Source organism: Coturnix japonica, chromosome 2 (genome assembly GCF_001577835.2).
Source record: "Coturnix japonica isolate 7356 chromosome 2, Coturnix japonica 2.1, whole genome shotgun sequence".
Lineage (NCBI taxonomy): Eukaryota > Metazoa > Chordata > Aves > Galliformes > Phasianidae > Coturnix > Coturnix japonica.
The window spans coordinates 17,289,581-18,240,300 of NC_029517.1; the positions used below are offsets into that span (position 1 = coordinate 17,289,581).

Here is a 950,720-nt window from a genome sequence, read left to right on the forward strand (position 1 = left end):
GAAAGAAAGAAAGAAAGAAAGAAAGAAAGAAAGAAAGAAAGAAAGAAAGAAAGAAAGAAAGAAAGAAAGAAAGAAAGAGGAACAACTTTTTCACATCTCTTAATCATGGTTTTGGATAAAGGGGATATTTTTCCAAATGTGAATTATTATGATACATAACCTACAGCTGATAAATACCTTTAAATATAAAACATTCTATGGACTGCTGTACCTAGATAAATATAGAAGAACTAATGACATTAAAAGTAGCAATTTGTTTTTCCTTTAAGCATTTTCTTATATCAGGAAAAAAAAAAAAAAAAGTTCTGAAAATTTGAAATATAAAATCTCAATACGATTAAATGTGCTGCTGAACTGCACTCCTTAGAACAGTGGTAGTACCATGAAAACCCATAGAAACCAAAACATTTATGTAAATACTGAAACATACATTCAAATGCCTTACCAGATATCCCACATGTATATGGGAACAAAAGCGATGCAAGAGAATTCAAGAGGTAGGGCTGGCAAAATGTGTGGTATTACGCCAGAAAGTAGTGAACATCCTGTTAGTTCATCCTGGAAAGACAGCATTGAGCTGTATGGCCAAGAAAGGACAATCAAAGAAAAGAAAAGGCGCTTCCTGTAATAAAAATAGTATTTGAAAAATGAGTACTGTTCAAGAAGGAAATACTGTAGTAAGCTGTCGGTGGATATTACTGTAGATATTTTGCAGCTTTCTTTTTTTCTTTCAGAAGAACACCAAATGCGTTTTTGCTTCTTTTCAGTTGTCTGATCTACTCTTAATGTGCCACATGTTCACATTGCCTCTGATCTCTTCTACCACTGAGTCTGAACAAGTTCTTTGATAAAGTCCAGAGTGTCCTCAAGTAGCACCAGACAGCAGCACTATATACCTTCCTACATTTTTATCTTATCTTCTTCAGCTTTGAAGATCAGACTACCTGTTCATCTCCATCAGTAAGTAAAGGAAACTCACATTTCTCTTCTGTCTTACTGAAGACAGCATAATCTTCGCCTTTTGTACTCTTTTGTCAGCAGGAACTGTTCCACAGTCCTGGAGAACACTTTCTTCCTCGCAATAGGAAGATCACAAAAATACAGACTTAAGAAAGTTATTTAAAACATGCCTGGCACATGAAGTGCACATTCCTTTGTGGCACATGGGATAAGTACTGTAATTCACAGTGTACGATGGACTCCCATGAACATGATGTGGCTGAGCCAAAGAAATGCGGCCTTTACTTTTTCGTTTTTTCCTTACATTATATCCAGAAATACTTAGGTATCAGCATAATAGCCTTACCAGGAAAGCTAAAGAGACTGTGTTCCATTTCCATTGCAGTATGGCCAGGCCCTACTAACTGGGTCAGCAATGTGCCCAGCAAAGCCAGAAAATTATTTGGATCCTGAGAGACTCAATGCTGCAAATTATTTTGTGGTAACATAGGTAGCACAAAATTGTTTCAGCTGAAATCAGAGAATAGCATCACTAAGTGGTAAAAACTATACAGCTAGTAACACAAATATTATCTTTATCTTTTAAATCTTCTTCATGTAGCTAAGTACAAATGTATTTAAAACATAGCCTTCTTGTTTCTCTCTCACACCTCCTGCAATTTGAGGAAGCACTTTTGTTGCTTTTTAGAGTTTAAGGCTCTCAGACATGCCATACACACATAAAGAGAAGCTAGAAAATGAATCAATGAAAAATACATTATTTTCCTTGCTCAGTTAACAGACAATTCTGTCACTGTATTTACTGCATCAGAAATGGTTGATTTTGCTTTGGGTCACATCATTATTCAGTGCTTCCACCAGCTATGAGGGCTGTTGCAAAAACAGGGCTCAGCAGATCACGCTTGCTTTATCTCTTGCCTGACAGCTTGCTTCAGTTTCAGCAGTACTAAATCACACACACTATGAAAAAGATATTCTGGTTCTAGAATGCTCAGATACGACTGTTTTAAAACAAACAGCTCTTCCTATACCTTTTTTTTTTTTTTTTTTTTTTCCCCCCATTTCTAGAGAAAAGTTGTAGGATCTTCTAAAAAGAAATTCAGATAGTCTGTCAGGATGATGATGTCTCACCCCAGGACCATCGCTAGATTGAGGTTCCAGACTAGACATAGGAAAGCATGTGCTTGAATCAAAGCACATGAGAAATGCCAGTGAGTTCCCAGACTCTGGACTGACGTCATTATAGTCCACTTTTACCCTGCTATGGAATTTTTCATGAGCAGAAAACTTACTTAAGACACAACAATATCTAGTATAATATAGCCAGAGCGTACCTTGGAAGCAGTGCCTCCGATTTCAGAGAAAATGCTTGAGTGAGATAGGTGATAGGATATTATAATAGTTTATCTCTCCAAAATAACAGACATACTTTGACTGAATAAATACATATGTCTCTCCAAAAGTAATGCCTCCAATATATTTCCTTGGAAACAACAACAGGAAAATAAAAGGCACAATAATGTTACTTGATAGTGGACATTCCCAGCCTACAAAAAACTAATTTTAAGCTTAGCCACCACCATAAATGCATAGCTGTGCATTTATGTCAGTCATAAACAAGAGTCTACATGTCATACATGTACAAATATTCACCAGAAAATATGATCCACCGCCACTATGAACACTGCTGAAGTGTACCACCCACCACCTCACTGTGCTCACATCCACTATTTGGTCTCCATAAACGTTCAGCAAGCATCAGTGAATGTCAATGGGTGCCATTTTTTTTTCCACATGAAGGAATTCAATTCCATACCTTTGCTCCATATGTAATTCCATGTCAGAAGCCATTCTGTCAGACTGCCTCTCTGTCACACAGCAACATGTAATGGAATACTGATGGGAAAGTTCAGCCTCTACTGCCATACCACTGACATCCACTTCTGACATTGTGGGTCAATATAACAAGGTAGAAGACTTTACTTTTGGAGCTTCAGTTATAATACAACTTCCTGCATCCACAAAGTGCTATGCTTTTAAAAATGCAAACTTTGTATGGATGTTATAGAAGAACCAACATCAACAACATTATTTCCCTTTCAATATATTTGTAAAAACCCCGCACAAAAATCCTTCTTTATCTTTCTTTGCTTTTCTATCTCTTTACTTTAAAAAATGGACAGTTGAAAGGCACGAAGGTATGGTTTGCTTAACTTTTAAAATATTTTAAAACTTCAGTAAGATAGAGGGTCTCATTCAAGACTGTGAATACTCTGTCACAGTTAAGGACTTATATGTAAAAATAAGAAATCATTGAAGTTTCTAGACGTTTGTTTTAAACAACTAAAACATTTTTTACTTCCCTCTCCCCCAAAGTAAAATGATTAACAGTAATGAACTGGAAGCTTTAGTATGAAAAGAGGAAAGCAGTTCTGCAAAATAAAGTCTTAATCAATGTTTACTTTTTCATTACTGTTACAGTACGACAAATTAGCTGTTACGCTTCTTAAACAACATTGGTCTACATCCATCCTACACATGCTTAGAATTAGGCACTGTGTAGATGTTCACAATACATGCTTAGTAACCACCATTAATAGATAATCCGTGTGAGATGGTTCAATTGTGAGAGTTAAACACAGTAACTTATTGATTATTCTTAGTTCAGCTGCTGCAAATTTCTGATATAGCCATGTAATGTAAGGCCAGGATTTCAGGGCTATTTTTTAATTAATTATTTTTTTATTTTATTTATTTATTTATTGGTGCTTGTTTGTTGGCCAGGACAGATATTCTCTCCAGATATAGGTGTGCAAAGAAAATTGTCTCTCTCAGCTGCTTGTCACTGACTGGGTGCTGCTGCTTTTCTCTCTCCTTGATTGCAAAGGCAGTCTCCCTCATGCAGCTTCAGTCCATTTAAACCTGTCCGTGCCCATACAACACATTTTATCAGGTGAGCTGTGGGATGGTAACACCCAGCAAATGGCAGGGAATAAAGAGGACAGGAGGCTCCTCCAAGAGGACAACTGTTTGCTAAGCATTTGCTCTCTATCCTAAGAAAGTTTTTCTGGTATAATTACTGGTCTTGTTTGATAATGAAGTAGTTAAACTGTCACAAAAAACTTTTGGGGCATGTTTTTCAATTGTAAGATAACAAATGAAGATCTTTGTGAGAGAAACTGGAGTATCCACAAGAGTGGACTGCTTGCTCCAGTTTAATTAAACAATTTGTAAAAAGCTGCTACAAGTTTTCCTGGTACTAGTTGCATCTCTAACAGTTAAGCTCATATTTCACAAACACTATATTTCTTAAATCATTATTTTCTCCTCTAAGAAAGAAGGTCTGTCAGAATAAAAATAAACATATTTGTGGATTTTTCTTTTCTTTTGTTTTGTCTTGATTCTACCCACAAATGTTAACATCAGTCACATACAGAAAACCATATCACGGAAAATCTGCATCTTACATATCCTGTGTCCAATTATTTCTGACTCATCCAATCTTTCCAACCCTGGTGTGACAACTTTGGCTACATATCAGCTATATGGCCCGGTGTTATCCAGAGCACACTGTTATAAGGACTATCAGTGTTTGCTCTTCCTCCCTTCTGAAACGTTGAAGAGATGAGCATGACAGTCAGGATGGGAAACGCAAACCCTATTATTATGTGAAGTCAAGCTGCTCACTGCATTGCAGTGACCTTCTTGGGTTTTCTGTATTTTGATTATCTGCTGTCCCATCCACTTCATTCCTCAAAGGTTAATGAGACTAAACAAGAGAGAAGCAGAAAGGTCATCCAACAAAATGTTGATCTTTTGACAGAGCCTAAGGAATGCAAAAGGAATGCAGAACTGCAGGAATATGTGAAATACTCCTGTATTACTAATAGCATGCTAGAGCAAACTTCTAAACACATCTTCAAAAAGCTTTCCTGTGCATATGGTAGAGAGCTGATCCCCTCTTCCAGTTCCAGAAGGATGCATATTTAGTTAACACACACTACTACAGCCCCAAATCTGAAGCTTCTATCTTATACCTGCAGTATGGTGAAACACGATGAGGATGCAATCAGGGAAATGACCACCTTCCTAACCACCTTCCCAGTCATTGGAGCAGATACACATGGAAGTCTACGGTTTGATTTCCAGCTTTACCATATCACTTCTCTCAGACAGCTCAAGTCTTTGATCAAAGCCATGTAAATGCCAGCCAACACAGAAACCTTGCTGCTTTCAGAGGTGGCACAAGCAGACATATTACAGCCAGAGACTTCTGTTACCAAGGCTGGGAGCATAAAAGGGAAGAGGATCTGCCCCTCAATCTAAATAACAATCAAGAACAAAATTTAAAGATACATTTTTGATAAGAACATTTCAGAATTTTTTTCCGTGGCTTGGGACCAAAACTGTTAATCAGAACTGACACATTAGTCAATGGGAGGAAATGTTTGGAAACTAGCAAGTAAAAAGAATCTATTCCTTCTGATCACCTGTTTGTCTGAGGAGGGATTTCAAGCTGTTATTTTTAATAGGATTCAGAACTAAGGATTTCTGGCATTCTGGTTTTGTTTGGTTGTGTTGGTTTCTCTTTCCTAGCAATATGGTTTTGAACTTTCATTAGATTTTTCAAAATCTATTCCTGGCATTGGAAGCAGAGTGATATTGTTTTATAGTAATCTGTTTTGTTTTCCTAACACAGATCTCCAACCATAAAGAAATCAATTGCATTTCTATAATTACATTGACAAGCAATGTTTTAAAATAAAGCAACAGTTCGCAAAGCCCTCCCTGGATTCCTGCTCTAATTGACAACAGTGTGAAGACACTACCGCTACTGGAAATCACTATCGCTACTAGAAATTACCAGCAAGTTGAAGGGCTATAGATTACATCACGATGGCTAGAGCATTGGTTCTGAAAAACAATAAACTTAGCTAAATGAACAGTTAGGAGAAATGATGTGGAAAAATACATGACCCTTGCAAAAACATCATTTTTAGTTACATGAAAGAATTTAAAATGTTGCCTCTGCAGAAATCTCCATCAGTAACATTAAAGAGTGAAGAGAGGGGAAAAAAAAAAAAAAAAAAAAAAAAAAAAGAAAAGAAATAAATAAATAAAAATAAAGAGGATTTTAAAAGTGTTTTCTTAGCAAAGTGAATCTCCTTTGTTCCTTGTTGGAATTAAAAATGAAAGGATAAATTTCATTACCCAGAGCATGTTACATGTTAGTGGTTCAGGAGGGCAAGACAGAAGAAGAAAGGAAGGAAAAATAAATGAATAATTGAATATAGTTGATTTGACAATTTGTAACTACTGGTACTAAGTGAAATATTTCAAAATAACCTCAGGCTTAAAAGCTCCCCGCAGTCCCTTTCTGTTTTGTTGCATTTAGTAGGGATGGTAGGAGGGGTGACAATGCCCAAAACTAGAGCACTAAACAAATAATGTGCCTTCCCTTTGCATGGACAACTGGAAGGAAATTGCTGCCTGCCACTCCTATTACTTCTTGCTTGACATAAATTATGAGCCACTTACACAAATGTAAAAGGATAGATTTTTTTATTTTGAATGGAAGCTTACCTGCTTAATACTCTGGAGATTTGATTAATGTCTCTGCACCATTTTATATGAGAGCTAGGAAACTAAATATGATTGGTACTCAGGGACTGCATCAGTATAGTGGTCAATAATGATCCATGGCTAGGAAAAAGTATGAGACAATAATGGCATAAATGAAAAGTGCTATACAGATCTGAAGGCTGAGTCTGAATGTGAACTTCTCCCAACTTCAGTCAAATGAGGATGGAACAACTTAAAATACACTCAGAAATTATTAGCACAGAACACATAAGTACAGCCTTGCATCCGTAGTTGTGAAGCCTGTCTTCTACCCAGGAGGAAGGTTAAGGAATTTATTACACTAATATGCACTACTACATAGGTGAGTCAGTTTCCACACAGAAGCTAGACTTGACAGAAAAGACACAGTACAGGAAAAAAAGAGATAATCTTTTGTTTTGACCAATTGTAGACAAAGCTTAGAATCACTTGTTACAACTGCAAGATCCTCTTTTTGAGAGAAGCAGCTGGGGGGAGAATTTTATACCTGGTATCAATTCTTAACAATAGAATGACAATCCTCTAAGAGTGTGTCACGGGTTACTTAGATTTACCTATGCCCGTGACAGGGGAAGCCACCCCACGCCCCCCCCCCCGGGGCCCGGAAAGGAGGGGGAAAAGGGGAGTGGGATAAAACAGCGACAATCTAAGGAGGAAAAACTTATTTTACTAAATATGATATCGAAATACAAGATAACACAATATAATATAATTAAGGCTAACAAAATCGAACGAAACAGAGAGAGAGAGAGTCTCCGAAAACCGAGAGGCCTACTGTGAACTCTAGGCGACACGGCTGGAACGCTTCCCACTCTCCGAGAAGTTCGAGAGAAGAAGGAGGGCACTCCAGCCTGGGAACGAGATTATATAGAGTCCTGGTCCCGTGACTTATTGTTACTCCTGTTGTTCTCTGGGATATGTAGTCTTCTTCTGTGGACTGCACATTCAACAGAAGTATCCATACTTGACATGATGTTATGATGTGGAATACTGATAGCAAAATTACAAAATTACAAAACCATGACAGAGTGCCAGAGGCAGAAAGACTGCCATTGCACAAAAGAGGCAAAACTCTCAAATAACAGCAGCCACAGAATGCTGCATGATTCCAAACCAAAATCAGCATGCAAACAAACTAGGTAAAGAACTCAGGTTTAAAATGGCAGCTAGAGTGCATTACCCAATAGTCAACACTTCTGTTTCCCATAATTCCATATTGTCCACATTAAAAGTAAGCACATTACAAGGAAGCCTTGAGAACAGCATAACAAATGCAACAACAGAATAGCTAATCAAATGCAAGCACTGGTTGTATGCTCCCTTTTGACAGCAATGAAACAACACATGCATATGTAGTGACACAGGAGAAATGTTGCCTTTTCTGCTTGTCTGACACTGACATGGCTATAGCCTTCACCTGTGTGAAATTGTTAAGCCTGCTATGTAGAGAACACATTAAGACCTAATTTTCCACAATACGGCTGTAGAGAGATGAGTTATTTCTGTTCATAAAAGGTTGACATGTTCTGAAAGAATTTTAATCAAAATCAGCATTCACGAGAATAGTTTAATTTTGTTGAATGTGCTTTCTGAGAAGAAAAACTCCAGTTAAAAAACTCTGTGTTTAGTCAGGACCTCAAGATTTCCAGAGTTAATCTTCATGCCACATAACATAGAGCAAACAGCTTGGCTTTTCATGACAGCACTAAACACACACAAACATTTCAAAGTCTAGATAGATCTCTATGTCCAAGCACACAGCTCTGGCTGTTTCCAGGTTACTGGAGGCAGATTCCTGAAAGTTCATAAAGCATGATTTATGATATCTGAGGCCAAAGACTTGGGGCAGACCTCAAAATACTATTCTGCTTGGAAGGGAATGAGTGGAGCACAAGGGACAAAGAAGTGGCACCCAACCCTTCACTAGGGCACTGGTTTTGACTTGGAGTTAAACCTGCCTTGACTCAGGTGTTTCCTGATGCACTGGCATCCTCTGTACACCTGACCTTTCTCCTGTTTGTAACGTACTACTTTTTCAACCAATATTAGTGCATATACACTCCTCTATATATGTGTATATGCACATAAAAAAAGATTACACTCACTATGTATGTAGCAGCAATTGAACGACATAAAAAATATAATTCAAGAAACATCAAGGTCACTAAAAAGAACATATAAGATTTTATCACAAAGTTTCTTGGCCAGCTTCAGGTGAGAATATTTATTGTTTTATTGATTTTCTGCACAAAATTGATTTTTAAGATAGTTGAGATTAAATTATTGCAGAGCAGAATTTATGAACATTGAGTTTATTCATGTCTTTCCTTTCAATTAGACCACTGTTACAGATACAGTCCCAGATCCTGTCAAAGAAATCTCAAATGCAATTATATAAAAACACATCTGTGGGAGAAAAATTGTTATTTTCTGCTATCACTGCAAATTGTTTTTTTTTTGTTGTTGTTGTTGTTGTTTTTTTTGAGTTACCTGTGGTAAAATTGTCCAAATAAGAACCTCATCAATATTAAAGAGAACTCTATGTTAATTACAAATTAAATTATCTTGTTCTTGTTGATTTGATTAAAGGTAATGAAAAAAATGAATCAAAATCAGTGAAAATGAGAATGAGGACAATTAACAGGCCACAGACATACCTTCATAGGGATGTCTGGGGCTTTAGAGGATGCAGAGGAAAATGGGCTCATCTGAACAGGCAGCCTGCATGCAACTGTTCTGAACTCATTCTTTCCTACATTTACCAACTTCTAGTTTTAACTCGATGTTAAGAACATAAAAAATTCTGAAGCAGCAAAAGAAATCTACTGAAAGGCAGCAGTTTAAATCTACAGTGTAAACGTTTATCCTACTCCAAATAAATTTGATTTCCTTTGTGGAAAACAAACTTACAATTTTGCTTCAAAAGTATGACCGGCTATGGCTATTTATTAATTAAAAAATAACAATATTTTTTAAATTTGCATAATGTGTAGGAAATTCTTGCTTCAAAATATTGAATGTGTGGTGACTAACTCCCTTTCTTACTTTCATGACTCAAAATTTACCATTATTTCACCTAGCAAAAAATATATATACCACTCCAGACTTTTTGGAAAAAAAATCTTTTCATTTTGTGGAGTAAACTGTTGCTAATTTTCTGCAAGACTAACAGTTAGCTGCTAAAAATAGGAAGTACACAATTTGTTTTTCCAATATATCAGTATATATTAAAGAAGTGTTCAAATACCATACTAAGCCATTTTAAGAAGACACTCAGAACACATGCAGAATACATTTTTCTGTAAACAAAAAATGTAATTAAGACCAAGACCCAATGTTTTACTGACATTTTTTCTTGTCTTGGTAATCAAATTGTGGTTTTCAATTGGATTATTGAGGCTCAGTTAAAGAACTGGTGTGCTAAATCAGTTTTAGGCTCCACTAGGCTCAAGGGGGTCTACCTTCCTCTTATGAAGCTTAAAGTATGTGCAGTATTTCTCGATAGAACCAGGAGTACTCAACGCGCTGATCTTATCCTTGTTCTGGAGGGCAAAATTAGATTTTCTTACACTGCTTTAATTTTACTTTGTTTTACATTTCCATTAGGTTAAATTAACGCAAATGATGCTAAGGAATCTATGTTCTATTTTCATCAGAAGTATGCATAGAGAGTATTTAAGCTTAGTTTAAACTACATCTCAAGCTACTATAACCTCAGACGTGATCAAGTTGACATGTTTAACAAGGCTAAGGCAATCTCACCTCTCCAAACCCATACTATTAAGAAGCTATTCACTTAATCTTGTTTAACTGTGACTGAAATATGTTTAACTCAAGATTTATCACATCTGGAGAGTGCAGGAATTATCAGCTATCATAGCCAAGCTGATGCATGGCAAGTTAACTGCTGTGTATGTAACAATGTAAAATTATGCTTTTTTTCTTCTCCAATTAAACTGATATTAAAAGTGTTCTGTTAAGACAAACCCACCTGTTTTTTGCTTTGTATCCATGAAAATAAGATGACTTGCAAGGCTTTATGGAGAGAAGACCATAACACCTGCACTTATTTTAAAAGGAGACAGGAGAGAAAGAAAAGTGAATGAAAACATTAAGTGAAAAAGAAAGTCGCCTTGCACATATACAAGAAAAATATTGCTTTTCATTGAAACACAAGAATTTCAAACAAAAGAAAAAAATCCTCTGTCTTGTCAAATAAAATCAGTCATTGGAACACGATACTGGAAAACAATTTATGTTTTCATTAAAAAGCTATTTAATTTTGGCTGGCTGATCCGCTATATTTGTGGTTGTATAATTGGCATAACTCTTCAGAGTGTGAGAAAAGAAACAATACATAGCTGATAAAGAGCTTAACATTTTCTTTTCAACGCTTCCATTTTTAAAATTATTATTATTATTATGACTCTTTCTGTCTTAGAGTTCCCTTTTTCTCACTAAAAAAGAGCTCCGTTCAGAGACAAGAAGATTTCTGGTATGTTTGATAAATATCATACAGTGTAATACTGAAAAAAGGACCTAGTCAAAATCAAAAAAGAGAGACTGTCAATACAGTTAGGAAGACATATAAAACTTCAGAAAAAACACAATGAAAAATGTTGATTACATCAACTTAAATTCCCTACAATGATGTTTTTATATGTTCTTCACAGTTCAGAAGTTGCTAAAGACCAGTCTTAAGCAATTCCACAACACTGTCTCTGAACTAACCTAGAAAACAAAATAGTTTATATCAGTGCAGTCTCTTAAATGTTCACATACAGTAGGATTATTAGAAGCTATTTCTGTGTAAAGAGCATAAACTCCATACCAGTTAGAATGCAACTTGTCAGGTGTTTTTTCTCTAGTAAAGCAGACTGCACCAGGCTGACTTTCTAGTCTTTGGAGGAGTTAAGGAGTCTCAGTATCCTGAGGGAACAACTGAGCAAAATTACAGCTCTGTGTTGATCTCATTCATAAGATGAATTTACTTTTCTCCCAAGGAATAAATTAAAGAGATTTCGTATATATGTACCTTTATAATATATGCAGGGGAGCATGGGAGTCTATCTACCATAATTTTTAGATGAATAAGAAAACTAGACAAGGAGAAAAAACTATATATTCAGAAAAATTCCTAACATAAATTGTTTTCCTAAACAAGCATCAAACAAATATTTGAATGGGTAAATAGTTTACTCAAATCTTTGACATTCAGGAAGATTCTGGTACAGTAGAACCTCATTCTGTGTCCATAAATATGTTGCATGCAGGTAAAAGATTAAATGCTAATGAGAGAAGTTAACGAGAGTTAAAGCAAATCATGACTTGAATTAGAAAGAAGAAAGTGTAGGGTAATATTAAGTATATGACACCACCACTTACAACATGATGCAAATAACTCTATATGACAAAGTCTACTGGTGAATGTAAAGTTACAAACAGAAATTCCACATATTATTATAGTGTATTGCTGTGGATTTTTTTTTGTTTGTTTGTTTATTTTATGCTGAAAATCATCCCTTTCATACTGATGAGAAACCTGACCAAAAATGAAATGGCAAAAATGTTAGAAATTGAATCACTGGCTTCTTGTCCCTTGAGGCTGTGACTCAGATAGTAGTATCTCATATAAACAGATTTATAACCACATAGACACTAACACATATTCACACTGATTTTATTCACTGGCAAATAAACACAAAGTAACATCCAACCAAATATTTTAGGATACAAGCGTGGAGTTATTTATTGAGAAATACCTGACTGTTGTTCCTTGTAAAATGTAATCAACCAGTTCCTTCATTCTTCTGCCAAACCATGCTGTGATCTGTAGAAACCAGTAAATTTTATTTTCTACAGGTTGCTATTTTGCACTAGGGAGCTAGACTCCCCTCAGCTCAACAGACATTTAGCAGTCACATTGGGTCTGTTTCTCTGGATGACACCTAACAATGCTGCAACTGAAGTGTTGTTTTGACTGGCTACTATTTTGGGGCTAGGAGGTGAAAAAGATTAGTTTCCCCCCCCCCCCTTCTGTTGCACTAATCTTACACACAAGACAAGAAATAATACAGCTAGAGAGGTACCAAAGTGCAGCTGAACGCAGTCAGTAACTCTAGTAATTCCCATGTCAAAAAAAGCACACAGAATTAGACAGACAAGATATCTGCCAAAATAATTACTCAGACCAAAGCAGGAAAATAAGTTAGCAGCTCTGAACAAAATTATAGAGTAAAATTGAAAGAGCAAACTCAGTAATATTATTTACCACTCTGGAAGAGAAGTCTGCACATCTTTAAAATGATTATGATTGAACCACAAAGTTCATGATGAGAGACATCCTCCTCACTTGACAGATGGAGGTATGTGCTCTGCATTGTGAAAAGACAAAGTGGCAGCTCCAAATGGAAATTAGAATTGGGCTTAGGTATGAGTCTAGTTCTGCTTAACCAAGGACAGTGAGACCTAAGTAACTCAAACCAAAGTAAGTACATAAAAGACAGAAAATTATAAATGCATGAGGCAAAGAGCAGTCAGGATAAAGACAAAAGAACAAAGCGAAAATGGCAAAACAGTAATTTAAAACAATAACAATATAAATTAGACTGAAACTAATCAAAGACATAGAAAATGAAAGTAAGGTGAAAAATAACATATCAATAAGAAAAAATGGGATGGGAATGTTAAGCCATCTAGATGAGCTTGTGATGTCATATTGATAGAGGTAAGATTTTTCCCAAGTGTAAAAACATTTGTCAGGAATACTTGGCAATAAGATTAATTCACATTTTTGACCAGGGACAAGGTAGTCACGTCAAACTGAAATACCAAACAAATGAGAATGTAGTAGGAAGAAATGATGGAAGATGTTCAGGATACAATTGATGCCTTCTCTAACTTACTCTAAAGCTTTCAGAACTCCTTATATTAATATTATGACAAGTACTAAGTAAAGTTTATTCTGCTGGAAGAGCTCAGCCTCCCAGGAGTACTTCTGCTAAGTACATGATTGTCACATTATATTAAGATCACATGAAAACTTCATTAATGCTTTGAAAGATTTCTCTAGTTTCCCTGTAAGAACAGGCTTATTAACAGAGGTGATTTTAGAGGTAGACTTCTGGACTTCAATCAACCTAGCATATGAAAAAAAATAAAAATATTGAGATTAGTGCAGTACTTAATTATGATCCTATTGAATGAAGTCTGTTGTGGCTCTTTGTTCAAGTACTAGTGAGTCCAATTATCCTTTTACCATATCAAGCTTCACACTTAGACAATTTCAGTGCCTTTTGCTGAGTTTCCTTGTTCAATGATACTTTCCTTTTGCAGCAGCTACTGAAATACCCAATTTTTGAAACACCATAATAGCTATTTTTCCTAGACAGTACACTGATTTCCCACTCTGAAGCTGTCAGGTAGAACTTCATTAATTTCCAGTAAGTTATACCAAGCCCAGCTCAGAGTGAAACTCAGCTTGTTTATGTCTTCATAACTAGATTAAGAGGTTCAAGCCAGAATGAATTGACAGTTTAAGAAAAGGATCTTCTTGTGACACCTGAAAGCCAATAAACTTAAGATGAATACATTTCCACTGTAACATTTCCTTAATGCAGATATGCCTGAAACAATAAAACATGCCACAGAAATGCAATTTGTGTAATTTCACCTACCTAATAAAAAGAGAGAGGAGAGGCTGTAGGGAGTTGGTTTGTCAAAAAAATAAATATAAAAATCATATGCATTGTAACTACCTCCCAAGCAGTGAAAGTACTGATAAATAATCAGCATCCAACAAGCAAAGATAACAATTCAAAACAAAATCAGCTCTCACCCCAGGCTGTTTAAAAAAAATATATATATATAGAAATAGCAAGATAAGAAATAAGAAGTCCCAAAAAAGTATAAAATACACACTGGGAAAATGGACAATTCCAGGACTGAAGCAAACAAGAAAATTAAAAACACTTGTCCTCTAAACACAGTAAAACTGCTTTCAGACTTGACTGTAAGGTGACAAAAAAAAAATCCAGGAGGATGTTGTTGCTGTGAGAAACAAGTGAATATGTCTTCAGGGGATCTCATCTTGCTTGTTTTTCAATTACTCTCTTTCATGCTTGAGGAGCTTTCAACCAAGAAGAAAAACGTTCTAATCACCAGTAGCACAAGTTTCTCTGTGCTGATTTTCCACATCAGACCAATGAGTAAAGGCTGTTCAGATCAGTCCAGGCTTTCTCACCTCTATTGATAGTAGCACTTTCACAGATGACTTTCTGTTCACATGACAAATAAATAAAAATGAAAGTAAAACTGCTGTGAGATGACAACACTCATGTTTCATAGCAAGTAGCCATACTATATTAAATAAGTGCAGAAAAATGTTTGTCTTCAGGCTGTTTTTTTTCTAGTGTATGAATGACTTCCAGTTCTGTGGCCACAACCATCTACTTCTTTACAAAATATATATGAACAACTATTTTGAAAAAGGGGTAGTTTGGTTCTAGGGAAAGCTTGTGTTGCAATTGCTGTCCTTTAGGGAAATCTGCAGAAATCTGAAGTTTACAACAACTGTCAGGATCATCAGAGATACAGGATATGAATAAAGAACACAGAAAAAAAGCAAATTAAGATACAAAATCTTTCCAGCAAATTTATCAGCAGACCAGAATAGATTGTAGAGTACAGATTTTTGTTTTTGTCATCTATATGCACAAAAGAACTGACTAAATAAAAAGCAAAATGTTTGTGACCCCATTTTGACAGTTCTATCGTGCTTATCTAAATAAAATCTTTGTTTGAGACAGGTTAATAAAGAAAAAAAAACAGCGTACAAAGTAGATAAAAGCACTGAAATGAGAATGAACTCCTGGATTGTTTTTCGAAGGTTCTGAAACAGATTGGGTTCTGCTTTTAACAAGCTTTTATTTACAGTTCCCAAGATTAGCCTCTAAGCAACTGATCAAGTGGCCTGCTATCAGCCTGACAGAAAAAGATTTGGAAATGCTAATCCTTTGAATAAGAAGATATCAGCATTCAAAAGCATGCAGAGTTATAATAAAAATTTCCACTTGACTTAATGCATTGTTTCTAATTCGTTGCTTGAAAATCTCCTACTGCAGAAGTGATGATATTGTCTAGACATACCAGGTCTCAACAACATCTAGTTCAAAATAGCATTGTCCCCACCAAAACAAGCTAATTCACTGCTTTTATTTCTCCTGGTTTTGTTTTTTGTAGCTATGTATACAGGCAGAAGCATCTTCACAGCTTATGTGATCAGTTTGATTGTTTTACACAACAACCTTGCAGTTATAGTTGTATTGAAATTACAGGAGATTTATGGCATATCACGTGCATCATGTATCAGCATGACCAGCACATCATGTGCATTCTTCCCCCTGCAGTCATACAAACATGATATATTTAATATGCAAAATATATGTCACCAGAAAGTGATTTTGACCTTAAATATAATGACTATTTATCTCTTGCAGCTGATGTGTGCCTAAGGGACAGCATTTAGCAGTAATCAACAGCTTTCAGGCTGGAAAACCTTAATATTCAGGGAGAAAAAGTTTGAGAGAGAGCTTTTGAGCAGATAGGTGTCCACAATTAGTATTCCCTATTATAGGATGCTAAATATTCTTTAACATTTAGAGATTGATAGATGTTTACATCAATATAAATACACGTAGCGTATAACAATGTAGCTTTCATATATATATATATATATATATATATATATATATATGGAGCTATTATATGTATTTTGATATCATATATTTCCTAAAAGTTAGATATTTTTATGTATTTTTTATCAATATCATCCTTCCTTAAGTTATCAGAATCAATCTCACAATAAACGAAATAAATTGTATACTTCACAGTGGGGAAATGAAGAGTGCAAAGCTGCTTCTGTAGAAGTGGACAGCTGTTGCACGTCTTCTGCTATTAATCTTTGCATCTAAGCTCGCACGTTGCAGGACATAAAAAGGTGTAAATATATTAGGAAAAGCTCAAGTTGTGATAATCTGAATGGAAAATCAAGGTAAGTGTTATGTGATACACAATCCCAAACAATAGAAGCTAGTAACTTCTGCAGCACACTGTTGTTCAAAGAGAAAAGAAATCAATAAAAGAAAAGGTCTGTCCTATAGAAGTGGAGTCATCAGACTTCTTTCTCTTTTGATTCTAGAAAACATTGGAGACTGGAAAACAGCAGGACATGATGAGTCAGACAAAAGAAGCATGCATAAAAGCAAAGATACGATTCATGAAGTTAATCTGATTCTACTTGTTTTATCAACTTCATAATTACAAATGATGTCTTTTTAATTACTGCACTGAGTCTCACTGAGTAATATAGTGATAAGCTATCAGCTTTTCTAATTTTAAGGAGATTTGATTCCCTGTTGCCAAGATAAATAAGAAAATAATGTGACCACAACAGATACTTCCATCTTAACATGATACTGTTGAACTGCCTATTTCTTATTGAAAGGCTACACAGAAGTCACAACTGAATTTAAAAGACGTAGACATTAAAACCGCTTCTGAGATGTCTCAGGTACTTGAACCATCACCCTGGAATGTTTATGAGTTGTTACGAACACATCAGCAAAGCTGGATGATTAATGTATAAAATTGTCTCCCACGTAAAAAATTGTAGAAGATTCTTTAGTACATAAATCAAAGAGTCCAAACTTCTGCAGCCTTGAGGACAGTTGTTTAGCAACAATAAAGAGTGATAGCAAAGGCAGATATATACCAAAAACAAAACAAAAAACAACAAAAGCCACAAAAACCCCAAAAGCAAAAACCTGTAAGTGGAATAGAAACCAGGAATATATGTTTTATATAACATAACACAGTTGAATTGAAGTTCTGTTTGCATAATTAACAGCTAATCCAAATGGGACCACTGGCATGATATACCAGGAATTTTTCTCTTTGCTCCCCTTTGCCATTACTTAATTCATGCCATTCTAATTTCTCTTTAAAAAAAGGTAACTGTTTTAAAATGGAGCTTTGCATTTGCTCTTGGGGAAGCATTATGCACATCTCATCACAACAAACCTATAGGAATGAACTTCACCTAGGAAGAATTTCTATTATTTCTGACAGAAGTCTTGTGAATATTAGCAATTCCTAGGAAAACATGTTAATATTAAATCAAAAGTAGTGGAGGGGAATAACATCAAGAAATAAGACTCCAAAAGAGCCCTATTTCCATCAAGACTAACCTAAGGCACAAAGTGATACACCAAGTCATAGCACTGAAGAACAATAGCATGTGATTTCTGGTGAGAAAGGCAACTGTTGAATTTCTAGCAGTCTACACATAGAAGTTTGTTAAGGAAAACTCATGAAATTTTTGTTAGGATATGCTATGTTGGCTGAGTTACTAGCTAAAAAACTGAAAAGGAATCTGTCAGACACAGCAGTGTCTCAGTTTGGATCTGTGCCCTTACTTCCCAGACAGAAATGTACGAGAAGAGAAAATCTAAAGCCTGTATTGGTTTCTATCGTGTGGCTTCCGATGCTCCAATTTGCCCCCCAGAGAGGGGGGAGCAGTGAGGCAGAGAAGAAAAGCTTGGTAAACTGTTCTACAGACATAGAGAGCTGCAAACTATAGAGCCTAAATTTGCAGGTTGCTGTGATCTCTTCTCCATGCCTGCCCCACTTCTGAGTAGAAGTAAATCTTCTGACAGGTCTGTCACAGTGGGTGAATGTTACATTTCTTTAACATTACAGGGATGAATGGGCAGAGCAATGCCCCAGGCTGCAGCTTAACATTGGTACATATCTCCACCAATACAGACAGGCAACTTAAGCACAAGAAAGACACTTTGCAAAGCCTGCGGTTCTTTATGCAAATTTGTAATAGACCAAAAGCCATGATGTCCTCAGCAGAGCTTGGTACAACCTATAGACCTTGGAGAGCAAGGAATCTGGAAGGGTCTTGTTGAGGATAACAAGTTGATAGACCATTTTGCCTGTTAGAATTTGCTAATCAAACTCTGGAGTTGCCCATGCTGATCATATGAAGAGTTCTACAGCCTTATCTACGTACCTGCTTTTACAAAGTGTCATGGTTTTTCTTTTGTTGTTGTTGTCTTGTTTTGTTTTTGAGATGATCAGTTTTCTTTGAAGTAGTTCATAAGATACTGTGTTGAATTTTAACAAAAATGGTGACAACATACCAGTGTTTTAGTTGTTGCCAAGCAGTGCTGCAAAGAGCCAAAGATGTTTCAGTTTCTTGTACTGCCCTTCCAGCAAGGAACTGAGGCTGCACAAGGAGCTGGGAGGGGCACAGCCAGGAAAACTGACTCAGGGTGGCCACGTGGCTATCTCATTCCATATGGCCTCATACTCAGCAATAAAAGCCGGGGTTAATAAGGAGGAAGTGAGAATGTTCAGTGATGGCCTTCGCTTTCCTCTTACTGGAGTTAAAGGATAACACCAACAAAGTGGTTTGTTCTGCATAATAGCCTATAAGAGAATAAAGAAATTTTTAGCACTCCATTTCTACTCAAAGCTAACCACAATTTGAAGAGACTGGATAAATAAAAACAAAAACAACAACAAAAAACAATTCCAATAAAAGACAGTAGTACATCTGACTAGCTTCAGTTTCTATTCTTCCATGTTGCCTACCTAGTTATTTGAGCATTTCTAGTCTTCTTATTTTCACTCCAGCATCTCAGAGGCACAACTTGTGCCTTTTGTTAATAAAGATTGTGTGAGAATATGTGAAATCCAGAATCAGTACTCCATCTGGTGGCAGTCTGTTATGCTTCACAGAATCATAGGGGTTGGGAGGGATCTCTGGAGATCACCTAGTCCAGCCCCCTGTTAAAGCAGGTTCCTAGCGTATGTTACACAGAAAAGCATCTAGGAATGTTTTGAGTATCTCCAGAGAAGGAGATTCCACCACTTCTAGGCAGCCTGTTCCAGTGTTCTGTCACGCTCAAGCAAAGAAGTTTTTCCTTATGTTTGTGTGGAACTTCTTACGTTTGTTGTTTTTTTTTTCCTGCCCATTTCCCCTTATCCTGTCACTGGGCATCACTGAAAGGAGCCTGAACTTATCTACTTGATTTCTATCCATTAGATATTTATGAGAATTGATAAGATCACTTCTGTCTTCCCTTCTCCAAACTGAACAGCCTTGGTCCCATGGACAGAGGTGAGGAGGACTAGTCTGTAATTTCCTGTGTCCTCCTTCTTTGTCCTCTTTGAAGACTGGAGTGATATTGGCTTTCCTCTAGTCCTCAGATACCTCTCCTTCTCCACGACCATGATCATAGAAAGAGACCTGACAGTCGCTTCTGCTAGCTCCCTAAGCACTCATGGGTGCATTGCACAGGGGGCTGTGGATTTGTGTGCACAGTCTCTGACCAGAACTTCCTCAGCTAAGGGAAGTCCTCTTTTCTCCAGACTCTCTCTCTCACCTCCAGAGCCTGGAATTCCTGAGGGCCAGTCTTAGCAGAATAGACTGAAACTTAGAATGCATTCAACCAGCTACACCTTCAGTGTCCTCCATCAGCAGGGCACCCACCTAATTCAGTAGTGAACCCAAAAAGTCCTGTCACTGTAGCAGACATGCATTTTACTGAAGCACACTCTGATGGACTAATCAAATGAGATCCATAGAGAAAAGAACTGTACTCACAGATCACCTTTTCCTCATCCATAGTGAAACACCTAACCAGAATTTGCCTTTAATATTAATAGAAGCCAACTGGTTAACCTTGGTTTAGAGATAAAGAAAAACGCTGAATAATCATTGTAGATTCAGTCCAAAGCTTGACTCATTTGTCCTTTATTTTCAAGATCTTTCATAGGGAAAGTACTAAGGCAACTGTGAGACTCATCCAAATGTCTAGCTCTATTAAAGCTGAGGGACAACATATCCCAGCTCATTCCTTCTGTCTGTGCATTGCCTTACCAGGCCTTGCTGTTTAACATCTGGTTGAAGGTGAATTATCAAAACTGACAGACAAGAAAAAAAAAATAATGCCTTATTCATTTTCTCTCATTTTAAAATATTTTAATATTTCAGCAATGTCACACAAAGTAAGAACTTCAAACTTCAGATTCATTCTGTGTCTTTACTACTTTCCTTTCCCATTATAGCTATGGTCATCTGCCTCTTGGCAAAAAGTTACACCAAACATTTTAGTTACACAATTGGGCTTCAAACAGTTAATATCGTCATTGTTGGTGACTGGTTCATAGCTAAAAATGTCCAGAAACAGCAGTAACTGTTCTTAAATACTGTAGTTGTCCATGGTCAGTGATCACAAATGCATCAGATTACTACTTCATTGCCTACACAGGCTCAGCAAAGAATACTGTCATTCAAAACCCTATTCTGCTGCACACAGTATTCACTGATTTTAGAATCACTTATTTGTCACCCCCAAAAGCAACCCCTGAAACATTCATTAAGAACAGAAAGAACAACCACAAAGAACCAGTTTCATTTTTAACATTATACTTATGCCAGAAAAGGCATAAAAAAGCATGACAAATGCATTTCTAATAGAGATCACGTCACAGGACCTGTCTGTGGTTAAGGCCTCTCAGATTTCCAGTACTTAGGCAAAACTATAAAATATATAAACTAGTATCCCAATAAGATTTCATAAACAGCACTATCAGCTCAGCATATACTTTGTCTTAGTTCTATAAAAGTTACATTTTTGCCATTAAATCTTACTCTAAGAGATAATGAAGAAAAAAAAAATAATGAAGCATTTAATATCTAATTACTTTTTTAAAAGTATTTTTTTTAGGTCTCTTAACCTCACCTAGAAGAACACTTCTACATTATTACTGAAGCTTATGAAAGAAGTCAAATGTCAGAAAGAAATTTAGTGTTCTCCAAAAATCCAAACATTTCTCAGGAAAAATGCTGATTTAAATTTAGAATTGCATGTGTAAATCACAAGAAAGAGAAATTATCTTTAACAATAGATGTAAGAAAGCACAATGAAAAATAAAGCACAGGTATGCAGAAGTATGAGAGTAAATAAATTTTCCTCTTCAATTCTAGAATGAAGTAACTGTTAAGAGAAAATTCAAAGACTTGATGTTTTCAAAACCTTTCAGTATTAAAATCAGGTAATGTCAGATGTGAAAACAGGATTCCCAGCACATTTGGTGGACGAATTTATTAATAAGTATTTATCTGTTTAAACAAGAGTTTGGATAATCTATGTAAAGATTATACGACATATATGTCTTCAGAACAGCAAATTACTCATCCGACATTCTTGATTAAAGTATATTGGGATCTTTAAAGTCTACAGAGAAAATTGTTCCAGGGGAGCGTCTCACCGAGTGTTCACTACCCTAGAATTACCTGCTGTGCTGTAACTTACTACATGTATTTCATAGAAATGCTTTGGACAACTATACCACAAAAATATTTAAGTTCTGATTATGTATAACATTCTTTATTGCACTATTCCACAATCATTTATATAAATATATATATGTATATATATATTTATGACTTTTCAGCGGATAACCTGAGGTAAAAGTTAAGATAATAAGCAGTTTAATCCCATAATACAAAACTCACAGCTCACTGATCTTCCTATTAAAAGATGTTTCTGCCATAATTAATTCAATATTTCATAAATAATACACAATATAAAAAAAAAGAAATCTAAATTCTTCCATCTATTTTTAAACTGAAAGATGCCCTGGCACATAAACAGCTGGTTTGAATGTCTGAAATCCTGAGAGAAATTTTATTATCTTTCACAGAGAAACAACACAGGAAGTCTTTTTAAATGCTCCAAATCATAAATGTGATTTGCCATTTTTAAGCAAAGAGTGGCCCTTTCATTTAGGGAAAAAGAGCATACATGCAATTGCATCAAGTTCTAAAACTAAAGATTTATTTCAAGAAGCCTTTGAGGATTTTACCATGAAAGATGCATCAGGTCTTCCTGTGTTTTCATTCGTATTTTCCTGTAGTAGTATCAGCAGCCATGCTGTAGCCTTGTCCTATTATGCTATTCATTACCTATTTATACTGTAAATTGGGAAGGCTAGATAGAGGAAAAATTTTGATTACCCTCTGAAGCACTAATGAGCCCTTCCTTGGCAATAACACAACCCACTTCTGCTGATGCTTTAACATGGAACTTGACAAATTGGAAAGCAAGCAGAAAATGACTGCAAGAACCAGTCCAGTTTTGGGAAGTTTATTTTAGACAGAGTTAAAAACCAGAATGCTTAATGCTACTTAAAGACGGTTACAGTCCAGAATAAGCTGTATCATTAGAAGATGTTTGACAGAAGAAAGCTTATCTCTTTTGGTCAAAAGGCAAAAAAAGTCAGCTGAGAAGACAAGCAAGCCAATATACCTTCAGTCCTTTCTTTTGTCTAAAATTAAAAAAAAAAAAAAAAAAAAAGGAAAATGAGAGGGAGAGAATCCAGTAGAGGTAGAATGAGAAATATAGAGATTATTGGTTTTAACATGCTAACACAGAATGATTAATTAACATCCTGTTACTTTGAGATTAAACCGTTTCTCTTAATAAAACGATCCTACTGCTTGATCAACTGCTTATCTGAAGTATTCATAACTCGTCTTCTTTACTTAAATTGCAGTTAGACGACCATGCAAAATATTCTGCATAACACAGGGACTTTTATCTTTTTCTTCCCCATGACCTTCCTGCAGGCTCACAGCTTCTTTTTCCAGTAAGGTCCTTCTTTCACCCACTTTTCCAAAAACCACCTGTACCTTACCCTCCTCTTGTCTTGTTTTATCAGCCTGAAGCTCAACCATGCTCTGCTCCTGGTGAGCAACACACACGTTTCAGGCAGCAGAAGAGAAGGGTTGTATACACTGTCTACAGAGGTCAGAAATAAGCCCTGAAAGTTAAGCATGTTACTATGCAACATCTGGTTTTGATATGCTACCTCATGGAAATTTTAGTGATCCAGGTAGAAACAACCAGGAAAACAGAGACCCAGAGACTGTGGAAGAAGTATAGGAGGGAAATGCACTGTGTACTTGTCCAGCTATCTATCCCCTTGCTAGGCATCTGCTACTATTTCTTACGATAAACAGAATACTTGACTTGGTGTATTTTGGGTCAAGCTCCACAGAACTAGTTTTACATAGGATCAAGGAAAGTACAAAATAAAGAAGGGGATATAGATTAAAATAAAATGCATAGATGTTTCTCAATGTTTCTACATCTTCTCAGCTTACACATTTCTCTCTGGTTTCTTTGGCAATATTTTCTCTTGCATCCTTAATGTTAAATGAGTTCCATACCAACTAATTTATTCCCTTTCTGACTTCCAAATGCTTTCATGAACACTCACTTCAGAGAACTGAACAGCCTGTGGCTAAAGTGAACCAGCTCCTGCTGCTTTCAGAGGGAACCGATGCAGGCCAAGCTACAGCAGCTGTGCTGAGCCCACACCACACTACATCAATCGCTTTTGCTTGGAAGGAAGGGAGCAGATATTCAGCACATGGCCTCTGCCAAGCTGACCATATTTTCTGTTTAATAAGTTTTCTTTTCTCTTTTGGATCCTGTTAAAGATCATGACAAGTTCATGCATAATGGCTGCACACGCTTGAGACTGACACTTTCTCATGAGGCAAGGGAGCATTTTTGTGCCACTATCGTTATGAAGCCACACAAAAAAAAAGAACGTATGGACTTAACTTCTCATCCTTACCCAATCAGAAGAGCCCATCTTTGTGATAAAAACATTTTGTAATTGCAGACTTCGTACTTAAGTTGTGGAATATATAAAAATCATTGTAGATGACTTCTCAGATGCAGCGGCCTAACAGCTGCTCTGCACACTGCTATCAGAAATGCCTGGAGGTCTTTGACACATGACTATTCACAACTCAGTATTTAGGATTATTTTGAGGATGCAATTGAACTTTAAAACTAATTTTACAAATAAGCAAGGAAACCATCACTCAATTTTTCGCTCAAACACCCACTCTCTGATAGCTATTTTTCTAAAAGCACAATGTGCCTAGAAGCCCCAGTAAAAGAATGACATTACTTATGGAACTGATCTAGATGATGGCCATAAGAATAATCACAAGACTGAAACACTTCTATGAAGGCAGGCTGAGGGAGCTGGGCTTGTTCAGCCTGGAGAAAAAAAGGCACTGGGGAGACCTTATTTCAGTATTTAAAGAGAGACTGCAAATAGGGAAGAGGCAACTTTTCACACAGTCTGATAGTGATAAGACAAGGAGGAATGATTTTAAACTAAAAGGAAGATTTAGATTATATGTCAGTGGGGACATTTTTCACTGTGAGGGTGGTGAGGCACTGTTGCAGGCTGCCCAGAGACCTGCGGGTGCTCCATCACTGGAGATGCTCAAGGCCAGGTTGGATGGAACCCAGACACTTTGATCTGGTGGTTGGCAACCCTGTATATAGCAGGGGGTTCAATCTGGATTATCATTGAGATTCCTTCCAACTCAAGCCATTTTATTACTCTACAGTTAATTCACACTTTTTCCTCCCTCCCCCCAGAGATAACAGGATACCAATGGCATAGGGGTTGGCTTTGGAAAGATTTTAATAGTTTCTTGGAATAAGTAAACTAAAATTCAAATATAAATATTAATGATTATTCCTTTACCAACTTTAAGATTTATCATAACTGACAGCTCTTAGCATGTTTTTTTCTTAGAAATGCTCTAAATCTCTTTTAGAAAATAAATATATATATTCACAAATATAAAATATACTTTTCTTCCATGAAAGATGGCAAAAAAAAACTAATTCAAAACATTGGATGAATTCATTATATCTGTTTATTTTTCTTTAAAATCTTTTTATTTCAAACCTCACAGTGTTATTTATGCTGACTTTAAGCAGCAATGTTTAAACTTGGCAAAAATGTTGATTACAGCAGTTAGAAGCCAAGGCCATAGGTTAAATATGTAAGTGCAATATTTGCTCACTAAGTGAGAGAGGAAAATATTATCCATGAATCAGAGGAACATTTTCCTGATTTGAGGAAAAAACAAAATGAAACAAGAACGTATCAAAGTTTAGCTTGATTGATGATCAAAATTACGATGCTTCTGTTTCTACCTTTCTTTTCATTTGTGTCCTCTTTCACTTATTTGTGCTTCAGAGCATTTTTTAAAGCTCCCTAAAAAATTTAAGAAGCTTTAAGAGCAAATGCTGTTCTAGTCTTTGAGATAAACACTTCTTTATATAAAAATTGAGTCCCTGTAACTTATGAATGAAAACTCTTAATAGAATTTTATTTTATTTTTTGTAAAAAAAGGAGTAAAAGAGAATTGGGAGCCTTGACCTAATCCATTTCTAAACTTACTTCTGAGGTTACTTCTGTCATATTCATGCACCCTTTTAAGTAGCTGGTAGACACTGATATATCTGCAAGCACAGAATTGTTTACAAATGTTCCCCTCTGTGAAACCCTTAGAGAGTAATACAATTATTTGCAAGGCATAAATGTAGGGAGAGTGGCATAAGGGAACATCTTACTTTCCCCATAAGTTAGAAAATCTCTTCTGTAATAAAGGAAGGTGGAAAAAAGCTTATATTTAACTTCAGCTTACAAAATTAATTTACCAAATACTAGTTGAAGTATTATTTATATTTCTATATACTATATATATATATAATCACTATATATATATCTAGTGATAATATTTATAGTGATAAGGAAATGAAAAGCACTAGGTATTATGGCACTAAATTTAGCTGGTACTGTGAATATAAGTGGTGAGGTGCTGAAACAGTCTGCTCAGAGAGGCAGTGGTTGCCCTGTCCCCAGAAGTGTTCAAAACCAGGCTGAATGGGACCCTGGACAATCTGCTCTAGCACCAGATCTGGAGGTTTGTGTGGGGTTTCTACCCCCTCTGACAGGCAGGTTGAAACTTGATGATCCTCAGGGTTATTTCCAACGCATGCCATTCTACAATACTATGAATCCCATGGCTTTTCAAGGGTTTAGCAAGCCACGCATCAGTAGAGGAAGGCAATAAAAAGGGCTTCTTCTAGCTTTAGATATTCGTCCAGAATGGAAGTTTAACACCTCACATCTACATTCCCAGTCACATACTGAAGACAAGAGAGCTGGACAAATGTATCAAAAACTGTAATATTTATATCACACTGATGTTTTATATCTGAAGTTCAGACCTTTTATTCCTCACAGGTTTTATATTTTTCATTGAAGTTCAGATTTACCAACCTTATAGTCTGGTGTCTAAAGAAACCATTAGAAGGAAAAAAAAAAAAAAAAAAAAATTTCTTCACTTCCATCTTCACAGTTTTATAAAACATCATTTTCTTGTATTAGCAACAGTCCTACAAATTTTGACCAAGTATATGCATGTTTGTCACTTGCATTTTACCATAGTATTTCTGTGCAGCCTTTGTTCCAGGCACATTTCAAACACAGATCATAAAGGCAGGGAGGTATAGATATCAGAATTTATTTTAGGGAGTTCATTTTAATTAAGAAACTAGGTGTCATCAATTTACAAGCAATGAGCCGATAATGTTCCAATTAGAAACTTTTATTAATTGTAGCGGGTAAAACAAAAAGGCAATTCAGCGCTGGGCGACAGGGGAATCCTCGTTCCTCCAACTGCCGCACCTTCCCGTCCCTTGCAACTTCTTTTGTAAGGTCCATCCCGAGTGTATTGTCCTTTGTTCTTTAATTGGGCGGTCGTGATCGTGCCACTGGGCCTGTGTCGTTCCTTGGTTGGTCCTTCCGTGAAACTTTGTATCCATCGGGGGCGCGCTTTTGCCTGTAACTATGCAGAGTACACAATCTACCCATAAAATTAGAGTGTTCTGCAACCCTTGTGGCCTCCATATCCACCATCACATCCCGGTCCTAATGAACAAGCACTCCACCACAATGCTACCACATCCGCGTCTTAATGAGCAAACATTTTATCACAGTCCCCCCTTTTCTTTTATTGTACTATTTTGTTTTGCTCATTAAACCGTTTTAGTTCTTGTCGACTCCTGGGCTCTTTTTCTTTGTTCTGTTTTCTTAGTTCAGCCATTGTATCTATTGCTACCCCCGTTTGATCAGCGTAGGTGCAACATTGTTCTTTAAGAGCCACACATTGTCCCCCTTGCTGCAATAGGAGAAGATCCAACCCCCTTCTATTTTGTAACACTACTTCTGATGGGACCACTTAAATGGCTCATGTGTCTGTACCTCTGTACCCCAACCCTCATTAATGAGACTTAATATTATTATCAATTGAGCTAGTTTTAGATAGGCAGTTTTCCCACTGCAGTAGTGAGTCTTTAATTGTTCGGGGGAGTTATTTTCCAGTCTTGGGTATCTTCTGGATCCTAAATCTTTGGATTCATTCATAATGGAGCAGACCCCTCCACATGTTTTATCTCCTCTGCCTCGCCATCGACTCGGTTGCTCGAGCCATGGGGTGTATAATCTTCTCGGCAGCAAGAGATATTCTTCAGGAGGGCTGGTTTTGCTTCCCTTTTATAGTGGTCTTTGGGTACTGCACCCTATTCTTTTCCACTGGTTATACACTTAAGTGATGCTGGTAAGGATCCAAATTCACCCCCAGGTTTACCCCCTTCTATTAAAATTTCCACGGCCACTCTGAAGGCTAATAACCAATTTGTGTATCCCTGTTTTCGCAGTGGGTCCACTACCTTTCTAAAACATATCCCAACAGTTGCATTCACAATAGTCAAAATATTCCCTTCTACATTAAATTCTATACTGATACGTTTATACAATCATTGTTAATTCATGTTCTCATTTTCCTTGACGGAGGGTTTCGTGACAGTTTTACTTTCAAATCACCCGCTGGACTAGTGACTCTCCATTCGTGATTTTGTACTGGACCTTAACACGACTAGCATGTGTCCATCCTTTTTCAGCATTCTGATGGCATATTTGGTAGTCAATAACACCAGAATAGGGATCCTCCCAGCGAGGCTGCGTGTGGTTTTCTCTCCAGTCTTTATCAGACGCCAAATCTCCAGGCTTTATCTGATGGAGGGTAATGTCAAGAGGGGGTCTTTGAGTCAATTGTCCCTTTTTCCACAATTCCTGTTTATACTTCATTAATTCCGTGATATAAGCTTGAATGTTCTTATCTAACACCCCCGGGTGATCTTTAGGGGTTCCCGCATCATATGGCATTCCGTATAAACATTTCGAAGGAGATATTCCATGTCAGCCCGGGGCTGGGCCCTAAGGTTTAAGAGGGCAAGGGGAATGCATTTTATCCATGAGAGCTTAGTTTCTAGTGTTAATTTGGCCAATTGCTTTTTTAGTTCCCATTCATTCTCTCTACTCGCCCTGAACTCTGTGGGTGCCAGGGAGTATGTTCTTCCCATTTTATTCCCAAGGCTTCAGCTATATTTCTAGTGATTCTTGATGTAAAGTGTGGTCCTTGATCTGATCTATTTACTTCTGTTACCCATACCTAGGGATGATTTGTTCGAGTAATATTTTGTTACTACCTGAGCTGTTGCTTTAGTTGTGGGGAATGCCTCTACATAATGTGTGAGGTGGTCTATTATGACTAACATATTTATATCTTCCTACTTTAGGAAATTCGGTAAGTCAATTTGGACTCTAGAAATGGCCTAGTGGCAAGGGTCTTCCCCCATAGGCAGTTTTCTCTTGTACGGCTCTGTTTATCTTTAAGCACGTATTACATCCTGAGTAATATGTCTAGCTAGATTATGTAGGCCTATACACATGTACTTAGTGGCAAAATATCTATTAAAGCTTGGCTTACCCCAGTGGGTCCGTTCGTGCAACGGGTGCAGCACCTGAGATGCTATACTTGCAGTACCTCTCTCCCGTCAGCTAGATACCACCTCCCTCTCTGTGTTTTTAGTTATTCCCATTTGAGTTCAGTTTTTGTTCTCCTTCGGTTGTAAACGACAGCAGGCCTCATCATTGTCAATTATCTTCCTGCCTCTCCGTGCCTCAGACGCCAATTCCCCTGAGGGCAGCTTGCTTAGTTCTAGCTGTCTGCTGCACTATTATCTCAGTCTGTATCGTCCCCTGTTGGTCCTCTTAAGGTGTACACCGCTATCTTCTTTGGTTTTCGTCAGGCCATAAGAGTTGCTATTAATTCTTGATGTATTAAGTTCCTTCCTTGGGAATTTATCATCCCCTTTTTCCCAAATTCTTTCCCAAAGTAGTATTACCCATAACTATAAATTTGAATCGTAATAGATAGTCCCTCTTTCACCTTTAATCTCTTTTAAGTGTCCTTATTAAACAGCATACAGCTCGCAGCTTGAGCTGACCAGTTTACTCAAGGGGTCCTGGATTCATTACCCGGAGGCCGTCTTTCCATTACTATTTGCATAACACTGATCTTCTCTTTCCCTCCACTACTCTAAGGATCCATCCACAGATTAATTTTTCCCCTTGCTCTTAATCTCTTCTGTCTAAATCTGGCGTCTATTTTTATGTCTTGTTTTCTGTCTATCGTATTGTAAAACATTATGACGATGAGACACCAATTCATTCGCGGTTTTCCAGTATAAGAATTCTGCAGATGTCTGGAGACTGTGTAGGTCTCCAGGTTATAGTTAGGGGCTTCCAGTAAGATACCCTCACTTACTTAAGAAGACCGAGAATCAGATATCCAATTTTTCAGCTTTTTGTTGGAGCACATTTCTAATATTGTGGGAGGATGAGACCTTATTACGTATGCCTGTAAAATTAATTTTCCTGTGCTTCTTCTACCATACGCACACCCAACAATTGCGTAAGCAAGTGGCCATCCCTCGGCTCACCAGGTCTAATAATTTTGACAAATAGTCCAACGGTTTCTTTTCCCTTGACCCAATCCGCTGTGTTAAAACCCCATACGCTGTACCACTGTCTATGGTAACGAAAAATAAAAGAGGTCTTTTTAAGTCAGCGCAGGCTCAAGGACAGGGCATTGAAGAGATCCATCCTCAGCTTTGTACATTCTCTTCTCTTGTTATCCCACTTTATTAATCCATCTCAGGTTACTGAGCTTTTGATATAGAACTTTACTTTATTGCTATAATTTTCAATCCATTGTCATACAGTATTCCCACTAATCCAGCAATTTGTCTTTATTTACTCTTATTGTTTGGCGACATCAGGACCAATATTCTTGTATCCTTTCAGGATCATCTTCTTTTCTCCTTTACTCAGGTACATGCCTAGATATCAACCTCTCCTTCCACAATCGCCAATTTCCTTTTTGATACTTTAAGTCCTTCAGTTCCCAAAAAGTTCAGCAATTTAATACTTTCTTTCCGACGACTTTCCCCTCCTCTCCACAATTAATCATCTCTACATACTGTATTATTCGGTATCAGGATCTCTATATCTTTAGGCAGCGATCTTGATAATAGAGTAATGCCCAAACAAATTAGGGGATTCTGTGAAGCCTTGGGAGTACAGATTCACCTTAAATTGCTTGTTTCTGTAGTATCTGTCATTCCCACTCAAAATGAAAAACGCGTCAGCATGTCTCATCTAAAGCGAAGCCCAAAAAGCATCCTGTTAAAGTCTATGACCACATACCACAAGTCGTCGGCCCTAGTATTAGCTTAGCAATACTATAGGATTAGCTACAACTGGGAACCTAGATACCAGTTGCGCTGTTAAGTTTCCCCTCAGATCATGAACAACATATGTTCCATCAGGTTTCTTTCCGGTAATATGGGTATTAAATGGGACATACAGGAGTTCCAGTAATCCTTTGCTCACAATCTTATCTATTTCTGTTTTGAGACCCCTCCTTCCTCTCAGGGAAATCGGATATTTTATTTTTACTAATTGGATTCTTGACTTTTATTCCTGAAGGGGGTATTTATAGTTTCCCACACTCTCGGGATACCAGACATCAAGAATGATTCTGTTCATCTCTACCCTAAGAGGCAGAGTTTGATTCTCAATTCTTTATTTCTCTACTTCAGTCCTATGCCTAATGCAATAATTCAGAATCCGTGCCTACAAATGAACTCCGCTTCGCAGTGATCAAGGAATCACCACCCCACTGACTCTGTCTTCTTCACTTACATTTTTAAAACTATTCCTACTGTAAAAGTTCTCCCTTTGCTCCTATTACTTTGGTAGTTTCCCGGGAGAGTTGCATCACGAGGGGATCATGTTGTTATAGTAAGACCTTTCTGTCTCCTGAAGTCTACTAGAAATCTACCTCCTCAGCTGGGACCAATTTTCAATTTCTTCAATGGGCTCCTTTGTTTCTTGCGGTCCGCCAAAAATAGAGCCCCTGACACCCCTAGTCTTCTTGATGAGGACTTTCTCATCTCATCTAACCCTGCAGTCCCTCTTCCACTGTGTCCCTTTTCCTGCAATATAGCATGATTCTCTCCTCCTCCTGTTTTTCAGGCTTCCTAAATTTTTGCTGTCCTGGAATTCGATTTTCGTCCATCTTCCCATTATTCCTTTTCCAATTCCCTACTTTCTCGACCGCTGCTACCACTCATCGCTAACCTGCCATATGTCTTCTTCCCTCCTTCTTACAATATACCTTACTGACCTTCCCTCAAAAAGTTCATCAAAGCCCATCCTTGCCAATTTTTCTATCCTTTCTAGTTTCATTGCAGATATCTGCCCAAGCCTTAGCTACGAACTGTGTTTTGAGCAGGAAAGCGCATCGTGATCGGGATCCAATCCTGAATATAGTTGTAAATTCTGGCGTAACCTTTCTAAGCCTTCAGTGGTGGTGTCTTCCTCTTCTTTTGTCTCTTCATATAAAAGCTTTTATTTAAGTTCTGACCTCTTGACGCCTCCCTAATGCCCTGGATAATGATGTTCGCAGGTCCTGCATGTGAGTTCCTATGATGTTATTTGTACTAGGTCCCAATTGCGGATTCTGTAAGGCCATTTAATAATACCGCAGCGGGCCCGTGGGCATGTGAGCTCCAAGCGCATCCCTGCAACGCCTAATGCATACCTCTCTTCTGCTCCTTCGCTGTTGAACCAGTTATACTTAGAATAGATTTGTATTCCTTCCCAGGTATAAACATTTGCCCTAAAGAACTGATCTTCTACTCCGTCTGCCACCCCCAGGGAATCTTCTAGTTATATTACCCATTTCCTTTCTAAAACTTAACATCCCCTGAAATTTAAGGGACCACTGAGTTATAAACCCCATCTGAGGTTGTGGACCTCCCATGCGCAGTTTCTCTTAAAGGTAGAGGTTATTTTTGTCGTGGCTTTGCCCGTGTCAACAGGCCCTCCCCCTTCTATCTTGTGTACTTCTCCCTTTCCGAATCCATCTTGCCCATGATCAAAACTGAGGAGGAGAAGGTAGGGGGAATTGCTGGTGGTACAGCATATGGGTGGCGGTCCCACTAAGGCCTCCTCTTCCCTTCGAGGTTTACGTTTTCGACCATCTTTTTCTTTCGTGTCAAATTAAAAATGGGGACTCCTAAAACCCTCTGCGGCGAGTGGACCCATACTGCTGCATTAGTCATTTCTTCTTGATTGGAAAGGGTTTTGCGAGTGTACCCAAAAATTTAAATTGCTGTTGTTACCCAATTCTTCATTAGACAACCATAACTTAAGCCACCATACTGCCGCGGCCAATTTGTTGTCCGCCCTCCAAAATTTCTATACAATAATAAATCATCTTGCTTTATCTTTTATTTCTTGTTCCTGGATAGTGCGTCCAGACACTTAGCATGAACCCTAGAGGTGAGTCCTTAGGAATGGATGGTCGTTTAGAAGGGGCGGATGGTTTAGTTTTACACTGCCCCATCTCGTTCTTTATTCGTGCTCTCTTGTTTTATTTCAACGTCTGTAAGCTCCCCCTAGTTGCCCGTAGCTCTAGGGAACACCTAAATAATAATCATCCCTAGTTCCGTAGCTTCTAGGGGAACACCTGAATAATAATCTCCCTAGAGCCCGTAGCTCTAGGGGTACACCTAATAGTAATCCTCCTCCCTAGTGCCCGTAGCTCTAGGGGAACACCTAAATAATAATCCTCCCTAGAGCCCGTAGCTCTAGGGGAACACCCTTTTTTGCGGGGGCTGGATGCAAACGATTCAGCACCTACAATCAACCCAATCAACAGCAAAATAATAATCATCCCTAGTGCTCGTAGCTCTAGGGGAACACCTAAATAATAATAATCATCCCTAGTGCCCGTAGCTCTAGGGGAACACCAAAGAATAACCCTCCATAGAGCCCATAGGGCCCTAGGGGGTCTGTGGTGGTGAAAGGGTCCCGCTTTACCCTTACCCACCCTTCGGCGTGCCCCTCACTCAGTGTTGCATTCACTGCGCTTGCCCCCAGTCGTGCCCACGCCCTCGCGGCAATGGGAACCGCACTTACTGTGGGTCCACACTCGCGGTTAGTGCCGGCTGCCGGCCCCCGTCACCAAGCACACCAACACTCGCCACACGCCGGATTCCCAACCCAGACCGGACTATACTCACCTGTCCTGCGTCTTCGTCCGGACTTTCGTGCACGAAATTTAAAGGGGTAACGTTTTTACATGCCTTTGTGTTTTTAAATTTCGGTATCGTCGGCAGGAGTACGGCGGGAGGATAGGAGCCGAGGGCCACCTATTTAGGCGGGGCGCCCCCTCAGGTCGTAACCCACGCCAGTATTCCCGTCCCGCAAGGGTCACGGCGCCAAATTGTCATCAATTTAACAAGCAATGAGCGATTAATGTTCCAATTAGAACTTTTATTAAATGTAGCGGGTTAAAACAAAAAAGGCAATTCAGCGCTGGGGCAAACAGGAATCCTCCGTTCCTCCAACTGCGCACCTTCCCGTCCCTGCAACTTTCTTTTGTAAGGTCCAGCCCGAGTGATTGTCCTTTTAATTGGTCGGTCGTGATCGTGCCACTTGTGTGTCGTTCTTGGTTTGGTCCTTCCGTGAAACTTTGTATCCATCGGGGCGCCGGCTTTGCCTGTAATATGCAGGAGTGACACAATCTACCCATAAAATTAGAGTGTTCTGCAACCCTTGTGGCCTCCATATTCCACCATCACATCCCGGTCCTAATGAACAAGCACTCCACCACAATGCTACCACATCCCGGTCTTAATGAGCAAACATTTTATCACACTAGGGAGGAAAGAAAGAAAATAAATAAGATTTCCAGATCAAATCCACTTTAACTTTTATTGTTACTGTAAGTATATCACAAAATTTCAAAGGTTTAGTTTGCACTATTATTCTGAATCAACACCACCTCCTACAGTTGTCACTGATATCTATGATAGCAAAGGCAGAAAGATAGAATTCTATTTTTACTAGTTTTACTCTACTCTTCGTTTTTGTTATGAAATCATGCCTGTTAAATGTATCTTTTATTGGCACCAAAGTAGATTCTCAGAACAGGTATCAAGTTTTCACACTACAAAGAGGATATTCTTAGGTAGTTCTCTGTCTTAATAAAACCCATATTTTTAAATCTGATAGACAGAAACACTCTATGCATTGATTTACTGCCACAGATTTATAAGCTCTCAACTTCAAATCATGATCTTTCATTACCTTCATTTAATGCTGAAATTTCTGTAGAACATATAAATATGAGCCAATGCCCCCAGACCTCCATCCTACATTAGGAAAATATTATTCATGATTTTATAAGAAACACCGTGTTTCTACTACAATACAGAAAGATTTTTGAAGATCATAATTCTCTCCTCTGAAAAACTTTCAAAATCTTAAAAATTGTACAAAGCCGCAGTAAACTAAAATTGTTTAAGCCTTCCTATTCATAAACTAAAATAAAAGCTCTACAAATAGAAAATATATAGAATCACTTGAACTGGAAGGACCTCACAGCCCAATCAGTTCCAGCCCCCCCCCCCCCCCCAGCCAGCACAGAGCCCCATCTAAACTGACTGTAAGTCACATAGGGCACCCACAACTTATCCAGGCAACAGTGCCAGTGCCACCCTTCAAGTAAAAAACCTTCCTGATACCTAATCTAAATCTCTCCTCTTTTAGTTTAAAACTATTGTCCATTGTCCTGTCTCTATCAGGCTCAGTAAAAAGCTGGTTTACCCTCCTGTTTATAAGCTCCTCCTTTAAGGGCTGAAAGACTGCAATGAGGACTCCCCAAAGACTTTACTTCTCCAGGCTGAAGAAGAACAACTCCTTCAACCCTTCTTCATAGGAGAGATGCCCCAGGCAGTGCCATGGCAGGGCACATTATATTGTCATAGTGTTGACATCTGAAGCAGGTCATGACTTGCATCCTAGTTCTTTTTGCTGACTATAGCACCAGTATAAATAGCTTCACCACTGACAAACATATTTGCCTAAATTTAGCTGATAAATATCAGCTGCAATGTCTGTGAGGTATTTTTGTTTTCATGCGAAGATCCATTTTTTCCACTGTTGCAGAAATGAAATAAACTGGGGGCATTTCCCTTACAAAAATCCCACACCTTTTTAAAAAACAAATGTAATTTAAGATCAAACTCATAAAAGTAATCCATTACTATCATAAATAAAATCAGAATTGCATAATGGAGCAGTTATAGCTCCAGTTAACTTTTGTTGAAACTTTCTGTCACTTGCTTAGCATATATTAACATTAGGTTCTAATGTGGGTAATAAATAATCCATATCTTTATTTTGTCCTTCCGTGTTTTCAGAAAGGTTCTAAAGCTTTAATATTTCCCTTTTCATGCTACAGAGATTATGGTATAATACCTGCATCAGATTCTAATATGAGTACCTGAAAATTCCTTATCCTTTGTGCCTGTCTGTGATTTAATGCAATACTGACTGTTAAAAATAGACAAGAATGTTAAAATTCAGTTAGTTATGTAAACATTTTTTTTTTTTTAATGCCTCCTTGGCTTTCTCTTTTCTATATTTCCTTCAGAGAAATGTCTCTAGCATAAGTCCAAGAAGCAGGCACGTATAACACTGTGATTCTGAGAACTATTTTTTTCCTATCAACATGAAAAAAAGTAATTTTAGTGTCACATTGGGTACTTTTCAGCAGTTCATTAAGCCAATAAAAATTCTCACTGACACCTCTCCTTCTTCCTGAGAGGAGAAGCAAACAAAAGTAACTTCTATCAGCACTAGCAATCAATTCTCACATTGATTTTGTGTCATGATCTGAGGACTGAAGAGAGAGAAGTGTTATGTGACTGAATGAATTTACTGAACATCCCAAGCTTCCGACGAGCAGGATCATAACCAACACACAAAGATAAGGGCTACTCCTGTTGTATGTGCCACCTCCTCCTTTGGATCTGGGAGGAGGATGTGCCCAATGCTTCAGTTAGGCTCATTCTGGCTTCTACACACTGATCTCAAGCAGCACTTGGGTAAAGAGGGAGAAGATTACACATTCCACAGCTCCCCAGGCACAGCCAAGTGCAAGCGCTAAACTAGCGTGAATGGCAGTAGAGATAAAATAAGAAACCCCATTCTCTATCTCATATCCATTGGCTTCCTTTGACATAAAATAAGCCTGCTCATAGCAACACATCAGGAGAAAAAAATAAATGGCTGAAGTTGTTATTTTTGTTCCACAAAGAAAAAAAAAAAATAATCTATGAAACTTTAAACCTGTGAGTGTGTCAGGGTCACAGAATAAGATGCACAGTGGTCTTCAAAGCCTCTAAAAGTCTATACTTATACAACTTCCAATACCTTTGCTTCAAGAATAAGCATCCTCCCTTACATCCTCTAACCCTGATTCTCCTAATACAGCCAGAAGAACCAACATACATTTCAATGTCACACGCCCTGCAAACTTCTGCAAGCTTTCTTTGGTGTTCTTCTGACACTTTCCCAGAGAATCAGTGTAGACACAGATAGTGAGTAGGACACAAGATCCAAGTTACTGAAGTTTATGCATCCATCAGTGCTTGTAAGGACAGAAGAGAAAAAAGAAAGAGCTGAGAGTAGTTGAAAAAAACTCTTCATAGAGGATCAGAAAAAAATATTAAAAACATATATATTCATTGTCTCTAACACAATGAATAAGTTTTATTAACAGCAGTGAGTTTCAGTAATTTACTTCTAGCAGAAAAAAAACACCAATTGTCTCCAGAAATCTGGATGTAGAATAATTTTTTTTCCCCTCCTAAATACTTTCACAACAGACCACAGCAATAGGAGCAGTCACCTTGGTCCCCATTAGAGAGTGTAATAACCACTATTTTAATGTTGACAGCTTCATTCAGGCAGACCAAGAATTCCGGAATACATCAGCAGTCATACAAGGTAAATTAAGATCACTTTGTACTTATACAGCAGACAAAGCACACCACAGGCTAAATCTACAGCCATATTGTGTCATGGACAGACTGTTGCTGCTGCACCTTGAAGAAAAGGCTGTTGTGAAAGACCAAAGGAACACAGAATATTGATCAAAACAAACAGAAAGCGGTAGAATAACCACATCATCATGCAGGACCTGGTCCCAAGCCTATTCCTCAGCTTGAGAGAACAGAACTTCTAAATAACACTAAGTTATACTAAACATAAACCAAAAGTTACCTTAGCTTCATCAGGGCTACTGTGATTGCTTCTTGTTGGATGTTCCTTGAACACTCTGCCATCATTCTCCTATAGCAGGAAACAGCCCTCCTGAGCTTGCCCAGTACTACATGAAATAGCAGCAGCAAGAAACCACCTCCAAGCACAACACCTCACCCTACTTAACAGAGAGCTTACAAAGAAATCCCCACTCCCTCCTCAGGTGTCCACGATTTTAGTTTAAAAAGCTATGAGGAATGGAGGTTTGACTACAGCTGTTTCAAATAAGAAAACTGAATGCATCCAAAATGCTGCATCATTAAATGTTTATACTTTTAAATGTGCCAAGTCCAATTAATGGGTCTCCTTTCCCTTTGGAATAATTAAGTAGTTTGCTGCTTCTGTTCTCTTTTAAAGGAGACTTAAATTATTCATTTATTGGTCGTTTTTTCCTACTCCCAGTTCCCTATATAGCTACATTTTCTTGCATTCATTTCTTATGTATCATTTTAAGTAACATTTTCAGTCACTTGCTTGAATGGCTTGGGTTGAAAGGAACCCAAAGGATCATCAAATTCCAATCCTGCTAACTTTTAGGAAAGATACAACAGTAGTTTTAGAAAGTTTTCCTGTGGCAGTGTTTCCCCAGAAGTAAATAAGTGGAAGTTCGGGAGTGCTGGTGAACTTTTCTGGAACCCAGAGTCTCTCATACTCCCTGCCCTCCTTCTCCTATTTTGAGTCACTTCAGATCATTGGAGGAGGAAACAAATAAACAAAAAACCCTAATTAAAACAACTGGACTCTGAGCTATGAGATATAATTGAGAATGTAAGGGCATTTAGAAACGGAAGAAAAATGTGTATTTCTTGGAAACTGGGGAATAATGAACAATCTTGGAAAAAGAGGCTGTAACATTTGTGATCATGGAAACAAATAATCATGTTTAGGTCATGAAAGTATTCAGGATAATGAAAATTCATTTTGCAGGCATTTCACTAAAGGCATTCTGCTTTACTGCACTTGTAATTGCCTCGTCCCATTGCTGTTCAGTTCTCAGAGGATGTTCTTGACATCCAATCTTCACTTCTAGCTGCATTTGTTTTTTCTAGTCCTCCTAAGCAGGAAGATGGATAATGGCTATTTTGGGTGCAAGGATGATATGGGCACCTCTGAGATGGAGTCTGGATCCATGAATGGAAAAAAAGATGAGGGATGAGGAGTGAGGTATTGAATGATGTAGATTTTATGAGCATGTGGCAGCACACCTGATATGACTAGATGGCTAGAACACATCTCAGTTGGTTAGGTGAAGGAAAGCAGTTATCTGGACTGATGCAACTGTACTGTGGCCACATACAGAAAAGGGTGAGAATTCGTCAATATTCTGAGGATTGGCAATGTGACATACTCCAGCCACAGCAGCCTTTTCTATGTTATTTATCACCACCTGCTGTTATTACTTGTCATGTTAGTTTGCTTCCAAAATTCATCTGGCTGGCAAAAACAACAACATGAATAATATTTGAGTATTAAGAAAATGCTATAAAGCTGGATAAAGGTGTATTTTAAATGATGCCTTTCAAAGACCCATACTGGATATGTGATTTATGAAACCAGGTGACTGTGGATAGTATTTAAAATTAAATTCTCTGAAGGAATCTGACTGCTACTTCTTTATTTTACATTAAATTTCAAGGGAGATTTATTTTTCAAAGGTAGAGTAAGAACACTTCTTTTTTACTGTTCTTTCTTGAGTGGTGTTCCAAACTATATGCTTAATGAAAAGAAAAAGAGAACATAATCCTCTCCATATTTAAAGCATTTAACCACTCTATACAAAAAGCTGTGATTTGTCTAAGGCAAAAGTTAATTTAATTATTTATTTGTGTATTAATACATCATTCTGATGGTGTATGACACATTTACTCAGAACTGATTTCATATCAGAAGAGGCACACACAGGGAAGGCAGCCACTGGGAAAGCTTTTTCACTTTACTGCTCTATCAAACTGCAAGATGGCATTGGTGTAGAAATAAATGTTCCCTGGCAATAGGTGTGCAAACTCATTTTAACTTGTTACCTGAACCAGATTTGAATTCAGGCTGGTACCTGGACATGCAGTGATGGTAAAACTTCTGTGAGACTCTCTTCATATGAAATTATACACTAGTCTCCTCTGAGCAGCTAATTACAGTCATGTCAGTGAGGTCTTTTAAGCCTTGCAGAGCTGTACCTTTGCCAACGACTCCTAAATGCTCTAAAGCATTCTGTTGCATAAGTTATACCTTCAGGCCTTTCACATGGCATTTTCTTGACATTCTCTAGGGAAGGGAAGTACTTCAATAAAGACCACACTTTAAAAAGTGAATGGGACAGCAAGTACCCAACCTGGGAAATAAAATGAACTAAGCCATCAACATTCATACATACGCTCTGGAGTTGAGTCATTCCAGGCTTCCTCCCCTTGTCTTAGCTCTCACTTAACAGGGAATGGTTATATCAAGGTGCTTCTCTCCTCACGGTAGAAATTACCTGCTAATATCTTATTGATGTTACTCAAAACATAACTAGCAATTAAGTGCCAGCTCTAGCTTCAACATTTAGGAGCTACCTAAGAAGTTTAGAGACATCTCAGTGTAATACTTTCACTATCACTAGATTTACTACCTTCCCTCAATCCCATTGTTCATTTTTAAATTTTTTGGACTAGGTCACATATTAGTATTGGTTGTGAAGGAAATTTAATTTGATAAAGACAAAGTCATAACTTATTCACAGAAAGTAAAAGCACTATTAAGGTATTTAAAACAAACAAAATTTCTTCACAACTGTTTCTCCTCCTCCTCCTTTTTTACCAGAGTGAAGACATAAACAGAGAGATGATAAACACAGCTGTGCTTTTCCATAGTTGTATTTTGAAGGAAGCATTATCCCTAATTATAGAAAAATCTAAAATCCCAAGAAGCTCAGCACAGCTGCATATAGTTCAAACCAGTACACATTTCCGATGGTGTTCTTTTTATAGGAAGAACCGCCTGTTAAGCAAACTGACTTGAAAGCATCCCTATAAGAACTTTGTTACACATTGGGTGGCATACACTATGAAAATAGTGGAGAGACTGGCACAAGCTGCCCAGGGAGTTGGTAGAGTCACCATCCCTGGAGGTGTTCGAGGAAAAGGCAGATGCGGCACTGAGGGATGTGGTTTAAAGTGGTCGTAGGCATGGGTTAATGGTTGAACAAGATGACCTTAGTCATCTCTTCAGCCTTAATGATTCTCTGATTCTACTGCACTTGAATTTCACGCAAATAAGCCTCACGCAGTACTTTTTCTGAGTCAAAATACAAAAGCAAAGTTGTTTGTCTCTGATCTGTGTCTAGCAGAATCTCAAGAGTTCTAAGAGGAGTGATAATTTCTGATAAACATACTCTATAGCTTAATAAAGCTTATTTAAGATTTTAGAAGAAATGTGTGTGTAATTTTCACAGGTGATCACAATGGCATGACCTAATTTTTTTCAACAGTGATGGAAAAACTATACTGAACTCATCCCATTTGTTTGGTTTAATTGTTCTATTTCTTCTTTACTGTTTTTTTTTTTTTTTTTTAAATTGACAGTGATAAGCATATAATCTTAAGTGAACTCTTAGCAGTTTGAGTTATCTGGTATAGAATACAAAACATGGTTAGCTGACAAGCAATACACTGGTTACCATGGAAGATCACTCACTGATCAGTAACGAGGGTAAAAATCTACAGCTTCTGTGGAAGGGTCATCAGAATTGAAAGAAATTTGGGTTATTAATTTGAAATATTACATGCACACAGAACAAATTCTGTCAGAAATCAAGTTACACAACAGCGGGTATTGTCAGTATAAGATGAATGAAGTATTCACTTTCAACTGAAAGAGGAACAGACTCAGCATATCAATCAATCCTTGCTCTACCATCATATATCTTCTATCCTTGACATCTCATCTTTAATTTTCATTGTTTGTAGCAGTTAATAAGTTGCTTTAACTGCTATTGCCTCCAAGATATTCAATCCCAAAATTTGCTGACTTCCAAATTGCAAGTTGGAAGTGAGGCTGAGTCTAAATTGCAGACCATTTTAAAGGCTTTTCTTTCTTAACTTTGCAGGGTGTATATGTCCTATGGTTTCACAGCACATTTTGCTGTCATAAATACATTGAGAAAAATATACCTGTTATCTTCATTTTCAGTTGCATTTCCAAAATACTGCTATTTTTCATTTTATTTAAATCATGATTAAATATAGAAGACAAAGGATACTTAACCATATTATTTTTACTAATGTGATATTTCAGAAGTCTGAATAAAACTTTTTTTTTTAACTGTATTCATGTACGTTTGTAACTAAACATTTCTATACAAAATTTGGTTTGAACTAATCTACATAGAAGGCCAATTGTTCTATGCCTACCCAGAGACATCTGTCTTTCCAGGGAACCAGTTTGTAATAGATATGTTAAATACAATTTCTACATTTTGATGGCAAATGGAAGGAAAATGGACCTGTTAAAAACAGGAAATTTAGCAATCATCTCTAAAACATTAAACTTACAGTAAAGCTGGGCAGCACTGTATGGTAGTGTATATGGATGAAATAAACTGATGTTTCTTTGATATCTAGAAGAAGCAACTGGGATCAAATGACATCATGGGTGACATTACTGAATGAACAATATTAAACCCTTGGGGAAAAAAAAAATCTTTAACACCATTTGCCAGTCTTCTATGGACTTCATCTAGTTGTTGGCTGGGAAAGAATACAACACAGGAAAAATTAATGAGAAGTATTATCTACATTTGCACTAGTCTCAGTTTATTAAGCTATATTTTATGTTGTGGAAACTATTCAAATGAAAAATGTATGCAATATATAGAAAATATCAGTTCTTACGTAAGAATTACTTTTGCAGCTCTAATACTCCAAATGTTATTTAGATAGCCCAATTTATTAAGCTTATCTTCAGCTCCAGTCTAATATAGAAATCTGGAAATGAAAACTCAAAACCCTCTGAGTTGTTGCTTCATTTAGATGCTGAAGAAGGATAAAAGCCAAGAAGTCATAGATAAAACATTCATGGAATGACAAAGAGGATCAGGGTTCAGTCTTAGCATTTCTTTTTAAATGCTATCTGTAGAATATCACCTTGTATATCTCAGCTGTACCTAAGCTTTTCATTTTGCTAAACCCCATTTTCTTTGGCTGCATTCTACTTGAGAGGAAAAAAGAGCAAGTATTTCAGTAACAGGCATAAATCTCGGACCTGGGACAGTTGAATCCAAATTACTATAGCTAAAACTTGATCTCCATGGCTTTTGATCATGCAAATGCTCCAAAAACCTGACACAGTGCATCAGATATCATTTTAAGATTATTTATAAATAGTATAAAGCACAGAACGGCTGTTAAGAGTTCACAGATTTGCATGTAGTGTCAGAGCGAACATGACAGCACTACCCTTCCAAGCTCAGACCTCCCAGAGGCTAAATTAAAGGTTTTCTATATCAAGAGGTTTAACAAAGTGAATACTTCAGCTGTTACTTAGCTTAAAATTGTGCAATAGAAACAGAGCTGACCAAGATATAGGACAGGAAGGTTTTGTGAGATTTTTGTTAGCACAGTGAACAGTGGGGTTTTGATTTTACATATGTTTTTCACACCAATTTCAAATTTACAATTGGAATAGAATTTTATCTTTCAGTGAACTTTGATAAAGTTAGAGCAAAGGCTTATCTTTCCTTGAAGTTTTTGACTGGGCCTAAATTTGAGATATTGCTGGGAAGTGCACTTAAACATTTTGTACGGGGAAGTGGAAATAATTTAATAACCCTGATTGTACTCTCTAATCATCCAAAACATGATTTACACTGACGAAATTTCTCATATGCTGAAATGAACAGTTTCCTACACTGTTCAGCTGTGTGTGTCTGTTATTGGGTGTGGGAAAGGATTCTTTTTGCACTTACAGACAGGCTGCCTTTTTTCTGCATTTCTCTACCTTACTTTCATCATTATTTCTCCTGAAGTAACTTAAAGTTTGACTGACTAGTCAGCTACACAGTGTGATCACATGGGTGGTCAAACAGATGCTCTGAGCCTGTAGATAGGACTTCAGTTGAGGTGGCTGATATGGAGAGGCATTAGCACTCACTGCCCACAGTGGTTCAGGCCAGGATGACTGGAGAAGTCTCTAAGTCAAAGTTAGAAGTTGTCTCTGCACTGACTGAGCACAAAAATTTTGTATATATGTGTATATATATATAATAAATACACAAAAATAATATATATATATACACAAGAGCTCCAAATATATATATATATCTTCCAGCCTAAACAATTCCATGCCTTGACCCAAGGAGACACGTTTCCACACTTGGGTTGACCTCAGACACCCCCACAGCCTTGGTCCTTGCCCACCTCTTCTTCCCCTACTCATCTTGCTACATACATCCTTCTGACTACCCACCAATACCCTTCAAGAAAACAAATAAAGCACACATCTCCAGTAAATGTCAAAAAGATTTTCAAAAGATGATCTAAAGGAAAATAGATTTAAAAAAAAAAGTGGGGAAAATATTAAAGAAAAAGTAATTTGAGGTCTAGTTAAGTAAATAATAATGTTTCCAAGACAAGTATTACTCAAGTAGAAATGAAGTTTGTTATGTACAGAGCAACCTATAAAACTATAAACATAACAAAACAAAATACTCTCTTCTCCTTACCACACCCCTCAAAAAAAGGAAGAAATGAAGCAGAAGGCCATGCAGAGCCTAACAGTGGAGTCAAAGGCAAAAAGTCACACAGAACAAAAAACTGCAGCAAACTTACTAACCAAGGGCATGCCCAGCACTAGGAAATAAAACTAAAACAACAAAGAAGATTCCATGTTTTTACAAGCAAATGCAAGAATTAGCAGACTATAGACAGAAGGAACAAGGCTGGAAGCATTATTAACATATTTGAAGAAGTTAATAACATTGCAGTAAAGATGTGAATGTGCTATCGATTTATAGGAAAACAGAATGCTAACTTTGAATTGAACACATATGGACAATTTGGTGTTACTGGGACACGTTAACAGTTGCTCTTTTGATAGAAAAGATACAGGTAAACCAATGCACTCAAATGTTGTGAAGATTTTATTCCCAGCTGAAAAAGTTTCTGAACTAATAACACAGTGGAAAAGTTACAGTCTACACATTACTAGAGGGCAATAAAAATCTCAAGTACAGTACCAAAAAACATAATGGAGTGTGCTTCTCCACTGGGTGTGAACGCTGATAAGAGGGACATCAAGCCAAAACAACTGCAGGAGGTGTTCAAGAATGTTTCTTAAGGTGAAGGTCCATCTACTTCATGCTCTTCAGGCTCAGCAGGCAGGTAAGGCTCTTCTGGCTGCAGGGCTCACCTTCTGAATTTGGACATCTGAAACAAAACGAATGCCAATCTGATCTCTTGCTGCTTACTGGCTTCTGTACCATCAGACTGACTGCTTACCAAGATTCTCTTTGGTTCAGTACTGCCTGATTCAACCCTCTTACATTTGTTTGCACTTCATCAGAATTCTAACCACAGCAGAAATAGATCTTGCAGAGAAGCCCAAGGGCAAAAACCATACAGAAAAACTTGCTATTTTATCACATGTTGCAATTTTCTTTTATTTTTGTTACAGGCAATGCTTTCAAACAAACATAAGTGATGGCAGGTACTCAGATACCTCATGGCAGCAAAAAGTATACATCCACAGCATTACTATTTGTCAATGCATTACTCCAGTGGAAATTTCTTTAATGGTTATATATTAGAAAATAATAAATAGGAATTTTATTTATAAATAAATGTCATTCTGCTCTCCGAAGTTTTATTTAACAATTTCAGATGTGACCAGAATACAGGTACCACCAAGAAAGGACACAGCAATGGGATAAATGACCTTGTCGGCTAGAAGTGGTCTTCTCTTTTCCTTGGAACATTTAACTCATAGATGCAGTCAATTACCCTCAAGTAAAACCCGCTTCGGGGATTCATTGCTCTGTTCATCTGAAACAGAATAGATTTACTCACCTAAAATGGATGGATTTTGCCCGAAGTTCCAATGGCTTTTCAGCAGAATTTTAATAATATTAAAATTCCCTCTGACACTATTATCAGGCTTTAAAAACAAAGCCAACTGACAACTGTATTTCAAAATAATCAATTACTTATGAAACTTGTAAGTCAATTTCTCACAATGCTGAATTGATTAGTACACACATCTTTCACAGTAGATTTAGAGGTTCAGTGGTAATTTTCACTTGACATATTATATGTGTATTGGACAACAGTTAACCTAAATCCATACACACAATTTGCAGGAAAAGTCTATGGGTCTTTAGCTTGAGCCAGAAATTCAGGCAGAGGGAAAACAAGGCAGGGCAGTATGTCAGAGTTTGCCACTCTGTCACCAGTGCAGCTTCCAAGGAATGTCACAGAATTCACGGGTAAAAAACAAGTTGATGAGTCAAAAGAACAATAACCAAAAAGATAGATTGGAATGTTAAACCCGTGGGTGACATATGGGCCCATCATCTATTACATGTTCAGCACAATGGAAAACAAACAAAACAACTCAAGCTCTTTCTACTCCCAATTAGTTTCTAAATCAGTGACACAGCAGAAGGTAGACAAAGATTCATAAGGTAGAAACAGCCTGACCTTAGAATTCAAATATTCCCCTCCCCACCCCAACTCCGCCTTTTTTTAAACTCATTTATAGTTTCCTTATTTTATTTTGTGAAATATTTATGAAATATTGACTGCTCATTCTTGACTGCACAGAAGAGACAATGAGACCAGCAGCTGAATGTAGAAGGTACCGAATTTAATGGTTTATTATCCAGACACACACCACTGATGTCAAAATAAGATCTCATTTTCATTGCAACTAGAAAGCAAAGCAAGAAGATTCATAGGAAGCAAAAGAAACTTTCTAAAACATTCACAGAGAATAAGTGTATGGAATTGCAAACAGTCTAATATTCTCTTAATTACCTCCTAATTAGACAGCCCTAAGGAGCGCTGCTGGATACACATCCAACGCCAAGTCCCCAGACGCTTTATATAGTGTGTTTATTCCCACAAAAGCACAGGATTTAATGCTGCAGTAATTACTTCCCAATTTTCTTCTAGAGCACAAGTATATTACATTTCCTACTAAAGCAAAAACTGATTCTATTAAAGCAGCTGCTGTCTTGCAATTCACTTAAACAAAAAAAGGAAAATATTTTGAGTTTGTATTCATCTTGGAAAGGAGCAGAGTTCAATATTACTCATTTAATGAGGAAAGCAGATGTGATTGAAGATTTTTTGTTGTCAAATTTTAATGTTTGTCCAAAGCAGCTTTCCACAACAAAATATTAGGACACCAGACATCCAAGCTCAAGACCTGCCAGCAGCTCCCTTTTTGAATGTGGCCAAAGGGATGAGCCGTTTGCTTCAGTTCTGTTGCCTGCAGATTGCAAAGAGCTGCTGTGGGAATAGCTGAGGGGAAAAAGGGACAAGCAAGCAAATGTTTAAGTGAGAGCATTCCTTAAAGAACACAATCAAAAAAGAGGCCCCAAACTAGAATTTTGAGTTCTGTTCATAAAGAAAATAGTTCTCTTTTTCTGTCACTGAAAATTTTTACAAGTTCCAAGATTTTCCTGAAGTAACCAACAGTGTTTTAGCAGTGGACCCAAGTATGAGCACCAAGTACGAGGCAATACTCTTACCAATAGTAATGACCTGTACAGAAGAAAATACATAAAAATATGAGATCATGAAATATAAGCAGGAAAACTGCACCTTTCCATTTGCATTTATATAAGTTTTTATTTTTTTTTTCTCCTCTTCTTGTGCATATTGCAAAGTATTTTACAGGAAATGATTTTAAATTCTGTCCATGTGCAACATAGCTGTGGATTGAATACAGTTCTGTGATTAAATATGATGACACCAACCTCTACAAAATCATGGAGGAAAAATATAACAGACAAGAGGAGAGTAATTTTGCTACTCTACCCTAATTAACATTGAATTTGTTTGCAGCACTGGTCTTCACTGAATAACTACATCTAATCTCTGCTTCCTTCCATCTTCACCTGCCCTCACAGCATCCCATTCATCTTGAAGCTCATCTAGTCTCACCTAACACTTGAAGTATTGGACAGGTAACTAGCACATGAGGCTACTGATATCACACATGCACACCAAATCAATACTTTCATATTGATATCCTGTCTCTGTCCAAAAGTATAATTGGAAAAAAACATATATTTGGAACAAACTGACATAGGTTTTTTTTTGTTTGTTTGTTTGTTTGTTTCAGGCCTAAAACAGAAATAGCAACTTGTGAACTGCAAATGAGCTCAGACCAATTGCTTTGAGATTAGCTCAATTTCATTAACAGTCAGAAAAAAGGCATCTCTAGGTGCCAAGCAGAGGGATGCTAGATGGCAGGATGCAGTGCATCTTTGCTTTCCCTTGTTTAGTGAGGGGAAAGTTCCCTTCTGTGTCTGAAGTACTGGATTAAAAAAGCAGTTTTCTTCCATTTCAAATTTACTTTATACCAGAAGCATAGGCTAAGACCCTCATTTTGCTGCCTCACGACTGTGAATACATGTCAAGAATTTATGCTGGTAACCAAGCATCATAAATTCTACGGTCTTCAGCAAAGTCATTGTAAGACACACAGGAAGATGCTGGCATGCTGTTTTGTTCAGGACACCACCTTGTATTCCAATTTATCACATCTAAAACAAACACACAGAGCTTTCCAAACTACCAAACTACTGGAGAACTGACAGCACTATGCTGTGCTTCCTTGCTCCATTCCAACATTTCCTCAACAAGAAGTATTTCAACACTATGTTTCAATCTTTGTTCTGGCTTCCCCTCTCACACCATGCGAATTTCAGAGGAAATTTAGTGCAGACACAAATGTCTCAGATGCTTCACTCGTATTCATGAACCTCGAAACATTTGGTACCACTCCACATTCCTTAGTTCTCTAATTGGTTTGAGCACTGAAAATACTGATAGATAACTTAGTACCACTAGTAAAGAATAGCAAGGAGTACCATCACTTCACAGGGCATGCACATAGTATTCCCTACAAAAGAAATGAAATGGACAGTGAAATACTGATGGTGGTACTGCACATGGGGACCACTGTTACTCTACTCATGACTAATAGCGTCAACATTGCTTCATTTTAGCCTTCATATGCATTAAGCCTACAGGAAAGTATACAGACTCTTCATTGTGGCTTCACACAGCAGAGTGCTGATAATTTCAGAAGCAGAACTGAAGGTTCAAATGTTACAGATGTTACAAAGCACTGTCAACCACTACCATCTGCCTTGCAATTTCTGAGTAGTAATTGTGCAACTTTTTAGAGCCCCATAGGAACAAATATCAAAGTTCAGAAAAATAGTGCAAGTCAGGGGCAGCAGGCAGATGTTATTTACAAAAATGAAATACCACCTTGAGAGCCATATTCACTTTTTGAATGTCTTCACTCTCAGATGGAGGTGCAAGAAAATGTCAAAAATGCAGTGCTTTTAAATGATAGATGAGAGTCAAAATGGCTTTGAGCCACAGAACTGAGTTTCAAAACCTTTCAAAACCCACAGAAAGCTTTGCAACAAAAGTGATTCAAGCTTCCTCTGTAGCTAAGCACAGTTCCCACGACCGAGCTGTTACATAACAACTCTGTTCTGACCAGGAACTGTCAAAACCCCTCGTGCTCACACTGAAGCGCACAAACTAGTGAGGGTTTGACGTGGTTACACCGATCCTCTCCTGCCATCTAGGGGACTCACACTGATGTGCAAGTAGAGGATCGGCAGATCTACTTGGCAGGTACACAGAGGCAGATATACAGCCCAATCCAGCATAACTGAGATAATTATAAACATTCCTGCAGTAATTTTCTGTTAAGCATGGAACAAAAATATTCAGGTGATAATTTAAACCTCATTTTAACACACATACGCATACTTAGAGTTACTTGACTGTATGAGAAGCTTTTTGATTTTCCTGGTTACATTGAGAACACCACGCACGCCACTATAAACTGTGTATAATTATCAACAGCAAATACAGAGAGAAATACAGGATCGAGATATCTGTGGTCCCAGAGACTGAGAAAGTTAGAGAAAACATCCCTGTACTGCATCTGATGTTAAAAATACTCTGCCCAGTGCCAAAACTTTCTTCCCAATCCACCATCCATACGAAGCACTAACTTCTTCAGATCCTCATCATGCACAGCAAGCAGGGCAGAACCTTGGAAGCCCCGCTCCCCACAACCTGTGCAGACTATGTGACTACCTTAGCAAAAGCGAAATATACAGATGTTCAACATCAAAAGATGATCAAATGAATTTAACAGGAAAGAGTAAAAGCAACAAAATGCTAAGCACGGTCACACAAATGCACACACAGTAAACCAAGCAAGCCCTTTTTTCTGCTCTTCCATTTGAATTTGTTTTCCTGACTTTGAAAAGGAACATTAAAACAAACACCCTTCAATAAAACAAACACGGACCCACATTCCCATAGCTGAACCGATGTGAGACTTTTCGGGATCAAAGCTGGAACTTCTTTTCTGGGATAAAAGGAAGCAGGTGCCCAACCAAGATGTCCAGTAAACCATCTGCATTTGCAATAGATGCTGACCCTGATCCTGCCCAAGGAAAGGATGGAAGACAAAACGCTCCCCTTACAAAATTACAGAACAACCCTTCATTTTATTTTGCTAAACTTTTTTTTCCATAGCTCAAGCCGTGTTCTCTTCCCATCACCACATGCGGTTTAAACTGCAGGGGGAAATACAAGACTATTTTGAGAATATCGAAGCTCTGGATCACTTCAGCAGGAAGTTTCAAAAAATAAACTATTTGGATGAAAAGACTGAGAACGAAACTTTGACAGGGATCACAACTGCATGAAGGCACTGTGCAAGCCCAGTTATGGCAGCATAACACAAAGACATTGAGTGCTTGTTTAGCTAGATAGCCTACGCTTCAGGAAATAATATACATTTAGGACCTTTTAAATTAATACATTTAGTAAACATGAAGAAGTCACATTCTGTCAAAGGAGAACTTGTGCCTATGAAAGATGACTCAAGTTCCAGCAGCAGTTTTCTGAAAACAAATTTAGTTCAGATTGGACAGACCCAGACATAATGGACAGAGTCCTATGTAGAGACATGAAGAAGGTCAAGTGACTGGAACATCTCTCCTGTGAGGAGACACTGAAAGAGCTGGGACTATTCAGCCCAGAGGAGGCTTAGATAAAACCTTGTTGACATGGAAAAATACAAGTATATGTGCAAAGAGGATGGAGCCAGTCCTGTCAGTGGTACCCAGTGGTAGGACCAGAGGCAATGAACACAGACCATAACTGGAATCCGCAGTTTGACTATGAAATTTTTGTTTTAAAATAGAAAGAAATCTAAGTTGTGTGTTTAACAGTGAACAGTTTGTTTACAAAAATAGTGTAATTTAAAAACAATTACATACATGAATTATAATAGAAAGACATGCTTGCAATCTGCAGTGACAGTGAACGATACAGTAAAGAACAGAAAAAAACTGTTTCATCTTCAGCCACAGAAGACCAATAAGCATCCCAAATGGTACAAAAAGGGAAATATAAAACTTCCTGTAAAGCTTATTTACTATCTACACATAGCTTAACAAATGTATGCAGTTTTTCCACAGAATCCCAGAATGGTTGAGGCTGGAAAGGATGGAAAGGATCTCTGCAGGACATGCAACCCAACTTCCTGCTGCCACCTGGAGAATCACTTGGAGCAGGGAGCTAGGACCACATCCACACGGCTTTTGAAGATCTCCAAGAACAAAGACTCTTACCATCTTCCTGGGCAAACTCTGTCAGTGCTACCGGTGATATTTTGCCTAACATAGCCTTGAATAATATTAGCCTTATTAGCATCAACAAAGTTTTGGAAAAAAGTCTCAGTGCCAAGAAAGCTGCAATATTCTAAAGCACTCCACTTTAAAATTGATTATAGTTGAATCACGGAGTTAAAAGGCTCCGAAAGTAATACCAACTCAAAAATCCCACATCAAAAAGCTGCAATACTGTTGACAAGCGGATATAAGTGGAAAACTGTTGTAATAAACTAAGAAAGCTGGTAAAATAATCATTGCTACTGCCAAGAACTACTTTTTCTGCAAAGGTATTCAAAGGTCTTTAAGAAGTGATAAGGGATTTAAACTTTTTAAAATTAAATTCTGATTTAAAAAAAAAAGAACCAGCCATGCAAGAGCTAAATACACAGGATTACATCCTAAACCATACAAATAAAACTGAAAATAAATTTAAATTACAAATGGAAATCAAGTCACCAAACAAGAAACCATTCACTGTAACGTTTATTTTTTTTTTAATTTATACTTTGAGAACAAAACTTACTTTCATGCATTTGAACAGATGTTAGCATGAACTTCACAGCAAGCAGCTTCAGCGCTGGATCTTTAACTTGCCTTCTATTTTTAAGTATAATCTATGTTTTTTTCTGAGCGTTTTGACTTGACAGTCAACACAGTCTTTATGCCGAATGTGATTTTCGCTAGCCAGCATTAATATATAACTTTGTTCGACCAATCACTAATTCCAGACATATTCGCAGTCTCCTTTTAGCACAATGTATTTGACAATATTTTTAAAATTTCATAAGGGTTTGTTCAAATATAATTGGAACCAAATTAAAAATTTACAAAACTTAATTTTTCTTTTAAAAAAAAAAAAAGATCCAACAACTTATTGTGCTTGAATTATCAAAACCAGGTTTATCACAACCATTTTATCAATAAATAACTCCAGCCAATTAGCAAAATGTTTCTAATGACCAGGATCCAAGTAGTGTTCAGGCATGCACAAGTATAAAACATCTCCTTTGGAAGCCTGCCAAGCATTTATGCAGATTATGCATCTCATTGCTAGTGGGATTCCACCAGTAATTGAGAGCCCAGTTTCATTCTTTTCTTTTTCTCCCCTCTGGGTTTGGGCTTTGTTTGTACCTAACGTGCTCAATTAGTTTACTCTGTTGTTTTAGATTCTCCTTACAGATCTAATTCTATCACCTTCAAGTTGAATTAAGAGTTACTAAGCCACCTGTTTTTTAACTGGAAGCTCTCTACTTTTTAAACTTCCAGTTCCTAAGTTTCACAAAGTATAGAATTAGTTCTCCCCTCCTGCAAATAAGAATAAAAAAAATAAGGCAATATATTTTCTGTGCAATGAAAACTGAAAACATTTACATAAAGGTCAAGATTAGCTTCATTGTGAAGTCCACAGATACAGCACCATGATTTTGTTCCGTTTATAAATCTGGCTTCCCTTTTGATTATACATTCATTCAGAAAACACCTCTCTCACCAAAAGGTAAGGCTCATGTATGTACAGTATTTAAAATGTTAACAGATTACAGCAAGTCTACACATAAAACTGACTGCTATGGTTCCAAACATCAAGGGGTTTACTCTTAAAAAAAAGTTTTCAAGGTCTAAATGAATAAACCAACACTTAATAAGAAAACTGTTATTCACTGTGCAAAGATCCATTTTCAGGTAAACAAAAAAGAATCATAATCTACAACTACTTATCAGACAAAATGAGAATAATAGATTTCTTTTAAGGCAGAAATTAAATTACATACCAGGTTAAAAGCTACCTTAATATTAACTATAACTAACTCCTTCAGCATTAATAACTACTAACTACTGTGCTGGGTAGAAGTCCGCTGATGTTCCAAGAAGCCCAACTTCGGAGATTAAAAACTGTGCCAAAGTAACATCAACCTACTGCCTACTTTTGCCATTATTAAACAAAATATCTAGATTTATGTTAGTAAGTTATATAAACTTTTTAAAAAGAAGTAGTATGAAATATTGGCAATGACAAAACAGATTTTAAAAAGCTATCATTGAAAAAGTTAGAATACGTAGTCAGAGGAATTTAAATGTTTAAAAACAGATTCACATATGTCCATCAAGCTGAAGATTAGTGTATTAAAAAATGTTAAGAAAATACTTTGTGTTTCAGTTCAACTGCACTTGATTCAAGTACAGCTTACAGATTGGTTGATATAAATTAAACATGGTCACTGGCTCAGCAGCCAGAAGTACAGAAAAATGTACATGTTCACAGGATAAATAGAAGTCTCTTCTTTTGAAAAAACTAAACAACTATCTCACTCCAATACGGGAGGTCATCCATTCCAAGCCTTGGCATAACCTGAAAGATAAAAATAAATAAATAAATGTATATATACACTATTTGGTACAAGTTTTGTTCCAAAACTTCCATCTTAGAAGTGCTGTTAAAATACCCTACTAAAAAAAAAAATTAAAAAATCAGCTCAAATTGGAAATATGATCTGAGTAAATTAAGTCTACCAAGGCTTTCACAGTAAGACGTTGATTGAGCACACTATTTTATTGAAGCATGTCAGCGTTTCAGTTATTTTATTCTACAGCTAAAAGATGCTACTCTTAACTTACATAGAAATATGGAACCATATAATGAGAAGCTGCCTATTTGAACACTATAGACTTTTCAGACTAGGTGTAAAAGACAAAGAGTCAGTTACTCAGACAAAGCTCATTCAAGAAAAGGCAGTGCATCAAGAATTCCACAACCCCATACAAAACTGCAAGTATGTTTTTACTTAACATCAGGATTGCACAAGGTCTAACCTGTCTCCCAACTCAATTTGCACTTCTAGATGCATCCCTAGGTTAGATCTCTCCAAGATTCCAAGGAGAATTCAAGTCAGCAAACTAATTCTTGGGATTTTTTAAAATGAGTTGGCACCACTTCTGTCACTGTCTAGAAATTCTAGCTATTCATTTATATTTATTATTTTTCGTAAGAAAGAAGTATGGATGACCACTGTTTCTAAACTGATGCTCAAGAATTTCTCTTATCCTGAATGGCAGCTTGTTCAAAGATCTAGCACTGTACATTAAGAACTCAAAACTAACCTTGGCAAAACTGGTAGGAAGAAAGAGTTAGCTCTCAGAACGAGACAACGCAATCCAAAGATTCAACTAAAATAAGTCAGTTCTTACTAGCTCATCCCATTAGTGAAAGTTGCCTATCACTTTACAATACATCTCCATGACATTAGAAAATACTTCATGCTAGAATTTTATGCCAATACTCAATTGTACTCAAAACTACAAAACTGCTTTAAAAATCAGGATGAAAAATCAGTGACCCCATTTGTCACATATATTATATGTACTTAAATAGTAAAAATTTACCCTTCTCCTGTCAAAGCACAACAAGACTGAATGTGCCATGGATGATCCTTTATGGAGCTAAGGGTGAGGTATGCGGATATCTCAGCAGCTGTCATGCAACCTTTCATGTCCTGCTTGTTTGCAAAGATGAGAACTGCAGCCTTCCGTAAATCCTAGAAATAATTTAAAATACACACAATTGTTATAATATACTAACAAGCTATACTGTTAACTGAATTTCTCAGAACTGCATTCAAGCCACACTTACATAGTAACATGTTGTTACAACAGGCTTACTGCTCTAGAAATTCATTTCTTATTACTTAGAAAAAAAATTTCTTATTACTGAGAAAAATATTTTGAGGTTTTCTCCAGCACAGTGAATAAATTTATGTGTTACTCTACTATCCTTTTGGTTTTGCCCATACGTTAACTAAATGACGTCTTGTTAACATATATTTCGCAGAGCTCCACATTATCCAGACAAATGTAATTATTAAAACAACCCTAATTCAGCTTGAGTGTGATTCACAGAAGGTTTTTATGTACTTTGTTTAGGAATACATTGGAATAGGCAGTCACCAATATAACATAAAGCTACAAATAAAATAATTCCTAAGAAAACTGAAAGTAACGTTCCCATAGTATTGTATATGGTACTTAATTTTAAGAAATAGAATTAAAACAAGAGAAATGGAATTGCCTATATATGTATTTTTTTTTTAATTTCCACCATTAACTAAAAAAGTAAGAGAACAATAACAGCCAATGACACTAATATGAAGTAACTAAAATCCAAGATACAAGTTCAAGATATGCAAAGAGTGATTTGATATTAATCAAGTAAAAACTGACTTGATCACAATTACATTACAGTTACACTAGAAGAATGCTGCTTCATGATTTTCCTATTTACGTTTAAAATACATTTTTAAACCATGGCCAACAGGTATGTACATTAAAACTCAATTTTTCTGTCAATTTAATTTTCGTTAACATAGGAGGCATGTAGAGCTATTAGATTGTTCTTCACAAAGCAAAACAACTATCCTGATCCCTAGCTTACCTCATGAGCCAGCATTCTATAAAGTTCTTCTTTTGTAATAGAAAGCCGCTCTCTGTCAATGCTGTCAACAACGAGAATGATGAACTAAGGAAAAAAGAATAGTATAAGATATAAGTACAATGTCTAAGTTACAGAAATCATGTTTTCAAGAGACCATTACCACAGGTCTTTCTACATGAGATAGAAATGGACTTTCAGAGAATGTCAGAAAATAGAACAAGAGGTTTACTGTTACAGCCTTTCATTAGAGCTCTAGTAATCATATACAAAGACTGACTGTACATTTCAGCACTGCCTTTAAGATCTACTTCTGTGAACTACAGAAGTCCTTTACATCAGTGTACAAGCCTTAAGACCACAGAGATTTGAAGTACTTGTTGCGTTTGTAAAATTCTGGCCATTGGTAAGTTCTTTCAAACCATGGTGCATTACCAGTAACTCGTGACTCCTACACAAAAAGAGTTTCCCTTCCTCTGAATAAAAGCCACGAGCTGATAGACTTTTACAATACAGCTACCTAGACAGGAGTTTTATTCGTTATCCCTTATTATTATTACCTCAAAAGCTATTCAGACCAGTCGTACAAAACTTAGGTTAACAAATCCAGCGAGGATTAAAGTAGTTAAGTACATAGCATAATTTGTTTTATAATCCACTTGAAAACAACATTGAAGACCTCAATTTATTTTTTTTATTTCATTTTAATGTCATTATTTTGCCTAGAAAAATAGTTTAACTTCATATTTTCTACCAAAGATCAACGATTACTTTAAAGTACATTCTTAAGTTACCAGGAAATTGGCTTCATTTCGGAAGCATGTTATGGTTTTGGGATTTGTTCCTTCTTAAAAAGGATAAAAACAATACAGCTAAAAACTTCATAAAAACTATCAGAATTCCTAGTAAAAAATAAAAACCAAACAAAACCCAAACAATATAATTTTAAACAAATGTACTGAATTTGCGTATTTCAAAGGAGCTTCTCACACATAGTGTGCCCCAGTGGCGCAGTGGTAGGAATGCCGTGTTGCAACACCGGAGGCCCTGGGTTTGAATCCCCCCTGTGGCGCAAGTGGTAGAAGTGCCGCTCTGCTACACAGAGGCTCGAATCCCGGGGGGTTGGACTCAATGATCTCTAAAATCCCTTCCAACCCACACGAGACTATGATAATATGATGACTATGATGATACTATGATACCTCTGTGTTTGAATAGTAGGTATTCCATGACGACCGTAATGATTCTTGTCCTCCGATATCCCACATTAAGAAATGGGTGTTTTTCACCACTATTTCTTCTACATTGCTTCCTATGGTTGGAGAAGTATGAACAACTTCATTCATTAAGCTAAAGGAAAAAACAGCAAATCATAAAGACCAGTCAGTAAAATTCACAAGACTTGTCAATAACAAAAAAAAATTGTTGCAGAAGCATTTCCAGCTTCAATAAAGAAGTTGAAAGAAAAGGCATCTTTCAAGTTATACATTCACATTCCTAAGGTAATGAAGTAGAAGGATTAGTTTAAGGTGAATTTAGTTTGGTAACTATGGTTGACAAAATTCTTGTCTTGTTTTTGTATCACACTACAGATATTAGCAATGAAAAGTAAACATGTTAAAAGCCTTATAACAAATGAAGGTAGTATCTGCAATTTAACAGTGCTCTCTTATTAAATGCATGTTTCATAAGGAGTAGTAGTTATGATTCCAAAGATCGCAAATAAAAAGAACATTCAATAGCGCAAAATAAAAATCCAAATACAACGTAATCAGAGCATTCAGCTTCACAACCTGACCTCAGACCAAATGACACCAGGATCCCCTGGTTTCTTAGCTGAAAAATTCTCAGTTCTACATTCAAGCTTTGGCAAAGTTCTTAGGAAGAGGGTTTTTTTTGTTTTATTATTTAAAGGTATCCTCTGTTGCCTTCACACCTAGACATACAGACAGCCAATTCATTATGCACTTCCCCTTATCCACAACCAAAACACTAACCAGGTTCCTGTCAGTATCTTTGGATTTATCACAAATATTCCTGTAGTGCTGGCAAGATTTGGGACTGATACAATACAGTGCAATGATGCTACTGAAAAGGTTTATGGTAGGACACAAGAGAGCTGAAAAGCTACTAGTAGGAAATCTTCCATCACAAGTCTTAGACACTGCAATCAGGAAACTTTTGGAAACATTTATGGATCATGCAGGGTGGCTACAATTCTCATTAATTTAAAAAGCAAGTTCTCTGCATTTCTTGGGCACAATATTTTTTTTCAATACTTAATAATAAAAATAGACTTTGAGTACAAGGGAATTTGCAGGTCATTACACGCTTGTTTATGCAATTTTAAAGATCAATTCACAATTCAGTTTTAAAACATTGCAGTCCCTTCACTTTGCATGTCAATACCAAAATTAAGCATGTTTAGAACAACTAATACCATTCATACATAAACTGTGATTTAGCACAGCCCGAGGGATTCCACTAGGCTGCAAAACTGAATCTTAAATGATTAAATTAGCAACTGATACTAAAATGTAAGTGGAATAACAAATGAGAATGATAGAATAATTAAGGTTGGAAAAAACTCCTAAGGGCATTCAACCCAACTGTCCATTTACCACCGAATACTGCCCACCAATAGTTTGTATACTTACAACTGGTAAAGAATGGTCGTCTTTCCAGCATTATCAAGCCCCACTATGATTACTTTATGCTCTGTGTATATGGAAAGAAAGACAAGAATGAGCTAATGGAAATAATTATAATTCAGGTTAATAACTTTTCCTCAATTAAGAAAGAAACAGCATGTTTGCCTGACTTCAAAAGCCTACACAGAGTAGTGTCAGCCTCCAGGAAACAAAAAAGAAAAGAAAAATAGAATCAATAAAACTACCTTCTGGAGAGTACAGCTTAAGGACAAATCAGCATTGGAAGCCTTCATACAGGAATGCTTACTTGTATGGTTAGAAAGATAAATAGAAATAAAAGCATTCGCTTGAAAGAAACATCCATATTAATATTTATAATACAGCAAAATCAAATCACCTGATGTCACTGAGAATTTACAACGAGATGGCTTACCACAGCATGACTGTGGAACAGCAGACTCATCCATGTAAGACAAATCCAAAGTTGGCTGCAAACAGTCTACGATGTAAATCCTAACAGCAGCCAATAGTTAAGGAACTGCCACCATTTGCATGGTGAAAGGACGAAGCTGTATTTTCAATAAATCCCTATTTCCAGTGCTCCAATTCTGAAGTGAAAAGTTCTCCTTACACCACAGTGGATGTTCCCAGTGCTGCAACGTTATTATTCCAGGCACAGGGGAAACAAAGAGAACTTCAGAACGTATCTGTTTCTTTGTACTTATTCCTTTTTAGAATTTCAAATACAACAGGACAGCCAATTAAGATGTGAGGTTTTTTGATACGTATCTGAAGTCTGAAGATACTCATCTGCTTGCTGATGAAAAAGCAAAGCACTTGAGAGTAGAGAATTTACGAATAAATATCATAAGCAAAACTTGTAAAACAACTTGTAGACAGTCTTCATTTTTTTAGCCTATTTCTCTAATGAGATGTACTCCACCAAGTATTACCTATTTCCCTGCATTAATTTCCCTTCTGCTGCATCCTGCTAACATATCCTAAGGAAATAACTTTTCCTGGCCTGAAATCCAGTAATTCTTTTATCCACTTAAGTAGAGACACCACTAATTAACCATCTTCCTCAACACACAAATAGTAAGAAAGACTCTCTGCTTTCAAACCTAATGAATCATTCAATGTAGCTCGACTGCCTTCTTTCTCAAATTCAGTTATATTTGAAGGGCTTTCAAAGTTCAGCACAGAAATATGCTTCTGCTGCTTAAAAATGACCACGTTTCAACTGTAGCCTGGAAGACCATATATTCTAATTCTGCAGTGCTCTGCTTGCATTATTTTCAAGGGGGAAAAACAAAACATTTCTAATTCGGCATTACATCTGTTCTTTCCAGCCTTTGCAATGGCATGCAGAGCCTTGCTTAGGAATGAACGTAAGAAGCATTTGACAGAACAATATCACACTACTTATAGGGGGAAAAAAATATATATACATACATATATATATATATATATATATATATATGAAAATATATATATTTTTTCACCGTCCAGATGCCTGTTTTTTGAAAGCCACCAATAGGTAAATGGTTCAACACTACTGGGAGATTTGTGTGGGGGGGTGGAAATATGGGTAAATGGCTCAACACTAATGAAAGGGGTGATGACAACAGGCAGAACTTATCTATGTCACTGTAGTCAAGAAGTTTTTTATTCAGTAACTGAATGAGCACAAACAAATCACAAAAGCGTTTAATTAATTGATGTAAGGATGAAATTTAAGTGATGAAAGTAGCAATTTCCACCCTTTATTACTGCTTTCAAAATGGTCATCTACAATAATGGAAATCCCTTACAGACATACAGCGAAGTCTAATTTCCATTTAGTTTGGTTAAGTTATAGAATTTTTACTCATATACATAAAGAAAAAGATATGAACTTCAGAACTGCCCTATAAAGACAGAACAAAAATTAACAAGTACTTGTAAACAAGAGCAATGAGTTGAAGACAGAATCTTTATATAAGAAATAGGTCAGTTATGGTGTAAATCACAGGCAGTGATCTCTGTTCTGTCTGCGTTCTGCATTTACAGACTGACTCGGGCTTTTCCTTACACTGGCTGATATTCAAACACAGCTAGGACTGTACTCATAATATCTTCCCAGCCCACTATGGTCTTGGCAATGGGGGAATAAAATTCACGAATCAGTTACCAAAGCAGATTCTTCATGAATCAAATAAGAAAAAAAATAAAATAAAATAAATTAATAGAAAAAGTAAGTAAATGCATGGGAAGAAATACTACTTGACTACTGCTTAAAAGAACCTAAAGAATTCTGTTATATCAACCTTTCCTGGGTGCTTGTTTAAAAAAATAAACATATGTAATACTGCTAAAACAACCAAACTGCCATGAGACTAATTTATTACAACGTGACACAAAAGTGGGGATGATTCTGCAGATACCAGGAACAAAAACAACACAGAATGTTCTTTGCTTCAAAATATTACTGATAAATATTCCTCAATATATTCTTAATTATTCTTCCGTAAAAGGATTTCATTGAGAGACCCAAATCCAAAAACTGAGTTATCACAGTTTTGGATCTTCCTAATTTGAAAAACAAGGAAATAAAACAACAAAAGCAAAGCCCTGATTACTTTAAGGATGGGCAAGAATCTTTTCTTCCAATATATCTAAAGGAAGAAATCAGTGAAGGAAAGAATACTGATAGTTATAATACTGATAGTTATCAGGCTGTGAAACAAAAACAACACATCCAGTTGATAAGAAAAACAATGTTGGAAGCTCCGAAGCTCAAGACAGAAGGTAGACAGAAGCTTGTGAAAGAGAAGGCACAAGGAACAAAACTGTACTACACTTCAAAGACTTCCCAATACAAGACACATTTCTAAGAGCTTCCTTAGTATCTTCTGCGCAACACAACTGTTAATACGACTTGTACTTCCAGGCTTATTAAAACATAAGTGAAGAAAACAAAACTGTGAACAACCTTCAACAGCCACCAGAATCCAAATCTTTTTTTTTTTTTTTCAGATAATGGTCTTTGCTAATCCAGTCTGGAGACTGGCATCAAGCCTAGATGAAATAACCTGTGGAGTTACAGAAGTTCGACCACCTTGATTTTGAGCCATTATTTTTCTTATGGCAGTTTTTCCTTACTTCTTTAACAACCACAGCACTCATTCAAACAGCATTCTCAACAGCTGTCATTCAAAACAACTAACATACAGACTTGTGCACTTCTTGAAGAACCGCATCAGCCATAAATCCACAAAAAGGTCCTGGGAAAGGAGCCGCCTTTATTAGGGCTGTTCACATTCACTTCTGCTTTTTCTTTATAACTTCATTAAGAGTTACACAAACAGCATTGGTAGAATAAGTTAATCAAACAAATTTTACCCCACCACGTCTAAATGAAGGCAGTAAGTTCACCGTTCCACCACTAATTCACACTACACTTTGCTTAGCAGACTGTTTTATTTGATTACTGAATCGCTGCGTAAGAATGTAATATGTGAAGTGATTGTTTTAAAATATACCTAATGCTACAAGTTCAACCTGCACACACAGTAATATATAACCAGACTTGCAGTGGTTGCAGGGGACAAAACTTGGAGCCTTATTTTTTGTCAACTTCAAAAACATGCAACATGCTCTGTTACCGTTACTGTGAAGAGGTTCTTATGCACATTTAAGTGGAACTTCCTAAGGTTCAGTTTGTGGCTATTTTTCCAAGTCCTATCACCACACACTGCCAAAGTCTGCCCTTATCCCATCATCTCCCACACCTCAGATATTTATAGGCATGGATCAGATCCCTTCAGAGTCTTCTTTTCTCAAGTCTGAACAGAACCAGATTGCTCACCTCTCCTCATAAGAGAGGTGCTCCAGGCTCTTTATTACCGCCATGTCCCTCCACTGGACTCCTTCCAGGAGATTCCTGTCTTTTTTGTATGTCAGTATGTCATACTTCAGTATCATAACATGAAAACTTTTGAGGAAGCGACTTACATATATTCTTCTCATAGGTTATCAGCATTAATTCACCAGCTGATAATTCCTCATTGCATTCTGCTGTCTAGAAGTTATTGATTGACCTTTTAGATTTGGTATTTTCAGCACAGCTGCTGGACACCTTTACATAAAGCAAACCTGCAGTATAGAATTAATGCTGGAATGAAATGCCCATGACTTCCTTTACATATCTTATAGCACTCTAGCAGGCTTCCTCCACCATCCTCTACTTGAAGGAAGCCAGATGACACTTGCTAAAATCCTTACTTCGTTTATGTGTGCACTTTGCCAGTATCTGGTGCTTCAATCTATCAGCACCATTCACGCTAGTCTTGACAAACTGGTGCTGTGCTCCACACACACCTGAGTCCATTTGTATCTTTGGAACAGCCCCTCTGATTTGCTAATATAATTATTTTGACCATAGTCGACAGGCAGTTTCATGGGTCAGTTATGAATGCTCTGAGCTGCCAAACATCTAGAAAAGCAAACAATCCAACTCAATAATTTCTATCTGAATTATGATTATCATCATTATGACTGCGTAGAAAATAACTATTTAGAGAGGAAAATCCTACTTAATGGGCCAAAAAAAATATTGCCTATGAGAGTTTTCTAGGTTAAAACTTCAATTTTGATCACAAAAATAAATTTGTTTTGCTCTTCATTTGTTGCATTAAGACTGAAGATGGAGAGAACAACAAAACAAGACAAAAACTCACTGCCATAAGCCTCTCTCTGGAATCACAGAATCATAGGGGTTGGAAGGGATCTCCAAGAGGCAGATTCCAATCCCCAATTAAAAGCCAAAAGATAAGGATTCCGTGGTAATGACTCACTCACTTAAATCGTCATATTAATGGTCAAAGTATTTCAATGTATTAAGAACAGTTTTCCTTTCAGGAATTAATATACAAAGACTTTTCCCCTCCCTCTCACTAATGAAATGGACGTCATCACATACTAACAAAGAAAGAACCCAAAACAATGAAGCGGCAACTTCTACTCCCTTCCTGAAGATAAATATTGCCATCATAGGGGACCATGCAGACTAACACTAAAAGCCGCCAAGTTATCTTCTAATCAGTTTCTCTGCACATCCTGGTGGTGTCCTTGAGGGAAGGGAACAGCAAATCACAGTGTTTAATTTAAAAAAAGTCACTATTTAAGAGCTTTATCATAGAATCACAGAATTGTAGGGGTTGGAAGGGACCTCTAGAGATCATCGAGTCCAACCCCCCTGCCAAAGCAGGCTCCCTACACCATGTCACACAGGAAGGCATCCAGGCGGGTCTTAAATATCTCCAGAGGAGACTCCACCACCTCCCTGGGCAACCTGTTCCAGTGCTCCGTCACCCTCACTGTAAAGAAGTTCTTCCGCACATTCGTGTGGAACTTCCTATGCTGTACTTTCATCCCATTACCCCTAGTCCGGTCCCCACGCACTTCTGAAAAGAGACCAGCCTCACCACTGTGGCTCCCACACCTCAGGTATTTATAAACCTGGATCAAGTCCCCTCTCAGCCTTTTTTTCTCAAGGCTAAACAGACCTAGTTCCCTAAGTCTCTCCTCATAGGGGAGATGCTCCAGGCCCTTCATCATTTTAGTGGCCCTCCGCTGGACTCTTTCCAAGAGATCCCTGTCTTTTTTGTACTGGGGAGCCCAGAACTATGGAGACCTTAAGGTGTTGGGGGGGGGGGACACAACACATTAATTTTTTCAAGTGGGTTTTCCAGTTCATGTTAAAAGATTTTCAAAAAACTAAAATAATCATTCATAAAACTCCAATTGAAGTCCTCAGGATCAACATTAATGGATAGGGTAGATAAATGGCTTGGAACCTCTTCCTGCTCCTGTGCTATTGGAAGACAGTTTGGCAGACATGCTGCAGGCCCACATGCTGAGAATATCTGCAGAATCAGAACAATACACACAATCCATTCACTCATGGAGATCAGACTATTTAAGGGACACCAGGTGAAACTGCCTCCCATAACTTGGAAAACTCCTTTGGCAAAAAGAGCGTGACATGGAAGACACTGACCACAAAAATGTTGTAATCTTAAAGTAGGAATGTAATACGTTTAAAAAGGAGCACATATTTTGAAACCTGATAGCAGAGCAATAACATCATCATTTTGGCTGCTCCGAACTCAGGGCCTCAAGGAAAAACAACACAGAAGACAAAATGCCTTAAGCATCTTATTCTCTAACGAATGAAGGCTAAGTAAGAAAGATTCTTCAAAACAAACACACAGATAGATACTAAAATAAATTATATTTTATGATTGTTGAACTGAAGGCGGTAACAGTTCCAAGTTCTGAACCTCAAAGCTGAGCACGGAGCACAAAGCATTTGGGTGCATTAGGGAGAAAGCTGTCCCCAATGCTCTCTCCATTCTTGGCTCGACAAGTGATTTTCTTGGGTCACTGAACGCATTCAACCAGCGGCTTTTGCCAAAACACAAACAGAACTTCACCTCAAAGGACCCAACACAAGTTTGTTGCTTTTTGTTTTGTTTTTTGCCTCGATCTAAAGATAAAAACACCGCGATTTCGGCAACAGACTCCAGCTTAGAAACGGAACGAGGGGCTGCAGACAACCAGCGTGGCCTCGATGGCCCACTATAGCCTCGGCCACTATCCCTGTTAGAGCAGACAGCAGGAGGCCACGGCCGGCCCCACCGCGCGGCTCGAGGCGCCCTGCAGGCCCCGCTGTCTGCGGGGAACAAAGTGCTGCGAGCAGCACAGGGAGAACGGGACTGCGAAGAACTGACCGAGCAACAAAGCGGCTCGCAAAGCCAGCGCCCAGGGCACTACACACAGCGATAACCGAGCTGTGCCCGGACGTGCCCCCAAGGGGAACCCTCCGGAGGAGAAATCCCACACCTCACCCCCCGCAGCCCCTCGCCTCCTCAGCCCCGCCGCGCCTCCCGCAGGCAGCCCAGCAACACCGCCTACCTTGGTTCCCAAAGAGACTCCACAGCTTGGCGAAGATCAGGCCCATGCCTGGCCCAGCCTCACCTCGGGCCGCTCGGAGCCCGAACAGGCGGCGACAACTGCGGCAACGGCGGCGACTCCGAACAGACGCGACCCAGGAGCGGCGGGCGGTTGAAGGGCCGGGCGGGAACGAGGCTCCGCCCCTGACCGGGGGCCGCCCCGGCTCCCACGCGGCCGCTGCTCCGCGTCACGTTGTGCGTCACCACGTACGTCACCACGTTCGCCCCCGCAGGTGGTGGCGGTGCGGCGCTGCCCCGCTAGGCCGCAGCGGAGCGTCCCTAGGCCGGGTGCTCGGCCCCGAGATGTCCAATCATCTCGCGCCTAGGGGCGGGACTTCCGGCTGCTGCCCCGGAGGAGGCGGGAGTGGCCCAGCGTGTGTTACAGGTGGGAGCGGGGAGTTGTGAGGGGAGGGCGGGCAGGAGTAATGTAAGAGTAATAGTAACAGTCATAGTATTAGTAATAGCCATAGTGATAGTCATAGTGATAGTAATAGTCTGGTGCGGGTTGGAAGGGACCTTAGAGATCATCGAGTCCAACCCCCAGGATTCGAGCTTCTGTGCTGCAGAGCGGCACTTCGACCACTTGCACCACAGGAGGAATTCGAACCCTGCACCCTGGTGTTACAAGGCGGCGTTCCTACCACTGAGCCACCGGGGCACACGAGGGTTGCGTGTGAATCTGTGCCGTGCTTCTGCGCTGAGCTCAATGCACAGCGGTAACTCCCGGAAGGAGCACGGGGGCTTATATAGGGAGAGGATGAATTCAGCAATCCATCCCACATGGAGGATGTGAACTGAGTTGTCCTTTCTCATTTGAAAGCATTTCTCTTCCTTCAGGTTCTTCATCACCTCTCTCTGAGCTTAAGCTACATCGCATCTTCCCTGAGATGTCAGCATCGAAGCTGCACACATACAGTGCTGAGGCTGTTGGTTGTGTGGGGAAAAGGGTAGATTTAAATTAGATATTAGTAAGAAATTATTAAGTTTGAGCATGGTGAGACACTGGAACAGGTTGCCCAGTGAGGTTGTGAATGCTGTCTCTCTGGAAATATTTGAGGCCAGGCTGGATGGGGTTTTGAGCAGCCTGATCTAGTGGAAAGTACCCCTGCCTATAGCAGGAGGGTTGGAACTGGATGATCTTACAGGTCCCTTCCAATCCAAACCGTTCTATGATTCTTCTGATACAAGTTGTAACAATATTGCTAAGCTTTCTTTTATTCCTTAATGCATGCCCCGGCCCTGAAATTTATGTTAAAGTAACAAAAAGAGCCATGACTCTGAACCAAGGAGACAAGGAAATTCTTCAGAGTCGTTGTCCTGAGGAAATAGGAGGTCTTGCTTGGAATCAGTCACTGCATATTTAACACACTTGTGTGAAACTTCTTCATTTGTAACATATCACTTGGGAAAACTGCCTGTGTAACACAAGTAATGTATACGATCTGAAGATCTTTGTGTAAGCTATTTGTGATAGGATTAGCCCCATGCATCCAGTGCTGATATTAAAGAATGTCTGCTTTCTAACACTTAGAGAGTTGCTTGATCAACTTACAGTATCAGTTCTCTTCCCTGAACTAAGCACAGCAATAGTGGATTTCTTGTGTTTGCCACATGAATGCATGCATTGAGTCCACGTTCCTTACCGTTTGTGACAGAGCAGCTCTTCTGCAGTTATACTGTCTACCAGGCCCTGTGAAGTATGCAGGGTCTTTTTGCTTTTCCTATTATGTATTCCTTGACTAAACACTTGCTTAAGTGTTCATTAAAAACACAGATCGTAGAATCACCAAGGTTGGAAAAGATCTCTGAGACATTCCAGTTCAACCATCCACCTACCACCAATGTTTTCCCACTAAACCATGTCCCTCAGTACAACATCTAAACGTTCTTTGAACACCCCCAGGGACATGGGGTTCTCCCTGGGCAGCCCATTCCATTGCCTGACCACTCTTTTGGAGAATTTTTCCTAATATCCAACCTGAAGCTCTCCTGGCACAACTTGAGTGCATTCCCTCTAGTCCTGTTGCTAGTTACATGTGAGAAAAGGTCGGCATCCACTTCATCACAACCACCCTTCAGGTAGTTGTAGAGAGCAATAAGGTCTCCCCTGAGGCTTCTCCAGACTAAACAATCACAGTTCCCTCTGCTGCTCCTCCTAAGACTTGTGCTTCAGACCCATCAACAGCTCTGTTGTCCTTCTCTGAACATACTCTGGGGCCTTGATGTCTTTCTTGTATTCTGGAGCCCAAAACTGAGCACAGTATTGGTGGTGCGGTCTCACCAGTGCTGAGTGCAGAGGATGATCACTTCCTATACTCCTAGGATGCCATTGGACTTGGCCACCTGGGCACACTGCTGGCTCATGTCCAGCTGAGCATCAACCAGTACCCCCAGGTCCACTTTCTCCACACAGTCTTCCATCCACTCCGCCCAAAGCCTGTAGCAGTACCTGGCATTGTTGTGGCCAAAGTGCAGGACCCGGCACTTATTGAATTTGATCCCACTGGCCTCAGCCCAGCTATCCAGCCTGTCTGGATCCCTCTAGGGCCTTCCTACCCCCGTGGCAGATTGATACTTCCTTAAAACTTGTTGTCATCTGCAAACTTAACACTCAGTGCCCTTGTCCAGGTCATCAGTAAAGATATTGAACAGAACAAGCCCCAATACAGTCCTGTGGGGAACACCACTCGTGACTGGTCACTGGTCACAGGATGAAGTAGTGAAAAAATACAGAGAAGTGAAAGGTTCTTTGGGGAGGGACAATGTAATCTTTCACCAGACAGCTTGAACATTTTCCAATAAGGATCAGCTGATCTATTCCTATTTGAATTAAACACACTCAAGATAAAACTGGCCTATAGTGCTTCCATAGTTTATTTTTAAGCCTATATGAAAAAGAAAAATAACTGCCCACAGTCACACACATTCCATTAGGAAGCTGGAATCATATGAACTATAAAGAAGGAAGTTAAGCTTCAGAAAGAGAAATCAGACAGAGAAAGATAATCTCTAAAAAAGAGCAGGTAGAATGAATAGAATAATTGAATAATTAGAATAAGAGTTTCAAAGATGGGACTCAGAAGAGTCAAAGCTAAATTCTGTGAAGAACCCCTGTGAGTGAATGTTACCAGTAAATGACAATTAGGGATTTTAATGGGACAGGATTTAGAGGTGATGACATCTTCTCCGTGTTTCAGACACTGATACTGTAGCCTCATCTGGGAACTTCTGACATCAAAGATGCTGGTAGCATCTTTGCAATGTGACTGTTGTGCACTGCAGATGCTAGACATGTCACTTAGTCTCTGCTGAAAACTAATAACATTACAGTCATAATCTAATCAATGTTTGGATTTTTACTCAAAATATTGTGCTGTTAAAACAGAAGAATCAGAAAGTTGTGCAGCTCAGTTTGTGGATACATCTTATGTCTGTAAACTTGACTGTTATGATTAGAAGTGCCAAGAAAATACACTTCTTACTTCATTTGTTTACTGGCAGAATTTAAACGCTGAAGGAAGATGTCTTTTTTCCCCAAAATCTCTTTTCAATGTGAAGTTGAAGAGTATCTCAGCAAAGTGTTCAGAAATAATGAGGTATGTGAAACAGATACCACTGCTAACCATAGCAAATACTTCAATAATTGAACATTTCATTATTTTCTGTAACTTTAATGCTTTAAAATAAAGTAATATCTTGACGTTATCCATAGATTTTTAAGTGTAGTTCTATTTATATTGTAAAATTATTCTTTAGGGCTGTCGGCTCAAAGTAATGTTAAATACTTAACCTAAAGTGTATAAATCTGAGGCTTCAGTTTTGGATCCTGCTGAAGGATGATCATACTGGAGATTAAGTGCATATGTATTATTGAGAATATTAATGAGAAATATTCCCTTAACCCAGGGCAAAATCAAAAATACTATAGATTAGTTATGATTTTCTAATGTCAGCTGACACAAAAATGATGTTTTTGTATATATTTCTAATAACTAATTCATGTTTTTGAATTGAACATGTTTGCTTGTCCATCTTCTCAGATACATTATTTCTGCAGTACCTACAGTATTACAGAACTCACTCACGGTTGTCTTCAGTATTTGCTGTATACTGTATTCCAAATGTATCTGGAATGATTTGGACATTTTTCCAACAATCCCTTTTCTAGAAATTCATAAGGTTATCTCTGGCGTCAGGTCTCTATTGCATAGACACTCCTCACTACTGCACACCATACAACCATTATTCCTGCATTTCTGCTTAATGTTTATTTTATATTATGCTTCCACACAGCAAGAGGCTATTGTGTGAATCTCTTTAATCCTTATTTTAAAATCTCTCCTTTTCCTGTCAGCTTATAACTGCTTTAGGTACAAAGGAGGCAGAGAGTAAATATCAATCTCTGTTAAGTCATCTATCTCATCCACCAGCTATCACAACTGTTAGAGTTAATACCAACTTGGCCTCAGTGAAACATGTGAAAAAACTGCTGCTTGAAGAAATCCAGAAGGTTTGTACAATTTCTTTGTTAAAGGAAAAATAGCAAGATGGTTCATCTTTTGCCTCATTAGGAGAGCTTTTCACTACTGGAAACTATTCTTTAACTTAATACATGTCCACTAGTATTGACATTGTGTAGACATATTGATTTCCCGTCAGCATTAAATGTCAAATCAAAATTCATCGTCTAGCAGTATTCAGCATCTAATACGTCCAAGAAAATTAACAAAAAAGGGAGAAAGACAATCAACTTTTTTTTTCTAAGTGTATGATGGAGACCTTAGGTAAGATTGGGTTACTACTGTAGCTAATACGGTACAGGCATCTAAGTCTGGAGAAGATGGTAGAAGAAATAGTTAAAATCTGTAGCTCAGTATACTGTGTTCAGCAACTTATTTTTAGTAAAGATTAAAGGAGACTGAATGAATATTTCATTCTGAAAACTGTTTAGGAAGTCGAGAGAATCTATATGATGAAAAATCTGCTGCCAGAGCGAAGCTCTGTGGCACCCATAAGTTTCTTTTTACCTACTTGTTAATCTTCTGATCATTCTTTTCAGTTTTTACTTACCCAAATTTTGTGCTTTATAACATATAAGCCACAATATCGAAGAACTGGACTATGTGGAAGCTCTATCCTAGTACTTCCGTCTGTTTAAAAAGATCCGGTCCTTCAAGTAAATTATTGATGTTAGTGGGTGTACAGGGAGCTATTGCATGACAGAAGCCAAGATGCTCCTGTGATGCAGAGGCAGTTGACAGCATTCTGTTGGCTAGAATGGTAATGAGTTACGCTAATTTTAGCTTGACTCTGGAAATGGGTACTGCAGTACAACATTCTGCTTAGAGGGAAAATGCTTTGCTGAAATCTGAATTGGCTGGCTTTTCATAAACTTCTGGTGTTTTTAATAGTGGTTATATTAGAAAAGAAAGTTATGTACACAGTTTCTAACAAAATTATGCAAATGAATCATTTTCTTTGTTAAGAGAAAACATTTAATAGATGCAAAATAATGATGGTTTTGCTTGCTTGGGGCGCATATGTTAAAAGCCTCAAGCAAGCAGACATCTTTTGAAAGTCCCAGAATCATTTTGAAGTAGCAATTTGTCATTTCTTTTGCACAATTCAGCTCCAGTATCCAGTCAAATTGAAGCTGAAATGAGAAATAAAAAAAGCGTTGCCACTCTATCATATGTATTTAGACAGTGCATGAGTTTAACAGTGGCTTGTAATTAAGAGTAGTTTAAAAAAAACCAAAAAGATGATTTATAATTAACAGCACCAAAATAATAACAAATTAGACCTTATCTTCAATGTGTTTGTTACTATGACGTGATGATAACCTGACACAACTTTCTTCCAGCAGAGAGTAAAAACAAGCAGTAGGGTTATGAGGGTCAGGACACTGTTCCACTCTTCTAAGTCAATTTTCTCAGTGAATCCTTTTACAGACTTGTTACTTCTACATTTATTCACTGTTTGGAGTTTACATCAATATTTTTGTTATGGGTTGTCTCCCTGTACGTCATTCCTTCAATCTCTCTCAGCCTACTTTTCTTTTGGTATTCTCTAAATTATGACTGGAAAAAAAGTGTTTTCAATTTAATGAACTTGTTAAATGTTAGCTTCTTAGTCTTATTTACTGTGTGATTTTGTTGGTTTGTTTTAATGTAACAGCAATTTAAAGGAATCCGTGTTCCAGTTATTGAGCACCCGCAACTCCAGGACATCTTATTAATTCCTGTTATTGGACCCAGGTTTGAATTTTCCAGTGTTTAATTTTAAAAATACATATTTTACTTGTAAATTTAATTTTAAAATGGATAACTACTGACAGTAAGTAAAGCACAGCCTCATTTATATTGAGGCCTAGCGGACAGTCACTGTCTGAACTGGGTCATAGTTTTATTCTTTAAAGGATACAAGAAAACACAGAAGCAGTTAATTCTCTAAGAGATAAAGTTATTAAAGAGAAAAATGTCACATAACTGCATTCTCTCTGGAAAGCCAGGTAGGTGGCAGACTGAAGAATTAAACTTTTGTGGGGCTTGGATAGAGAGTTATAGTAGAAAATAGATAATGCAGTGTTTTCTTCTCCTGAAATCTGGTCCAGAATGAGACCTCAGGAGGTTGGCATCAGTAATGCTGGAAGGATTCCTGAAGAAATTTTATCCTCTTCAGACTTATTATTTGTTTTTAAGCTATATCTGGCTATTTCCAGCGTTGCGTCTGTGTTTGCCCATTGGAGTTTCTTCATTGTTTTACTGAATTCAATGAAGAACATTTTGTTTCGAGTATCTTGTTCATTACTGATACTAACATACTTTGGTTTGTAACAGGATTAGAGAGAGACTGGTAACAAGCAGTTCCAGTTAATAAATACATTCACTCTCTATTATCTTTTGCAGAAACTTTTTCTGAACATTCTGTTCTTTTTATAATTGAACGTGTTTACACTTTAATTACTTTGGGTAACTCTCTTCTTCACAATTCTTACTGGCAAAATTCCCTACGCCTTGTCATGTGTTTATTATAGAAATACTTAGCAGTTGTTAAGTACAGAGTCATTTAACAGTCATCTGGCCCAGGAAGGGATAGAGATTATTTCTTTATCTTGGTATAATGTATTTGTATTCCTGTATGAAATGTAATTCTCATATTACATTTCTAATAGTGGCAGAATGTGCCTCAATCTGGTTTAGTTTGAGGACCATTGTTGTTGTTGTTTTCTCCTCTGTTCTTTGATTCCTTTAGAACTAAAATTAAATTTTTAATTGACCACATGATAGCTACGTATTTTTTCTTCTATACTTTAAGAAAAGAAAAATATGGACCACAGAGTTTACTTACTTGGGAGAAGAGAGAGATTCCTTTTAACTGAACTGCATCCTGTGTTTTTAGGCAAGATTTAAAAAAACATGAGCCTGAAGTCATTGTTGGAGCACAGTGTGGGTACGCAGTACTTCGAGGCGCACACGTTTATGTTCCTGGTATCATATCTACTTCAAAATGTAAGAGTTCTCTACATTTAAAACTTCTAAATGGTGAGGAAAAAACATCACCCCTCAATTCATTTCTAATAAATAATGTAATCTGTTTTGTCTTCTGCTCACAGCTCAAATCAATCTTATGTTATACAGTCAGTACATATTTGATCTGGCTTTTGTTGGAAATTATCAGTGTTGCTGTGCGATACATAAGAAAATGGCACATCATTATTTCTCACTGTAAATTCCCCTTGCAGTATTTAAATCCTTAGCTTAGAAGTATTTGTTCTCAAATATTTCACTTTTTTTTTTTTAATATTCATTTTGGAAATATTTTTTAAAGAAAATGAATTAAAACTGCCTTTTTTTTAGTTAGTTAGTTTGTTTAAACAAGTGACACTTTCCAGTCTTCTGGGAAAAAAAGGTGCTGCAATAAATGGGTGGTAGGTGGATGTATGTTGATGGTACCTAAACAGCTGGATCATGTAGGGAGCACTATTTCAAGAAGTATTTTCTCTTCATGTAGCCACAGAGGCAGTTGACTTTACTATCCTGACAGATTCCAAGTTACAAATCTAGAAAAATAGATTTGTTCCCAATGGTAATTCATTTTTCATTGTTTGTTTGTGAAGCATCGAGTAGAACCTTTTTTTTTCTGTTGATGAAAAACATCTTCAGTTTTCATGGCAGTTTCTTTAGATATGAAAATCTGTGTTTTTCCATCTTTCAGCATTGATGAGACAAGATAAAAATCGGTTAGGTAACCATGTGGTGATATAATAAATAAACTAAAGGCTTGTCTAGCTGCTTAAGAAACAAGTCTGATTTGTAACCTAATGGTTCTCAATAGCTCTAGATAATTGAGTCACCATTCAGTATGCATACTTCCAAGCTCAATGCCTATCAGGTCATTTATTACATTAAGAAAACCCCAGTTTTGCTGTGGTATAAGAGTTGAAGCAGCCTACTGAAAACCCTGAATTATTTGGTCCCTACTGTCTTATCAAGTATAAGATTGAATTCAAAACTTTTGTTCTTTGCCCAGTTGTGAAGGCTGGAGATTTAGTCTCCGTCTATTCGGATATTGAAGGGAAATGTAAAAGAGGAGCCAAAGAATTTGAAGGAGTCAAAGTTTTCCTTGGAAATGGGATTTCAGAACTGAGTCGCAGTGACATTTTCAGTTTGAATGGCCGGACAATGTAAGTAAGTCCTTAGTAACTGCAGTCTCTGTCTACAGATATTCCAATTTTAAATGCAGATTTTTATCACGGTTTACCCATCTTAATGATCTCATTTTAAAGAATATCAACTGCTAAATTGTAAAATTATTTTTCTTGGCTGATTTATAATGGTTTCATTTTTGTAAGGTTTTGTTTCAAATTTCTGTATATAAGCATACTGATATTAATACTGTTAATAATGATACACCTGAATACTTGAAATGAATTGTTTTGTGTTTTTCAGTGGGTTAGGTGTGAGAATGACAGAGCCAGTCTATCTTAGTCCTTCGTTTGATGGTGTGCTTCCTAGTCATGTATTTTTACAGGTATGTTTGTTGCCAGTATGAAAATCTGCACTGGTGCAGAAGAATGAGTATTTTCTGAGCACTCCTTTGAACTCTGTATGTTTATTGTGCATTACAGCACATAATTCTCTGTTAGGATTTAAAGAAAACAAATAACGAATGTGGTATCTACATGTTTATGTCACACAGGAGACTTGGGAGATATTTTTTTACTTAGAGGCTCTTTTTGCACCAATATTCCATAGAACATTTAGTTTTTGGAATCTGCTTTATGAACTACAAGGCAAGTCTTTCAAGATACACATTTCTGTAGATAAGGAAGGAAATCTTCAAATAATTGACTTTAAATTGAAGAGAACTTGAACTTCATTCTTGACAGCTTTTTCTTTTGCAGCTTTAACATTTATGGATCCTAAACTACTTTTCCTCATGCAACAAGTTTGATTGAAAACATTGAACAGACATGACAGCTGGATTATGTGCTGATTATTATGTGCTGATTATTAAGCATGTGGATTATGCTGAAACATAGGATGATTAAATAAATGGAACTTTTTGTTTTCTAAGATCAAGTGAAATTCATAATTTCAGTTTGTTGAAATTAAAGAAAAAAGTCTAAGACATGAACCAGGTGTGCAAGAGTTCACTAATTGTATTTTTTAAATATAAATACAAACATTCCCTGGGCTTAAAAAAACAAAAGCAAACTATTTAGCCCTCCAAAAAGTAGTTTTACTCTATAAAGCAAATGCAAATTTTATCTCAAATAAGCCTCCTTCAGTCATATCCTCTGAAATAGTACATTGCTTCATTTGATAGGTACAACGATCACTCAGATCTGTTCTGCTTATACAGTTAGCGCAATTCAGTTCCTTCATTCAGTAAGTTTAAACTCCTGCCTATTCATCTAATGGCTTGATACTAAACTACACCAATATGTTTCAATAAACCAAACTAGTATAAAATCCTAGTAATATACAGAACAGCTCTATGTCTATGGTAGTATCAATTTAATTTATTTTCAGTTTTAGCAGCGTAACCTCCCTAGCCACAAATCCTTAAACTTCAGTCATAGATACTCATATATGGCTTTAAATAGACAAGAGCCAATAGAGACATCTGCTGTCTGCTAATATTTCATTTTCTGGTAAGGAACTGACAGCAATATCTTAATATCTTAACTGCTGAATTTTATGTTTATTTTTAACGTTTGTCATTCCTTATTCTAGGACCTGGTACAGGCCATAAGGTTTGAATTCTCCTGTTTTTGTCTTTATGACAGAACTTACCTTCAGTGGTTGTCAGCCATGTTTTAAACCCTCAACCAGGTGAAAGAATTTTGGACATGTGTGCTGCACCTGGAGGAAAAACAACCCATATTGCAACATTAATGTGTGATCAGGTAAGAGAAGTCACTGAGCATTTTCTGTCTCAGTGAAGTCTGAGCATCATCACTTTAACAGATCTGTCAGAATGCACTCAGATAACTTAAAATAGCAAGCCACTAATACTCAGACATTCTGTTTACCAATGTATTTTGTTAGTATCTGAAATGAGCACAGACTACTAAAAGGTTGCCATCCCTTTTAAGACCTAATTTGCTGCAAATGGATCTGTTGAAATATATGTTTGATTTCACTTATTTATAATGGAAGAATTTGTTGACTTGCACGTTACTCAGAAATACACTGGATTTATGAAACTAAGGATTCATGGGAATCACAGGTTGCTGCAGTGTGCTGAAAGAATGTGTAGTTTTAAAGCATGAATTGGGAATAGTTAAACCTTGAGGATTTATTATTGTTCAGAGCCCAGTCCAAACCACCTTTTTTCCCCAGATGTCAAAGTATCACAGTATCACAGTCTCGTGTGGGTTGGAAGGGACCTTAGAGATCATCAAGTCCAACCCCTGGGATTCGAGCCTCCTGTGTAGTAGAGCGGCACTTCTACCACTTGCGCCACAGGGGGGGATTCGAACCCGGGCCTCTGGTGTTGCAAGCAGCGTTCCTACCACTGCGCCACCTTCATTGTCATAGAGGAAACTTTTACAGTAGTGACTGGAATGGGCCAGATGGGGGAGACCTATTGTATTTTAGTCTGTTCCTGTTGCTGAATGCCTCTCAAAAGAAGAAATTATCTTTACTGTCCACAGTACGGCACATGTACAGTAAAGCCACCATTTCAGCAAAAGCCCTAACAACTTTCAAGCACCATCAGAACTTAGTGTGCATGTACAGCATGCTGAGTGGTAATGGGAGAAGCAGTGGCATCAGGTCACTGGGTACTCACGTTAGAGCTGAGTCGGCTCACAGCAGTGGGGGCTAGAAATAATTGAAACAACCTAAATCCTTTTCTTTCTTTCCAGTCCTAGACCTACCAATTGGCTAACATGGTTACTACAGTCAACCATTGTACCTTCACTAACTTCTTTTTCTTTCTTTCTTTTTGTATACAGTCTGTCTATTTTTCACATGGTCACGTTGCTCTTCCATTAGTCTTCTGGAGAGCTATCACCAAATTAAAAAATAATGGTCATGTTTTCTCAGAAGATCTGAATCACTGTAGCAAGTCCATTCGTAGTTCCTGGTCTCTGGCTATGAGTTGTTTATTTCCTTTTGTTCTGTTTTTTGAAGGTCATTTTTGAAGGTTGATTACAGTTCTGGATTTCACTGACAATACTGAGAAGTGTTTTCTTTCCTGTGTACAAATTTCATCTAGCAGGTAGTGCTGTGTGCCTGTTTTGATTTATCCTGCAGAGAAAAAGAGAACGTTTATTCCTACCTGAAAGGAAGGATGCAGTAGTTGTCACTTCCACAATTGTAATGGTATTTTATGAACCTGAGCCAGAAGTACAGCTGTGGGACTCCTTTTCTCTGAGCTGAATATAATAACATCTCCATGCAAATTTAAGACCCGTTGACCTATTTTACCACATATTTGAGACTTCAACCTTCTGACAAATTATTGCTTTTTTACCTAATTGAATGCTCAGTAAAACAATATGAAACAAACAAGAAAATATAAACAAAATCTTGTTGGAAGCGAGACATTATAGGTTCCCATTTTGGAGTGATCAAGCCAAACAGGGTGCACAGAACTGTAGACCTGTATCTACCCTAATGGGGGTGTCATGGAAAACGTGGGAGAACAAGGACTACTGGAGTGTAGGTTTAAAAATAATATCATTCTTTAGGGAAAAAATAAGCTTAATTTATTACACTAATCAAAGATTAAAAAAGAAATCAGGAACTGATATCTACCTAATCCCTATGCTTTTGATTCTATTTTTATTTTTTTAAAAAACAACTTTTCTTTTTCAGGGTGAAGTAATAGCAATGGACAAGATAGCCAACAAGGTCAAAAGAATTAAGCAGAATGCTGAATTACTGCAGTTGAATTGCATAAAGGCATTTTGCTATGACGGAACAAAAGCACTGTCAGCTGAGAAGAGAGAGGATAAACAAGGTAAAGTAAACAATTTGGGTTCCAGTAGTGTGTAGAATAAATGTCAGTTTTTAATTAATGGTATTAAACCTGTCACCAGTCCATAAGTTTTCATTCCATAAGTCAGCTGCTTCAGCCTGTGGAAGTCCTCTTACTTTCTTCTCTTCTCCATAAAGCACCAACAAAGCTCAAACTATCTGTCTTTATCACAACCTAATATGCTCAAAAGGAATGCATTCTGTTTCCAGATAGTATCAAAGATTGATGAAGCCTTAAACCTTTCATGATAATACTTAACCCCATTCTCTGAGTTGTTTTGCTTAGTCTGAGAAATAAACTTCTGCAGAATAGCTTTGTTTTTCTACCTCAAAATCCTCATCTATAAAATTGGGTTATTAATACCTAACTCCCAGGAGTATTGCAAGGTTTAGTTCAGTAATATTTGTTCAGCTGTTCAGGGGAAAGTAGTGTGGAAGCATAGTGTATTATTTTGAGTTCATTTCATTTGCTTTTCTGCAGCACTGTATTTATGATGCTGGTTCTGTTCCCATGATGGAACGATTTAAGCAGTATCTGCTGTCTAGATTATTTTTAGTTTGTTGTGCAAAGTGTGCTGTTCTTTCTCACTGTTTTATTCCAGTCACTGGTTAGCCTAAGTAGGGATCAGGTTGCGTAATTCACCTTCCTTGTCCCCATCCCTTATTGTTATTCCAGTTTTGCAGGAATTAAGGTATTTTTCTTAATCATCTATGAATGTAAGATATTGTAGGTGGTTCTTAGCACTTACATAGATGAACAAGAGCTAGCTGTAATACTGAGAGATCATGAAGGCTATTCTGTATGTCCCTGCAATTATGACATATGACGTACTTTGAAGGTTGAATTGGAGGTAGATAAATCAGTAGTGCCAAAAGAGCCTCATTTGGTGATAGTACCTTCTTCTAGGTAGCAGAAGTTATCCACTCATTTTCGAGCATGACCTGCATAGATATTTCAGGAACAGAAGAAGAAAAGGAGGCAAAGCATATAAATGGCTCTTCCTCATTGGCTACTCAGATACCAGTATAGATCTCCTTTTGTCCTGGTAATCCTGAACTGAATTGTTACTCAAGTACTAGAGCAATGGACGTATTGGGGCTGTTAAACTAGTTGGATTTGGAAAGGTGAAAGGATAGGCTCTGCATAAAGAAGGCACATATTTTTTTGTCTATCCAGGCAGCATTCAGAAGTAGTGCCTGTCTACTTGTCTACTGAATTGTTCTGCTGCAGAGACAACACATGTAGAACATCTAGTAGAATTAGAATGTTGAGTATTTCATGTTATCAAGTGCTCTATTTTCTATGTGAATTACATGAAGTGTTATATAGGCAGTCCAATTGTTATTACTTAAGGCAGTCTTAATGGTTAACAATGTGCTTCTCTAACAACCTACATACACAGCTGTGCATCTGGCCAGTCCTACTTCAACATTTTTGTTGTCTTTATGTTTTAGCGTCAAAATATCAGAGTTGAAAATATCACTGTCTAAAGCAGTGAAGCACTGTTTGAGATCACAGAACTGTAATTCCTTTTCTGTCAGACAAAATCTACCAGCAGCACTGATGAAACTTGTCTCTAGCTGAGATCACTTTTGCGGATACCATCTATAGGACTTCAGTGTTCTATGGCAATTAAGCTGTAACAGCCTGCCATTTCCTATGGTGAAATCTCAAGGAAAGAAGAGATGCATTTTACATTACGTTTTATTTTTCGTGTCTTTTTCTCCTAACAGAAGGGCCTCCATTTCTACCGGAATCATTTGATCGAATTCTTCTTGATGCTCCATGCAGCGGGATGGGGCAGAGACCAAACATGGCTTATTCCTCGACTTTAAAGGAAGTGACATCTTACCAACCACTCCAGCGCAAGCTTTTCACTGTGGTACATGTTAATTATTAAGTAGCTAAATTACATTGAACATAAACAGTTTTGGAGGGTAAAACTTAACTTCACTTGCCAGAATGTTGCTTCATTTTCCGTACGTTTCTCAGCAGTTAGGTGCTGGGATGCACACAATCCAAAGTTCTTTGTATTCAGGGCAAATGTAGCACCAGAGTTAAACTGCTGCCGTTCTGTAGAATGTCCCTTTTTCTAAATATGTTTAATGTCTCATCCTTGCCCTTTTCTAGGTTTTTCATTCCTTGTTATTGCTCCTGGCTGCTTCTACACTGCATGATTTGCTGTAATGGTACTAATAACCATTAAGTGCTGACCTCTTTCCTTTTCTATCACAGGGTAGCATTATCAAGGTTTTATTTTTCCAACTGGAGTTTCTTCTGTCACAAAAACTATCTGCAGTTCTCAGCTTATTCCTAAATTTAATTGAAGAATATTGAAGTCTTTGTATCTTGCCTGATTTCCAGCTGGTCTTATGTTATCCTTTGTCTTTGGGGACCAGTAGTTCCCAGAACACTTAGACTTGTTCTTCTGCAGATTTATGCTAGGGTGCAGCCTGCCCTTTTGAAGCTCAGGTATCTGATGTTAACTTCTAGCCATTGAAATCTCAGTTTTCTATTATCCACACACCAAAAGACTAAGACATTCTTTCTCCTTAGAGGAAGAAGTGCAGTTTTCTTTATGTTGTTTCTTTTGGGATTTGTTTCCCCTTGGATAGAACAAGTTAAAAAACTCAAGTCATTTGTTCAGCTTCGGTTTCTCTCTTTCAGGATGATGGAGTCAAAGAGGAGGAAAGTTGAAATCATTTAGGAGCACTTAAATATTTATAAAACAAGATAGTGTTCTCCTATCTTTTAAATGCCCCCTTCTTTTAAGTAAGGCTGATGACAGCATTAGCACTGAGTTAGCCTTTCAGCTGCACCAGATCTGCTGCTAGGTGAAGTCAGTTCACTGGAGCATGAGAAAGATGTCTGCAAGCAACAGTAAACAAAAAACTCTGCTTTTTTGTATTGTTTCTCCCTTCGGTTGTGTCGATTTCAGTTTATAATAATTGGAAAGGTCTGAGTTGCAGAGCAGGTGGAAGTGTTTCCTGTGCAGCAGCGTGGACTCTTGCCACTTCCTCACATGGCCTGCAGAGGTGCTCCGTGAAATAGATGCTGGAGCACACAGACAGGAGGCCATGTTACAACTTCCCTTGTTATTAAGAGCACGCTTACCCTGACACTGGAGGACAAGATTTCACGAAGCCTCTGTAAACCTGAATTATATGTATTCAAAGTGAATTACAGCTTGGAAAGAAGCACAGATCTAACCATGCCAGATCTATGGAACAGCTGACATCTAATATCAGTGACAGAAATACTGTGTAACTATCCGTGCTTGGCAGCATGTGATAAAAACAAAACTAATCTGTATGAGACATGCAGAGCTGCACAAACAACAAATCCTACAGGGTGAATCATCTCAGTAGCATTAAGAAAGTGCATGAACTATAATGCCGATTTTGAAAGAAAAGCCTTTCTAATCTCTGTGAACTTCAATGTATTCCCTGAGAAGAATTAGCATCCTAACGTTGTTTTAGACAGAAAGATGTAAGTGTTAATTTTTAATATTATAGCTTAACAGTTCCGTGGGTGCCGTTACTTAATATGAAACATTTTGCCTTTAAATATAAGCTGAAGTGTTGTTTCTTTTTCCCCTGCAGGCAGTGAGATTGCTGAAGCCAGGAGGTGTTTTGGTATATAGTACATGTACAATTACACTTTCTGAAAACGAGGAGCAAGTTGCCTGGGCCCTGGAAACTTTTCCATGCCTCCAGCTTCAGCCACAGGTACTGGTATTTATAGGATGCTTGACTTGTTTTGGCACCATAAGGGTACTCATTGAATTTACCATCAATAAATCTCTTTTTCACCGTAGAGAGTTTTAACTACTAGGGATAAAAATAATACAAGAATTTCTGATGCTCTTGAAACCTTTTTTCATGCTTAATTGAGCTTCATTTAGGGAACATTAAGTAGTTTCCCACTGTGTGCTGAGGTTGTTTTGATTTGCACAACAATCATTTAACACACAAGAGGGATAAAAGATCGCTCAGACAGGTGAAAATTTCTCTTGCTATTCTTTCTTAAATGCATGTATTTTATTTTCTTTTTCTGCCCATTAACAAAAGAGGTGACATTTTTTTTAATTAAAGTTCCTGAAGCAGTGAAGATTTTATAAAGGGTGGGGAATAACTCAAAGGAGGATTTTATATGCGTGGGAGCCATCTTTGTTTTATATGAAGGAGGGAATAAATTTATTTCAAGCTCAGTGGCCAAAGACTGAATGTTGTCTTTTTTAGAGCCAGTGACTACCACATAAGTGCCAATAGGGAAAGTATATAGGGAGATACTAGAATTCTTATCCATACTGCATACCTTTCAAAATTACATCAGCTTTATTAGTTCCTTGAGACGGTTTATCATCAGGAAATATATATGCATAGCTTTCTTCTCCTTTGTCATTGTGATGAGGTGGAGCATCTTAGTTGTTAGTCATCATGGCACTGAGGAATAGCCCGAGTCTGGTACCTTTTCAACCTGTACGTTCCTTAACGCCTTGAATCTGGCCTAAGAGCTTGGATGTATCTTTTAACTGAAAAAACTTTACAAATACACAGTGGTGTACAAGAAGAAAATATATGAAGGCTGCCAAAGATTTAAGAGGACCAAAGCTTTTCTTAAAGATTTATATGCCAGGGTCCTTCTGCACATTGGTAAAAATTCAGGCTTTCCATCTATTTATACTAGAATCTTTTCTCAATTCCATCTTTTTCAACTGAGACCATTAAGTAAAGCTGAGAGCATGGGAAATTGTCCTCAGTAGAATGACAAAGCAAAACACAAGTCCCATTAACTTAAGTGCAAGATTCCAACTTAATAGACTTGGTACCTCATCTGTAATATACTTGGAATAAAGTACTTTTTCACACAAAAAAAGACATTTATATAAAAATAAGGCTTTGCATATAGCATAGTTCAAATAAGATGACACTGAATTATTTACCTACAAGTGGTCTATCATATCTTATAACCAGCTACCCTCCCGAGGTGATCTTTTCCAGTGAATAAGAAGCTGGGGTTAACTCACCTCATGCTCCTTTACTTATTTCTCATGTTCTTTCTATCTTGCAGCAGACACCTGCTTTATACCCAGCCCACTGTTTCCTACAATCTTTCTATCTCATTTTGGCAGCAGGTCTTGGAATCAGGCTGTGCAAGGCAAAACAGGAGGTGGAGCCATCGGTATTGATCTCAGAGGTGGAGGTTACTGCATGGCAGCTGATCCTGTGCCGACTTACTGCCTCTTAGGGATTTACACACAGGAGATGATATTGGCTATCAGCTTCAATGCAGTAACTGATCTGGAAGGGAAAAGGAAGAGAGAGAGGGCAAAACTAGCCTTTGAACAAGCAAGTCAGCGCACCCTGTGTAACACTGTTTTCTGCATCAAACTCCTTTTATTCCAGTACTTCAAGTCACAACTCCTCGTCTCCCTTTGCATGTTGATTTTACTCAGTTTCCAACACATGCCTATTTTTGTCTCTTACCTGGAAAGCACCAAATTCCTATGAAATGAAAGGAAGAGAAGAATTGGGCTGCAGCCTCCCGGCTGCCCAGCTTTACAGCTGGCAGTGCATCGTTAAGCAGTTAACTCACATCATGTGCTGATGGGGTGAGCACCTGTGTTAGCAAAGTATGAGGGCTCAACAAATGCTCTACTCTACACTGCATTACAGATTAACAATGGAGTTCTTCATTTTGTTGTTGCCATACCAGCTTTTACAAATCTTGTTCTGTCTCCTTACTGAACGCATTTGATAAATGATCCAGCTAAGAATCAGGTTTTTCCAGGCGTCAGCATATTTAAACAAAAAGGAGTCAAGGCAGTCATAGGGAATGCTGAGAAGAGGGGTGGGGCTGTGAGAAGGCCTCGCTTTAGCCCAGGATTTTGATGACAAATGTCCTGCTGAATTCAGATGCCTGCACCATTCCTTCCTCTGTGTCCTATAGGAACATGTCAGGGATGGTAACGCTATGCCCCTGTACCCATTAGTCTGATTACATAACACAGAAAATCTGCAGCATTGAATTTTTTCTGCTGTATCATCTTCTTCTGAAATGATGCCTCTTTAGGCAGCATTCTTTCATTCTCTCCAGTTGAAGTTTTCTATGTGAAGAATCCAGCTATTTCTAGTACTGTTACTGAGCTAAGGAATCTCTCTTTTGGACAACCTGTCGTTGCTTACACAGAAGTGCTTCAGCATTTACATGAAAAACCTAAAACTTCCACATGCATTGGCTGCTGCTAACAGCCTTCTTGTGATTGACAGAGATTTCACTCTTTGGTGACTGATTTAGCCCTATGGATGTCGCCATCCTCCATAAGTGCTCCAGTCACTAAACTAATGGGCTAATGGGATAAGTGGGCTTGGCCACACCACCAGCACCTTGGTGCTCTTTGGACACGCTGTATGCACACATGTATGCTTGCCAGATTGAGGGCCATGTAACTTCTGAACTTCCCTGCAGTGTACATGACACAAACCTAGTGTGTCCGCATTACGTTAGGCAGCTCTGCAAATACTTGTAGGAATACATCTGGGAGACCAGGGACTTTGTACTGATGTGGTAATTTGCTTTCCTGTGCTACTTCCAAAGGAACCTCACATTGGAGGAGAAGGCATGAGGGGAGCCGGACTGGAGCTCCATCAGTTGAAGCTGCTGCAGAGATTTGATCCGTCTGCTGGGACTTTGCAAGGAACGGATATGGAATCTTTGCAAGATTGCAGGGAAGAAGATTTGGTTTCACTGGCAAATAAGGACTGTATAGGATTTTTTATTGCAAAATTTATGAAGTTGAAGAGTAAATAAGCACCCAGCAATACAACCTGGAAAAATACCTCTGTGAGCCTAAGAGCAGTTCAGACGTGAAGTGCATGTGGTGGTGCTGTGCAGGTTGCCAAGCCAACGGGTGACGGCAGGGTTGCCATGGCAGCGCTACAGTCTGCCAGCTGTTCTGCTGGGAAAGAGCCACAGGTTGCAGAAAGTCGGGGCTGGGGGAAGGGCAGCATCGTTTTTAGGTCTGTTTGCTTTTATATTCACAGCGGGTCAACGCCTGGATGACAAGGATGTTCAGTGCTTTTGTCTGTTATCTCTCGCCGTGTGAGTGGCTCACCTAGTGCAGGAGCAGTGGGAACAGGGGCTGGGGGGTGGTGAGGTAAGATCCTCAATGAAACGCAAGCAGAAATAAAGCGGACAGGAACCATTATGGTGAATTCTGGATTAAGCTTTTTCTATGGAGGTTTACCAATGGTTAATGCTTCATTAAATAGGGCTTCGGGAAACACTGTAACGTTTTACAAACGACTTTTATAAATTGATACTTAGAACCTCATTTCTCTTTTATTTTAATACAAGCAAGATTCTCTGTACACATAGTATATACACAAAATACGATTAGGCTTTGTAGCAGGTCTTTTATAGCAGCATGAATATATTAAACCATCTCACTCTGGGAATGTAAATAAATATTATTTCAACATCAAACTTCCCATGCATAAATTGTATTGGTTCTGAAACAGCCGCCTGGAGTGGCTGACCAATGACAACTTTAAAATCAAACATTTGCAATAGAAGGGGCTACATTTGTGATGAAAATAACAGAAGACAGAAAACAGTGCATTAATATCATCTGAAATGTTGCAAATCACCTTTCAAACAACTAAGAATATTAACTCTTAACTGGTTAGAAAGCATCAAATCAAATGAAGGTTGAAATAGGGGGAGCATGCTCCTGAGAACTGACTCCACACGCTGTTAAACATTCAATAATTGAAGTTTCTTAAACGTGTTGTCCCCATTTGCAAACTCTGCTTCAGTTCCAGAGATGTTCTGTCCGAGCAATGTTCTCTTTTTGCAGGACTGTTAGAAACAGCACAAAACGCAGGGGAAAGACAAGCACGCTTCAGAAACCTGAACTGACATCTGTGTTTTGTCATTGGTTCTTTGCCTTTCTCATTGATTAAAAAGCATTCTCTGTAAAAAAATGCCTTATTTTGCACTCCTCGTTATTTGGTTACTAAAAGGGATACCATGATAATTTACCTTCGCACTGTCAGAAGTGCTCGTAATCAGAATAATATATACAGCTCAGTAGTCTGGTTCTTAAATTTGTGACAAATGTTTTGATATAATGCATTTTCTACTGTTGTTAAATAAATTGTCTCTTCTGTTCTGCTAAGACTGATCAGCATTTACTCTGTAAGGCCTATCCCAGCAGGACAGGAGGAGAGAACTGTCTTCTTTTGTAGGCGACGCCTTGCTGTTAACCATGACATACCAAAAGAAGACTGAAAGCTCTCATTTCATCAGCGTTAGGTGAGAAAACCTACTTAGAATCAGAATTGCTCACATCATATATTAGAGTATGTTTAGTCTAAACATGGCAAAATAACTGCTTGCTAACAAAAAGTGTTTGTCTTTTACTGCAAGTACATGTTGAAATCTTGGACACAGTGCTGGTTAAAAAAGATTTTTTTCAGAATATATAAATTCTGTAAACATTAATTAGCATACATAGACGGTATATTGAAATGTGCACATTCAGATCAATGGAGGAACTTTTGCCTCCAGTTTCAGTAGCAGGATGTGTGCAGTGCCGGGTTTTAGTAAAAAGCTTGCTGAGAATTTCCCATTATTTTTTTCAGTTTCAAATCAAATCAGATCTCACCTGATTTTATATAAGAAACTTCTTAGAGCCAAAAAAACACAATTGGAAATGTCATATATTTGATTCCAGTGTAGTTGCAGACCGGACTTAATCCGAAAAAAACATTGCTGATATCTCAACTTTCAACCGTGGGAGTTGGTTTTGAAAAATAACCGCTAGACGTAAAATGTCATATTCAGTATGTTAAAGGGATACACCTCAGCTGTTTCCCTGCAATCTTCTCTCTCTCAGTAATTCCTGGGAGACAAAGGGAACTGATAAGGAGGAGAGAAGGAAGAAAGCACAGAGAAAGAGGGAAAGAGAGAGTTTTCCATCAAGCAGTTCAGAAGAGAAATGTAGTTGAGACGCTTCAAATCACCCTTTGAATGAGCCAAGCTCCTTATTTTGACTTGGCTATGTTAGATGTCTTGAGCTGCACAGATACCATTCTTTCTTTTTCCTTTTCTTTCCAATCTGACCGTGACTTTAAAATTGCAGGAATTTAAATACTTAATCATTTTCACAACTTTGCTGTATGGTGTATGTGTATTTCTGACACATAATAAGGTTATTTTCCTAATAAGAATGCTTTGCAGACTGAATCATTATGCTTCAGTGTCAGGTGCTGAAGCACTATATATATATATATTTATATTTATTTATTTATTTATGTATATAGATTAGATATACAATCAGATCCTGTCTATCAAAAATAAAAAGCCAGAATCTGAAAAGTACCTTTCTCTATTTGTAGAAACAGTGATTAGTAATAGTGCCAAATCTAAATATTTATCTCCACCAATATAAAAAATATTAAAAGAGCAGCCTAGTATTGTATGACGTTATTCTACAGCTTCTTCCTGTTTACTTGTGATAGAGCCAACTCTTTGACTGAGGGGTTTCATGTACTCTTTTAAGGAAAAGAAATAAGCCAATCATGGCCTTTGACAAGAAATGACTTTGGAGCAGGCAACTGAAAATACAAAGAACCTTCTTTTTTACAGTTTGTTGTTCACTACTGAAAAATTATGAGCAAATCCAAGTAAGAAAGGAGACAGATAAGTTGGAAGAACCATCTGGATTTCTATTATATGTGATATAGATCTCTTCTGGGAGCTGCACAGGAACGCATCTCTAGAGTGGCAAGCTATAAAAAGAAACTGTCCATAAAATTACTTTGAGATGATATTTAACACGGCTTGTTTTACAAAAAAACGGGGGGAATAAATTATAGACAAATTGCCAGACAGTAAATGTAACTGAATGACATTTGGTTAAAAACATTAGAAATAAAACATCATCCATGTATTTTAAAGATGAATGAACAACTAACATTTTGGTAAACGATCTGCAGTACAGTAAGAAGTGTAAATAAATGCTGAACAGAAATATTATGTTACACTCTGAAAAAGGACGTCTCTGTTCTTTAGACTGTGTGACAGGTGTTTGCAGTGTGCTTTATTTTCATGGAGGGGATAGAACTAAAGTCAAAACTGCAGGAACAAAAAAGAGACTGATCAGAATGAACATTTGGGAAACACCTTGATCAGAGTCAAATGTAACCAGAAAGAAAAGCGCATCTGGAGGAGCTACCACAGGAGGTACTTGACTGTAACCTTTTTTCTCAGGACAGACCCTGATTAAAAGCAATCAGACCAGTCACTGCATTCCAGGTAAGGAAATGATAATGGACCAGCCTGAAGCCCCTGCAGTTGTCACAGAACATGAATATGACTTTGCAACCAAATGGAGCTTAAAAATGACAATTGCTAATGATTTTGTAGAAAAGAGTATGACGGGGCATGAGAACTGGGCAGGAGCTGCATGTAGAGAATGCAGAGGATCTTGATGAGCAAAATCATGCAAGGAAAAGTGAAAACAGTTCTCTACATTGACTCAGTGTTTGATGAGGAGGACTGACTTTCCTTATTCTCCATTTATAGTAAGGGCATCATTCTACAGGCATCATTCTACGGATATCTTTGAAAACAAGCACCCCACTCAATTCCTGTAGCTTTAAACCTGCCTTAACTAACTAGGGCCAAGTCCTTAGAAGGTACTCTTTATGTTTTACACCTTGAGAAGCATAAATTCTCAAAAGGCTTCTCAAATTCTAGATTCCTGACGCCAAACACTATGTGAATTCAGTAGTAGTCTAAACAAGGTTTCTTGGCATCTATAAATTCATCTTTCTAGGTTGTAGATAAACTTTATGAATCTATTTCTTCCAACTCTTAGCACCTCTGTGTATAAATCCTTCTGCTTATCCATCCCCCGTCCCTTAAGAGGCCTGGAGACTGTCACTCTCACCTCCTTCCAGTCCCTACACAAGAATTCTTTCTTTCTCAGTGTCTGTGACACTAAAACAACTGATAGACCTGAACCTGTCTATTCATTTGAGAAGAAATACAAAAAAGGATTAACTCCAGACATATATATATATACAAGGGAATGTTCCCATTCCTTCCATATACTGAAATCCTTTGGTAAAATACAGAGCTAGGGTTGATAAGATTCTCTATGTACAGCTTGACTGTTTTGTCTTCCTACCTTTCCTTCTCACTCAGTTTTATCTTTTTAGTCCCTTTGAATAGAAATGCTACAGATTGTTTTGTACCACACAAACACAAGAAGACTCTGGAGCTCACTAGGACCTCTAACATTCCTCATTCTCAAAGCTCCTGAATCCAGATACAGAAATAGGAACTCAATAGTATCCTAATGCAACCAATACTAAACTTTCTATTTGCAAAACTCTGCAAATACATTTCATCACAATAACCTTTGATATGTCCTCCAGTCGGAGTATCTTTAAAGCTTCTTGTTGAAATAATTCTGTTAAAGTGCTTTTCAAAGTAGTGCTCAGCAGGCAGGTGGTATTGTGCAAAATCTGTAGTACAAGCTCACATTACAACTGATTTGTCACTCTTAATAACTGAAGAAAAAATACCTTAGCAAGACTAAATAAAACCTACGGAGTGTCTGCCTAAGTAATGTGTTAGTATGTTGCCTATACGTTGTTAGTTGAACTATACAAAACCAAACTCTCATTAGCTGGATGGGGACATGGCTTTCTTTGCAAGATATTTATAACCTACCAATCGATATCCAGACCGCACTTAAATACTGGGGCTTGAACTGTGCGCTTTATTTTTCTCTTTATTTGTCTGTACATGGGTACCTAAATCCCTGGTTTTCATAATACTACTCGGTGTTTGGAAATTCTGCCAAACAAGACTTAAAATAACTTAAGAAAGGTGGAAAATTAACACCTCCTGTAGCAAATTCAAATAAAGGAAGAAACAAAACTATTCAAGGTGCTGTAGCAGAATCATTACATCACTTCTTGGAGGCCACGGCTGTCATGTAGCAGCTACAGGGAGCAACAGCATTTAGCAAAGCTGATAAAATACCTAAAGTCAGGCTATATAGAACAAGACAATGCAACTTCTTGCATTAAAATGTGATCTGATATGACTCAAATGACAAATTCTGTCAGTGTTTTTCTCCACTGACACCCTGAGAAACCTCTTGTATCAAAAGCCACTATTTAGATGGTCTTATCTATCCATTTAGTAATACAAGAGGTCTACTTACCTATGCTTCCTTTGCCTACAAAGTGGTGTTTAAGGAAATGCTAAGAATTTTGTTTATAGAAAAATACTCTTCTCCTTGAGTTCCCCACAGTTCATGCTCTAAGCCAAGTATTACTCTTAAACAACCACAACAGTCAGCAGCACTAGCAGGAACATCCAGATATCTGACACAGATATTCTATTCTATAGCAGAATTTCACCCTTTTGAGTTGTAAAGGAAATGCATATGAAGCATAAGGGAGAGCAACGTACATCTGAGGGAGTCAAACTGAACTGCTTGGATGCTGGATCAGACTGGAGAAAGCATGCACCTCCATTTCACTAAAATGACAGTCAAAATCAGGCAATGCTGATGCTTCCTGGAATTAAAACAATAAATAAAAAGAAATTCCAGCTAAATGAGTTACTGTCCCACTACAGTTTGTATTTAATGTGCTATTTACAGTGTAATCTAAGAAGTATTTCATTCATAGGATTACTACAAGGACTCTGTGGTGAAGAACAGCCTGTACAGTAGGCAAGGATATGGAGCCTGCAGCCAAAAAGAACTGTGAATTTCCCCTCACTTACCAGTCTCACAGGTGATCAATGCTAAACAAACTGTTTTCACTCCTTTTGCTTTCAGTGCATTTTCTATAGTAAGCTTGCAACAGAATATTTTGTCACATTTTTCTTATCTCCCACTGTCAGCACATTTTAAGTGAAGGAAAAGCAGCGAGCTGTCTGCAAAGTGGGAATGCAGAGGAATTGGCAAGTGTAGAAAAAGTGGAGAAGCTACAAAAATTTATTTTCCAACAAAATAATTCTCCACAAGCTGTGTAAACTTTTCTTACTAAACAAATACTCTAAAACACAAAGATTTTACAGTTCCAGTGAAACACTCACAGTAACATTTGCCTGGTTTTACTCTCTTGAAGTCTCAACATGAGCCAGCAGATTTATGCTTTCTCAATTACCAGGGTCAGTAAACTCCCTCACGTTCCCTGACTGCAGTTTGGACTTTTAATAACAGAATGAAGAAACAAAACTTGTTGGGCTTTTGAGCAACCTTTGTTTTCTTTGATAGGTTCTCACACTTCGCTGCTTACTGTGCCCACGCACACGGCTGCCCATCCACCACCCACTGTCACTTGTGCTCTATTATTCTGACAGTAGAAGAAAAATTAGGCTGTGTCCATTGCAATTTTGTAACCTGTGTAAACAATACTTTATAGTGGTAAGCTAGTTATCTTTACCGTAAATTCAAAATGCAAAATCCGGTTTGCAAGGACAAGATAAGGTGTAAGAGTTATTTAGATCCTCTATCTCAAGCACTCCTTCATATTTACATTTAGTATAAGCTTTCTGCTACAGAAGAAGTAGTATTTAGATTGAACACTGTTACAGATTTCCTAGATGAGGCTAGTTCCAGTTGCCAGTAATTCAAAAGCAAATCTGCTGACTTGGCATTAGGACTCTAAAACAGTGTGATCAAACTTATATAGTAAGAAGGTGTCTGCAGAAATAACATTTATAAACTGTATATACAGTACACAGTACCAATACATAGAAAATAGATTTTGACCCCAGGATCCCCTGTGTGTAAGGCAAGACTGAATTCCGTTCCCAAATGGAGTCCACCAGAGGTACAAGCAACAGATAGTGGCTCTTAAACCAATATGCAAATCAAGTGCATAACAAATTAAAAATCAGAGCAGACAAAAATTTTTAGATTTTTATGTGCTGATTCTGGCTTGCTGAATACATGGGAAGTTATTGAACATCAAATGTACCTTTGAGAAATAAAAAAACAAAACACTAACAACACCTCGATGGCAACAGATATTGTTCAAGTGGCAGCTACCAAAAAAAAAGCTTGAAAAATGGCATAGTACAACATCAGGAACTCTGCAGCTGTACCACGCTAATTCATAGAGCACTAACCAAAAAAATAAGTATATGAATATTCTATTTCATGCTATTGCTATGCAAGCAACAGCAGTACAAATCAGCATACAGAAGGATACCATATGTTCTGCAGTGAACAACCCAAAGATATTTTCAAGGGGCATTGTTACAAGACTTCAAAGAAACACAAGAGTGCCAGAGGCAAAAGTTACTGACGGATGTAAACATCCCTGTTCCATTCTCCTGCGTCGTTACGTTTTTTAGATATCACTTCCCCATCCTTGTCACAATATTGGTCCCTCGATTTATGACGACTTCGCTGTTTGTTGCATTCATTGTGGTCCTGCTCCCGGTCCCTCTCCTTTGAGCGATGCCTCGATTCTCTATGTCTGTGATCACCATGGGACTCGTCTCTATGATTGTGATCCCTGTGAGAATCATAGTGGTCACCGTGCTCATGTGAGTAGTCCTCCTTTGGCTCTACGTAAGCCGAATCTCTGCTGTCTTGTGTTTCTGAGTCAAAAGTTTCTTGCCTAGGAAGGCCTCTAACACCACTGCGATGGTTATGGTGTTGAGTTGAAGAGCGATGGTGGGATTTCTTGATGGGTTCAACCCGTGCTTCCTCTTCAGTTTGTGAATTGCTGCGTTCAGGGACTGAGTGGTCATTCCTCTGGTCTCCTTGAGATCCCTGCTGTCACAACCACCAGTGAGTTCACATACATGAGGCACGCATATTAAAACTTTCACCGATACAAAATTAATCTAGAAAGCATCATGAAACCAATAGACTTTAAGTACACAACACTCCACTTCGGACCTAAACTAGAAAAAAATAACATTTGAATTCAACTTTTACTGAAAATTCAGTATTATAATACAAACAATTCCTTCCACTCCAGCCCAAAAGGAGAGCGGCGCTCGCATTATTATTCCGTGAGGCTTTCTGTGAGATGCTGTGTGAGATGCATCCATGAGATGCTTCTGAGTTTGTCAGTTAGCAACAATTGCCTACCATACTCCAGGCAAAAAAAAAAAAAAGAGCATGCAAAAGCAGGACAAACTGCAGAAAAATTAAAGAGGACACAGCACTCCAGGAGAGGGCAGGTATCAGCTCAGAATTTAAAGATGCCTGCTTGGAACAGAAGCCGTGGAAAAGTGATTTTAGAGGGCTAAGGAGGCACCAGAAGAGAATCAAGGAACAAAATCTTGGCTCTTTTATAGTAGCTACTTTTTCTTTTCTTCTTCTTCTATTTTTTAATTATTATTATTCTTTTAACATAAAAAACACAATCGGATCTGTTATTAATAATAGTTTGTATTATGATACTAATAGTATCACTGACCTCCTGCTTTCCTCAGCAATCAGCTGATTTCGTCATGGGGACAAAAAATGAAACCTTGACCTCATAATTTTAAGAGATCCAGAAAACAGACCGTTGCCAAGCAATGTAGAAGGACGGTGATATTATCACCTACAGATTTCCTAATACACCACTACTATTACAAAATTAAAAAAAGGAAATTACCAGGTAATATCAAACCTACTCTTCATCAGCATAATGCTTTGAAATCACTGCAAAATGAATAATCGGCATTATTTAACTCACTTTGGGGTTTCATTCGATTAACCTGCTTTTATTCACAAACCACAGCCAAACGTTTGTTAAGCTTAATTGCAAAATCTTAAGAAGTAGTTTATAGGGAGTCTGAATTATCTTTCTCACATTAGCTTAAGAACTTCACAATAGAAACACTGCTTCTGGAACAAAATTAGACATTTTAACAGTCATACAATTATTTTTTCATGAAACTGTACTGAAGTCACCCAAGTTAGCCTCAATTTTGCACTCTTACATTCAGAGCCATCAGAAAATAAAGATAGTCTCCAGGGCAGCTCACAGATAGATTTTTAGAGCCGTTTGGATGCGGTGCTCTGAGATACGATTTAGCAGAGGGTTGTTAGAGTTAGGGCACTATGGATGGGCTGCAGTTGGACTTGATCTTTGAGGTCTTTTCCAACCTGAGTAATTCTATGATTCTTTCTATTTTTGCACATTGTAAGCTGGGAGAAGGAAGAAATTTTGTCCTTCAGACACAGATCCTGGCAGGTGTGTTTCCTAGCAACCCAACAAATAAAATTACAGGAAATCGGGCAGGAACAGAACTGCATTTTGTTAGGAATTTACCAAAATCTCAAATCAGCAATTTAACAATTCTGATATATCTTTGTATCTAAGACAACATGTTGTATTATAAACTTCTCAGCAACCAGATGAGTTGCTCCATGAGAACAAAACACCATAAATGGTGGTCGAATTTTTATTATTTTTTTTTTTTTGCTCTTGTTTTTATGGTTATCGAGATGATTGTAATTTGCTGGAAAAAGAATGCAGTAATTGTAAACATTATTAGATGTGTTCTAGGTGAACTCGTACGGAAGTGAGCTATACCACCGTATCAAATGAAAAGCTAAAGAATAGAGCAATGTCTGCTTCAGATGCACAAACATATTTTTATTAGTTTGTAACCATGACTGTTTTAAGGCGCATAAGCTGGATACACACATGAAAACCCTTTAATTCTCATATGGTCAAATGCTGAATATATAGGTTCCACTACATTCTTTGGACTAATAAAATCTATTGTTGCTGTGGTTTGAGAACAAATACAAGATCTGAATCTGCTTCCAACAAAATGCTGGTTTATAAGCTCAGATGCATCTTTTCTGCTATGATGAGCATGTGTGGAGGAGCACAGTCAATACATTTAGAGCCAGTACCATTATTACCCTGCATCTGCAGACTTGTGTAGAGGCTATTAGGATTTATGGGCAAATTCACTGACAGTTAATTTCCCTAAATATTACAGACAATGAGCAGATAATGTTTCAGTCTGGACTAAGGTCTGGCCTTGTGGTTTATGGCCAAATTAGGGCTCTGATATAAATTAAGTTCTGCAGTGCGGAAGTTTAATGGCCCAATTTCATAAGATTTTCACCCCAAATGGGTTGTAATTTCAAAGAATAGGGGTTCTTGAAAAGAAGTCTAAGCAGAGTTGAAGGAGGATAGAGGAAAGTCTGCATCTGCACACTCAATTGGACTCACTCTGTTTCCTCCCAAAGGTTCCCTAATCACCTACACCATTTATGTTTGCTCTCAGCCTCCGTTATGGAATTTGTCAGCCATCTCTTACGAGCGGAAATCTGAGAAATCTCCAAGCCCTCCACCAGACAGGCAGGAAGGGTGTGGACTTCCCCAGCTTCATCTCAAACAGCCCCAGGAGACCTCACACCTTCAAGCATCTCATGCCATGCAATGCACACCATCAACACTGTGCTGTAGAAGTAACAGCTGGCAACACAAATCTGTCATTGCAATAAATACTGGGGACTAATAAAGCCAAAAACCAACTAGGTCTCATGGCAGAGGGGTGCCACATTGGACCCAGATGAGGATGAGTCGAATGCTTTGCTTTGCAGATGTGACCCTGCCAGGCCAAATGCTTTCTCTCTGGAGAAAGCATGGATGTCTCTGGAGCCATCCACAAAGACAACACATGACGTAAACTTAAAACACTTCCAATAGTAGATTTCAGCATGACCCAGATAATGGGTTCAGCTGTCATGATTAGAAAACCCGCTCTGTTCCAAGACCTTGACAGACCCAGGTTTGAGGTGTCAGCTGAATGTGTATCAGGAGAGTGAAACAAAAGGAACATAGAAGTTCTGTATTCCATAAGGAAAGTCCACTGCTCTGCACATTTGGATTAACAGACCTACAAACAAACAGCGAAACTGCAAATACACTCTGAATTTTAGTACTTAAAGTAAAAAGTTGTTAATTTGAGAGGAGATACAGGTAACACAACAGTCAGAAATGCGTTTAGTTCCTCCAGAGAATGCGGTTAATAAAATGAGTGAGTTATAAATCCACACCCAACAGACGTTAAAAAATAAAAAGCTTAAATAAAAATAATTAAGATGTTTACAGAGCAAATCAAGTTTATCTAGCAAGTCTGCACACGACAATACTGAATTTCATACTCAGAAATTCTTCCAGCTCACATTTTTTTCAGTGCGTTTCAGCTCTGAGGACAGAAAAAAAGAGGCAAAAATGAGCTACAACTTAAAGTCTCTTTTCCTGCAACTGCATTTGAAAGCTGGAGAGGGAAATACCCTGCAAGGTAGCTGAAGCGATTTTTCTCATTAAAGAGAGAACCTGGTAATTCTGTGGGAAATAAATCCTAATAATAATTCTAACAAGAAATAAATTCTTCAAGACAAAAAATAAACAAAAACAAAAGCCCCAAACTGTTTTGCAAAATCATAAAAACAAAACAAAACAAAACAAACAAACAAACAAAAAAAAGCCAAATTGTCATCATTTCACTTACAGTGAAGAGTTGTTTTTTTCTTTAAATTTAGTAAGTTTTTTTTTTAGCCAAAGTTATGGACTCTGATTTGTGCACACTTTTTTTGGTGTATATACATCCGCTTGGTGTAATAAATGTAACGTAATGTAATAAGCCATTATTGGAGCTGGATTAGATCCACCTTTACCCTCACTGTAATCTTTTTGACCTTGAGGTGTAGTGATGTAATGAAGCAGCATCTTTAAAGTCCTCATTTCATGCCATGCAACATATATACAAAGGAGAGAATCTCTTTATACACAATTAGGTAAAGTAAAAGTTGAAAGAGAAAAGAGAAGATACAATATGACCAAAGACAAAGGCAGGTCAGCGTGCAGGTGGAAGCAAAACATGATCTTCCCAGCTTGCCGGGCAGCAACCCTGGCAGTTGAAGGCAAGCTTCCTCTCAAGTCTGTCTGCACAACATGCAGTGGGACTCTGCCTTTATGTAAGAGTTTGGCTTGAAGGAAACATGCACTTTTCACAATAGAAGCAAGAAAAAAAGAGCAAAGGAAACACCTGAAGGGCCACCTTGACCTTGAGACCTCACTAATGTGGTTAGCCACTTCCAACCTCCACATCCCGACATACTGTGGGAAGATGTGCACAGGTTCCCTCTACCCTTTGTGAGTCTGCTCTGCATAACCCAGTTTTTCATGTCGGGACTCTGAGGGTGGGATTTGCCTGCTAGTGCAAATGTGCCTTTCAGTCAGAGAGTTACCAGAGGCAGCAATGCACATAATATTAGCTCAATTTTATTCCTCTGGTTGGATTACAGAGAGCTGGCTATAAAAATGCTTGTGGCTGGTACTCACGTTTCTGGCATAGTGGTGTTCCAGACACAATGAAACCTTATTCTACATTGCATCACTATATGTTCTCAATCAAGCTTGCTTAGCCTCAGGAATCAAAATCTGCCCACCAGTCAATATGCAAACACATGCTACTGCAAATAGAACAGCAGTAAGAATAACGTGTCTGTATTTGGTTTTCATACCAGAAATGGGCAACTATGGAAAAGTGCTTTATCACCAACCGTAAAATATATTCAGCATATTCTAGTATCAGACCACCACTGTGCTTTGGAAGGGAAAGTCAAAAGAAAATTTACTATTAAAAAAAAAAGAAAAATAAGATATGGTATAAAAACTGTACCTGTAAATTAATATTTGGACCTGGGCTAATAGGAAGAGTGGCTGTTGCAAGTGTCCGAGTGAGAAGCTGGTTGGGAGGATTGCTGCTAGGTGGATGTGTGGCCTTCCAGTAGGCTTCCAGATAGTCAGCGAGGTGCTCACAAGCATCTTCCAGCTGGTTCTCATCAAGAATTACATCGAACATCTCCTGATAAAGGAAAAGTTTTAGTGAAGATAACCACCAGCTCAAGGGAGATCAGCTAGTGACACTGACGACTACACTTTGCATTCATCAAAAATGAACCACGCTTATAATAACTGTATTAAGACATTTCACCTTTTTTCTTCTTCTTCTTGCAAGTAATACAAAGGACAGCACTTATAACTAATGCTGATGTTACATTAGCTAAGTCAAGCCCTCATGAATTCCACTTAGTAATGCATCAGCAGTCAATGAAGGTGAGAACAAGAGTCTTGAAGAAGTTTTAAAACTCAAATATTCAAAAAGAAAAGTTTAATATTAAAGTTTCTTAGCAACTAGAACAAAATGAAACTTTAAGAGAAAGAGACCACCATCCATACATAGAACAATGCAGTCAAAGTTAAGACAAACTAAGACAAATAATTTGTAACAGTGGTAAGGAAGAGCAGTAAAGAACATAAATTTTCCAAGTTTAATATAAATACTAGGCAAAAGATTAGTCACAGGTACCTAAATTCAGGGGGAGAATTTCTTCTCTGGTCAGGCAGTTAGATGTCCTCCTGAAGGCAATTCTGAAAGCCTATAGAGGTTTCTAGCATTGTTCATTGACTTCTGGAGGAGCTGAGAAACTAGCCTTGTAGCTGAGTGGCTTGAACTTCAATGGAGAAAACATTTTCCTCGCTCAGCTTCTTAACTATGGCAAAGTTCCTCATCTGTAATTGAACTGAACATTTGTCTTCTGGGTTCTGGTCACATTCCTGGCAGCTGAGTTTGCTGGTAACCTGGTAACACTGCTTGCCACACACAGCATACGTGCATGTCAATAGGAGAACCACAAAGTTCTCAGCTATGTGGCACCCCACAGCTCTTTGCCAAAACTGTGACCAAGAATGTGAGCAGTGATGGACTCTGGTGACATACGCTGAAGAGAGCTACTCAAGTCACTTGCCTTACCTTAAACTGCACTGTCATAAGGAGTTTATTTTTAGATCAATAACTCAGAAATATATATCAAATAAAACAAACAGTTTTCTCAAGCAGTGCATGTATTCAGCACACATCCTAATAAATGTTTGTGACAAGGAATGTTTTTCCCCTGTATCCTTGTGAAGAGCCCAGAGACCTCAGGAGGCATTGTGCAGAAAAGCAGTGAAATATGGCCAGAAGGGAGCGAACAGTCCTAGCAATTACATAACTAACTTGCTTGACAGGACAGACATCTTTAAACAGGAATCAGCTCTTCTTGGCCAAACAAGACACAAATCAACATTAACTCACAGGAGGACACTGTGCCAGTTTATCAGCTGCCACCATCTGAACATTAAGGTGTTTGGCCTGAGATTTCCCTCGAGATTTTATTAACCTCTGTAAAACCTGTGGAAAATAAGACATTTATAAAAGTATGTTAGTAGTGGAGAAACAAACCGACAATAAGTATGAACTCTCTCCGAATCACTTTGAGAATACTTCTCACTAAGTGGCCTGTAAGCAGGTACAGACATAACACACATCTTTAGCCACTTAAAAAACACTTGAGCAGATGATTTTCTTCATTTCTGGCTTCAGGAGCACCTCCCCTGCTGCTTACATCCAGAACAAGCTAATTTTCATTTACTCCCCAGCACCTATGATCTATTACCAACACAAAGAAGTTCCCTTCCAGTTTTCCTTTGCTGCTTCTGTGTTTGTTTCTAAATTAAAGTGATTTAATTGCTCTCCTCACTAATCCTATTGTATTTCAGTCTTGTCTTTCAAGTGCCTCTTCACAAGGCCTGTGCAGGTTATTCAGAGAATGAAAGTAGGTAACTAAGAAGTTTAAGAGCTCACTACATCACTCTGATATTCATTATTTTAAAATCTTTCCTTCTTTTCTCTATTGATTGAATAAATTGTTAACATAACTTACAAGGCTGATACTAAAGAACATGCAAACACACACAACACAGTCCCAATTTTAAAAATCATTGGAGCTACAGCATCTTTTCCCAAATGTGTTTTGGTAACCTGAGAGCTAAAGTATTCTTTGATTAGTAATGGTCCACCATCTGAATTAAAATACTAGCAGTATTTAACAAGGACACAGGATCATCTGCATTCAATGCCTATACAGCACAAATATCCAGTAAAATATTTACCTTAGGAGAAGAAATCTTTACATATACTATAATGGGTGCCAAAGAGGTTTTGCTCAGCTGTGCTGGGTGATTTATGGTGTCAGCATCAAGCACTACCAACTGCAGTGTCCTTGCTAATTCAAAAATCCGTTCAATTTCACTCTGAACTTCAGCTGCAGGTAAGGAGAAAGTCAGGAAAATGTTAAAAGGCAAACAGTTGTAAGCAATGTAAAAAAATAAAACCTGAAGTGATGCTGATGTGTTGCTCCACCAAGGGATATCGCAGGTGGGAGCAGCCATGAACTGCTCATGTCTGATGCTGGGAAATGAAGGTGGCATTAGTGAGAGCCCCAGCTCACTTTCCCTGCAGGGGGACTCCCTGCCCCTTTCTGCCTCCACTACTCTTGCTTTCCCATACAACCCTATCCCATGTACATAAGAGAAAAACATGCTGCATCATGTACCTATCCCTATGCCACTGTTCCATGTAAATAATTTCATCTCGGGCATTAATTCCATATGACAAACAATTTGCTCAAACTGGACTACCTAGGGTAGTCATTAAAATGTACTGAGGTGTCTATACCAGATGAAGCTTCTGTTTTTCCATTTATTTCAACTAACCAAAGCACCAGAAAACAGGATTTCCTTTGCCTGGGAACAGGTTGCCCATTGAGGTTGTGGATGCCTCCTCAATGGAAGCATTTAAGGCCAGGCTGGATGGGGCTTTGAGCAATCTGGTCTAGTGGGAGGTATCCCTGTATGTAATGGGGGGGCTGGAACTGGATGATCTTAAAGGTCTCTTCCAACCCAAACTATTTTATAGAATTACACAAGTTGAGGGACTTTCTATGAAGTTTGAGAGCCAGGCAAGATTGTAACCCCATATGAGTTTCCTTGTTAAGATTGTTCACACTCCATGAAACTAAACCAGAATAGATACCTAGCCAGTTCAAAGTAAATATTAGAAGATGAGCAGCAGACACTTAAATGTCAACAAGAGGCATTAAATACTTTTTAAATATTTTCTTGAAATTGCACTATCAGCATTTTATCTATTGTGCTGGCCACAAGCATTACATTTACTGGGAAATAGTGGTGTCAGACTACCTAAAAAGATATTCACTTAAGAAAACCCTCTCTCTAAAGAAGGATGTCAAAAGGTGTGAGGAGATAAATGTCTTTCTGGAACAGCATAAAAATTCAGCAGCACAATAAGGCTGAAAAATTTCCAGGAGAGAATTTCACCTTTGTAAATCTCCCTTTACCTTGAAGTCTTTTGCTCCAAATTAATAAGTGAATACTACAATCACTTCACAAATTAAGTAACATCTTATGTGGCCAGCAGAAAATCTACATGTGATATTCTCTGCTGGAGGAGTATGACATTGTTTTGGATCCATTAAAGATCCCCTCCATCCATTTATAGTTATCTCCTGTTTTAGTGGAGTCTGTGTCAGTATTTTACAACAGAGAGGACTGTAAGATGTGCATGGTGTTCTGGAACAGACTGCATCATTGTGTGCATTCCTGTTGTCGATAAAAGCACAATGGCCCAGCTGCTGTCTGAATTAAGACTGTGTTTTTGAAGACAGGACTTATAGTTCTTGGCACGTTTATGATGACATATTCTGCAATTTCAATGTGTATAGATATTGCTGGAATGATTCACTATCGTTACCTCTGTGATATACTAGGAGGTAATCAATAGACTACCCCTAACTTAAGTCCAAGTGGCATCTAGAATAAACAGATTAGAGACTATTTGTCTTTGTATACTGACTGTTCTGATGAGACTGAACTGCTTTCCTGCAATTGCAAACCAGGTTCATCACTTCAGTCAATAAAACAATATAATCTAATGTGTAATTTTTAATACAATTTCAGACAGCTAAAAACCTTTGCTCAAGACAAAATGTATCAACAAAATATGTCTTTTTGACAGCATATCTTAATTTTGGCGAGGGAAGTAGTATTTGCTACACTACAGGAAGAACTTTTCTGCCAGTATAGGACACATCACTGTGTACTAAGATTTCCTGCTATATTTTTGAAACAACCCTTTGCTAGGGCTGAGGATGCCTTACTGTCTTCTGTTGTGAATCATATTCAGGGCAATAACTGCAGATAACTAAAGTCCTATGAGCCAGCAAGTTTACCTGTGGCATTTTTTTTTCTTGAAATTGTCCCTGTATTCTACCTTTTCACTATACATACTACTGCTGCAATTACTTAAGTAAGAGTAATTTCCCTTTTCAGATCCTTTTATTTCTTTTTAGTTTTACATTTATTTTAGCAAACAGTTTGCTTGCTGAAAATATTTCACTTTATTCACGCATTTTATGCCAATATAGTTATCAATCGTATGTAAGTCAGTGCAGTAGTATGACAAAATGCAGAGATGTGTTGCTGAGTGCTCTTTCTAATTCAAAGAAATCAAGAACTTGGTTGTTTGTTTTTTTTTTTGTTTTTTGGGTTTTTTTATTTTGTTTTTTTTTTCATATGTCCTTTAGAAACATGCAGGAAATTTCATTAAAATGCTTAGAAAACACTGTATCAAAAAATTATTTGTAAGTTAGAATTTTGGAAGGTCAGAAGCAACATTCTACTTCAAAGCTACCTGAAGAATTCTTTAAAAGTATCAGATGCTAACAGAAACAAGGCTGACCTGGCAGAAAACTAAAAAAGCATTTTGAGAGACAAGAGGCTGATAAATTAAAAGAGGTTCAGAATCTTTATGCCACTCTTTCCCCACCTGTGTAAAAAATGACATAAAGCCACATCCTCATGATAACCCCAAGCTGCTTGAGGTTTAGCAGGTTACTTTTTCAAATCTGAGACTATAATGCCTACAACTGATACTTCTGTACATTATACGGAGGCAACTAGAATTTTTCATGACACATTGAACACATTTTTCCTTCTCTTTTATCTACATTAGATCCTTGAGGCTTTGAAAAAGCAATACACTCTTGGTCAAATTCCAATTATGCATTCCTGTTCCGCAACCTCCGTATAGGAAAGGAGTCTTCTGAGACTTAGCTAACATTCAAGATTTCCCTTTAAGTCCAGTTTCTGGGGTTGCACTTCCTAGAAACATGTCACATATAAAACAATTGCCATTAAATTGTCAAGCATGGAGAATATGTGACATTATCATATGTACATTATGTGTGTGTAAATTGTTACTATAGTTACAAGCATTTAACTGGGCTCTCACACAGACATCAAGAAACAAAATACAATGCTGATATTTGCACTGAAATTTCATTTCTATTTCTTCAAGCTCTTCTATTTTACTTAGAAAAAAACCCAAAACTCTGGGATATCAACCAAATGATGTGAATGGGAGCTTTATACTTGTCGTGAGACAGATTTCCAATGGTAGGCATTTGACTGAACATGCAAAGTGCATATAATGTCTGATTTGATACTACTTATTCACATACAGTAGAGGTACACAGCAGCAAATAAACAGTTTCAGAGCCATTTGAGTGCAATCAATTTATGATACACACAGTGACATTTTATATCAACATTAGTAAGTGCAGTCGAATGTACAGTCTAGAAAACTTAGAAATTTATAGTGGAAAACCTAATTTTTAGTGTTTACTTGTCAATCTCAACTTCATTTTTAGAATTACGTAAATAAGGAAAAATGGCAAAATTTACAGGGGAAAAAGAAAAACAAAACACCAATAAAACAAACAAACAAAAAAACCAAAATAAGCAACATAGCATTGACTTTTGTCTATCAGTGAGCCAGTTACTAGAAACACAGTGATTTTGTGAGGTACAACAAAACACTGAACACAAAACAGCAGGAAAAGTAATTTGCAAGCTTTTATACATACCCAAAACATCTGGAAAGGGAGAGCATTAATGAAGCAAAGAATGGAAAAAGCCAAGACAATCAGGTTCTTGTACAAAGCATACAGCATGAGGCAAGGTTATAACAAGTGTAACATACACAGCAACAATGAGAAAAAGGTTTGGGTCATTTTGACAAAGAAATGCAGCAAAAACACAAAGCTCATTCAGCAGTTTCTGCAAATGACATGTACACATGCAGAAATTTAACTAAGCCAATTGGGACTGACTGATTTTCAGGTGAATGGGATTTAGCCATATACTGTACTTTCTTGAAAAATCTTTTTTGAAATTACAGATTTCTTTTAGGCTTTTAGAGAAATGAAACAACTGCCCTTAAGTTTAGTTCTAGAATCTCACGTGTTAAACACATAGAAGTACTGACAAGCAAACGTTTCCCTTTAATAAACAGGAAGATTTCATATAGGAGAATAATGAAACTGCACTTTTCTACTAAATCTTTATGAGCTAGTCACTATTTTATAAGATCCATAAAGAGATTAATTTTACACTAGAATACTCAAAAAATCATAAATGTTTAGCTGTTGCCTTGGTTTCCAATGAATCCAATCTCCAAATCTGTTTTTACCTCATTCCTTTATGGAAGCAAACCTTTAGTCAATAGGCATCTAGCATTAAGGCCATTGAGACCTCCCTATAATCCTGTGAACCTAATTCTTCATGTAAATTCCTACTCCTCATTATCACATTGTTTGTGTATGCCTCCTTGAAATCATTTCATTTATTAAATCAGTTGCGAATAGTAGTGATTACTCAACTGTTCACTATGCTATGCACATTTTTAAACAATACACATCATACTACAAACCTATATTGGATGATAAGGTAAGAGGTGTTGATTGCCCCGGCAGCGGTATTTGGCATTGATATAGCAAGTACATTACCTCTGTACCACAGTCATTCTTTTAAAGAAAAAGTGCCACATATTAAAATAATACTTACATAAAAAATGAAGATATATTTTCAATTTTGTAAGAAATAGCCTTCTCTGCTGCAGTTACAACAGCTGCTCAGAAATGTGAAAATCATTAGTTAATTGACTACCTAGCTCGATGATGTATTCATGCACAAAGGCGGGTGAGAAAGTAATTGCCTTCCATTAAACTTGGAAGGGATATTGACTAATACAGAGCTGTTCTGGGGAGTTGCACTTGTTGCATCAGAAAGCCATTTTTAAATTATACAAGACATGGAATAAGCATATAGGTTTCAGTCCATGCTCTCCTGGCTATTCACAGAGGAAACAGACCAACAGACAGACAGCAACTCGTCTCCCATGTCCCAGAGCGAAGAAGCCAGGAACTCTTGTTCAGAGCAAACCCAACCCAACCCAACTCCAACTTTTCTTAATTTGGAAGACAAAATTTCATTGCAATACATACTATTTCTATAAAACTGGATGAGAAATAAATCAGCATAGATGATGTGGACAGAAATTATTTTTCTAGAGTTACCTCTAGAAAAGAGGTTGAGTTCTTCTAGAGTTACCTCTAGTTAAAAGGTTCTATTACTATTACATTATGTATGGGATAACATAAGTTGAGAAAACATTTCCTGCAGCAGACTTGCAGCAGATACTAGGAAAGAAATAATGTAACCTGAATCTTGACTTAATGATTTATCTATGACTGATATATTTAATATAGTTAAATGATACTTTTAATAATATATATTTGTATATATTATAAAAATATGTAAATATATACTACATGCTTATCAACTGCAAAGGTAATACTCAAAAATTAGGAAATGCTAAGATAGCTGTTTTAACTCAAACCTTATGTGCTCTGTATTATAAGATGGCATTCTTGGGAACACGCACTAATTTTGTTTCTGTAAGAATGCTGTCTCAGTGCATAACTCCATACACTATCAAATGATCAGCAGTATTGAATCAATTACTTTCCCTCTGACTGCTCCAATAAAATGATTTTTCACATTGAAACATCCCAGTTCAGTGACAGGCTGGAATAATTTTTATTTTCCAGATTAAAAAATTTGGAGTGACAGATAGCAATCACAAGTTATCACTCATCGAGGAGAGGGCAGGATCAATCTCAAAAACACTGCACCTGATTATTCAGAATAGTTACCATAGTAAAATTTCTTTGCCAACTAGGAAGCTGGAAGCAATCATACAGGAAATCATGAGTCTGGGGATTATTTCTTCCAAAATGGAACATAACCTCGCTGGTTTTAAAAGTCACTACTGAGACTCAGGACATTCTTGATGCTACTATGTACATGACATCAGTGCTCATTTGAGAGAAAAGAAAAAATCCTTGTGTTAGGCTGGGAATGAAGAGAATATCTCCCTAGTAAAATGACTGCCAGACAAGAGTCTAAAATAAGATAACTCCTGGGGAATGAAGAAGCACAGGCATGGTATTTTGCAAGGTCCCTCACAGTAGCTCCATCTCTATAAAATACTGCCTAGTTTCCATCTGCATTTTGAAAATCAGTGTGTTACCATGCAACATGCTGATTTTGATGACATATATTTTTTTTTTTGACAAGTTCAAGGCTCAAATTTCAGTTGCAGCCCCAATACTTAATACTCCTACAAATTATGCCTGAAGTGTACAGAAACAAACAAACAAACAAAACTGTGGGGAAAGAAGCTGCCATCTATAAGATGTCTGAGAGAGGGGTGCTGGATGCTGAGATTCAGAATAGAAGAGCACGATATATCATGCATCAGCTTATAGACTATCAGGTTGTAGGCATCAGACCTTCCTCTCCCACTGGGTCTATCTCATTTTTGAATAGAGAAATATTATCTGCTGAACCAAAGGAGAGAAACCAGCACTCGGTATTCTTCAGGCTGAAACACAGATCCCTCTTCCATACCAATTGCAGCAGAAGCTTGACACTAGGTATCATACATCCCCAAATGTGTTTTAATTGTATGTTAAATGCTTTGAGGGCAGAAGATGAATGATGATCTTTCTGATCAGAATTCTATGTTGTTTCATACAAATCTTCTCAGTTAAAACAAATAGATTTACTTGCCACAAAAATTTTTAGTCAAATCACTATTTTCTGTCTCATTCCAGATTTAAATTGAAAATGCCCCATTTTACATTTACAGAAATTCCTTTGCCTTCCTGAAGATTTTTGCTTCATACATTATACAAAAAAAAGTGAAACAGTGGCTGACCTCTGTCACTGAGCAATTCCACTTCTCCATTATCAATCTGAACATTAAACAACAACAACAATAAACTAAAGTAGAAGACTGGTGGAAAAGTAGTTTGTAAACCTGTGATCACAGAACAAACTGCAGCCTACATAAACTACAGCACAAACAATGTGAACAGTAAACCCTTAGACTATTACTTCTTAATCGTTATTTCACACAACTCACATCTGTAAGCCTAATAATATTCTTGCCATGGGATATTTGGTGACTTACATATAAAGCAAATTCATTACACCAAACAAGAATAAAAATTCCACTGTGTCGTACGAGGTTGCCACCCATGTCTGAAACTGAAGCCAACTAAGTTCTCACAGCAGTAGTATGCTGTCATCTTCTTTTTGAACCACTGCTAGAAGAGGACACCTATGGCTACAAAGCCATTTTCTGACTGACTATATTTCTGCCTTGAGTCACATTAAAGCAAGCTAAGGAACAGGCTGTAACAATCCTTGTATTCTCTTTTGCCCTTGCACAAGGGCTTTTTGCCCTTGCACAAGGGCTTTCCCACTGACTTAATAAATCAGGTCCATTTTCTGACTGCAGTTGTTTTATCTTAACTCAGTTTTCCTTCCAGCCCACTGTCACCACATCATTTTCCCCTGATTCTCTTTCTGACCAGTTTTCTTCCTCCTATGTTTTCCCCCAAGCCTGGACCAAATCCCCTTCACCAACAGCTCTTCAACTTTCCCTGCTCCTGCTCCATAAATCAGCCATTTCCATGCTGGAGTCTCCCACCTCTTGCCTTTCTCTCTTCTTCTGCTGAGCACAGTAAAAATCACATCTTTTTACTAAATTCAGTCAACAAAGTAGAAACTGAAACCAAACACAAATACTTTCCTGTTTTAGCTGAGTTTAACTGTCCTGATCCAATCTGCAGGGGGCTCAGTATCATCACTGACCAGTCAAGCCTAGTCTTTAAGTGATTTAGATGCAAACCCTGGCTTGTGCTGTCTGCTGTTTCTAATAAAGCTTCTAGTAATTTGATCATGTTTTCTCATGATTTTCATAAAAATGTCCAGAAGCATATAATTGACTTACACTTTAGATCACTTATAAATTTCAAAACCCTGCTGGATAATAAGGCATATAGGAGTATTGGAGTAAAGATTTTGATAATAATTCAACAGAGATAAAACTATTTTTTGCCTTAACTTCATTGTTAAAAGTGGCCTAGTTGCTCTAAGATAATTTGAAATCGATTTATAAATCAGGTACATTTTAGGACAGTTGTAATCAACAGAAAACCAGATCTATATCATGACATCTTAGGAAACCTTAGGTAATAATAGGTCTTAGTTACAAAAAATACAGACATTTCTATATACACAAATACATATTTTGTATTTTTCCGACTGAGATTCTGTCATTTCAGATACTTCCATTTTAAAATGTTGATAGTCCTAAGGGTAAGGTTTTCCATGACACAATCATAGAATTACTCGGGTTGGAAAAGACCTCAAAGATCATCAAGTGCAACCACAACTATGGTTACATAGTACCCTAACTCTAACAACCCTCTGCTAAATCATATCTCTGAGCACTGCATCCAAACGGCTCTTAAACACATCCAGGGACAGTGACTCAACCACATCCCTGGGGAGCTTATTCCAGCACTTAACTACCCTTTCTGTAAAGAAGTGTTTCCTAACGTCCAACCTAACCTTACCTTGGCGCAACATGAGGCCATTTCCCCTCGTCCTGTCACTTGTCACCAGTGTGAAGAGACTTGCCCCGCTCTCACTGTAAGCACCTTTCAGGCACTGGAAGAGAGCAATAAGGTCTCCCCCTCAGCCTCCTTGTCCCCAGACTAAACATCCTCAGCTTCCTCAGCCTCTCCTCATAGGGCTGATTTTCCAAGCTCTCATTGCCCTTCTCTGGACCTGCTCCAGTACTTCCATGTCCTTTTTGTACTGAGGTGCCCAAAACTGAACACAGTATTCGAGATGAGGCCTCACCAATGCTGAGTACAGGGGCAGGATGACTTCCCTAGTCCTGCTCTCCACACCATTCCTGATACAAGCCAGGATGCCATTGGCCTTCTTGGCCACCTGGGCACACTGCTGGCTCATATTCAGCCGACTGTCCATCAGTACACCAAGGTTCCTTTCCATCATGCAGCTTTCCAGCCACTCCCCCCCAAGCCTGTAGGGTTGCCTGGGGTTGTTGTGACCAAAATGCAGGACCCAACACTTGGCCCTATTGAAACTCATGAATAATGGTAAACAATTCAGAGCAAACTTTTAATCTTTTGTTCTTTTTCACCAAGACTGACCTGCATTTATTTTATAGATTCTTTTCCTTTATGTATTTTTGTGATAGATGTTAAGTGTGAACATATTTTAGCACAGGGATTAGATGTTATCCTTCTTACTGCTGCATGTTTGCATATACTAGAGTAAACACATGCTTTGATGTTTAGGCTGGGAAATCAATCACAGAAATTTCTGTTTATGTTCCATGACTAGGTGTCATCCATTCTTACTATAAGTTTTCAATTCTATTTATAAATAACAAAATCTTTTCACTACATCATTAAATAGATTTTGGCCACAAAACTGATACTCACGTGGAAGAAAATAGTTGTGTATGAAGATATTCATTACATACTATGTTACATATTTATATTTGAAAACACTCAAAATGAGACAAATTTGAAAGCTCTCAGACTGTGTGAAGATTTACATTATCCAAATAGCTGAAAACAAAAGTTTTCAGAAATAAATCTTCAAGAAAGAGAAGTCAAATTGTGTGTGGCAAAATAACATTCTAAAAAAGACAGCCATTTTATGCAAATATTAAATACACAATGCTCAGAAATTTTGTTATAAAGTTAGGGATGAGGAACTCTGTTTCCTGTCCAGAAATTTATGATATTTCAAAATATGAGGTTGTGTCCAGAAGAAATGAAACTCTCTGAAGGCTTCAAAGAAACACAAGCTTGTAAAGGAAGAACATAAGCTATATCAATTTTAAATTCTTGAAATGTGTACTTCAATGTCTTTTTTTTTATGTCTAAGGTACCAGTAGATACCACTGTTCAGAATCCTATCAAAGATAATATCACCAATATCCATAACATCAACAACATCACCTATTCTGACAATGTTACCTCTGTTTAACCTGAGGAACACCTACTTAAATTTGATTTACCTTATGGACAGCTACTTCCCACTGAGGCTAACAGCACACATGAGAAATGTACATAAGCAGGATAAAACCATACCAGGACTACACGAAGTTTAAGTGGCAGTGATTTAAAAATGACTTCCAGAGACAGAATTTCTGAGCTACAGGAATTGCAATATTCTCACAGCAGAGAGAAGGCTATTTTTAACTTACATACAAGAATTGTGGGAAGTGAACTTCACAGCCAATTTTGTAGGTAGCATCATTCTAGGTACTTACCTAAGCTTGATCTTGTGTTGGATCGCTCTATTATCGCATGCTTACTGGGGTTGTTTAATACTGAGCGTTTGGCAAGCGAGATGTCTGCTGTGACTCGTGTAATTGATATACTGCAAAAATAATATGGAAGGGAATGATATTTATTTTGAGGAGAAAAGAGGCTCATTTAAAATGTAAAGTTGGCTAAGAACACAGAAAAAGAAGTTTTCCTTGGCGCCTCAGTGTCCTTTGCACAAAGTGAACAGAAGAGATTTAATTAATTATGTTACAGGAACTATTGGGAAAACATCCCTCTTTCTTTATGGTACCAAACTGCAGTATGATCGTGATCTGCAAAGTCACACCAGTCTGGGGAGAAAAAGGTGGGGAAATAGCAGTTGTGAAGAAGATGTACTACCTGGCAGCTCCATGCCTGCTGTGGTTAAACTTTGCACAAGTAGGCCCAGTTTCAATTCTGCAGAGTTTCGGGACTCTAAAACACTATGTTATCTGAATAGAGGTGTAATTTGTCCCCAAATGAAAAGTCTAATTTCTCCTTTCTTAATTTTGATTTATTTTTATTTTTATTTTTATTTTTTTTCCAAAGGTACTGAATGACATTCTGGCTTACTATATGCAAAAATTTAGTGATAACAGGTGAAGGTAAGACTTAACAGGCAAATCACACTGTAGTTATAGACTTGTAGTTATTCTTTATTAACTAGGTTTTTTGATTTTGTTTAGTTTGTGTTTATTTAACAGAGTGTAAGAGCTACCTATGTTTTTCCAGAAAGTTCCAGCCATCTGAAACTGAGGACTGAAACATAAAGAAGTAAATACAGGAGTGAAAAAACAAATGAGAGCTCCGGGTTGAGTATCTGGTAGGCTCTATTCTGTGTTTAGGAGAAAAGATGAGCCAAGAAATAAGTGATTACTTCCAGTTTGCACTGACCTGCTACATAACCCTTCTGCATATTCTTCTTCCTAGGAAAACAGTTAGTTTGTTTTGCTTTCCAAAAAGCACTCTTTGGCTAAATTCCCCTTCTGGTCTAACAAAGTTTTAGAGGTCACATTTTTCCAGTGCTGAGAGTTAAAAAAGGCTTATGTTACTACCTTGTCCTTCCTCATATGATTTTCCTTGCAATTTAAAAGAAGAAAATGAATTTGGAGAGCAGGAGCTCCTCTCTAAGGAACATACTTATATGTTGTGCATCTGAATTGTAATCAAAAAGGTCATTTCCCAATGAGTTCAACTTGTGTATAAACTTTCTATAACCAGATAATATTTAATAGAGCCAGAAATTAATACTGCAGAACAGGAGTTATTTCCACAATACTGATTAGTGACACCATTTTGAGAATTCAGGCATCATATAGCTAAAGCTAAAAACATAGCTAAGTATTGTGATTTTTAGCCATGAACCTTCGAATGAAACGTAAACATGTAAATTAGGATACTGGCTAGATATTTTTATTTACTAATTGACAATTTTCTCCTGCCAATTTCCTTCTAAGGTTGTATAGGAAAGAATTTTCCTGTTTTTCAAATGTAATTATGCAAGATTGAAGGAAACAATTTTTCATTTCAAGATTTCAACAACTTATTAAGGTCATTTAAATGTCTTTAGAGATGGAAGAACAAGCCTGCTCTTAAAATAAAGGATATGTATGTCATTGTTTCTCAAAAATTAATTAGTACCTAACAGGGCCTGAACTCAAGCAAGGTTGCAATGCAAAGTACTTACCGCCCTTCGAATCTATGTTTTAAAAAATCAAATAATGCTTTTTGCATCATATCTGTTACCTAAAAGCAAAGAAACACAAAATTAATAATTAGATAGGAAACTGATAATAGTTGATTCTAACAATTTGGTAAAAGATATTGAAGTTGACAGTAAAAGTTATATTTGAACAATATGACAGGAATGTAAGTAATTTTGTCCTAATCCGAATTTGGATATGAAATTAAATGTATTTAACCACACATCTCATTGTAGTATAAACTGCCTATACTTTTGTCTCGGATACAAATTATATTATTCAGCTTAATTACCTCCAAACGTTCAAACCCAAATGATGCAAAATATTTTTGGCAGAATAAATTGATTTGCAACAACCTCTTACCTCATATCCCTTCAAAGAAGGTCCCACTAAAACTACAGGTCGCATAGAAGGCACTACATCATAGGGAGGGATGTGCTCTGTCTGTAAAACAGAAGAAGATTTCAGCATTGTAGTACTTAGAGTCTAACACATTATTTACAATATTAGCAACTCTGAATTTCCAGTAATGTCACCAACAGAAGAATTGTGGATTTATGAACTTTTCTTGAAAATTGGTACCACAAGGACTTCACAGGTTCACAGATTTCTTTTTTTCTTTGACTTACTGTTTTCTCACAACTTCCACGTTTTCAACAAGTAGTTCTACAACTGTTAGTTTCAGATGTGCTACCGCACAATTCATGACTGGTTGATTAGTTCAATTCCAAGTTAATTCCAGTAACTCCAACTTCCAGTTGAAGAAAGTTCAATTCCAATAGTTAAGGACTTGACACAGTTGTCTCTGGAGATGCAACATCTTTATTCCTATTTTACTTTGGCAAATTACAAAGGAGAAAAGTGAAACAAAAAGGAATTGATCCATTTCTTTTTAGGATCATATCTGCCGACTGATTTGCAAAATGTGACATCACTGCAAATTCTAGTGGAAGCTTTTATAGCCTGACTTCCATATTTGCATACACAATTCACTTCCAAAAGGAATCAAAACAATTACTGATCAAGGTAGTATTTACAAAAAAAAATTTCATAAACAGAGCTTGGGATACCAATATTTCTATTCTGGGAATTGCCCATCACCACCCATCACAATAGCAGATTGTGTAAGTACAGTATTCACCAAACTACCCACTGACATATCATGCATAATTTACAAAAACTATTTTGAAAAAAGAAAAATAGTTAAACTGCCACAATTTTTATATTGCTATTGATATAACATATAATCAGATGAATCTGTTTTATTTTCTTTAATAAATGGCTAATCAATATATTCCTCCAAGAGTGACATTTATTGACTTATCCGGAAGGGCTTTGTGTTTTTAAGAAAGGGTTTAGTTTATTTTTGTTCTAGGGAGAAACATATCTAATACAAACCCAGGAACTTGTGGGTGACACAGAAAGATGGTATGCCTGTTTTTCATATGCCTATGCAGTAAAAATACCTCATTCAAGACTGTAGAATACAGTCATTGTTCATTGTTTCAGTACTCAACATATCCCAAGATGTTTCACAATAAGGTTAAAATAAGAATATACATTACAAAACAGAAAAACACAGACAAACATTACTACAGTGACAGCACAAAATGCTAAACAAGCAGCAGTCTAAAGCAGTCTAAAACACAGAGAACATTTTCATGAATGCTTTTATATTTTAAATGTAATTTATCTAATTTTTGGTTACCTGTAGCTTCACCAGATAATCAGTAAATATTAATGAATACCAGAGCCCAAGCATATCAGATGAACTCATGTTATACAGGGCAGAATCTAACTCAACACATTTCAAAGCAAAACTCTGCAATTACACTTCACCAGAATTAAAATGCAGCCCTCTGCTGTTCTTGCTAACATCACTAATAATCTGATAAATTTGTTGGAGTCAGGTCCTACGAAAAAACCATTACAAATGTGTGTTTATAGCAAAAGTGCACTGATGCAACAGATCTTTGTTCTAATATGTGATCTCAGCTAAAGATATTCATGCTAGAAGCTAACGGACTATCTGATAATCAGGGAATGTACAGAAGTTATCTTATTTGATGGAATATGGGGCTTGCTGAAAATCCTTTGAAATAATTTTATTTTTAATAAAGCTTTCAGCAGGAAACTGTTTATCTAATAGAAGCGTCGAGAATCTAATATTGTAATGTCCTGGCACTCAGCTATACAGCATTCACTTGTAGAGTCAAATTCAAATAGGAATTTGAAATAAAAACTAGAAATGTTCAGACCACATGGTTCACACTCAGTGGTTCGACCACATATGACTAGTTTGGGATGCTCACCCAGGTTTAATGTAAATGTTAGTATTACAAAAATGACTGTAATTAGTAAAGTCTGATATAGAACAAAAGAGATCCTACAGAATGGAGAGACGTGGAATTAATCACCGTCCAAAAGCATGATGGTTTGTCTGCAAGATGCATCTTTTCAAGTAATTTATGCATCCATTACATATCAACATGTGTAATTCTTCCTTAGCATTTATACTTGGCTATAAATTTGGTTAATGAAGAAATTATTCAGAAGCATCAAAATGCTGCTGATTTCCACCGCACCACAGACCCTACTGCACAAAATATTGGTGACTGAAAATGAGAAGGATCTAATATTTTTTAAAAGAGTTCAAGAAAGAATAAAATATTTTGTCTAAACATGACAGCATCCTAAGCACTGGCAACAGTGTCACTTGGCACTGTTTACAAGCCACAGGTATAGCCTGTTGTTACCTGAAGATGTTGAGTAGTTAAAAGCAAATGAAGAACAGCTATTAAGACTTTGAAGATTTATTTTGTGGGATTTTTTTTAAGCATAAGCATAGTATTTAGTTTCATACCTTGGCTGCTACCTAGTGTCTTGATAATGTTTTCTACCAGATATCCTTGAAACGTATCACAGTTTGTTGTAGTAGGATGCCAATGGTATAATTCTGCAGTACTTAGGGCTACCTATGTAGACACATGAGCTCTTGTGGAAACTAACGGTACTTTTTACAATAGGTGAGTTACAAAAGCACTTGAGTGAAGTAAGGAAAGAACATTTGGCTGGTAATTTATACATGACAATAGGAAAAACTCACACTAGACTGCCAAAACAAGTCTGTACTTTTCCAAGTGAAATAAAAGTTTAAATAGTGACTAAATTAAAAATTCACAGATTCTGATTCTTTGTTTTGTAACTACTGTCTGAGTATCTGATTAGATTCCAGTAATGATTTCAACAGACTGAGTTACAATGAAAATAATACCTTGAAAAAGACAGATACAAAGAATAGGCACCCACTTGACAGGTGCGTTATATGAATTTGTTAGGAAAAAATTCCTCAGACATTCAGAAGGCCTTCTGCCTTATTTATTCCATCAAAAAGGATAAATACTGTAGCAGAGTTTCATGGAAACACTGAGCTTAGGACTGTTTGTTTGAGTGTTTTGAGTACTTGAACAGTTCATTTAATCTCTTCTTTAATTCTAGGGTTAACTGCATTGTTAAACTGGGGCAATAATCATAATGACGCCAGCAATGAATACAGGTAGTGCCAATATAAACTTACCGATTTCTGCTTCTGCTTAGCTACAGCAGCATGGAAAAGAAACAAAGAACAACAAAGCATGCATGTTATTGGCTTGTCAAAGGACGCAGACAGTTAACAGGACTAGAAATGTGACGCAGTGCAGGTGAGCAGGTGGACAAATGGGAGCTTGGAAGTTGGTGTTACCTTCTTAAAGAAGGGCATTCTTTTCTCTTTGGAGTGGGGTGATGTTACACTGTTTGCACTGGGTTTGGGGGAGCGATGGTTTGCTGGAATATCATTTTCTTCTGCATCTAAGCCAGTGGCATCTATGTCTATAGCTATATACAGACAAACAATTCAGAATTATCAGATGACAGGGAAAGTAAAAATAGGTTAAAAATGAAATAAGAAATAAAGAAAAATAAATCTGTTGAGAGTAAAATAAAGATTAAAAAATAATAATAACAAAATAATTTAATCGTGAATACAAAACACAATAAAACAATGGAAAAAAGTTAACGACGCAGTAAAGTAGGTTTAGAAAACACAAGGCAATTTTCTTCTGATCCCTTATTACAGAATGAAATCAGACATATACAGAATTTTACAAAACAGAGTAAGGGCCAAGTTCTTTTTTTTTTGTTAGACTAGTGTAAATCCAAACTAATTCACTGGAATTAATAATATTTTCACCAATATAAACAACAGATTTTTATTTATTTATTTTTTTTTTGCCAGCAACATCTGAATTATTTTATTGCTGTGAAAGCTAATTCAAAATTTGTATCATGAACTGATATTCAAAATATACTCATATACCTCAAGCATATTAAAAAAAAAAAAATAATGTTGGGGGCCAAAATCAGCCTAGTTGTGGCACAGTAATATCTACATTTATCTGATGACAGACTACAATGGGTATTTAAGCATTTTAACAAAAATCCCAGAGCAGGCATAAGATATGTTCATTAGAAATAATAAAAGATCTATTGATAGTCAAAACTAAAAAGAATGGGCAGCAGAAGAGAGAAGAAACATAAGTCATCTGAAAGACCTGGGTCCTATGTGAAGAGTGAGGATGTAGGTAGGCCAAAATGGAAGTGAAAACAGAAACCACTGCTGTTCAACCTCCTTCACAAAGGCTGAAACAGCGCACAAAGCTTGTATCATACACATAAAATATCTACCTTTTTTGTAAGTAACTAATTTCATTATAAGCAAAAATCATAATGGAATCAGAAATAAACACATTTCCAAAATACAAGGCCAGGTTATTGTGAGGGAAAGGTCCAACAGAAATATGCTAACTACCTCCAAAACAAACAAAAAAATGAGTGTTTCATAAGCTTTCTTTTTAGAACATTCAATCTTGATCTTAGGTGCTGCCTTCAGAAAACAAATACATTCAGAAGTTACAAACATGCTATACAACATCACCCTTGTGCATGAAGGTCTTACCCATCTCTTGACACCCACTGCTAAGAGGCTTCTCATGCCCTGCCACTATGGTGAACTGAATGTATCTCTAAAGAATCTGTAAGCATCATCATTTGCATAGACTTAAACCAAAACTATAATTAATCATTGTAAACTATTATGAATCCACGTTAGTGACTTGCTTTCAGCTGCTTGATGATCAGGACATCAATTAATATAGTGGCATGTGCTAATAAATTATATAAAAAATGTGAATTATTGTCAAGCCTGTGTACAGCTACTGATTTAAGAGACACCTGTGACAGCAATCTCTTCAAGTAAAGCATATTTTCCCATTTGAATTATCTACACATCTAATCTCATGATCCTCGTCAAGCCTTGAGTTCACAGCTCTCCCTTTGAGCCTGACCTTGACAAGAAAGGCTGTGAGCAGATCTGCAGTCTGTTTCTATACTCCCGCTCCTAAAAACAGCCACAGAAATCACATAACGCTGTCTTCTAGAAACAATGTTCCTTCATCCTCTTCCTAAATATAAAAAGAACATATTCTTTTCTTGAATACAGGCCAGCAAAGACGCTATAAATCACTCATAATCAGGCGTACTAGAACTCCTTAACTTCTATGTCCAACTAAAATCATCTGTAAGGAAAATTGGGGTTGTTAAGCTTTTCCTGTAAAAGAGAAATGCAACATTTTATCACATAGATATCAATACTATTTTTCATTCTCAATTTTCCCACTACACAATGTCTGTGTCAGTTTGTCGTGGCTTTTTTTACTGCTAATTAACTTTAGTTTGTTGTATTTTCACATTTTCACCATTATCATCATCCTGTCTGGTGGCCAGTGAGGACTGGGTTGATTACTACAGATTATTTGAGGACTAGGGGCCTCCTCTTCATATGTTTTTCAGTGGTTCTTCACCTTTTTTTTTTTATATGGGAAAAGAAATATCATGTAATTAACTTATTCTAGTTATCATTTCTTCAATTCTTTAAATAATTTCTGGTTTTGCCACTTATTTTACTTTCACAAAGAGGAGAACTGGTAGCAGCAGAAATATATCAGGTTAGAATTGAACCGTACTTCAAAAAGCAAGTTCTTTTCTGTAGCATTAGTTACAAATTACACTTCTTTCATCCTTCTTGGTATGTATTAAGGTTATCAACAAAACACTGCAAACCCCAAATCTCAAGATAAGATAACACATACTGCTCATATAAATATTCTCCAAATATTCAGTGTAACAGAATCAACTTAAACAGTTTTTCTTTTTCTTTCTCAAAAAAATCATCTTCCTGAAAACCACCATGTGAAGAAATGTCTTATTGCAATGAAAATTACAGCATCACTAGCAATTAGTGCGTTGGCAACATAATTATGCTATCTCTTACCTCTAAGTTCTGTGAAACATTCTGACAATTTCCTATGTACTGGTATCTAAGTGTCTGCAGCATATAAAAATCTTCTAGCATTTCAGATGTTCTATTTACAAAATTACAGCATAGGTCCCCAGACGCTTTCTACTTCAAAAATGCAGCCATTGAAAAATGAGGCTTTGACAGTAAACATGACAGCTTAAGGCCTTTGTAGAAGGAAAGATGAAAGTGCATTCTACTGACTTGTGATGGATAAATATCATTAAACTAAAATATATATTTTCTTACAAAAACGGTTCATAGGGGACTTGGGTGGCATTTTGGTAAAACAAACTAACTGTAATAAACTTGGTCATTATAAATAAACTCATAGTTGCACCAGAAAGGCAGACACATTGTTCAATTAATTCAGCCGAATGAGGCCACTACCATAATTTGACTGAACTCCTCTGTCTCCCTCTCAGTGTCCAAGTAAATATTTAAAAAGTCTTCATGGAAATTTGAAGATACATGCTCTGGAGGTCATCCTCCATATGAATTAACACATTTGGATAATACTCATCATTACCTCAATATGCAAAATGTTAGCAATACTTGTAGAACTTTCTGATTGCAAGTATTCCAACTCTCCATTTTCTTTCTCAGGAGTAGGTATAACATCCAACAATAAAGCAGCTGAATTTGAAATGAATTTGCCTGAACTTAACCTAACAAAAGTTAAAATCTGCCTGTTCTAAATTCAGAACAGTATTTGGGGGGGGGGGGGGGGGAGAAAAAAAAAAAACAACTTCAAAACAAACAGCATTCCAGAATTATGTGAAGTAGATCATCAGTATCAGAATTGTGATAGTGAAAGCTCCTGGTTGTTGATGCTACTGCAAAAACCTCTTGGGAGTTTTTATTCTTTTTGCTGCTCTTCCTACCTACTGGAACGTATGTCTTATTCAGCAGGATTGCTTAGAGCCTAAGCCATTAATTATTCTAATCACAAGACAGTCTCACCATTGAAGGAATTATATGGATTGTTAACAGCTCTATCATGACCTAAGCTTGGTGGCATTAACTCTTAAACTACCCAAAGCAGCCTTGCAGGGCAACAAACTGCACAGGAAATAAGAAAAATAGAATTAAATGGAATGTAAGTTATAACAGATGAGGTGCCTGATCCTGTAAACTGTAGGGCTCGTGACCTACTCACCAGATGATGGAGGCGTCGATTTTCTGGAGCTAGGAACTATGTCACCCAGACTGGATGAAGAGTTTCCTCCTGATTTACTGCAGTAAAACGACAAATTAGTTTGAAGTTTTACAGCTTTTTGTGTATTTATTCTACTTTATTTATTTTTTTCTAAAGTAGCTGCTAGCCCAGAGCAAACGCTATTTCTGACAATAGCATAAAACATATACCTTTCACAAAATCAGTGCACACTTTGAACACTGAGGATGTGCAAACACCAATCATGCTCTTTGCTCTGCATGTTCATTCTGTTGCATATGCCTTTATGGCCTTATGTCCTATTGTGATTCAGCTGTTAATGGCATTAATATAATTACTAATATTATTGCTTATTACTATGATTAATTCTCATACCAGTGAGTATAAATATTTCCTTTAACATAATAGTTATTAAGAATGCCCTATTGAAACTTAATAGTGTGGTTGTCTAAAATATTTTCAATTTATGTAAAAGTTTGTTTGTTATTCTGGTACAAGCTTACAAAAAATAAGTGTGTCAAAGGAGATTACAAACAGTCTAAGGTTATGTCAAATTCTGCTTTGTGGAAGCCTATTCAAGCTGTATGTATAAAACAATATTTTTAGTTAGTTTATTTCAGTTACTCTAATGAGAAAAATACTGAAATGAATGTAAGAAATGCTATATCCTTTTAAAATAACTAGTGTGACAGTACTAGTTGACACTTTCCCCATCTTAAAATACTAATAATCATTAAGTAAATTAATTTGTAGGGTACAGCAGTATTATCTCAAGTATGAAGTTCTGGAGAATGTAATTTTTTACAATCTGGGAAAAGAACAAAACATTGGGTCAGGCTTGGCTATAACAGAAATGGTAGGAGCAGAGCAAGGAACCTGACTTCCTCCCGCTAAAGACAGGGCACTCATAGGAAAAGCATTTCACAGCCAGTGAACATGGAAGAGCAGTGCAGCATCCTGGTCCCCTACTCATGTAGACATGCTCTTCAAACACTGCTGCACTTCCCATTGGAATAGAAAGCCTTTCTGACTTCCCAAATGTTCCAGCTCCATGCCATTTAGACATACTACAAATATTTCTATTCCCTACATATCCAAGAAGAAACAAATGGCATCTGTTTCTACGTGTTACTATTTGATGGAAAACTACTGCATTAAGAATTCCATAGTAAGGACCACATTACCATCTTGCATTATTGTACAACATGCTGATATGTTGAATCTTTATTTCTATATAATGATGGCTACAGTCAGAGACAATGAATGACTTGGCACAAAACTTCCATCATAAAAGTAGTATTTTAAGAGCTGTATTCAACTGCAATGAAGTTGACAAATCCAAATATTGGCCCTAAGAGCTAAAGCTTATGAGCAAATTCATCTTAATATTTTCCTTATTTTCTGAAATCAGCTTTAAAGGTGTTTAGTAAACGTAACACTGTGAAAAAAAGTAACTAGTAGATTAACATTTAGAGGGATTGATTTTTATGCCTACACACAGTAAATGTACTAACTCATTCACAGATCACAGACCACCAATCTAAGCACCTGCATTTCTTCTGTAATTGCAATGACATATATTTATTTATACAATTAATAATATTTTTCATTTATTCAGCATTCTTTAACTGTCTGTCAAAGGAATTAAAGCGACGTATAGCATGCACAACCTTAATTTCCAAATTAACTGTTAGAGCCAGCGTTACTGTATTTAATGATTCCTTCTTCTTACCTGGAGTAGAATTTCCCTTGCTTTGCCTTCTGTTCATGCTGCAGCCTCATGTTTTCTAGTTTGACTGGGCTTGGTATGAATCCTATTTCACAGCCTTCTTTTACCAACCGTCCTATCCACCAGTCATTGTTAAATTTCTAGAGAATAAAAAGAAATAAAGTCTTGTACTATGAAATCACTGCACTTATGATCATTTTGTTAATATTTTTGACTTGCAGCTAAGTCATTTTATGTAATTCTTCCCTGCAGTTAATCACTGTACTATGTTATTATGGCAATGAAGAACAGTGGTAATGTTCAGAAATGCATAAAAATAATTATACCTTGCAAATTATTAAAATGTTACAGTACTTAAGCTGAAACTTTCCCTCTCAAAACATCATGATTCTCCCTGGCTGCTACATCCTCCCATTTCACTGTCTTTCTTTCTGCTTTGCAGCCTTTGCTCTTCACAAATTTGCTTTTGCTCTACCTTGATGCTGCTCCTCAGTGGACGCCAGAGATCTCTTCTGATCTGTTCTTATTCACTCCAAAATTTTTTACAGCTCTGTAATGATCTATTTTTTCTTACCCTATTAAACTGAGTTCTCTATTTAGAATAAAAATACCATATCTCAAACTCCCCTGCTTCTCTGAACTCACTAATATCTTATGAAATACAACTACATCCCACTTCCCATATACGCTTTACCTATAGCTTGTGTGATCTGTATGTTAAGCAGAAAGTGATAAATCCACAAGAAATGGACATCTGAACAGGAAGGAAATTTGCCTTTCTAAATCTGAAGTTATGAAAATAGCTATAATAGATACTAAATAGCACATATTTAATAATTAACAATAATAATTAACAAGTGCATAGTTAGGTGTAAAATGTACTAAAAGTATAGGCTCACATGAAAAAGAACAAATTTTACTAAATATATGTTGTTGGCAGATCAATGAAATAAAACTTGGTTAGTACAGAAATAATCTGATGCCTGAATAAAATTTTACAATGTTAACAAAAAATAAAGGTTAAAATAAGTACAGTTTTAAGCTCATAAAATATAAGTGGCAGTATAATGTCTTATTCATCCAGTGGGGTGCTTTAATGAGTAAGGATAACAGCATTTGATAGGAAGCTACAGTAAAAGAGCTGTATTAATCAAAGCTGTATTAAACATCTTATTGAAATTGTAAACTTTCACTGAAAAAATCTAATTAAAGATAAGCATGAGCATTTCAAAGGCGTAGGACAAGAAATGTGGAAGTAGACCAGTCATTGAGCCAAGAGAGGTTGCCATTAAATAGATCTATGTGTTGTGTTCCACACAAAGACTGCAAAAGTAGTATCATCTAGCTTGTTAATGGAACAGATATATAATTAAAAACATCATTAAATTAAAATCTGAACAGGCCATATACTTTTATCCTGTCCCATAGTGAAACAAAATCTATGTGAATTTTTTCTTGCAATAATAAAAGCATGAGGAATTCACTGTGAAGTCTGAAAGCTAAGTGTTTTGTTGGTATATACAAAGGAGGATAAGGTAGTTTTAAGAGAAAATAGGACTATATGTAGAATCATAGAAATACTTGTGTTGAAAGGGACCACAAAGATCATCTAGTTCCAACCCCCAGAGTACATAATATTTCTCAGTTTTAAAAAGCAACAGTGGAAATGTTGGTAGTGATTAGTGATATGTCCAGCTCTCAAGCTGCTGGCTGAGGTGAAGAATTCTCTGTAAGGACATCCATGATTGAAACACAAAGAGGAATTACAGCCATGCATTTAAGCCCTGAAAGATTCGAAAGAGTCTGTGATGAAGTAGAAAGAATTTGTCATCTGTACTAAGTTCTAATGAATCTAACTTTATAAAAACGAATTTCCCTCACATATAATCAGTGCAGTCTTTTTCACCATTGTCCATGTAGATTTTGAATTTAAGTTTTCCTTGCTTGAGCCCTCTCAGCGGTATAAACTGGAGAGCTGACTGAAGGAGCAGTATGCAGTGCATTACAGAGTCCTGGACAGAGAGCAGGCCAGGGCCACAGCCACAACAGGAGACAGGCAGGACAGGAAGGATATGGCTCAGGATCTGTCTGAGGAGGTTTGATCTGCCTGGCAGCAGCTGCTGCCATATGTGGGAGCAGCAAGGCCACCAAGATCCCAACCCTCACGTGCACCTGGATGGTCAGCTTTCCTGAGTGGCTCAGACATCAAAACAGTTTTGGAATTAGTGCAGAGTTCTTGTTGTATGACACCTGAGGCTGGAAAAAGAACTGCATTTTAATCTTGTTTTCTATTGCTCCCTGCTACATGTATCCACAGTTAATATAATACCTCAGATGAGCTAAGCTTCTTTTCAAGACATTTCTGAAGATTCAGTAAAGTTTGGACAATTCTTTCTTTCTCATTGTTACCTGTGTATTTTGGTACTTGAGGCTAAGTTCAGCTATGATGAAAAAGCATAAATTCTATCAGACAAAAAAATGCTTTGCACTGTTTCTTGTCCCTTGGAAACAGGGGAAAGACTCAGTGTGAAGTCTGAAGATACCATTTGAAATACAAATGGAATAGGTAATCATTCAAAATCATTTAATCTGACCAAACTGAGTCATACCTTTCTAAACTCACTGAAGATCTGATAGATTTTATTTATTACTTATTTATTTTTTCCCAAAGACTCAGTGCCAGCTCATCCATACTTTTGTGACAATAGAGAGGAGAGCAATTCTTTTGCACTATCGTTAGGCTTGAAAGACATCTTCTTCACTATATACAAATTTTCCCTTTTTTAAATGTGTTTCATACATACGGAAAATGCTGATCACTAGTCATCACCACAAAGGTACTAAAAGTCTAATTCTTTTGTTTCCTTACTCTTTGTCCACTTATATTTCTACTTGGGTATAAGCGAAAGCTTCTTGGGGGTAGCGAGGCCCTACAGTGGGATCTGGACAGGCTGGATAGCTGGGCTGAAGCCAATGGGATGAGGTTCAACAAGACCAAATGCCATGTCCTGCACTTAGGCCACAGCAAACCCTGGCACGGTGCAACAGGCTTGGCAGAGTGCTGGAAGACTGTGTAGAGGAAACTGATCTGGGGGTATTGATTGATGCTTGGCTGAACATGAGCCATCAGTGTGCCCATGTGGCCAAGAAGGCCAATGGCATCCCGGCTGGTATCAGAAACAGTTGCCATCAGGAGCAGAGAGGTGGCTGTCCCCCTGTGCTCAGCCCTGGTGAGGCTGCGCCTCAAGTACTGTGTCCAGTTTTGGGCCCCTCACTTCAAGAAAGACACTGAGGCCCTGGAACCTGTTCAAAAAAAGGCAACAAAGCTGGTGAGGGGTCTGGAGCACAGGCTTATGAAGAGTGGCTGAAGGAGCTGGGATTGTTCAGTCTGAAAAAGGCTCAGTGGAGACCTCATTGCTCTCTCTAACTAGGAGGTTGTTGTGAGCTGGGGGTTGGCATTTTCTTTCCTGTAACTGGTGATATGACCAGAGGGAATGGCTTCAGGCTGCACCAGAGGAGGTTCAGGCTGGATGTTAGGAAATACTACTTCTCTGAAAGAGTGGTCAGGCAGTGAAATGGGCTGCCCTGGGAGGTGGTGGAGTTACCAAACCCAGAGGTGTTCAACACTGAACATTGTGTTGAGTGATGTGGTTTAGTGAGAACTATTAGTGATAGGTGGATGGTTGGACTGGATGATCTTGTAGGTCTTTTCCAACCTTGGCGATTCTGTGTGATTCTTGCTTCCTCTGCAAAGCACATCCACTAGCAGAAAACACGCATCATCAACTGTAACAACTGAGGGATTTTATTGCACAGCATTAAAAAGCCAGATAATCTAATGGGTGAAATACATGTCACAAAACACAGAATATGAGCAGAAGCTGAGAAATCTCATAAAATCAAGAAACAATTCAGAATAGAGCAGCAGGGTGCTTTAACCCTTAAAGAGGGTCTCTGCTTACTACTTCATTTTTACTCACTTCTTTAACGTGAAGAAAATCTTTAGCTTCAAATGAGATGGCCATGCCTGGGACTGGAACATCATCATCATGAGCTGCACTATAACCAACATTTGTCCGAACTGCAAACGCAACAGGTTTTGTCTGCAAAGATACGAAGCATGAGGATTACCTTCACAAACACATGCATTTGTACAAATGTACAGACAGAAAATGAATTCTGTAAGATGTCTTTTTAAATGATAAAAATGAAAAAGGACTCTTAGCTGTAACATAATCATCTTGCATAAAAGACAACCAACTATTACTGATCATGCCAGGAAGAAAGAGTAGTCATATAGGTATTGAATTCACTGATATATTTAAGGAAGATACTTGATAAAAGCCAACACTAATTATTGTTTTTCAGTATTCAACAAAACCCTACAACTTACCTGAATTTAAAAATTGCAGGCTAACACAGTTGATGCTTTATATGCTGTTATTCATTTCAATACAGAAAATGTGGATATGAGCAAGCATTAAAATGTCAGATCTCCTAAATACTACTTTCCCATTAAAGAACACATAATAGAACATATCATTCATTGTTATGAAGAATGATTTTTTTGTAAAACATAGCAAACAATCATTGTAGAACTGTTTCTACCTCAAAACACAAATGGAAATATTAAGAAACTATCTTTTCCAATCATTGATGGAGAAGATAACTTGCCTGCTTTCTCCACATTTCTCTACCAAACATTAAATAAAAATGCTCAGCAGGGTATTGTGTCTTACTCCTGATATTATCAGTGGATGTAAGACTTCAGGCTGACTAAAGACTATAAAATCTCTGCTGCATTGCAACCAACAGGCAACTTTTGCCTGTTGACTCAAGCTCACGTCCTTGACATACTTAGAAGTAATCTAAAATTTCCTATTAGAGGGCAACACCTTCCTACCAAAGAAATAGAGAAAACAGAAATTACGCTGAAAACATCTGAACATGGAAGTTGTGCAGCAGGTAAAAATATCCTCTTTTGATTTCTGCTGTTGAAAAATTAATGTGAAAATGAGAATAGAAAACAAAGTGGAACATTTAATTTCAAACATTCATAGACCATGTCCCATTTTAGATATCTGTCATACAGGTTGAAAGGGAGACTGCATTACTATGTGATTAGAAAGCATTAATTAATCTGTGTATTTAAAACTAATTAATTTATAAAATTTTAATGCTGGCCTTTTTACACGGCTAAATAATTCTGAGAGTTCCACAAAACTTTAAAATTAAGTATGCTTTCTTTTCTTGAACTGCTGTCTAGGAGTAAAGTAATCCAAGTATGCTACACAAGTTATTACTTTCCTATAGAACTTAAAGGAGAAATATTATCTTACATCACATGTATATACACATATGCATTATTTTGGCCTTACTTATTGCATACCTTAGAATATATCTTGCATTTGCTTACATATTCTACACTTCTAAACTTAGCTTTGGTCTAAAGTTAAACACTTCCTATTCATTCTCTAAATCAACAAGAAAGTGTGATGGCAGTGTAGCCCTCAGGTAACCCACAGGACTAAAAGGACAGACACTCCCAGTGTTAAACTTGAACGTTTTCTCTTTACTATAGACAATATGGTAGCTTGAAAATGTACACATCTTCAGAATGTGAATTTTTTTTATTTTTTCCCTGGAAAAACAACTGTGTTCAGCAAATGGAATAACCCTGCAAGGAGAACAAACTTTGGCTGAATGCTTTTTATCACAGATATAAATTAAATCAAGACATGGGAATTTATTTATTTATTTATTTATTGCCTGGATCTCATTTCTTCCTGTTGATTCATGAGTTATACTCCCTTTATACATCTTTGTACAAACTCTTATTTACTGAGTCAATAAAATTTACAGTATTACATTACTTTGCCACTTATACTTAACACTCTACCTTACTCCTGTTTTATGACTAACTTGTATTCAGTGCCTACAAAAGCATTTGCACAGAATCTTGCACTCAGGAAATACTGCATCCTGAAAATTACAACCTGTTTTCTAGTAATATACTTAAAACATGACAGGACCTTCTTTTTCCTATAACTCATTTCTGATTAGTTATACTGTGCTGTAAACCCAGTGGATACAGACTCTGGGGATCCCCATCAACTAGGCAAAAATTTCTGACACAGAAATTGCTCAGAGAACAGGTCATCTCCCTTATGGCCACTAATTTTGGGAATGCTGCTCAATAATCAAGTTATCTCTACTCCCTGGATTTAGTGTTCTCCAAGCCATCTGCATTTACATCTGAGGCTGCCCTGCATAAAGCAGTGACCCTGGAGATGAAAAGATCCAAGCAGGACTTAATGCTGCCTTTACTTCCTTCCAGTAGGTGATGAGGATCTAGGGTTTGGGATCCATCTCATTTCTCACTCTATTGAATCACTCCCAGTGAATAGGTATGCTTCACTTACAGTAGCTTAATGAAACTAGACTGCTGATCAGAATGTATCTTTTATGAAGCCAGTGTCAGCTAAGCCCAGAACTAACTCAGAAAACATCGTTAGTTATCATTTGTTGAAGTGGTTGTCAATATTGGCATCTGTGTTCAGAGAACTTGTGTCCAAGTCAGTCTCTTCCCTTGCTGTTTTTGCAGAATGCTGAGTGCCATTCACCGTACCCACTTTTCAAGATGCCCGTAAATTTAGCCTGAAAGCAATTATCTTTCTCTGAGACAATGAATATAACGTGCATCTCTGGAAACACTGCCAGGTTTGCACTCATGCATATTTAAAGAAACACACAAGTTTTTCAGCTAAGGAAAGTTGATATCGCTCTTGAACTTTTCATTAGTTGTCTTGGCTGGGGGTAAATATGCCAAATGATGACCTACATTTGGCACTATTTGTTCAAGCTGTCCCATAGATACTGTTTGTGCCATAAGCAAAGTTAATAGAGAATATAGGACAATGATCAATACTAATGTGACAGCCTGATAGCTGCAGTCTTAAAATACGCCACTTTGTTTTGCCCTGCTGATGGCTGAGAGTCAGAAATATAATGAAAAAGTGCTGCAAAGCTTGGGTTATGGAATTATAAGATTTTTATAAGAAACTCTTAATCCTTTTGAGGAAGTTTGCAATGTTATGAAATATATGAGGGGACAGAAACTACCCAAGTAAGGAATAGAAAAATAAAAATAACAGAAGAACTCTCACTCTTCAACTCCTATTTTGGTATATCAATCTTTTATGCTGTTACACGAGTAACAAAAATCAAAGCCATCTGAGTACACAAACAATCCACTAATTTACATTCTAAGCACTGAGAGTTGTTGGAGTCACTTTACAAGTAAGTAATTGCCCAGTGTCTAAAAATAGCATCTGCTCAGCAATCTCATTGCTTAAGAAGTGTCAACACTTGACAGATATCCCAAAGGAAAGTCAAGAATGAACCTTCCTACATTACATGCAGTGATCAATAGTGCAAGACAAGGCTGATAGCAAGACAGATGCACGGAATAATTTAGGTAGGAGAGAGGGCCGCCAGAGTCCGTTCCAGCTCCCAGGTCAGGTCAGAGCAGGCAGCTCAGGGCTGTGTCCAAGGGCACATCCACAGCCTCTCTATGCATCTTGCCCCAGCACTTGACAACCCTCTGAGTAAAAAGACCAGACAGTAGGCACGTATTTGAGCGAGGGGCATAAAGACCTATAATGGACCACAAATATTAAATTTCATGCAGCAGTACAAAGAAAATGCATCATAGAATCACAGAATGGCTTGGGTTGGAAGGGATGGATCATTAAGCTCCAACCCCCTGCCACAGGCAGGGCCGCCAAAAGTGAAGTGGCATTACAAGTAGAAACCACCTATTATAATTTAAGTGGTTTAAAAGGAGTATTTTTTTAACCACTACATGGGTATTTGCTGTGGGGTGGAGGACATATATTATTTCAGATTAAGAAAGCAACCATAGTACTTTACCACAGAAGAGATCATAACCCGTGCAATGCCTGAGGTTCAAATCTCAGACCTGTGCCCCCCAGATCAGGGTGCTCCACTCAGCAACTCCAGCAAAATGACTGAGATGAAAAACAAAAATACTCTGCAAAACTGAAACGCAATAAAACTGTAGTTAATGAGCAACAGCCTGAGTACAGCTACTGTATAACAAGATTCAAACTTCTCTGAATTGTTAAAGCTTTTGATATCATGGATCTGTCCTCAGGGACTTGGGAGACAAGTAGACAGCCAGAACATTTAGTTCTGGAGCCAAACTTTCTAATTTCTCAGTGTTCAAGCCTGTAATTGGATCTGAGTGGATTTTACCATGTGTTTTCGGAACTGAGGAAATATGAGCTATGTGCAGATGTTAGTAGTGCTTGCACTGCTGCCTCTGTAGGCCTGACTTGCCAATTTCTCACACAGGAATTTGTGCACCCTCGCAGGAAAGCAGCCAGAGTGCAGCAGTCCCATGGCACAAAGCCTCTGTCACCAACAGCCTTCTCTGCTCTCCAAGCGGGCTGAAACAGAACACCATGCAAACTGACCTATTGAAGTTTAAGAATGATTTTCCTCAGGATCAAGGCCAACTAGCAAAATTCAATGAGGAAATCTATGAATCCTTCCAGTTACTTAGCTTCTTTGTTATACTAGGGCCCACATTTAGTGTTAAAAGGGAAAACTTAACACATCCAGCTGGTACAAAAGAGAGTCTTAACAACGGTTATACTTAAGAGAACCTTTTTTTATTATTATTTATTTTAATGTCCTCTCACTCTCTCTTGAGATACTTTGGTTACTATTTTAGCTCATCTTCACACACAGCTTGAAAGTCATGCTTCCTACTTCCTTTTACGAAATTATATTTGAATAGAGTCACCGATGTCGGTTTACATTCAGCTCAGGAGGCAGCAAAGACTGAAATAGCTTTAGTGACGCACACGGAGCTTTTTCATACGAGTAAGGTCTTTTTTTTTTTTTTATTAGAGCATACTGCCATCAGTCAAAACTCAGTGGTGGCATGGTGATGTTTGCATGCAAGTGAGCCAGGAAGGTGGATCTACTGCACAACTCACTTGGGGAACTGATGGGAACAATTGGAACAGCACAGCTGAAGAAAGAAGTCTGTTTGTGCTTGCTGAAAACATGCTTATTCTGGCAGCAAAATCCAGCAGATGAAAGCTGTCATTTGCAATAAAAATACTGTGCTGGGATTTCAAATTCCTTATTCAATGTCACAAGTGAGGACATTTTATGCTTATGAGACATTTTAAACTTATGAGACAGCATTTTAGTAGTCTTAGCTTTTTGGCTAAATGGAGGTTCTTTTAGAGAAAAGATCTGCAGTAACATTTCCAGGCTATTCACCAACAGAAAATTCTCCAGGAAAAGCATAAATCCACGACACAGCAAACACTAAATAAGCCAATAACACAATGGTTGGCTGAAAACGAAGATACTATTATCAAAGCCTCTGAAAAAGGTATATAGCATGGACAGTGTTTCTTAATTCAGTATAACATCTGCAAGTTTTACTGCTAGTTCCATTTATTAAATAATTTCCCACTTCATTTTCTTCAGCTGTATCAGAAACTCTGTATGACTACTGGAGCCAAAGGTTAATGCTATTAAAATATTTTATTTCTAAATGGTATGTTAAGCATCCATTTTTAAGAAACAGCACTAAAAATGATTTTTTTGGTTGGTACCATACATTCAAAACACGACTGATCTATTTACAGAGGTAATATATGTTTCAGGATGATATTTTAGAGTTTGAGAAGTCAGATGTCATAACAGTCCTTAACTAATAAACCGAACTAAACCAAGTTATTTCAGAACATGATAAACTCCACATCTCACTCAGTGTGCTTTTCAAATGGTTACATTTTATAGGAATAGCTTATGTTATACAACTCATCAAATGAATAAGTACAACTAATTAAATCCTACATCAAGTTATTTATCATATGTGAATTTAAGTTCATAGATATCTATTGTCCTTTGACCCAGTGTAGCTTATTTATAAAATCACAGAATCATTAATGTAGGAAAGACCACTAAGATCATTTAGTGAAACCATCAACCCACCACCTCCTTGCCCACTAACCACATCACTCAATGCAGCATCTACTCTTTTCCTGAAAACTTCCAGGGATAGTGATTCCACCACTTCCCTGAGCTGCCTGTTCTACTGCATTACCACTCTTTCTGAGAAGAAACTTTTCCTCACATCCAACCTAAACCTCCCCTGGTGTAACTTAAAGCTCTTGTCCGATTGCTAGTTAACATGCAGGCCAGTTCTCCTGCTGGAACACAGAGCTCTAGAATGTATGAAATACAAGAAGCAATCTATACCAACCTATGATACTGTAACACTATAATATATTGGTATACTATACCAATACTGTAATACTGTAAGGGACAAAATTTGGCCAAAGATTTAGGCTTACCCAGCTCAATTAAGTGAGATAAGCAGTCTGTAAGGGGTGGTTTCTCTTTTAAAATGGCATGGATCATTTTATGCTTCCCTCTCCATAGGTAGGGAAGTAATATACCAGTCCTTGTCTGCCCTGGCACTTCAAATCCTTTCTGCTCAATAATACAGATAAAAGGTTTTTTGAATCCAACACGCAGCAGTAATGGAAACTTTTGTTCTCAGTCTGTAACTTCCCTGTTCAGCTGCAATACTATAAAGATAAATCAATGACAATACAAATAGCTGCTGTATGAGATGCCCCTTCTCCCCCAAAAAATATCTTAGAGAAGTTCAAATTTCTCTCTTCTTAATATGCAATAAGTACAACACTGAGCCATAACAAGAAAGAAAACAGCAAGGAAAAAACAAAAATAATCAACAATTGCTTGTTAAATGTGATCAAACTACATAGTAAATACTAAAGTATTATACATTCACACAAAGAGTAAAGTTAATTTTTGGGACAGGGAGTTGCCCTCTCTGTTAGAGAATGGATAGATTGTGAAGAGCTAATTCTAAGAAAGCCATGATCAGGTTGAGAGCTTGTGGGTTAACACTAGGAATTAGATAATCTTAAAGGTACCTTCCAACCCAAACCACTCTATGATATGATATGAAACTGACACAGCTGAGGAAGAACCTGCTGATCATATTGAAGGACCCAAGCTATTCTATAATTTCAAGATATGTCAGCACTAATAAACTTCATTTCCTAGTTTTGGAGCACAACATACTGCATAGTTAGGGTTTTTTCATGGGTTATTTCCCTCCTCCCCATCCCGCCCCCTGGTATAAGTGCAGTTTTTGGTGTTTAAATAAAGCAAAAAACTTCCCTTAAATAATGCATTTTTAGATCATACTGACATTTGCATACATCCACAGGACAATTAAAATCTTTATACTCTTCACATTCATTGCCAAAGAATGAATTTGCAACTTCAACTACAGAATTAACAGATCACAAATAATTTACTGCTCTGTAAGAGGAATGGAACTAGATAAAGTTGTGGCATGCTTTGGCTGTGCTCTTCACAAATATTTTCTGAAAGCAAAATAACTGTAGCACTTGGTATTTAAAGCAAAAGTAATCAGAAGCACATAGTTTTACATGATCTATTTAAAAATACATATATTCAGCTGAAGTCAACATGAAGCACATAAAATGTTAGGTCAGTTATCTTAATTTTTGGCAGAATAACAAATAATAAGAAAACAGATTCTATGTCAGCAAGTTTAGCTGCTGTCAATCTCCTGTATCTATTATAATCCTTCTCTCACCCATCAGGCTCTTGGCCTTGGATATCCAGCCTGGGCATGGCTATCACCTAACACACCTGGCAGATGTGTGAATGTTCACAGTTACTTTTCTCTTTGCACAAAAGAGCTGCAGAAAGCTGGTGCACTGCACTTCTACCTCTTTATAGGCAGAGTCGAGGCTTTGCCCATACGTTCCAGTGATCCCTTTCCTCTTGAAAGATTGCCTGAAGGTGGACAATTCAGTTTGAGCAGCATTATGGCTTCTCTGACATTAGCCAGGCACTAGCTCGACCCATGCAGGAGAACAAACAGCATATGAGTGGCCAAAAGCCAGGGTTCGGACCATTTGTCATCTGAGCTGTGCCAAGATCAGCCCCTATCGGGGCCTAAACATGTTAGGGAGTTCTCATCCCATTCCTGTCCAAAAATGTTTCCTTAGAGTAACATATCAGAAATTAAATTACTTGTTTTTGGTGTTTCCTAACATACTTATTTACTTTTTCTTTAAACATTTAATTTGAATTCCTTGCTCCAAGCACAAGATAAAACAGGTTTCCTGGTGGGTGTATGAGATCCAACAGTGAAGCGCAGTGATGACGCTATCCTTGCAGAATATATCATACAGCTGGTGCACAGCTAGTCATCAAAACCAGCAGATGAAACACTAGCTGGCAATAAACCTTTCTCTTATTATAACCATGGAACAGCTAAGGTTTAATTCCAGATTGTATGCAACGAGAGTTATTACAAAAATGTTAAATAGTGGCAAATAATTCCATTAGTTATAAGGAAAAAAAAAAAAAAGAAAAAGAAAAAAGAGTGCATCAAAATGGAAAGTGGCAGTGACAAGTCTGATTTGGGTTTCTAGAAGTGTTTAATTTACGCCTTTCTCTGCTCAGTGCATTTTCTGTGCTCCTCAATCCCAACAAAGCAGGTGCAGCAGATCAGCCTTCCCAGGGAATCAGCCCAAGTAAGGCACCCTGCTGTACCATACAGCTACCTAGCTGAGCACAGCTGCTTTTTCTAAAAATGGCAGATATTATACAATGTCACCACCTTATGCACTGGGAAGGACCCCCAGAGGAGTGTCTTGAAGACCCCATCTCTTCCCAGCTGGCTGATGGCCGTTCCCCATTATCTCCCCCTTATACTTCCCCCCTCTTCCTATCTCATGGCCTTGTTGGTTTTTTTGTTTGTTTTGTTTTGTTTTTCCCCCCGCCACAATGTACTTTTTTCTATAAAGAATTAATTTATATCATCAACTGTTGGTTCTGTTTATTTTATATCATCAACTGTTTATTTTATATCATCTGTTTAACTTATATCATCATCTGTTGGCTGAATCTGGTGATTGAGCTTTGTGCATGCAAGCCTGGCTCAACACCCTTTGCACAACAGTGCCACTTACCTGTAATGCAAAGAATTAGTGGACAGCAGCAAGTTCCCTTTTACTAAGGAAAAACTAAAGCCCTGCATACTTATAAGCTTGAAACTGAACACTTCAAAAATTCTGTATCTTCTCTCTAGTATAAAAATTACATAAAAAACATGGCTTTACTCCAAGATCTGCAGGCCTCTCTGAATTGCTGGTAATCAACCAGAAGGTTGCAAACGGCCACAATTGCATAATTCAAGTGCATAAATGGATTCTGAGGGTGCAAGGAAGCAGATGGTAGAATTCTGTTTTATTTTTTCTTATGTGTTTAATTTAAATGAATTTTATTAATAGCAATAGTGTATTTCCCAATGTACTTAAAGAAATTAAGAAACTGTAGTCAAGCTTAGAAGTAGGATATTAATCCAATCAATTTTTGTGAATAAAAACTATTTATGATGGAGTGGAGATACCACAAAATAAGAAAAAAGGAAGGCATTATTTAAATATATTTTAATCTTGTTTTACATTTGCATTTATTTTTGAAAAAAAAAAAAAGAAAAATATATTCACACCAGACATTTTAAATTCATTGATTGCTATCAAATGCAAGGTTTTTAAGATTTCTAGGGACTACTGACTTACCTCTAAAATGAATCCTTTTCTGTGCAATGGGAATAAAATCTACTTAAAATGAACAAATATAAATGCAACGCTAACTTTATACAGCTTGTAATTTCTATAACTTTGATACATCACTAGTTTGAACTCTAAAATATTCAATGTAAAATAACAGGTATTTAATATAGTCTATCATGAGGGTTTTACACAGATTGTGTACCTAGTAAAGCAGTATCTTTTCATTTCTTAAGGATTGAAGGCAACTAAATTATCTGTTTATACATCACTAAACAATTTACATACATTTCATGTTGTCACTTTGCAATGTCACCAGTATAAGATGTTAAATGAAATGGAATTCCACTATCTAACAGAAACCGTGTTTTAATTAACACAACAGTTTTCTGATTACAATTTGCATAATCCAAACTTACATGAAGGGAAAAGATTTTCTGGAAAAGAAAGATGTTGTATGGCATAATCACAGAATTGCAGAATTATCAAGGTTGGAAAAGACCTAGAAGTTCATCTAGTCCAACCACTACCAATACTTCCCAGCTAAATCATATTCATCAACACCACATCCAAACATTTCTTGAACACTCCCATGGTCGGTGACTCCACCACCTCCCTGGGCAGTGCATTCCAATGCCTGACTACCCTTTCTGAGAAGTAATACTTCCTAATGTCCAGCCTGAATCTCCCCTGACGCAGCTTAAAAGCATTCCCTCTGGTTCTATCACTAATTACACGAGAGAAGAGGCCAATCCCCAGCTCATTACAACCTCCCTTCAGGAAGTTATAAGGAGAGCTATAAGGTCTCCCCTGAGCCTCCTCTTCTCCAGGCTGAAATAATTAATGTGTTGGACCCCATTGAGGGCTCAAAATGCAGTATGAGCCCACTTGAAGCCTTTGATTTAGACATAAAATGGAAAAAAAGTAAAAGAAAAAAGAAAAAGGCAGCAACAAAAGAAATGGAAGAGATACTATTTGTCAACAAGCTTGGAGGAAGAAGGGATTGATGAGGATTTCATTTGAACAATTACATATATATGTAATTTTAACGTGTTAACGGCATACTTAAACTATGTACACATTTACTGAGAGTGGAACTGACTAAAAACATTAAAGGGGGAAAAAAAGAAGTAAAAGTTTTCTGGAAATGAAGAAACTTACCAACAGTGAAGAAAGAATGATAACAAGGGAACAAATGCAATGATCTCCGGGAAAGCAGATATTAATATACTTCCAGTATATTCTCAAGTATAACATCTTCCCGTGGGAAGCAGTTCTCAGGGAAAAAAATTAGTTCAAGAAAGTGACAGGTCCTCAGTGAAATAATATTAAGGGCAGAAGCACAAACTAACCTATATGGAAAGCCAGCAAGTACATAACCTGAAATTTAGGAAAGATGCTAGAGGGAAAACTAACATGAATATAAAAGAAGCAACAAACAAGATTTAAAAAAAAAAAAAAAAAAAAAGCATAAAATTACATACAATCAATTGGGAATACTGAAACATTTTTCTTCCTCCTCGTTAAGTGTGTTACTAGTGAAAAGAAGATCAAGAGAAGTTCTCACTCAAAGGAGAAAGACTAAAACTCAGTGTTCCCGACAAAGCAGAAAGGCAGTGTATTTCTGGTTCAGTCTTCAATTTTTAACAAGTTCTCTACTCCTGCATATTTAATGATGAAAAAAGGAAAAAAAAAAAAGAAAAAAAAAAAAAAGTCCTGCTGGAAAGTGAATTAAAACTAAGGTTAGAGAAGGAAAAGCACAGAAATACAGAGGTTTAATAGAAGTCAAGCTTCAGTGTATGATGCTTGGGCAATTTTTGAGCCACAGAGTAGGGAAAAAGGGCCACCTTGCATATTCAGGAGCAGCCTGGCCAACTTTAGTTGAAAAAAAATCTTATGCAGAGAAAGCTGGAAGATAATATAGAAAACATCTGTAACAAACTACGTCACAGTGAGGATTCTCTCTCTGCTGGTCTAAGTGGAGCACTGAACTTTGCTCCCCTGTTTCAGTAAGCAAGCTCTAAAAGTGCTTAAGAAGGAGGCTGCTCGATGGATTGGAAAAGCTGATGATAGGTGGCTATCAAACATGGAAAATGGCTTCATTGATTTTCTCCAGCTTTCTGTCCTTCGTTCATTTCTAGTCAGAATTTCCATTAACTGTTTGGATGACAGGATACAGAATATCCTTCTTAAATTTACCAATGATAACATCCCAGTAAAAACAAATAAAACAAAAAGCAGAAGGGACAAGAATTTGTAATTGTTTTGGTCGTTACCAGCTCCAAAATACAGAACTGATCTTAACAACATAATCTAAGGACGGGATCACAAGTAGAAGTCAGGGTCAGACATGTGAAAGGCAGTGCCCTTCGATGGATGAACATCAAAGAACACAGCCTAAAAGGCATAAGAACTTTCTTCTATTTGAGTCGAGAAGGGTAAGGACATTGATCAGCTTGCCTGGGGTACTGTGCTGCAACAGCATATGAAGAGCAGAAGTGGTTTGGCCAGAAACAGCTATGGTGTTCAGACTTGTAACAAACAGCAGGGAACTTATTTATTTTCTAATTGCCAGAGGTTTTAAGAATGAGTTACTCAAATACACATCAGGAACTATTCAGGTACAACTCACCAGGAGTTTATGTAAACAGGTATCTGTAAACCAAAACTACCATAACAATAAAGATTACTCTAAAAACCAGGCAATGGACAGTAGGAAGTTAATAGTCGCAAAACACCCCAGCTTTCTCCATATTGCTACTTTTTGCTGAGTCAAACACATGCTGAACTTTACAGAGTTATGACCAAAGCTAATCTCTTGCGTATCTCATACTCTTGTTTTATTGGAGTAGAGATAACAGAGGTATCACTAGTGATTCTGTAGTGATTTTTTAGTTATTTATTTTCATGCTAGTCTCCACAGCAAACAGACAGATTCTGTATGCATATACTGGGTTGGTTAAGCTTCTATTTCTGGCAGTCAACAATCTTCTTGTGTTTATTATGTGGTATCTAAGTGCTATACTCAAAAATTCATAAAAGTATTCATATGCAGTTTGCAATAGCAATACACAGGCACAGAGAGAAGCCTAAATAATGTAAGACCCAAAGTGACAAAAGGAAAGAATTTATTCTTGAATCCCAAAAGAGACAAGATGGGGTTTATAACAAGCCAGAAAGTTACTGACTTCTTGGGCAGAAAATAATCCTTACAGAAAAAAAAACAATCCTACACAGGGACAAGTCATCTTTCTTATTTCAAATTTTCTTGGTTCCTTGGAGTTCACTGCTCTAGTTTTAAGCACTTAAGAAAGTTCTGAACAGATCTCAGGATGGGTCTCTGGAGGGTTAAAATGATGAGGAAGGGCCTGGAGCATCTCCCTTTTGCAGAAAGGCTGAGAGATCTGGAACTGTTCAGCCTGGATAAGACTGGGAGGGGATTTCCTTAATGCTTGTAAACATATAAAGGGCAAATGTAAAGCAGACGGGGACAGGCTTTTTTCAGTGGCAGCCAGTGAAAGGACGAGGGGCAATGGCTAAAAACTGGAAGAGTGACAGAGCACTGGAAAAACTTGCCCAGAAAGTTTGCATGACTGTGTCCTGGTGTCTGCTTGTCCTGCCATCCACACACCATGATTCCTCCACTCAGTAAGTTTCCAAGCTTTTGCACAAACTTACTAGATAAAAGTGTCTGCTAAGCAAGTTCCCCTATGTTTTGAAAAAGCCTAAAATAGTGCTAACCAATGCACAAATGTCAGCTGCATTTTGCAATCAATCAAAAATTGAAGTAATAGAAAAAGAAAGTTAAACTCTAGTGCTAGATAACTCTGTTTTGATGGTAGTTCATTAACAGTCTCAATAAAGAGAAACTCAGTATGAAAAAAAATCTAGGGTCTATGAACTACATTTAGTATCCTAAACACAAATCAAATTAAGTATTAAATTCAATAAAAATACACATCAATGCATTCTGTGAAAAGGCTGCGTTTTTCTGGGCAACCTGTGAGGGCTTTTTTTCTGCCCTATTCTACAAGGGAATAGTGAAGAGCATGCCATCTTTCCCTGGCTAAATCTTGTTATATCAGATTTAAACCATCTTAGGAGAAGCTCAGTTTTTAAAAGCACCCAGTAGATCCTCCATCATAAGTTTTGTTTTCTTCCCAGAAAGAGAAAATCCCACCATCTGAAGGAAAAGACCTTGGAAGTTGTATCCTTCTCCAACAATGTTTAGCCTGGCTGAAGGCTGCGGAGACAAGCACCATCCCGTGGGGCACAGGAGGGGGAAGGAAGAGAGGGAGGAGACTTCAAATCCTGGGAAAATGCTCCACAGGGTCAGGAGATTACTGCTGATCAGCCAACAAATTGATGCACTATTCCCAGAAGGAAGAAGCAAACAAAATGAAACTTTCACCCTTTCCTTTCATCAAAGTGGAGAACCAAAGAGTAATGGCAGCTAACTGGCTTCCACATTGCAAACACCCCAAAATTTCATTCCAATGAAGAGACAGAAAGATTAAAACAAATATTTTCACAGAAAGAATAGAGAATCTTCTCAAAGGTAGGGAAGAAAAGTAGTAAAAATAAGATGTGAAATAACTGTGCTATAGAATGTTTTTATTGTACTAGTCCAATTTATAACTAAGATTTGCTGATCTTAAGGTACAGATTTGCCTCAAATGATGCTTAGAAAATGAATTGGATTAGTGGCCAATGGGTTTAAATCTCTTTACTAGCAAATTAATTTTAGGTAAGAATAGTTCTACGTGATTCACATAAAAATAAATAATAACAAAACAATAACTTTCCAGAAGTTATTCTGTTCTCACAGAAAGTTCATTCTCACAAAAAGTTTCAGAAGTATAGAAATAACATTTCAGTACTCCATGCAGCTTCGTCCAAACCTGTAAGGAAACAGGCATTCGGTTTTGACTCTGGTGTTCCCTGGAGGAAAGGCTTCATACCTATTATAAAGCTCCAAAATAATCAGAAGTAGAACTCATTATGACACAACAATTCATTGGATAAAAAACAATAGTAAAGTATTTTCTAAGGCACTATAGTGACAGAACATAAGTTAGTACTCAACTACTTTGGAAATAAGATAAGCCAGCTGCTTTGAAATCATTTCTATTAAAGTGATATGAAATTCTGTTTTGTAAAGACATGCTAATCAAAGTGAGTGCTCAAAAGTCTCCTCTTTCACTGTCTCATCAGCAATTCTCTTGCATTTACTATGTTATGTCTCAGTTAGCTATCCAACTATATAACTATCAGTTTCGAAGGGTTATTGCCCTCCACTCAGTGTTACTATTTCCATTAACCTTTGCAATTAATGCACAAAAACACTTCAGTTGTGAAGGCTATTACATTAATGCCATAATCAGAAAGAGTAATTAAGAAATTACATCTATAACCTCCAGTTATAGATGAAGAAATACTGTCAGAGGGGAAGATGGTGAAACAAATCCTGAGACATACATTTTTCAAGGAGGAAAAGGTCGCTTCTTTGATAATGGAAAATCACTAACACCACAGAATTCTTGATATATGACAAGAATAGTGATAGGACAAGGGGGGAATGGTTTTATACTGGGACATGGGAGGTTTAGGTTAGATATTAGGAGGAAGTTTTTCCACACAGAGTGTGGTGACACACTGGAACAGGTTGCCCAAGGGGGTTGTGGATGCCCCATCCCTGGAGGCATTCAAGGCCAGGCTGGATGTGGCTCTGGGCAGCCTGGTCTGGTGGTTGGTGACCCTGCATATAGTAGGGGGGGTTGAAACTCAATGATCACTGTGATCCTTTTTAACCCAGGCCATTCTATGATTCTATGAACATCCATAGACTAAGATCAAGTCAGACAGTTTTATTTTATTCTCCCTTTTCAGAATAACCAGATTAAAGAATGGGAGCATTTACCATGGTAAAATGCTACACAGATTTAAAAAGCCAACATAAGGAGGCTTATGTTGCTACCTGCAGATATTCAGGATTAACTAAACCTTCAAGTGCACAGTAGAAACTGTGAAATTACAGGTATTAAGATTTGTGATGTGCTCTAAATATAGGTAATTTAGGTCACAACCATAAGAGATACGAACAGTCCTCTGAGATAATCCTCATGTGACACTGGTATTACTTTAAAAGGAGTATTTCTGTAATAACTTTGATTAAATATAGAAATATGACAGCAGTGACTAAATCTAGGTGCTGCACAGCTCTTCTTTAGGGTCCTTCAGACAAATCTGACTGCAGTCACTGGACAAACAGCACTAAGATTTCTGACAAGAAAACTGATTTCCTTTGTGGTAAATTAAAGTTTACCATCAAAGCATTTGTACATTTTTAAGATGTTTTCCGAAATATTTTTGGAGGTATAAACTCACTTGAGAAAATGAAATTTCTCTATAGTTTGTTACTGAATGTCAGTAATCTCTTAGCATTTCATCTATTATCTTTGCCAGCACCATTAATTCCCTGAACCCTTGAACTCAGCAAGTTAGTAATGTGCTGGAGTATCTAAGACTATCTAAGTTACTTGCTGCAGTTCAGATAACAAGAATTAAAATAAAAAAGAGCAGGAGACACACAGCGGGCTGCACACAGAGGGCAAAAGTTTTCAAGAGTGAAACAACAAGGAGCATTTGCAGTTCTTTTCTTCCTCACTGATTTGTCATCACCAGCTATGCTTCTTAGACGTTCTTTGTGATTTCCTCCTCCACTCTCTCAGCAGGCACCTGCCACATCTTCTTTCCCCTTTCTCAGCGGACTCTGTGAAGATGAACTGGACAAAATTCTGCCCTCAGATCTCTGTGCCATCATACCTGTCTGATATCTCTGCAAAGCTGCTTTTTTCAAGGGATCTCTGGAGAAAGTGGGAGAGGTGCCTTACTCAGCCTTACAGTTCAGTACATGAAATGTTGGTGTTCCTTGTGACAGGCCACTGGCCTTGTGTTAAATTAATAACACGGACCTGAGAATCTTATCTTGTCCTGCCTGGAAACACACTTTAGTTCCTAACAGAAATTATATAATGTCCAGGTAACCATTAGGCAATCTGCTTTACTTTTTTTTGCTTAGCTTTGTGCAATTGTGCTGCATAGTGCCTATTATATTTTTACAACCAATAGACAGTAATAACCAGGAATTATCCCGCACAGAACAAGCTGTCTATCATCCTGGAGCACAAGGTAGCAGAGAGGATCACATGCACAGGGTAAAAACAGAGCCCTGAGTGCACTGATAGGGACCCATCCCGTGGTCTATGACTGGCCACCATCAAGGGAGTGTGGTCTTTGGGATAAAGAAGGGAGCAAAGAACAAATATCCAGCCTAAAAGACCACTTCTTGTTGTAGCGTGAAATTATATCACAATGAAGAAAGGAAAAGCTGCAAAGCATGCTGACTCACACAGGAGCAGCCACAATGGATTCTACCCTGAGGTAGAAGAACCCACCCAAAATCAACTCTGTACTTCTCCCGTCACAGCACTCTCCACTGATGACTCTGACCTTAATCTCAGCTGCTCCCATCAACATTAGGACCAAGAGATGAAGTGGGGAAAGGAAGGGATGTAGATTAATAAGTTCATATATATATATATGTGTGCATGTGTGTGTGTGTGTATGTATATGTATATATTTAAAACATATATGAATATATGTTCTTTTCACTGCATACAATTTGAAACTATTGAGATCAGAGTAAAAGTAGCTATTTAATTACAAACTCTTGGCTTTACATACTAAATGCTTCCTTTTCTCCCCCATGAGTTTATGAGCTATAAAATGGTAATAATTCAACCAACCTATTCTGTGCCTGAGATGCAACGCACAATTAAAAACTAGAGAAGACATTTGGCTAAAAACACTATTTCTGAAACAAACAAACAAACAAAAACCAACAAAAAAACAACAACAACAAAAAAAACCAAAACACACATAAAACAAACAAAAACACATCCATGTCTAAAAGCAGCTGAAACAACAGGACTGCCTCCCAAGAGGTCACTTCCCCTGAATCAAGCTGGTTTTTAGAAGCGAAAAGTAAAATCTAGCTCGCTTTTCATACTGATTGCGAAAGAGAAAGTACGGCATTTTTAGTTTCCTTAAAAAAAGGCATGCTGTTAGTTAGCTACACCCAGCTCACCGAATGAACAGTGTTAACTGCAGTTTGGTTTTTATTTTTTCCTTGTATCATTCAAATTATTTGCTTTGAAGTTGTCAAAGCAGCACAAGACACAACTTTTTCAAATTGCACTTCTCACACCTTCATTCTCCTCATTTCAAGGTTCAGCACTCACAGATACATTACTTTTTATTTTTATGACTACATCTAATAAATAAGCTGAACCCAAAACTTCTTTGGTTTGTATAATTTTCTATTACACAGAGAAACGTAACTTGTAGAAATGTGGGATAAATACTGAACAAGTAGTAGTTTTTGAAAACAAATTACTAAACATGAAAATGAAGTGAATAAAACAGGAATAAAACCAATCATGTAAAGGTCTATTTAATTGTACTTGTTTTCTTCTATACATAGTTTGAAATACTGTATGCCTTTCCCAGTCATTTGTGACACTGCAAACTTTTCCTTGGTATCCAGAAATCTCAAAACAAGCAACATCAAAAATAAGAAAAACTTGTGACCTGGCCCTGCAAGATTATACATCAGGTTTCCAGTTGGATTTTTTCTCCTATGCATGTCCACTTATTTGGAACGGTCAAGAATAAGAGGAATATTTTGGATAAGACTTTCAGTTTTACATTACTAAGAGCTGTATTTAGCTCTCTTAAGGTACCAAATGTTCCTAAGCAGAGGAATAAAGAGTCACAGCCAGAATTCAACATGCAAATATTGTTGCTGTCTTTATCCTTTCCACATATAATGCTGAACACTAAATTTGGTGGGACTCTAATTTTACTGTTTGAAAATTCTGTCTCAGCAGAGAGAACTGCAAGTGAAAGTAAAAGTGTTCCCAATGCCCAAGCTACTGTCCAATATTATGTGAACTTAGAGGAAATGTTTCCTAGCTAGATTGAATGAAGGCAATAACTACCTTCCAATCCAACTACAGATTGGACACAAAAACATGAAATACACTTTGCAACTTTGCTTTGTCATGCTGAAAATATATATACACACACACACAGTGCACAGAGCAGTGAATTTTCCTTGCCCCATGATGAACATAAATGCAACAGAGATGACTAAGTTGGCAACAGCAAATTATTCCTGAAGCAACAGAAAACTAACCAAAACCCAACAGGAACATTGCAGATACATATATACAAATAAATAAATAAATAAATAAATAAACGAAAAAAAACACAAAAAGCAGAAATTCTAATGCCTACTGATCATAATCATTCCACAGAGGCAAATAATACGTGCTAAGGAAGATCTCAGTGGGATACAGGTACTGAAGGAAGATGTAAAAAAAGAACCTACTAAATTAAAATGAGCACATAAGGAAAGAACATGAGGAATGAAAGAGGCAGTGACCAATCCAAAGGCAGAGGCCAAAGTCTACTTCATGCACTTGTCTGCTCAGCATACAGAGCTCATGAGGCCTTACATGAGTCCTGGAAAACAAGGTTCCTGCCTCGAGAGGGAATCCAGACAAATGAAAAATGTTCTATTTGAGACATTTGCAGATTGCATTTACAGACTACTTTTCTGCCACTTATTTCATGTGGATTCTGCTTCTTTTTCACACAGGACATCACGGAGGTGGGATTTGCTAGTAAAAACATGGGAGCCACTTTTACAAGATTTCAGACTCAGTACTTTAATCAAAGGGTACATATACACAGACACACACAATTTTAGCTATGGAGATTGTGTGCATCCATCTTTTTGAAATATGAGCCATACATTGAGTATAATTACTTCTTGCAGGCTAAAAGTAGCCTTTGGGCAAAAAATATTCAGAACTTATTAAAAATGTTGACAACTTACAGCACTAAAGAAAATGGAATAAATGTCCCAGTTTATTAGAAGAATGAGAAAAAAAAAATAAAAATGAAAACCAACACAAAACCAGCAAGGAACTCAAAAGAAAATTATATTAAAAATAAATAATAATAATCCTTTTAGGAAGAAAATTTTAGAAAGATGTGGCACATTCCAAGACCCCTTTCTCACTGCTAGTGAAAATAAGGAAGTTCCTGCTCTGCCTTAAAGCAGCATAATAGAGCCATTGTGAATTTTACCCAAACTGACAACCAACAAACAAACAAACAAAGAATGACCCCAGCCACTAGACACAAAGAGTAGATAAAGCACACTGCCTGCACAGTTGGTTTTGTTTCCACATCTGAGAAGCCAAATATTAATGATGAAAGGAATTTCTGCAAAGGAAATTATTTCCTCCCCCCTGTTTAAGCTTAAAATGAGGGCAGCTCTCTTTTTGCACATGCAGGAAGCAGCCAGAAGTCCTCCCTGCCACCACTGCATGGCTGCAGAGATGCGCCACCTGGTCAAGGAGAAAGGATGCAAGCTGTCAGGTACCTTAATGCACCCTATTGCCATGGCTTACATGGTGAAATTGAGGGTAAAGGCCAGGGAGAGAGGGACAAATAGTTTGTTTTGGAAAATTAGGACTAGCAAATTTATGCCCACATGAAAGTTAGCTGTTCCCTCTATAAAGTGCTTGCTCAAGAAATACAGAGCTAAGTGAGATGAGCAGCCCTGGATCAGAGGCATTGTATCAATCATTTGCAAAGTTGTGTAAAATGTACTTTCATAGGTACTCTAATAATGAAATTAAAGTAACTCTTGCTTAAAATGTCCTTCAGGCCACCATATAAGAGCATTCAAGTGTTTCAGCCAGCATTCTCTCTGAATTATGTCTTCATAGTCCCATACATTCTCTTCAGGTTCAGAACCACAATTTACAGCAATGGGGTTAACAGGATTGGAAAACTAACAAAACTTAAAACTATTTTTCCTCATTAAATTTAACTCTAACAGTTTTCAGTATTAATTTAACATGCAGTGACATAAACAAACGTTTTTTCCAGCAAGAGAGTGAGTCAACAGCACTCACCTATAGAAAAATATGATCCAAGGTTTATAGCATTAAGTAATTACAGTAGTCCAATAAAGAAAAGCAATAACCATGAATCAACTCTGCTTATGAACTTGTTTAAATAAAATTGATTTGAAATATGTTCTTTTGCACTGTCACACGTTAACTGGATGTTGATCTCCTGCCCTTCTGTTTATGCAGTTTGGTGATAAAAACAAATATACAGAAATTTCTGGCAGCCAACTAACAAGTAAACAAATGCTACGTTCAGTTAAGTGCAAGCTCATCTTCACTTGTATCTATCCCTCATATACATACATTACAATGTAATAAATGCATGTGTTGATAGACATTCCAACCTGATTGGAGTCAATTAAAAGACTGCTAAATCACAGAATTGCTCGGGTTGGAAGGGACCTCAAGGAACATCAAGCTCCAACCCCCCACTGCAGGCAGGGCCACCAACCTCCATATCTAACATTAGAACAGGCTGCCCAGGGCCCCATCCAACCTGGCCTTGAACACGTCCACGCATCCACAACCTCTCTGGGCAATCCTATCTGCTGACTTCAACTAGGCTAAATGGAATAACTAATCCCAAGTTCGAGTACAGAATGTATATTATAATGTATGCATTCAATATTAAACAAAATATATGAAGAAAACTAGTTTTGAGTAATATACAGCCTCCCCATCTCACAACTTCAAGGATAGCAGAAGTAACTTAGAGGTCATTTAATACAAGATTTTTTTTCCAGGTTCTAGAAGAACAATAAAATATACTTTTTTCCTATTTGTCTGAATGCAACCCTGATATTGAATAATAAGAATAATTTATGTGTTAATAAATGAAACTATTAAGTTTGTGTGGTAGTGGTGGAGTCCATCCATAGAATCCTCCTTCTGATTATGCTGAAACTGGCTTTAAGTGTCACTGTAGGTTCTAAGCACCACCCATTGGCTGCAGCTGGATTTCAGTACACCAGTCGGCACGAGCTTTTAGTCAGGCTGTTAAACCTTAGGGCGACTGGTCAGGGAGTAGAAGTGACTTGAATCTTTTCTACCTCCAAAAGCAGACTTCAGAGGCTCTGAAAGCTTCTGTTGGTCACCCCAGGTTGGGAGATGCTGAGGAAATGCATGCTGGGCCTCAGAAAGGAATAAAAGATGAAAAAGACATCAGAAATATCTGCAGAACGTGCAATGAATAACTGAGCTTTTACCTGTTTTACCTCCCAGAACTAAACAAGTTTCTGCAAGGACTTACTATGCACAGTGAACAAGTATCTGGTGTAAATACAGACAACATCAATTTGAAGAATTTACAGTAGGGGCAACTGAACAAAAACTATAGCACAATGTATGTGAACCAACAGCCATACAGACAGGTTTGCCTGCTCTGAAAAATTCAGACAAAGCAACTGTATAAAGAAAATATTTGCAAAGAGTGAGCAAGACAACTGATAATGCCTTATACTACAAAGGCATTTTATGCAACAGAGATATGACAGAGGCAGTGACTAGTTTCCCATAATCACTCTTACTGTGTTTTCACTTCTTGTCATTATCTTTTTGATGAAGGTCACCAAAAATTAGTATATATTTTTCAGACAGCCTGACTGGAGACAGCTGATATTTAAAGGAATGCTTGGCAGTAGCCAAAAGTAGCACAGAAAGAGACTGAGCTTCAAGAGAGTTCTGCAGCACCATTGACCCCACACTCAGCACTCTCTTTCATAGGATAAACAGTGACTGAAGCATTATAACAGAGCTGCTTATTGCTAAAATACAGTGTTTCATACCCATCATTTGGCATTTTGCAGATATTTAGAGAAGCCTTACTCTCCACACATGAAACTTCTTTGGGTGTTATTCAACTGACTGCTAAATTTGACAGTGTTATGCAAGAACATGTGCGTCCCCCACCTCTGCAAAAGGTTTTTTTCCTGTGCATATTTGATACTGATTTCACAGAGGACCCAGCATTTGTTAAAGCTGTTACCACCCTTAATATAGCTAAAGCAACACACAGCAGCTATTCAGCTGCTAAAAGGCATCATCCACTTAATTTGCTGATCCTCAACAGTTTAATTTCCTTGTACCTTAAAGATCTTGTACCTTGTGTAGAATGTGACGAAACAAAGTCACAAGAAATACAGAGTGCACTGAAATGTTAATCAAAAAGTAACTGAAAATTTCTTTAGCTGAGGAAAAATAACACGATACAGAGAATTTAAAGAGTACACTTTCAAGGTTTAGAAAGTTTTTCACTTATTGCAGAATTCTACAAAAATGTTTCTCGACTGTCTTTAAATGACTGTGTGACCACAATGCTGAATTAGATTTATATTCTTTGAACAAGATTAATTTGCTTTCTTAAATCTTGAATAGCTGCTTAATTTACTAGTTAAATTCAAATCGTATGTTCTGAACTGCACCAACGCGTTATCTTCTATTCCTGTTCAATGTTATTCCACTGAAAAAGAACATCAACAGATTTCAGTAATTTGATAAGACACACCTCCCCCTTTTATCTCCTCCAAACTTTTAGCTTGTTAGAAAATGTGTCAAATAACTTAAAGAAAGAATGAACGTCAGGACATTGAAAGTAGACAACTTGTTTCTATAAGCACACTAAATGGATAATACTCTATTTTAATGCAAGTGTAATGCTGTTTTTTTTTTCTTCTCTCTTTTTTATTTATTTTTTTAATTAAAAGATAGAAGAAATAAGCAAGGGAGACAAATTGATGAGTTTACTACGAAGAGAGTCCAGCCTACTTCTCCCATATTTCAGATAAACACTAACATTTTTCTTAGCCATCAGTGTGAAGAGGGCTCAGCAAACTGATCTTTCTCCAGCTGTACAAATGTTTATCACTTAACTTATTTTGGTTCTACTTAAAGCATTCAAAACAAAAATACTTATTTCAACGAGAAAGAAAAGATTTGTTTGTGTATTTTGTCATGGAGGCTCTTGAGTTAGTTCCCATTTACAGAAAATCATGAAAAGAAGTGAGTTTTTTTAATGAAAATCAAGATTCAGAATAGCATTTTTACGACACCTAGAGCTCAATGCTATGGTTATAAGACAGGTAAACAATATAAGTACACAATACCATAGCAATAGTGTCACTGAACTTTATGAGTGCCTAAATGATTCATCTTCCTAAACAATATACTTGTTGCAGCATCTCAGAGAAAATGATATAAAGCTTGAATTTACTTTGCTCTGAATACATGCTCATGAGATGGGACAGTATCAGAAGGGCATTAATTATCACTTTTGAGAAAGAGAACTTTTCAATGTCCCCAAATAATGTCTACTACTAAATGCTCAGAAAAACTTTTGAGAATAAGAGACAGTTACGGCATATTTAACAGCTTTTTATCTCTGCAATTCCAGGCTCTTATAAAGGAGTTTGCCATAGTAGGCATGGTTTATTACATCTAATATTTTTTTTTTCTTTCTGATAAAAGAACACTGTTGAGAGAGCTTCAAGTCAGGATTAATACATACTGGGAGAATCTGTAGGAAGTCATGTACAAGGACAGCTATTAACTGTGCCTAGAATTAATGATCATGGCTTCAAGAACCTAATCATGAATAAAACACAGAAAAAAATATCAGTCTCTCTGCAGTGACATGAAAGCTGTGTGTAGAATGTAATGGATGTTTTATCTTCCAACTGCTGAATCATACTTGTCTGGGTTTCTGCCTTCAGCAGTAGAAGAGTGCAAGATCTTACTCCAGACAGAAAAAGATAAAGGATTTCTAGATGAAAAACATACACTTCAATCTTGCTGTCTGGAGCTTTCAGTCTCCACCAAACCCCCATATCACAGCACACTACTGCCTATAAGGTAGCACCACAGTCCACTGACCATCACTGTGGTCTACTGACAAAGATAAGAAATAATTAGTGAAACAATTAACAGAGAAGCTACAGATGAAAGTTTCTTGAACAAATATTTTGGATTCAAAGCCAATGTCACTAAACACACTGTCAGAGATACACAGCATCTTGGTCTCAGTTGGGACAGAATTGTTTTCTTCAGATGTCTGGTATGATGCTATGTTTAGTTCTAGGAGAAAAATAGTGTGGATAACACACCAATGCTCATAGTTGCCTGTTAAGCAGAGAGAGCCAAGGCAATTTGCAGGAAAGGGCTCAAATAGCTAGAAGGGAATAGAATTAGGATGGCTGATTTAAAACAGCCAAAAGGATATTCCATACCATGACATCAGCTGGAAGGAGTTTTGAAGCAGGTGGGAATTCTTCTGGCTCTAAGGGCTTAACATCATTTTTCTCCTAGAACCAAAACACAGCATCATACCAGACATGTGAAGAAAACAATTCTGTCCCAACTGAAACTGAGACACACAGCACAGTGTGCAGAGTGCAAAATAAAACTGAGTATCTCAAGCCTGAACAGTACTCAAGACTGTCAATGCTCAACTCCCTGCACTTCCTTTTTCCTACCATGTTTTCAACTGAATCGCAGAACAAGGACGTAAGAATCAGTCTCCTTTTTATCTATTTCTTTCCAAACCCATTTCACCCCGTTTGCCTTCTCCCTGCCCTCAGGCCTGCATCTTAATCACAAGCTTTCCAGAGAAATTAAAACTTGCCCTGAAGATTTCACCCAGCACTGAGCCTAATGCCAAGATGAGCTATTGCTCTGGAAGACTGAATAGCAAAGAAACTATGTTATGCTGATCTGGCAATTTTAGATTCAGAAGAGTTTAAAAGTAGAGGAGGGGAATCTGTTCCTCCAAGTTCACACCTACACAATGGACAGCTCCTCAGCATTGCTCTTGGAATGTACTGAACTTGTTCATCAGGTCCTCAGCCATCCCAGTCCCCAGGTCACCCCCACCAGAGCTGGGAGAGGCACTGGGCACACTCCTCATCCTCCTGTTGGGACGCCAAATATCATGGCCTCATTCCTGCAGCTGACAGCTTGAACAACAGGAAAGACAGTACAAGGCAAGAAGCAGCCACATATATTCAAGTCCACTGAGCATACCACATCATCCACAGTGCCTGGATTGTCAGGAAACACCAGGGGAGAAAATAAAGTATGCACTTTCATGCATGAGTCACTCAGCTGTCTGCAAGAAAGAGAGTAAGGAGACAAAACAACAAAATAAATAAATAAAACCCAAACAACCCAACTATGCTAAATGTTTTAAGTTTCCTTACAGCACTTCTGGGATGGCTAATTTCAACTGAAATTTGACTATTATCTAACGTCAGAAATGTATCTCCCTCTTCAATTACTGCTATTTATTACTGATGATTACTGAAAGCAACGTATACAGCTGTCTCGGGATGGCCAGTACTCAGCATTTCTTCTAATTTTTATTTCAGTCAGGAAGCAACTCTCTCATGACAAACAGAGGTGACCTAAAGATAGCAGAACAAGTTCTTTCTGCTCATCTATTTCATTTCAAGTGAACTATAAGAAGCCAACAACATTTTAAAACTCAATTTTCAAATAATTGGTTGAATGGATGGAGTCAAAAAACAGCAAGTGCATCTCTTCTCTTACTTCAACATTCTGACATCTCTAGTCAAAATAATCAAAGCAGCTGCAGTTTGAGCCTTCATCTTCCCTTTCAAGATATGTTTTTTCTCCCTTCAGTCACTGAAACAAGGACAGTTTGCAGATAAATAGCACAAGAAGATTTGCAGCATTAAACCCCAAACATGGTGGATCCCCACTTTCCATAACTGTCAAATGCAGATCTGTTCAAAATACTGAGAACAAGGTTGAAGTTTTCAAACTGTTCTTTGAATTCCAAATATAATATAAAACAAAACACAATGAAAATAAGTATCTGATAAGATTTCCAAAATAAAAGACAGTAAAAGAAAGTAAAAGACAGTCTTGTTGATACATATTTTAGTCATATCTTTGTCACCAGTGTACTATTGCATTTTTCCAGGAATAAAAAAAGAACAGTTTTTGCTCACGTAAGACAAAAGGGTTTAAGATGTTAGCAGAGAATGAGAATTTTCAAGAGTTAGAAAGAAGAAAGAAGGGAGTTTCATTTCTAAGAATCATAAACTAAAGAGAAATTCACATTTTCATGACAACTCCTGGTGGCAACCAAAAGGACAAATATAATATGACAATTTCATGATGATAGAATTGCCCAAATATAGACAGGTTGTAAACCACAGAGTACAGATAGATACATTAAACAAGAGGAAAAACGGGAGAAACTATAGGATTCTCTCCAGCAATAGCAGCAACATCTAAGTTGTTCGCACAGCTGAACTCTGATTTAAAGCTGGTAGCCTTTGTTTATGTGATGTTATCAATAAACTTTGACTTAAATAAATAAATAAATAAGTAATCCTGTGTGAAATAACAACCATCATCTTCATTTAGCAAGGAGGAGAAGGCTATTTGAAAATAAAATGCAACAAGTGATATTTCAGTGGTCACTATCAGCTAAAGTTAGAGAATATCACCCATTTGTTTAAGATTTCATATCAGATTAATTAAAAGTATTGATTGCCAGGTGCTTTTGAAATTCCAGATGAAAATGTCAGCTTGGGTTAGAGGTACAAAGAAAAGGTTCTGTGGTTTCCATAGACCCCACAGGCAAATTTAAGGGGAAGTTCATGCAACAGTGTTGTTTTTGCTCTAGTGCATGCCCTGGTTTAACACAGCACATAGGAAAAAAAGACACCAGAAAAAACAACAAACCTTCACTGGAGCCCTCTCTGAATCTTAAAATGTTTTTAATGCATTTCTGCCATATGAATAATGCAGAAATCATACACTGTTCATAGTTCAAGCTGAGTTTTTCCACTTTAAACATTCATAACATGAGAACACAGAGTATTCCTGAGTAAACTCAGGTATCACCAGTTTACTTTGGGGTTTTGGTTTCTTGGCTTTATACAGTCAATGACTAGTTTCTGTGAGTAAGGTTTCCTAAGGAAACATTTTTTTATTAGCACTGATGTCAGTCTACATTTGTACTGTACAACCACCTTCTTGCATAACAACACACATCACTCAGGTGTCATATCTAACAGCAATTAGTTCCTGAAGTATCTGGAAAACACCCACTTAGGTACAACAGGAGAGAATACAGGCTAGATGGGACAACGGAATTGCTTTCTCCAAGCTGCTGCACCACATCAGGCCCAGTGGTGGCAGCTGGGACACCTCTGCATGGTGACCCATTGTTGGCTGTGCTTATTCCATCTCACGTCAGCTTCCATAAATCCCATGGAAGCTTTGATCACAGGTTTACTTAGTTTTCCAATAAACACTTTTACTTCCTCAGAAGGCTACCCCTTAGTATAACAGTTTCCTTGTGTATAAAATAAATACTTTACATAATATTGTAGAGCATAAATAGCAAGTTCAAGTCACCAATTCAGTTTACCTAACACATGCAAACATACATGTGGCAGACAATTTAAAACTTATACTTTGCTGAACCCAAGAAAAACTAAGAGCCCTAATGCTTCTACAAGCTCCTACTAGTAATGCCTATCTTGAGCACATTTCACACAAATATATTTAATTTAGAAAAATAAAAGATTTCTGAAAACAGAAAGTACAAAAAGAAATCTCCAAGCTGATTCTACATTAAACTGGAATTGAAGTGTGAGATGTACGTCAAGCATTTAAAATAAAGAGATGAAAATTAATTACTTCAGGGACAACTTACATGTCACATTAAAAAAGAAAACAACAAAACACACATGCACAAAAGTCACCTTTACATTAAAGTGACTACAAACAATTTAGTAACTTTCAGAAATTGCTTTCTGAAATCAGATTTGTCTTCAAAGTAAAAATACATATGTTAACCCTTTAAAAGAGCCCATGGCACTGAGATGGCTGGACCAACTGCTGAGAAAAGTCATGTTCTGCATTATGGCATGTTATCTCAGATGGTGGAAACAGTAAATCAGACTCTAATGTAAACCTCAAGAAAGTTAACAAACTGGGTAACATATACCTTAACTGGAAATTAGTTTGCTTAGAACCACCAGCAACACCTAACTACATCTATATCAGCCAAAGTGCTCAACTTTATGCCAGCCTGAACAACATCAAAATGTGTTTCTTAATTCCTCCTTCCCCACACTACATCACACACATTCCCCCTCCACTAGTCACAAAGAGCATCCCCAAATCCACCCCTCACCCTCTCCTGTGACTCCCACAACCTGCACAGCCTTTGCTGACCCCCACAGCAGCACCTGCCCCATAGATCTGACCCACATCTGCCCCACAGCAGCTCCTGCCCCAACACCAGGGCTTACAGATCACAGCTGCTTGTGGCACACTGAGGGTTGGCTGGGCTGAGCATCCATACTCAGCAGCTCAGCTCAGCAGCCACAGGTAGGAGGCAGCAAGTGCTTATCACCACCTACAACCTGCAAGAAACAGGAGCATCACCCTTCGGGAACCTCCGCAATGACAGCCATGCAGCAATGCTGACAGGTAGCAGATGGTGTCTGCCACAGAATCCAGAGGGAGATTCAGGAGGAAGCAAATGTCCGGATGAGGATTTGAGATGTCTGCAGGTGTTTGTACCTGCAACACTAACACTGGTTAAAATATTTCTACTAAAGAGCTGGTTCAGTTTTGCATTCAAGAAGAAACATTTGTATGACTGCCTTTTCTAATCTCTGGATTTTCCCCACATAATTCTGTTTCTCAGAGACAGTATCTCTTTCTGTAGATTATTTGAAGACCATCAGAATACTGAAGGCTCTCTCTCTTAAGTTAGGCATCTAAATACAGGCTGCGTTAATTACCCTCCCAGAATGTTTTCCCCCATTCAGTTCCATATAGTAAAAAGGAAAGGATACTCATGAAACAGATTTGATCATTCTAATCCCTATGAATGGGAGCTTACATTTTTCTGGGGCTGTACTGCTTTTGGTGCACTTGATTCCATGTAACATGAGACCCCACTGGAAGAAACAATTCCAGTCCCCAAACAATGCAGCTAGAGAGAATGGATAAAATGTTCAGGGACACGACCCCCATTATGACAGACACTAACTTAGAACAAGCATATACACTAAAGCAGAAGAATAAATATACGTTATCATGAATACAGACAAAAATAAAACTGCAGGTCCCAGACAGAAGTGTAAAGCAGTGCTATATGCCCCAGTGTTACAATCCTAAGAAAAGGCAGAAGAAATAAATGAAGGAAATGAAGAAAGGAGTATCTGCAGCCCAATTCGAGCAGACCCAGATTTGCAACTGTGCTTTTAGATCAACAACTCATTTGTTCCCAGCTAGACCACTGTGTCAGCACCCATGTAATCCCAGCAACTCTGATATGCAACATTAGCTATCTAAATGATAACAGGCAATGAAGTATTCTAAAACAAAAGGGCAAATGAGAAGAAATCAATGAAAAAAATCTTACCATACACAACAGCTGACACAAAGCTCTACCCTATGTTCCTATGGCTTTGAAAGCTGTTCAGCACCACCGCACTCTTGCAACAGAGAATGGAAAGGGTCTCTGTGATGCAACATGCTGACATAACAAAGGGACATACATCAAAATGATGGGCACTTCTCGCCTGCCAGAAGTGCTACCACGGCTTAAATAGACATACCTTAACAAGCTTTGCAGCTGCCTGCTAGCAGTGTGGGGTCATTCAGGGGCTGTGAAACCTGTCTGAGAGTGAATAAATACTTAAATAACTAGTCTTGGCATGCTGCACTGGATAATTACATCTGACAATCTTTTCCATGCCTTCAGCCTTGCAGGGATATGTAGGCCTTATCCTAACCTACTAGATATTTCAAAGGAGCAGTCTCCAGTCCATACATGGGGCAACACATTACACTTTAAAAATTGCCCTATTACTCACAGTCACAAGCCATCACCACTACAACAGCAGATATCAAAAAACCAGCACATATCAGCTTAAATCATTGCTCTGTATTTTTGCTTAAGAGCTAGACAAGGGATGGCCATCAAAATTTTAGGTTCACAGTCCTAGTGTAAAAAAGATAAATTTAAGTTTTAAATCAGGATTATAGATACTTGAAGTTTCAATAAACTCATAAAAGAATGTTGACAGGAGAGTGGTAGGTGGCTTGCAAACAAAGCAAAGCTGAGAGGAACTGAAATTTCCTATTCTGGACCCAATTACTGACTTCTGAAAGGCCACAATCTGACTTTGAGAGCCATTTAAGAAGTATCAGGAGCAAAGGATGTTGAGAACATTCCTTAACAAAGCACACAGAGTATCAGGCTGTCCCTTGGTTTCAAGTGAGAAACAGAGCATGGTTTATTAGCTGGTTTATTAGCTAGGCATTGTATAAGAGATTACCAAAATCAATTACTTTATTTGCTAAATTGCTGCAAATACATTATAGAAGAGCTCTAGAATCATAAAAGAAATATATATATATATAAAATATAATAATAAATCTAAAAATATGAAAAGACCAAAAAAGAACAAAATTGCTTTAGCTGTGAGATTTACAGCTTACCTGAATAACTGCATCTCAGACAAAAAACAACGCATTGGAGAAAGCTCAAATATGCTGTAATGTATTTGATTTCACTGGCATGCAAAGGGCCAAAAAAACCCAACCAAACAACAACAACTAGCCCACAAGACCAAAGCCACCTTTCTTATACATAAACATTAGTTTCTTTAGCGCTGCATTTTAAGATCTCACTAACATTCATACGTCACAGTTCTTTGACCCCATCTCTACCTCTGAGTGCAATATTTTATGGGATAATTAAGCACTTCCTAGGAACTCACAGAAAGGTCTTTCTTTTTAATCACCAACTCTCAAAGCTTAAAACCATGCAGAAATGACACATTTTGAAAATACGAATACTGAAAGTAATGTGCCACTGAAACTATTTATTTATTGCCTTATAAATGAGTATACAAATTGCCTGAGATACAAATTGCCTGTATACAAATTGCCTGAGATTTCTGTCTTTATATAAATGTAAAATTGAGAAAGAATAGACCTGGGCATCATTTGGATACCCTCATCAGCCACAGTGAAGGTCCTCTTTAACAGAGTCCTCCCATTACGGGCTATGAAGAGGATCCCCAGGAAATTCTCAGTGCTTTCAACACAAAAAATCCACCTTTCAGTGTTTGCACTGTAAAAGCACTCAAACCAAGACATTATTATTATAATAATAATTATTATTTAAATCTGCAGGCTTAACAGCTTCATTTGAAGTTCTGTTTCCCCCGGGAATAGCTGCTGGCCCTCAGGTACCCACATCTGTTGCCTCTTTGCTTTCTATCCCTGCACGACTCCATAGATGCGCCCTGGCCCTGCTTCCTTACAGTAAATCACATGCCAAAGTGAGTCAGCAAAATCTGCTTAACCATTTTCTAGCGAAGTGATGCTTTTAAAAAACAAGTGGCCAGAATGAGTATTTTCTTACTATCTCTTCTGTTCTTATTTCACTCTACCGGTTGCATATGGGATATGCCATTAGAATCAATAAAAATCCAAAATTAAAAACCTTATAAATCATCCTAACAATCTGTCATTGTGTGATTTACCGATATAGCTTCTCTCTACAGTCTGGGTGTTTTTCTTAGCTGTAAGGAAGGAAAATGGATGTCATTAAAATTGTTTTCACTGACTGCATGACACAGTTCAACAGGTTTTTGCATTTTTTTTTTAAATCTACACTTAATTCACTATCATTTTCCCTCAATGCTGCATTATTCATGTATGTCACCCTTTTCTAATTCCTATGACAAACAGAACCCCAACGACTTGATTCAGGATCAACATTTCCATTTGCAGCACTGAAAGGTGCAAAGTTAAAGAGGCTGCATCAGCACTGCCTGGTGCCGGTGCTGGAGCAGCAGCTGTGCAGTGAGCAGCAGCCTGCGGGAAGAGGTCAGGGCACAGAGAGTCAGCAACACGGGCAGGAGTTGCTGCCTCACTGCCTGCTATGTGGCAGACAGGGGAGGAACTTGAATTGCCAACAAAGAGAGACAGGAAAGCACACTCTATATTACTTCAGATCTCCTGGGTCACGTTTATGTTTTGTCTTTTTTAATTGCTTTTAATTATTTCAAATGCAAGTGACAAATACGTACAGTATTTAAATATTACTCCACCCTAAATTCTGTACTACTATACTCACTAAATAAAATGATTTCCACACATTACAGCCTGATCTGCTTTTGAACATTTGGATCAAGAAACAAAACTGCTCATGTAGTTCCAGCTTTAACCTGTTTTAAAGCACATGAGTTTTAAATAATTCATGTTGTATTTCTGTACAACTGGAATTACCCATTGTTCCAGCAGGCTGATTTTGGCAGTTGCCTTTGCTACTTTGACTGATCACAAGTTGTCTTATAGTCTCAGATGGTGTCAGACCTAGAGACTGTATCTTATGCCAGCTGGAGTGAAAACATTGATTTAAAGTATAGAAAGACAGTTTAAAAACGGGGTTTGATAGCATTTTCTCTATGCGCTATAATGGCAGCTGTGCTAGAGGTCATGAATATTACATAAGGGCTGTCCATGCATTCAAGCCAGCATCAGCAAGCCAAATTCCCATAGCAACACTAGCATAGATTTACTCATCACTAGGAGATGCATCAGTTCAGCAGTAAGTGCAGTAGTGCTACCCTGATTAGTCTGCAAGATATTATTACTGCAACTCTTCATTTTAAAGATTGTGCATTTACAGATAAAATTCAACACTTCACCTGAATTTCAGAGCAGTCTTTATCATCTTTCCTAACAGAGGAGAAAATATTCAGCTAACAAAAAGCGACACTGATAAAACTGAAACTCCTGATTATGATCAGCACCAGCTCTAAGATACAAGGGGAAAGGGAAAAAACAGGCTGCTTCTAGGGCACCTCTACTGTACTTATCCTACAGCAGAGCAGCAGCACTCAACTTCAAAGAAGTGTTCAGTGTCTCCTGAGGTTGGCAAGTTCCAACAGCTCATCAAAAAGCTGCATTAGGAGCTGTTATTAAATATAGGTCAACAGTTATGTTTTGCAAAAAAAAAAAAAAAAAACAAACACAAAAACAACAGCCTTAGCTTTCCTGTTCAGGTTTCCTGGCCTGAAGAAACCCTCTATTTGTGCATGACATTGCTATATTGTTTACGGAGATGTCCCTCGCTACATGATCAGATGAATACCTCAGTGAGCTGGACTCCTGAATTTATGAAGAACTCTCATAAAACAGGTGGGATAAATGAGCAAAGCTGGCAGAGAAAAGGAAACAGAACGGGAGGTAGATCAGAGATAATGAAATAAAAACCAAGGCAAAATGGAGGAAAGGAGCAAGAGAGAAACACGGAGATTGCAGGAAAAGGTAGAGCTCAGTGTCTGTGTAGCATATTTCAATATATATGAAATGGTACTGAAGAATAGCTCTTAGAAAACAGTTGTATGCCAAGATCTGGCAGACAGCAAAGAATGAAAATGAAGCAAGGAAAAAAAAATGAAGTGATAAATGAAAGATAACGAACAAGATAAACTTGATTTTTACAGAGGCGATAGTATTTAAAGATGCAGCACGGATAAAAGAAAAACAAGCAAATACTCTTTCACTGCATTACTGTTAAAAGCCTCACAGTCCTAAATAAACACAAAGGAAGAACTTGAAGCTCATCTGGTATTTCCATACTAGTCTGTCACTGTATGCCAACAGCATAAAGTTATAAGCAGAGGTCTTAACAAGTCCTAGAGCACACTACTCACAGGATCAACTAACACTTAAGGGGTAAAGAAAGCCAATGAAGTCTCCAGGAAAAAGAGACCTTTCCAGGAGATTTCATTACCATATGACTTGTAGGGACTGATCCTTCGTTAAAGGGAGGTGAATAGAACATCCGAGGGCCAATTTCTAGAAGTTTTAAGTGCCATAGGGATCCACAGGCAAACATTTACAAGCCTCCTCAGTAAGAACTCTAAGGTTTGACCATATGTACTGCAAATTAATAGGTACATCCAATACAAGGAAAAAGTATATTCATATTATTCTTAAATACACAAGCAAATTGAGTGCTTTTCATGGAAGATTCTGATTTTTTCCTAAAAAGTAAAATTTCTACTGTTGTATGGAAAAAAGAAACTTTATAAGATATCCAATGGTGCACGCTCACATATTCAAAACATTAGTACCAGTAACAGGTAAGATGACAGACTTTTAAAGCGGAGCATTTAATGGACCTGTGATGAGAAATAGCCCCTTACCTTTGCTTTTTCCAACTGTGCCTGGGCCTGTCGCTCTGCCTCTCTCCGCACTGCTTCCCTGTCTTCTTCCAGAGATACATCGGAGTCAGATGGACGGCTGGTGTAGGAGTCCGCCGAGCCCTGCACAAAGAAAGGAAAAATGCATCACAGGTTATTCTGGAACCCCCCCTCAAAAAAAAAAAACCAACAAAGCCGAAGTGCTTATACACCTTGTCCTTCCTCTTACATCTGTATCCCTGAAAAGAGAGCTACTGCCAAAAAGGGAATGACGTTTAGTGAAATTTATCTAAATAGGCGTTTTCCTCGGTAGAACCTCCAGAGTACAGGTGTCTTTGCTTGTGTTGCATTTCCTGCACTATCCCTCTGTGCTGATCTGAATGCATTTTAGTAAACTGTGCCAGTCGCTCTGTAGAGTTACAGCAGTGGTGCAGTGCAGGGCTGAAGGACACACAGCAGCTTCAAGGATGGCTCCATAAAAAAGAGAACTCTAAGCACTGACATTATGAACAAGGAAACACATTTTTATAATCAAAATGCTACTTCACCATCAATAATTACCATGACACAACACTCCTGATTGCAGATTTAATCTCTGCCTTGCATTTTTATTTTAGGGCAACCTCCTTACCTGACACACTTTCCCCATTAGAACTGCAAATGGCTCGTATCCATCTCCTACCCCTTAGCAAAACATGTAAATGACCACAAATCAACTTCTCTGTAATAAAATCTGTCTGGGCTCAATGCAGGTCCACAAACTGCCACAATGGAAGCAGTCCCAGTGCCAAAACGGCTCTATAAATAATGACAGCACTGATTTCTCTCTGCATCTCCCTGCATACAAAACAGAGTTCTACTAATTCAATTAGAATGAAAACAACTGTCCTCTCCACACCGTGTTTTTTTAATCCTTCCCTCTCTGCAATACATAGATTATATGCCAATAACAAAAAGACAGGGCTTACACAGATATCAGAATTCTTCAGACGTCCTCCTTTGGCTCTTTTCAGAAGCCTGATCCAGGTGGCCTTCATTAGCCAGACAGCTCAGTTATTGTCCGCAGCTGCAGCGCCCGGCACTGATCTCACACAACATGTGCACGCTGAGCACCGCAGAATCACCGTTCCTTTCCTATCCATGCTCTGCTGCGAGAGCCTTTCTTCTCTTTCCTCTGCCTTTCAAGCTTGCAGCCTCACTGTTTCCAAGTATTCTAGTGCAATTAAATTCACAAATTTTCTCATGCCAGTTAAAAAAAAAAAAATCAGAAAAAAAAAAAAAAAAAAGAAAATATCCACACCACCACCAAAAAAAGCTCAGCTGGAAAGATAAAAAAATAAAGCACGCCAGACTTCAGGTGAATGTTGTGAGAGATGCTTCAATTCATAATAACTGAGGTCGATCACAGAAAAATACCTAGGGCTTTTTCATTTGGGGGGGCGGATTTGTCTGTTAAAAATAGTGCTTGTAAGAGAACCTTTTAAAATCCTGTGCAAAATGCATTCAGTGACATTTGCAAGTGCAAAGTTCATTTCATCTCCTCCTAGATTGGCTGGGGGTGGGGTAACGGGCTGCTCAGAGCACTGGGCATGCTCCATCCATGCAGCCTTTTACGCAGATGCTCACATCACACCGTGCCGGTAGCTATGCCAAATTGCCATTTTACATCTCAAGGGTAAACAGCTGGAAAACGCGAGGGAAAACTGGACAGGCTGGTACAGCGTCTCAGTGCTGTCGCACATGTCTGCTGCCAGCCACAATGTGTGCTACGCAGAGCCCTGAATTCAGAAATATGCCTGTTGAGCAGGAATTAACCCCCTCGTCGCTGCTCGTATTTGTCTGACATGGGCAGATGAGAAAAGCAAGGATGTTGTCACATAGCTCTTAATGCATAAATGTTTCATGCTAACAGGGCAAAAGGAAACATTTTCATTCTACATCTTGTTTTCCATCCTTTTGTAAGCTGACATGGGAGTAACATACAAAAGCATTTTTATCCAGAATCACAGAATCACAGAATCACAGAATTATCAAGGTTGGAAAAGACCTAGAAGATCATCTAGTCAACCATTACCAATATACATTCCCAGCTAAATCATATTCCTCAACACCACATCAATTGTTTCTTAACACTCCCATGGTCGGTGACTCCACCACCTCCCTGGGCAGTGCATTCCAATGCCTGACTACCCTTTCTGAGAAGTAATACTTCCTAATGTCCAGCCTGAATCTCCCCTGGCGCAGCTTAAAACCATTCCCTCTAGTTCTATCACTGATTACACAAAAGAAGAGGCCAACCCCCAGCTCACTACAACCTCCCTTCAGGAATTATAGAGAGCTATAAGGTCTCCCCTGAGCCTTCTCTTCTCTTTAATATTTACAGTTCACTGATGATAAGCAAAATTCTGGAAGAAAAAATATCCTTGGAGCTTGACTGAAGTGCTCGCTAAGATATGAATTCACAGTTACAAGAAAAATAAAGAGCAGAGATCAGAGCTGAGGGCAGTGGCTGTGCACCTGCAGCAGCATGTCAGCCTCTCCTGGGAAGTCAGAGCCCTTCAGCTGCCAGGGACCCGGTCCTGCTGTGGTTTGTATATTAACAAAATTACCCCATCACAAGAGATGCAGCAGCCTACATTTAACCATTATTGCAGCAAACAATAGTTGGCACTAAAATGATAGTTTGGAATAAAGGTAGATATAACTTTCACAGTTTTCTTTCCCTGAAGTCCATTAAAAATAAGCTTAAAGTTTAATAACCTGTCTTTTACATCAAGGAGATTACTCACCATGGGATATTTAGTTTAGAGGAGCCCAAATACATCTATCACGCTGTAGCAATCTTTGAAAACTAAAACACCTATTGAATTGAAGCAAAAGAAGCAAAACATACTCAGACTTTCCTTGAATTTTGTAAAATACATTTTCCACTAGGAAAATGCCAAGAGTCACTGTAATCTGGTAACAGCATTTCAAATGTATCTTTTGTTTAAAACTTCAGTTTATCAACGTATTGAACCAGTGGAGATGGTGGAAATCAATAGCAAAGGCTGAGCAGCAGCAAGTGGCCAGCAGCTCAGTGTAGACGTCAAACGCTGATACAACTGTCATAATAGTGACCAGAGGTCAAAACCATTGCTTTTATCAGAGCTGCACCAAAGCTGAGAATGTGATTAAGCCCCATTGATGCCAGCCTTATCATCTGGGATGCTCCAGGATCCCCCAGTACCTGTTTTCTGCAAGCTGGGCATCACCAAACCCTTCCAGCTCTGCAGCTCCACACACTGCTCTGGAGGAGCATGGCACGGTGTTACAAATCAGCCTCTATGAAATGTTATCTCTAAGTCAGGGGAAAACAACTGTGCAAGCCATTAAGCCCAACACTGCCACCATAAAAATGACAGCATGGGTGTTTGCTTTCTGCTGCAGTTCTATGGTAAATGCATCATATTTTGCACCTCTGAAGTGGTGTGGCTTCATTCTTAGTGTTGTTAAATATGTTGTCCAGAAGGGATATTGCCTAAGGTCCTCAACCTACGAGAAAGTCACAAAGCACAGAAACATCATTCCTGTGTCCCCAAAAGGGACAAGATGTTAGGTCAGAACTACTGAAACTGGACTTCCATCTTCCAGCCACAGAAGCCCCACTTCCTCATGGGAAACTGTCTAACAGAAGTGAGACAGCTCATGGTAATAATTAACCTATCTATTTATTCTTCCCTTTTCATCCTTCCTTGGCATGTTTACAAAACACATTTGTCTTAAAAATCATTTCCTGTTTTAATGACGTGCTTGACAAATATTTACCAACTGTCTTACCAGTTAATGTATGAGAATAGATTCTATGTGTTGGGGAAGTGAGGGAGGCTGTTTGTTTATTCGTTTTGGGTTTTTTTAAAACATTTTAATATGAATCTATATTTTTTACACTATTAATATGACATCATTGAATCATAGATCACGTACTCATGTTTGAAGTATTTTTCTTCAAGACTATATATGTCTTATTTTGTGTAGCAGAAGTGCAGCATCTTACAAAGTTGTGTCCTCCAAGCAAGAAACACGGCTTTGTAATTATGATTCTCATTGTTATTTTCCATTACTTGCAGGTAGAAATCCATTAGTTAACTTAGGTGGTGCCTCTAGAGATCTTATTTTTCTTGTTAGTTTTCTTTACCACCTGTACCTTTGTTCAGCACAGTGTGAACCTGAGTACAGAATTTGATTGAAGTGTTACATTCACAGCCCAAATCTGTTGATATGTTTGGTCTGCAACTGTAATAAATTCTCTCTGGGTTAATAAAGCTATCATTACACTTGCAAATTTAGTCAGGAGTTTATATTATGCCTTCCTTGTGAAAAATAATAGTGGTCCTCTGGGTACCCAGTGGTTCTCCTTAGGTTGAGAACCCACATATGAGCTGAATATCATCAGGACAGGTAACTTTCAAAACGCATGCAAATTCTCAAATAATTATCTTCTTAGAACGATCAAACAAGTTTTTTTCAAGTAGGAACTTTTTACATTATTACTTATTACATGAAGACGTGAAGCAGAGCGCAAGCACAAGATCTTACAAAGAATAAGGTATCTGTGAGTAAACACAGAGTCCTCACCTATAACGCATGGTTTTTATCCTAGATGCATTTTTTATGTCCTCACTTATTTAAATTTGAAGAGAATTTTAAATCCAACAAGGCAAATATCTTCATACCATGAATTGTTTCCCCTTCTAACAAAGTGGGACTTGCACTTTTTGTACTGATTTAAATATTCAGAATTTATACAGAGATATTTTTATCTGCTTTTCTTCTAACCTTGCAGAAATCATCACATCATAAGAATGACATCACGTGTCCTGATGGTATATTTGATACAATATATTCTATCTGATGTGTCAGGAAATAAGGCAATAAGAAAGAAATGTTGAAAGATTAGTTCTGTCAATTGTGTAAAATTCTGTAAAATTTTCAATTCATTTAAAAATTTTTAAAAGCAATGCGAACCAAAAGGAAAATGCAAATCAGTACAATTTAGTATGAATTGAAACTGCTGCCATTGGCAAATTTCTATAGTACGTTAACAGAGAATATAGATTTACTGTTTCATCAGGAACTAACCAACCTGCTATCTATGAGCCATGCAATTAGAACAGCACCATCAATACAAGAAGTACCTCTGGTGTTTTTTAGCTGTTTTATTTAGGAAGATTTACCCAGACCTCTAAATGTCACCAATTTGAAAGATGTTGAAGAAAGCGCAAAACACAACATTGAAAGTGCCATAAAATGTCATACAGGTTGTAAAATCGACAAAAGACGCAGCCTTTTTTAAGGAAATACCAAAGTAATTCTGATTGTTCTGTATGCACATTTGTTGTACACAACAAACTAAAGAAAGATACTGGAAAAAAAGGACAGAGATCACACAGGCATCTCACAGGAATCAGTGACTCCTTGATGAGGGCCATCACAGCCTGGCCAGCACAAAGATGAATCCTCATGCCCTCTGGCACTTGGCATGACCAAAGCTTGTCTACTTGCCCACTGCACACCTATTTCCACTTAAATCCCATATAAACATGCTTTCCTGCAAACAGTATGTAAGGAACGTGAACAGCTCCTAGAATAGTCACTGAAAGGTTCTGTTGTATTTAAAAAACAAAACGGCGTTGATTAGAATTCTGTTTAATTTTTTGTTTTAGAGCAATTTGGGCTGCAGCACCTACATCCACAGAAGACCTTCATATAACAGGAAGAGAAAACTTTTGGAACAGCCGGGAACACTTTTATTAATGTGATTAAAAAGGAGATTATATAGGAAAATCATCCTTTCTTTATTTTCGCCATGACTTTGTCAAGCTTAATTGCAGTTCCCAGCTGGACATTAACAGGTTTCCAAGATGCTAATCCAACCAATATCTGGATTAAAGCAGTTTTTAAAAATAGCCATTAGGTTTTCAGAAACCTTGGATTTGGGCATTTATAGACTGGGGGAACAGCTGCACCAGGTTCTTTATTATGCAAAAAATAAAGTCCCCCCACAAAAGTCACACACTCAAAACACCCCACACACATTCGCACTAGCATTTTCATAGTACCAGCCTAAACATTTGCTTTACTGTTGTTGCTTTTGTAAGACAACAACAAAAAACACATAAAAGAAACAACTATTTGAGACGCTGCTGTACCAAGTACAGTCACAGTGAATGACAAGCCCTGCCTAAAAGAACTCGTAGTCTAAAAGAATGAACCAATATCAGGAGGGAAAAAAAAAAAAAAAAAAAAAGAACAGGATCAAGGTAGCAAATGCAATAGAGAATAAAGCATTTTAACCATTCAGTAACGGCATTATGACTCATCACTTGCATAACCATGGTGGGTTGTTGTTTAAGTAAGTTTTCTATATGTATTATGGCAGAGATTAGTTCTGTGAAAGCCTATGAAGGAGGATAATCTGGTAGATCTCTATATTCTGACAAAGAGTTTCTCCCACTTATGAGGAAAAAGAAAGTTTAGCATGCTTTTTAGGAGTAGGGCAACTATAGGAATCTGAAGAGGTCTCACAGCTCATTAAAATATATCTTATCTGCAATAATACAAAAAATTGAAAACCTTAAGTTTTGGGTCTTGTTCTTATTAAAGAAAATAGGGAATTTGCTTTTTATCAAGTTAATTAATTTGACATAGGATAAAGGAAGATCTTAAATTATTGATGATTTTGTGCTGTGAAAGTCAGAGCAATGACAGAGGTAAGGGATGTTGCCAGTGGAACAACTCAGAGATAGGTGACAATAAGAAAAATACACCAAGGAACTGATTGCAAGCTGCATGAACTTGAATCATCTCACTTTTCCTCAGACTGCCAGCACACACAGCTGATCTTGACACAACTTGGTTGACTCATGACAACTTCTTAGCGCTGTGGTAACTTAACCATATGTTTAAGCCCTTTGGCAAATCAAGATTATTAGTAATAACAAGTTGAACTGTGGTGTTGTTTACTGAAAAAAGAAGCAGGTTAATAAATAAATAAATAATTTTCAGGGAATTAGAAAATACTATTTTTGACTGCATTAATCAACAAAAAGGAAAGATTTTAAACTATAGATAGACAAATTAAAAAAATTAAAAAAATAATAAAAAAAAAAAAGCTTTTAAATATATAATCCATGAGTTGATGAACAAGAGACAAAGATTAGGTCAGCCACAAAATTGTGAGGGCTCTTAATTAGAGAGGAAAAAATGGAAAAGGCATCTGAGATGTCAACACAGAAACAGAAAGTCAACTAGCAAAGGAAAGAGTACAGAAAAGCATGGCAACCATCATCTCAATTTGTCTCAGCTCACTTAAAAGTGCCAATTTAGATTCTCTGTTCCAGATCTTTGGTATATTTTTATCTAGGATTTTGGTTCAAGTCATTAAGATTTTCTGCATACTTAAAAATAACTTCCCTTAAAAGTTAGCATGAAATGCTGTTAGCAATGGAGAGCTTTGAAGGAAAAATACATTTCCTTTGCATTTCACCAAATTATGCCTGTCTGTACAAGCCCTGCTTGATTTTCTAATTTAACCTTTTACATCTACTACAGATAAAGAATAAGAGGTTTGGGGGTTTGGTGTTTGTTGATTATTTTTTTTTTATTTGTTAAAAATGCGTATTTGCTTGTTACCTTTCATTTCTATACTGTAAATATGTTCAACTGTTTAACTAATTATTTTGTTTCCATACATCTCTCCGAGATGCTTTGGCAAAAGCACACACTGAAGCAGCTGCTGTCATAGGTTAGTTGTCAGAAACGTTTTCTTACCTCTGACAAGTTTATTTTCCAATTCACCTTCCGCTACTGAAATCTTGATTTTTCTAGTCATTATCTTGTGTTAACAGCAATCAGTGACTGTCATGACATGAAACACTGCAATTTGCTCACTGCTTATGTTAAGAGAGTTTTCTTATCAAGCCTTTTGTTAAATTACATACAGTGAAGACTGAAGAATTAATTAATGAAGCATTCCCTAACCGAGAGACGCTGAGAGCTCAGGCTTGTCAGGCAGCCACTCAGTGGTAACTCAGCCCAGGTGCCTCAGCAGGCACAGCCGTCCACAGGCATCTGCAGCCCTGCTTGTTACTGCCAGGAGCACCAAGCAAGCTGTGGGCATGCTGAGCAGCATGGTTTGCTTCAGGACAGAAACACTATATTCAGCACAAGAATCCTCCTCAGCGGGCTACATGTCAGCTGTTTCCAAGTGTATCACAGGCTGTGTGGGTCCTTCAGGTGTTAGCTCCAGCCTCCAGCCTTAGGCGTACCACTTGAATAACATCAGGACTGGCTCATTACACCCATTACATCTCCTCCAGGTCTAGCATGAACTGAGCAGTATCTGCCTGCAGTCTTTCTGAGATGAGGCTCCTTGCACCATCTAGGTAGTACAAGATTTCCAATAATTAATCTCATCTGATTCCAAGAATACAACACAGCACGTAGTAATTTATCATCAATGCAAACGTCTCTCTGGAAAGACCTTTTGTTTCTCTTTGCTATGACATACCAAAGTAATAGTCTTGCTGAATTCACTTTCTCCAGTATCTTCAATCATCACAATTTTTGCTCTAAAAACAAAATACTCCAGTTAACATCAGCTGTTGAGATCCATTGTTTCTTTCTAACCTCCAACCTCACACACTGGGCCAAGAGAGCAAAGGCTTATGTTTATGTGTGGCTGCAGTGCTCGGCCCAGGGCACTGCACGCTCATGTCCCCATCACAATCCACATGGCTGGGACCATTTGTGATCTGCTTTTGTGAACCCTTTAGAAACAGGGACGGCAGCTCATAGTTTATGATTCTGACTCACGAGTCCTTCCTATTGCACTTTCGGTGCTGTATCTTATCTAAGAGATGGGTTTGATGTCTCTGTATATTACTGCCTCCATTGTCCAGCTAAAAGCAAAAACAAGTAGGAATATGAAGAGTACATAAAACGCTACTTTACAAGAACAATTTAGTGAAGGGTGGTAGGAAACCACATGTAATAAGCATTCTCTAATAATGTGCGAAGCAAACAATATTTTAAATACATCTAAAACACTTATTGTAGTACAGATCTGCAGTAGCATCACGGGGATTAACTTTTAAATAATCTGAGGCTTAAAAGAGGAATCAACATTTTAGGCAACCTGGTAACAGATACATGCCACCTACTGAAGACAATTATTAGAAGCTAACCTGAAGGAAAGCAGGATATAATGAATAGAAAAACTAGAGGAAATCATAAGAAAGCACGTGAACTTGTGATTTATCTGACCTCAGTGCTGGGATGGTTTTCACAGTCTGGAATGTTCAAAGTTAGTAAAGTAAAGTGCAACAACCACCTTCCAGGATAGTAAGTGAACTCTGGATTTGACCTACAAGACCAAGCATTTTCTACTTTTTATGCACAAAAACATCAGGAACAGATTTCTGTCTGATTCAGAACAGACCGTTGGGGTCAGGAGAGTCTGTTACATAACACCCCCCTCGTGAGCCATTTCCTCCTTGAGAGGAAGCAACAAATCATGAGCCTTGGGCTGCTCTTGCACCTACTTCTGCAATATCGAAAATTAATAAAAAATACATTTGATTTGCTGACAAATCCAAGATCTTCAAAAAGAAGGAATGAAGACTAAAACACATGCTTCAGCTCTCTCCTGTGTTAGAGCTGTGACAACATGGTTCATCTTGTTCTCAGGACCATGAGATATCTCAGTCATCTCTACTCTGTTCCCTCGGCCTCTTGCTGTAAGTGAAGGGCTCCAGTCCCAACTTCACAAGCTGCTGGGTGCAGAGGGCACGACAGCACTTGCAGTGATGCAAGACTCAAGAGCGGAAACTCATGGTCTCAAAATGCATTATGCTCTCACCAAAGAAACTTAAACAAATCCATGTCCTCCCAGCCAATTTGTATTCTTCTGGAGCTGCACTGGCTAATGCCAGCTTCTTCCACTCCGCTCCATTGTTTGGAAATGAAATTAATTCTCTTCTTAAAAGCATTTAGTTATGCTTATTGAAAATTCATCATTTTCCTCCAGTTTATAAGGAAATCAGATTCTGTGTAAGAAATTACAACCAAAATCTCAGTGGGCGTACAGATTGCATATGTGTAGCTACACCACAACTCAAGCATCTTTGTCCTCAAACCCTCTGGAATATTCTCTAGAAATGCATTGCTGGCTTTTATTCTTTTTTGTCAGAAAAAACTCGGAATTCAAAAACAAATGGAAGAAACATTTTACTAAAAATAATAATAATGATGCTTTAAGAAGCCTGACTCCTACTAACTTTTGGTCGTATTCCAGTTCATTCTGTTTTGGAAAACAAGAATTTGGTAACTGAATTATTTAAATGTTTTAACTCTACACGTTTGCTTAACTGATTTAAATCAGGCTGGATGAAGTGCTTGTTACAAAATACAATAAGCTTTTTTTAGGAAACCAAAGCTTCACCCTAGGAGAGCACTTCCCTTCTTCCATCACTCCTTCTGCAGTGGTTATTCCATCTGTAACCTGGTAACTCATCGAGGTAGCACTTTGTTGCTGAACTCACAGTAACACAAAGGTGCTTCCTTGTTACCCCGCACATTCTGCCAGTTGTCTGCAGGGATGGATCTTTTCATTTCTAAGTCCTGTTCATTTTCAGTATCATCATTGCCAATGATCCTAAGAGTAGGTCCTTCTTGCTTCCTCTTTGATTATGCTGAAATAGACTTTATTTAAATCAGATTTTTTTTCATGTCATGAAATCAACCACCAAAGTGCCAGAACACATCGTCAATTGTCACAAGGCAAGTGATCCACAGAACATGTTGTGTAACTGCAGGACTAATCTCTCCCACCACACTTACAAACACAGATGTCCAGGTTTGTTCAAAATAGCCCAGAGAGAAACAAAATAATTTGTGGTTGTTGGGGTTTTGGTTTTGTTGGTTTTTGTTGCATTGGTATTTTGTTGGTTTTCCTCTCCTCTCCTCTCCTCTCCTCTCCTCTCCTCTCCTCTCTCCTCTCTCTCCTCTCTCTCCTCTCCTCTCCTCTCCTCTCCTCTCCTCTCCTCTCCTTCCTTTTCCTCTCCTCTCCTCTCCTCTCCTCTCCTCTCCTCTCCTCTCCTCTCCTTTTCTCTTTTCCTTATAACTGGGAGACTTTTGATTACAGAAAAATCTCAGATCTTAGTCTGGTGCTGACAGGGCAGCAATGATTGGAGGAAACAGTATCAGTTGTATTGTACTTTCTCCCTCATTGCACTCTTCTGACCATTTCTGAGATTCTCTTCCCTGTAGAGCCCATCAAGACTCAGAATCCAAACTGATCAGATAATTCATTGGAATTCACAAAATATGGCTGAGTAAAATCATGCATTTTTCCTTAAAAATCCACACTACTCATGGGGAGAGGGCAATAGCATTCACGTACACATAGGACGACTCCTGTACCCCGACGAAAAAGCAGTTGAAACTATTAGCAGATATCAGAAACAAGCAGATGTGATGATTATTTAAAAAATAACTTTCTTGCTTTTGAGTATTAGTGGAACATCAATCAGTGAAAGCAAAATTTCACATATGGTACACGGGCCTTGTACAACGAGCCTTATGATTTTGCTTAAGCATCTCTGAAGGCCACCCACGATCTTGCCAGGATGTCTGTACAACAAACAACAGAATTACACCAAACAATGAAAATAATTCCATCTTAGAAAGACCACACGATAATTAGGAGAAACAGAATACAGCTTTCTTAAATATATGTGGCAAGCCACAATGTGATACATACGATCAATTGACTATGCCTGAGCAACAATCCAATGCCCCCGTCCTTCAGTTTTCGCTCTGTAGGTATAACAACAAACTCATATAGAAAGCAGATGAAGGCAAAAGTATTATGGTTTATTACAGACCAATGGCTTAAAGTTTCAGAACCACATAGGGTATCCTTCAACAATGGGAGCTAGGCAGCTGCTGAACAGGATGAAGACTTCTGTAAGATTTGATTTATACCATAAAATGCGGGAATATCTATTTCAGTGATAGCAACATTTCCTAACAGTCTGTATTCTCTGAAGAGAATCAAAGAAAAAATCAGGTTGGAGAGGACCTCTGGAGAATGGCTGGCCCAACTGCCTGCTCAAAACAGGGCCAGATTCAAAGCCACCTCAGGTTGCACAGACCAGTTGAGTTTTGAAAATCTCCACAGATGGAAATTTTGCAACTTTACACAGAATTTTATTGACTAATCTCCCATTCTGGGAACATCGAAATGAGCTCTAAAGTAATCTAACATCTTAGATAAATGAATAAAGAATAAGTACATTATTTATATGATAAATAAACTTCTTAATAAATTATGTGACGTTTAGTCTCAAAATTTATCTTGCTGAGCCGCTTACACACATAGAGGAATGCAAATGCATCAAGTTCTGCACAAGTTAACTGTCAGTAAATACCATTTGTTCTCATGAAAGAAAACATATTTTCTTCAGTGAAAAAAAAATAATAATAAACAGAATAAACAGAGTTCTTACATACTTTTGGGCAACTATATGCCATAAGAAGACATGAAGGACCATTTCCTTTCAACATTGAGCAGTTCCTTAAAGGAATAGGCATGCAATATAATTATAATATTGTAATATAATACTCTAATAATAGCAATTCATGAACCAGCTTTGCTTCTATGAACTGGCATACCATCATTCCCCCTGCATAAAAACTTCAGTAATGATCTATCTGCCCTTAGACTGAAGAGGTCAGCATAGTATGTCACATGCTCTTTTTGGATCTATGCAGCAATGTTGCTTTGCTTGCACCAATAAACAAACACTCCGACTTGAAGAATATTTGCCAAGATATTTAGAGAAAAGCACAGAAACAGCCTTTAAAAAAGGTCAAAGCTGTATTGCTAAGTCCATCTGACTTGTTTGTAACATTTAACAGAACAGTAAAAATATACTGCGTACCATAAAAGACAGGATATTACTCTAGAATTGAGTATTCATCGATTTTTTTGGCATTTGAAATAATGTATTGCTGTATTAAAGTGTGTAGATTCACATTGTGTTAGAAATGACAAAGAAACATGCACAGAACTTCTCAGGGTTTCCATTCGTTCATTCCTCAGAGAAAAGCTTTCAAAATTGCTGGTTCCTGTAGTCCTACAATTACAGGAGTCAAAACATTCAAGTTTCACTAAATTGCTTCCCCGTACAGATCCTAGTTAATAGTCTGGTCAGAGATTCACAAAATAATAAACAAGCTTGTCACAGTCAGCACTACCTGTTTCTACATCAAAATAAAAATACATAAATGAATAAAGAAAGGTTTGCTGAAAGAAGAACTAGTGCCTCTTAGGAAGATACAATAGCTATCCCCAGCTTTTCATAGTTCTTCCCCATTAGCTGAAGCTGCTGCCTGGAAAATAACACATAGTCTGAGTAAACAAACAGTGCTTCATTTAGCCAATCAATTGTCCAGAGCTTGTTTAATATTTAGAGAAGACAAATCTTCATGAAGATAGATGCTCGTGGTCTGCTAAAGAGCTGGATGGATTCCTCTGTGATAGACAACCTCACAGCCAATATTAAATAGAAATAAATAATAGGTTTACTCCGAACAGTTGTTTCGGAAGTGGCTCATCACATCTACTTATTATAAATGACTGGAAAACAAAAATCAATTCCCACGCAGACACGAACACAATCTCAATAGTATAAGAAGAAAATAAAGGATTAAATAAAAGGAATTGTGCCTGGAAGAGATGAACAGAATGGTTTCAGGTCACGTGATCTGAAGCAGATTGTTCTGGCTTTTGACTCACCTGTGTGGAAGGCTCCTATCAAAATGACATTAGACTGTATTCAGCCTTAATCTATGACAACTTAATCTAGCTGTCATAACTACTATGGTGTTGAAAGGTCAAGGGAGCAGCAAGCTATCTAGACTGCCAGACACCACCTCATATACCGTGGATGGGAGAAAAGTAGCTGCACTACCCAAGATAGAGCATCTAAAACAGGCAGTCTGCCACAGCAAGCACTCAGGCATGTATGGTAGACAGTGTGAACGTGCCTCTGTGTCTTCAGCTTCTCATGCATGCTGCAGGGGAGTCACGATCCATGTTTCACATAAAACATCTTCTGTGTGTAACCCTGCTGGCTAACTTGCATCTATCCACAGACAAAACAACGTCATAATCAAAATGCATGTCACAAATATTTAACTGGAGAGTAGACACTAAAATAACTCTATTGTTACAAGCACTGCAATGGGGCCCCTGAAAATTCTGGAAATTTATTGTGTTGCATTCATACACAATACATACAAGGCCTATTTCTTTTGCATTCATACACAATACATGTGAGGCCTATTTCTTTAACCAGAGACATTCAAGCTGCCTTTAAATAGGTGTAACTTTTCTGCATAGGATTCTACCTGAGAATTACAAATGAATACCTTAAAACAGACATGACATTAGTATCTCTTATCCACGAGACTTCTCTAGCTAGAGATTTCCCCTGACATCTCATTAAATATCAAACGTGAATGCATGTGGTGTAACAAAGAGCAAACTGTAAATAATTCCTAAATGCCCAGACACATATACACCTACACGTTCAGATGTGTGCAGAGGAACCCAAGGTGTATGTGGCAGCTACATAAATCAGAGAAGCACAAGGAATTAGCCCATCAGTAGCTCTGTGTTTGTTGCCATAGCCAGACTGGTGTCCCCATATCTATCCTTGCTGTGGTTATAATAAGCTCAATTTGAACTCCTCATTTCCTTGTTTTGTTTTTGTTTTGTTTTAATGTGTCAAGGTCTGTAGAGCAAATGACAATACAGAAAGACTTATTCTTGATTACAAAGGTGTTTGTTTTTTTTTTAAAGTTCATGTCAATTAACTTCCATGAAGCAAAATTCAGCACTGCTAAAAGCTAGCCATTCCCAGGTCCTGAGTGAGACTTCCTTCCATCCTTCCTGCTGCTGTCTCTGAATGGAGGGTAACACTTGAGGTACAAGACTACCTGGAGTAGCTTGGTGGAGGGAATGCAGAGATAGGGCTTTAGGTCTTCTTTCCCCACCAGCACTTGCTACAAGCTGGAAAAGGATGGTGATAAGTGAAGGAGGAGCCTACAGTAGCAACACAAGGACACTCACCCATGCTACGTGTGTGTGAAATTTGTAAGTATATTCATTTGCTTTTTATTTTTTTCTCCATATTCATGAGAGAACTGCACTAGTCCCGCCAATCTATGCCACTTCACACATTCCTCATCTCATCCCCTCTACTCCATAAATAGAATTCAGCTTCTCCCTTGACAGTGGATCACCTGGCAGATGGTCAGTGTGGCTGGCTTCTAAATGCCAGAAACCATTTGACCTTACTTTATTTCACAGGGCTCTTCCCTGTGGATGCCTCAGTTAAGAATCTGCTTCTCAGCCCTAGTGAGCTACTTATGTCCCATTTTGACAGCAAGATGCTCGCTCCACCCTGTCAGTGCCTTCAGGCACCACTCAGCAATAATTTGCTATTGAAGACTCTGGGTTAATTGTAGCTATCAATTTGCCTCACAATTTTCTGTCAGAAACATCTGTTTTTAGAAGATAGTTCTTGAAGTGGGATACTCAGGTTTAGTTTCAGAGTGCACAGCATGCCCAGGGCATCACACTGTGAAAAGCAAGAAATGCTCCATGTGGTGTAAGGCTGAGATACAGCTGGGGGGACTGCACATAACACCAGGACCAGCTCATGTCTCAAGGCATCCTTCACATACCTCCCACACTGCTCTTGCCTGTTCTGTGTTGGAGATGGATGGAGGGATACGCCAGGTGTAGCATCACAGAATCACAGAATGAAAGGGGTTGGAAGGGACCTCTGGAGATCACCTAGTCCAACCTCCTGCTAAAGAAGGTTCCCTACAGTATGTTACACAGGAAAGCATCCAGATGGGTTTTGAATAACTCCAGAGAAGGAGTCTCCACAACCGCTCTGGGCAGCTTGTTCCAGTACGCTATAGATCCTTCCATTATACTGCCACTAACCAAAAAGAAGCCTCCATCCATCCTCAGTCACCGAGACTCAAAGTAATGAAAAGTGACAAGAAAATGTATATGAAGATCAAATAATAACATTACTATTAAAAATAATCTACCTTGGATACGCAGACACTACAGGAGGATAAATGCTGGTATAATTCAGGGGAAAAAAAACTATTTACAGTGCAGTTGCACAGATCACTAATTGGAAAGCATGCTGGGTGCCCTGGGGGCAATACATTAGTGACCAAGACCTTTCTATACATTATTTTTATTAAGGTTTTCCTACACACTGTCTTGCTGTCCCAACTGATGTCATGGCAGGAGCTGCTCTAATACAGGCTTGGAGCCCATGGCTCTTCCCAGCTTCCCTCAAGGGAATCCTGGGACTCACATGCAAGGTCTCAAGTACGGATGAGATGTCTCCATGCTACCTGTGGGGAACGATGCTGTACAGAATGACCTTTGCTCTTTCAGTGTCAGAAACAAAAACTATACTGTTTCTGCTCTTGGCTGCTGTGAAGGATCCATGGGCAAAGGGCTGATAAGGGTGACTCACAAACCCACATCCAGCTCTGGATGTGAGTACACACGCCCTCCACACAGTGCGCTTCTTGCAATACAATCTTTACATGACTAACTCCATTCATATGTATGCACAGTACATGCATACAGCATCTGCAGTTGAAAATCATGTAGCAGTGTTTTTAACATGTAAAAACAGTACTTTTAGAGCAGCTTTTCACATTTAACAGGTTAAGCCTCTGTCATTACCAGGAGAAAATCAAATACCATCTGCAGCTAAAATGCAGAGAATCCAAACGTTAAATGATTCATCTGAGGATGGACAAAGCACAAATTTAATTTTCCCACCTTACAGGTCTGCACTTCAAGTTACACTCACAGGTGCCACAGAAGTAATTCATCCCTACACAGCATGAGATGTTGTCTTAGACTGAACTAAGATAAACAAACAAATTATTCCAAAATCTTCTGGTTTATTTTTTACAGTGGTCTGCCACAGGTGATTTGCAGAACTGCATCTGCAATTCAAGTAAGTGGGTTTCCTAAATCACTTAATTCTGATTGATGATTTTTAGACATGGTCCTGCATTAGTATGGAATATGATTTTAAAAAAATAATAATAATGCCATTGCTGAACACTTAAACATGACTCCTTCTAATCTTAGCAATACTCCAATTATCTTTTCTCCCTTTCTTCAGTTTATGAAATCAGGTAAGCAGCAATGACTCAGAATAAACACTGAAAACATACCAAAGTGTTCGCCCTGCTGATTTCTAGGACTTACAATAGTAAGCATCCAAAATAGATGAGGGCTTTTCTCCTTCTCACAGCCAAATCTGCCCTATAAGCAGCATGCTTCCTGCAAACATAATCAAGGTTTGATTCACTAATAGCACTTAAAAAGGAGCTCTTCTCAGTCTTGAACGTTATTTGAATGCTTCAAGATCTTCCAGCCCTTTAGATATTTAGCAGACAGATTTTCATACTTTTTAGCAGATAAGGCTGCCCTGTAGGAGCCAGAAGTGTAACTGGCATCTGTCAACATCATCTTTAATATTCCATGCAAAGTGCTCCATCCTGCAAAAGGACATAAGCAAACTCCAGGGAACTGAAGATATAATTTAAACAGACAACTTCAAAACTTTTGCCTGGAGAATACAAGTGACAAATGCTGGATTTACAAGCAACAAAAATATTTGCTCTGGACATTACAACCAATTCACTGAAACTATGAAGAGGTTTTCTATTCCTCCTAAGGATATCATAGCAGTGCCTGGCCATTCGACTAGAAAAGCCAAATAGTTATCCCATGGAAAGCTGACTCAAGAGAACAGGAGCAGAGCATCTGTGGCTATGGGAAATGTCCTGCTGGGCTAGGGGGAACAGGAGAACAAGGCAAACCTCCCAGAAATGCAAGCACAACCCTACACTTCCCTCACACTTTACACACTGACTAAGAAGGCCACCTGGGGTAAACACTGGATGCTTTGGGAGTTTTACGCTGAGCACAGTTTAATACGAGAAGAGCACCCACTTCTTGTTTTCTATGAAGAACACCAATTATGTTCCATTTCAAGTGGTTTATTTTGTAAACAAACAGAAAAATCCCTCTGCTAGCAAGCTGTAGCCACAAATGAGATGCCTCAGCCTATAGCTTTTTTTTTTTGGATTCCTCAATTTATGAAATAAAGTTGTTTACTATACTTGAACATCTCAGCATTTCCCAGTATGTGGCACAAAATATGTTGATTCCACCAGTTCTTAAGAGGTTAATAGGCACCTACCTAAAGTGCTAAAATAGTGTCAAACAGTTAATACCCCAAGTCCGAACTTTCATGCAAAATAATCAAACAAGAGAGAACTACAGCTAAATGGCTTTATTACAATTTGAAATACGTCATTTCTTACTACACTGTGATAATGAGGATTTTTTTCTGACTATTGAGTGGTCTTAAACCTCAGCATTGTCTTATGGTAACTGATCCTTAAGGAACACTGCCTTTGTTAACCAAGTTTTGCAGGAAATGACACACAAATTGAGTATCGGTGCTGTCAGACTTACTGTGCACCCAAAACAACTAATAACACATGTTTCATTAGGCACTGGAATAAAGGAAAACCAAAGACTATATGCAAAACTTGGTTGTAACAGCCTATAGAGCTTCACTGTTAAATTTAATTGAGTTGGAATGTTGCTTCACATGCTCACGTTTCTGTAAATGTGCACACAAAGATGTGCATATGAAATGTATACAGTAATCAAAGACAGTTTCTCTATTCGAAGATGGGGCTCTTAAGAGAGCTCTACTGAAATCCTTTAAAAGATATTTTAATTGTGTTTAATTTTATTAGTGATCACCTTTCTAGGATTAGTTTCACAGTCTATATTCATAGCTACAGTCTCATACGCATTTGAAACTGGCTGAAACTAATCAAGAACTTCAAATGAAGCCCTGAGAATCTTCATTGTCACTCTTTTCACTGACATTGTCCTGCAGTGACTCATAAGTAATCGTGTGGGAAGATAAAACAAATGCCTTTTCCACAGTACAGAGCATATGGCTTCACGAAGTATACATTTGTACAGATAAGTTTTCCATTGATTCTAGGTTTTATTGAACAATAAAACTGTTCTTCAAGATCTCATAGTCCAACTCTTCTATTTTTGGTGATTTTAAGAATAGCTTAATACATACTTATCACTGTGTAAAGCAGCCATCTTGGTATGTTTGACTGCCAAAATGACAAGAAAAAAAGCACAAACTTATTTTTCCCTGCATGATTTTGTATGAAAGAAAAAATAAAAGTGATATTTTGGGTTGGGCTGAATGAAACAATTTGTTGCACTTTGGTTTCATGGACCACCAGAGATTTTGAAGGAAAACCAAATGTATCTGCACCCCCAGGCCCACACCATTCATTTCCCTATTGACACCATTCCTCCTAGCTTAACTATTCAGCAGGGGGACTGGAGTGAGACGTTTCACCTGCTTGAGACAAGTGACTTACATATGAAACTATTTTCAATGACTGAATGCCTCAGTGATGTTTTTTTAACACACTGAAACAATGTAATGTGTGGGAGTCCAAAACCATACTGCAGCCATCCAGGTGACCTTCCAGGTACATCAGCATTTCAGATTCACAGATTCCTCTCCCTTTACAAAGCAGTAAGTAACCATTAAAGGTGCAGCGGAACATAAAAAATCCCTCAAAAACTATTAATACAGATTGGCAATGTTTTACAATATAGCTACAGTGATGCAGTGAATTACAACAACACACAGTCTATTTATAGCTTATAGTTGGAAACTCACTGTCCACTGTCAGTTGTCAGTTTTTAAGAGCAATTAATTAATTGTTCAAAATCAATTACTGCAACACCATGTTGCTTATTGCTTTGGAGAAACTCCGTGTTTCTCCGTTTCCCTGCTAAGTTGGTGCAAGTTGGTGCAACTCACGCACACAGTGAGCTCCATGTGCAGACAGCTGCCTTTAAATTCTTTTCCTCAACAACTTCTTCTGTGTTTCCGGCATCTCACAAACTGTTTGACATTAAAAAACACGGGGGAAAAAAATCCAGGGTAACTCAGTGAATTCCTTGAAACATGTTGGAGAATGCCAGCAAAAGTACTTTCATATTCAGAGAACCAAATCAATAACCAAAACAAAACATTCACGATTGCAAGTTATATGCAAAGAACACACAGTTTTTAACATGCAGAATTCATTCCAATTTCCTATAGAAAAGTTCATAGCGTTTCTGTTGCTCCCTTTGCTTCTCCCTAGAGCTCCTCAGGTCTCTGTCACGAGGTGTGTGTGGGTGGAAGGATCCATCCGTCCGCTCACACAACACAGCACTTGACACTTGGGCTGCAAACTCTGATGTCGGATACCAATAATGCGCAACAAAATGGAGTTATTTGTGGTTTCCTTCTCATCAACAACTTCTTCAGAGTGTCATTTTACACAAATCCTGAAGTAAACAATGTCAGATTCCATCGGGAGTGTGCTGTGGGTTTCCTAAGCTGGCTCTTGCCATGGACACTACATTACACTGCTGTGACATGTTTGGAACTGGACAAAAGAAACGACTTGGCAGCATCCCAATAACCTACAGTTGAGTTCAGTCCTGTAACCTATGTGTAGTACATCTGCAGTACAAAGAATAAGAACTCTGAATGATTTGGAAGCAGGGCTTTGGCTTGCCCGGAGCCTGTGTCACCTCATCACACCCCGTATCAGAATGCTTTAAGTGCCACCTCAGTGCCACCAGCGTGACAAGGAGCGGAAATTCAGTCCAACCCAGCAACCAGTGTCCTGCACGGAGAACTTGCAGAAAAAATATTACATTTAAAAGCAATCACGTCGGTGAGCACCAAAGCTGAACTACAGGAAGCAGAGCACCGGCTGGCATGCAGAGCTGACCGCAATTCTGAGAAATTTATGATGTTAAAATAACAACTACAGACTAAAACCCCAAGACCCTCTCGGCGGACGCGTCTTACCGCCTCATAGTCCTCGCTGCCGAAGAGGTACATCGCTGCACCAGCCCGGAGCGCCCGATCCGCTTAAGGTGCGACTTCCACCCGCATCTCCAACTTGTCCCCTCAGCCAGGCTCGCTCCGCAGCGCCGCGCAGCGCCGCGCAGCTCCGCTCCTCGCTTCCCACGCCCCAAGTGCCGCTCAAGTACCGCTCCGCTCACCGAACCGAGCTCCGCGACTGCGAGCGGCGGGACGCGGGGCAGGGAGAGCGGAGGGGCCGAGCGGGGCCGGGCTGCGCTGTCCACCGCGTGCAGCTGGAGCCGCGCTCATTGGCTGCCGGGAGCACGCCGAGCCCGCCGCCGGGACGGGGGGAGCGGGAGGCCGCTGCCGGGCACGGACCCCCGAGCTCCGGACGCTGCCGGCTGTCTGCGGCAGCCTGAAACAGCCCGGCATAGCGGAGCGTATCCCTCGCTCCTCCAGTAGCTCTGCGGCATGACATGGAGCTATCCCGCCAGCCCCGTCTCTATGACATAGAATCGTTCTGGGATTGTTTTCCTTTGCTATTGTTCGCTCACTTCATTGCTCCCTTCTGCTGGTTATTTCCAGGCTGCCCCTCCGGTGAAACGCAGTGTAACTTAATCTGCAATGGCACGATGCGAGCAGGTAACACAACACCTGTGCCCACGAACCTCCCGCAGTGGGAAACAGATCCAGCACAGCGTAGCACACCACGGTACAGAGCATAAGCACACATCAGTATCGTGAATGTGTATGAATAACAAGTGCAAGTAGTTCCCTATATCTATCTATAGCCATGAAAGTATAACAACACATAACATACAATGATATGGACACACACGGCACTGAAAAACAGTTTGCGCTGCTCAACTTCTTGCCTTCCACAAAGGGAAAAGGACAAGTGGTCTTCCCTAAGAAAAGACATTCCCCCTGGTCAACAAGGAAGCAGTTCAAATACACTGTAAACATCCTCCCTATGCCTCCTCCTCCTCCCCCCCTTATTTCAAATAGATCTCACCTATCTCTGTTCCCTTATATAAGTAAGTTACAACGCAGTTACAACACATTCCTTTCAACCTGCCCCCTCCGTCACAACAGACCTTTGGTCCTCTGCAGACTACTGGTGATGTGACTCATGAATCACGGTTTAAGTTATTGTAGATATTCTAAAGCAGAGTTAAAATCAAGCTATATACTCTTGGAAAGAGCAAACTAGATATCAAGATATCAGAACAATTTAATTTTACTTCACTATCTCCCTGCCATATGTTTACAAAATAGCACTAGTTCAATCTGCCAGCCAAACCGGTCACTTTGCATTACATCAATTGCAAATTATGCTTCAAACAAATAATATCATAATATTGTGTTCTCACCGAGTAGACAAAGCATGCACCATTCCTACAAGACGCTGCTAATGGAATGCAAGTCACTCACCCAAGACGGATACGGCTACTGATGTTGAAAGAGTGTGGTTACATACACTTATTAGTCTGGACAGAATGGTCTGAGTTGTACTGCATGGCTTCTTAATGTGAAACCACACCTGTCAGTACTAGGAAAACCAGTGTCATCACCCATTACTTTGCTTGTTTCATAGAGCTCTAATGGGCAACTGGGGAGAATTAAAAAAAAAAAAAAAAAAACCCACAACAAAACAAAACAAAGAAAGAAAGAAAGAAAACAACAGATAAAACCAGCAGGACTGTCACAGCTGCTCCTAATATCATCAATAAGGGAAGCATATTGTTCTCTGTCTATTACAAATCGCAGTGATCATTTTTGAACAGTTTCATCAGTTTCTGTACTTTGGGCATGAATATGAAATCAGGGTCAGGGGGACTGCAGTTCACACACATTCAGTACAGATGAAGGACTTTATTCAGACTGTCACCATAAGTGACTTACATGTCACAAGCAATTCTCACTACAGACAGCACAAGCAGCCAGAGTCTGGCAGCTTGGACGGTAAATAAGCTGAATTGCTCATTGCTCTCTTGAATTGAAACATCATGACAGGTACCCAAGTCTATCTGAGGGCTTCACAAAGCAAATCTGTGCATAGCTTTTATAGTTCAAGAATTAAAGTCTGCAAAATTGTCATCCCCTGTTGAGGCTATTTAAAATTATAACAACTTCTGAATGACCTGTGCTCCACTCTTGGCTAAGCAGCAGTGGTGGACCTTCCCTGTGCATTCTTCCAACAGTGGTTCAGGGTGGCATGGGACTGGGCTGCACTTGGAAGGCAGTCTCTGGTGATGATCCTTGCTCTAAGGCAATACAGATTAAAAACCTCAGGATTCATGCAGAAAGAGTAAGGACAGAGATGGAAATGGGGAAGAGGAGTAAGCTGGAAAGAGAAGTCAGGCAGCAATCTGCAAGTGGTGGGAATGGGAAAGCCAAGAAACCAGTGCAGGTCTAGGAAGGAAACAGTGTGACCTAAATGAACAAGGCACTAACAGCCAGGGCAGGAGACACACATTAATATTAGGCTATAAAGCAGTTGAAGGTAAGCACAGAATGCAATAGGATTTGGAAAGATCTGCGCATGAACAACTAGGCTACCTGACTAGCCTAAAGCTAGTTGCTAAGCAAGGAGCAAGGCAGAAAGATGCTGACCCAGGGCTGGGATGCCCAGGCAGAACTGGCTGATCAAGCAATTAGAGACTGTCACAAATTCTCTAGGATTAATGCAAAAAGCACCAAAAGAAGAGAAAGAAGAAACACAGCTAACACAGCTAAGGACTCTGCCATAAGGCAGAATTGATCCTCTCCTCCATTGGTATTTTCAAGTAGGACACGTAATTGAAGATGTGACAAAGAGCAACGCAAACTCAACTTAATACAGTCTTCATCTTAACAACTAATGGAAAACGAACTGCCTAGAGGATTGGTCATGAGAGTCAAGACTTCAGTTTGAAATGAGGAGCAAATCACAGGAATGAAATGAGTCCCCTCTTCAGCTTTCTAATGTGCACAATCACTTGTAGTCTTTGCTTATCCACAGAATCCAGGACAGCAAAAGCAATATAAAACATCTGTTACCAAGAGCAAGCAAGCACAGGTGTAGGTGTGTCAGTGGGTGTGAACTATTTGCTCTGATTGTTTCTGTGAGTTTTTTTTTCCTTACATACAAATCTATTTGTGTGTAAAAATACCCAATGGAAGTGAGTAAAGAAGATAGAGCTGGACTCTTCTCAGTGATTCTTGGTGAAAGGGCAGGAAGCAATAGCCATAGATTGAAGGGTAAGATGTTCTATTTAAACCATTTAAAAAAGGAAAAATCCTTTTACTGTGCAGGTGACTGAGCACTGGAACAGGTGTCCTGGGGAGTTTATGGATTCTCCATCTCCATCTTTGGAAACATTCAGTGGCCACAGCCCTGAGCAGCCAGCCCTAACTGATCCTGCTCCCAGCAGGTGGCTGGGCCAGGTTGTCTCCAGAGGTGCCTTCTTACCTCAGGAAGTGTGTGCAGCCATAACAAACTTATGTAAAAAATATCTAGTTCATGTGGATATTTTCGTGATTTCACCCCTCCATTTTAATTTTCAAAGATTAAACGTATTGACTTTTCAAATTGTCTAGGACAGCTTTTACCTCTAGTATTTAAACTCTGACCTATGTCTTTTAAGCATAACTATGAACTGTCTACACTAAAAATAACTCTGTATCTCATACTGCTTCAACATAGAGCCTTTGGGAAAACACACAGAAAAAACTGCTGACACGGTTGTCAAGGTTAATAGACTAAACAGACGCTCCTTGATAAACAAGAATCTTTCAACTTGCATCCAACAGCAACAACTATTTTTTCCTTCAAGAACTCTAATGGTAAGCAATTGACTCTCTTACTTAATTCAGACTCACATTCAGGCCCCAGTGAAAAACGTCAGCAGCTTATAAGTTTCTCTTGCACAGATAGCAACAAGAATTTGCTTGTAAACATAAGGAATGATTTATTCTTAAAGGAATTTTGGCAGTACTCCTATTTATGCTTGTCATATACCTGTGGCAGAAAACTCCAGAACACTTTCGTATGAGTCTAAAGAGCAAGAACTCTTTCTCTTCAGCTACCCAACATCCAAACTAACCTCTCCCATCAACGCTGAATTGCTGCTTAACCACGTTACTTATTAGCAAGTAACTTTTTCAGTTGTTTTTCTTCTTTTTTTTTTTTTTTTTTTTTTTTTTTTTTTTTTTTTTCCTTTCCCTGTGAGATTTAGCTCTTCGACTCTTGTGCTGGGGACCTCAGTTCTGCATGCAGTGATCCAGATGGGACCCCCTTAAGGTGGAGCAGAGGGGACAATTTCCTCCCTCTCTCTTTTGGCCACCACTCTGTTGATGCAGACATGGATACAGCTGGCCTTCCAGGCTGCAAGGACTACCAAGAGAATTTGAAGCCCGGGCTATCTTTTTCCTTTAAACATATTTTGAAGAATGGGTCTTCTTCAGTTCTTATAGCCACTCTTTGAATGAACTACACAAGTAATCACCGTGTCCCTTTAATTAGAGATGAGACTGGATTTTAAGAAGTATCCAAGTACTTTATGAAAATGGCAGGACAGCAAGGGAGACTGAAAACAAACAGGCCCAGAAGAGCTATGATTGAGCACATCACCACACTGTTACAGTGAAGTCTCAGAGCCTGTTGCAATCAGTAAGGAACACAGTCTGAGATCCTCAGGCTCCTGCTAGCTGTTCCTATCTGTAAGTAAAGCCATGTGGAGGAATGATGTGACACAGAACCTTCTTTCTTTTTAAAGCATCTCCCCAAAAACGTATGGTTTAGAACTCTTAAAAGGTTTCCTCAATATTGTTTTTCCTAAATTTTCATTTCAGATGCACTGGGCAGCATCCTAGAACATGGTGCAAGCTCCACATCACAGAGATGCTCTGCATTTAACTCCAACACACTCTGAATTTCTTTTCTGAATGTATTGTTTGTATATCTCGCTATGAATCTAAAATTCACCTCCTTACATAAAAGTCCATACATCATGTAGGATGTTTGTAATCTGTCACTACATATGGTGTGCATCTGAGAAAGGGCTGGTAAGTAACATTTCATTTGATGAAATTCAGTTTCATGTAGGTATATAACAAAACAATGTCAACTAATTGAAGATCTCCTTAATATCAATGTCAAGTCTTTGATCCCCAAAACAACCTCAAATATAAGGAGCCTTTAAGTCTTAAAGAATGCTCATGGAACTACTAGAAAGCAATTTATATTTTATTTTTAAACACTGAAGCTGCTTATCATTTGTGGATTGTTGTTATTATGGTTACCATTCTCTAACACAATCCAATCTGCCTGCAGTTTTCTATTTCAGGGTACAGCAGTGATAACATTAACAACAGACTAGACTTCTCATCTTGCAGATATACATGTGGTAGGGGCACATGCTATCTTCTCCTGCACTGAAAGATAACAGGAGCATGTTCTCACAGAAATAACAGGCTGCAAGTGGCTGCCATTCTTGCAGCTAAAACACTTAATCCAAACCACAGTGAGTGTCAGACAAAGGCTTGATACCATTTTGCCTGCTTTATTATGGATTGTTCACATCACTCTGATAGCGGAGAGGTGCTATCTAGTTGGGAAATCTATCCACAGGTGACTGCTCGTATTTGTAAGATTTTTGTTTGTATGAGTTTGGTTCTGTGTTTGTTTTTAAATACATCCTGCAGACATAGGACAGATATAGGACATATACGTGCAGACTTAGGAAACACCTTGCAGTCTTGCAGAATGGGCACAGACAGAAAAAGCAAGTAAATGATCAAAGTGCCCTTTCTAGTGTAAGTCCTCCGCACAAATTGCCAGCAACTGAGAGCAGTCAAAAATTTCTGAACAGCTGAAAGTCTTTTCAGAGTTTTAAGTGGCTGGGGACAAAAAAATAATAATATATAAATATGTATATATAATAAAACAACCATCAACACTAACTTTTAAAAGAAATAATGCCTAAAGATTAAAACAGAGATAATGTTCATTTTACTACATTTAGTACTTTCAAGATGAAAATCGCATGTGTTTTTGAACACAAGAACAGCAACAACAGAAAACAATCTTTGAACTAAAATATATAAAATCTTGGAAAGGCTTGGAATAAACAGCCTTGGTGGAAAACATTCCCTAGAAAATACAGATTTCCATTGAAAATTTAGTAATTCAAATCTTTAATGTCACCAAAACATGCTGCTGACCTGCTGCACTGGATAATATTTCAAATTAACGCTATGATTTGATCTCAGTGAGATGCTTTCAACTCTCACATGCAGAATGTGCCTTCACCCAGGCATGCCGTAATGTCCAAATGCCACCAGCAATGTGACGATCGCCAGCTACTGATGTCCCAGAGCTGGTGAATGAAGAGCAACTTGGGGAATCCTTCTGGCTTGTAACTGTATAGAAGCCACCATGAACTGCCATAGACATTAACTATCTCTGTCCACATCTCTACATTCCAAAAATTAAGCTCGAGCTACAGATTGTCCTCCAGGCACTCATCATATTATCAGCTGACACTTCCCAGCGGAAAAGTCTTCTAAAACCATTCTGATTTTTAGAATGAAGTACCAATTCACGTATGAAGTCCATGAAGCTGCATTTATAAAAGTCTTTTTAAAATGTGAGCTATTGATAGTTCTGCATTCTGTTATTATGTCAGAATTGTAATCATACCTGACCAGCAGAGCCATAGCAGCAGGCCGCAGGAGGCACTGTGGCATACTACTTTTGTTTATGCCCAAGACATCATTCCACATTTCCATCAATTGAAGTTCTTGATTCTCACCAAATGTTGTGGTTTCTTTGGCCTCATCATTTCTTCAAATCTCAATTCCCATTCCTCATGTTTGAAACATGCAGTTTTTCTGATGCTTGCATTTTTGGCAACCCTAGAAGCTTTATTAATTATACTTAATTTTTGGTACTAGCCAGTCCTCATATTTTAAAGAGCTCCGGTGAAATGAGTTTTAATACAGTGCAAAAGCTGGAGCAGTTCCCACCAGCAGATAGGTCTGACTATCACTTGAGACTCACTTTATAGCTCAGAATAGGAATTAAGGAGCATTTAGTCAGCTGCTGCTCTAATGAACTCCTGCACTTCTGGGTATAGGTGTCACCTGGAACTGCAGGAACATACTTGAATTTAATGACCAAGGAGTCAGAAGCACAGCCCTGGCTTACAGGAGCCATAACTATAACCCTAGTGTGTTGCGGTGGAAGCACTCTCAGAAGTAGGTTGTTTGCTACACAGTGCAAGGAGTCAGTAGAGCAAAGGAGATTATAAGAACAATTAAGTTATTCCTTGCTAAGTACTAATGCAACACATGACAAAAGCATTTTCAGAACTTCCCTGATGAAAGGCAGCAGGTAATAAACTCGTAGTCTCACTACCCTGCCCACTTTAAACAACAGAGATCTCTCCAGCAGTGCTGGAGCCTGAATATCACTTTTCTGCTTTGAACTTTTTTCTAGTTCTCTGTTGCTGCAATTCACAGTCAGCTCATTAAAAAAAAAAACACAAATGCGTGCTCCAAGCAGCTTTGTTCCTCAGTGCTGACATTGCTGAGAGCTCCTGCATCAGGACCAGTATATGCAGCTCAGACTTTGTCAGGCTTGCCTTCTCAGCTCCATGGCCCTGATCCTTCAGCACTTTCTGCTGGGTGAGGTTTCAAGGTAATCCCATTGGTGATTCAGCAGACAACCCTACACTATTTCCAGTTTCAGATGCGTGGCTCTTCTGTGAGTTGGGAGTGGACCTCTCATGTCACTGAGAAGCTCCTCCTGAGTACAGAATATTTACGGGACAATTGATTTACAGCCACAAGAAGTGACTAACATAGTAAGAACTCTGATCAAATTTGTAATTATTCATCTCAGTGTCGTCATGACCTACTAAAAGACAGTATTTTAATTCCAAGCTACAATAATTTCTCCTCTCTTATAACCAGAAAACTATATCTAAGCCTTTTACTGTGCTGTCCATGACATGATCTGAATAGAAGATTTACATTAAGTCAGCATCGATGCAGAAATTTACTTTTAAAACTTAAGCAAATGATTATTTCAAGAACTTCTGTTCAGAAACTTTAGGATTCTTTTTCTGGAATGAAAAATTTCTGCTATTCTGATGCTAGTTTTCAAGCCTATACAAATCACGTACAATGAAGTTCAGAGATTCATTTGAAAGCACAACAGAAACTGATCACATTTTCTTAACAGATTTTTCTTAACAGAAAATACCCAGCCAGAAAATATGGAGGCCATAAATATCACAGTCTTCTGGGAACTCACCAATTTCCTTGAAAACCAGCAGAAACTTCTTAAAGTCCTTGGTTTGAAATTGACTTTTATAGCACTCCACTGTAGCATGAGCTCCTGAAACTGTTAGCTAATAAAGCACTTAGGTAAGTGCCTTCTCATAAACCCCAGTGATACTGTTTCCAAAGTAACTGGGAATACTGATGAAAAGTAATGCTTACATTTCAAGTGGTACTTTTTCTAAAATGCAATTCCTTATGTATACACTCCATTCGTTTATAGAAAGAAAATAGCCAAGAGATTGCTCTTTCAAATAATAAAATGACATGATTTTTTTTTAATTGTTACATTATTAGAAATCAGAAAAGTTACATGTATTCTATGATCATATAATTATAAAGTATATGCAGATATGACCAAGAAAGGAAAGGAACCACTGGAACCTTTCCAATTACAATCAGTCAGCACAGCGCTTGAATAAATAAGCAAATTAACAGACTCATTATAAGGTGGAAAACAAAGCCTGTGTATGGCTGAATCACACAAATTTGTGAAGAAAGGCTTTGACCAAATACAACGTGAATTGCACAGAAACAGTGATGTGTGCCTCACTGAAGACTCTGCCAGACTGCGAAGATAACAAGTTATAAATACTGCAATGCAAGTGATCCTCTGGATCAGCAGAAGCCCATTCAAAATGAAACTCAGCTTTCACCCAGAATTGCCAGCAGACTTGAAAATGATATAGTTTCTGATATTAATAGTCTAAAAATACTGTTTACAAACAAGTTAATAATCTTTAACTGATGAATATGCCAACTTGTCCATCTGTCAACATCCTTTCAGCAGCCTCAAAATATTCAAGAAATATATATATATATATAGAAATTTATATCCACCAAACGACTGCAAAATCTATCATTAATGACGAGCTGCAGAAAAACAAGTTGTTTTGTGAACAGCAGAAGAAACAAAGCCTGGTTTCCCACACACACCTCCACAGTACCTTTAGCTCATTCCCTTTTTCCCTACACAGCACATGCTCTGCACACGTGGCTTCCCTCCCCTCACCAAACTTCCCACCAGTTGCTGGTTGAACAAGAGGCACAGGTTTGGTTACTCTGGAGTTAAATCCATGCTAATCAGCTGGTTGGGTGCTACATCCTGGATGCCAGGGGAGCCCAGGGAGTGTCTCAGCCCAAACACTGGCATGCAGAGCAAGTAGCATTAGCAGCTCCAACCAGCCCCTAGGGATTCTGTAGCTCCCAGACCTCTGCAAGGCTGATGTAAATCGGACATTGGACTGAAGTTACTGAGAAGCACAGCTAACAGATGGAAAGTGGGATTGCATAAAGCTTGTCTAGGAAACCAACCTAAACATCAGAGCTATTACACAAAGACTATCCATGCACTTTAATACTCAGAAGCTTGTTTAAATATAAGATGTTGCATGGTCAGCAAGGTAAAAATGTATATTTTTCAAACCACCTCTTTCAAAGAACACTAATTACTGTTATTAAGCAGTTGCAAGCATTGTATAAACTCCAGATCTTGATGCAGCATACGTGCAGCAGCAGTGGAACATGAAGATTTCTACTTATAGCGATGGGCTGTAGGGATCAGTAGTAAAACATGGCCAAAATTAAATAAATAAAAATTCTTTATGATTAAGAAAACTATTTTCACCAATACAACATCTGTATTTTGGCCCATACCAAAAAGTGACTGCAAAACAGAACAGTCCAGCAATTAAAAAGCCTACAAAAATACATCTCAATGCAAGAGAATTTCAAGGGTCCTTTACCTCCCTTTCTTTCACACCTTTTTTATGTTGCATTTCTGTATTGTTCATCCTGGTAAGAAAATAATAAAATTAACCTCTTTTGTTTTAGGAAATTCTAGGCTTGTTCATTGCAATTTGAATTTAAAAAATAAAACATAATATACATATATATATATTCCACCAATGCTGAAAAACCTAAATTCGTGGATATCAGGGAAAACTGGCAAAAAGACAGATGTCACTTCTTGGTGTCCTCAGCTCACCTGCTATGCAGTGACAGCTTCAGGAGACCATAAGGGATTCACGCTCCTGATGTGCTCACAGTTTTCTGGCAGAAGTTTCCATATTGTAGAGTTTTTTGTCATAAGTCCGTGGTTGGTGTGTTGATGAAAATACGTCAGCAGTTAGACAGGAAATATTATTTTATTTCTTTTTACTGTAATATTTTAATTGACTGGAACATTTTATAGGTCAACTTATTAGAAGGGGTATCTGCCATTATGAGGCTATCACCAGTAAGCACTTTACTTAATTATGCATGCCAAAAATATGAAAGAGAAAGCTCTCAGGCTGTATCTCTCTTCCAACCCTCTCAATTTTCCTATTACTTTCCACTCAGCCATCTAAACTACTCTTTTTTTCCAATGACATAACGTTTGAGAACTGTTACTGCTAACAACAAACTGATTTTCAAGCACAGCTTCCTGTAAAATCCTTCTGCACAGCGAGTGACTGCAGCCAAAATTCATATCAGCCACATTTTCTTCCCCTCACAGCACATCTAGAAATGAGGAGAGGAACTTAAAATCATAGAATCACAAGGTTGGAAAGGACCTACAAGCTCATCTAATCCAATTGTCCTCCTATCACCATTACTACCCACTAAACCAGATCTCATAGCACTTTATTCAGACATGAAAAGAAGGGTCCTTGGCCATGACATTGACAGAAGAATTGGCCATTTGTTCAGCTGTGCACATTACGCTGTACATATAAAACCTTTAGTCCCCTTTTTTCTTCTTCTTTCTCCTGACACTTCCCCTTACCAAGGGCCTTCCATGAAGCAAAAATGCACAGAATCCTTTTAGCCAAGTGCTATTCCTTTCCATTTTCTCTAACCAGCTTTTTTTGCCCCCCGAGCCCTGCATATTCACAACACAGTTTCATGGCATCACTTGCCCTCCTTCCACAGGACTTCTATGACTACCCCAGACAGAGCCTGGACTTCTTCACATCACAATATCAGACAAAAGGTCCATTTTACTCTATAGCCCAGATGTACCAAGCTTGCATCCCTCTTGATGGCATTATTTGACAGCCAGTAGACATAAAAAGGAAAATGTTTCATGGACACAGGGACATTGTTAGTGCTAAATTCTGACAACATATAGACTGTTTTCAGATAAGGAATGCTTTACAATTGCAATTATATTTCTTTTCTACTTTGAGCTCTTTCCCTCATAAATATATACATATATAATCCCACTTTTTTTTCCTCCCATTGATAATTGCAATGGGATTGCCATCAAAGGCCAAAACACTCTAATTTATCAGAACTCTCAGAACTGACTGGAAAATATACATTTTAAAGCCCAGAGAGCCAAGCGTTTAACTAGGGTAATAACATTAGAAAATGCTGCAGCCAGCTGAAGGTATGAACACAGTTCCTGCTTTCCACTATTTTGAACATCCACACTGAAAACAAGTCCACTTCAGCTGAAGCTGGCAGTTGTATACCTTCATACTTCAAGGCTTCTAAAATACTTCATACTTCTGAAACACACTGAATGTGTTGATGGACCATGATGACATATGGGGATAACTTAATCCTTCCTTGCCTCCCAAACATAGGAGCAGATTTTAATTTGGAGTAAAGAGCAGTTGCCAACAGGCAGACAGAAGGAAAGTTAGCAATAGCTACTCAGCTGCTCAACTGGAGATCCACAAATCATCCAGAGAACGAATCACAGAATCACAGAGTTGTAGGGGCTGAAAGGGACCTCCAGAGATCAGAGAGTCCAACGCCCCTACAAAGCAGGGTCCCTGCAGCAGCCTGCACAGGTAGGCATCCAGCTGGTTCTTTAATATCTCCAGAGAAGGAGACTCCACAACCTCTCTGGGCAGCCTGTTCCAGTGCTCCATCACCCTTACTGTGAAGAAGTTCCTTTGCATATTGGTGCAGAACTTCCTATGCTCAAGTTTATGGTCATTTCCCCTTGTCCTGTCCCCACAGACTGCTGAAAAGAGGTTGGCCACATGTCCTTGACTCCCACACTTAAGATATTTATAAACATTAATACGATCACCTCTGAGTCTTTTTATTATTACTATTATTATTATTATTTTATTATTATTAAGGCTGAACAGATTCAGTTCACTCAGCCTTTCCTCATAGGAGAGATGCTCCAGGCCCTTTATCATCTTTGTGGCCCTTTGCTGGACTCTCTCCAGGGGATCCCAGTCTTTTTTGTACTGGGGGGTCCAGAACAGGATACAGTATTCCAGGTGAGGCCTGACTGGGGCAGAATTGAGGGGGAGGATGGTCTCCCTTGACCTGCTGGCCATGCACCTTTTAATGCACTCTAGGATCCCATTGTCCTTGGCCACCAGGGAACACTGCTGGCTCATGGACAATCTGTTGTCAACCAGGATGCCCAGATCCTTCTCCACAGAGCTCCTCTCCATCAGGTCATGTCCCAACCTTTACTGATACCTTCGGTTATTCCTTCCCAGGTGGAAGACTCTGCACTTGCTTCGTTAAAGCTCATCTAGTTTATAGCTGCCCAGCTCTCCGGTCTGTCCAGGTCTGGCTGAATGGCAGCACCACCTTTCAGGGTGTCAGCCACTCCTCCCAGCTTTCTATCATCAGTGTTGGACTCCACCCCTTGTCAAGGTCATTGATAAAGATACAAGAACAAGACCAGAGAGCAGCCATTATACAAGATGCATTGTACCTGAGCAGTCTCACAGTAACAGCAAAGCAACTCTCACGCCTGTGGTGCACTGCTTCTCTGCAACCATATTCAAACCTTGCATAGAGCAAGCTTTTATCCAAGCATTTGGATGACGTTTACTTTTACTATTATAGAAATATGTTATTCATACTGTTTTGATCTCCATTCTCTGCTTCCTGCAGCAAAAGAAGGAAAACAAAGCAAACCCAAGTACTACATTTCAAACATCTTTGTTATTTACATTGTATTTCAGAAGCTCAGCTGAAGCTGGGATACCTGCTTCCATCATCCCCTGGCACCAGGGGACACCTGTCTGGTAAGAGGTTGCCAAATCAAAACTCGTGAGAGCAGTACAGCTCAGCCCAAAGCAGAAAATAGAGCACACCATGTGTGCCCCGGCAGACAATGTACTTCAAAGTGTTACCAGTAGAGAGTCCCATTGCTCTCATATTGAGGAGAAAACAATTATTTAGAGCAATCTTAAGGACACAGAACAGCGAGATACTTTGTTTCAGCTGTGGCTAACAGGACTCCAGATAGGAGAACCAGTGGCAGCAGCCACCTGCACAGGCTTTCACTTCCCCTCACCTCCAGCATTTGCAGTTTTTCAGCGTCAGCAATTTCGTGTCAGATTAATTAAAAAAGCCCAAGCAAACAACAACAAACAACAAAAATCAACAACCAAAACATGGAACTCTCAACAGTATCATTTGGACTTCTGTTGAAAGGCAGACACATTTTTCAACACCACTTAAGCGTGGTTAGATGAGAGCAAAGTGAAACATTTTAACTGTAATTAAGTTAATTTGCTAGCCAGTCTGTATGTTTCATTTCTAAATTCAGTCGCTCCCCAGCATCTGGCCCGGCTCCTGCAGCATATGCTTACCCCCCGTGCACCGAGCTCAGCCTGTGGAGCCATCGGGCGTCTGTCGAGCATGCCAGCCGTGCTCCGCGCAGGCCAGCCCTCCCTTCAGCGACGCGTCCTCCAGCAGCAAAACCTCCCCAACTGAGCAGCACACTGCCAAAACTTCGGCACATCAGCCTACGTGAACCATTACTGGCTCCTTCTCCTCTTCAGGCCTGACTTAAAGCGCCAAGTTTTTGCATACATGAGGCGATCCTGCTTGCTGGAGACTTCTCTCAGCTGTTGATCTGATTCAATTCCTATGTTAGGTTACAGCTCAGCGGATAGCCCGTCACCATCAATTAGCAAGGAAGTGTGGGAGGGTTCTGTGCTCCAAGCAACGTCAGCTGCTTTGGGAAAGAAGCCTGCACACTTGCTGGAGTAACACAACATTTTATTAATCTCAGATGCATGCCTTGCAGCACGCACGGCTTCTGGTTAACATGCAGCTGTGATTTGCAGCCACGAGCAAATCACAGAGAAGCGTCCAAATACAAAAAGTGTATTTCTTTCTGCTTATGGATATGGGTTTGATTTTACTTTTAGTCCTTTTTTTCTGATCAGAATTATTAGGCACTGATATGACTAGGTGGAAATCTTAATTCAGGATGGATATCTCCCGTGTGAAAGAAAAATTAAGCTTGACCACAATAAAGGCAGAAGAGTGATGCATTCAAATGAAGCTCAACCCCAGAGGCTTCAAAAAACAACCATCCTAAAAACAATCAAAAATAAAATAGTCATTCACCACATTGGTAGACCGGTCCACTCAAATCATCAGTGAAACTCTCATGTTTACCATTATTGGCCTTAGTGAGTCTAAGATTTTTGCAGGATTAGGGCCAACTGGCTTAAATTAAAAGTAAAGGGTAAATGCTTCTGAAGGTATGGCAAAGAGGAATAAAGCACGGGGAGCAATGAGAAGGAAGAGCTCCGGACAAAGAACTGCATAGCAGCAGCTTCCTGCCCTGCTACCACTGGGGCAGTAAGTGGTAACTCAGTGACTGCAGTGAGCAACACCAACATATGAGGGGCTCCAGCTGCCAGTGAGGTGGGCAAACTTCTCAGGTTATGCATATATATTTTTATGTGCACAATCAAGAAGCAAAGTCCCATCAAGTCAAAACTGGGCTGTGAGAGCTGAAAACATTTCCTATTGCCACCCCCTTAACACTGACTGTGTAAGCAGACTGTGAAGCTGAAGGTAGCTGAAGAGGGACACTTGCTCATCTCTCAAGTACTGAGACACGATATAGATATTAACAAAAACCTCAGGCTGGCTACCAGTTATATTAGTAGGTTCCAACACATATGCTTGTAAGGTGCAGCAAAGTCAATGCAAGGTTATCTTCTTTTTGTGTCCCCTGCAAAACTCAGTGAAAATGTGTTTTATTGATTTACTTATAACAGCTGCTTACCACATCCTTAACAATTCTAAAAGGTGGTTTTGGTTTGCCCATTGGTCATTCATGTTGTTTAAACTTTCCCACAGTTTCAGATGCCAATATTCATGCTGGAAGCTCAGATGGTAAATTAAATTAAATCAGTAGAAACTTTGCTTATGATGAAAGCCAAATGCTTCTCTCTCATGAAATAGATATTTCTATTTACATGGAAAAATTAAGCAAGAAAGTGAAAAAATGAACACTGACAAGTGGTTGTGTAGTATAATCTGATTTCCATGTGAGATGCTTTATGACACTGGAAATGCTGAAGCCACTACTGTTTGAAAAATGAAGCAAACAATAAACTTCATCAATTGCAGTTTCAGAAGGCTATGAGAAGTACAGCAACTTCTGATGCAACACCGTATTAATAACTTCTTTTACAGTACAATCACTGAGCTAGCTTCTTGGCAAATTAATATGCTTAAGAACGTAACACACACTGTGGGACACAAATACCTTGGGGCAAATCAGAACTGAAGAATACACAATCGTAGTCCCAGCTGGAATGTCAGAGTTAGCACAAGGCAGCCTCAATTCCAGAGCCATGTATTTTGTCCTTCAGCAAGTTCTCCAGAATCCTGAAGCCAAGCATTCAAGACTGGGCTCTCATCATGGCAAATCCTGGCATCACAACATTGAAACAAAAGAACTTTGTACTAGAAAACACTGTAAGATGACTCAGACTGCAGACACAGTAACAGGGAAAATCCCTGGTAATAATCATGAAGTTTATAAATCTTCTAGACATAGAATAGAAACCACTTTTTAAAAGCAGCAAGAACAGCACAACAACAACAGAACTTCTGTTATATATATATATAAATATATAATAATTATATATATATATAAAATAAAGTGTTTTCCTCAGTAGTCTCAATCAATTTTGAATACAACTCTATGAAATTTAACTACATGTTTGAACTATAAATGCTATGAAACACAAGTTAGTAGAAGCACCAAATGCTTAAATACTCAGATATCTACCAATAGAAACTTATTTGTGAGTGTCTGATTATACTGCATTGTATTGAGTTGGGATTTTTGGGGGGGTTGTTTGCTTGCTTGTTAGTTTTTGTGTTTTCTTTTTACCAAGCCAATGTATCTGGGTTATTTTTCTGTCCCTAGCTGAAAAGAAGGTGGCTGTCTAAGAAAGTTCTTGTTGACAAATCAGATGATGACTTGTTAGTGGTCACAACAGGCAACATCTCAAAAGTAACAAAAGTTGAGACACAAGTAATTTTTCTCATCGTCTAATTACTGTGCATCAACTGATCTATATGTGAACATGTGGGCACTCTTAGCATATGGCAAACAAATTAGGACCATTTATTGTGATTCTGCCTCGTTATGGATTAAGCTATGTGGCATTTGCTGATGGAAAAACACATGACTAGGCAAAGCATGATAACTTCTCAACCCACGTATCTACAACTAGTGTACTCACAAGGAATCTTCTGTTTCTCCTTCTACTTGCATTTTAAAGGTAGAAATTGCTCCTACTTTGTTCTGGGTACCTGAGAGACCTCCTTAGTTTTTATTCAACCATCAGGTACCTCACCAGTCTTGCACAGTGTCACACAATACAAATTCATGTTACTGAGATTCCTCAGTCATCTTTTAAGTACCTTGACATGAATATCCCACATTTCAGGCCTCAGGGTGAAGGAAGTACTGTCCAAGCTGTTGCCTTTCCCAGCCAACCTTGGCCACCAAACCTCACCATGAAGCATAATGGTATAACACACCAAGGGCCTTGTGAGTTTAATTTCTATTTTGTAACGCATAGCAATAGCTCCGCAGTTTAATGCTCTTTACGTTCAGAAACACAAAAGTGATCTACTTTTAAAGGAGTATCTCACACTTACAACATGAATAAATACTCTCCCCCACTCAAGTAAGCTCTTGAGTAACATCTAATGAAGTAGATAGAAAAAAAAAAAAAGATGGTTGTAAGATACACATGGTTGTATTTAACAGCTAAATGAAGTATTTCTTTCATTGGAGATAATTCATGTCACAATTTCCCCCTCCTCCAAAGTATAAATTTAACTCCAACCGCAGTGAATAAAGGCACGCCCTCCATACATACATTTTGATTTTATACAATAGCTACAATGTTAGCTCACTGCAATCTCCTTCAATGTTAATTCCCTGAAAGTGTTCTTATTGGCATGATATGAAGCCCACAAGGCTCTCTTTACTTGGCTTTAGATTAGGGCATTACATAACTGTAACATCTGGGGCCCATTTCTACTATGCAAGTTCAAACAGACACAATTGCTGCATGCACACAGTCATTTCTGTTTAAAAGAACCATGTGTTTCACAGGAGTAGGACTGATATCTGATTCTGTTCAACTGATCATACAGTACATATTGTCCCAGAAAATGAAACAAACTGCTATCTTCTGAAACTAATATCCTTAATGTATTCTATCTCCTAGTATTCTAGGGGATATTTTTTATCTCCGTGCTGTGCAAATTCATTTCCATCCCTGCACAGGGGATAAAAAGCACAGCAGACCACTGTTGCTACAGCTAGAATTACTGGAAAGGAAAAGGTCTGAGGTCAGTACACTTCCCTTATATTACACACTCTACCATGCAAACTCTAGACTCAGCTGTGATCTTGCACTGGAGATGGCAAAGAAGCCTAATCTAAAGTATGAAATCCAAACTACCACCCTGTACCCCAAATCAAGCAATTGTCAATGTGTGGGCGAATGTGCATCAGTGAATGTGCAGCTCCCTGGTGAAGCTGGAAGGGACTGCTGCAAATCAACAAAAAATCCTCATACCACAGTCTGTCATTTAATGTGATGATTGAAAGGTATGGTGAACTGCTATACAGTTTCTAGTTAGCTTTTTTCCTGGTGAAGAACAATTACTATTTCTTTTTTGATACATTTTTTTATCTAGCAGCAATAAAAATATCACCAAAGGATACCCATATACATCCTTGTAACTGCACAAACAATAAAATATTAAGAGGATTATCACTAAAACCTTCTTAAAATCTCCCTACTACTGTTATAGAAAAAGAAAAAAGTGCCTTGTCTTGCTGAATACTGGATAAGCCAGAGCTACTACTCAGTAAGGTGCACACTTTACTGTGAATCTGAGAGCACTCTTCAGATTCCATCCTGTAAGGGCTTGTCAAGAATAGGCCAGTAAAACAATATGTTGAAGTGACTACAAATAAATGTATTTCAAAATTATTCGTAAAAAAATTATCAATACAATAAAAGAGTGTCCACTCTGACTTCACACTATCGATTATTTCAAATATATCACAGAACACTATACAAAACTTTGAGATTATCTTTTTATACTGATAGGGGTTACAGCTAATTGGACCAGAATTCTGAAATTTCAGCGATCCTTCTCAGACACTGCTACAAAAGCAGTCTCCACAAATCCATCTAAAAGGAACTGGACTTAGTAACTCACAGCTCAACACCACTTTTCTGGATTAGGAAAGCAATTACTTGCCAAATAAGATTTATAAATAGGCTCAACAAAATAGAATGTAACTCAGTAAAAACAAAAGGGAAAAAAAAAAAAGAAAAAAAGCCCTCTTTTTTTCCCTATAAATTAGGAGAAGTATGACAAAAACGTATTCATAGCCAGGTTAAATTAAAATATATTATATACAGAGCTTACTTTAAAAGAAGATTATCAAGACTGTAAAACAAAGCAATCAAGACATTTGGTCAGCTTTAATCGAATTCTCTTCTCCTCGCCTACCTAATCATATTTTGATTTCCACAGAGCTCCTACACTTTTCAGCAAGGAGAATGTTTACTGAGGGACTTCTTTATTTATATATTTGCTCCCTTTGTTCTCCTCAGTGTTTGGGCCCCAGGCCTCCTTTATTGCTCTGACGATTGTGTTATTAACTTGTTCTTTGAACTTTCTGAGATGCTCATCGCCAGCATTCTATATAGCTTCAAAAAGAATTTATTTGTACATCAGGGAACTTGACAGCAGTGAGATCCCCTTGCAAGGCCTTATAAGTCTTTTTTTAAGGCATGCAAAAATACGTCATGAGCTCTCAACATGACCAACACGACACAGATGGTCGGAACTTTCCTGTAGTTTTCCCCTCTGATGCACAAGGAGTTGCATATGCATGCACAAGGTGTGAAGCAACTCTCAGTTGGGGAAATTGCACCTTTAGCCTGGGGATAGCTGAGTCCCCAAACTGACAAAAGATCAAGGGAAAGAGGCTACAGCTGGCACTAGACGGTTGAAACCCTTTTTTTCCACAGTTTTTCACAGCCTCTGCATCAAGCTATAAAGAAATCAGAAACAGTCAAATTCAGTAGGTAAAGCTATATCGCCTGTTGTGATAGGAGACTTCACAACACTGTGACAGTCTTCAAAGTGTTGTGAGCAGAGGAGAGGTCTTTACAGTAGAAAGAAGGTGATAATTAGTGGGTTCAATTCAGATGCAAATTAACCCCTCAAGGCAGAAGTGTCCCTACTGTTAATCTTAATCAGTCCTGTGGAAAGGCAGGAGGAAGACCCTGAGCCGTCACAACCATCTCCTGTGAAAGTTCAGATGCTGTATTCCTCCTCAGTAAATTACAGAATCACACAATGACAGAATAACCAAAGTTGGAAAAGACCTACAAGATCATCCAGTCCAACCATACACCCATCAACAATAGTTCTCACAAGACCACATCCCTCAACACAACATCTAAATGTTCTTTGAACACCTACAGGATCCATGACTCCACCACCTCCCTGGGCAGCTCATTCCACTGCCTGACCACTCTTTCAGAGAAGTTCACATTAACTTCTCTGAACTTAACCCAAAAAGCAGGTTCTTGCAACACAAATACATACTGAGCCAGCAAATGCATATTAAATAAATCTTAAATATAGTACTACCATTGCAGTTCTTTCAGACTCCACAGAGAATACACCGTACTGTGGAAAGGCATAGTTACACACTTGCTTTGTGCTTATATTTCTCTGTATTTCTGCTCCTGGCTACAACTGGTAACTTAGTTAAGTCTTTCCTCTGAGTTCATACAGCATATTCTATGTCAAGTGCCAAGTTAGCAGATAAAAGGGAGAAACAGAGAACAAAAGAATACACACTGAGTTTTTCAGCTTCAAAGTTAGCTTTAAGCTGAATTGAAACTTAACTCTCAGGATACATGATGGGGGCTAAGCTTCCCAATGGCTTCAGGGCCAAGAGATGCCTGCAAAATCTTGAAGGACTTCCAGGAAAGGGAGCTGGTATTAAATATACTTAAAGTTTCCTTTTCATTGCTTTTATGTGGTTCTTTTTAAACTCTGGTTCTTGGTTTTGTGATCAAGGGCTGACTTACCTATTGCTCTGGTAAAATAAAAAGCCACCTCTTGTTTTGTTAAAGTAATCCTTTTAAGGGACTGTGCTTAGGGGAAAAAAAAAAAAGAAAGAAAGAAAGAAAGAAAGAAAGAAAGAAAGAAAGAAAGAAAGAAAGAAAGAAAGAAAGAAAGAAAGAAAGAAAGAAAGAAAGAAAGAAATAGAAGGAATGAGAAAGAAGAAAGAAGAGAAAAGAAAGAGAAGAAAGGAAGATAAGGAAGAAAGGAAGGCAAGGGAAGGATGAATAGAAAGGACAGAAATGGAAGATAAGGAAGAAAGGCAGAAAGGACGAAAGGAAGAAATGGAAGAAAGAAAAGGCCAGGAAGAAGGAAGGAAGAAAAGGAAGAAAGGAAGAATAGGAAAGAAAGAAAGAAAGAAAGAGAAGAGAAAGAAGAAAGGAAAGAAAGAAAGAAAGAAAGAAAAGTAAAGAAAGAAAGAAAGAAAGAAAGAAAGAAAGATGAAGAAAGAAAGAGGAGCGAGGAGGAGAAAGAAAGAAAGAACGAAAGTAAAAGAATAGATGATAATGTAAAGAAAAGAAAGAAAGAAAGAAAGAAAGGAAGAAAGAAGAGAAACGGAAGGAAGAAAGAGAAAGCGAAGAAAGCGTAAGAAAGAGAAAGAAAGGGGAAGAAAGTCGGACAGACTAGGAAGAAAGAAAAGAAAGAAAGGAAAGGGAAATGAAAGGGGAAGAAAAGAAGGAAACGGGAAGAATATCGGGAAGGAGCTTGTTGGGATGGGAGTTACGCTAGGTAGGAAGAGGAAGAAAGGTAAGAAAGGAAGAAAGGAAGAAGGGAGAGAAAGGGAGTGGGAAGAACAGAAGAGGAAGGAAGAAAGGAACAGTAGTGAGGGAAGAAAGGGAGAGGAAGAAAGGATAGGAAGGAAAGGGAAGGATAGAAAGGAAAGGAAGAAAAGGAAGGAAGAAAAGATGGAAGATAGATAAGGAGTAAGATATAGCTGAAGGGAAGAATAGAAAGATGTAAAGAAAGAATAGTAAAGAAAGAAAGAAAGTGAAAGCGTAAGAGTTGTAGAAAGAAGAAGAAAGAAAGGGAAAGAAGAGCGCATAATTAGAGATGAGTTGTTTCGGTGTGTTGGAGTGTAATGTGAATATTTATTACGTATTGTATTTGGATGGATGGGATAAAAGGAAATAGGAAAAAATGGATCTGAAGGGGAGCAGGGAAGGGAAGGAATGGAAGGAAGGAAGGAACAGGAAGGAAGCGAATTGAAGGAAGGAAAGGAAGAGGAAGGCAAGGAAGGAAAGGGACGGGGAATGGAAGGAAGGGAAGCGACAGGAAAGGAAGGGAAGGAAGGAAGGAAGGAAGGAAGGAAGGACAGGAGAAGCGTAAGGCATAGGACAGGAAGGGAAGGAAGGCAAGGAAAGGAAAGGCAAGGCAAGGAAGGAAGGAAAGGAAGGAGAGGAAGGAAGCAGAAGGAAGGAAGGAAGGAAGGTAAGGAAGGAAGGAAGGAGAGGATAGGAAGGAAGGAAGGAAGGAATAGGAAGTGAAGGAAGGGAGGAAGGACTCAGGGAAGGAAGGAAGAAGGAAGGAAGCGAAGGAAGGAAGGGAGGAAGAAGGGGAAGGAAGTGAAAGCGAAGGAAGGAAGTGAAGGAAGGAAGGAAAGAAGGAAGGAAGGAAGGAAGTGAAGGAAGGAAGGAAGGAATGGAAGGAGATTGGAAGAAAGGGATAGGAAGGCAGGAGAGAAGGAAGGAAAAGAGAAGGAAGAAGAGAAGAAAGTGAATGAATATTGGAATGAAAGGAAGATAATGGTGAAGAAAGGAAAAGAAAGGAAGGAAGGATATGGAATGGATAGGAAGGAAGGAAGGAAAGGAAAGGAAGGAAGGGAAGGAGAGGAAGGAAAGGCGTTAAGGAAGGAAGGACGGAAGGAGGTGTAGTGGAAGGAAGGAAGGGAAGGAAGGGGAGAGAAAGAAAGAAATAGATAAGAAAGAAAGTAAAGAAAGTAAAAGAAAGAAAGAAAGAAAGTAAAGTAATAGAAAGTAAATCAAGAAGAAGAGAAGAAAGATAAGGAATAGAAAGGAAACGAAATAGATAAGAAATGATTGTTTGCGTAAAAGAGAAGTTAATAGGGAAAAGAAAGAAAGAAAGGGAAAGAAAGTAGAAGAGAAGAAAGAAAAGAGAATGATAAGGATAGAAAGGAAGGAGAATTATGAAAGAATTAGTCGACTTATAGCAGAAGGCAAGTAGATAGAAAGTCAAAGAAATTGGAAAGAAAGATAAGTAAGAGTATAGACGAAAGAAAGACAAGGAAGGAAAGAGAAAAAAGAAACCAAAGAAACCAAAGAAAGCAAAGAAAGAAAGAAAGAAAGAAAGAAAGAAAGAAAGAAAGAGAAAACAAAAGATATGCAAGGAATTGGTGTACATTTTCATTAAACTACACAGGTCACTATGAATGTTTTACTGTCAAATACCAGGTTATGGGAAGGAGATTTCCCGGAGCTTTAAGCAGGGCTCTCCACCACAAACCAGGCAGCAGAGGAGCAGCCCATGATGGCGGGAGCTGCCCCGAAGGTCACATTATCTCAGCAAACAGAGACTTCAGCTGATAGCATTATTTTATTTTCCTCGCTAATTCATTTATTTCCCGTGATTACTTCCTTAATATTCTCCAAGAGCCAAGTACATGACATACCCTGCTTTTAAACCTGATTTTGCCCATAACCAGAAGTAATAGTAGACAGTGCACTTCCTGTTAAATGTGGTTGCATAGAGAATTTCAGTATTTCATTTGAAAAGTTTCACTTCCAGAATAAAACACAGTTGTAGAAAGTACTATTTTTTAAAAGCAAGAATAAATACGGAGTGTGTGAGTCGCAGAAGAACCTTGAATTTGTTTAAAGCTGAGGAATCCACATTATTGCCATGTTCTGGAGTAAGCTGTAACTAGTAAATCCTAAGTAAAAGCATGCACAGAAATGCTGTTGCCCTGTAAATTATCAAGCACAACAGGAGTTACATGCTTTGGGCCACCCAGATGTAATCTTGGCTATGCAAATGCCTGTCTTTTATACAAGGGCAAAGCCAGCAGCAGTTTCTGAAGGAACCTGGAGGGATGTCCAAGGGCTGGAGGAAGACCAGGACATTTCCTGCCTTTCATGACCTTTCTGGTGCCATGTCCTTAGATCAGTCAGCAGTCAGATGATTCTAACTGTAAAGAGTCCTCAAGAAGATTAAATCACATGCTGTAGCACATGGCCATTACTTCCTGGCTTCTTAAGTGACTGGGAAGAGCCACATAAATCCAGCACGCCTGGACCTATTTCTCGCACTATGACTGAAGCCTAGCTTTGGCTTGGAGCTTGCAAAACCCACATGGTAGATTAAGTGCCTTAGTATATGGTCGCTCTTCCGGCTCTTTGTGCTCGTGAACAACTTCCTTGTTCCCTCCATGTAAGAAGAATGGCTGAGGCCAAGCTGCCCTGCAGAAATATTATGTGGCCTGTGCTGTCTCATGAATGATGCCAAAGAACTGTTTGGAAGACCACAAGGTAGCCTAGGCCAAACACACTCTGGGGACCACTCTGACAACAGTGGCTGAACTGTGTCAGGAACCCCTGACACTCCCCAGCTCCTGAGGACAGGAACAGCCTCACTGCCAGAGAGCTTCAGAAATTCCTACAGGCAGAGCAAGGCCCCATTTATGGCCTTAAAGTTACTTTAAGGAATATGCCAGTGGTCATTTCACCACTTATTGATTCTTTAAGCCTAACTTGAAGGTATGTTTTCTATTTTAGGCCTCTACTATGAATCATCTAGAACTTCCTTTCCATCGACGGCAAGAGCCCAGATGTCCACCATCCCATTGAAACTCCATGGACACTCTCAGCAGCTCTCCTACACCCAGGGCACTAACCAGGCCTTTGGCATTAAGGGAGGCCTACAGCCATGCTGAACATCTTGCACCACTGATATAGCCTGGGATCTTGCCCTCAGTTTGAGCAATGCTGGTAGCTCTTGTGGTTTGATTATGTATCTTCTATCAAGAGGTCTGTTAAGTTATTTAACTCCATTAAGCCTCGGTAAAATATGTAAGCTGAGCAGATTTACACGAAACCAAACTGTCCAACACAGTGTTGACATGGTTTATTTAATGCACATGATGTTGGTTTAAGGACTGGGTTAATCCACATCTATTAGTTACTCTGTGGTCTATATTTGTTTGCATCAGGTTTCAGATTGCTGATGGCATCCATTAAAAATAAACCAGTCAACTAAGACTACACCACATAAGATCACATCTATCTATTGGGACCACACCTCAGGGTGATTACTGTGAACCTCTTCAAGGCATATTTTCACTTCCCCTTGATGATCACTATTTCCCTCTCCTCATCTTTTCACAACCAACTTCATAAACGCGATTTAACAAGACAGGCCAAAAGATTTAGTATAACATAAAATGTAATATGAGTTAAGAGGCGTGATGGTGTCCGCGTTTGTGTCATCAGGATAATATTACAAGTTCAGTGCCTCCAGACACTTATTCCTAGAGAAGAAGCTGGCCAGCACCAGACCTGCAGAACAGAAGCTAGCGACCTCTTCATGCGTTGCGAGGGCTGCTTGAGTATGATAATTAGGCCATAGCAGAAAATGGTGTGTGTTTTGTTTTTCTCTCTTTGCTAGTTAATTTTTGTTATGTCTTGGGCCGATAAAGAGGTTTCAGTGGCGCAGCAAATATGATCAAACCGTGTACCTCTCAACACGTCTGGCACATGCCACTCAGCTCCAGAGAGCGGTCAGAAGCAGAAAGTAATCAGAGACAGGAAGGTTAGAGGAGAATGATGTTTTGTGTCCCGATCTGGTGGCTGCTACAAAATTGCTCAGGCGTGGGGGGTTCACTTTGCTGGGCCTCCAGTCCCCTATTTAGACAAGAGGCTGCTGGAAAGAAGATTCTAGAAACAAACAGACAAACCAACAATACAACAAATGTGTAAGTTCCGCTTCTATTTTCTGGTACAAAACAGACACTTCTTGTTTTGTTTTTCTGGTTTTCCTTTTTTTTGGTTAGAGAGGCGAATACACAATAAGAAAAGAACCAGTGGTAATATTATAGAAGCAATTGGGACACTTGTGTAACAGAAATAAAAGAGAAAGGGATTAAGAAAAGAGAATTAAGTAAATAACAGGGATATTTTTAAAAGTAATGTTTTTCCTGCATGAGACTAGTTATTGACTCTTGAAGCGAAGTGGTCTGAGAAGGAAAAAATACTGGGGAAGAAAGTAACACCAGTTTGTGGGGGTCAGAAAAGCACAGCACTCTGCACCCTGCTACCCATTTGCACAAGGCTTACACTGGCCTCCATGCCGAGGCAAATTCCCCCTCTGCCTGCCCTAAGATGAGGCGAGGGGAGGGGAGGGCAGGGGGGGGAAGGGAAGGTGGGGTAGGAGGCCCCCCAACATCTTTCTTGAAAGCTGCTGGAAGGTAGAGAAACACAGAATTCATGTTCTACATGCTGTAGACACTGATCACTTACTGTACATAGGTGGAAATGCCTATTGAGAATATAACTAAATAAATACATAGATACATTTTCCTTTATTTGTAATGCATAGAAGTCAGGCACAAAGCACTCGGTTGTGTTTTTCAGTCAGTGTTGCTTTCCATGCATTGTTCACAGTACAGGAAATTGCATTATAACAGAGTTGTTACGACGTGTCTGACAGCAGCAAGCCCTGAGCTACAGACACAGAGCCAGCAGTCAGTTGTGTCTGACCATTAGGATACCTAATATTGGTTTGGCGCATCTCAAAACATTAAATCTCAACCATAACACCTCAGAAAAATTTATAAATCAAATTCTTTTTTTTTAATTGGATCATTCAGATTACTTCAGTTTTAAATGACAACTGCTTATTTCTAAAGCCACCTTTTATTTTTATTATTATTTTTTTTCAAAACAAGGGCTGGAGACACTAGTGCTGATTGTGGTTGTCAATTACTGGCTATAAGAAGCTCACTTTCATCTGGATTAAATAATCTTTGCTGTCTTTGCTCGCCCTGCTTCCAAACTTCTGTCACTCACCCACATCATACATCCTACACTTCTCCTGCCATAATGCACTGTATGTTCTCTCAAAATTTTGTTTTTCTTTTCCTAATTAATATGTTTTTCCCTTCACAGTCTTTTAATCCACTTCATCTGGTATAACAGTTTTCCTGTACTCTCACTCCACAAAAGCTAGCCAGACAAACAAAACCTGCCAGGACCCCCGCTCTCAATCTTACTTTCTCCAAAAACCTAGGAAAGCAGAAATTCATCAAAGAGGAAGGAATCAGCTGGTAGTGTCAGACCTGAATAAATGCCTGAAACCTCTCCTGAGATCTGTCAGGAAGAGTAATTTCCTTTTATTATTTTATTTTATTTTATTTTATTTTATTTTATTTTATTTTATTTTATTTTATTTTATTTTATATATTTTAATACCTCTCTGCCTTAAACCTGCTTTGCTGGACATTTTACAACAGGTCCCTTCTAGTGAGGGGTTCAGAGCCAGCCTCTCCCCTTGGTGACAGGGGTTGGTAAGGAAGGACACACATGAGAATGACAAGAAACAGGTATTGATTTGGGTCAGACCCATTATTTTTGGAAATAAAGGCAGAAAATTAGGCTTGCTGCTACCAACGTAATTCCAGTTTTTCCCTTTCCTTGCACATAGTTAATTTGCTTAAAGAATGAAGAAGTGTCATTCCAAGACCATCAGTGAAATTACTGATCCACTGAGGGGAATTCCCATAGAAAGCAAAAAATGAACTTTCCACTGGACTCATTATTTTTCCAACTTTATCTTACTGTCTGAGCAAATTCAGATACAGTCCCAATGTGAGGAGCCCTTTAGACCCAGAGCTTTCTCCCTTGCAGAAGCTATCCAACCTGCTTGGCCAAGGCAGTGTATGGAGGCTTGGCTCCAATTCTTAAGCCATCTCCTTCAGCATAGCACCTTGGACAAACACAGTGGCAGGCATCTGTCCTGGTGTTGCTCTGTGCATGAGAGCAGTCTCCTGCCCACCCATCCCAGCGTGCCTTGCAGTGATTGTTTCTTCCTAAGGAGATTTAGGCAGTTTGCGTCAATCAAGGATTTAACGAGAGACAGAAATGCCATCCGCTCTGAGCACAAACAGCTGCCAGCACCTTCCTTGATGATCTCAGGGTGCATGGGCGGCTGGCAGAAACTATCAAAGTTAGTCATTTCTGGTGTATTTGCCACTTTGAAACATACAACTTAATCCCATATTTAAATCATAGGGTTGATTTGAAAGGACCTCATCTTTTTTTTTTCTTTTTCCCAGTAGAATAAATATTTAGAATTAGTATAAACTCTTATATAAAAAAATGGGAATTCTTAGGAATATCAGTGTTAAATGCTAAGAATAAATATTGAATTGAATGTAGAATAATTTAAAAAAGAAAAATATACGCCGATTAAAGTAGTCATTAAATTCCTCCAACAGCCTTAACAAGGATTGGAATGTATCTTAAATCCTAAGTTATCCTACAAGTCTGTGGAGTGTATCTCAAACACTTTCAGAAGTCACAGAATCACAGAATTGTAGGGTTGGAAGGGACCTCTAGAGATCATCAAGTCCAACCCCCCTGCCAAAGCAGGCTCCCTACACCACATCACACAGGTAGGCATCCAGGAGTGTCTTGAATATCTCCAAAGGAAAAAAAAAAAAAAAAAAAGTGCAATTAGGATTCATACCAGCTTGAAGCCTTGTCGTATCATCTTTTGTTCAGTAAATGAATAAATAACAATGATAAAAATAACTTGAAATTAATTGTTTCAGAATGAAATATCAACACAAAATAAGCCTGATATTGCAAGCAAAAAAACAAAAAAACAAAAAAACATACTTCTGCTTATTAAACCTGGTTATGATCAACACATATTTGCAGGCTGGACAGTTACATAATTATGAATTCTTTTAGAGACTGGTCCAATCATTCCCATAATGAACTTGAGGAAATCAGCACAAGATTAGCAGTTTTCTCTGCAATCGATCCTCCTCTCATTAGCTCAGAGCTAATTTCTCCTCCTCCCTCTCATCCACACTCTTCAACAACAGCACACGGGTAATTTCTAAAGCAAGAAATGGGTAAAAAAAAAAAAATGGTCTACATTCTATTTTAAATAAGATGTTTGGTTTCTCCCACTGAGCACCATTAACCCCGTCACACTAATCCTTTTAGCAGCACTTCCAAAAGTTGGGTTCATGGTGTCGGAAGCTTATTACAATTATAGTACCTCTTAACACTTGAACTTTTGATCTAATTTCTTAACCATACTAAAGACACACAGATCACAAGAACATTATTGAAAGTTACAGTATTACCATTATTTAATCAGCTCCAACTTCTTCCAGCCTCTTGAAGTGCAAGGCAATTGCATATTGCATTCTGCATTTGGACATATCCAGAAGTCAAAGCATTGTGTTTGAATATTTTTTTATGACACTGTTTAATAGAAATCTGGGAATATTCTGGGGTTGGGTTAGTCCAACATAACTTCTTCCTATGTTCTTCTGCTCTCAGATCTTGGGCATCAAATCCAGAAGACTTGCTCTGAGCTCCTTTCTTTCTATCCTCCCAGGCAGGAATGGTTGTTAGACGGACCAGTCAAAGCTACAGACTGAATGCCCATTTACCTCTCTGCAGCTTCCCTGAAAGCCTTCTTTCTTTTCTGAAAAAGCCCTATGAAAACATCCAAAGGATGCTTTTGGATATCAAAGAATGTTTTCAAAATCCTCAGAAACTCCAGGTTCTGCTCACAGGATAATATTGCTGGGATACTTAGACCAAATCAAAGCCAGACATCTCTCTTGAAAGCAGGGTTCTAAACATACACTACACTTCTGTAAACAAAACTCCAACTCCAACACACTTAGTCACACGATTTTGTCAGGACATCATATAATTATCATCATCCCCCCCCCCCGCAACCTTTTTTTTTTTCTATTTAAGAGTATTTAAGAGTTTAGACACCACTCCTACCTGGAAAAATAATATCTCAAACACATCACAGAGATATAAAAATAAAACAGCAATTGCTGGCATAGTTCTTGCCCTCACTTATGCTCCCACAACCCTAATTACCACAGGGCAGAATCTGGCCCCCTGTGCAAGCCCTGCCTAATCCCTGCCCTGTATTCTGCCACGCCAGAAGGTTATTCCTTGAAACACTCCCAGTAAGCCGGATAATTCTACAAATGACATTTCAATGCCACTGAATCAGTTTGTCTAGTGCTGCAATTTTATTTCCAAGCCTTTTCCCTTCTACTGTGTTTATATCACAACATAGAAATGGTGACAATACCTTTATTGAGAAAGAAATATAAAAAACAGATGAGTACTTTGGTTTTTACATTAGAACATCATTCCCCACCTAACCCAGTCTTTACAAGCACAGCATCTTCACTCATGCTTTGTATGTCTACAGGGTAGAGTACAAATAACAAAACATGAGCTAGAGAGTATCAGACAGTGTCCAAATTGATGTGCTGGTAAGTTAAAAATTTTAAAACCATTTGTTTAGCATGTTAGGACTGCATAAAAATAGCCCTGGTGCAGCTATATTAGAGCAGCTGTTTGGGCAATATTTTCCTCTCGGCTTCCAGAAAGGACCCACAAGAGCAGAGTAACACAGGGAGAAGTGAAGCTCTGAGCATCTCCCAGGCTGGTGGGGCAGAGCAGGGAAAGTTGGGAATAGGTCACAACATTGTCCCATGAGCTTAAGGCCATCCTGTACCTCCTGCCTGAGCTGCACTTAGGGCTCATTATCTCTAACCCTGGATATAAATAAAGCTGGGGGTTTAGCACAGGAAACTAAGCTTTGTGATATAAATAAAACCAGATTCTGCATGCAAATAGGTCTTCTCTGCTAAATTAAGACAAATATTTCCAAGTTCATCTCTTGTTGTGCTGGCTCTGTAACCTGCATGGAATAAAAGGCCATCTGCGCTGCTGCAGCCTCAGGGGAAAGTACCATCATCATTCCCATACTCTAATTTCAGTCTACGATTTCCCACTCATGCCAGGCAGGGTTTATACAGGGTTAACTTCTGCATGAGACCAAATGCTCTGTTCAGCCATGCAGGCGGGAGAGGAGGGGCAGCCCCAGTTGCAGTTGCTCCTTTTTCAAATCCACATCCCTGCAGAACAAGCAGCTCCCAGCAGAGCCGAAAGCAGACTGCTCGGCTGGTACCAGTGCCGGGATAGCAGCATTAAGCAGATACCTACGCCTGTATTTCTCAGGATATTCCTGTCCTTGTGCAACATTGCATTATTATTTATCTTCCTCAGAACAACTTGATATAATTGAGAGATGGATGATTTTGTTACATCTTGGTTTCTAATTTCACTTACTTTTTTTTTTTTTTTTTTAACCTGCCATCTCTTACCTTGTGTTAAAACAATTTTATTATCCTAAGTGTCCTGATTTTAGCTAGGATTTAGATAATTTTCTTCCTAGCAGCTGACATGGTGCCATACTTTGGAATTAGGATGAAAACGATGTTGATAACACCTGGATGTTTCAGTCACTGCTGACTCACAATTTAGGCACATAGTTTTCTTCAAGTCAGATTTCAAAAAAAATTATCTAGGCAGATGTGTCTCAGTCAGTAAATTACATCTGATAGCAGAACTTAGAAATTTCTGTTGCAATAATAACAGTAATATAGTATTAGAGAACAAGAACTGCAGAACAATGTTAAGTCTAAGAACAATATGGACATAAAAATGTTGAAAGTATTAGTGTGTTCCTCACAATGTGACATATCATACTGGAGAGTCATAAAAGATGGAACATGGGTGGCTTCCCATACCATGAACAGGCAACAAATTCTGCTATATCATTGAAAACCACCCATTACAAACATTTCTGTGGATCATCAAAATCTTCAGAAAGGAGTAAAATGAAAGTTGTGAGCAACAGAGTAAGAAAATACTTCAAAAAAGAAGTGAGCATTAAGGTTGCTATGGTGGAGCTGCAAGGTTAATTTTCAGAAGAACTCAAGATGATGCTACATCCTTGGGATCTCATTATTACTACTTGAGTAGTATTTTTTCTTGTATGTATGATTCAGACTCATCTATTGTAGATTCACTGAAGAAAACTTAAAATACATGTTTGTACTATAAACTTGATAGAATTCATCTTGTAACTGGGACAATACAGAATACAGAAAAGAGCAAGTGCTGCCAGCAGCATAAAGTCACTGCATGGCAGGACTGTGACCGAGGCAGACTGATGCAGAAGCACAGAGGAGCTCTGCGTCCCCAGCCCCAGCCAGCTGTGTCCCAGCTGCCAAGGACACCATTCAGATTTCTTAAGCCTACAGAAAAATGCAGCTAAAACACCTCTTTCTAAACAGTCAGCACCTGAAAATACTACCTTAGACTTTTCCATCAGGTTGTTTGTTTTTTTTTTCAACTCAGCACACTATGGCCCATTGTCATATTAACACTGATACTTGATCTCTCCACGCCTTTTTACTTTGAAGTAAATTTGCTTATTTTATCTTCTGTCAATTACTCATAAAAGCTCAACACAAAATTTACATTAAATATCCATAGCTTCCATAAAAGCTGACATCTTTCTCGTGCAATATAGAAGGCAGTATGGAATATTTCAAGTTTAGCATAATCCTAACATTTCTTATACAAGATTTTTGGATTTAATTATCCTGACCTTTAAAAAAGCAAAATTCAGGGACAGCACTAGAGCACTGACCTTCACAACCTTTCATCAGGATAAATGGCACTGTTTGCATTTACTCACATTTATGCTGGGCTGTATTATTCTGAGTAATACACCAGGGCAGTATCACAACTCTGCTCAGGGCTGAATTTTGGGCAGACCTCCTTGGCTGCCTCCTGAAGTTACTGATGTTTGGTGCTGCTGGGGATGGTAAGGTGCATGATGGGGCATCGCCTACTCATAAAAAACAGAAGCACCAGATCCAGACACAAGGATCTGGAAATAACACAGAAGACAAATTCAACCTTTCAGTCCTGAAAGCTTTCAGGCTCCAAAATTTCTTATGGGTAAGAAGTATCTTGCTCGTGACACAAACAAGAAGAGCTGAGCTCCTAAGACTGAGATCCCAGAATCTCTCTGTCTTGTTCCCCTGTTATTTGAAAGCTATAGAGCAGGCACAGACAGCAGAAAGGCACCAAAGAAAGACTTAAAACTCACAATAGATTGAGACCCAAGTGGAGATGAAGCTGAATAAAATAAAATTAATGAACAAGTAGCTGTACAAAATGTAAGGAAAAGCAGCAGATTTCAAGCACCCACTTTGTTGGTCTGTAAACCAAGAATGCAATGCTGAAGATCATGTTCCACCACTCCTCTGTTTTCACAGTTTCTTCAAGACTGTTTTCATAAAAGGGTCAAAGAAGCCATCACATTGCAGTGGTTCAATCTCTAGTTAATCTCTACTATTTAGTGGCATATGTACTTTCTGAGCTACATAGATTTTTATGTTATACATTGCTATTTTCACTACGCAGCTTATTATAACTAGTGCACAACTATGCGGAAGATTGCTATGGCTTGATTTAATATCATTGTTCTAGGAGCTGTTATGAGTCACAGAGAAGGGCACCCTGGCAGGATTCATTTCCCCTAACCAGCAATTGTGTGGCTGTCCTCTTGGGCTCCCTCTGCCAACAGAGAAAAACAGACCTCCACAGGAGAAAGCACATCTGATGTGTACAAAGGTCCTATCACAACATGGGAGAAACGTCTCTGTTGGGTATGCAACAAGGCAGGAAATCAATAACTTCAGGTTGTGCCAGGGAAGAATCAGGTTGGATATTAGGAGAAATTTCTTCTCAGGAAGAGTGGTAAGACATTGCCCAGGGAGGTGAGGATCACTGTCCCTGGAGGTGTTCAAGAACTGTGGAGATGTGGAACTGAGGAATGTGTTTTAGCAGACGTGGTGGTGACGGGTTGATGGTTGAACTAAATGATATTAGTGATCTTTTCCAACTGTGATTTTTATTACCCATGCATAAATAAAAGCAAAATTAGCTGACTTGTACTTCACATTTTAACCAATAACCCTTTACAGCGTAAAGGATTAGGTTATCACTTCCAGAAATACTGAAAAACACACACAAAAAAACAAAATCAAGTTAAAATAATTTGTCAAAAATCTTATATGAAAATGTTGTGTCTCTCAAATAAAGTTTACCATAGGAAAGAAAATATGATATAAGATGATAATAAACTGACATGAAATGTCATGAAATTCTTAGTATGAAATTCTTAAACCTCAGAAGATTTGTACCTTTTGACCTCAGTTGCGAATGGGATGGTTGTAACCACAGTCACAAGGGACAAATCAACAGATATTCCTTGCAAATGGTAGAAACCATCTGAAAATGTTTTTAGAATTTTAGACTATTTCAAATACAGAAGTATTTGTATATTTGGATAACGCTTAAATTTTTCAAGACTCAATTTAAAATAAAAGCTCAATTAAAAATCCAGTTCACAACATTACAAAACATTTTCAGAACTTTACAATAATCAAAGTAATTTAAAATACTTTGGCTAACCTGATCTAAAATTAAACTTCCAGTTACTTTTAGAAGCCCACAATGAGTAGCTATCATTGCCCTGAACTTAGAGAAATTTTACTGTTTTCACTTTTGTACAGCCTGTCTATTTAAATTGTATGTTAAAGTGCTGTAGTCTAAGTGACTGTGCTACAGCAATAGAAAGGTAGGTTCCCTGTCAGAGAGGACAACTTTCTTCTGATTTAGTCAACAATTAGAAGACAGGATGGTAAGGAAGAAAATGACTTGTATGACCTTTGCCTTCTTGCACTATCAGGTCTAGCCTATTTAAGTATTTCATTTAAAGTAACCTCTTTAAACAGTGCAGCTTTTATTTAGACAGTAAGCTGCTCGAGCCAGACAGGTTTCCAGCCTGCCTTCTGTATGACGTGCACGTCGGTGACAAATGAAAATCAAACTAGTCAAGGAGATCTGCACTGTAGTGTGATAATTTGAACATAAGTGTTATAATTAAATCAGTAAGGGGAAATCACTTAGTGTTAAGCCTTAAATATTTACAATTTGAAGGAAACAAGAAAAATAAAATTAAATAATGTTAGAAGAAATTAACCAACTAAATTGATCCTGTTGTTATCTCATGGAAACAACCACAAAATTTGCAAACTTATCAAAGCAGAAGTTAATCACCCTGATTCTGATTTTATCTTTCACTTTATTTACAACTTTTCCAGAATGACTTAGTTTAGTTCTTCTTGTTGTTGTTGTTGTTTTTCAATATATATTTTGAACCTGTGAAAATCAAAATCAAGACAGCTTTTGGATAGCAGTGCCTTTGAGATCCTACACTATGTACCCAGTTGTTGCTTAGTAGGAAGGTAGCAGAAATTATGTCATCACCCCCATGCTAAATAAGTTTAACAGCATGTGGGGTTAAGCAGAGGACCTTAGTGCAGCTTGCTGGAAGGCACAGAGCACAGTGCAGGAAAGAGCCTTGAGGCATTACTGTAATCCACAGAGGTTAAAGTAGGAAAGTTAAAATTATTTAATATATTTTAAGCCCATAGTACAGTAAATGGTTTGTTGCTAGGAAGCAATGCTGGCTAAAAATACAGCTCCTGTTAATGTGCTGACTCGATGTCTACAATATGCCAGAAGCAGGTCTCGCTCAAGTTGTTTCTCACGTGCTTCCTCAGGTTCAACAGTCTCCAGCTCACATCCACAAACATATGAAGCTCATATACTTCTGGACCTGGAGGTTATCTCTGGCCAGGATGAGGCATGCTGAAAGGATTATGGATTTTTACTAACACTTTGTCTGATTTTACTAACACATTTCCCTGGTACTTGCACCAGGGAAATGAGGAAACAACTAAAACCACTGAGAAATTATTAGTCGTTAAGTTCTGACCTCTTTCTAACAGTGGACTGACCACCAAGGTGGGAGGCATTCCTCTCTGACATGCAGAGCCCAGACCAGCTGCCTGGGTCTCCTGGGGACCATAGAGCGCAGGACACAGTCCCACACCCTGCCCTGTGCGCTGATACACAGCCAGCAATAACCAGCATGTGCTCAGTTCTGTGAAAACAGAACTCAGCTTTCCTACCTGGCTCACTTATTCATGCAAGATAAACATTAGAAACCTCCAAAACATGAAGCAGTTCAGAGAAGTTGCACCCATTCAGTTAGAGATCTAATCAGTTCCCAAATGACTCTGGACCGGTAACAAAGCACACCAGAACACTGCTTGTAGGGGATGAAAGTGCCATGAGAACCTTGAAATGGGGAATCCAGTCCTTAAAGGAGACTCTGAACGATGTCTCAGCTTTACACTTCGTGGAACAGATCCTCTCAGTCACGCTTGAAAGGTTTAGGAATGTATTGATGGAAGAACAAAATAAATAGCCCCGGGCACAAAATTCCAAAGGCAGCACAAACTACTGTACATAACATACAAACCTTGATATCAACATTTTACAGCACCTGTTCATTCTATGTTAAATCTTTACTGAAAGCGTTCTTCAAGTACACTTTGACACAAAACCCGAGCTTCTATTGGCTGTAAAGTATTCCTGATAACAAATATACAAGCAGAAACTGACAACGACCTTAAAGCAGCCTGTCAAAAACTTACTAAAATTATATTCAATTACTAGATAAACTACTAATAAGTACTGTTATGGCTGAATTGTTCTGTAACTCAACTATTTTTTTTTTTTTTTCTTCTGGTTTTACTCTACAGTCTTGTATCCCTTCTAGGTGGTTTTCTGCTAGGAATGAAGAGATGCTGCTTCTGACAGCAGAAGTTGAGCTCTATTTCCACATGCTTTACTACTCTAATCCAAAGAGTGACTGCTTAGCAGGCAGGGATGAGAAGAAATGATTCCAGGCTTTGGTGCACCTTTCTATTCATCCTTAAGCAAACCCATAAATGGAATCAGTCACTGTTACAGAGAGTGTGAGATTAGACCAAGTTCATATTGTCGTAACAGTTAAGCCATTATTCAAACTGCTTTCTATTCATGGTTTCATTTCCACCTAAAAATTTCAGTGAATAAATCAGCTAGTAGCACTTCAGGAAGAGAATGAATTCTCTCCAGACCATCATGTAGTATTACAATTAACTGGTCTGGAATGCCTGGGTTGTTACTGGAGAGCTTTTTCATTCCTTTTCCTTAAAAACGCAGTATTTGCAACAGAGAGTTTACACCGTCACTAGGAGAACACCGGTTCCCAGCGCCAATGCGTTCATAACTCATGATGTAATTTGCAGCAGGAGAAGTCCCTTGAAAACCGTATGCTACCAGAATACAGGAGTTTCCATTAGTGTGGGAACGTACCACATTTCTCAGGGGATTCAAAAGAATTTCCCTTAGCAACAATAAATCTACAGAGAAAGATACAAGAAAGTAGTTAAGAGCACTGGCAGCAAGTGAAAATTCACTATTACGAACTAGACTAACATTGCTCTGTTCCTAAAAAACACAGAAATGACTCCAGTTGTTTAGACCTATTGGTTTTTAGATTTCAATTTAAGTGATCTTTTCTGAAGGAACCAGTGTGCACATTTGAATGATTTGTTTTGGTTACAGTTTCAGAGGAGGTGCTTTAAGAACACACCAGATGATTTATTCCTTGGAAGAGGTCACCAATAAAAAGTCTCTTAAGATTATTGTATACATATATTTTTTTCAAATTTACCAGTGCATTAAGGAAAATTTACAGGAAAGTCTTCAACTTAAAAACGATCTCTCCCTCTCCTCCCAGCTCTGATGCAGTCATGCAGGCACATAGAAGCTGCATAACTGCAGCTCAAACTCTCTGGGTTACTTTAAAAGCAGAAAATAATCTCATCCAATGAGATGTATCAATGAGACAGAAGGTCACAATGACTAGGGTGGCACTGTCAGACATAACAACACCTGGACATAGGGGGAATAAAGGTAATTAGGGCCCTCTTCTGCCTTGTCCCCTTGCCTGTGGTTTTGTTGGCTGTGACACTGGGAACAGATTAAAATTTCTGGCAATCCAACACTTTTCAACTAACTTTTCATTTTCAAAGCTCATAAGAGAACTTCATTAAGTTTACAAGCTTTTGAAAGTCACCTTGCAAGAGCCTAATTGTCAACACTGAACTAGCAAACAGTAAGAATTGGACAGGAATCTTAAAATGCAAAATAATAAAACTAAATATGGACATAAGACAATATGGCAGCCCTTATGAATTCAGCATAGAATAGTTAACCATTAGATGGATAAAAACCTCTTACACAGAAATACGAATGGCAAGAAATAGCAAAGCCTGAGAAAATACTTAGTAATTTCCCATGTAATTCTGACCACCTGTATCCAAAACTTTATCTACTTACACTAAAACACAGACATGTATCTTGAATATTTCTCATGTGCTTTCTCATTGCACGCATGATTTTTGTATGGCATCACATATTATTTGAAAGGCAGCATAACTTGATGATATAAAACTAAGGCATTCAAAAAACCTTATTCAAGCAGGATTCCAGTTGAAGTTTAGCAGTCATGACCAGAACACAGGTTTTTAAAAGGCACAAAGATGAATCCAAACAGAAAACTTCACAGTCATAAAGTCTAAGACATTTTAATGCGGCAGTATATTTTCAGCCCCAGCTACCCAGTAGCTGCTCTTTTCTCTCCCTGCTTCCGTTGGCTACTACATTTCTAGGAATAATTCTCCATTAACGCACTGATGATTTAAGTAAAAAACTCATAAACGCTTATGCAGTAACATGTTTAAATTTGTCATGCATCAGTGGAAAAATAAACCATTTAAACTTTAAGCACTCTCAGCCCACTTATGCCTCCAGAAATGCAAGATGTATCTGACAATTTGTCATAAATTAAGTAAGAGGCAGACCTCAGTCAAACTTATTATTTGCAATTCAAATGCAGGGAAATCACATCGCAAATTTATATTGCAAACCTCTTGGCTTAATAGTGTCAAAGAAAGGAAAAAGTTCTGTTGTCACTAAATAACCCACTAGAATACACAGCAGGCATTCCTCTAGGTAGATTTTAATGTCAAAGGCCAACACAAATACTGCTGAGGAAAACAAGTATATTCACAGATGCTTCTTTGACTTCTCTTTCATCTCACAGAAAATTACCTTGAAAGACAGGCAAGTAATTTTTCCTGTGCTCTCTTGCATACCAGAATAAACTGAAGATCTCTTAAAATGTCTCTTAGTCAAGGTAGTTTAGAGCAACTCAGATTGATTCTGACTGCATCAACTGGTAACTTCTTCTGCCTTTTTATTAACCGCTACTGCTACTGAAAAACAAACCAACTTTCACATCTTATAAATGGAAAAACACATTCATCTGCATTTTCCCTCCAAATCTGTGTGATTACAAAAGTCTGTGGAGATTAGATGTAGCTATTAGATATTTGTGATATATGCTATATATCTTCTATCACGTGGCATTATGAAAAAGTTACTTGTCATTACTGTCAGACAATGACTTCTTTTATCTTTAACCTCAGTTTTGCTCCAGACAGTTTAAAATTGGTACCTGCTAGTTACAAACTCAGCACAAACTACATAAAGATGAAGTGTTAAAGTTAATTTTAGTTTCAAATCTAGGTAGCTGTGGGAATACGACTCCCCTGAATCAGGGCAAAACCATCAGAAATTTCATGGCAAGCAAGCCCACAAGCTTGCAGCAGATCATTTGAAGCTCTGCACGTCCTGACTATTTTCCTGTTAATCAGATTATGCATGTAGTTCCTACCAAGATCAGTGGGAATTACACTTACAATTAAGAATAAGAAAAAACTTAGGAGGAGGTAATACTGAAGTAAGCTTTTAGCCTTTTGTTTCCTTGCGCTTAAAATCTCCTGATCTTTCTGTTCTGCTCCACTGAGTCCTGTCCAAGTAAAGGGAGGTAACCCGGTGGCTGCAGCAGCTTTCCCACAGGTTTGTGTTTGAAGGACAAACAAGTCCTTCTCCTGGTAATAGAAAACCTGGACAGCCAGCAGCCATAGCTGAGGTCCTGATTAGAACTTTGTCGAGGAAGCTTGATCTATCTTGCAAAAAACACCAGGATCTGACTTCAACAAAGAGCCTGATAACAACTGAAAAGAAAGCAAATGACAATTCTGTTTTAGTGTATGGTTGTTTGACATTAGCACACATCAAACCAGGCCATGACAGAGCAAAAACAGCAGCCTTTTGATTTACTGGAAAGAAATTCCTCTTTATAAGCAATGTAATAAAAATGGTTTCTGTTTGGCTGGTTGGTATAGTTTCTGCTTTGTAGTTTTTGTTGTTGTTTTTGTTTTGCCAATAATTGTGTCTTTCAGCCAAAATATATATATACAGCTGTTTAAGTTATGTCAGTCTTCAAATGACAAGTATCATGATTTATCAAACGGTGAAGTCTCCATGAAAGCCAGAGTTGAGCAGTCAACTGCCACGGAGTATCCCAGTTATTGCACAGATAGATCTCCAAACCCACAGAGAGATTACTGCAGTCAGCACTTCTCTACTTAGGCCTTCCATCAGATCCTTGCCTAGCCTCTTGCAATAACATCTTAAAACAACCCCTCGAAATGAGCAGGTTATCACTGGTCAAGGTTATAACATTTCCTGACATCACTCACTTTTGTAGCCACAAGCACTCTCCTACAGATCACTATTAATCTAGCCAGATTAACAGCATGCCCTTTCATAGTGTGTACTTCTCTCTATGCTTCTCTCTTCCACGTACCTGGAGATCCTCAAGCAGAAAGAACTCAGCTGAGGGAACTGTTAATCCTCTCTGTTAGGAGTAGAGAAAATACTCGGTATTTCAGAGTAAACCCATGCTCAGATAATTATTCAGTTATTTTCACCTTTTTTTTCCACTGTCTATTCTTCAAATGCCTTATTTAATTTCCCATTTTCTATTTGACCCAAAAAGTAGGCATAAAAATAAATCTCTTATGCTCACCACACCCCCTTCTTTGTATTTCCATATTTGTTTAATCCATCCTTTCTAATACTGTCACATCTCTTAGTGTTCAGAGCTCTCATTTATCTTTCTCTGTATCTCCATTTTCTCCATTACAATTTTATCTTCTTTTGTTCTTTGATAACATAATTCTAATTTTTTTCAAGACATCTCAAGAAGTTCCAAATCAACACATGTAACTGAATTCACATTCTTTACATTTTCCACAGATGTCTCACCAACTCTTGAAGCATTTAGAGTAGGAGCAAACATATTTCATTATTTATAGTCTATCTTTCTTATTGCATTACTCACTTTCTGCAACACTGTAAAATGACATACATTATCATATAACTTCTTAAGTAATAAAGTGAGATAGAAGTTTCACTCCCTTGTACTAGCTGAGGGAATTCATCTGGAATTGTAATTTAATTACACGAAAGTTAGTCTTCCCTCTATGTACATTCCATTCCCTTGAATTTCAGCGACAGTAGGTATGTGACAACTAGTGCTAATTACTAAGAGGACAGAAATAACGGATACCTTCCAGTCAAGATTTGTCTCTTAAGTACCAATAATGACATCTCATTATTATATTAAGAAAAGCAGAAACATACAGTGTGTGCTCTCTCCAGCATCCTAAATGTAATGTTTCCTACCTATCCAAACCTGCCTTTCAAGTAAGATGAGTTGCTCTACTGAAGTGGCACACAAATGTCTTTTTTTTTGCAGAGGATGCCACAGTCTGCTACAGATTACAGGAGAGCATGACAGGAGGCTCCACGGCTTTCAGCTAAAGGGCTGGAATGTATTTTTGGGTTCATGTGCCTCACTGACCTTTCTGCTCAGTAGGCTGGCCTGGCACTAAGTCAGGGCCTGCAGCCCTCCAGCAGGACAGGAACAGCTCCAAAGGCCAAAGGAGCTTTGGTTGGAGAAGACAAGGCTGGATTTGGGGCTCTGTAAAATCACGCCAACCTTGGAAATAAGAACAGGCACGAAGCTAACTACCTTTCACAGAATACTATAATATGTTAACTCTTTGAAAAATACGGTACTACACTATATGTATACTTTTACAGTATATGTACTATACATTATAAAAGACTAGCCAACTATTTGGGAGAAAATAGAAGGGATTAAATCTTTCATCAACAGATATAGAATATTATTTTGAAGAACCTACTGTACTTCAAAACTAAATGTTCCTGTAAGCTCAGTTCTTACCATCATCTGCTATTCAGGTCAAAAACATGATCTGAAAAAATCCACCAAGTCCCATAACTGCATTTTGCCTAAAACTGTAATTACTGACTTTTTCACAGAATCACAGAATGACCTGGGTTGGAAGGGACCTCAAGGATCATGAAGTTCCAACCCCCCTGCCTGGCAGCCTCAGTTCTTCCCAGTAACTTTCAAAAGCTTTCATATGTGGCAGAAGCAATAGGGTTTAGAGAGAGAGACGTGAACAAGCTCTATATATATAATTCAAAGTTGAAGCCACCACAGACCCTCCATGGCCATTTAAAGAACTTTAAAGAAAGTCCCACAGCACATGCCATAGTGACCAAAGCTCAAGACCATGTGCATGAAAACAAGGTTGTAATTCACACATCGAAAAACCCCACAGCATTACTGAAATCATGCAGATCTATCACATGTATTAGGAAGATTTCTGAGGCAGACAGAAACCACTGAGATATCAGCTCCTCAGGCCTTGAAAGCCAAATAACATTTATTTCTCAGTCTTTTGACTGCTGACACAGTAGTCGTATATCAGTCAGGGGTCTGTCAGACACACAGGGGCTAAATTATGCCAAAGGCCCCAGAAACCGGGAAAACATAGTTTGTGCAGGTAGAAAACAACTGTACAACCATATAGTGATATATAAGGACCTGTCCTTAAAAACTTGTATTCTAAAGACACAGAGCTCAAATGTCAACTTCAATTGTAGATTAACATAAATTTAGCATAGCTCCAGATTTAGAAAAGCCCATGACTGCAAGCCCAAGTTTTAAGCAGGTGGGAAATCTTTACTGTAAAGATCTCATCATAGATAGACTCCATCAATCGTTCAACTGAACTTAATACCAAAATGTACTTTCATGATACCATACATTTACTCCCTTTTGTATGAAAATCAGTAATAAAAGCATTGAGGGGGGAAGAGCTTTTATTTATTATATTCTTTGTAATTACTCCAAGGCACAAAACTGGTAAGAATGAGTACCTTGGCAACCTCAAACACAGCCAACACCTAAACACCTGTTTCAAACACCTAAACCTGGCAATAACAACAGCTGCAAAGGCAAGAGTACTGTCCCTCTGGAGGACATACTACATCTATTGGAGATCTATGTCCCAGTAGCTAAGTTGTGGAAATGAAATGTCTATCAGCTATGCATAAATACATCTGTGACTTGCTTCATGTGGGCTCCCAGATTTCCAGGTTATCTGCAGCTTAACACATTATCATAGATTTTAATCACTGAGCAGTCTGAGGGAAATGAAGGCTGTCTGTAACACTGTACCTGGTAGTTATGACCTTTTATTCCTGAATAATCCCTACACTCCAGACACAATTATGTACTCAACATTGCTGAGGAAAGATGGGAGACTTGTGAGCCCACTGGAGAAGCCCTAAAGCCAACTAGCGAGCAGCTGTCAGTGTGCTGGGTTTCTGCGTGGGGCTGCAGTCTGGCGTTCTGCTGGTTGGGTCCAGTGCCCTGGCAGCTTACATAATCACACGCGATGGGGGTTAGGGAAGGTCGCTGTTACTTACTCTGGAATTATATTTCATAGGTTACTTTATTCCCCAGCAGGGAATCCTGGCATCTGACACAGAAATAATAGGCAAAGACAAAATAGCAATGTGTTTTCTTAGTAAAAATGAAGAAAATCAATGAGGAATGCACTAAATTCAGTTTTCTTTATGCCATAGTGTATTAAAACTTACTAAAACTGATAATTTCGAAACAACTCCTAGGACTTTCTCAATAGCGTTTCAAGATCTACATCAGTATTACATATGAGAACATCTACAGCCACAGACCACTGAAATACACAAAATCAGAAAATGAAACATAGCTAAAAACAGGGATTCTCCCTCCCAGAACCTTTAAAACTTACTCTTAAGACTTCATATTGTATTCTGAAAGACACATTAGTCTTTCAACTAATAAACACTCTGCAATACAAGTTCATACTCGGAGGCAGAGGGATTAGGAGAGAAGCATATTTTTCTTCAAGTATATATAAAGTTACATACATAAGGACAACCTCTGCTCATCCCTCTGTACTTACCCAGGACACATTTTTTGCCTTGGGTGTCTTTAGCATGGCAACATGCGAGGCTGAGATGACCAGGAGCAGCCCCACCAGCATGGACAGCAGGATGGAGGGCGAGTCCCAGTGCCTCTGTCCCACCGCGAGTGCAGTCCCTGTGCCTGGCTGACACAGGCACACAGAGCATGTGGTCAGGTAACGAGAAAAAAAGTCATTTTTTCTTTCTGATGTGCAATCCAGTCAAACAGAAGCAAATCTTCGCAGAATGTCTGTCTTCAGCAGAAGCTCACTATATTTCTGTATATCCATGAAACCCAAAGTTGGCTCTCCTTGTGGAAAAAGTTAAAAGCAAAATTCAAAAGGACCCAGTCATGGAGCCACCTCCTCCTTGCAGTGCCGGCTGCTCACCACGTTTCCCAAGAGCCCGGGGCAGGTGCCTGGAGGAGAACTCAGCCCACTGCTGGGAGCCACGTGTGTTCAGAGGACACCGAAGAGCCCACTAGAGCCACTGGACTGCTGTTTGAATAGATGCCTCACAATTTGTGAGCAGACAACCCCAGCTGGGATCTGTGTCACGCTGCAGGCAGTGCAGGCTGTGGTGCAGGATGGGGTTTGCCTCACACAGGCACGTTGTTGTCCCCACACCTCAGCCCAGTGCCACAACCAGCCTGGTGTCCTGGGAGCCTGCGCACAGCAGAAATTCACCCTCCCTGCTCCTTCTCTTTGTTCCTCTGCCCTTCTGTCCCTTTACTTTTACCTCCTGTCAATCTAGATTACCAGAGCGGATCGAGGCTAAATTTTGCAGCTATCAGTAGTGATTAGAGTGAGTTGATTGAAATCGGATTATACAGGAGGACCTCTGCCTTCTCACTTGGCACGGGCCAGCACCATTTGCAAAATGCTTATGCTTCGCTGCATAGGATCAGAGCATTTGGAACAGTCCAATCTAAGAGAATTGGTGCAGCAAAAATAAGGCAGACTGCATCATATTTACAGAGAGGGAAAAAAGAGAAAAAGGAGAAAAGCAATTCTGCTTTGCTTTAATAGCTGCATGAACTTATAGGGGTATGTTGCAAACTATTTCCATATGGCTGAGTTCACTGGGGTCTCATGGATTCATCAGGCAGAGTAGAAGAGCAATGTTAGGTACCTGAAGTGCTGTGTACACAGGCACTGCTGCACGAATGGGGATAGGACTCCAGCAAGAGCAGCTGCGTGGTGTCTGAGCACCAAATGAGAGGCACCATCTCTTCATGGGATGGGGTCTGCAAAACCTCACTGCTGGTATCTACACAACTCACAGACACTGCAATTCAAACGTGCTCTTCCCATTTGTATCCTAACTACGAGAAAGTGACTTGCCTGAGCCAGATTTATATACATGTATCCAATTATTTAAATATGAATACAGGCTACAAAAGGAGGCATGTACTACAAAATTATGGTCTTACTACAGTAGGGAATCATGAAAAGTATTAAACAAAACATAAAATATGAAAGGAAATTCATGGAACAGAATGAGTAAGGGGGTGAGATGATGAAAGAAAAAAAGGACCAAGTTTGTCTGACACCATGAGTGTCACACACAGGTGCAGTTTGCATTCTAACATACCATTTTTCTAGGACTTCCTAATTGCTAACTTAATATTATTATTTACTCATGATACAGACCTAGATTATGCTCCAAGCATCATCTGTCAGTTTGTACTTGTCATTTAATGCACTCATATAAATGCAATGAGTCTATGATTCCACAAATTAAATTTGTGAGCCGTCTATTATTTGGGACCATACAAGTGTTATTAAGGTCTCCCAAAGATGACAGCATACAGCATAAACCTTTTCTTTTGTTAAAAGAAGCCTAAAAACTGTTTAAATTGACTGGGCAGAAACAAAAGCAAACATGTTTTCCAGTAAATCATTGCATTTCAAAATGATTATAGAATCACAGAATGACAGGATCACCAAGGTTGGAAAAGACCTACAAGATCATCCAGTCCAACCATCCACTCATCACCAACAGTTCTTACAAGACCATGTCCCTCAACACAACATCCAAACGTTCTTTGAACACCTCCAGGGTCCGTGACTCCACCACCTCACTGGGCAGTCCATTCCAGTGCCTGACCACCCTTTCTGAGAAGTAATACTTCCTAATGTCCAGCTTGAATCTCTCCTGCAATTATGGTCTTCTACAGATTTGTTGCTCATACTGAAGGAAAGTGGAAAAAGGTTGGTACATTCTTGTTTGCATATGATAGAACAAATGCTCACATGCACACCTTTTTAACATATCCCTCCATTTAAAAAAAAATCCATCCACACACCTGGAGCTAAACCACTATCCACCCATCCACCACTTGGCTCATCAGCAGCTTTAACTAGAGGAATCTAGAAACCTTGATTCCTATCAAAGAAATAAAAGCTCAGGGGGCAGAGTCACCTATCTGAAACACTATGAACTATTGGTCAGTTTAACAGTTGTTGGTGTTTTTTTTTATTGAGAGGAACTTAATTTTTCTACTGCAGATGTCCAAGTATAATCCAACAGGCAAAAAATCTACTATAGCTAAGGAAACTGAAATAACTGAAATACTATAATATAGTTAAGGAAACTGAAATTCCATTATCCTCCCGAGCACATCCCCCTCCCCCTCTCCCTGCATTTCCCCCTCTTCCCTCCCTCCCCCCCCCCTCCCCAAAAGGAAAAACTAAAGAGAACACTGCAAAGAATGCAGCTATTGAGTGTTGACTATATTTGGGAAAAACATTTGTAGCCTTTCAAAGATAACGAGATATAGAAAAGCTTACAACCTTGGATCTTACAGAAAAGTTTTTTGAAACACTATGCTATATGTTGGCTGCCTCACATCACGACAGATTGCATAAAGCATGGGAAAACGCGCATTCCAGGAAAGATTATGATAGAAAACAGTAGATTGAGCTTGTTTCCTCCAGTGAACTGCAGAGCTGGTTTTATAGCTCAAAATTCATAGAATCATGCCCTAATATGTCTCAATTATCCTTAATTAGTAAGTAGACAGTATGTGAGCTGTACGCATTTCAAATGTTTCAATGAAAACTATACAGATACATCTGACATCAAGTTCATATGCATCCTTCTTGCTACTAATTGCAAATTTCTAACTATTAATTGCAGAACCCAAACTAGATAGAAGAATTAGAAGACACATGTGCAGGTATATGCATACCTGTATATATTTTGTTAAACAATGCAACATTTCTGGGATACAGATTATCCAAAATCTTATAACTGTTTTCTCATATGGCATATGGAATAACTTTATGTGGTCTTAGAACATCTCTGGCATTGATTTCCACCAGTAAGACACTTTCTTCTTGGATTCATCTTTAAATGAACTACATATCAAATTTTCTATTATCCCCTTTGCTGTTAATGCTGACCACAGAACTGCTTGCAAGCAGACCATGAACCAATCCATCATGATACACAATGTTAACAGATGCACAATGACAAACAGACGCTCAGGATTTATGCACTTCCCTGCAATGACTTTCCCCTGTCTGGACAAGCTGCTGCATCACCAGAAGGATCAGTCAAACATCTGACATGCCAAAGCTGGCTGAAACCGCTCAGAGGAAATACTTCACATCCACTCTTAACCACAGAAGTGGTCAGTGCTGATATTTTCTCTCTTTATCCAGAAACAAAGTATATCTTGAAAAGAAACCATACATTTTAAAAACTATCACTGAAAGGCAGAAAAAAAGTCCTCCGGACTTTTAGCCTAATAAAGGCCTGTGCCTTGAAACAAAGAAAAAAAAAAAAAATTAAAATAGAATTAGCCAAAGACTGCAACACACAAACAATAGTTTTCTAAGCACAAAATGGGATCAGTCAAAGCCTGTGACGTAAAATTTTCTCAAAACAATAAAAAAGAAACTGATGTTGAACACACTGGCACTGCTCCCTGATTAGTGGTGCCTCCCACCCACCAGTGACACCTCATCATGGGCTGCTTCTCAGGCTCTGCTTCTGTGTCTGGCAGAGGCATATGCTGAAGTGCAGGATGATTTTATTTCAATGTCAGTGAAGTCCATTGTATTTTTACTCATTCATTTCTGTTAAAACATTTATAATCTACTATGTGTTCCTCAACAAAGACAAAGGAGCACAGATTTTTTGAACAACCCTGTGCTCTGGGCATCTGCAGTTTCTCTCAACATCACTGGAATAGACTTCTAGTAAAATATAAATTCCTTGTGTGAGATGAATACATAGCTTCACTGTAATGATACTAGTGATAGTTTCACTGAAATGAAGCTGGACAATGGCCTCCAGTAAGCATCCAGAGGGTCAAATTCTTATAATTGGACTGAGAAAATAAAGGAGTGGATTTACATCCTTATTGCACCGTGGTAACTTTCCACAGTGAAACACTTAAAAGTGCAAGAAAGATTCCCAGTGAGACACTGAGCAGTTATTAGAAGCAGTTCTGTTTCAAATGCATCATGTCTGGACATATTAAAGAAAAATAATATATTTCATAGAGAAAATGATGCCTTTACTCCATCCCAAGAGTCAGGGGACACAATATACCTTCTACTCAAAGCTTCCCTGTCACCAGTATAACAGAATAAGCAACTAATTAGGCCTGACCCTATTTACTCTCCTATTAAATAAACTTCATTTCATACAAACAAACTGGAAAACATCTGGCATTTGAGTTTTCCCCTCCTTAATATGAGCTCAGTGCACAAAATTTTAAAGCCGCAGCTGCTGATGGCTTGTCAGACAAGTGCTCAAGTAAAATGAACTAAATTTATTCCAAAACAGAAAGCTTCAGAAATATTGAACTTTATGTAAAGCAGTTAATTTAATGTCATCTGAGTGCATTAAAATTCCTACTTGAAAAATAACAAATTTACTGGCACAGAGGTTGAAAATGTAAATGTTGACATGACTGGAAAGTCCAGAAATTAGCCCTGTTGTAGGATCCGTGGTGGAATCTTTAATTACAGCTTTTTTGCCTGAGGACACGAATCTCATGGCAGAAAACAGAAGGTCCTCACCTGATGAACTCTGCCGAATATTAAATCCAGAATGACAGATATATTCCACATAAGTTCATTATCAGTCCTTCCTCCCTCTGTCTGTCTGACACTCACTCACCGTGCTTCTGCTTCAGCATCTAAAGGAGCCACAGCCTCCTATCAAAAAGACTGCATCTTTTTTTCTAAGTGTCAGCCATCCAGATATGTATGTAGCTCTTACATTAAGAAAATCAGAATGTGGTTCTTTGTACCGTATCGCAGTATGGAGATAGTTCTAAGATATATCAGCATTCCATCAACTGATTTCCTAAACCAAATAATTTAATTTAATGCAGTAGTTGTTTCTTTTTATTTGCTTACTCTATAGAATTTAATTTAAAAACAGCAGAAAACAAGCAAACAAACAAAACAAAACAAAACAAAACAAAACAAAAAAACAAAAAAAAAAAAAACTAAAAACAACCCAATCATATGAATGCATGGAAAGATTCTGATTGAAACAAGCTTATTGGGTCTAACTTAACTGCCCCCAGTGTAGAGCTGCCTGGAACAGGTGCCCACTGGCAAAACACATTCCAGTTCGGCTCCTCAAACCTAGCAGGCACTAGAAATGACACCTGCTCTGCAGATATAGAACAGAAATTAACGACATAACCTCGCAAATAAATGTTGTTAATTTGCTCATCAAAGTTTGTGAAGCAATTAGATGAAACTGTAAAAGACTTCAGTGCTTAGTGAAAATCATTAAAGAACAACTTTCACAAGTGTAACAGAAACTCATGCCATCGGCTGACAAATACCACATGTTAAATTTTGCATAGGCCTCAAAAACACAAGGCAGTGGTCTTCTGCCTGCTGATAACAGAACACAGATGCTCAGATGCTGGTCTCTGCTCCTGCTGTTGATTCCAAAGGCTCAAGGCCTTCATGGCCATCTCCTCCTCTGCATCAAGTGTGGCCTGTGACTGCATCGCTCAGCTCCCTAGAAAGCTTCCATATCATGCAACTTCAGAGCCAATGTGCATGGGAAGACAGGAGAAGTCAGGTAGTGAGGTGATAAGGCTGCCAGTGTGGTAGTACAGCCAATAAGGCAGAGAAGAAACTGTGGTGAGTTTACAAATAGCCAGAATTCCTCTAACCACAAAGCTATAAAACGAAGCAAAATGCTGAGAACTCAAAATTTGTCATAAAAATAACTAATCTGCAGTTATCATGAAGATACAACCATCATTTGCATGTTTAAAATATATTACCTGAGACATTGCAGTTGACTCAGGCATTGTACTTCTCAGAGGAGGAAGAAATTCTGTGGATGCTAATAATGCACAGCACCTACTTCCAGGGGTTGGCTGTAGGTTACATCAGCCCTCAACAAACTTTCTTCCATGTATCTATTACTAACAGTACAAAGAAGAGATATAGAGGTTTCATAACAATGCAGAAAAATACAAATAAGAGATTAAAAGAGGTCACTGAAAAGTTCACATTGGATATTTATAAGAAGAAAATTAATGACATGCTCATGGCAAAGGAAAATTCAAACAATATGTAAATGTAATATTTCAGTGGTATTTGGAATTATTGCATATAATTAACAACGAAAGAACTGAAAAATACTCAGATTCAATATCTGATTATGTCAGTTGCTAAATTATTTTTGAGAACATGAAGTAAAATTATTGAAAGCATAGATCAGTAATCAATGGGAAACCAAAGCAAGCTTTCCTGCAAAGGAAGGAAATGATTTTTCCAAAAACAATTACTTTTTTTCTGCAAGATGCACAGAACTTTTATACAGAAATCAAAAGTACAGTGAATGCACTATGAAAGCTGCTACCTCAAACCTTTTGCATGCATATCTCTTGAAGTATATTTACATTAAATAAATGCCTTCACTGCAATTATTTACTTGAGTAGTTGATCAATATTCTTTTTTATGCCTTACTGTCATAATTACTTGAATGTTTTCCCTTTTACTTTTCTATTCATCTCAAATGTGACTACTTTAGAGCACACACAAAAACAAGAAATGTGCTAATGTGAGACATTAAACATATTTTATATAACACAGCAACAGTAATATTGTATACATATAAGTAAAGCCAAGAAAGAGTGAGAAAAAGGTGGTTGGGGAAACAAAACTATAGTTTAATTTCAACTTTATTTTTGACACTATTAAATACTTCCATCAGCTGATGCTTCTGTCTTTGTCCATCTCTTGTACTGACTGAAACGTCACTGACTGAAAATCCAAATAATATAGACTACAGCAATAATTAAGATCATAAAGCCTTCAGTTACACATCCCAAGTTTTAAAATGATGGGATATTTAATTTATTTGATGTTAGATTGCTTATTTTGGGGTGGATTTTTTGGTATCAGTTAAGTAGATGAATTCAAGACTTCCTAGCACTGATTGAATTTTCTTCTGCATTGCCATTGCACAGCACTGTAAATTATCTTATTACCAAACAGCTAAAATTAGGCAATGAAAATCAGTGATATTTAGAAAAATGACTAGAAGTGTGCAAATGTTTGATACAGAGTTTCATTTTAAACACACAGAGAGGTGTATTTAAATCGATGACATAATCAGGGAAAAGCCTGTATAAATCAGAATCTATTCAACATACCTTCTTGCTGCTCAGGAACAAGCACCATGCTAGGAGGCGAGGATTTAAGAACAAAGATGCTCTAAATATTCTCTTAAAGATGACAGTATTTGGTATTTGGAGACAACGTGTTAAGGAAGATACTAGTTTATATTGCTTTTTACAGCATTTTTAAACCTCAGTTTTATCATCCTTATTTATATTTTCTATAAACAAAATGATATGATGGACTTGTACCTCTGCTTCTCATGTTTTAGCACCTACCAGCAGGGAAGCCAGCAGTGCAGTATGAGCAGCCTGTCCAGAATACACCAAAGGAGTATAACTAATCCTGGTTAAAAGCATGTTTGTAATTAAAGATAATGAGAGACTCTCAAGAGAAAAGACAGAATTGAGGTTAAAGAGAAAGAAAAAAATGTTAATTAAATAAAGTTGTTTGTCCAGGTAATATTTATGTATTACATACATATATTATACTCCTGGGCTGCCAAACACAATCCAATATAATCAAAAGTATTGTACTGGAAAAAGGCCACAAATTGTATCATCTTTCACAGATGGAAATGAATGTTCTGCTAGCAGAGCTGGCTCAGGAGCACATCTCAGTGTGATGGATGAAAGTAATCAGGACCAGCACATGGCAGAGCGATGCTCAGCAATTTGGCTGTGTGGGTAACAGGACTGCTGGGCGGTGTGTGGTGTGAGTGAGACCTGCTGAGCTGAGAGGGCACTGAGTGGGACCAACAGCTTCTGGAAAGTGGAAATATAAATATGTGAAGAAAAACTGGGAGAGATTCTTGTAAGCCCCATAATTTAACATAAATAACAACATTCACAGCGCATAACACTGTGGCTGCAATACATCTTAAATTTAAGCTATCCCTTAGCTCAGGAGAGACTCCTCCATTTGCAGCCTATATAGACTGCACAAACACAAGTAAACTCTATGAGAAAAGACAGAGCTGCTTCAGTCTTCCAGCATGGCTGAGGTGGTCTGTGCTGCTAAGTGAGGTTGGGATGCCAGACCAGGGCTGACAGGAGGCACAAGGGTACAGCCTTAGGGGACTCTTCTGAGATGTCTCTGTTCTCCTTCACAGGAAATGGCAGGCATAAAGGCAGCGTCAGCAATGCCAGAAAATTCACTTTAACAAAGTACATCAACTCCAACACTTGTTTCAATCTCCAGGACTAACAACAGGACATCCTACATAGCCAGTTTGAGAAATACACTAGAGAATTTCTCAAGTTCAAATGGAAAAAGTTAATCTACTGAGATCATGCTAAGAGTTCATATTTATGTGCATAAATTAGCTTCTTATACTAATTCTTATATTAAAAACATTCTATCTAATTTTCTAGGTTGAAATAAAGATATAAAAAGTAATCCTGGGCTTACATGATAAAATAAATTACTTTCCCACCTTCTAGATCAGAAATTCCCATTTTGAGTGATGACAAAGACAGAAGTTACTGTCACTCCATTTGTGATTCACACAACTTTGGACTTGGAGAGTGCTTCATAAACTTGCCACGTACATGAAGAACAACACAATCGCTAAGGAAATGACTGTAAATGCAAGTTTTATTTTGTAGTCTAATTTGTCCTCTTTAGAGTGCTTTCAACTTTGAAGCACAGAAGTACAAAAGTTAACTGCAACCCACAGGCGCATGAACACATGAGCATCATTTTATCAAGAAATCCCTTTGGGTCTCTGTGATCTTGGCAGTTTTACAAAATTCTAATTTATTACTGGTTGAATGGTTCTCAGACTTTTTTTTTTTTCCCAGTGTAACAGTTACAAACTGGCTTTTCTCTATTGCTAATCATCCACGGACTCTAAATGTATTTTTTTCCACAATATGTATGACCTCCCTAATGCAAAACATCTCCACCATCCCTTCGTTATTTTTATGACATCCTAGGAAAACGAAGATCTTTTTCCCCTATAATCATGCCATATCTCAAAGGGACAGAGTCTCACACAAGGACGTGAGATAAAGCTTTGCATATGAAGATGGAGACATTTCCTTTGACTCTGGTAAATGTTTGGCCATGAGTGACAGATCTGAAAGAACAGAACGTACTTCAAGGACCTGTGTCAGAGGTCACTAGTTTTGGAAATGTTTCCTGTCTTCTCTATTCTGTCTCACTCATGGGGGACATGTTCGTACATTATTGTCTTNCTTCAAGGACCTGTGTCAGAGGTCACTAGTTTTGGACATAATATCTCTCATCTATTTTGTGGTACACTCATGGGGGACATGTTCGTACATTATTGTCTTGCTTCCAACCCATACCCGGGACAACCCAACTGCCCAGCAGCTTTCCTATGGCACACTTTATGACATTTGCACATGCTGGACATTTTGGACAAATCGAATATACCTATAAATATGGAGCGAATACATTGGGACATTTGACTCATGACAGGCCTGGTAAGCCATGCCTTATTGCCCAGCCACTTTCTGACATCTAAAATAAGCCAGGTCCAGATAAAAACAAACAGAAAACAAACCTTTCTGAAGCAGACAACAGTTAAAAATGTGTATGAAGGAAATGAAAAAAAATAAATAAATAAAAAATCCTTCTCCAACGAACTTTCCACAGTTTTTCCTGTGTCTCTACTGCACTTTTCCTTTCTTCATCTCTTAACATCAGGCTTTAACCCTCAGTGAGCACCTCTTTTTGCTGAAGCTTTCTGTAACCACCCTGATTGCTGAAGCCCTTTCTGTCTATGTCACTAAAACTGAATCTATTGCCTCCTGATTTACAGAACTGCATAGTCATTCTCCTTATCAAAATAAATACTCTACTGTTTGAATATGATTAGGCAGACAACTATTCAAACTAGTTTATTTTTCAGATCTTTATAACAGCCTAGAGTGGGTCACGACTTGCCCATAAATGCTCTTCTTAGAAATAGTAACATACCTGTTTCAGTAAAATCTTGGGCTTCCAAATTAACCCAATAAAAAACAATTGGAGAGAATATTACGTAATGGATTTACCTCACATATGAAACTGGAAAGATAAGACTTGAATAGGCTCATGTATGACAAAGTTAGATTAAAACAGAGAAATCTTGAAAGAGTTCTGTATGCAATTTACCAAAGAAATACACAATCACAAAATACAAGAAAAGGATTAGCAGAGAAAAAGAAAGGCACTTTAACTGGAATCGTTTCTGGCAAAACAAAAAGGAAATAGAGAAACAATAAATGAAGCAAGAGATTTCTAATGAAAAATAGAGGTAGCAGATGCCTGTCATAGTAGCCCAAGTTCTGCACATGAGCCCATAAAAAGAAAGGGTTATAAAATGTCATAATGGTGAATTGCCAGCAGTCTGGTTATAAACTCTGAAACAGAGTTTACAGAGCCTAGGGAGAGCATGAAGAATCTGACTGCATTTTGCCAGATGCAGAACATCTAGGGCAGAATTCCCATAAAAAGTTTACTAATATCACCTTCAAAATCTTTCTTACCAGAAGCATCATAAAACCCAGAAGCATTCTTTTTTTTGCATCATGCCTCTAATGCAAACTGTATGTTCCAAAGACATCATATGCTATTCAACATAGATGCAGGATTGCAAGTGCCTGCTAGAGCATTTCCTACAGCTGTTAAACAAACCATATTTCAGCCAAGTGAAGCAGCAGTGTGGTTCCATCTAGAGGAAAAATGTGTAAAAGCCACTGATCTCTGATGACTAGTGATGCACGACAGTGCAGACAAGGGCTTGCTACTTGGGGTCTCAGTTCTACAAACCACTTGGGTTGATTATTTCTTCTTTTCACAGCAGTGCTTGCTTAGTTGGAATGCACAGAAAAATACATTGTCAAAATGATCAGAACTGTTAATATATATACCCTAGACTGTCCTGCTAATATCTACATCCACAAATAAAGTAGGTGTGATTAGGAATGTATAGAAAAGTCCTTGGAAAAGGAACCTGTTCTCCATGGTATAAATTACATGCTTAAATCAACCCAAACAAAGACTCTTAGGTCAAATTTAATTGAATCTTGCCTTCCCTAGCAAAATGTTTTTAAGAGTCTACAAAAGTATAAAGTTTCTTTACTGTACATCAAGGTCTGGTGTTACCTCATCATGTATACAAAATGTAAAGTTCCTTCAGTTTCTAGGAGGAAGCAAAAACTTCCATATGTCTTAAATGGCCTGTTCCACACGTACCCTGATTCTCTCCACTTCTTCCTTCACTAACAGAAAATTACCTTTTCTTTCAACATACCCGTTGGAAGGGGACACCTCTTCACATCAGAACCATTTCAAGACCTTTTTCAAAAAAGTTTCTGCTTGTCAAAGCAGCCTTGGTGTGTTCAATATTTCATCATCTTTACCTTTTCTATTGAAATCTATAAGCCTTTTCTTTTTCTTCTACTTTTCCCACATTTCCCTTTCACAATTTATTCACCTTGCTATTCTGATTTGGTAAAAAGATCACTGTCTTTAATGCCTTTCATGCTATCTGTCCTCAGAGAAGTCAAGTGACTCAATTAGCATTATAAGACAGCCAGTTAATTTATCATGACTTCATAGTCTCATAAAGTTTTTATAGAATGCCAACTCATTAAAAAAAAAAAAAAATCTATTAAAATTGGCAAGAATACTTTTTGGTTTTTTCACCCCATCACTGGTCATGAAGAAGGAGCAAGAGAATGAGGAAACAGAAGGTAAAAGACAACATTATATCCAATAAGAATGGGGAAAAAGACAGGAGAGAATATGCATTAAAGAAAAATATAAAAAAAACCTCTAAGAATAAAGGAGAATAACATATTTACAGAGTGAAAATAGCAAAACTCACTATATGAGTCAGGAAAAATGGTGGAAGATAGAAAGACTGTGAGTTGAAAATAAGTTTTGTATGGCTAGGAAAGATGAAAATGGGTTAGTACTTAGGTACAATATTCTCTTAATTTAATTGTGTTTATTTTTAACAAATAGTCATTTATTCAGATTTTGTATACAACTGTATACTTCTATATGCACACTTGAGTAGCAGGATTCTCCTTTTCTCAAAAAATCACTGCCTTATGGAAGTAAGCACCTTGAATCCCTTTTTACCTGATTTATCTCCAGTCACAGTATGAATCACAGTCAGATCTGCAGACAGAGCTTACATGTCCTGAGTCACACTCACTACCTCTAAGAGACTAACTACAGGGTACAGACAGCTATAAATGTAAGACTCACTGTAAATTTGTAACTTATTGTCTAGAATATCACATAGGTTTCAGAAAATAAAGCCATAGCTTTAAAAAAACAACAACAACAAAACAAACAAACAAAAAAAAACCACTGGAAATACAGCTTCAGAAAACTCTAACACCAAAGTATTATGTGCAAAGACAAAGTCAAGGAGCCCACTGGTAGAGGAGAAAAAGGTGATAAAGGAAGCAGATTGGTTTCTGAAGTCTGAGCTTGCCAGAAGCAATGCAAACAATGTCACTACTTTTTATATATCCAAATTAGTGGAGGGTAACAAAATAATATTCCAGTTTAGCAGTTGGTGATAAAATTAATAGTGGAAATACAAAATCATCTTTAACAGATGAGGACAGGATAAAGTAAAAGGTAAAGTAAAAGGTAAAATATACTCTATTTCAGTATACTTTAAACTGTGATATTGCTGCTGACTTGCAGTTTTAAACATTTTTAATCTATTATTCAAGTACAGTTATACTGCATGCAGAATGAAAGAGAGAAGGCCCTTCTTGTCACAATATTTCATCTACCAGGTATATTGTTATATAATTTCACTTCAGAATACATAATAAGCTATAAATGTTCCATTTAATTCTCCCACATGTGAGAAGTTTTTTTTAAAAGAAGCTCCTTTCACCAGTAAATTAAATTCAGAGGTCGTACCTAGGGAATGCAGCAAGAAGAAAGAATTTAAAGGACAAGAAAATGTATTCGTATTTTGTTTCTTTAAGCAAAGGTTCTACAGTCCAGCTCCAAGCTGGAAAAAGAAACAGAACAATTACACAAATGCAGCCACAAGTGTAAAAAATAAGAAATTATGACCACCTAAAAAATAAAAGGTAAAACCCAAATTAACTGGAACATGTAAAGTTTCACATCAATGAATTGGAGCTACAATGGAAACATTCTGGCTTTGGTAATACTCCACAATGTAACTATAAGTGTCTGTTAGACAACTGAGTGAACAGGTGGGCGAGGAATTATAAGAGCAACTTATTCCCCTTTAGTTTGGACAGTGCAATTCCACCTGTGTCTTGGCTAGTTTACAAGACTGGCAGACAGTCTTGTCATTCATGCCATTTTCCCTCTAAATATCACACCAGATTTATTATTGTATTGTTTTTGTCCCATATTACCAATGTAAAATATAACAAAATTTAGGTGGAAAAAAAAATGTAAAAGGGTTTCCAATGGATATCTGAAATATACATTTTCCCTCAAAACCAAAGATTTTGCCCTGGATAGTTTTACATCACTAAGACCCACCCAGCTCCAATGACAGTCAAATCACACTAAAAAGTTAAAGGGCAAGTTTTGCTAAGCCGGTCAATTACCTTAAGGCTTGAATATATGATGTTAACAATAAAAAAAAAAAAGTATTTTGAATTTTATTATCATAAAACCACAATTTCTCTGTTCTTTCTTCTTTCCCAGAGTCTTGTATTTCAATCATACACACAGAAAAGTAATACAAAGGAAAATTTTCATAAAAATAACAGTTATTCAATAACTGCTGTAACTTCTTGAAAACAACTACGCCTTTCTACTATAAGTGGCAATAAGAGCAATAGAGAACAGGGATGGAAAGAAGGTAGGGCTTAAGGTATGGGAGCACAAAGGGCCACAGAAATAGGGCCAGCATGTGCCAAAAACAAGAAGCAAAACCACACAAATGGAATTAATATCAACATAAGGAAAGGGAGTTTGCAAACGTGAAGCAAGATTTCTGCAAGTCAAAACACAAATTGCAGGTAGTAGAGAGGGGAAAAAAAAAAAAAAAAAAAAAAAAGGATTTAAATCTAGGGGAAAAAAAACCAAAAACCCTATAACTCAGCAATGAAGAAGAGATATGGAAGCAGTGAGCAAAAGGAAGGAGGAGAAGAACATCATCTGCAATGATAAAGAATAATCTGCTGAGAAACATGATTAGGTGATAGATGGAGGAGATTACAGTACCAAGAGGAACAGAAAGAAGAAAAGAAAACCCTGTCCAAACTTAAAAAAAAATAATAAAAAGACCAACATTCCCTCAGGAGGTCTAAAGTACAAAGAGTCTTCTGTCTGCATCCTGCTCACTGCTGCAGGCAGAAAGCTCTCCAATTACAGTCCCCACCATTAGAAAAGCATCTCAAACATAGCTATGCCAAGTTCCTTAATTACATTAAACTAAAACACACAGTGCAGGCCATACCATAAATTTCACTTCTTTAAATAAAGCTCATATTGTTTTGGAATGCAGTTTTTAGGGTTGTTTGGTTTTGTTTGGTTGGTTTCATATTATTTTGTAATGATTCTTTGGAAAGGATTATAGTTGTAGTAATGAATACTTGCTTCCAGACATCATCTACATCCTTTATCAAATTAGTTACATATCTGAGAAAAATCTTTTAAATACTGACCCACATTTATTCTGAATGGCCCTTTCAGCTAAATACGTTATTTGATAATTCTATAAGAAAAAATACACAGGAAAAAAAAAACGATATTTCAAAAAGTGAACAAATGACTACAGTTAGAAGTCAAACTACTTCTAAATAAGAATCAAGTATAGAGCTGAGAAATACGGAAAACTGAGTATTTTTAACAACTGCTAATAATCCAACTGGAGTCCAGCCTATGGGCTTGATTATACAGAATATTCTGAGATGCTGACCCTCCTTCGCACCATCTCACTACTCTCTGTTGCACAGCTGTAGGAGTGGCAACACATTTTGTCAGTTGAAATGCCAAGAAGCCTAGGTATGTTCTGTAGTATACTACTGTGTCCAGTGTATTTGGATTTGCCAGTCTTGGGTGCTCCAGCAGTACCTATCAATGTTTCAACTTGTCATAGATAAAAAGTTCATAGTCAACCATCAGTGTTACCATATCAGCATTTTTTCCAGCTCAGTGGGTATGTTGCATCATTGATAGCAGTGGTTGCAAATATGTCCACAGCAGTAAAAGAAGACAGTATGCAAGGCAGGGAAAGAAATCTAGTGGCCAGCTAGTAGCTCTATTCAAAAACATGCATACTCAGGAAGCATCTTGGACTCATCTGAACAGCTTTCATGGTGGTTTTCTATGCACATGCAGCAAGAACAGCTGGGAGCTGAAGACAGCTCAGGACTTCTGAGTGACTTCCAGCAGACTCCAGCTTTTGATGGTTGCAGCAGCACATGGGTGGGTTGACCTAATGTCTGAAACCAAAAATACACTGGTCAGTCTTCAGGCTCCAGTGCACTTGGATGTTCTGTAACAAGACAGCAGTCAGAGCTGCAAGAACATTTTTGGGCTACCTACATTTAGCACTAATGTTTTTGACTCTGCTTTACTAAAGAAGACAAGATCGTCTGCTCGTAGAGCTCCACAGAGCTACTCCTCTTTCCTACCTAAAATGGATTCTATTTGATAAATGGCATGGCTCCATTTCACAGACAGATCTAAAAGGAATACCATTTAGATGTTCAGAATTACCTCCAGATTTCATCATGTGAGTACTAACATACAGCCATAATGTCCATATTACACACCCTACTTTTCAGAGCTGCAGATTGTGCCACAGACAGATCACAGCCTCTACAAACTTGATCACTCAACCACAGAGAAGCTGACAGCACAGGCACGGAAAGACTGGAAGCTCTTGGCTACAGGCTGTGTAAGGAACTATGCTGAAGAAAGAGCAAGAAAGCGAAAGAAGAACACCTGAGACTAATTTAATCTTGTTCATGTTATACTGCCTGCACACCATAGAATGGCAGCAAATGTTGGAGAGAAGTTCAGGATGGATACGTCCCATCCAGGCCTCCAAGTTTAGCCTTGTACAGGACTAATCTATATGCACTAATCTGACACTGGGATCATAGCAAGGTAAGAACATAGCCATCTCCTCTTCCAACTTCTCCTTCCAGAACGCTGGTCTTCCAAATGGGAGTCCACATAACTAATTGCAGTGATTTGTCTATTCCTGACCAAAAAGTCCATTGAAGGGATTGAAAATATCTAAAATCTGTACTTTTTTTTTTAAAGGTCTGGATCAGCAAAAGCTGGATTAGTTGAAAAAAATAGGTAGACTTGGTCACACATTTCTGAATGCACAAATACAATATCAACACCACTTTTCAAAAACAAACAAAAAACTAAGTTGGATCACTTTCCACCCTCATTAATAGTCAACCTAAGAACTGTAAACTAATAACCCAGAATAAAAGTCTGATTTTCTCCTTAGTGAGTCAAACATTAATGAAAAGGGTCATATCTTATCTCACATTAATTTCAGTACTTTCATCCCAAAAGAATCATCCAGGATAACCTCAATTAGCCCAGTGCCATGGGGAGCACAAAAAAAAAAATAATTCAATAATAATGGATTTGGATAATCAAGGATTCAAACAACAGAGAGAACTTTTATTTGTAATTAAGTAATTTGAGAACACGGTCATCTTCCACATAAAGACCAAAAAGATCAAGGACAAACTCCATTCCATTTATCCTAAGCAAGATGAAGGATTCTTTCAGTACCCAGTAGGAACTGATGCTAAAGACACTTGGAACACCCTGAGGTCTATTTGCATAATACCCTTGGTACCACAAGTATCACAGAGTAAAGTACAAACGCTAGTATTATGCAAGACACTTGCTAGGCATCTTTCACCCCACTTACCCTCAAACACTCAAAAAGTGACACTTAGAGTCCATGGAGTTTAATATGTTTAGTCTGAGACTAAACCTGAGTGGACACCTATGTGGTTCATGAATCAGCATTCAGCCTGCAAACACAAATACTATATTCTGTCCCAATAATGCTACTCACAGTGGTTGGTGCTACCTCTAAATAACAGTAATAGATAGAAACAGAAGGTTGGGTGATGCCTCTCAAGGCGTCAATGTTTTCACATGGCCCTGAACTCCACTGGCATGGGAGAACTCATAAGTAAGTGGTTCCAATGCATTCACATTTCAATTTCTTCTAAATGATGGCAGTAACTACAAATATAAGTTATATAAAAAAATTCACTATAGAGATCCAACTTTTGATATTACATCAAATTGTTAGTTAAAATGGACTAGACATTGAACTTATCCAAAATATTGTACTGTTTACATTTTACCTGTGACCAAATATCTCATCTGAATCTCCAACCTTCTGTCTGCTTTTTACACAAAGGTATCAACTGTTGCATCAGTAGGAACAAAACACATCCGAAGTCAAATCAGCTCTGCAAAATCACTATGGCCTCACTGACCTTTCTCATTGTTTACATCTCTGTAATACGTTCCAGCACAAGAGATACATTCCCAATAATTTTACTCTCTCTGCCAAGCCCTAGTATTTGTATTTAGATCTCACTTATTAATGACCTTGCATTCTATACAATAGCTTTCTATGACAGAGAGAAATGAACTGGGTATTCCAGAAAACAGAACTATTCCTCCATATATATATATGCTCTTTTCTTGTGCAACAAGCTGCATGTTGCAAATACTCAGCAATCTCAATTTGCAGCTTAGCCACATCACTTTAACCTCCTGTTTCTTATCACACCTATCTGACAACTGAATAGCAGAACAGAAAAGGAATGTTAAAACATAAATGAATTACTTAGGAGATTATCACGCCAGCTGACTATGGTTCAGGCATATTTCAGCTAACAGCCAATCTTTTTCATTACTAATACTTAAGCTTTGGCGCTGTCCCTCCTTGTGGAATTTATTAGAGACAGCCATTTTGCAATACAGAGCAGTCTTATCATATCAGAGTATTGAAATACCCTGTTCTGGAAAGCAAATAAACCATGCAGACCATCAGGCCATATCTTTGTCACTCTGCTACTGCTCTTTTTAAAAAGAACTGCCTCACAAGAGGATTTTTACGTTATACACAGTCTTTTGTGCAATTACTGTGCCAGCCTATGTTATATTGATTTTCAGTTGTTATATATGGGTAAACATAGATGACCTACTCTAATGACTCTACGTACACAGCTATTACCAAGAAAAAACACCACACAACTAAACAAAAAAAATTCTGAAGAGTTAGAATTACAATCTTTTAACACTGTAAGTTACTCTGACATGAAATACATCCACGGTATGAATAAGTTCTGAAAAAATAAATGATACTCCCACTTGTAAAAATGATCTTTTTGTCTCCGTGCTGTAAAAACTTATTTCACAGATGCTTAGCACTCTGGCTGGTGGTTAAGATATATATAAAAATATCTAACTGAGCCATACTGTACCATCTAATATATTACGAGTTGAACATACAAGTTAGCATTATACAAATACAAATGGAAACTTACATAGGAAACCCGTACTCGCCGTCGGTGCACCAGCCCACAGCACTGCATGAAGAGGACAGCAGGCAGCAGTCAGTGTGTGGCTTCACCAAGCTCCAGGCATCCCTGTCTCCTCTGAGACTCTGTCCATCTCTCCTCACTTTAAAGCCCCAGGTGAAAGAAAACAGGTAGAAAAGCCTGCAGGCAGTCACCCTCCAGCTCTTGAGCTGTCCTTCTAGTTTATCTCGAAGATGGATGAAAGTTACTTACTCTCAGTATATCAATCTCTTCTTTTTAAGATGATTAAAAAATAATAATAATAATAAAAGCAGAAAAAGCTACGACAACAACAACCCAGAAGCACGTCTTTATTTCCTCAGCATGCAGTTATTACAGTGGAAATCCCATATTCGTACACACCTTTCATAACACGTGGCATAAGGCTTGTACCAACCATTCTGAACTTAGGCAAGACAGGCGTAGCAGAGTCCTTGGATCTCAGAGTGCTGCAACACCCGGCTCTCCGAAGGTGCTCCTGCTGCTGCTGCTGCTGTTCTTGTTGCTGCTGCTCTTACAGCTTCCTTCCCAGAGCACAATGTAGCAGGAGCATCCTTGTTTCACTGTTACCTCTGTTCTATCCTGGGCATATCCAATTTGTTATTTATCCCTTCTCAACAGCCTGAAAAAATGACGGAGTCTAGACTTGAATTCACCCTGGATCCTCAGGACTACAGAACCAGCCTCCAAACAGTCAGATGCTCTGTCTGGCAGTACGTGTTTCACATGAATCGTCGGCACGGCTGCCGAGTGGCCTTACTACCTGGCTCACAGCACAAGCTGATGCTGTGGCAGGAAGAACTTGAGAGGGCACAAAACTCAGAATATATAGGTACTATGCTTAGACTGTGGGATTAACACACACCTCCCTCATCTGTTTTTCCTGAAACACTGACAGACATAATTAAATACTTCGGTAATTAAGATTTATGGATAGTGTTTTTGAAAAGATAAAAATCATAAAAAACAGTTACCCTTAAAGCAATCAGGGAACACATCTGAAATCAGGTCATATTAAATTAACCTGTTTATGATCACAGGTCATCATTTAGGCAGGCATAACTCTTCTTCTTGGAGAGACTGAATATTCCAGTATTAACGTAATAGGTTTAATAGCTGTATTATATTTTAAAATTAAATCCTTCAGTACTTTATGGCAGTGCTCTGAGAGCACTGTCTCAAATGTCTCCAGAACTGAACATCTCCGGTCAAACAAATACATGATTCACTTACTATTTCTTTTTTCTTTTCTTTCCTTTTCTTTCTTTCTTAACCCTGACAAAAACTTAACTCTTTCACCACTTACACTTTGCTGGAAGATAGGATGCACAATTAAAATAACTTAAAAAGGGGTCCAATATACTGAATTTCAGAGGCACATGTTTTTACTCTTAATTTCCTGCTCAAATTTATTATTAAATTCCAAAGGGGAAAAAAATTATGTATAACAAGGAAGAAAAATGGCACCAGGAGCCTAAACCAGCTGAACAGCCAGGAGCTTTCCTTCAGTAGAACATAATGAAGATCTGCCCCAATGAGAAGGAAGTCCTCTGGCTCTGTGATGAAATAATTAACTAAAAAAGTCAACGTTTACAAGTCTGGCAGCTAAAACTCAATTTAGATACTAAATGCCAGCCGATTTCAAGTTTATTTTCTTTCTTTTTTCCTCTTCAAAAATAAATAATAATCAGTTCAAAGCATCTGTGTGTCTGCGGGGACAGAAATGAATACAGAGATTTCAAATCTCACTCTTTTCCACCAATCCAATCCCCCATACCACCCAACAACATTCAGCAGTGGGCTGACTGGTTTCTCCAAGCCCAGTGAGCTTTGGTGTAAAGCCACAACTGTTAGTGAAGATGTACAGCTGATAAATCATCTCAGCTAGATCTGCAGATGCTCTCGGCATCTTAAAAAATAAATAAATAAATAAAATCAGAGTAATATAATTAAAAACAGGAAATAGTGGATGTAGGGACCTAATCTATGTAGCTAAATCTAAGTTACCTTTATTTTTCATCCTACCAAGAAGATAGATAGGTAATTTATTACTTTTAGCAGGAAGACAGAAATTAGTGGTTCATCAAGTCACACAGAAGCACCCTCTTAACAGTCTGAAAGCAGAGTATTAGTCCAACAAGCAATGCAGACCACGCATCTCTTCAAATCAGGAATGCTCAGAACAACTGACAAACTCAATAGTAATATAGCATTAATGACAAACAGTGGGAAGAAGGTATATAATGAATGCTGTCATAAAGAAAAAAAAAAAAAGAATAACTTGTTCAAAACAACTGATGAAATAAAGCTAGACAGAATAATGCAGCACTTATATACATGTAGATGTAACAGTCAGTCCTCTGTATTCTAATGACTGCTTTCCTCTGTTCTAGGAGATCCATATTGAAATTAACAGCAGTATGAAAACCATACATAACTGCCATATTTTATTTTTAATTTTTTTTTGTGACATTTCTTTGGAAATCACCAATAATACTAGTTTCATGTATGTTTTTCTTGCCATATTGAGGCAAATGATATGGGAAAGCAGCAGTTATTTTAAAAGATCGAGCTGCTTCTGAAGTAGATAAATGTATCTATGTTTCTAACTCTAAAACTCATCACAACCACCCAAAGCAAACACAAGCAACTCTTAGAAACCAGTATCAACCCTTGCTCCAATTGATGTGCATCTATACTCAAAATTAAAGATTTCATAATCTGACCAAGAAATCTCTACACTCCACGCAGAAATACCTTTCATTGTTTCTCTGTTACCTACTCCCAGACTTTGTCATGGCCATAGTTCAGACAATTTATTTTTTTTCTCCTCAATGAGGCCTTTTATGGAGGGGTGGGAGAGGGTTTAATAAATAATTGTGCTATTTATTAAATAGTAAATAATTATTTGGAACTACAGGAATAAAAGGGGCACACGGTCAAACTGATCCCTAATTGAAACTCAACAAAATTTTATGTTCTGCAAAATATGACTTTGTTTACAATTCCCATTATACAATGCAGTGAACACAGAAGTAAACTATATACATTCCATGTTAAATTTACTTCAACACACATTCTGGATTTTACTTTATTTTGCAAACGATTGTCTCTCTCATTACCACATTTGTGATTTTCTAGCAGTGATTACTACATATAAAGAAAAAATGATGCCTAGTCAGGCAGCAAATTTTATCGCTATCCTTACACTTTCTGGGTGAGCTTAGCCTTAGGCAAATCTGCAACAATCTAATTTAATGAGTCTTGGCAAATCTGCAACAAAAAAAATCTTAACATTGTCTTAAAAAATAAAATAAAACCAATTCCATGCTATATTAACTTGAGGGTGTAACAAGAAATCTAATGCTAGAGTAACTAGAAAGCAGGAAATACCACTAAAAAATAGAATACTACCAAGCTAGTGAAGGACATTTTTTCAAATACTCTAACACTGAAAACAATAGCTCTATAAACAAATCAACCCTCCTCATTTTTTATTTCTTCTGAGATGTATTTTAAATTTAATATTTAAATGTATAAGTGTAATATTTTAAAACATATTTTTAAATTTTAGTCAGTCATTATCAATATGGCTGATTTTCAAATATCTAGAGGCGGTTACTCCAACATATTGGAGTGGTGTAAATGAAAGGACATACGTATTTATCTGAAATTAAATGAAACGGTTGGCATGAAAGGTTGAATAGGAATGAACTCTTGGAGGGCAAATGAGTGACACAGCTATTTGTATTCTGCTCAAGTGCTTCATGTCACACGTTACATAAACTAAAAGGTGGGAAAAGAAAAAGAGGCTGTCAGTAAGTTGTTATCATTTTCTTTGATTGGCTTCCTCAGCTAAACAGCACTATCTGAATAAAGCTTCTGCCAGCTCACGGTCACCCAGAACTCCTTGCCAGATCTTCTATAATCTGATCAAGTGACTGCCTAGGGCTAATGAGATGAAACTGAAGTGTTCAGTGCCAGCAAGCACAAGGCACAGCTGCCCCAACTACCTCAAATGGCATCGCATCAGTTCCAATGAGAGGAGAGACAGACATTTTTTTTTCTGAATTAAAAAAAAAAGACAACAAGTCAAACGACGACTGTCCATCCTATGCTAACTTCAGAATCCTTTACTAAAAAGTTCCTTTACATTGTTATTTCAGTTTATCCACAGAATCACAGAGCAGTGAAGGTCGTAAGGCACCACTGGAGAGCATCAAGTCCAAATCCTTGCTCAGAACAGGCTCTGCTAGAGTGGGGCCATGTCAAGTTGTGTTTTGAGTATCTCAAAGGCCAGAGACTTGCACACTCTCTCTGGCAAACTGTCACAATGCTTGACCATCATCACAATAAAAATATTTTTTCTTACACTGAATTGGCATTGCTTACATTCCAATTTGTGCATGGTAACTCTTGTCCTGTCCCTGGATGCCACTGAGAAGAATCTCACTCTTCTTTACTTCTTTCCTATTCATACATCTAGATCTATATGAGCCTTTTCCTTCTCCAGTCAGAACCAGCACAGCTCTCAGACTATCTATCCTTCTTCAAGCCTAGAGGCAATGTTTTGGTTCCTGACTATATTGCTGCGTATGTCCACATCTCTCTTGTGCTGGGGAGCTCTGAGCTGGAGTCAGCATTCCAGGTGTGTCTCACTTCAGTTTACAAGAGGGCAGGTGACCACCTCCTGACCTGCTAGCACTGCTCTTCCTGACACACAACCCAATAGACAGTTTGAATTTGCTACAAGGACAAACTTGGCTCACATTAACTTAAAGTCTACTCACGGCCTTTTCCACAAAGCTGCTTGCCACTTGCCCAGCCTCATAACTTATTCTTCCTCAGGTGCAGGACTTTTCAGATCTCTTTGCTGAACTTCATGAGTTTTCTGTCAAATTGTTTTTCCAGCTGGATGGAACCCTCTGTTGTATCAGCCACTCATCCTAAATTTGTAGTATCTGAAAAACTGCAGGAGGTGCACTCTGACCCATCGTCCAAACTATCAATGAAAAAGTTAAATTCTATTACCCCAAGAACAAACCCTGTGAAGAGCAGCACTATGACTGCCCTCTGGCTGTGCTGGTGCTCACACTGCTGAGCACAGCCCGTTGAGCCTGACAGTTCACCGAACACATATTTAGTCCATTATTTTGTCTATGAGGATGAAGTGAGAAACAGTTTTGAAAACCTAACCAAAAGCAAGATAAGCAACATCCAACTTCATCCTCTGAACCATTTGTCTCATTGTAATTGGTGAAAAGTTAGTCGAGACTGATATGCCCTTCTTAGTTACATGCTGACAATTCCTAGCCACCTTCTTGTCCTTAGTAATGTTTACCAAGAGGATTTGCTCCATTATTTTTCATGGGGACTGAGGTAAGGCTGACCAGCCTGGAGCTCCACAGATAGTCCTTCTTGTATGTACCCTTCCTGAACATTGTGGTTATGTTTGCTTTCCTCCAGTCCTCACAAACCTTGTTAAATCACCATGATTCCTCAAAGAGAGCTGTTTTTCTAGGACTTCAATACTACCAATACTCAGAAAGAATTTACCCACACAAATACTTGGGTTTGATTTTCCTGTTTGCATCATAACAATATTAAATACTAGAACATATTCCTACATTTACATCAAAACATTAAATTTGCTTCTAACTGTAATCCTTCTTCTAAAGCTTTCCATATCCTCTTATTAGGTAATTTAATGGAGTAAGCACATATGAAATAATGAATTATTTTTAGCTAAAGGATTTTTGCCTATCATCCAGTTGTTAAATGGATGGACAGTACCATTTAACATTCTTTCCATGCAGCACTTCAGAGGGACTCATTTGTAGATATTTAAGTCAGACAGCTGTATATAAATAAAGCGTTTTAAGCATCTATACAAAACTGTATGATGGGTCCATGGCAACAGAGGAATTGTGACAAAAACATCTCTAAGTTTTTGGCAGAATAAGCTGCTTCTGAACCTCCTAGATTTGTCTACATTGTATGACTTATACAAAAAAAAATCAAAAAATAAAAAAATTCAGTTCCTTTTCCTCAAAAATAAAATAAAATAGAAAAGACAAATCAAAACCTTTTTGCTTAGAAAGTCAGAGACATAAACCTTGTATAAGATTCTCAAAAATAGGCCGAGTCAATCTTTTTACTGTTTGCTACACATTATGCAATACATTGCATGCAAAAGATTAGTATTAAAAATATGATTCTTGGAAACTACTGAAAATAACTGAATTTAAATTAAATAATTAATTAAATAACTGAATTTAAATTAAATTTAATTTCTGAAAATAATAAATGTCAATAATATGACTTTTCTCCATTGGTGTCATACATTTCTGCATTAGTGTTGCACTCCTGTATGGGATGCTCCATTTATCCCATGCTCTACTCACCCCCTCTCGAGGCTCCCTGAGAGCCTAGTTCTGCTGAGGTCTATGAACTCTCACATTGCTTGGAAGAATGCAATGACTCTCTTCAGCCAGCTGCTTTTGTAATGGGGTTCCAAACGGATAACCTTTACAGCAACGTGCACGTGTGATATGTATCATACTGGAAAAATCTAAGTAACTGAGTTTAATTAATTTAAAAAAAAAAAAAAAAAAAAAAAAAAAAAGCAACACTAGCTCAAGACTTCTGTATTCAGCTAACATTTTTAAATAACAGCTTGCTGATTTAATCACTGACAATGAGCATTTTCCAGCTATGGCTCCCACCTTCCTGTCTTTCACCAGAAATGAATGCTGTTGAATTTCTATTAATATTATAAACATCCTCTTCTCTGCCAGCTGCTCTTTGGAGAAGAACAGTCGTACCAAGGAGTCTTCATATTCATTAAGAATGTTTCATATTGGCTCTCCTTACTTCAGAGTTTTACTGCTCAACTTCTTACTTTTTTAGTCTTATCCTGCTGTTGCAGTTGTAGAAAACTATTGATTGATGTAGACTTAAAAAGCACAAAGGTCTTTTAGCCCCCCCCATCTTTTAACTTAGTGATCACTACACTGCTTTTGGTAGTTAGCATCTATTCATTTATTACTAATACTTAAAACCTTCTTGTTTACATCATGATGTATATGTCATTTCTGAGCGCATAGTTAAAAAAATTTAAAAAAAATCACATTATCTTTCAATATTGTAGTCCCTCCTTGTAATCATACTTGGTACTGAAAGAGGCAACATCTACAGTCTTTGTTGTGCTTGTTGATCTAGGGGGTTAGACTAGACGACCTCCAGAGGTCCCTTCAAACCCCTATGACTCCACAGTTCTGTGAAGACAAACCTCAATTTTTGCAAGCTCATTTTTCAACAAGTTTAAATCTTCCCAAGACAGATCATAAGCAATTTGCCTAAAGTGATGAAAGTGATGATTAAACCTGCTATGTATGAAGCTGTCAATCTACCAGCCTACCTATTTGCCTTTTAAATATAGTATGAAACTGACCAGTGGATTAGATGGTCTGACACAGGATTTTCTGTGATCTGCTACCCAAGCTATCTAGTCTCACTTGAAGAGCCTCCCACACCTAGTCATGCATTGTCTTCTTGATGCTTGTTCAGGTTATGTCTCATCATTCTCTTTGCCTGAAGTCTAATCTGTCTCCTGTATCCAGGAACATCAACTATATTTCAGTTTCTTTTCTCTGCAGACCTTAAGCTGTTTATGTTGCTGCCATTTTTCCTTTTCTCTTCTGGCTTTGGCTTCATTTCCTTCTTTGCCACTTGATCTTCTGCTGTTATCTTTTTTTTTTTTTTTTCTTTCCTTAAATGCTAAAGTCTCTTCATCGCCCTATGTCTGACTAACCAGTCTACTTCTATTCATTATCCTCTCTATTGGCAGTTTACTCTTCAGGTCTTCTTTCCGACCAGTATTTGAACACATGACATTTCCCATGCCTCTTCCTCTCTTCTTTCCTCCAGCCTGAATACAATCCTACTGTTTCTACTTGAAAACTAATTCTCAGGCACATTCTGTCAGGAATTAAGGTCATACCACACACATGCAGACTCTACCAGAAATCTGATTAACAGTGCACATTTGGCAGCTTCTACATCTAGCTATCTAGGCTTCCACCTTCAGCGCTAAGGTCATCTCTACTGCCATCTCAGAGACTATCAACATCTCTTCCTAGTCTTCAAATCAAAAGCACTTCTTTCTCATTGAAATAAATCCATCACAGCCTCCCCCTTATTTTCTGCTGCCATGTTCAGGTATTTATTGAGTATATATCAGCAATTACATAATTTGCTGTATTGAATCTGATCACATGAATAATATTACAACAGTGTATACAAGATGACTGTGTTATTTTAGTTTTTTGTGAAGTGAACTCTCTAGGTTATACTTTCAACAAGAGTTGTGATAGCTTTTTCCATAAATTTTTAGCTCAGTTTTCTTCTGGAACAAAGCTTTACATGATTGCTTCCCCTTCACTCAGCAGATCCTCTTTCCTTTCACCACCTCCTCAGCTTCCCCCCATCAGACAACTTCAAATTACTTGGAAAAATCGAAGTTTAAAGGCTGTTTCACTTCTACAAGCTTAGTGAGAACTAAAAGTTGGATAAGAGATTCAAACTTCTGATAATTACCAGATTACTAAGAAAAGCTTAAATTATAAATAGACATGACATGCTCTGCCAGGTCAATTACACTGTATCATGCTTAGATTTGTGGTCAATCATTAAATATTAAATGAAAATAAATCAGTCACAGATCTTGCTTCAACTTGCTTAGAAAAAAAACCAAAAAAACCCAAAACCTGTCATAGCGAAATATTTAATAAAAATAGGGCAGATAGTAAAAGGAATCAAAAAGAGCTCTTCTGCTCCTAAAATCAGAATGACGTAAGTTGGAACAGTCTTCAAAGACCATCCAGTTCCAGCCCCTCTGTTGCCCGCAGAATTACCAATGGCTAGATCAAGCACTAGATTAGGCTGCCCAGAAACCCATACAACGTGCCTTTGAACATCCACAGGGACAGAGCATCCACAACCTCTCAGGCAGCATGCTCCAGCAGCTCACTACCCTCTCCATGAAAAACCTTCCCCAATAACTAATCTAAGTCTCCTCTCCTTTAAAAAGTCTATATTATGGATAATGAAGTTTTTGGTTGTATTTTTTTTTTCATTCCCTGTTGAATGAATTGTTTTCCTCCCAGCATGTCTCCTTTAGTTTAGAGAAAACGTATTAAGCGAGGACAATGCTTATTGGGGGAAAATAAATAAATAAATAAATAAATGAGATTGTGTTTCTATTTAAAAATAAAACAAAACAACGACAACAAAAACACTGGATAGTTGCCTTGTGAGCAGCTTGGTGTGGCCTAGAGATGGGACAGCAGCTGGATCAGTGTCCAGAGGTTTTAGGGTCCATTTTTTGTCTTCTGCAGTTGTTCACAGCTCTTACACTACCACAAGCAACTGCGATGCTGAGGAAACATCTGTTGCAGATTTTCTTTCTTAATTGCATTTCACAGAACTAAAGACACTGCAACATACAAAGATATAATTTAGGGCCATATTAATTTCTTTTTGATCTGGTTCTGCATCAGATTTAGAAGCCCATGGAAGGAGGGGGGAAAAAACAAACAAACAAAAAAAACCAACAATATTTATACAGTGTCCATGGTTCTGTTTATGGATTCAGTAGCCTTTAATAGTATATGTGAAGCCATACTGAAGTAAAAGCATTGCTGACACAGGTTTCTCCTTTCTCCAATTTGTAGGGACTATATCTGAACCTGGATGATTTATTTTAGATACTCTTCAGGAATACTAGAGTAAAGAACAGTTGTGGAAGATATAAACATAGGCCTAACATCGTCTAACCTTTTTATTAGAGAATTTTAACAGGACCCAACATTTCTCTTTTGATTCAATTTTGAGAAGTCTACTTCCATACAATGAGCATAAATTCCGTAGTATTCAACTCCACTATACTTATGATCACTCATTCACCAAGCTCTTAAAAAAGATAAGAAGAGAAATCATTTACTTCATAACTTGACGAGTTTCAGATGCATCGGAAATTCATGTCAACACACAAATGACAAAAAATTCAATGCAAATACAGCAGTACTGCACTACTTTCAAGACAGAAAATGAACTGTTCCGTTTAGTTGCAACCACTAGGTGGCAAAATTGGCCAAAGAAAAACTACCAGCAAAGAAGCATTTTGAAACCTTTGTACCTTTAAAGTTGAACGCGAAAGGGCTCATCAAAAAAAGCTTGGAAATTAAAACCAGCACTCAAATCTTTTTTTAATGAAATTATTTGTAAATATTATTAAAGCACTGCATCTACCTACAAACAAATTATTAAACTACTGAAGGTAAAGTTTTTAGCTAACATTCGTGAAATCACACGGATAAATTATTAGGCAGTAATAGGTAACAATAAGAACACTGAATACACATTTTAATTTCATAAATGTATACCTATGGTATGTTCTTGACATCAGGCACAGCACTGCTCTTTTAACCTTTTGACTAAAGATGACACAGTATTCCTTATGTTTTTCAACACAGAATCTGCTTGCTTGCTTTCAAATCAGCACAGTCAAACATTCCATATGGTTGAATTCTAGCAAATATTTCAGAAAGACAGACAGTTTCTTAATCTTTTCTTGCAGTTCTTCATTTTCCTTAACATTTTCTTGATAGTTCTTTTTCTTTCTGGGTCTGATTGTTGAACCATTCTTCAATTTAAATTTATAGATTGCTGTTATCTACATTTACAGATCAGTGGGTTGGAATTAGAGGTATCGACAGTAACAAAGGTAACAGCCACACAAAATGCACTGATGATAAACTCTCTGGTTCATAAACTCACTGCAAATATACTGCAGTGAAAACCCAGTCTGACTCACAGGAGCACATGGGAAAGAATCCCCATAGAATTTAGGAGCTAAAAACCCACTGCCAGGGTTATATATCCTCCCTCTTATTACATACCCTCTCTCTTTCAAGAAATTTGTGGACCAGGAGCACGAAGTACTCAAAGAGTACGCAAAGAAAAGAGGATCCCAGCATGTTCCGTTGTGATTATTGGAACAGATCTGTCTGGCTCCAAGGCAGAAGTCAGAGTGATCTATTGTAAAGACAAAGTGGGTTTTTGATTTGACTAAGCAGTTTAGCCACTCAGAGAATGATTTATCATTCTGGGTTTATTGGGTGTATCAGTGATATATAACATGCAAGCAACAAAGTCTTCCTTTACCCAGACTGAAGTCTTAAATAGCCACTGGGGCCATGGCATGATGGTGTCAAGGGAACAGGAGACTAGACAGAAGAGGGAATGTGAACATCAAACTGTAGAAAACCACTACACATACTAAGTGGTTGACAATTTTGGTCATACTCTTTACAGTAAAAGGGGGAAAGCTAATGCTGAGTATTGACACAATTTAGTTGCTTCTTTTTTTCCCCCTCTCTAAGTGAAAGTCAATAAAAACCATCCCACTCAGACCAAGGAGAAAAGAAAACAGAATAAACCAGACTGAGAACGAGTCATTCCAAAGCAATTTGCACTGCCCAATTGGAAAGTTACCAGCTACACGCAGTAGATGTGGAATGTATTTTTGCCCAGTAGCATCCACTCCCATTCCTAGATCTGTGTCACTTAACATGTCAGTAAACTGACTGCAGTGACGTATCTATAAAATCTATGAGCTTCTGTGTCACACGAGAGACTGAAATAAACAACCAGAGCCACAAAATCTTTGAGTCCTACCTTGACCCTTGCTAAAGTAGCGCAGTTTTTAACCGGAGCTGCTGCAATTCTCTGACCATATATTGCTGTTTCCAAAGCATACTGCAGGAGGGTGACCCAGAGGGAGAAAATACAATCCACCTGCTAAGCACATTTAGAAACTCCAGCTTGTGCAGCATACCAGAGACAGATACTTTCTATACTGTATATCTTTGGGCGTTTGTGTTTTTTTTTTGTTTGGTTGGTTGGTTGGTTTGGTTTTTTTGTGTGTTTTTTGTTCCCTCTCTGAAAATCAAAGTAGGATTATTTTAACAGGTCATTTAGAAGCAGCTTGTGATGATGTCTGTAATGAGGGTTCAGCCTGAGCACTGGGGTCTCAGGAGGGATGAGAACCACTTGCCTGTGGCATCTTGCCAGTGGCCACAACAGTGAAAGCCTGAGAACATTCAGCATGCAAGGAGAGGAGGGAAGAGCTGGGCCTGTTCAGAATGGAGAAGGCTCACAAGGGCCTCATTTAGCCATGTATATGTGTATACTTGAAGGAAAGAACTGAGTAATACAGAGCCAGATTCTTCTCAGTGGTGTCCAGGGAGATGACAAGAAGCATCATGCACAAATTGAAATATAATCAATGCCAATGTAAGAAAATTATTTTTATTGTGACAGTAATCAAGCACTGCAACAGGTTGCCCAGAGAGAGTACGCAAGGCTCTGGTCCTGGAGTTAATCAAATCTCCAAGCAAACTTTCATTTTACAGTACTTCCATTATCTTCCACAGCCTACTTCATGCATTCCCCGCATGCTGAACTGGCTGAACTCTTTAAAAACAGCTGTCTAATGTATTCTACAGAACTGTTCCTTTAGTGGTAGGCAAACTGTAATATAAGGAAGTGAGGATTTCAAATGTAGAACAACATATATTTTTTTAAGAGATCCACACTGCTCAGTGTAATTCCACGGTATTTCTTTTTCAAAAACAGAAAGCAGTATTTTTGTAATACATCATAGTTTGGACAAAACAGACCTTTTCTTAAAACAAATAGACTCTAGAAAGGTAAAAGTAGTCGGCAGATTTTCTGCATATGTTGAGCAGTACTTCACCATTTCCTGACAAAAGTCTATTTTCCACCAAACAGAAATAAGGAAATAATAGACTTGTAGTTCAGTTTCCTAAAGAAATAACACACTTCATCCTCCATGTCAGTACATACCAGGCTCAATTGCCAGTTTCGGTAGCATTTGACTAAGGGAAAAAATCTCAGTAAAATTAGTTTATTTCAGATTCCCTTTTCAACTTCAAATTCTCTAAAAAGCAATAAGAATGAATACACCTGTCGTTAAGTACAAGTCACAAAAAGAGGAATATTAAGACAAGAATCCTTAGAAACTAGAAGCTAAATGAATTTCTGCAATTTTTAATTATTAGAAAAATAAATCTTTATTAATAATATTTCTACACACTTCAGAACATTAAAGCCTTAGAAAACATTGTTCTCCAACCTGACCCAAGACCCAAAAAGGATGCTGCGTTACTTGAGCGCTGTCAAGTATTAATATCAACAACAACAATGGCTGTGCTGAGCAGGCTTTTCTAGAGTTAGCAGTGGTCCCACAGCTCACAAGGACCCCAGCACGGCCTCAGGTGGCTGCTGAAGGCTTTAAGGAAGAAAAAAGAAAGAGGCTGAGAGCATGATACCCTGCTGCTGGTGACTTCTGATGAATTTGAAGCGATAACTAGTTAAAAAGCAGAAGAAGCAATAGCAGCACGTGGGCAGCATTTTTGGTTAGATTCATGGTAGAACAGAGTAATCTGGACAACACAGAAATATTTATTTAATTATTCTTAGGCTTCCAAATAATTTATTTTGAACTCTTCCAAATGGACTCAAACTAAGCTCCTTGGAGCTTTTCAACATCTAAAGAAGGTTGCAGTACGTTAATGAACAAGAATTTTCAGATGGTATGTTTTGTGAACTCGCAAAAGTCATCCCCAAAGTACCGAGTAATGAAATTCTATTTCCTCTAACTACTTGTTGCCTGGAAGAATTCAGATGGCAATGAAACATTTCATTCAAAAACATTTTAAATCTTGCAGCCCTGCTTTGCTATAACTCAGACATGGTGTCAGAAGTCTTTTCCTTCTGAGACAGAGGATTACTTCAGACTGAGTATCCATGTTTGGATGTTGTATTATTTTGATAGCAGAGAGATCAGAAATTCAAAGAAACAAGAATGAGGGATCAGCAGCAGACCAGTGACTGCAGATCTCATACCTATCTAAGAAAGATATGATAACTAATACAGTTCAATGTGTTACTATGAAACAGAGTACTGCAGCTCTAGTATTAATTCTTCTAGATGGGTAATTAGGTAAAAAGCTTTATCAGCTGCTGCAAATAAACGTATAACATACAAAACAGTCACACCAATGAGCAGTTAATTCCTTTGCATTGCTTTGTAGATGCCACTTTGAGCCTTGAAAGTGAGATAACACTAGACATAACACAACAATTGAGATAACAGAAAAACACCGGCTCCTTTTTGAGTAGGAATGAGAACAAACAGCTACAAAGACACAAGCCAAAAGACATCTTGCATGAAAATCATCTCTGAACACTCACAGATGAACAAGGTAAGTTGGGTCCCAATAAAAGAAAAATCACATTGTTTATGCAGACACAAACAGTTTAAGAAATGTACTACTAAGAGCCCCAAATCTTTCATTCAATCTGTAATGAAATGTTTGTTTTCTTAAATTATTTAATATATCCCTTTTTAATTCCACTTCACCTCATTTAGCTGTCTGTACTGTAGCTGAACTTTCTGCAGGTCCCTGAGGGCCTCCAGCCCTACACGCTCCCCATTATCCTTCACCTCTTCCCTAGGGAAGTAAAGTCAGGTTTGTCATTGGCATTGCTTGCAGATGAACAAACATAAATTCCTTCCCACACTCTCCAGTAGTTCAGCTTGGCTGGGAAGCAGCCACTGGTGCTACAGGAACGTTAGGGATGGCAGCAATTTAATCACAACCACACGATGGCTAGCCTAGATGCTCTGTACAGCCAACAAGAGCACCTCAGAGCTGAGATGTGTTCCCAGCAGCCGCTCTGATGACCCACTTTGTCCCATTTTAAATCAACTCTGCAAAATCTGGAGAAGACTCAAGGCAGCCCAAGAATAGCTAATGTCATTCCTATTCAGTACCATTGCTGAGTTTGTTCTTAAATGGCTAAAAAATTGCAAAGTGAGGACAGCATATCCTTTCACACTGCTAGAGAATATGTGAGTCCTGGGAACACAGAGCTCGTATTTCAATTCACAGCTTCATGAAAGTCAAAAGAAAATACATCTTTATGCAAAAAGATGTTCCTCTGTCCCTAGCAGTCTCTCACCTACTTTTCACAATGCATAAAATTCCTAGCTGCTGCTAATTCAGGAGTGTCTTATGTTATTTAAGGACAATCTTTTCTATAAGAATAGGCTATAACTCTTTTTAAAAGCAATACAGTATTTACACTCCTTCACTATGGTTTTAACAGGCCACTACAAGTAGTTACATCAATCTTTTCTCTCATCCACCTCTCATTCATTCTTTTCAGGATGTTTCCTCTTACAAGAGATAGCAGTTTCCATAGCTGATGGTGCCAGGACATGTGAAAATTTTTACATCTTATATTCAGTCAGACTATCCAGTTTGTCCATAACATGACAACCAACAAGACAGTGACATTTTTGAGTTATCAGATATGAAAATAACAGTCAGAAAATAAATGGTTAAAATATTTTGAAACTTTATCTTTTAATACCAGCAAACAGAGCTGGTTCTGCAGTTATGAATGTCCCTCCTTCTAAACAAGATTGTAGAACCTAAAGGCAACACTAATAATCAAAATAAAATTCATGTTTTACACAACTACTTATTCATATAGTTATTTTACAGGGAGTAAATGCCGAAGAAACTAAAAAACAACATTACAGACTAGAACCTCTACATCAATACATTGCCTGACATTCAGACAACATAAATAAATAAAAATGAAGTAAACAGGAGATGAGAAGAGCCCAGCATGCTTTGAGAAACATAGAATGGCTTGGATTGGAAGGGACGTCTGCAAATCGTCTAGTTCCAATGCCTGTGCTGAAGGCAGGGTCACCAACTGCTAGATCAAATACTAGATCAGGCCAAGTAGAGAGGGACAATCACCTCTGAGAAGCATATCAGCTTTGTAGGGCACAAGAAAGAGCTCTACACACCATGTTGTCTCTTCTCTAGGCAAAATTATAGACATGAGTCCACAGGTCCACACTGATTGTGAAGAGGAAAGACATTTCACAACGCAGTTCTGTGTCTTAGAATAACCAAGCACAGACCTAGCAGTAAGTGACTCATCAAGATGGGTAGCTGGTACACATTCACAGATGTCATGTTGTTGGCATTGCACTAATCATAAGGATAGCAACCTTCTGGCACTACAGCGACTTTCAAACTCACTGACAAGCTCATCTTTTCAGTACTCAACTACTTTGGCAAAGGATAGAGAAAACAAATCCACCATTACAATTCAAATCTTGAAGCATTTTTTGCTTTCCTTCTTTCTCTTTCAGATTGATTTGTTGGTGGTGGTTGTTTTGTTGTTTTGTTGGTTTTTTTTCCCCTTACATAGGGAAATGATAGTTGTAGCAACTGACTGCATTCTCAGCATTAGAATTATTTTATACAGCTGCCACCAGGCATTCAACAGGCATAGAATTATTTTGACAGCAAACAAAGGAGCAGGCAGTTTTCTCTTGAATAAAGAAATTGTCAAACATGTTTATGGACTTACTATCAGAATTTATGCTGTTCTCTATTAGATCCTGTAGGTTTGGTCGTCACTCATAAACTCAATAGCATATTTATTATTTTTGTTAAAACTGATTGAAGTTTTGATTCCTGCAAATCTGCTTCATAAGTCATTCTACCTGTTATATCTCAAAAGAAGTTGTAAAAGCTGAATAATGGTGGGGATGATTATTTAGCCCAAGATGTCACCTGAACAGATAAAGATACTTTTTCCTTTGTCTTTTTTTGTTTGTTTGTTTGTTTGTAATTTATATACATCTCTTTCCATATTCTTTCCTTAGACAACATCTCGGTTTAATGATCTACTTTTCAGCGCCTAGACTGTGAATAGAGGTGTAATATCTGAACAACCTACTAATTTTCGTTATTCCTCTTTGTGTGAATCACAGGTCCTCCAGATCCTCAAGTCTAACCATAAACTCTTCACAGAACTCAGAGCAAAGCATGTGTTCCAAAGAGATTGCAAAACAGTTTTCAGAAGTATCATAAATAAGGGCATGAACAGAGGAAAGACATTAGTCTACTCAACAGGAATTCTATTGCTAATAACACAGAAAACACTTCACTTGAAAAATCGATACAAAGAACATTTAATATTCACAAGGTGTTGAGTCATTTAAGTCAATTCCACACAGAGAAAAAAGTTATAGGTTCAAATCTGCAACCATTTCCAGCAAAAGAAGAATAAACAGCAGGATTGCAAAAGAAATGTTGCTCCACGTGATCCCTAAACTGAGATAAATCTTCAGTTCTGGAAATGTAAGAACCCCCAACAATCATACCACATTTGATTTTCTACTGAGACAAACGTCAAAAATCTTCCCTCCGTGGTGATCCATAAAGCACTGTTGGATAAAATATCAAATGTCTCTTGAAAAGAAAAACAGATAGGCTCCTGAACCATTAGTGGTACTTTGCCTACAGTAAAAACTGGCCTAAAACCGACAGATCACACAGGCACAGTTTTATGGTTTTGCTCTTAGTGTGCTATTTTAAGTCCAACAATTTTTAAAAGGAAAAGAAATATACATTTATCTCCACAGCCTATTTCTATGCTATCTAGCAACTGGACAGTAGATGTCTCTCCCTGAAATGGCACTAATAAACTTCACTTCTTCCTTGTCTCACAAGACAAGTTCTTTCTATGTCTCCTTTCCATTCTGTGCTCCTTCTCCAACTCCATGGCAATATTGTTCGAATTTTTACAAAGTACAGCTTACCACAACTAAAGAAGCAAGAGATACCATAGTTTCTTTCGATGAAGACAGATTGATATAGAAATGGAGTGACCTATAGTAGGGTGTAAGAGAAATCACTGTTGGAAAGTAGACTTGTACATGAACTATATATGACTATGTTTTATGGAAAAAAGAAAAAAAAAAGAAAAAGAAAAAAGAAAAGAAAAAAGAAAAAAGCCATCTATTTATGTTGTTGCTCAGGTATTTTTTGCTCTTGCTTTAACTAAAATAATGCAAATAGGCTAAAACCAGAAGAAATAATTGAAAAACACTTCCTCTTCAAACATTATCCAGTTGCCAAATAACTACAAAAACCTAAACTACACTCAAAATTATCAAGATATAACCAAGATAATGTATTCAAATCCATTCCAGTCAATATCCAAGATTTATTTGTGGTAACACAATGCAAGTAACACTTCCTCCAAAGGGAAAAGGTGATTTCACGTTACATGTGCCTTGTTAATCAAGTATCACTTATAATAGTTACTGTGATGTTTCTGTTTTTCTTAGATAACAGAGCTATTAAGAAGCAAGTAAATCTGAACTTACAAAATAAAAATGGAATAAGCTCTGTATTACATTTTATATGACACCAGATAAACCTAGTCTTGTTTGAACTTACTTCCAAAAATTAATTATAATAAAACAAAAAGTAAATTTTAAAGATGAAGAAGAACACTGCACTCTAACCACTACAGTCAGCATTTCTGTGTGAGGGCCAAAGCCAAGTGCACAGTGCAATAGAGAAGAAAAAAAAAACCAAAAAAACGATTCCCTGTGTGTCCATTTGCCTGTCTGACCTCGGTACCATTCATACAGGTAAGTATTTGGAGATAAATTCTGATTTTGGAAGCAGCCCAAAATATAAAAACAGCACAGGAGCCTTCATAGGATCCTTTAAGACACAAACACTTGAAATGAAATAATTAATATAACTTGATTATTCCAGATGCCAGATACTGCCTCTTGAATGACAAGGTTCAGTTATCAAGATTACTGGTCTTCCACTTTTATTATCTCATATGCCACAGTAACAAGAACTAAAAGAATGAATTGGATTGAAAAGGCAGGTAAAATATGGTGAGGAGCATTTTCTTCTCCTATTTTGACTACTACAGCAACAGCTTCAGAAAGCTTTTCCCATTGCTTTACTGCCTTTCTGAAATTCAAGTAGACTATTTAAGCTAGTATTTAACTTTAAGCATGAAGAATCATGCTTGAAATGTGCATCTACTTTAAAGGGTTGTCAATATTGAGTTTTACTTATTATTTGTTTGTTTTTCTTTTTTAAATGACATCCATATTACCTTTTGTAAATATTAAAAAGTATTAAGGCTGTGAAAAAAAAAATAATAAATCTATGTTTTTACAATGTGAAATAAACTCTAAGCATGAATGGAGATTCTTTTAATGGTCCTGAACACAAAATCCATACAGACTCTTACAGAAGGCTCCCAGTGTCACAGCAAAGCGTGTGTGTGAAACAGACCATCCAAGTGCAATGTGTGTATACATTTGTGTGTTGGAAAGGGTGACATTCAAAGCCAGTTAATGGAAGACCATGAATGCATATCTCTGTCAGAGAACGAAGAATAGAGCGTTACGTAGCTCTGTGATCCAATGTTTTTTCAAGGCATGGGACCTAAACTAAAAGTTTTGGTTATTTAATTTTAAGCAGAGTCATGAGAACAAACAGGAAGAGAAGAGAGAAAAGCCAGTGGAAAGTGTGGGTGCCACGTCTGATTCAGCAGCTCAGATGGTAGGTACTATGTGCATCTGCTACTCAACTTCAGCACTGCGAGTAAGATTAAGAAACATTCAATTCATCACGTTTAACTTCATACACTGCCTTATGGAAATACTATGAAAAACATGAAACAATACAAAGTGTTAGCTGTGAGGCAGGAGATGCAGGACAAGAATGCTAATGGAATTTATATCCAGCTTAACTCTGAACACTTAAGTCCAAACTGTGGAGTTACACTAATATATGTATAATGAACTACTTATAATACTAACAGTGGAATCTAGATGTTTGCCGATACTAGCTCCTTGCATTTCCAAAGAACAAATGTCCCCGAACACCTCTAGCAGAACAATTTCCCTTCGCTCCCCTTTACTGCCAGTTAAATAATAAAGAATATTTTACATCTCAGAAGCAACGACTGTGAAGTTTTCTTTCCTCAAAATGAGCTTCGCTTCACAAGCCTACCAAGGCTGCACACAGATGCACTCTGGCAGCACCACGTTCCACTGCCAGACACTGAACCACAGAACAGGTGGCTGACTGAGCTTTGGGACACAACTAACACCAGCTAAATCTCCTTGCTATTTGCTATAGCAGTGATGCGGGAAAAGAGGAACGAGGATCATAGCAGGCAACTAATCACTGAAAATCTGCAGTGGGATGTAGGCATCTTTGCTAACCTGCTCCTGTTCTGGATATAGCTGTTCTGTATGAAAAATAACCCGAATTTCATCTCGCAGTACTGAGTAATTTATTACTCTTTCAGAAAAACGTATCTTCTTTGGCTTCACCAAGGTCTTTTTCATGCCATCCTTAAAGTATTTCCTGAAAATCTAATTTTTGAAACCCAATAGATACTGATCTTTGTTGTTTAGGTGACAAATCCTTCAAAGGAGCCTGCCACAGGGAAGCATTAGGAGTCTCTCAGGCCCCAGCCCAGCCCAGACCCAAGCAGCACTGCCCTAAGGAGCTGTGCAGGGCCTTTCCCTCAGGGCTCCAGGTGCATGATACACTGGTGCTCAGCTAGAACACTCTACAGCATGACAAATAATGGGGATGAAGGGGGGAGAGGGGAAAGTTTGTTTTTATTTTGTTTTGTTTTCCCAATGCTAAGCATTTAAAGCAAATTGCATCTACAACATTCGTTAAAACAACTTTGCAACTAAATTTCTGTTGCATCCAACAAGTGCTTGAAAGTACCAATTGGTGTGTCACGTTACTCTATCTGCCGTTAGGGAATATTGATTGCAAGCTGGCTATTAGCGGGCCTATCACGAAACATCTAAATGACACTTTACACTTAGCAGCTCCTGCACACCATGGCAACAGGAAGAGATTGAAGCAAAACGGTCTGGTTCCTATAGCAACTATCACACAGACCATCTGTAGTCAAAAGGAATCGTAGCACAGAAAACAAAATGGGGGACTCTGCGTAGTGGAAGATTATTAAAGAAGCATCATGCCTTAATGCGCTGTTCTAATACTGAAATGCAAGAAAGGTACATAACTTGCACAAACTATCTTTTTTACTTAATACAATGCTAATTAAAATTCACCATCTCTATTTCCCTAAATACAAATGACACCCTTATTAAAAAAGGCAATGCTTTTCAGTCACCAAATATATATATATCACAACATATAATACATGTGTTGAAGTAGTTGTTTATTATTTTATCCTGAAACTCATATATTCTAAGAGAGCTACCAGCATAGCATTTTTTCTCATTTAGCACATTTTATTATTTCTGACAGTAATATTTAGCTATTCTGTTTCTAAAATATAAAAGGTCATCTGGCTTTTGAAAATTGCTTCTAAAGAGATTAGGATATGAGAAAAAAACAACAAAAAAGAAAATCTCACTCCACTAACAGATACATTTTCTTCTATAACCAGAGAGGCACCTTCATGGCACTGTTTGTGCACTGAACAGAACATTATTATATTAAGGCATATCACACTCAAACAGAAGGTAAATTCAATGTTAGCAAGGCAAGGCACGCTTTTCTTTACCCTTCACTATTTTAAATCATGAAATAATAATAATAATAATAATAATAATAATAATAATAATAATAATAATAATAATAATAATAATAATAATAATAATAATAATAATAAATAGAAGAGATCAATACACCCAGGTGCAAAAATACTTTATACTAAATGTAATTCTGGGTGGAAACTAATGGCCTATAGATAGGCTTCAGTAAATTACAGAATGCGAAATGTTTTGATCATCTATCCTTTTATTTTGCTTAGGAAGATGTTAACTTGTAGAACACCCTTCAGGCTGAAGGCAGGTGTTTACAGCCTTATGGGTTCATGCAAAGCAGAAAGGACGCTATCGGGAATAATCACAAAAACACTCCTCTTTTCATCATCAGGAAGTCAAGTGCTGCAGAAACCACACCACAGCAACCCAACAGAAGTTTGTCAGTAGTTTGTTCTTCACAAGAACATACAAGGCAGGTGCTTTAACTCAGCTCCTCACCATCAGAGCACTTAAAAAATGAGGTGCTCATCCAGCTGCCCCTGTGTCTGTGCATCCCCCAGCTCACTCCCCTGGGACAGCTGTATAGCAGAGATGGTGACTGCTACCATCCTCTGTGGTGCCTGACAAACCAATATGAGAACAAACTAAAATCTCCAGACACAACCACAGCTGCAAGTAAAGAATTATGCCCAAATATTCACTGCTCTTGAAAGTCTGCTCCTTGCCTTCATCAAAAGAACACTGTAAAAGGACACAAGCTGCATAAACTGCCGAGACAACAGCCACACATGCCCTTTCGATCCTTTCCACGCTTCAGATGTGACAGGGAAGAGCCCATGAAAAAACCCAGGGGGTTCAGGCAGTCATTGTCTGGGACACTTCTGGCTCGATACAAGGCCGAAGAACACTCAGAACACACCTGGAATGCAGCAAACCCTTCAGTTTCCTGATCAAGGAATATGGCTCATAGCTATCAAAACCATTCTGTAACCAAGAGATTTATTTCCACATCAATCATTAAGATATTTTTAATATTTTAAATAATTTCAAAATGTTTAAAATACTGAAAGATGATCCTCAGGTCTCATAGGGAATTCAATGAACCTCATTTATTTTTCTAATAGAATCATGCAAAAAACTTCAAACAATATAAGGAAATTCATGCTTTTTCATTCAGTTTTCATTTCCTGATGTATTCAAACCTCTCAGCAAAAGTGGAAAGCAAATAGACTGGGGATAATGACAATTTGAAAAATCACATTAAAACTAACCTTCTAAAATGATATGAAAACATTTTGTATAGCAACAACACAGATTACTGCAATTTGCTTTATGTTTTCAAGATGTTTTTCTTACTAAGACAATGAACATTAAATACTAACTATATTCTCAGACTCTCAGTACAACAAAACTTCTTCCCTGCAGTTGAATAAATAACATACAAGTGATGATGTCTGAGAATTCTGTATCATTTTATCCTTTATAACATCAGAGATTGGGAGCATACCTTTCATAAATATTTGTGCACTACCAGATAAATTAATACTTATGAAAATATATTTTTAAAAAAGATTGAAAACTTCCAAGCACGAGACAATCCTGTTAGAACAGAGACATTCCTCTAGTACACGTTTCTTAAATATGAAATGGAATCAAAACTGTTCATGTTAGAAAGTTTGCCCTCATTCTGACATCTGTAAAACTCCAGCATGAGATATATTCCATTTTAAAAGACACTACAAAAGGTCAGAATGATTGCCCTAATTTTGTAAAGGCCACTGGCAATGCTGATACTTGTTTTAGGTAAACTTAGTATCCATGTCATGTGCAGTGAACTAAATATAAAGTTCAGAGAGAGCAGAAGGAACAACCATATATTTAGAAACAAAAAATGGAATTTAATTTTCCACACCAACAAAAGAGCAGCATTTCTTTGCCCAAGAATATAATTCTTCAAATATTAACCAGTTCATTATCCGTCATCTGACTGTATTTATTGCTCATCTGGAACTTGCATACAATGACATGGAAGCTGAGTGAAAACATGAATAACTTCCTTGTTAGGGTACCATTTATAACTGTAGTAAAGTTGCTTCTCTACTGTAACTCTTTAAATTCCAAAACCATCCATGTACATATGCTAAAGTTTAGTTACTCCTCTTCATACCCTCTTGAACATGCTAAATAACCTTTTAATACTGGCTTTTGCCCATTAAGCCTTTATTTTAATTAATCTGAATTGACTTAAATAGCTTAAAGTGCTATTTCCAATATTCATTGATATACAAAAACTGCAAAACTTAACACACATAATACATTCACACTGCAGTCAACATCAGTTTATGTTTAATCTAAGAATCAATCAATCAGTACAACTGACTTTCTAGAACCATCCTTGAGACAGTGATTTTGTGCACTAAATCACTTGCGGGTACTTGCATACTAAATCAAATAAAACTGATTAACTGACATGCTTTGTTTTCAGCTGTAGGAAATATTAAACAAATAAGGACAAAATCAGAGTTCTGGAAGCGTGCGCATCCATGTCCTTAAGCTTAGATACCCCTTAAGCTGGAAGCAATGCTGCAAGCATGACAAAACTTAATTTGCTGTCACTGACAGAATGTTCTGAAGATTACAATTACACGCAACAAAAGATTTAGACTCGACGGCTGTATGAAAACATAAAAAGAGGAATCCATGGCGCACACACATGTTCCTGGTCAGTATGTTCTGCACAGAATACATATCAGAAAAACACAATAATACAGCACATAATTTTGATTTCACCACAATTACCTCTGTGTTGAGCATAAAAAGCTGCAAACGTATTTCATAAAGACACTCTGTAATATACTATTCAAAAATGTTTCAGTTTAATTTAAATGAGTAAATAGCATCCCACTGCACTGTTTACAGGATCTGTACTGGTACCATCAAAGGTTGCAGATACGTGTACAGTGTGCTTTTCTAAGGATGACTTATGCATTACAAACTATCGATGAACAAGCTTTTGTCTTTCCCCAAAAACTCAAAGAGGGCACTACTGCTGCTGACAGACGAACATTAAGACTTACTAACTTATCACTATATCCTGAACTTCTAAACATTTTTTTTTTTTTTTGGTTATATAACACGGTGGAAAATTTTAATGCCACTTTATAAATAGCTTCTAAAGCATGGGCAGAAAGAAACATGAAGTGTTATCCCTTCTGTAATAAACATGTGGACACATCGCCATGTTTCAGCAATGATTATGAAGACAGAATTACAACATCCATTTCAAAGAGCCTCAGTAAAATTTGTCCCTGTGCACCCCTGTTCAGATTACTTTGCATTCTGCTGAATTAATTGGCATTCAGCAAATAATGCACATTAAATTTCACTGCCCATTTTTGAAGATGCACGCTGATTTTCAGAATCGAATTATTTGAACTTTAGAGGTAATTGAAGGTGACCGTCATCCAACAAACATCGTGTGCAATGCTAAACAGATAATCAATTGAAAACAAGCAAAAAAACCCAACTAGGAACACACTATAATTTCTTACTATTTAGATCTAATGTCATCACACAACAGTGGTGGAAACTCCCCTTTGAAAGCCTGACAGCTTTTAATTCTCTCTCTTTGCAATGTAATGTAAACAGATGAAGAAAAGTTATTTCCCATTAAAACACCACAGGCTAAACAGGATTCTTTTGTAGAAACGTCATGGCAAGTAAAAACAATAAGATATGTTGTTTCAATAAAACAGAAAAAATAAAAGCCCACACTTCAACCAACTACTGCTGATAGTAGGTGTAGTAAGAAAAAATAAATCAGCCTCAAATGCCACACAAAGATATGAACAAACATCCCAGGCTGATTTGTTGGACACTACCATGGATACATATAATACTGGCCTTAATAGTCTGATTATCAGAACTATTCCTGGTATTCCTACAGAGAACAACATTAAATATGCATGGGAGTTCATATCTATCAAGTAAAACTGAGCAGAAATTTAAAGCATTTGGATATTAGAGCTTTACAGGGGGCTGGGGAGAATATGTCTGACACAATTTCCACATCGTTAAGAGAAGCGTAGTCTTCAGAATAAATAAAACACTTCACTGTGGCCTTCTTCCACAGCACCTTTCTTTATTTTAACAGTAAGTGGAACTTACCACTACACCAACTATTTTCAGTCATACAAAGAAGTTTTATACACTCAACTCAAGCTGAACATTTGAACTTCACACTGCAGCACTCCATAGCCTTGGTGTCTTAATCTTGTCAAGTCCCACCTTTATATAACCAAAACAAATCTTCCGTTATGTTGGACTTCAGAGACATTATTAGAAACTTTATTTGAACAGTGCTTGGACACCAGAAAAATATTTATAACAGATTCAGTGGGGCAAATTCAATGGGTAAATCGGATAAAGAGGACAGGAAACATGAGTTACCTTCTATGCTCAGAATGCATTATCATTTAGAAGCTACTAATCAAAAAAGCAACATAAAGTAACACAAAAAAAAGACACGTAATCTGGCCTGGAAACTTTAGAAATCTCCTCAAAAGTGCAATTGAATACTAACTGATGTTTTTACTTTTTGTTTGTACACACACATTTCTGCTGGAGAATTTTTAAGGTAGAAAACATAACTGAAAAAAATACCAAATACAGAAACACACTGTTATTAAGAGGTTTAGCTGGTTGCATCAGCATCACTGAAAAATTCATTTAAAATGACTTATCACTGCCTCTTTCGCATTTTACAGCATGGTGGATTTCTGTACAGCAGAGGATGGGGTCTAAAATGCCCAGTAACAGCAGGGTGTCTGCTTGCTTGTCTTATCCACATGAAGCAAGACTAGCTACCACTGTTCTAGACATACATAGCTATCTGCAGAAATCTACACTTCCCCTTTGAATCACATGAATAATACATTGGCTAGATTTATCTTCTAAAACACAAGCTAGGTCTCAAGCAGCACTAAGATCAGTTTTGCCACACAGTAGTGCATTACCTCAAGCAATAGTACACCAGGTTTCTTCTTCTGTTTTAAAAATGCTCAGTTAAAGCTACCTCCCATTTGTGAAGAAGTAGGATAGTACAGTCAATTTTAGTCTAAATATTCTCAGATATATTTGGGTGTTTAGTACTCTGAAAAATAAGCAACATTCAAAAGGATAGCAGAATGCAATTATATTACATGCTAAACACACAGCCAGGACTGAATGTTTGTTTCAGTGAGAAAGTTAACAGGTGACTTAAAGAATGATTGACTGTCACCTGGAGCCAGAAAGGCTCCCAGCAGTAAATGCTCCTTTCATCTCTTAGAAAAAGTCACAAAAATACAAAGAATTAGAAACAGAAGCTAGACAAATTTGGTGAGAATAACTGCATTTTGAACAGTCTTTTGAGAGTAAAGGTAGATAGCACAGCTTTTTCTTACTTTTTTAGTAGAAAAAGCTGTTGGAGGAGAGGCGAGAATAAAGGGGTGGTTGTTTTCTTCTTTTTCTTTTTTTTTTAAGTCTTAAAATGAATAGAAGAAATTTGCAGCCAGTATCACTGACCCAATGAATACTGAAATGTAAAGAAACACACACCCCCATTGATGTGCTTGAGTAATTTAGATAATGTGAGGCCCTAAGTTACTGTTTTTGAAGCCACGCTGATTCTCAATGCTACACTCTCTAAAGAAGCCTTTTATAAACTAAGTTGAACTTCAGGTTTTCTTCTAAAAAACTTGCTACAGATTTGTAAACCCTTCCAGTGTTCATTCAGAATTTGCAATGATGCACAGAACTCACGTTTGTGTTTTGAATCATTTGGCATGTAATGCTACACCTCATTTTCCACTCCTTGGTTTGCTAAAATGAGGTTGCTGGGCTTCGGGCTACTTGCCCCTCTGAAACCAATCTGCTGCTCTCTGTTTTCAGAGTTCACAGGGCCCCTGGAGTCACTACTTCTGTTTGCCTAAGTGATGGCTCCTCATTATGAACAGAGATTCATAATCCTCCAGCTGCTCGCCCAGGTTTCACATAGGACCTTAGGCATGCTGTAATCATAACGGGCTGTACAGTACAGTAAGGCATGTAGGGCACTTACTTCACTTCTTTTAGCACAAGCTTACTGATGATCAGGGCCATAGACAGAAAAACCCAGCTTGAAAGAAACAGTCTTCTGATGCAACATTCTGCTCTAAAGTTATTGGATTCCATAAGTTCAAAATATGTGTCCGTGATGTAAGGGAACACACCAGGTCCAAGTGAACCTTGGTACAGTAACCATTGCAGGCCAGAAGAAAAGCTGAAAATCAAAGGGGCTATCTCAAATACAATTAAAAGACTTCACAGAAAATTCACAAGGCATTAGGCCTTCTAGTGAAATTTGAACTTGAATCCCCTTAGGGGAAGCAGCCGCCATCACAGGCACTGCACACTCTGACAAATAAGATGCTATTGAAAATAAAGAATAGAAATCAGGCTGCTTCAAATCCATGACTACAAATACGTTTTGCTTTCCCTCAAGGGTATTATCAATCTTAACATGGTCTTGATCACAGAAAGAAACAAGAGCTTCATATTCTGTGGGGAAAAACAACCTCCACTCGTTCTAATGTACTCTGAACATATGTGAAGACGACATGATTTCACTCCCCAAAGACAGCATGATGCAACAAATGTTGGGAAATAGCCAATGTTGCAGATTCCAGGTCCTTTTAGGGTTGTTTTCTGCCTGCATCTGAAGGAAACAGACAGAAGCTTGATGGTATGAACATATATGTTAAAACAAGGGATCAGTCTGAGACAAACCAATCATTTCTCACGTGAGACCTACTGAACAAATCTGGGACAACAAATGAAGTTGTTCTCATAGAGATAAGGAGCAACGCAGATGACCATGTTAGGATGGGGTGCAGAACGATGGCTTGAGAGTTACACTGTCCCAGGAGCGCGCCTACGGAGCTTGGTGCCACAACTGATCCAGCCAGGGAAGCCCCCAGTTCCAAACCAGATAACCATACACTTAGGGTGAGCATTTCACTTGCTTTTGCACATGAACACTTCACAAGGACAAACACAGACTCTACAGTAGACAGCCTTTTACCATTTGCTATTAAGGATTCCCTTCTCTCAGACAGTATTTCCTACCAGTCTCAGCCTTGTTCAGCTGTAGGAGGCAGGGCTGGTCACTGCCTAAACTATATTGGTTCTGGATATAAGAAACCAGAATTCCTTAGTTTGTCAGGCTGGTATTTCTTACAAGAACTACTTTCACTTTAAAGGAGAGTAATAGTGGAATAACTGAATCATTAGGAAATGATGCCAAAAAAGAAAGGGGGGAGAAGGAGGGAGGAAGATAATGACACAGAAAGAAAAATACATTCAAGATCCATAAATCTACCACAAGTTCTTGAATATAACGGCTGGGGAATTAATGGCATTCATACTGATTTGTTAGAAAATAAACTGTATTTAGTGCAGGCATCTGATGAAGCTGCAGGTTGTAACGTTTGTTTACTTTCTGTCACAAGGCAGAATCTGCTGTATCTCAAGTTGAAAAGTTCATAAACTAAACATTATTTTAAAAGTTCAAGAACTACACACATCATTATATAATGCAAGTACTTAGTTTCCAGAATACACTGGAAGTTTTCCTCTTGACATTCCTAAAAAGGCAGAAATATTTTTAAAAGCATAGATTCAGCATTCTTTATTATTACTAACAATAGCATTCTTTAGTTCTTTATAAATGGCTCTTCACTTTTATTTACATCACATCAAAACGCTAATGGAAATCACTTCTCGTCTTATTTATATCTTGTTCTAAGGACTGAGACTCTGAAATATCCTAAGAGAGAACTGAATTTGCAGTGAATTCCTTTTTTTTCTTGAGCTAATTAAGATGTTCACTGGAGAATGCAAAGAAGTGAGATGCACTTTGGATGAATTTTAAAAGCAGTAAAAAGAGCTTCTGAATATAAGCAAAGTCCTGTAAACACTCCAAGATTTTTGCAATTTTATAAACATAATTGATAGTTTTGCTTTGAAAAGGACTGTGACACAACCCCATGACATAGGAGGTCCCACACACACAGTCCGTAACAGCAAAAAGGACATGGAAAACATTGCAGAACTAATGTCTTAGTCCTGTACATGTTGAGCTCTTGAACAGCACTTTGCTGTCAGGCAAAGTATGGGCTATACCAATACAAGCGCACTCACGCAGTTTTATTTCAGTGTCTCTGTATTACAAATCTTCCCAAAGCTGTATGTTCAAGCATTTCAGAGCAAATTAATAAATCATGCCAACGTTTAATGGTCAGATTTCGAAAATTGCCATTGTCCTTTTCTGACTCACATACTGGAGGACGCTCATCAGGAAAGATTTCCTGTCAATTGCTGCTTTGCAAACCAGCCTAGAGAATGTAGGACACATGTAATAGGATCACAACTGCTCATTAATCAAGCGCTGTTACACTCTGCGACACTAAGTGCAAACATGTGGCAGTATGTGGTGTATATCATGCCAAAATAGAGCAACAACTACAGCACACACTTCTGTAAATTACTGCAAAGAAAATTTTGGTGGAGACTGCAAAATTGCACAAAAATGAATAAATCAATTTTGTCGTAGCAGTAGAGCAAAGTGATGCAGTAAACAGCAAAACTAGGTGGCTGTTAAAATAGCGACCAAATATTTCACATTTCAGCATTAAAAAGGAGCGCATTAAAGTTCACACCACAAAATAATTTTAGAAGTAAAAAGTCTTATTTTAGCAATATTTAATTCTTCAAAGCTATAATACCTAACCAAGTTACCAAATGCCATACTGAGGAGCTCAACCAGACCCCTAACTAAGAGGATTGCTCTCCCACTCTGATCTTTTTCCTCTAACACAAACATAAATGTTCAATGAAGAAAGGCAGGAGAAAAAAATCCTTTCAACATCAGAAGTTAAGATTTTTCTGACAGAGTGTCAAGGCATTCTCTAGAAAAAAAAACATTTTCAGATTCTTGGATTGTTAATATGTTCGACACTTGATAATTTTCTTGTTGCATTACTATGCATTCCTTCATCCACAGACAACAACCATCTTCTCAGAGTGACAAGAAATTCTTCCAAACATTTCTTGGTTAGGAGTTTCTCAAAAGAAAAACACTTTAGATATAAGCAGTCAGCCTGTCAGTGCTGACTTTTTGCAATATATCATTTTTAAGAAAAGTTTATTTGGGTCACGCTTTCAAGTTCATGATGGGATAGCTGATGAAAATTTCAACTTAATAGACAACAAAAGCTTCATCACAAAACAGCATTACATCTACATGTTGGCTATGGAGGCCAGCTTACACAGATACCTCCATTCCATTTAGTCCACCTTAAAACAATTACAGCACACATTTCTGCATAGGTAAGACCAACTGACCAACCCTACACCACCAGCCTTCACAGGGCTTCAAAGCTCCTACTCCTGCAGAAAAACAAACAAACAAACAAACAACAACAACAAAAAAAAACAACAAAAAAAAACAGGCTAAAATCTGTGAAATCTAATGTAATTCAGAAAACAGTGAGACTACAGAATACAGTTGTTAACAAAAGCATTTTAGTAACCATAAAAACACCTCAATGCCTTTTAACATAAAGCATCCCCTCACTGTACCTGCCTGTTCTCAGGTTTAGTGTCCTGCGTAGTTTCAGCAGAAGCAGGTTCCTCTAAGTTCTCAGGCTCAAGGCCTTGAATTTCTTCCACAGGGATCGTTTCCAGCTCATCCTCTGGTGTAAGACCTTGAGTTTCTTCTGCAAAGCCTGCACTGTTGGATTCCTGCAGGCTGTCAAGTGTTGGGCCCTGGGTCTCCTCTCCAAGAGTTACTTCCATTGCCTACCCCAGCAGGTAGAAAGGAGGCACGCTCCTTGTGGAAGAGACCTGAGAGCGATAGCATCAGCCCTTAAATGAAGAGACTACAGACACCTGAGCCCTGCTCCTAGCAGGTAAATAAAACAAGGAACACTTCTGTTTCAATACAGTTGTAAGAAACCTTACTATATTCATAAGAGGTACCTTTAAAGATTCAGTTTAATTTTACTTGAAGAATTTAACTTAAAAGCAGCTAAAAGAAACAGGAAAAACCTATGACAAAATCTCTGGGCACTGCAGTGGCAAGATAGAGCCCAATCTGGGGCCAATCAGCCTTAATAAGCTTCAGAACCTGCACACTCTGAAGAGTGTTATTTAAGCTGTCAGTAACCAAAGTTCAAAATAACTCCAAAGAAGACTAGGAACAAATCTGGGGACAAACCTTTTCCAATCTGCAAGTACCAGGAGAAGCACAAAGAACAGAGAGAAGGAAATACTCTTTATACCCCACACTGCCCAAGGTGATGGGACCAGTGCTAGCACCATGGCTCTCGTGCTTGGATATGAGTTACATGAGTGAGAGTTATCCAGCTTGTGTTCAATTTAGTGCTACAAGAGGTTAGAGCAGGAATTTTCTATTTAGATTTATCCAGCTTAAGTAGAAGATAATGGGAGATTCTGCTGAAGGGATTACTAATTTAAAGTGTCAGACCAAATATAAGTATCGTGAAAGAAGAACAGAGAGGGCAAATGAAAAGAGCAAAGGGGAATATCGGGCTATGTTTTCAATCAATTCGATGTACTTTAATTTGCATTTTAAATGAGCTACCTGAGTTTCTCATTCGACTCTAGGAAGAAAAAAACAAAAAAAAAAGGAGAACCATTCCCATTTCTGTCACATTTCTTAAGCTGAAAGCATTTATTGAGATATCTTAAAACAGTTTACACAAATGAGATGTCTTTATAAAACTGTTGATGGAGTCTTTGCTGGGTCAGTAATAATGTCTTTAATATCCATTAATTATTTTTCTTGTTGGATTAATTCATAAGAAAAAGTATGTAGTAGCCTATTAAGTTCTAAGATGTTTTTAAAATGTATTAATTTAGAAACATCATAACTAGGGCCAGTCTGCATGTCTTAAAAAATCTACAAAAGGCACAACAAAAACTAAATATTTTAAATTTTAGCAATCTTTACAAAGTAGTCTTTGATAGGTTACCGTCACAGTCTGCACCTTTTGATAAGAGCAGAAAGTGCAGATTATCTCACTGGTTAAATTCAAAGATCAAGAAAAGAACTGGCATAAGTCTGAAGCAAGGAGCAGAAAAAAAAAGCATGGCTCCAGAATCAAATATACACAAAGTTTATTTCAATACACTCAAGATTCAGTGAACAGCTGAATGTTCATGAACAAATAATAAAACTTACAGTTGAAGAAAGAGGTGGGCAGCACAATGTGGTAAAACATGAGATAGGGAGCACAGCCCATTGTGGGACATTCAAAGCTTCCTGTAGAATCACTGGGCAGTAATGCTAGATAAATCCAATGCACTTATGATAATTTTGAATAAAGATGTATTTATTAATTGGTCAAAAAACTGTTTGTCACGCATAGCATTTTAGATGTAGAGATGTAGAGAATGATAGACACGGCTTGCTCTGATGTTGATAACATAGTAACTGTATGCTAAGTTGATAGGGTAAAGACAAAAATCAAATACCAGTGGCTAAAACTATTATGAAATATGTGTCAAAGAGAAAGATGAGTAGTAGAAAGTGCTAGTTTGCCAGCTGCTGCTTCTACAGTAGACTGGGTGCTTGCTCACAGCCCACGCATGACAGTGACCATGGTCATAGTTTGCACCAAGGGCTGCACAACATACAGTAGTGCTCATTGGTGGCCACCAGGTCTGCACTTCACGGAAACCAGGGAAAGTCCCATTCCAGAATACAAAACCAAGCAGAAATTTTGGTACCCTCCTACAACTTCTGCAACACGATGATATTTTAGAATCTCTGATAAAAATAATTCAAACATATGTGGAAAAGAAGAAGATATAAAGCTATTTGTGAGGACAGCAAGTTGCACCTTCAAGGCATTTTTCCCCCTTAAAATAAACCATTACTAGCAACCCAGATGACAGCTCAAAAAGGAGGAAGTGGCTGTTACAAATCGTGCCTCTTTAGTACTTAAATTTCTGAGCGAACAAGAACATTAAATACTGAATGCTCCTGTCAGCTGTTCAAGCACTTCACATTTTTACCTCCCTCCCTTCTCATTTACCACAACTGAAAGGGTCAAGTTTAAAAAGGATGCCCCTGCTCTTTGCTCAGACCACAGCCTGACACATATGCCTTACACATACTCTGACAGAGGCTATGAATAAAAACACACTGCTGTTTGCTTTTCAAGTTGAAAAACATGGCATACGTTTCCCTTGTTTGGGTGTCCATCCACAGCTCAGTCCTCAACGAGGTGGCCCTACACTTGTAGTACAACAAAGAAAACACACAAGAAGTTTTTCCCCTTGTGTTTGTTGTTCTAACTCCGAAATAATTTTTCCTTCCACTATTTATTTCTATTCTCCCACTGCTTGAGGACAGGGCACCTTTCCAAGGCCCTGATCAGGACCCAGGAAAGGAGGGCCCAGGTGGAACACCAGGTGCTGCCCAGGGGCCCAGTCCTGGCCCTCCCATGGCTTCTGCCCCTAACCACCCTCCCTGAGATTCACCTCAAATCCAGCACAAAATGAGACCAATCTTGGCCCTGAAGCACATGAAGTTTTCATCATGTTCTGGCTCCCTCTGATCACTCTCCCAGTTTCCCTTGCCCCAGACACTGGAGTAGGTGCCTCAGCCAAAGCTACTTCAATATCAAAGGTTATTCAGGATATTCAATTTACAGCTTAATCACCTTTGCAATATACAGTGCTTTCTTCTTGTAATCTTTTTTTCCCCCAAGAGGATATACAAGATATTCGGAACAATAGCTATTATATAAACCAAACCTGCAAGGCTTCCCATATCTCAAGAAATGCTAAGTCAAATCACAATAGCAAAGATATTACAATATAATCATGCAGAATGCAAGTTTTAAAGCAAAACAAAAATACAGGAAATAAAAGGTCTGAGAAAGTGTACTCTCAAAAACATTTATATTTGAAAACAGCCTAGTCTAATTCATATAAATAATTTAGAGAACACTGAAAGTGTATATTCAACACATTCTAGAAAGATTATTTATTTTATTACCTGTAGAAAATAGTGGATGTTGCTAATAAAAGTTTTTTAGAAAGGAAACTTCTAGAGAAATTTAAACACAGTGAAGCTAGGATAAAACCGCTTTTTTGATCAACATGTTACAAATATTTAGTTATTTATTATTCTTGCAAAGTTTATTCATTATTCTTGCAAAGTTTATCCAGAAATTCATTTCAGCAAGGTATCATGGAATGGCCTGGGTTGAAAAGGACCACAATGATCATCCAGTTTCAACCCCCCTGCTATGTGCAGGGTCACCAACTACCAGACCAGGCTGCCCAGAGCCACATCCATCCTGGCCTTGAATGCCTCCAGGGATGGGACATCCATAATCTCCCTAGGCAACCTGTTCCAGTGTGCCACCACCCTCTGTGTGAAAAACTTCCTCCTAATATCTAACCTTAACCTCCTGTGTCTCAGTTAAAATCATTCCCCCTTGTCCTATCACTATCCACCCTCATAAACAACCGTTCCCCCTCCTGTTTATACACTCCCTTCAAGTACTGGAAGGCCACAATGAGATCTCCTCGGAGTCTTCTTTTCCAAGTTAAACAATCCCAGTTCCCTCAATCATTCTTCAGACATATTTTTGTTATACCTTTCATTGTAAAGCTGTTCTTATTTAGAATATAACTCTGATGAAATTCTCCTGTTTTATTGAGGAGAATACTGGAGTTCCACATACCAATACCACGTTTGAAGTTGCAAAAAAAATAAAGGTTTGGACAAAATAGTCTGAAAAAGAAAGGTGATTATTTCAGCATCTATCTTAAGAACTCTGGGCAGATAATAAAGACAGGCGGCAGAGAAGATATCCAAGGTATTCCATGGATTTTTAGATTACATTTAATTACATGCAAATATTTCCATACAGTTCACCTGTTGCTCATGTGCTCATTTGTATTTCCATATATTATTTATTACCAAGATATTATGCAATATCACCTATTAGATTTATTGTCCTCAGGTATGATCTGCAACCTAAGCTAGAGGTCAAAATCTGATAGGAAGTTTAAGAGGTATGTCTTAAATTGGAGTTTCTGTGCCTGGTCTTGTGTTTGCAATAAACAGAGTCCCTGGAATGCATACAATGTTGAACAGAGCACATGTCATTTACACAAGCCAAAAAATATCACTGCTAGTTAGGGAACATTGCCCTCCCGCAGTCGTGAAGTAATGTCACACATTAAGTGCCCACCAGCCTGCCCAGAACTTTCAGGACAAGAGATCTATTTTTACGTCCTGCAGAAAAAAAATAATCAGATCAGATATATATGCACACATTTACATATACACGTGCTACGAATAACATAAAAAAGTAAAGCTCCTTATTTCAGCTTACACATACACCCCGTCACGCTAATCCTCTTACAGCAGAAAACAATGGAAGAAATTATGGAATAAAAATTAACATGGTTAAGAGCAAAAATATTCCAAAAAGGACGACAGAGAAGAAACTATTTGCAGCAGAGGAGCTCGCCTTACTTTAAAATCTGCTGGCACTTTACATATTTTACCACAGTCCAAATCTTGATCCTTGGTATATTTTCATAACAGCTGGATTATCTCAGAAGTTATCACTTGCAAAAAAAAAACAAAAACAAACAAACAAACAAAAAAAAACAACACAAATATTTCAAACTAATAATCACCGTGAAAAACATTACAGCAACCATCAAGTTTTTACTACAGATAGAGAGACTTCAAGTTCTTACACAGACAGGTTGCCAAGCCTAGGAAAACAGGATGCTTCTAAGCCTGGCCTAACACTGCTGTTCCTGAAGGGAGAAGTTTGAAGCTTAACTGTGCTGAGGTCATTTCTGGTAGACTCTCCATTTGTTTTGCTTCCTACTTTTTTAACTTTTTCTGCAGGGGGCACATTCCATTACAAGTTATATTGGGAATGACTGCCTGCCAGTGTGCGCATTAACTTCTGTTTCCCCTCACCTTCAGAATCTCTTAGACTTCAAGAAAAGGATCTAAATAAATAAAAAAAAAAGAAGCCACTGGATTGTATAGATTCATTTAGGGTTGTTTTTGCAGAGGGAACTCAGTGAAGACAGGAGATATTATAATCCAAGACAAAGTAGAAGGACAGACAGTGAAACAAGAATATAACTAAATTCAGTCCTCAGATATGAAAAGTAGCTCACTGGCTACATTATACACTACAGTTTTTGACTGAATGAAAATCATAAAACTATTGGGGAGCAAGGCTGTATGAGGTTTTCCGTTTACTTTATTATTCTGTATCACTTTATAGAATACGATTACATAAAATAAGAGCTTTAAAATAGTTTTCAAACCAACCTCTTGTTGAATCAGGTGGCTGTCACCAATTTCCATGATTTATATTGAAAAAGAAAGAAAAATGTCACTGCTCAGAAAGGCAACAAGATTGATATAATGACAATGATTGGTATGAGTAACAGAATTAAAATGCAGCTTTTAAAACACTTGATCCAATGTTCCCTGAGCCCTGAATTCCAAGACATCACCTTTTGCGTTCTGCAGAGGAGCCCTTGTGTTGTATTTTTATTTGTCAGAAAAACACACCTAGGATTGTTACATGTAGACAATGGTATAATTAACAAGGAAAAGCTCACCATACAACCTCCGAACAATAGGCTCTTTCACTATAATGTTTCTTAGGATTTATAGTATTAGATTAATGAGATGTGCAAATGTTTTAACAATTCAATCTCCAGAGCAATGAGTCATTCCTAAATGCAGAATAGCAATAGCATTAAAAACAGCTTATGTGATGCTGTATTCTACACCCTATAGGTGTAGACCATCTGATTTCAATAGAGGAGAACAGATGCAGAAAGGTCCCATAGAAATAAGAAGGCTGAGTCAACACAGAAAACATTGTAGTAATGTGCGTTGAATCTGTACTCAAAGAGATAAAACTAATGTTAAACAGCCACAGAAATAACTGAGATGAAGGTCTGACCACCAGATAGAGGTATGAACAAAAAATACTTCACAGCCACCAACCACAAGCAGCAAAATGAGACAGCTGTTTCCCTGATCTTTCTCCTATACCAGTGGGACTACAGTTACCATCTTCTGGAGTGTAATTCAGAGCATAAGATTAATTTAGGTAATACAGATCAACTTCCAGAAGAGCTGGTCTTTCTCCATGAGTATCACTCACATACAGGAATGCTGCTAATTGGGGTGGGAGCTGAAGTGCACTTTCTGTCTTGGCTATTTATTGCCAACAGCAACACTAAAGTCATACAAATTGTGCTAAGCAACAGTACAGGTTGAAGTTGTACTACGTTCTCCCTTTTCTCCTTTAAATAGTTTTAAACAGACTAGTACAAATTGTACTCTTTATGAGAAAAACAAAACAAAAAAACAGGCAAGTTTGCAACATTGATATAATTAATACAGTCATACATGTTAAAAATATACGCTGAAGAGGGAATATTTATCCAAATGTTTCAATCGCCTTCATTTAAAATGCCTAAAGACCTAACAAATAACAGACTGGCAGCAATCAAATAAATCAGTTCTATCCAAAAAATCCCTAGCACACTCCATACAGTAAACAGGCAAGGTAAAACATCTGCAGTCACAGTGGGAAAATCTCTCTTCATTCAACCTGATATTCTAAGTCTTGTATTTACAAAGGCAGGAATCATTCTCTGTATTGACAGAGTAACTCAATTTCCATTTCCCTCTGTTTCCAAAGTTCCAAAGCTATCTCATACTGAGCACCTGCTTACATCACAATTTCCAATGCTTTTTTTTTTTTTTTTTTTTTTTTGCCCTTTCAAAACACTCATTTGAAACAGGATCTGACTTATCCTTCTAGAAGATGGGGACATGTGCCAAAAAGGCAGATGTGAAGCAGGAATGTCTGGTAGCTCCAGAGAGTGGTCCATCCACTGCCCAAACTCAGAACTTTCTGGGAACACACAGCAGATTGGGTCTGCCTTGCAAACTCCAGGGCAAAACCAGAAGGACTGAGCTTCCTCAAGTCCACATAATTATCTAGATTGGAATATAACTACACCCATTACCCTGACCTACAGAGTCCCAACACTAAACTATGTTCTTTATTGACTGTCATGGTTTTGTAATTTTGTAATTTTGCTATCAGTATTCCACATCATAACATCATGTAAAGTATGGATACTTTTATCGAATGTGCAGTCCACAGAAGAAGACTACATATCCCAGAGAACATCACGGTCAGGGATAAGTCACAGGACCAGGACGCTATATAATCTTGTTCCCAGGCTGGAGTGCTCTCTTTCAGACTCTCGGAGAGTGGGAAGTGTTCCAGCCATGTTGCCTAGAGTTCACAGTAGGCCTCTCGGTTTTCGGGGACTCTCTCTCTCTGTTTCGTTTGATTTAGTAGCCTCAATTATATTATATTGTGTTATCTTGTATTCCGATATCATATTTAGTAAAATAAGTTTTTCCTCCTTAGACTGCTGCTGTTTTTATCCCATTTCCCTTTTCCCCCTCCTTTCCAGGCCCCAGGGGCCCTACAGGGTGGCTCCCCCCTTGTCACGGGCATAGGTAAATCTAAGTAACCCGTGACATTGACGCATTCACATGCCTCTTAAATTCCTCCAGAGATGAGGACCCCTATCACTTCTCTGGGCAACCTGTTCCAGAGCTTGACTATCCTGTCTAAAAAAATTCTTCCTAAAATCCAATCTAAATTTCCTCTGGTGCAACTTGAGACCATTTATTTGCATCCCATCACCAGAGAAAAGAGACCAATACCCTTACCACTGCAGTCTTCAAGTTCTGTAGGTGTTCTACAGATTGGTCTGATTAGGCTCTTAAAGCAAAATCCTCAGCCCTGGCTTATACTTGTATCTAATACACATCCCATATGACTATTCCTAAGGTCCTCTAAATCTGAGAAGTGGCATGCAGCACTTCACCAGAAATTACCAGATTTACAGGGACCTCCTTACTACTGGGCTGGCCACCAAATGCATTCCAGAGCCACAGAGAAGACCCTTTCCGAGAAGCTCATGCAACCCCAAGGCCACAGGAAGCTGTCAAGAACATGGAGGCAGATAGCTACAGGCATTTGTAGATGAATCTTTAGCAGTTTACCAATTTGAGCTGTGTTTCCTCAACCCACTGACTGGCAAATGCTCTCAGCAGCAGAGAGCATACCAATGAAAAACACTTCCCTAAGCTGACAGAAAAAGGTTTATACATGTCAGATTTTGATAGTGTTCTGCTTTGGGGATGACTGGAAATATGTTTTGAGAATGATCGAGTTTTACTAGAAACCTAAGGGCTATTGTATTTCTCACTCCTGAGTGTCTGCTAAAATAGCAATTTCACAGAGTTAAATAGATTTGAGGGTAAGGTCCATTAGTGTGACGAAGGCCGAGATAAGTCTTGCTGGCAGAAACACTTAAGTGATGTTGTACAAAAGACCATATAAAGAGCTAGTAGAGAAAAATCACAGAATGATACTCTAAGCAGAAAGGTAACTGTTTGCCTGACTAACTGTAAGATGCAGCTGCTTGAGTTCAAATAGATGTTCAGAATAACCATGAATAATACCAATCAAATAAATACAGTGAACTTATCTAACATGAAAAATAAAATCTTGTGCCCACACACTCTGCCTAGTAATTCCTTTCAGTTTTAAATAAGCTTGGAGTAAGATTTCTCCAAGTCCAAAGCCGCCTACCGAACAGACAGTAAGAGAAAGGGATTCAGGATCTACACGACAAGTCAGTAACTAATTATGTGTCTCTTCCAATATGTAAACTGAACCAGAATTACAATCTGACTGATCATGAATTTCTCATTGATGCAAAATTAAAACAACTTTGGTAACAGAAATGTTAATAATTTCATCCATCAAGTTCTACCTGTATTTGTAGATGGCTTGCAGAATCAACAGAATTGGCAAGCCTAAATTGGCTTGATTCAAACCAAAAATTAGAAAACCAAAGTAAGAACATGCTAAACAACAACACATCAACCTTAAGCCAGGAGAGCAGTAGCTACAGCTGAAATCAACCTTGAGGAAACAATGCAGAGGATCAACTCCATTCCTGACTGGGGGTGAGTGTGAGAAGCTGTATACTATTTCCCTACCAGATATTCTGCAGGGTTGATAAAAGCCCAAACAAGGTAAAGATCTACCAAAACAATAACTTTTCAGACCCTACTTATTCATGTGACTGACATTTCCTTCTTATTTAATCCAGATAATATTGTGGGAGTTTGTTTTCACTAGTATTAACACATTTCTCTGTTTGTCCTGGTGAGTAGTGACTCTGAGCTAAATGTGCATCACACACAAGCACGTGTATGCATCCCAACACAATTTCCTTTCACACAATGCAACCCTGGCAAGCCAAAAGGTCAGACACATGTGACTTAACTGACCCTGATTTGAAAGAAAGTACAAAGCGTAGCTCAACAAAAGTGCATCACATTACATGCCAAAGGAAACCAAAGGATTTTGTGAGTATGGTGTAAGGATTTAGCTCCAGACTGATGTGAAGAATTTGCCAGGGCAGAAAGCCAACTTCTGACAGAAAGAAGAATACCAGATTAAATACCAAATTTTTAAGAAGTGTTAAATTGCTTTTCACCATATTGATCTTCAGGCATGTAAGGGGGGCCAAATTCAGTAAATTCAGTGTTGCACTCACTCTGCTGGAAGAATAAAAAGTGATGCTTCAGCCACCAAGACTTTGGTTATTGAACCAGAAAATCCTTTTAATTAAAATATCCATGGTCAAAAATCTAAGCATGTAAAATTTCTAGAAGTTCCATTGCTTGAAAGTACACAAACCTGACATTCAGAAGAAATTTCCATGTTCTACAGAATTATAAATACAAAAGTAATTATAGAGTTTCATTTTATCTCCAGAAGTTTCCAGACTCTTTGGTCTGGGTTAAGTGCTATACATTTTTAATTCTTTTTGAATAAGTGAGTGTTTAAATTAAAAATCTTTTTCTTAGTATAATAACATAATCGTTTATGGTATCAACAGCTGAAATACGGTTCCTTCAAAAAGTATGCCGAAAAATGGGTCGAAATAGGCTGGGTGAGCATCAGCTTCCTCCTGTAATTATATATCACACCCATTCAACTGAGATGATGACAGTCTAGACCCTTAGAGAAAGTTTAGTGATTGCCAGAAATAAGTGATGGGAATTCTCTGCAATGGTGACCTAAAGGCTAAGTTATAGACAACAAAGGAATTACTACCATCTTTTCTATAATTACTATTTCCTTCTAGCAAACTCTGCCAAGTTCCAAGAAATAAAATAACAGAAGTGGCCTGCTAAGGATACAAGATAACTATAGGAGGATATCTGAGATAACCATTGGGTAATACATTTCTTTATAGGAATTGTTTTTGGTGGGAAAAGCATAGCTCATTAATCCTCAAACTGATGTGAAGGGCTTGAGAGAACTCTACATTCATTCATCTGCCCAGAAAAGCCCATCACGGTGTCTTGAATCTCTTGATCAGTGCCACAACCACAAAGCCCACAACACTTACCATGCATTATGACCAAGAGTTCATGGGTTAACATGAGATGTGTACATCCAATAGACTTGCAAAAACTTAATGTAAATTTTAAAAAGTATTTTTTTTCACCGTTCAGGAGCAGTCAGTTAACAAATCTTTAACAAGTTATTCTAAGTTAAGGAGTATCTGTCAACAGAGGTTTATAGGAAACGTAGCTGTAGCTTGTAAATAGTTAATGAGTATTAGTTGTATATAAGGGAAACGATATTTAGAAGATACAATACAGATGCAGCATACAGAATATGCTTTGCTTCTCAATCTTTTGTTAAATGTTTAAGTTGAGGCTTAGATTTTCAAGTGTGGCACCAGAGAGCCTTGCTGTGAGTGGGAATAGAAGAATCCAGTCCCCTGGAAGAAAAATGACATTTCTCGGCTCTTTTTCAAGGCAGAGCAACTCACATAATCTGTTCATAGGGTTTCTGCAGGATTTATGATAACTGTGCTTATTTGAGAGGCTATACAGGCAAATACTTAACTGGGGGGAAAAAAGAATCCATTGCGTTTTACACTGGTTACAGAATAAATCAAGAAGGATCTATACATTGTTTTGAACTTTCTTGAAGAAATACTGAAAATTCTTTGAAATTCAATAGACTTGATATATTAGCAAGGTTCAAATATTTCTCTGCAAAAAGCATGGACGCTATAAGAGAACCTGCATTTTATTTCTACTGAAGAGAAGTTTCTTTGGGGGGAAGGATAGAAATAGCCCAATTATCTTACTGTAAAAGTTTACTCTGTTGAGAAAGCCTGTTCATATAATAGTCTCTTTGAACCTCATCACATCCAGTGAATGCCACTGTTACACTAGGACAAAAGCACATTAGCCAAGGGACTTGATCTCATACAACTAACCACCTTGGTTTATGAAGGAGCATGTTTTGTGGTAAATGGAGAGCTTTCAGTAAGCAAGTTTTAATCAAGCATTAATAAATCATTCAGCTAATTTAACTAGAGACTTTAGGAAACAAATGTAAAGGAACAGAAGCATCACAACATCACAAAATGGACACTACCAGATTTGTTTCAGAATGGGAGAAATACAGAAGACCCTTTTTTGCTGTGGCTGTTGGGTTGGTGTAGCCACTGGTCACCTCCACTGCCTGTCATCAGAACACTCCACAGAGCAATTGGAGTCAACTTATGTATCCAGCCAGATATGAACAGTTTACAGACCACCAAAGCAAGCAATCTAAAAATGAAATGCAGATAAAGTGGTGGTTCAAATAAGAACTGCACTCTACTGATTTATGTGCAGGAGCTCTTAAAGTTCAAGTAATACCTATGGGAAGCTTTCCCAAAATTTTCTGCTGATCTCCTGATACAGCAGTATAACCTTCAGTTTCTCTCTCCCAAACCCACAGCAATATTTTACCTAGTAATGCAAATTCAAGTTATTTTATAATGCATGCAGTCTTTCTAAAAGAAATAAATGCTACATGTAGGCTAACCACTGTGTAAAAAATATAGGGATTGTTTCAAGTAGCTCTTGCTTGGGAACAATTAATCAAACAAGATCAGAAAAATCATAAGCCTTCAAGAGTTAAGTCATTTCCCCAAAAAAGCACAGAGCACACTGCCAACTTTTCCAGACCATCTCCAATGAGTCACAGCTTCCTAGGCCTCAAACCTACAGCTGTCTCTCTTCCTCTTGGCTGTGTCATCTGATTTGGAGGCTTTATCTCAACACCACACTTATTTATTATGTAAGGTGTTAACTCATTTTCTACATTCAAATTGCAAAGTATTGCTAAATGGTCAAATCTACCACTGTACATTCAATCTGTCCTTTTGGTAACATTTCAAATACTGTTCACTTTCCTTGGATAATAACAGGAACATAAAGATTTTGCAAATCTTACCCTTTCATAGCTTCAAACTGCTGGTGGAGTTCAAGCAAACATTATTTCTCACAAGCATGGGAAATGTTAACATTTTATTTTGACCTGATACTATAACAAGGTGAGTCTCCTTAGGAATCCATCTTATTTTCATTTCAGTATAAATGTCAGATGATGGATAAATTGAAATTGATGTTGAGAATAGATGTGCAAAACCAGTTGACTTCTGATTATACTTTTAATAAGTCAGGCAGTTTCCTCTGCAACTATTTCAAGGACAATGCTGAAATAAGCTTTAATTTATTTATTTTATTTTTAATTTATTTTTAACTACAACCAAACATTTCCCTGACACGCTACTATTTTCAAAAGAATTCCTGAAAAGTAAATAAGGTCAAAGAAGGAAGAGAAAGAACAATTTGTTTTTCCAGAGAGATATGCATCTAACAATGTGGTTTTGGAAATGTAGTAATGGGAGATTACTGAGTTTATACCATAACTTCATTGATTTGCAGGCAAAAAAACAATCCCCGCTTGCTGACGCTTCTATTTAAATCTGCAAAACAACTTAAAATGCAGAAATATACTACTGGAAGCAATAGGAAGACAGGTATAAAAAGCAGATAGAAATATATTTCTCCTTTCACTTCACCTGTCTCCCCTTCTTTCTGCTCCTCACTCATTTGCAAGAACCACTTATTTCTCTTTCCTAACTAAGAACTTGTTGTCCTATGGGTAAACTCTCTGATGACAATCATTTATCATACAGGCTAGCAGTTTATATGAAACTTAGAATTAACACCATGCATCTGAACAGAGACAGAACAACTCAGATATTCCATAAGATATGGCCTAATAAGGAAGGGTAGCTTTCCAGATTTACATAATAACTAGGACTGCTTCACATCCTACCATTTTTCAAGCCAATTATAACTGGGAACTAAAATGTTATGTGCCCATCAAAAAAGATGTGCATTCCACAATTCAGTGCCCAGGAAAAGCCTTTACTATAAACTCATTTGAAGATTTACATTTCTTTTCAGCAGTAATGGAGCACTAAGCTTTTTAATGTACCTACTACACCAACAAAGAAAGTGATGAGTGAGACCGGACTAAAAAAAACAATATTCAAATCTATAGGAACATATAATCAGTGTTGGAAGTTCTGCCTAAATAAACAGCCCAAGGGAAGACAGTTCTCTGCTGCAACTGCCATAAAACTGGCAACTCCGTGAGAAATTACACAGAAATTGCACTTATATACATTGCAGTGTATCTGATCAGCGGTGTATGAAGCAAAGGTTCCTGAGTCTGAGCAGGAATGTACTGTTATTGTGAGAAAAAAGCCTCAATGGATCCCTCGGACTAATTTCAGAGTGTCTCTCCTCATTGCCATACCCCCAGCAGAGGTGGGAAGGATTCTGCTGGACACCAGGGGAATGGGAAGCAGTTTGCGTAGTGGCCAGCCAGGCTCCATCTCTTCCTGCAACTACTTGCATTTTGGAGTGTGAGATGACATTTACTTTAGGGAAAACCAATCTGTTCCCTTGGGTCAGACATTTGTTCCCAGTCAGAATCATGCAGCACAAGCACAGGCCCTGAAAATCAATACAGTATTTAAATTGACAAAAATGATTTCAAAGTTACTTTTCTGTAAAAATAGTTAAGTCAGCAGCTACGTTTACAGCACATTTAGATATAAGTATGAACTTGAACTTTAAAAATGACTTAAAATATCCTCTCAAAAGACAAACCAACACATTGCTGAAAAAGTACTTTTTACAGTGGATTGCTCCATTTAAGAAAGAAAAGTCTGAAAAGCAACCCCAGATCAAATCTACTCCAACTAATTCAGCCTGTACGAAAATGTCAAAATACTGCATTAAACTTCATAAATTATTTTTGGACAGGTTTTGTATTGGGTACAATTAAACATACGCAGTGGAAAACTTTTACCACTGCAGATATTTTTAAGCCCATGCTTAATATAATTAGAAGACATCTATGATAGTATAAAAGAACCTTACATCTCACCACAACATTCAAGATTAGTATTTCAAGTTAGACAATGCTGCACATGAGAACCAGAAACCACAGTGAATTTCCTGGGATAAGCAGGGTACAAAATAAAACAAACCACTTGATTCTTGTTCAATTCTATTTCTAATTTTGATTTAACTCTTTACAACCATGTAGCCTTTCTCCCTCAGAGCTCCTGCAAAGCTGCATTCAGCACATGAAGAAAGAGAGGGATGGAGGTTCACAAAGCAGCTGAAAGGCTTTCGTACATTCAGGTCATGAAAGCACGTTGCTTAATATAATGCTTCAAGAGAGAGACTGCCAGAAAGCAATCACCAGTCATGAAGATATTTGGCCAAAGAGAAAGCCTTAAAAACACACTGTTATGCTCCAGCCTTTCCACTTACTCCTTTACCACGCAGTACAATAGAAGTCTCCAATGGTACATTCAGCAAAATTGCAAACATGGTGCAACTCTCCACCAGTTTGCTCATCTGCCTGAAACACCTCATATCTGTCAGATGAGCTGAGTCCATGCTCAATCTCTATGGCCCAGAGTCACCTGTCACCTGCAAAAATCCCTCAGGGCTCTGGTATACAGAAGTCCTGTTGCAGCCTTCAAAAGTCTTGCTACAAAGGGATGTATGTGGGTGCTGTTTGAGCAGCTAGGAAAAAAAAAAAACAAAAACAAAACATTTCTCCTCTCTTTAGTATGTCCAAACTGGGATGCACACGTGGGAAAGCAGCAAAGGCACAGTTGCAGGTGAAATTCCAACAGCTACTACCTACACAGCTGCCATTGCCACCTCAGGGCCTGCTCCTCCAGAGGAGGCTGTATGTGTCCTGTCAAATACTTCAAAACACCCACTGCCCACCTCAGCCATCCCACAAGAAACTGTCAGTCACCTCAACAGTAATCAAACATGGGCCCCATCTTCAAAATACCATCATTCCCTCTGCTGCTTGGAAAGGCTGTGTAGACTTCAGCTGTACTGAAAGAAACATCTGCTCAAGGCTAGAAGGAGGTAGCCTTCAGTTTTTAATAAAGTATTGTACTTAGTCATTCTCCCCTGTAATTTTCTCATACTCTGCTACAAGAAGCATGGAAAGAGTAAACAGATGCATAAGAAGAGTTTTAATGATGCTCTGCCTGTTTGTTTTAGTTAGAGGGTGTAGGTTTTTTGTTGAGTTCTTGGTGTTTTATTTTTTTTTAAACACATGGCAGCAGTTTGCTTTCTATTCTTAGTAACCATCTGAGGCAAAAGGGCCCATGAAAGAATTGAAGTCCGCAGATGAACTTCCTTTCCGCCGGAATTTTTCTCAGCCATCTCCCCTACAGTCACGCATGCCAAAATCCCATGCTTCATAGGGGCATCTGTTCTATTCTCTCCAGGCCAAAAAAGGAGACTTTTCAAACCCTTACTACAGTTGAGGAAATGTATATATCAATGAGCCTAATGTGATTTTCCCATGTACACAGAGCCTGAAGAGCAGTTTTACAACTGGCACCAAAAGGGAAAGTCCCCTTCTCTGCCCTCCCCATTTCCTTCCTCCAGTCACACACTCGCAACTCACTCCTCTCCTATATCTTTTCCTCCTGCTGCTCCCCATCTATCTAAATCTTACTGTGTGACTGGGGAACTGAAGTGTCAGCCATGAGAGAAGCTCTAAATCAACAGCCAATCTGAAATGTTCTTACGGATCCCTGTATTTCTCTAAATGCTTCACCCACTCTTATCAACTTGGCATACTTCATATGACAAGAAATACATTAAAAAACAAAACAAAACAAAAAAACCCTCTCTTTCCTATTCTAGCACAGCTCCTAGAGACGTTATCTCACTTTGTATCATAATAAACAGAGACTCACAGGATTTGACTAAAGACTGATTAATATTGCTTGACACAAAAAGCACATCACCCTGAAACTCCACTGTCTGATTGTGATTTATGGTCGCACACTGGACTTAACAGGAAAGCTCGGCAACTCCCACTACAGCCAATAGAACAAAGCCATACTGAAATCACACTCTGTATACAAACCCCAACTCTAAGTAGCTTTATCCAAGTGAAATATATTCCCTTCAGAACTTGTATTTCACAGTAGAAACCATATGATGCTAGAATTCCACCCAATTAGAAACCCACAAAACAAAGATTTTAATCTGTTTCAAATAAACAGATGTCATAGTGCGTATCCACAGACATCGCTGGCATTGTTTGCAGTGAAATCAGTACGAATTAGGACAAAGACAAGAAAAATCTAAGAAAATATATCCAGACATTAGCTTCATAAATAAAATATGGTAAAATTAAGCAGAACATTAGGTATATATTTTTGTGTATTACAATCAGTGTTTGAAAAACAGCTCTAGAAAATAGACACAGATTGTTTTCTAATGTTTATAAGCGAAAACAAACCTGGAAAGCTTTTTTTCTCTCTGCAAGTCAAACACATCTCATAATCAGAGGGACACAAAGACTGTAAGAATATATTTAATTATAAAAGAACCTTTTTTTTTTTTTTTTAATTTAGATAATTTGGCTGGCCACAATCTTGTTTGCACACAGTCTTCAAGAAGCCAGAACAGTCCCAGCAGAGAAAGCATCTGCCTTTAGCAGATGTTAGTGCTGAGTACTAAGACCAAAGCCAGTGTTTGTTCTCATGCTGTGCAGCCGACCTCTGTGGCTCAGCCTGCAAGTGCGCAGACTGGCAGTCTGCGTGTAGGATCAGCACACAGCAGCTTGCTCCCTCAGAAAAAAGGTAAATCACAGCTAAGCTATGTATCTTGAAGAAAATCAATTAAAAGAATACATTTCTGACACGGCCCAGTTCTCAGGTGAACTCAAGACTAAGAGGCTTGTTTATGAACAAAACTTAGTCAATATTTTCAAATAGATTTTTAGTGCAAATCTTAGTTTTACCATTCATAAAATTCAATAGGTAATTACACAGCTAGGCAAATGTCCTTAGAGGAAAGTAGCAGAATAATGAATTCCCTACATAATTATTTATAGCTGTGTTTTTGAGTGAACACAGTGTAACAGGCATCAAGCCAACATTTAGAGGCAGAAAAAACCCCACAGATTTATAAAACCTTAAATATTTCAGAAAGCATGTCTGTAGCACACGGTCTATTTCACAACCTAATCTGTCTTTGCGATACACAGAAATCCCAACAACTTAGACTGCCTCTGTGATTAATCATTAGGATTTAAAATAAAACCTTGACAAAGACAGGTCCAGAAGTGCAAGCACAAAATACGTAATGCTATCAGAACATGCAATTGCTTAAAATAATGTTGCTGGGAAGTGCCACAGTGTTGTCTGCAAAATATTTTGTTTGATGGGTATTTTGAAAAACCCTTGGGAACAAAATCATTACCATGCATCAGTCAAAATGGCAGCAAGCACAGATCAGATCCAATTCAGTCTTTCCTAGCTTACCCCAACAACAAGCTGCTTATCACTCCAAACCTCAGAAAAGATGGTGAAAACACAGTGTTCTTCAGCTCCCTAAAGACTGATTAAAGTTATCTAGAAGTCAATTAAAGCATGGTGTGTTTCTCCCTCCCAGATACACTGCTTAATTGCTAATATGAGTTCACAACATAGGAAAAAAAAATAATTCTTCCTTCTGCTGTTGAAAAGTCAAACAGGAGCTGCTCACAAATGGAAGGAAGTCCAAGCTGTTATTTTCTAATGCTCCAACATCATAAATAATACTCTGGAGACAAAATGAAACAAACAATTCTAAAATAAAAAAAAATCAAGCTGATAGGAATATGATCCTAAGCATCCTCCTAAAACCTTATAAGTTTTCAGTATCATAAGTGAAAAACACAAATAAAAATCCATATCAACAGATAAAGTTCATAGTACAGTGAAGATTTAACTGCATTGAAAAGAACTGCTTTAAAATTTTTATCTTATATATATGTATAAAATTGCTCTTGCTTCAGCTTAATGCTTCTTTTATATGTACCAGTAACAACACTGGATAAATGGCTCTGCTCTTTTTCCTTACTCTGAAAAACAAATTTCAATGGAAAAGATCATTGTGCACAGGGTCGTGCAGAGTGCATTTCATCCTCCTTATACAACAGCAGCAATTTTCAAGCAATTTGAATAAAATATTACTTTGTTCTCTCTCATTCAAATAAAACTAAGTTGGCATTGTTTTTACTACTGTAGCACTTAGTATGCACTGCGGGAAACATGCCAGGAACATACCGGAGCCAGAGGTGCATGTGTCCTTAAAGAAACGGTAAAACACAAACACAATAAAGCTTTGTCAGTGCAAGTAATAGATATCAACTGCCTACTCCTACAGTAGCTTTAGCTCAAATGGCCAGCATCTCTATGGATTGAAATGTCTGAATCCTGTTTCCAACTTGCTCTTGCACAGTATCTCCAGCGTGTTGCTCTTACACATTTTTTCAGGACTAAACATATTTGTTTTCTCTTATCCAGCACCGATTCCCAGCAGTGCTTGCAGCAAGAACCTGCTCACCTTTCAAAGCTCACCCAGTGAAAGGCCAGGTCAGCTGCAGATGACTCAAAAGGACTTTCCAGACATTCTTTCTTGATTATAGTCAGATTTCAGCAATAAATGCTCAGGACAACTCCAGGAATCACTCTGTCACATAGATGGCAGTATTTGTAGAGGTGCATGTGGAAGTTGCAGGATAAATTAAGAAGTAAGTGTGAAAGGAAGAGAGATGAAAGGAAAGAAGTCAAGGGGAAAATGAAAACATAAATATAAAAAAAAAAAAAAAAAGCATCAACAGGCACAATGAGCACTGCGGAAACAAACAGGTTGTGTGCATCTCACATGCAAATCACAATTACTGCCCGCACACCTACAAACAGCTCACCAAACCAAAAGTGACTTTCCAATTTTGAGGTAACAATACTACATAAGAGAGCCTATTATTGGTTCTACTGGTTTTTAATTTGTCCGTTCTACTTATCTGCTGCACTCATCCATTTCATCAAAGTCTTGGACCCATTTTTTTTCTCCTTTAAATAAATGGTTATGGCAGAACAATTAAGTTCATTTATATAATGTAAAATATTCTCCAAGAGAGAGATGAAGAGAAGGCAATATGCAGCAGGGAGGGAAGGGCAGAGCAGCTGAGCCAGCAGAAAGCAGTTGCACCCACTCTGCTTAATGTATGGAGCATACATTAATTAGCATAAGAGAAGAGTAAGCAGTCCCAGGAGGACCAGCACAGATAAGCCTGCTGAAGATGCAGTCTAAAGTCTGAAATAAACCTTCTAGCACCAACTGTGAAGATGTATTTCTATGCACCTGGTACAACTCAAACTCTACTCGTAAATGATTTGCTAGGAATGTTTGTGATTTTTATATTTTATTTTTAGTTTTGGACAACACCAAATAACGTATTTATCCATTAACACCCCTTCATTATTTTCACTGACAATATCATATCAAAACTGAGTTTTCTTCAAATGTCTTTTAAATCTCTGAGTTTTCCAAGCAGATCAATTCCCTCCCCACCCCCACCCCCAAAAAAGCCATTTTTATTGTATCACTTGAGTAACTACTAAAATTGGAGTTAGAGAATGATATAAAACTCCTTTGTAAAAATCTGCTCTTGAGGTATTTGTGGTCTGTGTTCCCTTCACAGCCCTGGAACTTATACAGACTCCTTTAGACTATAGCTCACCTACCCTGATTTATAATTCTGTTTTCAAAATTTTGATGAATCATTTCCCACATTCTATAATCAGATAGATCTCTGTTGACTACAATAACCCAACTGAACATCTATGCAGAGTCTGAAGATCCATCTTCTTTGCCCTGCTCCTATGAATGATACCAAGAAGAGATACTTAAGTCTAAATTCAGACCTCACTTAAGTAAACAAGAAAGTCAAAGAGCTGTGCGTAGCTGGTGTAAAATAAACACCCTTACTCTGTTAAAAATGTTCCAAGCTGAGTTCAACATCCAGGAGGAGCTAAGGAAAACAGCAAAACAGATTCCTTACAAAGAATTCTCGGGACAGGGAGATCTGTTGCAGCTCCCAAACACTACTTTGTCTTTCTCAGAGTATTTTTGAACAGGACAAAATATCATAAATCAGTGATTTATTGATCCAGGTTTTCTTCTTCATCTTGTTCACTGCCACTGACAAACTCTCATGATCAAGTAAAACTTCACATCTATATCCAACAGACCTGTCTCTTTCAAATCCATGGCCTATCACAAAACCTGCTAGTATGATCACAGAAGGACAAAGCAGAACATTTTTTGCAAACAGAGGATGCATACTGAAACAACTAATGCAATAGCAATGGAGTCACTGAACATTCTGAAACTGGGACACATGCAAGACAAGATAGATGAGAGGGAAGTCGGGTGTTTCCTTATAGTAAAACCAAAAACTGCAATTAAACCTTCTGAGTTCCAGAAACCCTTCAAAAAAAAAGTTAACAAATCTATGTTTGTAATGCTGCAGCTTAAATCAGCGAGGAACAAACAAGTGTATTTCTGGCTCTTTGGATAGCTGCAGTCATGGTACAGCTCTAAGCACCCTTTGTGCTCTCTGGGTTATTCTCTACTATAGGCACATAGAAACTTGCTCTCTTAGTTCTATAGCCAAAGATCCTTCACCATGTACTTTATTACCTCTGTTGACCAGATCAAGTTTTTTGTCAAGCACCCACCCCTGTCTAGAACACTCACGAGGCTCCATGTAAGAAGGGATGCCAAATACATGTACACAGGAACAGGTTATGGAACCCTGCAGCTTTTCCTGGCCTTTCAGTATCTGTTTGATGGGCACAATGCTGCCAGGAATTTACCCTCCAAACCATGCCTTTAAATAACACCGAGAGGAAAGCATAACAGTGAGCACTGCCTTGCACAGCACTATTTTAAGCAGGAAATCCCCAGGACCAGTAGGTTTTGATGCTTTCTCCTAAATGTTGCCCCTTTAGGCACTGCTGTGAGACTCCACCTCCTCTTCCAGCTTCAACCACCTGACAGCACTACAGCAAAAAAATAATGAAAACTACTATACTTTTCTGCCAAGATCAAAACAATAGCAACCAAATATTTTTCCCTGCCTTGGCAGAAAATTGTACTAATCCTCAGGCTACAGCATCACTCTTTGATTTGACAATTTGTAAAAGAGAATTATTTGAACATTAACACCAAGTCCTCTAGACATAAAAGCTGAATACCACATACCTGGCGTACAAAACTGTTAGAGGTAGTGTCAGAAGACGTACTCCCGTCTGATCCTTTAAACCGATTTTTTCTTCTTGCCCCTTTACCATAAGACTGTCAAAAAGAAATAAAAAGGAAACAGATTAGGGATACAGCGTTAGTTTGTGTTGCACAGACAGCTCTCAGCTCAAGCTTTACCAGTGCCTACCAGGCCAGCAGAGCTTCAAATGATCAGCTTTGTGCCAATGGATAACCACTGTTCAGTAAGTTACTAATGGGCTACATGCGTATGTGCTCATTAACAAAGTTAGATTTGGCCAATTGAGCTTTCAGTGTTTATTTTTTCACATTCAGGTTTGGAGAAGCACTTACAAACTCGTATAGACGTATTATTCACGCAAGTCAAAATAACTAAAAAATACAGCTACTTTTGCAGCTCGCCTAAATGCACAAGCTGGGACGGGCAATATTGGGTCAGCCTCGAGCACACCACGGCTGTGAGCCAAGTCAGCTGAGGGAACAGCAAGCAGTAGCCAACAGCTCTTTGATTTAGAAGATATGAACTGAGGATAAACATAAAAAAAATGACAATTTAGAAAAAAGAAAGTTAAATTGAGGAAAAATATCATAATAGATAAAGAACTGAATATGAAACTGGAAGGGTACGTATAACTGAAAAAGCATTGTAAGAGTTCCAAACCATGCTATTTGCAACCACCTTTTAGGGAATGACAGTAAACCACATTGTGACCACCTCAAATGTTTCCAGATAAGGCAGAATCTTGCAGATTTGTTCTGTACAACTACATTAGGATACAGCCCTTTATATCTAGTCATATTTCTAAAGTTCATCTAAACTCACAATAAAACCATGTCTTGACAACTTCAAATGTTATTTTCCTTAAGACTGATAAATGTACTTTTTTGTCACTCATCACTCTGCTTTAAAGGTCACTTTATTAATCTATCTCTCTGGCTCACATCTCCTGTCTTTAAATACTTCCCACAGGTCCCAGCAATAAGCATGGTCTTTCTTTTCACTTCCAAGGTCTGCTTTGGCTTATATCCAATCTTAGCCCCCATCTTGCATTCATCACTTAACTTTAAAGTTCCACAATAAGTCAGGGGAAAAAAAAAAACACATAAAAACAACAACAAAAAAGAAACCAAAAACTACAGCAGCCACCCTCACCTACATGCTGAATTTTCAGTTATTTGTACCATATCTTCCCCCCAGATTAACTCACTGTCCTTTCCCCAAGAGCATAAATTCCCTTACAGAAATTTCACTAATTGATTTAAAGCATGCCACTGAAAATAACTTTTAAAAAGCCTTGCTAATAGTGTGCCAGTATGCTGATACCTCACTATGTTACAGTAAGTAATTATATTAGCTATTTATTATTATTATTTTTTGAAACTCTCAGTCCATGCATCCACATAATCCAGCCATCTCTGGCCATAAGCTGCTATTGGTCCTGAGTGTAGGGACAATGAGAAAACTGTGATCAATGTATTGGAGAATGAGCTTGCAAACATGTTACAGTGCAGACAGCAAACCTCAGGATGAAACCTTGATTGGGTGCACAAGTGTGTCCCCTCCTGGGTTTGAGCAATGTGCAGAGAACAAGGAGGAGTTTCAGACACAAGTCCCATCAGCTTTTATAGCAGGAAAGGACAGGCTCAGAGGCAGTTAAAATTTCATGCTGGAACCATCTACTGATATGACTTCAAAGTCTGAGCTTTGACTCTTAACTAACAAATGTTAAATATGACAGAACACATCAGAGCCTAAAAGTAATCGTGGAGGATGACAAATAGGCACTACTAAGTAAGATCATTTTTCAAATCAACAAATGCAGATAGTTTGCCTCCAAGAGATGGAGCAGAACCTCAGGCTATATACAGACCACTAATGTTAACTCCGGGGGACTTCAGAGCTCTGCTTAGACTCCAGCATTACACCAGAATTGTACTTTAAAAACAAACAATAGATCTGCCAGCCTGACACTGACTCTCAGCAAAATAATTTAATGTGCTACATCATTGAACTAACAATGACTTAAGAGCAACAATCTTTTCCCAAACTGTGGATTTATGGTAAAGACATTTTGCCAAATTAATGCAAACAGGAATTAGTACTAACAACATGTGGCTTAAGTCAAACTATGAAAAAAATAAATAATAAATATAATAGCATAGTGCATATCACGGGGATGAAAATACGACTTTCTGATGAGTCAAGTAAGTCACGAAACATAAATTGAAAAGTGAACCAGGAATGATTTCACATGGTTGTGTTTCTAAATGGAATCTTTGGCAAATGAAGAAAATGTTAATCCTACAATGGACTTTACAGATCTGTAAGAATAAAGAGTAGACTGGAAGCGCTATTGCCAGTAAATCATTGGAGATATTTTCCAGTTATTGTTAGACAGCTCTTTGCAAGTCATCTCTGTCCCACACGACAAGATAGAATATTAAGATCACATGCAATACATACAAATTGTCTTTAAGATTGATCACCTTTATATAAAAACACTTTATTTTTCAATCAAAATTTACCAGTTATTAAAAATTGCTATCACCAAAGCAACTAGAGTGGAGCAGTTACCTGTCAACAATCAAGGTATTCAATAGTAACTCAAGTATATAAAGAATCTACATAAAAAACTAGGCAATTTCATACATAATGGACATTACAATACTGTGTAATATCTGAGGAGATACTAGAACAATGAATATATATTCTCTTCCACAATCACATTTCTGCATTTGCAACAAGTCTCTTTAATATTTACTTTACTTACAGAATCATTTATTCAGTTTTATAAAACAAAAAAATTACTGCAAAAGCAAAATAGGAACAGTACAACAGTACAACAGTATTTACAAGGACAAGATAAACAAGACCAGAATAAAAAAGCATTGCTAGCAGTGAGATAAACTGCTTCTCTACCTGCATAGCAACAACTAAAAGCCTTCATTTCAGGCAACATCACAGCCCAAATCCACCTCAAATGCACTCTTATCGTGATTTTTCAGTCATTGTTTCTTATTTTGTTTGGTTTTTTTTTTTTCATACACAGCAGCCTGCAGTTTTGTTCCAGTCTTATATAAGCAAAAAACTGTTGAAGGGCACCAGCTGCATGGCAACTTTGCACACGGGACATGTCAGACAGGATGGCAGGCTGTAGGGAGGGCCCACGGTGCAGCTGCTTTAATGCACGGACTGATTCCGAGTTAGAGGAAAGGGAGGACAGCTTCAGTATGTGCGAAGAGGCTGATTTGATGGCTGTTCTTGTTATTTTGAAGGATACCAATCTGGAACTACATTTGCCTTCTATGCCTTCCAAGCCTATTCCCACAGCCAGAAATTCTGGAAACTTTGTCCTAAACATGTGACAAGTTTTCTACAAACAAACAGATTTCAAAAAATGATTAAGTGTCTCTGTCATGTGAAGAACCATGAACACTCATCCTGTCATATTCATTATGTTTAGCTCTTTTAATGTTGGGGTTTTTTGGGGTTGGTTTTTTTTTTTTGTTTTTTGTTTTTGTTTTGTTTTTGTTTTTTTTTGCATAAGAGCTTCACGCAAGAACAAGATCCTTTGTACCAAAAGAAAAAATAAACACATAATGTACCAGATACATGTAATTCTGTGGGGAAAATAAATAAATAAATCACAGTGAACCCAATATGTTACTGTGATTTCCCTATGAAAATCAGCTGTCTAATCTATGTTCTATTCAGCAGTCGGCTGTAATTGTGTAGCTAAAAATAAAGGGCTGAATCACGATGTGTGAGCATTGGCCAGCAAAAGCAACAACCTGAGGCACCTTCTTTAAACATAGTAGTCCTGCCCACAAGAACCACCCTAAATCCATCCTGTACCATAACTCAGCCCAGCTCATTTTAATACAGCAGGCTCCAGTCTTGACAATAAGTCTGTTTATATAAGAAGCTTACTGAAGGAAACATTCCCACTGGATTTCAGCATCACTCCTTACACAAACAAAGATCTGTATGCCTGTAAGTGTTTACAGGATCAAAACTGTAGCTTGGTTTATTAGTCAGATGTGTGAAGTTCTTTTACAATCAGCGGAGCTGCCAGAGACAAGAAACACAACCACACGCATTTATGTCCTACAGCTTCTTAAAATACCTGGCAGACTATGTGTAGCCCTAAAAAAAATCTACCGAAGTCATCTTGTAAAGAGCAGTTTCATCAACAGACTTAATAAAGTGAAGGACGACTGTTTTCCAGCCCTGACGCACAAGTACATTGTGCAACCTTTGTTCAGACCGTGTAATCAAACAAAATATGGGGATCATATGAAGCATTAAAGGCATGAACAGCAGTTTCCTAGTAATTAACAGTTTCATATACAGCTCCTTCAAGTTATTGCAAATAGATGAGATTAACGTTGCCCGGTGAATCCCTCCAATTTTAATGAGTTTCTGCTCTAATATGTGAAAGGCATCTATCTGTAATGTTTAACCCTCTAACAAACATAACAAGTAGAAGGCATGCTTTATCATTGTATCAAAATCCTATCATCTGGAAGAGGCGTTGAAACATTTCAGATGGTTGGCTATACACAGCCAGGGAACTGATCTTTAGTGGAAGTCTGGAAAAAGCCTTCACCAGCAGCCACTCCAGTGGTATCTTATACCAAAGAGAAATAGACGTAGTGTAAGCCTGAGTCTTTACTAATTATAACAGATAAAATAGTATCAGCCATCAAGACTGATACCATGGTTGATAGCAAAGATAAATTCAGGAAACAGGAGCCACCCATGGAAAGCTTCCCTCTGCTGGACCTACTCTAAGAGTAAAAGAAGGAGCAGAAGAATTAGGCATCAAAGTTGCTGAATTGGATTCAAGTCTTGAAATGGAAAATTATCTCAGAAAGGAAACAGGGAGAAAAGGAAACAAACAAAACAAAACAAAAACAGAAAATAAACACTCAGAGCTGGAATGAAGCTTACATGACTTCAAACGAACAAATGTCCAGTTACAAGGATCAAAAGAGTACCAAAAGGTAAAGAAAAAGGCCTCAGTATTGAGCTTCCCAGGACTCCCTAGTTCCATCCTACCAATGGAATGAAGGCAACAGCAATGTTGGGCACAACAATGTGTCCAAGGCTGGCCTTGTTCCTAGAGCTGGGGTTGCAGCTCACCCTACATTTGCCCTGTGATATGCCTTCAGTGAGGAAGCTGCCTACAGAACACAGACTCGTGTTCCCATAGCAGAGAAGAATCCCAAAGTTAGGTGTCAAAACCTGGATTTCTTCAAAAAACAAAACAAAAACAAACAAACAAACAAACAAACAAAAAGCCCCACCACTTGCAATGATGACAATACAGAAAAGACTGGGAATCCCCTGAGAAATCTTATCACAGTGAGGATCTCCATAGTCCCCAAGTTCACACCAAGTTCTCACAAGTTAAAGTGCTGAGGCTGCTAAGTGCATTCAACAGCCCTTCCTTAAAATTTAATACCTATCCAACTAAACAACTAAACACAAATAAGATTACTTATCCAAACTTGCATACATCATCTCAGTATAAATATTTGACAAATGCCATTTTTTCTCCCACTAAGAAGAAACCACTTCTGCTGAGAAGAAACCTTTCTGCTGGTCTGCAATAAAGTCTTTCTAGTTCTTCCACCAGAAACAGCCCAGTTCTCACCAGTTTGTGCACTTCTGAGCCAGCTCCCTGTCCTCCCACTCTCCCTCTGGTGCCCCTGGTCTGGGCACCCAGTATTTTCCACTTCAGCAAATAACAGGTTTTGAACCTGACCTCTCCACTTTCCAGAGACTCAGGACACCACATTGGTCGAATCCTTTTGCCTTCCTCCCCCTTGCACCACTGACAATGTCTGCTCCCAACAGAACTCATAACATCAGCTGGCACAGAGGCCTGTGCCCAAACCCAACCATGTCTCCCACAGCCTTTAGAATCAGACACTACAGTTGCAGGCCATGCACCTTCTCCTCGCTGTGAGTTTATTTATTTCTTTTACACACAAAAGAGACCTGTCTTGGTAAAAGACTTGCAGGAATAACGGCTGCCTATGGAAAGTTTCTTTTTGCCCTGCATGGCAGGAAGGCTGATTTGGGTTGCCTTGTGTTATTTTGAAACTCTCCTGTCCTGGCACAGAAAAGAACTGAGAAAAAAGAAGCAGAAGTAACTGAGAACCCAGAGAAACCAAGCTTGGAAGGGTACAGGAACTTTTCATCCACAACAGTTCAAACTGACAAACCCAGAGACAAAACAAGATAAAAACAGAGATTGCCTCTAGAAAATGGCTAACTCTCAAAGAAGTTAGGAGTGAATCTGCTAAATTGCTTCAGAGAGACTTTGCAGACTAGGCAGATGTTAAGAAAAAAATGCAAACAGTAACTATAGTCCACAGATACTGATGACGTGCAACACCTGAGTGACAAAGAAATGTCTCTGGATGAGACAACCACACATCTTTACCTGTTACTGGTGAATTTTGGACAATGCAAAACAAACCCTGAAAACATGGTAAGGTTATCCATAAAGTAACAGCTGAAAGTTGAAGGGCTTTCTTTAGTTAATGACTGAAAAAATGTATTTTTGTCAGCAAGGGGTGAAGGAGGTGACCATATCAGGACAGAAAATACTACCTCTTGCCCAGGACCAAGTCCAGTGTATTAGTTTGATTTCTTCTCTTCTTTATTCATATATAGTCCTGCTCCCACATCTGGCCTGCAGGGATGCTGCCAGAAGAAAGTAAAGCCTTCCATGCCTCTATTGAGAATGGCAGTTGTGACTGTATGAGCAAAAAAAGGGGATATAAATTGTGTTTGTTTGGCTCCTACAAGGCATTCCCTCTAGTTAGACCGGAGAGATACAATGTTGCAAACATTCGCTGGAAGAATAAGTAAACGCTGCACATCCTGATAAATCAGCTTAGCTAAAATGGAGCAGCAGAGGGCAGTGTGATTAATCCGCGGGGAGTATATCGCCGTTCCCTTCAGCCCTCATCACCGCTGGACAGGCGGGAGGGAACGGTGTCATCTGAAAAGACAGATAGAAACCTAGGAAGGGCAGGGCCAGCAACTGCACGGATATTCTCGAGTTGTCAGCACTCACATTACTCCAAAATTCCCGTGAGCATCAGTTATGCTCAGGATAGAATGAGATCTGAGGGCACCCATCCCGACCCCACACTGCACCCCGAGCAGCAGGCAGCACCTGCCCATGCCAAGTGCCACCCAGCTGCCTTTGGGCCAGGAGGGGGGAGCACAGAACAGTACCGAGCCACACGGGAAATCCAAATGCGAGTGAAGGAGCTGGAGAAAACAATTAAGAAGGGAACTGTTTTCATTTCAGATGTGTCAGGCTGTTAGAACCTGCGCTGGAAGATGATAGATAAGAAGGCAAGGGGAAAAAAAAAGAAAAAAAGAAAAAAAAAAACAGAAGGAAAATGATAATGGGGAATAGAGAAGAATTCATCCAGGGCACAATGCCTCCTCCTTCGACGAGGCAGCCTGTTGTTGCCTGCTAAGCGTCTTCATTATATTGTCTTAGCAATATCCCATGTAATTTAGTGACCTGAGTGCAAAGGCTGTACCTATAGCACAAGCCAGGAAGTCGTGATATGGGAAAACAGAAATTACATCTCGTGATTCCTGGGGATTGATGGACTTTTAATTGGGATCAGAAAAAAAAATTAGATGATGGGAGAAAAAAAAAAGAAGGAACGAAAACTTCCTCGAAAGGCATTAATATGCCCTGATGTAGTATGTTATATACAAATTGCCATAGCATCTGTGTTAATTAAAATGATTCATTTGCATATTTGGATTCAGATTTCTAGATCTGAGAGGTTCTTGAAAGAAAGATTTTAAGGTGGTAATGAAATTGATTTTGCAAAAATCGGGTACTGATTATAAACCACCGATACGGCTCAACAGTTTGCTTGTTCTGTGATGTCTGAAAATCAGATGCTGAGTTTATTACAGAAGGGTGACACATAAAATGCTACAAGCGCAGTGAATTGTGCCACTACCACCAGCACATGTACACGCCTGGCCAAACCAGATAGCTAAAAGAACACCACAAACCCTGCCTCGAGTGGCGCCACGGTGAGCACCCAGAATTACATACCTACAGTAACACAGACTTAAAGCCACAGTGTTCTAGGTAACAGAGAAACAGGAACACTTGCTCCCAATGCAAAGAACTTTCCAGGGAGAGCATGGTACCAATGGCAGGATCAGCACCTGCAGGGATTTATTCCTTTTGCAGATCTTGTTAGAAAAACACACTATAAAAATAATAGGTTATATGCAGGGACTATCCAGGAACAGTTCATGTATTTAATAATCTTTTAAGAGAAAATGCTTTCAGAGTGTTAACTGCATTCACACCTCTGCCAAGCAGCGATGAGTTTGGCCAAAATTGATGACCGGGTACAATCCAAGGTAACGACCATGATGTACAGCCAGATTAAAAGAAACACTCAGCTTTGCAAAAGTAAAATTCTTGGGTAAGAGAAATCCTGAGACTTGTTACGAGCACACAGAGCTTCTTCAATTATATTTTGCTTCATCATAATTACCAAGAGTAGCACTTCAGAGGGAATACTTTAAGGAGAGATAGCACTCCATAGGCTCACATGGTTTTTTCCTTCCTGATGCATTACTTGGCACGACATTTTTCTAGGATTGATACATAAACACCTCAGTGAAAAAGACAGTGGTGGGTATAGCTGAAGGACCCGTCGGCAACCTACTTGATCACTCACTCTCTCTCATTAAGCTTCTCCTTCTCCCTGTGAGCTTTTCTAAAGCAGCAAGATCCTACCATATTGATTTTCTAGAAATCATGTTAATAGAGCAAAATCCCAGACCAGAATAATTGTCTCTCAGTGCAGAGCATGCTAAGGAATGAGGCGAACGTTATTATTCAGCCAAAGGGCTCTTTTTTCCCATAAAGTTATTTCTTCCATACCAACGGTTTACGTAGGTCTAGGGTACGTGTGTATGAAGATGTGATTCTTGTCTTGCCTGACAGAGCCTGGTTCTGAAAACTGAAAATTATTCACTCAACCAAAAAGCTGTGTCACCGCTATCTTAAAAATTGGCTTTTTGGCTTTAGGTGTTCAGAAACCAATTCTATAAAATGGAAGTACTTTACCTGAATAACAGATAATGTAGGTGTTGGCAAGCTGTCTTCCTCTCTAAACAGAGGTTCTTTTTAACTAGTGAAAAGGGGGTGGAGGGTGAAAATCTGCTTTATGATCAATGTTTGACCCGCAGTAACAATGTGTCACGATTTGACAATCACCGATTCTGCACTTAGGGCTGAAAAGATACGAAAAGGGTGTGGGACACAAACGAGTTTATTTGCCACTGCTCCTGGTGGGGCTGGCAAAGCATACGGCCCTGACAGAATGTGCTCTGCGCTCAGAGACTGCAGACGTATCCACAGCCAAAGAGACACTTGCAGCCCCATCTCGGCTGCGTTTCAGTGCTGGGCTTTGCCCTGCTGTCACCGCTCCCAGCACCCACGGAGCAATTAGCTCCCGTGCCAGACGGGCAGCGTCTTCCCGTGGCAATCCGGCACTCCTGCGATGGCACCAGACCGCCTCAGAGGACATAAGGCGTCAGGGAAAGCTTTGGCAGCGGCAAATGAAACAGCCACCCCAAAAGGAAAAAAACTCCGAGCTCGAGCAAGCATGTTTGCAATTTAAAACGCACGCAATCGGATTTTACCACCCTTTGACTGGGTTTAAAAATAGCACCGAAAGTCTTTGTAGCCAACTATTGCAAACTCGAAGGCATTATGCAACGTTCCTCAATTAAACAGGAGCCACCTTTCGGAGCGCAGCCCCCCTCCCCGCCGCTCCCGTCCACCTGAGCGCTCGGACAACCCCGAAGCGGCCGCGCCGCCGCTGCCGGAGCCTCGGAACCCGCTCGGCCCCTCCGCCCCCACACGGCACCAACAGGTTACCGCGGCGGGGAGCCCGGCCGGGACCTGTCACTGACAGGTCACTGATCAGCCGGCTGCTCTCGGCTCGCGCATCCCGGGGGCCGTGGGGACGGCGCCGCTCCGGATGCCAAACTTTTCCGAGCGCGGAGCCCACGCCGAGGGCCGCGCCCCGGCCGCTCCCCTCCGCCCCACCCGACCCCCGAGCCCAGCGATATCCCCGGGCCCCGCCGCCCCCGCCCTACCTGCGCCGCCGCCGCGGGCAGGGGGTTGTCCAGCAGCTCCATCGGCACCTCCTGCGCCGGGCTGGGAGGCGATTTGGCCATGTCGCTCTGGACCATTGGAGTGAAGCCGGGCAGAGCCGAGCCCCGCGGCGGGGCAGAGGCGGGCAGAGCCGAGGCGGGGCGGCGCGGCGCCCCTCAGAGCCCGGCCATGCCGGGGAGCGGGCGAGAGGGCCGAGGCGGGCGGGCGGCGGCGCGGCCCTGCCTGCTGCCGGTGGGGAGCGCGCGGCGCGGCGCCGGGGGACGGGGCACCGCCGGCGGCGGGAGCGGGGGGAGGGCAGGGGGCGGCGCGTGGGGATGAGGGAAAGTGACAGCGAGCATCTCCCTCCCGGCAGCTACCGGGCGGCGGGCGAGGGGCAGCGCCGCCCTCCCCGCGTCCCTCCCTCGCGGCCTCACCGCCGGGATCCGCGGGGGAGGGAGAGAAAGTTGGGAGGGAAGCGGGGTAGGCCCAGCCGGTCCCCGAGCCCCGCTGAGGGAAGAGGGGAGCGCGGGGTGCGGCCGGGCGCTGTGTGAGAAAGGCGCTGCCCGCCACGCCCTGCCCACGGCCCCGCGTGCATCACCGGCTGCGTGAGGCGGTGAACGGCTCCGAGCTTCTCCACAAAGTTCTGTGTTTGTATGTTTTCACCGCACCTCTTGGAGATGCCCGTGCGCGCAGCAGCAGGGGCTGAGGGATTCCAGGCTGGCAGGTGGGACGGAGCTCGTTGTTGGTTGTGTGTAACGATGGCAGAGCAGTGTTAACTGATTTCTGAGGAATCTGTTTGTAAGTTGGCTCAGGAGGAACACACTGCTCCCCTGAGGTGATGGCTGGCCTAATGGAGGAGGCCTCTGAGCACACAGGCACAGGGTGGATGGAGTGGAATAGAGCATGTCCTCTACAGAAAGACTTGTTGCCCCTCCGTATCTTTCTTGGGCCAGGCCTGACTGCATACCAGGCAGCACAGAGAGAAGGTTCTGCTTCTGGTATCACTTTGCGTTTGTGTGATCTCTTATCAATATACAATGACAAATCATTAAGTAAAATCTGAATGGTCTCCCGTGTTCTTTATTAAAATCACAATAGTATCTAAATGTAATATAATAGTCATACAGGAAAAGGAGGCAACGGATCCAAAGCAGCACAAAAGCTGGTTCAAGAAGCACTTTCAAGCTTTCTCCCTCATGAGTGTGGATGATTTATCTCATTTTCCATTACAGTAACAAATTTCCTCTCTGAATTAACTTACCCCTGCAGATTTTCTCATGTGAATGGCAAAAACATCCTACCCACTTTTTATATCATCCTTGGCAAAACAGAACTGTAATGAAAAGAAAGGTTTTCATGTGCCTACGTGTTATTCAAACAGTTAAATAGAGATGCCTACCTGTAAAGGTGCTACAGCCTGGGATACTTCAGATGTCCTCTCGGTGATCATAAGCAAGAGACATTTTCTCTTTACACATTTGATGTGAAAAATGCATGTTTCACATTCTGATATAGGCCTTGGAGCAATTATTTGTCGCCTTCAAATTAGACTGTTTTAGTTGAGTTACATTTTGTGACCACCATAGCAGCTAAGGGAGGACATCGCATAAGTAAAGATTTGTACAAGATCCTAGCACAATATTTCTGTTTATGACTGCTAAGCGGAGTGATTTTATCTGATGATGCTGGCTTTCATTTCCAGAATCTTTACGGCTTTGGAACCATTTATCCTGTTTCAAACACTCTGTACAAACAGCTCTTGATCCACCATGATTCAGTACAGCGTGGACTTGGTAAGTTCTCAATGTCTGCCTATTCTCTCTCACATGGAGGAGGGAGCGGTAGCTATTTAGTTATGTAGCAGTGGTCTCTCATACTGAATTTTTCACTTTGTGTGGGGTATATTACTACTCACAAGTTTGCATTTTGTTTTGTTTTAAATATACCACTCTTTAATAGTGATCGTTTTCAAAGCATTACAGTTTCTAAAACCATAGGTTGTACATCTGTGTTGAAAGGGGATTTCTACTTCCTCATAAATTAGAGCTCAAATGTATCAAATCAAGTTCAGTTTGCTAAGTTTTGTATCTTTAATGATTACTTTTTCTTTATGAGAAGATGAATGTAATATATGTATATATATATTGTTTACATACACAGACACATATGTCACTCCAAAAGCAACAGCTCCTATTTACTTACATGAAAAATACAACCAATAACACTATTAGGTAGAGAAAATTCTTGGCTACAAAACATTGTTTTTCAACATAGCCACCACCATTGGTTATATATATATTTTACCAGTGATGAACAGGAGCCTGCAGGCTGCATTCATAAAGTTGAGTGGAGGTGACCCACTTCACCGTCACCACCCACCACTTCACTGTGATCACATCCACTGTTTGGTCTCCATAAATGTTCAGCAAGTGTCGATGGATGTCAATGGGTGCCATTTTTCTGCATAGAGGAATTCAGTTCCACACCTTTCTTTTCCTGCGCAGCTCCATATCAGAAGCCATTCTGTCATACTGCCTCTCTGCTTTCATCTGCCACATGACAACAAAAAGAATATTGGTGAGAAGGTTCAGCCTCTGCTGCCATACCACCGACATCTGCCTCTGACTCTGTGGGTCAGTGTAATAAAATAGGAGGCATTACTTTTGGAGCAGCCCTAGTAGAAGCACTGTAGAGAACAAGGACTCAGGAAATAAGCTTTTCAAGCCACAAATAATCAAAAGAGAATATAGCTAAGTATAGAGTGTTGGGGTTGTAAATGTTTCTCTAAAAAAATATGTAAAACAAATCACCGACCTCCTCTACATTTCCAAATAGCACATTTATTGTGCTTCTCTTCCTGATAACTAACCTAACTATTCCTTACTAGCAATTATCATTCATTGCCTTGATGTAATAAGCGGTCAGAAGATTAACCGGGAAAAATAACTCTTTCACCCTTTTGTTTGTAGTTCAACAGCATTTTCTAACCTTGAAATGTGCAGCGAAAATCCTTCAACTGAGCACATACCCTCGCTGTCATCCATCCCTCTGTGTGCTGTTTTTGGCCACATCTCCAGGAGAAGGGTCAAAGTGTAAAAACAATATACAGAGATTCCAATTTGCTGGCTGTTTCTCAGGGGGAAAACAACCTGCTATTCCTGACCGCTTCTCAGAAGAAAACCACTTGGCTGTATTTTTCTTTTGCACTCTTATCTGCAATGGAGAGGTGTTGTGCATGCTTATTTGGACTTTTCCAAACATGCAAATTTTAGGAGATTGGAAGAAAAGAGAAGATATTTGTTAAGGGGGAAAAAAGAAAACAAAGAAAACCTTAGGCTGGTTGAGAAGATAAAAATAATACAAGGGTTTTTTTGTTCTTTGAGAGATTAGATGTTCTTCTCGAGCAAGGAGCGCTGTGTTACTTCATACGTTTAATTGTCCTTGCTATCACTACAAGTACGTTGGTCTCCAGCACTGTTTTAACCTTTGCACTATTGTATAGTTGATTTAGCCCATAATTGTAGCAGAAATCTGCAAAAATAAAATGTTTTGCTTTTATTTGAATGAATGCAGCTAAAAGCTAATTACTTAGGCCCAAGGGAGGTGATAAAAACCTGCATAATTAATGACCAGTGAGCTTACGATGTCTGCTATGAAACTACTGAAGTGCTTGCAACTGAATGTATATTTAATGCTCTGATACAGCAAGCTCTTTAGGTATATCAGTTAAAAGAATTGCTGGCCACCTATTCCTCTGAGTCACTTTCTGCTATAGCTGGTAAATTCACTACTTTGAAAACACAAATTCATTCGGTTACCCAGATTTAATATCTCACAACAAACATCGTCCATCTTTTTCAGCAATTAACTGCAAGCTGGCTGCTGGTGTGCAAACTGAAGAGACTTCCCTTCTTTTCGTACTTTATCTTTTCCACAACAAGTCTGAACAAAAGCGCTCAGCTAATATCCAGACTAGCTCACTTGTGAATCTATTATCAGTTTGTATCAGAACACTACACTGGCCTTCTGTTTTAAATGAGCAGATCTGTCCTTCCATCTTGTGTTCATTATGCTTTACTCTGTAGGGTGTAGGTGAGGTGCAACAAAACCTTGATTGATACTGTTTTGATATATTCCTGGGGGACAGGATTAGGAGGAAGAAGTTTCTCCATGATAGAAGAGCAAGGTACAAAGGCTCATGCTACTTGCAAAAGCCACAACACCTAAGCACATATTTTTCAACCCTTTTAAAAACGTGACCAAAAAAGGCACGCTCATGCCTGCTAGCTGCTCACTTTGCAAAAGGCAGTTGTGCTGCCTATGGGTTGTGTACAAATCTCATTTTAATGAAGCACTTCTGTAGAAGTTGCTTGATTCAGATGACATTTTCTTCCCTTTTTCTTTGCCCTCCTGTCATAGCTGAGACCACATATCTTCTTTGTATCCCCAGTCCTTACCAACTATGGTGTTCCTATTTATAGTATTGTTGCTCTCTTATTATTGAATACATGAAACACAAGAGCACAAAAAGGCTTTATGGCACTCTCACCCACAAATATTCTCAGCCCATGTGAGTTACTGACATAAGAGACAACTTTTAATAGACCATCCAGACTGTGTCCAAGAACAGCATCCAAGCTCTTCGCAGCTTCGTTGGCTTGGCCATTCTTCCACCCTTCGCTGAGCCCCAAGCTCAGCTTGTGCTTTTATGATTTAGGGAGGATGTGTTTTTTTGTTTTTTTTCTTTCTACCCAAAAATTTCTTATTTGTGGCACCAAAGAACTCCATTCACAATAAATGGTGTAAGAAAAGACAATGACAACCTCTAATCTGTAGAAAGATTGCAAAACAATCAACATGGTTGACAGTTAACTCATCATTACCAGGGCTGTTGGCACAGTTAACTTGCCTAAGAGTTTACAAACTCTGCACAGATTTATGTATGTGTGGATCTGAAGGCAGATGGCTGGTGGCACTGCTCCACAGTACCATCAAGCCGACTTCATAGTTTGGCATTTGCCAGAAGTCACTTCCCTTCCTCCTCACCTTGGCTGCACTAACCCACTCTGCACATCATCTTGATTCTCCCAGTGTGACACAATCCATTCAGGTACCGAAATTAAAAATGTAGCAGAAAATTAATCATCTTTCTATAGGGTTAATTCTCTGCTGCTTTATCTCCACCAGCCATCTTACTGCCAGATAAGTGCAAGTGCTAGGCGGAGCAGGGGACAGCAGGAGCCCAGTACTTGGAGCAGGGCTGCAGGAATTCCTTCCTGGCAGAACACCAGCTCTGAGAGCAGCTCAGCTATAAACATCAAGCTGCAACCAGGGTCAGTTGTGAAAACATTGCTGCAGAATAATGTCGGTTTGGCTTCTGAAAAGTAATTTTTGGTAAGCGCTTTGAGTTTATGCAGCAAAATGAGGGGGAGGAAGGCAAGTCTTCAAGCTTTTGTTTGTTCCTTCTTTTTCTCCTTCACTGCTAAGCCTTTTTTACTCAGATGCCCCACAATCCTTAACAAGATAGAAATTGTCATTTTGTAAGAGAGCAGTTTTCAATAAATCTTCAGTAGCTTTCAAGTTTCAGAAGAAAAATGACTGTGAAAAAGAAGATATCACCAGTCACGTTAATACAATGATGTATATACTGTACTGTCCACAATCAGTTGTCATCAAACCCATCTTTACTTATGCACTTCCAGAGCAAAATCTTGAGAAAAACTAACAGGTAAATGTGCTGTTACCCAAGCCTGGGATACTCAGGAAGACCAGGTAGTGCTGCCCCTGCTTCATGCCACAGGAACCACTGCTTATAGTGGAAGCCATTAAACACAGCTACACCTCTTTGTCAGCTTTCTGAATGAATAATTTTCAAAGAGAAAGGAATAACTTCCATGAAGCACTTCTTGTTGAAGGAGGGTGTTCTGACAAAGCGTACAATACCAAAATGAACCTTTCATTTTGCTTAAAATAATTCTTTATTAGGAAATCTGTTCATGCTTGTTTTTACTTGCATCCCTTAGAAAATTCTGCTGTGCCCATAGCCCAGTGTGGTTGAGGGTGACTTTTTGTGAAGGGCATGTAGAGAGAACATGAAGGGAAGTGGCTTTAAACTGGAAAATTTAAACTAGATATTAGGAAGGAATAATTTAGTGTGAGAGTGGTGAGACACTGGAACAGATTGCCCAGAGAGGTAACTGCCCCCTCCTTGGAGGCATTCAAGGCCAGGCTGGACGGGACTGTGAGCAGTGTGGAATAGAGGGAGGTCTCCCTGCCTGTAGCAGGAGGTTGGAACTGGATTATCTTAAAGGTCCCTAAAAATAACAAAAGAACTAACTTGAGACAAGACCAAGGCCCTATGCGGCCTGCGCTAGCTCCATGGCAACATACTGCAGCTGCGACTCTCACTCTGCACAGGGGGCATAGGGAGTACTGCTGTTCCCACTGCTGCACAGCAGGTCGAGAAACACAATTTGGACAGTGATAATGAGAACAGCCTTAAAAATTGCCTTCCCAATAATAAAAGTCCTGAAATAGGAATTGCTATAAGATCAAGAACATCAGTCATTTTATTGCTAGACTAGCGGGTATAGATTGGTTCTCTATAAGGAGCCAAAGAAAAAGTAGTTTTGAGTATCATATTAAGCAGAACCAACATTAAAAAACAATCTGTAAATGAACTTTAACTTTTCAAATTTGAAGCTGCTACTACTCTACAACAAAAATTAATGGTGTTAAATCAATTCTTGCAGCTTTGATAGTAATGCACATTTATCTATATTTCCCCATGAGTGAATGAATCACTGTCAGGCCCACAAAAGGAGAGAAACTCTATTATTGATGTCTCTATTTTCTCCTAATGTAGTTCCAGCAAGATGGATTTATTAAAGACCCCCAAAACTAGTCAGACTTCTTTATAAAATAGCTTCCTTAAGCAATGCTTGACACTGGTGTTACATTAGATTCACCTAGTTTTAGAGTGACATGAAATGCTTATCTGAAGGTTGATAAAGTCATATGATATTTCCCAAATAAATCTTTAACTTTACTGGCTTCCTAGCTGAGCCCTCTTTCAGAAGGCTTACATGATTTTGCATTTTCTGGGAATTAGAGTTGGCTAAACAAATGTGGGGAGTACTCAAAATATTCTGCTGGCTATGAAAAGCTTGTCTGGATGCAGTCCTGAAGCCCACCCTTTGCTAACAGTCCCACTGACTGCAGTGAAAATATTCATGTCCACCCGAAGACAGAAGCATCAAAAAGAGAGGAGTTCATGTTTACCTGTTACTTGGGCACTGGGCATTTCTCCCATTTTAGTATTCCTGATTTGTGAACAAGCCGTATATAAATTAGCACCAAAAGAAGTCCTGTATATTGCTTATATTGTTAGTTCCATTGGCCTCAGAGTAAAAGAGTTACGTGGTGCTATACACTACTTTTTAACTGGATACCAGAATTCCAGACAACACGTTTTCTCTCTTCTGTTGAGAATACTTCACTATGGCTCGTAAACAGTAACACAATTATTCCTTCATGTGAGTATTCGAAAGCACTTTATACAAACTAATTAAACATTTACTGAAATAAATATTTTGAAATCTTCCAAACACTCATCTACTATTCAACACACAGCAAAACATGTTTTCCTTTCGACAGGCTAACACAAAACATTTTGAATAGATCAAACACGCATGAAAAAAAAACACCACCACATAATAAAGTCTCCAAAAAACAAAATAATACATTGGTGAGTTATACGGTCAAGGTCTTAACAACTTATCAGTGTTAACCGTACGATTAATTGCTAAGTGGTTTGCAGTTTAGTCCACCGTGAGGTTGTTTGCTTTGAGAAAATTCTCTCCCACATGTTTTGACCAGGAACAAAACCATTTAATTCAGTTTTGCTATATATGTCACCCAGAATAAAGGAAACAATGACAGTAAACACAGTGAGATAATACGGGTAGAAATTTTAGCTGTTTGCAGCCAACCTATTGTTCATGAATCAGCTTCTGAACTCCTGCTGTTTCAAATCCAATATGCTAATTTTAACCAATATTAATTTTTCATTCTCACTCTTATGTTGAGTGCAATAGTTCTCAAACTGGTAAAGAGGCCATTTGGCCACCAATTTGACTGAGTCAGGAATGTCCTAAAGCAGAGAATGGTCACCTATACAGCCACTGCATCTTTATTTTCTTCATGGCTCCTTCTGAAGCAAGGTTTGTTTTTTACTGCAGCCTCTATTCAGTCACTGGTGTAAACTAAAATCACTTAATAAAAACTTTTATGATCGAATGTATAAAGATATATTATTTTCTTTTTTCTTTTCCTAAATAAACAAGTTTGAAGTTGTGATAAGGGCTCTTACTAACATTTCTTACTCTAAAGCAATGTAAAGAGTGTACATCGAAATGTCAGGGAAGATCATGCAGAAGATCTCACATTCCTGTTGCTCAGAGACTTCAAAACTAGAACACTATGTGCTGCTCAAAAGTGTTTTTCATAAAGTGTTGTTGTCAAAATGTGTGCTACTCCACATTGCTCCTCAGTTCACTATGTATGTGAATCTCTGCTCTGTATTCCTTTGATTGTACACTTGCTATTGTGCAATAACAGTCTTTAAACTATTTAATTAGAGCTCATGGTGTGGTTTGCAACATCAGTAAAGGTTTGTTTACCACAGGCCAGTATAGTGTTTATGTATATTCTCTTCATTTTCTAATCTCTTCATTAGCTACTTCCTGTGTTGCAATAAAATTCACCAGTCTTCTACATTTACTACCATGCCTCAGTTAGAAAGTGCAAATCATCTTCAAGATTCAAGTATCTCACGTTGAGAGTAAGTCTTCCAGTACATTTAATGCTTTCATTACACTGAATGTCTGTTGTTTCTAATTATCTTGCACTGATTTAAATGCAGTCTTTTTTTCAAGAAACCATCTGCAAATCTTTGTAAACACTGATTAGAAATAGCATCATAAAAAGTCAGTTGAATTGCAACTTAGACATCAGGAAACAGGAGCATAGAACAGTTAAATTCTTCTAAGGTGAACCCATTCCTGCGTTTTAACCAAAACAGACAGTGAATAAATTAAATGTCTTTCACAACAGGACCTAAATATTAGGATTTTCACATATTCTTCGAATATTCAACCATTAAATTAAGAACTAGTAGTTGGTCTCCCCTCATCTCTGTTCCCAATGAGTCTTGTTTGCAGAAGAAACAATAGTGATAGTTACAGGAAGCCTCCTGAGAGTCAAAGACAGCAGATGTACTCTTAGGAGTGTTTACTAGGGAGCAAAGTCAGCTAGTCTGCTCGTAAGTACAACTCTAAATAAAAATACAGTGTTCATTGATTTTAGTGCCTCTGAGACCACCTGGCACCCCAGGAGGGCTTTTCAGGTTTGCTCTTTAGTACTGTAGAATCTCAGTTCACTTTGGATTACACTTTATGTGCATGACCCAATTTTAGATCACTTTATATTTTAGAATTATCTTAAATTGTATAGTCATTACATGGCATCTTTTAGAGGAAATCTCTCCTATTGTCAAATCAAATAATAAAAAAAAAAAAAGCCCATCCAAGCAGAAAAATGAGACAAAAAGTACTGAGAATGCAAGGGGTAAGCAGAGCTGATATTAGATGCCTAAAAATGTCCCTTTGTGTGTTTTGGGTGATAAAGCAGATATCTGAATAGAAACCAAGACATCCTTAAAATAGAAACCAAAGCTCTGTCAGCACAGTAATTACATGACTAGTCTATGCACATGTATATTTTCACCGATGAGTGACACAAACGTTAAAAACACAGATTACTTTTAAATGTAGCATTCAAGCACCATCTTCCTAAATGTAAAATGTTTGAAAAATAACTTGTTTTCCAAAAAAAAACACTCTTAAAAACTATTTGTCCAAGAAGTAAAATGATGTATTGCAAACCAAGGAAACATAGAAAGAAAGGAACATAGAGCATTCACTAACTTTTCCATATCTTCCCTACAGCATATGCTTCAGTAAACAAAGTATATAAGAATAAAGAAAGGGAATAGATACAGTGGTATCATATGCAATACTGATTGGATTTTCAGAGCACAGGATGTTAGAGGCAACATTGCATTACATTCAAAATTAAATATCAAACTGGGAGCCATATGCAACAAGTGCAAAGGATCAGTTTATTACAAAAACAATCTTTCATGTTAAGCAGCAAAAAAATTTAAGATACTAAACTATCATCATCACCCAAATATCTGGATTCAAACCTCTTCAGAATAATTAAATGGAATTACTTGATCGTTGTGTTTATCATTTATACAAAAAAGAGAGAAGAAAAGGAGGAGAGGAGAGGAGAGGAGAGGAGAGGAGAGGAGAGGAAGAAGGAGAGAAAAAGGGGAGGGAGAGGAGAGGAGTGAAGGAAGCGAGAGGAGAGAGGCAGAGAGGAGAGGAGAGGAGAGGAGAGGAGAGAGAGGAGAGGAGAGGGAAGAGAGGAAAGGAGGGAGAGGTAGAGGTAGAGGAGAGGAGAGGAGAAGGAGAGGAGAGGAGAAGAGAGGGAGAGGAGAGGAGGGGGAACGAAGGGAGAGGAGAGGAGAGGAAGAGAAGCAAGAGAAGAGAAGAGAGAGAGAAGAGAAGGAGGAAGAAGAAGAGAAGAGAAGAAGAAGAGAAGAGAAGAGGAAGAGAAGAGAAGAGAAGAGAAAGAAGAAGGAGAGAGAGAAGAGAGAGAAGAGAAGAAGAAGAGAAGAGACAGAGAAGAGAAGAGAAATGAAGAAGAAGAGAAGAGAAGAGAAGAGAAGAGAAGAGAAGGAAGAGAGAGAGAGAGAAAGAAAGGAAGAAAGTAAGAAAAGGAAGAAAGTAAGAAAAGGAAGGAAGGAAAGGAACGGAAGGAAGGAAAGGAAGGAAGGAAGGAAGGGAAGGAAGGAAGGAAGGAAGGAGGAAGGAAGGAAAGGAAGGAAGGAAGGAAGGAAGGAGGAAGGAAGGAAGAGGAAGGAAGGAGAGGAAGGAGAAGAGAAGGAAGGAAGGAAGGAAGGAAGAAAGTGAAGAGAATGAAGGTAAGGAAGGAGAGGAAGGAAGGATGGAAGGAAGGAAGGAGAGGAAGGAAGGAAAGGAAGGAAGGAAAGGAAGGAAAGGAAGGAAGAAGGAAGGAAGAAGGAAGGAAAGGAAGAGGAAGGAAGAAGGAAGGAAGGAAGGAAGGAAGAAGGAAGGAAGAAGGAAGGAAGGAAGGAAGGAAGGAAGGAAGGAAGGAAGGAAGGAAGGAAGGAAGGAAGGAAGGAAGGAAGGAAGGAAGGAAGGAAGGAAGGAAGGAAGGAAGGAAGGAAGAAAAAAAAGGAAGAAAGTCTGTATATGACTGAACAACCTTATTGACAAAGGCATACAATATGAGCCACCTGTAGCCTTTGGCTCAGATTCAGATGTCTGTGATCCAAGTTGTAGTTTGAAAAAAAAAAAAAGATAAAGGAAAATGATTGTAAAGGTAACATCATCTTTGCTAGATATATAAAAAAAAACAGTAACCCATACAGTACTGAAGTTAGATGGGAAATTATTGTTTTCTGTAGAACACATTTTCCAAACAGTTTTAGTTTTTACTCAACTGTCCAGGGTAGCAGCAGAAAAATCACATCTAACTCTTGACCCAACCCCAGTCTGACAATCTGTGCACTCCTCTAAGTTGTCCCATTTCACCTGTACCTTAGCAGCACCGTAACTCTTCCGAAACATCAAATCCATGAGACAGGACTGCTGCATATGTACCATCAGTCCACTTCATTGTTTGTTACTGGAACAAGGGCCATATGATCTTTGAAATTTCTTTGTACATTTGTCAGTCTGAAACTGCAGTTCTCCATAATCTGTTAATTTTTTTCTCTTTGTACAAATGCCAAAAGACATTGTGAGTAAATTACATCTGCAGATGGATATCATCTTCATATTTCTAGCAAAAAAACAATAAACAAAAAAACCCCACCATAAATTGTTAAATATTTGTCATTCTGTGGCTTTGCTGAGAGCAAAATCCAAATTATCTCATCACCTTCTCCCCCACTTCAAAACGATTTTGAAACACCACTGCTGATCCATAAAGATTTATGACACCGAGGGGAAATGAAAGTCTGCTATAGAACAGCATCTCTCCTGTGGTGAGATGGTTTGGTGGGTGAGTGAGTGTATCTCCCAGAGCCTCCTCGGGCACCGGAAGCTTATACTGTAAGCAGGAGAGGGACTGGGCTAGAAAAAGCAGCATGCTGTAAATCCTCCCGAAACCAGTAGTGTTCAGGTGGCTGGCAGGGACTGCGCTCTGTCCTGCTGCAAGCATGCTTCTTCTGTCTGAATCTGACCAGCTATTTTAAAACCAGCTCTGATTTATGGCTGCAGCCTGTGTCATCCCTGGCTGGTGGGTATAAGGTACCTCAAGCATTTCTGCTGCTTATCGTCCTTCTTGTTTTCAGGAGGAGTTGTTTAGAGATTTCTCCTTCTGGCTGTGACTACATACGTGGAAACTATGAGGCCAAAATACCCTAGGGTAAATAGAGGATTTTATGAATGGGAAGGGATTCTTGTTGCAGTCTTTTCTCTGGATATTGTGAGTGAGTCTCACATGCATATATGTTTAGCACTTGTCTACATACTTTTAGAGCAAAAACATATCAGACTCTTGTGGTGGTACTCTCAGATTTCACCATAATCAAGGGAAATCATACAGACTTCTCACATTTCCCACAGCCTAAAAAATGCACAAAGCCTAAAAAAGCAAAATCAGTTCATCTAACTACAGCCCTTGAAGCTGTCTAGGAAATGATATACTGTGCCAAAAAAGCAACTACCGCATATACCACAAAGCAAGGACATCAGGACTGACAGGAATGATGATAAAGTTCCTGGAACATCTGGCAATTAATCTTAGTTTGGAAGGATTTTTAAATGTTGGCCAATATGACTAATTCCCTTTCACTCTAGTGAAAGAGCATGCATATGCCAGGAGTCTTGCTTTAACAGCAAGAACTATGAAATGAAAGCACAAAGCTATATATCCCACTTAGAAAAAAGTTGAAATGATAAAAAACCCCACGCTTTGATGACAGGTATGATGGAAGGAGTTTAGATACAAGGGGAGCAGAGTTAAAGATTTAGGTTCACCGATACATTAAATATGATTATCTGTTTCAGAGTATGAAATGTAATTGACAGCTGCTTATTCATAACCACAACTTTGATGTACTGAGTGCAACTCAATCGTATACCTTGTGTTTGAAGTTCTGTTTGATCCAATAGCCACTGAAGCCATCATTCACTGAAAGAGGCCTTATAGGATGAAAGTATAATCTGCTGCCTAATGACTCTGATCACTATCTTGAAGTTAAAATCCTGAACCTTGCTCAGTGATGGTTCCTAGCTTTTCATCAAAGCAGCAGTTTCTCTACTTCTCCATGTTTTTCCACGTTGTTCCATGCCTTTGTGTTCTGGTAATTTTTTCAATTTTAATTTGTATTATTACTTCACATCATCCTGGGGGTTTTATTATCAGAGCCTTATAGAATGTACATCATGGTCATTTTAAGACCAAATGGTTGTAACAATCATGGTAGTTTCTCAGACACTAACCATGATGCTGTGAACACACTTCTAAGAGCACAATGCTCACATGTGTGAATGTAAAAATCACTGCATACATTAACAGTTTCAAAAATAACATTTCAGTACTATTATTTGTGAGCAAATAAGGTCCTGAGAGACTTGTAACCATCATGCTCATATTACCAGTAGTAGCATTTCTAGCTGCTACTGATGAACAGTCCCACCATGCTTTATAAGGTATAGAAATAACCTTAGGCAAGGTATAGACATATGGCAGTATTTTTTTTTAGCATAAACTCAAATCAAGCTTAATAAAGGGCATCATATTGAGAAGACCAGTATAAACAAAGAAACAAACAAACAAAAATAACAATTAAAAAAAAAAAAAGATTTCCATGACTTCAGCTGTCCTGAAATAACTACACCTATACGAATGGACTAATTGAACAATATCCAGTTGAGATAACGAGTGCTTTGAAGTGATAAACTCTTGTAGGAGAGCTCTGAATTGAGACAGAAACCGTGCAAGTTCTAAGTATTTCAACAGATGTTTAGAAAAAGCAATTACTCTTGTCAAATCTTTTCTATATCTTATACGGGTGAACTATTTTGGAATGTTTATCATGAATCTTTAAGAGAGAAGGAAAATATTACTGATATAAATATTGAATCATACTTCTAAACAGTCATCTCCTTTACAGGCCATAAGAAATGCTTCAAACTACTATAGAATGCATACTTTAAATATGTTAGCATTGTAATTGGCTTTAAAGTGATGAGTCACTTAGATTCCAGCTAAGACAGCTCTGTTTGTCTAGCTGCCTGCTGGGGTAATGAGATAGGATACAGACACAAATCACCTTTTGCCCCTGAGATTTTATCAAGAATAGTTTTTAAGTGCTCTTGTCACATTTCATATTAGCGTGAGTGCGAGAAGGGCTGCTGAAATTAGGTCAGGTTCTCTGAGCATTGCCAGATAAATCACTCCATAGGGGAGATCAGATTGTTAAAGCATGCTCTAAGCTGTACAAGTGATTAGACAGAAAAATCTGTATTAAAATTGCCATAACGTTAAGGTGTTTTTGTGCATTTCTCTAATACTGCTAGAGCTATTGTTCTTCAGCTAGTTGACATTGTCAGCTATTAGATAACCCTTTTTGCACTGTAGCTTGGAAAACATGTTAGGATATTGAGTCTACATAGTTTTTCTACATGGATGTAATAATGTCAAACGCTAATACTAAAGAGCCAACATTTGGCTTAAAATCAAGAAGAGTGAGAAATACATTTAATTCATTCCCACCCTTCCACAATTACCCTGCACAATCAGAACCGGTGGAAAACTGAAGCCTGGGGCATTAAAGTATCAGAACCGTACCTACCTGACCTGAGTGTAAAAAAAGTAAAGAAAACTCTTTTCAAGATTTTGTACCAGCCATTATTTAAAATACCCATCCCACAATTAAGATCTAATCAGATACATATTGGTGTTCCCTTAAAAAGTAGCCTTATTGAAGATATTTGAAATATCCCCTAAGATTCTGAACCTCTATGAAATCTTAGTAGAAAAAAAATTTACAGGATAATAACCCATTTGCCACAGCAGCTTCCAAATTTTCTCTTCCATTATCTTAAAAGCCTCAGACAATTTGATCTTGCGAGGAATTCCCAAATGAGAAGCACAATTACAGTTAAAAGAAATGAATGTTTTCAATGAGAAAAACAAAATATTACTTCAATGTTTTTGAAGATTTAAAGCTTTTTTCACATTTGGTCTTGTCATAACTCTTTATGTGTTAAACAAACAAACAAACAAACAAACAAATGTAAATATTTATTGCAAAGCCTGGCTTTGTATATCCAAAATTTCTAGGGATGACAGCCAAACGCCTTGTCAGTTTACTGGGAGATCCCAAATAGGAGCTGTCCTTCTTTGTTGTGATATCCAGTGTATAATAATGGAGTAAGCTCTGCTGCCAGAAAACAGCTATTAATTTTTTTTTTTTCTATCTTGGATCTGGCCCACACCATAAATAAATGGTTAGCATGAAGGATACAGGATTCCTAAGAATCCATTTACTACCACTTTCATTAGCTCTAAATTTTTTTCAAACCATACGTGTGTTCTGAGACCAAGCATGCAGAATACTTGTAGGGGTCACTTCACAAACACATTAGTGTTTTCACATGATTTATGATTTCAAGTATTGTTTGCTGTGAATTTATGAGTAATATGCATCTGATCCAAAAGAAATTACACCATTTAAGAAATAAAAACTGGTTCCTCTGTAGAAGCAGTAGAGTTAGCTTCTAATTTCTATTCCCTATATGTAATACAAGTCAGGAAAAAATACGTGAAAAATTCCATGATGAAATCAGGGTGACATCAGTAATTTTTAGGCTAAACCTGATAACCGCTCATGAGAAAGGTTAGAGTTACACTTTGTCATGGAAAGGTCATTTTAAAGATTTTGCATTAAAAAAAAAAATCCTTTGCTATACTTGTAAGGAATTTAAATATTATTGAAGCATTAACTTAGAATTACTCACAATTCTACAGCTGTTTATAGCACACGGAGGAGATTTTATCTCATTTTACAACAACCATATCATAGGCATAAGGTGAACAAAAGAGCTTTCTAAGGGTAGAGAAATGCTGAACATTTTGGAAAAAGGACAACAGAGTTTCTGCAATAAACCGACTGAATATTCCCCAATTCAACTCATAGCACTTCTGTGAAGTGCTAACTGGTAGTAGTCACCTGACCGACCTTTGAGAAAGTATATTAACAAAGTACTAGAATTAACTGAAATAGTATAAAAATGCACATTTGTAAACGACTTATCTGTTAAACTACTTCAGTTTGGCTTTTACAGAAGAAATGTTGAGTAGATAACTACATTTACTATCATAAATGCTGAGATCTCATAGCAAGAAATAAAGAATTCCATTTCTATTGCTAGAGGATAAATATACGAACTGACATATTTAGAAGGAGGCAAAAATTCTTTTTTAAAATTATCTTATGCTTTATTGATCTCATAATTTTTTGTACTAAGCAAAGCAACATCTTTTCCTTTTGCTGTGTCTATAATTATGAGGTTAACTGAGATATACCACTCAGCTAAGAAGAGTGCCTCATAAAGTGAGAGCCATCTAAATTCACTTAATGTTTTCTCCTTGGTGTCTAAAATAAGAGCACTTACTTAATAACAGCATCAGAACAGCACTAATCCTCACCAGAGCTCCAACATCAGCTAGATCTTGCTATGGTGCTTAGGCAGCACGCTCCCTTTTAGGCTTTTTTTTCAAATTATTATTTTTTTCCTATTTTTAAAATAAAGTTTGAAAAATGAAGCTTTAGTTTGAATGTTGTCACGTTGCAATGGAGTTGAGGTAGTTTCAGTTTCCTTTAAGAGAAATTTCCTGAGTAGGAAGGTGGTGTTTGAGAGTTGTCTGTTGAAACTCAGTTTGCTGTTAAAGCTTCAAACACCAGGGTGAACTACAGTGATTTTTTGTAGTTTCCTTTTCAAACAATACAAATGCTGCATGAACAAATGACCTATTAATCAGTCTGCTCCCCAGTATCTCTCTCAAATAAATTCACCAGTTACAGATAACTAAACTTTAACATGCCTTTTGAAAAGACTCAGCTAGATAGAGGAGTAATATTCCAATTACTGCCCTCACAGAGAACTGCTGGTCAAGGTCATCTGTGACAGATACGGTCTGTCATAGCTAGTGGGCTGCAAACCGATTACATTTTCTTCTGCAGCTCATGGAGGTAAACGAGTCACTGCCAGCAAATTCCAGAGATAGAAAAGCTGTTACCTGTTGAAAAACCATTTTCTTATATTTAGTCTAACCTGTTAAATACCTTATAGTATTCTCATGTCCCAAATTTTATCTGACTGCTTGTTATCTTCTGCTCTGCTGAAATACTAAAAAAGGCAAAAAATCCTGCTTTCATTATGCCCAAAAATGTCTGCAGGTCTTCACAAGGAATCACAGCTCTTCATGTTATCGCACTATACCAGTTCTCTCAAGTGGGTAGAGATTTCTCGTCTTATATTTTGGCCTCTGGGGGACACCAGGGGAGCCCTGATGTCTGTCAGCTGGTACTGCTGCTGAAATGACTCTCTGGAGTCCAGAATTGCTTTATGCAGATGAACTACAGAGACTCTATGTAGGAGTCAGGCCTGAAACTGTTACAGAAACAAACCAGGCACTTTGAAAACTGTTCTAAAGGTATGTGATTTATACAGTGTGTGTTAAACTAAATTAAACGATTAAAATGCATTGAGTTCAACTTTGAGCTACATTAGGTTTAGTACTGTAGTTTATCACTCATGTTCAACTCGAATTTCTTCCTAGTTTTCCTCAAGGCAATCTCTGAATTGTAGGGGTCTATCGCTTTAACTGAGGATACATTCTCTCAGATAAAGAGACTTCTTAGCAACTAGGCATTTTTAAGCTTATGTTCCAGAGTTATGAACAACTTTGGAAAGAAAAGAAGTGCTATCCAAATAGAGAACTTTATCTGATGGGCACATTTGGGGATTAACAAAAGCATGGAAAGCTCACAGAACAGTCAGAACTGTGCAGTGCAGGAAGCTGAAGAAGCTTATTGATAGCAATTAAACTGTTAACTTTTAAGAATAGGATGTTTTTCTCTGAATTTCAGGGTGTCAAATAAGGTTATTAATGATGTGATTTTTGGTTTGTTCTCTACTTTGTGTAGCTTTGGTAGAAAGAGAAATGGCTGGAAATGATAGGTAGCACACAGAATTTGCACATTTTTGGTTTCGTTTATCAGAAAATGCTCACTTGTTTAAACTTCTAAACACAAAAATCTTTGGCTCTAATGTGCTTTGTACACCATAAGCTGTGATAATTTGCAGAGATGTGGACAGGCTGGGAGTGTTAGAATGGGTGAATTGACTGCAGTTCATTTCACCTCTTTTCCTTCCCTTTCTAGAGCCTGTAGCAATATAGAGCAGCTCTGGTAAAAGTGTATGAGGGTATAGACAACAGGCAGAGGTAAAGAGAAGTGATTTACTGCCAAAACCACTATGATATAGTTTATGATAACTACTTAGTAGTCACAGTGATATCAAGCATCACATTTCTCATTCATTGCATGGGGTTTTGTTTTTTTCTTATTTAATTTTCATACAGCTAAAATAGAGCTAATAAACAGGCAGTCGCTGTGTCATTTAGAAGTTTACTTTCAACTCCTTTGTTTCCCCTTCCTTCCTTCCTTCCTTCCTTCCTTCCTTCCTTCCTTCCTTCCTTCCTTCCTTCCTTCCTTCCTCCCTTCCGTCGCTTCCGCACTTTTCTTCCTTCCTTCCTTCCTTCCTTCCTTCCTTCCTTCCTTCCTTCCTTCCTTCCTGATCTGCACCAGTGTATCTGTCACCAGAAAGCAATAGAACCACAGTATTAAACTTATTGGAAGGATATTATAAGATCACGTTAATCTTAACAAATTGTGTTTGTTTCTATTTTGCTAAAAATCAGTTCCACAATGGATTAGCTAAAGAAATGTCATTGCAGTGACTGAAGGATGCAAACCAGATATAGGTTTGTTGAGTATGTTCATAGGAGAGATGTTTATATCTTAAATTTTAAGTAGACATAGGAGATAAATGAACATGCAATGTGTTTTTCATCAAGCTTACTGCCTAGGAACTTCAGTACTTGAGAAACCATGCTAGTTGTCAACTATATTTCAGATGATCTCCTTATCATGTAGATCACAGCAATAGAGGCCCCGTGCAGACTTGTGGGATTTTTATGTTGTTATAAAGACATGAAAAAGCCTATATTTGTTTTTATTTTTAATACAGTACAAATCAGAAATTATCCTTTTTAATAACATTTCATGAGTAAAAACTGACCTGAGAATTCAGAAGTGGTTTTACATACTATAATTCTTAGTAATTTTCACTGATTAAAAGAATTAGAAAGCAAAGAACGAATCTGAAGCTAGTTTACAAACACATCATATACAGTGAACGCAGATGTCTCTTCTGCCAATACTTCATGTTTCCCACCATGTGGGCCACTAATTCTGACTGCTGGGGAACAGGCTTAAATATTCTCTGGCAAATCTTGTCTTTCCTGACATAAACAGGACACAGATAAGTGCAGAAGAAGAAGGGACTTTTTGCTATTCAAATAGCCATCTTTAATGCGCAGAAAAGTAAATCATATGTAAGATAGAGACCTGTAGATTTGTTCCTACTCTCTTGCATCTGGCATATGTTTTACATTGTGAATTCTGCAGAAAGAGGGAGAGATGAAATATTTCAAATATGAGAGACTCAAACCAGACCCTTGTTAAAGCTATGGTTTACATTCATACTTGAACTGTAAGCTTCAAGAGTGTATTTTTGGTTCATTAGTATTTAGTTCAGATCATCAACAACTTGCAGTTTATATTCCCCGAATCAGATGACTATCCATTATTAGTAACTGTCTTCCTCTGACTTCATGTGTAATTCTAGTATACTGTAAAAGTGAAAGTGGTTAGCAAATGTTATGCTGAAGAATAACTGAAGATTAGGAACACACCCGGTGTTAGCTAAAATGTGTCAGCTGGGAAGCAATGGCTTTAAAGAAGAAGTGCAGGAGATCTGATCACTTGCATTCTGTTGAAGACTGTGTGCTGAATACCAACGCTGCTATCTGCAAAGTCATTTACATTTGTTTTATTTTTCTTCCGTGTTTTCATATGCTTTCTGTGCACAGAAATCTTGAGTATGTTTCCTGATTTAAAAAAAAAAAAAAAAAAAAAAAGTGGGTATGAACTGCTCATGCTCTAGTTTTCCTTCCCCAGAATAAAGCCCATGGTCTTACATACAATATAATTGTGAAATATCCGGAAAAGGATCTTCTAACAAATTAGGTTTTGTCCACCAATACTGAGATTTAACACATAGCAGAGCTCATGCTGGGGAACTGAGGGCTAGGAAAGAAAAGGAAAGAAAGAAAAAGCTACTGCTTTTCAGTGAAGTGTGTTGGAATTATTTCTAAAAAACATAGCTCTATAAAGCAGAATCAGTGTTGAAGATGGAAGGTTAATTAAATGCCATCAGGCTTAAGAATTTTTATGGCATATTAGAATATTATACGCTAGAAAAGACTTTGCAACAGTCTTGTTTTCTTAGTACTCCCTAATAATGCCACACAACACTACGCCAGACAGATTGCTCTGTTGTCTAGAAAAATGGCATATTCTTGCTAATTGCAAGCACTGCAAGCCAAATTAAAAAGTAAGTTTCCTGGTAGTGGGAAATGTTAGAATATGCTTTCATAAGATTTGTTTCTTTCTTATTACTTGAGATGGAATTGAAATTCTGCAGATAAAATTATACTGGTTTCATCAACTATGAATATGTATTTTCCAAAATATGTGGCTATGAACATATGGATCATATTTTTAATGCATATATCAAGTTTAAGAGTTATTAAAAGTCATCTGTTTTATAATATTTAAACTATTATTTCCAGTGTTGAAACTCTACTTCTTAGACATGACATTTTCCACTAACATGCTGGGTTTTATGTTTGCCAAGGAGAATGAACCATAGTGAGGAGAAGCTGATTAGCTTTACACATATACTGTTTCTGCTGGCATTTGCCCTATCACTTACAAGAACTTCTTCCTTGGTCATTTCCTTGTTCTGACTTTTCTGGTATGTATCTATTTTGCCATGTTTGTCTCCAAGTGGAAAAGGAGATGCTTTGCATTTGTGCAGGGTGATGAATCATTATGCATTTTAAAGTGTATAGCCACTTGTATTCATTTCTTAACCAAATAAAAGAAGCCTTATTTTCCATTGCATCTTTCCTTCTAAAGCCTTATTTAAGTTCCATTAGAAATGGTCATCAATGAGCTTCTACAGAATGACAAAATTGTTCTAATATTCTCTGTGTGAATAGCACTTGGCAAACAAATAGCATGCATGGCTTTAGGTCAGCTGTGGATGTCGAGTTTTCTGAATGCTGCTTTACTGACCTGAGCACATTAAATGACAAGATACATACTGTCCAGTTCTGCTTTCCTGATTTTTCTGTTCATTACAGCCATTTACTGCTGAATTACTCTACCATATATATAGATTACTTCTGTGTGCATATTTTACAAATGAAATTCTCATCGTTTTTTGGATTGGAACAGTAGCTGGAATATTGGTTTGTTCCTGCTCAAGACTAAACACTTACACAGAAATATGGAGATGACTTTTGAAGTACTGAAAGCAGGACAGAGTACCAGATGGTAGGAACAAAACCACCCAAGACCACCAGGACTACATCAAAACAATTCAGAGTGGATACTAAACAACTTGTGTTTGTGCCTGGTACTCATAGCACAGTCTCTCAAATGAGAAGAATCGAATTGTTGATACCATGGTAGTAATCTCAATTTCTGTGATTCTTAGTGAACTTTCCAATGCTGCGTTGCCCATTCTGAACTTCAGAAGTCACAAGCAGTTGCAATTTATTGCTCCAGTGTTGAACAACTATTCCTCAGCATGGATGACAAAGAATGAGAATGAGTTCTGTTATAAGACTGATATATGGGTTATATTTGTGTAGCACAGAAAAGCAGGTGATAGGGCAGATTCTAGGAAGTCCTTGCCAGACAAGTCAACGATTTTTTGTGACAGTGGATGCCATGTCTGACATACAAGGGCAGAGACATCTGGGATACTCTGAAACCATTGCTAGGCCAAGGATATGGTTTTGCTCACGCATCATGTACCCAGCAGACCAGCAAAGACCTTGCCCTGGTGCCTTCATCAAAACATTAGCAGACACACAAAGAGTGCAGAAATTGTACTGGTCTTAAATTAAGACTGGGATATACCACAATAAGTAACTAGTCCAATCCCTTAAACCTACGTTTCTCTGTCATGGGGTAATGCAGGCAAGTTTCTGCTCAGCCTCAGGAGAAGGATGAAGAAGAGTAGCCAATTCAGCTTCAATAGGACAAAAATTTTGACACATATCATACAAGATTACTGTTTGGTCAGTGCTATTTTGGACCAACATGTAGTTGGTTGCTAGGCAGACTTGTTTTGCTAGGTAGTCCCATGTTTAGCACTCAATGGCAGCATCAGACCTGAGACTCTGGGAAGGAGGGACTGCCACACAGTGCCTCATTTGTGTGTGCATGGGTGTACCATGAAGATGGGGCAAGGTCTGCACAGCAGTCCTGACTTGGGGCCTTCTCCTTTGTTAATGAGGACACCATGGGAGATTCCTATGAAGAGAAGTGACGTTTCTGTGGGTCATCTTAACTGCTGGGGTGCTGTGGGGGTGCGTGGCAGGAGCCTGAACTCTTGGAGTCATCAGCCAAATCACTTTCATGATATTCCTGATCTCCAAAACCAAGACAACATGAACCGCCTGGGACACTGTAGCTATAAAACCTTTCATCCTTGCACTGCAGCCATTAAAGTGCTGGTCTGAAGTACATGGGAGAAGGAGGCAGGCCACTCAGGGAAAGCTCTGTAGCCACCTGGCCCTCACAGCCTCCTGTCATCCACCTCCACACAGGAAGCAACTAGCCCTCTGTGTCCTACCCCCACACCAAGGAGCTTAGCATTGGCTTTGGGCTGCTATGCCACATCTCCCACTGTGCAGGCTCTCTTATCAGAGACATAAAAAGATGAAGGCTCATACTCATGACCCACAGCAGTGGCTCTGCACATGGGTTTTTTGCTCCTTTGGAGGAAGGAAATGAAGGTGGCTCTAGTAAAACACATTCCACGACTTTCTGTTTTGATTAAAGCCTTTGTGTAACTACGGCTTGTACCTTCTGTAGTTACATTCCTACAGCTGCAATCACAATAGAAGGCAGATAATTTTTAAGATGAAAGGAAGACTTGACAACAGGTTACACTAAAGCAAGAGAAGCTAAAAACACTGACAAATCACTCTTTTGTTACAAATTACTAGCCTTAATCTTGGCTTGACATAAACCTGTTTTTGGTCTCTAAATGCAGGCCAAAAAATTGTTATGATTATAATAAGCTTTCTTCAGTGCAAGGTAAAAGAGAAACAAGTATTTTTTTCTAAGGGTAAATTGTCATACCAAACTAACCGTGTATTCTTTTGTTAAAAAATACCTTTTTTTTCCTTCTCTGGATAAATGCCATCTTCGTGTTTAAAGCATAAAATGCAGGGATGGAAAAGATGGCAGTATTTAAAACATGCAGATGAGCTCCAGAAACTTTCTAAGAGCATTAGGATAGCTGGCTGCAAAGAAGGTACTATTTATCTTAAAAGTCACTGGGTAATGTGTAACATATACAAAACAAGAGGTACAAAGTCAACACTTTTACTCTTGAGCCCTTGTAGTTTGGAATCAGAATTATTTTTTATGAGATTTTCTACCACTTCCAGGAAAAGACACTATAACAAACAATTTCTCTAAAACTTCTCTTCTATCCCCCATTTTCTAAATATGTAGGAAAGCAAGATATGTAGAAAATCAAGATATTTGTTTATTTATTTATTTATTTTAATCATAAGAGTGCAAAAAAAACTAAGAACAGATGAAAGAGAAAACACTAACCCTCTTCTTTCAGAAAAAAATCCTGCTTCAACAGATTGATATATTTTAGGGTTTTAAGGGAACGCTATGATTATCTAATCAGAAGTGCCCAGCAGGCTGTAAAACTTAACCAAGTAATCTCTCCATCAAGCACGTAACATCTGTTTGAGTAATTGCATACCTCTTAGAAAGATACCCAGCCATGATTTAGCGTCTGCAAGTGATGAAGTTCTGCAGCCCTTACTCAGGATTTGACTCAATGAAAACATTGGCATAATATGTTCTGGCTGTTAGGTTTGGAGGAACAGAAAGAAATATCTGGCTTTAAATAGAGCCTTGTTTGAAATCTGTATGAATAAACTCTACAGAATTTAAAACAAACAAAAAGAGAATGCATCATAGGAATAGTTTAGCACCATCTTCTCTCCCGTGAGGACATAAACTCATGTTCTTCAATTGTTTTTCTTGGGCTTTGACAAAAAGACGAATCCTGCAAGTGGATCTCTTTGATTTAAACTGACTTAGTTTTCTAGCTCAGTGATATATAGAAATAGTTTCCAGTACCCTTTATGAAAAATAGTCTAGTCTTGCTTTACGTCTGGTATTTCTCCATCTTTAGTATTCAATTGTAAAGATAATGAATTAGAGCAGAGGCACCAGTTTTGATAGTGACAAATTCTCTCGTAGGTGCCACAAGAATTCCAACTTCTGTATAATAGTGAGATGTCAGGTATTCAGAGCTGAGACCACCTCACAACGTAACTGAATGGTTCTCATACAGGTGCACACAGTTTTTGTGGCAGAAACAGGCATTCTGTTCAGTGTGTTTGTTTGTGCAGTGAAAGCTGTATGAATATACTTGTTAAATGCAATCAAGAAAACTGATTTATACATATATATGTATATATATATATACAGTTGAAAGATGGTATTTTCCAAGGAGATGTGAACACAGTATGCCCACAATTCTTTTCAGTGTGAACCTCTGCTTGTATGTGTCTTCAAAAAACACACTGGCAGAAATTAAGTGCCCTTTTTCAGACACATTAATGATAGAAAACGATTTCAGAATATCATAAAATTGCCAAAACATGCTTATGTTTCTAACCTTTCTAACTTGTAGTGAACATTAACCATGTGTGAGCGTTCAAATTACAGTAGCTCTGCCTTTTGAAATAACAAAAGTTTCCAATGTTCATTTGCACCATCAGATACAGGAATAGATTTTGCTTACGTCCAGTGATGTCCTGCTATTGCTTGAATTGACTGTTGCAGCTGAAGGTCATTGAGTCAGTGCCAATACAGTCAGATGTAACACTGGAAAACCGCTTTTTAAAAATCTTACCTTCTGAAAAACAAGCACAAACTCCTGATAAATGTAAGCTTTGAAGAGAGAAGCTAAGGCTTGTCAGCTGACTAGGCAGCCTTCAAAGTTAAACCAACAGAAAAAGCAGTCATAACATTCACACACCTACATAAAACAGGTTAGCGTTTTACTCTGGGACTTCAAACAACTTGGTTCATTTCCCCAGTCAGTTAGAAACTTCCTGTGTGACTTTGGATAAATTGTTTAGGACAAGGTTTTTGAAGGTATGTAAATATACACTTAGCTGTGCATTGGAGTATTTGCTACAGATTCTCATAACTTGCAGGCACAGAAAAAGCAACCTTTACAATTATCTTCAGTATTTTCCCCAAAGGTAGCCTGATGATGACTGGAGACCCACGACCTCATGAATCAAGGCTTTTATGTAAGATTCACAGTATTTTTCATTTTAGATTTTGATGATTAAGTAGCACATCTCTCTGAGAACTGACTGTGCTCCAGATTTGTGCCTGATCTTCTCTGTAAGATAGGAATAGTTGTACCTCCAGTAGGAGCTGTCAAGTAAACACATTGTGAGACAGACATACAGTGTCATGATGTAGTCTTTTATCAAGGCAGACTAAGACAAGGAAGGAAAAGATGCACTTACTTGCATAAAGAAAATTTGTTCTGTAACTTGCTGTCCCTGTTTCCACAGTTCATCAGAGCAGGGAGAAGGAATGCATTTCAATTCTCACATTAAAACATGTTAGACAGGGGAGGGTTTCTTAGGCCTACAACTGATAGTGTGTAAGTAATGGACATCACAGTGCTGAATGTTGCTTGGTATCTTCTGGAAGCTGCTCAGCACCTCAGAATTAGAACAGAATTTTTATATTTGTTTCAGGGTTAATTCTGCAATGCAAAATTAAACGAGTCATCTGTAATTTATGCAGAATTCCCTTGGAACCAAGAGGACTAATTACACCAAAAAAGCCCTCAGGTTAGAAGGAGACAGTCACTATGTGGGCACAGCTGGAAGGTACTACTGGTGTTTATTAATGATGGCTTAAAAGCAACATCTAGTTCGAGGATTCCCTTGATTTGAGAAGGCTGGAAGGGATGTTGAGGGAAAGAAGCCATATTTCTAGGTCAAGAAAGTTTCATTTTTACTTGCTACACCGGACTAGCAAGACAACCAAGGATCATTATGCTGTCGAAGTAAATAAGGCAGATACTATAAACAGACTGCTGTACGCAATTTAAAATTTTAGTTTTGTTATACATTTTAGTTTTATATAAATACATTTATTTCTTGTACTAAGAGATAACAAAGTCTTCTGCTTCAAATTATGCAACTATGGTTAGTCCACTTTAATTATTGCATTTAAATGTGCTTTATTCTTTTCTTCGATCAGACTGGTAGCAATCACTGAGAGCATCCGAGTAGAACAGTCTCAATAAAAACCAAACAGGATCTCCTGTGAGTTTGAGCATAGGGGTCTGAGAAACTCAGTAACAAATAAAGCATATTTCTAAATATTTATGTTTACAAAAAAAAAAAAAAAAAAGAAAAGAAAAGAAAAAAAAAATCCAAAGTCTGAAGAATAAGTTAATAAATTGAAATAGTTATCTACTGTTCAGATATAAAAATCCCAAAAACTTAATTTATATATTGCTATGGCAGACATGACAAAACTGAACGGCACTATCCACTGTCATAAGTGGTACTTCAAGAGTTCCGAAAGAAAACTTATATTTTAATTTTCTGTTCATAAATAGCCAGGAGTAAGAGGCAAAGCCAGCCTAGTAGTAATCCAAGGTTCTGTAGAAGAAACATCAACCAGGGTCGCCGTGTCTGAATATGAGTCATTTCAGGAAGCTAAAAAAAGAATAAGACACCAGCATGAGAGCCCGATATATTCATCTCTGGGAAAAAGTCTTATGGGAAAACAAGACAAACTTCATTTAAAAAGGCTTTCAAAATGCTGGGTTTCTGGATGCAGCTAATAATCCATAGCATGTTCTGCACATACTAACAACACAGATCTTGGCATAGAAATAACCTGATTGATAAAATTCTGTCCTTTTTTGTTCTTTCACTAACACCAACACAAATATATGAGATTCCCAAATTTGTTAATAGTAATTTTGTGCAGCTGTCTGTAAGGAAATTCTTATTTAGTAAAATTAGTGATACCCTTTTGTGGGAATAAACTAGCTTTTTTTCTGTACTATATATAGGGTCAGTCCTGCTCCTACTGAAATAACTGGCAATGCTCCTACTTACTTGGGCTGTAGTAAGCATGTAAGAAGAAAACAGAATCTATTTAACATGATGGGAAAAACAACAACAACAAAACTCACCTTTAATAATCTCTGAAAGTTTTAAACCAAGTAAAGCAGCAGCAGCTGCTTATAATCATATTAAAAGCTACTCACACACTGACCTTCCACCCTACACGATCTCTATTATCAATGTTTTAAACAAGATGTACATCTCGATAGAATCTGTGCAAATAATGCCTCAGGCTCAGACTCTCAGTATTTATGTTTTGTGTTACTGACACCGGGAGTGAGAGCAATGACTGCTGATATGTTTACATCCATTTTGGAAATAGAACCATGGCCTGGTACAGCACTTGGTAATATTTTGTCTATTTTATGTGAACTTCAGAACAAATTAAAATTTGTTACAAAAACAATATAATAATAATAAATTAATTAAAAAAGTAGTGAGTTGTCCAGTCACCTTCCCATCATATTGCCTTCCATCCCCACTCACAGCCGGTGCAGAAAAGAATCCACTCGTTCCCCTTGCACCCTCAGCCTCCTCCCATGGGAAGCACCTCCACCGCAAGGCAGCAAAACAGTGCTCAGCAAGGTGCTGAGGCACATTTGCCCATGTTTGCTACTGTGCTTATCCTTCTCTCTGTTAGAATGGGGTCTCTGCTTCTTTTGTACTCCTCTGGAAGCTGATATGGGTGCAAATTAAGTCCTTATAGTGAAAAGTCTGCCTCCGCTTTAAAGGTTTGCATAAAAATAACAGGCAAACCCAGAAGTCCTAAATCTTTGAAACAGTCAGGCAGTGGTTTAGATTATGACACAAATTCACATCTTAAAAGCTCATATAATTATCTTTAATATATATTTAGCAGTCATCAGAGATATTTCAGCTGGAGAAAATGCAAACACTTCTGATGTAAATCAAAATCTGAACTGACAGCACACCAGTGTTCAGAACTCATGTTTTTTGTTTGTATATGAATAAGAACAATTAATTAAGACCCAGGCCTGAATCAAGGCTTTCAGTCTAGGCCTTTGGTCTTATTAATCTAGACTTATAATCATTGTTTTACTGCCTTCCCAAGCACACGGATGAACAATTTATCTGACAATCTACAAGAAGAAATGTTTCCCATTCTACTGCAAAAGCTACTGTTTTCTCTTACTGGTGTCAGTGCTGATTTATGCTATACCCATGGCATAGAAGACTGCTAACAATGTTTTAAAGAAGAATTCTCAGGGGTCAGTACCGCTTCAGTGCACGTCTCCACTCCCTCCATCTAACAGACCTGCATGTTACCAAGAACACAGACCATTTTAATGGCCTTGCCAATGGGACATTCCTGCTTATCCCTCTAACAATAAAAACTGATTGTTGTCCCACTATCAGCTGTGGTTCCCCTTCTCTCTGAGCCTGCTGTACAGAAATGGGCATAGCACAGCTGAGACAAATGCTAGGGTTGGGAAGCATAAGGTGATTCAATCAGCTATTCAGCTGTGTAACACCACCATTTAATAGCACCATATTCAAGCTGTTGGTGGAAAAAGAGTTACTGTTAACTGAATGACTATTTTGTATCTGCTTCAGCTCATATCATGAGAAAACTAAGGACAGATAGAATTAGCAATTATGGTACTGAATGAAGGAATGAGGGCTTTCAACCATGTGCTGATTTATCACAAGCTCTACCTACATGGGGTCCAGCTGCTCTACCACAACAGCACAATAAGCAACTTTAGAAATACTCTTTTGTCTCTGAAATTAGAAAGATTTTTAAGGTTAGTCAGAGAAAGCTTCGGGTAATTGCCTCAGAGAGTGGCTGGCTAGCTTGTATTTCTTGGACACTTATACACCTTTTCCTGCTCTTATCCACTTCATTTTCAATTAGACAATAAGTCTTTTCTGGTCAGGGACCACATAAACCTATATGATTTATACAATCACTGAGAAATTACATCACAGTACCTAGGGTTTAATACAACGCATTTTGTTTCAAAAATATTCATCCATAGTGATTACATCACAGATACTCATTGGAGAGGCTGATTAAGGATTTGGAAGTTTGTTTCTCAAGAGGAAGAAGGGATGTGCTTTGCCAAAGAAACAATTCATTAGGAGAAAATTACTCTGTTACATTCCATATATTGGTGTCTCAAGCTTTGGTTCAGATTAAATCAATGTTAAAGAAATCTATGACCTAATGAAAGGACTGGTGCAAATAGTGCAATGCTATTATAGTTATGACTTTTAAAGAGACGGCAGGCAGAAAAAAATCCCTATATATTGCTCATTAAAAAAGCTGTTTTTCAGGGGATTTAATTTTGGTTAAAAAACATCTAGAGCCATGATATTACAGGTTTTGACTTACATGTATGTCTTGAGCCATCAATTTACAATTTCACTAGAGCATACACAGGCACAAGACAAAATGATCCTCCCTTCTGCCTATGAAGATGAAATTTTGCAACATTCCTTGGATAAAATGGTGAAGGCTATAAATCATTTTCTCCCTTGCCCTGCACCCCAGAATTTTAATTAGCTTACCCTGCTTGTAAATGGAGACAGTATACCATTTTAAGGTACAGAAGCACAGAAATAATTTTGTGTGCTCTACTGCTGCAGCAGTCTCATGGTGCTGCCCTGTCAGTGAGCCACCATTTCCTATCCCTCTGTTTCTCAATGCAAAAATCAGTGAGGTTGTTCCATCATGTCCCATATTTAACCACTACAGGAAGTACATGAAAGCTCAGAAAACAGATTCTTCAAATTATAGCTCTGGACACCATTAGGCATTTGTACACCTTTGTCAGGAATACTGATAATAGCTGTTTTCAGATGAGAACACTACAGTGAATAGAAGATATTTCCATGGAGAAAATTGGAAGACATGTAAAGCATTGGAGATTTTCTTTTGAGATGGTCTATGCAAACACCTGAAACTTTTCAGATCTATAGATTCCCTGTGATATTCAGTGCTTGCACTCTGGAAAATCCAACGGCAGTTCTCTTGACAAAAGCAAAGAAAAGCTTGTAGGAATACCTCCTGTTCATAAAGGGGAGGGGAGAGGAATATAAAATTCTTCTCTTTCTCTCTTCTTTTCCTACTCACATCATGGTTATGGAGTTGAGAACAAGTTAAAAACGTGTTGTTAGCAGAGTTTAATCCCTGGTAGACTCTGATTCTGCGCTAAACAAAAAGTACGACTAAGCCCTTAGCCATGTTAAGAAAACCATGCCTACTGAATAGAAAGGCAGCATAACTTCCAAATTTCTCTGTCAGAACAAGATGCAACTATGCAGCTTGGTACACAGTGTTCTTGTCTGTTATTCACCACTTCGATCCAGACAGCTGATACATTCACAATCCTTCAGCATCTCTCTCATAAGCTCTTGGGAGCATTTTATGTTCACATTACTTCTATTATAGCAGGAAAAAATGGACTGAAATACACCCAGGGTCTAAGGTCAAGGACTACAAGTAGATTTTTAAGTAGATAATAATGATGACATGGCAGATCAGGTTTCAAATATTACTCCTGAACCTGGTAGTAAACAGAACAGAGACAGTCAGGCTTAAGAAAAGCACAGTAAAAATTCATAACGAGAGAAAATTCCTTTTCCCCCCTCTGGATCTAATGACATGGTACACTCAGATATTGTTCAGAAGCTTACAAACAACTTTACATTAATATACATTAGCTAAAAAGCATGACACTTTGAATTATAGTAAGCTGGAAAGGTAATTAATTTCTGTGTTGTTATGAGTGTAACATTTTGCCACCTCTTCAATAAATGATGCATATTGAGGCACCTTCATGAGTTATGACTCCACAACATTCTTCCACAGTCCTCAGACCTCTCTTTCATAATCTGTCTTCACATATATATATATATTTTTTTCTGTAGTTAGATCATTGCTATTGAACTAGAACTATGAAAAATGATGGGAATTATGAGACAATCTAATGGGTTTTGAATTGCTTAGGAACTCATCCAAGCCTCTCTGAGATAAAAAGGCAGGCCAGAAAGGGCACAGAATGAACATCTCACATTTTAGTTCAGAAACTGTGAATTGAAGTTGAAATAACGGATTAAGAATATACAGAGAAAAGGATCAAAAAAGAAAAATGATATCAGGTTATTTAAGATTTTTAAAGTTCTGCATGTTCAAATGTTTCTTTATGTTATTTTCGGTTATCTTTAATTCTTCTATTGATAATGTTAACCTGTGTAAAAGTCCTGCATCTTATTCATATGTTACCCTCTTTACAGCTTCACCTTTTCATTACTATTACATCTATAGTGATAGTGACACCAAACAAAACCAGACCATTTTTCTAAGCTCAGCACACATACAGGGAAGAAAATACGCTCTTCCCAAGAAGCCTATAAAATTTATTTCCCTTTAAGTTCATCCCCCTGCATTAATTTGACACTCATCTATGATGTGGCTGTTAGAAGGAAAGAATATTAATAGGCAAAATTTCTCACCATTTCTGCTAAAGATAAATACAAGAACATTCCAGCTGTAACTGTAAAAATCCAGTTTTGAATGCATGGATCCGTTGATACAGAAAGGCCAATATAAAGTCCTAAGAACGCCGTTAGTGCACTTATAAAATTCATCAAAATTGCAATCTTCGTGGGGAGCCCTGTACTCAGTAGCACAGCAAAATCCCCTGCATAGAGAAAAAGAGGACAAAAAATTGTTAGTGGCTAAATGTGTTTGTAAGATTATTCCTAATCAAATGTACAATAGGTATTTGACCGGTTGAAGGATGGAGAATTGCCCTTAGATTTCTATAGAATTGGTTGTATACTCATATTGTGTGGAAAAACAACCACCCCAAACAGCTTGTATTTGTTTAGCTGTTCCTAAAGATAGCATAGAGTGTACAGGAGTAACTTCTGCTAGTTCTCAATGTTCTGTGACATTTCCAGCTTGGATAAATGCAAAAGAGAAGTCACGTATTTTCCCCAAGTTTCTAGATCTTCCTTGATTGGGAACTGGCCAGTTAAAATCATGAGTGTATCTACATCCAGGTCTTTCAGTGTTGTACAGAAAAACCTATGCACATCCAATTCCAGTTTCAGTTTAATTCCACTGATTTCAAACCTAATTAACTTTAGTAAACTGTACATGAGAAAACAAATCATTACAGATAATTTTTCTTCTAAAATAAATGATTTCCTAGCAGGCCCACAGCAAATGATTATTTGAATTTTTCTCTGCTCATTTGGAAATACAACTTTGACATTGCACCACTGCAGCAGAATTAAGAAGGTCCCCTTGGAGTTAGCTGTTCAGTTCTTTCATAGTTTCCTTGCTATACAAACATGGGTTACCAGTTTTACAATAATTCCCCATCCACTTTTGAGGGGGAGAAGTTTTCTACAGACACAGCACTTGAAAACTCCAGTCATTTAAAAATAAAAAGAAACCAGCATCCAAAAATTCTCATTTTGGACTTGCCGGTGTATATATGTTCATCAACACAATGTCAGGAACAGCTTCAGCCATACTGAAAGATTTACAACAAGGAGATAATTGGGGAAATTTTTCAATAGAGCTATCTTGCAGCCCTGTCTCCTAGTAAAATGGGTCATATATCTTCCCTTATTATCTTGTTAGTCTTGATTAGAAGCAGGAGTGAGAGTACCCTGAAGATTACATTGTTAAATGGCTCTACTGCATATTAAAAGTCTCGCATAGCCCATTGTGTCAGCCATGCCATTTGGCACACATGGCTCTTGCTCACAGTTTACAGTTTTCTTCTGTTTATAAACATGAGAATAAGGAGCTACTCTGAGCTGACAGAATTTACAATGGAAGAAGTGAGGTGAAATGGCAGCCAGTCATACTAGGGAAGACGTCTCCACTTCTGTTTTTAAAGGGAACCAAGAAGTACACACCCTCTTCATATATTCATCCCACATGTATCCATTTAACATGTTTTAACCACAGAATCAAATAATCATTTGAGTTGGAAGGGACATCTAAAGATCATCTGGTCCAACTCTCGTTCATGAACAGGGACACCTATGCTAGATCAGGTGCTCAGATCCCCATCCAGCCTGACTGAACATCTCCAGGGACGGGGCATCCATCACGTCACTGGGAAACCTGATCCATTTTCTCACCAGCCTTACTGTAAAAAATATTTCCTTATACCCAATCTAAATCTCCTCTCCTTTAGTTTGAAACCATTTCTCCTTGACTTGTCAACGATGGTGCCATAAGCAGTTCCCACTAATATAATACAGGAAAGCATTCTTAGGAAAACCTGTAATTACAAAGCTAGTCAGGAAAATACATATATTTCTTACCCATTTCATGAGGAATTTCATGGCATAAAATAGCAATAGTCGTTGTCACACCTGTTTCTGTTGAGGATGAGAATGCTGCTCCTATTACCAGGCCATCAGCAAAATTGTGTAGACTGTCACCCACCAAAACCATGATTGCTAACAAGCTAATTCTCTTATCTAGGAAAAAAAAGAAAAAAAAAAAAAAGGGGAAAAAAGAAAAAAGCAACAAAAATGCCTAGAAGTTCAAACACAAACAGATGTTATCATTTTTGCTATGTTACAAATGTTTGTTTTTGTTTTTGTAGAATTGACACATACCATAAAGCCACAGGAACCGGAGGACAGTTGTGTTAAACTCTTCTGTCCTTGTTATTGCACTTCTTTCAAAACACTCAGAGATTACAATACCAGAAAGTACCTTCCTGGCTTTGGTTGACAAATTTTTCAGAAGTTTTCCTGCATCCTATATTGCTTTTACTTAAAAAGAGGGAGTTTTTATACCATTATGCTCAGAACTGTGTAGCTACAATGAAGTGAAATATTTAGTGTCATGGAGCTGATCGTTTTAATGCTGTAAAGCATTACAATAATAATAATAATAATAATAATAATAATAATAATAATAATAATAATAATAATAATAATAATAATAATAATGAGTTATATTTTCAGGCTATGCTTTTTATGAGATTGCATTAAGTAGAGAGAAAGAGCTAAAAGGCAATAAGCCTCAGAGTACGACTATTAGCTCAGTGTTACAGAGTCATTTCCAGCTTTTGTTCCAATCAATTAATAGCAGTTATGCTCATCGTACTCCTTTCTACAGCATCACTCATGGATGCAGATAGCTGTTTTTCCTTCCCATTCTGCTCAGTGAACTTAGTGTGAACAGCACATTTGATGCTTGGGATATTTTGCAAGGCTATTTACATGAGAAGAGAGGCACTGGATTTGATACAAGTATTGATATCAAGGCAGGGAACTGGATACTCTCTATTTAGTCAGTAACCCAGATGAGTGGACTTATGGGAGGGATTTCACCTCTTTGAGTAGAAGTGAGCCCAACATTTAGGCTCAAGGTCTGGGCTTTGCAACAAATTTTGTAAGCTCCCCAAAATTATCCACAATCCATTTTATCAACAGTCTTGCAAGCAGGACCTTCTAAGGCCTCCTGGAAATTCCCTCTTTGTCGAATGGACAGTTCATTTTGCAAAGAGTTGTATTTATGCCTGGAGAAGCGAGGCCATGATTTGGGGCCTAAGTAACGTGTTTTCCCCAAGTGCTGCTGACTCCACACAGACATAATGTGTAAGTCTAGGGAGCTGTGCAGAACTGCCTGAATATTGTTATCATGAGGTTTTACCTCCATAATGCTGTTTCAGAGGTGACCATTTTATAGCAATGGGGGAGGATGTTTGTCTTATAAAAACTGCCTAGAACTGAAGCTTTCAGGCTATTATAAAAAAGCCAACACAGTACACATAAAAGCATAACAACCGCATTCAGAAAATCCTCCCCAGTTGCCTGGAAGCTTTGTGGGTTCAGAACAGTTGGCAGACCTGTTAGATTTCCCTGCCAGCTTCCAGAGCCAGACATGGATGTCCCCAGTTAGCACAGTTCTTTCTAAACACTGTGCAGTTTATAATCAATAGTGCAGAGCATGAGTTACACAGAAATAATAGATTGCTGCACCATGTTAAAGTTGTGACCGGTAGTAAAGAGTGGTGAAGACGAAATCAGGGCCTGCCCTGAGACATTATTAGTCTGTTTTATGCAAGGAGCTGATTGTTGAGAAAGACTTAGCATAATTACTGGAGCTCATTCCAGTGTGCTGTTTATAATATAACATGAGAGTCAGGTTAACATTATGGAGCAATTGCGAATATAAACATCATGAACTTACTCAACTGAAAGTTAAGAAGATGCATATATAAACAAATCAGAATGATTCCTTTGCTTTTAGCCAATTTTAAAGCACCTTAAAATTTAAAGCACCTGCATTACACTGCTGCAACTGAAACTTAGCTATCAAATTGTCACAATTTCTATAAAGCCTCCTGATCTAAAACAATTCTCCCTTTATTTTGATAATTTTATCTGCTGAAATAAGGGGATTGATACTTATAGCAAATTCTGTTCCATAAGTTTCTTAATAAAACCAATGTGTGCAGAACTCCCCCACAGATCAAGCTTTTTGAGCTTTGAATATGAGTTTAAAGCAAACATTTATCCATAAATAGATCTATTTTTCAGTATTTTCATTACTCATACAGCAAGAATATTTCTAGTTAACATCTGAGAATACAAAAGAAAAAATGCTACTGTTTTATTTTTTAAGAAGTTGGAAGAATGAGAGTGGATATATGATAAGGAGAGGGTCAGTGGAGAGGTCTTTTTTCCTCCAGTAGCTCCTTGCTTTCTGAGTTACTTATTGGCTGTCTAAGGGGCTGCCTCCTCTTGCAGTCCTACCTGAAATGCTTTTCTGGAGGTGTCAGGCTTCTGCCTTATGGTGTCAGACTCCATTCCATTTGAGGATGGAATTAATATTAAGTTCAGCAAGTTTTTGCTTTGAGCTCCTTGAAAAAAAAAACTGTTATGATAGAAACTTTGAAAATAGGTATTCTCAAGAAAAAATAGCCAAACCAAACACTACCACCACTAAGAAACCCTCAAAGCAACTTCCCTTCCCTACCATGGTTTCACTTACAGGTTTCTAATACAAAGGTAAAACTGAACTGTGAGGAAGAAATGGAAGCAAAAAATATTAGTCAAAAAGACACACCAAATTTAGTTATAAACCTTTAGCAACAGAGAACACTGAGATCACTAGGAATCTTTCTTTGTCTAGCAGGGTGTTATTCCTGAACAGAATGGAAACATCTAGAGATAGATTAGACAGTTCCACAGAAACTGGCACTGGATTGTGAGCTGCTAGATAGGTGACACTGAAAAAATTGAAATCCAGCATTCAAATGTCTCAGAAATGGAAAGGAAGTCCACAAGAACAGAGAAGAATACTGAAAACCTACAAGATAATGAGATTGTTTAACAAAGCAACTCATGACATGTGATTTGAGATAACAATAAAAAGGTTGATTATAGTAAATGAATTGATTTCAATTAAAATCCTTTTCTCTCAGTTGAATGACTTCAACACCACTAAATTCAACAAGGTTACACAAGTACAGTCAGAGCTTTATGGAGAAAACAGCACTGAAACACAGAAGACAAGAATTACTTCAGTGTCTTGTGAAGAAAACAGTTTATCCTAAAACTGAGAGCCATCCTGAGTGCAGAATTCCATACATGTAATAAATCATTTCTAGTTCAAAGGGGCTATTGCTTTACCATGTAAGAGAAGAAGGAAGCAGAATTATACCAATGTAGTGAGCCAAAAAAAGAACAAAACAAAATACAGTTATTTCACTACCTTCAGAATAAAGGCCCCAGCAAAGTTTACAATTATAAAAATCTGTTTCATATTAAATTTTGAATGTTTCTTTTGAAGCAAAGGATTGAGAAAAATAGCTTCCAACAGTGAATAAACAAACACTAAAGCGTGGACACTATAAGAGTAATGAACTTCACAATTACAGTGTTGGCAGTTGTAAAGGTCTTTAAGCAGTGATTTAATTACGTATCCAAGCACCATCAGATGTGGTGATGTAGCACACAGCAAACACAGAGCTAAGCCAGCTTCACACTTTCTATTCCATCTTAGGTCTTAAAACTTTTCCAATTGCTTGTCTGGACTTTTAATTGATACTAACTTTTTGTGCTGATCACCTTGTTGCTTGGAGGAACTTCAGCAGATTCAGAATCTTCTGGGCTTCTCTAATTAAAAGAAAAGATAATAGAGCAGTGTTAAAGGGTTTTTCCTCTTGCTGCTATAAGTATAGGAAAATATAGAATGAATTCAGGCATTCTGAAATTAAGATTGCTGCTGTCATTTCCATAGAGAACATTAGGAGAGATTAGAGAACATACTGAGTGCTGGCAGTGTGATGGATACTGCAGAAAGAAATAAAAAAATACAAACTTTGCTCAGAAATTTTTGTAGCTTTGTAATCCGCCCCCCAAAAAAAAACCATGCTTCTGTTTGAATAAACAAATATCTGAGCCAAATGTAGAACTATAAAGGACATCATAATTCAAATTTTATCTTACAAGTTTGTCATAAAAATACCATTGTAGTTTCCTGCTGAACAGAGAACTTCCAAGGAAAATGTGAGTATACCGGCCTCTTTGGTGTTCCATGCCTTTCACAATTACTCTGAAATTATAAGGCTGAAAAAGAGGATCACATGTCTCATAATAGCTACAAGCACAGTAGCTGAGTTCTCCTCCCCTACTCTCCCTGTTGTTTGTAAAGCTGCTTGCTTAAAAGAAAAAATGCAGCATGTGCAATTATTATAATGTAGCTCAACAGGATGTATTTCATTTACACTCAGAACAAAAACTGTTCCATCGGAGTTACTGAAACTAAAGGAAAAAAAAGTTTTTTTGTTCTTCAGGGTGAACAGACCCCAAAAGCCCCAGATTTTGGCCCTTCATTAGGGCTTGATCATCATGAGGCATCACTGGCCAGACATAATAGCTCATGAGCATGCTCTACCATATTCTTTACCCTAAGTGAAGAAGTAAAGAAAAATACAGCAGCTTTGTCCTTGTCCCGGGGAGTTAATCTGATGCATCAACACTGATGTTTAATTACAGAAACTGCAACTGTGGGAAAAGAAGGGAGAAGGTGAGGAATGTCTGTCTGACCCTCTGGCTTCCTCAAACTCCTCTTTCTGTCTAGAGAAATTGGAGATTTATGAAAGAGTGAGATATGCCAAAAAACATAGTTGTTTGAAACTAGAAATGTTGGATTACTAATCACTATCTTTTTGTTGTTGTTGTTTAGTAGCCCAAGCAAAGCATAAAAAGCATATTAAAGCTATTATGGCAACCAGAGGAGAGTCAGCAGCAGCCCAGTAGTGTGCTTTGTTAGGGGCAGCAACCACCACTGCAAAAACAATAGCTGAGATGTGTATTGGCTGCAAAACAAGGTATGTTTCTTGGCTGGTATTAGCTTGGTTGTGGTGTGGGATTTGTGCTATGGAGGCAAGAGAAGCAAAAGAAGAGGATTTGGTTTTTAAATTCTACATTTTGAAAGAAAAATAAAACTCTTTTAATTCCCATGATTGCAGCCAGCCATATGAATTCCAATGATTGTTTCAGTTCTCTTGTAATATTTATTCACATGCCACTTCTTTGAACTCTGAGTTAAAACTGCAGGACTAATCACTGACCTGTAGGATTTATAAGCTTTTCTTAGTCAACCAGTGTTTTTCTTACTATTACTCACATGACTAAAAAATTGGCTGCTCTTGTACAAACTAGCTAAGTCAGGCTAGTTCATACAATATACATAACTTTAGGGTGATCTTGCAGCTGAAAGGAAGGACTAGATTGTTCATTATCATAAACAGGAAGCTATGACATGACTCACAAATTAGTAAACATTCTTCCGCAGGCTGTTTGCTCTGCATTCAAGTGACAGTTGCTCAACTGTGCTTCAGAAAAGAGCACTGGCTCATGAGACTCTTATCCATCACAGCTGCTTGTTAAAATGGAATTCACATTACAGAAGGTCTCTGATTTAAATTACCAGGAATATAGATATCAAAGTATTCCATATAAGGTGAAGAAATTGGTCAGAAAAGGAGAAAACGGGGTAGAAGTAATGAGTGAATTTACTTTGTAAAGACAAATCTATTTGTATATTCTCCACAGATGGACAGGGAATTACATAATTTCTTACAGGAAAGCACTGCTCCCTGATACCGAAATTCTACTTTCCTAATTTGTGGGAAAAATGCTCAAGAAAATACCAAGATTTCTTCTGTTCAGTACTTATATATTTAACTCTCACTGTAGAAAATCCTGAAGTCTTTCCCATGGGAGAGTCTGCCCTTATATTTAATATAATTTTAAGAAGAAGAGAGGAAGGAAATCAAAATTTTCTCAACAGTAGGTAGTACAGGATTTGTGTAATTATATCAATCTGATACACACTTAAGAAAAGTCATTAGAAAAATTTGTGTTTGAATTTTCTCTGTAAAAGCTTCAAAATCGATAGATTCCTGACAATCATGTCACATAATAAAGGAAAAAAAAAATAAAGTCTGGGAAATAATGTTGATTTATTATACTAATCTGGTTCATTTTTGAGGAACAAAGAAAGAAGATTATAAAAAAAAAAATAAAAAAATCAGGAAGTATTTCATATTGATAACCTACCAACTGTATGGTTGAAGTAGATTTGTCTCTGCCTGAATGTTCATTTAATTCAGATTCCACTGGAAGATCATGGGAATGTTCCCAGTGCCCATTAATTAAAGAAAGGCCCTGCTGAATGAAGATGCTTTGCAATTAGTTCTTAAACCCTAGGAGCACAGGTGCAAACTTTCTCAAACTTTTAAGAAAGTTCAGCATTTACAAAAATCATATTTATTTGTTAGCATCAACATCTCTTAATGCTTGTAAAAAAAAAAATTGAATCAAATATTTCATGAATGATCATATTGTCTTGTGGAAATATACTTTGTTTTGAAGCTGAAAATGAAAAATTGCTTAGACATTTTAAAACTTGTTATTTTGATTGTGAGATGATGATAATGCTCTTCTCTCCGAGCATGCAACATTAGTGACAACTCCTTATTTATTTTTAACCAAACTAAATATCATTATCATCAAAATAGTCTAAATCCATTAATTTCACATAATATTCTTATAGCTGACTCAAAGATAGGAAACTAAGTACAAAATATCTAAATCAGGCCAGTCATTAAACACTCTCTGCAAAACACAAAAAGCTAAGCTTACACTTAGCTTTCTTAAGTGACATTAAAATAGCCTCTCATGCTGAGAAACTTAACGAGCTTTCACACTGTTACATTACATCCTTGAGCACAGTCATATTTTCAGGCATCATCTACACTGAGATAAGCCAACAGAATTACCATCAGCGTGGAACTGAGAAGGGAGATATTATTAATGCAAGTTTGGGGACTTACTGACCACAACATTTATATTAGTTTTTGAAAAACTTTGGGACAAGAGTAAAAAACCATTTTGAAATTTTAAGATCTTATCCTTCAAAATATATTGTGCTTTCATCTGTGTCTTCTGCCTCTTCAAACTGTGCCTATTGTAAATGACTATCATTATTATTTCATATGGACAAAAGCCCTTTTTCACATGCACCACTCCTAGAATACTTAGAAAATACATTCAGTTAACTGTTTCCTTTTCTGAGCTACAAATATAGAGAGCACATTCACGGAGCATATAAATCTACGGAGCAAAGCAAAACAGAAATCAAAAGTCATTCTGGTAGGAGCAGTTTAGAAAGGGACTTTCCATGTTTCAGCCATACAAGCAATAATTACTTCCGCGGTTATTTTGACAATGTGTGCACTACAACATCTCTAAAAGGAAGAGATTTTTTTAAAAGATGAAACATACAAAACTTTACCTGTTCACGTGGTGTTACCAAAAGAAAGAAACATTTTTCAATCAGAAAAAATCCATGAATCCCTCCAATCATTCCCAAAAGTTTCCAAATATATTCTTTTCCCTCATAGAAATGTTCTACCTCTTGTGCTTCATGTTTATGTAAACCAAGAGTCTAAAAAGAGACAAAGAAAAAAGAAAGTACCAATGTTTTAAGTTTTGGTGGATCAATTTATCATATGTCCATTTGGTTTCTTTTCAAGATATTCTTTTGCCACCTCTTTCAATTTAAATTGTGTTTTGAGCCAAGCGACTGAGTAGATGGATGAAATGAATTATCACAGGCCTTCACCATCTTTCACTGTTCAGAGCTGCATTGTTTCAAGAGTTATATGAAATTGTCCTTTATGCACTTTCAGAGGATATATTTTTGAAGTGTATGGATATTTACAAGTCTAAGAAGTTGTTTGCATCATGTTCAGATTTAAACTTCAATCTGAAAATAACATGGAAAGCTTTCTGCTGTCAAATGCATCCATTTTTCCCCTAGGAGAACAGTAGCTTTACTTTTCTTCCCTTCAGAAAGATGGAACTTAAGAAGCTGTTGAAATGGTAAAGAATGCTTTCAAACTTAAATATGTTCATTAAAGGAAGGTATTTGTCTGACACTCACTGATGAGTGCCTTCTTTGAATACTCTCCCATTTGCACTTCCAGAGATAATACATTCAGTATCAACAAACATTTCAACCATAATCAGTCGTGAAGGCGTGAAACTCTCTTTGAATGACCAGTAGAAGTCTCCTTGTAACACTTTTGCCATATTAGAGGAAACTCAGTAAAAAATAAATGAATACACAATGGAAAACTTGTTTCTCTTTTACATGCTGCATATTCTTAAAACTGATTCTTTGAACTTTGGAAGAAATTGTACCACTTGTGCTGTTCAAGGCAGTAGTATTAACTTAGTCGAGAGTTCCAGGACCTACAAGATGTATTTGTGAAGGGAATTCTTGATGTCTTATAGAATATTTGAACAGTTTTTCCTGCAGCCTGTTACAGAATCTGCCCTATGAAAGCATCTGGAGAACCTGTCTTGCACAGGACATGTGGGTTATCTGGAAAGTTTTTATTGAAATGAGAACCCTATTTTTTCTGAATTGATCATTCATTGAATTCTGCTTCTTAGACCTTGAAATCTCTCTCTGAACTATGAAGTGTAGATGTATTTGAAATGCTAAGTAGTTGATTCACAGATTCATTAGAAGCTTTATTTTTAAACCTCTTAACAGTAGCCAGGTTTAAATGAAACTTTCCCCTGTGTATAAGTGCATGTGTGCATGAGTGCTAAGATATTAACATTTAAACATGCATTACCTACCTGAGGAATAAGATGTAGCAATGCATCTCCAGAAAGGGTCCCAACTGCCAAACCAACAAACAGCTGTAAAATGAGCGTATAGATTTCTTGACAGGAGTTAAATAAAATTAGGGATGTGCCAAACATAGATCCAACAGTAATAAGTAAAACTGCAACAGTGCTGTAACCATATTCTGTAGGGAAAAAGAAACAAAATAAAACAAGGGAACCTTTAAATATTCAGTATCTGCATTTGTTTGCATTTGAGTCTTTGTTTCATACTTGTTTTTGAGGTTATGAAGTGATTCATTGTGCTACACTCATTGTTTTCTTGTCACTTGTAATACAGATGACAAAGTTGGAAGCCTAAAAAATCTTTTTTTTTTCTTTTTTTTTTTTTTCTTCAGGCTTTACAGTTAATGCAGTCAAGTTTCAGCCCTTAAAGTGCTGAGTAGAACATAACTGCTGATTAGAGATGCTCAGAGCAGCACAGTGACTTCATTTGTTCCCTGACTTAACAGGTTTGTGCTTGTTTCTCTATGTCATCACCTCTGTATTTTTACAGTCAACACCACATTGTTAACCAAACCAGTAAAGAGACCAAGGCCTAAAATTTCAAATGAATGCAGGCATTTAGTTTAGGATCTAGACACAAACCTATTGGTTCAAATGCTGTTTACAAGTGTGCTGTGGGCATAGGTTCCTTTAGTCATCACACCAGGCCCAGTGACTTATTTTTCCCAGGTTACTGGGATTTTTGGAAGGTTACTCTTATAATTCTTCTTTAACACACTGTTCTTGTTCCCAGCCTCTTGCACAGTATGAATCCTGATTAATCTGTATGAAATTCTTATGATGGAGGTAAAACACTGATGAAAAACAGACATAAAGGAACTAAAGCCAAAATATTCAAAAGCGTCACTTAATGTTTCACACTTTAATAGCTCAACACCTCATAAAATCAGACAGTAAATCCCACAGACTGCACATCCAATAGGTTATAGTAGATACTCATGGAAGGTCGGGCCCTGGTGACTTATCCAAAACAGCACAGCCTGTCAGTAAAATAGAACTAAGAATAAAACTAATGAGCCTGCACACAGGGCAGACATAGGTCAAACATGAAGTCCATTGCTTGTCTGTGTCAAGCCAGGAAGAGTATCCCTGTACTCACAGAAACCTTTATCAACCAAGCATGGGGAAAAAGCTGCACAAAGGGCTCTGGCACCTTCCCCTTTGTTCAGTTTTTTTCTCATCTATGCAGGCCTGAATATTTCTGAGATCATTAAAATGTCAGTGATCAGGAGTTAGGGAATTCTCAAACACACTCTGAAACTACCATGAACCTTGTACATGACCTGGGTAAGTTCCTCATTTTCTTGGTCCCTTGATTCCTTATCTGAAAAAATGAGCATATCACCATACCTTAGAAAAGATAAAAGAAAAAAAGACAGCAACATATTCAGATAATGAAAAGAGACATAAGAAAGGACTGTTATCTCCTTGGGAGCTTTAATAATTCCCCTTACTCTGTACATTTCTTCATCCTGTAACTATTAATGTAATATCCATGAAGGTCTTTAATTTGTTTTCATACTTTTAATTTCTTTTCTAATGTATTTTAATTTGTGCTCATAGTTCAATTAATCTGCACACTGTAGAATCATATCTCTGCTTATTCCCACAAACTGATTAACATGTCTAGCTTAAAGAACAGATGTAATTTAAAGACCAAAAGGTCTGTTAAAGAAAGTCTGTTGGCCAACTGGAATGTAAGAAAGGTTTATTAACTCCTAATGGATCTCGACACCTACAGCTAGCAATAGATATGTTAGAATAAAGGTTTTGAAGGTGCTGATTTTCAGCCTGCCAAGTTTTTCCAGGAGCATAAGAAGAGATGCTCTCACTGCAAGTGATTACTGTCAGATGCTCACTCCTTGTAGCCCATTACTGGCTCCCAAGCCCCCCCGCCAGAAATTAACTCTTCCTGTCATATACCAGCACATCTATGGTTCTAACATTTCCCAGAATCTTGCCTACTTAAAGAAAAAACAAACACCAGAAATGTATTAAGAAGCTCTTAGTTCATATTTTTTTTCTGATGGTGGACTAGGGAGTGGTGAGAGGAGAAGCTGCATCAGCAAAAGAGCCAGATATGCCCAGAAGCAGTAGCATGTGAGGGCTGTAACTGCAAATGGCAATAAGCTGTCTAATTTACTCTGACTCAGCCCTTGTTCCCACTCTATCACACAACTTCTGCTGCCCATAGAATTGGTTTTGTTAGCTTTTCTTTTCACAAAAATATGCCCAAAGTTCCTCTGCTGTAAAATATCATGGCATGAAAAATTACCAATGACCACAGAGAATTTATCTATATTAAGCATTTACCACATCGTGGTATTAAAAAAATGACAGCTAACATGGTGGTGAGGCCTTATATATAACCTGTGTAATGACTTCAGTAGAAACCTTGCAGAAATTTTGTAAAATTTCTGCCCAGCAACCCCCTGATGAGGGCCTATTGCAGCTCACCTGCTGCCTACAGCAGCCACTTCTCTAAGAAATGGGGAAAAACATATCATATTAAACAAGAATTCTCTCTAATGTAACATCAAAACCACTGAATTTCCCCCACTTCCCAATACAGTGCTATTATTTGACCTGCGCACTATAAAGTCACGCAGAGCAGAAAATTACAGAAAGCATAAGTCTCATCCTGTTTGTTTTAAGGTTATTCATGAATGAAACGCCTCCAGAAGCCCCTGCACCTCTTCATGTGAGTTGGAACGTTGCGACACTGATAGCAGCACAATAACTCACTTTCCAGAGTTGTTGGTGGAAGTTTTGTCTGCTTGTATTCAGGAAGCTGACATGAACAACTTAATAGTTGCTGAACGATTGCTGGGCTCATTTGCTTGAAGTGCTCCTTGGAAATAGATGAAGAACTGTTTTTTAAAAATATGTTCACAAGTTCATCAGCAGAGAAACAAACCTATGGAGAAATACATATGAAATTACTGGGTGTGTTGCACGCATTCACATTTTATACTACGGTATATTATGCAATCTTAGGAGAACAGATGGTTATACAAAGTAGAAAAATGTGTTTTCCAAATAAACTATTCTAGTTACATTACTTCATTTACTTCAATTAATCCATTTTTTTTCTATTGAAACTTAATATTAGTAAATATTTCAGAAATACTAGAATTCTGTTAATACCATGAGAATCTGACATGACAAAACCACTTGATGCTTTATTATTACCTTATATGTTAACAAATGTCATGCACCCTGCTATTATTCTAATACAGCTCTGTATCAAGGCAGTACTGAAGGTTGTCCTTGTGCTTCATGGTTATATCTCCAGTAAGATATTGGACAAAACTTGCGTTCAAATACTTTTAACAATGCCATATCACTTCAGTGTCAGCGTGCTAGCTGTTACACAGTCTAGATTTGGCTAAAAGACCACTTAATAATTGTATTTCTCGAGGCACATGAGAATTTCAAATACTTTTTGTTCTAGTTATAAAGATTCTTTTTTAAAAGAGGAAGACCTATTTTGAATAATTTCATGAAGAATTGCTCTTCCATCTCCAATGTGGAACTTCTGGTTAAGATACAATCATTCTGCACTAATACTATTCCAGTGGGAATTTCTGTAAAAACCTTTCAAAAAGACAAAGTTCATAGCAAAAACTTCCCTTACAGGAATAACCTTCATTTCTTAATCCCATCTGATTTTCTGTATTTCAATTTAAAGAGAAATATTTTGTTTCTTTCATTTAAAATAGTCTGCAGCTGAGAATTGAGGAACTCCTGATTATTGCTTTTCTAGCCACTGAAATTTGTAAAGTGGTTGGGTTCACTTTCAGAGGAAAATCAGTATTTAAATATGTATTATTTTAAAGTTGTAATTGATCTTACCTTTAAATAGCCCAATTAAACAGAGAAGTATTTCTGCATTTCCATCAGTAAAGTGAAATATGCCTTGTAGCTCTCTAAGAAATGGGATTAGTTGAGCACCAATACATTGAGCCTGAATACCACACTCAGGTGTTCAGAGTAACAGATGACCTTACTGCCTGAATCTCATCAGTTCCACCTCCAAGTGGAAGGACAGCAGCAAGAGAATTCAGGAACTATCAAAATAGAAAAGATCTTATGTTTGTGTTCTAGACAGTAATTTAGTCAAAAGTGCAACACCAACGAGTGGTATCAACTGTTGGAAGCCCGGGCCCATAGCTGGTTTTAAGCAGCACTCCTCAATGGTAAGTATACAGTGGTATTATTTAATGCCTTCATCAGTGGCCTCAGTGCTGGAACAGAGTGTATCATTCACAGTTATGAAATCCAGCTAAGACAAAATGATAGATATGCTGACAGTAATGGCTGCCATTCAGAGAGATCCTGACAAGCCAAAGGAATATGCTGACAAATCCTTCTGAAGATTAGTGAAGATAACTCATTGCACCTCAAACAGAAAAACTCTGTATACCAATAAAGGTCGATGAAAAGCAACTGGGAGGTATCTTAACAGAAAAGCCCTTGGGGTCCTGACAGGCAACGTGAACGAGCCACCAGTGGGCCCTGCTGGCAGTGAAGGCTCACTGCACACTGGGCTCTATCAGCAAGAGCAGAACCAGCAGGTGAAATGGAGGATGATTACTGCCTTCTGCTCAGCACACTGTATCCTGATTATAGTAACCAACAGTATGGGGAAGATGCTGCATGTAGGAGCAGTCTGAAGGTGCCCAAGATGACTCGGAGAAGAAGCAAGGAGTGGCTGAGGAACCCACATTGCTCTGTTTGGAGAAGACAAGGCATGAGAGGTTTCACATCTTCACCTACGTAAAGGAGTGATGGAGAAGATGGAGACGGAGCCTTCTCAGAGATGTACAGCAAGAGGGTAAGTGGAAATAGGAAGCAGATGCAGTAGGTGATATTCTAGTAATTCTTTATAATAAAACCCTCATCAAATAAGGCAATAGAGTAGAGGTACAAGTTTCCCAGAAAGACAGAGTCATCTCCATCCTTGGAGACATTTAGAATTCAAATGGACATGGCCCTTTGGAACCTGATCTAACTGGGATGTTTTGAGAAGGAATTTAGAGGACCCCCAAGAACTAAAATTTTCCTGAGATCTAACAACAAGCAATTTTAAAAGAAAAAGCAAGATCTTATCTGGAAAATAAAATTGTTCACACACAAATAATTTGTAACACTCATTTTCTAATATATTCGTTTGAGGGCATGAGGACCTGTACCTTTTCCAGTGACAAAATCTTGCCTTTTAAGCTGCTTAATGTAGGGAGCCAGACTACTAAACTTCCACACTAATGAAGTAACTACATACATACTCCTGTAGGATGATTAAAAAAATTTGTGTATTATCATATGAAAAACTGGATGATTGGATGAATGGATGATGTTTATTCCCAAATACATATTTCTTTAATGGGGAATCATAAAAGAATCTGCAGTTATGGTAAAAAAGTTAAATGAAAATTAATATTATTGTTCTTATTAGATCTTCTACTGCTTGTTTTATGTGCATTTTAAGATCTTAGAGACAATGACTTAGAAAGCAGTGACCTTTTTTCCTGCAATGATGTTTCAATAAATAAGCATCTAAATACTAAATAAATCAAAGTCCAGGTCTTAATCTAGTTAGCAAACACAAGCTGTAAACCAGTCAATGCCTCATCTGTTAATCATGAAGCACAGATTTGTGCAGAAAGCAGGAGGCAAAATTAGCAACAACACTGAAACACAAAGCCTTCCAATGGAAAAAATATGACAAAGAAAATAGATGTGAGTAGAAGAGGGATGGAACAAAAAAGAGAAGTTAGGAATCAATAAAAAAGATAAATTATATTCTTTCCAGTTTTTCCTTTGTGATTTTTTCAGCATCTATACAGAACATTTGGCTCTCTGTTTGACCCACAAGCCTCAGATAACACTCCTGTGCACATTTCTTTTGATTTGAAGTCAGTCTCACAAGTTCAAGGAATCTAAGCTTGAGTGTTATCTATTTTTGTGTTGCTGGAGAATGATTTTTCTTCGTGTATGCTTAATATCACTGCTGATCTGTGATATTCATAATTTAAAATTAATATGAAATACATTTGAAGTAACTTTCATTTAAAGTTATTTTGAGACTCCATTAAATGCCTTGCATCAGCTCACCAACATGATTCTGTCTTGTGGACACTTGGAATGAAGTAACTGTATTAAAAGGATTTGCATACCAGATACAAATAAAATTACACAAATCTATCAGAATGGCATTTAAACAGAAGCCATTCATTTCAGCTCCACATCATAAAATGATGACTCAGCAAAAGTCAGTTGCACAACTACAGTAAGAAGAAACACTGCCTTTGTGTTAAGTTGAAGTATAAAGAACTAAAAACAATAGAAACATATTAATTGCAAGTATATATTTTAAATGAATACATTAAAAAAGAAAACTCTCCCTTTTCAGTCTAAAGAATGTCCTCAGTATAAAGGAAGAAACTCAATTACCATTTTAATCACTGTGAGAAACAGCAATTCTTTATTATTTAATACTTAGGAGTAAGATAGCACCACCTATAATGAACCCCTGTCCAACAAGCTTCAAAAAGAGGATGCTGGCTGGTAGCTGTAGTTATTTCTTGCAGACTTAACACATTTTGTAAATGAGGTTTCTGGACTCCATGGGAGACTAATAAAACTATTTGGAAATCGAAAATCTTCAGTTTACAAAAACCTATTATAAAGCAGGTCATGTAGAATCTTTACATCTTTTGTTTTTTAGTTAGTGCAGAACAATCTTCTCAACAAAGCCATGTAAGGAACTCTAGAAACTTGAGACATAGGAGTGGAAAAAGTAGGCAACAACACAGAAGCCAGTCCTCCATGACTGGAATGAACAGCAGCTCTCTCTAATACCAATTGTTCTATTGGCCCCCACCAGCACTTCATAACCCACTTCTATTACACATTCAGCAGTCCTAAAATTCTTCTGCCAAACAGTATTTAATAGAATATACTTAAATAAAAATATATTTTAATATCTACATGATCTTTTGAAATTCATGAATGTTATCCCTGAAATAACATTGTATTTGTAAAACTTGAACAACTGTCACTGAATATAACTTAAAAACACTTAAAACTGTGACTAATACTATATAATAATATAAAAAAACATAAATAGATTCACCTGATCCCAATTTGTGTTACTCCTGTGATCTTTATAATAACCTTTCAGATAGACTTCTTCTGTATAGTTTGCTTTGACTGGAATATTCCTGGCTCTAGTACCTGTGCTTGTCATACCGTAATGTCTTCTTTTGTAACTCTGGAATTGTCCATTTACAGTGCAGGACTTTCTGGCTGTAAGCACACTGAGGAGTTGTTCCAGTTCTGGATATTTATCAAAAAGCAGAAACGTCACCACGGGAAAATACACCTTTAGACAGACAAAACTCAAAGTAGGTTTTAAAAAAATTGTTAATTTTAATATTAATTTATCTTAGTATTTTTCTCCCCTCTATTCAGTACTGCAGGTAATTTCAGTATGGCACCTATATACGCAGCATTTCCTTCTTTACAGCACCACAATGACAATTTCAGGGAAAAAGAGATGCAACTGAAAAGCAATTGATGTTTCATTTAAATACAGGTCTTTATCAAAATAATCTACAATTACTGCCAAATATTTTCATAATTTTTTCAAACTGTCCTGCCATGTGCAGGTATTCAGATACTCCAGAGATAAAGGTCTTCTATTGGGTGCTCTGAAAGCACCCCTGAGGGTGCCATGCTGCCCCTTCTACTTTTGATGTGGAACATAGGGCAGAGGATTTTCTGTCTCATTTGGTCAAGTTGCTGATCTGGAAGCACAGCGCTGAAGTAGGCAGCAGGGAGACAGGAGCCCCACTGCAAATCCTAGACAAGGCAGGGCATGTATCCCATAGGATAACTGAGTGCAATGGATGAGCTTGCTAAAGAAATGTTGAATTTTACAAGGGAGCATGTTCTATCACATTTTCATTTCTCTTCCATTTGTTTTCTGGCCTGGTCATCTCCTTTTACCTCTGTGCTTTTCAACTTGAAGCCATAATGATTGTTTAGGTAAACCTGAGTTTGTACATTAAGAACATACATACTGATTTCAGTGGAATTTAGACCGACTAGATTGTTTCCATATGATGATCCTTTGTTTTCTAATACTGTTATTCAGAAAAAGCAAATGGTATATTCTTAATAATAAATCTTAGAGAAAGGCTTATGCTGAGATTTTTTTTAATTATTTTTTTTCTTAAACAGCTCTGCACACAGCTGAATAAAGCTTTGTTTGCTAATTGTAGGCACCTCTAATTTCTCATTTTTTCCCACAATTCTACTTCCTTGATTTTGTTCTTCTTCTTTCAGGAATTTGAATTTATTTAAAAGGACAATTCAATTAACTTAGGTTTAAAATACACTGTAACAAAATAGCTAAGAATATTTTTCATTTTCTCTAAATGGCATCTTATCTCCACTCACTATAAGGGAAGGCTTTCTACTATCTTCATTGGGGACTGGATTTTAACATACAAAGCTATTGAGTAGCACTGTGCCTATCTCCATCCATTCTTGTGAGTCAACTTATAAGATCTGCATTGGCACTTTTAAAGGAATGGTTCTGCTGCAAAGCCTGTCTACACAAGTGCAATCTAATAAGTTTTATAATTTGCTTCTGGGATTTAATATATTTCTCTGCAACCTAGCAGCCATAAAAATGTGTTTACCTACATTTAATTCTACATTTTAAGATGTTTCAACCCATGTTTCATGTAACTTTTAAAAAGTGCTTTGAATATCTTGTAAAAGTGTTGATTTTAGCAGTACCCACAAAGGAAAAGTAGATATCTTATCCAAACCTTCTAAATGCACAGTAGGCCCTGAGTAGGTGGTTTAGAACTCTGCATCCAGTTCCTCTCCTATAGGGGTATGTCTGCACTGCAGCATGAGGGACCAGAGTGCCTAATGTGCCCACCGCATGTGAATGATCTCCTCTCCCCATAAGTTAGTCTTGTGATCTGATAGCAGCAGCATGACACTCTGCATGAAGAAGCAACGCAGATAAGGCCCCAGCAAACTCAGTGCCCTCACAGCAAGACTTCCACCCTCAGACTCCAGACTACACTGAGAAGCTGTCATAAGTCATGACAACAGTAACAATATGTTCTAACTCACAGAGAATTACCCCCCAATTCCCACCCTCCCCCAAAAAAGAAAGAGTTTATTTTCCAACACCTACAGATGAAGAAATACCTTACCTGTCACTTGAAGCTCTGTGGTACTGTTTAAAGAATTGAAAATATATTTTATAAAGAATTCTGGGGAGGGCAAGCTTGCTTTTCCCATGCAGACTCCTTGGAGAGCCAAAGTAATAATCAAAGCAGCCAAGCGTGGAAGAGTGTTTTCATCAGCACCATCTCTGTCCATTATATCAGCATTTTTCTCCAGTGTACTCACATCAACACACTGAAATCAGGAGAAAACAGCATGAAGACAGCCCCGGTCACCTCGATTTAAATAACAAGAGTGACAGGAGAAGGAAGTGGAGAGAACGCATTCATAGCCAGCCAGAAAAAAAAAAACACCAAGGTTAAAGCTGCAATTGACAGCAGGACAGCAAATGAGAAACAGAGGACAGTTCCAGGAGAACGGGGATAGAATAAAAAAGGCTGAAATTTTACCCAGATTCTAAAGGGAAGAAGTACAGAACTTCATTCAGGTTATTCCTGTTCAGTGATATTTCTGATTCTCCTACGTCATGCTCAGTTACCTTCACATTCCAGGAAGCGGCAGAAAAGTGAGAGATTTTTGTTAAGGCACAAGATGTTGGCCCAAATAACATGGATTTTAAACTATTAAAAATCTCAGACTTCAGAAATTCTCTTAATGTTTTCCCTTCCTTATTTATTAAATGAAATCAATATGTTGTGATGGGGCAATTATATGGAACAAGATGGAAAGTAAACATTCTGCAAATAAAGGGTAACTTCCCTTCCAGGTGGCCAAAGAGATGCTATAGACAGTTATTATGCACCCAGAAGTGTGCTTGTAGGCAGTCTACTGCTCTTTGTTACCTTAAAATATATCCCTTTATTCCCTCCAGTTCTGTCTTTCTTGTTCATTTTCACCGCAAACATTTGGGGTTTGGGAGAGGAAAAAAAAAAGAAAAAAAAAGAAAAAAAGATGAAAATTACAAGAGCTCATTTATCTTTACTCATATTAACTAAACTCAAAAGTCAGATGAGCCAGTACAGTAAGTGCTTGTTTTACACATAATCTCTCTCTGTGTGCACCTTGAACACCGCAGAGTAGAAGCTAACATCTTATTTCCTATCCATGCAATACAGTTTCATTCTCAGAATCCCAAATTTCCTCTCATTTAATAACATACATGCTGCTCTGACTGAGGATACTTTCTATAAAGCAGAAACACAGAAGAAGACACAAACTGCCTTTCTTCAATCACTGTTGTGCAGATTTGGCCCTTTTCCATAACTCAAGTGTTGTGATTCTAAGCATTAGAAAGTCTATAAATGTTTTGAATATCTTTCATTTAAACAAACAAACCAACCTTCTATTCTCTCATGTCAGTGGTAAAGTCTCAGTTACTGAAGAGATTTGACAACTGAATATACAGCCAGTGCAAACAAACAGACTGCACAGCAAAGCACTTTATGGCCTGCTGTTCAGTCCTGACATGCCAAATATCCACTGGTGCCTCCTTATATTTCCCAGATACCATTGGTTTGTTGTTGTTGTTGTTGTTTTGTTTGGTTTTTTTTGTTTGTTTGTTTGGTTGGGTTTTTTTTTTTGGGGGGGGGGGGGGGGGGGTTTTTTGGGGGGGGGGGGGGGGGGGAATCAGCACATTCACCAAGACCTAGAAGCAAATATACTGGTCAATGAATAATTTATGATGGGGAAACAGTCACACAAAGAACCCAGAAAGAAGAACTGGAAGCCCTCAATGCTCTCTGCTCACCCAGGACTCCTTGGCATCTTCTGTCTGCACAGAAAATTCCTACTACAGTATGGTGCAAATTAAAACTCAATGAAATGAAGAAGAATTAAAATCTAATAAATCTAAATCTAATAAAATTTTACTGCTTTTTTATAAGGAAAAGAGTAGGGTTTTTTAAGATTGTTAACTCTAGCATATAATTCTATAATTTTATCAAAATTGAGATCAGGAAAAGTAAATAGTTGTAAAAAAAAATCTTATTTCATGACTTTAAGAGTTGAATACGCTCAGTGCACTCTTTATTTTTAAGTATGAAATTTAAGTTTATCCATGTCAGTCTTTCTGCAAGGTGTATCCATGCTTAAATGTAATTAGGTATGTGTCAAAAATAAATGAGCCCCTCAGATCTTAGGACGTAATCTTAATTCCACCCCACTTCATATGGAGATAGAATCTCATAGGTTCACATGACAGCAGACAGATTTATTGTTTTCATTCTATAGCCAGACCAGTTTTAGAACTGTTCTGCTTTAAACCATTTAGATACAACCACTGCTAACATATCTATATTAATTAGTAAACAAAGTAGATGAGAAAATCTTTTCTGTCCTTGAAGCCAAGTGCAAGATCTTGTACTTACGCAGCTACACTCTTTTCCACATACCTTAAGCAGAGCAACTGTATCTATACTGGCTATTTCCCCAACTATTTCTCAGCAGAGTCTATGGAAGCATTAGGCAGCACATGGCGAAAAGCAAGTCAAGGAGAAAGCTAGCGTTGGACAGCAGGTACACTAAAGGACCAGTCCATGCTCTGTTATTGGCCAGTTGAATAGACATAATGCTTTGAACTGACTTAAAGGCACTGTGTCAGTTGCTTAAAGACATGATATCAACAGCAACTATAAAGGTATTTTTACTTATCCTTTCTTTACCTGGGTTTCAGGAGTTTTAAAATGTTGCTTTACTGCAGCCAAAATGTCTTCTGTTTCATTCCGTGAAAAATAATAACAGTCTTCATCATGTCTCAAATTGAGCATACTCTTTAGGTAAAATTTATAATCCTTATTACTCAAGTTGAGTTTTGAAGAACACACATCTCTTTGATGAAGAATGTAGTAGAGAAGAACAAGAGAAATTCTCTCAAATACTTCTTCACTGAGATGATCTTCTAAATCTCCACCAGCTATAAGCAACATAGCTTCTGGTTCAAGGCACTGTGAAGAAATAGAAATAAATGGAAATTCAAATCAAGAAACACACTGCTGTTCATTTGTAATTCAATATGATAGGATAACAGGAAAATTCCACTGTTAAATACATGGCATCGAACCCAAGACTACACAGATGTGGGCTGATGGAAATAGAGGAGGGCACATGTAATTCATTTCAGTTCTACAGCTACAAGATCACACCTTGCATCTTTTTTATTTTTCCAGAGCTTCTTCAGTTCTGAAGAAATGTCAAGACTCCAAAGGGATTTAAAAATTAGTATAAAACAGGAAGAATTTTTACCAAAACTTGACTGCAGAGAAATTAAAGTCTTCCAACAGATTCTATTCTGGTTTTAACAGATTTTATTCCTGGTTACAGATATATCTGATAAGACCTACTGCTTAATGATTCCATATGGGTTTCTGTTATATGACAAAGACCATAACTGACCACAGTTAATCCATGGTACGTGAACAAAAGTTACATCATTTTTAATACATTATTAAGAGTCTTAATTGATCCAACAGCCATGTGGCTATCTTTATTGTTTCCTCAGTCAATCCTGTTAAACAAAACAGCTCCATTCAGTGCAGAAAGACAGTTCAAGTTCTCAACATTATCTGGTCCTCCAAATGGATTTCAAGAGGGACTGAAAAAAAACACCCTATGCATGATTTTTATTTGAGCAGACAAAGGTTTATATATGTAAAACTATAATTATTGTTGATGAAAAGACATTTTCCAGAAAATTTTGCCACTTCAAAGTTAACCCTTAAAACTAAGCCATAAAATCAGTAGAGCTCTGTGATGCAGAGCTATGGAAAATGAGATAGTGATTTCCAGAATAAAGAGTCCTTCTTGAAGAGACCCTGCAACTATTGTCATTCATTGTGCAGTTATATTTCTTTTCTCATTGGCTCTCTCCAAGCAACAAGTAGCCATGTCAGTTAATCTCAACCATTAAGATAGGGCAGACAGACTGTACATTTGTGAGCAGAAACTACAACTTGAGAAGACCATACTTACACTCAAAGTCATGAGTCCTAAACATAACCCATGCTGTCAGACTGACCTGCTTATGGCTACAAGGATGATGTGTTGGTTGGTGTAGCTCACCTTGTATACTAGTTCATTTTTCTACACAGAGTACCATAAAACACACACTGTCTTGTTCAGAAGCCAGTGTTCCCTAGAGGAATTGAGAGAGCTTCCACATTTCAATATAAATAATTCCAGCAAAAATTGACACAAATAATATAATAAAAGAGAACTGTGGATGGTAGTGCCCAATTAAATATTTACACCCATAAGCAAGCTCCACTTTATTCTATTAAAAAGTATTATCCACTGTGCCCTGTCAAACCTGCCTATCGAGTTCTGGAAGTCGAACTTTTTCCAGTGTATGATTCCAAACATTAATATTTGGACTAGGATAACATAAGTGCTCTTTTCTCCATCCTAAAGGCCTCAAGTTAGCCAGCTAGTAGTTCTGAATACCCAATAGCAATACAACAACAACAACAAAAGTTCTGTATGTACTGGAGCAATTTCAAATGTTTCTGTAACATTTCAAAACCCAGTGGGGATAAATTGTAATCAGCAAGTCTTTTGTTTGTTCTTGCAGGGAAGACGAATAAAAAGTAAACTGCTTTGGTGTTTGTTTGGAAGGAATAAGGTACATTGTAAAAAAGATGCAGTTTTACTGTATGTGGTCAGCCCATTAAAAGTAACTTTTAAGGAGATATCAAGAGAACATAAGTGGGTTCATCACTTCTAATTTTTGCTGTTAGGAATATTTTACAGGCATAACAATCTGCATGATTTTGGTATAGAAAAATTATTTGGTATTAATAAAACAGCCCAGACTTGAAACTGGGAACAGCACATTATTTTCTTTGTTTAAGAGATCAGAAGTTAAAAACAAAACAAAGCATCTCTTACTGTTGCAAGAAATATAAACGCTTTCTGTGTTTAAGAGATAAAGGAGTGACAGATGTTGTTCAAGAGCTACCAGCCACTGCTCAGAGAGTCTGGAAGCCAATACGTAACAGCAAACCAAAAAGGAATCAAAGAACAGTGTTAAACTTCATTGCTTTTAAATATCCATTGGAGACATCATTAAAAAAGAAAAAATGAAAAAAAAACAACAAAACAAAACAAACCCAAACACAAAAAAACTGCAGCCAGAGTCATCTGGTATGACTGGAATCCTGGGTTTATAAGGGAAAGTTCAGTCTGAAATCAATTAGTTATTCCCAACAAGCATGAGAAAGAAAATGCCAAGCTAAGGTGGGGCGTTCTCTTTCAAATTTTGGAGATCTTGAAAGGCAGCAAAAACTGCGAGCAGCTCTATCTTGGTTTACTAAATCTTGCAAGACCTCAACACAGCACCATGAGGGCTGCACATAACTGAAGATACTGGCTTTCACCATCTGAATTTTCTGTAGTGTGCTATGTTTCTGTGCAATGCAGGATGCATGTAGTATTACTAATACAGCCTGCACTGAAATGTACTGCAAATAGTGAATGCCCTTACATTTTTCCCCACAGAAAATCTCCATGATGAAGCCTAAACAGATAAAGTAAACCCCAGCAGAGTTTCATTTAGATTTCTTCCATTCAGGGACACAGTGGTTATGCTCTCCAAATAAAGATCACAAACAGAAGATAAACGATGGCAATTCAGAGAAGCTAAAGAAGGAATGAGAACAAAGCCTAGACCCATTTTGAGATGATTAGGAGGCATCTGAACCTGTTCCTATTTAACACTTTCTCGCTTTGATCTGGGTCCTTGCTTATTTGAGCAACACTGAGGAAACCTCCTGTACAATCTCCTTTTATTAAAAAATAAAAGCAAACAAACAACAAAACAGAAATGATTCAGGGAAAAACAGACAACTACATTATTTATATAGGAAATTTCACATTGGGGCCCATAAGAAAAATGGGAACATTAGAAGTAAAAGACAATTAAACATCCTCTGCACAGGAGGAAAATTTCTCCTCACTGGCTTGGCTGATTGCCAGGAATGGTATATTCTCAAAGCAATCACCATTATGAATATACGCATAATTCTAACCTAAAGAGATAGACGGCTGTATGTGTTCACAGAACAAAGCCAAAGCTGGACGAACATTAACCAAGGCCAAGACTGACCAAACTCTTTGTAGATCCTTTCAGCTGAGTCGCTTATTTGCCACTGTCTCCCTCCTCCCACAATCTATGATCTTATTACTCTTGTTCCTTTCCTTGTCAAACCAGGAATCAGCTCTGAAAAAAAAATCTCAATTCAACAGCTGAGAGTTCTGTGGAGCTGTACCCTGGACTGTTTCCAGCTTCAGTCTGGTCTTGCAGATTCATTGTTCTGCCTTTGATTTTCCTTGACTCAAACTGCTTACCAAAAACCTTTCTTCAGTACTTCAGTGAAGCTGCAGATGAATCTGTGCTAATCCTCTCAGCTTTATTTTTATGAACCAAAACCTACAACAAAAGTGAATGAACTTCTCCCAGATTTTACCTATGTCTTCCACAGTAAAAATCTTCTGTGAGCCAAATTCAAGCTCACACTTTTATAGTTAGATCAGAGTGAAACAGGAAAATCCTTGCTGGAAAATAAACACTTGAAAACTTTCAAGAAAAACTATTACTGTTATGTGACTGAAGCATGGGGATTTTAAGTCATACTTGTCACATCTGAAACACCTCTTCTTTACAACATCAAACAACTAGCATTAATAATTTGCAAAGAAATGCTTCAAGCAGGGACTATCAATTTTTGGCTGCAATGAATCTTATGCATGTTTAGGCTAGGTATTTAGGATGACTTCACTATAACAAACAACTTTAGAACTCACTGAAGATTCTGTAAAAATATCACTCATTAATTGAAGCACTGACCAGATTACAATCTTCTTGCATGCCATAAATCCGCTGTGGGCACTCAGCTCTTTCCAGCACCATTTTGACCAGTTCTCGTGAGTGGTTTGTGTGGAGCTCAGGGTTGTCAGCTGAAAGAAGGCGTATAACTTCCATCAGATAGCCTCGGCTGGGAGCAGAGCTGCCATCCTGCCTGTGCTCTTCCCCAAGCTGTCCTTCAGCAATGAACACGCTGAGCAGGAAAGCGGAACATACCACCCCAAGAGCTGGGTGCTTGCTCAGAAAGCACATCTCCTCTTCCTGCAGCTCCTGAGCTGCACTGAGTGTTGGAGTGTTGTTTGCACTTCACAGTTTAAACTTGAAACCTGAGGAATCTGAATAGTAAAGGGGAAAAAAACCCCAACCCCTTAATTAGTGTGAATGCAATATGTTTGAAAGGATTTATTAATCGGTCGTCTAAGCGGATTTGCAGTGACAAGCTGTTTTTGAACAACAGGGAGCCTGTAAGGGCTTTACAGCCCAGAACAGCAGGAAACTAAGACAACCACGGCCTTAAAATTTCTGTAGAATTACCAATAAGAGATTGATTGAAACTACATTTTTCTCCTCATAAAAGTGTATGGTTTTCATTTCAGTGTTATAGCATTGCATTTACTAATAATCCTCTTCGGTAAGAACAGGAAAATACTGAAGCTTTCACTTTCATTCCATTATGAAACAGGTTTTTAGTAGAAAAAAAAAAAATAAAAAAAATTTAAAAAAAATCTGTAAATAAAGATTACTATTCTAACTCTGATACAAAGTACAGTAATTATGTTAGAAAGCAATGATATAGAGCAAGTTTCATTTCCAAAGAACTTTATCAACATTACCAAGCTCCAGCTATACAACATGAAACAGAATGAAGAGGATAGCCTGAAAAACTGGTGACATTTTATGATCAGGGGAAAGAGTTACAAGACTGAGGTCATAATTTCATTCATAGAACTCAGGGAACAAACAAGACAAACATCAGAAAGAACAAGCTTGGCTTCTTAAACTCTAGATTCAAAACACATTTTGTATTGTAAATCTGTCTTGATGCTATCGTTTCCTATGTCAGACTGTACCATCACCTTTAACAACAATCCATCTCAGTACAGAAGAAACACAAAAAAAGTTTCACTTCTGTTTTCCCCAAAGACTTTTTCATTTTATTGATTGGCATACGCTGGCAGCAACAGACCTTTTCAGATGACAACGCACTTGCATTAAACAGCCACACACAAGATCAGCATTTTTTAAAGTGCAATATGATTTGTGTGTGTGTTTGATTTTAAAACAAACCCAACTAATAGAATATTTAAAAAGAAAAAGAAAAAAAAAAGAATAACAAAACACTGTTGTCCAAGCTGGCATTCACTCAGTAAAGTTACTAAGTTTTAGATGCCAGGAAATCTTCTGGTATATAGATGAATGTTACTGTTAGCATTCTTGTTGGGATACACTGACATCTAAGCATTATTTTCTTACCTTCTGAAGGGAGTAAGAATGCTTGTGTATCTAGCTTTGTGGCCTTTTGAATCCACAGAAGTATTTCGCCACTGAAAGTCCAATGTTTTTAAAATTCTTGATGGTGCTCTGGAAGCTGGAGAGGATTAGTTTATTGCTGCCTTGAAAAGTGTTCAGTTGCTATGGAGAGAGCTGCTCTTAAGGTAACAATGGAGGTGGACAGGAATTAGTACTTGTTCTTCTTGGCAAGTTCTAAGCATCACTTTATTGAATGTATTTCACATATCTTGGTGGTTATCGTTTTATGTAAAAGGTGCCTGCTCCACTGTAAAAAACACAAGATGGGAAAAATCTACTGAAGAATTTATTTCATTACAATTGGTAATACAAGTTAGCACCCTAACTGTTCTCTGCTATGTTACATTAATGGATCAATTTTATAATATATTTGAATTTGATTTAAAGTCAAATCATAATTTCCTTTTGCAAACACCAGAACAGGAAAAATTAAAAATAAAAAAATAGAAAGAAAGAAAAAAGTAAACAAAGTTGGGTTGTTTTTTTTTTTGGGGGGGGGGGGGGGGGAACAGTGTCCTCAGAGAACAGTCTCTTTCATCCCTTCTTATTCTGTACCACACTCACACCAATTACAAAAGCAGGGACAGCTCAAACCACAGTGAAAACAATTCTGCCTCCCACTCTGATTTTCCTGAGGGGTTGACATTTATGTCACCACGTTGCTACTGCATTATTGCACTAGAATATAGTGGGAACTGATGACTGACAGATTTCCACAGTGACAAATGCACCAGTCATATCATTCTCCCACCTTGCAAATCTTCGGTACAGTAATGAATAATTAACATCTCGCTTTGCTCTTCAAACCCTGAGAAGCAGTAAGGCTGCTTACCTTACTAGTAACAGAAACACTGTGTTTCTCTTTAGAGCAATAGAGACACAGCCCTGGGTTCTAAAATGCCAGCAGCACTTCCTCCAAGGCTGTCAGCTCAAAGGGAACAGTCTTGTATTTGTAAGGCTGAGAGCTGGCAACTGAAAGAAGGAAAAGAGAACAACTGCTCAAGTGAAGTGCAAAACATAAAGAAACAATGTTCTAAAAAGCACAAAGTAGGGGCATATGAAACAGTGAAAACTCTTGCGTGAGCAAAGCTGAACATTTAAAAAAATTAGCCCTACTATTATTTACTTAATAATAGAAAAGGTGCCCAACATTTGTATTGAAATGTGTTCTATTTTACTTTCACAATCTACCTTTTTTTCCCCTGTTATATGAAGGATTGAAAAGCAAAAACATATAACAGGCATCTCCGGCCTTTACGTAATTTGTTCAGTAAAACACTATGTCCACATTTGTTCTGCTAATAAAAACGGTTCCTCAGATGATGTGGGAATAGCTTCCAACACTTAATTCCATAGATTGCTCAATCTCCAAACATGCAGTGTGTTTATCTGTATATAATTTGGCATTTTGAGTATAATTAGCAATTGAAATGAAGAATTTATTCCATCCAGTTAATGTGTATAAACAGAGGATGAATCGTTTCAGTTTGCTGAGACAAGCTGATGTTTAAAAATACACATTTTATGTTTTACTACTATCGAAAGCTTCTGAGAGAAGATTTGCATAATAATACTGGCAACGTCTCACATTAGTGTTCATATTACAGAGTGATGGTAACAAAAGGAAACATTCAGTGTATTAAAGAGCCACCGATGACAATTAGTACAGGGCACCATGTTTCAGAAAAATTCACCCTTTTTTCAGGTTAATTATTGCAAACCTCCTTTTCTGGCTTGCAAATGAATTTCTCATTGGTGGCAAAATTACTGATGAGGACTCAAGCTTCCACCCATTTTAACCCTTCACATCACAGCATTGCCTCTGCTTTCAGCCATGAGCTGTCAGCTAGGAATTTTTCTGTCTGCACAACAGGAGGACTACTTTTTACATGATTTCTGAAACCAACTGCTAACTCCTTTTTTTCAAACTCTTCTGTAGTAGCATTATTCCCCTACCACCTACCCATGCTAATACTGTGTCAACCGACAAAATGGGACAGCAGTAACAACAGAGACATGTAGTTAGATGCCTAATAAAATTTGCTAACAGATATAGTAAAATGACTCAAAACTTCAAGAAACTGACATCACTAATGTAATTCTCTCATTTCTTATAACAGTCTCTCCCACTTTTGCTTAAATTTAATTGCATGTCCTCTGTTTTGTTATTTTTTCCTCCTTATTAAAAATCACCAGTGATGCTCTGCTAGCTGTAGAATGACAATGTGTATGAAGAAAGAGATCTCAGAGATACTGCAGAACCAGGTATCTCAAATCAAAGCAACTTGCCCTTCTAACATGACAACAGATGAAAACCAGAGGCACGGGAAACTCAAATAAGCAAACAACACTTTTTAAACTTGATTCTATACTTAATTTAGGGCTGTCTCATGCTCAATCAAGAATCTGACATCAAGAATTTATGGAGATGAATCACCATTTTTAATCAGTTTGAATTTAAATCATGGAGGGATACCTGCAAGTCAGTAACAGATTCCTGACCAACAGGAAACATCCCAGTAAAACGTTATCAGAAAAGATAAGAATGCAATAAAGATGGGAACTTCTCAAAATTCATATTATATTTCATGTTTCTGTTCATGATCTCAGTCAAAGCACATCTTCATGCACAAGTGCTCTCTCTTATGACTAAGGAAGCTCATTTTGTAATGTCCCCTAACTTTCATGACTAGGAGTAAAAGCAATTTCCAAACAGCGTAATCAGACACAGAAATGATAATTACATGCAGCAAGCCCTCTTTGGTTACAGGATTTTCAGCTGTTCGGTTTTAATTTTAAGTGAGCCAGTAAGACTCACTGCAGCTTGTCTTGTTTCTCCCACCTACGCACCTCCTGCAAGAACAAAAGCAAGTTGCCCATTCACAAATGCCATGAATAACTGCACTGCAATTTACTGTTTTTCAAAGGATTGGTGAATAAATTATGTGTGAATAGGAAAACTCTCTAGAGGACTCACTGAGATGACAAGGACATGCCCATGAGCAGCATCAACCTGGCAAGCTGCTTAATTTTATTTGTACAGCAGAATAGGGAGAGGATGTGGGTATCATTTTAGCAAGACCCCCGCTGAACTTCACAGCTTAACTGAGAAATGCAGCTATATAACCCTTACTCCTTAAATACCATAAATCTTGTTTTGATGGACTAAGCAAATGTGGTTTTTGCCCTTTTATTAATCACAGCAATTTTGGCAAACAGAATTCTGAACTACTGCAGATTTCCCCCATGTTACTAATGTGATGCATGCACATTACTATAATTACACCCATAGGCAGCATACTGACATATGAAAGGACTATATTTTCCAAGAAATTCAAGTCTTATTTCTATATATAAAGCACCCTTGTGAATGAATTAATGCCAGAGTACTTTAATAAAAAAAATACATCAGTGCTTTAAAATTACTACAGTCTATTTGGCTTCATTGGCCTCACATGCCAATTCCAACAGTATCATATCTTTAGAGCATCAATTAATAAAAAGACTGAATTCTGTTGAAATGATATGAGATATTCATTAGTAGGGTTTTATATATTAATATGCATCTTTGGAACAAGTCATATATTAGTTCAGGACTGATAGACTCACATGTTAACAGAAAGGTTCCTAAGGGAGACTTGGAAATCTATTTAGAACAGAAGAAAGGAATTCATGGATTATTTCCACTCTAGACCAGCAAAGCCTCTTAAGTTTTGAGAAGTATACCTTCAGAAGTATTTTTTCGCATACCACACAAATAATTCTTGACATCTGTCATCTTCAGACATTCCTGGCATAAAAACTTATATGGGTCTATGGGAAATTGGTAACCACAGCCTGAACCTCTAATTAATCAACTGAGGCAAGTGTCGGGTCAGCTGTGGGAGCACAGGTGAGAGTAATTTAGTTGTACTCCCGGAAGGAGTGGAGCTTGACTCCACCTCCTTTAGACCTCATTTAAGGAATGACCACCACTAAGGCAGCATCTCTCCTGGAGATTGCTCCCTGGTGGAGTCTGCCTCAGCATTTACTAGTGAAGGTGGCCATATTGGTGAGTTTTTCCTTATAAATAACCTTCTGAATAACTGTTATCATCTGTATCATTCCATCTTACATATGGGCTAACAAAGCATTTTATATGAAACGTGTGACCTTCTCAGGTCTCATTAATTGCCTACATCTTGATAACATCTTAATACAAGCTTCAACCTCATACAGCTTTTCCTTTGCTATCTTTCTGGTCAGCAAAAAAATGGATACAAGGGTAACTGTGATGGCTATTCATGTTAATTCTAATCAAGAATGTAGATAGAATAGGAGATATGTGTGTGTGGAGATGTTTAAGGCCAGGTTGGATGGAGCTCAGGGTAATCTGATCTATGTCTAGCAGCTGGTAGCTATGCCTATGGTAGGGGAGTTGGAACTTACTGATTCTTGAGGTTCTTTTTAACTCAGGCCATTCTATGATACAGTGTCAGCTTCTGCTAGTTTACCTCCTTTTATCTATAAAGATTAAGAAAGAGAGTTATTAAGCTTTCCACCTGTTCAGTTATGTCATGGAATGCTACCATAATCTATCATGTGCATTCTTCATTTTTTTTAATGTTTCCAAAGATAAAAGCATGATTTGGTTTTACTAGGAACATATCATCTAACCCAAAGCACTTACAGTTTTACTAAACATATGATTACATATGAATAACTATATAGCATTGCGGCACAGAACACCAGTTAGTAACAAAATTAAGAAACAAAAGCTCCTACATTTAAGACTAACACTTTAACATTTCTGCTATTTACCATGTTAGGAAACAGACTTATGTATTATGTAATTTCCCATATTGTCTTCTGACAACGTGTAATGCTGTAACACAATGGAAAACACAGCACTGATAGCAGAGTTGCAAAGTCCTAAGCTGCAGCAAGTGAGAACTTGCTTAAATACAACAGTCAAGGACCAAAGGATCCCTGTTTCCCTGAGGCCTTAAACTTGGAAGGTCACAGGTAAGTAGGATCTCCAGTGAGATATCCTTACCTCCACTGCTAACCTCTAAATGAGTTCTGGGAAGGGGTGAATCTTGGCTGCACTCCTTGCAGCCACTCAGATGCACTGCATTCACCTGTGCTCCCCTGGTTTGGCCCTGCCTTCCCACCAGGTGCTCAATCACTGGTTCAAGCAACAGTTTAGCACTCTAAGTCAATCAATCTATTTTCAAAGCAAATTAACTTTCTAGATTTACTCATCCTCAATTTTTCTAATCTCCTTCAACTTAGTGAGTAGTTTCCTGTTAGGTACCATACTAAATAGTTATATATGACTATGGTGAAGTCCTGACAGGTCACATCTACTGCATCTCCTTTATTCAGAAAAATCAATGAATTAACAAGTTAAGGAAGAAAAAAGTAATTTCCTAGTAGTTTATTAATTAGTTCATTTTAAGAGCTAAATGGAAACTAAAAGATATTTTTAGTTTTTTTTTTCTTAAATGAAAGCAGAAACTAAAAAAAGTGCAGAATTAGTCCCTTCTACTTGTGTTAAGTTATTACTGAAAATACCAAAATACATTTAACATGCAATGTTACTAGATTGAAAAATCTGAGACTGTGCTTCTGCTGCCAGATCTTTTATTGTACTCAGATTCTAGGTGAGTAATTATTTGTACTCGTTCTAGTAAATTCATCTGGAAGTTACTAAAAATACATATGCACCCATCCAAGTCTGAAAGTGAAGTTCAGCCCAATACAAAACAAAAGCATAGTAGAGAGGCCAATACATTTAATTCTCCTTAGAGTGCTGCTTACTACAAAATAACAATCTCTGAGTTTAATGTCATACAGCTTTTGAACGTAACAGCACTGGCATAACCAGAGACATGTCCCATTCTTAGACTTTTTTTCTGTTTTTTACTAGTTTTATCTGAGTTGTTATTATAGTTTCATACATGCATGTTATTTCTTATCAATGCAAGAACCAACTGCAATGAATGAAGTATTCATTTTGAAAGAATCAGATTGTTTGGGGTTGGAAAAGACTTTTGAAGATCATGTGGCTTCAGCACCACTACCACAGGCAGGGATAACTTCCACTAGACTAAGTGGGTCAAAACCTCATCCAGCCTGGCCTTGAACAACTCCAGGGCATCCCAGCTTTTCTGTACAATCTGTTCTAGTGCCTCACCACCCTCAAAGCAAAGAAACTTTGGAGAATTTAGACTTTTTTTTTTTTTTTTTTTTTTAGCCATCTCAAAAACATGAGCTCATTACTTGCAGGCTTTCTGCCAGAGAACAAACACAGATATATTACACCCCTATCTACCTATCTATTTAATTAATGCTATGCCTAGACCACAACAACAACATAAAACTCACTTTACTTATTAATGAATACGCATTTAGGAATGATAACAACAAACAAGAATAAACAAATAAATATTAAAATTAAAGCTACATTAAGGAAGGAATGCAGGGTGCTAGTTTTCAAGGAGACTAAAGCCAGTCTCTGTCAAGTACTATAAGACAACCTGTTTTAAAGAATCTGGTCGCAGGCAAGCTATCACACCTGTGGCCTTGTTTGGAAAAAATTCTAATACTCAGATGAAAATAATCAAGTACAAGTATTTGCAACATTATCACTTAACATGATTTCAGTTGTTATTTTAAGCTCTAATTACTGGTTTAAAGATTTAACACCCAATCTCCTACTAATCAGTACCTGTAGTCTCCCACATACTGTTCCAAGAACTGCTTGTCTGCATTTTCTATTTAGCTCTAATTATAACCTAATGTGGAGAAAACAGTAACAGAATGTATTAAACTTGTATTTTCATCAAGGGAGCAATGGGAAATTTAGAGTGAATAACGCCTTCAATTTTTAAAAATTATTTGTGACCACAAACTACTTACCTTGCAGATGCCGCGCACTGTGTAACTTTTAAATTTAAATAAAATTAATATTAAAATTAAATATCCTTAATATTTAATAGAATTTTTTCTTTCAGATTTGTGCTTTTCCTTTCTGTCTTTTTTTTTTTTTACATAAACACTGTGTTTATTCATTTGTTTCCATTGCTAACAATCTTTTTGTTTGTTTTTTTTAATATATGTCACTTGATGGCATATGTATATTGCTAGGTAAAGAAGTATAACTGGATAAAGAGAATACAGTATAAATTACCTTATGTTGTTTGGACAGGTGATAAAGGAAAACAAAGGATTGTTTTGTCAAACAAAAAAAAGTTTTGTTACAATTTTTATTGTACCGCCTTTTAGCTATTACATTTTTAACACAAATATAATGACTGCAGAATTTGTTCTATCTGTATTTAACACAATTTTCATACTTATCAATAATCACTCTCATTTTATTTTTAAAAATAACTCCCTCTCCCAGTTTTGCTCAGTGTTACTTCCAGATTCACAGAAAGAGCCTTTTAAAAGTATCGCATATACAAACTCACACACAAACATGCCTGGAATACCACAAATGTGAAGTTTAATATCAATTTCCACAACTTAATTGAGTATACTTACTCACCTAAAGTATTCATTAATATCTAGATGTTGTTAGAGTACATCTAACAACGTACAATCTGAAGCTCAGTGTAAAGTTCAAAGCAGCCAAGTAGAACAAGTCAATGCCTGGCAGTTGTTAGATAGAAAAAGAAAGCATAGAGTGGATTAGTATGCAGAGCATTGATGCATTGAGGGAAGTTTTTAATTAACTCTCTTTCTTAAGAAGTTTAGTTTTACCTAGAATTTTATTTTAGTTTTACTTCATTTTGTTTCCTAGAAACCCCGATATGAAGATGAAGCTGAGGCAAATTTAAGAAAAAACTAAGGTTCTTTAAAAATCTTTGTCAAGGAGAAAAAAGGAATGTGGGAGTTCTGGATTTAAGAACTCATTCCCTGTTTACACCTTCTGATGAAAGTCTGGAGAATGGATGCATTCAACATACTGGATTTCCTCCCTGTTCTGAGCGATGAGCCTCCTTGTATTGTTCCTCTGCATCATTTTGAGTGACACAGAACTGTCTGACTAAAAAACCCTGTCTATTAAAGAGAATAAGCATGAACTCAGAGACTGTGTGTATCTTAGGGTTTGCTCTGTTCTGAAACAAAAAATTGAGAAGCAAACTTGCCAAACACCATTACCTCTTGGCATGCTCTTTTATACTACCTTTTTTTTTAAGGAAACTATAAACTGGAATTAAATCATTCAGAATACAGATAAGCAGGTCTGTGTCTACTAGTCATGTTTTTAATACAAAACCTCAGACTTTACTGTACAGATGTGTGACAGCTTTGTGTAGTCACTGCTGACTCCCTGTATAGTGTCATTAGAAGGACACCTTCTAAAAGACAGTTCATCTGGCCTATTCTAGAAACCGCATTTCGAGGAGGGGAACTGTGGGATAGACTTGGTGATTGTATTTATAACTTACTTTACATTTAAGAGCTTGCAGCAATAGTCTCTGATGCAGATGTCTGAACCACCAACTACATATTGCCAGTTGAACCCCTCAGTAACTTTCTATGAATACCACTCTTGTGCCACTCCACAAATTCTTAAAAAGCATAGCCAAATTCAAGTATATTGAACAGAGTAGGATCAGAACTCTCCTAAGCATATTTCATTTCTGTAACTTAACTGCAAAACCAAGGACTGGAAGGAGATGCAGATATAAAAGCTACGGACGTAAATGAACTCATAAGTGCAATATTATGAATATCATAAACCATCTAATTCAAAGCAAAATATCCAAAAAATAAAATTGGAAACAATCAGCAATCATTAGAAGTTCTATTTTTTTACTTTAAAAAGGATTTCTATTCATTTTTACCCTCATGAAAAATAATAAACTAATTTAAGTATAGCTTCAATCTACATCTACGTATGGTGCACAGATGCCTCCCAACATATATATATCTAGAGGAGTGTGTAGCCTGCTGGCCACATCCTCCTCGGATTCCTTGGCGATGGGTAGACAGATATATATATATATATATATATATATATATATATATATGACCAATGCACAGGAGAGCACAGCTGCCCACATCATCCTTGGCTTACATGACAGTGGGCAGAGAGACGACGATATGACCCCAGTGCACAGGCAAGCACAGCTGCCCACATCCTCCTTCGCTTTCTCGACAATGGGTAGACAAATGAATATCTATATATAATATCTACGTATAATATATAAAGTATATTTAAGCTATTCTTAAATTAGTTCATTATTTTCCATGATGGTAAAAATGGACAGAAATATATAGATAGATGGATAGACAGATGGAAAGAATATTTAGAAATTTATCAGTGTATAGCAGATATAGAATTATAGCAAGATATTCCACAGTGGATTGCAATAAGGCAATTCATAACACCTTGCATCTGTGGAATGACCTATTGACAGTCTCAGGAAAAAAATAATAAAAGTGTCCATTTGTTAATTCAGAACGAGGTTTTATTTTGTTTATTCAAAGAAACAAAAGAAGTTAACAAGATAGGAAGTTCAGTGACCTTTCTGCAATGTGAAAAACAGTAATTCTAGCTCTGAATTCACAAAATCAGATATGAAATTTTTCTTTTATTAATTAAAGTAAATGCTGCCAAGAAAGAAAAATGAAATAAAAGTCTTAATTTCAACATACTTAACAGCTTCTATTTTTATTACTTAAGTAAGTCTTATTATAATAAAGTTGATAAAAGTAGACATATGCAATCACCTGCTTGATAGGCCATTTTATCACTGCTGCCCTCTGCTGTATGGAGCAACTTCCAAGTATTTCTATTTAATACACTGGTAAATGATTAGTTACAGAGATAGATATTCAAATATATATCTCAAGTCTGATTTTGTTTATTCCTTAACTTTCAGTGAAATTTCTGGAAACAGAAAAACATGGATTTTTAGCGTGAATGGAAAATATTATCTAAGTCAATATTAGTTTAAATATTTAGAAGAAACATCCTCAAATTTGTTTTGTAATGAATTTGATCTATTTTGGCAGATAATTTTGACTCAGTTAAACATGCTGCAATACCCATTAACATTAAAGTCTGGGTAAATTTTATCTCTCAATAAATATTATAAGTAAAAATAACAATCAGTAAAAACAGGCATAATCTAAGACAAGTAAGTCATTCTAAGACATTAAGTTAGGACTTCTCTGATTCTCCAAGTACAGTTTATCTCCAGCACTTCTGTCTTTCTCTATTCCTTCTTTTAATGCATACATTTGTCCATCCATTTATCTCAGGAGGATCTGCTATCCTTACATTTCATGTCTCCAACCAAGGATGAGTCTATTTTCTGGGAAGGCATAGCATGCACTACAGTATGAGCCAAAATATAACATCATGAGCTAATGAACCCTTTCAAGCACATCCTTAAATGTGTACACATCAAATTACCTTTCCCTTTAGCTAATGAAAACAATAGAGAACTACATGAACCTTGTCATAGATTACTAATAATATCCAAAACCTAAAAAAAAAAAGTTCAAGCTTGAATCTTGGCTTAGTCTCACCAGTAAGTAACCCCGAATTTAAAAATATGAAGCAGTTTGGAGGATATGATCTTTCTTGACGTGTGTTTTCTGAAGAATTCCTGGCTTTGTTGAAAGCCCCACTAAAGGCATTAGTTAGTTTTATTCCATTTAATAAATCTGAATATTTTCATTACTTTTTGTCTGAACTGTATGAAGAGCAGGATGGGAAATGAAATGAAATAAATATCCAAAATAACACCCATAGAGAGGTCCATCACAGCTATGGAATCCTCTGAGGAAATGCTTTACCTAGTACTGTAAGCATTCCATACATCCTATTTTCAATGAGTGTACTGTAAAATTGGATTAATAGCAGTTGTGTATTCATTTTACCCACAGTTCTCATAATTTTTTAATCATACCCCTCATCATTTTTCTCTAGACAATGTTTATGTTTATGATTTTTTTGCTTTCAGGTTTTCACCTTCAGACTGTTACTATCCTCCCAAACCATTTTACTTCTCTTTGTATGTCCTTCCAAGATGTGGAGACCACAGCTTCAAAAACACCACGTTGTGGGCAGTATACCACAGTCATGAGTAGCTGAAAGTAAATATTCAAGATTAGTTTCTAGAAGAGCTAGCAGAACGCTTCCATTTGCGCACGTATTTCTTAGTGAGTACTGGCAGTAAACATTTAATTCGAGCTTCATACTCACATAAAACTCACGCATAAAAGCAGTAATCTGCAACATTTTAGTCCATCTCCCTCACATTCCTTAAGGTACTTGGTTCTAAAAATCAACACAAGAAAAATACTTTTGAGGTGGGTGGGTTAATACATAGAGTATGACGTACACTAAAGTTTATGATTAGATAAATCAGTGTCTGGAAAAAACATACATTTATTTCCAAGAATCCAATCCTACAGCTTGCTCTCTGAAGTAGAAAGCTACGGGGAGTTGCCTCTTGTTTGTGACATGAGAGTAAGCTTTAAATACAGATTCAAAGAGTGACTACTTCAGCATTTTAAAGGAATTACATGATGAATTCTTACCCAAATTTCAACTACAAATAAATGTAGAAAATCTTGATTCATACTACTTTATTGATGTCTTAGGGCACATTATCTCCAAACTATTATTCATTCCACACAACACTTGGTTAGCTCAGAAAAATCAAAGTTTGTATTACTTTCTACTGCATGTACCTCTGGACAATTACCAGAACACTTTAGTAAAAATAATTATTTATAATCCAGATATTTTCTACAGGACTAAATACAATTCCTGGTGCACTTAATGAATGTCACGTCCCCAGACTGCAATTGTCAAATTAAATTATTTTACTTCTCCATCAACAGCTTGAACTTTCTTTCTAAGCTGTTGTACTCCAGGTTTCAGCTATCTTTGTATCAACACAGTCCGCTTTTGTTTTCTTCTAGCTTTTTTCACAATGTATTGCATTTTTTACATATCAGTCATTTGGAAACATTATTATTCTAAAAAGTAAAAGGCATTAAAAGTGTTTGTAGTGACTCATGCTAAACATGAGTATGCTGTCTTAAATTGCAGTGATTGCTTCCAGTTGTTAGCAGATCAATAAAAACATAGGAATAATTTAGTTAGATTTTTTATGTATGACAGTGACACAGCACATCATACTGACAAAAGGTGAGAAATGCTCCACAGATAAGCAGGTCATTACCTGGTGATGTTTAAAGATGTTACTCACTGCCTTAAGAACACACAAAGCTGTTTTATGTATACGACCAGTCTTATACTTCCCATGACCTTTGAGTTTATACCTGAAAAGGAATGACCAAGCTAGGAAATACTGAACAGACATCATTCTACCATCTACCTTAGTCATCCTGGATGACTCCCTTACCCTAGTGGTGCTAGGGTAATATACCCAATATATTACTTACACTATGAACATAACTCAGGGAAGAGCTGCTCTGGGATAAGCCAACATAAGAACAGAAGAGCAGTGCTCAAGTGCATCCCTTATGGACTAGAATTATATTTTCATATTTAGCAGCATGATTTCCAGACACTGTTTACTAACAGATCTGACAGGCACTGTACATTCAGTTCATGGTTGCAGGGTGAGATAAGGACCCTTGAAGCAAGGCTGTGGATACAACAGCACTACAGGGATTTGCAGAAGCATGAGAATAAATGCTACATGCTGTATTAGGTGGAAATGTTGGCAGTATTAGGTAACATCTATCTGCTTTAGGGTGATGAATCTGAGGTTCAGATCGATCTATAGTTTCACCAGTGTAGCCAATCTCCCTTCACCTCCTTAAAAACATAACTTTTGCCCATGTAAAGAGATTGGCCTATTAAATACTAATGTAATATTAAATATAAAGATAGAATATGTATAATAGATATTAAAATACACAAAATAATATAAAATACTCTGTTGTTTGATAGGGGAGCACTAGCTTAATCGCTGAAGTAATTTTTAAAGGTTCAACAAAAAATGGTCATTTATGCTTTTAATTCTGATGGTCCTCTTAGGGTGGTTATAACCTTCAAAGATCTGCAGAAATCCAATGTGGAATCTTGGTGTACAGCTATACAATTGTACAGTTATAGAGACAAAAGGTAAACAGAGGTTATACAGAGGTTTCATATAAAAGACTATCAGGATAGAAAGATAACCAATGAAAAATGGAAAATGCTCACCAACATTGAAGGCTCACAGTAAACTCTATAAAGAAGCAACCTCCAGAGAAACAGATCCTGCCTTACTGGTAGTCAGCCTTCACATGAGGTCTGAGAGATCTTCTGCAGCACAGCTGAATTACCTTCACCTGTGCTCCTGCATCTGACTTGTTGCTTCCCTCAGGTGGTTAATCAGAGGTTCAGGCTGAGATCAACAGTTTCCCATACACCTGGCCTCACCAACAGGCACAGAACTGGAGAGGACAGTGACAGTCTTTCAACGTGTTTATTTTAAACATTCACATGAAATATGCATTTTTGAATTATGCATTTCTGGCCTTGGCTGTAGCTCAAATATGGAACTCATCCACAGTTGTACAACCCAGGACTAAGAATCTTAAACTAAATGTAAAACATCTTCATAAGCAGTCAGTTTAATAAAGAATCCAGTCAATGGAGAATGGAGCTCTTAAATTATGTTTCACAAAAGATGATACACGAAACATTAAGGAAGAGAACAGCATAATAAAAAATTATCACCCAGGCAAAGAATTCATTTAGAGCTTGATTATATACTATTGTACAAATACGGAAGACAGCTGCAACAGTATTACTAAAACACACTAAGATTTCATTTTTAATTTGCTAAGTGAGCCAATGAATATTCATGATTGCAAACTTGCTGCAGTTCTGCAGTTGATTTCTCTGCAGCATGGTTTCCACTACTGTCATAAAAATCCAGGCCAGTAGAAAATGAAAATTAGCAGACTGTTAAAATTTCCCTCGTATTCCCTGCACAATAACAAAACGCTGCTCTGATGACCCTGCTCAGACTTGAATGTGTCTTTTTCAACAGCAAAAAATAGTGATCATGACAGAAATTTATTCTTTAGAACTCTGCATTAATTCTATCTTCCCCTGATTCACCATAGCTGAGAGAACTAGCGTTGTATTTTTTTGTTTCTTTGCTTGAAAAGGTGACACTTTTAGTTGCTCTCTATTTTTCTACTTTGAACATAAAGTGAAGACAAAAAAAAAACGAAGTTACTGAACACAGCAAGTACTGCAATGATCATTCTGTGTAAGGATTGCTTAAGGTTGGCAACAATTCTAAGTTACTTTCTTAATGGATTCAATGCAAAGCACTGGGCTAATATTTACTATCAAAACAACTTCTAAGGAAAATAAAAACGCATGACTAAATAAATGAGAGCTTCAAACAGTGTAATATGAAAATATTTCGTTGTCTGCAAGTTACTCATCTGTCAAATACAACATTATAGGTATTTGTTGCCATAGATACTTAACCACGAATTTGTTTTGTTTAATAAAATGTTGTGGGACATGCCCAGACGACCGAATTACTGAAATCTCTGCTGAATTTATAAATCTGTGATGAATTTCACTGACAAAGGGGCTTGTTTAAGTACAATTTATGCCATTCCAAAACCAATTTAAATATAGAAAATAACTCACTGGTTTGGATTGACATTTGCCATGCAAAATCCATCACAACAGATGTCTCAATTCCCTGAGACATTTTCTCCAGGAAAGACAGATAAAGTACATGGGCTAGATACTCAAAAATTATTGAACTTGAATTCATTTAGTAAACCTCATCCATCATATTTGCATAAGGCCCCGTTCCTGCCAGTCACTGCATGATGTGCAGCACAGAGCGTTTGACTAGAGCAGAACATAAATGGGAGCACAAAGAAACACAGCTTACTCTAGGCAAGTCTCTATTTTTAGCAGAAGTGAATCTCATATAAACTTCTTAGGGAGCAGCTGTATGTGGTCACAGGCTTGTTTACATTGCTGTGTCTCATTTCACTTTTGAACGTGATTTTTAAACTGTTTTTGCTAAACTGGAAAAATAAAAAGTAAAGTGAGGTAAGGATACTTTTCATTTCTCGTCTTAAATGGACTTAAAGCCAAACTATATTACAAGGTATGTGGGCATGTTTATACAGTAGAACCAACCAATGCAATGATTAATTCAATCTTGTGTACAAAGATAAAACCTGAAAGTAATTATGTCTGGCTATAGTCGGTGTTCCTTTACTTTTTTAGTTCTCAAGAAGCAAAACTATCTCAAACAAATAGCAAGAGAGGGTATCACAAAGATGCTTTTCCTGAAAGAAAGATCAAGCACAATAGCACCCCATCCCCCAGAATAGGAAATCAGGCAGATGAGGCAGTAAAGCAGCATGGCTGAGCAAGGTCCTGCTGACTAGGCTGATGGAAAAGAGGAGAAGTATAAGCAGTGGAATGGGATTCTACTCTGGGCTTCTACTCTGCCCTTATTATTAAGGTAAGGGAGAAGCAATAAAGGGCGTGGAAAGGAAATTCTGCAGGAAATAAAACAGCAAATTTTCTGAAACAAAGCTGACACTATAAAGGCAATGTTAGGAGAGTACTAAATACTTGTTTCTATTGCTTGGTAGCAGTTGGAAAATACATAAACTCTTCATAAAATAATTAAGAGATACGGAACAAGAATATCTTGACAAGAGTTGATTCACTTTACTACCTCTGGTAGTATAACGTGTCATAGCTCTACATACTTGCTAATCACCTGAATCAACAACAAAGCAATATCTTTAGAGTATAATAAAGTCAAAAACCTTTCAGAACACCTGTCTGTTGGCTTTCTACTCATGTTCTGAGCTCCACAAATGATTGCATACAAATAAAGAGATCACAGTTCATGCTTCAAATACAGGAAAACCATTAAATTAGCAAATATAAGATACATCCAGATACATGGTAAATCCATTTTTATCACCACGCTATCCCATGACAATTAAAACGCTTATGATTTTCTATACTTGTATAATATTTTGCCCTTAATCACTGTGTCTTACTACTGAAAACTTCTAGTGTATTTGACCTCATTGCACACTGTAACCCAAACACAGAATTGATTACTTTGATAACCTTTTCCTGTACATTTTCTAGATCCTATGCATTCTTTTTCAGTCATAGCCCTATATATTATAGCTGCATTTTTTTGCACATTTTCTAATGTTCTAACACACTTTTTGAATGTCACAAGGGACTGACCAAATACTTCTCAGTAGGCTGTCAGAAATGTTTTCCCAATTAAAAACTGTTGATGCATATGTTTTTTCATAGTTTTACTTTTACTGTTGCGTACCAGGCACTTAAAATTCTAGCACAGTGTGAGGCATGATTTTGTCATCCAAAAAATCCCACATTTAGTCGTCTATAAACTATCGTGTGTATTTCCTAATTCTCCTATTACTGTATTTACCTCAGAGAAATTCAGTTTACCTCTAAGAAAGTTAGATCTGTTTTGTAGCGTTCAGGAAACACAGAGATTGTTTGACAGTCCAAAATGGCATTATGTCACTTTGTATCCCTTCGGCACTGAAGATCAATTCAGGAATACCTTATGCACAAGAGCAAACAGCAACTTCAAGGTTGCTTTTTTCTGACACAATCACTGTTAGAGTGATTTTTCTCCAGCATATTCTGACAAGGTCCTGTGTTCTTGGGGTTGAGTTCTCACTTCAAAATGCAGTTATTTCTGACATCTTATGTACGTGCTGTAATAGTTCATAGGACAAGTCTGTTCACAGGTAACTTAAGTCTTCCATCACTTCCACGTTTGAAGAAAACAAAAAACAGGAAAAAATTGAAAGAAGTACTGTAAGCAACTATAGTGATGACATCTGATGTGTCAGTGTCGCATTGATTCTAATTGCAATTCCATTTCACTTTTTTGGAAAATCAGCAAACAAATGCACTAGTGAAAGTCTGAGAAAATGTGAAAGCAACAAAATGAGCTGTCTTACGGAAAGACAGCAAATGGACAATTACTGGAAGAATGGTGATAAAGAGAGATAATTTCATCCTGACAGTAACAAGAAAGTAAAGCTGGAAATAAAAGTGGCCATTAAATATTCTCAAGAGGAAGAAACTCAGTGTGTAAACAAGCTTCTGAAATTGAGCCACGAAGAATTCCTGTCAGTTCTGTGCCACTACTAAGTTAATATGCTTGGCATTTGGGGGGACTTCTCAGTTTTAAGATTGAAAAGCAATTAACTGAACTTTAACATGCTTCTGTGAGATAAGCACACATTATTATCCCTTTATCGCTGAGGGAGAAGCAGAGCAAATGGTTTTTGTCACACAGTGCACAGATGCCTACCTGGAATATTGAAGTGGTGATCCCACAGGGCTTGCAAGGGAATTAAAAGAAAAAAAAAAAATAACATTTTACTACATTTGCTTTATTTGTAAGTCAAACTTAAGAGCTACGAGAAAAAAAATAAATCCTAAGATCCTTGTTAGACCAGTAAAAGAGCATTCCAGCACATTATCTCATTCACCAGATAAAAAGTTAATTATGGAACTGGAATCAGTTCTCCTTCATCTTGTCTCCCTGAAGTTCATTTATGGTCTCGCTCCCCGGCCGCAGCCTGTCGCTCTCTCGCTAGGTGTCGCCGCCGGCTGCCGCGGAACATGGCGCTGAGCGCCGGCCGCCATCTCGAACGGGGGACAAGCGGGTTTCTCTTATCGTGGAATTGTATCATCAGATGGTGTGGATTGTAAGGACCTTAAAGCCCACTCAGTATAAAAATTGAAAGACTCTTACAAGGCTTTATCTACTTGTTCATCAGAAATAGCAACCTTCTAACCTGTTTAAAAATGTGTGGAAAAAAAAGATTTAATTTTTATTTTTTTTTTTTTAAAGAATTGTAATAAAAGAACTTGCATGTTAGAAATTGATTTCATTGATTCAGCCTGTTATATACAGCAGTGTATACAGATCAGAAAAGATAGAAGTACCCCTGATACTTCCTGACAATAATTGTAAACAGAGGTAACAGAATAAAAAAGAATTAACTAAAATTATTGCATGCATGATTGACAAATAATAATAAAAAGATGAATTGTTTGATCACTCATTTTACGGTCTGCTGTTTGAAAGATACCACAGAGAGAGCTAAATTTCATCATCTTGGCATCCTTGGTGCTGTATTCACCATCTCCAAGGAGTTGTGATTCACTGTGATGCTATCGTATGTCTACCTCTAGCAAGGTACGACTGCATCTGTATCCACTGCTCTCAGTTGAAAGTAACTGAGAAAGTGAAATTACCAGTCAGCTTACCATCTTCTACCTCATGTTTCTATTTTTTTTTTCCTTGTCATATTTCTTCTCTTTCCCAGTGTTGAACCGTCCCACTTGTATGAAGCAAATCTGCTTGAGTGAATCGAGATGTCTCTTACAGCATAGTTGTAAGGAAAGCAGAAGCAAAGATTTAAGCTGGTGGATGGTATAACAGATTTGTCAGCTCCTGGAGTAGCTGCAGTGATTACATGCAGTAATATTTGATACTCCATCCTCTGTACTCTTCTTTTGAGGGCATGTTTTCGTCTTACATTAAAGCAGTCAAGAATGCAGCAGCTGCAGCACATCTCAGACAACTTCCTGTTTTCCAGAAAGGAACATTATGATCTTCTTTAATACCATATGAAAAGTCTTGAATCGTTAATTTTTTTTTTCCTCCCTATAAAATTTTGTTCTAAGTGGAGAAGTAGGGAAAAAGAGGAAGCTGTTACTTAAAATTTGTAATAACAATAGTTTGTGAAGGGATATCAGTTCTTAAAAATCCTAAACGTTTTTAGCTGTAGTACAGTGGAAAAAATGTTTCTGCAATTCCTGTTTATCCCACGGGCATGAGCATACAGTGGTCAGAATTGCCTGTGATTCGTTTTACTGATGTCATTACAGCAGTTGTACATTCATTTGACTTTAACTTCAGAACTTACAAGCAGTGTTATTTCCTCCTGAGAATAACTGTTACTCCTTTTTCATCACAGGAGTGATGGGATTATGGGCTATACTATATCAATTTAGTAATTTTCTCCTAATGTGCTTTGATCTCAGGGCTTTCCAAGGTGTTCAAAGGGCATTATTATAGGATTTATTCTCAATCTGCTGCATTTTTTATCTCTCTAAATCTTTAGTTTTTAGTGGTGGGCGTGGAAAAATATCAATATTTACAGAATAATGCAAAAGCACAAGGTTGTGGAAAATGACACAATCAGTCCCAAAGTTCTGATCAGGAATCTTTTCAGTTAGACCTGGAATCCAACCAGGAATCTTTTCAATTATTTTTCATCAATGCATTTACTTATTTTTAAGGTGATGAAATGTAACTCACAGAGACAAGTATGGTAGTAGGTTTTACATTAATGAAAAGATACTATAATAAACTGTGAAACTGCAATTCTGAAGTAAGCAGGATTTCCCTTAATTGTGTAAATAACATTGAAACAGTACAACAGGAAAAATTATGAAGAGATAGGAATTATTTCCTTCATATGAAGGAAAACAAAACAAACAAACAAAAAAAAAACTAAAACCAACCAACAATTTCACGTAATAAGCATTATAGATTTGCCCTGACACTTCTCAGCCACTCATTTATGTGAAAAACAGGTGTACTCTTCATACTAAACAATGAACTGATACATTGGCATTATATCTGTGATGGGATAAGACTATTATTTGAGAAGGAAAACACAAAACTGCCATGAGATTTTACTAACAGTTGCATAGATTGGTTTTTGTTTTTTCAGGACTTATGGGTATTTTGTCAGACTACTTGTTTGTATGTGTATCATTTTCTTGGAAGTCCAGTGCTGCTTCTGATCCACTCATTCTGGCCAAAATGCTTCTTTGGTTTTGTCCTTTGTTCCTCAAGTAGAAGTAAACTACGCTTACAGCTCCAACCATAAAAAGGGCTAATAAAACAAACAGCCATATGATGCCAGTAGAAAGTACTGTCTCCGTTTTCTGTCCTGTAAATGAGTGAAATAGAATCAGCACTTTTGATCTTAAAAGGTTTCAGAATCCAATCCTAAGTTTCTTGAACAAAAAGTCAGAAAAATGCAATACACACATAGAGTTTCTATTCAACATGTCGGGCTTCTTCATTCAAACAACTGAATACATTTCAATGAGACAAGTTTTGACCATTCAAAATTAAACTCAGGAAGACTTTAATTCAGAATTACCTATATTTCCTGCACTTGGATATGGTTTGAGTTTATGGAATTTTTATTTTTAAATACCCTCAAAATCAGAAAGTCCTATTATTTTCATGTTGTATTTGAGTATCCACCACTGAAAGTTAAGTCTACTTACCCATATTTTCTGGTGACATTTCTGTCCTTTCTGGAGCTTTCAGAAGGAAAAGAAAACATTTAGAATAAATGCTTAAAAAGGGAAGAAATTTTAAATCACTAAGACTGGATGTTCCTGAGAATTTACCCCAAACCCACTTGCCCTCTCGGGGAGATAGATAGAAATGTCACAGCACTCTACTAAGAGCATCTGATTTTAGCCAACAAGAAACAAGATTATAGCCTGTTACTCCCCAAAGGATTTTCAAACGTTTTCAAATGTGTTTATTTCTGAGAAACTGCCCACAAGATCTGTATTCATTTTTAGGCATTTTCCCAAGCCAAAACATTTCATGAATGGAGGCCTTATAAGTTAGAAATGCATAACGAGGATATTGAGTTGAAAATGATCTGTGAACTTAGCCTCTTTCTGCTGGAGATAGCCATTCCTTATGGATGTAGTCCCTACTGTAATTGCACTTCCTAAACTTATCATGTATGTGAAAGGTAAACAGAACTACAAAGTCTGAAAAACCAAGTGGCCTCGTTATTTACTACTTTCACTTACTGTCATTCTGCGATCAAACCTTTGAATTTTCTTGTACATGATCATTATTTTTTAATCAAGAGACAATCAGTGTTTTACTGAATGTTATTTTACCATGCTATAGATAGAATGGCATGGGAATCATTGTTATCATAGTCCTCAAACTATCAGCTCAAAGGACAGCAATGAAAGTAATCACGAAATCCAGCAGACAGTTTTCATTGCATTCCTTGGAACAAGATTTTTGAGAACATATTCCACTGAAATGAAACAAGATTTGCTGCTTTTGAAATTAGATTGTATGTTCTTTGATGGAAAGATCTAAGGAAAACTATCCTTTTATTAAAAAAAGGAGTCATTGTTCTTCTGGTTAAACAGGTGTCTGAAGTATTCCTGAGAGGTGCATGGGGCTGGTGGTGGCAGTTTTACAGGACATGGAGGTGCAGCCTTATGAGGAGGCAGTCAGAATCCACATAGAATATCCTGCTGCCCCTGAGGCCTCAATATTTTGGCAACAAGGTGCTGCTGTTTTTTTCATATTAGCTTGTAATATTTTACATCTGTACATGTTATACAATGTGTAATTTAAATACATTGAGACATTATTAGCCTCAATACATTAAAAGATTTACTCACTTTTTGCTTTTTTACAGATATATCCTTTTCTGAAAGAACAGACGTTGGTGTTCCAGAACCCAGTCGATGCACATACTTCTCCACAGTTTTTATACATTCTGTTTGCAGGCTCTCCAGTTTGCCAGTAGACAAAATCCAGCTCTGATTTATCTGTCCACACCCACTGTCCTGATATTTTAAATAAGTGTATATGTATAAAAGAATGTTATTGAACAGTTTGTGATGGGGAAAACAGCAAATTTTAATGTGAATAGATAATTGTTTCTATTACAGTTATAGGTGTATATAAACATGCTTTGAAATAAACATTTTATTTATATGTATAGATTTCAAATATGATTTTTTTTACTTAGTAATGTATAATAATTCTGTATGATATGGTAATACATGATTAAAAATGAAGATATTACCTCTGTCATCTCTCTTCAGCCCTATCCAAAAGTTCGAAGACTTTCCATGAAGTATCTTAATGGTTTCTGCCAGAAAGTTTGCTTCAGTATAGTCTCCCACAGATACCAATTCAGCAGCTGAAAAGCATTAATGCATAACATCATAATGTCTTATTTTCTTAGACCTTAAGTCAAAAAACAAAAATATTACTGACTCAAGTAGTGTTCACCAGTCTTGTCATGGTTACTGTAATCCTATATTGCATATTGAGCACGTGGTCAGTAAGAAGACAAGAATTTTTTTGTTGAGCCTTCTGCAATTTAGAGAAGACAGATTGCTCTCCTTCAACATATTCAGACAGACCCAGCCACGCTCCAGACTGCAGGTAGGCTGAAAGTGACACAAGGGATGCTTTCAGCACCACACATCCTGTCACTACAGCTCTGTCACTTGCCAGTGGCTGGGCAGCATTTTTAGCAGTACTTGAGTTGTGAATGCGTTCAGTTGGAGTAAATGATTTTGGAGGTCTTTTCCAACCTTGATGATTCTGTGATTCTATGTCCAGAAGCTGTTACTCTTGCCAAGCCCCTTAGCAGTACTAATACACAGATCCGTTTTGTGGTCACCAGGAAATCACCTACTTGGCTTTGCCAGGGCAGCATGGTACTATGGGTAGTATGTTATGCAGAAGTATAGGAACCTACAATATGCACAAACGTTCAACTGCAGTTTTTCCTTCTGGCTACTAGTTTGCTTGCAATTAAGAAGAGTACCACTCAGAATACGATGCCAATGCATAGGATGTCTTCTATTCTTACTTACACTGAAAAGTAAGTTACTTCACAGCAATTCTCAGTTAAGAGTGAATAGAAATTTGAGATGTGGAATAAAGCATTGACCCTAATCCACATCACAGCCGGCAGCAGGGATTGTTCCAGAGCAGGAGGGAGTGACTAAGTGTGTTTTACTGGTTTATGGAAGCCAGGTGACTCTTCAATCTCATTTATTGTACAGACATTCAAATTAAATTATTAAACAGTGCCTTGGTACTAACAACAGCCACAAACAAACAAAGAAAACTTTCCCACAAGTTCCCATGAAACTAGAAAAGTTTTTCTTTCCAATTGCTGATTTCCATAAAATTAGTAGGATTTAAAAAATTTTATTTTTGTTTGATATATGAATGTTTCTCCTGGTAACTGAGATATCAAAGATAGAATTCCATATTGAAACATCATGAACCTTGTTTTCTTCATAAAGTAATCTAAAAGCTTCATTTGAACTTTTAAAGTAACATAAGTCATTCATACCAATTTCACCCGTTATTTTATGAATTTCACTGCATCTTTAGTCTTTCTAAAGCACAACACTCACCCAGTCGGGTACATTCCTGATGAGCTTGAGCCCAGCTTTTTTTCCTGGCAGCCTCAAAGTGGTAGCAGTGACCATGGAAAGGTATCCAAGACTTGTGTCCCTTTGCTTCAGGGCATTTTCCAGGAAGCTGAGAGGGCTCAGTAGGGGCTGTTACTGGTAAGAGGTCAAGTAGGGGAACTTAGAAATTTTTCTTTTTAAAAAGACTAAAACATACCTAAATTAGGTTTGTCAGCAGAGAACTGAAGCATGTTCTATTAGAAGCTTGAATATGGCTGCCTTTTATTTCTTTTATTTGTCAAAGTGATTAAGAAAATACACTAGTCTTTAAGTATGAATTCTCTGTAATTAAAATTTTTGTCATGACTCTATGTCAATAAAATATCCAACTAGTTTTCTAGCATAAATATCTGTCTCATTACTTAAAATGTATTTTTAAATGGTTTCTGGCTTCACTCTCTGTTTTAGACAGGATCAAAACCTTGTACCAGAAATTGTAGTTACAAGTGAAGGGGTTATGACTTAGCACATCTTGCAGAGTTTTTTTTATTAAACTGCATCCTAAATAAATTCCATAGTGATTGATACATTAGGAAGATTTTGGAAGAAAAGATAAATGCAGATGGGATGAAAATTAAATGTTCTGCCAAATTGCATTTTCTTCCTGTGAGTCTTCCACAGTCTACTTCTCCCCTTGTTAAGGGGCATTCAGCTCTCAAATTAGATTTCCATAATATTGAAGTGGAAAGAGATATTACATATAAACTCCGAGGATTTTTTCTTTTCCAGATTACAGCACCTTGGGATGTAGATTTGACATGCAGTTTTACATTTTCTAATGGTTCAGTATCTCCCGCAACATTGAAGAAAATAAGAATATTTAGATGAATCATAAAACTAGAAGGTTCTTCAGTGGGTTATGTACTTTGTCCTTGTGCTCACAGGTGACAAGAACTTCATATATAATTACATAGTTTGGAGTTGATGTTTGTCAATACTATTTTTCTCAATTTCCAGTGATATAAATTTTCTGACCTGTATTTAATTTGTGCTTTCTGTATTTTTATCCTGTGTTTGTTAAAGGCTTCAGTTCTGTTAGAATCAAGTTTTTCTTCCTGTATTTCTGTCTGTTACTCCTCTTCCAGCTCAGATACAGGCAATAATTAAATTCAATTTCTTTAGGGTTGGCTTTCAATATTTACATTTGATCATCTGTTTGGATTAATTATTCCCACCATTTTTCAATTAATTAATCCATTTCTCTTAGCATTTTGTTTCTTAGTCATTCACACAACCTCAAGTATAATCTTCATTAATTCTAGTTTCCTAGTCATCTGAAAATCCTATTTGAATAGCAGCATTTTCAATCTCCGGTGCCCCCAAACTGCATACATAACTTCATGAGCCTACACCTCAGCTCCACTGCCAGCTCTTAAATGAAGTCTGGGAAGGGGTGGATCCTGGCTGCACCTGTTCCAGTCACTCAGGTGCATTGCATACACCTGAGCTCCCCTGGGTTGGCTCTGCCTTCCCACCAGGTGCTCAATCAGGACGTAGCATTTCCACTACAGCGTGGTAGTTAGCTGCTTATGTATTCTGATATACTAGTGCATTAAACAAGGTGGTTTATTATATTAGCACAGTTGGTAGATCCTCACACCCTCTAGCTAAAGCATATTAAATCGCTTACCATCTGACTTCTTACAGATGGAAAAGAGTTTTTCCTCGCATGAAGCTGTCTTCCAGGTTCCATCAGTATCTAGGTAGACGCATGCTAATGTCTGTTTTGGCTCCCCACTGGACCACTTGCTGTAAACTAATCTCCATCTGTCAATCCAATGATACTTGCCCTCTGTCTGGAAGCAAAATCCATACAGTAATTTCAAGGATGCTGAGAGTCATAGAACTACTACACAGGGTCCTCAGAGGACTCTCATGTAACCAGTGTGGATTCATATGCTTACAATTGCCACTTTTTTGTGCTTGCTAATTGCAACAAGATGTGCATTGTCTGTTACACACAGATATGATTGCAGGGTAATTTTCTTTCAGCCATCTAAAAAGCATCTAACATTAATTCAGAACATTTTTTGTGTTTAGGGGTATAGAATGGAAAAAAAAAAAAAAAAAAAAAAAAAAAGGGAAACATGACTGAAGGCAGAAAAACTAAGAATCGGGTAAGACATAAAGTTGGTATCCCCACCCAAAAATTCTGCATTTTGCAGGTGGATGGGTTCTTAATAAAGCAATGCTGATTGCTATCACTTTGGCTGTGGATATCGTGACTGTGATTCATGTAGAAGATTGTAGCATGTCAAAACACACCTACCATCCAAATGTTCACCCTCCTATGTCATACAGTTGGCACATACACCTCAAAGACAGAACCTTTTTTTTTTTTTTTCCCACAATATTCTAAATTTTTAATGGGAGAAATTACACCAGGAAGAATATGTTCATTGCTCAGTATGTGCAATTACCATATTATATAGACTACAGATTCCTTTATACAACTTTTGCCCTTCCTTCTTTTCAGGATTGTATTTCTCTACTGCTAACGATAAATAGTTATTTTCTAAGATAATTATTTGCGAACATAAACACATATATAAAAAATTATCATTCATAGATCTCTGATATACAACTAGAGATTCCAGGTCACAAATGTCTGAGGTAGATAAAAACATGAGCGGAGGGCAGGGTGTAACCTTGTATATAATTTCTGGTATACCTATTATTAGATTAAAATAAGTTTATCAGTGAGACCTTTTAATGACTCCAAACCATACGCAACTTTGTTAAGTACTGGCCTGCAGGAGTATTTCCTTGTGCTAAAGCACCTTAGAGTACTTAGTTCATTAGAACCTCCTGTGTATGAGTCTTTTTGATGAACAACATAATAGATAGGTACTGCACTGACATAATGTGCGCTTTAAGAAATAACACTGTCAAAAATTGCTGTAGATTTCAAGATGAGAACATTCATTAAGACCTGTGCCTGTCAGCTTAACTGTCTGTAATGCATGTGTTCTTACCATGTAGCTGTTAAGACCAATCCACATAGGCTGCCCATATTCCTGTGCAATTAAGAACAGTAGTGACTGGCTATATGGGTCTAAAATGCTAGCAAGTTCTGAGGAATTGCTATTGCAGGATTGTCGTGCTTCCTCCCAACCCATTTTGGAATGGGTGACAGAGTAGCTAATGCCATCAGAATGATCAAAAGCGAAGTCCAGCACTGTTGCCGGTGACTTATAGAGTTTAGGGTCTGTGGGAATAAAAGTAAAAATGACAAACAGAAGAACACTTAAATCTGGAGGACACGTATTTGGTTTGAGCAACTGAATAACATCACTATTATTTACAAACATACTAGAAAATTGCTAATTTGAATGGAATCTCTTCTCATTCATTACTTATAAGTAACAGATAACTTCAAAATAGCATTGCAAGTTCCAGATTAAATAAATACATTTTCAGCCAGTAGGAACTTCAAATCAGTACATTCACTGAATTTTACATAGCATGGAGTCAAAAGCAGCACACGTTCTGTGTACATTTTCAATATCTCTTTGTGGTTTATTATCTTCACGACTGTGACTGTCAGGTCTATTTGGACAAATGTAAAATTTACTTACCAATTATAATAATTTCTAGATTATTATGAAGTTTTGTAAATAAAATGCTTAAGTCTTTTAGCTATTTAATTAAACCTATTTTAAATTTTAAAAAAATTTTTGCTTTTGTAAATTCTTTTCTCCAAAACATTTCCAAGTAACACTGAAGAGCAAGATGGGTTCTTAAGTTTTACTGATGTTTTGTCTAAAACAAACCAACTTTAAAAAGATAACCGTGATCTAAATTATATTAAAAAAAGAAAAGTGATTTTACTTTTGTCATTATGAATATCAGGATTAGTGATACAGAACTCACCACTGTTCTTCTGGCATATATACCCACTCGATTTATAACACGACTCATCGCTCCATTTTCCTATATCAGTATAATCTCTCTTCAGAAAAACACAGTCATACTGTTGGAGGAAGGTTAGGAATTTGACAGTGAGTACATTAATATTAGATTAATATTATAAGTTATAATACTAAGTAAAATAGCTATGGGAAATTCCATGCCTTTTTTTTCCGTTTAGTTCTGACATTCTGGGGTTTGTATTACAACTCAAGAAACACCTTCCTCTTCTCTTTTTGTCTCCTCTCGTGCCTCCTCTGTGGTGGTTAGGTCCACCTTGGTATTTATTGCCTTGCAAATTTCTTCAATCTTCTGCTCAACCTGTTTATTTGTTCAGTCATTTTCAAGAAGATATATTTGAAAACCACTATTGTTTTCAAAATCTTTGTCACAGTTTCCATCTCAGTAAATGAGCAGCTCTACATAGTTTTGGTTTTGGGAATGGAATAAAAATAAATGGAGGCTATGCTTTTCTAAGCCAAACAGTAGTTATTCTTGACAGAAGCATCTAAGTGATGATCATGAAAGTGTCATGCCAAATCAGGTGCTGAGTGCTTAAGAAGATGGAACCTCAAGTTAGTTACAATCCATAGCAGACTGCTCTAATGCCATTCAAAAAGTTTAGATACACCTGATTTAGTGACTCTTGTGGTCTTACTCTGAAGAAGTAGAAGATGATGATAATGAAATAGGAGTGAAGCAGATGGGCAATTGCTTCTAATGTAGAACAACTTTTCAGTGATATTTCACTCCTTTGAAAATCATGGAATAATAGAATATACTAAGTTGGAAAAGACCCATAAGGATCATACTAATACAGAGGGCCACTCCAAATTCTATCCCTAGGTATGAGAGCATTGTCCAAATGTTTCTTGAGCTCCAAGACAGGCTTGGGGCTGTGACCACTGTCCTGGGGAGATGAAGGAAAGGATTATCAGAGGGTGATAGTATGTTCAAGGTGAAGGAGAGAATAAGAATGTACTTTTTTGCCTTCTGTTTTTTATTTGTTTGTTTGTTTCAGGATGTTTCCCTGAAGCACCATCAGAACTGTAGTGTCTTCCTATACACCTCGGAAATGGACTAGAGCAAAATGGGCAAAAGCGCAATGAATTGGCTGAGGTGAAGATTAAGCTGGCTTTCAGGGTTCTCTGTGAGTTACAAAATGAGGGGAGGTTGGATAGCAAGTAGAGTAGTCACGCTAAAAGTGAAAGGTAAGTTCTGAAAAGAAGATAAGGAAATAAAAGGGGAAAAGTGATTTGTGTTACATGGAAGGCTATTTTATTTACAACATTATGGCATTTAATTTCATATCTAGTAGTGGAGAGCGTTTTGTTGCTTTGGAAAGCAGTTGGTATCTATCAGCCCTTAGTAGTTCAGTTACAGTTTTAAATGTGGAAGAAATAATGTTCAGCTGTTGCATGCTGTCTTCCTTCATTTTCCAACATGATTTAATTTACTAAACATGTAAAAGTGCTTCCAGTGTACTAGCTTCTAAAAGTTGAATGCTCTACTTGCATTTCCTCTGAAATAGAGAGCAAATTACTGTGAAAGAAAACTTAACGTAGTCAGTCTGTCCCAGAATATTCCCAAATTCTTTGGCAAATTTGCAGCAATAACTTATTCTCTTTTGCTGTGTGTTAGTTAGTATATTCAAACATTAAGGCACTGTAACATTCATCCCAGTTTATAGATAAATGAATAAGTTGGGGAAAAGCTGAGGCAAATTGAGATGCTTATTTAAGTGATGCTGTTCTCTGTATTTAATCTTATGATAAACTCTGAGCAATATTTACCTGCATCCTATTGTGGCCATCTTCTGGACGGAGGCTGTCAAACAAAATGGGTTCATAAGTTTTTGGGGAATCTGGAGCCCAATTTGTATAGGAAACAGCACTTCCATCAGCCCAAACAAAGTTGAGTTCACTAATTTCATCATTCAAGCCAATCCAGGGATTGTATGAAACATCCTTCAAATGGTAAGTGAGAAAAGCTAGGGGAAAGAAAATAAAAACACACACAATAGAAAAGAAACTGAACATGTCACACAATCAGTCACAACACCAACCAGAACATCAAGCAATAAACAAATCTGTAATTATTTTGTTTGCTTTATTAAAATATTCTAAATATATTTTAATTAGTCTTTAAGCAGGAATGAACCAGTTTTGATTATGTCAAGTTTATTATGCCAAGGTTTTGACCTTTGACCACAAAACATTTCAATGAACGAAAGCATTAGGAGCTATAAGGAAAGATCAGAAATAAGGTAATACACAAAAACAGCCACCTGACCATTTGTCAAATGAGTTCATTTCTTTCAACCTTCAGAATGAGTTGATTGACTGATGGACCTACAAATGGAAGCCTAGAAACATAGTCAAGGTGGAAATGTGCATTTAACACTGTACTCCAGAATTGCCTAGCAGAATTTAGACAGTCATTTGAGAGGTCTAGTAAAATAGATATTTCTGTTCATTGCAAAAGTAGATCATGGTTTTCTTCTTTATTCCCTCTGTCCCTCTACAAACACCAGTTAGGAATTTGCTATTCTATGCCAATTCAAATTCTATGAATAATGTAAAGTAGTCTGCATGAAATGAGAGGGCAAGCAAGCCTTAGCGTGAAACAGATAGCTCCAGTTCTCCCAGAAATGTTTTAGGTCAAGACTGTTTTGAAGTATACGTATTGTACAATATATACATCTACATGCCGTCTCTTCTTTACATGTTTCTTTTCAGGAAATGAACAGTGTTTATAGAATAAGTGCTATCATCTAAGGGGCCACTGTACTATACCTTGTACTTGTTCGTTTTGTATGGTAGCCAGATGTCCTCCAAGGTTGATACAGTCTTTATTTGCATTATACCAGTAATGAAATTGAGAACCAAAAAATTTGTAACACTAGGGAGAAATAAGTTAGGTCATCAGTGAATGACAGCAAAAGAAATTTAGGCATGCATGACATCAACCAAAGTAGAAATAAACCCCATCAGACCAGAAAAGAGCTGGCAGGGACTTGGCTCTAGAGCCAAGGCAGAACTTTTCATGACTTTAAAATGTACTCCCTAACTTTCTGTAAGAAACTGTGAGTGCCAGAACAAAATTCAAGCAAGTATTTATAATTCATAGAACCTAATGTGTTAACTAGATGTGCTGGAAAATCCATACTCTGTCATCTGATAAAGAAGTGCTGCCAATAAATACATCAAAAAAGCCAAGCCTGGAATTCCATTTGAAACGTGTGAACTTTTTGAGAAGTATTTTTGATACGTAAGATGTTGTGCTTGAACATTATTTCTGATTCATTCCTACTCAAATGACTGACCATACGCTAATGGTGGTTCTGTCAGCTGAATTAAGTTCCATCTTTTTAAAGTATATACTATTAAGATTTGTTCCATGGTAGTTTAGATGAACACTTTTCTGAAAAATAATAAAAATCATAATTTTTGGAGAATTAGTTTACTGGTTAAATTTTTAATGTGACTTTTGAAAATTACTGTCAAAAGGTGTCTGGGAGATAAAAGTTCCTATTGTATAGTAATGGGTACATCCCCAGGGTCTGCTATCATTGTGTGTAGATGCACACTACCAAACCTGATTTTTAAATAAAAGCCAGTCTTTGGGACATCCTCCTGGAGGTGAAGTTGCTGCTGGAGAAAGCGTGGCATTCACAAAACTCCCATGCCTCTCGCAGATAAAGCCATGTGAATGACCGCAGCTAACATCATTCCACAAACCTCAAGTTTAAACACAGACAACAAGATATTACATAAAAGACTGAAATTTGTAGAAAAGTGAGCTTGTATTTCTGTGTATTTGTAGCTTTGAAAACACTCTGCCTAGGAGTGTCAGATAGTGTACTTCAGCTGTATGCTACCTCCTATCATCACTTGCAGGAGGGCTTTAGTCCTGCTGCGACTGTAAGAGTACTGCCCATATGATGTGGCAGATGCAACAACTGCCTTACCTCTGAGAAAAACCCACCAACAGCATTGTTATACTCAAGCCAGCTATTGTAAAGTAACATTTTCTCACTGAAAGAACAATTGTTTGTGATACTTCATGTGCTCATTAGGCCTTTGGTTATTTAAATAATTCCTTTACTCACAATTCTCAAAGTATTTTTTGAAGGAACAATTCTACCTTTACTTGAATAGAACATACTGCCCACACAGATGGAAAATTAATGGCTGATTTATCCCTGCATTCTCTAACAAAGTCAGTTCCATATATTCCACTCTTATGGCTAAAACTGTCCCTTAACTAACATCAGATATAAGGACCATACTTTCATTTCCAGTTGGCAAGATATGTTTAATGAACAGGGGAAGAGTAATAACCAGAAAAATAGGTTTCTTAAAAAGTATAACTCACCATATTCTTTATCTAAGACCACACAGTGTTCTTGAGCAACGGCAAAGTTGGGTTCCCCTTCTGCCCAGGGTGCATAGTGTAAAGTGCTTCCATCTACCCATCTGAAAAACATGAAAGTAATAAAGTAGATGTTAAATAGACTGTGTTCATTGAACAGTTCAGGAAAAAACAAACAAAAACTATGCTAAAAATATATTTTCTATATATTTGCAGCTGAGCCTGTAATTAGGCTTTAGATTAAAAGATAACGAGACTCATTCATAACAAATCAAAAAGCAAAAAATAACTTCATTTTTAATAAGATACTACCTATGTTCTGGAAGTGTGGATATCCTCTGTTAAAACATAATTTAAGCCAGTGATTTTTCCGTGTAATTAAACCAAGAGGAGCATACATTTCAACATAACTCCAGAACTGCTTCTGAGGCCCTTGCAGGAGTACCTCCAGAAGGAACTCTGGCTGCATAAAACTTTTGCTCTGTTTTTTTTATGGACCAAAACGTAGCACATTTACCTACCTAAATTGTCGGTCAGCATTCAGTATTAATCCTATGAAATATGAATTCAGTTTGCCATTTTTTAAGATCTAAAAACATGAAAGAAAAAAAAACAGTGTACTTTTGGTTAGTGCTCTCTGTTATTTTACCAGTTATCTATTAGAAAAAAGAAAAAAAAATTAAAAAAGGAGTATTTTTGTGCTATTGATGCAAATAGATGAATACACATTCTTTGAATGAACATGCACAGGCACAAGACTGAACACCTGTTGAAATAAATAGCACAAATCACATAGCTCTGCTTTGTTACTTTATTGCTACTGCACTAGTTTTGACTGCATTACTGGTATAATCAAAGCATTCAGAGTTGGTTTGTGCTATCAGATTTGAAAGATACAAGGAAGAGTTGTGAAATGAAAAGAACGTAAAATATTTTAGTTCTGTTCAGTAAGTAAATATTTATTTTCCTCTTAAGCTGCAGTGTAGTTTCTGTATCTCAAGCTGTCTGTTCCTTATTCCTTTCATATCATTTCCCACGCAAAAGCAAACATCCAAAATAGTGTAACACGGACAGTAGTCTGTGTGGCAGCTTTGACATTAATAAGCCAAATAGGGCTATGGCAGAGGTCTGAGCCAGTATCCATGGTATTTAATAGTAGGCATGCCCCTGCTACGGGAATGTACCCACTAGCATCATCTCAGTTGATGTCTGGGTAGTGTTTTTTAAATACATGACAAGTTTTGAGATGTTATGCAGAAAAATCAATTCATGAAGGTTTTTATTATTCTTCAGTTCTTCAATCCCTGACCTGGACCAGGCTAAACATCTCTCTAAAAAGTTGTTTAGGGCAGCAGCATGATGTGGTGTGTCAGAGCTACCCTGGCAGTAGCCTCAAATCCTTGTATAACACCATTATCTAGAACATGACTAAAAAGTAGACTTCTGTTCATTGCTCCTTATATGTTTAGTTATACTTTTTTTTTTTTTTTCACTGAATATTGAAAGCTACTACTGACAAGATGCATTAATATTATGCAACAAGCATGTCCTCCTGTGCCTCACAAGCATATGCAGCAGAGTATATATGTTGTATATAGTAAAATGTAATCAAATTTCCTCTTACATATTTCCACAAAAAAATTCTTTGATTATTATCTCCAATAATAGCAAGATCTCCATGGTGGTTTTTGCAGAATATTCTGGCTTTTTCCATTGATGCACTTTCTGTGCTTAAAAAATACTGTTTGTCCCCTTTTATAATCCAGCCATCTTCTGTGACTTCATACACTGCAACACAGAAGAGGAGTTTGCATTCTTCACAGACCCTGTGAAAACTGCTGTTGTTACATGACAGCATCCTTTGTGTGTGAGGAGATAAACAGGAGCTTACTGGCAGAAGGGCTGACAGGTTCTGGCTTCAAGAGTGTTCCTGTAATGAAATGAGAAAGAAGAAAAAAAAAAAGTAAAATATTTTCCAATTGTTGAACCAATGTAGGTGTTCAATTAGCAGAAATGACCTTAGTGACAATCAAAGTTCCATAATTTTTCTGTAATAAAATTAAAGAGTGAAAAGACTGTACTTGGATGTTGATGTACTTTGCATGATAACATGAGATTCTATGTGGATGTTGTCAAGTCTGAGCAAGAAATTCAGATTCTAAACAAATTTCTTTGTAAAAAGGCATATTTATTGCTCATTTGTTGGTGAAACTTATTTTTTTCCATGACATTACCTTGTGAAGAATCACATTTGAAAAGCCAACTATCAAGAAAATTTAAACGAAAAAAAAAAAAAGAGAGATATAACACTGAGAGGAATATTAAAGAAATGTATCTAAACTTGCAAGACCAAGCAATAAAATGATGAAACAAATGTCACCTTTATTTTTTTCCACAGCAGTTCAGCATAATACTTGTATTCCTGTATCTGTAATTGCATTAAATGAAGTGTGCAACATATAAGCTTTGATAAAAACAAAAACAATTTGCCACCTTTTAGAAGTAATTTACTCCATGTTTTGTTAAAAGATGTGAAAGATAAAAAGTTATGTAAGTTCTGCAAGCACAAAGTATTAGGACTGCTTCTGTACCCTTCATTATGACATGTGCTACTGATGGATGATGGTAATTTCTTTGAGCCATAATTTGTGCTGTTCATACACTAATAGTAACTAATAAAATAGACAAATGCTGTTGATGCTTTCACAAATAGTTCTTATTTGTACTGATAATTCAGTTGAAGAATTGCAAAGTAACCAGCAAAGATATCTGCACATCTCTTTGAGACAGATATCCATGGCTGCTACTTTGTAAGCATGGGAAGCTGAGACGATGTGAGTTAGTTGGAATCAGATTATTCTGAAAATTTAAGAAGCACAAAAATAATCTGCAGTAGAGAGGAATCACTTTAAACATTGCTCCTCACACACTGTGCGAAGGAGCTTAAAGAGAGACACCACAGGAACTGTTCTGAAATGTGCAACTCAATAGAAAGCCATAATAGATTCTTCTCTTATTTCTCTGTAGTTGTGATAATTACATTTTGGAAAATGAACAAACAAAAATTATCATGCAATATAAAATCTTAAAAATAAGGCAAAACAAGGTTGAGAATTTTCAGTTGAAGCATTGTATTCTGAATGAATTGATATGTTTTGGCCTATTGTTCCATACACAGAATCCCTGTGAAATCAACCAGATTTTCTTTCAGCATGTAACTTCCATCATGCTATTCTAAAATATGAAATTCTGCAACAGAAATGTTTTTCTAGAGGGAACTTAAAGTAAAAATTAGCCTACCTTTCTTTATTTCACAAATCCAGTCCTGGCTGTATTCACAGTGCTTGTTAGTCCAGGAGATGAAATACTCTGTGCTAATTGCTCCACAATTTTCTAATGGTGTATCGTAAAAATGAATTGTTTGCATATAATTCACCTATGGTAGAAACATGGCTTTGATTTTTATTCATATCTAACAGGGAAAATAGCTGAACTCTAGAAGAAAAGAGAGGCAGCTACAAAGTTTCTAACCTCTCCTTATTTTTGCCTGGTTGCACAGCCCTTGTGGGCTATTAAGGCAACATAGCATTTTGTAGGGAAAAAAACACAGGCTTTCATCTTACACAGCATTTGGCAGACTCCAGCAGTCACACTGAACCTTTTTGATTTGGTTTGGAATTGAATGAGGTTATAAATCAGTAGCAGGGAGAGGAATGTGGCAATTTATCACCCCTACCAAAGAAAATTAGGGAAAATTCTCATCTACTTAATCACCTAGATATTTATCTCTTTTACTGGAACTTCATGTTATCACTGCTTTGATGGTTTAATCTCATGGTTTATAACTTTTTTCTTTTCCAAACCATTATGAGGAATACTGATTTAGGGTTACCCAATGGTAAGACAATAATTCCTGGTAATTCTTAATACAACTTTCATCCAAGCCAGTCATGGAAACTGAGAATGTTGACTTCTCACCGGGGAGCTGTCACTCCAGAACAGCCCACCATCAGGATCCAAACGCTGCAAACCTATCCAGAAAAGCTGAGATGATGGTGGTTTCTTTCTAGAATGTGAAAAGATATATTATGAAGAAAAGGGCACATTAGCTGTGTTACATTACTTAGGTTACATGGAACAATCACACTCACACTTACTGAAGGATGTGAGGACTACTCAGTGCTTTGAAACCAATAATATAAATGTATGTAGCAGCTGCAAGGACAGGCTAGGAAGTACTTGGTCTGTAATACTGAGGTAGGTATAAGTGCTTCAGAGGATTCAAAGATTAAGTGGTTATTAGGCGTTTATTTTACTTACGTTATTAAGCTTTCTATCACTCTTTGCTCTTCTTCACTATTAATAGCAGCCAGATCTCCTCCTATTTCTCTGCAGAAATCTCTGGCTTCAAACCATGTTTTCTTATGTTTATTTTCTCTCACAAAGACCTGTAAATAAATTTTAAAGTAATTCACTATGCTTGCAACATATAAAAAGAAGTCCACTGACTGCCTTGTACAATCAAAACAGGAAAACATTCCATTAAGATTATCATGTATAACATAAAGAATATGCTACTTGGATAACCCTAAATGTCACTGATACATTGCAGTGATTTCCTTGGCAGACTATGTAAAAGCTCACTACATTCATACAGTGAGGTGTCATTCTCTGAAGTTTAGACTTTTTATCAGTTAAGAACACTTTTGTCTCATGAGAAGGATTACAGGAAAAAATAACACTTACTCTGAAGCAAGAATTAGTGCTATTACTTGCATTCCAACCCAAAGGACATTTGAAATTAGAATTTTTTCCAGGAGCAAATGGATGATTAATTTTTTCAGCTGTTTTTTTACAGAGAAATTTTGCCTTTAGTTCACAGTTCTGAACATCCCATAGTCCAGCTGCGCTTCCAGTCCTTAGGGCAACACAACCTACTTCTTTCCCTTTGTGAAAAATAAAAAGAAATTAAAATGTGTTTTCAAGTAGTTCCCCTGCCATTTTTACAGCTCACGCGATTCATTTACAAAGGACTGTTTGAAATATTGTCTGTAGTGTCTGCTCAGTGGAGAAGCTTTCTCTAAAAAGGAAAACAGAGAGCAATGCTTTTCCCCTTTGAAAAGCATTATAGCTTAACAGCATTAACTTCCCCACGCTTTGCTCGCTTTTTCCTATGCCACTCACAGCAAACATTTGGCAGCCTGTCACACAGGAGGAATGAGGAGCACCAAGGAACATGAATCCTTCTGAAATGCCATCTCCAACTCCTCATTCTCTTCTTTCAGGACAGTGGTCTATGGCTCTGTCAAAAGCAGGCAATCTTAACTTTCAAGCTTTTAACCAAACCAGAATTCTAGGTTCACTGCCTGTGGAGTCCCCAGTTGTTTACATTCTGAGAACCCATCCCATTGTGGTGGTGTTGTTTTGGTTGGTTTTTGTTTCTTTGTTTGTTTCTTTCTTTTTTTCTTTTGGGCAGTCTTGACTGCTATTATAAAGAAGATATTAAACTTATTTTTAGCTTAATCTTAATAAGACAAATCCCATCCTAAGTCTTTAAGGATATGCCTAAACTGTGAATTGAAAACTAATGCAGTGATTTTTGTGCAAGAATTGAGTGAATTGCCTTCTGTAGCAAAAGCAGCACAGCTGTGCCGGTACAGAGCTGAAAGGACCAAATGATTCTGAGCTTAGCAGTTCATTTATACAGTCTTCCACTGTCAAGACCCAAGCACTTTATCTAAGAGTGATGCTGCACTGCATTCTCAATGGCTCCCTGGAAGCTAACAGAGCTACTTCCAACATAGTGCTGCATTGCATGGCATTGACTCCTTCTCAGTTAACAATGAAGACATGCTGAAAAAATAGACAGGGGGAATAAAATAGAGCTTACATTGAAATAGTGAAAACTGAAAATCTCAGAGAGTCTAAAAAAGTCTTACTGTATTGTTTCCTATGTGTTTTTTTCTCAATTCTATCACTTTGATCTTTTACACTCAGTTTGATTTTGCTCTTATAAGCAATGAGGAGCTAGGAAATAATTATTTCTATGGTGCCACATTCTAAAGACACTTCTAGTTAATATTTCTAGTTAATATAATATATATTTAAGGCAGAATGTTCATATATGTTAGCATAGATGTGTTTTACTAATGGCTAGTTGGGAAAGAGTTTAGTGTTACAACACAAATTTCCTCAGTAGCACTAATCATTTCAGAAAATAGCCCTATAAAGACTTTACATGGAGAGTTGCACTGACAATCTCAGCAAGTGATTCAAAAGAACATTTCTCTTTCTAGCTATGAGAAACAGATATGAAATTCTGCCACATCAGAGACCAAGTGTTTAATATTCGCTTGCCATCAGAGCAAATTGTTAGCAGAAAATATATCTGGCAGGGAGTCCTAGTGAGGTGCATTACTTGCTCAATAATGCTGGGAGAGCATTTAAGATACTGAGCTCTGATGGTCTCAATGCTGGAATAGTATGTAGGAAAGACGGCATCAACTCTGTGATGGCCAGATGGGAGGGAAGAAGGCTGCTGGATTGCTACATGTTGGCTTCTGTGGAGAAATCTGGGTAGGGCTGCAGAAATACAGAGGGAGTTGTTCCATCATAGATAGACTGGCCACTTGCAGCAGGGAGTTTAGGGTGGTGGGAGGCAGAGAAAGGGGCTGGTAGACCTGAGAGAGTCAGCAGCTGCTTGGGTCTGCCATGTCAACAGGGGAATAGATATATTACTCATTTGTTTAGGTATTATAAAAACAGTGAGCCTTTTATGGAGCTGAAAGCATATAACTAGCTGCAATTGAGAAAGTCCTTACAGTGCTGAGTTCAGAGCCAGAGAGAAGCAAGCTGCTTGCCAGTGCATGGGGAGAAGGAGGATGTTTGACTGCCAAGCTGTCCTGCCTATTCTGCATTTTGTTTTTAAAACTGGTTCTTACAATGTACATTAAATAGAACTAGCTGCAATGATTAAAAGGAAACAACAAGGAAGCCAACCCTGTGGTGCTGGAAGTGCTTACACAGAGGTACTGGCAGAGCACCACTGAGTTCCAGCTGCCTCCAGGCCCTGCCATAGCAGACTAAACTCCTGTCACCAAGAAACAGCCCTGGGGAGCCCAGAAGTAATCCCAAAGCTGGAAATGACACCAGCTGGAGCATATTTCTGATGATACTACTGTAATTTATGACTGTCTGTTGAATCAACTACTGAAATGTTTTCATTTGCTGGACTAAGTCAGACAGATGTCTGGAATACCAGGAAGAAAGCCCTGTGATAATCTCCTCTGACGAAAACCTTAAAGCACGGCTACTTGCAGTTAGTTTCACTACCCTGAAGGCCAGAGATAGCTAAGTGCAGCCTAACAGACAGAAAATATTGCTGGGTTATAGTAAGGGTTGATCTATGAGGAACAGATACTGTCAAGACCAGACTATGATCTGGGGTCTCAGTGAATGTCTGAACTGCCTACATCTCTTTGCTGAAAAGCCAACGTGAAGAGAAAAGGCATACGCATACTATAAGTCTCTTTTGCTTTATGTTTCTCACTCTGTGAGATGAAACATGCTGAAGAAGGACACTGTGATGACAGTGCCTGAGTGTTCATAGATGCTGAGAGAAGGAAGCACAGCAAGGTACTGGTGTATGGGGTAAGGGAAAAGAAAAACTAGAAGATCCATTCCATAACTTGCAAAAACTTACAGCATGACATCTTGGGAACAGGGATGCAAAAGTGTAACTGAATGCCTAACCATGACAGTGTTTCCTATGCTGCATTTGAAAACATAAGAATTGCTGTACATATCTCTTCCTTAGCATGGGGCTTTTAAGATTCAGCTTTAAAACACAAACTACAGAGACCGCTTATGCAAAGGAGTACCAGGCATTGCTGAGTTCCAGTTTGTGTAGAAAACGCCTTCACCAGTCCCCCACTTGAAGATCTCTTGCTCTTCTGTGTTGGAGAGACCAATCCAGAAGCACTTCTCAGAGCTCAGACCAACGAAGCTGGTCAGGTAGGCTTGCTCATACCTGAAATGAGATGACTTAGATGGAGATTAAACCTAGTTTTGCCTTAGCAGTTTCTGAGCATCCTAAACTGCACAAGACTGGAAAGAATAAAGTCTCCTTTAGGTTTAATCTGTAAAGGAAATATCTCAGTGGACTGAATATCAGAGGTACTAGCTCCAAAAGCATTGGAGGCTGAGCTACACTGAAAAGCTGCTCTTTGTGGAACAGAAACAACTGTGGTCTTTTCTTCCAGAATACTGGAAAAAATGAAATCATAACATATATTTCATTAGAAAAGACACACTATATTTATTGAGTTCTTTGCTCCAAGATAGACATTCTTCTCTTCTGGTTTCACTTTTTTTTTTTCTTTTTTTTTTTTTTCTCCAAAATGTTCTCAGCTATTTTATAAAATGCCATGATTATTCCATCAAAAGTATAGCTCTTAGAATCTTTCATACCTGTCTTGTATAGTTGCTAAATAGCCCCCAATTCTTTCACAGGTTTTCATTGATTCTGAAAATGTTAGGGGTGCATGTCCAACTAGATAGCAGTAAGAACCATGTCTTGTCCAGCCCTGTAAAGAAAAACGTGTAATAATACACTTGCAGAAAATGTGTATGCTTTAGTGCCTGATTCTTAATGTACACTCTTCAATCTATATATTTTAATATAAAATAATGCAACAATATATCATTTGAAACTCAATAAGCTGTTCATAATTAAGCTTAGTGAGCATGCAGAGAGATTTAATACATATAAATCCCTCTCTTTGTCAACTAATAAATCATTATTTTTAACTCATGGGAAAGTCAGAGGCAGAGAATAAGTATTCAGAAGCAGATGAACAAAATATTCCTTTCTGAGAATTAAAGAGAATAGTCTTCCGTAGTGAGACACTGACTCAAAATTCCTTTCGTTCTTGGCTAAAAGAACTGTAATACTAAACTAATTAATTGATTTAACTCAACGGTTCACCTAAAAAAGTCTGACTGAAGAGGCAATAGAAAAACTGCTGAAAGATAAAATATTCAAAATTACAGCTGAACTCTGATTTCCTCTTTTTTACTAGCTCAAGTTATGCTTGCTGCACCTGAGAAAGGTTTAAAAAATATATGTCTGTGCTCAGTATTTGGCATCTGCCTTGTTCCAGCAATGAACATCAGCTCTTTCCTGTGCAGGGTGATGGGAAATGTTACTAAATATTGAGCAGTAGTAAACTGGAAAAATAAAAGAGTACAAAAGCAGTTGGATGAAAACATGTCCTAAAATTAAGATCAGTTCATAAAAGTAAATTGACTGTGTTGATTTGGCTTCATTAATGTGATTTGCATCATATCCAGAAATGTTTCCCAGTCTCTGTTATGTCTTTGATAACCACAGATGGTAGAACAGTATAAGAAGTATGCACAGAGCCACAATAGTGACGTTACTTCTTCATGGGCAGTTTTGGCAGAAAACGGGGTTGATTCATTAACAGTAAAAAAATCAAAATAACTTTGTTAAAAATAAGGCAGTGTAGTGAAAATTGTAACCCTTGATTTACAATCACACTTGTTAAGGGAAAAAAGGAATTCCAGTTTAAAGTGGAGCATGTGGAGAGAATGGAATTTTATTAGGCAGATTTTGCTTCTGTTTTAGTCTTACCTTTGTACAGGCAGGATCAGTCTTCACTGTTCCTGAAACTCCCTGTAGTGGCTCTCTTCTGCAGATGTAACCTAACTTCCTATCACAGGTACTGTCTGCCCAATATCCATCCTACAAGCAGTTTGAGAAGTAAAACAGGCAGGATCAATTTTCTTTGCAAATGTTATTCATTATTTTTTTACAGTATTGCTTCAATAGGAAAATAAGAACCTGTGTTATTTGAATGAATTTCAAGTTCTTGCTTAAATCTGAGGTTATGTTAAATGTTACCATCAGGTCATTTTGCTTAGCATCTAATGTCCGCCCACAAGAAATAAAAATCAAGCAGTACAGGTGCGATGATTTTACCTCCCCTGCCATGACAACACAGTCTTCTTGCCCATTGACTGCATGGGTTGGTTCTCCGGGCAACCATTTGGTATATGTCACAGGAGTCTCATCACTCCACTCAAAATACATCTGAGTGCTGAAGTCATTCATGCCAATCCAGAGCTCATCCGTGGCTTCTAAAAACAGAAATCCACCTGTGTGATCGTGACAGTCTTATAGGAGAGAGATTTTATGGAGATGAGCTGAAATATGAGTTCATCTAGATTGAAAAACAGTGGAATTTATTTTAAGACCTAATGCACATTCTTCTTCCAAGAAGCTAAAAAGTGAAATACCAGCAGGAAATGAGATTCCTTGGAGTATAATGGGCTTTTAATGATAAAGCTATCTGTAGCTACACTGTGTCTGAGGCAGATAATCAGCTCAAATACTGCAGAAACTAGTGCTGTTATTTCCTTCAAGTGTTTTCATGCCGTGAAAAACAAATGCAAGTCAAAATGAAAACCATGAAAAATGAAAGTGCTAAAGATTCCTCCTGTTTCTGTGGGTTTGTTATTGTAGATTGGTTTTTTTTTCTTAGCTCTGTATCCATGAGTTTCTCTGTAACTATTAATTTAAAACAAATAAGAAATTTTGTAAAATTTATGATGCAGTTTTCCATTTCTCCCAAACATCATCCCATAGAAATACTCACTGTAACCAAGCTGAGACAGTATGAAGTCATGCTCTTCAGTGTTGTGGATACTGGCCAGGTTGCCATTGCTCTCATTGCAGGAAATTAAGGCATCTTTCCATGCCCTGGGCTCTCTATGAATCATGTAACAGTGACCTGCGTAGGGCAACCATCCTTCTGGGCATTTAACAGGTTCTGCATCCTCTCCAAAGAGAAATACATTTCACATTTTTAAATTATGCAAATGATGTAATAAGATATAAAACATTTTTTACATTGTTCCACTCAACAAAACAGAAAAACAAATGAAAATACCTTTTTTTTCTTTTTCTTTTTAAGTAGCTGTAAAATTTCATCCCAGTGAGACAATCGTACCGTTATCAAAAGCTTTTTAGTTGCTTGACATACCTAATGGAAGACTGGAAGAACCCAGCGTGGAGTTTTCCTTTTTACAGATATAGCCAACTTTCTGCTCACATGGCCGGTTTTCCCATTTAGCATCTCTTCTGGGATTTAGTACTGCACAGAGTTTCTCAGGTTCAGGAGAAGGGCTTCCTTCATAAAATAGAAAACAAATTACTTTTATGTATCACAGTTTTTACACCAACAGCTGAAAGAACAATTTACTTTCAGACTTTTCATGTATCAATTATGGGCACATGATTTCATTGCTACAACTATTTTTCTACCACAGATAGGGAAATGCCATTTAAAAGAACCTATCAAAACATTTCTTTTGATGCTTGTTGCACAATTCATATTTTCTGCAATTTTTTTTGCAGAATTAGAGCCTCAAAAATTAGCAAGTCCTTTGAGTTTTGTGACAGCGGTCAACTTGCACAGAAGAGACTGTATATTCCATACTAATGGAAAAGTTGCAGCAAGTCCTCTCCTTCCACTCCAACTGTTTTATCAGCCTGTTCAAAGGTGTCATCATATATCTGTTAATAAATGTACTGCTTACAACCCGCTACAGCACAACTGATGTTCTTGTGCAGCCAGTATACAGTGGACAGAAGATTCTGGGTGAGGGAGGTGATCGTCCCCCTCTACTCTGCCCCTATAAAGCCCCATCTGGATTACTATGTCCAGGCCTGGGGCACCCGGTATAAGAAAGATGTGGAGCTTTTGGAACAGATCCAGAGGGGGTTATGAAGATAATCAGAGGGTTAGAGTACCTCTCCTATGAGAAAGGTTGAGTGAGCTGGCCTTGGAGAAGGCTCTGGGGAGATCTCATTGCAGCCTTCTAGTACTTGAAGGGAGCTTACAAGCAGGAGAGGGAATGACTCTTCACATGGTCTAACAGTGATAGCACATGGGAGAGTGGTTTTAAACTAAAATAGGTGTGACTTAGTTTAGACATTATGAAGACAATTTTTTACTTAGTGGGTGCTGAGGCACTGGCACTGGTGCCCAGAAAGCTGTGAGCATCCCACCCCATCCCCAGAGATGCTCAAGGCCAGGATGGTCAGCCCCCGGGCAGCCTGATCTGATGGGTGGCAGCCCTGCCCGCAGCAGGAGGTTGGAACTGGGAGGGCTTTGAAGTCCCTCCCAAGGCAAGCCATACTGTGACTGTAGTGATACCTGACCTGCTGCAGTAGCGATGCTGTACACAGATAATAGAAAATCAGAGCCTCCACTTTCACAGCCCATGAAACACTGCGCTTTGTACACAGTTTGTAGTCAAGACACAGTTAACAGAATCACAGGGTAATGAGCTTAAAGTCCTCAGATGCATTCATGAAATCAGAGTTCACATTCTGATCTAATTTTTTGGCAGAAATACAGCAAGTTGGTATCTTTTAAGAAAAGATATTCAGATAAGGAAATCCATAGATGCAAAGAGAGAATATAAGAACTCCAGAAGCGTGGGATGCTTGGCTTGAGAGCCAACTGTTCTTCTTTCTCTGCAAGGTTTGAAGTTTTTCACTAGCTAAGCAGAAGGCCCTCTACTAAACTTAATGCTGGGCTTTCCTCCCATCTGCTGTGCCAGACAAAACTAGAAGATGCAAGGGCCCTTTGAGAGGGCCAAAATTGGAGTATGTGCATATTTATTCAGCATTTGCTTCCACTACTACCATGACAGTCATTAGGGGATCTTCAAAGATGAACTTCCAATGCTGTGAACTCCATTTACAGTCTCTCTCAAATTTTAAAGAGAAGAGAAGAAAGGAGAAAAAGTATAGAAGCTGAGGACTGGGCTCAGTGACCTCTGGGTCCTTTCAAGCTAAGTGTCTGATAAGCCTATGAGAGATGGAGATGCAGATTTCAGCTGCCTTGAAGGCAGTCCTAATATGTTACCGTAAGGACAGGCAATTGCAGATATAGCTGCTTCAAACCCATCCGGTATTGCACAAGAAAGGCAGAGATCACAACCCAGAACTGCCTACCCCTTTCCAAGGATCAGAACCCACCAAGCACTCCAACAAAAGCAATCTCTGAATAAGGGCTGCCAGTCCTTAAATGAGGTTAGGGAGGGATGGACCAGGGTGAATTGCTTCCACCTGTGCTCCCAGGGCTGGCAATGTCCCTTCACCAGGTTTGCTATCACTGGTTCAGGCCATGGCCTAATGGTTCCCATACAGCTACTGTTCAGGTAGTGCTTTCCTAGACTTTCACTACATATGAAGGGACAGTAATTAATATATATTCAGTATTCCATCAAGATAGATTAATTCCAAAAATGGATTGAAAAACAAAACAAAACAAAAACACAACAGTGATTGATTACTACCTGGTGCCCAGTTAAAGTATCTGAAAGGAGTACCACCGCTCCACTGCCACCCACTGCGGAGATTCAGACTGTTCAACCCAATCCAGAGAGGTGATCTGTTGCTGTCAATCAGATCTAGAGAACAAAAAGAACTGGAATTCTAATGATGTTTGTTATGAAATGCTCTGCAGTGTCAAATTTTAGAGAAGGATAATAAATATATGCTTAGAAGTTCTAAAGTTTAGTACAGAATTTGTGTTTAAAAGTAATTCATTCAGAGATTCCATTCTGCAGCTGACATGCAAAAGGCCGGTTTGCATATTACTTTATCTGAATTTAATGCTATTCTACTGTTATGTGTAAACAGTAATCTTTAAAAAATAAACCATTTAATTGCAATTGTTAATATTTATGTTACAAGTTCATTTATGTTTGGTGCAATTAATACAGGGCCTTCTTCCTACACAATCTGTGTATAAAAAAACAGTCTAGCTTTTCACTAGTGTTTTGTATACAATTTGTGTTTTATTTTAAAAAAATCTATTTCATTACGTCTTCATGAAGAATACTGATTTCTTAACTCAAAAGCCATATTCTTACTGCTTACTGCAGTAACTATCCTTTTGTAAGGCCCTTCTCTCAGGCTGCTACATTAAAGTTTTCTGATCTTGATCTAAGTCTGGCTGAACTAATCGAAAACTCTTAACTTATTATCATAAATAAAAATAATTTAAAATAGCAATTCCACGCTTTTGTAAATTCCACTTTTAAAAACCATAATTTACAGTAATTCTGATACTTCTCTGGCAATACAGATACTAAAATTACATTATGTACTCATTGTCCTGTGATCGAAGCACCAAAATGCTTGCAATCAGTCAAGAAGCCTTAACACTCTTTTTACTATTTGACACTGTTTTTACTGCTTGTTTGTTCACCTCTTAGAAACATCTGTTCATGTATCTCAGTGGCACTCCATAACTCTGCGTTCTGCTGCTTGCAGCTCTGCCTTGCTTGGTGCCACGTGAGAGCTGACTGGAAGTTTATCTGGTAGAAGGCTCCTGTCAAGGGATCTGTACTCCAAAATTTGTCACTGTCACTGCCTGTGTAAAAGAAAGAAGACTTAATACTGCACTTTGTTAAAGACATCTTACAAAATGTTATAATAGCAGTTTGTTTGTTTGGAACATTTTGGGTAAATAAGCCTCAATTCCAAAAAAAAAAAAACCAACAAAGAACCCTTCGGTTATTGAGATCTCTGTTAAGTAAAAGGGGGTTTGCCACTGTCATTAACAGAAGTGAGCTTTGGTTCTTTAATTTCAATTTTTCTGCCAAATTCAATACCCTTCAGTTAAAATAAATAAATAAATAAATAAAATAAAGGAAGCTAAAGAAACTAATTAAAAGAACAAACAACAAAAACAGCAGCAAAAGTAGCTCGGTCACTATCTGCTCCGAAAACTTTTTCAGCAGCTCATAAGCTACATCTGAATGAATTATCAGTTGAAATGTGACTGAATGAAAATATTTCCAATTATGGAAACTCTCTCCTTAAGTTATACCATCATTAATTCCATTAACAACAACAAAAAAGATGTATGATCTATTTCTAGACTGCATGGGTCATTTTAACTTAGAAATTGTCTTCCGAAAGCTGTCTGCTAGCAACACTTTTCCCTGGATATGCAGTAATAAGTTGTAGATTAACATTCCCTTTTCTCAAGAAAAATGGCTTTCATAAGCTATTCTCCAATATAAATGTTTTCTTTATTTTCAGTTGTGTTTCCTGCTGGTTTTCTACTATTTTTTTTCTTCCTTTTTGCTTTGCAGAAAAAACCTCCCTCTTCCCATGAACTGTTTATCAATCTTGTGATACAGAACAGGAATTTGTGTGGATGGAAATAGTTATACTACTGATATTACAAATAGCAATGAAATTGGGATAATTAGACTCTGAATAGCTTCTCGATTTTCAGATGCTTTCACCAAATACAGTCACATTTAAAGCCTGCTGGTCTTCTCCCAGGTGTTAGCTACTTAATGACATACCCCAGCAATTCCAGCTTGACTGTAGATCCTCAGGAATGTATTATTATTTTTCTGTAAGAAAGATTACTATATGGTATAGATATTTCTTAGTAAAATAATGCAAATACTACAGTTTTCTCTTTTACGTTAGTAACATCATTCCAATATTGTTGTATTTGCCTAACAGTGTTGTATTACAGCACCTTCATCAGCATTTAGGACTTACTGCCAGTGGGACAGAACCCATACAAGCGGTCCGTGTCAAAGCTGGGGGTCGTCGCACACCAGAGCAAGCCATCCAACCGGCCTGCATCTGTGCACCCTGCGTACCACTTCCCACTCAGCTGGAAAGGGAAGGTGCATGGAGCTCCGTGGGAGTTTCCTAGTAGCGTAAATAGATCTACAGGGATAAAACAGAAATGACAGCACTGGTATGAGAACGTCTATTTATCTCTACTCCCCAAAAGTTTTGCAGAGAAAGTATTTCACATGTTATGTTAGTAAAACTGGGGAGCTACTGTCACCAGCAGTCTTCCACAAAAGCTCTGCATAGATGTTGCAGTTTACCATTGTCTCATGAAATCACCAGCTGAAACAAGTGGAAATACCACAGTTTTGTACTATAAACAGGAACCATTTTTGTCACATAAAGTAATTTTCTGAAAATAGCTTTTATTTTTTTTTTCAAGTTTGTTAATTTCCTGCTATACTTTATAATTTAGTCACGTATTTAATTGTTTGTTGTGGTTTTTAACAATCTGAAATCTCGCGGAGGAACAAAGTGGTAGTGTGTAAGGGATTGTTTGTTTGTTTGTTTGCGTTTGCTATTGGAGTATTAATCTTAAAAGATTTTTTGCCTTTTATCCAAAATTCTTAATAATATTTTACTAATATTAGTAAAAAAAAAACAAAACAACTAGCTAAAGCAGTATTTTACTACCAGTCAATTAAATAAAGTGCTTAATTTAAAGCTAATAATTAAAAAAAAAAGGCTAGATCCTCATTTGTTTTGAAAGTCTGCAATTTTTTGCACATATACTATAATCTGTCTGAAGCCAAGCACCATTGTGTCTCAGAATGGAGGAATGTAACTTGTGTGAACTGATCGTCTTCCAGTCCTCCATTGCTTCTAGGGGAGCAGCTGCTGTTAGACTATGAGGAGCAGAAACAAAAGAGCCATACCTATGACGGCAAATGAGCAGACAACACTATCAGGATTAATCTTCAAGCTTTACCTTCATGGCCTTGAGAACACAGGTCATCCGTGGTCCCATATATCTTCCATTTGTTCATTGTTCCTGGTCCTGAGTCCAGAAAAACATTATCTTTTTTTCTTTTACCAGTACTGAGAAATAAGTTCTCTCCATGGATTACCAGGGTTGAGTTTCTGCAGTCCCATTTTTGGAATTCACTTTCTTTGTTACAGGGATACAAAGAAATTTTAGCCTGCTCTTTCTTGTAGCTCACTCCCAGACACTGTGCAAACGCCATGCTCATCATCTGGTGGTCAGATACCCATCTGAATTTCTGTAATTCACTGTTTTTATTGCAAGCAGCTATTGAGACTGTATGAGAACTCTGAGCAATTAGGCACAGTTTACTATCTTGATTATATACTAAAAATATTCCATTGTCTGTAAAACAAAATAATAAGAATTAATGTAAAATATTTATTGTCGGTAAAACAAAATAATAAGAATTAATGTATGAACTAATAGTAAGGGGAGCATGTGAGAAAAGGTATGTGTTCTGTTGATGTTTCTACACTGATCTCCCAACTGATGTCACTTTTGCAAAACAGAACTGCCTGCTTTTCATAATGTCAAGTAGTGTATAACCCCACTAGTTTTGGTTCACAAGAGAGAGAAATTTCATCTACAAGGACTCTTAGGACTATAGGACAGGTGGGCAAGGCTTTGCCCTTCGGTACTTTATGTCTTTAATTCCTGTAGTGAACAGAGATGTAGCACCTCTCTGCTATTTGTCCAACACAGTGACTGCATGGGGGACCATGAAATAACCTCCCAAACAAAAAAGTGAATTGCTAAGATGAGGTAGGAGTCGGTATTGAGTAGAGAATGGGAAAAGTTTCTTAAGACATTCTGATTAATGAACTTTTCACAATTTTTTGGTTTGTTTGTTATATCTGCAGTTAATGCTCTAGATCTCCTAAGGTCCAGTGTAACTTGTACCAGTGTAGTAATCTATGAAAGTTTCACTTCTTCAAATCTAAATTAAGAACTAAGACATAGTTCTTTCCTTGCCCATTTAAACTGAAAGCTGTAAGTTGGATTAAATAATTTAATTATTACATCTAGCTACTTCAGAGCATACTGGAGCATGCTAAATTTCAGCTATTGCCCCCATTGTCCTGACTTCTCACTCCCTACTTTTCTCTATTCTGATCTTCCTTTCATTTTAAAAGCAAGCCAACATTTTAACTGCATCTTTCTCAAACTTTTGAGAACCACTCCAGTTAGGATGAAAATAAAATACAGGATAGCTGCATTAAAAAAATCATTAAGAACTTGAGAAAAGAGCAAGAGAACAAAAAGTCCCACTTTCGCATCTATTTTTGCAGGAAATAGAAGACAACGACTCACCAAGTGTCTGAAAAGCAGTAGTAACAAAAGAGAAGAAAATTAAGATTGCAGAAGTCAAGTATTTCATTCCTTTCTTCTTAATCACAAAGAGATGAGCTGAAATTAATTGCTGCAGTATAAATCTTAAAGGAACAATTGGTGCTGTGTCCTTCTCAGCTTTGGAGAGTTTGGGTTGAAAGAGAAAACTTGATGCTAAATAAGGAAATATCCCGTCACGTGTGATATTTTTGAAATATATAAATAATTACAGAATTTGGACTTTGCATCTGAAACTTCATTTTCAGTGACAAATGGGTGAAAATACAGTGCCATAATTTCATATGAATACAAATTAACCAAATCTTCACAAATGTTTCTTTTAACCAGTGATTTTAACAACGAAACAGTTTGAAAGCTCCCTTTCAAAAGTATTTAATCCATAAAGATTAAATAATGTGTTTTAACACTTAAAAATTCATTTCTTGCACCAAGTGTGAGACAAAAATAAATAAACTGAAAGAAATGAGCTGTAACCCTTTATTAAGATGAAATCAAATTTAGCCATGGTGAAAGAATAAAAACCACAAAAACCTTTCTTTATTTGGAAGGAACAATATTAAGCAGAAATTGCCAACATAATTCCTATGTTTTTCACAGTTTTAAGACAAATTCACAATAGATTCTGCAAAACTAAGTGTCAGTGTGTGAGAATAAAACCATTTATAGCATATAGAGGTGTGCTACCAATATCAGCTGTCAAAATACGACTACTATTATGACATTATTTACTACATTTATGGAGCTTTTATTTATTTCTTTACTCTTTTTGTTTGCCTAGGGTATATCATTGCCCATCAAACAGCACTTGACTGAAATTGGTGTCAGTAATTAAAAAAAGATAAACAGGGCTACATGCTGTAATTTATACAAAGTGAAAAAATGTGAAATACAAAGGGGACTCAGTAAAAATATCTCAAACACAGAATGCCCTTCACTCCCAGCTTCTGCAGTATTTTTTTGTTTGACAGCAACATCTGCAAGCCAAGAGTCCAATGTCATGGGCATCTTTCCTTCCCAATGATCTCTCTTATATAGTTCTCACAAACTTTTCAAGGGTCTGTTTTCTCTAGAAATCCTTGAGATCTTTTCATTTTATTTTGCAGTTCGCCATACATGCAGAATTTATAGACAACAAACAGCACAGTAGTCCTGTAAAGCAGCACACTGCCAAGGCACTGCTCTATGCTCTGCTCCTTGCTGGGCTGTGTTTTCTCAGGAGCAGCATGGACAGTGTCCTGTCTTCAGTTCAGTCAGAGAGCTGGAGGATGATAAGAGAAAATATCCAAAAATGAGCTGCCAAGTGAAATAAAAACAGGAATAGATTCTACCGGCTTTATTTATCACTTGTTTTATAGCTTATTTATATTTCTTCTTAGTTACATGTCTTGTTTTCATGTTTCTTCCTATTAGCCTCTCAAGGTTAATGACATTCAATCAATCTTATAACATCTCCATATGCTAATTCAACACATAAGTACCATTATGTAAGATATAGAATTTTTATTTACAGATAGACAGATCCTTTAAAGTCTCACAGTTGATGCAAAATATTCAAAGTTGTAGAGTATGTCTAATGTAAATTGAAGCCATGAATGAAGGACAGGTGTCTCACTTTAAGATGCATAGTTCTATAGCACTTAACCCATACCAAAAGAATGATTGCTGCTTTAGTTCATATTATATGTTGGTTTACTAAGATTTGTTTGTTCTAGGTAGATTACTTTTTAAGCTCGGATTTATAGAGTAGCTGTGTTTTCACAATGCACAGCACTGTGTTCACTTCCTCCTTTGCTGCTGGCAGGATCATTTTCATCGTCCCCTCCAGCCAGGGCATTGCTGTACTCCAGCAGCATGCTGCGCAGCCCCACTGCTGGTTCAGCCTCACTCTGTATTTTGATCTTGAAGAAGAAATAAACCATGATGCCCACACCCACTAAAATGAAGAGGACCAGAATAAGGAGTATCCAAACAGTTCTCTGATCACTGTGCTTTTGGCCACCTGGAAATAAATATAAAGCAAGTAGTAGTAGTACTTATATCCATAAATAAATATGTAAACTTCTAAAAAAAACACGGGTCTAATTTTCCTCTTAGTTACTGTGGTGTTAATCAGGAACAGAAGCTTCTGAAGAAAGGGAAAGAACCTCAACATCCCCAGCCTTCTTCCACTGCTCTCTTGTGTAAAGAGGCTGTGGTCATTAAGATGCAAATACTCTTGTATACTTTCTCGTGATAAAAATTACATTAGAAAAAACTAGTTTAGTATCACTGTGTCAGTTACCTCAGCATGCAAAAGAAGGAGTAAACAGAAGAAAATCATTTTACATAAGCATTTACTTTTCCTGAGATTCTGTATGTCTCTCAGGTACTGCTAAGTAAGCTGGTAGTGAATTCAATGGCAACAGCAAATTATGCCCACACAAATAAATATATAGAAGTCAAGTAAATTATAAGTGCCCATTCATTAAAAAGCAAGTATTTATTTTCATATCTCTTTGGAACTATTGGGAAGGAAAAACAAAGCCTACCTTTCGCATTTGCAACTGCAGGAACAGCTGTCAAACAAAAAGACAGGTGCTTAGTCAAAAGCACATTTCCATCTGAACAGTTCCATGTGCAGCAAAAGATCCAGTAGCCTGCACATCTAAGTTACTTCTCTGCTTTTCCTAGGAGCATGTTTGCTAAATTAATGAAGGTGATAGTGTGTGAATGATCTTAACCTGATGCTCATTGTAATGAAAATACAATGTTTTGCATTTTTATCCACCTTCTTGCCTCTTTTTCAAGGTACCTTCTGACTGTCAGGCAGGCTCTCCTTTGGTTGATCCATCTTGTCCTCTTTGCTAGGTCCACATGCCAGCAGGCCAGAAACAGCTTGATCATTTGATCAGGACATCTGACAACTCTCCTTGACAGCATGCAGATCCTATGAGACCCAGCGCATTCTGACATATCGCAACCCATTTACGTCTGCAGCCACATTTATAGGCTCAGTCTTTCCTGTGCAGTTGTTCCCAGCTGTGCTAAGAGGGCACCATAAGAAAGAGATGTCCCGCATGCCAGCACAGCCAGGAGTGCTGGGTGGCAGCAGAAGCGGGGTGGTGCTCAGCGCCACAGGCATGAGGAGCCAAGCACTGTACACATTGAGCTCTGGGCTGTTGGCAAGCAGGAAAAAAGCATCTGTTAAATCATCTCTTGAAAGGATGCTGAGCTCTCTGTAGTGGAATGTTTGTTTGTTCTGATAAACCATTCTGCTGGAGAGCCTGGTGGCAGGGATATGTGCTGGCATTGTTTTGGCACTGCTCTTAAGGGCCATTTGCTAACAAACCCAGCCAATAAAATAAGTGTAGGTGCTGAGTGTGTGGTGTCTGCTATGGCTGGTATCTAGGAATTAACTTTCTGCAGTGACTTTTTCTCTAGTTGCTCAAAGAAAACAAGGAATCTCCACAAAAAGAGGAATTTGCTGAGAATGCTCTGCCATCACTACCAGTGCATACAGCTGCCCTCCTCACCAGCTGCAGCTCTGCCCTGCTAGGAGAAAGGGCAGAACCTCAAAAACTCTCCAAACCCTGGGTTTCTGAAACAGAGCAGGAAATAGTACTGTTGTTTTTTCCCTTTTTTTCTCTTCTTTTCTTTTCTTTTTTTTTTTCCCTCCCCAGTGAAATTAACAGTTGAAGTCAAAAATACCACATGGCTCTTGGCTCACTGTATTCTGATACTTCTGCTTCCTGACCAGAACAGATGGTGCCCAATTACACAGAAACACAACATTAAAAAATAAATGCTAACCAAAACAGTTCTACTGTTTTCAAAGGTCACTATACATCCTCTGGATTCTGCTTCCGTTTTGTTATTATTGAAATGGAATTGCTTCATCTATCTGTTGCTAGAACAGTGTGTAACAATGCAGAAAGAGGAAGAAAAGCAAATTATTGATACAAGTCTTGTTCCGTAGAAAAGGATTGACATTAGAAGGAAAGTGTATATGTGAATATACATTGGAGGGGAGCAAAATCACAGAGTGTAACGATTTTATGGAAAAAGTTGATTCTCTTTAGTTATGAATTGAAAATTCATTACAGAATGTGAGAAAATCTGAAGTTATAATACAGTAAAACACGATGAGGCCTCTGTGTGTTTGTAACTTTTTTTTTTTTTTTTTGAATGTTAAAACAAGCAATAAGTCCACAAGTCATTTTATGTGACCTTTTGTGAGTTTTTTATCATAAAGATATTGTGTGCTACTGCTACTAACACAATACCATAAACATCAAAAGCATATATTGAATTAGTTACTTACTCTTTGGTGTCTTACAGATAAACCCCTTTCCGGAGGAGCAAGGGATGCTATTCCAGGACCCAGAGGAGGCAGAAAGCTGCACACAGTACTCATTTTCACTCTGCTCTTCCAAGGGCTCTGCTTCATCCCAGTTGACAAAGTCCAATGCACTGTTGTCTTGCCATACCAGCTGCCCTGGTGTTGCAAATGTTTTAGCAATAACAAGCATTACACATCAAAGATCTTCACGAATATTTGTTTTCCTCCATTGATTAATTTACTCAGCCTAATAAAGAAATACCACTTTCATCACTTTCTGGCTACATTATAATGTATTTTATCTTGTTCTCTCCTTAAAACAATGTAACTGCTTTTCAGAATAGTTATTTAAGTTTCTCCATACAGTGAATCCTGACAGAGCTCTGGCCAGACACCCACAGTGCAGATGCTGTCCAGCCAGGAGCAGGCTGGGGTCTGGAGAACATTCTCAGTCAGAGCACAAAGAAAGCAGGTGGGAATATTCCTTCTAACAGGATAGGCAGGGCTGTGCTGGCAGGAAGGCACATACCCTCTGATAGATCTAGGCAATAGCCAAGATCCTTCACTGGAGCCAAACAAACATTTATTTATTTTTTTCCTACAGACTGTTATAGATGTTGTTTGAAAGAACAAACTTACAATAATTTTTAAATCTTTTTTTTTTTCTTTAATGATTCGTTAACTAGAATTAGTTCCTCAGAAGCAACAATATACCTAAATCAAATTTCCATGCATTTAACAAATCCTATTTATGACTATGTGTAGAAAATAGAAGAGTTACCATTTATATTTCTGTATAATCCTATCCAAAAGCCACTTGTCTTGCTTGTGTATGAGTCTGCATGTTCTGCCAGGAAGTTGGATTCAGTCAAGTCTTCTACAGAAGTCAGCATTCCACCTATCACACATAAGAAAACAAACAGAAGACAGTTGGGGGTATTCCTTAACCTAGGAGTCAGCCAAAATTAGAAACTCAGATATAGGACAAGATGAATAATAATTCCCCTCCCAGATGGCAGGAAGTATGGAAGGGTTAAAGTGGAAACCAGGAAGTAGCACAGGTGAACAGCACAGACTGTCCGTGATGTTTCCTGGAATGAAAGACATGAAAAGCATGAGGGGTGAGGATGTAAGGATGATGATTTTGAAACATCGAGCAAAAAACCAACATAATCCTTTTTGAGTATTTGGATAATACTTTTCATAGATATTATGGGTGATCATTTATTCTTAATAGATTTGACAGACTTGTAAAAGTGCTCAGCAAACAAATCTGTGATTCAAACTACAAGATTAATTTTTCTGGCAGTGGAGGCAAACTATAAGTGGAGGAGAAGAGAGCTAAGAGGGTCTATTGGGATGTGAAACTAAAGGACCTGTTATTTTAGGCAGAACAGTGCTTCCCTTTCTTCACAGCCTCCTGAAGCAAGGATGAAGTATCTGGGTACAAAGCACTGCAGGTGGCATACAGCCAAGCAGCAGGTCATGGTCTTGGTCAGGTCCACACTCCTCCCAAAGGAGGAAGGGAGGCATTTTCTCTCACCTGGCTCTACATACTGCCAGATAGCCCATCTGTGAAATGAGGGCTCTCAAGCAGAGCTTGCAACTCCTTCAAACCACACATCACATCTTGTAAGTTATTGCTATTATAGTATTTGCTTCTACTTGTGCATAGGAGAGATACAGGAAAGTATAGATAGGGATAGAGATAGGTTAATCCATTTTTACATCTCACTAAAAATGGAAACTTTGTTGATGAACTAAAAAACCAGAGTCAGAAATAAGCACAGCTGGTAAGAAAAATAAATAACCTTATAAAACAAAGGCAACTCATCACCTTAATTTCAACATTAGTGATAAGTAAACAGCATCAATGGTGAACCATGAGATATTAATGTCTTTGTTTTAAAATATACAGATTTTTTTAACGTCAAGATTGAGATCCCAACTTTGAATTAAAAGCAATTACTACCTGACCGAATGCATTGAGTCACGGACTGAACCCAGCTCATCTCATTGGCATTAAAGTAATAGCAGTGACTTCGGAAAGGAATCCAAGTGATGTGACCTGACTGAGGACATCTTCCAATATCCTGTGGAGGATCAGATGGAACTATATCTAAAAGAAATAAAATAGTATGGATGCTTTCATTGATTAGATATTGCAGTTCTTTGGATATAAAATGAAGATTAAAAAAGTATTTCCTAAAAACAGTGACAATGTACTTTGGTACATGCTGCTAGAATTCCCAGCAACTATACTGAGAGTGACAACAAGGAGCATAACTGCTCAGTCCCAGCTGAACAGCACACCTGTGATCTTCAGCGTTACCAGCTAAATTAAACTGGTACTGCCCAAAGGATAGCTGTATGTTCAGGGCTTTTTACAGTTCCAGTTACTCGTTATGGTTGTCAGCTTCATACAAATAAGAGATACAATAAAAAGCATATTAAAAAACAAAACAAACAAACAAAAACACAGTAGAAAACCCCCAAGCTCTAAAGAGATTCAAATAACAATCTGAATTTAAATGAGATTCCTACTAAACTGTAAGTTACAACTGAAATCTCTAATATTTTCCTTGAGATGGTACTTAATGAGTTTTACAGCAAACAAAGCATGGAATGATCTGAAACTTGTTGAATATTTGCGTAGCTACCCCTCATTTTCCCCCAAGCAATGACATTGTAGAGTGAAACTGTAACATTGTCAGTTAATATATACATTTTTTAATTAAAAAGAAAGTTGAAAATACTTGAAGACAAATTTCAGAACATGGTATAGAGAAGAAATTATAGCTACACTACAGAAAAACAGCTCAAAAAAACCTCAATTTCCATTAACACTGCATTAGAGCTAACAGCACATGATCTAGGACAAGTGAGAAAGCAAAAAGTTTGGTACTGTCCCACAGCATGACTGAAGCATTTTAATTTTCAGCATTCTACTGGTGAATGACAAGGTCATTAAAATAAAATGCTATTCTTGCAAAACAAAGGTATTATTCCTTAAAGTATACTTAGAAACGTGTAGGTTAGTCAAGGCAGATCCAGGAAAGTTTCTGTTTTAAAAATCAAACTTACCCTCAGATTTTTTGCAGACAGAAAAATGCTTTTCATTACAAGGTGCTGTTTTCCATTTCCCACTGAGCTCTAGGAAGACACACGCTATTTTCTCTTCTGGTTCTCCATAGCGCCAATTAGAAAAATCAACCTTCTTTTTATCACTCCATCTAAAGTACCCATAACCCTGGAATTGAAACACACTTTTTAATATAGATTTTCCACACCCTCATCTTCTATTGAAGATAAGCAGATTTCCACACAAGTGCACAATTTTGCAGCAAGATGTAGAATTCAGTATACCTGGGCTTGTGCTACTAGAATATTAACCAAGTCAGAACACAGCAGCACAAATTTAAGACACAGCAGAATGCCTTCAATGCTGAAACAGCCCATGAAAGTGTTTTGAAGGCTAGATGGTGCTTCCAAGGTTCTCTTGGTGACAGTCCCTTGTTGGATGATGTGAGGAGGCAGGTCAGCACAAAGAGTAAGGTGACCACGAGGAACTCAAAGCCCACAGAACTATCAGGAGGAATCAGGGATATGAAGGTAGGTGTCAGACAAGGACTCAGCTCAAGTGCAGCTTTGAGGAGTAAACTGCAACTAACACCATGAAAATCTGAGAAAAGAAACTAGAAGTTTCTTAGGAGTGAAAGATAAACACAAGGAAGCAGAAGCCTTTAAGGGAGCAGAAGCCTTTAAGCCAAATACACAAGCTCCTCCTGAGCTCAGCACAATTTGGGCAAGGTCACTGCCTGGAGAACAGGAAGAACCTTAGAGCTTCACTCTGCAAGAGCAAAGTTAGATCCTTTATAGATGGCTGGTGAGAATTCAAAATTCATAATTCATAATTCAAATTCATAATTATTAACAGCTTTCTAATGCATGTTTCTATGATTACTTTATCACCCAGCTTTGATATTAAGTGTACTTAAACACCAGCATTTGTTTTGGATTGAGGCCTCCTGTGGTGTTCTGCAAGTGTAGAGATCTGTGTCAAGCTCAGTAACACGGTCACATACCAATCACATAGACATTCTGAGGTAGTGTCTAGCATGGTTAGAGGCCATAAAATGTATATTTTTCAAGCAACAGCTTAAATTGTCTCAGATATTGTGACCTTCTGTTAGTGCTACTGCATCATATAATCAGAAATGTTATAGTAACACACATCAATTGCAAGATCTCCCTAGGGATACTGTGATTCAGATGTTTTACTCAGTTACATGTCATGTGGAATTACAATCAATGAAAGCTATGACAAGTAAAGAAAATTATTATTCATGAGAGAACTAATTTTCAACATCAATGCAGCTTACTTACCTCAAATAAAGATGCAATAAAAGCATGTTGATAATGTGAGTGAATTGAGTAATGCCCTATTTGTCTGAGAAGCTAAAAGTTATTTTGGCACTCAGTTACAGAGCTAATGCTCATTCTAGAGTTCCTCTAGACAGTGATGGACCTGGATCATCTTATTCACTTTTTTGGATGCAGTTTATTATTTGTTTGTATGTATTTTACTGCTCTTAATTTTATGTTTTTTGTGCATAGAACAAGGAAGGTGTTCAGAGATATGGTGCCCCTTTGAAACCTTCTGATCTAAAATTAGTGATAAAAATGCAGCTGTGAATGATCACAAAGTGCTAGCATTAATGACTTTGTCGGTCCCTTCGAGCAGTATTAATCTCTCCTGAAAACGGTCATCTAAAAGTTTACCAGGTGGTTTACATGTGCGTATATCCAAGATTGCCATACAGTTAGTATAGAGATAAATGTTGTCAGACTCCCATCCCTCTCCATTAATGAGAAGTTTAATGTTTTAAAGATGAATTAAGCTGAAGCGAGTTTTGTCCACCTTGGAGTTCTAGGCCTCCAAACCTATTCACACTACAGATCTTCCTCCTTTATTAACAGTATAACCAAATAACAGCATTTAACCACACCAATAATCAACTTATTAATCTTACCATATTACTGTTGAGTCCAATCCATAGGGGCTCACCATATTGTGTTGCCTGGAGCAGAAGGAGCTTATTACAGTAATAATCTGAAATGCTGGCAAGCTCCGAAGATTTCTCCCTGCAGGCTTTTCTTGCTTCTTCCCAACTCATTTTAGAAGGAATGATTAAATAGCTACTGTTACCATAATGGAAGAAGTCAGAATCTGGAGCAGATGTGGTATGGAATAGTTCAGGCTCTGCAGAAAGATTTGAAAGGAGGAAGAGAAAATACTTATAGCTCCTAGCTGCCTAAAAAGCAGTATAACTTCTCAGTAATGGATAAACATAGTGTAGTAGATGGATATTTTGATATTTTGTTATTTTGTATTGAAGTACAAAAATTGAATAAAACCATTTATCATTTAAAATGCAGGAAATATTTAATAAAAGTAACATCGAATGGTTTATAATTATAATTTACATAGCACACCCAGGGCTTAGGGAGAGGCAGAGGACAACCAACTGTGTCTGCAGACACACACTCCCATCAGATAAGGATTGGACTAGGAGATCTTAGTCATCTTTCCCAATCTTAATGATTCTCTGAAAAGGCATGAATATGAGTCACAAAGCTATTCTCTATCCAGTTCTCTCTAGATTCTCCTACTGCACTGCAAGTGAAATTCCTCCCAAGTAGAAGCATGGAGCAGGATCTCTACACCCTTTGAGTTTCAAAAAGATTAGAATTATTAGAATTTCATTCTAAGAACAGTTTGTTACTCCCTTTCTTCTTTTCACTGTGGGATACAGTGAAAAAAAGAAATTGTAGTTGCACCTTAAACAGTACATGTGGAAGTAGAAGAGATAATGCAGAGGACAGTAAAAGGGCATTTGTGTTCATACAGTGCTGACAACGCCCTAAATTGTTCTCACTAGGGATGCCCTTGTGCAACTTTCTTCCACTGCATGGCGTACGGCCTTGTAGCATCTGGCCCAGCTGTGGCTTCCCCTTGTATTTTTAGCTGCAGAACTTGGCTCACTACTCAGTAGTTCCTGTATCGTTTCCTGCAGAATCTGCAGTGTAGCTCTTCTTTGAATATGTCTCCCACCCTGAGGATATATGATGACAATTAAAACTTTTGTCCTTCTGACCCTTAGTCTTGTGATATAAAATCATTGCAAGAGATTGGTGAGCACAATAGCCAGTCTAACTGACTTTAATTAACCCCTCCAAGGGAGTATGTAAAGGGTTTTGATGAGAGGAAGGGTTGATGAAGGCTGAGCACTTCTGCTTATGAATTAAACAGTCAACTGAGATACCTATGGTGGATGTTACTGACACATTTGTCTCCATGCATTGTATTTGCCTTTGCAAAAATAACCTTATTCAGATATCCATATCTGAGCCTGTTAATTAGGTCTCAGAAAGTTAGACTCCTTTTGTGAACAGAGAGAAACAGGATTTTGAAGGCACAGATCCTCTAACTTGTGTTGGGAACTTCCCTCAGGATCAGATGGATCCTACCTCCCAAGAGTCCACTACATGCAGACAACCGGCCTGTATGTGAATCTGTGGTCTGCAAAGTGGGTGCATTCAGCTCCCTTGAAAGCTGTAAGGGGAGGGGCTATAAAACATAAACATTTCTGTAATTGTTATTCCAGAGCAGGCTTCATATCTGGAGAGGAAAGGAATCTTGCTGACTTCACCTCAGTTTCTGTAGAAACAAGCTGGCAACTGTAGCAGGAGACTTGTGTGCTTATATTGTTCAGTACCAGTCTTCCAACAAAGAGTATGAAAAATAGAACTTACTGCTGTCCATGTGGCAAATATAGCTTTTGTTATGATGGCAGTCTGTGTTTTCCCACTTCCCTGCTTCATCTACAGATCTCATTGTCATTGCAATACAGTCAACCTAGGGGAAAAAATACAAAAGTTATAGCTGATAAAGTAAAAAAAAAAAAATAATAATAATAAAAAAAAAAATCTAGCAAATAAAAAGTTCTAAGGAGGCCATGTTCATAAGTTTTTTGTTTGTTTGTTTTGTTTTTTTCTTTTTGTTTGTTTTGTTTTTTTCTTTTTGTTTAACATATCACTTGGAAAAGAAATGTATCTTAGTTTACATCTTAAGTAAGAATACTTTCCTTGGCGAATTACTATAAGAACTGTTGTCAGTTTTTCAAATCTTTTGAGTGCAGAAAAGATATTTTTATTATAGTTTATGTTAATCCATACTTAATTTACTGAATTTTTAATTTGGCTTCACACTGTACAAGGAGAATAATAAGGTGAAATAAGAAACAACAACACTGATTATTTTCAGTAAAATCTAATAGGTTTAGCAATACTAGCTGTAATATAGTACAGAAATCCTTTACTGCACATATAAACTTCTGCAAAGGAATGAAGATAACTACAGACACTTAACAGGACTATTAATCTCTGGGTAAAGCTTTAAAATCTTGATCACCATCATAATCTTAAGTTTTCTGCTTTAAGCAGAAGATACGGCGTCCTGGCTTAGACAGAACTCAGGCTGGTTCAATTAAATTTGAGGATACTATCTAAGTTATGCATGTATTGATTTTATTTTCTGTTTACCTGTATTGTCCCATACCTTTGTGCCAATTCTATTGTATTTATGCAAAGGGAATCCTCTTGCCCAACATGCATAATCATAAGGGCTCCCATCTGTCCAAATGTATGAATGCTCATCATTTAATCCTATCCACGTCTCATCAGTGACATCCTTTAGATGGAAAGTGAGGAATGCTGAAAGAAAATAAATTTTATAATGAGTATTTTAACTGGAGTAGTTTCATTATATTAAGAAATATAAAAGAAACAGTTTTTACAATAAAAACATTACTCATAGAGCTCTAGAAAATATTATAGAAATTTGGGTTAGAAGAGAGTTAGGAAGAATTAATTGGTCTTCCTAAAGGCAGTATCAACTGTACGTGTCATTTCTGAGGGAAAGTTTGTACACTGTCAAACCTGAATTTCTGAGGGCAGTTCAAACTCTTTACAATGGCCAAAATCCCAGTTAGTGGAAGCAAAGAATGAGTTTTTCAGAAAAGAAGCACTGGGAAAGGTCTGAGGGTTTCAGGAGGGTGATGGATGAGGAGGGAGCAGAGGTTTTGGATGTCTATGGACAATATGTTTCTTCCATATTCATGTTCAGTTTGCAATTCAGCTCCAGATCTTCTATTATGGTTACTGCCATCTTCTTGTCATGCAAAGACTGTTGGTATGTTGCTATAGATCTTCGCACCTAACCTCATCCAATTACTTCCTTCTCCACTCCATCCCCAGCAAAAGAAGAAGAAGAAAAAAAAAAAAAGATTTGTCAAGAATGTTTCAGATTCTAACCCTGACTTCCTCTGTGCCACTATATCACCCGGTAAGATAGGTGACATAGGTATTGCTTGTTGAAATGGTTAAAAAGAGATACTGAATATTACAGCAGTCAGAAGAGCTTTTTGGAATACCGTTTTCTGTCCTTACCCCGGAGAGTACTGGTGACCAATGCATAGTTTTCTGAAGATACTTTTGACCTTGTAAAAGGGGAACTATGAGAAAGGTGGTGGTGGGTTTATCTTGCAATAGGATCACAAATATTCATCTTTACAGTCATTACATGATTATTCCACAATTTCCCCATGACTGGCAATGTCATCAATACATACCAGTACATACAGGACCTGAATGCTTTGATCCAGTCTGAAATAGTTTTATGTAATTTCAGAGTGCTCACATACTTAATAATCACAAGAAAGAATTTACTTGGCCACAGCAGCCACAGCTACAGTCTTAACTAACAATTATGGCCTCTTTAAATGTACTGGCTTTGTAGCTAACACCAAAGGTTGAGAAATCATACCTTGTACTTGAGCACTGTGTATAGAGGCCAAATTTCCCCCAAGTTCTACACAAGCTCTTCTCGCAGAGTACCAAGTTAGTCTCTCTTCTTCCCTGGATCCAATTATTTTATAACACTGTAGGGAGAGTAAATAATTAGGCAAAATTTCAGGTGTCAAAGAGAATCATGTATGATTTGATTCATCAGTCCCTGCATACAACAAACAGTAGTTTGGGGAGCTGTTGAAATGCCACACATGCAGCCAATGGGTAGACACAGCTAATCACAGCATTGTGTGTGCAGGGCTCTGACCTGTGGCTGTCCAAGGTTAAACTTGGGAAGAGACAACAACTTCCACAAGTGGTAGAGAAATTAACCAGATATCCAAGGGAGGGTATCACGTTCTTGAAAAGTATAATCTTTTCAGGGACTGAAAATATTTCTAGATATCTCTCAAGTTCCCTCAGTTGCAAGCCACAGACAGTAGTAGTAGTAGTTTTCCTATTGATTGTGAAATGGGATTGAATTGTGTTTTTTTTCTTTGTTTCTCAGTGCTTTTTGTATTAGTGATTAGGTGTACTTTTGCTTGGCCCAGCAAAAAACAATACTTTGTTGTTTTTTGTTTTGGTGGGTTTTTTTCTTGTTTTTGTTTGTTTGTTTGTTTGTTTTTTATTTACAATTAATTTATGGTTGGTTTTGCTCAGCTTAATTGTGGCACCTGATTACATACAAAAACCATGACTTTTCATCTTCTGCAGCTCACTGTTATCTAGAAAGAGGGAACTGCAGTTACACATCAGGATATTGGAACAGTATTTCCATGCAATAAAGATGTCTAAAATAAAAAGAAAGTTATAGAAACTGAAGTCTAGTAATAGAAATAGTTATAGAAACTGAAGAAGTAACATCAGCTAACTGCATTTGAGCACTTAAAAGTTATAACTTAATAAATGCAAGTTTGGAGGAAACAGGAAATATAAAAGCCAGAAAAGCTGACTCCACTGCTAGTTAGAATGTCATTTAAGGGAGTAGTGTATAAAATGAGAGCATTTATGCAATTGTTTACATATAGCAAATCTTCTGAAAGCTGCTGCTATTTGTTACAGTACCTTATTTTGAAACAAAATCCACATTTCAGGACATCCTCCCAGAGGTGGGAGTACAGTAGGAACAAATCCTGAGTAAGTTGAATTGTGCCTTTCACAGATGAAGTTATTTTTCAAACCACAGTTTATACTGTTCCAAAAGCCTATAAATAAAAGAAATGCAGTCACTCTGTCAAACACTCTTACCACCATTGCAGAGGGTAACCCAGTCAATATTCATAACTCACAAATGTAACCTTCCAGAGGCATATGAAACAGTTGCTATGTACACTAGCAGCACAAACATAGCCCTCCACCCTCTGCAGTGTATTTGTCTTCTGTCAGCACTGGCATGCAATTCAGCCTCGATGTACTTGGTTAAGGACGACACTTTGCAACACTGGAGGCCCGGGTTCGAATCCCCCCTGTGGCGCAAGTGGTAGAAGTGCCGCTCTGCTACACAGGAGGCTCGAATCCCTGGGGTTGGACTCGATGATCTCTAAGATTCCTTCCAACTCGCACAAAACTGTGATACTGTGATACTTGTTAGAAAAAACAGTACCCATTATTCAGCAACCAATTATGGGGAACCTTAGGTTTAAACATGCAGAAAAACATTTAGCTTTTGATGCCATTAGCCCATTAAGATGTATGACCAAATGCTTCTTGTTGCTATTTTACTCACCAAAATCTTTTGTGATTACCACACAGTTTTTATCATTATGTGAATAATTGGGTTCACCTGGAGCCCAGGCAACATAGTTCACTGGGGTTTTACCCAGCCAGCTGGAAAAAAAAAAAAAACAAAAAACAAAAAACAGGGTTGCCAGACAGACACCTCCAGCAGACATTTTGAGTTATGAGGTCTGTTTAGCAGAAAGGCTGAGCAAGATATGGATAGTGACCAGGGAACAAAAACTCAACATAAAAAGAGAGGACAGACCCACAGCATGAATGCTGCCTTTCACATGTTCAGTACTGTCACACTAAAGTCTCATCAGTGTCCTGTTTGGCCAAAGCCTGGATGCATAATGTTGGACTCAACAGCTTCTTACAGTCTGGATGAGGCCGTAACACCAGAGAATGGACTTGCCTTTCATTTTAGAAAGGTATCCTCATGAAAGTCTTCTAAAGATTTCTAAAACAGGTTTCCTACCAGGAATTTCAGAGCTCTATGAGATGCAGAAGCTTCAGGCTCACATGACTTGAGCCAGTGGGATTTCTCTGGTTACATACTTCTGTATGAACCTCCTGAGCTTACTACATAACTATTAGAGATCTGAATTAATCCCATCATGAGCTGGATGTCAAAAACACCTCAAACCTTGCTCATTGCCTGTGAAGTAGTGCTTGGATTCAGATCTCTCAGTGTAAGACATCAAGTGAAAGGAGTGTTACTCATGAAATTTTACAGTTTTGCTCTCCCGGATTCGAAAGAAACATGCTTAAGCATAGAAAACATAGAAACATAGAAACATTGCTTAAGCATAGGAAAAACAATATTTCTCATCACAGATTTCTGAAATCTACCCAGAGTTCTGTTACACAAGTGTTATTAACTGAAGGAAAGAACACACAAGTACCCCCACGCTTACCACTGTTTGCTGATCATTAGCAGCTTTAGTGCTTTTCTTTTACCCACCTGAGTTTCTGATCAGAACTGACAAATAAGCCAATGAAATATGATTCCCTTTCGAGAAATATATCACTCAGTTTTCTGTTAATCTAAAACAAAAGTGATTGGCACAGTTAATAATTGGACTGTTCTCAGCTGTGTTTATGTTTTTTTTGTTTCACAGTCTCAGGCCTGGGCTGCAAGAAGGCAACAGATGCAGGATGTCTGAACTGTCCTTTGCTACACCTTGAACATTCACACGCCTTTTTTCTTTTCCTACTATAGACAGTACTGATTTCTCTATAGGGCCTGGAAAAATATACCATAATACAAATGTGTAATGTAGGACAGAAACTCAGGACTTTAGCTTGGATAAACAGCTAAAATCTTTTTTCTTTTTTTTTTTTTTTTTTTTTATCTGCTTTGCATCAGAGTTGAAAAGTCACTCATCAGCATTCTTGGCTGCTGACCTCAGCCCTTCCAGAAGGCTGCAGTCAGAGTCCCATTGCCCATGAACTGCCTGTCTGTGTGGATGGGGCTCAGGTCCTTGTTTTGTGCTGGATATTCCAAGACCAATGCAACAATCTTATCATCAGTTAAAAGAAAAAAAAAATGTGAAATTCGTGATGGGTTCAAAAGTGCCCACAATCATTCTTCTGAATTAATGACTAGTACATAAATATAAATAAAAATAGTAACTAATATGTAAATATTAATATATTAGATAATTCATAGGTTCAGTGCTTACATATTTCCATATAAATCGTCTTTCATTTTCATTCTCAATGACAACGAGATCTGCAAAGTTCCTCTGGCAAATTTTCCGTGCTTTTTCCATAGGGACACTTTCTGTGCTGAAATAGTACTGCTTGTCTTCGTATATAATCCAGCCATCAGAATTTTGTACAGCTTGATATTCTGGAGGGCAAAAAAACATATTTGACACCACATCTTGTCTGTACAAAGTTCAAAAACTATACAGTAAGACTTCTACTGAAAGAAGAAAAAAAACCTACCATCTTTGTTGTTTGGTTCAGGTTTTAGCAGCGTACCTGTAAAATAAAACATCATTATGAGCAAGATTCCAAACACAAAAGAAACAAACAAAATCAAAAACAGATATATTTGATTTATGTAACATTACACAGATCTCCAGGCGCACCAGGCTAGATAATGATGTTGTATGTTAAAAAAAATGAGGTAATTAACTTCTGACTATCGCCCCTCTCATGAGGATCTCATCTAATCCATATACATTGTAACAAGGTCTAATTATTTCCTTTTTTTTTAAAAAAAAAAAATATTCTTTATTTATTTATTTATTTACTACTGAGAGATCATCTAGGGTCAAGATAAACTGATCAGAATGCTTCTGCCACAATTTGTGAACTCCTCCTGAGCATCTCATGAAGCCTCTGTGCAGCACAGCAATTTCAGTACATCTGTAAGGCTGCACAGGATGCGCTGCTGAGCAGCAGTATTCTGCCAGTATGTGGAAACATCTAGTCTACCCACAATGGAACAGGGACTCTTCCTATTCAGGTAAGTAATTTTTCAATGGTGGTGCGTTTCTCACTATTTGTTGGCAGAGGTCCATTAGATATACTCAGTGCTGTTTGCACAGCTGCTTCTCCTTTCCCCTCCCTATCCTTCCTCTCACTAGCTCCCCATGTGCATCCATCTTCCTTTTTACTTCTGGGAGCTTTTAAAGTGGATATAGGAGTCCTTCCTACAGTAACTCTATTTTTTAATCAGCTTTTCAATATCCTACTTCCTATAGCAACTTAACTCTCTCTTTGGTTCCCTTTATCTGCCTCACGATCGGAACCAAAGCTTTTGTTTTATCTTTAGCCTAGGGAACTCAGTCTCCTGCATCTTCAGGTCTCCTATATGAGCCTGTAGAAGATAGAAAGACAAGGAGGAGATAAAAGTAGATAAAATCTCCTTATCTTGCTAAGAAGATAAGTATCTTTGCCTTTCAAATTTATTCAACCCACAGGTAAAAGAGATAAAGCCCGAGATAAAGTAAGTTCTTCAACTTTCAGCATCTGAGTACAACTGAAATATCTCAATTTGTTCTTCTTGCTTTAAAGGTTACCTTCACCTGTCTAGTTTTACAATGAAAAATTCCCCCTATCTTTCTTCTTGTAAACGTACTGAAATCCATACTATTTGTTTTTGAACTTGTGCTTGTCAGTCCTTATCAGTCCAATTAAACGGTGAAGTAGTCATACCTTTTTTAGTTTCACAAATCCAATTAAGCAAATGTTCACAGTACAAGTCATTCCAGCGCATTTGAGGTGATCTAATAAACATAACACAATGTTCAATTCCTTCAGCATTATTAGGTTCGCCTTCATCCCAGTTCTTATAAGTTACCTGTGTGGGAAACACATCTCATTCACTACGAGCTTTGAACGAAGTGGAAGTAATTGAGTTTTTTTGTCACACAGTGTCAGGGTCTTATCAGCCCAAGCAGATCATTTATGCAATTGAAAGGAGCTCTGACAGCTCTGAGAGGGCTGGGGAGGTCCTACCGGTATGTTTACTATTCATCACTTCTCAGAGGTGAAAAAATTACACTTTCTAGAAAGCATGGAGGAAAAATGGATGCATGGAGGGAGTGACATTTGTCTGACTCTGTAAGAGATGGTGAGCTGACTTCCCCAGGCTGTCACACAGCAGGGCCCAGGCAAAGGTGTGATGAAGATCTAAGGGCACGTGCAGTGGAAGATGGAATATAGCATGGTGCTAGTGATGAGCATGGAGATGAGTAATGTGCTTCCCTCAGAGTGCTGAGACAGTGCCATTGCTGAGACAATTGCTGCAGCTGTTCATCTGATTGGAGAAGTGCTGCCCTGCAACAGCTGGAGTTTAAAGAGATTGGAAAAAAGCACTAAAACTGTGAAAATCTTCACAGCTAGAGGGGAAAACAAAACAAAAACAAGAAAAAAAAAATCCAGCAAATAATTACTCACAGGAGAACCATCAATCCAGGTAAATCCTTCATCAGGATTTAAGAAAAACAAACCAATCCAGAAACCCTGAGTTTGCAGTCCTTTTTCCCTGAAAGAAACAATACAAAAAGAAGAGGAGCCATATAAATTCTGGAAAGAATAAAAACATGCAGCTTTGAGTCACATCTGAAGTGGGAGCTACTCCTTAGCCCACAGCCAGGCTCATCAACTGCACTCTTTGACATGGAGTTCCCAATGCTCACACTTTGACATGGAGATCCCAATGCTCTGTACTGGCATGGGACACGTTGGAGTTAATTTGGAGGAGAAGCAGTGGCACGGTACTAGCTCAGGTCCCATGCCTGTGGCTGAAGTACAGTTCCTACTTGTAGCAAGAGTTCATAGTAAAAGCTTTTGCTAAAAGTAAACCATTAATAGAGAGCTATCATACAATCTAATAAATGGAAAACAAAGTAATTTCTTTTCAGCTTCTCTGACTTCCTCCATGGCACCCACCTCCATTCTTGTGATGGCACTTGTGCGCAAAGTGGCATCTACCATGTTAAAATAAATAAATGAAAATTAATTCATTTGATTTGAGGAGTCTTCAATTTATAGGCTAATAATTCCTACATCACTCAAGGGTGTTATTGTGTTTGTGTTCTATTTGAATGTATGTATTAGAATATGAATCTCAGCCATTAAAAAAACCCACACAACTAGAGCTGAACATTTTAACATCTCCCTTTTGGAAGAGGGGGTTCACACATACAGAGCTGATCAGATCTGGAGAACAGCCTTAATGAGAAACTGCGATAAAAACTTCAGTTTCAAAACTACTTTGAAATATTCAAGTTGAAATATATATTTAAAATACAATTCAATGTGATTTTGCCAAATGAAAGTTTTCTATTTTGTTTTAAAGTTTATCATTTTTATTTTTTTAATTACTCAGCTCCCAATATATCTTATTATTTAGCATAACATTAATATGAAAAAGAATGATTGTGCAAGTACTCACAATGCTAACTGCCATATTAAAGTTTGATCTTCTTTTGAATTGATTGTGACCAGATTTCCTCCTATTTCTCTACAGAATTCTTCAGCTTCGAACCAATTCTTCTTTAAGTTTTTATCCCTCACAAAGAACTATTGAGAAAAAAATTGTGATAAGTTACTAAATATAGTATACAAAGTTTGATGTAATAATATGATTGCCAATGTAATTGAGATCAGTATTATTCCAGCAACCCTTTGTAACTAAGACAACATATGTCAAGACCTGTAATATTAGACATTAGTAGTGTAGACTGTAACTACCTTTTCACTTCTCTTTTAAAATAGTAAGGAAAGATTAGCCTAGGTTTCAGAGAAGAACAAAATGTGTCACAGTGGTTTATAGCTTAATTAGAGCTTTGAACAGTGAAGAGCTCAAAGAAAAATAACATTGACTAGTCTTACCATTTTGCAGTAGAAAGCAGGAGATTATTGAGAAATGGGAGGCAGGTAAATCAATATGTTGAAACAGGAAAGATAATATGGATGGAGACAGACATTTTGAAAGGTGCTGATGCAGGCTGAGGAAGAGGTTTTATACAGCTCTGCAAGCTCTGCAACCTAATATGAAGTACACATCTTGAAAAATGATGCTTGACATTTTGGGGCAAGGATAAGCAGCAAGCAGATACATGGGAAAAAAAAAAATCAAAAATGAGAGTAGCAACAATTAACTGGTGTGACATAAAATTTGATGCCCTTGTAAACAGAAGTCTAAAATCATGAGACCTTCCAGCAGGCAGAATCTCTGGAGAAAAAAGGGAAGGATACTTACATAAAGACTTGAAAGAACAATGTTCCATATTATTGACATTTTCTTCACTTATTTTGCTTTCTCTTTACCTTTTCTTTTCAGAAAGGAGACACTTTTAACTTGAACCAGAGAACACACAAAGCTTTTAGTTGCTGAAGTGTCACCAGTGGCAATCTAAATCTGGGTCTAAAAGTATCACTAAAAATATCAAATGTTCAGTGAAAGAAGGCTGACAAGGGGCCAGACGCCCACCATCATCTCCCTTAGGAGACATTTTTTTATTCAAGTGACACAGCCAGCTCTTGAGATTTAGTACTACGCTTGTCTGAAGTCCCAAATTCTTGGAAGTAGATAAACGTGGTGAGGTTCTCACCTCTCATTTCAGTAAAATGAAGCTCATTTTTAGCTTCCCATTTTCATTGCTGTAAGCTCTAGCATTGTTGTGTTTTGTTATATTTGATGTAGCTGTCTCACGTGGGTTTTTTTGCACTTCAATTTCCTAGAGGAGATAATTCTCCAAAAATGCCCAGCACTTGGGTCCCTTCATGGCAGGCACTCAGGCTGGCAGAGCAGCCATGCACTGACCTTGAAGCAGGAGTCTGCCTGTGGGGCTCCATCCCAGCCCTGGGCACAGGTGGCTGCAGAGACCTGGGCAGGAAGAGCCAGTGGAGGCACTTCCACTGCCAACTGCTTGCAAAGGAAATTTGCTGTCTCCTGGCAGCTAATGACATCCCATAATCCAGCACCAGCTCCAGTTCCCATGGCGACACAGCCTTGCTCTTTTCCTTTGGGATATATAAAAGAAATGAACAAAATCAAAGTCTAATTGCTCTCTAGGAAATTAGATCTTTGTATTCATACAAAATTATGATATAAAGCTCCATATTACGCAGATTTAGAGCCACTGTGGTTATGAAATTATTCTGAATATCTCTGGCCACAGCATAAATAGGGGTCAATGAACCTCAGAGACACACTTTTCCTAAAACTGGAGATTGCAGATCTAGGATACAAACGTTCCATATCTTCCCTCCCCAGGGAAATCACAGGGTACATAGCACTTGATTTTATTATCATTTGTAACAGATGGCCTGTCAACTCCTTCTCAGTTCTCAGAATCCAGGTAATTCAATTTCAGGAAGGGTGATATCAAGTACAACAAGTTTGTTTCAACACATAACTTGCAACTGTGAAGACAAGAGCCTCCAGTCACCTTTTGCTGAAATGCAGAACAGCTGAACATCTGCACTCTGTTTCTCACCTGTGGGTCCCATATCCTGACCATTATCATTTTCCTCAAAGTGATGAGCTGCTGTTAACAGGTGTTAAAAATATTTTTTAAAAAATAAATAAATAAAGTGAAACTATGGAACTTGTAAAATCCTATACAGTATGGTATTCAGTGTAGCCCATAAAAATATGTTTCTATATGATGTAACTGAGTTACAGAGCAGCTGACACTCTGCTGTGGATGTGCTTTACACTAGAGCCAAACGCAAGGTTTGTTGATGTTCGTAACCTACAGGTGTAAATTCAAAAATACCTTCTCTTATTTCCAGTACTAGGGGATAGAAATCTGCTTGAATTTCAGCCACACTGATTACAGTGGTTGAACTGATTTAGAACTTACCTGGCATTCCTGAATTCCAGTGTGTGAAGGAAGGAGTTTCACCACTGGTCCACCTGAACATCCCTTGTTCTTCTGTGTCAGAGAGGCCAAGCCAGAAATACTTTTCAGACCTCAGCCCAGTCAGACTAATGAGGAAGGCTTGCTCATTCCTGGGGTGGAAAACAGTGTTCAAACACAGCACATTGCCTTCCACTGCTGATCCAATTGGTACAAATAAATCTACCATTCTAGTATGACCCCAAGGGAACAAGTCCTCAGACAAGTTCAAGCAAAATCTCAGCAAGCTTTAGTGTGGTTGAAAGAACTTAGTGAGGGACAACTTTCTCCTTTCAGCTGAAGGCATCCTCTCCTTTCTACCTGGTTCTGTGAAATGTCAAAAATCACAAAATCTCCACCGCAATCGTCACAATTTGTGATGCTTGGAATCTACCAGCAGATGAGGACTAAGCTGCAGCCAAATTTGCTACACACTGCCTATGAAAGCAATTGTGTTCCTCAGAGGCCATGAAGTGCAAAGCCCATTCAAGATGGAGGTAGGTGCCATAACACATAATACATTCTGGTTACGGTAGAAATGTACTGGGAGAATTCATATATTTGTTCAGAACTTGGTGTAGAAGATTCTTATGAATTTTTTTCTCTTATTTTCTGCATTTAAGAGATAACACTACTCAGTAAATAAAGGAAAACAGTAGTAACCAATTTCCAAAAGAAAATAAAATAGAGGCGTCATAGATTAGAAACTTAAAACTAAGAGAAAGCAAAACTCAAGGACCTCCAAAATTTGAAAAAATTCTAATTAAATAGAAATTCTTAAACATTAAGTCTTTTTTCTTTCTTATGAACAGCTTAGGTATTACTAAAGTGCTTTCCAAAGCTTTCAAAGAAAGGGACAAATTTTAAAGGTTTCTGAATTAGAAGTACTATTTTCGAAGTAGAAGAATGATAATTTCCTACCTGGTTTCCACTGTAGCTAGATAAGCATTGCTCTGTTCGCATGTCTTATTTGCATCTGAGAATGTGACAAGCGCAGTACCCACTAAATAACAGTGAAAACCATATCTTTTCCAACCCTGCAAAGAAGAAAAGGATGGCCTTAACATGAACTTTAAAGATATCGCAATATAGAAATTAGCTCTACCCTTTTATATGTCAATAACTGATATTTAATTTGTTGCTGCAGGGATTGGAAACAAGATGATATTAGGCAAATTAGTTAATAAACAAAAGCTATGATTTTTTTTGTTTCATTTTCTCCTACAAAAGGCCTTTTTACTTATAGGATGACATTAAACTCTTCATTTCTTTTATGTGTACGTGAATTTTCACAAAAAATAGTGACTATGCTATCACGTTCCAGTTCTGCATAAGGCTGTGATGCAAACATCACCATAATAAGGCAGTTATTCAATCAGGGGGAGCTGTGGCCACACATTCCCTAACTGCAGGATCTGACATGATGAAATACAAAAGTATTCCAGCTCTGAAATTAATTTTTGTATAAGCACAGCTCCTCAAAGCTGTGCCTGCCACCCTTGGAAGGATGGCAAGTAGACTGTGAGCCAAGAGGAACATAACCACTGCTTGTCTGGGGTGTAGGTGGAAAGGAGGAAACTCACCTCTGCTTCTTTCTGTTGTTAGAGAGATTGATGCTGACTAGAGTAGATTTAATGATTGTCTAAAAAGGTGAAATTTGGAAGAAATAACCCACTGATATCACTAAAAGACCAACTAAGTGATCAGTCAGAAGTAATATGGTACTTTTTTGTATTGAAAACCTGGTCTTCTCATGTTGGAAATTATTTTGTTTCTTTTAGAGTTCTTGCAATACAGTAAAGACTATGCTGTGAAAACTTTTAAGTAGCAGATCTGAGAGACAGAACAAAGTGGCTTGAGGCAATTTTGCATGTTTGGCTACGAGTATAAATAGAACAGTAATGAACTGGTGTGAAATATATATCTGATTTTGTTAAAAGGTGGAACACCTGGGAGTGAGAGGGGAGGAAGTATTCATTTACAGGTAAGTGATTATTCACATTCTTGAGTAATTTCGGTGCAAGAAATGACGTGTATGCATATCTTAATAGTTTGTTTGTGGGAAAAGACTAGGTTTTCTCAAAGAAACAAACACCAAGTCTCTAAAGGTATGAAGAGCAAGTAAAATAATTCATGTTCATTTTCCCCAACATAAATCACTTATGATACAGCATTTACTTCCTGGCAGCCTGGGTCCTTGATCTTTTCCTCAGGAGATTGTGATGATGGCTTCTTTTTACAGATGTAACCAAGTTGCTTATCACAAATTTCAGTTGCCCAGTACCCATCCTAGAAAAGCAGAGAGAATAAACAAATGGAAAAATAGGGGTATTTATAAGCATAAGAAAACAATTTTCCTTCTTCTACAAGATCTATTGAAGTATGTAACACAAAGAGACTACAGGATTGTTGGTGGAGATTTCTTAAAATGAAAAAAAAAAAAAGAGAGAGACATTTGAGGAATGGTTTGAGGTTCATTTGATGCTGTTTTGAGATGAAAGAACAAAATGAAATAGATTTTGAAGTCTCAGCATTATTGGCTATTACAATGACCTATTTCATGAGAGAGTTAGTAAAACACATCTTATCCAGGCCTAATGGGTATGCATTTATAGTGGTAATATTTCATTATGCTTATGGCAAAGAGATCAGTGAAATAGAAGTAATGTACACCTAAATGTGTCACAGTACATCCAATTATTTCATCCATCAAGGAGAAGACTGAAAATAACTGGTTTCTATTAGAGAAGGAATTATATCAAAAAAATAAAAATGAAATAAGAGCTTTTTATCCATGAAATGTGCTTAAGGATTAATTCTATTAACGTCTAATACTGACAGACATAAATATTGTTCTACAACATATCAGTTGTGCATTTTCAAATTTTTTTGTGTTTGTTGTTTTGTGGGTTTTTTTTCATGATACTTTGTATATGTGTATGCATATCTGTGTAAATGAATATAAAAACCCAAACAATCATGATGGCAAGAAAATAAAGTATATGGGGCGTTAGATTAGGTTATTTGGCAGCTATGTGTTGCTGCCCTTATTACATTACAGAGGAGAACTATGCGCTAGTGCCAGGTCTTCATGCCCCAATGAAATGATATAGATGAACTTAATGGTCTACCAGGCTGGAAAACAAGGTATGTCAACAGACGCTTTGATAACCATATAACATATTACTAGTTCATCTTCCTTTCTCTCCAGACCTACAACTATTTTTCATTGTTTAACCAATGGAATAGAAGTAAATTCTAATATAAAACTCATTATCTGGCTTTACACAAAGAAAGAAATTTCAAAAGGTAGCATTAGAATTGTGGTGCCTCTCCACTCATCTGGTTGATATCAAATTTGTTTCTAAGATAAGATATAAAAGACTCCTGAATAAATAGATGGTGCCACATGATTTCAGTCAGAGGCAGTTATTAGTTTGCACTTTAATAAAATGGCTGACAGTGTTACCTGCCCCTTCATAACAACACAGTCCTCTAGATCGTTTCTGTAGGTGGGTTGTCTGCGCTGCCATGTGGTGAATGTCACAGGGGTCCCATCACTCCACTCGAAGTAGAAATGATTCTTCAAGTCATTCAGGCCCAGCCATAGCTCTTCTGTTGGCTCTGAAGCATGGAAAGAGAAAAATTTGCTTATTGTCTGCTATGTAATATGGAAAAAAATTTCAAATCCAGAACAAACAGGGGCAGATAGAAGTTGGGATGTGGTGCACAAGAGATGGTCTTCATTCTCTAATCAAAATGCTGGTTTCTGTTCAGATCTATAGTAAGGAATGATTTGATTAGTAGACAAGAGGCTTCACATGCCACTGATAAATCCCTGAAATTAATAAACATATGGCTCCTTATGGCTGACAGAATTTTTTTGCAAACTGAGCACCTGTGACTTAGAACAACAAAATAACCCCAGCATGGATATAAAGCAGTGAGTGTCTCAGTGTGCCCCACTGATCAGGAGATGAGATGGAGTACAAGGTACAAAGACATTTGCCAATACATTTCCTTAACTGGGAGTCCTTAGAGGGTATGTCAGGAGTGGTCACCAAGTCCAGCATGAGAGACAAGTGCCAGGACTGGTTGTGACAGTGCTAAGGAAAGTCAGAAATGAAAAAGCATTGTTTTCTTAGAAGGACATATAATGAGAGATTAACCTGAACAAGAGGTTTTACTCTCAGCTGGAAGTTAAATTTCTTTCAGATTTGAAACTCAATTCTGGAACTATAGAGACGTTAAAAAAAAAAAAAAAGAAAGAAAGAAAAAGAAAAGCACAAAAACTGCAAGCATTAGAGATTTTTATGTGGGAATCCTGTTATCTAATTTTGTTGGGAATAAGACTTTTTCACATTTGAAAAAACTTTAAAATGTAGATTGTTTCTTAATAAATATATGCTTATGTTTATGCAGCAGCAACAACAGCTGGCAACACCATAAGTTCAGCTTGTGATATTTCAGAGAAAGCATTAATATTTAATGAAGCCCAGCTTTTGTATTGCAGATGTGCCAAACAAAATAGAGGCCCACTTATATACTCACTGTAACCAAGCTGTGACACAAGAAAGCTGTACTCAGCGATGTTGTGGACACTGGCCAAGTCTCCACCCTGCCCCTTACATGAAGTCAGAGCATCCTTCCATGTTTTGAATTCTCTTTGAATGCTGTAGCAGTGGCCTGCATATGGCCACCAATGTTCTGCACATTTAATATGTCTCATTTCCTCTGAAACAGAAGCACAAATTTTCAGAGCAATTTTATAAAGAGTAAAATAAGCATTCTTTGCAAGAAGTAGTACTATGTGAATAAACACAAAGTTGCAGGTAGAAATGCAAATATTGTCAAATAAGAAGCAAATGTCATTAAGGCACAGTTTGCTGAATGTAAAAAATAAGATAAGAAAGATTAGTCTTTCAGTGTCAAGTAAAGCACCAATAAGAACACCCACATTGCAATTTTAATTTTTACTCCAGACAAGAGAGACCAAGGCAGAGATCTGTCTCTTCTCTTACTGCTATAAAAGCAGTTTCTATAACATTCCCAGACAACAGCCTCTGGCAGATCCCTCCTGTATGGGGCATGTCCATAGCTACACTGATGTGTCTTTGAAATCTTACGTCTTGGTAGGCAACAGATGAAACACAGCCTGTGTGAATGCAGCTGCTCCTACTGCTCTGCACATGTGAACTCATTCAGTTGCACATTATTGTAGAGGGTTTTTTTATATTGATATATATCAATACAAAAATCAATCCTTGTAATTGTTCATTCATAGCAAAGGAGAACCATAACTTCCTACTATTTGTACACTAATGTGATTGCTATCACTGGTTACTGTGACAGAGCTGCTTCTATCAGTTTTGGTAAAATGAATAATAATGAATAATAGAATGATGGAACAAAATAACAATATTCTCCTATGGATGATAACTATATTACATCTTTGTCCTCTCATGTGTAAAAGCCTGTGTGTACACATATAGCTTTGCTTTTGGAAATCTTGGTTAAAAAATGTTACATTCCCTCATCTTTGGTAAACTGGGGATTGCATTCTCTGAAAATCAGAGAAAAATCTTTCTTTCTATACATACTATACATACCTTTGGTTATATTATCAAATTTGGAACTGACTTTTCTTTTTTTACAGATGTAGCCAAATCTCTGGTTGCATGCTTCGTTTTCCCATTTAGCATTCTGTCTGGGATTCATTGTGCCACAGATTTTCCCAGGAGCTGGGAATGGACTTCCTTTGAGAGAGAAAACAGATTCTCACAACAGATACATACAAAAAGATCAATGAATAGATTGCATAATCAGTAGAACTGTTGTCTTATTGTGATTTTTTCAGTGCTTGATATGAAGAAGCCCTCCCACAGGATAATGGCTGTTGTAATTTGCAGGGTGCTGCTTTTGCATCATATACATTGAGTGAGATAAATGACTAGATTTTGTCACAGGATGTTATGGGGAACATTCTAGTTCTTTTCCTGATTCATTGGTGCTTGTAGTCAGAACAATCATTCTAGCATGTCTCAAGAATTTTGCTGTTCTTTTTTCTTATAAAACATGTTTTCTTTTTTTTCTGTTTTGTTGTAGAAGAGCCTCTTAAAGGAAAAGTGGTTACCTGTTACCAGACCTGCCATTGCTGAAGAACCAGAAGGTGAACAAGGGGACAAGACTTATTGCTGAGTGGTAATCACTTCCTACACCCAGCCTGCTGCTCTCATTGCCCTGGCAACAGCACACCACACACCTCTGCCACCACTCTGGGCTTCTTTCCCTCCTCTCTGGGCTTTCCCACTGCCCATATTTGAGGTGCACCATGAACTCCCCAGTCTCTTTTCCTACACATCAATCCATGCAGTTCTGCATACAGTATTGAAAAATTATAGGCTCACTCTCTAAGTCTCTCCATAATATTTAGAATTTCTCCAGACAACATAGTGCCATTATTTTCTAAATATTTTGCTACTTTTTGAACATTTTATTTAAATTTATACTCTTGAATAACACTGTGGTAACATTCTGATCTCAGATCTGCAAGTTTTAACATCACATCAAAAGAGACTCTCCATTCATAAATAAGCTCTTTGCTTATGAGAAAAAAACAAAAGGTCTTTGGCTATTGTAAATTAGCACAGGCTTTCCTGAAATAGAAGCAGCTGGGATAGTTTAATTAATTAATTAATATCAGAATCCATTCCAAGATTATAAAGTAAATGCTGTTCTTACCTGGAGCCCAGTTTAAATATCTGAAAGGACTGCCCCCAGCCCATTGCCATCCGCTGTTGAAATTCAAAGCATTCAATCCAATCCATAATGCAAAACTGAATTTTTTAATTAGCTCTAAATTAGAAAAGAAAGTCAGTGGTGCCTTCCTATTCTCATTATTAGCTAGCTCATGTAAAAGAAATAAAGTCAAAAGTAATTTACTTTTCTTGGTTTAAACCTGCCCACAAATACTGCTTTTCACATTAATGAAGTGAGCAGGTTTAAATATTAAGATGTGTGAATGAATAATTGTAAAGATAGAAGAGATCTCCTATTGCTATTAATAATGGCAAATCAGCATCTGATTTCACTATTTCAATAACACTTTATTCATCATATGTACCCATTTATAACCCCTATATTATTAACAATAGTCCTTGAAGCACAGAGAAAAGAGGTAAATTTGAGGACTAGACTTTAGTCCTGATTGGAAATGAGCATACCAGTAGGTAAGGCGAGCAGAGGGAATCCTCCAACTGAAGCAGGCCACAGACATAGCAGACCCTACCTGGAATACAGTACTGGAATGGGTCCACTTTCCTCCCTGTACTACTTCAGGAGCAGTCCCCAAAAAATACCAGCTAATGGAAGAGCTGTTCAGAGCACCTTCTTTGTGGCTCCTAGTGAACCACTCATCTTCACTGAGCCAAGAGACAAGGCAAACAACTGCATACTCTAAAGCTCTAGAACAGCACAATTCCCCAGTAGATCTTATGGTCTTATTTTCTATTCTTTTACCTCCTACATATTCTTGCTCATGTATCTCCGTGATGCTTAATAGTTCTGCATTTTGATCCTGACAGCTTTTCCTTGCTTGATGCCATGTTAGAGCTGATTCTGAGTTTATTTGATAGAGTACACCAGTAGAAGCATCTTCTGTCCAAAATTTCTCTGTGTCATCTGAAGGAAGTGAAAGAGTGCTACAGTTAGGATGCTGGCATTGCATCAGCTAAAAGAAAATGTAGTACATAACAATGCACTATAAGAACGCACGGCATCAACCATATGTACAAGAGGTCATGGTCGTAAATTGCACCAGGGAAGATTCAGGTTGGATATTAGGAAAAAAATAATCTAAAAGAGCAATGAGGCAGTGGCACAGGCTGCCCAGAGGGGTGGTGGAGCATCCTTGGAAGAGTTCAAAAGACATGTAGATGTAGATGTGGCACTGAGGGATGTGGTTAGTAGGTATGGTGGGGATGGGTCGATGGTTGGACTAAATGATCCTAGTGGCCTTTTCCAACTTTAATGATTCTATGATCAAATCTAAAGCACCAGAAAGTTTGAAATTGGATCAATCACCCATTTAAAAATGTACTTCTATATATATTCACACATATATATACATACACATACATACATATATGCATATATGTATATGTATGTGTGTGTGTGTGTGTGTATATATATATATATAACTTTCTTTTAAATTTGTTTTTAGAATGAAGTGAGATGATACCCCATATTACTCGGTACTTGTTTTTAATTCACAAAAGGGATAGTAATACTACATAAACCAAGCACAACTATATATTAAAAAAGTAATTTCTGGATAAACTCAGAAGAAAGCAAACCTGCAGTTGAACTACAGCCCTGGAAACTCTGGAGAAATAACTCCCACTTAGCTCATCAGCAAGAGAAGTAGCTTGTTCAAAGTTGCTGAACCTGGCCTCTGGTACCACCAAGGAGCTATAAAAATAGTCTGTGTAACACCAGTGCACAGATCAGCTGCAATCTTTGTTTGCAGAACAACTCATAAAGCCTTGTGAAACTGCAATGCTGTTGGGAAAGCAGTTGGCAAGGAAAACACAACAGTGTGGACACCTGTCCAGAAGTGGGGGAATCCCAAGTGTACATTTGCTACAAAGATGGGAGATGAAGATTATTGTAGCAGCAGCATGTTATGGAGGCTGGTAGGAAGAAACAAGAGCAAGATAGAAAAATGGAGGTTAAAGGAAAACAAGAAGCAACAGTGTGTAGCAGTGTAAATGAGAATTGACCTAAAGGAGGTATAAAAAGTAATGATAATTTTGGAAACAGTCCAGAATCAGTCTGGTCATGCCATGCACTTAAGTCACACAGATAAGACATGTAGGAAGGAGCCTTTTTCAGTTCTCTGGTCCTTGAGGAAAAGCAGCCACCTGTAGCAGGTTTGACAGGACTTGACTGGGCTGAGCCAGGCTCCAGAGATTATTTTTCCTTTCCCTCTGGGACTAATGTTCAGACAGATTATATTCACTTGTTTATTTGTACATTGACAAGGATTTGCACATTGTAGCTGATAACAAACCTCACTGATGGATCAATAGATTGTTTTCTGAGAACATTAAATGAGGACTTAATAGAGCTATTTACCAATCCATTTTCCTATCTAAATTGAGAAGTCATACTATCTTTTCAATTTTATAACTATTATATATAATTTTTGCACCTAGAAATTATAAATAAAGTGGTGTATTAGCATGGTTTGAGCTTTAAATGTTGTGTTCAGAGTCTGGTATGTAAACCTTGTAGGAAAATCTGATTTTGCCCTGTAATGATAAGCTGTGGTTCCTGAAGGCACAAAAGCCCTGAGAAGATCTCACACAAGAAGGAGCTTACTGCAATGTAGTACTCTGTGCAGCTCAGTAGATTCACTTCATTATTCCATCTTTTTTTAAAAAAACAAACATAAAATCCATACAAAATGAAATAAAGCAAAACAAAACAAAAAGGCTGACCAAAAGGAATACAGGTCAGGTAGTGACAGTCATCACTACAGCTAACAGGAATGTATGGCTCTAAAACTCTATAACTGTTCATTGCACTTTGGAGATAATGGGGAGAGTAAGTAGAGAGAACTCTTTGCTACCCCACCTTCCATTGCCCTCCCTTACAGTACCGTCTAACTTGCACATTCACAGAAAGAAACACCAGTTTATCCTGCTCTTAATTCCTTCTTTTCCCTCAACTTCTGCACAACTCTCCTCTTTCATTCTGTAAACTGGGAGCTATAGGAATAACATGTTCTTTATATCACATATCAAGTCTGATAATATAATACAAACAGTCTGTCCATTAAAACTGCTCAAGGAAAAATATTTTCATACCTAATTTAATACAAAATCAGCAGGAAACTTACCCAGAGACTGCAATTGAAATGTACCACTCACAAGGCAAAGGAAAACCAAGAAACTGGCAAGAGTCATTGCAAATTATATTTTCCTTTCATTCCTCTAACAAAAGTATTGTATAAAAGCCTTCTGAGTGAGGATAGTGACAGATTCTTCTCTCTGTCATAGTGCTGATGTTATCTGAATAAGACCATATCCTGTCATGTGACAGTTGGAATAGCTAGATCGCATGCAGGAAACATCAGTCTCTTTGACAAAGCAAGTTCCTTCCAAAATTAGCATCAGTTAAATTCAAAGTTGTGACCAAAAATACCTGAAAAAAGCGATAAGTAGGGTCTATATGCCGAAGTAGAACACCATAGGAGGAATAATTATCTTTGCTTTAAGTTAAACTAGGAGTTCAATAAACTGTTTAATAACTATGCAGTAGAGATTCAAAGTGAGCTTAGGGTCAGCAATGCACACAAGAGCAAAGCTGTCAGGCATCACAGCAAAAAAAAGGAAATTGACGTCACTGGATAAAACCACATGTGGGTTTTGAAACCCACAAAATGAAAAATGTGAGAGAGGGGAAGTACCTAGAGAGCACAATTTCTACCTGGTCCCCTCTTCTCCCACACTCTGGCCCAAGTGGGCCTCAGGTTGCCTCCAGTAAAAGGATGCTTGTGGGGTTTCAGCTCCCCAGGGCTGAAGGGTGATGGGGGAAGATCAGCACAGACACAGAGGCAGGCTAAAAGTTAACTGAGGAATTGATGCTGGTTACTATCATTTTGGGATCAGTGTTCTGCATACTACATTTTACTTGTGCCAGAGGCTAGACTCACCACTGTGTTAAACGGTTGGTTTTATTTATGATAAAAAAACTTTGGTCTCACTGTCTAGAAAATAATAAAGAGAAATGAACTTCATTCATGCCAAGAGCATCCTGGCTTGCATTAGAAATAACATGGCCAGAAGGAGCAGGGAGGTAATCATCCTCCTGTACTCAGCACTGGTGAGGCCACACCTCAGGTACTGTGTTTGGTTTTGGGCTCCTCACTACAAGAAAGACACCAAGACCCTTGAATATGACCAGAGAAGGGCAACAAAATTGGTGAGAGGTCTGGAGCACAAGTCTTATGAGGAGTGACTAAGGGAGCTGGGATTGTTTGGTCTGGAGAAGAGGAGGCTCAGGGGAGACCTCATTACACTCTACAGCTTCCTGAAGGGAGGCTGTGATGAGATGGGGTTTGGCCTCTTCTCCCAGGCAACAAACAAGTCCTGATGAAATGGCCACAAGTTGTACCATAGGAGGTTTAGATTAGGCATAAGATAAAACTTTTTCTCTCAGAGAGTGGTCAGGCACTGGAATGGCTGCTCAGGGAGGTGGTGGAGTCACCGTCCCTGGCAGTGTTCAGGAGGTGTCATACTGTGGGGGTAGATTTAACTGTGAGCAAGTCAATAAAGAGCTTATCAGACTCTTTGGTAGACCTTATCACTGTGAAACCCTGGAAGACCAGACTGTGAGACAAGAGCAAGCAGTTTGCTTCTAAGGCTGGACAGGAGGCTCCATTGATATGCATTGTTAATCCTGTTATTCTTAAGGAACCTTTCATCCTTTATCAATGTTGTTTGGGAGAAGCTGGGACGAATTAACTGATTAGAAGAACTGTTTGAGGAACAGGAATGTCTTGCTTGTAAGTGAATGGTATATAACATGTATGTGAAACACAATAAAGAGGACTACCCTGATGCTACAAGAAACTAAGAGAGCTCTCTAACTCGACTGAGCACCAACATCATACAGTTTCCTGCTGCATTTCTCAACTTTCAGTTCCTTTTACTTGCATTTAAATATGGCAAGTTGGCGCTTGTTTAAGGTGAATACAAAGAAGAGAGAAGCCTCTTAATAAAAGAAGTCACTGCTCAGATGCAAGCACTTCTGGTGCCTTTGAGGGACAGTTCCAGGCAATAGCTTGGCTTCGGTTTTCTGCTGCATGCAGGTTTACTAGCAAGTAGTAATAACGACTGTCCTGGTGTTCTTTGCCTGCTGAAGCAGTACTTTAAGCGTTACCATTTTTTAAAATAGCAGTTTTTTTAATATTGTGATGCTTCCAAGAGACAGACTTTAGCAACCAGTGCTTGCCACTATGAGTGGGGAAAAAGAATGGCTCTATCCTGTAAAATAAACTGGTCTTCAGAACAAAATATATTGCATTTGACAACCACATTAGTAGACTGAAAAAATAAATACAGCTGAGTTATATATATACATATATATACATATTTATATATACATATGTATGTAAGTATAGGTATGAATAGTATTTTCCATGGAAGAAAATGAAAATGAGCAAGGTTTCCATAATGTGACAGAAAGCATAACAAGATGACAAAGCAGCAGTCTTAAACTGCAGCAAGTGAGACCTTGCTTAGATTTGACATCAGTAGGCAGAGAAATAAAAGAAAGAAGCTGGTTACCTTCAGAAGGCCAGTAAGGACTTCAGGTAGGCAGAGATATCCTAATGAGATACTCTAACCTCCACTGCCAACTCTTAAATGAGGTTTGGGAAGGGGTGGATCCTGGCATTGCTTGCACCTGATCAACCCTGAATTGGCCTTGCCTTCCCACCAGATACTCAATCACTGGTTGAAATCATGACAGCATTTCCACTACAGTTTTATATCCCAAAGTTATATGAAACAAGTATATGCAGCTCCATTTTTTCAGATAAATGCGATATGCAGCTACAAGGAACAATAGTACAGGTGGACAGATTGTCACGGTGTTATCTAGATCAATCTATGTCTGTGACGGGGAGGGGCAGTAGGCTCCTGTTCCCCCTGGCTCCCAGACGATAGGAAGGGAAAAAAAGAAAGGGGTAGGGAGATGGGAGCTGGGCTCAAGGAAACAAACAGAGAAGCGGCAACAATCTAAGGAGGAAAACTTATTTTACTAATTACAATCTAATTGAAATTGAGGCTAATAAGCCAAGTAAAATAAAAGGGAAAGAGAGAGAGAGGTTTTCCGAAGACCGAGAAGCCTACTTTGAAACTGAAGGTGCCACGGCTTGGAAGCACACCCACACTCACTCCCAGGCAGTGAGAGAGAAAGCAAGCATCACTTCCATGACGCGTTTCCCTCTCCGAGTGTGAGGTCCTCTGGGATGTGTAGTTCTTCTTCTCTGTGCTCCACATGATGTTATGACGTGGAATACCAATAGCAAAAATTACAAAACCATGAGCAAAGTTTATGAGGCAAAAGGAGTTCACAATTGCAAAGAATCTGAGCAGTTGTAAATTTTTATTGTTTTTTCAATTATTTGCATAGCTACAGCAACACAGTTTTTAATAGCAATCACATTTTACTGAACATTTATTCTCGTAAGTTGCCATCATTTTTTCCAGTATGTTTCTTTTTTCTTGATGAGCTATTTACATTACCATCTTTGCTAGGGCTCTTGTAAAATATGCATGGTACAAAAGATACAAAAATACAAAAGAAACAAAAATATTGCAAAATGAGAAAAAGGATTTGATTTAAAATTGCTAGAGACATTTATCAGGTACATCCTTCAGTTTCAGCAAGAAGCTTCTTCCTTTGAATTAGCTTGTGCCACAGAACCCATTCTCACCAATTCCTTAGTGAACCAATACATCATTTAGAAGTCCTTTAATCTCTTGATAGTTGGTTTTGCCTTTTTCTCTTGTAGAAGTAGATCAACACACCTGCTCCAAGAAGACTGAGAATGGCCAAGAAAAAGAGAGGCCAAACAGAGGGATGAACAGGTGGATGAGTCTCTTCATTCCTTTGCTTGTCTGAAATGAATGCATATTACTATGAGAAATCTTAGTATTTCTTTTATTACACATAAAACACAAAACCCAAACTGTTCTCTCTCCTGAGTAGACTCAGTCTGTTCAGAGCAAATCTGAGCTCTGAAACATTGCTGATCAATAGCCAGATCCCGTTTGCTAAAGCTATTGAGGTTTCAGTGGATCTGAGTTAGTGATATACAAAGCTAGCTGTCAAAGCATGCATAAGAATTTAGTGAGTAATGTATCTATCTATGATTTGTTCACTATTGGACTTCTGAGCTCTATGACTAGTCACTTTCATTTCATGGCTTTCTTCTGCTTTGAATTATGTGATGAATAGAGCTGACTAGGAAATTAAATTAAAGACAATATTCTGTTTCCATAAGGAGCCACACTGAAGTTTCTTACTCATTGATCAACACTGGCTAGAGAACCTCCTCAGTCCTCATCTCCACCTGTATGCATAGTCCTTTATAAGTCAGTGAATCAATATGGAAACAACAGTCTTGCATCATCTTGTTAACTTTCAGAATGTTCAGGGTCTGGGAGAGGAAATTTCCTTGTTCCCCCAGCATGGTGCTATTGTTATGCAGGGAAAATATGGAGGAAACTGCAATATCTCCCAGTGCCCTACCGAGGAAATGGGAAACAAAAGACTCTGAAGACATTATGACAACAGAGAGCAGATCTTGAAAGCCACAGTTTTGATTTATTTAGTTAGGTCATGCTTTATATGTAGCTTCGGGATGCTAATTATTTGGAAATTAATTCTTCTATCTACTTGTTTGCAATGATTCTTGTGGAAGCAAGTTGCATAGACATCTACACAGGTTTTTGCAGCCAAGTTGCTGTTCTCTGTGTCTCTCTTCTCTGTCTCTAGCTGGGTCACTGATGAGCTTGTCAGATCTGCATTAGCCCTGCAGCAGTTCAGCCAGCCAAGACCACCCAAGCACTCATGTGCCTGTATTAGGCAGCATGAGGTTCTCGTGAGTGATTTACAATTATTCATCTCAGTGACTGCCAGCAGGAGATTCTCTAAAAGCGGACAAGGGAAAATTCATTTTAAGTTTTGTTGTTGTTGTTGTTGTTTGTTTGTTTGTTTGTTTTCCTATTTAGGCTCTCATCAGTTTTCTTAGGAAAGCTCTTACCTTTCTTTGGAGGACTCCCACTTGGTTCAACTTCAACAAATATCAGAGAGAAATAACAAAACACTTCATTACAATTCATGTTTGATTATTTCTCTAAAATTATTCAGGATCAAAAAACATGAAGTATTACTATTACATTAGTCAGATTAATTAAATAAAGGGTGCCATAAGTAAGGCAAAAATAATCTGCTAGTTTCATCTTCCTACCTAGTCTTATCAAACTATAATATTCATTAAAAGATTTATTTTTTTACTCTCTACTGAAATCCAAATTGTGACTTAAAAGTCTTCAATCAAAAATATTTTCACATTTTACTTCAAATATTATTTGTGTGCCCCGGTGGCGCAAGTGGTAGGAATGCCGCGTTGCATCACCGGAGGCCCTGGGTTCAAATCCCCCCTGTGGCGCAAGTGGTAGAAGTGCCGCTCTGCTACACAGAGGCTCGAATCCCGGGGGGTTGGACTCGATGATCTCTAAGGTCCCTTCCAACCCGACTATGATACTATGATACTATGATTAGTTTACTAAAAACAAGATTGACAACACTAGAGATTAATTTCACACAGTGTATTCTAATGTCCCCATATTTAGCAGGAGGCTGCTGTTATGCACAAGAAGTATGCACAAGAATCCTCGTTAGATATTTAAAATTTTTCTGAAAGTCTCATTCCCAACCTAGAGCATATACAGGATTTTACCATATTTCCTTATGAGAGCAGACATTGCTGCTAAAACTATCACAGATATCTGGAAAAGTGGGATATGTCAAATCATACCATCAGATATAATTTCCAGACTAATGATTTAAGGGTATGACAGTTAGTAGTAAAGAGATGACCTCTGTTTCTAAGGTTTACCTTTGGTTTTCTTGCAGATAAATCCTTTTTCAGAAGAGCAATCAGCATTGTCCCAGTAACCAGATGGTGCAGTCATTTCCACACAGTGGTGCTTCTCATTAGACTCTTTCTCTTCCCAGTTGACAAAGTCCATTGCAGCATTATCCAGCCACAACCACTGGTCTAAAGAGAAATATACACAGTAATAAATTTTAAAACGTACCACACAGATGTTTCAATACCTCAGAAAATTACTTCAAAGATGTCATAGTAGCCCATTTTTTAATAGAAGTGTCATTTTTTCTTACTGGAAGATCATTGAAGAACGGCAGAAATGCTACAATAAAACTGCAGAGGATTACTACAGGGATAACTGTATTACATTAATTGGTATCCAGAATGGCTATAGACAATGAGAAATGCCAGAGTAGAATTCCTTAAAATTACAACTTAATAAATAAATAAATAAATAAATAAATAAATAAAATAAAAACATTAAGCATTTGAGTTCTGGAAATTGTTAAAGTTGTCCATATTTCAAAAGTAGCACCACAGGATTAAATATTAAAATAGAGCAACTGCTAAAATTCAAGCATCATCCACTGTGAGTTCATATATCTGAAAACAGACATCATAAAAAGGCAGAATAGATAAAAATGCCTCATAAATAAATTATTGAAAGATATTACCATCCACATTTCTGTAAAGTCCTATCCAGAAGCCTCCTACTTTGTTTCCAAGTAGCTGTATTGTATGGATCAGAAAATCAGATTCATCCTCATTTTCTACTGAAACCAGTGTAGCACCTGAAAAGCATTAACAAGCATATGACCACAATCTAGGCAAGCAACTGCTGGAATGATCTCCTCTTCTAAGGCTGTAAAAATGATAACTTTTGAATGTTTTATGCATGCTGGCTTCCCCCATTTCTTCTCCAGGAGTTGTACTTGATCCTTATGTTTCTCATGCAACTTGGTGCAGTCTGTAATTCTATGATTCTTATGAGGACAGAACAGCTGCAGGTGGTCGGTGGCCATAGTGCCCCATCACTGCCTCTATTTAAGTAAATATTTTCAATAGTATTCTAAAATAAATGTTTTTACATGTCTGTGTAGAATTTGTATAAGTCAAAGGTCACATCAGTTGACGAAGAAGTCTCTCACCTAAATGAGTACACTTGAGGGAGGCCTGGGCCCAGCTTGTTGCTGCTGAAGCCTCAATGTAGTAACAGTGCCCATGGTAAGGGATCCAAGCTTGCAGATCAGCTGCTTCAGGGCATTCTCCAGGCAGCTGAGCAGGCTCAGTTGGAGCTACAACTAAAGAAGACCAATATTGTTTGGAAGGTCTGACATTGGTATTTCATTGTGAGCAACACATGAAGAAGGGTATGCATATAAACAGAGCACAATTTCTGTCAGCAAGCATTAACTACCTCAAACTCTACTCTTGTCTGTTATTCTGTGCCCCAGCTCAAACAACAGGAAGAGACAGGCATTCAGAATTGTGAAACATCTACTCTCAGGCCACATTTCTTAGGACATGGAAGCAAATCACATCTTATAATGCCTATCTGGTTTGGCAGCTCTATGAGGAAAAGAAACCCTGAGCGATGGAGATTTACAACTTAAATTTGTATTCTCACATTACAACAAGTTGTTGTAAGCTAACAAATTGTCAATATAAGAGTCCCATATTATATGGCTGCCTGCAGTCCATGTGTGGTCACTTTATACAAATGAGCCACCAGTTTAGCACATCACTGCCAAATCTATTTATCATGTGTACAACTCACTTCTGTTGGTTCTTGCACTGCATATAAAGACCGAATGTATGTCTAGACTGTTTAAGTCAGAAGTCCCTTTCAGGTGTTTAAGCCTGTCTCGAATCTCAAATATGGAAGAAACTATATTGTGTAGCTTTAAAGTCAAGCCTCCTTAATCAAGGAGGGAAACAATATGCTTCTGCAAAATCTACAAATAAACATAACTCTGGAATATGTCTACTAGGAGTTAAAGTATCATTCACATTCCCAAGGCTCTTACAGCTTGAACTGCTTTAGCTCTAGCAATAGCGAATGGAATTAAAATTCTTGCTAGCATTTTGGCTGCCAGTATCAGATCAGAGCATGAACTTATCCAGGTGCTGTTGTCCATACAGGTGGTGCGAGCTCCAGCACTTACTTACATTACACAATCTCAAGCATGATTTATGCCCACATCTCAGAAAGAGCAAAATACCTTGAGGACAGAGTTTCATCTTATGCAAACAGTTATGACTACTATAAAAGCAGAGCAGCCATATCCATTTATACAAGAGGCTTTCATGTGCTGTAGCCTTGAGCTCATATATCATCTAATAGAAAACTTCCAGATTCTGCACGGAGGTAGACAGTATTTTGAAGGTTACTGTTATGAAGGTTTTAACTTAAGTCATAACAAAGCTTCTAGGTTTAGGCAAAGTAGTGGAATTAAGAATGTGTCTTTTGAATGATTATATTCACTTACCATTTGATTTCTTACAAACTGAGAAGTACGTTTCTTTGCAGGGTGCTGTTTTCCAGGTACCATCAAGGTCTAGATAGACACAAGCATTTTTCTTCTTTGGCTCCTCTGCTGCCCACTTAGTGAATCTGGTTTTCCAGTTATCAGTCCATTTGTAATAGCTTCTAGTCTGAAAACAGATAAGCTTTGGTAATAAAGTTGTGTGGTGTTTATAGCATACAAAGCTCAGGCACAAAATATTCCATTTTTATTTGAGATTTAAAAAAAAAAAAAACAAAAAAAACAACAGGTTCTGTTCTGTTGATTTAAACACTATTCAGAGTTCCAAGCAATGTCACTGGAAGCTGTAGTTACATAAGAACTAAGAATGAATCATATTCAATGATTCGTCTCTGTCAAGAGGATTTTATAAAATTAAAACAAGCTTACAAAACATAGTAAGAAACTCCAATAAGTCTTTATTTATTTACCTCATTTCATAATAAAAGAAGCAATTACAAATAACTCACCCCTGGTATTCTGCTTTAAATTTAGACTGTGAGCAATTTGGTGAGTAAAGGTTACTTGATATAAAATAGTCAAAATCATCTATAAAATCTCTAATGCTCATAGCAACCACAATGATACAAATAAAAGTTACAAGTAGCCCTATATGCAGCAGAGAGCTACAATGGCTTTCAGAGCAGCTAGTGGCTTTTGCACAGAAGCTACACTTAGCTTGTGGCAGTCTGTAACTTTATTTCTGTAGAGCTTTCTCTTTGTATTAGTTCCAACCTACACAATCTCTTTTATGATTTCTTTCCACTGGACTTGGTGTGTGAAAGCCTGTAATTAGTTTTCATGGGGCCACCAGAAATTCATGTATACACACAGCATAACCACCAACAGGACGGTTATTTCAGAATTGCTATAAGCTAAGCATCCTACATTAACATAAGAAGCAGGAGAGCTCACTGAGCACCTGAACCACACATCAGTCCAACTTACAATATTGCTGTTAAGACCAATCCATACAGGCTTTCCATATTTCTGCATCTGGATCCAAAGGAATGAATGGATGTAGGCATCTAAAATGCTTGCAAGTTCTGCGTGTTGCTCTTGACAGTTTTTCCTGGCCTCTTCCCATTGCATTTCAGATAAGACAATTAGATAGCTGCTATCACCATAGGGGACAAAGTCAGGAGATGGATTTGTTGCTGGTGAGTTAAATTGCTCAGCAACTACTGAACAAAAATAGGAAAAATTTAAAAGAATTTAAAACAGACCACTGATATCCAGTATAGAAGAAATAATAAAAAAAAAAAAAAATACATGGTCCAAAATAACTGTAAGTTAAATTATTCATTTAAGTTCATGAAAAATATGTAAAATAAAGTTAAAAGAAACACACACACACAAAACCCCACCACCAACAGAAAATCATGTAAAACAAAAGCCAGATTTGTTAATGTAAAAAACAGACTCCTGGTTGCCTTGAAGTAGACAGTACACTTGCTAGATGCCAGGTTAGTGTAGAAATTCCCCTTATAAATTGGATATTTCTGATATTTCCCATAATTCAAAATATTTTTACTATATCTGGATATCTGAATACACAGTTATTTCTGCTCACTCGCAGGAGAGGGTTTGGGGATGGCTTTTAAGACATTTACTGTTGTTCTCTATTCTCACAACTTGAGATAGTTAATAGATCACTGTTGACTAAGTCATAAACCTCTCCATTAGGGCTATGTGAATGTTGTCTGCATGTTTGAGTGAAGCAGTGTTTATTTCTGCCCTGTGAATCAACAGAGCATAGAGAACAGTTGTACCAGAGATAAAATGAGGCCGAAAAGGGATATCACTGCAAGTTCCTTATTTTACTCTGCATTTGAAGTGTATGCCTAAAGATCTTCTATTTCACCAAGAAGAAATCTTTTCATGTATTATCCTCTAGCATTATTCTTGATTTAGGTACAAAATCCCAATTAAGACAGTGGTTCCTCTCCAATAATTTCTGTGGAACAAACTATACTTTAGAAAAAGTTTAGTCTTAAGACTGGAGAAGCTCTTAAAATCTGAGAGATTCCAAATGACATTCAAAGCTAGAAAAAGTGACATCCGTTTCCAGTGCATTTTCTATTGTTCCTATATAATCAAGATACTTAATCTATTTAGGAGACTGGGTTAAGTGGAACTCACGTGAATTCATCTGGCATATGTAACCTTTCTCATTGTCACAGCTATCATCTTTCCATTTGCCATCTAATTTTGTCATAAAAACACAATCTGTCTGAAAAAAGGGAAATGTATACAGTCATTAGAAAAGGCAAACTTTTCTTTTTACATAGGCAAGCTATGTAGGTTTACTTCTGAACATTTATATGTATGAAAAAAATATACATGAACTATTATTAAAAGCACTGCTCTGAACTTATCATAACTGAAGTTGATTATCTTGCAGAAAGCTTGTACTCTCTACCAGTTGTTTGTTAGCATTTATCAAGATATCACTATCAGACGTCTTTGGGACCAACAAAAATTTCCCATTGCTGCCTTAATTGCTTCCAAGATTTCCTCCATATGGCTTCCCTAGTTTCAGGATTGGCCTTGCCCATCTTTGCATATTTCTTCTGAGTTTATTGGTATGCTGACTTGAATGAGTTTTAATCATAAACAAGCTGACTGACAGCACATGTCAAGAGTCTCCTGTGACCAATAGCTGCCTACTATTTCCGCAGAAACTTCTTTGGAAAAGACTTAACTTCAACAGAACAACTGCCCTTTAGCTGAAGATATCCTTCTATACCATCAGAAACTAGTGAAACAAGTTGAAGTCACATTAACCAGGAATGGGAAACACACGTGGACAAATTAATTTTGTGACAATTTCATAACTTTTCTATATTTTGTGTTGCAACTTTAATGCTAGTGGTGGTGCAGTTTTGGGGGGGAACTGATGTAATGCATGTCTTTGTTTTTACTTTTTTCATTATTAGTTTGTAATAGCTCAGACCTTTTGTCCTTTTTCTTTGGAATCTCTGCCAAATATTTTTGGTAAATTTGGAATGGCTATCAGGTATTTTACTAAACTCCCTTCTTCTGGCTAAAGGACCTGTTTCAAATTTTGTTATTGTTGCTGTAACTTTCTGCTTAGAAAAATCATCTGTCTGCCTAAGATACAGAGGCTAATTAAGTTTTCTATATACCTCCACAGCGTTGTCATCCAGACTTTCAAACTCATAATAGTCAAAGTAGCTTTGTTTGGTCTCTGGTGCACCTTCAACCCAATTGGTGTAGGAAACAGTGCTCCCATCTGCCCAAAAAAATTTAGACTCTCTGTTGATGTCATTCATCCCAATCCAAACATTGGTTGTAGCATCCTCTAAATGATAGTAGACAAAAGCTAGAGGGAAGCAAAAACTTCTTATTAAGGAAAATTCATCACGACTCACCCAAAGCAGGAAAAATTGTGGAAAAGCCTAGAACAGCAACCAAATTAGAAGGATAACATTGCCCAGTACAGAGCACATCTTCTTTAAACTGAGTGTTTAGAAAATCATCTCTGGAACATATGTTAAACAAGCATTAAGGCTGGGAAAAGCAGCCAAAGAAGACAATTCCGGAGCAAGTTAGAAAATGTCCCTTTCCCTACACTGTATGCATATGTAGCAATTCAGAAAAATAGTACTGACAGTAAGAGAAAAAAATAGTAGTTTGTTAGTCTGAGGAATTTGGACATCCTCTCTCAAAACAGAGTGAAATTTTCTCAAAAGCCAAGTAACCGAAAGAATTGGAAACAGGCATGTTATTTCTTACATGTAACATGATTTAGCAAATATTCAATACTTCAGAATTAAAATCAAACATAAACTGACCCGGTAAATAAGCCATTCTCAGCAGATAATTTTGTAATACATTTTCAAGAGCTTAGCACATTTCTTAGCAGGATATAGATATTTTTCTTTGCAAGGTAAGGTATTTCAGGAGAGCCCATTTATGTACCTTGCACTTGCTCATTTGGTACAGAAGCCAGGTTTCCTCCCAGATCAATACAAACTTCTCGTGCGTCATGCCATGCCAGCTTTCTTGTAGTATTGGAGGCAAATATTTTGAAACACTGGGGGAAAAACAAATTGCAACCATCCATTCAGATTAACAAAGATGGAAACTGTTGATTGTGAATACTATCAATCAGCTATAGGATGCACAGCTCTCCAGGAAGGGCTAGAATAATTGACATATTTCAAAATTAAAAATCAGCAATGTGCAAGACCTTTAGGCATTTATGTCCAGTGAGGCAGATATTTGGACCCTTTATTTGCACAAGGTGTAAACCAGGAACTGAGTATCATCTGAATTACTCATAACAATGTGAGGTATATAATCCTGCCATACATTTTTTTCCACCTGCTCCCTGCAGTAAGACAAAGAGCATTTAAGTTCAGTGGCTTTGGACAATACAGTTGCACAAAGTGATTGCCACTGCTCCTTTTCCGTCTTCCAATGACTGTGACAATGACTTCTCATTGTGTGAAACTATGTGAAATATTATTTGACATCTTCACCTAACATTCTTGAGACACAACTGCAGTGCAAAGTATGTACATCAAACAAAAAGGCCATTGGAAAATGGAGTTTCAGCTCCAATTGGTACAAATACTTTTGTTACAGCAGTAAGGACTTCCAGACCAAAACTATATATAAAATCATGCTCAAAACAATTTCAGTTTGGCATCATATGTCTGAATTGAAAACTTTGGGAACTCAAGCCAGAAGATTTGCTCAAATGAATTATTTCTAGATCATTCCACCTGAAGGGCTTTTTTTTTTTTTCCAAGTCCAAACTTTACAATCTTCAGTTTGTAACATAAATACATAACAGGGGAGAGAAACAGAAGAATTATTACATAGTAACAATAAATTGTATTTGTCTAGGAAGTCAAATGTCTCTAGTTACCTCCAGAGAAGTCCTGGTATACAGTCAGCACACACTGACTGGATAATTACTCCTTTATTTCATAATATCATAAAATAATGCATACTTTTGTGATTACAGTTCTTTTTTTCAGTCCTGCTGCTATATGCAATTCACTTAAGATTCTTATTGATGTACCTTGTTCTTAAAGAAAAGCCAACTTTCTGGACATCCTCCAGGAGGAAACAGAGAAGCAAGTGTTGAATTAATAGAACTATTATGCCTTTCACATACAAATCTATTGGTGGTACCACAGTTTACATCATTCCACAAGCCTAAAAATATATTGAATAAACAAGTTAATATGTTATAGCATTTGCAACAATCTCTTTTTATTTTGAATAGGAGTGTAAACTCTATTTTTCAGACCATCAAAGTGAGTAAAAGAGCCTCATGCTACATTTATGAAAATATGATTAAAAATATTGCTTACAAAAGGAACACATTTATGTTCTTTAGCTTCTCAGCACCAATAGTTTGTGGGCTCCTTGCTTAGCAATTGCAAAAAGAACAAAAGACAGGAAAAATACAGCAAATGCCCTGGTTACCAATTAACTTCATTCTGTTTTCCCCACTCACATTAAGCTGTCAAAGTAGGAGAATTACAGGAGGCAGAGGATGAGAAAGAAATATAAACATCTCATGAAGTTGTTGTGGTTTGTTTGTTTGTTTGTTTGTTGTTTTTTTTTTGTTTGTTTTTAAAAATCTGAACACAATGTACTCTCTTTATATTTCAGTGCACAGCTTTATCTGACAGCAAAGTAACCATGGCAGCTTTGAATGAGCCAGTTGAAGTTCTCAACATGGAACAGCTATAGCCCCTTTTGTTTAATTTGAACCGCTTGACCCTGCTGCTCCTGCTCTTCCAGGGCTCTCCACAGTGCCCACATCTATTTATGGCTTGTTCAAGCCATGGCATCGTTACATTGCAGGGAGCAGAGGTAATATAACATAAAGCAAACATGAAAAGAAAACATGCAAAATGTATGAGATAGAACATTCCAGATCAATCTGAGAGCACAGCGTAGTATTCAAACTTTATCAAATATTTGTCATCTACCTTCTTATTGGCTTGTACCTTAAACTCCCTTTGTTCTGCAGCTAAGTCATAAATACTTTCTTAAGTTCACAGGATTGAAGATAGGCTCCACTCACCTATCAGTTTTTTACTCAAAATAATGCAGAGCACTGTAATGTGCAATACCAGTCTCACGAACCCAGAGAGGTACCTGCATTAAATTACGCATGGGACTAAAGTCTCCCCATACTGAATTCATAGACACTTTTAAGGCTGGAGCTTACGCCAGTCATTGTACCTTGTTGGTTTGTCCCTCTTAAGGAATTGCAGAAAATAGCAGTAAGACTGTATGGAGACTAACAGCAGAAGTTTGTCAGAATCAATTATAACCCAAAAGTAGAGAAGTAAAATCTAACAGTTTAATCTTATTATCTACCTTGCTTTGAAAACATTACCACACAATGTTCCTCATTATTTGCGAAGTTAGGCTCATTAGGAGCCCAGGCCACGTAAGTTATTGGAGTCCCATCTATCCAGCTTAAAGAGAAGATACACAAATAATTATGAATTAATACTCTTTCAGTTATTAGATAAGAATCCTAATGAACATTTCACAAAGAAGACAAAATCCATAAGCATTTATAAGAACTGTCAAAAACTGTTACTGTTTTTTCTCTTTGATTTTCAAATCAAATTTAATTATTCAAATTTGAAGAAATTTGTGTAAGCTATTGCAGTACAGAAAAAGAAAACATCAAGAATATTTTCCACTGGCAACCAGAAGTGGCCAACCTACATCTAATATCAGAAAGTATTATTCAGTTAGCAAATACGTAACACAGAGGATATCAGAAGTTTAATTTGTCTTAATTTCTTCACACTGAATTAATATTACTTAATATTAATTGTTGATAATGTAACAATGTTAATTCAATTAGCATTGAATTAATGTACTTAATATTACATTCCTCAGTCTGAGTTGATGTTTCTATGGATACAAGAAATACTTCCAGTTCATTGGGCCAATACTTGAAACAGACTTAGAAAGCATAAGAGTTCAGCTTCCAAGTTTTTGTTTTGGTGTGTATTCACTTAAGAAAATATGCTCTTTCCATTTTTCTTTTTTGGGAAAAGTACTGGAACTAGGATTATTTGCTTATGATTTGTACTTGTTAAACATACAACCAGCTTCAGTCCTTGTCCTTGATAAACACCATATTTAGTACCTCTGACTACAAATAATAGTTTGCTTCGGCATATTAACAGACACTGCGATGATTTAACTTACCTGAACTTTTTATCCAGACTCAATTTTAAACCAATGAAGTATTGTCCTGACTCTGACCTGTATTTATCCTAAAACAGAAAGAAACTATTTTAAGAACTTGGGGGTTCTAGTGAACAAAAAGCTGGAAGTAAGCAAGCAGTGTGCATGTGTAGCCCAAAAGGCCAATAGAATCCTTGGCTGCATCAACAGAGGGATGGTCAGCAGAGCAAGGGAAGTGATCACCCTCCACTCTGCTCTTCTGAGGCCCCATCTGGAGTACAAGGAGGATGGAGATGCAGAGGAGGCCACAAAGGTGCTCAGATAGCTAGAACACCATTCCCATGAAGAAAGGTTGAGCAAACTGGGCTTGTTTAGTTTGGAGAAGTCTCCAGGGAGACCTCACTGCAGCCTTCCACAGTGCTTTAATGGAGCTTATAAGCAGTGGAGAGACTGATATTCTACATGGTCTAGTAGTGTTAGGACAAGCAGGAACAGTTTTAAAAGAATAGAGGGGAGATTTAGGTTACATATTAGGTAGAAATTAATTACTCAGAGAACAGTAAGACTGGCACAGCTGCCCAGAGAAGCTGTGAATACCTGTGGAACTGTGGAACGTTTGAGGCCATGTTTGATGGGACCCTGGGCCTGATCTATGGGCAGCAGCCCTGCACATGGCAGGGGGTTGGGACAAAATGATCTTTAAGATGATTTCCAACCTAAGCCATTCTATATTTCTATGTTAATTTCAAAAAAAAAATCTTTGATGCAAAGCAAGTAGAAATGCCCGTGTCAGGTAGAAGAAAACAAATCACACAGAACAAAAAATAGCATTTGGTTGGGGATTTCATCGGTGTCAGTTACATTTAATTGGCAAAAATACCATTATCTCTATTTCTAAGATAATTCAAAGTTTGCAGGCAGGTTGTCAAAATTATTTCTACCCTGTATTGGTCTTACATTTTTTATTAGAGCTCTCTGTATGAAATTCCTTTCACTATTACTATTAATTACAGCAAGGTCTGCAGAATTCATCCTGCAAAACTCTCGGGCTTCTTCCATGGAGACTTGTTCCTGGCTGATGTAGTATAGCTTATCTTCATATATGACCCATCCATCTGCAGTGGTTTTATACTCTGGAAGACAAGTAAGATGGGCTTAAATTCTTCTTTTGTAGGACATAAAAATTCATTTGAGAGTAACAATTTTGATTTAAAAAAAAAAAAAAAAAAAAAAAAAAGAGTAAGTGCATGCAGATCCTACCATATGTGTCAATTGGTTCAGGTTTTGGCACCACTCCTGCAACACAACAGAACAGAAGGTATAATGTGGCATGGTTTCTGTGAGTGACAGCAAGGAACCAAGCAAGAACTAATGCAGACTTTTGCACTCCTTTGTCGCTGACTAGAAAAAAAGCAGGCTTAGCCACAAATTTCAACTATTATGAAAAATACATGGTCTTATAATTTTATATAATAAGCTGTGCCTCATTTCAGCAAAGTCACAGATGGACTGTGTGCCTGTTGAGATCAATGTTAATTAAAATAGTCTCCATAGCTATGAACCACAATAAATGTATCTGAAGTATTTTAAGCTTCGGTTTTATATTCTCTTTACTGATTCCCCAGTAGGTATACCATAATTTTCCAGAGGGTTCTTCTCAAAATTAGGATGAAAATTAACACCAGATTCATTTCATCTTTATCTAATACTCTCTTAGTCCCAAATATTTATAGGCAAAAGGAAATACATCTGTACATACTAAGAGGAAACTAGTTTGACCTCAGATGGAAAAATAAATGCCACTGCTTTGAACCATTTCTTTTCCAAAAGCTGATGTTTCCTGCATATCTGTAGAGGAGAACATGGATCACTACTTCTTGGTTTTATCGATTTTCCTTAGCTGTATTGCTATAGCTATGATTAGCCTCAGCAATAAGTGCCAAACATAACAACTGTGATCTTGAACACTTTTAGTAAGTGACTCCAGCACAAACTATTCTACTGGAGCTTTTACCCATAGGAAAGCCATCTCCTGTTACCTCTTCTGGAGGCCTATAATAGGCAGTAAATCCAGTCAGATCTCAAGGAAAAAATTAACTTGTGCACCAGACTTTGTTTAGATTTGTTTCCAGCTTTATCCATGATCAGTGCTGTAAGGAAGGCACAACTCCTTACTTCCCACATCAAAAGCACACAAAAAGTTATTATATAATAATGAAACACCATTATTTATACACCAATATTTACATGAAGAAATTAATTCATTTATTTTTATCATTTGTCATTGAAAAAATCCTGGCCTGTTTTATGTAACCTAATTTTCTTGGAATGCATTTGGAAAAAGTATAGTTTTCAAAATTTTGTATCTTTCTCCAGCAAATTAGATTTGAAAGCAAATAAAAAATTATTCAAGCTTCCTGATTAAAGAGAATAATAAATCTACCTTTTTTAATTTGACAAACCCAGTTATGCTGCTCTTCACAGAGTGAAAGAAGCCATTGCCTATAATATGCTAAACCACAGAACATGTGTCCTTCTGAACTTCTTGGATGATCGCTCCAGTCTGTGTACATAACCTATAAAAGAAATAATCTTTTAATCTGTTTCAGCAGTTATACTATCCATTGGGAAAAAGAAACACAGATTCTGTGTCTTATGAGTACAAATATAGGAAAAGAAATAGGTATAAGAATTTTGAAAATGGGATAATGTCAATAAATGGGAGATCAGGCTGTCTTGACATGGAGGACTTTTCTTCTCGTTCATATCTGAAGCATTACACACAGAATAAAAATGGTCAAAGGCGCTGCTTCTAATGAGCTCCATCTAGCTGATGACTTCACCCCAATCAACTCTCACTGTTCCTGCATAGGCAATGTAGTTTTCACTTCACTGATTATGACCTGGTTCAAAATTATATTGTCCAATAGCCATCAGGTAGCAGTGAACATAACATTCTTCAATTCAGCTCTCACTGCTTCCTCTCTCTGAGTTAGTAAGGGCAAGAACATGGCTTCTGGAAGGGAAGCCATGCCCTACAAACATGGTGGAGTTACCTCTGAAAGAAATGTCATACAAACAGGAAGGAAGAGGTGTTTGATATAAGATACTTGGAATTTTGAAAAAGTTCTTGGCAAGCTCTCTTTCCAAAAGCTTTTAAGGAAACTAAAGTGTTACAAGATAAGAGGAATGGTTCTTGCGTGGATAAAAAAAAAAAATAGGAAATAGAGTATAAGAGCATTTGGAGATAATAAGAAATGGAGTTCTGTAGGAACATCATGTAGGAATACAGATCTTAGCTGTTTCTGAAAGACCCTGACCCTCTGCTTACTGGAGGATGTAGGAAGACACTGAGAAATACATCTGTTGCATGCTTATCTCTTCATATGTTTCTGGCCAGAAAAAGCATACAAGGTCTGGTATGACCAAGTTTTATGTTGTGATGCTATGTGCTCATACTCCATTTTTGGAAAAGAAAATATATTGGAAGGCTGTGCAGAAAGCTGCAGACCATAGTGACATGCAGATTATTTCCATGTGTTCAAATGTGTTGCTGTGGTTTTACTGATGGCAGTAAAGGTTAACAGCCATATTAACATTCACAGGATTAGCATTCTCTTTGAAGAGGAGAATAGTAAAAACCCAAAAAGCACATGTACAAGCCCCAAGACATCTTAACCAAACAAATCTGATGAAAAATTAAAGTACTTACAGGAGAACCATCACTCCAGGCAAATCCTTCATCCGGATTCAAGGAATATATACCAATCCAAACTCTTTCAAATCTACAGTAACTGACTCAAACACAAATTATAAGACAGAACAGTTTGCAAACACTAATGCAAACAGCATCCAGGAACACATCATTAAACTTTCATTTTTCAAGCCTTTTCCAAAGTGCAGTGAAGTAGTATTATTTATCCTATTAGCTTTGGTGAAGGCTATACTTACGCATATAGAAATATAGAACAGAAAAATCTAATATTTCTCTCCCTATTACCTGCCTTACCAGCCCCCTGCAGTTTACAAATGCTTATTATACTCACTGGGATTCACAGTTTGAATGTGCTGATGCAACAGATGTAATTGGCAGTGCACTAGCCCTGCATTTACAACCTTTACAAACACCATTGTGTTAACTTAGAAGCATAACTGAAGCCTTTAAAAACACGTTAGTAATTGTTACATAGTTTAGACAAGGGATGCTTCTTGAATAAAGCAGGAAAACAGAATTGTAAAATCATTAATGTTGGTTAAGACCTTCAAGAATATCAAGTCCCTAACTAATCATCAATACTATAGCAATGGAGCTGTAAGAATAGCTGACATTGTATCACCACTAACTGCCGTATGAACAGTCACTCCACATTTCCTTAGCATCAGTGATTGATTTATCAAAATTACAGATAGTAGTGAACTTCCACTGTACTGTTTTCTTAGGAAAGGCCATTGCTGATTTAAAGAGGCTATTGCTCTTGAAGATGGTCTCAGCTTTGGCTATGTCAAGGTGAGTGAAAAATAAATATATTGGTAATATTTTCAACCCTGCTTAGAATACCACCTCCTATAATTTCATGTATTCCTAAATGATATCCATTAGCCATAAAATAAGTCTTTTTTTTTCTTTTTTTTTTCTTTTTCTTTTCTTTCTTTTTTTTTTTTTTAACAGTTAACGCTCATAACTAGATAAAAGTTCAAAGTTATCAAAGTGTTTTTAGATTTTTAGGAATCTGTTTTAGAAATTATCTGAGTATTTATAATAGTTCATTTTAAGTACCTTTAGAGTCTAATTAGGCAAAAAATGCACAGATAATCACCTGTTTTCACTTGATATCATTTTTATTTCCTCCTCATTGTTAATGGTGGCCAAATCCCCTCCAATTTGTCGACAAAAATCTCGAGCTTCAATCCATGATTTCTTTTTAATATCTGACCTGCAAAAGGACTGTGAAGAAATTGCTTTAAAACATACACTACCTGTAACATAAAATAATGATATAGCATAAGAAATATGCTCTTGATCAAATAAAAATGAAGTTTCGTAGAAACCAAGTAATACTCTGTAGGAGAAGTGGATTATACTGCTTATAACATTTTCCCATTAGAGTGGTCTGATTATTTAACAAAATAGGTGAAAATCAAAGCATTCCAAAGCATTTCTTTTAACTATTAAGAACTTACTTTATAACAGGAACTAGCATGGTCATTTGATATCCAGCCTTCAGGACATGTGGGCTTTGGAGCAGCACTTGAAAGAGGTGGGGCTGTTGCACCAACTGCCCATTGTTTGCAGATATATTTTTGCTTAGACTCACAGTCAAGAACATCCCATAATCCAGCTGCAGTTCCAGTTCTCATGGCAACACACCCTCGTTTACTTCCTTTATGAGAAATAAAAAGCACTGACTTTCATCATACACTCTACTTGAATCTTGCTTAAAAACTCTGAGAAGTGCCCATTCCCTTCTTGTCATACGCTAGCACTTGAATAGAAGAACAGCAGAGAAACATTCTAGGTGTTTTCCACTGAGCTGAAGAGGTTTCTGTCTGAGGAGGTCATAATCAGCTTAAAGATTTTCTGTTTTCCTTTCTATTTTGGATGTTCTTCATAATGAATTCTATGGATAGAAATTTTTATTTTTCACAGGGAAAACCTCTGCTTTTAATGAGGATCTCATTCTTTCTTAAGCCTCAAAGAGATATGATGAAGGTTCATCTGTTCATCTGCTTCCAAATACCTGGCAAGAAATTTTCTCTTTCTGTGTTTATTGAAGTCCCATAGCCCTGAGCTGTTTGCATTTCAGTTGAGATTTCATAACCTCACTGAAAGATCTGAGAAAAATTTTAGACAAATTATCTCTGGGAAGGATGTGTTCTATCTCAAGAAGAGCAGATTCCCTCATAGCATTTCAAAACCTTGCTTTCTGTTCATTTGTGCAGTATCAGTATTATGTGAATGAAGGCCTCTTAACATCATAAGTGAAAAATATGGCATAATCAGTTTTGATTCTATCATTTTGTAATTCTAACTTCAAGTTCTTATTACAGTTGCTCTGTTTCACACTCTTTTTTTTCCAGAGATGAGTGCAGAATAGTCTCAGGTACTGTCTGTAACCTGTTTATCAAAACGAAGGCAATTTTCAAGATTTTAATTATGAGTCTTTGTGCAGACAAGGCATAAAGTCAAACTTATGAGTAAGTATATCAGACACCCTGGTATAAAACTGTAATTCAAATTGTCCCTTTGAAATTAAAACAAAAACAACAAAAACAATAACAACAACAAAGATTTTAGGAACTGTTTGCTCCTGTAAAATACATTGAAAGGTTCAATGATAACATTCAGATGTTGTCAGTAATCTGAGTAGGGACTAAGGGCTCCACCCTCCACTGTCACAGCACCTACCAGGCATTGCTGCATTCCAGTGTGTGAAGGAGACCTCTTCACCACTGCTCCACCTGAAAGTTCCTTGGTCCTCCATGTCAGAGAGGCCAAGCCAGAAATATTTGTCAGGCCTCAGCCCAACAAGACTAGTCAAATAGGCTTGTTCGTACCTGTAAGGATGACCACAGTAACACAAGTGAAAATAAAAGTATTTATCCAAGTTTATCAGACATCTGATGATGAACCCTTTTCTCCTCTTCCTTGCTTCAGATGGCATATAAATCCATCAAAAAGTCTCTTGTTTTCAACTACAAATCTCATCTGTAGATTGGATAATTTACTGTTAGATCTTGTGTAACAATTGAGAAATAGTTCCATGACTAATTTGAAACATACAACCTTTACCTTTGCAACAGACAAAATAAAGTTATTATCATACCTACTTTCAACTGTGAGTAGGTAACCTTTTTGTCCTTCACAAGTGTTGTTTGCTTCAGAAAATGTAGCTGGTACATGTCCAATAAAATAGCAGTAGGTCCCATATCTTACCCATCCCTGTAACACAATTGTAGAATCTCCTTTTGAGTTTTAAATAACTGTGGATCCATGTATTAAATGAGCTATATAATTTCAAAATGAATGAAGGACAATAATTATAAAAACTATGAATTAGCAAACTTTTGCACTGAAATTTCAGATTCCTCATAAATGGTTTCTGTAAGTAGCTTAAGGTAACTTAAGAGAGAGAAACTCCATAATAAATAATAAAAAGAAATCTGTAAATAAATAATAATTCAAGTAATATTTGATTATTCTCAGACAAAGTCCTTTTTTTGATCTGAGAAATTAATGTTCCTATCTTACACACTTACTTTTTTGCAACCTACATCAGTATTTTCCTTTTCTCCAGCTATTTGTGGTATAGGTTTTCTTTTACAAATATAACCAGCTTTCTTCCCACAGTCAGAGTCTGCAAAATAGCCATCCTATGAGGCAGAAAAAAGAAATAAATAACAATGAGATTAACATGATAAAGAAACTGAACAGATCTTCATTTCTCCTTCCATTTTGAAACAGATGTACACTTTTATGTGCAATTGCCTAAACTGATAACAAAACTCAGCTCACTCAGTGAAATGTTAGAGTGGTCTATGGTCTGTGCTACAGCTGGTAGTGATGAGTGGCAATGAAGGTGACAGATTTCCTGGCCACTTTTCAGCTACAGCTGGTCCCCAACCTGGTCAGCAGGGCTCAGAACAGGCAGTTGCGCCACTCAACGATAGGCAAAGGAGCAGGCACAAGGGCAGCAGCAGGGTGGCAGTGTGCTATCACTGCCACCAGAAAAAATGTATCCAAATGACATTGGAAGACCTGCTTTATTTCAGAGGTTACGTTGTGATGAACTCAAAGAGAAAATGTCCTAAGCAGCACAATAATTTCATGTTTCCTTTTAATGTTCATATTTCAGTCTCAACTTTTGAGTCATATTTGAGTCTCAAGTTTTGTCCTCACATCCCCTTTTCTGGCCCTACACAGCTGTTGAAATAGGAGGCCAGATTATTCTTCTAACAATTTAGTTTTTATATTAAAATCAAAGGCGTGCTGAATAATGTTACCTGACCCTTGATCATAACGCAGTCTTCTGGCCTGTTGTTGGTGCTGGATGGCTCTCCCAGATGCCATTTGGTGTATGTCACTGGTGTACCATCACTCCATTCAAAAAACATTTGGAATTTGTGATCGTTTAGGCCAATCCAGAGCTTGTCTGTTGGCTCTAGAACAGAGCAACACAGAACTAGAAAAGACCTCTCATAACGCTGCATCCTTTTTCTAGCTGCCTCAAGATCGAGAACATGCAATCTCTTAATTTATAAAGCAGAACATTATTAAGTTTGTTGCATGATGATCTGATATGTGAAATGTTTCACACACATATTACAATAATTACAGTACATGTTCAAAATTAGATTATAGTGAAATCATAGAACGTCCCAGGTTGGAAGTAACTCACAAGGATCAAGTGTAACTCCCTTCTCCACACAGGACCACCTTAAAATTTCCATCTAACATGGTCTGAGGCTAGCTGTGCAAGCTGGAGCTGAACCAGATGACTTCCAAGGTACACTCTGGCCTAAACCGGTGCACAATCCTATGGTTTTAGGCATTCTTAATGAAAGAAGAGCTATTGAAAATGAAAGGTAAATTTAGGCAGTATTAAGAAAAATGAGAAAGGAAAGATCTGGAAGGATATTCACAATTTCTTCACTAATCTAGGGGGTGATAATAGAATCAAAAAGTAAAAGAAAGAAAAACTCATTCCTGTAAGTGCTTCTTGTGATGATGGCCGTGATATTTAATGCTAATACAATTTCTACTTCTCAGGTCAGATAGCTCCTTGCACACAGAAAAGGGGAAAAAAGAAAAAAAGAAAAAAACAACTGGAAACACTCACTGTACCCAAGCCCAGACACAATAAAGCTGTGCTCCTCAAGGTGTTGGATGCTGACCAGGTGACTCCCTTCATTCTGACAGGAGGTCAAAGCTTCTTGCCATCCTTTGGATTCCCTGAAGATCTTGTAACAGTGATCTATATATGATGTCCATCCATCTGGGCAAGCAATAGGCCCAATGTCACCTAGAAATAAATATCAGTATTTTAGCAGAGACCAGATGCTATGCAAATGACAGGAGGCTGAAAATAACTTCACTCATCCTGTACAAAAGCTCCAACCTAAGAATTTTCTTTGGGGATTCTCACTATAATGAAAAGATATCTAGAAAACATTAGATATAAATATGATTCAAAACTTGCTGTAACTAGGACAATGATTTTTTTAATACATATATTATTTAGCACAAAATCTACAGGTTTTATAATGGTCAAATACCTGTAAAAATCACACTAATACATAAATGGTAACACCCTCTGTAATACTTAGAAGCTGTTTATCAGTTAAGAAAAATCAAAATCATCTGTACTTAACAGAATACTTACGATTTTCTGAAAGATTAAGTGTCTCCATAGATAAAAATCAACTAGAAAAATTTCAAACTGGACATATGCACAGGAAAATACCTGCAGGGAAATATCCACTTAAAATAACTTTTATATTTGCTATGTGTCAATTTTTCTTCCTTTAGTTGTATTTAATAAATTCTCTTCTGATAAATAACTCTCTTTTTGTTCTTTTTTATGCTCAGAACTCTGTGGTATCAAAAAGAGACCTGGCTGTTTCACCCTGTGTGGTGGGACTTAGAGCTCATTCTAGAAAGAGTGCAATGGCTGTAAAATCATGAATGAGGAAAAAATGAAAGTGACAGTAATGGTTAAAAATAGTTCTTCTTTCTAATGAAATTCTTTTGTTCATCTTTGCCAAAGGGAACATCAAGCAATTTCAACAACAGCTCCTATTTTTAATTATCAACATAGATTACATACCTGGGGGTATCAAGGTAAAGTTTCTTTTTTTACAGATGTAGCCAAGTTTCTGATCACATTCCCAGTTTTGCCATTTAGCTTTTGTTTCAGGATTCAAAACCACACAGAGTTTTCCAGATTCTGGAGAGGGACTTCCTTTGGGAAAGATATAAATAAGGAAATGACAGACAGGATCACCCAATCCACAATATTTCCCAACTAATTAATGTCCCTTAGTACAACACCTAAACATTTCTTGAACTGAGGCAGGTCTCCAGTAGTGGGAATGCCCCCATATAATATAGCATATTGCAATATAGTTTAAGTGTACATAAACATGTAACTTGCTCAATCTTCTGACTTTTAACATTATTATTGTTGCTAGTGACCAGAAATGGAAAACTAAATATTTGTGGGAGATATAGTAATGTTTCCAGAAATAAATTATTTTTGCAATATATAGAAGTTTCTGATTTACATTGCTATGGAAAAAGAAAACTGTGGACCAATAAATACAATCTTCTAAAGACAACACAAGAAAGGCTAAAATCTATGCTGTTTTGGTGGCTTAATGCTAATGTTCTACTTTTTCTCATGCCCAAATAATCTGAGAAAATATTTTAAAGATGAATTTGAAGTACGTATTCTTTGTCTTCAGAAGTAGAGAACTCAAGCAAAGCCACAGCTACCTGGAGCCCAGTTTAAATAATGGAAAGGAGTGCCTCCAATCCACTCCCAGCCACTCTTCAAGTCCAGTCTATTGAGGCCAATCCACAGTGCAGAATCTGTACTTTCTGTTAACTCTAAATAACCAAAAGAAGATTCATAAATCATCTTTTAATTAGCAAAAGTCATAAATAATTTCTCTAGGAAGACATGAAATTCTTAAATATCTAACTAGGAATATCTTTAGATATTGTGATAAATGGAAATACAAAAGTTTTGATCAACAGAAAACGCAGTCAACAAAACACTCTCTTGCTCTTTGTATCTCCTACTGCAAAATGACATCTTAGAGTAAATTCAGAATTTTTTTTTTTTTTTTTGTAGAACAACCTAAATCTTTACAAGGTTGGCAGTACTCATGTAGAAATATCAGTACGGTGTAAGAGTAAATTCTGAAGCTAAAAATCTTACATGTTAAATTCATTGTTAAAACAAGAGATTGTTTCTTCCATCCCAGTCCTGAGATGCACTGCAGTAGGCAGAGCCACAATTTGGGATGTGTGAATAACTTATATTTTTCTAAATGCTAAATGAATGAAAAAAACAAAGCAAAACAAAACAGGCGCCAAACTGCCTTTGACACAAAGCATATCTTTCTTTTGGCATAAGCATATGGCTTTTCTCTTGTTGTTAATTTTTTTTTTTTTTTAAATATCACTTTTTACTAAAAATGAAATTTTCATTTAGTTTTCAGATGGGTGCTTCTTCAAAAAGAAAAAGCAAACAATTTTTTAAACAATATAACATTTCTAAACAGAAGATACGAACTCACAAATTATTAAAGATTTATTTACTTATTTTTTAATATATTTAGTTTCATGAGACGATAGCAGGTAGTCCGTAGCTACAGTGATAGACTGAAAAGAGCCTGAATGTAAGTAAATCAGGGTTTGCTTTACTTCCTTACCTTTAAGGTACATTTGTTCATGAATATCTGTGATACTCAATAATTCTGCATTTTGTTGCTGACAGCTCTTCCTTGCTTGGTGCCATGTGAGAGCAGATTCAGAGTTTATTTGGTAGTGGGCATTCCTTAACAGATCCGTAGTCCAAGTGGTATCTCTGTCTGTGGAGAAAATAACTATAATGGGGGACAGTAACTCCCTCACAGAAAAATGAGTTGCAGGTTCTCCTTATACATGACATTCTCGTGTCTGTTCTGTTCTTCCAAGAGCACTGAAAACTTTTGGAGCAGGATAAAGAAAGATGAAGGTAAGGGCCCAGCCGGCAAAGCTGAAAAATATTACCCACTCATACATAATCCAGGAATTACTACTAAGGAAGTGATTGCATAGAAATGTATATGACTTGAAGTGCTATGGAAGAAATCTTAGCTGAAATCTATAAAAAGATATCCAGCTTCTTCTCTTTCTTGGCAGCAGTTTCCACTGAGAGCTCTGAGATACAGCTATAGGACTGAATTTAGCATCAGACAGTTCTCAGAGAAATCTTCCTCTGCTAAAAGTCTCTGGTGGTTCCTCCCACAGTCTGACAGCTGTGGCACTGCCATGGTACTGAGCCACGAGTTGCTTCTCTTCTGATTATCTTTGCCTCTTTGATCTGGTGAGGATCTATTCCTGCTTATTAAAATGCAATACAAAATTGGATTAGATGTTTGATTATTCCCCAAAGCCGGTATAAAGCTGAATTAAAAAAAAAAATAAAATAATTAAAAGAAATTAAAAAGAAAAGAATTGAGAAATGACTTTCAAAGGCTTTGAAAAGTATTCACTGACCCCTGTGTCACATGCCATTTAGGCTTACTGTTGTAATATCTTTGTAGTAACCTCAACAGCATATTTGACTGCAGAGCAATGGGGAAAAAGGCAGGGGAGAGTTAAGAAGAATTGTAAAGGCTTACCTGTCAATCATACAGCCAGGAAGGGAGATGGAGAGAGAAGGGACCATAGAAACGGAAGTCAATTTTCAGAAAAAAATTCACTTTCAGAGAAACATCAGGGTTGGATGGAAAGAAAGCTATCCAAACTATATGAAGAGGGCTCACTAGGATTAATGAGAACACTTTCCAATTAAGCAAATATATATATAAAAATATAGGCAGATTAAAAACATGTTAGCTTAATCTTTATGCTTCCTACAGCGCTTATTATTATGCCCATGTCTGTCACAATGGGTGTACTTAGAGAAGGCTTGTACAATGATTACAGAACGTATCCTGTCTGGGAAAGAAGGAGAAACTCAAAGTTATCCTGCTGATCAGCAACACCACCTCAATTGGTGGGAACTGCACACTATTTTACCCTTCAATCAGTTTTCTACAAATCTTTATACAACATTGTGTTATTTCCTTCTGTAGGGTGCTGTAGGATATGGCAAAACAGTATAATCTGTTGATGTAAACTATGCATTGTTATAAAGATGCTGACCCTCTGCTACCACTGGTTGGCTAAAGAGAACTGCAAGGGAACAGAGAACTTACCTTTTACTGGGCAAAATCCATATCGCTGGTCTGTGTCATAGTCTGCAGTTGTTGAACACCAGAGCCAGCCATCTGAGCGGCCAGCAGCCGTGCACTCGGCATACCACTGCTTCTTGTACATGAAAGGGAACACACAAGGTGCCCCAAAAGCATTTCCTAGCAGTGTAAAGGTCTCTGAGAAGACAAGAGGATAACAACAGTATAGAAAATAATGTAAACTGTCATAAATGCTATGTTAATTGCTAAATTGCATCTCTAAGTTATTTCCATATTAGGTTTTCCATAGCTGTATCGTTATGAGGAAAAGCAATTTAGAGTAATCAGAGCTGTTGGAACAGGCTCAGAGGTGGGGCACAAAGGGGCTCAGAGTGCTAGAGAACCTTAGCTATGGAGAAAGGTCGAGGGAGCTGGGCTTGTTCAGCACAGAGAAGAGACCAGCTTTTTGTACAGTCTGACAATGATAGAGCGAATGGCTTTAAACTAATAGAGGGGAGGTTAGGATGAAATTCTTTACTCAGAAGGTAATGAAGCACTGCCCAGAGAAGATGTGAATATGCCATGCTTGGAGTGTTCATGGCGAGGATGGATGGGGCCCTGGGCAGCCTGATGTAGTGGGGAGCAGCCCTGCCCACAGCAGAGGAATGTAATTGAGTAGGCTTTAAAATCCCTTCCAATCTGAGCTGTTCTATGATTCTGTGAAGCTAATTATTGAACATAAAACACTACAGTATTATAATACTATAATAGTACTATAATATTACAGTGTGTATAGTATATTCTATATGTATTATATAAAACATACATAATATTTTGCAAAAATTAAATTCAAGTTTAACTCTCCCAGTACTGTGATTTTTTAAAATTCTGATTGTTACTGAAGGAATCAGAATATTCAGAGCTAAAGATCCTAATCACTCTAACAATCACAAAGAAATTAGTGTAACTTCCTGTACCTTCATATCTCTGGGAACATAAAACATCCATGGCCCCATAGATCTTCCAATTATTCTTTGGACTCGGCCTCTTCTTTAATACAACATTATCATGTTCTTCCTTGCCAGGACTGAAAAACAAGTCTTCTCCCTGGATTGCAAGAAGGCTTTCATTTCTACATTCCCACCACTGGAGGTCACTTGTTTGGTTACACGGGAACAGGGTGACTGCAACCTCATCTTCCTTCAATGGAACACCCAAGCATAGGTTCAGTCTCACACTCATGAGCTGATGATCAGTAATCCACCTGAATTTTTGTGATTCATTGTCTTGATGGCAAGTGGCAGTTCGAACTGATTGTGCAATAGAAGCCTGAAGACAGAGTTTACTGACTTTATTGTATATTAAAAATATTTCAGTGTCTGTAAAAAAAAAAAACAATGGAAAGTATAGGAATAATTGATGTAAGTGACATATTCTGCTTCCTATTCACACAAAGTAGGAGTTGTTGCTTTCATGTCAAATAAAAACATCTTTGAATGGAGCCCAATGGAATATTAATTTTATTGTTTAAAAAACGGTAGATAGATAACAGAATTTGCATTTTTTTACTGCATATTGCTATATTGTGGATTAGTGGCAGCCAGTAGCATCTGAAGAGCTAAGTCTATCTTGTTGGATTTATTTATGTTAGTCATAAGAATTCCCTCACACAAACCGCCGTCATTACCCCATTTCCATGTGTCCTCAGATGCACAGCCTTGCAGATCTACCTCCACAAACTTTTCTCATGCAGCTAGATCTAACAGTTGTCACAGCCATCATGCTGAGCCATTTATTTTCCCTCTAGAATCCAGTTTTTTTTCTCTTTTTCACTATAAATATGGGTGAACCACTCTGGGACTCGCTGAAGGCTCCTGAGCCTTGCTGACTTGCAAGACCTGCAGTGTCTACTGTGAGCCACAGCAATGTAAAACTAGGAATGGCATTGGGAAATCAAACACAATATGAAAAAGCAGCACTCTAGATTTCTGGGATTCATAACCTGTGGGGTTCCATGATACATCTTTTGATCACTGAGTATCATATACACTAAAAAAAAAAAAAGGTATTAAAAAAAAAAAAAAGTAAATTCACAGATCACAGAATCGCAGAATGACCCGGGTTGGAAGGGACCTCAAGGATCATGTAGTTCCAACCCCCCTGCCTAGCAGGGCCACCAAACATACGCCTTTACTAGATCAGGTTGCCCAGAGCCCTTCATAAAGAAGCTTGCAAAAAGTTAATTTAATTTATAATGCACAACACAATACAGTTCAGCTCCTGCAGCGATACCACGTACAATTAAGAAAAACAGGAACTGTGAGGCAATCCATAACAATTTTACTCAGGAGACATCTGGTTATCCAAAAGTTCTCTGTTTAACATTTGTGAGAGAAGTGCAATAAAAGAGATAGAAGTTATATTGTCTACCATAACTTCCCAAATGTAATCCAAGTATTTCGCGTAGATTTTACTTCAATCATGTTTCTAGCACTAATGAATTCCACAAGTAAGCCTTTCACATACAGCGTTACAGGAGAGAAGAGGAAGGCACTTACCTTCCAGCTGCAAAGCACCATGAATGAGAGTAAGACCAAACAGGAACCCAGAGAACCTCATTGCAAGTGCTGCTTTCTTCCTTCCACCAAAAGCCATACAATGTTTGTTGCTGAAAATGAAGCCTCGCTGAAGCGAGGACAGTGAGCAGTGCTTCTCAGTTTCTTAGGCTGGAAAGAAAGCCCTGAGCGCTAAATGAGGAAATATTCTGTCACATGCTATATTAAAAAAAAAAAAAAAAAAAAAAAAAAAAAAAAAGAAAAACAGACCTCACAGCACTAATTTTGCCTTTGATGGCACACTGTGCTGCCTTGAGAAAGCAGGTGATAGACAGAGGGTTGTAACAGTACTTTGCTGTTCTCTCTCCTGGAAAAACATCCATGGAGCTGGAGCTCATGGGATGAAACCAGCAGTGACGTACCATGGAGAAATGCGGCCTCAGCTTTTAAATCTTTCATTACACAGTGAAGAAAACATCAGAAGAATACAACGGTCTTGCATCTTCATGTGTGATAGGACTGAATCTTAAAAGACCAGGACTCCAGTGAAATTCACTGTGTATAAAATTATTAGAATTTCTTTCCTTCTGACTCTTCTTTTCATTAACCTACTGACCTTGATTTCTGCAGCAATGCAGCTCAGATACCAACACCCAAAGCTGCCTGAAGAACATCTCACTATCAATTCAGTCCCTGTTTTTCCTGTGGAGTAGGTAAATCTTGTCAGGCAGTGATCCCAATAGCCAACCACAGTTCCAAGAAACGCCATGTAGCTGCTCTTACTCAGATCACAGAACAAGCACCCAGCAGTTTGGCTTCTGATTGTATGTAAATCTGGAAGAAACAGTGCTCCTCTCCAAACCACAACAGACGTCTCTCTAGTTGCATCAAGGCCTGACTTTATCACAGTAGTTTTCTATCAGGTAAATATTTTGTTTTGTTTAGAAAACCTGTTAAACTGGGGAAAAAAACCAAACAAACAATCAATGTGTTGTATGAAAATATTATTTGAAGTGTAGTAGCATACTTATTCTGAAACTGTTAACAGTGCGATAGCAAAGAAATTTGGCATCATACTTTGCTGCCAAGATGACTACATTTCCTAAACACAGAGTTGTTTCTACTTGGCTGCTCAGCAGAAAGATGAAGCAAGAGAGTTAATTCTCTGAGCAGGTTTGCAAGATTAAAATAAAAAGGAGAAATTGAATTACGAAATAAGAAATTACAAGGAAACAGTTCAGATATTAGGAAGTTAAGGGCAAAGTTAACCAAATTTTCTTTTTCAGATGGTGACAAAATATACTATAAATGACAAAGCCAACACCTTTCTCTGGAAGAGATATTAGACATTACTTTTTTTCCTAAGTCTTTTAATCAACTGCCAAACATCTTGCCTTGAAAGTATAAATCTTTCTTCAGCCTGAACTGGTATGTCTCAGACAGACAGTATTTCCTCTGGCCCATTTATATATATGTTGTCATTTATTCTATTAGGACCCTTGTTTTATTCAGGCACTTATATGGCACAAACCCAAGAGGCTTTCCTCTTTCTTCTCAGTTGGACACTGTGCAAAAACATAAAAGAAAAAGGGGACTGTCCCTTCACTTAGCTCTGTTGATCCTCAAACCAGCACAGCCAGACATTTGGCAGTACAGCAAATGTTGGTTCGTGAGCAGAATGAGCACTCTTGAATCTTTCCCACTGTATCCAGGATGGAGGATTACAGGGTGCTGTGCTGGTTCTTGAAGGGAGATTGCTTCTCAGTGCCATCAAAATCCATGAGACTAGACTGTGAGGAAGAACAAAGACAAAGGAGCCTTGTCACCTTTACCTGACAGCTCCTGGTCCCTGCAAGACACCAGAAATGCACACTGGGGAGTGGTGCACAGGAGATGGCATTGTGTTCTTGCCCTGTAGCACCTATGCTATCTTCCAAAGTCAGTTGCCTTCATCTCATGGATCAGCCCTGTCATGAGAGCAGTGCTTGGTCTATTAGCAAGCTGCTTCTATCCATAGGGCACAGATTGCCCAGTCCTCACCTAGAAGTTCAGAAGCCAGTCTATAAAGCAAAGCTTTACCCCCTTGTCATGAATTTAGTCAATTCTCTTTTCCCTCAAATTCAGGGAGGCTGCAGTATTAGCTCTTAGACCTACATCCTAGACACCAATCCCATAACAGATTATTTACTAATAGTATAAAGCTGAGTTGCTAAAGGTTCATCTGGAAATATCAAATAAGTTCATTAATTTTTTCATCTCTCCTATTTAAAAAGAACCACTCAGGCTAAACCATCTTTACTCCTGGGCAAACTCTAAATTAACACCTCAATACTCCATGTGTCCACTTTATTACCCCATCCACGAAATCAGGCATGTTCTTCTGTTTTCAAAAATCCTCAAAAATCCTGTTCTATAAACTAAATTATTCTTTATCATCTGTGCCTTTTACAAACCTATCTGCTTTCTTTGTGTAATAAGAGAACTGTAATAGAGGAAGAAGAATTTTCAAGTAGAAATAACATTAAACCTATTAATTTTTCTTCTTTAAAGGAATACTATAAGCCCAGAAAGATACAGAATAATTGCGTAGCCTCTGATGAGATGCAGAACAAACTTTGTCCAGAGGAGGGAAGACAAGAGCTCCAAATAGTAATCTTTAAGGATATAAAACATCACTATATGGAGAAAGGTCACAAACTCTCCTACTCAGGAAACAACAGAAAGTACAGGAAAAAAGGAACAATGGAAACTGTTTACAAGGGAGAGTTCAGCATCGGGAAAAAAAATAATTGAGAATTAAGTACTTGGACAGATTATTTAGTGAAGCACTTCATAAAAACAAAAGAGATAAGCAGTTATCAGAAGTCAGCCAAACTCAGTTGTCTCTCTTTCAGCAAAAGCAATCTCCAGGATGTTCTGATAACAGCCAAAACACCATTAATAGCAAGTTGCTGCTGAGACTGTTGTTGAGTGATGGGAGCACATCCAGGAGCAGATCACTCTGTGGGGGAAGATCCACTGCCTTAATGGTGTGGAATCAAGGGTTGGGTGAGGATAGGACAGGTGCCTGAATTAAGTCCAGGGAATTGGCATTGTATTGTTTCTGTAAATTGGTTGCTAGGTGGGTTGGTAGGTGGTGATAACTGCATTTTTATTTAATTTTTCCTCTTCTGTCTCAGTAAATTCTTTATTTTTTTATATTTTATTTTATCTCAATCTATGGGTTGTGTTTTGTTTTGAACTCTTGGAGGGGTGCGTGGGAATGATCATATGGACAAGTGGTGCTGAGCTGCTTCCAGGTTAAACTACAACACAACACAAGGTTTTCCAGCAGTGGAGCCCCAGACACCATGTTCCAGGAAATGAATGGCCCATCTGGGAGGCTTGCACCTGAAGGTCATTTCACAGCTGCGGACATTCCCTAGGCAAGATGATTCAAGGGCATTTGAACCTCAGTATTTTGGCTGAGGTACAACAGGCCGATGTATGTTTTAAGACACACTCATCCATTTTTTACTACCCTTCAGTAGCTCCTAAGTAATTGTCACAAATAATCAAAATACAAATTTAGACTGTTGTTAACATGCATGACTTCTGTAAGATAAAATAACTTGTCCAGTCATACTTCCTGGAAATCAGTGTGTGGTTATAAAAATAACTGTAAAAAGATCTGTTTTTTATGTTGTCTCTATGAAGGTTATTGTTTTCTTCCTTTGCTTTATCACTTTTTCCTTCCTTACGAAAATAATTTAAAACATAAACAAAACAAAACATACCACATTCCAGAAACAAATGCTCCAAAATATTTTCCATGGGACAATACTCTAATTTTATATAGATGCCGCTCTGCTACACAGGAGGCTCGAATCCCGGGGGTTGGACTCGATGATCTCTAAGGTCCCTTCCAACCCGCACGAGACTATGATACTATGATACTATGATGTTCTCTACCATAGCCAAGTGTGTGATTTGACTTGAATATGCAAGAGAAACTTACTGAAGCAGGAAGTCTAGCAAAAAATTTCTCCCCACGCTGCAGACTGAGGAGTTCCAAAAACTTACTTGATATCTGGGATCTGACCAGTATGTATGAAGGTGGAATTCCATTTGAAGAACCTTAAGTTTCTTCTTCCTTCATCACCCTACAAGGAAGTTTATGTCTTCATCCCCACTTCATATATCTGCCAACTGCAATTGTATCAAATCTATTTTCTGGTAGAAAAAAGAAATTTCGTGGAATCAGAGAATTGCTCAAGTTGGAGAAAACCTTAAAGATCACCAAGTCCAACCACAATCTGACCATAGTACCCTAACTCTAACAAGCCTCCGCTAAATCATGTCCCTGAGCACCACGTCCAAATGGTTTTTAAACACATCCAGGGATGGTGACTCAACCACCTCCCTGGGGAGCCTATTCCAGTGCCTTTTCAGTAAAAAAGTTTTTCCTGATGTCCATCTTAAACTTACCCTGGCAGAACATGAGGCCGTTTCCCCTTTTCCTGTCACCAGTGAGAGGAGACCAGCCCCATTCTCACTGAGAATGTCACTGAGTGATTCAGGTACTGAAAGAGAGTAATAAGGTCTCCCCTCAGCCTCCTTTTCCCCAGACTAAACAGCCCCAGTTCCTTCAGTCTCTCCTGCTAGGGCATATTCTCCAAGCCCTTCACAAACCTTGTTGCCCTTCTTTGGACCTGCTCCATCACCTCAATGTCTTGTTTGTACTGAGGTGCCCAAAACTGAACACAGTACTCAAAGTGAGGCCTCACCAATGCTGAGTACAGGAGCAGGATGACTTCCCAAGTCCTGCTCACCACACCATTCCTGATACAAGCCAGGATGCCATTGGCCTTGGCCACCTGGGCACACTGCTGGCTCATATTCAGCCAACTGCCCATCAGTACACTGAGATCTCTTTCATAATTAACAGCATGGAAGGAGATTGAGCAAACATTCACATGGATTGTTACTAAGGAAATCTTTAAAAAGAAAAATGATTAAAAAAAATAAAATCTGTATGCCTCAGTTTTTTTTCTTGGCAGTTACACACAGTAGTTCTCAGACAGAGTGAAAGGAGCTCTGTGAGCTGCTTCAAGAACCAACTTCAATCTGAAATAGTTTCCAGACTTCTTTGTTATAAGGAGCTTCTAAATCTGTCACAGATCTTCCAGGCACAGCCTGGGCATTATGCAGGTTTCTGCAGGTTATGGCTCAGACTATCAGGGCAAGTTAAGTTCATTTAGTTTGCACAGCGTACTGCTATCCACACAAGCTGCATGGAGCTGGGACCAGGATCCCAGGGCTAGATTGGCCCCACTGTAACCTACAGATGCAGTTACCTGTGGGGACAAATTCTGTCAGGGTTTTCTACTTTAGACCTACTCCAGGCACCTATATGTTTGAGGAGAAGGTGCCAAACTGGGCATTTCAGGCAGGAAAACTGTATTACACTCACTAGTGTCAATATCCTGTGGAGCTATCTAATTCAGAATTACCAGGCATTCTTTTGCATCATTAACCAAAAACTAGATAATCCTTGAAAGAGGAAACTTGCAAATTTGCAGAGTTGAACCTTGCCATTCCCATCTCTGTGTCTAATGAAAGTTAAGAGGATGAAAGAGAAAGTGAAAAATAATTAAGAAGCTGCGTGTAAAAACAACAGTTTGACAGACATTTGTGAAAGGAACTGGTGGTCTCCAGCTAGATTTCTGTGGACTAACCAGAATATCTATGGTGAGTTAGAAAATCCTACACTGCACAAAGGTTCCATGCTTTCTGGACGCAGGAAAAGTGAAAGATTAGTCTTTTGTTCCCAGCTTATGCAATAGATCAGGCTCCCCTCCCTCCCAGGCAAACCACACATCCTCTAGTTCTCACACCTGCACTACATTATGGTGTTACAAAATCTGATACCTGTAAAAATGTTTTCAGCTCTAATGACATGACTCTCAGAATAGCAATACTAGTTGGTTTTTCGGAAATATCTGTAGGTATGGAAAGCCTTGGGTAAAACTTTAGATTTGAGTCACAGCCAGTTCCCAACTACAATAATTTCCTTAGGCAGCATCCTCTGCAGCCATTGTGTCCAACTCACACCTCTGAACATTCACCTGAGTGGGCACAGTGTCCATCAATGAATACTTTTGTAGATGCTGTTCTTATCACTGCAGGTACAGCGTATTGTTAACTTCTCTAAATTTCTTCTCTAAATTTTCCAAGCACAATTTGGGCTCCTGCCCGCATTTTTAGTAATCTTGCCCATTTTCTTGGCAGCAACACAGTCTATCAAACTGAAGACTGCTCTGAAAATCTTCAGTGAAGAGTATGGCTTTTTTTGCTATTTCATGTGAGACGCTGTCACCACATTCATGAGCATAATTCATTACATAAAACAAATGAATTTACTATATTTATATCAATACCATTTTCTCAGCGACTTCACTAGAAGGCAAGTAAACAGCTGGAGATGGGAAAATAGCTGCAATGAACACTGACTAGTTCTGAAAGCAATCTGCACAACATTGCATAAAGCAACAGTCTGAATTCAAGATCAAATTCAAGATCCAGAAATGCAGGGCTGCTAAAAAACTCAATATATTATTTTCTATATGGTATACATTGGTTTTTTTTTTTGGTTGGTTGGTTGGTTTTTGTCTGTGCTTTTTTTGTTTGTTTGTTTGTTTAAAAATAAAAAAGATGAGTTTGATTAACCTTAGTGCTTAGAGAACTGGCTGCTGTACTCAGAGACAGTTCTCAGTAAACAGTGACAGAATTTCAGCATAATCAGAAAACAGAAAATAGTATGAGAAGAAAAGAACTAAGGAATTCAGGTCTAAATTGAATTCCTGGAGAGGCAGCTGGAAAAAAAATGGTGCTTCATAAGGTGAACTTGTATCTGTCAGCAGCTGCCTAGTTTTAGCTGACACTACCTCTGTTCTGTTTCTATGTATGTATATGATAAGAGGTTCTTGTTCACAGAAGATATAAATCTCTAAGGACTCTAACCTGTGCATTAATTACATCATGCCTTCGAGTGCCTACCTTAGCATTACTAGAATTAAAATCCTTTCACACTTCCCTTTCAGTCATGCCCAGACTGAGAGTATGCTTCTTCTAACTTCTATAATTAGACATTTTTTACAGCTTAGAAAGCTGAGGTGAGACACTGTTAGAGAACACAGACAAAATTGATACACTGCAGCATGAGAACACAATGTGGCTGTGTACCAAAGGTTTACAGACACTTTTTTTACTGTGATGCAAAACTCAGTGCTATCAGCTAAGAGCTTAAGATTTCCAGCATCACAAAAAAAAAAAAAAAAAAAAAAAAAAAAAAGCACAGATTCTGCATGATAGGAAATATAATCATTATTCTTGCAGTTATCTAGATGAGTTTCACACTGTGACTACCTCTGAGTGGTATTTCTTCTCCATGCAGGTTAGGATGGCTGGATAACTGCAGTATTTAGTGGGAGGGTTTCCTACTGTGACACTCATCCCAGCATTATGTGTAGATAAGACTCAGTATCCTTTAAAGCAACCACAGGGATAGCTCTTCAGTCATCAAGTAAATTATTGAAAAGCCCAGGCAAAATGAACCACTTCTTCCAGGAGTAAACCACTTTGCTTTTGAATGTTCATAACTCAACTACCTCTGTCCATAACAAACTTAATTTACTTGTAAAACAAAAATCCTTATATTAAAATCAGTAATGTTTGCTGGCATAACCTTCCTGCAAAAATAATAGAAAAAAAAAACAAAAAACATGATAAGGGGCATGTTCAACCAATCACTGATTCATTTTAAGGCAGTAAGAAACCAAGTTTGAAGGGCAAGTCTTCACTTTAAACACACTGAAGATGTAACAATCTGTTATAACTTCTGAGACATTTTCTTAAATTCCTGTTGTTCATTCTACTAGATGCCAGTAAATACATTGGCGCTTATTGGTCTAAATTTTTTTCACCCACTCACTGTATCTCAAATTCCAGAAGTGCTAAAGATGTGTCATTTTGAAGTAATAATTCCTTTTAAATCAATCTGAAATGTCTCCTATACAGTTTGCAAAACATCAAATAAAACAGCTTGTCAGTAGCTTAACAGAGATACATTCTATGAGAGATTCGAGGCATATTTCCATAATGTTAGACTTCCACATAATTCTGAGAAAATAGACATTATTCCCACTGAATTATTTAAAATAAAAAAAAAAAAAAAAGAAGAAGAAAAAAATCTCTTGTGGCTTCCAGACTGTGTAAGTGATTTATTTTCACCCCACCTCCCTCTCCATTCTATGAAGATAATTTATCTAGATTGCAGGGGACCAAACCCCTCTAATTGCCCAAAATCCTTCAATTGCCCATAGAAATGGATTACAGGAGAGCATCAGCTTGTCATTTAATAAGGTAATTAGGGCCATGAAAAGGAAACCAGCACATGCCAGAGGTGTCTAATAGGTTAAAATGTGTGTTTTGAAATTAATATTCTTTTATAACCAGACCTGTCATTTTCTTCATATATATTGCCTGTACAAAATTATCTGTAGAAACCACAGATTTGACAGTGGTGCCCAACAAGGATACCCTGCACAAGCCCCACCCTTAGACTTGCCCTGTGCCATCCAGATCTGACTGCAGCCATGGCTTCACTGCCTCACTGCTCTGAGCAAACTGTGCACAGCAGATTAGGAAATCAAGCCTTCCGTGTCTGCATACTTGATAAGAACTGCACTAGATAAGGACTCCACTCAGTGGTAAATAAAAGATGTTGCAACAATTCAGGACAGCACTGCCTTGAGGAAGCCTTCCAGGGCCAGCTCCCCTTGTCTACCAGCCAAATCCAAATGCCCAGGTTACCCTATGCTCATCAGTGAGAAAGGTGCCATGGAAACCATGCATCTGAAGGGGCTGCACACATCCACACCTGCTCTCATCAGCAGGATTTGAAATGCAGTAAAATCATAATAGTTTAAAGCACGGGTTAAAGAATGACTTCACCCGCTGCTATATCTGACTCTTCAGCATTCACTGAGTCACACAGGACTTCTCCCTACCAGCAGTACCAGATTTTTAGCTCATGTTCTCTGCAAACAAATTATTGAAATAGGCTTACACTTGCAGATATGCTTCCAAATCTCTGTCATTCTATTTCAACAGCTATACGTATTGTTCAAATTGCCATGAAAGAGGCTGGTTTTGTCAGGTATTCTTAAATCCAAAATTCCATAAGGACTACATTCACATAAATTAAGAATAGATCCAGTTGCACGCCTTCTGGGCACTTGTATTTCCTGATAAAGCCCAGACACTGGGTACAGAGCAACGCAGGAAACATCCATGAACTTCATAAAGGATATATAGTAACTCTTCTGAAATGAAATATGAACCTGAAGATTATTGTGCAAGTAAAGAGCTATCAAAGTTTCCTTCAATTAATGCAGTAGTAAAGGATAATATATATATATTATCGTTCCTCATGAAAAGGTGTGAATCAGAGTTTCATTTCTTTCACTCAAATTCTGAATTAACTATCATGGTCTGCCATTGGGTTACTTACAAAAAGAGAGGCAGATTGTATTGAAAGTTGTTTTCTTTTAAGAGTTCTGAATTGAAAATCTGTGAGTCAAGCCGCATTGGCACAAGCCCAGGAATTTTGCAATATTAGTCTTAAACTGCAGGAGAAAAAAGCAGTTTGCCTCTCCAGAGGTGCCAGACCTCCACCCTCTTATGTACAGACCATCAGAAAATCTTTTTCTGTGTTGACACTGGAGGTTATGCCACACTGATTTATATAGCAGAACTTTGTATCATCATATTCTGAGTGTATTATCTAGTCTGCTGTTAAGTCTCTGTGTGGAATTCTTTTCCCGTTCCATGCAAATTGAGTAAATTGCCTCACATATACTGCAAATTAAAAATTCATGTATTTGAGGATTTTCTGTGGAGGCACAGGAGCACTGTAGAACTCAAACCCAGCTTAGCTGTAAGTTAATTTTATAAGCAGATGGATCCAAAACACCACTTCTGGCTCAGAAAATCCCTCAGCTACAAATGTGGAGGCCAAGGCAAACAAGGAACAGCGGCTGAATATTTGCTGACTCTTGGGCTCTTCATTAAGCACCTGCTTTTGGAGACTATTGGGATGCTAAGCAGACCCACCATCTGACTCTGGAAAGCTTTTCTTAAGTCATGATAACGCCAAATAACTGGCTTAATTTAAATACACAACCTTATGTCAGCATCGTTATGTAGTCACGATAAAACAGGCTCTACAGGTATCTATGCTACCAGGATTGGAAAAGACAGCTCACCGAAGACAGATCATATCCACACATTCAATCAACCATTTCTGCCATTCTTTGCCACTTTGGGACACACTATAGACAATGGTTTGCAGCCATTTCAAGAAGCCCCTGGCTGTTCATGAAGCATACATAGTATATTCAACATATGTTCCAGGGTGATTCCCTGACCCTGACTCCAGATGGATGGAGCTCTGTGCTGCTCACACCTCGTGCACAATTGGCTCCAGTTTGTACAACCCTGTATACCTCTGCCGACTGCAGAACTGTACATGAAAGGACCACTGGAAGTTGTTTGGTCGAATGCCTTGCTCAAAGCTATGTCCCCTCTCAGAGCTTCCTGATGATCTTTTCCAGATGAGCTTTGAATACTACCAGTGATGGAGATTCCACAGCCAAGAATGGCATTCCTGTAGCCATCTTATCTACAACGAAATTAAGTGAGAACACTCAAGGTATTTTCAAAACTGACTTTGTATGACACTTTCATTGCTTGTGGTAGCAATTAAAAGCAGTATATGAATAATTAGTGGGTCTGGGAAGCTTTTGGAACTGAAATAATTCAAGTATTCTGTGTAATTTTAGTCAACTTATGAAAGTGAATGAAAAGCGATGGAAAATAAAGGAAGACAATTCATAGAATATTCTTGTCTTTTGTGACTCTTTAGCTGAATAAAAATAGCTTTCATGCAAAGAAGTCCTTCCTTTTTATCTTTTATTTCTAGCTTCCTCATTTATTTAAATCCCCTTCTCTACTTTTCCTCTCTGCTACATTTTTTTATAATTAAATTTCACATCTTCAGTAAAGTAATTATAATGCAGACAGCTTTTAGTGGCACAATCAGTTCTGTTTTAGTTTTAATCCAACTAAGAATGAACAGCTTTAATGTTGTGCAATTTAAATGTAGCTGCTTTGGGAAATAATCAGCCAGAAGCAAGTCACTCTCTTCTTTCCAGACATTTGTTATTTTTGCAATGTGTGGAGATTGCATATTTCTGTTTTCCCATTTCCTATTAAAAATTTGTTGTAAACAGATTTCACTCTGAATAGATCCTAAATGTTTTTAAATGCAACATTAAGTCATGGTACACATAATAATGTGCCATTATCAGACACTTGTTTTTAGACAGGAAGATAACAACCATCACCATCACATGTTGTAGCATCACTGGGAGAGAAGGCAGCTGTTCCCATTGCCTGGTAGTAAAAAGCAATTTTCTTCTGAGATGGGGTGCAGGAGACAATCCTCATTATTGTTCCACTTGCCTCTTTATGGCTGATTCTTCTCTCATTCTCCCTACTGATCACAGGAATCATACACCCAATATAACCTTTTTCCAACTTGTCTGTCTTGCTTTCTCCACACCCACCAGTTAGATCCCAAACTGGACATATCCAGGAGGTGAATTTACTGACAACTTTTCCTCAAATCAGGCATGTAACAGTACACCAAAGGGTTTTCTTTATTCTCTACTAGATTGTCTACAAACAAATCTCTCCATTATCCACAGTATCTGCAGAGAAACTGATTGCCTTTAAGCTTTCTCTCAGCATGTTCTTGGGTTGCAAACAGTTTTCACTATACCTATCTATGGGAAATTTTTCCTTTCCATCACTCCAGAGTCTTCTCCACAAGAGAAATCTGGATATGTCAGATGAGGACACAACCAAGGAGAGACGATAGGAACTTTAGCTTTTCCTGTGTCAATGTTCAGTGACATCAGGACAACTTCATGTTTATGGAGCAGTTCAAACTTTTCCTATTGATCACAGAAAGCCTGACTCTTGCCCATCGGAATCTGGCCTGAAGGCATCAGTTCATTTCACAATTCTTTATCTATTCCAATTGAATTTATAAACCAAAATTTCTTGTAAAGCCCATTTTCACTGGTACAGAATCAACTTGGGCAGAAACGTAGATCATAACCAGCATTTCTTACAACAAGTTTGATTTATTTTTCACCAAGATGAAAACAGTTATGAATAGGAGATAACTGGTGACACAACTTATTCACTCCTTCATTTAAGCAGTTCACTCACGGATGGTCCCTCACAGCTAAATGGTTGAAGCAATATTTGGCAACCAACCCCAACCATATCCTCAGCTGCAGAGGTCATACTGAGGCTTCTCAGAAAGTGCCTGGAACATCCTTTAGAGGATCACAGTCTTCATTATCAGGTACCACGCACTGCTGTCTTGGGTGTGGCCCAGGTTTTACAATCCACTGCTGGTTCTTGTGCGCACTAATGGCCTTCTACAGTCACAGCACACTCTTGGTGTAATGAGTTTGTGAGTTCTTACAAATGCAATTGGGACTATTAGTTTATAAAGTGTATCAACCTCTGTAAATTGTTGCAATCTAATTTCTCGATACATTTCCAGGTTTTGGATTATTGATTTCTGGTAACCATTTCTCTAGGCAGGAGCATCAAAAGAACTGAAGATGAAGAAGACATAGCCAGGGAAGTCAGAGGGGAAAAGCAGGTGCTAATATCAGAAAGTCTGCAGAGGAGAATTGACAAGAGCTATCAAATATGTAAGAAACTTAATCAGAAACTGTTAGGGCAGTATACTAAGTGAACAGTTTTAAATTACAAGAATATCAGACATTCATTAGGGTAAACTTTCAGGAATGAAGAATACGGAGGCATACTGTTTCAGGGGATGGTAGAGACAAATCACTACTGGAGTTTAAGAACATGTTTGATTGGGAAAATTAGATGCTTATTTCAGGAGAACTACAAAAATACTGCCCCTTTTTTTCTGTTACTTTAACTTTTATGATAAATGGCTCTAAGAAGACAAAGTAGAACAAAAACTTATTTACATATATTTCATGTACAACAAAAATATTTTAACTTAAACATGATTAAAGTCTGTCAAAAGATTAATATATATATATATATTTCAAAAAAACAAATTAAATAAAGATCTTGAAACTAAGAGTTTCAAGTCAATTGATTGTTTGCATTTAGCATAACATCCATAAGAAAAGTAAAAAAAAAAAAACCAAAAAAAAACCAACTATATGGGAATATCGTGTACTTTTAGACACTCTTAAAGCAGACAGTACACTTGTATGAAATGCAGGCCTGGTCATGAAGTCTTGAACAAAGCTCACAGAACTGAAACAGACTGTGAGATAGAGAATTTGGTTTGAAATTATGAAAGCCATCCTAATAACAAGCTTCAGATTTTAAAGAAATGGCCTAAAAAGATAAGAAATCTTCACTAGTATTGATAATTTCAATGAGAAATTTTAAATAAATTTTGTCATCTATGAATTCACTATAATGCATCCTGCCTGTTCTTTCATGGAAACCTTCTAAATTCCTATTATGCTACTTAAATGAGAAAATGTTTCTATTCACAATATATTCATAATTCTTAGCTGACTTTTCAATCCTTCTATATAAGTCATATGAAAAGGAAAATGTGTTAATTCAGAAAAGACTGACATTTTACAAATGACCAGTAAAATAAGATTAAATAATACTTTTGTGAGGAAATACCCTGAAGTATTGTATCACTCCTGTATTACAGATATGTGCTCTAGAAATCACACTTGTAAAATATGTAATAGCTGCATTTTGGAGGTTTCTGACCTGAATTTACACAGTGGTGACTCAAAGGAAAATCAAGTCCAGATGTGGTAACTGAAATGCCAATGGATCCCAGAATAGCTTTTGCATCTTCAAGAACCTCCTTAAAGCTCAAGAACAGCCTGTCCCAATGTGCAAGGCACAAAGTAGGTAGGGTAGTAAGCAAGCCTGTCTTTATAAGAAATTTCTGATTGAGATAAAACTCAAAGGGTAGTGTATGGAAGGTGAAAAAGTCACAAGCTACTCAGCATACAAAGAGGAACATGTCCTGGGTACACCAAGACAGGACGAGGAAAGTGACAGCTCAGCTGTAGTTGAGACTAGACAGGAAAATGAAGGGCAACACAAAGGGTTTCTGTAGATACTTCACCAGAAAAGGAAGACATGGTTCCACAGATAAAGGAGGAAGCCTACAAAGTTCATGACTGAGGTATTCGATGCCATCTATCACCCCTCACACTCCACAGGTCTTAAATAGCTAGCAGCAGATGCTAGTGGAGAAAACTGCTATGCATGGCACAGAAGTATTGAGTTAGGGACTAATGTTAGCTGCATATATAGAAGTCCATGAGACCTGATAGGTTATACATGAGCATACCAAGGGAACTGGCTGTGGTCAATGTGAGTCTGCACTCTATCAGCTCTGACAAGTTACAGTGACTGCAGGAGGTGGCCTCAGTCCTTAGGAGGGCAATGGAACAATTCTCTTGGTAGCCATTTCCAGAACCAAAATAAGCCAAGAAAAAGAAGCAGTCAGAACACATTTACAAAGGGTGAATTGTGCCTGGCAAAACTGATTACTTCATATGAAAAAAATAATTGGTTCACAATCCCCAAAGAAGGGGAGAAAAATGAATTTAATTTACCTTGATTTTAGCAGGACTTTCAAAATCCTCTCTCATTCTATAGTGCATGTACTGCAAGGCTGGTGAAAAAAGTCCAGGCTTTGTCTGAATTGGTCTGATTCAATGAATCAGTATGTGCTGGATCTGGATAGAGAAAAACTGAAGAGGCCACCCAAGGGCCACTGAGAGGAATAGGAGACTTGATGTATGGATATATGATAAGAAGAGAGTCAGAGCAAAGAGGAGAATAGGTTAATGAGAGACCTGAATGTTGTATTCAATTAGCTAAATGAGTATGTATAGAAAATATGCTGCCAAAATCTAGTCAAGGGTGCACTTTGCTATACAAAAGTGGGAAGACAAGAGACATTCAAATGTGATGCAAAGAAAGCAAACTTTACCAAGAGTACGTATAGACCCTGGAGCAGGCTACCTGGCTGGGGCAGGGCACTGGTCCTGCTGCAGCATGAGTGTGTACCAAGTGATCTTGGAGGTGACATCCAATCTATACAATTCTGCCAGTCTGCACTGGAGATCAGAGGTGGCATCTCCAGGATTCCTACAGATCTAGATGTACTTTTTGGAGAATGCTAAGACACTTACTCTCACTGTTTCCTGTGATGACTATGACAATCTCAGTATCTATGGGTGGTGCAAGACCCATTTGTTGACTGGAACATCTTGAGTGTTCCTTTACACAGTGTAGTTCCAGGATTTTATGTATGTTCAACAGTCCTCCCAAGAACTACTGTTTGCGAGCAGATTTAGAGTGTTGCAAGATTGTTTGTTCCTGCTGATACTAGCAAGAAGTATCCTGTGCAAAATAAACAAGAATTTCCATGAGAGAAAATCAGTTTAACTTCAGAATTCTGGTATTTCAGTACTTCAGTTCCTTTCCAATCAGGCTCAAGTTTACCCTACTTATTAAACCATTGCCTGTTCATTTTCTTCCATATTGGTCACAAGACATTTTGATTCACGAGTTCCCGGATCAGGACTACCACAGTATATGGCATTGCCAAAACTGGCTGTAACAGTTGTCTGTTCATGTCTCCTCTTGTAGAAAAAATAGACTATAAGGCCAGTTCCTGCTAGCAGAAGGAAGATTAGTGTAACAATCATCACACCTCGACTATGTGAGGATGAAACAGCAGCTTCTCTTTTCGATGCTAAGAAAAACAAAACAGAACAATTACTACAAATGGCCAGAGATTACCACTGCATACAGCAAACATTTCCATAAGTAAACAAGATGGGTAAACTAGGAAAGTGCTGTACAATTATACTTAAAATTGACACCCATTCTGTATTCACAGAGCAAAACTAAGCTCAATTTCTCCTGGACTTCTTTCATAAGTAGAGTTATATTAAATCACATTTTATTCAGAAAACAACAAAAATATCAATAAGCCAGCCAGTTTGAGATAAAAGTTCTCCTTTTAAACGGGTTTAAAATAAAATTACTCGTGATAGTTAAATGGGTGCTTCAATGAAACTCATTTACTTGTAAATAATGAATGTGTATAGGTTATTGAAATTTCTTTTCGATGTGCTTATAAAACCTACCTTGATTGACAGATGAATCATGGGTTGGTTCAACTTCAGTAACTTTAAAATTAAAAAATATATATTATACACAGTTTGTAAGTAGTCATTCAAATAAAAAATACATACTATATACATAATTGTTATATCATGTTTCTATTACATTTTACTTAATGGAGATGAAAAAATATATGAAAACATTGTCTTTGAAAATTCCTGATGAATTTATCAACTATTTTTTTAAACATATTTGTACTTAAAACTCCAAACTGTGGTCTCACTGTATATTGCTTTGAACACTTTTATTGGCTGGGGATGCAGATGCAGGTTTTCATACTTCCACAGTCCCCATCCTTCATTCTGAAGAATTCAATTTTTTACACCTGAATAACTGAAAAGCCCATTTTCACTTAAAAATATTTAAGCTGTATTTTTACGTAATTTCCTTTTCCTTTCACTCTTGCTTGTGATGCAGTAAATTCCCTGCAGACCTGGCTGGCTGGCTAGCACTTTAGAGTTCATGGATGACTCTACTGCCAATATGTGGAAATCCAAAAACAGAAGATTCAATTAGTTTCAGGTTGCGTGAATTATATGCGAAGTGGATCTGTTTGCATTTTCAAACCATTTCCCAGCTGAAGCGAGAAAATGTGGCACACTCCACGTATGCACGTGCAGATTTACATCCTTCACTCTTTATGAAGCACTGCTGTGCATGCCAGGGGGCCTCTTCTCAGGCTGTGACATATTCAACTGAAAACCACAAGGCCAACATTATAAATAAAATGTATTGTTTTCTTTGGCAGTCTTGGCAGGTCACATTATGCCTGGGTCAGCACAGGAATGATTTGGGCCCCGGTGCCCACCCTCAGCTGGCACTTTCTGCTTGGTTATTCAGTTAAACTGAGCACACTTCATTTCTATGAGTCCCACTGGCAGCTCTTGCTTTCATTCTCCAGAAGCTCAGTGATTTGCACAGCCACCTCTCAGCTTAGCTATCTGTCTGTCTTCTCATCACTAACCTAGTCATCTATTCATCTAATGCTTCTTGCACTCTAATGTAACTCTCTTGATGCTCTCACCAACTGATATGTTCTTGCCACAGCAAATAGCAAAAAATCAACGCTCTTAAACTGAGAAGTTAAAAAAAGTGACTCAAATTCTTCTCCTGCATTATATTTCATAACAAAAGTTATTCCTGGCTTTGATGCACATGCATCGATATCCATCCACAAAGAGTATCTAGTGCGTATACAATTAGGCCTGATGCAAATTACCCACTACTTATAAAGTAAGTCAGTAGATAGAATTTAGAACTCACTCTTTGGGATTTTACAAATGAAATTGTGGTCAACAGAGCAGTAATAGTTCCTCCAGGCTCCACTTGAGATATCCATGTCCACACAGTGTTCGTCATAAATAGTTGTAGGCTCTCCTTTCTCCCAGTTGACAAATTCTACCACACTTCTGTCTGTCCACATCCATTCCCCTAAATTTAAAAGTATTAAATTGTAAATGGATGACTTGGGGGAATATTTCTAGTCTACCAGGCCCAAGGACACTGCATGTGGAATTTTTTATTTGAATAAATAAATTATCAGTACAGAAGATTCTGTTTTTGCTGATCTAACAGACAGGGATGTTTAGATGGGAACTTGTCAACTTTAAATGCTCACGAGCTGTACACAGGCAGTTAACTGCATAACCCTTCAGGGCCATTATGAAATAATTACCTTCAATATTTTTGAACAATCCTATCCAAAATTTTCTGAAATCACTTGCAAGTGGAGACAAGTAAAGTAAAAGGAAGTTCATTTCAGCTGGATCTTCTATGGAAACCAGAGAAGCACCTAAAATACCAAATAAACAATACAAAAATTTCAGCAGTATTTCTTGCTACACATTTCTTTTACTTCAGTGAATAATCGTGAAAAAAAGAAAAGGGGGGAGGGGGGTAGTGGAGGGGAGGGGAGAGGAGGAATCCTTTAAATTCCAAGAGTTTCCAATCGTTAGATCACAAGTTCACAACAAAATGTCATGGCCGGAAAGTTCAAACTCTTCTGACATGCTACCAACGTCCACCTTTGACACCATGGGCTGACGTAGTAAAATAGAAGGCATTACTTTCAGAGCAGCTCTCGTAAAAAGGCACTTACCCATCTGAATACACATCATGGAAGCATCAGGCCAGCTTACTTCAGAAGTGGTGTGAACATAGTAGCAATGTCCACGAAAGGGAATCCAAGATCTACCGTGTTTTGGTTCAGGACACTTTCCAGGAAGCTGTGGTGATTCAGTAGGAATTAACTCTGTTAAGGAGACATACAGCTTTCAGTGGGTTTTTAAAAGCCAAGGAACACATGGTCTGCTGTGGCTGAAATAAAGACAGGACTTGAAATTCCAGCCTTTCTAAATGCATTTCTCCTATTCATAACCTACCATCAGATTGTTTACAGAGAGATAAAAATGATTCGTTGCAAGATGTTGTCTTCCAAAAACCATCCAAATCTAAATAGGCACAGGCTGCATTCTTATTTGGCTCTCCACTGGCCCAGTTATGATATCTGCTCCTCCTTCTATCTGACCACATGTAAAGGCCACGAGTCTAAAAGCAAATGACAATGAAGATCACATCACATACATAAATTAGATTAAAAGAAAATTAAGACTGCACTTGAAAGTATGTAATTTTTCCTCTGTTGTGACCAAATTTCAACCCTCTGCAGCAGATAGGATGGCAGTCCTACAGACATTTATTCACCACTCAGCCTGCATTATTCAGTTCACACTATACAGTTTGTACAGTAAATGGACTAAGGGCCTCCGGTGGTAGTAAATGTGAGTATGTAACTGGAGATTTTATCAGAGGAGTCCAAATAAATACAGAAATTGAACAAAAATTGTAGAGAAACTATTCTTTGCATTCCTCTAACACAAGCTTTTCTAGCAGAAGTTCCACTGGAACAAGAATTACTGATTACCATTTTCATGGGACACATACACAGACCTCTGCCACCCATCACAAGGACTAGCTACTAAACATAAATATTTTTATCTCTACAACATGTACTTTTTCCAGTGGATTTCACCACTATTTGCAGACCGTGACCAGAAGCAGCTGCAGTTATGGCTCTATTAACCACATCCTGTGCAGCCTGATCTCCTCTTCCTGCTGTCCTCTGAAGCCACTAGCTACTGCAGCTACAGCCTTGGTGGCCTCTCAAGTGTAGACTGTGGCAGTTCTTGCTTATGTTAAAATTAGGCCAAAAATGTAGATGTTGTAGATGTAGATGTAGATGTTTAAAACTTCTCAATTGGAGGGAAGTCAATAAGAATCTTAGCAAGACTTTGATGCCTGCCAAGTATTAATGGATATGACTGATAGTACTCTCACTGGAGGCCACAGTAGTGGATTCTGCCAACTTCTGAGCAAGAAATATGGTTGATCTATGCTGATCTGGAGTACAGGTGTGTTTGTTACACGCATTTTATTGACTTACCATGTTGCTGTTAAGACCAATCCATACAGGCTCTCCATGCTTCAGTATTTGTAACCACAGGTAAGCTTCAACATAAGGATCTAAAATGCTGGCAAGATCTGCGTATTGGTCTTTGCAATTCTTCTGTGCCTCTTCCCAGTTCATTTTATAGTTGATGACTGCATAGCGGTCATCACCATAGTTGTTAAAGCCAAACATCGGAACCACAGCTTGGGAACTTTTCAATTTAGGGTCTGTAACAAGCAAACAAATAAATGAAAAGGTAAGTTAGAAGCTTTATCTTGGCTAGACATAATATCACAAGGAAAGAGGATCTAGTGCATCCGAGTAGTCAAGCAACTGAGAGAGACTGCAATAACAAATTAAGATTCCCAGTTAGCACTGCAGTGATGAAGCCTTGTTTTCATGTTCTCTGGCAAACTTTCCATGTCAGAAATGATCTTTATGATTCCCTCTCTCTCCATCCTGACTGCTAAAAATAGTAAAATACACAGTGATCCATAGTTTACTACTATTTTTAATTTACTGCTCTGGTCCTTGAAACAGGAAGGAGTTTTTCTTGCAGGAAACAGTGTGTGTGCTTGTTGAAATGGATCCTAACGCAAGAGATATTGACAAATTAATTATAGTTAAAATGACACTGAATATGGGAAAAGCACTTTTATCATGGTTTTGACATAACCATAATACATAAGCTATTCTAGAACATGTTTAAAGAAAACTCACCAGTATTTCTCTGGCATATGTAGCTTTTGCTTGCTTTGCAGTCTTCATCTTTCCATTTCCCTGCTTGTTCAATAGGGTTCTTCTTCATATAGACACAATCATCCTATGGATGAAATAAGATTAGTAAGAAAAAAAATGTGGATAACTAGGAAGCATTTCTTTTCCTACTGGATATACATTTCCCTATTACATCCAGGTACACATGTCTGAATAAAATCATGGCCATCTATATGAAATCATATAAGAAATGGTAAGAAGCAGTAACATGGCAACAACAATTTATAAGTAGTAAAGTTTGTGGATGATGGAGGAAGATGCAAAGCATAGTGCAGAGGCAGGAAGAAGCATCTGGGACGATCTATGTGTACATAATCTCTGTGCTTGCATATGTGTGTGTGTGCATGACTTATATGCCCACACACTAGCTCTGGCCCACAGGACATTTGAGCTCAGCTGTTTTCCTTCAGGTTACGTGGAAGCTCAACAAAGTGAAGTTTGCCTAAAGAGCTAAAACCCTCTTCCTGCACCAATCAACCAAAGTTGTCACCACTGCTCAAAGTACAGTGGCAGCAACCAGAAACCATCCTTTGTAGGTACACAACTTTGCACCACAGTTTCAGCTTCCTCCATCTACATACAGGAGGAAGCAGCACATCTACCTCCCTTGGATCAGTATAATATCACTGTCTTTGGCCCCTCTGAGGCAGTAGCCCATGTCATGACTACAAATGAAGGAGAGAACATTTGAAACAATTTGTGCAGGGAGGTGGACACAACCTTCTACAGAAAACATATTCACATGCAAGATGGAGGAGTCCTAAAGAGCCTAAAACTGAGCTCAGGAAGGAAATTGCTGACTTGTCTGAAATTTTCACAAGGCTTCCAAATATCTGTCTAGACTCACACAAAATCATGATGAAACAAAGAAGTCGAGAAAAAAAAAAGTCTGAAGGTAGACCTGCCCCATGGTCAAAAGCAACAAGATCATCACAAATAAACATAGAAAGGTAACTTTACAGCAAAACACAGCTGAAGTACATTTTATCCATCCACCAAAGCCAAAATAACAGCAGCAGAGTGGCGCAGCGGAAGCGTGCTGGGCCCATAACCCAGAGGTCGATGGATCGAAACCATCCTCTGCTAGAAGCATTTTTGACATTGAAAAGCAATGTAATTTATTTTAAGTCAGTCTCCAAGATTCATTCAGGGAACGCAAGTGATCAGAAGGGCACCGGGCAGCTCTCTGTATTCTGGGAACAGCTTTATTGAAATACACATGGTGACTGGTGGCCACAATGGTTGTGCTGAAATGGAAATCCAGAAGGGCAGACAGACCTTTCCATGAGTGAATAAAGCTGCCCTTATATTCTGTTGCAGGGAACTCCAGAACCTGGAAGTTCTCCTAGGGTTTGAGGGCAGAGGAAGTACAAGTATGCCCAGTTTGACAAACTTTTTGAGGAAGTGGCCAGGCTGCATGAGGAAATCACTAGGAAATGTAGTATTCAGGAATCAGAAAGAGAAATAGATGTGTGATACTGTGCAGTGATACAGACAGGCCAACTACCCTGTCTGAAGTCCCTACAAAGGGAAGAAGTTAAGCTAGCTTCCAACCATGAGGAGACAGACCACAAAACTTGAAGACATAGGAGAATGGGTCTTAGTTTCTGCTTTGCCTCCCTCTTGCCCCTTAAGTGCCTTTAAGGTCCCTTTCAACCCATCCTATTCTATTCTGTGATTCTATGATTCCATGATAACAAAAAATTTTTTACCTTACTATAGTAACTTCGGGAACCTTTTGCCCAATTTGTGTAGTAAACTGGACTTCCATCTGTCCATAAGTACACATGCTCTTGATTTATGTCATTCAGTCCAATCCAGGCATCGGTTGCAGTATTTTTTAAGAGAGACATGAGGAAAGCTGAAGAAAAGATAGACATTGTACATGGGAAGAAAATGTTATAATCTGTTTCTCCATGATCATTTGATGTCTCATCTAATATCAAAAGATTTGTACTTTGTACCTTGATTTTCCTTTTTTGAGATAGTAGCCAGGTTTCCTCCAAAAGAAATACAATTGTTCCGTGCAGCATGCCATGTCAGTGTATAATTTTCATCAAGGCCAAATGCTTTGAAACACTGAAAAGAAAGAAGTGTGCCAAAGCTGAAGTTGGATAGTGTTTTACAGCTTTGAGTGAAAGCATCTCTCTCTGTAACAAGTGAGGTAAGCTAGATTTTTTAAACCAAAAGATTTAACTTTGTCCTTTCTAGCTTGCCTTTAGGTCTTTCTGAAAGAGAAGATGCATACTGGAAACCTCCATATTTTGGCACCCATTTAGAAGAAGAAATACGTCAGTCTAAAAATTTCAGTGGAAATTAAGTTCAAGTTAAGACTTTGAGGAAGAAATGCCTAAGACCTCAGAAAAGAATGCACACAGGCCAAAAAACTGTCCTGGCAGTAAGTGACAGCCAGATAAGCTCAGCAAAGTAAACAAGAATGTACAACTGTTCAGAAGTTGTTTCTTCCACAATTGCTCAGCTATCTTTGGCAATACTAAATAATAGCACAAATAAAAAACGAAGCTTTCTCCTTGTATGGTACATGATTTCTTTCATAACAGTTGTGGTCCCAGTACAAACTATAATCTCAGGAATCCTATTTTTAGGGTTGTTAAATATGCATGCTCAGAATATATTTTGTGATAAACAAAAACTCTGTTTCAACTTAAAAACTGAACCAAGGAAGTTTTCTATTCATTTTAAAATGCATTATACTGACTTTTCGTACTGCACCTTATTATCAAATTGGAGCCAGTCTTCTGGACACCCACCCTTGGGTGGTGGTACCGTGGGAGAAATACTTGGACGAACAGTACTGTTAAGCCTTTCACAGATGAAAAACTCAACTTTGCCACAGTTGAGGTCATTCCATGTACCTTGAAGCAAATCAGAATAAAAGAAAAAACTGAAACAGAAATATAAGATCTTTCCCTTAGCAAATCTAGGAAGTAGAACTGATTATCATATTTCCCTCCCCATGGAAATAATGAATAATTTTTATGTATGTTCTCCTTAGGAACATTCAAGCGTACAGCAAAATTCATGACTGCCAGAGGGTCATTATAATTTAAAAGTTTAATTAACCTCTCTAAAATCTATTGCAGACCTCTAAGACCCAGACTTGTGCATTCAGCCCTCTCAAGCCTGTACCACACCATGAAGGACGGAATATTGTTACAGCACTCACCTGTTTGGACATACATGACCACACAGTTTTCATCATTGTTTGCAAAGTTTGGTTCATTTGGGGCCCAGGCAACATAGTTTGCAGTAGTTCCATCCACCCACCTGAAATAAGTGATTGGGAGATTAATAATTCTTATGGTAGTATTTTTTTGTTAAGGACATACTAGAGCTTGGTATTTTGTTTTCTATATCCTAGTTTACAAACACACATTCTTCTCTTCTAAAAGGAAAACTTTTCATTGGAATCATTAAAAAATATCTTCATGTTTAATGTGTATACTGCTGACTTGAACCAGGTCTCGGCTAGTCTTCTCAAAGTCACAGCTTTTCGCTGTCTCTGAGTATTAATAACTTAAAGAAAATACACCAGTGTAACACTGGGCCTGGCCTTACCTGTAGCACAGATGCAGAAACATGAGGCTAACTTAGTAATTTCCTGGGGCCAAAACAGTAATATAACATCTTGTAGGGTAAGAGAAACCCTTGAATTACACACTAGTAACCATTTTGTTAAACAAAAGAAATCTTTAGTATATGTTGCTACTGCTTTCAGTTATGCAAAAAAAAATACTTCCTATTTTAGTGATTCACAAATTTATTCTCAAAAATGCCCTACGAAAAAAGAAACATTGAAAAGCCTCAGTGCTGGAGGGAGCACAGTCAAGTAGGGAATCTGCCTTCAGACAGCATGAGCTCCAGGGCCATTCAGTGTTTTTCCAGTTTGTGAGGCTAACCAACAGTATGCATATTCCTGCCAGGAGACTACAAATAAGGAAAACAGCATGCCTAACTGCTTTCACTTGCAAATCTTCCTGACTCAAACAGGAAAAAAATAATGCACAGTAAACTGGAAGGAATGTCTTAAAGACATGAGCCAAAATGAGTCAGCAGTGTGCATGTACAGCCCCAAAAGTCAAGCGTATCTTAGGCTTCATCAAAAGAAGCATGTCAAGGGAGGTAACTGTCTTCAACTACTCTTCTCTTGTGAGGCCCCATCTGGAATACTCCATCTGGAATCCAGGCCTTGAATCCCCAAAACAAGAAGGTCAAAGACCTGTTGGAATGGGTCCAGAGAAGGGCCATGCTCAGAGGGCTGGAGCAGCTCTCTTGTGAAGACAGGCAGAGGGAGTTGGTGTTATTCAGCCTGGAGAAGGCTCAAGGGAGACCTCATTGTGACCTTTCAGTACTTAAAAGGGGCCTATAGGAAATCTGGAGAGGGGCTGTCAGAGACTATAGTGATAGGAAAAGGATAGATGGCCTTAAAGTAGATTTAGATTAGACATTAAGAAGAAATTCTTTACTGTGAGAGTGGTGGAACAGGTTGGTCAGCTGATACCTCCAAGCTTGGAAAAGTTCATGGTCAGGTTGGACAGGGCTTTGGACAAACTGATCTAGTGGAAGTGATTGCTTTCCATGGCAGGGGGCTGGAACAAGACAGATTTTAAGGTCCTTTCCAACCCAAACTATGGGTTGGATGCTATGTTTCTATTATTCTGAGTCATTCTATGATTTTAGAATTCTATGATTCTATAATTTCTGATAAAGTAACACCATCATCCAGAAAAAAAGAAAAAAAAAAAAAGAAAAAAGAAAGATTCAATTAGGCTTTTTTCTAAGTATTGGGTGGGCGACGATGGGGAGAAGCAGAAATTCTAGGAAATTAGACTGTCTCAGCCCCACAGAGATGACTGTTTGTGGGTTGTGGACAAGAAAGACATCCTGAGAATTCCAAAAGAAAAGCTGAAATGAGGCAGAGACCCTGTGTTGAAATCCCTGAAGAAGGCACTAGAAAAAGGCAGAAGATGAAGGCAGAGTAAGGTTTTGATCATTTGAATATTTAATACTGTCTTTAAGTACCATCTGGAACATCTCTAGAGAACTCGGTCTTATCTTCTCTTGCATTTAGCAAGGAGAGTGAGTGCATGTGTTAACTCAGACTACACTGACTATAAGCAAACGTGGTCTCACAGAACAAAAACAGGACCTACAACTAGAAGAAAAGATAATGAAAATATCATAAGAGTTGTGCTGCCCTGAGAACTAGAATCATATATTAAGATTTTACATCAAAATATGGCTGTAGACAAATTCTGGCCACCTTTAAGCCTCAGTAGCCTCTTAGAAACAGCCTTGGCAAATATTCCCACGTCACACATGAGTTTTAGATACTTAATGTTTTCACTTACCGAAATGTCTTGTCAAGGCTCACAGTTAAGCCAATGAAAAAGTTGTTTCCTCGATCTCTATAAAAAGTCTAAAACATACACACACACACAAAAGTTTCAATGAGATGTAAGAAAATAGATTTTAAATAAAACAAGCAAGCAATCAAAAACAACTTGTATATATTTATACAGTTAGGTGTCAAGCAATGTGCAGGGAGTTGCTGGGATTATGTGCCTGAACTTCAAAATTCAGAATTATCATCCAATTATAAAAATAACAGCATAATGGGTTAAAAAAGAAGTGGAGCAAAATGCTCTGTTAAGAAGAATAAAAACAAAACAAACAGACAAAAAAAGTCTTAAAAGGGCTATAAAATAAAACTATAATTTTAGAGTTTTATAAAAACATAGTTGAAAATTACCATACGGCTACAAGTTAATAATGGAGTTCAGTGCTAAATCACATGGAAGAAAGGAAGGAATCATACTTGTTTTTAATAGTATAGAAGCTATTTATAGAAGACTATAATCACCAAGTTATTCACTTCCTATTGGAAAGCAGCCTGGCACAAACTATTTCTTGAAAAATTAAAATCTATTTTGACAAAAAGAGGGATTTTTTTAATTTTTATTTTTATTTTTTAATTCTGTAAAGAGAATGAGGTGGAAAACAAAGTGCCCACTCAGTAAGTAACTTTCAACTAAACAGAACAAAATTTTTGAAAGTTGCACTCTGGTCTTGTAAAGAAATGGAAGACTTTTCTACCCATAGCAATTATTTACCAGAATAATGACTATGTTAAAGTTTCTAGATAGTTAAACTGATGAAAGGTGGTACTAATTTTTTATTATGAAGACTATTTTCTACTACTTCAAATCCAGATGAAAAAGGGGCCTCAGTGGAGGACAGAACTCCTTTTTTTGAAGTAAAGTGAGTTTCTTACATATTTCCAAAGAAATGTTCTTTCACTTTCGCTCTCAATAATGGCAAGATCACCACCATTCTTCTTGCAGTAATCCCTTGCTTTTTCCATAGGCATTGCTTCCTTGCTAAAGTAATATTCCTTATGATTATATATTATCCAGTCATCTTCACTAACAATGTATTCATAATCTGCAATATGAAACATTAGGTAGGGTGTTCATGACAGACATTAACAACACTGTAAGAAAATTTCTTCATGTGCTGAAAGTACAAGACTTACCAAATGTAGATGTAGGTTCTGGTTTCAGTGATGCTCCTGCAAAGTAAATCAATATCCGAGTATATTAAATATATCAGAAATATATTTGAGATATTTATGCAATTGTTTTTAATAATTTTACATTGCATTTTAATTTCCTTCAATAAAATGAAACCTAGAAGTTACTCATAAGATTGTTTTTGTCACGGAATTTCTAAGAATATCTGAAAGAAGGTGTTGCACTCAGCAAACAACGATTATGTTAGAGCCAAGCTTACATAAACTACGGACTATGGATTTAGGCTACTTGATTTCATTTTGTCAGCAAGGTGCATGTACATGCTAAATTCACACATGTATCTCATCAATGAATTCATAGTTTTCAACTGCTTTTATTGAAGTTGAAATTCACTTAGTGTTTCATTGTGCTTGATGGAACATTTGGCATTAATGCATGCAATATGATCTGACCTAGAGAGGATGTTCTAAACAGTTTCTAAATACTTTTAAGAAAAAAAGGTCTTAAACTTACCTTTTTTTATTTGACAAACATAGTCTTGCATATGTTCACAAAATATATCATTCCATTTCATATCATTATAGCCATAAAACACTCCACATTTTTCATTTCCATCATAATTGTTTGGTTCTCCATTTGCCCATTTTTGAAAATTTACCTATAGTGAAAACACCGTTTTTTTAGGTTTTTCTATTGAAGCAAAACATATTTTTGAACTTGTTAAAGAAGAAAACACTTCATTTGATTTCACTGTCCACATTATTGTTTTGTGGCAAACTCTGGAAGAAGGACATGACCACAATATCATTGTATAGTATAGTGATTCTTCTGTGTACCTACTGGTCAACACTAGTAAGCCAAAAAACTGTTGTCCTTCATTATATGTGAAGAGATGAAGCTGTTCTGTCATGCTCTAGTAAAAAACATCTAAGAACTTTCTTCAGATGCCTTCCTCCTGCCCTGATGTTTCAGAGACATCCAAAACTGCCATCGTATGGACTTGGGCCTTGCAGACATTGAGCTGCTTAAGAGGGTGAAGGCAAAAAACCTTATCCTGACCAAGAAATCACAGTTATTTCTCACAGAAAATGACAAATGGGAATATAGAGGTTGGTACAACCAGAATAGCTTAAACCAAGAAAGAAAATAGAGTATTCCATTATCTTTGGTGTTATTTAATTGCTATAACTGTTTTACTACTGTGTATGATTGTGAACTATCAAAAGATAAAAACTAATTCCTCAATCAGACTTGGGAAATTGACTTAAAGTTTGTACATGCTTAACAAGGTATATGTGTAGTATAAGAAAAGGAGTAGGAACAAGAAATTGTTTACTCACTGGTGAACCATCACACCATGTAAATCCTCCATCAGAGTCCAAAGCATTTAAGCCCATCCAGTAAGACTTGTGACGATAGTCTTTATTTCTGAATGATTATGTACAAATATAAACAATAAGAGGGTGAAATAGACATGGAGAATATATGTGAAAGTTTTGGCACTCGAATTATCACTTGAGGAATTCATGTAAAGTAATCTCCCCATTTACATCTGGGGAAAAACAACCTAGCACTGCATGTAACAGGAATCAGGAAAATAGAGCTGTGCAGGAATGACCACAGATATCACATTATCAAAATTAAATTAAAATTTTAAGGTCTTGGTCCCACAAAGAAACTTATGCATTCAAATCCAGACTAGCCAGTATTCATTTTCCAGTTAAACATTTAAATAAACACATCAGTAGGTCAGTCTTCCTTAGTCTCCAATTTTTCCCCTTAACTAAAGAAAGAAAATTACATTTCACAGCATGAAATTCTGGAAATTCCTTCTTATATTTCATCTGCTGATCAACTACAACAGGTTTCTCTTTTTCAACTAAACTCAGCTGAAAACAGTTTTTATCACCCTTCTTTCATTTTTATGTGTGTTCAGGCTACTCTCACACATACATGAATCTACCCAAAGGCCGGCCAAGAAGCACTTTTGCTCACTTCTTTCTGCCTGTTTACGTTTATTACTACCTGTTTACACTTTGCAGAGATACACAACGTCTTTCCAAAGAAGGAATTGATCACTGGAAATTCCTCATGCCCTGCAAAATGTTCATTTTTAAAATGCTTTCTTTCCTATATTTAAACAAAGAATTTTGCAGATACTTACAAACTAGATATTAGTTTTTGCTCTTCTTCACTGTGGACACATGCCAGATCTCCTCCAATAGCTCTGCAAAAATCTCTTGCACCAAACCATGTTTGCATCTTCTCCCTTCCTCTCTGAAAAATCTGTGAGAAGTGGGCATTTAAATACAGTCTCAAATATCACAGTAGTTTAGAATCAGCATTCTGAGCCTCTGTTTTCCTTCTGTTCTCTGGTCTCTAGTTTAATCATTTGCCATTTATTTGTGCCACCTTGTTTGTGTCGTTACCTAGCAAACTTGACTATTTCAGCCTTGTTTTTCATCTCAGAATCCTGGTAGCCCCAAACTTCAGGCAGCACTTTTCAGCACCTCAGGATGCTACACCCAGGATACAGTTGGAGACATGTAACTGCAAATGACCCATCAGGTAAGCAGGATAAAATCCACCCTGCATGCATAGATGAAGCATATGCTTACTTGAAATGACAAGTGTTTGTTTTCAGTTGTTAAACACCTACTTTGAAGCAGAAGCTGCTCTGAGGAATGGATTGCCATTCATCTGGGCAGGATGGGAGCGGAGGAGTCGTCAGAGGGGGTGGTGGGGTTGCTCCCTCCACCAGCTGCTTGCACAGAAACAGGTTTTTTTCTTCACAGTTGAGAATATCCCATAATCCAGCTGAAGTTCCTGTTCTCATGGCCACACAGCCTGGCTCACTTCCTTCATGAAAGAGAAAATTTTAAAACCTTCTGTATATGTACCTGCATCATCTCAAACCATATTCTCTCTACTAAAAGCTACCTGTCCCCCCTGTGTTTGGATGTTCAAGTAGTCAAAATAAATGCAGTCCGAGGTGGCCACTTGGAAAGAGCTGCTACAGCTTCAGTACAAACAGAAGTTGCATGGTTGTTTCTGCACATTCATGGCAGTATTGTTTTAAAACCCCCCTGTAGTTTCTAAACCCTGACTTCCTGGTTCCCCACAGCAGAAACTCTGAACCCCTGGTGCCTACCTGGCATTCCCATGTTCCAGTGAGTGAAGATGACTGGATCTCCACCAGCCCACCTGAATGTCCCCTGCTCCTCCATGTCCGAGAGTCCAATCCAGAAATATTTCACTGGCTTGTATCCAATCACAGAAGTTAAAAAGGCCTGTTCGTATCTGTGAAAAATAAGTACTAAAGTAATGTATCAAGCTTTATTGCAATCTGACCATTTCTTCAAATTGTTTATTGTAGTAAATCTAGTAAAGTTAAGATGCTTTGTTAATTCCGTGGAAAAAATAAGCATAGATTCAAACAAGGGTCGTAGTCTTAATTGTATAGATCTCATCATAATACAAATTGTTTACTTCTCAATTAGGTAATATAAATCATGCTTATAATTTAAAGTGATTCTCTTCTCCATTTGTGTAATACAATGAGAAATATAAGCCAAAACTTGGGTTAATGCATTTATTTAAACCAGTGATACAGTGCTTTACTGTGTTTTCAAATAGGGTTTATATCTTTAAATCCTTTTAGTCTAGCATAAAATAATTATTCTAAAAAGAATACATTTCCGTATCTTCATATTATAAAGAAAAGGCTAAAATCTCAAATCCAGAAGAATAAATAGTTTCATATCTATCTGTTTAGTTCATTTCAGTGAGTTTTAGAACAGTCTGATGATTTGGAGTTGATGGGAGGCTGACTAGAATTTTTGTTTCCAGGATTCCACACTCAACATGAGTGTGAGTGGGTAACAGCCATAGCTTGAATGTTAATCTTGATAACATAGCACTGTCTGTTTTATTTTGTTTTACTTAGTTTTAACATGTATCTTACACCAAAGAAGTGGTATCACATTAGACACTATTAATAACTGTAGAGTGGGAAGAGATGATTTTTTGTCTTGGTTGCACATCTAAAAGGACAAGAATACATTGTCATACCTGTCTATCACAGTAGCCAAGTGAGCTTTATTTTCTTCACAGATACGTTTTGCTTCTGAAAATGTTGCTGGTAGCTCCCCTATGGAGTAGCAGTAAAAGCCATGCTTCATCCAGCCCTGCCAATGCAAACAGATACACAAGGAGAATCATCAGACTGCCATGAAACAGAATGTTGAGAATAATCAAAACAGCTTTGCAGTCACAATCGTGCTTCTTGCCCCTTGACAGATGCCTTTGTTATTAACAGGCCATGGCTGCAACTTGGAGCTGGAAAGAAGCTCACAGCCACATTATGCTCATACACTCAGATGACACTACCAAGGAAGTACTGGAGAAATTAAAAATAAAATATGGAAAACATTTTTTTTTCTTTCTCCACAGTATTATGTTATGTCATTTTAAATAGCATACAACAGCATATGATTTTTTATGTACAGCTGTTGCAAGAGGCTATGTTGCAATCACACTGTAAAAAAGCAGGCTCAGATATTCCTGTATTCCTGACTCCTGAGACAGGTGGATTGAACCGAGATGGCTCCATGCACCCTGTAGGATCCAGCTCAAAAGCAATGAAGTTTGGAAGGAGAATTTGCTGGGGGCAAAGGGAACAGCTCTGCACCAGGAGGGAGCAGAGTGAATTGCATTTGTAAGTCAGGAAAAGAGAAACCATTGTGAATCCATTAGTCTAAGAAGTATCAGCACAAAGTAACAGTTTTCTAGGAGTCCACAGATTGCAATAACTGACTTCTATGCCACTTACCACCATGGAAGCGAAATTGAGATGCAGTGACCTTTCACTGCTTCTGTTTCACACTTACTTTCTGGCAGCCCGGGTAAGTAACTTCAGCTTCCCCTGATTCCTCTGCCAAAGGTTTTCTTTTACAGATGTAACTGAGTTTCCTTTCACAAGAACTGTCAGCCCAGAACCCATCCTGAGCAAGGCAAGAAAAAAACACAAAGAGAAGTGAAACTAGAGAAAATCCAGGTTCTATTGGAATATTTACTATTCACAGAGAGATCACTTCATATGGAGTGAGTTGCTTCAGCATTTCCAAGCCTTCATACTCTCTCCAAACCTCCCAGACAGGGAACACAACAAACTGAGGGCCGCATTTCCTCAGAAGTGTGAGAATTAGGGAGTTATGTATTAAACTTTCAGTGGCTGATGAGAAAAGTAAGGAAACGTTTTCTCTTTCACCCTATTCTCACCACTGTAGTATTATTCATACTCATATATACAGTAGTATACATCTTCCCAAACCTGGTCTCCAGCCTCCCTCCATAGTATTCTCAATCAAACTAAGTTCATAAAACCCTTTAAAAGCCTTTTTATTTGGGGCACAGGTTTTTTTTCCCTGTGGTAGGTATAAGCGTAAAAGAAAGTGAGGGAAGGATTTTTACCTCTCCATTCATAACAATACAGTCTGCCTTATTAGGTGTGTGGGTAGGCTGTCTTTGATGCCACTTGGTGTATGTCACAGGTGTCCCATCACTCCATTCAAAATACATCTGATGCCTGAAGTCATTTAAACCAATCCACAGCTCATCATCTGGCTCTGGAAAAACAACGTTAATCATAAGTATTACCTTAAAATTGAGCTATGGTGTCTAACATCTACAATTACTGAACAAGGAGTTTCAAGAAGTAAACAAATTAACAGGTAAGATCATAGTTACAATAATTACATGATTAACAGCAAGAGAGTATAATTCCAGACAAAGAAATGTCATGTAGGAATACTCACTGTACCCAAGTTGAGACACAATAAAACTGTACTCCTCAACATTATGAATACTTGTCAGGTCTCCATCTTCTTTTCTACAAGATGATTGGGCTTGTTTCCATATTTTGGGTGTTCTGTAAATTCTATAGCAATGTCCTGCATAGGCTACCCATTCCCCGGGGCACTTAACAGGCTTCATGTCTCCTAAAAAAAAAAGTATTTCAATTAGTGAGTGGTTCTGCTGAGTGCTTTCTGCTAATCACAAAGAAAATTACGTGTACTGGATATTCTCTGAGATACTGAAGTACAAACTAGTAGAGAAGACCAAAAAGGGTGGGAGTATCATAAAGAATGCAAAACAGATATTTCCATCAGAACAATATTGTTCTGGAAGCTATTCAATAGCTCTTTTAGAGGATGAAATAAATACTCACTAATTTGTTATGCTAACTTAAAGGGCAATGCTCTGTCAAATATCCATCCATGAGGCTCTGGGTACCTCCATGGGGCCTCTTGTTGAGGAACTTTGCCTTGTTGAATTTTGGAGATTTTCTGTGTTGTTTTTTTTTTCAGGGAACACCAGGTGCTTACCAGTCACTTGCTGCTCCTGCACAGCCCATATTATACACAGGAAGGCCCAGACACATTAATGTTATGCCAGAAATGCTCGCTGCACTGAAATGCAGTGCAATTCCTTCAGAGCCTATTTCTTGGTGTGAATTTAGTTTAGTCAACCACCTTCCACTTCTGTAAAGGTTCACATGGTTTGCACATATCCAGTACACTGGATGAAGCACAGTTCTCCTGGGATCAGCCACATCACTCAGTCTTTATCACAGTCCCCAAACACAGCTTTGAGATGTACAGGCTTGCATTCCCCAGTCAACATCCAAGCATGGGTCTAGAAGTAAGCATGGGTCAGAAACCATTCCCAGTAGGCTGTCTGGATGCAGCCATAGTATCTAAGACGTGCCATTTAACCCCCAACCCAATGAACAATGTTATAGACTATTGTATGTGTTGCTGGGGGATTTACAGCAGAGCTAAAGGTATGCTGAGAATTCCCATGTGCTAAACATTTTCTTCCCATAGAAAAGACTATTTTGCTTCCAGTGAAAAGAGAACACTAATGGGAAAAGATGTCAGCCACAACTTCCAGTATTTTCTTTTCATAACAGAGCAGAAAAAGCCAGATAGAGTGGAGGGAGCTCTGGCTCACATCTTTTTGCAAGACACATCATACCTGAGGGAACAGTGGAGGAGTTGTCCACAGTGGAGGAGTTTCTCTTTTGGCAGATATATCCCAGCTTTTGATTACAAGCCACGTTTTCCCATTTGCCATTCCTGCCTTGGAAAGTTCCACACATTTTTATAAGCTCCACAGAGGGATTTCCTTTAGAAAAGAGGTACAACATACAGAGAATCACTCTGTTAACACTGAATACTTTCATCTCACCACAGGAGGGAATGTGCATCCACAATTAAGTCTCTGATTCTTCAGAGTGACAATTCAGAGGACCGGTGATGAGGAGACACGAGTGAACACGCTGGGTGGACCCATGTTTCAAATATGAGAATTTCCCCTTTCCCGTGCACAATTCAAGGAGAAAATGAGGGTGTTTCAAATACTGCAGCATACAGAAAAACACTTCATAAAAATTCAGCTAAGGCACAACTCCCTGTGGGTTGGTACTATTGCAAAACACTAAGCATCCTTTGCTGTTAAAAAGTGGATGTGAAATTTGTATTGAATTCCACACAAGTGCTCATCCTTTGGATTCTCCCGACATCAGAACACTTACTATGAAATTATGTACTACGGCAACACTCACTATGGTGAATTAAATCTTGAAAAATATACTGGAAACTTGGTAAGAGTTCATCACACAGGCATCATAAGCAATACATAAGAAGAGCACTTGAAAACATGTACAGAGAGTTTCTCTTTTTTTTTTCTTTTTCATAATTCTCTATATACCACCTTCATGAGTTTTTTGTTTGGTTTGAATAACATGTGTGATGAGAAAACTGTAAATGGAAATCAAACACTGAGTGAGGTGCAAGTGTTTGTTTTCAGTGGTTTTGGATTTCCTGGTTTTCATTCTGCTTTTCCTGGGAAATTCAGAAATAACAGTGAGTCATATCTGATGCGATCCCATTATTGTAACATCCTACCTTTACCATACACACACGTAACCTGTGCAAATTCTACACAAACAAAAGGAATCAGGTAACTGGACTTTGAGGAAGAGAACAGAATTTTGGTCTGAATATTGATCATCATTTCTGAAGAATGCACTCACCTGGAGCCCAGTTTAGATATCTGAGAGGACTACCCTCAGTCCATTCCCAGCTGCTATCAAGTCGTCTGACAAGACCAGTCCAGAGCTTGGCACTGAATCCCAGATCACTGGTGAGTCCTACATGTGCAAAAAGAAAAGGGGAAGGAAAAAAAAAAAAAAAAAAAACAAGAAAGAAAGAAAAAAAGAAGTCACATCTTTTCTATATAGATTTTTTTCACATTATTTTAAGAAGATTTTGTTGTCTTTTTTTTTTTTTTTACCAGAAAGTGACAAGTTTTTTTTTAAGAATGCCACTGGGACTTATTTTCTAACTGTGAATATAAATATCCATGTTAAAGCTCATTTTAATTACATTTACTTGCTTGTATGTAGTTTTCAGCTTTACCTAATAAAAACATCTCTTCATGAGGGTTTGCGATACTTAATAATTCTGCATTCTGCTGCTGGCAGCTTCTTCTTGCTTGTTGCCATGTCAAAAGAGAGTTTGAGTTTATCTGATAGTAGGTTTCAGTCAAAGGATTAGTTTTCCAAAAGTCTTTTTGGAGATTGTCTATAAAATATGAAAAGCACAACATGAAAAGATAATCACACTTGCTAGTTTAAAAAGTATTCAGTGAAGACTAAAACAGTGTAACTGTATGGTTTGTTAAGTTTTGCCCCACATATGTACTGTGTGCTTTCAATACAAATAACACATTTATAACATGAAGAATTACTTCTTTAAAATCTCATTTCCCTACATTAACTTTCTTCTTTTCTATTTATATCTCTTCTATTTCTCTCACAGTTCAGTCCAAATTAACCTCCTTTTCCCCATGCAGAATATCTTGGTCTCTCCATCCATTCTTTTTTACTTTGTAACCCTTCTTACTCTATACATTACTTGCCTCAAAATGCCTCAAAAGCACTTCTTTCTGCGTTTTTCCATCAGTCCCACACACCACCCTCACCACGCATTCCATAGATACCAGTCTCCTCATCTCAGCTGGAGAAACCGAATGAAGAGCAGAGCCCCCATTTTCACTTGCACAGCTTACCAGTGAATTAGGTTACCCAGAATCCATTTTGCTGTCCAGTACTACTTGCACATCCTAAGGAGATTTTGAGTGTGAGAGAGGGTGACATTTTGCTTAATGCCTTCCCTGAAATATTTATAACTAAATTACCTTTTGATGGACAATATCCAAAACGTCGGTCCTTATCAAAATCTGAAGTAGTTGCACACCAGAGAGGGCTTGCATATTCAGTCCGACGGACACACTCAGCAAACCATTTACCATTGAACTTGAAAGGGAACACACAAGGTGCACCAAAAGTATTTCCTCCCAGTGTATAGATATCTATGAAGAGAAACAGATGAATAGCAGTCACTTGGTATCTGTCAACAGTTTACAGTATCTGATATTGATCACGGGGTTTGTTCGCAGGCATCTCTCCATGGACATCCCTAATTAACACTCATAAACAATCTTGATTTGGCCCTCAGAAAAATGAAAAGCTGTCACATTTATTGCTTGTCATGTCTGGACTATTGTTTCATGACTCAGTTTCTCCCATTGCCTGAGATGATTCTGAAACAGCCACAGATTCTACCCACACCATCTCCCTCCATTGTTGCTGTACAAAGAGAATTCCCGTTCTCTTTTCTATTTCATCACAAGCCTTTTATTCTTTCATTTGACAGAATCACACTTTTTGAGATGTGTAGAAAAGTATACAATCATGTCACAGTTGGTACAAAGAAGGGCCACAAAGACACTGAGAGAGATGGAACATCTCCCCTAGGAGGAAAGACTGAAGAAGCTGGGTTTGTTCAGTCTAGATAAGAGAAAGATCTGAGGGATTGTCCACTACTTAAATGGGGCTTATAAAAAAAAGATGGAAAGAGACTTCTTACATGGTCTAAGATTGATAAGACATAGGAGAAAAGATTTAAACTAAAAGAGGAGAAATTAGATTAGCTATTAGGAGGAAATCCCTTACTCAGAGGGTGGTGAGGTAATGGATCAGGTTGCCCAGAGAAGCTGTGGATCCCTGGAGGTGCAAGAACAGGTTTTAAGAAATCTGGTCTAGTGGGTGGCAACCCTGCCCATGGCAGAGGGTTGAATGTCCCTTCCAACCTACGCTATTCCATGATTCTATGATATTTGTATTGCATTGCTAAGCCATTTGTAGTGAGCTGTATTACTGATGTCACTATTATGAGGATTGCTGAGTGATAAGCAGGCAGTTGAGTTCATTTAAAGAGGGGCAGTTAATTTACCAAGAAATACAGAAATTAATTTTCAATACTCACCCTCATAGGGCCTGGAGCATATGCTGCCCACAGTTCCATGGATTCTCCACCGGCTCCCTTTGCCTGATTCTTTGGATAACCTCATTTTCTTCCCCTTCCCTTTGCCATAGCTGAGAAACAAATCCTTGCCTTGGATTGAAAGTGCCTCATCCTTACATTCCCACCTCTGAAGCTCGCTTGTCCTGTTGCAGGTTTCCAATGTGATGGCAGCCTCATCATCCTTGGTGAGCACACCCAGGCATAGCTTCATTCCCATGCTCAGCAGCTGCGTGGCTGAGATCCATCTAAACCTCTGAAGCTCATTGTTCTCATTGCACATGGTAGTTATGACTGAGCTGCTGTTTTGAGCTTGGGCACAGAGTTTGCTATCTTCATTATAAATTAAAAATATTCCATTATCTATAAAGCAAAGTCAGAATGCAAATTTTTGAGGACAGTTGTCGTAGGAAATAAGTCAGTTTCCTGCTATATGACAGTCTGTTACAACAAAGATTGGATATTCAGAGTGGATAAAGAAATTCAGTTCCATCAACAGTATGAAAACCATTCATTACAATGTTTTTAAGATACATGCAATACAGAATTTTCTTATTCTTCACATTCCTCATTAAAGCACACTGTTCTCAAAATGCCTTTCCAAAATGACTTATATTAGATTTCATGAGTTCTGCAAACTTTCACTACTACACAGCACATTAAACAGGTTTTAATTTTGATAGTAAAAGGCTTTTTGCATTAGAAGCATGAAAAAAGGTTTCCATACTCAATATTCAACCATTTCGCCCAGAATAACAGTGTGTTTTGCAAATCAACAAACAAGTGCACCACTTTACAATTTTGGGTAATAATATCTGGAATTTTGGCAGCCATACAAAAAGTCATTTCTTCACAGAGTCAGAGTTCAGCTTGTGCTTTTCTCAGGAGGGAAACCACAAATTGCAACATCATCACTTCAGTTCTGAGCACAGGATAACTGTCCTCAGTGCCATTAATAGCTACACTTGTAAATAGAAATGTAAAGCATTGCACGATAGGGCTTTGTTTCTGAAGACCAACAGCAAAAAAACGTGAGCAGAACTGCAGCATGCTTCAAACCTGTAATGTTTTTGCTGCTGCTTTGTATCCCTCAGCTCCCCTCAACTGACAGAAACATGACCCGGCTCACTCTGCTGTGACATTAAGCTTTTCTGCCACACCAGGAGAGAAATAGATGGGGTTCATAACCCTGCATCCCAGCACACCAGAGAGCAGTCAAACTACTGTGCTGATATGCCTACAAAAATCTAAAGATCTGAACAAGTAGATGGAATTCACCCTGGCACAGCTCTGCAGCTGCGGAGGTGCTTCATGCTAGCCAGCTAAGCCTTGCCCAAAACTTGCAGAGAAGAAATTTACACATGGGAATTAGACCAGAATTGCAGGCAGCAGCTCTTAAGGTCATTCCTAAAGCTACCAGGTAGGAAACAGAATTCCAGTAAGCAACAGTCTATGTGCAACAGCCAGATGAGCTGAGTAGGAAACAGAGCAGACATCAGCCAGCAGTTCCATGAATGCTGAGAGGACATTCATTGCCTTGTGTACCCAAGCAGATTTCCCTCTCAGTGCAGTACCTTCAGGTCAGCTATGTCCACACTCAGCCAGCTGCTTTTCAGAAATCAGCACCTCCTCACCCACACCTGTTTCTTTTACTNATGCACCTCCTTGAAAACTGGCTGACGGGAGCAATGTCTAACATCACCAGATTTAAGAGTTGAAAGAAACTATTCCAAATAACATGCTGGGCTGCAAATAGATCTAAACTCAATCTCCATTAGGAAGGATGTCAGAAAAGCAGGAGAAAGGTGACTTGCAAAACTCTGTGCTCAGCAAAGACTTACCAGATGCTTGAAGAGATGTACAAAAGGAAAAAAGAAAAATCACTAAAAGGTAAACAGCCATTGCCAGATGTTTCGCTCCTTTTTCCCCTCTGTTTCTAACTCCTGCTGAACAAATTGTGTCTTGCAAGAAAACCCTTCTGCATTGACCCAGATTAACGAATCCTTTTTGGTTTAAAGACTCAACTGATACAGGGAAGTTCTGGTCTGCAAATAAGGAACCAAATCACGTCACATTTGTAATTTTGAAATCATACCTCAATGAATAAGCTTTACTTTCTAAGCTATTTTTGGTACTGAGTGCAAGAGTTTTCTCTTCCATGGATATGTTAGTTCTAAGATGTCACATATTAGTGAAGATTTGGGAAACGTGCCTTACAACTCAGGATCATTATTTTTAGGGTGAAGTTGACATGAATATCTCTCTAATGGAAATAAAGAAAGTAAAAAAGAGGAGTAAGATTTGCACGATCCATAAAACAGAATGCAATATGGTACCATGGAAAATGGCTGGGAAAAGCAGGCAAATCAAGTAATCTTAGAGATTACTGTGATCTTAGAGAATAAAAAGAAGCATTTCAGCTTTTCCATGAGAAGAGAAAAGATGTAGAAGAAGAATCTGTTTTCTTCCGGAAGTACCTATCCCTTGTTTTGCTCTGTCCTAGACACACACAGAAGCTGTGTACCAAACCTGACAGCAACAACTGATGAAATTCTGAAAAGGAATGACACAATTAAGTGAAAAACATAATTTAGCACTAGAAAATGATGGATTTTCAGTTGTCACTAAAGAGGGAAAGTAAACTGATAAGGAATACTGCCACATTTTTCATCCATCTGGTCTGTGAAAGTTTCCACATCCAAAAGTACACTCTGTTCATATATTCTGACAAAATTCTGCTGCCTACTTCGAAAAAAAACCTCTGCTGTATAGTATGTAAAATAATTAGAAAGACATAGAGCTCAGGAAGAGAAAAGGCACCCATTCCTGTGGTAGGTTTACAGCACTTTCTGAATCCTTAAATGCTTTAATATGTCCTTTGAAAAATCTCCATCCCTGTATCTTCAGGAGAAGCTGGTTTGGAATAAGTTCCCTGATATTCATTTTACAGAAGGACCCTTTAAGGTCCTTCATTGCTAAAATAAGACTTTCCTTGAAAAACTGCTGCAATTGTAGGCAAAGGAAACCCTGGATACCTACACAAATATCTCAGACCCTGTTTTGTTGTTCTGACTCAGATGCAAATGAATAACACACTGGGCCTAAAAAAGTCCACATGGAATTAGAGTGGATCAAGAATTAAAATGCTGAGAGAAAATAATGGGACCATTGGGCAAGAAAAAAGGGACTAAATAGCAAGAAAGAACAGGAGAATGAAGGATTGCTCTCAATTATCTGCTGAGAGAAGCTTAAAAAAAAAAATAAAATACTGAGGTCCATTTCACCACCATGGTTGTCTGAGAAGAGCCTTTAAATGCCCAAAAAGTTAGAAAGAAGATCAGAAGACAGCAGAGAGGCACTCTACTCAGAAAAGCAGCACTGAGTTTTGTGTTGAGTCAGCATTGTTCCTTTGGCAATCTCTCAGGCAGGAAGTTACACCATGCAGATTCACCATCTTCTCTCTGAAGTCAGAACTCTTCTGCAGAAAAGAGGAAACAGAAACAAAGCAAAAGATATGTAGCAGGATGTAAAGAGGCAAGGCAAAATTCTGCATGCTACCAACAGTTACCATAAAGTCATTCTTCAATTACTACCACAGAAATGAATGGGTGAGTCCATGCAGGTTCTACAAGATGTGTCCCTAAAGTTCAATAATTCATTTTAAAAAAGCACCACTATAAATATCTGGGGAGGGGGGAGAGGGGAAAAAAAAATTACCCTGTTTCATGTAAGATTTCTTCTCAGAATCCTCACAAAGCAAAGTGAGGTTTGAGCAAAATCACAAAGCCTCCAGTCCAGAAAAGGGTTTTTTTTAATGCCAAAACCAAAAGTCTTAGTAGAAATGTCCTATACTAACAAACAACCAAACAGAGGGAACAAGCTTTTTATTTCTGTAGGTAGGTTCAGAGTATATTCAAAAAGCAAGAAAAAGCACCTGGAATTTTACTTTATTTTCAAGATACATCATCTCCTTTATTTTTCATTCATCTACCTAAACCTCCAACATGAAATGTAAGAAAGCTTAGCAGAATCAGAGGGTTGTGTATATGAACTATTAAGGATCACCCAAAAAGTCTCTTTTGCTTCTCTATCCATCCTTTGTCTTTCATCTTTTCAATCAAGATTTTTGTTCGTTTCTTTTTTTTTTTTTCGTAATAAGAACATTTCACAAAAGCAAGACCTAAGTATCAGCATCTACTCTGGACACAAAATAAAAGAGCACAAAAGCAGCAAGGGTGCTTAGGAGAAAAGACTGCTTCTATAAAGAATAACAACCTGCATCAGAGAACGGCTGAAGAACGGCAAGAAATGTTGACATGACAAGAAGATGTGCTGATTTTATTCATACTTATGGAGCAACACAATTTCCCAAGCCCAATCTTGGAAACTCTTCTAAGTATTCAGTCACTTGTCAAGAATATGAAAGCTTAGCAGCAGGAAAGGAGGACATGTTGCCAGATCACCAAACAATGTTCAATTAAACCACTGCAATCCAGGACTGAAATAACAAGAGAATGTGGAAAGTGAAATACTTTGAAAACTACTCTCCTCAGTCTTTCTTGAAGATTTATATGACCAAAGAAATGATAATCTTCAAAACATTGTGCTTTATATTCAGTCTAATGGGAACTACGTAAAAGGAGAAAAAAAAAAAGAAAAAAATAAAGGAAACTGAAATGATCACAAGTCCACTTCATCTTATGTTAATTAGATATCGTTTAAAGTAATCGAGTTATTTTCTCTGCTTTCCATTCAAAAATTGAAAAATTGTCAAATTGTCATTACTGTACATATCATGTATAGCATATGAGTGCTCATCTTAAGCTAAACAAATGGAACTTAAATGATCTTCTGTGTTATAAATGCCACTGCTTTCATGTTTGCTCTTTCTCATAGGAGATTTGCTCCAACCCCATGGTATTGCAATTGGAGTGACAGTAAATCACGCAGCTTAAATTTCATATTCCTCCGAATATCTTACACGTCTTAGAGTAGAACAGCATTACAAAGAAGCAGCTACACCTAATGCTAGCTATTAAGTGGCATCCAGCTCAGAACGGGTAGATTAATTCAGAACAAGACAGGCTCCAGGAGCTGTAGAGACATATCTACTAAGTGTGGCAGAGTATGAGGAAATGAGACATCTCTTCAATCTTTGTTTTCTTTCCAATTATACACTTGCATACATACATGTGACAAAATGTTGTCTGGAAGAATCATGTGGTGTGATCTGAGGCCTTTAGGATTGTGGAGGGCCACAGAACAGGACTGAAGTTCTTTTGGATAGAGATTGTACTGATTTGTTTTTTCACAACAGGCAGTGCAATGAGGCTGGGATCCCAATACAGCCTCTTGGCATTTCACTGCTTCTTTCTGTTTCAACGATATCGTTGAAATATCATCGTCTTTAACATCATTAATCAAAGCTGAACAGGAATTTTCTGGTTTGTAAACCACATCAGGTGGGATGAAGAACCATGAGAAGTAATAATCCCCAAAAAGACAAGCTTGAACAAATGTGTTAAAAAAAAAAAAAGGAAATAGCAGAAGAAATAACTGCTATTATTATTAGAAAAGGAGAAGGGCAGAAAGAGAAAAGGGACTCCAGAACAGATTTCCCCATTTTCACTATATGTATATATAAAATTCCAGATTTTTCTAGATCACTCAGCTGGCATTTTTTACTTGGTTTTAAGCATATAATCCCTGGATAGATACAGGTTGTTATTCGATCACAGTTCAGACTGGTATGTCTCCATGATTACCTTCTCCTACTTAAGTTTATCCTATTACAGTCTGTTTTAATGGCAAGGCCATTTAAAAATCAAAGTTAGCTACTGTTTATTTCACAGAACAAGTCTGAATCCACAAAATCAAATATCATACACCTTTATATGAGAATGAGGAATCACACACGATTTCTGTTTTATAAGATTTGGAAAAACTAGAAATATAAACATTTGGAAATTTAAGAATTATGTAAATGGTAACCAATCTAAGCATTTCTGTAAGGAAACAAGGTCAGTACTAACGGATACATTCGTAAGGCTAAATAGTCCCTGACTTCCAGTAGCACCTCACAAATCTATGCCATTGCTTGTGAGGGTATAAAAAAGCAAAATGTGATTATCAAAACACAGTGCTCCTACAAGCCTTCAGAACACATACTGATAATGTTCCTTCCCCATCCTCTGTAACTGTCCTGATAAAAAGGAAATTTTGCTGTTAACTTTATTGCCTCTCCCAGACAAGTTCCCTTGTAGCCAGCAAAAACTCCAGCCAACCATGCTTTTTCCATTTCAAAGGCCTGCCTCCCATTTTTACCTAACCAAATCTTAGAAGAGATAAGCAACAAGAACTAAATACTTTGTTCTCCACGTGGTATGAAATCACAGGCATTGGAATTTTGCCATGAAAGGATTTTTTCAGTCTCTCGGTTCAAAGAGGATACCTAAACACAGGTTTGTTACCTAGCAACTACCACGGTACTAATGCCACTGAGAGTACTTGAGAGCTGGCAGAATTAGAGAGATGTTTGTTGAATAGCTTGGAGATTCTGTATATCACTACATGGTCTGAAATGAATTTTGTGCAGAAATTACAAATCTTGACAGCTTTCTTAAGTGAATCTACCGAAATTTCACTTTCTTTACTACATCCATTTCTATTGTTCCATTTAATAATTAGCATTATCTTTTTCCCTAACATCATGAGATCTGAAATCTTACTCAAGATGGTAATGAAATAATGATGATGCTGTATGTAATATTATGCACACACTGCAACTGGCTAATACAGTATTTGTACTGAGAAAATATGCAACTGTAGTTGCATAATTTTATTAAAACAAGGCACATTACATTACATTTTACATTACAAATTACATTAATTTTATTATACTATAGTGTCGCATGTTCGTTCCGTTCTATGTTGGTCACAAGATCCTTTGTGTCTCCAGTTCCATCACTATTAAAATACAAATTGTTCTCAAAGCTGTCATTTGTTGACAAGCGATTCTTTCTTCTTTTGTAGAAGAGAAAGCCTGCAAGGCTGCTTCCAGCAAGGATGATGATGACAACGATAACTACGATTCCTGTTTTACCGTGGCTTAGAGTAGGAGCCTCCTCATCCTTGGTCATCGCTGAAAACAAATATAAACAGTAAGTTGATTTTAAAAGGCTAGCTGCATTTCATATCACAAATTATTATTTTCATTTTTTGTTCATATACTCAATGGAGTATATCAATTTCTACTATGGAATTATGTGCTCCTGAGAAACACACAGTTACTCGGAAAATGTAGGAATATGTAGAAAATTCTACAAAAAAATGTAGGATACATAATATAGAATATGATTGTTATTTTTTCTTTTTATGATCTTCCACTAGATACATTTTTGTCTACCTGGAAGAAAATGAGCAAATATCCTTACCCTTTGTAGGCATTTCAGCTGGTGGCATTTCAGCTGATGGCAGTATTTCAGTTGCTGGTATTTGAAAACATTGAAAAATAATTATGTTATTACACTCTATATTAAAATTATGTGATTAGAAAAATCATAGTGAAAATTGCATTCAGAAAAGTGTACAGTAATACAAACCTCACACACAGCTCTGCACATATATCAAAAGTCAAAGCATAATGGCCTACTGTTCTATGGTCTCTCATGTATGTATTTACATAAACTAGCAGGATAAATATACCAAGTAGAAGAACATCAGCAAAGAATATGGGGGCAGATCCCCCTACCAGTGTAAACCACAAGACTACACAGCTTCTTTAGGACAGATCTGCTCAAACACAATCCTGAATATAATTATAAATCCTTGCAGTACTCATCATTCTACATGTAAATAGCAAATATGTTTGCTTTGCTAAGAGATGGTGTGCCTCCAAACAATTAAGTCTATTCCTGAACTGCAGCGTGCCTTAGTAGTTATCATGTACTGTTCTCAGTTCTGGGCTCACCAGTTCAAGAAAGACAAGAAACTTCTAGAAAGAGAACACTGATTAGAATCGTGGAGCATCTCCCTTACGAGAAAAGGATGAGACTTGGGACTGTTCAGCCTGGAGAAGAGAACTCTATGAGGGTATCTAATCAATGCTTGTAAATCTGAAGGACAAGCATCAAGTGGATGGGGCCAGGTTCTTTTCAGTGTTGGGACAAGGGGCAATGAATCATAGAATCATAGAATCACAAGCTTGGAAAGGACCTATAAGATCATCTAGTCCAACCGTCCTCCCTTTACCATACCTACAGAAAAACCACTAAACCTCCTAGCTCCCTATTCAGACACTGGATGGGAACAAACTGGAACACAGGAAGTTCCATGGGAACAAGAAATAAAAATTCTTTTCTTGAGAGTGACAGAACATTGGAGCAGGCTGCCCAGAGAAGCTGTGGAGGCCCCTTCTCTGGAGATATTTAAGACCTGCCTGGACACTTTCCCATGCAGTCTCCTGGGAGGCAGGGAGATGGACTCCAGATCTCCAGAGACCTGTCCCAATCCCTACAGTTCTGTGATTCTCAGACAAGTTATAGTGAAATGCTGTGAACATAATATTCCTAGCCACTATTTTGAAGTCCAATCCACTAGAACCTGTAGAACTGTTGAATTATTTAGACTACCTACTTATTTACAAAACAAAGTTACATTATTTATGTAATAGACCACCTCCAGAATTTCAAGTTACTGAGGTAATTTTTTTCTTAGCAAGTGGAACAGCAAATAGCATGTATTTCAGAAGAATATTTCAGTCACAGTTTTGCATTTGCAACCTTTTCAGAAAGCAGCAAACGCAGCAAGGCACAGTAAATGAAACTATGTTAAGTGATGCTTCTAACACTCCATTTAGCACTACCACAGGTTTGCAAAATTCTGCTGACCTGAGCTGCATTACTACAGCAGTGTAAGACTCAGATGAGTCCTGTCCCTCAGTGAGCGACTGCATAGTCCTTGCATTGACACTGGCATTTCAATGACTTCAGAACATTCCAGCTCAGGAAGCTAGATTGCTTGAACCTAATCATAACTGTCTTTCACCCGTTTCAACTCTCAGAATTGGTTTAGTATCAGAACAGGTGAATAATGTTGTCAGTAAAAAGAGTAGACATTAATGGTTGAAAAGAAAGGGGTGGCCATTAATTGCAACATTTTTTATATCCCTCTATGACTATTTTAATTTAAGATTGAAAATAATTTGTCTTTTCATTTCCCAGTCACAATGTAAAAAGACAGACTGTAATCTCTGAATGGATAGGTAAGCCCAGCAGTTCTACAGTATTTCCTGTGAAAGATACAGTCACTGTTACAAGCATCTGAGTAAGCCATGAAAATACAGCATGAAAGCAAATTCTTAGAAAGGACAGCAGAATTTCACTCATTTCCAGTATTTTAGGGAAGTGGACAGCTTAGCTCTTAAGTGTATTTTGTTCTCCTCAGTAAATATTAGTAAGAGATTGTTGATATTGCAATACAAGCTGGAAGAAATGACTGGTATGAGTTTTAGGAAAACATATGCCCTAAATGTGCCAAATTTGCACATTCTGTTATTTCAATTTATTACATACAAACTATTCTATTTGCCTTAATTTTCACTTATTTATCTTCTCAAAACATAGAGAAAAAAGGCCGAAACTGATTGTTAATTCACAAATCAGAAATAATCAATTAAAAGAAGCACTGCTTTACACTGCAGAATAACACACATATAAGCCTACCATAACGAGGAACGGGTATCCCCCCTGTGCTAAAAAGAGGGAATTTCCTGAGGAATACATTTTCAAATAAACTAATTTGTGTGTGCAAAGAACATTAACAACTTGATAACTGAACAACTGTCAACACAGGACAGACAAGCTTGTAAAGGGCACACACTAAGAACAGCTGAGATAAGAACAGAATATTTTCAAAACAGTTCAAAGGGATCTGAATGCCAATCAGCCCTTCTACTTTCTGGCAAGACTTATTCTTTCTTTTTGTTAGTATGCAAATGTCATTCTCTTCACATTTATAAAAACACAAAATGCTCAGCTAAAATGCACTGTGCATAAAAGTCATCTACTAAATACTAGCGCACAAAAAGAATATTCCTTATATTAAAATATATGTAAATGCAGCACTTACTTTTTAGCTTTTTACAAACATAGCCTTTGTAGGAGGTGCAGTAGATGTTATTCCAGTACCCAGAGTTTGCATACATTTCAACACAGTGCTCATTTTGTTGAGGGGAAGGTTCTCCTGTATTCCAGTTGACAAAATTCACTGCAGTGTTGTCTAGCCATAGCCATTCTCCTAAGTGGGAAAATATTGAACACATTAAAGAATAAGATAATATTCATTTTCTGCTCTGTTTTTATTGCCTTCCTGAGAAATCTGCTGGTTACTTCTTGATTACTAGCTTTCCCGATTACCTTTTCTAATTTCTCTTGAAATGTATTAGAGAAGTATAATATAATTTTTTATATCTGTATTAAACAGTTTATGGCAATTCTTCATTAAAAATAAATAAATAAATAAATAAATAAATAAATAAATAAATAAAATGAAAATTACCATCTACATTTCTGTACATTCCAGTCCAAAAAGTTGATGTCTTCCCTTCAAGCGGTTCAATTATGTATGTCAGAAAGCTGGCTTCAGCTGAGTCTTCAACTGATACCAAAGATGCACCTGCAAGATCCAAAGAAAACAAATATCTCAAAGTTTTACAGTGTTAGGCGCTCTCATTGTCCTGTGAAATGCCAGTCTCATTTTTACTACTGATTATGTGTGCCAAGTTCCAAATGGATTTTTAAATTCAGAGCAAAAACTAACTTTTGATAATACCCCATGTCATGTATTTTTGTTGATGTATTTTTTATCATTTCCAAGGCATTGCACTAGCACTATTTTCTCATTGGTGAGAAATAGCAATAAAACTGAATAATGGCTCAAGGAAAAATACAAGATAATATGTTATACAGCAATAATTCCTACTGATGTTTTAATATTAAAAAGTCTCTATGCAAAATCACAAGATTAAAGTAAAAAGTTGCTGAATCTTCAGTCTGTGCACAATTTAACTTCACATGTTGATAATTAAGTATTTTCTGAGCTTTTATATGGATCTTATATAGTACACTTTCTGGCTTTCTGAAGCATAATCATCACTGAAACTCTTTAACTAGGTCTTGTTTATTTTCCTGTATTCTCATTGCAGTCATTAGAGAAAGAAAGATCATCCTGGTCATCTGTTGCCCAGTTAGTGTGGTAGATACCCTGTTAGTCATTCACATACAACACAAGGCATTCTGCCATAATGATTCATTTTGTTTGATGCTGCAGGAAAGTCAAGACATCACAGCATGGGGCTTGCAGTGTGCCAGCAGAGAGAATGAACTATGCAACTTTGTTTGGAATGTCATTAAACACTAAATAAAGACCAACTTCAGCCCTATTTTGCATGAGGCTACAATCCAGTCAATACTGCAACACCTGCTTTGATTGGGCTAATGAATATTTGAAGGTATTTTTTCCTCAGGTAAGGTTAAAAAGAGTTTAAAAGAATGAAAATATGAAAGAAAGGTGGATTACTGTTGAGCTAGTGATAAACCATAAAATACTATGGTTCCGAATTCTATTATGGATGAGATATAATTGGAAAATGCCCAACTGCAAACAAAAAACGGAGTGCAAGTAGGGACAGCAAAATATAGGAGAACATGGAATGTTCCTCTTTTTTTTCACTGCCGTCTTCATGTTTTTCTCCTTGTTCCTCTTTTGCAGAATGATTCAGATATTTTGTAACTGTTAACATTTGTCATGAAAAGCTCCTCTATACAACCTCAACACCAAGAGACATTAGCAGAGAGGGTAGTATGGCCACCAACCCACCAAAGACCATTTTTCCCAAGCCTAGAGGAGCAAGGGGAAGAACCCAAGTTACGGATTCAGAGAAAGGTACATCACCCTGTACGGTTCTGTCCTAGGGCTGCTGCACAACAGCCTCAGCCCCAGTGACCAGGCATGAAAGACATCAAGGCAAATAAATGGATAGTTCAATATGAGTCAACTGTATGCCCTGACAGCCAAAAGGGCCAACCACATCCTGGAGCACATCATGCAGAGAATAGCAAGCTAATCAAGGAAGCAATTGTCCCACTCTGCTCTACAGTGGTGCAGCCTTACCTGGGGCACTGGGCACAGGCTTAGGTACCACAACACAAGAAGGAAATTAAACTATCAGGATTCAAAACAGGAATAATCAAAGTGCAAAATCAGATCAGATGTACAATTGATAAAAAATTCCACTAAACCAAGATTTAGCAATTGCTATTTAGTGATGAGATTGACTATCTCCTAGCAGGGCCAGGGAACAAAGTTTCCTCTACTGACCTCCATTCCAGGCCACACAGCTCTTATAATGCCTGGTACACATAAAAGGGAGCACGTACAAATGATAGACAGCTATCCTCCATCTCCTCCAAAATCAGGGTAATAATTAGATTTAACTGTGGGCCAACACTTGGACCATCCTTGAAATCACAAAGCGTATATTGCATGTTCAGCTTTCAGCAGAAAGAAAAAAATTCTGAAAGACAAGCTATTTAACTGATGATACATACCCAGTCGAAGACATTCTAAAGATGCCTGAGCCCAATTTCTTGTTGATGACGATTCTATATAGTAACAGTGACCTCGAAAAGGAATCCAAGAACGATGTCCTTCTGATTCAGGGCACTTTCCAGGAAGCTGAGGGGGCTCAGTAGGAGCTTGAACTGTTAAAAAGAAAAAGAAGGAAAGGGGAAGGAAAAAAAAAATTACAAACACATTGTCTTATACATTCCTTTATCATGAACAGACTATTCTAACAAAACATTAGAATGAATTAGAACAACAGAACTTATTCAAGTATTTAATAAAATGTAATCTTTATAGTCTGTACTGCTACAGCAACATAACAGCCAAAATTTCTTTAATCTAAGAAAAAAGTACTTAAACTTCAGCCTTAAGAAATCTAATCTAACCCAAGCACACTGTTATGCTCTAACACATTCTATATCTCTATACTTTACTCACAGCCATAGCTAAATTAGGGACCATATGAGCTTGGTCACACGGGTTGTGTAACTCTTTATGGCTTGGTCACTCAGACATTCCCCTTTAACACCATGTAGGTGTGACCACTACCCTTTGATTCCTTATCTTTTGATTCTTCAAGTTTCTTCATTTTATTACACGATGATATCAGAATAAAATTGAAATATATATACATATAGCTATTAATGTAAAGCAATGGCTATCCATAGACACACTAGCTTTGTTAATTAAAGTTGACCCTCATTTTAAGTCAGACAATCAATACAATTGCAATAGTTAGATTCCAGTTCTTACCATCAGGCTTTTTGCAAACAGAGAAGTAACTTTCATTGCAGAATCCTGTCTTCCAGGCTCCAGAAATGTCTAGGTAAACACATCCTATTTTTCTCTTTGGCTCCCCTTCAGCCCATTTAGTATACTTCATTCTCCAGTTATCAATCCACTCATAACGCCCATTTGTCTGAAAACAAAACCCCAGGAATTAAATCTTAAGTCTTAATCTTTATGCATCAGTCAAATGTCTGTTATGATGATGCCTGTGCAAGAAGTTTTCAGTTAGAGCAAAAAATGATTTTTAGCAAAAAAGAAGTGCAGAGTAAGTGACACTGAATGAATTTTAAACTTAACAAAACTCTTAACTTGAATTTACCAATAATCTCACTTAAAGTAGTTTTTAGGAGTAAAGTGGGAAGAGTAATTTTTTTTTCCTCTCAGACTTCAAGATATATAGAATATTTTAATTTAAATTACATTAAAAAAACAATTTATCTCCTACCAATGTTTGTGAAAGCAATCAAATAATTTAGTTATTATGAGGAACATTTCATCATTTATGTATTTAAGAAATGTTGTATTATGCCCACTACTTTTTATTTCCTTTGTGCACTAAGCCAAATGGAGGGGATACAGGACAACTGACTGTTCTAAGCAGAAAGGACAACATATTTTAATACAAGAATGTACCTAAATATCAGAGAAATGGGAGAGGGGAGACAAATAAAATAAACCAATTTATTAATAATTTGGCTAATTATCCTCAAAATGTTTGAAGAGTGACTGTATCAGAACCACAGTTACTTTAGAGTAAATGTTTTTCGCTGTACATGGATTTTATCTCAAACTAAACATTACACACTATCTACAAAGAGGTAATTCAAAATGCTATCCTGCAATGTACTGTTTGGAAGTGCATAGAGTTTAATGTCACAGAAAAAGTGTTAAAAGTATGTACACTGTATATAATTTAGGAAGAGTAATGGAAGAGTGAAGATCCCTACCTGTAGATCTGACAGTATAAGAAGTATTTAGGACCAATAAGTTAAAAACATAAAGATATAATATGACTTTGCATTTTCTGATTTTTCCATAAGAAAAGCAGCAGCATGTTCAATTAGTTTGATGTTCTTACCACATTACTGTTAAGACCAATCCATATAGGCACCCCATACTTTAATATCTTTAGCCACAGGAATGAATGACTGTACGGGTCTAAGATGCTGGAAAGGTCAAACTGATTTCGTTTGCAGTTTTCTCGTGCATCCTCCCAATTCATTTTGGTATGGACAAACAAATAACTACTGTTACCATAACGGATAATGCTTGTTGGGTCTGTAGTTGTAGAAGGGAGAAATTCAGCATCTGTATAATAAAGGAAGGAGAAAAAAAAAAAAAAAAAAAAGGATCATACACTAGTTTAACAGGTGAATATGATTTGACTGTAATTGCAAATAAGATACAGTAACCTGCCTCTTTTCTGGATTTCATACTCCCTGACCAACATGGGTTGAACATGCTATTCTGTAGTCAAGATTCTATAGTATAAATCAATTACAAAGCTGTCAAAAGGAAAAGAGCTGCGTAGAGTAATTCATGACAAAGAGTAAAGGAGCATTCTGCATAATCCTCCAGAATAGTATAACTTAAATAAATTGGGAATAGAGTAGGAGAAAACTTTCCATCAACAGAAGTGTTTTGCTTGTTATCTTCAAATCTTTTTGCCAGAGAAAATGTAAACTACAAAACAGACCAGCGCTTACAAATCAATCTGATATTTAAACCCAGGTTTTCACTGTTTTTCACTTTCCTTTTGTAGGTAAATCACTTCAAGTTCATCGTGAACGAATTACATTCACACTCTAGACAATTCATTCAGCTTGTACAATTTAGTATTTCCCAGAATACATTCTAAAAGCCAACATGTCCAGAAAATGACAGAAAAAATCACAGAACAATTATAATTCGGATATATTTCTGTTATATCAGTTTCTTAAAATGCTTTGTTGTAAGGTGTAATACTACACACAGCAATATTAGAATTGCTCCTGCTCAAAAGCAAACACTGATCTGTAGGTACCACCCTTACAGTGAAATTTCATACTAAACACAATTACGCAGATATAAATTCCAGCTCAGGAAGTTAGTAACATGGCAGTTACTGGAAGCAGTCAGCTGGAAGATCTTTGCTCTGACAAACACGATACTGATGTTCCTTCCTGAAAAGCAGTTTGTTGATGTGTCTTTATTAAGAGTGAAATTGTGTTAAAATCCAGCACAGAACACCCCAACAAGATCCTGAATACTCATAAGCCTTGGTTATACTTTATAAGAAAACAGCAATACCTGCTTTAATTTGGCATATATATCCTCTGTTGTTATCACAACTTTCATCAGCCCACTTCCCTGCTTCCTTAACAGGATTGTTTCTCATGACAACACAATCAGCCTTGGGGCAAGAAGATACAAAATCAGTTACAAATAACTAGAAAATGCGAATAAGAAACTTTGGTTTTTTTACATCTTCATACAGACATAACATTCTAATTTTATTCTCATATCTTTGTAAGTTTTTAATGATGAACAGTTTCTGTTCCTCTTGCACGTCACAAGTTTCTTAATGTTGCTCTATCTTGAGCAACCTTGCAGTGAATAGGCAGACAAGAAATTTCTGGTTCCTCCCATCTTCAGGCATACAGCATGAAGAAAAGGAAAGCCCCAGACGATTCAAAGAGAAATTAAATCAAGTGCTGTAAAAATGATTAATTTTTTTCAAGGAAAAAACAAAACAAACTCCAAAAACAAACATGAACCTTCAATGGGCAATGTAACATTTCTGAAATATCAGTCTCTTAAAATTTTTTATTGCAAGATACAATACTAGACACAGCAAAGTCAGAACAGCTGCTACTCAAAGTCACTGATCTGTAGGTACCACCTTAACAGTGAAATTTCAATTTCTACTACATGGACACAATATCTAGAAACTTTGTTAGTACATATTAAATAGAGAGTGACTAATGCACAATTTTCTTTGTTACTTTTGCTATCCAGCAAAAACTATACAGAGAAAAACTTCAATAGTAAGTGTCATGCATTAAGATTTAAATATTTCCAATTGAACAGCTGCAAAGTACTTTGTATAAGCTATGATATATTCCTTTTTTTTTTTTTTTTTTGCTGAGGTCAAGTAAAAATAAATTTGAAATTTTTAAACTGAAGACTTCAAAAGTTTTCACAGATGATTTCATAGAAATCATAATAGCTCTCACAAAAAGAGAGAAAAAAAAGTATTGTTCCTTCCAAAAGTAACACTTTATACATGCTTTCTATTTTGAACTTCAGATTCTCAAACATTTTTCCCCAGTAAGAATAAAAAGCTCAGAGGGGATACTTTCAAAACCAGAAAAAGAAAAAATATACATAAAACTAGGATTTGTGTGATAAAAATTCATTCAAGAGAAATACAGCTAATACTGTAATTGAGAACAATCTAAATCACATAAGATTAGTGAGAAGGACTCGATGACCTATGAAATCAGTTTGTATAACAGCAAAATAGGGGAAGTTATTTTTTTTTCCATGAAACTCGAATGCCTTGCTTTTTACAAAGACATGTCCTTCCTGCAAATGTGACTGACTAAATTTGCTCATATGTACAACAGGGAATGTTTTTTCTGTAAATAAGTCTTGCAAGGTACATGCTAAATACGAAACACCTTACGTTAAATGCACAGCAATGCTCAGAAGACAAGGTAGATGTGCTTATTCCACACACTTTTTGGGCAATATCATGAGGTGGAAATCTCACTGTCTTTCCAACAAAGCCTGAGAAAAGGCAGGGCAAATACAGGTGCTCTGTAGCCTTCAGGGACATATACAAATGAAATCTGAAAGCGATCTTTGAATAAGCACTGTATGGTACCTCTAAACAGCTAACACAGCAACTTAGTGCATTTGTAAGTGACATGTGTAAGGGTTTTAAGTAATAATTTTATCAATGCAATATGTAACCACCATGAATAACACATTAAAAAATAGTCTAAAAATGCCAGGATATTTTTTTTGAGGGGGGGAAAAGGGGGGTGTTGGAGAAAAAGAAAGAAAGAAAGAAAAACAACTATGGTGATGTCAGTACTGCTAGTAAATTATACAGATATGAAACTAGTAAACCGAACAGTAAAGTTTTAAATCCCAGCAAGTGCCTAAATGTGTAATCTAAAAGTACACATCATTGGACAGTTTGTGATTGCTATTTACCTGGCCATCATATGAGTATGATCCCACATGTCCTGATGGGAAGCCTTTGGCCCAGTTTGTAAAGTAAACTCCTCTTCCATCTGTCCAGAGGAACTTCAGTTCATGATTTATATCATTTAATCCAATCCATGTGTCAGTGGGAAAATCTTTCATGTGGAAAGTGAGGAAAGCTAGAGTTGAAGAAAATAATAATTAAAAAAAAGTAAAAGAGAGAGAAAATGAGAAATATTTTCCATGAAGTGTGATTGAACCTAGGCGTCAGAACTCACTGTCATTAATGGCATATGGTGATATTAAGCATTTTACTGAAATAACGAACAGTTTATTTCTGGCAACACAAATATTTAAGATAAAAGTAGGCAACTTGTGAGTTTAACAGATAACCAAGATATATTTCTCTTGTTTTGTGCAACATACTCCAGCTCAGGGTCTAACCTTGTACTTGGATGAATTCCAAAAGCACAACAAGAATAGTTTTATAGGGTCTCAAAACATTTTTTAATCTCAGTACTACAGCTGATTTAGAAATATAAAGTGGAGTAGATCATATACATTTTCTATGATCCCACCAGAGTGGTTACGTTATTGTGGCATCATGCAGACAACACAACTGAGCACCAGCCATTTGTGCAGCTGCATCTATAATAGCAGAACTGTTTCCTCACTGAAGGAAGTATAGTAGCCTGCACTTCCATAACAAGCAACAGAACATGCAAGAGAGATACTTAAAAATGAGTCTCAGAAGAGATAATTACCACAGCTTTAAAAAGCCCAGGAAGGTCCTTTGTTCATCTCAGCTACTACAGATAGCTTAAAAACAGAGCGGGCTATCTCAGCTGGCATTCATCAGCCCACTAGACCACAGTATACCAAACAGTTTGTTAAAACAAAAATGCTAAAATAAAATTATGATGCCTTTTGCCAACTGCTAGTCAACATTATGAGCTCATTCTTCTCTAAAAATAGATCAATTTGTCTACTCTATTAACCACACACCTTCTTTCAGTCTTTGAAATGGATGCAACTTACTTAGCATTTCCAAGAGTAAGACCTACAGGTTTCTATACCAAATGTTAGCATTGCTGCTCTGAAAGAAATTGTAACAAGAACTCAAGTCTTCGTACCTACACTAACAGCAGAAACAATAGTTTAATGCTTATGGTTTTATTTGTCATTTCAAGCCCTGCATAAGTTATCTGAGAAACTGTAGTTTTATGTAGGATAAGAATTTAATCATGCTTGATAACTTCTGTGAAAGTTTGACTCTTCATCACTTCAAGTGTGGAAAAAAAATTAAGTAGTGCTAAGTTCATATTAGCACTCTAATGTTTTAGCTAATTAACTAGTTAAACTAGTAAACTGTTCAGAGTACAACAATGGCTTGTTTTACAAAGTATCATTTTTCAGTGTGCTCTTTGGAGTTCACAAACAGTTCACAAACATTATGCAGTATCTGTTTCTCAGTGTAGTTTAAAACATTTCTAAAAAGAGATGTTATTAACATCTATCAAAATCTCTTCTAATTATTGTGTCATTTTAATTCAAGCATGGAATATCTGCCCATTTACCAAGACACTGATGTAATTCTTGTAATCATTAAAATAAACTTCTCTGGTGAAAATAATGATGCAAATACGTAGTGAGATGGCTAGATGTATGATCAGTCAAACCTCTGCCGCAAACTGCCCAGCGACAGAAAGTTTTAATCCCAAAGCTGTTCTACTTGAATTACTATGGAAAGCTATGCAGTGAGTTAACGCTGACTAGTGAAACTACATCACTTGGAATGAAACTTGCTGAGTCCAGCTGGCATCATGTTCAGGCAGAGAAGGCATTACTTTGGTTGTCAAGATAATACTCATGCATTTCTAAGCCAGCAGTAGAATTTGGTAGATTCAGGTGCAGATTTCACTGTAAATTTCTAAATATTGTATGTTGTGGAACCAAAATCAGATGCAAAGACATCATTCAAATGTTGTCCATATTTACACAAATACAACCATCTGTAAAAATTAAATGTCATCTCATCTAGTTGCTATAGAACTATTCTCAGTACCTTGCACTTGCTCATTAGGGATAGTGGCCAGGTTTCCTCCTAAATTCATGCAAGCTGTTCGTGCGGCATGCCAAGTGACACGTTCATCTTCTGTAGATCCAAATATTTTGTAACACTAAAACAGCAACAAATTCTCTATTTATTAACTTTACAAGAACATCACTTACAGACTGAACATCGTTGTTGCAAGCAAAGCAGGAAGGAGAAAAGGTGGTGAAATAGCAGATTTAACTGGGACAAAACACATTCTGCTCAAAATGAAGTTTCAAATCATGTCCATTCTCTAGGTAAATTTTCAAGGAAACATTCCCCTAAACAAAATATATACTAGATTTGATTTGAAATTGATAGAAAACAAGCAAAATCTGACTTTTAATGACAGAAAACTAATATTGATAAACTCTACAAGACCAATATTAACCCACTTTTGTGTTTTGTTTTGTTTGTTTTCTAATTTTAATTTGACTCTACAAAACTTTTCACAGTTCTAAATTCAAGAAAGGCAAAATATATTCATTACTGAAGAAGCATTATAATAGGGTTAAAACACAAACCAAAGTGTCAATACTTCAAGAAGTATATGTAAATTCTTTAGGAAATGCATAAAAGAAGGCTTGAAGACTAGAGAATGACTTTCATAAACTGCAACCAAATATGTTTATATGTCGCTTCCAAGTATCCCCCTTTGAAATGACAAAAAGCAAAATTGTGGATGGGCAAACAAAGAAAAACATGTAGACATCAACCAGCTCTCTGGAAAAAAATAAAATATTTAATAATGTATTTGTAATAACTGCTTTCTATTTAATGCTTTGCCAAACATCCAATATGCTCTGCTTTTGTTACAGTACCTTATTCTGAAATGAAAGCCAAGTTGGATTACATCCTCTTGGAGTTGAAAATGTTGTTGAAGGAACTGTGGAATTAATGGAACTGTTGTGCCTTTCACATATGTAGGGATTTGGATAACCACAATTTATATCATTCCAAAATCCTAAATGTAAGATAAAAGGGGGATTGTGTGACACCATAACCAGAATTAGTAGATAAAAATTTTCACTCATTCTTAAACTAAGCTGAAAGATCACATCTAAAGTCCCTCAATTTATTATAATTCTATTTCAGAATTTAGGATAAATAAGGCACTTTGTACATGCTGTCATCAGCATTGAAAGCAACATAGAAACAGGTAGTAAAGTTTTATAGTGACACATTAAGTTAATTTTAATTAAAAGTATAAAACAGTTGAGTAGTAATCATAACCACAAACTTCTATCCAAGCTTCCCCATGTTATATTTAAGATAAACACAGGAACCACAAAATGTTAAATCCAAACTATAATACTGTGGTCTTCTACAACAACATGCAACAGCAAACAAAGAAGGAAAAAAAAAAAAAAAAAAAGAGAGAAAAATAAAAAATGGGTGCCTCTTAGAGAAAAAAAAAATGGGACACATGCCCACACAGAACTCACCTAAATTTTTATACATGACTACACAGTTTTCATCATTATTTGCAAAGTTAGGCTCATGTGGTGCCCATGCCAAATAATTCACTGGAGTGCCATCCATCCAGCTTAAGAAAAATAATCCAAGAAAACACTTCTTTAATATAAGTAGGATTGAGTCCATATTGAAAAGAAGTCATTTTGCAATACCTTTAATATATCCATTCATAGTCTAATGTGTACAAGGTTTTTTGACTGGTTTGTCTCTCTGCTAACCACATTAGAATTGTTCTCCATACATAGTATGTGTGCTTACTTTTGATTTACACAATAAGCAGACACTTCTGCAGCTGATAGGACAAAATGTCCATTCAGACCAACCAACATACAAGCTGGACAGCATTTTAAAATGAGATAGTACAGATTCTCACAATTTTCCCCAAGTCATACATTCATTTTACCTATTACACATATAAGAGATTTTAATCATAACACAAGCAATATGCTTGATCATTCTACTATGCAGAGGAAAAACTGTGATAAATTTAAGACAGAATACAGTTTTACAACTTTCAGAATAAAAAACACCAATCATGAATCACTAATCCCTGGAAATTTTGAGTAAAACTTAAAAATATTCTCACACACATTTGCAGGATTAAATTTCATTCAAGCACTTCATAATTTTTTTTCTCTGCTCAATAAATGCAACCGTGATGGTTCACAGCCACCTACCTTGTCCTTTGATCAACACTCAGTTGCAAACCAATGAAATATGCATCCTCTTTGCCATTTTTCAATATCTAGAATATAACAATTAATATTGTATACACTTCTTCTTATCACAGAAATTCATTAATAATGAGTAATATACTATTTATTCAAAGGGAATAGGAATTGTTATAATGTCTAGCTACAACAGAAAACTTAAAGCAGCTCACAGCTGACAATCATCAGTAAAACTTCACCACTGACCAAAAAGTTTGGTTAGTATATTGTCACTTTTTACAGTTTTACTTTAATGTCTGTGAAATTCTCAGCTCTTGAACAGTGTCTGACAGATATCATCATCTACAAATACCTTGCAAGAAACAAACCCTCCTACAATTTGGATGTCAATTAATATAGGCTCGTGTCAACTCATTGACATTCTTCAGCAAGGTCAGGAAAAGCTTCAAGTAGTTCAAATCTGACTTGTAGACTACTGACTTAAAGAAGGTGATCGGAAAAAAAGTAATCAGGCTTTCAGTCACGAAGGAAACATCATCTAAAAGATGTTTCCTTATGCTCCACCACTCACATACTTCACCCCTTATTATATTCCATATGAGAACTTTGTCCTTCTGCCTCCTTGACCAAAAAGAGGTTGTTAGGTAGACTACATCTCAGATACACTGACAAATTCAAAAGCTGATGTTCTCAGAGTTGTGTATAAACCAATACCTATTTTGATTAGCTACTTTGAATGTTTCATCCATCATCTTTCAGTTACCTCACTTGCCCTACCAAATTGTAGCTCAAGATTACAATGCTTCTTGGTAAAACAAAGCAAAAACTAATTGAAATTAAGCATTAAGATTTACCTTAACACATTAGCAGCTGCAGATAGATATAATATAATTCATTTGGCTTAAGGCTACTGAAGTTTCACTGACTGCACTGTTACAAAACTTGTAAGGAAAACAGATTGAACAGGACTTGTGCACGCACTCATTTATTCTGGATGATTATTGTACAGTATTAATTAATTTTTCTTACATATCTCCAGAGGAACTTTCTTTCAGTTTCACTCTCAATGACTGCGAGGTCTCCAAAGTTCTTTTTGCAAAACTCTCGACCTTTTTCCATTGGAACACTCTCCGTGCTGAAATAATAATGTCTGTCCTCATTTATAATCCATCCATCATCAGTAGTCACATACTCTGTGTAAGATAAATAGTAAGCTAACTACACTGTTGCTAAGGTACAAGTTATTTTCATTAGTAGAATTTTTGAAATATGCTTAAGCACACACACACTAATAGGAAAAGAAAGAAAACTTACTGGGTACAGGAGATTCTGTTGGTTCAGGCTTTAAACTTGCACCTGTAAGAAATAAAAATTCTTATTATGACAGTAAGAGAAAATGTTCACCATGAGCTACAGGTATGTCTCTTAACACTGAATTTTATGTTAGCAATGCATTTAATACCAAAAACTAGAAGGAACTAAGTGGTCTAAATCTCTTATTTTTGGCCAGTTTTAAATAAAAACTCTTGTTCCCCTATGCTCTAAATACAAGCAATCCCTAATGTGCAATAATACCCTGATATTTGCCTAAATTAAATGATTTTATTTAACACAATACACGGAAGGAAGCAACTGGTACCTTTTCTTATCTGGCAGATCCATCCATATAGATAATCACAGTGCCTGTCATTCCAAAGCATACTTGAATCACCACTGATCTCTGCACAGAGTTCAATACCTTGATAATTATTGGGCTCTCCAAAGCCCCAGTTCTCATACCTCACCTATGATAGAAAAGGTTTTGTGAGGATCCTGTAATACAGTACAATAATAACAGAGAGAAGGGAGAGACAGTATCAAAACACAGGCATAAGATCTGTTTCTATTTTCAAGTAGAAAAACAGAGGTAAGAGGAAACCAGCTTCCCCCTGTAAATACTGACATTTCAGATTTGTTTTCAGATTGAAACTGGGCCACAATTTAAGTAACTGTTACTTCTTATCACACTTGGAAGAATACTGATCCTTTTAAGGACATGAATTCTGTAAAATTCATCTAACGACAATGATGGTGAATGCCACATGTTGATAAATAAATAGCCCAATTGAGTAAAATAGTAGGATATTATGGGGAAACATCAAAAATGTTGGCATTTTTCTCATAAAAATATTACTGCTACTCTAATTTTCCTATCTAAATTCTAATTTCAGTTTTATGTATGATAAACTTATATTTAAATACACATTTCCTTATCAAAAATCAGTATGATTTAGCCATAAAATTCAGTCCCGAAATGCATTCAGCCATGAATAGTAATTACATTACTATTCATAAGCTTCCTAATGTGAGCATGACAGAGTAAACTGTTATGGTTAAACATAAAATTGCACACAGACATTTACACCATGCACTTGAGAAACTCAGAGAATGTAAAAAGACAGCTGTGAAGAATTAAACCACTGACCGGAGATCCATCACTCCAGACAAAGCCATCATCAGGATTTAGGTAATACAAGCCCATCCAGAAGTGCTGGTGGTAAAAACCATTGTTTCTAAACAAAACAAAACAAAGCAAAAGAAGAAAAATAATAAATATTCCATTTCTATGGAGCTTAAACATAAAAACAAAACTAATAAGGGCATTACAGTATTTTTTATAACCTATCATCCAGAGCAGTTTATAAGCTTCTATACAAATAATCCTTAAAGCTGTAACAAATAATAACTGGAGAGGACAAATATTAAAATTCAACAATTTCTAGCTTTTAGCACTGCTTGTTAACAGTCCAGTATCTACTGTTTCTCTGTTTTCACTTTAAAGGCATGTAGAGTTTCCAAACACAAAATTACTTGTTGCAGCTGAATCGCATTAAAAAATAGCACCTTAACTGTTTAGGTTTACATCTTGACTGCTTTTCTATTTGTATGTGCGCTTATGTTAAACAAACTGTCATCTATACTAATTTCAAAATGTCCACAAATCCACAGGAAAAGTTTTTACATCTGATGATTAACGTTGTCTCAGCAAGGTATCTTGCAGTCTATAGCATTAGCCTCTAGGGTGATTGTTGCTAGTCATACTAGAACTGCTATTTCATCAGCTCTGATTTTTTTTGCTGTTTGATACAGATGCTGATAATTAATCCAGATTGGTTTACACTGAAGTAAAAACATATGCCTATAATAAATTATTTCAGAAAGATCAAAAGGATAACTAAAGCGAACAGATAACCACACTGCAGATACTCACGCAATAGAACGCCATATCACATACTGCTCTTCTTTACCATTAATGGAGGCCAGATCTCCTCCTATAGTTCGACAAAATTCTTGAGATTCAAGCCATGTTTTCTTTTGCTCTCCTTTAGAAAAAGGCTAAAGACAGTATATTTTACCATCAGGCATAATAGACGTTATAGATCACATGATCAAGAAATTCAAAACCAATTCACTAAAAATTAACTTGTTCTATGGGGATTAAAGAAAATTACAATGTAAGGTCAGTGTTCGCCTGTTTGAAAAACAGGTTTCATCTGTGCATCTTTGAGGCAAGCTGGCAGACTGCATTGATGTCAGCAAAACCTGCTGCAAATTGACAGGAGAAAGACACTTTAAAGAATAAGGAAATTAAGCTCAGATGACCAGAACCTGAGATCAGACTTTAAAAAAAAAAGTAAATTACAAATATTTCAATAAAAGGGCACAGGATCTGAATGTGTAATCCATGAATAAGCTGATGAAACAGTAAGACAATCGTACACCAATTCATATTGTGTGTAGGTGTACCAAATATAAACTACCTTAATTGAGATCTAAGCAACATACTTACTTTGAAACAAAAGCTAATACGATTGTTTGAGTCCCAACCTTCTGGGCAACTGGGAACAGGAGTTGTTGTAGGAATAGGTGGAGGCGTCACTCCTTCTGCCCACATTTTGCATACAAATTTTGCTTTTTCCTCACATTTTATTACATCCCATAATCCACCTGCTGTTCCAGTTCTCATGGCAACACAGCCCGGCTTTCTTCCTGGTTGAAACATGAATACAATAAAAACAACATTTCAGGGGTCACTGAGAACTTCAGAAAACTACACATTCTATCCTGTTAGAAATTAAAGTATTTGCTTGTACAAAGTCAAAAATGTTTCTAAGTCATGGAAAAAAAAGGCAAAAAACAAAAAAGTGTTTCACCCATATCTGAGATACTGAATTGTGCCTCATATCAAATCACATCAACTTCCAATGGCTGACTCCATCATGCAATTCAACCAATTCTTCCCTAAAACTGAAGACACAATAAGAGCTGTTTAACCAAATTTGTCTGATTTGACTATGATTTAATAAAATGAGCTTGCTCATATAATGTATTATAATATTTATAGTATATCAAGGTTTCCATTCACAAAACTTAGAAAACCTGGTAAATAAGGAAATCACAATTCCTCTAGAAAAGATAAAAAGTGAAAAAAATAAATAAATAAACATAAACCTTCCTCTTGTCCTCTCCTACAACCTTGTTTTCCCTAAGGCCAGAGATGTTTTATGTATGCTGTGATTTCCCACTACTCAAAACATGCACTTAGGAAATGTACTATGAGATACAGCTGAACAGGCAGGATTTTCGAGCAAGGCACAGTATGTCGGAAGAGAATGATCTTCTAAAGTAGTACATGCAGAATGACGGTAAATCAGAAACTTGACAGCACTTTAAAGTTTCTTTTACACCCAGGTTAAAAGCCTCAGTTAACCACCATGCAGGGAGTTAGAACCAGCACAGCACAATTGAGAGAGCAGCCAGATATATCTGAGAGCAATTGGTCATTATACCATCAGACAGGAGCTAAGGACTGAAATAAAAAATACAAGTGGCAATATATTCTGGGCACTGCACTCATTAGACAGCACTGAGTCATAGTTACCAGGCATCTCAGAATTCCAGTGTGTAAATAAGACATGTTCGCCATTAGTCCACTTGAAAGTTCCCTTCTCTTCTACATCTGAAAGTCCAATCCAAAAGTATCTTTCCGTTTTCAGCCCAACCAGGCTAGTCAGATAGGCTTGTTCATATCTGTTCAAAAGAATACAAGTGTTAAATTAATATCACTGAATTAATTTTTAAAAGCTGTAAACAGTTTATTTTCTCAGAACTACCTTTGTACTTTCTTGAAAGAGTTACATGGAGCGATTTACATGAACAAACCAAATAACAAACATAATATTTCATTTGTAAGCTTGAAAACTGAACAATTCTGTCTCCTCTTCTGATGTACAGTATAGAAAGTGGTATAATGGTGAATTGATACGAAATTGGAGAGGATATGGGAAGGAAGGAACATGGAAGGAGTTAATTTTAATACCACTGTATTTTAAAGACTTTTTGGTACCCTTGTATTTAATAATTTCTTGTTACAGGCAAATACAAAACCACAAAAGGCCTCAGCACTACCACAGAAATACACTAAAGTAAAGGCTGAAGTGTGATGATAATAAACTGTTAAACTAAGGAAAACTGCAAGTTAGATCCAATGATCATACATGAAAATTAATGTCTGGGAAACAAACCTACTCAGAGGTAAAGCCTGTCATAGTTCATTACTGTGTTTAAATTAAAAACCCTTTGTAAAATCAGAGCTAATGTAAAAAAAAAAGTCTCGTGACAAGGAATAGTCCAAAGACCACATTATTTAACTGGTTTTTTATCACAGGTGCAGTTCTACCTGCATTTAGAGGGTTACTATCCATGGAACAGTTTTCACAATGGAACATATCTATTTAAATTATAATGTAACAAACAAGAGAAAATCTAAAGCATGAAGTCAGCTGCAGGGACACCAGACTTTATTTCTTATTTTTTAAATATGCTGTATTCAATAACGTGTATCAGCTGCTCAGAAACTTAGCACATATTGAACCCTCATGGAACTGTGATGTTTTTAAGCATCAGGCACTTCTATCCTCATTTGGATTCCTATTTAAACTTTGAGTAAGTACTGTAATTCTGAAAAGTGCTGATATTTGACATTGACCTTTTTTTCCTCATTTCAGCTACATTTCAAGAGGAATTCATTTATATCTCTTCATCTGAAAATTAAAATTAAATTCTATACTCATTCCTACACTCAAGGAAACCTATCCTCAAACCAGTACAATTAAAGAAAAACAAAATTCTTTTTTTTTTCCTTGCTTGTTGTAGGCGTTAGCGAGGATTCAGGATGTGACGTGGTAAGACCTCCCCTGTTCCGTCCCCTACCTTGTGATGTATATTGGGTGCGTATTTCAAACGTACTCTCAAGGGGGCGTAGACAAAGTGATTAAAGTATATAAGGTGCTAACTGCCCATAATAAATGCCATTTTGCCATCCATCAAACTGGTGCGAGAGTGGCTGATGGTCCTGGCGAGGGGACAGCGCCAGATTTAGGGTAAGGGGGTGGTTGAACCATAGAAGCACATGGTAACACTTGCTATAACTTTCAATAGCAAAAAATCATTTCATATCCATTGACTACTTTTACTATGAAGTGAATTCATAGATTTGAATATGCACGCAAAATCTTTTACAAGTTCTGTATGTTGATGTAGCTGTCCTCTCAAGCAAGATTTTCATCCATATAATATCATCTGAATGTCAAAATAAAGATTTTGATATGTTAAATTCTCATGGAGCCCCTAATGCAAGCAGTTTTCTCTTACCTGTCTTGAACAGTTGCTAAATATGCTTGATGCCTTTCACAGGTTTGATTTGCTTGTGAAAATGTTACAAAAGCATTCCCAATGAAGTAACAATAAAAACCATGTCTTTTCCAGCCCTGTCAAAATAAGCATTAAGTGATCAAATATGCTAACAACTTTCATAAAGTTCTTAGAAAAATATGTTAAAAAACATAAATATAAAGAACCCATAAACAAAGTAAAAAAAACTCTTGACACAGCCAGCTAACCATTAGACAAAGGAACAATTGAACTGCAAAAGGCAGAGTGGAAACAGGCAAGAAGAAAGCTTTTTTAAAGTCCTGATTTATAATGATATTTTATCAGTGATTTCCACTTACAAAAAGATATGATGGGGTTTCTTTTGTGTGCTTTCAGTACTCTACCTGTCACATAGGTGTGCAAGCATGAGAATGCTCATGGAAAGCAAATTTAAGCTTGCCTTTCTAGATTGGTAATGACACATCAAACAAGTTTATAGATTATTAACACTAACACTCTCTTTTAACGTTTTGTCATCCAAATGTCATTATCTCAGGAATATGCCTACAGAGGAATCATTTGCTGTAACCAAGCCACAATTAACACAAATTTTCTCCTGATGTTTTTCAATTTCTCACCAAGAAGACTGACTACCTAACAAGGAATAAATTCAACAGCCATTCAGAAGGAGCACAGTTTTGCTTAGGAACTTGTAACAAATTCTTCAAAGCAGGGAGCATGGCCAAACACCTAAGCAAAGCCTTGAGAATAGTGTGAAAACAAACGCATTCTTATTGCCATGAACAGTAATGAAGAAAAATGTAGACAGAGCTGAAGAGCAACTGGTGGTGAAGGCAAATTTCTTATGAAGGTCTGAACTTCAGTCAAGGAATAATAGCCTACACAAGAGCTACACATTTGAGTCTTGTACACTTTCAAGTTCTAGAAAATAAAGGGAACACCAAGAGTCAGAGTCAGAGTCTGGACTTATTCATCTGTACCACCTGCACATCTGCCATAAAAATGAGAGGGCCAATTGTTCTAATGATGACAACACAGAAATCATTTCTCCTTTATTTCCCCTCTCCTTCCAGATCCACCCAGGAGCCATTTTCCCTTCTTAATCCTTCCTAGCAGCCTATTCAGCTTCAACAACTTTTTTTTTCACTTACTCTCTGGCAGCCCATGTCAATAGCTTCCTCTTCTGTAGGTGCTTCTGACAGGGGTTTCCTTTTACAGATGTAACCAATTTTCTTTTCACAAGAATGGTCTGCCCAAAATCCATCCTGAACGTAAGAACAGAACATCGTGGTCAAGTGGATTTATGATTCAAAGATGTGCTCTATGTTTAAGTGTCTAAGGATTTTTTATTATAACTATCTTCTAGTTTTTAAGGAATACCTACATATAACTTCAGTACAGAATTTCAGTCTGACTTCTCCTGCAGAGAGTGATTCACCATTGATGTACCTCTTTTTTGATTACTAACCCTGCTGCAAAGTGGACTCTTTGGGGTGACAGCAATACATCATCTTTACAAAGACAACCAGTTTGATAATCAAGCAGGAGGAAAGGGAATCATAGAATGGTTCAGGTTGGAAAAGACCATCAAGATTATTTTCTTCTGACCCCCCTGCCCAGGGCCCCATCCAACCAAGCCTTGAACACCTCCAAGGATGGGGCATCCACAACTTCTCTGGGCAGTCTGTTCTGGTGCCTCACCATCTATGTTATAAAGAATTTCCTAATAAATCTAATTTAAATCTGGTCTCTTAGTTTAAAATCATTATACTTTGTCCTGTCACTACAATGCCAAGATTCTGCAGCCTTGAACTGGTATTTTTGGTTGGTTCTTGGCTATAGTACCTAACCAGATATTAGATCCCATTTTTAAGTTTACTTCATCTTCTACCAACATCTCTTCATATACAAAATAAAATAAAATAAATCACATGCCACAGTACTTATCTGTAACTATGTATGCAACTATTTTTGCTGCCTCATAGTTTAACCATTTGCAGGTCTGGCACCCTGATGTTTAAGTATTCAGCTACCTTGCCATGCCTGACCTTATAACTCCATAATACAGACAAAGCATCTACTACATCCTCACCTAACGCTGCCATAAGGGCTGCCCAAGAAACATTTTAAAACACAAAAACCTTTTTGCCTTTAAGAATCTGCTTGTTCAGTGATTATGTGCTCCATGGCCTGGTTGCCATGGAAAAAATATGTATTTACACACCTCTCACCAGAACTTGACTACTCCTGCAATGGAGAAAAAACTTCAAAAAGATTACAGTCTCATCCATGCTTCTAATCACTGCAATTATTTCTTTTTTCCACTAAAATGCATGGCAAACCCTAACATTCCAGTTACATCTGACTGCATGTGAAGTTTCTATATCCTGCTGAATTCTTATATGCAGCAGAAAGGGGTAAGTATTATTTTTCCTCCTGATAAAATAGGTAAATCATCAAGGAGATGGTAAATCCTGTATTTTTAATTATCACAAGGAGGAAAAATATTATTCTGCAACATCACACAGTGACTGACTTTTATACTGGATGAACCATGGAGATGTGGCACTGAGGGACATGAGTTAGTGGGCATGGTGGGGATGGTCGGACTTGATGACATTAGAGGTCTTTTCCAACCTTACTGACCCTATGATTCAGATTACTATCTCAGTCCTGATAGTATACCTAAATTATGAATGATTGTTATAATCCAAAAGACTTTTGAAAAAAGCCCTACAATTGTAGGTATCAGTGACTAGGATCAGTAAGTAAAAGGCTTACACTAATGCCACTGCCAGACACTTTCCTCACAGCTTTTCATGTGCAGAGCAGACTTAAGCATAACATGTAACAGATCCAGACCCAAGTTTTATAACTTCATCTAGAATAAGGAAACAAAGGTTTTTTTCTCTTATTTCTCTCTATCATCAACAAAAATTGGTAGTACAATTTCTTAAGATAGCTGTATATCTCATAAAGATTCAAAGCAAAGAAAAAAAATTTAAACATATCCAAATCAAAATGTAGATTCCCAAAGAAAATATCTTAAATGTTCATGTGTTTTCCAGTGTAATTAAAAGTTTCTTCCAAAGTCCACATGCACATATGGAAAACTCTGGCCCTTGTGGGCCTTGAAGGAAAGCCACCACTTTATTGTCTTTCAAGGAAGCAGCAAAAAATAAAATAAATAAAATCAAATAAAGATAATTAAGTCAATAGTTAAACATGACTTTACCTTTCCTTTCATAACAACACAGTCCTCCTGCCTATTGTTTGCATGAGTGGGCTCTCCACGAAGCCACTTGGCGTAGGTTACAGGTGTCCCATCACTCCATTCAAAATACATCTGAACCTTGAGGTCATTCAATCCAATCCAAAGCTCATCATCTGGCTCTAAAACATGATTGATAACAGTCCTCATACATGATGTAAGTCAGATGATCTTACTCTCAGGAAGGCTAAAAGGCAGTCACAGGAAATTAAGGCTCCCTGTTTCATATAGTGGGCATAGCATTGCCCATACACCCAGTCCACTCTAAAAGCCACTCACTCTAGTGGCAGTAAAATAGCAGTGTTTAGCTTCATACAGAAACACAAACCTGTTCTCTTTATTGAACTACACTGTAGCATAGTTTGGTTTGTTCTCCCTTTCCAGCTTAAAACTCTTGCATAAAATAAGTAACATGACACAACTAACCACCTAAATAAAATCCTATCTCCCCTTTCATTCACCTCTAGTGCAGGAAAGAAGGAAGTGCAAGCTCTTCTAATGCTCAGACACTCAGAGTGTCTCAGAGCTGACAGTAAGCAAGCACAATTGCAAGTTGCCCCATCATCTGTTCCTATACTTTGTTTCATTTTACAGCAATATGAAATTTCTGTAGCTGTTTCACTTTTTGTCAGTCCACTGTGGACTAAATTTTCACTTGGAAGGAAAGTGCAGGATTAATCAAGCATCTTATTTCACAGCTGCTGTTTCTTAGAGGTTTACTCATCTGTGCTTAAAAGTGTCCACTCTACCATATTGCTACTATATCATTCACCATCCAGTTTTCTTCTGCAAAAATCTTCTGAATAAAATCCTATGGAAGATTAAAAATTGGGCATTGATAATGATTGAATTTAATCATCATCAACGGGCATTCCTTTGTAGTACTGGTTTTGTAACTTTGTTATAGTGCTGGTTTTGTAACTTTGTTAACTGCAATTGGCATTTATTAGGAGAGCCATAAAGCATATTTAATTCCATCATTAGTGGTGGCATGATAGAACAGTATTTTGAATTAACAGAACTCAGACATCTTTCATGCTTCCAGTTTGTTCTCACAGTTTTCCCTTCCTTGGTGATTTTCCTCTTAACATTTTCTACCCATACTGATCACAGTCGACTTGACAATGGAATTGCCCATGAAATTTAAGAATGGGATTTTGTGTCCACCCAAAAATATATCAGTTGTTCAAGAGTTCTTCAAATGGAAACTGGAACTGATTCTCTTCTGTTGCTTCCCTGTTAAAAGTCATCTCCCCTAAGGCAATCCTTTTTGATTAACACATTTCTGATTTTAATAGACACCTCAGCAACTTAAAACTCTCCTGTGACATTTGTGCCATCTGCTAGCTACAGAAAGATGGAGGCATCCCATTCTGACAAATCAGTCTCCTAGAAAAATCACCTTCCCAGCTTGCCACTTTAATCATCATCTCTATCCTTCCTTTTTCCCTCCATTTCCTTCCCCATTTTTATTATATCTGAATATAATCAGCCCTCATAGCTCATCTATACCATCCTTAACAACCCTCCCCTAATACTCAGACTCAGAGGACACCAGATTCCATTCTGCAACCAGCAGAACAGAAGCCTCCTCCACAGCAAGACATTCTAGTGTGGTGAGCTCATACCATGGTAATGCAGTAATACAATAAACAGCACACCATTACACAAAGATTATGTCTGAGTCATAAAATTAACTGTGCAAATTAGAAATGGACAAGAATTAGCAGAGCCCCTTCCTACATAACATTTTCTCCTGTCTGTAGAAGAAATGCTGGCATACAGTTTGGTGACCTCAAAAGCTGTGTGTCTAAATACCACGATCTTTTTCCTACAACTTCATAAATTAGCTATTTTCCACTCACTCAAGCGTGCATTGAGCCATTCTGCATTTCCATGTAAATATGCACAATACATTTCTCTTTCATTCTTCATGTTCTTCTCTAAATTTCTCCTCTGTGGATAACTGAAGTTTTGCTACTGCGACCATACTTATAGTACCCCTTATTGCCCAGTTTGATCACTAGACTGAATTGTCTGGTACAAAGATGGGGTCTTATTCTGTTTATACAGTACTTATTGCAGCAGAGTTCTGATTCAGGCAAGATTATCGAGGCACTGCAGTACATAGTGCTCTCATCACAGGGGTGAGCAGTGGCAATCTGATACTGAGACAAATGCCTTAAAGGCTTCCTCAGCAGTTTCAGCTTTTCTCCTCTAAAAAAAATTACTTTCTAAATAGTCTGTTGCAGTGTATGTGCCATCTGTGAGAAATCTGGCTTCCTTCAGAACTATATGCCTTTCAGAAATATTCACTTTTTAAAACACAGTGCAATGCAATCAGTCCAGAAAAGGCCTTTGGAAAAAAGTATTAACCTCTGAAATTACCTGCTTTCAAGATCTGGGGTGAAAATGCATCTAATTTCCTTCAAATTCTTTCAAATGTCCTAATGCCTCCATCAAGAGGTCTCACCTTTCTTAATCATCCCTTTTCAAAGAACTGAAGTTTGGCGTAGTTCACAAACAGCATATCACACTTACAGTCCCCTACTCTGTGCACTTCTCTGGCTCATGCTGCTTCACCTTGAGTGCTATGTGCGGTTTGGCATGCCAAAATATAAGAAGGTCATAAAACTATTAGAGACCACCCATAGGATTGGGAAGACAGGGGAGGGTCTATGAGGTTAAGGAGCAGCTGAGGTCCCTGGGTTTGCTCAGACCAGAGCAGAGGAGGTTCAGGGGAGGCCCCATGGCAGCTGCAGCTCCCCACAGGGGAGAAAAGGGGCAGCACTGAGCATTGCACTCTGGTAAAACTACAGAACTGTGTCATAGAGCTGCATCAGGGGATGGTCAGGATGGAAATGAGAAAAAGGTTTTCCAATCAATGGTGGTCAGGCACTGGAACAGGATCTAGAGTTTAAGAACAATTTGGACAACGCCCTCAGATATACGTATTAATTTTTAGGCATTTCTATGTGGAGTTGGACTTGATAACGCTTGTGGGTTCCTTCCAACCTGGGATATCCTACTATATGATGATTGTAAGAACAAAACACAAGTTGCAACGGAGTTGTACGGGATATAAAACTAAATTAGATCAGCCATTTTGAGATTGCAGTTTCTGCTGTTATACAGCAGCTCAAGACAGCTTGCTGCCATTTCAGTGAGAATAAGATACCTCATGGGGCACTAAAAGCACACAGAGGATTAGTTACTGCAATGAAGCAAACATAAGTGTGAACATGTCTTCACCCATCAAAGAGTAGTATCTGACACTAACTGTAAAATAAATTACATGTAAAGCATCAGCAGCTACAAAATAGCCTCAGCATCAGCATGGTTGCATCTCACATAAGGAGCATCTCACCTAAGGTCATTCTGGCCTTGCAAGAACTTGAGTATGTAAACACTGAATACACATACTGGGACAGACAGCTTCTTATTTCAGAAGAAGCCCAATTGACATGACTTGAAAAACATGAACAGGACAGTAAGAGAATCCATAAATTCCCCCAAATTTTCTGACCAAGAAATATTATTTCCCCTCAGCCATTTTACAGAGTGAAAGTAAAAATCCTTCCAGCTCCTCAAAATGTTACAAAATGGCCTTAACCTGTATAAGAGGTAAAAGTAGACCCTGAGAAAGGAGTTTTTGTTTGATGCAATTCACAACACTGACCACAGCTTTTTCATAACAGCATAGTCTGTGTAGTTTTAATTCTCTTATTTATTTTTTTTCCCAACTTTTGAAGTTTAAAATTTAAATCCTTCTGAATCATGTGATGAGGACACTGTTAAAAACAAACAAAAAACAACAGAAAAACAGACTTCTCCTTTTCTCTTAAACTTCTTATTTTCTTAGTATAAATGATGTATTATTGCAAATAATTAAATAAATACTCACTGTACCCAAGCTGAGAAATAACAAAGCTGTACTCTTCAACATTATGGATGCTAGCCAGATCACCATCCTCTTTTCTGCAAGATGTTAAGGCATCTCTCCATATTTTGGGGTCCCTGTGAATGATGTAACAGTGACCAGCATATGATATCCATTGGTCAGGACATCTAATAGGCACATCAGTCTCTGAAAAGAAGAATGAAGAACTTCAGAATTTAGATTTTAACTAGATTTTAAGCACTTTATGGACCAGCTGCATTTTCCAGATTAACAAAGGAAAATCAAGTGATTCTATGGGATCATGCAAGAACCCAAATGCCAATTCTACTTTGAGGAACACTTTTTAAAAGCACAATTGAGAATAGATAAAGATGTTGGAAAGACAAACTGATGGTAAGAGGAATTGTTCAGAGAAATGAAACAGAGATGACAAGTGCTGTTGTAGAGGTTAGTACCATATTTTAGGCAGCTACCTGATTCATACTGTGCCTGGAGTCAGCTCTGAGCATGTGTATTTTACAGTGCTTTGCTATAGCAAGCAGTCAGAGAGCAGCTCTGAAAAAAAATATCTAGACTTTTATGCATCCTTAACACACTGACTCAGTGCAGCCTTTTGAAAACAGTAAACAGAATAGAATAGACACTATCAGTTCAGGCATAGCTACAGAGACAATCAAACAGGTCTCTATTCCCCTGTGGCTTTGTAAGAATCACCCTTTCATACTGAAGGAGACTGTATGAACATGACTCTTAAGACTAAATCAGCTACTGCAGGCAGGGAGACTCTTTTGGCTGTAAATCCAGTAACACAAGGGAATTTGTTGCAGAAAAACTGGTGAAGTAGTTGACAGTCTAATTACTTTGGAGCAAATTTTATTGAATGACATAGCTGGGGATTTCTCAGTAGGACAAAGCCTCAAGTTGTTCATTTCCAGCTGTCAGCAAAAGTTAACTCTGTACTTCCCTCTTCCTCTACAGAAAAAAAACACGATACAAAGCCCCATGATCTACTTTTCATCTTAAAGAAAACAAGTACTAAACCCTGAGCTGCATCTGACTTAAACAAAATAAGCAGGACATATTAAAGCACGTAATATGTTACAATGGGAACCAAGTTAAAGTACAAAAAACAAATACCAAGCTGATGAATACTGGGGAATAGATCAACATACAAAAATGAAGCATAGACTTAAAAAGACCAAATAGTTCTGCAAACTGTAAGCTTGGCTTCCTGAAGTCTGAGGATCACCCAGTTAGTGACTTGGGTGTCTACGAAGGTAAAAGTACTAGCTGAATGATTCTTATGATGAGGGCATTAACATTTATCTCTCACACACTCATTCTTTGTGGTTGATTAGAGAGAACTTACACAGCAGTTAAATTAAGTGTATTTAATTCTCTAATCAGATACTGGGGTTTATGAAATATTTGGAAACTCTCTATGTTGTTGAATTGGGATGAAAACTATTTGGCAGTCACTTGCTAGAGGTAAACAGCCAGACAGCTCTTCCTTATATTTCCTGCATATTTTGCATGTGAAATAAATGGATTCTAATTTATACATTTTGCTGTGTTACAGATCAACTGCTTTGAAGCCTTGAACTCTAAACGACTTAAAGGTATATAATAATGTGGCCCCCTGCTGGAAAAAAGTAGAAAGAAAATAAAACAAGCAAAGAAAGTCCACACAGCTGTTGAATTCCTGAAAATCTTCAAATGCTACAAAAAGAAAGTACCTGTGAAGATTTTTCACTTCATTGTTATAGATATGTGATTACATACTGTTATGAAGTGTTCTCATCCACAGTCCTCACATGCTGCTCTTTTGAACTTAAACGTAGCTTCTGGGGTCAAAATGTTAAAGAATTGCCTCTGCATTTAGTAGTGGGTGCACAACTTAATTGCTTGCATGAATTTGTAATTAATTTATATTTTGACTCTGGAGTCCTGTGGAGGAAAACATTGTCTGCCATGAGTTTTCCTTCACATCATTAGAAATTGAGGGCACTTAACACCTTGCGTGACTGCATGTTTATTCCTTTTATGACTTCCTCCCTTAGGACATTTTGGAAAATATTTTATGATGTGAACCACTGCCAACCTCTGCTCAACCTGTCACCACATTTACTCAGCAATTTCTGTACAACTGAAACCTTTTGTCTCATTTCTCTTCTTCCTGCAAATGACAGATGCACTTGAATTTGGGAAGGGTGAGGCATGAAATCAAGACCCTAATATATAAGAAAGAAATAGCCATTAGCTCTGAATTAAGACTGAATCTAAAACTAAAAAATTGGCCACATTGAATCAGTGGTGCATTTACAAATATCAGTGTTTAAAAGACATGTTTATGAAACCGAAAAGATGAGTAACAGCCCACTCTACTTTAACCTAAATAAAGATTTTGGCTGTCAAAAGTATAGACATGCTAACAATTATTTGCATTTTAATTCAGAAATGTGTTCAAATATGCATTAGTGTCCTTCCCAAATCAAGCAATCAACTCATTTTCAAAACGGGAGTTTATATAATTAACATTGGTTTCAGTATTTGGTCAGTAATACATTGGCTCACTCATTTTTCTTAAAGAGAAACAAATTAGGCAGAAGACACTGTTTCAGGTTTTTTGATATCACTGAGCTGGCTGTATGTTGGCAACAGTAGAAACAGTATTTTAAAACATATATTTCAAATCACACTTTTGGGGTACTTCTCATTTGACATCTCATCTTCCAATAATGTATATTTAAAAATGGACTGGAAATATGGTAGGGGTTTGGATTTCTTCTTCTAAACCCTGTGCAAAGTAATGCCAGTGGATTTGGGAGATACCTGTATAACTTGTATAAAGAGGAATAAACTTGGAAATAAGGGATAACAGAAGGAAAGAGTGTTGAAACAAAGAAAGAAGTTACAGTGTAAATTATAGTACAAAGAGATATGATAAGGAAACAAGTCTAAATAAAGCTATGAAAACTTAACTCTGATTTGTCTTTCCTGTGCAACATAACCATGTGCCCAAATTATATTTCTTCTAAAATAGTGTTTGCACGTATTTAATCTAAAGAATTTTGTAATTAAACTAAATAGCTTAGGTATATAGAAAACATAGATTCATACATAATTACATAAATACATAGTTTTTAACAAATCTTTAAATCCTAGAATAATTTTTAAAAATTCATTAAATTTACTATTAATTTGTGCTGTTAAACTTAGTCCATTTCATAAGCAGCAAAAATGACAGCAAGAGAGATAGTTTAGTTTCAATGGGAACATGGGCTTTTAGATAATTACACTATTTTTTTAAGCATTAAATTATTTACCCTTTTATTCTATGTACAAAATGTGACGGTTTTGCTTGCTTCTGGAAAGAGAACTCACGAAGTAAGGAGACCAGAATAAAGAGGAAGTACACAACGTTCACTTTTACAAGGAAGCTTGGTCAAGTCACATTTTGCACAGACATTATCTTTTCTCAGTTTGACACCACTAGTAATTTGTTAGGGGATTATTACCAAGCCTACCTGCAGGGACAATGAAAGATGCTAATGTAGCATTTCCTCGTTTACAAATATAGCCGAGTTTCTGGTTGCATTCTCGATTCTCCCACTTGGCAACTTTGCCAGGATTTAATGCTGCACAGATTTTTCCAGGTTCTGGAGAAGGATGTCCTTTAATAAATAAGAAAATAAATAAATAAATGGATAATTTTATATATGTATTTTTTTTTAATGACAAACTACTCAACAATAGTAACTAGGAATAAATGCCTCATGGTTAAACTTCCAGTTGCCTTCAGATCTGAATTTGTTCTATGCTTTAATTATAAGACATTAATATACAGGCAGTTGTGATTCTCAACAGGCCTTTAAGCTGAATGGTGCAGTTCGTTCCTTTAGCAGATATTCTGCTCACAGCGACCACACATTGAGGTATTCATCCAGTTCACAATTGTTAACATTCTTTTCACAGGTTCAAAGCCTTGATGTGGGGTGTTACAGTGCAAATATTTCATTTTTTTTCCACTTCCTCAATTTTATAGTGCAATTTGTTACCTGTTCACTATGCTAGTCAAATTCTGCATTTAGTATAAATAGTAAACAATTATTTGGCTAATCTGAACTTGTTGATCTTGTTGCATTATTTAGAACTTATTGTTTAGAACTTGAGAGATGGAAAAATGTAAAGCTTCTCCAAATTCTTAAAAAAATTACTGGTAGAAAGGACAGTTAGGTCTTCAACACCCATGGAAATGGGGATGAGATAAAGATAAGCTGGCAAAAAGTGTAACTGTGAACTAGAAAGCACAAATATAACATTGGTTATATAGATGCCAGCAGAGTGAAAAACAAATAGAGCCCATTTTGGTTACTCCAAAACTCAGATAATTCTTTACAGGTTAAACGAGAGCTGCCTGCAGTTTTAGCAGTCACAAACAGCTTCCCTTGTGGCTTTGGCTCTAACTCAGCCAGGCTTTCTCCACCCTTCTCTACATGCAGCTCCTCACCTGCGCTTTTGGCAGACAGACCTGTAAACATCCTCTCAGGAACTTGTATGTCAGCCCATCTGTTTGCCTTTTGTGCTCTCTCCATTGGAGAGCTATTTAGACAGTGGTTCAATTCACTCTTCAAAGCTTGCAAAGAAGTTTTTTCCACCTAAAATTTGGTTTGGATCTTACCACCAAAATGGAGCAAATTAAATACATGTGACATGCCTGATGAAAATGAAGCGTATTCAAACTGTATAAATTCAGACATCCACTTAAGTCGGTCTCCAAAGACTTCCTGAATTAGTGCAAGGAAACAAGAGTCCTGAAGGAAACAAGTCACCTTAACACAGACACTGAATAAAAAACCAGAAAAGCACCTCTTCACTGCTGTCTACAGATGGCATAGGAGGCTATGTTTTGAACACTCGCAATGGAGTTCAGCACTGCAGCTTCAGGTGTGAAGCAGCTGGTTTTGCCTCAGAGCAGACTAGACTAATATATTCTGTTCTGTATGTATTATCACCAAGGTTGGTTCATCCAAAATGAAAATAATGATCCAATCATTAAGCAAATAACCAAAACAAAATGGAAAAGAAAAAAATTTAACCCCTTAGAAAAAATGAAATCTCACCTGGAACCCAATTTAAGTATCTAAATGGAGCGCCACCAACCCACTGCCATCCGCTGTCAAAATTCAGGCTGTTAAGGCCAAACCAGAGAGCAGAACTGAGCTTGCTAGTCAAACCTAGGTAACAAAGAAAGATACTGGTAATGCACAGCAAGAGCAAACATTCCCCTGAAGCTTGAAAGCTTAATTCCCTTTGGTTCTCCTTTTTCCCAATGCAAGAGTTAAAAATTTTAGCTTCAGGTGGCTAAGCTAAACTGCATTTATGGTTTCACATTGCTCACATTACTTCTACTTGCAGTGTTTTCACAATTTTAGAAGTTGGGAATTATGTTAGAACGAAGAAACAATAATATATATATGCTCTTATAAGCAGATTATCATAAATATGAATCAAATCAATTTTTTTTCTAGAATTACAAAGTATAAAACTGATTGCTGCACAGACAGTAAGTAAATAAATAAATAATCAGTTTTCTAAGATCCGATATGAATTCTTTCCTGTCATGTAAATATTTTCTTTTTCAATAAAATTAACAAATGTGAGCTTCAAATGTACTAAATATTTTAAACTAGTGTTGTAAGCTGTTTATATTTTATCATACCACATTTAAATAAGGCCATTCCAAAAGTCATCTTTTTAACAGCACATCTGGTTTGCTTTGAAACTCATCAGAATTCACTACTTTAGCCATAAGTCAGGAATCCAAAACATGTTCCAACTTACTGTTCTAGGTCTGAAAAGCACTTAGAATAATACCATGCCCATGCATGGTCCTGCTGAATTCTGTGTTATTTTTTATAGGAATTGTAACTCAATTGCTTCTCTCTGCTTTATATCTAAGAATTGCAAGCTTAGCTGGACGAGTGCTGATTGCTTTTGAATTGATGCATTTCTGCACAGCTTACAGGAAATCATTGCACAGCTTTCATTAAGCATTTCTGCCTTGACTGATGGCATCATGCCAGTGTTCAAATTTGCTTTATTTATTTAGTTGTCTTTGACACTATGGTTATGGGTAGCACTTAAAGCACAGCCAAGTTAAAGGCAGGGGTTGTTAAGTACTGAAAAGGATTGGAATGTTAATGACAGAGTCTGATTTGGCATAAACAGGTTAATGTATTCCAGTACTACTTCTTTACTAACAAGTTACAGTTTAAGAGAATCAAGGTCTGAGCATGACAGGAAAACCTAATTCTGCGAGAATAGCTGCAGAATGAAAGACTGACTTTGGAAACAATATACTATAGTTTGCAATTAAAACATGTCTACTAACAACTCGCTCCTAAATGTAAATGCTCTCTTGAGCATTAATTTGAAGATTAACTTTATCAGTAAAGAAGAGTTGTGTTTTGGGCAAATCCTTTAACTGGAAACAAAAGTTTTCACAGAACAGATTACATACAGCATTAACAGTAGGTTTATCAAATAATCAATCAGCCTCTGATTTTAGAAAGTACAAAAATTCAGCTTACAGCATAGAAGCTTATCAAAATGCTTTCTAATTTATCTAGTAGCTGTAATATTGGACTACCTCACGTGTGCACACAGGCTCAGAGTGAAAACAAGGCTGCCTCTGTAGAACGTGAATGTCTTCAAGCATGAATTCAATATTGAATTTTCACAGGAGGGAAGTTTGGAAATGAACTGGGGGACGGGAGAGTGGAGGAGGAAAGGAATCTGAATTCAAGCTATTTGTATTTAAGTTCTCTTGTTTATTAGTTCCTTTTTCTTTTCATAATTGAGCATATAAAGATGATAGAGCAGATAAAGCATAACGATGATACAGCAGTTTTAATGAAATTTGGCAAAAATGCTTAGAGTACACACAGCAAATACGGTGTAAAAAGAACGCGTTCTTGACATTTGCATCTTTTCTTTGAACACTAGTTTGAATTTATACACATTCCAAAATTCTTTCCTTACTGCTTAAATTAATCAATTGCTGCGTTTTTTATATCTCTGTAATTTTCCAGCAATATTAATTGATGATAATCATTATCTTTTCAAGTTTCCACCTGAATTATTCAAGATAACAATTTAAATCCACAATTAACAGAACTGAAGAAAATGTCAGATTTCAAGATAGAACACGCTATATAAGGGTCGCAGTTAAAACAAATCTCTTTCAAAAAAACCTGATAGATGATGTTACTCTACCTGCTAGGTATGTTTGTTCATGCAACTCTGTGACACTTAATAATTCAGCCTTCTGCTGTTGACAGCTTTTTCTTGCCTGATGCCACGTTAGCGCGGACTCAGAGTTTATCTGATATTGGACATTTGTTAGAGGATCGGTGTTCCACAACAAATCAATGCTATTAACTGCCAAGAGAAAAAGAAATGCTGACCACAAAAACTGAGACAGATACAAAATAGAATAAATCACTGAGCAAAAATACACAAAGCTACACACTGCAATAGAGAACAGGTACAAAAGGAGTTCTTTAATGTCTTAGTAAACCCAGGTCTAGGCCAAACCATGACAGCCATGTTGGACAACACGCATCACAAAACAGTATCACATTTTTCTCCAGTACAACAAAGCTGCTGTTTAAGATGAACAGCTACAGTTGTTCTAAAATAACTGATTTGTCACCATAGAGGAAACCACTAAGGTCTTACAAACTCACACTAGCTAAAGTCCAAAAATAAACCAGATGATTTTTCTGAGCTAAGAAATCCTCATTTATTTTACAGTTTTGGATACAACGTAAAGTGGCTTTAGAATGTCTTACTAAAATAATCAGACCCAAGCATTGGACTGAAAAATGGAAGCTATAGGGGGACCCCCAACAGTGAGCCAAATATCACTCCACAGAGAGAATAAAGTTGCAAGACAAAAGCGGAATAAAGAAGAGGTCGCTGTTTGTCTGCTGGCAATGGGAAAAATCCTGAAATTCCTGAAGCCTGTCTGTATCAGCTCCTTAAGTTGCAAGCTATGAAAAATCTGAGAGAAAGAGGTCTTTTCCTTTTCCCAATTCAAAGAACTCAGAAAATCTGTGCGTGTAAATAAGAGGAAAGCTGTACAATAAACAAAACTCAAGACAAAGGGTGGTACATATTAGATGTCAACAGGTCAGTAACCAGTTCCACTTTTTCCTGTATTAAATCTGATAGTTTATAGACTATATGAAGTGCCTCTTTTTGAGTTAGCCTTAGACAACAAAATAAATTCATAGTATACTCTAATATAGACCTTTCAATAAATATGGGAACTTTCATTCCATTATCATTATTCAGAAACCAACTTCCATCCACAGTATTTTATGAGTATCAGAAGCCAAAATTTCTTCACTACACTGTGTTCTACACAACCATGTGCACAAGCACATGTCTGGGATAAAAGAGAGACTGTAACTATTAAAATCTATAATTCAGTAAAGCAGATTGTCTGGCCTTAGAGAAAGGGTTTTACAGATATTGTGCAATCAGTAGAAAGGAAGAGAAGAACAAGCATTCATTTGACCTTCAGCCTTCCTCTCCCTGTCTCTAATTTGCAGTTGCATATGAGGCTGTTCTGCAGAACTTTGGCCTTTCATAAAAATAAAGTTCGTTTCTTCATCTTTGAATTTTTGATTTTTTTAATGTCTGAGTTCTAGGCAATTGAATACCTTAAGAGAGCAGGGCTTGGGAAAATCTAAATGGTACTGTTTAAAGCTTAGTATCCCCAGAGAAACCAGAATATGTTTATATGAAACTCTGAAGGTATGTTTTAGCATCTGAACTTAATTCATGTGGAACCACACCTGACCTGGAAAAAAATCAACTTTATCTCTACACAGAATAATTCAATGTGTATTTTTATATACACTGAAATTAGTGAGAATTATTTCTGCTAAGTCTTCTATCTTCCTTTTTCCTGGATGAATTTGTGAGATCCAAAATCAGGTTATGAGTTCCAGGTAAATCAGAAGAAACAAGACAAATGACTCTTTGTAACTTAGCTGACCAATTTACAAAGCATTCTGAACTAGACTTAAAACCACTACATCTCAAAAGACCAGCATGAGGAAAAAGTCTATCATAAAATAAAGTTGAATGGATGCACAAATGCAGATTTGGCCAATGATTAATATTCAAGGTTAAAGCTATTTAAATATTTTCTTATTCCCTGCACTCTTTATTTCCTTCCTCACCAGTTGCAAGTTTTATGCACTCCTTACAAGACTTTTGAATTTTTCAGAGATATTCTATCCCTTTCAGCTGTCAAGAAAGGGGCCTCAGTGGACTTTTGCCTACTGAATACAGCTGCATGTACATCTCATGACTTGTGTTCCCAATTATATTAAATTGTGCAGTCTTCCTCAAAACATGCTTTAATGCTGCAATGGAATATATAGCTCAAGAAGACATAGTGTACCCTGTAAAGAATCAGTATTTCCTAGAATATTAAAAATTGTCTGTCATAACAGCAATTCTCAATTTTTCCTGTAGAGATTTAAGTTTCATTGTCACCATATCAGCATCTTTTTTGAAGCCCCATCTAAAGGGCTCATACAATTTTGTTACCTCTACCAGTCAGATTTCCACATTTCTTTTGGCTAAAATTGCTTTTAATCTTAGCCCTCCTCATACTGGACAATACTAAGTTGGTTTTGTTTATAGTAGAAAAGTGATGGATTCAATCTTAATTTCAGTGTTTGTCTGAGCCCTAGAACAAAGAGTTGTAATAGCTGCACCACCTACTTTATATCAGCACCTCAAACCCCCCAGATTGTTCAAAAAAGCAAAATTGCTGACATCTTACTTAACATGAACTAGCAGTGTGCTCTTGCAGCTCGGAAAGCAAATGGTATCTTGGGCTCCATCAGAAGAGGGGTGGCCAGCCAGGACGGGGAGGTGGTTGTCCCTCTCTACTCTGTTCGTGAGGCCCCATCTGGAGTACTGTGTCCAAGTATGGGGCCCACAGTACAAGAAAGACAGAGAACTGTTGGAGAGGGCCCAGAGGAGGGCCATAAATGTGATCAGAGGACTGGAGCACCTCCCCTACAAGGATAAGCTAAGGGAGCTGTGCTTCTTCAGCCTGGAGAAAAGAAGGCTGCAAGGTGACCTAATTGTAGTCTTTCAGTACCTAAAGGGAGCCTATAAACAGGAGGAGAGTCAAGTCTTTGAAAGGGTAGATAACAGCAGAAAAAGGAGAAATGGTTTTAAGTTGAGGGAGGGAAGATTTATTTTGGAAGTCAGGGGGAAGTTCTTTACTATGAGAGTGGTGAGGTCCCAGCACAGGCTGCCCTCTGGGGTGGGTGCCCCGTCCCTGGAGGTGTTCAAGGCCAGGTTGGATGGGGCTCTGGGCAACCTAGTCTAGTATTAAATGGGTAAGTTGGTGGCCCTGCCTGTGGCACTGGGGTTGGAGATTCATGATCCTTGAGGTCCCTTCCAACTTGAGCCATTCTGTGATTCTGTGAAATAATCTTTAACATAAAAAACTTTGATGTTATATGTTTAAAAGGTGCTCTTGAAGTTTAGTAACTTATTCTGTAGTACAGCGCAATTCTTTATTGTAGGACTAAAACTTTCCTACTCCTGCCTGTCTCTTGTTAAAATGTATGACCTAAATGTGAATATTTTATAGCCAGTACTGAAGAATCAGGAAGGAAGCGTGCAGGCAATCAGCATAAAGCAGCTTTTTCCAAAAACAATCTGAATGGATTTCCTTGAATTATGTCAAAGAACTAAACAATTTTTTAATGACACCTCCTATTTGCTCTCCTCAAAGAATGCTAGACAGGTAACAAGCCTACGCTGGTCTTGCGTGTGTTGTATTTATGGAATTAATACTGCCAGTATGTTTTTAATTTATTGAAAATAATACTGGCAGAGGAAAAAACTTGCAATTTTTATTTCTCTGAAATAAAGAATGCAACATTCGTGGAAATCATACTTCAGACAATAAAACTTCATTGTCAGACCAGTTAAGATCAACGCACTCTGTTTTCTTCAGATCAAAGGAAAGAGGAAAGGCATATTTTTCTCTTTTGTTCTTAAATGAAGTCAGTTGGAGATTTACAACAAAACACAATAATAAAGAAGGGAAGGAAAAATACCACCTCTTCCATCATGACAGAAAAAGCAGCAGTTTGCACACAAACTGCTCAGTACATATTTTACAGAAGTCCAGAGAAAATTTATTCAAATTAAACATAATTCAAACATATATTCAAATTTACTTCAAGGAATATCAACATTGCTGCATAAAGTTCTGTATTACATAACCTATAGCTCAAACTCTTATTACAGTTGAACCAGGGAATTAATAATATAAACACTTCCCACTATTTTTAATTATTCTACTGCAGAACATTAAGCTATGTAGTACATATATTAAGGAAATACCACATAAGTTCTTTCATATTCAAATGCAATTCATTTCTGAAGTAGTCATAAGTTATGTTACATTCTAGTTCCCAATTTTGCAGCACAAACTCCTATGCGGACTATGGAGTATACTATTGTAACATCTTTACATCAAACTAACTTTCTATTCAAGTAAATGGTGCAATTACAGATTCCAGTGTACAGTCCACACTCTCTCACACCTGGATTTAGTCAGGTTTTTTTTTTATGCTGAGCCCTGTTTTCACATATGTAAATAGTTCCTGAAAGGATAGCTAGCTGCGTAGAGACAGAAAAATACAGTTTTGAATTCCATTTTGTAGAGCACATGGAAAGGGCAGCACTATTCCCCACGCAGCTGAATAAAAGAGCAAAGCAGAACCTGCAGTACACGAAACTTACTTTTCAGTGGGCAAAATCCATATCTCTTGTCAGCATCATAGTCTGCAGTGGTTCCACACCAAAACCAGCCATCTGCTCTGCCAGCATCTGTGCAGTCAGCGTACCACTTATTACCAAATTTAAAAGGGAATACACAAGGTGCTCCCTCAGCATTTCCTCTCACTGTGTAGGTATCTAAGGAAACACAATAGTTTAATAAATGTGTAAGTGGTAATTTGCATGGGATCTATATCACTCCAGATTTATGTTCGTATTAGAGCATGCAGTTTGCTAGCTTAGTATCCAATATGCATTATAAATGGAAAGTTGATAGTTTTTAATCTGTAGGTGTAAATTGCTACCCATTGCCACAACTAGTTCTATTTCCATCACTTGAAGGAGACCACTGGCCAGAAAAGGAGACTACTGACCAGAACTGACTGAGCCAAGACAAATGTATTCCCACACTAAATTTTACATACGTAACAATCAAAAGTATAAAGTTCATAAAATCAAGCAATTTGCTTTCTAGGCCCACACAATCATTGATTCCTCTGTTGATAACTCAGTTGCTGATCATTTTAGACATCATGTCACGTAGTTATAAACTGAAAGCTGCACCACAGAGTAACTTCTTTATACCCTAAATAAAGGCCCTTGATGCAGAGCCACAATGCTGTAATTATTCTTTGTATAAACCCTAGAAAATTGATACTTCCCTTTCTCTTCCAAAATGCCATCATAGATATATATGTGCGTGTATATATGAGCATTTCCAAATTTAGCTATTAAAAATATCCAATTTACTTGTCTAACACTTCAGCACCAGCTCTCAGAGGAATGTCAAACATCTAGAAATGAACCATCAACATACTGGAGCTGAAGATATCTTTACATAAAAAAAAAAAAAATCCTTACAGAAAAAAAAAATCATATTTTCTCCCCAGGGGTGAGGTCACAGAGTAGAGGTGAACACAATCAACAAAATAGGCATTCACTCTTTGTCTTTCAGTACACATCTAAAAAGTCAAAGATATTATTAACTGTTGCGTAATAGTTATATGCATGTTCTGAACAATCAAAGGCTTTTCTCTCCCCCCAGATGAACCACTGTCTTGCGTGGTTAATTATCTAATTATTAATTATCAGGCCTTTGACTAGAAAGCAAAAGGAACTCCACAGAAAACATAAAACACATTCAAGTACTATAGATTTTACCAAAGCCCACATTCACTGATTATCGAGAAGATTAAGGTAATTCTCTTCTATACTATAATTAGATACATATAGCAGCCAGTTCAAAATACAGAAATTAATTTATAGAACTTTACCTTCATAGCCTCGAGAACACAGATCGTCTGTAGTTCCGTAGACTTTCCACCTACTCCATAAACCAGATCCCTTGTAAAGCATGATATTCCTTTCCTGTTTGTTTCCATAGTTGAAAAATAAATCTTCCCCTTGAATTGCAAAGAGAGTCTCATTTCTGCATTCCCATCGCTGAAGTTCGCTAGCCTTGTCACAAGGATACAGAGTGATCGGAACCCAGTCTTTCTTCGAAGGCACTCCCAAGCACAATTTCAATGATATGCTCATAAGCTGGTGATCTGAGACCCACCTGAATTTTTGTGACTCATTTTCTTGAACACAAGGAGCAGTAGTCACTGAATTAGAACTCAGAGCCAATACACAACGCTTGTGATCTTCATTGTATATTAAAAAGGTGCTAGTATCTGTAAGACAAAAAGCAAAGGAATCACTTGGCTTGAAACAATCTTACCTACTATCGAAACAAAATACTAGACTAGGTTGAAATCTCGTTATCTGCTCAGCAATAGAGGACTAGTTCAGATTTCAGGACATCTAAACTATTTTGCACCAAAGAAAGAATCTATACTAAAATAGGAAGGCCATAGAGACACAGATCTAGTGCCTCATGGTGCTTTAAAGCATGGGTTAAACTGATGAAAAGAGGTCCATTCATTGTTCTGTTCCAAACAGTGTCCATGGGAGTCAGTGAAAGCAGGGAGCATGCACACCACGTGCTACAGAGCCTGAGGCTGAGCGCTCCAGTAGCTCTGCTTCCTTGATCCTGACTCCCATTGCGAAGACTACAGCGTAAGTTCCTCAGGCCCTGTTCCTCCATGATGGAGAGATCTGCTCTCATAAGTTCTGCTGAAATCCCTGAAGTTTTACTGAAGGGGAAAGATTCTTGTTTTTTTCTAATTTAACTTTATACACAAGCTACTTGCAAGGTTACAACAGCATCACCATTTTTCTCTCAGCTGCATTCACTGGTGATTTCCTTCTTTCTTATGTTTTTCCACTAGAAATGAAATACTGACACCAGTGGGATTTGCCATCAACAGGAATGTCTCTTAGTGACTATGAGACCATTCATAGCTCTCAAAGTTATTTCTCCTTCTTAGCGCAGCATTTTTCCTTTTTGTTTCAAAACTGCAATCACTAAAGAAGTTCCTATCATTTCTTATGTGACCTGGATCTACTGTATGGTAATCATTCATGAGCTGGTCTCGTCTAGAGATGGAGAATTTTTCCTTCTCCTTTGGTTCTCTTGAGATACATTTTAGGATGAGAAATTAATAGTTCTGTAATATTATATCTCACAATTTAACAGGTTGATCAAGGCCTTAAAACTGTATTTTAACTAATCTACAAGCAAGGGAAGAGAAATATTTATGTTACACTGGAATTAAAGCTAATTGAAGTATTATTTATTTTAGTGTTTTAGGTTACCAAAGTAAGCAAGTTATACAATGCAAAAATATGTAAGGGGGAAAAAGATTAACCACAAAATATTTTTCCTTTTCTGCTGATGTTCCAATGTGGAAATGATCATAAATTACTGCAGAAGAAGAAGCTGGGAACAAACAGCCTCTATCTCAGAGAAAGAGCTGACCTAAACTTATCTCATCCATGGGTCAGTTTCCTTCTCCTGTCCTCTGGCTTCCAGCTCACAGGGAAGCAGTATAAAACTGATGAGCACTGGAGACACAAATTGTTCCCTTTTGCCAATCAGTTTTACTCATAGACAATACAAGGAAATATATAATTGTTGCTGCTAGTGATAACTTTTTTAATTCTGCTTTTCTACCAGCATTTAGCACAACGATACATGCAGTGCTTGCAACTCTCCCTTTCCTGAAATCTTACTTAAAGTTTCCGGTTAAAAGAAAAAGTCAGACTTTTTCCACAAGTGCAGAAAACACTGCTTGATCTTTTAAACTGCTAACACTGTTCTGCTGGCCTAATCCAACACTGCATATTTTACACAACTTACAACTTTACGGTCTTAGAGGGTGCTCGACACATAAAAAACGGTAGTCCTAAGTCAATAGGCTGGACAAGCCCAAAGGTTTTCTTTCCAGAGACAATGTCAGAAAGCTGAATAAAGAGGTGTGGCTAGTGGAAGTAAAGTAAATCTTTGGTCCTCTACTTTTTTGACTGTACCTTTACAAGGTGTTCACAGTGTATAAACACATTGCAGCAGCTTATACAAGAAGGCACTGAAAATAAGTTGGTACCCAAACAGCAGGGAAAAACGAGGTAGGAGGATACAGGAGCAACCGTGACTGAGACTGAATTCCTTTTCCCTTATGGTCACTTCTGCCATATCCATCACTATACAGATGACTTGTATCATGGGTCTGAGCTGCTCCAGTTTACAGCTGTACTTCTGTGTCTACTTGAACACTAAAACAGATAACCATACAACACTTTCTTTGTGAGATATAAGGGAGACTAGAAGAATATAAAAAAAGTCAGGTATCTGTGCAACACTCACTATACCCTGCCAACAGTTCTCTCTAACCACTTGATATCACTTCTTGCTAACAGATTGAGCTGCAACTGTAAAATGGGCTGAGGAAAACTGTTCAGTTATGCAACTGATAACCAGCAACTAATTCAGAGTCTAAACAAAACTCACGTTCTACCCAGGGAAGGCTGATTTTCCTAGATAAGCAGGATACTTGGAATCTAAAAGCAGAGTCTCAACACTCAGAAGAAGAGAAGTACGCTGCACTACACTAGGGTTGATAGCGTTTACTACCATAAGGTCAAAACGATAACTACAAACTTACTCAGCAGCCAATTTCTATAAATAATATATTAAAGAAATAAGAGACATAGCCTACTAAGCATATGAACTTTTGGGCAGATAGCACCTCCCAGTGGAGCCCAACAACCACCAAAGATCCCTTAGAGAACCCCATAATAACAGAGTGCATGCATACTATTAGGTTTTAACGTGTATGTCAACCCTTGGAATAGGCAGGCACTTCACAGAAAATGTATGAGTATTATTCACATGCTAAATAAATATATAATACATGTGCTTTAGCTCCTGCACATACATGCTAGGAGGAGATTCCCCCATGCACTGAGTCTACAATAAAGTAACGTCAGCTTCCTAACGTGTAATTTGTGTTGGTAAGACTTATTCCCAGGTTTCAGTGACATAACCATGTGCTCCATCACTATTCAGTAGCAATTAGTGCTTTAGCACTCCCATTCTTCACTACAGATCAGCTATACATAGGAGGTCCTATGCATCACCCCATGTAACACAGTCTCAGTACTCTGAATTACAGTTTTTTAAGAGAGCAACCCATAATGAAAGTGTCAAAAATTACTTCTGGAAGGAAGTCCATTAGAATGCATGGGAATCTGCCAGGCATAGAAACCAGCCCCTAGAACTATGCTGGGTCTGGCTGGGATGGAGTTAACTTTCCCCACAGCAGCCCATACAGTGCTGTGCTTTGCACCTGTAGTATGGTGCTGATATTGCACTAATATAAACTCAGGCAGTTGCTGAGTAGAAGTTGCATGGCATCAAGGAAGGGAGGGGGCATAGCCACAGCCAGGACAGTGAACCTGAACTGACCAAAGGAATATTCCATACCAGATGAGATAATGCTTAGCAATAAAAGCTTCAGGAGAAGGAGGCTACTCTAGGAGTTGACCAGATATCCCCACACCCAGTCCCCCTGAGGAATGGGACAAGAGAGCAGCAGTGCAGTACTCAGGCATCTGTCAGTGTTAAACCACAACAGTAACCACTAGCATCTATTCCCCCAGCTGTCCCAAGCACACCCTGACAGTTTTTTTCCCACTGGTTTTTATATTCTGACTGGTTTTTATTTTTCTTTACCCATCACACCAATGATTTGCCCACTTCCAGTCCCAGACAGATTGTGCCAAGTACCTTTTGTAGAGATTATATTTTAGGTGTGCTAGTATTCAAAAACAGCTTTGGAGTTTGTAACACTTGGATTACAGGAGTGGAGATCAGAAAGTGGCTTGTGGAGTCTGAGAAGTACGAAGAGCACCAAAGGCCAAGGCAGAGTGCCCCAGCAGCATGCCAAAAGCCAGAGAAAGGGAGAGGAAGCAAGGAAGCAGCCAGCAGGTAGGGTGACTTCTCTTAGCAGACAGCCTGCAATGACTGTAGCTAACTACACAAGGCAAGAAAGGTTACAATCTGGTGTTACAAAACTGCTCCAGTAAACCTCAACCTTGACTATAGAGGATGCTGAGGAATGGCAGGTGTAAAACTTTCCCTGGATGAGATCAGTGCACTGGAAATCAGAATAGCTCTCACGTGCAAGCTCCAGCTTTCAACCAGAGACCCCTGGGCCGATTCAATGGCTACTCTAACATTCCCAAGACAGCCCGGCTTGGGGCTTTTGGATGCCAGAACCCAAAGGACAGCCACATGGGGTAACTTCACCCATGGATCAGCCCAGTCGGGGCAGGGTGCTGCCGGAGGGCAGGCTGCCTTCAGGGGCAACGAGGCGGCGGGCTGCCCCCCGACCCTGGGGCAACTCTGGCATCTTCCCCCCTCCACGCACACACATACAAACACACCGCATCAGGTCAGCCAGGGCTCGGAGACCTCTCTCTCTTCCCTGCGGGCACTTACCCAGCAGTGGAAAAGCGCCGGGGAGAAAGGCGAGGAGCAGCAGGAGCGGGCCGGGAGCCATCGCCGCTGAGAGGAGAGGAGCCCGACGGGCAGCTCCGCCGCACTTGTGAAGGGCCGGTGGCTCTGGGGAAAGCTCTGGGCTCGAAATGATAAGGAAATATCCTGTCACATGGGATGCTTTGAAATAACAGGAATTCGCTGTTCAAACTTTGCTTTCCTAAGCTGATTTTCCTCGGCGGAGGGAAGAGCCTCCTTCCAGGCACACGCAGGTGATAACGCGGTGATAGCTGAGAGGCGGGCCGGGCTGTTTTCTTCTGTTGTTCTTTTTTTATCCCCTTTGCGACCCTGCCAGCGTCGCAAGTGGATCGGGGCTCGCTTTTCCAATATAACGAGACCTGCGGGGAAGGGGCTCCGACCGCTGCCCCGCTCCTCCGCGCTGCGGGGCGAGGGAAAACCTACTTGGAAACAAGCTTTTGGGGCCGTGTCCCCCCTCGCTCCTCCCCCGCAGGAGCAGGTGGCAGGTCCCGGCGGGGAAGGAAGGGAGCAGAGCAAGCATCGCTTCCCCAGACAAGTGTACCGGTTTTCCATTAAGATGTGCCAATTTCAGTCATCGTTAAAGCACAGCCTGCCTGGAGCGCAGGGGGACATCACCAAATACCTCGTGTTTTGTGGTAAAGAGCACAGTGTTGCTCTGAGGCTGAAATCGGTACATGGACTGAAGGGTCACGGGTGGATGGAAAGCATCCATCTTACTGCTGTTTTATATACAGAGGCTTCTGTAATATTTATTGAGAATGGTAATACTGCATACCCAGTCTGATGCATTTCAGAAGCACTGAGCTTACCCATGTAATGCAGCGTGTCCTCTGCAGTCGTTCTCGTACTGTCAGGCACTTGGAAACTTCTGGTTTGCACAGGATAATTTCAAAAGCCTCCTCAGAGGTTCTGAGTGGAAAAATAGAGCAAGCACCCACATGGGTTTATTATGGAAGTAGACAGGTCAGTGTAAGCAGGTACTTTTACAGCGTCATTACAGGAAAAGAAACGATGGAGATTAAATCCAATCTCATTTAAACTCTACAACAAGGCTCCCAGTAACATAAGTAGGGATGCCAGCCAGCCAACTCAGCCATGCTGAGCCCTTCTGTGGGCAACACACAAGAAGTAAACAGGATGCTTTCCGCAATTTCTTGTGACATCTGTGGGTGCCCGTGAAGGTCAGACAGAGTGTGGCCCAAAGACAGGAGGTGGGAAGCAGAGTCTGTGTCATTATGTGAGTGGATTCTCACCTGGGAAACTTCATCCTGCTACTGATACAAATTCTCTTGCTGCAGTAGATGGCACCTATTTATTATTCTCTAACTGCTTGGATTGACCTTTATGCTGAACAAAAGACCCAAGTGCTTCCACTGAGGAGATATGGCTAACTCAAATAATCATAGTACAACTTGAAAATGAAAAGTTGCCCCATATTCTAACCTTACCATTTTAGGAAGACTCAGGCATTCAAAGTATGTTTAAATGATGCTTTTAGAGGGAAAAAATCTGTTTACGTGTTTATTTTAATAACAGCAATAACTGGAATCCCAGGAAAGCATGTGGTGCCAGAAGGAACAGGTTACAAGATGGAGAACAAATGTTATTTTCCTGATAGAACAATGTTATTTGTTACACCATAACATTCTCATTTTAGCCATGAGAATACCAAGGATTCCCCAAAGGTAAACAGCAAAGGGACACAATATGCAAAGTTCAGTCTTGATATAATTAAAGTCTTCAGATTAAAAAAAGGCTGCACATAAGTGCCAAAACGTGTCACATAAGTAGGCAGATAAATGGTAGTAAGTAGCTATACATATCTGACAATCAGTGGCCATGCCAGGAATGAGCTATATGTGGAAGTCAACAGAAGGGACCACGTTGGACCATTCTTGGAGACTACCAGGACTAAACTGGACAAGCTGCTTAACAACATGATGCAGTTTTCAGATTAGTCCTGCTTAAAGGGGGAGTCATACCAGATGACTTCCTGAGATCCCTTCCAACCAAAATGAGACATTAGAAGAGCTCCTACTAAGTCTGGAATTCCAATCATTTTTGCCTCAGCAAATTACTTCCTTTACTGGTTCTTCAAAAAAGCCTTTTTCTCATTGCCCCTTGCACACACTCGAGGCACTACCACTTCAAAGTCATTCCAAAAGTGGTGTGTATATATATATATATACACCATATATATATATGTATGTATGTATGTATGTATATAAACACACAGGTGTATGTACACATAATAGAATATATGCCTTGCTGATCTGGATGAGTTTATTGACTCAGCCTCTATGTATCATCCGCAGCATACTGCTCAACAGTTAAGTCTGGGTTGCTCCTAGGGAATCATTGTACAACTGCATATACATATTGTATACTCTCCAAGGGGAAAAAATTGCTCTCTCTGGGGACAAAAGGATTCAAAGTCTCAGGCTACAGAGATTTGTAGGCAAATAGTCACCAGACTGAATAACTCAATCTGCTAAATAACTAATGACAGGATACTACTTAAACATGCCCTGGATAAACATATGTTTTCATCTTTCTCTGCGGGTAGCAAGCCAGCTGTCATTTGGGTTTGGAACAGAAAGGCCTAAATTTCTCTGAAATGGGTCTGACCCTCTCCAGTTCTGGCACAGCCAGTACTAGCAACTGGTGACTGTTCCTGGCAAAATACCCTGAAAATGGGAAGTCACGGTAGCTCTTGATTTCTGATAGTCAACAGGAAGATGGAAAGTTCTGCCTAAATGAAATCATATCCAGACCTATAATAACCCACTTCTGTCTGTTGTTTCACACATGCATCCAATATATATTTTTTTGATGTTTCACATGTTTCTGTATCTCTCAGATGGCATTCAGTATTTTTCTGCGCATTTCTAACATTTGCATTGTCATTTATACTGAAGATACACTTCAGAACAAAAAGCATATCTGTCCACATGTTAACATTTGTGATTACATCACTGTTATCACAGTACCTACCCAATATTAACATGCTATATAAATAAGATACTGGGCAGTGGAAAAAACAGGAATGGGCATAATTAATATTTAATTTGTACACAAATCATATTCCTCTGAATTGTCATTCAGAAATTGATTTTAACATTCATTATTTCTGAAACCAAAACAGAATAAAAGGTGAAAAATCAAGGCTTTAATACCTGTCACCAAACAGCCTTTATCTAGTAAAAGCCCCTTGAGAATACCACTAATACTGTGTATAATATTCACTTTAAATACAGCTAATAACTTGAATCTGTGCCTTAAGTATATACATATCAATTCTTAAATTCCAGCTTTCTGCTCTTAACGCAAAGCAAGAACATAAGAATATCACTTTTCCCTGCATACATCATAATTGCTTCATAAACATGCACGGCTATTGGGAATGTATTTATGTTAGGAATCATGAGAGTATGTCAGGTTTGGTTTATGCCTCACCCATATTATGAAAATAAAGAGGAATGTCCACACCCTTGCATATCTGGTTCCTTACAGCTACAAATAAGAGTTGCCTGCATAGTTAAAAGCCACAGTAAATGCAGCCAAAAATTACCAGATGTTTAGGGCAAATAAAGAAATTCCAGATTTTTTGCTTTCTGTCATCATAGAAGAGTCTCAAGAGGCAAAGTATATAAGACCCATGGCTGTAAAACATCCAGTACATCTAAACAGATGACTTTCATTGATTCTAATTTCATTTTCCAGGGTATTCTGTTATGTCAGGAATGCAGCTAGACATTGCATTGCGAGAAGGGGACAGTTTTGTCCAAAAAGGTAGGAGGCCCTTAATTATAAGGTGATCACATCTTCAAATCAGCCTATTAGGAGGCTGGTGAACTCAGCCAAGACAGACACACTTGAAAATAACTCTCTCTTAAGCAAGACATCATTTCAGTGTACACATGCTTTTATTTTTCTTTTTTTTAATCTCAAAGCCAGAAATTTCATAAGATCTACATATTTCATAAAAAGACTGCAAAGTAAGACAGCCTGTTTAGAATCAGGAAGGAACATAACCATAAATTGGGCCATATTCTTTCCACTCATCTCATTTAAACAGAATCCAAACATACCAAAGATTTTTCTGTTGAAAGTTTTCTCCCACGTGCACTGAGAGGCCTTTCAGCATTAAGACACTGATGCCTGGAAGTTCTGCAGTTCAACCTGTTGATGACTTCTCTCCAACTTACTTCTTCCTGATGTTTTCCTCTCGGATGCTTGATAAAGCTATAGACTGTCATTTCTAATTGTCTAAGTGACAAAAGTCTTTTAGTAAAACTACTTTTTCATTAACAAATTCATTAACAAACATTTTTAATCCCTTAACTTTACACGTACACCAGCAACCTCTGCAAGTTTTCTTTGTGGATAATACTACATGCAGTTGAAGAGTCAAAGTTCAGTATAATTTGGAACTCAGTCGGAGCTGAAGAGAACACAGCTTGAAGTCAATATAATGCCATAATGTCTTGATAATAGTTTCTGCCTTTATATTGTACGCTCTATTCTAGTTATTTTCCATGGATGAAAAGAAACAGCAGAAATGTGGTAGTTTACGCATGGAACAAAGAACCTTCAGTAAGGATGAAGATATTTTTCTTACCAGGAAATACTCTTTACAGCAACAAAATGCAATAGTTAAGATATGGTACAGAGAGCTAAAAGAATAAATAGAGCTGCTTTGTTAGTCCTTTCTGTTTATCACATCACAGTACAAATACAAATACAAGAAAATCCAGTTTAATTCAAAGAAAATGGATTTCATATCCATCATCAGTATTAACTCCAAATATTAACGAAGTCTATTAACCACAGACCTGAGCTATCAGAAGTCTTTCAGGAGCTATCATTCTCTAGGACAGGAATAAATCTGTAGGAGTCTTCGTTTAAGAATCATAGAATCACAAGGTTGGAAGTGACCTACAAGATCATCTAGTTCAATCGTCAAACATCTTTGAACAGGTTACTGGATCAGTAGGTAACTGTCAGGTGAAGCATCTGGGTTGATGGTTTTGTGGGTTCTTTTGCACAGAAGATTATCTGGGGGGTTTTCTTTTTTCCTTGCTTACTTTATCTTTGCTTCAGATTGGATCATCTAAACTGGAACAAAACCACACGTCATCACTGATTTGATAAGTATCAAGAGGATACCTGACAAGTCCGTAAGTTCTTCAAATTGTTGGGTAGTAATTGAGCAACGTGGCAATATTCTTTATTAGAAATAAAAATGTCAGTAATCAATATACCAGTAAGTATAGGCTTCATGAATATCCATTCATAATACTTAGAGCAACAAAGTACCGCCCATGTGGCAGAAGGGTTTTATATGAAAAAAAGGAATCAGATTTCAGATTCCCAAAGAAAATGTGAAATTAAGCAATAAGGGGGAATGACTAAATTTGAGAATGCTTTTATTTGGCATTTTTTTCCATCAATAAATAAGGCAGTTTTGATCAGCCCAGAACTGTTTACAAGTTCAGACTCGCTTGAGCAACTTTGAGAACTGCTTGTCATGGTGGGTTCATAGGATGAGATGCCTCACACACCACAGCAGGGTGCATCAGATCTGGGCAGTGTACAGTGATGGATGCATCCCACCATGGATTTCACATGATCTGCACAGCATGTGTCTTATCACAGCAGCATCACCAGTCCTGTCAAACATACCATCCTCCCTAAAGTCAGACTGAAGTGCCTAACTCAGTGACTGTTTCACTTTATTCCCACCCTTTCTTCCTTTCCCTTAAAACAATAATGTTGCTACGCTTCTTGACTTATTAGAGGAGCAAATACAGTGAGTATTGAGTAGTAAACACACTACAATTTATGAGCCAAGAAGTGGCTGAGATACTTTCAAAGCTATCCTACATTTCAGCATATGATATGAAAGAATTTTATAGATTTTGGACCAAGGAGGTGTGTGAGGTCTCACCTGGACATCAGTTTGCTGCTGGGGTTGCCATGATGGTCCTTCTCCCTTTTTCCTCCACCTGCAGCTAAACTTCAGGGCAGTGCCACCTCAAGAGGTAAAGACCTTTCCACCTTCTCTTGAGGCAGCACTTCCTATGCTAGGTCTTAGTGGGAGAAAGATAAAGAGAAGACAAAAGTTAAAGCTATTATCTTACAAGGTTTAAGATATGAGGGGTGAGTCCAAGCCACTGTAAGTCACCAGTTCTGGGAAATTCAGCAGCCTTGACTTGAGTTTTGAGAAGTTTAGCAAAGATTCAAAGTTAGTCAGAAATGTGGCAACACATTAAATATATGACCAGAACTGCACAGGTTGCATGCTTAAGGAAAACAGCCACTTTCACTGTTACTTGCCCAACTGGTTTCTCATTAAAAGAGCTATTAAAATAAGCATTAAGTGTTGAGATGTGAATGCAACGTCTCGTACCACTATGTAACAGACTCAACAGGCATTTCCTCGGGAATATTTATGAATATTGACTTTGCAAAATTTAAAGGGAAGCAGTCCAGATTCCTGGGAGCTATGCCAAGAGATTTAAAACCCAGGAAAACAGCACTCTGATGGGAAAACAGGACTAGAATCCACACCTCCTGGAATTTAACCTAAACTACTGTTTTTCTGCAGATTCTTTGTGTACAACACAGGCACCATATGCATTTCATCAGTTTAAGGCACACCGATGTTACGCACTGAGTAGAACCACATAATGTCTTGGGCTGCAAAGGACATAAAATCCAGGTCCCCATCCAACCTGGTCTTAAATGCTTCCAGAGAGGGAGCAGCCACAGCTTCCCTAGGCAGTCTGTAAATCTGTGCTAGATTGATTCATAAGAACATGGCCATTTTCAGTGGAGCTCAGCTCTCACCCATACAGACAGTGACAGCACTGAAGTGCTAAAGAGCCTTCTGTACTCTCCCTTTCTTTCCTGAATAATAGCCCTGTAGCCAAAAGTAACGGTTCTGTTTCCAGGAGTCTTCCCCTCCTTACAGATCCAGGTTGATTGTGTGTGACTTGTATTCCAACTTCTGTAGATATTTTCATGGACAGACAAGGCATTTCTTGTGTAAGTCAATTGAAAAACAAAACACACGAACACTCACACAAGGGAAAGAACATCCAGCCAAAGGTAAAAGGTGCCTAGGGGAAAGGGATAATAGTCCAAACAGGAAGGGGTTGGGGAGGTTGGGATTATTTGTTTGCCTTTCCTGGTTCCTTGGCTGGGAAGCAAGAGATTGCCCACAGTCACGGAGGGGTTATTTTCATCCCTCGTTTCAATGGGAGGCATCAAAAACAACTCAGAGAACGCAGAACTTGGCAGCTAGTTCAGTCCTAAATGTGAACTCTCAAAATTGATTGTCAATTAAATCAGAAGGGGAAAAATAATGGAAATAATTACTGCAGTGTATTAAGACTAATTTTGTGTTAGTGAAGAGTTTCTCCCTTCTTGGGTGCTTCTTTTTTTGTCAAGACCAGAGTGTCTTTATATTTTGCTATCTCTGCCATTTCACAGGTGGCAGTCAAGCCCAGAGGTTTTAAAAATAACTTCATATTTCAGTATTTCTCTGTCATTTCAAGTAGTGTCAGGGTCAGATAAAATACCCTGGTTTGCAATCAACCAATCCTTGGCTGTGCTACTGGCACATAAACCCAACTCAGGTTACCTCCACTGCCTCTCCTGAAATCAGATGGAGGCAATTCCCACCTCACTATAAGAAATCCTCACAGCCTGTTTCTGACCATACAATGGGCACAGAGCTGCTTGTTCCTTCAACCAGCCCAGCGTGGAATGGCTCAGGCAGTGGCTGCATGCCAGAGGAATGGGGAGCTCTGAAACCACAGCTTCGTGCTCACATTGTATTTCACACCAACGTGCTCATCTTATCTGGTGCTTCTGTAGAGCAGTGGTCTGAAGTCACGAACAACCTCAAATATCTGTATTTTCAGAGAACAGCTTCCTTCTGCAGTATCAAAACATGTCATCTGCTTTTTCTTCCTAAAATAAAAAGGCTCACTTCTGCTCAGTGCTGCAGAGAGGATTTACATGGGCCATTCTTTTTTGGAGTCCTGGCAGCTCTTCCTGCCTGTTATCTATGACCAGAAGTGAGGTGATGTATCTGACTTTTTACAGGAAACCAAATCAGCAAATGTCACAGAGGCAGCGAAGCAGGATATAGTAAACCGTGCTTCACGTACACATTCCATGCTTCCTTTACTCAACTCGTACAGCTGAGAGCAAAGCAGAAAACAGCAAATGCAGGTATAGGGAAAAGAAAGCTAAAGTGCTTCATAAATCATGAAAGATGATGTATATATATATATTTTTTTTCCCCCTGACAAAGCAGTGAAAATGTAAGCAATTGCAGCCCAACACTGAAGTGCTCAAGATATTGTGTGCCATAGGTGTCAGAACACCAGCCAAGATTTCCCTATAGCTCCTGCATTTGTGCTTGCTTCAAGCTGCTCCCAGGGGAGGTGCCTCACTGCTGCACCCAAGGCAGAAGGCTTCTGTAAGGCCTAGGATGAGTCAGAACACATCTCAGCTCTGGCTTCACTCAGAGCCCTGACTTCATAGTTCTTCTAACAGCTTTGGAAAAGAGCTGAATTTTTACACAGCCTTAAAACACTGTTTGCTTTATAGACAGTATCAAGTTGGTGTGGTTGAATTCCCTATGTACAATGCATGCATGTCCTTCCAGAAACAAAGCCTCATTACTGAAGGTTGAGTTGTTTGCACAAAGCCTTCCCTCCTTTCTTTGTCCCTCCTGACTGAACCCCACCTCAAGTGGAGATTTGCTTCTCCCTTTCATTCTCTCCCCCATTCTTCAGGCCCTACCCCACATCAGACCCATTCTAGCAATGTCAGCACCTCACAGATCTGGCACTGACCCACTGAAAAGAGGGAAGATTAAATCCTTTCCTTGAGCCCTGCTGCACATTCACTCCAATTCCAACGTATGATGTTACCAAGAAGGCTGATTACCCTATTCCTTGTTTTTAACACCAATATTCTTTCCAAGGGACAACTTACAGATGCGTGAATCTGATAGAAACAGATACACTAAAGAAATCTTGATATTTCAGTAAATTCAGTGCACAGCGTAGGCTTAAAAATTGTATGAAAGCATACTCAATGCCTCAGCTGTCCTGTTGAATCCTGGGGCTTAAAGGGGAACCATGAAAGAGCTGTTTTGTTCTTTAAGAAAGATGCTTAAGCCCACAGAACGTATGGCAGTGGAACGTGCAGCAGGGCTGCTGCTGCTAAGAACCAGTCAGGTGGGAGTGAATTAACATTTCTTCCTATGGCAGTAGAACAGTGAAATATAACAACTCATCAGGGGTCAGCACTGTTTTCCTGACTGCTGCCTGTTCGTGGGACTGCACCGTACCAGGAGCAGCTCTGCTCTTAGTTGGGATATGGCAGATTAATCCCACAGCCTTCCCAGCACCTCTGTCAGCCCAGAGCTCTCCACCACTCATGGCTGATGCAATCATACCGTTGCTGTCCCCTCCTCACAGTGAGGCACACAGTGCACATATCAGGATCTGCACCTTCCAGAACACAGGCAGGGAAATGGCTGGGAGTTACCTTGAAGCAAATTCTAATTCCGGAAAAGCATGAAAATTCCCCCAAATACCAATGGAAAAAGCACGAGGAGGGACACCATATAGCACACACAGCATGATAAAAATACCCAAACGTACTCAATCGAGCTTCCCTGGAAACTTATACAAGGCCTGTTACGAATGTAATTTCTGAGGAAAGCAGGCTAATTAGGCACACTGGTTATTTCCTTCAGAGCATTGTCCTCGGCAGCACCCTAAGTATAATGGCTTCCAAAGTATTTGCTTTGAAATGCTAATAATACCTCATGTAGCTAATGGTACAACTGAAATAACAGAATAGCCTCCTCCTGAGTGAAATACCAGAAAGAATGAAGAGCTGATTATGAGACCTGAGTTGGTATCTTCAGTACTATTTCTTAACAAGGTAGAAGGAAGGCTGCAAAAGTAATGCCTCCTCTTTTATTACATTGGCTCACAACGCCAGAGCCGTATGCTGGTTGTACGACAGTATAAGCTGAACCTTCCCATTAATACTCCATTACATTTGGTTGCTATATAACAGATAGCAGCAGAGGGGCAGTCTGACAGAACGGCACGTAACACTGAAGTGTGGATGAAGCAAAAGTGTGGAATTTCACTCCTCCATGCAGTAAAAAATGGCACCCATTGACATTCATCAATGCTTGCTGAATGTTTATGGGGACCCAGCAGTGGATGTGAGCACACTGAGATGATGCGTGGTGCATTTCAACAGCGGTGACAGAAACATGAAAAACAAGCTATGTTCTGGACAGCCACGCACAGCTGTTACACCAAGAAATGAAGAACAAACATATTGATCAGCTCATTTGCTTAAAATGGTAAGCACTGGTGACTATGCTGAAAAACAGTGTTTTGTAGCTGAAAATCTGCTCTATCAGTTAGTTTTATTGTGCTCATTGCATCTGCTGTAGTTTCCATGGAGGTAAACAGGAAGCATTACTTTTGGAGTGACCTATTTATTTCCCTAGCAGTTCAGTATCAATAATGATGGTAGGACACATTAGATAACACTCCATCAGCATTTCTTTTTTGCTCAGTCTTCATTTATTGATACCATAAAAATTGCCGTCACTAATGCTTTAAAAATTGTCTCTTCCATTTTTAAGTGCTTGGAATGCGTGTGCTCATGTTAGTTCACATTAATAAAGAAAATACTTCCTTTTCAGAGCTATATCTGTAATGTTATGGAATGCCAGCCCTATAGCAAGAGAATTTTTATGCTATATTTTGTCACAGACTTGAAATATTTATTATTTTTTTCCAGGAAGCTGCAGAAACAGCCTATGGTCCTGATGGATAAGCTCTCACTGCATATCATTTAACACTGGGAAAATATCTAGACACAGCCTGTGACAACAGCAGGGTAGGAACAGCCTGCTTTTACACTGTCAACAATCAATACTCTCCTAGCTCCATGCCCCCATCCATCAAATGAAGCCAACAGCAACACGCTGGAGTGCAGAACAAGACCTCAAAACTGCAAAGCACATAGCCCAGATGAAATGAAAGCCAGAATCATCCTTGGGATTATATGAGCATTACCTAATTCCTAAAAGCAGCACATGATGTATAGTGAACCCACATACAAGGTTTTGATTGACTTGCTATGCATACTCAAGTAACAGCCTTCCTGAATACCATAGTGGATAAGAATAGCAAATAGGATGCAACTATCAGCTTGTATCATTAAGCAATTTGGAAGCAAACTTGGGCCCCCATGAACAAAGACACTATTTGAGACCTGGCCGTTTGTGAAACTTTGCCACTGATGAACCAAAAATAACAGTCAGCTCTGAGCGTCACAATGTGATGAACCAAAGTAAATGGCAAAGTGCTACGCGGATAACGCACTGTAGGCTAAAAGAATGGAAGAGAATCATAGAATGGCTTGGGAGGGGCCTCAAAGATCTTCCAGTTACAATCCCATCCTGCCACATGCAGGTCTGCCAGCCATTATAGTGTGCACTATATTGGGTTGCCCAGGGATCTGGAATCTTGAAACACAGAAAACATAGAATCCCGGTTACTGGAGCTGTGTGACCAAACCAGCGAGGATACACTTTACAGATGAAAGAGTAGGACTACCCCTATTCCAAAAAACAACTCAAAGGCTGCACAGAACACCCACAGAATTACAACAAGACAATCGACAGAAGGGAAATGCCAAGTTATATTAATATATGTGTATGTATTGATAAAATGAAGTTAATTTTCTCTGATGCTGAACCACAGAGTCCCACTGAACACTGTTCAGCTCAGTAGCCATTCAGATCAGGTTGTTTACATTCACAACTGCTTGCTACCTACAATCTATACTTAATAAATAAACACTATAACGGGAAGGAAAGCACAGCAATAACAGCAGGGTAGCAAAGTCCTAAGCTGCAGCAAATGAGGATAAGCCCAAATGCAGCAGCTGCAGACACAGAAACAAAGGAAACAAAGCCGCTTACCCTCAGAAGGCCTCAGGTAGGCAGGGATCTCCAGCAAGACAGCCTTACCTCCACTGCCAACCCTTAATGAGGTCTGAATCCTGGCTGCATGCACCTGAGCTCCCCTGGGCTGGCCCTGCCTTCCCACCAGGTGCTCAGTGACTGGTTCAAGCCACGACTCAGCATTTCACTTCAATAAATAAGCAACAAATCTGGTGTCAAATTCAGCTCCACTGACAGACACATTCAAGGCAGTCTGGTTCTTGGAAAAGGCAAATTCAGAAACTGGTTTGAGCAACCAGGGCAAAGAGCCACCCTCTGAAGTGGTCAGCAGGACTCACAGACAGGGAGCATTTACAGGAAACCTTGATTATCTGGAAGATAAGAAGTACTGAAGAGTAGAAAGCTTGGCTGTTTAATAGAGAAGCAGCTTGCTAAGATAAATTACTAAATGGAAATAATCTACTTTACAGTTAAGTGAGCAGAAGTGTTAATAGTTACTAACAGCAAACCCTACCCATTATCCACTCAATCAGGCAGCAAATTATGATTCCACAGAAGGTCCAAGAAAGTTTACAAACTAAGCTTCATAAGACTCTGTTAAAATAAAATACAATAAAAAAATCCTTACTTCTCCCTCCTCCCCCTCATAGCACCATAAAGAAAAAGAACCCTCTAAACAAACACACATAACAAGTGAGCCCATAGGACAATGTGTACATGAATCTTTACATGTTGTGTTTCAGATGGCAGGTGACACAGACTGTGTTCTTACAGCTGCACAGAGCCACAGCTCTGTCCTCTGCTCCTGTGTTCACATAAAACACCACAGCATACATTGCTTCTTGTTCTCCTGAGGCCTTTTGCTGCTGAGTTGGCCTAAATGAACCCTGCCACAACACTGCAGAATCAGCTACAAGAGTATGTCACCAGGGAACAAAGAAAAGATTCACTTGGGGAAATTTTCACAGCTATAAGAGGCATCAGAACCAAGCGATGCAGATGTTCACACTTTGTTGCAGAGCAGAGTAAATTGGAACAGTCTGACACTTGGTTTGCAAAAGCCACATAATCCTCAAGTAGCATGAATACAGAGGTGAGCCACGGCAAGTGGCTAGAAATAGATTCCCATGCAATTTCAGTCACAGCAGGTACTTTGCTTATTATTACACCAAGATGGGAACACAGCTTAAGTAAAAATCAAGTGAATCAGCCATGCAACAGAAAACAGAGACTGGCTGCGCAGATAACTGACAAGTTTACGATAGTGAATGCTGTTTTACTGGTAGCAGGCTTTAGCAACCATAAAGTGTGTTCCTACTGGATTCAACAGCTCTATTCAAAGGGTCCAGCACAAGACTACTGACACAGCAGCTGTTAACAGTGTGGGGAATATGGGGCATAAACACCAACCTTGATTGTGGGAATCAAAGTTGCATGTTTAAGCACTCAAAACTTATGCTGAAGAGGGCTAAGCAAAGTCAGGGCAAAATAAAAGGTTCTAGAATCACTACTGGTTATTTTCTTACATTTGATGTCAGCTCAATAGATTTTACTCTAAATATGTTCTCAGTCTACAACTAAAAATACATATTTGCCCATAGGATTTTCTGTGTTATTGCAAGCTGCCCATATATATTCCAAAGAGAAGGTAAAAATAAATAAATAAATAACAAAAAAAGGCACAAGACAGCCCTCACGTATAGAAGTTCCTCCACATTCTCTCACCATGGCTTATGACTCATCTCTCAGATAAAACACAGATCACAAGCACCATAAGTCAAAACAGCTTCATTTTAGAATAGCCACAGATCAAATAACCAAGTACTAGGCTACTCTGTTATTTGATAATTAATTCAATTCCTGATGATAACTGTTCTAACAGTATAACGTGATGGAAAGCACAGCACTGAGAGCAGGATAGCAAAATTGCAGGCTGCAGTAAGTGAGGATAAGCCCAAATGCAGCAGACATGGAAACAGAAACAAAGGGAAAAAAAAGCTGCTTACCTTCAGAAGGCCTCACATGTACAGAGATCTCCAGAGAGATACCCCTACCTCCACTGCCAGCCCTTACACAAGGTCTAGGAAGGAGCGGCTCCTGGCTCCATCTCTGATCACTCAGATGCATTGCATACACCTGAGTTCCCCTGGGTTGGCCCTGCCTTCCCACCAGGTGCTCGATCAGTGATTCAAGCTGTGACTTTCATTTCCACTACAGCTGTAAACTAAAGTGTCAGGCTTACTGATCAGCACGCAAATATATACATTACATTACACATACAGCTGGTTCCACTTGTATGCTACCGACATTAAAATACTCATGCTGTATTTCTCACCAAAAAAAAGAGGAGGGTATGCAGCACAATGAATTAAGAAGCAAAATGTATAACCTGGAGTGTAACTGAAAAAAGTTAATCACAGATGAAGAATCTGAAAAGTAAAAATGCCGCAATCTACATGCAAGTGCCATGCAACAGCAGCAGCAAAACAGCAGAAAACCAAACACCCGACTCCCCAAGAAATCAGAACATTTGTCTTCAGAGTATTTTGAAGACATCTTGCCCATTGCATCCCCAAGCCCTTTCTCTTATCGCTCTCCTCTGCAATTTATGAATTCAGTTTGCAACATGATGAACTAAGTACTCCAACTTTAATACTTTGCATTCATACCAAAAACAATTAACAGTTTTTACAAATAGTGTTATTTACTAAAACAATTCTTGTACAACAGTGCAGTATATCTAAATATATACATATGCCAACATCAAAGGGAGCATCAAAACAAACCAAACCAAAAATGCACTTTGCTACTGTGTACACTTTATTACAACCAGAACAGACTTCAGCAGGCTCCTTTTCTTTTTCATGACAAAGACAGAAATTATTTAGATTTCCAGAAGCACATGCAGGTGACAGGAACAAAAACTCCTACCCTTTTGCTAAGGTAGCAGCATGAAAAATTGATCTGCGGTTATACATAGTAGCAAATGGAATGTTTTTAAATACAAATATCTTAACTCCAGAAACAAGGCTTCAAAAGGCTTACATAGTGTTTTTACATATTGAAGCAAAAAGGTCAAATGTCAGGGCCTTCCAAGGTCTTACTACGGTGTTGGATAGCGTACACATCAAAGTCAGTATTCCTCATTGCAGCTGAAAAGGATAAAGGGGTACCTGTAGTGTGAAGTTGGTCGGTGCTACTAAAATGGAACAGAAGAGTATAAAATGATTCTGCCTGACTTCTAACAATGGACAGTTTTGTAGGTTTTATGTTGATTTTTTTCTTCCTTTTTCTTTTTCTTTTTCTTTTTTTTTTGAAAAATTCCTCTTGATTTTTAAATGGAAAAATTATGTTCCCTTATTATTCAAAACCGATGCATGCATCTTCTCCAAAGGAAACTGCAGACACATAATTCAAAGTGCCATTGTAGCCACGATAATCAGAAACATTCTTTTCCATTCAGTCTGTGAAACCCAGCAGACAAGAAATAAAGTAAGACCCTCACAAGACAGCACAGAAACCTTTGAAATGAGAGTGAAAAAAATAAAGGTAAGTGATATTAAAGGAAATGCTATAAAATTAATTGGAGAATGAGGTATTAAGCAGTTCTCCATTGTAAATCTGATGTTCCTGTCATCTAGATGAAATCGGAGAACTATAACAGCAGCCTAGATTTGATCAGCAAAATATGTTCATGCTATTAAAAGCGGATTTATCTCCTCTTATCCAAGCATTTGCAATTGGACAAAATGACATATAGTTCTGGTTACTCAAATTCGTTTTAGGTCCCCCTTTGAAACTTCTGAAGAGTCACTGTACGAGGGCACTATGCTGCTCCACACCAGTTAAGAAGCTTTCAGTACTTCTATCTTGTTCTTCTTCATGGTTGTTTGACTGCTGTACAGGAATTCTGTCTTGTGACATTAAACACACATCTGCACAGGTAATGGTTACTAAGCAGAGATGGGTAAATACGTGGCAGCTGTTGCTTCAACTGCACACTCTTGAATATACTGCCACAACATCACTGTAGCAAAACAAATTTTAACATGCTGAGGGGAGACCTTATTGCCCTCTTCCAGTACCTGAAAGGTGCTTACAGTGAGAGTGGGACAAGTCTCTTCTCACTGGTGACAAGTGACAGGATGAGGGGAAATGGCCTCAGGTTGCACCAGGGCAAGTTTAGGTTGGACATTAGGAAACACTTCTTTACAGAAAGGGTAGTTAAATATTGGAATAGGCTTCCAGAAGGTGGTTGAATCACCATCCCTGGATGTGTTTAAGAGCCATTTGGATGTGGTGCTCAGGGATATGATTTAGCAGAGGGTTTTTAGAGTTAGGGTACTATGGTTAGGCTGTGGTTGGACTTCATGATTTTCTAGGTCTTTTCCAACCTGGGTAATTCTATAATTTTATGATTCTATGCTGACCTCAGTATTCTTCCTGGGATGCTTTACAGTAAATCTTTACATCACTGTTACGCCCACATAAATTGAGATGATACACACAGGTAAACACATTGTTTATAGCTGAGAAATACACAGAAGGCACTTTCCAGATTTTGCTCCAGTTCATGGAAACCAAGCCACTACAACATACCTTCTGCCATTAATTAACATTTCTGTACTCCTTAATGAAAGAGTGAAGCAACAAAGGTTTATACAAAATGTGGTGAAAAGACTTCAGCCTTCCATTGTCAATTTACATGTAAGGAAGCAAGACATTCAAAAAGTTAGGTGTCCTGTTGGAACAGGAATGGTGTGTCATTTCCAGGGATTCTGAACTTTCAGACAGATTAACTTCCTGACACTCAAGTACTTTGCTAAGAAGCTTTTCCACACAGCAGCTGTACACGTTCCTTCCCTCTCTTGCCCATATTCAGTGTTCAATACCATAGTAAGACAGAATATACATGATCAGAATATACTTCATCAAAATAATGCATAAATAAGGAAACCACATAGATCACAGCAGAGAAAATCAGCAATGACATCTTCAGGCAAATAATACTACACGGACCAAAAGGTGAATTGAAATGTAATTGCTGAATACCAGTTACAGGATAAGTGAAGGAATTAGTGCAGCAGCAGCACGTAGCAAAGTAGGAGGAAATGTAACTGAAAAGCACTAGATCAAGGGATGCAAACATGTGAGAAGGCAAATTAATCATTCCTGGTTAATGAACCAAAACAAGAAGCAATAGAGCTTCAAAATCAGCTTGGCCTGATAACTGCATCTGAAATGAAAAAAAATAATTAGGATGCTTAGACTCTGAGCCTAAAATCAGCACCAGTTGTGGTTAAGGAAAACTTTTCTTTTTAAGTCAACTGATGCATGAAAGACTAGGAATATGAATTGTTAAAGTCAGCTGGGCTACCTCGATGCTTTAAGATCCTCCTTGAGTCAGGGCATAGAAGTACAGAGTAAGAGGTTACTTACACTTCTGGTAGAAATTATACACTCCTATACACTGCTTCTCTGCTTTTCAGTAAGATAGCTAAAGCATGCAGAGAACGCTACCTAAATGACACTACACGTCCTTTCTACAGAAAACCACCTCTTCAATCTATTACAAATGATCTATTATACAAATCCTTGGAATTTCTTCTCTTCCCCCTCCCTCCCCCCGCCCCCCTCTCCCCTTTTTTCTTTTTTTATTAGTGCTACCTTCCAAATTCCACAGACTTTTGTGTTAACACCAAATACAAGCAGTCTGTGAACGTGCTTAACAATTCTGGAGAAAGAAACAAACAAATCAAAACATGAACATTCTAGCATCGAAACACACTGTCCTGGCTACAACATTACCAATTGGAACACATCAGCTAGGGGCATGTTTTGTAACCACCCTGCCTACAAAGTTAGGCAAAACAGCCATCCAGAAGGATTAAGAGACAGAACACCAGCTCTATAAAACAAGTGAAACAAAGACTTGTTAGGTAACACATACAGCAGGAGCATAAGGAATTACTGAGGTTAATATACATTATAATGTACAATTGCAACATTTAATTCCAGAAGCATCACACTAAAATACAGTACACAAAAGCAAACAATTTCTGGCATACACATTAAGGAGACTGAAAACACAGCTTTGATGCTGAAGCCACCTAGTATTGCTCTGTCTGGAATGAGAGTTGTCAGAAAAGGTAAGAGGAAACCAGAATGCATTAATAGATCAAATACAAATGCAAAGTATCACCAGTTCTTGTACAAGAAAGTCTGATCAGACATATCAAAATTCTGCTTTCCTTTACCAAAATCCTTTTGCAGCACCATGGCTGCAAAAAGAAAACATTATGCCTCAAAAAGCCACCTAGTTCCGTTTCTGAGAAATGCAAGGGTTCCAAAATAGGCTAATGCGTGTTGCTGTAGAAGCAAATTCAAAGTAATGTTGAAGTCAACAAAATTAAGAGGCCTTTTCTATTCATACTACAGAAGGGCTAATAAACTTAACCTGCAGAACAACTGGAAACTGAAAAATTAATTGACGTTTAAGGCAGAAGTGTTTGTGTAAAAACTGTAAATAGAACAAACTGATAAGCAAGGCCACAAGAGATCAAATAAAGCCCTGAAGGTTGTTCAGCAAAGTGATTTAAATGTCCATAATTCTCCATTAATTCTCTAATTAAGAAGACTTGAATGAAGTTGTGTTATTCATGTTGCACGTTCCAGTTTAAAACTCCACCATTTCTCCTCCAACTCAACTTCTCTGTCTTTGGTGTACTCTCTACCAACACACATAGAATACAGTTCTCACTGTCATTATAACAAACCAACCTGGAAAAAATAAATTATGTGCATCTCATGACAAAATGCAAGATCCTGATCTGTTGCATGGTCCCATGATACATTTAGCAGCCTCTGAATAGTAGTTTTAGGTTATCAATTGTGTGTGAAGCAGAATCACAAATTGTTGTTCTCATCCCCCAGATCATTTAGTAGCTATCTAGTTTGCTTTGGTAGATAAAGCCATCTAATAGTCATGACACATTTGTGTTCAGTTCAGGAAGTAATGAAACCTAGACTCCGATAAGTTTGGAATTCGTGTATAGACCTTAGTCTGTAAGTGTAACCATGATATGCAGAATTACCACACTTGTCCTGTATTGGAAAAAGACATCACATCTGTCATAAAACTAGGTAAAACTATGAAACATGGTTGTCAGTTCATGATTAAAATAAAATAGTTATGTAAAATATTTTTAACATTGTGTTAAATATATTCACATGATCACCATAGCTATACGTAATGGCCACTACTGCAATCACACACTATATGTACATAACATATATGCCACAACAGTTTGCAAGTGTTGAGTTTTCACAGACTAGCCAATTTTACCAGACATAAATAATCCTGTACCAATTTTTAGCCGTTTTAAAAGGAATTAAGTGTCCTAGATATATCCACTCCTCTGCAAAATTAAAAAAAAAAAAAAAAATCCTAAAAAGTCAGTGCAAATTGAACTTGTTCACCAAGAAAGATTCTTATTAAGCTGAAGATAAACAAAGTTTAAGAGATTAAAGGAAGAGACTCAAAGCATCGTCAACTGCCTTTAGCAGAGGTTAAAGAAGATTAGGAATCAGAAGTCCCAGATCCTATAGCAGAGCCTTCTGTGAATAGCTATGCTGGGGCTGTTGAGGAGGTGGAGGCTGTGGTTGTTGTGGAGGTGCTTGTTGGCTGCCTGCTGTCTGTGGCAGAGGTGTAGATGCTAAGTTATAGTTTGGCACCTGGGACATATTAGTTCCAGCATTCTGATAAGCAGCAACATCAACAGCAGCAGGTGGTGGACTATACACTGAAGCCTGGTTAGAGTAAGTATTTCCAGCAACAGAGCCAACCATTGCACTGAAAAATAAAAGAAAATGAAAATTCAAAAGTCAGTTCAAAAACATTTTATAAACAAAAAATTATGTTCATAACTTTTATTGCTTCTTTAACTGTGCTATATAAACACACATAGAAAAAGCTACCTCCTAGATCTGGACACTTGCATACTTAAAGTTGTAGACAATGACTATCCCAAGCAAAATGCACTCCTCAGACGTAAAAACAACAAATACACTAGATTTTGAATTAGACTGAATCTATATTGTATTTTAAATGTGCAATATGGAACACCATCCATTCACTGCTTCATACCATAATAGCCACTTGTAACTTCCTTATATGAGGAAGCTGTGTATGTTTTATTGAGTATTTCATTCTCAAAACGAGCAGCATTCTTCCCATGATATTTGAAGCTAGTATGATGTGATATATACCTTCTCAGAAATGACAATACAGAGCATCAGATGATTTTCATCATTAAACATCCATATATATATATAAAATCTCTTTATATATGTGTGTGCATATACATACATATACATAAACACATACATATACTTAGAAATATCCACACACACAAATTTGGACAAAACACATGCTACCAATAAAAAGAACCACTGTTACTAATTGCTACTAATTGAAGTAGACTTCAGTTGAGATTAAAATTACACTTCTAGAAAACAATTTTTCTCCTTGAAATATCATCTGTAGTCTTTTATATTTAAACTGATTTAAGTTTAAGTAGAAAGATACTTAAAATTACTTTGTGTAAGACGTCTGTGCAGGCTGACCAGGTAGTACTGAGCTGGCAGATGGAGTAACTGTGCCTTGGCTGAGAGAAGAGAGCTGTTCGGGAGGAAGATTATAGCCTTGAATGTGGCCCATCTGTGCACTCCCTGCCACCAGATACGCATTACCTTGAGGCTGCCCTGGATAAACCTAGAAAGTTAAATAAAGGAATAGCAAGAATAAAATAAAGCAGAATTTTAGTTGTTAAAATAAGAATGCAGAATGTAAAGACGTTTTCTTGAACCTTTTACCTACAGATAGTTTAATAAACGCCAGTCGACTGTCTTCCATTAGGTGATGAAGTATGAAAAAACAACTAGATTTTCAATGGACACTATTTACATTACTACCCTCACACTGCAGTACCAAAAAGGTCAGACAGTTTACTGGACAGCTTGTATTCCACATTTTATTTCAATGACTATCACTCATCCTAACTAGCACTACTCCCACTGAATGACACTACTATGTTGTGTAACAAACAGCAGTCCAAGGAAGCGTAGTTTTTGATGCCCAGTAAAGAACGTACTATTTTTTTATCCTTAGCCAACCTACAATTTCTTGCAAGTAACTGCTGAAAGTGCTATTGTGAAATTGTTTGAAGGCAAAATGAGGTCTTATTTTCTGTTGAGAATAAGGTACAGTTTTGTAACCAGTTAGAAGATGTTTCAGCTATATTCTAAATCATGATCACATTTCTATAAACCTACATTTCTGTTCGGTCCTGAATTATCTGGCTGAACACAAATTAGTAGAAGAAACTATGAGGTCACACACATAATTGAGTTCACATAAGTCAATGATAGACAGCCCTGCTATGTGAAGATCCATGAACCTCAGATGACATTCATAGAGAGTTTATGCAGCAAAGGCAGGAGACCCATAACTTTTCAGAGCTTTATTCTGGGTCACCTTTATCCCCAAAATCCAGTTTTTCCTTTTAAGCATCCCCAGAAATATGCCCACTAATAAAACATTATAATTATTTAACAGAATTGTGACAAGACTGCTCGTAGCATGTGGTCAGTAGTCATTGATTTTCGTAATGACACTGGAAAAACACCTCTTTTTTAAAAGTTGGTACGTATTTGTAGGAAGCTACAAGAAATAAATTTGCTTCCACATTTATATAACACTGCTTGAGTATTAATGAGTTGGCTTAAAGTTGTTGCTTTTTTTAACTCAAAAAAAAAAAAAAGGATATTATTGAAAAAACGGCTTGAAGTGTTAAATATTCCTGCAAAATGAAAATACAGCAAACATGGAATAGATCATGAAACTAAAAGCAAACTAAAGAAGAGACTGATTTTAGGATAGAGTGGGCATACTCTGCTACAGGAATGGCACTCCTTTGGTTCTATGCTTTCTTTGGCCAACTCTGTAAAGGCCCAGTCAGCTTTAATTTTTCAGCTGTTTATATTTATGCATGAATTTTGGTCAAGGAAAATGTATTTGAGCAGGAAAGAACTAGAATTGTTAAAACTGGCAACAGGAGTATCTCTAAAGCTTGAAGCTGAAAACACACAATATTCTAGTCTTATCATGTGCCGAGAGAAAGAACTTCCTGTTTACTGAGAATATTTCTAAGGGAGCAAGATGATTTTATTAACGCAGTGTACATCATACATAGGTTTCCACCTCCTGGGATGACAGGAGTTGGACAGGAAACAGCAGCAGTAGGGCAAAAGGAGGAAATACATAACTTTTTGCAACCAACGCTTCTGTGAAAGACAAAACTGTTTTTCTTCTTTGTCTCAAAGCTTGCTTCGTGAGGCCTTTCTGGTGATAAGACTCTAACTGACAACTGCTAATTATCTAGAGGGGCAAGTGGTGGGTGTCACCATGCCACAATACTTCTGCTTATGATTGTAAAGATAAGCAGAAGTGGGACAAGCAGTCTTTTTTGTGAGTGCAGCTTGAAGGAGCTGACCACTGCAAAAGGTGATAATACTTGTGCATGGCAATGAAGGCACCACTCCCTGCTGGCTTATCTGTTTGGTCAGGTACGTCACACTAACAAAGAGAAAAGAAACAAAAATAACCAAAGAGATAAATGGGGGATAAAAAGACCCTCACTAAACTATGGATTTTGGAGAAGAACTACAAAAAGATTCTTTTGATGGAGAATTCCCTGAGGGGAAAACCTCTTTGGAAGAAACCTCCAACCAAGGGCCTGCTCGCTGTGAAGCTTCTTGGCTTCCTCCCATCCCCTGCCATGACCAGATGAGTTCCTGAGAACAACAGACCTGCTGCAAACCTCACTGGACCCACAGTGGTGGCTACCTCCCTCTTGCTTACTACGACGACTCTGTGCTTTTTATTTCCCATCTCTTTCCTATGACCATCTTCCCTTCCCATATCCCTAAGCAACTAGCATTTGTAATAAACTGGTTAGGCTAACATTTGACCCATTGTGTCTTAATTTTGCTGTCGGATATACTACATTAAAAAGAAACTCTTCTTCGTCCTATAAAGTGGAGCAGGACAACATCTCACCATACTTTATATAGAACTTGCAGTTTCAAAATCAACCAATTATCAGTATACATTTATTCCAGTAATGTACATAAGTATTGCAAATAGAAATTTGAGTAAAATTTTACCAAATCAAATGCAGTTTAGTATATGTTTGATAATGTCAACAGCTATTAAAGCTTATGTAAATACCTGAGAGCCAGAAACACCTGATGACTGCATATAATACTGTTGGTTTTGTAGCTTTGCATACATGGAATACATTGGGTCTTCATTCATCAACTTGTTATACAAAGAAAGAGCCTCCATTGCTTTAACATTGAGCTCTGAAAGTTCTGAATGTTTCCTGGAAAATATATAATAGAGTTTATTCTACAACTCAGATATCTTCAATACAGAACAGATATTATAGGGCGATATTCACAATGGGAGATAAGCAATATAATCCTGGTGCTTGTGAAGTGACGTCTGCTAAGTGCCATAACGTCAAATGACAGAACACTTTGCAAGTGTTCACAGAAATGATCAGAATTATCACTGAGTAGCAACACTCGTATTTATGAATCTTGAGTCAAAACACATATTTACTTTTTTACCTGTCTATATCTTTTAATTTTTCATCTATGAGGGGTCCCATCTGGTGGCACATTGCTGGAAAAGAAGAACATTAAAAAAACCATCAGAGTAATAAAGATTTCTATGCATCCAGGAAGAAAATAGCTTTAAGAAAATTATCAGATAGAAACGTGTAGGTGAAAATCAGAAAGAAGAAAAAGAAAAGAGAAAGAAGAAAAGAAAAATTAAGATCAGTGCTATAATCAATTAACAGCATCACAAAGAGATCACCTATGAAAACAATTAAGGGGAAAACAGATTGCAATGGTTCAAAGCCTGCAAGTCAAAGACAAAGCACATTACTCTTTCCCTGAAATCTTAACTGGGTGAAGGAGATCCTGTCAAGTAAGGTTTTTTCAAACCACCAAGACATTACATGTAAAAACCAACAGGAAGAAAAATCCACCAAAAGTAGAATGGAAGAATATTAAAACAAAAGCATGCCACCCAAGAACATGCAAAGCACAATTAGCTAACTGAAAGACAAATTTTGTCAAATGTAAAGTAAATAGGAAAGGCAGCTGAAATGGGATACTACTGCTGAACTCTACTTTAGAATGCAAAACTTGCCTTCCTCTCCAAGCAGAGAACTATTTACTAACTGGGATATGTGCTTAATAAGCAATAGCTCAGTCTTATTTGGTGAATAAATATGACTGCAGAAAAACAAACAAAATACAAAATATCAGAATCCTGAACATCCAGTAACAAAAACTTTATCTGGGTTCAAAAGCCAAGTGAGGTTGGTAAGAGGATGTTGAATTTCCTTTATGAAGTTGATGAAACCAGTAATGGCACTTTTGGCTTCAGATGGAGCCATCACTTCTGCAATTTTACATTTCAAACTTAAAATACACATAAAAGATCTCCTGATCAGAACAAAGATGTCACATGAATCAGGATCAGCTGGTAAACTCAAGCAGCTAATAGGAACTTAAAGAGTATCCTATTTTATACACAGCTGAAAAATCTACATGCAAAGTGCACAGTCATGCTCTAGACATTTAGATTCAACTGAGATTCACTTACCCTCAAGATGAAGTAATTCTGGGAGGTCTGGCTGGTCATCAGTTGGATCTGCACTTTGCAACATCTGCAGGAGCTGGTCCATTTTATCCTAGAACATAAGTTGTGTAATTAGTGTGGAGGGGACAGGGAAGAATTAGCACTTTTAGCTTTTAAAAAAAACACAAATCACATATGCTACTTTACAGGAATGAAGATGTTTGAAAAAGGAAGAGCAAAATGATTAAAAACAAATATTAGGAACAAGTGTAATGTGCAGTATACCCCTTCAATTCTAAAGTCCTTCGAAAGTATTTTCAAAACAGCTTCTGTGTATCTCCTCTATTTATTACACATGCAACACTACCACCTAGTGGGATTAGTGCAAATGTTTTGACAGAAAACAGTACTTTAAAGACATGGGTACTTCAACTACATTTTGTTTTTTGCATGCTGTCTATCAGCACATAAACAATGCCATTATTAATATATATGAAAGGGGTTTTTTAAGATTATATTCAGAGGGGTTGTATGATTTAATTCAGAATTTTACACTGCTGATTAACCAGTTTAAATGCAAACAATTTACGTAAATACCAAGGGGAAAAAGTTAAAATGTATGAACTCTCTGAAAAGTATGTCTTGCTGTGAACTATAGCGTTTAACCAGCCATCACTTACAAACAATCAGTGATTACTTCTTAGCTGAGTCTATCAAATAAATAGCCTTTAATGGGGCATGTCACGTGCAGTATCAAACTAAAATCATGCTTTTTCCTCTGAACTCTGGAAATGGTGGAAGAAGCCAAATTAACTACTTCCTTAAAAGATCATACTATGGGATATTTAAATATAAAACAAAATGGAATCAAAGAAGACAAAGCTGGAAGGCACATCAACACCTCCAAGTCTCAAGATAAGCCATTTCTGCACGTTACAAACTTACATATATCTCTTAGGAAGAAAAGTATTTGAGAAAGGGATAGATAAGGCAGGAGATAAATAGGATGTTAGGAAGGCAGAACAATGTTCTGTTTCACAGAACAATGACAGAACAGTTGAGAAAGAGTTAGAAGGTCATGGGGAAAAAAAAGAGGGAAAAATTCTGAACAGATCTCTCATCCCTGGGGAGAGAAAAAGGTGGGGAAAAACAGCCTGGACTGAGGGCTCCTGGCTATTGAGATGAAATTGTGTGAATCTTAATAAGTATTACTTAGAATAACAAAAAGTTCACAGTTTTCAGAGAAGTAAAAAGGCATTTCAGAGTGGGCAATTCAGTGGTGGTTATACTGGAAATAAATATAAGGCAGCACTTAAAATGAGTGTATTTGAGGTGTCTTGAAGTAGCTAAAGCACAACTTCAGAACAAATGCATCACACCACACCAAGCACCTAGTTTGCATGTTAACAGCTATACAGTCCTGAGGCAGGGCCCTGAATTGAACAAAGTCTCCAAAATAATTTTCATAAATGCCTAAGAACTTCAGGATACATCAGCATACCAGAGCACTGCTGATAATCAACTTTTCCCACCCATTCTTTTTGGCTACATTTTCTTGATAGTCCAAATTGGTTTTGAGATACAGGATGAAAGGGTTAAACATCACATGTTTAAATATAACAGATGTTGAAAAATCAGTATTTGTTTCATACTTACTTCATCAATATAAACTGGTTCAGGCTCAGGTTCTATTGTTTCTACTTGAACTTCATCACTGAACTGCACCGTTTTCTTCTCAGCTTTCACTGTAAGATAAATAGGCAGCTCTTGTTTTATAAAATAAACAAAACAAGGACAATGCTACAGACCTCGCATGTTACATTTGCAGGTATTTGCCTTTGAAACTGTGACAAATATAAAAAAAACCACTGACAATTCATACAAGGTCAATGGAAGCACATTTTAGAAAGTAAATGCCTTTATTGTAGCCACCCTCTATATAACACTTATTAGTAAGCCATCAAGAAAACACACTAAGAGAGCTATTGGAAGAAATAGGGCTTATGAATTAAATTTAAGACAAAACTGGGAAAATCATCTACTACAAAACAGTTTTCTTTTTCCCAGAGTAAAGTATAGAACTGAAAGTCAAACTTCCCTCTCAGTCAAATATCATATGTAGGCCAGAGGCCTACAGTTTTTTCTTAATTATTTACCACTGCAACAAGGTTAAAGATAAATAGGGAATAAACTACTGTTTGGGGAGGTTTGTTTTCTTTTGCTTTTAATTTTTACAAAATTTTTTCAAGCTTTCAGTAATTTGTTACATGAGTCACAAGGAAGCTGTAGGTAGTTTCCTGGTTTTCAACAGATGCCAGCATGGGTAGCCATGGACTGGCATATGAAGATAGAACTGTGGGAATATTAAGGACTCTTCAGTTTTACTGTGAGTATGACATGAACTTGTGACTTAACTCTTATCAGTTAAGGGAAAGGAAACACAGATCGTGTACAACTACAGACACATCCCATAAGCCAAGTCAAAGCTTAACATATATACATAAAGTTACTTACTCATTTCTGGCTCAGCAGAAAGATCAGCTGTAACAAAATTAGATGGAAACAATCCTATACCTTGATGAGTTTCACCTTTCCACCAATTTGGATCACTAAAAGATTTTAAAAAATAAAAATTAAAAACCCATACTGACAAGGAATTTTCCCAAGACTTGCACCATGTAAGGAATATATATGCAATTTGTATTTACATACAAGCAGTATATGCAGAAATGTTCATACAATAATCTTTATGCAATTACATTTGTGGGTCAGAAACCTAGGAGACAGCTAAATAAAATATTTAACATAGAAATATATTTTATTGCAACTATATTCCAATGTACGCTTCCAACATAGCATACACTGTTCTTCCTGACTGACTTTTAGTCTAATACATGTTTAATAGGCATTCTATACAAGTTACCTGTCATCAAGGATAGTTATAAGTTCTCCAGCTTTAAAGGTTAATTCGTTGTCTTCAGCAGCCTCAAAATCATAGATTGCACGAACCTTTCGGCCCTCATGTTTGTGATTTGTTAAAAGACTTGAGGTGCTCGGATACAAACTGGAAAGTGTTGTTTGCTGTTGTCTTTGTTCTTTTAGTGACAGTTCAATTGCTACAAAAGAAGAGTTATTTAGATGAAAATTCCCTATATAAATGCGTAGAATGAATCAAAAACTTATGAGAATATTTAGTATAATTCCATTCTTGTTGCACTGTAACCAATTTCTGCCTCTCATGTAAAAATATGATAACAAATCAATAGATGTTTTACAACTCCTACAGTGTTTCTGTTTTATTAGATATTTACCTTCAAATTCTTTGGGTCAGCAAGTAAACGCACTCACCTTTAGCTAAATCTTCTTCTTCCTTCTTGTTAGCTACTGCACCGGGATCTTTGGCAACTAGGGCTGGACTTGCTTTTGCCTGCTCAGCAGCCTAGAAAAAATAAAAGATGTAGTAGTAAAATCATTGAAAACTGTCACAATGTATTAATATTTACTATTTTGATTTGCATTCAACTATATTTCAGGAGGAAAATTCTTTACTCAGAGGACAGTGAGAAACTGGCACAACTGCTCAGAGAGCTGTGGGTGCCCCATCCCTAGAGTTCAAGTTCAGGTTGGACAGAGCCCTGGGCAGCCTGAGCTTGTACGGGACAGCCCTGCCCATGGCACAGGGTTGGAAATAGATGGAACTTTACAACTCAGGATGTTCTTTGAGTCTATGATTTTTATATATGATATAAAAATCAAAGGAAGCCAGAGCATCTCAGCCCTCAAATGAATGCTTTACTTAGACACAGAAGATTTCATTTTCTTTGCCAAATGCATTATAGTGTTCGAGACTATATAAATATTAAAATACAGACCTGAGTATAAAAAGAATTTGTGACTTTTTGTATTACTATTTTTGTAGTACTATACCTGGGAACCAATAGCTGGGAAAGTGACTCCTTGCTCCTTCAGATTTTTTATCATAGCAGATATTAAACTAAGCTGCGGGTCATTCTTGAATTCATCAGTCCATTCCACCATAAGAGCTTTCAGCTTTTCACAAACTTTTGGATGACCCTACAGAAAAATAAAAAATAATTAAATCATGTACCAATTTGTTCTAAATTCCTTAGTTTCACATACATTCATGCTACTTCCAATATAAGCTATACGTACACTTGAAAACACACTACATTAATAAGGGATACCTTTTACTTGAAAGGGAGAAGAGTGCACCAGCTTTCAGCACTATGTTTAATGGCTTTTGGGAACAGCATTTTAACAATATGGACTAGCCAAAAAACGCTGTATACAAAGTTACAGAAAAGCCTTCTATCAGCTCCATTTCACTGCATGTCTGTATTTAGTATTTTACTATTTTCATTGAATGTGAAAACTAATGTAGATATTTACCAATTAATCTCACTTCTCACGTGAGCAGAATACACAAGTAACTGTAGTCTGGAGTGGAAGTCAGTCCTCCCACTAATCTTTTATGCTTCTCTCAAAATCCCCCATCTTCTCGTATCTGCTTCCCAAAACTTCCAGTCATCCAGAAGTAGATTCCATTCCAATCTCAGGTTACCCCAGTTATCAATCTAATTTAGCTTTTATTTGAATCATATAAATCAATGCAGTACATTACCTTATTCAACACATTGCTTACTTCACTGGCAAAGTCTCTTGAACAGACTTCTAAATGAAAGATTTTACCACAGTTTGATACACATGCTCCTAGAAGCTGAAGAAAGACAGATTAATACTCAGAGATTTCATGTGATATAGCCTTTTAGGACAGAAAAGGACTATATTAAAATTAACCTACTGTTAAAGCCTGCATAGCAACATGGGGATCCTTATGGTTCACTCTCTTCATAATGGAACGAAGACAATCCTTAGGCCTAAAGCAAGACAAGACAGCTTTAAAGTTAGGTGATGGAATGAATGTTCCTTATAGCACAAATGACAATGCATGACAATGCTAGCAGGCAGCAAGCTCTTCTCAATACAGTCAGTACATTCTTTAGTGGCTTATAAGGGTAATGTTAAATAAAAAATATTATGATAAATAATGAAAACAAATTAAAAAGCAGCCATTAGCTGTTCAGGTCACTTCTGTCTGTAGGACTGCAACCTTTCTCAGTTATCAAAATAAGCTTTTTTATTTTTTAGTTTTAGAGAATTACTGTAAATACTCCACCAATGTATAAAATTGCAGAATGGTAGTTCTCTGTACCCCATCCATTTCCATTGCATACTTTTGTTCACTCTAGGAAAAACTCCTAACAGAGAAACTGTCATGTCAAATGTTTTTATATAAAAACAGTATATTTCAAAATTCCATAATATGATTTTAATGAAATTACTTTTCTCAATACATCAAATTTCTCTCATTCCTTTTAATTTCTTTTAGCACAGATCTGTTAAAGAATCTTGTATCAAAACATAATCTTCTACATCTAAGTGCTACAAGTGAATACACAATCATCACTTTGACTGTATATTTGTGTTCTAAGATATTCCACAACTGAGAAGGGGAATACAGAGGAGAATACAAAGAGGAATTCCATGAAAGAGGAATTTATGATCAGGATTACAACTTCTTGCCTCTCTATTATCTGTTCCCTGTAATGTCCTACTCTCTTCCTACTCCTACCTTCTCACACTACACATACACTGAACTCCCTTAAATATCCAAACTCCACGTTACCTCCCCTTTCTCCAAGTAAGTGCACATACTGAGCACTTGCTACAAGGATTCAGAACCGGTACTACATTAAGGACAGTATCATTTGAGAATGGGATACATTTTGTTTAATGAGGAGTAGGGCATAAAAGGTCACTTTCGCATGAACATGGATGAGTTTTTCAACTGTCCATCTCCTCTTTTTCTCCCTCATTTAACACCTCCCAAGTTCCCGCATCCATCCATTCAATTCGCAATGAAAGAATTTCAACCTTTTAACATTCAGTTGTAATTTCCTCTGAAGTCAGTTTTGTAGATAAGCTAAGCCCAAGTCAGTTTAGAAACTCTAGAAATAAATGTACATTATAACCACCATTGTTTGTCACTAGCACATTTAACTTTGTAAGGGAAAAAGCTGAAGTTAAGACATCTCTGATATTCAGTTTTTCAACGCCACAATAACATGTTTTATCAATAACTGAAGCAAAGCAGAGAGCAATGAACTTCCCCCATGCTCATCAATTACTGGCAAGAGTAGCCCTCAGTAAGCCTGGCTTCACTTTCAACACACCCTTCTCCATACTTAACAATTAACAGGAACCCTATTTCTTTCAGTAGATACAGAATCAACATGTTATTAACGGTTAGTTAATGACTGAGAGTGAAATTACCTACACACAAATTTCCTTAAAATCTACTAATCCTCTATACTCCCCATTCACACCTAAAGAACAGCATTACCCTCTTCAGAGTCAGTTTTAATATATTACACGCACAAAGAAAACACACAGCAAACCAATAGATGCTGGGGAAAAAAAAGCAAACAAACAAAAACCCAACAGTGCTAGACATTCTGCATAAATGTTTCAGAAGAGTTAAATAAGCACTTTGAGTTCTACCTCTGTTGCCCTACATAGCCATAATGGGAAAAGGGAATAAAAGAAACAATTTGAACAGATTTTCAGACACAGTTCAGTGTACTTGAAATTATGTGTCTTTCAGTTATTTAGTCATGTTTTTGGAGGTAGTTGAAGGCTGCATAAGGCTGGAGCAGAATTATCAAGAACAGACAAGCATTATCTATTGAACACCCATGGAAGAGGTAAAAGCAGGGGAGGAGGAAAAAAGAATGGTGCATTTAAACTAAGGGATTTAAGGCATTTCTGGAATATTTACAGTGACTTTTGGGAGCAAAATCAGTTTTCTATGGAACTGATATCCACAAACTAATATGAAACTTAGGTATAAGTTACACAACTGCTTGGCTATACTATATTTGGCAGTGTCTACATTTTACAGAAATGTCTCCCTCATGTTTAGTAGTACTAATTATAGAAAATGCTATCACATAGCAAGACTACATGTTGTTCAGTGTACACCTTCATGTAACCAATTATTATTACAAATGAAGGTTGTAAGACAAGCACTGTTCATTATCTACTAATTAACCAAGATATCTCCTGCATTCACTACACCTGATAAAGAATACATGATAAAACTTACAAAAATATGTTTGTTTTTCCTAAACGAATGCCTTTATATATAAATAACTGCATTAACTTATAAGCAGCGTGCACAACCATGGACATTAACTGCCAAGCCAGCATTTACAAAAGCAGGCTACAGAATCAAGAACTGAGCAGTCCAGGGATAGGAACACAGCACCATTAGTCTAAGACAATTTTAATAAAGGAGCTGTTTCTAAAAATTAATAAAGTGATAATAAAGATTTGAAATTAAATGATCTTCTACATTTATCAAGTACAGTTTTGAAAAGTATTAAAAGAACATAAAAAAAACCCCACAACAAAAAAAACCAACACTAAAACACAATAATTCATAAGAACTTCCAAACATGAGCAAATAGATGTCTTTAACAGAAATAAGCAGTATTTGAATACCGTTGTTTTTTGTTGATGTTCTTAAAGTGATCTTTTGATTAACTCTATGCCAAAAAAATCAAGCTTACTAATGCTCAGTTCACCAATTAAACTTCAAGCACCCCTACTGCAAACAGAACAAATATCACTACTTTCATTTCCAATTAATTTGTCGTGCGATTTAGCTAAGAAACGATGAAAAGTACTAAGCAGGAATCAGAGAGGCACGCATCCCACAAGAATAGAATTAGTCTATTTACTGAGTACTTTCTCTAGCCCATGGTACACAAACATTAGGCCGCAGTTCTGCTCTAATGACTTTATAATCAAAGCTTCAAAGGCAGCACAGTGAGAGAGGGTAACAAATCAGTAGGTGAAAGGTTGGGCAGGATAAGTTAAGAGCTCTGATATTATATACTACATAATATATTCCGAAAACATTTGCAATAAAATTCAGTTTTAAAGAGTAAAATAATGCATTTGAATGGTAGTATATCCATTTCATTTTACTTAACAGATACAACATTAACTGCAATTGGAAGCTAAAATACTACTCTGCACAACACATTTCTTACACTGTCAGCAATTTATTCTATTTATTACCCAAGGTAACTGCCTATCAGGCTCAAGACTACCCAGGTGACTCAGTTGTTCTACTTGCTCCATTAGAAACCAGAAAGGCGGAGTATCCTGATCACTCTGTGAGACACACTGTGATGACTATGTAAAATGCTGCTTACATTGGGTAACGTGGGGGGCAAAAAAAGGTGAGCAGTTTGGAAGACAGTTCTTGTACAACAGGCATGGAAACAACCACGCAGAATCACCTGACCAGAATCTCTTCTCAGTAATCAGCTCATAAGGAATCAGAATGAAGTTACACAAGCAGCAAAACAGACAAACCATTCCTGAGTGGCAGCTTTTCAACATCCCAATCTCCATCCAACAGAAGGCTGCAATGAACGTTTCTACTTCCTCAGTCGTTGCTGTCTTCTCCCATTCACTGACTTCAATCTTTTTTCCAGTCTATCGGTTTTATTAACTAATATTCCCAGAGAAAAACTGAGGTAGTGATAGTTTCAAACAAATACAAACTAGGTTAAAACAAAAGTTACAACCTTGTCAAAGCTGAATGCAGACAATTACAGCATTAGCCTTGAAGTATAACAAATAAGAGAGCAAGTAAGACAGGTGCATCTCACACTAGAAAATATCATAACTGTTAGGTTTCCCTTTTATCCATTCCAAGCATAATTCCACTGTCAGAATGTTATCTAAGAGGTTATGTGATACAGATTAAGTTGTGTAAGTATTTTTATTCCAAGTCAGCAATATGCAAAATCCATACCTAACCTGTACTTAAGATGATTTAAAACTAGTAAAACACAATCAGAGATTTTAAAGTAAACAGGTTTTCAATAATGCTGTCTAAAAAGGCAGAAAAGCACATTGCATCTAATGATAACAATCTTAGTTTTACTCATCTTTTCATGTTGAAAAGGCAACTTGCTCAGCAGTTTCAGATACTGCCAATGTTCCCAAAACACATGATAAAAAATGCACAATGCAACTGCAGAACTGCATTACTTCATAAAAAACAGTCAGAGATTATACAGCTTTTTCTACTCTCAGACACATTTTAGATCACTCTAAGATGCTGATATGCAATACAGTATCCAATCGCACACTGCATGTGGAGATACTTTACATATGCTAATATAAAAAGGTGCATTATTCAAAATATTACTGAATTTACTATCCTTAGGCTGTTCTCTATGAAAATTCTATCAACTCCAATCAATGAGTCTTTGAACTTCAATAGAAATTAAGACAGCAGTCAGTTAAAAAAGGAGATTTAGTGGAATTCCAACTTGATAACATTTTCTATTGGTTGGATCAAAGAAGAGTCGATTAGAAGATGACTTTCATGACCCAGCTATAGCAGTATAATAACTAACAGGAGCACAAGTTTATACACCCAGTTAGCAAATCCACTACTGAACTGTAAGTAATTTATCACAGAAAAATAAACCTTTGCAGCAGAACGGGTTTCCAACAGCTATTCTGAAAGCAAACAGACAAACGAGACAATGCGCAATATAAGAGTATACAACAAAATGTTACACTTCATGAAGAAAAATAATCCCTTTAGGTGTATGGTGATTTATGCTTAAAATGTTGAAAGGCACGCTATTCACAGACTGTAAAAAGAAAACCAATAAAGTGGAGATAATACAGCATAAGCTTCTGCCAAGAACAGTCTGCACTGGTGACAAAACTAAAGCAGAAGCCAGTTCCAGTGATTAGGATCCTGACACCATAACTTTAATTTCAGAAGAGTTATTAAGTGTAGTGTATCTGATTTAAACTTAATGGGAAACATTGTCTTGCTTTACCTTGCTATACCATGACAAAATCCATACGTACAAAGAAAACTCACCATCAGCAAGTTTTTAACAGAATGTGCTGTTAAGCAATGAGTCAGCTGGCAGCATATCACAAGCAGGGTGAGTATTGGAAAGGTTAAAGTCACAGCAGGATAAAACCACTGTTGTTTTTTTGTTTTGTTTTGTTCTGTTTTTAAAATCATAACAGAAATTCCAGCTGTCACAGAGAAACGTAGCTTTATGTTGCCAGAAGATCACTGGCTTTATCTGTATTTCTAAGCAGCTGCCTCTTGCAGCTAAATACATTTAAGTGCTGTTTAGGGTAAGCTGCTGTGAGCCTGAATCTTGCCTATGCAAAAGTGCTGAAATAGAATACTGTGCCTTCAGTAACACTGTTGTTGTTACAGACTCAGCATCAACATACATGGAACAGAAATACATTTCACAGAGAATAACACAAAACATGATTAACAACTTATCAGTTTTTATTTCTACTGGAGTTAAACACAACAGCACAGAAGTCTCAGCACACCATGCTATTCATAAATACTCCTCTAGACACCACTCTTAATCCCAAGGAACAAGTTAATTTGTGAGCCTGCCCTTTGGAACAGCATCAGTGGCATGGCTCTCTTTTTGAACCTTTTCCTTACCTGAACTGTTACAAGGAATGCTTGAGGAAAATATATTTTTAAAATGTCCAAAGTCTAACAGAACACTGAATAAAAACACTGCAGATATATCAAAACATCATCTTTAAGTCATACTTTTAACTTGCTATTTCAAATTATACTTTAATTCATGATGTATTAAAAAAAAAAGAAAATGAAGGCTTGCATAAAGTCTCTGAGATAGTTCATTAAAGGATCAGTAATGGAAGCATTAATATCTGCATTAAAGGTGCCTTTCATTTAATCACATTTTTTTAATGAACATTTCTTAAAGCCCTGATGTTAGAGATCAGTTTCTCAAAACAAGGTGGAGAAACACACATCCTCATGGTACACTGTACAAAGACACTGGTGGCAAGGATAAGGAGAGGCAGAGGATGCTTTAAACTTCAGTTTCAATGAAGTGTTGACACAGTCTCGTATCATTCTCCTTATCACCAACAGGTGAAATACCAGCTGAATAAAATGATGATAAGGTGGGTGGAAAACTGGCTGGGCTGCTGAGCTCATAGAGTTGTCAGCAGTGTGCAAATCCCAGCTGGTGGGCAGTAACTCGTGGTGTCCCTCAGGGAATTCCTGGGGCTGGTGCTGCTAAATGACTTTAGTAATGACCTAGATGACAGGAGGCATATTTCCTGACAACAGCATGCTGGAGGAAGCAGACAATATACCAGAGATCAGGGCTGCTACGGGGATATGGACGATAAGGAGAACAGGCAAATCAGAACTTCATTAAATTGAGCAAGTGAAAGGCAAGGTATTGAATCTGGATTGGACTGCACCAGCACAGGCCAGGAGCCCACTGCCCAAAGAGCAGCTCCACAGGAAGGCTTGGCAGAATCCAGTGGGTGATAGAGTGTAGCTTGGCAGCAAAGATGACCAAAGACATCACAGGCCATAGTAGTAACAGCACAGCCAGCAGGGCCAGGGAAGTGTTCCATCCTTTCTGTACAGCACTTGTACGACTGCGCTGGGACTTTGCCCAATTTTGAGTTCTCCCATTCAAGAAGGATGCTGACACACCACAGCAAGTCATCAAGATGGCAAAAGAGTTATGATGTGGAATATTGACAGCAACACCACAAAACCATGACAGCTATCAAGATGGCCAGAGTCGCATACAAAAAGACACCAACATATGGATTCAGTTTTTAGAAGGGCAGGGTAAAAGCAGACCTTACAGCTTTATACAACTACTTGAGCAGAGAACATCGATGAAACCATATCCTCGTTAGAAGTGCAGTCATGGGGTAAGATAAAACAAACAAGCTGGAATAAGGGAAATTGCAATCGTATAGTAGAATCCTTCATTTATTTACTTGCTTACTGTGAGGGTAATTAAATACTGAAATGGATTGCCCACAGAGGCTGTAGAAACTCTGCCCTTGGAGACATTCAAGACTAGGCACAGCCCTGAGCAACCTGATCTAATTAAATCTGTTTCAAGTAGGGGGGTTGGACTAGATGACCTCTGGAGGTCACTTCGAACCCGGATTATGATTGTACAAGAAAAAACCCTGATGATGTCTGCTGGATTTACAACGACACTGATAAAACATAACAGCTTGTTGTTTCTATTACACTGGTGAAAAATTGCTGCATGCAATTCCTGATTTTAAGAGACAAGGGAAAAACAGTAAAATATTTGGGCAGAAAATCCATACTTTCCTTCCATTGTAGTAAATCTATTCCAGTAAGTACATGAAGCAAATAAAACTGAGCTGCTTCAAAAGTCTATACAAGTCAGAATTTTCATTCCTCTCATCCAAGTATAAGACTGAAATAACAAAATTAATAACGTCTGTGGGGGACAGTTTCTAAGATCACTTACCCTGTGCGTGACTGTCCAACTTTATCACAAATGTCCAAGATGAGGCCCCAGTCCTCTGCAGTGTTCATCTCACTGGTTGCTTTCTCTAATGAACAAAATACAAATATAATAAATCAAAACATAACTATAATAATTTAACAAAATTGACAAGAAAGACGTTGCAATGCTATTTCCGTATAAACTAAACATACAACGTTGTATATTTAATAAGTTCATATAACTGTTGTAACTAAATATTTTTACTTTTCAAATGTTCATTTGCAACTGCAAAGTTAAACTAATAAGCAAACACGCACTTTTTTTCCCCACATGATAAATATATATCTAGAAGTATATCAACTATCAACAGATTTGTTTTTCTTCATTTGGAAGAATAAATATCCGAAGTATCACTTTCCTGTTTGCAGTCAGACACAACAGAATTTACTCCATCCTCAGACACTTCCCATTTCCCTTCTATGTCCTTCCTCCTTTATCAGTAAGGGGGCTTCTACAACTCATTGAAAGGTCGGTGATTATTATCTCCTCGTTGTTATTTCTGCTTTGGATGACATATTTTACTTTTTAGTTAAAGAGATAATCAGATAAAATCCACTGAGACCCTCTCTTCCAAATCTTCTGCAAAGGACAAGAACAGTCCTTCCTGAAGAATGAAGAAGTAAAGACAGGTGGAAAACAAAGCAGTAGGAAAAAAAGACCCTCTATTTTTCCCCTAGAAAAGCCTAGGTACACAGTGGGTAACAATAAAGAAAAGTGATAAAGAAAACTAAGATTTAAACTGCAGCTGTATGGAACCGTATCTAAAAATTCATAATTCAGGTCAGGGCTGGAGACCACAAAGCAATTTCCAAACACAGTCACCAAGGTTGGAAAAGTTGTCCAACATCATCCAGTCCAACCAACCACCCACCACCAATATTTCCCTCTAAACCATGTCCCTTAGTACAACATCTAATTGCTTCCTGAACACCTCCCTGGGCAGCCCGTTCCAGTGCCTGACCACTCTTTCAGAGAACAGACGGGAGGAATGATGGGCACAGAACTATACTTGCTTCATCTAATATTCACCTCAGTCTGCAAAATACACCTCAGCAATGAGTATGATCTCTTCCAGTGCGCTTAGTCTTAAATAGGAAGGAAAGATTTCCTGTATAAACTTTAGTGTCGGGGAAGATTAATTAATCCAAACTAGCATTTACAAGACTATGGAGAAGAAAAAAACTCTGGACAGATGCTATGATAACATCTGGCACTAAGGGGACAAACATTTTATTTTACTTTCAGTCCACTATTGTTCCAAATCGTGCTTAGGGCTAGCAGAGCCAACAGCCAGATAAATGCCTCCATTTTTAAACCTTCCTCATAAAAGAAACACAATCCAGTCAGTATACAAACTAAAAATGCCAAAAACATGAGAACAGAGCAACGTGATTGTAGCCTGTCTATGTCAACAAACATTGTTCTGTTGCTCCAGAATTTCAATTCTGCGGTTGAATACTTGTGGTTGAATGGATACTTTACACAAAACACTGAGTCCAAGCAGAGTTGCACCTGAGATGCTGTATCTACACTGCATTCCCTGTTCTGCACGACCCATACCATGGATCGGCTGCATAGAGACAGCTCAGTTCCAGGGCTCCTGTTGCAGCTCACTGCCAGTCCTGCTGGAGCTGGACCAGCTCCACTCCATGCCTACAGGGTACCCTGCAGAGCCCCAGCCCCATCCAGGCTCAGGGCTTTGTAGCCTTGCACTGCCCAGACTTCAGCAGCCGCAGAGCTGAGAAATCCTACAGGCTGGAAACTTTAGGCTCCTATGCTGTGCGTAATACTGGCTGTATTTCTGGAAAGAAGTGATTCTTTATGCAGTGTCACCACAGAGAAACAGCATGGCAAGCCATCAAGTAAAATAATGCATGCTTAGAGTTTTAAAATCACACTAAGCTCTTGTTTACGCTGATTTAAGCAGTTTGGGTAAAACTACAGATATGATGGTGACTGATGGAACCCCTAGTTCATGCCAACTTCACCAATTACAAACATCATTTTAATTCTCAATGAGAATATTTTGCAAGTGTATCCACAAATCCAGTTACAAGTTTACTATCACAGCTACTCTGTCTGGTCAGGTGGTTGGGCTCCCAGGGGCAGCAGTCATAGCACCCAGCTGCAGGAGTTCAAGAAGCACTTGGACAATGCCCTCTGACATGACATTTGGTCTGATTTCTGGGTGGTCCTGCATGAAGCCAGGAGTTGTACTCAGTGATACTTATAGGTACCTTCCAACTCAGGATATTCTGATCCTATGATTGTCTAAAAACTGTCCATTGCCACAAAGTCTCCATCACCAGATTCTAAAAGGTTCCTTACTACATGCCGGCCTGGAACCCGGTGTCACTGAGTACTTTCTGTCTTCTCTAGTAATTAGCATTTGTTACTTTCTTAATAGTAAGACACTCGCAGTGCCCAAGCTGAGCTGGACTGACACAAAAAAGCCACTCTCTGAGCATTAGCGCATGGCTGTCACCTTTCACCACTCCCAGAATGGGAACAAAAGAATGCTTGGAAGAAATCCCTGTGTTGTATCAATGTTTCAGAGACAAAATTACAACTCAGAGCTGTTTAATTACTTACACAGTTACTACTTAACGCTCTTCTCTGACACAAGGCACAGACCTGCAACTAAAACTGTCTGCACTCACTTAACCTTTGCACACCGCAGCTAACAGGTGGCACCCTGCTCACCTGCCAGTACCACTGGCACATCACTATCTCAGAGACAGGGAAGGCAACACACACTTGTACCTGTGAACACACAGGGGATGGAACCTGAACTTAAAATGTTCCTCATCCTCCCTTCTCTGATCAAAATTAATTCTGTCATCACAATAGCAGTGCTTACCTCAGCATCTCCCACACACCTCACTGCTAAAACCTTACCTGACGACTGCCTGCCACGGCAAGATCAGGTAACGCTTCAGACTGCACTGAAACAACTCTTAAAGACAGTGCTGGCTCCTTCATGAAACCAGAGTTCTTTAAAACTCACTGACTGCATTTCAAACACAAAGAAAAACAGACCTTGGTGACCCAGAGGCAGACATTACCATACCCTGTCCCTCATTTCCCAGAGCAGCTCTCCCACAAATCAGTATCACTAATACACCAAAGCACAGGAGAATTTTTTCTAGCATAGACAAGGCCTTTGAATTAACACTGCAACTTTAACCACTGCAACACATCACATTTCTCAGCCACTTCGCAAAGCACAGACTGTGGAACCACCAATCTTCTCCCTTCACGTTTCTCCCGTACCCATAAGAGCTGGCATGCCAAGTGAGTGCCATTCAATCTTATCCCAGATTCAGACTCTAACATGTATCATATCTGAAGAAACAGATGCATAGGAAAAGACCAAGGTAAGGTAAGCACTGGTTGTATATATTTTGATAGAACAAGGGAGAATGGTTTTAAACTGAGACAGGAGAGGTTTCATTTCACAGAGACCCACCCCACTAGTATTATGGTTTTGTTCTGTTTGTTTTTGTTTTGTTTTAGTAAAGAATTATGCTGTGATTCTACCTGAAGTTCTCCTTATGCTCAGGAGCCATAAGAAGAACACACACATTGCCACATCCCACCAGACCTGTCATGCAAGTATCAGCAAGTTGCTTGCATACCCTTAACAGTTCTGCACCTGAACAGCACCGTGCTGCCTGGTCACAAGTTTGCAAGACTACCCACTGCCCACACCATGTTACACTGCAGGTTTAAGTTATCTAAAGTTCAGATTTCACTGATATTAAAGCATTCCAATATTAGAACTGACCTATTTGTTTTCTGCTACATATTCCCAAAGATGTTAAAAAAATCTAGAATTTTAAGAAACGGTAATAACAGCTCAAAACTTCCCCTAAACCCAACATTTCAAATCCACATAATTTGAAGCACTTAGAACAAATGTAAGTAAAAACTTAAAGACTGTTCTACTAAACCAGGATTGAGCCATTCTAGTTGGTATTTACTTACTCCATCCATGGACATAACTGCCCTCCCCCTATCACATATCTCCGAAATGAGATACTGAAGTTCTTAGTGAAGTTACAAAGAACAGAGTGGCTAAAGGCAGTCTTCACTTACATAGGGAAATTACTATAAGTTTCCAGCTGAACAAGAAGTTCTCAATAATCTGTTACACCAATGTAAACACCATGGAAGTGACACAAAATCCAGCACTCCCCATCAGCCTTCTCTCCCATTGTCCCACTCAAAGTCCTGTTTCCTTCCCAAGGCTAAATAATTTCCCCTCTCTCTATATATGAATATAAACACAGATATGTGCTTACAACATCTGGGGATTTCAGCAACTACCAAGTCTCTTCAATAGGAAATGAAACTGACTGCATGTTTTTGTTGTTGTTGTTGGCAGTCACGTGCCATGTAATTCTGTCCCCATATCTTTCCATGTCACGTGATTAATTTCATCCTTTTTGTCTGTCAGAATGATCAACACATGTATTCGACAATTCTATACAAACCACCTCTTTCTATTAACCACACACACAGAACCACAGAAAAAAATAAGGCCAATTGATTTTGATTTAAGCAAGACTGAAAATAAACCTCCAGCAGAGTAAATTTGTAGACAGAAACTAGAATTCCCTGTCACACTGTTAACTTCAGTAAAGCCATCTGGGTCAGGGTAATTCCAGGTATGAGTATGAACTGGAGGAAAAACTCATAGAAAACAGAAAGACTTGGAGGTTCTGGTGGATGAAAAGCTGCACATGAGCCAGGAGTGTGCTCTTGCAGCCAAGAAGGCCAACTGTATCCTGGGCTGCAACAACAGGGTTGAAAGCAGGCATTCCAATGCCTGAAGGGCACCTAAGGAGAGTGACCTTTTACATGGTCTGATGGTGACAATGGCTTAATGGCTTTAAAAAGAAGAGAGATTTAAGTTGGATGCTAGGAGGAATTTTTTACTCAGATAGCAGTGAGGCAATGGACTGGGCTGCCCAGTGAAGCTGTGGATGATACCCCCTCTCTGGAGTGCTCAAGGCTGGGCTGGATGAGTCCTGATCTGATGTGTGGCAGCCCTGCCCATGGCTTGGGTGTTGCAATTAGATGATCTTTAAGGTCTCTTCCAACATAAGCTACTCTATGATTAGCCAGTTTCTTCTTCTTAACTGCATTCACAGTACTCCCAAAAAGTCCTCCCAGATGCACTGCTGGGGGGTATCCGATGAAGGCAGCACCAGCAGACCTGAGGCAAACAAGCAGCAGTGGCAGAGCAGCTGGGAGGCCATCTTGGCTCACTCCTTCAGAGGACTGTGTATGATTTTGCTGTCAAAGAGGCGGCCCAGCCAGAGACATCACTCAGCAAAATGAGCTGGACAGAACAATGATAAAGGGTTTAAAGATCTGCTAGGAATGCCTAGCAAGCTGGGCAAAAGTGATTTAGTGACTTCACTGCAAACTGTAACAAATCCACAGAACTTAAACAACCTTTCACCCAGAGGTATTACAGCAGAGCAGGAAGGTGAGCACATTGGAGATAGATGAGACAGATGATGACGGCTCCATACACAGGGAGGATCACAGGCCAGAAACACAAACAAGTGCTGCCAGGATCTATTGCAGCTCCCCACAAATTAAGCCACAGTAGAAGCAGCATTTTGGAAAGGAGATCAGCAAGGGACACCACCATCCACGTCAAAGATATAGTGTTATTTTTATCACAAGGGAACAGATTTTACATGCTGGAGAACTACTCTGATTTCTCCAAATGTTGACGTTATAACACACATTGAAATAAGAGGAAGCCCTTAAAAATGACATCTCATCCCTAAGAGGAAAGAAAAAGAATTATCAATAAAGTACAGTCTACAAAATCTCCATTGCCAAAGGAATGTATGACACTGGCTTCAAATTCGTCAAGTCTGGTGATTCTTTTACAGAATGTGATAATGAAAAAGAATTTGGGAGAACTATTACATAGAAGAGGTGTTTACTTTATCATTCTTCATTGGGATCACACAACAAAGCAAGAAATTCTTGTTTTATAGGAACATTTATGAAGAACTGAAAGGGGGCTGGCTACAGCTCCTTTCCACAAGCTTTCTGCTCAGCTCACAGTTAATATCCTTTCCCCTAAAACAACACTGAGAAAAGCAATTGGCCCATATAGGCAAAAAAAAAAAAAAAAGTGCAAGTGTCATAATAAATTGAACCAATCCTTGGAAGTCAGCCTTCCTTGCAGCCAGAGGTGGGTTAACTCACGGCTTGCATTCTTCACAGTTCACCAGGGTCAAGAGTCTCCTATGTAATAAATCTCCCTCCTTTTGGCAAACCCAAAGCTGTCCTAAACAGTGAGAAGCCCAGCTCACAGAAACACATAACTGCGTGGTTTTGAAGATGATGTCTAACAAAAGGGATAGAGTAACGCTGCTAACTAACAAAGAGGATAAATCTATAGATTAATCAGTTTAAAGAGCAAGAGAATTTTATTACAAGAAATTATACAATGGGATTTAAAGTCAAAGCATTTCTCACATCCTACTGCATCAAACTGTATGCACAGCTTAGGATATTACTCAGCAACATTCACATGTAATCCATGCATGTTATTACATTTCTAAGAGTTATATATTTCTGTAAGTTACAAGCATAAAATGGTCACTAAACACTACTGTTGAAAATGTGGGGAAAAAATTGCTGCTATCAAATTAATAGCTTTATTACATTACCAAACTACCTGCTTAATTTCCTGTTATAGTAAATAGAAAGCCTGATTCTTTCCTTTATTCCCACTCTTGTGATGCCTCATACCATTACAACAACGAGAACAAGAATAACGTGCAAAGCAGATGCAAGAAGTGCCCCCATCTATTGCTGCAAATAAGGGAGAAACGTTGTCCAAGAGTTACTTCCATTGGCATTCTGAACATCTGCTGAATGACAGATCAACTTCTAAAAAATAATCCAAAATGGTCTTTCAAAAGTTAATGAATTAATTAATTCACTTCTGAACAACACAGACCAGACTGCGTGTTTATTATAGCCCATAAAACTGCAGAAACGTGTTAAAACAATAAGAGCACAGAGTGAGAAGTTCTTCCAATTGTCTGATTTCAACATAGGTCACTTCTGCAATTCCAGATACCAAGTTACTATTAAGTAGGCATAGGTCCAGAGTTACAGATTTTATTCTTGAGGCAGCATCTCAGTAATGCTTCTGAACTGCTCCAACAGCTACTTCTTCATCAAACACAGCCTACCCACCACTACTTAATTGGCCTGTCAGGACAGATCAGCAGACACTCTTTTGGTTCTTAAAGTACAACGTACCACTACCTCACCTGTGTCAAACTTACAGAGAAACTTGCAACCCTACCTGAATTTAAGACTAAAGTTACGAAATATGACTTCCCATCTAACTAATAACATCATTAATTCTAAACCCCTACACAAAGGATTAGAGTCTCTAAACTATATCCTCAGCAGTTCAGTATCTTGAAGGGTTTGTTTTGTTTTGTTCATATTCCAGTGTTATACTCCTTACATGGGTGCACTGTCAAATGTTCCAACAGCTGACTGTAAAAACCCACACCAATTTCCACCAACATTCATTAGCACCCCCTTGTGTAGAAAAAATCCTAAATATGGTTAACATGACAAAAGAGAAATTACTTGGATTTTGTGTGGAAATTAGGATACCTTGAGAACGATAATGGCTTACCTCCCCAAATCTATGGGCAGATTAACAGAATGTTTTAACTACAGTCTTAACATTCTTCTGCTGATCACGTTTAAAGATGAGATGCACCCCTCAAAATCTCAGCACTAAGCTGACTCCAAGTGGCATGTTATCCTGGGTGACCAGGGTGCTAACAGGATTAGACAAATACTGATGGCTGGAGAGAAAAACAGAGAAATCTCTCCTTCTGAGCTTAGAGACACGCTCCTCAAAATAACAGAAGACAATTTTGTCCCAGATGTGTTCACTACAATTCATCATCCAAAGTATTTCCAAAATCATTTCCAACTATTGCACAGTACTGAACAGTAGACAAGAATTCACAGTTACTCCAGACCAATGTCCAACTTCATATGAAACTAAAAATAGCTTCAGACTACCTTCCTGCTTCAGGAATCTGATTTTCAAAAGAAAACTTTCTTGCTGAGAAAGAGAAAAAGCGGAGCTCTCAACTTTCCCTCTGAGAAAAGAAATGAAAAGTAACACTACTGCTTGACAACTTTTGGAAGTTTCCCGAGAACATGAGAGCTCGCTCTACAGCTGACGTATCTGATGAAGCCTGCCAAGAAGTTCATCCAGATAATAACGCATTCCCGAGAGGCTTTGGGGAAGAAGGCCCTGGGGACGCTTTCCTGGAGACTTCAGTGTTCCTGTGCTCCTGGCACAAACCCAGCTACGTGATGGATCAAGGCAGCAGGCCTCTCAAAGCGTGCTGCCACCCACCCCACAGCCTGCTGCTCCTTGAGAAAGGGGGCTGTAAGAAAGAGGCTGCGCTCACTGCCTGCGGGCAAATCAGCCTGTTGCCCACTGCCTGTTCTTCCAACAACAGTCTGGAAGTGATTATTTGTGTTCACACCATACACAGAGCACAGCTGCTGAAAACTATCTACTAGAGAATATGCAAGTCAAACACAGTAGGCAAGGCGCTGGCATTCTCCACCCCCAGAAAAGAGCAAATAACCCACTGACCCAACATCTGGGTGCTGCCGCTCCATGCCACGGGACGCACAGTGCTGACACACACAGCTGTCAGGCTCAGCTCACCATAAGCCCACTCAGGCAGCTTGATCTTCACCACTGCAAGGCAGCAGCCCTAAGAGATAAGAAAATGGGCACTTTGCCCAACCCCAGCTATCACCTTTTAATCTTATTAGTTCCAGTCATTCTCACAGATATTACTGATGTTTCAGTCCCCTAATGGTCCAGCAGTGCAAACTCTTCCATGTGTTCAGAAGCCAAGTTACATTAGGAGACAGTGAAATTATGAGCAAAAGACACTTACAACTTCTTGAAATAAATAATTGTTGATTTTGCCAGCAAGAAAATTACAAATTAAAGGGAAGCCTTCACCAGAAAAGGTTGTGGCACACTTCATTATTCCAAATGGTAAGGAATGTGAGCTATGTGACAAGACACACTCAGAGCTGTTGATAACATACGTGAAGAACTTGTGTCACACTCCCTCTTTTATGCACTAATCCTTCCCCCAGTAAAGATCCCTACTTCCCAAATGGCTCTGAGTTGCCTTTGAAAGAACTGGAATCACTGAATTGGAGCCCTGACTTCTAAAGTTGGGTAAACATCAAGAAACAAACGGTATATTTGCTGTTGAAAGGCGCAGTAAATACAAAGCCAACAGAGAAACTTGTTCCAAGAAACACAAACAGCATCATGCTGCAGTTACACAGTAAGAAAATACTGGGGGTACTCAACCGAAGATGAGAAGTCACTTTATGAGATGCTGTTTCCCAGCCAAAGGATCCCTGTCTCAGTGTAAGGCAGATGTCAGCAGCAGGTAGGCAACAAGCTCTGTTACACAACCAGAAATCAGATATGCAAAACGATTTTTTGCCTGCCTACGTGTTATTTTACCTCTGTTTTGGCCTCATGAGCACTAAGCACAATTCTTCTCAGTACTGATATGCCCTCTCCAAATAGTCTGGCCTCGGAACGAGCAATGTGGGGATGAAACCTGATCATAGGACTTCAAGTTGCACATGAAGGGGAAAAAAACAAACCTGCTACAAAAATGGATCTCAAAGCCCTAACAACGAAGCAGCGGATGGGCCTTTTACTCATCCCTTTGCCAGGACTCCGGCCATAGAGCAGCACGGCCCCGTACGGAGCATCCCCGCCGCCAGGCCGTGCCCGCAGCGGAGCGGCCAGGCCGGAGCCCCGCCGCCAGGAGCCGCCCGCCGCGCCGCCGCCCGCCGCCAGCCGTCCGCAGCGGAGGCGAGGCCGTGCGGCAGAGGGAGGGCCGGGCGGAGCGGCCGCCGGGGCCCGGGGTTACCGCGGGGAGGCCGGGGCGCGGCGGAGCCACTCACCCACATCCTGGTCGAAGGGGTTGGTGGCGAAGAGCGGCATGGCGGGGCGCGGGGGCGCGGCGCGGCCACCCCTCCGCTCCCGGCAGCGCGGCGACCGATCGACAGGCCCGCGGCGGATCCCGCTGCTCCTCCCGCCGGGGTCGCCTCCGCCGCCGCCGCCGCCTCCCAGGGCTCCGGAGCCAGCCCGCCGCGCGCAGCATGCCGGGAAGCCGGGGCCGGCCCTGCCGCCCCCGGGAGCGACGCGTCCCGCCCCGCCGGGAAACGACGCGGCTACGGGGCAGCGGAGCCCCGCGGGGGCGGCCCTGTGTCTGCGGACCGGGCTGCGACTGGACACGGGGTCTGTCTGCTACTGACACCCGGGGGCGCCGCCACCTTCACCCCCACACGCGTCCGGCTCGGTGGAAAAGCGGACTCAGGGCAGTTTTATTTGGTTTTATTTTTTCATAAGTCGGGTTCGTGCCCTGACAACACCTGCTCCCCGTGGGAAATGTTCCGATCTTCGTCGGGCTGAATTGGTAATTCATTGCTAACGCCATCGTGCTTTTGAAATGAGTGGCACTGTTGCCCAGATGTGGGGCGATTGTGACGGTATTTCACAGCATGGCACGTGTTTGTGTGCAGTGTCAGTGCTCCACAGCTACAGAATCACAGAACAGTGGGATGTCCCGAGTCGGACAAAAAGTCCAGCACTTCTTATCATCATAGTATCATAGTATCATAGTATCATAGTATCATAGTATCATAGTATCATAGTCTCGTGAGGGCTGGAAGGGACCTTAGAGATCATCGAGTCCAACCCCCCGGGATTCGAGCCTCCTGTGTAGCAGAGCGGCACTTCTCTGTTCCCCAGCCATGTCCTGCTTCTTCACTTCATGTCCTCACTGACATCAATAAAATCCATCCCGTGGTAAGAATTTGACTCATAGGATGTGACACATTGTGCCTATTCCTGCTGTCACATGAAACTCATTATCCTGACGGACTTGTTTAATTACTGTAAGCTAGTTGGGTAGCAAATGAAGCCAAACACTGGGCAAATATTTGTGTGCGAAGAGGGAAGAGTCATAGACATCAGAAAGTAATGCTGGCACACCACAAGTCTGCAAATGAAAGCTAAAAAAGGTGCTGCTCGTATTTGCAGTGCAGAAATATTCAGTGAAATCAATAGCCCTGACCATGTTCAATATCGAATGTAATTGTACATCAGGCAGACTTTTGACAATTAAAATACACAGCAAGCCTCTTCCCGTAGGGGTTTGCTTTCATTGCACTTCTTGTTTTCCTTAATTTTTTTCCCAGGATCTTAAGCTCTGTTTCTTTCCCTGTGCTACAGGTCAGCACTGATGTGCTGCTTAGGACAGACTCCTCCTAAGGAATTCAGTATTGTCTTTTTAGATCCTGCCTCAGTTTAATGATACATGGTAGGTATTCTCAGAGGAGGCTTTACCTCCTCACTGTTCATCATTCCCTATTATGAGCACGGGAGACATACAGTAGATGTTTCAGAGACTTATCCCTTCCTTTTTTTTTGTCTCTTCCCCTCACTGGTTTCAAAATGAATTGTAAGTTTCCTTTTAAAACAGGCACTGTAGTCCCATAGTAAGAACAAGCATGAGAGATGTGGAGAGCTTGAGCTTTAGACTCTCTTCAGACTGAAAGAATTCCGACCCATCTTGATTTCCACCATTCAACATTTTGAGGGAGCATTTCAAAGCTTTATAGTCATGGCTGTTTTGTTACTATAATTGCTTTGGTTGTTGTTCTTTTTAATGTTGAACACAGTCTAAAGCACAACTCTTTCAAATACTTGATATTATACTGCATCTTCCTCTTTCTTCTGTCCCATGGCTCTAACATTATTCCTTGCACAGTAATAGACAATGGTTAGAGCACTCTTCCATGGAGTATGGGCTTTACCTTCTCAGACAGAGATGGCCATGGAAACCAGATCTTCCACTTAATGCATGAGTAGTATAAAGAGCACGCTATTAAGAAGGGTGTGTTAAGCTTCCTTTATTTAATGCAGTTCAAAATGTTTCTATTCATTTCTACTGTATTTGAAATGGGACTCTTACTGCCTGAGTCAACTATCTGAAAGTACGGAGTCTAGTCCAAGGGTGCAGTTTCAAACCACATCTAATTTCAGGGTAACTGCAGCTGATACAAACTGTAGCAGTACTGCACTCTCTGTGCCCACACTGCCCACAACTATGTTCTACCACCATGTTTCTCATATCAGATTTAGAATTTGATCCATTCATTTGTGGCTGCACAATCAGCTGATCCAACTGAAAAATACCTCACCACACAAGAGTTCCCTGTTGGATCATCTTCCTCAATTGGATCTCATGTAAAAGAAGAGCTGGGAAGGAATTACTGAAGACTCTATACCAACTTCACCAAACTGGATCAAGAAAAACAGGTATGTTGAGGGGATTATTCATCCATTTCTATTTCAGACCTCCTTCTGAAGGTGTCCTCTGCGAAGGGTTATTTAATTTCATAGAGGAACATCTCTACCCAACAGTTCTCTGATGTAGTACTTGCCTTTAGGTAGCCTTACGGAAGTGTATTATTTCTTTTCTTTCTAAATATGTGCTACTCTTGTTCAAATCGAGCATGTCCAAACATTGGTGCAGGCATCTTCTGTTTTGGCAGCCTTACCCTTTTATATGTCACACTACTGTTCAGATGCTGCTATGTGAGAAGGGGTACATTCAGTTAAATGACAATGCAACTCACTTTCTGAGTTCTAAAGACATAAAATACTTCTAAAATTAATTTTGCCATGAGTCACTATCAAATAATTTGCCCTTGATGCGTATTCAAGTCATGTCATTATATATATATGTGATGTTTTGACCGTACTAACAATATTAGAAACAACCGCTTAAGAACTTATAGATGTATGCAAGTATATTTTATAGGGAAAAAATGATACAATGTGTAGGACAGTCACAAAGATTACATTAAAATACAAAAAGAAAATGCAAAGCATTGCCACCCCAGTGTTTTCTAAACACTGTTAGTTGTTATTACATTTTTGACACAAGTTTATCCTTTTGAAGCACATTCTGAGGGTTCACTGTGAAACATTTCCCTGTAGTCTTTTGTTAGGAAGAGATACGTAAAACAGCGGCTTGTAAATGAGTCTGCTAGGGAAGTTCTAATACGATATACATCTACATTAGACAAGCATAATTTTTAGAGGGAAACAAAACCATTGTGTCCATTGGAGAGAAGGTTCACTGCAGTTCCCGTTCCCTGGAGAAGTATTATACTTGGCATCCCCATTTATTTTAGCATGTATTTGTTTGCTAGCTGCTGCACTGTGAAGATAAGGTGTATAAATCCAGGAAAATGTCAGTTCAGTGTATTGTTAACAAGGAGATTGATATGAAGACCTGAGGTAGTGTCTGGGATCAGCCTTGCTGACCTTGATTTTAACAAGATTTTCACTGCAGTGTATTGCGTGTATCGCTTTCAGAACTGAAAGCTGAGCTGAAAGGAGGGAGGTTCCGAATGGAGAAGGTGCCAGCAGACCATTTAATCACAGGTTTTGTCTTTGACAGGACAAGTACAAGATGTTTTGGATGGCGTAAAAGATGCTGCAGTGCACAAGAATTGTTGAATCATAGAATCATCAAGGTCGGAAAAGATCTCCAAGATCAAGAATACGATGATATTACTAAGACAAAATGTATCCGTCACAGGCCACATGTCGATATTCAAGGCTACAGTGATTTACTTTCCATCTATAAGTGTATTTTGTCTTAGTATTTTGTTAGTGCCCAAGTTGCATGGCTTACTTATGGCACTCTTGAATATTCCTTTAAATAAAGAGAATATATGAAACATACCAAGACAGTTAGTCTAGTGTCTTGTGTCATACGAGAAGTCAGGATAATATTATTCAATTGTCCTTTTTGGCCTCAATATACATGAAGTATGCAAATAGAATTACATGAAGCATGGAGCTGGAGTTCCCTCAATTACATATAACTTTAGAACTAGGCAAGTAATAAAATAATAAACTTTATATTATTATTTGTCCTGACCATTAAAATGGTGATGTGTAAATTTGTACTTAATACTTGTACATGTTGATGCCAGAAAATAGAGTTTATGCCTTCCTACTTTTTTTCCATATTCCAAGTACTACCTGCAGCTCATGTTACATAGCATTTGATATGTTTACTTTGCAGTTTTCTTAAATGATAACAAGTTCACCAAAGGTAAACACAAAGTAGTTGTTACACTATTTGCTTTAGCAATCTTACGATGATGCTTTGTGGTGTTCCTGTATGAAGCAGATAATGTGTGAGCTGCTGGGTGCCTGAGCTTCCCTGGGATGCTGGAAGCAGCATCACTGTGTGCCAGTTTCCTGATGCTGCCACAGGGAACCACTTGTCCTAATGCTTTTTTTGGCACAAACAGCTGTTCTTAATGTGGCCAAACCAACTACACCCTATATGGTCGCTCTTCTTTGCTGACCACTTGGGCCAGATTTCAACCAATGGCAAGGTTAAGATTAATCTCTACCACTCTACTAACAAAGAAAATAGAAATACTTCCACTGACCATAATGAACGTTACACTGGAACTCCATGCCCTTGATAAGGAGTCCTTATGAACTCAAGTGCTTGAAACAAAGCTAAATGCCAAGCAAACATTGCGTGTGCTCTGAAAGTAGCAATGGACGCAATGTTCTCTGCAGAGATTGCCATGCAAGCAAGTTACTGTAGAAACACACTGGAAATCAAAATGGTGTTTTTAATATTACTGAATTGTGTGTCCTGTGACAAAGCTGCACAATACGTGCTGACCACATATCAAAGCTTCTTTGTTTAAGAGGAATATTGCATACTGTTGGAAGGGAATTTACTTGTACTAACAGTTCACTTTAAACATATACTCTGCCTACCCACATGAATAGTATTGTTGAACTTAATGGTACTCATTTTGAGATGTAAGCATTTTGTATGGCCCTCCATATAATTAGAACATTAGCAGAGTTAGTTTTGTGATAGAGCCTGCCAGCATGGCGTGCAGAAAAGCCGATTATACAGGTTATGTGACTGTCTATATATCAATCCACCCAAGCCTAACAGTGCAACAAAGTGTCGGGATTGTTAAACTGTAGTAGAGTCCAAAATATCCCATAAAGACAATATTTATTGTACGGGATCCGGTTTGTCTACTATAGCAAAAAGCACACTGAGTTTGGATAGAGCGATCTCATAAAGGGGGTATTTATCTCTCTTTCACACGTGTGCATCCTTCAACAGCGCAGTTTGAATTATACTTTTGTTTCTGAAGAGGATGAAATAGGACAATACACAATGGCAGCTCAAACCGGTGTGTTTTGAATACATGGAATCAACAGTTTTCATATGAGTTCTAAATGTTCACACCAGAACTTTTACATTTTTATGTTTTCATATCAGGAATATAAACTTGTACTTCAGCCTGTGTTTGTGATGCTTGTTTTCCTTTACCTGCTGATAAACTATATAGTCAGTGGCTTAATAAGAATCATTTATCTTGCTATAACAGTACGAAACTCTAACTGCTTCAGATGTACCAAACAGAAAGACATCTTGTACTTTCCACAAGACATGCAATCCATTCTGCACCACATCTTTTGAAAGCATCTCCTATCCTATTCCAACAGCAGTGATGGATATCACAGATAGATGTGCCTGGATGACACGAACAAAAAGTGCATAAATGCTGTAATATGAGCTAGGTTCATATTAACCACAATTTTTTGCCTCCTATGTTGTTTCTTCACTTTCACCTCAAGCACAAAGTTGGCAGAAGGTTTTGTATTAGGTCACCTCTGTTGAGGTTTTTTAACTACAAGATTCCCAACTGGTAACTAATTGAATGTGAAAAGTGCCTGTGTGTACACATGACTCTGGTACTTGCTGTGGTCTTAGCTGCACATATATGGTGCCATTTGCTGCACTACTTTTTGGCTGCACAGTATGAAGCTGAAAGCTGAACATACGCTTGTATGTTTTAGTGAGGATGGGGAGAGTCTGAGATTCTGTATGGCACATCTGCTAACCTTATCTACAGACTGAGACCTGAGTGTTCAAACAATGCGAGACCTGATCCATATGGCAGTGGTTGTAGCGCTGTGCTGTGGAGATAAGGAGCCCCAGGCTTCCACACATAAGCTTGTGGATTCACAGCACACATATACAAACCTTATCCTTCTGTCCATCAGCTGGGTTCACTTCAGGTCCTACAAAGGACTTTGTGCCCTCGTCGGGTGCCTGCCTCAGCCTCTTGCCTACCCACAGGTTGATCCTGGAACATGCCAGGCAGCAGAGCTCCTTTTCCCCCAGTTGTGCTCACAGGCAGCTGACCTCTGGGCTGAATCCCTCAGGGCACGACCCATCCACTCAGCCTCTCACCAAATAATCTCATAGCTCAGCATGTTTCTTAAGACCCCTGGTATTTTCTGTTGCTGCCATTTGTGTGGGTAATTGCTTAGCGCTGATGAAGCTGCACCTCGAGTACTGTGCTCAGTTTGGGACCCTTGAAGTGATTCAAGGTAGACATCAAACCCTGGAGTGTGTACAGAGAGGGGCAGCAAAGCTGGTGTGGAGACTGGGGCATAAATCTTATGAGGAATGGCTGTAGGAACTGGGGCTGTTGAGGTATTGGAACCAGATGCTCAGGGAAGAGCTGGACTCACCATCCCTCATAGCGAAGAACTTGTAGGTGTGGCGGTCATGGGTTGACAGTTGGCCTACACGATCTTAGAGCTCTTTCCCAGCCTTACAGATGGTTCTGGGTGCCCGCAGGGAGCTGCCCACCGGCGCTCGGCGAAGGGCAGCGGCGGTCACCCGGTCCCTGTGAGGCCGTTCCTCCCTCCCGTCCGCGGGCGTGCCCCGGGAGCCCCACGGGGGCGGAGGGAGGAGCGCTGGGCGCCGAGTGAGCGGCGGGCGGCGGGCAGCGGCCCTCGAGGAAGACGGATGGGGTGAGAGACAGCGCGAGGTCCAGCTGTCAGCGCGGCCTCAGCTCCGCCGCGGAGGGAGCCCCTCCTCCCCGCGGCTGTGCGCTCCTTGCCCGCGGGGAACCATGGCGTCCAGCGAGGAGGACGGAAACGGCAACGGCTCTGTGGAGGAGAAGGAGAACGGCAAGAAGAGGAGCCTGGGCGCCCTGGCCACGGCCTGGCTCATCTTCTACAACATCGCCATGACCGCGGGGTGAGCGGGCGGCAGCGCGGCGCCTCGGACGGGCGCGGAGCGGCGGGGCCGGGTCAGGCGGAACGGGGACGGTGCGGCGGCGGCCGCAGGGCAGCGGGGACGCGGCCGCGGGGCGCCGGGCAGCCGCGGTGAGCGGGGCGAGCCCTCGCCTGCCCGGCATTGCCTAATACGGTGCAGCGTTACCAGCAGCGAGCGCGTCATCCCCGAGCCCGTGGCGGAGGTTAAGTATAGCCGGGCCAGGAATGCCGGCGGGGGTGCCGCGCGGGCTGCGCCCACACAGCCTGCTCCTTCCACCGCCTGCTCCTTCCACCGCCCCCGGGCCGCCCCGCGCCCTCCGGAGGGTTCTGAGCTCCCGGCGCTGCTGCAGTGGGGGTCTCGGTGCCTGAAGGGTCCCGGGGCCTCGGCCGGGTTCGCGGTGAGCTCCTCCGGCACTGAGCTCCTGCTGTCATTGCGGCGCTGTGGGGTGAGCAGGGCTGGGCTGCAGGCGCCCATGGAAGTGTGAAGCTGTGCTTGGTACTGCACTGCGCTGTTTAATGGGTGTCTGTTTTGGGTGAAGGATGATGTGAGCAGGTATTTCCACTTATGAAACCTTGTTCCATTGAGTAATGCATGTCATGTATATGCCAAAATGCCCTCTGTTCATTTCCACTTGTATGAGCACTGACTGTTGTCATGGGCTTTTATGTTTTTATAGAAGATCACTGAACACAGTCTTGGGGTGAGGTGCTGATTCCATCTCTCCTTCCTCCTCCCCTCTCCTCTGCTGTCATCCAGGGATTTAGGTTTACTCACCTGCACAGTTTGTGTGAAAGCAGAATATTAAGAGAGAGGGACGCGTTCCTTTAACCTTTTTCAAACAGGTTACAATTGAAGTGAAAAATAAAACTCTGAAGGAGAGAAACATTCCACTGGGGCACCATTGGTAAACAAGAACAGTGCAGTTCTTTAAAGAGTTCAGTATACAAAAGTATTTCTAGAATTGTAACCGCCTGCCTGATACAGAAGCACGTGTTAACAACCAACCTAATGCAGAACTGCATTTTATCTCTCTTTCTAATAAAGGTTAGAGGGACGCATTCAGAGATAAAGAATGATACGTCGCTACCTGATTCTACTGAAAGTCCCAACTGAAAATGTTACCTTTGCTCCACCTGTTCTTTTACACCTCCTGCTGGTTTACAGTATTCACTACCAAGGCTTTCCTGAAATCCAAAATCAAAGCCACTGAAAACTAAATGAAATAATTGTCAGAGATTCCAGATCTCCCATTAATTAAGACAAAGATATTTGCAGTCTTTGCTTCTGAGTGCAGCCCAAGACTGCACTCTGCAGACCTTTTGTGACAGAAGAAAGTGTGGAAAGTGGCTGCTTAGATGAGATGTAATGTGACTTCTCAAGCTGCTGCTATCACCATCCATCCTGCCAGCTGGATATAAATGCTGTCACCTTCCCTTTGTCACACACTTCATTGTAAAATGGCAGCTCGGCTATGAGGGACTGGCAGTGAGATTCCAGTAATTCCTCATCTGGCCATGGTGGGAGACAACCTGAAATTAGTACATTCAGATTTAAAATCTGCTATAAAATCTGAGTAATATTTTAGGTCATAAATGTTGTAGCTCTGGCAGACCACATTCATGAGATTAAAACAGAAGGGGTGAAGGAATCATTCCTGCAGCATAGGAAAGGCTGGCTGTATGTAGAGTTTGGCATGCTATCATGGACTGTCGGGCTGGACAAAGCGAAGGGCAGTGTAGTAGCAGGCACCGTGTGTGCGAGTTGTCATGGGGCTGAAGTGTGCACTATCCGAGGGGACATCAGAGCTGTTAGGATCCATGCAGGACTCACACTGTTACAGCATAGTGTGTCTGATCAGATATCCATCTTTCCTGCTATCTGCTTATCAAGTTTAGCCCGTGTCTTATCTGTAGGGAAGAGTATAAGAACAGGGAAAGAGTTAAAATTTTATCCAAATGTTTATGTAAATATTTCTCTGAATATTCATATATTCACAAAATCCACCTCAGAATGTTTCTCAGACTCCACTGTTGTTTCTCTTGGGCCTTTCTTAGCCACAGCTCATGCTCATGCTGCTGTACAGCTTTGCTTGCAGTGGCTCTGTGCAAATTTTCTCTTATCTAAGATAAATATAGGAGATAAAAGGTAGGATATAAGGTATAAAGATAGGAGATAAAGATAGGAGGATAAGAGAACTGAATGATCCCAACTATCCTCAGACAAGAAGCTAAACTGACATTGCTTCAACTTATGTATTTTCATTTTTTAACCCTGAAAATATCACTTGTAGCTCTATCTATGCCTTTAAGTCAATTAAAGACTTTTTATCCTTAGCCTTTGTGGATTTAAACCTGAAGTTTCAAGGATCACTAGGGTGATGTTTGTAAGAATGTTTGTGTAGCTCTGGATTAGCAACAGAACATATGGTGCGTTCTTTGGAAAAAATCAATTCTATAAACATGGATTAATTATGTGGAAGCAACTGCACATACCTTGGGTTATTATATAGATCTGGGGTGAGAGGTGGGAGTTATAACCACTGTCGTTGTGAAATGGGGTTTTTTAATCCATTTTTGTTTGAGATGTCAGTTTGAATTTTGTATCTCATTTCACTTTAATTAAAACATATTTTGCTGCATTTACATTGAAAGGAAGATCAATCGATCCATCAGCTGCATGGAAAAATTAGCCAACACCTTCAAATGTATTAGTTTAATATTTTCTCCTCTGAAAACCAGGAGCACAGAGCGTGGATCTGCTTTTCTGAGGTGACTTCCCAGCACCTCTGAGCTGTAGAACAGAAGCGTTCTGGTCGCTTGTCAGTTCCTAAACTGAAGTGTTAGGGGGTAACGAAGAATGTGAAATGAATGAAGAATAATGAAGAAGATGTGCCTTTTCCGTGTGCAAACCTCAGACCCAAAATCTGAGTTCAAATAACAGTAATCCACAGTTGTGTGAGGATTTAGTAGTAAAAAATACATAGTCACTGCTAGTGAAAAGTCTGCTGGGTCCCTGGGTTAAGTAATTCAAGTTAATCCTCTGAGGGTAAACAAATCCTTCTCTATCCTTTTCCGGGTAAAGAGATTAAGAAGTTTAATGTTGATATAACATTTCATAATATTTAGGTCTAAGGATATTTTTAATAATCTTCTAAGAACACCAACAAGCAGAGACGCAAAGGTATTCAGTAAGAACATGTTGTACCAAATTATTTATATTAGATGGAAAGTTGTAGAATTTTGATTTGAAAGGCATCCGTTCTCTTTCTTTCGCAGGTGGTTGGTGCTGGGTATTGCCATGGCACGGTTTTATATCCAGAGAGGAACACACAGAGGCTTATTCAGAAGCGTGCAAAAGATACTTAAATTTTTCCAGACGTTTGCTTTGCTTGAGGTAAATTTGTTTGTTTTACTCGATTCTGCATATCATGGGCAAATATATTATTAACCTGAATTTAATCTCAAAATACTATATGAGTACTAAGAGTTGTTTTATCTATTATTTGATGATTTAGTTTGTTGTATTTATTTATTTATTTTGTGAGAGCGAGGAGATTTGTTAAAATAAATGAGTGCTTTTTTTGAAACTTAACTCTAATATTGGTTTTAAATCAGATATTCTCTGGGAACTGCTTTGCTTCTGCTTATTCCCAGACTGGATTGGCACGTCCTGTGTAACTCCTTACAGCAGGGTCTGTACAAGTAGTTCAGTGCATTTTTGAATCAGTGTGACTTGGGCCAATCATGCACTTGTGGTCTCAGTTTATGGTACCTCTACCATAAACTACCATAAACAAACTACATCAATATCTCTATGGGGTATATTGAGCCTTTATGATTCTTTTCCAAGCACAGCAAAGAGCTCTTATCTACATTTTGGCTCTTTTTCTCAGTCTGCCCATAACATCTGCTGTTCAAACAGCTATTTAAAATCAAATGACCAGCTGTCATAGGCTTTTATGCTATTAAACTTCCACAATAATAATTGCACTTGAATCTATGTCAGTAATGAAAAGCACTCTTTGCTAAACATCACTGACCAGAAAATATTCTGAAGATTCGTAGCTATAATTAGCAAAATAATAGTAATTAATTAATCCATAAAAAATACAGAAGTTTGTAAAATTGCTCTGCATTTTGCATGCTTTGTATGACCCCTCACGCACTGTTCTGTATAATTCTTATTTGGGTAAGATAATGGGAGTTTACCAGTTGAAAAAATAAACACTTTGTAAGTACCTAAATATTCAACAAACAGAATTAGGGAAATTCATGGTGTTTACACTGAACTCATCACAGCACTGGTTACTGGTGCTTTTGTGTGTATTTCTTTTAAAGACTGAAATTTTAGTTGGGGAAAAAACAACGTAAGAATTAGGCTTGAGTTTCTATAAAGAATAAAAGCCTGTGTTTGTAGTGCAGATAGTAACACACTGTAAATCAGTAACCTTTAACTTATTTCTGTTTACAGGTAGTCCACTGTGCAGTTGGTGAGTTCTTCCTTTAGTTTCTCCTGAACCAATCCAAACATCAGTTGTGGAGCAGAGATAACATGTTTCTCTTTTCAAGGAATAGTTCACACATCTGTGCTTGTGACTGGGGTCCAAGTGAGTTCAAGAATCTTCATGGTGTGGTTCATTGCGCATAGTATAAAACAGGTATGTGCATGAGCAAATTGTTCTTAGTTTTTACTAAGGAGTTATTGATACAGTTCTCTTTTCACCAGGGAGACAAATTGCAGACAATACTTAAATATTTAAGTACAGTTCAGAAGTTGGAGTTACAGGACTGAATTCATGTGCTTCTCCTCAGGAGCGGGGCTGTGGGTTTTAGCTGTTGAACAGCCCTGTCTGTGGCATCATGCAGGCTGTGGTCTGCATAGGTGCAATCAGTGACTTTTGTTTACCTGCAAACATACCATCCTGTCACACGTTGTCTTTCAAGAGCATAATTTATCACTGACTGAATGAATCTACATGAAATTTTGTCTTAAATTGAATTCACATGAATATACAGGGCTATAATTTTGCAATTTATTTTAGGAACCTTCCCAAGACTTTAATGTAGCGTAATGTAACATCAGTATTTGATAGCCTGCATGCTGTGTTGTTTTCATTAAAAATCTATCAAGTTTTTCAGTGTGCCAGAAGCACACTTAAGGTCTGGGATGAATGTCAGTGATTTATTTGTCTGGCTGTAGGTGGTTATTGTAATTCTAGTGATTTGTTAACAGAATGAAACAAGCAGACCGCTTACAACTAGAAGTAGGACGTGCATTCTGCTTTCTGTGAAGGGCATGTAAGAATTCAGTGATAGATTTTGAGTTAGCGCTCCTGTATTTCTTTCAATTTAAAAAGCTGAGCCATTAAACTGACTCACCAGCAGATGGCACATGCCTGTCTGCCATGGAGATCTCATTATTACTGCCTCGGTTGTCAAATCCCTTAATTTCAGTTCTCTACACTTCGTCTTTTCCTTTATTATTGCTTTTGTTTGTTTGTTTGTTTTAAAACATAAAATATACCTTTCTGAGGTTTTTTTTTTTTTTATGTTAAGCATTTTCAGTGCTTTCTTTTTTTTTTTTTCTTAATGAAAATCATATCACTTATTAGCTATTTTTTTTTAATATTAATTTCACAAATGCTGGAATATAGTGCTGCTTTTTGCCACTTTTTAATCATTTACAGTGCAGCAGGAATCTTTAGCATATGCTGTCATTTCCCTTGTCTCCTCAGTCTTCAGTACAGTAGGTCAAGCTGTGTCCAAGCAAACTACATCTAAATGTATGTCTGATTGCATTTCACGCTGTTACTGCTTAGCAGGCATGAATGTTCAGGGTCATGCTTTGTGGTGAGAGGCATGTTAGTGATAATAGCCAGACCCAGATCTCTCTACTCGACTGGAGATTTGCAAGGCAACAAATAGGAATTCTCTGCATACTTATTTAAAGCACTTCTGCTCGGATTCAGCACTGTGGCATGAATCCAAGTTTGGGTTATCAGTGTTTGTCTGTAATCACATGAGGCTAAGAACAACCTAATTCTGTCTTTTCCTTTGCTTATCTGCTTGTGGTTGCTGTTTGTTCGTGAGTTTGGAGATATTCTTCTATCTCCATTTTGTGGATGTCTGTGAGATCCTTTTACTGAAGGTGCATCTTCTTTGACTGACACATTGAGGGTGCAGTTTTATGAGATGATGATCACTTACATCTTTATGATGTATTAAATTTTGTCACCATGCAGTATTTTATTAAAAAAAAAAAAAGCAATTTTCTTTTTTATTATTTATTTATTTATTTTGTCATTTTAACAAGATTTTATTACTTTATTTCAAGACATCTCTGGTGCTTTTCAGCCTTCAGGCATGGAATTATGTTACAGAATTCCCCCTCCTACAGAAAATTACTTTTAAACCACAGTAACTTGCATGTAATTCTTCTCAGAATGTAGTGCTTGTTCTCCATGTGCCTTCATTGAATTTGAGGACTTCTGTTTATTTGTTCACTTAGAGTGGAAAATAATTGATATTTTGAAGCAGCAGATAAATGTGCTACCTACTGATGAGGCAGTTTAATGACTCAGAATGTAAATCTTAAACAGAAGAGTTGAACAATTTTACCCCATACTCCTAATATACGAACCACTCTTCCTTGAGCAAATATCTGGTTTTCTACTCCTTGACCATCTTGCAGCCTGATTTCATCTTCTGCTACTAAGTTCAGTTAGTAGACTAAAGAATTCCTTTCCTCTAAAATTTCATGGAGATTTAGATTACAGAAAAGTAAGAGAAAGTCTAGGAGACAGACAGTAGGGAAACACTGAATGGGTAAAAGCTGATCATGAAAAGAATATATATTAGGTAGGATTTTCAGTTTGCTATTTTGAGGAGCAATAAACAAGCATGTCAAGAGTAATAAAGCAGGAAGCAGCAAGGAGAAGGAATAAGCTCAAATATGGTTCCATTTTTCTAAACTTGCACAGTGGATAAAGGCTGCTCAGTTTGCAAAGTGTATGTTAGTAAATACGTATGTTAAAGAACACCTTGTAGTAATTGTTTCAGCATGTCACTTTTATGCCAAAATTGTCTTTCTTTACAAGATGTTAGTTCTGTTCCATATATCTTAAACAGAAGTCTGTTGCAATTTACTCAGAAAAGAAGCTTAAGGATGAAGAACGTGTTGGTTCTTTATACTTCTGCAGATCCAGAATGAGGAGAGCGTTATTCTTTTTCTGGTCGTATGGACTGTGACAGAGATTACTCGATATTCCTTCTACACATTCAACCTGCTCAACCATTTGCCATACTTCATTAAATGGGCCAGGTGGAGATGTCTTGCACTTCAGTTTGTCATGGTTCTGTGCATGTTAGTTTCACGCATGCTGAGCTAACACACAGGAGAGCAGATGTTTGAGCTTTGGTTATGTGTCTGCGGAGTGCAAGCTGGTTGCTTTCTGTACTTGAGATTATTGTTAATCAGTTTAAAATGTTAAAAACAATTAGTTGATATTTTTGGATGTGATTTGTTCCTTGCTTTCTGTGTCTTGTGGTCTAAACTTTGTTTTAATTTACTTTCGTATTTCTTCCTTATCTTTGGAGTCACCTTTTAACTTACAGTACGACTCCTTGAGAACCTTCTGAATGTGATGCCTGAAATCAAGCACAAATAAGTCTTTGTAGACTTTACATCTTTGAAATAATGGGAGCTGCTGTCACTTTTTTTTTAAGAAATCATATTGCTGTATAAGAAGTTGTGCTCTATCAGAGCTTTTGTAAAGCTGTATTAATGTAGTGAAGCTAAATATTGACATAGTTTAGCCCACATAAAATGTGTGTTCTGTATCAAAACTGCTTTGATTTTGAAACACAATTCAGGTCTGTCACTATACCAGATAAAGACACTGTGTGCTTATCAAGAGATTTAATTGGAAGAGTAACAATCTTTGTAGACAGAGTTCAAGTAAGACTTCCACTGTAAGAAAGAAAATACGTTACCTACATTTGGCATGGGTGATATGTTCATTTAACGAGTTTGTTTGCATATCTTCCTTGCCTGTGTTTTGTAGATCACGCAGTTCTGATGCTTCTAATGCACTTTCTTTGATGTGTCCAATGGTTATGCTCATTCTTAAAATACATGATTGTTTTTGCTAATACTGAGGGTGGTAGGTTTGGTAATGTCTAAGCAACAAACGTCAAACTTACAAAGAATCAGATCTGGTTTCATTAATGATTTTTTTTGTAGGCTTCAGAAGGAGAATGCATTCAGAAATTACTACATTGACAGTTAGGCTTTTTGCCATCGAGTCATTGGATCTCAAATGGTCAAATTTTTGTTTCCTTATAATATGCAATAGTGGGAGCTGCCATTGTCACAGCAGAGATGTTTCACGAAGTAGAGAAGCAAAATATTTGAAAATATCCTCTTTTCCTGGAATTTAAAATATCCTGTAAAGATTTGCAGAGAATCAAACTGCACAACGGAGCATAAATTCAGTGCTCCCAAGGAGCTGAACTCTTCTAATCTTTAACTTATTTAATAATTTTAAAACATTTAGCCATCCACAGTTAATGGCAATTGTATAGGTATGATCTAAATGTTAGCTTAGGATATTTTCTTTGTTGTTTTTGGTTATTTTACTACACAGAGACAAGCTGTGTGTAAGTCATGGCAATAGTGCCTGCTTATACCTCATGTATCTGCTCTCTGACCTGTGAGTCCTCAAAGCCCATTGGTTTCTAAAAAGATTACATGTTCAGCTGCTATCACTTTGGATCTCTTCTCTTTTGTTCATGTAATGCACACTGGACACTTCTCACACACTCTATATGATGGCTTATTGCTGTTCCCCTGTGTGGACTTCAGAGCTGTTGCTTAGAATCTGCATGATGTGCTGTGCATAAGGACATCAGAAACACAGTTGATTACACAGAATCATAGAATCATAGAATTACCCAGGTTGGAAAAGACCTCGAAGATCATCAAATCCAACCACAGCCTAACCATAGTACCCTAACTCTAACAACCCTCTGCTAAATCATATCTCTGAGCACCACATCCAAATGGCTCCTAAACACATCAAGGGATGGTGACTCAACCACCTCCCTGGGGAGCCTATTCCAGTGCTTAACTACCCTTTCTGTAAAGAAGTGTTTCCTATCGTCCAACCTAATCTTACCTTGGCACAACTTAAGGCCATTTCCCCTCGTCCTGTCTCTTCTCACCAGTAAGAAGAGACTTGCCTCGCTCTCACTGTAAGCACCTTTCAGATACTGGAAGAGAGCAATAAGTCTCTTTCATTTTTCATTATGTCTGCACTTAGGTGACTTATGGCATTCAAGCCACATTTTCTTTAAAATCAGAGTGTTTGCCCTTTATTTGAACGTGTTCTGCCTATTTTGAAATGGATCTGATAATTTTTTGGCACCCTCATTTTCTTTCATTTTTAATTTCCATTAATGGTTAATATTACTACTACCACTATTAGTGTTACTACTGCTACTGCTTCAGTTCCCCACATGGCAATTGGTAAAACAGGCTTCTGTTATTTGCCATTATTTCCAGTTTCTTCACATAGATTATGATACATAGCATTGACATGGTGTGTGTGCACTGTGGCAGAGATGCATAGCATTGTCTGAATTTGGGATCCAGTTCTGCTATTAGTCCTGTCTCTGACAGTGGGAGCAAGATCAGAAGATGAAAAAAATAAATATTAAAAAAACTACAGTATTGGAGAGTAAAAATTTGGGGAATTATTTTTTTAGTGTGGCATAGATGTACAAATTCTGATATTCTCTATTTTCAAGTCAAAAGCCATGGGAATAAGTTCTTTGTAAACAAAAATAACTATCAAAAGTAACTGAAGCTGTTATTCTGTGCCTTCTCAGGACACGGTCCTTGATTTTAGTGAGTGAAGCAATACTCCGACCTATTGCAATCTTTAAATTCATGAGGCATTTCTTTCATTTATGAGATGTTTTTCTTTCTTCTTTTTTGTTTTGATGCAGATACAACTTTTTTATCATTTTGTATCCTGCTGGAGTTGCAGGTGAACTGCTGACTATATATGCTGCTTTACCTTACGTCAAGAAAACGGGGATGTATTCATTGAGACTTCCCAACAAATACAATGTCTCCTTTGACTACTATTACTTCCTTATTATTGTCATGTTCTCCTATATACCATGTAAGTATTAATTAGCTTTAATAACACTAATAATGTAGTAATCAATTATCAGCAGTGCAGACAACGCAGCCTGCAGTTAAATTTCCTAGGTGCTTTCTACTGTAAAAGCCTGCTTTCTGTTGTTCCAAATGTTGCTGTGCTTTGTTTAAACAAAATTTTACTTTCTGTTATCTACTTCAGAGCATCTTAAAAGTTTCAGTGAAATATATATATATATCTAAGGTCATGGATAAGTTAAAATACTCTTTTCTTAAATACAGAAGTGTCTGTAGTTGTATCTGGGAATTTCTAGTGCCTCTGCTGCTTTGAAGCAATGGCTTACAAATTTGCTTGCAAGATTCAGATATTCACCACCTTCTTCTTGCTGTTAGTATCCATTTATGTGTGAACTTTGAAAATCACCATTTGAACGTGCTTTGGAAAACCATGAAACAAAATTCTCCAAGATGTCACCTTCACAGAGACCCAGAGACCTTGCCTCAAAAACTTCCCTGAATGTACTTGAGTCCTGTGTTTAACCATATCTTCCTCATACCCAGATACCAGCAGCCAACACAGATCAGTTGCCTGACAAGAGCTGGCCTAGGGAGACCATCAGTTTTGAATTTCTGCTGTTATTTTCTCTGTCAGCCAAACAGTGCAGACAAGGAGAAAGCAACTTGATTTAGATACAGCTAGACTGCTAGAATGAGACTAGAGCAAACTGGGCAAGTAGAATATTTTAGTCATTCTGGACAGTGAGGCCAGGAATAAAGGAAGAGATAAGGGAGAGGCCCTGAGGAGCTGGAAAACTGAAGTTAAAAGGAGCTGTGTTGTGCATCTATAAAATGTAAAATCTCCTTCAAGAAACTGACTAAAAATTCTGGACTTTGACTGCATGGACACACAGTATGAGGTGGTTTTCTTTTTGCAAGAAATCATGGAGGCCAGTAAGAGAGACTTATATGAGTAAGCAAAAGTTCTGATAACTTACTAACAGTTTTACAGTTGTCTGCATAACTTCATGCTTCAGGAACAAAGCCAGTTTTCTATGCATTAAAAATAATGATCAAATGAATCGGAAGAAAGGTAATACAGTAAGGCCAGGAGAAGGACAGAGCTTTTCATGCTTGGACAAGTAGGGTGAATTTGAATCCTCCTCCGAATTTATGTTCAAACGTTATTTCCTTGGAACAGGTTTGAATACTTCAGGCACTGCTAAAAAATAGTTCAAATTTTGAAGGGAAGATCCCTAAAAACATTATTCCTTTGGAGGGTTGGAGGGCTTTGTCTGACTTTTGAGTAATTACTATTTCAAACTTACTGAGAAATTCGTGACTCTTTGTTACTTGCCTTGACCGGCTGTAGCCGATCATGACGTAATATTTACATGGTTCTTCATTGTGAAAGTGTTTTTCCATAATGTGATCTGCTGACTTATTTCTTTTTCATCTAATTTTCTTTCTTTTATGCTTTGATCAAGTATTTCCACAACTCTACTTACACATGCTGCGGCAGAGAAGAAAGGTGCTTCACGGAGAAGTGATTGTAGAAAAGGACGATTGAATCGAGCCATGTAATTATGGTGCTTTTAATGGAGAAACAAGGGTAAAAAAACAAAACTTCCTGTGATTTTTCTGAGTCCAAGTTTTGAAACATGGAACAAGAATAAACAACTATGTATAAAATACCACGGACTGTATTATTTATACCATTAATATATCATCAGGTTACCTTTTCATTTCTGCTTTCACTTTGATTTTTAATTGTTTATTTCTTCAAACGTATGGTTTTCTTATTTTCAATAGGCTGACAAATAGCTTTAACAAATTGAATAGTTGGCTAATGTGCTTTCTATTGTGAAAGGCTTGTTATGACCTGTAGTCCTCATCAAGAACAGAAGGAGAGTTGATGAGCTGTATTGAAAGTGTGTCTGGAAAACAGAGCATAAATTAGGTAATGATGTGTTTCATAGACTAGGGGGCTTAAATGTTATTTAAGTTGTACTTTAAATGATACCTTTGCAATTATAAGTACTGTTAGTGTGTTGTTCAACATTCTTTAAATTACAGAATCACACTGTAGAATTCCAGAAGTATTTTTGAGAAGAGCTGAATCCTTGACTGTTGGTACATGTTTGGATCTCTCTGTATTTTCATTTCTAATTGAAATGTCAAATAATAGAGACAGTATTATCTGGTTGAAAGTTTATGCTGAGGAGTGGCCATGGCCAGTCTTTCCATGGTCAGTGGCTGGAACAGGAATCGTATGCAGACGAAGACTGATTGTCAGCATTCTTCCTATTCTACTTTTAACTATGTACGCAGAAAAACGATGGTATGGCATTTAGAAACTGTAGCTATAGTGAGATATTTTTACTTCCCATAATTAGTTAAGAGGCATAAAATGTATTTTAAATAGTGCCTTACAATATAAATTGTGCTTTGAATCATCCCACTGTGCAATTTTAATTGCACCCTCCCCATTAATTGTTTATAATGGTATTATGTAATGCTAATTAACATCCTCAGTAATATGCAAGAGGGATCTATGGCGTATTTATTAATACCAGTGTCAACGTTACCGATGACGCTGTATGATACCTGAGTGGGAGAAGTCCAACATGTGGATTAAATATAGACAGGAGTTGGACTCTACATTGGAGAACCAAAGCAAACATTATGCATTTGGAGAAACTTGGATACTTAGTGAGGCAGGGAGAGAAGATTGAAAAGTAATAATGTAATAAGAAGACTTAATAGAACAGGCAACAGTATTGCTACCAGATTCAGTGATGTCAAAAGAAGAGTGTGTTACATGCAGAAGAGGTGCATCAGGCAGCTGGAAATCAGAATACTCCTGTGACTGCTGAGGTCATTTCTAGAGCGCTGTTTTATAGTCTGTGTAGCTTGGGAGGGAGGAGTAGAGCCAATCTTCAAACAAAAAAGATCAGAGAACAGTAAAAAATTAGTTGAAATATAAAGGAAGTCAGAAAGGTTGAGTCATTTAGTGTGTATACCTTCTTTTCATGTGACAAATGCAAGTAAAAGGAAGAGACTTTGTTAGGATGAAGGTGTAACCAGAACTGATTATGTATACAATGAATAGTTGGAGGAAGATCCTACCAGAGCAATCAGTTTGGTTACAGAATGATGCAGTAAAGCTTAGCCATGCTTATGGTTTCTCGGAAGATTTTAAGTTAGATGTAATCCAGTACTGGAAAATAATGTTTCTTTGGACAGTGTTTGTATTACGTACTTGAATAGGCAGTTTCCATTCTTAGCTTCAATGATTCTACAGTAGTACAACTTGTTTTGAGAACTGGAGATACACGTCTTTTTCTGAATGCATCAGGTAATTTGATGGAAAAAAGGAAGGATTTACGATATCCCAAAGTCTCAAATTCCATTTTGTGCCTTAAATTTTTCACACTTAGGTGTCTTCTTTACATGGAAATTAGATTTTTTTTGAATGATAGTGTGGACTTGAAATGCAGTAATTGTATTCCTTAGAATTTTAAAAGGCATAATCTTTATATATTTAGAACCAAGGTGCTATAAGTTAACTTACTACTTCTCACTTTTGTATGTAACTAAGTATTTAAATTTAAAATATAAACCACATTTACAATACTGGTTAGCAAAATGCTTGTGTTACACGTTCAGACTAGCAGTTGTATTTGTCCCAAGTTCTTAGAATACAGTTTTATACACTTGACTTGTGTTTTGATCCACGAGGAGCAAACTCTGTGGCAGTTTATAGAAATATTTCTCAGTTAGCAAGCAGAAGAGTGTGATGAAATACAAGTAAATGCAATTAGATGAAGTTATATGTCTCTTTAACTGTCAGGGCAGCTCACTGAAGACCATAGCTATCAATTTCGTGGAAATGCATTGGATACTTTCAGTATGTGATTTTGAAATCTTTTATTGGGTGAGGTAGTTTTTCTGTAATAACAGGAATACCTGAGCTCTATTACATTTGTTCTCATTGTGGTTTAAGGCTCTTATCATATGGCAATCTAGGATCTATTTTTATATCCTTTTGTATATGAAAAAATACAGCACTGTTTGCTAAAATCTTTCTCATCATGCAACAGCGTAATGATTGAACTTAAAAAGTAATTTACAACTCCAGCAAGTCTCGCTAAATGATTCTTGAATAAAGCGAAACGTTACTTTTATTGCATTCAGTGTTGCATAGACCAGATAGATTGTCATGTAGATTGGTTTACTTGTCATGGACTTCAAAATAATAATAAAAAACATCTTTTCCTCTTCTTCTCTTTTGATTGAAGTCTGCATTGAAATCTCAGTGTATACGTTTTGCTTAGTATGTCCTCCAGCGTAGTGAGTACAGTCTTCTTACCATTGACTTACAGGGGCCAGGATTTTATCCTGTGTAGCCTATTTAAACTTCAGTATAACACCATCAAACATTTAATTAGCTTGTTCAATGGATATAAAAATTTAAGTATGATTTTCATATGGTGCTCTCTTTCCAGCTTATTTTTGCCACATACCTTTTTGTATTCATCTCTGCAATATTCCTAGTTTTCTAAAGCATTGAAACCCTCCTGTTTATGAAAGATTCGTGTGTATTCAAGCATCGGTGTCTATAATGTTTTCATGTATTCTTTAACAAATTGTTTGTGTAAAGGTATTTTCTTACTTGTGCTATATGCACCTTCTGGAATGGATTAATATAAAGTATGTCCTTAAGGGTATTTTTTTGTTTGTTCTTTTTCATGACAATACCTAGGAAGCAGATTCATAATTATCAAGTGCCATTTCTTATTACTGATGGTACTATAAACACCTGATCCTTTTGATAAATTCCAGCTGAAAACTTTTGGATTTCTTGAGGTTCCCCTCAATATTCACTGGGAAAGGACAGACTGAGTGAATCGCCTCATTTCACAGCTCCTGACATCAGGATATGACTGGTACAGGGAGGTATAATGTTGGGAAATTGCATCCTGCACATAAGCTGCCAAGAGGATCAGTGAGGCTGTTGTGAACGGTGGTTGATATGCGTCATTTCTCTCACTTCTGCCTATGCAGGATTTGAGAAGAGAGCCAGCTAGACATGCTCTCATGCCTTCTACATAAGGAACTAATGGGATCAGCTGAGAGGATCTCTGTGCACAAAGGTTGTGCTACAGAAAGGTTTTGTTCTTGACTCAGCTGTTTATATCTGCATCTATACCCACATACTTTATGAATTGCTGTTTTTCCCATACAGCCGTATCACACTGCTGTCAGTAACATGGCTCAGAATTAACGATCCTGGAGAAATTGTGCAGTGTTCTGCTTCTTATAACATAACACTCAGCCAGGTCCATGATGACAGACAGATTGCCTGGTTAACAAGGAACTGAATGGAGTCCTTCTCTGTGAGCAGAAGGAACCTACCTTTTCTTATCCAGAAATAAATATATGCATTTTAAATCTAGGTCTAGCTACTGATCTGACTGTGGTACTTGCACTCTTTATACCAGCTTACCTTAGCAGGTATTTGGATCTTTCTTTGATTATGAAATAAATTAGAATGAAAACAAATCAGAGCCATTGCAATAAATTGTGATTTAAAGTAGATGCTGTATTAGCAGTTTATGTGAATCAAGCCTTTACTTAGTCTGTATTAGAGAAAAAAGGAAGGAAAATTAATTCAAGTATACAAATAAGTACTCTGCACAAGACAGGGGGCTTCGTAAATCAAACTTGCTATGCAGAGAAACTGCAGTTCCTTATAAATGATTGGTTAAATGTGTTTTTGAATCAAAAGATGGAAAGCTTTTCTGACAATTAAATTTTATTTCAAGGTGCATGCTTTAAAATGGGTTTGGAGATAACGTATTGCTGATATCAGTTTACAATTCACAGTGAACATAGATTTTTATAGATGTCTGTAGCCCATTACAGTGTTTTAATCTATATTGTAACGACTATTTTAGAAACAAACACCGTATGTTTCTGCAAAGCTCCTGTGTTCCCTTGCTCAAGTTAACGTCACTACTGTCTGTGCCTACTAAGCTTTGCCAGGGCCATTGAGCTGGCAGCTTAGCATCTGCCAAGAATGGTTCCTTAAACTTGCTTTCACAGTAGCACACCTTAACAGTGTATGGTAGTTTTGGTTCAGTATCTGGTATTGTAAGCCACTTCCATATTGAAGTAGCCTGCATGCCTTCAGTAGGACAGAAAGTTTTGGTTCATCCTTACTTCCAGATGCCGAAGACTGACCCAGTGAATTCTTATGTCGCGGTAGTGAATAAGTCTGATAAGTGAACATAAGTTTGTATCAAGATAAACTGTAGAGAACCTGAATGTTGGATAACTGTAGCTGCCTTGTAGGATCTTGCTGTCTGCAGCCTGCAGCTGCTAATGGTTTTAGAGTTCTAAAATGTAAATGCATGCTACTTTCTCATGTTGTATCGGCTGAAATGTTGTCTTTTCGTTCACAGTTCTCTTGCTGCTCTGTTCGGTCTTGAATGTATTTTATGTCCTTTCAGTTGATGGCTTTGTAAAAGTGTAAGTACAGAAATATTTATCTAAGTGTATCATGTATAGAATTGTACTTAAAGATTCTTAAAAGTGTAAATGCACTGCAGCTGCTCGTTACTGTTATTTTTCCTGAACTATGTTATCGTTAGCAGTTTACACAGACAGGAAAACACACAATATCATACTTTTAATAACTTATTTATTTGCAAGGTTTAGAAGATTTGTTGAGTTAGAGATTCAGATATTTGTTTCAGAGATTGTTCATACTGTAGCACTGTAGATATTTATCATCCATTAAAAGATGTTTTAAACTGTGTTCTGTTTGTTTGGTACTTTGTGTCGCGGTTGTTTTTGGTGTGATGGCGTGTCAAATCAGTTCACACAGCGGTGCGGAGTATTACGCCAAACTGGTATCTGTTTGCAAATACTTTTTTTCCTTTGTATCTGGAATTATTTCACAGACCTTGAGATCTCAAACCTTCCTTTTTATATTGAAATGAATTCCATTAAAATAGGTAAACATGGGTGGTAGATTGGTTTCACTTCTCTTTAACAAGACAGAACGATGTAGGGCATTAAAAAAGGCATATAGCATCTGTCAGCATGTATGAAGACAACTGCATTACAATGGTCCTGAAATAGGTATTGCAATAATGGATATTGTGATGTATTGGAACAGAGCTTTTTGTGGTATTAGCCTTTGAAGGTGGAGGCAGTGAAGATCTTCTGTCTGTCCTCGCTGCGTGAATAACAACAACATTGCAGCTAGGAAGATTTTGTTGCCATGACAGTACTATAAAGCAGTATGTGAGCATTCACATCTACCTCTTTTGAGTTAGGAATCAAGTGGTTGTAACCCCGAGGACTTTAACTGCATAGAAAGGCTAAATCCTGTCAGTCGGAGTTGTTGTAATGGAGACTAAGATCTCCTAATCTGAAAGTAGCAGAAGTAGAATCTAATCTGAATTTATAGGACAGGATTGATTTGTTCTGGCCCGTATCAAAGTTAAACCAGTCTGATTTCTGCAGAATCAAGTGGAGCACTGTCTGCTGATCTCAAGAGGAGCGTGGTGGGATGTAACAATTTGCATACACTGTATGAATCTAGATTCAGCAAGAAAATGGATCTGGTAGCTTCCTTGTTAGCACCTCCTTGAGAGCACGTGCTGTTGCATGGTGGTTCACCTGCCTACAGCTTTGCATCGTGAACCAGTCCTTGGTGCCTGTGGAATGCACCAGGAGACCAGAAAATCTCCAGCAGTACAGTGCTGTTGCGTTATATCAATCAGCAGAGCAATAGAATCTTCCTTCATATATCTGCAGAAGTATCTTTTATTTCTGAAATCAATTTAGGCTCAGTGACATATCTAATTAAAAATAGGCAGGGTAGATCAGCCCTCACAGCTGCTTTGACATTCCTGGCTCGGAATGCTGTCACTGAGCAACTTTGATTTTCATATGCAGTCTCTTGGCGGTCACTGCTCATACTGCATTCATAAAATGGCACTTTGCCTGCCCTTAAGTGGCTGTTCCAGGTTCAGTAGAATGAGTTACAAATAATAAGCTAAAAAAGATTCAGATGAGTGTACTACTTCACACCCCAAGCACTCTTCTGCCCTCTGAAGTGGGTGTGTAGTCCTTGGTGTGTAGCCAAACGTATGTGCCTCTCAACCTATCATATTTGAAGTTGCAGACCTTCAATTCATGATGGGAAGAAATAAACTGGAGTTCCAAAGACAACAAATTACAATCTGTTGTATAAATTAAGCCTGGGAAAACCATTAATATCAAGATTTCACTCGGTGACAAAGACAACATTGTAGATCTTGCAGCTGACCCTAATAGCCAACTCAAAGCAAATACTGCAGCATTTCTTGTATTCCAAGTGAGGTGATATTGCTAAGAATACACAATTCTTCTCAGAAGGGTCTTTTACAGCAGTTATTCGGGATGACTTCAGTTAACTCTACTGTCCAGTCTCTACATCACAGCCAGTGAAGTGATGGAAGGGTCTCTCTCAGAGAAAAATATGGTCCTAAAAAGATTCCTCTAAATGTTCATGAATAGGAATGTTGTCTAATCGCGAGATAGGAACATCTTTGAACATGTTCATACTCTTAAGCATTAATAGTTATTTAAATCAGATGGAGATTAATTAATTAATTTGTTCTTCACTCTTTGTACAGTGTTTTATTATATTGTGTTTGAAAAGGATTTGGAAATCCAGAGAACACAGCTGCTAAAGGATGATGGTATTAAACCTTTAGGAAGTTGATAATATTTTAACAGGAATAAAGCAGAGGAATGAGGTGACTATTCTCAAAACAGTAAAAATAGCTCAGATCATGGCTCTGTTTGATCCATAGGCAGTGACTGCCCTTATCTGTTACTTGATGAATTCCCCTACGTTCATACTTAGCACTGAGGAGTTCCTGAGAAAATGTGTGGACATCTTTATTACTGATAGAAATGTGTCGCTGTCACGTGTAACTCAGCTTGGAAACAAAGTGGAAATGGGTTCTCTGTTTCTCAACCCTTTAGAATGGAATGATTGTCTCATGGTAAAAACCCATTAGACAGTGTCGCCAAGATGCTGTTCATCTGCCATGAAACCAGTGGTCGAGAAGACTTTAAGTTCTCTCATTGCTTCGCTATGGATCAGCAGTAGTGTACAGCTGGAAGAACACCATCTTGTGGTAATCCTAAATCAGTGCAGTGGCTGCATGCTTTAGAAATACCTTCTTGGAGCGACTGCTTTCCTTTTTGTCCTGTATCCTGATCAGAGCAGGATCAGGAGACAGAACTATCACGAGGTCTCCTGGAAATTCCAGCTTTTTGTGTCAGTTCTGAGTCCTTTGAACATTTGCTGCAATCCTAGAGCTGTTAAAATGCTGATGGAGGTAACTCAAGTCACCTCCCTGTTGTTCATAAAGTTTCTTTCTTCGAGAACAACTATGGCCCATTTAATTTTAATTTAATTAACTGCCAGGTCTGGCACCGTGTCCTGCTCCACAGCATGCGGACAAACAGTGGTATTAGGGGGCAAAAGACAGAGTGAGCAGAGAAGAGTGGAGCTGACAATATGTGGGGCAAAGAGTGGCCAGCTGTAGGCATGTGCTGAGGATAGCATGCAAGATGTGTGTTTAGGGAACTGCAAAGCAGACCATGTGTTTCTGAGTCAGAGTCACTCCTGGAGGCTGCTGTGCTTGTGACTGGAACGAGCTTGCTATTTAGCCCTCGGTATTGAGAGGACACATGAGCCGTGCTTCACTGATGAGAGGTATCGTTTATACATCTGCTCTGGTTTTCATCTCTGGGCACACTGTGTGCCTGCAATTGCACTGTTTGTAGGTGCTGGTTTTTACATGTTAAAAAACCCAACACCTTCCTATAGTGTTTTGGTGATGTTTAATTCTGAGGAGTCAAGGATTTCTTGGAAGAAACAGCTCCTTAGGCTGATTTGGTTCTGTCTTGAGAGCGTGAAATCAAGCAGGAGAAGTAAGGCTGCTCAGGGTTTCAGGTGCCATCTGTAAATAGTTCTGGCAGCAAATCTGATGCTGTCTTCCATCTTTCTTACTCTATATTTTTCAGCATGGTCTGTATGTTCTGATTTATCCCGTGCTTTGAAATCTCATTACATGTAATACATATGAAAGAAATACTGGGTATGCAGGTGGATCACCATGCTCCAAACATGGAACTTATCCTCCCTCACTGTAGTCTTTTGTGGCAGTCATGGTAGGAATGGCAGCCTGACAGTTCTTAGGACTAGCAGCAATGTTGAAGACTGGTAGTGCTCTTAAACTGTCCTGACAGAAACTATTTGAGGAGGATCTGCTCAGGTATGTTTCTTTTCTAAGTGCTTGCTGAGAAGCTGCTTACAGACTCTCTTTGCCAAGGCCTTTTGGGGTGATCTTTCTGCCTTAAGATGCTTCTACTTCACTTTGGAGGTGGTACTTCAACCTTCAGGGCACCTTCTGCTAATACTGAGAGATTTCTACCTTGAAGGTGGCTTTAACTTTATTGTTACTGGACCAGTCTCCTAGCACAGGCCCACAACATTCCTCACGTTATGATCTTTCATCAGTGTTTATTTCTCGCTTCCCTGGGTGGCTGTGACTGTTGTGCTCAAAAATGTTTAGAACTCAAGCAGTATTTCCTCTAGTTGAGGTACGGTATTACTTGTGTTTGAATAATATTAAGTATTTATCTTAACCAAGGAATGCTTTGTTTCAAAGCTGTGGCATCTACAATAAAACCTGGAAGCCTCAAATTGCAAGATGGGTTAAGCTGCTTTATTATTTACAAGGAACTCTTAGACCTGTAACAGGTGCACATTGAATGAGGTGATTAGTCGTGCTTCAAAGTCAGCTGCAATCAAGTTATCATTTCAGTATTTCTCTTTCAGAAACCACAGGAAGAGAATCAAGTCTCATGATGACAGTAAAAGCCCTCAGAGCACTACTCTGGCTAACCAGTGTTGTTTCCTGTTGCAACTCTTCTTCTGTGGGAAAGTGAGAAATAATTACTGTGTCAGTACACAGATCTCTAAATAGCAGTTATCCTGTCTTTACCAAGAGAAGTCACTTGCAAATAATACATTGTGAGATATTGCATGGAAAAGATGTGACAGTTTAGAAAAGCAGGTGATAAAGTCTCACAGAGGTTTTGGAACCACTGATAATGGGATCAGATCTGCTGCTTCCTTGCCTTGATGGCATGGACTACTGTGCCCAGATGTGGAGTCCTCAGCTTACAAGAGATGTGGACCCATTGGAGCACATCCAGAGGAGGGCCACAGAAATGATCCAAGGGATGGAACATCTCTCCTAGAAGAACAGGCTGAGAGAGCTGGGACTGTGCAGCCTGGGGAAAAGAAGGCTGTGGGGAGAACAGGGAGTGGCCTTTCAGTATCTGAAGGGAGCTGTAAGAAAGAAGGGGACAGACTCTTTAGCAGGGTGTGCTGTGGGAGGACAAGGGAAATGGTTTCAGGCTAAAGGAGGGGAGATTTTGAAGTTTTTTACAACAAAGGGTGGTAAGGCTCTGGAACAGGTTGCCCAGAGAGGTCATTCAGAGTCAGGCTGGGCGGAACTCTAAGCACTCCGATCTAGCTGTCGGTGTCCCTGTTCTCCCTGTTCATTACAGGGAAATTGGACCAGGTGACCTTTAAAGGTCCCTTCCAACTCAAGCGTTTCTGTGATTCAATGATTCATTACACTGACTTATGCAAGTCTGAGGACTTGACTCTTTGAAGAGCTTTCCTAAGAACAGCTAGTTCAAAATTAGAGCACGTAGTCTGTGAGAAACTGTCTTAGTTTCACGTGGGACAAAGTTGTTCTTCCTCTTGGTGTCTGCTGCGATGCCATGTTTTGGTGTTAGGAGAAAATCAATGTTGAGAACACAGCGATGTTTTTGGTTGTTGCTGAACAGTGTTGCATAGTGCCAAGGACATTTCAGTTTTCTTGGCTTCTCCTATTGTCCTTCCAGCAAGGGAGATGGGGGCATAAGGAGCTGAGAGGGGGCAAACTCACGGACTCATAGAATGGCCTGGGTTGAAATGGATCGTAATGATCATTTAGTTTCAACCTGCCAAAGGGATGTTCCATACAACGTGACATCATGCAGAAGGAAAGTCTGAAAAAGGGGGGAAGTTCATTGGGCAGCTTGCAACTACTAGGAGGCTAACTGGACACTGATTGGTAGGTGGTGAGCAATTGCCTCGTTATACATGTGTATGTGTGTGTGTATTTATGTATGTATATAGCACACATTTATATATGACTGTCATAAGTATTAACCCTTTTATCCTCTTCCTTTACCTTACTAAACATCTTTTATCTCAATCCACGAGTTCTACTTTTCTCCTGATTCTCCCCCCAGTCCCACTGGGAAGGAGGGGAGTGAGCAAATGAGACTCAGGGTGGGTGAGAGTGATGTCTCCTCCCCAGCTGTGAGCAGGCTGGCAGAGCCTCCCACACCGAGACAGCTGCTGTATGGGACCTCAGCTCTGGCAGAATGGGGTCAGTGGGTGGAGAGGCTGCCGGCTGCCAGGGGGAGGCTTTAGAGAGACCAGCTGAAGGAAGCTGTGGAAGGAGCAATATGGAGTGGAGCCTTCCAAGTAGGGGAGTAGGAGGTGACTGCAGGCAGCAAGGGACAGAAAAGCTCTTGGTTCCTTAGCATGTGGCCGTTAAATATGGAGGAAAGATTTCCTGGCCTCCTGCCTTGTGCAAGATAAATAAATAAATAGTAATAAAGAGAACTTACCTTGAGGGAGAAGCGGCAAAGAATTAATTAAGCCCAGACTTGAGATGGTCCCCAAAGTCTCATTGAGTGACATTCCACTCTATTAATTTTGCCCTCCACTGGCACTTATAATACCATGCCATCTTTTATCTCAGATTAATTTCTTTCATTCCAATATAAGGCATGGAGTGGAAACATCTGACATATTGTGGCAGTGGAGAATGAGAGTCCATCTATTTGCTGGAGCCTTTGGCCTGGAATTTGGAGCACAGTGATGGTTGCTTGAGCCAGGCAGCAGCCAGCTCCTTGTGACAGCAGTCATGCCTGTGTTTGGACTGCGTAAGTCCAAAGGAGCCCTTGGTTCATTCTGTATGACAAGAGATGAGCCCTGATTTACGTCAGCTCTGTAGTGTGAACGTTGCTTAAGATCCATCCAAAACACCTACACAACTAATTCCAAGAAGCCCTTGGAAACCCCTCGTGTAGTCGGCCTTTTGCTACCTGTCCAGCAATTCGAGATCCACTTCTGCTGATCTGTAGGAGAGAGGAGCCAGGAGGTTTTGGCTTCAAACTCAGCTATCCTGCAGCTCCCCCTAGTTATGGGGACAGAACTCCAAAGGAAACCCAGCCCCTGCCATGAATCGGGACTCTGGTGTTGGTTCATCACTTTCAGTCTGCATATGTAGATAGGGTTAAAGTAATCCCTGTTAACTGTTCACCTATCTCGTTTTTCAGCACTGTGCCCTCTGGGAAGTGTGACTGGCTGGAAGAAGTGAACTTGGAAGCTTGGTGTTGTGACAGGCGAGACACTGGATGAGAAAACAGAAACAGTTTAGAGGGTAGGAATGTGGATTTGACAACAGCATACAGTAAAAATAAAGTCATTCAAAGACAAATGCCTCTCTTATATCTGAAGTAAACTGAGGTTTCCATGTTTTCCACATGGCCATGTGCTGAGAATTAGCTTAGTGCCCTGAAAGTTGCCGGGTTACACCAACTGCTACATGGCCCTTTATGAACATAAAAGGGATGGTATGTATTTTTCTGTTCCATATTGAATTAAGTGTTCAATATTACATTTCTCTAGATTGTGGTTTGTTTGGTTTGGTTGCTTTTTTTCTAACTGAAAGTACAGCAACTCTCATTTCATTGTATTCAGCCTTACTTGGTTTCAGGCTATAGCAAAGACAATTCTTTTCTTTCCTCTATTATGTGTGAGTCCCTTCTGACAATGAAAACATTACATTGTCTTCATAAGGAGTTGGTGCTGTTTATTGAACATAAAGCAAAGGGGTGCACCAAAACAATAATAATAATAATAGTAATAATGTATCTGCAGACAGTTTTTCTGACACAAAACAACAAAATCAGCTATTGCCATAAGTATCAATTAATGCTTTGAAAATGCTTTAATTGCACGGTATCTGTTTCAGTGTATTGAAATGCAGAGTTAATTTGAGCTAAAGGAAGATATGATTCACAGTCAAAATGTAAGCTGCAACTTGACAAGGGGTTTAATAGCTGCCTCAGGCAGATCAGAATGTGTGATAATGAGAATCCAGCAGAAAAACATATTATGAACTGCAGTGTTTTCCAGGGTAAGCAGTGTCAGTGACCAGACAGCCTTGTTCCTTCTGCGGGTCAAAGGGGCAGAAATGGTCGCTCTGGCTACCAGTGACTGCTCCGAGCTTTCAGTATAGCTACCAAATACTCCTTTTTGGAGGAATCCATCCATTCTTGTGCAGTTCTATACATATACATGTATATATACTCATAAATAAATACAGGATCTATTTTAGTGGAGCACGGTTTAGTGAAATGCCTTTCGGTACAGCAGAGAAATAATTTGATTGCCTTCACCAGTGTGTGGTGCTCCACTATCTGCTCACAGCCCCTGCCAAGTCCTTTCTGGGAAGCTGTAAAAAGAAAATTATTTGCTGGCTTAGGGTTGGACTTGACTGTATCCCTCATTGCTACTGTACTCTTCTCTGCAGGGGATCATTTTACATTTTCTTAATTGCAGAGACAGCTCGTGGTGCTGGCAGTGGTTGTATGGAGAAGTGGATTTTAATGAAGTGCAGTTCTCTTACTCCGCTGGAACTTCAGCAATCACAGGCTGAATGACAGCATCCTGTCAAGATAATGCTGACAACGTTGTTAGCGAGAGGAATTTGTTTTGAATCTATGCATTTTGTAGCAAAATTACACTTTAAAAAGACTTGTCATGTTTCTTCATTCTTATTTACTTTTTTCTGAAAGCATTTTCACTCGGAAGCAAAATGAAAGGCTGGTTACTGACCACACTTAAAGGTGAGATTCCAGGTTTCTATGGTGCAGATGTTTGCAGCTGCAATGGATACCCCAAATTCCCTGCAGAAGGAGAAACAGGCACTTAAAGGGCTTGGATATCTGAACCTATTGCAGATAGTGACCTTGGGTGGAGGTGAGGCCCACTCAGCCTCTGGCTGTAAAGGCAGCATGCTGCAGCTGGCTCTGCAAACAGTGTTGCTGTAGGCATGTGGGCAGGGGCCTTCTGCATGCACACCATCTGCAGGCTGCCCCGTCAGCACACAGGATGCATCTCTGCTGTGTAACACCATCACCTTGAGAAATGATAGATCCCCTCCATGACTTCTGAGCTCCAAATGGAACAAGCAGAGGAAAGCAATGCGGGTGAGCTCTCACAAGTTTTTGTCTACCCGAAGGTTCAAAGTCCTGCATCAAAAGCATGTGTGACTGATTCTGTTTGTGCCTAATCCTGCCCTTTCTCCAGTGGCTTTCAACCCAGCTGTGAATTTCAGCCACATCAAAAAGAGGCAGTAACATCTCAAAGACAAATTTATTTTGAAAGTTAGTGCTTGTATAGAGAAGCCAAATGAGTGAAAGAGGTCGGTAGCAGGAGTTGGGCATCTCCCCACCATGCTGGACTCGCAGCCAGCTGCCCAGCTGCCAATGGGCTCTGAGTGGGGCTCTGCCCAAATCCTCCCTCCAGCTGCTTCCTACAGAATGTGAGCAGAGTGAGGCTTCAGGAGTGTGAGAGCAGACATGGGTGCTGAGGGAGAAGCTGTCAGGGAATACCTGGGTCTGTGGTGAAATGGTGAGTGTGGGTTAAATCTACAGGAATTCAGGCTGAGAGTGGCTGTTAATCACATCTCATTCCTGAGTGCTGTAAATACCATTAACTTCTAAAAGGCAAAGAAGGACTGAGAGAATCTGAGAGGATAAAATGGGCATGCTGTTCCAAAACCAGAGCGAACAATTGACTTGCCTTCGCTTGTAGCATCCTTTTCTGCAATCCTCAACCTCCTGCTGTGAAATCCTCTTAGCATCCCTCAGAAACATACATCTAAAGAAAACTGCACTCTGTCTGCAGCTCTGTTTAGGTAGCAGAATAGAGGTCATCTCTGCTTCCCGGGTATTGTCCAAATGCTATACTTACTAAGTGTACTTAAACATCTTAATGAGACAAAAAGGTACAGAAAGGCTGCTCCTCCGAGCGATTTATCAGAGGACTTTAAAAAGGTCAACAGTGGAAATGCTGTGAAATGCACAGGAAACAGAGAAGCCTATTTGTTGAGGAAACAGTTTTCTGCCATAAGCACACTTCGATCTGCATGAAACTGCCCAAGGCCCAGGGCATCCCACAGCAGACGCTGAGTGTATGGCACAGGGAGCTGCATTTTGCACAGCAACCCATCGTGTTGCTTTTGAGATTGTACCTTAAATTGAAGGAAATCTAATTTAATTTTCTGTTCTATAGCCTGTTTTGGGGGTTGAGCCATGAGAGCTCAGGGCTACAGCAGGTAACTGAGTCGAGCCTTTGTTGAGATGGAACTGTGGTGGAGGAGGGAGAACTGCATCCCTCACTTGTCAGACTTCAATCTGCTTAACATCAGGATGTGCTGACAGCGCTGTGGCCGGGAGCCTCCCCAGTACCTCAGAGACTCTTTGGTGGGTGTTCAGAGCAGCTCATGGTCACCAGAAGTGCTCCATTCATTCCCTGCACTGCTCTGCTCAGTCCCTGCTCTGTTCTCAGCCATCTCCTCCAGTGTCCTTCTGGCGACTTTGGTGAGGTTTTCCAGCCAGGCTTTGGACTGCAGCTTACACTCGTTTTTAAAGCTCCTGAAATTATCATAATGCTGTGGGACTGCATTTATCACCACCATAGCTGGTATGTGGAGACCAGCAGATCAGCGTGAGATTGGGGTCCCGCGTTGTCACATTGCTACTTCTAAGCAGTGGGAATAATAGTCCAGATGCGATATATATATATATATTTAGCACAAATAAGTTCATTTCATGCTGTATTGAGCACTATGCATAAAACATAAGATTCTTTTCTTTACACCATTAATGGTAACTGCTTTTTTTGTTATTCCTGTCCTTTGTCTGCTTGCTCTGAATTAGACCTTTTGTTTGCGGCTTCTGCACCTTTATTTTGTCCATCATTCTTTTTATCTGTGCTTGTGCTTTCTGTCTGCATGGACTCTTTTATTTTTTAATGAGAATGGGTATTTGACCTCTTGTCCACCTTAGAGCAGATGCAGTTTTCCATTCCTTAAAAATGAGTTTTCTAGATGTTATTACCCTTTGTATGAAGCCCTTGCACACCCACTGTGGTGCGGCTGTGCCCAGCGCTTTCTCTTTGAGATCTCAGATTAGCTCAGAAGCCATCAGCAAGCTGATACAAACCTTTACTTAATAGGGACCCCTGCACTCAGTGTAGTATTCTGCTCACATGGTTCCCTTTTGAAAAATCCTTTTTCAATCTAAAGACTGAGAGACTCTGTTTCTTTAAAGATATGTTGTTATAGGCAGCAGATCATCAAGCTGTCACAAACTGAACAATACAAATCACACGGATATAACAGTTTTGTCCACAGTCTGGATGCTGGCCTGCAAAAATCTTTGCATTCCATGTTTTTCCTGCCCTTGGGTTTGGTAGCACCCTGTAAGGAGGTAATGCTGTCTTCTTTCCCTTCTCACTCTTGCAGTCACACCTGGTTCTGTTTCACTAATGCCAAATAGTTCCTGCTTTTTATTGGGTTAAATCAGGACTGTTGATTACTTTTTTCCTCCTGATTTTGAGATCTGATCCTTATTATTTTTTCTGGCACAGGGAGTGTAACAAAAGCACAAGCTGTATTATGAGATAGGACGGGTTACAGTTCTGCTATGCTTGGGCTGGTTTGGGTTTTTCTCCCTCAGGTTGGTTCCTTTTAGAGCTGATCTCTCTCAAACTCCTCTTTTCCTCCCAGATGTGATATATCCCATCAGTGTCTCACTGTGAACTGGTCATTGGCTCAGACATCAATGCCACAATGCTTACCTATGCAATCCTGTATAGAGGAGAACCTGCTGCCTCTCTCCCTGATAAAGCACACAGCTAAGGGCTGTCTTTCTTTCCTGTTGCCTTCCCAAAGAACACTAACAGTCACTTGAGTTTTTCCCACTTGTTTGATACACTTCTGGAAAAGCGCTCCATGAAACACTTTTATTTGCTGCTTCTTTCTTCTTCTAAACTATTCTATTTTGGAGTCTCATTTTGTTTACTCTCCCACTGCTTGCGTCAAGGAGCATTCCCTTGTTTGGGAGCTGATGGAGAAATCTGCGTTACAGCTTTTAAGAGCAATGAGTCACTATTATAACAAAAGGTAAAAATAAAGACACCGCAGTAAACGAGGGAGGGAAGGAAGCGGTGCAGCCCACTCAGCCCACCTTCACGTTGTCTGATGCTGGCAGCATCGCCCCAAGCCGACGTCCTTCAGTCTGTGTCATGGCCCCTCGTCCTGATGTGAGCGAGAGGAGATCTGTAACCATCCGCATGGTAGGAAAATTGTTCACTTGATCCCATACATTGGAAACAACATCAAGAAGTATTCTGGACACTGAGGAACAGTAATAGAGCACTTGGTATTGGAAAAAAAGCAGACATCATTATTTCAGCTATTGACAGAAGAATGAATAGTGTTGTGGTAAAGTATAAAACCTTTCTCAGAAGGTGATAATCAGCTGTTTGTGAAAATACAGTTCGGAAGGAGAAACAAAACACCTGAGTTATAAGATGACTGTGAAGCAGATCCGTGCTTCTGGCAATGGATGCCTCTTAGATTCCAGTGGGGAACAGATCTGTGCACACACAGCCCTGTGGCTCACGTAGCTCAAGAAAAATGGCAGGGCTGCCCTCACAGCTGTTCCCTGAAGGTGCTCTTCTACATTTGCAGAGTGAACTTGACCAGCAACAGGTGTGTTGTTAGCAGCAATAAATAACTGCTGGAAAGGTGGTTATTGAAAGCCCTGGGACAACTGAGACGAAAGAGACAACCAGTCATTTTCCCAGTTAAGAATCACAGTTACTTTGAAAGGGAACCCAGCAGAGGCTCTGCAGGCACAACTGGCAGCAAGAGGTGTGGGAGCAAAGAGAGAGATGACCTCTGTAGAAGAAATCACATAGGGGATAACATGTCTGCAAGGAAGGGTGGTGTGCTTTATTTTGTTTTTCCTTTTCCCTGTAGGTAACAATAGAGGATGAATGGGACTGGGGGTGAGAGGGGGACAGGGCTGGGACTGTCAGGAAATGACAGTAAATTAGAAAATTGACCTGAAAAGGCTCTGGGCCCTGAGTGGCTCTAAGGACAGTGAGCTGGGACAACAAAAGCAAGAGTACACTTTGAAAGAATACATACTCTTCCACCTGGCCGCATCTGAACCCTTTCTGTAGATCACTGCACAAAGCAAGGATCTGTTGCACCTTTCACGGGGCTCTGTTGTTCTATAATAAAACCTGAACTAACAGGTTTTGTTTGCCTGCCTTCTCTTGAAGCCACATTTTTACAGCAGGTGTCTTCTCAGGCCCCTGGCTCCCCACTGCAGCATCAGAGGGTTGGTTGGCTCTCCCCCCAGCACTGACCACCACACCAACGCACAGAGGGGAATCTTGAACTTCTTGCTTCAGAACCGAATGTTTTCCTGCAAAAAATCTTTAGTTTTTGAGTATAGGAAGCAAAAATTTGGTTTGCCAAGCCAAAAGTTCAGAGAAAGCCAGAAGCCAACAACTGCTCGTGTTTGAATTCCTGGACTTTGCAGAGACCTGAATTTGAGTCATTGCCTTTGGGTAAATAGCCCAAACTCCCCTTGGATAAACAGCTTCAAATTGTCTTTTCTTACCTGTTTTGGGCCTTTAAAATTGGATTTTTATGTGAAAGAAGAATATGTGAGGGGCTCTGGAGAGTGCATAACAGCTCTGAATCAAGGATGAGTTCCTGCCCTATTTTCTGCCACTGGCATTCTCTGAAGGAGATTGGGACAAATGGATCTGGGATTTTTCTTCGGACTCCGTGAGCACACATTGAAAATTCTTCTCATTTAATGAAGTACTTTATCTTCATAAGAGTTTTCAGTACCTCCTTTACTGGATATTATTTTGAGGGGGCAGCAGCAAAACTCCCTTCCCACAGTGACCACAGCTTGCTCGAGTCTGAAAACCTTATTCTCGTGCATGAAAACATGAAACCAGGCACCCCCTGTCTGTGTAGCCCCGGGTGAGATGTGAGCACTCCTTCCGATGCATCCTTCCTCTGTCGGAACATCATGGAAAATGAAGTATGACAGTAAAATCTGTCGGTGGCCGTGAAGTGTGTAGTGAGTCGTCCCTCTGCTCCCAACACGCTCAGTGTTCGCAGCACTGCGTCTGGCAGCGCCGCTTCATTTGCTCATTTCCTTTGCTGTGAGCCAACATTCCCAGTAGTGTCAGGACAGTTTTAGAATCAAGATGCACTCAACTGAACTTCATCTATGAAGAGACGAACAGGTGCTTATAGCTGAGTTCTCAAGTCCATATATTACCTTGATTACATTCTTTTCTATCTGAAGTGGAACGATTTTTGAATACGGGCATTTAGCCAATCCTTGGGATTCAGGAAGCAATCTGCTACAGAATTTCTTTGTTCTGGGAAGAAATGGAAATGCAGAGAAAATAGGAGCAGGTCTGTGGTAGGTGGGTAACTGAAATGGGTGCAATAATTGTCTGGCCGCATCCAGAATTCCTTCTGACATCATAATGCTCTCTCTCAAGCCTGCTAACTCAGTAGATTCTAGCTTCCCTATCCTTTGATACACTTAATGATTTCAGACTATATCTAGGGAAGAAATAGGGCTGAGTGCCACCACAGGTGTAAAGACATGATAAGAAAATGTGGGGAATCGTGAAGGAAGGAGCTGGGGGTGGTGTGGGCACAGAGGAGGAGCAGTGCACGTGCGGTCTGACATACGGCTGTGAGTTCAGAGTTAGAGGTTTGCAGCTTGCAGGCCTGAAGACGTGTCGGCTGACATGCTCCCAGAGAATCGGAAGCTGCAGGGACCCACACTGCTGAGCAGATCATCAGATGCATAAATCAGTGTGAGTCGTGCTGGCAAGGCTGAATGGACACCCACACTGGCAAGCAGTGCCGTGCAACAGGAGCAGGCCTGTAGAGTGAAACAGTTGGCACTGGGGATCCAATGTCCACACTATTTGGGGTGGGGAGAGGGGGTGGAGGAGGTTCAGATTAAATTAAGCACGAAGACATGCTTCTAGACTGTACCTAATGTGCTGCAGCCACCAGGAGCACATTAGGTACAGTCCAGAAGTGTCTTCTGGTTGAAATTAATCTGAATCAAGCAATCAAGTTTGTGCACCCTGAGACCACACCACAAAGCAAAAAAAAAAAAAAAATGGAATTGATAAGGTGACTCACTTTAAAAGCCTGTTTTCACAGTACAAACTGCTGGTGTAGATGCAGCTTCTTTTGAATGTGTAAGGACATGGAAGGATACATGCCAGCTGGGTGCAAATTTTTCCTATGAGCTGGGAAGTTTGTTAACAGATGCATTAGTACATGTGGAAAAAAAGTAGTTTTTGTTCCAGAGTTCTCTATTTAGGATGCTGAAGACATTCTCAGGCAGTTTGTGAAATACTGCAGACCCACAGTTCTGTCTGGAAAACCTTCTGTCCGCCTGTGCCTGCATGTGTGGCCTCCTGCACAGCAGATCCCCCTGCTGGGTTCTTGGGTGACAGTGCAACGCAAGTAACATAAACCAGTTGCTATTTCCTCTGGTCATTAATCACTCGGGATCTCATCGGTACTTAATTGAGATACCTAAGGCACCCTTATACAGACTATAAGATTTCTCATACTTGGAGCCCTTCTCCCTTTCTAAATCACTTACATTTTCTAGGAATAGCCTTGGTAATAAAATGAGCTGCCTAACCCCTTGCCAACAGGGAACACGATGACTGACACTTAAACGGCACCTTTCATCCTAAGAACTAAACCTATGCCTGGAATCCTGTCCTGGCTGCTGGCGCTCTATCAGTGTGATGCAAGAGCCTCCTTGCCAGCCCAGAGCACAGTCTCAGTGCGAAGTTTAATGCCCTCTGTAGCTGCTTTGCAAAGGATCAATGCCCTTGGCTCTCTGATCTGTCTGACGTACACACGTGTTAGGCTGGGGTTGTTGTGCTCAGAGGGTGGCTAACCATGCTCTGCAAAGAGGACCTGGAAAGGACTTTGCAGGCTGTCGCATGAAGCTCCTGCAGCCATGTCCTGGACTTGTTCCATCACGGCAGTGTGCCAGAAGCTCCATCCTGCAGGGCTCGGTAGGGCACTTCAGACATCCAGGTGGTCAGAATGAGAAGGTGAGTGGCAAAAGCTCTGTGTTTACTCCATTCCTACTGATGAAGCACAAGCAAGACTTGACTGTGCATATTATGAGAATGGATTGCTCTCTCAGCTGTGTGGCGCCTAGCACTTCATGCATCTAACCAAGCACAGCAACACTATAAATAATCAAGCAAAGTAAAGAGTAATTGCTTGGTTGCAGTCTGTGATGGGGTTTATACTAACTTTATCAGTTTCCAGTAAGGTTTTGGGGGTAACTGCTTTTCCATGTCATCCACAAGGACCCTTGCTTTATTTCCCTTTTAAATTCCTCACTAGTGTGTGTTCTAATCATACTCAGAAGATGAGTGGAAAAAAATTCCAAGTTCAGTTTTCAGTATCATCTTCGGTAGCCATTTTTAGTGACTTTCTAACCCAGCAACTAATGAGCCCTAGTTCAGTATAATATGATACAGTAACAGTATGGAAATTGCTACGGTAGCACTGTAAAGTTCCAGAAAAATAAAGGTAACTTTTTAGATCAAATCAGAAATAAAGTAAAATGTGAACGTTGTTCCTGAATTTTTTAGTCTGATCATGTACTGAGAATCTCTAATAATGTAATTATGAAAAGGATGTTCAAGGGGCAAAAGAACAGGTTTTACAAGGGCTCACAGATTGCTCCATTATAATGAAAAGAAACATGGCACTTGCTAAGCATAAATGTCACTGTTCCTAACTTTTGAGCAAGCAGCAAGGACTGATGCCACGGCTGCTGGCAAGAGAAGCTGTGATCCAAAGAAGGAGACTTGAATATTGATGTGTAAAAGTACAGTACAGAAGCCAGAGTGCTGATATACATTTGAAATTAAAATAAATAAATAAATAAAATCTGTACTCTGTGCTTCAGTCATGGGCCATTAATTAATATCTCAGTGCCACTCTAAATTACTATCGTGTTGCAAAAGTAGAATGACACATTCTTTTTGGCAATTCAGCAGCAATTTCAAGAAGAAAAGACCCAGCAGCAATTTTTAGATGATAGACTGAAGACTGGCATTATTTAATGATGATAAGGAAGCCAAGTGTGATTTGCAGATGTCAGAGAGAAGACTAGGAAGTATTTAATATTAATACTGATAATTTATGGAATGCTCTTTGTGGACAGAGTCATGATGCAAAACTATCTGAAGAGCAAATACCACAGCAGGCCCTTCAACCAGCATGCCAGAGAGACGCACCTTCAGCTCCTACATTTCAAACTGCCTGAGAAGCCCAAAGACTGCATGGAGAAGAAAGTAGAAAAATGAAATTGGACTTCCTTTTTTTCTTTTATGAAACTTAAGCTTCTACATCACAGATAAGCAAGTTCCTAAATAAAAGCATCAAATTATCAAATGAAAACATCATTTTGATACAGAAGAAGTAGGTATTTCCATGGTGAAAAGAAAGCAATGGGAACAAGAGGGAAGGTTAAATGAATCGTGTCATTCAGTTCTAACAGGAGCTCTGGGCTTTCAAGTGCTTGCACACATCTGCCAGAGGTGTCAGTGGCTCTCTGTTTAAAGTCAAGTACTGGTACATTGAACCCATCTCAAAGATAACCACAACATGCTTCATAAAACTGGAAAAAATAATCGGTGTGAAATGTATTGGAAAACAGTACAGTTATTCATTTGCCTTAGCAGCTTCCTTATTAGATAAAACAAGCTGTTGATTGCTCTCACAGAGCATGCCACACCTCAATGTGCTGTAAAATAGGCTGTTATAAAAGAGTCCACATGACCTACATACATCAGTGACCACTCCTGCAACAAATTCAAATCAACATTTTGATTCCAAGGTCAAAGACGTATTGTTCAAATAGCAGCAGCTCTCTTGGTGATGAGCAGCGCACATCAGCTGTGAGCTGCAGCTCACCCTGGGCTGACGGGCATCCAGTGGGGTTTGTGCAAGCAGAGGGCAGGTATCCCAAGTTTCTTTTGTATTGGGTTCCTTAGAAATTACAATGCAAATTCTTCCTACCACATGCAAAAGTAACCGGCGTGTGATCAAAATCTTCTGATGAAAAAGGAAAGCACCACACACTGAAACAGAAAGATTAGAAGCTTGTAAAACAAAAGGTTGGCTTAGGGTACCAAACAGATCATATTGCAAATGGTCTCTCACAGTTGGCTCCTCTCCTTGGAACTACTGAATCATTTCCTACTTGGATATGTTTAGAAATGTCAGCTTTTTCCAATTCGGTTCTTTCTGGTTGCATCACTGAAAATTTAGAGGAGCTATTGCAGGAATAAACCATTTCTCTAAAACTGGGTTACGTTTCTTCAAGAAGTCCGGGCTTAAGAAGATGACATAATAGGAGGGAAAGTATTTACACTTGCAATTGCCCATTGCAAAACTCTGAAGCTAGTATCTGAGCCACATCCTTGCTGGGTTCTCAGAATTAAAACCTGCATCCTTCTTACATAAATTTCAAATTGTACTGAGATACTATTTAAATAGTATTCTGACATTAAGTAGATAGAACAAATCTGGAATGTGTGTTACAATGAAGTCTTAGTTGAAGACAAAGTTGTTACATAAAACATGAAAGCTGCCAACACGTCTAAACTTAGACTGTCAGTCAGTAAGAACTGCATGGTGGAGATGGGGGCAAACACCTAAGCTTAAAGAGGCAGATGAGCTGTCCTTTCTCTGATAGTGCCACAGGAAGAACCTGCCACATCTACTTGTGAACTTCAATGAAAAGGACATCTGAAGAGCAGCACCTGTGTAAATAAGGATGTATATAAGGATGTTTTATTACAGAAGTTGGAGCTGCTTGGTGTATGCTCTTGTCCAGATGCAGGTGACACTGGATGGCCACTTTATGACAACTTACTAAGCTGAATATTACGACTATTCTTAGCAGTTACGTAAATAACTGGATGTGCCATGCCCTTAGCCTTGAGGGATGGGATGGTAAGACAAACAAATATGCTGAATGAATAACCTGTCCGGAACAATTCGTTTTGACTCTGCAGTCTTGATAAAAGCTGTCATCTCAGAGTATGCTGAAGATGTTTCAATGCACATTGTTCAGTTGATGAATGAACACTTTCTCAGATCTGAAAGAGGATGGGGACCCTCATTTTATGCATTACCAGCTCAACCGCTGACTAGGGTTAGGAAAAGGAATTATAAGCACTGGTCAGACTATTTCCCATACATCCTTACACCTGATCTATATGTAGGAGATTTTCTTGCCCAAGATGTGATCTGATAGCATGAGATCATCAGATAATAAATCCAGGATGAGATTAGGACAACACTAGATAGCACACACCATAGCAAAAGCCTTGTACAAGCTGGAAGAGCTCTCCACACCATGGTGTCCATGGAACCAGCATAGCCAACAGCACCTGTGTGGACATCAGCCCTTCTGAGCCACTGCTTTCAGCCTTGGCATCCACGCTGCCTAAGTGATATACAAAACATGGCATAGTGATGTTGGTAGCTTGGTGATTTTGGAGCAAAGATGATGAGTTTGGAAACCTCCCTGGTACTCCTGTGCCTTGTGCCCTCACAGAGGTGGTGCCACCCGCAAGTACTCAGCCTGCCTCACTGAGTGCCCATGTGCTCTCTGATGCCTCCACAGTAACTCGAGTTTTGTGTCTGGTTAGTGCTGCTGGTGTGGACAAATGTGAACACATCTTGCTACAGATAAGAAATCAGAATTAGTTTCAAGGTAATTACTTCTAGTGCTTTGTTTGCCTTTGTTGTTTCAAGCAAAGCTACTCCAGCACCACGTTTCTGGAAGAGCTCTCAAGGTGAGGGCAGGCCATCCGTAGTGGCAGCAAAAAAGAACCTTGACCATAAAGCAGTGTCTGTGAACACATCATTTCTGAGATGACATTTATTCTCTATCCATATCATATTTGCTGTTTGCAGGAATTCTACTGTAAAGATTTTCTTTTCCCTGAAAAAAATTGGAGCTTTATGTGTAAAACAGCCTGTGAAGATGGCCACTGTGCCACACTATTCCTGTTAAATCACCAGAAACAAAACATAACCTGAAATTCTATGATTCTCAGATCTATTATTTATATTCATTGTCGATAGTTCATCAGTTCTGATCTGTTTTTCCACTTCAAAGATCTTGTTTTTCATGAATGCAGACATACAGTAGAAAAAACAGTGTGATCAGTGACCTCACTACAATGAATGTAACCCACTTAAAAACAGCTTGTTTGCATACAACACACAAGCTGAAAATGCCTCATCCCATTTATGCAAAAAAACAACAACAACCCCATTCCAGTGAAATGAAATTCATTCTCAAATAGAAATGACTTTTTTCTTCCTGCTTTGAGTGAGGTGTACGAATGAATTACCACAAATAATGAATAGAGGGGTGGGAAGCAGGCTGGGTCTGTAAACAGCCTGCAAAGAGGAAATATTGCATTCTTCTGTTAACATAACCTGCCTCGTAAATGTTGTAGATAGTTCTACCTAACCATGAGCTGTTTATCAGCATTCCTCAAAGTGATGAATGCCATCTTGCCATTTCCTTCTCATTCTGATGATCTGTTATAATGACAGCAGCTTTTATCATAACTCTGTTTGTGAGAGCCTCTCCCTTTCTTGCTCTCTTCCTTCTCTTACTACAAAAGCTCTCAGAGGAAGCCTTTGTATATCAGGAGAAACTAAATTAACATAATATGCAGCACCTATAAATAGTTCCTTCAAATTAGACTCTTCCACAAAACCTTGAAGTGACATTTCTTGCATTTTTTCCCACTGCAAGTAGACGATACAATCCAGAATAACATTTTTTTTCCCCTTTATATGACATTGTTTCTGTTGTTTAGATCAACTTATCCTGACATTTTCTTTGGCTATTTTTTCTGTGTTTCATTCAGCTGTAAGGGAAAGATAGTCAGAACCTTGTTATTGAATCTTGAATTTGTGGGGAAAAAAAATGAGCTTGTTAGAACTGTGGCTTGTAGTATTGGTAAATTAGTTATCAAATACAATTAAGCAATGTCCTAAAGATAGACACTGGAAAAATTGGATTTTTTCATATGTTGTGTTCCTAATTTTTTTCCACTTTTTTTTTGAGGATTGCTTCCAGATGTAAAAAAAAATAGAACAGGAAATAGCATATCAGCTTAGAACCATTAAGACAAAGATATCTGAATCATCGACTGGTATGAGGATGATAAATAAGAAACTGTTAGTCACCGTTTTCACACTGTGGTGATCGTGTGGTGAAATTATCACAGTTTTAATCCAAACAGATTTACAGAGTATGGTTTTTGTTTTTGCACTGTGCCCAGTTCAAGAGTGGGATTCAGTTCCATGTGGCAAAAGGGGTTTTGACAAGTCAGTAGAAGACAAATCCCTGAGGTTTTTTTTAACAAGACAGACTGAAGATCGCCAGTAACTCAGAGGTCTCACAGCATTTTGACTGCTTCAAGCCAAGCAGTCACACTAAAGGAAAGCCTTCTGTCTGCATCCACAGTTCCTTCTAATTCTCCTCTTGAATGTGGTTGGACAGAGGGATTAGGCTACACTAAGCCCTAAATTGGCCACTGTTATCACCTTAAATGTCTATCAGTCCTTGTCCAGAAGTCATTCTGGAGGCAAAAGCCTAGATGAAAGGATGGGTGTTAGGGCTCTGCCCCATGTTGGTGCTCTGGGGCATTCCTCTATCAGTTGTTTAGCTCTGCTGAAGACAGGGAGGGCTAATACTGTCAAGCACAGACTTTCAGAATATATAGGAACACAGCACTTCTTGCAAAACATTTAATGTGTGTTTGTTTGTTTTTTCTCCTGGATTTCTCTAACACTCCAGAGATTTTTTTGTTTTGTTTTGTTTTTGTTTTGTTTTTTCCTTTGCAATTTTAAAGGCCTAGAATTTAGTTTCTAAAGAAAAAGTTCAGCTTCCCAGAATCTCATGACTCCAGTGACTGAGCAGTGGGAAAAACACTGAGTATCACAAGATGAATAGTTAAATCCTAGGCATCCCTCAGTTTCTTAAGGTTTTGTCCAGGGAGTATTTTCCTGATCTCAGAAAGAGCTATCATTTTAATACTGTCCAGAGAAAGGCAATCCCCCCCCAGTCTAATTTAATTTAGGTGTGCAGAGAAGCCAACTCATGACCAAACTGTTTGCTCTTTTAATTACATGGCAGCATAATCTATTGCTACGTCATGGGCTATTACTGATTCTAGCTCAGGTATAAAAATAAAATGTATTCCTACAAAACATAGACTAACAAGTATCAGACAGCTCAACAGTGACTGTTTTGTTCAGGTGCATGGAAGAAATCCTGTGGTAAACTTAATTTCAAATTATCAGGGCTCCCCAGTAAGTACTTTAAGACAAAGCAGTGGCTGGAGAAGCATGGAACAAACTCTTCCTGCAGCCAAGTTCACTGTTTTCTAGATGGCACCATCTACACTAATTAATAGTTCCCATTCCACAGCGAAGTTACTTAAGAAAGAGGAACTTTAAAGAGCTTTGAATGTTTTCTATGAAGGAAGTTCTTTGAACACTTCTGCTTTCTAGATGAACACAAAGACTCAAATGGATTGATAGGAGGTTTTGGGGTTTTAGGAACAGCTCACTTGCAGGGCTTCAATTAAATTGTCAGTTTCTGGGAATTCTAGAGCATGTCCTTATTTTACTGCAATGTAAGATTGTGTCCTTACAGTGTTGCTAACCTTTATTTTAAGGAGCTCAGCTTCTGCTGCTGGCCAACCTGCATTGCTGGGCCTGCTCACCAGGCCGCAGCGGTTTCTGGGCTCACCAGGCCGCAGGGATCTCCAGACTCACCGTGCCTGGCTCCATGAGCTCCATCTGGGAGCCTTATCTGTTGTAATTACACTGCATGTTCGTGGCTCAGAACAATAAAACTGCTGGCAGTTTATTTTCTTGAAGGAGAACACTAAGCCTGACAGAACACAGGATTTCACTATCTTACTACTCTCTTAGCTCTCTGGCACATTACCGCATGTAGCTACTCATTAAACATTTTCTATCTCGTGGGTATAAATAAAAAATTAACTCTGATATTCTTTCCAAGCCTTTGATAATTGGGGGAAAAATAACTTAGAAGATAATGGGCTTTCTGTAGCACCAGTGCCAGAGTGAGCATATTCTGTGTGACCTTAACACAACTGCTGCAAACTCCACTCTCCAACACCACCTGAATTCAGATGGCCAGAGCCCTTCCCAGCCCTGATGAGTTCCACCAGAGGGGCTTGGACTTTCCTGAGTACTCCTTCCCCACTAATTCTGCTCTCTGTGGAATTTAGTAGCCAAACCCCACTTGATTTAACCATAAGTTCTGGCCAACTCCCAGCCTACTGCAGCCCAGAGGGTGGAGTGGGGAGAGTGAGGCAGCCATTCTCTGTAGGAAAAGGGAAAGATAATGGGGAATTTCTGCTCCAATTACAAGGGAAATTGAAGTGTGCCATGTGAATGTTGCAGGGTGTCCATTGACAGGAAAACTCACATTGATGAAGATATCCAAGAGGACAAAAGATACAAAAAGAGAGGGCATGCGGCTGTCAGCAAACAGATGGCAATGCCTGAAATCGAGTTCTAGTAAAACCCTCACCAATATTCCATGGCTTAGTCATATGTGGAATACCCAGAGAAGTGGTGGATGTCCCAGACAGGTGGTAGATGCCCCATCCTTGGAGACATTCAAGGTCAGGTTGGATGGGACTCCGAGCACCATGATCTAGCTGTAAGTGTCCCTGCTAATTGCAGAGGAGTTGGACTAGATAACCTCTAGAGGTCCCTTCCAACTCAAACAATCCTATGACTCTATGACTGTATCACAAAAACCGAAAACCCTAACTCCAGCATCCTGCTGCATGTCACGCAGTATCTGGGAAGTCATGAGGATCCATGACTCCTTTCTGGAGCTTTGGTGCAGAGCAGTGGCTGTGCAGGATAATCCCATTTCCATCAGGTTTTCAAAGTGATCACTAATAAGCCCTAACTGTGTGGATTAAATAGCTTTAATTCAGAAGTTGAAATGAGATAAAGAAGGGATCTCTAGCTTTGGGTTTTGCAGAAGGGAGCAAATACTTAGTTTGGAAAATTAACTTGTAGAAGTATATCCATGAAGTGCAAGCACTGCACTGAGTCTCTATGAATTACTTTTCCCAAGTAAATAAATATGCAAGTGCACTTAAAATCCAGAACTGTCAAGCTTAGCCCATGTTAGATCATAGAATCATCTAGGTTGGAAAAGACCTTCATGCTCATTCCAGCTGTCAAAATGGGACTTAATTTGAGCACGTCTTCTTTTTTTCAAGATCTTTTAACTGCCTGGATCTAATGAGGTTGATGTTTGCATGAAAAATACATCACTTGAACCTCTTTTTAGAAGCAGAGGTCCTTACAAGTTTTGTACCTAAAGCTGGCAAAATCAGCTTGTTCATATATCATTTATTCATCTTTGATTTCATCTGCCAAGAATAAAATAGTATCTGTGGGCTATTTAAAAAGAAAAATGTTCACGGTAAGTTAATTTTCTGAGTTTGTATTTAATAACTTACCTAATTCCAAAAAAATACTGTGCATAAATATCAGAGGTGGCTAAATGTGGAATCAGGAATCTAACACAAATTGCCAAATATTACACAGTCTTAACCTTATGATTCCAGAATGAGTCTGTACGGCCAAATGTGTTCTGTCACTTTTTTGTTATACCACCTTGACTTGTGAGTGCAGATGCCATCATCAGAAAAACACAATGGCAGCTCTCTCTAGCCAGAAAAAAAACAACAGTGCCTTGACCCCAGTGTCCCCACCCTGCAGTTTACTTTGCCATCCCAGGGCTTCTTCATCCAGAAGTCCCTCTTCTCCCATCCAGCACTTGCTGCAGGTCAGGATGTTGCCGCACTACCCCTCACTTCACATCAGACCCAAGGCCTCAGCCAGGCAGTGTTTAGGTCATGAATTCACACTGGTGCCTTGTGAGAGCACATCTCCATGTTCCCAGGCCACTGCATATTTTCCCCAGCATATGTTCCCGTGGAACATCAAGCAGCATCTTTTTGTTGCCTGCTGAGAGAGCACTCCTATGACCGTACACTCTCTCTTTTGTTTAGAACTGTTTTTATGCTTATTAAAAGCTACCTGCATTATGAGTCTCAGTAAATGTAAAATGGCAGTAAACAGGGTAACGTTATTTATTATGGGGCTGCTCTGCAATTGTTAAAGAGAATATCGTTGAACTGTGGAGCTGTGTTGCAGCTTTACAAACAATGCAATATCTGAACAAATAAATAAGCACATCTGTTTTGAATTCCACCTTTTCATTTTCAGAGATCATCTTTCTTTGGATCCCAGTGTGCATCACTGGGGCAGACACAAAGCAGGGCCCAGGATGACGCGTGGTTCATGTCGTGCAAGGCTCTGTACACTACACACACAATGGCTCCTCCAGGTCCCTGCCACTACAGGTTAGTCATCCTCAGCTACCAGTTAACTGTGCCACAGAAATGAAAACATGCCATTCAACACAGGTCATTTTGCTCTCTAGCTCTGAGAAAGGGAGCTAGCTCCATTTCCTCCTATCTAGACTGAATCTGGGGCCTCAGTCTGGTGAAATGAAGGATTTTGCACACAACTATTACATCACATGCACTACTGGAGGAGTAAAGGTGCAGTGCAAGGCTCAAGTAGCCCCTGTTCCCAGGGAAGATGCAGGTAGATTTGGGGCAGCATGGAGAGGGGCTGCGTGCTGCCTGCTGTTGCCTACCCTCCCCTGTCTGCTGCCACAGGATGAACTCAGGTTTTCATGACTGCACCCAACAGTTTTCAACAAAAGCACATACTGCCTGCTTGCCGTTCTCAGTGTGCTCTTAAACACAACCAGGCTGAGCCTGAGAACATCTGGAAAGCTAGAATAAATTTTCTCCAGCTGCAGCTTTCAAGTGATGATTCCTTGCTTTAGAATTGCCTCTTACACACACTCAGCTATTCGGTCAAATGCACACTCATGCAATATGCAAGCAGAAAATTAAAAGCAAAGGATTTTAAATGTATTTAAAATGCACATCTCCCAGCAGCACGATAATGGTAATTCAAGCATCAGCATTCTCTCTGATGAAAATGCCTTCATCCTCCTCCTCACTGTTCCCCTCACCCCTTGAGGCTCGGCATTCCCCTGGAGGCCACTGAGCTCCCCTCACAGTGAGCCCTCACAAAGCCCCCAGCACCCCCTGCTCTCCTCTTTGGATCCTCCTCCCTAACACCAACATGTTTTAAACAACTGTCTCAGATCTGACAGTCAGTTATACCAATACCATTGAATAAAAATGAGTCAGAAACATGACACGTAAACCATCCACTTAATAATCTAATTGCATTAGCTGGAATTGTTAGCTCTGGGGCATTTCTGATGGCACATAAAGCAGTGTGTCTCTAAATGAGTACCATGGGTGTTAGAGCCCTCAAGGTTAAAATGAAGGTGGATCAAAAAGTGAGCATGTGCTGCAGAAGTGTCACCTAGGAGCGGGGGACTGAATGCCTGTTCTGTAAAATAATGCTAAACGTAGGAGTATTTATGTATCCCTCTGCTCAGATGGCACTCAATTTTCCCAGGCTACATTCAGTTTTCCCCTCTGCCAGCCCTTAATTCTCTCCTGCCAGGACACTGAATGCACTGGATAATAACAAACAACAATGTGCCTTCTCTGGAAGTACAGTAATTGAGAGGGAGACAAATACATAAGTGGATATGTGAGAACCGTAAGAGAGATTTTGGCTTACCCAGCACACGGATTTTGTGAGAACTGCAGTATATTTGCAGAGCCTAATGAAAGTGAGTTGGGAGTGCAACATGATCAGCAAGGTCTGTTGCTGACGCACTGATGCCAGCCTATTTACTGAAGTGGGGAAGGTAACATTTAAAATAATTGTTGCTTTTAATTATTGCATGAATCACAGAGGAGATAGTATTTACATATGGCGGGATGTAGTGCTGCATGTAGCACGATGAGTTTTGAGGACACAGAGATGGAAAGCTCAGCACAAAATTGTTTGCTGGAAGATGAAAGAAGTCCATGACCACATAGCTGCATCTAACGCCATCTGCATTCCCTGGATAGGGCTCAGGCCGTGGCTTCTCACTTGCTCCCAATCCCAGGCTGGCCTCAGACCCACTCATCCCTCTCCCCTCTGCTCACCAACACCAGCAGCAGTGCTGCTCTGGCCGTGCTCCACTGCCAGTGCAAACCCAGACCGAAATTTGCTTCAGAATACCTGATAGAGGATAAAAATGATTGAGATAATGCCAGTAGACAGCAAGACTTCTTTAGTGAGAGTGCTAAGTCACAGCTCGAATCAGTGATTGATCACCTGGTGGGAAGGTACTAAGGCAGGGCCAGCCCAGGGCTGCTTAGGTGCAAGCATTGCATCTGAGTGACTGGAGGGGATGGAGCCAGGATCCACCCTTTCACGGACTTAATTTAAGGGCTGGCAGGAGAGATGTGGGTATATTCTCTGGAAATCTGTGTCTGTCTGAAGTTCTTATGGGTCTTCTGAAGGTAAGTAGTTTCTTTCTCTTATTTTTATACCTGCTGTTACTACATCTAAGTAGATTTTTCACTTGCTGTAGCCTGATACATTACTGCTTTGCTATCTTGTTATGCTTTCTATTGTGTTACACCATATGCCTATATATCTTTTTGGCTGCTGAAGTTGCCTGGATTTATTTCTGTTTGGAGGTAAAGGCTTTCATTTCCAATTTCAGATAACTCAGGGCATTGCTAGACAAATTCAAATAAAGAATTAGAATTGTCTGGGCTTTTCTCTTTCTTTTCCCTGCACTTGGTTTTCCTGAGGTTCCTGAACCAGGAAGGCTATCCCAATGGTAAGAGTAATGTTCTTGCATAGCCTATTTTCCTATGTCTCCTTTTTTTCCCTGGGTGTCCTCTGACAGTTGTTACTGTCTTACTTTTCCCTATTGCAGCATGGATGTGCCCCTGTGCCCTGTTGTTTCATGCTGATAGTTTATTGTAGAGCTTCTTCGAAGCATGATTTTGTTACATGCTTAACCAGAAGTGTGAGAATGATCCCAGTTTAACAAATATTAATGAGTCTGAGCTGGCTCACAGGCCCTTCAGCATCCTCATGATTCGCTCCTCTCTTGCTTCACCTCTTGGATGTTGGTTCTAAGCTGAGCACTTTACATCTACAAGCCTTGATCAGAGCCCATGTCCCTCTGAGTGGCACAAGCACTGCAGGCACAGGGGCTTGGATACACTTGGACCCATTTGGCACCGAAGCCTTATCAGCATTCACTGCTTAACTCTGCTTCAAAAGGACACAATCTGGGAAATGGAGAATATGGGATTTGCAGTTGTGATGTTTCTATGAAGCATTCAACACTTTTACTGCAGGATAAAATGGGAGTATCAGTATTATGTGGAAATAGGTTTAGGTTGCAGTATAGGAGATCGTATTTTTACATATTTTCATTTAACAAGTTTAATGGTTTTTGCCTAGTTTAAAGGCAGAGATCCTGTCCTGGTTCCAGATTCCTTTAAACCTGTGAGGTTATGCTCTGTATCATATCTGCTGTTCTCTTTAGTACCAATAAAGTTATCTATCCTCATTTATCTGCGTATGTCCTTTTTTTTTTTTTTTTTATTTTTTAATTTACTGTACTTTATGTGAGATTCAACAAAAGAAGTGTAAGAATGGCCCAAAAAAGGGGCACCTCTAGTTCTTTTTGTTTCTCCAGTACACTACAATCCCAAAGAGTGAGCCTGGAGATGGCCATCAGTCCACCGTCTTGGAATAAACTCCATAGATAAACCTCCCATCAGCGCCTCAGATAGCCGTCCCTCTCTTTTCTTACAAGTAATCACCCTTCTTTGCTTAGACAACATATTAGACAATGTACTTTTGTATACTGTGGCTTTCCATTAGCATAAACAATACTGCCTGACCACTGCATCATTAAGGATGATCTGACTCCACTGTGGTTTCTCATGCTTATGGTGTCTTACACTCATATATCAATAAAGTTTTTATTGAATTGATATAATGTTAGGAGGAAGTTTCTCACACAGAGGGTGGTGACGCACTGGAACAGGTTGTCCAAGGAGGTTGTGGATGCCTCATCCCTGGAGGCATTCAAGGCCAGGCTGGATGTGGCTCTGGGCAGTCTGATCCGGTGGTTGGTGGCCCTGTATGTGGTTGGGGGTTTGAAACTGGGTGATCATTATGGTCCTTTTCAACCCAGGCCATTCTGTGATTCTATGAAATGTGATTCCAAATTTAGATTCCTGTATGGAGAAGCATCTGGGCACACTGTCCATATTCACCGATGGAAAGAAACATTAAGCTTGATGTAATTAGCTGATCTGCTGACCATACAGCCCAATGAGAACCCTTGTACTATGTGCCGCCTTGGAGGCACAGCTCTCATCCATTGTGCAGGCACTTTGAGGCAGCTTGGGCTGTACTGTCAGCCTGCACACTGATTTACAACAAATAAAAGTTACTTGAACAGTGTTTGTCAAGGTTGATTTACTTGCTTTGTTTGTTCGGGCTTTTAATAACAGTATTAGAAGCCTTTGTTCCTGATGGATTTGACATTGTGCCATTGGTTCATTAGGATTTGGTTGAGTGTTGTGCATTATTTTTAATTTGCACTCACAGTATGCTCTGTAATAACTTGGTCATGATTCTAGCAATAGTTGCTGTGAATATCTATTAAGAACAGTACTGATTTGTGCAATGTGTAACAGAATTCCTTGCAAAAGAGTACTTAGTGCTTTATGTCCTTTAGCACAGGAAAGCAGAGTTTCCAAATAACAATAGAATTTTTTTGTAGAAAATTGCTCCTGGGACAACAATAATGGGAAAGATTTCAGATTGGGTGGAAAGCATTGACACAAGCTGCTGTCGATGCCAGAAGTTTACATGGTTTCAAAAAGCAATTAGGCACAATTATAGAAGAAGAAACCATGAAATGGGGCTAAATCCTGATTGATGGAAGCTGGGAAAGGGTCTAGGGACAGATTGTTGTATGCCCCTTCCCCAGAAGTCTGATGCTGCCTGAAGAAAGCACTGTTCTCACCTGATCCAATACTCATAATTTCCTATGGTGTTAAATTAAGAAGTCTCATTAAGTACATTTAGGAAGAGAAGAGAAAAAATACCTACTTTCAGGTTAACAACTTGCAAGTTGTTGGGAATTTTGCCCTAAAATCATCCTTTGTACTTCGTTAGTATTCAGATCCTCTTTTCCCCATTAGCTTCCTTAGGAAGAACATACACATTGGATTGCACTACAATCACGGGCATTTGAATGCCAGCCGTGCCCTTAATTGGATGGAGTCTTGCCTGGTTGCTGGCAGTAGAGCACTGAATATCAGTACAGTTACTAGCCTCAAGTTCTTTTATGCTAGGAGGTGCGTTTTAGACAATGGGTGTTTGTCTGCTTTCAGGCAGGATCATGATTGCCGAACAGTAGAAGCTGGCTACTCAGTTAAACTAAACAGAAAAATTTGGTGGAGCACAAGCAATACTTTCCTTTGACACGTTAAAAGCATAGTCAAGTATACAGCAGCAAAAATCATACTCACTTTGTGCACAGGAGGCAAGTCCTGCCACCAGTGTGAGATCTTGCAAGGTGCTCAACATCTTGAAGTGTTCTGCATGTGCCCTCTCTTCATCTTGACTGCGGAGAAGGGAACAGTGCCTTACAGGAGGAGTTGTCACTGATGCTCCTGATGACTGTAATGAAACTGGGATACATGTAACAGCTTCTAAACAGCTAAAACTTCTTGTTATAGGGAGACCTCAACACAGTTTACCAGCTGGATTTAGTTATTTTAATAAAGCCTTTTTTTTATGAGATCTGAAAAAATACTGAAAAGCAGCAAGGAAAGACTTCAAAAAGATGTACTAGCAAACACACAAAAGGCTTATTAGTTTTGGATTGGGCTTTGAGGTTGTTTTGTTTTTGCTAACAGCACCTGCTTCCATTGATTTCTCATCTACAAGTACCCAAATAGTAGTCTCTCACACCTCCTGTATCTTGCTCTGGCGTCTCCCTTGCTTTACTGTGATGTGAAATTCCAGTTTCACTGAATATCCCTGCTGCTTCCATCTCCTTCCTGATTGTACCAGTCACCTCCCCTCTTATCTGCAGCCACTAATATTTCTGTGACAGCCATCACTTAGATGATATGGCAGCATTAGGTGAGCATTTAATGAACATTAATTGCTTCCTATGGTGACTTAGCTGCTGGAAATAAGAAGGCTGAACTATCGGCGTGTGAGCAGTCAGCCCTACAGGCATCACCATCAGAGTCCTAAGATGCATTTTGTTTGACGTGGGGGAAGTAGCTTTTCACAGATGACACCCAAGGCCACGTTTTAATTTTTCCAAAAATAAGTCAGGTTGTAGGAACTCGGTGGAAAAGTCATTGTGACACCACCTGGCTGATTAGTGATCCATTCCTTCTGTGCGAGCCAGCAATTATCAGTTCTCACTTACTTTGAAGCTAACGGGAATCAGAAGCTGGAGGATGCTGCCAAGATGTGGCAGCTTCCAGCTGTCAGGAAGGGGTGGAACAGCCTCTGTGTACATCTTCTTCCCCATGGCATCTTGCCTTTATCTGCATCCCTTCTGTAAGCTGTTGCTACTGTTCCTCCTGGTGTGGCAACATAATGTAAGAGACAAATGCGATCATTAAGTCAGGATTTGAATTTAGGAGCTGGATTCATCATTGATTCTCATCTCACCCCCTAGGTAGGTCACTAAACCTCTTTCCTAAGTTGCTCTGACAGAATTAAAGCTGATAACATCTACAGATACTGTGACACTCAATCAATAAATGTCTGTGAAGTTGTTTGTAAACAACAAGCACCAACTGCTAAGTCTAATTACACAGATAGGTTTGATAATCTTCCTCTTTTCTTTGTGAGAACTTCAGTATGACACAGATTAACCTTTTGATCCGGAGGGAAAAGAGGAAAAGATTTCTGCTGGTATTATAGACCAATGTTGGCAACAGACCTCTAGCTTGAAATATGACATCTCCACTGACATCACTAAATTTCCCATGGATGAGCTGACAGTGATAGTTCAGAACTCAGGGGAAAACTGTACTCTTGCAGGGAAGTAATATCAAGAGGGGAAAATATTATCTTCTGGACCATAATGCTTAGTTGTCCTTCCTGTGAAGCTTATATGGAGTATCATTAAACCTTTTCAGGTGGAAAGCTTAATATTTATGTAGCATTTAATGGAAATTATCAAGTAACTTGACAAACAGAAACCTTCACGCTTTTCTGAGGTAACTGTAGACCTGAATCCTCTGATATCTGCTAGCTAGCAAAGACATTTACCTTGAGAAGCCTGCCTATGTACCACTACATGTTCACATATGGTGTCAACTAAGCTCATAAGCACATGCCTGAAAAGGGAAATATCTTAAAGGAGATGAAATTTCTTAGAGATGTTTACTATTGCTGACAGACCCAGAACAGCACACCCCTACAGGACTTTGGGAGTCCTACTGTAATGTTTTGTTTCTGGATTGTGACCAAGGACTTCAAAGCCAGGAGGAAAACTGAGCCATGTATGCTGCGGGCTTAGAGTGCTGAGGCTGGCAGGGAGCCTCCAGCATTCGCAGCACAGCTCTCCAGTGTCTTCACAAGTGCCATAAAACAAATAATTGGATATTTCTTGGTGTAGAGCAATACAGTGAGTGCCACACAGCCTCTTTGAAGGACGTACTGCAGCTCACAGCATTATCCAGTCACTTACCAGGTGTTTTCTCACTTGCAGTTACTGCAATGGGGTTTTAAGTCAGAGGATGATGAGGCTTCAGAGCACAGCAAGAAGGGATGCTTGCAGACACAGGATGCAGGAGGGAGATGGAAGAAGCTATAAATGTGAGTTATCAGCCTGCTGACTGCTCCTGAGCAGCTACCTTAAGGTGTAGTAGCTCTGTTACCTGTTCTCTTAATACAGGGCCCCTCATTTTTGAAGCCCTGCCATTTCACTAGGCTTCACATAGCCTCACGACAGCAACGTTACTCTAAAAAGAAGACATTTATTTACATAAAACACTGTAAAGGTGCTCTACATATAAAGAGCAGGTTAGTGTTATCCGTACACAACATGAAGAAATACCACAACACAGCGACCTGTCGGTGTCGGACGATGTGACAGGCCGCCCCCTTTCTCCCGGTAACCTCTCGGCGAGAGGGTTCCCTCTCGCCCCGCCGAGGCAGCAGCACCCTTAGCGGCCTCCAGCCCCAGCAGCCCGCCCATGGGGAAGGCCATGCGGAAGGGACAGCATGCCCTCAGCGCTCGGAACGGGGCAGGGCCCGCATCCCCGCGTGGCACGGCGCTGAGGCGGCTGCGGGCCGATAGCGGCGGCGCAGGGCTGCGGGCGAGGGGCGGGGCGGGGCGGAGAGCCCCCGTGGCTGCCATGGCCGCCTCCCCCTCTCCGCCGCCTCCCTTAAATACTATGGGGCGGCCGTAGCTGTGTTGGAAGCCGCTGCCGAGCGCACTATGCGGGGTGTTATCATCTTATTCACGGCGTTAGGTACCACGCTGCTCGGCGGCTGTTTCCTGCGGCTGAACGGCGAGCGGCCCCTCCGAGCCAGGTAGGGGCCGGGGGGCCTCGCTCCGGGGTGGGGGAGCCCGAGAACGGCCGGAGAAGGAGGAGCGGGACGGGGAGAGCCCGCTCCATCCCGCGCGGTGGGCTCGGCAGCCGGCGGGGCAGCGCCCGGCGGGGAGCGGCTGTCGCCCGGTGGCGGCTCTTGTTGGCTTTGACAACTTTTGTTATCCCGTCTTGCTTGCCAGGGGCTGGGAGAAGAAAGCAGAGGTAGCGAACGTGACTCCGAAAGTGGTGCAAGCCTTCGGGTCTCCCTTAACATCCCTTCCTCAGACCGAGAACAGGTAGGGGCTCGATCGGCTGCAGTTTGCTTGGGAAGGTGTGCGGGAGTGTGTTTGCCATTGCTCCGGTTCGTGCATCCTTTTTCTTTGAGCAGCTCAATCGGAGGGAGCATAGGGGCTTGTTAGACTGAGAAAGTGGAAATTCCCATTAACTTCAATTTATTATTCCCTAATAGGGCCTCTTAATGATGGCTGTCACTCTGTCTTTGGTTTTGAGCCCGGTAAAATGTTGCATATGACAGTTTTGTTACCACACGATGTAGAATGTCCTGGATGCTGTGGGCCAGGTGTCTCTTATTCTCCTGCCCAGGAAGTTGGGGCTGGGTAGTGCTATGATCATTTTGCAATGGGTTATTTAAAAACATGTATTTCTCTCAAAGATCAGGTATATGAAGGCTTTTTTGTCTTGTATGCCTTCTTCTCATGTGTCTCTCTATCTGATCCCACACCTTGATCTTTTACATCAACTCAGATCTTTGCTTTGCAGCCTTTTATTTCATACTGTGAAGGTTCGTGTGAAAATAATTGGTGGAATAAGCTGTCAAACAAGTTGCCTGAGCTATTATCGGCATTAGCAGCAATGTTTTTTGTTCTCTTAAGTCTTCACACACTGTAGGAAAAGTAATAGTGCAGAAGAGGATGGAGTCATCCACATGTGAGATGTTGCTGTGTAAGAATTAGTTTGTAAATATTTTGCTATTTTCTTTTGCTTTACATGGCCTCACTGATGTTGTGGTTCCAGTTAAGAAATAGAAAGAACTTGGGAATTAGGTCTTTAGCTGAAATTGTGATGTCCTGGCTGTATTGAACTCAGTTTTGACTGTGCAGTTAGCCTTACTGAGACCAACATTTCATGCAACCTCCTGAAACTTGAGGTTGAAATAGCATATGCTTTCCCTAAGTGAATTCAAGGGACAATAGTCTTAATAACCAGCAGCATATGGTTTCTCACACATATCAAGTGAGAGCACTGGTGCTCCATGCCTCAAAATTTGGAACTACTGTCAGCTTAAAATGTCATTAAGAATTAGAGTGAAACAAAAGGAACAGAAGCAGACTTCTCACTACTGCTATGTTCTCTTTCCTGTGTTCATTTTTTCCCTTTCTGCTTTTTTTCCCCTTCTTTTCCACTCCTTACTAATTTTTGCTTTTGCTGTATGTGCTCTGTTCTGATTTGGGTTCTGTAGCTGTCACTCTATTCTCATTTCTGTTCTGTTTCCTGTTATGTCTGTGGTTCGTCTTTGTAACAGTCTTCCCGTACTCTGCCTTTCCCAGTTAGTTTGCAAGCTGCAGCCTCCTGCCACTCAGCTCTGTGTGCTAAACCATGGAGTCAAATTGACTAGAAATGCTGGCAGAAAGCACTTCAGAGAACAGAGCGTAGCCACTTCCCATCTGCTCTTAGTGCACTCACAACAGAAGCAAAGATAGTGGAGGCAACACATGCTAAAGAGGGATGAAAGTCCATGGCATGGGTGAGCTGGTAATCTCTGTAATAAGGCAAGTGAACGTGAGATTTTAAATGAATGTTTCTCATTAAACTGCTTGGAAGATTTTGTCGCCCATTTAGAGCTAGTTTTCCTCAGCCTGAAATTGTATTTTTAGTGACTCAGAGACTAGATTTTTAGTGACTTAGTGATTTGAATCGCTTAGTGACTGTGGAAGTGCAACTTCAGACTGTTTGTCTGAAAAGTTTCATTTCACGGTAGCTCTTATGGCTGTAGTGTCTTTGGAGGGAAGGCTTACTGGCGGAACCAAGGAGGGGATGTTCTTTCTCATGCGGGTGGCTGTGCTCAGTAGGTTGTCCTGATAGTAGTCCGTGGTGCATTTGGCATCTGATGAAGGAGAGAGAGCTGCTGGAGTGACCAGGAGCTGCGTCCTAATCCAGAGAGCAGCTGGAGTGGGCAGGGAGCCATGCTGGAGGGATTTGATTTAGACAACAGCTGGACAGGGCCTGGCTGAGGGCCATGCTGGAGAGATGCGATCCAGGGAGCATTTGGGCTCATTCAGGAGATTCAGACCAATCTCTCCATGATGAAGGTGGATGATGTGGGCAAGAGGGATTAGATTCCGGTTTTCAGTGGGATTCTGCTGCAGCATCCACAAATATAGCAAAAGGACAAAGAGTCCATGACTGAAATATGCTGTGTAGGTATTAGTGAATTTTTCAAATGAGGCAGTGTTAGTATGGTGATGCTAAAACCCATGAACAATCTATCAACACGTGCTTTCCAAGTGTACTTCTCCTAAAATACCCCAAAGGTTTTAATAGCGGTGCCTTGGTGCTGTATCCCATCCTGCATATGAGAATGTGCGTATGTGTTAGGTCAGACCCTGATCACTTCATCTGTCAGACTCATTTCTCTGGCAAGCAAGTATTTTTGTTCCCACCTTTGGTAGGAGGAAATTAAAAGGAAAAAAGCAAAGGTACTTTCCTTGTTGAGCTCCAGTCAGTTAGTAGGTGATTTTCAAGAATAGCAAACAAACCGCTGCTCTTACTGTGATCTCTTTTGCTGTTGGATGCAGATTTGTAATCAAACATCTCTTGAAAAATCTCCAAGCGCCTATTATACAGTTGCCTTGCAATAATGTCAGCTAATCTGCTCTTTCAGTTTCAGTAATTCTTTCACAGGGATGAAATTGAAGGATGAAAGGATGAGAAGCAGGAGATTGGTTCAGACTGCCTTAGATTTCTAGGCAGCTGCCATGCACAGCGGTGTTTAATTAGATGGTGACTAGGCACCTAAAGTCCTCTGAAGATCTGTGTCTTAATAACCTTGAAGATGTGGTTTGGCTCTTACAGAACATTTCATACCTATTTTCCTTGTCAAATATTAGAAATCTCCAACAATGCGACTGCCTCTACAGTGTGATTGCCAGTTTTTGATTTAGGCTTATTTCATGGTCTGCATCTGTTATAGAAGGATTTCTTACTGAAAACACAACCATTGTTAACAAGATTTCTTTAGTAGTCCCCAGATTTCTCCATGTGAGCAGTATCATTTATTTTGCAGTTCTGTCATTCTCTGGCAAATCATCATGCCTGTGCCTTATAGTATCTTCTCATATTTTAAGCTAAAACTGCAAGCATGGCTTGAACTCCCATAACCCAAGGAGAAGAAGTGCATCCAGAAGGGAGCAGTCCTGCACTTGTCCCACCTTCAGGCGCTTGGTTCTCTCTCTCTGGCTGTGTTTATGATAGCATGCGTCTTAGCGTCATGTCAGCAAAACGGAAGGGTCAAGGCTGCTACTGCTGTTTTGTCTGTGATAAGAGGATCTGAGTAGTACTGTTTCTGTCATGAAGTTCAGAGTGTGCTGTGTTAAACCTGAGATTCTAGCTCCTTTCGTACTGTGACATGTAGAGCAGATCAATAATGCCAGCTGCTACAGGGGAGGTGAAAATAGTCTTCTCAAGCACCATGTGTATACATTTTATATACAGATAATAACAAGGCAGCAGTTTGTATCACTTATTTTAGGGCATTCGCTTACTATTTTCCTAGCTAACTACGTCTTTGTGGTATCAAGGCAAGCACAGTATAGAGACTGTTGAGGTAATTGAGCAGTGGGAGGAAGTGATTGAGGAGCTATGAGTAAACAAGTTAGTATCGATACAGCGCTTCACAATTCTCATTTCTCCAGTTCCTCCCTCAGCAGCAGATCTTTATGCAGGCCCAGGGAATAAACAACTATTCCTAATTAACTATGCTACAGAGACCTGTACATTCTGTCTCCTGTCAAAATATTGCATTCTGGCAGGCAGAAAGGGAAGATTATAAGCAGTAGCGTAGTGTGTTGCACAAACAATTTGCTACAGTTTAGATTAGTCAGCATTGGTGGCCCTTTACTAATTTTCCCGCTGTCTTAGCATTCATTCCCCTCATTTCCAAGCGATGCATGCAGGCATATTTTAAGAGCATATTTCTAATGCGTGCCTTATGTATTAGTTTTGTCTAAATGAATAGGTGTTCAGTTGAAAGCTGCTGCCAGGACATATTTATGTTCTGACAGTGGTGAAAGGTTTCCCAGCCTTTTTCTGTTCTGTTTACTTGGTCCAAGTGAAACTGCTCTGTCATTCTGTCTGTCACACACTGTTGTAACATCATTTTGGTGTAAGCACCTTATTTTTTTCACTCTTCCTACTATGAGAAACTGGATATTGCTTGTCATGTTGTATGTCATGCGGTTAATGGATTTTATAAATAAAAAATATCTGATGTTATGTATAATGCTGGTGAACACACTGAAGGGCTACCAAATAATTTCAGAATGAGGTTTGTCTTAAAGACCTGATTTAGCATTCCTTAGATAAGCAAAACCTCTGGGAATCTGAACAAGGATAGTAGGATACATCTCTTTCACAGTTACTGTGATTAATGTTACAAGACAAATTCTTACTCCTATGGCTTGATAGAGCCATTTTATAGTCCATTTCACCAAGGATTTAAATGGTGTATTGCCTTATTAATCAAGGTGTTGTGAAGCTTAAAAGCACTGCTATATTCTTATCATCTGATTCATTTGAAGTGGTGTTAAAGAGAGCAACAAAGATCAACCTTGCTAGGGAAGTGTGGGCTACTGGTTTGTGACGACTAGTATTCAACTTGTTGAGTATGGGATTCAAATATAAATGAATCTCTTCTGTATAGTGTTGTTTGATGTCAGAAAGATATAAATGTACAGATTTGCATGCAGAAACTGTACTGTTCAGCTGGAGAAGCTCAACTGGAACACAGATAAGAGGTTCTGTGCTGTTTCAGGGAGAAAAGAATGGAAAGACAGAGGGATTCTGCTGGAAAATGAGTAAATAAAGCCAGTTAGTGGGATTTTCTTCTGGTATTGAGCGTGGTCCTATCTCCCTCTGAAATCAGGGGTGCAATTCTTGTTACTTTTAGTGCTGCCAGACAGCCTGGTCTTGAAGCCTTCTGAAAATCTCATCCCACATTCTTTCAACTTTTACAACTGTTTGTGTAGGAATTTTAGAGGACTGGCCTTTCAGCCCAGGGCATATAATTATTACAGTATAATTCACAATACTATGCTTCTGAGTTTTCCCCTATTTTTTCCCACTATCCATCTTTTTTTCACCATACTTTTTCCATCCATCCATTTTTCTACTCTGGTTGATTCTTATGGGGTTTGGTTTGGTTTTTTTGTTTTTCTTTTTTGGGGGGGAGGTGGGAGGAGGGATGAATTTGTTTTTAAAGGGCTTCCCTTTTTCCAGCTGTGTCAGCACTCCCCTCAGATTCCATGTTAATGGAGGTACCTGCTGATTCCCTTCTAGTCTCAGGACTGAATGCTGTAAGCACAGCAGAATGGACTCTGCACTTCCCTTAGAGTTTCTCAGTTTCTAAGGGTATCCTGGAACAACCTACTTCTCCATTCCAGTTGCTAGAACATGATTACAAATGGGATGATCAGATGACAGTTTTTCTCCTAATTCCCTATTTTCTTTCATTTTTTATCACCATTCCCCCAGGGGAGGACAGGTTCTTCTTGAGCTGGATGCACGGACTTAAAGGTTATTCACCGTGGGCAATTCATTTCCCATTAATTTTTTGTTGTTGTTTAAAACTTCTATTTCATTTGCATCAAGTGACTGTTTCAGGACCTAGGCTCCATCTGAAGTCTGTTCACTTCACGGAAGTGGGTGCAATCCATGTTTCACAGATTTTTGCAGCTTAAGGAAATGTTGTATGTTGTCTTACTGTGGGTAAAATATAGGATATCAACATGCTGATAAATATGGCATACGATCTTAACATACTGTGGCTTTATTAAAGTACAGATGGCGTACTTTCTGAGTACCTAGAATTGCCATAGGAAGGATGTGGCTCTCAAGCTGTTGGTATGTGATTTAAAATAAAAAACCTTCTTTCATACTTGGGTCAATAAAGTTGGCTTTGAGAACATCCAGCAGTCTAAGGGAATTTTAGCAGAAATGGCCATTTTGTCTGTTTTGAATGTTCAAGCCAACAGAATATAACATGGTTTTCACTTTGAATTTTCATTTACTTGAAGAGTTTGCAAAATGAGCTGCATGTCACCCACCTGCGAGATGCGTTATCTGGTTGCACTGAGGAAGTTGTAGTGCAGTTCTTAGTATTGTACTGAGATTGTCGTCTTCTAGATAAATTCATTTAGTGATAAATGTTGCCTAGCATGACTGTCCAAAGTTATGAGAAATCTAATCTGAATCTGATGTCTGCATAACTCTGCTATGAATAATGCAGAAGTTGGAATGCCACTTGCACACCCCTTTATATTTGAATGCAAAAATTTTCCACTCGTGAAGCAGAAGCCACTCTAATGATGAAACAGGAATTCAGAAGTTTCACCTTTACTGGAAGAAGTCATTTTTTGAGTGTCTTGGAAAAAAAAAAAAAAAAAAACAGTTTTATTTATCTTTTAGCACCGTATAAAGACTATTGAGTAAATTTTATGGGGAAGAATACACAGAAGAAGCATTTTGGTGATCTGTGTTCTGCCTGCATTGTATGGATAAAGAATTTGGGTGAAAAAGCATGTTGGGGCCATTCCCACCAGTCTTTGTGTGGGCTGTGGAAAGGGAAGGCTCCTTACTGCTTTTCCTTCCACTGATGGCTTTAAAACTGATTTATTGGGGGGTGGGAGGGGGAAGGAATGGAACTGTAGTTTATTTTGCTCATTCTTTTCTTATCTGACTTCTTCAACTTGTTGTATTGTTTTCAACTTACTTAGAAGCATGGCAGAGGAAACATGACTTAGTACTAACTAAAGTTGTTTGGGATCAGGTCCACCTGCTGCTTCTGTCTCTACAAAACACTCGGGCCAAGCTGCAGTAAACCCATGTACCTGGGTTGTAAGCAGGGCATCTGCTGTCGCTTACTGTGTCAGCTCTGTGGAGCTGCACACCTGACCCTCTGAACTGTGTGCTCTAACAGCCTTCTGCCGTCACGTTTGTGTGTCATTTGTTGAAAAATAATTAGATAAGAAGCTGAACGTGAAATCAGCAGCGGAGCTCTCAGCAGGTAGTGCCAGCTGTTACTGTCTGTTACAGCCTCTGCAGAATTGAAAGGACGGGGTTTACATTGTGCTCTTACCAGTCCCCTCAACAAGGGACATGCAGACTGCATCGTTCCTTGGGGGCACTGGATGTATGCTGGGAAGAGCTCCTTGATGGTGGAAAGACATTGAGAGCTGGTCTCTCTCCTCTGCAGTTTGCTTCATGGCTGAATTGCTCCTTGTTTATGGAAAATTATGGGCAATAGAATGAGAAAAAAAAAGGTGCTTTGTTTATCTCGTCCATTACCAGACAGTTTAGTATCAGAATAAACAAATATTTATCCTGCTTTTTCTTTTTTGGTCATGTAATAAAGAGCAGTGGTCACAATCTGGAACACCAGAGGTTCCTCCTGGACCTCAGGAGCACTTTTAAGGAGAAAAATTTTAAGAAGAATTTTAAAACAAATTCTGGATTTATTTTTATTTTATTTTTGCCATGGTAGCGAGTTATGTGGCCTGTGAAGGCATTTGAGCGGGGAAAAAGCTGGTAAAACAGGGTGGAACAGGGTGGGGTTGTATAAAGTACCAGTTGTGACGTGAGAAAGAGAACAGATGTGGAGCTGAGCTGGAAGGCAGAGAGATGCGCTGTACTGGGTCAAAATGGCTGCAGGTGCCGTGAGATAAAGTTGTACTCTGCTCTTTGGCCTATTCCTTACTCCTCCCTTCAATGGAAAAAGGCCTCAGAAAAATTAGTTTGTACCCCATGATGCGGTTCCCTTTACGAGTTTTATATATCTGGTAGTAAAGTTAAAGTTGTCACAAGTGTAACCTTGAGCCAAAGGCTAATTCTAATGCAGGATCCTTGTAAAAAAAACCTGTTTCTATGAGGAAATGCAAATAAATTTTACTGTAGGGTAGATAAACTGGTCAACTCCAACAGTAGCGAGAGCTTTATGGAGCCGACAAACAAACATCTTGTAGATATGTAGTATTAGTGGGTGGAGGTGATAAGTTTTGTTCCTTGTTAGTTAAAGAATGATGATGCAGAAGCAATCTGTGTTGTGGTTTGAAGCGGGAAGACCATTTAGGAACTGTGCTGTAGCTCACACCCAGGCATGAATGTGAGTGTCTGCATCTCCTGCATTTCTAGTTCTGGTTTGGGAAACAGGCCACAGTGTCCAAGTGCTCTGTAAGTAGTGAGGCAGGTGTGGTGTGGATGTGGTGAGGAACAGTGAACATAGAAATGATGGAGGAACGATCTTCATGAATGACATGGTTTTGTAATGTTGTTGTCAATATTCCACATCATAACATCATGTGCAGTATGGCTCATTAAAAGGTTCATACTTCAGTTCCGTGGAATAATAGCGTCAAGTTTTCTTCTGAGAGCTGAGTATTCGGGACATTGTTATTCCATGGAACTGAAGTATGAACCTTTTAATGAGCCATACTGCACATGATGTTATGATGTGGAATATTGACAGCAACATTACAAAACCATGACAATGATAAGTGACAGTACGGTCAATAGATGTTTGATGAAAGAAGGGGGACATTGTATGTGATTAAACCTAGATACATGGTGAACATGGTGTGTAAAAGCTTGGTATTTCAGTCATTTGCTAGTTTATAGCTCAACATTTTACCAGAGCTGCCAGAGCACAAGGGCCACACGTGGTTTTGGTGAATACAAGGCAATGGGAGTTAATGATCACTGTCTGGCACGTGCATTGGTTCCTTTTACAAGCATTTATTCTCACTATGTAAATAAAGAGTAAACAAGGAAGTAAGTAATAATCTCAAGTCAATGAGTTAAAGTCCAAGTAAAAAGATGAACCGCACCTGAGAGGCTTCCTATTACACTGGTTGTGACTGTTGCATTTCATCAGCAGCATTAGAAATCACAACTGCTAGAATGTTTTAAATATGAATATTCTAAATATCTTTGTAATGTTCAAGAGGCTTTGTGTTTTGTTTATTTTTAAATTACGTTTTTCTGATTACCACATAAAGCAGAACATGCAATTCACTCTATAAAACAGAGTTTCTTTAAAGAATCAAATATGTTGTAGTCACAAGCAGCACAGCCTCCCTTTATACAAGAGCTTCACAGTAGAAGTGAATAAAATTCCTTTGGTAATGCTTTCAGCTAAATCAACAGTTATTCATCTTATTGTTACAGCGAAGAAAATGCAGCAGCTCTGCCAGAATATACTCTTTTTAAAAGTATGTTGCTTTTTTTCCCCTCTCCACCTTTTATAACAGAACATCTGCTCATAAAGATGGAATTCACCAGGTTGAACTGGACCCAAAATGTAAGGCAATTCAGGACAACATTTTGTCATCGTCGAACAAGAAGAAAAGGTAGGTTCTTGCTATATGCTTTCTGCTTTGTTTGGTTTAAATAAAAGATGTACAGGTCATCTGCTTCTTTTACGTCATTCTTAATGATGGTAATGTGGAACTACACAAGAACAAATTCAAGTTGTTCAACCATTGCTCGCTTGCATTTTTTCTTTCACGTCTGTTAGATTTATTCTAGGCTGGATTTTAAAAAGAAAAATAAAAATCATAAGTTAACAAGTTTTTTCATTCCCAATTAGCAATGTTTTATTCTGAGATATTTACAAAAAAGTAGACAAGAATCTGTGAGAAATAATTTTAGCCTTAACTGTCCTCTTCCTGACTGGCAAGCACTCCTTCTACCAGCAACATCAGTTAATGGCTTTTTACTTTGTGTTCAGTAGGGTAAGTATAGAAATGTACTAGTATAAAAACTTTCTGAGTAATTGCGCTCATTATTGCAATAACTAGATCACAGGAAGCTAATTATTCAGTTAGATGTATCAAAAATTCTCCACCCCAAATCCATTTCTGGTTTCAACTTGCTGTTCTGCCTTTTCCTGACGTGGAAAAAAAGTCTTTGCTAGAGGCTCTGCTCAATGTCCTCCTGCTTAGTAAAGTACAAGTTGGAGATGCAGCCCATTGCTTCCGACGTATAACATCTTGCCTATATGGATGCAGCAATATATGTAACGTAAGTAAGAAGAGCATCCCGTTAGGGCCAAGTGCCAGCTTAAAATTAATTAAGTGCTATAATATCTTTAAAACTGGAAGCTATTTTTTACTCCATTTATGAAGAGAAGAGGAATGGAATGAGAAGCAGAAACTCTGCTAAAAATAATTACATGCTTTTCTCCATTCAAAGGACTGTCGAAGTCAAAATTTCCTTAACATTAAAGAACATTTAAATTGTGATTTTTAAAGCTCCTCCTGACTTTTCTGCCCCTCCTCACTTTCTCATTGTGTTTTAAGACCTTCCACCTGTTTTTAAGTCACCCTTTTCCCAGCTTCTATCTTTACTGTTTCAATTTTTTTTTTCTCCTCTATAAATGTCTCCTCCCACCATTATTCCTTCTCATCAGCAACACTATCATTGAATTTTTAGCTCTTGTGAAAGATGGTAGGCCACCATTCTAGTGTTACACTGCTAGTAAGAGCTGAAACAGAGGTCAAAGAATATGGCTGAAGTATACATTTAGTACCAAAAGAAGGACAACCAGTCACTGTGATGCCTCCAAAATCCGGCTATGGCAGTATAAATGCTGTTATTTATCCCATGTATTATAAAGTTGTAGAGGTTGCAGGAATGTTGACTTGCTTTTCACATCCAGAATATTTTGAAGCTGCTTGTAGGAGAAACAAGGTAGTGTCAGACCTTTATTTTATGGCTAGCAGAAAAGGAGCTGAGCCATTAAATGAGGCAGAAGATGAACTGGGTAGGTGGGAAGAGAAATTGGTATTTGGAATGAAGGAGCAAAGGACTGCTCTGTACTGTGAATATTGCAGCTCACTGCCCTTCACTGAGAGGAGCTGCTGGAATCTTTGCTGCTTTTTTAATGTGTGACCACAAGCATGGTGTATAAATACTTTACATTACAGGGACATTCTGGACTCTCTGGCCTCTTAAATTGGCCAGGATCAGAAAAACTTACTAGCTGTACGCCTGTCAGATGATTTGATAGTGAAAAATGCTATTTAAGTACAACAGGTTTGTGCTGGTGGTGTTAAAGAGCCTGAAATGCTGAGTTCTGCTGGCACCTTTTTATTTTTATTCTAGAGTGAGCTCTGTGTATGGTCTCCCGAGGGCTTTAAAAACTGATAGTTGTTTTTGTAGTATTAAAGTGTCTAAAATCACAAGAGAGCCTCCAATTCTCTGGCTTTTCCTTCTGCTGTTTTTATTTGTTTCTTCCTTGAACAGAAGCCGCCGAGGAGGAAAATCTCCCTTTTTCTTACCTGCAGTTCAATTTTCCTTCTAATTCAAGTGTTGTGGTTTTGTTTTTTTTCAAGTATAGTTCCAGCAATAACCAGTGGAGCTGCATCCATCTCTGCTCTGATGTTTTACTTATTGTCTCCCTACAATCCACCGCTTCTATCCCCGATGTTGTCCTTTAGTTATCTGCCAAAATTAGAAGATACTTCATCAGTGCCTCAGCTATGCATAATAATTGCACTTTAGCCACAGCAGTTAATATAGATAGTCAATACATACCTTACAATTACCATAGGCATAAAACCCTTCCAAGTGTTATTTGCCACCGAGGCTCATGCAGTATAAGTCAGTTTCCTACAGCAGCAAATTATTTTAATGTTTAGGATGCAGGTGGCAGACAAAAACAGGACCAAACATGTTTCTTTCCCTATTCTCAGCACTGTAATTACTGTCTTGTCCACATATTGTTATAGCTCAATTCACCTGAGCTTTTTTTAATCTTAGTAATAGAGTTATTTTAGCATCAGTGAATATGTATTGTTAGCTCCTGGGCGCCACTGGAAATGTATGTATTGTTCCAGCTCTTTAAAATGAAACAGCGGAGAAGAGGATTGTCTAGGTTACAGCAGAGCTATGGAATGATGTCTTGATGGCCTTTCTGGATTGATTCCATTGGAGCGAGTCCCTGAGGCTCCTTCCGAGCAGGAAATGGTAAAACAGGCTTTCTGAAAAGAAAACTAAGCTTTTGGGGCTGTAAACCCAGCTGCAGAAAATCCCAGAGCTACATTTTGAGTCTTAAATAAATAAATAAAAATCTGTGGGAATACTTCCTGAGTTCAAGTAGATTTCCCCATGGAACTGGCAGGATGGAAGCCTTATGCTGGGACGGGTGGCTGTAACGGCCTTGCTGAGTTCCTGTCCCCACTGTTTGCTGCTGAGGTATCTGTGATGCTTGTGGTGCTGAGCAGAAGTGGAATCTGGCAGGAATTGGTGTCTGTAGGTCACAGGAGGAACACAACCAAAGGCACAGGGTGAGTAGAGGAGTGTTCCCCCTTGTACAGACCTGGGAGCTGTGGCTTCCAGGTGAACAGTCGAGCCCTTGCCCACCTCTGAGAGGGATTCCACCCAGCTGACACCAGTGGAAGGGCAGCAGTGTTCTTGCATTCTAGCACATGGTGTTGCCCTACGTGCAGGTACACAGCTTATGGTATACGTACTAAAAGCCCTCACAGCTTCTGACAGTGAGTGCCTATGCTTTTTGAGGGGCCTTAATGCTAACAGTGTGCAAGACACTTATTTTTCTTCTCACCAAATGTTTCTCTGCAACTTGCTAATAACTTGTCAGTCAGTGGTATATCTTTCTGGTAACTTTTCATTTCTGACTCTGATGTTCATCTTATCAATATCTTTAGGCTAGAATTTGCTTTTTCTCTCTCTATATATTTTTTTCTCCTAGATAATGATAGTATAAATAACTTTTCATATCCTGTTATTTATTTATTTTTTTTTTCCCCCTAAACACCAGCATCTAACATTCATTTATTGTTTAGCCTTAAGGAGTAAAACCAGATGGGTGATTCAACATTAGGCTGTCCTGATCCTGTGCTTCTGTCCCTCTCTCCCCTGCTGCATGTGCTGTCTGTCCTGCCCTGTGCTGCTGCTGGCATTTGTCTGACCCCACAGACAGGAGCCTGTTTGGGTAGCAGCTTCAGTAAGAAAGTGGTTCCATTTCCCTGTCTGCAGCTGCAAGGCTGCCAGCAGAACAGAGCAGCAGGCAGCTACCCGATAGGAAGCTCTTGTTCCCAGTTTCTCCACTCTCACCACTTTATTCTGTCTATGGAGTTTTATGGAATCTTTCCTGATACAGTGAAACACACCAAAGAAGAATGATATATGTATGGTGTGTGCTTTATTTACATATATGTATATTTTTAAAACAAATTCTGGATTCCTTTTTTTAAATTTATTTATTTATTTATTTGTTTGTGGGGTTCTGTTGTTTTTGTGGTTTTGTTGTTGTTTTTACTATGGTAGTGAATTATAAGTGGTCTATGAAGGCATTTGAGCAGGGCAAAAGATAGTAAAACAGGAAGGAATGGGATGAAGTTGTGTAAAGTACCAGTCATGGCATGAGAAAGAGAACAGATGTGGAGCTGAGCTGGAAGGCAAAGAGATGCGCTGCACTGGGTCAGAACGGCTGCAGGTGCCGTGAGATCAGTTGTACTCTGCTCTTTGGCCTATTCCTTACTCCTCCCTTCAAAGGAAAAAGGGCTCGGAAAAATTAGTTTGTACCCTGTGATGTGGTTCTCGCATGAGTTTTTATATGTTTAAATATATATTTATGTTTATGTATATATGTTTAACATATATTTATGTATAAATATATGTTTATGTTTTATAAAGTGAAAAGTGTCACAAGTGCAGCCTTGAGCCAATGGCCAATTCTAATGCAGGATTCTTGTAAAAATAACCTGTTTCTATGAGGAAATGCAAATAAATTTTACTGTAGGGTAGATAAACTGGTTAACATCAACAGTAGCAAGAGCTTTATGGAGCTGATAAATAAACAGTAAGTAGGGATCTATTTCCTCAAATGTTTACTATAAAGCTGTGGTACTAAACACGCTGAATACAGAAACTGAAGAAAGCTTTCAGAGCGCTGAGTGCCTTTCTGCTGCAAGCCACCATTGCCTTTTGGTTTTCCTTTCCAACAGTTCTCACACTCCCATTTAAAAAACAATGAAGTTTCATGCCTTCCCAGCCTTTTTTGTTAAGGTAGTTCAACATATACTCTTTTAAGTTTAAGCAAAATCATGATCATTTGGTTTGTGGCCAGCACTAAGCTGTTTTTGCTTAAGTCAGAAAAAGCAAGTATTTATTGGAAACGTGACTCTCCTTGAGCTTGTAGCAATTACATCCACGTTGTCTCTTCTTTCTATCTACCCAATCATCCTTTTCAGTCAGAGTTGTTGTTTTCAAGAAGCTGTATTGGGAACCAAGCACAAATGGGGGAACTGTTAACGTTGAATCTAACAAGGAAAAAGTGTCTCTGTTCTTTTGGCAGTATTTCACATGTGCACAAATGTAGATCTCTTGATCTGTTAAAAAAGCAGAAAACTCTTTGTTTACATGTACCCTGCTGGTGCTCAGTAGGGTAAAACAGATTGTTTGGAAGATATAGTTTGAAGGAAAACTTATGTCTGCAAATGCTGGTTTACAGTATAAGATGACGAATTGAGCTTTGGGGACTGTATGAGGTGAGTGGAATAAAACCATAACTTTAGTCTTGATTTGCAAGAACCACACATCAAAACGTTTTTGAAGTTAGAAACAACAAATACAAGAAACAGAGGTTTTGTATTTTGGACTTTTGCAGACATGACAGTTTTTGAGAAGTCCAAACCATCAAGGTATGCATGGCTGAACAATTAAGTTTGAAACAACAGCGCTTGAAAGTGAGTGAAAAGTTTCTTAGGCCATCGCTGTTAAGAAACAGTATTTAATAGGTCATGCTAATTAAACAGGGGCCGTACTGTTACAAATTACAGAAATAAAATAGGTCATGGAGTTCCAAAAGCAAACTATTATATATGCACCGTGCACATTATTATTAATACATGCATCATTTGAATGTTTTAGAGGCCGTTTCTAAATATACATACATATATATTCTAGTTTTTGATGTCATTGCCTCTTTTAGGTATACAGAAGATTATTATCTTCACGTAGTCAAAAAACTGCAGAACTGCACCTGGGTAAGGAGACCAGAAGAATCAGCAAAATTCAGGTAATTTTAGTTGTCTCATTCGGAAAACTGTTTACCCTGGATTAGTCTAACAAGCAATATGTGTAGATCTTCCGTTTTAAAAAGATAATTTGGTGTAGCTTTCAGACTGCATTTGAGGCTATAAATTTCCATTATTCTTTTGATGCTGGGGCTCTTCTTGTTTATTTGAATTGAGCTGTGCAAATGGGGTAAGATAAAAGATCTATAAAAATAAAGAAATTTTACCTGTCTCCACTATAATGAATGATTAACTCACTTATCTAGAATGGATTAAAACTATCGCTGACTCAAATCCTGTGGTATTAAAGAAAGTGAATGCGATGTTATCCATCTGAACTGGCACTCTGGTAAAAGGCTGTGTAATGAAGCAGTGTGTTTCTCACCCCTGGACTATTTCTTCTACTGCAGAAGTGCCCTAGGCACTCATTAGTTTGGCTGTGTCATGGTCCTCGTGCATGTAAGCACATGACTAAATCTCTCCTTGTTCGGGGTGTCATGTAAGTACGTGCTCAGTAGGGACAGTGGCCTCTGAAAAGCTTCCCCACTCATTTGGAAATGCATCGTGCTGTGTTAGGAGAACAGCTTCCCTGTGCCAACTGTATTTTCTCTGGGGGAAATACTCTCCTGAATTACATTATCACATGGATTAGAGTTAAGATTCTGTCAAGATCATTAAAAATGAGTGAGCTCTCCTACCTTCCAACTCTTTAGAAATGACTTGCATTGAAAACAAAATCTACGTGCTCAGCTTGTGACACTGGTGGAAGAAGTTGTTTGTTTGTGGGGAATGGCTCAAATAAGGCTTTTCATGCAACATAAATTGCTACTTTTGCTGTTTATCAGTGGTATATTACAAAGAGTTAAGGTTTATGAAACTTGCAGTTAACTCAGGCAGGCTTCAGCTGAGCACAGAGATATTGAAGCACGATGAGGAACTGCTGAAGCAGTCTGTTCTGTGTCAGAATAGGCAGTTGTTCTGTACAGAGTTGAAAAGAGATGAACTGACTTTTGTTTGCTAAAGTTACATTTTTGTTTTCCTGTTTATTCTTTTTTAACTTCTCTTCCTTCTGAATGGACCAGGCACCACATAAGAGCAATTTGCTGCTTTGTCTCTGCTAGATAAATGAGTCAGTGTCAGAGCAACCACTCCGTCTTCCAGATTGGCTTCTTTCTCATTTTTTGCTTCCACAGTCTTCCTTCTGCTGGAGCAACTTCTACATCTTCCAGGCCTATGAGAACAGAGCACGACACTTTCTGTCTGAAGTCTCATATAAGACTGTCGGACTTTTAGTTAAAGATGCTTCCTATTTCTTCTGCTCTCTTTTTGCCTTCTGGCAAGGAGTTTGGGTCATAAGTGGCCAAGGTGGCTTATACAACCAGTAATTGGACTGGAATTGTACATAAGAGCAAACTGTGGGGGGCACTGAGCCATCTAGAAAATGTGGGCTGTATTTACACTGAGGTGAGCTTGCTAGCTTTAACTTAGCTCTGACACCAAGTGAAAAGCATCTTTTGCAACTCATGGTTCAGCACAAGCTGGACAAACTCTGTTACTCTTTTGACATTTGAAGGTTCTACTGTTAGGGTTTCGAAGCTATTTTACATCTAAACTTGCTAGAGTACTAACCAGTTTATATATAATAACTCGTACAGTATTGGAGTACTGAAGACAATCTATGAAATTTGACCTGCTTTGACGTCATTCCAATGTTCTGTCGATAGGACCAAGGACTGGTGCTTCGATGTTTCAGGTGTAGTTGATGATTATCAGTGCATAAGTCTTTTCCTTCTTTCTTTTTTTTGGTTCTCTCTGACTCATTTTCTGGAAACAGGATATTAAACCTTTACAATTGCTCTCACTCCCAGTCCATACTGGAGACTTTCAAGGCTTCCAGTCCCCAGCAGTTGGTCAGTATGAGATTTGAAGAAGAAAAAAAATAAAGCAAAGGAAATTCATTATAAAATATACTGACTAAATCAGAATATACTCCATTCTCATTGCACTCCCGGATGTGTTTATCAGACTTAAGCACATGAGCCTGGAACTAGATTTAAAAGGCTCTCTAGCTGAGAAGTGTTGCACTAACAGAGCTCTATGGGGAGCAGAGCTTCTAGAAATGCGGTGAAATTAATGATTTAATAATCCCTTAGCAGTGCATCTCGTCCTTTTTCTAACTTTGTCTAGTTTCGGTAATGCATAATAATTGTATAACATACAGATTACTCAATTCTAAAAATCTCATTAAGTGGGTAGATAAACACACACATTTTGCAGAAGAGGAAATTAATCTCAAAGGGGCTGTACAGCAGGAACTGGGTAATACAACTGTCCACCTTCAGGAGGAGAGTGTGAAGCTGCCTGTCACATTATACACCTGCGATGCCAGTAGAAATCTGCCTGCTGACTAGACTGCAGAGAAGCTGCTTGACTTCTTTCCCTGTTTGCCCATCTGTTAAATGGAGTGTACACTTACATGCTTCTCAGGCGTGGTGTCAGTTGCAGAACATTTCAGTACTATGGTGAAATTTTAAAGAAGAGATTTGAATATTTATAAGGGACTTAATGTTTTATGCTCAGGGGCATTAACTAACCTCTAATTTATAAGGTTCAAAAGAAGCTCCCCAGGGGTAGTGAATTTCTCAAAGCAGCTTTCTTGTGTTTTCCTCTGCAGCTTTTGCTGTTGGCTACTATCACAGGAGTAGTGACATGAATGTGAGATCCAATGCAGAAACTCTTGTGTTCCTAGAAGTCAGTGATGTTTGCCAATGAGTACACATCATTTCTCCTTATAAACCAAACTCCCAACAGATCCAAGCCAAAAAACAAAAAAACAAAGAACCACAAAGCAAACAAAACAAAACAAAAACCCACAAAACAGAGTATGAACTAGAAGTGCAGTTCAGGATAGAAATACTTGCCTTTATGTACTGGCAGAAGGGATGGAGCTGAGAGCCCTGGAATGCACAAGCCACAGTGTTTGTGCTACGGCACTGTACAAAAAGCAGAGCGCAGGATTCTAGGTTGACCCTCCGCTGCCTAGCTCAGCTCTGCCATGCAGCTGTGTGGACTCTCTTTTTGTTGTCAGAGAGCTGTCTTTCCTTCTTTCTAAATGTTGTCTAGTGAGCTGCTACAGCATGTATACTCACATGCACTGGACTTCACTGCTATCTGGCAGTGCTCAGTGGTTCTTGGCAACTGTGTGCCATTTACCCATGCATTTCTCAAAGTCAAAGAGAATCATAAAGCAAGTACAAACAGTTATTTCCTCTTTAATACCTTTAATACCTCTCTTCTGTGGTGGATTTTGTCCAGCCTCTGTTGGCTCTCAGACCTACAGTTAATTCAGTATCTGAAATGCTGGTATCAGTACTGCTAGATTTGGGTTGCCCTCAGTGGAACCCATGGGAACTCATGGTTCATTGTTCCCACAATCCAGTTAAGATCCAGAATGCCCTATAAAATTGTCAGCTGCTGTTAAGGAGCTCCTGTCTAACCTAACAATGGATGCTAGAAAAGGTGGTGTATTATATATACCTAGCAATGCTGTTAGTTTAATGGTGTAAATGGCATCCTAGTAAGTATTTTAGGGAAATTCTTCAGCATTTATATACATGCTACTGACACATAAAGAAATATTTAAATTACCAAATTGCAGGTACCCAAGTGTGGTGACAACTAAAACAAGGTATTGGGGGAAAAAAAACACACATTTTCTTCCATTATTAGTAATCTACTGACATTTGTTGCTTGAAACACTTTGTCCTTTACTCAAATGATATTAAAACCATGGTGTGAAATACCCTTAGCATCAGGCTTTACATAATTGACATTCTTACTTTGTGTTTGGTTATCTATTCTATGTGGTCAATTCCTGACTGAGTACAGCTGAAGATCCACAAATAGATATGACTGTGTAAGCATTGCTGGTGTGGATAATGTGCAAATGCTATATAGCAGGAGTGACATGATATTCTTTTTGCAAACAAGCATTCATTTGTACAGATGTTTGTTGAATACCTACTACTTAGAAAACGGATGGTTAACCTTTTGGCTTGCTTGGGACACTTTGATTGAAGAGAAATTGACTTTGGCTGTATACAAAATATATAATACAGTTAATGTACATACGTAACAAAACATATTCTTCTAATTTTTTTTTTTTATTGAAACATAAAGAAAGGAACAAAAATACAAAACTAGTGGGATATTTGACCTTGTTTTTGTGAAACTAATGCATCAGGCTGGTTTGATGGCAGTGGTTGCCATTCTTAGTGAGTTCTCAAGGTGTTAGTGATTTTTGATTAAATTTTACTCTTTCTGTGCTTCACCCTTCAAAATAGTTGTTTGCAAATATAAGTACTGCCAGAAAGCAATGACATGAATAAGGCATGACTGTGATGTGAAGGATATCTTCCTTTGTTATGAGAGGGCTTATAAAATTCCAGTAAAGGGACGAGATTGAAAGTTTCAGTTGAATATCTTTCTCCAACACGTCCAATTTGAAAAGTCACATGTAACTTATGATTTCTTTTGCAATCTTGAAACCTGTTCTCAAATTCTTTTATCAAAACAGAAAGCATGGCTGCATATTTTTCACTATTCCCAGGGCTGTTTAGCTGATCTATCAAAATGTGTACAGTGATTTGCTATAACTTGAGTTAGCACTGCGCTGTGCCCTCCCCTTGTCCTGGTTTCAGCCCAGTGCAATCACACACCAGTGTGTGGTCATTGCTGAGTCAGGGGCCGCATGCAGTCCATGGTCCTAGGGTTGGACATGCCTGACTTAGAGCAATATTTTGTACTTTTTAATACTTGCACAGTGTCCGTCTCCATTTTTCCCCTACTGTGTTATCTTTTTCAAAGCTCCAAGCAACTCCATTATCAATGAATTTCCTTCTCTAAGTGGTTAGTAGTTCTCTTTGTGTCACACCTGATTAGATAGATATATCCTGTCAACTGATGCATAATGCCTGGCCATGAATATTTCAGCTTTACTATCTGAAAATTTGGTTCAGTGACAGCAGAGAGATCACTGTTCTCTAAAATGAATGCGTTATAGGGTTTTGTGTCTGATTTCAGAGTTCTGATGGGGCTAACCACTGCTTTTCACAGTTAACAGGGTAGGATGTTTACATACATATATGTTTTTGTAGACTTGGAGGCAACAGAAGTTGTAAGGTGAATGATAGAGACACTAACAAAACGTTTATGGACTTCTAGAAGTATTCTGGAGCGCAGCTGGGCTGTCTGTACCTCAGAGAAGATAGCAGTCCACTTATTTGGAAGTTGTGATGAGATTGATTTAACACTTGTGATACTGTGCAGGAGAAAACTGTGCCGAAAAGTTACAGAAATGAATTATTATTTAATGGACTTACAACCACCTATTTGTTCTCTAAGTACTGTTTCCAGTACTTCTCATTGTGATTCCTTTCATCTCCTCGGCTCTTTCTTTCGTCACTTTCTTACAATCACTTGTTCTATGTTGATTGAAATCTTTGCTAATTCTTTGGGGGCTGAAGACTCACAGTGTTTCTGTAATGATCATAACAATCAGTAATGAGGAGAGGGCTGATAATGACTTTGCATGAAAAAGGGAGACCAATAGAGAAAATCGCACAGCTGCCTGGAAGTGCTGTTCTTAAAGCTCCAGACAAAAAGCTGTGTTGGGTGGCTTCTTCTGCAAAGGCTCTCCTAACTGCAGTCAGTAGAGTCTCAGGTTCCCTAGGTAACTTGAATATTAATTATTGTATTAGTATTCTTCAAAGGTTCTCCACTTAAAAGAAATGTTTCATTAGTGCAACAAATTACAGAGCCCAATCGGGTGCAAGCGATGCAGAGCCCAATAGGGTGTAATTGTTTTTTACACCTCCATATCCCTTTGCTTTACAGACTTCTAAGTATGATTTATTCTAATTTGGGGAGTTTCAAATAGATGCAACTTGTGTTTTTGCTGGAAGCTAGCAAATAGCCAAAAAAGCCCTCAGAATGGCTGGGGAGGAAGGGAGGGTGGATATGGAGAAAGGCTGAGCAGACACTGTTTCAAATAAGCCTCTGGGCACTGTGTTTCTGGGCTATCTTGCATAGCTTGAAGCCTGACAAAGTAATACAACAGTTCTGCACGAGGAGTCTTGTACTGTGATAGCTGTAGGCTCTGCCCTCCCTCCTTACTGAAAATGAAGAGAAAGGGAAACTACTGGGTATAAAATGGGTTTTAAAAATCCAGATGTTGCACCACAACTTAGCCGGCACATTTCACTCCTACCGGTATATTTGTAAGCTTTCATTTAAAAAGAAGAAAACTCAAAAGAACCCTAGATCTTGAAAGAAACAGTTGAAATCAACCCATTTTCCTAGTCCTGTAATTTACTCTCCCACTTTTTATTTCATTCAAACTCTATTACCATCTGCCTGCTTTATTATCACTTCTGAAAAGGGTGTGAAGCATTCTTGGAGGTTGGGAGATCCTACTCTTACTTGAAAGGAACAATTTTTAGTATGTTACACAAACATATGTAACCATATTGCTTAACACATCTGTGCGCTGCAACAAAACGTAGTTGAAACACAAATGAAATACCCTACAAGGTCAATTTATGCTTACATAAGCTCACACCACCACATAATCAATAGCTTTCCTAACGCTAAACAGATCGATAACTCCGCTGTGTTCTCTGAAATCTTCCATTCCAGTATACATGAACAAAAACATAGAACTCTGAGATTATTGTCTGATTTAAGATTACATTTGCTTCATGTTTAATAGACCATAGGTAAAATCAGAGACTTAGTTCCATTTCAGAAAAGAAAAGGGCTTGGTCAAGAGATGGAAATAGGTGACACTGTGGGGAAATGGATGAACCTGTTAATTATTTTGCAGACGCCATACTTTCCTAAAGACTGAAGAATTTCCTAAGGGAACATTAATTTTGGATTCGATTTTGTTATGTTTTTATAGAATTAGAATCATAGAATTACCCAGGTTGGTAAAGACCTCGAAGATCATCAAGTCCTTTCACAGCCTAACCATAGTACCCTCACTCTAACAACCCTCTGCTAAATCATATGGTTGACTCTTTCCAAATGTTTAGTTTGGAAAATCTATTACACTTTTTGAGTATTCAGCCCCAGTTTCAGGTTCAACCTTGCATTTCATTGTCTTAGGCATATATGACGTACTTCATTTATGAAGAGTTCAATGACTCGCCAGTGTGGCATATCCCTTCACCACATTCTGTTTCAGATATATTTAATCACTCTTTTCCAAAAGATTGCAATAACTCTTAATATGCCTTGTCGCACTTTGATGCTATTGTCTTGTATTGGCAGAAGCCTGGAGAAACTCACTGTTCTAGAACCCCTAGTGCAGTAATGTAAGGTAATTTCTTGCCCTTTATAAAGGATTGTGTAAGTAAGCATAGATAAAATATCTCCTCACTGTTTGTGACTGAATCCTTTAAATTTTGCTGGTATATTGCAGGTATTTCATAGGTTCTTTAAACTGTCTTGAAAATATTTTCACTGTGAAATTTCACAATCATTTTTTGTCTTCATTACAACAGCTCATGTGAACTGATAACTGCAAATACCCAAGGCAGACAAACACCTGAACGACTGTTGGGAAAATAAGGATTTTCCCTGGTTGTTAGTAATCTGCAGACATTTGTTGTTTGAAATAACAAACAAAACAACAAACAAACTTTATTCAAATGATGCCAAAAACCAAGTTGTGAAATACACTTAGCTTACAGGAATTACTGCTTTAAATAATTGCCATTCAAGAGAAAGTTCTCTTGAATTGATTAGTTTCTGATTATTTGCTGTGAAATTGGGCTTGCTTTACAGAGTAAGTGAAGGGGAACAACATTCTTATAGAGTGCTTATACCAGCTTTTGGTGTTTGGTTGGATAGAAATGGTTTTCATTCATCTAACTCTTTACTAACTCATTGCTATTTATTTGCCTGTCTTTGAGTATGTTTGGTTTGTGTGTGTTTTTTTCAGGTCAGAATTAGCTTCCTGCTGTAATGCAGTTAACAATTTTATTGCTTCTCAAAACAACACCCCACTGGGAAGTAACATGAGTTACGAAGTGGACAGTAGAAAGACCATCCACATCACAGAAGACATTTTTAGAATGCTTCCTGCGGTAAGAACTGTATCCTTTCCTGCTATTACAATTGCAATATCTTATATACTTTGGAATAGTAATATTGCTGCTTTCTCTTATTTCTCTGGAAGAACCCCTTTGCCCCATATGCTTTTCCTCATTCACTTTGTGTGACTTCTTTTTTTAGCCTTCCTTTGCCAGTGGTATAGGCATGAACAGCACAGCACAGATCTGGTTGCAGGTAGAGTTACTACAAAACCCGAGCTGCTGCTGCCTGTCTTGGCAGTCAGCTGAATTCAGGGCTGAAGAAATGAGGAAGGTTGCTTATTTTTTTTCATTCTTATTTTAAAATACATTTCAGTTTAGAGCTATATTTCATATTCCTGGTATTCCCATGCTGTTTCTCCTGAAGGCTAAGGCTTGTCACTTGTGGAGGCTGTTTTGTGGATAAATCTGATGGTGAGATGAAGTTTTTGCAGCCAGAAAGACAGACTGAGCAAAGGATTTAGATTTTGTAGCCAGGGTCTTTTAGCAGAGATTTAAGATCTAGAAACCAGACAAAGGTGTCCTGGTTTCAGCTGAGACTGTTAATGTTGCACTGCTGCTTTGGCTGTTTCTGAGTGGTAAGAGAGCTGAGCTGGGCCACTCAGTGAGGAAGAGCCGCTGCCTTTATGGTGCGGCAGAGGGGGGTGGGACAGAGCCCGAAGAGGTGGATGGAATTAGGCCAGGGATTTTTCCATAGCATGGGTGCAGAGCTGGCTTCGGGGGTTGTTGTTGCTTGTGGACTGGCTGTGTGTTGGCTGGCAAGTGGTGAGACCTTATGTTGGTAGTGGAGCATTGGTTGGTGGGTGATTGTATATATGTATAGTTATTGTTGCATTTTTATTTTTATTTTCTTTTTCTGTTTTTCTGAATAGTTCTTATCTCAACCCCTGAGTTCTATTTTGTTTCTAGTCCTCTCCTTATTCTACCTGGGGAAAAGTGAATAAATAACTATGTGGTGTTGAGCTACTCGCTGGATTAAATTTCAGCAGTCACATTGGTTTGGCTACCAATGTGAAGCTCAAAGGGTTGAGATGACAATAGATCTGATGAGAGCTTGTTAAAACAAAATTGTAACAAGCTTTACAGTAATCTAAGAGTTGCTGGTCACAATGGTTTTTTTTTTATTATTTTTGGAGATCTGTCAGAGTTTTTTCATGGAACCATATTACTTGCTATATATAATCCCTGTTGCACTGTTTGCCATCTCTGGGGGCTGGACTAAGGTTATCATTTTTCTGTAACGCTGGCTGCAAAACTAATCTGATATTTGTATTTGATATTTCTGTAATCTTCATACTTTGGAAACCATATATTGGAAACTATTAATAATTTCACTCTTTACTCGGTCTCTTCAGGGAGCCAGGCTATGGTGGAGACAAGTGGTAATGTTCAAATCAGTATGCTCCTAGTGCTATGCCTACATAATGTATTTCAGGTTTTGTTTAAGGTTAAAAAACTATGAACATCCTCCAGAGGTCTGCCCTGAGGCTAAATAGTTATAAGTGGCAGAGAGTGGGGGCTGATATGGGTGGGTACCTAAAGCAGTGGACACCCCCAGTGTTTTGGAATTTCACCTCTGAACAACTGCAGAATCCTGAAAAATTTGGAAGAGGTCAGCTGTTGCCATGGCAGTCCTAGAGAGACAAGAATCACTGCAGTGTGCTGGGTCCTGGCCCATTTTTACTGAGACCTGTTCAATGCTTTACAGCACCCTAAAGGGAAAGAGGTATCTGGAGCCCAGCTACTGCTCCATCCCCTGTGACAGGCCTTGTAGTTCAACTAGAGAACCACTATCAGTTGCCCCTATATAAAAGGCAAATTAATGGCTGCAAAAGTCAACTCATTTAGTAAGGAAATAAACCCCTACTAAAATAAGGATGGGAGATGATGAAGCAGGGCCAGCATAAAGACAGGAGGAGAAAGAATCAGCATTCATGAAGGGAACAAAAATGTCTGACCCCTTACTGTGGGTGAAACATGAAAAGACCTGACCTGTCATCCAGAAGATCATGTTGTCACCTGGCTGCTCCAATGCTGGAATAATGGGGCCAGTAGCCTGGTCTGAGTGGGTATAAAAGCCGAGCAGCTGAGATCTCTTTCTAGGTAAGGAGTCATTAACAGAGCAATCGGAAAAGGGACTCAAACCTTCACCCTAAGGAAGACATGGTACATTTCCCAAGCAAATGGATGACCACAGAGAAATGTATCTAGTACCTGCGGGGATTAGCTGGGCTGGAGGTGATATACAATATTGACCTGGGCAATGATCAGTTATCCCAAGATCCAGATGATGTCAAGTGCTGGCAGTCTGGGACAGAAATTTGTATGGAGTGTCCCATTATCATATGCCAGCACAATTACAGCAATGTTCTGGAATGATAATGAAGAAAACAATGGATGAGGTGGCAACTCTACTTTAAGAATATGGAGAAATTCTCTTCCTCCCCATGGGCCAGTGTCTCAGCATGGAGAAACTGCTCTGGGATTCAAAGACAGGATGTCCTATCCAATTCTGATTTGTGTGACGAGCCTGGTCTTTTCTTATGCTGTTGTGAATCACTAAAGAAATGGAAGAGGTGACAGTGGTTCAAAATGAAAGAAAAAGGGCAGGATCTCTTAATGTATGTTTGCTGGGCTAGCCACAGTTCTGTCCTGTGTGTTCTCCTACTGTCTTTTCAGAATTAAACAAGATACTTGAATGTGGTTAATGATATGTTGCCAGGCAACGTGACATCTGCCGTTTTCCCTGCTCTTTTTACCTTGTTGATAACAGTTTCCCTTTATGCTTTTTTTCTTTTTTTTTTCTTTTTTCTTTTCTTTTTTTCATTTTTTTTTTTTTTTCCATGAGCAAATTGATGAGAATATGAGGAGGGATAATGCTTTGTGTAAGCAAGTTTTGACTCACTTTTACATGTGGATTCAGTTTCTGCATTCAAAGTAGCCCTGCTGAATGTCTGTGCTCCTGTAGCAGGGGGGACTGAATGAGATCTATGAGAAGTTTTGGAGACTCTAGGATGATAACCAACTAAATTAATATCAACAGCATTAAACAACAGTTTACATTAATTTGCTAAGCTGTGATCTGTGCTCATTCACAAGTGGATGCACTAAGGTCTCATTCAGGTTCCCCAGGGCAAGACAGCAACCTATAACAAGAAGGGAAACAGAGAAGATGAACAGCCAGAAGCAGTAACTGCTTCACTTAGCAGTCAAATTCACTGTGACTTAAGCCAGGGCAAGTGCTTATCCATTGTAGCACCTTAAAGTTCCACTAAATTCATCATTTTACTTCAAATATAATTGAGTGATGACAAAGTCATAAGCATTTGCAAGGTTACCTTCTATTAGCTGACACAGATGATGACAATGTGACAATTCCCAGTCTGTTTAAATGTGAAGGAAAATGGGAGAATGTAAGCTATGTTCAGCAGGAGCCAGTTCCTCAGCTTTTCAAAGATTCAATCCAGTGCTAGTTTTTTTATCATTACACAAATGTAAATTATATCATCCCATTTTACTGGTCTGATGCTATACCATCAAAATTCTGAAGACAGAAGTAGTGGTTTTCAGTCTGTTGGTGACTATTTTTGTCCTTTGGCCGTCTGAGCCTGGCAGTGCTGTCTGCTAAATGGTGAATGCTTTCACTGGGATTTACAAGATTAAAGCTTCAAGGACAAATGACCGAAGGCACAAAGAAACATTCAGGAAATTTATTAAGCATGCACCGTGTCTTTTTATTTGCTTGCAGTCCTCTCCTCTTTCAGTTTATCCTTTCAAGAACTGCGCAGTGGTTGGAAATGGAGGCATTCTGAAAAATTCCAGCTGTGGAGCAGAAATCGATCGTTCTGACTTTGTGTTTAGGTAAGAGCCGCTTCATCTCTCTGAAGGCTGTTGGGCATTTCTTCGAGCTTGGCAGGTGTGGAAGCATGCCAATGCCAGTTCATAGCAGTGAGGAGAGATCTACCTCTCAAAGGGTACTCCTCCAGCTTTATAGATTGAAGGACTGTTTCCTTAGTAAAGAAGGGATTACATATATATATATATAATCCAAAATTACAAGGATACCTTGCCAGTAGTGTGAAACTTGATTATCTGAGAAAGTGATGTTTCTTTCCAATCAACACTCTTAAGGAAAAATCTTTTTCTTTCTTTCTTCTTCTCTTTTTTTTTTTTTTTTTTAATAAGGAGTAGACAGTAAGTAAAAGTCTCTGAAATTAAAACAAGTCTGTTGTTAAATTCCATCTTTACTTTTGCCAATGGGTTTACCTAGTCACAGGTTGGGTCGCTAATGCAGTTACTTAACTGCCTGATTATTTGTCTTACCATCTGTGAGCATCTTTATAAATATTTTTTCATTTAGTCATAGAATCACTTGAGTTGGAAGGGAACTGTGACCTTTAAACACCATCTAGTCCAACTGCACTGCAGTGAGCAGGTATGATCAACACCCAGTGGGTTCAAGTGCTCTCTAAGTTTGTGGATGACACCAAGCTGGGTGGTGCAGTTGACACGACAGAAGGAAGGAATGCCATCCAGAGGAAACTGGAAAGGCCCAGAGTGAGAACCTAATGAGGTTCTACAAGGCCAAGTGCAGGGTGTTGCACTTGGGCTAAGGCAATCCCAGATATGCATGCAGACTTGGTGAGAACTCATTGAGAGCAGCCCTGCAGAGAAAGACCTGGGGGTTCTGGTGGATGTAAAGCTTGATGTGTGCCAGTGGTGTGTGCTGGCAGCCCAGAAGGCCGACTGTATCCTGTGCTGCATCATAAGAGGGGTGGCCAGCAGGGAGAGGGAGGGGATTGTCCTCCTTTACTCTGTCCCTTGTGGAGCACCATCTGGAGTACTGCAGCCCTACTCAGAGGGCTGGAGCACCTCTCCTATGAAGAAAGGTTGAGGGAACTGGGCTTGTTTAGCTTGGGGAAGGCTCAGGGGAAACCTCACTGTGGCCATGCAGAAATTGAGAGGAGTTTAGAAGTTGGAGAGAGATCTCCTTTTTACGTGGTCTGATAGCGAGAGGACAAGGGGTAGTGACTTAAACTAAAGGAGGGGAGATTTAGGTTATATATGTGGAAATTTTTTACTTGGAGGGTGCTGAGGCACTGGCACAGCTGCCTAGAGTTGTGGATGCCCCATCTCTGGAGGCACTCAAGGCCAGCCTGGATCGGGCCCTGGACAGCCTCATCTGGTGGGTGGCAATCCTGTCTACAGCAGAGAGTTGGAACTGGATGGCGTTTGCGGTCCCTTCCACCCCAAGCTTTTCTATGACAGTTATGGTTAGATCAGGTTGTTCACAGCCTCATCCTGTCTCTTCAGCTCCCTCTGTAGAATGTGGAGAAAAACAGGCAAATTCAGAGCAAAATTTGGACCATTCTTTCAGTGCAAGCAAGAGATTGTTGTTTCTGCCAGGAAACACTAACCAAAATAATTCAACGATGCCCAATCGCATGGCCTCGTTGACTCTGTTTCCTTTCCTGTCTTTGAGTAATATACAAGGTTTTTAAATAATTTTAAAAAATCTTTCCAATTTGATAACTGAGCTTAATAAAGTGAGAATTCTGTATACTAACACGCTAAACATAAATGTGTGACCATTCTTTCTGCAGTGGGGCAAGTCCTGCTATTATCTTATGAAACAGCCATCAGCATTGCTGTGCCAGCTGAGGGTTTGGTATCAATCAGCCTTTTTAGACCAAGAATAATAGAAAACTTTGCAGATTAAATGCATTGTTTAGGCAAGAGGTGCAGTATTTCCAGGCAGCTAACATAGGGCATTCATAGACTGTCTCTTTACAGGATTTTAACTGTGCCTCTGATCTGTGAGATGATTTATGAAAATGAGCTCCCTATGCCCTATTTTAACCATCTGTACAGTAGATCATTATTATTATTATTTTTACCAAAAGTGCTAGTGCTGTAAGCCTTATTTAATATTTGTAAAGTACTTAGGGGTTCCTGGGAGCTGCATTAACATGTCATTGCACAACAGAGGAATCTGCAAATAAATACTGTGAAGCATCTGCTTAAATAAATGTTTCTTAATTTCAGGTGTAACCTTCCTCCAACAGTGGGAAACATTAGCAAAGATGTCGGCAATAAAACAAACCTTGTGACGGTTAATCCAAGTATCATAGCTCAGAAGTAAGTAATACTGAAATGCTGCTTCTGTGCAATATTACATAATTGCTTGACGTGTTTAGACTTTGTTAAAAATCCATTGAGATAACAATACAGCAAGCAGTGCATACTGATTACTTCATTAATGAGCTTTAGTTCCCATGTAAAATATGTACCATTCTAAATGGAAATCTATTGAGCTTGGCTTTTTCTTTTTTTAGCAGAAAGGAATCAGCAGTACCCAGATTAGCAAGTTACTTGGTTGGCACCAGTCTAAACTTTATGACTGAGTAAAACTGATGATAGCAAGTCCAAGCTGCTTCCTTTCCTTCCATGACCTTTATGACCCCATAATGTAAGAAAGGAATTACAGTAATAAATTAGGAAAGCTTGGAAATGTGCGTCCAGCTCTATCAGTAGGACTGTAAACCGATGATCCTAGTTAATATGCTAAAGAGCTGTTCTGATGAAGGATATTTCCTAAATGGCCGCCCAACCTCTGCAATCTGTTTTTTCATTCCACACTGCTCACTCTTTTTTTTCTCAGTAGTTTTTTTACTTCCCTGATGAAAAGAAAATCTAATAAGGCCAGCCTGACTAATCCAACATCTTCAGACATCTTCAGCAGTCTGGAGCTGCAGCTTATCTATGAAAAGGACTGTCGTGGCATGTTATTTACTGCTTACTGATCTTACTGTGATACTGTCATTGTCTGTTGTATCAGTATTTGTCAAATAGACATCAGGCAAAGCTTGCTTTGTTTTTTTTTTTCTTTTTTCCTCTCTTAGGTGGCAGAAGGAAAGGTACAGTCAGCATAGAAATGACTAATAGGCATTTGACATTGTTTCAGGATATAAACTGAACTCTTGCAATAAGTGTTAGCTGCTTTGATGGCTACCCAGCCCTTTTTAAGTTAAATTAAGATGAATTAGAGCTTGTCACAAAATAGATTTGGCTCATTAATGTTCGTGGAGGTGCACAAAAATCAGAGAAGGAAAAGTGTGTCCAGTGACTCAGCTGGTGACTGCTGACTTAGTGCATGATTTCTCTGACCTTAATCACAGTCCCCTGCCACAGGTACACTCATTACTTTTTAGCCAGATGAAGCCACCTTGAAGTCAATAGGACTTAGTGAAGAAATCCTGTGTGAGGATGACATCAGATTATAAGAGGTCTTCAGGATTTGGGGGGAAAAAAAAAAAAGAAAGAAGAAAAAAAAGATTATTTAAGTATTCAGAGAAGACTTCTAAAGCTTTTGAAGGAGGAAAGGACAAGGAGGACAAGGAAGCAACACACAGTTAGCAGAGCTAACTTTGTTTTCTCATGTAGAAGTCCTGTTCTTTCTTAATTCACTTTGATCTCTAATTCTGTTTCAGTACTGAGTTAGTTTGATGTTACCTCTCCAGGTGTATCCAACCTTTGGCCCCCATACTGCATGCAGTCCAACTCAGCTCATCCTGCCTCCTGCCCCATGCCATGCTGTGCCATCATGGCAAAATCCCTTCCATGCAGAGCAACCAGGCCTGGCCTTGGATGCACACTACTCACTCAGCAACAAACAAAACATCAACCCAAGACAAGTCCTCTTCACTCAGGGTGGCCCAGGCAAGCCAGAATGTTAACAGACTCTCTTGCAGGAAACAAGCACAGTTTTTCTGCATCCTAATGAACCTGGGCTACGCCACACCTTATAGCAGAAACACCTGAAGTGAAAGGAAGTTCCAGCTTCTAGCTAAGAAGGAAGTACAGACATCACAATTCTGACATGCAATTCTGACAAGGCTTTTTATACATATTACACTGAGTAGAAACAAAGATAATTCTGGAAGGAGAGGCCAGAAATTCACCCTTAGCAATAAGCTCAGGACTCTTGCTTGTTTTCACTACGTGGCTCTTGGATGCACAGGGGACTAGGTTGAGCAGGAGGGGCTGAGAGTCCCTCATTCATTGTGTTTCAGAGTCTGCTGGTAATGGGATTTTTCTGAGAAGCTGCAACTGTAAGTTTAAATCCCTTCAAACTGAGACCAGTTGTCTCTCTCTTTGCATGAGTTCAGTTGTGGAAGGGGCAATTGCTAATTACAGTGAGAGACTTTTGAGTGGAAATAGCAGTAGCTGCTGTCCCCTGTGTTGAAGTTCTGCATGAGACTGGAGTTTGAACATGTTCAGGTTGCAAAGAGCAATGAAAATACTTTTTCCATTTTCTGGAAATAGAGCCATTTGTGAACAGTGGTCTCTGGTAGCCAGTAAAAGGTGAAAGTGCACTGTTCACATGGGCAGCTGCCAAAAAAAGAGGACTCAGCGTTTTGAAACCCAAAGGAACTGCAAGTGCCATATGTTCAGATGATTCAGACAACTAAGCTCTATGAAGTAAATTAATTGAGAGGTATCCTTGTGTCTTGTATTGCTCTGTAAAGTTCAGCACTGCATTATTCAATGATGAGAAAAATGTCTCTTTGCTGACTGTTGGAGAGCCAAACCAACTGACTATAAATCTTCTTCACCTGTGAAATTAGAGCACCACTGTTCCCTTTGTTCTCAAAGGAAATAAATAGACACACCTATATTTCAGCTGTTTTAAAAGCACATCAAGAGCAACTAAAACCCTGCAAAACTTGAGCACTCACTCATCTTTAATGCTTCAAGACTGCTCACATGCATAATAGTATTTCTACACAAGGCAGACACCCAAGGTTTGAAGAGGGGCTATTGTATACATGTTGATGGAAGAAACACTTATCACAGATACACGCAGTACATGCCATTAGGAAAGTATTCTTAAGCAGAGAATGTATTATTTTTGTTTTTTGAATTCTCCTTCAAATTTTTTCTGAATCAACCACTTCTGTAAACTGGCCTTAGTCTCATTAGCTGTGAATATTTCTTCTCCAGTAGCTCCTATATTGTCAAACCAATCATATGTAACGTGTTCTTATTACACAAAACAGCCAGATTTTTCCTTGCAGCACATGTGACAAGATATAGCAAATCAGTGTGAATTTGAAATGTAGACAGGCTGAACTGGTACAGAAGAGTATACAACTCTTATGCAGTCTTGGTTTGTAATATATTTATATCATATTGTATTCCATTCACTCTTTTCCTAAAATATTGTACTTGGCAGATACAGCAGACTAAATAAAAAGAAGACAGAGTTTGTGGGGAACATTGCAGCCTATGGAGATGCTTTCCTTTTATTGCCAGCGTTTTCCTTCAGAAGCAACACAGCTATTTCTTTTAAAGTCTATCACACTCTGCAAGAGTTCAAAACAACCCAAAAGGCAATATTTTTCCACCCTACCTATCTCAAAAGTCTTGCCCGGTTTTGGAGGACTAAGGGTGTAAAAGCCTACCGATTATCATCAGGTTTTATGATCATCAGTGCTGCTGTTGAGCTGTGTGAGAATGTGAAGATCTACGGCTTCTGGCCTTTCTCACAATCCACAGAGAAGATACCAATCACCCACCACTATTATGACAACCAGCTGCCCAAACCAGGTTTCCATGCAATGCCCAAAGAATACAACCAGATCCTTCAGCTTCATGGCAAAGGCATTTTGAAGGTGCAGTTTGGTAAATGCGAATCAGACTAAAAAGGTAGGTCACATTCCTATGACATAAAATGTCTTAATTTAAGTCTTGTGTCAAATGAAAATGGTTTTGCAATCAGTTTTGTACTCTTCCTTAAGGAGACATTTCTACCTTTCAATCAATAAAGGTTGTGTTCGTAAAAAAAAGAGAAATATTGGATAATATATATAATGTACTGCATAGCTGAGAAATGCTTCCTAAGTGTGAACTTTAGATGGGAGGATAGCTAAACACGCATTATCACTGCAATTCACAGTCAGTCGGTAGTGTCCCCATCTCAGATAAACGTTTCCTCCAAACTGTGTTTGGTTTGAACCAACCTCCTTTGTGCATCACTGTATTTAGAGCAGTCATGCACTATAATCTATGAGAGAAGACAACTAATCCTGACATAGTATTTCTAAGTGTATATACAGGCTAAAGTAAGGATTAAGTTGGCTCTGTGTTGGACTAGCGTGTATACAATCTTATTCCCTCTTACTAGGGAAATACATGTTTGGAGCGGTATTCTGTCTCAGCCCTGGGCTGGAGAGCAGCTTGTGGACAGCAGTGAAGAAGCTGCCATACACTACAGCAGATCTTACTGAGCATTTTGCCTTGAGGCAGCCCAGAATCTGGGAGTTACGAATACGGGATGAAGTGTCATACCCTCTCTGTTCTTTCAAACTGTTCCATCCCTCTTGGTCCTGTGCCTTCTGTGCACTGCCTTAAAGAAATGCAGCAAACAGTCTGGCCCTTGACCTTGAACCATTTTACCATGTACAGATTACAGATGACTTTGAAAACACTTGTCTGCGTGTTTTCAATCTTGATTTTCCCTATTTGTATAGATACTTAGAACAGAACCATAGAATGTCTCAAGGGAAGGGACCCACAGGTGTCACTGATTCAAATTTGTGGCTCTACACAGGACCACCAAAAATGCAAACCCAATGTCTAGGAGCATTGTCCAAAAGCTTCTTGAACTCCAGCAGGCGTGGGGCCATGACCACTGCCCTGGGTAGCTTGTTTCTGCACCTGTACTTCTTCATTTTCTAAGCTAACTCAGAAATTCCCCGGCTCAGAATACTGCTGTCAGATTTGCCTTTCAACTCTGTTTTCCCAGAGGGTTCAAGTTAATATAACAGTAAGTGAACTATACAGTAGAACCACCACATGCAGTGGGCTTTAATTGGACTGATGTAATCTTACTACTGTATTTCTATTTAAGTAAGTTAAAATAGCATCAGCTTGCTCAAGTCAGAAAGTTTGAAAGCTAAAGGCTTTTTTTTTTATATGGCTCAGTTATGAAATACATTTGAAAGTACCTTTTGATGCTATTTAGAAGACATGCCTTCAAAGATACATTCGCAGTTGGTTTGTGGTCAGGGACCGCTAAGTTTTAAACTCGCTGATTGTTAATAACAAAAAAGGCAGAACCTTTTTATGGCGCAAGTTTATTTGAAGAAATAGAAAAATAAACTGCTTTCATGCATTGTTAGCATGAAAATAAAATAGTTTCTCAGTCCCTTCCAGCCTATCTGGTGAGCCCGTTCTTGTCCCTAGTCCATGGTAGATTATTTTAAAGGTAATGTACGTGTATGTAATTTCATGTGGCTAAGGTAAGCTTTTCTGCTTGAAAAAGGCTGCAACATATTGGAAAGGTTAAGAAATACATAATGTATTTTTCTTAGTGGCCAAGCTGTTTATATCCTGAAGTTGCCATTGTATTTATCCCTTCTGAAATATAAATCACTGGAGACATTCCATGTAATTTTAATTGTAGTAACTACACGAAATAGGAAAATGAAAGGCAGCTCCTTATGAATTTTTCATCCAGAGAAGCAGATAGAAGTCACAAAAAAGTTTAAGCATCTGTATGGGTTAATTAAATGCTCTCCATGCTTTGCAGACTGAAAACGACTTTTGTGGTCAGATTTACAAAATGAGCTGTAAAGGAAAAAGCAACCAGAAGGAGAAGTTGTAGAACTTGTGCTGCCTGGAGATTTTTCTCCACCGAGTTAAAAGCTTCTATTTACAAAGAGAAAAGTTAGTCCTTTAATAAAAAGAAATGAAATGCTTTCGATGTGAGCTATCGCTCTGCTACTGTTATCAAATATAAGAGATAATTGAAATCCTATAATGAGTATATTTTGCAGAAGATGACTTTTTCAAAGAATTGAACAATCTCATTTCTCTTTTCAATTTCTCTTAAATGTTATTCTTGCTCCCACTATTCCCTGTTAGTGGGTGTAGCTGAAGCTTCCTTTTACCACTCTGCATCCACAAAACTCTCAGGCAGAGTTTCCCTCACACTTTAGTGGGACACAAGCCTGCTGCTGTAAATAAGAAGTGAATGAATAAGAAGTGCTGTGTTGCAAGCAGGTAGCAGATGCTGAAATACCACAGAGAGAACATTCCTGCATTTCAATGAATATTTTCTGCAGAATTGCTTTCCATTCTTACCATTGCAGAGGTGTTGGATAGAAAGGACTGTCGGGTGTGAGAGTCCTTTAGAACTGGTTTGGAACAATGTGTAAAACTCCATCAACCTTGATATGCACTCCTGCGCTGTTAAGATTGTGCTCAGCAGAAATGCATATCTATTCTAAAGTAGATGCATACCCATCACAGATTGTAAGATGGGAAATGGGACATCAGCAAAACCTCAAAATGTAATTAAAATAATGATCTTTATTATTTTGTATTAAATTACAGAATCATTTTTTGTTATGGCCCTGCAGCTGAAGGAAGAAGTCTTGTTTGTTCATTGCTTTAACCTGATAAGCCTGAAAGGCATGTCATTCGCTTCAAGTAAACATGGACTCAGGGAGGGGAAATGGCCTGAATCCTGTTTAAAAATAGAGAGAAAAATCTGATTAGAAAAAATGTCAGATGATAAATTAATCAGGCTGGCAAAAAACTGATGGCTCAGAAGCCTGGTTAAAATGCAAATGATATCTGACCAAGAAACCATCAGGTTTTCTGCTTGCTGGAAAGAGACAGTGGGGAAGATGAGTATGTGTTGCTTTGACATACAGCACAGCAGCGTTAAGCAGCTGCTCAGAGGAGTCAGTCAGCAGAAAAAAAACACAGTAAATAAGAATGGAACTGAGATTCCCTGAGCCTGGGGCAGGGAATTGTGCTCAATCGTCTGGGCAGAAGGTGCTTCAGGAGGAGACGCTGAGCAGGGAAAATGCTGGTGGCTGGAGAGAAAAGTCAAAGGCTCTGCTGCCCAAGTGGAAGTGTGTGCTACCTGGAAAGTAACAGCCGGGTCTGGGCTTTTAATTGCATGCAGATGAAGAAAGGCCATCTATTTGTGACAGAGAAAGAAGCTGTGCAGCCTTCAGTTGGGGTGGAGCTAACAGGGCAGCATCATGCAAAGCAGGTGGCTGCCTGCCTCCTTGCTCATGATCCTCTTCTCATCAAACATAGCTGGTTGTACCACCCTGCCAGCATGTATTTTCTTAATATTAGAAGTTCCTGGAAATGCAAATCAGTTATAAATACTGTTATAAAGAATCTATTTATAATTGTTATAAATAGCCTATTTATAACTGTAGGACACCAATATGAGGTTAAATTCGATTGGAATTCTTCTGTCCTTGCAGTGGTGTAATGTAGCTGGAGACACGTGAGCTACATCCCAATTTACTTCTAATGAGGAAAATATCACATTTTGAAATGAAGACACATCTGAATCCCTGCCAGGCAGCTGAATTTCAGCCTCCCCAAATATTAACCGGCATCAAATTATTAGATGTGTTCAGCATTAGAAGAAAGGTCTTCTGCATTAGTACCCATGCCACATGGCTTTGAAGTCTGCACTTTGTGTGTTCAGCCGCTGAGCTAAGTGCATTAAGAATAATGACAGTAAGGAAACAAGTGGAGATAAGTTGCTTCTGTTTATTTAAACGCCACCAGATTAGAAGGAAAAAAATAGATTAAATCAGATTAGAATTTGCATTAGATGTTAAATCAAATGGGGAAAAAAAATAGAAATCTGTACAGATTTAGGAGGGTTTTATTTTGTTTTACAGCAGCAGAAATAGCCTGTTGGACAAACAGAATAAATTCATTCTCTAGCTGTTTCAAAATATGATTAAGATAATATCATTTAAAAGTTACCCATGTTCAGATGAGCAGCGGATGTGGCTGCGCCCAGTCCTGTTCGGTTTAGAAGGCTGCAGAGGGCGGTGCAGGTGAGGTGCTGAATAGAAGCACTCCTCCTTTAGAATGAGCAGATGCCTGAGCTAGACTGGGCACTGGCAGCCCAGCTTAGCCAGGAGACTTTTGTGAGCCAATGTAATGAATGTCAGCAACCTCCAGTTTGTAATAAAGCTGAAAAAGCACATGCAGAAGGTGAAATACATATAAGGTGAAATACATATATTATATATATTATATATAATACATATTGGATGGTTTTGAATATAGAAAGTTATTTTCCTACTGGACTAATAATATCAGTAACATGTTTTATTGTTTTAATTCCAGGGTGATGATCCAAAGGAGACAATTTGCGTTTATCTTAGCACCTCGATGTTGGATTTGATCTGATGTGATTTTGTGAGCATTAAACTGCATTATTACAATAGATAAATATTTTAAATTAGGGGAGAAAAGGAAGGGATTTTTCACACACTGACTGCTACATTCCTGATTCCTAAGTATTCGGTTTTTTTTAATACAAAATGATGTGTAAATTCTCAATTTTCTGACTGTGGTTTTAATTGTAGCAAAGCACAATCTCAGGATGGTGGCAATATATGACATTCGTGATGTTTTTCTTCTTGAAGTATCATTAAATTATTTTGATGTAAGGTCTCTGGTTTAATCAGTATCATGGAACACGGGCAATAGACGCTGTATGGGAGCTGCCCAAGTTGGTAATGAATGCTTTCAATGAAGAAGCTGGTCCTGTAAACACAAGTGTTTGTCTCCATGAGAAAGGTGATGAGAAGAGCTACAGTGGAGTTATCAATGGAGAGCTAAGGCATTCTTAGTTTGTTCCAGGGTGCACAGATGAAAACAAATCCCTCAGGTTAGAGATAGTCAAGTAGTTCACATGCTTTAATTTTGTGGCCAGTGAATAACGCTGTGGATGTAATAGGATCACTCCTGTGAATTATGTTAATTTTGTGAAGAAGTGTTTGAGGAACCAGAGCTCTATAATTATTTTTAAACCCCTCTTCTTGCTTGTATTCCTGCCTAAGGTCCAGTTCAGCTCCAAATGAGGACAATCAGCTCGGTTTCATGCTGCATTCTCCGGAGTCCTGATAGGGCATGACTTTGCACACATTCCTGCAATCCCAAATCCATATCCGTGCTGACATACGTGATGATCTATTCACTAGAAAAAATAATCTATACCAGCCCTAGCAGTTTTTGTTTCTTTTTCACCTAGCATAACCCCTTTCCCTATGTGACTACTGATAAAGAAACTGCACTGAGCATTGTTAGAAGGTTTCTTTTAGACCCCAAACTCTTCTCCTATACTGGAGCATGTGAGAAAGAAAACTACAGTCACTTAATTAAAACCCCATGCAGTTCTTGTGCTAAAAGTTTCCATATGGTTCAGTGGAGCGACATTCTGCAATGAGCACAAGTGAAATAAAGATTCACATTAACAATAATGGGAGCTACAGGCACTTGTTCTTCTAGCTGTGGCTGCTGGTATATTAATGCTTATACTTTTTTACTGCAGAAAGAAGAATTGTTGTAACCAGTTTCTGTTGCAAGAGGCTTTTTTTTTTTTTTTTTTTTGAGTCTACTGAATGATCAATTCAATGATAGAATGTTCTTTTTCTCCTTTTAGTCAGATACTATCAGGTTTTCCCTTTCTAAAACTCATCTTACTACAGTAGCACTAAATCCCCAATCAACTGATAGTTTACAGAGCATTCAGTATTCCACTCATTGAGGATTATTTCTGCAAGAAATAAAAGCAAACCAAACACCCAGAAAACCTACTTAAATGTATTGAACCTTATAAAATATACTTTTAGACTGATATAAGAGCATTTCTATGTTGCTGTAATATTTGAAAGCTTAACTTGCAGCAGTTTTATAATCACATAAATAATCCTAGAAACGTTTGAATCAGTCATTATCATGTCATCAGTCTGTTAGCTGAGAAATGTTCAGGGTTTTGATCCATTTCCAAGATAATATCAGAATCTCACTACTCCGACCCCAAAGTGGCCCTAAACTCAGCTACATACATCAGCACCAAGTTCATTTTTTCGCAAAATAAGGTTTTAAAGAAATAGATAGTCCTTTGAGGTGTTGAATGACGCCACCGATACACAAGTGGACCACTGAATGTCAGTAGGGCTTTTAAGAGAAGCAAAGATGTCATAATTGAGCTGATGGACACAGCTGCCTTACCAGCTGGTGGCTGAAAGAGGTGAACACAAGGGCTTGATTCACTGAGACTGTTCTGGTTCCAGCACCACACATCCATGTTTTGTCCTCACTAGCAGTGGAATTTGTGCCAGTTTCTGGCCACAGGCATCTGCCACTCGTACAGAGCTTGCTGCTCTAAGACCTCGCATCCACGTTATGAGTGTGGTGGCTGATTGCCTGCTGCCAGTCCCTAATTGCACATAGAAGATAAGTTTACTGCAAGAAGAGCTCTTCTATGCCATAAATCACTCATGTAGACTGTACCTGAGTGTAACGAAGCTGTGAAAAGTGGTATACTTGTACTTTGAGTGATAAAAACAACTGGGACTGAGAACCACCTCATATTTCATCCAGGAGACAAAACACCTGTACTCAGGTGAAGACTGTAGCTTGTTCCTGCTTCGTGTCATGCAAAGAGGTGATCTCAGCCATGTAGCAATTCCTCCTTGTTGTTTTGTGTTCTGTACAGCCTGTGGTTCTTTATTTCAGAAGACTTCACAGATTTTTTTTTTCATTCCTTCCCAAAAGTGTCGATTTTCCTCTGTCTTGGCTGGCTCCATCATCTTGAGCTCAGCCCAGGGAGATATCAGTGCCACATGTGCAGTAGAGCATTAAGGAGTTTCAGAGTCAGAACTACTGTTCTGTTTGCAGACAAGGAGGGTTTGCTAATGCAGCCATACAGCTGTCCTCTGTGCTTCAGAATATTCCTTGCCACATAAATCAGAGTAGACTTTATGTCCAGGCAAGAGCTCCATTCTGAAATGCTGAAATTTTCATGCTGTAATAAGCACCTGCTGGAGCTTTACTTTAGTAATGTGGATGTTGTGGTTGCAACTAGGCAGCTGCAGTAGCTCCCTGACCAATCTGAATAGCCTTGGATTTAATAAATCACAAATGAGAGCAAACAAGGTTCTGTGACATGGACAGACACCTCGATTTTTTCGTACTTTCAGCAAAGTTTAAACTTACCAGTGACCTGAATGTGTGCTCCTTTCTGCTCTCTGAGCAGACAGAGATTTATGTGGAGCACAGAGTGTGTTTTTAATGTAGCTTTCTTGGGCCTTGCTCCAGACACGAAGCTATTATGTGATGTTCATCTCATCCACTTCCCATCAGAGGAGTGCAGATCTTTTACTTGGTTTTATTACAGCAGTTGCTGCTGTGTGCTTGATGGCTACTTCTTGTTAATTTGTGCACAGGCCAGGCAAGCTAACAGCAGCGTCTCTGTGTGACAGGGTCCAGTTAGATTAATCAAGACTTGCTGAATCCCAGGCGCTGCAGTGAAAGATGTTTTCTCTGACAGCTGAACAAATTATTTCTCATTTATTTTACATCTGTGCCAGGTTAATGATGAATAAATAGGGTTTGTACCTGGCTGGGAATGTTTATGACATTTTTGCAAGAATGAGCCAAGAGCGGTTTTGATTAAGGGCTCTTGACCAAAGGTTAGGAAGGGCTTTCCAGCTTCTCTCCTCCATTTGAGGAATAATCATTTCTCAGGTTTGTGGGCCTCCAGTGCTGTCACACACTGTGGACTGAATACAGAGATTAAATAGTTTTCTAAAGATAGAAGCACGGACAACGTGATAATATTTCCAGTGTACCTTCACAGAGGCTGACAATGTCCTTGCACATGACTAGCTCGCAGCATCCTTGGGATACAGCCTGCTTGTCTGCTTTTACTCCTTTTTCTCCTTCAAATCAATAGTGTTGTGTGGATCCTGTGCTGCCAGGAGCTGGTTACTTCGTCTCCCTCAGGGGAACGTTATGTAGTTCTGTGTGGTGTCTGCAGTGAGTCTGTATGTCCAGGAATCAAAAGTTACTATGCACACACCATACTGAAATGCACTTAAGATTGCATTGTTTTCAGTCTCAGAGAAGGCAGCATGGTGGGATATTCACCTTGCCTGACCTGAGCTGCTAAAATCTGGGCTGTAGCTTCATGGCAATTCAAGCAGTGATGGCTGGCTGTGCTGCCCAGTCCACTTCTCACGCTTCAGCCTTTCCTCCATGTGATCTCTGGCACTGGCTTGGTTGTGCACTGTGCTGTTTTGGCACTTCAAGCTGGCAAAACTTAACCTGGCAACAAAGACAACTGGCTCATGCCAGCAGAGCCATGGGAATCTCAGAGTCAAAGCAAAGGAGGGGAACACAACAGGGCCCTTTTGGTGCCAGACGGCTCTTGAGTAGGCCCAGCAGTCCCCTGAAGCCTCAGCCAAGCTGGGAGGTGCTGCTGCTGGGGATGATGGACTCCTGTGGGGCAGGACAGCAGCACAGAGTGGTCACCCACCATTAGTATGATCAGTAATGAAGAACTTTGGCTGGAAATACTATACTCTCCTGTGACAAACCTGTGGAGCGAGAGCCTGAAGATGCACCCAGCTGTGCCTCTGGGGGCTCTCAGGTCTATAAAGCCCATGTCTACTTCTGTGCGCAGATATGTACAATATCAGGCCCAAGGACTATCCTGTTAAGTGCTTTATTCTGAATCAGCTTTAGTTGAAGCAGCTTATTAGTCACTTGTGTGCTGTATTCCTTGGAAGCAGTAAACTTTTTACACATGCACTTGCTGCTTAAATATATCTTAACTGCAAATATTCACAGTCAGGTAATCCTCTATCTCACAGTGTATCAGCAGCTGGTCTTTCTCCTCTCCAGGTCTGCTAGCCAAGAATAGCAACAAAGTCCTGTTTTTACTCCATAAAGGTTGTCTGTCTTGATTTCAGATTGTATCATTTTAGGGAGGGAAGTCATTCTGAATTTCAGAGTTTTAAAGGCTGCTGATCTCTTGGGATTATCTGGAGAAATCATTTGAGGCTTTCAGCTACAATGAGTGGGGAATTTATATTTATTAAGCTTTGTTCCAGATTTCCATCAGGCTCATATTAAGTGTTTCTTAATTGGCTGTAAATTATAATAATGGCCAAGCAGAGCATGAAAAAGATGTGCTGCATACCACTAAACAAAGGCACTATTACTGTTATTTAGTAGTCTCTTCCGTCAAGTCACAATGCAGCTGCCCCTTGTTACTGGTTGGCCGTGCACCAGTCCAACTGGGCAGTGGTCTCTGCACATTCTTCATGTCAAGCAAATACAAGCAATATGACAAAGGCTTAAACCATTAGCATTACGTCAGTCTGAATTTGCTATAGACCAAGGAGCCATGCATTAATTATACTTATTACTGTGATGTTTGACAATTTACTGAGCTAACATCCCTGTGTGTGTGAGTAGTAACTGCCCTTCAGTGGCCAGCGTTGGCACATACTGACTTAAGGGTGAAAACACTCTGACAGTGCTTCTCTATTGCAGATACCAGAACTTCTTTTATTCCTTGTTGAATACAGGAAGGAATGACATTTTTGCACTGCCATCAAATAATCAATAATTTAGCCTTTTGCTAAATTCTGAGGTAGATTTAGCAGTATAATATGCCACATAAGTTGCAGCACCTGATGCTGTTTTGTCTTGTGGCTTCTTATTCTTGCTGCTTTCCACTGAGGGAGACAACTCAGAAACCTGAGTGATGGAAGTATTTTAATGATTGCACCATTAATTCATGGTACCGTGGCAAGAGGGCATCAGAATGAATAACGCTAATGGCTGGGACAGGGTATTCTAGTCTAAGACAAGATTATGGATTTTTAGTTCTTCAGTATTTGCTTTAGTCCCTGACAAGGGAGGTTTTGTCACAGCAGGTCAACATCCTGATAGGTTTTTCAGCTCTTGGCTCAGCTGTGAGTTGTTTCCCTAACAAAACCTTTCTACTTTTTATTGTATATATTGGTAGTGCTTAGGTACAGAATCATCCCTAAGTTCTTGTGAAACTGAAATGCAGTAGCAGAATTTTCTGTGTTTTATATGCATATTTTATACAGTAGCTTTGGATGTATTCTTTATGTTAATATTCTTAATGCTCTTTTCTTTCAGTATTAAATTAAATTTATTTTAAAATATTCACTGTATTTTATTCTACCAGAGTTAGATGGAGGGAAAGTTATATGATCACACACAGAATGGCTGAGGGTGGAAGGGACCTTGGAGATCACCTGGTCCAAGCCCCCTTCTCAAGCAGGGACATCTTGAACACGTTACACGTTATCACATCCAGGCAGGTTTTGAATATCTCCAGAGAAGAAGACTGCACAATCCCGCCTAGCAATGCGTTCCAGTGCTCTGTACCCTCACAGTACAGAATTTTTCCTCATATTCACTTGGAATTTGCAGTATTTCAGTTTGTGCCTCCAGCCTCTTGCCCTGTCTCTGGGTACCATTGAAGTCTGGTCCCATCCTCTTGACACCGTCCCTTAAGATATTTATAAGTTTAGATAAGATCCCCTTCTCTTCAGACTAAACAGGCCCAGCTTTTCTTCCTGAGAGGTGCTGCAGTCTCCTACTCATCCTTGTAGCTCTTTGCTCTCCAGTAGCTCCATGTCTCTGTACTGCAGGCCCAGCACTGGACACAGCACTCCATGTGTCCCTCCTCTGGGGCTGAGTAGAGAGGGATCAACTCCCTCAACTTCTTGGCTGTACTTTTCCTAATGCACCCCTAAAATAACAATAATGCAACCCAAAGTCATTTGTGGGGGTATCTGACTGATTTCTAGAAGGGTATTTTCATTAATCTTTTGGACAGGCTTTCGTAGATTTGCTTTCCTAAGGCAGAGCTAACAGAACAGCTCTGCTTCTGGTTTAGGTCAAGAAATACAAGCAAGGAGACTGGTAAATGGCGAGGTTCTACATGGAACTACTGCTAAGGGATGCCAAGTGCATGTTTTCTTCTTTTCCAGAGCTGTGTCAAAATGTAATTATTTCCATAGTAGCTGCTTTTTTGTTGTTTGTTTGTTTGTTTTTCCTCCCAGAGGTTTCGTTGTCTCTCAAAAGGTGCACTGTTTGCATTCTTTTCTGTTCCAATCTCTTCAATGCCATTGTCCAAGCAGAGCTTACCCACCCCTGGAGCTGCTATCATAGATTTCCTCAAGCACCAAACTGTGTAGAGCTGCTGGCACAGGCTCTGCTGCTGCTGTTCCCAAACAGGACCTCTACAATTCTCTCAGTCCTGAATTTATTTATGTTTTCAGATGTGAACTTGATATTGTCTGTTTGCACATGAGTAGCGTGAGTGCAGCCTAACATAGAAGTGTCTCTACGCGGGATTTAGGAGGAGGCATGGGAAGCCCCTCAAACGTGTGTGTGCTTTTATTACAGAAAACCAAGATGAAGTTGTATTGTTGAGACATCTGTTAGCTGGGTTATGTTATGCTTTGTTTTCATGTTTTAAGTGCCTAATGATTTTTTGGTTGTCACAGAGGCAATGGTTTCACTGGTATAATGCATACTTGGAATTCTGCACTTGTTATTTGCTCTGTAATAGAATATTTTTGCAGTTTCTGTTTGGAAATAAAGACTTATTGGGCATAATTGTGATTTTATTTTTCCCTTTTGAATTCCCGAGTCTTAATAATAGCTTCAGTCTTTTCTGTTCCTGTATGGCAGCACAATTAACCATTTTCTTTTGTTACTTCTAATGCCTGGAAATTATTTGTTTACTTACTTATGTATTTTTACTTCAGCAAATGAATTGAAGAAAAAGCAAACGAGAGAAAGAACTAAACAAGGAAAAAAATTACAGTATTTCTCTGAAATTAGCTATCAGTTTGGAACAATGTCCTTAAAAGATACTGAACACTTTGAAATGTGATTAACTGGAAATGTTAAAACCACTGATGTAAAAGATTTTCATAGAAAGCACTGATCACAAATACACACCTAGTAGACACGTATCTTGTAGACATCAGGGTTTTGCTTATAGAGTACATACACAGATACCTGTAGTGAGTGAATTTCGAATGTATGAATTTCAGAAGAAAGTCTTTTCCTTCACTGCAGTTACTTTTTCCTTCAAGGCATAATAAGGCCATAGAGCTTCTGTGCTGCTTACTGTGAGTTCTCCAAATAGAAGCTGACTGTCTCGTCAACTCAAGGCAAATATATACATACAGCTGTTTTGTGATGTGGACTGTTATCCTTTAGGGCCCTCTAGGGACTGAACTGTAATTGCCAAATTTTATTACAGCCAGAAGAGAGGATTAGAACTGAAAGATTTTACTGGATGTCACAGACCACCAAGTGGCTTCTGCCCAAAGGTGAAGATCTAGGCGGCTCTCACCTCTCCCCTTCCCGCAGTGTGTCGGTCTTCCGTAGATGAACAAAAACAAGGAGTCTTGCTGGAATTGGCCAAAACCAGGCTACGTTTTCCTCCACCCTCCAAATTTTATCAGGTAAAAACTGACATGTGAATATGCTGCAACATAATGACACTTACAGTCATTGGTTTAGTCCAGGAGATGAAAATGGCTAAAACCCAGTCCACACAATGAAAGTCATGGCCATACCACGGCCCTCAACTGCAAAAATACTCATATGGGCTGAAGACTATCAGCATTTTAAAAAGAGAGCCAGGAGAGCTTCCTCTGCAGGATCCCTTGCTCTACTGTCTGAATCTGCCCGGGATTTGAGATTCATATACAAGTTTTAGCTCATCTCTTGCATCCTACATGAAGTGTCTGCCATCCTCACTCTGTGTCCAGAGCCAATTCATAGCATGTGGGAGTGGTAGGGTCTCACAGACTGCAGGGCCTGATAGATGGAACCATCTGATAAATGGAGATGCTGTTATGAAAGCCATAGCTCTTAAGTATACAAATGCAGATGAAATTCCTTTATCATGTAAGTGAAAAAAGAGAAAGCACAGCAAGGACCATATTTAAGCTGTTGCCTATTTTCTGTAGCACAGAGCATCAAAGCTGAATTAGTCCAGAAGGTCACATCCCGCTGCTGTTATTGGAGGAAGAAATACTGGATGTGCTGTGAAAAAGATATAAGTATTAGAAATGGAAAAACTTTCATCTTCTAAATTACTTTATTAGGCATTTTGGGAGACTTTAGGGGCAAAAATAATTGGACTGAATTGTAAAAGCAATGCTGCTTCTGTAACTCTAAACCTGCAACGGCATTAGTTCTTTTGTTCAGCTTTTAATCTTCTTTGTAAGAAATAAAATTGCTCTTTTACTATGTATGGAGTTTTACCAGAGAAAAAACGCTCACTAATGGCCCTTCAATTCGAGCTTCACAATGAACAAATAAGTATACATTATGCAGAATCTGCTGTTTGTGGGGGAGGCAGCCCCCTGCTTTCTCTGCCATCAAACAGTGCTTAGTCCCAGCCTCTGCCTGAGGGCTGTCAATGACTCCTGCCTGCAAAGTCCAGCAGCTGGGTGCTTAAAGCTCCCTCCAGAAAGGCAGAAACTGCAGATGTGAATCACCTGTAGGAGAGGAAGGAGCTGGGCTGGATGTATGATGCCCTGGTAAACATCCTAAAGCTGGGTTATGATATAAAAGGGGAACAAAGGAGTCTTATCCTAGCTGGATTTTAAATGCATCGATTCCAGTCTTCCAAATTCCAGAGTTGTCAGAAAAGGATTCAGAGCTGGTTGCAGAGAAAGCAAAAGTATTCTCTGAGGCACTGGAACAGAAGTAAGAGAGACCAGATTTAATATCCTTTGGATATGTTCATGCATGACACATCATGGAGAAATGTGATGAAAGAAAGAAGAAGGATCATTATTAAGTGACATGGGTAATGACCTACAATGGGAGATTATGGTACTTTAATGATAAATACTCTGCTGTTCATCAAACGCTAGCATAGAATAACTTCCTTTCAAAGAGCCAAACACTTAAGTTCCAGGTGGCAGCTGCAGGAGGCAGATCTAGCATCGGTGACACAGGTTGACTGGCTGTCTTTGGGCACTTCACTTTGCCATAAAGCCAAATGAGGCAGTAGACAAAAACAGCCTCAGATTTGTCTCACCAACTGCAGTCCCCCTTTCAAGGTAGGACAACTTGTGTGCTAAACTCTATGCTCCATAATAACCAGATGCTATTTCATAGCCAGAGTAAGTACTTGGTATGTAAATTTCTACATCACAAACTCCTACTCTTTTCAGACAAGTCCCATTGTTTCTGTCCAACAGTTCTCATGTCTGCATTGAATGGTTTTTAACAGTGCCTTAATTACAGAGCTCTGAACTCTCTTGGCCCTGCTCGCTGTTCTGTAACATGGATAATAATTTCTAGGATGAAATCTCTTTTTCTGAATATATTTAACATCTTTTATAAGAGTCTAAATTAGAAACTCTGAGAACATTAACTTAGAGCACTTTTCAAGTTCATCTCACTTGCAGTGCATTAAAGTGAAGTGACAAGTGAGGTGTGACGTGGAGTAATTATACTGATTGTGTTGTATGTGCTCTGCAGGAGCTGAATGATTTGCTGAGGATATTAATTTCAAAAGCCAGACAGCAAGAGATCAGCTGAGATGAAAGATCACTGCAAAGTGACCTCAGACCAGGGGAAAAGAAAAGGAGAAGAGGATGATGTGGTTCAGAATGGGAATTCGGTGCTGTATAGTCTAGCAGTGAACCACATCAGATGCATTTTGACACCAAAGGTGATCTTCATGTGACTGTGGTCACGGTCTGTGGAGAGAAGGGGAACATAATTCACCTGGCTTATTTTAGATATCAGCTCTGGGATGTGATAAATTAATACTCTAGACTCACAGGTTTATAAAACTTGGGCATAATTTCTGCAGTCAGATGCCTCACTCCAGGGTCCACAGGGTTGGTGAAGGGTAGGTACATATAAACCTAAAATGAGTCACTACCTGCCTTGTAGCTAAGTAGAGACAGCATATAATGAGAACAAGTTGATCAGGACCTTTGTCAAAAATAAACATAGTAAACTTAATTTCTTTGATCTTTAAAACAATTTTCACAGTCATGAGAAGTTAATAAAAATTTAAAAGCTTTCTCCATTAAATGTTCACTGTTGAAATCAGTATTGAATTTGTGTAGTTAAACTGTTATACATCCCTGAATAGATACATTAGAAGTAGTTTAATCTTACTGTACTTTGGCTTTAGCTTAGTTGGCAACCTAGCAGTGCAAGTAATACATTTAGGGATTGTCATCGCTTCACTTTAATAAATTAATTAGCAAGGCATAAACTGAATGAATCTGAGGGGCTGTGAGAGCCATGGGCTGGATCTTCCCCAGAGAACCAAAACCAGTGGTAGGTGGGTGCCAGTTCTCAGTGTAGCACAGCATTAATGAAGAGGTTGTCATGAAGCTTGTTTGGGTGCCGTATTCCCTGAGTCTGACTATCTGCGCTTATCTATGCTCAGAGAAGGAGGTAGGCAGCAGCAAAAGCTGACTGTGCTAACAAGGACCTCCATCCTCAATCCACTCCACATTACTTCATCTGCCAGAAGAAAAAAGACAAACTACTTTTGTTTGACTGAAATGTTGATTTGGCCAAGAAACAATGCTTTGTCACCTCCAAATAAAACAAAAACAAAACCCTGTAATCAGCATGGCCATCGTGGTTACTGGCTTAGACTCTACCGGGCTAAACACAGGCAGTTCCTGAGCTGGAAGCCTTTGGCTCGTAGGCTCAGAGCACATGCTTGAGGATCCCTGGACACTTGTATTTGCAGCTGATAAGGGTCAGCCTGTGCTGAAGAAAAGACTGGACAATGGAACCTCTCCTCTGAAAAGTCTGAGTGCACCTGACCCCCATCAGCTGTCAGTGAACTTTTTGGAAATGAGTCTTTTGTCTCATCCACCACGGTGCTGATATACCTCCAAGAAAGCCAACGCAGACAAGACATTTAACTTTTTGACAGATAACATAGAAGAGAGGGTCATCTTGCTCATTAAGGTTCTGTCCTTTTATGACATCAACTGCATCAGTACTCCAGCCTCTGCAATACAGGCACCATCTGCAGGCCTGTTGGTGAGAAGGGATGATAAGCAGTTTCTGGCCACCAGGAATCTTTTCTCTCTTTCCTTCCCACACACACCCTTGGAAATGAGGTATGATTTTGCTGTTCAGAGAGAAGGATACCTTTGTAAGGATTGTTTAATTTCCATGTAGTGATAGTACTAAGCAATCTCTTGATTTCTCTGTGGCCAAACACTTCATCCCATGCTATTCCCTCTTTAAGATGGGAAAAGTGATGTTTGGTCCTCTCCTGGTAATGCCACAGGGGTAAATACACTACCATCTTAAGGTTCATTTTTGTTATACATGATGAAATCTATCTATGAACTGCAGACAGACGGCTTGCTTTCTCTCTTAAAACTTCAGTTCATTTATTGTTGCTGTTTCACATCTTGATCTGCATTTTGTTGGACCATGATATAAAGCACAACTGAATGGTTTAGATGTATAGTGCCATGATTATGAAACTTGAATTACAAAGACAGAAAACAAATCAGAAGAACAAGGAGAGAATTAAACACTTTTGATCAGCCTTTCTCCTGCACTTACTATTTCATTTAAACCAGAGCTGTTTCTTTTTGTAGCAGTCATTCATCTCCAAGAAGCAAAAATACACTTGCAAAACTAATAAATGTGAATCTATTTGCAAAGAAATGTATTTATGCGCCCGGCACTTCAGGGTGTTTAGAGGGTAATCTCAAACTGTGAGCACTGCACTCTGTAAATTTTGAAGCCATTTTTCTAAATGTCAAGTATTTATTACATGAAAAAAACATTTGGAGTGTGGAGCAGGTCCCTGGTGATATATGGTGCATTTGGGGAAGGGCTTCTTGGATGAACGGAAATAATATCTGAGTGCTGAAAAGCAAATCCTCTGCTTGAAATCTCTTTGTGTACACGGAAAGGAAATTGAACAAAGCTGGAAAGCCAGCCAAATATTTTGCTTTGTCTCTTGCATAAACTTAATATAAAATAGTGATTTTCCAAGCCATTTATATGTAAGCTCATTCCAGTCTTTTCTTAGTCCTGTGGCACTTCTACTTCCTCAGCTCAGATTGCTGCTGTCTCCTTCTCATCCCCTTAACAGCTTCAGAGGGTTCAGTTCAGACCACAAGCAAATAAACCCTGCAGGATTTATTCATGTTAGCTTTTACCCACATAATACCTCACCTTAATGGCAACATATCTCAAAGTGCAAAGTAGTGAAGTGCGTCTCTCTGACTGGAGTCTGATGATGTGGAATATCAGGTAGAAGTTTTACCTCCCTTGGAAGACTGACTTCTCATTAAAGCCTCAGCCTTTAATGTTCCTCAAGAGAAAAACAGCCAATACAGTTGGTTCTTTGTGTTCAGTCTAGGAGTTAGTCCACTACTTTCTACCAATAGCACTGTGACAGTTTCCCTTCTGCTTTTATGCATCTTTTTGTGTCCAGATATAGCCTTATGTTCTCTATTTATACTGCAGCTAGTGCATATTCTGAAGCAACCATATTACTGTTGTGTACTGTTTGTGTGCTTTGGTGGAGCTACAGAAAGCTTTTCATTTCCTGGGCAAAGTGATGCAGACCGAGATACTGATACACTGCTTGGTGCTCTACTGATTGCAGTACTGAGTGTAAGGCAGCAGCACAGAACACCGTGATCACAGAACCATTAATTTTGGAAAAGACCTCTACGATCATCTAATTCAACCATCAGCTCATCACCACCACACTGCTAAACCATGTCCCTCAGTGCCATATCTACCCTTTTCTTGAACACATTCAGGGACAGTGACTACACAGCCTCCCTGGGCAGCTTGTTCCAGTGCCTCACCACTCTTTTGAGTAGAATTTTTTCCTTTTACCCAACCCAAACCTCTTCTGGTGCAACTTAAGGCCATTATCTCTTTTCCTCTCTCTACTTACATGTCTTTGTTGTAGTAAGGGGCCCAAAAATGTGCCAGTCCATGCTCCAAACTTACCATCTTTATGTGGTCCACCTCACTGCGACCTTCAAAGCAACCTCATGTAGAGACCCACCTCTGAGAGGAAGGATGAAATCTTCATAGAGTGTGTGTAACTACACATTCAGCAGGGATATCACTGCCCACTCCTTCAGGAGTTTGCCCAGTAAAGAGGTGTATCTATGGACTTGAGAGAGATTACACTGACTCAATAGGTCAACAGTGGCCCCAGGTTACCCACCTGCATTGTTGTCAGTGCTGCGTTCCTGGTGTCAAAGGTTCCAACCTATGATGGCATAAACAAGGATCTTGGCCAGTCACCCCTTGCTCAAAGCCAGAGTTCCCACATTCCCCTCAGAGAGCTGAGTTCCAGGCAGATGGTGGGCAGGAAGGACTCTAGTAGGTAGGCCCTGAAGTGCTGGACCCTGAGACAAGGTGTGTGAAAAGAGGCCATGTATCTTAATAGTCCATCTTATACATTTGGGGAAGAGAATTAACAAGCTTTCATCTGAAAGTCCTTTTTCATGTCTAAAATGGGTGACACAATGTTCAAAGCAGTAGCTTCAAGTTCAGTTATATCCACTGGAGCTGCACGGCATGAAGGAAAAGGTGGTTAGACACTTACGGATAAAAGGTGAGAAATGCTAAGAATATATCTTGCAAAGGAAAGAGAGATGTGTAATTTATACTCTGTGAGAAAAGTGAAAGGTTAGTGGTGATGAGGACAGAGAAGCTGAAAGCACTGACATTAAATATCCAACCAGGAAGGAAAAATGCCCTAGAAGTCCACTTTGATCAAGCTGAAAGTTGAGAAGCCAGAAAGAGACATTTTGATACCATATTAAATACTGAACACTGCCTCTTATCTTGCAGAAAACCCTCTTAAAAGCAAACAAGCAAACAAAAAATACCCCCTGCAAAACAGCTCAATTAAAAGAAAAATGAGATGAACTATTAAATTTGACCAAAATTGTGTTCAAATGAGAAAAACAGACAATTCTGGAAAGTAAATGAAAAGTTAATCAACAGATTGAAAGCCAACTCAAGAGACGTTTTTGCTAATAATACTTTCACACACATCCAGAACATCATGCCTACTTGAAACTTAGAGCAACTCCAAATGCAAGACTGAAGGGGTAAAAGGATTGCTCAACAAAAGTAAGGCCATAGGAAAAGCATTGCATGATTACAGCTTGTTAATAATAAGGTCAGGGAGCCCCATGTCACAGATGAAGAACAATCTCAACCTAAAGAGATTTAGGGACAAATAGGTAAGAAAAATAAGGGATGACAGCCATCAAATAGGCCTGAAGTAACTCAACATGAAAGTGCTAAATAGAAATCTAAGGAATAACAGGAAAAAATTCTCTCTACTTCAACTCAGAAAGTGGATAGAAAGACACAAATAATTGTAGTGGAAATGCTGAGCCATGGCTTGGACCAGTGATTAAGCAGCTGGTGGGAAGCAGGGCCAGCCCAGAGGAGCTCAGGTGCAGGCATTGCACCAGAGTGACCAGAAGAGTTGGAAGGATCCACCCCTTCCCAGACCTCACTTAAGGGCTGGCAGGGTAGGCTGTAGCCTTGTGTACCTGAGGCCTTCTAAGGGTAAATAGCTTTTTTTTTCCTTTGTTTCTGTGCCTATGGCTGTTTTTATTTAAGCAAGTCTTCACTTGCTGCTTTTGCGTTGTGTCTGTGCTTTCCATCACATTATAGCATTACAATAATGGATGGTCTTCACTGTACAGAGAGGTTGTCAGTGTGCTCCCACAAGTATCTGCAGTTTAGATTTTACCATTCAATATATTCCTCGGTGACCCAAAAAAGAATGAATAGTAAGTTAACAAAGTTTTCTGCTCTTGCAGATTTATTAAATGCAGTCAATATTAATACCAAGCTTAAAGTTGCAGAAGGATATTGTAGTTGGCTTGATGACTGGGCGATCAAACAGCAGATGTAATTTTAATGTCAATGACTGCAAAGCATAGGGAAAAAATAACTCTATGTAGCTGGAGTTCTGAATTAGCTATTAGTCCTTAGGAAATAGAATTTCAAGTCAATGTGAATAACTTCCTCAAAATGTCAGTACAGTACTGAGCAGTCATCAAAACTCTAGATGGGATATTTTTACTTGCCTTAAAATAACTGAGCACAAAGCAGGAGTTCCCGTTATGTCATTCTGTTGCTCTAATGCACGTGTCTTGAAGATTGCTCGTTCCCTTGGTCTCTATGTTTTAAATAGATGATAGCAAAACTAAAGTAAGAAGAGCGATGAGGATTCTAGGGTCTAGAGTTCTTAAATGAGAGCTACTAGATGATAAGACAGTATGAACAGTAGAAGCATGCAGGGATGCCTCAGGGACCTGCTGGAGAAGCCTGCTAAGTAAGGGTTGGCACTGAGGGAGTGAATGCAAAATGAATGTTTACGATGTTTCATAACACAAGAACTACTGGGAAGTCAATGAAATGATCAGAAAGTGAGGATAAAATCATCGAAAGCTTTCTTTTATGTTTCACTATCAAATTATAAGATACAGGACATTAGAAGAAAAGGATATTAAATGTTTCAAAATAGATCAGACAAGTTTCAGAATGATCTGGATGGAGGTGCTGGCTTAAAAACTTCCCCAAAGTGAAGGTTATTTTAGGAATTGGGGTCCTGTTTATTAAGCCAGTGCTTTCAAGTCTGCTTGAACAGTTGGATAGTTGGTCTGGCCCATTATGCCTGTTCATAAGTTACAGCAGAGCTCTTGCCTTTACCTACCCTCCCATCCGCCAGGTTACCCCCACCTATGGATCCTTTCCATGACCAGTCAAAGTAATTCCACAGTGAAGCTACAATTTCTGAGGAGCACAGTCACCTCTACCCAGCCCTGGTGAGGCCCATCTGCAGTGCTTTGTCCAGCTCTAGGCTCCCCACTCCAAGAGAGGTATGGACATACTAGGACAAGTCCAGCAGAAGGGCCTGAAGCATCGGACATAGCAGAAGAGGCCATGATAGCTAGGACTGTTCAGCCTGGAGAGTCTTCATTGATGGCCTGGATGAGGGCATTAAGTATGTACTCAGTAAGTTTGCAAATGACATCAGTTTATCAGGAAGTGTTGATTTGCCAAGGGGTAGGAAGGCCCTACAGAGCAATCTGGACTGGCAGAATAGCTGGGCAGGGGCCAATGGGATGAAGTTCAACAAGACTAAGTGCCTGCGCTTTGGCCACAACAGTGCAATACAATGCTACAAGCCTGGGGCAAAGTGGCTGGAAGCCTGTGTAGAAGAAACTAACCTGCAGGTGCTGGTCAACACTCAGCTGAACGTAGCCCAGCAATCTGCCTAGCTTACCAAGAAGACTGATGGTATCCTGGCTTGTATCAGAAATGGTGTTGTCAGCGGGATCAAGAAGTGATCATGCCTCTGTACTCAGCCCCAGAGAGGTCACATCTTGAATACAGTGCTCAGTTTTGGGCTCCTCACTACAAGGAAGACATTGAGACCCTGGAGTGTGTACAGAGGACAACAAAGCTGGTGGTGGGTCTGGGGTACAAGTCTTATGAGGAGCAGCAGAGCTTATGAGAAGGAGCTGAGATTGTACTGAGGGGCATGGTTTAGTGGGAAGTATTGGCGGTATGTGGATGGTTGGACTGGATGACCTTGGAGGTCTTTCCCAGTCCTGGTGATTCTGTGATTCTATGCCCAGCAATAAAATCTAAGATAAAGAGAGTAGAAAAGCTTTTGCCTTCTGAGCTGCCCCTTGTACAGAGACTGGCTGATCATCAGCCTGTCTGTAGCAGCACTGTATGACTTTCTCTGCTTTGCTCATGTTTTTTCCTCATTCCTTTGCCTATCAAGTTGTCTTTATCTCAGCCTGCAGTCTTCCTCCCTTTTGTTTCTCCTATTTTTTTCCCACTGTGGGTGTGTGTGGGGGAAGCAGCTATGGGTGCTTGGCTGCTGTCTGGAGCCAATCCTCTACACTTCTCCATTCTGGATGTGATTTTGCTTGGTGTCTACCAAATCTGAGACATCTTCAGAATCATCACTTCCATCTGCTACTGTGCAGTCCTGTGCATGTACTCGATGTAAGGATCCATCGGACGGGAGAAACATTTCCACAGGCTGCAGTTCACGTAACCCACCACAGGGAGACAGCTGCAATACGTCTCTGAAACAGAGATGGGCAGAAAATGTCAGGCTGAGGAGTTTGTATGGGAACTATTATACACCATTGTGCAGGGATAAGGCTACTACGACTTGCCCTTTTCTAGGTAGTGAGTTTGGCTGCTGTGGACCAAAGCTCAAAACAAGCTTTCACCTGTGGGCTCTTCATGGAGTAACCAGGATCCCAAGAGTGGCTTTGGTGGTTGTTCCACCTGGTCCCATGTGTGAAACTGGGCCGTGACATCCACCTCACGGGACTTGCGAGCACTCACTGAAGCAAGGTGTGCTTTGTGCGCTGCATGAGACAAAGTCCGTGAGTTTGCAGCTGAAATCTGTACTATTCTGCATGAGCACAAAAGGACCAAATGAAGATTCAAAATGCGACTTATTTTTGGCAACTCCTAGTTCTGCATGCATGGCTGCACTCAAGCAAATGTCTGTTTAAGTAATTAATTATATGCAAATGACTTTAGAGATTTCAATAATATTCAGGCTTCTCTTCCTTTCCCTTATAAATTGATTTGCAATTAAAATGTCTGATGTTTACCTGCCATTAGGGCATCAGTGAGCTCTTCTACTTAGCCACATGTCTCTGAATGTGGGGTTCATGCTCCTGGGCACCTCCATTCATGCCAGCTGGCATAAGCAACCCCTGTGTTGTGAGACCTCATCTGGAGTACTGCAAATAGATGTGGAGTCCTCAGTACAGGAAAGATGTGGAACTGCTGGAACTCATCCAGAGGGGGGACACAAAAATGATCCAAGGGATGGAGCACCTCCCATAGGAGGACAGGCTGAGAAAGCTGGGGCTGTGTAGCCTGGAGAAGGCTCTGAGGAGGTGTGAGAGCAGCCTTTTGGTATCTAAACGTTTACAGCAGTTATATATGAGCATAAGCCTGGTGTGCTCCAATCTAATTGCTGTTTACACAGCCACCACACGCTCTCCTTTCTGCTGTGAGAACACTGTGCTTGCACAGACTGCAGGTTTGGAATGACTTTCTGCAGTCTTCCTATCCCCTCGGCAACCAGATTTTATTTTTGTTTATTTCTCTATTTATTTGCAGGATTGAAAGCTCTATTGCATATTTCTCTGGGCTGTGAGTAACCCTGAACACAAAAGAGCCAGGAATAACTCCTTTGCTTTGCTGTCAGGCTTGACACTGTCACTACTTTTATCTTGTTGGTGAGGAAATAAGGGCAACAGAAAGAACTGAACTGGGCAACTGGTGTCAGGGAGAGAAGCAGCGTGTGAAAGGCTCTCGTAACTCAGGTGATCTCCAGCAGCATGTGCCACACACAGGTTCCTGCTGTCTCCAGGCAGAGCCTGCTCCTCCTGCTCAGCAGTGCCACTGCTCAGTGCGCCCCTGTACTTCAGCAGGAATGAGCTCTTAGTGCCCAAAGCTGCTGTGAGCAGGATGGAAGTGCCTCACTCTTATCCTTAAAGGCTGCAGATGCTTGTGTCAGGTAGGTGCTCACAATGAGCTGTTGTACATACCCAGAACTACCACTATCATAAAGGGCATCTCTCAGCTGTAGTTGTATGTAACATAAAAAGCCTTGTATCTGTAACCTCTACATGAGATGCTGGGTTCAGTCTCACTTTTCAGTGAGAGTATCCTGCTCACCAGGCTGTCCCTGACTAACTTCCCCTTTAGCACCTTGGTTACTGCACAACCCCTGGCTGGGTGCTACAGCTGGTGGCATAAAAATGTGCACACCTACGGCCTCCTCCCACCAGACCCTGTGCTGCTTGTTAATCATCATGCCCTGAAACAAAGGGAAGAACTAACTAATAGCGATGAAAAAAGGTGTGTGGGTTTTGTTTGTTTTTTGGTTTTGGTTTTTTTTTTTGTCTGGGTAATCTTTTCATAAAGAAAGATCAGCTCCCACACACCTAAGAAAGCATCAGCACAACACTGAACTTAACCTTTGTGTCTTCACCTTGAAAAAGGAATAAATGCAGTTCATACTTGTAGAACAATTCCAGTCCTCATTTACTCATCCAGCAGATGAGACCTTACTGAATTCTTACAGAAAGATCTACAGAAGTAATGCAGAACAAAAGTTACTTTTGTATCTTGACTACATCAATTTGAAGTGTTTTGCTTTTCTTCTAATACCCTTCATAGAGAACTGAAACCTCTCCCTTTGCTCTAGGAGGCTGTTAGTCCAGATGGGAGTTGCCCCATTTTGCTGCACTGAGGCTGATTTTCAGCAGAAAACACAGATCAGTGAGGATCTCTTCTCTTTTAGATAAGTGTTCAGAAAGAGCTGATGCCACAGCATAGCTTGGGAAAGCTGTTTTCCTTCTTTTCCCTTTAAATATCATCTCCATAACCCACTACTTCAGCTGAAGCCTTCATTTCAGTTCCTGTAGTACAGACAAGCCTTTGGGAACTAATCTTTCCTGGAAAGTGAAGTCAATACATCAAGTCAGCTGTTAATTTTGCAAAGGTGCTGTCTCAGATAAGGGTGTGCATGAGCTACGTGTCTCACTTATCTACCACAGTTTATACAGCTTAGCTCCAAAGTATTTTGAGTACTCTTAGCTCATCAACTGGATTAACTGATATATGAAAGCAAGATTAATTTTTATTAGCTTGAAGTATCATTTTATTCAACTGATAAGAAGTATCAATACATTATGCATCTGCCAGTTATAGTCCACATTTTAATTGGTTCCAAAACCTAAGCATTAAATGGGGAAAAAAGTTTGTCTAGTTAATCTGAAAACAATATTCCACACAATCAGTACTGGAGTTATCAACCGTATAGTAATTCCAGCATTAATTTATGGCTTTGCAGAAAGTCATGAAGTTAAATTAGAACACATCAAGAGCCATTTTCCAAAGATTTATTGAAGTAGCGACAGGTTGCTCATACTGTGCTGGAAAAAGCAGTTTTATTAAATTCAGATACTTAAAAAATAGTATTGCAGCACAAGATATTGCTATTTGTAAACTAGACTCCATTGTAAACTCTAATCCTTCAGGGAGAGTCAGTTTGCAAGATCTAAGACCTATTTCCTAGCATAATAATCTTGCGCTCATGGAAAAACTGGAGAAAGGCACTTGAAAGCTGTTTCTTTCTTTAAGACATGAACTTTTTAAACCCTTGCTGGTAAGAATTTCTCCTGCATTAAGTCTGCATCTTCACTTCAGCTTTACTCCAAGTCATCATGGTGCTGGGAAGTTTCATTAATAACCTGTTGAAAAACAGAGACACTTGCATTAAGCTTAAGATAGCTGTTATAAAGAGTTACAACTGAAACAAACTGTGGCACATGTACACTAAGATATCAGCATTTGCCTACGAGTGAGAAGTTTAAATTGTACCTGCACGTGCTTAACCAGCTCAACTTCAATGTAGGCCAAATACACTATCCCACCTCTAATAAATGCTTCCTCTGCAACAGTTTTCTAATGTGACAGGAGAAATCTTGAGAACCTGTAACTCAACTGAACCTCAAATCTCCTCTAAAGAGAGACTGTTCTCACTCAAGCTGTTCTCAGATCTTTTTTGTGGTCTATTCCACTTAAGTACATTTGCTACATCTGCATGCCCAGCCATGCAGCTTGGACTGCCAGACGCTGCCATGTATTGATTGCACCAATCAGTGGCACAGGGTACGGAAGTGGGCAAAGGAACCAGCTGAGATAGAAATTGAAAAGAAGGGGAAAAAAAAGAAGTTACCACCAACCTGTCCATCTCTAGTTTCCACAGTCTTAATTAGAAGTGTCCTCTTCGAGTGAGTGTCAACCATTGGCTGAGACTCAATGTTGGTTTCTGCAGAAGAAAATGTATTGTTACCAAAGTGTGGATGAAGCGCCTCCTCAACAAACTGACCGACGTCAGTACCTGCTTTCAGAATCCCAGTTTAGTATATGAAGTCCTTCTTCTCTTTGAATGATAATGAATGATAAACTAGCTTTACTTCCTATTTATTTTCTTCCTATTCCTCTTAAAGCAGCTTCAGCAGAAATCCAAATCACTTGTTATGATATTGATACTTCCCTATGTGTACACCCAGGAACAAAGTACCACCTCTCATCCAAAATTAAGTAACTGCAAATACTGTAGTTGTGTGTAAGAAAGACTTTCAAATACAGCTGCATTTATACCAGTTCAAATACTAGAGTAAAAGGAACTATCCATGACCTTTTTGCTAAAGATTAAAAACAGCTGCCTACATAGACCCAAAAGAAACAGCTTACCTCTCAGGTTCAAAGAAGCAAAGGTTGGAATAGGCATGTTAATCCTGAAGGAAAAGAAGAGATGGATCAAGTCAAACAATGGTACAGAATCTCAAACAGTAACTGCTAGAAAGTAGGTGTCTGCATATGATTTTTACCTGCTCTCTTCTCCTTCCAGCAGTTTCCTGTAGGTCGCAATCTCAATATCCAGGGCCATCTTGACATTCAGCAGCTCCTGGTACTCACGCAGCTGGCGAGCCATTTCTTCCTTCATGTTCTGAATCTCATCCTGCAGGCGGCCAATAGTGTCTTGGTAGTTAGCAGCTTCAACAGCAAAATTCTCCTCCATTTCACGCATCTGGCGCTCCAGGGATTCATTCTGGGAGAGAAGAAAGTCAAGTACAATTACAGTTCAGCCACTCCTAATGGCAAGGCCCTTCATTACTTAAATAAGAAAAAGCATGAAGGGAAGTTGAACAACAGTATCCTTTCTGAAAAGGCTCAAACATGCCCCCCTTTTATCATCTCCTTATCCTCCCCTTGTGAAGCCTTGTGAGTGAGGTGTCTGATGAGACACGTTTAACATTATGCTACCAGACAGCAAAGCAAACCCCCACAGTAAGTCAAACACATACAGTACAAGTCAGCACGCAGATAGTACTTAGTGAGGGAGTCTACCGGTGTACTAAACAGTTACCTCCATTTCAAGCCAGCCTTTCAGGCAACTAGATTCAAGAAAGTACAAGATCTGCACTTTTCCACTGCTCCCTTAGGCTTCGTATAGCTCATTCTGTAATGTTTACACCTTGAGAAAGACCAGCTCAGTACAGCAATCTGAGCAGTGCACTACACAGTACATGCAGACAAATGGAGCCCAATGAGTCTTTTTCAGGAAGGATGGGTACACTGCTGCCTTGTACGGGAGATCAGCTGCAGCCACGTCCATCCACTGAACTACAGCACAGTGCTTAAAAAGCTGCATCAGGAAGAACATCATCTACTTACACTTCCTTTAAGGGCATCAACTTCACAGGTGAGAGACTGAATCTGTCTGCGGTATTCATTAGCTTCTTGTTTGGCCTGGCGCAGGGCATCATTGTTCCTATTAGCAGCTTCGGAGAGATCTGCAAACTGTAGAAACACCCAGTTTGGTTAGCATAACTCCTCATTAAAATGGTGTAACAGGCTACTTCTAGACCCAGGATTTGGAAGCAACTGAAGCCATTACAGGGATGTTCTAGCACATGAAATATTTAAACGTGAACATTACACTGAACTTCTCTATTCCTGATTGTTATGTTTCAGATCCTTTCATGCATTTATTCATTCCTTTCCTAAGTATATACTTAAGAACTGCCTCCAGCTCCAAGAATAGGGAAGAACAGGAAACGAGCCCATTAGTTTGATGCTGCACTTAGGGCACAAGTAATTTTTCCAACTGTATTCTTCCCAGATCAATAAGTTTAAAGACTACCCTACTCTGCGGCTGTGCTAGCATTCAGTACAGAAGGAACACTGAGTGCTACAGCAAAACTGTTACCTAAAATTCATTTGAATGCCCGCTACATCTGTATAATCCTACAACACATTTTACTTACTTTGGACTTGTACCACTCTTCAGCTTCCTGAAGATTCTTAGCAGCAACACTTTCATATTGTTGACGAACATCACGCAGGGCAGCAGTAAGATCAGGCTTAGAAACATCCATATCGATTTGGATGTGCTGTTCCTGGAGTTGAGCCTGCAGTTCCCGGATTTCCTTAGAGAGAAGGAGACAGTGTTAATAAACAACACTATACAGAAAATGCATAGGTTAGGACTCGGGGCCAGAGCCAGAGAGTTTAGTTGTTCACTTGACTGACAGTGCCCAGACACAGACCTCATTATTCAGCTTACCTCATCATGAAGCTTCTTCAAGAAGACAATTTCTTCTTGCAGGGACTCAACTTTGCGCTCAAGATCAAGGCGCGCCAGAGAAGCATTGTCAACATCCTGATCAGAGAGAAGAGAACAATTAGTAATCTTATTTTTGCTCCTTCCAGCCCCAGCCTCAGAGATCACTATATGCTGCTTTATCACAACTTTGTGGACTATGCAGCATATGAAGATGTCATCTTTGCTATGTTACTGCTGACACACATCATGGTGGATGAACATTTTGTTCATCTCCTATGGACTCCTCAGTGACACACCAGAGTCCCTTGGCTCCGCAGATCACAACTTGAAGGCACTCTGTTAAATGTAGGGATGTGTGTGTAAGGACCACAGACTACCCCAAGCAGTTTGACAGATGTCCCTGGAGGAAAAGGTATGAGCATAAACACAAATGGAGTCAGTCACTGCTGCCTACACCCTCGCATTAGCTGGCAAATACTCCACCCTTTGCTGGACAGAGATAGTCTTAATCAACAGCAAAAATTCATTTAAGGCACAAGAGATGATATGCCACGAATGTTACATGGAAACAGTGTTAATTTGTTCAAAAAATAACTGAAAATTAACCATGGATCAGTAACTTCTTACATTTTAAAGACACGAGTAAAGCACTTTATAAAGGGAAGACATCCTTTCACATTGGCTGCCCAGTTTTGTTCCTATGGTATTAATATAAGCATCCTGTTTTCACAACTTGCATTACAGCCAGTCTGTATTTTGTCCAGAACATAAACATTACTCATCAGCAGCACTCACTATTACAACACCTCTGAAACAGGAAAAGTTTTCTTTAGACTATCAGGACGCCATCCTTTGGTTTACTCCTATCCCGGGATTAAGTTTTTTGCACCAGAAGAATTCTCCAGCATTCAATATGCAGCAGAAAGCCCCTTTGATGTGTTACGAAAGTTTCTTATCAACTCCAGTTGCACACCACAGTTCATCTTGGCTCTGTTTTCCAGTTCAGAAAAAAAAATGAATTCCTTAACGCATTTGTTCTCCTCCCAAACTCCAAGACCATTCTAGAAGGAAATTACACAACTATGACCTAACATGTTTACATGACTACTGAGAAATCCAAACACTTGCCAGTGGATTTTGCACAAGCCTCAATACTAAAAGGGATTATTTTTTTCCCAGATTCAAAGAGCTACAGAAGTTATAGCAACCTCTAATATGCAGAAAGCATCTTAAACTGGAGGCTTGTTCAGTACGTAATGTGCATTTCACTGTATTTCCGCTAAGTGCATTTACTCTGCACACTTTAGAGCCATGTAGATGAAAAAGGTATTAATAGCCTGAGCAAACAAGGTTTCAGTCACACATATGAGTAATTGGACTGACTACATATTGATTTTATCTGAAGAGAGTCTTTAATGGCTGAACATCCTCATTTATTTCAGGAAAGCCCTTGTTAGCCAGGAGCTGACCTGTGTGCCTTGTCATGGGCTCAGATCTGTTCCCTGCTGTCAGAGCATCTGACAAAGCTGCGGTACATAACTTCCTCATTAATTATGATGCCTCTTTTGTTGCACAAAGCAGTCACCAAATCCCTAGGCTTATTTGATGTAGAACACCCCGCAGTATACGTGGAAAGTAATGTGGCATCTCTTGTTTAGAGGAAAAAATTCAGTAACTCTCAAGCGTACTTTCTCTTCTAAATCTGCACGTTAGAACTACTCTGTTGTGGCAGGGAAAAACTGGGTATACTTTTGTTCAAACCAAACCCAGCAGCATGCACTATTTGTGCCACTGATCAACTCAGACAATGATCTGCAGTTTTTACATGTAAAGCTGAGTGGTTACATGGGCTCAGTGCATGGGCAGAGCAGCTGGAGGCTGAGTGACAGGGCAGGGAAGCAGACAATGAATGTGAGGCACGCACAGCACAGCTCACATAATAGCCCGCAGCCTTTACAAAGCTGTGTTGCTTGGAGGGAGAGGAAGACGTGCCTTGAAGTGCACCAGAGAAGCACGCATGATTGAACTAGCTTTAAGTCAAAGGAGCTTGTGCTTGAACTCTAGTAATTTGAAACAAAAAGGGGAAATGCATCTGCACTGACTTGGCAACTACTTGGATGGGCTCAGCCCTAGTAACACAGCAGCCTGGGTTAAAGGCAATACCTGGAACTGCTATTTCAAGCTTCAGCCCCCACAATGTCAGTGGACACCTCATTCCCAGCCCCTGCCATGTGTCTGCTCCCACACTGCCCCACTAAGACCACCAGGGAAATGCTAAAAACCAAATGACAGCTTCCTACATGGTGACACCTACTATTGCCTATGCAGAGCTCTAAGATGGTCAGCCTGCGCCCAGCTGTCTGGAGATACAGGGCAGCTGCTTCCAGCTCAGAGGAGTGATAGCAGTGTTTTTTCACCCCAGCAGTTTTCAGGAAGTTCTGTTGTTTTGAGAAGGCACATTCCTAAAGTTCTGCTCGTCCAACCAGCCCTCAATCCACGCCAAGAGCTGGTTTTGCACAAATCAAAACTTAAGCTCAGAACTTTCCGCAGGCTTCACAGTTGGTTCTGGCTGTCACATCGGCTTTGGTTCAGCTGTGTGACACCGCAGCTTCCTACAGACCAAACTCCGGTGCACTGTATCTTACATTAACATCTTTGCTTATAAGGGATTGAATTCTACATTCTTAATGCACATCAAGGGGATACAGACAGCTGCTGTGAGCTCATCCCGAGGAACCCATTGTCTGCTTCTGATCAGCAGACACCACTGATAGGAAATACTTCAAATCTGGGACAGTTTCCTGAGTGTGCAAAGTGATGCGGCTCATCCAGAACCGAGTTCAGTATTTTACAGAGTCTCCCCCAGGAACGTGCCCCCACCATTACACATTCGGTAGGAATGCAGCCCACGGCAGCCTCCCCTCCAACACAAAGGGATCCATTATTTCAATCTGCTGCCACCACACCGGCCATAATGCCTGGATCTGCATTCCTCGGTGAATCCCATAGAAACCATTAATACCCTTCAGCCCGGCGCGCAGATGGCTGCGCCTTTTCACAACTATTGGATCAGAAAGCGATTCCACGTCGGAGCGCTTTTGTGGAGCCGGCCAGACCGGGATAAAGTGGGACAATAGCCTCACCCTCCCCTCCGGACTGCGGCACCCCCCTAAAGAAAACAACGGGGAGACCAAGGGGCTGCGCCGAGCGCCTTTTGTGCGGGCAGAGCCAGCCCGCATCGCCAGCCCCCAGCCCCAGCCCCGACCCTCCGCCCCCAGCGCCCCGCGGCGGCCGCGCCCACCTGTCGGAAGGACTGCAGGGTGCTCTCGGCCTCCTCCCGCTGCAGCATCTCCTCCTGCAACCTGCAAGCAGCGACACACGGCCGACGTGAGGGAGGGAGGTGAGGGATGTGAGGGTGGGTGCCCGCCCCGCGCCCAGCCCCGGCCCCGCACTCACTTCTCCCGCAGGCGCATGATGTCGTCGGCCAGGTTGTCGCGCTCCACCTCGACTCGGGCCTTGTCGTTGGTCAGCTGGTCCACCTGCCGCCGCAGCTCCCGCATCTCCTCCTCGTACAGGTCGCCCAGACGGGACGTGCCTTTGCCCTTGAGCTGCTCCAGCTCGGCCAGCAGGATCTTGTTCTGCTGCTCCAGGAAACGCACCTTCTCGATGTAGCTGGCGAAGCGGTCGTTGAGCTCCTGCAGCTCCACCTTCTCGTTGGTTCGGGTCTCCCTGAACTCCGAGTTGATGGCGTCGGCCAGGGTGAAATCCACGGCGTCGTGCATCCTCATGGGCGGCATGCTGCTCCGCAGCCGCACCGACGTCGCCTTGGTGGCGTACACGCCGCCGGGCGAGGCGGACACGTAGCGGGCGCTGCTGGGCCGGAGGGCGCTGCCCAGGGAATAGCGGGTGGTGGACGTGATGTAACGGGTGCCGCTGCTGGGCCGGCTGCCCCCGCCGAACATGCGGCGGTACGAGGAGTTCTTGCTGCTGGTGAAGCTCATGGCGGCAAGGAACGGAGCGGCTTTGTAATCCGGGAGCGGAGCGGGGCTCGGAGCGCGGCGGGCGAAGAAGGGCGGTGGCCCCAACTCGGGGCCCCTCTTATGGGGCGCCGCCGCCCCGCCCCGCCCCGTCCGTCTCCAATGGCCGCGTCCGAGCGGGGAGGGGCTGGGGGGGAAGGGGTCCGTGGTTACAGCTCGGGGACAAAGGCGGCGGGACACGGGGCGGTTGCCGAGGTTCCTTGGGGCCCTACGCCCCTCCGACAGCGCAGTGATTCCGAGGGCAGGACGGGCTGCGGTGCTCCGACAGCGCTCCCAGCACGGGCCGAGCGCTTAAAAATGCGTCTGTGCAACTTTGTGCGAGCCCCGTCCCTTTCTCCGTATCTTGCTGAAAGTCTCCGGGATCGGGGGAGCGATGCTCGCTATTCACTAAGGGCTCCCAGACATCCAAAGCGGGCAGACAGAAACACGAACCGTCGATAGGTTTGGGGTTAGCTGCTTCCGACGGCACCCGCAGCCTCCCGTCCCGTGCTCAGGGCTCAGCGGCTCCCGGGGGCCCGCCCTCATTGATGCCGGCGGAGCTGCGCCCATTGCGGACGGGCGCTGCCGCACTGCCACGGCTGCAGCAGGGACACCGCTCTGCCTTCGGGCGCTGGGCTCCTGGTCACTTGGAGCGGTTTAACCAAGGGTCTGTTTGCTTTTAGTTTCTGTAGGCACACGGTCATTGTTTCAATAAAGAGCTCTTACAAAAAGCTCGTTAGAAGTGATCCCCAAAGAGCCTCAAAGGCAGGACATGCCTCATGCTTCTACTGCAACTGCACTATCGCAGTCGGGCTGCCAAGTGAGACAGGAGAACCAATAGTGTTGGCGTAAGATTGGATGGGAAAAACCGGAGCAGCAGTAAAAGAATTCCCCAAGACCATTTTAAGCGTGAGTGCGGAGTGGTGTAAGGGAGGTGGTGAGATCCCTGTCCTTTAGGGAACGTAAAGCTGGGCTGCCCAAAGCCCGAGGCACGTTCTCCTAGGGAACTATCCCACACTGATGCATCTGATTGGTGACACCATTCTCCTCCTTGCTCTAAAAGTGACTGACACAATGCAAAGCTATCTGCACTTATGGGGTGTAATGCTACCACTGGATTTAGTTTTTCTAACTTGCAGCCCTGCAGAAGCAATGTCTATGTTGGGAGTTCTGATAAACCTAAACATGAGCAGCGGGCAGGGAGTGAAGTGATGTCTGTACCCCAGCTCACAGTAGGGTTGGCTATTGCCCTTCAGGTGTTGTACCTTATGGGAAGAATCAGAGCCCTAATATTTAATTAAAGTTGTAGTGGGAGATTTTTGGTTGGCTGCTCAGTGCCTGTGTTCCTTTCTGTGCTGTAGTTTGGTTCTGATGGCGATAAGAAGTAAAGGAACACAGGCAAAAAGCTCAGAGGGAGGCAGCAAGCGGCTCCCAAGGGAAGATGCTGCACTCAGCTCACCGGGAGCTGTCACAGATTGCTGGGCTGCTAAGGTGCACTTGGCTCCATCTGCTTCTCTTAATGACCCACAGCTTGTTTATGCTCCACAAAACCCTTATGGCAACTGCCATCCTTCACTCCGACAGTGCTCTGCCCCTGAAATTCAGGGAGGTGTTTGTTCTGGTAAAGAAACAGGACCTCTTTCCCTCTTGTTTTGGATATAATTTTCATATGTTTGTGTCACTGGTGCCATATGTGCTCTTGGCCATCTGCCTCATTGCTGTTTCTCTGTGAAATTTCCCTAACAATACAAAGATAGTCAGTTATAAGGACTGCAATAAACCCCTCTGTACCTTCTGCTGGTGGGCTCTTACACAGGTGTGGAAATGAAGTTTCTTATACACCTGCAATGAATGTAGCCCATATTTGCATCTCAAGCCCAAAGGGGAATGTGAATTGGCCTCTGTGAAAGATCTCTGCAGTTCTTGTCAGGAAAGTCTGAATCTCTGCAGATTCCCATAGCTGCAGGAATCACAGAGAGCTGAGGAGGGAGGGCAGAGGGGAGCTGATGGCTGCAGCCAAGAGGATACAGATATACTGCTATGTACTGAAAATCTGCTACACTAAGAATGAAAATATCCCTGTAATAGTCTGGAAAGACTTTTAGTGAGGGTTCTGCTTTGAAGTGTGAAATGATTATTTTTTTCCCCCCTGAAAGTATATAATGACCCATAAGCCTAAGACATCCAGCCAAAACATCCTGCCATGCAAATGCAGTTCCCTTTGTTGTCGGTTTGATAAAGCAACCCAGAGTCCTTTAGGGAGCAAGGACTGGAAGGCATCGGCCTACAGAGGCTTTCCTTCACACTTCCCCCAGGTCCATGAATATTGAACGCTCTCTGTGCAAGAGGGACTTTTTCAACAGGAGAATATGAAAGAGGGTTAATGTCCTGCAGCAGCTGAATAGGGAATCTCCATAATATTCAGACACACAAGTGCTGGGGCTGCTGCTTGACTGAACGCCTTAACTTCTGTTGAAAAGAGCACTTCCTCCTTCAGTTGTCGTTTGAGAAGTCTCGGGCTTCTCTGGTTTTGAAAGCAGAAAGGCCCCAGGTTCTCGTTTCCGAATAAATAGTTATAAATTCTGTTGTAACCGTTCTGCTGGGGCAGTCCTTCCCTCTGGCTGGGTGCTGGGTGTAGCTGAGCCCAGAGGAAAGACGGTGTTCCCCGCAGCCTGGTGCAGCTCTGTACATTGTGCTGAGAGCACCTCAGGAAAAGCTGCTTCTTCTGATCCCCAAGAACCTTGAGAGAAGCTGCTGTGGGTTTGTGAACCCCCAGATTTACTAACACCTAAGTGTGTGTCCAGGCCTGTAAGCCCCCTTTTCTGAATAACTCGAATTTATGATCTCAGGAATTGAATTGAAAATTCTCTTATGAAAGTTATTTTTCAAATTGCATTGTCTATGGTAGTTGTCATTGTTACAAAATACAGCAAATGTCTATGAGTATCCACTGATTTTTACAAGGAAATGAGTACATTACATACTCAAGACTAACCACGTCTTTCTGCAGTACTGTATTTTAATGTCAGATGAACGATATGAAACCGGTGGGTCTTTCATCACTGGGGAAGTGTTCTGATTATGACTTGTGCCGCCCAGTTGCATGCTATTATTACTGTTGCACACAAAGTTCCCCTCTATTACGGTTTCTGGTTGGCAGAGCAGGGTATTTTCTGTCCCCTTTTGTATCTCTTTTACTGAAACAGGCAATCATTTCCAAAGCCAGAACACCTCTGCCCAAGTCGTGGGGTTGTCTCCAACAGTATGCAACATTCTAGCAGCACAGAGCAGAGAACTGGAAGTTTTTCAGTTCTTTCATAGGTATAACAATAAATGTAATCCTTCCCTTAAAGAAAAGAAACCAACTGGAATGCTCTGACTCACTGCATTTAATGGCAGTAGCACTAACTGATGACTCTCAGCAGTATCTTTAGCAGTGACTGGGACATAAAGAACAAGATTTTCCAAGCTGACAAAAGGCATGACATACTCTGAGGCTCACTGCTCAACCTTAAACTCTAAGCAGAACTAAATGCCAGAACATGCCAAGTGCTTCAGTCTTGATTTGGGTCTCCAAAATAAAATGTAGTTTGAAATTTCAGCTATTTGTTTTTCTTGTTTTATGAAGCTTGCATTTTGCTGAAGTCAAAATGGGCAGAATTCTCAGAGGACAGAAGAACAAGAGAGGTGCATGAGGATTTTAAGTGTAAATGAGAGTAGTTACACTGTTATTTCGATCCAGTTAATTTTTATTGACATGAAAGTCCTTTTTACTCAGAGAAACTGGATTTTTAGGAGACATTTATTGCAGTAGGAATAAGAAAATAGGTATTTGGGTAGCCATGTATATGCACGTACATAAGAAAACAAAGCACACAACTGAGAAATTATGGCAATGGAAAGGGCAACAGAAATCGTAGACTGAGGAAGACATCAGAATAAATGAACATGGTATAATCAGGGCCCATTTCTTCCTATTTTTGTGAGGGGGGAAAAAGGCACCAAATTCAGTAGCAGAAGGATGTCAATTCTGAAATCTCATTGCTGAGTGGAAAAATAAGAAATATGGTACTGAAATCTGCACCGTGGTTTAATTATTGTATAGCAAGATGCAGAAAGTAGGAATGAGAGAATATGTAGGACGTGTTGAAAACTCATCTAACAATTACAAGAGCACATGAAAGAAAGCCTTGAGAAGAAAATGAATTTCACTTTATGTTTCTACAGCTTGGAGAGACAGTAAGACATTCAGGGGAAAATACAGGGAAGACAGAGAATAGTTTTTGTTACTCTTTCTTCCTCACTCGTTCCTGAGACTGACACAAAACCAGAGGAGCTACGGATTGCTGACAGGAACAGCAAAGTCTTGCTGAAAGTCTGATCTCTCAGTCCCTGCCACCTAGTGCTTTATTAAAGGTCTTGTGGCCTCAAATTCTTCGATTTGATAGAGTTAGCATCTGCTAATTGTTCTCCTATAGCGCACAGCTTGCCTGGCTCATCACAAATTAATTGATAAAGGAAGGGGGAGAAATTCTTTCTGCACCGTTCACATCACATCCAATACCTATATTGGAACTTGTTCATTGTAGCGGAAATGCTAAGTCAGGGATTGAACCAGTGATTGAGCACCTGGTGGGAAGGCAGGGCCGGCCCAGGGCAGCTCAGATACATACATCTGGTCCTGGCTCCACCTGTTCCCAGACCTCATTTAAGAGTTGGCAGTGGGCACATTAATATCTTGCTGGAGGTCCCTGCTTACTTTAAGGCCTTACAAGGGTAAGTAGATTTTTTTCTTTGTTTTTGTGGCTGTTGTATTTGAGCAGATCTTTTCTTGCTACAGCTTAGGACTTTATGATCTTTCTATCACTGCTGTGCTTTTCATCATATTGTAGCATTATATTAATGTATGTTTAATTATACTTGATTATCACAAATGGAATAAAGGACTAGAGTAAATATATGAAGATGATTTTTCTAGAGTATCTTATTTTCCATCAGTATCAATGCGGACAATTTCAGTGTACATCTTAATGAGCGTATAGCTATTCCTTTTTACAAGAAACTACTCAAGGATTGTGATGGGCACTTCAGAAAGCCTTCTTAATTTTAACTTCCATAGAATATTTGCATAATGCTGTGCAATGTGTGGAATTTCTTTCTGCCCTTTGCCCTATTGCTGACTTTACTGTCTTCACCTTACTATCATGGTGCACAGCTGTTACCTTTGTGGTCAGCTGTTAGCACAGGTAGAAGTCAACAGCATGAATGAACGTTCATTTGTCACATTGGAATAGAAAGCCATATCTTGTCTGTCTTAAATGTTGAGACTGTAAACCTTTTCAGAGATGAATCATCCATCCATTTTCTTTTTTGGAGAAGGCTGAAAGAAGTGATTCTAGAATATGATTAACGAACCCTGCTGCTTTTTTGCTACTTTTTGGCCAAGCTTTTTCAAAAGAAACTGCTTAGAGAACTCCTAGCCATAAAAAAAAAAAAAGAAACACAAAAAAAATCCCAATTAAATTTGGCATTGATTTCACTCTTCTGTCTCTCCCAGGTCCATCACTTACAAAAAGCATAAATAGCATAATGTTTTCTTGCCATGATATACCAGGAAATGATGTTTTTTTTTCTGAGGAAGGGGCAGGACACAGCAATGGAATTATTAATTACATGCAGCAATTGTTCAGATCTTCCCTTGAGATGCCCAGAACAAGCAGAACATTACTAGCTGAGGGCCAAGTTTTTACTGGATTCCTCAGTCCGAGTTCTTGTGCCAAATCCTTGGTTCCAATGTGTCTCATAAACTGACTGTACATTGTGTTAGCCACTCTGGGATTAGTTAGCTTTTACAAAAGGGAAGAGGACGTGGCTCACACACCCCAAAATGAAGGAGATCAAGTTTCTAAGAAGAGTTGCTTTTACATGCCAGTTCCATGTCTAATATTCAAATACCATTATACTCCAGCTGGCTGGGGTTGAGGATGGAAGATGGTCCAAATTTAAGTAGATGGTATGCAAAAAAATATTGTGGGCTATAGGGCTGGAGTAGAAAATTTGTTTAACATGTACATAAGATGTGCATAGCTGGAGAAAGAAGAGATAAAGTATCTAGAAGAGTGGAGAAATCCACTGGGGGGGGGGGGGGGGGGGGGAAGGGGGGAGGAAGAGTGTAGAGGTGTCCTGCTTTCTGTTACAAATACAGACTCAGTGTCAATCTTTTTCTATAATTTGTCTCATGCATGTGGTTATCATTGAGTTATTTTGCCTGTATAGGGTGGTCTGACAGTTATTTTGCCTTGTGGATGTTTTGTGTTGACTCTTAAATTTTGTGTTTGTGGCTGCTCATTTGACATGGAATTGACATTTCCCATAAGGTCCTGGGTATGGAGGTTACCAAGCCTAAAACCAAAGTCTAAAGCACACCATGACAAGAGAACTCTGCATAACAAAGGAGCCTTCTAGACAACGACACAACATATAGGTAAGGTGGCAGGCCCTTCCAAACGCTGTAGAATGGATTACTCAAAATACGGTAATAATGCCAGTGGCCATATTCCAACAGTAATCAACTTCAGTGATGCCAAGAGAAATCTTGAGATTTATCCTTAAAATGAATTCTCTCACTAACACTCTTGTACTGTAATATACATGATGCTTGGACTGGTACTGACAATGGGGTTTATGCACAGTATAGATTAATTACCATCTTGAGGTTTAAATCCATTACTTTTCTAACTTTTCAACAACTTTGTACTAACCATAGGAGACGAGCGCTATATGTGACTTGGCACTGTTAATGCAATGAAGTCATCCTCAGAAACTTCAGCTGCTGTGCAGGGTCCCTGACAGACAATTCCAACAATATCCCATTGTATTTCTCTTATGAATTATGTGAAACATGTTTGCTGGAGTCTTAAATCAGCCCAGCTCCCTGCAGTTGAAAATTGACTTCTAGTCCATATTGGATGCGTTGTTGTTCAACAAGACTTCTCTTTGTCAAAAAGAACTAATTTAGACTTGACACATATAGGTTAGGCTTATTTGTCCCCACACTGTCTAAGCAAAATTAACATTTTAAACTCACAACACTTTATCTAAAAAAGGTGTGTGTTTGTTTTCTCCCTAAACTTTAGGATACCCAAAACTTTTTCTTCTTAGTTGAGGCACTGGAAAAAGGGATACAAAAAGCCCAGCAGCCATAAGTGATACTTCTATAACTAAGTTGGAATCACTTTTCAATTTATCCTTGGTTTCAGTTAACCTTTATAGATTCTCTCAATTTCTTCAAATGTGTTCTTTTCTACGGGCTATTTTCTAAGAGAGGATTTGTGTTAGGTGATGGTGTGCTTCACAGACATTTCTAGACACAGATATAGTGAGAAAATATTTCCACTGTAATCATTTCTGTAATTACTTTTAAATAACTTTGAAGTAACTCACTTGCAAAGTGCCAGTAATGTAACAAGGGTGGAAGACACCTCAGTGCTGCTGAGGCACCAAGTGGTCAGCTTCTTGGGCAGGTTTTGGAGTCAGCCCTCAGCGAGTGCGTTTGTGGTTTTATGCTGTTCAAAAGCAGACAGCTTTTCATTTCATTTACCTACAAAGACTTTGTCCTGTGAAGATGCATTAAGCTGCTTATCTTGCTTAACATAGACCTGTTGGAGTTTGTCCAGAGGAGGGCCACAAAAATGGTTTGAAGGATGGAATGTCCTCCCTCTCTTCTCTTGTAAGTTTTCCTTTGAGAAAACAGTGGGCATACTGCTGCCGTCTCCTCCTGCCCCACATGCATCCCCCTTACCAATGCTTGTTGTCGTGCCTGCTGTCACCAACTTCTGTAACCCCATGGGTCTGGTAGAGCTCAGAGTCTGTTTTGTTCAGTCCAGCAAAGATTTTTCAGTATATATGTTTATATTGCTTACTGGCCTTTTTTTATCCTTTATTTTTGGTAGAGTGCTGGAATGTGTAAGTACAACAAGAAAGTCAACAATGCTGTGTTGACATAATGTGCCTCATCCAGCCGAGGTTACCACTGCAGGCCAACCATAACAAACAGGCTGGATTTACTTGTATTTATTTCACCAGAAAAGAGAAGAATTCACTGGAGCAGCAATATTGTTTTGTTTATTTTTTTTAATCTATTCTTATAGAGTATGTGCATATCTCCAAAGCCTGAAAATAAAATCTTGAAGTGTAGCCAATAACCTATTTGAGAATAAAAACGTTAAAAATATTTGTTTTTCTCTTCTAAAGAATTTCAGTTATGTAATTTTTCCCTGTATATGGAGTTTTCAGAAGTGGGTTGAGAGAGTCTAACAAATTCCCTTCAGTGTGGGGTTTCATTTCTAGTCTTGCAGATGTGTGGGATTGCAGATGCAAACTGTGGGTTTCACTGCCGTACTGGCACAGCCCAGCAGGGTTCCACCATGTTGGTAGCTGAAACAACTTTACTGAGCATCACTTCATCAGAAACCAGGTCTGATAAAGTCCCTCCTGAAATATTACATCCAGACAGCTCAATTTCAACTAATTACGAAAGGTTTCCAGTATGAGTAACATATTGGGCCAATGGTTATGGAAATAGTCATTTATGCTAGACATTCTCCGTGATTTTTTTTTTTTTTTCAATTCAGTGATTGCATTGCAAGGGTATGTCATGCCTCACATTCCTTCCTAGCCACAGTGATTTCTGACCCAGAACATGAGCCTCTCCTATAGACAGCTGAGATGCCTGTATACTTTTCCTGACCCTCATTTAAATATTTAGTAGGTTATATGAGACACTGGGACATGTGAAGCCTTATTTGTTCAGCCATAAACAATATTTGCTTCAACTACAGCTTTGGGTGATGACTGTAAATGCAGTTTTAAACATCTACTGTGTCAGCAGAATGATTTATTTTTCGTATATTCTCCTCATTTTTGCTCATAGAGAAAAGCTCTCAAGTGCTTTGTAGTATGTATCCACCTTGTCTCACATTCAGAGGAAACCAAGTAACTTATACAGCTCCAGCGTTTTGGCATCAGTAGAGCCCTGTGACATGCACTGCGGAGTGGCGGCCTTCTGCCCCCAGACGGGTGTGCACAGCCACCTCACTGGCCTGTTAGTCACTGCTCCCTGCAGATGGGATGGGGTGGGTGGGAGAGGGGGGAAGGGAGGGGCTGCAGAAGCGGAGCTGACTCTAACTGTAGGTCTGAGATGCCACAGTTCCTAACTTTGTTTCAGTTGCCAGTCCAGTGAAATACAGAATCTCAAGGTGATGTTTTTAATGTTTTCATGATGGTGTTTTGCACCATTGGTAACTGTAACATTTTTAACAATTCTAAAGCGTTTTAAGAGGAGAAAATAGTGCAGTGGTTTTGCTTGCATGTTCCTCTTACCACATACATCTGTTTCACTGGATGTGTTTACTAGTTACCAGGACAACAGTTTCAGATCTGACATGATTACCTGTATCATAACAACCATCAGAGATGTGGGCAAACTTCAGGAACTTCTAATCTGAGCAAACACTGTTGGGAAGCAGGAGCTTTCACAAGCTGTCTCAGTGAAAATGCTGATATCGTGCTGTTGTCACTGGCTTTAAAAGAATTTATTTAAATGATCAGTTTAATTAATGGGTTTGCAGTAAAATATACATTCAAGTAAGAAAATAAATGTTTGATCATTGTACTATCATAGTTCTACAGATGTGCTCATTTAAAATAAACACTTTTTTCTAAAAGCCTATTGGTTCTTATTCAAAGCCAGCATGTTGTTGAGGTATAACTGATATATGAAATAGACCCCATGCATGTGCTAAAGAAGGCTAAGACACACAGCTGCAGGATCTGAAATTCCTCATCAGGAAGCCAAAATCAAAAGGGTCATAGGACAAACAACTTCTTCCTTTGAAGTCTTAAAGAATTTAAAGCACTTTTACTGAGTGTAAAATAGGCCCAGAGGTGGACGTTGGCCTTGACTATTATGAATCTCTTCTAGTCAAATTGAATTTTGACTGAGGTTTGTGGGACTCCTCTCCATCCTATATGCATGAAGTACAGGAGGAGCTGCCACAACATCCAAATTTCGGTCGTCAGGCAGATACAGTTGGGATGTTCTGCAGTGATGTGGCTGTTGCCAGGCCACAAGACTGAGTGAGCAACAATTTAGCTTTCTCTGTAGCGGTGTGTTACCAAGTTCAACTTGTGTTGCCAAGTTTTCCTAAGATAACAGCAATCACTTTGGAAGGGCACACTTGCTCTGTGGAGTCACTCTTCTTGTTATGAGAGAAGCAAGGTATGAATGACTGCTGATCTTGGTACTTCTCAGCCATTGCTCCAATCTCTGGAATAGATAACATACCTTAAATTCTATTATGCAATGTCTGGTCAAAAGATGATTATTATTATGCTGGCTTCATATTTATAAAGAGAAGAACACTAATTGTTTCCAGATTGTTTTGAATATTGTCGTTTTCATAGTTATCAATTAATAAGGAGAACCAAGCCAGGACAGAGAGTTCTACAGCTGATTACTGGAAGTTGTTTAAAAATGAGCACAAGGGAAATGTTGGTGTTTTCCATTCCTGACTGCCTACTGCTCCTTACAATGTTTAGCTTTGCTATGGTGGATATAGACTGTATATCAATTGTTGCACTAGTGATACAAGGAGATAAAAATCATTCACCAGCTTTGCTAATTTCACTAGTCTAAAAGCTGTGTTTTTCTTTACCTTCACCTCCTATCTATATCTTGAAAGGCTTCTACTGAAGTATCTTAACAGACACCAACCTTGTTGTTCATCACAGCCATCTTGACCCTGAATCCTCACCTTCAGAGTCTTCTTCACCATCTTTGTCCGATGGCTGCTTTCTCCAGCAGCATACGCCCCCCTTTGTTATGCCGTGTGATTCAGCCACCTTTCTCAGTTCTCCATCCACTGTTTGTGCAAACTACCTGTCTCACCACTTCCTGCAGCATGTACTGCTCTCCTCTTTGGTATCTCAGCTGCTGCACTTCCTTTCAGACATAGTCAAAGTAGGCCTTGTGATTGTGATCAACTTAAGAAGTAACTCAAGATACATGTCCAGATTTTTAATCGATTTGTTTCAGGTTTCATCCTCTCTTTAGACTCTAAATCTGTGAAGTGAGGCATAGGCAAGTATCTTTGCTTGTGGGAGGAAGGTAATCCACATTTTACCCTGCGGGATATTTACTCTTTGCAGTTTGTGTATACATGTAAATGAATCTGTTGTTACGAGCCGGCTGCTTGTGAGAGGCAACAATGTTTTTGAGTCATTTCATTAATCTAGGGAAAGCGATTTCACAACGTTAAGACAAATTAGAACAGTTTCACCAGCTATTTCCTTCCTTCCTATTCCACCAGCAGCGCAGGCTTTGAAACAGCTTTTCAGAACATCCCCGCACTCTAACATCACTCCTGCAAATAAAAAGGAGATTCGCTGAAGCCTGAAGCCTCACGTAGGTGAGGGGACGGGCTGTGCCAGGAGGTGGCTTCGTCCGCAGGGCCTAACCCCTGTGCGGGGTTAATGAACAAGAAGCAGAGACACAGTGAATCGCTCCTCCGAGGCTGAGGCGAGCGGGGGTTGGCACGGAGCCGCCGGGCGATGAGGAAGGAAGAGGGCGGGCAGGGAGGGAACGAAATAGCGGCGGAACGGATGTGTGGTGCTTGGGGAGGAGGTCGGGAGGGCTGTGCACTGCGCTGAAGCATGGCGGCGCTGCGGGTGCTGGAGCTGTACAGCGGCATCGGGGGGATGCACCAGGCCCTGAAAGGTACCCGGCAGCCCGGCCGTGCGGCCTCTCGCCTCGATCTTCGCCGCCTCCCTCCCCCCCTTCTTTGGACGCCATCTTCTCGCCTCGCTCCCGGCCCCCGGGGGGCTGTGAGGAACGCCATCTTCTCGAGGGGGCTAAGATGGCCCCAAGCCTCGGCCCCTTTCCCACTCTGCGTGTCCCCCCACTGTCATGGACGGACGGCATCCCATAGCTTGGAGGCACGTCCTCCCCCATCTTAGAGGCTGGAATGGGGCAGTGAGGCTCGTGTTGAAGGGGAGGGGGCTGTGCCCATGGAGCAGACACGGGGGTGAGTTGTAAGGGAGATTGGTCAGGGTTCTGGTGAAGTGCTTGTGTTAGTGGTCCAGAGCTGTAAGCTGGGCCCCAAAGCGTCGTGGCCTGCTGGGTATCACCATGCACCCAGGAACAAACCAGGACAGGGGTCAGGGATCTGTGGTCCTGCCCCCATCCAAGAGAGCAGTGATACTGTGCATTAATATGTGCTGTGTCTTCTGCTGGCTCACTCAAACTGCATATGGGCAGGCAGGGAGATACTCAGTCAAATTAGCCTGGGTGTCCCATAGGTGTGCAGGTAGATCACGTGTTCTCATGAACATAGTATCATAGTATCATAGTATCACAGTCTCGTGTGGGTTGGAAGGGACCTTAGAGATCATCGAGTCCAACCCCCCGGGATTCGAGCCTCCTGTGTAGCAGAGCGGCACTTCGACCACTTGCGCCATAGTTGGTGAATAGCTGACACGTGCTTTGTTGTTAATCTGGCCATGTGGGGTTGGTTTGACATCTTCTAAATATGAAAATAAAATGTAGAATTTGGGTTGATATAGTGAGTTAGATTAGATTGTGTGCCCAGGTGTTTCTGAGCTGGTATAGGGAAACCTGAAGCTGGTTTTAGTGGATTATTGAAACTATGGCCTAGGTAACCTTCACCAAGTCTAGTAGACCATCTGTGGATTGGCTTCCCCTGATAAAAAGTTGAGCCAGGGCTATTGATGTGGGCTTTATTGCTGTTCTAAGTATGGATTTACTTGCAAATCTACAGCATTTCCAAAAATAACTGTAATGATTTTAATTGCTCCTACGGTCCTTCAAATACTCATACCCTTCTGTTACGTTGTACAGCAGAGATCATTTTCATGCAAACATCAAGTGAAAACTCACCTTGTGTTGTTCTCCCAGTGAGCTGTGAAATGTTTGTGGTGGAATCCACTTCACATCATGCAGTCATGGACTCACAATTATTGGTGCGACATTTTCCAACTGAATAATTTCTGCGTGAATGCTTATGTCTGTCTATATGTGTATATTTATATATACGTACATATACATCTGATGTCTTGGGCCAATAAGGGCTCATAATAGAACAGGAGGCATTATTTTCGGAGCACTCATATAATCTGTAAAAATACACAGCATACCAAAATAGGTACCTCTGTTGTTACCATAAATAATCCTCGCCACTTGGTATAGTAATGCATTTTCAGGCTTATCCTTGGAATACTAAAAGCAAAGTATTTCTCTTTTTCAACCTTACATGATTACCAGAATACTGTATTCTTACACCTTGAAGATACGCTGCCTGAACCATGTCAAAGGGGCAAAGGCTTGGAAACATATATAACTTACATTCTGTGTAGCTTGGGATCTGAAGGAATTAACCAGTAAGATGAAAGTCTTGCAGTTCAAGTCTAGTTAAAACTGATAGGCATCTGAATAAAAAAGGGTTCTATATACTTTGCACTGAATGTTATGTTTGATAGCAGGCCATTGTATAAAACTGGTTTTGATGAAATGAATTGCATTTGGCAATACTGATACAGTCAGGAGGTTTGATCTGTTCTGCTGTCTTTTCTTTTTAAGCCTTTTAGACATCTGGATTCAGTTTTCTTAGTTTATGGAGGAAGAAAGGAAAGTCAAGGGGGATTTAAGTGTTTGCTTTTATGTGGAAATCAAGCAGAGAAAAGTGAATGTTCCTTTGAAAGCGCTCTCTGTATGATAATAATAGGATTTCTTATATGTTTTAGGCTTATACATGTACATGGAGCCATGCTGCTCTGAAGAGGTCTACTGCATTTTTTTGGATGTCCTTCTGTCCTTCTGGTTTAAATATGAAGCTTGAAAGCAAGCCCTTCATTTTGCCAGTGCTTTTTAAAGCCTGATACATGAGAGACGAATGCGATGTGTAATGCTTTATTTTCTTGATGTGGTCTCCAGTGAATCTGGAGCCAGGAAAAATAACAGAATCATTTAGGAAAGAGAGAACATACAAGACTTGAGTGCAGCCACTCCAGGAAAGCTACTTGTTCTACAGCAGGGATTGTGCGCTTCTGGCAAGCTCAGCTCAGTGTTGGTTACTGGCTGTGTTACATGGCTGGCTCTTGGGCCACTGAAGTTCAGCAGCACCGGTCCTGCTTGGGTTTTTTTCCCTGTTTGTCAGTGTTTTTAATTAGCAAACGGTTATTTTTCAGGAAATCTGATGCTGCATTTTTTGCTTGGATGTCATTTTTTGGCTGTGATTTTTTTAATAAACTTTCCTTTAGGGCAGCATATCATTGAGTTTGCAGGATGAGGATGTTTGTTGTTTTGGCAGTTGTCACTAAACTAGATTGCATTTGGCAACAAATAGCACACAATTGGTTTCTACATTATTCTCACCTACACTAAAGAAATAGCTGAATTTTAATAAATGCATCCCATTTTTCCTCTGTTGCTATGGACTGATTAAGGTCAGAAGTCATTGAGTCAGTTCGTAATCTCTCCCTTGAAGAACTGAGGCAGCAAAGAGATGGGAATCTTATTCTTTCCTCCCACTCTATTCTCTGAGCGTTGCAAGGTTTGCAACTGTTGATGTTTAGATCGTGTATGTCTAGACCTATTATATTTTATATGCGTATACGTGAATGGTTTGGCTGTGTACATAGTGCAGGGTTTCTGCAATGAAAAATACAATGTTTTATTTTTAGGAAATCTCTTGCTTCAGCTTATTTCCTTAGCAACTTTCCATCAAACAAACAGTCTGCACCAACTCATTCCCAACCAAAGCAAACTTAAAATGGCATATTAATGTAGGCAGTTTTCCCATGTATTCCCTGTCTCTGCCTCAAGCATTTGTAATTCGCCAGGTCATGAAGAAGCACTTTGAGCATGAAGTGTGAAAGAGCAATGTTTAAAAAATACCGTCATTTTGCAGCCAGGAAGGTAGCAATAGTTTTTTCTTCTGTAGTTTGTATATTTAAGTTTTTGGGTGTAGGAGTATTTTTTCATAGCCTCTCTTCTCTGCTTGATGTTATTCAATGTATTTGATAACCTCTGTGAATTGGACAGCACAATGAAGTAAGTAGGTAGCACAGCTACCTCAGGAGGAGGGGAAAAGGAGAACACACCGGGTGCCAGCAGTCACAACACTGAGCACAATGCAAAAACATTGCTGATTTGAGTGCCCTTTAGCACTGTGGTTAATTGCTCCCTAAAATATGGCACTTTGTGGCGCAGGATGGTGCCGGTTGTGCTGCTATGTGAGTTTACATAGATTTTATGGCCGAGCGTGAACAAAGCCTGTACAAATAGAGCAGTGGAAAAAAGTTGCTCAGTTTCCTGCAGGAAGTGAGTATCGGGTTTGCTGATAATCGTGTTAACTGCAGTCACGGATGGTTCCGCCTGATCACTTAGGCCACGAGCCGACAGCTCAGAATGAGATCTTTGCTGTTTGTTTGAAAGGGAAACAGAACTGACACAATATGTGACTAATCTTCCCTTTTCCATCTGTTCCCGTATACCTGTTAGGGTAGATAATTGTTTTGACTCTGATTTGCGGTGCAGTGGGATCTGCCGGGCTGTGCCCTTGGTGTAACACCACGCTGTCTGACATTGATGGGTCCAGTACGTAAGTAGAAGGGTGAATATAAACCGATCCATGCTAATTTTAAGGTCTGCGTGACAGAAGGGATCAATACTTCTGCAGTGGGAAAGGACAAATATAGTAATGTCAGAATTTTTATCTTCAGAGTTTGAAGATGACACCCCCTGGGCCTGGTTGTTTTTTCCAAATCCGAAGCTAACACAGACATCCTGCCTGTCTTTGTTTGAGGTACCACACCTTTCAGTCACCGCAGCAGCATCCCTTTCACACCAGTGGTGCCTCAAGTTTGGTCGCTGCCTCTGTAACTTAATTAAATATTAATTAAATATTGAGTTACAGAGCTCCTCATCTGCTTATTCAAGAGGTTTTAAAACTCAAGCGCAAAATCGATGTGATAGAACTTTGAGTTCACTTGATTTCAGCTGAGAGGACTAAAAACAGCCCACGACACCCACAACACCTCCCTCAGTACCTGCCCTGTAAATTTCAGGAGAAGAGTGGTTCAGAATGGTTTCATTTTCACATTGTGTGAAATCTGCACAAGCTTTTCTTTGTTAGGTTTGATGTGTGAGATCTGCTCGTTTGCTTGAGGTCCTTCATGCATTTCTAGGGTATTTCCACACACACACACACAAAAATACACTTAATCAGCTTTAGAGGGAGTCTGATTTGTAACAGGAACTCCTAAGTGAGTCACAGCTATTGAGTGGAAAAGAGAAGCTTTGAAAAAGTAATCGGGTCTTGGAATAGCAAAAAGATTATGGTGGGTGGAATCATTCGGGGGGAGCTGTCTCTCTGTGTGCGGGTGACCATCTCTAGTAGGCTGAGTGTCTCCTTGCATGGAGGTTTGATAAGTTGTCAGCTGTGTGCCCTTGGGATGTCCAGGTGTTGTGCCTGATGAAGTTCCCTCCTGCAAATTCCCATTATTTCTTTCTTTCTTGCGTATATGAAAGGAGAGATTAAGCTGAGGTTAGTAATAAGAACAAACATCCAAATCATGAGTTGCAAGGCAAAGCACGCTGCCTGCTTTCCAACTGTGTGTGAATTTACATAATAACTTGAAATTCTTGATTTATTTATTTTTTCTTCTGGAGCGCCTGGAACACAGTAAGGATCTGTTTGTCAGGAGAATGCGCATTCAAAGACTGCGAGAGTAAATGAGGGAAGCAGTCTCTTAAACAGTGCTTGAAGTTTGTTTCCATTACTTAGATGTTGTAACTTTGTTTTGGGAAAGGCAAAGCATGAGCTCTTGACTTTGCTTTTTAGTTTGGACAGTCGGTCTGCAAAGGTGATGCTCTTTTCACACTAGATGTCAGTGTTAACGTACCTGTTCTGTAATCTCAGGTGTAGGTATTCTGTTGTCCTTATGACTACACCTGTATTTAAGTTTGGTTGCAATTTATGGTCAGAATATCAACACAGTAACTGCAGATAGTGATTCATATGTTATCCCTTAGTGGGCCAGCCCTAATTCCTTTTCTTGGAGAAGCTCTTGCTCATCTTGCCATTTATTGCACTCCATAATCACAGGATGAGACTGATCTTTATTGAGGCATCTACTGCAACCTTTGCAATACTCAGATTTCTCTTTCATCTTAGATTTGAATAGGATTACCTTGAAAACACGCATGGCAAAAGATAGTAGGTGGGTGGTAACTGCATCACTCAAAACTATACAGTTGTTTTTTCAAACTGTAAATAATTAGCTGGGTCACAGTATTTTGTTAGATATCTCATAAGGTCATTTGTTAATGTGTCACTTGAGTATGTTGTGAGGCTACCTGAAGGCAAATGGCTTTTTGCCTTGTTTCTTTTGGCTTGTTCGAGCCTTGTTAAAATGGCTCACGTTTCAATGGGAGCTTTGTGACGGTGGCCATAATGTGGGTTTCCTGGTGGTTGAAGTTGGTGTCATGTATCATAGGAAGCAGGCTGGCTGCTCTCTGCCTGCAGCTCTACAGTGACTGCAGCCTATCTTTCCAACAAAAAGCCTCAGTGAGGGTTTAGTGTTCGTAATAGTGAATAAAGTGAAGAGCAGTGGATTAAACACTGTTATGTGTTTATGGTTTCTGTAGAATTCATTATTGTTACTGTCCAAACCAACTATGTTTATTTGTGTTTTTCTCAGCTGTCAGTAGGTTTGTTATCGTGTTTACCTTTTTTCCATTAATGACTCTAAGTGTCCCGAAATGCTTTGTTTGATATCAAGAGATCAGGACCTGCCAAATGTCCTTCCAAACGTTTGGTATTTTGGGGGCGTTGGACACAGCAGAGTTTGATTTTATCATTTCTCTTTTATTTTTGATCATAGCTGCAATACAACTGAACAAACTTAATTTTCGAGAGTAACAAATAGAATCTATGGTTTTCAGCTTTATTTTATTTTAATTTTAGAAAGCTGCGTGTGTGCAGAAGTTGTTGCTGCTGTGGATGTGAACACTCTCGCCAATGAAGTTTATAAGCATAACTTTCCCAGCACACCATTATGGGCAAAGACAATTGAGGTGAGTAATGACTCTTTTCCTTCTAGCCTGGCATTCCTAGTAGTAGATTGTCTTCCTATCCATATTAGTACCAAAGAGAAACAGGCAGTCTTAATTAACCACGTTAGAGGAACAGCAGTTTTACAATAACTGTCTTTGCTTGTTGAAGCAAATGAATACTTACAAGGAAATCTTTTCCTGGAAGTCTTGATTGCTGCATTAAGGAGGGTTTATGTGAATGTCAGGTGGAATGTTTACCAGCTCTAAAGGAACAACAGCAACTGCATTTTTAGATTTAAAAAATATATATTTTCAAGAGTTTTGAAATAATTTCATTAAACCTGTTGGAGTCATGCCTTTACTTTGTAATTATAGTTGAGCTGAGTAAAACACAGGAAAATATACTAGATGTCTTGCATTTTCTTTGTGGGCTCAGTAGATCAAATGCTTTAGGAATTCTTTTTCTTTTCCAAATTATTAGAGAAGAAATAGGTAAAATTGTCCGGGATTTTACTTGCAGAAGTTACTCATACTTTTTAATCTTCTTTTGCAGTTTTATAACATGACAGTAAGATAATGAATTTCTTTCAAGATATCAGCTTAAGTAAGGTGGCTAAAGGTTGGCTGCTTATTCAGCATTCAGTAATAGCAGACTAATAATAGTTTACAGTTTAATGTAGGAAAAGGTGAGGGAAGATTGCCTGTATCTTCCTTTAGTAGGGAAGAGCAGATTGCAGTCAGTAAGACCTTCCTTAAATTGACTGAAAAACAGAGGAAACTTTTAGTTTCCATGGGCAGTTATGTTACGCTTTATAGGTATGCTGCAAAGCAGTGATTTCTTTGTCTCATTTGTGGTTATTTGATGGATCCTTCTCTCGGCCCTTTAATATATTGACCTACTGTTAGAATTTAATATAGGAGAACTTAGACTCAAGCATGCAGCTTTTTCTGTTGTGTGCATGATGACTTAGAAATCGTGGATTATAATCTAAGTGTTTACCGTATCTCCAAAAATGCCATTAAACAAACATTTTTTTATATCCTTTTAAAATAAATCAGGATCTACTGAAAAATCATGAACTAGTGCACCTCTGCTAAAAGAGCGATTAGATAAAAGAAAATTCAGTGTTATGTATAGATGCTGGTATCATTGGTGTCTTGGGTTCATTTTCAAGGCTGTTAATGCGTATTTGTTCTGTATGGTTTGCTGACATAGAAGAGAATGGAATTATTAGGTTAAGTGGGAGGTCAGGGAGCTTTTTACTATATGGAACAGGTTGTGGTTGTAATGGGGTAGTTTCGTCTGAAGGTTGGCTTAGTAGTTTTGTATAGTTCACAGCACTGAACATTTTCATATTTCTTTTTCCCTTATTCAGGGTATTACACTGAAAGAATTTGACAGATTATCTTTCGATATGATTTTGATGAGTCCTCCCTGTCAGCCATTTACAAGGTACATACAGCATTTGGAGTAAAGTGCAGTTTTTACTGTTTATGCTGTTAAAGAATAAATGTTTCCAAGCATGTTATGGTGTTATGGGCCCGTCTGTATATCTTCCTAAACAACCGTTTTGTGACTGTATTCACCACAAGGTGAATAGAAATTGAGGAACTTGAATTTTAATGATACTTTGAATGTATATTTTAATTCAGTTAAAATTGATTGGACTGCTGAAAGCACCTGTTCTGTACACAATACTGCTTGTCTGAGAGTGGAATTAATAAGTCTGCATTTAGAAGTGCTTCCTTTCCCTTTAATTGGCAGCCTAATCTTTCGGTGGGGTAGTTCTAGGGGGAGATGTGGAATTTCTCCCTTCTGCATGTGATTAAGGTTGGAATCTGTTCTTTAATAAGAACTTTGTAAGTACTTTAAAAATTGCATGTGCATACAGTTTAATTCTGAGGAATGTTCCTGTTTAGCCAAGATAAGTGTATTGGTATTTGCATATAGATATAAGCTACACTTTCAAAACGTTGTGTTGGCTTTGAAATGATTTTGTGGATAACACAGAGAAATTTCTTCATTGTTTAACTGAAAATTACTAGGAGTTCACTTGTCAGATTTACTTCATATTCAACTAGTTTGACAGCAGTGGTTGTTGGAGGAGAATTTCTCTTAACTATAATGTAGTTAAATTATTATAGTTAGGAAATATTGGAAATACGGTTGTCTTTACAATAAATATAACATATTTTCTTTTGTAATGTAATGAGAAGAGTGGACTGTGGATGACTAATTAATCTAGAGACATGCTAAAGTTCTTCTACCAAGGCTTATGTCTTTTAAACAACTAGTACAAGTTATGGAAACCAAGGCCTGAATTCATTATGCTATTATTCTCATTATTATAAGGTAAATGAGCTGTCCAGTTTAATAGTACAAAATTGGTTGCAAAGTTATCCACATCAGGCTCAGTCCTGCAAAATGGTGAGCACTGTGACCTTAACTTGGCTGAGTAATTTAATATATTCAGTATAAAGTAATGTGTATTCCAAAGTGCTTCTTTGTTGTTTTTGTTGTTCTTGTTCCTTCAGGAGTTTTTTACTGGCTAAGACCACAGTACTAATGCTGTGCACACTGGGCTCTGAGTTTCATTATTGAGTGCTTCAGTGTTAACCTTGTGATGGATTTCAGGTCACACTCATTCCTGATGGCATTTCACAGAACACTGCCTCACGTCTGAGCATGGTGATTTTGCAGAATCGCTTTTCAAAACCTGATGCAAAAAGTGTCAGCATTCTGTAGAAAAATGTAAGTCAAATGACAGCGTGCTCCAAGTAAACCACAGTTGTTTCCTTATTATTTTATAGAATTGGCCTACAAGGTGATGTGTCTGATCCGCGGACAAAGAGCTTCCTTTATATTCTCGATATTCTCCCAAGGTACAAGTTAACTTCCACTTCAACTCTTAAGCCCTTGTTGTTACTCAGTAGTTATTTTATGTTGTAGCAAGATAAGTGATCAGTGATGTTCTGCAGGGATACTCCTAGTATTCTATTGTATTATTCATTTATTTTCATATGGTCAAAAATAATTTATACTTATATTTTACTAACATCATTAAGTAACATTTTGAAGACTTCATTAAAGCATGATATTGGCTGCACAATACAATCCATCCTCTTTCCCCTTACGCTCTTTCTTAAAGTGTCTGTTCTGTCTTACTGGTGCTAATTCTATCTATCTTATGGCAGACTGTGTATTTGTTGGTTTGTAATACAGTCTTTTGTTTTGAGTAGTAACACTAAAAGTTTCAAATAGTGTTGATCTGTCTGAACAGTGCTCTCTTTTGGTGTCCATCTCTTCTTTTTGTCTGGTCAGGCTGGTTCCTAATAAAACAGCCTTAATTGTGTTATTGATGCATTAAATTTGAAACAGTAAATCCAAACAAAGTGTTTATTGCTGACATAAGTTGTTCATGTTAAGTGTATTAAAAATCAGCTTCAAGTAGTGCTTGTAGTCTTTGCTGGGAGGAGATGCATAGCGCTTTAAGCTCCTTTGTATGTGAATGGAGCAAGCAAGAAGTTGCTCAGGGAGATGGATTTTGCAGAAATCTCTGCCTTTGGATTGAGATGTCTGTTGGGCAACATTCCTCTGTTGGCTAATCTTAGTTCCAAAAATGGAGAAGGAAAGAAAGAGGTGTGTCTGTCTTTCTCTTCTCACCACCACACTCCTGTAGTCTTTTCTTCCAGTCTACTGTTAGCATTGAGGTTAGTTTCTTCGCCGTTCTTTCACAACCAGCTTTGCCTCTGGCAGCACTGGGGAGAGTGCTGCTTTGTCCTCATCAGCAGCAGATAGAGAATATAGATAAAGAAAAGCTGAGTGGCCTGACTGAGGTCACCTGTGGAATCTGTGACAGAGAACACAGAACCACCGTTTCATTAGGTTCTATAGCTCAGGACGTTAGATAAATAATAGGTAAAGAGGAAGAATATTGTTTCTCCTCTGCATCTAGTAGAGGCAAAAAAAAAAAAAAAAATATATATATATATATATATATATATAATATAATAGATGCGGAGGAGAAACAATATTCTTATATATTATATATATATATACACACACATATATATACAATATATATCTAATATACAATCTATATATGGAAATATTGTGAGTTTCAGAAAATTGTGGGAAGTGTATGTTTTGAAGAAGAAAAAAATGTCAGTTCTCCTCATGACTGATCTTTCAAAATGACAAATTAAAAACATCATTAGTATATACTTGTCAAAATTATAGTACCTTCCTTATCCTTAAGGAAATCCTGACCGAACTATTCCTTTCCATTAAGCTGAGATGCAGTTAAGAGTAGGGCTGTTGTTGTGACACTGTTGTGCGTTAGCATGAGTGTGTCTCTTCCTGGTTGCTGTGACTTTAACTGGATAAAGGGCAGAGACTTTTCCTTCCCCAAACCAATGCTATAGACACTTCAGGACATATGTTTTTCGTCATGGTGATGCAGAGGAGCTGGGCCTGGCCGTGACACTTTATCTCAGCAGCCCATGAGACACTGCTGACATCCTTATCACCCTTGGGCAGGTTGTTTCTAGGGCAGTAGCTACTGTCAGCTGTCTGTAATGCATTCAAGATGGTGAATTCTGCTTAGTTTCTTGGTTCCATTAGATTTATGTTTTACTGAGATAGTGTTTGTGTATGTTTTGAAGAAGACATGTTTGCCAGACATTGAGTGGGGAGTATTTCAGCCCTAAAAAGGGAAATTCTTAATATAGGAACTCTCACTGAGCATTCAAAATTGATACGGTGTGCATTCAATTTGTGGAAACTATAGACATTTTTTTAATTCTTTGGCTGTTCCTACCTTATACAACAAAACTGTACAAATTTACAACAAAAATGTAGCTGAAACGAGGCTCAGAGGCTGGGGAGGCAAATATTAAAGGCACAGAAAGGGCAAATTCTAGATCTGGAAATGCCTGGGAAATCTTTCCAGCCCCCAGCCAGCAAACACAAAGGCTGGTCCAATGGGCCAGGTACTGTCTGTTTATTGTATCCAAACCATAACCCAGGGAAATCTAATACTAAGACTTCAATGTTTGTTAATTTTACAAAGAAGTTAGTGATGTTAAAACCTGCCAAGTATTTAACACATACTCTTTGTATAGTGATTATTTGCCTTGTGACATGTTGATCCTGTACGAGCTTTTGCACTTCAGGCTCTGCTGTGGATTCATTACTCCAAAAATAAGTTTCACAGTAGGTGATGGTGATATTGCAGATGGGTAAACATACCAACAGATATGTTCTCCATTCCTGCCCAGGGGGGTTGGCTGATGGTTTTTTTTTTCACCTCAATGTTATTTTCAGTACTTTCCTATTTGCTGTCGTGTTTGTACACTTACAGATTTCTTGTCAAACGTTGGAATTATTCATGTGAATTTCTGTAACTGATGATATTTCGGAATTTGCCAAAACAAATTCTGCTGTGATTTACATCAGTACGGTCTGAAATCACTTCCCAACTTCAATAAACCTGGAATTACTGTCTGTTGGCATTAAAGTTCTGCTCCTGTACAGTGCTCTGAGATCTTGTATATTGCAGATATTGTGTATCTATGTTAGTCTTACTAGAGTATTAGTTCCAATGGATGTTCCTTGTAACTTCAGTCTGATCATTTATGGTTTTAAATTGTCCGAATGGTCCCTGGCACATACAGTTTTGGTATGTTTCTTTCTCCAGAGATTTAATAAGCTGGTTTTGGAATTTCCAGATCTCTGCACTGATGTTGCTTAACCTCAGTTACTTCTCCTTCCCTTCTCATGAAAAGGAAAAGATTAAGTACAGAAAATTGAGAGTATATGGAGTTTGAGCTCTAAAGGTAGTATTTGTTAAAGCAATGAAATGAATGCTGAATTTGATGTTTTGCCACTAATGTAGGTGTAGTATTTTAACATTGATTTAAGATTTAAGTACTTAAATAAAAAAAAGTGTTCTATTCCATGGGTAAATTGTAGTATTTTTCATCCCCTGTCATTTTCTATTACAAACTTAATCTTTGTGTTGCAATAACGTGCTTTAGGAAATGGACAGTGCTGTATGTTTTCAAAAGTACGTACATAGGATGTGTCCATGAAAGTGGTTTTTATTGTTGTTTGGAATAACCAACAGTTCACATTTCTAATTCATATGGGAATTACTTGATCTGTGCAACTTTGGAAGTTGAAGTACATCTTTTTATGGGCTAGCGTGATATAGAAATATTTTGAACTTGTAGCTAAACAAATATGTAGATAAATACAATAATGTAGTTTTCTTCTTGCAGCCCTGATCTGTTGATATTTTCTTCCTTCTTTTAGGCTCCAGAAGCTTCCAAAATACCTACTTTTAGAAAATGTTAAAGGATTTGAATCCTCTTCTGCAAGGTAAAGTCTGACTTATACGTGGCTTATTTTTTAATAAAGGACATTTTCCTTAGGAGAAAGCAGGGTTTTTATTTGCTGGAATTTAAGAGAAGACAATAGTGAGATTGCACACTTAGCAGTTGTAGGTAAAATATGCTGTTTTAATTTGGGAATTAAAGTCTTGGGATGTGAAAGGAACACAATAAATAACTATTTATTTATCTAAGCAGATAAAACAGACTAGAACTTGACTGCTGTTTTTCTTGGATGACTTGGTGTCCTTTACAAAGGAACAATATTATTTTTCAAGGAGTGTTTTTGGATTCTACCAGATTTACAGGAGCTCTTGGTATCTTGTGCTGAGATCACAATAGAATGAAGTAGCTTTCTTCAGTACTTTTATTGGTAGTTTGCTCTCAATGGTTCACAGTTGCTATAAAATGGTTCATAAAGAGAGTATGAAATATGGAAGAGGAAAGTTGGTGGTAAGATCACTTAATGACAACAGGACCATTTTCCTCACTTGTGAGGGGACAGGGATTTAGTCATCTTTTCTCATTTCTTGCTGGAAATAAAGTAGGATTTTTCCTTGCATTTCTTAAATCAAAGGAGAGCAGTCAGCTTCTTCATGCTTCCTAATGTATTTGCCAGGCAGCAGGGAGACATTTACGCTCTCTCAGTGATTAAAGCATGCAGCAGTCATGTTGGAGATTTGGACTGCTCCTGGAGAGCCTGAGATTTCTAAGGCTGTTCCTTGCTGGCCAGTGTTTGGAACAGTTTGTAACTCAGAAAACGCTCTGGTCAGAATGCTTGCTTTGTCTTGGGATGCAGTGTCACATACGGTGTCAGATACAGGTCACAGTTTGTAATTTATATATAGCCTGCATATATACAGCCTGCATGGAGTAGGAAAGGCAAGTCATTTCAGGAAGACTTCAGTGTCAGTGATTTTTTTTTTTAATGCTTGCATAGGCCAAGCTTGCTTTTATTGTCAGATCCGCAACTTTTTGGCTTAACCATTTTATTAAGTTTAGCTGATATCATATGCATGAACAGAGGGAAACAGTGAGCCATTTGTATCAATTTTAGTGTCAAGTTTTATAATTCACATTGAAGGGGAAGTTTTGCTTTCTTATTATTTTCCTTGCTGGCATGTTCACCTAGAGATGTACAGTTCTAGAGATGGAATATTTTTGAAGGGGTGTTAGCACCAAAGTATGTGTTAGGTACTTGTGAATTTGTAGTGGTCATTTTTAACTGCAGTAACGCTGCATTTTGTATGTTGTCTCTACAAGTTCAGAAATGGGTTACTTTACATGTATAATTCTCTGATTCCTTCACTAAATGTGAAATGTCAGTACCTAAAGTATTACATTTGATGTGTTTTTACTTAGGATAAAAAGAACTTAAAGGGTTGATAAGGTCTTATGAAGAGCATAATTGCTTCTCGATTCTTCTTGCTGCCAGATGTGAACTTCTGCGAACACTAGAAACGTGTGGATATTTATATCAAGAATTCCTCTTGTCTCCAACCTGTGTGAGTATTAATTTTATTCTAAGATTATTTAACTGTTCAAACAGCCCTGAGCCCAAGGACATCTGAAAATGACGTGTTTTATTAGAAAAGTGGATCTTCTGAGTGGGAGCCATCTGACACGACTGATTTCTCCTTGGAACACTGGCATTATCTTACTGATGTTATTATTGTGATTCAAGTCATGCATTTTTTTCTACCACTTTTTTAAGGTAGATGTGAACATAAACCTTCAACCAAGAAGGTGCTTCCCTGTAGGAGCCTCATTGCTTCAGAACTGCTGATGCCTGTGATTTTTCAGCAGAGAAAACATGACTCTGTCATTTGTGGGGGCAGGGCCACTGTTTGTGTGTTTCCTTGGCAACTAGAAAAGAATTAAGAGAGGTGCCAGATTGTGCAAGACTAAATAGGATCAGTGAAGTACCACATGCATTTGACAAAACGTGGTAGGGAGTAACTTGAAAGCCAGTTGTACATTTATTTCATTGTTGGAAGTCCTGTAGTTCCTTGTAATAAAAGGAGAAACCTTTTTCCTGTTTTATAAAACAAGCAGTTTTCTATAAAGTCACTGGGAAACAGTGATGTGCCTCATATTTCTTCTTTCCTCGATAACAATTTGTTAATGTTCCTGTTCATTTACTGAGAAAATCAGAATCATGAGGAAAAAAATGCCTACTTGTTTCTTTGAGGTTACCTAGGCATGGGAGTTACGTTCATGGTTCATTAGAAGTATTTAGGTACTACCAATTAATTTTGGTATCTCTTATGTGGCAAAATACAGTAGTGTGAAGTAATTTTATTGCTGTAAATAGTAATAGGTAACTTTTACAACACAGTAGATAATTCCTTCTCCGTTTAAGACATTGACTAAAAACTGGTGGATTTTTGCTTGCAGCTTGGCATTCCCAATTCTAGGCTGCGGTATTTTCTAATTGCAAAGCTTCACCAAGAGCCATTTTTCTTTCATGCTCCTAGTCAGGTGAGTCTTAATGTCTGTTATTTAAATTGTCTTGATTTAATGAAGATTGTAGTTTAAATTTTCAGTTTAGCATTGTGGACGTGAGTGGATTAGAGATGTTCTAGGCTGGTTGTGGCTCCAGGCTGGATGTGGCTCTGGGCAGCCTGGTCAAGTGGTTGGCAGCCCTGTCAAAGGGGCTGAAACTCGATGATCTTTGAGGTCCATTTCAACCCAGGACATTCTGTGATATCAACAGAAAAGTTAAATTCTGTTCCTTTTTCTTTGGCCTGGATGCTGTGTCTTGGAAGGACTGAAATGCAAATCAGTAGCTTAGCTGGCTTTAAGCAGTTGAGGAGGAAACTCTTTTAGTAAAGGCAACTATTTGCAATTGTTTCCATCATACATTGCTGTTAAGGCCAGCTGATCTCAATGGTAACTTTATTTCTGTTTTGTTTGTTTTGTTTTGTTTTTGTTTTTTTAATCTTTGTAAAAATAACATCAAATGGTTATTTGCATCTCTAAAGTAGTCCTTAATTGCTACAGTTTCTGCTGTCAAGTTGTTTATCAAATGAAGTTCTTTAATCTTTCTCATAATTTATTTCTTAGATATTGACAAGATTCCCAGATCAGAGTCTAGAAGAGTTATGCAAGGACAATGTTGACAAAGCTAGTTCTTCCTTTCCTTCTGGAGAGAAGAGTCTGGATTCAAATACTGATCCTGACTGCAGCAGCAAGAAGGGACACTTACCAAAGGGGGCCTTTCTTTTTAAGCTTGAAACAGCAGAAGAAATGGTAAGGAAGCATAATCAGGACAATGATTCCTCTATTCAAATGTTAGAAGATTTCCTGGAAGAGGAAAATGAAGAAATGAGTCAGTATTTTTTAGCACCCAAGTCCTTGTTACGCTACGCTTTCTTGTTAGACATCGTTAAACCTACTTGCCGGAGATCCACATGCTTTACAAAAGGGTAAGTTGTAATTAAAGTGTAATGCTGAATCATGTCCTGAAACTTTGAGTGTGTATTGTGCTTTCGTTTGTGTACTAAAAATTAAATAAATTAAAACAAAAACAAAAACAATAAACAGGCATCTGAGAAGAAAAAGATAGAAAAATCTCCTTATATAGCATGCTTCCTAATTGAATGGAATGCCAGCATGAGACTGTCTGGCAGAACATCATGTGCCCACTCCAAAAATGCATTCACAAAAGACACTGCCATTTGTTATTGACCTTCACAGAAGCTTAATTACCCCTGCGGAAATATGGTTCCAGTAGACTGGTATAGTACTGATTCATTAATGAATTTCTTTATATTGCTCACTGCTTTTACAAAGTGCCATGCATGACAGATCCATTCCTCATTAAAACTGTCTCCACTGTACATTTTATTGATTTCCTGAATATTTCAGTTGTGTAGGTCAGAATAGCTGTGAATTGGCCGTATATCATAAAACCAGTTAGGTTGCAGCGTTACAAATCATATTTGATGGAGCAGAACATCAGTGCTTTTCTGTCTAGTAGTTTTTTGATTCATGCTTTGGAATTTTAAGTTTGACTGGCAGAGGTTGTTGAGTCTTTTGAATTACCACAGGCAACCTGTCAGGAGCTTCTCCACTGGATGCACTGGTACTGGAAAGTGCCAGTTAGAGCCTGGAGGTTTCAGATATCCTGAGTTATCTCCAGCAGGGTTCGTGTGCTGAAGATGATCTGGATATGCCTCCTTCAGTCATTGCTAATTTAGAGACCTCCAGCACATTACATCAGTGCTTTTGTTTGCCTTTCTGCTTCTGACATAACACTGTGGGTCAGAAAGCTCTGATGGAGTTTAGGGCAAAATGTGATGTTTGAGACATGGAGCAGAACCTGCCAGCTCCTAGATAATTTGAAGATGGTTGCTGAGTTTCTTGAGAGTGCAAATGTTATTGGTTTCTCTAAGGAATGTGTTTGTAAGGTCTGAAGTTGTAAAGGAGGAAAATTACCGTTTTGAAGAACAGAGTAAATGAAAACTATTTATTTGATTCAAATTATCCTGGACTCATAAATTCTTGCTATGCTGACAAGAACAGCTTTCAGAAATAGTGCAATATTAGTTACAGAAAATTCTCTCTAAGGACAGAATATGCCAGGAAATATCGTATTAATGTTTGAAACTCAGCTTTTATAAAGCTTAGGAAATAAAGATGGGGTGTAAGGAAACAATCACGAGTCAGGTGAAAATTTAGGACTGCAATTTCATAAGCCACCTGCTTCTTTCATTATAACTGCTAATGAAATATCCCCAAATCAATGCATCATTTTTCACTGTGGCAAAATTTCTCATTTCTAATTATGTTCTGAGTCCAAGGTAGGCATGTTAATTTTTCTGTAGTCAGCAACTGCAATAATAATTAATGACATTCAGTCTAACATTGCCCATCTGTCCACATTTAAAGAAAGGAAAGATGGGACAACCTTCATTTTTGAATCTAGTTGGCTCTACCAACTGGATCTTTTTTTGTGTTTTCTTTAATAACAGTTATTTAGAGTGCATTCGAAGGCATGTATCACATTTAACAAATCCTATTTTCCCCATAAAACTCTGAACAACCACTTTGAAATTTATCCATGTTTACATATTTTGTCTCAGATGCATCCAGCTGAAGTCAGATCAAATAGTATTAGATACCATGTAAGATGAGGATTCCTCAGTGCTGCGTGTTTTACTGTATTAAATGTGGCATTAGGGAATTTTCGGAGTGCTGCTAACCAATTAAGTGTTATATGTTTACAGTTCAATTTCATGTGGTGTTGGTGTTTAAGTCACTTTGTCCTGATCTGAAACAGGATTTATTCGTATTTTATTTTAAATCTTGCTGTTGGTTTCACTGACACTGGCGGAACTTCTCATAAGCGTTTCCAGATGAAGAAATTCTTGAGATTTGAGTCATATTGGGTCATTATGGCTTTGATGAAGGCAGACCACTCCTTTATTCATTGTGGAGTTAGTAGGCTTGAAACTCAACAGTCTTTACAGTTATGCAGAGAAGACTTGAGGATAGTATATTATATATTAATGGTTGATGCAGACCACTCCTGTCTGATGCGGGGATCTTCCAGGTTCTTCTGTACTGCAAAAGCCAGTGACTGACTTGATTCAGTCTTGTTCTGTTCAGTACTTTCATTTGTATCATAGTTAGACCATCAGAGCATGTTTCTGAAAGCCCATGATTATATTTAAATGATAGCCTGGAAGAGAGTACAGAGTAAACATATTGTTATGCAATCAACCACGAAGCAAAAAAAAAGCTGTCCTGTGTTTTTATAGTGTAAGTGCACTTACTGTTTAGTTGGATGCTGCTTTTCATTTCTTTCTTTCTTCTGCTTCTCTGCATAGAAGCCCATCCCCCATCCCTTCCCTTTGTGGAAAATCTGCAAGCAAGCAAAAGTTAAATCTGACTGAACTACTTTGTTCCTAATGGATTGATTGAAAAGCTGCAGGATCACGCTTAATGGTCCTGCTTTTAATATGGTCAGCCAATTAGAACCAGGACCATTTGGCCTTTGACATATTTTGCCTTAGTGTAAAATCGATGTTTGCAATGCGGATGGGCCTTTCTGATGATGCTGTGCTTGAGTTCCTTTCCTTATATAAGGCATTAGCATGGTTAAACCCTTGTGCATTGATTGCAGACTCATCCCCAGAGGTTATCTTCAGAGGCTACTGCATTTCAAGAATTAGCATTGTTGATAACAAGGCCTTTTCCTTAATCAATCCAGAAGGCTGTTCGTTAATTACAGCAAATGAAGCTCATCCTGCATTTCTGCAGTTGTTAGTGCCAAGGTGCAATGAAAATACTCATTTAAGATTGTTTTTGTTAAGGTATGGGCACTATGTAGAAGGGACTGGCTCAGTTCTGCAGACAGCAGTAGATGTGCAGGTGAGTATGACTAGACTAATATATGAGAAATACTTGTCTTAACGCTTGTTTTGTCTTCCTTCTGCTTTGTTTCTCTGAATACTACAACAAAACTGCCTTTATAGAAAGTATATATGTATGCCTATGTAGAAAGTATTCACACGTTATGTTTTTCAGATGAGGCTTTTCCTCCTGCACTTTTGTGCCACTCACTAATATTGTAAGGTATTTCTAAGCATAAGAGGAATTCAGTTTGGAATTCTGAATAATCCCAAAGTAAATGGATTAAAGCAGTTAAGCTGCATCTGTACTACTTAACTTGCATATATGTATGATCATTCTGAGCTATACTAAGTCAATATTTTGTCATTAACAAATGTTTATAGTCCTTTGATTGCCTCATTAAGTATTGGTACAGCTTGTAAACTTGGGGAAGATGTGATGTGTTCCTTTATGGCAGTGTTGACTTTGTTCTTGTTGGTGCTCATATTAAGATATTGGCTGCAAAAATAGAACAGTTAACACGCTTTCAAATTGACTTTGGCACTGTGATAATCGAAGAAATGCTCTGTTGTGATGTGAGTATTACAGCGTAATTTCACTTTCTGCCTGTGTCAGTGATACCTGTTGTTTTGGATATTCTCTGTAGCTTGAATCAGTGTTTAAGCACATTGAGAGTTTAACAGAAGAAGAGAAGCTTATGAAACTGACAACACTAAAACTGAGGTATTTTACTCCAAGAGAAATAGCAAATCTGCATGGATTCCCTCCAGAATTTGGTATGTGCTCGCATAGTATGCACTTCTACTTCATTCTCCAGTTATGCCAATGTAGTTTTTGGTTGGGAGTAATATGTATGTTTTATTTTGCAAGTTTTTTCTGCCATTCGGCTTTTCTGATCTGTTCTTACTAATTGTCTGACTTTTCTCTAAAAATTTCCTTTTACCATGAGAAGTACTGTATTGCTGAATGACAGTGAAGGAATATCTTTGTTTTACGGTTGAAACTATTTACTCAGCAGCCAACATTACCCATAACCAATAAATCAACATATCCTTCCAGCTTAGCATGTCTTAGTTCTCACTGTTTGAGCTGCTTGCTCTCTTTCATATGTTTGCATTTGGTAACAGAAAGGAAATAACTTCACAGTACACAAATGCTTCTTTGTAATGAAAGAAGATTTGTAAGTTACTTTGTAAGAGTAATGAATCTCTTCAATTAACGACTTTTTAAGTCTTCTCTAATTTCTAGACAAGGCAGTCGTAGCCCTGTGTCAGTTACTTCATCTTCTGTTTTTGTGGAGACAAGGGAGTCAGGGAGCAAGACTGGGCAATACCAGTATATTACACACCTGTGAACTGGAATTAAGCCAACAATAATTGCACCAGAGTTTTCCTTGCTCTTCAGCAAGGAAAGACAAAGAAATGGAGCTGTTACTGTCTGCTGAGGATCTTGGTCTGCTGCCATCACATCAGATCAGTTTATTGTATCTCAGCAATACGAACTTCCAGGACACCAGTGACCTTGAGTAATATATATATATATATTCCAGCTTTCTGAGCGGCTTCTGGTTCTGAGGTGTGCTGATAGTTTGCATAATTTCTTTCCTTCTGTATCTCTAGGATTTTTATTATTATTATTATTATTTATTCCTAGCAATTGCATTTTAAAAAAATACATTAAAACAATGTCATCAAGGTTGCACAGCCATTAGAGTTGACACCACTAAGCTTACTTGATCAGTGCTTTATTCATGAGTGCCATGTTGAGTTAGATGTCAGTGTGCAGGAGTATTTCATAGCCTGCCTTCTTTAATAGATCTGTCTTTTATAAGATGTCATTTATCTTACCATCTCTCAGTTGCATACTGACTTTCGTTGTTGTAAAGAAACTTGAGCTAAACATGCCTAGATTAGTCATGTATGGGCTTATAATAATGTTTAAGTTCTGTTTTGAACACAGGATCATCTCTTTTCTTTTTTTTTTAATACAATGCTTGTTATAGTAGCTTGTGTTTTCCAAACGTTGGATCAGTCTTTGCAATACCACTAAGAGGTGTACTAGAGTTAACGTTGCTTGTATTTAATAGGGACTGAACCAAGGCACAGAGATTTATGGTTGGATGACTCCATGTGTTTGAGTGAGATTTATTGTTTGAAAGCACTCGGGATGATGCTAAGCTTTCTCTGTACAGAGCTCTCCTTCAGGGGCAGCTGTTGCTTTCCATGTTTCTGCAAACCGCAATTGAACAAGTCAGGTTTCTGAATCTGAGGAGCATCCAGATAGTCACTATCTATGAAGTGATCACTTGGCAAACTTGTCACCAGAGAAATGCACAGCAGCCAGGGACAGATCACAGCTCTTACAGTGCTAGACTCTTCTGCCTTAATGATGGGACCTCCTTTACAGCTCTTGCAGTTCCCTTTTTCACTGAACTACTTTTCCAGCTTTCACAACACATGGGACAAGGCTCGTATCCCACGGCTTCCTGTGACATGTAATCCTGATTCATATTATGCACAGTAAGGTTTTCCCTGTGCACTGAGTCACAAATCTCATTTCATAGAATCACAGAATTCTATACTAAGTCTGACATTTCTCTCCTTTGCTTTAATCTAGATGTTTGCCACTTTGTACATGTAGAGGGGAAATAAAAGTGTTACTCAGCTCTATGCTGATGAGAATCTGGTGAACTGAGCTACTCTGAGTTTCTTTTCAGGATTTACATTTTGTTGAAAAGACCTGAAGTTGCTGTATTTATGGCTACTGTAAGGAGTGCATCACTGATTACATTTCTTCCATACTAAATTTCAGATGTGAGTGTGGAATTTTCAGAGGAAAATACACTGTAATTTCACTGCATCTGTGTTCTTTAGCAAAGATTTGGTTGAAATTTTGAGTTCCAAGAAGCCTGGAGTTGTACCCACTGCAACTGTTTGTTCAAGGAATGAATGAATGAACAAACAAGAAAACTATAAGAGCTGAAAATGAAATGAGCAGAATGTCAGGAAGCTTTGTGACAACACCAACACGTTGCTCCCTGCAGCCACAGCGTTTTTATAACAAACATTATTGCATCTAAATGCAGCATAATTGTGTCTCTATTTTAACAGATGGATGGTGTTTTCAAGTAGACGAGACGTAGAGCTAAAATCATTGTCTTGTCTTAACATTAACAGATTTATTTGTGCTTTTAACATCTCAGTGTATAAATTGTAATTGCGCTATAGGTCAGTGAAAAAATGTGCAGTCATTTGTCTTAATCATGGGTCCCACAGCAATATCATTAAAAGGGATCAGAGCGTTTTTGCACCTGTGACCTGCTTTCATGAGTGTGATGTCAGGAGGCCTTTTCCATTTTTCCTCTTAGCAATGTGTGTAAGCTATTAAGAAACAAATGGCAGGCTGGTGGAAAGCCAGCACTCCATGGTAGTGCATGTTGTCAAGGCTTCACCATTGCCAAGTAACATGCGAGACCTAAATGATATGGTGAGATCTGTGCAGTAAGTACCAGCGTTCTGGTATGAGTTGTTAAATCTGTCCTGATAAAGGTTACTCTTCCTCCAAGACAGAAGATGTGAGATGATGTAAACAGGCAGATGGAAGGAGGTTTGGGATAAAGAAAACAGCCTTGAAAATGAATTCTGGCTTCCAGTTGCCAAAAGGCAGAAGGAGAAACTGAAATTATCAGTGTTCAGATAAGCTTCTTGAGCTTTAAGAGCACGTGTGTGTGTGCATAAATACACATTTATTTTAATATACTCTTCTGAAATGTGTAGTTTCTGTACCTTATTCAGTGATACAACGTGAAAACTATTTAAGTAAGTGTGTGGGGAAATGGAAATGGTTGTTCCAAAGAGAGAAGTATGGGTGCCCAAATTTGAGCACTGAGAAGCTGAGCAGAATGGCTGGAGTTGGCAGAAAACCTGTTTACCAAAGCAGCCCATATTCAAGGCATTAATAACTGGCAAAGGAGGATGGAACAATTCCTCCCAGACACCTCCTCCTCAGCTTCCCACCCTTGGCTCAGCAGCTACCCAGCCATGTTCTCTCCTGAGCTCTGTCTGGACAAGGATTTTATCTGAGGTGCTCCGGGAACTTCAGAATATAGATATCACTTCTTCCTCACACCGATTGTTTGTGCGTCAAAGCTAAACCGGGTGGTGATGAGCTGAGGGTCAAATTTAGGTGTTTATTCTTAGGGAATGAGCAAATAATTGAACGTGATGAAGTTTCAGCAGCTCAGCAGATGACCATAACAGTTGAATCACCACTGGCTTCCATCTTTCAGTCAGTTTGAAGCAGGCACACTTGAGTTTGTAGCTGGAGTAAGCTGAGAGTGCAAGCAAGGACGGGTACAGCAGAGCAGCCAGTTGGCAACTTCTTAACTTTCAGAAGCTTGGTCACCTTCGATTACACATTCAATACAGAGTACAGCCCTTTCACATTACCTGGAACAGTTTAACATTTTCTGGTCCTCCTTTCTTCTTGCCAGTCAATGTACTTACAATGTGAAGGGCATTTGATGGTGTCTGTATTTCTGAGTGCATTCCACAAGGACAGCATTGAATTACATGGAAAATTGTTCAGCTGCTTAATCTCTCCCTGAATAAACCTTCCTTATAGCCTGATCTGTACTGGTAGTATCTTGCAATGTGAGACTAATTTAATTTTCCATAACTGGTTAGAGGGCCTCAGATCGGAGTTACAATATATAGCCTATAATGAAATGCATTTTAGTGTATCTGTGGAGTCATTTGATTTTCTTTCTCCTGTGGCTACATTGCTCTTTCCATTTTCTCCTGAGCAGCGGTTGTGCAGTGCACAGTTGTACGTAGTAATCTGTGAACTGGAGGGGTGTGTGTTTCTGTATGCATGAAATCTATATTTCTGGTAACTGAATTAAGAACTGTGCACTGAAAAAAAGGGATATATTAAAGCCAGGGATAAACCCAGACTAATGACTCTGTGCTGTTTTATTTTAGGCTTTCCTGACAAAGTATCAATAAAGCAATGCTACCGGCTTCTGGGAAATAGCCTCAACGTACGTGTGGTGGCAAAACTGATCTCCATTCTACTTGGGTAATTTAGAACCTGAATTGGACGACTGTGGACTGGTGACAGAAAATACTTCAGTCTCTCATGAGAAAGCTGATGGCAGCCTAACAAACATCGGATCTAACAAATACACCTCCAGATATTTTGCTAAATAGTCCTGATGTGTTCAAATACCTTTCAGTCGTGGTGGATTTGCACTCCGGATGTCCTTTATTGAAATGGAAGTTTCCAGGAATTAATTGCTCCTTATAGATATTGGCTTTACTTTGCAACTGAAAAATAGCAGAAATAATCACGTGTGTCTCAATAAAAGTGGAGAAAACAATTTCATCTGAAAGCTGTTCTCAGTGCAATGTGAAAAGGCTGTAAACGGCAAAGCTGCTTTCATTAAGTACAAAGACAAGGTTCTGCGTGTAAAATGTTTCCACCTGTGAATATCAGCAATCCATTCTAAACAGATTTATTGTATATATGATCTAATTATTTTTTTAAGTCTAGCAGAAGTGTTAAACTCAGTATTTTGTGAGGACTTTTTAAGAAGACCCATTGTCATCTGTGGTTTAGGTTTGTCTGATCGTGTCTGAATACTTTCAGGTTTCTGGAACCCAACTGTGTCTGTTTTGTATGAGTTGTTCAGCCGAATAAAAATACTTCAAGATTATCATAGCCCTGATAACAACATGGCCGTTTCTGTTCTCACTCACGTTATTTAGGATGAGATCATTGCTCCTTACCAACGACCTACATGTAAAAGCTTAAAACTTTGTGTTTTCATGGATGTGAGTGGCAGAAACTACTGGGCTGATGTGAGGCCGTGCCTACTGCTAAACCATGTGAAAGCAAGCTGATGATGTTACAAACCATAGTTAGCTGTGTGTTAAGGTGGTTCTAATTGTGTAGATGCAACCAATAGATCAGTAACTAGTTACTACATATTCTGGCTCTTGAGAGAGATAATAATAGATCTTCTAAACCTGTAACAGAAGTGAAGCTGAACTGAGCGAGTGCTTCTTTTCTCATTACCTTGGTAATGGTGAAATGCCAATCTTTTAAATCAGGGGTTTGAATGTTTTTTATACACGAACTCAGCATTTTCCAGACAAGGTGCATCTTCCTGTGCTTGTGGCTCTATAAATTTTGTGGTAGCTCTTGCAAATTTCTAATACACATAGAACATTTAACTATTCCCAACCTCTCTTGGGTTAACTCTTCATACCAGCCCATCCTTTGATTCTTCTATTTGCTAATCATACTGAAGTTCAGCATTAAATGGTCTTACTGTTCGAAGTGATGAGTTTTACAAGGGCTGCTCCAAAAGTAATGCCTCCTATTTTCTTATGCTGGCCCACAACATCAGATGTGGGTTTTAAAACTACATGTATTTTCTTCATTGCACTTAAATAACGTGAGAATTTGGAGGAGGCAAACTAAGATTTGGGTAACAACCTGAAGATTATTGACGTTTCAGGACATAAATAGTGTATGAAGTAGAAGCAGTCAAGGAAAATGCATGCTAAAGTGTAAGAAACTAAGCGTAATGTCCAAAATGAATTCCAGCAAGCACTCCCTAAAAATATCTGCAGCATACGTTAAAGCAATTTGAGTGTGTTGAAAGGACTGGAATTATCAGTAGAAAAGAATAAAACCAATGGAACTGATCTGATTTTAAAAGAGGATGAAACAGAAAATAGGAAGCGACAACATGGTGGTTCGCAAAAGCAACATGATGCTTTGACACAGCGTGACTCTTGTAACACAGGAAAAAACAGGTATATGTTATCTCTGCTTTCATTGTGATAAAGGAACCAAGGGTGAACTGGGGAAGTAAATAAATTACAGCTGAAGTCAAAACTCTTTGTTATTTACTATTAAAACCCAAAAACCTGGATTCCCCAGCCTGCTAGTTTAACTTCATCAGCAGGTAACTGATTAACTTCATCAGCTGTGAGCAGGGAGCAAAATCTTAAGCAGGTGTCAGAGGGCAGCGTGCTGAGAAGCAGGAGAAATCTAAGGATTGATGTGAGAAAGAGTATGGAAGCTGCTGAGGAGGGTGCTACATAAAGCTTTACAGATGTGTATGAAGAGGAGGTGGCGGAGGAAGGGAGCGATGAGAAGGAGAAAGGACTCCTGAGTTTTGATACCTTTGGGCAGCCACCCCTTGACCAGAGAACTGACCCTTCTGATGCTGTTCTTCAGTTGCCCCTGTTTCAGTAGATGCCGTACTGTGGCTGTTGATCCCTCATATACTAGGTTGGTGCTTCGAAATGGTGTTCTTTAGACATTCCGTCACTTTGAGCATGGACTATTACTAGAAAGAGAAGGAAAGAGCATTGAGGGATGTGTAGATAAAAGTAGTGGGAGGCATCCCCTCAGCTAAAGGGAAGCTCAGGTGAATGTGCATTACTTGCATTGAAGGCAGCAACATGGCTAGGCCTGCAATTATTTAAAACATGTGAGTTGTTCATTTTTCTTTAACAATTAGCCAGGTCTGGGATCCTCCTCCATAGCTTCATTTCCCCCCTTAAGAAGGGAGCGTTGCCAAAGCTCCTGTCGTATCTCTGCATCTGAGCTGATCTCCTAGGCGCGATTAAAGCATATTGAATTCTGGTTGTGCTCTCTTGTCTTCTACAGAAGAACCTTTGCATTGCAAGCATGCGCTGCTGGAGAAGTAGATGGGCACGACCATTTCATTTAACACAGCTACGTACCGATGCACAAGACAGTGGTAAAGTGTTGCTGCTAATACAGGGTGAACTTCAACCTGGATTAGGGAGAAACAAATGCTCTGTTACTCCCTGCCAAATCTGTGCACAAACTATTCTCTCTAAGGATGTTTCTCAGCTATAATGTCAGTGAGGTAATGGAATGATCTGTCCCAGAAGGGGGTGTTCATGCCAGCTCTCCTGGCTGTAATGAGCAGCCCCTATACTTATGCCAGATACTTGCAGGGTTTCCATTATGTTCCTCCAAAAATGCTGCCTTAATCCAGTCTATTTTGGTAAAATTAAAAGGATGGACCTATTTTTCTTCTTAAAATGATTTATAGATTTCTCAACTTGGCCAGCCTAAGGTGCATTCACTGGGAATAGAGCCGTAAGTTAAAATAAAATGGAAGTAGTGTGTTATGCAAGGTCTAGGTAGATGTCCAGAGTGCTCTTTCCATCCAAGGTCTAGATAGGTGTCCAGAGCTTCCATCCTACAATCAGGGCACATTGAAAGTCACCTGGTCTTCAGATCTACCATTTTCTAGGCTGTAAAGCATGCAAGGAAAGATGTTACTTCTTCTTTCTCCTTGGATTAGCAACACTGTCCACATCCTCTGCAGTTTATTGCTTGTAGCTGTTTGTCATGTTAATTAGTTGGAAAGAAAAACTTGATTCAAAGATTGACAGGCAGCAGAGAGAAGCAATGCATACTCAATATGTAAAAGCAATCGATGGAGAAAAGGTTTAGTTGGGCAGCAGCTGAAGTCTAGGCCAAAAGCTGCCAACATATAACTCACTTTGTGGAGGACAAAGTCCTTGGACTATGCATACATTCAACCAGAATGGGGGGAAAGGTTTAATTGTCCTATAGTTTCTTCTTGCTGTATAAGTACATTCTACTGGGGGGGGATGGGTACCCAGAGCTTCATCAGTGAGTACAGGCTGACATGATGGGCTATCCTGAATGCCTGTGTGTTTGGAGGGAAGCTTCACCACCTCTGCTTTTCCAGACCTCAAGGCAATACCAGCAGCTGTTACCTGCACTGTAATCTGTGTGAGCACAGGAAACGAGTGATACAGGAAACTCTGTCTATTTTATAGGTGACATTAATATTTATGCTTATCATATCCAATCTCATCCTGAGATGCTTGAAGGCTTTGACCTCACATCGTTTCTGTCTGTGAAAGCAGTGGAGCTCATTCAGTCCCATACCTTTAGGGCATGTCCTGCTTATCTGTGGGCACTACCTCCCTGTTGGGTGAAAAGTGCAGACTGGAGCAGAAAAGAAGGCTGTGTGGGGTCAGGAGGTGCAGGAGCTCGGTGGCCTCTGTGAAGGTCTGAGACGGAAAGGACCAGTGAATGGCAGCTGCTGTTATCTCTGGAGATAGCAGCTACAACTGTTGCTGTTTTGCTCTCTTCAGTAGAGATTTGAAATGTGAGCAACTTAAATGAGTTAACTATTAAGCAAAAGGGAAAAACACGTGAATTGTGGTGGGACCGGAGGTACGGGTAGCTCCTAGCGTAGGGAAGGAAAAGATACACAAAGCTGCTCCAAGCAGGGAGAGGAAAATACAGTGAGATCTTGTGTGAGGGGAAGAGGGGGACTGGCAAAAGCAAAGGAAGGAGTAATGGGCTGTCACAGAGAAAGAGAACCATCTGGGGAAAGGGAGACACTGCAGAAACCTGACAGGTAGTAGAAGGCACAAGGACTGACTAGATGGAGTCCCTGGGACTCTGGGAAAGTGGGAACCACCACCTGGGAGGGAGGAAACAAAAAGCCATGAGCTGAGTGCAGGAGTGCCAGGGGAGGATGGGATGTGAGCTCCATCATGGCTTGTGGAGCTGTAGGCCCAAGTAGCCATGGGGCTGCCCCCAGCCTCCCACCTCTTCAAGTATCCACTGATGGGAGCTGCTGCTGGGGTCACAGCTTGGACCCACTCACCTCGTCATAAGCAGAGGTTACGTGAGGAGCTGTGTTGCCAGGCTGGGTACTGCAGGGGCCTAAAGAGCAGGGGTGTCCATGGTATGAGGTTAGGCACGATGTTTCTTTTGCGATGGGTGCTGCTGAAATGGTAGAAGGAAGTGGGCAATACGCAATTTTTGTCTCTCAGAACAGATGAATTTGCATTGTTCAATTACTTTTGAGCCCTACCCAAATCCTTCCTTGGTCTTTTCCATTGTCTGTGGCTGGCCCTGAGTTTGGGAGCCCTGGTGTGTATCATGAATGCAGTCTACATGTTCCAAAAAGAAAAAAAAAACCAACTAAAAAAGCAGTCCCTGTGTTTGATCATCTCCTCAGTATCTGGGGACTGAACCATTTCCAATTCTGAGCAACCATATTTGGTTAAAACTGTATTTTGCTGTTGCAATCTATGGGATGCTGTTTGGTACTGCTAACTTGTTTGTGTCATCTGCTCAGTGAATTACTGGCTGGAAGCTGCTCCTTCAATTCAAACATTCCTTGCCAGACACTGTGGTTTTAATAAGTTATTTTTTGGGGGAGTAATTCTCTGGGCTTTTCAACGTTACCAAATTATCTTTCCTTATTCAATGTGCAGGTCAGCGAGCTGTCCCCACAGCAGCCAGTGTTGGGCTGTGTAGTGCTGAAGCACAGGGTGCTTGGCTGTCCAAAGGTCAAAGGCACAATGATCAGACACACGCAGGTCTCAATTAATTGCTTCTCAAAGCTCCTGCAGTCAAAAGAGAAAAAAATGCGCTTGGGTGTCTGGATTATTTGCACACTGTCAAACTTTAAGATACCCGAGATAAAGATTACCCTTATGGGACAGAACAGCAGCATGGGCACCTTGTGAATAAGGAGCTGTGTGAGAGCAAAGGGCAGCCCGGCTCTCAAAAGTACAATTCAGCACAAGACGTTTCACTTCAAACTCAGCGCAGCTGGAGGAGAGCAATGCTTTGGGCTGCTCCTGTTCCTGGGCTGTTAGTTGTGTTGCTCCTGCTTGCTGGATTGAGCTGTGAATCAAACCACTACGAAAAAAAGAGGCAGAAAAGAAACGTTTATGATGAACAGTAAGTACCAGTGCTATTATCAATTGCAAATGGATTTGCTCATAAGATAGGCTTTAAGTACTACTAACGGGAACTGAGTGGCTTTACCACACGTCTTTTCAACCTACACTTTGGCAGCAGATATGTGCAACCAACCAACTCTTATTTGTTCCCGTAATACAACAGGCCTCGTCTGTCCTCAGAGCAGGGCAACCTGGTGTTCCACGCCGGCTCCAGCAAAAATATTGAATTTAGAACTGGACCACTGGGGAAAATAAAGCTTAATGAAGAAGACCTTGCGGAAATGTTTAGTCAGGTGATGTAGTTACTTATCCCTGAGATGTTTTCATTCAGTTTTCTTCAAAATTGTTCTCAGCAAATATTTGATGTGTTTGGTACGATTGTTATTTTTTAATATTATCTCTGTTAGCACTGCAATATTTGAGCTATTGCAGGCTTGTAAGGTAATAAATTCATTACATAAAGTAATTAAAAGATTAAACTGTGCATGGAGCAGAGCTCTCTGTATTCAGGAGGACTTTATGAGTAAGGTGAAGAAAGTACACAACTTTCCTAAGTTTGTAGAGAAGCAAGGCTTGTTTTCAAGCTTCTGAGGAGGCAAAACTCACTTCACATCACAACTCTTTTTAATAATTTAGATGAGAGAAAATAAAGCAGAGATTCAAGAACTTAAGAAAGCCAATGGAGTCTCTCAGAACGTGTCCCACCAAGTCTCTCTTCTGGCTTCCAAGGTGAGCTGCGCCTCTGCGTTGTATCCCAGCAGCAATCTGGGTTTTCTGTTCTTCAGAATAAGGTGACTACTGATTCATTTCAGTATTTCTGGGCTTCAATTCAGGGAACTGGGGCAGAGTCCATATTTAACATCAGCTTAGAGTCTATGTTTGACATCGGAGGTACTGATTCAGCATCTGGAGACTGGAAACATCCCCATAATTCTCATAATTTTCAGTTACCAGGATTATTCTTTCATTCACTGTAGAGTAGTACTCTGACATTTATGGAAATCAAATCTTATTAAATCCAGCCTGTAGACTATATATATTCCTATATGTCTTACATAGACATGCCATTGCTTGGATGCAAATGTGCTATAGAGGTTTGCAGTGGAAACAAAAGACACTTGGGGTAGTTTTCCCAGCTAGTAAAGATTTATTTTTTTTTCCAGTAGAAAATGGGAATCCTTTATCTGTCTTGGCTTAAATATCTTTTGTTAGAGTGCTGCCATAATTTCCTTATAGGAAAATATTTTTCAGCCAATGAGACTGCCCTCAAGGGAAATTGTTCTAATGCGTATCCATCATATCCCCTAATTCCTTTTATGCTTGCTGTTTGTGGCTTTAACCAACTGAGACATGCTGAACTTTTCCTTGGGTTTCAGCGTGCCCACCACCTCAGACCTTAGTCTGTCATGCTCTTGTGAGCACCTGAACTGTCCTGTTGGTGTATTTACATTCTGAAAGTTTATAGAAATAGAATCTTTTGAGTTGGAAGGGACACTTGGAGGTCATCTGCTCCAAATCCCCTGCAATCAACAGGGATACCTACAGCTGGATCAGAGTCCCCTTCTCCCTTAAAGCCCCCTGCCGATACTGAAAGGCCACTCTCAGCTCTTCCCAAAGCCTTCTCTTCTCCAGGCTGTGTAGCCCCAGCTCTCTCAGGTCCATGTTAAGCAAAATAAGCAGCTTAATGCATCTTCACAGGACAAAGTCTTTGTGGGCAAATGAAATGAAAAGTGGTCTGCTTTAGAACAGCATAAACCCCTTAAATCTCAGTGAATGAGGCCTGATTTGAACCTGATTGTCACCTGGTTTTGCAGAGCAGCTCCTCTCTTGTCTCCAAAGAAAACACTCAGCCATGCTGCCGGCACCCAGTGTGCCAGCACTGGGAGATCAGCACGTCCCTCTGCGGTGACCCTCATGCCAAGTGCAGTTAATTTACATTTCTCTTGCAGGTCACAGATCTTGACATGAAACTTCAAAGCTTAGAGCAGGTGAGTACATGAAAAATAAACTGAAAATCAGAGAAGAGCTCTATCCAAGTAAACAAAGTAAGCTTTATTAAGTTAAATGATTACTTTCACATATCACCCAGAAAAAGCTTTTCTGGTAACAGGAGGTTAAAAAAAGCCAAGGCTTGTAAAGGAGGTGAAATGCCTTCTTACAAAACATAAACTGTGTAGGAGCCTGCATTCCTTAAAGGAAAAACAGTTGTAGACTGAAAAATAACAACTAGATACCAAGGGAAAACACACTCATCCTTCACTGATCTGTGAAGACAAAGAGAGAGAACTAAGTTTTTGTACTGCATGGGAAATAGCTGATTTTTAACCATCAGCTGCTTCCCCATGAGCATGTGGCAGCCATGGCTACTGCTGCCTGGAAAGCAGTTGTTGAATGAGTCACACGTGAGATGAAGAAGATATCCCTCCTAGCCTCACTAACAGCCTGTCATTGAGGAACAGTTTCTGATAGTACTAACATCTTGCAGAGCTTTTCTCATCCCATGGTTTGCACTGCGCTGTGTCAGATCTGTCATGCTAAGTCATATTTTAGTCATAGTTTTGTACAGATCTGCTCAAAACAGCTCCAAGGCCTGGCACATTAATCTTGCTGAAAGAAAAAGATAGGGGCAACACAATGAAAAGATAAAAATAAAGGGTTCGTCTTGGAAAGAAATGCTGGAGGATCCCTAAATAAGAAGGAAGATAATTCCCTGCTCTGCTCCTGGGTTTCAGGCTCTGCAGAGGAGAGCCTGCAGCAGCAACCCCTGTGAGAACTCGGGGACCTGCGTGAACTCACTGGATGGCTTCTTTTGCCTCTGTCCCAGCAACTGGAGGGTGAGTCTTCAGCCTCCTGGAGTGTGTTTTCAGCTTGAGTGTGTGACGTGTATTTTAACTGCAAGGGTATACTTGGCTTAGTGCAGTCATGACAGGGTTATGATTGTTAGGGATAGGATGATATAGACTGAGTAGCAAAATAACCATATCATGGACATCATCTGCTTTAAGTGCAATACATTCGATTTTCAACAATAATGACATCTGCTCCAAAAGGATGGAAGTCCAAGCCATGGGGCAAGACCCTGTTCTGTTACACACAGGTGATGTCCCATGAAGTCAGTGGTGCTTGGTGGTCCAACACCTGCATTTCTTGCTGAGCAGGATGACTGAACTGCATACCTCAGACACAAGCATATGGAGTGAATGGGGGAAGAGAATGGTGTTTATTGAAGCCCAGAGAGGTAAAACAAGTTGGGATGTCAGTAATCAATCACATCCCGAGTTTTCAAAATCCAAATACCTTGTTGGCAAAGGCTTTTATGGTGCTGCTACATGCATTTGGAGATGGGATGGTTCCATTTTTTCTCAAAGGCACTCTGCCTTAAATATGTCCCAGTGAGACTGGGGTCAAAACTTATGTGCTTTCAGTCCTGATGAACAGAATCTCCCGATAAAAACAGCCTGAAATACAGTTTTCTCAGTCTTTTGCTAGTAAGTTGAGAAGCAGTGGGAGGTGGCAGTACTAAAATGTCCATATGCTGTCTGCAGACATCTGAAATATTTCATCCCTCTTCTGACTGATAGCCAGGATTGCAGAACTCAACTGAACAATAGAGTTCTGTTATTATGCTTCATAAGGGAAGCTGTGTTGATAGCAGCCTGTGGTTTGTGTATGTTTGGAAACTATATTAAACCTTGGCTCCATGGTTTGCTTCATTTCTCTGTTACTTGGAAAATAAACTGGTGTTCCATTTCACCTTAGGGCCTCCGTTGCTCAGAGGACGTTAATGAATGCCAGATTTATGCTGGAACCGCACTGGGCTGCCAGAATGGAGCCACTTGTGTGAACACACCAGGCAGCTACAGGTAATTTTTCAAAACTAAAATCCCATACAAAACACTGCTATGTTTGTAACATCTGTCCCATCTGCAGCACAAGTCACAAGTTTGAGAAATATGTCTATGTATTTTCGGTGCACTATAATCCATTTCGGTCCCAGAGACCACAAAATCCCTAATACTGTATAGCCAAGTGCAGCACGGATGTGTTTCTATTACTTGTTTTGACACAAAAAGGGCAGCAAGTGTCACACAGCCACACTGGGGATGAAGATTATCACCCCTCCTTTATCACCTGCCCATGAGACAGAGAGAAGTGAGGGAATGGCAGAGGTGGGCAGGAGCAGAGCTCTGCCCCATAAAGCTATGAGTTGCTGGAAAGCTCCTGTATAGGCAAAGATCCCATCAGACAAAGAGAAGAGAGGTGCTGCCTGCAGCAGGCAGGCCAGGAGGGTGCTTGGGCCCTGCAGACATCAGCTCCCTACAGCTCACCTTCCTCCAGCTGTGCCCAGCCAGAGGCTGACCTTGTTCAGCTCCTTGGGAAATATGCTCCTTTTTGCAGGACGAGCTGGCCTGAATGCCCTGCATCTTGTTTTCCATACTGGCAAATAATGTGATAAACAACTTTCAGATGCAGTACAAAGTACTCTCTGTGCAGTGGCTGGATAGCAAGCCACAGCCTTTTGCAAAGCAGTGAGTCTCCAGCTTCTGCACGAAAGCTTTAGCACAAACAGAAATTTGCTTGGTATAAGACAGACTTATAAGCCTGGCTTTGTCAGCTCTTGAAGTAACCTCATAAAGGGGAAGTGCTCACACAGCTCCTCACGCTTCACGGTGGCACAGAGCCTACTGAGATGCTACAAACCACGTGGGGCTGCATGTCTGCTCTGCTTTGATTTTAAAGGTCTTTGTAGCTTCCTTGCAGCCATCCTCTACGGAGATGCTTATCAAGGAAACAACACAAAGCATCCTGCCTTTACTTATTGCTCCTTGCTGCGCTTAGCAGTGTACAGGTGTGTGATTACACTAAGGTTTGATAGACAAACCCTTTGCCCTTCTGTCCGGTGTTTTCAGTGTATTCATACAGTCATAATTCCTGTAAGTTTGTTTTCCAATGCCATTCCTACAAACTGCACTGTTACTTCACACAAATGAGGACCGCTCTGTAAGTCAGGGTGTGCTGTTAGCGCAGGGACAGGACCAGCACAGTGCCACACAGCTCTGCTCTGCTGTTTGGCCAGAGCTCCTTGAGGCCTGACCTGCTTCTCAAAGCTGAATATCTTCAAACTGGGAATGGATTAACCTTTGCCAGACCAAGCAGGAGACAGTGCCTTATTCCTCCTCCTTCAGAGCCTCTGATTGCCTGCCGTGTCCTTTGGAGCTGACTGTGAGGCTCTGCACTTTGAACACACAGTGCTGCTCTGGTTCCCTGCCTGCTGCCTCACTGCATGCCCAAGCTGATCTGCTGCACTCACAGCGTGTAGCCACACAATGCAGGCTGCAGTACAGCAGACTGCAGACAAGCATGAAGATATTGTGGTATTTTTAAAGCGAAGTTCATCAGGGTCACTTGTCCTGAGTGCAGAGTTTAGTCACCTGCAATTGGCTTATCACTCTGCCTTTTCAGCTCAGCACATGACACCTTGACAAGGATAGCACAGCATAAGTCACTCCAAGGTTCAGATCAGCTTCACTGGAGTACCCTGATTGTGATTCCGTGGGTAAATGCTTGTGCAGAGTGGTTTTCATTGGCCAGCTTAAAAGCAAGTGAGCAACGGTGTGTAAGGGCATGTGTGAGGAGCAGGCACCTCAGCACACCACTTGCATCCAAATAAGTGTCTCAGATGTTAGCTAGCTGATTGGAGGCCTTCTGTAGGTTGTTGCCCCATTCCATGGTATTTTGGATTCTCACATTTGGTCCATAAGGGCTGAAGAAAAGGGGACAGTTACCTTAAAAACTCCTGGTTTCAGTTTCACTGTGTCTGTGCAATGCTGTGACCAAGGTGGGACCTTCAGTGTGAAAAAGAAAAAGCTGTGGTGTCAGCTGTGTTGGCACAGCCCTGCTTTGGTGGGAGTGCAAGGAATGACAGCCAGGGAAGGTAAGTAGGGATGCTCCTTGGGCAGGGACTTTGAGCACTGCAAGCACCAAGCTCAATGCCAAAACATGTCTGTGTATTGCTAGAGGTAGAGCTTTAGGCAGCTGGCAACATATGAAGGGCATAAGTGAGATGCAAATTTTAGGTGCTCTAGCTGAAATGTGAACTTCCAGGCTCATGTTCTGCTGCAGCCTTATGTTGGATATCTCTTTTCCTGGTTTTGTGTTTGTGACAAGATGCTGTGGTCAGCCATGGATATGTGCAAGTCCTACATGACTCCTGAGCCCCTACTGGACAGCTTTGCTGGTGTTCATAGTTATTAGTGGGACTGCAAAATACACCGGGATTTTGTGAGGAACATCACACAGAGAGTGCAGACTTACATATTGCCTTACTATAGCAATATGTGGTCTTTATGTGCTATATATATACAATATATAGATTTTTCTGCCTGCTTTCACCTTTAGCTGCTCCTGTACTCCAGAAACCTATGGACCCCACTGTGCCTCAAAGTTTGATGATTGCCAGGGTGGATCTCAGATGCTCTGTGGGCATGGCACCTGTGTTGATGCAGAACGAGACACCCCCAACAAGGTAAGGAGCAATATACATTTCATTATACAGCACAAACAAATGGTGCTGAGTGTCACAAACCTATGTAAAATACACTGCTGCTGGAAGAAAGCAAGGAATGGCACTGTACAAAATAACCTAATCTCTCTGATGTCCCAAGGACAACAGAAAGAACTGAAAATGCCTTGTGTCTTGCAAAAGATACTTGTCAAAGTGTTTTTGGGTAGCCAAAGTGTCATTCAAAACATAATATCCTTGTTGTTCAGTATTTGGGGAGTGCAATATGAAGTTGCTAGAATGTTTTATTACTGAAATTTTTCACAAGTACAAACACGGTTCTTATTTTCCTTGGGAAAAGTAATACCAATGGAACATTGACAGGTAGTTTGGTGGCTGCTGCCTGTGCTTGGAGCTCAACACCATCCATTTGACTCTGTCTCTAAGTCTGAGCAGTCCAAGTGTCTGCACTGGGTGAACATAAGCATATACTTGAATGGCCTTCTGCAACAAGACAGACAATTGTTTGGGGAGAAAATCTGGGTACAAGGCGTTCCTTCCAAAGGGATGGATGGAATATGCCAGCTTTGGCTTTTTCCACTTAGAGTAGCCCTCCAGAACTGCTCTGGCAGACTTGGGTTCCTTAGCACTCTTACACACCCTTGCACTGTTCCAGACACACGAAGTATTCTTTGTGCTAACATAATTTTTTCTCAATTTGTAAAAGTCTTCACACCCCATTAGTTGCTTTCTGCCCATTTTTGTGGAGAAATCTTTTCAAAAGGATTCAGTGTTGGCTTAGCGGTGTCTGCTCCTACGTCAGTCAACAATAAAGCTCCCATTAGGTTTAATTGGACTGAAGCTAGGTAAATGTTGAAATCTGGCCTTTAGTAAAGACTGGAAGAGAGAAAATTGTTGTCATTATAAAAAATATATATTTGCAGTTTAATGTCAGCTCTGCACATTACAGGTTACTGAAAATCTTGCTTAAAAGAAGACAGCCAAGCTGATCTCAGGTTGCTTACACTGATCTCTTTACCCTACCTACAAAGCAAGTTGATGAGTTTTAGTTATGTTTATGTACAGTTCATAATTGCTGTTCATTTTCTCTGGAAGACTTGAGGTAAATTACAGGCTTCTCTGATGAACATAATGAATGAGCCTGCTGCTCCTTCCACTACTTAAACAGTTACATTCAGAGCATTTCAGCGCTCTGAAAGCTTTCTTGCTGTGGTTTAAAAGATGATTTATAAAATCAACTCTTACCCTTTTCTCAGTTTACACTTCTGAAATATGCACTATGTGTTTGCTGTGGCAGCCCAAGTACCGCTGTATCTGTGACACTGGCTGGATGTCCCCTCCTGGCAGCCCCGCCTGCACTGCTGATATAGATGAATGCAGCCTCCCTAACCCTCCATGTTCACAGAATCCATTTGTGCAGTGCCACAACACGCTCGGCTCCTACTCGTGTGATCCTTGCCCCACAGGTATGGTGTCTTTCCTTGCTCTCTTGCTGAGAAGGGTTGGCAGCAGGTAGGACTGCTGTCATCAGCAGACTGAAGATCCACATAGGAGCAATTTCATGTAGATAGATCTTTGATCTGTATCCTGCAGAATAAATGTGTAGAAGTTATGTCTTATCTGCATAACATGGAAAGTGGATTTTAAAACATGACTTATCCTTAAATGGAAGTCTAAATAAGGCTGACAAATTACATTCTTAAAGTACCTGTTTCTTTTCACTGATTTTAATGGGAGTTTATGTAGTGTAAATGCTGAGTCTCAGCTTGAACCAGTGATTGAGCACCTGGTAGGAAAGCAGGTCCAAGGCTGGGGAGCTCAGGTGCATGCAGTGCCCCTGAGTGATTGAAGGGGTGCAGCCAGGACCCACCCCTTTCCAGACCTCATTTAAGAGTTGGCAGAGGAGACAAGACTATCTTGCTGGAGATTCCTGTGTATCTGAGGCCTTTTGAAGGTAAGCAGATTTTTTCCTGTATTTTTGACCTTGTGGTTCTTGTATTTGAGCAAGTCTTCCCTTACTGTAGTCTAGGACTTTGCTTCTCTGTTGTCATTGCGGTGCTTTCTAATGTATTACAGCTCAGAATGACTAGGATGGGATAGGTAAGGTGAATCCTACCCACCATGTGCAGGACTAGCTTTGTGTTAATATGTCTGCTACCATAAGGCAATGAAAACCTAATTATTCCATCAAGTCATAATACTTCCTGTCTGTTTTCCCAAGTCTGGTATGTTGTACGTATGGGAGGGATGTAGTGAGAGTGAAGTATTTAACCAGAGTAATAATGGAGCTTTGCTGAAAATTTTATGTGTGTGCACTGGATCAGAATTGTTACCTCTTTAGAGATTAAATAAACAGTTTGATTTTGGAATATTAACAGCATCATTAAAGTGTACTTGCAAATGTACCTCCACTCTGTTGTATTTGTAACCTATTTTGAAGGCCAGCCTTAATTATTGTTATTCATGTGAGGAATAGTTCTTCTCTTGTGTTAGTGAAGGGAGGTGCAAAAATCGTACTTTTTATTTCCTCTGTTTCTTTTTAGGTTGGCAAGGAAATGGCTACAGTTGCCAAGATATTGATGAATGTGGAAGTGATAATGGAGGCTGTTCAACAGCACCAATGGTTCAATGTATCAACACAATAGGATCCTTCCGCTGTGGAGTCTGTCCACCAGGTAAAATACTGGATGATTTTGTTGAATCTTCACAATTTGAAATCTTTCTGTTGTTTTATCAACATGTTTGATCCTATTTTATTATATACTGGAAAAGCTGTAGGCCAGGTACACAGAACAATGCTGTAATACTGAATACAGAGTCCATGAATCTTCAGGCTGCTTCAGCTATTTATTAATGTTGTGTTGAGTAGGTGTCTGTTGATGCACCATCTGAAATGTTTCTCTTGTACTAGGTAGATGGTGTTAAAGCCTTGATTTTTTACAAGGTTCTTCCTTTGGGGTGGTAAGAAATAAAAAAAAAAATAAAAAAAATAAGGGGAGATAGGCACTGCATAATTATGATAGTAATTTCACTGTTTACAGTAATTGAAAGAGTTGTGTGCCATAAATCAGCGGTATTGTTTGTTGTAAGCCTAGATAATTGTTCTTCATGCTCTGAATGCTGTCTAAGAAGGCAGTGTTTCCACTGCAGTGCAGGTCAACCAGTATAAGTGGTGACTCAGTGTTGATAAATGTTGTGGCTTATGGCTTAAAATGCATTTATGAGATGCATGCAATCAATAAGGTAAATACTAGTAGGAAAAACTGTTTCGAATTTGCCTTCCAATCAGCTATCTAAACAGCAGTGGACTGCAGATAGTGAAGGCTCTCTGTTAGTGGGCACTGAAGAGCTATTGCCATGCTGCAAATATGGCCTCAGGCTAGTCTTGATATGGTACAGTGGACCACAGCTATGCAGTTGTGCCTCAGGATTTATTTAAGTTCAGAATCCATCCTAATAACATGGGAAAGTAATATGCATGTTAGGCTTTATTCTAGCTGCTGTCTCAGCCTTCTCTCTTTAACTGCTTGGACTGTGATTTTTCACAATGTAAATTAGTGTCTCTTATCGTCAGATGCTTGTTTTGCTGTTGATGCATGGAGAACATAGCTTGTTGCAAACTAAGATTTTCCTCTGTACAGGTTATGAGGGAGATGGACAAACATGTACCCAGGTTGATAGCTGCTCGATAAATAATGGAGGGTGCCATCCATTGGCAAATTGTACCTCTACTCCAGGTATGATGCTTGCTTAAGGACAGTAAGTATTACCAGTGTCTCAAGGAATCCACTTTGTAGCAACATATTTACACTGCAAACTGTTCTCCACAGTCAGTTTTGCCCTCCTCAAGAGAGTGAACAGCCATGCTGTGTAGAACCAGCAAGCCTTCCTACAAACACTCCTCATCAAAGAGCAGATTTAGTCATTAAAATATTAAGGTTCTCACCTTTTTCTTCTTTCAGCTGCCTTTACTATTTTTCTCCTTCCCATAAGTATTATCTGACTGCTTCCAGCACTTCCTATAGAATTAATTTTGGATTCTTAGGTGCTAACACCAGGAAACATTCCCTGACAAAACTGGATACAGACCAGGGCAGGTACCGAAATTAGAGAAGAATCAAAATGAGATCAAATCAGATCTAATAATTCATGATATATGAAGGCTTGGCTTTGAAATGTTGGGGACCTTTACTGTTGTGGTTGATAGTGTCATTGTAACAAGGACTGAATTATATATTTTTTTCCCTTTATGTCCCAAGGACTAATACCATTTTGTTCATGTACACCTGGGTACACTGGAAGTGGATATGGGCCAAATGGGTGCTCTCCTCTTGCTGATATCTGTCAGCTGCAAAACCCTTGTGCTAATGGTCAGTGCTTGGTAAGTGCTGGACTCTTCACTGTGACAACATTATGAAATTACCATTGCTAACAACAAGGAGATTGAGATTGGAATCTGAGCACAGACATGCTTCAGGTAATGAGGCAAAATCTGTGGAGAGATCAGCAGGTACACTGAAGGAAGGAAATTGAGAGGAAGGAAAGTTGATACCCCTGAATGTTGTTGGGAATGCTGGTGCTGGTTGGGGAGAGTCGAGTGTTTCTGTCCTTTACTGATTGGTGGTGTGAGTTTGTTACAATGCACAGTGAGCATTTAGTTTGTTCACATGGATCTTGTAAAGATGTTTGGTTTTCTGAATGAAGACCTCATTGCTCAGGGAAGTCTCTGCTATGGATCTGGGAATTTTGATTCTCCTATTGCAGAAGATATTTATGGTGATGATTTTGTAGAAATGTTCCAAATAGTAAATTTGTTGTTCTGGTGGAGTCTGATCTTGTTTGTCCGTGTTGGTTCTTCCTTTTAATGATTCTGGGAGCAGAGTCATTAAATGGGTGGAAACAGGCCATATGGTATTATTGTGTGATATGATATTACTGTGTGATTCTGTGATTGCATTTCCCTTTTCTCATTTCCTGTTCTAAAGCAGATGATCTCCCTACCCCTCTCCATCCATTATAAAATATTGTGAGGCATCAAAGATGGCAGTTAGTGTGTGCCTTGATAAACTGTGCTCTGCTTTACCTGTAGAAAGTATGTTGACAAGAGCAAGAAATATGATGAAAAAGAAATAAGAAATTAAAGTATTAGATTTGTGGAAAAACTTGTGTATGAGTAATAATGGTTGAGGGGGAAAAATGAATAGAAAAGAGACAGGAATGATATGGAGAAACCAGCGAATGTGTTCCTATTTAACAACCCTTGGGGTTAAAATTAAGTAACAGCCAATGTAAGTGCAGTGCAGACTTCCAAGAGAACAGGCTTGAGAGAAATGGTTTATAAACCATTGTCACAGCCTGGTTTGTACGTTTTAGATAACATGACTGACTTGTTCCTAATGTGATCATTTCTAAGCCAGTTCTCTGAATGACTGAATGAATTCAGACTTTGACTTTCTAAAGAGAGAGATCTGCAAATAAGCAACTGGGTAGAAGAGGGTGTTGGGGGGGTGGGGGGGGAAGAACAAAACAGTGAGGTATTGGATTGAACTGTGGCTTTATGTTGGTTTTCACCACTAACCATGAACTAACATTCTGTATCATTTCTTTGTTCTGGTATCTCCATGTAAAGTAAGTGTAAGTATCAGTCCTTCTACTGACTACATTGATTCTTTTTAGGTGATCCATGCTCATTAGATTTATTGCATTTGTTTATATCTGTAGGCGATGACTTCTGGATATTTCTGCCTGTGTAACGCAGGCTGGACAGGCACTAATTGTACAGAGAACATTGATGAATGCATTAGCAACCCATGCCAGAATGGTGGAAGCTGCACTGATGGGGTCAATGGTTACACCTGTGAGTGCACCAGCACCTGGACAGGACCACAATGCCAGACTGCCCAGCAAGGTATGTCAGGGACCTCTTCCTCATTTGAAATGTGTGCTAGGCTTCAGCTTGTTAATGCTTGCTCTACGTGATTGCTTTGTTTTTAAGAATAAAATTATAAGAGGGGGAAAAATAATGACAACCTTGTTTTGGTGGACTACAGGTCCTGATCCAAAGTCTCTTGGAGTTAACTTTTCTTTACAGCTGTTTTATGTTAATCCATTGGAAGTGCAATAATATTCATGAAAATATGGACATGGAGCTTTATACTGTGACTGCAAGTTCCTGCCTGTGCAGTTTCTTCTCAATATCTGTTATTCTGCTTGTTTTTGGGTTTTTTTTGGTTTTTTTTTTGCCAGTAACTTTAATTGAACAGAGTCAGGACAACATTCGAGTGAGTTCCCTGTGGCATCTATCTGTCAGATGGCTCATATTTATTGCAAGTTGATGTGAAGAAAGCAGATTAACTTTTCACAGAATGTGGAGTGTGAACTTTTCACTCAGCCACTGTGAAATCTATGCTACTTTAGAGTTATTTCAAGCTCTTTCTGTTTTCCTTATGTTTCTAAGCAGGTGTTTTTGTTCTTATTAAGAATATACTTAGGGGTTTATTTTTGTTTTTTAGCAATCACTTCGTACCCAGTGACAAATTGCAATGCACCATTTCTTTGAGTTCTTAATCAAGGGGAAAGTTATAAGTAATACATTCTATTATATGATAATTTTGGATCTGTTTGAGAAATTGAGATGTTTTAAATGGGAACTTCAAATCTGTTTTCCAGGAACTAGCTTTCTTTCAGGAAGAAATTTCTCTTTATGTTTTTTTTTTTTTTTTTGTCTTTGACAACTCACTTTAGCAGAAATTCCGAAGAATCTTTTATAAAATATCTTTCATCTTTGTTTTAAGTGTTTAGGAAGCCAAACGTGTTAGAAAGTTTAGCTTTGAGTCTGTACTGTGATAGCATGAGTTAATCCATTTAGTTTTCTGTTTCTGCAGCTTGTGGAGAGTATCTTTCAGGCTCCAGAGGGACTTTCAGTTACCCTAACAACCCAAGCAGCCAGCGCTATGAAACTGGGCTCAGCTGTGCCTGGGTTATTCAAACTGCTCCCAACAAGGTAAAATAGAGTTCAAGTTAAAGAAACCCTCACTTGGCAGGAGCCTCAGCTCATCAGAGCAGATGTGGCCATCTCTATGTCCCATATTCACAAGTTTTTATGTTCTTATAAACCTTTTGGCTCCTTAGTGTGGGCTACAATTTCAAGGTTTTTATTGTAAAGCTGAGGATCACAATTTATTCTTTCTCACAATAATCACATATTTAAAACAATCAACTAAAGGAAACATAAAATGATTAGAGATTTCTGGTAAGTTTGTGATACTGGCATCATCTGCCACCACATAGGAAAGGTGCCTGTCATCCACTGCTTTAGACTGGGCTCCATCTGTAGCTACTTGAAAATGCCTGCTCTGATAGGCTTCAGTTAGTTCATAAGTTAAGTGATATTGGAGCAATCTTCTGTTTCTTGCTTCTGGGATACAGAAATGGGAACTGCTCAATTCATGTGATCAGTAGCTTTATATAATAGTTACATTTAATTATTTTAAGGATTTAATTTTTAAATGTTGTATTCTGATTCTGCAACTAATAATTTGTGCTATAATTCACTATAAAAAGATGTATTGCATCACTCTTCAGTATTGGACTTCTTACTGGGGATTAAAAATTTCAAGCTGCTTTTGATACGGCATGGGAATGAAGTAAATAGTTTTATAAATTAGTGGTTGCCAGTGATTTATGGAGCACTATATGCAGCATACCTTCAGCTTTAGGACTTAGAGCCACTACTACTATCTTTAGCAGAGCTACATCAAAGCACATCTGCAGGGGATCTGAAGTTACTTGAAGCTGGTATGTCACTTTATATAGAGTGTGTTTATAGTGCACTGGATTGTATGCACAAAACTCCCATGACAATATATTCAATCACAGACTAGATCATAAAACTTTCTAGATTAGATTTCAAGCCTTTTTTAGTATAGTATTTGGCAGACAAAGGAAATGATATCAATCCTGTGTTTATAGGAATAATGCTATTTCTCTGTCCGCATCCTTTTTGATCTCCTCCCCCTTGTTTTGACTCTAAGATTCTGTAGTATCTTCTGTTCTGGAACCCTTCAGAAAATGAAATAATGACTCCAAACACAAAGATTCTTAAAGCCACATGAATGAAAATATCAGCTCTGTATAGGATTACATCACAACCTTAGCACATGGGAAAAATAGAGATTACTTATTTCATGTTATTTTCTTTTAGACTCTGCATATTACTTTCCCATTCTTCCATCTGGAGGAAAGTACTGACTGCAACTCTGACTTCCTTCAAATCCACGATGGGGGTTCGGCATCAGCACATATGCTGGGAAAATACTGTGGTTCCAACCCTCCTGCAGAGCTTTTCAGTTCCCACAATTCCCTTTATTTTTGGTTTTTCTCAAATCACGCCATTACTGCAGGAGGTTTTACTGTTCAGTGGGATTCTCGAGATCCTGGTAAGCTTGATGAAATGTCAGGTAATGCAATGTGTTTATAGCTGTGGGGGAAAATGGCTGGTTTATTTCTTCTAATTAAGAAATGTAAAGTGCTGTAGTAGCATCAATTAAATGGCTTTTTCAGGAAGTGCATTCCATAGGAGGAACTATTTCTTTATTTCAAGGAATGTTTACTGAAATGCTCTTTTTAGTGTTTTTTGTTGTTTTTTTTTCCCTTGTGATTTACATTATTAGATAAGTAATTACTAATTGACAAATATGGACACAGAAAAGTGAAAACAGATTATTTTTTTGGAAGAAATAAAAGCAAAGGATGAGGTATAGGTTTAACCAACCAAGCTATTCCTTAGATATAAACCCAAGTTGCCCCTGCCATTACCCAGCTGGTATGAGGAGGGGGAGGTGCTAGTTGTTCTGTTTGTTTGGGTTAGTTTTTTTGTTTATGAATTTATTCTGAGTACCTGCAGTTCAACATTTGACCTGATGTGTGGTGTTAAAGACTATATTGTTCTATGTCTCATTTCTCTTAGAATGCGGTGGTGAGGTAACAGGTACTTATGGGTCAATAAGTTCTCCAGGATACCCTGGTAACTATCCTGTAAACAGAGATTGTTTCTGGACCATCTCAACCAATCCTGGCCTCCTCATCACTTTTGCCTTCGGCACACTAAGCCTAGAACACCATGAGAACTGCAGTTATGACTATTTAGAGGTAAGGGTTAATTGTGCATTATGATTTCATTTTATGACAATATTACTGCAAAATAAGTTATTTCAGAACTTTTATATGTAGAGAAATTTACTGTTTAGTATTAAGTCTTTGGTCAAAATATTCATTTGTGCTTAGTAAAGCTATTAATGCACTCAGGTACTGTTAGTAAAACAAAAAGATGATGAAATTCCACTCTGCTGAAGTCAGTGGAAGTCCTGTAACTAGAGAGGATGAGATTCAAGTCAAATGTCTGGTGTCTTCACTTCCTTGTGAAGTTCAGTCTCCAACTTCCTATTTGAATATCAACCTACATAAAAGAATTAGATGAAAGAATCTAAAATTAATGGGTTCATAATATAGTATGATCTATTACATTTTGGGTGATCTTAGGCCTAATTCTCAAATGCAAAGTAATACTTTTCACCGTTTTCTCAGAAATGAGTGAGCTGTGTACTCCATAACTGAGTACTGTGAGTGTGTTTTCAGGAAAACAGTTAAACACTAGAACTGATAATGGCTGGGGTTTTTTTTTTTGTTTCCCCTTTCACAAACCCCATGATTCTCCTAGGAGCACCATCAGCTAATCTGGTTGGTCTGTTTCTATTTCCTGTGTGTCTGAGGGGAACTTCATAAAGAGCTTTCACCATGGGCTTTCCTCCTGTCCCTCCCCATCAAAACTTTGAGTGTTTGTACTGTCCACAGTTGACACATCTAATGATCCTAAAAAGTGGTTTATCATTCTGTCTAGATTCGAGATGGTCTTCTTCCACAAGACCCTGTCCTTGGTAAATACTGTAGCACTAGATCTCCACCCCCACTCCAAACCACCGGACCATATGCATGGATTCACTTTCACTCTGATAGTATGGTTACTGATAAAGGCTTTCACATTGTCTATACAACATCAGCTGGTAAGTAAAAATCAACCTTAAAGTTTAGTCTGTGGCCTTTCTAAGACATAGCCAATGGGAGACAGATGTCTGTAATTAACACTTGCAATTTAATAACACAGTGTGTCTTGGATTTGCAGCCATTGCTCAGGGGCAACCTAAACTAAAATAATTAATGTAGTTGTGAATATCTCAGCTTATGTTTTTGCTTTCTTAATACAGCAGATCCAAGTTGTGGAGGAAACTACACTGAAAGTGAAGGTGTTATTGCATCTCCTTTCTGGCCTAACCCTTTTATCAACAGTCGACAATGTATCTACATTATCAGACAACCAGAGGATGAGAAAATATACCTCAACTTTACTCATTTGGAGCTGGAGAGCCACGCTGGTTGTTCACTGAGTTTTATCGAGGTGACTTTTCGTTAGCAGTTAATTTGGAAGGTTGTTTACATGCATTGACAAACCAAGGTATCGTGATTTCTTTCTCAAGGACCACTGCAGAAACAGATTTTAATTAGAGGGTTAAGTATACCAATGTGCTGGGTTTCTCAAACTGTGAGGGAATGAAAGATGAGAGAACAAGGAAATCTTTCTAGCAGGGCTGAGCATCACAGCCAGGAGTGTCCCACCACCTCAGGCAGAAACAGGGTGACTGGTGTCACCCTCAGGCAATGAATTCCTTTCTCTGGGTGATAGCAACAAGCCAAGGCTGGACCAGGCCTTGTGCTGTGGGTGGGAGCTGGAGCCTGGCTCTACTGCAGCCCTGATGGGGAGTGGTTGATGGTCCTGAGAGCTGAACTGCAGCCCTAGGCAAGGTGGGAGATCCTTCGGGTCCCAGCAAGCTCTGGTGGGTTCTTTGGCACCAGCCTGCACCCTCTTCTGTCCTCTGTGCCATGGCCCAGCTCGCCATAACTCAAGGAATCATGAAGAACCTCATCGTACATGGAATGGCTGCCTGATAGTGCCCTCTATACCAAACTGTGGTTGCACTACATGGACATTAACAGACATAAAACATTCAGCCCCAGCCCCTGGTTGATGTAGCTGTCATGGCTAAGCCAGGTGGAGGGAGGAGGGAAGCTTGTGGCCAGTGACGAGGTGCTGGGGGAAACAGCCCAAGGCCCAGCAAGGCCAGGCTTACAGGCAGCTACAACAGCAGCAGCGTGGCACAGTGGGACTGTGCGGTTACGTGGTTTTGTGTTTAATTTCTTTCTGAGTAAGTGAGGCATAGGTCCTGTGAGCTCCCTTTAGTTAATCTGTTTTTGTAAGATTTGTTTTTGTGCTAACGTTGTTTCTGTTCCTCCTCCTTTAACTCGGAGACTTTGCCTGGAATGAAGTGTAATTAATTTTTGTAATGAGAGGAGAAGTGTGTTTAATGAACACAGACAGCTTTTGTTTGTTTGGCCTGGTACTCCTCATGCTAATTGCTGGCAGAACAGCAGCTAAATTCACTACAGCCAGAGAAACAAAACCAGTTCTGTTGGACGCAATCAGTTTGTATTAATTCAGCATTTACCTTGTTTGCTGATCAGTCACAAGCAGTTCAGTTTTCCTCTATTTGTCTGCTTTTCCACTTCTTTGCCTTCCTTCTCACCTACTCAGCTCAGCCATGATTCTTGTGAATCTCTACAAGTTTTGTTTTTTTCAAAGCCCATTTTCCACATCTGCTTTTCTAAAATACTGTTTCACTGGGTGTTATGATGAAATTCGACTGGAGAGATGGATTTTTGCTTTTGGATGCTTAAGCTATGTTAAAAATCACTCTGACAATTATTTTGTCACTTTGAGAAGTAGCATATTATTCCCATCTTTAGTGACTACAGGAAATCACAGCAGCCAGACACTGCTTGCAGACACTTGCTGAGGGAGGGATGTTTAGTCTTTTACTAAGGAAGGAGCAGCCTGGAACAAGGGGTCTGCAATAAGAAACTAGACACAATAAAACTTCTTCTTTAAGACTGTGACAGAGCAGAGATAAGGTGTTAGCCAAGCCAGCTTCTTTTCCTTCATCCTTCTAACTGGCAATATGAGACATTATTCACTTGGTTTAGAGAACCTGTTACTTTTATCACTTGTTTTTGGACTTCATAAACCAAAAAACGTAAGCAGAGACAGGTCAAGAAAAAAGGAAACTCGTGTAAACTATACTCTGTAAACTTCTTTACAAAGGTTTTCTGAGTCCTCCAGCTCAAATTTTGGTTTTTCGTTTACTTCCCCATGAATCCCATATAACTCTCTCACCTTGAACTGAGGTCCCAGGGAAATTTCAAGTGTATTAGTAAGGGAACAGTTTCTCCCCTGGGAAGCTGCTAAACAAGCAGTCCAATCACTGCCTGCTCACCTGTCTATTCACCACTCTAAGGCCTCCCTGCCTTCTTTCTCAGCCCATGAAGTGACGCAGCTGAGGAGGAGAGAAGAGGTGATGAGAGGGAATTTGAGAACCGTTTGTTCCTCACTTGGTCCCTGATAGACAAATAGCAGGGGGCTTGTTTTGGGACCTCGCTTTGTTGGCGCTCCTGTTGGAATGGAATGAGTGCTTCAGAGGGTGTTCAGAGCTCCTTGGCTATACTTCTGCTTGGCCTGATTGCAGTCTTACTCACAGCTTGTGGGTTCTGGTCCTGAAGATTGGAGATGCAAATATCTCTTTCTGTCCTAGTCTCATTGATACTCATGATTCATAAGAGAGTGCACATGATGCAGTCTCCTCTGATTAACAAACTGAATAATGTCAGTGCAGTGGCAGTGCAGAAGGTATAAGCTGAAAGCTTTTATAGCTTTATTATCATTTTTATGCACTGAGCCCTTCAGAAAAAAATGGAACAATGTCAGTATGCCTTTTTACTGCTCATAGACTCAGTTATACTTTTTGTTAGTGATTTTTTTTTCTGGCTGTGTTGATGTATAGGTGTTATGTGATATGGTATTTCTGGAGGAGTGCCATAGCTAGAGCAAAGAAATTACAAATCTTCTTTCCTTTTCCACAGAAGGATTCTAGTGCTGGCAAAATAAAAATAAAAATCATAGTTATCATTGGTGAACAACTTACCTGTCTCCTTCATATGGAAGATGTCACTTATGGAAGCACATGCCCAAACTGTGCCAAAGCTGTGGTTCACTGAGACAGTTTGTTTCCTCCTTGAGACCTGTGATAGTAGTGTCTGTCTTCAGTGCTGATCATTGAGTTTAGGTATCAAGCACCAACACTTTTATGATAGAATCATAGAATCCTTAGAGTTAGAAGGGACCTTTAAAGGTTGTTTAGTCCAAATCTACTGCAACATGCACAGCTAAATTGGGTTGCCCATGGCTTGATCCAGCCTTTTCTTGAAAGTCTCTATTTATGATCTTATGTATTTCTTTTTTTCTTATTGATGATTAGGTTCGAGATGGTGACAGTGAGATGTCTTCTCTGATTACCAGAGCCTGTCAAAGTGCAGTTATATCTCCAATCACTTCTACCAGCAACAGTCTCTGGATCAAGTTCAAGTCTGACACTTCTGTGCAAAGGGCTAGCTTCAGGGCTGTTTACCAAGTTGGTAAGAAGAACTGTTGACTTTCATGGTGAAGTTGTTTGTAATTTGAATGCTTTTAATGATTTTGCTCCTATATTATCCACATACTAGATCTAAGATAAACTTCAAAAGAAAGGAAAGAACAAAATAGTTTGTTTATTCAGTGCTGCTTTTAGAAACAAAAAGACTATGTCTGCAGTAGGTTTGTTGTAGACACTTCTGCTGTATCTGGAAACTTATTCCCTATTGTTTCTATTATTAATATGTTGCTTGCTACTAACGTACCAAAGATAACATAACTCTGGCTAAATATTTGTACTTTGATTATTTCTATCTTTTAGTTCTTAATCTGCCTAAGCATGTGAAAGAAATCTTTACCTAGATAGGCTTGAGCAGGGGTCCTGGGTGAGCCTCATGGGGGTTTGGTAAATTCAAGTGCAAGTCTGAGGTTGTGGTAACCCCTACTATTAGTGCATGCTGGGAGGTGTAAGGATGGTAGAACACAGCCCTGCTGAAAAGAACTTGAGGGTATTGGTGGATAGCAAGTTGGACGTGAACCAGCAATGTGCATCCTGGACTGTATCAAAAGAAGTGTGTTGATCCTGCATGTATGCCCTGTGCTGGTGAGCCCTCACCTGGAGTACTGTATCCAGATGTGGAGTCTTGAGCATAGGAGAGATGTAGACCTGTTGGAGTTCATCTGGAGGAGGACCACAGAAGTCCTCCAAAGGATGAAACATCTCTCCTGTGAGGACAGACTGGAGAAAGGAAGAGGAGCCAGGAAGGTCTGATAGAGCCCTTTCAATATCTAAAGGGGGGCTGTGAGAAAGAAGGGGGCAGAAACTTTTGTGGGATCTGTTGTGATAGATGAGAGGAAATGACTTCAAACTAAGAGGGAAGATCAGACTGGATGTAAGGAAGAGGATTTTTTGTTTGGAGAAGTGGTGAGCACCTTGTGTCCTTCTTCATTGCTGAAGAGTTGGAGGGATCCTTAGAGGCCATCTGGTCCAACTCAAAAGATTTTGTGAAATGAGTCAAATCTCAAAGTATTCACGGTCAGTGTTAAATTGATCTTTTGTACATATACATTTAAGTATATTCTTAATTCTTGCTGGCTGAACCACAGTAGATGCTATGAGAAGACAGGTTTTTAGGTATGGTTTTCTTCTAATGATGATGATATAGTGGTATTTGATAGATATTGCATGATGAGTTTATCAAGACCATCCATCACAACTACTGATTCTTGGCATCTGTTGGCAGCCTGTGGAGGCTCCCTGTCTGGAGAAGGTATTATCCGTTCACCTTACTACCCAAGGATGTTCTCCCAACCAAGGACCTGTGAGTGGATCATCTCCCAGCCAGTGAGCAAAGTGGTGATTCTTAACTTTACCGACTTTGACATTCGAAATACAACAACTTGCAACTCAGACTATGTTGAGGTAAAGAATACTACATGTATAATATGAATAACTCTCAGAAATTCTTAGCTTTGTGCTCGTCCTCATACTCATCTCCACAAAAGCAGAACTTTGTGATTTATTGAGGATGCCTTTTGTACTGTTCTTATGAAGTTATTTGCTTTTACAACTTTAAAACAATTGAACTTTGTATGGAGTATTTTGAATATACTGTTTTTCAGGTCAGAGATGGCAACAGCACAGAATCTCCTCTTTTGGGGAAATATTGTGGTACAGCTGTACCGTCTAGAGTGCAATCTACAAGGAACAATCTCTATATAAAATTCAGCGCATCCTCTCTTACCAACGTTGGCTTCAGAGCTCAGTACTGGCCATTAGATACAGGTAAGAATTTTTTGGTTTTGTGTATAAGGTGTTGGGATTTTACAGATTTTCTTGTATGCTGAAAACAGTGGCCTATCAAATTTTACAAAGGTATAATGAAAGGGAAAAAAAAACCTAAGTGAATCACAGTGTGATATGCGTGAGACAAAATTTTTCATGAAATATCAGAAAAGTAACACATGTTTGAAGTGCCTTGTAGTTAAATTAATATATTATTTAACTTATTTAAAATCTCCACAGTATGTGGCGAGTCTCTCAGTGAATCAGAAGGAACCATTACAAGTCCTGGTTTCCCGGATTTATACCTACATGGTATTAAATGTACCTGGACCATCAATATTCAACCTGGCTACCTTATCCGCCTGACGTTCACTTCATTTAACTTGCCATTTGATAACAGATGCAGAATGGATTATCTTGAAATATATGACAACAGCACTATGCAAAAATTAGGAAGGTGAGTAAGTTCATTAACCCATGGAGCTTAATTACTGTAGAGTGTGTGCTGCTCTGTACACCTTTCCATCTAATTTTCTTCCTTAAATTTTGTGTGTAGTTTAATCACACCACTGAAACATTAATTCTTCTGCTAGCATAGTAAAGGCAATTTCCTTTCCTCAACCACAGAATGAGAACCCCATTTAATAAATGATATGCTGGGATAATAGCTGCCATTGTCCAACTCCATTAACATTTTGATGTATGGGAAATATGTTCAAAAGCATTAATATATCCGTTCTAAGGAAAATACATGATTTGGAATGCTTGCAGAGATGAAAGAAAGATTACTTCAAATAGATTCAATAAAAGGTTGTGTATTCTGTCTCAGCAAGAACTAAACTGAAGTTGTTGTTTTATACAGTTTTATTTTCTCTTCCTCCTGATTCGTGCTGTTTTATTAGGGCAGAAAGGGCTGATGAATCTTTTCTCCTCTCCCACACTTAAGCAGCTCTGATATATACAGGATTTATTTGCTAACCTAGAATTCAAGAACATTTTATCTACTTGAGCACAGAAACTGCAGCTACAGTCTGTGAAGTAGTTGCTGGACATGGCAATATTTGGGAAAATAAGGAGCAATTGACCATCATATTGTAGTAGAGAGCATTTTGCTACCCTGGTCTTTTGTCAGCCACTCTGACTATGTTGTAGGTACAGCATGGACTTTCAGTAAGAACTGGAGAAGTTGATAAACAGTTTCTCCTCTGACTTTGCCTCACGCATTAGATTTGTATTTCTGTACATGAAGAATTCTATTTTAGCCTTGTGATACAGGGTTTGTTTGTGATTTCTGGAATTCAAAGACATTTGTGTATGTGCAGCTGTGCAAACTTCTCATAAAAAATGAATCTACTTCCAGTAATACAGATGCTTCATAGTACTGCTGCTCTATTTGGGTTACTTTTTTTGCTGCAGGTACTGTGGAAGATCAATTCCACCATCTTTTACTAGTGGAGGCAACGTGATGATGTTGTACTTTGTGACCAGCCACAGCATTTCTTCTGAGGGCTTTTCAGCAAATTATATCTCCTTGGATGCATCAAAAGGTAACATGTCAGTATGTCATTATGCAAATGTAAATGTTTTCAGTTGTCACTGTAAGTAACCACAATAAGCAACAGAAACTTTGTGTTAACATAAGGCTGCTTGGTCCCTTCTCTACCTCCTTCTTATATATAGCTACTTGATTCAAAAAGTGTTTTCCTCTTTGGAAATATGTCCTACACAGTAAACAATTTCTGCAAGCAATGCTGCTGTTTTCTTTACAGAGTCAGTAAGAGCTGACATGGTAGAAATGCATGAATTATTTAGGAGAAGTATTTCCTGAATTTGCTCTGTTCACTCAAAGCTGAGTGTGCATGATCTGGGAAGCTTTGCTATTGAGGAAAGTTTAGTTTACCAGAAGGCCACCTGAACATCTCAGGTTCCTTACAAAGTAGTTTAGCTTCTATTCAGGTGCAGTGTTCATTGTGGGCAAAAAGTCACAAAAATATTACTATTGTTCATTAATGGCTCCAGCTTGCTCAGCCTGTCCTTCTAGGAGAGATGTTCCATCCCTTGGATCATTTTTGAGAGCCTCCTCTGGATGGGCTCCAACAGGTCTTAATAGAATCTTTAATAAGAAATGCTGCAAACGTGCTTTCTTCACTCTCAAAGCTAAAATTATGATCTCTAGAAGAAGTGTGCTTTTTTTTTTTTTTTTTTTTTTTTTTCCACTTTACCCACTGTAATTTGCCTGTATGGCAAAGCAGAAAAAAACTACTGAGACTAATAACCTTATCAAAAAGTTGAAACCACAATTTCTCCTCTTTGCAGAAATGTCTTTCCTTTGGCATCAGAACACGCATAGCAATACTATAATTCAGTTGTCATAAATAGTGGTCTGTTAGCATTCATTTTTGATTAAAAATAAAGTGTTGAAGTTGCAGTGGCCTGGGAGAAGACAAATGTGTGTGTGGACTTCACTGTGAGAAGTAATTTCCCGCTCCCATGAAATTATATCAAGTTCAGTTTCCCCACTGTGAGACTTTTAGGTCTGTTATTCATCTTACATATATCTAGTTACACTTATGTAGCAAATTGCTGAAATAATAGCTGAAAGAATTACCAATGCTATGGATTTTTTTTAACACTTGCAGTCTATTTTCCTTTTTCTGCTAAGAAAATATGGTTCTAATAATGTACCTTGCTCAGTAGGAATCCTTCATATTTTTTGAGCTGTATTTCTTTTTAGCAAGCTACAGCGTAACCAATATCAGAAATGGCCAAAGCTGTTCTGGTTCATATTAGAATTTTCAATAGGCTTTTTCCTGGAGTTACTTTACAGACAATGAACTATTGAAGAGATGGACAACATTATCAAAAGAAGGTATTAAAAATAAAAGAATAGGAGGGGGGAAAAAAAGAGGATATGTCTGAGTGCAGAAAACACTTTGTGCAACAAAACTACATTTATTCCCTACGTACCTTACTAAAGGATGTTCTTGTTAGCACTGTTTATCTGTGATTTATTATTTGAGGAGTTGTAGAAAATAAATGCAAAGCTGTACTTCCTTGTTAGAAAGCTTGAACGCAATGAGATATGGGCATGTCTATGATCCATAAAATACAGGCGGTTGTTTTAGCAGTCCGTTAGCTAGTAGCTATGAATAACTCAAAAGGCAGGAAGTCTTCTGTCAAATTTACCCACACACTTCTCAGTTGTCTAAAGTGTCTATTTCCTACTTACACTTCAGTACCTCAGATGCTTATTTCTTGGCTATCTGTCTTTTGAGGTTAGTCATTTGAGTCCCAGATTCTGTGGTTCCACGTACCAGATAGATGATTGTCACAACAGATAAATACTGCAGTAGATCTTTGGGTTTTCTTTTGCATATCTTGAATGACAAAGCCACAGAAAAAAAGTAAAATTACTGAAAAGGCTTAGTTATTACAGAAAATACTGCTCAGGTATTGAAAGATCCAGACATATTTTATTATCCATGACTTCTCACTAATGAACATTATTTATTCATTAAGGAGGCTCCACTTTATCCTTTCTGGCAAGAATGGCAACTTTAACAGAGCTTTTAGCAGGTTGATTTCCTGATACCTTTTTCTTATTTTATCCCTGGTCTTTCTCTGGCTTTGGTGAAAGATATGACTTCTCCTTATCAGCCTGAATTATAAATGATGTGATTTCACAAGAGAGATAACTTGGCTTTGAACAGCTTCATTGTGTGTTGTGTTAGTTGAGAATGAGTTACTGCAGAAGGCAGAGTTAGAGAAAGATGAAGAAAGTATTTTGAGCCTGTAGACTTAAATGTGCACCTGACAGTGATGTATAGATCATAGAATCATTAAGGTTGGAAAAGATCTCAGATCACCTAGTCCAGCCAACTACCTACCTCCCTTATTGCCCACCAAACCATGTCCCTCAGCATTATGCCTTCCTTTTCATTAAACTGTTTCACAGATGGTATCTCTGCCACTTTTGTGGGCAGCCTGTTCCAAATGCCAACAACTCTTTCTATGAAGAAATTGTTCTTAATACCCATCCTGAGTTTTGTATGTCTTTATTAGTAGCCAAATAAAAGTTGACTTATCAATTTGCACCATGCAGTTTAAAGACAGTAATTATTAGGAGGATGTTGTTTGGCTTTTCTCTTTAAGTGAATGGGCAAATGCAAGAATGGAAAGAAATGTTTGACAAATGTGTGCACAGAGTCACAGTATGGCTGAATAAGGCTGGGCTAAAATAGAGAAAGATGTATGTAGCATTACCTAGTGTTTCTGAGAAGTTTGGGTTGAAACATTACAAAGGACCTTTGTATGTGTTCCTGGTAAAAACTAAGCCTGCTGGAATCTGCTAGCAGCAGTAGCTGAAGACCCTGAGGTGCAGATGTGCTTTTCCATTGCCAGTGGTGAGGAACTCGCTTCATGTGAAAGTTCCTCCCTTTTCTATTTTCCTAAACATGCATTATGTTACATAAGAGTGTAATTGTTAGGGATATGAGTTTTCCTTTGGCAGAGTGACATCAAAAGAAAACTGCCTTTTTATATATGAAGCTACAGTTTTTGTTTTTTGGTTTTTTTTTTTTTATTAATTAGACTTGTGGCAACCACTGAATATCTCTTTATGGGAAAGGCATGGATATAATTTTCTGAACTATGCGCGACTGCATAAGTGAGTGGTACAAAAGCTGGCATTTTTCTCCACTGATGGCTATTACAGCAAGTTAATGCCATTTATGGTTTGTTGTTTTTTTTTTTTTCTTCAGACAAGCAAACACGTTCAGGACCAAAATCAAAAAGCAGATTGAATAGTTCACAAAACCTCACTTGCTGCCAAAGCAAGATGTACAATTGTCCAGGACCATTGCTGCTGCCTTTAGATTTTCATGAGCCGCTATAAATGTTTGAGTTTGTATTTATTTCAGGCATACAGTATTCACAATATGAACTTGGATTGTGTTCTAAACTTTGGCACAAATTTCCAAGTTCATTTTTCCTGCTAACCTTGCTAACAGTTGCGCAGTCACACAGGGTCTTTCAGTGACTAGTGAACCCCAAATGCTGCATTAGTGGAGTGACTGCAAAGAAGAAGTGTCAGCTCTCTTGTTGCATGTAGAATATAGCACAAGGATCCATTTACCAGAAAAGAGTTGGCTGACACAAAATGTGGGTTCATTTGTGTTTCCTAATCCTAGTTTACATTTAGATTTATTCTACTGTAGCCAGAAGTCTGATGTTTCGAAGGCAGTCACTCTTCACTATCTGTATTTATCTGCCTTAGATCTTAATGAAGATTACTAAAAATAAACTTACAATTCTTCATAATTCATGCTTTATTCATGAAAACTGAATACAGCACGTAGTTTAAAGCAGCGAACTTTGGATATGATCTTTTGAATGGATTACTGCCAAGAAAGCAAACTTTAGTGAGGGAGGAAACCTTGACATTCTCCCCAGTTCTGTGGGGATTGTTCTTAAAGGGGCTGATAAAAATGATTTGGCTTTCTTGAAGCTAATTTTACCCAAAGGGCCCTTATCTAGTACATCAATTTTAATATTCTTCAGGTTGAAAGATGGTCTCAGTCCCTGAGTGAATAAGAAATAGAGATGTTACAACCCCTTTGTGCATTACATGTTCACAAGTCAGGCATCCATCTTAAAAAAATAAATAGACAGCAATAATTAATTAGAAATAAGTAACCTAATAAATAATACACCTTTTTCAATTTAATTTTAATTGCCTTCTGTCTAACAAGCCTTTAGGAATATTTTGGGTCACATTTCTAAGCCATCTTTCTAACCCTGCAGGCAGGATTATCACAAAGTCTTATGACTAGAGGATCAGGGGTTTGATGATACGTCATAAAGCACCAGGGGTGTGATAGCAGCACTGCATGCATATTATAAGCACAGCCTTTTAAAGGGGCCAAGACTAACATGATTGTTACATTAATATATTACAGAATATTATAACATAACCCAAATTATTAAAATTCCAGGTAAAAAGTTTTAATAGGTAGTGATTTGGGGTGAACTAGTGCAAGACAAATTTCTGACTTGCTAATCACCAAAGCACAACTCAATGGCAGAAAATTATTGGTCTGTTTCTGTGTTATATTTCTTCGTTCGTCTCGTGATAGATCAGGAGCATGCACTGGGCATTCTGCACTTCATTTTAAACATCAGAAAAAGCAGAAGTGTTTTACTAGCTAGAATGGATACAGAACAGTTGGGGAAGTGACCAACCTTAGACATGGAAGGCCTTCGCTTCTGCTTTAGACCTTCCCCTTAACCTGCCATGCATTTCAAAGCACTACTTAAAAGTATTACTACAGTGCAGCTGTGCTATGTTAGAAGACAGGTTTCAGAGCTCTGTGACAACTGATTCAAATTATATTAAAGTTAATATTATGCTCATGTTTGGTTGTATTTTATATTTCATCTGAACCATTTGATAGAATGTCTTATATTTGCAGCCTGTAGGGTCTGAAACAGAGGAATAAAGGAATCAGAATGAAACTGTAGTGATTTCAAATCCAACCTATAATTTAAAGCCTTTTTTTCCCCCCAAGAACTATGGTATGATTCCATTCCTAATTAAATTAATCAAAATATATAATAACAAAAAGAAATAGTGACCTTCCCCCAGTTTTGCTTGAGTTATGTTGGTGGCATGATTGCTCTAAATTCAGTCCCTGAGACACACTATCTCCTAATTTCTATGTATCTGTATTCATGAACAGTTATTAATTCTGGTGCTTGCTGTGTCCCTAAGAGAGTGTTATGTTTTTATGTACTTCGTGCCTCTTGATGTTTTTCTCTGTCCTTCTTCACTTGTTAGGCTAAATAAGTAAAGCTCTTCTAATCTCTCTTGCCTACTGATCTGATTCCTCACCATCTCTGTAACTTCTCTCTTACCTGATCTCATTTGATGATCTCATTTGATTTTCAGGCTTATTCATGTTTATCCAGGTGCTGTGTCAACATCAAGATTCCCAAATGCATGCAATTGTTCTCTCCAAAATAAGTCTCATAAACCATTTTGTAGAAGATGTTTTTACTCATATATGTTATATCTGCACTTTCAAATGCATACACACATATGTAACTGTTCAGATTCTGGCTTTGTATTAGTACATTCTGTTTTCCTCTTTTCGCTTCATAATACCAAGATGCTGCTCCAATGCTTACAGAAGAACCAATGTAATTTATTTAGGCTTTAGGTAGAAGTCATCTGTTCTATAGTCTGATTGTATTATTTTCCAGCTGGTTGTCCCTTATGACCCTGAAAATGGGGAAATAAATTAAAAGCCCTATCTCCCAGATCTGATTGTAATAGAATGCCTGAGAATATAGCATCTCCCTGTAGCTAGAGTCTTCTTTCAGTTTCCTTTTCTGCTTACCTGGGTTTTAGTGCAAAGCTGACTTACCCAGCTGGAACAACTCTGACGTTGCCTGCCTGTAACAGGTTCAGTGTTCTAGTTTAAAAAAAAAATATAAAAATCAAATAGAAGAAATTGCATGAAAAATCTGAATTCTGTTTGAAGTTTATAGTGATAACATTCAACAATGTCATGTACGTGAGATGAATTATAGTGGAAAGGATGTTGGGTTTACACCTATTTTTGGAAATAGGAATCTCCTGTTAATTTAGCACAGATAACAAACTCACTCATACTCGTTTCTGTTCTTTTTGAAGTGTGCTCACACAACTACAATACTGAAACTGGTGTGCTAACGTCTCCAAACTATCCAAATAACTACCCTGTCCAGACTGAGTGCATCTACACCATCACAGTGGGAATAAACAGACAGATTGTGTTGAGCTTCACCAACTTCACTCTGGAAGGAAACTTACGCTGTACGGAGGATTATATAGAAATAAGGCAAGCTGAATTATTTCTATTGTTCTTATTGCCAATAGCTGCAGAAGTTATCCAAATCCACTTAAGCATTTTTGGAAACTATAGCTTTAACTGCAGGCCTGTGCTGTCCAAGTGGAAAAAAGAATTATTGGAGAGTTTAAAATGTTACTTCTCTCCCTGTGCTGCTCCTCTAACCATTTTCCTACCTTGTAAATCCTAGTTCTCAGAGCAAGTAGAGTGTGTGGACTGTACTGCTATACAGCGCGTGTGTTGAGTCCCCCAGAGCAGAAGTAAGAGTCTTATTGCTCGTTTTGTGAGATTTTGTGTTATGTTTATAAAGAGCATCTTTCTATGATGCAGCGGTAGGAACGTGTGCATAATCTGTGCTATTTGGCTCTACTGATATCACTATCAAACTCAGGATGCAGGCATGATGATTCCTTTCAAATTTTGGAGGACTGAGCAGGATAAAGTAATGTTTGCAGGAAGGCTAGGTGCGTGCTTACAACGCAGCTGCACCAAGTGGTAAACTGCTGTGTGAGATTTACACTTTGAAGCGCCAGTACACCTATTTTTCTTTTCCTAAGCCCCTCTGGTTGTTCACACAGTGTGCCATGAGTTTTCATGATCTCAGTGAGCACCATGATTAAATTAATTCTGCACATTACACCAGATATTCTGTATGGATTTTTCCTCTTTAAGCTCTTCTATTTTTTGGAGCAAAACAAAAATCTGCTTTCTGAAACTGCAGAATCGTTTGGGCTAAGATTTTGAATTCCTGTTGAATTAGTTGTTTCCAGATGTACACACAAGGTAGAGAAAGTTATGAAAAACTTCAGGAATTTGTCAATATATTCCAAGTTTTTCTTTTATCTTAAAGCATCAGAATAAGACTAAACTTAACTTAAACAGTTACAGCCTTCATTTTGGGTTGACCTAATTTATGATAGTTGTCTTTTTCTGTTTTTGAGGAGAAAAACTGAGAAAGATTCATGTATTGCAGAGAACTAACTCTGATGTGACTGGGAAGGGCTCAGCAGCATTAATTAGGCTTTCACATATGTCCAGAACATCACCAAGTGTAGCTCAGCACATTGCTAAATGGATTTCCACAAGATGCTTCATCAAACCTGACACCTTTATATGAGGTAGCTAGATCAGTCTTAGTTGAGTACCTATTCTAGTTTCTTGTCCTGAGGTGTCCTCTAGCAAACTGCATTCATTTAACTACGAAAATGTTCGTCTGACCACAGCTGCAAGGGCATAGATGCAAGCCAGAGGAGATTCTGGCACAGTTTTTAACTGCTAGCAACCTGAGAAGGCAGCAAGCTGTTTAATCTGGGAGGCTGACAAGAAATCAGGCCTTCGAGAGTGGCAAGATCTAAAAGAAATTTATCTCAAAAGCCAATATAAACCTTGAAAGCTCTATTGTCTAATTAATTAAATAAATAAATAAATATTAAGATAACACTGGTATATAAGTATAAATATACTTATTATTCTAATGACCTACAAGGATATTTGTGACATGATTGCTTAATATGAAATGGTATTATTTTGACGCGAAGATTAGAACATAACTGATAAGCAGACTGCTGTCATCTTCTTTATTTCCATTGGATATGTGCAGGACAACAAAATGTAGGACGTGCATCCCAATTTTAGTAAAATATCACTGAAAACTGTACTTAATTGAAAGACTAGATGGACTTAATAATCTTGTAGAAACAATTATGACTATGTATTTCAAAATATGCAACGTGAGAGGCCTGAGAGATGGATTCCTATTTATGCAATGGGAAGTAAATATCATTTTTTTAAAATAAGCAATCTTAGATGCTTCTGTACTGGGCTAGGGAGTGTGAAATGAGAATCTGTTTTCCCATCAGATTAGAAGTCTAGCTTTAGTTAAAACAATATTTCAGCAGCATTGAGTACAACTGGAATATTTGAATCTGTCAGTGTATTGACCACTACGCGAACGCGCTGGACATACCCAACAAGCAGGTGCTTGTGGTATGACCTTTTAACATAGGTAGCAGTATTTGATAGCTGTTTTTCCATGGTAGATAAAGGACCAGGATTAGTCTTTCATAGAACTTGAAACAATCCCCAAATCTTTTGCTTTGTTAGCATTTCTCATGCTTTCTCTCCGTGACACAAAGTTTTTCTTTTCTACCATTCTAGAGATGGAGGCTATGAAACTTCTCCTTATCTTGGAAAATACTGTGGTACAGAGCTGCCTCCGGTTATAATATCTCATGGTAACAAGCTGTGGATCAAGTTTGTAAGTGACATATTTGGCACGAGAAAGGGGTTCTCAGCAGAATGGGATGGTACATCAGCAGGTATGAGTATATCGAGTATAAAGCCCTCTTACATATCTTACTTCTTATATTATTAATTTTCCATCTTTTTTTATTTTTTTTGCACATCTTTTTTATCTCCCATCCTTGTATGTCTCTACTAATTACATAGCATATATTCAGGTTGTTCTGATCAATAATATAACTTTCTTAATTTATGGGCTTTGTTCTTCCTTAAAGGGAAGAACGTACTATTCCCTAGGTCTAACGTAGCATCAACTTTCATTTCTGTTTAAGTGAGAATGTAACAGAGAGGTTTTTGTGAAGTGACTATCAAACAAGAGCAGTCCGTACGTTAGATGGTTAATATTTCTAGGTGCTTTGGGCTCTCTTCCACTATTCAACAGTGTTGACTCAATGCAGGTTTTTGGTTTATTGCTTGAGATATTTAGGGCATGTGAAAAAAAGTCAGTAGTGTGAATCTCATGTGCCATGTCTAATTCTCTGGTGTTTTTAATGTTAAATGTTGGCGTGGTTTCTTTGCCACTTTCAGGTTGTGGTGGGACTTTGACAACAAGTTCTGGCATCTTCATGTCTCCCAACTACCCTATGCCATATTATCACAGTTCAGAGTGCTACTGGCTGCTCAGAGGAAGCAGAGGAACCCCATTTGAAATCCAGTTTGAACAATTTCATCTAGAGTATCACCCAAAATGCAACTTTGATTACCTTGCGGTATGTATGCCATGACACTTTGCTCTACAGATGGCAGCTAAATATGATGGATGCAAGGGCAAGAAAAAACAACTGGTCTTGTTTTTCAAATGTTCGTGTGCAAACAGACCCAGAATAGGCAGTGGTGTCTCTGTAGGTGCAACAGGGGAAGAAAAGCTTTTGTGTCTAGGTAGGCCACTTAAATGAGAATATGTCTATATTTATTAAATTAACTATATTTTGGATCAATTACTTAGTAATATTTCCTAGTAAACTACGTAAGACATAACAGTTTCAATAACTCTGTTTTTAATCCCAAATTCCATATTCAAACAGTTAAGTAGACTATTTGAATTATCATTATTGGATTATTTTTATTAGAATTGGAGTGCACTCTTACCCTCTCAATGAGTAAGTCCCTTCAAACTCACCAGTATTTGATTACTAGCTTCCTGTTTTTGCACTGATTTGCTTGCTTTTGAAATGTCTGTCAGGCTTCTTCTGAGGAAAAATAATATTTAAACTCTTGTGAACCTGGAAACCATTCCCCAGGCAGACATTTGGCAGGAGAAATTACTTGGATTTGCCGTGCTATCAGCTTTATAAGAATTCGATAGTTAGCATTGTGTTGTCAAAGCTGAAACAGTTCTAGTATCTCAAATTCTGTAACAAACAGCAAAATCATCAAAATTATGTTTTATGGGGGAACTAACATGCTATTCTGCTTAACTCTAAATTTTATGCTCCTTTCTCTCTTCCTTTTTCTCTTCCCATGAAGATATATGATGGCAACAGCAGCAATGCTAAACAGCTTGGTAAATTCTGTGGGAATCAGATACCACCACTCATCAATTCAAGTGGAGACAGTGTGTACATAAAACTGAGGACAGATAGCAGTCTGCATGGTGGAGGTTTTTTAGCTAAATACAAACAAGGTAAGTAAGCAAAAGACGATGAAAAGAATACTTCTATAGTTTAGCTTTTCACTGAAACATCGTCTTCAAGTCAATGATCTCATTTATTCATGAGCAGAGAACAGAGCATAGAGCCTATTATTGACCCAGATTGCTTAGTCTGCTCCACACACAGAACCCTGAAAACTAAAAACTGCCCGTCAGGGAGATAATTTCATAGCAGCAGGGTCACCGCATCAGCTTTCTTCTATTACTTGTGCCAATGGCACTTTCTGCTCAGGAGTCACTCAGAATACCTAATGTTGAAAGTCCCTAACTGTGTATATTGGACTGTTCTTGTTCACCTGTTTGCTCAGCCTCATGATCTTTCAGCTGAGAAGGCAGAGGAGGCTTCTCTGTCCTTTGGGCTGCTGTGAATGATGATGGCAAAGGATTAGGGAGTTACCCTTAGTGCTCAGGGGTCATTAGGGGTGCTTAGGATGCTTTAGGTGACCGGGAACACTTCAAAACATTTCTTTTCTATATTGTGTGGTAAGGGTCATGCTTTTTTTTTTTGTCGAAGAGTGAGTATAAGGATAGTTCTACCCCAGAAACGTTGGAATAATAACACTTGGCAAAACAAAAAATACAGAGATACATGAGGAATTAAAGTTCTTCTATTTCCAATGATAGCTTTGGATATTTTCCCAATATTTACTTTCCCCATTATGCATTATAGGTTACGTAGTTAGATGTGCTTTAGAAGATAGGGAATTTCTCCTCACACAAAATGAGGAACTCTTTGGTTACTCTAAATATTCCATGTTCAACTACTAGAAATTGCTGTAAATTTTTAGAGATTATTGTCCTCCCTTTGGGCAACAGTAAATGCATTACAAAAAAAACAACAACACAACACCCTATGGCTGTTTACTACATGGCACGCATAATAATTGTAAGGGTGAAAGAGTATTGTCTTCTTAAGTCCTTAAAGATAACACAGGTTAATCTATCATGTAATTTTCAGGCTCCAAAATCAAGTTGACATATTAGAAAAAGGTTTTTCTCTCTCTATAAATGATTAAACAGAAAAAGCACTTACAAAGCATTCAGATACAGAACTTGAGCTTTCAAATATATGATCCACACTTTGCATTCTTATTTAATTCCTGAAGGTGCACGTGCACCAGAGAAAGCTTTCAATAGCTTGCCCAAAAGCTAAAATGTAGAAGGTAATGGTGTAAAATAAGGATGCTTCTATGCCAGATACATTTGTGTGCACATGAAAGAAAGGCAATGATGAATTGGAAAACATTGCAAAGGAAAACTTTGCATCAAATTAACATACAAAAGCACCTTTGTGCCAGATATGTTTCTAATAAAATCTTGATGGCAGGGGGTAACAGCTTTTGCTTATCTTACATTCTTCAAAATCCATTTCATGTTTCTCATCCTGTCCTTTCAAATTAGTTATATGCCTCAGTGTAGCTTTGCAGAAAAGCCCCATTCTAAAGGGCCCTGACCCTCAGCTGTATTCTGGGCATTTTGAACTCTCAAAAACACAGATCTTACTGCTCTGTAGATCAGTTGGAAAGAATAATAATAAAAAAAAAGTGTGGAAGGTAGGTGTATTATTACTTTTGACAGGCAATGGAAGAATCTAGTAATTGAACCTCAGCTATTTCTGTTGTTCAAACACTGCAGATTTGCTGGACAAGGCAAGCAGCCTGTCCTGCTCCCTGCCTCCTGCCCATGTCTTCTCTGTGCACCACTCTGGTCTGCTCCCAGTGCATGGTTTATGCTGTCTCCAGATGACAAATCACCCATATTGACATTTTCTGTCTTTAGTTGAGAGTAGGGCTCAGGAAAACAAGGCTCACTGACCTAGTACCATAGCTGTCATTTCACTTTTTGTCTAGCTTACTTCATATTTTTTTCCTCTGCCTTTCAAGGAAAATTCATTATTCCAGGTGTGTGCCCAGTTCTTTTGCTGGGCTGCTATTGTATGACTTGAAATTAAAATCACAGCTCCTTTTGAAAGCCTTTCATACCCACTTCCTATTCCTGGGGCTAGCATATCCAATATAAGCATTACAGTTTCCATTTGTTGTTTTAGGAATCGGATTATTTATTTCTTTTTTTCTAGTTTGCTGAAATAAATTACTAAGAAATACATCAGGCAAACTTTGAGCACCATTCTACAAAACTGTTTCAAAATGATGGGGGCAAATTGTTAACATTAGTTAAAAAAAAATTAATAATACAAGAATCTATGCAATGGAACTATACATTTGGAACTTAAGGAATCAGGCCCCCCAAAAATCTTTACTACAATACAAAAATTGGTGGATGAGTAAAAAATAGTAATTTCAATTGGTTGTTTGTTTTAAGATGGTGGGCTAAAAAGCACTGCACAAATATAAGTTATCACCTCTTTTTTTTTTTTTTTTTTTTTAGTTTGCCATGAAGTTCTTACTGTTAACCAAAGCTATGGAGTACTGGAAAGTTTAAATTATCCAAATAATTACCCACTGAGGGAGCACTGCAGATGGACTATTCAGGCCACAAAGGGGAATACGCTCAGCTACAGCTTCACAGCCTTTGATGTTGAAGATAGATCTAACTGTGACCGTGACTACTTGAAGGTATGTACTCAGATTCTAGAAACAAGAACATTAAAAAATACTGCAACAAAGATGCATAAGATTGGAGTAAATTTATCCTACTGAACTTTGGCATTAAAAGCCAATTGTTTAGTCCAAATGGTTTCTCCCAGTTTCCTCTGAGCAAGGAGGTAAGCACTGCCAGGGATTAATTCATCCTACCTTGAGACAGATGTCTGCAACAGGGAGGATGCTTCACTATGCGGTTGCCTAGATTTGCTACAGAGGGTCTAAATAGAACCACCTTAGATGAGGTGCCCTGTCCCTGGAGGTGTTCAGGGCCAGGCTGGATTGGGCCCTGAGGAACCTGATCTAGTAAACGTGTATTACTCTGTCACCAAAAGTTTGGTGGCCCTGCCAGGCAGGGTGCTTGGAGCTTCATGATCCTTGAGGTCCCTTCCAACCCGGGTCATTCTGTGATTCTCTGTGATGTGTGCATTATTTTTATGGCTGAAGTAAGATGACAACTCCAACTTCATGTAAAGAAGTGGAAGAAATTCTGAGATGAGTAAATTGATGACAAAACTTTTTTCCTATAAAATTTTTTTTTCTAAGACAAATGAGAAGATATTTCTCTAAGTATTGTATCTTGTACACAAGAAATGGAGTGTAGTCATTATCAGAGGGTTATAATCTGCTTTATAATTTTGGTGTTTGCTGAAATAATCTATTATTCAGATCCTACCCTTGTACAGGATGCCAATGCACAATCCCTATGCTCTACTTAGGTTTTGCACAAGAGGAGTTGTAATGTAGAGACGTGTTAGAGAAGCCTACTTACAGCCAAGGACAGGAAAAGGAAGAGTGCCCGCATTTATGGAGGTATTTAGTACACTGGGGAGTTGCAGAAAGCCAAGCAACAGGCCTAGTGTTGGGCTAACATACTCCCTCTAGACTTCTCTCTCTCCCCATGCTTCCTTATGCCAGTGTTCACAGCTCAAAAAAAATCAGTAATGAACTGGCAAAAAAAAAAAAAGGTGGTGTTCTTCCAGATTTATTCAGGTTTTGGCCAGGAATTGAAAGAAATAATAGACATGCAGAGAAAATAAACAAGGGAGCACTGTATTTGTATTGAGTGCTAGCAGAAGTTGCTTAAACTTTGGCTCAGTTTTGTGAGCGAAAATGAAGTGGAGCCAAGTGGAGAGGGCAGCGCTGGACTCCAGATGCTGAAGCCCTTGATCGGTGAAAGGCAGGAGCCCTGCGCACAGTAGCCAGCCAGAGAAGAGCAACAGACTTGCCAGAAGATGCTATTCTAGATGTAAGGCAAGGCTGGAGGAATAGTGCCAGAGGCAAGGACCTGATCCAAAGCACTTAAAAGAACAGAAATAAAATGTATCAGAGGGAGGGAAGAGACAGAGAGCAGAAGTATTTTTTGTTCTAACAATTCTTCATTGCTTCCAATCAAAGAAAACACAGACTGAAAGAGTTACAAAGAGGAAAACACAAGGGAAAAACAGAGTCATGGAAGAGTGTTAAGAAGGCTTTAATTTGCAATTCATATTGCGTTATTTGCAGAAGTCCTTCTCCAAATGCCATTAAGAAATACTACTTGGAAAAATGCTCTCATTTGGTTCTTGCATGCTGGACAAATATGTGCCATAGTGTTTAAAAAAAAAAAAGAGGACAAGGTTGAAGCAGCCAGGGCACTGAATAGTGTTTGCTCTCACCCTGTATTGAAATAGGGGAGTGTATGGGCAAGGTTGTGGAGTGCTCTGTGGTGTAGGGGGAGAGGGGAAATCATCTGGGATAAATGTGCAGCTCACTTTCTCAACAGTCTGCAGATATTTAGGGCTTCTCTGAAATCCATATAACTGCACTGCAAATTAGAGGGGAAAAAACTGTTAATCAAAACCTCCACTAAACTCATAGCTGTTTGGCTGAGATAAAATTACTTTTCTGCCACATGCTAGTTTTGAAATTTGCTTATTGCAAAGAGGCCTAAGAGGGGAAAGCTCTAATGCTCTGACTAGAACACTGGGGAAACAGAGGCTTAATCCTGTTCCCTGCAGTCCAAGTGGGTAGTGTCTGAACCATGTGCCAGAGCCTTTCAGCTTTTTCTTGGTGGAAATTGGAAGCTTCTGCTCAGGCAGTTTCCTTATTGCTCCACTCACAGAACTGAGTGCTGATCAGGTGCTCTCTTTCCTTAAGGGCTTTTAGGTACCTCTTTTCCCATCCCCCCTCTTCCACACCAGCTGTTCACAATAGGTAGCAACACCGTACCTGTTTCTTAGCTCTATGACTGCCCCAACAGTAACAACCTGGTGAACCATGGCAGGTAGCAGTGACAACAATTGCATATACTTATGAGGAGGCTGGTGATTAGAAGGATGGGGGCAAGCTGTTGTGTTGGATGTGGTGGCAAAGGAATTAAGGGAAAGAAGTGAGTGATACAGGAAGACAAGATGAAATGCTGCAGTGGTGCTATGGCAGAGAGCTGACCTGCCTGAGACTTGGCTGGGTTGGTCCCAGCCTCCACACTGGAAAAGGGCCTGTTCTTCAGCTTTGTGTTTAGTTGTGGCTTATGCTTCTGACCCAAACCCATGTGCACTCTAAGAGTGTTTTGCCTCGTGACTAACTCACTCTGATGCACATAGGAGACATTCATTTGCTGTTTGCTCCCTGGCTTAGTCTACACATGAGTCAGAAATTAAATATGTAGAATAATGATAAAACCAAAAGTTCTGACACACAGATACTCCTTGTGGCTGGCAGTTACCAAAGATGCTATCATCACATAGAGCAAATAACAGTTCACACAATTACTTCACCTTTAAATAAGAGGTGAAGAACAAGATGAGCGTCCAAAAGATGTCTGGTGTTCCAGACTGAAATGCAGTCAGAGCTGTGCAATGAGAAATCAGCTGTGTATTGCATTACCTATTTCCCATACTCCTTTGATCATGGGATGCTTCTTGCAAGCCAGCCTGCTGTTAGCAGCTGTTGGCTAGCATTCCTTAATGGTGAGCAGTGTTTCTTTTTGGCAGAGGGAGCCTTGGTTAAGCTTGGTCCAGGCCTGCATTGCCACTGCTGCAGCACATGTGTGGATTTATGCCTGCACCAGGTAGGAAGGAGCAAGCCCTGTCCTTCCAGCTTGATAGTAATTTTCTGCCCTTGTGCTTAGGTGCCAGAAATTGAGGAGAGAAGCCAACCTGCTGACTTTAGTCATGGTTGCTTAAAGCATTTTCTCAACAACTGAGCAGTGGGCTATATAAGATGGCCTGTCAGAGGATGTTGGCTTATGGCTAGTAATGCTCACAGGATGTCTAACGTTTTGCAAAGAGCCTTATAGTGAAATTTCAATAATAGATGATGAATTGCTTGTGATAAAGGCTTTTGCAGAAGTGGCAACGATAAGCTACAAGGCATGCTGAATAGCAGACTGTTTCCTTGTGATGCTGGACTAACTGTAATTAGATTGGACGCTCTTTAAATTATATTGCATGCTGTGGCTTGGCTTAATAACCTAACATTAGTCTTTCTAGAGGAGTCATCAAGCTGAAGTCAGTGAGATATTGCAGACAATGACACAGAAATGTCATTCCTCCCTCTACACTCACCAGGTTATTAACTGAACAAGCACACATTTAGCCCCTCCATCTTTAATGATGAATTACCTTCTTACTTAGTATGACAGAACATAATCTCCAAAGAAGCAAAGCTATTTTGTAAATAAGATCATAATGTTACTGCCTAAGATCAGAGTTTTGCAGTAGGATTGAAATTTACTCCCTTCTTACTCAAAAAACTAATCTTCCTGTCCGTCAGTGACAACTTCCCTTTAAGTTCTTCTCACAGCATAAAACCTTCCCTGGAAGTCCAGTCTGTTAAGTATCTGCTTTTATAAGCACGGGGGAAACTTTGCACATTCTTTTGTAATATGCCACCAGCCTGATAAGCTGACAGTAAAATGTTGTGAGGCAAGACAAGTTACAGAGATGTCTAATTCTCAGCCCTTTGGCTTGTGTAGCACATTAGGATAGTGGCGAGGATGGAATTACCATTAACCCAAAATAATTATTGTCGAATCAATGTGAAAACACATCTTATGGGAGCAACTGTCTGCTCGATAACCATAGTGGCCTTTTTTTTCTGGTGCAGGGCAGGACATTATTTCTCTTAGGAATAAAGTGCTTCCATGCTTGTTTATTGCCAGTCCACTTACCCAGTCTGGAGCAATTAGCCTTGGGTGGTGAAGATATCACTGGATTCTTAATATATAGATATTATCAAATGAGTACAGTAATTAACACAGAATCTGCTCTTGAAAACTACTTCATTTCCTTCTGGTGGTGACAGGATAGGTCCTTGTGGTTTTTTCCTTCTTTAAACTACAGCAGCATTCCAAGGATATGCCACAACATCCTTTTTCTCCATCTGGGAATCATGTATTAGATAATTCCTGCTTGTGTTCAGTTGGTCATCCTCTTTTATTTTTATTATCACAGACTGGGGGAAAAAGCTTACTCTTATCTAGTTTTGTTCTCTTCTTTGCTTGTAATTAGTAAATATACTCTTACAATATGAGACGGTCATTATTACATTTCATTTATGACTGTGTCTTTCCAAAGTGCTGCAGAAATTCCCCAAGCACAGAGAGTGGCTTTGCTTAGGGCCATGAATTGATTTACAAAATGTTACCAGTAGTACCTCACCCTGGGGAGGCAGACGATATATTAAATATACCCATCCAGGTTCTGCATGCAGACATCAACTTACAGCCTGCTGGCCAGCTGGCAGTGATATCTGTTAATGCATAACCATGCAGGTTGGCAGCAGGCCAGCCCTTCACTGAGTTCCTTTAGGGGTCTGCGAGCCTCTACAAAACATTCTTCAGTGCAAGATAATAAGGGTGAAAGTGACAGTTCTCTTCAGGTCTCTGTAGCAGGGCTTACCACTGATGCATAGGGAAATCCTAGCCCTTGCATTCACTGGGCAGTCATGAAAAGGAGAATACTGGGCCAAAAAGCTGCTTGCCACGTGTGAGACTGGCTCAGGGCTAAGGAATATTTTTCTGTTTTCCTATTTGCCTGCATTGCTGGAATCGAAGTAGTGTTTGGCTTAACTGCTTGAAAGGTTACTGAGAAGCAGATAGGGGAAAAAAAAAAAAAGCAAAAAACCCAAGACATCAAGGCTGCTAAATTTGTCCGTGGTGAAAGGATTGCATGATGCCTGCAGAAGCCTCAGATGACAAGAAGCACGAGTGGCACAGGAAGGAGCAGAAACCCTGCTCTGGGCCTCACAAAATGAGTCAGACTCATGGGCTCTGATTTCCACGCCCTGCCAGCTCAGAGCAATGTGACATAGCCAGTACCTTCAGGAAGAAGTGCTGCACAGTAGAGTGACTATGAAATGCTAGCATGTGCAACTGATGCCCCTTGCTGGGAAAATGGCATCTGGGACTCATCTCATTGCTGTTAGATTCTTGTTTCTTCTGTTCAACCCTTGTCCTCCAAATTTTGCTGGCCAGTGAGTAAGGCTATCTGTGCTGTGAAGGGGTTTATCCCACTGAGCACAAACATTATGGTACAAAGTGACGTAGTGGCATAAGAAACCCCACTTGGCCTGATCAAAGCTTTGCCTCACTGCAGGAAGCACCCAGACAAGCCAGGAAAAAACCTACTGAACTTTGGGGGAGGTCTTCTCCCTTCCCTTCCTACTGTTCCCTAAGCAAGTGATTTTCTTTTCTTGAAAGCATAATGGGAAGGAGCTTTTCTCTTTTTCTGCATCTTCATTTGTAACTCTTCTCCATTGCTGTAGTTAAACATGATGCAGATTTTCTGAAATGGGGATTCCCAGAGAGGATCTCTCCCTCTGGCTGCATCAGTGCTGGTAGTTTGGTTCATGTTGGTTAGCAAAGCATGTGAGGATCATACTGCCCTGACCTGCCTGGGTCAACGTTCAGTGTTCCAGGCTCAGCAGTCCTGCTCCCTCTGCCATGGGTGACTTCTCACTGCAGTGGAACCTCCCTGACTTCCAAGGCATTGAGGAAAGCAGGCGTAGTACCAAAATAGCCATAGCCTTGTGACCAGGCGTGCGTGGTCCCATTGCAACATGGGCACTGATCCTGAGCAGCCTGGGGTCAGCAAGACACTGTTAAGTTTTGGCTCATCCTGCTCCATCTTGTGTGCTTAGTGAGGCTGCAGGACTGCCCCACTGTAGGTCGCTGGGGCCTCTCCATCCAGCCAGTGTTGTGGTAAGGATATGAGGTACTTGCCTAGCACAGACTTTAAGGTTTTGAAATATCATGCTGAACAAATGAAGTCAAAAGTGCAGGTCTTCAATTTGACTGACTAGCTGGGTGACTCCTAGGCATTCCTTTCTCAAACTGCAATTGCTTCCTCCTCTGATATCTAGAACGATTTTACAATTTCACCCCAAGAAACACCCTGCATTTCTTCCATTCTTATAAGAAACTCAAAGCCTTGTTGATGATAGTTGTTATTTTTATATCATTTGCAGAAATAAGTCTTTCTTAGAAAGAGAGAAATGAGCAGATTTGCCTGCAGTTAGAAATTGTTGTTTCCTCTGAGGAGGTAGAAAACAGTAGTGTAAGAGGTGATAATTTATTTCCAACATGTCGCTGTAGTCCAATGTGAAATTTAACCTTGCCTAAAAATTTCAAAGGGCTCTGTGTATTTCAGGCTCAAGTCATGAGAGAAAACAGACTCAGATACAACTCTTACAATCACAAAGAGATTGTAAGATCTCTCAATCCCAAAGAGATTAGCTGGTGTGCTCATTACATCTGCTGAAGCACAATTTCAAAGTATTATACCATGGAAGTAAATAGTTGATTAGTGAAAGAAAGGTGTCTGATCAGAGGCAATGAAGTTGCCTGCAGTTGAGCAAGGAGTTTTATCAAGGGTCATCCAGGACATAAACATACTTAAACAGTCATATTAAAATGTTCTTACGAAGGGTTTTTTTCTATAGATAATTGTGAACACTTTTCATCATGCAAATGCAAACACAGCCTGCAGTCTTTCCCCTGTTTGTGCAAATAAGAAGTCTCAGCTTATTACATCACTGGAAGTCCTAAGCTGGCTTTGTGTCTGTGAAAACTGTTGCTGTGGTGCCAACCCAGAGCAATGTGCCACATCTTGTGGCATTAGTTTCCCTTTTTTCTATGGTCTGCAGGTTCTGAAGTTTGTACAGTTTCTTCTCATGCGCTGCATAGAAATGGGTTGCTTTTATCCGTGCTGATTCTTGCTTTAACAATTAGTGGTGATCTCTTTCTGGATGTTGATTATATTGTCTGTTTTTCGCATCACTTTGTTTTCTGGAAACAGATTTGGTATGATGTCATCACAACTTCCTTCTTGAAAACTTACCCATTCATGAAAAGCTGCCACCTGTAATCACTGCCTGTAATATTTAGATCAATTGAAACAATCTGGGACAGGTTTCCCACTTCTGAGAGGAAAAGGAAGTTAGTATGTGTCAGAACAACTCCTTGAGGATGTCTCTGGCTACTCCTGTGATCAGTGGGACAGGGATAGTCATTCTGGCCTGATCCCAGGTGCAAGCCCCTTTCCTGAATCCTGCTAAGTCTACTCCAGACCTCTTGCAGCTGATCCTTGTACAAAAGCCTTTAAGACTACAAGCAACGTGTATTGAGACTCCAACTGAAAGAATAATTGATGCAATTATTTCTAATTATGCAACAAATTAGTGATATCTGGCAATAGTAATATTGACGATATATAATAATCTGTTGGTTATAGAATTATTGACAATAAAAATGAGAACTGTTGGTCTTAATAGGATGGCTTATAGCTTCATATGAAACTGGAAGTTTGTCTTTAAACCATCTCTGGATCGAGACTATGGATTGTGCCTAACAAATGTTACTGAGTAGTTTTTTTACTGAAGCATAATACACTGGAGGTTTTCCTTTATTATATATATATATATATATATATATATATATATATATATATATGTGTATATATATATAAGGGATATTTTCTTCATATATATATATATATATATCCCTTTTCACAGAAATAAGATTATCTAAAGCAATATTAAAGTTTTGTCCTAAGAAAAGCCAGTATTCTGTTAGGAATCCTGAGTATGCAGAGCCCTACAACCTGTTATGAAGGTGCCTGCCATGCTCACTTTGCAAGAGGAAATAAGCTGGACAAGGCATTTGGCTAGCAAAATATCTCCTCTTTGAGTATGCCCAAATGGAACATCTTCAGAGTTTCTGTCCTTCCATTTGTTTTCTTTTTTCCATGCTGCAGAAGCTCCACTTTTCAGTAATCTGTGTTCTTTGAGCCATTATTCCAGTTCTGTCAGTGAACTTCTCTGGAGTAGTTCATGCTGCTTTGCTTTGCTCCTCCAAAGAGACATGAACAGCTGTAGCCTTTGGGTCATCATTGCTGGCGCTGATGACATGCTTCTAGGCTGAAAGTCAGAAAGCCATAAACCACTGGTGACTATTGAGCCTCTTTGGGGAGCTACTCTCACTGCAGCCTTGGTTAGCTGCTGTCACAGCTCAGCTCCAATGCACAGCAGATGGCTTTCAGCTGCCACCTTGCTGCTGGGCAGTCCCTCAGCTTTCAGCCTTTAGGGAGCTAGTACCTCCCCTGCACACTCTGTGTCGGCCTATACGCTGGCTCTTGGGTAGCTTGATAAGGAGCTTCCTACAGCAATTATCGAGCCTATCCCTAATGATTCATCTGAAGGTACCTCAGTGCTGCCTGGACCTCGTGCTGCTGATGGGATGTAGCACTCTGGTGCTGCTGGGCTGCTGTTTGAATGAAGGGAACAGGGGAAGGGGAGCTCTCATATTTTGCTATGCTAAGGATCTTAATGGCTGCAATTGTTTGCAAAGTTTGCTTGCTCTACAATCTGCCAAAATCTTTATGAAGCCCTTGGATTTTGTGATGGAGTCTAGAAGGTCTGAGCAAATAAATTACAAATCAGATATATGCACAGAAAGGGAGCAAGTTCCTTCCCAGTAAGCAGTGCTAGGAGGGAGCCCATTCCCCAGTTCCTGGAGTCAGTGTGCTGCTGCAGGGGCCGGCAAACTGCCCTGAAATGCTGCTGTCCTACACAGATTGAGGGAGTGCTGTGCCTTGTGCTGCATGAGGGAAGAATTGTCCTCAGTGTGCAGCAGATAAGGGTGGCACAGCTGACAAGGTAGGCCCTTACATGAGAAACACTACCTCTGAGATGCAGAGAGAAATCATGGCTCGGGAGATCTGTGTTCAGCTTTGGTTTCACTTGCTGATATTTCTGTGAGAGCAAAATGTGGTTTTAGAAGTTCAAAACGCTTTGTGAAACCACACAGCTGTTCCCTTCATTTATAAGTGAAAGACAGCTTGAAAAAAGTGCTGTAATTCTAGCAGTGGTGGCTCTGCCCCTCTCAATGAGATACAGCTGGGCAGGCTCTCATGTTTCCTGTGAAATGCTGCGCTCAACCCAGAGCCACGGGGCAGCACTGTGTGAAGGGATTGCCATAGAAACCATTATTTGTATCTTGAAAAAACACCGGCTGTTTTCAGGGGAAATTACATAGAAATGTGACGTTAGCTGTCTCAGATAAAAATAACAGTCCCTTGACAAATCAAAGTTACAGGAGGCTCATAAAGCTCATTTTTTGTATTTTTTGTTTTGATTTGAATGTTTCTGGGTATGACTTAGTTCGTAGCTCTTTATCAGTTTGTTGGGCTCGTTTGTATTTTTTTCATTGGAGCTACTAATGCTAACGTCTGATCATCGCGTATGTGTCTCTTTGCTTCTCATTTGGAGCTAGGATTCATTATCTCCACATTGATTCATTCTTCTCTATTCATGTTTTCCTGGTGTAAGATTTCTGTGGCTTGAAGCCACAGAAATGTGAGTAGTATATACCACAAGGCTGTCGAAAGAAGTAGTACTATTGAAAAGCTAATTGGATCTGACTATATTTCATTTTGCTGAACTTAAGCCATAAAAGAATGTGCAAAGCTCTCAGTGTGGTTTGGTAGAAGGTCATAACTGTAATGCTGGGTCTGAGGCAACCTGTCTGTTTGTCAGTCTTTGCATTGAGGGAGAATACAGACAGATGCAACTTTTTACCATCTAATCTTTAAGCCAATTTTGTATCTGATCTCAAACGCATCTGATCAAGTCTTTGTGAGAGCTACCAGCAGTCAGTCTGAAGTAGAGGCTTTAAAGCTTTCCTGATTTCACCCAGTGACTGTTCTCAAGTTCCAGTACATTTCTCATGCTCAGGGCATTTCATGACCTCAGAAGATTGGAAATAAAATAAATTCATGTTCATCAGCCATAAAATAAGCCACGGAATATTACCATAGAATTATTCCAGCAACTTGCCCTTAACTTCTGGCTGAACTGCAACCGATTTATTTTTTATTAAAAAAAGCTTTTCAGACTTGACTGTCAGCTCAAGGACTTGAATCTACTTGAGTAGATTCTACTTGCTCCCAACTATGCCTTAAGTCAGCAACAAGGTTTCTGATAGTTCTGCAAGCACAGCTTTGTGAACAGAAGAGTTGAGGGCTTCATTACTGTTTACTATGTGCGAGTGTTAGAAAATGGGCAAAATTAGAAGCTAGCGATAGGAAAGCATGAAAGTTTCTGTTATTTTAAACTATCACAATCGTTGTAACATAACAAGAGAAAGTAAAGCAGCGCAGACAACCACTGGCGACCTGATATCGTAAGTCAAATTCGATTTAGTATGTCTAATTTCTACCAGGTTTGTAAACCTTATATATCTTTCTCCTTGAACCATATCTCCGTATCTTTCCTCCTCACTGAGCATCACAATATTAGGTGAAGAACTAAGATGCATATTCAGTGTGATTTACTGAACATGAAAAAGTCACAACGGTAGGATAGGAAAGAGCCTTTAAAACCATTTGGAGATAGGGTTTGGAGGCACTGGGCATGTTAGATGCATAGTCAAATTGGACTCAGGACTTGGCCACTTTTGTTGTTGTTCTTCTTCCCCAGTAACCTCAATACAACATACCAAAACAGAAACCTTCCTGCTTTGCTCACTGCATACCCTGGTATTAATATGTATTGTGGTTACCTTCCTTCACTGTTGCATTCAAATCACTCCACATGAAGTTTGCATTGCTGTGTAAGGGTGGCCAGAGTTAGAAGCTTCATCACTTTTTTTGCCATCCTTTACACTAAGAACTGAGGAGCCGCTTTTTACTCACTTGGGCGTTCTTTGTTTCATTTCAGCTTTATGATGGGCCTGATGTACAGTCCAACCTGATAGGCACTTTCTGTGGACAGTCTCTTCCGCTGGCAGGGAACACCACAGGCACCAGTCTTCATGTGGAATTTTATTCTGATGGACTGCAGGCTAGAAGTGGTTTCCAGATGCTGTGGCATATTAATGGTAAGTTAACCAGGCTTCCTCTGTAGAAGTGTTTTCTTCCACACATGGGTGGGACAGTTCCATCTTATGCTGCTCCACTGTCAGCAAAGTAGAAATAACCTGTTGCAGCATTGAAAACATTGCATTTCCTTATAATTGCTTAAGTATTTCTCCAGTGAATGTTTCTGCACATGTACACCTTTGAAGATCATGGCAGCACAGGCTTAAAGCATAATACTTTTCATCTGCAGAAAAGGGCACAGGGATGAGGAGCATCTGCAGAACTGTAGTGCTGAAAACGAGATATAATCTATTAATAGGAGATATTAATAGCACATATTACTATTAATGGAGATATTACTCTGTTAACAGGCTACTTGGGCAATCTAATGGGAAACGTTCGACTCTGTTTGCCTGATTTCTGTAGACTTGTTTTTCCAGTGCAGACTTCTCTCTGATTTTCTTTATTGATGCTGTTTTTTTGATCAGGGTGTTCACTTCCAGCCCTCCCTTCACTCAGTGCCCCTCCTTTCTCTGCATGAAATAACATTGGCCAGGATGTGCTTTGGATGTTGTTTTTTTTTTTTTCTTCCTCTTGTGTTTGCATGTCACAAAGAGTGTCGCAGGGCTTGTTAAATAGCAAGCATGCATGCCAATTATAAACCAATCTGTTAATGATCGTACGACTGCAAACTATGTTTGCAATTTCTTTGTAAATTAGGCTACAGATGTTATTTTTTTCACTCTGCTTATTTAATGGCAATATTGGACTGTAACGAGATTAAATCATATGCCACTGTATATCCCATCAAAGAGGATCCAGCCTCTAAAATAATTAAATAGCCACAGTTACCCTGTCTGTCTAATCAGTTCACACCATTCAACTTTGACAGCATTGTAAAGCAGCTGAAATCGGCTGCAGAGGCCCCACTGTGGGTTGCTGAGGTGTAGGGCATGCTATACATTGCTTGAATAGGAGCTTCTCTGTGCTGCCATGGAGTGCTGGCGCTCCTGGGCTCCCAGAGCACTGTCTGACTAGACAGCGCTGTTTGGCATTCAGTGGGGGTCAGGGAGCATTTCTGGGCAAAGGAGGGCCATAAGCAGGAGGAATGAGATGTGTGTCAGGAGCCAGCAGGGGAAGTGCTGCAGCACAAAGGTACGTTCTTGTGCTTCGAGCTGATGTCATCCTGGGACTACACAAAAGAAGAAAAAGTGGGGGCTTTTGTGCACAGAGCCAGATGACATCAGCTTCATACAGTAGCCATGGTTCTGGGTTAACTTGCTTTTCTAAAGCTCTTAGAGCTTTCCCAAATCTGTCTGCATGGTAAGCACTCATTTGCTTTCCCTCCACCTCCCCCATACAATCATTTCCCGGACTCTCCCACCCCCTGCATTCCCTTTCTGCACTGATACATTCACTTCTCTGTCAGCCAGCACTGCCCCTTCCTGAGCTCCTGGACACAAAACCGCATGCTGTGCAGGGCCCAGGCTGCTAATGTGGGGCTGTGCCTGAGCAGCAGAGCAGGATGTGTGGGATCAAATAGGACTGGCTCCCAGGGAATGTCACAGCTGTGACTCCTGACAGCCTGTAATACGAGTGCAAGTTCCTCCACAGATGACTACAGTCATCTTCTTTCTGCATGTTGTAGGCACTTCCTTTTTTTTTTCTAGATTGGTGACATGCACAAATATGGGTAGCCCCATGTTGTCAGAGTATATGCTGCTGCCATGGGCTGGATAAAATTAGATACGTTGTTGTGGTCTGGGCGCAATGCTCACTTCTCCCTTCTGAAAATCTTTTAAATGTACAAAATCCTTAGCAGAGAATTTCCCTTGCTGTAGAGGAGCTCAGCTTGAGATGCTGCCTTTCAGCTGGGAATTTCATAGCAAAGCATTCAGGTCCCTTCTTCAAGGGAAGCTAAAAACAGTCTGCTAACATCTCACCTGGCAATAAGATGGCTATATATATATGCAAAGAGCAGAGTTTTGCTTTTGCTCAAATGACAAATGTATGCTCTAGAGTTCAAGCTCCTGAAAACTATTTCTCAGGCTGTTCATGTGCTCCTTAACTGGCAGCTGTGAAGCGTCTATGAGAAATACATCAATGACATTCACATTCTTTGGTGATCAAAGAGAGCAGCAGTTGGGTTTGCCACCAAGGGTCTTATACAGTTCACTTCAGACATTCCTTCTGGGTAGCTTTGCTAGGAGTTATGAAGTGATCTCAAAAAGCTGAAAGACTGCATCAAGAACAAGCGTGAGCAGCCCCAGCTAACACGCCTGGCACAAATCTGAAATGTTTTGATTTGAAACATTCGCATCTTTTCAGTTGCTGACTTGGGCTGCTACAGGAAGCCTAATCTGTAGGCTTTCTGAAAGAGAGAATTGATCTTGTGGGAATGCTGTTAGTCTTTGAAGTGTCTTGTATCATTTTAACTTGCATAAAAAGTTATAGTGCAAAGAAATGGATTTAAATGTGTTTTTGCTTCTGTAATAACACTGTTCATCTAAATGCCTTTCAGCAATTGTGCTGCGCTTACCAGAGAAAAGCTTGAATCTGCAAGGTGCTCATTCAATTTCTGTTGTTTATTAGGAAGCTTAATACAGATGAATATATTTGAGGATGTTTATTGTCCCTTTGTGTAAGAACAAACTCTTGGTGGCAGTTTGGCTGTAGCAAAGATGGCATACCAGCTGAATTGCTTTTCTTAAAAAAGTTCAGGAGGCCAAAAGGGCAAAGGTCTCTGGGTGCAAAATTACACCAGTGACAACTGTCACTATCTGAGAAGACACATATTTCCTAGACCCGTCACTTACCTTATTAAGCAATGCATGTGTAGGAGGGCTGCTTTATATATATGGGTGTTTCATTGGAAGCTTGCTTACTATTCTGCTTCATTGTTAGGAAAGCTTATAAATTTAGTTGCCTCTTCTCAGTGTAGTCAAAATCTGTGTTTGCTATTCTGTTTTCTGTGCCATATTAATTCCCCCCTCTAAAAAAGAAACAAAGTGCACTGCTGAGAGATGAATAACATAGCTCTAAAGCATTGCTCTTTTCCTATGCCATCATCTTCGTTCCATTGGATTTCCCTAGGGAGCCAATGACTGATGGACAGGGTGTGGAGAAAGCCCACTTGGTTCATGAGGAGAGCAGTTTTTGTTGCATTGGGTCCATATTTTAGGAAGATGAAAACTATTCAAAAGCATACAATAATTAAAGACTGTTTTTCAGTGTATATGCAGGCAAATTGTGAAACAGTTCATAAGCTCTTCAGGGAAGAACAACAGAAACAGACATTAGATTAAGATGCAGAAGCCATTCACCGCAGATATTTGCCAGACATCCATTAGGATTGCTGGAGAGAATATTGCATTGCCAATCAATAAGGGAGATGAGGCCCAGATTTCCTCAGCCTGAATTCTCACTCTCTTTTTGATTCTTTATGTGGCCTTGGAAAATCAGCAATAGTTCAGTTTTCAGAAATGGCCATTCCTTTTCAGTGTCTTATATCACGTTAGATCTGAGATTCAAGGGGTCTGATCTTATCATGACTTGAACAGTTGCTTTGAATTATAGGTGTGCTGTGTTCAGCTGCCTTTTTGTATCACAGTCTGGCTATTAAAAACATTGACGTATTCTCTATAAGACATTATGAGGAATTAATTTTTGGGTTTTTTTTCTGCAAGCTGACCCCTTCCCCTCTGACTAGTATATAAGAATAAAAGCCATTCCTTTTTTTTTTTTTTTTTTTTTTTTCCTAAATTCATGTTGCTAAACTGTTACATCAATGTCTGAAAGCTGGAAAGTGGGCTTCTTTTTGGGACACTGAACACTGACAGCTGCTACAGAAACTGCGGCCATTCAGCATCTTGGGAGATTCCAAGCTCCTGTTTAAATGCCTAAAATTGTCTTTTAAGTCTCTGGGAATTTTTCTTTATCCAAGATATTACTGACCTCAGATTGGAACATGTAGAAGAAGATAACAGAACTCAGGAGACTGACTTAAAAAAATACTAGTGAAATCTATATATGTAATTAACAGATTAGGAGAAAACAAACCAAAACATTTTCTCACTTGAATTTCTACTTGCTGTCATAAACCTCCACGTAAAACATTATCCCAGCTTCTCCATTGGATAATGTTCTATAAAATAAATCTACTCAAGAGAGCAAAATGTTTCAGAATCGTGTCCAAGTTATACTTTGTGCAAGTGTTAGCATAGAGCACAAAAATGTTGGTACTAAATGCTCCTTGCAGCTAGAGTCAGTTAACATTTACTGAAATATTTCAGTATGAGCACAACCCCGAAACCTTTCATTTCCCTCACTGATTTTAAAGGAACGGTGCCAATTCGCTTTAAGCTTTGTGGGAGGGACTGTTCTAGAGTGTGGCTAAAACATAGCCATGAATAAATCAGAAATCCTTGTGAATAATGGAGGTTTCCACAGATTACTACTTCTGTATTCAGCTATAATTATTTATGAGAATTGGGATTCTTCTTTGGTTAATGAACACCATCTGCTAACCAAACAGGCAGTAATACAGAAAGCCATCTATAAATTATCTCTTGCACAATGTTCAACGACTGCTAAGGTTTTAGCCAGAGGAAAGCAAAAACAGCAAGTAAGTGTTTCCTGAGTTTTCTGTTTGTTGCCTGATGTCCTAGCAACTAACTACCAGGTTAGGGAGCTGTTTTAAGCATTTTTCAAGGGAATTCCAAGACCTTTATGCTGCTGAAACATTCCCCCACATGCACTTTTTTAAAGTTTAACTGCAAGGCAGAACTTTCCGAAATGACCACAAGGAAAGCTGCACAAACCAAGCCTACACCACATGCAGTTCAGCTGCAAGAACATTTTCCATGGTGCAGCTGTCCATATTAGCTGTCCAGACACAGCAAGCTCATGCATTTCTGTGCTGTGAAAAACTTCTAAGTATGTTTTACTGCAGTCTGAAGTTGTGAAGCAATTTAGAGGTTCTGCCCTCTCATTTTTGTTAAGTGCTAAATTGTTTATTCCTTTGTTGCCATAGAAAGCAAAAACTCCCTTTATTTGAATGGAAGCAAAATGTAATCTGATGTTTGCAGACAGGTATAAATAGTGGGAGAAGGTTTGTGTTCCATCACTGGTGATGGCAAGGATGGAATGAGCTCTTAAATGCGTAATCCATGCATATATACATTTGTATTTATATATGTGTGTAAATGTATGTGCATATGCTTATCCTCACACATATCTATTTGGCCTGAACACCATTCAGATTAATATGATTTGTTTGTCACCTTATCTGATAATTTGGGCTGTCTGATTTCAGAGCCAAATCCGATTTCAGACCATAAAATAAGTGAATTAAGGAGGGAATCCATAGTAATACACAAATAATATGTACTGCTAGTTTATGTTTCCACTGTTGCTTGTTCTTTGGTCAAGTCAAAGAAAGAGATAATGCTACAAGAACTTTGTGGCCAATGGAAATGGGAAGACAATGAATAAAGCAGGTATCAGATTTCAGATGGTTGGTTTTTGTTAAATCAATCCTTGACGTATTTCTGTATTTTGTTAAAATCGCCGAGCATCTGTATTTCCAATAAAAGCACGAGAGAACTCACTCTTATCTCAGCCATGTAAGAGCAGAAACAGAATGTATAGGCTTTTTGCCACCTGGCCAGAGTTTATTCTGGTGTTACATTTATGCTCTGGTGCAGAGGTTTCTGTTGTCATATGCAGGTCAGTCAGAATAGCAGAGGTGTGAAGCTCAGGTGTCTGCAAAAAGCAGTGAGTCATTTTTCAGGTGTTATTCAACAAATAGTTGGGCATAAACTCAAGCCATTTCTTATTTGTTTGCTAACAATAAGCTTGGCATCATGAGTTCTGCGTGTTCATTATAAGAAATGACTCAATTGACCTCCACTTTCCTGGAGCACTTAAAAGAAAACCTTTTCTGGGAACGTTAGTAGTTGGAAGGAAAGCAATGGCACATTGACAACAGTTTGACATTCTTATTCATGTGCTTCACTTGCTTCATCCATAGAATATCGATTGAGCTCAGAGCAAATATATACCCCTCTGGAGAGAGAGTGTGACTAATCTGAATGCTACCTGCAAGGCTGCAGAAAAAGAACGGTCTGTGCCTCAAACGGCAGCACACAAGTTTTCCACTCCTCTGAGACATTTTGGGTTTCAATAAAAAACATGTCTTTGTGGCTATCAGGAAACTCTTAGTAGGAGAAGCTGAGTCATAACTGCCTGTTTAGTTCTAAAATGTTCCCAGCTTTTTCAGGCTGATAAATAGCAACTGGCTTTGTTCTTGCTCACTGAAAGTCCCCTCCTGCCCATCCCCACCCCTGGGCAGCCCAGCCACGCAGCCCGCCTGCTGGGAAACCCTTCTGCTTCCCAGGGAGTATGGTGGCCTGTTCAATGCTCTGCAGCCTGCTCCTGCTTCTGAGGGAAGAGAGTAGCTCATGCTGCATTTTCACTTGTAGGACTCTCCCCATACACGCTTTTTTCCACTAGTTGTAAAAGAAAGCAACCAGTCAGAATTATAAAGCATCGTGTGCAGCAAGAGGAGGATAAAAAGTTATCCTATAGGTTCATCCTCAGCTATGCACAGGCCTGTAAATAACCACTGCTCAACTGCAGATAGAATTCTGTTTAAAAGGTGTTTTTTCCCATCTGTACTGGATCTGTTATGCAGCTGGCATGCCTGGAAACATCTTCCACATACCTGAGGTTAGTTACATGGCCCTTTTGTTTAAAGCAGCCTCCTAATGTGTTCCTCTCTTTCAGAAGTACTGCTCTTCTTTCCTCTCATTGATTTGTTTTTTGCAGTCCTAGAAAGCATCAGAGCCAACTGTGGAAGAGCCAGACTCAAGATTTTAGTGAGGAGCTGGAAGATCCCCATGCTAGAGATGGTGGCAAATACTGCCAGGGCCGAACAGCCACCCTTTATTTTATACAGCAAATTATTTATAGACTTTGTTGAGATTAGAAGAGTGTTAAAATTCTGTGTGGCTTCATTGAGCTTGTTTAGAAAGGTATTTTATTAGTTTTATGTTACAAACGTCTCCTCTAACTAAAGGCTCTGGAACAGATACTGTCTATCACTTCTGACATTCCACAATATTTGCCTCTGGGCATATGCAGCTTGTGGTTTGTTATTTGGTTTTATTAAATATTTGGGGGCTTTTTTTGCTGTGTGACAGAATCTGCCCTCTGGAGATAAGCCAAAGAGATTGATGGAGTGTGGGCTTTTCTTATGAAGCTCAAGTGACTCTGTTGAATCTGTGTTAGTAAAAGGTTAGTTAGTGACTAAGTGAAGCACCTGGGGGGCTTATGATGTGAAGATGAACAAAACACTACAACATAGTGTGACACTCACATAAAATCAGACCAAATGCAAAATTACTTTGCTTTTTGCATCTGATGAGTACGCAGACACTCCACTGACTTCTTTAAAAATGATGTTTCATGGTGAATGTTGCTGTCTGAATTTGCCATGAAACTGGAAAGGGATGTTGTGTCTTCCCACCCCACAGCCTCCCTCATCTGGAGACTGGGTCAGTGAGAAAAATCAAACAAAAAGAGCCAAATGCAACCATTTATATCTGTGTAAAGCAATAATAAAACTGCAGCTTCAGGTCTTCATCTGCTTGGTGCTGTCAGATCAGGGCCTGCATTTGGTCAAATATTTATTTATTTATTTGCATATATGTAAACATATCTATATGCTTATTTTAATCCATCTCATAATACACAAGAATTTAATCACCCAAGTGGCTGGAGGGTGGGATTGGGATAATAATTTCTTATCTGAAAAGAAGAAAAAAACAACATTATTTTTCAAGTATGACACGTCTTTACAATTGCTTGGTTACAATTCAGTGAAAAAAGAACTTTAAATTCACCAAAATCTGACAGACAGTTCATCCAGTTTGTTCAGCTGTCAAAGCAAATACTTAGTGAGAAGAATGGCAAAACAGAGGGTGAAGTGCTTGCTGTATAGGATCTGCCAGCAGGCCCAGCCTGCAGTTCCTCAGTTTCTCCTTTCTGATAGACCTCTGACAGAGAGGGACATCCAATCTGCTGTACAGTCTCGTGAATGAAATTGGTTCTAATGTCTGTCCTCATTATAGAGCTGTCAGTGATGTCTTCCAGAGCCCCTCACTGACAGGCTGCTTTGCTGTGTTATCAGGTTGTGGAGGAGAACTCTCTGGCCCTTCTGGTTCATTTCACAGTCCTGGCTACCCCAACAGATATCCAAGCAACAGAGAATGCATCTGGTACATTCACACGACGCCTGGTAGCAGCATCCAACTCACCATTCAGGAATTTGACGTTGAATATCACCCAAACTGTGACTATGATGTTTTGGAGGTAAGAGTCTTAGATTTAGTTCTCAAAAATACACAGGGAATAAGCTTTTCTGTCTTATTCAGGGAAGATTGTCTTATTTCAGGGAGAAATTCTTTAGACTATGGATGTTCTAGATGGGTATCACTAGAGACATTTGGCTTCACTAATGGAGGTACAGTTGTTGGGCCTTTTGCTGTTAGTACCTGTGTATCCTACTAAGTCTTACTAAGTTTTTTTCCAACTCCATTCATGCATCAGCACAGGTGACCACTGTACTGTTCGAACCTTCCTGCTTTCCAGTGCTCAGAACTGGCATGCCTCCGGGTTGTTGCTTGGCCTTGTTTCAACCAGTTCCCAACACCTGTTTCTGATCTGCTGACAGATAAACTTATGTAAATCAACATATTGAGAAAGATTGGTTCATGTCTTATTGCAAGATCAAAGGTTTTGTCTGGCAGTGAACAGCTTTCTCTGCCAAACTGTAGAGGCGTTTGGTTGAGGTTTATGTAACTTGCCACGTGCGTGTTTTCTTGCTTTTGTTATAGAATTACACATTCACAGTGTGTTTGATATTGTCTGCACAGAACAAATGATTACACAGATTCAGTGGGGGAAAAAGAATGTGTTTAACTATTTTTAGGAGCTGCTCTGTCTTATAATCTTCATTTCGGTAGTTGTCCATATATCTTAGAATCATTGAATCATAGAACATTCTGAGATGGAAGGGAACCCACACAGACCATTCAGTCCAACTCCCAGATTCACAGAATCACCCCAGAATCAAACCATATTTCTGAGAGCATTGTCCAAATGCTTCATGGGCTCTGGCAGGCTTGGTGCTTTAACCACAGTGTCCAATCTGCAAAGCATGCACACAACAGTTGGATAAGTGGTAGGAAAAGCAAGGTTTCTCGTATACCTTTGACACACTCTGTGTTTCAGTGATCACAGGGGTTCCAAATTTCTTTTACCCTCATTCTGTCTTTCCCATCTACCTAAAATCTAATACCAAAATGTTTGGATTTTGAAGTCAACTTTTTCGCAGTTATTCTTCTGATTTTGCTTTTCCTTATCTCTGAGATCATTCTGACTTCTTGTTTTCTTTCTAACCGGGGAACTATCCAATTTTATTAGGAAGTAAAAGTCAGAACTAAAGGAGCTCTGCACCCTGCTGCCCCTCCCTGCCCAGTTAACTCTCTCTACTCTCTGAAACCCTACTCTCTGTTTTTAGAATATCACAATAAATTCAGTGTTCTTTTCTGTTCCCCTTTCAAAATGCATTATCTTGTGATAAAAATATTTCAGTGATCACAAGATGTGATTACTTACATGGTTGTAGCTTTTGCTTAGAAGCATCCTCTCCCTTTCCACTTGGCAGAGAACTGTAGGAAAATTCCAAGTATCCAGTATCCCTTTCCTATAGTAGGTTTCAGCAAGACAAGTTATGGACAAATTTTGTTTATGAAATCCTCAGTTGTCTCCCTTATGTTCCGCATGCTCTCTGGATGCTCAGATGTTTGAGCATGCACTTGTTTGACACCCTGCACTAATCCTGCCTCTTGTTTCTCTTATGACACTGTAGCAGTCTGTCTCTCTTCCCAGTCTGATTCCGCTCCTTTCATAAACATTCAGAAGCATTTTTTTTTAGTTGTTTTAAGGTGTTTTCTGAAATATTTTATGGAAGTAAAGCCATCATTTTGGACATAATGAAAGAGTTATTACTATTTTTAAAGGCTTCTGTTGAAAATATATACAGAGAATGACTGCTGATCAGATTTTTGAAAGCTTTAAGTGTGTGCTGTCACAGCAAGAGGTAGCAGTGAGCTGAAAATGAGGGAAACCTGTCAACCTACAACACTTACAGGTCTTTAGTAGTTGCTTTTGTCTTCTCATTAAGCATAAAGGGCTACCAAGTACTACTGTAAGTCTTGATTCTCTGACAAAGCGGGGCTCTCTCTTTGCTGGCAGTTATAATCTGAGCAGGGATCAGTTTTATTCCCAGAAAATCTGTGTCATGAGGGTGACCAACCACATGAAAACAGCTTTCTGTTGCTCATAACTCTGGAATGCTGACTGTTAACAATAAATGGAGCTAACAGGGCAGAAGCAAATGGTAAGAACAGATTAAAACCACGGGCTTTACGACAATGTCCTGCATCCCTTCTATGCCGTCCAGCTTTACTGGATCAGGTGCTCTGATCTGGTGAAACATTTTTATGTTGATCTGATTGCAGCTGAGATATCCTGTGACTTTTTGTGAGCCACGCCCTGGATTTCATTCTTTCCATCAATCCTCTTTTCCCTCTTTTTTTTTCCTCTTTCTCTTTTTTTTTTTTTTTTTCATGTGGTAACCATTGGTTTTCTGCTTTGTAGCCAACAGTAACATTTTATTGTTTTTTGTCATGGAAACACACTAGCTTGTTTTTGTTCCAGCCCTTGTGAAAGCGTCTGATTAATTAAACCAGCATAAAAGAGAAAAGAAATACGCTCCTCGCTGTGGAGACTTGGACTAGTGCTTTTTATTTTGAAACTGTGCAGAAAACTGTTGCTGCACAGCTAACATTGTAAAGGAAACCCACGAAACTCAGATTCCCATTCATTATTCTTACCCATTCTTAATTCTCTTTTAACTGCCCAGCAGAAATCAGCAGGGTTTATGTCAGAGCTGGGTTTGGTCTCCTTGCCCTTGGTGTACAGATGGCCCCAGGGAGCACCATGTGAGAGGCTGGTCCTTGCTGCAGATTAGATGCATATTAGAAACTCCTGCTGTTTCCTTGGCCACATAGCTTCTTCAAGCAGGTTTAGATGATTAAGAACGTGTGTTCCTGCTAAGTCCCATGCTGCGGCTCTGACTCAGGGAGATATACCACAAACACATTTTAACATTCACATTTTGCGCGGACTTCTGACAAATGCAATTATCATTGGGCCTTACAAGCAGCCAAGCAGTGACATTTTACTGAAGAGACTGAGGTTCCAGTGGACAAACGTTCTTCTTCCCCAGACTATGGCTGCTACCTTACAAAGTCTTAATCTGAACTGTGATTTCATCCATTCTGGCTTCTGAATGCTTTGTGAAGATTGATTAGACAGAGGGACCATTATCCACTCAAACCAAGCAGACTCCCTGCAGAAAGCAAAAAACTGCTATTCTCAGTCAAAATTAATATATTTAAGCTATTAAGCCTGTGTAATCAGCCACTAAAGCAAGATACAATCTTCTGAACATCTAAGAGACCGTGGCAGAATTAATTCCTTGTTTCTTCTAGGGTTGAAGCTTCTGCTTCTGAAGTGCCACATTACCCTGATGTCACTCCATGTTTTTTCCTTTAATATTTCTTTCTACCTCTATTGGCAGAGCAGCGTCAGGCACTGTGAGCAGCTGTTGTGCGAACAGTCCATGAAATTATGTAGCAGTGCACTACACTTATCCCGGGAGGTGGTGGGACTAGTTCAGCTGTTTGTAAGATTTACTCAGATATTTAACTTGGACAGAGCACAAGCTTCTTCTGAGGTTAGAAAGTATCTGGCAGGGCATGTTCAGATACTGAGTTTGCTCTCATCTAGAAGTGATCAGTGGCAAAAGGGCCTTATAGAAGGCTGATTCTTCTGGCATTGTCATTTTTTGATAGAGATTCATGGATTGCTTTTTTACAAGCTTATTCATGTTTATGAGATTAAGAAAATACTGGAGCAGGCTTGAGTCATTACTGGTGGGAAAATCTTGATGGGATCTGTTGACCAACTTTCTTCTTTCCCAGTTTTGTTGTTAGATCTTGCCAATCTCTATTTCTGGATTTAAATACATTATGTAATATCTACTGATACAATGAGAATAGCTCCACAAACTTTCAGTAAACACCAGTGAATGTCCATGGGTGCCATTTTTTTTTTCCACATGGAGGAATTCAGTTCCATGCTTTTACTCCATATTTATATCCATGTCAGGCACCATCCTGTCAGACTGCCCCTCTGCTGCCATCAGTCACACAGCAACATATAACAGCAAAATATAACAGAATATTGGTGATGAGGTTCAACCTGTACTGCTATACCTCGAACATCCACCTCAGACATTGTGGGCCAGCATAATCAAATAGGAGGTGTCACTTTTGGAGCAGCTCTTGTATATATCCTTGTTTCTATAGAGGATTATAATATTTTAGTTTATATGAACAAAATTATGTGGTTTGGGCCACTGAAGTTAATAAATTTGCAATAGAAAGTTTCAACAGAAAGTGATGAGGTCTAGCCCCGATTAAAATAAAATAAATCAGTCTTACCTGTGCAAAATATCAGCACAAATTCCTACAAAGAGATATGGTTTGTTTTCTCAAGCACACAAAAATATATTTATATGTTACCACAGAAACAAGGTAATAACTGTCGAGGGATCAGTGAAGAATGTAGCAAAGTCCCCAGAGCAGGAGGTTCTTATTTAATGCAAGGCTAGTTTGAACTCTCATTTTGTACTTGTTGTACTTGTTTTGGATGGTGCAAATACAAAATAAACTTGTAGATAAAATAACCTTATTATCTACTTTGCATTTAAAATGTGGAATTGCTTTCAGTACTTAAAAGAGATTTTTCTTCTCTGAAATATTTCTTTCCTTTCTATGTGACAGATGGGCTCTTTTAAAAATATTAAATGTGTTTTCTTCCATTTTTAGATCTTTGGTGGCCCTGATTTCCTCTCTCCCAGACTAGCCCAGCTGTGTATTTCAAGATCTGCACAAAATCCCCTCCTGGTCTCTACTACCGGCAATTCGGCTGTTGTCCGTTTCAAGACAGATGAAGAAGTGACTGGGAGAGGATTCAGTGCTTCCTGGCAAGAAAATCCGCATGGTGAGTGTACTGATTAGTTCTATGAGAAATTCAGGAAGCCAGAATTGAGGATTAACCATGCAAGCATGTAGATAACCATTAAAAGCTAAAGGTGAATTTGGGTGTTATTGGATGCAGTAACACTCAGAGGTACTGAAAAACACCCAGAGGGGAAAAAGAGAGAAAGAATACATTGAATTAGCTCAAATCTAGGCCTACCTATGTATTTATACAGATTGCCTTGTTGGGAGTTTCTTCTCTACAAAATTAATCAGGGCATTTTTGTAATCAGAAAAGAACTTCCTCATGGTAAGAAAATACTCTTTAGCTCTTCACTATTTACCTTCCACGAATTATTAGTCCTGTATTAGCCGAATAATGCTTTTGTTTTTAAATCATAAAATGGAAAAGATCTGAAAACATGGATTTACTTGGAGAACTTGGTGAACTCGACAAATATTTGGAGTGATTACTAAATACTTGAACTCCGTAAGGTTCATCCATCCCACATGTGATTATTTGTTCAAAGCCTTACTGGTAATGAGTAGAAGACACATGCTTAAAAGATCCAACCACACGTCTCTACATGGGAGTTCTTATGAAAAGGCCAATTACTGGTAACTAACGGCAGTGAAAATTGAAGGGAGTCAGATTTTAATTCCTGCAGTTTTGCTTGATTAAGCACACTGATTCATTCATTTGTCAAGGTTTATACTTTCCCATTCTCACAAGTTTTGCGAGAAAGGCACAAGATTTTTTTTAATGAAGGATGAGTTTACAATAGTTCTTTGAATTAATCCCCTTCCAAGGTCTGGTGGCTTATTTTTTATTCTTAAACCCCCCGAGGCTTTCACAGCATTTTGCCTGTTGTACTCTCAGCCTCCCTATAGCCCCTAAATACCTCCTCTCCAGAATGCAGTAATGCTATAGTGTTTATCCTTTCAGCAGGTTGTCTCTGTCTTCAGCAGTCCCTATGTCTTTCTCTCACCCTCCTCCAGCCCTTTACAAGATGTAAAAATCCATGTGTTTTTTTCCCATTGAAAGCCTTGGCACTTCTATTGCAGGATCCATCATTCTTTTTGCTCAGATATTCATAAGCACTGGATCCGTTCCAGGTAGAAATATCCAGGCTTTGACTGGAGTGCTTAGGGAGTTCTCAGCTGAATGGATAGAGAAGTAGGAACTTAAAGCTTGCAAATGTTTTACTGCTCATGAGGAAAGGGAACTCCTAGCTTTCTTGATATATTCAGAAATGTTTTTTCATTCTCAGCTAGGCCTAGTCATTGCTTTCTCAGTATGCAAGGCATTAGCTATTGTGTTCTATGTGTAAAAGGTCTGCGGCATTCATATGAGTGGTATTTTTATTTGCCTTTTCAATATTTAGGATAGAGGAATACCAACATTAACTTCAGACTTGAAGATGTCTACTATCCAGTCTGGGGCTGGAAAGGAACATTACAAGCATTGTTTTTGCATACTCACCAATAATGAAAAGGTTATACTTTCCTGGTAATAATTTCTCATTGATTTTCATTGCGGACAGGGTCCTGTAACAGTTGGAACACTCATATCACACAAGTTTAATGCAGAAAATAAAATGATGAGAACGTTCTTCCCTCAGTTTAAAAATAGACATGTATTCTCACTAGAGATAAAAGAGCAGTTGTGATGAAAGCTGATGATATCTTTTTCAGGCTGTGGTGGTATTTTTCAAGCTACCAGTGGGGAAATCCATTCTCCAAACTATCCTGGGCCTTATAGTAAAAACACAGACTGTTCTTGGCTTATCCAAGTTGACTCCAGCCACAGGGTCCTACTGAACTTCACGGATTTTGTCATCGAACATCACCGGTTATGTGACTATGACAACGTTACTGTAAGTAACAAAAGTTTGCTTAATGAATCTGAAGAAATTCTTGCAAAAGAGGAAGCTTACAGTGCAGTTTAGACTACAATTGGTTTCAGGGTGTAAGTTGCATAGTCACACTGTATTTATTCACAGACAAACTAAGGCTTAAATTTGAAGTTAGGTTGTTATGATTGTTTGCTTCCCCAGTGAAGCTGTCTTTGCATTACTCCAAGTTTCCACTTTATCTGGAAAGATCTTTTCTTGAAGGCAGTGCATGCTGCATCCTAGCACTGTATTTTTCACTTAGATGGTGTGCTTTATATAGTTCTAAGGGAATAGCCTTACATGTAGATAGATGGTGTTAAGACACCTTTTCACATTTTGTTTATAGTGTAGTTTACCACAGCTTGCACCAAATGGACTGCCCACATATATATCAGATTGACCACACTCCATTGCAAAACTCAGGAGAGAGGGAGGCCAATATACATACAGAAGCTGGGGATTTGTCTATGCCCTAGGTATTCAGGTATGCCTTAGCTGTCTGTTTAATTGCTTCTCTGAGGACGCTGCTCTCTTAAAAGCCTCACATTGCTATGGGTTTGTGCGCTTTTGTTGATATCACAGGAACTCAAGTTCCTGCTCAATCAGTGCACAACAAGGAAGAACTCTCCACATCTCCACTTGGCTTCTTAGGAGCAGGGACGTGAAATCCTGACCTTCAATGTCAGATTACACTTCACTCAGTACAAAAGCATGTGTGATCAGCAGCAGTCGGATAAAGCACAGTGGCTGTCACCCAAAATCCAGCTTTCTTCTCCTTGATAAAATGTCATTCTGAGGGGATGAAGCTTGGCAGGGACTGAGACTCTTTTGAAAACAGCATCAGTTTTAACAAGATTGCCTTGTAAAGTTCATTTGTACTGAACCAGAAGAAAAAAGAAATGTCTCCATTTTGCTGAGCAGAATTGGCGGTCTCATTTGGCCACAAAACATCTTTGTAAAATGAAACTTTTTTTTTTTTTTTCTGGTTCTGAAGTGTAGGGAAGCATGGTTATGTACTTTTAATTTATAAGGCTTAACTACATGAAGGTGACTCACTGCTTTTGTGGGCTGGATGTGGGCACTTGATTTCTACTCATTGAAAAGCACACGCCCTTCAGCTAGCAGAGGAGAGGTATCTTCCCATGCAGCAGAGTTTGTAGGACACTGCAGCACACTGACTTTTATTTTTACTGCTACAGTATGGGTTATTTGCTTTTGCTTTTTGTTTTGCTGGGAGAATGATGGAGGGAGATGCTGCTGATCAGCCTGTGCTGTGAATGCATGTCTGAAGCAGCAATATGATCAGGAGGGAGATGCATCTTTAATGCAGGTATAAATCACCACCTGCCAAGAGGAGGCTAGTTTGAAAATGGATGAGGGAGAAGGTTCATTTGAAACCAGGAGGTAATAAAGGGCTCCGTATAAGGTGGGAAATAGCTCTTTAGCTCCAGTGCAGGGGAATCAGAAGGGCAAGGAAGGAGTGGATGGAATTTCTTTCTCTTCCTAGTATGCCAGTGAGCTGAAAATCACTTTGTGTTTTTCTCATTACAAGGCACGATAATAAGAGAACAGAGATAGGATACAGAGAGTGACTAAAAATGCGTAAGTAGATGTATGACTGTGAATGGTTTAGGAAACACATTCCAGAAGAAGTGTAACTGGAAAATATGGGCAGCTAAGGAAGCTGGTGGGCTGTTTTTCTCTCTCTAACATAGGAACAATTACTGTGTATGAGTAACACAGTGGTTCCACCCTGTTTTATTTCTGATTATTGTTGTTCTGCATATTTATTTATTGTTATGGGTTTTATTTGCTTTGTGAGTTCTCTTGGGGCTCACCTCCACCCTTAAGCATACCAGTGCCCTTTTCGCTCATCCCTTCTAGACCCACTCCTTTTTCCCTGTGCTATGACTTGAGGTGTCATGTGTAGGCAAAGTATTGTTTGTCTGTCTTTTGTTGAGCTTCTTTCTCTGGGTTTTGTCCTTATTTATTCTTCTTAGATATTTCTCCTATATATCTTTTTCTAAGTCTAAGGTCTATTTTTTTTTTCTCTAAAATTTGCTTTTGCACCATTATTGCATGAGCTAAATGGAGGGAAGGCAAATGCTCAAGTCTGCTGCTTCTCGGATATGCTGCATTTCCAAAAAGCCCAGTGCATTTTTGTTTCTGCTCAATGATGTCAGATGTGAATTCTATCATAAATCTGGATTCAGATGAATTAATTTTAAGCCCATAACAGTAACCTGTAGTGTAACTGCTCTGAGCTCACTCTGGAACAAATGGATGGGGAGAACAGAGCAGTCCCGGATACCAAAAACCCATTCCTTACACAGTGTACTCCCTGAATTAAAGTAGGTCCTGTTTCTGTGCCTGAATTCTGTACTTATCTGTTCTTGGAAAAGGTGAATAGCTCTTCATCTGTTAAATGTGCATTTATAGCTTTTACTTATTCTGTTCTTGTATATAACTTGGCTGTATTCTGTAAAAACTATAAGCACAAGGCACTGAACAGGTTTGGAAAAATAGTTTATTGTTTTCAGAGCCTTATTAAATGTTATTTTTCTTTTCTGTTTCAGTATAACAAGTAGCACACAGGAATGTAGAAAACCTCTGGAAGCTAGAAAGGAGGTTATGACTTCTGGTATTTCATGTGCTGACAGAGAGGATCTTTTAAGAGAGGGCAGCAATATGTGGCATCCTTATGGCTGAGTAGATAAAAATGTTCATTTTGTCATGTGCTTTTGCAGGGTACTTTTTAGCAAGCAGTTACGTTCATTGTGTAAAGGGAAGAATAAATTGCAGCTACTCGCAATACAAAGGAAAAGTTTGCTTTTAAGTCAGCAGAGAGGCGTTCTTCATATGTTTTCAAAATAACTTCAAGAAGTTGCAGGGAGACTTTCCGGAACTGATGTGTGAATATTGTGGTTTCTGATCTAGACTCAAGACTGTAATCTCTCTACAGGCCAATAAATAGGAGTTTAGCAAAAATGTTGCAGCATGTGCAAATTATCCACGTGCAAATAGTCCTGCTTAGTTTGTAGTTGTCACAACTCCTAAGAGCTGCTGCTGTATCTCACTAATGCTTATGCTGAGCTGTTGCTGGAATCACTTTTGTAGCAAGAGTGAAGTCTAGGAATCTTCTTTTCTTTATTTTTTTTTTCCCTACTATTCCCTACTATACTATTATTCAAGCACTCAGCCCAGAAACAGCAAATAGATTTGATTTAAAAAACATTCCTCTAACTTCATGCTCTTTTCTGAGTATTGCCACAGAAAGACCTCTTTCTTTCAGAAAGCTCTTGGAATGAAGTGTCTACTTAGTCTCTGACATTACTCATCCTTAATGACCTCCCTAGTGAGAAAGTTTAACTACTGCAGTCTCGTAATAGCCCATGTGTCACTGTTCAGATCTCATGCAGTGGCACAGAACAACAAAACCAGCAGTTTGCATGAACTACAGTCAGGCCCTCAGTCTGCTCTCTATCCGTGCAGTGCTTATTCTCAGCTCTGGCATTCAGATTAAAACTTCTCAGCAATGTCCAGAGAAAGACAGTGCCTTCATTCCTAAGGGTTATTTCCTTAGTTATTACTATTATGCATTCCGTGGCTTGAGGTTTGTAACAACAGGCAATCTGGTTTACATACAGAAGGTATGTGCAGCAGAAGAATAAACATTTTAAAACATGTATTAAAGAGTTGACCATGGCAGGATGCCGAGAGAGGAGAAAAGGTTGAATGGATGGGCATCATGGTTCTCTTTACAAGGTAATCATTTGTACAGACACTGCAGTACACTTAATACTCAGTCACAAGGTCTCACACAGCTAAACAGTGTTATTTGCTTGAGGGCAAATGTTTAATTCATGCATACTGCACTGGCCAAGAAGGATATGCCAGTGGATTAAACAGGAGTGTTGTCCTTTGTTCCTCAGCTTTGAGGTCTATTAGAAACAGGGTCAGCTTTTCCTCAGCTACTGTTTTTGTACATTTGTTTTGTTAATATGCTCAGGGGTCCCTGAATAGGGGGAGCATAAACATCATGTCATACAGTTTAGTTGGACATGTTTATCAGTGCTGCGTTGCACACCCTTTATGGGATTTGAGCACTTGGAAGCAAAAGAAGAACACACTAATCAAAAGTAGATTTCTTCTATCAGAATGGCATTACTTTGACCTAAGTGGAGTTTTTTATAGCTTTTTAACATCCTAGCATCTGAGTATCTTTCAGTACTCTCACTATCCCATATTTTTCGCCATTTTGCTGTAGGAAGCTGAGTAATAGGTTATACTAAATGACATGCTTGCTGCTGTGTAGGACATTAATGCTGAAACAGGAACTGAAGTCAACATTTGCTGCTGCCCAGTAGCTTCAAGGCTTTTCCTGACGTCTCCAGTGATCAGCACTGCTGAAACCAGGCACAAGGGCTGTGGAGGTGGCCCATGACTCTAAACACATTTGCAATGAATCATGTCTACAAAAGATTAGTGGAACACTCTAAGATTGAGGCTATTTATCCTGTTTTTTTTTGTTGTTGTTGTTTTTTTTTTAAATGTAATTTTGACTTCATTTAATCTAGAAACTCACTGGTTTTAACTTGAGTGTTCTTTCCTTCTTATTTTGAAATAAAGAGGAAGGAAACAAAATTATCAGCTGTAAGGGAAAAAAAGAGAAGGAAGGTATTTGTGGCAAAATTAAAAGTGAAGTTTTAGAAAACCATCTTTGCTGTCTTCCTCTCTTTTTTAACTCCTCTTTGCCCTCTGCCTAAGTAGCATCTCATGTACATGCGTGTAATTCAACATAATAAAGCCATTATAAAGCTAAATTATATGGACTCTGGTAACTAATGCTGGGTACAAGTATCTAAAAGCCATGAACCTGGTGTCTGAGAACCTGGAGAGTGAAATAAATGTCTTCTCAAAATGCCTATTAAAACCTAGTACTTAATTTAACCTTTTCATAACAGGTGTTTGATGGTCCTAGCAGTGAAGCGCCCCTTCTTAGAACACTCTGTGGGATACAACGTCCTTCTCCTATTACATCCTCCAGGAATCAGATGTACGTCCGGCTGCGCAGTGATCAGTCCTTTCAGCACAGGGGCTTCAGTGCTCGCTTTAGTGAAGGTAGTTCCTTCATTTGCATTAGCATGTATTTAACTAGTCACTGATCAGTTTGCATTACAGACAGTCTTTTAGCACCGCTGTGTACCTTCAACAGGATGGAATTCTTCTGAATTATGAATTTGAAACTTTAAAAATCTAAGAATCATCTTAGATCCTTTGGGGGGAGGGGGGGGGGAATTGCCTTTTACTGAATAGGTATGGTTCAGTTTTATGTAGTACTGTTGATGAAGTCCATGAGTTCAGGCTTGCAAACTCTAACAAACACCAGCTTCCTTTTTCCTGTGAAACCTTGTAAATCCCATCTCCTGCTGGATTTTTAGGTAGCACAGTATGATGAATGGATCTTGGTCTTTGGTACCTAACTTTCCATTCTGCACTATAAACTCAGAACTGGGAGGGTGAGTGATGAGTCAGTACACTTAGAAATTAGGCATGATAGCATTCAGCACTTAGCCACAGATGCAGTCAGCCACAGTCTTGCATATGTGCAGCATTTAACGCAAATGCCATTTTGTTGATGCAGCTCACAAGAGGATGATGCTAATGAAATCTGATGCCGTCCTTAGGCATTGGAAGTTTCTGGTTATTTTCTTAAGGCTTTTTTTCTGTGTAGTTGCCAGCATAGGCAAATGACTCAATAAATGGGGGTATGACTGGACCACCTTGAAATCAAGTTGTTTTGGCACTAAGGCTGTTCTTCTGGGCTATGAGGAACTGATAAAGATGACATTTGCTCCCAGGTCATTCTGGTTTCTCAGAAGGTCAACCAGGTGCAACATCATTTATGGACTTGTGTCAAGAAGCTACACCAGGTTCTGGGAGCGAGTCCTTACATCTGTTTTTCTACAAATTGCTGTCATGAATTTTATCCTTATAAACACTGCTGTTGAATGTTACCTCTTATTCATTTATTTTTGCTACAAAATCTGTGTGTTTGGTGTATACAAATAATTATATGTACACATGTGTATGTATGTGTTTCATTCTAAAGCATGCGGAAGTTTCATAGAGTCAGATTCAGTTGGGGCAGCAATTTCCTCTCCTCTGTATCCTGCCAAATACCCAAACAATCAGAACTGCAGCTGGATCATTCAGGCTCAGGAACCATGTAAGTGAAAACATCTTTTATAGTTAGCTTGGATGACTAATATCCTCGTCTTCTTTTCTGTTTTAACAATACAAAATTCCTCCTTTATTTCTCTAGGAAGTTCTGCATCCTGATAGTTGGAGAGAGTGTGGCTCTCCTAATTTATCCTAAATTCGATTTTACTGTAAAAAAGTTTAGGGTACTGTGAGGTAAACAGTTTACAGCTTTGTCATCTTAGCTGATTTACTGTGACCCAAGTGCTGGAATTATAAATGAGGTGTTAAATGTTATGTGAAGTTGGACTCCTCTGAGAGAAAATCTAAGGGCTTATGTATACTAAAAACACCTGTATTTATCTAGGTTTATGTCGGTCCAGATTTTTCATACTAGAGTTGTGTTACATCAGATCTACGATGTTAACAAACAAATAAAAATGAAGGAAAAAAAGAAAAGTTTTTTATTAAGTAATGAGAAAAGTCATGGAGGAATTTCAACTTAAAATACAAATGAAAAAGAATATAAATAAACTGGTCTCATGTACATAAATATGCCCTCAGATGTCCCTGCCTATTTTAAAATAAATTTATAGTTGATGCTAAGACACCAAGTATTTTCCATCAAATATTGTTATTATCTTTAATGTACAGTATTAAATTCACATGGTATAAAATTTCTTAAAAATAATTACAGCTGGGTTGTATCATCCTGGAAACATGATTAAAAAATGGATGTTTATTTTTAATAGCAACTACTGAATTTCAGTTGTTCATTTGATATCCAGCTGTTGTTATTAAAATCATAGAGGGTTCCAACCACATTTATAAGTTTATTTTGCTAAGTTATGAAACGAAGATCAGTTTGCCAAAGAAAACACTAAACAAAAAAAATCAGAACATAAGCATAAGCACTTTAGGCATAGGTTACTATGTATATCAATGAAAAGGACATCATCAGAACTGTCCTTTGCCTATATAACATTTTTAAAGACAATCATTTCTTGGATCCAGGTTGAAACTGTTGTCACCTGATTTACATCAGTATAAGAGGTCAGAACAATCCAGGTTAAATAGTCTGTGTATGCAGTGACTTCCTTCAGCAGGGCCACTATGCACCACGCATAGTGTTGTTACACCAACAGTCCTGGTGTTACAGAACACAGACATACAGAACAGATTTAGCCAATGGCAAAACAGAGCATAGAGTTCTTGCTCTGCTTTTACTGAGCACACCAAGTCTCCTGCTCTTGCCTCCTGCTGTGGTTTTACTTTTTATTTTGTATCCTGAGGATCTACATTGACAGCTGGAATTGATTGGCTGGATTGGGACACAAGAGTGTCCAACACATGGATTATGTAGTTGACTATCAGTCAGTGGCACCCCGCTGAATGAGTGCCTGGGTCAATGTCTGTCACCTCAGCCTATTCTAACTAATTAATTGTAGCCCAGTGAAAAGCAAAGTATTTGTGTCAAATTCATACTTGGTTGGAGAAGGCTTAGTTACCATCCAAATCATAAGCCTCTTTTTCCAACCCACTTGAATTATGCTGATGCTCAGAGGCCAGGACTGACTCCTCACAGGGAGTGAGTGCTGAGGAAAGCCACTATTCTTCCATTTGTGACTTCACCTTTGTTCATATCAGAAAAGTCAAAGCAATGTGACAGTAGAAAATACCCTGAGTCAGAAATCCTCTTTTTCAGGATGTAGCCTGCAGTCTGAGGGTGTGGAAAATCCAATTCCATACAAATATAGCTGAGGGTGGTTAATGATCCTTTAACCAGTCCAATTGATGTCTGTGGGACGTTATAAAACGATGAAAGGTCCAGCTCTTTCTAAGCCTGGAGCAGGGCAGCGTCAGTTCACATTTTGTCCAAATCTATTGTATAGATCACAAAGGGACAGAAGGTCACAGACTTATAGAAATAAGTTTTGTTTTTGAGCGTGTGTAAATTTTCCATGCTGTATTTGCAGACTTTTTCAGTATGTAACAAAACTGTTCAACTGTTGGGAAATTTAGTTTCACGTCTGCCTGCTAAATCCCACACTTACCATGGTAAATGTAGTAGAAAGTACTGAAATATGCAGAGATTTACCAGGATCTTTGCAGTAAGCACTGCTGTTCGTCTGAGAAATTCACTCCATATATCAAGGATTAAACTAATTCAGATGTTATGCTTTATGGAAACTGACTGACTTCAAGGGAGAAAAGAGTATATCTGTCTATGTATAATTATTTCTCCGTGAAATGCCAAACTCCTTTTTATGTTTTTATTCTTTGCTGTTGCCAGTCAACCACATCACACTGTCCTTCACTGATTTTGATATTGAAAACAGTAGACAGAACTGTACAACGGATTTTGTGGAGATTTTGGATGGGAATAACTATGATGCTCCTCTTCAAGGTAATGTGCCTTTTACTTCTTTATCTCGTGTATGAGACTACACGCAAGGTAAGTAGGTCTTCATGAGCATCTTTCAGCTTCATGTTCTTTTTTTCTGATAAAAGAAGGTCCCATTGCCAGTCTACTTAGAGAAGACCATAGCTGGAGGGATAAGACTTCAGTGGGAAAACACAGCCCTCCTAGGCTCTGCTAATGTGGAATGTGGACCTGGCTCCAGCTGCCTTTTCCTTCCTCTTCATCAGAACAATATAGGAAACCATGCAATTCAATTTAAAGTGAAATCTAGGTTAGCTGTACAAAAATGTAGTGTAACCTCCATTCATGAGTCACACTGGATGCACATGAATAAAGTTGTGGGTTTCTGGAAACAGAAAATGGATAAATTGATTTTGCTGAAACCCTGGAAAACCTGAAATTCTGCTTGTTCCTGATTTTTCTACAGCTTTCTCCATGCATGTTTGACCAGAGCCATCACTTTCAAGTGTCAGGAGCAGCCTGGAGCAAGAAAAACCAATGCTTACACTGCTAGGAAGCTGAGACAGACCTGGACATAGATATCTCCAGAGTTGTCATGAATTTCCTTCCTGGAAAATTCAGAACAGCTGTGACTGATTCTGTCCTGCTTTACACTACTTTTGCATATAATTTCTTGCCGGGAGTAGGGTTGCATTCAGTATAAATGGCTTATAACTGAGAGCAGAATTCTTTTTCTTGTCTCCTATACTCAGACTTCACCTGGAAAGATGAGCAGGCCACTGGCTGCTCCCTTTCTTTTTGCTCTCAGATGCCTTTCTTTTAAATCGTGGTTCACATTCTTAATCCTCACATTACAGTCTGTTACAGAAGAATTCTTCTATTGCAATTTGCTTCTTTTTTTTTTTTTCATTAGAAACTCAGTGAAATGGAAACTACTGACAAATTTATTTGGTTTTGGAAGTATATATTTTTAAATTATGCTCTAATTTCTGGGTAGAGTGAATGCAAGAGCTCAAGGACAGGATATCCATTGATTAGGGTGCCTGGAGGGCAGGAGGTCCCAGTTCAAATTCTTTCTCAGTTTTAAAAAATAAAACAGCCCGGTAGTCTGTGTTCCCTGCTAATGAGATATTTCAGTTTTATGTGGATGTAACTGACAACTGCAATTACAAGCAAACTATGTTTCTCCTAGCGGCTGTCAGGCACTAGCCCTAAATGTAAGATTAGGAAAAGTAATTGCATGCTGAATGCTGCTTTTTTCATGGTGGCTTGTTCTCTTTCAGGCCGTTACTGTGGTACTACCATGCCACATCCTATCACTTCTTTTGGTAATGCTTTGGTGGTCAACTTTATCTCCAACAACAACATTACTGCCAGGGGCTTCCGTGCCATCTATGCTGCATCATCATCATGTAAGTCCATATGACAGATATTGCTAGTTTATACCTCTGATTTTTGAAGAGAAAGACTATACCTTTTATCTCTCTGGCTCTCTGACATTCCCTCTGCTGTAATCCCCTGTTGCCTTTCCTCTTGTTGGATAGGGTCTCAGGAAGGATATCAGCAAGTTAAAGAACAACAAGACAAGACACAATGCTTTCTTGATTAGCAAATGCTCTGGCTCCATCAAGGTATTTTTATACTGTCATCATTCTCAAGCTTTTGCTGTCTCTTGTTGCAGCGTGCGGAGGTACTTTCCACATGGACAGAGGAGCTTTCAACAGCCCTGGCTATCCTGAGCCGTATCCACTCAACACCGAGTGTGTCTGGACAATTCTCAGCTCCCCTGGCAACCGGCTGCAGCTGTCCTTCATGTAAATGCATTGCCAGGGGTTATTATTCAGCCCCTTTAACGGAGTTAAAGGAAGGATGCTCTGTGTTTATTAGGAAATGTAATTACCAGATGATAAAGCTGAAACATGCTTGTACAGTCACTTGGAAGGAGAACACAGCAGCGGCTGGGGGCAGATTGCATTCAGCATTCTCTCTTACTCATTGCCTACCATATTAAGGCATAATATAAATAGGTTTTTTATTGTTTGAGCAGCATGGGATGCTGCAGAAGCCTGTTTTCACTCACATAAAAACAAGAAGAGGAAATTTAGTGCTATTCTACCTTTTCTTTAGAAAGGAAATTCCTACTATTTCCTTACTACCAGATTCATTGTGGTGTTTATTATACAGCTATGCCATACAAAGAGTCCAAACAGTCCACAGGTTGTAAAGTAAGAATTTATATTAAAGTCTTCAAAATTTCTCAAGCTGTAAGACAAATTACAGCAGTGAAAGTGCAACAGGGAGTAAAATAGTATCTCAAAGGAACTTTTTCCTTCAGAAAACTTTCCTTTGAAGACTTGAGACAGGAAAGAGCTGTGTTGTCCACAGAACAATGTGGAGTCCTTTGCCATGAGAGTCAGGTTAGTTTTAACCCATAATATGGATTTCTGAGTCATTCAGTTTCCCAGCATCAAAGAGTGGCTGATGCCAAGAAACAGAGCACCGATCCTTTGCAAAGCTTATCAGGTATCAGCAGAAATATAAAGTATTTTTAAATTCGCATTTACAGTTAACCAGGATAAAAGGAAAATTTACCCAATAACTTGCTGACTGCTTAAAGTACAATTTGCTAAGCCCATACTGGTTCATTAGTGCAATGAAAAAGACAATATATTCCTCTTTTACTCACTGAAGCAGGGAATAAGCACTGCAGCCTGAAAACGTTTTCCAAAATATTTGCTGCAATGTAATGAATAACAACTTTTCAGAACAAAAACAAAAATCTAGTATAAAATATAAACTATCAGCAAAGCATGTATTCAGATATATATAGTGGTATTTAATAGATACAGACACTTTTTATACAGTTACATATAGCTGAAAAACAAACTGAAAATACTGTGAAGCGTGAAGTCATTGTGTTAGAAAGAAGAACTTATTTTATTTAACTTAATGTCAGAGTTTTATAAAGTTTTGTTGGCATGAAGGATTCATTTTCTTCATCTCAGTCTGTACAGAAATGCCTGTCTTGCAGTTTGAGATTTGGCATTAAATTTGTCTGAAGCAGATCCACATGAGTGGTTGGAGCTATTTAACAGCATCTGCATTCAGAACACATATGGCTGCATTCAGCACTGAAGGGGAGTTATTGTTACCAGAAAATCAGAAAGCACAAATATTTTAGAGCATGAGCTGTAAGAGGTGCTCTCTGGAATCTTTGTTTTAGATTCTTAGCCGTGTATTGGAAAGTGTATTGGATTGAATCAAAGCACTTCACTTAAAATAATAGGTAATGATTGTTAGAATGAGTTTAGCATTCAGTTCAGTGCAATAATTAAGAATTCAGAAATTAGTATATAACCCTATCACTTATCTAATGTAAAAATTGATTAAGAAGACTTTAGAGTAATTCTTACTCAGAACCAGCTATGTGAAACACAGAGAGGTCAGAGAAGCGGTAATATTTAAGAATTCTGGAGTAAAGGTACTTTTAAGCTTTGGGATGTGAATGACAAATGAATCTAGGCATCTGGAAATTGTTTTCTCACCAGAGAATATATTGAAGTAATGCACGTGTATAGGCTCCACAAACAAATTTTAAGGCCAAGCGTATTTTCTGCACCCAATAGATGTTGAACTCTGACTAGGGATTACAAGATCTTAGAAATCTCTTTTATATATCAGGGCTTTCTGTGTTTCGTGGTTGTTGATGGAGAGTCCACTAATATTAAAAAAGGGTTGAGAACTCTTAAACTTTTAACTTTGCAAACTGAAGCTCTGTCATGAAAGAAGGGATCAGAAGGGACAGCAGTGGCAGCAGCTGATGACTGAGCTCAGGAGGATTACTGTCTGCTTCATGTGGTAGGATAACAGCACCAGGGGGATTTGTAGGCTGGCAGGGCAAACTCTGAAGTATGTTTAAGTCATATGTCTGCTAATGCTCTTCTACTGCTATCAAAACAGAACATTTCAAGTGGAATCTAGTATTGGCTGCACCAAAGATTACCTGGAAATTCGTGAAGGGAATGCTACCGGCACGCTGGCAGGAAAATTCTGTGGAGACTCCTTACCTTCAAATTATACATCTACTGTTGGGCATATCCTGTGGGTTAAATTTGTCTCAGACAGCTCAGGCACTGATGTTGGCTTCAGGGCCACATTCTCACACTGTAAGTAAATGCCATTTAACTGAAAATTGTTGTTTCATAACACTTCCAAAATGATTCAGAAAAGTGCCAGTTTTTGGCCCTGCGAAGTCTTATTAGAGAATGTTCACTTATATCATCAGGATTATGAATTCACTTAAAATATGTTGTGAAATACATACTAAATTTGTGTGTAAATATACTAGATATACCATAATCGGATGAATTGAACATGAAATTCTATCTTTTATAACTGAAGATATTTTTTTAAAAATTGATCATATCATCTTTTCAGAAACAAAAACTCCATGGGAAAAATGCCCACAACATTTTGTTATTTGATGTTTCTTAGGAAGAAATGAACATGAAGTAGGCAGGATGAGAATCATAGAATGGCTCAGTTTGGAAGAGCCATTCAAAATCATCTAGGTCCAATAATGAGAATTTAGCTATGCCACATTCCCATCCTCCTTACGTGTAGAGCCATATGGCTGAAATGGGTGATTTTCTTGAGATAAGGGCATGCTGTATTCCTACAGCAAAAAAGTAAGTAGGTGTGTGTATTCCTTGGTCTTAGACAGAAATCTGAGCCTCATGGCACTATCTGTGCCTAAGTAAGTCAAGTCAAGTGGGCTGAAATCATGAAAGCTATATTGCAGGCTGGGGTCCAGTGCTTTTAATCTGTGTGAAGTAGATGCAATAGTTGTCTCTTGTTTTTCAGTGTATGGAAATGACATTGTGGGAGATAGAGGACAAATAGCTTCACCACAGTGGCCCAGAAGTTACCCTCACAATTCCGATTACCAGTGGAGGATAAGTACCAATGCTTCACAAGTTATCCATGGCCGTATCCTGGAGATGGATATTGAGAATCATTATAGATGCTATTATGACAAGCTAAAGGTGATTTCATTGTAAGAAGTTTTTAAGCTTTGGTTATTTTTGATGAAAATGATGAACAGAGGAACTTACATATAAGCAGAATTTCCAAGGATCTGACTGGAAATCATTGGTTTTGCCATGTTATCATCAATAATTATAGTAATATCATTAAGATATAGGAAGAGATACTTACTCTTTGACTCTCTAATGGTTATTTCCAACCTGTAAGTTTGAAATATATTAAAAATAAGTCCATATTGGACATCTCAATACCTATAAAATTAGGTTATTTTAAAAACCTATCAGGAACAATCCCCTTGTAATTTGCTTTTTAGCGGTAGGAAGTTACCTCTTCCTGTTTACCTCTTCCTCATAGAATATAGACAACTCTTTTCAGGATAAAAAGCAAGGTAAGCATAGTGCAAAGCAAACTGGAGCAATTGCTTCAGAAAAGAAATGGAGCTTTTTCCTTCACCTCATGCCAGATTTTAATGGCATCTTCTTTATTCTAATTCATCCTGTCTTTCTTTGTCCATCCCTGTGAGAGCAAAATGAGTTTCTTAAACCAGCTGACATCCAGTGGGCTACTCAAGGATCTGACTTAAAGATTAGATCTTCAGTCTAATGTTAACTTTTGTTTGTATTTCTCACCTTTCTCTACTGAACGTTTTTTTTATTGGGAGAAAGAGGACAAGATTAAAAATAGATTTGAAAAGTAGCAAAAGGGAACCATCTTGTAACTAGCCAAGACTTTAGCTTATAGGTACGTGGAAATGTGTTGTTATGGATTTATTTGGCAGAATTTAAAATGTAAGTTTTCCTTGGGAAAAAGAACAAAACAACTAAACAACTTAAGAGTATCTTTTTTTCTGGTACATGGTTTTTTTTTTTTCTCAGCAAGAAACAAAGTTGTACTCATGGACTTTTTTTTCACATGGAGAGGCAAGTCAGCATCCCCACAGAGCAGCCCTGTGATAGGGAAAGAGTTTAGTTTGATGGGTTCCATTCAGATCTTTTGTCCATTAAACTTTATATCTAACATTATACAAAAATAGGTATATACTGCTCCCTTTTAGTAAAAGGGATTTCTCTCTAACTGGATTCTGATGAACAACCATCCAAGTCCTACTTGCTCATTTAAAGAGGGTAATTTTCTTCTTGGAGATTTTCTGGGTAGGAGGAAGTTAAAAATCTTTCTCTGTGAGGAATGACACCATCACTGTCTTTTTCTCATTGCAGATATATGATGGGCCCAGCATTCATTCTCGTCCTATTGCAACATACTGTGGTGCAGATCCAGCTTCTTTTGCATCCTCTGGCAGCACACTGACAATACAGTTCCAGTCAGATTCATCTGTGACTGGAAGAGGCTTTCTTTTAGAGTGGTATACAATGGAACCTTCTGCTCCCACACGCACAATTGCTAGAGGTGGGTCTTCACTGTGCTATGTGGTCAGCAGTGATCTAGCTTTGTAGTCCAAACTGAAGCACTGTTTGAAGAAACCCTTTCCTGTGAATACACACCCGTCCATTGCACATCCATTGTTCTTAACACAAGGTCTGTCAAATTAAGTGAAATGTTCAGTTTAAAAAGAGGATGCTTACATTTTTGTCTTCTTGTACATCATAGGTGCATGTGGAGGGACTGTGACAAGTGAAGAAACACCTTCATTCCTCTACTCGCCAGACTGGCCTTTGAATTACAGAAATTTTGCTGACTGTGTGTGGCTGATCAGAGCTCCTGGATCCACTGTGGAGTTTAACATCCTGTCCCTGGACATTGAATCCCACAGTTCATGCTACTATGACAGACTTACAATCCAAGATGGTAAGAAGCCAACCTTGCCCTACCCTAATAGCATCAAATAAACACCTAAGTTCTTAGGACCTGTGTCTTGAACATAAGTAATCTAGGTAGCAAGGGAAACAGCATCTACTTCAGTATCGTTCTTCTAGACATTCTGCTAGTTAAAACAAAACTAGCAAAATGTAGCAAATTGTTTGGTCATCTATAAAAATATTTCTCTTTCTGCGAGGGATTAAAAAACTTTTAAAGCACCTCCCTGAAAGTGGGAAAGCCACAGCAAAAAAGAAAGGCAAAGTGAACTAATTTTGATTATTAATTATTACTTTTTCTTCTTTTGATTTCAGGAGACAATGGTCTTTCTCCATTGCTAGCTACTATATGTGGACGAGAACCTCCTGGGCCAGTGAGATCAACTGGAGAGACGATGTTCATCCGCTTCATATCAGATGCAACTGTCACTGGAGCTGGATTTAATGCCTCATATCACAAAAGTAAGATCTGTTTCTCTTCTTTCCCAGATAAATTTTTGCCTTGCTGTTATCAACTAAGTATGAAAAGACTAATGATGGTATTTTTATCATCTGACTATGATCTATGCAATTGATCACAGAGATCGATTATCCATTCTCACAAACGTACATTAAAAAATCTCTGACTCTGCAAAGGCAATATTTACTATTTGCTCAACAGCGTAAGGCAACAAAGCGCAATTTAACCAGAGTGGTCACTTTTCAGAAGTAAAAAGTGTATATGCAAAAGTTCGTAACAGCTTACTTGGAGGGTGAAAGAGAAAGAATACTCAACTAAGAGAGGGAAGTAAATGTCTCAAAGCTCAGACACACACATACACACATACACCAAAAAAAAAAGAGAGAGAGACAGATATTGATAGTACATAAGCTCTTGAAGGAATGTCACCAGTTGGCAGTGACACCCTTCCCACATGCACCCATGGCTCATAACTGATTCTTGAACATGTGAGGCACCAAGGAAGGTGTTATGATAATGGACAGCTGGGAAAAGTTTTTTTTTTACCACCAGCTTGAGTAGGTGACAGTGGTTAAGTCTGTGCTAAAAGCAATGAATTCAGACATCATGAAAGTCATTCCATAAGAGGTCCATGGCATAGTTGTTTGCCTACTTGTCTGTTAAGCCTGAGAACTGAGTTTCAATGTCAGGATATTTGGTTGCATCATCTTGCAATCTACTAAAATGTATTTGGGAGATCCTTCATTTTGTGCACCTCTCTATGGCTCTCAACTTGTCAAATATTTGTTTCAACATTTGCTTTTACCTGTAACAACTACCCTGTAAGAGACAGTTGTTTCCTTTTCTTCTGAATCAATATTTAAATAGCTGACACTAATATTTTTCTCTTTGCTTCAACTCCATTTTCTCAGGTTGCGGAGGCTATTTACATGCAGACAGGGGTGTGATCACATCCCCCAGCTACCCTCAGCACTATACTCCTAATCTGAATTGTTCCTGGCATGTACTGGTAACCCCTGGATCTATCATAACCGTCCATTTTGAACAACCTTTTCAGGTTGAAAGTGAGGATGCTTCCTGCAGCTCTGGTGATTACGTGGAGGTGAGGTTATTAGCAAAGTCCCAAATTCTCTAAGGTTTTAAAGCTTCTGAATCTTGCAGGTTTTATTAGAAGTGAAACAGTACAGGTTCTTGAGAGGTAGAAATAATGAATTGAAAAACCCCAGAGATTATTACTCTGTTTCTGTTTTACTTATTGCTGTGCATTAATTGAACACAAGGTTATTGTTTGTCTCCGTGGATGGAAGCATTGAGATGGAGTGCGCTCGAGGCTTGTGTGACTTTAGCATCTTTTTTTCTTCTAGCTTAAGAATGGGCAAGATGCTTCTGCCCCACCCTTGGTATCTGGAAGGGGAAATGGACGCTTTTGTGGAAGCAGCCCCATCTCTACCATGTACACCACAGACAATCAGCTATTTGTCCGCTTCATTTCTGACAGCAGGAATGAGGGTCAAGGATTCAAACTGAAATATGAGGCTAAGAGTCTAGGTAAGTCTAGCAAATGAGTATGAGTTGTGTAACTCAATAGATATAAATTACAATTTCTCCTCTTAAAAGAGTGTTTTTGTTATAAATCCCAGCCCCAACAGAATGTGAGTCAGTGAAATCAGATGTCTGCAAAAATGTCCTCTTTTTTTCTATGGTGTGTGACTTCGGATCCTATTCTCAAATTTCTCCTTTGTAAAGACAACCAGATGCAGCTTATCGAAACTGGAGATATTAAAGTAGAATTATTTTGGAGTAGGGAAACCTTTGATTGGGAAGCAGCCAATGAAATTAAGGAGAGATGTTCATAATTCATGCAGAAAAGGGAGAAAATATTCTGTTTCCAGGCTTTTTATTTTTTATTTTAAACATTCACTACCCTGTACAACTGCTAAGTTATGTCAAGAATGATGTACACTGGTATGCCTAGAAAGGTGATAACATTTCTCACAAGATTTCTTTCAGCTGAGAAAATAACATTCCCTGCCAGAGCTCACGTTTTCCAAAGAATGAAATAAAATGAGGACTCATGTTCCAGGGGTAAATCAGGGGCTGGACATTTGCAGTTATTTCACTGCATTTGTGACACATGCCACCTTGGACACCAGGAGGCCTCCTGTTAATCAGCATAACTAAACACAACTAAGGCAACCTGTCAATGTACTCAAACTTTTAAGTGCTTGTTCTCTTGTTTTCTGCCTGCTTTTCCATGTTGCCACAAAGAATCACTGCTAGAATTTCTGTAGGGGATTCATAAACGGAGTGGGAGAAGCTGTACAGTAGTGTTTCTACTGTTAAACTAAAACTCTCTGTTTACCAGAATTGTTAGAATAGGCCTTTTTTTCTCTCTCTCTCTCTCTTTTTTTTTTTTTTTCTTTTGACAGAAAGCTTCTGACCAAAATGAAGGTATTTTTGTAGGAAAAAGGACCAGAACTAATCCTCATGTTTGCTCTGAGTGGCATTTTTCATGCATTCATTATTACATTAAACAGGCATTTCAGTAATTTTGACATTTGGAAAGCAGATGTAGGAAATGATTCACAGTAGCAGTGATGACTCTGATCTGTTGGCTTTTCTTGCTTTGAGAACTGGGATAGGAACAAGGCAAGAAGCCCGTTTTGTGCTTGGCTAAAAAGCCGAACTAAGGGAGACCTAAGAGTGGTTTAATTTAAGGACAAGAACATTTGGAATTGAGGAGAGTTAGGTAAATAGTAGCACAGGAACATAAGATAACATAGGATTCTACTGCTTTAAAATTATTTCCCACAGCAAGCAGTGAAAAACATTCCATTTTGATGTAGCTATATGACACTGAAAGAAAACTGTTGGAATATAGCGATGACTCATATTTTCGATGCCTCACCCATTTCCTTAACATGTTTTTTGTTGTTTTTTTATTGGCAATCTTTTCTTTCCCAGCTTGTGGAGGGAATATTTATATCAATGACTTCAACCCCAGTGGATATACATCTTCCCCCAACTATCCGAACAATTACCCCTTGCACGCTGACTGTGTCTGGACCATAACTGCTCCCAATGGACATGCAGTAGAACTTCAATTTGAAGATCAGTTTTACATTGCACCTTCACCAAAGTATATATCCACATTATTTTGCCTGCGTTACTTCCAAGACTTCATCCTAATTTTTTCTTTCCCTGTTACTTTCTCTAATTCCTCCCAGAGAACACTTCCATTTCTCTAATCAAAAACGATGAGGAAATATTTAAGAGATATCAGCGAAGCTATTGAGTCACTAGTACTGCAGTGCAAGATGCAGATAAATATTGCAGACAGAGAGACATCCATACATGAAAGGTGTTTTTTCTGTAAAATCTTCGCCCTTGAGTCTTTTCATTTTCAGATTTTCATTGTGACTATCAACTAGTTTTAAGTCCAATTGATTGTCACCACCTGTCTGCTGGTTTTCAATGAGTCAACATGTTTTGCATCCCACTCCCTGAAGCATGAAACAAGGCCTAGTTTCCAGGTGATGTAACTTCACTGGTTTGGAGATAGGCCAGTATACCCCCAAAACAGCCTTCACCTGTAAGGCCATATTCAGAAGAAAAAACAAAAAACAAAATAAATACAAAAAGGTGCAGGAAGGAGAATCCCAAAGGTATTCTTTCTTTCTGAGTTCCCAGGATGTCTTCTGCAGGCTGCTGCATCATTCTGAAGGCAAACCCATTGGTTAAGGTGTTCTAGTTCTTTTTATGCCCACCTACATATATCCCCAGATTTGAATTTTTATTCCTTTCATTGGTGTTATGTCTGTTCTGTAACTTATTGATCATCAAAGAGACTTAATAGCTGAACACTGCCAAAGAAATGCATGTTAAGGATGGTTATGACTACTTTACTGACTTTATAACCTCCCAAGGATACGCTTTTGTCAGATCTGATCTGATTATGGGCTGGGTTTGAATGGATCTGTGTTTCTAGCTCTTCTTTTGAATCAAATACTGAATGACTATCATTGATCATTAAGTTGTCAATTCTGTCCTGGTCACGGTGCATGGAAACTGATCTAATTTACTACAGATTTGTGGCCTTGTAAACTTACGTGGATGGTTGTAACAATTACTGCTATACACTGAACAAAAAATTTTCTTCTAGCTGCACTTCAAGTTACCTAGAGCTTCGTGATGGTGCTGACTCGAGTGCCCCTGTCCTTGCCAAGCTTTGTGGGAGTTTGTTGCCAGGCTCACAGAGATCCTCAGGAGCTGTCATGTACCTGAGATTCAGATCTGACAGCGGTGACACCCACGTGGGATTTAATGCTAAATATTCAATTGGTAATGCTTCCATTTATCAATTTCTCTCATTTTGGGGAAGATTTTGGTCTCAATCACCAGGCTTTTTAAATGGAACTTAAACCATGCATAAGAGACTGGCAGACATTTGCTTCTTTCAATTAGTTTTAGTGCTATGACATCAGAATCATCAAATGGATTAACGTCAGCACATTCTAGATCTAGCAAGAGATGAAAATTATGGAAATAGGAATAGGAAACTGATTACAAACCTGCAGTAGTGAAAGTAAAGTCTGGGTAACCTTTCATCAAAGACAGTCACCAAAGGGGCAGTAGCATAATGGTGAAGTGGATAAAGTCATGCAGCATAAGTTAATTTTCATAAGCAGAAATGTGAAAGGGAATGTAAAGATTAGCAAAGAGCAGAAGAACCAATCAGAAGCTTCTCAGTACAAATATAAATCATTGTAGAATAATGCTGCTAGACAAACAAGGGCAGCACAACAATATAGTGGAAAAGAAACAGGCAGCGAGACTTATCTGTCAGTTGGGAAAATAAATATTTTAAAATTATTTACTTTCAATGTGCAAAAATAGTATTAGAAAGCATCAAAAAATATTTAAAATAAAAAATAGTATTTGATCAGATCAGAAATATGGTACCTTTTAATTTTTTGGCAAATTCAATAACCTTCAAGGGTCAGTGGCTATTATGTTAGTGTTATATAGGAAAGTCTTGGACTGTTAATTTCTCAAAGGCGATGTAGTGAATGCTATTGCTTTACACAGGATTTTGCTGATTGTGTTAAATCAGGAAAAAAAAAGACAAAAAATGTTAGTATACTAAGCCATTGTACATGTATATATCCATAGAAGATTTAAACAATCACCTCAACTACATGCCAGTCGTAATGGAGCAAAGCACTAATCTCTCAAAGCAGACAGTACGTACACCATTCTTAGTGTCATGAAAAGATATCTTGCAGACACATAGGCTACACTGTAAAATCCGATATATTCCATCAGGGAATATTATTTCCTGTGAGCCATGTTATGAATTTATTCTTGCAGGTACCACAGATAAGTGAGTGAAAATTGAATATAGATAGTTGCTTCCTGAATTATGCAGTTTTTTCCACATGAACCACTCTATCACTCTGTCACATGGAGTGCTATCTAAACAGGAAGGAACTATAGGAAAGAGAAGAGGAATCTGAATCATGGCTTTAGACAAAAACCAACAATTACTTTTTGCCAGTGACAAAACACTTAGATCCACTTTTAGGAAACTAAGTTTCTTTATGAATATTTGATACAGATTTCCATACTTTGAATGCAAGATGGTTTTTTTTTATCTTTCTCAGAAGAACTGGATTTTCTAGTAAATATGGATATGGGTAGAGGTTAGACATGGTCTTTGAAATATGTGAGTTTATTCAAAATAATGGGGGATGGGCAGATAGGAATGAGTGCTTTCGATGGAAGTGGTGCATGTGACACACAAAACAGATTTGACTGGTTGAATTAAAAAAGAGAATGTGGTATATTTTTGGTAAGAAAGCAATTCTCACTGTATTACCACAGCTATAGAATAAGATACTTGTACCTTGGCTTTAGGTCTTGAGCTTTCTTCTAAAAAACAGCTCATCTCTGTGAGCTCCTTCATCAGCCTCGCCATGTTCTTGCTTTTGCAGCTCCCTGTGGTGGCACAGTGGCAGGACAAACTGGTGTTATTGAAAGCGTGGGATATCCTGACCTTCACTATCCAGACAACCTGCTGTGTGAATGGTTTCTGCAGGGGCCCAGAGGCCACTATCTTACCATCACACTGGAAGATTTGGATATTCAAGACGCCTCTGAATGTGCAAATGACTTTGTGGAGATCCGAGAATACAATGCTTCTGGTCTGAGATTTTTTTCAGTGTTTGTCCTGTCTTCACTAGTAATGCTGGGAAACCTTACCAGAGGTTCCTGAGAACATTCCCCACTGGGCATATAGTGTCCCTTTTGAATGTACATTGTTTGCTCCTGTCTGCCTTGCTTGCTGAAAGAAAGGCAAACAAAACCTTTCCCAGCAATTTCCCAGCAGTAGACTGATTTTACTAGTTTACATGATGTGGTCCTTTGGTGTAAGTGGAAACAGAAATAACATATTTGATAAAAAATTGAATTTCTGTATTTGATTTTTACAGGAAATTTGTTGGGCAGGTACTGTGGTAACACTCTCCCTGATGCTGTGGATACCTCTGACAGTTTTGCTTATGTCAAGTTTGTCACCGATGGATCGATAAATGCCCGAGGATTCAGACTGCGCTTTGATTCCAGTACAGAAGGTTGGATTTGCAAGGCTGCAAGTTACTTTTAGAGCAGAAACATATGCCCAGTATATAGCCTAGTACAGAATACATTGTAGATCAGTTATTTTTGGAGTGGTGTGTGTTTGTTCTTCAAATTGATTAGGTTTCAATTCGTACTAGGTAAAGTATGAATAGAACTCTCTGGTTACTGCTTGGCCAAAACTTTGAAAGGCAGACAGTCCCTGTAATGGGTGATGCTTTCAGTGATAGGTTTCAAACAGCAAAGCACACTTCTCTGCACCTTTTCTCTGCAGCAATCACTGCAGGGATGCCCTGCCATATCCTTCTCTTGATGAGGAGGAAGGTAAAGGAATTATATGTTATTCCTTTATGTTATTCTTTTCCTTCTTTTAAGGTGAGTGATATTCTTAGATCTCCCTAAGGCCAGTAGTTTGGAGGTAATGCTTTGTTTTGTTTTCTCACTTTAAAGGGTATAATTTATTTGTTCTTAAAATTAGTTAATTTGGGAAAGGAGGAAGAAAAGGAGCTGATTGTGTAGAACCTTCCATTACAAATGAATCACCACCTTGCAGAAGTATGCTCTCATAACACAGTTTAGCATACCAGATTGCTCTCCTTAGAAATTTTGCCTTTCTAAGGAAAAGATCTTTCCTGTCTTAACATCAGTGATGATTCATGATATCAGCATCACAAAACTGCAGAGGCATTGAGGTTGTAAGGAGTGTCCAGTCACTCAAGCAGGATCAGATAGAGCAGGCTGACCAAGAACGTGGCCAGTTGAGTTTTGAATGTCCTTTAGGCAGACACTCCAAAACTTGTTTGGACAACCTATTCCAATATTCAGTAACCCTTAAAGTGAAAAATAAGACAAAAACCTGATGACTTTTGAAGAAATTATTTGCAGTCTCCTGCCGACCCTTTTCAATTCATTATAGCTTCATCTGAAAGCTTCCTTATCCTTCATCTTTGCTTCTGCAATAAAATAACAGAGTAAGAAACAGAATCCAAAGGAATATTATTTCACTCCCAGGATCCTGTTATGCAGAAGAGAAACTGTGTTAGCAAAAATTAAATGCAGGTGGTTACAGAGATTAGACTATTCTATTCTATAGGAGTCTGTGAGAATGAAGAAAGAGACTAACTCTCCCAATGTACTCCATTAAACTATGTCTCTGTATTTGAAGAGAAAACCAAGTATAGCCTGGCAAGCTCACACCATTAGTCACAGAAGAAAAATGCGCATACCCAAGACTTTTAATATTCTTTCATCAGAGTACAATTTTATATTCATAGCAAAGATGGGAACAAACAAAATAACTGTACTGAGAAAGTATTGCTTAAGGTCCTTCGTGGCTTTTTCTCTACCTCTGTTAACAAGCAGAGGAAAAACACATCCTTCCATCATTACACTAAGGCCCTGCCTAGTCATCTGAAAGGCAGTAATATCTCAATACAGCCACATTAAGAGGATTGTACTGCGTTGCAATAAAGCCCGAGGGTCACTCAGGCTTCTGAAGTCTGACATAAACCCTTTGGAGAAGGATGTGTTAATAATTAGAGCTACTATGGCCTATTAACATTCAACTGCTTTTATGGATGAATAGGAACCGAGGAACTCAGCTTTTAGACAAATGTATAAACAGAGCAGGAACAATAAATCAAGCTTTCAGGATCCTTTTCTTGCATTATTGATGGGAACTTTTTATTTATTTATTTGTTTCTCTATTAACTCTGTAAACAATGTCCTGATATCTGGGTATTTCAGAATGCGGTGGCGATTTTTCTGCCCCTGTTGGAATGTTTACTTCACCGAACTATCCCAACCTATACCCACACAATCGAGTATGTGAATGGAGGATCACAGTGGAAGAAGGCCGACGTGTCATCCTAACCATTAATGATATGAAAACTGAAGAACACTGGAGGTGCTCATCAGATTATGTGGCTGTGAGTACTGTGTGTGAATACAGAACGTAATACAGCTGAAAGGTCAGTTATGTCTACATCTGGTTTTAAGACAAATCACAGTTTTATCCAGAAGAAACAGATAAATGAAAGTTAGCTCTGCTTGGTCACATCTGCTAATTTTAAAGAATGAACATTCTGGAATTCATGAGCCAGGCAGAGGGGAGGACTTTAAGAAGCAGGCTTCAACATCATTAATTTAACAGTGGGTAGAGGTACTGCCAGCTCCTCTAGGCTCTTATGGACACCCAGGTAGGTTTGCAGCACAATCTGCAGGGTTCTCACCATGCAGCCCCTGACATGGCCGCATCACTCTCTGTCAGCATCTATCTCATCCCTAGCCTTTCCCTCCCAGCAAGGCAGAGTCCCCTACGTTACCTGTACCCTGAGCTCCACCGATTTATTGTACTCAGTTTCTCATTTGTTCAGGTTAGCCGTACAGGATTTAGATTTACCATTATCAGAATCTAGCTCATGTACAAATGTGAGGGAGTTTTAAAAAGAATTCAAATGTGATCATTTGCAACGAAATGGTCGTGATCAGTAGCTTTAGACTGAAGCTCTAAATATTTACCTGAAATACTGTTTTCTTTCCTAAACAAACTGTTCAAATTTTGGGAACAGTTTGTGTTTGTTTTGTTTGAGTTTTGACAAAGTAAGCAAGGTATTTTTAGTGTTTTACTTCAAAGCCTCATCTGTTCAAGTCAGTGGAAATTTGTTCTGAGGTTTTGAGTAGATCTGGGAGCTAATCTGCTGTGAGAGACATCAAGAAACTTTGCATTAAAGAGGTGAAGCACTGTTGTATAGTACAGGAGATCATAGAATCGTAGAATTACTCAGGTTGGAAAAGACCTCAAAGATCATCAAGTCCAAACACAGCTTAACCATAGATGCTCATAAGAACCTACCTCAGAAGAGTTATTTTGACCCAACAGGTTTACAACGGCCTCAGACAGAACTCTCCCCGTCTGGTCAAGCTGTGTGGTGAGGTAAACCCAGGCACTGAAGTGAAATCCTCTGGAAACACTATGAAAGTTGTTTTGGTAACAGATATGTCCCATGCAACCAGAGGCTTCAGTGTCTCATACACATCCAGTGAAGATGCAGGTAAATTGTGTGTTTGAATTAAATGATTCATTTCATAACTAAATTGCTGGTGCATGGTAAAAATGACTGGAGCAGCTAACAGATCTCTGATACCTTTTTCTCTCCCTTAAATCTCTGGATGGGTGTATATCATCATTTAATTAGTTGAAAGGACTTGGAAAAATTGGGGGGATCTCTTGGAGTTATGGACTTTGAATCAAAAGAACAACCTCTGCTGGATCACAGTCCTTACTCACTACTGATTTATTGTTTTGTATTTAGTCCGATGTTAGAGATGATCTAAAGTGGGCCTATTCCGCGAAGAAATCTAAAAGGCATACTGCTGTAGATTACTTGAATAATTCAAGTGTTTCCTTATTACTCGTGGGGGTAATTAATTTCCTGTAGCTTATGAAAGAGTTCTGCTAGCCTACTTTCGTAAGCGTAGCCTCCAGGGACATGACTGGCAGACCTTTACTACTAGGGCCTTAAGTGTTTCAAACTTGATTCTTCCCCCACATATGCATCCTACTCTAGCATGGGCATGCTGCTATTGGGGTATATTCCAGAAAAATCTTCTCTTGAATTTAGAATTTAGGAATGGTTAGGAACTGAGCAGAACTGAGTTGGAACTGTAATGAGATTTTTTCACAAATGCTTGTTGTGTTGATAGTGCTGTTGAAATGCTTTTGTGCTGTGAGTAACAGTTATTATTTCTTCACTTTTTACATGTTTTTTATAGATTTGCAAATAACTTCCAAGGTAAGAATCCTCTTGTACAGGGAATTATGCACAGGGATATGTGTTCTGTTTGTACAAGAATCACTACAGTTTTAAAATAAATTGTTTTGTTTCTGCAGTTTGTGGTGGAACTCTGATGGGAAATAGAGGTGGGAATTTCTCTTCTCCTGGTTATGATGGTGTTAAGAATTACACAAGTAAACTGAACTGTGAATGGACCATTGAAAATCCCTCCCACTACAACACTTCCATATATATCTCTTTTGAGGATTTCCACTTGGAACATCATCAGGACTGCCAGTACGACTACTTAGAGTTACGCATAGGTTGGTATGTTCAGAAAGAGAATGGGTTAAGCTTATCAAGATTCTGGTTGTGCAGCTATGTTTGTGCTGAATCTTGTTCATGTATTTGCAGAGACTGACTGTCGATTTGAAAGAGTGTTCATATGCGTGCCTCCCATCTTGTCTTTCAGCCCAGCAGTGGGGATTTCAGTGCTAGTGCAATGGATGCATGGGTCTCGTCACTCTTTCAGGACAGAAAATGCAGTCAGAGAGAAGTCATTAAAAAAATCATTTTGTCCATAGCCCATTCTCTCCTTGCTCTTAAGATATCTCCAGGGACAGCAGAAGTGGGTTAAAGAATCCTTTAATTATTTATAGGCTCTAGGCCACATACTTCAGTTTTGTAAACTATAAGGTGATTTTCCAAAAGCAAATTAGTATTTCCTGGGATACTTCATCACAAAATACCGATTAAAGCATTTTGAAAAAAGAATAGTAACAAGGTTATTGCACCAGTAATATCTCTGCATCTTTGGGCATGTTTAGCTACCCACAATAAAAAGCAATTGGAAATGTCATGTGGAAATCACTCAGCTAATGCTAAATGTAGTATGAAAGCTCCAGCTGTCTTCTTCACCAAAAGGATGAATCTGTAAGTCCCAGTGAGAGCAGGTTCTAATTTACCAGGAAATTGTTTCTGAAAGGTTGGGGTCTGAGAGCGGGAATCTGTTACATGCTCATATGCATTAATTTGAATGAGATCACTTGGTTGCATTGCATCAGTTTGTCATGTGCAGAGCCAAAGCATGCATTGCTGCAAAGCCTAACAATTCCTTCCCGCATATGCACTAGAACTGGGACATAATAAAAAGAAAACTCTGAAAAATATGTAACAAAATGTTTCTGATCAATTACTCATCAGTTTTCACTAGCCCTGCTTTATTGCAAACCACAGACCTCCAAGAAGTACAAACAAAAGAAAGAAGAAAAAGAAGTCAGTCTCTTTTTGCACTATAAGTTTTGTCATCTAAATAGCAATGCATATTGCCATACTAGTGGATCTTCAGTTTCCCAAGAGCACTCAATTGGGAAACTGCCCTAATTCTGCTCTGCATGCTGACAAGTAACTTTTAATAAGCCGTGAAAAGCAGAAGGTGCAGACTATTGGTAAACTTATGTAGATGCTCTTTCAGCCTCCCAATGCAGTAGATATGAATTTCTGGATAATCCAGTTCAGCAAGAAGTCATCCAGAGAACCTAATGAAGCTGAGATGTATAAAATTATTTTGAGTTACCCATACTACACAGTTAGTGATACTGTATGGAGAAAAGAGGAAAAAAAAAAAAAGAAAAGAAAAAGAAAATAGAACTTAGTCTGTGTAGTTGTCTTTTTAAATAACATTATATGTCATCTTTCATCCTTGGGCTTTCAGTCATTTCCAACAGTGGGCTGTGTCACTGGATGTAACAGAAGGATGAAGCTACTCAGCCATGTTATCTGGAATAACCATTCTTGAGCATTGAAGAATGCCCATTATTTCTCCTTTCTGCTTTCTTGACTTTGCAAGAACAGCCTGCCATTCTGCATGGAGCTAGGAGATGCTTTTGAATAGACAGTTTTAAGACCAACACACTGCTGATATTAGAAAAGCAGACTTAAGAATAGCATTACCAGGCTGTTGTGAGGAACACTATTGTACTTATTTTCCTTCTCCTGGACATATATCAGTTATAAACAAGAATGGACTCTTCTACCACTATTCTGGAATACGAGCTGACATCTTTTCTTTTTTTGCTATACACAGAACAGTATATGGAGAAGAGTTTTGCACAGTTAACACAGCAGTAATAGCTTGCTCTTGGACCATATCCTTACACTGAAGAAAACTCAAAATCCCTGTTGACTTTAATGGTGGATGCCATGAGCACAGAGGCTCAATAGCCTTCCATGCAATAATGTCCTTGGGCCATCTCTTCCCTTTACTCTGACCCAAAACTTCTGTAGACCTGTTGCTGAATTTTCAGGCCTGATGAGTCCTATTAAACAAAAGTTTACAGGATATCAGGGAGAGCAAAGGAGCTCAAGATATTAAAAGAATAATTAATGCAGCTTTGAAGAGAACATGGTCGAAGAAATTTAGATCCTGTCAATGAACCGCAGAACGCTAAGTATACTTATAACAAATAATCCGATTAAACTGTTGTAACATATACTTTGTTTTCTAGTCAAAAACAAATAAAATACATGCTTTTCTTATGTACTCCTTTATGTTTCTGTACCTGTTTTAGGATTCAGAAAGTGTATTTCTTTATTTTCTTTGCTCAGGGGATGCTGATGGAGAGCTAATAGCCAGACTCTGTGGTCAGGCTGCACCATCAGTGCCACTTGTGATAGCTGCACCCCGGGTTTGGATGCACTTTGTAAGTGATGAAAACACAGAAGATAAAGGATTCTTGGGCCATTACGTATTTGAAGGTAAATGAGTTGATAGACTATTGCCTTTGCTGACTAAGGAAAATGTTGGCGTTCATTTTGTGATACTGAGAATTCTCATACCATGGGATCAGCTCCCAGTGAGATCCTCAGAAGTTCTGCAGCTTCTGCAGCTATTTATATCCATCTGAAGCAAACATATGCTAGCAATTAGCTTTCAGATTTATTTTCTGCTTCTTTGTTCCCATTCCCTGAACCACATTTGAGTTTTTGCAATGCACTGCAACACCCAGAGCAGCTGTCTGCTCTTGGGAATAGGGATATAGCAGGTAATACCAGCCAAGTTTGACTCACTTCAAATAGGCCTCCAGACTGCTAGCATGGCTGAGATGTGCTCTGCTGCTTGAACCTTTGCACTCATTTTGAAATCAATTTAGAGCCATTTCAGTGCAAATTACACCACTTTGCCATTTATGGCCCAGCCCAACTATTCTTTCTATCACAGCTGAATTTAGCCTTGGGGGTTATCTAGTCACATAGACAACTTTTTGTTTTGATTGTGCTGGCCCAAGAATGGCACCAGTTTGCCCAGGAGACTGAGATAAACAAATGGAAGATAAGGCAGAAAAGACAGCTGTAAGTGTTAATTGCCAAAGGTTTTGCAGAGCTACACTAAGTGTCAGAATAAGTGTGAACTCTCAAGGTCATTAATCTGTTTACTCAGTAATTCAATGACAAAGGTTTTAAAAGTTGGGATTTCCCAGTAAATTATTCACCCATGCATGTGTCATCCAAAATCACCTGTATCAGTCTAATTATAGTTTAGTACTACTTCAGGCTGAATAATATTCCAGTCACTTGCTTATAGTGTTCAGTGTATTGAAATGTTACTTTTTTTTCTACAGCCTGTGGTGGTATACAATCAGATGAAAGGGGGTTTATCTCGAGTCCTAACTATCCAGAGCCATATGGCAACCTGAATCACTGCTCCTGGCTATTGGAAGCCCCTGAAGGTGAAACCATCACTGTGAGTAATAATGCCATGACTGTGTTTGCTCATTTATGGGAATATTGTAGTAGAATGCAAAAGCTCTGTTTAATCCACAAATTTGTTTAAAGCAGAACTAATCTTAAATTTCAAAGGACAGAGTAGCCCCCTACTCAGTGAAGGCAGACAAACCTTTTCTATTATATGCCACCAGTTTCAGTTGCTGGTACCAAACTTGAAAAATTTAAGCTATGTTTTGTATTTGGTCTTTGCCTCAGGCAAAGCTCTTTTAGAAATGAATACAGGGTAAACAGTTACAGAATGAATTTCTATGTATTTGCTAAACCTTTTCATCACAAAGATTCTAATTCTGGAAGTGGTAAAGGAAAAAACACAGCCCTTATTGGCCAGGCAGTCAGTAGCGTACCTCAGTATTGCAATGTCAACAAATCAGGAATCTGCTAGAGCGACAACCTATACCTTTAAACTGGAAATCCTTCCTGTGCATATCAACCCAAGGGCAAATAGTTATCAGTGAGGGAGGGAGACAACAGCAGTAGCTGCCTTCCCAGACTAGTTTATTACGCAATGAGTTCAGACCCATAGGAACCAACCGTGCAACTGTTTCTCTCAGATTTAGTAGCAACTAGCATTATTTTTAGCAACTGCTAAGTGTTTTGATTCAAAGTAATAGGAGAAAAAAAAAGCCTTATCTTTCAGCTTAAATAGCTACTTATACTCCCATAATCAGAAGCTTTGAGAGCCAAAGAGCAGTTCAGTATTTGTACATATTTGAGACAGTTCTGAAGGATATATTTAATTTCAAATGTATGACTGAATCCAAATATTCCTTGTTTTGAACTCGTATGTTTCTCTTTCAGTTTTCATGATAAGTATCTGCTGTTACTTATAGCACTGAGAGTCCAAGGAAAACTTGTAGGAAAGCATGATGGGGAAGTCAGGTTCAGAGCATACCCCAGAACTGTTGTGCTTGGATGGCTACAGGACCTGACTGGAGTTGCTTAACTCTCCGCCAGTGCTAGGTTCTGAAGTTCGCTTTTGTCTGTTGCAGCTCAATTTTACAGCCTTCCATGTTGAAAATCATTCACTTTGTAAGTGGGACTCTGTTACTATCCTGAATGGTGGCTCTCCTGGGTCTCCTGTCATAGGAAGGTACTGTGGAAACATATCCCCTGGGATCATTCAGTCAGGCTCCAACAAGCTACTGGTTATCTTTAACTCTGACCACTCAATTCAAGGAGGTGGGTTTTACGCAACATGGACAGCAGAATCTCTAGGTAAGAGAAAAATTACTGTTTTTTCTTGGTCTAGCACTGCAATATATCATATCTACCCAGAGCTTTTCAAGTGCAAAATGAAACATGATTCTTTAATTACATTTGTGTTACAGAACAAAATATGTCAACATCTTCAGCATTCCTGAGAGAAGCTAGTATTAAAATAGTATTAAGCAAGTGTTTATTAATCTCACACAATAAAATCAATTTTGGAAAGATGTACTTTTTAAGCCTCCTACTGGCAATTTCTTGATGCCTGTTAATTGCTCCCATGCTCATTATCCTTCCAGCAGTGGTATCTTTTGTCAGCAACTGTGAAACGTTTGTTTCTCAAACGTTATTTGTTTCACAGTTTGATTTGTTTTAAGCATTTAAAACTGGAAAAGAGATCAGTTTCAAAATAGGAGCAGACAGAAATTCTTAAAGAGCACTTATGGCTCAGCAGCCTTAAAACTTCTAACTTTAATGGAGATGTTGGTACTCTTTTGAGGGTGGTGTGCATGCATGACTAAATCGGTACATTTTAAGAAGCTAACTTCCCCCTCTTGAAGCTATCTGTTGAAAATATAATCTCTTTGGATATAAAAAATAGTGAAGGTGATTCACCATCTGCACGCTGTCCTTCAGGCGGTGACTAACTGCAAGTCTAGATATGACGATTGGTGGCAGGGAAGAATTCAGTGCATCTTCTTGCCTCAGCACAGAGCATACAGTGCTTTCTCCACCATCACCTTCAGCTGCAATCCTGGCTGCTGCTGACTAGCTTTCCATCAGTTAATGATGTAATGGTCCACACAGGCAGTTAATATGCCTGAGTTGAATATTAGTGACTGCCTGATAAAGGGAGTACTTTCTTACGTGTACCAATAGTTTGTGCTTGTGTAAGAATACACTGTCTAAGCAGATTTTGACACTTTTCAGTGTTGTCACTGGGATTTCATGCACAAGGAAGGCCAGCCTTCACTGATACAATAGACACCAGCATACAAGTGCTATGTGCATATTCAGTATTCTCTCTGTGAAGATTTCTTTTTTCTTTTAGAGACTTTCTTACCTTTCCTCAATTTTCTTCTCATTCATCCGCTAAGAAACTTTAGGTTTGCATTCTGGATGTGTGAGCAAAACATGCCTTCATATTCCTATCCCAAACACAATTGCCACTATCTAACACAGATAAAATAATACTAAAATCTTCTTTTGAAATCTAATATATACATTGTTAATTGTGGAAAAATAGGACTGTTATAAAACTTCTATTTTTTTGCTCTTCATCCTTCATACATGATCTATGAAATAATAATAATGGGTTCCTTATACTGTACACTTAGCCCTAGTAAATTATTCTTGGCAGAGTATCCACAAGTATGTTTCACTTTAACCCAGGTTATTATGTATAAGAGCATGAGATGCAGCAGAGCCATGGCCAGCTATTTCCTTTTATAAACGAATCTGTTAACAATTTCTAAAGGCATGTTTTTTAGCCCTCTCCCTAATCCTACAGAGATGCACAGAGCTGCCTGGGCTGGAGGAGACGTCACTATTTTGCCCTGGGTGAATGGATATAACCTGAGTAGATTCACATGGGGAACTGGAATATTTGTGTAATATGGGATAAGAAAAATAAGGAATCAGCATAGATTGAGTGTTTTTTTTTTTCCCCAGAGAACTTCTCTGAATGGCTCTCAGTCACTACATGCATGCCTTGGTGTGCAGGAGGGAACTTGTGCAAATCTTGGGAGAAATTCCTTATTAATTTATTTCTGATGTTTACTCTTTATGTAAGCAATATTCATTTCTCATTGTTAGGGGCACTTGGATGAGCCAGAGCAAAAGGATACAAAATGGCAAGGAGAGAAACCTTGTGTAGAAAATAAAGCCAAACACAAGGGATAGCTTCTTGAGGGAAGTTACCTCCCTGCTGCTCCTGGGAGGAGAAGGGAAATGAAGAGAGGGAGAGGAGAAATGAAGGAAGAGATGCGTTTGGATGGGCACTGGGGCTTCTCCTCTCTCAGCCTTGCAGCCACAACAGCAAGCAGACATTCAAAGATTTCAGGCAGCACGAACAGGAAATATTTTAACATTTCTCTCACTTGTTTCTCATTTCTCTAGGATGTGGTGGGATCATTCATTCAGATAGTGGTATGATCAGATCTCCTCATTGGCCTCAAAACTTTCCCATGAACACCAGATGCGTGTGGACCATCATTACGCATGAAAGCAAACACCTGGAGATGATCTTCCACAATAACTTCCAGATCCCATCTAATGATGGAAGCTGCCAGAGCAGCTTTGTGAAGGTAAAATGATTTCTCAGCAGACCAGCACTTTAAGAAGTCACGATTCCAGAGTTTTGTTTTACAGTCACGTTGTGGTTAAGATGTCAGGACAAAAAAAAAACAGGGAAATTTAAGGTGGAGACCTTGTGCCAATACAGTCTATTTCCCATACATTTTGAGAACTGTCTATTTCTAATTTCAGCAGCACTTGAGGCTCCACCTCCAGAAGTGTCCCCTTCCCTTCAATACTGCTGCCGAAATGACAGATATGAGCAAAGTACACATGGCTTCAGAACCAGGAAATAATGAGAAAATTTTGGGAAATGCAAAGACCTTTTGAATTATTCCAATGAGTTACAAACAGCAGTGTGACACAACGCTTCTACAAAACTTGTGAGCCATTCAAACCACACTAATCATTATTTTTTCTTATTTTAGACTACAAAGATAGCATTCTTATCTTTCATAGGTAGGTAGTCAACAGCCACTTGTTTTCAGAGCAATAGAATGGACTGGACATGCCTTGAATTTTTCACAGTGTCACTTTTTTTTCTCAGGCATTTGGCATATGTTCAGTGTTTTTGTGCACATTTTCTCTGCAGCAGTACAACTCCCACTTGCAATAAAGGTCAAATGTTATTTGACAACATGTAGGAAGTCCTGAACAGCTTTACATCTTAGATTACAGCTTAGATTTGCATCTAGTAACTTAGAAGCTTTACTTGCACTCATTTCTGAAAGCTGTGGAAAAATTTATTTAGCCACTGATTGATTAATGTAATATAATACATTTTAACTAATATAAAAAGCTTAATATTACTTAGTAAAGGTGCTTTAAATTTGTATTTCTAAACTGTTCCAAATTACATGGGAAAAAACATCAATTGGCGATATTCTCCTAAGTGAAAAACCTGAACAATTTGGTGATGTTCGCCTTGAGTTATTTGAGTTACGTGTCTGGATATAAAGAAATGCTGAGCAGATGTAAGTTTCTCATGTTCATTCTAGGCTGAGAAGCCAAAAAGAAGGAATCCAAAATCAATAGTGACTATGCAAAATCTTGGACTGACCATGGTTTATTTATATTAATCCTTTGAGCATCCATTGCCTCAAACACCTGGCCAGATGAATGAGGTTATTCATATACCTACACTTACAGACTAACCCTTGGCTAACCCTTTCTAACGTGATTTCTTAGACAAATCACAATTTTATATGGCTGTTCTATATCCACTCTGATTTATTTCAAATACGTTAATTAAAAACTGATTGATTATTTATTTATCATATGTTTTTGGTTTACAATACAATCAAAAACTGGTAAATACATATATTATTACAGTAAATCCTTGTTGCTTTTTTTTTCTTATAGGAGTGTTTGCCATATAACATCTTGATTCAAGAAATGATTGAAACACTAAGACACTTAAAATATTTATTCCTATGTTTCATTTTATTTGTGTGCTGAAATTCAGTGCCTAAAGTGTGAACCTCAAGTACATGTTCAAATATTTATATGATGGAGGTTTCACTTATATGACTCTTTAAACGTGCACATGATTCTTGAATGCATGGTTTGATCAAACTCAAATTAGCTAATGATACAATTAAAGTAGTATTTTAGAAAAGGAATGTTTTTTGTTATTATACTTTTGTGAATGATATTAATTTTGACTGTCATTTAATACTAGTCATTGAACAAGAGAATGCAACATAGCAAAAACTGGAAGAATTTTTGATTATCAAGGCTGGATATTAAGAATCCAGATTTTCCAGATTAGTGCTACTAAATTAACCCCTAGGTTTTTGTTGAATTTTATTATGAATAACGTATTTTTTGCATTTAATAATTCATTGTGTATACTGATATTCACACTGATGGAGTATATGGAGGTAAGTTAGCCAAGACAAAGCAGTGGTAGGTGATGTGCATAAAATGTTTTTCTCCAGTTTTCGGGGCCTGAACTACATTTGCTGTGCTCTTTGTAAAGGGTTGGAGCAGATGACCTCAGATGCCTTCAGAAGTGCCTTGAACCCAAATTTTTCTGTGACTGACTCCTTGGTTAAGTCTTTTTGTACTTGCTGACTGTAAAGTGAATGAATATGTTTAGCTCCAATGTAGACATCTAAGTTTTAGTGTGGGATGAATCCTACCTTAAGTCCATGGGAAGAACAGTTGTATATGTAATTCCTGCTACATGGACTGCAAAAACACTGAACTATTTCTATTTTGGTCTTGTCAGGTATGGCAAGGAAATCATGAAGAAGAAGCAGCTTTGTTAGCTACAGGATGTGGAACTTCAGCTCCTGACCCTGTTATCGCTCCAAACAATATCATAACAACAGTTTTTCAGTCTCAGGATGCTCCTGGGAAAGGTTTCTCTGCATCTTTCACAAGCAGTAAGTGGCATTTAAGCCAGATGGCTGCTCTAAACTTCCACTTTGGATTAGTTTATGTGTGTGTATCAGGGCCGGCCTCAGTCCAATGATGTGTGGAAGCTACTACGCGGCTTTTGAACACGAGAACTCCCTTACTAAATGCAATGGGAGCACTGTATGCTCCAGTTTTGGAGCATCACCAATGGCCCATGCCATTCACATAAGCTGTTCTCAGAAGAGATGACTTCTCAAAATCTGTGCTGGCTTTTGCTTTGCTTTGTTATATTCGCAGTTCACGTAGTTAAAGTGACAGTTCTTGTGTGGACCTCTCAGTTTGTTTTTTTCCTCAGCACATGTGTTTCCTGGGGGCCAAACTCACTGGAAGTGTAGAAGGTAGCACTCAATCACCATCAGTTGTTTGCGGCTTTGTTTGTAGGACGCTGCCAGAGGGAACCACTTTCCTTTTGCTGGATTCAGATTAGAAAAGTGATAAATTAAGTGCTTGAAAGAAGACACTATTGAAGCATAAATAATTCTGAAATGAAATGGCTTTTCTTTTTGCAGTGTCTGAGCTAATGTTGTCAGTATCAACTAATAGGGAAGTGCAGCCTCTTAATGGAGAAAATGAGACTTCACAAGCCTGTTTCTAATCTTATACCAGCATTTTACTGCACACTGTTCTTTTTTTTTAAGCCTGTACCTAAAGGCTTAATATAAATAGTGATGATAATAGTAATAAAACTTAATAAAACAAAGCTACAAGCTTAAAATAAAGAGAAACCCCTAGTGATATTCCAAAATTGTTTTGATCAGACTGAAAATGAACAGTTCTGTGTGCTTGAGAAGTTCTGAGCAGCAAACCTCTGTTGCCTGCAAACCACCCCGAGCTGGCCCTACTGCAGGCTGGATCCCCTTGTCTGTCAGAAACAAAGCACAAATGCAAACACTTGGACTAACACAGGCAGTTTCAAAAGAAGCTACATTGCTGATGTGTCCCAGTAGCCACCCCAGCCAATTCAGCCAAACTTGTTTGTACAAAGGGACTTTGAAATGTGCAAGTTCTGTGCCCTTAAGAGCAGCAGTGCTGTGTTATGGTCACTGAATGGGAGGGCTGCAACCTGGTCTTATCCACAAACTGCCAATAAACTATGGAAGGCAGGAAGGTCCTGTTTCCCCAAAACACTTCTGTGTGCTTGTGTAAGACCTTTTCCCATCATGGTCTATATGACTCCCTGGCTTTCTGATCAGCCTCTTAAGGAGAGATGAGGTCTTTCTATATGTTATTGGTTTTGCTTCTGAAAGACTGAAATGATATTATCACCCAGAGTTTAACCATGCCTTATTTGTTTCTGTTTGCAGGATGTGGAATAAATTTTACCAGTCCTGCAGGTCGCATTATCTCTCCTAACTACCCTAGTCAGTATGACAACAACTTGAACTGCAGTTATATCATAGATCAGGGGCCGCAGTCACTGGTAATCCTAGAGTTTGAGACGTTCCACTTAGAAGGTAATTAATTCTTTGTTATGTGCGCATGTAAGTGTAACTTCTTACTTGAAAACATCCAAGTCCTTTACCATGGAAAAGGGTTGATGGCTTAATTTCCATTCTGAAAACTATTTATAGATGAACATTTACAGAGAGAGTTTGCATGGTTTCAGTTTTGTGTCATTGAAGAAGGGTGAAGATAGAGCTCAGGTGTATTTCACAACACTGAAGCTGGGAATTTGCCAGGTGGTTGGAGCACGAGGGACCGTGGACAATTTGCATGTTCGTTCCTGTCTTTTTTTTTTACCACTCAATTTATCGTCTTGTTGATCTTTGTCCAGCTGTTTTGCTTTCCACTGTTTCTGTCTTCCTAAATGATAAATTTTATATAAATACACCTGAATCTTATACAAGGATGTAAGAACATCTAAAAGTGAAATTAAGTGAAAGACTGCAGTAACTGAAATGCTGTAGAAGTTTTTACCCTATACTTGACCATGAACAAAAGTCCCTCTTGAGATTTTTCATGTCTGGTACCATTTAGACAAGAAATAATGGATATAATATCTGTCCTTACTGGTGTGAGTGGTCAGACTTTCCAAACTTTGATAGGAATGGGTTTTCATGGATGGAAATGTCATGAAAATATGGAGTATGTCCAAACTATTCAGATGGCAGAGAAAATTTTGTGTAATTTGTTACTGAACTGAGGTGCATATTTTTTTCTCCAGACCAAACCACAGAGTTAAGAAATAAGTTTATTTAATTTTATTTTTAAGTTTTCAAATTGTTTTTAATTCAAAGCTAATTCAAAACTTCAGGAGGGACCTCACTGCAATCTTTCAGCACATACAGGGAGCTTATAAGCAAAAGGAAGACTGACTTTTTACATTGGCAGATAGTGACAGGGCAAGGGGGGATGGTTCTTAATTAAAAGAGGGGAGATTTGGGTTAAATGTTAGGAGGAAATTCTTTACTCAGTGATGAGGCACTTGTCGCTGCTGCCCAGAGAAGTTCTGTGTGCTCCATCAAAGCTTGGGATGGGTCCCTGGGGAGCCTGAGCTGGTGGGTGGCAGCTCTGCTCATGGCAGGGGCTTGAAAATGGCTTGGACATAAAAAGTACTAAAGATACTCTATTTCTTGTGGAGCAATTAGCAATTTGACCTTCTATTGTTGTATGCTTACTTAGGCCACATAAAATAAAAGTCCATGAAAGGAAAGAACTTTGGTTATGAGCTAAAGGGCAGCTGGTTGTAACAGAGGAAGTATGACACTTTCCAGTGTCATTATGTGTTGCTTATTAATCTTCTTCAGAATCTTTTATCAAAGAGAAATTGTGTGGGTTTAATGGGAAAGAACATTGAAGCCGCCGTCTTGCAAACTATCATGCAGAAGTGAATATGTATACAGCAGACCCACTGAATCTGTTTAGCACACGCCTCAGGGTTTTCAGCGTGAACTCCCTCAGTTCTTTCACGAAGGCAGGACAATATTTAGCAGTGCTTGTTAAAACCATTTCCAGTTATTCTGTACATATGGAATCACTGCACCTGCTGAGTTTTTTGCTGAGTGTGGCCTTTAAAATTGCTGCTGTGCTAGCACAGATATTCTGTATTGGGTTATTAAAGTTTAGTTCCATTTCCAATTGCTATAATTTATTACCTATTTGACCTCTAATAAGAAATCCAATTTGTTTTTCTTGTGTTGTTTTTTTTTCATGGTCATTTAGTAATGAAATGGAGTATCTAAAGTAATGCCTGTAAGGCATACGTATCTCACTGACTTAACTGGTTGAGATACTGTTTCAGACAATTAGAAGGCAGGAAGCAATTGGCCATAGTGCAGTGACACATTAAATAACTTCATGGGTTAGTCACAGATTTCTGCTGTATAGTGGCTATGTTTTCAGTTAAAATGAGAGGCCTGTTCTGTTTAAATAGAATTACTGTAAATGAGGCCGCTAACCTACAGCAGCGATACTAAGACAGGAACCTAATGAATATGACATACATGTACTTAAATATATATTAAGTACTAAATGTAGCGAGTAACAACTCAGAATATAAGAGAACTGGAGAAAACTGCATTTGCTGATGTGATTTGTCAAAATATAATCTAAATTGCCTACTTTTGGTAGGCAGGAGATATATTTCTTTCTAACCTTGATATTTTGAAAATAGGCATCTAGTTTAGATTTATCACCTAGACTTATCTCCTGTAGTGAAGTGCAAGAAATGATGCTTCGAACTCAAGGACAAATATGCTGTACAGGTGAACTGAATTCCCTTCTGAATGCTTCTCTTAACCCATTGACTATTATAGGCAGCTGTAGAGAGTAGCTCACACATTTAAGATTTATTCATCAAAACGTAAGCAAGATTAACCCTTTGAAATGAATTTGACTCTCTGATTTCCTTGCAGCCTGAAAATGCAACAGTGATAGTAATCCTAAATCTGTCCTTAATCCTTGAATCAAAAGTCTACTCAAACCTCATGTATTAGAATTAGCCATCAAATCTTATCTATATTTTCTTGTGTCTAGGAAATAATTAATCACATCCTTCTACTGTTCATCATCTTTATTCAGATGATCTTCCCTACAAATTCAGCTTCAGTACAAATAGTGAATTATTAAATGGCTGTTGTTCTCTTCTGTTAAAACATCCGATATGAGTTCCAAGTGTTGGAAAATTAGAAGAAATGGATGTGGGCCTCCTGCTTTTAGAATTCTGTCATATTTATACTCTGTCTTCACAATACAACTGCATTCTGTTGTTACCATGTCAACATGAAAAATGCTTTAATAACCTATTATTCCCCTCCCTTTTTTTTAACACTGTAAAAAGCTGTAATTTTGCAGTCTGAGAATGGGTTACAGCTTCATTGCAGTCTTCTCTATCTGCTTCCTCAGTTGTTACCAGACATTTTGCAATAGATTATTTTGAAAGAGGGTATATTAAAAAGACTTGTAATTCCTTGCTTTCCAAATAGTATCTTGTGCTAAGTATCTGGTTAAGTTAACATATTGCACTGAAGTATATACCTGCGTAATGTTTCTCCTACATCATTAAATAGTATTAGCATTACAATAGTTCTTGCGCTACCATAAATCCCAGGTGCTACGGTTGTTATTCAAGACCTCATTATTTTAAACTTTGTGGATATTAAACAAAGGAGGGGTATCCTGTCTCAGTGTAAAATGAAGCAGAACTTGTGACTGTAGTCAGAAAGATTGGAAGAAGACATTGCTATCAGTGATTTAAAAAAAAATAGTAGGGGCCTACACACAGTCAAGGTTTTTGTGCTGGTATCCCATCAAATAGATTATTTTATGGAGTACAGTGACACTGGTCTGAGGTTTTTACTGATAAATTCCTGCTAAATAGAGAGAACACAGAGCTATATTTCAAAATGTAAGGACAGCTGAATCGTTTATCATCTGACCTTTGGAAACCAGCATCTATCAGTGCTGTGTTGTACCAAGAGATGACAAATAGAGGAGAGGTTGTCAACAAAAGGCCTCTAAGGCAAGTACGAGCAGAAATTTAGAGAAGGGAACATATTCACATCATACCAAGTAACTGATCCTTGCAGCAGTATTTGGAAGAAATTCTGTCAAGGCCAGTAAACAAATGTACAGTAACTATGACTGAAAATTACTATTTCTTGGTGAGAGTTAGAGCTATGCAGGACAGGAACAAGTGTGTCTTAAAGATAATAACTAGAAAAGTATGTCTTAAAGATAATAACTAGGAAAGTAACTTACATTTATTTATTTAAATAACTAAACAAGTAACCAAGAGAGATCCAAATCACTGACACAGACCTTATTAGGGCAGGTCCAGAAGGAGGATGTGAGGGAAGACTAGGGGGGAAAAAGCTCTCCTACTCAATGATTTTGTTCAGAGACAGAAATAAGATTTTAGCCTGAGCAGAAAGAGGCCTGGAGGAGGGAAGTAGATCTATGTAGTCATCAGCATAGAAACAGTAGTTGCATCTGCCCTTGGAAATGTAATTATACAAAGTTAATGTGGAGATAAAGACAGGACAATGGTAGAGGAGATGTTTTATTGAATTCTTGCAGATGTATTAGAAGAGTGGAATACAGTCATGCCAGAAGGATGAGCAAAGGCTCTTAGCAGGAAAGCTTTTATGAAGAAGAGCAGAGCTGGGTATGTGAAAAGTGCCTGTCATCTGAAAGAGGATGTGGGTCTGACATCTGGCTAAGAAAAGATCTCTGGAGACTCATGAAAACAGTTCCATTGTAGTGCTGTGGAGGACAGAAATTGCTCTAGAAAAGATCTAGGATAGAATTAGAGGAAATGAACTTAAGAATTGCTGATGATGTGCTGGATATGTTTAGAGGCTGGAAGTATGACATGAAGAGATAGGACAGAGGAACCTGAGGTTGAGGATTATTTACTGAATAAAGCATTTCAGCATAGTGAGAAATTAAGAAAAAAATGTGAATAAGCAAATAAAGAAAATGAGATAGAGATTAAATAATTATCAATACTACCAGGAGTCATAGATCTTAAGTGATATTGGCCAATTCAAGTTCTGAAATCCAGCCTTTTGCCCTGAGCCCTGTGTCAACCATCTTAGTCTTTCCAGTTCAGAAACAATAAAGCAACTTGTGATGGATGTTGTAGACCTTTGCTTTGCTGAAATAACATTTATCCTTCATTACCTTCTGCAAAGTGTTTTCAGAAGGTCTGAGTTGCTTTCTCAAAGTTTTCCGTTCTTAGATTGCAGTTGTCTCATTTTATTCTATTTCTTCGTATTTAAAAATCATAATTTTTAAAAATTATATCACATTATCAAACCTTTTAATAATAGAGTAGGATATGAAGAATGTTTTTACCTTGTATTTAATGATGTAATCAGTTATGTGATGCAGCTAGTTTTTTCCACCTTAGTTGCTCTTATCTGTCAGACTAGTGCCATATTTCACTTCTGGCATAACTATAAAGCACATTAGAATACATCATCTTCATTGAGAGCAGAAGAGATTTTAGAATTAAATCTCCAGAGAGGATCTAAAACATACCATGCTGCTCTCTCTGTCATTTGTGTGAATCAGAATGATCCCTGATCCCTCCATTCCTGTTTGTCATCCTGTTCAATACAAGCCATCCTGTTTTCCACAACACTAGGAAGCAGTGTGTTTTGGCTGGACAATCTGCAGGAATCACTCCTCTGCAAAAGTAGGCCCAGCATCTCCTGTTAAATTTAGTTAAGTTCTGATTGAATTAAACTATCTTTCCCACTGCTGCTAATGGATCACAAAATATCACAACTTCAGTAAGCGTGTGATACAACAGCTTCTATTATTCCCATAGACAATGAAGAAAAAAAGTAATAAAGCACCCTGCTGTTGTATAAACTTACTAACTGATGGACTTTTATTTTCAGTAGACACTCTGTGCTTCTCACTAACGACACTAATCCAGCTTCCTTACATAACCCATGTGGCTCTCTCTTTGCTCCCATGAAACCCGGCTTCTCCAGATCACACCATAGCTCCCATAATCCTTGGGTACCACCAGCTCCTGTCCATGCCCATGGCTCCCAACACAACAGAGAGGTGGTGATGTGACCCTGAGCTCCCAGTGAGTGACTGGTGCTTGGCAGGTTCCTCCCCAGACTCACAGACCTTACACAGCTTAGTTGTCTTTGGGGATGTTCCTGTGGGAACTCCCAAGAACTAAAAGGGTTTGGAGCATTGTCCAGATGATATGATGTGCTGGATGAGACCAATCTGATGTTTTATATATATGAGGTCTCTTTGCCCTTTTGTCCTTTAGTTTTTCTGCACTTTAAAAATTGACATCCACTTTCTCAGCAAGAAAATTAGATCTTGGAATGGAAAGTAATAAAAAATGTAATTCTTCTCCTGTGCAAGATCTATGTACTTGGAGATCAATAAATCTCAAGGAAAATATGCTAATAATTTTGTGTTGTATGTCCATGTAGCTCCAATGCTCTTGAGCAGAATCTGTCTTTATGATGGAGTCAGCATCTTCAGGGGCACCAGGGTTACCGCACACCCTGTCATCACGCTCTGTGGAAGTGAGGTCCCTGAGCCTATCAGTGTCTTTGGACCTATGCTACTCAACTTGTACACCGACTCGCACATCACAGGCTTTGGGTTCCAGGCAAGATACAGAACAATTGGTAAGTTGCCACTTCCCGTTCTTAGGCTGGATGATGGTTCAGTGTAGAAAATGCTGTGCCCCACTTTGGAAATACCATCATCCAGTCTTTTACATACAGGAGGCAGGTTTTTACTATAACTACCTCATACAGTGCAGGAGCCAGAAAAGGATTGTTAAATGGAACCAGCTGTGTGCGCCAGTTGATGATCATCTTGCAGTGCCAGTTATCAATATAAATAGAAGTCAGGGTCTAGATATATTTTTCTTATGTAAGAAAGTTTGTCACCAAACCTTTTTCTCTTTCACATGTGATCTCCTTTTTTATTAAAGACGAAATGGGTATTAGATAAAGAATTTTTCAACTAGTTTAGTATTTAGATCTGTAGGAATATAAATATCACAAGAGATGATTAAATTTATTTTCAAAACCAATTGTAATATTTTGTAGGTTTAATTTCCAGAGACTCGAGTTTGATTTTTGAAGGTTATTTCATTTTCTAACTGCAAAGAAAAGGATGAGCTCTTAGCTTTGGTATTTCCCCTAATGTATTTCTCATGTCTAAAGCCTCAACAAGAAGCATTAGGTTAAATACGCTGTAGAAAATGAATGGCCTGATACAGCTAAGAAAGAGAGAATGGCACTGAAAGATGACAGTGTGCAGTTATTCATGGAAAAGGCCTTCATAACGCACTCAAGTTAATTGCTGCTATCTGACTTGTGACTCCTGGCATTTCAGAAATATGACTGCAGCCTTATAAGCATGTTGCTGTATACAAAGCAGATTCTAGCAATTAACATTCCTCTTCCCTCTAGTTGTATTGTTTGCTGGAAACAAAAAAAAAAAAAAAAAAAAAAAAAAAGGAAAAGAAAAAGAAAAAGAAAAAGGCTTCTCCCCACTAGTGTGGAATAATACTGATTCTTTATCCTCCTGGTGGCTGTCCTTTATCAGCCAGTGTGCCAGGATGCCAGGCGTGTGCAGCTGAGGACTGCATTCATCAGTCCTGCAAGGGGCTGCCTTTGAGAAAGTGGTGGCCTGGGCAAAGGCATGTCCTTTGAAACATGAAGAACTGTATGTGTGTGTGTGGCTTTGAGCTATTCATCAACACAGAAGCTTTTTTTCTCTCAGAGTTAAGATTATAAAATAAAGGCTGAAGCTAACAATGGAGATTAGAATTGGTTTTATAACAGTTTTTGTTCCCCCGAGCACTGAAGCTGGGAACAAACATTAGCCCACATCCTGGCCTCATTAGCATCCATGGTGTGAGCCCCTGAGCAGCCAAGCAGTGCCCTCCACTCCCAGCTACAGTTCCATGTGCTCTGAGCTGCAGCCATCCCTCTCCGCTGTAAGCCCCAGCACAGACAAGGCAGGAACAGTCTCCAGGGATAGTGACACCTGGAACTATGAGATTTGGGAGCCAGCTGGATTCAGACGTTGATCTCTCCTTTCTGTTTCCCCTACAGCTTGTGGTGGCACTTTCAACGGCACTGTTGGAGTTATCAGCAGTCCAGCCCATTCAGTTCTTGATTATCACAACAACATGAACTGTTCGTACTACATCACAGTTGGAAGTGGAAAAGTAGTGGCCCTCAAGTACGTAATTGCAGTTCAACTTGTCATTAAGGTGATGGGTGGTGTCTGATTTCAATTAAAAACAGTAATCATTGGCAATTTTCCCTCTGTCTTTCCACTTCTAAGGGGAAAACTAAAATGAGAAGTGGCTACTGAAGTCACCTTTTATCAGAATCCCTCACACCTTTCTCTGTAGCTGATATGCAGAACATCACCATAATTGTAGCTTCTCACTTTGGCTGACAAGAGGACAAAGAAATTGTAACAATACAGCTCACGTAGTTACATTCTGTCAGCCTTTGGGAGTTACAAACCTGCTGCGAGTTGATGTAAGAAAAATTCAGTTCTATTAGGAGGCCAGTGCCCCCCTTTTTGCCTAAGTAAAGACATCCAAAAGAGTCTACTCCTGAGTGTGTGCTGTCCTGCCTAGAATGGACATAGGGTTGCCACAAATTGTTGACGTTAAAAAATTGTAAGATAGGTACATTCTTCTGTCAGGTATATGCTGACTGTGCATTAGGAGGTAATTTCCCAGCTAAGTGGCAGACCCAGGCAATCAGCCTTCACTTCACGTGTCCCTCACACACTCAATGAAATTGCAGGGTAAGCAATTTGCAGAGTGAGAGAGGGCACGTTTGCACAGGGGAGATCTGCTTCTTCACAGAAAGCTGAAGTGTGCTTGTATTACAACGGACCCAGTGGGTGAGGGTCACTATTTATTTGGAGGTGTTTTGCCATGCAGTTAATCACTCTGCTTGCTTTTTTCTATTTTGATACCTTGTGGTATCTGTTTAAGTCTGGCTTTGGTTATTGCTATTACTTGTGCTTTTCCTCGAGCCCTAAAAACACACAGAACAGGATTAGAAATGAAAATGTCCTATCTAATGCTCCAAGTGTATTTTATAGATTCAACGCCTTCCAGCTTGAAGTATCTCCCTCCTGCTACAAAGATTACGTGGCTGTATACGATGGCTCAGACACCAATGCTCCTCTCCTTGGGAAATTCTGTGGATCAGAACTGCCTCCAAATATTAAAAGCTCCAGTAACCAGTTGTTCCTGGTATTTAATACGGACTTCTCTGGATCAGACAGAGGATGGAAAGCATCATTCATGGAGACTTTAGGTAAGGATGTTGTCAGACTCAGACCCCCAGCAATCTGCAGGTAAATGACTTCCTTTGGTGAGGAGCTGTTTATGGTCTCACTCATCTAAACGCTGAATGGTACTGGAAGCAGAAAAATGTTTTTAAGCTTGTCAAAATTGAATTAACTAAGCAATACTAAGATTATAGGATTCCACATTCCATCCCTGTTTCTGAACTGATTCCTTTTACTCTTTGTTAACCTTTTCCTGTCTCTTTGAAGGCACAAGCATTTCTTGAGTGAGAAAAGGTTTAGCAACACCCAAAGTCTGCAAATCTGGCAGTGCCTGACCACTCTCATTTTTCAGTGTTGAAAGGTTGATGGTGCCCTAAAACTATTTGTTCTTTCTATTTCCTTGCAGTTCACCTCATACATTTTTAACAACAAAACTGTTACGATCAGTTAAAATTAGGGTTTCCCCCACACACCACTGTGCTTATCTCAGCTGACTTGGTGGATTAATAGCTGACCCCCACATGAATGAGATCATAATGAGGAGGCACTGGATGTTGAATGTTTTGGTGGACATGAGTCAAAGGCTGGATGCCTACCTGTGTGACCTATTATAGGGTACCTGCATTAGCAGGGGGGGTTGGGCTCAATAATCTCTTGAGGTCCCCTGATATTCTGTGATTCTGTTGTGGTTGATTAATTCCCTATAAAAATGTTTAAGCTCAGAGGTCTATTTTTAAAAGGATTTTTTTTTACCTTCTTAAAACATCTGAATTGCTTAAGGATGATAAGCAACGAATGATTATTACAAGTAAATTGATGTCATTTCATCACTTCTAGGTTCTTGTGTAATTAACTCAATGTGTTTGTGATTAGAAAGAAGTAATTGTCTGGTTTAGAAAGCTGGCTCTTGGACAGTTCATAATGAAAGGCCTTTGTGGCAGGACAAACATAGTCTTCTGCTGAGTCATTGAATCCCCTCCCAGCCCCTAGCCAGCGACTTTCTCATTTCATACAGTCTGAGAAAGTATGTACAGATAAGAAAAATAACTGGATCTACAGTCTTTGCCAAAAATAATATTCCCACAGGACCGCATGGTTATTCCTATAATTAACTCTTCTTTTGCATATCTCACAGTAGTTGCTACAATAATCCTTATGGACTTTTATTTTCAGTAACATAATGTTGTTTCATGTGTTGTTGCCTTTAAGTCGTCAGGCATCCATTGTCAGAAATCCTTCACAGCCTGGGTTTGTGCTTCCAGAGTGAAATCATCAGGAACTCCCCAGGCTCTTGCTCTTCCTGTTGGCAAATAGTCAATTTTTTTTAGCCACCAAATTCAGATTTATTTGTATAACTTTCCAGAAATTCTACTTAAGCACACAACAGAACACAAGCCAGGCTCTCCCAGTCAACATCGTGTCTGATTATTTCCCTAAGCAAGGAGGAGGCTTTTGGTAATAAACTTTGACACCTAGCAGTCTGTTTTTCTGAGGGGCATTTTTGCTGGCTCCCAAGGAAAGGGAGGTTGCCAGACTTACTCAGGAGCAATGGATTTGCAAACTGGAAAAAAAGGCCATTTGAAGATGTGGGTTGTGTGACGAAGTGCCTGTAGTGGTGAGATACTTAATGGTAGGTCTTCTTTCTCCTCTGTGGGAAGCAAGCCGCACAAACTAAACCACAAAGCCTTTAGGAAAGATTCTGACAGACCCATGCCAGTGTGGGATGGCCAAGAAGTAGAAAAGTATGTTATAATAGGAAAAAATGAGTCACAGTCCTACAAACTTTTGCTGTTTGATTTGTCTGGGATATAGATCCAGGAAAATTTGTGACACATCTTTGTACTATGAGGTCTGAGATTCTGCTTCAAATGAAAGCAAATAAAACCAAAATAATGAGCACAATCTTCTGTAGTTACCCTAGGGAAGCACAACAGGATAACGTAATTATTGTACTCTGCTTAGTGTTGTGAGTGACCCTGATTATGCACTGGAAAGAAGCAAGCAGAAACAGTAAACCAATTTGTCACAAAGCAAGCAATTTCCTTTCCTCACAAGGTCTTCCAGTTTCTTCCCTGATGAGGCTTCTGCCAAGGATACAGCCAAAATCCAGCTCTAAGCATTGTTCGCCTCTTGCAAATTTCATGACTAAGGAGGCATTCTTATAGTCATTGCAAAGGGAGAAAGACAGAAGATGAAATAGGAAACTCAAAGAAGTCTAGCAAGATCTCTAGTAACAAGGCATTCAAGGAGTTAAACCTGGAAAATGCTTTTGAAAACATTCTCTGCTTTAATTAAAGCAAATCTTTTTTGTACTGCTGATCCCACAACCATTAGAATATTGAAGGTCCCCCGATAGTCAGAAAAGGAAATCTAACAGAAAGAATGAAATTGGATTAATTTGGCATTGTAGAAATACGTCTCATTTTCTGTCAGGTGTCTTTTCTTAGAAATCTGCTTTCACCGTGCTACTCCATATGCTCTGTAATGTATTGCTGAATGTGCATTTCACAGCCAGCAAGCCAGATGTGCTCTCAAGCTGAGCTGGTGAACTGGGGCTGACTGGAGCATCTCAGCCTGCTCTAAGTGTTATAACTGTGGAAAGAAAGACTTCTCTTACCTTACTGACCTTTTTGCTGCCTTTGTTTGCAGTCTGTAAAATGAGAATTATGCTTCCTTTCCACAGTGAGTGTGTGCTCCTCCAGGCAATCAATAAAAGCATAAGAAGAGATAAATCAATACCAGCTTAAGGCGTTTGGTTACTTGAGATGTCTCTGTGAAGTAAGAAGAGCTAAAATCTCTTTCCTAGAAGTGAGGTCTGCATGCACTGAGCCTGTGACTCAACCAAAGGTCTCCTGATTATCTCTACAGCTCTAAGGGGAGACCTGATCTTCTCAGCTGACCCGATTTGGCAGGGACAGAGCCTGCACACACCTCAGCTGTGCCTGCTGTGAGTTTGTGCTTTGGTGATAAATAGAGCTTCTGCCTATTCCCATCCAGCAGTGGGGTGACCCTCTCACCCCACTTCGTGATCCCTCTAAGGTGTATGATATCAAGGCAAAGAAGAATTCTAAGACTCTGTATAGGTCTTTGTCTTGTTTTTAATTTAAAGAATCAGCAACCCCTTTCAGGAATTGTATTGGTGGCCTTATTAACAGCACATCATTTCATCTTGGCAGCCCTCTATACTTTTGTACATAGCCCCGCTGTGTCAGTAAGAAAAAATATATCACATTCTAAACCATGAGAGAAGGGTATTATAGGTTTCTGAAAGGCAGGTCTGCTAACTAAGGCTGCTTGAGGATGCCACAAGAATTTGCAAGAATCAACATTTCACGTGGTTAGAAAAGTGAGCTGGGCCACAGAGTTCTTCCTGAGCTTTCATCTAACAGGCAGAAGGAAAACACAGCTGGCAATGGTGGGGAAGGTGGTGTGGAGAGGCTTAGGAAGATTCCCTTCCTTTTCTCTGCAGCCCTAGATCCTGTTCAACTAAAAGCTGTGGTCAGATCCCTCCTCTCCCCTTTTCTGTTCTATCTCTTTTGAGCGTACAGGAGGAATTCACATTTAAATTTAGTGAAAAAGCAATATGTTGTACTTCATTAATACCAATGCCATAACTTGTTTGCATTACCTTGGAGCTTACCAGCTAACAGCCACAATCCCACTGCACTAGACCCTGCACAGACAGAATAAAGAAACAGTCTGCTGTCAGAGTTCGTGATTTAAACACAAGTCAAGGAAAAACAGATGGGTATAGACAGGCAAGAAGAATAAGGTGGCAACAATGAGTGTTGTATTCTCTAGAGCAAAGTAAATGCCTCCAAACCCCTTGGCAACCATCAGGCTGCTGGAATGCAAGGGAAGTCCTTAAATACCCCATCCTCTGCAAGGGAGACTGGCAGCCTGCTCGTAGTCTCATTGTCCTCTTTTTTGGCCCAGTATTTTCCTCAAGGATCCCTCAGTCCTTTTTATTCAGATGAGCATTTCAGACTGTTCATTATTTTATATAGGAAAAAAAATCACAAGCCAGCAGAGTGTAGAAGAAATATATTTGTAAAAAGAAATCTTCTCATTTCACGTATTAGAAAAATATATTGATAGGTAACTCACATAAATTATCTAGCAGGAGTATTGTATAAGATGAACTGTATGCTTTTCTTCCTGAGCAACTGCTCTGTAACTTACTTGATAAGGTACTTGAGGGTGTCTGCTTCTTTTATGCTATTAGCTGTGTATTAAATTACTTGCTTCCTGTTTGGAACAGAATACACTGAGTTTCTGACACTAATGGGTTTACCCTTATGCTTTCACCTAATGAAATTAAAGTGTGCTTTTAAAAGAATAGAGCTAAATGTCGGTGGGTGATTCTGCTGCACAGGGAGGAGTTATGTGCTGTTTTATGCTTCGTTTCTAAATTCTTGAACCAGCAGTGGGAATTTCTTGCACTGGTGTCTGTAAATAGCAGCACCTGCTGCCAGTGGCACCAGTGACCTGCACTGACAGCAGCAGTGACTGCCTGGCAGGTGGGAAAGAGCTGCGCAGCCGACTCTCGGCCTCACTGGGAATTATTCTCCATCCAACAACAACAACAACAAAAATCATAGAAGAATGTGTCCTTGACTGTGGCATGTGAATGCTGCTGCTGGATTCAGTGCCTTTTCTCATGCCTTTGGAAAAGAAGCGGTGGTTGGCAGAGATGTCACAGCCCATTAGAACTGGTTTCCAGAGATCTATCTGGAGATAACCAACCTGGCCTCACAGCCCAGTGCTGCACAGGCCAGCTGAGAAGGTAACTGTGCAACTCACAGGTCTTCTAGGAAAGCTTTCTTTCTGCTTTTGATTCACACTCTTCTACCAGTTATATTACGCATATATTACACATTTCAGATTCATAACTTAATCATGATTAGCTTATTCTATTAAAACAGTGACTCAGTTGTGGCTAATTATATCTTCTTCTGATCTTATTATAGTCTATGAAAATATCAACATCCATAACAAGCTCAGAATATCTGCTTAGAAGATAATCACAATCCTTGGACTGATTCTAAATGTGTTTTGTGGCTAAAATCTCTGTTAAAATTATCCATCAGTATGCATCAGGTTGAAATTAGTCTGAATTTAGGAAGTGTTTGCAGTCTCTTCAGTCTCTCTGCAAAAAATACATCTGTTGAGCTTAGAGACAACCTACATACGCCTCTCAGAAACGTCAGTTATTTAGTGCCTGTAACATTTCTTCTCCCAAAGCAAAATAAGTAAAAGAATTCACAGACTCAGATCGGACAGACAAGAAGAAAGGTGGACATTTAAATGGGAAATTTCTGACTGATCTGAAAAATGAGGTGAAAATTAATTTTGGATGCAGTGAACAAATGTAATGTGTAGCAACTAAAGGTTAAAAGATGATGGGATCCAGATGAAGACGCTCAGGTGTAAGTCAGTGACTTCTTCAGCTAAAAATGTGTACTCTCATGCATGCAAACAAAGAACAGGGAGATATTTCTGGTTCATACTGCAAGGGAGATCTGCTAATGTCTGGGCAGCTGTGATGCCAACAATTACATTAATGCAATATTAGCAAATGTAAGACTGAGGCCAGACAGCCTGTCTGCTTCTGGTCTCCAGGCAAACATTGAGGAAATGGTTAGGGTGGTACATACATTACTGTAATGCAAAACGAGGGTGGGCTTGCACAGAGCATGGCTGGGCTGGTGTTTGGGGTGAGCTAAAAAGTCTAAAACCTTGAAAGAATCAATTTAATCTGACTGCATTTGTGAAATCTTGCTGAAGCAGGAGGTGAGGCTTTGCAGTCTTGAATGTTATGTCCCTGCAGGTAGAACTGCCATGCTATTGAATCAGTGAAAAACTTTTCTGTTTGAAGGTGATGCTGAGGCCTGGAAAGAGTGAGAGCCCTGTGGTGAGGCTGGCCCTGCTGGCAGCCTGCTGCCTGAACAAAGGCATTGGGCCTGTATAGTGTCTGCCAAACACACCAACTGACCTCCGAATCCCAGCTTGTGCAGGTTTACCAACCCTCAGTATCAGCTGAGGTGAAGAACAGCAGTACAAGTCCTCCCTCCAGCCTTGTGTAGTTCTTAGTGTTTGAAGCCATAATCCTGGTGAGCTGTGAACTGATTACTACAGCCGTAGTCCAGCCACTCCTCTGCACCGAAAATAAAACCTGTTAGGAATGAAGCATCAGTCTTGGCAGAGTTAATCCTTCCTTATTCTGACTATTCAGAATTCTCATCCTTTTAGTTGAAATCAAATGTGATTCAGAAATCTGGGAAAGGTTTTCCTTACTATTCCAGCAGAACTAGGAGAGCTACTTGAATTTTGCTGTCTTTTGGTGCACGTTTGTGGGCTCATTTAGTAAGAAGAGAAGAACAGCATTAGCTTTTTATGAAATGTTATTGGTTTAGCTGTTTCCAATAGAGGTAAAACTGTTCAGCAGACTCCTTTTCATTGCATCCATACCTGTGCAAACGAACCTCACCCCTGGCTATGCTTCAAAGGTATGCAGCTTCAAAGACTCATCTTCATCTCGATTCTGTGTCTAGGGGATGAAGCTCTTAGAGCAACATGTGCTTAGAGCAACTCTCTGCTGTAATTATTTTCATTTGCCATAGGGAACCTTCAGTCCCTTCTTTCCTGAATGGCTCCTCAGCCTTTTAGTTTCATTAACGCTTGCCACCAAAAGCAATTAATGACGACAGTATGTGTCCTAGTTCTGATAATTTGTGTTCTCTGGCAAGCTGTGTGTGAGGAGGACAGGACTGCAATCTGATTTATGATGACCCTAGATTTTTAAATAATAAACCAGAGACTGAAACGAAGCAGTCGTCCATCTGTCCCTTCACAAGTTGTTCTGTAAGGTACAGTTCTCATTATTTTTATCACATTTAGCTTTTAATGACAATGAGGTTATTCTAAACAATTAACAGACTTCTGTCTGGCTTTTCCCTAAATTTGAGCTGTGTTTTGTTCTGGCTATGCTAGCCAACAGTGAAAATCATTCTATCAACGATCACGAGGATGCTGGTTGGCAATTAGTTGGCCTTCTGCATGGGAGTAGTAGTGATTTTTAAAACACTGAGATGCAACCACACTAACTAAAATGAGGTGCAATTGGGTTTCTCTTGTAAGCATTGGTTCTCCTTTTCTTGCAAGTGTTCCCCAGATATGCACTCACTCACTGTTCTGTAACTTCTCGTGGTTGCAATCTGATGTATAGTTGATTCGTAATGAAAAACAGCAGGACAGATTCTCAGCAAAGGCTGCTCTTTATTTGGTTGGCTGCAGGGCTACGTGCTCTCTGGTCAGCTTCCACTCCAGACATTATTCGTAATGTACCGTCCTGTAGCCATGTGACTCAGTCCTGGCTGAGGAGGATTGTGAAGCATTGTGAAAGCCAATGATGAAACCTCATTTTTCTTAACCATAAATTATACTTTTAGTTATTTAACTTCCCTGAGGTGCTCTTATTGGCTATGCCAAATAGAATTAATTTTCCTGCAATGAGGTTTTGGCTTGTTTCTCTGTCTTGGCTTGTTTTCTCTATCAGGTTCTTTTTATGTGCTGTACACACATGACTTACCCCCAAGTTTACTTTTTGAGCTGTCTTTATAGTTGCACAGCCAGCCATGAAGGGCATCGTTGAAAAGGTCCAGATGTTTGGTACCCCCAAAAAGGACAATCCAGCAGCACTGACAGCTTTCCTGTTGCACTGCTCTGTGGCAATTCTGATTCCTTTTGCAATGTCCTGACTGGCATGTTTGCAACTCTAACATGCCAAAGGGTGAAGGGCGGCTTTGTAAGACAGTCTGACCCATATGCCACTAAAGATTCAATATTGCAGGGCTGGAGGGACAGACTGTGACCTATACCAAATGATTGTATGCTTAATGGTTTGCTTAATACATAATGCTGAGCAGGAAGCGGCTTCAGAACAAGGCTGCTTCGGGAGGACTAAATAAATCACACAGAAGGGTGAATCCAGAGAAAAACACAATGAAACTGCATTCACAGGGCCCAGGCACCCTCCTGTCTGACATTTTACTCCTTCCTAAGGATATTTGTGAGAACGTGAACATGATTTATTGGCCATGATTCTCCCACTGTTGCTCTCAGCTTCTGCAGCCGCATGGGAATTAACACTAACAATTTTCCAAGTTTCCAAGTGCACTGCAGGAGCAGCCCACAAAACTGGACTGCAGTCTATTAATTCCTCATTTTTTCACTTTGTAATCAGTCTCTTCTGGTCATTTTTAGCTATAGCGAAAGCTTAAATCTCATGTCATCAAGATTTTGGTTTAAGCAATCTTCTTTTTAGGGTGGAGGCTTTCCGGCTTTGGTTAGTACAGCAGGTCATTTATCCTTAGTCACTCTGGTTTAACCATTGCAGTCTTGCAAGACAGGGCTGTCTCCAGCCTATGGTTACTGATGCAATCTTGATATTTGGATGCTGATTTTACACCAGAGGGATCTTTTGTAATACCATAGTTTAAGTAGTGTGCAGTTTTATGTGACTGGAAATATATCAGTGGGTCAGGGTTAAGTTGCTGCACGTCAGCCAGGCGGGCAGATTTTACACACACACATGAAATTCTCCAGCGATGTTCTTATTGCTTATCCACAGCTGCAGCTTCTCTTGATAATGTAATTCTTCCAAAAGGAATCACTGCAGGAGACACCAGGCTGCTTGCAGTTAACCTTCACCCCATGCAGTTTACAAACACTCTTTACCAGACTCACAAGTAAGATGGTGAGCCATACTTTGTTTGAATTCCTGAGCTAAATAAGTGGCCAGGAAACCCCACAGAGACTGAGGAAGGAAGCATACAGTAAACAAACTGAGCAGTTACTAACCCAGCTCTGCCTCTGGAAATCAAACTGCACAAGAAAAGAAGTTGTTTAAAAGAATCCCTTTGGATAGTCTATATTTTTGCTTGTTTGTAATTAGATGCACTAAGAGGGTTCTGATCTTCTATTAACGGGTTTTGTCCAAAACCAGTGTGACTGAAGTCATTGATAGGGTTCAGCTGTTGGCAGTGAGGAGCTCAGGTTAGGGACTTAGCTCTGAATGCAGCATTGAAATGAAAAGAGCCTGCTTTTCTGAGGGGTTCTAAGCTCACACAAAGTGAAACGCTCCCAGAAATAACTCACTGTTAGATGGATTCCCGAACAGGAGTCTGGGCCCCAGCGTGAGACTGCAAAATTCGATCCCGCCACAATGAAGCTGTATTACAAAAACTAGCAGCTTCATTTTTTAAGCTGCTATTCAAAGGCAACCAGTCAGTGCCCCCTACTGTCCGACTGATCGTACTAGCAGCTAGGGATTACATTAAAAAGTCTTCTAAGTGCGGTTCTACTTGGTTTCTGCCCTCTGTCTTCTGATAGTCCCTTTTTAACAGTTCTGTAGCTGTATTTTCAAAGTGGGTACTGGTGCCTAATGCTGTTTCTGTTAAAATCCTTTTAATAATTCAATTAAGTAGTTGTGAGACAGGGCAGTGAAATGCTACAGCACAGGAAAAGCTGTTATTTTGGCAAGAAATTTCTGAACATTAGATGAATGCCAGGAGTGGCTTTTAAAATGCTTCTGCTCCTTCCACAGGACTCCAAGATGGCTGCGGTGGCTACTTGACGTATTCATCTTATAGTTTTGGCTCTCCGGTCTCCAACGTGAGCGGGAGATATGAGAGAAATCTGGATTGTGTGTGGGTCATAACTGTACCTGAAAACAAGCTGATCAACCTCACCTTCACCTCATTCATGCTGGAAGCTCCGTTTGCTCAGGCCTGCTACTACGATTATGTCAAAGTAAGAGAGCTGAGGGTTTGAACAAAAAACTGGCAGAGTTACAAACCATTATCCTGTATGACTGAAACTAAATTCATAGAAAATTACCTTATGAGGAAATTCAGTTGCTTGATATAATTATAGTTCTTCGATAGATTAGATAATAGCTACAGATGACATCCTGCATTTATGGAAACCAATGAGGGTTTTAATGTTGTGTTGCATGCAAGCTTCTGTTCTTAGACTACCTGGATAAATGAGTGTTTAATTCACAGAAGAACAAAACTGAATCACTTTGAAAGTGAAACTCATTACGTTACCAAATTACTTGAAAAGACTAATGTATAAAACGTTGAAGCTGCTTTCCTGGAGATTAGTATATAAAACATAAGATAGTTGGTAAAGCACTGCAAAATAAGATGCACCAAGGAGTGTTAAGAGGGTTGAGAGTTAGAAATTTTCAATGATGTGAGGAATTAATTCTACATTTCAGAGAATAAAATCAACCTTTTTTCATAGAAAAAGAAGATTACAACTAAATTTAGATTACATCTAAAAAAGAACACAGTACTCCAAATTAAACCAGAATTCATTCTTGATGGATTTGCTAAGACAGGACCAGAATGTTCCATAATGAGATTTTCACTGTCCTGCAGAATGAGTTAATATGGCAGTGAATAATTGTAGTCATCAGGAACATCCTGTTAAAGCACAAGAGTGCCTAATGTGCTTTCAAGGAAGAGAAATTGCAATGTCAGGAGGGGTCAGAAAACTTTATTTCTATTTCCTTGTTTTTCTACAATGATTAGTGAGTCGTATGCTTTTCTTCTTTCAGCTTTATGATGGAGGCAATGAAAATGCCAACTTGGTTGGCACATTCTGTGGATCTACGGTGCCAGCTCCTTTTCTATCTACCAGTAATTCCTTGACTGTGAAATTTATCACAGACAATTCTGTGCAAAGGGAGGGTTTCAATGCTACCTACACCACAGTGGATCGTAAGTATACTCAGATATTGATGCATCTATATGTTGTTGTGACTCTTTTGTGAAAATACGTATTTAAATACTAAGTTATTAAGATTTGTTCCAAGTACAGGGCCCAGGCAATTGCAGAGATAGTCCCTGGTGTAGCAGTATACAGCATCTAATAAGCAAGGTGAAAGCAGCACTGCTGGTCCCCCTGTGCAACTCTCTTTGGTCTTGGCTGGTTGTGGGGTGGATGACAGTCTGGAGTGCCAAGCAGGAACACCCCATCATGAGCTGCATTATTATTTTCAACAGGATTATGTGGAGGAACGTATAATGCAACTTCTACCTCCCTAACTGCAACGTCTCCTAACTTCCCCAGTGAATATCCACCATTTACTCTTTGTACTTGGGTCATTGATGCCCCTCCACAGCAGCAGGTCAAGGTGGTGGTAGAGACCTTCCACCTCCATCCCAGCCAGGATTGTTCTCAGAACTACCTGCAGCTCCAGGACTTACCAATGGTAAGATATTTACATTCCATACTGTCTTCTGTTTGCATTCAGCTCTCCTCACTCTTTGCAAAGAGAAGAAAAATTCACTGTTTGGTAATAGATTAGTTGATGATTCATGCCAAGGATACATCCACAACTTGGATGCCCCACTTACACTGATTTCATGCAGGCACACTTACACACACACTGAATTTAACCTGGTAAGTATTATATAATTATTCACAGTTGCACCAACTAGCGGAGCTGCTAGATTTAACACCCAGAACCGACAGAGCAACAACAGTCTTTCACAGACTAAATATACTTCCTTCCATCCAACAATCATAATAAAATCACTGTTTGTGCCAGGGAGAGTGTTTGTAGGAAGCACTAGAGGAAAAAGATAAAAAAAGATCCTTAAAAAACACAACCGTTTATGTCCATTTTATTACATCATTCCAAACCTTCCTTGCCTGTTTTTCACTTTGTAGTCAAAATACTTGTTCCATTGGATTTGCTTCACATCATAACTGAACATACAATATTGATATATAGTTGATTTCCTTGAGAGCTGTCAAACGTGGTTGCCTAACTGATCTATAAGTGCTGAAAGAATTGTTTGTCTAGACTTTGATAAGTCGAAAACTGAGTTGTGATATTACTTAGAAGTTTATGATGTGTTGAATTCTAGCACAGCCAAGGATCAACCCATAGATTCTGTGGCACTGAAACTTTTCCAGTCCCTGAATTTTATTCTCATGATCGCACGGCCATCGTGACTTTCAAATCAGATGAATACAGGATTAACAATGGAGTCAGGTTTACATATCAAGCTGCAGGTAAGCTTAAAGAAATGTCAAGAAAATCTACTATTACAAAAGAATCTGCAGTTCATTTTGTTGATTCCATGCAGTGAAAAGCAATCCAAGGAACGGCAAGGCCTACATTATTTTTATTTTCTTTCTCTAGGTTGCAGCAGGGAGTATAACCAGCCATTTGGTTCCCTGAAGAGCCCTGGCTGGCCTGGTCGTCACCCCAATAACATGGACTGTTCTATTGTTCTGCGAGCTCCCCTGAATCACACGATTTCCCTCTTCTTCCATGCTTTCAGTTTGGAGGACAGCATCCAGTGTTCACACGACTTCCTAGAGGTATTAAGACAGTATATACAGTATATATGTATATATATTTGTGTGTGTGTGAGCCTGAGTCAAAATCTGATGGAGTTAAAGAACATTAACAGGGTTGGATGAAGTATGATCTCAACTGACATTAAACTACTGTATTGTTAAAGTTTTATGGTGAAAGATACTCAAGTACTGTAGTAAGAGGTTAAATGTACACTATACAAACTTGAAGACCAACGAACAAATAGTTTTGTTATTAGAAATCTTATCTCTCATTAACTTGTGTTGATGTTACGCAATTACAGAGCAAGCTGGGGTATTTTTTACCTGGTATTAACATTTGTGCATGAGCGGAAAGTCATAAATCTAAGTACTTTCATTCCAGCATCAGATTCTGTCTGATATTTTTCTTAAAAAGAGATATTTTCCCCTTTTTCTTGGGGGAAAAAAAGAAAAAGAGATCTAGTAACAAGCACAGGACACCTACAGAAGTCCTTTGTAGCAGGAAAACACGTATCCTCCTGCACAATCCTCACTCTCTCCTTTAACAAGTCTTCCCTCCATTTTGTCAAATGACAAAAATCCAGTGTCTGTGGCAGAATCATTATTAATTCTCCTTTAATATCCTCTTTACTATCTCAAGAAATGGATCTGAACTCCACTATTATTGGAGCTCAAAAAAAAAAAGCATTAGATTCAATCTGAGGTAGGTAATATGAGCTGTGTCTTAATGTGATCAGGGAAAAGAGTGTTCTGGAGGGTAAAGCATTAATCTTTTCATCTGGAATATTAACTTTTTCTTATGAAAAGTGAAACATGGATTTGAATTTCAAGAGCACATCTTAGCTACTAACCAAATAATTCTTATTGGCCTGGAGATACAGCACACCATGAAATTTAGTGACCAGTTGCAGATAATACTTGTTCTGTGCATTTGCCCACAAAGCTCAGACAGACTGATTAATAGTGTCTTTTTCTTTCTCTGCGAGAATACAGTATGAAAAATAAAAGCATTAAATGACAATGATCGTGTGCAAGCAAGTCTATATATCATTTGTGTGGTGTTTCAATCGCTGCATAATTGTAGTTGTGTATAACCAGCATGGGGATTTAATGTTGGCAATGGGGTTTTTTTTGTGTCCCTTGCAGGTCAGAAATGGGAGTAATGTGCAATCACCACTGCTTGGCAGGTTCTGTGGAAGCACTGTGCCCAGTCCAATCTTCCCCCAAAATCATGTTGTTTTCCTTCGTTTCAAGAGTGATATTTCAGGAGCTCGTGATGGATATGAAATTACTTGGACATCATCATCAAGCGGTAAGACTATTATAACAAAGTAATTTCATTAACCGGCTGTGTGTGGAAAGAAAACACAGGTGGAATCCAGCTTTCTCATTTGGGACCCTGATTCATCAAGACCTAAAGCTTTCCCAAGTACATAGCTGATCCTGTTCTCTAGTGCTGACTTTAGCAACCTCAGAGGATGCGGTCCACTTAAACTGGTGATGTACATGTTCCACTGAGAGGTCAGAAAACATCAGAAATATCTATCTTGAGATGGTGATGGTGGTAATGGTGGTGGTGGTGACTCAGTCTTCTTCATTAATAGCTTAGTTGTGATAGGCCCTAAGTTCTAGATGCTGCTGAGCCTGAGGAGGACGGACATTTTCTCCAAGAAAATACCCTAGCTAAAATTCTGTACAGTGACTGTGTAATAGACCTATTCAATAATGGGGTGTGAAATGGGGGTGAAAACTGGATAATCATTTGCTCTTGACACCAGGTTACTAAAGAGAGCTTATGGTCTGCATGAAAGCACTGCAGAAGAATCTTACAATACTGAGTGATTTGGTAAGGAAGGGACAAATGAAATTCAGCATAGGAAAGTGTTAATGAAGCAGATGAAGGAAAAAAAAAAGACAATCCTAACTTCACCTACAAAAATATGGTTTCTGAGTTGATTTCTATCATTTCAGCTTAGTTGATTTAGCATTAACATTTAGCAGCACCCAGCACCCAGTTCTTCCATTATGTCAGGCTGCTGAAGATAGAGTTTTGCCTCACTGGAAAAGTGCTCTTACCTGTGTTCAGTGTTCCAGCTCACAGCGTCTCTCTGGTTTTCAGTGCTACTACTAATACTGTATTAATGTACCACTCTGTGTAGTATCTTGTGAAACTAATTCTTCTAAGCTTATTAACCGTGTCCATTTCCAGGATGTGGAGGAATGTTATACGGCAGCACCGGCACATTTGCCAGTCCCAGATTCCCTGCAACTTACCAGAACAACACTGATTGTGAGTGGGCCATTACTGTGCCCAAGGGACGAGCTGTCACAGTGAACTTTGATTTCATCAGCATTGATGACCCAGGGGATTGCAGTAGTAACTACCTGATCCTTTATAATGGACCAGATACCAGCTATCCCCAGGTTGGGCCGTACTGTGGAATGGTATGTATTCCCTTATCGCTGTCATTGGCTAAAATTAATTTTACTGCACCGCATTTAAGATTGTTTCAATAATTTTGGCGTGAACTGTGTACAAAAGAGCGGAGGTGAACGCGTAAGGCTTCTGTGGCATCTTAGAGGCCTTTCATTACAGACCTTACAGCGACATCTAGCGGGTGGCACCATCGAGACAGTTTATTTCTCCGAATTCAGTTGCTGTATTCGCGATTAAAATGTTCTTAACACCCTATGGGAGCAATGTGGCAGCAGTATCTAGCAAAGACATGAGATACCTTCCTATCAGTAACTTAATTTGTACCCCACCTGTAGCGTGGTCGCTGGCTTTTTTCACAGGATCTTGATGTTACATAAAACTTTTCAATTCTTTTTGTCTTTAATTTCAGGATACAAACATTGCTCCGTTCACTGCTACATCGCATCAAGTCTATGTCAAATTTCATGCTGATTATGTGACTTTGCCATCAGGATTCCGGTTGAGCTGGACAAGCTAGAATCTCCCTTAAGAGAAATATACATCAACTGTCCATTGCTATGTAGAAGAGACTTTAGATCACAAAACACATTTGAAAGCCTGTTATGATGCTTGTGAGTCAAGCAAGGCCTTTTGAAAATTACTCCAAGTACAGCTGTTACAAATTGCAAAGTTCTGTCAGAAACGTGACCTCTCGCACTGAAAATAAACTCGTTTTGAAACATATTTGATTATATCCTTCTATATCATTTCAAATGCCTTTGTAAATGTGCAAGAAAAAGAAAAAGTTTTACAATTAGTGATATGAAAAGTTGATTGGCCAGGATAGAACTTAAACTATTCAACAGAACTTGTTAAGAGGAGCTAAGATACAAAGTGAAGGCCCTGGAATGTGTTCAAAGGAGGGCAACAGAGCTGGTGAGGGGTCTGGAGCACAGGCCTTATGAGGAGAAGATGAAGGAGCTGGGAATGTTCAGCCTGGAGAAGAGGAGGCTCAGCACTGGAATGCACTGCCCAGGGAGGTGGGGGAGTCACCGACCCTGGGGGTGTTCAAGGAACGACTGGATGTTGTGTTGAAGGACATGGTTTAGTGGGAGCTATTGGTAATAGGTGAATGGTTGGACTGGATGATCTTTTAGGTCTTTTCCAACCTTGGTGATTCTATGAGTCTATGAAAGTTATCTTCAGTTAGTTCTGTAGTTCCTGTCTTTGTGAAACCATTTGTGAAAATCACAGTCATGGGATCGTTTGTGTTGGAAGAGACCTTTAGGATCAGCAAGTCCAACTATGTGTGCTAAATCACAGCTCACGTTATTCAAACGAGAACAAAATCAGCCTTTGCTAAAAATGGCCCCTGTCCTATAGCCACTTACACAGATAACTTTGCTGAAGAACTTCACACCTCTGTCACTGTATTTACCATGTCAGATCTTTAGACTTCAAAATCTATATTGTTACTGAGTTTATAAAAAACCTTGTGAGACTTTTGGCAAAAGTATCAGCTTCCTAAACAACTTGTGGACAATTCCAGGCATTTTATAAATGGACATAACTTCAGAATAGGGTAGATACCAAACTATTGATTAGCTTTTTACTAACAGCAGTTTGCTCCCTCCCCAGGCCGACACACATCTTCTGCTGGGATATACAGAGAACACCGGTTCACTCATGGAAATTAATTTCTTAAGGAGATTGTGGCAGTAATTGATTATAATCTGGATTGTTAATGGCAGTTCTATCAAACTCTGGAAACTCTTAGAGGGTTTCCCAGTGAATGTTGAAAAAGGACTAATTCCATTAGAAAAGAACCACAAATGTTGTAATGGCTGAGGAGCCATCCTAGTTAAAAGACAAAGCAGAAAACAAAACAAAAAAGTGCAAAGACGTAGATGACATGATATGAAACTCAAGATACTCAACATTCTGAAATGACCTCATAACATACAAAAGAGCGATGTCTGTGAACTCCCACTGGCCAAGTCAATGAGATATAAGGCATGGCTTTAGAGCCTTCTCATCATGAAGAAAAACCTAGCTTAGGTACAGGTGATACACCTGCTAATGTGCCAAAGTATAACATGGCAAAAGGAGAAATATCTTTATTTGGATCAAACTAGGAAACTGCTGTGTCTGCAGGAAGACCAGAAAGTTCCTTTAATAAGGGAAGACAAAAGAGAGCAAAATTATGTGTCCCAGATCTTTTTCAATACTCCACACCAAGCTGATTTCATATTAGAAATCAAGAAATCATGCAATCTCTGTCCATAAAGCTTATTAAAAACTTATAAAAGGGCAGCTAAGAAAATAAATTCAGCTGCACTGCCTGGAGATAAAGCTACAAAATAAACTCTAAATATAACAACTCGTAAGACAATGTAAGTACAGTTAAACATGGCTTCAGCTGGTTGCCTGCAGAGATCAGGAAGGAGTTTATTTTTTCTAGGGGCTGGCTGTATCATGGGGCTCCGTGTGCATCCATCGTGGTTTTGACCTTCTGATGAGTCATTGTGGATTTGGTGCAGTTGGGATGGAGCAGATGTGGTTGCTGGCTCTTGCTGCTGGGTGGATGGTCAGACCAGCACCAGATTTTAGGCAAGAACATTGTGTTTTTGTACCTCAGCAGCCTGCAGCTCTGCTCATCTGGAAGCCATTGGTGGAGCAGAAGGGCAGATCTCACCCAGGCAACTCTCTGCTGCTACAAGGCCGGCCAAGTTCTGCAGAACATTCCTTTCCTATGTGGACAATGAGTTCTGTTACAGGCTGAACCTTGGTCTTGCCAAGATTATGACAGACCAACACACTGAATAGAAATCTGTACCTAGTTTTAATTAATTAAGTTTGTTAGCGGCTTTTTGCAGCTGATCTCGGTCACTCATCATACAGTTTATTGACACAAAGTTTGTTCCCCTGAGGAGACCTCTGGCCCCATGTTGGCCTGCCAAGGCTGTTGGCTATTCCACAGTGTTTGGCTATGATTGGTGGGAGGCCAGTTTTGGCAATGTAGCCTTTGGCCCTATGCTCCATAGGGAGGGCTTCGGTTAAACTGAGCAGTGTGTTGTAATCTTTACTTCATAAAGACAGATTTCACTAAGAGAAGAGTCATAGTTCTCTTTCAAGCAGCCAAAATGCTTTCAGATAGTTTTCTGATACAGATAAATACTGATCTTGGTATCAATTTTGGTGGTAATGCCAAACAAAACATATGGAATCACTGAATCTCTGCAGGAAGAAGAAAGTGTGAAGAACACCATGAAGGAGAGGAAGAAAAATCTGTAAGATTAATATATTTTTTAAAAGTAACAATAAGTAATGCTTGGCATGTCTTTAAATGTGCATCTACTTGTGCATAATTGTATTTACGTGTGAATAATAAGCATGAGTTTCTGTATAGAAAATGAAAGTCCAGCAGAGAATTCATGCCCACGAAGGCTGCTGAATGAAGCTGCTGGTACAAGGTTCAATTGATCTGGCCCAACTGACTCTTGCCAAAAATAGTCAAGGTCTAAAATTAGAGTAAATTATCAAACCAGTTCTTTTTTTTAAAAAAAACAGGAACAAAGTAACTCACTGTTGTCCTCCAACATCTTATGTGAGCAACCACAAGAAAAATACCACTGCAGAGCTATTAAAGCGAAGGTCTTTAAAGGAGAGAGCTGTTGTGGAGCCATGTTTCTGTCTTGGAAGGTAAGGAGTAATTTAAAACACTTTAAAATGGTTGCACGGCAAAAGCAAACTGGAACTACTAAACATTAAAAAAACAGCTTTGATAAAAGATCTGCTATTTGCAGTGCACAGTTCGAAAGACAAAATCTTTGTCTAATACGATTATGCCTTCGTGTCACAATACTGCCAGCAATATCTTTGCTTTTGTGTCTTTGCACGTCGCTGACAGCTTTGTAGATCACACCGTAGTTGTTAATACTGCATGTCTGTCTAGTAATAGCTGCATGGCTACAAACCTCTCCACTCTGAATGACACAGTACGGATAATCGATGTCCACGCTATCACCTCCTAGAGTCAGATGTTTGTTTTTACTTATGTGTCAATTTTCTGGACATTATTACATCTTCTTATATGAAAAGTATATTTTAGTGGACAGTTATATGTGAATGGTAAGGACTATATAGGAATGGTAAGACTAAGGTTTGAAAAATAAGCACTAAAAACATCCATTTCTGAGTTGCCCTTCCTATGTGGTGGGGTTACTCTTTATACACAATGAGAAACGATTGCATGCAGCGAGCGCCATCTCGTGATAAACGCGGATCTGCACCTCAGGGTTAAAACATCCCGTTTCTTAGAAAGGAAAAGCTGAAATTCCACCCAGACCAGTGCCAGGCCGACACTGCGGGCTGGGTGTGAGGAAAACGAGCTCAGAAAGAGCGGCGAGGTGATGGCACGGCCTGCATTGAGAGCTGCTGGGGACACCGGCCGTGAGGCGCTGTGGCACTGAGGGCTGTGGGCACAGCGGGGCTGTGTTGGGGGCTGGATTCGGTGATCTCAGAGGGCTTTTACGGCCTTGGTTTCTGTGGAACTACAAAACTCAAGGCTACGGCTGTCAGTGCGGTCCAGGCTTCGGGTCGTTTTACAGATGGAGTCGTTAATTGCTTTGATCTTGTCGATGCTGCAGTGACAGCAGGCAGGACACCCCAGCCTTGTTGCGCCACACCTTCAGCAGCTCAACCGTGACCCCGGGGGCTGAAGTGCCCGCTCTCAGCTACGGTTCGCGCTTATTGGCGGGCGAACCACTTCCTTCAGCTCTCCTTCCGAGCCGCCATTAGAACCGCCCCCAGCGTGGGGCGGGCTGCGCTTCACGGCGGGGCGGCAGCGCGTCTGCGCGAGGGGCGGGCTGGGCTGGGATCAGGGAGGGGCGGGTGGGCGCGTGGAGGAGCGGGGCTCCGCCCAGACACCACCGCCACCACCGCCTTAATACAGCCTCAATACAGCCTCAATATAGCCTTCATACAGCGCCGCTGCACCGCACCGTGAGTCGGGGTGGAGGTCCCGCGGTGGTGGGTCGGCGTTGCTGAGTGGGGACCGCCCTTGTGACGGTGTTTGTGTGTGTGTGTTTTTACGTGTCCCGTCCAGGCCATGTCCAAGTCGCTGAAGAAGATCGTGGAGGAGAGCAGGGAGAAGAACCAGCCCGAGGTGGACATGTGCGACCGAGGCATCTCCAACATGCTGGACGTGCCCGGCCTGTGTGCGTAGCGGGGCGACAAGGGAGGGAGCGCCGGCACCGCCTTATTTGGGCCGGGGATGAGGGCGGGAGTGGCCGCGGGAGGGAACGGTGTGTGTCCGGGCCTGCATTCTATGCCCGTTCTCTTCCTGCTCCTGGGGCACGTCGTGTTGTGCAGCCCGTTGTGTGATCCCTGTTCAGGAAGGAGCTCCCCTGCACTCCTCTGGATGAGTGGCTGGCTCACCTATGACCACAGACCCTTCTTTAGATCTGTGCTTACCCCTTTCATAGCCTCTGATGCGTTAAGGTGTGGGCTGAGAGCTGTTACTAAGTTCAGTAGGCACAGGGTATAATAATCAGCACTAAGGCACGTGGTCAGTTTTGCTTCTTCAGCTGGGAGGAAAGATAACATTGAAGTGCATCAGCTGGAAGTTCATGTCCTACCCTTAACCCTACCCTTAGTGGTGTGCTTAGCTGTGAGGGAGTGCTGAGGACTGCAGCGGCTCTAGGAGGAGTTTCACCATCTCTGGATGTATTCAAAGAAAGGATAGATGTGGCACTTAGGGATGTGATGGGCATGAACTTGTGGTGCTTTAGTTACATTGCATCAAAGTAAGCACTGCAGATGCAGACACCTGTGCACACTGCATCGTGTGCTTTAGTGTAGTGATTCGGGGCCTTCTGTAAGTTGAGGGCAGCCTTGTGGGAGATATAAAGGCTCACTGAGTTGGAGGATACTCTGCAGTTGTTTGGTAAGCTGCCTTCTGCAGCGTTGGTTGGTTTTCAAGAAGTGTGCCAGGCCGTGTCCAATTGCACGTGTGGGTACTCTCTGTGGGTGGCTGGTGAGCTTCCCTTTACACTGTTGTAACTGAATTCACATTATGGATGGAAGTGAACATTGGTTCAGGGCTGTGAGGCACTGGCATTGCTGCCCAGAGCTGTGGGTGCCCATCCCTGGAGCGCTCAAGGCCGGCTTGGATGGGCCCTGGGCAGCTGAGCTGGTGAGGGGCAGCTCTGCCTATGGTACAGGGTGGAACCACGGGGGGTTTAAGGTCCTTTCTAATGCAGACCATTTCATTCAAGATTTGAAATGTTCCTTGGTCTCAATGTTCAGTAATTCAGTGCATCATACAAACATCAGGTGAAACAATTTTAAGCTTTAAAATATTTTCTTATTATTCCGATATGCAAAGCAAATGTTGTAGCTGTGGTTAAAACATTTGTGTGCTATTTGTTCTCCCATATATGAATGATTTCAACAGGTGATTCTCTTGTGGAAATGCTTGAGTTCTGCTTGTTTGGGTTTGGTTTGTTGTTTTGGTTGGTTTTAATTCAATATTCTGGAAGAAATAGATGACATTTGTTTACAAAGCAGCTAAATATTGACAAGTGGAGGTAAAGAGAATCAGATTATATCCTCTAAAGTGGATTATCTCCTTAAGTAAGTGAGGTGTGGTGCTTTTTGCCTGGCTCAGGCATTTTTTTTGGTGGGAATCTAAGCAGTCATCATGAATGAGAGAGTTGTTAGAGCAGGGAACATCCCTGATCTGTGATTTACTTCACTTGAGGTGATAGGTGTGGGGAAGCTATCAATTATTTTGCCCAAATAACTCGGGACATCTGCTGCTCTGTAGTCTTGTTGTTGGGGAAAGGAATATTGGATGAAACGATATTTACTCTAAGTGTTAATTTGTTCTCGTTATCATTCCATCTGTGAGCTATTCATATGTTATACAAAGCACATGCTGATGTGGTAGGAATTAATATGCCTAGAATTTTTGTTCACTCCTAATATAACCACAGCATGGAGAACGGCGTGTTAGGCTTCTTACAGGTTTGTGTTGTGTGCTGCTGCAAGGCTCATTCTATGGGAACTTCCTGCACTGGGAGTGGCAGCATCCTATCTTGGTCCTGCAAGAACTGCAGTCTTCCTGTTATGGTGGTTTTGGTTGTTTTTTTTTTTTTCCCCTTTTTTTTAGAGAAGAGTAAGACACGACTGGCCATCCAGATATACTGTGTAGAATTAACTGGCAGTGTGTGGAAGCAGCTCTTGATCCTTGGGTGAAAAGAGAAGAGCTTAAATTCTCTTCACCCACCTGCTCTGTTTTGAGGCAGTAGTGGGGCTGGGACCATCAAGAGAGTTTGTGGTTACCAGGTGTGTAAAGGCAGCTGTTGGCATCCTGACCCTTGTGCACATATGGTGTATTCTTGAAATCCAAGTAAGTTATCTGCTGTGTATGAATCAGTGTCCTGCCAACAGGGGCTCTGAGGTCTGTGTCCCTACAGCCTCCTTTCTTTGTGTCTCCTGTGCTATTGTACAGAGTTCTGTACAATAGAGTTACAGTTATTGCCCTGTGGGATTCCCTGTGCCCTTTGCATCTCAGAGGAGCTTGTCTCCTCTGTATGGTTCCAGCTACACCTCCTTCAGTCTTCTGGTGTTACTGGGGGGGTGTTAATGTTGCTGACAACAGATGTCTGCTTATAGAGTCAATAGTTGTGTGAAAAGGGCTTTCGATGTGTATTTGTAGGATGAGAAAGACCACAACCAGCTGATCCTACAGCACAGTCCTTTCCATGGAAGGAAGTGTGTGAGACCGAAAGACTCTGTGTTTCACCTTAATCTCACCAAAGGTCACCTCAGTGTAAGGGAGAAAGTTCATCTCTTCTACAGGATGGCCAAGCACTGCTTTATGCCACATCTCCTGCTCTTCAAATACATCCTGTCTGGTCTCTGAACTGGTAGTAGCTTTGGACCTTCTTGCTGTCTGGACGTGGCTGCCATGCTGCTGCTGGTAGTCTAGTACACAACTCCCTAAAGCTTTTTTCCCCTTCATGGGATGTAGGCATGTTTATGGTCAAAGATACACTGGGTTTCTTTGTCAGGCCCCAGGACTGATGGTGGGGCTTTTCAGGCAAGGTGTCTGGGTTTGGCTGAATCTGCACAGTAAGGTCCAGATTGAGAAGTCTTTGATTGATGGATTTCAGCTTTGAAATCCTTAATGTTGGGACTTTGAAGAAGAGGTGGCTCACAGAGAAGAATTAAGAGAAGTGTGTAGTATTGGTGCCTAAGTTTGAGCCTTTCCTTGAGGACTTTGTGTTGGTCTATGCTGCTATTAAAAGACCTGTCATGGGGACTGTGACTTAATGTAATGAGTTTCATTATGGGCTTCACAAAGTGGCTTCAGTGAGCAGAATACCTGAGTTTTATATTCTGTTCTAAAGCTGGCAAAGCTTTGTGCAAAGTGAATGAGGTGGTCAGGGCCACAGAAGTGCTGTGGCAGCTCCAGGCTTTGTTTTCTGTTCTCTGTTTTATTTTTCCTAACATCTGGTTTTGGAACATTTGCAGCTTGGGGACAGTATTACTTGTCTAACTGGACCCTTCTTACATTAGTTAATGTGGGGTTGTAAGGGAGCTTTATGGAGAGGAGAATGTTATGTGTATAGACACAAATATTTAAGCTGTAATAAAGAAAATATGTATCATTCTCCTTGTGCAGCTGGGCTCTGCCTGAAAGTCTTTGGCCCATTAAATACAGTGGAACAAAGCTGATCTCTTTGTGATGCTGCTGGATGTAGACAAAGCCTCAAAGCTCTACTGTGAGTTGGTTCCTTAAGTTAATTGCAGAACAAGATGGTTGTTTTTTCTTTCCCTGATCTTAAGTGCAGAGTTCAGAGAGTGGTGTGTGGAATGCACTGCTGTGTGTGAAAGGCTCGATATTAGGAAATTAGAATATCAAGACGGCATCTAAAAGATGTAGAAGCTTCTAAAAGGGAGAGAGAACTGCTGGGACTAGCAGCAGTCCAGGGGGGGCACAAATAGCGTGGGAAGCTGCTGTTGAGACTTAGTGCTACATGGAAATGAGACCATTTCCCCTGCTTTGTTACTTTGTGTCTGGATAGCTTGTGCTCTGTTTCTTCCTACAGTGATGTCTGGAGGACACGGATCATAGAATCTCAGAATGGCTCAGGTTGGAAGGGACCTCGGAGACCGTCTGTTTTCAGCCCCCTGCTGTGGGTGTAGTGGTTGGGTTGACAGCTCCTACATCAGGCACCCGATCAGGCTGCCCAAGACCCCGTCCAGCCTGGCCTTGAATACCCCCAGGCAAGGGGCATGCACAGCTCTGGACAGCCCATGTCAGCACCCGCCTTCAACCTGGGGACACTGATACCCTACATTTGGTTCTGATCTTTGAGACTGCTCTACCCTTCTGCCCTATGGTGTTGGTTCTTACATGGTGCTCTCACAGGCTGCCCGTGGACTGGGCTGCCTTCTGCCCTCCTTCTCCTTATGAGCTGTTGCGGCTGCACTCGTGTGCTTGCTCTTTAAGAGAAGTCTGGGGTGGGTGTGCTGTTTCTTCCTTTCTGCTCCTGGCCTTTCCTTCCTCCCCAGCCTGCAGCTGCAGGGGGAATTGTGACAGCCCATTTTGATTGTTCCCCGAACTTTCTGTTCTGTTTCTGCCTTTGGGTGACTGCACTTGTTCCGCTGTCGTATTACCTCTGCCTGCATTACAAGGATGGCTGAAGCAGTGCAAAGCACATTGCTGGGAGGTGTTTCCTTTACTGATACAGAGGTCTTCTCAAACTTGTGAAGTAGGAAGTATGTGTTAACTGGAAGCATGACCAGTTCTCACGTATAATCGTCAGGGTTCCTTGGTTCCATGAGGTGGCTGTATTCCTTTGGGCTGTCTCTGGGCTCATTGCTTGTAGAAAGCAGTGAGAGATTCAGCCCTACAGCTGTCCTTAGGAGGGAGGAGTTCCAGACCATAGTTTCTAGGGCTGTTCTGGAGGGACAGCACTGCAAATAATGGTGTAGAGGAGGAAAAATCTGAGTTTCTATAGTTCAATAAAGCATGTAAAACTGCTTCATGGGTGAAAGGATGTAAATACGAATATTGCTGCTTGGGACTTGAAGATTATGAATAGGGAAGATGGGGAGATGTGATGTGTGTCTTGTTGCTGTTTGGGTGAATATTAATCAATTGCTTCTTTATTGAGTAGGATTCAAAAGGACAGTAAAAAAGGTGTTCCTGTACACATCCCATAGTAGTGTGTGTGGAGTCAGGCTTCTTCAGGATGGCAGGATACTGCTTGTGTTAACAGTAACAGTGACGGGAGTAAAGGAATGGAGAAGCAGTGCATACCTAAGTCTTGAGCCTGTCTTGGGTTTTTGTATTTGTCCATATGAACTGGAGGTACTTAACTGGGGAGAGTAACTCATTGGTTTGTTTAGCTGAAAGGAATGCAAGCTTTCAGTTGCCCTGTCTGTTCATGAACTAACTTCTTTTTCTCTCTTCATTTACAGTTACCTTGTCTCACATCACACAGCTGGTTTTGAGTCACAACAAGCTAACAAGTAAGTATTCTACTTCCTACTTTGTTGCAGCTGCAGAGCAATACATAAAAGCTAGTAGTTTGTTGTTTATGGGGTGGGTGTCACTGCTTGGAGGGTGGTCTTGGTGAAACACTTAAAGTTAAAAAGCATTGAGGTTATAAACTAGAAGTTATATTCAACATTTCTTTCTGACTTCAAAGCAGGTTTTCCACATACTAGAGTCAAGTTAGGCAGCTTTTCATAGTAGTGCCCGTTAGTAAAAAAAATCCATTCTCTACCTTTTGAACCATTGTGCAAAAAACATTGTGTTAACCTTTGGCTGTGAGTTGTCTCTTATTGTGCTCCCTCAGGTCAATGAAGGGAGGTGAGTGTCTCTGAACTTGAGCTGCGTAAAGTTAGGCAGGTAGCTGCACTCAGCTCAGCCACTTCAGCTCTGCAGCTTTTGGAGGGTTGTGGGCACCTTTGGACAGCATTTTTGTTCTGCTCACTACTGTCCAAACCTGTCTGAGAGAAGGTCAGATGACACATCCGAAGTAGGATTAAGTGAATTGCTGGGGAGAAATAGGTTCTCATCTGCTGTCTGCTCTGATGTCTTCTGAATGAGCACTGCCTGGCATAGGGGTGAAATGAGTTGTGAACGTTATTCTTGGTAAATGTGATTATTCTTTCCCTTTTTTGTTATTTAATTCTAAATCTTCTGAATGCTAATAAACTTTTGAGGACTCAATTGTCTCTTCTATATGACACCTTACAAATCTTAAATGTAGTTGATGGGTGAGTTCAGCTGAATGTACACAACTGGTTGGGCTTATATAGCAGTTAACTGTGATTCTGAGGGAGAGAAGGCAGCTGAAACTCCTGCAGTGAGACTTCAGTGAGGGTAAACTTGCATGTCTGAGAACTGAGCCAGGAGAGAGTGACATCCCTCAGTTTAAGTGCCAGAACTGCAAGCTGTGTAACTAGCCTATATCCTAGTTAGAAATCTTGGCTGAAGACCTGACTGAAAGAGGAAGAAGCTTTGTTAGTAAGTGTCCAAGGGTAATGCTTTCAAGTTTTGTTTTTATTCAAGAAAAAGCCAAACTAGATCATGTTTTTGGAATTAGTTCTGGTTTTCAGAACACTGGTTTAGGGGCTGCCATATTCTGCAACTGTTTTCTGTTAAATCTCAGGGTTTCTTTAATTTCTCCTTTGTTCTAAAGTAGCCCTTAGTCCAGCAAGCTTCAAGGAAATATCTGTTCTCTCAGCCTAGAGATGCTGTCCACTTATCTGTGTTTAGGTTTAGTTCAGGGGACTTCTCCTGAGAAGTAACTCACTGTGTCTGAAACTCCGAACTCTTTCACAGAGTGATATAGACACTTAAATAGGCAGCACACATTTTAAAAAGGCTAAATTTGAAGTTCATATTTTCATATTTGACACTGTTGACCTAATCTTTTAAGCAAAGTAATTAATTGTCTTAGCGGATTGCTCTTAAAATGACTAGGAAGCAGGTGGCACTGACACTTGACATGCTACACTAAGGTCATATTAGCATCTTCTACTAGTTTTCTGCCATTTAAATGAGTGTTCTGCTTGCTGTTTTTTCTGCTGTTTAGAGTAAATATGTCTATCTGGAAGAATAAATATATGTGAAAATTGAATATGCATATTTTATGTAACGGCACTTCATATTTTTGCTAGCAAACTATTAAAGTAAGTAAAGTTCCATTAACAAGTATGAGAATTATGCCATTAAGTTCATAATACAGTAATGTTATTAGTATGCCATTCATTCTGCTGGTGCTTCTGTGTTTGCCTGTCTGTCAATCACTTTTTACTAGAAGTATTCAAATCCATGTGGATTCTTCTGGAGGTTATAAGCCTTGGATTTTTGTCACCTGTTTGGTGCTGTGCTTATAGAGGAGCCTTGAACTGGCTGCCTCTGTTCCAGGTAACCCATAAAAGAGTCAAATTCATGCTTCTGCTGCTTCATGAGAACCTTTTTTTTGGCAGAACAGCTTCCAGTTCAGAAGCAAAATTGTAGGGGAAGCCAAGTAGTGTTTCTGCAGTCGTGTTGGACCAGTTGCTGTGTAAGTGACAAACCTGGGATGATTCCATTTTGAGGTCTCTGCAGTGAATCAGTTGAAAGCAGAGGGAAAATCAAGTACTATTTTTTTTTTTAACTTAGACATATGGGCCAGTGTACCCATATGCTGTAGTAGACTTTTCTGTTCTATCATCCAATGATTTCTCAAGCCAAGCCATCTCTCCACCATATAGGTGGAAAAGCTGAGAAGCAAAATTAAAGACAGTCATGTTCATGCTATCAGTGTGCATGGATTGTCTAATCTAACCAGACATCTCCTGAACTCACTGGCTAACATCAAAGTAAAATGGAGTACAGGTCCTGAAAGTGGTCCTCGCACCTGTGGAAATCAGGGGCTGAACAACAACCCTTCAGTGTGATGGATTAATTTGGGTAAATGTGACTAAGTCGTTACAGAATCTGGAAATAAAGTTTGTGTAGCTTTGATTATAGGGTTAAAATAGCAGGACACAGAATGGCTGCCTACAGGGGGAGGGAAAGGTGCTTGGGCAGAAGGGAGCTGAAGTTGGCAGGACAGATTAGACTTTGCTGGCTGTTCTCTTTGTGCCAGTGGGATTGTAAGCAAGAAATAAAGCAATGAAGAACTTCCTTTTTTAAAGGGAACATCTCAGCACACGTACTGTGGCTTAAGCATTCCCTGAGTTTGTTTTTTCTGGCAGAGCTGTGAATCTGAACTTCTTAGGCTTTAAGTATGAAATGGTACTGGAAATTCTAGACTTCAGACAGATAGCCCAATGTGAAGAAATGTTTGATTACTTCACATCCTAGTATAGTCACATTTATTATCCTTAATTGGAATGCTGATTAAGGTAAGCAGTATGGGAACTGTGCTTGAAGTGCTTTCAGCAGCTCAGGTTAACCACAGTCCGAGCCAGCAGAACACAGAAAAACATGCCTGGAAAGCAGAGTGAGATGTCAAAGGTTATTTTAGCACTGACGATAGGTAAGTGCTGACCATATGCTGTAAGTTCTCTTTATGGTAGTGTCTAACAATTATTTGACCTACCTACATCATAGATTAATTGATACTGTAGTCATTAGGAGAAATCCATTCAAAGGTTCTAGCGTTTTGATTCTTAACTGGATATGTACTTGGAGCCTGCAAGTATTTCTGCTCAGTAGAAATACCAGCAATGTATGGTTTGTCCATTAGAGGTCGCTGTTTAAGTATCTTTAGCTTCTTACTTCCCTGAAAAAAGCTTCTGCCCTGCTGTCAATTCAGTCTGACTCACGGGTAGCACTGAACAGTAGCTCAGGTTCGCTGTCCTCCTCAGTCTCCTTGACCTCATATGATCCTGTGCTTCCCAGCTTTACCATACGCTTCTGCTGCATTTAAACATCCTCAGAAGTTGTCAGCTGTTCATAGGTTCCTCCTGACTATTTTTTATCCTTTTGCTTTCTGATTCTTTGCCCAGTATTATCAAGTGACCAGATTATGAAAGATAAGTGAAAAATGTTTTGCTTTGGAAACCTCCCATGCAGGTATTGCCTTACATCACGTTCACTGTCCTCCTGTCTCTTTCCTCCGTGCTGCTATCTGCTGCCATTCTTTGGTGTTTCCTAACAAATGCTTCTTCCTTGGTACTCGAGTGTAATGCTCAACTCCTAGTGATTTCCTTTTTGTGAGATAGTCTATTAGCTTTTTGCTGCTGGTTTCCATTTCCATACCTGAATTTTATTCCCAAATCAACTTTCTGATCATGCCAGTACAGCTTTTTCTCGTTAACAGTGTTCCTTAGACAGCCTAATAGTTACGTATTACCATTCTTGTGCATTTTCCCTTCCAGCACAGCTTGCAGGGTTTTCTTGCTGCTCATACTGCTTACTGCTGCTTTGCTCTACCACCTCTAAATTGTCTTGCTCAGTGTTTGATCAGCACGAAGCTTGTCCCCTCATTGCTATTAACCCTCTTGACTATGTCCTTAATCTAATTTGAACTGCTGCTGAATTCCCTTATTGTCACTCTTAGGTTAGGCCGTTTCTTGTAGAAGTCACCTTTCTGGCTGTGCTGTATGCCCAGGTGTGTTGGAGGTTGTATAGAGGCAGGTACCAACTGCACATCTCAGCACTGAAATGCTCCCGCTGTTTTGTTCCAGGCTGCTGAAATGTGCTGTGGGGTCTCCCAAATGCCCGTGTACTCTGTGTCGCTTCTTTTCCCCGCTCCCTTTTGAGACATGTGCTATGCTGTTGTGCTAACATGATACACCCCAAATGCAAGTGTGTTATTAGTGTAGTGGAAGCAAGGCAGTGTCCAAAGCACAATGTTTCTGCCTGATACAGTGGGCTCTCAGCCCTGTTTAGGAATGTGCTTGAAGTTAATATACCTTTAGTTCCAGTTGTAGATGCAGTTTGGTTACACCTCCTATTTCTGGGACAAAGATCTCTGAAGGGAGATGTCTTTATGAATGTGGTGCACAGGAAGAGATGAGAAGGAAGGCAAAGGAGATCTCTGCATGTGCAGAACTGCATTTGTGACATCTGAGTTCTGCTCAAATGTTTAGATTAAATACCTTGTTAGCTTTTTGCTTTCCCCGGAAAAAAAAGCTTTGGTTCAGAGAAAGTACAGATGGCAGAGTAATTCAGCTTTAAATAATAGAAGCTTGGGTTTTTAAGTAGCTTTGGGGAATGAAGCAGAAGAATTTATGAAGGATTATTGTTCTACAGTGTTCTGTAGGAATTCCTCATGAAATGTCCCCAGTTTTAGCGTAAATAGTTAAATTTTGTGATGTATGGAAACAACTTTGCATCCTGAGTTAGTGAATGTACTAATGCAGCCCTGGGCAAATATTGTTTACCTCTAGCATAACTCTTCTGAAGCTGCTGCACATTCCTCTCTTTAAAAGGCACCTGCAAACATATTAGCTCATTTTTCATGGGTCTCAATGTTCTCTGATATATCAGTACAAATTCTTTGTCTTATCTCCCCCAGTGGCTTAAAATCTTTGTAATGGCTTTTAACATCAGCATTTCTCCATGTATTTGTACAAGTAGTAATGTAAAACTGTTAGAGATCCTTTGGTCGTTTTGAAATTGCCATCTTCAAAGCTAGTGAATTCAGCACAGATGAACTGATTTCATTGAAGGGCTTAATTTTGTACCATCCTAAGGAACTTACTATCTAAGAAGTTGAATGGAATTTTTTTGTTGTTGGTAATAGTGAAGGAGGGAGGTGTGGAGAGGTAGTGTGGATTGAGGGGTAACTTAATGTAGTTTTATATACTTGGCTTGCAGTTTGTTCTTAGCTGTTCCTTGTTATCAGTGTGTAACGATGATCTGAGCTGTAACAAGGTGATGCAGCCATTACTTGTTTTTTACACATGGCAGAGCATTTTGTCTGAACTGCTCATAAAACAACTGCTTAAAGCTGGAATGCCACAGTCCTGCAGAATACTTGCATATCAAACTAATTCAGAAAGCTTTGCTTTCTTGAAGATAATGTGTAGAAATGAGGGGCCATAGTTAAATCCATACTTTCATACCTGTGTACACTGAGCTTATTGTATCCCTTAGTGCTATAAAATCAGCCAGCAAAAATCAGGTTTTGTGGCTTTAGTTCTTTACCAATATCTATCTGACTTGTTTTCAATTTAGCAATCCCTTCCTAACCTCCCTAACCTGGCTTTGAGTATTTTTCTCAAAACTTTTAGGAGCACCTTAAGTGTTATTTTCTGACAAGACTGTAGTGGTTTTGCTCGATGTGACTTATTTCCCAGCGTCTTTTCAGCTTCTGTTGTTCTTGCATCACTTCTCCTTAGTCTTTGCCTTCTAAATTAAAGCCATTTATTGATAAATTGCTTTGCTAGCACTTGTAGCACATTGGTGGCACATACTCATAAATGTGTTTTCATAACGGCAGTGCTTCTGTGGATAATTGCAAAGCAGCGTGCTGGTTTCTGGGAAAACTGAAGATGAAGGAAACCAGTCCATTTTTAATGTTTCCAGTGTGCAGAAGGTTGGTATATGTCTTTGGAGGAGTGTGGAGGAAGGGCAAAAGGGGAAAACTCAAACTACATGATGTGTAAATTAAGTACTGAGTGCTTCACTTGGGATGAAGATTCTCTCTGGTTAACTGCCAAGTATGATATCAGCTTGCCCATGAATATTTAAAATGAAAACTGTTGTGTTCTCCCTCTGTTAATTCCCCTTTCATTTTGGTGAAGCTGATTGCTTCTCTCAGTACAACAGAAATCTTGTTAAATTAATCTAAACCTGACTCCAGCTCTAGCAGTACAGTTGCACTGGATGCACAGTATGCATTATAGATTTCATATTCAGAATTCTTCCTCCCCCGTGAAATGTGAGTAACATTTCATGTGGCTGTGACCTTTACTCTGAGGGATCCTTACTCATGCAAAGTTCCTGTTGAGCTAACTGGATTAGCAACAGTCTGCAGAACTGGGTTTGTTACGCTGTGGCCCGCAGGTTTCCTTGTAGATTTAAGCAGATTCTTGCTTTTGGCAAGAAAACGCTGCTTGAGATCTGCACCAGACTATGGCACTCCCAAAGTTCTGTACCGAGTTCTCTTTACTCTCTGTTACTCTTGACCTGCTTATAAATGGAACAGTTTAATGAGAAACTGGCATAGACTCAGTACTACTTGTCAGAAAAGAGATTTATATTTTAATAGCTCTTCTGGATAAATATTCCCTTAGAACCTTTAAAGGTTCCACTTAATGTCATGTTCCTAGGTGCTGCCTAATTAGTTCATTAACTGGAGAAGCATTCTGGAAAAAAAAAAAATGGATTCTGCAGCTTAAAGTTTCTAAGGGTGATAGTCAAAGAAAATAATCTTAAGTAATTAAAATCCTTATTTCAGTTGATGTCTGATTCAGAACCCACTGGATTAAATGGGAGGCTTCTGTAACCTTTGAATAACATTTATTGAAGAGATTACTTGGTTCACAGTTTTATGAATAGGCAGGTGTTATAGATACTGCTTTTCCAAGCAGCAGTGAGAAAAAAATGTTTATTTTGAACATTCAGTGTCGAGATATAAATGAATTGATGTGTTTCTCTCAGTTTACATATCATGCGCTCTACTCGTGAAGTCTTGTATTTTTCACTAACTCATTTCCCTCCTCCAATTGGTGCTCTATCAACAGTATGAGCTGTTTTCCTTCAAAAGGTAGAAGTAAAATATAAATTTTGATTGGAGTATTCTAATACAGCTCTCAGAAATGTTTGTATTGATGTCAGTACATACTAAATGCAAACAAACAAACAAAAAAAAAAACAAAAAACAGGCTATGCTTCATCTCATAGATGAAAAGCAGGGGGAGACTTTATCTTGCAAACACCTGAGTTTGTGTACATCTAAAATTGTGAGGTTTCTTCTTTTTTTTTCTAACTGTTTTCCAGTGCTCTGTAGAATGAGCCTGGAGATCATTTGTAGAAATTGAGACTTACCAGAAAACTGGCTCATTTTCATCTGTGAAGGGCTCTGCCACCACAGAGGAACTGTATGGAAACCTCAGGTCAAAGACAGAAGAGAACCTCTGACACCCTGCTTTACTGGAAAGGGTTACAGCTGAGATAAATTTTACTCCAAAGTGCTTTAACTGATACAGATGCTCCTAGCACAATAGCTGGCTCAGCTAAAAGATTGATCTAACCCAGTATTTATTCTCCAACAGAGGGCAACATTAGACTTCAAGTAAATAGTCTTGTGATGACTCCTGACTCGCTGTGTGGAGTGAACTGAGGTCTGGGTCCAGGACACTTAGATGTGGAGCTGTTGAGGTTCTGAGCAGTGGTGTTTAATCTTCCATATAAACGTTTCCGAAATCATAGCAGAACTATTGAACATAGGAATAAAGTTGTGCTTTGAGTGAAAGGCTGCCCTTAAGAGCTGTTTTCATTCCTAAAGAATTGCCACTAATGTCAGGGTGAAAAAGAGCCTGTTTGTTCTTAAAACCTTTGAAGTATAACAAGTTGCCAATACTTATTTGCAGAAGCATGAACAAAGATCTCTTGCTGCTTCATGTGCAGCTTGTAGACTCTTTTCCTCTCAGCCAAGCTCTTGAAATCAAGATGAAGTCTATAGCTGTCACAGTGAATCTCTGTATGCAATTCCTAGTTCTGAACAAGGGGAGGGAAGCTTTGTGTGGTCTTGCAATGTGAAGCTTAATATGAATGGGGCTTCGTGATGTGACTGAAGCTTCACGGGAGAATGTAAAGGCACCGGGCTGCCAACTTTTACTAGCATTTGCTGGGGAGGAGTTTAGTTGTTAATGGCATTGGGCAGCAGATGGTCTTAGAAGAGTTGTTAAGACTGCGGATCTTACTGTAAATATGTGGGTGAATGGAACCAGGATGCTGACAGTTCATTCTCACAGCTCATCATGAGAAGGTGACTCGAGTGGAATTCAGTATTGCCAGAACATGAATTTCTTGGTATTTGGCAGTCTGTTGTAAATCTGTGAAGAACTCTGCAGCTTAGCGGTGTGTTGGTAGTAAGGATATTTAGTTGTGCAAAGCTGAGATGAAAGAACATGGTGCCTCATCAACTTTTCTTGACCATTGCTCATCTCTAGACATGGAGGTACTGAATGTGTGTGGTTTGGTTATGAGAGCAACACTGGAGATAATTTCAGTCTTCTGCTTCTTAGAATCCACAGAACGTTCCTTCATATACAAATGAATCCAAATTGTTGAATCAGAAAATAAGCCATAACAGGAAAAAGGTCCTTTCTGTCCTGCCACAGCTCTCAAGCAACCACTCTGTTTTCCATTTCACAAATCACCTCTACCCCCTCCACACAGTAAAAAAATGCAGATGCGGATGAGGGGTTTGTTTTGATTTAAAAGGCTGACACAAAGTATTTCATCCAAATCCTTTGGTAAAAATATAGTCTTTTCCATAACCTGCTTAGCCGTGCAGTTTTTAGTGTGGCTTGAAGGAAATAATAAGAGGAAGTATAATACAGCAGTGTCCTAAGAGTGATTCACAGCAGTGTGTGGAAATTATACAGATATATTGGATACCTAGCAGCCACTGGACAAGGGTACAGCTGCTGTTGTTCACAGGGGACACTTACTCACACCCATACCCTGACAAAAGAAAACCAAATTAAAAATCTCTGATAAACTGGCCATAGGATGTTAAGTTTTCCCCTGTGTTTGCAAGTGGGATGAGTGGATAGAATTTGAAACTCTTCACTGTGTAACCCACTTACACTGGTTCCTTCAGTATAAGCACAGACTTCACAAGCAAATCTTGGGAAGCCATTTTCTTCATGTGTCAGTACCAGGGTGTTGTCTTTTTCACAAGTAGTTTCATGTGGCAATTTTATTGGTTATATGAAGACTTCTGCATTTGAGGGCTGTTCACTTTCTTCCTTGAAATGATTCTTCCTCTATGCAATCTCATAGCCAAAGTCAGAAATGAGAGGCAAGCTCAATTTGTTCATGAGGGGGAAACAAACTGTTTTGAACAAGCATTTGAAGAGACAAATCCACTAAATAAGCATCATTATCTCGAGGTAATCCATATCTCTTGTCAGGCCCCTGGGAGGGTACTTGTCCCTGTGTTTGTAATAAAACTACTGTCCTTGGTGCAAAATATGCTTTTTGTTGAGTTTGAGATAATTTCAATTCATTGATTGTGATGCTTTTCAGCCTGAATAGCTGAAGTGCACAACGACTTGCCATCGATGTGAAGTTAGGTTTGGTAAGGCTTGTCTGCTGAATGCCAAATGGTTGTTTCAGTGTAGCCCTGTGTTACACTTGGCATAACTTGTGTCAGATTGAACAGAATTCTCCAGAAGAGTGAAATCTTTTATGCTGTCAGAAAGGTCAAAGTTGTTATTAATTGTATCAACAGTATAACTGAAGGACAACTGCACTTGACCTCTGGATTGCTTAGGCTTTGCGACTAAACTTAAAACCTGTATTTGCTAATGCTTCTGTTCCCTAATCTTGCATGAATGTAGCATCTCTTTGAAAAGAGCAGAAACGTGGTTTGCCAGTCCATTACGTCTCATCAAAGTCAAATTATAAAGTCTAATTTCTGAAAGGAAAACATTTTAATAGTGGTAATTACTGTTCTGGTGAAATATTGAGGCTGGAAGCAGCTGAATTATGTCAATTAAAATCCTTAGTTAACTTCTGTTAGGGAATAATTTAAAACAATGGTAGCAGTACATTACCCTCGCCTTTCTGAAGATGCTTAATTCTTGCCATTGTTGAGTTATGGGCACACACGGACCAGCTGAAATATACCACAAAGTGAAGGCTTTTAAATATTAGGATTTGCCTTCATGATTTAATGAAAACTATGTTAAAAATGTCCTGTGATGAATATGACCCTCAACAGTAGTATTTATGTAGTATAATCAAAGTGCTTGTTAGGGAATCCCATTACTGTGAACAAGGTAATTACGCTTATAATCTACTAAATGTGACATGCTATAACGTTCTGCTTTGTAAACATTATTGATTCCATTTTAAGACTGAGATTGCCTCATGCCACCAAATAAATGCAATAAAATCTTCCCATTATTTAGATATGTGCCCTATGGGTTTCTGCTGCAGTTGAAATTAAGCCTGAGCCAAGCTGAATATTGAACACCAGTGCAAGCTTCAGTGCAGGCTGTCTGTCAGCCTCCTTCTGTGTAAACTTCAGTTACAGGGAGAGAAGATGCAAATCTGAAGAGTGTTTTAACTTCATCTGCACAGGCACATCCAGTGCTTCAGCCTTACTGTTCATGTTTCCAGATAACCAGATATTGATTTGTGTGCAATTGAATGTAACCGTGTATGTAGACACTCACTCATGGGAGATAGTCAATAACTAGCTTGGCTAAATGGTTCACCTTTTAAGGCTGAAGTTAAATTTCTGTAGTCGCTGTTCAGTATTAGCAGATAGGAACTTGGATGTGAGATAATTTGAGCACTCAGCAGATCTGTGAGAAGAGTTTGTTGTGCTTGTTTCTCTGCCATGGCTCCCTGTAAAGTACTCTGACCTACAGTAGTTGTAATTTTTGAACAGTGCCAGGTGGTTCCCATCAGTAAAGAGAGCTGGTGCTACATAGGAAGCTTCTTTAATACAGGCATTGTTTTTATTGCAGGTAGCTGTTAGCAGCTGAATAGAAACAGCATCTATACAAACAGCAAACAACAGGTGCTAGCTAAGTGCCTGTAGTCTGTGTAGCTTGCCCTAACTGCAGTCTCTAAAAACTTTCTCACAGCTGTGCCAGCAAACATCGCAGACCTGAGAAACATAGAAGTGCTCAACTTCTTCAACAACCAGATTGAGGAGCTGCCTACACAGATTAGCAGCCTTCAGAAGCTCAAACACCTGAATCTTGGGTGCGTATCTTAATGCTCAAACTTGCTGTAATGGAGATGCTGTCAAAGACTATCACAACTGAACTTAAATCTTCTTATTTTTGCTATTTAAGTTTATTTTTGTAAATGTGATGAGAACATGGATGTAACCATATTTGCGACTCTTGACTATCTCATCCAGAATGCTTAGCTAGTGTTCTGGGTAATCAGATACATAAGAAAGATCAAGCATTCACTCTGAAACACTGATAACTATTTAAGGGCAAAAGCAACTTGCATTCATCTAATGCTGAAGCCAGACCCAACAAGTAATGAATTTTACTTTCCTAACAACCGTCAATTCTGTAGCAAGAGCCAGCCTTAATTTTTATGCTCTGTTTTGTAAAAAGCTAAAATAAATGTTAAATTTTCTATGTTAATTTGGGACTTTAATTCCAAAGTCCCAAATTTGTGATTAAAGAAATCTCAATTTTAATTAAATCTGTAAAGGCAGCTGCAAGTCCTTATTGAATATGGAATGCATTTCATTCAACAAAGTAGTACTGGCTGAATTAGAATCAGAGAAACTCCTGTTAAGTGTTCAGGCACCATATTCAAGTAGAGTTGGTGGCATTCCATTATAACTACAGTAGCAGAAGACTTTCTTGAATTATTAAAATGAACCTGAAATGAACTTTCTTGAAACTAATTGGACACATTAAAGTATAACTGCTTAGGAAAGCCTTGGTGAGGGGAAGCTTTAATTTTGTAGGCTTCTCATGGAAAGAATGTTTGGATTATAAATTCAACTTTTGGAAACCTTAATTTAACTGAGTTTGTTTTACTACTTGAAATATCAAATAATTTTGGCTGGGCTCTAAGTATCCAGCTTTAGGTACTTTTGTAAAGTGCTGATAATTGAATTGCTTCCTGAACTGCTGGCATGCAAATAAACATTTTCAAGATGATGTGTCTTCTCTGGTCTTTGTTTGATCTCTTTAGATCTCTACTGTGCCCTAATAGCTGTCTGAACTTGGAACTGATCATGAATTAATGTTTGCTCTGAGAAGTAGAACTTTATGCAGCTTGGGGTTTGGCAAGTTTAGAATGGTATACAGAAGTGCTGCTTTATATGGAGGGGGGAAGAATTTCCATCAATTAAAGAAGTGACAAGTGTTAATGTAATTCAAATATGGATCTTCAACACTTTTCCTATTGTAGAGTCAGGAAGTATCCTGAGTTGGAAGGGGCCTACAAGGATTTTGTAATTTAAATGCTCTTTCTCAAGGTTCACCATCTTCTGGGCTAGAGATTTACAGCCTGGAATATAGCAGTGCAAAAAATAGGTTCTGAAGTGTCAATTTAAGGACAAACTGCCCTGCCTGAGTAGTTCGTCTGGGTGGGAACCCTCTTGTCGTCTGCAGAGCACATGTGCACACACAAGGCATCAAAACAGCCTGCTAGAGAAGAGGGACAGCTTGAGTAATATTTCTGGGAGGATTTCAGTGCAAAAGGGTCAAGAGGTTTGGTAGGAAGTGGAAGGTGTATGTACTGCTATGCTAAAACTAGAATGGGAAATTTTGTTTGCATAGTCCTTGGCAGGGCCTTTCAGCTAGTTCTTGTTCTATACCAAAGAACAAGTCTTCTGTCTGTTACAAACAGGAGATTCGTTCTCTTCCTGTTCTTTGCCTACAAAAGGGAAGACCATCGGGGCCTTTATCTCTTACAACTGAAAAAGCAGCTGCTTTTAGTCTTAACAAATAAAAACTGTTTCTAAAGCAGTGACAAATCTCCAGGAGTAACAGTGGAGAATGTTCTTTTGTGTCTTAGTAGCTGCCACTTCAGCAGTAATACTAGGTGCATGTCCTTTGTAGAACAGGGCAATCTGTTTTCCCACTTACCACCTGCTGTATGGTAAGACATCCTACGAGCAAGAATATGCAATTAATATGGGCAAAGTTCTTCACAGGAGTTCCATGACAGGAAGATTGGGATTTTAATTCTGTGGAATTCTTCTGGGACAAAGTCCTTTACAAATGTTTGACTCTTACTACCTGATCCTTTTGAGTTACATTAATGAGTCTGTTAAATTGGTGTCCAGCTGATTTGCTAATGGTAATGCCAGCTGTACGTTGTCTACACATCGCATAGCAAATGGAGCCTGTCTTGTTGTGTAATACAAATGGTTTATTAGATCTGGGTTTGTTAACAGTGTGCAGAAGTAACTTTGGCACTTGTTAATCTTCATCTCATGATATTAAGTACTGCTGCACTCAGTGAGAATGTACTTTTCTACATGTGCAGACAAATGAGTGAGATGGTTCCTCAGCTGTGGCTGTTGCTGTTTATCACTTCTTGTCAGAAAGAGAGTTAAATTCAGGAAATGTTAAAAGATAATGTGGAAGTCGTGTTTGTTTCCCCAAATCATGCAAGAACTAATTTCTTTATTCCTTAAAATAACTACCCATAATCTTACACACTGTTCCTGAAGGTGTCCACCTTCTCTTTTCTGTTTTCAAACCCTGGTAACAAATGAAGCAAGATCCCACTTTGTATCCAGTGTGCGTGTCCTGAAGACAATATTAATAAACCGATAGTTCTGTGGTTCAGCCAGAGCTCTACTTCATCTACAAACAGTGAGGGTATTTTAATATCATCTCCAGCTTGTTTGCCTTCCTTTGTCATTGCAACCACTCCAGACATTACCTGAGTTTTTTAATTCCAGCAATTTGAGTTTAGGTGGAGATTTCTGTCCTCCTGTATCCTGTTTGTTCCAAGTTATCAGACAAACCTTTTCATTGTCAGTTTTCCCCTTGTAGTTCTGGCTGTTGCCACTGGGAACTACAGTCCTGAACCCTGCAAGACTGGTTGAATGAGCTGTATTTAGACTCAAGCCTTATCAATTAGTGGGGCAACTGCTTTTTGCATTGTGCTCCCTAAACACCCATGGTTATGGCAGACAAGCGATGGTCTTAAGAACAGCAGCTTTCAGTGTGTGTAAATGTCATAGAGCTGAAGTATTCCTGCTCGTGTCTGGTGAAGAAATACCCTATGTGGAGGACAGCAGATGGTCAAGATGTGTGAGGTACAAAATGGTGGTTCATTGTTTAGCTAGCTAGAAGATGGGTCAGCTGCCAAGGACTGGTTTGCTCCATGGCACACTGCTGAAGCTGAATACAGCACCACTTTCCCTTTTGCTCCCTTTTTCAGGTGTGGCTCTTTGATCAGCATAGCTGTGATACAGTGAAGACATAGATTTTGGAAATACTTATCAAAGTGAGAGCTGAGAAAAGTCTGCATCACAGAAGACTTGCTCAGTATCTTATAGCGAACTAAACAAAAGGAAAATGAAGTCTGGTATAGGTTAGGTTTTTTAGCAATGAGAATGTTGTTCGTTATCCCTGCCAGATGAACAGCACACTGATGTCATGTTTTGTTTTTTTTCTCTCGTGTACAGCATGAACAGATTAAATACCTTGCCAAGGGGGTTTGGATCTTTACCAGCACTGGAGGTTCTTGACTTGACTTACAACAACTTAAATGAAAATTCGCTACCTGGAAACTTCTTCTATCTGAGTAAGGAACTTTTAAAAAAACTCTACAAATCTTTGTGATGCGGCGCTTTGCTTTCTGCACTTGAAATTTATTTGATGGAGACCAAACTCGAACAGAATTTTTCTGTTATTTATGTTTTCCGTCTTTGAATACCTCTTGAATATTTCTACACAGCTCAACGATATTTGTCACTGATATACAGTTACCTGACATCTTTGGACATGAGAAGACTTACTTAGTTTTCTTCTGAGTAACATTTCCTTTGTCCCCATGCTCGGTTCAAGCATTCTGTAGGCTCAAAAGCTCCAGAGGGGAATATACTGTTGTGCAAAGCAACTTTTGTATGTTGACTCTGGAAACAATTGTGTTTGTGATGGTTAATTATGGAAACAGTTTTAACAGCTTGGGGGTGTTGAACTGATCAATATGTTAAAAACATGCAAAAAAAAATTGCTAAGGTTACAAGGTTTGGCAGATAGATAGCAGAACTAAGCTGATCTTTGTTATGTTAGAAAATATGCTCACATAGTTAAAGATATTGTAATGCATACATGCAAAAGAGTTGCATTATGGTTGCCTAAGCAACTTGAATTCTGGCACTTTCTGGCTTTCAGTGATTCTGCTGCTACCTTACCAGTCTTTTCTGGATACTAAGCTGAAGTGGCTCCAGGATCAGTGCATTAACTAGCAAGAGTGATAAATGAGGGGAGAGGAAGGGATGCTGCAGTCTGAGACAGATTTTGTGGTTGTAACCTGACAGAAGGAAATTTATAAGTAAGCTTTATTAAAAACGGTCACATATAATGAAATGAAAGGAGGAGGAGTAAAGTGCATGAGAGAATCAGAATCTTCTTGAATCTTCAAGAATCTTCATGAGTTTCCATTTTAATCTTTTTTTTCCAAAAACCTGTCAGATATGCTTATTCAGTAATAGCAAGCTACAAAGTTGTGCTTGTTTTTTCTCTTGTGTATTTCATGGGCGCTGTGTAGATTTCAAACTATATAATTTGAGCCTGCCATATTACTCCCTTTTAAGAACTCTCTCCCAGTCTTATACTGTGCTTTCTATAGAGCTCAATATAGATGTGTATTTGTCCATAAACTCAGCTGATTTTTTTTATGTTTGTTTAGGATGCAGATTGGTGTGATAAATAAGAATCAGGGAATAATCAAGAGTAATGACTCCATTCTGACAGTTGAGCATTGAGACTATATGCCAGAACCTGCCACAGTCCACTATTGTAGAAATTGTTAATTGTGTCAGTCCTTTTGAATATAGATGTTTTCCTGAACTCACCAACAATGTAATAAGCCAGTAAATCTAAGTTTGACCTGCTTGTTATTATCGTGAGCCCTGGGTATGTCAAAGGCTTTTCACCAAGTCAGGGTTATTAATCAAACCTGACTCCCTTTTATTGATTAGACCTCAAATGGTTGGGTTATATGCCACCCTGTTTATATATTGCTATTTAATTTGCAGCCACCCTGCGTGCACTCTATCTAAGTGACAACGATTTTGAAATCCTGCCGCCAGATATTGGGAAGCTCACAAAGTTGCAGATAGTAAGTAATTTATCTAAATTCTTGGAAAATCAATTCACTTTTGCAATGCTTGTAGGAATAGAATCTAGTCAATTTGAGAAGTAGTAGAGTATTTTTGCAGGAATAGACCACTAAACCTGGTACTGTTTCTTGTTCATCAGCAGACACTTGTAAATAAATTGAAAGAATCGAGTGTTCTGGAGTGGGGGAGGCAAGATAGAGTATAGTTCAGTTTTAGGCTGCTCTAAGGGTAACCAGAAGTTGTTCTGACTACTTTATGTTCACTCTTAGCTGAGTCTCAGAGACAATGACCTGATATCACTGCCTAAAGAAATTGGGGAGCTCAATCAGCTTAAGGAACTTCATATCCAGGGAAATCGTCTTACTGTGCTGCCCCCAGAACTAGGTAAGATCATGGATAATTATTTATTTGAATAATAGCAATCACAATGTGATGTATTCCCTCTGAACAAAGCCTGTTGTTAAACCCTTAAGAAATTATTGTGCTAAAGTCATAATTGTTAAATTATAAATTAGCTGTTAAATACTTTCCCCCAGGAAATACTCTCTCTTTCACATCTACTTGATATTCAGGAAGGACCAGAAGATGCTGTCTCATTTTATTAGATTTTTATCTGTATTCCTTGTTTATTAGTAGTCTTGACTGCCAGTTCTGCTTTTTATGTCATAAATACAGGATCTGTTAAACTATTACTATCTCTGTCTGGATTTTGAAAATGCTATTTGGATCAGCCAAAATCAAACAGCATAAGTGACTTATTTGTGACTGTTCTTGTAAAGTTATTAGCTAAATCAGAGGATCTCTTTCAGTGGTCTTGTAGTAGTGAGTTAAAAGGTTTTAAAGCAGTGGGGCTGGTTGATGATGTACTTTGAATTTGTGTTATTGGCCGTTTGTAGTTATGATTATTTCATATATAATAACTCCTTTCAACCTAGAAGGTAAAGTTTTTCTTTGAAACTTAAGTATTGATTCTGATGAATTTGCATTGAGTATTCCCTTTTATGTGAGTGACAAAGGCAAAATGGATATTTACTGTGACTCTGATAATTTACCTACCATAATGTTGTGCCATTACCAATGTAGCAGACATGATCTATCCTTGTTTTTTTTCTCTTGGTGGATGAAAGCTGCTTGTTTTTTTAGTTTCAGATGTTTTTTCCATGACACTGAGGTATATTTCCTTTAGCTTTTGGTTAGTCCTATTTATAATGTCTCCTTCAACTGCAGTAATGTTTTAGACATGTGCAGTATTTGTACATTTCTGTAGATTCCTAAGTTACAGCCTTGCTTTTTTTTCCTCGGAAGTGGAAGTTAAATGCTGAACTGAATCTAAGCACCTTCTGTGGCTAACTGAATGCTCTAAACATGCTGCTGCTTTATAAGCAGAACAGCAAATTCATTTTAAATAGTTTTACTGTCATCATCCAAACTAAATGGAAACACTTAAAGTTTCTGACATTTGTTTGCACTGATCTGCACAATTTCAGATAGATAAGGGAAGCATTTTTCCTCTCTAGTTAGCATTTGTTTACTTTGTAGAACACTATTGCAATTTGGAAGGAAAAGGGCTTGTAATTTTGACCTACCTGATCCAGGCAAGGTGCACTGACTTGTCCTCTCTGCTCTTTATTATTCAGCTGCTCTTCTATAGGCTATACTTCTCTACTATGTGTGAATTTCCCAGTGTTTCATCTTATGGTCTCAGGATCCTCATTCTTGATTGGTTGGCCTAATTTGTATTGCAGTTTATAGCACACCTAGAGTTATATCAAATAACTAAACTAACTCAAATTTTATGATATGTTTCCAGAGAACATTACTCCGAAGTTAAGAAGAAATGTTCTGCTTGTTTGTTAGACATTTAAGAAAACATTTAGGGAATGGAGTTTGGTAAATAGGACACCAAGTGGGCTTTGCAGCTGATCTTTGAGCTGAGGTAGGAGTTAATGGATTTGCTGAATGGCTGGAAGTCACCTCAGGTCTGCAGCTGTGTTTGCCCTTTTGTAAATAAGGACAATTTAGAGAAGCATTCCATTGCAGATGGACCTAATGAATGGACTAGTAATTTCATAGGTGCCATTTGTGGAAAAAAATCTACTTCCTGAGTTCTCCCTCCTCCGTTTTTTAAATTGAATTATAATGTAAGAATTATCCAAATGCTTTGTGCACTGCATGTTGGATAAATAGCTTTTCAGTGAGCTGGTCCTATTTCATTAATTGGAGGCACTGCTGGTCCGCTTAAAGTAATCTTTCCTCTCTTATTATTGCTTTCTTGATTAAAGGTGCTGAAGGCTTGTGACTGCCTTATGAGCCTTAGTAGCCCAGGCAGTGGTGGACAACAGTGACTCCTTAGCTGTTCATTTACCAGGGAGATGGGTGCAATATAAACAGCCAAGTAAACCAGCTTATCTGAACAAGAAGGTGAGGGAAAACAGTGAACTGAATCTATAAGGTAATGGAAGTGAGTGCAGAAGAAGGCATGGATGGTAAGGCAGGTACAAGAAAAGGCCATATGCAGGCACTGGGGTCAACATTTTGGAACTGAGAAAGCAGTAAATAAACCCGTGTTGTCTGTGCTAATTCCACCTGAGATGGCTGAGTGTGTTAATCAGGGCTGGGGCCTGTCTGCATTGACCTGGTCTGCACATAGCAGCGTTACTGCCATTAGCCTGAGGAAGGGATTCTTGTCCAGGAGGAAGTGAGGAAACTGAACGGTGTATTGGTGCTCGTGTTGAGGATGCTTGTCTGTAAATACAGTATGTGTGCATGATGAATGCAGGAAATGGCCGGGAGTAGGTGGGTGGAATTCACAGCTTGTTTTTATCATTTGTCTCTCAAAACCCCGTTCATGAGGAACGGTGGTGGGCAGTCATATATAAACTTTAAAGAGGCGCTGGCATTTTTTTCTCTAGCATTTAAAAGGTTATGTGCTGCATTGTGAGACAAATAAATCATGATTCACTGCAACAACAGAGTTGCAGTCAGTTATATAAATTGCCAAGGAAGCACTAAATCTGTCACTTTGTGTATTCTGACCATTTAACAATTGGAACGGTGTTTAGAAAGAAAGCTGAGTAGAGAGAAGAACCACGTACAGTGGCAGATGCAATTAGTAAGATCAATGAGAGCATTTTAAGTTCATTGTATGGTCATCTGGGTGGACCTGTATGTGCTTCTTAAAAGAGTTTCTTAGCAGAATCAGCGGTGTAAGATTAAGTGTGTGATGTGCGATCATTTACAAAGTTGTAGCCAAATGTAAATAGCTGCCCTGGGCGTGCAACTTACTTATCCCTAGGTTTGCGTTTTTGATGTGAAAACAAATGGTGTGATTTTTGAAACACATATTCCAGTGCTGCGTTGATCAGCATGCCGCCAACATGTGTGTGCACATGTGCAGAGTTCTCTCTTATTTTGACATGGGGGAAGTACAGTGTTCTCTGAGGATCCATGTTTAATTATCTACTGAATGTTGGAATCGATGGCTTCTAAGTATAGATTTCGTTACGATTCTAGTTGATGATATGATTTCCTCAGGTGATGAGTCGCACTGGTAGGAACAGTTAAGTGAAAGGTATATGCTTGAGATGTAGAAAACTCATCCCTTTAAAACAGCCAAACTAACTTGATGGGGTCAGTAGTCATGTTTCCTTTTATGGAGGGTAAAACATTTCTATAAATTAAATCTGTGTCTCAGACTGGTTAAGTAATTCTTAAATCATTTCTTTAATTACGAAGGGCTGAATTATCTTCTTTGAATAAAGGACTGGCTTTAAATAGAAAGTTCAAGGGATCCTTAGGCTTTTGAAGTGACTGGAATTTGTGAATTACACAAAGTAGTTGCTGCAGTTATTTGCTCGAGTTAATATTAATTGAAAAAGCAGTTTACTTAGGTAATTATAACAGGTATGTGCAAGCATAAGAATCACTTCACAAAAGATTTCTTTTCTAAATATTCTTCAGGTAAGCACCAAACTTTACTTCTCCCAGTATCAATGACCGCTGCACTCTACCTGTGTCACAGCACAGACAGTTCACATCTGCACATAGCAGGCTGTGACACTTGCTGGAAGCTGAGTGTCTTGAGCTCCAGACACTGGCCCTGAGTGCTGGAACACTTAATTGATACATTGCCAATTAAAAAAGAACAGACCTGCTTCTACTTTGCAAACCAAGACTAAAGTGGTGTGAGAGGATAAGAAGCTTTAATAAACTTAGCAGTGGATAAACAAAAGAACGTGTTTTCCAGGATGGTCGATAGGGCAGTTATTACTAGTTAAGGAATAATAGAAAAATTTACTTAACAAGATAGATTGTAGTCAAATTATTTATATAAGGAAAGTGTTTTACAGAATTTGTGAATGCTGTTGTTGTATTTCTCGTTTCAGGCTTAGTTTAAGCTTAAAAATAAACATAAATAGATTTTCATGTCATTGACTGGTTCCGTGTCTCACTTGATGAGTATTAAGGCATATGGGAAGAAACGAGAACTCTGCAAAACTCCACTATACCCAGAAAGATGTTTTCTGTAGCCCATCTGTTAGGCTTACACCGCAGGTATTCATTTCCTTACACTGCTGTAATTCTTGCCCAAGTTCTAAAATTCCAAATTTCATCTTGTATTAGTTTTAAAAATAGGCAAATCCTGCTGTCGCTTCTCAGATGATACAGTGTGTGTGCAGCCTTTGCTTGTGTTGATTGCATTGTGATTCCACTTATCATCGACATAAAATAATGTTTCTGTCAGCAAATAATTGTATCTTTTCTGTGGGGACTGTAGTTAATAGCACTGTAGCTAGAGCCAATCAGAGCTATGTTTGTTGTTGTTGTTAAGCCTTATGATTTTCATGGCCCCTAAAACTGGGCTCATTCTGCTGAATGCTGTGCAAGCTGTGCTTAAAGGGAAGTTTGGAAGGTACAGTCAATCCATTTTGAACTTGTCTTAACTAGATTTTGGTCTGATAGAGACCCTTCAATGAGAGAATGCTTTGTTGAATTCTTGTGTAATTGAGAATCCCCCGGGAGCCTGAAGTTGGTAAAATATGCAACATATTTCAACATAAATCAGGATGCTGATCCTCTAAGCTTCCTGTTCCATTGAAATATCTCTGATGTTTAACTGCTTCAACATCACGTTAATTCTCTTTGTTCCAAACCCTGTCTGTGGTGCGTTGTGACACTTGGATTCTCAGCTGACACTTTGGGAGCTTGTTGCAGTGACTGCTGGTGTGCTCCCAGAGAGCCCCATCAGCACTGTGTGGTTGTTACAAGGAGCAATGAAGCAAATGGTATTTCCAGCAGTTTCACCATTCAAAGAAAGAAAACTGGAGCCTCCAAATTCTTATAGGTTGTCTAGCCAGGGGTCTCTTTTATTTGTATTAGGAATGTTGGAGAAATGAATCTAGCCTGGCCAGAAGTCATTTAGAATGATGTTAGATAGAATATAGAAAACATTTGGAAATAATTTCTTGGATTTCTGTCAGAATGCTGCTTCTTCTCCACTTCCCTGTAGCTACCCACACAGTGCCACGAGCCCGGTTGCCTTGGTACCTGTGCCTGCAGGCTGCATGTGGTGGGGCTTTGGCTGCCGATGCAGCGAGGTTTGTTGTACGAGGGTACGAGGTGTTAGTGCAGGGCTGTGGGCTGAGGGGAGAGCCTTGTGTGCAGGGCTGAGTGAGGTCCTGCTTGGTGGCTGTCATCTGTGAATGTTAATATTGCTTATATTTTGTACTTGTCATCCTGCTAATGTCAGGTTTGTTGTGGGGAGCAATGGTAGAAATTGCCAGGACTTCATCCAGGTGAGTTAACCAGTCTTCCTCTGATTTGGATATGAAATTGCAGATTTGTCAGGTTAGGTCTGTATTCCTCCTATACTTAATACCTGATATGTTGATTACGGGAGAAGTTTGGTATTTCATGCACTCTCTTGTTTTCCTAGGCTTCATCTTCAGTTCTGACACATTCTTGAGTGAAAGTCTCCTACTGTTACCTTCTCCGCTATGCTTTGCTATAATGATTCTGGCTGACCTTTGTTATTTTGTTGGAATTTCATGTAAATATCTCAGAAGAGGGCTTAAAACAGTGTGAATTCAGTGCTATGAAAGGTTGAGATGCTTGGGAGTAAAATCCTCTTCCCTTAGAATGATGAAAGCAGTGGCTGAAGATGTACAATTTGGCCTCGTTTCACCTCACCTTGACTTCAAGGGTAAAGAATTCAAGTTCTAAGCAGCAATACTGGGGAACCGAGGCAGTCCAGAACAGAAATGAAAAATGTGTTTTAACAAAGTGATGAGCAGTTTGAACAAAGCACCAGTGGCAGAATCTCCATGGCAAAATGTTTTTCAGACCATATGTTTAAACTGTCTTTGTTAATTGCTTCAGTTCCTGAACTGACAAGGTGATAGCTGGGCAAAGGTCAGTTGTTAGATGTATTCAAGAAAAAATTCAAGACGGGCTCTAATCTCTGAACTCATTATTGGAAATTTTCACTTAAGTCTCAGAACTCAGACTGACGTGATGTGATTGTGTCTGTACTCTTGTTTTCTGTCCCTGAAAGTAATTGTAGAACTGAGGATGAGCTGAGTCTTCAGTGTCTGCCTTTTGTATCACTCATTCAGACTTCTCCTGGGGCTTCCCATCTTACACTCGCAGGCAAGGCTTCAGCATTCCCATCTGAGTGGTCAGAAACACGGCCAGAGGAAAACTCCCATCCTGCTTCTATCTGACAGATGCTGTGGAGAATATGTTAAGCTTATTAGCATGCACTTGATCTGACTTGTTATTTGAGACTTGAACCTGTTTTCTCTGTTAGACAACTTCTCTCTAAACAAAACCAATACTGTTTTGGGGTTATCTGATGTACTGATGACTCCACGTGATACTGTTAGAGTTACTTTGGTAAAATAGCTTAAAGGCCAGAGGACGGAATTGTTGCTGGGATTAATTTTCTGGAGGCTTCAGTCTAAGTTTAGGTTTACTGGTTGTTTTCTTTTAGTCCACAGTATTTCATTAATTAAGCAAATGTGTATTCTTAACAGTGTCATGGAGCTGTAGATGTTATTGTACTATTTCCATAATAATTTTATCTGATGCCAAAGAAGACTGAGTCACACTTTGCTTATGTACAAGTCCTTACTGTGCTCTGGGTCTCCCTATTGCTCCTTTATAAGAGCCATTTAAGTCTACTCTCTTCTGCTACTCCTTCAAAAGTGATAGAGGTCTTCAAAGCAGAGATGATCTTCCCTTTTATAGGGATGATATGAGTTAATGATCAGCTTACATGCACTTAAGTCTTGTGTAAGAATCATTTGCTTTTGATAACATTCATTCTATGGCATAGAAGTGTATATATATATACATATATATATATATATATTTTCTTTCTTTCTTTCTTTTAACATAGAATTTAAGGCTGTCTTCACAATTAATTGCTTTGGTATCATTTTTACAAAATAATAGTCAGGACATTTCTTCCACCCCCACACATGAACCAATCTCTCTCTCCCTATGGAGAGAAAGCACATGCCACAAAAGTAATAAAAATTATAAGCTCTGTAGTGTAAAGCAAATCTAAAACAATCCAGGACAGACATATTTTTACATACAACCTAAGTTTAAAATTATTGTAGTAGACTGATCCCTTGCTTAGCCTTTAATAAAACAGGATTCAAGGGTATTTATATCTAAATAAAGAAATTAGTTTTATTTCATTCCTCCTGTCCGATGTATGACACTGAAAGAGTGAGACCTCTGTGTTGTAAAGGGAAAGAACTTTTAAATTGCAATTTTAAGAGGAATAATTGAAACGAATGCGTTTCTACTCGAGGACTCTCCTGGAGGTTGGTACTGTAAAGTTTAAGCTGGAAGTGGGGCAGAATATCAGTAGGAACCAGAAGGGAAATGTAACAGTATATAGACCCCAAATTATTTCAGCTGGAATTCTATTGATTTTAATGAAACTCCACTAGGGATGAATTTAAACCACTACAAAGAAGCGTTGATCTGGCATTTTACAGCTAGGATCATGCTTCTTATGCTGAATGCCAATGCTCACTTTTCAAATGTCAGAGTTGTTTAATTACTTTATTTCACCTTTTAATTTTTGAAAGTATTTAAAGTGTTGCCAAGGGGCGTTGGAGTGGAAAGGACATGTCGGTTTTGTGTTCGTTCTGTTCCACATTGTTTATACTAAAGCAATGCCTATGTATACTAATCATACCTTACCGTACTTTAAATATACATCAATTAGGTAAATGTTATACATCAGATATACCATATATCACAAGAGGGTGAGGGACTTACAGTTGAATATAAGGGGTGCTTGCAGGCTAGACAGGAGGAGCCTGGTAAGTCTGGAGACACCCTTAGTCAGGGTTATACTTTGCATTATCACTGGGTCTGATGCTTATTTTCTGCAAACAAGACCGGGGGAGGCATCATTTTATCTGCTTTTATGAGCTCTTCTGGACTTTGCAGGCAGTAGAACAGAATACGAGTGTTCATGCAAAATGCTTTTATTTCAACAGCACTGAGGAAAATAACAACAAACATTAACTAACACACTTGAGATCACATGCAGGGTAGATTTACTGGGGGAGGAGCAGGGGAAGCATAGCTGCCTTTTCCGTGAAACAGCACCCAGGATGGGGTGTGCTTGAGTCCATTATAAAGAAATACAGTTGTAGTCTACCAGTTATACTAAATTTTATTAATGATAAATGGGTTGTTTTTTGATAAGGTGATGTGCATGGGAAAAGCACACTAATAATGACCAATGCAGTCTCCAACTCTAAAATACTTTGTGATTGAATCTTCAGTACTGGATTTTTACTAGAGGCAATCCTGCCTTTTGCTTACTAAAAATATCAGAGGGATTTGATGTGATCTGAGCTGCAGAACAGTATATAAAGCCTCGAGGCAGAGTGCTGCTGCTGCTGGACACTGTGCATAAAGGCACATTTGCCACGTCTCTTTCTCTGGCCCATGGATCTGATGCTACAGGGATAGAATAAGGGTATTTCTTAGCACAGTGCTGCCATAAATCAACAACAACAACAAAACATTTTTAGGCAAGTGGTTTGGAGGGAACATGTCTGTGAGGTGTCCGGCTGCACAGCATGGATCGGCCATGCCCATGTTGGAGCTGTTGCTTCAGGCAGGTTTGAGCCTCTGCCCCACGCTGGCAGGGTCAGATGGGCACTGGGGCAGCTCACAGGTGGTTTGGCTGGATACACAGAAAGGATGTCATGACATCACCCTTTGTGAGATGCTCTGATGAGTGGCACGTTCTTATCCTGTGTTTTGCTTTTTAATTGTAAGGCTTCTTTGTTCTCAATTTGTTTGACTTGTAGCAGGAGTAATAGGCTTCATTCTTCCCCCAGTGTTGCTAAGGTGGGACAGACTCTCTCTGCCACACCTAATTTTCTGCTCTTCATTACCTACAGGGATTTCCAGATGGAAATTTTGGTGTTGTATGGGGAGAGTTCAAAATATTCGGTGCCGCATTCTTCCTTCTTTCTTCTGGACAGCCCTCCTTTACTCCTCCTGTGGAAGAGCACCTGCTCTCTGCTGGTTGCTTGCCCCAGAGACAGAAGCATGGTTACTTTTCACAATACATTACATTATTCGACAAGCCCTGTGGGGTTGCTTGTCCCTAAGTAACTGCTCCTGGTGGTGGTGCAGAGCTACCTCCTGAGCTGGGAGAGCTGGGTCTGTGTCCAGTGTTGAGGGTGCTCCAGTTTTCTCCATAGTCGGATTATTTTTTCCTTGTGAAATGCATAGTATCTCCAGCTGCCCCCGCTATCTTCTGGGGCAAACAGGAGGTAGAGAGAAATGAAGAGATTGCTTTGACGTGGAGGTCGACAGTTCATTTTGCTTGAGCAGATCTCTTTTTGCTGTAGGGTTTCGTTGACTTTAGTAGAATAGTATTTATTTCAATTAATTACATTTAAACGGGCATGTGGTATTTAGGATTGGAAGTGGGCGAGCTTCCCATGGAGATGGGAAACATACGGCAGCATTCCTTGGACTGTACATTTCTGAAACAGCTTGGGGCTTCAGAATTCAGTTAAGAAGCTCGCTACTGAGGTTTTGGGAGCGTGTTGCTTATTCTTGGAGGCTACATTAAATTTGATGCATAATGGGGTCAGATTTTTCTCCAATGATTTTAACTACTTTTGTTAGCTGTACACAGATGCATCATTTCATCTTGACGAAGTACTTACCGAGCTCTAATTATAAGTGAGTGCTTACAGTGTTGGTAGTGTTGGAGAGAAACGCGTGTGATTTTTTTGCAGGTAATAAAATGGAAAATCCAATTTGCTGTTGCAAAGTACGTCTCTGAGTGATGCATGATCTTCATAGCAGCGCCGGTCAGAGGGCTTCTGCTCATTGCAGCGCGGCCGCTCTCCCTGGAGGCCTGTGCCTTACAACTGAGTAGAGAGCAGTGAGGCTGCCTTCAGACAGCCTATACGGATTCCCACACCCCACCTTCTAGCTTATTAGGTCCTCGTTGTCACAGTGCTTAATCCTGCTTCCTCATCCTTGTTACAACACCAGAGCTGCTCATCCCATAATAAAGGAGATGGGTGCGAGGCCTCTCACTGGGTGCACTGGAGCATGAGGCAGTTAGGGCAATTGCTGCTGACTGACAGGGTGAGATGCTTCCTGCGTGTCGTTATTTAAAAAGAACATGCCTCAGACAGCTGACAGATGAGCTGGGCAAGGTAATGGTAACTTGTTGATAGGCGATATGAGATGCATGACATCTTTTCACACAGTATAATGGTCTTCCTTTACTCTAATTGCATTAACCCTTTGTATAGACAGAAGCCCAGTAATGATTAGCAGGAGTGCAGAACAAGGGGAAATGCAAAGAGCTTGCAGGAGCCTGTAGCATACATGAGCGCTCATGTGACTTACACCAGTGCCTTTTGTTTTGTAGAACGAGCAGATCAGATTGCTTCTGGTCTTCTGTGACAGCACGGCTTGGCTTGGTTGTTCTTCAAAACCTTGTACATTTTTTTCTGTTACATTTCTTGTGGTTTTCTGCGGTGTTTTTTTTTTTTTTTGGTTTTTTTTTTGTCTTTTTGTATTTGTGTTTTTCCTCATGGATTTCTAACGGTAGTGCTGGGACTCCATTAGTCACAACATTTGCAAAATAAAGATTTGAAATGGTAGCGGAGATTTATTGATAGATTTATTGATTTAATTCAAAGAACACTTATTTCAATGGCCAAGCCTTCCTGGAACTTAGCTTCTTGTAACCATGGCCATGAGAAGTTTTGGTAGAGCATCTGCTCTTGTGGTTTCTGATGGTAAATTCTCAGAAAACAAACAAACAAAAATAAACAATAAAAACTTCCTGAAAATTTTTAAGGCTTCTTGTCAACAAAACAGGTAAAGCTGACTTGTAACAAGAATGTCTTTGTGTTTCTCGGCACAGGAGATTCTCATCATGGGATCTAGGTGCAACCAGCTCACTGGGCACTGACAAGGCAAGAAGCCCTTTGGGCATCGTGTGTTGGCATGGTGCTTGGAGTAGTCACTGAGAAATGCTTTGCAACGTTAAGCTTCAGAAGAGTTAAATCTTACCGTAATGTCATTCACCATTCATTCCAGCAAGCCATGGCAGACAGGGATGTCTTGCTGACTTGTCCTGTGGGCCCAATGGGTGTGTTTAATGATATGGTAATGTGAAACTTCTGATGTTGCGATAGAGCTGGGAAGTTCAGGGAGAGAGGCATCAGAAAGCCCCAGGTTCTTATTCACTTGTTCTGGCAGCGCTGGCTGAATATATTCCTGTGAAGGACACCCCAAAACCTATCCACTGATTAAGCTCTACTTCAAACTAACTCAGTGAATAAATATTACTCATAGTGTGCCAAATAAATTCCTGCTGTGCAGTATGTTGTATCTCTGAAATGAATATTGTACAACTGCATCCATCATGGTGGGAACTGCTCTGTCCTCCTTTTCCACTCTGTTAAACCTGAAATGTTTCCTCTGATTACGTTTGTACTCTCCAAAATGACTGAAGGGTGTTTTATTCACAGGAAGACATTTCTGTAAACTTTTTTGTATTTCACTTTTTTTTTATTCCTATGCCATTTCTTATATCTCTTTCAGGTAATTTGGATTTGACTGGTCAAAAGCAAGTGTTCAAAGCAGAGAACAATCCTTGGGTGACCCCTATCGCTGACCAGTTCCAGCTGGGAGTGTCTCATGTTTTTGAGTACATTCGATCAGAAACATACAAATAGTAAGTATCACGTGACACTGCTATGTGCGATCAGTGATGGCTTTTTTTCCTGTAGTGTGCTTAGCAAAGTGTTATCAGCTACACCCTTCTTTCGTTATCCCTGCCTTAGCAAGGGATTTGGGGCAAATATGCAAACTGTAAACTTATATTGAAGAGTTTTGCTAACAGAAGAGTAAATAGACATGTTAAGGATGTACAGAGATTGCTCAATGCTGTCCTATGTTTGTTGTTTCATTCTAAGAGCTGTTAGGTAACACAAGGAAGGTAAAAGAGCAAGAATTGCAAGCTTTGAGATCTTAAGTAAGTGCAGTAAGGTTTTATAGATTGAAATAAGTGTTCATTGATGGCTTTGGCTGCGAGTTGCTGTGTGTTGAAACAGATGTCCAGAATTCGCATCTTTTAATCTGGACTGGTTTACTTAAGTCCCTAGCTTTACTAATTCAATTATAGATACTAGTGCTTCCTTCAACAGTATAATTAGATGAAATAGACCTTGTGCTGGGATTCTCATTTTAATTCTAAAGTCTGTACAAATGTAGAATATTTGTTTGGGAAATAATGTGTTTAATAATTCACTGAATTAAAGTATTTATTTGAACTGAAAATGTTTGTGTTAGCAGTCCACAGTAAAATGTCAGGTGGGAAGTTACTTTTATGTCTAACAACTACTTTGATGCTGTCCTCCTAGAACCAGTAGGTAATTTAACAGACAGGACAACTGCTAGGTTGGAAAGTTAATTTTTGGTATTTCCCCTCAACTTAAAATTGTGTGATAGTCATTTAGACGTATTTATGACAGTTCTTATATGGTAGCTGCCAATTCAATTACCAAGAAAGCATAAGTAGAGGAAAGTTTTGGAGTTCCAGTTAAGTAACTGAGACATGAATTTTTGTATGAAACTATAAATGATCCAGCAGTGGCTTTTGTATGCTGTTCTTCATTGAGAGAATTTAAGTTATAAGAATCACATCTGGGAATGTAACATAGTTCTCAAGATTATTCATGCATTTAAGTAGGCTTCTGGTAGTGTTACGTGCTGCAAACATGGTACAAGGAGGCAGCTATCTGTCACCTTAGAGTATCCCCACAGTCCATTGTGCACCTGCACTTACAACTCATGTTGTAATTTCTTAGGATCGATTTTATATTTATCTTTGAGCAGTAGAAATTAGGGTCTTTCATGCAGTTCTCACACAGATAGCGGAGTTTCAAGGACTGAAATTAGTATCTGACACACTAAGTTTTTGGAGGAGCTCTTGTTAGGTAGTTATAAATAAATGTACATATAAATAAATTAAAAGATAATAAGTAATGACTTTATAGCTGTGGAGTAATAAACTGCTCGGGCAATTCTTCTTTTGCAACGAGAATCTTCTGTAATTCATCAGTTTTTGTAACTGTTGCTCTTTGTTTTAAATAAGCCCTGTTATGTTTGTTGTCTCATTTGCTGCAGAGGTGTAATGGTGTCTTGTTTAATGGGCTGATTTTCATTTTGTCCACAGTAAATATTTGAAGTCTCTGTAGTTAACAGTGCAAGCAAAATCAGACTCTAACTGTTAGCAGGAGGAAAAATGGAATCGAAGAGTCATTCCATGCTTCATTCAGAATTTTAGTTAGATATTAGCAGTTAGAATTTATATACATATCCTTCATTACTGTCTAAGTTTAGTGATGAGAGAATACAGGTGTGCAGATGTTACTCGTTTGAAAAGATATTTTATTATTTTCAGCACACCAGTATTTGATGTAAATCATAATTTTAAAATTTCGATGTAATTTTATTAGAATCTCAGTTAATAACATCTTTTGGATCTAGACTGCTGGTATTTCACATGTGCTCCGCCCTGTGACAGAAAGCTGAGGGAGCTGGGACTGTTTAGTCTGGGGAAAAAGAGGCTGAGGGGAGACCTTATCGCTCTCTTCCAGTATCTGAAAGGTGCTTACAGTGAGAGCGGGGTAAGTCTCTTCTCACTGGTGACAAGTGACAGGACGAGGGGAAATGGCTTCAAGTTGCACCAAGGTATTCTTAGGTTGGACGTTAGGAAACACTTCTTTACAGATAGGATAGTTAAACACTGGAGTAGGCTCCCCAGGGAGGTGGTTGAGTTACCGTCCCTGGAAGTGTTTAAGAGCCATTTATTTGTGGTGCTCAGAGATATGAT

General features: G+C 38.8%; 16 protein-coding genes, 5 long non-coding RNA genes and 1 other non-coding gene across 53 annotated transcripts in view; 10 read left to right on the plus strand and 12 right to left on the minus strand.

Annotated features, from left to right (window-relative positions):
- Positions 1 to 51,545: 51,545 nt before the first annotated feature.
- On the minus strand, positions 51,546 to 66,254 carry ARL5B (ADP ribosylation factor like GTPase 5B). The gene is made up of 6 exons (XM_015853461.2): positions 66,083 to 66,254; positions 59,129 to 59,189; positions 57,674 to 57,821; positions 56,475 to 56,558; positions 55,430 to 55,581; positions 51,546 to 54,398 (listed from the first exon to the last, which is right to left on the minus strand). Exons 1-6 carry the CDS (start codon positions 66,126 to 66,128, stop codon positions 54,350 to 54,352), a joined length of 540 nt encoding a protein of 179 aa, XP_015708947.1. The 5' UTR covers positions 66,129 to 66,254; the 3' UTR covers positions 51,546 to 54,349.
- Positions 66,255 to 66,390: 136 nt separating this feature from the next.
- NSUN6 (NOP2/Sun RNA methyltransferase 6) lies at positions 66,391 to 86,797 on the plus strand. 2 transcript variants are annotated; one of them, XM_015853459.2, is made up of 12 exons: positions 66,391 to 66,505; positions 69,622 to 69,716; positions 70,475 to 70,630; positions 72,298 to 72,377; positions 73,522 to 73,664; positions 74,653 to 74,806; positions 75,072 to 75,153; positions 76,415 to 76,534; positions 78,453 to 78,597; positions 80,349 to 80,497; positions 82,218 to 82,343; positions 85,216 to 86,797. In XM_015853459.2, the coding sequence occupies exons 2-12, from the start codon at positions 69,642 to 69,644 to the stop codon at positions 85,426 to 85,428; spliced, it is 1,443 nt and encodes a 480-aa protein (XP_015708945.1). In that variant the 5' UTR covers positions 66,391 to 66,505; positions 69,622 to 69,641; the 3' UTR covers positions 85,429 to 86,797. The 2 variants fall into 2 exon arrangements, with proteins under 2 accessions (XP_015708945.1, XP_015708946.1); XM_015853460.2 differs by having other exon boundaries at positions 73,522 to 73,631.
- Positions 85,941 to 309,123, minus strand: CACNB2 (calcium voltage-gated channel auxiliary subunit beta 2). 10 transcript variants are annotated; one of them, XM_015853452.2, is made up of 14 exons: positions 308,893 to 309,123; positions 298,695 to 298,787; positions 161,113 to 161,232; positions 126,126 to 126,248; positions 122,149 to 122,285; positions 120,399 to 120,475; positions 116,423 to 116,442; positions 113,209 to 113,289; positions 112,830 to 112,888; positions 111,106 to 111,215; positions 100,629 to 100,780; positions 99,772 to 99,867; positions 98,314 to 98,499; positions 85,941 to 93,439 (listed from the first exon to the last, which is right to left on the minus strand). In XM_015853452.2, the coding sequence occupies exons 1-14, from the start codon at positions 308,986 to 308,988 to the stop codon at positions 92,957 to 92,959; spliced, it is 1,833 nt and encodes a 610-aa protein (XP_015708938.1). In that variant the 5' UTR covers positions 308,989 to 309,123; the 3' UTR covers positions 85,941 to 92,956. The 10 variants fall into 10 exon arrangements, with proteins under 10 accessions (XP_015708938.1, XP_015708936.1, XP_015708939.1 ...); XM_015853450.2 differs by lacking the exon at positions 116,423 to 116,442 and adding an exon at positions 116,588 to 116,721; XM_015853453.2 differs by having other exon boundaries at positions 85,941 to 93,436; positions 308,893 to 309,122.
- A 72-nt stretch (positions 309,124 to 309,195) lies between these two features.
- On the plus strand, positions 309,196 to 354,629 carry LOC107309057. Its single transcript, XR_001553054.2, has 4 exons — positions 309,196 to 309,614; positions 310,593 to 310,683; positions 352,198 to 352,311; positions 354,521 to 354,629. It is a non-coding gene; the product is annotated as an uncharacterized LOC107309057 (long non-coding RNA).
- SLC39A12 (solute carrier family 39 member 12) lies at positions 334,941 to 369,661 on the minus strand. Of its 5 annotated transcripts, none has more exons than XM_015853509.2 (13): positions 369,411 to 369,661; positions 367,920 to 368,272; positions 363,742 to 364,023; positions 361,108 to 361,315; positions 359,004 to 359,206; positions 354,611 to 354,782; positions 351,812 to 351,984; positions 350,454 to 350,606; positions 349,217 to 349,327; positions 346,702 to 346,765; positions 342,950 to 343,108; positions 341,114 to 341,301; positions 334,941 to 336,217 (listed from the first exon to the last, which is right to left on the minus strand). In XM_015853509.2, the coding sequence occupies exons 2-13, from the start codon at positions 368,187 to 368,189 to the stop codon at positions 336,089 to 336,091; spliced, it is 2,112 nt and encodes a 703-aa protein (XP_015708995.1). In that variant the 5' UTR covers positions 368,190 to 368,272; positions 369,411 to 369,661; the 3' UTR covers positions 334,941 to 336,088. The 5 variants fall into 5 exon arrangements, with proteins under 5 accessions (XP_015708995.1, XP_015708996.1, XP_015708998.1 ...); XM_015853510.2 differs by having other exon boundaries at positions 349,217 to 349,324; positions 369,411 to 369,660; XM_015853512.2 differs by lacking the exon at positions 367,920 to 368,272 and having other exon boundaries at positions 369,411 to 369,657.
- A 9,508-nt stretch (positions 369,662 to 379,169) lies between these two features.
- Positions 379,170 to 382,283, minus strand: LOC107309001. Its single transcript, XR_001553044.2, has 3 exons — positions 381,668 to 382,283; positions 380,680 to 380,754; positions 379,170 to 380,564 (listed from the first exon to the last, which is right to left on the minus strand). It is a non-coding gene; the product is annotated as an uncharacterized LOC107309001 (long non-coding RNA).
- A 627-nt stretch (positions 382,284 to 382,910) lies between these two features.
- LOC107309033 (macrophage mannose receptor 1-like) lies at positions 382,911 to 419,529 on the minus strand. The gene is made up of 31 exons (XM_015853442.2): positions 419,091 to 419,529; positions 417,723 to 418,121; positions 416,714 to 416,887; positions 415,398 to 415,562; positions 414,481 to 414,594; positions 412,155 to 412,301; positions 411,768 to 411,950; positions 411,092 to 411,249; positions 410,744 to 410,854; positions 409,558 to 409,673; positions 408,969 to 409,117; positions 405,835 to 406,034; positions 405,409 to 405,536; positions 405,067 to 405,154; positions 404,389 to 404,524; positions 402,980 to 403,018; positions 402,713 to 402,876; positions 401,610 to 401,677; positions 401,092 to 401,192; positions 400,312 to 400,454; positions 399,510 to 399,615; positions 398,508 to 398,704; positions 396,679 to 396,778; positions 395,781 to 396,013; positions 394,436 to 394,601; positions 392,749 to 392,901; positions 391,395 to 391,511; positions 390,985 to 391,152; positions 389,824 to 389,859; positions 386,816 to 389,477; positions 382,911 to 386,263 (listed from the first exon to the last, which is right to left on the minus strand). Exons 1-30 carry the CDS (start codon positions 419,155 to 419,157, stop codon positions 389,278 to 389,280), a joined length of 4,326 nt encoding a protein of 1,441 aa, XP_015708928.1. The 5' UTR covers positions 419,158 to 419,529; the 3' UTR covers positions 382,911 to 386,263; positions 386,816 to 389,277.
- Positions 419,530 to 419,592: 63 nt separating this feature from the next.
- LOC107309035 (macrophage mannose receptor 1-like) lies at positions 419,593 to 451,522 on the minus strand. Of its 2 annotated transcripts, none has more exons than XM_015853449.2 (28): positions 451,348 to 451,522; positions 448,965 to 449,126; positions 448,188 to 448,301; positions 447,056 to 447,202; positions 445,998 to 446,180; positions 444,916 to 445,070; positions 443,625 to 443,735; positions 442,368 to 442,483; positions 441,411 to 441,559; positions 440,366 to 440,565; positions 438,992 to 439,119; positions 437,992 to 438,079; positions 437,248 to 437,392; positions 436,030 to 436,065; positions 435,762 to 435,931; positions 435,041 to 435,123; positions 434,084 to 434,184; positions 433,423 to 433,562; positions 432,335 to 432,449; positions 431,069 to 431,223; positions 430,264 to 430,366; positions 428,481 to 428,710; positions 426,532 to 426,697; positions 425,420 to 425,566; positions 424,229 to 424,345; positions 423,430 to 423,603; positions 421,658 to 421,684; positions 419,593 to 420,387 (listed from the first exon to the last, which is right to left on the minus strand). In XM_015853449.2, exons 1-28 carry the CDS (start codon positions 451,412 to 451,414, stop codon positions 420,380 to 420,382), a joined length of 3,537 nt encoding a protein of 1,178 aa, XP_015708935.1. In that variant the 5' UTR covers positions 451,415 to 451,522; the 3' UTR covers positions 419,593 to 420,379. The 2 variants fall into 2 exon arrangements, with proteins under 2 accessions (XP_015708935.1, XP_015708934.1); XM_015853448.2 differs by having other exon boundaries at positions 419,593 to 421,128.
- A 3,081-nt stretch (positions 451,523 to 454,603) lies between these two features.
- Positions 454,604 to 486,521, minus strand: LOC107309034 (macrophage mannose receptor 1-like). 3 transcript variants are annotated; one of them, XM_015853446.2, is made up of 31 exons: positions 486,428 to 486,521; positions 482,369 to 483,323; positions 480,788 to 481,189; positions 479,835 to 480,008; positions 478,302 to 478,460; positions 477,358 to 477,471; positions 476,690 to 476,824; positions 475,703 to 475,885; positions 474,867 to 475,024; positions 474,123 to 474,236; positions 473,690 to 473,805; positions 473,272 to 473,420; positions 472,047 to 472,246; positions 471,683 to 471,810; positions 470,578 to 470,659; positions 469,309 to 469,441; positions 468,126 to 468,161; positions 467,823 to 467,998; positions 466,887 to 466,954; positions 466,035 to 466,135; positions 464,719 to 464,855; positions 463,608 to 463,722; positions 462,812 to 463,008; positions 461,805 to 461,895; positions 460,611 to 460,843; positions 459,627 to 459,792; positions 458,286 to 458,438; positions 457,812 to 457,928; positions 457,144 to 457,305; positions 456,286 to 456,315; positions 454,604 to 455,137 (listed from the first exon to the last, which is right to left on the minus strand). In XM_015853446.2, the coding sequence occupies exons 2-31, from the start codon at positions 482,463 to 482,465 to the stop codon at positions 454,992 to 454,994; spliced, it is 4,272 nt and encodes a 1,423-aa protein (XP_015708932.1). In that variant the 5' UTR covers positions 482,466 to 483,323; positions 486,428 to 486,521; the 3' UTR covers positions 454,604 to 454,991. The 3 variants fall into 3 exon arrangements, with proteins under 3 accessions (XP_015708932.1, XP_015708931.1, XP_015708933.1); XM_015853445.2 differs by having other exon boundaries at positions 460,611 to 460,846; XM_015853447.2 differs by lacking the exons at positions 480,788 to 481,189; positions 482,369 to 483,323; positions 486,428 to 486,521 and adding an exon at positions 479,256 to 479,380 and having other exon boundaries at positions 460,611 to 460,846; positions 479,835 to 479,945.
- Positions 486,477 to 523,972, minus strand: LOC107309032 (macrophage mannose receptor 1-like). 2 transcript variants are annotated; one of them, XM_032443079.1, is made up of 30 exons: positions 521,766 to 523,972; positions 519,889 to 520,287; positions 518,759 to 518,932; positions 517,978 to 518,142; positions 517,593 to 517,709; positions 516,533 to 516,682; positions 515,311 to 515,493; positions 514,967 to 515,121; positions 514,384 to 514,497; positions 513,566 to 513,681; positions 512,646 to 512,794; positions 512,154 to 512,353; positions 511,659 to 511,780; positions 510,835 to 510,922; positions 510,008 to 510,152; positions 509,497 to 509,532; positions 509,236 to 509,405; positions 508,313 to 508,380; positions 506,128 to 506,228; positions 505,674 to 505,816; positions 504,905 to 505,019; positions 504,653 to 504,801; positions 502,884 to 502,986; positions 502,158 to 502,390; positions 501,097 to 501,262; positions 500,814 to 500,966; positions 500,391 to 500,507; positions 499,979 to 500,146; positions 498,679 to 498,720; positions 486,477 to 486,577 (listed from the first exon to the last, which is right to left on the minus strand). In XM_032443079.1, exons 1-30 carry the CDS (start codon positions 521,824 to 521,826, stop codon positions 486,528 to 486,530), a joined length of 4,152 nt encoding a protein of 1,383 aa, XP_032298970.1. In that variant the 5' UTR covers positions 521,827 to 523,972; the 3' UTR covers positions 486,477 to 486,527. The 2 variants fall into 2 exon arrangements, with proteins under 2 accessions (XP_032298970.1, XP_015708927.1); XM_015853441.2 differs by lacking the exon at positions 486,477 to 486,577 and adding an exon at positions 494,597 to 498,281.
- On the plus strand, positions 503,955 to 504,026 carry TRNAM-CAU. The gene has a single exon. It is a non-coding gene; the product is annotated as a tRNA-Met (tRNA).
- A 1,768-nt stretch (positions 523,973 to 525,740) lies between the features above and the next one.
- Positions 525,741 to 573,821, minus strand: LOC107309030 (macrophage mannose receptor 1-like). Of its 2 annotated transcripts, none has more exons than XM_015853439.2 (30): positions 573,436 to 573,821; positions 568,826 to 569,227; positions 567,516 to 567,689; positions 562,938 to 563,102; positions 560,783 to 560,896; positions 559,187 to 559,333; positions 555,663 to 555,845; positions 551,723 to 551,880; positions 549,639 to 549,752; positions 548,467 to 548,582; positions 546,695 to 546,843; positions 545,603 to 545,802; positions 545,024 to 545,148; positions 544,238 to 544,325; positions 543,413 to 543,557; positions 543,088 to 543,129; positions 542,803 to 542,966; positions 541,780 to 541,847; positions 541,072 to 541,172; positions 540,448 to 540,590; positions 539,597 to 539,711; positions 537,541 to 537,710; positions 535,627 to 535,729; positions 534,416 to 534,645; positions 533,302 to 533,467; positions 532,533 to 532,685; positions 530,482 to 530,598; positions 530,053 to 530,220; positions 527,358 to 527,411; positions 525,741 to 527,065 (listed from the first exon to the last, which is right to left on the minus strand). In XM_015853439.2, exons 1-30 carry the CDS (start codon positions 573,494 to 573,496, stop codon positions 526,824 to 526,826), a joined length of 4,377 nt encoding a protein of 1,458 aa, XP_015708925.1. In that variant the 5' UTR covers positions 573,497 to 573,821; the 3' UTR covers positions 525,741 to 526,823. The 2 variants fall into 2 exon arrangements, with proteins under 2 accessions (XP_015708925.1, XP_032298969.1); XM_032443078.1 differs by having other exon boundaries at positions 569,113 to 569,227; positions 573,436 to 573,815.
- A 14,308-nt stretch (positions 573,822 to 588,129) lies between these two features.
- On the minus strand, positions 588,130 to 620,923 carry STAM (signal transducing adaptor molecule). Its single transcript, XM_015853436.2, has 14 exons — positions 620,747 to 620,923; positions 610,670 to 610,754; positions 603,040 to 603,115; positions 602,860 to 602,955; positions 602,145 to 602,291; positions 601,566 to 601,656; positions 601,141 to 601,333; positions 600,732 to 600,826; positions 599,874 to 599,962; positions 598,242 to 598,329; positions 597,194 to 597,248; positions 596,790 to 596,943; positions 594,097 to 594,272; positions 588,130 to 593,351 (listed from the first exon to the last, which is right to left on the minus strand). Exons 1-14 carry the CDS (start codon positions 620,784 to 620,786, stop codon positions 593,102 to 593,104), a joined length of 1,635 nt encoding a protein of 544 aa, XP_015708922.1. The 5' UTR covers positions 620,787 to 620,923; the 3' UTR covers positions 588,130 to 593,101.
- LOC116653021 lies at positions 620,924 to 626,886 on the plus strand. Of its 2 annotated transcripts, XR_004306385.1 has the most exons (4): positions 620,924 to 621,261; positions 622,080 to 622,167; positions 622,986 to 623,168; positions 624,319 to 626,886. It is a non-coding gene; the product is annotated as an uncharacterized LOC116653021 (long non-coding RNA). The 2 variants fall into 2 exon arrangements; XR_004306386.1 differs by lacking the exon at positions 622,080 to 622,167.
- A 776-nt stretch (positions 626,887 to 627,662) lies between these two features.
- HACD1 (3-hydroxyacyl-CoA dehydratase 1) lies at positions 627,663 to 644,971 on the plus strand. 2 transcript variants are annotated; one of them, XM_015853438.2, is made up of 7 exons: positions 627,663 to 627,969; positions 631,263 to 631,380; positions 632,458 to 632,476; positions 632,556 to 632,644; positions 635,186 to 635,307; positions 637,995 to 638,173; positions 639,636 to 644,971. In XM_015853438.2, exons 1-7 carry the CDS (start codon positions 627,842 to 627,844, stop codon positions 639,716 to 639,718), a joined length of 738 nt encoding a protein of 245 aa, XP_015708924.1. In that variant the 5' UTR covers positions 627,663 to 627,841; the 3' UTR covers positions 639,719 to 644,971. The 2 variants fall into 2 exon arrangements, with proteins under 2 accessions (XP_015708924.1, XP_015708923.1); XM_015853437.2 differs by having other exon boundaries at positions 627,709 to 627,969; positions 632,562 to 632,644.
- A 14,010-nt stretch (positions 644,972 to 658,981) lies between these two features.
- LOC107309064 lies at positions 658,982 to 661,924 on the plus strand. 2 transcript variants are annotated; one of them, XR_001553056.2, is made up of 3 exons: positions 658,982 to 659,296; positions 660,161 to 660,571; positions 661,702 to 661,924. It is a non-coding gene; the product is annotated as an uncharacterized LOC107309064 (long non-coding RNA). The 2 variants fall into 2 exon arrangements; XR_001553055.2 differs by having other exon boundaries at positions 659,071 to 660,571.
- A 10,065-nt stretch (positions 661,925 to 671,989) lies between these two features.
- ST8SIA6 (ST8 alpha-N-acetyl-neuraminide alpha-2,8-sialyltransferase 6) lies at positions 671,990 to 723,179 on the plus strand. Of its 2 annotated transcripts, XM_015853435.2 has the most exons (10): positions 671,990 to 672,091; positions 677,356 to 677,462; positions 678,382 to 678,477; positions 687,721 to 687,819; positions 693,429 to 693,515; positions 701,519 to 701,663; positions 705,418 to 705,530; positions 707,715 to 707,807; positions 710,905 to 711,377; positions 715,848 to 723,179. In XM_015853435.2, coding segments are annotated over exons 2-9 (1,104 nt in total). In that variant the 5' UTR covers positions 671,990 to 672,091; positions 677,356 to 677,460; the 3' UTR covers positions 711,374 to 711,377; positions 715,848 to 723,179. The 2 variants fall into 2 exon arrangements, with proteins under 2 accessions (XP_015708921.1, XP_015708920.1); XM_015853434.2 differs by lacking the exons at positions 671,990 to 672,091; positions 677,356 to 677,462 and adding an exon at positions 677,972 to 678,182.
- Positions 723,180 to 727,959: 4,780 nt separating this feature from the next.
- Positions 727,960 to 729,909, minus strand: LOC116653022. Of its 2 annotated transcripts, XR_004306388.1 has the most exons (4): positions 729,790 to 729,909; positions 729,511 to 729,626; positions 728,866 to 728,913; positions 727,960 to 728,729 (listed from the first exon to the last, which is right to left on the minus strand). It is a non-coding gene; the product is annotated as an uncharacterized LOC116653022 (long non-coding RNA). The 2 variants fall into 2 exon arrangements; XR_004306387.1 differs by lacking the exon at positions 729,790 to 729,909 and having other exon boundaries at positions 729,511 to 729,781.
- A 6,371-nt stretch (positions 729,910 to 736,280) lies between these two features.
- On the minus strand, positions 736,281 to 743,868 carry VIM (vimentin). The gene is made up of 9 exons (XM_015853433.2): positions 743,242 to 743,868; positions 743,087 to 743,147; positions 739,786 to 739,881; positions 739,487 to 739,648; positions 738,894 to 739,019; positions 738,047 to 738,267; positions 737,910 to 737,953; positions 737,396 to 737,481; positions 736,281 to 736,900 (listed from the first exon to the last, which is right to left on the minus strand). The coding sequence occupies exons 1-9, from the start codon at positions 743,784 to 743,786 to the stop codon at positions 736,859 to 736,861; spliced, it is 1,383 nt and encodes a 460-aa protein (XP_015708919.1). The 5' UTR covers positions 743,787 to 743,868; the 3' UTR covers positions 736,281 to 736,858.
- On the plus strand, positions 743,165 to 781,593 carry TRDMT1 (tRNA aspartic acid methyltransferase 1). Of its 7 annotated transcripts, none has more exons than XM_032443082.1 (11): positions 743,165 to 743,185; positions 761,846 to 761,955; positions 763,311 to 763,387; positions 764,746 to 764,817; positions 768,251 to 768,316; positions 769,763 to 769,832; positions 770,725 to 770,808; positions 771,394 to 771,755; positions 774,648 to 774,705; positions 775,334 to 775,463; positions 779,670 to 781,593. In XM_032443082.1, exons 3-11 carry the CDS (start codon positions 763,350 to 763,352, stop codon positions 779,768 to 779,770), a joined length of 981 nt encoding a protein of 326 aa, XP_032298973.1. In that variant the 5' UTR covers positions 743,165 to 743,185; positions 761,846 to 761,955; positions 763,311 to 763,349; the 3' UTR covers positions 779,771 to 781,593. The 7 variants fall into 7 exon arrangements, with proteins under 7 accessions (XP_032298973.1, XP_032298972.1, XP_015708916.1 ...); XM_032443081.1 differs by lacking the exon at positions 743,165 to 743,185 and adding an exon at positions 750,064 to 750,285; XM_015853430.2 differs by lacking the exon at positions 743,165 to 743,185 and adding an exon at positions 755,155 to 755,269.
- A 3,723-nt stretch (positions 781,594 to 785,316) lies between these two features.
- CUBN (cubilin) lies at positions 785,317 to 910,051 on the plus strand. The gene is made up of 67 exons (XM_015853475.2): positions 785,317 to 785,478; positions 785,644 to 785,773; positions 786,117 to 786,209; positions 787,430 to 787,468; positions 788,213 to 788,314; positions 789,240 to 789,343; positions 791,880 to 792,006; positions 793,301 to 793,469; positions 794,547 to 794,678; positions 795,645 to 795,740; positions 796,263 to 796,384; positions 797,725 to 797,911; positions 798,888 to 799,006; positions 800,207 to 800,441; positions 800,972 to 801,153; positions 801,902 to 802,064; positions 802,266 to 802,456; positions 805,425 to 805,581; positions 806,821 to 806,999; positions 807,200 to 807,362; positions 807,603 to 807,819; positions 808,779 to 808,909; positions 815,056 to 815,242; positions 817,409 to 817,569; positions 818,081 to 818,262; positions 819,020 to 819,176; positions 821,592 to 821,779; positions 833,006 to 833,165; positions 841,337 to 841,518; positions 846,168 to 846,342; positions 848,016 to 848,197; positions 853,180 to 853,336; positions 854,328 to 854,444; positions 856,710 to 856,823; positions 858,083 to 858,211; positions 858,481 to 858,613; positions 860,760 to 860,965; positions 861,663 to 861,844; positions 863,063 to 863,252; positions 863,454 to 863,651; positions 863,975 to 864,121; positions 865,031 to 865,221; positions 865,484 to 865,667; positions 867,084 to 867,258; positions 868,282 to 868,460; positions 870,113 to 870,322; positions 870,611 to 870,751; positions 872,502 to 872,683; positions 873,637 to 873,808; positions 874,648 to 874,854; positions 877,139 to 877,288; positions 878,152 to 878,273; positions 879,307 to 879,532; positions 881,642 to 881,829; positions 884,052 to 884,208; positions 885,547 to 885,696; positions 891,652 to 891,852; positions 893,296 to 893,425; positions 894,311 to 894,528; positions 904,110 to 904,315; positions 905,130 to 905,292; positions 905,578 to 905,786; positions 906,448 to 906,595; positions 906,726 to 906,907; positions 908,033 to 908,198; positions 909,096 to 909,331; positions 909,733 to 910,051. The coding sequence occupies exons 1-67, from the start codon at positions 785,360 to 785,362 to the stop codon at positions 909,838 to 909,840; spliced, it is 10,905 nt and encodes a 3,634-aa protein (XP_015708961.1). The 5' UTR covers positions 785,317 to 785,359; the 3' UTR covers positions 909,841 to 910,051.
- Positions 910,052 to 912,417: 2,366 nt separating this feature from the next.
- Positions 912,418 to 950,720, plus strand: part of RSU1 (Ras suppressor protein 1) — a 91,063-nt gene continuing 52,760 nt past the window's right edge. The window contains exons 1-9 of one of the 2 annotated variants that reach the window (XM_015853476.2): positions 912,418 to 912,592; positions 912,873 to 913,004; positions 914,410 to 914,521; positions 919,800 to 919,850; positions 931,104 to 931,224; positions 934,640 to 934,758; positions 936,218 to 936,300; positions 936,571 to 936,685; positions 948,425 to 948,557. In XM_015853476.2, coding sequence (XP_015708962.1) covers positions 912,987 to 913,004; positions 914,410 to 914,521; positions 919,800 to 919,850; positions 931,104 to 931,224; positions 934,640 to 934,758; positions 936,218 to 936,300; positions 936,571 to 936,685; positions 948,425 to 948,557 — 752 coding nt within the window. In that variant the 5' untranslated portion in view covers positions 912,418 to 912,592; positions 912,873 to 912,986. Of the gene's footprint in view, positions 912,593 to 912,872; positions 913,005 to 914,169; positions 914,307 to 914,409; positions 914,522 to 919,799; positions 919,851 to 931,103; positions 931,225 to 934,639; positions 934,759 to 936,217; positions 936,301 to 936,570; positions 936,686 to 948,424; positions 948,558 to 950,720 lie in introns of those variants that run through there. The other variant, XM_015853477.1, reaches the window with a different exon arrangement.

Coding starts and splice junctions, on each gene's coding strand:
- ARL5B (XM_015853461.2), bottom strand. CDS start 66,128: ATGGGCCTGATCTTCGCCAAGCTGTGGAGTCTCTTTGGGAACCAAG. Junction 59,190..66,082: donor GAGTCTCTTTGGGAACCAAG/GTAGGCGGTGTT, acceptor CCATATACACAG/AGCATAAAGTAATCATAGTG. Junction 56,559..57,673: donor CCTACTATTCAAACACAGAG/GTATCATAGTAT, acceptor TTTTTTCCTTAG/TTCATCATTCTCGTTGTTGA.
- NSUN6 (XM_015853459.2), top strand. CDS start 69,642: ATGTCTTTTTTCCCCAAAATCTCTTTTCAATGTGAAGTTGAAGAGTAT. Junction 75,154..76,414: donor CTAGTCATGTATTTTTACAG/GTATGTTTGTTG, acceptor TCTTTATGACAG/AACTTACCTTCAGTGGTTGT. Junction 78,598..80,348: donor GAAGAGAGAGGATAAACAAG/GTAAAGTAAACA, acceptor TTCTCCTAACAG/AAGGGCCTCCATTTCTACCG.
- CACNB2 (XM_015853450.2), bottom strand. CDS start 308,988: ATGGTCCAGAGCGACATGGCCAAATCGCCTCCCAGCCCGGCGCAGGAG. Junction 100,781..111,105: donor CAACACAAGATCAAGCTTAG/GTAAGTACCTAG, acceptor CCTTACCTGCAG/CTGAAGTTCAGAGTGAAATT. Junction 93,440..98,313: donor GTCCAAATATTAATTTACAG/GTACAGTTTTTA, acceptor TGGTTGTGACAG/CAGGGATCTCAAGGAGACCA.
- SLC39A12 (XM_015853509.2), bottom strand. CDS start 368,189: ATGTGCTTTCTGAGCAAGCACCCAGCTCTTGGGGTGGTATGTTCCGCT. Junction 364,024..367,919: donor TGCAAGAAGATTGTAATCTG/GTCAGTGCTTCA, acceptor ATTTCTTCACAG/TGCCTTGAACCAGAAGCTAT. Junction 361,316..363,741: donor TTAAAACTCCTGAAACCCAG/GTAAAGAAAGGA, acceptor TCCTGATTTCAG/TGTGTTGATGTGAGTACACT.
- LOC107309033 (XM_015853442.2), bottom strand. CDS start 419,157: ATGAAATACTTGACTTCTGCAATCTTAATTTTCTTCTCTTTTGTTACT. Junction 401,678..402,712: donor GAATTTTTTTGTGGAAATAT/GTAAGAGGAAAT, acceptor TCATGTTTTTAG/ATCTTAAAAAATGGCAAACT. Junction 391,153..391,394: donor GCTGAAGAGAGATGACAGAG/GTAATATCTTCA, acceptor TTAAAATATCAG/GACAGTGGGTGTGGACAGAT.
- LOC107309035 (XM_015853448.2), bottom strand. CDS start 451,414: ATGACTCTTGCCAGTTTCTTGGTTTTCCTTTGCCTTGTGAGTGGTACA. Junction 441,560..442,367: donor CTAGCTACAGTGGAAACCAG/GTAGGAAATTAT, acceptor TTTCCACCCCAG/GAATGAGCAAGCCTTCCTCA. Junction 426,698..428,480: donor TTGGACTCAACAGTAATATG/GTAAGATTAATA, acceptor TTTCAATTCCAG/GGTTATGGGTACTTTAGATG.
- LOC107309034 (XM_015853445.2), bottom strand. CDS start 482,465: ATGGCTTTTGGTGGAAGGAAGAAAGCAGCACTTGCAATGAGGTTCTCT. Junction 475,025..475,702: donor TGTGTCTGGGCTTGGGTACA/GTGAGTGTTTCC, acceptor GCTCTGTTCTAG/AGCCAACAGACAAGCTCTGG. Junction 468,162..469,308: donor GGTTTGTCAAATTAAAAAAG/GTAGATTTATTA, acceptor GTTGTGTTGCAG/GAGTGGTGCCAAAACCTGAA.
- LOC107309032 (XM_015853441.2), bottom strand. CDS start 521,826: ATGGCTGTTTACCTTTTAGTGATTTTTCTTTTTTCCTTTTGTACATCT. Junction 504,802..504,904: donor CTCAAAAAAGGAAAATCAAG/GTACAAAGTACA, acceptor TCTTTTCTTCAG/CTTTCCTCATGTCTCTCTTA. Junction 500,147..500,390: donor ATTGTTCAAAAATATTGAAG/GTAATTATTTCA, acceptor TTTTAAATTTAG/GGGAATGGATGTGGACAGAC.
- LOC107309030 (XM_015853439.2), bottom strand. CDS start 573,496: ATGGCTCCCGGCCCGCTCCTGCTGCTCCTCGCCTTTCTCCCCGGCGCT. Junction 543,558..544,237: donor TCTGGAGTGATGGATCTCCG/GTCAGTGGTTTA, acceptor TTTCTATCATAG/GTGAGGTATGAGAACTGGGG. Junction 533,468..534,415: donor TTGGTCTTAACAGTAATGTG/GTAAGAACATCA, acceptor TTTTGTTTTCAG/ACAAATGGGCGTTATGAGTG.
- STAM (XM_015853436.2), bottom strand. CDS start 620,786: ATGCCGCTCTTCGCCACCAACCCCTTCGACCAGGATGTGG. Junction 599,963..600,731: donor TTCTGCTGAGCCAGAAATGA/GTAAGTAACTTT, acceptor TTTATCTTACAG/TGAAAGCTGAGAAGAAAACG. Junction 597,249..598,241: donor AGAATTACTTCATCTTGAGG/GTAAGTGAATCT, acceptor CTTCTTTTCCAG/CAATGTGCCACCAGATGGGA.
- HACD1 (XM_015853438.2), top strand. CDS start 627,842: ATGGCGTCCAGCGAGGAGGACGGAAACGGCAACGGCTCTGTGGAGGAG. Junction 632,645..635,185: donor TTGCGCATAGTATAAAACAG/GTATGTGCATGA, acceptor ATACTTCTGCAG/ATCCAGAATGAGGAGAGCGT. Junction 638,174..639,635: donor CATGTTCTCCTATATACCAT/GTAAGTATTAAT, acceptor GCTTTGATCAAG/TATTTCCACAACTCTACTTA.
- ST8SIA6 (XM_015853434.2), top strand. CDS start 678,088: ATGCGGGGTGTTATCATCTTATTCACGGCGTTAGGTACCACGCTGCTC. Junction 701,664..705,417: donor TTTTTAGAATGCTTCCTGCG/GTAAGAACTGTA, acceptor ATTTGCTTGCAG/TCCTCTCCTCTTTCAGTTTA. Junction 707,808..710,904: donor CCAAGTATCATAGCTCAGAA/GTAAGTAATACT, acceptor TGTACTTGGCAG/ATACAGCAGACTAAATAAAA.
- VIM (XM_015853433.2), bottom strand. CDS start 743,786: ATGAGCTTCACCAGCAGCAAGAACTCCTCGTACCGCCGCATGTTCGGC. Junction 737,482..737,909: donor TGCTTCTTTGAACCTGAGAG/GTAAGCTGTTTC, acceptor TTTCTTCTGCAG/AAACCAACATTGAGTCTCAG. Junction 736,901..737,395: donor TGGAAACTAGAGATGGACAG/GTTGGTGGTAAC, acceptor GTTTTTCAACAG/GTTATTAATGAAACTTCCCA.
- TRDMT1 (XM_015853427.2), top strand. CDS start 755,767: ATGGACGGACGGCATCCCATAGCTTGGAGGCACGTCCTCCCCCATCTT. Junction 770,809..771,393: donor TCTTTCATGCTCCTAGTCAG/GTGAGTCTTAAT, acceptor TTTATTTCTTAG/ATATTGACAAGATTCCCAGA. Junction 771,756..774,647: donor TCCACATGCTTTACAAAAGG/GTAAGTTGTAAT, acceptor GTTTTTGTTAAG/GTATGGGCACTATGTAGAAG.
- CUBN (XM_015853475.2), top strand. CDS start 785,360: ATGCTTTGGGCTGCTCCTGTTCCTGGGCTGTTAGTTGTGTTGCTCCTG. Junction 794,679..795,644: donor CTGTGGAGTCTGTCCACCAG/GTAAAATACTGG, acceptor TCCTCTGTACAG/GTTATGAGGGAGATGGACAA. Junction 893,426..894,310: donor GGAAAAGTAGTGGCCCTCAA/GTACGTAATTGC, acceptor TGTATTTTATAG/ATTCAACGCCTTCCAGCTTG.